General features: G+C 47.7%; 1 protein-coding gene across 2 annotated transcripts; it reads left to right on the plus strand.

Moving 5' to 3' along the window:
• The first annotated feature begins 86689 nt into the window (after positions 1-86689).
• On the plus strand, positions 86690-935765 carry MAP2K7 (mitogen-activated protein kinase kinase 7). 2 transcript variants are annotated; one of them, XM_069603992.1, is made up of 12 exons: positions 86690-86852; positions 189667-189714; positions 263053-263197; positions 364193-364259; positions 468303-468416; positions 513091-513210; positions 576239-576346; positions 625119-625298; positions 725392-725472; positions 776744-776886; positions 897135-897180; positions 930272-935765. In XM_069603992.1, exons 1-12 carry the CDS (start codon positions 86732-86734, stop codon positions 930407-930409), a joined length of 1311 nt encoding a protein of 436 aa, XP_069460093.1. In that variant the 5' UTR covers positions 86690-86731; the 3' UTR covers positions 930410-935765. The 2 variants fall into 2 exon arrangements, with proteins under 2 accessions (XP_069460093.1, XP_069460094.1); XM_069603993.1 differs by lacking the exon at positions 189667-189714.
• The last annotated feature ends 217668 nt before the right edge of the window (positions 935766-1153433 follow it).

Genomic DNA, 1153433 nt, shown 5'->3' on the forward strand with positions numbered 1-1153433 from the left:
GGTGGAACAAGAGGTCAACAAGGGGCATCATAGGAGGGAGGACAAGAGGAAGACACGGGGCATGAGCAGGGGGTTCGAGGGAACGGGAGGAAGACGGCATCAGCGAGGAGTGGGGGGGATGGGAGGAAGACACGGGGCATGAGCAGGGGGTGGTGGGAACAAGAGGTGAACAAGGGGCATCATAGGAGGGGGGACAAGAGGAAGACATGGGGCATGAGCAGTGATGGGGGCAACAGGAGAGAGACACGGGGCATGAGCGGGGGTGGGGGGGTACAGGAGACAGACATGGGGCATGAGCAGGGGGTGGGGGTCAACAGGAGAGAGACACGGGGCATGAGCGGGGGGCAACGGGAGAGAGACACGGGGCATGAGCGGGGGGGTACAGTTGACAGACACGGGCATGGGTGGGGGCAACAGCAGACAGAACGGGGCATGAGCGGGTGGGGGCAACAGGAGAAGAGACATGGGGCATGAGTGGGGGGGCGGGGGCAACAGGAGAGAGACACGGGGCATGAGCAGGGGGTGGGGGGCAACAGGAGAGAGACACGGGGCATGAGCGAGTGGGGGGAACAGGAGAGAGACACAGGGCATGAGTGGGGGGTACAGTTGACAGACACGGGGCATGGGTGGGGGCAACAGCAGACAGACACGGGGCATGAGCGGGGGGGCAACAGGAGAGCGACACGGCATGAGCAGGTGGGGAACAGGAGACAGACACGGGGCATGAGCAGGGGGTGGGGGGCAACAGGAGAGGGACACGGGGCATGAGCGGGTGGGGGGAACAGGAGACAGACACGGGGCATGAGTGGGTGGAGGGAACAGGAGAGAGACCCGGGGCATGAGCGGGTGGGGGGAAACAGGAGACGGACACGGGGCATGAGCCATGAGTGGGGGGTGGGGGGCAACAGGAGAGAGACAAGGGGGGTGGATGGGGAGAACAGGAGATAGACACGGGGCATGAGCGGGGGGTGGGGGGAACAACAGAGACGGGGTATGAGCAGGGGTGGGGGCAACAGGAGAGGGGGTTTGAGCGGGGTGTGGGGGGAACAACAGACACGGGGCATGAGGGGGGGGTGGGGAGAACAGGAGACAGACAAAGGGCATGAGCGGGGGGTGGGGGGGCAACAAGAGAGACACGGGGCATGAGTGGGTGGGGGGAACAGGAGACCGACACGGGGCATGAGTGGGGGGTGGGGGCAACAGGAGACAGACACGGGGCATGAGTCGGGGGTGGGGAGAACGGGAGACAGACACGGGGCATGAGCGGGGGTGGGGGGCAACGGGAGACAGACACGGGGCATGAGCGGGGGGTGGAGGGAAGAGGAGACAGATACGGGGCATGAGCGGGGGGTGGGGGGAACAGGAGACAGACACGGGGCATGAGCGGGGGGTGGGGGGGAACAGGAGACAGACACTGGGCATGAGCGGGGGGTGAGGGGAACAGGAGACAGACACGGGGCATGAGCGGGGGGTGGGGAGAACAGGAGACAGACACGGGGCATGAGCGGGGGTGTGGGGCAACAGGAGAGAGACACGGGGCATGAGCGGGGGGTGGGCGGTACAGGAGACAGACACGGGGCATGGGTGGAGGGCAACAGGAGAGAGACACGGGGCATGAGCGGGGGGTGGGGGGCAACAGGAGAGACACGGAGCATGAGCGGGGGGTGGGGGGCAACAGGAGAGACAGCATGAGCGGGTGTGGGGGGCAATAGGAGAGACACGGGGCATGAGCGTGTGGGGGAACAGGAGAGAGACACGGGGCATGAGCGGGTGGGGCAACAGGAGACAGACACGGGGCATGAGCGGGGGGTGGGGGCAACAGGAGAGAGACGCGGAGGGTGGGGGCAACAGGAGACAGACACAGGGCATGAGCGGGGGAACAGGAGACAGACACGGGGCATGAGCGGGGCGTGGGGGGAACAGACAGACACGGGGCATGAGCGTGGGGGCGGGGGGCAACAAGAGAGAGACACGGGGCATGAGCGGGTAGGGGAACAGGAGACAGACACAGGGCATGAGCGGGTGGGGGGAACAGGAGACAGACACAGGCCATGAGCGGGGGGTGGAGGTGAACAGGGGAGACACGGGCCATGAGCGGGGGGAGAAGGAGGGAGACAGACACGGGCCATGAGCGGGGGGAGAAGGAGGGAGACAGACACTGAGCATGAGCGGGGGTGAACAGGAGAGACATGGGGCATGAGCGGGGGTAGGGCAAGGTGGGGCCCCCACCCCCGCTCATGCCCCTTGTCTGCCCTGTTCCAACAGTGCAGACACAGGGCATGAGCGGGGGGGGTGGAGGGGAGAAGGGAGACAGGGGGCATGAGCGGGGGGTGGGGGGGAGAAGGGAGACACGGGGCATGAGCGGGAGTGGGTGGAACAAGAGGTCAACAAGGGGCATCATAGGAGGGGGGACAAGAGGAAGACACGGGGCATGAGCAGGGGGTTCGAGGGAACGGGAGGAAGACAGGGCATCAGCGAGGAGTGGGGGGGACGGGAGGAAGACACGGGGCATGAGCAGGGGGTGGGGGGAACAAGAGGTGAACAAGGGGCATCATAGGAGGGGGGACAAGAGGAAGACATGGGGCATGAGCAGCGATGGGGGGCAACAGGAGAGAGACACAGGGTATGAGCGGGGGGTGGGGGGTACAGGAGACAGACATGGGGCATGAGCAGGGGGTGGGGGTCAACAGGAGAGAGACACGGGGCATGAGCGGGGGGCAACAGGAGAGAGACACGGGGCATGAGCGGCGGTACAGTTGACAGACACGGGGCATGGGTTGGGGCAACAGCAGACAGACACGGGGCATGAGCGGGTGAGGGCAACAGGAGAAGAGACATGGGGCATGAGTGGGGGGGCGGGGGCAACAGGAGAGAGACACGGGGCATGAGCAGGGGGTGGGGGGCAACAGGAGAGAGACACGGGGCATGAGCGAGTGGGGGGAACATGAGACAGACACGGGGCATGAGTGGGTGGGGGAACAGGAGAGAGACCCGGGGCATGAGCGGGTGGGGGGAACAGGAGACAGACACGGGGCATGAGCCATGAGTGGGGGGTAGGAGGGCAACAGGAGAGAGACAAGGGGGGTGGATGGGGAGAACCGGAGATAGACACGGGGCATGAGCGGGGGGTGGGGGAACAACAGACGGGGTATGAGCAGGGGTGGGGGCAACAGGAGAGGGGGTTTGAGCGGGGTGTGGGGGGAACAACAGACACGGGGCATGAGCGGGGGGTGGGGAGAACAGGAGACAGACAAAGGGCATGAGCGGGGGTTGGGGGGCAACAAGAAAGACACGGGGCATGAGTGGGTGGGGGGAACTGGAGACCGACACGGGGCATGAGTGGGGGGTAGGGGGCAACAGGAGACAGACACGGGGCATGAGTCGGGGGTGGGGAGAACAGGAGACGGACACGGGGCATGAGCGGGGCTGGGGGGCAACGGGAGACAGACACGGGGCATGATCGGGGGTGGGGGGAAGAGGAGACAGATACGGGGCATGAGCGGGGGGTGGGGGGAACAGGAGACAGACACGGGGCATGAGCGGGGGGTGTGGGGCAACAGGAGACAGACACGGGGCATGAGCGGGGGTGGGGAGAGGGAGAGACACACGGGGCATGAGCGGGGGGTGGGGGAGGGGAGAGACACATGGGGCATGAGCAGGGGGTGTGGGGAGGGAGAGAGACACACGGGGCATGAGCGGGGGTGGGGGGGAGAGAGACACACGGGGCATGACCCGGGGGTGGGCGGGAGACCGAGAGACGCGGGGGGTGGGGGGAGAGCCACACGGGGCATGAGCGGGGGTGGGAGGGAGGGACGAGAGACACGCGGGGGTGGGCGGGAGGGGGAGAGACACACGGGGCACGAGCGGGGGTGGGGGGGAGAGAGACACACGGCGTTCGTGTGCAGACGGCAGATCCTGCTCCTCGGCCCTCCGCTGGCCATTGTGTGCCGATGGCGTGAGCGGGGGGGCTGGAGGAACAGGGGAGAAACGGAGCATGAGTGCGGGTGGAGGGGGGACAAGAAGGACACATGGGGCATGAGCTGGGGTGGGAGGTACAGGAGACAGACACGGGCGGGGGCGGACTTACTGTGCAGGCGGCAGATCCCGCTCCTTCTGACAAAGCCTCTCATGCGAGGAACAAAGATGGCGGGCGTCTCTGAAGCCAGACGCACTGAACGCTTTCACTGCATCCAATGAGAGAGCACGTCAGATGTTCGCGGACATCACGCAAGCTGCTTGCCCAATCATTGTCCTGTCCGCGGAGCGAACAGGGAAGTGTGTCCGCGAAGCGAACACAGATATCACTAATTTTCTTCACTTACATTTTTGTCATTTTTTAAAAAACTACTGGACGGAGTTACACCAAATAAAGCAAACCACGCTTTCGGGACCACGCTGCTGCTCCTGCTGCACATTTGGTGTAAATCCGTCCAGCGGTTTGGGCTGTAGGCGTGAGCAAAGTTTTTTCCCATTATGTCTATGGGAAAAAACAAAAGTTTTGGGACCACCCCTATAACTTTCACCCCCTGGACGAATCCTCACCAAACTTTGCAGAAAAATTCAGAGTGGGCCATATACTTTTTTTGCAAAGTTTGGTGAGGATTCGTCAAGGGGGAGCGAAGTTATAAGCCGCGGCCGACATCTAGTGGAAGCTGCGGAGTATTACAGTTTGTTTTTCGAAAATCGAAAATGGGCGTCGACACAGGGCGTGCCAGTAATACTATCCCTAGTGTGACGTCCACTGTACCCATGATCCCTCACGCGTCTAGGATCCCCAGATTGTGTTTTTCCTGACATGAGGTAGCATGAGGAGTAGCGTGAGTACAGATAATCCAAGCAGATAGGTAGAAAGGTAGGACTACAAGCAACCATGCGCCTTCTCTCAGAGGGGAGGAAGGGTGGGTCGCATGTGAATCTAAGCAGATACAAGCATCAGAAATACGATTACGGTGAGTAATGTATCCCTTCTGAGGCTTGTGGAATCTGCTTAGATCACATGCTGTGCATAGATTAGCGAGCAGTACCTGAAGAAGGAGGTGGGGTGTGAGAAGGGTCATGAGCAAATAAATGTCTTAGAACCGCTTGTCCCACTTGTGTATCTGTCTTGGAATGAGTGTCAATGCAGTAGGATAGTATTACTGGCACGCCCTGTGTCGACGCCCATTTTCGATTTTCGAAAAACAAACTGTAATACTCCGCAGCTTCCACTAGATGTCGGCCTATGCACAGCATGTGAATCTAAGCAGATACAAGCATCAGAAATACGATTACGGTGAGTAATGTATCCCATATCTATATATATATATCTCACAACATGCACTTCTATTGGCGGCGCGCTGCCTCTTAGGGGGTGCACCTGGGTGGTTATAGAAGCAAACCACTTATGTAAACGTGTGTGATTACTGAGACTGAAATTGTCAATTCAATACAATGGCATATCAGTATTTCAACAATAAGCAAAAATAACCAGGGCACACGGTGTGCAATGTAAAAAACACTTGTGCCGTTCATTATAACACCAGTGTGTCAATGTCAGAATACAATCCTAGAAAAAGACATGGATTTACTAAGGAAAGTCCTGGAGTATTCACTTCGTGCTCACCACGCATTCCGTCCCCAAAGCGTGCAATCACTTTCATTTGTTCAGGCCAGTGTTTATAAAACGTGGAGGGATTGTCTCGGCCAAACTCCTCTCTGTTGTTACAGAGCGGTCATGTGGCTGTCTGTGTCCAACGCTGTATTAGAGGCTCCAGTTTGGAGCATAGCACTCTTCTAATGAAGCATAGCGTGATTCTTTAGGAATATATTTAGTGTAGCGCTCAATGGCACATTGGCAATGGGAGGTTGTCCAGATTACCCAAGTTAATTCTGGTTGTAATTAAGCCTGAGGTTTTTAAATTAAACGAGACTAAATAATCATCTATGTATGTGCAAGTGCAAATAAGATTAGGGCTGTTAACATCCAGGACTTCAGTGAAGGCAAAATTAACGAACGGTTATGCCGCACCATCATGACATTTACAGAAATGCTAGGACATGTGTGTTAGATAGCAAGGGAGGGAAAAAATATATAAATATTTTGCATAAACAATAGAAAGATAGTTGGTTCACATGGGATAGTCTCTTCATAATATAGGATATATATATATATTTCTTTTCTTTTTTAATGCATTTTACTATTTACATGCTATCGTGCCTAAAGAATACCCGTTTTGAGACCACGTTCAATCCCAAGCATGGCTCAAATACACAACAGACCTAATGGCCGACATGTAAATTCGCCTGCCAGATGAACCGGAGGTACCTTCTGTGATCCCACTCTACTGAGAATGTCATGTAAGCTTGGTACCAGTCTTAACATTCTTCATTAATGCATCGTTCAAGACTAACACAGTACCCTCATGACTTAAAGAAGCCTGGGTTCGTCCACGACTAAAAAGCCTAATCTTGACCCTGAATCTCCCAACAATTACCGACCTATCACCACGGTTCCATTCCTTCTAAAAATGTAGACAAGGTTGCCCACACCCAAATTCAACAATTTCTGGAAGCAAACAACATTTTAGGCAATCAGGCTTCGCCCTGGCCACGGCACTGAATCTGCCCTATTGGATCTCAAGATCCAGCTAAGTCACCTAGTGGACATAGGCCAACTGGCACTTTCCCTCTTACTGAATTTGTTGGCTGCCTTTGATCTCGTAGACCATGACAGCCTGTGCAAACACCTTACGAACGCTGCTCACTTCTCCACCGAAGCATCTGCCTGGATCTTCTCCTTTCTTAAGGGGAGACTCATAAGGGTCTTCTCAGACCAGGCACGCGTAGTTCCCACCACCTTACTTTGTGGTGTCCTGCAAGGTTCATGCACATCCCCCACACTCTACAATAGTTTCACCCTTCCCCTCTTCAAGGACTTGGATGATCGGAGCATAGCCTACACCAATTATGCCAACGACACCAAGTCCTACTCCCGCTCACCGGCTCCTATGTACAAGATGCGGCCTCCCTTAACATTTAGGCTGCCATTCAGACTTGGATGTCAGCAAATGGACTATGTCTAAATGGGGACAAAACCGAGACCCTCCTTGTAGGCTCTAAAGAATTGCTTAACAAACTTGACCCACAATACCAGCCGTTCATCATTGATAACACACCTTTTAAGGTGTCCCGTGCAGTCAAAAACCCTTTGGGTCTTTATTGACTCAACTTTATCCATGACACATCAGATGAGTGCCATTGCCTCATCCTCAGCGTTCACCACTAAAATCATTAATGCAGTAAAACCCTACTTAACCAATGAGCAATAGCTAGAGCCACAGTTAGGGCAAAACTCTACTATTGTAATGCCTTACTCCTGGGCACCTCTACCAAAAATGTTCATAGGCTACAAGTTACCAAGAACAATGCCCTCGGAGCTGCCCTTAGCATCCCCAAAGGGGAACACATCTCGCAAGCTAGGAGGGATGCATACTGGCTACCAGTTAAAGAATGCACCTATTCAAAACTATGGCCATCACGCATAAATGCATCTCCCGCACAGCCCCCTCCTACCTAGCAGAAAAAATCAACCCTCTTGCCTCCTCTAGACTCATCCGTTCACATCACACAAACATGTTTGTCCCCACCTTCAAAAGAACTAAAGCTGGAGGGGCCAGCTTCCAACTCCTTGTGCACAAACACTGGAATGCCCTGCCTACAGCTCCCAGAAACGAAGCATCCTACACCATTTTCCGCAAAGTTCTTAAAACCAAACTGTTTAACTAACCTGCATAAGAGTTTATTAACCTGACCCTTTTCCAATGTAACCAAGGGACATACTTTATACTATATCTGAAACTTACCTATACATTGTATCGTACCTCGTATTCAAATGTCTGCACCACCATCTCTCTGTACTACCCTCGCAACTAAGAAAGATTTCTGAAACTGCACCGTGATGCCTACGGGCTGATGTGCGCTTTACAAATGGAAATAAATAAATTAATTAAATAAATAAATAAGCACCATTCAGATAAAGTCTGACGACCCAGTCTCTTTCTCTTAGGATATCCCTCAGCAAGTGAATCCCCTTCAACTTGAAGTGGCGGTAGCTGATCCGCTCATTCATTTCTCTTAGTTTTATTACCAGCCTGACTTTGTGTTTTCTTTGGACTAAGAATGAATTGCTTACGAAGCTGTCTTGTGTGCTGGCGTGATCACTCCCTTTTTCCAGGGGTCGTATACCTCTTGATCTAGCAGCTGGTTTTCTTCCTCTAATATTACTATCAGAGAATGCCTCCTCTGCTGGACGAGTTCTGCCTAGAATTCCAGCTAATAACCCTGCACTTACTGTAGCATCCAGACATTGCCTAATCAAGCTTGCAGGTTCTCTAAGAATAGCGCTGTCCTACCCCCTATGGAAGCGTAGTCCTGATTTCTCACCGGCTGTAATGGCGGGCTGCCGGTTTGCTGTTCTCCATCTCCTTCCTATGCTGCCTCTGCATCGGGTTGAGAAGAAGTCGTCTGTTTGCATGTAGTCCTAGTATTGAGTTGCCTCTCTTCCTTCTAGGGGTCTTCTGCCATACGGGAAACGACTGGCCACATGACCACCCTACCCTGACCGGTGTCCCCAAATATTCTAATGGGGAAACTCTTCCTAATGGAAGCCTGTGTGTTATCCAGAAAGCCCATGCATTTTCCCAGTTCCTTTGCAAATGCCTCTCTGAAAAGTAGCCCCTTGGCCGATGGTCCTGTTGGATGCCAAGTCACCCAGCTTCTGGTCTATATTTTAGCAGTAGACCATTCCTGCGCTACGTTGAGATATCGCAATTCACATGTCTTAGGAGGAAAACAGTTTTGTGTGCTCAGTTTGCCAGCACTGAAGGGTCTACCATTACGCCTGTGTCTCTGGTCTGCTTTGTCAGGCCCATAACATTTGCCAGAGGCCCTTCTAGGCTCAACAACCTGTGCTCCCAAATGCGCCAGGATCTGTCTAATCCCTTCTTCAGGTGTTTCTGATTCTTTGCCACAAAGATGAGGAGTTTCAGTTCGAGGTTTGAGATCTTTGGAACCTTGCCTGTCACCTGTGTTCTGGGGCAGTCCGCCCGTAGACGCTTCCTCACCTCCTTGTCGAAAGGCTTACGCAGCCTGACGCTAATGGAATCCTCCATCCTGGGCAAGGGAGTCCATCCCGAGGACCTCGGGTGTTAAATGAGATCAGGGTCAAACAGGCCCCCCTCCTCTGCCTCCTTTGATTGGGCTTCTTTTCCTTACCCTTGACTGTCTTTTGCAGCTAGGGGGGCCTTTGCTCGTTTTCTGGTGAGGACAGCTCCCCTTCAGATGTGAAGTCCAGTTCTATGAGGAACACTACAGTTTCAGCCAAAGAATCTGCGGCTACCATATTCTTATTCCACGGGCTGGGAGTCAAGAGGCCGGGCACAGCATACGTTGAAAGAGTAGCATGCCTCTGGTCAATCATGATGTATGCCTTAAGAAGGCGTTCCTTCCTTTGGGATCTGGGGGGTCTGAGAGGCTTGGCTCTCCCAGACTCTCATAATCCCATTTATGCCCTTGCATAGGTAGGAGGGGTCTAGAAATTGAAGGTCTGACCCCCAGTTCTTCCTAGTTACCATCTCTGGGCTTTTTGCCCTTAAATTGCAGCAGGATACACTCTAGCAGATCGAGTATTTCTGGATGGGATTGATGCCTTCCCTCAGTGTTTCTTATAGAGTCTGACTCAAGACTCTCTGGAAGCTGAGGGAGCAGTGATGTTCGGGGTAATATTATTCCCCTCCTTGAAACTCCTCCTCCAGAAGGTGCTTTTTCTGCTCAGGTGATTACATTTTTTTACACCAGGTGTGTGTGTGTTGGGAAAAATCTGAGGGTATTCTCACTTCTAAACTTCTTGGATCCTCCGCGCAGGTGACAGGGAAAGGCCATCGCTATTGGATCCCAACTCTGGGGACGGAGAAGTGAGGGAGGATCACCTGGGTGGAGTCCTTCAGGACTGGGAGTGGGGTGCCCTTGGGCGAGACATGGTATCCCCCTTATTCCCTTTGACAATCAGCCCAACCCTTCCCCAACCTTCATAGACTCTTATAAACCAGTTCCCCTAATTTCTCCACAAGTGACACTTGACACTACTGGAACGAAGATGAGGCAACTAAGAGCAATGAAGACTATACATGCTTACCACTGTGGTACTAGGACGAGGAAGATGCCTGCTAAGAGCTATGAAGGTCAGGCATGTCCCTTTTATTGTGGTCAGGCAGGGCTAATTGAACATTTACACCTTCAGCCTGTCAGGGGGCTGCATATGTATAAAAGAAGTCCAGCCCAGTGGGAAAGAGAGATACAGGAGAAGCAGCAAGGAGGTTGATGCAAGCAGCTGGAGAAGGACACTGAGATGCTGGGGATTAGGGAGAGAGGCGGTCCATAGAAGCGTGGTGTGGAAGCTGGCACACCCTGGAGCTGGCTGAACACGGTGAAGGGAGCCATGTGGGAAGGTGGCCCCTTTCCTTGGTTCTCAAAGTGCTTGTTCCCCTGTGAGAGAGGACCAACACAGGGGTGTCTCAAGGGCAGGAGCTGGACCCCTGACACTAAAAGCAGATCTGCGCTGCAAAAAGAACTGTGAAAGTGACCAGTGAGTTTCTAATGAATGGGAAACCCGGTGCGCGACTGTGTGAACTTTATTATACTCCTTCATTGTCAATTACTGGAGAGCTGGGAATACTTTGTATCGGAATGGTTGCGTGTGTCAAAAAACATGTTTTCGAAGGTCCCTGACAACTGGCCAATTCACTTAATGTGAAACAAACGCTTATTGAACAACAAATAAAGTGCAAATGAGCCATAAGCAAAACTCATAATTATTGAATACCGAACTGAATCAAAACCTTGTTAATCAGAATTAAGACATTTGGGACCCAGAAAGGGAACAGAACCTCAAGTCCAAAGAAACATTGTATATTATAATGCTGAAATTAATACAACTTTAAAGAATAAACAAACCACAGCATGCTTAGTTCTAAATTGAATGTGACTTTATGGAACATGCAAACAAACGTTGCAGAAGCTTGATTTACACTGGAACTTAAAAACATTGACAAGAAGTATTGATGGCCTCTTGTGTGAAAGCTCCAAACTAAAGGAACTAATGTTTGAAAACTTGAACTTTGGAACTTTAAATTTAGAAGACCAGGATACCTTGCTTTTTGAACTGTGTTACTTAAATCTTGGGGAAGGGTTCCCTGATTCTTGACTTGGGGAAGGGAACCCCAGGTCCTGATTCAGATTATTCCATCTTAAATCCAAGGAAGGTAATGTTTAGACTTTTTTTGGAAATGTTTTACACTTGGTGTAGGGAGCTGAAAGGAACCTGCGAGCTGGAAGAAGCTCAGAACTTTGTGTTTAAACACTGTTTGCTTCATGGTTGTTGACATCCCTACACGTTGTACAGATGTAGTTAGCTGGGAGGGCAAGTATAGGTTTTGGACACAGATTCTTAGGTTGAACTCTTTGACTCGAACCTTCCTTAGTTTTCTTTAGGTAGGGAAATCTCACTGTAGCACAGGGCAAGTTAGGCCTTTTTCCATCCTGACATTTAAGTTAATAAAAGTATTTATTTTGAATTTGTTGTCTGTGTCTTGCTTCATGATGCCATCACAGTGTGTATATATATTGTGACGAATCCCCGGTGTCGTCACTTCTCCTTTAGGGGGAGTCGATTCCCATGAGGCCAGGGAGGTGAGGCCACTACCCGATAGTCCCCGTGGGATGGTACTCGGTGGGTCGATCTCATGGGGAGGGAACCCCCCTATGGGATTAGTGACGACCCTGTGTGGAACGCTGTATCCCCATGGTCCACATTAACCCATCTTCTTCACCAACCCCCTACAACACCATCCCTAGTGTTCCTGCCTTAAAACCAGTAAGGTACGAAAATACTGGAATGAGGGAGAGTGTGGGCTTATATCCCTTATGTACTGAGATGAGGGAGGGACCAACTGACTCACTGGGAATCCTCAAGATCAATACTGGGACAAGGAAGAAGTGCAGCAGCGTAGAGAGCACTAATGAAAACCTGAGTGAATGGTCCAGTCTTTTTCAACCTCTGATTGGACAGAGCGCATTCAAAAGAGAGACCGGGACACTTACCAGGAGGTAGAGACGTCACAGAAGGCTCTGCCAAGCATAGAACAACAGAGCCACAGAAGAAGCGGGTGTCCAGCTGAGCAAGAGAGTTGGTACGCGCAGCTCGAGGGACTGTAAGACGGAGCACAAGAAACACTGTGGAGACACTGCAGCAAGGGGATAAGCCATGAGAGAACCGGACGAAAAGAAACGGAAGACTGCAACTGACTGGAAATCACCGGCAAGTCTCTCACAGATATCTGGGCTGCCGGACTGGTTGCTGGTACCCACAAAAAGCCGAGAAGCCACAGTCAGTGGGTCAGAGACTCATACCCAGTAATGAACAGCATCCCCGGGCTTCTTACAGTCACAATACCTGGTGGGTTGCTGGGCCGGGTCTGCCCAAGTACAGAGCAGAGGAAGCACAGGTCTGGGACCTGGTGGAAAGAAACAAACGCCAAGAGGTCTGGGGCTCAAGAGAAAAACCAGTACAAAGGAGTCTGGAACCCGGCAAAGAGAATACAAGGAAGGTTAGTGAACCGGGTATGTGTATTGGTAATCGTGAAGAGCTAAGAAGGGTCGGGGCCCACACCCAATAAACTTCTAAACTTATATTCGTGACATTACCTGGCAGGATAGTGAACAAGGTGAGCTGTGGACACTGTGAACTGTGAGGGGTTAGTAATACGAGCCAAACAACTGTTTGTTGAGTTACCAACATTTGCCATTTTATTAAAGAAATTATGTTAAATGCCTCACTATCCCTACTCTGCTGAGGATTTCCCAGCCAAACCAAAGCTAAGGCAACACACTATAACACAGGATCACTGGCCCTCACACTAAGCAACAAACTCATAAAGAAAATATATGGCAATATAACATCACATGAACAACATTCACACAGTCTCTGAATAACCTTTTAATGCGTTGGGTGATTTCCCTTTCCCAGGATTCAAAATCAGGTCTGTTAGTGATCAACCAAAGAAAAACATGTCTTAAATCAGTTCTTGATAGTTCAAAGTCAATGAAAACATTTGTTAACCAAAGTTCCACTAGCAAATCTCTTCTTCTTGGTGAAATATCAGCTTTCCACATTGTCCAAATAGCATCAATGGTAATCCCAGCCACGATGCTTTGTCACCTTCCTCAAGAAGACTTGCCACAGTTCTAAAGAAATGCAATATCTAAAACCACCAGTGATACACATTTCTTGGTTAACAGTTGGTATTCTCTTGGTTACAGTTTTGGGCTTCACAATGGTATATTTGTCAGGATGACTTCTTTAGTGCCGCTGCTTCAACTATTACAACTTCACTTCTACTTCATTCACTACGAGAACATTCACCTCACAGTACTCATCTTTGTTTGGACTACTACAATATTGCATCTACTGATAACCAGATACACCACCACAGTGTCTGGACTTTTGGACTACTACCACAGTGTCAGCACTTTGGTTACTGCCACAGATTCAGTACTTTTGGACTTTGAAACAGCTTTGACAAGATATACTTCAAAGTGCTTCAACAACTAAGTAGACAAGGCACTCTTCCTCTGAATAACTCTCTTTAAAAGGGGCAGACTTTTTGACTCTCTTGTCTGTCTGCCACGATAATAACATGGGTTTGCCTTTGAGCTTGAGTTCTTTTGGTTTTTCACAGCCTCTGACACGACAGGTTGTATCAACTTCAAAATAGTCTTTACAAACAGCCAGTCTCCATTCCCCAACTTTTGGTTATCTGCAGCTTTCTACCAGCTATTAGCCCAACTACCCAGAAGCCTTGGTGTCACTCTCTTAGCTTCAGGTAATACTTGCACACTTGTATCTTAGCCCAAATAACTGCTATCAACTTCACAGTACAGTAATATTTCTTCTCAACTCTTGGAAAGGTTGGTTTCAGTGAGAAAATGGGGTGACTCTTGGCTTGGACAATGCATGTCTTCTTCAATTGTTCTACTCTTTAACTTCTTTAAATGAAAGGTATGCCATGTTAGAATAAAACGTAGAATTCAGTCTTTCTTTGAAATTCAGAATTAGGCACACGCAACAACTTATTGATACAGTTTTCAGAGTTTAAAGATTGGTATTTAATTGTATTCCCATATGAAAGTAAAGGGTAGAACTCAGGCCTTCTTTGAGAATCACAACAAGGCACACGCAACAATTCTCTGTTGTAGTTTTCACAAGTAAAGATTATAACTCTTGTATTGTCAAAGTTAGGGATTCGATAATAGTTCTCACACTTTCCCTCTCCTTAATTAGGGATACACAGTCACTTCTGCAAGCGATTACGATCTTTGAATAGGGGAACAATGGATTTGAGTAAGGTTGGCTTCTCATGCGAGTAAAAGACTTTTAACGTTGTACGAGAGAGCTGCATTTCCATTGTTCACAGTATTTTAGATACAACTAACAACTTCAACTCATTTAAAAAGTCTTATGCAAGTTAACTGGCAGCTGGATACTGTTGCCTGAAATGCTTGCGCAATGTGTTCCTTGCTTCACTCATTGGCTTATTAGACATTTGCTCTGTGGGACGCACTGCTTTCCTGACTTCTGCCACAACCTCGACTGCTACTGGCTCGCTGGAGACCCACACCCTTCTCCTGAAAAGGTGTTTCTGGTCCGGCAAAGCATTTTGGGAGCTCTTTTCTCTTCCAGAACCCATGGCTTGATAATAATTACTTGCCTCGGTCGGTCTCCTGCACGTCCGCAGCTTGGCAACCACAGTAATCGGGCTCACATGTGAAAAGGCCCCTCTCCTGCATGTCCTCTGCTGTACAGCCTCTGCACTACAGAGTTTGGGGGAACTACCCTCACAGAACAAGCAGGTGAAATCTGCTGTCTCCACATTCTGGGTCCCTCTTATTCTCCCACTTTTGCTTAGTTTGCCAGCTTTGTGCTTTCTTCCTTCTGTTACTACTGCCGCATTATGCGTTCCAGTCACAGTTCCAGCTCCTTCCACTACTTCTAATTGCCTGCACCTGAGGGGGCCTTTTATGCCTCCCAGGTGCCTTCAGGTGTGGGCTGTTAGGCTTGATTGCCTGACTGCTACAGCTGAATGCCTCTTCAGCCCTATTCCTTGTCACAGTTTTTCTAGGATTATGGGACTTGTAGTCCCCTTCAACAAAGTTAGCTTTTTCAACTTCTGCAATTGAGCTAATTTCAAGGGCAGATCTACTTCCCTTCCAATTATTAATAGATGGACTGTCAGGATTAGTTCTTACTCAGAAAGACATTTGGTTTAAAGCATGTTCACTAGATTATTGTATATTATACTTTAGGAAGTAAGGGGGGTATTGATTCTTAAAGCCTCTTTCTGTTGACAAGGCTTGCTCTGATTTAACAGAGTTTGTGACCCGAGTCACAGATCTTATATGTAGACTAGAGATATTATAAAACAATGGCAACCCAGTAAGGCACCTCCTTTCTGGGGACAAATACTGCATCTCATCCCAAGGGATCCCCTCACCACCCTGGGCCCTTTCTCCTCCCAGGTGATCCTCCCACAGTACACCACTCCCAAGGTCAGGATTAGGAAGGGTCTGCCTTTCCTGGGCCACTGGAAGGGGACTTTAGACAGGGTTTTAGTGAGGGATCTGTAGGATTCTTCACAGAACACAGTGAGCATTGTGAGAAAGGCCAGGGGAAGGGAGGCATTCTCCCTGGCGCGGATGGACATTGTGAAAGGAGCCAAGCGAAGGAAGGGAGTCATTCTCTTGGCATTGTGAAGAGCATGAGAAAGGCCAGAGGAAGGGAGGCATTCCCCCTGGTGTGGATGGACATTTTGAAAGAAGCCAAGAGAAGGAAGTCATTCTCTTGGCATTGTGAAGAGCCTGAAAAAGGCCAGAGGAAGGGATGCACTCCCCATGGTGTTGATGAACATTGTGAGAGAATCAAGAGAAGGAAGTTACTCTTTTGGCATTGTGAATTACACTGCCAGGCCAAGGAAGACACTTGTCCTGGCATTGGGAAAACCAATGAGAAAAATGACGAAGTTTTGGGGGAGGGAGTCATCCCCCTAACACTGGGAAGATACACAACTTCCTTTGTATGTGCCTTGCTGGAACCCCAATTCAAGGAACCTTTTGAGACTTTTGATGTGTACCCCTTTGAGAAGAACACTTCATTTGCATCATCCACAAGTGTACTTTGGGCTGTTGTCCAGAGGAAGGGAGTCGTTCTTCTGGACCAAGAAGACTACCCCTTTTTTCCTCCGTTTAGCTTATAGTGTAAGGGTCAGAAATAGGTTTAAACACAGGACAGTGGACTCTTTTGCTTCAGACGGCCATCCTGACAGACCCCCTTAGTATTTAGTTGAGGCAGGAAAATCACTCTTAAAACTAGCGTCAGTTAGCGTTTATTCTTTCATTTGCTCACTAATAAAGTCAAAGGCATGTAACCCGTGTATCAGTCTCCTACTTCTATACATATATATACAATATGTATTTAGTCCATTTGAGCCAAGTCACTGGTTCCTCCATGCCACCCAGTAGCCACCTCCAGTTCTGAGTCATATCGGCAAGGCATTGGCATTGTGGCGATGCAAATTAGCCCAAATGCACATCTTTTTCTCCAGGAAATAGTCTTTGTCTTAGAGGGCAGTGCTACTTTATACTTAGTCAAGACAGACATTTTGCAAGACTGTCAGGACACCTGCATACCTGGTCCACCCTTATTAGGGATGGATCATCAGTGCAGTATAATGCTAAGTCGTCTTCTTCTTGGGATGGCACCTCAAGTGCCGGAGCGGGCAATTTCCATTTGGAGAGTTGACGTTCACCTTCTCTGTCTTCTTCTTGCTGAGAGATTTTATCCATCAGCTGTGATTTTTCGATACCGAGACTTGAACCACATTACTCCCATCTTCTCAGGTTGAGTATGTAGTTGTGGGTTAGGATTCTTCTTGGTCTGTGTGGACTTGTCACATTAGGGCTAGTTTCACAGGTTCTTCACCGTGATGGGCTGCGGGTAGCAGTCGAAAGGGTTTGCAGTGGTGGCAGTGAGTCTTCTGATCAGAGGGTTCTGATCTAGTCCTTGGCAGAAGTTCTTACTCAGCATCGCTAGATGTTAGTCCAACATCTCGATGTCCAGTTCTCTGTGAAGGTCAGCAATCAAAGTGAAGATTGGAGCTCCAGACGATATCCGAAGGGCCTTGTCCTGGACTATCTGAAGTCTTCAGGTTTCGCTTATGGCAGGTCATCCATGCTGGGTAGGCATACCTCAGGGTAGGTCTGATGATCGCCAGTAGATGTTTATCTTTGTCCAGAGGGGCATGGACTTGGCCTTCAGGAGTGGACACAGCACTCTTTTCTGTTGCCTTCTGCTGAGCATTCTTGATATGGCTTCCCCAATTGAGTTTGCTGTCCAGGGTCACACTGAAGTAGCGACTGCTGCTTTCACCATGATGGTCTCACGATGAGGCTGATGTGGGGGGTGCTCCTTGATCTTCTTTCTGGCAAACAGTGTGGCGGTTGTCTTGCTGGTGTTGAGTTCTATCCGCCAATCGCTGTACCACATCCAATGAAGCTTGCAGATTCTTCGCCACTTCCTTTTCGCTGAATGACTGGGAGATGACTACAACAGCGTCTGCATACAGTACCAGGTCGGTCTTGTGGAGATCTGTTCGGATGTCGTTGGTGAAGATGTTGAACATAAAGGGTCCGAGGTTCGATCCATGTGGCACGCCTGCTCAGATGGGATATGATGAGGACATTGCAGACTGCATGGCGACGTGGAAGGTACAGTCTCCCAGGTAGCTTGAAATCGTCTTCACCAGGCAGTTCGGAAATCCCAGGCCGATCATATTGTGCAACAGTCCCTTGTGCCAGACTCGGCGAACATTTTGGCGACATCCAAGAAGATTCCCGTGGACTTGATGTTGAATCCGTGGCTGATGGTGTCCACCACTCTCAGCAGCTGGTGGGTCGTTGCATGCTCTTTGACGTTATCCTTGTGGTTGGAGCATTGGGGGATGTTTTCAAAACATCAAGAAAGGTATGGTGTGTTTAAAAGAAAAAAATATTAATCTTTCACCAGAAATGTGAAAGTAGAAAAGTTCATTTCAGCCAAGTCACACATTCCACTATGCCATCTAGTAGCCATCACTGGAAGTTCACCTCCAGTTCTGAGCCACGTCAGGAATGCATAGTGGGTATGCAAATTTGCCCAAATGCAAATCTTTTTCACCAGGAATTTGTCTTTGTCTTAAAGGGCAGTGCTACTTTATACATAGATTAATCAACCCAAGACAGACATTTTGCAAGGCTGTCAGGACAACTACATACCTGGTTTCACCCTTATTAGGTATTGTCAATGCAGAATAGTCCCAACAGCGCTCCTCAGCAGGATCATAGTCACTTGCTGAAGCAACTATCCTGAGCAATATTGAGTTATTGATATCAAGCTATTATTGACACATTGACACATATTTCAACGGACACTCGACTCGAGGTTTTGGCCGCAATAAAACACCAAACCCTTGAGGTTGCAACAATTTTAAGAAACCTGCGAGCAGGCAGGCTGATTGACAAGGTCATTGCTTTACTAAAGTGCCAATCCTGCATGATGTAATGCGCGCCTTTCGTCTGAGTACATTGGCTTTACGAGGGTCTGCTTCTGCAAAATGTTTGAGTTTTACCCTCCTATGACCTAACATCTGCAGATTACGCAGCACTGAAGTAAACGGTCAGGATGCCTAAAGAAAAAACACAATTTCAGGCACAAAAGGTGGGGCTGGGTTTGAATAATAACGTGATACCTCCGGGTCCTGGGCACGTATAACAAATGAAATAAATAAATAAATGCTCACTTCTGAAAATAAATCGTGCACTGAGGAGCCAGATATACAAGTTGCTTAAATTTACGGTCTTTTAAATGTGTTTGCGTCATCTACATATATTAATTACTAATGTTTCAATTTGTCAAGCGTGTCACTAATAGTGAACAAATGCTCAGCTGAATGCCTATTAAAGGATAACTCAAAAGTACAATGCAGTACGCACTTCAGCTGAGTGATGAAAATTATATGAAGTGCTTGTCTGACAAACTCAATACAAATCTCAGTCAACCAATGAGCTATCACCCCTCTTGGGGCAAATAGACGTATCTACACTATTAAGCAGTATTACTAAATGGTAACCAAGAGTGAACTGTTCTTGTTTCTAATTCTAATGAAACTGTCCTCAATGTGGTAGGTTCACAGAAAGTTTTTATAACCTTTATTTAATTTTTGGTCACATGACAAGACAAGGTAACATAATAAGTGCAACAGTGAATGGTCTAGTGGCACTTTTCTCTGAAGCCAACCCCACAGGCCGACCCACCCTAAGAAAAAACAGCAGATGTACAGAAGGCGATGTAGGGCTTCGGACTCTTGAACTCCAGTCGCCTGCTCCCAACAGGGCAACAGCATGTCTCGTGTCCCATAGCATTTCAGAGATCAAATATGTCTTGTGTTGCACTTTCTGTCCCCATAGTGTTTTGGTGCTTCCCTCCTCCTGACACCCTGCATCCCGACCCCCTCCCATTAGGCGTCCCACCAATCACTGATCACATAAGGTTCAGGTTTTGCATATTGCAGAGTCTGAATAAGTGGGCCTCCCGGTCCTTAACTTGTTCAAGGAATGGGGACCAGGTCTGCATGTATTTGGAAATAGTGTTTGTCACAAGCGCCGTAATCCTCTCCATGGCCAACATCTCCCAAATCTTAGTCCACCAGTAAGCCAGGGGTGGGGACCCTCCCGGGTTTCCCAAAATCAGGCCCCAGTGATCTTCGAGAAGCAATTGAGTTATCAGGAAGGCCTGGGAACCCGTGTACGGGTACGAGCCGCCCTACGAAACATCATCAAGCAGTCCCACCAGGGGGTCATAAGGGAGTTGGGCTCCAGTTATGTCTTTAATTGCGCTGGAACCTCCTTCCAGAATATAGCCATAATGGGGCAGGACCACTACATGTGTAGCATGCTACCCACCTCTCCACACCCATGCCAGCACCGGTCCAGCAGCTCTGGGGGAATGTGATGGAGTTTCGCTGGCGTGAGGTACCACCTATAGCAGAGTTTTAGTGCCCCCTCTTTTGCCTGTGTGCACCTTGAGCTAGCGTGTGTTTTTCCCGCCAGATCTTAGCCCATGGGTTTTCTGGGATTTCTCGCCCCAGTTCTTGTTTCCACTTCGTCATATAAGGGAGTTTACTTCCCCTCCGAGCTCCCTAGAAGCTTATATAGATGGGACACCCTCCCACAGCCCCTCCCCTCTAAGGCAGAGAGGTCAATCCCTTTGGGTTCTCTGGTAGCCATTCTCTTGGTCATCAGGTTAGTGATCCAGTGTCTAAATTGGATATAGCGAAGCCGTTCGGTTTCCAGCAACTTGAATTTGGCCTTGCAATCTGGAAAGGTGAGGGGTTCCCCGTCGTGAAATAGATCCCAAAGTCTTTGCAGGGGGTCTCTTTCCCAGGCTGCAAAGCCCCCCCACCCCCCCCAGCCATACCGGGAGAGAAGTCTGAGTTGCGTGAAACAGGTGTGAGAGGGCTCGACCCTTTAAGTATTCCAGGGAGCTGACGCGCCTTCTCCCAGTGTCCCAGGGAGACCGCAGTGGCTGGCAAGACCTCGCACCCCGCTCCCTAGCCTCCACTGAAAGGAACAGGAACTTGTGTAATGGGGATGATAAGCCTGCATTCTCTATAGCCCTCCAGCGAGATGGCCGCTTCTCTGGTGCCCATTTCAGAGCCAGGGCTATTTGAGCCACCAGAAGATAATTCCCCACGGACAGGACCCCGAGCCCCCCTGCAAATGTGGCTTTTAATAGTATTCTCTCTGGGACCCTCGGGTGTTTGCCCCCCCCCCCAAATAAATTTAGCGATGTCCTTTTGCAGCCATTCCAGTTCTCTCGCCCGCACTTTTCGAGGCAGCCCCTGAAACACGCATAAGAGCTTCGGGAGTAGGGTCATCTTTTCAGCTATGATTTGGCCCACGCATGATATTTCTTGGTAGGCCCAACTGGACAATTGGTCTCAGGCATCTTTTATAAAGAACAGAAGATTGGCACCCACCAGCAAGGCAAAGTCAGCAGTAATTGTGACACCCAAATATGGCAACTCAGTAGGCACCCAACGATAGCCAGAATCCTGTTCGAGCCTATGCAGAATTTCCTGGTTTTTCAAAAAACATTCAGGCCCAGGGATTTATCTCTGTTAATCCGAAAGCCGTATATCTCATCAAATTCGTCAAGGGCTTTTGTTAATTCAGGCAGGGATCACAGGGTATCAGTGAGGGAGGACAGCACATAGTCAGTATAGAGTGCCAGCTTGTGCATGCCTCCCCACAGAGTCACCCCAGGAATCAGCAGGTTGTACCGGATGTGCTGAGCCAATGGCTCCATTGGCAGGGCAAAGATAAGAGGCGAGAGCGGGGAGCCTTGCTTCGTACCTCTTCCTGCTTCAATGTACCAGGAGAGCTGACCATTGACATTAATTCTTGTCCAAGGGGCTTTATAGTTGGCCATTACAAGACAAACAAAGTTTGGGCCAAAGTTGCTGTGTGCCAGGACCCCTTTCATGTATGCCCAATCCATGCTATTTAATTCTTTACAGGCGTCGAGGGAGAGCAGCACAAAGCACTCAGGGATTTCCCTTTTGCCCACTATTACGTCCACCACTCTGTGAATATTGTGTGACCGCGCCCCACAATAAAACTGGTTTGATCCTGCTCTATCAGTTTGGGTGGGGACTTTGGTCAGCCTGCAAGCCAGGACCTTACCGTAAATTTTAGCATCAACATTCATAAGTGCTATTGGCCTGTACGCTGAGTGATCTGACCCATCCTTCATTGGTTTTAATATGAGCGGGGTCATGGATTCTGCCATGGTGCCCAAAACTGCCGATCTCAACCTGGCCAGTTGGGGGACCACCATAGGCACAAAATATTTGTAAAACTGGGACGAGAAGCCCTCTGGTCCTGGGGCCTTTCCCCGTAGGGAGACTATGTTTGACTCCCAGGACCACTTGTTCGGTAATTTCAAGAAACCAGGCTGAAGAATCCTGTATTGTGTGTCGGAGATACCCAGGGCCCTCCTGTGTCAGTAATCGAGGCAGGGAGAAGCAGCAGCCTCCGTGGTACCATCCTTGGCTCCAAAAACAAAGCAATGTCAGTGTAATCAACACAGCCGGTGAGTTGGGAGAGACCAATACAAGACTGGTCTGTGTTGAAGTCAAGGTTGCAAGCAGCAACATTGTATGGTGAGCGCTGGAATAAACATTGTTGGACAAGGCGCTGTCAGGAAAAAGGGCTGGTGCAAGAAAGGAGTGTGTATAGGACCGTAAAAACATGGAATATGAAAATCAACTACAATTCCCAGCAGCACTTGGGAAAGATTGTAGTTGCAAGCCGCGCGCCTGGTTGACCAGCTGTGAAGGATTAACAACAGCTTAAATTGGGTCAACGGTGCATGGCAGGTGTGGCTTATTTTGTGTTCGGGCAGGAACGGGCGATGAAAGACTACGGCGTGAGCGGCTGCCTGTGATTTCTCCAGGAAGGGGCACGAACTATCGGCAGCGGCGAGCGGAAAGTGATTTGCTGTAACTTCTGCGTCTGGGATGGCTCCCGGGCCTCCCGGGCATGAGATAATTATGGGGAAGGGCTGGAAATCATTGGAGCGGCGGAGGGCGGATTTGAGGAGTTGCTGCCAGCTAAGGGCGTGTCACTGCTGCGTCCGGGACGGCTTGTGAGTCTCCAGGACTTATGATAAATGGTGAAAAAGGCTTTAGGGCTGTTTACTAATATTCTCAAAACTAGATTATCATGATTATGATGCAAGTCACTTCACAAGTTCAGCATTCTGTGTGGGTTAAAGGTTATCCACTCTTTCATTCAGGACTGTACTAGAGCTTGGTGAAAACCACGTATGCAAAAGGGATGTGTTGTTTCATTCCATGTTTACAAGACCAGCGTTGCATGTTATGTTGGTGCTCATTGCTTCTAGGTGCCCTTAGGGCCATGTGTTTTGTTGATCATGTCCAACTGTGTAGATGGATGCAGAGTACCATATATGTGAGTCTGAATATTCATGAATCATAAGTACATGTATTAAGGTGTAGATATATCCGGAAAGGATTCTGGGCAGGTGCTGTGTTTTTCAGTACACGTATTAAGGTGTTTCAGGCACAGTAGGCTATGCTAGATAGGTATGCATGTTACAAGTACAGAGTGTTAAGATAGGTAGGGCTTTTTCCCTGTTGCTTCCCCTCGTACTATCCAAATTAGGTGTTCCCTCACCCTCTCTCCGGTGTTCCTAAAATCCCCTACCCTATCCACAACTTCTCCCTAACTCCTCTCCCCCCCATTGGCTGCCATGTGGTGTCCTGTTTTATCCTATCAGGTATTTGTGCCAACCACGGGTGGAGGGTCGACTTCATTCGGCTTCTGTGGTTCGGGAGAGATTGACAAACTCTCTCCCCTTGTATTTTGTATCACCGACAGATGCAAATAAAGTTGAACTGCTGATGACTGTTTGAACTTTGAAAAGCAACATTTGATACCTTTGACAAAGTGGTCCGGCACCACGTGGGTGATCAATCGAAGGCCTCTGTAAGATATTCAGCTGAGAAGTGGTAGAAGTGAAAGTTAAAGAGCTGTATTAAGAAGAGAACAAGAATTGTGAATCAAACTGGTCCTGTGACGTGTCGAGCAAAATCCTGCGCACAGTCGAAAGACTACGATTTTGATACAGTAAAGAAAGAGTGGAAAATTAGATGGATTTAGTCTGAGCCCGGCGGAGGGAGACTGAGTGAAGGTTTTGTGTTAAAGTGGGTCTGAGCCCAGCAGAAGAGGACCCGGGGTGAACAGTGAATCACCAGAGAAGTTGTACGTATGAGAATCCCGAAGGGAAAGGAACTATGAATGTTTGTTTTTTTGCATCAGGCCCTCTGAAATAAGAGACTTTGAATGGCTAAGAGTCTTTGGCACAGAAGGCCCTGATACGGAGATTTTCAACTGCATCTCATTCTAGGAAAGCCAGAGTTTGTGCTAAGCTCGAGTGTGCCGCCTTGTCCCGTGCTGAAATCGTGGGGAAGGGAAGCTAACAGCTCGACTATCCTGACATATTTCTTGAACACTTTTCTTTTGTGTAACATTGTTTCCCACGCCATTTGTATTTAGTAGTAAGGATTGGCAATAGATTTATTAGTATAGGCCATTTTATTTTAACAAGACACCATTAGGCCTGCGTTATTTTTATGTGATGGTCTTAGCTTGCTCCCATCTCTAGATTTAGGATTAGATAGGCGTTTTTCAAACCCAATTGAAGTTCAATAAACCCCCTTGAACTGTGGTCATCTGTGTCTGTCTTACTGTTTGATTCCACGGCTTCCTTACATGTGGTGTCAGGTGTGGTGTGTGACTCAATTGAGACAAATTGGGGGAACCTGAAATTCCAGAAACGTAGTCATAGAGCCTTGGATCCCTCTATCTCCATGAAAGAATCCATAGACTTTGATATCTGTAGTAGCAGAGAAAATACTATCCCTCCAGGGAAAAGAGGGATGATTCCCACGGACTTGGCCCTAATACCACCAGCGGGGTGTTATATAAGATTGGCCCCAAAATCTGTCCTGGCTGGGAAGTTCGGTCTGGATGTCCTAGCTGACGTAATAGATCCTGACTTCCGGCAGACATAAAGGTTCTCCTACAGAAACATGCCAAGCTCAATTTGAAGTACATTGTGGGATCAAAACTGTACAGGGAATTCTTGTAAGGGCTCTATTTTCCTGTTTTGAAGAAAGTGAACCAGAAGAAACAGAGAGAGGTAACTTAGGCTTTGGTGAAGACGATGAACCATCTACCACTGAGGCCAAGAGGGAAGAAGAACCTACCATCCTTCCCAATCACGCCTTCGCCCAGCGAAATTATCCAGCACTCAGAGGCTTTGTTACAGGTGATTCCTGAACGGGAAGGATTGCAGAAGGGAAGCCCTTTTTTCCTCCTAAAACAGGGATTACTGTATAGAAAGTAAACCTCCATAGAAGGCTTAAGTAAAACTCAGTTAGTAATCCCCGAACCCCATTGGAAGATTGTACTAGAGATTGCACATTCCCATTTGACAGGGGGACATTTAGGACAATCTAAGACACAAGCTCACATCAGTGAGAAGTTCTACTGGCCAGGTATCCATGCTGACGTAAAGAACTTCATTCAGACATGGGAAATATGCCAGAAAACCAGTGCACATATTCCCTTACCTTCCCCCTCGGAATCCCTTACCAATAAGAGAAGTCCCTTTCTTCCGATTTGGGATGGATATCATTGGACCGTTGTGAAGAGAGGGTCCCTGCAATGCCCCCCCTTGCACCCATGAACATGACAGTCCAAAGAGTCAGAAATGCACGAAGTCACTCACTATTCAGACAGCCCCCAGGAGCACCAGTGACTGACATGTATGCAGAGAGATATTCTCTCAGACAGCCATTCAAACCTTATACAGTGAAAGTCTTTATGGATACAGGTGCTGCAACAGAGTTCATGGACCCAAATGCCTCGATGGATGACGTTGACTAATGCCGAGAAACCAGTGTGCTGACATCATTAGTGACACCACGTCATAGCCACGTTAGTCATGAGGTACAATTGCAACCATGCACAACTATACGCAAACACACACTCATATACATAAAGACCTGCTTACACAGTTCTGTAGAGGACAGATAGATATACATACTGTCCAAAGATCTTTTTTTTTATTAGCCAAGTGCAGAAACACTGAATGCAAGGCAACAAAGAGATGCAGAGCAAGCTTGCAGATGCTTATTTCAACTAACCCTATGGAACTGCAGGATCATGTAAGGAGCCTGGCAGGGCCAAATACAACTAACCTATAGGAAACATAGTACGATGTAGATGTACAGAATTCATAGTATAAGTATAACAAAAATCACATAAGGCCACAAGCTGCAGTACAAGAGACGAGGGAGAGCAGCACCAAGCTGCACAGAGCAGGAAGGCCAGGGCTCACAGCCAAGGTCAGAAACAAGCAGCACATTACAAACCTAAAATGACAAGGGGCCATCTGCAGAAAAACAGAATAAATCCTCATAATTGCAGACCAGAAGAGCTCGATTTTGTGGTCCTAAACCATGTGAGGCGGCCGAGCTAGACAATGGTCATTCACCCGTGGTGGGAAGACTAACAATTCTCAGCAACAGACATGAAGTGCAAAATGAACAAGTTAACAATGTTGCAACGTGGTGAGCACTCTCACAGGCAAAAGTGGTGTTGCTAACAGATATATTGGGAACACATAGTCATTCACAGCACCTTGAAGAGGTGCACAGAACTCTGAGAACAGAGCTGGGTCCCAGGCCTGGGGAGACCAGTTCCAGCCAATCAGGGGATTGAAATCCAGGTGTGGCTGGCAGGGGACAAGGGCCAATGGTACTCCTGCGACCCTGCACCAATGTAATAGATCTTTTCTTGGGGAAGTGGCAGGCCGGCCACCTAACATGAAAGGGCCAATAGACTAAAATCTACATGGGCAATCCATACTGTAAACCACTCCAAGCACCCAACCAAAAAGTGTGATAGGTTTTTTCGGGGAGGGCCCATGTTGTGATGACATTTTGTATCAAAAAGGGTTGACGCGGGTTTGGGAGCGATGACTCTGGACATTTTTGAATGTCCTGTATGACCCATGTCGGTTTTCTGTAATATACAGTCTAACTTGCCCTTGGCTGAGTCCTCCGTTTGTTCTGGGAAAGGGTTGTTGGGCCCTTGGGAGCTGAATGGGTGAGCTCGTTGTAACCCCGAGACCTCTGGCATACCAGACCCCACCAACAAGTTGATAGCAGAGGGTTAGATTACTATGCCCATTCGGCATAAAGCCGCCTCTTCGGCTGCAGCGTCTGGAGGACGCAGGGCGCCTCTTAGAAAATGAGCCAGACAGGGTGTGCAATCCCATGCAAAGGCCATCAGGAGCCAGCTTTTAAATACCCTACCCGCGGTCCGTGAAGAGTCCAGCAGGCCGGAAGGGTGGCGTGGCCGCTTTGGGGGAGCCGGGAGCTGTAAGCGGCAGTGGATCGCTGAGTGTAAGAATTGACTCAGCCACACAGCAACTAAGTCGAGTGGAAAAGTAATGGTGGGGTGTGAGGGTGGTAATGAGTATGGTTGAGTATCTTTAAAGTATTGTCGAGTATTGTCTAGTAGTGTCGAATATTGTAAAGCAAAGTAGGGAAAGGAGTGGAGGTAGATGTCATTTTTGAGGTTAGGGCATTTTCAGTCTTAAGGGAAAAGGTTCTGGTGAATAACCTAGACTATTGACTTAAGGGCACGGAAGACAGAAGCTATGTGAATATTGGGTTCACTGTGTATTGGGTGTTTTAGCTCGGGTCTTGGATGATGCTCATAACAGGTTTAGCAAAGGGAGCTGGCCTAGATTGCGGAAGGTGTTCGTATGGTTAAGTATCGAGGAGGCTCCCATCTGGGAAGTCCTCATGCCCTGACTGGTTTACGGACGCTTTTTATAAACATTATGCCGATAAGCTTGGCCCATACCTATTAAACATTTATCAACAGAGCCTGAGAGATGAGCAATTATCTGAGTCCTACAGAGAGGCTGTGGTGGTGGTGTTACTCAAACCGCATAAACCACTAAATGACGACAACAAAATATTGGCCTCTCGGATGGCACCCCTAATGCCAATAATGATGAGAGCGGACAAGTCAGGTTTCATACCAGGGCGCTCCACTTCCTATGGGTTAAGGGAATTGTTTGGATTGATCTCAGCGGTGCAACAGGAGGCCCCGAAAGTGGCGGCCCTGTTAGATTTCACCAAGGTGTTTGATTCAGTGGAGTGGCCATTCCTGTTTACCATGCTACCACGGTTGGGACTCTGGGAGCATTTTATAAATATGGTGTCGCTACTATATACACAACCTGTTACTAGGGTGCATGTAAACGGACAGTTCGCATCGACTATATCGCTGGGGAGGAGTGCACAGCAGGGGTGTCCTCTCTCCCCTCTGCTGATTGCTCTAGCAATAGAGCCACTGGCAGAAAATATAAGAGACATCAACCTGCCGAGAGGAGTTCAGCTGTATAACCATAAAGTTGTGATCTCTTTGTACACAGATGTCATGGTGCTGTTTGTCAGCGATCCCAAAAGAAATATTGACCCGATTATGTACGATGTCCAGCGATTCGGGGATCTCTTGGGCTAAGGGTGAACACCTTGAAATTAGTTCTGTTCCCACTAACCAACAGCGTGGAACAATATCTGGACGGGTGGGGTTCCAGTGGCACATGACCCAGAACTGTTCTCTCGAGATCAATATAGCAAGGGATACAACCGTGGTATATGATAGTAACTACCAGAGAGCACTAGCTCAGGCCAAAACAACGATAGATATGTGGGTGAACCTGCCTCTTAATTTATACAGTAGAATCTCCCGGATCAAAATAACACTGCTTCCCAGGTTTCTATATGTTTTTCTCAACACGCCAATAGAGGTGCCCAGGGAATATTTTCGAGAATTAAAATCTGCAGTACTGCAGTTCATATGGGCGTGCAAACAAACTAGGGTCTCCTGGGACAAAATAGTGGTGCCCATAAATGAAGGGGGTTCTCGCACTGCCGGAATTTGAAACATATTACAACGTAGCACAATCAGGATTTCTCCTCTGTTAGTTTGAGGCCCAGGGGGACAGAAGACATGTGGAAGTGGAGATGGCAATCGCGGCGCCATCGCTCCTGTGGTCTGTTCTTCTCACTGTTCCTAGCAGGGCACACCACACACGCAATATAGTAGAAGTTACATGCAGGGTGTGGACTCGCTTAGAGCAAATGTCCAAAAGGGAGGTCCTATACTCCCGCAAATGACTGATAGTATTCACACCGGGGCTACCCATCACCAGAGAGGCAAGTTTTGTAGACCTGACGAAGTGATTGGGAATAACTTGCTACAGGGATCTCTTCGCGAATGGGTAATTTCTAACACTGGAAGAATTGAAAGCTAAATGGGTGTTATCTGCGCTAGATGTATTACAGACTGACAGTGGCCCCATTCTGAAAAAATGTTTTAAGGTGATCACGGTAATAGAGTCACTTGGGTGCTGTATGCCATGAGCCTCGGGGAAGGGAGTAGACTAGAGCCTCTCCGCAGAAGAAGTAGGAGTTGACTTTGGGGCATGAGATCTCTGTGGAAACGTGGAAGTATTGTTGCGAAGGGACAAGGAAAGGGGCTACTAACGCAAGATTTAAACTAATTTAAAATATTTACATCAATTTTACTACACACTTGCCCAATTTAAAGGTTTCTTCCCTGATCCCTCAGGCAGATGCATCAAATGCGAGAATGCCTCAGCTGACTTCGTACACGTGGTGTGGGAAAGCCCTCCCACGCGGATGTTCTGGGCTCAAGTGTTCGAAAAATCAGTAGAATAACGGGGAAGAATATAGAGCCGAGTCCATTGATGGCGCTACTGGGGTACATTAAAACGATTAGCCAAAGCACACAGAAGCTAATAGGACTGATCCTAGCTAAATGGAGGGTGGCAATGGCATGGGGAGGAAGGCAAGCCCCCAAGGTGGCACAATGGAGAGCAGACATCCTATTTTGTAATAATATGGAAATGGGATATAGGTCTCTGAATCAAGCTCAATCTGGCATTGGAAAAAATTGGGGCCCCTACATACAATTTCTGATCAAGCATCCCCAAAAATGCAGATGACAATCTAACATCGTCCCCAAAATGCTGAAAGTGCAGATGAGATCACAATGCCACAGAGCTTCTGTCAGTACTCGGATGGAGCGGACATGAGCCAGGAGTCGCAGGACATGCACACAAGTCTGAATAACACAATGTATGCATAGCAGTTGGGTGTTGATGCCCAATGTAATCGTACAATGAGAAATGTTGTATTGGGGGGGGGGAGTTGGGGGATAAGCTCTCTATTGGCACCACTGTTCTGGTTGTATTGAAAATGCTAATAAAAAGACAATTAAAATAAATTAAACAAAAAGACTTGAGAAGGCGTTTTATCTGCAAGGCAAGCCGTTGCTGTAGATGCAGATTGAAATCGAAAAATATTGGTATCCCCTCTTAGGAGGCAGGAAGACAGCTGTGGGTTCATGTTGGGGTTATGTAAATGTTTGTGTAATGGCACATTAGCAGTGTGAGTGTTGTAAGTGATTTCTAGCACTCCCTTGTGTAGTGAAGTGGTGACGTCACCCATCAGGTCTGTGCATAGTACTCAGAGCACAAGTTGTTCTAGAAGCTGGTGTGCAGAAACTTAAAATTGACAGACAGAGGATGTTGGCCGGTGGAGGTGCGCGGAAGTCGCGTGCGCGAGATTGGTGGGTATGCCTGAGGAGGCAGAGAGTTGTAGAAAGGCGGTGTGTGGAGCACGCCTGACAGGTTGTTTTGGAGCCAGAGAAGCTCGAGAAGAATTGTTAAGAATGGACGAAAAGCACAGAGAGTAAATTGACTAAGCCATGGCCACAATGCAGTGGTTTCTCCATAAATCTGCACCAACCATTACAAACACACATATAGGACACCTATAAGGGGAAGAAGTTGGCCAATCATATGGAGATATCCGAGCTCTGGAGAATGTTCCAGGTGGACGAGGGGGAAGTGGCGAGTGGTCAATGGATGCTAAGCCAGCAAGAGAAACCGGGGCAGTGCCCTCGGCCTCTGCTCCCCCACTTTCTCCTGAGAGCGAGAAAGTAGGAGCAGCAGAAGAAGCGCAGGGATTATACCCTATACGGGAGCTAAAGGCAGCAGAAGGGTATACAAATCCAGTATTTCAACCTCCACCATACACCAAGTAGATGGGGCAGAAGGGGGTTTGACAGAGGCGGGGGAAAGGGAGCATGAAGCTAGGCTCTGAGAGGCACCCAGGAGGGCTAGAAGGCGCAGCATTGAACAAATGGGTAGGAAGGCAGATACTTCTGAAATTGGATGGGAAGGCAACGGGAGAATTAGCAGGAGCGATTAAAGAAATGAGGGTGTCAAGGGGAGCAGCAAGCACAAGACTGGGCGGATATAATGGAAGAAGTAGAAAGAAAGGAAAAGGAAGAAAAGGAGAGGCGAGAGCGTGGAGGGTCAAGCAAAGGGAAGAAAAGAAAGAATGTGAGCTGTGAGAGGAGGAGGAGAAGGCTCGAAATGATAGAGAGGTCATGAGAAGGAAAAGCAGGTTTTAGTGAAGAGGGAACGGAGAAAGAAGGAAATAGAGTGACTCATAAGAGCGCCCAAACGCAAGGAGGAGGAGCGTGCAATAAGAGGCATAAGGACAAAGTGGGAAATGGGCATAGGAGACAACAAAATGGGAGGCGGTAGGCAAACTGAGCCAGACAGCAGTACCACACAGGACAGACATGGGGTTTATTGGGAGAAGAGGTAGCAGGGACCTGATTGACTTTGAAGTGAAGCCCAATGAAGACGCAACCTCTATGAGGCTGAGCTTCACGGATGGATTTGGCAGTGATATGGACACAGACTGAGACAGGGACGCAAAGGGAAGTGGGGACGAGGGAAGAGGGCGACCAAAGCATCTGTCGACAGGAAAAAGTGCACACAGAAGCATGATCCTGGGAAGTAGGAAAAGACACAGGCGGATTTAGGGGTGACAAGGACGATCAATCACAACGGTCCAGAGACGGATCACACAGTATGGATGACCTGATCCCATACATGCAGATGCTTAGAGACCTTCCAGGGCGAAAGAAGGGGAAGCCGGTAAAGGCATGTACCGACATTAAAGACGCCAAGAGGCCTGATAGGCAGATCAGGCTGACATGAAGGGTGAATGGGGAGATCGGGTTCACCCAGTTGCCCTTACTGGAAAAGGGAGGGGGTGACCTCAATACATACATTGGAAGCACATAGACAAGGAAAACTTGAGGTGTAGGCTACCCTTGTTAACTCTGGGTGCGAGGAAATGGAAATATGAAATGGAGAGGGTGACAGCAGGACATGAATTAGCAGTGGGGAACATGCAGGCTCTACTACTGGCAATCTTCTGGGAAGCCGCTGATGACTTATGGAAAAGGGTGGGGTACCCAGGAGTAACCACCCAGGACACATTTGAAAATTGCCGAAGGGCCGTGTGGCAAGCTCTAAGGACACAGTACTCAGACACGTCAGACATCAATGTGATTATGACATGCAAAATGGGGGAAGATGAAGACCCCTTACACTACATTCAGACGATTCAAGAGCTTTGGCACCGTAAAACGCGAGAACCGTGGGACAAAACAGTAGGATTATTCTAACACTTATTATGCCATGGGTTGCAAGAGCAGGTGCAAAGGCAACTCAAGAAATTGGGGGATGGAGGCAAAGTCTTAGTCAGAAATACAGCTTATGATAGTACACTTTGTAGGCTAATCCAAGAGACCACAAGGAAAAAGCACGAGGAAAGAAAGCAAGAGGAAGCAAAGTTAGTACAGAAGAAGCTATCTAAATATGCCATGGAAGGGGCAGTATTAACGAGCACGGGAGGACATGGGGCACCACAGACAGAGTACAAACCACCAGCCGTGGGAGGAGGAGTCATGTGGTGGGGAAATGCACAGTGTGGGTTCCTGAGGAAGCAGGGGGCCACCTAGGAGACGCGGGTATGGGCATCCGATGCAGCAGAACCACAGGGGGATGGCCGGGGGGGGTTCTATGATATGGGCAACAGACGCAGCAGGGCCCAGGGGGATTTTTTGGGGGGTTCCAAGGGCAGGCGAGAGAGCCACCCCAGTGCTGGGTGTGTGGACAGATAGGGCATATCTTGAGAGGGTGCAGAAGCAAGGGAGGGACACAACAGAATGGGGGAATGCAATACTAGCCAGTATATCAAATGGACCAGACACCACAACAAGGACAGACACCAAATGCAAGCACCTATGTAGCTGTATTCGCAGGCACTACAGATGCCACAGATGCAGGGAAATGCACAACATGCATACAGGGCAAATGCAGAATAGCACACAATCAAACAATGGGGCAGTGGCACACACAGACTCGATGACAACGAATCCCATTAGGAAACTGAGGGGAGAGGGGTCACTGTAGTGGGAGGCAACCCATTTCTGGGGAACGGGATGTCCTTAACCCTCAATAGGACGGCCCACCAATGGACTTGGGTGCTGATTCCTGGAATTTGTGCGCCGAAAAACAGGGATTTGTGCGCCGTTCTGCCCACAAATCCCTGTTTAACAAATGGGGATTTGTGAGCAGAATGGCGCAATAAATCCCTGTTTTAGGCGCACAAATTCCATGAATCACCCCCCTGATGTGTTCCATCCTATCGACTACACCCAACCCTGTGGAGGAACCACATATAGGGGTGACGATAGGTGACAAAACATTTTCTTTTCTTGTTCACACCTGGGCGACCAAATCCTGCATCCGGGAAGGGAAATATAGTATGTCAGGCAATGCAATGAATGCTCAAAGATTCTCTGGGGCAATGGAAGTGGTTCCTTTTGCAGACAATATTGCACTTTCTATAGGGGAGCACACTCTATCCTTGCCACTACTTCATTCCCAATGGACACCTGTAAATGTAGTGGGGAGAGACATCATGAGCAGACTTAACATGACCATTTCATTCACTGACAAGGGGATAGTGTGCTCCACACCGGAGATACACCTTCTAAACATGAGGGAACTCATTCAAGCTTATTGTGGACGAAGGGTACAGAGGGGAGTGCCAGTGGACAAGGATCTGTTCCAATATGGGACTGAAATTATAATAGCATGGCTTCCAGGGAGTCAGGGACATATGTGGCACCTTCCAAACGAGTACTTATTCAGGCCAGAGATACCATTAGATGAGAAAGAAGGGACGATAGTGCCACTAGAATTAAAGGTAGTAATTGTGGGAGATGAGTGCATGGGACAGATGACACAGGGTGACTATGGCGAGCAGTGATCGCCATAGCTGAAGGGTACAGGTTGACTACAGTCACAGATGAAGAACTATTCAAAGACAACAGATCAGTTCATGAGATGGTGTTCGAAATGAGCATAGCATATTGGGTGAAAATACATTACAAGGGGTACCACAGAGAATGGCTATGGTGCTGAAACCACCGCCGACCTTTCTCGAGGAGGACTTCGAAAAGGTCCCCAGCATCTTATGGACCACAAGTCCCTATGATGTGGGGCTCCTGAAAGGGATAGAAACAGTAAAGATGAAACTAAAGCCAGGAGCCATTTTGCCACTAGTTAAACAATATCCACTTTCAAGAGAGGCAGATGAAGGTATCTATGAGACCATTTCAGCACTACTCAAGCAGGGCATCCTAGTGCCATCAGAATCGCCATACAACATGGCTGTGTATCCCCCTGTGTCAAAAATGCGACAGGGGGATAATGGCATTTTATACTGGACTTGCGCCCTCTTAATCATATTGTAGAAGCAGAATATCCTTTAGTTCAGAAACCAGTGACAATTTTGTGCAGCACCCCTTCGGAAGTTGCCTACTTCACCGTCATAGATTTGAAGAATGCATTCTCCTCTATACCATTACAGCAAGACTCACAAGATTTAACTTAATTTCCATCTAGAAATAAGAAGTGGAAACATACAAAACCTCCTCAAGGGTACTGTGAATCACCTTCCATATTCAATAGGCAGACCCTCCAGTTTATAGCGATTTAGCGATCCCGCAAAATGCCGCAAAAACGGCTGTGTCGCTTGCATTTTTGTTCCTCAAACAGGATAAAAATGTGTTTTTTGGGTCGCATTTTACAGTGGCGGGCCCCTGAAGGGCCTGTCCCTGTGAAAGGCGCTGGGAGCTTGCAGAACACTGTTGGGAGAGCACTTCTATTCAAGGTACTACCCATTTGTGACCGACAAAAATCGATTGAATGGTACAATTTGACCTATTTCGGCCAGTACCATTTGATCAATTTTTATAAATACTTGTCACCCGCTTACTCAAAATTGGAGGCAGGGGACCAAAAAAAAGAAAATAACTAAAAAGGGACCCTGCGGAGTCGGATCCAACCCACGTTAGAAAGACGGATCTGACACCGCAGGGTTGCAGGGGAAGCGGCATCGACCAAGCAGTTAAGTAAGGGAGGCGGTGCAGTGGTGGTGAAAGGTACATTTTGGGTTGTTTGTCTGAAGTGCAAATCAATTTGTGGCGAAATTGACCGTGGTCAATTCCGCCAAAAATAATTACACTTCGGTCAAACAACCCAGAAGCCCATTCAAGACAGCTGGCCAGTACACAATTTGCACTACAGCTCAAGCCTGTGGAAATGCGCCGGTCACCTTTGAGAATAAGGGGACCTGCTAATTTCCAAAAATGGGTTGTCTAAAAATAGCATAACCTCAGCTTTATTTTTAAATGCCCCATTTGTTGAGGATCTGGGTCAAAATCTACAATTTAAAAAATGAAATTGTCACACTGTGAGAGGGAAAGGATAGAGAGGGAGAGTGATGGGTGAGATGTGAAGTGATAGGCAAGAAAGCAGAGGGAGAGCAGTGGGTCAGAAGAGAAAGTGGTGCACAATAGAGCAGAGGAAGCTGTGATGCGGTGGGCCAGGATTCTGAGAGCGAGCGCAGGTACAGAAAGTAGAGGGAGCGTGTGGTCAGTGAGCAATAAAGCAGAGCGGAAGCGGATGGCCAGAAAGAGGCAGTGAGCTGAGGGAAGAGTGCGATAGAATGGGAGAAAGGATGCAAGATGCAGAAGCAGCACAAAAGAATGAAGGACTGTATATTGCGGGAGGAATTGAGAGTGTAAGGTGTGAGTTGGGAGTATGATTTGGCATGTGGCAGGGGCTGGGGAATGCAAATTGTGACTTGACAGTGTGACATATCACGTGAGTATTTGTATGACAGAGAGGTTCAGGAATGCAAGTTGTAATGGGGGTTGGTGAGATGTGTGTTGGTGAGAAGTGTGTGGGTGTTTGGGGGATTGGAAAACATAGAAAGGGAATATTTTCAGCATTACAACCGATAATGATCAATTTAGTTAATACTATTAAATAGGCATGCACATTAAACCAAAAATGTAGCCAAATCAAACACTGTTCTGCCAAGCCAGAGACATCTGGGACTCTTCCTATTAAATTAATACAAAAGATCCATAATAATTATACCATGGCTCTCTTGTAGCCGTGCACTCTGCCTCTTTCCTGCAATGTGGCAATCTTATACCCTTCAGTTAATATAAAATGTCCAGTAAAAATCCTGCAATAAATAAAGGTTTGTGCCACAATATATGCCATTTTATGCCGCATAATTTGCCATTTCATGCTGCAAAATCCTGGAAGGTCTGAATAGGGTCCACCAAATGGACGTAGGCAATGTACAGATGGAAAGCATGATTTATACAGTACGTACATGACATATTGATGTGTAGCAATACAGAAGAACAGTGTAGAAATGACTCCGTACATATGCTGACAGTACTATCAGAAAAGGGATACAAGATGGACAAGGCCAAACTACAATATTGCCGGACAGAAGTTGTATACATTGAACAGATTATCTCCCAAAATGGCTGACAAGTGACACCCGAGAGGGCAGAGGCAATACGCAGGATAGCAAAACCCATAGCAGTCAGAGAGATGCAGCAGTTCTTGGGGCTATGTAATTACTGCAGGGCATGGGTATTCGATTACATAACTTACACTAGGCATTTATTAAGTGCACTGAAGAAGCACAGAGAGGGGAGAAGGTAATACAATAGACAACAGGAATGACAGAGGCTTTTAACGAGCTGAAGGAAGCCACATGCACAGCTCCAGTGTTAGGGATCCCAGACTATCATAAGGGATTATTTCTGTTCTCACGCTGTGATGACCGCTGTACTGACACAGAAGACCAGTTTTGGGCACAAGCCACCATCATATTACAGCGGAAAACTAGACCCAGTAATGAGAGGACACTTTCCATGCGAATGAGCATTGGCTGCAGCCGCATTTGCAGTGGACAAATCAGCGAGTATTACCATGGGATGCAGCACCACTCTTTAAGTGGAGCATGCTCTCTTGAAATACTAGAAAGACCAAAGAGTACACTGACAACACAGAGAGCCTCAGGGTATGAGGTGTTACTATTTAACCCAGCTCTCAAGATAGTGAGATGCAGACTTGTCAACCCAACAACCTTTCTCGCCGATGCTTTAGAGAAGGGTGACTATGCACACGACTGCACAGCAAACCTAGAAGAATTCAGTGGCACTCACAAAGTACAGAAGAACGCACTTGAGGGAGGAGATGTGCTTTATATTGACAGGTCTTCAACAATTGACCACACGAATGGGGAAAGATGTACTGGGACAGCAGTAGTGAGACTGAGGGAGGATGGGACAAGTGAGGTAGTGATGAGTGCATGCCTGCCATCACATTATTCAGCACAAGCAGCAGAATTAGTGGCCTTAATATTGGCATTATAGCACAGCAGGGGAAAGTAAATGATGATTTATTCAGATTCAACCTACGTGATATCCATCCACAGTGCTTTCTGGACTGTCACATTGGATGAGGAGTGGCGTCAGACGTGCTGTTGGGTCCCTGGTACCGCATGCGCTCATATTGGGTAGATTGGTAGATGTCCTAGATCTCCCAGAGCGAATAGCAATCGTGAAATGACAATGACCCACAAAAGGGGAGGATCCTATCTCCAGTGGTAACGAAGCAGCAGACGCGGAGGCAAAATGCACTGCCTATTTTGGGGACATTTTAGAAATGGAGGCTTCGTCACACGCACAAGTTTATGAAAGAACTATGATACTAGAAGAGGGGTATGGAATGTACTCATGGTGGCAACAGTAAAGACAGACACACGTGATCACAGTTCAAGGGTGTTTATTAAACTATATAATAGGTGAGAAAAACGCCTAATCTAAACCTAAATATAAAATGGTAGCAAACTACGACCATCAAATAATAATAAGGCAGTCCTAGGGCGTCTTTGAAATAAAAAAGGGTGTATAATAAAAAACCTATTGACAATCCTTACAACTAAGTTACAAAATAGTGTGGGATAATGTTCGAGAAAAGAAAGAAGTGTTCACCAAATGAAAGTCAGGATGGTATGGCTGGATCTCCCTTCCCCACGTTTTTAGTACGGGACAAGGCAGCACCTTCGAGCACAGCACACTCCTGGGCCTCACCAGCACAGGGTTACAGTTTCTTTCAACGATGCCAGGAACTTCGGGGGGCCAAGTCTCTTTCCTGCAAAAGTCTCTTGCCTTACAAGGCCGGCTATACCAAAACAATAAACAAAGAAAAGTTTAGTTGGCAATCTTTTCACATTGAGCGACTTCTCTTCGCCTCTTGGATCCCCGTCAGCCGGCCACTGTTCCTTCTTGCAATGTAAGCCTCCCTCAGTCCGATTCACTACGGCCTTTCACTCAGAAATGTATCACTTAACAGTCTCAATGTCCTTTTCACCAACTATCCATTGTGGACATCCATCAGTCACATTTGTCGTCACAATGTTCACTGGTATATCACTATTTACCCTCAATTTGCAGGTATCCCTCTGTTAGGTTCACATTTGCCAGTTTCACAATTCAATCAGTTTTCTCTCATGTGTCAAAGACTTTCGAGTGTACAAGGTATTTTGCTCAGTCCTTGTAGGACCACTTTGACACTTTACACTAGCCTCTCATAAGACCTCTTGGTCTTCGTAGTTTCAACAAAACAACAGAACCCCAAAAAGGCTTCAATCAGAGTCCTTCGAATGAGCACCCACACAACGCCTGATCACTCTGCTTCTGAACCTTTAACTCGGGTTTTGTTAAAGTTCATTTGCAAAAGTTCTTTGTTAAACAAGGTTGCCACTTGCAACCTTGGGCCCAGCACAGTTTGGTTCCACTATCTGTCTTCTCCAACTCACTGCTGTGCTGAACTCTCTCTGGAGTTAAGAACGGCACCACAGTGGCAAGCGCTTCTCCCCGCTTTAACTATCAGTGCTGGAGGTCTCTGTGTGCCTTTAACACCTGTCACACCACACGCCAGCTGGACTTTCCGATCTTATAATTTCCCTTTCGGATGCTTTGTAAAAATGGCAAGGGCAGTGACCTCCTCGTCATCCCTCCAGGTCTCTCTGCCTTTCTCCTCCATTTGAACTGCCAGTCCGGAATAGCTGTTTTCTTGTGCGTTCGGCCTTTCTCGAATTGTGTGCTTTCGTTCTTCCGCCTTTTATCCCTGTGGGGAAGGGAAAGGTCTGTCAGGTGTGCGTAGATATTGTCAATTTTCCTGACTCTGCCTGGCCCTTGTGTTGGTACATGTCAGGCATATGGCTCGGGTGTTAGTCCGTTGTCTGTCACAGTGTAGGAAAGTGTTCGTGTTGGAAATAGGGGGGTAGAACTTCTGAATATGGAGTAGGATGGGGAAAAGGTGTTATAGGGAAGGGGGTATCGCATCTCACCCATTGGTGTCCCACTTCCACTCCCTGAGGACCCCTCATCCAGGTGATCATTCCGCACTGGTCTGTCTTTTCGGTGTTCCACGGTGAAACAATAAGGTTGTAGGTCTAGAAACCATTGCATGACCTGAGGGTTGGAATCTTTGCATTGGCTAATCCAAACTAGTGGTGAGTGGTCTGTAATGAGTGTGAACTTTCTTCATAATAGGTAGTATCTAAGATGAATAATGGCCCACTTGATAGCCAGGGCCATCAACACAGAGTAATTTCTTTCACGTGGGAAAGCTTGCGACTAGCAAATAGGATGGGATGTTCTAATCCTTCAAAAACCTGGGACAGGACTGCTCCTAACCCTGTAAGGGAGGCATCCGTCTATAAAATAAATTCTTTAGAGAAGTCGACTACCTTAAGGATTGGGTTCTGGTACAGTGTCTGTTTTAAGGTGTTCTAACATATTTCATCCTCATCATTCCAATTAAGTTTCTGGGGTTCGGCATTCTTGAGTTTATCGGTCAGCCTAGCTGTTTTGTCAGAAAAGTTGGAGATAAACCTACGGTAATATCGTATTAACCTGAGGGATATCATTTGATCTTGTGTGTTGGTGTATCTAAGATGGCTTTCACTTTCTCATGTTAAGGCTGTACATTCCTATTCCCTACAAAGAAACCAAGGTATTTTACTGCTGACTTGGCCAGTCTGCATTTAGCTGGATTAGCAGTTAGGCCAGCTCAACTGAGGACTGTCATGATGGTGTATGGAAGAGATGGTCCTCCCAAGTCTTACTATCGTCAATAAAAGCTTCACAGAAATTAGAATAGCGTTGGAAGATGGCTGGTGTGCAGTGGAAGCCAAAAGGGAGGACTTTGAATTGATACAGTCCTGGAGATATTGGAAATAGTATTTTCCTTATCTGGCCCATATACAGGAACTTGCCAATACCCGTTGATTAAGTCTAGGGTGGATAAAAAGGTGGCTGCTCCGAGTTTGTCAATTAGGTTATCCATGCGTGGCATGGGATAGGCATCGAAGTCTGGAATGGCATTAACTTGATGTAAATCTATGCAGAACTTCTAGGAATGGTCAGATTTAGTGACCAACATGATAGGAGAGGGCCATAGACTTGAAGAATGCTCCATAATATTGGCTTCCAACGTTGATTCTACTTCCTCAATCACTATCTGTTTACGAGCTTCCGGCAAGTCTATACAGTTCTAAATGAACCACTTTACCCATAGGTGTTCTAATATAGTGGTATGTGCCTTTTACTCCTCCTGGTTTTTCTGAGAATACATTGGGAAATGAGGTGACTACATCTTTTAGATCTTCTTGATGTTGGATAGATAGCTCTGGAGGAGTCAACTTTAAGTTATCTATCTCTTCAGGAAGCAGGCAGGCTAGTACTTTGGCTTGTGTTGCTGATGGGTTCTCTTTCCACACTTTCAAGAGATTTACATGATATAAGTGCACCTTCTGTTTTCTGTCCAGATGGGCTACTTACAGGTTCCCCTTCATTCTAATATCTCATCGGGTCCGTGCCACTTGGAGACAAGCTTGTTTTCTGAGGTGGGTAAGATGACCAGTACTTTCTGTCCTGTGAAGAATGATCTTAAGCTCACCTTCTTGTCATAAGTGGATTTTTGTTGGCTCTGGGCCTTTTCCATATGAGTACAGACAAGATCTCAAACTAATTTCATATGTTCTGCAATTCTGATGGCAGTTTGCGAGATAGGAATGGTAGCCTCATCTCGTTTTTCCTAGGTTTCCTAGAGAATGTGCAGGTCATCTCTAGCTTCTCTACCATAGAGCACTTCAAAAGGAGAAAAACTTGTGGAGGCTGAGGGGTTTTCCTTACTGCAAATAGTGCCTATGGGATTATTCGGTCCCAGTCTTTCCCGTCCTTATCTAGCAGTTTTCGTAGAATTAACTTCAGAGTTTTAATGAACCTTTCTACCAAGCCATTGGTTTGGGGATGGTAGACAGAAGTTTGCAAGGTGGTAATATGGAGTAGTTCTTTGATTATTGCAATTAACTTACTCATAAAATTCGAACCCTGGTCGGTTAGTATTTCCTTGGAAAAGCCAACCCTGGAGAAATACGGTAGGAGGTGCTTAAGGATTTGCTGTGCAGTATTATTTCGCATTAGGAATGCTTCGTGATATCGGGTCGCATAGTCCACAAACACAAGGAAATATTTGTTGCCTATCCTGGATGTTTCTAGAGGTCCAATTATGTCCATCCCGATTCTTGAAAAAGGGACTTATATGATTGTCAACAGGTTAAGAGGGGCAGGTAATGGGATGTTTGTGCTGGTATTTTGACATATTTTGCATGTCTGTATAAAGGTCTTTATATCGGCATGAATACCTGGCCAGTAAAACTTCCCACTAATGAGTGCCTAGGTTTTAGACTGTCCTAAATGCCCCTTGGTGAGATAGGAATGCGCAATTTCCAGCACAAGCTTTCTGTGGCTCTTGGGTATTACAACCGTGTTTTTACTAAACCGTCTGTAAATGTCTCTCTTCTATGAAGTAATCCTTGTTTTAAGAAGAAAAAGGGGCTTCCTTTGTCTAAACCTTCACTTTCCAGAATAGCTTGCACGAAAGCTTCAGCGAGAAGGCTAAGTTGGGATAAATGGTAGGTTCTTCTCCCTTCCTTTCTTCGAGGTTAAAAGGTTTATCAGCTTTGGCCTATACTAAAAACCACATTGCCAATCCTTACAACTAAGTTACAAAATAGTGTGGGATAATGTGCTCAAGAAAAGAAAGAAGTGTTCACCAAATGATAAGTGAGAATGGCATGACTAGGTCTCCCTTTCCTACGTTTTTAGCATGGGACAAGGCAGGACCTTCGCGCACCGCACACTCCTAGCCCTCGTTAGCACAGGGTTACAGTTTCTTTCAATGATGCCAGGACCTTCTGAGGCCAAGTCTCTTTCCTGCAAAACTCTCTTGCCTTAGAGGGTCAGCTGTTCCAAAACAATAAACAAACAAAATTTCCTTTGGCAATCTTTTCACGTTAGGCAACTGCTCTTCACCTCTTGCATCCCCCTCAGCCAGGCTTTGATCCTTCTTGCAACGTTAGCCTCCCTCAATCGGGTTCACTACGGCCTTTCACTCAAAACCGTATCACTTAACAGCCTCAATGTCCTTTCCACCAACTATCCCTTGTGTACATCCCTCCGCTGGGTTAACATTTGTTGTCACAATGTTCGTGGGCATATTACTATTTACCCTCAATTTGCAGGCATCCCTCTGTCGGGTTCACATTTGCCAGTTTCACAGTTCATTCACTTTTCTCCCATGTGTCAAAGACTTTTGAGTGTACAAGGGGTTTTGCTCGACCCTCGTAGGACCACTTTGACACTTTACATTACCCTCTCCTAAGGCCTCTTGGTCTTTGTAGTTTCAACAAAACAACACAAACCCAGAAAGGCTTCAGTCAGAGTCCTTCGAATGAGCGACCACGTGACGCCTCACCACTCTGCTTCTGAACCTTTTACTAGGGTTTCTTTAAAGTTTAGTTACACAAGTTCTTTGTTCAACAAGGTTGCCATCTGCAACCTTGGGCCCAGCACAGTTTGGTTTCACTATCTGTCTTCTCCGATTCACCGGTTGTGCTGAACTGTTGGAGTCTCTTGTCTCGGGAGTCAAGGATGGCACTACAGTGGCAAGCGCTTCTCCCCGCTTTGACTATCAGCGCTGGAGGGCCCTGTGTGCCGTTGACACCAGTCACACCACATGCCAGATGAACTTCCTGGTAGTATGATTTCCCTTTTGGAGGCTTTGCAGGTCTGAGGTTAAAAGGGCAAAGGCAAGTCCCTCCTTGTCCCTCCAAGTCTCTCCGCCTTTCTCCTCCATTTGAACTGCCGGTCTGGAATAGCTGGGTCCTCGTGCGTTCGGCCTTACTCGAAGTGTGCTTTCGTGCTCCACCGTTTTTCCTTGTGGGGAAGGTAAAGGGTCGTCAGGCTAGCGTGTTAGTCCTTTGTCTGTCACATTGTAGGAAAGTGTTTGCGTTGGAAAAGGGGGGGTAGAACTTCTGAATATCTTATGGGGTAGGATGGGGAAAAGGTGTTATATGGAAAAGGGTACTGCATCCCACCTGTCGGTGTCCCACTTCCACTCCCCGAGGACCCTTCATCCAGGTGAGACTCCCACACTGGTCCACCCCCAGGAACTGGATCAAATAGCAATGGTCCACCTGGATGACAGATCCCCGGGGACTAGTGGGTGAGACACCATCAGGTTTCTCACAGGAATAACATTTTACCAGCAACACAATGGAGCTGCACCCAGGGAACAAAAGGAACTGTGGCTAATGAGGGGATGTACAGTATCTCCAACAGACACCCAATGGCGGCAAAACAACACAGGGAAAGTGGTTATGTGACTTGTATTATTGCACAGAGCACTGACACAACAACACTATCCAACCCATACAGGGAAGGAGGTACTTGCCTCCCATATTGGAGAAACATGGTTCTGTCCTAACTTGGCGGAACACATGGACAAATTCATGGTTAATTGTTTGCTGTGTAAACAATATACTGCAGGTCAAACATTAAAGGTAGTGAGAGGAGCCTTACCTTGCCCAGTTGGTCCATTCCAACACCTCCACATTGACTATGTCGACATGATCCACGTCTGCCAAGTGTACTGCTACATGATAGTGGTTGTGTGCCCATTTTCACGTTGGGTGAAGGCTTGTCTTTGTTCTCATCCTCACGCCTTTAGAGCTAAAAAATTCCTGGTACGGGACATATTCTCATGATGAGGCATGTGTGAGCTTCTGCGGTCTGACAGTGGCCCTCTCTTTGCCAATGAGATGTTCCAGCATATTACAACCTTGCTGGGAATCCAATACAAATTCTCCTTTGCCTTTGACCCAGAAGCGAACGGGTTGTGCGAATGCCTCAATGGCTTGGTAAAAGAAGCTATAGCCAAGACCAAAAAGAGTTTAAACAGATTTTGGCTGCATTTCCTCCCCCTTAACCGGTTCACACTGCGCAATAAGCCTGGGTCTGACCACCATTTAAACCCACACGAGGTGGTGACAGGATGGCGCATGCAACGTCATCTGGCTAATCGCACTGGAGCAGTGAAGGAAGCAGAGAATTTGGCAAATGTATTGGGTCAGGAACGTACGATTATATGACTTCCTTGATTGCTAGTGCCTATTTTATTTCTCGCCAGCTACAAAGACAACAGGAGAGGCTTAAAGCCGGATAAAAAACGACAGAATTGAAAACCACAAGAACTTACTTAAGCAGCCACCCATATACCCAGGAGACCAGATTCCCCTAAGGAACCTTTGCAGAAGGTGCATAGGTGGTTCAAATAAACTACTGCCTAAAAGAAAATAACTATAGCTGAAAAACAGTGTGGGAATCCAGATGGAAAGTCAAAAAATGAATTTGAATGCAAAGTGCTGGCAGCTTGTACCACATGTGTAGAAATGGGATTTGCTAACTAAAGAAGAAAAATGCTTGTTTTAGAGTACTATGTTGAAAAGAAACTTCTTCCTGCATAGCAATGTGAAAGGGGATTGTGCTGTGAAGATACAATGTATGAGATGGTTCTATTCAGCAGATTTTCTTCGAATTCAGAACAAAATAAATACAAGTAAATTAAACTTCAGTGGCTGCATGGGGGGAGGAATGGGCCCAAGACAGGTTTCTGCTGAGAGGATGACAGAAACAAAAGGGGCTCTCTCAGTAGATACTAACACCCCAGTCATAATTACTAGGTTGGACAGAATCTGGTCTGGGATGAGCCCTCTACACAGACGTGCGAAGTGGAGAAGGGGCAATAAACCTTCAATCAAGCTGGGAAAACCCCATCCTCCCTCTGGGGGAAGTGACAGTTAATGGTAGCTGAAAAGAAACAAAATGGGCCTGAATAGGACAAAGGATGCCCATTTGTTTCAAAAGACTATTTAATTAAGGAACTTTGAAGACAGTTATCTTTGCAACAGGACTTTGCAAAAATGTAAAAATGTAGTAGTTTAAATGTGATTTATGTGGCTTTCAAATAAGAGGTCTTGGCTGTCAATAGCATGTATGGGACACGAACGCCAGCAGATTATGAATCATGGGGAAAGGACACATGAGGGAATGTTAAAAATTAACAGAAATAGGCCCCACAATAGTATGTACGCACGTCTAAAGTCACAGAAGTTTATGCCAAACATTTCACACTGAAAATGACCAAAGATTATTAAACATACTAAACAATGTCTCACAGATTTTAGAGTTGGACTGCAATGGTCTGCATAAAATATGTAACCTGTTTATGTCATTTGCTAAGAGACTTCAACTGTTTAAATGTACCATTTGTGGCAAATTCGGATTTTAGCTAAAGTAACTGTGGGAGGTTTTTGAACATTGTAAAACTCGCATCATAAATCTGACATCCTGCCCTTGAAATCCAACCAGCTGAGAGCGAGGGGGGGAATAGCACCCCTGACCAATCCAGTGGGTTAGAAGTGTGTTTAGCTAAGCCTGCCCAGCCATATACGTCTATGATGTCACTATGCATTATAAATAAGAGTCCATGACAGGACTCTGGACAGACTCTTCCTGATTTCTTGCTCCTGCGTTCCTGATCTTCTGCATTCATCCTGCCAGATTCCACATGCCACTGCAAGGCTAAAACATTGCTGATCCTATTCCCAGCAAGGCCATTGATCCAGAATCAACCCACTAATCTCCCATTAAAAAGGGGAAAGCTGTGGTACCTTTTGCATCCTGATATCAGACCGGCTTGCTGCGCACTAACTGCTTGCCCACTAACTGCATCCAGCAGTACCTGTGCCATCCAGTGGCCTGAATAGCCCAGCTGTTCGCTACCCGGTCACCAGACCTTGCCCAGCTGATGTTTGCCAGGTGCGCCGCCGTGTGGTGACCAGACCCTGATGACTGTCCAAAAATCCCAAAACTAAAAAGTGTACTGTGAGTATAATCCCCACCCCATAGAGACACATAGCCTATCTTGTCTTGCCTTTGTCCTCTTGTCTTGCCTTTGTCCTTTTCCTACTCTCTAAGTAGTCATATTTACACCCTGGTAAATTGTTGAAACTGTTAGAATTATCCTTGTATCTTGTCCTTAATGTTTAAGAGCTAGCGCCATCACTTTTCCATTTTTTCTGGGGTAAATTATAAGCCATTAGTTATATTTGGAGTAATCAAACAAATTTCCATATATTTTATTGTTGGGGTTGAGCACTGGGTTGACAAGGTTGACCTCGCAAATCAACCTTGGAGCGTACTGTGTTCGTCCTTAACAACATAGCCTAGATAATAGATTGTAAGTAACATTTTCCTTTCTTTCAAAACCGATTTTCTCACTTTTAACTGCTGTATTTTCCTAAAAACGAACCTCACCCTGCCTTCCAAATCTCTCTAAATTCACCAGCTAGAGACCTATTTTCACCTCTATATTGTCCCTGTGATATATATTTATTCCCCAGCCCAAAATCCACACTCCAAATCAGAGTAGTTCACCCGTTTTTATTAAAAACCGTCTGGTAATTTAAAGTGGGAATTGAGAAAATTACAAGTTTTCCAATGTGTCATTTGGCTGCAGCATGCTCTAAACTTTCCACTCATTTTCGAATTGTATGCCTTTTGCGGATCCATTGCCTTGTGATTGGAAGTGATATAACATACCTGCTATTGCGATAAAACATATGTATATTATAATTTAACCACACATTAATTAATTATTTGTAAAATTCGAGTGTTATTTTAGGCCTCCTTTGCTAAGGGTTTAAAGCCTCTTATTCTGTGAGGGAAGGTCGGATTGTGATTCTGTTTTCTCCCTCTTATTTCTGACTACCTGCTGCAGAATTTGATTATTTGTGGGTTGAGGGAACATTGCAGGGGGAAACCTTAACTTGGGTGCTATTTTTCCTAAAATCAAAAAGTGCTCCTATTCAATTGTGCAGTGTATATGTTCTGGGAGAAGGTTAATTAAGTGCATTGCTTACATTTCTTTTGTAATTATCACGCCCATTGGGGGTTGCCGCCCCATATTAAAATTGTCTGATTTCATTTGATTTAAAAATAAATAAATATTGCATTTTCACCCACCGGTCTGATTCATGGTCCATTGTGACCCAGGGTGTTTGAAAAAGGGGGTGTGATACGAGTTGTGTACCATCTCAAATTGAATTTGCATAAAATAAAGAGAAAGGCTGAGACCAAGGTGTGTGTCGCCTGATGTAACGCTCACCTGACTCCCATGGAGACGCTGACCTGGTCTGGGCTGCTGCTGCCTCTTCTATGGTGATGCGCAGGACTCGGAACACCGACTGGGCCGGACCCCCAAACCTCGCCTGTCTGATGCGTAGGAAGATCTTTCTGTAGATGGGGAAAAGGATTTTAATCACCTGTGGAGTGACGAGTCGAACCCCTTCTTTCCCCTTTTACTCTCTCTTCAAACCTTCCCATTAATTCTCACCTTAAGATTTGAAATGATGAGCTCTCCATCCTGCTTCTGGTGCAGGGGTGCGGTAGAATCCAGTTACTTCACTGGTTATTGGAAGGGCATTCAGGTCCAGTTGCTTCACTGGTTTTGTGGATGAATAAGGCACTTTCGTAAGTATATGACTTATTAAGTTCAAGGGTTGTTCTCCCTTCCTATTTGGCCTTTATTTTCAATGGACTGCTTTTAGTCTTTTAGCGCAGGTGCAGAGCGAAGATTCCACGTAGAGAAGACAATTCGATGTGGATAATTCAGGTGATCTTATGTTGAGGTGGTTTTTCTAATGTCTGTATGTTCACCCACTAATGCGCGTGTTCTTTTTTCCCCATAGGGGCCGGGGCCCGGTATTGCCAAAAGACGTGCCGACCCGAGATGAGGAAGGATTCTCCCCCACCAATTGCCAGGTAAGCCTTCTGGCAAATCAGTTTTTTCCCAATGTTTTCTCTGGCTCACCTTTTGTTCTTCTCTTTTCCTTCCTAGGTGCTGGAATGCAGCGGAACGTGCGGATGGTCGTAGGAGTACGGAATTCCTTTTGGACAGGTGAGTTGAGCGCAGCGCTGCAACGAGCAACGCGAGGAATCCAAAAATAATGTCTTTTCCTTTAGGATCGTCGGCGTGTTGGCTCCGGATCCCATGCAATATCAGGTAATGTCCTTTATTCACCTTCTCTTCTTCTCTTCTTCCTTTTAGGTGTTCCAGGACTGAAGCAGGCGTAGCTGGAGTAAGGATGCAGGAGCAGACACGGTGAGTGTCCAGCTGCTAGGAGCAGAGCAACGCGAAGCGTGAGCTGCTGTCTTGTGGCTTAAATAGCCTCCAAAGAAGTCCCAGTATGTATCCTTCCCCAATTAGGTATGTATCCTTCCCTTACCACGCCCGAGTGGCAAAATAGTCCCACAGGTAAAGTAGTTCCTTTCAGGCCTCAAAGACGTCTGGATCTGGCAGAATGGTCTGCATCAGGTAAGTCCACGAAAAGCACTCCCGATATGAGCCTGGCGCCTATGGCGCCAGGACTGATGTCCAAAATGAGCCTGGCGCCAAAGGCGCCAGGACTGTGTCCAAAGGGCCCCTATTTGGGGTTGCTGGACCTTCCCTTTGGTACCTGATGTGTGCTTCCGGGGCTGCCGGTCTTGGACTGGCTCTCCGGGAGTATGCATCATGACACCTGATTGAAATCCTTAACATACATAACTTGGACAGTCTGCTTTTAAGAAGGCTGTTTATTCGTTCTACCACCTCATTTGCTTGTTGGCGGTAAAATGAGCACATGTGATGTTTGAGCCCTAAAGGGGATGTTATTTCTTTGAAGAGCTCATTGAAAAAAATGGGTGACTTTATCCAATCTTAAAATGTCACACACTCCCCAGCAGCGGAAGACCTCTCTGACAAGGAATTTTGCTGCACATTTGGCATCCGGGTGGGCACATGGGCCAGCCTCAACCCATCTTGAGAACGGACACACCAGCACAATAAAATATTGCGTCCCATTGAATCATTCCCCCATGTCTGCATAGTCAATGTGCAGCTGACCGAAAGGGCTGGCAGGGCAGTGTTCCTTTCAACGTTCTGAGTGTCATTCCTGTACTAAACACTTGACAGGTGATACATTGCACGACCATAGTCGAAAGGTTTTCTTGTAAATTGGAGATACACCAATCTTCTTGAATGTCTGCTGCAATGTGTTGCTTAGAGCTATGAGAAGGGTAATGCAATTGCTCAAAAACCTTTTGTAATAATTCCATGGGCATCACTACTTTTCCTGTACTTTGTTGCCTCCATAAGAGATCAGTGGGGGATTGCCTGCAGCCACGTTTGAGTCATATATCCTGTTCTTCTGGGGCGCCCTACGCTGCAGCTCAATCATCTGTGTGATAGGGAGAGCTGTGTATGCGACTGTAACTGGTTTGGCATTTACTGAGGTTACAACATATTCAGCAGATGTGGGCACTGGGAGTTATGCTGCAGCTTTTTCTGCCACATCAGTGGCTGCATTATCTAATGATATTTTGTCAGTGTTGTGTGTATGTGCTGCGCATTTAACGACCGCCACCACAGATGGTTCTGCGAGGGTGGAAATCAGTGTGTTGAGCAGGGTGGCATACTGCACTGGTGAGAGATCTGCTAGCTTGAATCCCCTCCTTCTCCAGTATGACAGAGCTGCATGCACCGTTGTGGTGACATAGGCAGAGTATATTGTTACATAACACCCCTTTGATGCCCGTATGGCTTTAATAAGTGCTACCAGTTTCGATGCTTGGGCTGAATAATGTACGGGCAATCTTTTCATAATGAGCGTCTCATATTCGCCATCTAGGCATACCACTACTGGCCAAAGATGTCTTTCAACTGTCTCTTGGTCAATTGATGCTGACCCGTCAATGAACAGCCCCCTCCGCTATAGGGCTGTCATTAGCTTTGGGGATATCATCATCCTCCCCTTCATAAGATGCACAGTCACGCTGTTGCAAATCTTTGGCGGTACATGGTTGTGTGAGAAATGTAGCTGGGTTAACTGTCTTGCCCCTTACAACGTGAATGAGTGGACTTGATAGTATGATCTCATATGCTGATGCTCTCTGTGTGGTGAGGGTGGACTCTGAGCGATCTAATATTGAAAATAGGAAGTGCTTCACGAACAATGTCACTGAGCACCCCATAATAATTGTGGAGCTTTTTTCAATTGCAAAGGCCGCAGCAGCAAGATATTGTTCACAGGCGAACTATCCCTGCATGCCAGAGTCGGGTGTGCCACTGTAATAGGCTGGTGGTTTATTGCCCATAGTGCTCTTCTAGGTGAATACTGCTGTCATGAGTGTATCATTTGAGTGTAAGAAAATATCAAATTCCTGCTTAAGAAAATATCAAATTCCTGCATGTAATCTGGGGTGGGAAGGACAGGTGCGGTCAAGATCACTTCTTTTAAGTCATTGCAAACTGTTATCATCTTTGGGGACCACGGAATCTTGTTGCTCTCTTTTTGTGCTTGAGGCCCTGTAGGAGGGGCCGTGTGTATGCTGCATTATCTAGAATCCATGCTCTGCAATAATTGCACAATCCTAACATTGTTACCATGGGCCTCATCACGAGTCCGGCGGTAGCCGTGTCGGTAAAACCGGCAGGCTGCCGCCGCACCCGTAGCAAAATTACTGCTGCCTGACTTGCCAGAATAACCGGGGCATTACGGCCCTACAGCCCCAGCGGTCAGGTAAGTCAGGCGGCAGCAATTGTTACTCACCATTCCCATTCGAGTCCGATAGGACTCAATGGGAATGGTGAGGATGGAAGCGCCGGCACTGTTTGCAACGGTGCCAGTGCTTTGGTCAAAGTCTGCTGGCGGGTGCCATTCCGCCCACCAGCGTCAGACCTGGTGGACAAAACGGCACCCTCCAGCAGACTCATAGTTTGCCGGTCTGGAAACAAGGGTGCCGGCAAGCTTACTGGCACTGTAGTGTCCAGACCGGCAAACTTGTAATGAGGCCCCATATCTTTTACTGTGAGTTGCTTTGGAGTAGCGTGCACTGTTGCTGCCCTGTCAGGGATGATTATTTTTCCGTTTCTTGAGATGAACTGCCCCATGTAAAGTACTTCCAGTTGGCAATACTGGAGTTTGCCCTTGTCCTCCGTGTACCCTTTCCTTGCTAGCAACTGCAATAGTTCAGTAGAGTCTCCCCGCCCACTCTGCTCACTGTTACTGCACACTAAACGATCGTCTATGTACTGAATTATTGTGCTGGGAACCTGGATATTACCTAAGTCTTCGTGAAGTATCCTATTAAATATACAGGGTCTCTCGCAGTACCCTTGAGACAAATGAGTGTGCTTGTAGCGCTTTCCTCAAAGAGTTCATAAGCCAATTCTCTTAGGGGCATATTGGGGCATATGCATAACAGAGTGCGCCATTAGCACCCGTGGGGTCGGTACCCAGCACGACAATCCTTTTTGCGGACACTACTAAACCTTCCAGGTCTAATGATGGTAACGTGCCAGCAACCAGCTCGGGGAATACTACAGGTTGGAAAATGAAATCAGTGGGCAATCAGCAGCAGGTTCTTGTGATATGAGGGACGGCTCATGCAAGCACTTTGATGCTGTAAATGAACATGTCGGGGTTGTCAGGGATACCTCGCACTGCCACATCACTTTCCACACCATGTATCATGAGCATTGCTCTTAGTGAGCACATGCCAAGCGTGGCACAGTTGATACCTCTGTCAGCAAATGAGATTGTCATGTTCAAATTGCTAAGCAGATCCCTACCGAGAAAGTTGACAGGAGAACTCTCAGAGTATAGGAGGAGTGCCCTTACGACCTTTCTCTCCCACTTTGACGTCTAGATCTTTTGTGTATGAAACCATTAAAACAGACCCAGAGAATCCCTGTATGTCGAGAGTCTTTCCTGATGCATGACTTCTCCGCTTCTGAGTCCACCATAAAGATTAGTTGTTTGTTCACTAGCTCTGCCCCCACCAACAGTTCCTTTTCTGGATTTGGGGTCATTGACAGGACTGGACACGCAAATGCTCTCTGTGGGCTGTCGTAGTCAGGGTATGTGTCTGTCCCAGGGAACGAGAAAGTGTTTCCCCCCACGACTGTAGCGCCTTGAAATTGTGCCACTGTGATTAGACGCAGTACCAAAAGTGGTTCTATTCTCTCCTGGCTGTGGGTTTGGGCGGGGCTGGTAAGGATGTACTGCTTGTTGCTGTTGTTGTAGGTAATAGGGGCCAGGGATTTGTGGGGGTAGCTGTGTGTAAGCCTGATGAATCTCATACAGTATCGAAGTCATTCTGTGAGGTAGCCCCTGGGGGCTACCTGGATGGGGACAATCATAATTCTGCTGGTTGTAGTTGTAACTCCTCCCTGCCTGCTGCAACATTCTCTCGAATATCGACCCCACCTCCCTAATATCCAGCACTGTCCTGACCCCCCACCTCTTTGTTGCCGACCTCCAAATCCCCTTCCTCTAGGCCCTCAGAACCCACCTCATCCTTGTTGCTGTCCTGCTTGCCGCTGTGGTCCTGAACATTTATGGCTTCCTCCCCACTGCCCTTGTCCTCCTTCAGCCCACACTGCTGCTATTCTTGCCTGTGTCACGTTAGAAGTGCACCCTTCCTCTCCCAACTGCTCTGTCGTCGGCCCTGTCAATACTTCAGCCACTTTCACTAGTTTGTTTTGAACTAGTTTCTGTTCCTCCGCCTGTCGCCTTTGAATAGTTTCTTTTTCTCGCTCTTTAATTCTTCTACAGTGATGGACTACAATACTTTGAATTTTGGGCCACCCTTTAGCTTCCACCCAAGCTATCTTGGCGCTGCCGGTTTCTGCTCTCCACATCTTTTGCACTGTAAGAATGTACAGCGCAGCGTCTTCCTCATCCCCCATTGTGCACTGCATGATTGATTTTAAATCACGGGTGTCTGGGAACGTTCTCTGCAACGCGTCCCACACCAGTGCTCTAATCTTGTTGAATGATGCTCCATCATGGGCATCATTTGTATTTGTATTTATTATTCTTATATAGCGCTTAACTCCAAAGCGCTTTACAGTTAACAACATGAATACATAGAACATGCTAACAGTAGAAGCAATTTACAAAATATGAATCAAACCAGTAAAACCGTATGTAGAACAATTAGCCTATGAGGTAAAAAGGACGGGGAGGGGAAGGAAATGAAGAAGGAGAGAGAAGGGGAATAGAGTGAGGAGGCAAGAGGAGGGGAGGACGTAAGAGAGGAGGGGGCAGGTAAAGGGAAGTAAGAAGGGGTTACTAGATGGAGGAGAGAGAAAGGGGAATAGGGAATAAGAGTGTCAGGGTGGGGAATGGAGAAGGAGTGATTTCAAAGAGGCACGGAAGGAGGAATAGGTGGGGATGGAGTGGACAGAAAGAGGTAGGGAGATCCTGTGTATGAGGGCAAGGAGCTGAAAGGAGCGGAAACGAGATGAGGCACATGGTGGTGGGGGAACAGAAAGTAGGAAGAGATCGGCAGATCGGAGTGAGCGGGAGGTGGTTTAGAATGAAAGAAGAGAGGAGAGGTATTGGGGGGGGGTCATGAAGAGATTTAAAGACAAGACAGAGGAAGTTAAATTTAAGTTGGGAATGTAAGGGAAGCCAGCCAAGGTGAGAGAGTGAGTTGGAGATGGAGTCTTGAGGAGAGAGAGGACAGAGGGTACGGATAGCAGAGTGGTAGAGGGATTTAAGGGGGGCGAGATGGGAGGTAGAGAGTCCGAAGAGGAGAGAAGAACAATAGAAGGGACGAGAGAAGATGAGGGAGGAGATTAAAGGTTTAGTAGCATGGAAGGTGAGAGAAGAGCAGACTTTATGAATATTGAAAAGGTGGTAGTGACATGCGCGGGAGGTGAGAGAAATGTGGTGGGTAAAGAAGAGGGAAGAGTCAAAGTAAATGCCTAGATTACGAGCGTGGGGAGAGATAGGAAGATTAGAAGGGGGAAAATGAATAGAAGGAGTGGGGGAGGTCAGAGGAAGTGTGTTGGAGGGAAAGAATAAGACTTCAGTCTTATCAGTGTTGAGAGCGAGATAGTGGGATGACATCCAGTTTTTAATGGCGGTGAGGCAGGAAGAGAGATTTAGGTGTAAGTCAGGGGTGAAGGAAGAGAAGGAGAGGAAAAGCTGGGTGTCTTCGGCGTAAAAATGGTGAGAAATCCTGTATGGAAGAGATGATAGAGGAGAGGAGGGAGGTGTAAAGAGAGAATAAGAAGGGTCAGAGGACAGAGCCTTGGGGAACACCGTAGGCCAAGGGAAGAGTAGGGGAGGATTGACCGCCCCAAGAGACAGTAAAAGAGCGGTGAAAGAGGTAAGAAGAGATCCAGTGGAGGACAGAGCCCTTGAAACCAACAGAGGAAAGAGTAATGAGAAGTAAGGGGTGATCAACAGTGTTGAAGGCAGCAGCGAGGTCAAGGAGGATGAGGACTGAGGATTGCTTTGAGTAGCGAGCGGTGAGGAGGGAGTTAAGAACGTAAGTGAGAGCGGTCTCAGTGGAGTATTTAGGGCAGAAGCCAGATTGAGAGGGGGGAAAGGAGAGAAAGGTTAGTGACAAAAGCTGAGAGCTGAGAATAGGCTAGGCATTCAAGCATTTTAGAGAGAAAAGGAGGAAGTGAGATTGGACGGAAGTGGGAGGCAAAAAGGGGATTAGCAGAAGGTTTCTTCAGAATGGGGACGATAGTGGCGTGCTTGAAGGCAGAAGGGAAGGTAGCAGAGGAGAGACAGATATTGAAGAAGGAGGTTAGGGGAATGAGAAGAGGGTAAATCTTAGGAATAAGAAGGGTGGGGAGGCGATCAGGAGGGGCAGCAGTAGGATGGGATTTGGTCAGGAGGAGAGAAACATCGGAAGGAGTGATTGGAGAGAATTCAGAAATGCACCCCGAAGGGGAGTGGAAGGAGGGGGGAATAGGAAGGAGAGCTGTTAATGTTTTGGTGAAGAGAGAGAATTTTGGAAGAGAAGATATCAGCGAAATCAGAAGGAGAGAGAGGAGACGTAGTTGAGAGGTCAGGAGTGGGAAGGGAGAGAAGACGAGAATGTTTTTGAAAGATACGTCAAGGATGAGAGGCTTGGGAGTTACTCAACGTTACTCTGGGGACACCCTGCTTTAATCCGCACAGGCTCTGCTTGTTCCCCAACTGCTGCTACCAACAGACTCTTGATGTCCCCTCTTGCTAAGGGTACCCCTGCTGTGTTCTTTTCAAAGGCGTAGATCCATTTCCCAGCCCCCACTGTGAATTGGGGGAGCGTAAGGAGGTTACATTTGTCCATTTGTGCCCAGGGTACATAGTGTGGTGCCCTGCGCCCTTGTGCATCAGTGCCATTTGCATTTTAATTTTTCCATTCCCACCCGTCACGATCCCTAGCAGAATCCACATTGTAGGTAGGGTCTGGACATTGGGGATGGCCGGCTGGCGCAGGCTGCCGTATAATAGTGGGCATGCCACCTCCAAAATGGCTCCCACAGTGGGTTGCCAGGCAAGCACCAAGATGGCTCCTGGCAAACCTTCTCCAGAAGTATCCCTGGCTGTCTAGTGGTGCTGGGTGCCGCCCAGTGCCATATAAGCCCCACCCTGGGCCACACCCAGTGCTTAGCGTACTCTCCGGCCGACAGAGACATGCAGCGTAACGCTTGCTCTGCCCTGCGAATCTCCACATGCTCACGGCTTCCTCTCTGCTCGGCCGACACAGAGCCTGAAGTCACAGCTGCTGCTAAAGGGCGCACAGTGATTCACAACAGGAGGCAAATCTAACAACTACTGAACACAAACAGACAGCGCTGGGCATTGCTATTCTGCGCTGGACAGCATTATGAAGCGCTGCACATGCTATAAAGAGTTGGACATTTCTACAAAGTGCACCAAAAGCAGGAACCTCCATGCTTGTCCAGCACCTTATAGCATATTCAGCGCTATAAGGTGCTGGACATGCTATAAAGCGCTGGACAGCACTACAAAGTGCTGGACGTTGCTATTAAGCGTTGGACATTGCTACAAAGCACACCAAAAGCAGGAACCTCTACTCACCGGCATCGAGTGCGTAGCAGCAGAACTGGGCCACCACTCGCAGTGAAGTAACTGGGAGACAGATGCGAACAGGGTTAAATCCTACGTCTGCTATAGAGCACCAAGATGAGCACCTGCCCATAAAGCCTGCCAGCCAGTACATTTCGGGGATGACTAGGGAGGTGGGGGGAGAGCTTAGACCCAATAGCTTACCTTCTGTTTGTTACTCACCTGTAGATCCATACATCCAGAGGGTCCCACTCCAGAATCACCACACCAAGGACCTCAACATCACTCCCAACCTAACCGTACGCTGGTCAGTTGCCATCAGCAGACCGGTTGGGGAAGGAGTGGGTTGAACCCCCGGCAGCCACGACTCAGGACCACACATCTGGCGGAACTGGACCAGGCACTCCTGCAGGGCACCAGAGGTAAGCGTTACACACCCTTAGTGCACTTCCCTTTTTCTGTGCTAACGCTATCTGCCAAACTCCTCTCTTAATCTTCCATCCCATAGGCTCTCTAGCCTTAGTGTGGCCTGTGGTGCTTATTCGGCCACTCCCTCTCCATCTTCCGTGTCATCAAAATTACTCCCAATAGTCTCATAACCAAGGCTGTCTGTTTCCCCGTCCCGCTCTACGTGGACGGTTCTTATAGGCGTACTGTCTATTCTGAATAGGAAGTCACCTGATTTCCACTCATCCTGGGGTGGCTGCGGGGGCGACCCTCCAGGCAACATTGGTGTCCCTACCACCCTAGTCCCTTCACACACTGCCCATAACCTGGCTAATTCAGTGCGTGTTGATGCCAGTGCTACCTCTAGATCTCTCACGCTCACCCGGGTGTGGGCTGTATCCTCCGGGGGTGAGACATATGGCGGGGTGGGGCCTTGCTTGGTGTGGCCACCATAATGCCCACCAACATATATGGCACGTTGGTATACCCTTCCGCTGGGCGAGTTGCTAGCGGATATATCCCCTTTTTAGTCTTCACATTCTTCTCGCCCTACGCTGAACATGTCTCCTTGTTATTGCCATGCGTTGCCCCTTCTCCCTTTGGTTCCTCTGTTTCTTCAAACATTTTATAAAACCATTATATTAAAAAAAGACAGTCAGAAGGGGGTTCAATACTTCCCTTCTATTTTGTAACGGTATCTCCTTATACTTTGCGGTCAGGAAGATGGACATGTGTTCCAGCGCACATCTGTCAAAAGATCCTTACTCTGGTCAGGAGTGGGGCATTCCCCCCCTGCTAGTCTCGGTCACCCATTGATTGTGATATTTCTGATTTTTTTCACAATACAAGGGCGAGGCCTTACATAGATAGTTGAAGGGTGTGTCTGTCCCCATGGTCGTGTCTGCCTTGTGTCTTGTATTGGGGCTACGCCTGTACTACTGCGCCACAGTCAAAACAGAAATGTGTTTACAGCATTTAGAGCACATACAGTTCAGTCTTGTCTTTAGTATGTGTCAATACTGGCAATGAACTCACAGAAAAATCATCAGTTCACTTTTCAACCACCCACTATTCCCAATAGTGCTTCTTCATACGCTCACTGCACACTCTCCTGATTCACCCACACGCATCACACACGGCCCTCCTGGACCTCCTTCGTACACTTTAAAATACACCAACAAGACAAACTAAAAAAACAAGCTAAAATAACCACTACCTTTCCCAAGGTCTCTAATTATACAGAGCTCCTATATTTATTCCTATATTTCTCCTGCACTGGTCGTTGCATGTGGGGGCACCCTCTCCCCTCACTATGGGAGGCTCCCTTGTTCTGTTTTCCTTATTCCCAATACCCTTTATAAGTTAATAAAAAGGCCAAAATATCAGCACAATCCATGAACCTATCACACTCTCAACTTCATACCCTGCGTGTTCACACTATTCACATTGGTCCATACACCCAACCCTACTTTGTTATCCTTTGTAGGCTATACTCACTTGTTCACTTTTTCCCAAAGACCTCTGGGCATGGGGTTACACAACCGGCCTGCACCTCTGCTTTGGGCTGCACCCGGCTGCAAAGAGCAGGCGGGATTCTGCAAAGACGGCTCCCATAAGGCCACTCAGCATACGCATTTTGGGACTGGTTACTGTAAGTGGGCATACCTCCGCAGGTATAGGGGCGATGGGATAACATCGGCAGTGTCACCAAATGAAGGCAAGTCCCTGTTTATGCACACTCCAGAATGAATACAACCCTCTAGGGAAATAAGCCAGGAGATAGCTTGCAAGGATAACAAGGTTTAATTGTACAGAATACAAAATATCAGCAAAGGACTCTGGTGCTCGAACGTTCTGACTCCAGAGTACATGTCAGTGTCTTATGAGAGGCCACATCGTGATAGATTACATCACATATAGGGTCTAAACTCACACAATTCATTGGGTGGATGGTATACATAGTGCTGCGCCATATGACATGCAAGGCTACAATTGGTTTGATTTTGCGCCATCGGTCAGGCTGTCATGATCTCTGCTTCCAAAAGATCAGGACTTGCCCGACTCCCTTGGAAGCAGACCCATAACCCCGGTTCCGAGTGCCAGCCAGTCCCAATTGGGACCTTTTGGACCCTGTCCTGGCGCAGTGGCACCAGGCTCATAAAGATGCCCAGTCCCAGCGCTGGAAGCGCCGGGCTCATAATGCTTGGGTGGACTTACCTGCAGCAGACCATGCTGCTTACTTACCTGCCAGTTGAACCCCTGATCCTCTTCTGTTTGGGACTACTTTTCCTGTTGGGTGGGGCAGGAGCCACTCCCTAGGTTCAGAACACTGGAACTCTTCTGGAAAGCAGGAACTCTTTTCTTACCTAGGCGTGGCTGTGGAAGGAGACACCTAAGCACTACAGGAGGCTATTTAAACCACACCCGATGGATGAATCTTGCTTTGCGTTATTCTGCATTCTCTGCAGCAGAACGCTCATCGTGTCTTCTGCTTCTGATCCTGGGCCTAAGGGACAAAGGCTTACCATCCTGGAATCCAGTCTTCAGCAGCACCTGTAAAGACAAAGAAAGAACAGGTTAGCACTACGGTCTTCAGTGGCAGCGCATCTCTTACCTGGTCCATCGGCTGTCACCAACGCCTCGCGCTGCATTCCGGCATCTGAAAGACCAAGGCTTACCTACTCTTCGCATGCTCCGGAGGTCTTCGCACTGCATTCCGGCATCTGAAAGACAAAAGCTTACCAGCTCTTCGCACGCTCCGGAGGCCTTCGGTGCTGCATCCCGCATCTGAAAGACAAAAGAAGGTGCGTTTAAAGACATTGGGCAACTTTATTACTCACGTGCCATTACTCCTTCCCACGCCGAATCCAGTGGGTATTCCAGCACCCTTCAGCTTCTCTAAAGCTCCGAACTTGTACCTGCAAGATAAAAGGGACAGTTAGTGCGCATCGTGAAGCAGGCTACAAGCGCTTACTTACGTGCTTCCAGGCGCTTCTATTCCTCACGCGGGTTCGATCCTCAACTCTCATCAGCCCGCCATCTGCCATCGCCGGAACCCTGCAAAACAAGAGATATCATTACAAAAGACTTTTAAGACATTTGAAGTGCCCAGAACTTACCGTTCATGCAGTTAACGACGGACAGCAGTCCTCTGAGGTCAAGAGGCCTGCACCCCTATCCAGTGAAGAAACTGGTTACGGCACCCTGCCCCGAGGCAGATGGAGAGCTCGGCGTTCACTTACCTAAGGTGAGGGCATTAACCTTTGGGGTTCTACAGGAGAAGAGAAAGGGAAGAGGAGAGAGGCACCCAATAACCCCAGTTCATTAATCCCATATTTTCTATCTGCAGACATCTTACTCTTCGAGTCAGACATACAGTGCACAGAGGTCCAGCCCAAAGAGCCAACCGTGTGTTACACATCACCTTTGAAGATACGGCATTCACCCAGTCAAGACCGGCGCCTCTGCGGGAATCAGGTGAGCGTTACAGAACGCAAAGCCTACCGCAAAACTCCCACCCAGGCGCTATGGAAACCTCGGATACCGACCAGCTAGCCCAGTTACTTGGGGAACTAAGAGCAGAAGTGCATGCAGCCCGTCAGGAAACGAATGCTCTAAGAAGGGAACTGATTATTTCCAAGGAGCGAACAGACGATCTCGCTAGACAATTGCTACAGTCACAAGCCGGACAAACTCCGTTACCCGCATCAGGGGCAAATCTTCCTTCAACATCCTCTACGAACCCAGTGCAGATCAACCTACCTGGGAATGTACCTCTGGCTCCGCCCGAACGATTTTCTGGTGACCCAAAGAGGTTTGCAGTATTTATTAATCAGTGCCGGTTGCATTCTTATGCCGGCCAACAGCCTTTCCAACTGATCAAGCTAAGGTAGCTTTCGTGCTTTCGTACCTTAGTGGCAATGCGGCAGACTGGTCGATCCCTCTAGTTAATCAAGATGATCCGGTTCTCCATGATTTTCAAGCTTTTCAGCTCAGTATGGAAAAACTGTTTGCAAGACATTCACAGGGGCAGGCCTTGGACAATGAGCTCCTTTCATTGCGACAGGGTAATCAAGACCTTTGGGCTTATATTGCGTCTTTCAACAGACTGATAGTGGAAACTCGATGGCCTGAGGACAAAAGGATTACGCTGTTTTATAGAGGTGTACGTGGAGAGCTCAAAGATGTGTTAGCCCAAGTAGTGAATCCCCCGCAAGACTGTTCGGACTATATTGTCTTAGTCGTTCAAATTGACCACAGACTGCAGAACAGAAGGCCGATCGTTCCAAGTTTGATGCTCGAGTATTTTCCAAACCACCAACTCCTACCAAAGGAGTAGACTCCGGGGAACCCATGCAAATAGGGGGCCTGAAAGGACCACTAACACAAAAGGAGCGGGAAAGGAGAAAACAGCTGCAATTATGCCTCTATTGCAGAAACTCGGGGCACTTTCTTCGAGACTGTCCGGTGAAACCAGCCAAGAAGGCAGTAGGAGCTGCAGTTACCAGGGTCACAAACTCTGAGCAGGGAAATGACCTCGCCCGACAAGAATAGAGGTCCTCTTGCCGAGCGTTAAAACCAGTTCCGTGACCTCGCATTTCGTGATACCTATGGTCCTCATTAGCCCTGAACATCCGGATCGATTACATGCGATTGAAGCTTACGTCGACAGCGGTGCCATCGGCAATTATGTGGATCATGAAATGGTTTTGAGGATGAATCTGACTCTTTGTCCAAAGGCTATAAAGGACGTCATTACTACGGTGGATGGTACGGAGATAGCCTCCGGACCAGTAACGCATACCACCCAAGAAGTGACGCTAGTAAGTCAAGATGGACACCATGAGAAGATCGTGTTCGATGTGATCAAGGCCCCTCAGTTCGAGATTATTCTAGGAATTCCTTGGTTAGAGAAGCACAATCCTCAGATCGATTGGCGAGCAAGAACGGTTCAGTTTCCAGAATGTGTCTCTACTTGTCACCCTCGACCTGGTGTTGCACTGGCATCAATTTCCTCGGAGGCTCCCCAGTTACCTCCTGAATACCTAGAATTCCAAGATGTTTTCCGGAAGGATCAGGCTAACTCTCTACCTCCTCATAGGTCTTATGACTGCCAGATAGACCTGATACCTGGATCTACTCCTCCTTGTAGTAGAATTTATGCCCTCACCGAGCCTGAGAATCTTCACCTCCGACAATACTTGGATCAATACCTAGCGAATGGGTTTATTCGTCCTTCCAAGTCCCCTGCTTCCTCAGCTTTGTTCTTCGTTCCAAAAAAAGAAGGTCGATGCAATTCTCAAATGGCCATCGCCATCCTCCGTAAAAGGTGTTCAAAGCATGTTAGGCTTCGCTAACTTTTACCACAGGTTTATCCCCGAATTCTCTCAAATAGTCCAGCCCATCACCGCCTTGTTAAAGAAAAACAAACGTTTTGAATGGTCTACCGAGGCGGAACAAGCTTTCCAGAATTTGAAGACTAGATTTATCGCTGCACCGATCTTAAAACATCCTCGCTCAGAACTCCCCTACATCGTTGAAACCGATGCTTCGAGCCTTGCCATGGGGGCAGTTCTATCACAAAAGGACCCAGTAACCAATCAGTTGCATCCCGTGGCATTTTGGTCCCGCAAATTCTCGCCTCCTGAAATCAATTACACTATTACTGATAAGGAACTTCTAGCTATCAAGTCCGCCTTTAAGGCTTGGCGGCATTATCTTCTGGGGGCCCGACACACCATTACTGTGATTACAGATCACCGAAACCTGCAATATTTGAAAACCGCAAAAGCTCAATCCTCTAGGCAACTCCGTTGGGCACTATTCTTTGCCGAGTTTGACTTCATAATTACCTATCGACCTGGTACAAAAAACGGTAAAGCTGATGCCCTTTCTCGGATGGGAGTGGAAGAACATTTGATCAATCCTAAACCTGTACCTATCATTCCCGAACAAAGAATTCTAGGTGTAATCGCCACACAATCCATAGAGGAAGTTAAGGATAAAGCCAGGCTACTGGTAACTCCAGCAGACATACAGAATTGGCATCTGCAGGGAAAGGACTTTACGGTGAAGGACAACCTATTATATTTCCAAGAACGGGTATACCTGCCCAGCACAGATTTACAAAAAAAGGTAATCTCTTGTTATCACGATTCTTTAATGGAAGGACATCCCGGTATGACCAAGACCTCGGAAAAGATCAAGCGCTACTTCTGGTGGCCGTCTTGGAAAAAAGATATCAGAGACTTTATAATGTCCTGTGGAGTATGCGCCCAAAATAAGAGTCAAAAGGAAAAACCAGCCGGCCTCTTACGCCCTATTGACATCCCGCCTCGCCCTTGGCATACGCTTTCTATGGACTTCATCACCGATCTACCTCCATGCTCCGGATACAATACGATCCTAGTAATCGTGGACCTATTCTCCAAGATGGCGCATTTCATTCCACTCAAAGGCTTACCAACAGCAGCAACTCTGGCCCGAGAATTTCTCGAAAACATCGTCCGACTGCACGGTTTTCCTTCAGTTCTAATTTCGGATCGAGGTAGTCAATTTATTTCTCTTTTTTGGCGAAGTTGCTGTCGGTCGGCTCAAATTGATGTGAGACTTTCGACCAGCCACCACCCTCAAACCGACGGACAAACCGAGAGGACCAATCAAACCCTGGAACAGTATTTGCGCTGCATGCTACAACAAACTGAAAAAACTTGGAAAGATATCCTTTGGATAGCCGAATATGCCTACAATAACTCTGTCCACTCGGGAACTGGGAAGACCCCGTTTTTTCTTTTATACGGTAGTCACCCTCGAACCTCGGAGTTGGATCCACTCCAAGATCTTGGAACCCCAGCAGTAGACCACCTGCATTCTACAATCACCCAAGCCTTTAAGGAAGCCTTTTCTCACCTTCAAAGCGCTAAAGAACAATACAGGAAAGGAGCAGACCAACATCGGAAGGAAGCCCCCCAATATCAAGTAGGAGATCAAGTCTAGTTATCCACCAAATATCTACCTCTAAAAGGACCACGCACATTCAACCCAAGATACCTTGATCCCTATTCCATCACTACCATAGTAAATCCAGTAGCGGTCAAGTTGGACTTGCCCCCTCACATGAAGATACATCTGGTCTTCCACGTCTCTCTATTAAAACCTTTGCAACCTCAAACCCGACTAACTACATCTCCAAAACCTATTCTAGTTGATGGAGAACTCGAGTTTGAAGTCAAAAGCATCCTGGATTCCAAGATCTCCAAATCTAAACTATTTTACCTGATTGATTGGAAAGGCTACGGTCCCCAAGAAAGATCCTGGGAACCTGCAGAATATGTCCACACGCCTCGTCTAATCAAAAGATTTCATCGAACATTTCCTAACAAGCCCAAACCCCCGGAGAAGCCCGGTTTGGGAGGGGCCTTGAGGGGGGGTGCTGTCATGATCTCTGCCTCCAAAAGATCAGGACTTGCCCGACTCCCTTGGAAGCAGACCCATAACCCCGGTTCCGAGTGCCAGCCAGTCCCAATTGGGACCTTTTGGACCCTGTCCTGGCGCAGTGGCACCAGGCTCATAAAGATGCCCAGACCCAGCGCTGGAAGCGCCGGGCTCATAATGCTTGGGTGGACTTACCTGCAGCAGACCATGCTGCTTACTTACCTGCCATTTGAACCCCTGATCCTCTTCTGTTTGGGACTACTTTTCCTGTTGGGTGGGGCAGGAGCCACTCCCTAGGTTCAGAACACTGGAACTCTTCTGGAAAGCAGGAACTCTTTTCTTACCTAGGCGTGGCTGTGGAAGGAGACACCTAAGCACTACAGGAGGCTATTTAAACCACACCCGATGGATGAATCTTGCTTTGCGTTATTCTGCATTCTCTGCAGCAGAACGCTCATCGTGTCTTCTGCTTCTGATCCTGGGCCTAAGGGAACAAAGGCTTACCATCCTGGAATCCAGTCTTCAGCAGCACCTGTAAAGACAAAGAAAGAACAGGTTAGCACTACGGTCTTCAGTGGCAGCGCATCTCTTACCTGGTCCATCGGCTGTCACCAACGCCTCGCGCTGCATTCCGGCATCTGAAAGACCAAGGCTTACCTACTCTTCGCATGCTCCGGAGGTCTTCGCACTGCATTCCGGCATCTGAAAGACAAAAGCTTACCAGCTCTTCGCACGCTCCGGAGGCCTTCGGTGCTGCATCCCGCATCTGAAAGACAAAAGAAGGTGCGTTTAAAGACATTGGGCAACTTTATTACTCACGTGCCATTACTCCTTCCCACGCCGAATCCAGTGGGTATTCCAGCACCCTTCAGCTTCTCTAAAGCTCCGAACTTGTACCTGCAAGATAAAAGGGACAGTTAGTGCGCATCGTGAAGCAGGCTACAAGCGCTTACTTACGTGCTTCCAGGCGCTTCTATTCCTCACGCGGGTTCGATCCTCAACTCTCATCAGCCCGCCATCTGCCATCGCCGGAACCCTGCAAAACAAAGGATATCATTACAAAAGACTTTTAAGACATTTGAAGTGCCCAGAACTTACCGTTCATGCAGTTAACGACGGACAGCAGTCCTCTGAGGTCAAGAGGCCTGCACCCCTATCCAGTGAAGAAACTGGTTACGGCACCCTGCCCCGAGGCAGATGGAGAGCTCGGCGTTCACTTACCTAAGGTGAGGGCATTAACCTTTGGGGTTCTACAGGAGAAGAGAAAGGGAAGAGGAGAGAGGCACCCAATAACCCCAGTTCATTAATCCCATATTTTCTATCTGCAGACATCTTACTCTTCGAGTCAGACATACAGTGCACAGAGGTCCAGCCCAAAGAGCCAACCGTGTGTTACACATCACCTTTGAAGATACGGCATTCACCCAGTCAAGACCGGCGCCTCTGCGGAATCAGGTGAGCGTTACACAGGCTCCACGTGGGTCAGCTGGGGTCATCTTGTGTGGTGAAGGTCAGGTCGCTCATGAGATACAGTGTTAAATCTAAGCTAGCATACTAAGCCAACTACTTCATCACTGTGGCATGCACCTGGGCGGCTCGGGGATCAGTGCCAAGGGGAAGGGAAGATGAAATACAGTCATATTGACCCACACATTCTGAGCTTCGTTGATACCACTCCTCTCGCACCCAAGGTCTCTACCCTGGTTTTGATCTATAATTTATCCCTCCCTGTACCTCTTGTTATAAAAGATGTATTTTAAGCTGAGGGGTGAAACAGCTGTGTATGCTTAGATCTTTTACGGTCACTTGATTTGTGCTAGGACAGGGGGGTTGCTCGCTTATCATGGAATGCAGAGAAGCAGGGGTGGGTCAGTGGTGTGGGCTTTGGCTCTGGGCTGGCTGGGTGCGGATTAGAGGCCTGCTGGCAACTTAGTTGTGATGAATGGGCACTGTGCGGAGCCTGCTGTTGTCTCATGCTCTTGCAGGGCGCATATCTCCGAAAGATACTAAGGGCCTCATCAAGAGTTTGTCATTATCTCGGCGCATATACCGCGGAGCGGTATGTGGTGCAAACAATGCCCCATCACAAGTTGGCAGGCACGCGCACACGGTATGCAGTGATAAAATCGCAGCAAAACTATTTCCTGTATAAGAAATTGTGTCAAAAATGCTGTGGTTTGACCCGTTAAAGGTGTACCCCATTACACCATTTAAGGGGAGCGGGGGTTACGGGGGTCTCCTTTGCTTTCCTTAAATGGTATAATGGGTCCTGCGGTTGTAGGGGTGTCCCCTGCATCCTTTTCATGGATTGCAGCGTCAAAACCACAGCATTTTTGCCTCGATATTTTGTGTTCACGGTCATTTTTGCAGCGATTTTAACACATGGAGCCCGCGCACATGGACCGGGCATTAATGCAAATAGCCTTCGGCAGTAATAGTGGCTGATAACCCAAAATCTCAGCGTACATTGCAGTACGGTCAGCCTCTTGCGCTATCACCGCACGCTACTAGCGCGCAATAAAAGCGCTGCTGGAAATACATCACCACCGGAATGGGAAACAAAGCAGTGGCCATTTGGAAATCACAATCCACCCAAAATTGGAGCCCCTGGAAGCCATCCACACCAACAAACCTCCAGAAATGTCTCAGGAGCGTGTGAGGGGCAAGTCTGCCCTAGACAGGATGCGCAAACAGAAGTTTTCGGACTGTAAATACTGGTGGAGGAGGTCATTTCCCACCAGGATGAGATCTATGGCCCCCAACAAAGAATGACGGGCTCACAGCACCGTAACCACATCTGGACAGACATCAGCAAGAAGGTCACTGTGGCGGGCCATGTCCCCAGGGATTGGAGAGGACTGTCGCAAGCGATTTAACGACCTGAGGGTCCATGTCCGGGGCCTCCTGGCACAGCATAGGAGTGAGACCATGGCGACTGGTGGACGGCCACCCCACCGGAGCTGACACCATTGGAGGAGCAGTGCACCACCCTCATTGACATGTCATCCATTGAGGGAGGGGAAGGAGCGGAGGCAGGCACCGGCACCCATGAGGCTGGAGGTGAGTCACTCCCCCTTGCAAATTGCATTGTAAATAGGCCACCATACCATCCCCGGTGTGAATGTCTGACAGCCAGGCACTGTGAGTGAGTGCAGGGCATGTGATGAACCACAGCCACTCACGACTGTACTAGTGCACCTAGGCGACTCCAGGGATCCAGAGTAGTGAGTAGGTCAGCCAATGGACACATGCAAGCACAATGAAACATGCATCCATGGCGTGGGTACAGCAAGATCAGGTGGGCGTGTGTAGTACCAACCCCCCACACTGACTGCGATATGCCAGCAGTGTATTTGCATCATATTCATGAAAATGCTATCCTAACAATTCGGAACTGTGTCTCCCCCCCCACGTAGTATGCCCCATTAATACCAACATCATGAATACTAAACAGGTCAGGCCCAAGCATAATTGAAACTGTCCTGTACAACCCCCTCCCCCATAAGCCTGGAAATGCATGAAAATAATTTGAGGTGCCCTGTCCTCATGCCATACCCTATGTACCCTGCAGGCATGCAGGCATCATCCGAGTGCAACGTGGATGTCGGGGAGGCAGGCCCATCCCGACGTCTGCCCAGATGTGCCTCCACCAGCACCACCACCCCGCAAAAGGCCCGGCAGGATCCGCCAAGGCGGAGGACCCACCCCACCCCACCGCACCAGTGGCTCACCAACCCGGCACCCCCAAGCCACCAGGGGCTCATCATCTCAGCGCACACAAGCCACCAGGTGCACACCACCTCGGCACACACAAGCAACGAGGGCTGCCTTACCAAGCCCATCCCAAGCCACTGGGGGCTCACAGGATGTTGAAGTTGCTACGAGTGCAACCAACCCAAAGGATGGTGCCTCATACTGTGAAGAGCAGCATGCTGTGCGTGTGTTAACACCCTTCCACAGTCCAGTGCAGCAGATGGACAAACCCAAAGGGACCCATGAGCATGTTGAGAGTCCCAGCCACAGTTCACATGTCTGTGCACACTTTAGCGGGGGTGTGGCTGACAGCCATGCAACAAGTCGTCCCTGATAGCTGCTCCCGCCCGATCCGACATAATCTGCAAGAAAATACCGGTTTCCTGAAAGCTTGCAGCCCTAAATCAAAGGGTATCTGAACTGACTGCCTCAGGACTGGGTGGTGACAATAGCAGAGAGTAAGCACCCGCAGATCACCAACGTAACAGCTTTGGAATCGGGAGCTTTGCCAGCGAGTGCATATCCAATGTGGAGGTGCGACGTGTATGAGGAGATAGCTGAGGAATCAGAGCTGTACAACCAGCATACCATAGCTCTCAACTCACCCGCTTTTGGCGGGTGTCACCCGCCTTGCAAAGGGCTGACTCACCCGCCAAGCCTCCTGCACTCCCATTCATTCTAATGGGCCTCTCACTCGCCAAAAATAAAATCGGGGGATTTCACCCGCCTTTGCGAGGCAAATGGTTGAGATCTATGGCATACAGCCCTAGTTGGTGTGCGAAGAGGCAGCAGTCGCTGAGGAGGCAGTCGGCTGAGGAGGCTGCCCCTGGGCCCAGCAGGTGCCCGGTGTTTGAGACAGTGAGTGCGGTAAGCCGTGCTGGCTTAAGCCGGCCGATCGGATGGGGCTGCATGGGGCTCGCTGATACAGGCCTGCATCACCAAGGTATATTGGCACCCCCCCGTGAACACTGCAGACCTTGGCACTCCTTCCAGTTCCACTTGAGAGCCCGGTATCCCCTGGCGAACACTTTGACCTGGAGGGGGAGGGGCTGTCAGCACCTCTCAAGCAGCGGGCAGAGAGAACACAGCCGCCCCACTTGCTTTAACTACGCTATGCGTAGCTGATTCGGTCAGAACAGACATGAGGCCAGCATCATAGGCAGTATCCTAAAAGGGGAGAGTGGGGCATGGTGAGAAGCTGCTGCGCAGTGGAGGAAGACTGTAGCTGCTGGCACATAGCCTTTGAAGGCCACCCCTATGCTTACACAATAGGCTGCTGTATTGTCTACACAGACAAGACATGTACTAGACTCAGGAACAGCCCCCAGACCCCTGGAAGGCTCCTGTGGATAGACCACGGTACTGGTTCTCCTATCTAAATGTCCCCTAAAGCAGCCAAGCTGAGGGCTACCCAAACAACATTAGACAACTACACCAGAAGCCCACTACTATCTCCTGAAGGGGAGATGGCGACAATACGTGCAAAGGAAGGGGACACCAGAGAAATGCATGCAGGTGATGCAGGCCATAGCTGATTTAAAGGCCACGCTAGACAACCAATTGAGGCAGTTAAAGTAGATGTGGGGCTGCTGCGCCAGGATGTTAGGAACCTGGAAAGTCAAAAAACAGAAAATACTAAGGAACTTTGCAAAACATGTGCCAATGTGCATATCCTAAAACAGAAGGTTAGTCTACTAGAGTGGAAGATGTGGAGGGCAGAGCCCGAAGGAACAATGTTGGTATAGTAGGCCTGCCGGAGGGCGAGGAAGGAGGCAACCCTACAATGTATGTGGTTAATATGTCCCCACAACAAATAGGGCCTGGAAATCTGTCCCAAATCCTCACGATAGAAAGGGCGCATAGAGCCCTCATGAGGTGCCTGCCTCCAGGAGCCCCCTGTAGGCCTATAATCATGAAAAAAGTGAATTATAAGGACAGAGAGAAGATCCTTTCTCATTCCAGACAGGGGGTCCCTGTGCAGAGCTTCAACAGGTTTGGCAGTCTACCCAGACTACACCTTTCAGGTGCAGAAGGACAGAGCAAAATTCTCAGCGGTGAAAGCAAGACTGAGGATGGTCGGCCTGAAATATATGCTGATCTACCCAGCGCACCTTAAGGTGCTACACAAAAATCATGCACTGTTCTTTGAACTCCCTGTGGATGCACAGGCCTGGATGGACAGGGAAAGGCTAGGCCCTGGAGAAGCAAGTGAAGATGTCCGACCTAAATGCAAGGGACACACTGAGAGGACAAATAATGAAGGATAAGCAGGATGTTGCAGCCTATTGCGCCTGGCCAGCCTCAACACATTAGGTATCTCTCGATAGGCTGGACAAGCGGGTTGACGCTCTGCTTGTGATGCTGGAAATGCATCGGAGGGACAGGGCCTCCGTATCCTTGTCCTTTACTGCTTTTTATCGTGTGTTCTGTCATGTTTTCCATGCAGGAGTTCATGTGGGACTCCTGGCGGTGCAGCGCTCTCTACTTTTGGTTTGGTGAACGGACCCGTGGGATACCCTTATGGCACCCATGGGTAGGGGTACAACCCTGTGCCCCTAGTGTATGTTTTTGGGCACCTGTGTGTGACCCACAGAGCAGGGTAGGGGCTGGTGGCAGCTCTGTGCCCTGAGCATCCTCCATTTTGGGATGCCCAGGCCCTGTCATTGGAATCAGTAGATTCCTGATGGAGACAAAATGCCCATGGCCTCTTGCCTTCCATCACCTGTTACCCTGATCTTCCCGAAGTGCCGGGAAGCCCTGCCTCTGTCCCTTCCCCCTGACTGGCTGTTTGGTGGAAGTTCTGTATATGGTAGTGTGGGGAAGTGCCTACCAGACTGGCTTGAGCCTTCTCAACGACCGTATGTTGTGGGTACGCCTGTGGGTGGGAACTGGGTGAATGGAGTGTGTGACGAATATACATTCTATGTTGTGACTGTCTAGTATCTGGTGTTTGCCACAATGGCTGAGACAGCCCTGCCCGAAACCGGTATGAATGCAGCTTGGAGTGTTGAATGGCTCGGTACTTGTCCCAATACACATAACCTGTTGTGAGTGTCTGGAGAGAAGTGAATGGCCTGAATACCTCGTGTGCCTGATTGTCTGCCTGCCTGCATGAATGCCCGTAGTCGTGATTGGATTCTTGAGTGCGACCCAGCGGAATGACTGGGAGATCAACAGTATATCTGGGGACCTCTCACTGCTAGGAATCATGTTCAGAAGCTGAAGTCCACTACGACGAGTAACTGGAGTGAAGCTTAACCTTGAGCCCTGCTGGACGAGAAGAATTGCTGTTGCTCTCCTTTGCAATCTGAAAGCTGCTGTGCTTCAAGAACTGACCCAGAGAGGACCTGGTAAGGCGCCCTCTGCCTGAGCCACGAGGGACCATCGTGCACAGCTGATCTTTGCCTAAGCTCCCTGGTAGACAGACCATTGACAGACTGCCGACCCGATACGGGGACTGCTGCGGAACTCCAAGGAGAAGCGCCTGGACTGTTGTCTGCCACTGCCGCCGACCGCCGTCGCCGACCGGAGCCGCCGTGCTCCCGTTGCCTAAGAACTTCATTGATCCATGGACGCTCTTGCCCGCATCGTCGCCACTGAATCCTGCTGGAGAAGGCCTGACCGTTGACGCGCCGAGGAGCATCCACCGGTGGGTTTCCCGCCACCCAAAGACCACAGAGACGCCGACGACCCGATGCTCTTGCTGAGCCACCGTTCTTGAACTCTTTGCGGTCCAGAACTATCGACACCGAGGTGCCCCGCACGCCTCTTCCTGGCAGGACGTTTATGCTTCCCCGTCAACGAGCACCGCTAGGAATGACGCGGCCACTTCACCGTCATAGCTCGACCTGTTCTCCGTCAGACGTTCGACGACCTGTGACTCCTGGCTGAAAGGGAGGACACTCAATAAGGGTTGTCGATTTCCCCGACACAGAACGCTACAACACCAAGGTACTTTGGGGTTGCAGAACTATTGGGAAGTCTAAGGGTGACAAATATATGGACTGGGCTTGTATCTTTCTTCTACAGGTTGCCCAGGTGGGGGGATCTCCCCTCAGAGCTGCGTTTAACGGTAGTTACCAGTACTCTGCCTATTGCTCAACCATCCTGCTTTCCTTCCTCTCTGTGTACTGCTGGTTTCCTCTTTATTTTGATCTGTGTGTCATTCTGACCGTACGCACTTTAATAAGATCTAATAACGTTAGTGGTACCACTTTAGAATTGTACATATTTACCATTGTTGATTTTCGAAGCACAAAGTGAGTTATCGTGATCGTGTATATGACTTTGAATATTAATTATATAAAGACTGTTTTTTAACCGATACAGTGTGTGGACATTCCTTTGTGGGTGCTTGGGGACTACAGCTCGCATCACCTTCCGAGAAGCTAGGCCTTGATTGCTCAACTACATTACCATAATAGAGAATCTTGGCTGGGGTCTCTGTGCCTCCCCTCTACCATATAGAGAGTGGAAGTGCAGACCCCGCCTCCGGTCTTTACACTACTGCACTGTATACTTGAAACTGGTCTTTCTATTCCTTTTTTTCTTTTCTATATTGTGCGGGAAGCCAAGCACCATGGTTTGAATACCCAACCCATGGGTCGGGCACATGCTCATGATGGCTGCTACCAAGGTTTCGTCCTTGAGGGCGCTTGTTTTTATGCCCACCCGCCGCAAGGACACCTCTGGCTTTGACTCTGGAGACGGAAGCGAAAAGCAGGAACGCCCGAGCAGTAGCAATATGCCTGGGCGATTGTTTTTGGTTGGGGTGTTTGGGGAAGTTTCGGGTGGGTATGTTTTGCCTGTATTGGTCACTGACTTGAACTACAAAGATAGCGCACCGCATGGCTGGTGGACTAGGTTGAGAAAGGGGTTTTCAGATCGGAGAGCTATACATACTCTCCTTGCACCCGATAAGCGGTCATGGCTGGCGCAGTAAACATGCTTACTTGGAATTTTGGGGGTTTGAACGATTTTGTGAAAAGGAAGTTTACTCGTATCTGAGATGATGTAAGACAGACAGAGCCTTGTTGTAAGAAACACATTTAACTCCCGAAAAACAGTCACTATTTGCCCGTAAATGGAGTGGTCGGGTGATCAGCTCCCCATTCTCCGCGTACACTCAAGGGGTCCTGGTATGGATAGTGCCCACGGTACTGTTCAACGTCACGCACGTTAAAACTGATGATGAAGGCAGATCGGTGCTAGTACAGGGCCTCCTAGAACATGTGGACATATGTCTGATTAACACTTATGCTCCTAATCATAACACGACTGCCTTTTTCCAATCACTGTACTCAAGACTCAGCCCCTACACGAATGGTAATAGCGCACCGAACCCTCTGGTATTTGGGCCCATTACAACACTGCAAGAAGTACCTAGGCACAGTTAACATATATAGCAGCTAGATTACACAATGTTTCATAAAAAATGTGTGGGAATGGATAGGAATATACAGAATCTGGGTTATAACAACATTACAGATATAAACACTGCGGCAGCTAGATTACAAAATATTAAATAAGAAATACATGGGCCTGGATAGGAATATACAGGAGCTAGGTTATAACAACATTACAGATGTATACAAAATGGCAGATAATGCATTGATTATGCTTCTTGGGCGAAGAGCCAAATTTTAGTATTTTTTCTGAAGCCAAAGTAGGATACTTCAGATCTTAGGTCTACAGGCAGGTTGTTCCAAAGTTTAGCTGTGAGCACGGAGAAGCTACTTCTGCCTGCTTTCTGAAGCTTGTATCTTGGAACTTAGAAGCAATGTGAGTGTATGGTCCTAGTAGGTCGGTCTGATGTGTTTCTGTCGAATTTGCAGGCCAGGTATTTGGGAGCTGCATTGGATAGGCATTTGTGGGTGAGGGGTCAAGTTTTGAACGTGATTGTAGTCCTAACTGAGAGCCATAGGGTGTTGCATCTAGCGTCTGATATGTGCCGAGTTCTGGGAATATTGAGCGCTGATCTTAACGCATTATTTTGCAGTATTTGTAGTTTATTAAGATTGTGCTTACCTGTCCCTAGATATAAGGCATTGCAATAGTCTAATTTGGAAAGAATTAGAGCTCTTGCCAGTGTAATGCAGCTTGCGTCAAGAGAAAATGTCTGCAGGCATTGATTAATTTGCAAGTGTATGCCATGGCTGAGGCTGTGGCATTGATTTGTCTACTCGAGGTTAAGGCTGAGTCGAAATAAAAGCCTCAGGTTTTTACCTCCTTAGATAATTTTATGATGATGCCATCTACGGTGAAGGATTTAAATTGGTTACTGAGTTTATTTAGTCTTACTGTGGAGCCAATGAGAAGTAGCTCTGTTTTTTCGCCGTTGAGACAAAGATCATGATTGGCCATCCACGATTGGTCACCTTTGATGGGAATGAGAATCTGCGTGTAATCCGCATAGTTAGTGTAGGTGACACCCAGATTATCAAGATCATCAAAGTGTGGCTTGGTAAAAATATTGTACATCATTGGAGAAACACACAATCCTTGAGGTACTCCGCAGGTGACTGGTGCATGCTCAGCTGATGCGGCTGGTGCAAAAACCCTCATAGTTCTGATTTCCCAGAAGGATTGTATCCAGGCAGTGGCTTCAGGGGAGAAGTAGGCCGCTGTTATCAGATGATGGCATATTACTTTGTGATTAACTAAATCCAATGCGGCCGAGAGGTCCAGAAGAAGAAGGAGAGCGAGTTTGCCTTTATACTTTGTCATCCATTTGGTTTTTCAAAATCTATTAGAGCTGATTCTGTGCTGTGTTTAGGTCTGAAGCTTGACTGTCGCAGACCAACGAGATTGTTAGATTCGAGGTGAGCCTGAATTTGTAAGTAGGCACCTTGCCGTGCAGTTGCAATTTGTAGTAGACTGGTTGGCGGACAAACCCACACCAAACACACTAATGCTCCAAGCCAGCATACCAGGTGTCTGTGTGAAGGAACTGCTATGGGACTGCAGACCCAGCGACTATCATGGCTCACAGCTGGTGTCACTGGGGCTACAGTTATGGGACAGAGCGCTTGCATTGATTGAACTGAAAGACGTCTTTTCAGTAGAGATCCCCCTGGTCTCGTTAGTATCATATTCTATACAGGCGCGACCGGGGATACGTTCCTACTGTGGACCTATGGGTGTTGCCATGGTGGGAGATCTTCTACAGGACGCCTCCTTCATACCTTTCCAAGAAAGAGTGGAGCATGCAGGCTTGCATAGTGGCCAATATTTGTTATACTGCAAGGTCAAAAGTGAAATCCTATGCAGGTGGCCTACATTTGGTGAGATTATGCAACAGCACGCTATAGTAGACACCATGTACGATATCGCAGGGGGCGGACACACAATATCCAGGATTTATGACCTCCTCCTGACCGGTGGACCTAGTACAGAAATGGCGGTGAGGCGCCAGTGGGAGGAAGATCTTGAGGCCCCTTTTCCAGATACACAATGGAAGGACATACTGGGTTACCACAGGAGGGTGTCTTGGAACGCTAGACTATAACTGATACAACTGTTTATAACATACATGGTATACTTGACCCCTTGGAGAATCTCTAAGTTCCCTGGCGCGACTGAAAAACATTGCCCTAGATGCAAAGCCACGGATGCTGGGATCCTACATATGTTCTGGGCTTGACCCACAGTTAGAATATATTGGGAAGAGGTGGCAGTCAGGATGGCTATGTGTGTCCTGAAATTGGACTCTCACTCTCTAGGTGTGTGCCTATTGGGCCGATTCGCAAGTCCCAAGCATACCAAATGTGTACAAAAGAAGAAATACCTGGTGTATATATTGGCTAAGTGCAGAATCACGATGGCATGGAAATCTGCGTGGAAGAGGACAGCACTCCTAACCGTAGGGGACCTGAGTGACGACATTCAGGGATGGGGCGTCCTCTGGCTACTATGTTCACATCTGCGAGCACTGCGCATGGCCAGGATGACACGCCCTAACGAAAACCAAAACCAACTCATGCTTAATGTGCTATCATGCGGGTATTTAGGCACCAGTACAATAGGCAACAAGGTGGAGGGAAGGGGGTTCGTGGGGTGGGGGGGGACTGTTAGGTGATGGTTAGTGGCTTTGCATTTATATAGCGCTACGAACCCTTGGGTATCTGAGCGCTGCTTATTATTACCCACGGTGTGTGGTGCTCATTTATCAACCTCGAAAGGATGAAAGGCTGAGTTTGGCCGTGCTGGGATTCGAACCTGCGTTAGCAGGCTCTACACGGATGTCAAAGCGAGCGCTCTACTCGCTGTGCCACTTGACCGGCATCAATAGGGTGAAGGTTTGTTAAGGAATCGCTTGCCTTTTGTGATGCTTATGTTGTTATGTTAAGATAAACAATAAAAATATGTTTTACGAAATATGTATGTGCACGCTGCCGGCGTGCACACACACCAGGAGCTGATGAGGACACACCCTCATATGGGTCACCTGCTGGCAGCCCCTCTATCCACGGCAGCCCCACCACACAGGCCAGCACCACAAGCAACAGCATCCCCACTACCCAGCGTAGACCTGCCAGGCACAGCAGCCCCACTACCCCGCGTAGACCTGCCAGGCACAGCAGCCCCACTACCCCGCGTAGACCTGCCAGACATAGCAGCCTCACAGGGGACACAGGAACAAGTCCGGCCAATGTAGTCATGGCAAACCTGGATGTGATGGAGGCACGGCAGATGAGGGTAGAGGGCATGGCCAGCGAATCCAACTGCCACATCAAGGCCATTAGCAATGCAATTTGGGGGTCTCCCCAAACCATGGCGCGTGACATTGCCTGCACAAGTAAAGTTGTAGAGGGATGTACTGCAGCGCTCAAGGGGTTTAGCCAGCGAGTACGTGAACTATGCGAGGTGCACTCTGTGCATGCCAAACAGTTGCGTGAGGCAAACAGTCTCCTCCGCCCATAGCTGCAATTGACTGCATCGTTGTCATCCACCTCAACAACCCTCACAGAGGGCTCCCTACAGGGCTCACCCAGGTCACTGCAGCATTCACAACATTGCTCACCTGAAGGCAGATCACGTGGAAAGCGACATCCTGGTTAGATGGACAATACACCGTTGACCTGAGGGCCGGGCATATGGACACATATGCACTGTGTTGGGGGGGAGGGTGTGCTGGGGAGTTGGTGGGGGAAGGAGGATGTGTGCTGGGGAGTTGGTGGGGGGTCGGGGGATGTGTACTAGGTAGTTGGTGGGGGGGAGGGGGCTTGTTCCACGCTAATTAAAGCCTGTTCAAACATGACAGAAAGCTCGGACATTCATGAATGTGTAAAAGTGTTATTTATTTTACAAGTGCTCTTCGTGAGATGTGCCCATCCATCAAATCAGATTTTTTTTTCAATCAAGGCCTGTCTGGCTACCCTCCACTCCATCCCCCCATCCCTGTGTGCATTAGCCCCACGGCAACGGGCACATGGTCATTGTCACTCCCATCTCCTGGGTGTTGCCCGTCAGCATCAGGGGTAGTGGCACATTCCTATGGCAGCAGATGTTGTGCAGCATGGCACAGGTGAGTACAATCTTGCCAACTTTTTCTGGCGCATACATCTGTGGCCCTCCAGTACGTTCCACGCACCAGAACCATGCCTTCAACAAACCAAATATCCTTTCCACACATATGCGGGAACGACTGTGTGTATTGTTATATGCCAGCTTTGCCAGAGTTTGTGGATTCAGCATGGGGGTCATCAGCAATGGGAGCTGCAAGTATCCTGAATCACCTGCATGGGATGAAATGTGTACATGATGCCTAGATTGCTTCACTGGGTGTGCAAGGAATAAGAAGCAATACACTATGCACTGTTGTCATCTTTGTGTGCTACGGGGACATGCAATGCGATTGGCTGATTGGTATACATCCATCATCTTTTACGACATGCATCATCTGACCCGTACATGCACCCTGTGTGAATGAATGGGCTGTCCTGTGGCAGATTACATTTGCCTGCACTTGGGAGGACTGGACTCGCTGCAGTGGATGATGACCTATGTGTATGGGATAGTGTGGGTCACTCGCCATGTCCCTTATAGCCCACTTTCTACATGCACTGACCCCTGGGTTTGATTTGCACAGTGGTGCATCCATAACGTCAGGATGAGGCTCCCGTCATGATTGCCTGTTCAGGCCCAGTGTTGGTTTGTATTTGGTTGTGGCTGTCTGAGTGGATGGTGGGGCTTCAGCTACATGGCACCAGTTTATTTTTTGTTATATGTATGTAAATGTTAATTCATGGGTCACTCCCTCTTGGATGTTCATGTTCAGGTTTTATCCGGATCATGTATAATGGTTTCGTTGATGGGTATTGCATTCCTCTTAGTTTGCATTCCTGTGGGGTGACCTGGGTATGGTTACTCTTGTGTGTCAGGGTGTAAAGCAGCACAGCAACACAGACAAGGTGCATTGTGGTTGTTGTGTTCCCATGTGTTATGGTGTTTTGAAAAGTGTGTATTTATTTATTTATAACGCGCAATCCATCAGGCCCGGAGGCATCAGGCATCACCTTTCACCATCACTGCCGGATGTTTGCAACAGTGAAGGGACATGGGGGAAGTGAACTTTCCGTGAGAACTGGCGGTGTGGATTCATTCTGCCTTAATACTGTTCGGCCTAGTTAAATCGTTCCATGGAGCTCGGCTGGTGCAGCGGGGTTATGCAAGCCTGTGCTTTTGTCATAACTACAATATGGCGTTTCTTTCTGGGTGTCCCCTAATGCCATGCATCTGCTGTATGCACAATAGTACCTCAGCACCGAGTTTCATAGCGCAATTCTCTCCCCCGTTACACACTACACTATTTCATAGGGCATTTGCCTCACCTGAAAGTGCCTAGGGGGTAGGATATACTCCTTTCCATCCCAACAATATGGAAGATGTAGTATGGAGGATAAAGAACAGCAAGGCTCAGATAAAGAAATGGAGCGATCAGCGGAGAGCAACCCAAAGTCGAGAAGTCAGAGAGGGGGACTGGATCAAAATGTGGTTGCCGCTCGAAGATAAGTGACAGGATCCAGGTTCAGCCGGCCAATCAAGGTAGTACACAGAAGAACCAACTATGTCCGAATCCAAGACAGTTGTACGTGGAACATGGAAAGATGACAATGTTTGATATGATAAAATTGGTTATTTATAACACGCTTATACCTAGAGATTTCTAAGCGCGGATCCGGGGATCAAACCTGTGTTGCTCGGTGTCGTCTTGCTTCCAAGGCGAGCAAGTTGCCACTGAGCTATCCTCCCGAGACAAGAGACGCATCAGCCAACAGAGAAATCATGAGAGGAGATCAGCACTCGAGAACACCACGAGGCAACAGAGTAACCAGAGTTGGAGACACAGAGGGTACCCCACAGAGAAAGTGAAACCAGGACCCAGCTTCTGGAAGAAACCTTTGAAGCAATCCACATGCCGGTTGGTGAGTGCGAGGAGGACTGGCCGAGGAGAGAGCGGAGAAGACAGTTAAGTTTTTTTTTTAAATATAGTTTTTATTAACATTTTTTAAGGTTATTATAACAAACATGTCATGTCAAACCGATGCCATTCTCAGAAAAAGAAAACATTCAAACAATAACCCTCCCCCCCTCCACAACCCTCCCATAGCCAGTGAACAGGTGTCAATGTCAAGCTTATCTTGCAGGAACGCATTATGCATTCTTCGAGTTCAGACTATCGAGTAGATTGGTGCACAAAGTCTAGGGCTCAACCTAGCATCACCCCCCGGGAGGGGAGTGTGCCTTATACAACGGTTACCTAGTAGGTCCTCCATTTCCACTGGACTTCAAACCCAAACAGGCCAGCCGTTGATGGGCTCACCCCTCATATCGATCGCTCATACTTTTCAAAGAAGGGAAGCCAAAGTTCCTCAATATTGGATCTGGATTCATCCAGGACGTGGGTTAAAAATTCTAAGTCATATATCGTCCGCACCTTTGTTACCCATTCCTTCTCGTCAGGCATGTGCGGATTCCTCCATTTCTGGGCCAATCAGCACCTGGCCGCTACGAGCATGACCTGCAACACGTGGCCCTGGGTGTCCTCCTGGTCATCGCCCACCTCAATACCAAACAGCAGCAACCAGGGACAGAGGGGCCTAGAGACACCACCCACCCCCTTAACCCATGATAGGACCTCTTCCCAGTATGACTGCACCCTCGGGCAAGACCACCACATGTGCGTGTAGTCCCCTTTTTTCTTTTTGCATTTCCAGCAGTGTGGGTCATAGCCCGGACTCATCCTGGCTATCAACTGTGGAGGGTAGTGCCATCTGTGTAAAATCTTGAGGGCCTGTTGTCTCTACTGGGGGGATGTTGTAGAGCAGTGGGCCCGGATGCACATTTTGGTCCTCCTTTTGTCATCTATTGCTTGCCCAAATCTTTTTCCCATTGTACTCTTGCTGGCGGTGGATCCCTGGGTATCGAAAGCAGGAGGAGTTTGTACAAACGAGATATGACCCCCCTGGAGCCCTGTGTGGAGATGATCGCTTTCTCGAAGTCTGTGAGTTCCCTCCTGAGCGTGTCCCCCCACGAGGGTTCAGAGAGGACTCCCTTCAGTTGGAGATAGCAAAAAGGTGAAAGCTTGCCCAGCCCCAGGGCCTCCTCCAGGTCCAGGAGGGACATGAAGGAGCCACCTACCCACAGGTGGCATGCCCTAAAAAGGCCCGCCTCATACCACTTCTGATACGCGGCCGGCTCCGCCACCTGAGCTATGAATGGTGGTGCCCAGATGCAACTCAGTGGGGAAGGCCAGGTTGTGAGCCATCTGTAGTAACCCCCCTCCTTCCAGGCAGACCACAGGACACCCAGTACTGGATGATCTAAAACACGCCTGGGGATGTGCGTTCTGGGGACCCACAACCACTCATCGAGCATGACTGGGGCAAGCAACCTATTGTCCAGTGCTACCCACTGCTTTTGTGTTCCAGGGTTGAAGTGGTCAACCAGAATCCTCAGTTGGGAGGCCCTATAGTATGTATTGATGTCCGGGAATCCCACCCCGCCATCTTCCTTGGGTCTCGTTAGGACATCGTAGGAGATCCTGTGTTTTTTCCCTCCCCAGAGGAACCTGAGTAGGGTGCGCTTCATGGACTGTAGGAACATGGCCGGGACCTGGGTGGGGAGCATCTGGAAGAGGAATAGGAATTTAGGAAGTACCACCATCTTGATCAGGTTGAGTCGTGCCATCCACGAGAACCCCGAGACCGCCCACCTCTCTATATCTCTCTTGACCTCCGTCCACAAAGGGGTGAAATTACTCGAGAAGAGGTCCTTCGGGTCCGGTGTTATTTGGATTCCCAAGTGCCGGAATCCCTCTCTCTGCAATTGAAAGGGAAAGCCCTCAACATACTCCCTCTCTGTGTCCGGTAGTCGACCTCCCATAAAAGCCACAGATTTACCCAGGTAGACCCTGTGCCCCGAGAGGCTCCCGTAACGCTCCAGTGCCCGCAACACATGGGGGACTGTCAGTGTCGGTTTGGTAACATAGAGGAGAGCGTCATCGGCGAACAGGCTGATCTTGTGATGGGAGCCGCCCATCTGTACTCCAGTGATAGCCTCGTTGTTACGCACCGAGATCGCCCAGGGTTCCATGACAAGGGCGTATATCAGGGGGGATAGTGGACAGCCCTGTCTCGTGCAACGGTCTAGGGGAAAGGCTTCCGATTCCATCCCATTGACATCCACCCTAGCCGTGGAGGCTGAATATAGTGCAGCCATCCATCCCAACCATCTCTGGCCCATCACTATTGCTGAGAGGACCTCCCCCATGAAGGCCCAACTCACCCGGTCAAAGGCCTTTTCTGCATCTAGGGACAGCAGGAGGAGCCCCTTGTTCCGGGTTTCCCTTGAATGCAACACATGGAGGGTTTTGCGCATATTGTCCGAGGCTTGTCTGTTTAATATAAAGCCCGACTGGTCTGGATGGACCAGGCGGGGCAGGCATCTCTCCAGGCGAGTGGCCAGGATCCTGGCAAATATTTTAGCATCTAGGTTTAAAAGGGAGATGGGGCTATAGGAGCCGCGCTCTGTGGGGTCTTTTCCTGGCTTGGGGATCACCGAGATGAGGGCCTGTAGGAATGTGGGGGGGGGGGTCGTCTCTTTGTTGTGAATAAGGTTGAACAATTTGGCTAGGGGTTCCGTCAGAATGGGTTGGAATTGTTTATAAAAATCAGCCGTGTATCCATCACCTCCGGGGGCCTTCCCTGCTTTAAGTCTCTTATTGGCTGCCTCCACCTCCTCCGCTGTTATGTCCCCCTCCAGGCCCTGCAGCTCGGCCTCCGTTAAGCGGGGTGCCCGGTGTTCTTCCAGATAAGCCCGGAATTTCCTCACGCGATTCCCCTTCCTGTTTTGTGTACAGGTCCCTATAGAAAGTTGTGAAGGAGCCCACTATCTCTGCCTTTCAGTTGAGAGCCCTGCCCTGCCCATCTTTAATAGGTCTGACCCTCCTCTCCAGTATACAACCCCTAGCTCTATGTGCCAATAGGGTCCCCACCCTGTCCCCCTTTTCGTAGTACCGTTGTCGAATGTATCTCAACTTCTTGATCACATCCCCAATGAGGACCGTGAGCAGAGCCTGACGTTTTTTGCGCATTTCCGATAGGAGGGACTCCTTATCAACCCTCTCCTGGGTGAGCCTGCCCCGCACTCTCTTGAGTTCAGCCCGTATCTTGGCCTCAATGAGCCCTCTCTCCCATTTGCGCCTAGAACCCTCGGCTATAAGGAGACCACGGAAGGTGGCCTTCGCCGCCTCCCACACTATGGCCATATCCGTCTCCCCATCGTCATTTGTCTCAAAATATGCCTCCATTTCGCCTCTGAGGAATTCCCTAAAGACCGGGTCCCTTAGGAGCGTGTCATTACACCTCCAGCGGGACGACCTGGGGGACAGGGGAAGCGACCAGTCCGCCACCAGAAGCTCGTGATCAGACCACCTTATTGCCTCGACCCTCGGAGCTGTAGCCACCCCGCTCCCCTCTTTGGAAGTCAAGAGGAAATCGATTCTGGTGTATGTATGGTGTGGGGGGAAAAGAATGTGTATCCCACAGGCTCCGGGTGTGTCGTTCGCCAGACGTCCTCCCAGTAGTGTTGCCTCAGCAGGGTCTGGAGCGTTAGGTTGTCCTTGATGATACCTTTCGGTTCAGTCACCCGTGCCGTCCACCAGCCAGCTTGGGTCCAAAATGAGATTGAAGTCCCCCCCCCAGCACCATGGCCCCTTCAGCCCATTCATCCATTACCCCCAGAATCTGGGTTAGGAAACCTATCTGGCCCGAGTTGGGAGCATAGAGGGTGGCCAGGGTTATGCATTCCCCTTCATATGTACCCTTGATCCCCAGGAACCTCCCCCCAAAGCCTCTCTTGGTCTCTGTGTTGGTGAGATGGAGTGTCTTACTAAGGAGAATCCCCAGACCTTCCTTCTTCGAGCTCCTGTGGGAGGCCCAGAAGTTGGCACCGATGTCCTTCCCCCTGATGGGTGATTCCCTCCCCTGTCTGTAATGGGTTTCTTGGAGGAACAGCACCATCAACTGCTGTTTGATGAACATGTTACTGGTCAGGGACCTCTTGTTTGGTGAATTGAGAACCTTGACATTGAGTGTGCCTATCTTGCCTTCAACCATTATCGTCTAGGTAGTCCGCCTCTAGATTCACCGAAGTGTAATGCTTACGTATGGCACGTTGAAAAATATAGGATTCCTGTTCAAACTGGCTATCCCCCCCGTTGACCCCTCTAAACATTCCCATTTTGACCTTGATGATGGTCGTTCTCCCCCCTCCCCTCCTGCTCCTTTCCCCCTCCTCCCTCCCCCCGTCTTGAGGCGTTCGTCCATGTCACCCAATCTTTTTCGGGGACGGTCAACGAACCACCAAGGACTCTACCCCAGCCCCGGGTAGTGTAAGCATGTAGATAACCCATTCTCTGTTAAACCAGAATGAACGCGTGTGAACCTTCAAACAAAACTTATGAGACGTAACTCTGTTCCCGTGGTCCCCCGTGTCCCCAGGCACCGGCCCGACATAGAGGTCCATCGAACCAATCAACCAACATTGTAAAAAGTTACTTCAGGTGATCCTCAGAGGCCGATGATGGGTGCCTGGTTTTTTGGAACTTGCGTGCCCCCTTAACCTTGGTCTTGCCGCTAGGTTGACCCAGTCTGTCGGGGCCCTGCGGTGGGTTCCTGGCCTCACCCCCCACTCCGCCGGACGGGCCTGCACGATCTCCCACCAAGTCGTCGGTGGCCCGCACAATGTCCTCCTCCATCACCAGGTGGTGTCTTTCCCCCGACCACTCAAATGCTAGGTAGAAGGGGTGCCCCCAGCGGTATCTGACCCCCTTACCCTGCAACCATCTGGTTAGGGCCCCGCATTTCTTTCTCATTGCGAGGATGAGGGCCGAAAGGTCCTGGTAGATTGCCACCTTAGAGTCTCCGTATTGGATATCACTGAAGTTCCTCGCCTTCTCCAGGATCCTGGCTTTGTCTCTGTAGTAGTGTAGTCGAGCCAGCACCTCGGGCCCCTGCCACCGCCGCCGGCTCAATGTACCCTATCGAATTTAATCTCGATGTAGGCCTTCTCCCACATGACGATTCTTAAGATGTCGTGGACCTTGCCCTCCAATGCCTGCGGGCTCTCCCCTTCGGATTCCACAAGGCCAAAAATGTGCAAGCTGTTCCTCCTCTCTCTCTTCTCCATGTTGTCCACCTTGTACCGTAGTTCATCCTCCCTACGGTGTACCTCCTGAAACCTAGACTGGTGAAGTTTAATGACTATATGATGAATAAAACATGTGTTGGGTTATCACTGGGAGGTCTGTAGAACTACTTGAGAGACTTGAAACGAAAAGCGCGGAAGCGGTAGTTGTGTTTAGAAGAGCTCCAGAGTGATGGAGCAGAAGCAGCTGCAGGCGCTATGTTATGTAATGGGGTTGGGCTCAGATCATCCATACACAAACCAATTGTGGAGCCATAAGGTTTTTTCCAGGTCATCTTTATTGTACATATTTACACTTGTACAGGAACCACTTTCTCTTTATATGTACAGCCGTCACAGTAGACATCACAGGATACAGAGACAAGTACGTATGTAGACAGAGAGACCAACTAGCCATCCTTACACATCCAGTTCAGGGCCCCAACTGCATACATGCCAACAAATCAACCCACCTGTGCAGGAGATTACGTCTGAAAAATCGGGAAACAAAGATTTTCCCATAGGAATGTATTGGGCAAACATTTATTTTAGGCGAGAGAACGTGAAAAACAAAATTATTTTTCACTAAAAAATCGGAAGTCTCGGGAGGGTTGGCATTTATGCAACTGACATTCTTGGAACACTCACTCAGAGACCTACTCAACATTCTCCTGAGCTGCTCATCATTCATGCATCAACATTCCAATGGCATGCACTCCTGGCCAGTGACAATACCATACTTGCCAACATTCAGATGCACCTGGGAGGGAGATTTCCACAGGGAAATCGGGAGACGTATATATTTCCCAATAGGAATGCATTGGGTTTACAGTTATTTTAGGCGGGAGACTGTGAAAAATAGCAATATTTTTCACCTCAAAATCGGGAGTCTCCCGCCTAAATCGGGAGGGTTGGCATGTATGCAATACAAGACTACATCATAACACTCCTTCTGCATCAGGAATTGGCTACCTACCCCAGCACTCAGAGACTGCTCAAAAAGCCCCAGAGACTTGTTCATCTAAGACAGTGAAGTAAACTGTCACTTGTAATTTAATGTATATATATATATGTTGCTAAGAGTTTGCATCATTAAAGTCAAGGTTACAACTCAGCACGAGGTTTATCATACAACACTAGCCTGGGTAGTTTTGCTAGATTAGTTAGCCTAGGATATTCTGTAACAGCGCCACAGTGCCACTGAGCGCTTTATAAATTGAAATAAAGAAAAAATAAATAGGTAGTTATGGTCCCGTCAGCTGTACAATCTTTTTGTCAAAGATTTTTTTAATAACGGAAATATTTACACTTCCAAAGCATGGAATGACTAACAAACTATTTAGAGACATGTAAAAACTCTCTATAAAAGTAAATCCGCCTGGTATAAATGTGATCCATGCAATATATTTTGAAAAGTATATATATTTTTTTTGTTTTCAAAAGTTTTATTGTCATTCAAACATGAAATATATTTGTCTTGCCAACTGCAACGGATGGATACTAATTCAAAGTTGACCGCCAGGAGTACATTAAGCAGCGTAGACAGCGCACTTTTACGGGTGACGCCCTGAAATACGTTTGGCCTGACAATGACATGGCTATGCCACGAAACTCACGACGTGAAGACTTGAACGAGGATTGTCAGTCGACAAGTTCCATGGTCACGTGTTACGACAGCAACGTATCAACCATGTCGAAGTCAGGCGAGAAATCACTTATCAACAATGTTTTCAGGAAGTAGGGAGCTTGCGCGGCTAACATTAATTTGACAAGAGCGCATGCGTCCTGCAATGAACTTCATGGTTCACTATTCGTTTTCACAGGCGCGTTGGTCTGAAGCCGGGATGACAGGTGACGCGTGCGCAGTTAGCTTCCATCGACCCGTGCCTCTCGCTTGCGCAGGCGCAAGTCGCTGTTTGTTTATTATTAGTGCGCGGTGGAAGATGGCGGCCTCCTCGTTGGAACAGAAACTCTCTAGACTGGAGGCCAAGCTGAAGCAAGAAAACCGAGAGGCTCGGCGAGGTCGAATAGAGCTGGAGATCAGCCCACAGCGAGCCAGACCCAGTAAGCAGATGGGAAGGGAGGGGCTTAAGGAATGAAAGGGGGCTGTTGGGGGAGGGGCATGAGGGAGGAGTTTGAGGGGAGGCAGGATCATAAGGAAGAACAATTTAGGAGCATGAGGGGGAAGCAGCGACCTGAAGGGGCTGTGAAGATGTAAAAAGTACACTTAGTGTATGACTTTTCGTGTATGGGCTTCAACTTGGGAGTGGGGACGTACAGGGGAAGTACTTGAGGGAGCAGTCGAGGCTGTTGGGATCTGGAAGTGATATTGGCAGTGACAAGAAAGGAGCTAATTAAATAAGATGGTGGTAGCGTGATTTATAAAGTATATGTGTGTTGCCTTTAAAAGACATCTTATCTTAGTGGTGTATTCAGGAACTACAAACCCGGACTTAAATAGGGTATTTAGAGAGGGAACAGATGTTTTTATCGGTTGTTAACTTCATATAATGGTTACTAAATCGGATAGCAACTGTCGGAGAATTTCCCAATGTAGCAGTCTGCACTGGCCCTTGTCACATACTTCATGACAATGAGCAAACCTAAGGAGACATTGTTGTGGCCCGATTTAATGATCACACATATGTAGGAGGTTGCCGTAATGTCTATTTAATCACTCTGCATACACAGCACTGGCTTCTCAACTTCAAGTGCATTCTCGTCATATATTAATTGTATAAAGTCACTGTTGGCTTCAGCTGTAATGCAGGGCACAGGATTAAGTCTATAGCAAGGAGTCTGTAGGAATGGAGCGTTGGGCTCCCTCCTTTCACCTGTTTGCTGGCCTATTAATGTCCTGAAGCGGGAAGCGCTGCTTCCCATCTCACGTTCTACTCTTGCGAGACCTTGCGTGGGACATGCGAGACCTTGCGTGGGACATCTGCTAAATCCTTTACTCTACATACCTCCTTGTGTTTGGCAAATTGCCTTACTCTATCACGTAGTCGTTTTACTTTCCTGGCCTCCTTCTTTCTCTCTGTGGTCGACTACTATGCATTTTCTTCTTTCGGTGTTGCACTTTTTTCACTGGGTCTCTCTTGTCTCACTGCACACCTCTTGGTACTGGCTTCCACTTGGCATGGTGTCCCTTCATCCTGCTCCTCTTCATTTTCAGGTTGTCCTATCTGTTTCTCCTTGACCACGCTCTCCCCTTAATTTCTCTGCTCTTGTGTTGCAGGTCTGGGTGCTTCTCCTGTCCCCCTTTCGTATAGTGTCACCCTCTCCAAGTTCCATTGCTTTCAGTCTTCGGTGCGTACATGGTTTATCCCTCGCTGCACTACCCTTAATGGTCTGCTAAAATTGGACCCAGTCAAGGGGTCTCAATGTAGCATTTCATTTTAATCTTTATCAAATCCCCTTCTTGGCCTGTGCTTTGTTGGGGCTTCCTTCTTTCGTCACTATATCGCTTCTTGTTTTCTTTGCTCTTCTTCACTTGCCACACCAATTCTACCATGTCTACTTTTTCATCCTCTTATATTTGACAACCTGGCTGGATGCTACCTGCGTCATCTGAGAAGATGGAACAGCAGTGTCTTGGTGACCCCATTGGGGGTAAGGCGTTGAGCAGGTACAGCTTCCTTGACTGTGCTGAGTAGAGTGAGACCCGCTGCAGTGGCTAACTGCAAGACTCCCTTTATGAACCTGTTGGTGCGTTCCATCAACCTATTTGCTTGTGAGTGATATAAGGCAACTTTGATTTGCTGGATATTGTTCTCCTTCATAAACGTTTCCATTTCTCTAGATACGAGATGAACTCTGTTGTCGGTGACCGGTTCTCTGGACAACTCTTCTCTTTGGAAAATGTTCTTGAGGAACTGAATCACGGTAGTTGTGGTTATGTTGGATACAAAGTCAACATCTACCTATTTGGACAAATAGTCCACTAACACTATGTTATACTTGTGTTCTTGTTCCATTAGCTCTAGCGGGCCTATGAGGTCCATGCCCACTTTTTGCCACACTCCTCCTGCCACGTCTGTGGAGTGTAGTGGCGCTTGTCCTACTTTATCGCTTGTCTCTATTCACGCATTCATGAAACCTCTCATTGTCCGTATTTCTAAGTTCATTCCTTGCCACCAATATGCTTTCCTCGCTCCTTTTTGTCATGTTCGTTCCACTCTTTCCTGACCCATTCTTTGATTTTTGTTGTTGTGGTGGTGGCATCCTTGGTTGCTTCTTCTCTCCAGTGGCCTTCGGTCATTTCGAGGAATTCCCTACCCCTCAAATCAGAAAGTGATGCAACCACACATTCATCTTGTAGAAACCTGATCTCTGTGCCTTTGCGCAGTGGCGGTCTGGCAGTCCCCTTGGGCATTTTTCCACCCTACAATGTGCTGTATTTCATACGTGTATTCTCGCAGCTTTGCTGCGATGCGAGCAATACTGGGTGTTGATGTCCAGATCGCTCCTGGGCTCAGTAGGTGCACTAGGGGCTTGTGGTTGTTAACCAGCAAAAATGTTGAACCCCAGACGTATGTGCGAAAGTAATGCACATGCCAACATCTCCTTTTCTATGGTGGAGTAATTATTTTCTGCTTGCGAGAGTGCTTTGGACACGAAAGCAGCTATGTGTTCATAGTCTTCGTTTGGGTGAGGGGTGCTCCTGTTCCATACGCACTGGCATCTGTAGTGATCATAGTTTTCCATTGAGGATTGAATGGCTGTTGACAGGGGCGCATGCATGATTCCCTCTTTGACTTCTTCAAGCGACTTTGCTTGCTCTGCCTTCCACTGGTATTCCGCACCTTTTTTGAGCAATTCTGTCATGGGAGCGGTAGTCTCCGAAAAATAGGCCCGAATTTTGCATAATATTCGGATAGTTCCAAGAAGGATCTTAACTCTTCTTTTGCTTTTTTTTGGGGAGGGGCCTTCACAATGGCTTGCAGTAGACCCTTCTTGGGCTTCCTTTGATATGGTGTACCACAGATACTATACTTCGTCTGCCTGCGGTACACACTTATTATAGCGTAGTCGCACTCCTGCTTCTTGTAATTTTGCTAACACTTTGCAGAGATCTGTATCATGTGTCTCCTTGTCCTGCGCGTACATTAATATGTCGTCTTGGAAGTATGAGGTATTTTCAATGTTTTTCAAAAGGGAGTCCCTCATGCGCTGAAACGCAGAGGCCGCTGATAACAACCCAGAAGGCATTTTGGTGAATTGATGGATTCCAAATGGGGTTATAAAAGCAGTGAGTGTTCTGGACTCCCGATGCAAGTTGATCTGATGGTAGGCACCTCTCATATCTAGTTTCAAAAAAACCTTTGCCTCCTTCATCCGTAAATTCAGCTAATTTATGCTTGGTAAGGGGTAACGGTCCGCCACCTCCAGGTTTAGACTGTGTAAGTCAATGCAGATGCGTAAGTCGCCAGTTTCTGTTTCTTTATGAGTACAATAGGGCTGAGCCATTCTGATGACTCTGTCTCTGTTTCCTTCTTCTAGCATATTGTTGAGATTTTCTTGTAGTGCGACTCGCCGTCACTGGTCTCTCCCTGTGCTTGACTGGTACTGCTCCTTATTTTAACTTTATCTTGTGAATGTATTTCTTAATACAGCCAGGCGTGTCTGAAAATAAGTCGGGGGAATTCTACTTTGGTGATCGACGTCCCACTTTTATTTATGGACAGCACCTGTCCCTCCATGCTGGGGTCCAGTCTAATTTGCAGTTTGGCCTGATCATCCCAGCCTAATACTGCTGGTCCTTTTTCGGCAAGGGACACTATAGTTTTGGTGACTCTTCCTTTTGAATTCCACTATCGCCCTGCTGTATCCTAGGAGATTCACACTGGCTCCTCCATAAACCGTGGGAATAATGTGTCTTGTATGCCTTTCTTTTCCCACCATGATTTTTTACACATTTTAATGGTAGTATGGTGAGGTCTGAGCCTGAGTCCGCCATTACTCTTGTTTCATGACCGTATACTTTAATGTTGCAATGGGGATTTTCCCTCCGGGTCCTGAAGCTGCTCACCATGAGAACTGTGGCACATGCTTCTTCATCCGAGTAGGCCTCATCTCTGCCTTCTTCACTCTGGAATGCCGCCACCACGGTCTCCTCCCCTTCCAGGGGCACACTGACGTAAAATGTACATGCCTTCTACATTTAGAACATTATTTATTCCTTGCTGGATGTTCTCTGCTGTTGGCTAGTACTGGTGCATCTGTGGTACTTCAATGGTTCACGTTTCCCTGCTGCGTCATCTCTGGCCTTGCGTTGCCCTCTATCTTTACTGCCTCTGGATTGTACCCACTGTTCTTCTGGTTATTGTGAGGTGAATCCACACTCCTTGCGCCTGCTGGATGACGCTTCCACCGCCCTCACAATTTTAATTGCTCTGTCTAACTAACAATATTTCCTTCTCCAGAATAAACTTTTCCTGTACCTTTCTGTTGTTTGGGTGCACTATGAGATGTCGCAGATTCTCTTTCGGCGTGGCTCCAAAAGCGCATAATTCCACCAACTCTCTTAACTTGAGCAAGGAATGTTCTGCAGGTTCTTGCTTTCTGCCATAGAATCTGATTTTGTGTAGTGTGACATTCTCTTTACATGAGAACCTCCTGGCTATTCTCTGCCTCTTGATCGGGTTTAGGCCGGCAAACGTTCTTTGTCCTTCCACGCCCAGCGCGTTCAGCAACATGGCCTTCTAACATGAATGACGCTGGATAGCCTGTTCTCAAACCCCCTCCCCCTCCTCTGTTGCTTCCAGGTACGTTTGAAACATAGGCTCCTATGGCTTGCAGGAACGGCAGAAGTGTCGTTACCCCTTGCATCGTGGGGTGGTGGTGCCACACTTTTCGCCAATTATGTTGTGGCCCGATTAATGATCACACGCAGGCAGGAGGTTGCAGTAATGCTTATTTAATCACTCTGCATACACAACACTGGCTTCTCGCCTTTAAGTGCACTCTCATCATATAATTATATTACCTATGTAAAAAGTCACTGCTTCAGCTGTAATGCAGAGCACAGGAGTAAGTCTATAGCAAGGAGTCTGCAGGAGGGAGCGTTGGGCTGTCTCCTTTCACTGGCTTGCCGCGTTCATAATATCCTGAATCGGATCTCATGTTCTGCTCTTGTGAGACCTCACGCCGGACTTCCGCTAAGTCCTTTAGTCTACAGACATCTCAATATTATATCTGGTTTGTATTGCCTACATCGACTTAAAGATACTTTTTTTTTTTTTTTAAGTTGGCGCCTGATTATAGGATTTCTCTGCGCAAGCTTCAGAGGGTTTTTACATGATGGATGTGACTATACAGTGCATATGAGATATGTTTAATGGGAGAAACGAAAAAGAGCCATCTGTGTTCCATGTCATCAACATATATCTCCCGACTTCCTTCCTGGGAGTGTTTTTTCTTGATTTGTCTGTGCCCCACAAGTAATTCGGAATGCTTAAATGGTGTCAAGTGAACCACGCTGCATCAAGGCTCCAATATGATCAAATCATTTTAGTGCAAGCTTTATTATTTTGATTTCTTTATTCCAGCTACATTTTGGCAAGATGCCATAAAAGCAAAACATCTTCTGCAAAGTGTAAAACAAAATTCCAATCGATTGCAATAATCCACTAATCTGTCACTCGACAAATAATACAGATATGTATGCCATAAAACATCATACTCCATGTTATAGCACAATTACCGATAGATGACCGTGTGATACAGGCTCACTATAATATACAGATTTTGAATTAATCGATACAATAAAACAAGACTAACTATTTACCATGGTATTTCCACTATGGTTAGTGACTCCCTCTCAATCTGCGAGAACATGCTTTAGCCAAATAAACCTAAACCGCGAGGCTAACATCCTGAGCCTCTGTTGATTTGCACAGACCCCAGGCGATTGAAGCTCGGTCATAGGGTGAATCTCTTGGTGACTTTGTACTGGGGGCCCAAAAGCAAGAATTATTGAAGTGTTTTAACACGACCAGCGCAAGAACGGCTGGTCGTGTTAAAACACTTTTGTAAAGATGACATTGTGAAATGCCCAGCTGTAATTTAGCATATAGTCCGTGCTCTTATGCCAATGGCAAGTTGCCCAGATATTTTCCAACGCCCACTTTTGATTCATGTAGTAAATAAGCCCAGCCCAATTGGCTGAAGCGGCATGAGTATAGTTTTGCGTTGTATGTGCACTGAGTGTGACTCTTTCATATTCTGTTGATTAGGCTTGCTCATTACCTCTTTACTTTACTGTATTTGTAATGCGCTTCCATAAACCCGTAGGCGTGAGGGCGCAGACAGGGCGAACAAAAACAGAGACACGATTAAGTGCAAAACTAAACAGGGCGTCAGTGTAACAGCAGAACGAGAGGGAGGAAGGCCATTTACCGGAACAAGAAGGTCTTGAGCTCTCTATTAAATAGAGGCAAGGATGAATGACCCCTCAATACTGAGGGAAGGGAGTTCCATATACGGGGGCAGTACTATAAAAGGCTATAAAAGGCTCCTAGCTGGACTTTCTTAGTTTTGCATTTCAGTAAAGAGGATATTTTGATTACTAGACCTCAGACTTCTGTGGTTAGGTTTTTCCCTAGTGTGATCTTGAAGGTAAGGTAACATAGTACCCAGTCTGCACTTCAATGTGATGAATAATAGCCTAAAGGTGATACGTGCTTCCACTGGGCGCCAATGTAATTAGCGTCTGGCATCAGTAACGTGGGCACGATAAGCCAGCCCCATAACAACTCTGCGCCATTCTGAGCCACTTGCAGCCTATTAATGTTAGTTTTACTGGCTCTTGCAAGAAGACTACAGCAGAAGTCTATTTTGGCCCCTATTATTGTACGCGCAATAGCTTCATCATTAGCTTGTGAGTTGTACGGTCTGAGGTGGGCTAGGAGTCTTATGTAGTAGATCACAATTGAAACCGTGCTCCTCGCATATGCTTTTGTATTCAGCGCCTGGCCAAGAATGACCCCAAGGATTTTGACCTTGGTTAGGGGAGAGAGACTCCCATCTCCGAGATGGAAAAGCTAATCGGCCGGATCCAGTTTAGCCAGTGTCAATGGAGAGCTTGCGATCATAAGCTCCATTTTTCCTCTATTAAGTGCCAAGTTATTATGCATCATCCAGATTTCAATGGTGGTGAATATTCTATTAAGTTTCATTTCATCTTGTGAGTGATATCCTATGAGCGGGATGACACACTGAGTGTCATCGGCATAGTTGGAAAATAGGACCCATTTCTGTTCAAGGTGTGAAAAGAAGGTAACCATAAAAATATTGTACAGTGTGATGTCAGGCTCCCTGCTGAACTCCATACAACACAGGGCCATAGCTTCATCTACACATACCCTGTTTACTCTGTTACTCTGTTTGAAAGAAATGAAAGCATCCACCGTACTGCAGCTTGTACTGCAGCTGGCGAGAAATTGGCCACTTCCTTCCTTCAGACGATTTGCCAGGATTCTATGGTCGACAAGGTCGAACGCGGCAGATTGATCTAAAGAAATTAGGAGGGACATAAGTCCCTTTAGTAGATTTTAAATTCCAATTTTATAAGCAGGGTGATCCATGACAATTTTAAGTCATTGGGTACCACACCGAATATAAGTGAAAGATTAATACATTTACATATCGCATCTACAAGAGTAGGTGGGCAAGTTTTAATAATAATGGAGGAGCAGGGGTAGCTCTTACATTTTGTGGCCTTGAGTTGTGAAATCACAATAGTGAGTTCCTCCATAGAGATGGGGGTAAAATTAAAAATATGAATAGTTGTGGTTGTTCACATATGTTCAAGCTCTGTATTCCTCCATACGTTTCTTACATGGAGTAGTCCCGGACAGTTCAAACCACCGTGATGTACTAAATCTCCTAAGAGGGAATTCTATACAATTCCAGGTTTGCATAAGACCAATAGCGTATCCAATAAAAACTTTTAGGGCAGCCAAGCGCTCTATATAAAGTATTTATCCATTAAGATTCCACCAATAACGGTGAGTTGACTACTTTTTGGCAAACTGAATATATTATTTCACAAACCGCTTTTTCTTTTTTTTTGTATTTTTTTTTCTTTTCCTCCAACCAAGTTAGAGCATTGACCTAATGATGTCCCAGATATGTGCCCTGTACAATGATATTATCTATTTTATTTGTATTGCGCTCATACACAAGTGTTTCAGAGCGTGACCAGGCAAAAGGGAGGGGAACAGGGGAGAACACAACAGCTATCTTACTAGGCCCAGTGACATTGAGAATGAGCATGTGCATGGGAAAGGGATGGGAACAAAGTGCATGGAAGGGGGAGAGTGGAGAGTGCGGACCAGAGGAGACACAGATAAATAACAATACATAAAAACAAATAGATAATAGAGGCAATAAACCGTGGTAGTGCAGCCAGCAAGTGGCAAGTGCTGCGTTTACGGCAGCAGACTGGGTAAGTCTGATAAGTGCAGAAAAAGAAAATGGGGGGGAGGGGGGACTGTATGGGTATAGATACAGTCCTCCGTGCAAAGGGTGGCCAGGAGGGTGGCAGGGTGAGCAGGTACCTGGGCTCAGGGGACAGAGGGTGGCCAGGTGCACAGTGCCAAGAGAGCAGATCAGCAGGGGAGAGGGGGAACAAAGGCAGAGGAAAAGAGGAAGGTCTTGTGGTGCTTCGGGAACCAGAGATGGTTCTCAAGTTTTAGAGTGGCAGGGAGGCTATTCCAGTGGGAGGCCCAAGCTTGTTTCTTTGAAAAACGACTGCCCATGAGGGAGTTGGAGGTAGAGGAGCGAAGAGCTCGGGAGGGGAGGTATTTGCAGAGGGATAGCTGAAGGTATTTAGGACCCAGGCCCCAGAAAGCCTTGTGGACAATGCAGAGGGTTTTGAATTTAATCCTTGCATCCACTGGGAGCCAATGGAGAGATTTCAGAGCTGGAGAGATACGATCCCAGGGCTTGAGGCCAAGGACAAGTCTTGCAGTCCTGTTCTGGACTAGTTGCAGAGGACGGAGAGTAGAGGCAGGTAGATTTAGAAAGAGGCTGTTAGAATAGTCCAACCTAGAGAGAACCAGGGCTTGGTAGACAGTTCCCTTCTGGGAGAAGGAGAGGAAAGGCAGAGTACCTTTGCGGAGGTGCAGTAGGACGTTTGACTTTTTAGAGACCTCAGAGATGTGGGAGGAGAAGGAAAGTGTGGAGTCAAAGATGACCAGAGGTTCTTAGCCTCGCAGGTGGGGGTAGGAGGAGGGCCAAGGGAGGCTGGCCAGAGAGTGAGGGGAAAGGATGGTCAAGGTTTGCCGATGAGGAGGATCTCTGTCTTGCTGGCGTTCAGACAAAGATCATTGGCGGCACACCAATCTTGAATGGCAGTTAGGCAATCAGAGATGGGAGGGAGAGGAGGTGGCAGAGGGAAGCCTGAAAATGAGTCGAGTGTCGTCAGCGTAGCACTGGAAATTTGAGCAGAAAATGGCAATGCAGTGGGTGAGAGTTGCCAAGTATTGCTTGAAAAGCCAAGGCGAGAGGTTAAACCCCTGGGGAACACCTAAAGTAGAGAGGAAGATAGATGATGGGAAGGACCAAAGTTGGACCTGGGAGGGTCGATCAGAGAGGAAAGTCAAGCCAGAGACTGATCAGCAATCCCCAGGTTGTCTCGGAGACGGTTGAGCAGGATGGTATGATTGACTGTGTCGAAGGCAGAAGAGAGATCAAGTAGGATGTGGACAGAGGGAATGTTGGAGAGCAGGTGTTTGCGCATGTTCAGGAGAGCAGTTTCCGTGCTTCTGGCAGCTCTGAAACCAGACCGATGGTCATGGAGACAGCCAATAGAATCGGAATGAAGGTTAAGCTGAGAGATGGCCAGCTTTTCCAGGAGTTTGCCCAGAAAGGGAGTAATGGAAATTGGGCGATAGTTAGCAGGACAGGAAGGATCAGCTGTGGGTTTCTTGAGAAGAGACAAAAAAAAATCAGCAAGGGCCGGAGTGAGGGTGTCAATGTGGTCCTTGATGGTTTTAGAGGAACAGGGATGAACTGTTTTGATGAGGCTTTCATAGATCGTACTTGTCTAGCGACCTCATCAGGGGAGAAAAGTGGAAAGGACGAGAAGGAGGGTGGGGGGGCAGGAAGCACATACTCAGAGGGAATAGGAGGGGGAGGGGAGGAGAGGGTGGACAGGATGTCCTGGGTTTTTGAGATAAAGTGAGAGGCAAGGGCATTGCACAGAGCCTGGGAGGCAAGAGGAGGAGTGAAGACTGCAGCAGGGTTGGCAAGCTCCTTGCAGATTTTAAAGAGTTCGACCGGGTTGTTAGATGCTGCTGAGACACAGGCTTGAATGTGCACTCTTCTGACGCTTGTTGACCCTGTGCCTCGATTACTGCTACATTTCCCACCCACATGCTAGTAATCCAAGTAGGCACCTTCGACTTTCCTCTACAAACCAAGCTGTAATCGGCTTCTTTGATCTACCTACTCTTTGCTCACAGACAATTATCTTGGTCTTCTAATTTATTTTGAATTCATTTTGTCCTGGACAGTGATTTGAAACGTGTGAATTGTTTTTTAAAGCACTTGGGATTTTTGAGATGACTACATCATCAGCAAAAAGTAAAATACTAATCTTACTGTTGGAACATCAGCCGAAGGGAAAGTAGTCCTTTTATCATGCTATTAATATACAAACAAAGCGGGGATACTGCCAAAATAAATCCCTGCCATTTTCTACATTGAATGGCCCGCTTCTCCCTCCCCATCTCACTGTTGCTGTGCTATCCGAATACAGCTCTATTATGGCCCTAAGTAGAGGGGATGGGATATGCAGATCTTGGAGTGCCTTTCACAATAATCCTTTCACTCACGCTGAAGAGACCTAAATATTCTCTCAGCTATGAGGTGCTTTCATTTTATCTTGCCTCATTCGGGGGGCAGCAGCACAGGGCTCCCTTCCTTAATCCTTTTTTGTGGACTACTAAATCCACCCACCTTCCTTGCAGGGTGTTTTGTTTGGATTGAAGGTCGATCCTGATTTCTTTTGTCATACTAGTGAAGTAGTCCTATGTCGGGGGTCTCTAACCGTGGACTCTCCAGAGATTTTGTACTGGCCCTATCCAGAGTAGTCCATGGTCACGAACCATGGGATTCGTAGTGCAAAACATGTAAGAAGCTGCAGGTTGCATAACATGATACCCAGCTATTCAAGAACAGCAGACTCCCCTGATAGTGTGGAAGTAATGATTTATTATCACAAGTCCTTGGGAAGTATTGATTGGGTTTGAAACATGCGTCTTATTTGTACCATATCAAATTTTACTCTTGCTGATTCAAAGCAGATGTTCAGATTCATAGCAGATGTGCAATCAGTGAGGCGTATTCAAACTCCTTACACTGAACAAAATATTCCCTTCTTTTACCGTTAGTAAGATTTTAGATTTGTGCCTTGGGAGCACTATTAACCTGAAATTAATTTAACACTAGCACTAAGAAGAACAAGGGAATGCAGATAATACCAGTGGTGACTTTTAATCTTGATTTAATCTGCTGTTATGCAGGGTGTTCCGGTGTTGACATGAGTAAATTTGCTTTACCCACTTCATAAATAGCAAGGGTATTTATTTAATAGTTTTTTTATAACGTGCCTAATACCATACCTTAGTTCAGTTTTTAAGCACAGATACGTTATTCTAATTTCTGTTGCTCTGCATGGTCTTGCTCCCAAGACCAGCACGTTGCCCCTGTGCTATCCTCTGTTCACCATGGTACCCGTTTGGGTAACATTGGAAGAGCATATATTGTAGGTATATGCCTGTATGTTGATCTGTCCAGGCATGAGAAGGCTTCTCGAGGAAGATGGGTCTGCCATAGGTAACCAGTGGGACAGAATTATGGGTAGATGTTAGGGTTCCATGTTCTTGCATCCCCAGATACTTTTTTGCAGAGTTTATTGCCGAATATCAATTGTGTTTTTTAGGCTGAAAATGGCATGCAAAAAAACTCGACAAAAACCATGCTGGCATTGTAATAACGATGTACCGTTGTTAGAAGCCAGTGAGTGCGGGTACAGGGTGTCTTTAGAGGGCCAGATATATTGATGGAAGGGCAAGAATTGGATTTTGATTCCCCTGTTCTGCTCTGTAGTGATGTGGGGCAAAAGAGTGAAAATGACATGGGGTGGGAAGGAGCTGGGAAATACTGGTCATATATGTTGGGTGAGGAATAGGACCCATATGGAAGGGATTGAGGCTCTATAGAGGCTGCATAATTAGATGGGTCAGAAGTGGTAGGTTGAAGCAAAAGGTTATGGACTGCCAATGTCTTGAAAAGTGAAGAGCTGGTCAATAGTATCTATAGTCCTTGGTGACGAGCAAGTTGAGGGGAGACTGTATACAAATTTGGAAGAGGAAAGAGTTTAATTGTACAGGGCAGGGGTCTGCAACCACTGGCCCACCCGATGTTTTGGACTACGACCCCCATGATCCTTGGCCATTGACTATGCTGGCGAGATTGGATGAGGCTGGTAGTCCAAAACGTCTGGACAGACGGCGGTTGCACGCATCTGGTACAGGGACGTTCTCAGAAAGGCAGGATGCTGTGTCCTTATTAGATTTTATATGTAGTCCACATGTCACCAGCAAAAATGATGTATGTTGAAGCCTGGATTGCTGATGGTGCCCAAAGGGACTTGGCACCTTACTCTCGGTAGTCATTGTGCAGAGTATGCAACCTATGGCTTTCCAGATGCTTTGGACTATGGCTGCCACAATCCCTCTCCAGTGAAGATGCTTGCTAGGGCTGATAGATATACCCAAAGGCCATCCTAAGGCCTGTTGTGTGCCACACACCCCCCCACTCCTAACATCCATCCTGAGGGGTGAGGGCAGGAGCCCCCCCAGCCCCCCAGCCCAGCAGAGGTTCCCGAGGAGAAAGAGGAAGCGAGCGCGCCGAGGGACAGGGCCTGCCTGACCCCGTCCCAACAAGTGCCTGACTTGCCCATGCCGGGCGCATCGCGGCACGAAAGCGAGGCTAAACCTCGTTTTCACTACAGGAACCGCCGGCAGGCGGATCGCCGGCCAACCCAAAGGCCATCCTAAGGCCTGTTGTGTGCCTGTTTGGAGCCTCAGGAGCCAGGGGCCACAAACTCTGCCCATGCTGCTCCAGGTAAGCCACCTGCTGCATAGAAAGTATAATTTTACAGAGTATTACTTACGCTCTTGTCTAACCTAACTTGTTGCCACCTCACACGTTCGCATATATCTCGGCGGCCCCTGCCTATAAATGTGCCACCTGGCTACACCCTAGAACACTTTACACTGTGCCCAGCAAATTGCGTTGCACTGCTGTTGGTCGCCCATCTGTGCCTCTTCGCATCTAGATGTTTCTGAACTGTACCTACCCTCTTGTTAACTTGATCTAGGTACCCATGATCCTATGCACTTGAGCCCTTTGGTCGCTAACGGATTACTTGAACTGTGTTGTGCCTTATGGTCACTAAGGGACCATCTGAACTCTGAACTGTGTTGTGCCTCATGGTCGCTAACAGACCACTTGAACTGTGTTGTGCCTTATGGTCGCTAAGGGACCACCTGAACTGTGTTGTGCCTTATGGTCGCTAACGGACCACTTGAACTGTGTTGTGCCTTATGGTCGCTAACGGACCACTTGAACTGTGTTGTGCCTTATGGTCGCTAACGGACCACTTGAACTGTGTTGTGCCTTATGGTCGCTAACGGACTACTTGAACTGTGTTGTGCCTTATGGTCGCTAACGGACCACTTGAACTGTGTTGTGCCTGATGGTCGCTAATGGACCACCTGAACTGTGTTGTGCCTTATGGTCGCTAACGGACCACTTGAACTGTGTTGTGCCTTATGGTCGCTAACGGACCACTTGAACTGTGTTGTGCCTTATGGTCGCTAACGGACCACCTGAACTGTGTTGTGCCTATGGTCGCTAACGGACCACCTGAACTGTGTTGTGCCCTATGGTCGCTAACGGACCACTTGAACTGTGTTGTGCCTTATAGTCGCTAACGGACCACCTGAACTGTGTTGTGCCTTATGGTCGCTAACGGACCACTTGAACTGTGTTGTGCCTTATGGTCGCTAACGGACCACTTGAACTGTGCTGTGCCTTATGGTCGCTAGCGGGTCACCTTGTTTGTGCTGTGCCCTATCTTCATCAACAGACTATGCACTCTAGCCCACACGGTGCCTCGTGAACATTACACCCTCTATCACAAAGACGCAGCCCCAGCCTCAACCAGCTACCTGCACTATACTTTTATACCATCCTAGCCAGACACCTCAACCAAACAAGGAAAGCAAAGTGCATCTGCAGACCATTCCAATCCACCATGTGCAGAAACTTGACCTTGACCATCCTAGCTACAATCATGACATTTGCTACCCTCAGCTCTCGCCCCCCTACTGATAGAAACCTAAGACTCAGGGCAAGGCTACCTTGTATCTACGAACCTAAAAGAAACAGTACGGACAATACTGCTCGACTCCCATCTTTACAGACACACATGGATAAGCAAACCCTAGCTACAACACCTCTAATTCCAATCCTAACTCCTACTCACCCCCACCAAAAGACACGTCAGAGTCAAAATAAACACACAAAAAGCTTCGTAAGTCATCCTATACCTAACAACACCTTAACTCTTACTGGATCCCTTATTAATGCCAGATCCATGGTAGCACATGCAATTGAAATTGCTGACATTCTGAACAACAGTAACATTGACTTCCTTGCTGTAACAGAAACATGGCTCCATGAGGCAGCAGGACCCTCACTGATGTTAGCCATACCTGACAACTACCAGATCTACAGAGTAGACAGACCCTATGCCAAAGGTGGTGGCCTAGCAATCATCGCGAAAACCACCTTGCCTATCCGACTCACCACCTCACACCCTTGCGCCTCCTGCGAAATACTATCAGCAAAATTGCAACTCTCCAACAACCGCACGCTAACCATCCACCTGATCTACAGGCCCCCAGGTCCCCTGGGAACCTTTGAAGATGACCTTACTACCCTCATAGCGAACAATACCCAAAAGGCGCATTCGCAAATGTTGCTGATGGGCGACTTCAACATTGGCTTTAACGAACCAGGCAATAAAAATGCCATTTCTATAACAGCTATCCTAAACGACCAAGGCCTTACCCAAAAAATTCTCTCTCCCACACATGCTAAAGGCAGAACCCTTGACTGGGTCTCAGAACTTAACTGCAACATAGTCATCACCTCCATTACCCCTCAACCATGGACTGACCACTCGCTAATAAATTTCACTGCCACACTTGACCTCCCCAGCCCTAAGACTATCAAAATGATACCACCACTCCCCACAAGAAATAAAAAAGATATTACGACAGAAAAACTTATCCCCCTCCTCCTCCCTACTATTAACGATCTGAAGGACAGCACCGACCCAGACACACTAGTAGACACCTTTAACAAAGCTATGTCCCACGCACTAGACACTATTGCACCTGCAAAACTACGTAAAGCGAAGCAAGAAGCCCACCTTAACTCCTGGTTCACCCCCCACCTTAAGGACCTTAGAAAGCAGAAACGAAAACTCCAAACTATCTGGCGCAATTCGCCCACTAACGACAACAAAGCCAAGTTAACCCAAATTACAAAACATTACAAGTCTGAAATCATCAACACCAAAAGAAATGTATTCAATGACAGAATTACCAAAGCCAAATCGAATACTAAAGAACTATTTACCATACTCCGTGAAATGGAATCCCCTATCCAACCTTCTGACACGGCCCCTAAGGACAAGATATGGTGCACGAATATTCAGAATGCCCTAGCTAACAAAATTTCCACCCTCCAACTTAAAATAAAGAACAAAAAAGATGCCCTCTCTCTTACTGACCAACAACTGCCTCCAGTAACCAAACCGACCACTATCCCCCCTTTTAGCTTTAAACCGATCTCCATCATCGACACTGAAAAGGCCATCCTCTCACTGAAGCCCTCTAACTGCAAGGGCGACAGCTGCCCAGCGCAAATAATAAAGGACGCTGCCAGAGACTTAGCCCCTTTCATCTCTAAGCTCATTAACTCATCCTTCAAATCCAACACAGTGCCAGCCAACTTAAAAGAATCCTGGGTCCTCCCCCTTCTCAAAAAACAAACCCTTGATCCCTCTATCCCGACGAACTATAGGCCCATCACCACAGTGCCCTTCCTACTAAAAATAATCGACAGAGTAGCCTATATCCAAATCCAAGAGTACCTAGAAGTCTATCATCTACTAGGCTCACGCCAATCGGGCTTCCGCCCGCTCCATGGTACGGAAACTGCCCTGATAGACCTCAAAACCAAAATTGAGGAACTCAAGGACAATGGGAAAACAGCGCTGCTACTTTTACTGGACTTGTCAGCAGCTTTTGATTTGGTGGACCATGCGGTCCTATGCAACCACCTCAAGCTGGCTGCCAACTTCACAGGAGACGCCATAGCTTGGGTCCAATCCTTTCTAGCCAACCGGACTATGAGAGTGTTCTCCGCCTCTACCTGTGCTGACCCCATCCAAATCACATGCGGAGTCCCACAGGGCTCCTGTGTCTCACCCCCAATGTATAATATCTTCACCAAGCCATTGTTTGACAAGTTGGACAGTCTGGGTGTCACCTACACTAATTACGCAGATGACACCCAGATCCTCATACCCCTTTTGGGTAACTACGAAGTGGACCTGGCTCTGGTGAACAAAATCTACATCCTCATTCAAGCATGGATGGCCACACATGGCCTCTGTCTGAACGACGATAAAACCGAAATCCTGCTCCTCGGTTCAGACCACAAACTATCCAAACTTACCCCGGACTACACCTCATTTAACATTGATAACAATACTATTAAGGCTATGCGTGAGGTCAAAACGCTGGGCTTTTACCTTGACTCAGCTCTCACCCTCAAAAAGCAAGTGAATTCCCTTGCCTCCTCTACTACCTACACATGCAAACTCATCCGTGCCGCCAGACCCTTCCTGTCCAGTGCCAGCGGCCTCACCCTAGCCAATGCCCTTGTCATGTCCAGACTCGACTACTGCAACGCCTTATACTCAGGTGCCAACAAGTCGGTCACCGACAAACTCCAGAGACTGCAAAATAATGCTCTGAGAGCAGCTCTGAACATCCCACGTAGAGAACATATTTCCAAACATCGGATTGAAGCCCATTGGCTAAAGATAAAGGACAGAATCCTTCTTAAAACTATCTCCCTCACGTCCAAATGCCTCAACAATCAAGCACCCCACTACCTAGCGGAAAGAATCAACTGGAGACCTTCCAACCGACTGACGAGATCTGCCAATACTTTCCTTCTGGAAGTCCCCAGATTCAAACTCACCACAGCGGGCGGTGCAAGTTTCCCAGTTAGAGCTGCTCAATCATGGAACACACTCCCACCAGACCTTAGATGCCCTTTACCTTACACGAGCTTCAGATCCTACGCTCGCAAATGGCTGCACAACAACGACATGCAACGTCCTTCACCCTAGTGGTAACAGCACAAACCTGCTATAACTGCTCTCACTGCGCTTAACTGGATATTCTATATGCATTGTATCACCTACTGTAACCAACCACCGTTTTTTTTTTTCTCTGTAATAGCCTATGTCAGGCTGTGTAACTAAGCTTCGAGTCATCTTGTATTGCTGCGCCCAAATGCCCGCGGGCTAGGAGCGCATTACCAAATAAAATAAATAAACAAACAAACAAACAAACAATGTAAAACACACAGAGAGCTGCAGGTTGCACACCCGTTATCTAAACCCTGCCTTTGATTGTGTAAACCGTTCAAAACTGTGGGCTGCACTCCTCTGTTGGGTCTTCTCCTGTATTTATCAAGAAATGCACTGTGACTATTCAGCCAAGATCCTCTATTGACAACCAGCAGATAATGTGCATGTTGTTCCTTCTACCAAAGAGGTTCGATGGTAGTGTCTTTGCATCTCTTCTTTTTAACTTGTATGTTGATTCTCTCCATTTGGACCTAAAATGAATTGGCTGGCAGATGTCTTGCTGGCATTGACGCCATCATATCTATTGGCCGTTGTCGCAGGTTATAAGAACTGTCACTGCTTGAGTCTTTAAATTGAATATGAGTAAATCCCAAACCGTGTGTATGTATAAATCCCCAAGCAGACTACCTCCAGTAATGATGGCGTAGTTGGACTGGGTCAAGCCGTTTTGTTATTAGTCACATTTCCTTACAATCTTAAATGGACACCCCCTGAACCCCCTTATTAATTGGGCAACAAACCTTCCCCAGGCAATTAGTGCTCTATTGAGATTAGGTAGAAAACTGCAATGTTTACCCTTGGACGCCTCACTTTGCATTTACAGCCTTAAATCTGCTGCAATGGCCTTTTATGACGCAGAGTCTGGGGCTATGACCTGATGGAATCCATCCAGATTAAGGAGCATCTGTTTTTGCGTTCCCCCACTGGCATATTTCCAAGGTCTCTCAAATATCTGATGATTTCAGGGATATGCTTGGTTTAATTAACCTGAGTTTGCGGACATATTAGCTTTGCCTTTGGTAAACCAAACACCAGAATGTTCAATGCTATCACCAGAAACGCAATGTCATCAGACATTAACAAGGGTTTATAGTGACTATTTCGAATAAAATAATTTCGAATGTCTCAAAAATGATACCAAAAATAAATAAAAATGTCGAATGTCTTTTTTAAAAAAAAAAAGTGTTTGAAATGGGGGGGTTCCCAAACCCCCTTTTATATATTTTTGGGTTTTTTTTGTAACACTTTTTTTTTTACTCGCGCAACAAACAAAAAAAATGTAAAAACAAAATAAGACATTAGAATTTTTTTTTTTTTTTTGGTATCATTTTTTCGACATTTTTGTCATTCGAAATTATTTTGAAATATTAACAGGATACCATTAACCCATTAACAAGAGTAGTGACTGACTGCGATATGTTTAAAGCAAACTTGCAGCTCTAGGCTATTGATGGGCATTTCAATTTGCATGAGTGTTTTAAGCTTACACACATTTTTGTTTATCGTTTCCTTCAGGCGTCACAATCTGCACTTGCCACTAGCCATTGGCTTGTGATGATTGGTCTTCTCAAATAAGAAAGCCTGTGCTGTGTTGTGTGTATGTGTAGACTAGAGCGGGCAAGTCACTTTTTTTTTTTTTACTGTTTTTATTAAACGTTGGTACATGGAAAATTACAGCATATGAAATAAACACACAGCATATACCGATTGTCCAATTTCAAAAACAGAACTTGGGATGGAATGTATTCCCCCTTTCAAAACCCGCATCAGATCCCCACTGTAGAACGGCGCAGCCCCCCCAGGAGACCCCCAGTCCGCAAATATAGTTTTTGTTAATCTGGGTATAAATGTTAAGGCCGGGAAGTTCTGGTCGTAGTCCAACAAGGGTGCCTAAAGGCTCAAAAACTTGTGGAGTCTGCCTTCCTTAGCAGCTGTGACCTTTTCCGTCACCAACACGTCCCGCACTTTAATCCACCACAAAGGGAGAACTGGGGCCTCCAGAGCTTTCGAGCAGCATGCAATTGTGATGCGTGCTGCTAGCAGTAATTGAGTGTCCCCAAGAGCAATGTTTCAGGAGCATAATACCAGTAATGGCTTAGATGACCGTGACAATGGTATCCCAGAAATGCGTGAATAAGAGGACCGTCCCACTGCATGTGGAAATATGAGCCTTGAGCCCCGCATTGTCGCCAACTGAGGACTGAAAATGATGAAGTTGGACAGGGGAGTAATACCAACGAAATAGCAATTTCATGGCACATTCATTATTGGTCACACATCTGGAAGAAGAGTGATTCCTAGACCAAATGTCCAACCATGCTTGATCCTCCAGTCGGTGGCCCAAGTCTGTCTCCCAACAACTCATATAAGATGGGCGCACAGTGCACTGTCAGCATGTCATCTCTCAAGATGATCTATAAAGTTTTTAGAAACCCCTCCGCCCCCAGGCCCTGGACCTTCCGAGACAGTTGGCTTTATTGGGCTTATGGATCGTGTTGCCTGCCGTCTTGTCTCTGGTTGTGTGATCCAGTGTCGAAGCTGAACATATGAACATCTCTCCGACTCTGAGAGATGGAATAACACTTTGCAGTCCTCAAAGGAATGTGGGGGATCGCCCTTCAAACAGCAGAGCCAAAGATAACAGACCGCCCCAGGACCAATTTCTTTATGCCTCTGGGTGCAAACCTGGGGAGAAGGAGGGGTTATGAATAACCGGAGAGAGTGGACCCAGGCCTCTGGAAATCCTTTTGCGCTTCAGCGCCCCATCCCATACCTTCAGGGTGACCTTCATTGAGAAGAGTAAATCCTGACATTTTCTTAGGCCGTGGGAGACGTAAGGCAGGAAACTGGGGGAAAGCAGAAGTTTAGACTGTTCAATATTGGCCCATTTCGGGAGAGGGAGAGGAGACCCCCGTGTCAGGAGGTGGGAGTGGAAGATTTGATAGGTATATCCCCCATCCTGCCGAGACGGGCCCTCTCGGGGATCCTAGAGCTTATGCCCCGTCAAATTTCTAAATCTTGCGCTGGATACGGTGTATTCGTTTTTTGGGATTTCCACCGATAGAGACGAACACATATAAAGAAAGCGGGGGAGTAAATTCATTTGGACTGCCGTAATACGGCCCATCAAGGGAATCTCCTGATTCCCCCACTTTTTCCAGCGTCTTAGAGTGGGGGGGGGAAATTAGCTGCAAATAACCCCTTGGGTGAAGCCGTGATCGAATCCCCCAACATTCAACGGATGTAGTATCCCATCGGATTGGACAGAGTTTTAGATCTAATGTCTGATTGAGAAAGGCCCACCCCCAAAACGATTTCCCATATTTTATTTCGAAACCCGCTGCTTGGCCAGAAGACCTCAGTTCCTGAAGGGCCGCCCATAGGGAGGGTTGAATGTTAGTTAACGAGAGTAACACATCGTCTGACTAAAGGGACCTTGTGCGAGGTGCCCTGAAACCTGAATCGCTGAGTTACGGCATATACGTTGAGCCAAAGGCTATGTAATTGGAGCAAACGAGCAACCCTGTCGCATTACACACGTATGAGGAATTGGAGACGATTGATCTCGATTTACCCAGTGTAATGTGTTCGAGGAGATTTAGTTGGCCGACACCATTTTGCCAAAATGGAACTCAAAGTGGAACGCTTCAGGGTAAAATGCATAAACGCCCAATCTATCTTATCAAATGCTTTGGTGGCATCTAATGCCTGAAGGGCCAGTTTACTTTGGGCCATGGTGGTGGTCTCAATCAAATTCGGCACTTGCCTAACATTATCCCCCTTTTTCCTCCCCTGAAGGAACCCTGTTTGATCCGAATCGATCAAAGCTGGAAGAAGCGGAGCCAGACGATTGGCCAGAACATTTTAATATATGTTTGCATCAATATTTAGCAATGAAATCGACCTATATGAGGCACAGTCCTTGGGCTCTTTCCCTGGCTTCGAAAGCAAAACAGTGGCCGAGATTTGCATCAAGGGGTTTATAGTGCCTATTTCCCTGAAGGAGTTAAAGAGAGCTGTTCAATGGGGCACCAACTGGGCTCGAAAAAGTTTATCAAATTTAACTGAGAACACATTGGGACCTGGGGCTCTCACCTTCAAGGATTTAATGACTGTTTCCACCTCTTCCAGCTGGATCGGGGCTTCCAAGGCTGTTATGTCTTCTCTGGGAAGGTGCGGCAGAGCGGCTCACTCAATATAACGTTTTTGGGCCTGAGGTGAGCCGGCCCCTGCGGTCATTGTTTCCAATAAGTGCACCCTTGCTAGTTCCAGTTTCGCTTGTTCCCCATATTGTACCACCCCCTGCTGGTCTGTAAGGCCTATGATAGTGTTGTGCCTTTTTAGTTTGGGCTAGTTTCTTCACCAAAAGACGGTTAGCGTTATTATTTTTGGCAAAGTAAGCTGGTTTTGTCATTATCAGGGACTGGGCTGTCTTTTGAGCATACAGCGCCTCCAGCTTATGTCGGGCAGTTCGAAGAGCTAAGTGGAGTTTAGGAGATCAACCCTGCTTATATTTCCCTTCAATTTCGGATTTCTTTTCGTTCTAACTGCATTCTGGTCTGCTGTTTTATGTTTGTGATAAGTCGCTGTGAGTTATTAAGACCCCCCCCCCCCAATTACTGCTTTCATGGCATCCCAGGTTGTCACCTGAGATGTAAGATCTGAAGGGTTTTCCCGTAAGTAGTCCTGTATTGCTTTTGCCACCTCATCCCTTAAGGCCAAATCATTTAAGATCGGATCATATAATCGCCATTGAGATCTTGAGGGGGGGGGCTGGGTGCCAGATCCTAACCTTAAGCAAGACCAGGGCATGATCAGAGAGAATCCAGAGCCATAGAAACTCCATCAATTAATGGCATGAGTTGGGGGGGGGGGGGGGATTTGGTCTATACGGGACGAGGAGCGGTGGACATGGGCAAAAGTCTCACTCTTCGGGATGCATCACTCTCAAGAGTCCACTACACCCAGGGATTTGAAGAAATGTAGGATACTCAAGGCAATTTTAAAATCCTTAGTAGAGGGGTTGTGTGTTTTTATCTTTGGGGTCTGGGACCCCGTTAAAGTCCCCCCCACCCTAAGGATAATCGGTCCCTCCATGAAGGGAAGAAGTGTAGCCTCCAATACTTCGAAGAATCTGGTCTGCCCTTCGTTGGGAGCATAGTTCGAGACTAGGGAGTATAACTGCCCCAACAACAAACCTTTTACTACAATGTATCAGCCTCCCGGGTCTCGTATAATGTCAAGTTCCTCAAAGTGATTGTCTTTCGCCAGCAAGATCGCTGTTCCCTCCACTTCAGTGCCACTAGAGGCCAGAAATTGTCTATGGAAGTCTCTACTCCGCAAACTAATGTAATCCACAGAGAGGAGATGAGTCTCTTGCAAGTAGATTACTGACCCTTCTAGGTCCTTCAGCCTACGCAACACAGATTTACATTTCTCTGGAGAATTCAAACTTTTCACGTTCATTGACACAAAGGCCAAGTTCTGCTGAGGTGAAGAAGAGTTGCTTGTAGTACCTTCACCCAACATGGGAGAGGGGGTGTGGGTTAAATGGCATTCAGTCGGCTTCCTGATTCAGAGCTTGTCTGCCACCATGTTCCAACCAGGGTTTTAACTGAACCATTAAACAAAAATCAAGTCCTAATCGGAAGGCTCAAACAAAGGGCCATTTCGCCCCACCGATCCTCAGGTGACCTATCACTTGAGGTTTGGCAAGAACCGCATGTTGCCCATTGCCAATACAAAATGAAGTGGAGCTTTTGCCATGTTAATGCCAAGACCGCCTCTCGTGCTGGGAAGCCTCCTAGGAGAGAAGGCTTTGTTCAAGTCAGTGGCGGGAGCTTCCCTGTATTGCAACCTTTATGGACCTTCAACCAGGTGGACTGCTGCATTCTTGGCTTGATGCTCTCGCCATTTTCCAAAGTTTAAGGCAAAGAGAAACTTAGGATCCCTTCTGCATTCTCCAAGTGGGAGATGGTACGGAGAGAGACTTTAATCGAAATTGTAACGCTGTAGGAAACAACCAACGGTATGATGTTTTCCAGTCCCGTAAGAATAGGGTTAGTGCCCGTAGCACTCTTCGCCTTGGATTGTAACAGAAGCCAGAGATTGAAAACTCTGTAGAGGGGACCCTTGAAACGTTAGTTCATTCATAATTCCTTCCTTGGTCGTGTAGAAATGGACCCTTGTGATGACTTCAGGGAAGGTCTCAGAAGATGCACCTCTGCGAGGGCGCACTCTGTGGGTTCGATCGAGTAGGAGCATAGATTTGTCGAGATGCGGCAATAGGCCGTGAAAAGTCGCTTACATATTCCCCCAAGGCTTGATCCGAAACTGATGATGGTACTCTACGGATGCACAGGTTGTTCTACGAGCTCGGTTTTTCCATGTTCTCTTGCTTGTGTTCTAACATGTCACTTCTCCTTTCTAAGCTCCAGATCTTTTGCCGTATGCCCGTCAATGTGGTAGAATGCTCCAGAACCTGGTCCTCTGCCTCCCCCACTCTTTGCTCCACTTCCACCACTCTCTGATCGATTTAATATACAGCAAGAAGGCTTGAATGTCTTCTTTGGTGGCCAGCTGGTCAACGGGACACTCGCGGGGCTGAGAAGGAGATTTCTCCAGGTCTGGCTTCTTTCCTTTCTCCGAGGGTGCCACCATTGTGGAGATGTCTGCGTTCTGCTGTGTTTTTGAATGCTTGTACATTGTCGCTTCCACCAGTATTGAGGAGGGTATCCCCCACCCGACCGATACCCGGTGCATAGGAGCGTGTGCCGGCCACATACGACTTCCACCAGACGGGAATCACCCCGGTGAGCTATCTGGTCCCTTGGGCTGCGAGTTCTAGCGCTATTGTGGAAGAGGAGTGAAAATCCCCAGGAAAGAAAACCAAATGTCCATAGCAGGGAGAATTGTGTGGAACTACACCCCCCCCCCGCCTCGCCCAGCCTGAAGGCAGCCAAGTCCACTGTTGGTGGTGGTGGGGGAAGACAGAGAAGTCCTTACTTTAGCTCCCCAGCTGAAGCCACAGGGTGCTTTCGGCTGCTGCATGCCTTGTATTATTTAGGTGTCCCCTTTCCTTGGCCCAAAGAGGTGAAAAAGCCCTAGACAGCCGGGCTGAGGAGGAGCCAGCACTCTGTACCATACGTCTGGCCTCCCAGGCGCAGCACACAGCCCTTAGTGATGTCGCCAGTATGAGGGAGAGCCCCTACGGGGGGAGGAGGGGAAGGAAGCGCAAGGTGAAAGAGGGGGGCGGATTCACAGCTCACCGCATTCTATGCCACCCTGACCAGAGGAGCGGGGCCGCCAATGTTGACTTGCACAGTTACTGGCAGCCATGGTACGCTGCGGTTAGTCGGGATGCTTGGCCGCCATCTTGAAGCTCATTTCACAGCGGCCCGGTTCTCTGCATCGCTCGGAGCTCGCCCTGCTTCTACGGCTGCCGCAGCTTCCTCAGGCTCTCCCCCCCGCATGATTCCCGCCAGAGAGGTGAGATGGATGGGGAGAAGCGCCACTAGATCGCCAATGTTAGAGGCAAGGTGTGGAGGCCCACAGCAGAGCGTCCGCATCGACGGTGCCACTGGCCATGCTCCCGGCGACTAACTTAAAAACTGGCTAGTAGTCTGCTACTTGAATTGTTTACCCCTGAGTTCCTTCAAAGTTTAAGCTTAAGTTTAGAGAAGCTACAGAATTGGGTAAACCGTCAGTACACATCCTAAGTTTTTATTGTGATTTGATATTGGTGTTTATTATTCTTGCAATTCTGTTATCATAAAAACAATAGTTACCTTTTATGAAGATCTTTATTGTTTATTTTTCTTCAGAATAAAGATTCTTCTGATTTTATTTGTTTACTTGTTAGGTGCTTCTACAGGAAATACATTCTGTAGGAAATACTTTCTGTTTCAATCAGTGAGGGAACATGGGCTAGCAGTACAATTAAATAAAAATAAAAAATAGAGTGGTAAGCAACGGCCGAACCTACTATGCCTTGTGAGTATTCAAAATGTGCAAGTGCAGGAAGGAAGAGGGCAGTGAGATAACTGCTGTGGTGGCAGTGCTCGAGCTGAGTTGAGTGGAAAGTGTGAATCTCCAGTGCAAGGGTGTGCTGATGGAAGACCGATGCTGGGGAGATTAGGCGTGAATGGTCAGAGGATGCATAAGGGTCCAAGACCAATCGCAGCAATTGTGGGATTAGCAGAGGAAGGAAGAAGGGAAGGAGGAAAGGAGAAGAGTCTTGAGGTGTTTTTGGAACTTCAGAAGGTCCTGCTCAGGACGCAGCAGGAGGAGGAGGCTGTTCCAGAGGAGGGATCCAGCTGAGGAAAGCGAACGGCCTCCTGCTCTCTGTTTAGCGAACTCTTTACACACAGAGTTAGTGCCAGAGGAGCGAAGAGGTCTAGAAGGAGAGTATTTGTTAAGAGAGAGTTTTAGATAGTGGTCCTCGACCCCAGGCAGCATTGTGCATGATGCAGAGGGATTTGAATTTGATTCGTATAGCAACCGGGAGCCAGTGGAGGCTTTTTAGGGCATGAGAGATGCAGTCTCTCCTAAGGCCAAGGATAAATCTTGCTGCTCTATTCTGGATTAGCTGAAGGGGTCGCAGAGCGGAAGAAGGTAGATTGAGGAGGAAGCTGTTGTAGTTGAGCCTAGAGAGAACCAGGACTCTGGAAACATTGAGCTTCTGGGGGAAAGTGAGAAATGGGAGAAATCCTTTGAGAGGAAGAGTTGCAAGTGGGACTTCTTGGCAATGTCCTGCGTGTGAGGGAGGGAGGGAGGATAAAGAAGATGACTCCAAGGTTGCTGGCTTCAGAAGAAGGATCAGGGGGAGAGCACAAGGTGGGAGGTCAGAGAGAAGGCAAAGAGGAGGGAGCAGGGGTCCCTATTAGAAGAATCTCAGTTTTCCTGGCATTGAGGCAGAGATCATTGCAAGAGCACCAGGCCTAGATGGCAGACAGGCAGTCGGGGATGAAGGAAGGTGCGAGTGAGTCAGCATGAAGTTTGAAAAAGAGTTGTCGTTTGCATAACACTGGAAGTTGGGGGAGAAGGAGGAGATGCGGCTTGGAGGATGTAAAACTAAAACAGAGTATTTGAATCTCAAAGAGGGCAATGTGGGGTAGGAGAAAGAGAGATTTGGTGGGCTAGGGCAGGAGCTGGGTGGGTTGTTAAGACCTAGAAATGTAGAATGTGTTACGAGATTCTGTTCCCTGAGGTTTCGGTGACAGGAGGAGATCATGCCTATGTGCCTGAAAAGGGGAGGTTCAGAGTGTCGCTAGACGTGGCAAATTATCTGGTGGCATGTAAACGAACCATGACCATTCACTAGATGTCACTTCTCCCCGAGTGTAGACCTTTCTCTCATGAGGCCATGGAGGTGAGGCAGCTACCCCATGGGGGTGGTATAGTGCGATGTAATCTCATGGGGAGGGACTCCCCATCTGGGGATAAGGACGGCTGTCTAGGGTAGAGCCTTTGAGAACATCACACCCCCACATACTCTAGCCTCTCGTTTCTCTGCTAACGTCTTTATAGTCAGTTGACCTATCTACTGTTATAAGGCTGGAATACCTCAAGGCTCCTGAGACAAAGGACAACAAAAACCTAAGTAATCAAAGTACTGGAACGAGTTGCCCCACGGTGCAATGAAGATGAAACCTGTGAAAGAGACAAAGGACTTGTACAGTGGGCCCAGACACTTCTGGCAACATTGCATAAAAATCGACAATAAACTAACCACTTGGTCTAAGGCAGCTGCGCAATGGCAGGTGTGATGCGCACCTAAAGCTGGAGATGCAAACCTGCATCACTGATGCGTAGGGAGAGAGCTCCATGGACAACGGCAGTCTGCGGCGTCTGATGATTGGGTGGTCCGCAGAAGCAGGCCTGTGCACAGCAGTGTCGAGAGGAGGAAGCAACGCAGACGGCAGCCGGGAACGCCATCGCACAGCCACAGGGAAAGCAAGACGCCAGAGAAACCGAATGCCCGCCATCCCAGGAAGCCCCCAGCGCTGTGCCGAAAACCTCAACAAGATAAAGGGTGGAGCGGGAGCTCCAGAGGCGACATGGGGCGGCTTACCAATATGGTGCATGCAGTTAGTCCCTAGGCGCCTTTTGAAATCATAATGCTTGGGTGGCACGGCAGGGGCAGACAAACCTCCTCCTCATCTCAGTGGTGAAATTAAGCCCGTTAACCACCATGGAAGGGCCCCATATACCATAAAGGCAACTTGAGGGGAAGAGCCTTTCACAACAGTGGCAGAGATAAGCCCACTGACAGGCAAAGCAGGGTTGGGGACCTAAACAAAATGCGTCATCTTCCTTGTGGCAGTATTTGGCTGGGGAGGGGGCAAGTTAAAAAAAAGATGAAAAAACAGGCTATGGGATGTAAAGCAAGAAAGTGGTACGCTCAAAGTGATACAAGTAATCTTCCTCATGGCAGTACTTGGCAGGGTAGTGAACTATGTGGGCAAGATCAAAGAAGAGAAGCCACTTACAATTTCATGTTGTAGGTGTGAAGCCCAGTGAAAAGACCAGGAGAAGGGAATCATTCTCCTGGTAACCTTGATCGGCAATAAGGTCCAAAAAGGCCTGCGGAAGTGAGTCATTCCCCCGGGCTAAGTGAGAATGGATGTAAGGAGAAGGGAGGCATTCTCCTGGCACACCAATAAATGAGAACGTGTGAGACACAAGACTGTTATAAGATTTGGGAACTGTTTCAACAAACCAGGAACCATAACCCAGAAGAAGGGAGTCATCCCCCTGGGACCAGAACAGTGTCTGCCTTATTCTTTAGTTTCAAGTGTAAGGGACAGAAGTAAGGGTTTCGTGACCAAGGACGGTGGAGGAAGTGACATACATCCTGACAGTCACCTTATCCATTTAGTCGAGTTAAGGAAACCCCTCCTAGGAATAGGGATAGATGGGTTTCTTTTCTTTCATATTCAATAAGTCTTTAGCCCCAACCATGCCACCTTTTGTATCTTCTGCACCATTACACCCTGTACAGATGCCTAAAACCAGCTGGAATAGGTATCCTATGTATAGGAATAGGCAAGCATGATCTAAGACATGGAATAGTGGGGTGTTGGAGAGTTTGCAACATTAAACCAGGGAGAACCTTGTAGCTTGAATGAAAAGGAAGTGGGAGTTTGTGTTGGAAACTGTTTTCTCTACCTCTTTTCCCTTCCCTGTTAATTACCCCACTGCCGCTGTGACCGATGACCTGATCCTCATGAATCTCACAGGATTGCAGGCCCTTCGTTCCAGTAGATACCAGCCACCCCCACACCGCCCTTGTGGGTCCCTGCTGGCGGCTTGCGTCCCACCCTTGAGAGTCTCCTGATCACTTAGCCAGAGGTTCTCCTCCTTGGCTCCCCTTAGCACTTCTCTCCACAAGCAATTGTTCACTCCTGTGCCTCTCCACCCTCCTTGATCTCCTGCACTTGCACGTCCGAATGCCACAAGGCCTAGTAGGACCATGATTGTATTTGACTGTTTTTGCCATTATGTCCCCTGTTCTCTTCGTATTTAGCCTTGTGGTGCTTTGAAACACAATTCTGTTGTGTAGGCGCTTAACAAATACTCAATAAAATTTAAAAATAAATAAAATCTGCAACAAGGAGGATGGAGGGAGTCGTAAGATGTGGAGGCTGTAGGTGATATCTAATGGTTTTAAGTAAAGGGGGATTCGGTATATATCAGTTTTGAAATGTTTGTTTAGAGATACTTGTATGAAGAGGCATTGAGATGAAGATGGGTTATGCAAGGTAATAACAATAATGAGCAAATTTGAAAAGGAACACATTCGAGCAGCTAGAATATTTAGTGTCCTGCTAAAAAACAGGAAAAAGATCACAACAGTTGATAACCTATTGCAATGGGAATCTAAAATGTGTAGGGAATATAGAGCCAGTAAGCTATAAAACGATCTGTTAGGCCTGAAGTTTCCCGAGACGGTCATACAAGTCATGTGGTGTGATTATGGACATGTGTCCTGGAAGTCTCTAAAAATAAGGTTTATTTAAACAATTAGTTGTGAACAAAATTGTGCCAAAATGGTGTTTAGCTCTAACACAAGTGGGAATGTAATTAAGTGTAAGGCATACTATTGGTTATGAGCAGGTCAGGGCCTCACTAAGAGCGAAAGGTGCAACATGAAAAGGCAGTAATATTGGTTAAGCAGGAGCTAAAAGAAGCTCCTGGTTATCCAGCATTAACCAGTGGCCAGAAGCTGCCATTGGGGAATGAGGAGCTGGTACATGGCGTCCCCCCCCTCCCCCCAATATAACTTCACGTGAGGTGCAGACATATAATTTTTTTCCATATGATTTAAATGGTATATAGATGCATCCTAATGTTTGTTTTTATATTGTCCTAAATGCGCACAGTTAAATTCACAAAGGCTTATTTGTTCGACATCTGTGTGCCTGTGGTGCCAAAAGTAGCTCCTGGTAGAATGTTGCTGTCAAACTAATCGGACTCATCTAGGCTAAAAGCGGGAGCTATAAAACTCCCCGCTCCCCTCATCTTATAACCTTGCAGGGCATACCTAAATGAGTGCCAGGAGTACAAATTTCAATTTGCAATCCATTAGCTAGACATACAATGTCACTTGTGCCACATACACACAACAGACAGGACAGTTTAGTAGCAATGTATGGTTAGTTAGTCCTGTTCCACACAAGCACACCACAAAATAATCAATGCATTATGTGCTGAAAAATATATACCCTTTTTATTCATGTATTTTTAAGCAGACCTAGCGGTACGTTTTGTAGGTTAGTTGAAGTGTATTTACAAAAAAGGCAACATGTCTAGAGAAGACCATACTTTAAATTAAAACAATATGGGTACCGGCTATCGCACGATTATCTACTTTGCAAGGCTTTAAGAGCGAGTTGTAATGAATTATACAAACCGGGATATAATCCAGTTATGAAGTCCTATTGCAGCAAACATTCCAGGACCTTAAGAGGAGCAGAGGAACACAGCCCGGTTACAGGTAAGTAAGAGTCAGCTAGGAGGAGAGCTTGGAGGCAGCATGTTTTTCTTGGAAGCAAGACAGCACAGAGCAGCACAGGTTTGAATCCAGGTCCCACACTTAAGAGACTGGCCTCTGGTATTAAGCATGTTATAAAACATGAATTATAGAAGTCCGTGATTGGGCATTTTAGAAGTTCAGAAAGGTTTACCCATAGGAACCGAGGGACAAAGTAAATTTACTTGTAGTAAAATGTTAAGCATGTTTCACTTGCAGGCAGTGGTCGAAGTCTACGAAAAGAAGTAGTGGAACTATGTTCCCTCCTGGCCTGTCCCCAATCCCCCGCAAACCCCATCACCACGCCCACACACAATGCAAACCCCCAAACACTTGCACCTGCTGTTTGAGGGAACATTCAGTGCAGAGCACTGAAAATGCACGTTTCAACTTCTTCCTATTCTTTCATTTTAAAATGGAACCATTCTGGAACTGTTTTGTTTTAAAATGAAAGTATAGGAGCTGTAAAACCTAATTTAAGAAAAGTAGAGGAGCACCGCTCCCGCTCACTTCGACCACTGCTTACAGGTGACATGCATAAGGGGTGGAACTACTTCAGCTGGGGAATCAAGGGGAGCCCATCAGAAGACGGGCAGACCCAGGTTCGACAAACAGAGGTTTGCTACAGTTGAATCACCAGCCCACTGAAGGATTCTGTTATGGTTGGTAGAAGGCAGAGTGGGGGAGCGTTAGAGCTGAAGATGGACTTTACCCACAGCCCAGCGACCTATCAGAGTAGTACCAGTCACAGGATGGGTGTTCAGACGATATGGCAGAGGCTGCCAAGACTGAAGAGTGCTGCGAGTGAGACCCAGAAAGCTTGCTTTCTGAGGTCCCATTTACTTACTTAACATTTCTAAAATGCCTTAGGCCCGAAGGCAAATGGGTACTTCACATAACAATAGACAATCAAACGAAACAAAATAATAGACACATCATTAAAACATAGACGACAAAATACGAAGATAAGATCACAGAATGAAAACGGAGCAGCATAAGCGATTGCAAAGATCAGCAGATGGAAAATTCAAGCTCTCTCCACAGCGTGGCACCATCAAAAAATGAAGGTGACTGGAACTAAGATTCCTCGCATGACGCTTCCTTGATAGCTGCTACCTTAAGAAACTCTGACTTTTTCCATACAAACATTTGTGCATAATAGTGAGGAGCCTAAACTTGATCCACTCTCTCACTGGTGACAATGTAAGGTCTGTCTTGCCTCTTTAATAATAAATGCAGTCTAGAGAGGTTCTTCTGACTTGAACCCCCCATTAAGCTAGCACAGTAATCCAGACGTGCCCCTATAATGGCCCAAGCCAAAGTAGCAGCATTAGTCTCTTGACACGTATGGTAGGTTTTAACCTGAGGTAATTTGCAGGGTTAGAACAAACCGAGCTGACCTAGTCTTTCATGGCCAAAGTAGCATCCATGCAAACCCCTAATTTTCTAACCTTTGACAGCACCTCTGACAGCCAGCTATAGTAAAAATTGCATACCGAGCCACCAATTTACCAAACCTTTGACGCGTACCTACAAATAGTAGTTCAGTTTTTGCTTTATCGAGCACCAATCAATTTTTTGCTTTCCAGTGCTGTATCAAATCAAACGTGGTGTTTCATTGCCGTATTGGCAGTGTAATCATCTGACAATGCTAAGAGTTATTTGTATCATTTGTATAAAAGACCCCAGCACTATACTTCTTTACAAATAAAGGCTTCATGTATATAGAGAGTCTGGCAGAGACTGGACCCAAGTGACACACCATAAACCAACTTCACAGGGTCTGCTGCCTCAACACCATTAAAATTCCTGACGGTTCCATCAGTTAAAAATGATCAAATCCATTCCGCTGCCTGTTTTATAAAAGTGCCTCCGATTGCAAGCTTTCAAACAATTTAAAACCTACCAAGTCTAAAGCTGCTGACAAATCCTATAAAAGCAGCAAAGAAATCTGTCAGATCCATGTTTAGTAAAAGACTGGATTTCATATCTAGGAGTGCGGACTGTGCTATGGTAGGTGCGAAAACCAGATTGCCTAGATACTAAGAGCTAATTTTCTTCAAGATGAACTTGTATTTTGTTGTATCGTGCTCGGTGTGAATGCTGGTGCTTGGGAATGCATGAGAGAATGTTGATGTGCCTGAGAGAATGTTTGGCTGTCAGTGTAGGAATGTCTGTTAATGTTCCAGAGTATGTTAGTTGGAGAGGCCTAGCCTGGGTGATGGGACGCAGTGGTTCATGTTTACCATCATAAAGATACTTTGTGTAATAGGAATACCCAAGATGACGAGGGAGTCTTCATTATTTTTTTTTTAAAATATTTATTTTAAACAGGCAGGATAAAGCATTACAAAATATGATCAATCACGACAAATGGCATAAAGGAGCTACAGAAGGTTGCTCTTCCTTCCCCTCCCCCGGGTCCTAGTGTTCTTCTTCCTGTCCCCGCTGGGAGTTATCATCCCGTAAAGTTCTCCTGGCTAGTTGGGGCTTGTATGTTAGGGCTGGATAATTCTGATCAAAGTCTAGGATTGGGCCCCAAATGTTCTCAAAGCGATGTAGGTGGCCTGCCCCGGCAGCCGTCACCTTCTCTGCGATTAAGATGTCCCAGATTTTTGCCCACCAAAAAGGCATTAGCGGTCCCTCTGCGGTTTTCCAAGTGCGAGCTATTACGTTTCTGCCCGCCAGTAGGCATTGGGATAGTAGTTTGGCCATAGGGCCAGATCTAGGGTAGATCCCGGGGACTGGGGCTCCCAGGAGGATGGGTTCGGGTTCCAGGGGAAGTCGTACCTGAGTGATGTCTGTGATTGTTGCTAGGCGTTGTTTCCAAAAGGTTTGGGCCCCCGGGCAGGTCCACCACATATGAAAGAAAGTCCCTACTTGGCCGCATTGCCTCCAACAGTTCGGGTTGAGTGTGGGGTTCATATGGTGTAGTCTTAGGGGAGAATAATACCATCGAAGGAGGATTTTGTAGGCGCCTTCTCTGTTCGTAATGCAAGATGAAGAAGTGTGAGCCCGCGACCAAATGTCAACCCGTAGCTGGTCTTCGATTGGGCGGCCTAGGTCTGCCTCCCATTGGGCCATGTACCGGGTTTTAGAGATTAAGAAGTCATTTTGGAGGCGTTTGTATTAGGGTGGAGATGCTCCCTCTGGTTGGGAGGTCATTTAGGGTCAGTTCAATGGCCGTGGGGGGGCGGGTGGCGGCTTGGCGGGTCTGTGGATGGGAGCACCAGTGGCGCAGCTGAATGTACGTGAATCTGTCCTGTTCCTGCAGTTGGAAGAGTTCTTTACATCGTCTAAAGGTGCAGGGCTGTCCCCCTTCGAAAAGTTGTCCCAGGGTCTCCAGGCCTCCCGCTATCCAGGATCTGAAGTTCCTAGTGGACCAGCCAGGTGAAAAGGCCGGGTTCAGGAACACCGGTGAGGAGGGGCTGAGTCCCACTGGGGTTTTCTTTTGTTTCAGCGCTTTATCCCAGGTAGCAATAGTATGTTTGGTGGACCTCCCGGAGGTTCTGCCATTGGCGGCGCTCGGAGGGATTGATATGTGGGAGAAAACGTAGCGGGAGCTGCAGTTGTGCCTGTTCGAGGTCCACCCATCTCGGGCGGTTGGTAAGTGTCTGCCATGTTCGGATGCAGGCGAGTTGGGCCGCCATCTGATATTTTTGTAGGTCTGGAACTCCGAGGCCCCCTAGTCTAGCATTGCCCAGCATCGTGGTCTTAGGGATTCTGGGTTTCCTCCCTTTCCAAATAAACCGTGGCATTTTCTTTTGTAGATTTTGAAGAGCCGGTGCCGGGATTGGTACTGGAAGCGAAGAGCAGGCATACAGGAACCTTGGTAGCAAGTTCATTTTACAGGCCTTGATAACGACCCATCAGTGAGATTTCTTGCGCCGCCCACTGTTTTAAGTCCGTCTCGAGGTCCGTGAACAGTGGGAGAAAGTTTGCCTGATAGACTTCTCCCGGGTCAGCTGGGATCTGGACACCCAGATAACTGATGCTCTTAGTTGTCCATTGTATCGGACATAGTGGGGCCAGAGCCTCCCGGACCTCTCGGGGAAGGGCCACCCCCATGGCAGCTGACTTCCGGAAGTTGATGGCAAAGCCGGTGACCTTTCCATAGCTCTCTATCTCAGCTAGGGCCTGAGGGAAGGAGGTGCGAGGTTCTGTGATGGTTAGTAAGACGTTGTCTGCATATAGGGCCAGTTTATGGTGTGTTGTGTTCGATTGGAAGCCCTTGATCTCCGGGTTTCGCCTGATCCGTTGGGCGAATGGTTCCATGACTAATGCAAAGAGCAGTGGCGATGGCGGGCAGCCCTGTCTGGTTCCGCAGGTCAGGTCAATGGGGGGAAGAGAGGATGCCATTGACTCTGAGAAAAGTCTTGGGCGCAGAATAGTTAGCCAAAGTCATGGCGCAGAACTCCGGACCAAAGCCAAAGGCCTCGAGAGTAAGCCTCATGAAGTTCCAGTCCACTTTGTCAAAGGCCTTAATTGCATCCAGGGCCAGAAGCACCAGCTCTCGGGAGTCTCGGGAGGCAAGTTCCACCAGGTTCAAAGCTCTACGAATGTTATCTGCGGTAGAGCGGTGTGTGATGAAGCCACTCTGGTCGGCGTCGATTATCTCTGGCAGGATCCGGGACAGGCGGGTTGCTAGAAGTTTGGAGTATATGTTGGCATCTATATTGAGCAGAGCAATCGGTCTGTAGGACGCCGGATTTTTCGGGTCGCCGCCAGGTTTGGGCAGCAAGACTGTGATTGATTCTTGCATTGACGGGGTTATAGTGCCTGTGGTTCTGAATGAGTTGAAGAGCTGTACCAGGGGTGGGAGGAGTTGGGGTTTGAAGACTTTATAGAACTTTGCCGTGTAGCCATCCGGGCCAGGGGCTCGAGACTTAAGGGATTTTATTGCCTCATCGACTTCTTCGCCGGTGATTGGGTCTTCCAGTGAGTCCCGGGCTGCGTTCTCCAGTCGGGGGAGCGCCGCCCTTTGCAAGTATTCCCTTTGTTCTTTGACGTTCTGAGGCGGGGCGGTCATTACCTGGGTCAGGTGGGTCGATGCGATTTGAAGCTTGTCGTGATCTGAATATTGAGTCTTGCCCTGCTGATCCCGTAGGCCCACGATTGTGTTATTTCTTCTTATCTTGGCAAGTTTAGCCACCAGTAGTTTGTTTGCTTTATTATTTTTGGCATAATAGAACTGTTTGGCTTTCGTCATTTGATGGGCGGTATATTCAGCATAGTGGGCTTCAATTTCCTTTTTTGCTATTCGAAGAGCCCGCTGCGTTTTAGGGGTCCAGCCCTTCTCCTTATGGATCCTTTCTGCCTTCTCCAGTTCTTCTTCGAGGCCCTGACAAATTTGTTGTTTGTGTCTATGATAGGCTGCCCCTTTGGCAATCAGTTCTCCCCGCACCACTGCCTTCATTGCATCCCAGGTGTTGGCTAGGGAGGTATCTCCGCTAGGGTTTTCCTTTAAAAAAGTTGTCGATCGTGGTTGCGATTGCGTCTCTGAGTGGCATCTCGTTAAGGATGGGGTCATATAGGGTCCGTCTGCGCCGCTGGGGATCAGGAGGTCCCCGGACTCGGAATTCCAAGGTTACCGGGGCGTGATCGGATAGGATTCTGGAGCCTATGGTCACCTCCTCAGTGAAGGCGAAGATTTGCGGGGATATTAAAAGAAGATCTATCCTGGAGAATGTCCGGTGAACATAAGAATAGAAGGAGAAGTCTTTTTCAGATGGATGGAGCGCCCTCCATGAGTCCACCACCTCTAGAGTCCTGAATAATCGCAGGAGGGCTAAGGCCGTGGTGTAGTCTCCGGCGGAGGGTGGGTGCGATTTGTCCTTTATGGGGTCCGGGACCCCATTAAAGTCCCCACCGATCACTATCCGGCCCTCCAGAAAGGGAGAAAGAGTAGTGGTTAGTGAATCATAGAAGGGCGCTTGGCACGAGTTCGGCGCGTATACGGAGACCAGGGAGAATAGCTGTCCCGCTAGCAGGCATTTCACTGCAATGTAACGTCCTTCCGGGCAGCTTATGGTGTCCAGAATCTGGGGACTCAGCCCCCTCCGGAACAGGATTTCTGTGCCACCTCGCTTGGAGTTGCCGGATGCGAAGAGTTGCTTTGGAAAGTCGCGAGAGTGTAGGCGGCTGAAGTCTGCCGGTAGGAGGTGAGTTTCCTGTAGCATGGCCACAGCGGCGGTATCATTCTGGAGTTTTTGTAGAATTGATTTGCGTTTAGCCGGTGAGTTCAGTCCCCTGACGTTTAGAGAGACAAACTTCCAGGTTTGCTGTTCCGGAGCGGGACCTGGGGTCGCAGCTGAGGCTTGTGGGAGGGGGGGAGCTACTGAGGAATCAGCCATTATGTCGTGGGAGATGTGACCATCTGTTATCCTGCTTCTGGGGTTTTTGCTCGGACCACCAACGGGAAGTCCAAGATTTAACTGGGGATGGGGGACCCATTAAGGGGTTGGGCCCTCCCCTGGCCAACGGGGCCGTGGAACGGAGAATAGCCAACATGGCTGAAAGTGTGAGTGAGATGCTCCAAGGACTCATAGGTGGAATGTACCTTGAAGCTGGGCATTGGGCCGTGGGGGGGCCCGCTGCATCGGGGATGGAATTTATCCGCGTTTTCAAGAGTGGTGGTTGGCTCCGCTGAGCTGGGTCATAGGGGTCGGGAGAGTCCCTTGTGGGGTCGTTCCAGGTTATCTTCTCTTCCTAAATCTCGGAACCCTCGACCATGCGTTTTGTTTGGACCTAGGGGAGGCTATGAGGTCCGAGTCAGTCGCCGCTTCGGTGGCCAGGAGTTAGCCGGGACCGGGTGCAGTATACTTCCAGCGTCGTCTAGATGATTGATCCTGCGTATGGTACCCTTATAGGAGAATTGCAAGGCTGTAGGAAAAAGCCATTTGTAGCAAATTTTTTGGGCTTGAAGGACGGTGGTTAGTGGGCGAAGGGCTCGCCTTTTCTGGAGGGTCAGCGGAGATAGGTCTTGATAGATCTGAAGAGGAATCCCTTGGAAGGTGATTTCGTTCTCGGAGCGACTTATTGCTGATATGGCTTCCTTCGTTGTAAAGAAATGCACCCTGGTGATCACATCAGGAGGGCCGTCTGACTCCACTCCACGGCGGGGGTTTAGTCTGTGAGTGCGATCCAGTAGCAGTAGTGAGTCCTCCATATCTGGGAGGAGAGATTGAAAGAAGAGGCCCACGTATCCGGCAAGCTCTTGGTCTGGGACTGACATAGGAACCCCCCTGATGCGGAGGTTGTTGCGCCGGGCTCTGTTCTCCAAGTTTTCCTGCTTATACTCCAGGATTTCGCATTTGTCCTGCAAAAGCCCCACGGCGCGCTGGATCTCAGTCAGGGAGGAGGCGTGGTCCTGGGCTCGATCCTCAATCTCTCCCACTCTCTGTTCCATCTCTGAGACCCTTTTATCAGTATTCTCCAACTTGGCGGTAAGCTCAGACATACATGATCGAAATTCGGTTTTAATGTCAGCCATGAACTCACGGATGTCCTCCTTAGTTGCTAACGGTCCCTTGTTGTCCAGGGATTCTCGTGAGGCGGAGGGAAGAGAGTCCAGTTTCTTTGCTTTGTCGGAAGACATTAGCATTGTTGCTATGTCTGAGGATTTGGTGGATTTCGGTTGCCTGGACATAGTGTGGCCCAGCAAGAGTGGGTCAAGGGCCACTGGCGATTCAGGCGCAATAGTGGCGATGACTTGAGAGTGGCCTGAGTCACTCAGGGGGCTGGGATGCGTGTTCCGATGTCTTGGTTGCACGCGGGAGATTTCAGTGCGAAGGGGAGGAGAGTTGCAGTGTTGTCCCGGACTCTCTGGTACCAAGTTGAGTAGAAGGGATGGCGAACGTGGGCCGGGGCGCCCCAGGAAGCAACAGGGGGACGAGCGGGAGCAGTTTAGGTGCCGGAGCACGCCAGTCCAATGTGGGCTCTCGGAGTGGAGGGCACGGATCCAGATCGCCAGGGGTGCCAGCAAGAGTCCCGGTGATAGTGGTGGCAGTAGAGGGGTTTATTTCTCAGTTAAGAGTGCAGCAGAACGTGGCGCCGCTGACCGGGACCATGAGCCAGGAGGTCCGCTTCCGCAGGGGGTGCAGAGACTGGAAGCGATGTAGTGTCGCAGTCGCCCCACAGTTGGAGGGAGAGTTGATCCGTGCTGCCTCCTCGAGGACTCTCCGGTCTCAGCCCCCTCCTCTAGAGTGGAGGCGAGGGGGTGTAGCGGAGGACGAGAACGGGGGGGGGCCGCCGCTGCGTGTTGAGGCGCGCCCCCGGTGCATTTGGGGCGGCTGCAGGGACCTCTCTTCCTGGGTTCGTCCGGGACAGGGGCGAAAGCAGAGAAGGCCCGGGGCCCGAAGCACCTACCTCGCCCTCCGCCGCCCGGAATATCAGCTGGATCGCCGGAGTGCGGTCTGGGTCCCTCCGGTCATGTGGGGCGGGAGGTTTCTGGGTCCAGATCAGCTCAGGAGTTCATAGGAGGAGCTCCGAGTGCCCGGGTCCCGTCCGCCATCTTGGATTACGTGGCAGAGGGGCCGCGAGATAAAGGCGGCCCGATTATCTTCGTGTCGGCAAATCTGGGTCCTAGCAGCTCAGCGGCGGGGCTCCGGACCTTCGCACGTCCCCTCACCGAGTCGGGTCCGAAAACGCTGCCTGGGAGCCTTCGAAGGCTGAGATGCAGCGGGTGTCCCACGGAGGCCATCAAGGAGGCGACTGCATAGTCCGCGCTCCAGGCCACGCCCCGGGAGTCTTCATTATTAAACATTTGAAGATATGCCATCTTGTCCAATATTTTCAAAAGAAAGCAATAGGGGGATAATTTGTCACCATACCTGGATCAAAAGCCTTTTTTTTTTTTTTTAAAGACTTTTTTTTAATTTTCTTTTTTTTAATTTTCTTTTTTAGGTGTAATCCAAGGCTGCTTAATTGCAGATGGAATCGAAGTCGTTTCAAAGAAAACATTAATAAAATGTGCAATTGTTAAAGCCAGGTTAGCCACGCACGCTTTGACAACTTCAGCAGGGCATGGATCCCCCCCTGGATAGCCAGTGGGTTTAAGATTCTGTTAAACCTGAAATATGTAATTTTCGGTAACTTTTCTAAGCTGAAATACCGGCACAACAGTTGATGCCTAAACTTGACATTGCTCCCGAATGACCGGTAACTTCTTTGTGTAATTTTTTGTGCTTCGCTACCTAGTCTCGGTAGGATAGCTCCGGTGCAACGTGCTCTCCTTGGAAGCAAGACAACATGGAGCACCCCAGGTTCGATTTCCCCGGGTCCGCGCTTAGATACCTCTGGGTATTAAGCACGTTATAAATAACTTATATCATACCTTGACTTAAAATGCATGCTGTATGGTGGTACCCCCATGTTTGTCCTTCACAACAAATTCTTCTGGATTCTGTGAAGGCATCTTGGTTTAAGACACAGACAATGAATGAACAATACAAGTTTATTAAACTTAGTCATTTTTCCATCCTGACTTATCTTGTCCTATCCTATGGTGGGATTTCCCTACCAAACGAAAAACTAAGGAAAGGTAAAGTTCAACTTAGGAATCTGTCTGTGTCCAAAACCTATACATGCCCTCACAACTAATTATACAATGTTGTAGGGATGTCGGAAACCAACAAAAAACGTGTTCGACACAAAGTTCGACGCTCTTTCCTGCTCACCGCTTTCTTTCAGCTCCCTTCCCCAATTATAAAGCGGTTCTAATGTCTCAGGATTGCCTTAAGTTCAGATTTAAAGTTAACCAATACTCAGGGTTCCTTTTCCCCAAGTTCCAAATCACAGTTCCAACCACAAAAGCCAATTAAAACCTCGGGGTTCCCTTCCCCAAGATTTGCTTCCAATACATAAAGATATTTTCCAGCTTTCTTAAAGGTCCGCGCCACACTTGCGCCCTCTGGATGTGGTTGGTCTTGGTTTTACAATATCATTTGGCAGAAAGTTGTAGCACAAACATTTATTAGACTTGATCTCCAAAGATCCATTCACTTTGGAGCCCAAATTATTATTGATTCACTTATTTTAAATTCCCTTTTGTTACACTTCTGTTTAAAAGTTCACTTTTAAGTTCAAATCGAAATTGTGCTTGTAAAGTTCACCTGGAAGTTGCATTCACAAAAAGGTATTTGATATGGTTTTTATTTTGTCTTTATTTGATAGGTGTTTTTTGCCTCAGTGTTTTTTCACTGTACAATACTTTGAATTACATGCTCAGCACTCAGATGTTTGTAGCAAAGGTTTCACGGATTTCATCTTGATGTTGTAAGTCTCTGTATGGTGCCTTTTTAATGTGCACAGCACTCCTGACGAACTTCGTTGCAATTAAAGACAGCGTAATACATTTATTATCCTTATTAGAAGATTGTGAAATTTGCCTTTGTAGCGTGCCCAGTACTCTGAGACTTTCGGTAACGTGCCTGCTCATGCGCTCAACATTTCTGATTCAAAGTATACTTATTTGTTAAAAAGGTTAATGAGAATTTAATTTGGAGACTTTCTATAACGTGACTTCACATGCACGCGGCCACTCCGATGCATAGTAATCCACCACAGCACTTTAAATACTCACACACTGGGTTTACTTTTGCAATGAAAAACGCTGGTTGCATCTTTCTGCGTTTCTGCAGAGCTGCCTTCTCTGCCTTTGGTCCTCCGATTCAGGACACTGCCTTCTGCCCCTCGGGCAGTCCTGGGTAGCTGTCGGATTCCAGGAGAACTATCACTTCAAACGGCACAAAAAAAGGGCAGCCTCCAGGCACAGATCTCCTTTTAATGTGCTGCATGCACATAGCTTCCCGCTGCTTTCTCTGGCTCTCTGCTGCTGCTCCTTCAAAGCCACGGCTTCTCCTGGTTCATTCTCTCCTACTCCGCTTCCTCCTCCAACTAGATTGGACCTTTTATACAACTGCAGCCCCCTAACAGGCAGCAGGTTATAAATAACTTATCTTATTTATTTATTTTTGTATTTGTAAAGCACCTAGCAGCCCAGAGGTATTGTGGCGCTGTTTCAAGAAAGTGTCTTAGTTACAACAGGTACATGGAAATGCATGATTTACAAGTATCAGGTGCTCAGCGTGAGATCAAGGGTAAGAGTTATACAACTAGTCTTGTTTTGATTGCTTTTCTGAAGGCAGTATGGGATTCCATATTTCTGATTGTGGGAGGGAGCAAGTTCTAGTTGGTGGCTGCTAACACCGGGAAGCTTGAGCCACCTGCCCGAGCTTGAATGCTTTTGGGAATAGCAAGCCGGTTCGTGTAGCTTGCTCTGGTGAGTCTGAGGGGGGCGCTGAGAATCTCTCACCGAGGTATCGTGGTGCGGTATCATGGAGACATTTGTGAGTGAGTGCTAGAGTTTTAAAGAGGATACGTTCCTTCACGGGAAGCCAGTGGACCGATTTACTCGTGGCCGAGATGTTCTCTTCTGGAGATGCCTGTGGCTGCTCTTAGGGCATTGTTTTGCACTGTTTGGAGTTTCCTGATGTTCTTTGCTGATGTGGCCTAGTAGAAGCGTGTTGCAGTAGTCGAGGCAGGATCCAATGATTGCTCTGCCGATGGTGAGGGAGTTTTGTTGCGTTAGGAAGGGTCTGGCGGCTGTGATAAGTTTTGAATGGTAGGCAGCTGCTGACGATATTGTGTTTTACCTGTCTGGTCATGGTGAGATTAGAATCCAGATCGACCCCAAGTGTTTTGACTGACTGGGATATAGGGATGCGAGTGTTGTCGATGAGAAAGGAGTCCTATTGTGAACCCATCTTTCTGATTCTGTTCGGAGAGCCAATGATTAGGAGTTCGGTCTTTTCGTTGTTCAGACAGAGCCAGTTTTCCGCCATCCAAGACTGAATGGTGTCGTAGATGTTGTTGAAGGTTGTCTGATCCACATCGTAGTCTCCCATGAGAGGAATAAGGACCTGCGTGTCGTTAGCGTAATTGGTGTATGTGATGCCCATGATGTCTAGATAGTTTAATAGTGACCTTGTGAAGAGGTTGTACACGGTGGGTGAAATGCACAATCCTTGTGGAACTCCACATTTGATTAGGTGGGGTTGTGCGCAGGCCTGGTCTGAAAAGACTTTCATGACTCTACCGCTAAGGAAGGAGGATATCCGTGGCGTTGGTTGAGAAGTTGCTGGCAGTTGTGAGATGGCGACAAAGGGTGTCGTGGTCAACCAGGTCGAACGCCGCGGATAGGTCAAGAAGTAGTAAAAGGGCGGGTTTGCCTGTGTCCCTAGGTCATCTATTTGGTTCTTGAGGTCCAAGAGGGCGGTCTCTGTGCCGTGGTTGGGGCGAAAGCCTGACTGTCGGAGACCAAGTAGGTGATGGGTGTCCAGATATTTCTGGACTTGAAAGTATTCTGCTTTATCCAGGATTTTCAGTAGGAAGGGTACCATGGTGATGGGTCTGTAGTTCCCTGGTGTTTTTGTATCCAGTGTGGGTTTCTTCAGCAACGGGCGCACCCAGGCTTCTTTGAGGCAGGAGGGTACTAGGTTGGATTTAAAGGATGCATTGATGAAGGCGGTGAAGAAAGGTGCCAGTGCCAGAGCGCTGTCTTTGATGACCTGAGCAGGGCATGCGTCGCCTTTACATTTAGACGGCTTGATCAAGTTGAGTATAGCTAGGACGTCTTGTTCTTTGATTTCTTGGTATGAGAATGGTGGTATTTCTGCTGGTGCCTTTTATTGTAGGTCTGATAGTTGCTGTTTTAGTGCTTTTTGGTGGCTGATGATTTTCTTCTTGTAGGGTGTTTAGTTTGTTGAGCATGGCATCCTGGATTTTGTTGCGCCAGTCTTCATCTGTGGTGATGGTTTTGGGTGAGGGGGCGGGTGTTTCCAATTCTTTGAAGATGGCGAAGATTTCTCTGGAGGTAGACTTAGCGTTGGATATCCTGGAGTTGAAGGAGTTGTCTTTGCCTGAGATGATGGCGGTTTTGTATTGTTTGGACATATTTGTGAATGCCAGTTTGGTAGTATTGCTTGGGTTGCTTTGCCAGGCTGAGAGGGATGACTTCTTTTTAGTGTGCAGCTGGAGGAGTTCTGGTGTGAACCAAGAGTTGGTTTGTTTTATGGTTTTCGCTTTCCTTAGAGATAGTGGGGCAATGGTGTCTACGGCTTGAGAGATAATGGAGTTGTAGGTAGTGGTGAGGGCGTCTGGGTCGTCGGTGCGAGGATGTATGAGTTCAGGAACCTGGAGGTGCGGTCTTAGTCTTTCCATAGTGAGTTGTTTGGCACTTCTGGTGAGGGTGGGCGGTAGTGTGGTTGGGGTGGTGGTAGAGGTTCTGGCGTAGTTGAGGTTGAAGTGGATGGCAGCGTGGTCTGACCATGGAATAGGGGTGATGGCTGAGATAACGAGATCGCAATTGTGATGGGAGATCCAGTCTAGTGAGCAACCCTTGTTATGGGTGGGTTCTGACACAAATTGTTTAAAGCCCAGTATGGAAAGGGCATTATCGAGGGATGTGACATTTCCGTCTGCAGGGTCATTAAGGCCAAGATTCAGATCATCCAGGAGGATGGACATGGTAGATTTCTTGAGGTTCTCCCCCAGGGTGTGGAGGAGATTTTCTGGGAATTCTGAAACGGGCCCCGGTGGGCGGTAGGTCACGTGGGTAGTAAAGGTGCAATTGGGTGAGGGGTTGATTTTGATGAGCATGTAGTCAGTTGGGGGGTAGAGGGGTGATTCTTTTTGGATTTTTCTGATGTTGATGGCCTGCTTGGCGATCAGGGCAACCCCTCCTCCTTTCTGAGCTTGCCGGTCTTGTCTAAAAATGGTGTAGCCATCTGATAGGGCGAGGGCGAAGGCTGGGCCAGAGGCTTCGTGAAGCCGAGTCTCAATGATGAACAGTAGGTCAAGGTCAGAGTTACAGAGAAGGTCGTGGATCTCAAGGGCATAGGCTTGTAGTGACCGAGCATTAATGATGGCACACTTGAGCGAGGATGTAATGCTAGGGGAGGCAATCCGTGTCATTGGCAGCAGCCACATCAGTAGCATGGGCAATCAGAGTGTCAGTGGTCAATCATAGTACTAGTAGCAATTACAGTATCGGGTGCAATTGTGGATTCAGAGGTAATCACAGTAGGTACAGTGTCAGTGGCAATCATAGTACTAGTAGCAATTACAGTATCGGGTGCAATTGTGGATTCAGAGGTAATCACAGTAGGTACAGTGTCAGTGGCAATCACAGTATCATGGGTTACAGTATGAGGGGAGCAATTAACGGCAGCAGCCATATAGTTAGTGGTGGCAGTGACATTGATCACGGTGGGAGCAGGTGAAATTTGTTTGCTACCCATGGGTGTAGTGGAGAAAGCATGCTGTGCAGCGTATACCTCATTGAGTGTCCACCGGAAAGATTGCTTAGGGTGCTGTGGTAATCGTGGGGGGGGGGGGGAGTCTTGGGTCAGGTGTGGGTGAGGTGCACAGGGGGTTGGAGGGGCTAATGTGCATGTGCACAGCTGGGATAACCTTACAATTAGGTTCCTATGAGTGGATGCAGTAGGGATGGCATCGGCAGGGACGGAGTGACTTACCTTTGTTTACAAAGGGTCTGCGGCATGCGGCAGCTCTGAACAGCGGAGAGCTGCAGAGAGGGGGTTTAGGCCTTTTCTCCTGGCCTCCCTCCTCGGCTTTGCCTCCCGGCATGCCTCACCTCTATTTAAAGTAGGAGGGGAGGGCTGTGGAAGGTGTTGCGGCGAATCCGGGCACCGGGACTGAAAGTTGTTGGTTGTACCTTGACTTAAATTGTATTGTGGTACACCAATGTTTGTCCTTCACAACTAATTATTCTGGATACTCCTGCAACTAGATTGGACCTTTTATACACCTGCCGCCCCCTAACAGGCTGTTGTACAATTAACCCTGCCTGACCATCATTAAGGGGACATACCTGACCTCTACTACTCCGCAGGCCTCTTCCTCATCCCAGTACAAGTGGTAAACCCACTTGCTCCTCATTGCTCCTAGTTGCATCTTTTTCGTCCCAGTACTTGTAAAACTCATACATGAGGAAGTCAGGGGCGTTGAGTCAAAATACCTCAAAGGCGGGGGAAAGGTTTGGTTGATCAGTCACAGGAAAAGGGGATACAATGTCTCTCTGAAAGGCAAACCACTCCCAGTCCTCAGACCCTCCACCCAGGTGATCCTCCCTAGTGTGTCAAGTCCCAGGGCCGGGATCCAAAAGCGATGGCCTTTCATCCAGCCATCTGTGCAGAGGACCCATGCGGAATAGGAGTGAGAATGCCCTCAGGTTTCAGGATTCTCCATTTCTTCCAAGATCTTAACACTTCTTTCATATTGGAATTGGCATTGTATATGCTCATTGAAGGAATTCTTCTTAGCAAGAACAATGGCTCTTTTATACTGTTTTACTACCTGGAGTTTATGACACTTTATTTCTGTTGTCTTTACCCACCATTGCCTATATGCTTTATTTAGCATAGTTATTGGTGCCTGTAGGTCTTGATTATACCACGTTTGAGTAACCAAGCTACCCACGCTACGTTGGCACAGCCTTGAAGGGGGTAAACTATGGAAGGCATTGGATAATGATTGTGTCTAACCAGGAGACCTCTGTGGAGCTCTGGTCATGCAAGGCCTGTGAAGGAATCGAAAAAGGTGCAATGGTACTAGATGTTATCTCAGTTACACTACGTATAGGTACGAAAACCTAAGGATCAGTTTGAGGCACCAAATCGGGGGGTTGGTAAACCAAAGTGGACAGTAAAATGATCAGATCGTGGGCAAGCCCTAATCTTCTGCATATTCACCCTCATGCCCATAGACCAGTGAATCAAGGCAATGTCCAAGTATGTGAGTCGGTTCCTTAATTAACTGTGCAAATCCCAGTCCTGATAACATCTGCTCCAGAGAATAAGCCCCGCCATCCTGACCATCATTATACCACAGATTAAAATCTTCTAAAAGAATGCATTTACAATCTGCTTTTAGGAACGATTGACAGTGCCATCAGCTGTTCTCCGAAAGGTGGCATGGGACGGGGGATTTAGAAAGTACATGCAAATGAATACGTTGAACACCTCACGCGCCCCTGGCCCTGACAGCTTATCGAATCAGCATCTCAAAACAAACCCAGAAGCATGGGCCTGAGTTCTGTCATACCATCTTTAAAGCGACCTGTGTCCTGAAACAAGTACCTGAGACATGGAAAACGCGACCTTAATGCCCATATATAAACAATGGGGCAGATCCGTGCCTTCTAACTACAGGCCTGTAGCATTACTAGATCTGCTGGAGAAACTCTGCAGAAATGCACCTTAAAAATCTAACCAACTGGATGAAAGCCTCCCAACGAGGAGACCCCAGACAAACCGGATTTGTCAAGGGGGTGGGCACAAATTTCAATCTACTAATTCTGAAACTTATGAAGCTTGAGGCAATCAAGACCAAGACTAACTTGCATGTGATCTTTATAGACCTAAAACAGGCCTTTGACTCTGTGTACCGAGATATCTTATGGGACAAATTACACCAATGGGACTGTCCTGCAGATACATTGGCAGCCATCAAAACACTTTACTCCAACACATCAGTTAGAGTGAGCCTTTCAGCGAAAGGGCTAGTAACAAGGAAAATTGAAACGGCGCGAGGCCTGAAACAAGGCTGCCCCCTTGGAGCAACATTTTTCCAACTTTACATATTTGATATTGTAATATCACAAGAAGAGATTCACACCTTTCCGCCCATCCTGAGTGGCACCCCTGTGCCATGGCTGATCTACGTGGATGGTTTGGTCCTTCTTGACAAAGCCCAGATAGGTTTTCAGATGCGATTAGATGGTTTTGCGGCATATGTCGAATCCAATAACCTAACAATCAACATTGATAACTCGCACTTCATGACCTTCTCTACCATTCAAGGATGAAAACAGAAAAAGTTAGCAGTGTACCTAAAATCAACATGACTAACCCAGGTTCAGACATGCAAGTACCTAGGCATTCACCTCAACTCGAGCATTTGTGAAAGTGATTGGGAGAACATCCTCAGAGCTATAACAAGAGTAATTGTGCAAAATATTATCGGCAAATTCTCTATGCAAAAAGTGATTCCCACTCTGTTATGGTGCAGAAACCATCTTGAACCTTTCCTACCATACATGGGATAGCCTGCAAGGCCTATTCCGGATAGAAGTGCTGGTGTTACCAACTTCATTCCCCATCGCCAGAATATGATTTGAAATGGGTCTCCAATCTATACAGTCGCAAGTACTATGGAAATCTCTGGACTTATTTTGAAAAAATAGTGGATGATTATTTCCCTATCCCTGCTATCAAAAGCTTGAAGAAACATCTACCCACCTCCAACACTTTTCTACTGTACAAATGTAAGACAATCTGTATAGGATGGATCCATTTATTTTAATTTTATTAGTACATTTGTATTGTGTGCCTAACCCTCAGGCATCTGGGCGCATACATTACGAGTATGGTTACAGGTTCAGGAAACTTAAGAAGATGGTTACGGGTTGGTCAGGCTTAAATTGGTTACAGGTTGAATAGGCTTAAGCATTTGGTTGCATATTATGTAGCCTTAATTGGATTACAGGTTATGCAGATCACAAAATAGTGCATACTTCCACAATTGGTTACAGGTTATGCAGGCTGTGGCTAATGCAAACTTACGATTTTGGTTTTGGGTTATGCAGGTCACCAATAAAGCATACTTCACTTAGTTGCAGGTCGCAGATAGTGAATACTTAAGAAATTAGTTACACGCTATGCAGTAGGTTAGTTTACTTACCGGTGAGGGAAGGCCACCTTAGTGTCCTGTGTAAAGAGCCATGTCATTTTTTGCAGAATGAAAGGCGGGATCCATCTTTATAGTTAACGGCAGGGCGTTCCAGTAGTTGGATGCCATAACTGGGAAGCTAGAGCCGCCTTTGTCTTTTGCATCTAGGCTTAGTCAGATGCCCAAGATACGCAGAGCGGGTTTGTCTAGCCAACTGGTTTTTAGTTATTAGCCCGGATAGATAGCGAGGGGCCGTGTTAGATAGGCTTGTGTGTGTGAGAACTTTGAATTTAATATGGTCCCTCACTGGTAGCCAGTGCAAGTCTCTTCTGGAGGTGGAGATGTGATCTGATTTAGGTAGATTCAGAGCAGCTTTTATGGCATTGTTCTGCACAATTTGGAGCTTCTTAATGTGTTTGGCTGAAGAGCCTGCAAAGATGGCATTGCAGTAATTGATCCTAGAGAGGATTGGTGCTCTTGCCAGGCTAATACGGTTCTCTCCTGTAAGGTAAGGTCTGCAGTCAGTGATGAGTTTGGCTGTCTAGGCAGATGCCGATGTGATGGCATTGACTTGTCCTGATAGGGTGAGTGAAGAGTCAAGATAGACTCTTAAGTTCTTTACTTCTTTGGATGTTGTGATAGGATTTCCATCTATGTTCAAGGATTGATACAGCAGGGAGAGATTTTTGAGTTTTGCTTGGCTGCCCACGATCAGGATCTCGGTCTTGTCATCATAAAGACATAGGTCGTTCTGAGCCATCCAAGCTTGGATTGTGTGATGGATTGCATTTAGGGCATTCGTGTCCATGTTGGCGTCCCCTGTGATATGAATTAGTATTTGAGTGTCATCAGCATTGTTTGTGTAAGTGACACCCAAGTTATCCAATTTATCAAAGAGAGGTTTAGTGAATGCGTTGTACATGGTAGGGATACACATGATCCCTGGGGCACTCCTCAGGTGACTGGATTAGGGCTAACTGCTGCAGAAGAAGAGAAGACTCTCCTCGTACGGTTTGACAGGAAAGATTTGATCCATACTATGTCATTATTGGAGAAGTGGGCATCACAGGCTAGGTGACGGCATAAGATGTTGTGATTTACAAGATCAAATGCCGCCAAGAATTACAAGAGGAGGAGGATCGTTAGGTTGCCTCTGTCTCTGATCTGGTCCATTTGAGCTTTGAGGTCTACTAAGGCCGTTTCCGTGCCATAGGCAGGGCAGAAGCCTGATTGGCGGAGGCCCAACAGATGGTGTGTTTCTAAGTATTTTTGAATTTGGATATAGGCAACCCCGTCAAGAATTATTAACAGGAATGGTACTGTGGTGATGTGCTGGTATTTAGTTGGTACATTCGTGTCTAGTGTTGGTTTTTCAATAATGGCCGTACCCAGGCTTCCTTGAGATTATCAGGTGCTTTGTTAGTGGCAAATTAGTTGTTTGAGTGAGGCGATGAAGGGTGCAAGGGCAAATGTCTCCGTTAAGGCCTTTTATGATTTTAATAGTCTCCTCTAACGTGATGGTGGAGAACTCAAACGTAAGGAATGGTTTGTGTAGATTAGGTTTGTTGGTATGCAACTCTGATGAATTGAGTTTCATCTTTTTAAATTGATTTTGATCTGGAGTGTCGTAATTTTATCCATAAGGGCTTTTTGAATATTTTCGCACCAGACTTGTTCTTTGATACATAGGTCAGGAGACTGAGAAGAGGCTTCTAATTCTCTTAGGACTCAAGAGCTCTTTTGAGCTAGAATTGGCATTTTCTATACGTAAGGAACTGGCAACCTCATTAGAAACATTAAAACGCAATCCACTAGCATTAAAGAAAAAAAATCCAAAATGATGATTGGATACCGACGCAGAATCTGAAGGCACGCTATCAACTATCTATTAATTGTCTGGTTCAAGCACGAAAGCTGAACCAACTGCTTCAGCTTTTCCCATCTCCAAAACTACATGATCTCTGCCTATGACTGAGGCTCAACCTTCTGCTGGCATGTGAAGTCCTTGGTAAAATAAAACAATTGGGAGGCTCACCTAACACCTGACGTTTTTGCCTTAATAACTCTCAGGTTGAAACACTACACCATGTGGTGATGAAATGTGAGGACTTAACTGAGAAGACACAGATACACGCAGCGTCTATCACGAAACAGCACCGCGCTCAGTCCTGAGGAGCGATGGAACTCTATGCTGTTGGGCAGTGAAAAAACAGTGATCTATGTAGTGCTGCAGTTCTGGATGGACATTTCGAAAACCTGACGGCTATGGATATCAACTGGCGAGACTTTTTTGGGACTTTTTGCTTCTGCCCCTTTTCCTACCTTTTCTTCTATGTAAATGATGACTAAATGAAAAACGTTTGTAATAAACTAAATTCATAATGATAAAAAGTACAAAAAATCTTTAGGTCATAGCGATTGACTGCTAATACTTCTGTCACTTTTGGACCCCAAACCTCAATTTTATGGATCTTCAACCCTTTCCTAAAAAAAATAGCCACTACCCCACTTGCACTGCTGTGTCGATTTTTGTAAATAATCTGATAGCCATTCGGGACAGCCAAGCAAGATGCCTCAGAAAGCCATGTGTCTGTAAGAAAGTAATGTCCAACTCACCATCAATAATACATTCTGCCACTTCAATGGCATGCCTACGTAAGGAGCGGGTATTCAGATAGGCACATCTAAGAGTCTGCGATTATATCGTCAGATTTACACCTGCTGGGACTCCATGTTATGTTCAAATATACTCCGATTATCACTAGGTGTTATCATAGAGGTATCTCATCAGACCTCTCAACTGCCTGATTACATGTCTCAGATTGGCACACTACAATGCCTGCCTCATCACCACATACAGAGGAGGAGAGAGAGCCCACATTGATAACTTGAAAGCACTTGGTTATAATGTTATCTGAAAGGCTAGTAGCGGCAGACAGGCTGTTGAATGTAGAATGGATGCTAGAAAGGTCCTCTGGTACTATACCACCTGGAATGTCCTTCTGCAAAGGTATTGACATATCACGTAGCTGTTCGATTAACTCTGAGTAAGCAAAAACTAGAATTTAATGTACAAAAAAGACGCCTTACCTTGTATGAGACACACCCCAACACAGACCAGCATGCGCCTAAGTGACGCGCTTTTGTCAGCTTGAATACACTGCAGGAATACCACGGTTTCTCGATCATGTAGTTTTCAACATACAAGCACCATACAAATGCCGCCCTACCATGTCCCCTGTACTTGTAATCACGGCAATGAAATGCTATTCTAACAGTTATAAGCATGTAGTACACTCGCCACCACCACACTCATGAATGCAAACAACACAGAAGCACAAACCAGCGTGCGCCTTTAGTGTTTAAATGGGGCTAGATAGTTGACTGTTCTCGATTCTGGTATGCTTTTGAGTACCAGTATGTGCTAGAACAGGAACCAGGGCGAAAGAAGACCTATTCCAGGCAACTCACAATGAGGAGGGAGCATCAACAACTGTGGCGAGAGACATGTGTTGACCCCGTTGGGCAAGCCAAAGATAGTTTAGGTGCAGACAAAGGACTTCTATTTTTTTTAAAACATTTTTTTGTAAATGCCTTAGTTTGATCAAACTTTACATTATGCATATTGTCCAAACAGAACATAAAATGAAGGAGCAAAGAAACAGAAATTAAATCAGTTATTTTATTTCTCTTCTTACGTTGCGTCCTTTCTATTTCCATCATCGTTTAGTACCAACAGTGCTTTCAGGGTTCAATGTCATTTATCAGGTCCTACTTCTTTTTGTTATGCTTTTTATGTCCCACTCTTAGATGGATTTCTCAATATGAATGTTAGCATGTACCGCACTTGGATGCAATTCTCAATCTTAGCTTGCGTCGCATCTAGACAGAATTATGAATTTTAGCATGTACCACACTTGGATGGAATCCGTAAATCTAGATTGCGTTACATCTAGATAGGATTATGAGTGCTAGCATGTACCACACTTAGATGGAACTCTTGACTTTAGCGTGCGTCGCATCTAGATAGAAATGTGAATGTTAGCATGCGCCACACTTAGATGAAACTGTGAATGATGGCAAGTGCAACACCCTAATGGAATCGTGATCACTAGCCTTCCTCACAGAATTTTGAAATTGGCAAGTGCCACATCTCAGATGGAATAGTGAATGATAGCAGGCATCAGACCTAGACATAATTGCAAGGACAGAAAGGCCAACTAACCAATCCACTAACAATTTCATCTCTCTGCATACACCTCTCAAACTCTAACCAAACACAACCACAAGCCTAAAACGCAGCAATCCGCACAAACTTCACTACACTACAACAACAAAACAAAACGCACATAGACTTGCCCAACAGCACACGACGACTGACTGTAAAACATCCCAAGTCCAGCCAACGTACCAACCGTGCTGAGGCTGCCAATAGCAAATCGCTGCTCGCTTGCACTTTTCCAGCTTATTCCCACTAATTCGCCCCCCCCCCCCCTCCTCTTTCAGAGCCGCAAGAGCGCCAGGGGACCACTCTGGTGGGGATAGTGCGCAGTAAAAATATCCTTTAACATTTGTTGGTGTTCATAATTGCGTTCCAAAATTGAATTATTCCATAAGTCAGTACTTTGTCATTTCCTAGTAGAATCGTTCATGGCAATCCATTTGTCTTGTGTGTTGTGGCAACATATTTGTGAATGTTTCTCGTGTCTCCTTCACTCCATGATGAGGTGAAAGAGGGTTTCTTTTTTTTTCTTGTTGCTTGCAGAATCTGCAAAAGGCTTCTTCTAAAGTTATTTGCTTGGTGCTCCTCAGATATTCTTGTGTTGGAAGGACGTTTAATCTCTGTTTTAACAAGGTATATCTAATGTGCCTGTCCGGAAATAGCATTAAGTATTGGGGAAGTTGGGTCAGTGCTCTTATTCCCACCTTAGGATGTATGTCCATTTGATATTGGGATTTCTCCAGAATGGGGTCTGGCATGGATTCACATGCTCATGGATTCACATGCTCATGAATATTCCCCGTCGTCAGGCCGGGAATCCTCGGTAAAGGAAAAAATCAGTATCAGTTTCGTTTCTTATTTGTCTTTCTCAGTAGTAACCAATCACTGGTCTCTGGGTCATACTGCCCCCAGCCAATGACTGCCCTCCCCCTAAGCCCTGCCTCTGGTAGCCATCCTCAGATTTTTACCGCACGCTCAAGTGTTGGGAGTCCTCGTGTTTAGCTCTCAAGCTTTTGCTGCGTTGTCGCGCTTTTTCAAAGAGAATTTCTAATTTTTCGGTCAAATAGAGCCTCAAGCTCCGCCGTCTCTACATCCGATTAACGGGGATCCGTGCCGGATTTTTCTACGCCCCTCAAGGGTGAAGATTTTGTCGAGTTACGCTTCTTGGAGGAGTCCAGAAGTTTCTGCGGCCTACCCGAACATGGCCCAGGAGAAAGGAAGCTCGACGCCCAGAAAGCTGTTCAGGGTTTGCCCTGGATGCCAGCTGCAGAATGTGTTCAAGGAGGACGAGCACTCACAATGTCTCTACTGCCTTCATGAGGACAAAACGCACGTGGAGAAGGACTGTGCGTTTTGCAGGAACATGTCGGAACGGTCCATCAGGGACCGACACCTTCGTCTCTCCAACTGGCTGGAAGGAAAGAGCCCGTCGGGTAAGAAGAAGTCCTAGCGGTCTTCTAAGTCCTGTGAGGGCGCCACAGCGACGGGGGACCCAACAGAAGGCAAAGCACCGTGAGTCCGCGGGCACCGAGAGAGCCGAACGGTCAGGCTCCTCGGCTGCCAGGCAGGGCGCACCCTCTCCAGCGCCATCAACCACGAGCCAACGCTCTGGCTCAGGGAAGAGGAAGGCAGAGAACCCGGCGAAGCTTCTGGAGAAGCCACGGTCGAGCTCGAAAGATCCGGCCGAGGGGGAGCGAGGCAGTGACCCTCCCCCGCCCTCCCCCCAAGGTGGTAAAGGCCTTGATTCACCCGGCCAAGGCATCTATTGAGTAAGTGGCGGCAGCCCTGGCGCTGCCTGTGGAGGCTACACCAGTGGAGGCAACCTCGGGGCCCAGAGTCTCCCTGCATCCGTGGAGGAAAGCCTCTTTCAGACCCATCGAAAAGACCCCAGTGAAGACCCCGGCGGAAAAAGAGGGGGGCGGTGGCCATTGTGGACACAAGACACAGCATCCGAGGAGGAGCTGGTAGAAGTCTTAGAGGGCCTCGACGAGGGCGTTGAAGAGGCCCGTTCCCACGGGAAGGATCCCGACGAAGGTGACGACGAGAGCGACGGCGGCACCGGCGAGGGTCCTTGTCACCCGTCGCTTCCGGAGCCGCAGGATAACTCGGTGGCCATTTTGTTGGCGATACAATCCTTATGTTCGGAGATAAGGACGAGATTGCCCTTACCACCGACGGAGGATCCGGAACCAGGCTTGACGGAGGAGCAGCCAGGCCCGGCGGGAAGCCCCCCGAACAAGAGAAGACTGACCCATCCAGCCCCGCCTTTTCAGCCCTCGCGGCCTACTCAACCTTTGCCCATGTCCCCCCTCCCTGGGGATGACGCAGGAATGGACACGGCCACGATGGGTACCGACGACGGGACGGAGCTCCCATCGCCCCCCAGCCCGGGCCTCCTCGCCCGACGAGATCAGATCTTTCCATGCAATGATCGCCAGGGCATCTTTTTCAGCTCTGCCCCAAAGAGAAGGAAGGTTTCCTTTACCAACGGCGCGAGGCCAAGAGGAAAACAGCCCTCGCCGTGCCGCTGCTGGATGACATCTGTGACGAGGGTCTCACCCTTCTCAAGAAGCCATCTATGACGCCTGCCAAGAGGGATCGGTACGAGAAGAAGTACCGGGTCCCCGGCGCAGCCCCCTTTGTGCCTTAGGGCACAACCGACCCCTGACTCGGTCATCTCAGCGGCGGCCAAGAAGAAAGCGGGGGGGCATCGGCCTCAACGTCACCTTCCCCGCCAGACCGCGAAGGAAAGAAGCTGGAGGCAATGGGACGATGAGTTATCTCGTCGGCGGCAACAACGATTAAGGCGGCCAAAGCCCTCGCGATCGTGGCCTGCTACGACAGGGAGTTATGGTACAAGATCGCCCCCCTGTTGGACTTCCTACCAGACGACAAGAGGGCCGAGGCCCTGGAAATCTTGCAAGAAGGCGAAGTGGCGTCGGACCACGCCATTACGGTGGCAACGGACATTCCCGACACCGGATTCCGCCAGCTAGGCAACATCGTTTGCCTTGGACGACAAGGGTGGCTCAAGTTGATGGATTTCCGCCGGACGTACAAGCCAAGGTTTTGGACATGCCGTTCGACGGGAACAATCTGTTTGAGGAAACAGTGGATGAGTCCCTCCAAGCCATCAAGGCGGACACGGAGACAGCTAAGGCCCTAGACGTTCTCCGGCAACAAAGGCGGTCCTTTCGGAGCACCGGTGGCTCCTCTACGTACCGCCAAGCGGCACGCTCCTCATCGCAGGAAGCCTATAGAGGACGAGGCAAGTCGGGTGGACCCCGCCGTCATCGCCAGGGAGGCCAAGGCGGCAAGGCGTACTCCAAGCTACATTGAACCGACAGCGGTGTCGGGCCCCCACATGAGCACCCTGGTGGGAGGCCGGCTGGCGAAGTTCGTCAGCGTGTGGGAGTCCATCTCCACCGACTGTTGGGTGCTGGACGCCCTGGCCCAGGGGCACGCCCTCGAATTTCCCGTGGCCAGGAAGGAAACTGCTATTGGAGGTAGGGGCGATGCTCAAAAAAGGTGCCATCGAGCTCGTCCCGAAGATGCTCTGGGGCTCCTGAGTATACTCAAGGTACTTCCTCATGGAAAAGAAGACAGGTGGATGGCGCCCCCTCCTGGACCTGCGACGACTGAACAAGTACATCAAGGCACAGAAGTTCCGGATTGGTCACCCTCCAGCATGTGCTGGGACAGCTGGAGGAGGGCGATTTCCTGTCGTCTGATTTGGAGGATGCCTACTTCCACATCCCTATTCTAAAAGGACACAAAGTTCGTCCGGTTCGTGGTCCAAGGACGGCACTACCAGTTCAAGGCCCTCTCGTTCGGATTGAAGTCGGCACCCAGGGTGTTCATCAAGTGCCTCGCACCGGTGGAGGCGCGGCTGCGCCTCAGGAGATCCATGTCTACCCCTACCTGGACGACTGGCTCATCCGAGCAAGGACAAGGGAGCTCGCCATAGATCACACGGCGAAGACTGTCCAGCTACTCACGTACCTGGGATTCTCCATCAACTTTCCCAAATCCCACCTGGTCCCGTCGCAAGTCGCACTGTTTCTGGGAGCCAAGCTCGACACAGTGGCGCGTCTGGCCTCGCCGTCGGAGGAAAGGAAGAAGGCCATCCTGGGCAAGGTGCAGCGTCTGCTCGCCACGGACGTGGCCAGGGTGAGGTCCATCAAGTCCCTCCTCGGGATGATGTCCTCCTGCATATATCTTGTGCGTCTTTGCAGGCTTCGGATGCGCCCTCTGCAAGAGTTCCTCGACGCCCGCTGGATCCGAGCGACGGGCAGCTTCGAGGACAGGATCCCGCTCAACGAGACCTTCCGACGAGCGATCCGGTGGTGGGGCACCCACGCCCATCCGACGGCGGGCACAGACTTTCAGACCCCATCTCACCAGTTAACGGTGATGACCGATGCCTCCCTGGAAAAGTGGGGAGCGCACACCGGAGAACTTCACGCGAGAGGCCTTTGGCTCCCGGAGGAGAAGCCGCTCCACATCAACATCCTGGAGCTCCGTGCATTGTTCTGGGCCCTCGGGTCCTTTCTCCCGTCCCTCAAGGGCAAGGTGGTGAGAATCTTCACCGACAACACCACCATGATGTTCTACATCCGGAAGCAGGGAGGAACCAGATCCCCAGCCCTCTCCAACGAAGCCCAGGATCTGTGGCATTGGGCCATCGCCCAAGGGATGTTTCTGGTGCCCTTTCATCTGGCAGGGATAAAGAACACAATCGCCAACTCACTCAGTAGGGAGCTGCGCTCGTGCCACGAGTGGGAACTACGTCGGGATCGAATGGATCGACTCTTCCGACGATGGGGAAAACCGCAGATCGACCTATTCTTGACGGCGACGAACTCCAGTGCCAGATGTTCGCCAGCAGGTTTCCCCAGCCGAGGAGCATGGGCGATGCTTTCTCGTTCCCCTGGGACGGCCTGTTCCTATATGCGTTCCCTCCGTTACCGTTGCTGCTCCGACTCGTCAACCAGCTCAAGAGGTCCCGGTGCAGGATGATCCTCGTTGCACCGGCGTGGCCGAGGCAGATCTGGTTCCCGGACCTTCTGAACTTGTCAGCGTCCCCACCAGTCAAGCTGCCGACGGACGCGGATCTTCTCTCCAGAGAAGGAAGCGCCATACTTCATCACGACCCAGAGTCGCTGAACTTGGAGGCCTGGCTCCTGCAGCACTAGAGGTTCGAGGGTACGATATCTCGGCTGACTGCAGAGAGGTTCTTGCAAAGGCCAGGGCGTCCTCAACTCTCATGTGCTACGTACATAAGTGGAAGAGGTTCTCTGTCTGGTGCCGTGCACAGAAGATTAACCCTCTATGGATTACGGCCCCTCAAGTGCTGCCGTACCTACTGTCGCTGGCCAAGGCTCGACTGGCTCACGCCTCCATCAAGATACATCTGGCTGCGATCTCCCGATACACCAGAACCACAGGACGGGCGTCCTTGTGGTCCCATCGCCTGGTGAAGGAATTTATGAAGGGGCTGTTCCGATTGTTCCCGCTGGTGAAGGCCCCTGCCCCGGCGTTGGAGATCAACGTGGTGCTGACCAGGCTCATGGGGGCGCCATTCGAGCCACTGCATTCGGCACCGTTGAAGTTCCTGTCATGGAAGACTGCGTTTCTTGTGGCCATCACCTCCGCACGACGAGTGGGAGAGACCCAGGCCCTATCCTGCAAGCCTCCATACTTGACTTTTCACGACACGAGGGTGGTGCTGAGGACGCACCCCTCCTTTATGCCCAAGGTGCCGTCGGACTTCCACCTCAACGAGCCCTTGGTGTTACATGTTTTCTTCCCGTCGCCTTCGTCGCCGGCCGAGAGGAATTTGCACTTGCTGGATGGGGCTAGAGCCTGAAGTTCTACGTGGACCGCACAAAGAGTTTTCGGAAGACATCACAGCTATGTGTGAACTTTGGACCTGTGAATCAAGGGAAGGCTCTCTCGAAGGCTTCCGTTTCCAGATGGCTCTCCGGCTGCATCATGCACTGTCATCGGTTGGCAAACCGGCCGTTACCTGGCCGTCCGAGAGCCCATTCGACCGGAGCTATCGCTGCTACCATGGCGTTCTTGTCTGGTGTGCCCCTGCTGGACATCTGCAGGGCTGCTACGTGGAGGTCGACGCACACCTCCACGAGATTCTACTGCATCGACCGGGATTCCAGGGAGGAGTCCAGGGTCGGCCAAGCGGTGCTGCGCAACCTGTTCGCCTAAGGTGAGCCTGGTGAGAAGGTAAGAATTGCATAATGTTGAGTTGTTGATGTAATGCTTAATGTTGAGCCTTTGCCACCTCCCGTTGGTTGAGCATGTGTGTACTGCTATATATTCTTATATTCATGAGCATGTGAATCCATGCCAGACCCCATGCTGGAGAAGGAACAAGTTACTTACCTGTTACTGTTGTTCTCCAGCATGGGTCTGGCATGGATTCACATGCGAACCCTCCCACCTACCCCTATACGGCTCTTCACTTGGTCATACTGCCACTTTGCGTGCTACCAACTCTGAGGATGGCTGCCAGAGGCGGGGCTTAGGGAGAGGGCGATAAAAGGTCATCACAGGTTTTACTGTAAATTTCCCATATTTCTTATGGATAGTAAGCCTATGTCGGACTAGTGGTAGGGACTTCATATTTAGATGTTCCACCCATCTTGTATCTGTTACAGATTGATTCACCCGTACACCTAGATATGTAATGGTTCCTGCGGGGTCGATTTTGTTTTTTTTGTTCATCTCGCCACAGGCTTCTTCCTTGGATTAGGTTTGTGTGTTAACGCCATCACTTGTGTTTTTTTTTTTATATTGATTCTTAAGTTGTTTTGTTCCGGGTATTGTACAAGGGCTGACAGTCTGTTATGCAGCTCTATTTCAGTCTTATCCAGGACGACAATGTCGTCCGCAAATAACACATGGAATTTTGCTGTTCAGTTTTGGAGGATCTCCAATTGTAGCTACTTCACTCATTATCAAGTCTGATATGTATAGAGTGAATAGCGTGGCTGCCAGAGGACATCCCTGCTTGAGTCCATATGTTGTCGAAATTTCTGTTGACATGGCTCCTTCTTGTGATAAACGCACCTTAATCGATGTCTGAGAATAGAGCGCTCCATAGGTTCTAATATATCTTTGGGGCAGATCCATATTCTCAGTTTTTCCTATAACTTGTTCCGGTTTACAGTGTCAAGCTTGTTGTAAATCCACGTAGATCATATTTGTCAGTATGCTTCATGTTTTAACATATTCAACATTATTAGATTTATGTTTGTACCGACGTTCTTTGTAAGCCAGTTTGTCATTGGTCAGAGGTCATTCTTAAATGCCCATTTAATCAGTTTCTTTAGTACGAATCTCTCAAAAGAAATCTCCTAGTGAGTTGAGCCCCTTGTGTTCCATGAGCAAAGGGATGTCCGGCGACTCGTTACAGTTTGTGATTATTATTGATGGTGTTTTCGTCGTGTGACGTCTAATTTCTTTTTTTTTTCTTCTTCTACTATAGATTCCTGTCTTGATCCTCTTTGTATTTCACTTTTTCTTGTCACTGGTGACTTTAAGGTCATGTGCATGAAGTTTTGTTCCAAATATTCAAGAGTAGATATGTCTTCTGAGATATTTATCGTCATTTGAGATCTCATGGTGGTATTTCCATTTTAGTGTCGTTTGGATGAATGTTTTCTGTTGTTGGAATTGGTGATCATTTGTTAAGTAGCGGAAACCCAGAATTCGAAAGTGATCACGGCAAGTCATCACTTGGTCGTGTGTGCGTTGAGTAGTAAATTGCACCTCCACTATCAGTTTCATCTTAAAACGGAAATTCTATTTATAGAACATCTTGGGATCGGAGGTTCCGTAATTTCAGTGTGGCGTGCATTAGCCATAGAATATTTGTCCTATTTAATATTTGTCATTTTTCCCCCTGAATTGTTCTCACCCTGTAAGACTCCTCTGCCGCGGATCCACAAAAATTGGCATTTCCAAGTCGTTATTATTGGACTGTTGATCAATTGGCTCGTCCAGTTCTTCATGCAGGTGAAAGGGACCTTTAGCTTCAGATTTTGTCATTTGTTCCTGGCGCGTTGAATGCCAAGATGTTTTGTTGTTTTGTGGCCATGTTTTGCCCGATGGATCTCGTATAATTGTTGTTTCTAAATCGGCTTCTGAGATGTCTTCAAAGGTTAACATATCGTTCTTTGTAATTATAGAATCGCCTTGTTCATATGTGTGTCCAACGTACAGTGAATCGTTCTTATCTTCAGATAAGACACCAGCTTTAGAGCCAGGTTCTGTCTTTTCCCCTTTGTCATTATATGTGGAAAAATGTATTAGCAATTTTATTACTTCTTGATCTTTATTGTACAAGAGGGTCGATGTCATACCCTTTGGGCGTTGTGTAGTTGCTGTTACAGGATTTTTTGAATGCATCTGAAGTTTTTCATGGTTTACCATTAATGACTCAATTTCGGTGATGTCTAGTGATAGCCTGTAGTTATCTAGTGCTGTTTCAATGAATGTTGGGTCTTGGGTACATTTCTGGTGCCATAGATGTTTGGCCTCAGCTGGGTTTTCTTGCTGTGTCAGTTGTGGAGTAGTGTTTCCATCCGTTTTAAGTAAGTTCCTATCGGTCCATAGTTGACAGTTAGGCATGCTTATGCAGAGTGATGCAATGATCGTTTAGTGTTTCATTGTGTTCTCTGTTGTGAGGTTGATCGATATCCAACTGCTTCGCTTCTCGCTGTGTCGCTCTTGTATCAGAAAATGATTTTACGTTTTTAATAATTTCTTGATGGAGTTCGGACTGTACAACCTCCTTTTTCTTCTGATTTATCTTTTCGAGGTTGACGGACCGTTCTGTTTTCACATATAAAATTTTGTCAATCTCTACACCATCATCAGTCATTGATCGTTTTGTAAATTGAACGTGTCTGATATAGCAATGTGGATTGTTGTGTCTGTCGAATGAATTGTTCCATTTTGGGAAGCACAGATAACTGAGTTTCCTGCCATAACTTTCTAGAGGTTTCCAACATTGGCGGTTAGTGGACGGATCCGCTCTTGCATCTGACGGTGTTTTGAGGCTTTTATCAAGTTTAATTGCACTTCTTTGCTTGTCATCCTCTTAGTCTGCTGGTTTGCAGTCGAGTTCATTTCTGTTTTCGTTTCAGTGGACAGCGGTTCCAGTTTCTCATGAGGCGACCGGCATAAGGAATGCGGTCAGCGCCTCACGTTAATTCAGCCTTAGCTCTTAGTCTTGTGTGAGGTTCTGTCACGGAGACCATTCTCGCAGGCTGCTCAGGTCTTTCAATGCGAGTTTGTGATGCGTCCTAGCAACTCCCGTGGGTGCATATGTAAATTAATTGGTACTCCAGCTCCTGTTCCGTGTGAAGTTCTTAAACAGATCTATTCGGGTGCACAATTTGTTCTAGGGATCGCACGCAGCGCTATATTCTCCGCTCTACGATCTTCGATCTCTTTACAGTTCTGCGCCACCTCTCAAAAAAAAGGAAATGGTTGTCTGAGCTGATGTTGGCTTATCTTGGTAGACAGTAGACTTCGATTGAGAGGAATCGGGTGGGTTAAAGGCGTCAAGCCCGCAATTTCCACACAATCTGAACCAAAGTATGTGATGATTAGAATATTGCAAGAAGTCCGCTTGCAAGGTGTGATGAATCACAAGTTATTGCGGCAAGCTGTCGTTTGGGGCAGTTTATAGGGCAGATATATTGCGTGTTGGTGTTAGTCTTTTTATGCTTCTTACCTTTCGGACCGGCTGTAGTCCATCTCGCAGGCCCCGCACGGACTGCCACAGACTGCCTCACTCGTTCAGCCTCACTCCGCGGCCGTAGGTGGCTGATGTAGAAAGTTTGTGAAAACAGGCTCCTCCTCAGGACTCTTCTCTGGAAGCAGGACTGTACCACAATGAAAAAGCAGCAGCAGGTAGAAGGGTCAAGATGTCCCATGATGGAGCAAAATATTTTCCAGTGAAACCATAACCACCTAATCCCTGCCAGGTAGCAGGGGCACTCGCCTGAGGCCCAGTAAACAATATGGGGACTAGAGGGCTTCATTAGGACTTCAGAGCCTGCAGGCACGGAACGTCCAGCTAGCAAGGTGAGGAAGAGCTTGGTAAAGCGTGAACATGGGTAGAATGGTCAATTTGGCCAATCCTCATTGGCCACCCATAGAATAACTGCAAAATACAAAACATGTAGCAGCCACCAACTTGCACCCCAACAAATTTTCGGAGGGGTAGGAGGGAAACTCCCACAGGTAGAAAATATAGCGCTCAAGGAGCATCACTGCCTTGGTAGCCTATCTGGCTAGTAAGGGCAGCACTTCAAAGTGTAAATTTAGCTGAGGGAGACTTCACTAGACGTTCCTTTGACAGCAAAAGGAATTTTAACAAATCAGTAGAGCAGCAAAGGTTTAGGGATCACAGGATTGGCAGAAGGAACACCAAAAATGACATTTCGGATCTGTCTGAATAAATAAAAGAAATGTAGGGAACCAAACTGTTCTGTATCACAGCATCTCCTTTACCATTAAGGTGTAAAGACCCTATTCTGACATATTTTCCACCTGCCCCCCAATTTCGCTCTTCCTCACCTGCACTGATTATAGCCTGTCGTCTGTTTTTGTTCCTGCTTTATCCTTCTGTTCACCGATCATTTCTAGGGTCTTGTTTCATTACAAACTTCTTTTGCAAGACACCCACTTGCAGGAATGCCCTAACTTCAGTTTGTATACCTATAAGTACTTATTGAAATGCCATGCATTAACTTAATACACATACATGTTATCAAGTAATCTGGAAATGACCTGCGGGAAGCGCTGCAGGCATGCTATTAATACGAATATGTTCAAGGGCAAATAAACATACCTTGAGTACTAGCCTTTAGTATGGGTCAATTACACGCATTTTGAAGTCGAAATAAAATCTAGATATGGTGGCTGGGGAACAACGTGAGCCTAGAGAATATGTTAGTTAAGAAAAATGATAGAGTAAAGTTCATCCTTGAGCTGAAGCACAGCACAACGTGATGGCCCAGAGAGGGGCCGTAGTGATCTAGAGGCTTACCTGGTGTAATAAAATGCGGGTGAATCGTAGCTGGGGCAGACGTGTGTGGGGCTTTAGTGTTTAAAGGAGTGATGCCTGATTGACATTTGATGTGACGTGGGAGGTCTAACAAAGTCCCCATCTAGGACACTGTCAGTGTAGCGAGAGCCGTATGATAAAGGCATGGATCTAAGTAAAGTGGCATGAACATAGCAAAGTGAAGTAGGATGAAGCCTATAGACGTTAAGTGTGGAGCAAGTCGGTGAAGTAACATGTTTTGTGAAAGGGCTTGGCCTATGCTTGGCTTATGCCATACACCATGATGTGTTAAAAGGACCTCTACAAAATGAGGAGAGTGCAGCGAAAGGGATGGAGCAGTATACGCGAGTGAGATTGGTGAATATGAATATAAGGCCTGCTATCTTGCTGTCGTAAGTAGTGCAGAATGTGGATTTGCAGGTCAGAAATAACATGATATTGTTAGTGTTGTCACTTCTAATTTTTTATGCATGTGCATACGGGGCAAATGACGCAATTTAAGAACCTTTTGAGTTTGAGTGGGTGTCTGTCTGTGTCTGTAGTTTTAGTGGGTTTAAAAATGCTTGAAAAAAATCTTTCAGCTGAAATTTGAAAGTAGAACAGTTCATTTGAGCCAAGTCACACAATGCCACGTAGTTCACCTCCAGTTCCGAGCCATATCAGCAAGGCTTTTTGGGTATGGAAATGTGAGCCTTTTTCTCCAGGAAATTGCCTTTGTCTTAGAGGGCAGTTCTACTTTATACATTGCTTAAGGCTGTAAGGAACAACATACCTGGTTTCACCATTGGGTATCATCGGTGCAGTATAGTTTTGACAGCCTTGTGGTTTGGGCAGGTGGGCAGATTCAAAACACTAACGAAGTGATAGTGGGTTTAAAATTGATTGATATATGTATATACTCTATCTTTCTGTGTATAAAGATAGCTGAGGATTAACATATATTAGCCATTTGCATGGCCGTATGAAGGAAATTGATGATCCAGGGTATTTGGAGCAATAAGTAAAAGTTGTGTGTAGGCAAGTATGACTACCTGGTTGCTACCATTTCAAGATCACTATCCTGGGGGAACCATATTGTAAAGACATTCACCCATATGAATCAACTGAATACTGCCTTTCACTTTGCAAAGATTATTGCTTGCTCCCCTCTAAACCATATGTTACATGGGTAAAAAACAGTTTTAACCGTGGCATTTGGAGTTTGCAGGACTGATGCATTGGAATTGTGTGAAAATTATTTTCTAGGAAAGTACTAGAAGAACCAAGGAGGCCCCAACCATTTCAGTTCACTTATATTTGGGAGCCTGTTCCCAACAGATTATCTGAGACAGAAGCAGTTTTGCTATGCTCTTGTGCAAACGTGACGTGGCACCAAAGAATATTTGGCTAGGTAATGTTCACAAATAATTGACTACCTTGGGCCTGGGAGAATGGTTTGAAAATCCATGAGCGCAATTTTAAGTATATTTAAAAGCACTCACTATGAATTCTGTAATGGACAAAGGGAAGAAAAAGTACAAGTTAAGGCAGTGGTCACATCAGGCTATTTTGAAAAATATGAGGGTCTGCAAACCTTACTTACTCTGAATTACAGTAAGATATGGGCGTTTTCTAATAATGAAATTCAGATAGAATCTGCGCACCTCCTGTAAAGCAAAAAATGTACGTGGAGTAAACAGACCATGGGACATGTGGGTTCAAATGCGAAGCAACGTGGTGGAAGATGTGGCGCTTTTCATGTTATTTTTCCATTTGACAAAGGTTATTCGGGTGAGAACAATCCTTACGGATTTTAAGGGGCATGAAGTTTTAAACATGCCCTTCTCTTCCTAATGTTGTGTAAGGACCCATCTTTACGCAATGCAAACAAATGGTTATCTAATTGATGCTAGAAGAACAGGAGGACATCTTTTTGATTCTCCTGACCTGGGATCTGGGACTTCTCTACTCTGACAATATTACTTGTTATTTCATCTTATTTTTATTAGTAGTGAATATTAACTGCATTTAATTACATTTTATTTTTTACAATATCACTCCACGTTTGCGGTTATTGTCTGACATTTATTAATTTTATTTTTCTTCCAGCATGTATTTAGTTTTAATCTGGATGACTTTGTATGTTTGTATTTATTGATTGTTCTTTTATGGGGTGGTGTCTGAAAAACTGAACAGATTCATATTATGAAACCTCATTTATGGTACCCATGAATGTGAAATGATTATACACTGTGGAAATTACTAACCTTGATATTTACAGGATGAAATATCCCCCACCTTCTTTTATAAGGATATGGCAAGTCACAGAGGACTTCCATAACCAATTCGGAAGAGTTCATTTAGAAGGTAGTGGAACTCTGATATGATTTTCAATATCCTTTTCATGTACAGTAGAATATTCTATCCATAATAAATGGTTGTACACTGTATGCCTTGTTACTACCTAGTGTCTTGATCAATGTATTTTAAGAGATCTTCCGGTTGCTGTTGCTGATTCATATAATTGATGTAGAATCTGTTTAGGGTAAAAACAAATAAGGGCTTGAAATTGCTAGGTGTTATTTAGTTCCTGCTTCTACCTTACGAGAGCCCGGCTGATTAATACTGATGGCTTCCAGGTGCTCATTTCCCTCCCCAGGCCAACTGCTGCTTTGCAAATATTCATAAGTGACATTAACGCTGTATATTTGGGAATTAGTATAAATGAACATTCAGAAAAATTTAGAAGATATTTAAATCATAATGGGGCTATTTGCACAGAGTTGTGGGGGGAAGAGGGGTACTGGGCTGACCCTGTCCGTTTGCTCAGGCCCTTAACTTGGGGCGGGGGAGTGGAGAGGAGGGAGGGTGACAGGCATATCACCATTACCACTGTGTAGATACCTAGCTAATAGTGTGTGTGTTAAATAAATGTACCTTTGCTGCGCTGGCCCGACACGCTGTGGTTCCTAAGTCTGTTTTCAATGTTGATGATGGTGACATCACATTGAAAACGGGCTTCGGGAAAGCACTGCATGGTCCAGCGTACCACAGCAAAGGTACGTTTCTGCTAAGAGGTGAGGGGGGGGAAAGGGGAGCGGGGAAGGGCCTGCTGACTGCTCAGAACACAGGCTTGGACTATACAATACAGCCTGCGTTTGAGCATCCTGATTGGCCAGCGACCCCTTCTAGGGTGCTAATAGGTCATATATGATGGACACAAAGTTAAAGTTTGAATTGCAGATGGGGAGTTACATTTGGATCGTGCTATAGAATAGCTGTTGATTTCCCAGCGATAGCTCATGCTGACTTGGTGATGTCGGATTCCTATGAGTTTCTTTATTTTATTTATTGATAATTTGTAAGGCGCTTTATACAACAGAAATGTGTTAACCGCCACAAGCCTAAATGGCAAGGGAACAGGGGAAATGATAACTGTGCCAAGAAACAAAAGCAACAATAATAGAATATATATATATTTATCTATCTATCTCGTGGTCCTACTAGGCATTGTGGCATTCAGCTGTGAAAGTGCATTGAAGAGAAGAGAAGTGCAGGGGAGGGGGGTGGAAAGAGGGAGCAGGGAAGTGGATAAGTGCTGGAGGAGGTCCCAGCAGGGAAGTGGTAAGGAGAGCCAGGAGGAGCACCTCGGTGCTGGTACAGGCAGTTCACAAGCCTGTTGTGATGAGGTGCTAAGCAGGGGTCCGCAGGGCAGCGCAGTTGGGGAGGGGTGCTGGTAATGACTGGGAGGAAGGGCCTGAGATCCTGTGGGGTTCATGAGGATCATGCCACCGGTCACAGCAGCAGTGGGGTGATTTGCGGGGAAAGAGAAGAACAGAATTTTGAGCAGTTTCCGGAACTTAAGGACATACATTGGCGCATCGCTGCAATCTAATTCACTACGTAACAAGCCTTATGAATACTTCTCCCTACTTCCGTTTCAGCAACTGTACATGTGTAAACTGATTTACATATTCTTCAGCGTTTCTGTAGCATGAGCATCTTCATCTCGAGCCAGAAATGTTGCTCATCTGTACCATCTGTTCTTCAACCCTTTGAGAGTACTGTTGCGTTTCTTCTCTCGTTGAGTTCCTTCTCTCCATCCAGCCTCTAGATACGTCAACTCCTATTTCATATGTCGTCATCGGACTCCTTTCTTTGTTGAAATGCACATTACTTACGGTACCTCAACTAAAGAATACTATGTCTCTGTGCATTTATGTAGGGTTTCCTCAATGTACATCTTGTCTCGTCGGTTCTCTGCGGTATTGGTATACTGACTGCACATGTCGTCATCTCTGCTTCCCAACATATAGGCAACATAGGGGCGGAGCTTGGAGTGAGGATTTCTGACTGTACCTTTTCACACCCCCCTCTGGGCGATTCATCGACCACTTCATTATCAATTTTTACATCAATACATCCTCTTCTGAAAAACTGTTTGTTTGGCACCCAAAACTTCACAACTCCCGCTGATTTCACATGCTCATCAACGCTCAACGCATCAACGCTCCAGGTAAGTGTGCAGTGTCCAGTAGGACTACAGTAGACCCATCTTACCACATACTTCATGGATACAGAGCCTTTGTACCTTCAGGTGCGTGTATGCTGGCTTTCACATAGTCTCTGATTTCTCGATCTGTTAGTTCCTTAGTCTTCCATCCTGATTCAACATCAATCATGATCCCTATTCCTACAGCTTTCTTTGCAGTCTTCTTGCATTGTGAGATAATTATTTTGATCACACAAAATCCAAGCTTGATCAACACCAACAGAGCTCCAAGAAACTTGGACATGTCCGCCATCCATTGTGGAACCCATGAGAAAACTGCTCCAAACCAACTGTCATCAGCAATGTCTTCTACTTCATCAATCATCTGGATGTGCAGGTCTGTCAACATGGATATGGCCTCTGTGATGGTGCCATTCTCATCGTTATGAGAAGGTATAAATGCAACATGATTTTCCAATTTTGGCACAAACTCCTCCATAGCTGTGTTCATGTCTAGAACATATCTGTTCTGAAGAGTCATCAGTCTTATGGCTCTCAGCTCCTCCTCGATTGCATTGAATCCTTTTATGGTAGTGTTAGTTTGCAGAAGCTCCCATCTGGTTATCTGCAACCATTTAGTATTTGCATTGTAAATATTGATGAGGTCTTACTGAACAGTCTGTTCATATAGGATAGAATCAAAAGCTTCTATTGATTTTGCTGAGAAATAGTTCTTCATCTTCAATTGACTCAAAAGTTCTGCAGACCTTTTCTTTCTTGAATGTGCATCTGCTTTCGGGTTTTCACCAATGTTCAGATCACTTTTTGGAATCACCAAAGCTGGAACATGAACATTCACTACAGAACACAGTCCTCCCCAATCCTTGGGCAGCTTCACCTTTGGGCTTCGCGGGCTTTACAAATGTACAAATAAATTATTACTTCTGTCCCAACACTCATTCCTTGTGCATCAATGATTCGACCACAATTCTGATTTTCTCCTATTTTCTTGTCCCATTATTTCTGAATCACAACTTTGCACTTTCCAGGGGCACTATCTGCAAAGGTCCTCCTTTGTCATCGACCCATGTCAGTAGTATAGCAAGTTTTGACCATACTGGTTTGCACAACTTTTCCACATTGTCCATAGTTGGCTTGTAGTTACCCATTATTACTCGAGCTCTGCAAATTACCACGCCTTCTTCCCAACCATCTGGAGAGAGCACTGAACCCCAGATCTGCATTAGGCCTCTTTCCTTCCATCTTCGGATTGCCTCTTTAGTTTTTCCTTGGCTCTCCAGTCTTCTGTTAACTTCCAGCTCCTTTCACACCAGGCTGTTCATACCTGATCACGTAGTTCTTAGTGTGGGTTCTTGTTCTTGTCTTTGTGCCTTGCACATAGTCATCTTCATCTGGATCTGTCAATTCAGTTGCCCATTTTAGGTAAGCTGTTTCACCCAAAAACTGGCCTCTTGTTTGTCAGAATGCTATGTGAGATAGGTAGTGTGCTGGTAGGACATCTATTTTAATAGCTATTAAGACTTTAGATTTTCCCATGCTATAAGGCAGGAGTGCACATATATAGAAGTCCTCTGACGACTCTTGCCCACCTCTTTCATGTGCTGATACCAGACATTTCCTAAGTTTGCTGTGTGTCTAGATAATTATTCAATTTATAATCCTCTTCCGGTGCGTATCTCTTAGGTTTCCTCCTTGCTACATGAGGCTCAATCATTATAACTTTTTCTTACTGGAGGGATAATGGGAACATTTGTCAGTACAATTGGTGTCTTTGTATGTACTGCTGGTGTAGGGGTGGTTACAGAAAACTTCTTCCCTTTTCTCTCTCCCTAAGAATCTGTATTTGGTGCTCCGCAGAAATTTCTACGCTCTTCCTGAATAAGGAGGTCTAGTGACATTTGCCACAGAACAGGTGCTTTCACATAAGCTACTGGAGTAGGAACAATCACATAAGGCCTAGCATCTCTTGCAACTCAGACTTCTCCCTTATCTTCAGGAGTAGGGAGAATAAAAGGAACACTCCCTTTTATTCCCCCTTATCTTCAGGAGTAGGGAGAATAAAAGGAACACTCCCTTTTTTCGGATCAATAACATATGCAGCATGTATTACCAGGATTAAAATGATGACAAAAAACATTAAGCAGGCATAAATCCTGCACTAATAAAAGATGCCCCAACAACGTGAAGATGCTGGTCGTCGTCTCTTTCTGGTATAGCGAAGTGGTTTATACACCACAAGACTTGCCTGTAATTAACTTTAAGGAAAGAAAAATGCTTTATTCAGGCAATCTCATAACACTCTGATAACTGCTGTATCTTTTCCACAAGCAACTGGCTGATTGCTGGACGATCGATAGGGCTCCTACTAAAGGCAAATGTGTCGTCCTTTTGCCAAACGAGGTAGGGATGTGCTTCGAGTAGATAATAGAAAATTATGTGGCAACACCATTTATTAGTTCATGAAGAAACGTTGTACAAACGATTAATCTTCTCCATTATGTCAGGTAGCAATTGATTAGGGCAAGCTGATTCCTTGGATCTCTCAGAAATGTATGACCATCAGTTTGCCTACCAACAAGATGTGGGCGTTCTTCAATTAGGAACTGGAATACCATCCCACATAGGTTGAGCCTCATCCTTGGATAAGAACATCATTTTGTTCTCAAAGATGCACTAGGTGTTGAATGAGCCGGTTTGCAAAGTTTACGTATCGGCCAATTTATTGCAGGCCGATTTCTGGGACCCCTCAGAAAAACACAAGTGCTTGTGCGTCGTCAAACAAAATGAGTATGCTTGCAAATCAAAAGGTAAAGAATCAATCCAATTAGTTTATGAAAATCATTATTGAGCAGAACCATCTGTATGCTCAAAGAAACGTTCAGGCAACAGTCTGATTTGGTCTAAAATTGCTGCCAAAAGTCATCTAATCGCTGGACCATTCTTAGGATCTTGGAGGAAAGTACAAATATCACCACGACGGCCAACAAGAGAAGGGTAAGTTCTGAGTATGAAGATAAAAACAGCAAGGAGTAGTTTGTATACATCCACATCAGTCCAAAAAACAAACGGTTTGAAACAAATACGGGAACTGCTCGCTCTTCAGTCGTCAAATAAGAAATCCAAAGGTCTGGCATTGCTCTGCTCTCTCTTTTGCAGTCCAAATGTCAACACTTCCTCTCTTGCTCAAGAACAATGATTTTGCCACTCTGCTGTAGCAAATGCAAAGAATGCTTTCCAGGAAAGCCACAGTCCAAAGTTCTTTGTCTACCCTTGGATAGTCTCTGTTTCCTTCTGCCCCGTCATCAATCTTGTTTGCACATACTGAACTGCTTCTTCTTGACTTGCTTCCGAATGGGGTGTGGGTGCGGGAGTCTCTCCAGTGTAGATTTTCACGTCACCTTGATGAGTCCATGCTCTTCCTACAACAACCTTTACAGCTGACGGTCTACTGTTTTCCACAATGAAAGGGCTGCCAAATCTGGGCTTGTGCCACTTTCTGGTGAATTTGTGAATCCGTACCTGTTCTCATGGAAAGACCTTTGGTACAAGAAGGTCTTGCACTCGAGTTGCTGAATGGTCTTCATCTGTCTTGAGACTGACACCCGCCCGCTTTACTTGGTCTGAAATGACAGAGATACTTGTTGTCATGCATGTTAAATATTCTTGCAGCTAAATTCCTAATAATTCTGCAGTTGTCTGGCCATCACTCCTAATCCTCAATGGAGGGGTTAGAGGTGTTCTCATTCGCCTCCCAGTGACTAGTTTGTGGGGTGTGAGGTAGAGTTCTGAGCCAGGTGTATTTCGAAGTGCATATAATGCAAGGGGTAGGCAATACAGCCATTCCTTATTCAAGGTCAATTTGATCATGGCTATTCTTTCTTTTAGCAGGCCGTTGAGCCTCACATATCCCATTTCTTTGTGGATGATATGCTGCAGAAAACTTGTGTTTTATGCCATGCAGCAAACTAATTTACTCAAATACTTAGTTAACAAAATGGGGGCCATTATCTGATCTCTGTACCTCACATACTCCCCATCTAGGAAAGACTTCTCGAGATAAAAACCTTGCGGTGCAAGTGGCATCAGGATGTGTGCACGGACCAGCCTCGTTCCACCTCGAGAAAGGGCAAACTACCACTATCCTATACCTAATAACATTACAGACTTGCAGCATATCCACATAATCTACGTGTAGGTGCTGAAAATGACCATTTGGTCGAGGGATGACTCCTCTGACTGTTTGCAGTGTTTGCCCAGCAGTAAATATTTGACATACGATGCAAATTGACTACATGTGGTTCGGCACAAACCAATCCTCCACAATGTTTGCTGCAAGGCTTTCTCTAGTGACATGCACGGGGTAGTGTAGCTGTTCCAACGCCACCCTTAAAAAGGCTACAGGCAATACTGGTTTACCAGTGCTGTCCTGTCATCATCATCCTTTGGTGGGGGATAAAGAACACCCCCCCCTCCGTATCCACAGGTCTTTTTCTTCCTGTGAAACCCCACCCTGTATTTCCATAATCTGTGTTTTTGACAAGTTACTAAAACTTTAATTCACACTTGTCACCACAATCTTCTCTTTCACATCAGACGTATCAAAAGTCATTGTGTCTAATGAAGCTACTTTTTGCCGCTTCGTCTGTGGCTTGGTTTCTGCACGAGATGAAGTCTGTTCTTAGTGTGTGCTGTACACTTAACTATTGCAATGGCTACTGGGAGCTGTAGTGTTTTAATAAGCCTATTCAATAGGGTGGCGTGTTGCACTGGCGTGCCATCCGCTCAGGTAGCCCCTTCTTTTCCAGCGTGCCAATCCTGCATGCATGGTCGATGTAACATAGGTGGAGTCACTGTAAACCATCAATTCCAGGTCTGCGTGTTTCTCGAGGAGGACAAGGGCCACCAATTCTGCAGCCTGTGCTGAGAAATGAGATGGTAGTCTTGCACTCGTCATTACTTCAAACTCCCCATTAGTCTTATGCTTTACTACAGCAGCACCTGTATATCGTCGTCCATCAATTTGATCGATTCTCGAGGAACCGTCAATAAAAACAATTTCTCCTGCAGCAAGAGCATTTTCTTCACACTCTGCATATCATCATAGAACTCTTCCTAATTCAAGCAATCATGTACTTGCTCATTGTCTGCCAATGGTTCGGCGACGAGCATGGCAGGGTTCACTGTTTTGCATCTGACTATTTTGATTATCGGATTTGATATTACCACTTCATAAGCAGAAACTCTTTGAGACGTCAAGGTGCCCTTAGGTTTATCTAAGACGGCAAATAAATCATGCTCAACTAATAACGCCATAGAACACCCCATCACCATGCTAGCAGACTTCTCAATAGCGAAAGCTGCGGCTGCCAATGACTGTTCGCACGCAAAGTGATCCCTCATAACTGGGTCTAGAATCCCACTGTAATACGCCTGGGGCTTGTACCCTAATGTAGTTCTCTGCGTAATCACAGCTGTCATAACTGTTCCATTCGTGTGAGAAAATCATAAATAATTCCTCTGCATAATTGGGAATTCCTGAAACTGTAGCTGTACAAATTGCTTTTTTCAATTCATCAAAGCCTTCTTCCATTTTCTCAGTCCATTCCATCCTTTTAAAACTCTGCTGTGCTTTTTTCAAGGCTTGTAGCAATGGCTTTGTATATGAACTGTAATCAAATACCTATGCTCTTACATAATTACACAGTCCTAAAAACTGCTGTATTTGCTTTATCGTGTTGGTTTTGCTGTTTTCAAAATCGCCTCAGCCCTTTCTGCTGTAACGTTCCTTCCTTAATGCGAGATGAACTGTCCTATATACAACACTTCTTTTGACAATACTGCAATTTCTCTTTGTCCACTTTATATCCTTTCTTTGCAAGAATAATCATTAATTAAATCAAGCCTTGTCTCTACTCTTCCTCAGTTTTGCTGCAAACTAAAATGTCATCCACTTACTGCAAAACAACACTCAGCAAATCTACATTGCTTAAATCCATCTGCAGGACTCTGTTAAAAATTGATGGAGACTCGCAATACCCTTGGGGCAACCTCGTGCTTTTCAGTATAGTCTGATGGAACGTAAAGGATGTAAGATCTTTGAAGTCCTTATGCAACAGGATTGAGAAAAACGCATTTTTCAAGTTGATCACCATGAAATATTGTGCTTCAACCGGGATATTACATGCAATCATTGCCAGATTAGGGACTAGGGGGAACTCTGCCTCTACGGGCGCATATCTTGAATTAAACGCCACGACCCCCACCCCCCACCCCCTTACATTTTTTGATCGGATACACTGCAGTATTGCATTGTGACTCTGACGTCACTAAAATGCCTTGATCCATCATAGCTGATATGGTCTTAAAAAATCCCCTCATCTGCTTCTCTGCACATGGGGTACTGCCTTACACGGGGCAAAATTGCTCCTGGTTGCAGCTTAATCTTAATTTCTCCTACCGCTTTCAATAGTCCTATGAACCTGTTGTCCATAAGAAAACTGGCACTTTGTCCATATCCTCATTAATATATGTGGAACGTTGCAACATGATAGCCAACCGCTGTGGGATCTCTCTCCTTTCTGTTCTAATCCAATATGTAATGCCTATCTCAAACACCACTTCGTCATCGGACGGGTCATCCTTAAACATATCCTCGTCAGTGATGCTAGTAAACCTGAACCCTTCTTAAATAGCAATCACTGTTCTCCATGACCTGCCCTCGTCATCGAATCCTTCAAGCATGGCCAATTCTCCTCGTACTATGGCTGCCTGTAATTCTAAGGGGAATATCTGTCACCCTTCCTCCTTTCATGGGTATCTGTGGCCTGAATAAAAATTCATGAGGTATTCTCATTACTTTGCCCACTAATCCAGGTAGCCATGTTAACAGGATACGCACTCCATAATAAAAAACCTCAGGCTCCAATGGCTTTCCACGCACGGCTATTTGTCCTGTGAATGCCATACTAAACTTGCTTACATTTAAAAATGTATTCCTGGTGTTAAATACACTATACCCTCATCAGTGAAAGAAATTGTCATGTACAGAATTGTCATTAAATCCCGACCCACTATATTAACTGGTGTCTCTTTCGAATATAATAATGGAACAGACCTGCACATTCTCCTATTGAGACTGGCAATTTTTCAGTAAAAGGAACTGTACTTGTAGCTCCTGTGTAACCTTGAGCATTCATGGCATTACCTGATGACAAAAATGTTCTCTCGTATGCATGAGCGTGTTGCTCCAGTATCAAACAAAAAAGAAAAGGATCTGCCTCCTATCATGACGTCAACCCTTGGATCCTCATTAGGATTAGGTGTCACTGATAGTACTGAACACATTAAGACACCCAGTGAGCTGTCCGCTTGTGGGTACATACTTATCCCTCTACCTCTGAAAGGATTCCCACTCTAGACAGTGACACCCCCCTAATCAAGGAGTCAACAATTCTCTTGTGTTTGCGCTCTGTTGTATCTGCATGGGTGCATGCTGCGATTGTCCTTGCGTCGGACTCTATGGTGCTTGTTGTGATTGCAAAGCCTGCTGCTTGCATCTGATATATTGTCTGATCTTGGGCAGACCATCCCTTCTTTACGGGCTATATGTTGGAGGATAAGCTGTTCCCTGCACCCCTCTTGAGTATTGCCAATTCTGTGCATACCCTTGGCTCCCACATGTTCGTGCTATGTGCCCTGTCATCCCGCATGTCCAACGTACAGGAAGGAATCTCCTAATTTGCCCATCCTGCATACCTTGATTACTACTTTAATTATTCCGAAAAATATCCTGGGTTATTTTTTTTATTTCTATTTGTATATAATCTTTATAGATTTTTTAACAAAATATCGAAGTGTTCGTAAAACATATCAAACAGTCCTGCGTGCCTGCGGGACAAAGGAAGGTCTAAAAGAAGAATTGTTTCAAGGATGCTGGTGGGACATTGCATTAGATCTGCGTCGGGAGAAGAACGTTGAGAATGTGTTTCATGATGTTTATTGTAGCTAGCTGCCATGTCTGTTTATCACCGTCTAGCAATTTGTTCCAACACAATTCTTCGTCTTGAAGGGTGAAGTTTGAGAAAATGTCTTTCAGATAAGTGCAGCGAATATCTGTCGTCGCAGGACAGTTCAGAAGTAGGTGTCGTATGGTTTCCTTGGCCGCGGCAGGATTGCAGAAACGGCAGAAACCATATCCTTGGTTATTTTGAAAGCTTCATCTTCCTCTGAAAGCTTCATCTTCCTATCTGCATGAATCCATTTCCTCCTTGGTCTGGCTGCCGTTGGTTATTCACCTCCGGCATACCTGCAGTCTGTTGCAATCCTGTCCCATACCCACTGGATAACATCTCCCCTTCTTTGGCATATTTAGACAAATTTTTTCTGCACTAGTATGGCTTCCTCTACCTTTCTAATATCCTTTCTTGTTTTTCTGTTGCAACGATCGGCAATGATGCGCGATTGTCAGCTGGATTTCTGGGCATGGCTTTGCTTCCATAACCACCAATTTCTTAAGATTTCTCTGTACTTGCTCTGGCAAACCCCAACATAAAATATGATAAAACACCAGTATAGATTTCCCCCATGGCTCTTGCATTTCTAAAGACCACTGCTCTTAAAAAATGTTGAATGTAAGCAAGCAAGCAAGCGGATCTTCCCCTTCCTGCATCTTTCGTGCCATTATACCTCCCATATCTGACGTATCGGGATACTACACTCTAATCGCTTTTCACACCGCTGCTGTACAATTATTAAATGGCACTCCATTGTGTGCCATGTTCTGCGTGGTAACTCCTGCGTATCCTGCTTTAGACCAAATGCCATCAGCTCTTTTCCCCAAGGATGGCTGCAAGGAGACCTTTAATGTCTCCTATAGCTAACATGTTACCTCCTGTCATTTTCTCTAGTTAATAGATCCATTTTCCAGCACCCAACGTTCAACTGGGCCACTTGCATCTTTTTTTTTAAACAACTTTTTATTAAGGTCTCAGCAGTTACAGTGGCACCCAATCAATACATCACATGGTCTTATATACAACAATGTCTTCATCAAAAGTTCAATAATTTACAGTCTACATAGCTGTTTCGTTATGCGAGGGCAGGTCACATAGATACGCCCTGAAGGGGCTCCAGATGTCCTTTGGTCGGCTCATGCTCGGTTGGGTTAGCACATATTGTTCCTTGCATTCATTTGCATAGGTTAATTCACGTAAAAAGGTAGTCATGGTAGGGGAGTTCAGGCTTTTCCATGATTGCAGTATATATTTGTTGGCGTTGGCACATGACACATTAAACGGCCTTCTGATTTTTTTCGGAGCATTGCCCAATATCCCCGAACAAGTATTTTTGGGGGGCCAGCTACGGGGGGGATTTGTGTAAATTCTGTCAGCGTAGCTGCAACCCTCTCCCAGGATCAAACCACAACCGGGCACTCCCAGTACATATGATAGGATCCCGCTTGCGGGGACTTACATTTGGGCCAGTCACCTGTATCACCTGGCGTAAATTTAGCAATTGTGGCCGGGGTATAGTGCAGTCTATTAAGGATTTTAAAGTGTATTTGGCGCAATCCCGCATTGAGGGACACCCTTCTTGTAAGCATACAGTACCTTACCCACTTCTCTTCAGGAATCAGCATTTTCATATCGGCTTCCCATTTCTCTTTCACTTGGTTGGTCGTAGGAGTATGGGTCTGTATCGTTGTATACAACTTGGATCTTCCCAGCCCCCCTTGTGTTGTAACCAGTTGTGTGCACGGGTGGGCGTGGAGTTCATCGGGGAAGGATGGCTAGTGTGCTTGAAATGCAGACCTCATCCGATAGTACTGTAATGTTTGGAGGGATCCTCCTCCCACACCCCTCAAGAATACTGCAAGGGTCACAAACTTCCCGCCTATGTACAAATCTCCCACCTTCATCTCTGTATCGGGGTCCCAGGCTTCCTGGATGCTGATGTCGAATGTGGGGGGAATATTTGGATATTTCCATAACGGGGCCTCAGGGTTACAGGGGATCTCCATGTCCAGTTTCTTGTATATGGCCCGCCCATGCTCTCACTGTGCAGCTAACAGGGTCAAATTCACATGAGTCCTTATACCAAAGATAACTGATCTAACGTCTGTGGGTGTAGTAGTGTACTCCTCTATCCACATGTGGGGTGAATTGTCCGTCTCGTCATACCAATGTTTTGCGAACTGCGCCTGTGCTGCCATGTAATAGAGCTCAAAATCTGGTGCTGCTATTCCCCCTATTTCATATGGTTCTGTCATCTTTCCCACCCAATCCTAGCCACCTTCCCGTTCCAAAGGAATGATACTGCCATGGATCGAAGTTTAGAGAAAAATTCCTTACCCGGCCATATAGGTATGTTTACAAATGGGTATAGCAATTTTGGGAGTACAATCATTTTAAGAATGGCAATTCTACCGTGTAGTGAGATTGGCATGTGTCTCCAGGTCTGTAATTTGGCATGGAGTGTTTGTAGCGTCTGGTCATGGTTGTCAGCATACGGGGTCTGTCTATTACTTGAAACCAGGACTCCCAGGTATCTGATGTGTCGCTCCGACCACTTAAGGCCGCACATCCGAGCCGGGTGGTTTGTGGATGGGGTGAGCGGGAACATTTCTAATTTAGCATTGTCCACCGTGTACCCAGAGTACTCAGCGAATTCGTTGATGTCTGCCATAATAGGAACAATGTTTTTGTCTGGTTCGCGGACGTACAACAAGGTATCGTCATGGGCTCTATTGTCAAAGTAGGGGAGAAGGGGCACCCCTGTCTGGTGCCACGTCCCAGTTCAAACAGCTCGGATATAGTTCTATTCGTGCACACACTTGCACCCGGGGCTGTGTACAGCAGCCTGACGTACTTGATATAGTTGGGGGCCCACCCCAAACACCTCCAGCACCAAAAAGAGGTACTCCCAGGAAACTGAGTCAAATGCCTTCTCGGCGTCAAGGGACACCGCGACTGCTTGCTCGGGTTGATTTGTGACATTATGCCGAATAGCCTACGCAAATTTAGGGCAGTGGACCTATGGGGAATAAACCCACTTTGATCTGCATGAACCAGCGTAGGTGTTATGGGTAACAGGAGATTCGCCAGCACCTTCGCGAACATTTTGGCATCTACGTTTATCAGGGACAGGGGCCTATAGGATGACATGTCTTGTGGTGGGCGTCTGGGTTTGGCCAACACTGTAATGATGGCCTCACGCATTGTCAGGGCAGCATTTGTTTCCCCAGAGCCTCTCCCCACATCTCTAAGAGCACAGGTACCAATTCTTACTGTAATTCCTTATAGAATTTAGCACCGAGCCCATCCGAGCCGTGTGCCTTTCCAGACGTGAGCCCCTTTATCGCCTCAGTAAGCTCCTCTGCAGCGATAGGTTGTTCGAGTGCTAGTTTGCTTTCTTCTGGGATTGTGGGGAGATGTAGCATAGCAAGATCTCTTTTAATCTCATCGGGGGATTTTCCATCTCTATTCTTTTACAAATTTTTGTAAAAGTGGACAAACTCATCATTTATTTCCTGTTCACTTGTTATTTCGTTTTGTGCCGTTTGGATCGCTGTAATCGGGGTCATATGTTGTTCGTGCTTAACCAAGTTGGCCAACATTCTCCCTGCTTTATTTCCTTCTCCGTATCTGTGAGCCCTGGTGGGGGCTGCTGTAGATTGTACTTCCCTTATTGCCAGTCGGTCAAAATCCCTAAGTAACTTAGATATTGCAGCCAGGGTGTCTCCACCATGCGTGCGGCTGTAGATTTCTTCTAGTGCGTTCAACTCTTTCTCCATCCCCTCCAGCTCACGGCGCACTTCCCTCAAAAGACCAGTGGTCTTAGATATTAGGGCACCCCTTGCCCAGACTTTGAAAGCCTCCCATACTGACGATATGTGCTCTACAGAACCAATGTTGTCTGTAAAAAAGTTTCGATGTGTAGGATTTCAACAACATTAGGTTCTTTTAATTTGTCTCTTTGCGTTCTCCACCTCATAGTTGGTCTGGAGGCATCTATCAAAACGATCTCCAACATCACCGGGGATTGGTCCGATAGTGTACGAGGAAGGATTTCGCAATTCTGTAGGGTATGCGCTATGTTTGTGGATATAAACCAGTAATCTATACGTGTCTCATTATCAGGCGACAGAAGAGTAGAACGTGTAACGTCTGCTGGCTGTGTGGAGCACTCTCCAGGCGTCCACTAGAGACAGTTGAGGGATAATTTGCTTCAGAACTAGTGCCGCCTTGGTGGGTGCCCTGGTTACCTTAGTAGATCTATCAAGGGTCTGGTCTAATATCACATTAAAGTCCCCTCCCGATAGTACCGTGGTCGCATCATGTTTGGCAAGGATCTCGAGCATGTGTAGGTAAAAATCAGGATCGTCCAGATTGGGACCATAGGTGTTCAATAAGGTTATTTGTTTCCCTGCTATTTCCCCCCAGACCAGAACATATCTACCCATCGGGTCCGCCAAGTGGCCTTTGGCAACAAAGCTAAGAGAATTATGTATGAGGGTGCAGACCCCTCTGGACTGCGATGAATAGTTTGTGTAGTAGCACAATTTGCCCCATTTTGCCAGTATTTTCTCGTTGACTGGGCCCTGTGCATGCGTTTCCTGTAACATTAAAATGTGAGGCCCGTGTCTAGTGACATAATTGCCAACCTTTCTGACCTTCATTGGATTGTTCAGGCCCCGAACATTCCTTGACATTAATCTTATCTTCAGCCCGTCACCCTTTTTTTGCATTTTTACATTGTACCATACAGTAATGACCATCAATGCTCAAGTGACTAACATTAGAGTAGCACCCGTGCCTGAGAGACCATGTTTTAATTAACCTGCAACTTCCAACAGTGCATGCTCCCTCTCCAGACTCCTCCACATCCCAGGTTCCTAACATGCCCTGGCAGCAATCACATTCTGTAACTTCCTGATTTCCCCAACCCCACCCTCCACCCACATCATCCACCCCAACTTGACGATGTACCCTTAAACCTTTTAGAAACTTTCCTGTGGGTGCCACGTTGTCGCCACGGGGCAACCAGAGCGGGCTCACAACCCGCTTCGAAGATTACTCGGAGCCCCCCCAGCGGGAGCAGAAATCTGTTACACATCATTAAAGCAGCAACAGAGGATATGTGCACAACCAGATTCAGTCGGCAGGGCCCCGGTCTCCACCTCCCGGAGGTGATCTTCCATTCTGGTCCGGCCCACGGCCTCTAGGTGGTAGGGGTATACTTGCTTCCACATACGCAGAGCGGCGGCCGGGGTCTCAAAGTGTGTTCTTCCTCCATACTGGATTCGCATTTTGGCCGGGAATATTAGCACATATGGGACCTGTCGTGCCCTCAGTAGCTGCTTGACCGGCTTGTATGATCGCCTGTAGTCCCGCAGCAAAGTCCGGATAAACATGTATGCGGTTCTCCTCATATTGTAGTGTCCCAAATTTCTCTAGCCTTTCTGAGAATTGTATCTCTGTCTCTGTAATTCAACAGCTTGGCAATGATGGTGCGCGGCAGGGCTCCGGGTTTCGGCACGGGGGCCAGAGTGCGATGTGCTCGCTCAACCAGAAATTGGCTCGAAAAGGATTCTGTCCCAAAAAGAGTCTTAAGAAGGTTTTCCACTTTCTGTTCCATTGCGCCTTTCCCGAACTTTTCAGAAACCCCCACAATCCGAATATTGTTCCTTCGGGATGTGGATTGTAGGTCCTTGCGTTTACTTTGCAACGCGTTCATGCCTGCCTTAAGCTGCGCTATGTCGCGATCGTGTCGCGCAATGGTGTCTTCATTTGTACCAATTCTGTCTTCAGCCTCTGTGATTCTGAGGCTCTCCTTGTCGACTCTGGTTTTCAGTGCCCCTATGGTGTTAACAATGTCATCTAGCTTCACATTTAGGGATAAGAAGCCATTCTGAACTATCGTGGTAAGGCGATCAACCCTGTCGCCGCTGTCCACGCCAGGTTCAGCCGTTGATGTCGACCGGTCTGGTTCATGGCCGACTGCCTGGTTACTGGTGAACGAGTCCATCGGGCCTTTCTTTTTCCCGGTCGTCCCCTCTGCCGCTTTTTCCTGTTTCCTCGTGTTACCCATGTCCGCCACTCCAGCCGGGTCACCAACACGGCCCGACAGGGGCAACAGATCCTGTGGGACTATACCTCGGGGGGAGGCCGCGGAGGAGGATATTTGTCGAGTGGTCTTGTTCAGGCCGGGTAACCACAAAACTAGTGTTTCACGGAGCCACCATTGTCCAGGCACAAGTGGTAACTTGTTAATTCGTCCACTTACAAAGGACTGTATCTTCCCACGAAGAAAGGAGCTGCACCACAGCCGCTGAATGCCGCACAACTCACTGTCTCAGCGGCACCGCCGCCAGCTTGCAGGAAATGTAGTACATGTGGCGCGCCCCGGCTGCAGGCCAGAAAATGGAGTCGCCCCCTCAGCCACGGCCCAGCCCCGGGGGGAAAAGGATATCACGCCGTCAGACGACGGCCCGCTTCCCAGCACCCGCCGCGTGACGGCAGGGAGCACCAGCTCTCACCCAGCAGAATCGCCTCAATAACCGCAAAGGCAGGGCCCACAAGCCAGCAACACTTGCCCGCGCAGCCACGTGTACGGGACCCAGGGGGAGACACCTCAGTCGTTCAGCAGCGCACACGGGCCAGCTCTGCGACCGCGGCACAGCAGCCTCACCTCTCTATGCCACTCTGGCCGGGGTGTCAGCGGCGCGTGGCGCCGACCAGCCGGACGTCCCACGCGGCACACTCCCGGGCAATCTCCCGCTCAACCTGCCAAAGCCGATATCTCCGTGAGTTTTGGTCCGCCACTCTCAGGATTTCAGTCGGGTGTGGACCGGGTCAAGATGTACCCTCTGCTCGACTTCGCGGTCCGCTGGTGGCTCCGAAACAGGATTCAAATATAATTTGGATTTCCGTCATGTCGGAGCTCTCGCTTCCGGCCGTCCGAGGGCCCATTCAACCAGAGCAATCGCTGCTACCACGGCGTGCCGGTCTGGCATGCCCCTGCTGGACATCTGCAGGGCTGCTACGTGGAGGTCCACGCACACCTTCACGAGATTCTACTGCGTCGACAGGGATTCCACGGAGGAGTCCAGAGTCAGCCAGCCAGTGCGCCGCAACCTGTTCGCCTGAAGGTGAGCCTGGTGAGGAGGTAAGAGAGGCTTAATGTTGAGTTGTTGAAATGCTTAATGTTGAGCCTTGCCACTTCCCGTGGTTGTGCATGCGTGTACTGCTATGTATTCTTGTATTCATGAGCATGTGAATCCATGCCACTCCCCATGCTGGAGAAGGAACAAGTTACTTACCTGTAACTGTTGTTCTCCAGCATGGCTCTGGCATGGATTCACATGCGATCCCTCCCGCCTACTCCTCTGCGGCTCTTCTCTTGGTCCTACTGTCACTTTACGTGCTACCAATTCTGAAGTTGGCTGACGGAGGATGGGCTTAGGTAGAGGGCAGTCATTGACAGGGGGTAGTATGACCCAGAGTTCAGTGATTGGTTACTGGTAGAAAGATAGTTCAGAAACTAAACTTATTTTTTTTTTTCTTTTTTTTTCTTTACCGAGGATTCCCAGCCTGAGGACGGGGAATATTCATGAGCATGTGAATCCATGCCAGACCCATGCTGGAGAACAACTGTTACAGGTAAGTAACTTGTTCCTTGCGAGTCTCTCCCGTCCTCACCATGAGGTGAATGTTTCCTGTGACAATGGCAGAAATCTTGAGGCGTCCGTCGCTCCACAAGAAGACCCGCCGCACCTCCATCGACTAATCTGACCTTCCATGTTAAAGGATAAAGCTTCATATCGGCCACCTCGTCCCTACCCAGTCCCAAGGCAGGTTGGCAGAGAGAACACACGTGTTAACTGGGTCTGGAGCGGAGCGTCCTCCCTCTCAGCGAGACTCAATCACCTGGAGTTCCAATTCTCTGTCTACCACCAGGATACCTCTTCTCTTATGGGGGAAAAATCCACGCCCAGCTCAGGTTGCCGACCGTCCCCGGCCGAAGGGCAGACAGCAAGCCTGGTGAGCACAGAGCACAGTCAGTAATTGAAAAACCAGTTTGTCACCCGCTCGCCCGTTGTGTCCAGCACCCCTTATCACTGCACCTGCACAACTTCGACTCCTTTCTTGGCTCGTCCTTGATCGAACAATACACCAGCTATCCTCCACAATGAGTTAATCTACTTCAAAATATACTATCACAGCCATGGCAGAGCTCGTGTCTGCTAACTGAGCTCACAGAAACATAGACTTTCATTGCGGTTTGGAAGTGAATGTCCAAAATGGCCGTACACCGGCGCCATGTTTTTTAGCACATTTTTGCGTACGCATTAGTCACACGTGTCAGTGCTCCCCAAGGAGTCCAGGTGCATCATTTTTGTGTGCGGAGCAGCGTGACTGGAGCATGGAGGTTTTTTGTTTAAGATTGTTTTTGTCCAGATTCTGAATCTAGGGAGATTTGTCACATTTCCATCACTGAGTTTCGTCAGTGACTGGTTTGAAGATATAGGGGGATGCAGTTGGATGTCTGGCACCAGATTAGTGTTTGCTTTTTTTTACATTTCCATCATAGCCGTGCTAAGAAATCTGCAAAGAGTCAAACTATACATTAAAACACAAACACGATAAATGTATGTATGGCTACCAGCATGGGGGTAGCAGGCTGACATACTACGCCAGTTTCTCTGCAGCGTCCTTAAAATTCTGAATCGGAGGGCGCAAGCTAGAAGAGTAAACTTGTTGTAGAACTGTCAAATAATTGGAGCAAGAGGCAGGCTCTCGGTCAGGGGCTTCAGTAATTGACCACAAACCGAACAGTGATGCCAGTGCTGGAGGTCAAATTGGGGCATACATTTTTTTCAGTCCTGTTCCTGGGTTTGAAAAAATTCTAACACTGGAAACCAGTGGTGAATTTGATTTTAATCTATTCTTAGGAGTCCTCCAATACAAGAAACATTTCCTACAACCGGTCATACCTCTGGTCAGCATAGGAAATTCCCTCTTTTCTAGGGATATGAAAGACATACATCACCCATCTGGAAAGCTCATCAAAGGTTTTTGAGGTAAGCCTTCAGGAACAACTATTACCAGTTCCATGCACTAACATTTGGATTGAGAAGGTTCGTTCATGGGGGCTCTTATCCATGCACAAATTATACTTTACCATCTGCATCTAGACAACTGGTTAGTGACCTGAGGAAATTCGGTCGGTTCCTGAGTTTGGAGAAATCCAACCTGGTCCTTGTCCACGATCTGCAATTCCAATTACACAATCTCAAAAATTGGTGTAGTATCTGTGCCTAAGATTGTGTAACTAATCACACTTTACACAGTTTCTCCAGCATGGGGTCTGGCATGGATTCACATGCTCATGAATATTCCCCGTCGTCAGGCTGGGAATCCTCGGTAAAGAAAAAACCAGTATCAGTTTCGTTTCTGATCTGTCTTTCGTAGTAATAACCAATCACTGGTCTCTGCGTCATACTGACCACAGCAAATGACTGCCCTCTACCTAAGCACCGCCTCTGGCAGCCATCTTCAGATTTTTACCGCACGTTCATGTGTTGGGATCCTCGTGCTATTGCTCTCGAGCGTTAGTGCTATTTTTCGCGCTTTTCACAAAAAACTTCGATTCTTTCGGTCAAAAGAGCCTCAAGCTCCACCGATCCTACATCCGATCAACGGGGACCCGTGTTGGATTCATCTGTGCCCCTCAAGGGTGAAGATTTCGTCGAGCTACACTTCGGAGGACTCCAGAAGCTTCTCAGGCCCGGTCTCGGAGATGGCCCAGGAGAAGGGAAGCTCGACGCCCGGAAAGCTGTTCAGGGTCTGCCCTGGATGCCAGCTGCAGAACGTCTTCAAGGAGGACGAACACTCTTTCTGCCTTTACTGCCTTCATGAGGACAAGACGCACGTGGAGAAGGACTGTGCGTTTTGCGGCAACATGTCGGAACGGACCATGAAGGACCGCCATCAACGTCTCGCCAACTGGCTGGAGGGTAAGAGCCCGTCTGGCGAGAAGAAGAAGAAATCCGAGCGGTCTTCTAAGACCTTTGAGGGCGCCCCGGCGACGGGGGCCCAACATAAGGCCAAGCACCGCGAGTCCGCTGGCACCGGGAGCGCCGAACGGTCGGGCTCTACGGGCGCCAGGCAGGGCGCACCCTCCCCGGCACCATCAACCACGAGCCAACGCTCTGGGTTGGGTAAGAGGAAGGCCGAGCACCCGGCGAAGCTCCTGGAGAGGCCCCGGTCGAGCTCTAAGGCAGAGGAGGAGCGTGGCAGTGCCCCCTCCCTCAAGGATAAGGCGGTGAGCGCACCTAAGGTGGTGAAGGCCTTGATCCATCCGACCAAGCCCTCTATCGAAACGGTCGCGGCGGCCCTGGCTCAGCCTGTGGTGGCTGCACCAGTGGTTGCGACCTCAGGGCCCAGAATCTCCCTGCCTCCTCGGAGGGAGTCTTCCTTTGTGCCCATCGATAGGACCCCCGTGAAACCCTCCGTGGGGAAGAAGAAGGGGGGGCAGGGCGTCGTCGTAGATTCGGCCTCAACCTCAGAAGAGGAGCTGATCGAGGTCTTAAGCCACGGCCTAGGCGTGGAAGAAGGCCAGCCCGTCGGAATGGACCCCGACGCAGGTGACGACGACGACATCGTCGAGGATACCGACGGGGCCCCTGCTCGCCCGTCGGATTCCCCTCTGCCAGCGCTGCAAGACAACTCGGCGGCCATTTTGTTGGCCATACAGTCCTTATGCTCCGAGATAAGGACGAGGCTACCGTTACCGACGGAGGAACCTCTCCCGTCGGGGGATCCAGAACCGGGACCTTCTGGTGTTCCCCCTACCAAGAAAAGAAGGATCCATCCACCACCTCCTTTTCAACCGTCGCGCCCCTTCCAGCCCTCCTCCCCGTCCACCCGAGGGGATGATACGGGGACTGACACGGCAGCGACGGGTACGGACGACGAGGCATACGACGAGGATTTTCCGTCGTCGCCTCCCACCAGGGCTTCTCCGCCCGACGAGATCGGATCTTTCCACTCCATGATCTCCAGGGCTTCCGAGCTTTTCCAACTCTGCCCTGAGGAGAAGAAAAAGGAAGGCTTCCTTTATCAGCGGCGCGAGGCCAAGAGGAAGACGGTCCTCGCAGTGCCTCTGTTGGACGACATTTGGGATGAGGGCCTTTCCCTCCTCAAGAACCCTTCCACGACGCCAGCTAGAAGAGACCGGTACGAGAAAAAGTACCGGGTCCCGGACACGGCCCTCCTATGCCTCCGGGCGCAGCCTACCCCGGACTCCGTCGTCTCCGCGGCAGCCAGGAAGAAAGCGGGGGGGGGGGGTGCGGCCTCCACATCGACTTCCCCGCCGGAAGGCGAGGGAAAGAAATTGGATGCTATGGGACGTAGAGTCATCTCGTCGGCAGCGACGACGATTAAAGCGGCCAACGCCTTGGCTATTGTGGCCCGCTACGACAGGGAGCTCTGGTACAAGATAGCTCCCCTGCTGGATTTTCTGCCGGACGACAAGAGGGCGGAGGCCCTTGAGATCCTGCAGGAAGGTGAGGTGGCCTCGGACCACGCCATCACCGTGGCGACGGACATCGCCGACACTGGGTTCCGCCAGCTGGGCAACGGCGTTTGCCTTCGACGTCGTGGATGGCTCAAAGCTACGGACTTCCGGCAGGACGTCCAGACCAGAGTCCTGGACATGCCCTTCGACGGGAACAACCTGTTTGGGAAGACAGTGGACGATTCCCTTCAGGCCATCAAGGCGGATACTGAGACGGCCCGGGCCCTTGGAGTCCTGCAACGACGGACGCCCTTTCGGAGCGGCGGAGGCAACGGCGCCTCCAAAGGTTCCGGCGGCGGTTTCGCTTCCTACCGTCAAGCGGCCCGCTCGTCGTCGCAAGAGGCCTACAGAGGACGAGGCAAGTCTAGCGGACCCCGCCGTCGTCGCCAAGGAGGTCAAGGCGGCAAGGCCGCGTCCAAGCAAGATTGAACCGGCCGTGGGGTCGGGCCCCCACCGAAGCACCCCGGTGGGAGGCCGGCTGGCGGGCTTCGTCAGCGTGTGGGAGTCCATCTCCACCGACCGTTGGGTGCTGGACGCCCTGGCCCGGGGCCACGCGCTCGAGTTTCAAAGAAGGTGCCCGCGCGTCCCCCCCGTGGCCAGGAAAGAACTTCACGTCCCTCAACTTCTCCTGGAGGTAAAGGCGATGCTCAGAAAGGGCGCCATCGAACTCGTCCCAAAGAGGCTTCGGGGCTCCGGAGTCTACTCGAGATACTTCCTCGTGAAGAAGAAGACGGGAGGATGGCGCCCCATCCTAGACCTGCGACGTCTGAACAAGTTCATCAAGGCGCAGAAGTTCCGGATGGTCACCCTCCAGCACGTCCTGGGTCAGCTGGAGGAAGGAGACTTCCTATCGTCGTTGGATTTGGAGGATGCCTACTTCCACATTCCCATTCACCAAGTGCCTCGCACCGGTGGCGGCGCAGCTGCGCCGCGAGGGGATTCACGTCTACCCCCACCTGGACGACTGGCTCATCCGCGCCAAGACGAGGGAGCTCGCCGTGGTCCACACGGCAAGGACCGTCCAACTCCTCACGGACCTGGGATTCTCCGTGAACTACGCCAAATCCCACCTGGTGCCCGCGCAAGTCGCACTGTTTCTGGGAGCGAGGCTCGACACAGTGTCCCTTCTGGCCTCCCCGTCGGAGGAGAGGACCAGGACCATCTTGGGCAAGGTGCAACGGATGTTGGTGGCCGACGCGGCCAAAGTGAGGTCCATCAAGTCCCTCCTCGGGATGATGTCTTCCTGCATCTACCTCATTCCCATGTGCAGGCTCCGGATGCGCCCGTTGCAAGAATTCCTGGATGCGCGCTGGATCCAGACGACGGGCAGCTTCGAGGAAAGGATCAAGCTCGACGAGAGTTTCCGACGAGCGATACGGTGGTGGGGCACCCGCGCGCATCTGACGGCGGGCATGGACTTCCAGACCCCAGCCCACCAGGAGACTGTGACCACGGATGCCTCCCTGGAAGGGTGGGGAGCGCACACCGAAAATCTGCACGCAAGGGGACTCTGGCTCCCGACGGAGAAGTCCCTGCATATCAACGTCCTGGAGCTCCGTGCAGTGTTTTGGGCCCTCAGGTCCTTCCTTCCGTCCCTCAAGAGCAAGGTGGTGAGGATCTTCACCGACAACACCACCACCATGTTTTACATCAGGAAACAGGGCGGAACCAGGTCCCCAGCGCTGTCCAAGGAGGCGCAGGACCTGTGGCATTGGGCCGTCGCCCAAGGGATTTTTCTGGTGCCGTTTCATCTGGCAGGGATAAAAAACACCATCGCCGACTCACTCAGCAGGGAGCTGCGCTCGTGCCACGAGTGGGAACTACGGCAGGAACTGGTGGATCGCCTCTTCCGACGGTGGGGCACACCCCAGATCGACCTGTTCGCGACGGCGACGAACACCAAGTGCCGGAGGTTCGCCAGCAGGTTTCCCCAGACGAGGAGCATGGGCGATGCTTTCTCGTTCCCCTGGGAGGGCCTGTTCCTCTACGCGTTCCCTCCCTTGCCTCTGCTAATCCGGCTCGTCAACCAGCTCAAGAGGTCACGGTGCAGGATGATCCTCGTCGCACCTGCGTGGCCGAGGCAGATATGGTTCCCGGACCTTCTGGACTTGTCAGCGTCCCCGCCGATCAAGCTCCCGGCGGACGCGGATCTACTCTCCAGGGAAGGAGGCGCCATCCTCCACCACGACCCGAAGTCGCTGAACTTGCAGGCCTGGCTCCTGCAGCGCTAGAGTTTGGAGGATACGACATACCGGCCGATTGCAGAGAGGTTCTTGCAAAGGCCAGGGCGTCCTCGACTCTTAAATGCTACGGACACAAATGGAAGAGGTTCTCTGTCTGGTGCCACGCACAGAAGATTAACCCTCTACGGATTACGGCTCCCCAAGTACTGCCGTACCTGCTGACGCTGGCCAAAGCTGGTCTGGCACACGCGTCCATCAAGATTCATCTTGCTGCGATCTCCCGATACACCAGAACCACGGGGCGGACGTCCTTGTGGTCTCATCGTCTGGTGAAAGGGACTGTTCAGATCGTTCCCGCCGGTGAAGGCTCCGGCCCCGGCGTGGGAGCTCAACGTGGTGCTGACCAAGCTCATGGGACCTCCGTTCGAGCCTCTGCACTCGGCCCCGTTGAAGTTTCTATCGTGGAAAACAGCTTTTCTTGTGGCCATCACCTCCGCACGACGAGTGGGAGAGATCCAGGCCCTTTCCTGCAAGGCCCCGTACTTGACTTTCCACGACACGAGGGTAGTGCTCAGGACGCACCCCTCCTTCATGCCCAAGGTACCGTCGGACTTCCATCTCAACGAACCCTTGGTGTTACCTGTGTTCTTCCCGTCGCCTTCATCGCCGGCTGAGAGGACTTTGCACTCGCTGGATGTAGCTAGAGCGCTGAAGTTCTACGTGGACCGCACGAAGGGTTTTCGGAAGATGTCACAACTCTTTGTGAACTTTGGACCTGTCAATCAGGGGAAGGCTCTCTCGAAGGCTTCCATCTCCAGATGGCTCTCCGGCTGTATCATGTGCTGTCACCGGTTGGCAAACCGACCGCTGCCTGGCCGTCCGAGAGCCCATTCCACCAGAGCGATCGCAGCTACCACGGCGTTCCTATCTGGTGTGCCCCTGCTGGACATATGCAGGGCTGCTACGTGGAGGTCGACGCACACCTTCACGAAATTCTACTGCGTCGACCGGGATTCCAGGGAGGAGTCCAGGGTCGGCCAAGCAGTGCTGCGCAACCTGTTCGCCTGAGGTGAGCCTGGTGAGGAGGTAAGATGCTTAATGTTGAGTTGATGTGATGCTTAATGTTGAGCCTTTGCCACCTCCCGTGGTTGTGCATGTGTGTACTGCTATGTATTCTTTATTCATGAGCATGTGAATCCATGCCAGACCCCATGCTGGAGAAGGAACAAGTTACTTACCTGTAACTGTTGTTCTCCAGCATGGGTCTGGCATGGATTCACATGCGAACCCTCCCGCCTACCCCTCTGCGGCTCTTCACTTGGTCATACTGCCACTTCACGTGCTTCCAAATCTGAAGATGGCTGCCAGAGGCGGTGCTTAGGTAGAGGGCAGTCATTGGCTGTGGTCAGTATGACGCAGAGACCAGTGATTGGTTATTACTACGAAAGACAGATCAGAAACGAAACTGATACTGGTTTTTTCTTTACCGAGGATTCCCAGCCTGACGACGGGGAATATTCATGAGCATGTGAATCCATGCCAGACCCATGCTGGAGAACAACAGTTACAGGTAAGTAACTTGTTCCTTATTTGCAAGCCAGAAGTGACCACAAAGTTGGTTACACGCTCAAATGAAGATGGCAACATGTCTATTTGTGGTGCCATGAGCATGACACCATCTACATCCAGTATTAGCACATTCTTCTCCACTGGATACCTGCATTGCTCTCCATAGAGCGAATACAATGAACTCTACAGATCATGGATCAAGAGCTTCCTTCTGTCCCCACCAGCTGCTTAAGATCTGACAACTGATGCCAGCGATCTAGATTGGGATGCTACCCTGTTGTGGTAGGCACAGTGGCTCTGGTATGCTGAGGCAAGGTGACGCTCCTCGAAATTGGGAAGAACTGACTGTAATATTCAGACTTTTTATTTTTTCCTCACAGGATACTGAGCTGTGCGGTCAGTTTAAACTAACAGTTGAGTTACCTTTAGCAGGTGTCAACGAAGGGTGGTGGAAGGGAGAAGTGCGCACACTCTGGTGGAGGCATGGGAAAAACATTTATTGTCCATGTTCGGGTAATGGAGCACAAGGGGTTTTCCCTCATCTCAAAACGTCTTTGTCCTGGATAGCATTTGCTGAAATGTGTTACTTGTTCGGGACACCAGTGGTGAAGCTCTTTGGCACCATGTGAAAAAGCAAAAATGCTGTACTTAGACACCATACCCCAAAGCTTGTAAAGTAGATGACCAAGGGGATGTTATTGGCATTTACTCAGTTGCCACTTATCGGGGAGGTTTTCCTGAACCTTTAGAGGAGGTAACCTTGGTGGATCCATTTTAGGCAATGCTCTGTAAGATGGCTGTGCCCATTCTTCCCCCCTGGGGCCCCAACTTCTCATTTACATGAGTTGAATCCATCTGCACTCAACTGTTGTCAAGTTGAGGGAGGAGCTGTAGAATAGTTTTTTTTTAATTTGTTTATAGGCTTTCTCAATAGAAATCCAGGAGGCCAGACACCCTACAATCCTACTCGAGCCATTCTGGGTTGTGTGGCGGATAAAGCTGCTTCGGCTCAAGTGCGACCCTATGACCATCCTTGCCTTTTTTGCATTAAGATTTTCAGAATGGCCTTACAGTTTACACAAGCCTTATGGACTGCAATATTGGTGTTCCAGGAGCCATGGGGAGACCTGTCTAAAGGCTATGTATCCCGGCTTTTGCACAGAATTCCCCCACGAGGTAGTTAAGATGGTTCTTCCACCATGGTACTTATGTAGTTTTGAAATCCTTGCAATGTCCCCCTTTTAGGTCTTTGCTGGATGTGGGTCTAAAAATCTTAACTTACAAGGTCGCCTTTACGTCCGCCCGTAAATTGGGACGAAATTAGGGCTTTGTGTTCAGAAAAGTATTTTTAAGACAAATTGGTTTTTAAGACCGGACATTACTTTTCACAGAAGTCAATAATAATTATTATTGCATTTATTGAGCGCAGATCTAGCTTAGAGAAGCAACAGAGCGCTTTAGAGGTATACAACATTACAGAAGCATAACCAAGCACTTTTGAGAGTTGACAGAACTGATCGACAGCAGGAGGGTAGGATGCAGAGGGGTACAGCTGTAAAGGTTGGTGGTGAGGAGAGGTGCAGACGGCATGTAGCAAGTCGAGTGGGGGAAAGGGGTGGCCTAGGTGTTGAGGAGGAGAGACTCCTTGAAGAGGTGGGTTTTGAGTTATCTGAATTGTAGGAGCATGGGGGGCGAGTCTGATGCTGATGGGGAGGGGGTTCTATAGTCTTGGGTCGTAGGGAGAGAAGGCTTGTTTTCTGGCACTTTCCCTTTTTCAGAAGCGGATTTCAAGTTTGCCCGTGTCCTGGCTTCTGGTGATGTGTTGTCTGCCGGTGATGCCCAGTTTCTCCGCGACATAGCTGGGTGACTTAACGGGGGCGGAGGAGGGCCTTATAGATGATGCAGCAAAGCTTGGTGATTTGTGCGTGCAGTGGGAGCCAGTGAAGGTCAATAAGCGATGGTGTGATGTGGTCATATCTGCAAAGACCCTTGATGAGGCGTGCAGCTGCATTTGGAACACTTCTCGGGCACACGCGAGTTTGACGGGAGGCGTTCGAGGAGGGCGTTGTCCCCATGCAGGTGGAATAGCACCAGTGCTTGAACAATGGATCTAAAGCTGTGCGGAGGGAGGAAGGGCTTGACTTTTCACAGGAGGGAGAGTGCATACCAAGAGTTTACTCAGCTATGTGCGTCTTGAACAAGAGGTTTGTCGGTCTGGAACCTAAGGAACTTGGCGCAGGAGGTGAGCTCGTGTGTGAAACCCTCCGAGGTCATGGTTGATGGCCAGGTCTCTGTCTGGGTGTTTGATGGTGTTGGTGAGGAGTAGGAATTCGGTCTTGGGGGAGCTGAGCACTGGACCTCCAAGTCAAGAGTTTCATGTCAAACAAGATACAACATTGCTTATTGTCTTTCCAGTTCCGTTATCAATGGATGCGAAATTGCTCAAACTCTTGGACCTCAGTCATGCAGTGCTAATCTATCAGGATAGGGTGTTTTCGTTTTGCCAGTCTTAGTCCATCATTCTGTCATGGGATGAGCTAATTCTTGAATGCAGACTGGCCACTTTGGCTTCACCTCACAGCTGTTTCTCATTGTTTCCTGGTGATCGCAAGTATCAAATTCAAGAACCTTTGCATCATCCACAAGGCTGTCAGGGGCCTGGGGCCTGTTTACATCCAACTTTCCCTTACTAAATACCTACTGGCCAGAGTCCTGTCTTCTGCCTCCAACTCTCTGCAGGTCAAACGTTTCTCCAAGCAGAGAGTGGGAGGTAGATACCTTTCCCCTGCTGGCTACTCCCTCTGGAATGGCCTCCCACCCCCCTCGAACTTGAGCCAGATCTTGTTCACAATTTCCCAAGACCTTCCTTCATCCAGCCCCCCCCCCGAACCCTCTTCCCCCACACCCTCTGTGCAAACTCCATCTGCGACTGGGGCCTGGTCCCTTCAGAGTCATACAGGGACCAGTCCACCTAGCATCCTGTGCCAGCACTAGTCCTCAGGCACACTAGCCCAACTTGGTCGTCCCTGTCCACCGTACTCGTCCTCCCTTCCCCCCTATTTCCCCTCTCACTTGCTGCCCTGGCCCACCCAGCACTTTCCGCCCTGGCCCATGGGGTTACCCAACTCTTGCACTTCTCTCTCTACTCCTTCTCCCTTGCATTTACCACCTTGTCATGCACTTGCACGGTAGAATTGTCACAAGACCAATATTGTCGTTTTTTGTTGTTCTACTTTTGTGATTCCCACGACCTACCATCCACCAATCTACCCCTCCCCTCCGTTGTCTTGTGTCATCTGGAAACACGCGTGTATAGGCGCCATACAAATGTCCAATAAATAAATTGCCAGGCCAGGGTAGCTTGTATTCTGATATGAACTCTTGTATCCGAGGGTTATGTTCAGTATGGTCTGAACTTTGCTTTCAGCCATTGGATATTGTCCGTTTGTATCATTCCACATACAAATGTCTTTTGTGATGTTTGCAGATAATTTGTCTCTTCTGTGTGATATTAGTGTTTAGATTGTGATGAGCTACGCTTTGGTACACCTCCATAAGAAAAAGGCTGAGAAAGAGGGACACGGAGGTAATGCATGTCTTCGTTTAGTGTAGTAATTCCCTTGAAGCATCTCTTCCATGTCAAATTACTTAACCCACCTGTTCTACGCATATGCATTTCATCCACCATGTCTAGACCAGCGGAGGGTGGGGGGGCGGTGGGGCTATGGAGCCTTTATAGGAGGCAGAGGAGGATTTATGGAAGAAGTAAGTCCTCTTTGCAGGATGGGTGTGGTACTTGAGTGGTGAGTGGATGTGAGCACCTTTCATAAGTAATGTGACGAGGAAGACTTGAGTTTCCCGTAAGGAGAATTAGCATACGTAATTAAGAGCCGAGATCTGTTCATAGCATAGACCACACAAATGCGTATAGTGGTATCTTTTCAAACGCTCTGTCTGTGGCAGTGCACGTACTATCTGCCTTTCTCTTAAACGCTGTGATTATGCACCCCAGTCCACCACTCCCAAGGTGCAGTTTCACAGTTTTGTGTAAGCTTCCTTGAAGTTTTTTTTGTTGTTCCTTATTAGTGTGGATGAACCAAATCTTTCATACTTGTGCATAGCCTCCTAGACACTTGGATTCCTAAGCATAACACAAACATACTCCTACGCCCCGTCCCCTTTCCGCCATACTTATGGGACATTCCTCCGTCCTGTGGGACGGGACCGGAGCACTTTGTAAAAGCATCAGAATTTTGCAAAATTTTTACTCTTTCCTCTCTTTTACGCGGGGTACTGCACGCGGCCGTAACCCTGCCCTTCTTAGCTCCGCCCAGCGCATCACCCATGAGTCCTTTTCTCTGCTCGTTTGGGACTGGATGCACTTGCATCTGTGGAAGGTTTTTTCTTCCAATGTCGTTCTCGCTTGCGATCGCGTGATAGTTCATCTATGCCTTTTCAGCTAGACTTCCCGAATTGTTCTTCCTGTCAGCGACGCTTCGCTAGGGCGGATCCCCATCCTCTTTGTTTAGAGTGTTTGGGTCCTGACCACCGGTGGTACTTGTGTTTTTACTGCGATTCTTTTTCGGTCCGGGTGCTTCAATGTCGGTTAGAGCGGTGGGAGGAGGTGTTTCAGCGCGCTCCCCCTTACGCATTTCCAATCATTCGACGAGAACAAGAATCGCCCGGGTAAGTTCCTTACTTTTTAGGGCACCCCGGCCGGGGACTCCTTCCCAGTCTGGGAGGAGCGTCAAGGGCTCTGTCACTGGGGCTTGCCCTGAGGTGCCGTCTGGGCCTAAAAAGTGTACCAGAGTTTTCTCTGAGGGTCTCCGTAAGGGGCCTGTTGACACCGGATTACATTCTGAGGCCCCTCTTGTGGTGGCTGTTTGTAGACCCAGTTCTACTGAGTTGTGGGGTACCGGAGCTCGCTCCAAGGCCTCCTTGATTGGAGCTCCCCTTAAAGGTACTGGGGTGCGCCCCCAGGCCTCGGTTGGGGTTGTTGATACCGAACAGAAGTTCGAGGCCTGACGTGAAGAGGCTTCTACCGGACTCTGGTCTGAGGTCCCTCATTTAGAGGCTAAGGTGACCAACAGTTCTGAGAGGCCTGTTAAGGCCTTGCCGGTGAAAGGTGTTCCTCATCGTTCCCGCTCTTGCGATAACTCCAGAACTGTTGAGGTGGCAAAGATTTAGGCTTCGAACCGTAATTCCTCCTTTACCGGCAGTGCCGAGGTCCTTCCTGTGAAGGCTAGTTTGGCTGTTAGCATGTCACAAAAACTTCCTAGGGCACACAGTACCGGCTCGGCCGAGGTTCCTTATGTTAAGGCTAAAATGAAGACCCCTGACCCACCTGTGGGGACCCCTGCCTCACTTCCACAAGTGTCGCAGTTCTCCTCAGGTGCTGACAAAATGGCGGCTGTTCCCGCCAAGACCATGGTGGCCATTTTGGATACATCCCTTAAACTACGCCATCGGCTTTAGGTGTGTAGGGGTTGGTTCTGTAGGTGAACATCGGTTTCCTTGTGCACATCCAGTCAAACTTGATGAAACGGAACGGCCGGATGCCCCTTTCGCACAATGTCTCGCTGACTGCGGCATCAGCGCCCTTGATTTATGTGGACACCTTTGGGGATGGGCCTTCTTGGCAACCCTCTCCCCTGTGTCCCTGGAATTACTACGCTCATGAGAGGCCTCCTATGGCCGCCCCGAAATCGTCGGCTGAGGACGCCTTTTTCGGCAAGTTTCAAAAAACATATGCGTTCTGACCCCATGAAAGAGTACTTTCGAGGCTTGTTTAGGGAGATATGCCCGCCTGCGCCGTCGGTTCCACCTGCGTCTCCGGTGGTTCCGCCAACGCCGCCTTTGCCTGCGGGGCCTCTCCCTACTCTTCCACCCTTGCCACCGTTGTCCCCAGTGGACAAGGTCGTTGTGGTGCCCGATGTGGTGCAGCCTGATCTGGACCTGTCGGACGACGCTCAGGGCGATCAGGACAGCGAAGACCAGCCCCGCTCCATCAGAGCCTTTCACGACCGTGTGCTGGACATGTCGTTTGGATGTTCCAGTACCCGAGACACCCGCTCCGCGGTACAGTGTGCTTTCGGGGGCGTTCACCTTGTCTCCTTCGGAGCATACCAGCTTGTTCTTGCAGAAGGACGTTTTGGCCGAGGTCTGTAGAGTCTGGGAGAAACCACACCCTGGACTGTTCGTCAACAAGAAAATTGACGCGCGCTACAGGCTTAATTCTTCGGAAGAGGTGGCCTTAGCGTCATGTCTGCCTCCCTCCTCCACGGTAGTGGCTGCAGCCACTTTGCAATCCAGCGTGGCATCCTCTTCTACGACGGCTGCACAGGTCCTGGGCAAAGAGGATAAGCTTCTTCATTCCCTTGGAAAGAAGATTTTTGTTAACTCAGCCCTGCAATTGCATCAAGCCAATGCAGAACTGGTGTTAGCGGGGGCGAATATGAAAATGTGGAAAAGTCTGTCGGAGTTTGAGGAGTTCATCTCTGCTGAAAAGCTTGAGGACTGCCAGGGTCCTGGCTCAGGATCTGCTGTAGGCTGCCTCATGCCCGGGGCCTTATGCTTGGAGTGGATACTTCTCGCCAGGCTTGGCTGCACACCACCAAGTTCACTAAGGAGGTGCAGGACAAGGTTTCGGACCTGCCGTTTGATGGCAAGGAGCTCTTTCATTCCTCAACAGATGTGGAACTGACCAAAACGAAGGATAGCACCCAGACCTCCAAGTCCTTGTCTTTCCTGGTAAAACCACCTTTTAGGACACAGAGACCATTGTCACAGCCCAGGCCCACCTCTGGTTTCAGGGGTTTTCTAGATCCAAAAGATAAAGAGTCGATACCTCTTAGGGAATTTCCCGCCGGAGTCAGCAACAGAGTCAGTGTTTCTCCCGCTCCTCCTCCTCCGATTCAGGTGATGCCGCCACTGAAAAACCAGCTAAATGAGGGTTCTCTGCGCTCGCACGATACCCCGATGGGAGGACGCATTGCGTCTCATTGGGAGGCATGGCAGACTATCACCGAGGACCGGTGGGTCTTGTCAGTCGCTCTGGCGGGCTTCCGCTTATCCCTTCCCCCTACCCCACCCATCAATCCTCCTTTCCAGCAGTCTGAGTCGCCCTCTCTCAGAGCCGAGAATCAGAAGTTACTGAATCTCAGGGCTGTGGAACCCGTTGCCCTAGGGGAACGAGGGGAGGGTTTCTACTCCTGACTGTTTAACGTGCCCAAATCCAACCAGGCTGGCCTGCACACCATTCTAGACCTTTCCCAGTTCAATCTTTTCCTACCCCCAAGAGACATTCAAGATGATACGCCTGGTCAGATAAAGTCCCCTTTACAGAAGGGCGATTGGCTCAGCGTGGTGGACCTTCAGGATGCTTATATGCATATTCCGATCTGGAATCCACACCACAGAGATACCTGCGTTTCTCTGTGGGAGTGGAGCATTTCCAGTTCTGAGTGCTTACTTTTGGCCTTAGCTCGGCACTGCATGTCTTTACGAATATGATGTTGGTGATTGCAGCTTATCTCCGTCTGCAGGGTATCCATTTGTATCCGTATTTGTACGATTGGCTGTTACGCAGCCCTTGCCCGTTGAAAGCCACCTGCAATCTTCAGTCCTCCTCCAGCTCCTGTTCCACCTTGGGCTGTCGGTGAACTAGCGGAAATCTTCCATGACAGTCTCTCAGGACTTGATTTTCCTGGGTTTTCTCTGGAACACGATCGACTGCAGAGCTTACCTGACCGGGGACAGAATGGCGAATCTGTTCGCCACATGTCAGATGGTTGCATAGTCGGAGAGCATATCGGCCTGATGGTTTCTGAGGCTTCTGGGCCTCATGGCCTTGTGTGTATTGGCTCTTCCTCTTGCTCAACTGAAGATGAGGCGGACGCAAATGGCTCTTCGGAGTTCTTGGCGTCAGGCTGTGGATCCGGACTCCAAGATGATATGGATTCCGGCTCCGATGAGAGCAGACCTGGGGTGGTGGTCTTCTCTCAGCAACCTGTCGGTGGGTGCAGGGTTTCAAGACCCCGCTCTGATGGTGACGGTCACGTTGGACTCATACCTTCTGGGGTGGGGTGAGGTGCGACGTTGGAACTTCTTCAGGTCTCGGACCTCTGGACGCCCCAAGACAAGCTACTTCACATAAATCATCTGGAACTTCTGGCGATTTTCCTAGCGCTCAAGGCGTTCAGGCCGGTCATTGCCAACAAAGTGGTCCGTTTCTGCACGGTCAATGTGGTGTTAATGTATTACATCAGCAAGCAGGTGGGCACACAGGCTCCTCCTCTTGTGGATCTGTCCATCCAGATTTGGGAGTGGGCGGTTCGTCATGGTGTCTGGCTGGTAGCAGTACACATCCCAGGCCAGTTGAACATCACGGCAGATGCCCTCAGTCAGCAGATAATGGTCAGCTACGAGTGGGAATTGTAGGCGGCGGTCTTCTCACGGATATTCCTGTGTTGGGGCACTCCGGAAGTGGACCTCTGCGCAACATCGGCAAACAAGAAACTTCCTCTGTATGCCTCCAGAAATGGTCTGGGCGCCTCCTCTCTGGAGGACGCTCTCGAGATTCCTTGGCACAACATGAGGGCCTATGCTTTCCCGCCTCTGCCTCTGGATCATCGGACGATTTGCAAGCTGAGAAACACTGTGAACTGTTCTCTTCTGCTCATAGCCCCATGGTGGCCGGCCAGGTTCTGGTTCTCAGAACTTCAACACCTGTCGGTGTGTGAACCGATCAGGCTACCGGTGATTCCCTGATTCCCGATCTGCTTCACCAGAGTGATCGACAGCTGTGGCACCCCTCCCCACAATCGTTCAGCTTGGCGGCTTGGTGCCTGAGTTCAGGTCTTAAGAGCATCTCAATCTGCTGACAACATGCGCATTATCCAGGCAGGCAGGAAGCCCTCGACAAGGTCCCAGTATAGAAGCAAATGGCTTCGGTTTTGTCATTGGTGCTTAGACAAACAGCTGGACCCCAGGGTGGCTACGATTGACATGGTGCTGTCTCACTTAGCAGAATCGGGCATTCAGGGTCTGTCATGCAGAACTTATCTTTCGGCGGTAGCCGCCTATCTATCCACGGACCAGTGTTCTTATTCACTGTCAAATCCAGTGATTAAGAGACACTTCGCGGCTTTGACGCCTCTTTACCCTCCGGTTCGCAAGCTGCACCCGACGTGGGATCTGAATGTGGTCCTTACGGCGTTGTGCCATAAGCCGTTCGAACCAATGGCCACGGTGGACCTTAAGCACCTTTCGTGGAAGGTGTCTTTTTTTTTTTGGTTGCCGTTACTTCAGCAAGGCGTGTGAGTGAGCTCCAAGCTCTGTCAGTGGAGCATCCCGTCTTGGTTTTCCACAAGGATAAGGTGGTGCTACGGACAAATCCTCCTTTCCTGCCAAAGGTGGCCTCTGATTTCCATCTGAATCAGTCAATATCCCTGCATGTCTTCTTTCCAAACCCAGCTTCAGAAGCGGAAATTGCATTGTTTGGATGTTAGAAGGGCTCTTAAATTCTATCTGGACAGAACATCTGAGTTTAGGAGCTCTTCTCAGCTATTGGTGCCCTTTGGCAATCCACAAGGTAGACAGGCCTCTAAGGCGACTGACTATCTCCAGATGGATCGCTGCCTGTATTATGGAGTCTTACACTGTTCAGGGTCTCCAACCTCCTAAAGGAATTCATGCACACCTGGTGTGGGGCAAGGCAGCTGCAGTTGCCTTTCAGAAAGATGTCCCCTGGGAGACCATCACAAAGGCAGCTACATGGACCTCCCCATTGGCGTTTTGCAAACACTATAGTCTGGACTTAAGCTCCAGATCTGACGCTCAGTTTGGCCAGGCTGTGCTGAAGAAACATTTTCAGTAAGGAGTTTTCCATCCACCCGTTGTTCCTGTGAGGAGTGCTTGGGGGAATCTCCCAGATGTATGGGGGAAAGGGGATGGGACGTAGGAGTATAACCAGGTTACTCACCGTAGTGACCACCTTACTCCTAGTGCCCTTTCCTCCATATGCCCGCCCGCCGTCCGTTCTAATAAGGTTCCTCTATTATTGCTTAAATGTCAGAAAAGGACTGATGGGCGATGCGCTGGGCTGAGCTAAGAAGGGCGGGGTTAGGGCCGCATGCAGTACCCTGCGTAAAAGAGAGGAAAGACTAAAGTTTTAGCAAAATTTTGATGCTTTTACAAAGTGCTCCGGTCCCGTCCCACAGGACGGAGGAATGTCCAATAAGTATGGAGGAAAGGGGGACTATGGACTAGGCACTAGGAGTAAGGTGGTCACTATGGTGAGTAACCTGATTAGACTGCTACAAGAATTTCAATTTTTCTTTGTGTGGCATCTCAGTGACAAGTACAGTTTGAAGTTTCTTCTTCTGCCGTTCAAAGAAAATGGCATTTGACCGATTCAGCCAACTTTGCTACCGACTTAATCTGCCATACTGGCTCACTGCTTGCTGTCTATTCAGCCTCCTAATATGAATAAGATTAAGTGGTGTCGATATATTTTTTGTTTTTTAAACTGCCCACAGTGGCGTGTGCTCATCATTGGCTCTAATGGAGATTTAGGAACCGTACATCAGATAGTGGTCAGAGACAGGGTTGGCCTGCCAGCCCATTACAGTGCATGCTTATTGTATGTATCAGGACCATTGCACCTAGAGTCTTTGCAATAATGGTATTACGAAAATGTGATTTTTATTTTCGTGTCTGTAATAATTTTAAATGTATATAAACCATTATGACGAGAGCGTATGCTTTATGTAAAACATATGTTTGGTTTAATATGTTCAATATGTAGTGTTTTTAATGAGTGATCATCTCCCTTCTCTTGCATCCAGCTTTGTCCAGATGGTTTGGCCACTGTACTATTTCCGTTGCCCTTTTCATTGAGGACACTAGCTGTTGGGCAGATCGTTAGTCTTTCCTTGTGCCAAGCATCTCATTTAGTTGTCTCCGCCTCCTATTGGGTGGGAGTGGGAACACACTCGTGGTGTACTAGTATTGTAGTATTACCCGGTTTTAAAAGGGCAGAGCAGTTGGGGCGGGGGTGCTTCAATATCTTTCAATGGTTCTTGCATTTTCTACCCACAGAACTTGAAGGATTGCTCCCTTTCCACCCCACACCTATAATCCCTCATCCGTAACTCTTAAAAGGTGTGCTAATAGTGCACAGTGCAGTTCACATAAATTGCCATCCTGATTCCCAGTGCTGAAAATGCCTTTCCAGTGTTTGCTCCCACCTTTTTCCCGCTCCATCTTTGCTGGTGGGATCTTTCTCATTGCTTGCAAGCCTCATGTGTCTGCTTAAGAGTTACATTATTTTCCTTTTTGGGTTATTTTTGACAAAGCAGTTTTTTTTTCTGTTGTGATTTATTCTGTTTTTTTGTTTCTGTTCCCCTAATCCAGTTATTGTGGTCACTCTAAGCCCAGCCCCCGCTCCATCCCTGCGAGCAGGTACCAGAACTTTTTATCATTGCTGCTTGGTGTCTCTTGCTTTATCAAAGGCTGCTGCCTCACTACCTCATATGCCATGCCTGTGACATTTATTTTCCCTCTTGTACTCGCTGCCCCCTCCCTCTACTATTTACACTTTCTGTTCCAGTGAAAGTGTAGCAAAGCTGTGGGAAGAGGATATTATGCACCCCTCCGCCCCCCGTTATTGGATTCCTGGAAACTGTATTGTGCCTGCTGTGTTAAATTAGTTGATGGAACAGATTGAATACACCTGATGTTTCCTCTCATAAACATTCCTTACTTTCTCTCAGTATTTTCTGTTCTTTCTGTTTTCCCTGTCTTTGGCCATCTTTCCCCTGAACAGTTTCTACTTAAACCTGGTACTCCTGCCCCCAGTTTTTCATATATTCTGAATTTTCTGTCACTGTGACTCCTTTGTCAGTACTGCTGCTGTCGCTGCCCGCGGCCCTTTCTCCCCCACTTTTCCCCCACTCCGTCGCCCCTTCTCTCTCTCTCTCTCTCGCTCTTCTCCCCCCTATCTCTTTCGCTATTCTCCCCCTCTCTCTCGCTCTTCCCCCTCTATCGCTCTTCTCCCCCTCCCTCCCGCTCTTCTCCCCCTCCCTCCCTTCTCCCCCCTCTCTCGCTCTTCTCCCCCCTCTCTCTCGCTCTTCTCCTCACCCCCTCTCTCTCGATCTTCTCCCCACTTCTCTCTCTCTCTCTCTCTCTCTCTCTCTCTCTCTCTCTCTCTCTCTCTCTCTCTCTCTCTCTCTCTCTCTCTCTCTCTCTCTCTCTCTCTCTCTCTCTCTCTCTCTCTCTCTCTCTCTCAATTTACTTCATGCAGTTATGAAACGAACACAGTTTGGACCTTGAAAACTGCTTTTTGCCAGATGAATTTACTCCGGGCATTTTGCCTATAAGAGAACTTCCTCGGTCCCCCTTCCTAATTGCCACAAAGAGCAGGAATGCTTGCAGTATCTCCAAAATGGGAAATGCGCCACACTTCCTTAGTAGGTCCCCATTGACCCATGGATTAGATTTTCTATTTGAGCATTTTTAGTTACAAGGATTTGTATGGCTAAAGAGTGTGCGGAAGTTCAGGTTCCCTTAGCTATAGCTGTCTAGAACGCGCCCCGAGAAACGTGTGCTCTGCCATCAATTGTTGGTTCTCTTGAGTAACATCGTGATCACTATGGCCCCAAGTTACTCTTATACGTCTCATCCAACTGTACATTGTTTCTCCGTTCCTGTTTCCCACTCCCTGTTTCTCTCAACAACTTCCCTCCCATGTACCCCATCACTTCCTTGTTTTTCTCCCATGTGCTACTCCCCTTCCTCTATTTTCTTATTCTGTAAACATTTCATTCTTCCTTTCTACCGTATCCCTTTCCCAACAACCTCTTAATGCCCTCGCTCTTGTCTGTCTCCTCTCATATTTGCTTCTGCGCTTCTTGCTTGTGCACTTCTAATGTGTGCATTACCTCCTCTCTTGTGGCTTCTCTGACATTCTCTCGCCTTCTCTATGTACTTACTGCTGTGCTTTTAGCTTTGCATAAATGTCTCTGGTGCTGATTGTGTGCACCCCCAGAGTTGGCCCTCAAGCACTCCACTTGCAGCATGTTTGTTTTGGGTGGGAGGTCTTGCTCAGCGATCGGCTAGTAGATGCATGGACATTCGTATAGCCTAGCATGCAGGCTTTGAAATGGATGGCAGGTTGCATGATGTTTATTCCAGGACCCAAGCATCTCTTCAAAACTGGAGCCGACACAGCCACTGAAGGAAGCAAGCAGTCTGTCGAGGAAGAGTCAAAAAACGAATGCTATTCCGTGTGCCTGCTCTGCCACTTCTATCAAGAAGCCCTCCCGCTTGTTGTATTCTGGAGCTGCATTACTGAACTGAACGCAAAACCTACCTCAGTATTTCTAAAGTTGTAGAAAGGTTGAAATGGAAAACCTGAACGTGGCCCGCCAGGCAGTTCAGTCTGGCCATATATGTGGCTACTCTTGATGCCCCACGAAAATAATCCTCCTATTTAACAATGCTTACCTTATCTTTTGTGATGAACGTCTAGTCTTTGTATGTGTGAGTGTTGCTAGTGAAAGACAGTTGTTTAAAAAATAAAATACAGTGGTCCCAAACCTAAGTGCAATTAATAGGTTTATAAACTGAAAAAAACGTTAGTCTAGCCTGTGTTCCTGAATAAGACGATGTAGAATTTTCATGTTCTATTTGGTCCCTAGGGAAGCGTCAGAATATACTGTGCTGGGTTTGTAAGCGCTTTGTTACATCACCATTTCATTCGGAACCGTTTTATTTCAAGTTGAACGCCACGAATGATGGGGTGAAAACAAAACCCTCATTTTAGAACTACATACTTCCATGGGAATCGAGCAAATTTGCTATCCAGTTCTAGTTTAGGTGAATGAGATTTTGTTTGATATGCTGCAAATGATGATGAACAAAAACCAAATCTGACATGGACCGGCTTTCACAGGCTTTCACAGACTGCTCATCTTTCTGCAAACTCTCTCCTTACATGCTTTATGGGCCCTTTTTTGAAAGATATTTTTATAGTTGTTATCCGAAAGACCTGGAATTGAAAAGAGAAAAGGCTGCACAGGTATTTTTGCTAAAATCAAATTATTTCAAATTAGCCGGTCAGATAGCACAGCGAGTAGAGCGCTCGCTTTGACATCAGTGCAGAGCCTGTCGACGCAAGGTCGAATCCCTGCAGAGCCAAACTCAGCCTTTCATCCTTCCGAGGTCGATAAATGAGCACCAAACACCGTGGGTAATAATAAGCAGCGCTCAGATGCCCGAGGGTTTGTAGCGCTATATAACTGCTTAATTATTATTATTATTATATGTAATAAGCAACTCAAAACATGGTGCCCTCACTATTCTGTAGTACAGAATGTGTACTTTAGATATCCCAAAGGAATCGTGGCCTTAATAAACTTGAAAAGCTAAATTTGGTTTAATGGGTTTTGCCATGCACTTAAAAAGGGTTGGGGGGTGGGGTGCAATGCTGCATTTGGATTAGTAACTAGAAATGGACCCATACACGTGTCAAGTGACATCCAGATCCTGCAGTCTTCAGTAAAAGGCTGCATTTGCCGTATTGATTCTTAGTCTGTTTGACTGTAGCACTCTCTTATTCAGTTTGTGCTTCACTTTAACTCCTGTTTTATTCTGTTTATTGGGGTCGACCTCGGCACCTACCTTTTTTAATTTTCCATTCTTGCTGACTGAATAGGGTGTCCCATATCCGTTCTGGCTGTGCCCAGACCAGGAGGCTTATTTATAAGGATATGGAGACTATGCTTAACATTTGAGCCAGTGGCACACTCAGAGTGAATCTTTCTTCACCGTCTGTTGGCAGCATATATATATATATATATATATATATATATATATATATATATATATATATATATATATATATATATATATATATATATATATATATATATATATATATATATATATATGCAGAGGGTGCTGCAAGTGCCATCATGCCCTTTGAAATACATAACCCTGTTGATGCTGTCTGGGATTCGGGGAAAGTCTAACCGGATCACGGAATAATTTAGTCATTGTTTAATGTATCTTATTGAGGACCAGGATTAATTAGCTTGCAACTCTTTGTTCGCAGCTTTATGTTGCTCAGTCTCGAGAGGATAGCTCAGGGGCAACACACTCGCCTTGGAAGCAGGACGACACGGAGCACCACAGGTTCGATCTCCGGGTCCGTGCCTAGAAACCTTTGGGTATTAAGCGCGTTCTAAATAACATATCATATGGTCCTTTGGCATTCATTTCTACTTTTAGGATGATGGCCAAAGTCTGGTAAGGTTCTTGGATGTGCAAATTTGGTGTTCTTGACTGTCATAAGACAACTGAATGAGCATGCAACATTTTAAATTGAACATGGGCAAAACAAAGATGTTGCTAATACTATCTCTTTGTTAGAAAAATCTAAATTGACTCTGACCTATCATTGGTCGCACATGTCATGATGCTGCCAACTTGAGCATTCAGCAAGATTTGGTTACAGTAGCTGTGTTCCTGCCTTGTCTATGAGCATGCACTTCACCTTGTGGTGCCATCCTATTGTATTAAACAACGGAAGGCTATCCACAATTTAGCCCTCTGCATGCTGGCATATAGGTGTAGATTTAGTCGTAGTGAAAGAACATTTACACTAATCAAGATTGTGTAAGCAATACCAGCTTAAAAGAAATACTACTATAATCAGTTGAGATTGCAAGGTCGTTCACATAAAAATACATTTTATAGGTCGATTAAGGTCAAATGAAATGTTGATTTTTGAGAAATCTAATTTCAAAAACAAATTTCAATCCAGTACATTCAATTAAAGAAAAAGTACATCAGTGTAGTAAACAAACCATTAATGTAGACATTGTAAATGTGTCAGTTTGGAGCCATAGCCTGTTGATACCCAAGTTTTTCTTGTCCACCATACATTGATAGTTGTCTCGGGCCTTTTCCCTTCCTCAGGAGTAAGGTGTTGTACTCCCCTTCATTAATTTTACAAGACCTGATGAGGGTTGTGATACAGGCATGGTGTGAAGAGAGACGGACTCGGAAGTAACATTATGAAAACCTTTATTTGTAAACTTTGTTGGGTTGGTGGATTGTCTAACTGGCCCTAACACTAAAGGGGATTACTCTCAACTGATGCTTCCAAGTGCCGTCAATGTAGTAAATCCAAACCCAAGATCTATCTGTGTCTAAACCTATGCTTGCCCTCACTTAGACAAAATGTGTTCGGGATCTTCTTAAAGAAGATAAATGGCGGTTAAAAAGGAAATCTAAACCACAGCTGGTTTCAGGTAGTCTTACCAATAGGTGCAGTTGTGGCAGTTCAAACAGGCCAACTCAAAGGGGTTGCCCTTGGAACCTTCCACGTAGGGCTCTTGCCGTAAGACGGAGTTCCGTCTCTGTCTCTTGGGGTTTCCTTCCCTAAGCTATGATCCTTCCAGTTTCAAACAAAAAAAAGGACACCGTTCCTGTTCAGAGTTCCCTACCCCAAGATTTAGGCCTCTCTTCACAATGCTCAACAATGTCTTTTGTGGGACTCTTAAGGTTGCCGTCACCAATCCTAGGCCTCTCTTCTTAACACAAGTTCACCTTGTCAAGATGTACAATTTTAACGCACAGTAGTTTCCATGAGGTAGTGTTCTTTTTTTGTATTGTGCCTCTTGCACTGTGGGTCTTTCTTACCCCTTATTCGTGCTTTTGGGTTGCCTGCACCCATTTTTTTTTTCTTTTTACTTTCTCTCACCTTGTAATTCACTTTCTCAATCTGTCATGTCGCTTGCACCCTTCTTTTACGTTTCGGGTTGCTTGTGCCCTCGCTTTGCTTTCTTTCACTAGTTTTCAATCTTTCACTTATTTTTAATATGTCGGGTTTCTCGCATCCCCCCCTTTCCTGCTTCAGGTTGCGTGCACCTTACGGTCACTTTACGGTCTTTCGCTTCACACCCCTTGCACACTCTTTTTCCTTGCTTTCTGTTCCTTTCCACTTACTGCTTTTCTGTCTGCTTTCAAGCCGCCACTCCCGCTCCAGCCACATCTCATCCAACTGGGTTCCTCTCATTCACCTAGTGAGACTCACCCAGACGAGCAGCTCCCCGGGGTACAGGGCCTGAGGTCAGGCTCTCACCACCTGCCCCTCAGGCACCGACACATGACCCAGGGCAACGAGCACTGTCCTGGACACGGCCAATAAGCACCACATTGCCTTTCTCCGGCTTCATAGAGACCTGGCTACTTAGCCATGCTGCGACCCCGCTGGTACACTGGGCCAGCGTCTCGGCATCCTGCTCTCCTCTGATCCTCTCACGCTCCTCCTGTTGCTGCTTTCACATTTCAACCAGCAATCCAAGCTCACTCATCACACTTTTTATACCCGAAGTAATTGTGAAGTAGAGTCGGGTGTAAATGGTTTGGGTTGTTTGCCTGGGCATGCTGGACTCCATCAGTGGGACAGTCTACTGGTGTTACATGGTAGGCTTTACTTTCTATCCCCAAGTTGTTTCTAGGGTACTCCTCATTGGTCCTGATCGCCTCTTCTTTGTCCCAGTACTAAGAGAAAGGACAATCCCTTGGCCCTGTTTTTATGACACATGTGATTCCCTTTGTGTCGGATTACCCTCTACCCCAAACACCCTGACATGAGGGTACTGATCTTTATAGTACTTCCTATGATCTGAACTCAGGGAAGACAAAGAAGTGTTGTGATTGGAGTTATGTCTTTCTTCTCTTGTCCTCCCCCTTGCCAGGTTTTGTTCCGGGGTGTCCTGTTTGCCTCTCTCTCGGGTTAGGGACCATGGGACCTGCAAATCCCACTAAGGCTTCTTGGACTTCGTCTCCTTCACCTACCCTCTCGTTGGGATACCGTGTCTCGGCAGGGGTATTCCCCTTAGTGCAACCCCTAATCCCTCGCTTGTCCACCCCCAGGTTTGAGATCCAAAAGCAAAGGCCTGCCCCTGTCCACCTAAATAGAGGATTCTCACAGTCCACCTGGGAGAATACCCCTAGGTTTCTCACAGGATCTACATAGTTTTTTTTGGCTCAACAATTTACAAACACATAATAAGTTTACAATGAATTTCAAGAAAGTAAGCATGCATTTTTTGGATGTCCAAGTGAACATGGTACAGGGACGATCATCACTTTTGCAAAAAGTACTGATAGAAACAGTTTATTACATGCTTCAAGTTTCCCCCTAAAAGAATTCTAGATGATCTTCTATTTGGTCAATTTCTACGTACTATACATCTATTTTATCTGAACCACAATATTTACCTAAACATTATGACATAGTTAAACATTTCTAGGATATCCTTGTGATCAGATATTGAAATCAATAAAAATATTGAAAATCGTACGTCCTACTGAACCTAAATTGATCCTTGTAACTATATTTTCTAGATGGAGTACTAAAATCCAAAATATTCTTAAGCAAAATTAGAAAAACCTACAACTTAACAAGATTACAAAAAACATTTTGCACATGTACCAACATTTGCATATAAGAAGCAGAAATCGTTGCAAAATATTCTGGTAAGAGTAGACCCGAAGATGCCTGTGTTGGAACCAAAACAAAGTACATTTTCATGTTTACAATGTCAACATTGTAACAATGTCCTAAAATGAAATAAGATCAGTCATACCGGTCAGCCGTATACTGGTAAAACTATTTTTGAGAGATAATGCTGAATGTAACTCTAGCAATGTCGTATATTCAATGAGATACCCCTGTGGCTTATACTATATAGGAGTGACCAGAGATAAAAGTAAGATACAGTGGTCCGAACAGAAGTCAAATATACGCACACACAAACTTAAAATCATCCGTTGCTACTCAATATATAGAAAAGGGCCATTCTGTTTCTGTGTGAGGACAACTAAACGAGGTGGTAATCTTACTGATCTGTTGTACCAAAGAGAAATATTCTGGATTCACAAGTTTACTGCATTATTTTCCAGGGCTCTTAAAATGGACTTGGACCTGGATTGCTTTTTGCAAATTTGCTACATCAGTATTTTTGGCAATGATTGCTATGACTTATCTGTACTTATTTAACATCATTGTGCTTATGTGACTTTACTACATTTAATGTTATATGTCCCTGAAGTTGATAACTATAACTAAGCTGCTTACAGGACGAAATCTTACAATTGGAACTGAGAATAATTTTTTTACTCAGTTGTGATTTATGTGGCAGAGATTGACCATTTTGAATCTGCTGTTTTTGTATCGCATTTGTTAAATCAAATATTCAATGCATGTTTTTATTTTCCTTTTGCTACCGTGTAAGAAACCATGGAAAATACTTGCTGGGAATCCTTGTCAATGAGTTTGGATAGACTGAAAAGCTCAGAGGTTTTGGGGTGCAGCATTTGTTTGTGAGTGAATGGAATAGGGAGTGGTAGAGGGAAAGGAAAAATATACGTATTGTCCAGTTTGATAGTCCATCCATCTTGGTGTCCCGTTTGGACTGAGGAGTTTTCAGAGCCATCTTGGAAGGAAGTAAATTCATTTGTGTGTCTTTGTATCATATTAAAGGTTCAGAGTTGAGGACATGCCAGGCTACCATACTTTGCAGAACTGAAGTGTCGGTTAGCTTGTCTGTGTGTGGTCTGGTAGTTCTGTGGTGGGTTCAACTGTGCCCTTCTGTAAGCCTTGGCGTTTGCTTGACCCACTTACTAAGCAGTGACTCCTGTGTGGACTCGGAACTTTAATCTATACAACAAGCATCTGTGTAAGTTCAGCGTTTAATATGATTATTTTGTCAGGGTTTCAGTCTTGAAACTGCACTTTCAACACTTAAGCACGGAACACTAGCAGACCCTCATTTTAGCAGAGGGGCGTTTGTGGCATCCATGCTGCCAGAAGGCCTCTGGTGTTTGAGCAAGGAAAGAGCAGTAGCATAAACCTGTTTAGTCTCCAGTTTTAAATATTTGAACATCAAAAAAATGTTTTAGTAGAGCATAGGTAAAAATGAATGTGCAGCCACTGTATTAAATGCATTGCACATAGTAAGCCAATACAAGCGGTAGGGTAGTGTGGTACCGTCTTCCAGTATTACGTACATGATAAACTGGGTTCTCTGAGTTATCCGTAAAGGTTACCTTATAATATACACGAATCGCCCAAAGGGGGCAATTCGTTTGATTATATATATATATATATGACCTCGATCATAAATAAATAGATGACTAGAAACGCAAGGTTTCTGTTATAGACCTATGACATTTATATTATCTCTCTTAAGAATAATTAGGTTGACTGGGCATCTCCCATGGAAAAGCTTTCAAAGTATATCACATGGCCTCCTCTACTGCTCATCTAAGTTGAGCTTTTAGTGCCAAACCTATTAGTTTTTTTAAATGGCAAACTGTCATCTCCACCAACCGGATTGGCAATTAGAGGAATATTGTTTTCACAGGCAAAGGTAAATACAAAACGTTTGTATTTACCTATCTCTTGTCGACCTTTACCTAACCTACATATTGTTTGTTTGTATGCTGTGAGGGCATGTTATGGATATTTGTTAAAGGTATTTGTACCGCGCACGGTCACCACCAATGCAATTGATCCCCAGGGGCTCGGGTGGATCTGCAAACGAGAAGGTGGGGTGGGTTAGTAAGGTGAAGAGGGAGTAGGATAGTGAGAGAAGTGGTGTCCTGTTGGCAGCTTCAGTTCTGTTTACACTGTGCGCTGAGCTTTGATGCGAGTATCGGATTGATGTCAGTCCTTGTGTGATGCTGGTGCGGCTTATGTGTTAATTGTTCGTTGCGGTGTGGTGAAGTGCATGCTACTTGCTGTGCGAGAGGTGGTTGTGTGAGTTAAGTATGCAGAAATGTTGAGCTTTTTGGGTAGTGGGTTCGAAGTCTCGCAGCTAACTTGGGCAGTATTTTTTTTATTTGTATTTATTTTGCATTTTTAAAGAGCTCACACAGCCAGCGGGCATCGAGGCGCTGTTACAGGAATTGCTTGTTTTTTAGTTGTGTGTTTTTTTTTTTGTTTTTTTTTTGTCTTAGTTGCCTATTACATACCCAGAGGTTTCGAAGCGCGGACCCGGGGATCGAACCAGTGTTGCTTCGTGTCGTCTTGCTTCCAAGGCGAGCGCGTTGCCGCTGAGCTATCCTCCCGGAACAGTATGGCTAAATGCCTAGATTTGGGAATCCTGTATGGTGGGGGAGAGGCCCATGTCTCAATACACTGCGTATCACCATGCAATAGACAAAAATGTAGGCCAGATTTGAGTGTCCTGCAAAGTCATGGAGAGGCCTAGGTTCCATAATACATTACGTTTCACCATATAGTAGACAAAGATGGAGGCTATATCTAGATTTAAGGGTCCTGTATAGTGGGAGAAAGGCCTAGTATCCACAATAAGTGGGTTTCAACATATAATAGATGGAGATGGAGGCTACACCTAGATTTGAGAGTCCTGTACAGTGGGAGAGAGGCCTAGGTTTCATAGTACATTAAGTTTCGACATGCACACCTTCATCTATTTCCCATCCACTCTGAGAAGCTCCACCAAGCGCCATAATCCTAGAAACCCATATTTCCTTGCGCATCACGCAGAATTCAGACGTACTTCATTATTTTCAGCAGCACCTTGTTCCCTCTCCATTACCAAACACGAGGAGGAATAGAGATTAAGATGTCCGCCACCTAATATTCCTGATTTCGGCACTAACCAGGAGCTGCAGTCTGCGTCTTGATTGGTTGCCCCTGTGCATTTTAGCCAATCACGCACTGCCGACAGGCGAGCGCCGGCCCACAACCGGAGGCACATGACCAAAGCCAGGCTCCTGTCCAGAGCTGACGGAGGCCAGGGCCCGGACTTCTGCCCGTTCATTTCGTTCTCTGCTGCATACTTGCACTACTGCCTGGACTCTTACTGCATGGTAAGCCCCCGTGGCTCATTTACGAGACTCTTATCTTTGTTTTGCTTATCCCACTGCCTGTTAGTGTATATAAGCGCTAATTGTGTCCACTACCCAAAGACGATTCCGCCTCTCACAGCACCGCTGTACCTGACGCGGCAACACACTGCCACTCCTCACACACCCTTACTGCCATTGCATTTTGTTTCATTACTTGTTTATCTTTAACATGTTTTACCGCTCCTTCTCACTCAATGTATGGTTACAACATGCTCCTGTACAACTGTATAGAAGCTTTTGCACACCTCTCTATATTTTATCTCAGTGACCCAACATTGACACTACTGCATCGCTGCTTGCTTTTTAGTAACTCACCTTGTCTGATCACCCATTGCTTAGTGTGATGCTTGTATTTGTGTGCCGCATCTCGAAAGCCGGTGCCTTTTGAGTTTTCTCCCCCTGCAACTGCTCCCCCTGTACATACGTGTTACCTTTGCTTGTATTGCATCCATCTATCACGCTGTGCCCATGCTGAGTTTAGCCTACTGTGCCCATGATGAATTTAGCCTACTGTGCCTATGTTGAATTGAGCTCATTGCAGGCCACTGTGCCCATGTTGAATTTAGCCTACTGTGCCTATGTTGAATGTAGCCCATTGCAGACTACTGTGCCTATGTTGAATTTAGCTCTTTGCAGACTGCTGTGCATATGTTGAATTTAGCCCATTGCAAACCACTGTGCCTACGTTGAATTTAGCCCACTGTGCCTATGTTGAACTTAGCCTACTGTGCCAATGCTGAATCTAGCCCACTGTGCATATGTTGAATGTAGACTATCACAGCCTACCACACCTATTCTGAATTTAGTCTGACCTAGCCTATGTCAACTAGGTATTAACTTGAGCTTATCTGATCCAGCCTATTGTAGCTTGTACTAACTGCCCTCAGTGACACTCGGACGCCTTCGTACTCCGAACTATATACCTAGCTTGGTGCATTCATATGCCACTACTTAGAAGGTGCATCCTAATTTATAATAAGCCACCATCCATGCAACATCACATCATGGGCATTATAGCCGGGAGCCTCTTAACCCACTCATGTCTACTGCCCATTATCCTTCAAACATCTCAGAGTAGCCACCTTACAACCAACAAGAGTGCTCTACACAATTTTACCATTTTTCTCTTAGCAACCCCCACCACAATGTATGGCCCCGACCAGCGTCCCTCAAGCTGGCCTCAAAGTAATCCATGTAATCTGCCCTTTAGAAATTCTAGACTCTGAGAGAGACTCACGAGACTCCATGAGCCTCTAACTAGAACCCTATCCCCCAACAAAAGATCCAATAACCAGAAGGGAAATATCACCCACCTTAATATCATGAGACCTCTCCTCCCACTAGAACTTAACCAACCCACTGTACCGGCCTCCCCGCTTAAAGGAGGATTACTACATGCCAGATCCCTTACTGCACACGCCACAGATATCTGCGACCTAATATAGGCCGATAATCTGGACTTTCTTGCTATCGGAGGCTTGGCTGCACGACGCAGCTGGACCCCTACTTTCATTCGCAATCCGGGATGGGTACACCATACTGGGACAGGATAGAACTAATATGCGAGGCGACAGCATTGCCATCATCACTAAGACTAGCCTAGGCATGAGAATTACACCCACCCTAGTGTCTGAGTCATGTGAAGCGCTCACTATCAAACCTCCTCTACTTAACTCCCAGACATTGACTATCCACCTTATCTAAAGACCACCTGGACCCTTAGAAACATTCGAGGAGGATTTACACAGCCTACTCTCCAATAACCTTAAAATATCTTCACAATTACTTGTCCTTGGGGACTTTAATTTGGGATACAATTACCCCTCAGATAAACACGCCACCACCATTGCCAATATTCTTTCTGATCTGGGCATAACTCAAAAAAATCTTCTAACCCGCTCATACCAAAGGTAGAATCCTTGATTGGCTTTCAGATTACAATTGCACGGCCAACATCAAATCCATCTCCCCACAACCTTGGACAGGTGTCCTGTTCTGATTATATGTGCACACTGCGCATCACTCATCCTATCATGAGACCAATGCCGTATAATATAGAACTGCCTTCACTTTTCCATGCATAACCTGCTCTACCTTTGTTTGCAAGCTATGCAACTCTGACCAGGGGTATTATGCTACTTGCCTAGACCTAACCCAACTGCTTGAACATGTCTGACTTGTTAAATTGTAAATTGTTCTATTTGCAGCCTTTGCCTTAGCCTATCGCATCTTACTGGTGCATGTACATGTATGTAAACCTATGTACTACGCTGTGTGCCCTAGTCAGCTGACACCATTGCATTTAGGTGAACTAGGCCGACCATTGCACTTTGCCTACCTGCTCTTGACATGCACTATCTGCTACCAATTTGAACCATGTACTGCCTCGACTTGTTCTATTTGCTGCTAAACTGAACCTAGGTACTGTCGCTGTCCTTGGCCAATTATCACCTACTGCGATATCACTCAATGCTTCCACCCTTAGCATTTAGTCAAATCTGCCCACAGCCAGAACCTAAGCGCTGCCTTCTGCCCTTGCCCAACTAAATGACTAATCCAGCAATGAAAGTTGTGCCCGCCACTGCAGTAGCCTAATGAAATTTAGTGACTACAGCCGTTGACATTGCATCTCATATTAAGCGCACTTGTTTAGTACTACACACTCTGAGTTCTCTATCCTTACACACGGGCATAGTTTACTCCCACTATGTATTGGTGCCTGACCACTCTCATCCACCTATTGCACATTTACACCAAACGTTGGACATGTCTGCCTCACCTACATACTAACCAATACACATATTCCAGCACACTTAAGGTACCTATCTCCTACACCTTTTGGACTAGTACTATGGCCACTGCCAACCCCTACTTAGATGATCCACCACTCTGGATACGCCACTTTGCTACCAGACCAACACCCAATCAACCTTGCGATATCACCAACAGAAACTTCAGACTAAATTCCAGAACCAACCTATTTAAACAGCCCCCATACCTGAAGTTCTATAACAGTTCCCCTCCATCTAACAACTTTGCCTTATCCTTATCATGCTCGCACTACCCTAGCATCTTAACTAGAAACTCTAGATCAGGATCCCGATAGAGCACTAAAAACATTCAACCACAAACTCATAAGAGCAACAAATTTCAGCGCAGAGAAAATAACCCACATAACCTCGCCACTGATTTAGATAGCACGCCAGCCCTTACCACCTTGCACGTCCTACCTTCACCATCACAAAAAACCACTCCTAAAGACGCCTTCATCAAAGCAGCCTTGGTGAATGCTAGGTCCCTCCCCGTCCATGCATTGGACATCGCTGACTTCATAACGCATGAGAAGCTCGATCTCCTTGCAGTTACAGAAACTTGGCTCAATGCAGCCTCTGGCCCATCCTTGGCCCTAGCTATAGCAAACTACTACTCCATCATTAGATGCGATAGAAACACCAACCAGGTGAAGGGAGGCGGATTCGCCCTCATCTTCAGAAACTCGTATGACATTAGTCATTCAGGATGTTCAAATCCTTTCTGCTGAATCCCTGTCCCTCAAACGGCCACTTTCACCTAACCACACAGCAACAGTGCACCTTATTTACCGACCACCAGGACCCATTTCCTCCTTCATAGAGGATATTGTATCCCTTGTATCCACTGATACTAAACCTAACTCACAAACTATCCTACTTGGGGATTTCAATCTCGGTTTTAAGGACCACACTAACAATAATGCCCGTGACCTAGCCAGCGCCCTATCTGACCTGGGTCACACCCACATTATACACGAGCCTACACATCAAAGGCAGAACACTGGACTGGCTTACTAGCCTCAACTGCCCTATCGATCTCCTATCCAATGATACATGTATCTGGTCGGATCATCATAAAATAACCTTTGCTATCAAAGCTAACGCACAACACCCGGCTCCTATCATCGCTCCAGCGACCCGGACTAGAAATAAGAAAGACATTACACCGGATAAACTCTTATCACTACTTCTCCCCCTTCTTAACAACTCTGCCACCTCTGATCCCACTGTCCTAGTGGCCATTTATAACCAGGCAATACTTAAAACCTTGGACACCATCGCCCCCCCTAAAATTACAGAAATCCAAACCACAACGCCACCTGAGTACCTGGTTCACGCTGCATCTTAGAGAATTACGGAAAACTAAGAGAACTGCAGAAGCACATTGGAAAAAGTGCCCCACAGTAAACCATAAAAATGAGCTTACTCTAGCAACCTCTAGCTACAAAGAGGCCATCATACTTGCTAAAAAAGACACGTATAACAAAAGGATTGTTCAAGCGGAATCCAACACAAAAGAATTGTTCAAGATTCTAAAAGAATTAGAATCCCCTACTGCCCCATTGATAAATGCGTCACAGATGTACTATGGTGCAGTAACATTCAGAAAGCAATATTAGATAAAATAGCCCGATTACAAACTAAAATTAATGCAAAAAGAGACCCGTTACTATCTGACCCGGAGTACAAACAATTCCCCCACACATTACCTACCTCTGAGCCAAAGTGCAAACCTTTTAGTTTCTCACCTCTCAATTTGAGAAGTAGAAAACATCATTAGGAAACTCAAACCATCTAAATGCCAAGGTGACGCCTGCCCTGCTCCGATTATCAAAGCAGCAGCACACGACCTGGCACCATTTATCACCAACTTTATCAATGCCTCCTTCAAAACAGAAGTAGTGCCAGATAACTTAAAAGATGCGTGGGTCATCCCACTAATCAAAAAACCTACTCTTGACCCAGCCAACCCTGCCAATTACAGGCCGATAACAACTGTACCCTTCTTATTAAAAATACTAGATAGCGCAGCCTACCTGCAAATACAGGCTTATCTTGAAACAATCTCCTGGGACTAAGGCAATCTGGTTTCCGACCTAGACACGGCACAGAAACCGCCTTAATAGATCTCACTACCCAGATCCAAATCTTAAGACAATGGCAAACTAGCACTCCTCTTACTGCTTGACCTGTCAGCAGCTTTTGATTTGGTCAACCACCAAACACTCTATCATCTGAAATCGGCAGCATACTTCTCCGATGCGCCACTGCCTGGATCAGCTCCTTCTTGGCGAACAGAACTATGAGGGTTTTCTCGCCCACTGACTCGGCCGAACCTTCATCGGTACCCTGTGGGGTCCCGCAAGACTCTTGTGTGTCCCCAACGCTATACAATGTATTCACGAAGCCCCTCTTCGATATCCTTGACTATCTGGGTGTCACATACACCAACTATGCGGATGATACCCAGATACTCATTCCTATCTATGGTGACTACGCAACCGACAGCAAAACCCTTAACAAAATCTATGCAATAATACAAGCGTGGATGGCACACTATGGACTTTGTCTCAATGACGAAAAAACTGAGTTGCTCATCCTTGGTACTCATGCCAAACTAAAAAACTAAACTCTGACTTCAAATCATTCATCATAGATGGTAACCCCATCACGGTGTCAAACAATACTAAAACCCTTGGTATCTACCTGGATGCCACCTTATCCTTTACCAAACAAACGAATGCAGTAGCCTCATCAGCCGCGTACACTTGCAAACTTATCACTGCATGTAGGCCGTTTATCTCCACACCCAACTTCATCACACTCGCCAGAACGTTAGTTTTGTCCAAAGTAGACTACTGCAGCGCCCTCTACTTTGGCACTAGCCACAAAAATATCCACAAGTAATCCAAAACAATGCCGTCGGGGCAGCCCTCAACACCCCCAAGAAATCACATATTTCTGAGACCATACGTAATCTGCACTGGCTCCCTATAGAGCACAGAATATCCCTCAAAAACCTTGCCCTAACGCACAAAGCTAGGGCTAACCTTGCACCTACCTACATCTCTAACCAACTCACCCCACACACATCTTCAAGACCTCATAGAACAGCGCAAGCAAACACTATGTCCATACCAAGATTCAAACTCCAGAACTCGGGAGGGACTAGCTTCCCGGTACAAGCTTCTAAGTTATGGAACACACTCCCTGCTCTCCTCAGGTCAGAACCATCCTTCAACCTATTCAAATGCAATACCAAGCGTTGGCTTCATGACTTGGACACAACGACAGTATAACACCCTAGAGCCCAGACTCACTGCCTACCATTGTACATATTGTAATTAATAGATCAGCATTTTATATAATAAACTACTTGCTTCTTCACTGCCCAATATATGCAAACTATATGTAAAATGCATATATGGATGTATGTACCTGCAGCCCATGTTAACTATCTGTAACAGCAACTATTGTAATGTATGCCGATCATATACAACTGTAACTTGATTACCTGTAACTTGTACTAAAAACTATGCGCCCGTATGCCCCTGGGCCTGGCCGCGCTTCATAAATAAACTAAATACAGACCATTTCCTCTTTTCCTTTGAACTCTCCACCTCCAGACCACTCTCTCCAGCTCCCACCATGGCCCCGCCATGTTCAACAAGGAACAAAAAGTATTACTAAGGATAAAGTGATTCCCGCCATCCTACCCACGCTTAACCAATTAGCAGATCACTTAGACCCGGAAACACTTGTCGACGAGCACAACAAAATATGATATGATATGGCATTTGTAACGCGCCTATACACAAATGTTAACCACACTTGACAACATTGCCCCCCTAAACTAAGACAGAGTAAACCCAAATCCCATCTAAATAAATGGTTCACCCCTGAACTAAAGGATCTAAGACAATTTAAGAGGAGTTGTGAAACCGCATAGAGGCTAATCCCGTCAGAACACCACAAAAATAAAGTAATGGAAATCTCCTCCCACTATAAAAAGGAAATCCACATGGCCAAGCGAAACTCATATAACAAGCGTATATCCAATGCTAATTCAAGTATGAGGGAACTGTTCACCATCCTCAAGGAATTAGTCACCCTTCCCTATCCCAGACACATGCTCCAAAGATAAAAGATGGTGTGCAAATATACAACAAGCGCTATCAAATAAAGTAACTATGCGCCAAAAAAAATAGCTAAAAAAAGCCTCTCTCAACCATCACAGACCAACAACTTGAGTACCGACCCCCCCCCTTCAAAGGAACAGGACTGTGCGATTCATGTTCTCAAAAACCTCTATCCTCGAGGTAGAGAAAGTCATCCTCTCCCTCAAGCATCCAGTTACCAAGGCGACCTCTGCCCTGCCCAGCTTATAAAAGACACTGCCAGAGATCTCTCCCCATTTGTATCAAAACTTATCAACGCTTCATTTGCAACGGGTACCGTGCCGACCAACCTGAAACAATCTTTGGTACTACCGCTGCTCAAAAAGCAATCCCTTTACCCACTTACACCTACAAACTACCATCCCACCACGACAGTCCCATTTCTGCTTAAAATCCTCGACAAGATAGCTTATAACCAAATTCAAAAATTCTTGGAACATAAACTCTTAGGAGCACGTCAGTCAGGTTTCCGTCCCCAACATGGTACTGAGACTGCCCTGATCGATTCGAACTACAAAGGTATACTCCTAAGTTCCGTCCCCTTTCCTCCATACTTATGGGACATCCCTCCGGCCTGTGGGATGGGACCGGAGCGCTTTGTAAAAACATCCAAAAATGTCAAACATTTTTTTAGTCCTTCCTCTGTTTCTATACGAGGTCCGGCACGCGGCTGTAACCCCGTCCATCTTGGCTCCGCCCCACGCATCGCCCATCAGTCCTTTTCTCCGCTTGTTCGGGACGGGACACGCTTGCATCCTCGGATCCCCATCCTCTTTGTCTAGAGTGTTTGGGTCTGGATCACCGTTGGGATTCCTGTTTTTATTGCGACTCCCTTGCCCCGAGGTGCTTTCTGGGCCTAATAAATGTACCAGAGTTTTCTCTGCGGGTCTCCATAAGGGGCCTGTGGATACTGGAGCATGCTCCGAGGCCCCTCCTGTGGGGGCTGCCTGTAGATCCTGTTCTACTGAGTCGTGGGGTACCGAGCTCGCTCTGAGGCCTTGTTATCGGCTTCCATCAAAAGTACCGGGGTGCGCCCGAGGCCTCGGCTGGGCTTGGTGTTTCAGGCCACATTTCAGGCCACATGGTACCGGCTCGGCCGAAGTTCCTTATGTAAAGGCTAAATTTAAGATCCCCGACCCACTGACAGGGACCCCTGCCTCACTTCCACACATGCCACAGTTCCCCTCAGGTGATGGCAAAATGGCAGCCGTTCCTGCACAACCACGGCGGCCTTTTTGGGTGCTCAACCTACAACTATGCCATCGGCCTCAGGTGTAGGAGTTGGTTCCGCGGGTGAACATAAAATCCCTTGTATGCATCCGTTTCGTCCAGTTTACGATTGGAACGTCCGGATGCTCCTTCCGCACAATGTCTCGTTGCCTGTGGGTTCGGCACCTTTGATTTTTGTGGACACTTCGGGGGATGGGCCTTTGTGGCAACCCTCCCCTATGCGTCCCTGGAATTATCCTCCTCATGAGGGGCCTTCTCCGGCAGTTCCGAAACCATCTCCGGAGGATGCCTTTTTTGGCAAATTTCAGACGCTCATGTGTACCGACCCCATGAGAGAGTATTTCAAGGTTCTTTTTAGGGAGATGTACTCCCCTGCGCCTCCAGCTCCACCCTTTCCACCAGTGATTACACCGGTACCGCCCTTGCCTATGGTGCCTCCACCAACCCTTCCGCCCTTGCTCCCATTGTCCCCCATGGACAAGACGGTGCCTGACACGGTTCAGCAGGATCCTGACCTGTCGGATGATGCGCAGGACAGCGAAGACCAGCCAGCTCTATTCAAGCTTTTCACAACCGGGCACTGGACATGTGGCCTGTTGAATGTTCCAGTGCCCGAGGCACCCGCTCCGCAGGAGGGGGTGCTTTCGGGGGCATTTACCTTGTCTCCTCCGATCAGATTACCGGTGACCCCCGATCTTCAGGTCTTTAGAACATCTTGGCCTGTCCGTGGATAACATGCACATTATCCAGTCAGCCAGAAAACCTTCGACTAAGTCCCAGTACAAAAGCAAATGGCTTAGATTCTGTCATTGGTGTTTACACAAGCAGATGGACCCAAGGCAGGCTACGATTGACACGGTACTGTCCTTTGTATCCCATCTAACAGAGTCGGGAGTTCACATTCTGTCCTGTAGAAATCGTCTTTTGGCGGTTTCTGCCTACCTATCTATGGACCAATGTTCTTACTCTGTCTAATCCAATGGTTAAGAGACATTTTGCGGGCTTGACACGCCTTTATCCTCCGATTCGCAGTCCGCACCCGGCGTGGGATCTAAATGTGGTCCTGGTGGCATTGTGCCATAAGGCTTTCGAACCAATGGCCACAGTGGACCTCAAGCACCTCTCATGGAAGGTGTCCTTTTTGGTGGCCAACACTTCGGCAAGGCGCGTGAGTGAACTCCCAAGTTTTGTCAGTGGAACATCCCTTCTTGGCTTTTCACAAGGATAAGGTGGTCCTACGGACAAACCCTGCTTTTTTGCCGAAGGTGGTTTCTGAGTTCCATCTAAACCAGTCTATTTCCTTGTCAGTCTTTTTCCCGAATCCCGCGTCGGAGGCGGAAAGGATTCTACACTTTGTGGATGTTAGAAGGGCTCTTAAGTTCTATCTTGACAGAACTTCCGAACTTAGGAGATCTTCTCAACTGTTCGTCACCTTTGGTAATCCGCAAGGTAAGCAGGCCTACATTAGTCTTACACCGTTCAAGGGCTGAAGCCTCCTAAAGGTATTCATGCACACCTGGTGAGGGGCAAGCCAGCTGCAGTTGCCTTTCAGAAATATGTCCCCTGGGAGACCATCGCAAAGGCAGCTACTTGGGCCTCCCCATCAGCTTTTTGCAAACATTATTGTCTAGACCTAAGTTCATGAGCTTGTTCAGCCCAGTTTGGTCAGGCTGTGCTGAAGAACCTGTTTCAGTAAGTGGGTTTTCCATCCACCCATAGTTCCTGTAAGGGGTGCTTGGGAATCTCCCATAAGTATGGAGGAAAGGGGACGGGACGTAGGTGTATAACCAGGTTACTCACCGTAGTGACCACTTTACTCCTAGTCCATAGTCCCCTTTCCTCCATACGCCCGCCCACCGTCCCCTCTAATAAGGTTCCTCTGTTATTGCTAAAAGGTCTCTGACCTCGCGATAGATAAGGGCTGATGGGCGGGTTACAGCAGCGTGCTGGGCCCCGCGTAGAAAGAGAGGAAGGACGAAAAGATTTTTTTTTTACATTTTTGGATGCTTTTACAAAGCTCTCCGGTCCCGTCCCACAGGACTGAGGGATTTCCCATAAGTATGGAGGAAAGGGGACTATGGACTAGAAGTAAGGTGGTCACTACGGTGAGTTACCTGGTTAAAACAGCCCTTCTCCTGTTGCTGGACCTCTCGGCTGCATTCGATCTTGTCGACCACAAGGTCCTTTGCAGCCACCTAGATTCAGCTGCATATTTTTCCAAGGGGGCTACAACTGTAACGCTTACCTTAACTCTGCGGGGACACACACCAGGAACTACTTCTATGACTCTTCTTAGCTAGCGATGTCTTACACTCTACACTTCTTCTATGACCAGGTTGACCTATTAATACACATAAATTTCCTTAGAGTAGAATGTGAAACCACCTTAAAATAGAGCAACTAGTCTAATTACAATTTATTTGCAAGACTCTCCTTTTACTGATGTCTTACCTAATATTCTTTTTGGGTGAGCTCTCCATCGTGCTTCTGTGCAGGGGCTCCGAGTTCTGAAGAATTTCACTGCTGGTATAGAGAGCAGGGCACTGCACTTGGTTAATTTGATGAATAAGGTTTATTTGTGACAAAATGAATGTGGCACTACGGACAGAATGTGTCTCTGAATCAGGATGAATTCCTGCTATATTATCCCTGACTGATGCGTGAATGTGACTAAAAAGGGGAAAACATTAGACTTCAGTATACACTTCCTATTGTATTTACACTGGTGACAGAATTAACGTGGGTTAAATAGTTAAGCTAAAAAAATAGCTCTACTATACTAACTGCCTAGTTTTCCCAAACTGATCTGCCGTGTGTGTATGTTAATTAGGAAGAGAAAATATGCTGCATGCATTGGAAAAAAAGGGCGCTCCTTCAAACTAGCACCGGTGAATGTAGTGAATGAAAGAAAACATTTTCACTGCATGACAACAGCGTTATGAAACTCTGCATACAAACGCTTGGAAATTCAAATTGTAGATTAACAGCTACAATACATGTAATAGCTAAAGCAATACTTGCTGTGGCGAAGACTTGTGAAGGTTAATGCTTCGAGCGGAGGCGTTTAAGAGCAGACACTTGTGACATACGCCGTCTGACAGGAACGAAGAGCCCTGACGGGAACAACTTGCCGTGAATGACAGAAGATGTATTTACATAGGTTTCTGTCACCCGACTACTAAACCTACTGTGCGCAGGAACTTGCAAAAGGACTGTGGTCTGAAAACTTGAGCTACTGCAATATATATAAATGTACGGGTTTTGACTAAGGATGACTGGGCGTCGGTAAGCGTTTACTGAACTGATGAGACGCAAAGCCCGGAGCACACGCTGGGAGGGGCTTAAATACTCATGGAGTGCTAACAACTAGTCTGCACAGTACAAACTGGAGAACAACTAGGGAAGCCATGTTGTGGAGTCAGGAAGTGGCTATCTATGCCTACCCACTACACTGTGTTGCCGTCCCACTATCCAGTAGTGATAAGCTGATGTCCAGTTCCTTTTTGGGGTTAATCTGGAATTCTTCTCCGTGATCATGACAATAACCTGGATCAAGTCTTTTCTCAGTGACAGGCCTATGAGGGTCTTCTCCCCTTCAGCAGTGGCTGATCCGATCCCCAGTCTATGTGGAGTTCCCCAGGGGTCCTCCGTCTCCCCCACCTTATACAACATATTTACAAAGCCCCTTTTTGATGATCTGGCCCTTCTTGGTATCACGTACACTAATTATGCAGACGATACCCAGATTCTCCTCCCACTTTCCGGGGATTACAACAAGGATTTGGCCTTGGTAAATAGGGTGTATCTCATCCAGGCATGGATGGCAACCCACGCTCCATGTCGAAATGATGATAAAACCGAGCTAATCATCCTGGGTACTCACCCGAATCTTAAACTAGAAAAAGACTACACCTCGTTTGAGATTGATGACAATATCATCAAGGTGACCAAGGAGGTGAAGACACTTGTCTTTTATCTGGATTCCACCCTCTCCTTTTGATAAACCGGTAAAATCCATGGCATCAGCCAGAGCTTACACTTGTAAGCTCATTAGAGCAGGTAAACCCTTTTTTCTCAGATGACAAGTGCATTATTTTAGCTAGAGCCCTGATTTTGTGTAGGCTCGACTATTGCAATGCCCAATAAATCTATCATACACAGAGTTCAAATCTTACAAAACAACGCCTTAAGTGCAGCTCTTGGCGTGTCTAAAAGATTGCATATTTCTAAGATTAGGCGCCAAAACAACTGGCTGTCCACCCAAAACAAAATCTGTTTAAAAGTTGCATCCCTTGTTCACAAAGCTTTGAATAATGCCGCACCTACCTATCTCCTAGACAGATCCCTAAAGAGAAGCTCCACCCGACCCGCAAGAACTACCAATGTCAATAGCCTTATCATACCGTGATTCAGGCTGGCTAATGCTGGGAGAGGTAGCTTCCAGGTCCGAGCGGCCCAGTTATGGAACTCATTGCCACATCCTCTACATGAGGAGCAGCCCTTTCTGAAATTTAAATACAACTATAGCAATCTACTGAAGTCTGCCGACGTTTAGTTGCTCACCAGCTCCTCTAGACCTCTGATACCTCCTAGTGTACATACATATATATTCACCATTTGAATATTGTACTTTTGCCCATTTGTACATCTTCCCTTTAGGCTAGTGACAACCTGTTTGTGCCTCGTGCCTGTGACAACCTGCTCGTGCCTGTATATATTCTATCTTGCTTGTATTCTGTTTCTGATCTTCTACGGACTGTATAGATTTTGTTTTTGCTTGGAACCTGTAACTGACCTTCCATGGCCTATATATGTCTTGTTTTTGCTTGTAATTTGTAACCATGTAACCCTACGCCTCGCAGATTCTGTACTGCTGCGCCCGGTTACCTTCGGGTCTGGTGCACATTATAAGTGAATAAAACGAACCAACAATAGACAAAATGGAGGCTATACCTAGATTTGAGATTACTGTAAAGTGGGAGCGAGGCCTAGGTTTCCTAATACATTATATTTCACCATACAATAGACACGGTGTGGGCTATACATAGATTTTGAGAGTCCTGTAGAGCGGTTGCGACGCACGCTAATGTTCATAAATTCTGAAGAGTGGCACTTGCTAACATTCACAATTCAGTCTGGATGCGACACAGGCTAATGGTTAATGGTATATTAACCATATCTAATGAGGGACGTTATGCCTAAGTTTGAGATTTCTGTATAGTGGGAGAAAGGCCTAGGTTTCATAATGCAGCAGGTTTCAAAATATAATACAATGGGTTTAGTTTTGTTGCAGACACAGATGGTTTGATATACCTATATTTGAGAGTTAATTTAAAATGGGCGATTGCTAGTGATGGGCCTTCCCTAAGGGAGTGATGTAGGTGATGTTCGCCTGGCATGCTATGATCTTAAGTAAGGTACTGTATAGAGGCAGGGCTTTCTGGAGAAGCGGGAGTGCTCTACTCCCCACCCATGCCACACTTACTTTTTTTTAGTTGCTGATGATTGACGGCTGGCCACTGGCTTCCCCTGCTGACACCTGCAGACAGACCTTGAAGCACCCAATGTAGGAGTCGCCCTTTGCCTCGGGGCCCTTAGCTGTAGGGGCTGCAGGGGCAGACTGCTGGCCTGGGAGGAACTATTATATGCAGGAGTTGCTCAGTCAGGGGAGGGGTGGGTCAAGGGCATGGGAGTAGCGAGGGTTAGGCGCTCGGCATGTTGTGTGCATGAAGCACATAGCCTCACGGGTGCTGGGAGGGTTGGGAGGCGGGCAGGAGTTTCAGGAAGTGGGTCGGGACTTTTGTTGGGAAGGTGCAGAGCGCCCCGGGAGGGGGATTTACTTTTTTCTTTGTAAAAGACCAAGCCAAATGGGCGCAAAAAGCAGCACAAGACGCTGCTTTGCAGGATGATCTTACCTCTGTGCTGGTGCTTGGAAAAGGCTTGAGGGAAACAATGCGAGGGCTCATATAGAGCACACCATATTGTTAAACTATATTTTTGTTTATACAGATGTTGGGAACATCCACCCTCTTTTTTGTTCAAGTACCAAGCCAGATGCCAAGATTGAGATCATCTCCCCTGGACCTCAAATCCTGCCTATTATACATAAGAGAATTTTAGATTCTTTATAACTACCAATAAACCCTATTCCTAACTTAGGTGTGCATAGTGTTGTACATTTGCTTCCATTTTCGGTTTCCCCTTCTCGGGGTTGGCATCAACACTTAACACCAGCATACTACACCATCAGAAATGTCATCTTCCAAAATGAATACGCTCACGGATAAATCAGCAACTACATTGGCATTTTCAGAGAAAAAAGCCACGAGAATCTTGGGACTGATCAAAGATACTAGTCGAGAATCCTCCAGCACGGACAATCCACAAAATCTTATCCAGAGACTAGAAAGATTGATACGTAGTGAGATTTCCTAAAAACTACACGCAATGACACTTGCCCAATACTTCCGAGCTAAAAGAATACCTAGAGGATTACGGGTATACTTACGCCCCACATTGTGTAAAGATAACAAGTTTGAAAAACGCTGATAACAGATACTTAATAGCAGTGAAGTCACCAGCCGAGAACTGGAGGAAAGACTATCTACAAGTGCCCTACATACTCCAACTCCAAACTCTACCAATATACCATCATTACCTGCAAGTGCAATAACCATAACAACACCGGAACCTTTTTTAGGAGACTGAAAGCCAGACGAGGCAAATAGAAAACCCAGACAGAAAAACAAGCTTTGAAAGACCCCATTATCATCAACATTTCTTCCAAACAACTTTCACAATCACAGATGGACACCCTAAACCTGGGAATATCGTTTATTCCAACAAACACCAGCTTATTTGAGGAGGACATTTATCTATTCAAACTTGTCCGCAAGATGGAACTTAAGATATTTTTTGACAATTTGACAGAAGGGACACGAGAGAAAGTCTTCACAATTCTTGGAAATCAAAGGTAAAAGAAATTTTCATCCTCAAATCAATCATCCTTTGGTGAATCTATTCAAAACTAAGACAACTAAAGCACTTAGATGCCTGAAATACACAACAACGAATAAATTGAACATCAGGAAACACTAGCTAAATATCCTCAAAGAGTTCGCATCTGACAATAGTTTGGCCATCAAACAAGCTGACAAAGGCGGCGCCTTAATCATGGATACTACTCAATACAATGAAGGATGTCACAAATTACTATCAGATCAAGATACCTATCTGAAATTGGATGGAGACCCAATTCTTTCAATCAAAGAAACTATCAAAGTTATCGACAAAGCAGCTGATCTAGACTGGATCACAGAAAGAACAAGTGATTACCTAATCAATAAACATCCAGTGACTCCGGTCTTCTATGGACTTCCAAAAATACATAAACAAAGAACGGATCCATCCTTACGACCAATAGTAGCAGAGACAGAGAGCGTCTTCCAACCACTTGCAATATACCTGGACACAGCTCTACAACCATTGAAACAAAAGACAAACCTACGACACATTTTTTGCAAATCATCAAACAAATCAAAACAGATCAATCCAATCTTCTACTGTTCACAATGGATGTCAGTAGTTTATACACATCAATTTCACATAATCAAGGCATTGGAGCTCTGCAATGGTTTTTACTCAAGCATGAAGACATTAACATCCAAAAAACCTTTGCCATTGAACTCGTCAATCTGATTTTGTACAATAACTACTTCTGTTTCAACAACCAATACTACCTCCAGAAATCGGGCACATCCATGGGCTCGTCTGTAGCCCCTTCATATGCTAATATTTTTATGTACAATTTTGAACTGACATTTGTTTTGGAAAATCCTGTTTGGAAGGACAAAATTAAAAGCTGGCTACGATGCATCGACTATCTGTTTGGCATTTGGATTGGCACAGAGTATTACTCTTTTGGGAATACCTCAACCAATGTAATAATAGGATAAAATTTACCATGGAAATCGGAAAACCATCTATAAACTTCCTCGACATGACCATTGAAATCACCAACCAAGGATTTACCACAAGGATTTACAGGAAACCTACAGATGTAAACCGTTCTCTGCACTGCTACAGTTTCCACCCTAAACATCTTAAAGACAATCTACCCTATAGTCAACTTCTCAGACTCAAAAGGATTACCTCGGACACTGAAACTGCTGGATGAATATGCAACCTTAAAAAACAGATTTACGGAAAGGGGTTTTCCTGAAGACCTATTGGATAAAGCTATTCGAAGAACAGATGTACAAAGCCGTGAAGACCTCCTGACTCAAAAAACTAAACGGGTCAAAACGTATCTAATACATACTCTGAGATACTCCAGCCAAAGCTTCCAAATTAAGCGGATAATCCATAAAAACTGGGACCTCATCAAAACAGATCCTCAATTGAACTCCCTTTTTCCAGAACCACCTATGCTAGCTTTTAAAAGAGGTAGCAACTTTGGAGACCGGTTAATCAAAGCAGAGCAGCAAATAAAAAAATCCTGCAAATAGTTCTAAGTAAACCCAAACAAGGGACTTTTCCCTGTCTCAACTGCCGGCACTGCTCCAATGTGATCAAGGGTGAGCACATTAGACATGCAAACAAAGGCAAGAAAATTCCACTGAAGCAGTATGCCACATGTGATTCCAAAAATGTCATTTATGCATTACACTGCCCTTGTGGTAAATACTACGAGGGCAAAACAGCAAGAAAAGTCAAAGAAAGATGGACAGAACATAAATCGAACATTAGAACTAAAAACATCAAGTCGCCCATCTATAGACATTTTTGAGACCATAATCACAATGTTGCAATGAGGGTAGTGATATTAGAGGTACTACATCCACTTCCAAGAGGAGGAGATAGCCGACATTTTTTTTTTATCCCAAAGAGAACTATATTGGATCCACTACCTAGACTCATTAAATCTGTTAGGAATTAATGAGAACTACTATTTGGGGCCATTCTTATAAAACACTTTTACAAAAACTTTGCCATTTTCACCATAAGTAGTTGAAAAAACATTTACAAAAACCTATGGTCACAACTAGGTAGAGTATACAGGAAAAGGACATATTGCTCTCACAAAAAACCTCTTATGAGTAATCATTGTCACTATTGAATTTTGAATTCTATTTTGATTGGGACATTACTTTTTGTTTGAAGAGATGTATATACAACTGCAAATAGATTGTGAATGACTTTTAGCGACATTCTTTGTCAGAATATACACACATGAAATAAGATCAGAACATCTCTTTGTGACATTTATACATATATAGATCACTATATTGTTACATCCTATTTGTTTTACAAACAGTTCGGTTTACACCAGCTTGGTTTGTACAACCATGAATCTTATTTTGTTGTCTTGTTAAAACTTGCACGTAATGTGTCTGAACATTTATTTCGACCTCTTGTATGTCTTAATCATTTGTGACATCTTGCCCATCTTTAGAGCCTCTTTTTAGCCTACTGCACATATGGGCCTGCGACAACCTTAAACATGACCTTTTTGATATTTCATTGCACTGCGCATGCGCCACGGTACATCAGAAGCCTCTGACTCACCCACATAATGACATATGCATACGTCATCTTGATTTGAATATACAGACCCCGGACTGTCTCGGATGTCCATTGGGCCTGGATAACTTTTCTCTGTATTCAGATATTTTCATAAACTTTACCACAATATGCAATGTTTTACGGCATTACGCCTGCCATTGGTTTTATCTTTTTCAATTTATCGTGGATGCCACACTACGCGTACGCATTGTGATGTCGGAGCTCTCTGACATTGGCACGTTTCAGCGTGCTTACGTCATTCTTATGACGCTATAAATGGTAAACAAACGTCGGACTTTGTCATGTTCCAGCACGACAGCCATAGCTTCCGCGAGCCTCCGTGCAGCCGACTGAACGTCTTTTTTCAAGTAAGTCCACACGGGTCTTTCCCGTATGTAGCTACACACCTACCTTGTAGGATTTTGTTTCATCGAAACTCTGCTCTGTTTTTTCGTTCCTAGGCGACAGCCCTGGGACAAGATTCAGAATGTTGGTCTTCTCTTATTCATTCTGCTTCTTCCATCTTCGTATGGTTTCTACTATAGATCTCTTGAAGGTTAGCATGTGATATGCATTATACTTACTCTTGCATATAGGATCCTCAGACCTCTTGACATCCCTCTAATTTACTTTTTTAACTATATATATATATATATATATATATATATATATATATATATATTTCTTATCACCATGTCATAGGAAGCCACATTACATCGCTGAAACCAGGTTTCTTCACAAACCCCTTTTAGACGGACTGTGTCTTCGTTGATACTAATATTTCCGGAGGAATTTCATAAAAATCTATACACAAGGTTAGCATGCTTTTCTCATAATTGCGTATTCAACACACAGGAAGATCTTTAGAAATGGTATTTCCAAGTCTGTAAGACACACCCTGAGTGTAAGACCAATTTGCTATGAATATATTTACTATTAGTCTAATGTTGAAGGATCAGATGTTTACACAAAGTAATTACATTTCTCATGTTTGTTATCAAGGTTAACGCACAAGCTCTGCTTTAGTACATGAACAAGTTTTTCATTGATGATTAGAATGTATTTTGACACTCCATTAATATGTTTTGCTAAATAATTTAGTTTTTATAGAAACTATGAACATATTCGATTTTTGCCCCTGATGAAGAGAGAAATCTCGAAACGCGTTGGCCATCACATTATGGATTAAACTCAAGTTGTTGTGTGAAATTTAGTAATTGTCACTCATTTATGTTTCTATGATCAGTTTGATTTGGTCCATTGACCTACATTATATTAAGATGGTACAAATCTATCTAAACAAATGAAATTTGTTTGGTGACTTTATTGGACAATGTTATTTATTACATTGCCCATATAGAGCACACCATATTGTTAAACTATTTTTCTGTTTATACAGATCATAGACAGTGTGCAGGGAACGGGAGTTCCCCATCTTGGGAACATCCACCCTCTTTTTTGCATGAAGCACATACCATCACAGGTGCTGGGAGGGTTGGGAGGTGGCAGGAGTTTCAGGAAGTGGGTCAGGACGTTTTTTGGGAAGGTGCAGAGCGCACAGGGGGGGGATTGAGTTTTTTTATTGGAAAAGACAAAGCCAAATGGGCACAAAAAGTAGCACAAGACGCTGCTTTGCAGGATGATCTTAACTCTGTGCTGGTGCTTGGAAAAGGCTTGAGGGACACTATGCGAGGGCTAGGCTCTCTGAAAGGGTTGGAAGTCGGGCGGGCTTTTCAGGAAATGGGTCTGGGCTTTCACTGGGAAGGTGCTGAATGCAGTTTTTTACCATTGTTGGAAATTTACCAATGGCTAAAGCTACCCAATTGAAATGCACGGAGTGTTGCACTCTGTCTCAGACAACCTGGGCAGTATTCCTACGGGACCCCAATGCTCTCAGAAAAGCTGTTCCTTTCTTAGGAAGTAGGAGGCGGTCTTCCTCTTCATCAACCAATGCTGTAACCACACAGCCTACATCTGCGGGACACAAAACCCACAAGCTACCTTACAATCGATAAGAGGCTGTTGATCCCTATCTTTCTAAAACAGCAACACATCACTCTGCAGGGGGGGAGAAATTTCAAAGTGCTTTTGAAGCTGTAATCACTGCCCTCTACATTTGATTTAACACTTGCAATATCTTCACCTGTCCTCCTGCCCCGCCGTATCTGTGGTTGGTGCCCCTTCCATCATTTCCCTCCCCATCTTACTTCCTGGCCTCTCCTACAAAAAAATAAATTCAAAATAAATAACACACAAAAAAGGTTCCTTTAGGAAAAAAATAAGCTAGTAAGACTCCATCTGCTTCACATTTTTCAGTAAAGTAGTTGGATTCAATAAGATTCTCTAACATTCCCATTAGCATTTTCTATTATGCTGATGGAAACGATGGACGATTGTATACTAGAGAAAAAGAAAAAAATCACAAGCAAATTTCCGTCTGAAATTCTTCCCTCTAGCATACAATAAACCCCATCATCCATTGCCGTTTAGAACTATCCAGAGTCTCTGCATTCCTCTCTGACCCATGCCCTATTAGAAAACCCGGATTGCACATGCACAACAGCTTTTACTCTTTTTACTGTTATGTTTGTAACATTCCCTCATTGCCTGCTTTAAACCATTCACACATGAATCCACCAATCACTTTAAAAAGCTGTACATATAGCCTATCGACATATTAAACTGCCACCTACCATCTTCCACTGTACAATGTTTTGCGTATAGTGCTCCTATAAATGCACATATGCGTTGTGCACTGACAGAAGTGCATAAATAAAGGGGGCAGTACGGATGGACAAGTGCTCATGAGAGTCCAGGAGGGAAGTGGCAAGGGATGCCAATGTCGGAGGCCACTAACTAACTACTGGGGCAGTGGGCTTCCAAGGGCGTGGTACATCTTAACCGTAACGTCCCTTTTAACAATTTTTTTTCTGTCAATTGAATACATTTTCATAAGGGAAAATGTTAAATAATGTTAATACACTGTATATGTTATTAATAATTCCTCTTAACATATATGAAAAAACTATAAACCTCCTTTACCAAACAAATATTTTTTTGCAACGCGTATTTATGTGAGTCGCTATCAGCAATGCATACCCCAGTAGGCAAATTAGAGTAGACATTTGTCCTTGCCAAAGGCCAGGCCCTCTGTCCACGGCAGAAATGTGTATTTTATTTTTTTTTTTTACTTTTTGCAAAAAAAGTAAAACGCAGGACTGATTTCCAAAAGCATCCTTTCAGGTCTTTGCTGATGCTCCTCGCAGAACTTTGGTGCCATGCCGCATTCCCCAATAAATATATCAAAATAGGCTTTCGTCCTTGCCGAGGGCCAGGCACATTGTCCATGCACCAAACTTATATCACTATTTTGTGCTTACATTTGGAAAAATAAAACACAAACCAGATTTGCAAACTATGCTTTCCGGTCCATACTGATGCTCCTTCCGCGTGTTTGTTGTAATTCAGTACAGTACTTCAGGCTGTAGGGGCAACAAGAACATTCCTTCCTATTCAACTTTATGGTTTAGCCATGCTGCATGCCCCAATAATCAAATCAGAGTACACAATTATCAAATATTGCAGGGTTGTAGATCACTTCTCTTCATCTAGTACAGATTACCCTGCTGCTGGTAATGAGGCGCCCTTCCTTCTCCGAGTGTTAGGTTTCCGAATATGAGAGGGAGCCCTGTTCACCTCAGCGCTGGGTTAAGTAATTGTCGTAATGAAGCAGTCTTATTTATATTTATATATATATATTTATTGTTAGAAGTCAGCTGGCACGTGCTTCAAGACTCTAGTGTCTTTCTCAAGGCATGTATATTGTGGGCCAGTCGTTGCTTAGAGGTTGGGGAAATGAGTCCGGCATCCAATTCCAATATCTTGTTGCACTAGGATTGCAAATAAGTGTGGTTAATAATTTCAAGGGGTGGCCTGGAGACCACGTGGGCACCTGGTGCGGCGTGCCTGGTAATTTTCTGCTGATGTCTCGGAGTATATGCAGCGATGGTCACAGCGATCTTTTAATGCAATCCTGTGAAGCACTTTGGGCTGAAGCCAAAGACAGAATTTTGGCCACGGGCAGAATTTTTTTCCCCCCATTCAAACCTATCCCGATTTTGAAAGACATCACCACATAGCCACTCCCTGGTGGCCATGCCCACTTTAACCCCATTGCCAACCCCTTGTGGTCCTGGCCAGTATCCAGATTATCTTTGGCTCAGACAATCTGCCCATGCCCACCGGCTATACCTCAGTCGCCAAAGGTATAGCACTATTTTTTTTTCGTTTCTACATTGATACTTAAAAAAAAAAAACCTCTTCCTGCAAATCCATTCCTATATTATTTTTTGAAAAGTGTCAAAATGTACGTACATAAAATGGTCCTATAACGTGGCTCCCAGTTGACAAAATCCATTCAGACTTTGCAGAAAAATTCAAGGTTGCTTCTGTAATCTTTCTAAAATCTTTTGTGCACATTTGTCAAATGGCAACAAAGTTTTAACCCATTTACAAATGATGAACTCCCTCTAAATTTGCCCCCTCTTCAGAAAATTCCACCATACTTTGCAAAATCATTCCAATCTGTGTCTTAAATCATTTAGCGCATTTTTGTGCAGATTCGTGAACCGGCACCAAATTAATAACCCATTCAACTATTTTGGAACCCACCTCTAATTCTGTTCCCTCTTGGTAAAGCAGAACCAAACTAGGTAGAACCATTCAAGGTCCCGTCTAGAATATCACTAAATTCACTGTCTTCTTGGTCATAATGCCCCATCCAATGACAGTTCTTTCCCTAAGCCCCTCCTCTGGCTGCCATCTTTTGATTTTTAGTGCACTCTTCAGTTTTGGGAGTCCTCGTGTTTGCTCTGTTTTTCCATGTTTTTGACAGAAAAATGTTATATTTTTGTTCCAAAAGAGCCTGTGTGCTCTTTCTCCATCTGCTGACTGTAGGGATCCGTTGTCTGTGAATTTCAGCGCCCCCTTAAGGGCGGCGATCGTCAAGGTTTTCAGTAGTCCATCGGGCCTACTTTGCATCCTCCGACCATGATGGAGAAGGAGGGAAGGTCCCTCTTCAAGCCCTGAACCAAGTGTGGGCTACGGAATGTTTTTGTGGAAGAGCAGCAGCTACTACTGCCTGCATCCGGACCATAGGAGGTGGAATGCGAGATATGCCTTTTTTATTTCTCCAAGAAGACGACGAGGGACAGGCACAGTAGACTGGCAGCGTGGCTTGCCACTAAGGCCTCTGCCTGGTGCCTCGAGCAGGGTCATGCCTCACCCGGTCGGTCCGTGGAGCAGTCTTCGAAATCCTTTGAGGGCGCCTCATCCGTGAGGGCTCAAGATAAAGCCAAGAACCACAAGTCTGAGTCCACTACAAAGCTGTGGAAGCGAGTCCCAAAGTGTATAGGGCGCGATCAACATCACCCTACGCCTCCATTGCCAGCCGGCAAACAATCACCTCCTTGAAAAGGAAATGATCTACCCTGGCGAAACTGCGGGAGAAGTCAGAGAATCCCTGGACTGAGGAGAAGAAGGCCGAACTGCCCAAGCAGGCCCAATCGGCACAGACTTCTTCGGCGATAGAGTTGGTGGCAGCTGCTCTTTCGACGGCTAAGGGAGCTGACTCTGTGAAGGTAGCCCCCCCCAGCACAGTATCCTACCCCCTAGGTGCGATGCTGCTGCAGTGACTTTGGTGAAGTCTGCGGACACGCCAGAAAGGGGGGGGGGGGGGGAACTGGGTCAGACCCCGGTTCCAGCCCTACCAGGGGTGAGGGGGGAAGAGGCAGCAAGTATCGGATGCCGGACTCTGCACCCAAGGGCCGGAGGTCACAACCATCGCTGGATTCAGTGGTGGCGGTGGCCGCGAGGAAGCTGTCGACTTACTCGTCCTCCTCCTTCCCTCCAGACAGAGAGGGGAAGAATTTGGACGCCGTGAGATGGAAGGTGATTTACACTGTAGCGTTCACTATTAAGGCGGCTAACGCACTGGCGATCCTGGCCAGGTACAACAGGGAGCTGTGGTACAGTCCGGGCCCTATTCTGGAGTTCCTCCCAGACAATAAGAAGATGAAGGCACTTGCTCTTGTTTTTCAGGAGGGGGAAGTTGCGTCAGATCAAGCCATTACTATGGTGTTGGATGTCGCTGACACAGGGTTTTGGCAGATGTGGAACGGTGTCTGTCTTTGTTGTGTGAGAAACCAGAGGGTTTTCTCCCCAGTAAAACCTTGGGACTCCCTTATTTAGGTGTCCAGGACACGGCCATTGCTGTTGGATCCAGTTCCTTGGGGGTTGGACCAGTGGGGGAGGATCACCTGGGTAGTGGAGTCCGGGGTTGTACTCTGGGACATACCTCAGCTGAGACGCGGTACTATAATGGAGAAAGGGACGAGGCCCTTTAGGCTTTTATAGGCTGTAGTAAATCTACCTCCCTTCCACACGTTAAACTTCCCTTTCGATAATCTGCCTTCCCCCCACCTCTGCTAAATCTATTACACACACTCTTGTATTCAGAAACAATCTTTCTCAGAATCCTTGCTTTCCTGTTCCCTATCCAAATGCTCCCCATCGTTCTCCTTCACGTCCTTGTTTTCCAAAATGCCAGTCTACTAGGACAGAGTACTACCATTCCACAATCCCATATGGTCTGTTTTACATCCTAGTCATTCTCTTCCATTTTGCAAACTTTCCCCATCATATCCCGTCGGACAATCTGACAATACCCTTTTTCCATCCTACCCCCCGTAGGATATTCAAGAACTCTACCTCCCTCCTTTTCCACCCTGAACACTTCCTCACCATGTGACAGACAACATACTTGTAATAAACCTGTGTACATGACATGTCCCAACTCGAGGGTCAGGCAATTGACTCCAATCACACACACCTGATGGCCCTTCCTTTTCCACACAGGGGTAACGGGTAGAGCAGGAGAGTGCAGTACGAGCAAGGTGAGTTCAGCCGGCAACACAACGAGACAGCTACCATGCAGCAGTTCAAAAGAAGGAGAAAGGCGTCGGGAATCGAGAGGGAGGCGAGGAAAGAATTGACCTGGCCCTTTTAGTCACAGGTCTGTGGAACCTTCATAGGGGAAAGCCTAAAACCGCAAACAATAGCAGAAGTGTCCTGCAGCAGATGTCAACAGTACACAGGGCAAGCTTATGTCGAAAAGCAGAAGCGTGGGAAGCTCCCTCTCTTGTTGCACCGTCCTTGACTCTAGAGAAGCCTAAAAGTCAAGCTGTTCGTCACAGCCGGTGAGTTGAGGGGAGAACCAATAAGAACCGGGCTGTGTTGAGTGGCAAACCTTTGAAACAAAGCAGGTGAACTTTGAATGAACTGTTAAAAGTTTGAAGGGGAGACCATTTGCTGAGATAAAGCGGCACCACATGGATGTTAACTTGAGAGACTCTGGTCGTGCCCCATATGAGAGAAACTTCAAGTACCAGAAGGCCGAAGGCGGGCCAGCAAACTAGGTCAAAGTGGTCAAATGGAAGGTCAAGCAAAATCCCAGTAAAATTGAGACTTTGATCTACAAGCATGGTGAAAGAAAGGGAAGTGAATCCCGAAAACCTTGAACTGCATAAAGAAATTGAACGTTGAAAGTAAGGAGGGGTAAGCCACTATTACCCTGATCGAGAGCCGAAGGAAGCCTGGTGAGGGAGGCTAAGCATCGAGAACGGTCCAAGCCCGGCAGAGTGGGAATCCAAGGGTGAGAAGTTGTTAACCCCCCTCATTAAGAGAAGTAGAAGTTAAAGAAACGGCAAAGAACCCGAAGGAGGGATGCCGGAAAGATGAAGCTAACGCCCAAGTACAAGGCATAATAGAAGCAGTGTTGCATAGCAATTTGCAATGCCTTTCTGTCGGTTTGCTTATCAAATTGACACTTGTGTAGCAAAGATAGCTATTTAAGTTGCCCTCTTCAATGAAAGCACAGCTTGCCCTGCTTTCCTCTCTTGCCCTCTGTGCTCTCTTCCCCACCTCTTTCTCTGTGCACTTTAAGTCCTAATGGAGAGAAAGTGCAGCAGTAATGATCTCCTCCACTCTTAAGTGCCAAAGGAATGTGTGGGAGTGCTAGGAAAGAATTTCTTTTTCAAATAATTGCAAAACCGAAATAATCGGGATGCTACTTTTATTAAGCTTTCTATAGCCTGTCTGGCAAAGACCAGTTTGTGCTAACTTTAAAAAAAATGTAAAAGACAGTCGTGCAATTCCATTCCTAAAATGTAGGTTGTTAAATAATGCATAATTAGAGTATTGATACTGTATAACACTGCATCATCTCCATGCTTTACAGTAAAGTTTAGGTTAGTGTATCTAAATTCCATTGTGTCAAATATATTTCATTTCTTTGGGGAAGAAGCATCATATTGACTGGTGAGCACTTTTGAAAATGTACATGATCACATGCTTTTGATGGCTAGTTATGTAACCTTCGGGTTATGTATCTTGCAACTGGTAATCAACCCATGAGAGAACCCATACTCCTTGACATTATATATTTATCACCCAGTTGACTTATACCAGGTACCCTGAAATTGAGAAGATCACAAACTACAATATTCCATCTAGTTTGCCCAGTTCTCTGTCTACTAGGCAATCCATTCTGCTTAGTTTTGCTTTCCTCTTACATAACGAATACACAAAGCAAATTAGATGCTTATGCAAAGTAGTGATCAATAGTTTCATCCAATCTGTACATCTACAGATCTATTGCAAAAGCTTGCTTTATGATTATAATTGCATTCTATATTACCACCTGTAGGAGACAGCTGGCCAAACTGTTTTCCAAGCCTTTTTATCATATGTATTTATTTGTGTCCAGTCATGCAGCTAACTTTTTTACATTTTACAGACAGTCAGCTGTACCCCGCGAAGTCTTTTTGCACACTCGCACAGTAGAGTACATTTTATGAAGGGCGTGTAGCATTTGCAAGAGATGTTTGAAACTTTCATGTAACATTTACTTGGTTTTCAGTAAATGCTAAACAAAAGTTTCACTGTGCATGGCCAGTCACTGCATGACAGCAGTGTGCCAAACAAAGCATGTTTGTAGTGACATGCACCATTGTACACAAATATCATTTTAAATGTGTTGTCCTCCACTCCTATGGGTCGAGTGCATTTCTCTTGGGTTGAAAATCGAAGAAACTAAGCTGCAGGTCTAGCTGAATTTTAAAGAAATTGCCAGGCCTGACTCCTCTAATCTTTTATTTCAGCGGTACGCAAAACTGCTGTATTGTTGCTCATTTTATGTCTTGATTACAAATACATTCTGGTGACATTAACAATATTAGTACAAAATTGTTAATCAGATGGGTCTGTTTGCTAATCAAAAGAATGTTAATTTGCAAACTCTGCTAATCAATTTTTGAAAACTAATTTATGCCTTGCAAGTACTAGCAGTCAAGAGGGGTCCGAGCCCGGCTGAGGGAGATCCAGGGGTGAGGCTATCATCCAAGCTTCAAGAAGAAAACTGATATATACGTTTCTGAAGCTTGTTAATCTGCTTAGAATCACATGCTGTGCATATGGTCCGACATCCAGTGGTAACCGGAGAGTATTGCATCTTTGTCTTTCGAGGATCAAAAGGGGACATCTGCATAGGCTTGTCTGAAACACTATCTCTAACATGACTTGTAGTGTACCCAAAAGCCCTCACGTGCTGAGGTCCCTCAGATTGTATTTTTTGCCCAGATTACTGGTCGCCCTAATGCGGAGCTCTTGCATAGAGATAGTGTTATTGTCATTATCGACTTTGTCGTTATTCCCGTTAAGTCACTTCGACTGTTGAATCCTGTGAAACAACGCCGAAGACTGCTGCAGACTTTCGACGCCTGTTGATCCTGGCAGCGCTGCCGTCCATATGGCTGGGCCTTCTGGCCGGCCTACACAGTAGGGAGAGTTGGGTACGGGTGGACATATCCTTTACAAGTATGCCTTTCCTCTTTCACCCTCTCTGCTCACTGGCTTTTGTCATCGCTCTAATTGTCTTTCCCTATGGAAAAGACACCATTTTAGATTTTGTCCCTCGTGCAGGGCCAAACAGCCTTGGAAGGACGAGCATGCTCGGTGCAACAATTGTCTGCCCCTCGATCATAACGAAGCGAGTTGCGCGGCCTGGTGACTCCTGCGCCCCTAAAACGCTTAAGGAGCGCCGCTTAAAGTGGTGGGCGGACTACGGCATGTCACAAGCCGAATGTTCTTTCCCTGCTGTTGCAACTGCTGAAAGCGATGGTGGAACTAACGTTGACCAGGCCTCCATGTCAGAAGCCATTGACCTAACAGCGGACTGCTCTCGGTACGCAACGCCCTACCCAACAAGGCCTGATGCGAGTCATGCTATTGGGATAACACCCGGCGACAGGGGCGCACACGATCATAACACCAAACACACAACCCAAGGTTCTGCTTCGGCGGTACTGTCGAAGCGTACCAAAGCACCAATGGAAACCGTTTAAATCTTTGACGGGATCCTCTGATCGGCAGCCTTCCCCACAACCGCAGTCCGGCCTGCGACTGGGCAATTCAAAGTAAAGGGCGCTAACGCTAAAAGAAATGCGGACATAGAGGCGCTCCAGGAGGATGCGTAGACGCTGCTTAAGGCCTGGGTGGCAGCGAAATCCTCCGCTCACCTGTGGTTCACCCTGTGGTTCATCCGGGTGTGGAAATCCACTGCTCAGCCTCCGGTTGTCCCGGTGGTGTCGAAATCCACCGTTCAGCCGGTAGACCGCCCGATTCTCCAACCATTGCCTAAAGCATTGCAAGAATTACTTCGGCAGTTAGACTAAAGGAGCGGTCGAAGAAGGCGGCGAAGCACAAGATATGTGTCGAGGGACACACTACAGCGCACTGAACCCAGCCAGGACTACGTTGAGAGTCCTGTGCCTTTATCAGTTTGAATAGTTTTGGCTTGGTAGGTCCGGTCTGTCAAGGCAACGGGTATAAATTGGAGAAAATATTTTTGTTGAACTTTGACCAGCGTCGCCTCTTACTGAGTTGTGGTTAGAAAATAGCCAATTAAACCACTACCAGTGGTTTAACTGTGCCTTGATCAGGCACATTGGGGGAAAGATCTCGATGTCACATGGAAGAAGATGAAACCTTTCCTCCCTTGTACCCCTCTGGGTCATCCTCGTGGACCAGGGAGAAATTTGAGAGATGTATGGACAGATTAGAAAAATGTCTCTTATTCTGAGGTCCTTGCTCCCAAGAGGCCTCGAAGAGTTTCTTGGAAGATCCACATGAGGAGTATACTTGTGTCCTTACAGATGAGGATGTTATGGACACTTATGATCAGGATGAAGATGGTGCCTTTGTCACGACCACTGTTAGGAGGCATAAGTTGTGCCACAAGCAGGCTCCCACCAGAACCATGAGGGCCTTAAAACCACTGCAAAAGGGCTCCTGGAGCCAGTCATGGCACCTTTGGCACCAGGCTTATATGTAGGAAGGAAGGGCTGTTCGAACTAGGTCCCATTTATGTACATGGGCCTTTAAATCCAACATGGAAGAACCCACACAGTCTAGTTCTAAGAACCAAGCCATGTGGTCTAGTGTTTTGGGTGTGGCAGGTCTGGAACTTCTTTCCCTGGTACTACTTTACCTGGGCTATATAAACCACACCCTGACTGCAGAACATGCTTTGTGTTGTTCTGCAACCAGCAGCGTGACGCTCCCAGTGTACAGCTCTTGGTCTTCAGCATCTTCCTGTAATCCTGCAAGAACAAGATTATTCTGTTTTACCTGAGAAAACACAATCCAGCACTCAGCATCTCAACTGGGCTGCAATCTGTGGAAACTGAGAGAAGAAACATCACTCGCCTGTGGACTTCCGGCGAACCGCTACCACAGCTGCTGTTCGAACATTGCGACCTGCAATAACGAGAAAGGGAAAAACAATGTTAGAACGCGCGCTTCCAAAACGTCGAATTCCATCAGTCTTACCTGAATTCCATCGCGCTATGCCACGCTTCCATCCTGAGCACCACAGCAACATCTGCAAAGGAAAAGAGACATAATCAGGTTCGCTTTCAAAATTAAACAACCACACAGCGCTGTAATACCTTAACGGATTCCGGGGGCCTGTTTTTCATTGTGCTCTCATCCACTCGCAGCACCACAGCGGCCTGTGAGGAGAAGAAGAAAAGACAGGTTAGCTTCAAAAGACAATAAAGGCGCTGCGCTTCGTGCTTTCTCTTACCTAGAAATGTGCCTCTCCATCCGGCACACCAGCATCAAGACCTTCGCACCCGAAAAGGAGATAAAGACATCAACAAATTACCACCATAAACGGAACAAAGACTTACAATTAACAAACCTACCTGCCTACCAGCAGATTCGGGGGTCACAGCAGGCCTGTGCCCAAGGAAGGCGTACTGCACCAGTGAAGCAACTCGGGCAGCTCGCCAACAAACCTCAAGTACCCCTGCACAAGAAACGCAGGATGGATAGCTCACCCTACAAACTAAGGTGAGAAAAGAACTAAAACTGCCTAACTATGAGGCCTATTAGTAGCGAGCCAACTGCAATATGTCGCCAAATGGCTCTCAGATGAAGCGACCCCCTGAATCTATGTTTAGAACAGATAGTGCCCCATTTTATTTAAAAGAAATAATTTGGTTATCTGAGACGGAAATGAAAGTGCGTCCTAAGATGATGATGTTTGGGTGGAGGATCTGGCGCCGTGCATGCCGGATGATGGTGAAACCCAGTCCCATGCTCCCCACAGATAGCATTGGTTGTGTTGGCTAAGGGAGATGAACAGCTACGAAGGACAATTGGGAACCACCGGGAATCGTTGGGATTGGCAACTATGGGTGATGTCTGGCGGGAGGGGACTATTAGAGTTAAGGGAGGAAGTGGGGTTACATGTGGGCCAATATATTGCATATTATAAAATGTTGCAGGAAATTAAAAAAAACCTGGCCAGAAATAATATTGGAAGAAGAGTCTGATGGGACTATAGGCATGATATATGATATAACGGAAGGAGGGCATGAGATTTCTAGATTGTACGAAATGTTGATGTCCAGGGTTGGGAAAGAACTAACGCAACTGAGATCGGACTGGGAGGCAGAGGTGGGAGCCCCGATGGAGGATGGGATGTGGGAACATGCCCTGAGGTACCACAAGAGGGTGTCAAGGAACGCCAGATTAAAACAGATACAACTATATATTACGCACAGGGCATACATAACACCCCTGAGGATATCGAGGTTTCAAAATGCCGGTAGACAGGCATGCCCCAAATGCGACGAGGAACAGGCTGATATGGTACATATGTTCTGGTCCTGCCCAGTGATTGAGCGCTTCTGGAGTGAAGTAGCGGGGGAAACTAGTAGCAAAGGGGGTCACTATTGTCGTAGACTCAGCCTGGGCTTGCTTACTGGGGGGCTAGCCCAGATCGCAAAACGTAAGCATGTCAATAAATTGAAGGATTTAGCATATGTGCTTGCAAAAAGGAATATTGCCATGGGATGGAAGGCTTGTCATAGGCCACGAGTGGAGATGTGGTGGAAAGAGTTGCAGAAGTGGGGAGACGCGGAAACCATGGTATGGCAGGAAGCAAGTAATATAGGGGGAGAAGAAGAGGTGGGAACCCTGACGGCATGGAAATCGCTGGTAGCGGAACTATTTCACCAATTGGAGACAGTTATCACAACTCCTCCCTTCTGTAATTGCAGATTCATTATTCAGCACTGGGAACCTAAGCATCCAGGGTTCCAGATCTCAGAGCCTTTCAGACGCCCCCAGGGATATTAGGTGAGCGTAACAGCCTTCCTGGAAAACTACAATGTGGATGATCAGGCAGATCTTATGGACAATTGGGAGGACAACTGTCGGGTTGATGCTCAACCCTGGACGTCCCCTCCTCCCACCCAGGATCTCGATGTCCTGTGCATAGATTCCCCCCCTCCACTCCGGCTCGGCAAGCCTCCCCAGTGGATAACCAGATGGCATTCAACACCACCTTGAAGAAGGGGGCTGACCGTTTTCAAATCGCCACTCAAGAGGCTTTACCAGATTCTGATTTCGTGGAGGATATACTCAAAGAAAAACCTCCGGCCTGCCAGGCCATCCTTTTGTTGAACTCAATCAAGGGGAGATTGGCACCTTTCTTGTTGACGCCAACCCAGACCAGGGCGGTTACCCCTAGGATGGAGAAGCTGTTTCAGCCTTCTCACACCGACCCTGCCTACATCAAGGGTCATGCCACTTGTTAGGGAGAATTCTCTGTTAAGGCTAATTTCCCAAACCTAGTGAGTCCCCCAGCAGCTTTGCTGGATTTTTGGGGTTTATTCTTTTCTCCTGGTAAGAGTGAAACTCTTGTTTTTTTTCTCACCCTGTTAGACATGATTTGAGATATCCTTTGACTTTGGAATGTGTTTTATGGGCTATGGGGTCTTTTACTCCATAGGGCTTCATGTGTTTTTGGTATGTGTGCTACCCAGCACCCACCGTGCCGTAACACAGGGGTGTCATAGTGACCCCCAAACATAGACTCCGTACCCTGGGACTGACTACTGTCTCCCAGGGCATGTAAAGTCACCATTGGCTTTACTAGTCCTAAATTGTGAACAGAACCAGTACAAACCATCATATTGTGGGCGTACTGGTAGGGGCAATTCGATTGCCCCAGGGTCTGTTGTTCGAGGGGGCACTGATCAGTCACCCCTGAGCGAGTTTTGGCTGGTGGCAGTGGATACTACTTTTTATATTCGACCGCGAATATATTCCTATGGGATTTTCCCATTGTTCGAGGCTAATACATTTTAACATAGCCTCAAGCATACCGCCGGTTTATTTATTTAATATTAATTCACTGGTTGGTATTTTTTGCCAGAACTCAGTTCCAAAATGGCGTTTGTGTTCGCTTCTGTGACTCCAACCCGAAGTTCAGCCCTTTGTTCCACTTTTGGCGGGTTTCTGCACAGAAGCCCTCCAAAGTTGTGCCACTCTGTCTGGGTACCACAGGGGGTATAGGAGGGGGTTTAGGCAGCCTGGACTGAGTTGCCTCGGCAACTCAAGTTGCACACTTGTGTGATTGGCCCAGTGGTGAGCCTCCCGGCTCACCACTTAGCATGTTTGAGTGACAGCTAGGACTGATGAATGGGGGTTTTCTGCATAAAAGCAGGGCTTTGGGGACTGGGACGTCGCCACAGGACCAAAGAATCCGAAGAGGGAGAAGCTGAGCCGACCTGCAACGACGACACCACCGGTGGAGCCCTGCTGAACCGACTCGCCACTTCTTCCAACGACAGAGGAGATCTTCATCCCGAAGTGTGGAGAGTGACTGGTGGGGATAACCAGTTTGCCCGCCTTTTTGCCTTCCCGAATCATCTCGTGGCCGCCTTGCCTGTGCCAAGCACCCGGGCAAACCAGGGATACCACGTTTTACCACTACCGCGAATAAAAGGGTAGTAACTTTTAACCAGAGAACTCTGCGGCTGGTTTCTTCCCTGGCAGTGCAACGACCTTCAGCTTTCCTCCATGTTGAGATCTTCTCTTCCTCTGGACGACGCTGCGACTTGCATCCACTGCTAGGAACAACTGCCCCCACTGGAGGATTCTCACCACTTTCAAGGTACTGTGTCCGCCTGGCCTCCCTCGCAACGGTCTGTGTGGCGTGTCTCGTAAATCCTCATTTTACCACTTGGGTTGGCCCTAGGCTGGCTAACTGAACTTTTCTGAGCTGAACTGATTCCTTTTTAAACTCTCTGCAAGACTTTCCAAGACTTTTAAACTGTGTGATCTTGGGCGCATAGGTGTGCTCTCTCCAAGAGGCAGCCTGGCCTCTGAACTTTTTGCTCACAAGTAGACTTTGACTTTCCTGCCTTGCTGAGTGCTTCTAAAGTATTGTGTTGTGTGCTGTTCCTAATTTCTGTCTTTTCCCTCCCTTTTTCTTAACTTATTGGAGTGCCATCTTTAGTTAAGCGCTCACCTCTGTCTGGAAATAAGTGGTGTTAACTAAGACTTGTCTAATAAGGAAGAGGGGATGTGTATATATATTAATAGTGACTGTGTTTTTTGAGCTTGCTTACAATAATAGTGCTAGAGTGTTTCTAAGTGTGTCTTTTTAATAAATAATTATATACTTGATACCAAAGCTCTGGTCAGTGTATGCTTGTGCTACTGTATTTTGGTACCTATCTTGTATACTCTATATACTGTCTAACTCTTCTTGAGAGGAGTCTGGCTGCTCAGCCACAGCTACCAGGTAAATCTGGGTGGTACAGACTGCTACCAATTGGGTTTACTGCCAACACCTGTAGTCTTACCACTTTTGCAGTGGTCCCTAAGGGAACTGCACAGGTTTCTGCCTAACACCACTCCATATTCTTTAGTGGTTACCACTACTAGAAAACGGGCTGGTGTTCCCCTGTCTACCGGAGAGGCACCAACAGATAAGGCGTCCAAAATACTTTATGCACTGGGAAAAAGGGTAACAACTGCTGCTGAGTTTTCCACCCGTATAGCCAGTAACACCACGCTATTGGCCAGCTATGCAGACGTTCAGTGGAACCTTCTGCAAGAAGGCCTTCAAGAAGTGCCAGAACCTACATGGACCAAAAATTGCTTGCCATCGTTGAAGGCAAGCAGGTAAACCAGAATGTGCTAAAAAACATTGTGGATGCTGCCGAGACAGCGGGGAGAACCCTGGCACATGGTACCTTGCTCAAGAGACATGCATGGCTGAGGAACTCCGGTTTCAAGCCAGAGACCCAAGCAGCACTGATGAACAAACCTGTTGAGGAGACCAACCTGTTTGGCAAGGCAGTGGACGATGCTCTTAAAACAGCCAAGAAAGAACATGAAACACTTAAGTCCCTTCAACAAATTACTCAGAGGAAGTGGCTCCCGCCGTTCTTTTCGTGGGCAATCTTTTCCCCAGAACCAGTATAATGCAGGAAATAACTGGAATTCGGGACAAGGGGCTAATACCTCCACCACATATCCACCCAGAAGACCGCTGCATGGGAAAGGTAGAGGACAAGGTTCCAACCCCAGAGGCGCTACGGCCTCTAGTCAGAAGTGACCTGCGGATCCAGGTCCGGCTCCCATGCCACCACGGTCGCGGGTGTATAACATCTTTCCTTACTGCATGGGAGGAGATAACAGACCAGTGGGTTCTCAAAACGGTCGCCCACGGGTACTGTATAGAATTTGCCCGACCACACCAATTCAGACCGCCACAACCAAGACGTCTGATGTCAGACGACCTGCAAATCCTACTGCAAGAGGCGCAGACCCTTCTAGGAAAGGACTCCATAGAAGTCGTCCCTATTCTACAGGTAAACAAGCGTATTTATTCATTTTACTTCCTTGTACCCAAAAAGGATCTCGCCATACACCCTGTGCTAGACTTTCGCCCAGCGAACAGGTAATGTTTGTCAAACCTCAAAAGTTTTGTATGGACGCCTTACAGGAAGTAATCCCGCTGTTGAAACGGGAGGATTACATGGCAACACTGGACATGAAAGATGCATACTTACATATTTCGATGTTGCCAGCATACAGAAAATACCTAAGGTTCATGGTCGAGAGCAAGCACGATCAGTTCTCGGTACTCCCCTTCAGCATTGCCTCGGCGCTGAGGGTGTTTACAAAGGTACTGACAGTAGCGGCAGCACACCTGCACAGACTATCTGTCCAGGTTTACCCTTACCTCAAAGACTGTCTCATAACAGGGGAGTCCTACGAAACATGCCTATTCAACACTCCAAAGACAATAAACCTCTTATTCAGTCTGGGATTCTCCATAGAGAAGAAATCCAGCCTATACCCCAGTCAAGTCAAACAGTTTCTAGGGGCTCTTATTCAGACAAAAGATGGCCTCATCTTCCCCTCCGAGAGGGTTCAAAACATGCTGTTTCAGATCCCTCAATATGTAGCCAGTCGGGAAGTGACAGTACGCAAGGCCATGCGACTATTAAGGATTATGGCGTCCTGCATTTACTTAGTTCATCACGCGTGCCTGCGCATGCAAGAGTGGCTCAACAGCCAGTGGCGTCAGGCCAGTGGACAATGGGAAGATCTGGTAGTTCTCTCGCCAGCCCTCGTTCTCTCTCTGCAGTGGTGGTCGAGGGAAAACCTCTTGAAGGGGAAAACCTTCACCATCCCCGCAGTAGAAGCCACTCTCCCGACCGACGCATCTCTCACAGGGTGGGGGGGAGGCTCACCTCTTCAGCAGACGGGGCATGGTGTGTGGTCCCCAAAAGTAGCATCCAACCACATAAATCTGTTGAAGCTATTAGCGGCATTCAAAGCACTGAAAGCCTTTCAGACACAGTTGCAAGGGAAGACAGTCCTGATCTTGACAGACGGCACCACAGCCATGTACTACCTGAACAAACAAGGGGACACACTCTCCAGGGCTATCCAAGCTGTCCCAAAACATTTGGATATGGGCTCTCAATCACAGAATGTTCCTGTTGTCTCAACACGTTCTGGCATACGTGCTCAGCAGAGATTTCCCACTGCCCGTAGAGTAGGAACGGCAACTACACGAAGACATAGGCCCTCATTACAACTCGGACGTTAAGGGTTAACGCCATCGTTAACCCTTAACGCCTGATTCTGATTTTAACGCCTGCTTTTAGCAGGCGTTAAAATCCATGGCGCTAACCCGCCATGGTGCTAATTACGGCGCCGTAAATTACGGCGGCGTAATTAGCGCCTTCCCCACTCCCATTATGCCCTAAGGGGCAAAAATGGGAATGGGGAAGGGAAAATGGGAAATGGGTATTTACCGCCCCACTCACCTTGGAATGGGGCGGTAAATCCGCCATCCACCATGGTGTAAACGGAGTTTACACCATGGTGGTAAAGTTGGTGCACTTAGCACCAAGGTTGTAATGACCGCCATAGTCTTCAACGTTTTCGCAGAATGGGGTTTCCAAGAGATAGACTTGTTCGCAACTCTGGAGAATGCTCAATTCCAAGATTACGCCTCCAGGTACCCACAGAACCGCTCCAAGGGGATCGCGCTCAGGATAGCATGGCCAGGGAAATTTGTCTACACCCCCCAGACTCCCTTACTTGACAAGATCGATCATGCACGAGATGCACCAGGAACCAGTCGCCATGATGTGGGCCCACCAACCCTGGTTCTCAGCAAATGGAGATGTCCCTCTCCCCTCCTATTAAACTGCCCTGCCGTACAACATGTTATCTTAGGACAGGGGAGAAGCACTGCACCCATGCCCGCAAACTCTGAATTTAGCAGCCTGGCTCCTGAGGTCCTAGAGTTCGGACACCTTCAACTCCCTCAGAGATGTATGGGCATACTCAGGGAAGCGAGGAAACCCAACACCTGTTATTGCTATTGCAGTAATTGTAAGCACTTTATCTGGTGTAATGCCAAGGGTGTCAATCCCATTGACTGCTCTCCTACTCGCATTGCATTGTACCTGACCCACTTACTGGATTCATACCTGGGTTTTAATTCCCTAAAGATTCACCTAGCTGCTCTCTCAGCCTACACTACGTCACAGCAAAAGGTGTTGTGGTGGAAAATACCAGTTATCAATGCTGTCATGGAAGGGGTTAAAAGGATTTGTCCCTCCATTTCTAACCCAGCTCCCGGATGGGACTTAAATGTGGTTCTGACTAGACTCATGGGGTCCCCCTTTGAGCCTATGCTCAAGGCAAGTATAAAAGACCTTACCTATAAGACCGCCTTCCTAGTGGCTATCACTTCTATTAGAAGGTTTTGTGAACCTACAGGCCCTTTCAGTACTAGACCCTTTCGTTACTGTTCAGAGATAAGGTGGCTCTTCGCACTCAACCTTGATTTGCGCCTACATTTATTTCCAAGTTCCATTTGAACCAGTCAATAGAACTGCCCACTTCCTTCCAGAACCCCACTAACATGGCCGAAAGAAGCCTACACACGTTAGATGTGTGCAGGGCAGTCATTTTTTACCTGGAAAGAACAAAACCACTGAGGAAAACAAAACCAATTTTTCGTTTGTTACAGCTGGCCGAGAAGGTGATCCTGTCTAAGTCAGCTATCTCAAGGTGGATAGTTAAATGCATCACACCTTCTACTCGAGGCACTGTGGAAGTACAATATGCTCTAGGCTTGAAGGGCAGTTCTCTATTAGCAAGAGTGTAACAAAGACATCTTTTCACTACTGTTCCTTCTCACAACCCACCTCCAACTCTGGGTACTGCTCGCTAGTCTATGCACAGCATGTGATTCTAAGCAGATTAACAAGCATCAGAAGACATGCATTACTCACCGTAATAGCATTTGTGATGATTGTATCTGCTTAGATTCACATGTGCCCACCCTTCCTTCCCGCTCGGGTGGAAGGAACATAGACGTCTTACTACTTTCTCTGTGATGTACTCACTCACGTCAGCCTTGGGCTCTCTCATGGCAGAAAAAATACAATCGGAGGGACCTCTGCACGTGAGGGATTTTAAGTACACTACACGTCACGTTGGGGATAGTGTTACAGACACGCCTATGCTGACGTCCCCTTTTGATTTTCGAAAGACAAGATGCAATACTCCGCGGTTACCAATGGATGTCGGACCACATGCACAGCATGTGAATCTAAGGAGATACAATCATCACAAATGCTATTACGGTGAGTAATGCATGTCTTGTTGGAATACATTTGAGAAGGGTCAGCCCCCAGAAGAGGAGGAACCCAGGGGTGAATCGTCACCTAGTGAACATTGGAAAATTACTTTATTTGTTAAAGGAATTTTTGTGTTGTTTGACCACGTTGGGTCCCTGAAGGCAAGAGACTTTCAAGTGAAATGAGACTTGGCAATCAATGGTTCTGATTACTGAAGGTCCGAGAGTGTTTCCTAAGAGTTGCCATTGTAACTGCTGGAGAAGCCCAAAACTGCACTGTGCTCCAAGTGTCCAGAGAGCTGCCGGAAAAGCCAGAGACAGTACGGTGCTCCGAGCTTCCATCTTACCCTGTGTCTAAAATGTGGGGAAGGGAGCCCAAGATATCCCATCCTGCCGTATTATCCCACAGCCCATTTCATATTAGTTGTGATGTTTGGCAGTAGGGTTCTTAGTATAGAACTTTGTTTGACACAACGCTACTAGGACTGCGTTCATTCTCTTTTGGAAGTTGAAGCTTTTTCCCGTATTATATTTAGGTTTAGGTTAGGGGTTTTTCCACCCTGCATACAGTATTCATTGTTCAATAAACACCCTTGAACTGTGATCACTTGTGTCTGTCTTACTTGTCACCATGAGTTCCTCACAGTCGGCAAGGCTGGAGGATGTGCAGACGAAGGTGTTGGACATGCCCTTCGACAGAGAACCTTTTTGGGTTGGTCATTGACGAGTCCCTCCATGCCATCAAGGCGGATACAGAGACCGCCCGTTCCTTGGGCACTCCAACAGCAACGCTCTTCTTTTTGCTCCTCCAGAGGAAAGTCTAGAAGGTCATCCAATGGTTTCTCCTCTTCATACCGCCAACCTTGCCGGCCCGTAAGCCAGGAAGCCTACAGAGGCCGTTCCCAGGCCTGCAGTAGCGGAGGACAGCGTTGCCCGTAGGGCAGGACGTCGGCTCCGAAACAGGCCTGAACTGGCCCAGAACATCGGGCCCCCACATGTGCACCTCGATGGGCAGCCGGCTGGCGAGTTTCGTCAGCGAGTGGAAGGTCACTGACGGATGGGTGCTGGACGCTCTCGCCCAAGGACACACACTGGAGTTTCAACATAGGTGTCCGCGGATCCCACCGGTGTCCTGTCAGGAGCAGCACATTCCTCAGCTCCTGGAAGGGGTGCCGTCTCCTGTAGTACCTCAGGCTCCTGATCAGCCTCTGCCTAAAAAGAAGCATCATCTGACGCCCCAGTATCAACCTCCGCAACTCCCCTGGCAGACCCGGAGACGGGTACTGTGACGGATACGGCCACAAGTAGGGATGAAGACTTCGTCCCAGCAGACAATGAATGGCCACATTTGGATGCTACTCATAGTCTCGCCACTGGATGAGGTGGGATCGTTCCACTCCATGATCGCCAGGGCCTCCGAGCTATTCCAGATGGTACCCGAGGAAACCAAGAAGGGAGGGCTTCTTGTATCGAAGGCAAGAGGCCAAAAGGAAGTCTATCATGGCGGTGCCTTTTCTGAACGATATTTGGGAGGAGGGTGTTGCCTCATGAAGGACCCTTGCAAGCGGGAGGGATAGACTGGAAAAGAAGCATAGGGGTGTGTCACAACTTAGCGGGAGGGATAAACACTCTTGAGGCCGATTGGTTAACAGATTTCTTTTATTCAGTTCAACTCTCAACTGGCACTAAAGAAATATGGGAAAAAGGAAGTCTCTTTAGAATTTCGGGGTCGGTGGCGAGTTTTTCTAGCAAAGGGGTTTTCGCAGCCATATACAGTCTCAGTTCTCAGAGGGGCTCTCTGTTCGTTCCCAGCTTATACGTTGGGTCAGTGGGTTCGTACCCCGTTACCCCAAAATTCCCGATATGGACTCTCCTCCTACGCCGAGCGCCTCACCGTCTTTCTGCTGTATTTTCGTTTGTATCAACTCCTCGGTCACTCGGTTAATTCTCTTCCTGATTTCTATTGTCCCCTCGATCAGCTGTTGCAGCGGCGTGTGCTGCCCCTCCGGCTCCTCGGTCGGGTACTCCCTCGCTCAGCCACGCACCAGCTGTTCGCTTACACGTAGCGTTGCATCTTCTCGGGGATTCCCCGGCCAGCCGCTCGTCATCGGGATTTCTCCCCCAAACGAGGGAGGGCCCCGCGGCGAGGTGCCCTCTCGCCCCCTCTTTTCACAACCAGGTGCGACGCAACTTATGGATTTCGGCAACGTGCCTCCTCCTCCTCAAACTGGGCACAACCGGTGCCGGAACAACTTTTCTCAACAGGATTTTCTTAGGGCTTTCAGTACGCCCATTCATAAGACGGTTCCTCCTCTTCTGGATTCGGTCCCTGTTCAAAAACCAACCACAACAACGCCAGGATTAGAGAAAAGCCCTTTACTTCTTTCCCCTCCACCGATTGGCTCTTAATCACCGTCAATCAATTCACTCCCTCCCTGGTGACATCACCCTATTGTCCTCTGCTTGCTGTGATGCCGGGCCACTCCAGAGTCTACAATGGTCCAATCCTTCACTGCATCACAGGGTGCCAACTCTGCACCCAAGTGCCTGAGGTCGCAACAATCACAGGACTCTGTGGTGTCGGCGGCAGCAGCGAGTAAACTGTTGGCTAACCTGGCCTCATTGTTATCAGTCCGTCCGGACAGCGAGGGGGAAAACGGATGGATGCCATGGGGTAAAAAAGTGATCTACACGGCGGCGTCCACAATGAATGCGGTAAATGCCTTGGCGATCCTAGCTAGGTACGATAGGGAATTGTGGTTCAAGCTAGGACCGATCCTAGAGTTCCTCCCTGATCAGAAGATGGAAGCACTCACCATCTTTCAGGAAGGGTAAGTGGCATTGGACCATGCCATCACGTTGGCAGTGGACTTCGCAGACACAGGTTTTCGGCAAATGGGGAATGGTGCCTGCCTCGTCAGCAGTGATGGATAAGGGCCACTAACTTCAGTCAGGAGGTCCAAGGGAAGGTGCTGGACATGCCCTTTGATGGCAAGAATCTATTTGGGAAGGCGGTCGACGAGTCTGTCTATGCCAACAAAACAGACAGCCCGCTCCCTTGGCACTCTTCAGCAGCACCACTCGTCTTTTTGCTCCTCTATGGGGAAAATCGAGCAGGTCATCAAAGGGTTTCTCCATGTCTTAAAGACAGTCTTCCCGCTCCTCAACGCAAGAAGCCTGCAGGGGCTGTTCCCAGGCGTACGGCAGTGGAGGACAGCATCACCTGCAGGGCAGGACACCGACGCCTAAGCAGGCCTGAACCAGGCAAGACGTCGGGCCACACTCATGCACCCCGGTGGGAGGCTGGCTGACAAGGTTTGTCAGCGATTGGAGGAAGATCCCCAGCGACAGATGGGTGCTGGAAGCTCTTGCCAACGGGCACACCTTGGAGTTCAAACGCAGGTGTCCTCGTATTCCGGCGGTTCCCCGGCAGGAGCAGCACATCCCTCCGCTGCTGCAAGAGGTGCGAGTCATGTTACAAAAAATGGGTGATGGAGCTTGTTCCCAAATGGCTTCGGGGCTCAGGAGTCTATACCAGATGATTTCTGGTCAGAAAGTAGAGTGGGGGCTGGAGACCCATCCTGGACCTATGCCTTCTGAATAAATTCTTAAAATTCCAAAAATTCAGTATGGTAACGTTGCGACACGTGCGCTGTCAACTGGAATGAGGGGATTTCTTGAGGTTGTTGGATCTGGAGGACGCCTATTTTAACATCCCCATTCACAAGTGTGATGGTGCTGGGCCAGCCCTACCATTCGGCTCTACCATTCAGCTTGAAGTCGGCAAGAGTGTTCACAAAATGCATGGCACCATTGGCGGCCCATCTGTTTGCAGGGCATACACGCATATCCATTCCTGGATGATTGGCTGATACGCGCCCGCTGGCAGGAGCTGGCTGCAAACACACAAAGGTGACTGTTCGATTATTGAAGGACCTGGGATTTTCTGTCAATTATCTGAAGTCCTGCTTAACGCCATTGCAGAATGCGCTTTTCCTCAGCGCCAGACTCAACACAGTGGTTAGCATGGCGTCACTCTCGGAGGAGAGGGTAGCAGCCATTCAAGAAAAGGTGCAGCGCCTGTCAGCAAAGAGCGCTACGGTGCGGGCCATCATATCTTTACTGGGCATGTCTCCTGCATATACCTCGTCAGTCTCTGTAGGTTGCATATGTAACCCCTACAGGAATTCTTGAATGCCTGTGGATACAGGTGCCTAGAGATTTCACGGACAAGATCCCTCTCAACAAGTTCCGGCAGGCAATAGAGTGGTGGGGCGGGCCCGCTCCCACATCGCCCAAGGTACGGGATTACAAAAAAACCCATCTCAGGAGACTGTCACCACCTGCGAGGGTTGGGGGGGGTGCACACCAGACGTCTGCACGCCCGAGGCCTGTGTCTGCCAGAGGCGAAGGATCTGCACATCAACATTCTGGAGCTACGGGCAGTGTTCTGGGCCATCAAATCGTTCCTACCATCTCTGAAAGTCAAGGTGGTGAGGATCTTCACGGACAACACCACCATGTTTCACATCAGGAAGCAGGGGGGCACTTGTTCCCTAGCGCTCTCCAAGGAAGCTCAGAACTTGTGGCACTGGGCCGTCGTATAGGGGATGTTCCTCCTCCCTCTCCACCTGGCGAGAGTCAAGAACACCATCACGACTCACTCAGCAGGGAACTGCGCTCCTGCAACGAGTGGGAACTTGGTCAGGATCAGGTGGACAGACCCCAGATCCATCTGTTTGCTATGGTGATGAACTCCAAATAACAGAGATTTGGTAGCAGATACCAGCCGAGGAGCATGGGGGACGTGGTTTCCTTCCTGTGGAAGGGCTGTTTCTGTACGCGTTACCTTTCCCGCTACGTGTCATCAACAGACTCGGACAGTGTTGATGCAAGATGGTACTCATTTCCCCGGTGGGGCCGAGGCAGATTTGGTATCCGGATCTTAGCCTGTCAGTGTTGTCTCTAGTCAAGTTTGTAGTGTTTCTAGATCTGCTCATCAGAGAGGTGGGCGCAATCCTTCATCATGCCCCTGGACCGCTCAACCTGAAGGTTTGGCTCCTGTAGCCTTAATGTTTGGAGGTTGAGTTGCCAGCAGACTGCAGGGAAGTACTCGCCAAGGCCAGGGCATCGTCGACTCTGAAGTGCTACGGCCATAAGTGGAAGCATTTGCCACATCTCTCCAGGACTGAAATCGCTACACTGGCTCCCTGTGGCTGCCAGGATTAAGTTCAAAACCCTCTGCATTGTCCAGAAGGCCTTCTGGGGCCTGGGGCCATATTACCTTCAACTCTCCCTTCCTAAATATCTTCCTTCCCGAGCACTTCGCTCTTCCGCCTCCAACTCCCTCCGGGTCAGCTGCTTCTCCAAGCAACGAGTTGGGGGGAGATCTCTCTCCGCAGCTGGGGCCTCCCTCTGGAACAGCCTTCCTGCCTCCCTGAAACTTGAGCAGAACCATCTCCGGTTCCGGAAGCACCTCAAAACCTTCCTCTTTGCTTCTGCTTTCTCTCTCCCTCTCCCCTGCTAAATCACTGAAACTGTACTGAATCAGCAACTGGGCCACTCGCCAATCTCTGTCCTTGGCCCAGCCACTCTCCCCTGCACTGCCTTCCTGGCAACCCTTGCACTTCCCTACAGTCCCCCTTCCCAGCACTTGACTGCACTTATCTTGCACTTGCCACCAGCTGGCCCTTATTATTTATCTTGTTCATTACTAATCCTGTACTGCACTTTCCCCTCTCCCTTTCCCCCTTGCACTTTTCCCGTCCCCCCTACCCATGCAGTTGCGCGATCTGAGTGACACCTGGCCTAGTAGGATCGTTGTCTGTCTCCCCTTGTTCCCCCCCCTCCCTGCCTCGTCGCGCCTTGAAACACTTGTGTATAGGCGCGTTACAAATGCCATATCATACATCATATCATATCACATGGTGCCGGTCGCAGAATATTACCCCTCTGCGTTTCACGGCTTAACAGGTTCTTCCGTACTTTGTCCTTTGCAAAAGCTGGGCTGGCTCACACATCCATCAAGGTACATCTGTCGGCCATCTCACTCTACACCAGATCTCGAGGGAGACCCTTGAAGGCTTTTGCCCTAGTGTGGGAACTCTGTGGTTCTGACCAGGCTGTTGCTCCAATGGGGTTGTGGCGGCATTGGGCGGCCCCCTCAAGCCTATGCATCAGACCCCACTCAAGTTTATCTAGTGGAAGACAGATTTTCCTGTGGCCATCACCTCTACCAGACGTATGGGTGATATCCAGGCCCTACCCTGCAAGCAACCGTACCTAACTTTCCACGACTCGAGGGTGGTACTGCGGACACACCCCTCTTTCATGTTGAAGGTTCTGTCAGAATTCCACCTCAACAAGCCTTTGGTGTTGCCCGTTTCCTTCCCGAAACCTTAATCGCCGGCGGAGATGGCCTTGCACTCGTTGGACATTGCTCGTGCCTTGAAGTTCTACGTAACACGCATGATTTTTCTGAAGACCTCAATTGTTTGGGAACTTTGGTCCTGTGAACCATGGCTAGGCCTTCTCCATGGCTTCCATTTCTAGGTTGCTCTCCGGCTGCATCATGCGCTGTCATCGGCTGGCGAACCAACCACTGCCAGGCTGTCCGAGAGCCCACTCCACCTGAGCAATCGCTGCAGCGATGGCATTTGTTTCTGATGTGCCCCTGCTGGACATCTGCAGGGCTGCTACGTGGAGGTCCACTCACACCTTTCATTAAGTTCTACTGCCACGACAGGGATTCCAGGGAGGAGTCCAGAGTCGGGCAAGCAGTTCTACGCAACCTGTTCGCATGAGGTGAGTCTGTACCAGAGGTAAGCGTTAATTGCTTCTGTTGAGCATTGCCACCTCCCATGGTTGTTTAATGTTGTACTGCTTTGTATTAGTTATTCGTGAGCATGTGAACCCATGCCGGCGAAGGTTTAAGTTACCTACCTATAACTATTGTTCTCCAGCTTGGACTCATGTGCAAACCCTCCCACGTTACTTGCTTACCAAATCTGAAGATGGCTGTGAGAGGCGGGGCTTAGGGAGAGAATTGTCATTGGATGGGGGCAGTATGACCCAGAGGACAGTGATTGGTTTACATGAGAAATACAGTTTTGAAGGGAAAGTGTTTTCTTTTACTGAGGATTGCCAGCCTGACGGGGAATAGTCATGAGCATGTGAATCCCTGCCAGATCCATGCTGGAGAACAATAGTTAGTAAGTAACTTAAACATTTGCTGCCATCTCACTGTCAGGCTAACTGGTATAAAACTGCTCATGCGTCCAGTAGCACAGATCAATGCAACCAGCAGGTCACAGAACTAAATTTGCCATTAACAGCCGTTGGCCGAGCAATCATTTTCAAAAGTGTTCACTCAACAATGTGCATCTTTCCCCAACAAAAAAGAAATCTAGTTGACAGATTTATATACAGTAACCTAAACTTTACTTTAAACTATGGAGACAATGCAGTGTTTTACAGAAGCAATTCTTAAGCTCTGCATTATGCAACAACTTACATTTCCAGGAAGGGAATTGCTTGGCTTTTTAATAGTTATACATATTGGTCTTTGCCAAAGAAAATATGTCTTTGCCAAACAGAATATAGTTTGCTTAAAAAAAATATCATTCAGATTACTTCTGCTTTTCAATTGTTTGAAAAAGAAACGGCCTCATGCCTAGCACTCCCACACAGGCGTTTGGCACTTGTGAAGGAGATCATTACTATTGCACTCTCTCTCTCCATTAGCCTGCAGGAACTTGCAGTGAACAGAGAAGAGGGTGACGCGAGTCTTGAGAGCCAGAGAGGAATTCGGAGTGAGAGGTGCAGGGCACCATTGAACAGGGTAACTTGAATAGCTAACTTTGCTACACAAGTGCCAATTTAATTAGCAATCCTATGGAATTGCACAGCAAATTGATATGCAACACTGCTTATTTTATGCCTTGATTATACAGTCCCCTCTCCAGATGTCACATAAAATAATTTCGCATTTTATATAGCGCTACGAACCCTCTGGTATCTGAGCGCTGCTTATTATTACACACGGTGTGTGGTGCTCATTTATCGACCTCTGAAGGATGAAAGGCTGAGTTTGGCCCTGCCGGGATTCGAACCTGCATTAGCAAGTTCTGCACAATGTCAAAACGAGCGCTCTACTCGCTGTGCCACTTGACCGCTGTGCCAGCATGACGCTGTTTCAACATCACCTATTGATGACCAGTTAATCTATAATGACCTTCTTAAGAAAGCCGCAGATCTTTTTAAAATCGACACACAGTAGTCAGGGGAAGACACTGACTTTGTTGATGACATCCTCAATGGGGAAAAACCAGGTAAGTACATCCCATTATTGAAATCGGTTCGACATCTCGTACCCTCCCTTTTTATACCTGCTCAGACTAGAGCAGTCAACCCGCACATAGAAAAGCGTTTTAAACCAGTTACAGACTGTTCTTTATTAAAAGGCATTTGAAACCTGATTCTCTAGTGGTAACTACCACCTGCAAAAGAGCTGGCCACCATCAGATAAGGAGAGCAGAAGAAATATGATCTACGGAAGGAGGTCACAATGTCAGCTGTGTTCCAGATGCTTATTGCTAACATACAAACCTGATGGCCAGCTTTAACTGCGCCCAATGGGATCAGGTAGAAGAGCAGGTTAGTGGGGTGCCAAAGCCTATACGCTCAGATTCTTAAGACTAGCTGAGGGTAAGCAGACTGCAAATGCCATTATCATGAACTCAATTGATGCAGCAGATGCGGCAGAAAGAGTGGTAGCAGAGGGAACCCTTATCAAGGGCCACGTGTGGCGCAGGAATTCGGGGTTCAAACCTGAAAAACAAGTCACACTTAACAACATTCTGTTTGGCAAGGCAGTAGACATTGCCCTAGAGACAGCTAAAAAGGACCATGAGACCTTGAAGACTTTGACAAATTGCTACTAAATCCATGCAGCGAGGGTCGTATGACAATCTGCACACTTTTCGTATGCAACGATATGCAAGAACATCAATCAAGTCCAGCTATTCATCAAGGACACGTCCCATTTTATGGTAAGCTAATCGGGACACCTGTCAACCTCTCAGTCCTCCTTCCAGAGACAATTTATGCAAGGGCATAGTAGGGGTAGAGGCCAAACCACCAGAGGGTTAGCTACCCCCAACAAGCAGTGACTTGCTGCACCATGTTCCCTCCCATTTCACCCCTGTATGCGGTCACGTCTCTCAGTTAGCCCACGTATGGGAGGGGGGGATTACTAACAACTGTCAAAGACAGCTATTGCGTGGAGTTAGGGGAAATACCACACGAAACATCCCCCAAGACACAAGAATTTGCATTTAGAACGTCCACAGATCCTCCAAGCAGAGGTAGTAGCTCTTCTGGAAAAGGGGGGGGGGCAGACCTCCTCCCTCAGTCGGAGGTAAGCAAGGGTATTTATTCTGTGTACTTCCTTGTTCTAAAGAAAGACAAGGCCAAATGTCCAGTGTTCGATCTAAGACCTTCAACCACATGTCAAACTTCAAAAGTTCAGAATGACATTGCAGGAAGTCATTCCTTCACTGAAAAGGAGAGATAACGTGACAACACTGGATATAAAAAAGGCACACTTTCATATTTCAATGTTGCCAGCTCACAGAAATTAATATTCAAGGTGGGTTCCACACACTACCAATTCAATGTATTACCCTTCTGGATTGTCTAACTGTAGTAGCAGCACACCTAAGCAGACCATCCCAGTGTACCATTATCTGGATGATGGCTGACAAGAGGCACACCACAGATGTGTCGGCAGCATGCACAAAAAAACAATAAACCTGTATCATCAAGGGTTTTATATCAACAAGTAAAAAATCAAGCCTAGTTTCCAGTCCGGTCAAAGGCTGTGATGGACCGCTTGGCTTTTTGGCTTTTCTTGAGTCAAGGCCATTACCACAGATGCAATAGCTTCCCTCGCTCCTGCTTGTCGGCGTAGGCTTGCTGCGTGTATCGCTGACATTTGCTGCAGGACACTTGTGCTAGTGTTCGCGGTCTTAGGCTCTCTTCCATGAAGGTTCTGCAGGTCTGGGACAAAAGATCAAGGTCACTTCTCTCCTCGCCACCCTGTCGTTTCCTGACGCCTTTCTCTTGAATTGTCGCATGGTAGCCGTCTCGTTGTGCTGTCTGCCGTGCTCGCCTTGCTCGTACTGCACTCTTGCTCCATCTTTTATCCCTGTGGGGAAAAGGAAGGGCCATCAGGTGTGTGTGATTTGAGTCAATTACCTGACTTTGCCTCACCCTCAGGTTGGGACATATCCGGTACACTGGTTTAACATTAGTCTGTTGTATATTGTGTGGTGAGGTGTTTGTGTCAGAAAAGGGGTGGGGGCAGTGTTTTTGAGTCTCCTACGCGAGAGGATGGAGAGTATGGGGGTAGCTTTGTATTCTGTGGTGTTGGCACTTCAGTGGTGTACAAAAGACAACCTGGAGAAGGTAAAACCCATCAACCACATCCTCCGACCAGAAAAATGAACAGCTTGGCACCTGAAGTCCTAGTTCGGCCATCTTAATTTACCTATCTGATGCACATATATTAAAAAAAGCACACAAACTAAACACTAGGCTCTGCTACATTAACCAATGGAATAGATTTGTAGAATGGTGTAGAAGGTCTAATGTAAATCCCATCGACTGTTCCCCCTTCTAGCATAGTGCACTATCTACGTGGTCTAGTGTTCAGTTAATTGCAAGTCCATTTTGCTGCTCTATCTGCATACACAACATCATTAAGCAAGGTTTCATGGTGGAAGATTCCAGTTGTGAAAGCATTCATGGAAGGGGTGGAAAGACTATAACCCCTGATTGCAAATGCAACCCCAGCGTAGGATTTAAACATTGTTTTAAGTAAGGCTATGTGTGTCCCCCCACCCCCCCTTCAAACTCATCCATATGGAAAGTCTGAGATCTCACTCACAAGAATGCTTTTCATACAACCATCACCTTTATAAGAAGCGAAAGTGAATTCCAAGCATCGTCAATTTCAGAGACCTTTGCCACAATACATAAGAACACAGTGGTCCTAAGAACATCCTCCCCCCCCCCCCCCCCCACCCGATTTGCACCCAAGTTTATTTCTAGATTCCATGTCAACCAATCTAAACTGCAAGCGTGTTTTTAAGACCCACCAAACTCTAGATGTTAGTACATGACTGGACAGCTCTCCTATTTCAATAGAAACCAATTGGGAAAATGGACCAGTGCTTTGTTTCCTTAGCTGCAGTGAGAGAAGGGGGACCCTGTCTCCAAAGCATCAATTTCTAAATGGATTGTAAAATGCATATACAATGTTACAGGTCATCTAACCAGGAACTACCTTTTACACCTAAGGCACACTGTATATGTGGTCCTGTTTCCACATTGGCCTTCATGGTAAATTTGCCAATAGAGGCAATCTGTAGAGCAGCAACATGGAACTCAGTTCACAGATTCACCCAACATTACTGTGTGGACACACAAGCTAGGAGCGACTGCCAAGTAGGACAGTCGGTGTTAAAGACACCCTTTTATTTTGCCTCTGACCATTCTAACAAACCAAGTCCTTCCCCTAGTGCTGCTAGCTAGTCTATGCTAAGCATATGCTTCTAAGCAGACCACAAGCCCTATATGACAAACTTAACATACTGTGAAGGCAGCAGGAAGTAGACACCGACAACTGAGGAAACTCTAGGCTACAAACCTTTTATTTAAAATCAGAGGTTGGGATAAGGCCTGTCTTGCCCTGTGCTAAGGTGGGGTTTCCCTATCTAACTAAAAGTAAGGATGGCCAGTATCAGGAAGTCCAAAGTAAATGTCAGTCTGTGTCCAAAACCTATACTTGCCCTCATCTATTTGTTCAGACTGTGTAGGGATGTCAGCATCAAATGAAAGTGTTCAAACAAAGGCTCGCAACAAAGGTTCACCCTTCCGCAGGATTCCAAATAGTTCACGTTTAATCACAAGGAGTTCCCCTTCCCCACGCTGTCAAGTATCTCACCGTTTCCAGAACACTATTCCCCTGCGTACGTCCCCACTTTAAGGCTTTTTGGCTCCTTCATCAATAATCATACATTTCAACTAAGTTCACAATGTACCCGCTTCTCTGGATATTCAACCATCAATGTATAGATGAGTCAAGGGTCTTCTCTTTAATGGGGTGTAGTTGGTCTAGGCGCAGTTGTCAGACCACAGAGTCCACCCATTGCAGGTCATGCAACCTATACATCTGATAAGCTTCTTTTCCACAGTTACACCACCACTGCTTCAGCTCAACCGTGGTATTGCACTTATATGCATGCAGTACTTGTCAACACTTGTTTTGACATCATTCAATTGCTTCTTTATCTGACTTTCTCATTTCAACTTGTACAGTTCTTTTTTTTCCTTATGGCCCTTGCCAATGCTTGCACTTTTTCATCTTGTACAATTCACAGCTCTTTATATTCATTAACAATGCTTGCTTTCTTTAGTTTTCATTATTCACAGTTCCTTTCTTTCTGGGAGCGCATTTCTCTGCTTTCCACTCGTGGCATTAACTCATTATTACTTTCCTTTGGTTCGGTAGTCAATATTGCATATCAAAACAACGTAACTCCCAGTTACACTCTGCTGCTGGGAATTTGCACCTTACATTCAATTTCAGGTTTACTGCTTTTCTGGCCCTTCGGCGGCCTTCCCAATTCAGTACAGTTCGATATTCATAAACCGCTCCTTTAATCAACCTTCACATTTTTGTAGCCATCAAAACATCTGTTTTTTTACAATTTTGGACCGGCAATTCACATTGCCTCTGCTCTCACTCGTGAGCGCCCCGACCTTGCTTCACAAGGCGGCTTGCACCACATCGTCCTGGAGTTATTCAGACGCACTTGACTCACTGTGTACGCTGTCTTCCTGAGCCCTTCTGCGCTTTCACCGGTTCTTCGTGGCTGCTGCTGTTCCTGGCTCATCAAGCCCCTCATCCTGGGTCTCTGACAGCACGGGCTACCGGAGAGGGTTTTCTCTTGACTCCAGGGGGTCGGCAGCCTGACCCTGCCATCAGAGACCTTCCGACAATGCCAGCCACATTCTGCTTCCAATGCAGCAACTCTGCAGCATCTCTGTGCTTGGGAGTAGCATCTCTGTGCTTCGGATACGCATCTCCCCGCCTTCACATCCGGCTTCTCCGTCCGCAAGCACTTAACAGGCGATCTCGATCTCCTTACTTCCTACATTAGACTCACCTGACTGGGCCATTTATACCGCCCCTTTGGCTTCAGGTGCAGGCCATTCACATGGACTTCACAACGGTTTTGGTACTCGGCATCCCTCTTCCTCATCCCAGTACAGAATGGTGTTTATGTCTGAGTTAATAAAGGATGAATGCAAGTTCCTATGTGGTCTCTTCCTTTTCTTAGTACCATAGTGGTATACAGTGCGAGATGGTTTTCTAACACAATAGGTAAGGGATTGGAAATATCCCATAAAAGCCTGGGGGGCAGGGGAACGTTTTATTCTTGATGAAAGGGAAATTGGGGTTGTTGTGTCTTACCCAAAGGTGCTTCATCCCCACTCACCAAGTCTCCTCCTCCCAGGTGATCCTCTCTCGCATATTCACCCCCAGGGTCAGGATCCGAAAGCGACAGCCTTTCATTGGCCATCTAGGGGCAGGATATTTTGGGGAAAAGTGAGGATGCCCTCATATTCCTCACAATACCTGTAATCGTCTTTCTGATGCTTGTATCTGCTTAGATTCACATGTGCCCACCCTTTCTCCCCTCATTGGGAGTAGAAGGTAAGACAACCTACACCTTTACACACTTCATATACCCTCAGGTCAGAAATAAACAATCAGAGTAACTTGACGCGTGAATGACCATGGGTACAGTACACGTCACAGTAGGAGTAGTATTACAAATGCGCCCTGTCGACATCCCTTTTTGATTTCGAAAACGTCATGTATTACTCATCCTCAACCACTAGATGTCGGCCTATGCAAAGCATGTGAATCGAAGCCTACACAAGTTTCTGTAAGATTATTACAGATATGTAATGTTTTTCATACAAAAAACAAGGGGGTTCCTGGGTGTCCCTCTGCCGGACATTAGTTACAAGAGACTTACCCAGAATCTTTAGCTCATGATCTTTCACAGAGGAGAACATATCAGTCTTTGTATTGCCCTAGGGCAGTCCAGCACCAAAATGCTAAGCAGTTCTCCTCTAAACAAGCGTACTAACAGCAACCCCAGACACATGTTTCGGTCTGGTTGGACCTTCTCAGTAGGGTGGTGCTGTGCCTCTCTAAGAATAGTGAGCAAGCAGCCCACGTCTGGATTCCCCAGGTAACTTGGGGGGAGACCCAGACTTAACTAAATATGCAAAAAAGTGGGGTCCTGGGAGTCGCTCTGCCAGACATTGGTCCCGTTACGAGAGAGGCAGGCTGAAAACGATGGTCTGGAGTGTTGCCCTGAGCTGTGTCTGTGGTTATGATTAATTCAGAACCTTTTAGCCATCACCTTTTGTTTTTGCTAAAGTCACCCAGAGTGGGACCGGTTTTCCAGACGTGGGTTCAGAGTCTGCCGGGCCTAGAGACCCAAGCAACTCCTCACCGATGATGCCCAACAAGGTTGAAACCTGTCTGGGGATGCTTGTGGTCTTGTGCAGAAGGGATGTGACCTACCAGGTCGGGCTGGTCTGCCCCTTTTGGGGTAGGACCAAACCTGAATTGCATATGGTTTTTCCCCTTCTGTAATGGCTTGGCAGGCTGAAAAACGATGGTCTGGAGGGTTGCCCTGAGCTCAGCCTGTGGTTATGACTAATTCAAAACCTTCCAGCCATCACCTTTTTGTACAAACACAACCTAAAAAGATTAACATAAACAGCTTCCCAGAAACTCAGAAGTTAGAAAAATATAGGTTTTCGTTAGTCCTGAATTTTAGTGAAGTATCTACAGTGCAAATGGAGATTGGTGAACTATTCCAGAAGATCGGGACAGCAATAGAAAGGACCTGGCTTTGGGTATGTAGATTCATGGATGTACGAGTAATCAACACCCGCTTATCATTTCTCCATAACAAGGTTTATCTGCAACATACTAATTATGATCTAATAACAATGCTTTGACAATCCAGAAACAAAAATTGAAAATAAGTGAATGTAAGGAAAGCGTTTCAGAATGGGTGTAACTAAGTCCAATTTCTTGCTCCTACAATCAGTTTTGATGCCCAATAGAAGGATATTTTCAGGCGTCCGAAAGTTGAATCTAATCAATCACATTGCCTCCACCAAGATGTGATGAAACAAAAAAATTAAGCAATGGAGCAAAATAATTGTGAGGCAAAAACTTCAATTCTATGAAGAATGGACAATCGAAATTATTTATACTTTGTCACCACGTGGGAACTTAGTTCTAGATTATAATCCACAAAAAATTGCTTCAAGTGTTCTATTTCCAGGGATTAGTGACCATATACATCATTGACGAGATTAAGGGTTTATTTCTGAACCCAACCATAGGAATTCTGTTTTGGAATTACTGCATTTTAAGTGAACTGACCCCATCCAGGTTTTAATGTCTGACACACATTGATATAATTCTTTATCATCTGCATCCTGGATGAAGTTGGAACATAAATTCCCACTCATCAATTTTGTATAAAAATTAAAGAGGATAGGTGACAGACTCAATCCTTAATGGACACTGCAAAGCACTGGAGGTGGTGGAAGACTTTTTGGTCCCAATTTTGACAATTTGATTACTGTTGAAAAGAAATGATCGGAAACAATTTAATAGTACCTCCCTTATGCCCATGCTGCATAAAAGCTGTTGAGAAGTACTGAGTGGTCCACAGTATTGAAAGCCGCAGAGGAATCCAGAAGTACCAAAAGACGGGTACTGCCTCCATCAGTGATATGTAAGGAGTTATCCAACACCTGAATAGTCTCAGTACAATGGCTGGCTCTAAAACCTGATTGAAAAGATTGAAGGTTTGCCTGCTGTGGAGGATCAGAAGAATGATGCAGACGCTGCAAAGATATTTTTACCATATAATTATTTAACGTAAAATATGGCTCACCTTTCCGTAGGGCCATGGGGGTGTTCTTACCTGTTTTACTAACTAAGGTGCAAGTCAGTCAGAGTGAATTTTTAAAATGTTTGTCCATTGTCCAAATCTCATATCTGACCCTACCACTGATAGAACTAAGGCCAGGAGAATGAGTTCCTTCTCCTGGGTGCTGTGTTCCTTCAGAGGGCTTTTCTTGATTATATTGTTCTACTCAATAGACCTTATGTAAATAGTCTGTTTATCCTTTGGACTAGGTTTTGCAGTTCTTTTAGGGGTCTGGAGTTTTCTTTTTCTTAGAGAGTATCTGTATTTTGCGCAAGTAACTTTTCCCTCTCTTGTAGGACTCCAGATCCCCATGGCGTATGGTTCTCTTCTCAGGGAATTTTGGTTGCCCAACTTCCAAGTATAGTTCACCTCTTCCTGAGGTGCTCTTTCATGTCAGATATTTATCTTCCTGACTTCGCGAGTCTTGACTCCCCAAATATCTCTTTGGTTTCTGTTCTTTCTTTCGGCATATGGGTTGGTTGTTCCATTTTCACAAGAAAATAAGATTTCAACTTTATTTCTCTCCCACTATCGTTGGTGTGCGACTTTCATTAATTTAGTTCTGATTCATCTGGTTATTTCCAATTCTCTTCTCGTTAGTACTGTGACAAGTTTTGTTTAACGTATACTAAGTCCCTTTTAACTTTCCGGTATTTCCGTTCCCACTATTACTGTCTGTCTTCAGGGGTAACCTGCTGGCACCTGTTTGGTGCTTTGGACTCTATCCCTCGGCTTCTTGATAGCTCAGCTGTTCACTTTCCGCAAAGTCTTTCATTCGCATCCCGCTCTCGCCTAGTAGGTAGAACTGTTGCCGGGACTCGCTTCGGAAGTTGCTTTCTCCCACTGATGGTGTTGTGCAGGTCGGCTACACACCACAATTACTGCATGTTCACACCACCATCAAACTCCCGTATCCAACTTGTTTGGATTTTCTCTGTTCTCACAATCCAGTCTAACAACTTTTCTCGTTCTGCGCTGGTACTGCTCTTGCTGGCTCTGTGATGGATCCGCCTTCTTCTGCTCTTACGTACAGAGGGCTTCCCCAAGTATTCTCAGCTTTCCACTGCTGCTCGCTTATTATTTGGCTTGTTATCCCTTGTCAGCAACTTTTGCACAGTCCATTGGAGACTCTGGGCTGAAGGAATATCCTCAGTTTCTTGGTGTTAATAATATAGGTTCACTTTATTTTCATAAAACTGATAACGTTCTGGTGTGTTAGGTAAGTCCATATAAGCCTTTTTTTCCCCCTAGGTTTTTCCCCAAGAAGGACAAACTGGATACTGTGCGAATTGTTCTTTAAATCATCCAGGTCTGAATTGTTTTTATGTAATAATGGGAAAATGATGCCCGCTTATAACTGATTAAGAAAAGTTCCTTATTTAAATGCAGGTACCATAATGTGAAATGGTGTAATAAATGAATCTGAAGGTAGGAGGGCTCAGTGGCAACGCAGGGGTCTTGGAAGCAAGACCATGCTGAGCAACAGTAGTTTGAATCTCGGATCCGTGCTTAAAATCAACCTGTTATTTGGAGCGTTCTACATACCTGCACTTGCACGAACCGAATGTACACGGCCTAGCTGAATCGTCCCCTTCTCCCCCTTGCCTTGTTGCGCCTTGAGACACACATGTGTATATGAGCATTACAAATGAACAATACAAAAAAAAAGCCCTTTATGATTTTGGCTGTAAATTAGGTCCTTAGAATAATAGGTTTTAAAGAACCAACTTTATTTAAGGAATATTTACATGTGTGAGCCAATCTACTGAGGGCGAACATGGTTCAAATAACCCAAGGGTCTGCAACATTTGGCTCTCCAGAGGTTTTTGACTACAACTGCCATTATCCCAAATACAGCAAAGTCAATCGTGAGGTATCATGGGAGATGTAGTTAAAAAAAAACATTTGGAGAGCCACACGTTGCAGACCTCAGAAATAACCTTTTCTATGGGTTGTACCCCACTACCTCGCCGTTTTAGTTCTCTGCACCCTTCTCAGAGGAGAAATATACATTTTGTGTATCAGTCTGGTAAATCCCACAAGAGCAGGCCAGCACCGAAATGCTAAGTAAATCTTCTCTGGAAAAATAGTACCAACCGTAACCCCAGACACGTGTTTCAGCCTTGTTGGTCCTCAGTGAGGTGAAGTTGAGCTTCTCCAAGTTATGAGCAAAGGGGTCTAAATCAACCTGTGTTAATTTAGGGTCAAATCCCACATTGTACAAAACTTGTGTGGGAACCCCTCTACTTAGGTCAAACATGGTTCAAATAAACTTGTTATATGGAGTATACCCCATTCAGGAGGCACTACAACCACGTTTCAGCTCACTGCACCCTTAACACAGAAATATCCATTTGCATAGCATACCACGCACAAGGGTCAGTGAGTTAAAACATGGTTTTCACAGTTGGAATAGTCATTATTGGAATGGAGTTGAACTGTTTTACAAATGGACAAATCATTCACAATAACATAATTATTGGACTTATCCGAGATCCGAAGAAGCTTCCAAAGTAGCTATTTGGGTTGGGCTGACAAATTTTCAATAGCAGCCAGCAGACATTTAGAATTGGGTCTTCAGTTGAAAACCAGATGGGAATTGCATTTTATTTTTGCATTTTTGAAAGCATTTTCTTCCTACTTAAGCTTGCTCCTTCAGAGTTCCTGACATCAGGCTACTGCTTTTCCAGTTTACAAATGTGTTTGATTTCATTTAAACTCTGCTTGTACCAGGCAATATGTGGTTTCTATTTTATTTTGTGGTATTCAATAGGGGCTACATTATCCAAACCTTTGGTCGGCATGTCCTGATGGCTCTCAAACAGCTCATTTGTGGAAAGAGGGGGATCCAAAAACTACACAAGAGGACATTGACTCCTCGTTTTTAATTGGAGAATAGGAGGAGAAATGCCATGTGCAAATTACTTCCATTTTTGTTGCTCTTGCAATAAAGTAATTGAAAAAGGAAGAGTGGAAGGAATTGAAAAATTATCTGTCAAGTCTATCTGGATCGCAGTAGCATCAAGGGATTGACATTTATGAAAACCAATAAATCACCTCCCAACATGTGTGAAAGAACAGGCTACCTTAACTCCAAATTTACTAATGTTTGCATGAGTGAGCTACATTTGAATAGTGTTGAACCATAAGATTGTTGCTTAAAATCACACTGGAATACATTAAAAGTGTGAATAACCAGTGCAACTATCATTTTACTGATATCTTAATATGAAAAGATTGAAAATAAGTATGGGGGTGATGTATTAAATGTAAAACGTAGGCTCTTTTGATCGTTCGAGCACATGAATTAGAGAGTGATTTAATTAAAGATGGCTTTGCAGTGTAAAGAAATGTACATATACGTATTGTGACAAGCCTGCTTAAAGGCCGTGTCCGGGAGGGAGTCAACATTAAACTGGTGCTACCGCGAGTACAGAACACCGCACCCCACCTTACCTATTATGATGGCGAACACTGACTGGAAAGCCACAGCAGAAGAAAGCCACCACGCAGCAGCGGTTCACACTTTGTCGCAGCGGACAACCAGCAGCCAAACACTGGCCATTCGAGAAAGGGGTACAGCAAAGTATCCAGGGATCTACACGTCATTCAGAAAAGGAGGCCTTATTAATGAGGCTCCCACCAGCTTACCAGGGACATTAAGATTGATGGGGGCCCATCAAAAGGCCTTATAAAACAGGGACTCCGGTTCCTCAGAAGTTTTTCATTTTACTTGCCAGAGATTTTACCAGAAAAGGGGGCAGGGTTTACAAGCACTTTTTTTTTTTTTTTTAAACACTCTTTAGGGTCTCTCCCTGGAGCTAGGTAAGTGATTGGACAGGGTGAGTATCCGATCCTGGGAGGGGTAGAGGGTGGGGTATTTAAAAAGCTGCATGTGACTTGTGTGGTGTGGGTTAGTTGGGTGAGAACAGGCAATGGAGAAGGATGTCCAAAAGATCAGAGGAGGCAAAAGCAGAAAGCAGTGCAGAAACACTTGGTGAGAGATGAGTAAGAGGAGTGGAGCAGAGATAGTGGCGGAGGTGGTAGTAGTTGGGAGTAAAGATGGAAGGTGACGGGAGTAGTTGGGGAAGGACATAATTGGTAGAGTGGTAGTCGGTAGTAGAGACGTGAGCAGGGCACCATATCCTTTGAGGAGGACCGTGATAGAGAGGTGGTGGTAGCGGAGTACGGGGGAGTAGAAGAGGTAGAGTGGAGAGGCACAACAGGAGGCGGCGGAGTAGAGGGAGAGGAGTGTTGGGTAAGATTGTCCTATCACTGATAAATCATCTTGACCTGTATCAACCCCAGAACCTTTTACTTTGAGTAGGGTAACTATTTTACCTTTTCCCTAGGTGAAGGGGATTTTTCCCCCTTCACCTAGTCTTTTACTCTGTTCATGGGTGACCTTTTATGTCTCCATAATGTATACTTGAAGTTATAGTTTCCTACAACTTTTGGGCTAAGGCTGGTTTGCCCCTATGTGCTCCCCTGTTAATTTCTCTTTTATGTACTTGGGTGAACTGTAGTTCCCAAGTAGTAGAGAGATTTTCATGCCACTTTACATTTTATATAGTGAGCCAGATCACCCCACCTTATATGGAGTGTTGGGGGGGGGGGAGGGCGCTAGGGGGGATACAATGTGTCTCCTTTCTTACTTGCCTGGTAACGTTTTGTTACAATTGAGAGTTTTACATGAATGGCTGGTGGCAGTGGTTATACCTTCATGACTTTAGTTTGTATTACTTGCAGGCTGTTAATTCAGCCTCGGAAAAGCACAGAAGGGCTGCCATTTTTCTAAAATGGTGGGCTTTTTCTTTTTTTTTTTGTTGCCATTTTCTGTGTGCTCGCTGTTTCCGAGGTTTTCCCCAGCCATTCTAGGTGGGAACGACCTCAGTGGCTGTTTTATCTTCAGTGGAAATTCTGTGGATTCCCCGCCCAGGCTCCAGAGTGTCTGGAAAGGCAGGAAGCGAGGGAGGAGTCGTGAACTCCACCACCCTTTGTCTTATACCTTGCCTGAAAAGAAAAAACTCCCATTGGGGGTCTGGCTGTGCTGATTGGACAGCCAGACCACTCTTTCTGTACACTGTGGGAAGAGAATGCAGAGGTTGTGCTGTAGTTCCTAATTAAAACTCAGAACCTGGAAGCTGCTGACAAATCGACCACTGGAGCTGAAACCGAAGAGTAAGATGAAGAAACAAAGGCTGTAACGATTTCCAGCGACCAGAGACCCTGCTGTGTAACCAGAGCCTGTTGTAACCCTTCCTTATAATCGACCTGGGGTCCGAAAATGGACGACCCCGACTCAGATCCTGGTGTGATCATTAGATGCAAGAAGACCTGCATTCTGAGCTATCCCACGTCGTGCTGTGGCCTTGCAGGCTGCAATACCCCAATACCCTGGGACTTCGAGCCATTGTGCGTTGCACGGTCTTCCAAATTCCGAATCAAGCTGAAACTTTGGTGGTATCCTGCTGGAACTGCAGAGACACGATTCCGACCTGCGATATTCAGTCTTCTCTCCGAAAAGGGTCCCAAAAGCACAGGGCTGCATCCAGCCATGAAAACACTCTTGCCTGAAGTGTTCTCTGTTGATTCCTGCTGCAAATTCTCTTCCAAAGTCCCGTCTTCCGTCTTCATGACAAAGGAATCCATCAACCTGGTTTTTGGCTGCAGATCCTGAGGTCTTCTTGCTGCAACTATTCTTCTGTGATGAGGTACTGTGTTGGCTGGGTTATTTACTTACCTTAAGCCTGTGTGATTTCTATAAAGCTTTTGGGGTGTTTTCTGTGATTGGGAGTCCTCTCATCCAGTTCACCCAGGCCTACTGCTGGAATCCTCCTAGGTGGTCTTCTCCGACGTCCCCGGGCCCTAACTAACTTTAAAGTGAACTACTTATTTGTTTAAACAGTTTTCCACAGGAACTCTGACTTTTGCCTGCAGCAGACGCTCATCTCACCCTGCCTGCAGCTGGCACCAGGACCACTAGGGTCCCTCTTCTGCCTCTAAGTGAACTCCTGCAATTGAATAGGTAAGGTCTGGATAAGTAAAGGATTGATATGATATGGCATTTATAACGCGCCTATACACTAGTGTTTCGGCCTGGCTGATTCTGTCTTGAAAAGTATAACGAGTGTTGAAAAGTACTTATTTGTGAAAGGGTTAGTTGGTAACTGTAACTCAGAGTGTACAGTAAACAAAACGTCTTACTTACCCTGAATGAGTGTTGCACCATTCTGAAAAGTGTATGTAAAGTTATTTCTACACACCTGGGATTTGTTTATGCCTCTTTCCCAAAAGTAATGCTGTTGGCTTCACTATTTCTTTCAGAGAATAGGTGTAGGATGTTTACCAACTGGGTCGTGCTTCCCCTAACTTGCTGTATAGCCTGTTCAGAATATGTCTGTCTTAGCTTTTACCTACCTAGAATAACATTGAGTCATGCCTAAAGTGTAACATTGGGTTTTGCTTTCCCTGGTATATTTTATAGAGATGCTAACACAGTCTTGGGTCTATACCTTTAAGTTGGTGATAGCTCATTTTAAAAGTATATCGGTTTTACTTAACTTAGTTTAGTTGTGTGCCATCCTAATATAAGTTTAAGAGTTATTGCTTCCCTCAGTCTGTGTTCTACTGATCGGAAAAGCACCTGTAATAGTATATTACAACATTAGGTTTTACCTGCCTAGAATAGTTGTGTGCCATTCTTCAAAAGTGTTCCTTAGGAGTAGCTGACCCTGGTCTGCCTGATGCAATCGTAAATTGGTGTAAAGAGTTCTTGCTTATCTTAGACTGTGTTCCACCGTGCTGAGAAGCAGCTGCAATTGAATATTACACTAAAATATCCTACTCGCCTAGTAGAACTGTGTGTTATCATAACATTAGTTATAGGTTTCTATTGTGCCTTGAATGAGTGTTCCACTGTTCAGAAAAGCATACTTTGCAGTTGGTTTACTAAGTGATTTTCTTGCTGAGCGTCACAATACAACTGCTAGGGTTTATTCCCCATGGATAGGTGTGCCCTATACTAAATGTGTATGATAAGGTCTGACTTACCTAGAAATGCTGTTAGTTTTCTAAATAAGGTTTATGCTTTTGTCTGTGTACTTTAAAGCATAGTGTTGTGTTTTTATAATGTGTTTATATGATCTGTGCTAGTACTTCTTTTTCCCCAAGATTTATCTGGGCCTACGTGTATTTAAATAAACCATTTATTTTAACAATGTATAGTGTTTCTTTGGACCATATGTGTACTAACATTTCTTTGTACTGATTCTACAGCCCTCCCTCCCAAGATAAGCCTGGTTGCTCTGTCTACGCTACCAGAAACTCTGGTGGTACAGCCTTATACTAAGAGTGGAGTCTTGTACTGTCTCAGTTGAATGGTTTAACTAAGCCATTAGTTGGACTTCAGAAAAACTGTCCTAACGAGGCAAACGTAGGGATGGAGGTATAGAACAGTTGTGGATACAAGTGATAATAGGAGTGAGAAAGGAAGTAATGTTGAAGGTTGGAGGTAGAAAGGCAGAGTGAGAGTTTGGAGGGACAGTGACGCGGTGAGAGAAGATCAGCGGCACTAGTATAGCGAAGGGTTGGGAGTAAGAGGTTCTGAAAGAAGTGAGTGATTCTGGGCAAAAGAAAGCACCATTCCCTGTGTCCTGAGACTACTAGGCTGGTATAGGCGAGGGAAAGCTGAATGTTCCTTAGGGAGTCAGGTAGCCAACGTGTTATGGTGAACACTTGATGTGTAGAGAAGTGGAAGACAGATGGGGATTATTGATTGTTGAGCTACTAACACCCCGGTAGGGTTGTCTGGGTTTGGGGTGGGGAGGTGTGGGACAGAGGACCAGGAAAGTCCATTGAACTTGAGATCACAAGCCATTCTGACCATTTGTATTGTAAACACCATCCTTGGACTTTTCATTAAGACTCAGCATGATTCTTTGGGACAGGACCCCCCTGTCATGGTATGTAAAAGGGAATCGTTATTTTGTAAAATCTCATAGAAACTAATGGGTGAAACAACATCAAACCATGCTTCTTAAAAAATAATTCATATTTATGTTGTTGGAATAAAATACTTAATGTTACAAGAGACCTGATTTCCATGTCGATTTACTCAATTGGGTACCATTGACTGGTAGTCATGTGCTCCTTTTCATAAGGTTTTGCTTACTTTGCTGTAGTTTTGTGCATTGAGTAGTTGTCCTTTTAATGATTTGGTTCAGTAACAGTTTAAGATGTTTTAATCCATTACCTAATCATCAAGGTGGATGTCTTTGTGTGTTACCCTTGTGATATACTGCATGTGAAAGCACTGGGATATTGCTGCTTTTTCAGTAATTGTCTTTCTTTATTTTGCTTTGCTGCAGCATTGCAACTTACTCTAGCCAATGATAACAGTAGCCGATCACCGTCTTTGGAAAATTCTCCTCAGCACCATAACCCTCCACCCCGACCGCGGCACATGCTCCCCCTTCCGCAGCACCACCACCCTATGCAAAGGAGCATGGAGAGGTAGGAATATTTATTTAGCTCTTTGCTTTGTAATAGAAAACATGTTTTGGCCTTTGTTAACAACTCTTAAGGTATGTTTTCCCATGCTAAAAAAGGTTCCTCTAATAGTTCTCAAAAATTTATGAGCAGAAGCATTAGGTTTCAAATATTTTATAACATTAAAACATTTGCTCCAAGACTTCACCAAGTTAACTGTTGTCTAAACAGCCTCTGTCCAAACACTGACATTTGGCGTCACTCACATTTATTTAGATCTCATTCAGCACTAGAGCTTTAAACATTACTGTAACACATGTTGACATGTCTTTGCCCCTGCTCCTTTTCTTTGGTACTTGAGTGTGATGTGCAAGCTTTGGAGAACCACTTCCCTGATCATACCAATCATCTCTGGTACAATACATTTGTGATGCATTAATCCAACAAGAACATTTGGAGTTCAGCAATCCCCTTTGGTCTCCTCCCATTTTTAGTCATATTTATTTTCATGCAAAATCTCCCTCAGCACTGTGAGACCCCCAGCACTGGACTTGTGGATTATTTTTTCTATGTTCCTGAGTGAGTGTGAATCTTTTTCCACACCCACCCTTTCTTTTGTGCTTGTTATGACTCTCCATACATTTGTATTATTATATTTTCCTATAACTTGTTGGGCATCAGCATTTTCCTACTACAGATCTTTCTGTGCAGTGGGCTCTCCTTTTATTTTCTCTTGGGTTCCTTGTGTGAGCTACTGTTCCCAAGGGTAGAACGATACTTTTATCCTGTCTACAATCCCCATTGTGAATCATAAAACCCCACTTTATGTGGAGTGCTTAGGAGTTAAATAGTATACCCTTTCTCACTGCTTATGTAATGTTAGTCACAACATTACTACTATGGCTGGTGGCAGTGGACATGTTCTACTGACTTTTGTGTGATTTTTACTTGCAGGCTGTCAAACGATTCGCAGTAATGCACAAAACAGTCACAATTCATCTACATTGGTGGCTTCTTTCCCTGCCATTTTTAGTGTGCTTGTCCTTTTGTGGTCCTTCTGCTGTTCTGGGAGAGGGAGGTCCTGGTTTGATTCTTGTCTATGGTCGGAATCCTTTCTGTAGTCGGAAACTCAAACCTTTGTCTTCTGACATGCCTGCCTGGAACCAGTCCGAACTAGTAAGCTGACTGTCCTGAAAGGACAGCCACCCCCCGAAGTTTTGAGTGCAGCATGTGTACTGATCGGCTGGGTTCCTAAATAAATGGCCTGGATCTAGAAGCAGAAGGTAAGTCGACCGCTGGAGCTGAATCAGATGAGGAAGAAGAAAAGAAAGCTGTAGCTGATTTCAGTGTCTTTCCATTGTCCTTCCTTACTTCACCATGTCCAAGAATTCAGAGACTGGGTCCTGTGCTGCAGCATTGTGACAGCGTCTGTCTGCAAGCTCTTCACTGCCGAGGTACTGTGTGGCTTATGGTAATACTTACTAAAGTCTTGTGTCTCTCTGGTGTGGCTACGGTGGTTATTTCTGTAGTTGGGAGTTCGCCCATTCCATTTGCCCAGGATTAACGCTGGGACACATCTAGGCGGCCTTCTAGGAAATCCCTTAATATTTTCTACTAACTCTACAGTCTGTACTCGTTTGTTTTGTTATTTGCATTGCGCCCCAGACCCGTGGTTATCAGGGCGCATAGCATAAGATAACTTACAGGTTAGTTACACATCAGGGTAATACAATACATATGAATTATACAAAACGGAAACAATGTACAGGCAGAGAGATCAAGTGGAAGCATAAGCATGACATAGTCGTCCCGAGAGGATAGCTCAGCGGCAACGTGTTCGTCTTGGAAGCAAGATGACACGAAACAACACAGGTTCGATCCCCGGGTCCGCGCTTACAAACTTCTGGGTATTTAAGTGCGTTATAAATTAAATACGCAACTAAGAAAAAAAAAAAAAACGCAATTAAAAAAACAAACAATTCCTGTAACAGCGCCTCGATGCCTGCGGGCTGTGTGAGCGCTTTAGAAATTAAAAATAAATAAAATAGTTAGAGATAGGGACATATACAATGGACAGTCTAGAATATAACTAATGAAGTTTGAGATCTAGGCAGGTAGACACTTTAAGTTAATTACATGGAAGCAGATCAGGTCAGATATAGGTGTCCAGGAGCAGGCCTTACTTGTCTGAGTCTTTGAACCATCTTATAAGGTTCTGATGGAAGTTTTGGTAAGTTTCATGATGCCTATCCCCGGGCATCCGGATCAAGTCCATCAGCCCCGGGAGCAGGCATCCAGATACTCATTAAAACCCCAACAGCCCCGGCTGGGGGCTGTTTGGATTCAGTCATATGATTCAGCCATAGGCGCCAGGCTCATAGACTTTACTTACCTTATGCAGACCTTGCTGCAAATGAGTCCAAGCCAATGGATGGGACTATTTTATTACAGGGACTATTTTTTACTCGGGTGGGGTTCTGGGGAACATCTTAACTGGGACTACTTTGCAGGCTATTTAAACCACGCCTGAACAGCAGCCCATGCTCCGCGTTATTCTGCATCCAGCAGTGTAACGCTCACTGTGTCTGCAAGTCAGCATCCAGTCTTCTGCCACGCCCGCCTCGAATCCGGAGCTCCTAGACAAAAGGAGAAGAGGTTAGATCAGGGACATTATTTGATTCCTTACCTGATTCCGGAACCAGCACACCCCCGAGCCTGGAAAGGACATCATTTCAGCACGCGTCGCTTCGCCAGCAGCAGCGCTGCGTTATACTCACCAGTCCACAGCATCTTTCGACTCGGCACTGCCTCCATCATTTTCTTCGTCGAAACCCAGCACCTGGGGGGGAAAACAAAAGGAATAACAAGGTGAGCCGAGAAAACCGACAAAGACAATCTCTTTGCCACCATAGGCTTACCTGCTTTACCACCGGAGGCATTATCCTTTAATTCGCCGCATCTTCCTATGCCGCATCTATAAAGGGAGAGAAAACAGCAAGTTAAACTCATGCAACTTTTACCGGACAGTGCTTGGTAATACAGACTATTACCTGAACGCTATCAGCTGCCTCCAAGCAATATTCTTTTGGACCCAGCTGCAATCTAACGAGGGAATGGAAGAAGAGTGAACATCGGACATATTGAACTCTTAGAACTTTATAGACACTGGAGTCAATATTCCTCCGGAACTCCTCCAGTACCTTCAAACCAGTGAAATAACTGGCATCTACGCGCCCCTGCATGCCATGCAGGATGGAGAGCTCATCATTTAAAAACAAGGTGAGGTTACCAAGAGGGCATATCGGTGGTGATTAGTGGGGAGAATGAGAACAGTTGGGGGACCATCACTAAAGTCCACGGGTGGCTAAATCCCTTTCTCCACTTGCAGGAGAATACTTCTACGAGTCCAGCAGACAAGATTAGGCGGGCCAGTCCAGACTGTCATCTCTGCACTATGCATCACGTTGGTGGAGACCGCAGCTGTCCGGGTCCGATCGACGCCCCTGTGGGAACCAGGTGAGCGTAACAGTAAGATTGATCTGCTCCCAGTGGAGGGGGTAAAGAGTTCCAAAATTGGGCTGCCTTGACCGGGAAGCTACTACCCCAACTCTAGACAGCTTAAATTTTGGGACTAGGAGGCAATTAGTGTAGGATAATCTGGTATTTATTGTAGAAGATTTCCTGGAGAGTCTTTCTGTCAAATAGCAAGGTGCTTCTTTGTTCAGGCATTTATATGTAAGTGATACGACTTTTAGCTTGATTTTGTCAAGTGTTGAGAGCTAATTATTTGATCTTCTAATCTCGGAGATATGTTCTCTCCTAGCAATTCCAAGTGCTGCTCTAAGTGCATTATTCTGGAGGAATTGGATTTTGTTAATGGTTTGTTTATTAGCCCCTATGCACAGCACATTACAATAGTCTAACTTTGACAAAATTAGCGCTCTGGCCAGGGTAATACAACTGTTAGACAAGAATGGGTTTACCTGCTCTAATCAATTTACAGGTGTATGCCGAGGCCATGGAAGTGACCTGCTTGTTGAAAGAGAGGGTAGAGTCCAGGTAGAAACCCAAGATTTTCACCTCCTTAGCTACAGTGATAATGTTGTTGTCTATATTGAAGGCAGAGTAATTGGGGCTCAATTCTTTTAGGGTTGAAGTCGTGTCCAGGATAATGATCTCAGTCTAAACATCATTCAGGCATAGTCCATGGGTGGCCATCCATGCCTGGATGATGAGATATAGCCTATTCACCAAGGCTAAACTTACTTGTTGAACGAGAAATCCTCTGTAGCTCTAACCTTCTTGCATCTGTGCCTTATCCTGACCTGGCTACTGTTGTCCACTGGACCACCAGTGACCCCTTCTGCCTCTGAGATCACTCATGCCTTAGAATAGGGAAGGTCTTTTAAAGAATACGGCCTCTGACTAGAAAATAGAACATGTGTTGCTAAGTACTTACTTGCTAATGTGTTAGCGCTGTAACTGATCATCTCCGAAATAGAATAAATTACAAAGTTCTGTGAAATTGTTTACTGCTATTCTGAAAAGCATACAAAGTTATTTACTTTTGAATTGCATTCCACTATTCTAGAAAATATGGGGGGTAACTATTATTCCAGAATAGAATAAGTTACTTAGTATTTTAAGGTACTTGCTTGTAACAGGGTTGATATGACTAAATTATTCTTGAAACTGAATAAGTAACATAGTTTACTACCAATTGGGTTTGCTACACTAGAATTACACTGTCATTTTAAATGTCTACTAATGTGGTTTTACACCCCTTGAATAGCATACAGCCATTTTAAATGTGTTGTTTTACTCACCTCGTACTACATACTGCTATTCTAAATGAGGTTTATAATTTTATTTACATACAAGTATTGTGTTGGTTTTTATAATTGACTTAAAAGTACCTACCTTTCTAAAGAATTCTCTTTACCTATGTATATATAAAATAAACCATTATTTTTTTACAATGCATCAGTGTTTCTTTGGACCATATGTATGTTGCACGTTCTTTGTACCTATCTACAGCCCTCTCTCCCTCCTAAAATAAGCCTGGCTGCTCTGTCATTGCTACCAAATATCTCAGATGGTACCGCCTTAAAGTGAGAGATGGAGTTTGTGTTGCCCAAGGTATAGTTTTATAAAGTCTCTTTGAAAAACTGTCCTACCGTAGGACATTATTGTTTTGTTAAGCTGGTCACTCGCCAGCTTATTCTCACCCTACCTTACCCTACCTGTACTTTAAGAGGAAAGGCAGGCGCATTTGCATTGTGCTGCTAGAGGTGAATTTCTTGGATGGGCGCAAAATGAACCTAAGCGAAAGCACTTGCCAGGAATGTTTTCATTAATCAAGAATTGAGTTTCGGAGACTATCCGATACCGTCCTAGTTCAGACTAAATGATGCCGACTAGTGATGCAGCGTTATTCCCATAACCTGCCAAGCAGCTTCCTAGAAGCCAAAGTCATTGGGTTCTGGGCGAGTATGGTTGCAAAACTGAAACCTAAAGGAATTGACGAAAGAGCACCACAAGGAGTGGAATCTGCAGCTTAATTTGACTCCACACGGGAAAACTCACCCGGCCTGGACATGGAAAGAATTGAAAGCTTTTTCTCAATTTTGTGGGTGGTGGTGCATGGCATTCTTGGTTGGTGGAGAAATTATTTTGGTTAATTATGCTAATGAACAAGACTCATTTGTGCTAACTAGTTATGCGACACCCAGCAATCGACATGCAACTTTTTAGAGGGATACGTGTCATTTAAACACACGAGATTGAGCAATACCAGATATCTAGGGCTGCATGCGTGCTACTCTGAACAGATCATGTCAGTTACGTCGACAGGTATGATATGATATGGCATTTGTAACGTGCCTAAACACAAGTGTTTCAAGGCGCGACGAGGCATGGAGAGGGGAACAAGGGGAAGACCGACAACGATCCTACTAGGCCAGGTGTCATTTAGATCTCGCAAGTGCAGGAGTAAGGGGAAGGGAAAAAGTGCAAGGGGAAGGGGAGGGGGAAGTGCAGTACAAGGTAAGTAGCATAAAATAAATAAAATAGGGCCAGCTGGTGGCAAGTGCAAGGTAAGTGCAGACAAGTGCTGGGACGGGGGGCTGTAGGGATACAGAGACAGTCCTGCAGTGCAGGGGTTGCCAGGGAGGCAGTGCAAGTGGAGAGTGGCTGGGCCCAGTACCAAGGTCGGTGAGAGTGGCCCAGTTGCAGATTCAGTGCAGTTTAGTGAAGAATTTAGCTGGGGAGAGGGAGAGAGAAAGCAGAAGCAAAGAGGAAGGTTTTGAGGTGCTTCCCGAACCGGAGATGGTTCTCCTCAAGTTTCAGGGAGGCAGGAAGGCTGTTCCAGAGGGAGGCCCCTGCCGCAGAGAGAGAGAGAGATCTACCCCCAGCTCGTTGCTTCAAGAAGCGGCTGGCCCTGAGGGAGTTGGAGACGGATGAGCGAAGGGCTCGGGAAGGAAGATATTTAGGAAGAGAGAGTTGAAGGTATTCAGGCCCCAGGCCCCAGCAGGCCTTGTGGACAATGCAGAGGGTTTTGAACAGGTGCGGGTAACCCGCTGAAGTATGTGGTACATACCTAAAGATGCTTTTGTAATTTAGTTAATAAAACTAGAAGATGGATGTGATCAGGTTTACACATTTTTAATTGGTATTAATTTGGTTTCAAACAAACATTATTTTATTGAACAACAGTGATGACTTGAACCAAGTACATTCCTTGTGTGAACTGATGGAACCAACCAGCTGCTTTGCATCCATCGCGTTTTTTGGTTGGTCCTTGTCCGATCTGCACTTAGTCTATATGCCAACTGAATCTCTACAGGGATCTGTGTGTAATGTGAGGGTTCATTAATGCGAGGCAGACAACTGCTTGTAGTTGGACATTTTCTTGATGACAAAGTTCAAAGAACACCTAACTAAACCGATCTACCAGGGAGTTCCCTACCTAGTCTAGGTTCTAAGGGAAATTCTCCTAGCATACCCAAAACTGTCCCTCAAACTAAACAAAACATTCAAAGTAAATCATAGACAACATAAATAAACACTTACCAAATAACCAATGACTTAGATACCCTTCATCTGTCATGGGTAGATCCCTTTCCGAGGAATGTCCAAAACCACTCTCTCGTTCACAAAGAAAAGTGAAGCCTTGAACCAGTTCTTGAGAGTTCGAAAAGAAGCAAAAGGTCTCCCAAACAAAATCCACTGGTAACAGTTCTTTATCCGTTTCGTTCCCTTTCCAATTCCAGCAAAGAAAACTGCACCAATGGTATCCTGGATGAACGTGATACAGTTCAAAAACAAAAGTACCACTTCTACAAGTGTCAATATGTTTGTAACCTCTGCAGGGTCTTTAATATAACTTGCAGGATGCTTCTTCTTGGGGTGTTGCTTTCCTCTCGACAACCCCCTTCTACTACTTTCACTGTGGAGGCAGTATCTTTTGCTCCACAGTGTGCTACTGCTTCAACCACCTTCAATACAACATTCACTGTTAATTTTATAGACAGCCACAGTTCTGTTAGCTCTGCTTCAACTTTGTACTTTGTTTGTTGGGTAAATTAAAGACCAGACTCTTCGACCTCCACAGGTAGGCAAGCCAATTCTTTGACGATATAAGAAAAGGGCAGCCTCTTTGCCTCTTCTGTCCTACTGCGACCAATTTAATCTGTCTTGGCTTTCAGACTGCTTCTCTATTTCGACTTCATCAATCTCAGCATGACAGCTTGTTGACTTAATCTTCTTACAAGCACCCAGGGCGTGCCAGTAATACTATCCCTAGTGTGACGTCCACTGTACCCATGATCCCTCACGCATGTAGGACCCTCAGATTGTTTTTTTCCGCCATGCTTGTCAGAAGCATTGCACGGAGTTCCCTGCTTTAAGCCATTTTGACAAATCAATATTAATTTCCCTATTCTTTCACTCCCACGTCGAGACATCGAAGATCGACGCCGGTCCGAAGAACAAGCAACCGTCGAGAGCTGCATGATGGACTTTGGGCCTTGGAAGGCCTCTGTCCTCGGCTCGGGCCTTGGAAGGCCTCTGGCCTCGGCCCTGCAAGTAGGGAGAGTGGGGGGTGGAAACATACTCTTTATTTTCCTACACACACTAGCCCGCTGCCATAAGGTGACATATGGAGAGTACTCCATTTAAATTTTGCCCCAAGTGCAACCGCAAGTACCCTTGGGTTGACGAACACGCCACCTGTAATCTCTGCTTGCCGAGGGACCACCCCGAAGCTACCTGCAGAGCGTGTAGGCTTTTTAAAGCTAAAACACTCGAGGACTGCTCCACTAAACGTTGTGCCCACCTCGCCAGGCAACTCGAGGCCATGGAAATAGTGGGCGCCTTCTGTGATGGCAGCGACGACGCCCATTCGAACGGCGAGGGCACAGGGGTGTCTAAAGACACCGAAGCGCTAGTCCCCGACCTCAGAGGATTGTCCGGCATGGCAGTTATGGGGAACACACCCGGCGACACGAGCGCAACCCAATCTTCTACACCTAAAGACATTAAGGCCAACCGAGACTCGACACGCGTGTCGAGTTCACGGAAGAAAGCGGCACAAAGAGAGCGGTCCACCTTATCGGTGAACTCTGGGCGTTCCAGGTCAAGATCAAAACACGGCAACCGTCCACAGTTGCCAAGAGTGCCTCGCTCCTTAAAGTAATGGAGGTACGTTTGCCAGAAGACAAATCCGACCTCCATCCCCAAGCCGCACACCCAAAGTCGGCTCCGGCAGCCCGTTCGGCGTCTGTCTCCGAGTCCCGACGTGCGCACTCAAAAGAGAGGGAGAGAGTACCCCCGAATCTTGACGCCAGGCGTCAAAAGATTCCGATAAGGCCAAACTGTCAGGGAAACACTTCCACTCACAGGAAAGGGGACAAACAGCAGAAAAAGTCTACACATTCAACTTCTGCACCCCAGGTCCACAAGGACAAACACAGGTCGTCAGATAAAAACAGATCTAAGACCCCTGTCCCTGTCACTACACTCAGGGTCACCCCTCTCATTCCTTATGATATGGGAGATGAACCTCAACAGGAGGTAGTCGTCCCCAGTTCCAGAGAATGGAGCACATAGACAGGGTGATGAGGAGAAGGTCTTCCTTAGCTAATTTTTATGAAAAAAATCCACAGCATTTTTTTAGCTATACCCCTGACAATGCTACTTCTTCAGAATCCAAGGACCCCCAGCCTCTTAAGAGATCTCGGTTTGATACTCCATTTTAGGGACTGTCCTCAGACCCTTACCATATTCAGTCTTACCAACAGTATGGGGATGACGCAGACGTATTGGTGCTGGACGACCAAACTGGGGTTGAGTATTATGGAGATGACGAGGGCCAGGATGAGGAGGAGGAACACGAGGCAGAGGTCTATAATGTGGACTCCCCGGTTAACAATGAACCACAGGTTTCTGACTCGTCTATAGATAACCAGCCCCTTCTAAATCGGGTCTTGGCTAAAGCTGCAGAGCACTTCCACATAGATACGCAGGTGGCGCAGGAAGAGAGGGACTTCGCAGAGGAGCTAGTGGGGGACAAAAGATCCATTGCTCAAGCCATTCCTATTCTCAAATGAATCCAACTTAGAATTGATCCTTCCCTTCTGAATCCTAATCTCACTTAGGCTGTGAGCCCCAGAATTGAGAAGATGTTCAGGGCCGCTCAGTCAGAACCTCTTTACATAAGGGGTCAACTCAAGCCTGACTCCTTGGTAATCACTAACACCAGAAACAGAGCGGGGACACCTCTGTCATCATCGGAGGCTCCCCCAGACAAGGAGAGCAAAATAATCTATGGTTTAGGAAGAAAAGTAGCCTCCACTTATGCTTACCAGGCAAGGATCGCCATCACTACCACTCTGCTGACAAGCTACAATTGCCACCAGTGGGAGCAGGTAGCTGCTCTCATTAAGGCCGCACCGGAACCACTAAAGGGTCAGTTGGCCCAGATCGCGTCGGAGGGTAGAGCCTTGTCCAGTTGCAAACTGAAGACAACCTTTGACGCCGTAGATAATGCAGGCCTGCTCACAGCAGAGAGCACTGTCATTAAAAGGCACGCTTGGCTAAGACAGTCGGGGTTTAAACCCGAGACCCAGGCAACCCTTATTGACATGCCAGTGGAACCGAATGTCTTGTTAGTCAAAGCGGTTGAGGACGGACTGAAAACTGCCAAAGACGAGTATGATACTCTAAAGTCCCTAGACAAAGTTACGACAAAGGGACTGTGGTAGAGGCAGCCCCGGCAGAGGCGGCGGCACGCCTCCCGCAAAGCAGTGACTTTCCGCTCAGGGTCCCTTCCCATGCATCTCCAGTAGGGGGGCGCATTTCCAACTTCACCCAGGCATGGGAAGGGATCACATTGGACAGATGGGTGCTGTCCACAGTGTCCGCAGGATACTGCATCGAACTGCTAGAGCACCCCGCAACCACCCTCCACATCAAAAGATACATTCAATGGACCACCTGAAGATCCTCCTCGAGGAAATCATCAATCTTCTCGCAAAGGACGCAATAGAACTTGTCCCGGGCAACCAGGTAAACAAGGGTATCTATTTAACTTACTTCCTTGTGCCAAAAAAAGATTTAACAATGCGCCCAGTATTAGACTTGCGCCCTGCAAACAAGTATGTCAAGCCCCAAAGATTTTGCCTGATTACTCTCCAAGAAGTAATCCCCCTCCTAAAAAGGGGGGAATTGCATGGCAACATTGGATATGAAAGATGCCTATTATCATATCTCCATGTTCCCAGCACACAGAAGATTCTTGCGCTTCAAGGTGGACAGTCAGCACTACCAGTCCAAGGTGCTGCCCTTCGGTATAGCCTCGGCTCCAAGGGTATTCACCAAGGTACTGGCGGCAGCACACCTACGCAGGGGCGCAATCCCGGTGTACCCATACTTGGACGACTGGCTCATCACGGGGGAGAACCCAGTAATTTGCATATCAAACATCCAAAGAACGATCAACCTCCTCTTCGAATTGGGTTTTTCTATCAACGAGAAAAAAAATGGTGCCAAGCACCTCCAAGCAGTTCCTAGGAGCTGTACTAAACACTCGAGGGGTTGGCCTTTCCATCAGAGGAAAGAATTCGGAATCTACTACTGCAAATTCCTCTAGATCAGCCCGGTCGCCAGATAAAGGTGCGCAAAGCGATGCGTTTGCTAGGCATGATGATGTCATGTATTTACCTGGACCACCACGCGCGCCTGCCCATGTAACCCATGCAAGAATGGTTGGCGAAACAGTGGTCTCAGACAAGTGGTCAGTGTGACGATCTAGTGATCGTTTCGCCAACACTTGCACAAAGTCTTCACTGGTGGACAAGAGAGAACCTGTCAAAGGGGAAACCCTTTTACGATCCAGAGGTACAAGCTGTAGTCCCTACAGACGCGCCCCTGTCAGGGAGGGGAGCACACCTCCTCCACCACACAGCTCAGGGTCTCTGGTCTCACACAGTGGCCAAGAATCATATCAATCTGCTAGAACTCCTGGTAGTTTTCAGAGCGCTTCGAGCGTTCAAACCCCACCTGTTGAACCTCTCAGAACAGATCCTAACAGACAGTACAACAGCAATGTTTTACATAAGCAAACAGGGAGGGACTCATTCGCCAAATCTGTCCAGGCTTGCCCAGAAAATTTGGACATGGGCACTCAGACGGAACATTAACCTGTCATTTCAACATGTTCAAGGGGGATCTCAATTCACTAACAGACGCTTTGAGCAGAGATCCCCCTCCCAGAAGAACACGAATGGTGTCTGCACAGAGAAATCGTAGAAGATCTCTTCTCACAGTGGGGTTTTCTCACTATAGACCTATTCGCCACAAGCGAAAACAGACAATGCCCAGTATTCGCATCTAGGTTCCCCAAGCCAGACTCCAAGGGGAACGCCCTGTGGATGAACTGGTCATGGATGTTTGCCTACGCTTTTCCACCAACTCCTCTCATAAGGAAATTGGTCAACAAGATGCACAAGGAATCGATGACGCTCATCCTAGTTGCTCCCATGTGGGCGAGACAACCGTGGTTCCCACACCGGCGCAGACCAGCAGTGTGCAAACCCATCAGACTGCTGTGCTGGCACAACCTACTATCCCAGCACCAAGGTCAAACAGTGCATCCTCAACCCGGCTCTTTCATATCCAATGTTGCCTGAAGTCATAGAGTTTGGACAACTGTCCTTACCAAAGAGGTGCATGGACATCCTAAAGGAATCTAGGAAACCAAACACGAGGCACTGTTATTTTGATAAATGGAAGCGATTGTTATCTGGTGCCAGAATAAGCAAATCAACCCGGTTGATTGCATTCCTTCCAATATTGTCACCTACATGCTCCACCTGCTGGATGCAGCGTTGGTATTTAGTTCACTCAAGGTACACCTGGATGCGCTGTCAGCCTACACCTCCTCCCATAACAAAGTTTCATGGTGGAAAGTACCAGTGGTTAAAGCCTTCATGGAAGGGGTAAAGAGACTCCACCCTCCAATTTCAAACCCAACACCTGAATGGGACCTTAATGTGGTGCTTGCTAAGCTCATGGGTCCACCCTTTGAACCCATGCACAAAGCCAGTCTCACCACCTGACCTATAAAACTGCCTTCATAGTAACCGTTACATCCATGATGATTTCAGTGAAATTCAGGCGCTCTCAGTGCAGGATCCTTTCTTTACTGTTCATGAAGATAAACTGTTTCTACAAACACATCCTAGGTTCTCACCTAAGTTCATTTCTAAATTCCATGTTAACCAGTCCATTGAGCGTCCGGCCTTCTTCCAAGAACCCGAAAGCTCTGCTGAGGTGAAACTACACACTCTAGATGTGCGAAGAGCGGTCCTCTACTATGTAGACAAGACCAGGCCGCTAAGAAAAACAGACCAACTGTTTGTCTCTGTAGCTAAAGGCAGAGAGAGAGATCGCGTCTCTTTTTTTAAACCTTTCTTTATTGGCAAGCAGTAGTGGTTGGCATATCACAAGTTACAGTCAAACCAGGACACACAGTTCACAATTAAATCATGAATGAACATCACAAATCACTTAGAGGGTCCCTTATAGCTTCAAACAGAGGTCGAACATCATGGAGTATTTCTCATGTGGCCCGCAATGCCCCCTGGTCGGGAGAGGGGGGAGATGACAAAAGTTCCAGGTCCACTTTACGGTTCAAATAGCTGCAGAACTCCGACCAAATGTTCTGGGGCCGGGCATTACTGGGCAACATGTTAATATAGTCTTCTTCGCAAGATTGCGTCCAAGTGAGGACCTTCAGCCACATTTCCAGGGAGGGGGGTGGGGGATCTGCGTTTCCAGCATTGCAGAATGCATTTTTTGGCCACAGCCGCCGCCATATTCAAAAATTTAGCCTCCCGTTTCGCCTCAGCGCCCTCCCAGAGCCCAAACAAAAGGGACAGAGGTTCAGGGTCCACACGGAACCCCACTATTTCGGAGAGGTTCTCGAGCACCGCATTCCAAAAAGAGGTAAGTGCCCCACAGGACCAGAACATGTGGGCGTGGTCCGCGTTGCCAGACCTGCATCGTTGACATGGGCGGGATTGATCCCGGGCAAATTTCTCAATAGCATGAGGAGTGTAGTATAGGCGATTGAGTAGCTTGTATTGAACACACCTGACTCTGGAATTAAGGGAAACCTTGCGTGTATGCACACACATTTTGGTCCACATCTCATCAGTGATATCCAATCCCAAATCTTTGCTCCAGGCATCCCTAGCAGCGAAGGGGGGGGTTTGCAGTCTTCGCCATCAACATTTTATAAAGGGAGGATAAAATGCCCCTAGCACCAGCGGAATTGGAAATGTAACGAACCTCAGGGGACTCAGGGGGTTCTTTCGGGTATGAAGGCCACATGTCGCGGACCGCCGCCCTAAACTGAAAATATTGTAGGAACTCAAGAGAGGACTTAGAGTGCCCCGGCCTCCACGTATCTGGGGTGATGAATGTCCCGTCAGGGAACAGGTCAGAGAGTGATTTGTATCCCAAACCCAACCAATGGCGCATGAGGAGCCTGTCTTATGTGGGGGTGAGGCCAGGGAAAGACCAGAGGGGAAGCCATTTGTAATACGGGGAGAGCCAGAGCCGGGGTTCAGAATCTGCCGCCACGCTCTTATGGTGGAGGCCACAGGGTCCGCAGGGGCCTCTGATCGGTACGAGTGAAACAGGATCAGCGACAAGACATCCACCCCCTCAGTTGCCAGGATTTCAAGCTTAACATGCGGGGGGGGTCTTGGTGATGGTACCAGTATGTAGCTTGCTGGGCCTGAGCGGCAGTCCAGTACTGGGCAAGATCAGGTGCGTTAAATCCGCCCCTCTCATACGGGAGGGTCATGTGCTGCCACTTCCTGCGCACAGCACCAGAATGCCATAGAAAACGGGCACATCCCGCATGGAGGTCAGCAAAGTACTGTTTCCCGGGCCATAGTGGGACGTTGCTAAAGATGTAGAGGAGTTTTGGCACAATGATCATTTTTATTAGGGACAGTCTCCCTGATAGTGAGAGGGGGAGGTTACGCCATCTCTCCGCCCTGTCCACGACATATTGTGCGGCAGCCCCATAATTGTCGGCCAATAAGGAGGATTTTGACAGGGATACGTGAACCCCCAGGTATTTGATGCCCCCTGGCGCCCATTTAAGAGGAAATTCACATGTAGGTTGAGGGGTCGCGGGCGTGAGGGGTAAAATCTCTGACTTAGAGTAGTTTATGGTGAAGCCCGAGAATGTGCCAATTTTGATAATTTCACGTATGATCGGGTCGAGGTGGACTGAGGGGTCCCTAATGTATAAAAGTACGTCATCAGCGTACAGAGATATGATTTCGGGGGCATCACGGAGGCGAATCCCTTTGCGCGCATGATTGTTTCGCACACTATCCGCCATGGGCTCGATGGCCATCGCAAACAGCAAGGGAGAGAACGGGCACCCCTGTCTGGTCCCTCGGTGGAGGGGGAAGGGAGCCGACAAGTGAGTGTTAACCAGGACCCTGGCCACAGGGCAAGTGTAAAGAAGTTTGATGCAGGACAACATGTGTGGGCCAACCCCCATCCTCTCAAGCACTGCCCACAGATACTGCCACAAGACCATGTCAAACGCCTTTTGGGCATCCAACGTCACGGCCACCGCGTTGGCTTTGGGGTCTATTCTCGAGATGACATTAAACAGCCGCTGAATGTTTAAGGCGGTGGAGCGGGCCGGGACAAAACCACTTTGATCAGGGTGGATCAGGAATTTCATGATGGGAAGAAACCTATTTGCGATAATTTTGGCAAAGATTTTAGTGTCAGTGTTAATGAGTGACAAAGGTCTATAGGACCCACATTCGTCTAGTGTCTTACCCGGCTTGGGTATCACAGTGATAACAGCCTCGCGTAAGGACCGGGGGAGAGTAGCGAGACGCATCGATTCAGCACAAACCTCATGGAGGCGTGGAGCCAGGAGGGCCACGTGTTCCTGATAAAATTCGGCGGTCAGGCCATCCGGACCGGGAGCCTTGCCTTTAGGCAGAGCCGAAATGGCAGCGGTGATTTCGTCCAGGGTGAAGGGAGCATCTAATTGTTCTCTAGTGGCTGGGGATATGAGGGACATTGGAATGCGATCTAGGAGGTCGTCCAGGTCTTGCGGGCTGTGCTCCGGTTGTTGGGCATAAAGGGTTGCATAGAAGTCTGCGAAGGTCTGGAGAATAGGTCCGTCCGACCAAGAGATCGCATCTCTAAGGGTGATAGTCAATTGTATCCAGCTATGTTACTCCCTTTTTCTCTACAAGAGGCATTGGGGCCACTCTGGCTTTCATTGCAAATGTACCCCTTGACACCATTGCAAAGCAGCTACATGGAGCTCTATTCACACTTTTACTCAGCACTACTGCATTGACACTCATTCCAAGACAGATGCTCAAGTGGGACAAGCGGTTCTAAGACACCTGTTTGCTCATGACCCTTCTCACATCCCACCTCCTTCGTCTAACACTGCTCGCTAATCTATGCACGGCATGTGATGTAAACAGATTCCACAAGCCTCACAAGGGATACATTACTCACCGTAATCGTATTTCTCCAGCATGGGGTCTGGCATGGATTCACATGCTCATGAATATTCCCCGTCATCAGGCTGGGAATCCTCGGTAAAGAAAAAACCAGTATCAGTTTCGTTTCTGATCTGTCTTTCGTAGTAATAACCAATCACTGGTCTCTGCGTCATACTGACCACAGCCAATGACTGCCCTCTACCTAAGCACCGCCTCTGGCAGCCATCTTCAGATTTTTACCGCACGTTCATGTGTTGGGATCCTCGTGCTATTGCTCTCGAGCGTTAGTGCTATTTTTTCGGTCAAAAGAGCCTCAAGCTCCACCGACTCTCCATCCGATCAACGGGGACCCGTGTCGGATTCGTCTGCGCCCCTCAAGGGTGAAGATTTCGTCGAGCTACGCTTTTGGAGGACTCCAGAAGTTTCTCAGGCCCGGTCATGGCCCAGGAGAAGGGAAGCTCGACGCCCGGAAAACTGTTCAGGGTCTGCCCTGGATGCCAGCTGCAGAACGTCTTCAAGGAGGACGAACACTCTTTTTGTCTTTACTGCCTACATGAGGACAAGACGCACGTGGAGAAGGACTGTGCGTTTTGTGGCAACATGTCGGAGCGGACCATGAAGGACCGCCATCAACGTCTCGCCAACTGGCTGGAAGGGAAGAGCCCGTCCGGCGAGAAGAAGAGGAAGAAATCCGAGCGGTCTTCTAAGACCTTTGAGGACGCCCCGGCGACGGGGGTCCAACATAAGGCCAAGCACCGCGAGTCCGCTGGCACCGGGAGCGCCGAACGGTCGGGCTCTACGGGCGCCAGGCTGGGCGCACCCTCCCCGGCACCATCAACCACGAGCCAACGCTCTGGGTCGGGTAAGAGGAAGGCCGAGCACCCGGCGAGGCTCCTGGAGAGGCCCCGGTGGAGCTCGAAGGCGGAGGGGGAGCGAGGCAGTGTCCCCCCCCTCAAGGATAAGGCGGTGAGCGCACCTAAGGTGGTGAAGGCCTTAATCCATCCGGCCAAGCCCTCTATCGAAACTGTCGCGGCGGCCCTGGCTCAGCCTGTGGAGGCTACACCAGTGGTGGCGACCTCGGGGCTCAGAGTCTCCCTGCCACCTCGGAGGGAGTCCTCTTTTGTGCCCATCTATAGGACCCCAGTGAAATCCCCCATGGGGAAGAAAAAGGGGGGGCAGGGCGTCGTCGTAGATTCGGCCTCAACCTCGGAGGAGGAGCTGGTCGAGGTCTTAAGCCACGGCCTCGGCGTGGAAGAAGACCGGCCCGTCGGGATGGAGGGTACCGACGGGGCCCCTGATCGCCTGTCGGATTCCCCTCTGCCAGCGCCGCGAGACAACTCGGCGGCCATTTTGTTGGCTATACAGTCCTTATGCTCAGAGATAAGCACGAGACTACCGTTGCCAACGGAACCTCTCCCATCGGGGGACCCAGAACCGGGACCTTCTGGGGTTCCCCCTACCAAGAAAAGAAGGATCCACCCTCCGCCTCCTTTTCAGCCGTCGCGCCCCTTCCAGCCCTCCTCCCCGTCCACCCGAGGGGATGATACGGGGACTGACACGGCAGCGACGGGTACGGACGACGAGGTATACGACGAGGATGTACCGTCGTCGCCTCCCACCAGGGCTTCTCCGCCCGACGAGATTGGATCGTTCCACTTCATGATCACCAGGGCATCCGAGCTTTTCCAACTCTGCCCTGAGGAGAAGAAGAAGGAAGGTTTCCTTTATCAGCGGCGCGAGGCCAAGAGGAAGACGGTCCTCGCAGTGCCTCTATTGGACGACATTTGGGTTGAGGGCCTCACCCTCCTCAAGAACCCTTCCACGATGCCAGCTAGAAGAGACCGGTACGAGAAAAAGTACCGGGTCCCGGACACGGCCCCCTGTGCCTCCGGGTGCAGCCTACCCCGGACTCCGTCGTCTCCGCGGCGGCCAGGAAAAAAGCGGGGGGGGGGGGGGGTGCGGCCTCCACATCGACTTCCCCACCGGACGGCGAGGGAAAGAAATTGGACGCTATGGGACGCAGAGTCATCTCGTCTGCAGCGACGACGATTAAAGCGGCCAACGCCTTGGCTATCGTGGCCCGCTACCACACGGAGCTCTGGTACAAACTGGCTCCCCTGCTGGACTTCTTCCCGGACGACAAGAGGGCAGAGGCCCTGGCGATCCTGCAGGAAGGTGAGGTGGCTTCGGACCACGCCATTACCGTTGCGACGGACATCGCCGACACTGGGTTCCGCCAGTTGGGCAACGGCGTTTGCCTTAGGCGGCGTGGATGGCTCAAGGCTAGGGACTTCCGTCAAGACGTTCAGACCAGAGTCCTGGACATGCCCTTCGATGGGAACAACCTGTTTGGGAAAACAGTGGACGATTCCCTTCAGGCCATTAAAGCGGACACGGAGACGGCCCGGGCCCTTGGAGTTCTGCAACGACGACGGACGCCCTTTCGGAGCAGCGGAGGCAAGGGCGCCTCCAAAGGTTCCGGCGGCGGTTTCTCCACCTACCGTCAAGCGGCCCGCTCGTCGTCTCAGGAGGCCTACAGAGGACGAGGCAAGTCTGGCGGACCCCGCCGTCGTCGCCAAGGAGGTCAAGGCGGCAAAGCCTCGTCGAAGCAGGACTGAACCGGCCGTGGGGTCGGGCCCCCACCGAAGCACCCCGGTGGGAGGCCGGCTGGCGAGCTTCGTCAGCGTGTGGGAATCCATCTCCACCGACCGTTGGGTGCTGGACGCCTTGGCCCGGGGCCACGCGCTCGAGTTTCAAAGAAGGTGTCCGCGCGTCCCCCCCGTGGCCAGGAAAGAACTTCACGTCCCTCAACTTCTCCTGGAGGTAAAGGCGATGCTCAGGAAGGGCGCCATCGAACTCGTCCCAAAGAGGCTTCGGGGCTCCGGAGTTTACTCGAGATACTTCCTCGTGAAGAAGAAGACGGGGGGGATGGCGCCCCATCCTGGACCTGCGACGTCTGAACAAGTTCATCAAGGCGCAAAAGTTCCGGATGGTCACCCTCCAGCACATCCTGGGTCAGCTGGAGGAAGGAGACTTCCTGTCGTCGTTGGATTTGGAGGATGCCTACTTCCATATTCCCATCCTAAAGGGGCACCGAAAATTCCTCAGGTTTGTGGTCCAAGGGCGTCATTACCAGTTCAAAGCCCTCCCCTTCGGACTACGGTCGGCACCCAGGGTGTTCACCAAGTGCCTCGCACCGGTGGCGGCGCAGCTGCGCCGCAAAGGGATCCACGTCTACCCCTACCTGGACGACTGGCTCATCCGAGCCAAGACGAGGGAGCTCGCTGTGGTTCACACGGCAAGGACCGTCCAACTTCTCACGGACTTGGGATTCTCCGTGAACTACGCCAAATCCCACCTGGTACCCGCGCAAGACGCTCTGTTTCTGGGAGCGAGGCTCAACACAGTGTCCCTTCTGGCCTCCCCGTCGGAGGAGAGGACCAGGACCATCCTGGGCAAGGTGCAGCGGATGTTGGTGGCCGACGCGGCCAAGGTGAGGTCCATCAAGTCCCTCCTCGGAATGATGTCTTCCTGCATCTACCTCATTCCCATGTGCAGGCTCCGGATGCGCCCGTTGCAGGAGTTCCTGGACGCGTGCTGGATCCAAACGACGGGCAGCTTCGAGGAAAGGATCACTCGACGAGAGTTTCCGACGAGCGATCCGGTGGTGGGGCACCCGCGCGCATCTGACGGCGGGCATGGACTTCCAGACCCCAGCCCACCAGGAGACTGTGACCACGGATGCCTCCCTGGAAGGGTGGGGAGCGCACACCGAAAATCTGCACGCAAGAGGCCTTTGGCTCCCGACGGAGAAATCCCTACATATCAACGTCCTGGAGCTCCGTGCAGTGTTTTGGGCCCTCAGGTCCTCCCTTCCGTCCCTCAAGGGCAAGGTGGTGAGGATCTTCACCGACAACACCACCACCATGTTTTACATCAGGAAACAGGGCGGAACCAGGTCCCCAGCACTGTCCAAGGAGGCGCAGGACCTGTGGCATTGGGCTGTCGCCCAAAGGATATTTCTGGTGCCGTTTCATCTGGCAGGGATAAAAAACACCATTGCCGACTCGCTCAGCAGGGAGCTGCGCTCGTGCCACGAGTGGGAGCTACGGCAGGATCTAGTGGATCGCCTCTTCCGACGGTGGGGCACACCCCAGATCGACCTGTTCGCGACGGCGACGAACTCCAAGTGCCTGAGGTTCGCCAGCAGGTTCCCCCAGGCGAGGAGCATGGGCAATGCTTTCTCGTTCCCCTGGGAGGGCCTGTTCCTCTACGCGTTCCCTCCTTTGCCGCTGCTAATCCGGCTCGTCAACCAGCTCAAGAGGTCACGGTGCAGGATGATCCTCGTCGCACCTGCGTGGCCGAGGCAGATATGGTTCCCGGACCTTCTGGACTTGTCAGCGTCCCCGCCAATCAAGCTGCCGGTGGACGCGGATCTACTCTCCAGGGAAGGAGGCGCCATCCTCCACCACGACCCGAAATCGCTGAACTTGCAGGCCTGGCTCCTGCAGCGCTAGAGTTTGGAGGATACGACATACCAGCCGACTGCAGAGAGGTTCTTGCAAAGGCCAGGGCGTCCTCGACTCTTAAATGCTACGGACACAAATGGAAGAGGTTCTCTGTCTGGTGCCACGCACAGAAGATTAACCCTCTACGGATTACGGCTCCCCAAGTACTGCCGTACCTGCTGACGCTGGCCAAAGCTGGACTGGCACACGCGTCCATCAAGATTCATCTTGCTGCGATCTCCCGATACACCAGAACCACGGGGCGGACGTCCTTGTGGTCTCATCGTCTGGTGAAAGAGTTCATGAAGGGACTGTTCAGATCGTTCCCGCCGGTGAAGGCTCCGGCCCCGGCGTGGGAGCTCAACGTGGTGCTGTCCAAGCTCATGGGACCTCCGTTCGAGCCTCTGCACTCGGCTCCGTTGAAATTTCTGTCGTGGAAAACAGCGTTTCTTGTGGCCATCACCTCCGCACGACGAGTGGGGGAGATCCAGGCCCTTTCCTGCAAGGCCCCGTACTTGACTTTTCACAACACAAGGGTAGTGCTCAGGACGCACCCCTCCTTCATGCCCAAGGTACCGTCGGACTTCCATCTCAACGAACCCTTGGTGTTGCCTGTGTTCTTCCCGTCGCCTTCGTTGCCGGCTGAGAGGACTTTGCACTCGCTGGATGTGGCTAGAGCGCTGAAGTTCTACGTAGACCGCACGAAGTGTTTTCGGAAGACGTCACAACTCTTTGTGAACTTTGGACCTGTCAATCAGGGGAAGGCTCTCTCGAAGGCTTCCATTTCCAGATGGCTCTCCGGCTGTATCATGTACTGTCACCGGTTGGCAAACCGACCGCTGCCTGGCCGTCCGAGAGCCCATTCCACCAGAGCGATCGCAGCTACCACGGCGTTCCTATCTGGTGTGCCCCTGCTGGACATATGCAGGGCTGCTACGTGGAGGTCGACGCACACCTTCACGAAATTCTACTGCGTCGACCGGGATTCCAGGGAGGAGTCCAGGGTCGGCCAAGCAGTGCTGCGCAACCTGTTCGCCTGAGGTGAGCCTGGTGAGGAGGTAAGGTGCTTAATGTTGAGTTTGATGTAATGCTTAATGTTGAGCCTTTGCCACCTCCCGTGGTTGTGCATGTGTGTACTGCTATGTATTCTTTATTCATGAGCATGTGAGTCCATGCCAGACCCCATGCTGGAGAAGGAACAAGTTACTTACCTGTAACTGTTGTTCTCCAGCATGGGTCTGGCATGGATTCACATGCGAACCCTCCCGCCTACCCCTCTGCGGCTCTTCACTTGGTCATACTGCCACTTCACCTGCTTCCAAATCTGAAGATGGCTGCCAGAGGCGGTGCTTAGGTAGAGGGCAGTCATTGGCTGTGGTCAGTATGACGCAGAGACCAGTGATTGGTTATTACTACGAAAGACAGATCAGAAACGAAACTGATACTGGTTTTTTCTTTACCGAGGATTCCCAGCCTGACAACGGGGAATATTCATGAGCATGTGAATCCATGCCAGACCCATGCTGGAGAACAACAGTTACAGGTAAGTAACTTGTTCCTTCTGATGCTTGTCTCTGCTTAGATTCACATGCTCCCGCCCTTCCTCCCCTCTGAGAGAAGGCGCATGGATGCTTGTAGTCTTATCTATCTGCTTGGATAACCTGTACTCTGGCTACTCCTCATGCTACCTCATGTCAGAAAAAATACAATCTGAGGTTCCTACACGCGTGAGGGATCATGGGTACAGTGGACGTCACACTAGAGATAGTATTACTGGCACGCCCTGTGTCGACGCCCATTTTCGAGTTTCGAAAAACAAACTTTAAAACTCTGCAGCATCCACTAGATGTCGGCCTGTGCACAGCATGTGCATCTACTCAGATACAAGCATCAGAAATTCGATTGCGGTGAGTAATGTATCCCTTACGGGACCTTTAACGACTTGACTAACTTCAAACTATAGCCGGTTGGATTTTAATAGGGCTGGTTTCACTGTAGAAAGGATTGCCTAATGGCTTTGGTACTACCTGCTCTGCTCTTTACTTCAGCAACGAATTACAGAATACTTGTTCTAGATGTTACATGGTTCAGGTTTCACAAGAGAAGCCTATTTAGGTACATGCGACCACTCTTTGATGTTGGCTTTTAACTTCAAAGAACTGTAAGGACTTGTGTTTCCTTTCATTCAAACGGAGCAATACTTTGACTCTGGTCGGGAACCACAATTATCCATAAGCAACCTTTCTTTAATTTAATAGTTCTTGTGACAATTCTTGAAAGTCAGTTTTAACTTTCCGAGTGATTTAGAGCTGCGTTCTCCCTCTTAATTGGAGGCACGTGACCACTTCGGTCAAGTTGTATAGTTCAACAATGGAAAATGGAAAGCTTTTCGTTTACGCTAGCACTCAGACTTGCATTAAATGTGTGTGTGATACATTTCTTTAACTTTTCACAGCAACGAACTTCTACTCGCGTGATTATTGAGCTAGTTACAGTTACTGACAACGGTTTATCAGTGAATCGGAGTACAGTACTTCACTCACCGGCTCTAGAAACCCTGCAGTTGCTGGCTGTTTCCACTTCCTGACTTTAATTCCTGCCACTATTACTACTACTTCAGGCACTCTTGGGACCCACTGCCCTCTGCAGCACGAGGTTTCTGGTCTGGCCTCGACCACAGGGAGTCTTTCACTCCTTTGTCCCTCGGCTTGCAGCATGATCGCCACTCTGCAGTCGCAGCTCCTAGTCACACCTTGGATGACCTTCAACGTCAGCACGTCTCTCTCACTGCAGCCACTGCAAATCAGGGTTTGTGGGCACCGGACCAACTCAGAACCTGCACGTGAAATCTGCTCCTCTCTTGTCCCATAAGTGATCTCACTTCCTCATGAACTTCTCCTTCTACTACTACTACTACTACTGCCAGCCTTCCAGCTCCTTCCTGCTGCCGCCTTTTATACCTCTAGGTGGGGCAATTTACTTCAGGTGCAGGCCCTTCATATTAATTTCCTGACTATGGCAACGGCTGTTAAGCCTACTTGCCTGTCCTTTATTTCAACATGCCTCCTCAGCCCTTTTCATCATCTCGGTCCATGTGGGATTTTGGGACGTAGTTGATTTTAGGAAATTGGGTGTCTCCAACCCTATTGCACTTTTAAAGTGTGTTTTAATTCCCTTAGTATTTTTAGACAAAGAGTTATGGGGTTTAATCTGATTAGATAGATGTTATAAGGCCACATTTCTGGGACTCCTTTCAGCATACCCTTGGCATTGAGGAAGATGTTTATTTTAACAGATACAAAAGACCTGTTCTTTTTATATGTTGCAGAGTTATAGCTGTTTCGTTTACTCTTTCAGTCTTACTAGGAGGTTGAGATATATTAAAGTCGCAGTAAGTCAGAACCTCCTCTGATATGGTAGTAAGAGTATCCCTCTCAGATAAAGTGTCCCCTCCCACAGAATCGCCTCACTACCCTCGGCTCTGTCTCCACCCAGTTTATCCTCCCGCAGTACATCACCCCCTGGATTGGGATCAGGAAGCATATGCTCTCTCCTGGCAACCTAGGAAGCGACATTAGGTAGGGTTTTAGTGAGGAATCTGCAGGATTCCCCACGGTAGACTATAAGGTCCTGATCTGGGATTCCTACCTAGGGACTCTTAGTGACCAGGAATTTTGAGCTAGGCCGAACGTGTTGTTAAACCTATTTTCCCAACAAGTGTGTTTAATCCTTTCAGTTGTCTACTTATAGAATATGCATAGTAGACAGCAGAAGTTGAGGTACTCTCGGGCGAGCTAGATAATAGACATCGTGCTAGGGCAAAGCAGATGAACTCCAGAGTTTGCATGTCTCTGGCACTAAGAATGAGCTATTCCAAAGAATCCTTGATCATGAAGAATCAGTTGGTGCTTCTCTGTCAGGGACTACAGGGCAGAGATGTGCCCACAAAGCCAAAGGTAGAAAAGTACACAAGACATGAGTGTAGGGAATACTTCAGACAAGAGATGGCAATAACTACAGACGGACAACAAAGGCAATGAACAGAAAGTGTCAGGGAGCACAAGCAAGACAAACATTTCCCAATTGTCTACACAGAATGATCGAAGAGTTTCCCATAGGGTCAGGGGCAACTCTAGCCTTCTGAGCCGGTTGTTACAAGGCCCAACTCTAAATTCTCATGGAAAGGAGCAGCAGGAATGTTTGTGTCTGGACCCCAATGCACGAACAAGGAAACGGTACCCACAAGACTGAACCCTGTACGGGTCCTGCGAGAGCTGTACAGTGACTGCCTCCTGAAACAGGAACCAGCACACTCTTAACAATATGGCACAAGGTACAATACTGAAACTCGAGATTGCCTGCTGGGAAACCGAGCAGCCAAACTCTGAACAAAGGAATTACACAAGCACAATTGAGGACAAGAACAGTAACCATAATATCCAGGGAAAGAAAAAAACGTCAAACTGAGCAAGGTTCAGGACCAGAAACCTGGAAGAAAGCGGAAAAGCAAGAAGACAAGAATCTTAAGTGCCAAGGGTACGGGAGACTGGAACGGCAGACTAGAAAGGCAGACTAGAAACTAAGGACTGGAATCAAGGAACAGCGGACTGAACTATAGACAAGAAAGCTCAGGACTGAAACTCTGGATTAGGAGAACAAGAACTGCCAATTGTTAACCAGGAACTTTAACTATGGACTGGCATAACAAGGGAAGGACTGCAGATTGATAACTCAGTACTGGAATTTAGGAAGCTAAAGTCAGGTAACAGTCTATGGGCATAGAACATGAAACAAGATAATGGATGGTCGAGAGCAAGGGGCTGAAGACTGGGAGGAGAGCAAGCAGGGGAGCAGGGCTGCAGTGCAAGATGCACAGACGTGCAGGACAGAAGACCGGGTAGTGCAGGCAGAGTAGCTGGGTGCAAGGCATGGAAAACGCAGGGCCCTGAAAGAGGAGCAGGAGCAGGTTCTGGAAGCAACAGGACACAGCAAAGATCCAAGGATGAAATCTCTGGGGGAGAACTTCATGTAAGAGCCCTGTGCTCCTGCAGGCAGCTGCTCAAATACTGACCTGCCCTGTGCTGAAGCAGGCTTCTAGTTATGGAAAAGTGAAAGACTGCTGCATAGGAATAGGCAGGGAATGAACTGCCTCTCTGTGCATTATGGGATGTGTAGTTTGAAATTAAATGAGGAAGTACCAAAGCATTTCAAACGGAAAGTGAAGCCAGAATTATGACTAGTGTGACAAATCTGAGGATACCGTCCCTTCTCCCCTAGGGCAAGACCTTTCCCATGGGATCCAGGGCGGTGCGTCCACAGTACAATAGTCTGCCTGGGAGATGATACAATGAGGGAGGATCGCGTGGGGAAGGAATCCCTGCGCCATGGGATTGACGGCGTTCATCACTAGAGAATGTGGTATCCATCCTCTCCATTACCTCCAACCCCTCCTCCAGCTGTAAATCCTCCTTTCCCGATAAGGCTGTTATATTTTGTTGTTCAGTCAGTCCACCTAATCTAGATGACAACACTGAAAACTTGACCAATACAAACTATCCTGATTATAGCTCTGAAACTAACACCATGACACAGAAGATGCCTGCGAGATCCATGATCACTTACAAGAAGCAGAACGAGCAGTCTAGTTTTCAAAGGCCAGTGATTTTCCATAAGCAGTACATCAGACCGACGTGGGAACTGCACAGCAGTTCAAGTCCTATCCGAACAGCAGGATATACGCAAGAAGGAGAGGGCTGTACCACTAAGAGTAATTGCGGGAACCGTAGGACTCTGTGAAGCACAGAGAGTCTGTGCGTACCGTTGGAGTGAAGCTTCAACCTGCAGTGCAGTTGCAGTACCTCCAGGACACCCGATGCCCAAACACTACCGGAGCGTTCAGAAGGGATACAGCAGCGCGGGAAACCAGCGGTACTATAGAGAAGGAAGCAAGCAGGTACGCGGGTGGCCAGGGAGCTAAGAGGTTCGGGAAGTAACTGGGTGAACTCAGAAGAATGATACAGTTGTATACTTGGCAAGAGAGTGAACCAAGTGAGTACAACACAACTGTGCAAGTCTAGGTTCCAAAACAATCTTTAGGGTGCAGGCCCCAAAGTGAACGAGACAGTTGTATACTACAGCTGATTTAACTATGCGGATCCAACGCAATAGTGGGAGTCTGGGACCCGCATGAGAAGTCAGAGTTTAAATTAAAGAGCGTCTGGTACGCTGTAAGAAGAAACGAGGCAACACAAGACAGGATACTTGCTTGGCAGGAGATTGAACCAAGCCACATGAAGTATTGCAAGTCTGGGGACCCACTCCCACATGAGAGACTGAGAATAAAAGGATCAAGAATCCTTTTGGCAATGAAAGAAGTGCTATGCTTGGTAGCCGAGCAATTCAAGCTCCTATGACATAATTGAATTGATATTTTATTTAAATTGCGCTCGTAGATAAGTGTTTCACAGTGAAACAAGGCAAGGGAGGCGAACAGGGGAGAATAAAACCACTATTTTACTAGGCCCAGTGACATTGAGAACGTGCATAGGAAAGGGAAAAGGGGGGAAAATGCATGGAAGGGGGGATGTGGAAAGTGCGGAGCAGAGGAGAAACGGATAAATAATTGTAAATAAAGGCAATGAACCATGGTAGTGCAGCCAGCAAATGGCAAGTGCTGGGTTTAGCAGACAGGGTATGTCTGATAAGTGCAGAAGAAAAGAAAGGGGGTGGAGGACTGTATGGGTACAGATAAAGACCCCAGTGCAAGTGGGTGGCAGGGTGAGCAGGTACCTGGACCCATTGGGCAGAGGGTGGTCACGTGCACAGTTGGCCAGAGAAAACAGAATCAGCAGGGGAAAAGGGGGGCAAAAGAAGAAGCAAAGAGGAAGGTCTTGAGGTTCTTACGGAACCAGAGATGGTTCTCCTCAAGAGTGGCAGGGAGGCTGTTCCAAATGGAGGCCCCAGCCGAATACAGAGATCTACCCCCAGCTCGTTTCTTTGAAAAACGACTGATACTGAGGGAGTTGGAGGTAGAGGAGTGAAGAGCTTGAGAGGGAGGGTATTTACGGAGGGATAGTTGACGGTTTCTTGGACCCAGGCCCCAGAAAGCCTTATGGACCATGCAGAGGGTTTTGAATTTAATCCTTGCATCCACTGGGAGCCAATTAAGGGATTTCAGATACAATCCCAGGGTTTGAGGCTAAGGACCAGTCTCACAGTCCTGTTCTGGATTATTTGTAAAGGGCGGAGGTTAGAGGCAGGTAGATTTAGAAAGAGGCTGTTACAATAGTCCAACCTAGAGAGAACCAAAGCTTGGGTGACAGTGAGCTTCTGGGGGAAGAAAAGGAAGGGCAGAGTAGCTCTGAGGAGGTGCAGTAGAAAGTTGGACTTTTCGAGATGTCAGACATGGGCCGAGAAGGAAAGTGTGGAGTCAAAGATGACCCCAAGGTTCTTAGCCTTGCAGGTGGTGGTAGGAGGAGGGCCAAGGAAGGCTGGCCAGAGTGTATGGGGAAAGGATGGTGATGGTGTACCGATGAGGAGGATCTCGGTCTTGTTGGCATTTAGACAGATTGTTGGCGGCACACCAATCTTGAATGGCAGTTAGGCAATCTGAGATGAAGGAAGGAGAGGAGGTGGCCGAGGGCAGCCTGAAAATTGTCAGCGTAGCACTGAACATTTGAGCAGAAAATGGCAATGCAGTGGGCGAGAGTTGCCAGGTTTTGGTTGAACACTCAGGGTGAGAGGTTAGACCCCTGGGGAACACTGCAGGTAGAGGGGGAGATGGATGATGGGAAGGACCCAAGTTGGACATGGGCGGGTCGATCAGAGAGGAAAGAGGTCAGCCAGGCCAATACCTGATCGGTGATGCTCAGGTTAACAGGGTGATGTCTTCGACACGGTCAGCTAGACGAGAGATCAAGTCGGATGAGTACAGAGGGAATGTTAGAGTCAAGGTTGGAGAGCAGATCTTCACAGATTTTCAGGAGTGAAATTTCCCTGCTTCTGGCAGTTCTGAGGCCAGTCTGGTGGTCATGGAGAGAGCCAACAGAATCAGAATGAAGGTTTAGCTGAGTGATGGCCAGCATTACAAGGAGTTTACCCCAAAAGGGAGTAATGTGCAAACTGTGAAGTTGAGAAACAGTTCCTCGCGAGTTATCCTAGACTTTGGGATAAGGAGAAGTCTAGGGGAAAGGAGCACAACTCTAACTTTGAAACTTTATATTTTACAACACTATTTTTGTATCACTTTAATACCAGTGACAATGGGGACATTTTGATTGATTGAAAACACCAATAACACAGTTTATTTTAAGAAAGGATCATCCTTGCACAGGTATCTCAGATAAATAAGGTTGGGACAGAAGTAGGTTCTAGGCCACAACAGTAACAGCCTTTATCTTAGATTTGGACTACCTAACAATTTCACTAGTTTTCCTTGAGGTAGGGAACCCTTTCTTAGCTTTAGTGATGGAGAGACCTTTTTACAACCTTTTCTGATTTAAGAAGTCTTTGTTCAAAACATGCCATCATTGTGTCCAAGCCTGACTTCTGCACCTTTAAGAAAGGTATTTCCTGGGGAGGAATATGGTGATGATGAGTCCCAAATAGTCAACAATGGGTTCCAATTGGTGCTCTAGTGGCAAAGTAGTAACTTTCTCTCATTAGTGGGGGTGTGATGATACTTGTGCTGGGACGATTGCTGGTGTCCTTACAGGCCTTACTCATGCCTATTCCTTCTCCTACTGTCTCTGTAACTACCTCTGAGGCTATGAACCTTTGGAAGCTTGTTTGGGAGAGACGTAGGATCCAGGAACTTGTGGTTAGACAGAGGTTCACTCAAATGGAAGCTGCAATGTCTGAGATGAATATGAATATGAATAGGGAGAGGGATCAGCTACCACCGCTTAAGGTATACATATTGGGAGGTCAGGATTAAGAAATAGCTTAACCCGTTAACCTGAAGAGATTTCAACACAACTGTGTCTACAAGTTTTAATGGTGGTTCTATTAATGAGACTATTTCCTATTTCCATCCTAAGGTCTCCAAGTATATGTTTGATATGAATGGGCCAGGATCGTTTTGGCTGGTTAATTGATTTTTAATTTGGCAGTGACATTCAGAGTTTGAGTGCTGCAGTTACATTGCATTGCCTATTAGTAGGCTCCTCCAGAGAGGTTGTAGTGCCATGATGGAGTTGAGTACTGCTGATAGACGATACAATGTGAAACTGAAGAAATCGAGAAAGAGGGTAGTAGTAGTGATGCACATCAATCCAGAAGATCCACAAAAACCTCAACCGGAAAAGGCGCAAGGAGACCATGGCAGGGGTGGTTGGGCTCCTGTTGCCACACCACACGGGGTCTGGTCTAATAATAATTCTCAGGCTCTTGTGTGATTTGCGGAGCAGCTCTCTGTGAAAAGGGAACCCAAATGCAAGGGTGAGACCATGGATCTCCACTTTGTGAACTTGCCTTCTCTCAAGATGAGGTAAGCATTATTAAAGGGAAATCCTTTAATTCTGCTTGGGAGCCCAGGGAACACTAGTATAGCTCAAGTTGAAGCTGTACTAGTGTTCCTGGGGTCCTGGCAGCAACCAGTAGCTGATACTGATGCGTATGTCCCTGATAACACCAAGTCCACTTTAAAGACTGTGTCATTCTTGATGGCCAGGAGCCCACTGGCATCGGGAGCACTTATGACAGTGGTAGATTTCATCATTGTCTACATAGTTGCTAGGGGTCCTCTGGGGCCAACAATACTGGCAGCTGGCCCTACTCACTAGTTTCTAGTACTGCCCGTTCTCACTGCCAATAGGATGGCTGAGTTACTTGTGAGCATTGACAAAGATGTTCCAGAGAAGTACATACCTATTCAGGAGCAGCTGCACTTTGAATGATTGTTAAGCTGCACGGAGTACACACGTGCTCAGTCGCACCCAACAGTCTGGATCTGGTTTTGAGTGTTTGTCACTAGACAACATTAGTAGACCCAAATGAAACGGTAACAAATCATTTTTTAATACCAGCGTGCATACATTTTTAAAAATAATGAAAATTAGGCGCACCAGCTAAGGTTCTAGTCTTTGGACCTTAAACTCAAGGGATCCTGAGGGAAAATAGCAATAAGGTCACTTCCAAGTAAGTACTGGTTAGTCACTTACGAAGAGTTTTAAGGTAAGTTTTTAAGTTTTCCTGGAATACCGGACCAAGTCAGTAGGCATCTCTGTATAGTGGTGAAAAGCTGGGTAAGGTCACTTCTCTTCACAGGTAGCAATGAACCACAGGGGACCCCACAGAAGACATGCTTCAAGAGATCCTGGGTCGATGTGATACCCAGTACCCCAATAACACGATTTCCCATCAGAATTTACCTCCAATGCAAGTCTATTTGAAAGCACAGTTTGAGAATACCTGCAGAGATCTTCCATCAATTACAAAGGGCACCCCTGAGGTTTAGTATCGGGAATAACCCACCAACTGTGAAAGCAAAGGAAATTACTCAATTGGTTCGCGAAAAACAGTTCCAGGACCCCACACCTACAAAAAGCGCTGTATTCACTAGGTGGTGTCAGGCTTCCTGAATGTTTTTTTTTCAGGATCAACAAATAAGAGTCCTTGCCTGTGGGCCTTTTTGGTGGTGGGTTATTCATGATACTTGCCATCATTGGTTCCCAGGGACTGAGGTTTAACTTTTTGCAGATCCCCTTTTACTAATCTTTCCTATAAATTTACATTGAGGGGGACATCCTGCTGGTTAAATCTCTTCCTGGGGTTGCTGGGTGTCGAATCTGGCACTGAAGGGCTTTGAGAGTTTCTCCTCTGACACCCCTGGAGCTAGTCGCCTTGCGTGCCCCACCTCTCTGGCAGAACTGGAATTTATTTATCTTTTTTAAAATTATTATTTCTTTTTTTTTTTTTGTTTAATTTTTTTTTGGTGCTTGCTCCACCTATAAGCCAAAACTTTTGCATTGGTGTACAGATGGGGAGAAATGGCTTATGAGGGACACAAAGCTTGTAGGTGTTTATTTTCCCACCCACCGACTGGTCATGGCCATGGTAAACCCTATGGTCATCGCTGCCAAGTTCCTGCTCCTTCCCGCCCAAAACACCTCCTTATGGGAACTCTTTAAGCTCACTTTAATTAAGCCTTACCATCAAACGAGTGTCTTTTAATAGCGGTCTTCTGCAAGTTAATGGCTTAATTGGTGTTGCAAACACACTACTGGTGTGATAAAAATGTCTTAACCAGATCTGGCTTCAGCCGCTCTTTCTAAACACCATGTGTGTCCTTCATGGAAGTCCTGTTAAAAATAAGTATTGGCAAAGTCAATAGTTTTGTCTTGTGTATAGGTATTAGTTATTTGCCAGGTACTGCTGTTTGATGACCATTATGACGAATCAAGGAATGCAGTCACTTGTCTCTGCAGAGGTGTGGGGGGGGGGGGGTAAGCCTTTCTATATGAGGCTACAGAGGTAAGCCCGCTAAGCGATACCCCCTCCCCCTAGTGGTGTCAGTAAGTGGGACCTCACCGGTAGAGACTTCCCCCTTGAGGGCAATGACTCCCATTCGTATGAGGAACTCCCTTTTAACCTCCCCAATGAATCCCTGTAAACATACCATCTGACAGACAACCAAACACCTCTGACATATGCTACTATTATGTTTCTTCTGAGAAAAAAAACTCCATCTGGTACTGACTAGAGGAGGATCCAAATACTGGGAAGAAGAATGATCGATATCCATCGATCATTCTACCATCAAGGACTGTGAAGTAGAGGAACAATTTAGTACTACAGAGTACTCGAGAGAAGGAGAAAATGGATTTCCAAATGATGCTGGAAAAGCCCCAGAGCAGCAGCATAAAATGGGAGGAGACAAAGATGTGACGAAAGTTGAAATCTGGGAGTTTCGTACCAGCTGGAGAGAAGACACTGGTATCGGCAGGTATGGGTTGCTGACAAACCCAGAAAGAAGCAGAGCAAAATCAGTGTCCAAACTCTCCAGCTTGAATAGCAGCGGATTGAGGAGCTGGCCAAAAGAAGGCTGTCTAGAGAGGGTCACACCAGAAGAGAACGATTGCAAGCTGGGAAGAGAGGAGAGGAGCATCCTCTTTACCCACACTGTTAAAGAGGGCATGACGGAGCTGCCAAGAAGTCACCTTACGAGGCTCACAGTAAGGAGGAACGCTGATACTGTTGCACCAGTAATATTACAGAGAGCTGCCGACCACACGAGAGTGCTGAGCCGTCCTGACACACCTCGACGAGAAGGCTGGAATCCTAACCTAGTGACGTTGCCCCATCAAGGAACAGGTGATGTGGTGAGCTGGAGAACCGGGAATAGGAAAGCCCATCAAGATAAGAATCGGGCATATGCCGAGAACAAATGGAACGTTCACTCTGATCTTCATCTCGGTGATTAAAAAAAGTAAATGGAACCATAAAGTTATTGTATGATGTGGGAACGAGAATAGATTTGACTGAACAGTCTACTCGTCACAGTGAGATTGACCTATGGGTTATAGAAATAATACAGGCACTAATCGTACTCATCCAGGTGAATGGCAAAATCCTAAAAACAGTAAGATTCTAACCTGTCTGGTTCAGTAAGAAGACTAATAACGAAAGAGTTATTACCAGAATAAGTGTCTTCATCCCAAAGAAGGGAAAAGGATTGTACATTTAGGAATTGGAGAAAGTCCAGAGAGAAACCAGTAGAATTAAAGGAACCAATATGCAAGGGACTGGAAGAGCCCAGTGTTGAGGAGAATTCTCAGAAATGTGCCAATTCCCTCCACCTTCGAGATCCTCAGCAACTCTGCTGGATTTTGAGGACTTGATTTTTTTAACCTGGAGAGAGAGAGACCCTTTTTCCCACTGCGTCATGTGTTTTAATGTGATTATGTATTCTGTTTCTTGTGGTTGTGGAGTCTGACAAACTCCATAGGCATCATCTTTTACATTGTGTCACAACACCTTCAGTGCAGTAACCCAGGGGAGTCTTTGATTTCCCAAAGGTTTAAATACCTTCTGTGGGATAAACTACTGTTTCCCAGAGCAGTAAAGTGAAAATGACTTGACTTACGTTTGTAACCTTCTATACCCAGCACACACTACCTTACAATAGGGTGCTGGAGGGGTTACTTAGCATCCTCTTTTGTCTAGCTTCTCATGTAACAATATTATGTTACCCTTTCCCCACTGAATGGCTGGTGGCAGTGGTTTACTTTTTACTACCATTATGGGATTTTACTGCGTGCTGCTTTGCAGCCATGGTAAAGCACCCAAAGGTGACATTTTTGTCAAAATGGCTGGTCTCCTTTTTTTTCAACATTTCTTTGTGGACAGGTCCTTCTTGAGATTTACTCTGCGCGCCAAACCCGGTTTGGTCCCTTTGTTCGTTTTGTCTTTGGTGGGTTTCACAAGTGAAACTTGCCTCTGGCTCCAGGGTGTCTGGTGGGGGCAGGAAGTGAGAGAGGTGCCCTGTGTTTAGTCTCTTAGGAGACCCAAATGCACTCTGTGGTGATTGGCCGGCTGACTGTCCGGCAAGGACAGCCACCCTGCTGGGTGACTGACAGCTAGGCTGGAATGAATGGGAGCAAGCTGCATAAAAGGCAAGGCTTCTTGGCTTGAAAGGCAGTTGGAAGAAGGAATCCAAAGAGAACTTGAAGACTCCTGCTGGAACTCCTGGACCGTTGGCTTGCCTGGTGAAGCCCTGCTGCTGTGCTGAAATGCCACTTTCATATCGACAGAGAATCTCCTGCAAGGACGACTTCTCCCTTTCAGTTGGTGGGACTAATCCACTCGAAAGTAAGCCACCTGGACATCCTCTCGGAACTGGTTGAATTTCCAGAGTTGCTGCCTGAAACCAAATAGCCAGGGAGAGGAACACCAGTTTGTGTGTGTTGCTTTTAAGCTGATGAAGAGCTCCAGGAAGATCCACCGGACTACCAGAAAGCAGGACTGCCTGAGCCTGAACCCCCTCAACAGAGTGCCGGACCCCAGAAGCAAGAAAAACCCATCTCGACAGCCAGGAACCACAGTGTTGCTATTTGCTGTAGTGGTGAGGAGCTGAAACACTGAAGTGCCAATTGTTTGAAGTTTTCCGGTTGCAAGCGGTGACGTCCCATGGCAGTGCAGGAGTCCCCAGAAGCCCTCTCTCTTGTCCCCACGACTGAGGCCCAGGAACAGTGAGATCTGCAGAGTTGTACAGGAACAGAAGTCTGCTGCACTTTTTCTTCAATCCAAAGGTACTATAAAGTCTAACAGAACTTACCTCTTACTGTAGAGTTGCTTGCATCTTCTGCTCCTCGCAAGTCTAACAGCTGTGGCCCTCCATTGATTCTTCTTTTTCTTCAGACTTCTAAAAACATTGTGCACAGACTTTTCTTACTTACCTGCAAAGAAGTGCTTCAGCTCATATAGACTTTTGCCCATTGTCTTTGGCTTAGCCTGTTCCACTGAATAACTATTGTTGGGGGTTCAAAAAGTATTTACTTGGTTGAGAATATTTGTGATTTCTTGTATGTTCTAATAACCTTTTCCTTTAACCTATATCTAATATTTCTAAATGCAACAGTGATTCATTAATGTCCCCAGCACCCTAACTATTGAAGTCACCTGAGGGTGTAGGTAGTGTCTGTGGGCCATCTCAAAAGGGTACTTAATGATTTAGAAACGTTTTGAAATATATTTGTGTGGTGTTTTTATTGTCCAACTCTGAAGAAGGCTTACTCTAACTGACTGATAAATTAATAATTGTTTTATCAAGAATCCTTGTGTGTAAGAGTTTATTAGAATACTCTTCACTGTGAATCTCAGTGTAACTCCCCTACAGCTCACCTTGACCCCTCTTGAGATAAACCTGGCTGCTCCAAACGCTACCAACCTGTGTAGTGCAGACTTATACCAAAGGTTGGGTTTCTATTGCCAGCCGGTCAGGGTTGTTGTAGTGCACCTAGTGTAAATCCTGCCTAGCACCCTTGAAAGAACTGGAAGACTTGTTGCAAAATAGGACTAGCTGAAGATCCGTATTGAGTAGAACTGTGCTGAAAAGGGTTTACGTCTGTTTGTTTTAAATAAATTGTCCTTTTCCAATTTGACATTTTTTTTGTTAGTTTTTTGTGGATGAAAATTCGGGGGGAGACCACCATAACCCCAACATAACCTATTTCCCTACCCCACATATATATTTCATTAAAATTGTCTGAAATTCTGAAAGAATTTGAAGAAAACAAATGCTGTCAATTTGGAAAGGGTCAATTAGGCCAGGATGAAGTATGCTAATACCCTCAAAAGCATTCCAGGGAAAGGAAGTCATTCTCCTTGACTTTCAGTTCAGTAGTAGGGTCTAGGTGAGTTTTTTTCGGTGGATGAGACTTTTAATTACAGACTTCACTATTGACGATGAGCACCATAGTTTAATTCTGTTAGGTAGGAAACCCCTTAGGAAAGGGAAAGTTGGGCATTTTCTTTGTTTTCTAATATGTTGAATATGGCACCCATTGGTCTGTCTCCTTCTTCTGACCTACCACATAATGTATTTGCACCATTTTGCACCTGCTACCATGAATGGCCAGTTAATAGCACTACGGTGGTGCCTGGCCAGTGCCATTCCCATGCATAAACGAAATCTCCAACTGCTGGCATTGCCAATGCTTATCTTTAACTGTGGCTGTGACTACTGACTGTCTGTTATTCTTATGGGGGTACTTGTAAAACCGTTCAAGGTACTTAACTGCCTCTGGATATTTCTCATGTGTCGTCCTTCGGTTCAGTAAGTTTTACGCCAAAGACTGGAATTTTAGCATTCATCAGTGATGCTATATGTATCTTGTATGCTCTCCCTGCCTACGAAAATGATGATTACATTGTATCTATTTTTGGATTACTAGATCTTTTTATTTCTCTTAGAATGAATGAACCTAAACATCCTATTTTTCGGGTGGTCATTGGCTGTGTTCTCAGATAATGTCCACTTCTTCCTTCCCCATGGGTACTGCATTTGTATTGATACTACTGTGTCCTAGAGGTTTAGGAATATTGGGACTGTGTTCAGTGTTGGCATCCAGTTAATGTCTGTTACCATTTTCTTGCCACCCATTGTGTCTATTTGTACTATATCTCTCTACATGGAGTTGATTCTCCATCACAGTTACTGATTGTAAAAATAAAGTGTATAAACACAATGTACTATGTCTCAAGGTCTTACTTAACTAATATCAGTGTGCATGCATGGTGTTAGGACTGATTATCTATACTCTGGCCTGGTGGACAGATGTATAGAAGGCCAACCTAATATTGTGATGGGGACAACTCTGCGAGCTGTAGCCAAACCAGTTCAAGATAGCAAGGCAAATGGTCTAGGCAAAGTCTCAAGAGGTTGTGTGCTTGTAAGGGGTCCTCAATGAGCGCACACAGTGAAATAGTCACACACTTGTACAAACAAGTATACATTTACTTATACTTTACTTGTGGCCAAATAACAGTGAAAATGACTATTAACCGGTAATATCATTTGATGCTAAAAATTAGATACGTATATTCAATTACTATTCTCGCACAGCGAGAAGAGCGCTCACTTTGACATCTGTGAAGAGCCTGCTGCCGCAGGTTCGAATCCCGGCAAGGCCAACCTCAGCCTTTCATCCTTCCGTGGTTGAAAAAGGGTAATAACAAGCAGCGCTCAGATGCCTGAGGGTTCGTAGCGCTATATAAATGCTAAATTATTATTATTACTGGAGTAGGGAAAAAACATATCAAACCCCTGAAAAGGAAGGTACAGATTAGCATTAGCACTACTTGTCCACAGAGATTCAACCCTAACTACAGAAGTCCATCCTTAAGATGCATGGGGCCTTGTGCCCAAAAGTTCAGCAAAGTTCCTTACAGTTTTGTGAAGCTGAAAAAATGAAGGTAGGGTCTCTGGGGTCCAGTTAACAGTTCCAAATGTCAGGGGACTAGGTAAACTAACACACGTGTTTCAAACATTCAGAGTGCTTGTGTGAACAAGCAATGGCAAAGCCAAAGTAATATAACAGTTACCAAACGTTTAAAAGAGAGTAAACTGGGATCAGGTAAGTATTGCTACAACTCATCCCCGTACTCCGATTCTTCACAGGATTTGGCAGGTCGATGAGGGTCCAAGGTCGCTTTTCCCACCGTCAGCCGCAGGCCTGGATTCCAAGGGATTGCTGGTCCGAGCAGCTCTCTGGTCTGTGTCTAATGCTGGTGCAAGGTCTTTCCCCTTGATGCTAGGACCATGGACTTTTGCCGATATGAATCTTGTTGCACAACATGAAGGACCATGCCTCAACTCGGAACGGCGACGTCTGCAGCGTGATAGCCCAAAATCAGAGGCGGTCAACCACACGGCGGTCCTGGAGCACTTCCGAGGGCTCTTCCTCGTGGAATTCGGACAGAGGTTGAGAATGGATGTTCCTTCCCCTCCCAGGATTGCAGCTCCGTCGCAGGACTCGTGGAGATCTTCCACAGGAAAGGGCTCTACCAGGACAACAGCAGAATTTGGTTGCCATGCCTTCTTCTGATGGCTCCACGGTCTCCTCGCAAGTCTTGTAGCTGGAAAGAGTCTTGACTCCTTCAGTTTCTTCCAGGATCTCTAAGAGGGGATGCAGGAGACCTCATCTTATCATAAAAGCCAGTAAGAGCAGCAGCTCCCACTAGCCAATGGCAGATCTTCCACACACACCCCTCCCCCCCCCCCACCCAGCCACCCAGCAGTGGTCCAATCAAAACTCATGCATACCACTCATAGACTCTGGCACCGGTTTGTGGCTTGGGACCAGACAGTCCCAGCCCACATCCTGGCAACAAACCCACATTTCCCTTCAGTAGCCCGCTTAAAGCCTCTGCTTTCCCAGGCACCGGAAGTCAGTATAAGGATTTTCCTGGGCTCACAGACCAGGAAGAAGGCTAAAAGACCAGATGGCCAAAGGACAAGCGAAAAACCTTATGGCATTGCCATGTTGACCATTGGCCAGTTTATTTTATTGAGCATTTGTAAGGAGCTTTATACAACAGAAGTTTGGTTTAAAGCGCCACAAGGCTAAATGGGAAGGGAACAGGGGAAATGACCATGGAAAAAACAATAATACACAGTTGTGGTCCTACTAGGTCTTTTAGAATTCATCCGTGCATTGATGCAGGGGATGGGGATAGAAAGAGGAGCAGAAGAGTGGACAAGTGCTGGAGGAGTGCCCAGGAGGGAAGTGCTAAGGGGAGCCAAGGAGGAGACCTCAGGCTAAGTGCTAGTACAGGCAACTCTCTAGTGTGGGATGTGGGGCCACCAAGCAGGGGCTGCAGGGCAGTGCTGTGGAAGGCCCGGGGAGAGGGTTGCTGGTATTGACTGGGAGGGAAGGGCCCTGGATCCTGTGAGATTCATGACGATCAAGCCACCGGTCACAGCGGCAGTGGGTTGATTATCAGGAAAGGGGTAGAGAAGAGCAGAGTTTTGAGCAGTTTCCGGAACTTAAGGGGGTCTGGCTCAAGTCAAAGAGGGGCAGGAAGGCTGTGCCAAAGGGAGGCACCAGCTACGGTTAGTAGCCAAATGCAGTAAAGCTAATTTAAAAATGCAGCAACAAATTGTAAAAAGTCACTGTTGCCACCAGCTTGTCCATTTAGCACACCCAGAGTAACCATAAATCCTCTGTGTTGGTCTAGGGCAAAGCAAAACAGTGTACCCCCTTGTACTGCATTGTAAGATGCATTGTACAACAATAAAAACTACCACAAGTCGTAAAAAGTTACTAAAAGTAGGGAAACAATGTTTCCCAGTATTGGCAGCCTGAAGGAGTGAACTGCACTATAAAAACAGGTCAGATACAAAAATAAAAGCAACAAGTTTGGGGGTCGATAGAAATGGAAGGAAAGGTGCAGTAAAAAGGAATCTTTCCTAACACATGGGTGTGTATTTTACTGTATACCCGTATGATGTAATTTCTTTGGTTGACTCTGTGGACCAACCTTCAGTGTCAGCCTTCTTCCACTCTCTTGCATTAAGCCTGACTGCACTGCCACTGTTAGCGTCTGTAGGGAGGTTTTGTTTACCTTTTTTAAGTTGGGTTTTCTGTCCCACCTTTGGTTAGATAGTTGTAAAGACCTCACCAGAGGGTTGTACAGAAATCTCCCATAAACACCCTGTGGGCGGATTTAAAGAGGCAAACCTAATCGGTTAACACAGTTACTGCCAATTATCCTATGCAAACTCAATCTAGGTAACTTGAGCTGAGTAGTAATGCAGATTTCAGAAGTCATGGGAGTGGTGCAGTAAGGCAGACTTCAGGAGTCATGTCTGTGGTATGGAAGTACAATTGGCTACCCATTTTTCTTTTATTTGATATAGCTGAATTAAAACAACCTTTCAAATATACCATATCAAATTCAAAAATGAGAAAGAAAAAACAAACTAATGAGCAACTGTTTAACATAACACACAGATTCTAAAAACAATTCAATTCTTACAGGTTTATAGCACATGTAATCATGATTTTTTTTAAAATCTCAAAATATAAACCAGAGACATTTTGACCAATAAGGATCTACGATTTCCAATTAGTTAAATGGAAGTCTCATTTTAATTTTCATTCTATATTTGCCTCAGACAGATTTAGAGCTTGCATAAATTTAACCATTGCAATGTTCACCATGAGTTTTTGACAGTCAAACAGAAATCTCCACAGCATATCAGAATTTAGCACTCTATTTTACAGTAATAAATGTTGAAAATATTTGATCTCAGATCGACCAACCGCAGACAATCGTCTTTCAAGTGCTTATAGTTTCCAGCTCAGAGGGATGCTGACAAAATCTGCATCTATTGTTTAGTCATTTTCCTATTATACAATACCTCGTTAGTATAACGGAGATTAATTTTCAGTCTCATATACATGTATCTGAATTGGGAATCTGGAAAGCATGTGAGATAAGCTTCAGTAGTGTGTAACTTTTTCGTGATGAATGTTTGGTTTACAAACTGATGCAATGTTGAACATCTATCAATAGTTATAATCTAGATCACTTGGCCAGAGTTTTTTCTTTACTCTATCTGGATCAGTAATAAGTAACAAGGGTTTAATCTCCTCATTTTCTAAAAATCTGTTGGATTTTGTTTCTCGAAGAGTGCATCTTTTTGTGCTCAGTGCAGTTGCTGTTTGATCATGAGGCAATTCTATCATGGGGCAAGTAGAGATAACTGCTCAGTGCTCTTTCCAATTTACAATAAAGTCACCAACCAAAACGCTATAGTTACACGTATGGCCAGCCACTATAAGGTCAGGTAGGTGTTCGAGGTCTGAGGTGAAAGTTTGCTCGGAGATACTAGCATAGTTCCAGTAGGTGTTAATTAGAGCAGTGGTGTGGGGACCAGCTTTGATTTTAACTAACTGAAGGAAACTGTTGGGGGAAGACCAAGGTTCCAATATCAAGTTTGCAGAAGTCTTCACAGCAACTAATAAGCCCGCCATGAGCCACCTGCCAATGTAGGATGATTGATGGTATCCGTGAAATTGTATGTTGCTCCCAAATAGGAGGGGTAGAGAGCCAAATATCTTGTAATGCCACAATGTCATAATCCTGAAGCAAATTGGATTTAGTAGTAGTTAAATGTTTAAAACCTCTTAAGACAAAAGATACGTGGTTGCATTGGTGAATTGTTAGGGTGAGGTTGCAATAGTTCTTCTAATTGTAGTCAAGTCACGCTTTATTTTGCTCTGAATATCGTGAGCTGCCATAAGATCCTGGCCAAATCATTGCATCTGAAAGGCTACATGTTGTCTGCCAAGATGACTGGTTAATAGGAAGAAAGCCCAACTCGTACAACGCTGTGGGAGCTTGCCACAGCACGTTTCTGGCCACGCCGGACTTCATTTATAGTTTTACTACCGATAGATCATGATCTCTCAAACTCGATCTGGTCAATATCGTTAGAGGCTATTTCCTCCAGAGCAGGGATCTCGCCTAGAATATTCCTAACCGATTGCCTATTGAGGTCATACACCGGAAATGGGTGTGCTCGGCATTGAAGAATATGTTTAAATAAATTGCCCTTTCAAGCACAGGTTCTAAAGTTGTTCTTTGGATACTTATCGGGGACAGCAGGAGGCCTATAAGCCGGCAAGTCTTGCTTGTTTTCATTATGAGCTTTAACTTAATCGTTTATGGCTCTTTTGCAGGTGCAGCCAAAAAGCGGCTCGTATTGATTAGACAGTGAGAAATAGAGGTGTAGAGATTGTGCAATCTGCTAAAAAAAAGCGTCAAAAAAGCTTGATTCTGCCCCTGGACGCTTATTCAGCGCTAACATCTTATCCTTATGGGTTGGTGAGGGAGCCGCTGTCGGCGAACCCCCAGATGAGGTTATGGCAGCCACGATCTTATTTTAAAAAAATGTGTTTTTGATGTGTTAGCCATGAGTGTTCATGTTTGTATCTTGCTCAATTGAATTAATTTGTCTAGGGGCTCATAGGTCCTGTTCGCCATTCAATGTTTGAGATGCAGCTCTTTGTACGGCTGCTTTGCAATATTTTTTGGCGATATTTTTTGGGGCGATAGTTTCACTTGTCACATTTAAAGCTGTTTTAGGTAAGGTCAAGTTTTAAATACATTCATGGGAGCCAGTTGATTTATCCCCGGCTCTTGATTTAATGTTTTGTTTTTCTTTTCTTTATTAACAGCACTTGTTGTAGTTTTATTTCTCCAGCATGGGGTCTGGCATGGATTCACATGCTCATGAATATTCCCCGTCGTCAGGCTGGGAATCCTCGGTAAAGAAAAAATCAGTATCAGTTTTGTTTCTGATTTGTCTTTCTTAGTAGTAACCAATCACTGAACTCTGGGTCATACTGCCCCCAGCCAATGACTGCCCTCTCCCTAAGCCCTGCCTCTGGCAGCCATCCTCAGATTTTTATCGCACACTCAAGTGTTGGGAGTCCTCATGCTTTAGCTCTCGAGTTTTGCTGCGTTTTCGCGCTTTTTCAGGAGATTTTCTCATTTTTTTCGGTTTAATCGAGCCTCAAGCTCCACGGTTTCTATTTCCGATAACGGGCACCCGTTTCGGAATTCTTCTACGCCCTTCAAGGGTGAAGTTTTTGTCGAGTTTACGCTTCTTGGAGGATTCCGGAAGATCTACGGACATGGCCCAGGACAAGGGAAGCTCGACGCCCGGATCCAATCTGTTCAGGTGCTGCCCTGGATGTGGATTACAAAACGTTTTCAAGGAGGACGAGCATTCGCGATGCCTCTACTGCCTTCATGAGGACAAGACACACATGGAGAAGGACTGTGCGTTCTGCAAAAACCTTTTGGAACGGACCAAACAAGATCGTCGTTCCCGCCTCGCCGTCTGGCTGGAGAAGGGCACAGCAGGTGAGAAGGCGAAGAAAGTCTGAGCGGGCTTCTAAGTCCTTTGAGGGTCGCCCCGGCGACGGGGGCCCAACAGAAGGCCAATCATCGCGAGTCCGCGGGCACCGGGAGCGCCAAAAGGTCGGGCTCTTTGGGTGCGAAGCAGGGCGCGACTTCCCCGGCATGTTCCACCACGAGCCAGGGCTCTGATTCGGGGAAGAGGAAGTTGGAGAACCCGGGTAAACTGCTGGAGCGGCCCCGGTCGATCTCAAAAGGGGAGCAAGGCGCTGACCCTCCCCCCAAGGCGAAGGCCCAGGATGCACCTAAGGTGGTGAGGGCCTTGATCCAGCCGGCAAAGGACTCTATCGAAGTGGACGCTGCGACCCTGGCAAAGCCGGCTGAGACTACGCCAGTGGAAACGGCCTCTGGGCCCAGAGTACCACTGCCACCGCGGAGGGAATCCTCTTTGCAGCCCATCGTTAAGACCCCCGTGAAATCCCTGGCGGAAAAAGAGGGGGGGGCGGTGGCCATTACAGACTCGGAATCGGCCTCTGAGGAGGAGCTGGTGGAAACCGAGAAGGGCTTCAACGAGAGGTTCGAGAAGGTTCGATCCCGGGGGGCTGTCCCCGCTGACGTGATCGAAGATCGCAACGATGGCGACGAAGAAGGCCCAGCAGAACGGCCATCCCGTCCGTCCGCAGCCATTACCCGAGGCCCAGGATAGCTCGGCTGCCATTTTGTTGGCGATCCAATCCTTATGTACCGCGATAAGGATGAGATTACCACGGACCCTGACGGAGGATCCAGAACCAGGCCCGTCGGGGAAACCAAACAAGCGGAGGAGAGTCCACCCCTCGTTGCTGTTCGTGCCCGCTTGGCCTGTGGACCCTTCACCCCACTCGTCGGACCCTAGAGAGGATATGGCGACGGGTACAGCGACAGGGACGGACAACAACGGCGGCGATGACGCAGCGGACATCCCGTCATCATTCCCCCCCCCCCCCCCGCGGGTTTCTCCAGCAGACGAAATTGGCTCCTTCCATGTCATGATAACCAGGGCATCCGAGCTCTTCCAGCTCTGCCCGGAAGAACAAAAAAAGGAAGGGTTTCTTTACCAACAACGAGGGGCCAAGAGGAAGACTGTCCTTGCGGTGCCTTTGCTCGACGACATCTGGGACGAGGGGCTTACTGTCCTCAAGAACCCTTCCACGACACCCGCCAAGAGGGACAGGTACGAGAAGAAGTACAGAGTCCCCGATGCCGCCTCCTTGTGCCTCAGGGCCCAGCCCACGCCAGACTCTGTAGTCTGGGCAGCGGCTAAGAAGAAAGCAGCAGGTGCGGCGGCTTCAACTTCCACTTCCCCGCCGGACAGCGAGGGCAAGAAGTTGGACTCCATGGGACGACGAGTCATCTCTTTGGCGGCGACGACGATTAAGGCGGCCAATGCCTTGGCGATCGTGGCCCGCTACGACAGGGAGCTCTGGTTCAAGATGGCTCCCCTGCTAGACTTCTACCTGACGATAAGAGGGCGGAGGCCCTAGAAATTCAGCAGGAAGGCGAGGTGGCGTCGGATCACGCCATAACGGTGGCAACGGACATTGCCGATACCGGATTTCGCCAACTGGGCAACGGAGTTTGCCTCCGATGACGTGGATGGCTCAAGGCAACAGACTTTCGCCAGGACATCCAGACCAGAGTGTTGGACATGCCGTTCGACGGCAACAACCTTTTTGGTAAGGCGGTGGACGAGTCTCTACAGGCCATCAAGACCGACTCGGAGACGGCCCGGGCCCTAGGGGTGCTTCAACAGCGACGGCCCTTTCTGAGCTCCGGAGGCCGACAGGGTGCCTCCAAAGGATCCAGCGGTGGCTCCTCCACTTACTGCCAGGCAGCCCGCTCCTCTTCCCAGGAGGCCTACAGAGGTCACGGCGAGCAAGGGGGATCCCGTCGGCGGCAAGGCCGCCTCCAAGCAAGACTGACCCGGCCGTGTCATCGGGCCCCCCCAATGTACCATCTCCACTGACTCGCTGGAATTCCAAAAGAAGTGCCCTTGCATTCCTCCCGTGGCCAGGAAGGAGAATCACGTCCCTCAACTGCTGTTGGAGGCAAGGGCGATGCTCAAGAAAGGTGCCATAGAGCTCATCGCCAGGAGGCTCCGGAGCTCCGGAGTGTACTCAAGGTACTTCCTCGTCAGAAAGAAGACAGGCGGTTGGCGCCCCATCCTAGACCTGCGTCGGTTAAACAAATACATCAAGGCACAGAAATTCAGGATGGTCACCCTCCAGCACGTGCTGGGACAGCTGGAGGAAGGCGACTTCCTATCGTCGTTGGACCTGAGGATGCTTACTTCCACATCCCCATTCTAAAAGGGCACAGGAAGTTTCTCAGTCCGAAACATCACTCCGACGATCCTGAGAAAAGACATTATTTTTAGAAGCGCATCGCTCGCTGCAGCGCCGCGTTCCACTCACCTTCACGAGGCGCCCTCGCACTCTTCAGCGACCATGGGCACCATCTGTCGCCTTTCAGCGCCTAAGGAGAAAAAGAGACAAAACAAAGGTGAGCGAAGGAACAGATTGAGGAAGGCCTGATTCTTCCACCTTAAGACTTACCTGATTATTGTTGGGACAATCTTTCCTCACCTCGGGTCGGCACCGCTTCTTTGGCACTTCCGTACCCCGGCCACTAAGGGGAAAAAGACACACGCATTAGTGGGTGAAAGCAAGATCACTAAGGGAACCATCCATCAAAAAGACTCACCAGAGTTTACCTTCGGCGAATCCATTCCTCTACGCGGATTCTTCATCCTGCATATGAAATAGAGAAAAGGACAACGGACAATTAAGGCTTGAACTTTTGCAACTGAATACTTACGGCCTCATATCGGAAAAGTCAAGCGGAGTTGAATACTCACCAAACCAGAGATCCAGTGGAGTAACTGGAAATCAACGCGCCCCTGCATCGGAAGCAGGATGGAGAGCTTGTCCTTTCAGACTCTAAGGTGAGACTCTACGGGAAATCGCGGAGGGGGTTCGAGGAGTGTGAGAGGGGGGAAGGGGGAATCCGACACATTATCCAGCAGACAGTTAATCCCCTTTTCCATCTACAGAAGGATTCTTCTACGGGCCAGACAGGCGAGGTTTGGGGGTCCGGTCCGGTCCAGTCCGTCTTCTGAGTCCTGCGCATCACCTTAGAAGAGGTCATAGCAGTCCAGAACAAGTCGGCGCCTCCGTGGGAATCAGGTGAGCGTTACAGAGGCGGTGCTTAGGGAGAGGGCATTCATTGGCTGGGGGCAGTATGACCCAGAGTTCAGTGATTGGTTACTACTAAGAAAGACAAATCAGAAATGAAACTGATACTGATTTTTTCTTTACCGAGGATTCCCAGCCTGACGACGGGGAATATTCATGAGCATGTGAATCCATGCCAGACCCATGCTGGAGAACAAAAGTTACAGGTAAGTAACTTGTTCCTTTTGAAGATGTTATAATTTAATGTTGGGGCTGGATTCTCTCTATATGTGCTCGATCAGGCAATATGTTTGCCTAATAGAGCACATATAGAGATAGCCAAATAATTGAGTCCTAGCTCTGTATGTGCTATCATGGTGCATGTCTGAAAGTTCATGCAGGGTTTTCTTCTTCTTGGTGTCCAGAATGTCCACTCCGCCTCAATGCCATGTGGCGCAAGAAGTCCAGCCCGATCATAATCCTGGGATAGAAACCTATAACTAGCCAGGACCTACTCCCTACACCACAGGACGACCCCCAGACTTAGCATGGCATAAGGACCGTGCAATCACAGACTGGGAGGCCCTGATGGTGATTTTGGAGGGTCCAAAACATAGCATGCAAGGTACAGTTGAATCCATGCCGACAACTGCTGGAAGTAGGTAAGTCCCAGAAGAAGATGTGGACCAATGCTCCAGAAGGAATAAGGAACCAAGAACCTGGGGAAGGCAGGACCAGGAAGGAAGAGTAAATACCAGGCAGTGCAAAGACCAGTAAAGTTGTGGGTAAGGAGGCAAGAGCAAAGATCAAGGCCGACCAGAGCAGCAGAGGAGAAGCTCAGGCACTGAACTACATTAATGCCAAAGTGCCGTGAGCTACTGAGCTCTGTTCCGATGCCGCTGCCACAATGAGACTGATGGCGAACAGCAGTCGTGGCAACTGACTCTTGATTGGATATGTGCCTTTGTGCGGGCCAGTAGGTACGGGTCCTGTGACATCTCAGGAACGAGACGGCATCCATGAACGGGACTTTGCGTTCTGTTACGATGCTGTGGCTCTACACCGCCCATCTGGCCCAGACCCTGTGGCCTCCAGCTCGCAAATATGGCTGGAGGTGCCAGTCCTGCGGATGCCGAGAAGGTATGTTGTGCGAATCGCCAGTAGAGCAATGTTGTCCCAGTGTATGGTGGGGAACTTCCCCCCCTGTCACAGTGCAGAACACTCTGCCCTCTCCTCAATGCCAAACAGCTTGGCTTCCGAGGATAGAGCTGGTAGAACTTGAACTAGAGCATGTGCGAGGCAGGTTCAGAGGATTTGTCACTGGCCGGTATCCTTTCCATTCAACTAGTAAGTATAGTCGAGCACATCGAAAACACAAATCACAAATGGACTGTACTTCGAGTTCTTGCTGCCAAGACACCAGTACAGGAGGAGGGCGGGTGGTGTGCATCCATATTGATCACGGACAGTTCTTTTCAAGAGCGAGACATGGTACACCGAGTGCACATGCCAACCAGACGGTTGTTCCAAATGGTACGCCTCAGGAGAGATGAGTCACGATTCTTGAAGAATAGTCCCACACAGTTTCCAGTGAGATAAAATAACTTTTATTACAGGTCATGAAGTACAGACCCCCAGCTCAACCTTACACCTGGTGAGCTAGTGCAAACAATAATAGAAGCAACATTAATAGAAGTGCCAAGGGTGAGGTATCTCGTCCTTGACAGTGCACACGCCCAGGAGAAGGGAAGCTCGACACCCGGAAAGCTGTTCAGGGTCTGCCCTGCATGCCAGCTTCAGAATGCCAGCTTGCATGCCAGCTTCAAATGTCTTCAAGGAGGACGAACACTCCCTTTGCCTCTACTGCCTGCATGAGGACAAGACGCACGTGGAGAAGGACTGTGCGTTTTGCGGCAACATGTCGGAGCGGACCATGAAGGACCGCCATCTGCGTCTCGCCAACTGGCTGGAATGGAAGAGCCCGTCGGGCGAGAAAAAGAAGTCGTCTGAGCGGTCTTCTAAGACCTTTGAGGGCGCCCCGGTGACGGGGGCCCAACAGAAGGCCAAGCACCGCGGGTCCGCGGGCACCAGGAGTGCCGAACGATCGGGCTCTTCGGTTGCCAGGCAGGGCGCAACCTCCCCGGCGCCATCGACCACTAGCCAATGCTCTGGCTCGGGTAAGAGGAAGTCCGAGGCCCCGGTCGAGCTCGAAGGCTACATCGGAGGGGGAGCGAGGCGGTGACCCCTCCGCCCCCCAAGGAGAAGGCGGTGAGCGCACCTAAGTTGGCAAAAGCCTTGATCCACCCGGCCAAGGCCTCTATCGAGGCAGTTGCGACGGCCCTGGCTCAGCCTGTGGAGGCTACACCAGTGGGGGCCTAGAATCTCCCTGCCACCGCGGAGGGAGTCCTCTTTCAAGCCCATCAACAGGATCCCCGTGAAACCTCCGACGGAGAAGAAAAAGGGGGGGCAGGAGGCCATCGATTATTCGGCCACAACCTCTGAAGAGGAGCTGATCGAAGTCTTAAGCCACGGCATTGGCGTGGAGGAAGACCAGCCCGTCGGGAGGGGCCCCGACGAGGGAGACGACGGGAACGTTGAGGGTACCAACGAGGTTCCTGTCCGCCCGTCGGAACCCCCTCGACGGCCATTTTGTTGGCTATACAGTCCTTATGCTCGGAGATGAGGACGAGATTGCCGTTACCACCAACGGAGGAACCGCTCCCGACTGGGGACCCGGAGCCAGGCCCTTCTGGGAGCCCTCTTCCTAAGAGAAGGATTCATCCTCCACCTAATTTTCAGCCCTCGCGCCCTTCTCAGCCCTCCTCCCCGTCCACGACCCAGGGGGATGACACGGGGACGGACACGGCCGCGACGGGTACAGACGACGAAGTTTACGGCGAGGATCTTCCGTCGTCACCTCCTCCCCGCCCGACGAGATTGGATAGTTTCATGCCATGATCGCCAGGGCATCCGAGCTTTTCCAGCTCTGCCCGGAGGAGAAGAAGGAAGGCTTCCTTTATCAACTGCGCAAGACCAAGAGGAAGACTGTCCTCGCTGTACCCCTACTGGACGATACCTCCTCAAGAACCCATCCACAACGCCTGCGAGAAAGGATCGGTATGAGAAGAAGTACCGGGTCCCGGACGCGGCCCCCTTGTGCCTTCGGGCACAGCCGACCCCGGACTCGGTCGTCTCTGCGGCGGCCAGGAAGAAAGCAGGGGGGGGGGCATCGGCCTCCACGTCAACTCCCCCCCGGACGGCGTGGGAAAGAAATTGGACACGATGGGACGCAGAGTCATTTTATCGCAGCAACGACGATTAAGGCTGCCAATGCCTTGGCTATCGTAGCCCGATACGACAGGGAGTTGTGGTACAAGATCGCCCCCCCTGCTGGACTGCCTACCGGACTACAAGAGGGCGGAGGCCCTAGAGATCTTGCAGGAAGGAGAGGTGGCGTTGGACCACGCCATTACGGTAGCGACGGACATCGCTGACTCCGGTTTTTGCCAGTTGGGCAACGGCGTGTGCCTTAGACGGCGTGGATGGCTCAAGGCAACGGACTTCCGGCAGGACGTGCAGACCAGGGTCTTGGACATGCCGTTCGACGGGAACAACCTGTTTGGGAAAACAGTGGACGATTCCCTGCAAGCCATCAAGGCGGACACGGAGATGGCCCGGGCGCTTGGTGTTCTCCAGCAACGACGGCCGCCCTTTCGGAGCACTGGAGGCAAACAGGGTGCCTCCAAGGGTTCCGGCGGCGGATATTCCACCTACCGTCAAGCGGCCCGTTCGTGGTCACAGGAGTCCTACAGGGGACGAGGCAAGCCGGGCGGGCCCTGCCGTCGTCGCCAGGGAGGACAAGGCGGCAAAGCCTCGTCGAAGCAGGATTGAACCGGACGTGGGGTTGGGCCCCCACCAAAGCACCCCGGTGGGAGGCCAGCTGGCGAACTTCGTCGGCGTGTGGGAGTCCATCTCCACCGACCGTTGGGTGCTGGACGCCCTGGCCGGAGTCACGCGCTCCAGTTTCTAAAGAAGTGTCCGCACGTCCGTTACCCCCCCCCCCCCGTGGCCAGGAAGGAACATCACGTCCCTCAACTTCTCTTGGAGGTAAAGGCGATGCTCAAGAAAGGCGCCATCAAGCTCGTCCCAAAGAGGCTTCGGGGCTCCGGAGTTTATTCGAGATAATTCCTCGTGAAGAAGAAGACAGGAGGATGGCCTACAACGACTGAACAAATTCATCAAGGCACAGAAGTTCCGGATGGTCACCCTCCAACATGGTCCTGGGTCAGCGGGAGGAGGGCGATTTCCTGTCGTCGTTGGATTTGGAGGATGCTTACTTCCATATCCCCATCCTAAAGGGACACCGGAAGTTTCTCAGATTCGTGGTCCAAGGGCGGCATTATCAGTTCAGAGCCCTTCCATTCGGATTGAGGTCGGCACCCAGGGTGTTCACCAAGTGCCTCGCACCGGTTGGGGCGCGGCTGCGCCTGGAGGGGATCCATGTCTACCCCATCCTGGACGACTGGCTCATCCGGGCAATGACAATGACAAGGGAGCTCGCCGTGGAGCACACGGCGAGGACTGTCCAACTTCTCACGGACCTGGGATTCTCCATAAACTACGCCAAGTCCCACCTGGCGCCCGGGCAAGACGCACTGTTTCTGGGAGCAAAACTTGACACAGTGGCGCTTCTGGCCTCGCCGTCAGAGGAAAGGATGAGGGCCATCTTGGGCAAGGTGCAGCGGATGCTGGTGGCGGACGCGGCCAAGGTGAGGTCCATCAAATCCCTCCTCGGAATGATGTCTTCTTGCATCTATCTCATCCGCCTGTGCAGGCTTCGGATGCGCCCGTTGCAGGAGTTCCTGGACGCTCGCTAGGATCCAGACGACGGGCACCTTCGAGGACAGGATCACACTCGACGAGTGTTTCCAACTATCTATTGGGGGTCCTGCCGCACCTTTTGTGGTGGCCCTCCCCGCCCCCACCACCAAATGGCTGGGGGGGGACACCTCATGCTGCCCTCCCTGTTCCTCCTAGGAAGGGCTGCATGATGTGCCCCCCCCCTCCGTTCAGTGTGGGTGGGGAGAGGGCCGCCACAAATGGTGGGACAGGCCCCCTAATAGATGGGGCAGTAGGGTTTGGGCACCCTGGGGGCAGATTGCCACACTAATGTGGCCATCTGCACCATGCGAAGTTCGGTAAACAAAATAATACAAATTCATAGGCTGTTTTTTGGGGGGTGAGGGGCACCCTATATTGGCAGCGAATGATGTACTGCAACGGGGGTGGCCCTCATCCCCCCCCACCCCAAATGGAGGGCCCCACCTCATGCAACCGTCCCTGGGGGCTGATATCTGCTCCTAAGTAGGGGCATCTGACACCAGGGAGGTTTGCATGAGGTGGGGCCCTCCATTTGGGGTGGTGGGGTGAGGGCCACCCCTCGTTGCAGTAGATCATGCCTTGACTTCAATGACCAAGCAGATGCCCATGCTTCCACTATTGCCAATACCCTTCACACCTTGGGACTTACCCAAAAAGTTAGCACCCCCACACATGCAAAGGGTAGAATACTTGACTGGATCGCTGATTCCAACTGCTCAGCCACAGTATCCTCTATTACGCCCCTCTCCTGGACAGACCACTCCTTGGTGTCCTTTAATTTACTAACTACCACACTACCCAGCCCTGTCCCACAGGCAGCTCCACCATGCCCTACAAGAAACAAAAAGAATATTACAGCGGATATTATTATTTCCCTGATCCTTCCTACCTTAAATGCACTTCTGGACAACTTCGACCCTAGTGCATTGGTCAATGAATTCAACAACATCATGCGCACCACTATGGACAAAGTCGCCCCTCTCAAATTGCGAACAAGCAAACCCAAGGCACATTTAAACAAGTGGTTCACGCCAGAACTTAAGGCCTTGCGCCTAAACAAAAGAAAATGCAAATCCAACTGGAAACTATGTCCAACCGAAGAGAATAAAGCTAACTTAACTAATATCTCTCGGCATTATAAAAATTAAATCTGTCTAGCGAAACGCAACTCCTACAATGTTCGCATTGCCAATGCCAACTCAAGTATGAAGGAACTCTTCTCCATCTTGAAAGAACTTGTCCCCCATTGCCACACCTGATACCTGCATCAAAGACCAGACCTGGTGCACAGATATCCAAACAGCCCTAGCAAATAAAATCACCACACTGCAAAACAAAATCCAACTAAAAAAAGATTCCCTAAACCTCACAAACAAGCAGCCACTTAACAACACCATTAATGACCCAACCATCAAATTCTCCTTCACTAAAACTACCGTCTTAGAGGTAGAGAAAATCATCCTCTCCCTCAAACCGTCGAGCTGTAAAGGTGACATCTGCCCAGCACAACTAATAAAGGAGGCTGCCAGAGACCTTTCACCGTTAATTTCAAAATTGATCAACACCTCCTTCGCCACAGGTAATATCCCGGCGAACCTAAAACAATCATGGGTGCTCCCACTCCTCAAGAAGCAGACTCTTGACCCCCTCATTCCCACTAATTATCGACCCATCACTACCGTACCTTTCCTACTGAAGATACTAGACAAGGTTGCCTATACACAAATTCAAAGACACCTTGAACTAAACAATCTTCTGGGAGCAAGACAATCTGGTTTCCGTCCACTCCACGGTACTGAAACTGCACACATTGATCTAAAAACCCAAATAGACGAACTGAGAGATCAAGGTAAAACGGCACTCCTCCTCTTACTTGATCTCTCAGCTGCTTTCGATCTGGTGGATCATAGGGTCCTCTGCAAACACTTGGACACTGCTGCACACTTCTCCATGCATGCCACCAAATGGATTGAATCCTTTCTGAGTGAGAGAACAATGAGAGTCTTCTCCCCCTCGGCAGCAGCCGACCCTCTTCCAATCACGTGCGGTGTCCCTCGAGGCTCCTGTGTTTCACCAACCCTGTACAACATATTCACTAAACCCCTCTTCGATGATCTGGACCTTCTAGGTATCACCTACACTAACTATGCAGATGATACACAGATTCTCCTCCCGCTTTCTGGGGATCACAGCAAGGACAGCGAGTTGGTGAATAGGGTGTACCTCATTATTCAGGCATGGATGGCATCCCATGGCCTCTGCCTGAATGATAAGACTGAGCTGATCATTCTGGGCACGCAGGCTAATATCAACAAACTAGGCAAGGACTACTCCACGTTCAACATAGATGGCAATAGCATCAAGGTTTCGAGTGAAGTAAAAACACTAGGCTTCTATCTCGACTCCATGTCTTTTGCCAAACAGGTTAACTCCTTAGCTTCCACGACAGCTTATACCTGCAAATTAATAAGCGCAGGTAAACCTTTCTTATCTAATAACAGCTGCATGATCCTAGCGAGAGCCTTAATACTATCACAACTCGATTATTGCAATGCCCTTTACAGTGGCGCTAACAAAACTATCACCAAAAGGCTACAAATCCTACAAAACAACACCCTTAGAGCCGCCTTAGGCATAAACAAAAGGGAACATATCTCCTCCACTAGACAACAATACAAATGGCTCTCCACCGACAATAAAATTCACCTAAAAATGCTCTCCTTCATGCACAAAGCCCTCAATAACGCTGCCCCCATTTACCTGATGGACAAAATGAGAAGAAAAATCTCTAGCAGACCTACAAGAACTCCCAATTCCAACTATTTGGAAATTCCAAGATCCAAACTTGCCAAAATTGGCGGCACAAGCTTCCCTGTGCTTGCCGCTAAATGGTGGAATGCCCTGCCACACAACTTTAGATCAGACCAACCTTTCCCTCACTATAGGACGAATCTTATCAAATACATCAATGACAACAACATGTAAGATTTGAAAGACTTAATATGTGTTATGTTACTTATCTGAATGTATATATGTACCATCAAAGATTTATCACTTTTGTAAATTTTAATTATGCAACATTGTAATTTGCTGTAACACTGTAATTTCTATGCAACATTGTAAGCTTTGTATATTCTGTTCACTGCGCCCGGTTACCCTTGGGTCTGGCGCGCAAGACAAACATCACTCGCTGCCAATTTAGGGTCCCCTTCAGCCCCCCCTAAAAAGCAGCCTATGAATTTGTATGATTTTTTTTTTTTTGTTTACCCAACTTCGCTTGGTGCAGATGGCCACATTAGTGTGGCAATCTTCCCCCAGGGTGCCCAAACCCTACTGCCCCATCTATTGGGGGTCCTGCCCCCCCTTTTGTGGTGGCTCTGTGTACCTCACGCAGCCGTTTGTAGGAGGCCCAGGGAGGCCTGCATGAGGTGCCCCTGCCACCCACTTGGGGTGGGGGGGGGGAGGGCCACCACAAAAGGTGGGGCAGGACCCCCAATAGATGGGGCAGTAGGGTTTGGGCACCCTGGGGGCAGATTGCCACACTAATGTGGCCATCTGCACCAAGCAAAGTTGGGTAAACAAAACAAATAATACAAATTCATAGGCTGCTTTTTAGGAGGGGCTGAGGGGCACTCTAAATTGGCAGCGAATGATGTACTGCAACGGGGGGTGGCCCTCACCCCTCCACCCCAAATGGAGGCCCCCACCTCATGCAACCCTCCCTGGGGGCTGATATCTGCTCCTAGGAAGGGGCATCTGACCCCAGGGAGGGATGCATGAGGTGGGGCCCCCCTATCTGCTCCCAGGGAGCGTTTGGGCAGATTTGGGCCTAGGGTGTCAAAGCCAGCAAGGAAAACAGGGAACCCCTTGCATTTCCCGAAAGAGGACACCCGTGGGAATGCGCAGAGTTCTGACTTGCGCAAAGCGGCCCAGAATTTATTACCCAGAACCCCAGACAAAATGAACATTGTGTTTTTTCCCCACCAAATATCACACATTGTCGGGGATGGTGGCTAATAAAAACTGGGGCAATTTGCGCAAGGCAGACCTCTGTGAATTCCCAGAGGTGTCCTCTTTTGGAAAATGCATGGGGTTCCATGTTTTCCACGGTGGCTTCGACACCCTGGCCCACATTTGTAGGTTGCCCACATGAACAAAATGGGCAGTGGCGAAAGGCTTGCGGTTACCAGTGGGTTACCCTTTTCCTTTTGCGCCCCCGGTAGGTGCACCCACACATGTGAGATACCGTTTTCATCGGGACACCTGTGGGAACGCGGGACGGTAGGCCATGTGCTGTTGGGGGTGTGTTTCGATGGGTGAGCCGAGATAAATGTGCGGAAAATGCGTTCATTTTCCCACATTTCGGACTTTGCAGGGGTGTCTGGGTAATAAATCCTGGGGCGATGTGCGCAAATCATACCTCTGTGGATTCCCACGGGTGTCCTCTTTTCGGAAATGCATGGGGTTCCCTGTTTTCCTTGGTAGCTTGGACACCCGAGGCCCATATCTGTATGTTGTGCCGGTCGGCAGAATGTCTGTCATTCCGCTCTGAAAACAGACTTGGGGTTACTTGTGTTTTAGGCTTTCCCCTTCACGGCTAGGTAGGTGCACCCATACATGTGAGGTACCGTTTTCATCGGGACACCTGTGGGAACGAGGACGGTAGGCCATGTGTTGTGTTTGTGTGGTTTTAAAACGTTTTGACCCATTTGCTGGTGCCCTTTGTCTCACAACCCTTTCATTTTCCAACTGTGACCTACATTTAGTCGCTGCTTTAGCCACCATACACTTTTTTGTAACCTGCACAAGTCACCTACCCTTGAAAAGGTCTGCCTGTGCTCTTTCAAAAAAATGTATGCTTGCCGTTCCTCAACACATTGGTTTTCCCGATTTACACATGCTAAGTGCTTCTGGTCAGGCCGTGAGCGTAAAACTCCTGTGTACCATGGCTCAGTATTTGGCTTGTGGTATTGCTTGTTTTGTAAAACACTACAAAATATGTGTGCTCTCCTAACTGCAATAGTAGGGGGGAATGTAGCGGAGCATTGCTTTTCTCAAAATTCATATAAGCCATTGCCGTACCAAGCCAGCCATGTCCAACACATACCTTTTTTTTCGCTTTTCCCCCAATAGACGGCAGTTTCCCCTACCTAGTTGTTGCCTGACCTATGCAAATCAACCCTTCCTAAACTTGGAATTGTCTACTTTTCAGAAATATATGCCTTTCTGTCCTCCAATTCAGCTTTTCTTCCATTCCGTCCATGCATATCCAATTGGCAAAAATGGCCAAAATCGCCTACCTCTCACAAAATGGTTGATAACCACATCAAAATAATTTTTTTCCATTTCCACTCAACCTGTTCTTGAAAGCCAGGAAATTGGGGGAACTCAGCACAGCAAACCATTTCTTCCTAGCTCTTACAAAAAAAACACAGGCTTCTTTGTACATCATTTCATTGGCATTTTTTGAAAAAACCCAAAGTTTTTGCCCTTTTTGCTTATTTTCTCTGACCCTCCTACAGCAACTTGGGATTCCTGGTGGCGTTGCGACCGCCTACATGTGGGAAAAAAAGGAGCCAAATCTGGCCGAGATATCTCATGTAACAAAAAAGTTACAAGCCATTGAATGGCCACATACCGAAATCACCAAAAAATGCCCTGGCACTGGGGAGAAATACCCATGGCACTTAAAGGATTAAGAGTAAACATTCTCTGGCTACAGGCAGGCTATGACACCCTGCTCAGAACTATATTACACTGTGACATTCCACATATAACTATACTACATCATACACAATGAACACCCTGCTCTCTATAAATGGCAAGCATGGCCATAACTATTTACATACAGTGAGACAACTTCATAACAATTCCGAACAGACCGAGGTAATGTGGCGCTAGTTTCGTAGGCAGTTTTCAAGCTGTTCTTGGAAGAAAGCCATACTACTCCCCCCCCCCCCCCCCCTATTCTGTACAGAGGCTCAGGAGAGCATTTTTTTCCAATCTAGTTCTATTACCATTCCTTAGTATCCTGAAGAATTGAGATGACCGATCTATGTATGATATGCAAATCCGATACCAAAGCGTCAACTGATGGTTATGGTACAGTACTGATGGGGATGCAAGTGTACTGGTAACAACTTTGGGTGTTGAACTTGGGTGCACCAGAAGGGATAACACCCAATGGATGCATGTGAACTGCTGTTAGAAGATAATTCTGTATTGGCCAGAAGATCATCCCAGTTGTTTTGCAGGGAATTGGTGTAGCAATGCTAGTATTGCTCCAATGTCTACTTGGTGCATTCTGACTGCTCATTAGTTTGTGCGTGGTATTCAGATCTTAATTCCCGATGAACCTATGTGGGTATACAGTTGGGGCCAGAAACAAGACACCCATTGTGCACCCCTGTCGGAGATTTAACTTTTCCGATAATCCGTTTTGGCGATAGATTTTGTGAAAGAATACTTGGGTCATTTGGGCAGCTGATGACCGCAGATCATGTGAAATGGGCCATCTTGGAAAAGCAATCCATAACCACCATTATGTAGGTCTTTTTGTTGGAACAGTTAAGGTCCACAAGGAAGTCAGTGGAGATTGTGTGCCACAGGAACAGGGGGCATGCTGTAGGATATGGGAGGGCCCACTTATCGTCAGGAAGTCTTACTGTGCACACATACCGGACAGGAGGCCACATATTCCCAGACCAGTTTGGCACTACCGAACACCAAAACTGGCGTGAAATAATCTCTAATGTAGCCCGTCATCCTCTGTTCTACAATTCAGGAGTCCTGGGAGCATTATAGCACAATCTGACGATCGTTCGGTGGCGGTTTATATAACTTGTCAGAATGTAGAACCAAGCCGTCATGTGCTACTATCTTGCAGTGTTTGAGTATCTGAGGGACAGCGGTATCGGCTGCTGTATCTTGACCTATACGTTGCAAGAAAGATTGACCACCACCAAGGAAGTGTTCCTCTGATAAGTGGTGTTTTAGGAGGGAACTCCACAGACCAGGAACGTGATAAGGCATCAGCATGTTGATTTATGGATCCTGGTAAATAGGTTATCTGGAAATCGTATTGTGGAAAGAATGCCCACCGGGCCTGCTGACTGTTTTTTAACTGTAGCGTCTTTATGTACTGTAGATGGCAGTGATCGGTTTGGACTGTAAACGGAAAACGCCCCCCTGGTTGTCAATTTGCACAAATACGCTATAGGGTGTTCCAACATGGTAGCAGGATTGATTTGCAGCAGGACGGCTCCAACAGCAACCTCCAAGGCATCAGTCTCCACAATAAAGTGTCTGGTTTAGTCAGGTTGTTGTAAGATGGGTGCCCTTGTGAAGCTGCTTTCTAGGCCTGAAAAGCTTTTCCAGCCTCATCGTCCTATCTGAGACCAAAGTAGACGTGAGATGTCTTCCGTCAATTGAGAGTAATCTGCAATAAATACACAGTACTAGTTACTGAACCCCAAGAAGTTCTGGGCAGCCTTAGTGTCATGGGTACTTTACCACTGGAAGATGGCCTCCATCTTCTTGGAATCCTTCTTTATTCCTTTGTCGCTGATGATGTAGCTTAAGAACTCCATTCTTGTTTTATGCAAATCTCACTTTTCAGTCTTGGCAAACAGGTGATATGTAGCCAACTGGGTCAGGGCTTTACCCGCATGTTGCTGGTGCTCCCCCATGGTCCAAGAAAACACTAGTATATCATCTAGGTAAATCCAGACTGAAAGGACAATGAGATCTGAGAAAACAAAGTCTATGAATCTCTCGAAGACGGCCGAGGCATTTCCAAAGTCTAAAAGGCATTCTTTGTTTTTGCAGTGCCTCAGAGGTGTTTTAAAGGCCGTCTTCCATTCATTCCCCTGTTTGATGTGAAGTAGATGGTATTTCTTTTCAAGTTCTAACTTCAGCAACACTCTGGACAAATGTAGGTATTCCATTAGATCTCTGATTAATGCTTAAACGTGATTTAATTAATACTTCCATTTTGGGTACAGACAATAACTGGACTCCAGCCGGAGACCTCAAATTGGTGATCTAACCCTTGGCTAGGCTTTACTTCTGTAATTCTGCATATTCTTGTGGTGGTGGTGGTGAATTGACAAGCCCATGAAGAACACACTGATCTGGTAGAAGGGTTATTTTGCAATTGAAAGATGGTAAAGGATGGCTTCAGGCTCTGAGGAGACTTTCCAGAATCCATGGTACACTACAGGTATCTCTTATAAGGAACAAGTAGATGATGGAAAGCATTACCGACTGACACAGCACGGTAGGGGACATGGCCCCCAACTGGGAATTGCAAGACTGCTGTGTGCACAGGTTGGAGACAAATATTACTGTTGGCGCAGTCCGATTAATGGAAGAGATACTTCAGCCATTGAATCCCCAACAGCACAATATAGTGTGACGATTCACGGGATCTCGTCCCTTTTCCCCAGAGAGACTATCTTCCCTGTGAAGCTAGGGAGGTGAGCCAGCTATGTACATTCTCCCTAGGGGTGGCGGCAACGGGTACCTCGCAGCAATAGACTCCCCTCTTTGGAACGAGGACTCCCGTTTCGTCAAGGAACTCCCTAAGCCCCAAAATGAAAAGTCAACAATATCATCAGGACTTCCTGAGAGCCATCCCACCTGGTCATTGTTTGTTATTGCAACGTCACAGAACACAACCAACAGGAAGACAAACATACTAGGAAGTAGAAGAGTCTGCAAGACATGAAGATTACTCAGTGGTTGGAAGCCAACAATACTGGGGCGAATAAGATTGAGCGAGTAATAAAGAATGCTCCAGTAAGAGAGATGAATGACTATACGCTATGGAGGACTTAGCACTTCCCAATAAAAAGGAAAGCAGGGCAAACCTAAGGTGTGGGTGGAGCCTCAGAGTTTCAAAGCTGTCGAGACCAAGAAACAAGGCGAGCGTTTGAGATCCTCAGTCAAGAGTATGCAGGCAGTCGAGAAGGGAAGGAGACACAGAGGGCAGAAACCCAATCCGTCAATACCCAAAAGAAATAGAGGCGGTGGCGTGACCCAGAAGAGGTGGACTATCGGGTCCTCAAACAATGCCGAGACTGTGAGGCCATGCGTCAAAGCTTGAAAAACGAAGGATTGCAAGAAGCGTTTGGGAAACTCTAGGAAGCCTTGACTCCACAGAAAGACGCAGTGACGCTGACCCAGCAGTACAAAGGTAACAGGAGTGACGGGAGACCCGGGATGGGTGCAGGGAAAGAAGACCAAGGGACTCTTCATACTTGTCCCGGTGGTTTTGAATACCTTAAAGAAAGTGGAGCATATAGAAAGACGTGGTGCACTCGTCCCAGTGAGAATGAACAACATAAAGACAATTTTGAAGCTCTAGTCAGTTATCCCAGAAATAAGTTGATAATAGAGCCAAGTGTGAAAACACTGCAGGAGTCCCAAAGGAATAGGGGTTCAAGACCCTATCTTGAGAAGCCTATGAACTGTATCTAAGGAACAAAAGGGTAGACCTTGGAGTTGAAGAGTCCCCTAGAGGAACTGTGTCATGTAATCACAAAGAACTATTTAAAGATATTGAGGCTAGGAAGGCCTGTCCAGGAGAAGGGAGTCTTTCCCCTGGACCTCCTCTTTTGATGTTTTTAATAGTGGTAGGGTCAGCATAGGTTAGTATTTGGATGGAGGATGGACTGTTGATTTGGACTGCACCATTGATGACAAGCACACTAGTTAGTTTTGTTTTAGGTAGGGTAAACCCTTTTGTTAAAAATTAGATTTTCTATATTGTTTTAATAAAAACTTGGTAAGAATGCCAACACTTTGTCTACCTCTTTCTTCTGACCTACACAATAGGTTGGTGTAGGTATCCTGTCCAAGGCTTAAGTGTTCAGTATGTTAATTTATAATGAGCGGAACTGTAATGCATCGATGAACTGGACTCTGGTTTGAGTACATTTTGCTTTCAAAGATATTCCATGATGTTGAGCAAATTGGAAGTCGTTATCTGCTTGAAGCACCAGAGTTCAATAGAGCGATGTACAGGAAGGGCGCTGTGGATGATTTCCATTGCAAATGTATTTCCAGGTGAGCTGAAGGCATGGATATTGTCCCCTTGATATCATACATGGTAGGCTCCTGCGGGCTTGTTTCCTTCCCTCCTGACAAGCCCATCTGTTTCCCACTAGCTTCTGGGGACGTAATAGACATGATCCCAAATGTTGCCCGGTATCACCACACTAGACGGTGTGTTCATCAGAGTTAGGGAGAATTATCATTTTTGTACTCATTTCCTCCTACCTTGTAGACCCCCAGCTCTTTTGCTGGATTTAGGACTTTTTTTAATTTTAACTGAGACCTTTTTCTCTCTCCCTCATGTGTGTTTCCCTGACTAGGATTTTATGTTTTCACTGTTTTTGGAGTCTGACAAACTCCATAGGCATCTGCTTTTTCTATGGTGACCCATAGCACCCTCTGTGCAATGTCACTGAGAGATCCCTTGGATTTCTCTAAAGATTGAAATACCTTTTCTTGGGTGAACTACTGTTCCCAAGAATAGTAAGGTGAAATTGATCTTACTTACCTTTTTTACTTTGTAGGTCCAGCACACACCGACATATGCGGAGTGCTGGGTGGGACAGGCGATACCTAACAGCCCCTTCTCCTACTTTCCCATGTACATTTTTTTTTGTTACCCTTACTACTTTAAATGGCGGGTGGCAGTGGTTTACGTTTTACTACAAATGTGCGCGTTTACCGCAGGATGAACCCCCAGCTGCAGTACAACCCCCACAGGTGTCCATTTTGTCAAAATGGCCGCTGTCTTTATTTTTTCTCAACATTTTCTGTTTGTGAGGTCTTTCTTGGCTCTTGCTCTGAGACAGGTTTGAGCCCTTTGTGTGTTTTGCCTTTGGCAGGCTTCAGCCCTGAAGCCCGCCCCTGGCTCCAGTGTGTCTGGAAGGACAGGAAGTGAGGGATGGACCCGAAACTCCCCTGTCCTTTGTTTCTAGGTGTGCCTGAACAAATACAGTCCTGATTGGCCGGCTGGCTGTCCGGGAAGGACAGCCACCAAGCTTGGTGATTGACAGCCTGGGGCTGTGAATGAATGATAACAAGCTTAAAAGGCAAGGATATGAGATCCAAAATGGCCGCCAAGCAGTGAAGGCACGTTAGTTAGAGTTCTGTGCCCCATTTGAAGCAGAGATGTCAAAATTCGCTATCTAAATACAAAATCACCAGAAACTTGTACCAGAGTTATGTGAAAACATTGAGATTGAGAGGAACCTCCTGAAAACGCTCGCTGGGTTGACCTCGAGGAGGATTGATGCTTGAGAGCCTCCTGTGCTACGCCCGATCCTTCTTTAATCGGCTTGGAAGTCGGTATTCCCTACTTGTAATTTGACTATGAGGGAAGAAGCCCGGGTATCCCCTGGAGCGGGATGATACCTTACTGCGCAGCGGGCGCTTTTATATGAAAAGCAACCCTCAGAGGATTGAAACGGCGTTCTATGGTTCGGTGCGCTCCAGACGAGCCCCATAGATTTCAATGAAAGTGGCTCTGACCAGGCAGAAAAACGCGGACTTCTTCACTCCTGAATTGTTTTATTTATTTCTTCTTTTGGAGTATTGTGTTGCAGACTAGTGGCAAGCTGCAGATAGGAGGGGGAGGAACTCTCGCAAAACATTTGAATACTAATATATTTCCACCCCCCCCATCCTGATCTATCTGTGTGGGGTGTAGGGAACACTGGGTGAGCAGAACTTGGGAAGGCAGCACGCTGAAGTGTCAGGTTTATACTCTTTTTCTCTTTCACGTTGCTGTGCGGGCAAATACAGCTAATGCTGCAAGGACTTCCTGAAGCAATTGATATCCCGCATAGCAGTAGAAAGTGCTTTATATTTAGATGCTCGTCTATTGGATTAAGAGATCTGTAGTTATGTTACCCCCACTTGGGCTGACCTATATTGCTCATGACAGAGTGCTCAATTACTGAGAGATTACTAAGGCAAGAGAAATAACTTAGCAACAGCTTTTTCTAAACGCAAGGGTGGCTTGCTCTACCCACTGAATGCCAATGAGGACAACATTTCACATATAACCCTGGCACAGTCTGCTATGAAAACTAGTCTTTCTCATAGCCATTGCAATGAAATGGTTAGGCGTGTAATTGCATCACATGGTGATACCCTGGAATAATGAAGAGGCAACTGGATCATTTTCCCCTTTATGACTCGTACTGACTGTATGGTAGGATTGAACTCCAACCCCGCACCTGAAAATAAGCTACATAACTGATTATAATCAGCATTCATAATTAGGTGCAGATCTAGCAGTGCATTTGGTCAATGCCAGGTCCCAAAGAGAAGAGGAAAGTGCCTCTCTAAGCTTCCACTTACCCACAAGGAGAATCCTATTAAAACCTGTTGGAGCAGGTCGGGGGGGGGGGCGGAGCACACAAACAATCTGAACAGTCAAGTGCATTGCTGAAGGAACTGAAGGACATCACACAGAGCAGTAAGGCGACCTCGAAAGAGGATTTGCAACAGTGTTCAAGTATTTCAAGATGAATTCTGCTCCTTTCAACTGCAATTTGATAATTTTAAAACAGAATTTAAATCTGCCTTGGTTGACCTATGTAAAGATATTGCATCTCTTGAATAAATAATGGACAGTAGTGAGAAGGCGCTGCAAGACTTGGCTCAGGAGTCTATGCAATCAGAGCTCTGTGAACACTTGACATGAGCAACACATAATCTAGAGCTGCAAAGTGAGGATCAAACAAATTGAGAAGATCTAACATTTGCATATGAAATATTCCAGAGTCAGTGAACGATTCACTCTTAAAAGAGGAAGTTACGGGAGTCTTCAAGGACTTACTGAATGCTGAAGTGGAAGTAATCTAGATTCCACAGGTTTGGACTGAAGTGACACGATCCGGCACCACGACCCAGAGATTCCTTGGTGGCACTGGCCTGTTACCTCCAGAAGGAACAAATCGTACTGGAAGCCATTTGAGTAAGCGACTCTGGGAGTGGACAACTGTACATGGATACTGATCAGAAACCCAAAAGAGGCAGATAACTGCTCAGATGTACACCTCAAGCAAATATCCTTGGCTTAGATAATGGGCCATGGAGACACCAGCAAGGATGGTCTACACCAGGGAAAGGGGAATATTATTTGGGATATGTTGGGGAGGGAGGGAATACGTTTAAAGATGGGGTGGGGGGAAACTCATATTGGGGTTCACGATCGTTATAAGCTGAAGTTAAAACATTTCCCGATACTTAGGCAGGCTAGCGCAAAGAGCAAGTCAGTGGGCGTGTTGATAGCCTTTAGGGTGGATACGCAAGTCTCTATCAAGAAAGTACAATCTGATAAGGAGGGACGGTTCCTCTTCCTTTTGGCACAGATGGGACTACAGACTCTAACTTTGTTTTCCTTATATGCCCCCAGTACCGGGCAGGATGGATTCTTGAAGTCTGTTTTAGCCGTATTAGAACAATTCGCCCAGGGTGAAGTGATTCTGATGGGAGATCTGAACATCGCCTGGGACTATGTTCGAGATAGCTCTATTACCAACACTGCATGCCCGCACCATAATTAGCCTTAAAACAGAAATTTGATCACCTGACGCTTAAAGATATATGGCCTACCTTGAAAGGAGAGGCAAGGGCATACATTTATTATTCTCATGTCCACAAGTGTTTCTCAAGAATAGACTATTTCTGGCTTTCAGTTAGATTGATGGTATAGTGATACAAACGGCTACCCATACAATTTCCATTTCGAATCACACCCCTCTTACGCTGGATCTTATTTTTCCTAAATGTTCCCCCACATTATGGAGCTGAACATTTCCGAAAGGGATACACTCGGACTGAGTCCTGTGCGACGATATTGACGGCAAAATATCCAACTACTTTAGATCTAATCTGGGAGGTGAAACAAGTTGTCACAATGCCTGCTCCCGGGGAGCCGGCTCAGGCCCTGCGTCCCCGAAAGCGGACATCAAGTCCCTGGGGAAGGTCCCAGCAACCCCTTATAGGGGCCCTTTGGACAGCGTCCTGGCGCCAATGGCGCCAGGCTCATAGAAAACGTCAGTCCTGGCGCTATAGGCGCCAGGCTCATTATGAAAGTGTTTGGGTGCTCTTACCTGATGCAGACCATGCTGCAGAACCCCGGCCTCCTTGAGGCCTGAAAGGAACTACTTTACCTGTGGGACTCATTTACCACCCAGGCATTGTTGGGGAAGGATACATACCCGATTAGAGGAAGGACACATTCTAGGAACTTCTTTCTTCCAAGGCTATTTAAACCACACCCGATCAGCCCCACGTGCTTCGCGTTGTTCTGCATCTAGCAGCTGGACGCTCACCGTGTCCGCTCCTGCATCTTGACTTCTGCCACGCCTGCCAGCATCCTGAATCACCTGCAAAGGAAGGGAACAAGAGAACAAGAGAACAGAAGAAGGAAAAGGCCTCACCTTCTTAATCTGCATCCCAGAGACATTTCGCCGACAATCCTGAAAAGGAAGACATTTATTTTTAAAAGCACATTGCATCGATCGCTGCAGCGCCGCATTCTACTCACCTTTACAGGGCGTCTCCATGTTCAGCAGCGACCATCCGGATTCGCAGTCGCGCCCCCCCGCGTCTAGGGAGAAAAAAGACAAGAACAAAGTTGAGAGAAAGAAGGGAAAAAAGGGGAAGCTGAAACTCCATGTCAAGACTTACCTGTTGGGTCATTCCCTTTTCATTTCGGGTCCGCGCCGCATCCAGGCATTTTCGGACCCCGGCCCCTAAGGGGGAAAAAGACAGCGTTAATGAGTGAATGAAAAGACATTACCAAAACACTCATTAAAGACTTACCTGATTTCCACAAGGATTTCACCGCTCACCTCGGGTCGGTGCCTGTTCCCCGGCATTCCGTACCCGGGCCCCTATGGTGAAAAAGACACTAGCATTAGAACATTAATGCATGGACACAAGGGGAACCACTTATAGAAAAACTTACCTGGAAGCCAAGCAAGTTTGGTTCTCACCCATCCGAAAATCCAGTGACGTAACTGGATACCAACGCGCCCCTGCATCAGAAGCAGGATGGAGAGCTCGTCCTTCCAGACCCTAAGGTGAGACGCTACGGGGAAGCACAGAAGGGTTTTGAGGAGGGTGAGAGGGGTAAGTGGGAGGCCGATTGCATTAACCCGCAGACAGTTAACCCCCTATTCTGACCTACAGAAGGATACTTCTGCGAGTCAGACAAGCCAGATCTGGGGCCCGGTCCAGTCCGTCTTCCGAACCCTGCGCATCACCTTAGACAAGGTCACAGCAGCGCGAACCAGGCCAGCGCCCCCGTGGGAGTCAGGTGAGTGTTACACAAGTTTAGATGCGTTCAAGGCAAACCTTAGAGGAGAGATCATGGTAATACAAGTGCACAGGGGGACGCTAAAGCACAAATTAGAAATGGACTTGGAGGGGGAGGTAAGGAATGCTTTAAAACAAATGGAGGTAGATGCATCAATGAAACTCCAAAGACCATACTGGAACGCTAGGGGAAAACTAGATTTAATACGCACCAAACAAGTAGAAAAAAAGCGTATTGTATTTAAAGCAAAAGTTATGCATAAAAGCTAATAAAGCGGATACATTTTTAGCTAGACCACTCAAACAGAAAATAACGGCTCTAATATTTCAAAGATGTATCAGGAAAAACCGTAACCTCGACAGAAGAAACCATGGCTCAATTCCAGGCATTTTGTACGACCTTAAATCGGACACACCAACTCAAGCCCTACAAGAGAAATATTTGTTAGCTACCACTTTGGAAAAAATTCTAGAAGCAGATAAAGTAATTTTAGATAACGATATTACCCGGGAAGAGGTCCGCAAGGTAATAGCTTGCCTTTCTATAAATAAATCGCCAGGCAAGGACGGGTTTGTTGCTTCCTTCTATTAAAAAATGTCAATCAACTCTTGTCCCAATACCAACAGACCTCTATAATTCTTTTGCTAAGACTGGGAAAATAACAAACTACATGGAAGAGGCCAAAATTATTTTAATTCCAAAACCAGGGAAAGGGCCAGTAAAATGTAGGTCGTATCGTCATTAATTGACACAAAAATATACGCACATTTTCTTGCTAAGCGATTAGAAACCATTATGCCCAAACTCGTAAACACAGATCTAACAGGATTTATAAAAGACAAACTCATGATATTTGTTGAATTAGCCGCCTAACTGAAAAAGTGCCCAAAAAGAAGGATAAAGCCATATTGGCTTCATTAGATGCTGAAAAGGCATTCAATCGCGTCGAATGGTCCTTTTTGTTTTAACACTAACTGCCATGGGTTTTGGCCCTAGGTTTTTGGCAATGGTAATAACCAATTATGTAAACCTTTCAGCCATATTGTTGATAAACGGTCAGCTGTCTCTGCAAGTCTTCCTCTGTAGAGTAACAAAACGGGGGTGTTCCCTATCGCCGCCTCTTTGCGCAATACACCTAGAACCCTTAATATTGCAAATTCGCCATTTTGACACTGTATAAGACATATCCTTTGGGGGTGACATGCACAAGCTGATGGCATATGCAACTGATATGTTGCTTGTGCTTTCTAACCCGAAAAACTCTTTACTGGCAGCACTGGTTAAATTAGAACACCTCGACAAAATAGCCGGCCTCAAAATTAATATTACAAAGTCTGTCATTTTAAATGATATGGTATTTAATTTGTATCGCGCTCGTACACGAGTGTTTCAGAGCGCGACAAGGCAAGGGAGGGGAACTGGGGAAAACACAACAATCTTACTAGGCCCAGTGACATTGAGAAAGCGCAAGTGCATGGAAAAGGGGAAAAGTGCATGGAAGGGGAAGAGTGGAAAGTGTGGGGCAGAGGAGAACCGATAAATAATAATAAATAAAAATAGATAATAGAGGCAATAACAGTGGTAGTGCAGCCAGCCAGTGACAAGTGCAGTGTTTACGGCAGCAGACTGGGTAAGTCTGATACGTGCAGAAAACGAAGAAAGTGGGGGGTGGTAGTGCATTGTATGGGTACAGATACAGTCCACAGTGCAAGGGGTGGCCAGGAGGCAGTGCAGGCGGGTGGCATGGTGAACAGGTACCTGGGCCCAGGAGACAAAGGGTGGCCAGGTGCACAGTGCCACAAGAGCAGATCAGCAGGGGAAAGGGCGAGCAAAGGCAGAAGCAAAGAGGAAGGTCTTGAGGTGCTTCAGGAACTGGCGATGGTTCTCCTCCGGTTTTAGAGTGGCAGCAAGGCTGTTCCAGAGGTAGGCACCAGTCGAAGACAGATCTACTCCCAGCTCGTTTCTTTAAAAAAACAACTGACCCAGAGGGATTTAGAGGAGCGAAGAGCTTGAGAGGGGAGGTATTTGCGGAGGGCTAGCTGAAGGTATTTTGGACCCATGCCCCAGAAAGCCTTGTGGACAATGCAGAGGGTTTTGAATTTAATCCTTGCATCCACTTGGAGCCAGTGGAGGGATTTCAGAGTTGGAGATACGATCCCAGGTCTTGAGGTCAAGGACAAGTCTTGCAGTCCTGTTCTGGATTAGTTGCAGAGGGCGGAGAGTAGAGGCAGGTAGATTTAGAAAGAGGCTGTTAGAATAGTTCAACCTAGAGAGAACCAGAGCTTGGGAGACAGTGAGCTTTTGGGGGAAGGAGAGAAAAGGCAGGGTACCTTTTTGAGGAGGTGCAGTAGGAAGTTTTTACTTTTTAGAGACCTCAGATGTGGGCGGAGAAGGAAAGTGTGGAGTCAAAGATGACCCTGAGGTGCTTAGCCTTGCAGGTGGGGGTAGGAGGAGGGCCAAGGGAGGCCGGCCAGAGAGTGAGGGGAAAGGATGGTGAAGGTGTGCCAATGAGGATCCCAGTCTTGCTGGCATTCACACAGATAATTAGCGGCACACCAATCTTGAATGGCACTAAGGAAATCCGAGATGAGAGAAGGAGAGGTGGCCGTGGGCAGCCTGAAAATGAGTTGTGTCGTCAGAGTAGCGCTGAAAATTTGAGCGAGTTGCCATATATTGGCTGACAAGCCAGGGCGAGAGGTTAGACCCCTGGGGGAAACGCCACAGGTGAGGAAGATTGATGATAGGAAGGACCTAAGTTGGACCTGGGAGGGTCGATCAGAGAGGAAAGAGGTCAGCCAGGCCAGAGCCTGATCAGTGATAACCAGGTTATCTGGGAGACGGTTGAGCAGGATGGTATGGTTGACTGTCGAAGGCAGAAGAGAGATGGAGTAGGATGAGGACAGAGGGGATGTTAGAGTCCAGGTTGGAGAGCAGATCTTCACGAATGTTCAGGAGAGTTTCCGTGCTTCTGGCTGCTCTGAAGCCAGACTCGTGGTCATGGAGACAGCCAACAGTATCAGAATGAAGGTTAAGCTGAGATGGCCAGCTTTTCCAGGAGTTTTTGAAAAGATGATGCACAAGAGAGTGCTTCAGAGGGGAGGGTTGGGATCCTGAGGCAAAGGAGTGGTTGTGAAAATCGGCAAGGGTGTCAATGTGGTCCTTGATGGTTTTAGAGGAATAGGGATGAACCTGTGTTGATGAGGCTTTCATATATCTGACTTGTCTAGCGACTTCTTCAGTGGAGGAAAGGAAAGGAAGAGGATGATGGTGGGGGGGCTGTTAAAGGGGGGTGAGCAAGCACCGACTGAGAGGGAATAGGAGGGGGAGGAGAGGAGAGGAGAGGAGAGGAGAGGGTAGACAGGATGTCCTGGGTTTTTGAGATGAAGTGAGAGGCATGGGCATTGCAGAGAGCCTGGGAGGCAAGTTGAGGGGTAGAGAATGCACCAAATCTCTGACTAAAACAAATTGAACAGCCCAAAGCAATGAAAGCGTCACAACTCTGTTGGAATCTGGAAGGCATTTGGGTTTTGGGAGTAAATATCACACACTCAATAGGGGAATTATGCTCTGACAACTTCCATCCGTTATTGGCAGAGATTCAGAAGCTCTTCCAATCTTTGTCGTCTCCTATGATCTCATGTCTAGGTCAGATAAATTCAATCAAAATGGTAATTGTACCCAAAGTATTATTTAAAATCGATTCCTTATCTTCGATATTTCCAATATCCAGCTTTGCTGCTTTGGAAAAATTCTTTCAGCAGGGGGCGCTGCGCGTTGATGCCTGTCGAGTCGATGTCCCTCGGAGGGCGCCGTCTCGACATAAACGTCACCGCAGGTATATGTTGCATCCGCAGCCCCATTTGGCCTCAGTTCCTTTTTTCCTTGCTTACAACTTTGGATGCCTCGTTCCTGACAGGAATATCTTCTAATTGTCTTCGAAATCTCTTTACTATCTCGAGTTCCGACGTGAAATGGCTTGGTCTTCGGCGCCGTCCACTCCCCGATCCCACTTAAAAAAAAATGCTGTCACTGCGGAATTCTCTGATAGAAGACCCTTTGGGATACAGTATGGAACACCATCCGTGCCTGAGGCATTGATATCAGAGGATTCAGACATAAAAAACTTTCAAGAATGCCTTCATGAGGGTATACACGCATTTCGCCGACCTATTTTTGGTTGTGGTACTTTTCATCGCCGACCCTTTCATCGCCAACATTTTTATTTAAACATTTTTTTTTTAGGGGGGTGTTTGTGCGGGTTGGGGTATGATTACTTAAGTAAGGGGGAGGTTTGGGGGGCGCAGCCCCCCCATAAATAAAAATAAAAATGTTGGCGATGAAAGGGTCGGCGATGAAAAGTACCACGACCAAAAATAGGTCAGCGAAATCACGTAGAACCCTTCATGAGGCTAGTGGAATGAGGATTGTGGAACCTTTTCAGAGGTTAAATTTGGAAGAGCAGACCCTGGTGACCACGCTGAGATGCCATACAGGCAGCTAATGTCAAGGGTTATGGAGTACATGGGGGTACTCAAGACCTACACCTGTCTTTGAACAAGATGATCTCACGGATATATTAGACCGATGTCCACAGGAGGACCCAATTGTCCCTTTTCATCAAGCCTAGGAAGGCGTGCGACTACTAATTGGGAGACACCAGAGGTTATTCCAGCTGTGAATAAAAAGCTGACCGCCAAGTACAAAGTTTCTCGCTCTGACCCTTTTTACCTCGCCAATCACCTAACACCAGAAAGCCTGGTAGTTTAGGCAGCCACCTCCCACGAGCAGGTAAAATGCCTATCCTACGATACCTCAGGATAGAGATGACAAATGTTATGACGCCCTTGACCAAAATGTTTTGTTCGGCTGGGAGTATGGTCTTGAAGTCGGCCAATGCTATCTGAATTTTAGCGAGGTTCACACACTCACACCCTTTGGGAGTGCATTTCTATGGCGGCGGACCATTTCCCCAAAGGGGAGGAGCGAGACGGATTCCTTAACATTGTCAAGGATGGGAAAGTCGCAATGTGCGAATCCCTCCAGGCTGATCTCGACTCTGATCGTATCAGCAGAGCTATAACGGCTAGTACAGTGAGGCGCAGGTTTGTGTGGTTGAGAGTCCGGATTTGTCCCTGACGTACAATCTAGGTTTCGCAACATGCCCTTTGACAGCGCTCATTTATTTGGAAACAAAGCTGATGAGAGTTTGGAGAAATTGCAAACTTCCAAGGCAGCAGCCAAATCCGTTGGAGCTGCAATAAGACAAACTCCAAACAGCCCCACGGGTACGCCCTCTAGGGGTAGGTCCTTTCATCACTACTCTGCATTTGGATGGGGCAGAGGACAGTCAGCTCAAGGAGGACAAAGGCAATAAGACCGCAACAGCAGCAGCTGCCTTACCTTCAGCCACTGCGTCAGCCGCTCCAAACCTCTCTGAAGACTTTATACACAAGCAGATCGTCACAGCATCTGACAGAATGGCAGGCTATTACTCCAGATGCTTTGGCATTGGAAACAGTTGCCCAAGGTTACTGCTTCCGTTTTCTGCAAAAACATCAGTCATCCACTGGGGAACAACTCTTTGAAAGTTCCAGATCTGCTGCTTATACAGGAGAAATTAACCTTGCTAGCAAAAGGTGCTATATAACCAGTACCTGTAGTACAGAGGAACAAGGTTTGGTATTACCCTTACTTTCTAATGCCCAAGAAGGACGGAGGGTTAAGACACATCTTGGACTTATGAGACTTCAACAAGTTCCTCAGTAAAGACAAATTGAGGATGGTAGACCTTTCTCAAATCCTTCAGGACCTCCAGCTTCAGGATCGGATGGTATCATTGGACCTCAGGATGCTTCCTTTCATGTGCCAATACATCGCAAGCCCAGAGTACCTGAGGTCTGCCGTTGGCGGTTCTCATTATCAGTTTCGGGTTCTGCCATTTTGGCTGCTCTCCACCCCACAGATTTTTCACCAAGCTGATGGCAGCTGTGGCAGCGAGTCTCAGGAGGGGTGGAGGGGGGGGGGATATTCACGCATACCCCTACCTAGACGATTGGCTGATCAGGGCCAGTTCCCCAGAACAGGCCTGGAACATCTCTGCTCCACCCCTCACTCCCTTCACAGGCTGGACTTCTCCCTCAACTTCAAGAAGTCCCACATGATACCATCACAAAGGCGCCAATTCATCGGAGCAGTCCTGGATGCATCTCTGGGGAAAAACCTTGCCACCAGAGGTGAGGGCTCAAGACATTCTGCAGATGGTGGCCAAATTCCAGAATGCCTAGCATCTACAGGCCTTCAATTTTCTGAGGTTGCTTGGCCTCATGGCATCCTGCATTTTTCTTCTGGTGCCAGAGGCTCGTCTGAGAATGAGATCTCTTGAGTGGGCTCTCAGGACCCAGTGGTCGCAATTCTCAGGAAGGCTGTCCAATCTCCTACAAATCCCAAACGGTCTCACTGGATCTTCAGTGGTGGGCCGGTTGGGAGAACATCTTGAAAGGAGAACTGTTTTTGCAACCATTGGCGGGGATAACAGTAGTGACTGACGCCTCACTCAATGGGTGGGGAGCCCATACCAACGATTTGACCATCAGCGGTTGTTGGTCTCCATCGTAGTCCAAACTGCATGTCAACCTTTTAGAGCTCAGGGCAATCAGACTAGCGCTGAATGCCTTCCTGCCATTTGTACATGGTAAAAATGTCCTGATAATGACGGACAACACAATGGCCATGTACTACTTTAATAAAAGAGGAGGTTTAGGGTCACTACCACTGCGCAGAGCGTCAATGCATCTCTGGTTCTGGGCAATGCAAGAGCGAATCTCTGTCGGCAGCTAGCCGGAGAGAAGAACACAACTGCAGATGCTCTGAACAGGCACAGCACAGTCTCCCACGAGTGGGAACTAGCTCAGGAAGTCCTTCAAGAGATGTTCACCCTTTGGGGAACCCCTCAAGTGGATCCTTTTCGCGACTAGTGCCAACCGGATGTGCGACCAGTGCTGATCAAGGGGAATTTCCCACAAGAGGAGCTCTAGAAGACGTGTTTGTGATGGACTTGGAATTTCCACTCCTATATGAGGTTCCTCCAGTCCCCGTCCTTCCTCATGTAATCAGGAGGTTGAGAAAGTTCAGGGAACCCAGGATCCTAATTGCCCCGGACTGGGCAGGTGGACATGGTACCCAGACCTTCTGGACATGTTGATCTGCCCTCGGATATGTCTTCCACAGAGAGAGGACCATCTCTCGCTAGAGGAGGCTCAGGTTTTCCATCCAGATATTCGGACGCTCGGCCTTCATGCATGGTTTCTGAGAGGCTGAGATACAATGATTGGGACCTCCCGGAGGACGTAATGGAGATTTTGCTTTCGGCCAGGAGGCCAGCAACCAAATCTTCTCCAGCATGGGGTCTGGCATGGATTCACATGCTCATGAATATTCCCCGTCGTCAGGCTGGGAATCCTCGGTAAAGAAAAAACCAGTATCAGTTTCGTTTCTGATCTGTCTTTCGTAGTAATAACCAATCGCTGGTCTCTGCGTCATACTGACCACAGCCAATGACTGCCCTCTACCTAAGCACCGCCTCTGGCAGCCATCTTCAGATTTTTACCGCACGTTCATGTGTTGGGATCCTCGTGCTATTGCTGTCGAGAGTTAGTGCTATTTTTTCACGTTTTTCTCCTAAAAACTTCGTTTTTTCGGTCAAAAGAGCCTCAAGCTCCACCGACTCACCATCCGATCAACGGGGACCCGTTTCGGATTCGTCTACGCCCCTCAAGGGTGAAGATTTCGTCGAGCTACGCTTTTGGAGGACTCCAGAAGTTTCTCAGGCCTGGCCATGGCCCAGGAGAAGGGAAGCTCGACGCCCGGAAAGCTGTTCAGGGTCTGCCCTGGATGCCAGCTTCAGAACGTCTTCAAGGAGGACGAACACTCTTTTTGTCTTTACTGCCTACATGAGGACAAGACGCACGTGGAGAAGGACTGTGCGTTTTGTGGCAACATGTCGGAGCGGACCATGAAGGACCGCCATCAACGTCTCGCCAACTGGCTGGAAGGGAAGAGCCCGTCCGGCGAGAAGAAGAGGAAGAAATCCGAGCGGTCTTCTAAGACCTTTTGAGGACGCCCCGGCGACGGGGGTCCAACATAAGGCCAAGCACCGCGAGTCCGCTGGCACCGGGAGCGCCGAACGGTCGGGCTCTACGGGCGCCAGGCTGGGCGCACCCTCCCCGGCACCATCAACCACGAGCCAACGCTCTGGGTCGGGTAAGAGGAAGGCCGAGCACCCGGCGAGGCTCCTGGAGAGGCCCCGGTGGAGCTCGAAGGCGGAGGGGGAGCGAGGCAGTGTCCCCCCCCCTCAAGGATAAGGCGGTGAGCGCACCTAAGGTGGTGAAGGCCTTAATCCATCCGGCCAAGCCCTCTATCGAAACTGTCGCGGCGGCCCTGGCTCAGCCTGTGGAGGCTACACCAGTGGTGGCGACCTCGGGGCTCAGAGTCTCCCTGCCACCTCGGAGGGAGTCCTCTTTTGTGCCCATCAATAGGACCCCAGTGAAATCCCCCATGGGGAAGAAAAAGGGGGGGGCAGGGCGTCGTCGTAGATTCGGCCTCAACCTCGGAGGAGGAGCTGGTCGAGGTCTTAAGCCACGGCCTCGGCGTGGAAGAAGACCGGCCCGTCGGGATGGAGGGTACCGACGGGGCCCCTGATCGCCTGTCGGATTCCCCTCTGCCAGCACCGCGAGACAACTCGGCGGCCATTTTGTTGGCTATACAGTCCTTATGCTCAGAGATAAGGACGAGACTACCGTTGCCGACGGAACCTCTCCCGTCGGGGGACCCAGAACCGGGACCTTCTGGGGTTCCCCCTACCAAGAAAAGAAGGATCCACCCTCCGCCTCCTTTTCAGCCGTCGCGCCCCTTCCAGCCCTCCTCCCCGTCCACCCGAGGGGATGATACGGGGACTGACACGGCAGCGACGGGTACGGACGACGAGGTATACGACGAGGATGTACCGTCGTCGCCTCCCACCAGGGCTTCTCCGCCCGACGAGATTGGATCGTTCCACTCCATGATCACCAGGGCATCCGAGCTTTTCCAACTCACGATCCTGCAGGAAGGTGAGGTGGCTTCGGACCACGCCATTACCGTTGCGACGGACATCGCCGACACTGGGTTCCGCCAGTTGGGCAACGGCGTTTGCCTTAGGCGGCGTGGATGGCTCAAGGCTACGGGCTTCCGTCAAGACGTTCAGACCAGAGTCCTGGACATGCCCTTCGATGGGAACAACCTGTTTGGGAAAACAGTGGACGATTCCCTTCAGGCCATTAAAGCGGACACGGAGACGGCCCGGGCCCTTGGAGTTCTGCAACGACGACGGACGCCCTTTCGGAGCAGCGCACGCGTCCATCAAGATTCATCTTGCTGCGATCTCCCGATACACCAGAACCACGGGGCAGACGTCGTTGTGGTCTCATCGTCTGGTGAAAGAGTTCATGAAGGGACTGTTCAGATCGTTCCCGCCGGTGAAGGCTCCGGCCCCGGCGTGGGAGCTCAACGTGGTGCTGTCCAAGCTCATGGGACCTCCGTTCGAGCCTCTGCACTCGGCTCCGTTGAAATTTCTGTCGTGGAAAACAGCGTTTCTTGTGGCCATCACCTCCGCACGACGAGTGGGGGAGATCCAGGCCCTTTCCTGCAAGGCCCCGTACTTGACTTTTCACAACACAAGGGTAGTGCTCAGGACGCACCCCTCCTTCATGCCCAAGGTACCGTCGGACTTCCATCTCAACGAACCCTTGGTGTTGCCTGTGTTCTTCCCGTCGCTTTCGTTGCCGGCTGAGAGGACTTTGCACTCGCTGGATGTGGCTAGAGCGCTGAAGTTCTACGTAGACCGCACAAAGTGTTTTCGGAAGACGTCACAACTCTTTGTGAACTTTGGACCTGTCAATCAGGGGAAGGCTCTCTCGAAGGCTTCCATTTCCAGATGGCTCTCCGGCTGTATCATGTACTGTCATCGGTTGGCAAACCGACCGCTGCCCGGCCGTCCGAGAGCCCATTCCACCAGAGCGATCGCAGCTACCACGGCGTTCCTTTCTGGTGTGCCCCTGCTGGACATATGCAGGGCTGCTACGTGGAGGTCGACGCACACCTTCACGAAGTTCTACTGCGTCGATCGGGATTCCAGGGAGGAGTCCAGGGTCGGCCAAGCAGTGCTGCGCAACCTGTTCGCCTGAGGTGAGCCTGGTGAGGAGGTAAGATGCTTAATGTTGAGTTTGATGCAATGCTTAATGTTGAGCCTTTGCCACCTCCCGTGGTTGTGCATGTGTGTACTGCTATGTATTCTTTATTCATGAGCATGTGAATCCATGCCAGACCCCATGCTGGAGAAGGAACAAGTTACTTACCTGTAACTGTTGTTCTCCAGCATGGGTCTGGCATGGATTCACATGCGAACCCTCCCGCCTACCCCTCTGCGGCTCTTCACTTGGTCATACTGCCACTTCACGTGCTTCCAAATCTGAAGATGGCTGCCAGAGGCGGTGCTTAGGTAGAGGGCAGTCATTGGCTGTGGTCAGTATGACGCAGAGACCAGTGATTGGTTATTACTACGAAAGACAGATCAGAAACGAAACTGATACTGGTTTTTTCTTTACCGAGGATTCCCAGCCTGACGACGGGGAATATTCATGAGCATGTGAATCCATGCCAGACCCATGCTGGAGAACAACAGTTACAGGTAAGTAACTTGTTCCTTTCTGCCGCTGGAATAAGTTCTGCAGCTGGTGTAGCGAAGAATGTGGACACTTTCATGTAATACACCAATGGTGTTATCCTTTCTATCACTTCTGGCCAATCTGGGGTTCCAGATTGGTACCATCCAGGGATATCTGGCAGCACTTTCTATTTTTGAGCACACTTCAGAGGAAGTCTTGTACTTTAAGATTCCTCTAATAGTAGAATTCTTACAGGGACCGGCTAATGTTTTCCCTCCAATCCCGTTTCAAGTCCCACTGTGGGATCTCAATTTGGTGTTTAAACCTTTTGATGGGAGTTCCTTTCCAGCCTTTACACTCTTGTCCCTTAAGACTTCGAACTCTAAAAACATCTTTTTAGTAGCAATTACATCAGCCCGAAGGGTGTGCAAGTCTCCTCATACTGTCCTTTTAGAAAGACAGAGTGGTACTAAAAGTGAAGCCTACTTTTCTCCCCAAAATTGTCTGAGTGTCATCTTACTCAGAAGATAGTTACCATCTTTTTATCCTCCTCCACATCCTTGGAAGAAAGAGGAAAGACTTCACCGGCTGAACCCTAGGCTTGCACTGAGCTTTTCCATCTCCAGTTTGGCAAGATTAAGACAGGATGACCAATTATTTGTGTGCTATTCATGTCACAAATTGCCACTGGCCATTACCAAGCAAACTATATCCAGATGGATTATACTAACAATATAGGAATGCTACAAACTGGCACGTAAAGCTCCTCCAGAAAACCTAAGAGTTCATTTGACCAGGGGCATAGACGCTTCCTTGAGCCAAAAATCTGCATTTGGAAAAGCAGTGTTGCATTGGATTCTGTGCATACATAACCATAACATATTCATGTCATACTAAAATCTACTCCCTCCTGTAAATTACATAAACTGCTTTGGGAGTGTATCAAAGATGATGAATACGTGGGAGTACACAATCCATTTGAAGAAAAAGTTACTAACCCCTGTTAACTTTCTTTCGAATGGATGTTCCTCCCAAGTATTTCTTACCGCCTCTCCCAACCTAACCCGCAGTAGAATTTCCCTTGCGGTTGCAGTCTACGCGCTCTCATGGGGATTAACCATCGAACACAAGATAAATGCTCCACTTGGACTGAGGTCAAAGGGCGCTGCGCGTGCTACATATTCCTGCGGTGACGACGTCGAGACAATGGCCTCCGAGGGACATCGACTTGACGGGCATCGACGCAGAGCGCCTGAAATTCTTTTCTCCATAGCAACAAAACTGGATATTGGAAATATCAAAATAAGGAATATGTGGGAGGAACATACAGTTGAAAGAATTTTTCCAGGGGTAAGTAACTTGTTGATCTCTTCCAAGCCCTGAGGTCCGATTTTGTGATGTTTTCGGAAAAAAGCAAAGTTCATATGGAATAACAAGCCGTCTCGGGTCGCAATGAACACCTTAATGCTCCCCCAAACAGGGAAGGAGTAGGACTCCCTAATTGGAGGAAATATTGCGCAGCACAGCTGCGAGTAATAAAGGAATGCTTTGGGCACAACTCCAATAAGAGATGGTACTGTAAGGAGCGAGCTATAGTGGGTTCTAGAATGCGAGAGAAACAGTGACTGCCTAAGATAGACCTCGGAACATACACCAAAGTGATTATTACCAGATTAGTGGAAGAAATGTGGCATCAGACGATTAAGCAACATCACATTTAACTAATTTCCCTCTCCATTTTACTCCCTTATTCGCAAATCCACAATTCACTCCAGGGTTATCAGAAAAAGAGCTTGCTCTTCAGGAAAATCAGCAATATAAATATTTTCAGGTTCACTATTGCCGATGGGTCCAGTAAGTTTAGTTTATTGATAACGCGCGCCTCACCCAGGGGTATCTGGGCGCAGTACAAGATAATGTGGTTTCTTAGTTACGCATAGTAGAAGAAGGTAGGACCAGGGTGTTTAACATATATGGAAACAGGTTATTCACAGTTACAGGAATGCAGAAGTATATAATGTGTTATATTACATATAAACAGTTTCATCTTAGAGTGACTAGGGTCCTGCGATGATTAGAGCGGGTCGTCCTTAGAAAGCAGCCACTTTTTCATTTTATTTCTGAAGCTGTGGAGCGATTGATTCGTCTTGAGATTCGGTGGGAGGGAATTCCACAGTTGGGCAGCTAGGACAGGGATGCTGGTACCGCCTGCTTTTTAAAGTTTATATCTGGGAACTTGTAGGCAGCCGGAGTTGGCCGACCTGGAGACTCTGCTGTATTTTTTTCAGGGTGAATCTATCCACAAGATATGGAGGAGCTGCATTGTTGAGGCACTTGTGGATTAGGGATGCAGTTTTGAGTTGGTTTCTTTCTTTCTTTAATAGAGAGCCAGTTGTGCTCTCTTCTTATGGCTGAGATCTGTTGTCTGCGTGGTATGGTCAGTGCTGATCTGAAAACGTTATTCTGCAGGATCTGCAATTTTTTTGGTAATGTATTTGTTGGCTTCAAGGTAAAGTCCATTGCAATAATCAATTTTTGATAGGACCAGGGCTCTGGCCAAGGTAATGCAGTTTATGGTTGAAAGGAAGGGTTTGCAGGCTCGAATAAGTTTTCAGGTGAATGCACTTGCCGAGGCAGTAGCGCTGACCTGTTTTTTCATGTTTAGGGACGAGTCAAGATAAAAACCCTGTGTTTTTACTTGGCTGGCAGCTTTAATGATGTTGCCATCGATGTTGAATGATTGGTATTGATCGCCTAATTTAGAGATGTTATTGGGAGTGGCTAGCAGGAGTTGTTGGCAGAGACCATGTGTGGCCATCCATGCCTGAATGATGAGGTAGATTTTATTGATCAGGGCTAGCTCTTGGGCATAGTCGCCTGATAAAGGGATTAGGATCTGGGTCTTATCGGCATAGTTAGTGTAGGTGACACCCAAGTGATCCAGGTCATCAGACAGTGGTTTGGTAAATGCATTATACATGGTGGGAGATACACACGAGCCTTGTGGGACTCTGCATGTAATTGGGAACGGGGTTGCAGAGGCCGAGAAAACTTATCGACCTGTTGCTTAGGAATGAGTTAATCCAAGCTGTGGCTTCAGGAGAGAAGTGTCACGTAGTGGAAAGGTGGTTACAAAGGATATTATGGTCAACCAGGTCAAAGGCTGCCGAGAGATCCAGTAGGCGGAGGAGGGCTGAATTTCCTTTGTCTTTGAGGTCGTTAATTTGCATTTTTAAGTCGATCAAGGCTGTTTCAGTACCATGTTATGGTCTGAAGCCTGATTGACGGAGGCCTAATAGTTTGTTGGACTCGAGGAAGTTTTGTATTTGATTATAGGCAGCTTTGTCTATAATCTTCAGCAGGAAAGGGACTGTGGTGATGGGTCTAAAGTTGGGTACATTGGGGACGAGAGACGTTTTTTTAAAAAAAGGGGCATCACCCAGTAGCTCTCAAAGTTGGTAGGTACGGAGCAGGTGTTGAAGGAGGCATTTATGAGAGAAGTTATAAAACGAGCAAGGATGTTTGCTGCGTCCTTGATAACACTGGCAGGGCAGTCCTCTCCTTTACAGTTAGTTTAAGAGAGGTTATAATTTTTACTACCTCGTGGGAAGTTACTGGTGTGAACTTAAATTAATTGTTGCGAGGAAGTCACTATATGGGATTTTTGTTTGAGAATGGTCTTGCGGGGGGGTGAGGGTTGGATTTATTTGTCGGCGATTTTTCATTTGGAGTAAGGTAATTGTGTTGGCGAGTGCATCCTGAATTTTGGTGTCCCAAGTTTGGTCTTTGGTGCAGTGATCTGTGGGAGGTGGGGGGTGATTCGAGTTCTCTGAGGATGGTGAAGAGTTCTCGGGTACTTGAGCTAGCTTTGATTCTTTCATTGTAGGTGTTGCGTTTTGGCTGCGATAAGTTCCTCTCTGTTTGTGGTGATACCTAGGAGGGTTTCTTTGTTTGTGTTGGAGGGTTATTTTTCCAGATGTTTTTGTTTCCTTTTCTCTTTCCTAAGGTTTTTAAGTTTAGGCGAGAACCAGGTGTTTAGGTGAGCAATTGGTTTGCTTTTACACATTTTTAGTGTTGCAATGGAGTCCAGGGCCTTTCTGATAGTTTTGTTGTACTGATTAACAAGATCCTCAGGATTTGAAGAAAGTGATATCGTCTGAAGGGGCTCGAGAAAAGGTCTGAGGTTTTCAGCTGAGATGTTTTTCCTATTCCTGGTTAGAATGGGCGGAGCCAAGACTTGTTGATACTGTGAGTGTGCAGTCCGTGAGGGTAAAGGATGGAAGGCGATGGTCTGTCCACGCTAGTGGTTCAATGGCTGTTACGTTGGTTGGGCAGTTGAGATCTGCTAGCAGGTACAGGGGTCGTCCTTTGTCATGGGTGGGAAGGAGAACTCTCTGGGCGAGGCCTAGTTCCATCAAGGAATTGGCTAGGAGCAGGGTCTAGTGATCGGTCGGATAATTAAATCCTAGGTTGAAGTCCCCTAATATGAGGATTTGGGATGATAGTTTGGTGTTGTTTGAGATAATGATTGATGTCCTCATCAAAGGAGCCTAAAGGATCCTGGGGGGGGGCGCGATAGATAAGGTGCATGGTTAAGGTGCGTGACAAGAGTGGCATTTTTACAGACTGTAGTTCACAGGAAGAAGTAGGGACATGGTGGAAGGCTCCGAGGTTTAGTGAGGATCTATCAATGAATGCAGTTCCTACCCCACTTTTTTAATCTCTGTCAGAGCGGAGAACAGTATAGTTATCCGGTGTGGCATTAAGGAGAGCTGGCCCTGCAGCTGCATGGAGCCATGTTTCCGTAATAGCCAGGAAGGCCAGTTTCTTTTCCAATATCAGATCAGCTATTTCAGCTGAATTAGCAACTAGTGATCTGGGGTTAGTTAATGCTCCGGTGATGGTGGTGTCAGAGTTATTAGAGGAGGTTTTTGGTGGTCTAGGCTTGTGTGCACATTTGGTGGAGGCTTTGCTTTGTTTTGGTGCTGACTTTACTGTGCTTGTCCTATTATTGTTAGTGAGGGGGGCAGTTGTAGGTAGTTTGTAAGATCTGCCTAGTCTGGATCCGAGCCTGGAGTTTCTTGCTTGGGTTGGGCAGGGTGTATTGGTAATCAGTGCTGTACAGTTCGTGACAGTAAGGCTGGTGCTGGAATCTAGGGAGTCTAGAGTTTCCCTATCCTGTGGTGGTTTATAGGGGTGGGCGAAGGAGAGGTCTGGTTCATCAAGTTGGCATGGTGTCTTGGTATTAGAAGGGGTAAAAAGGGCGTTGGTTTAATCTTGGGGTCAATTGAGAGCGATGGGAGAAAAGAGGTAGGTTTGATACCGTTGGGCCATGGAGTAAGGTTCAGGCAAGGTAATTTGCTTGTGTGATATTTGTAGTGGTTGTGTGGGCACAGCAGGGGTAGACCTAGACAGCAGGATAATGGAGACTGAGATGCTAATCACTGAGAACAGTCTCATCCAATGAGAAGTAGAATATCGGACACTAGAGATACGCATTTAACTTGGTATCGGTTAAATAGCTGGTGTATAATAAGTCTATACCCACTTTGGTGCACATTCAGGATGGAACCGCGGCAAGCAGGTAATTGTCACATAACATTGTACTGTCATATAAACGGGTGAGACAGTTATGAAGTCGTCGTTTAGAGTTGGGGAGGAGTCGTGTCTCTAAATGCAGTAGTTCTGCGGTAGTTAGTAGCACTTTTAACAGTGGTTGTTCATGTTTGGGAGCATACATCATGCAACATACATTGGTATATCATAAATCATGCATTGGGAGGAGGCATGCAAGAAATATTCCTTAACGGTCAGTGTAAAATAACATTAAAGCAGTTCAGCTCGCGGGGTACTACGGACCCGGCTTGAAAGGTCTGTGAGCCACCGATTTGATGCGTGGGTTTGGACCAAGAGCGACGGTATATATTAGCTCGGGAGAGAGGTGGGCAGTAATCGGCACTCAAAGCAGGGTGTGAGACAGTGACATTGGTAATGGGTGCTGGACGGGCTAGCGGCTTTAAAGAAATTCATTCCTTTTTGAACAATTTTTGACCTTGTGCACGGGAGATACACATGTCATCTCTAAAATTGATAAGTTATTAATAGACGAAACCACGACAGTTCCACCTACTTACCAACAGGCCTGGGCTAGGACACTGGGTTATACACCAACAAATGACGCATGGACCCAGCTGTGGTTAGAGATCCCAAAAATGACCAGATCTATACAGATTAGGGAATTTTGGTTGAAACTAATGTTCAAATGGCACTTCACCCCTGACCGCTTACACAAGATCGTCCCATCGGTTTCAGCTCTTTGTTGGCGGGGACGTGGGGGGAGAGGGTTTAGGTTACATGTTTGGTGGTCTTATCCTAAGTTGAGTCAATATTGGAGGGAGGTGCAGGGGAATATGAAGGATAGGTTTGCCTTTAAGACATGGAGAAGCCTTGCAGAGACCCTGCTAGGTATGGTACAACCAGATAATGCATAAGAGGAAAGCTTTTTATATTCTTCAGGTAGCAGGCTTCTTGGTTCTGGCTAGGAATTGGAAATCGTTGGACTCACCACACATCAAAGATTGGTATTAAACTTTGGAATTGTGTGTCTTTGGAATCGGTTACTTACTCAATTCAAGGGGAACAGGCTAAATTCTCATCAGACTGGGCAGCGATTCTGAACTTTCTACATTGACTATACGGAACAATACTGCCAGCGGAATCTATGAATTTTGGACATTTTGTGAAAAGTATAAAAACTTGCTCTTCGAAGGGATTGTGTCCTCCGACGTATTCCTTATCTTTGATAATACGTTTCCAGCTTGCTGGCCTCGGAAATTTTTTCTCTGTAGAGGGCGCTGCGCGTCGACATCCGCTGAGTCGATGTCCCTCGACGGCCACCGTATCAGCGCCGACGTCACCATGCCCATAAATAGCCACGCGCGGCGTCCATTGCTCAGTTCCGTTTTTCCGCGCTTCGTGGGGCCTCGGAACATCGTTGCTCAGTTCAGTCAGATAACTAATCTACATCTACTCGAAATATACCAACTCGTTCTCTATGGCATCTTCAACGGAACCGACATCGCCGGGATCCGGCTTCAAAAAATGTTGAGACTGCGGTAAAAAATGTCGATAACAGATCCACACAGGATCTGCTTGTGGTGCTTGGGAGCCGAGCACCATTGTTCGGAGTGTGAGGTCTGCATGTCCATGATGGCGAAAGCCTTGAAGGAGCGCAAGGGGAAGCTCGAGAGAGTTAAGTCAGTCAAAACCTCCTTGAAAGTTTCTTCGGCCGAGTCGAGGCATTCGTCTCCTCGCCGTCGAAAACATTCCCATTCTAGATCTCGAAGTAGCTCCCACCATTCATCGAGATCAAGACACTCAAAGAAGAGACGTCAAAGATCCCCTTCCTCGTCGCCTTCTGTTTCCCCAGAAAGGGTCTCCTGCCCCACAAAACACAGCTCTCAGGCTGAGTTGGAGAAATTCAGGAAGAAAATGTTAAGCGTCTTCGAGAAAGCGGCCTTGTCCCCCTCGAAGACAGCTGAGGGTGATACCCCGGGTGAAAAACCCAAAAAATCAAAACGCTGCGAGTCGCAGCACCCGGCGAAACATTCCACCCGAGAGCGCCACGGGCCATCGGGTAAGAAGGCACCGACTTTGTCGTCGAAGATCCCTTCGACGCATGGATCGGCGCCATCAACGCCGTTGTCGATGGGTTCTTCGACGCATTGGTCGATCGACGCCGACATCGACGAAATGGAAGACCACGGCTACTCCACAGCCAACGGTGATTCCAAGAGCCTCCGGCACGACGATGGGCCCGTCGGCGATGTCCTCGAGTAGGATCCCGATCCTCTCGAGTTCTTCGAAGCCTGTCACATCGGCGTCGACGACATTGACGTTTTCTCGCCCAATAATGACGAATTTGGCTCCTTCTGCCTTAGAAATGGGTTTTATACCATTTCAGAGGTCAGAGTACCCTGGATTATCTTCAATTTATGAAGAAGGCGAAGATTCTGACCAGGAAACCTTAGCGTTGCAGAGGACCACACTACCTGTTTCAGAGGATTTCACCTCTGAGGAAAGAAGGTTGAAAGACCTACAGGAGTCATTACATGAGGCAAGTGGGCTGGACACTTCCCCAGAAGTGGATTTTGTTAAGCCAGACCCAGGGCAACATGCCGAAACACCCTATAGAACCCTGATGGCAAGAATGATTGAATTCATGGGTTGGTCAGCGCCCTCGCCTGTTTTTCAACAGGATGACCTGAAAGACATATTAGACAAAGGTCCACAGGAGGATCCTGTGGTTCCCTTCCATACAGCCTTACAAAGAAAAATTGCATCTAACTGGGAAACTCCTGAAGTTATCCCTGCTGTCAATAAAAGATCATCAGCCAAGTATAGAGTAGCTGCTGCTGACCATGAATACTTATCAAAACACCCGATTCCAGAGAGCCCGGTGGTCCAAGCGGCAACTTCATCAAGCAACAGGACCGCTTACCCTACTGTCCCACAGGATAGAGATGACAAGAGGTACGATTCTATGGCAAAGAAAGTCTTCTCTGCTTGTAGTATGGCGTTGAAGTCCATCAACGCCACCTGTACGCTCGCCAGGTTCAGTCACACACTGTGGGAGTGTGCTTCATCAGCGGCTGACTGCATACCTGAAGGAGAGGAAAAGGAAGCCTTCCTTAACATTATTATAGATGGCAACGATGCCATGTGCGAACTTCAAACTGGCATTGATTCCGCTGACAGTATCAGCAGGGCCATGGCGGCAAGTACAACAATCCGCAGGCATGCGTGGTTGCGAAAGTCTGGCTTTGCTCCAGATTTACAGGCCAGACTTCTGAATATGCCCTTTGACGGCTCTTCATTATTCGGAAAAAAGGCTGATGACCGTCTGGAAAAGCTGCAGACATCTAAAGCAGCAGCAAAATCTTTAGGAGCTGCTATCCGCCAAACTCCTTTTCGCCCCTCAGGAGCCTCTGGGAGAGGAAAGTCCGTTAGCTATTATTCCACAATCAGGAAAGGCAGAGGACACCCGGCTCAAAGAGGCCAAAGGAGATCCACCCGGGGAGACGGGTCAAAGGTATTAAGGCTGCAGCAGCAGCAGGTGCCTCTTTACCCTCGGCATCTGCATCAGCTGCCCCCAAGCCACTCTGAGGTCTTTCCACACAAGACACCTGTAGGGGGCAGGTTAACTCACCATCTGACGGAATGGCAGGCTATAACGTCAGCTGCTTGGGCATTGGAGACCGTTGCCCAGGGTTACTGCCTACCCTTTCTACATATCCCTCAGAGTCATCCACCGGGGAACAGCTCTCTAAAAGTTCCAGATCCGCTCCTCTTGCAGGAAATTATAGACCTGCTAGAGAAAGGTGCCATAGAACCGGTAGATGTAGCGGACAGGAACAAGGGCTGATCCCCCCCCCCCTACTTTCTCATACCAAAGAAGGACGGGGGACTGAGACCCATCCTGGACTCTCTCTCAGATCCTTCAGGCCATCCAGCTCCAGGACTGGCTGGTATCTCTGGACCTTCAGGATGCTTATTTCCATGTGCCAATCCATCCCAAACACAGGAAATACCTGAGGTTCGCAATTGGCGACTCTCATTATCAATTTCGAGTTCTGCCATTTGGGCTGACCTCCGCCCCGAGGTAAGCTAATGTCGGTAGTGGCTGCGAGTTTAAGGAGGGAAGGGATCCACGTCTACCCCTACCTGGACGATTGGCTGATCAGGGCTGTATCTTTGGAACAAGCTCAGATCCAGCTAGATTATGTCTGCAACTTCCTTCACAAACTGGGCTTCTTCCTCAATTTAAAGAAGTCACAGATGATACCATCACAGAGACTCCAATTCATTGGAGCGGTCCTGGACACTTGGAAAAGCCTCGCCACTAGAGGTGAGGGCTCAAGATATTCTGCAGATGGCCAACAAGTTTCAAAATGCCCAACGTCTCCCAGCCTTTGACTTTTTGAGGTTGCTAGGCCTCATGGCATCCTGCATCTTCCTTGTGCCAGAGGCTCGCCTGAGAATGAGCTCTCTTCAGTGGGCACTGAACTCAGTGGTCGCAATCCGGAGGAGATCTGTCATTCTCCCTGAGGATTCCGGACATAGTAGCCCGCGACCTTCAATGGTGCGCCTACCCAGAAAACATCTTGAAAGGAGCCCATGCCAACGACTTAACCATCAGCGGTCGTTGGTCTCCATCAGAGTCCAGACTACACATCAACCTATTGGAGCTGAGTGCGATCAGACTAGCGCTGAAAGCTTTCCTGCCATCAGTACAGGGGAGAAATGTCCTGATAATGACGGACAACACTGTGGCCATGCACTACCTCAACAAAAGAGGCGGCGTAGGGTCACTGCCACTGTGCAGAGAGGCAATGCAGCTCTGGTTTTTAGCAATTCGGGAAGGAAGCTCTCTATCGGCAGTCCACCTAGCCGGACAGAAGAACTTGACAGCGGGTGCTCTGAGCAGGCAGAGCACAGTCTCCCACGAGTGGGAGCTAGCTCAGGAAGTCCTTCAAGAGATCTTCGCCCTTTGGGGAACCCCTCAGGTGGATCTGTTCGCCACAAGCACCAACAGGAAGTGCGATCTGTTCTGTTCAAGGGAATTTCCCCCGAGTTGAGCTCTGGGAGACGCGTTCGTAGTGGACTGGGAGTTTCCACTCCTTTACGCATTTCCACCAGTCCGTTATTCCTCAAATGATCAGGAGGTTGAGAAGATTCCGGAAAACCATGATCTAATTGCCCCGGACTGGGCCAGGAGAATCCGGACCTTCTAGATATGTCCATCTGCCCTCCAATCCGTCTTCCACTCAAAGAGAATCTTCTCTCGCAGAAGGGAGGTCAGGTTCTCCATCCAGACACCAGAACCCTCAACCTTCACGCTTGGCTTCTGAAAGGGTGAGGTACAGGATTGGGATCTCCCTGATGACGTCTTGGAGGTGTTGCTTTCGGCCAGGAGGCCACCAACAAAGTCTTTATACCGTTGCCGTTGGAACAAATTTTGCAGCTGGTGTAGGGAAGAGAATATCAACCCTTTTTCATGTGGTACACCAACGGTGTTATCGTTTCTTCTCTACTTGGCAAACTCAGGCCTTCAAGTTGGCACTGTAAAATCTTCAAGCGCACTGCGGAGGAACCATCGTATTTCAAACTACCTCTAGTGATACAATTTTTCAAAGGATTAACTAATGTTTATCCTCCAAAACCATTCCAGGTTCCCTTCTTAAACTTCCTAATGGGCACTCCATTCGAACCACTTCACTCTTGTTCGCTGAGATTTCTCACGCTTAAAACTGTCCTATTGGTAGCACTAACATCTGCTAGGAGGGTGAGCGAGCTACAAGCTCTCTCCTGTAAAACCCCACATACAATTTTCCACAAGGACAAAGTTGTCCTACAGGTGAAGCCTAATTTCCTCCCGAAAGTGGTTTCTGAATTCCATATTACTCAGAAAATGACCATACCTTCGTTCTACCCTCCTCCCCATCCAGGGAAAGAGGAAGAAAGGCTACATAGACTGGACCCAAGACGAGCTCTAAGCTTTTACATCAGCAGAATGGCTAGGATCAGGCAAGCAGACCAACTGTTTGTAGGATACTCGGGTCACAAGTTGGGACTACCCATAACAAAACAAACCATTTCCAGGTGGATTATTTTGGCCATTTTGGAATGTTACAAACTGGCAGGGAAAGAGCCACCCCAAAATCTTAGGACTCATTCAACCAGGGGTGTATCGCAGCCTCTTCGGCTCTCCAAAGAGGGGTACCGGTCAGAGACATATGTGCGGCTGCCACATGGTCGTCCGCACATACATTCACAAAATTTTACAACCTGGATTTCTCCACTAGTCAAGAGACCAGATTTGGCAAGGCCGTATTACATTTGGTCCATCCCTAAAGGGATGCAGAACATTCTTACTCCCACCTCCAATTACATGCCATAGCAGTCTATCAAAGATAAGGAATACGTCGGAGGACACAATCCCTTCGAAGAACAAGTTACTTCTTACCTTGTAACGTTCTTTCGACGGGATGTTCCTCCGACGTATTCCTCATCGCCCCTCCCATCCATCCCCGCAGTAATACTTCTCTTGTGGTTGCAGTTTACGCTCCTTCAAGGTCAATAACCAATTCAGGCATGACACTTCTTATGCTACAAAACGGAACTGAGCAATGGACGCCGCGCCTGTTTATGGGCATGGTGACATCGGCGCCGATACGCTGGCCCTCGAGGGACATCGACTCGGCGGGCGTCGACGCGCAGCGCCTTCTACAGAAAAAATGTTCCGAGGCCGGCAAGTTGGAAACGTATTATCAAAGATAAGGAATACGTCGGAGGAACATCCCATCAAAAGAACATTACAAGGTAAGAAGTAACTTGTTCATCCAGTGTACTATGGCAGAGGGGTTAAGAGACATGTGTTGGAAGGGAATGGGGGTGGGGAAAGTTTTTAATTTGGTTGTATGTTTGAAAATCCAATAAACAAATAAAATCATTTTAAAAAGCGAGGTTCTTGGGACTACAGTCAGTCGACCACTGGAAGAAACATCCGAAGAAGAAATCGTGAACAGAAGCCAGCTGCAAACTCCTTGACCTCGAAGTGCCCAATGAGGCCCTGCTGCTGTGCTGACCTCCTTTTTTCGCATCTACAGAGAAGCTCCAGATGGAACGTACTGTATAAAGCGAGCCAATCCAAATTCCGACTTTGATTTAATCCACATGTTTTTTCCATCATGGTTCCTGGTTGAAGGACGCATATGCGTGAAAAAATAAACGAAGACAAGAGTTCCTGTACTCTGTGTAATGTTTCAAATTTTGGCTTTCACACAAACTTATGTGCCACTCAGTATACAAGAATACTCAATACAAATTGTTCTAGATTATGTGTTTTTTATTTTATATCCCATGTGGGTATAGCCCTTTCTAAGACGACACATATTTTTCGGCATCTCTAGTGCCTTTTTCAAATCAAGGCTCATCTATTTCATTTGAACAATAATCCATTGGAAATCATATTCCCCAGAAATAAATGCCATCAATATTATGTGTATGCCAAATAAAATTGAAAAGGGTATGAAATGCATTGGTCATTGACAAGTAAGGTTTACAAAGTAAAAGTGATGTACAATAACATTTATAGAACCACAGAGATGAGGGAGTGGGTGCCAGGGAGGATGAATTGGGCTAAAAAAATAAATCAATGATATTATAAATATACATGTAAGACCAAACCATATTCTCTTATTCAGTAGTTTTTAGTGTCTACATTTATCAGCATTACCATGGATATCTTTTAGTCCCTCTTCTGTCTTAGCTGCTCGATTAGACGCCCGCCATATTTTGGGATCACCCACTGTGTAAGTCATGTTACGCTGTGTATTTTATCCCAGGATTATGGTATTCCATGAAAAAGGGGTTTGTTGGACCATGTCCAATATTGCATCTATCCGACTTCTACTATATTGAAAATTAAATATTTGTGTCTATGTTGTAAAAAAGACATCTTAGTGATTATTTTGGTACCGTTCGGTAATTTTCCTTTTTCTTACCATTTCGTTTGCATGTTATAACTGCTTTCACAAATTGATTTCACGTATGAATCCATTTGGTATTTTTGTGTTAAGGAAAATATCCTCATAGTTTACGTAGAATCCTGTTGGAAAGTGAAAATAATACTAATATGTTTGTAAGAATGCCTTCACAAGCAATATGGGCTTTGAGTATAAAACCCTGTGTGGTAAAATACTGGTTGTATTTGGTCCAAGACCCCCCTTTCTTCCTGAAAATTAAAACACATATATTGTGTGTAATTCACAGAGGTACAAAATCAAGTTACATCCTGCATTGCATACCCCCAATCTTGTCTGATGCGTATATATCATACATGTTCTCAAATACAACAGATAGTTTGTATGTCACAGAAGATAGATTTTTTTTTCAACTGGAAAAATCCTGTTGCCAGACTGTGGGTGGTTTAATTTTGGATCGATTCACAGATGTACAAAATCAAGTTATATCATACGTTACATTCTCTTGGTCTTGTCTAATGCAAACAGATCATACATGTTCTCCAATATAACAGAAATGTCACAGGAAAAACTGATTTTCTACAAGAAAGAAGTGAGTTCATTGTCGGGACCTCGTTCAGCCGATCTGAACCTACAGATCAGTCTTGCTTCCTCTTGCTTTTGGCTTCTCTGGGATCAAGGCCAGTGTCACGGGCGTGGGAGTTTCCCTTGCTCCTGCTTATCGGCATAAGCTTGCCATGTGTATCGTTGACATCTGCTGCAGGACACTTGTGCTATTGTTCGCGGTCTTGAGCTCTGGTCCATGAAGGTTCTGCGGGTCTGGGGCGAAAAGGGCAAGGTTACTTCTCTCCTCCCTCGTGATTCCTGACTCTAATCTCCTTTTGAACTGCTCCTGGTAGCCGTCGTATCGTGCTGTCTGCTGTATGCGCCTTGTTCGTACTGCACTTTCTTGCCCCACCTTTTATCGATGTGGAGAAAAGGAAGGGCAGTCGGGTGTGTGGTATCCAGTTGATTGCCTGACTTTTGCGTGTCGGGACATGTCAAGTAACAGTTTTATTACAAGTTTGTGAAACAGTGTTTGTCAGGAAAGGGAGGATGTTGGAGTGTCAGATTGCACTACGGGATATGATGGGGAAGTGATGTGATTATCAGACGGGAGTCGGTTGACGAGAATGACCGGGATGAAGAACAGAACATAGGGGATAGTGGGAACAGTAGTGTTTTGTCATAGTAGGTTGGGATCTTGGACAATAACAATCGGAGGGACGTAATTGGTAGGGTTTGCGGGGTAAGCTGGGGTTGTGACATGAACAAAGGGGTTTGTGGGATTCGTAGGGTTTTATCTGATCAGGTTCGAAATGCGGAAAATGATAAGAGGAGCGGAAAGGAGGACGATAGGGAGTATTCGAATGGAGACCGGTGAAACAAGGATTCTGGAAGTTATGCTTTTTTTGTGTAACCGCGTTTTGGGCCTGCGAGGATTGATTACGTACGGAGGGGTTGTTGATTTGGTCTGGAGAGGTCTAACAGGAGCCCATGAAAGCCTCAGATATTTCGTCCTTCTCTCCTTCTCTGGCACATTACCGTGTCTCACCTGGGGTATACCCCCGGACTTCCCTAACCAGGTGATCCTCCCCCACTGGTCCACCACCAGGAACTGGATTCAACAGCGATGGCTGTGTCCAGGCCACCTGAATAAGGGATTCTTGAGGCTTTACTGGGAGTATACCCACAGTTTTCTCACTGCAATCAGAAAGCCTTAAGTAAGCCTGGCTGGTGTATGATCATGCATGTTACTTGGCTAAACAGGAAATTGTATAATGTATAAATTCACCTTTTGGGGTGGACAGGCCGAAACTGTACCCTACAAATGAAGTACAAAAACTTGACATACTCCAAAAATAGAGAGTTTACTCTTGGGAAATGGTGTGCTCCCCAATCTGGGGATTAGCCGCTTTTTTGGTAGCTGGCGTCAGACAAAAACGTTCTGTATTAGTGAGGAAGACTGGTAGTTGCACTTCTCTGGGTGATATCAGGAACCTGCACCCCACCCCTTGGTCTGTGTTTCTGCTCCCTGTTCTGCTTATGGTACTCTGTCAGTGATGGTGGAAGAGGTGGTTGTTTCTCTGAAGAATGGTAAACCGGCAGGTCCTGACCTTACCCCGTAGACCTGTTAAAAGACTAAGTGGACATTTGGGCCCCTACTCTTTGTAAGGTCTTTAATGCTATTTTATGTAAAGGGGAAATGCCAACTTCCTGGCACTTGGCCGTGATTCTATCAATGTATAAAAAAGAGGAAGAGATTCCACCTGATTTCCCTCCTGGACACAACTCGAAAGTTATTTGGCAAAGTTATTCTAAAACACTTCAAGGAATGGGTGGGTGGGGGAATGTTTAGTGATCTACAAGCTGGCTTTAGGGAAAATAGTGGTAAGATCGACCAGTGTTTTGTGTGTTTTTTTTGTTAATTCAAAAATGTAGTCCTAAAAAAATTCACTTATGTGGTATTTTGGGACTTAAGGACTGCGTTCGACTCTGTTTCTAGGGAGACTGTAAGATACCTCTAACGCATAAGGCCTCAATCAATCTGATCACCATACATAATACGTCAGTTATACTCTGCAAACAAAGCCAGTGTATCCTGTGGGCTGGGAGGAGAGTTAACGTGATCCTTTGATGTCAACTTCAGTGTTAGACAGGGTTGTGCCTTGGCCCCTTTCCTTTTTAATATTTATGTCCAAGAGATTATAGAAGTCTTAACGAGAGAGTGTCAAGACTGCCTTAAAATGGCTTTTGAGAAATACCCAGCATTATTTTCCACGGACGACGCAGTTTTGATATCTACAACCCTGCAAGGTCTGAGAAAGTCCTTCTCTACTTTTTGAATAAATGTAGTGGCCTGCAACTTAACCTGAACATCAATAAGTATATGCTAATGGTACTTAAACCACAATTTTCCAAACGCAAGCTTATGAGGTTAGAAGTGAAGGGATTGTTGATTGAGCAAGTTGACATTTTTCACTAATTGGGGTAGAGATTTCAGGAGTCCGGCAGCTGAGTAGCGCAGATAAATAAATCTGCCATTACCGTGGAGAAAATAACTAGAGCAATAACATGCTACTGGTGCTGTCTCACCAGCCTTGGACTTAAATTATAAGCGAGCCCTGCCTGCTGCATCGTATGGCTCAGAACTGTGGGGCTATGGTGCTACTAAATTGAGCACCTATGAACATTTTTGAAAGAAATAGTTGTTGCTCCCTCCCTGTGCTCCTTCGGCTCTTCTTGAGCTTGATAGTATTCCAGTTGCTTCTCATATTTCTGCCAAACCGTCTCCTTTCGGGTCGGATTGTGGAAACACAGCCTTGAAAGGTACAGTGATGCACTGATCCATGTTATGGCTTTGGAGGGTGGCAAGAGCTTAAAATGGTTATCCCTCATTAAGACTAACCTTCAAAACCTGGATGCAATTGAGGTTTGGGAAAACTTCTGCGTTTTGATTCCACCTATGATTAAGTATCTGAAAAACATTGTAAAGTTGAGAGCTAGTGAATCACTCCTAGTTGATTCTGCCAATCCGAGGTTGAGGCCACGAATATCTTGAGTTTAGGATGTAACCAGGATTCAAAACCTATTTGGACATAATTTCTCAGACCCATTCTGAGAGACACAGAGATGCGTCATGGCTGTGAGATGTTTGAGCCAGTGCTCAAATCTCCATTTAGTTTTCGCAACTGCTCACTACATCTGCAGGACCCGGTTGCTAAGAGTTAAGACTGAGACATATAATTATCAATCCTGAAGATTGTGGATTAGTGTAGGCTACGAGATTTTCTCTCCTTTCCTTCCATTTTCGACTTAGCCGGTCCGATATGGGTTTTGGTATAGACATTTTCTATAAAGGGGCTGGAAAACCGCCTTTGTATTCCAGCGCTATGGAGCACTTGCCCTTTGGAAGGATGAATTATTTTTCTTATTCTCCAGCATTGGATCTTTCATGGATTCACATGCTTTGAATATTCCCCGTCGTCAGGCTGGGAATCCCCGGTACATTATATAGACCCTTTCCCGTAGGAAAACTTTTTCGACGCTTATGCGTCCTATCCACCTCGTTTTGTATCATGCGTGCCCGTACCGTCGGGACGTCATGATATAAATACAGGCCCCGCCCCCGCGCTCCCTCAGATTTCAACCGTCTTTCAAAGTAGTGGGATCCTCGTGTTTACTACTAGTGAAAACTAGGTTGTTTTGTCTGTTTCGCTTCGGCGAAGTTCAAATTCTGGAGAATTATGTCTGGAAAGGCGTTATTTCGCCCGTGTGCAACCTGTGGCCTCAAAAAGGTTTATGAAGGAGACGGCCACATGGACTGTATCTACTGTCTCCACCCGCACCACACGGCGTATACATGTGAGATATGTAAGGGTTTCTCCCAAAAAACCCTTAAGGACCGTAAAAGAAGGCTGGTCGACTGGCTTAATGACGGAGTGGGTGCCTACCCGGCTTCGGAAGTTGGCTCCACGGCCTCCAGGAGCAAGTCGGAGCCTCCATCGAAGAAGGTACGGCCAGCAGAAATTCGAGCTGAGGACAAGCATAAGGGGAAACATGCTGGATTCTCCTCATCACATAAAAAGCCCTCCTCCTCCTCCTCATCATCTAAGACGGAGAGGCTAGCGCTGTCAAAATCCTCCTCAGGGGACCGTCCCAGGTCTTCCATGAGTCGAGAAGCTTCAGCCGGGAAGTCGGCATCGAAATCGACAACGAAGTTTAAGGGCTCGACGACGACGACTGGCTCATCGACCTTGGTGTCATTGACGATGCCTATTACCGTTCAAGCAGCAGCGGTTGGGATTCCTTCGTCGACGGAGACTCAATCTATGGCTTGGCTTCCTGAGGTCTATGACCCGATCCCCCCTGAGGTCTTACTGCAGCCAGACACGGCCTGCTCGGCGGAAGGGGAAGGTGACATGGTTCTGCAGCCATCGGATTTAGGCTTACGGCCTTCCACGTTGACGGCGACGAGTGCGAGCGGGGGTATGATACCTATATCATCCACGTTACTGACCCCCCAGACGGTTTTGTCTCTGGATGTGCTTAATACTCTTCAGAAGCTCCTACAACGGCTGGATACGCAGTTCCCTCAACCTGGGACGTCATCGTCACTTTTGTCTGTACCTTCCGTCGACGAGCAAACGTGTACGGCTCGCTCAACGACGAAACACCCATCGGCTCCCCAGGCGGTGAAAGATCGTCCTCGAGCTCAGGAGGAGGGTGAGTTGTCGGAGTCCGACTCTATACTGGATGACTCGGGGTCAGACATCTCCGTCACCGTCGAGGGACCCAACATGGAATTCGGATGTAGAGTTGGAGTCTACGAGGAGCCAGACACAGCCATCTCCCCCTGATGATGTGGGAGCCTTCCATGCAATGATGGGGAAAGCTTGTTCCGAATTCGTCTTGATTCCTGAGGAGCAGAAGAAAGACTGTTTCCTTTTTGACCATATGGGTCAAAGGAGAAAATCGGTATTTGCCATCCCAATCCTTGACCACGTGTGGCAAGAAGGTCTCAAGACGATGCGCCATCCGTTCTCGGAGCCAGCCATAAAGGGACGGATCGAGAAAAAGTTTAAAGCTCCGGAGTCCACTCCAAAATGTCTAACATCACAGCCTCTGTCTGACTCGGTGGTGTCGGCGGCAGCGGCTAGGAAGGCCAGGGTCCAGCAAAAATGTTCAACGCCGCCGGAAAGCGAGGCTAGGAGGCAGGACGCCATTGGAAAGAAGGTGCTCTCGGTCGGAGCGACGACAGTAAGAGCAGCCAATTCCTTAGCGATCGTGTCATGATATGATAGGGAAATGTGGCACAAACTAGCCCCTATCTTAGAACACCTGCCAGACGAACACCGAAAAGCAGCTATGTTACTGGTGCGGGATGGCGAAGAGGCCTCGAACCACGCTATTAATATCGCAGTTGACCTAGCAGAGTCTGGTTTCAAACAAATCAACCATGGAGTAGTGCTTCGTCGACAAGCGTGGCTCAAATGTACTACTTTCCATCCTGAAGTACAGTACAAAGTCCTGGACATGCCATGCGAAGGGGAACACCTGTTTGGCGAAAAAGGTTGATGAAGCGCTGAAAGGGATGAAAGAAGACACGGATACTGCTAGGTCCCTCGGCGCCCTTCAAACGGGTAAAAATTTTCGCTCTTTTCGCCCCTTCAGGGGTGCTTCTGGAAACTCCCGCTTTGGAGCCTCGAGGGACCGTGGATTTAACAGGCCCTTGTACTCTTCACAAGGGTTTAGACGAGCGTCCCAGTCGGCACGTAGAAGCAGGGACTATCAAGCCTCCAGGCGGCGAGGCTCAGGTCCGTCGTCAACCAAGAACAAGCAAACCAGCAACCAATGACGGCCTTCGGAACGTCCTGGGGGGTCGAGTCTCTCATCACTTCGACCGATGGAAATGCATCACCACAGATCGATGGGTCCTAGACACGATTCGCATGGGTCATGCGCTGCAATTCAAAGACAAGCCTCCGCGTCTTCCTCCTTTATTCTCGACACAGCCCCACCTCCGAATCCTACGACAAGAGGCGGCGCTTATGTTGCGAAAAGGGGCGGTAGAGAGAGTTCCTGTGGCACAGGAAGGACAAGGAGTTTATTCCAGGTTCTTTGTTGTCAAAAAGCCAAACGGCAAATGGAGGCCCATTCTCGACCTGAGGGTACTCAACAAGTGGCTAAAGAGCCAAAAATTCAAAATGCTAAAGCTCCAAGAGGTTATCAGGTCGGTGCAACCCATGGATTATCTATCATCACTAGACCTTCAAGATGCTTATTTTCACATCCCAATACGCCCACGACACAGGAGATATTTAAGATTCGTCGTCGGGAGAAAGCATTTTCAGTTCAAGGTCCTCCCGTTCGGGCTCAAGTCCTCTCCCAGGACGTTCACCAAGTGCTTGGCCCCTATAGCGGCCCATTTAAGGAAGGATGGTCATCATGTCTATCCATATCTAGACGACTGGCTGGTCAGAGGTTCCTCCAAGGAACAAACACGAGACAGTCTACGAGCCACAATGTCCATCTTACAGGAACTGGGCTTCGCAATAAACTTCAACAAGTCCTCCGTAGAGCCTTCGAGGACCTTGGTCTTTCTAGGAGCGGAGTTTCATACACACACAAGCCTGGTGAAACCATCCAGCGAAAGAATTCAGAAACTGCAAAACAAGGCGTCGGAATGGAGAGGCGGTACCAAGGTCTCCGTGCGCAAGTACATGTCCCTGCTAGGGACCATGTCGTCCTGCATTCCGTTGATAAACAACTGCCGTCTGTTTATGAGGCCTTGCCAGGAATTTCTAGCGGACCGTTGGTCGCAGAGCAGAGGTCGCTGGTCCGACAGACTGGTCGTCGACGAACAACTAGTTGAAGCACTCGGCTGGTGGAGAGTGTCTACTCATCTAACAAAAGGGATGCCTCTACTGGAACCAGAGTTCCAAAAGACGGTGGTGACGGATGCATCGCTGAGCGGATGGGGAGCTCATCTGGATACGTTACAGGTACAAGGACAGTGGTCTTTGCAGGAGTCCTCCCTGCATATCAACCTGCTAGAACTGAGAGCAGTGCGATGGCCTCTGAAGTCTTTTCTTCCTCAACTGAGGGACTCGGTGGTGCGTGTCATGACGGACAACACCACTACGATGTTCTACTTGAGGAAACAAGGAGGGACACGTTCCAGGTCCCTATCGACGGAGGCACAGAAAATCTGGCATTGGGCCCTGCAACACAACATGCAAATCTTAGCGTTCCACCTACCAGGAGTGAGAAACGTGGAAGCCGATGCCCTCAGCAGAGAAATGAACGAAGTTCACGAATGGGTGCTGAACGACCAACAACTTCAACAAGTATTCAAGGAATGGGGACACCCTTCCATAGACCTGTTTGCAACGAAGAACAACAAAAAATGCCATCAGTACGCAAGCAGATGGCCTCAGCAGGGCTCACTGGGGGATGCGTTCTCATTCCCATGGACGAACAAATTCCTGTACGCATTCCCTCCATTTCCCCTTGTCCGGAGGACGTTGCAATGGATCCTCAGGTACCCATGTCGGGTAATTCTGGTGGCCCCATACTGGGCCAGACAGGTGTGGTTTTCAGACCTACTACACTTAGCGGCGGCGGAACCGATGAGATTCCAGAAGACCCCCGACCTTCTGTCTCGACAGGAGGGTGTCGTTTGGCATCACGACCCGGACAGCCTCAAGTTGACGGCCTGGCTCCTGACTTCGCCGAATTTGGTCGGCTAACGATTCCGGAGGACTGTCGGCGTATCCTGCAAGCGGCAAGAGCACCTTCCACAAACGCCTCATACGCGTACAAATGGAAAAGTTTCTGTCAATGGTGTGAGGATCAACCAGGTTTGGCCCCGCAATCGATTAAGCCGGAACAGCTCCTTCCATACTTGCTGTTCTTAGCTCAAAAGGGCCTGTCGGTGTCGTCAATAAAAGTACACCTAGCAGCCATTTCCAGGTTTACTCGTCGACGGCACTCGGCACCATTGTTCAGCGACCGCCTGATTAAGCACTTCCTTAAAGGCCTCTTTCGGAGTTTCCCTCCAGAGAAGAAATTTCCGCCGGAGTGGAGCCTCAATCTGGTCTTAACGTCTCTTATGAAGCCTCCTTTAGAGCCAATGTCATAATCGTCTCTAAAGTTTCTGTCGTGGAAAGTGGCCTTCCTGGTGGCCATCACTTCAGCCCGACATATTTCAGAAGTTCAGGCTCTAATGGTAGACCCACCATACTTACGATTTTTCAAGACCAAAGTAGTCCTAGCCACTAACCCACAGTTCATACCAAAAGCTCCTTCGGTGTTCCATAAACACTCCTCTATTGTGTTGCCTACGTTTTTTCCGGTGCCATGCTCGGGAGCGGAGCGCATGCTACACACATTGGATGTAAAAAGGGCTCTCGTTTTATCTTCATCGTACGCAACCGTTCAGAGAAACGAGACAGCTGTTCGTGGCCTATGGTTTGGGGGCTAGAGGAAATGCCATTTCAAAGCAAGGACTATCAAGATGGGTGTCATCTACCATTTCGTACTGCCATTCCAGGGCAGGGAAGCCTCTTCTACGACGGCCAAGAGCTCATTCAACTAGAGCAGCGGCATCGTCGACGGCACTGTGGGCCGGAGTCCCTCTAGGGGACATCTGCTTGGCGGCTACCTGGGCGACTACACACACCTTTACCCGCCATTACTGCCTGTCGCAGCAACATGCCGAAGACACCCGGATGGGACTGGCGGTACTTCGACACCTATTCCAATAAGGTAAGCCCCGGCTACGGGGTTGCATCCTGTGGAATTTGACTGTATGTGGTTCGTTTTTTCCTATGTTAACTATTACTGATGTATACATGATCATAGGGAACGGCCTTTGCGAAGAAAGTATATGGGTTTGCATGCACGCCTCCTCTTGGGGGTGGTACTGCTATGTAATCTATTCAAAGCATGTGAATCCATGAAAGATCCAATGCTGGAGAAGGGAATAGTTTCTTACCTGTAACTCCATTTCTCCAGCATTGGTATCTTTCATGGATTCACATGCGCCCACCTTCCTCCCCTGAACATGCAAACCGGTTCCCCCAAAATCTGAGGGAGCGCGGGGGCAGGGCCTGTATTTATATCATGACGTCCCGACGGTACGGGCACGCATGATACAAAACGAGGAGGATAGGACGCATAAGCGTCGAAAAAGTTTTCCTACGGGAAAGGGTCTATATAATGTACCGGGGATTCCCAGCCTGACGACGGGGAATATTCAAAGCATGTGAATCCATGAAAGATACCAATGCTGGAGAAATGGAGTTACAGGTAAGAAACTATTCCCTTATTTCTCCCTCATGATGTTCTTTTCGGTTATATCTTTATACATTTTTGACTTGTTAACTAGAGGTATGGGCAAATCAGTTTTTATTCTAGAGTATCTTTAGTACATTTATATTTTTATCATGTATGAATGTTTGTATTTTATGTATGGACTATCCTATCCCCTCCTATCGAATTTGCCCCTGCTATTACGCTTTAATATGGATATGTTTGTTTTTACTAACAGGATGTCTTTTTAATAGAATCTAATTGGAGAATTTTTATTATGTTACTATTATGAATTTGTGGTTTTATTTTATATGCGTTTTTATGGCAGATTAGCCGAACTAAAGCTTAAATGAATGAAGTAACTTGTACTTTTTTACACCTTAGTTTCCTGATTAAAATGAACCCATATCTTTTACTGGGAGTTTCAATGACTACTTAGAGACGTTTCCTGAAGAAATGCTTAAATTGTGATTTATATTAAATATGGACCTATTGTACAGAAAAACAAGGTGTTGATATTCCTTCTCCTTTGCAGTATGGAAATTGACCAGAAACTTGCTGAAATCATGAAGCAGACTGGCTACTTGACCATAGATGGACAGGTAAGTCAACAGCCCAATTTCATTTAGCCTGGTGAAGGATTTATAAATTACATTCTTTCCGTTTGCCATAGCCTCTGTGTGGATGGAACGGGTGCCATCCTCCACAGACTTTTTTTTTTTATTATTTTTTTAATGTTTTTTTAGATCCTGTGTAAAATCTGTTTTCTGAGATAGTAGTGCTTTTGAAGTCCCTCTATAGCTGCGACTCCTTTATGTGGTGCAGCCGTATTGGCTCCTAGAGCAGTCAGTTTTTCCTTGGGTTCGTTTTATCAATCGGAGTGTGTTGGGGAGTAGGTTTGTGGCAGTTGCTGGTTTTAATTTTTGCTACACCACTCTGGAGACGATTTATCTTATTGATAGCTAAAAGCCCCTAAATGGTAACCTCTGGACTACCAATTAATCTTAAAAATCCTAAACTCCAAATGTTTTGTATTGTTTCCCTTCAGTCTTGTGTGTGAGACAAGATGATGGCCTCCCAGACATCCCAATCTACCTCCATTAGGAAATGCGCACAGAAGTAAAGTTTGGATGGCTTGTCCTGATTGCATAGCCACCAAAACTCTGAATGTTGCATGGATGCCAAGTGCAGACAGAGCTGAGGTAGTTCCTTTGCATATTTATATGGTATCTCCAGAAATGATCGCAATAAAAATAACGAGTGGAGAAATTACTGAATTTGTTTACCTATTTAATTCAAAATCTGGGGACCTTTTATTAAAATATAGGTATGAGGTGGGGTAAGGGTAATAGTTAGGGTGGGGGTCTCCCTCCTCTGCCCCACCGCTATAAAAAAAAGATAATGTCTCCATTTGTTTATTTCATGGTAATCCTATTTATATGTGCTTAGAGTGGGGATGTTGTCTTGGAAATCCTTTCTGTGAGTCTGCACTGCTTCTTCCAAGTCAAGTCTGCTCGATTGATTTTGAGGAATTTGTAACGCGCTCGAAACAGACCAAACCGTATAATGGCGCTGATGACTTTTGCTGTAAGCTGATATCGAGAATTGTAATAATACCAACATTCCATCCAAGAGGACAAACGGTTGCAACAGGCTCAGAATAGCTAAACTTTATTTAAACAAACGTTTTCAGGGCTTTACGAAACTTACCTAGGGAATATAGAGTCCTAATTTCCCTCGGTAAACTGTTCCAGAGTCTAGGTCCAAACACCGAGAATCTTCTATTCCCTTTTTGACACAAATGTAGATAAAGGGATAACTAACAGAGCCTGGTCTCTTGAACGTAGACATCTGGACGGTTGATACTGCTTAAGTTTATCCTTCAGGTAATCCAGTGACAGATGTTCAGACACTTAAATACCAGGTACGCTACCGTGAATTTAATACAGACCTCAACCCATAACCAATGAAGTAAACGGCGTGAGGGTGAAACATGAGAAGTTTTGTTTAATCCACAAACCAGCCTAACCGCTGCATTCTGCGCCCATTGCAGTCTACTAAATTGTTTGTTTTGGAATGTCCACCAATTGACTATTAGAATAGTCTAGGTGGGCATTTGTGAGGGCTCCCACCACCAGAGCATGATCCACTTCCGGGATATATGGGAGGGTTTGCTGGAGAAGTCTAGGGGAATAAAAGATAGCTTTTCACCTTGGCTCCAACCTGGCTTTCACTTCCAAGGTTGTTCTGCCAGATCCAGCCAAGGTTTTCAACTTTAGTAGAAAATTTAGGTTTGACTCCCAATAGTGGCCGAAAGGTGCTCAGGGCCAAACAGAATAAATTGTCTTGGCTGCATTCAGTTGCAGTCGGTTAGAGGCCACCCATTCACTAATCTCCTGAAGGTAATCCTTAATCTTGAGAAAGGTTTCCTCGACCGTGTCATTTGTGATTAATATCTGAGTAACGTCAGCATAGGATTGGAAACTTATTCCATGGCGTCTCAGAATTTCCATGACCAGCTGGAGATGTAAATTAAAAAGGAGTGGCGACGATGACCCCCGTGGAACCCTACCTTCCACAGCACTGGGGTCTGACGTGAAAGCTCCCAGTCTGAAACATTGTTGACGCATCTCCAAAAAATATCTGAATCATCGAGTGGCGTGCTCAGAAACCTTCCCCACCATCCTCAATCTCTCTTAAAGGATAGTGTGGTTGACAGTATCAAAGGCGGCTGATAGGTCAAGTATCACCAAAAGTAAAAGCTTGCCATGATCAGCCACCTTCAGAAGTTCATCATAGACTGCTAGCAGAGCCCTCTCCGGACCGAATTTCGGACGGAACCGGACTGTAAGGAATCCAAGGAAAATTCCTCTTAAAAAAAATGCTTGCAATTTTTGAGTCGACACTTACTCCAGTATCTTCACTGACCAGGGAATGCCGGCAATAGGTCGATAATTCTGGAGAACCAGTGGATCCAAATTGAGAGACATTTATGAGAGTGGGTAAAAGGCGCATGTGCCCGAGAAGCCAGATTCACGGGCCTCCTTGCATGTCTGTCTTTTTCAAGGAAGTAAAAAACCCATTTTTTACAAATTCTAAAATGACACTAGTCATGATATTGTTTAACACACACCTAATGCTCTTTGCTCTAAACCTCCTGCCTGGCTGTTGACAAGTGCATTTATAGTTCAATCCATTCATCCTGTAATGTGTTCTATGTTCACTGTAGACCTACAATTCATGCACCATTTTTATTTTTCTGTGGGGAACATACTGATCATGTGCAATAACCAAAGTTGAAATGCATATTAATAAATTTCGAATGCTGCTATGTGTTTATATGCCGATCACAGTAGCAATTCTGGCTAACCCGACTCAGCCTTTCTGAAGTTGAAAAACGTAAGTGTATGTACTTTTGCTATAGGAACACCTTATGTGCTGAAAGAAATAGGCTGGCATCTGATTAGACAGATTTCTTGAATCTACCTGGTGTATAGATAATAGGAGGCCTCTCTAGTTAAAATGAACAGGGGAACTCTGAGAGGTAAGCCAAAACCCAATCAAGGTAGCAATAGAGAGCAGTTAAGGCTATTCTCACGAGTGTGAGTTTGGCGTACAGCGTGTTGCCTCAGAACTCACCAATGCAAATTACAAAAGTAATCCAAAAAGGAGTGTACACCAAGCAAGAAGTAACACAATTTATTCTGGGCCCAGGAGCAGCTGGGAAAGCAAAATACACACAGCATGCAGAACAGAACTGCATGAACAGTGCTGTCCATGATACGCCCCTAAAACAAGAGCTTTTAGAATCCTACAAACCTATTAGCATCAAACCACATTGCAACATTAGGTTCATCCTCCATGTGAGACTAATTGGTAGAGCTACATCATTCCCCTATAGTGTGACATAGATTATCTTGAAATTATTGGGTCCTGCAAACCTCTCCACACTACCCACGACCACCTCTGACATCACAGTCCAATCCCCACATCATAGAGCCAAAACATTGATACATTTGAGATGACTAGCAGATCTTTATTCATCTCCCGCCTGTCATCTCCATCAGTTTATCATGGGAATACAACAGATCATGACACTACAGGAGCCTTGAACCACTGACAAGATACCGTTTAATGTTGCATCTTAGGAACTTCACACCTCTTCCCAGGCTCACATGTGCAAAGGGGCAATTTGAAACTGCTGTGGGACATTTTGAAACCCTTAGTAGACCAGTTTCATAAAATAATATGCCGAATTATGAAATGATTGTGCATTCACTGCCTTTCTCCAGCACCCATGAGCTTTGCTTCCTGACCTCGAAAGTATCAAAGACTGTTCAGTTCTTACTGTATGATCCTGGAAATGTTATTTGCAATGTGCTGCCAGCCTCTGGCTACTAAGCAAGTTAATAAAATGTGAATTTGTTTCTGGTGAAAAGCATGCTCTGAGGCCTGTTTTTCGTGCTTCAGTCTACTTTTCCAGCATGGGGTCTGGCATGGATTCACATGCTCATGTATATTTCCCGTCAGGCCCAGAATCCTCTGTAAAAGAAAAAACCGTTTCACTTTAGCTTACAAACTGTCTTTCTCCCATAAACCAATCGCTGAGCTCTGGGTCATATTGCTCTCATCCAATGACTGCCCTCGCCCTTAGCCCCTCCTCTGGCAGCCATCTTCATATTTTTACCACACGTTCAAGTGTTTGGAGTCCTTATAGTTTGCTACGAGAGCTTTTCAACCTTTTCGGGATTTTTTTTCATTAAAAGAAATCCTATGTTTGCCAACTAGAGCCTGTGTGCTCTTTCGCTCCTTTGACCGGCAAGCAGGGATCTGTTTGTAGGCGTCTTTCAAGGCCCTTCAAGGGCAAGAATCGCAGAGGGTTTCATTGAAGATTCCAGAAGGCCATTGGGCCTACCCCGCATGCCGGACCATGTAGGAGGAGAAAGATGGAGGGTCCCTCTTCAAGCTCTGCTGCAGCTGCGGATTGAGGAATGTGTGTAGGAAGGGCAAACGCTGCCAGTGCCTCTACTGTCTCCATCTAGATCACAAGGAAGCGGATTGTGAAATTTGCCGTGGCATGGCTCAACACCAGCCTCTACCCTGTGTGGCTAGCGGGAGCATGCCACACCCAGGACGGGCCGGTCCGAGGAGCGGGCTGTTAAGGAGAATTCTCATAAATGTGCTAATTCCCTTCACCTTGGAGGCCCACAGCAACTTTGCTAGATTTTGAGTACTTGATTTTTTTCCCATGGCGAGAATGTGAACCGTTTTTTTCCCACTCATGTATTTTGAAAGTGTTTTACTCTTGTGTTCTTTGATTATGGAGTTTTAGACCACTCCATAGGCCTCATCTTTTCATGCGTGTCACACAGCACCCTCAGTGCAGTGACAAAGGGAAGCCTTTTAGGCAGTCCCAAGGTTTAAATACCTTCTCTGGGATAAACTGTTTCCAAGAGAAAGTAAAGTGAAATTGACTTTACTAGTCTTTCCAAATTCCTAAACACAGCACACACTATCTTACAATAGAGTGCTGGAGGGGTTACCTAGTATCCCCTATGTCTAAAATCTCATGTAGCAGTCAAATGCTACCCTTTCCTCTCGAAATGGCTGGTGGCAGTGGTTTTACAACAAACTACCATGATATTTCCCGACCGCGAACACCGGTAGCGCGGGAGACATGTTTTTCAAGATGGCGTCTGACCCTCCTTTGTTTAAACGGGTCCCGTTCTTCTTTTTTCACCATTTCTTTTTGGAAAGGTCCTTCTATAGTTTGTCTCCCTGCGCCAAACCAGGTTTGGTACCTTTGTTTCTACGCCTTTGGCCGGCTTCAGGACTGAAGACCGCCTCTAGCGCCTGAGTGCCTGGGGTGGGCAAGAAGTGAGGGAGGTGCCCGAAACTCCCTGTGCTTAGTCTCCTAGAGACTCAAATGCACTCTGGCATGATTGGCTGGCTGACTGTCCGGAAAGGACAGCCACCCTGATGGGTGAGTTGCAGCTAGGCTGGAATGAATGGGAGAAAACTGTGTTTAAAAGGCAAGTCTCTTGGCTTGGAAGGCAGATTCAACCACTGGAACGAAAGAACTGCTGCAACTCCTGGATCGTTGGTTTGCTCGGTGAAGCCCTGCTGCAGGTCCGAATCGCCAGGTTCATCTTGACAGAGAAGCCCTTACAGGATGACTTCTCCCTTTAAGTTGGTGGGTCCAATCAACTTGTAAGCCACATGGATACCATTCTCGGAGCTGGTTTGATTTTCCTCCGAGTGCTGCAGGAAACCGAATAGCCAGGGAGAAGGACACCAGTTTGTGTGCTTGACTACAGCTACCAGAATCGAAGATTTGCCTTTGCCAGCTTTTTGACCAGTCCCAGTGTAGTGCAGGAGTCCCCCGACGTCCTCCCTCTTGTCCACACGACTGAGGCTCAGGAACAGCGAGATCTGCAGGAACTGCCGTCTTCAGCTGCATCTTTTTCTTCATTGTAAGGTACTGTGAAAACCTCTCAATGCGAAAGTGCATGAAACTTTGGCAACTTGCAGGCCTAGTCAGCTTGTGATCAGACATATGAATCTTTCTTTTACAAACTACTTCTAAGAACCTTGGCAAAGACTTTTCCGTTTAACTTCCAGAACTGCTTTATCCTATACAAGACTATAGCCCATTGACTTTGGCCTAACCTATTGCATTGAATCAACTCCTCTGGTGAACTCAAACTATTTGCACTGTTGTAGAGTAACTGTAATATTTGTTTTATTAACTTATGCCTTTTTGCTCCTACTTCAAATGCTCTGAATGTCATTTTGCTCCTCTTTCAAAGTAGTTTAAATTCCTCAGAACCTGATATTGTGAAGTACCGAAGCATGTTTACTTCCACATCCCCATTCACGAGAAGCATCGGAAGTTCCTGTGCTTTGTCGTACAGGGAAAGCGCTTCCAATTCAAGCCCCTTTTCTTCGGACTGAAGTCGGCTCCCAGGGTGTTTACGATGGGTCTGGCACCAGTGGTGGCCCATCGTCTACAAGGGATACATGTGTACCCGTACCTCGATGACTGGCTCATCCATGCCAAGTTAAGGGAAATCACTGATGAACACATGGAAACAACCGTCTGGCTGCTGACGGATATGGGGTTCTCTGTGAACTATCTCAAGTCCTGCTTCTTTCCAGCGCAGAACACGCTTTTCCTGGGGTCCAGACTAAACTCTGTCTCCTGCCTCCTCAGAAGAGAGAATAGCAGCCATACTGGGCAAGGTGCAACGGCTGTTGCCACTGAAGACCGCCAGGGTGCAGACCATCAAGTCGCTGCGCGGCATGATGTTGTGTATTTACCTGAGCAGGCTCTGCAGGTTGTGGATGCGACCCCTTTGGGAATTCCTGGACGCTTGGTGGATCCAGGTGTCGGGAAGCTTCGCAAACACAGTTCATCTGGCGGCTATCTCCCTCTACACCAGGTCTCCGGGTGGTCTTCTTTGGTCACAGCGTCTAGTCAAGTAGTTCCTCAACGGACTGTTTCGCTCCTGCCAGTGAAGGCACCTGCCCAGGCGTGGGAACTCGACGTGGTGCTGACACGGCTCATGGGTGCCCCCTTCCAGCCTATGCATCAAGTTCCTTTCATGAAAAACGACTTTTCTCGTGGCCATCACCTCTGCCAGTAGGATAGGTGAGATCCAGTCCCTGTCCTGAAAGCGCCCTTATCTGACTTTCCACGATACAAGGGAGGTGCTGCGGACTCTCTCCTCCTTCATGCCAAAGGTCCCGTCGGTATTCCACCTCAACAAACCTTTTGTGTTGCCTGTGTTTGTTCGGACGCTGGCTGAAAAGACTTTGCAATTGCTAGGTGTGGCGCAGGCTCTAAAGTCCTATGTGGCATTCACAAAGAGTTTCCAGAAGATGTCTCAACTATTTGTCAACTTTGGTTCTGTGAAACATGTGAAAGCATTGTCCAAGGCTTCTGTTTCTAGGTGGCCCTCTGGCTGTATCGCGTACTGTCACCGGTTGGCAAACCGACCACTGCCCGGCTGTCCGCGAGCCCATTCCACCAGAGCTATCGCTGCAACGACAGCGTTCCGGTCTGGTGCCCCTGCTGGACATCTGCACAACTGCTACGTGGAGGGGTATGCACACCTTCATAAGATTCTACTGCGTCAACAGGGATTCCAAAGAGGAGTCCAGGGTTGGCCAAGCAGTGCTACGCAACCTGTTCGCTTGAAGGTGAGCCAGTTCCGGAGGTAAGAGTGATTGTTTCTGTTGAGCCTTGCCACCTCCCGTGGTGGTATAATGATGCACTGCTATGTATTCTTCATTCATGGGCATGTGAATCCATGCCAGACCCCATGCTGGAGAAAGAGCAAGTTTCTTAACTGCAATTATTGTTCTCCAGCATGGGTCTGGCATGGATTCACATGTAAACCCTCCCCTCTACCCCTCGACGGCTCTTCTTGGTCATACTGCCAATGTACGTGCTACCATATCTGAAGATGGCTGCCAGAGGAGGTGCTTAAGGAAAGGGCAGTCATTGGCTGAGGGGAGTATGACCCAGAGCTCAGTTTTTGGTGTATGCGAGGACAGTTTGTAAGTGAAAGTGAAACTTGTTTTTCTTTTACCGAGGATTCCCGGCCTGACTACAGGGCATATTCATGAGCATGTGAATCCATGACAGACCCATGCTGGAGAACAATAGTTACAGGTAAGTAACCTGTTCCTTTTAAGCCCTGTATGTACTTGCAACCCAACTTTATCGGTTATAATGTTATTTACTCAACACACAATTATTAGGGCATTCTCCAGCCTATTGTGTAGAACTGTTGTGGACATAAAAAAGCCTCCTCCCCTCCAAGTGGGCTGATACCACAGCTGGTATGTTTGCGCCTTTTTACCGCACTGGATTTGCATTTTTGCCACATTATTTCCCCCGTTTATTGATTTATTGATCCATCAATAACAAACTCCTTTCCTTCTCTCAGTCGCCACTCTGCTGCTTTTTTTTTTGTCTGCTCTTGTCACATCCATCTTCTTCCCTGTCTTCCAGTGATTCCTCTATCAGCACACACCCCTGCCCATCCTTATTGCATGAAATCCAATAGGCACCATAGTTCTCTATATCTCCGGGTGGTATTGTAACCCAGTCAACTTCATCATCAACTTTTTCACCCTACTTTAGCTCAGTGGCAACACGTTTTTCTTGGTTCGCATCCCGATCCTGTGCTTAGAAACCACTCCCTGGTATTAAGCGTGTTACAAATGAACAATAAGTGGAGGAGGTGATGAGCATGAGCATGAGGACCAGCCCGGGGACAGTCAATACAAAGGCTCCTGAGTGCCAAGCGGGCACCAAGGCGAAAAGGGAGGCCAAGCAATTTGATTGCACTCCATTAGCTTTGTCATCTTCTCATGGAGTGTCTATTTATTTGATAGCCACTCTCAATGTTCCATTCAATGCTTCTCCATCGGGCACTACAGTACAACAGCTGCTCCCTACCTTGGCACAAACTTGTCCCTCTATGGTAGTGAGAAGGTCCAACACGCACCTGTTCTAGACTGCCAACAAACGTAGGCTCCTCAGCACTTCCTTTACCGTGTTTATGCCCTTTGCTGTTGAATTGGCCAGTCGCAGTAACTCGTACCTGGTGAGTTGCAGCCACTTGGCATTAGCTGCAGTTTGCACACCTGGAAGCAGTGAAGACATAAAAGTGGTTGCCTTTGGAAAACGGTCAAAACTCAGCAGGAATTGCTGCCAGATTTTCTGCTTTCTTTTTGCACCAATAGTTATTTGCTCTTTTTTTCTGTTTAGCACTCCTCACGTTGTTTGCTCCTTGTCTTGCTGCACCATGTTTTCCTTCAGCACGATTGACTGCTCCTTTAACGAAAGCCCCATGTTGTTGCTTCGGGGCACCACCAGGGCAGGGCTGTGTGGTAAAATAATCGCACAAACCCCACTCCAATCAGGAGGAAGCTGGGCCTAGGCCTTTGATCCACATTCCCACCACAGGTCCATTATGTCAGCTGTCCCCTCCGTCGGCGCCGTATTCCTAATCACCTTAGAACCATCGGTGTTAGTTCCCACATGAATGAGCCCACTGGACCTGAAACACAGAGGAGATATTTTAAAGCTCTTTATGTGAACTGGTCGATGAGCTTCAACTATCCAAGTCAATGAATGTACATACTTCGCCCAAACTGCCTTACTGCTAATGTTTACTGTGGACACCACATTTTGTTCAAATCCCACCAAACCTTCAGCACCGATTTGCATTATTCCCCCTCCCATTTGCCATCGTACAACACTGCCCCTTTTGTTCTCATTAATGGTCTCGTGTGAGACGATGCAATGCTACGTCCCTCTTTATTTACACACTGCAGTGGTTTGTACTCACTAATCATTTGCTCCCCTCTTTTAGAGGCATCTTGTATATATTATACTATCATCTTTTGGTTTCTCTTTTTTCGGCCATCCTGTCAAGAGCACGTAATTATCTGTGTAAACCTCTTCTTCGTTCACACACTGGACAAACACTTGTTCCTTGATATATACGCCTAATTTTGCAGAGCGATAAAAGCATTAGGCATCCTGCTTCCTCATATGATGCAGCCTGAGGCAGGAAAACTTGGAGTGCCTCTATTACGTGTGGGATGAGTGAGCATACATAACATGTGCTGTTAGCCCTTTCCCGTCCCACATGTAACATTTCATTGTACCAGACGTTTCTGGATGCCATCTCCCGCCCCCTTTCAGTGCTACGATGGAACTCCTCTTCTGGTTATTCTCACCAGCTCAGTCGCTTCCACCCACAGCCACGAAGACTGTTACGACAAAAATATTTTATAAATGGTCAGTAATAAAACACTTTGTGGCGACTCAAGGTGTTAAGAACATTGAAGGGTTATTAGCTATATATAACACCACCATTGTTCCAGGCCTCATATATGGTCTTGAACTACTCACGAATCCCATGTGAATTGTCTAGGAAAATTGGAGGAGAAAATACTTGGAACAATCCTGGGAGTGCTGAGCACAGTAGAGGCTCTGCGATGCGTATTGGGCCTGCAGTCCTTATGGGCTAGTTGGTGTATAAGGCACTGTAAATTATACCTTTACCTCATTCCTACTTCGACCAATACAGAGGCTCTTGTCTGACATTTCTCGAATAGATATCGAGCACCCTGACGTAACCCTTTTTTGGCCGCATTGAAAAAAAACTGCATGCACTCATTTTTGTAATATTGACTTGGCAGTAGAAACAAACTCGATTTATGACTTAAACATGATTCCCCCCGATGTGATATATAAATTGAAACAAAAAACCTCAACCAGGGATAGAGCAAATAACAATGCTCACCCAAGTGAGAAAGAGATATGTAGACTATACCAGACAAGCCTTTGCCCCTAGCCAACCTTGCACCTACTTAATCAAAATCTTTACTAAAGATTTGAGAATTTGTATTAGCTATATGCGATTTAACATCTTGCCTACCTATGAATATGTTGGTGCCTGGTTAAAAATACCCTCCTTGCCCCGAGGATAGAATCTGCAGACTATGCAACTTGCGAGTGAGACATCTCTGTACGTGCTAACACAATGCCCTAATCTTAGTTTGCATTACCAAAAGGGATATCGTACATATATATTGTAAGCACAGAATGCTACATTTTGGAGTACATTGATTGGGGCATCTTCCATAGTGATCACCTGTGCAGCCTTTAACATCTGTCTATAGACATAAAAAATCATGGCAGTCTGATCATAAATAGCAAATATTGGTCTTCCTTATTGTGTATAGATACTTGACCGAAACCCTAATTGTGGGTGAGGCTGGAGCAGACCAAAGTGTAACCAAGGCAGCTATCACTTTTTCTACTCCTCCCATTATAGATTATGAATTGAAGTCTGAGCTACTAATTGATTATTTTATGAGGATAAATTGAATTCATGTCATAACTGTAATACACGCAGGCTAATCAGTATGTAAATTATCAATGTAAATGGATTTTACTAGGAATATGTGAATGGATATTAATATTTTTCTTAGTCTTTTTTTTGTGAACTGTGTTTAAGGTTACAATGTTAACCAATTGCACAATACAAAATGGGAAAAAAGATCACCTTCATTTAACACAATTCATTTTGCTCTATTCACACTAACGATTGCGCCGATACCACGTATAGGAAAAGAGATAATCTTCTACTAATGCATGTTAAAATGATTACACTCCATAGGAAATACATGTTTTGCTGTCTGTTTATAGTAATATTGTCCTGCAAAATACCTTCTGCTTCCCTTATTGGTATTCTATACAACCTATTGCTGAGAAAAAAGTTAATGAAAGCTGATGTATACTCCCCATCACGTTGAGCTCTGCCCCTCTTGTCTGGGGGAGCTGGTGCTTTCATGACCTGATGCTCTGAGTTGTCAACGTTGATTTGGACCATTCTAGTACTGCAAACAATGCATGTTCCTCTTACAAAATTACTGGGCTTTCCATTATTATTGTTGATGCCTTCTCAATTGTGAATGCAGTGGCAGCAAGTGCCTGCTCACAAGGAACGTGTCCCTGCATCACTGGGTCTAGTGACCTGCTGTAAAGTGCCATTGGCTTATTTCCCTGTCCCTTCTTTCATGTCAGTACGCTGTCATTACTTCACCATCTCAGTGAGAAAACAAATGAAACTTCTCTTAGTAATTGGGTGTGGCCAATACTGGTGCATGTGCCAGCTCATTTTTGAGCTCGTCAACATTTTCATTCTACTCCTACGTCCCGTCCCCTTTGCTCCATACTTGTGGGACATTCCCTCTTTCGGGACAGGACTGGAGCACTTTTTTTCCAAAAAGCATCAAAAATCGATACTCCTACGTCCCGGCCCCTTTCCTCCATACTTGTGGGACATCTCTCCGTCCTGTGGGACGGGACCGGAGCACTTTGTGAAAAGCATCCACAAATTTCCAAAAATGTGTCCTTCCTCTCTTTCCTGTGCGGGCCTGGCACGCTGCCGTAACCCCACCCACCTTGGCTCCGCTCCGTGCATCGCCCCTCAGTCCTTTTCTCCGCTCGATCGGGGCCGGACGCACTTGCATCCTCGGAAGACTTTCTTCCCTGTTTTCCTCTCTGGCTCTCGCTAGCGTTCGTCTTCTAGTCTGTCTATGTCTTTTAAATTAGACTTTCCAGACTGTTCTTCGTGTCATCGTCGCTTCGCGAGGGCGGATCCCCATCCTCTTTGTTTAGAGTGTTTGGGTCCGGAACACCGTTGGGTCTCCTGTTTTTACTGTGACTCCTTTTCGGTCCGGGCTCTTCAACTTCAGTTGGAACGGTGGGAGGAGGTGTTCCGACGCACTCCCCCATCTAATTTTCAGGCTTTCATCGACGAGAAGAAGAAACGCCCGGTAAGTTCTTTACTTTTCAGAGCACCCCGGCTGTGGGATACCCGGAAAGGTAGGGGCGTTGATCGCTCTGTCACCGGGGTTCGCCCTGAGGTGCCTGTAGGGCCTAATAATTCTACCGGAGTTTTCTCTGAGGGTCTCCGTAAGGGGCCTGTGTACACCGGAGTAACTTCCGAGGCCCCTCCTGTAGGGGCTGTGTGTAGACCCAGTTCTGCTGAGTGTCAGGGTACCGGAGCTTGCTCTGAGGCCTCTTTCGGCTTCCCTCAAAAACAAGACCGGGGTGCGCCCCGAGGCCTTGGCTGGGCTTGTGTTTACCGAACGGATGTTCGAGGCCCGTGCCGATAAGGCTATAACCGGGTCTAGGCCCAAGGTCTCTCGTACAGAGACTAAGGCTACCAACAGTTCTGAGGGGCCGGGCAGGGCCCTGTCGGTGAAAGCGGTTTCTCACCGTTCCCGCTCTTGGGGTGATACCAGATCTGTTGAGGGGGCAAAGAAGCAAGGTTCTTCTTTTACCGGCAGTGCCGAGGTCCTTCCTTCGAAGGCTCAGTTGGCGGTTGGTATGTCGCAGAAAGATTCCAGGCCTCACAGTACCGGCTTTGCCGAGGTTCCTTATGTTAAGGCTAAAGTTAAGACCCCTGATCCATCGACGGGGACCCCTGCCTCACCTCCTCACGTGCTGCAGTTCCCCACAGATGAAGACAAAATGACGGCCGTTCCCGCCATGACCACGGTGGCCATTTTAGGTATTACCCCTACAACTACGCCATCGCCCCCTGGTGTAGGGTTCGTTCCTTCTGGTGAACCTAAGGTCACTTGTGCGTATCCTTACCGGCCCGTTTATGATTGGAATGCCCGGGTGCCTCTTCCGCACAATGTTTCGTTGCCTGCAGGGGCGGCCCCTTTGATTTATGTGGATACGTCGGCGGAGGGCCCGGCGTGGCCTCCCTTCTCCGTTACGTCCCTGGGTTTGTCCACCTCATGAGAGGCCTCCTCAGGTTCCGAAGCAATCTCCTGAGGACGCTTTTTTTGGTAAATTTTTTTTTTTTTTTGATAACACATTTTATTACATTTTGTGCAATTATACAACAATTTACTAACTACAACCGTAAAGGTTTGCATGCAGGTGAAAGAGCGGTGTGGAAGGACATAATTGAGCAAGTTGAAATGTGAGCAATCAGAGGGACACACACACTATAAGGTATATTGGCAGTGATAACGGCAAGCATTTCAAGTCCTGATACTATTCCGGATGTCCCAAGGGTTGGCATTGGCACATACAGTTAGACAGGGTTGCATGATGATATACAATGATCATAGTATGACAGTGTTATAATGTCTGTTCCCATTTTCCCCAGATCTTATCTGCTTTGCCTGGGCAGCCTCTAGCATGATAGACTCGGCGTTCCATTAGGATGACAGTATCTACATCAGTTACCCAGTGATCATATTTCGGGGTGATTTCAGAGCCCCACAACTGCGCAATATTCCTTTTGGCAATACCCGTGACGGTCGAAACCAGGAGTTTTTCAAAGCGTGACAGTTCCACTATATTGTCTATGCCCAAGAGAAAGAGTTTAGGGTCTGTCGGGAATGAGCGACATAAGACTTTGAACAGCCTCGCGCTGCATTTGTGCCAGAAGCGTTGAATACGTGGGCATTGCCAGAGAATGTGATAGAAGGTTCGTTCCTCCTGTTTGCAGCGTAGGCATCTGGGGTCAGTCATGCTGTTCCAATTATACAGGGCTATTCGGGGGTAGTAGATCCTATGAAGTATCTTGAGTTGGACCAGTCTGATCCGAGCAGAGATTGCACATTCTCTAGGAAACATTAGAGTCCTGATCCAGTCTTCGGGTTCTATAGGGCCAATATCACTTTCCCATTTTGTCTTCAAAGACAGGAGTTCCTCCGTGGCAAAGGAGGAAATAGCATTGTGCATGTGATTTTTTTAGGTACACTGTCAATGACTATGTTCCTCTCCATGGGCGTGCATTCCGGCATAACTGCCATCTGGGCTCGGTGCATATTGAGTGCGTGCTGTAACTGTCCATAGTGATAGTGCTCAGACTCAGGGAGGTTGTGTGCAGCAACAAGCTCGGGAAATTGAATCAGTCGGTCATTCACGGTTATCTGCCGAATTAGGTGTATCCCAGCTGTAGCCCAGTTTGGCCACTTCGGAAGATTGTATATGTTTGGGAGGTGAGCATTGTTCCAGATGGGCTGGACTGGGGTAATTTTATTGTCCCAGCCTAGGTGTTTGTGTACCTCTCTCCATATCCGGGTTATGTGTGATGCTATCGTGCATTCTGTTGAGCGGGGTTGCTTACAGTAAAGACTTTCGATCGGGGACATCCCATGCCTCGCGGCTAGTTCAGCTCTTATATGAGGGGTTAGCGGGTCCCCGTGCAATATGTCGTTGACTGTTATCATCTGTGACGCCCAATAGTAGATCTGTATGTTTGGGAGTCCTATACCTCCCTCCCAAACCGAGCGTTGTAGGGTTTTGAGGGCAGTTCTCGGGCGTTTCCCACCCCATAGGAGTGTGCGTGTTGTGCCATCTATTCTGTGAAACTCTGCGGAGGGGATGTGAAGAGGGGCATTTTGGAGGACATATAGAAATCGGGGTAGGGCTAACATCTTGAAGAGTGCCGCCTTGCCTAACAGTGTCATTGGTAGTGTATGCCAGTGGGCTGCGTCCTGCTCATATCTTAACTAGTGTGTGGAGGTTTTGTTTTTCGTAGTTATCTAGTCTATTGGTGATTAGGATGCCCAAGTACCGAAACTGTGTGTTTTCAACCGTGTATGGGGATCCTGTCACCGGTATGCAGTCTACGCCTTTTACCGGGAAAAGCACAGATTTGGACCAGTTTACTTTTAGTCCGCTAAAGATTCCGTATTCTATTAGAATTTGTGTGACCACAGAGCAGGATGTTACTGGGTCGCCCAGATATATCAGGAGGTCATCTGCATATAGGGATACCCTGTCTTCCCAGTTAGGTCCCCACCTGAAGCCAGACCATGTGGTAGAGTTCCTCAAGAGGACTGCTAGTGGTTCTATAATGAGCGCAAACACCATTGCTGACAACGGACAGCCCTGTCTGGTTCCCTTCCCTAAATTGAAAGTGCGCGATGGCCACCCATGTACTTTAACCTCTGCAACTGGATTATTATATAAGAGTTGTACCCATTTTATGAATGGTTCCCCGAAGTGCATCTTGCGCATTATGGCCCATAGTGCCTCCCAGTGGACTGAATCGAAAGCTTTTTGAAAGTCTACAGACAGTAGAGCAAGTGATTGCTGCAGGATTGGTGCTCTCTCCAGCGCCAGATGCAGTCTACGAATATTCATTCTGGTCGACCTCTGGGGCATGAAGCCGCATTGGTCCGGGTGGATTAATGACGTGATGACTTCTTGTAATCTATTGGCTAGTACTTTGGCTAGTACTTTGGCTTCACTATTGATGAGGGATATTGGACGATAGGAGGTACATTCCTCTGGGGGTTTATCTTTTTTGGGAATCACTATAATAGTGGCTTTACGGAGGTCTGGTGGAAGCACGCCTTGATTTAGGGAGTGCTCAAACACGCCAAGTAAGTGAGCCGGGATATCTAGATGATTTAACTTTTTCCAGATATCAAGAGGGAAGCCATTCGGGCCTGGAGTTTTGCCTGTTTGAAGTTGCGCAATGGCGGCCGATATTTCGTCAGTTGTTATTTTGCAGTCTAGGGTACTGGCTTGTTCTGTGGTGAGAGTTGGGAGGGCAATATCAGCCAGTAAAGCGCTATTTATGGCGTCGGCGGGGGGTTTATATAGATCCTCATAGAATTCAGCAAAGCGGTCTGCAATCTCGGCATCGGTATGGACGAGGTTGGTGGTCAGAGTTCTAATGCACTTCACCTTCTGTTGTCCTTCATCACGCTTTTCTAGCCACGCAAGCATTCTGAACGCTTTGTCTCCTGTTTCGTAAACACGCGCCCTCATGGCAGCATGCGCTTTCCGGGCGCAGTCTAGGCTAAGATTGTGCAATTTCTTTTGTGCCAATACCAAGTCTCTATTCGTCTCCGGAGTGTCCTTAGTGATGTGCGCCATTTCCTTGGACATGACTTCACTCTCGATTTCGTTCATTTTCTCTCGATGCTCCTTCTTCTTGTGGGATGTCCACGATATGATTGCTCCACGTAGGACCGGCTTGTACGCCTCCCATAATGTGCCTGGATTATCAACTGAAGTTGCATTAAGTTCAAAGTAGTTGGTAGTGGTTGTCTCTAGCAGTTCTTGGAATTCTGGGAAGCCCAGGTAATAGGAGTTCAGCCTCCACGAGGGGGGCGGTCGCGGTCTCTCCGTTTCCAGTTCTAGCATCAATGGGGAGTGGTCGGAAATTCCCCGTGGGAGGAAGGAAACATTGCTTATTTTATGACTGATTTGGTTTGGCAGGAAGAAGTAGTCTATTCGTGACATCGAAGCGTGGGCTCCTGAGTGGAAAGAGTATTGTCGGGACTCAGCATGTAGGGCTCTCCATGCGTCGCATAGGCCTAGTGCTGACGCAAAGGAGGCTAGTTTGGTTGTGATGAGGGGATTCCTGGCTCTCAGGCGTGTGTGGTCCAGGGTATTATCCATGACCTCATTAAAGTCTCCCCCCAACACCCAGGTGTCTGCTGGTCTAGCTGCCATGATGGGGGAAATTACATCTAGCAGGTCATTGAGGAGAGTTGGTGGGGAGTATACTGCCATTAGTGCTAGCGTTTGGTTCAAGAGAATTCCTTGAATGAATACAAATCGGCCTCCTCGGTCTTGTATGATATGGGTGATCGCTAGCGGAAGTCTTTTGTGGATTAGGATGAGGACTCCCCTCGCTCCCATGGAGAAACCAGCATGTACCGCAGTGCGGTAGTTTGATCTTTGAAAGAATTTGCATTCATTTCCTGCTAAGTGCGTTTCAGTCAGAAGGGCTATGTCCGGGGAGTGTCTATTTAAATGCTGGAGAACCAGTCGTCTCTTGATGCTGGCACCCAGCCCGTTCACATTCCAAGCCAAGAGTTTGAGTTTTCTTTGGGACGGGGTGGTTTCAACTGGCATTGACGTTTTGGGACTTGTTTTCGCAGGTGTGTGCCCTCTGTTGCACACGCGGAGGTCCTATCGCGTTTGCTCCATTCTGCACGCTCAGCAGGTTCCTGCATGCTAAACATTGAATAAAACCATAAAGTCCAACTCCCCCCTCCCCATACTCCATCCCCAACTGAAGCATCTGTCGTCCCAGTGTTAACTTCATAGCAATTTAACTGAATTCTATGTCTATTTGCCCTGAGTCCATTCGATGCTAGACTGCCAGTTTGCCAGGTGGTGTGGCACAGGAAGAAACTCAGGGCAGGGAGGCGGCGCACCGCTTTGCGTAGTTTCGGGTGCTCTTTTCCGTTCAAGGGGGGGAGGGAGCCACCCGCGGCCGCCAGCCAATTTGTTTTGCTTCTTCGTTCGATACATGCATCATAGCGCATGTGCAGCACCTTGGCAGTGGTCTAGATGACTGGAGTAGTATCGTTAGTTTTAGGCTTCTGCATTTTGTGGGTTCACAATCTGTTGTTGCGGTTGTGGATCCATCTCAGGTGGTCTCTCTGGATGTGGTCTGATCCTTTCTCGTCTCCCTCTTCCCGCGGTGCTCCAGTCACCGTCTATGTGTCTTTCAGCCCAATTCCACGCCTCTTTAGGATCTGTGAAATGCACGGTTGTATTTTTATGGAATATTTTAAGTTGAGCAGGAAAGATTAGTCCATATTTCACACCCATTGATTGCAGTCGTTTCTTAAGGGGATCAAAAGATTGGCGTGCTTTCTGCACTTCTCTGATAAAGTCCGGGAAGAAAGTAATTCTAGATCCATTGTACGTAACTGTTCCTTTAGATCTCGCTAGTTGCATTAGTGTATCTCGATCTCTGTAGTTAAGGAACCTTGCGATGACTGTACGCGGCGGTGCTCCTGGTACGATCCTGCCTGTGGGGGTGCGATGGGCTCGCTCAATGGAAAAGAATTTAGAGAAGGACTGTGGATCGTATATGTCCGCGAGCCAACTCTTGAGGAATAACTCCATACAATCTCCCTCTGCTTTTTCCGGAAGGCCTAGTATGCGGACGTTATTGCGTCTCGATCTACCCTCACTGTCATCTGCTCTTGATTCCAGGAGCTTTATGCGTGCCAGCATGCCTGACATCTGACGGTTCATTCCGCGAAGATTATCTTCTGTTTCGGAGATCCGCATCTCCGCTTCTCCTGTACGGGAGGTCAGCTTCTGCAGGTCATGTCTTAGCAAGGATACATCTGCACCTATACTGTCCATCTTTTTCTCCATGGAGGTTCTGGAGCTGGTAATGGCACTCATGATGTCTTTGAGGGAGATGTTCTCCTCCATGCGGTCAGTGTCTTGTTGCATCGGTCTCTCCGGGGAGCGAGACATTGGTGTGGACGCGTACTGTTCGATCCTGCTTTGCGTAGAGGTCTTCCTGGGTTTCTCTTTTCCCATATCTGGATTCCTGGTAGGGTGACTACGAAGATTCAGGATGCTCCCGGAGGGCTATGCCAGGCAGAGGGCAGAGGGGCAAGAGTTTTTGGAGGGGAGGGAAAATTCTCGGTATGATCACCTCGTAACTTCATGGCCGTGAGCCGCTGTGGTTGACGCTTTAATGTAGCAGTGCGTCACAAGGAGAGGAAAACTTCCAGGCTGTTGGCCCGCGTGAGGTGGTGCATCCAGCGCTGCCAGTTTTGTTGCGTAGTTGCTCTTAGAGCACACACTAGGAGGAGGGTAGCAGTAGTGCGCGCTGGTCTGGGGCTAGCGGGCTGTCGGCAACATTTCGCCACAGGTGGTGGGGGGACCCAGGTAGCGTCCGTGCAGTTGTGGCGGTTTCACTACTCCATAAGGCGGCTAGATTGGCTTAGTGTTGTTCGTTGTGGTTAACAATTACGCCCGTGCTGGGGGTCGGAAGCTCGGGCGTAGTACAGCTCAGGGTGCAGTGAATATTTGCATGGAGCCTGGGGACGATGCCCAAGGGAGCCGATTACAGCCACATGTCCCCCCTGCTCCTTACCGCCAGCTGGGTCCACCAGGAAAGTGGATGGAGTCCGCACACAGGGAATATCAGGCGCGGTGTCGAGTTCGTTGGGGTTGCTCCCCTCCGCCAGCCACAGCTCCCCGCGAGCCCCGGGCCCGGCCGCGGTGGGAGGCAGCCGCTCCGTGCGGTCGCCGACGTGGATGAATGACGGAGAGCCCTCGCACCCCGCGCGGGTGCACCGTCGGATAGGGAGGTCCTTCAGCCCCGGGGGAAGCGGCGGGCGGGAGCCGGGGAGTCCCCAGTCAGGGTCCGCTCGGCTTCAGAGATGTTACCGGTTTCAGCACCCTCGTCGCCGCCACAGGTGCTCCCTCTTCACCGGGTCGTCGTTGATCCACAGGGCGGGCACGTTAGTGGAGCGCGGTACCCATCACGGGTCCGCGTTGGCCGGCGGCCATTTTATTGGTCATGCGGCGTCCGGAGCCGCCGTCTGCAAAACCCTCAAGTGCGTTTCTGCGCACCGATTTTATCCGGGAATCGACGTGAAGATGCCTTATCGGTTCCCACAGCCGGGAGGGAGTTGTGATGGACTCTTGCGAACGAAGGAAAGCAGGATTCTTTCAGGATTTAGCTGGCGGCACGGGAGCAGTGCAAGCTCACGTCTGCATCAGCCGCCTGCTGGCCACGCCCCTCTTTTTCGGTAAATTTCAAGCGCTTAAGCGCACCGACTCCATGAGGGAGTATTTCAAAGGGCTTTTTAAGAAAATGTGTCCACCAGAGCCCCCGGCTCCGCCCGTTCCTCTGGTGGTTCCGCCGGCGCCTCCTTTGCCCGTGGGGCCTGCCCCTGCTCTTCCGCCTTTGCCACTGTTGTCCCCAGTGGACAAGGCAGTGCCTGACACGGTTCAGCAGGATCTTGACCTGTCAGATGACCCTCAAGGCGAGCAGGACAACGAGGACCTTCCCCGCTCTTAGAGCTTTTCATGACCGAGTACTGGACATGATGAATTTCTTAGATGTTCGAGTTCCCGAGGCACCTGCTCCACAGGAGGGCGTGCTTTCTGGGGCGTTCACCATGTCTCCTTTGGAGCATACCGGCCTTTTCCTGCAGAAGGATGTTTTGGCCGAGGTCCGAAGAATCTGGGAGAAGCCATACTCAGGACTTTTTGTCAATAAAAAGATTGACGCGAGGTACAGGCTACACTCTTCGGAGGAAGTGGCCTTGTCGTCTTGTCCACCTCCCTCCTCCACAGTGGTGGCTGCGGCCACGTTGCAGTCCAGACCTGCAGCATCCTCTTCCGCGACGGCTACTCAGTGTTGGGCAGAAACCTGTGCAGTTCCCTTAGGGAACACTGCAAAAGATTTAAGACTACAGGTGTTGGCAGTAAACCCACTTGGTAGCAGTCTGTACCACCCAGATTTACCTGGTAGCTGTGGCTGAGCAGTCAGACTTCCCTCAAGAAGAGTTAGACAGTATGCAAAGTATACACAATAGGCACTCAGATACAATAATACAAGCAAACACTGACCAGAGCTTTGGTATCAAAGTATATAATTATTTATTTAAAAACACACTGTTTGAAACACTCCAGCACTCTTGTTGTAAAATATTCTAAACAAAGTTACTATTGTAATATGTATACCCCTTTTTCCTTATCAGATAAGTCACAGTAAAACACCACTTATTTTCATACAGAGGTGAGCGCTTAACTAGATGGCACTCCAATAAGTTTGTGAGAAAGGGAGGGAAAAAGACAGAATATGGAAAGGTACACCACTCTAAGGTTCAGGAACACTGTTAGCAAGGCAGAAGAGCAGAAGTCACTGGTGAGCCAAAGTCCAAAGGCTGGGCCCACTCTTAGAGAGAGCAGAGCACAAATGTGCCCAAGATCACACAGTTCCTCTAGGCTTAAAGTCTTGCAGAGAGTTCAAAAAGAGTTTAGAGAGGCTTAGGAAAGTTTAGCCAGGGTGTCCCAGGCTAACCCAGGTTCGAAAGCCGGGGACTAAATCTACCCCGTACAGTTGGTAGCAAGGGAAGCCAGGCGGGACACGGTACCTTAAGTGGGAAGGATCCTCAGCGGTGGCAGTTGTTCCGGGTAGTGGGTGCAAGTTGCGTCGTCATCCAGGGGAAGAGAAGATCTCGACTTGGAGGAAAGATGAAGGTCGTTGCACTACCAGGGAAGAAACCAGCCGCAGAGTTTTCCGGTTAAAGGTGGTACCTTTGTTTTGCGGTCGCGGTAAAACGTGGTATCCCGGTTGCCGGGGTTCTTGGCACAGGCAAGGCGGCCATGAGGTACGTCGGGAAGGCGAAAAGACGGTGAAACTGGTTATCCCCACCAGTCAAAGGAAGAAGACTCTCCGGCGGGAGATCTCCTCTGTCGTTGGGAAAAGTGGTGAGGCGGTCAAGCAGGGCTCCACCGGTGGTGGTGTCGTGGCAGGTCGGCTCAGCTTCTCCCTCGTCGGATTCTTAGATCCTGTGGCGACTTCTGAAGTTCCAGTCCCCAAAGCCCTGCTTTCATGCAGAAAACCCCCATTCACTCAGCCTAGCTGTCGCTCAAACATGCTAAGTGCCGGCTCACCACTTGTGCCAATCAGGACGGAGTGCGACTTGAGTTGCCTAGGCAACTCAGTCCAGGGTGCCTAAATCCCCCTCCACCCCTCTTAAGTACCCCAGACAAAGTGGCACCACTTTGGAGGGCTTCTGTGGAGAAGCCCGCCAAAAAGTGGAACAAAGGGCTCGACTTGGGTTGGAGTTACAGAAGAGAACACAAACGCCATTTTAGAATCAAGTTTTGGCAAAAAATACCAACCGGAGAATTAATATTAATTAGATAAACCGGTGGTATATTCGAGGCTACCGTAAATAATTAAATAAAGATAGTAGCCTAAAACAATGGGAAATCCCATAGGAAAATATTCGCGGTTGAATATAAAAAGTAGTATCCACTGCAACAAGCCAAAACTCGATCAGGGGGGACGGAGACATGCCCCCTCGACTAATAGACCCCGGGGCAATTGAATTGCCCCAGTCAGTACGTCCACAATATGATGCTTTGTACTGGTTCTGTTCAGAATTTAAGACTAGTAAAGTCAATGGTGACCTTACATGCCCTGGGAGACAGTAGTCCGTCCCAGGGCATGGAGTCTATACTGGGGGGTCACTATGACACCCCTGTGCTACTGCACTGAGGGTGCGGTCTAACACACATCACAAAAACACATGAAGCTCTATGGGGTAAAATACCCCGTAGCCCATTAAACACATCTAGATTCAAAGAAACACGCTCAACTCATGCCTAAGAGTGAGGGTTAAAGAGTCTCACTCTTGGCAGGAGAAAAAAAATAAATCCCAAAAATCCAGCAAAGCTGCTGGGGGACTCACTAGGTTAGGAAATTCAGCCTAAACAGAGAATTCTCCCTAACACTCAGGTCTTGGGAAGGGAGGACAAGCTCCTGGACTCCCCAGGGAGGAAGATCTTTGCCAATTCGGCCTTGCAGCTCAGTCAGGCCAATGCCGAATTGATTTTGGCGGGAGCTAACATGCGGATGTGGAAAGGTCTGTCGGAGTTTGAGGAGCACATTCCGGTCGAGAAGTTGGAAGACTTCAGAGGTGGCCTTTCCGATGCCAGGGTCTTGTCCCAGGATCTTCTGGAGACTGCGGCTCATCACTTAGACACCTCGGCTCGGGGCATGATTCTCGGGGTTGATACCTCGAGGCAAGCGTGGTTGCATGCCACTAAGTTTTCGAAGGAAATGCAAGACAAAGTATTGGACCTTCCATTTGATGGTAAGGAGCTTTTTCATTCGTCTACTGATGTAGAGCTCACCAAAACCAAGGATAGCACTCAGACGGCTAAATCATTGTCTGTTCTAGTTAAACCTCCCTTCAAGGCTCAAAGGCCGTTGTCGCAAGGGCGACCTTCCTCTGGTTTTAGGGGATTCCTTGACCGTAAGAATCGCAGAGTGGGTACTCCTGTGGGGAATAACCGCCGTAGACAACAGCGTACGCGGTATTTCTCCCGCTCCTCAGCCTCCTCATCAGGTTCAGGTGGCACCACCACCGATAAATCTGCCAAATGAGGGTTTTCCGTGCTCGCACGAGACCCCGGTGGGAGGGCGCATTGCATCTCATTGGGAGGCGTGGCAAACCATCACAGAAGACAGATGGGTCTCGTCAATTGCTCGGGCGGGCTTCCGCTTACCTTTACCCCCTACCCCACTCCTCAACCCTCTTTTTCAGCTGTTGGGCTCGCCCTCCCTCAACGACGAGGTTCAGAAACTCCTGGACCTCAGGGCTGTGGAACCCGTTCCCTTTGGGGAACGAGGGGAGGGCTTCTACTCCCGGCTGTTTACGGTGCCCAAACCCAACCAGGCTGGCCTGCACCATCCTAGACCTTTCCCAGTTCAACCTCTTTCTACCCCAAGAGAAATTCAAGATGATCACGCCCAGCCAGATACGCTCCTCTTTGCAGATGGGCGACTAGCTCAGCGTAGTGGATCTTCAGGACGCGTACATGCATATCCTGATTTGGGCTCCACACAGGAGGTACCTCTTTTTTTCTCTTTGGGAGAGGAGCACTTCCAGTTTCGAGTGCTTCCTTTTGGCCTCAGCTCGGCACCGCGTGTTTTCACGAAGATGTCGGTGATTGCGGCCTATCTTCGTCTTCAGGGTATCCATGGGTATCCTTATTTGGGCGATTGGCTCTTACGCAGCCCTTGTCCGCTGGCGGCAGCGGGCAACCTCCAGTCTCTCCTTCAGCTCCTGTTCCATCTTGGGCTGTCAGTGAACTGGCGGAAATCCTCCATGTCGGTCTCTAAGGACCTGATTTTTCTGGTTTTTCGTTGGAACACGATCGACTGCAGAGTATACCTGACCGGTGACAGAATGGCAGATCTGTTGGCCACGTGTCAGATGTTTGCGCAGTCGGAGAGTATGTGGGCCTGGTGGTTCCAGAGGCTTCTGGGCCTCATGGCCTTGTGTGTGCTGGCTCTTCCTCTTGCTCGTCTCAAAATGAGATGGACTCAGATGGCCCTTCAGAATTCATGGCGTCAGGCAGTGGACTCAGACTCCATGCGGATAATGATTCGGGATTCCATGAGTGGACCTGGACTGGTGGTCATCTCTCAGCAATCTGTCTGGGGGCGTGGGGTTTCAGGACCCGGTCCCTATGGTGACGATCACGACGGACTCCTCCCTCCTCGGGTGGGGTGCAACGTTAGATCTCTTTCAGGTCTCAGACATCTGGTCGCCTCAGGACCAGCTCCTGCACATAAATCATTTGGAGCTTCTGGCGATTTTTCTGGCGCTCAAGGCGTTCAGACCTCTCATTGTCAACAAGGTGGTCCGCATAAGAACGGACAATGTGGTGTCAATGTACTACAAGCAGGGGGGAAAGAAGTCTCCCCCTCTCGTGGATCTGGCCATTCAGATTTGGGAATGGGCCGTGCTTCATGGGGTCTGGCTGCTTGCAGTGCACATCCCAGGCCGGCTGAATGTCACTGCGGATGCCCTCAGCCGGCGGACAGTGGTCAGCTACGAGTGGGAGTTGGAGGAGATCCTAACATGGGTTTTCTCGCGTTGGGGCGCACCGGAGGTGGACCTCTTCTCCACAGCGATGAACAAGAAGCTTCCTCAGTACGCCTCCAGAGGGGGGCTGGGAGCCTCCTCTCTGGGGGACGTACTCGAGATCCCAACATTAAAGTTTACGCCTTCCCGCCTCCTCCTCTGGTTCATCGAGCAATTTGGAAGTTGAAGAGTTCTGTCAACTGTTCTCTTCTACTGATAGCTCCATGGTGGCCGGCCAGGTTTTGGTTCTCAGAACTTCAAAACCTGTCGGTGTGTCCGCCGATCAGGTTACAAGTAACTCCCGATCTTCTTCACCAAAGGGAACAGCAGATGTGGCAACCCTCCTCACAATCACTCAGCTTGGCGGCATGGTGCCTGAGTTCAGGTCTTTAGAGCATCTGAATTTGTCTGCGGATAACATGCGTATTATCCAGGCAGCCAGAAAACCCTCGACCAGATCTCAGTACAAGAGTAAATGGCTCAGGTTCTGTCATTGGTGTCTAGAGAAGAAATTGGATCCAAGGGGGGGGCCACGATTGACACGGTGTTGTCCTTCGTGTCCTCCCTAGCAGAGTCAGGGGTTCATGTTCTGTCATACAGGACTTAACTTTCATCGGTTTCCGCTTATCTTTCTAGGGATCAGTGTTCGTTTTCTCTGACTAACCCAGTGGTAAAGAGGTATTTTGCTGGTTTAACACGCCTTTACCCCCCCAGTTCGTAATCCGCACCCGCCATGGGACCTGAATGTTGTCCTGATGGAGCTGTGCCATAAACCCTTTGAGCCAATTTCTACTGTGGACCTCAAGTACTTGTATTGGAAAGTGTCCTTTTTGGTCGCCGTCACATCGGCAAGGAGAGTGAGTGAGCTCCAGGCATTGTCGGTGGAGCATCCTTTCTTGGTCTTTCACAAGGGCAAGGTAGTCCTTCGAACTAATCTGGCTTTTTTGCCGAAGGTAGTGACTGAATTCCATTTGAATCAATCGATCTCCCTACCGGTCTTTTTTCCGAACCCCGCCTCTGAGGCGGAGAGGGTTCTACACTGTCTTGATGTCCGAAGAGCTCTTAAGTTCTACCTGGATAGGACTTCCGAGCTTAGAAGTTCTTCTCAACCTTTTGTGTCTTTCGGCAACCCTCAAGGCAAGCAGGCGTCTAAGGCAACTATTTCTAGGTGGATTGCTGCCTGCATCACGGAGTCTTTCACTATCCAAAAGCTGAAACCTCTTAAAGGTATTCATGCGCACCTGGTGCGGGGCAAGGCAGCTGCGGTTGCTTTTCAGAAGTATGTTCCCTGGGAGTCCATCGCTAGGGCAGCTACTTGGGCCTCTCCATCTGCTTTCTGTAAGCATAACTGCCTCGATATGAGTTCTAGAGCTGATGCTCAGTTTGGTCAGGCTGTGCTGAAGAAACTTTTTCAGTAAGGGGTATTTCCATCCACCCGTAGTTCCTGTAAGGAGTGCTTGGGAGTCTCCTACAAGTATGGAGGAAAGGGGACGGGACATAGGAGTATTACCAGGTTACTCACCGTAGTGACCACCTTACTCCTAGTCCATAGTCCGCTTTCCTCCATACGCTCGCCCGCCGTCCCCTCTAATAAGGTTCCTCTGTTATTGGTAAAGGATCTCTGACCTGGCAAAGAAAAGGACTGAGGGGCGATGCGCGAGGCGGAGCAAAGGTGGGCGGGGTTACGGCCGCGTGCCGGGTCCCGCGCAGGAAAGAGAGGAAGGACACATTTTTGGAAAAATTTGGATTCTTTTTACAAAGTGCTCCGGTCCCGTCCCACAGGACGGAGAGATGTTCCACAAGTATGGAGGAAAGGGGACTCTGGACTAGGAGTAAGGTGGTCACTACGGTGAGTAACCTGGTAAATGTTGTCCTTCTCTTTTTAGGCAGGGTACCGCACATGACCGCAACCCTGCCCTCCTGAACTCCGCCCCACGCATCACCCTTCAGTCCTTTTCTCTGCGCGGTCAGGACTGGACGCACTTGCATCTTCAGGAGTTTTTTGTTCCCGTTGTCCTTGTCTCCTGCTCCGGTTCTGCGGTTGCGTAGTCCTCCGTCTATGCCAGAGCGTCTGGGATTTGTGTCCTTTTCTTCTGCTAGGGCGGATCTCCATTCGCTCTGCTGGGAGTGTCTTGGGCTGGACCATCGATGGGATTTGTGCATCTACTGCGATCCCCTCTCCGTCTGGGCACTCCTCTGCCTCATCTTCTGCTTTTCATCGACGAAACGAAGAGACGCCCGCTAAGTTCCTTACTTTTTAGTGCACCCCGGCCGGGGGACTCCTTTCCGGGGTCGTCTCGATCCGGGGGTGGGGGTGGATCCAGTACCTCTACCACCAGGATTTCTCCTGAGGTGCCTCACAGGGCTAATAGGCATACCGGATAGTTCTCCGAGGGTTCCCACAATGGACCTGCCAAGACCGGAACACGTTTTGAGGTTCACCTGCCGGGTGCTAAACACTGGCCCAGTTCGTCTGAGGCTTTGGACACCAGGGTTTGCTCCGAGGTCTCAGTTTCTGGAGCTTTCCACATAGACACCAAGGTAAGCCCTGGCCCTGAGGCCTCCTTTTCTAGAGCTTTCTGTACCAAGCCACGGCTTGAGGCCCCTCACGAGGGAGCTATACATACTGGGATGAAACCCGAGGTTAGTCTTTGTGAGTCTGTATCGACAAAACCAAGAGACCTGCTCCTAAGGTCTTGACTGTAAGGGTCCTTCCTCAGTTTTCCCACTCATCGCAGTGATACCAGTTCTGTTGAGGAGGCAAAGAGGGTGGTCATACACTGTAACTCCTCTGTTACTGGCTCTGCCGACGTTCCTCCCTTAGAGGCTAATGTTGGGGCCACCTCTCGGATGTCAAGCAAACATCCGAGACCACCCAGTACCGGCTCGGCCAAGGATACTTGTGTCAAGGCTAAAATGTTACTTAAGTCCCCTGACCAGCCTGAGGAGACAATTGCCTCAGCTGTACATGTGACGCAGTTCTCTTCAGGCATTGACAAAATGGCGGCCCGCCCCTCATGGTCCACGACGGCCATTTTGGATTTGTCCCTTATACCTACGCTCTCGACTGGAAGGGTGCTGGGAATCTTACTTTTGGGGCTAAGCAGCCTTTTTCAGCACAGGTGGCATGTAAAAATCTGTTCCGGACTTCTTATGACTGGCATACTCGGATGCCGCTGCCACATACCGTCTCGCTTCCTCCTACTTCTACTCCGTTGGTCTGTGCAGAGCCGATTAGTGGAGGGCCTTCCTGGCAACCATCCTCATTGCATTCGTGGGGTTATGCTGCTTATGGGAGACCCCTGCCTACCCCAGTGCCTAAACCTTCATCAGTGGATGTTTTTTGGGAAATTTCAGTGGCTCATGCATTCTGACCCTATGAAAGAGTACTTTAAGGGTCTTTTCAAGGAAATGAACCCTGACCCTCCGGCTCTACCTGTCACCCCGGCGGCTCCAGCGGTGCCCATGGTGGTACCACCTCTTCCTACCGGTCCGCCTCCAGTGCTTCCTCCTCTACTCCCGTTGTCTTCTGTAGAGAAGACACTGGTAGAACGGGATAGCAGTTTGAAACCTGTGGTGGCGCTTCTGCCTGTTCTCGACTTGCTTGATGACCCTCAAGCAGATCAGGAAAGAGATGAGCAGCCCCGCTCTGTCAGAGCGTTCCATGACCGGGTTCTGGGTATGATGGCCCTCCTTGACATTCCAGTGCCTGAGGCCCCTACCGCAGGAAGGGGTGCTTTCGGGAGAGTTCACCTTGTCACCACAAGAGCGTACCGGCCTGTTCCTCCAGAAGGAAGTTTTGGCTGAGGATTGTAAAGTCTGGGATAAGCCCCACACTGGGCTACATATCCATAAAAGCATCAACACCCGATGCAGGCGTCGCACCACCGAGGAGATAGCCTTGGCATCTTGTCTGCTCCCTTCCTCGACGGTGGTAGCTGCAGCCACGCTTCAATCCAATCCAGCCTCTGCAACCTCTACTGCTGCGGTTCTGATTCTCGCCATAGAGGACAAAACTCTGGACTCCTTGGGCAAAAAAGTATTTGCCAATTTAGCACAGCAACTTCGACAAGCAAATACCGAGCTGATCCTGGCGGCAGCTAATATGAAGCTGTGGAAGGAGTTGGCTGATTTCCAGGAGTGCATTCCTACTGATAGGCTAGATGAATTCAAGGCTGGTTTGTCGGACGCTAGTGTGTTGGCACAGGATATCCTGTAGGCTGCGGCACACCATGTGGATACTTCTGCTCGAGGCCTGATGGTGGGAATTGACACCGCCCGCCAGGCATGGCTTGTTTTCGAAGGAGGTACAAGATCAAGTTCTGGACCTTGCCTTTGTTGGAAAGGAGTTGCTTCATTTTTCTACAGATGATAAACTCGCAAAGAACAAGGCGAGTACCCAAACTGCCAAATCTCAGTCCCAGCTAAGGCCCCTTATACACAAAGGCCAGGGTCTCAGTTTCGATCCTTCACTCGCTTCAAAGGGGTTCGGGACCGCCAGGCACGCAGAACTGACCCTCCGGTTGGTGGCGCCCGTCAAACAACGTGGTTGGTTTTTCTCTCGGCCTTCAGCCTCCTCTTCACGAGCAGGTAGCCTCCCTGCCGACAAATCTGCGGAATGATATTTTTTGTCGGTCGCATGAGCCACCGGTGGGAGGACGAATCTCGTCTCATCTGGAGTCGTAGCAGACCATCACCGACGATCGGTGGGTTTTGTCCATCGCTCGGGTAGGTTTTCGCTTGCCCCTCTCCTGTACCCCATCCTTCAATCCTCCCTTCCAACAGATCGGGAAACCCTCCCTCAGAGCCGAGGTTCAGAAGCCTCTAGACCTCAGGGCAGTGGAACCTGTTCCACTCAGGGAGCAAGGGGAGGGCTTCTACTCTCGGATGTTCACAGTGCCCAAACCCAACCAGGCTGGCCTGCGCACCATCCTCGACCTTTCCAGTTCAATCTTTCTCTTCCCCAAGAGAAATTCAAGATGATCACACCCTGCCAAATAAAGTCCACTCTTCGGAAGGGCGACTGACTCAGTGTTGTGGACCTTCAGGACATGTATATGCACATCCAGGTATGTAGGCTGCATCGAAAATATCTGCGGTTCTCCCTGGGAGGAGAGCATTTCCAGTTCCAGGTGCTCCCTTTTGGTCTCAGCTTGGCGCTGCGCTTCTTTACGAAGATGTCAGTCATCGCAGCTGATCTTCCGCTTCAGGGCTTTCATGTATATCCGTATTTGGACGATTGTCTCCTACGCAGCCCTTCTCCACAGACGGCATTGAGCAATCTCCAGTCGACTCTCAGCTCCTGTTCCACGTCAGGCTTTCAGTGACTGGTGGAAATCTTCCATGACTGACAGATCTTCCTGGGTTTTCGTTGAACACGATCGACTCCGGGGTCTATTTGACGGCGGACAGAATTGCGGATCTGTTCACCACGTGTCCTCTATTCATGCAGTCAGAGCACATTGCAGCCTGGTGGTACCAGAGGCTTCTCGGCCTCATGGCCTCATGTGTACTTGCTCTTCCTCTTGCACGTCTCAAAATGAGGCATAATCAGCTGGTTCTTTGGAGTTCCTGGTGTCCGGCTTCAGAATCTGATTCCAAGATACCAGTTCCTTCCTGCATGATGGCGGACTTTCTCTAGTGGTCCTCGACCAGCAATCTTGCAGTGGGGGGCCTCCTTTCATGAGCCTTGCCCACAAGTGACGATTACCACAGATTCCTCCCTCTTAGGGTGGGAGCAACTCTGGATCACCTCCAGGTTTTCGATCTATGGACACCGCAGGACAGGCAGTTTCATATAAATTATTTGGAACTCCTAGCTGTTTTTCTGGCGCTGTAAGCGGTCGAACCATCCATCACGAACCGGGTGGTCCGCGTCCGCAAGGACAACTCGGTATCCATGTTTTACATCAACTAGCAGGGTAGTACCAAGTCACCACCTCTTGTGGACCTTGCCGTTCAGATGTGGGAATGGGCCATCCAGCACAGCATTTGGCTGCTGGCGGTACACATTCCGGGGCAACTCAACGTGACTGCAGACTCAGCCGGCAGACAGCGGCCAGCTGCGAGTGGGAACTGAATATGGAAGTCCTCCAACATCTTTCACCAATGGGGCACTCCAGAAGTGGATGGCCACAGACGGGAAACTTCCTCTTACTCCTACGTCCCGTCCCCTTTCCTCCATACTTATGGGACATCTCTCTGTCCTGTGGGACGGGACCAGAGCACTTTGTAAAAAGCATCCAAAAAAATGTTTTCAAAAATGTGTCCTTCCTCTCTTTCTGCGTGGGGCCCGGCACACGGCCGTAACCCCTCCCACCTTGGCTCCGCCCCGCACATCACCCATCGGTCCCTTTCTCTGCTCGTTCGGGTCTGGACGCACTTGCATTCTCAAAAGATTTTCTTCCCTTTTTCCTCTTTCGCTCTCGCTAGCGATCGTGTACTAGTCTGTCTGTCGTTCAAACTAGACTTTCTAGATTGTTCATCATGCCACCGTCGTTTCATGAGGGCGGATCCCCATCCTGTTTGTTTAGAGTGCTTGGGTCCGGATCACCGTTGGGACTCCTGTTTTTACTGCGACTCCCTTTCGGTCTGGGCACTTCGGTTGGAGCGGTAGGAGGAGGTGTTCTGACGAACTCCTCCTTCACATTTTCAGGCGTTCATCGACGAGAAGAAAAAACGCCCGGTAAGTTCTTTACTTTTCAGAGCACCCCGGCCGGGGGATACCTTTCCGGGTTCCCCTCAGGCCGGGAGGAGCGTTGATCGCTCGGTGTCACCGGGGTTCGCCCTGAGGTGCCCGTTGGGCCTAATAGTTGTACCAGAGTTTTCTACAAGGGTCTCTGTAAGGGGCCTGTGGATACCGGAGCACCCCCAAGGCCCCTCCTGTGGGGGCTATTCGGGTTCTGGGAAAGGACAAGCTCCTTGACTCCCTTGGGAGGAAAATCTTTGCCAACTCGGCCTTGCAGCTCAGGCAGGCCAACGCTGAACTGGTGTTAGCGGGAGCTAATATGTGGATGTGGAAAGGTCTGTCGGAGTTTAGTTTATCCCGGTCGAGAAGCTGGAAGACTTTAAAGGGGGTTTATCCGATGCCAGGGTCTTGGCCCAGGATCTCCTGGAGGCTGTGACTCATCACATAGACACCTCGGCTCGGGGCCTTATGCTGGGGGTTGATGCCTCACGGCAGGCGTGGTTGCATGCAACTAAATTCTCAAAAGAAGTGCAGGAGAAGGTGTTGGACCTTCCGTTCGATGGGGAGGAGCTCTTTCATTCTACAACAGATGTAGAGCTCACCAAGACGAAGGATAGCACTCAGACAGCTAAGACCTTGTCGGTCTTTGTTAAGACTCCTTTCAAAACCCAGAGACCGTTGTCGCAAAGTCGACCTTCCTCTGGCTTTAGGGGCTTCCTCGACCGAAAATATCAGTGGATACCCCTGCGGGGAACAACCGCTGTAGGCAACAACGGACACGTTTTTTCTCCTGCTTCTCAGCCACCTCCTCACGTTCAGGTGGCAACACCACCGAAAAACCTACTAAATGAGGGTTCTCCGCGCTCGCACGAGACCCCGGTGGGAGGACGCATTGCGTCTCATTGGGAGGTGTAGCAGACCATCACAGAAGACAGGTGGGTCTTGTCAGTCGCTCGGGCGGGCTTCCGCTTACCACTACCCCACCCGTCAACCCTCCTTTTCAGCTATCGGGCTCGCCCTCCCTCAAAGCCGAGGTTCCGAAACCTCTGGATCTCAGAGCTGTGGAACCCGTTCCTCTCCCAAACCCAACAAGGCTGGCCTGCGCACCACCCTAGACTTTTCCCAGTTCAATCTTTTCCTACCCCAAGAGAAATTCAAGATGATCACACCCAGCCAGATTTGGTCCTCCTTGCAGATGGGCGATTGGCTCCGTGTGGTGGATCTTTAGGATGCGTACATGCATATTCTGATTTGGAACCCACACAGGAGATATCTCAGTTTCTCTCTGGGAGAGGAACACTTCCAGTTTCGTGTACTTCCTTTTGGCCTCAGCTCGGCGCCGCGTGTCTTCACGAAGATGATGTCGGTGATTGCGGCCTATCTTCGTCTCCATGGTATCCATGTGCATCCATATTTGGATGACTGGCTCTTACGCAGCCCTTGTCCGCTAGAAGCAGCGGGCAATCTCCAGTCTCTCCTTCAGCTCCTGTTCCATCTTGGGCTGTCAATGAACTAGCGGAAATCTTGCATGACAGTCTCGCAGGACCTGATTTTCCTGGGTTTTCGCTGCAACACGAACGACTGCAGAGTGGAGGATCTGTTAGCCACGTGTCAGATGTTTGCGCAGTCGGAGAGCATGTCGGCCTGGTGGTTCCAGAGGCTTCTGGGCCTCATGGCCTTGTGTGTACTGGCTCTTCCTCTTGCTTGTCTCAAGATGAGACAGACCCAGATGGCTCTTCGGAGTTCTTGGCGTCAGGCTGTGGACCCGGATTCCAAGCTGATAATGATTCCAGCTTCCATGAGAGTGGACCTGGAATGGTGGTCATCTCTCAGCAACCTGTCATTGGGTGCAGGGTTTCAGGACCCAGCGCCTATGGTGACGATCACGACGGACTCCTCCCTCCTGGGGTGCGGTGCAACGTTAGATCTTCTCGAGGTCTCCGACCTCTTGTCACCTCAGGACAAGCTCCTTCACATAAATAATCTGGAGCTTCTGGCAATCTTCCTAGCGCTCAGGGCATTCAGACCGATCATTGTCAACAAGGTGGTCCGCATACGCACGGACAATGTGGTGTCGATGTATTACTTCAACAAGCAAGGGGGAACTAAGGCGACTATTTCTCGGTGGATCGCCGCCTGCATTACGTAGTATTTCACCATCCAAGGGCTGAAACCTCCTAAGGGTATTCATGCTCACCTGGTGCGGGGCAAGGCAGCCGCGGTTGCTTTTCAGAAATATGTCCCCTGGGAGTCTATCGCTAGGGCAGCTACCTGGGCCTCCCCATCTGCTTTTTGTAAGCATTATTGTCTTGACATGAGTTCGAGAGCTGATGCTCAGTTTGGTCAGGCTGTGCTGAAGAACCTTTTTCAATAAGGGGTATTTCCATCCACTCGTAGTTCCTGTTAGGAGTGCTTGGGAATCTCACATAAGTATGGAGGAAAGGGGACGGGACGTAGGAGTATAGCCAGGTTACTCACTGTAGTGACCACCTTACTCCTAGTGCATAGTCCACTTTCCTCCATACACCCGCCCGCCGTCCCCTGTAATAAGGTTCCTCTGTTATTGCTAATAGGTCTCTGACCTGGCGATAGAAAAGGACTGATGGGCAATGCGCGGGGTGGAGCCAAGGTGGGCGGGTTATGGCCGAGTGCCGGGCCCCACACAGAAAGAGAGGAAGGACACATTTTAAAAAATATATATATATATTTGGATGCTTTTTACAAAGTGTTCCGGTCCCGTTCCACAGGACGTAGAGATGTCCCATAAGTATGGAGGAAAGGGGACTATGGACTTGGGAGTAAGGTGGTCACTACGGTGAGTAACCTGGTTATTATGCATCTAGGAAGGTTCTCGGGGCCTCTTCTCTAGGGATGCTCTCAAGATCCCGTGGCAGAACATGAGGGCATATGCTTTACCGTCTCTTCCTCGGATTCATCGGGCACTTTGCAAGCTCAGGAATGCATCAAATTGCACTCTCCTGTTCATAGCTTCTTGGTGGCCAGCCAGATTTTGGTTTACGGAACTTCAGCATCTGTCGATTCGTCCTCAGTCTGCCATTGATTCCCAACCTGCTTCACCAGTGCGATCAGCAGATGGTGCATCCCTCCCCACAATCATTCAGCTTGGCGGCCTGGTGTCTGAGTTCAAATCCCTAGCGCGGTTTAACTTGTCTGAAGACACAATGCGCATTATCCAAGTGGCCAGGAAGCCTTCCACGAGGTCTCAGTATAGGAGCAAGTGGCTCCGGTTTTGTCATTGGTATTTTGTATTTGTATTTTATTTATTTATGAAGCGCAGCCAGGACCGCAGGGAACCGGGTGCATAGTCTTGCATACATAGTTACAGTACATTACAGCAAAAGTCAGTGACAGGAAAATTCTGACTCAAACTCCCTCAGTATAGAAAAAGAAGCGAGGGAGTAGAGTTCACGTGTCGGGCTCATTAATACAGTAGTGTACAGACAAGATGAAAAGATAAGCATGAAAGTATACACAATATATAGACATAATCCGAGGGTGGGCAGGAACATAGATGGAACATACAAGAATGCAAGGCGACCCTAGGTTGGGTAGGCTTTGTATGAAGTGCTTCATGAATTCTGAGTGTGGAGCCAATATCTGGATTTATTCTTGAAGGTTTGAAAAGAAGGTTCCGTTATGATGGGAACAGGAAGGGGGTTCCAGAGCTTCGAGGCTAGGACGGGTAAGCTTACTCCACCGGCTTTTTGGAGTTTGAATCTGGACAAAATGAGGCTGTGAATTTGTGGCGTTCTCGTAAGTCGTGTGGAGGTACGGAGAGTGAGATGAGTGGAGTGCTAGGGTAGGGCCTTATTGTCCAAGCATTTTGAGAGTCAAAGCTAGTGTTTTTAAGGCGATTCTTAGTTTTACAGGGAGCCAGCGTAGGTCAGATCTGACATTGGAGATGTGGGAGTGCCTAGGGATATTGAGAGCCGCCCTCATGGTGTTATTCTGGGTTGTTTGCAGCTTGTTGAGGTTGGACTGGCTAGTCCCCAGCTAGAGCACTGCAGTAGTCGATCTTGGACATAATGAGAGTTCTTGCCAAGGTGATGCAGTTTTGGGTATTCAGAAAAGGTCTGCAGGCGGTGATAAGTTTACAGGTATAGGCAGATGCCGACCTTACTGCATTTGTTTGTCTGTTCAGTGAGAGAGCAGAGTCCAAATAGACGCCAAGAGTTTTAGTGTCCTTGGAGACCTTAATGTCATTGCCATAGATGATGAAAGACTTGAAGGCTTGGTCAAGTTTAAGGCGTTGGGTAGAACCTAGTAATAAGAGCTCCGTTTTATCGTCATTGAGGCAGAGTTCATGTTGTGCCATCCAGGCCTGAATGACCAAGTAGACATCATTCAAGGATTTGGAATCGACTGTGTGATCACCAGTGATGGGGATGAATATCTGGGTGTCATCCGCATAGTTGGTGTAGGAGACACCCAGATAATCAAGCACATCGAAGAGGGGTTTGGTGAACACGTTCTAGAGAGTAGGCGATGCACACGAACCTTGAGTTACACCGCAGTGTTTCGGAGAGGGGTCTGCGGAGGCTGTGGGAGAGAAAACCTGCATGGATCTGTTACTTGGGGAAAAAGTGGATCCACGCATTGGCGGAGTCCGAGAAGTGAGCCGCGGATTTAAGATGATGACAAAGTATTTGGTGGTTGACCAAATCAAATGCTGCAGAGAGGTCGAGAAGTAAAAGTAGCGCTAATTTCCCGTTATATTTTAGGATCTCCATTTGCGTTTTCAAATCGATCAAGGCTGTTTAAGTTCCGTGTTTAGGGCGAAAGCCGGATTGTCTGAGCCCAAGGAGGTTGTTAGATTCAAGATATTCTTGAATCTGCAGGTAAGCTGCGTGATCTAGGATCTTGAGCAGGAAAGGGACTGTGGTGATGGGTCTGAAATTGGTGGGTATGTTAGGGTCAAGGGATGTTTTTTTGAGTAGTGGGATCACCCAGGTGTCCTTAAGGTTGTCAGCGACTATGCCTGTTTTGAAAGAGGCTTTTATGAAGGCTGTGACGAAGGGGGCTAGATTGTGAGAGGCTTCCTTGATGATAGAAGCCGGCTCACCTTGACAATTGGAAGGCTTAAGGTTGTTTATAATCACTTCTTCTTCAGGTATAGTAAGGGGGGAGAAGGTGAACGGTTTGCAGTTCAAGTTGGCCTGACCAGTGTCGGATGAGGGAATGGTCAGCGGATTGTCAGACTGTAGAGAGTTTGTTTACTTCTAATTTTGATTTGAAGGGATGCAATTTTGTCCTGAAGTGCTGTCTGAATATTGGTACAGCAGTTGCTGTCTTTGGTGCAGGAGTCAGGAGGTACTGCAGAAGTCTCAAGTTCCTTAAGAATTTTGAATAATTCCTTAGTATAAGATTGTGCAGACAAGATGCGATTGTTCAATGACTCTTTTTTGGCCTAGAATATGGCTTCTTTGTAGTTAGGAAGAGACCGTCCTTATGTGCGTCAGATGGGTGACTTTTCCAACGTGTTTCTGCGCTGCGTTTCTCTTTGTGGAGCACTCTAAGCTGTTGTGTGAACCAAGAATTAAGGTGCACAATCTGTTTGGGTTTCCTAAGTTTAAGCAGGGCGATGGAGTTTATAGGTGAGAGTACAACCTGTTTGTATGTGTCAGCTATGGTGGTGGGGTCCGAGCAAGAGTCTATGACGTTGTTGAGGTTGGGAAGGATGAGGGGGAGTAACTTTTCATGGGTTCGTCCTTTTTGTTTCTGGTAGGGATGGCAGGTGCGACGGGTGGCGTGGGTGGGTGAGCTGCTTCGATGTTGAAGGTGATGATCCGACCAGGCTCATGATGAGTTTGAGAGAAGACTGATGTTGCAGTTGGTGTCACTTAGCCAGTCTAAGGACCTCCCTTTGATGTGGGTAGGTTCTTGGATATGATGGGAGAATCCTAGATCAGTTAGGGTAGTCAGTTAGCGAAGTCAGTGGCTGTGGGGGTCATTAGGGTCTTGGTGACCTAGATTGCGGTCTCCAAGGATGATAATTTGGGAGTTAGTTTTAGCTTTGTCAAGTACTACGGAGGTAATGTCATCCACGAACGTTGTGGGGGGACCAGGTGGTCTGTAAATTAAATGTACAGTAGCCGTTTGATTGGCAGTTAGTGGAAGTTTGACAGAGTAGCTCGTCCGATTGCAAATTAGTGCTAGGTAGTGTTCTAAGTCCTAGGTGTTTTTATGGATGAAGGCGACTCGGCCACTTCTGGAAGTGCGGTCTCATCTAATGATGGAGTACTCCGGGGGAAATGCCAGCGAAAGTGCCGGGCCAGAGGCAGGATGCAGCAAGGTCTCTGAGATGGCAATGAAGTCAAGCTCCTGAGTCTTGATATGATCAGCAATGTCAAGCGCATGAGCTGCGAAGGACCTTGCATTGACCAGAGCGGCCTTGATCTGAGTGGCTTTGCTAGGCGAGGCAGAGGTCAAGTGAGGGAGCTTAGGTGTAGGAGAGGTGCAAGTCTGGGGGGGGTGGGGGATAGACGTTGTGTGTTTCAGCCAAGCGCTAGGATGCCCCGTCCTGCCCAGAAATCTAGATCCTAATCTGATGTTTCTTAGGAGGGTAGGTTGGATGTAGGTTTTTTGGTGAAGTGGTCCAGCCATTGGGCAGGGGCATTGAGGTAGATGTTGGTAGGCTCGACGCTCAAGTGAGGCAGGTTATTTGGCAGAGCCGATGCCGTATTGAGTTTCAGGTTGTTACGCAAAGCTGCGATTCCACTGGGTTGGGAAATGGCTGATGGCCTTCAAGCGGGAGCTTGGTATTTAGCTAAGCAATTAGACCCCAGATATGCTATGATTGACACTGTCCTTTCGTTCTTTTCTCATCTGGCTCCTCCGGGCATCCATGTCCTATCCTGTAGGACTTAATTGTCGGCTATTGCCGCCTACTTATCCACTGATGCCTGTTCCTTTTCTCTGACGAACCCAGTCATTAAAAGGCATTTTGCAGGTTTAGTACATCTTTTTCCACCTTTACGCAATCCTCACCCAAAGTGGGATTTGAATGTGGTTTTGACCCGCCTTTGACCCACCTTATGCCATAAGTCATTTGACCCTATGGCTACGATAGATCTGAAGATGGATCTGAAGTTCCTTTCTTGGAAAGTTGCCTTTTTGATTGCAGTGACTTCGGCAAGGCGTGTAAGCGACCGTTCATAAGAATAAGGTTGTGCTCCACACTCATCCTTCTTTCCTTCCTAAGGTAGTGACAGATTTTCATTTAAATCAATCTATATCATTACCTGTCTCTTTCCCGAACCCAGCCTCAGATGCCGAGAGAGCATTACACAATCTTGATGTCAAACGAGTTCTGAAGTTCCATCTGGACAGAACTGAACTCGGGGGCTCCTCCCAACTCTTTGTTACGTTCGGAGACCTGAAAGGGAAACCAGCTTCAAAAGCTACTATCTCCTGATGGATTGTCTCCTGTATCTCAGAAGCTTAGCGTTCAGTGCCTTCAACCGCCGAAGGGCATTCATGCCCATCTTGTACCGGGCAAATCGGCTGCTGTTGCCTTCCAAAAGTAAGTTTGCTGGGAGACCATTGCCAAGGCGGCTACGTGGGCCTCCCCATCAGCTTTTTGTAAGCATTACTGCTTGGACCTGAGCTCCAGGGCCGATGCTCAATTCCGTCAGGCTGTTCTTAAAAACCCTCTTTCAGTAATGATTTCCATCGACCCGTATTACCTTTGAGGAGTGCTTTGGAATCTCCCACAAGTATGTAGGAAAGGGGACAGGACGTAGGAGTGTAACAAAGTTACTCACCGTAGTGACTATCTTACTCCTAGTCCATAGTCCGCTTTCCTCCATACGCCCGCCAGCCTTCTCCTCTAATAAGTATCCTCTATTATTGCTTATATGGTCACTGACCTGGTGATATAAAAGGACTAAAGTGCGATGCGCGGGGCGGAGCTCGGGAGGGTTGGGTTAGGCCGTATGCGGTACCCCGCGTAAAAAGAGATGGACAAACATTTTTCAATTATTGAGGCTTTTTGGAAAATAGTGCTCCGGTCTCGTCCCGAATGATGGAATGTCCCACCAGTATGGAGGAAAGGGGACCTTGGACTTGGAGTAAGATGGTCACTACGGTGAATACATTTAATCTCAGCTGTCCATTTTATGTTGCTTTTGTTTTTCTGAGCTGTTTTAAATGCCCAGAGTAGTGGTCTGGTGTATGTGGAGTAATCCCAGACCCATGCTCTGCAATAATTGTATAGACCCAGGAACTGTTGTATTTCTTTCACCTTCTGGTTATTTTACGTATTACTCCAACCCTTTTTGGTGTCATTTTTCTCCCATCTGCTGATACAATCTACCCCAAGTAAACCATTTCTGGTGGACAACACTGCAATTTTTCCTTGTCCGCTTTGTACCCCTTGTCAGCCAGCAACATTAGTAGTGTCTCTAAGATCTCCCTGTACTTCTCTTCTATTGTGCTAAATGCTAAAAGGTCATCAACATATTCTATTGCTGTACTTGCAAATTGCTCAAATCTGTTTGTATTACTCGGTTAAATATGCTGGGTTCATCACAGTACCTCGAGGCATCCTTGTGAGTTCAAATTTGGTCCCACGATACGTAAATGCAATGAGATACCTGGAGTCTATATGCAGGGCAATGGCGAAGAAAGCATTCTTCAAATCCACTACTGTGAAGTAGCGTGCTTCTGCTGGGATGCTGCCACACAATTTGGAAATAGCAGAAATTCAACTTTGATGATGATAAGAGGGCAGAGATCCTGTATGAATCGACTTGCCCCACCTTTTTATTTATTAATCGGATAGATTGCTGTATTGCATGGCGATGTGCATTCCTGTAATATACCTTGCTGACATAAGGCATACCGTGTCTCCTATATAGCCTAAACGTCTTCTCGTGAAAGGGGGGGGGTATTGCTTCACTCACTGCAGCAGTGCTCCTTCCTTTATCTTAATGTGCACTATGATGCCCCCTTCAATGGAGTCCTTTGGTCCATATATTCTTTGGAACTTTTTTCCAAATCCTCCTGCATGTTTTTGTCTCTTTTCATGGGATCCATCCTAGCAGTACTTGCACTCCATACAAGAATATTTGTGTGTGGGTATCCCTCTCATAGTATCTTGTATCAACACTGCCACCCTGGCTGGGTACATCCCAGATGTGATGCACACCATCCCTTTCTCTGAAAACGGAATTGTGGCACTCAAATTGCTTAACAAATCTCTTCCTAATATGTTAATGGTGTGTCTTTTGAATACAATAATTGCGTTACACTATTTTGCGTCCCTGTTGTCAGTGGTAAACCGTTTAAGAGGAACCATGTGGATGGTCCCCGAAAAGCCTTGCATGTCCAAGTTCTTTTTGGATAATGGAAACCCCCATGTCTTTTATACAGAATGTAGTTGCTCCAGTATCTATTAGAAAGGAAAAGTCCCTTTGTTCTATTTGAACATCTACATTTGGCTCCTCTTTGGGGTCTTTATTTACTGCTAGGACACTCGTACTTCCCATGGGCACCGCTGTTTGGAAAACATATTGATCGAATATATGAATAGATTTCCACCCGCCACTGTGTTCATAGTGTAATGGGGCACCTCATTTTGTCCCAATATCGTCACCTTCTCTTATGCGTGCCTGCGCTGGTGCCTGCAGTACGCTCATGGTACCCTGCAATCCAACTATCATTCCTTGTTTGGATGATTCTTGTCCCTGCGGTGATACAACCTGTGTCTGTATAGGTTGCCTTTACACCTCTTGCCGCAGTATTATTTGCATCTTTTGAGGCTCTGTGGATGTGTTCATATATTGCTGTTGTGGCTGCACACCTCCTTGCTGTCCTATTTGTAGAATGGGTAGACATGTTCTGGCATAGTGACTAGAATTTCCACAAAGGAAAGACTGTCATTCAAACCAGGAGCCCATAACCCTATATCCAAATCCCCTTCCCCTTCCTGTCTGATATTGTTCAATGTACAGGTTTACTCCCCCTGCATGTGCATATCCAGGCTGCTGTGCATTTCTAAATCCGGGCCGCTGTTGCATCTGTTGTACTCACCATTGTGGGTTACATGGTGCTTGTGTATATCTCACTTGCTGCACTACCATTGTTACTGGAATCCCCCCGGCCCCCCAGCCCACCCCTGTTGGGCGGTTGGAACGCTAACTGGTCCTGTGAACACTGCCCATTCCATGCTCATTTTGGCCAGTTTTTTTTTGCAATACTTTATTTTCCGCTTTTATCGCATTGTCTAATGTTTTCTCGTCTTTTCCCCTGTTTTCTTTTACGATAATGTACCATAGTCGCTTGCATCTCGGACCAGCTTTTTGCTTCTATCCATAATTCCATAATATTTTTTTATTTTGTTTTAGGCAAGCCTGCACATCTGTGGGGAGCCCCCTCACTAGAATAACGATTGTTTCTTCTCTTGCATCCACATTTCTTCTTGTATTGATCGTATGTATTCTGCAGGGTCCTCATCTGGCTTCATTCTATGTGCTAATATTGATCCCATATCTGACGTATCTGATCTAGCTCTCTGGGCTTTACAAACGTGTGCTCGATAATTGTTAAAAGGTGCTCTGTCATGTATTGTTAGTGCTTAATTTTACCCCTGCGCACCCTGCTTGCTGCCAAATCTTGTCTCTGTTTGCCTACCAGAACTGCCAGTAAACTCTTGATGTCCTCTATGGCCAGAGGGATCCCTGCCTCCTTCTCGAGATATATATATATATATATCCCGGCTACTAGTGAGGGTAAACTGTAGACCAAATGATCCCTATCCATTGTCGGCCAGGATACGTAGTGTACTTCCCCTTTTGCCTTCTGCAGAAGGGGCAACTGAGTTTGTGCTCTGGGCTTAGTCCCTTGTTGCAGTCTTTTTGCTCTCCTCGTCCCCTTCTTTTCTCCTTCCTCGCCCCATACTCGTTAAATCACAAGGGTCAAAATCGTCATTCACCTGTCTGGAGATGCCCGCCTAGGATTTGTATATCCTGTAGCCGGCTTTAGTAATGAAAACGATCCATAATATGTGGGCCGTGCACTAGCTTTCTCTGCTGCCTCTTCTTTTTCTCTATTTCAGTTTCTTAGTAAAGTTTCCAGAGACCTGAAAGGTCCTGTCTATTATGTTTTGCACCTTTTATATGTTGCTAACGGATGTGAATACCTACTGTCAATTATATCCCTTCGATATGTTTCCTCTCTGGGCCATTCCGGGTGACCCTTCCCCACTGTCATTCATCCACTGGAAGTGATATTTTAATATTTTATCACGATATTGGGTCAATTTCTTACACATAAGATCAAGGGGTGAGTCCATATTATAGGATGACATTATTGCGCACTTTTGCCCCTGTGCCCTTTTGCCCCTTTAATCTTTCTCCCCATTCTATTCTTGGCCCCTCTTACTTATATCTTAATAAACATTTCTTTTACCCCCTTATTCAGTGTTAGGACTGATTTTCTATACTCTGGCCTGGCGGACAGATGTATAGAAGGCCAACCTATATTGTGACAGACAACTCTGGGGAGCTGTAGCCAAACCAGTCCAAGGTAGCTAGGCGAGTGGTCTCAGCTAAGTCTCAGGAGGTAGTGAGCTTGTAAGTGATCCATAATGAGCACGCACAGCAAAGCAGTCAAGGAACACACTTGAACAGGTATGAAATACTTCTTTATTTATAACCAAAACACACAGTGAACAATGACTACTAACAGTAATATTACAACATACTAACAATTGGATACATATATACAATTACTGCTGTAGGGCAAAATACATCTCGAGCTGCTGAAAAGAAAGGTGCAGGTTAGTATTAGCACTACAAGTCCCCAGAGAATCACCCCTAACTTCAGAAGTCTGACCCTAAGTAGTCTGGGGCCTTTTGCCCAATAGTTAAGCAAAGTTCCCATATCCACATAGTTGGTGAAGCTAGAAAAAATGAAGGTAGGGTCTTTGGGGTCCAGTGAACAGTTTCAAGTGTCGGGGGACGAGTTAAACTAGCTAACAAATGTTTTCCCAACTTTCGAGGTGCTTGAGTGAACAGGCAGTGGCAAAGCCAAAGAGTTAGAAAAGTTTTATAAAAGTTGGCAAACATTTAAAGGGAGTTTAGGGGGCAGGTAACTATCTCTATAACTCACCCCCTGTATTCCGATTCTTCATGAGACTTGGAAGGTCGGTTGAAGAAGGTCCAAGGTCACTTTTCTGCCATCAGTCACAGCCTTTGATCGCCAGGGGTTGCAGGTCAGTGTCTGATGCTGGTGCAAGGACTCTTGTGGAAGAATGCAGCAAAACTCAATGCAGGGCCTGTGAGAAACGTGAAGGTGCCTCACCCACTAGTCCCCGGAGATCTGTCTTCCAGATGGCCAGGATACGGCCATCGCTTTTGGATCTAGTTCCTGGGGGTGGCCCAGTGGGGGAGGATCACCTGGGTGAGGGGTCTTCGGGGAGTGGGACACTGGATGACAAGACTTGGTATCCCCTTCCCTGTAATACCTTTAGCCCATCCTAGCAGGTATGATACTTAGGAACTGAACACTCCCGCTTTCCCAACACAAACACTTTCTCACAGACGGCTCACTATGAGAGAAAACGGACTGACACCCTGAGCCGTATACCTGACATTTCCCAATACAATGGGTCGGCAGGGTCAGGCAATTACTGACCATTACACACACCTGACTTCCATCACAATTACCCACACGGATAAAAGGCGGTACACGAGGGCAGATTCTGAGCAAAGCACACGAGGAAGCAGCAGTTCCAAGATGGTATTTTAATACAAGGCGCAAGATGGCAAAACAGAAGGGGAATTGCAAAGAGAGAAGTGCCCTTGACCTGTTTGACGATTAACCCTTAATTTCATGTACCTTTGAGAATAGAAAACATAAGGCTAGGAAACGAGGCTGAAGAATCCTGCATTGTGTGTCAGAGGTACCCGCGGCGCTCCCGCGTCGATAGTTAAGGCGGGGTGAATTTCTTACTGCCATGGTTACTGTCCTTGGCTCCTACAACAATGCAGCGCCAGTGAAGTCAGCACAGCCGGTGAGTTGGAGACTGGAACCAGACCACTCTGTGTTGAAGTCAAGGTTGCAAGCAGCAAAATTGTATAGTGAATGCTGAAGCAAACAGTGTATGAAGCATATGTGATAATCAAAGTGAGCAAAATTGAATAACAAATGAGTGATTGAACTTTACACCGAAGATACTATGCCTTAGAGTGGTCCAGCTCCGCATGCATGTTCATTCGAAAGGCTCTGTACGGTGGCAAACTGAAAGGATGCAAAAGCGAAAGTGAGAAAGAATTGTAAAAGCGACGTGGACCTGCAACGATTGAGCAAAATCCTGTGCACAATCATAAGTCTTCGATGTTAATAGCATAAGGAAAGATGATGACAAAGTAGCTGAAGTTGGTCTGAGCCCGACAGAGGGAGACCAATTGAACATTGTGTTAAAGAGGATCTGAGCCTGGTTTCGGGGGATCCAAGGTGAATAGTGTATCGCCTGAGAAATTGAGTACTGTGAAATCTTAAGAGGAAAATAACTAAACTTATTGTTTGTCGCATCAGGCCCTCAGAAAGAAGAGACTTTGAAAGGCAGAGACTTTGGACCGGAAGGCACTGATGCTAATGATTGAACTGTATTCTCGTGCTAGAGAAGCCAGAGATTGTGCTAAGCTCAAGTGTACCGCCTTGTCCCGTGCTGAAAATGTGGAGAAGGGAGGCCAAAGGCCTGAACATCTTGACATATCATCTTGTGAACACTTCTTTCTTTTTCGTAACACTGTTTCCCACACTATTTGTATTTAGAGTTAACATTGGCAATAGGTTTATTAGTATACAACCTTTTATTTTCAGAAGACACCACTAGGATTGCATTATTATTTTTTGATGGTCGTAGCTTGCTCCCATCGGTAGATTTCGGAATAGATGGGTGTGTTTCAAACCCCTTTTTGAAGTTCAATAAACACCTTTGAACTGTGGTCACTTGTGCCTTCCTTACAGGCCCCTCTCAGGACAGGAATGGACGCGCTGAAGTAATTTTGGACGACGGCCACCAATGCACAATGACTTAAAGGGACTCCCATTTCGCAGTAAGGCTTTCCCTCGTATCTCGGGTCGCCTTGCAACTAGGACCACAAAATCTCGGAGGTAAGTCTTGTAGCACAAGCTGGGTAAGCGCACAAGTTCCAGGCCTCAATGCAGAACAGGCAGCAAGGGAGCCCAAACTCAGAGCTGGTCAGCCACAGGGAGGTGCTCCTGGGGCACTTCAGAAGGCTCTTCTTTGCAGGACTCAGAGCTGACCACGAGAATAGAAGTCCCTCCACTCCAAGGGTCACAGCTCCTTTGCAGGACTGCTGGAGATCTTACACAGGACAGGGCTCTACCAGGGCAGAAGCAAAAGTTTGTTGCCAAATCTTCCCCCGGTGGGTCCAGTCTCCTTGCAAGTCTTGCTAGCCAGTGACAGATCTGACAGACACACGCTCCCTGTCTCCCAGCAGTGGTCCAATCAGGACCACTGGCAGAAACACTCATTCATTCCACCCAGGCACACTGGCACCAGTATGTGAATCGGGACCAGACAGTTCCAGCCCACTTTCTGGCAGCACCCACACATAGCCCTCCAGTAACACGCCAAAAGCCTCTGCTTTCCTGGGCACTGGACGTCTATATAAGGATTTTCCTGGCCTCACAAGCCAGGAAGAAAGCGAACAGCCACGAAGGCCAAAGGACAAGCGAAAACTCTAGTTGCATGTCCATGTTTCACCACTAGCCACTGTCAGTAGCCATACCCAGTAAATGCGGTAAGGCTTATACTAAATGCACCAACAAATGGTGATAAGTCACTGCTGCAACTAGCTTGTCCATTTAGCACACCTAGTAACCAAACATCCACTGAGTATTAGTATAGGGCAAAACAACAAGTGTACCCCGTTGTACTGCATTGTACAATGATCAGGTTACCACAAGTGACAAGTTACTAAAAGTAGTAACAATGTAACCATGTTTCCCAGTACTGACAGCCAGACGAACATGTCAGTTTTCCCGTAACAGATGAGCAAAAAGCCAGTGTAGTGAATCTTAAGGCTTCGTTCCACTGTAAAAAGAACAGGTAAGCTTCAAATATAAAAGCAAAATGTTTGGGGGTCCATAGAAATGAAGGAAAGGTGCAGTAAGACTCACCCACAACCAATCTTATACTTACCATTTAACTCGTTCATTCTTTTTCGTTCACACTGGCCTTGTCTTCAGGCCCCACCCTTTCACATCACTCACACACCATGGCCTCTTGCACAGGCCCACCACCTTAACAATAATGCCCTATGTTAGTGTGCCAAGGGTTCGGTTGCTGCTTCCTCCGTTCCACCATGCTCCCTGCACGTGCTACACAGCTCCTCCAATATTTACATATTATTATGACTGTCCCTTCTGCGATTTCCACAGCCACAATAAACACAAATCACAACCTTTTTATCACAACAAACTACTACTGTTTCAATGAAACAGCAATACAAATGCCCTTTCTCTTTCTATTCCCAACTTCAATACTTGACGCAGCTATACCAATTACCTGCACTACGCTCAACTCTCGTCTAACAAGGCCCGCCACTTACTACGCAACCCTCTGCTCTAACGCGGATGTGCCACCGCCCACTCACCCCTTATGTAGTAAGTTGATCTAACATATACGACTACTACGGCCAAACGCCCTCCACCTCTTCAGGGTGCGGGTGCGTCCTATACATGATAGAAAAAATTCAACCAACCCCCACCCCCTGCCCTGTTGATGCATGGGTACACTTGCGTAACCTTCTTCTGAGATTCTCGAATCTCATCAACCTTGGAATCTGCATAGCCTCCTCTGTGTTGAGCTTTTAATACTGGTCTGCAAAAGCTGTCCTGCACTTCTCCCGTAGCACGGCTGGAATTTCCACGTCTGGTTGGGAAATCTGACTTCCCCGTATGGGCCACCAAAATGGACAGCAGGTTGCCTCAGAACTCACCAACGCAAATTACAAAAGTCATCCAAATAGGTGTGTACACCAAGCAAGAATAACACAATTTATTCTGGGCCCAGGCACAGCTGGGAAAGCAAAATTCACACAAAATTAGGAACAGAAATGCATGAAAGGCGCTGTGCTAGATATGCCCCTAAAGCAAGAGCTTTTATGATCAAACAAACTAATTGGAATCAAACCACATTGCAACATTTGGTTAGTCCTCCATGTGAGGCTAATTTGTAAAGCTAAATCATTCCTCTATAGTGAGACATACATTATCCTGAAATGATTGGGTCCTGCAAACCTTGCCACACGACCTCCGACCTCCTCTGTGACGTCAGTCCAACCCCAATTACCACATTATAGTGCCAAAATATTGAGACATTAGATATGACCAGCAGATCTTTATTCATCTGCCGCTGGTCATCTCCATCTGCTTCTCATGGGAATACAACTGATCAGGACGCTGCAGGAGCCTTGAACCCCTGACAAGTTACTGTTTTAGTATTGCATTTTAGGAACTCTTCAAACCTCTTCCCAGGCTCGCATGTGCAAAGGGGCAATTTAAAACCGCTGTGCGACATTTTGAAACTGTCAGTAGACCAGTTTCATAAAGTAATATGCCAAATTATAGAATGATTGTGCATTCCTTGCCTTTCTCCAGCACCCATGAACTTTGCTTCCTGACCTCGAAGGTATAAAAAAGGCTATTCTTTTTTTATCATATGATCCTGGGAACGTGTAATTTGCAATGTGCTACCAGCCTCTGAAGCTGCTAAGCAAGTTAATAAAATCCTGCAGTGATAAGTTTGCACCTATTTTTTTTTATTATCTTTGTTTAATGTTTTCAAAACAAATGTATGGAAGAATACAACAATGTACTCTTTGAACAGTACAATTGAGATATTATACATCCTAACATTGTCAAGTACTAACACCACATTTGCCCAGCTAAATTAGCTATGAATTAAATATTTTCCAATTAGGGCAACAATCCTCCTTCCTAATTAATGTCAATACAATCGTAAGACCTATTTATAGATTTGGACAAGAACACAAAACAAACATTTACACAAACAAAGAGCTCTCCATTTCCAGACTGCTTAAACATCTGTATTACTCATTCTTGCGCTCAGCTACCATACAAATCATTAAAGGGTGCCCAAAGATCCAGATATTTCCCCTCCCTACCCTGCCTCTGAAACATAACTCACTCGAAATCAGATAATATCAATGTATCATTAATCCAACTTTCAACTTGCTGCTTTTTCCTCGTTTCCCACACTTTCAAGATCTGCTTTGCCGCTATCACAAGTACTTTTTCAGCCCAATTCCCATACAACCGAGCAGTTTTACATCCCCCACTATTCGCTAACCATAGCACCTGTAATGGCATTCTTGGAAAACCTAATTGATAAGATCATATCCAACTTATCTAGCACCTAACACCAGAAGTTCCGCGTTCGGGAGAAATACCATAACATATGAACTAGTGTCCCTTTCTCTTTCCAACATCTTCAACATATAATACTATCCAACAATCCCAATTTGTACATACGTTCTGGTGTCCAATACAGCCGCCCTAAAATATTTTGATGTATAAGCCTTAACTTGAGGTATAACTTACTTTTATAATCCCACCTGCCACATAATATTAATGATAATAATAATAATTTAGCATTTATATACCGCTACGAACCCTCAGGCATCTGAGCGCTGCTTATTACCCACGGTGTGTGGTGCTCATTTATCGACTTCGGAAGAATGAAAGGCTGAGTTTGGCCCTGCCGGGATTCAAACCTGCGTCAGCAGGCTCTGCACGGATGTCAAAGCAAGCACTCCTACTCGCTGTGCTATCAGACAGGCTTGTCTCCATTCCCCTTCAGTAATAGTACACCCCAATTCTTCCAATTGTCCACCAATTTCTTCCATGAATCAAGCTATTCATTGGCATGAGGTTCAGTTATGTGGAAACCGTGCATGGCCACATACAAAAGATAACCCAAACCTGCCAGCTCCTTCTCAATTGGCACAGATAACCTACTTAATGTCTCAGTCAAAAGAGACTCCAATTCCCTAAACCTATTGTCCAAGTGAAAAACCCATTGAAGTTCCTCAAATGATAAAATATGCCCATCACGCATTAAATCCCCTATCTTTAAAATCACTTTTGAAATCCAACTTCACCAATTTAGAGTCTTATTCACAATCCGCAGTCCAGGATTGTGCCAAATATACGCCCTATAATTTTGAAATAAATTCCCTTTGAAATTAACCACCATTCCATCATATCTTAAGTCACTTTAAAGGATGGCAATTTAACAGCCCACTTTGGTAATTTTTCCATTGAAAAAATATGACTCTACTGTCAACCAAGCTGGTTCACATTCTGAATCTGGTGTCACATAAAGGGCTGCCTTCTTTAGTGTAAACCCCCTGTAATAGTTTGCCATATCCAAAACCAACCTCCTTAGTACCATGTAACAAGATAAATCTCACTCTTTGGAGCTTTCTTTTTACCCCAGAGGAAGTTTTGAAAAACTCAGTCTATTCCCTTGATCATTATAATTGCATTGATCTTTGCCCATATTCCTAGTTCCAGCCATTCCCACGTTATAATATCTTTCTTAAGACTTTCCACCAATTTTGCCACATTAAATTCTACCATCTTCCTTATATCCTTGGTGAGAAAGATTCCTAAATATTTTACATGTGCTTCAGACCATTTACAGTCCCAACCAGAAAAATCCCCTCTCCTTCAAGCAGTCCTCCAGATAAGGTGCATATTAGGCCTTTTTACACATGAAAATACGACAGCTTTATTATTTTCCTTTGTACATTTACACACAGGTTTAGAGCAGAGAGAAGTGCAAATGTCAGGTTACTTGACAGAAACCAGAAGGCTTCTTTTGATTTTTATCTAGATGGATGTAATGGCAAGTCACCTCTGAAACAGAATGTATTTCTCTGAAGCCTTTCAAAAAAAGAAACTGCACATTGTGATAAAAGGAATGCTTTCTTTCCTTTCAGATTCTGAAGCACTGCATATTTTCCCAGAATTTTAGGATTGTATAATTAATAAGATGAAAAACTAAGTTTCTATTGAGAATTTATATTTTGTAACAAGTTATGCTTTCGTTTCAAGTGAAAGCAAACCATTATTGCACAATTGTATTTTTGTTGCTGTGCTGTGTGCATAATCATGCGGAGGCACATCATTTTTACACTTCTAATTTAATGTACACTCTAATTATAAAAACTGTGTGTAAAATGATGACTATGCACAATCTAGTTTACATCCATTCAACCATGCAGTCAGTGGCAGCAGAGTCTTTGCTCAAGGGTAAGTCATTACACCAATCACAAGTGTTCTAGCTTCTCAAATCTTCAAGACTACAATTAAAACATCCAAAACCTGACTGTCACGGAAATGCAAGCACTGTTAAAAACCAAACAAATGAAAGTTACATTGGTAATTGAAATAGAAACTGAAGTGGAGACTGAGGTAGCCCACTGGAGAGCTGGGCAGTCCAACAGGTGGTCCTGGGATACTTCTAAAGGCTCCGGGTGGCTGGATCATCGTGAATCTGTTGAGGCTAGTCGGCCCCACCAGTCCATAGGTTGAAGTGGTCCCATCAGTCCAGAGGTTGAAACACTACACAGGAACTTCACAGATCAGGTAATCTAGTTGTGCTTCACCTGGTGAGACGCCGGAAGAGAGTTTTTGGGCCTCTTCAGGAGTCGTGTTCAGTTGGCTGTTCTTCTACAAGGGATTCTTGGCTCCAATGTTGATCTGAGGAAATGGCTGCAGAAGTTCTCTTCTTGTTCAAAATGCAGCCTGGACGCAAGTCGAGACCAACAATGGCAAGGATCTGCACCATTGAAACAGCCAGTAGTGTCCAATCAGGGACAACTATTGGTTTTTACTCATGCCCCATACCCCCTGGCACCTCAGATGTGGAGTGGGATCAGACAGTTACACCCCCTTCCTAGGACAGACACAACCCCCACCCCCACCCCCCCTTGGATCCCTCCTCCCAAATCCCCTGGGCGAATGCATGACATTTATATGGAATTTCCTGACGTGGTGAAAATATTTTGGCATTGGCCATTTTAGGGCACAAGCCAAGTTTAGTAGCCATATGCGATAAATGCGATTGTTCACACTAGAAATAACATCAAAATGGTACACATATAATTGCTGCCCCCAGCTTGTGTTTAGGCACATAGAAAAGTAACCAAAAATCAAGTGTAAAAGTCGAGGATGATGCAAACGTATCCCCATTGCACTGCATGTAAGATGCTGGGTGAAATGTTAAAAAACTACAAAAAGTCAGACAAAAAGGGAGACCTAGTTTCCCAGTACTGCTAGTCTGAAGGACTGATCAGTTTCCCATAACAAAGGGCAGAGGAAGTGAAACTTAAGGGTTTATGCCACCTTAAAGTTGGAACCGGTTAAAAAACAAAGCAAAAATATTGGGGGCCCATAGAAACTATGGATAGAAAGTTGCCAAAAGAGAAATATCTCCTAACAGCAGGTATCGACCGCTTGTTTAAAAAAAAAAAAAAAAAATCTAACTTTGCTATGGGGCACATCTAGACCTCTGCTCCTAACAAATTAGGTTTGTAATAAAAAAAATAAAACCATGTCAGTGGAAGGATTTGTTGCCAGAAAGGAGATGACCGAATGTCCCAAACCTCTGGCTGGCTTATTTGCAGGTCTGCTTATATCACACAGAAAACTTGATGTAATTTCGAATGTTGTGCACGTCGTAGGTAACAGTCGTAAAGTTGGTGGTGGTGTGTGTGTTTAAAGCTTTAAAATGCAGTCCTTATCCAAAATCCTTGCCATGGACCGCGCTAAGTACCTGGAGATGGTGGTCCCTATGCTGGTCTGGAAAAACCAGGCAGAGGATGTCTGAGGGAGGTAAGTTGTGGACAACATGAGGAAGCTGCTGCTGACACTGGAGAGTGTACAGCGTGCCAATAATTCTGTGTCCGCTGTGTTATCTGGTGCAGAGAAGGAGTTTGATTTACGTTCAACAATCTGTTTGGAACATTTAAGGAGAGTAGGAGTTGAACCAGTGCTGCTCTACTGGATTAGCCTTCTCTACTCTGATCCACCAGCCAGTGCCCTCACCAATGGTTTCCTCTCAGAACAGTTCAGACACAAGAGAGGCACCAGATTGGGGTGTCCCCTTGTAAGGATGGCATTGTATTAACCGTAAGACGGACGGACACAAGTGACCACAGTTCAAGAGTTTTTATTGAACCTGAAAAAAGATTTGAAAAAAACGCCTATCTAATCCAAAATCTACATATGGGAGCAAGCTACGACCATCAAATAATAATGCAGGCCTAGTGGTGCCTGGCCTAAATAAAAGGACTATACTAATAAACCTATTGCCGATCCTTCCCTCAAAATACAAATAGTGTTAAGAAAATGAGTCGTTTTCACAAAATGTCAAGAGTTCAGGGCATTTGCCTCCCTTCCCCATGTTTTCAGCATGGGACAATGCGGTACTCTCTCTCTAACATGAGGATACAGTTCAATCATTAGCATGGTTCTGTGTCAATTAATCGCCAGTAATGCTTCTGAAAAAAGTCATTGAAATGTTTATTTTTGGGAGGAGGTTTCCCCCTCCCCATATGTTATTCACTAATTCCCAACACCCCAAACCCTTACCTGCCCCCCTGCCCCTCAAAATGTCAAAATATATAGGCAAAGTGTACTCTTAAAAAAGAAAAAAAAAAGTAGTAAAACGATTGTCGATGAAATGGCGGTATACCATTTGGATCAGGGCCTTCCGTGCCCAAGTCTCTTTGCCTTTCAAAGTCTCTTTCAGAGGGCCTGCTGCGACAAACAAGAAGTTCTTTTCCTTTTGAGATTTCACAAGTACTCCATTTTTTCAGGCGATTCACTATTCACCTCGGATCCCCCTCAGCCGGGCTCGGATTCTCTTAACACAATGCTTGTAGGATATTCATGCATCTAATTTCTCGGGTGATTCAAAGTTCACCCTGGATCTCCTCAGCCGTGCTCAGATCCTCTTTAACACAATATTCAATGAGTCCCCTACCTCCGGACTCGGACCACTCTCAATTTCACAATTTTCTGTCACTTTAGCTTTTGCCACCTCTCTGTTGGATACATTAGAGACATTTGAATGAGGACGCATGCTGTGCCGGACCACTGTCTAAATTATCGTATCTTGGCTTTAAAGTTCAATCAATCTGTTCAATTTTGCTGCATCGAATATTACACACCCTTAATACAATGTTCGCTTCAGCGTTCACTATACATTGTTGCCACTTGCAACCTTGGCTTCAACACAGAGCGGTCTGGTATCTGCCTCCCCAACTCACCGGCTGTACTGAATTCATTGGTGCTTCTTTGTTGTTGGAGCCAAGGACAGTACCACAGCGGTAAGCAATTCTCTCTGCCTTGCCTATCAGCGCAGGAGAGCCCTGGGTACCTCCGACACACAATGCAGGATTCTTCAGCCTTTTTTCCTTGTCTTCTATTATTGAAGGTTCACAAAAGTAACGGTCTCGTTGAAAAGGTCAAAGGTTCTTCCCTCCTAGCGATCCCCTTCCGTTTTGCCATCTTTCACCTTGTATTAAACTGCCATCTTGGAACGGCTCCTTCCTCGTTGTTAGGCAAGAATTGATGTAGTAACACTGTGTGAAACTACACAACAGAATCCGCATAGGTTTAGTGGATACACTTTTGAGATGCTTTTTACACACTTCCTACACCCAGAGGTGACTTCATTCACAAGAACAGTAATGGCATTTATATATCACTAGTACACTTTGCAGATTCGGAGGTTGCAGAAAGGGAAGGTTAAAGGAAGGAAAAAGGTTAAACCGGTTCTCAGGGCATGTGAGAGTATACTTAAATCTTCCAATTAAGTCTAGACAAAACCTTTCCCAGCAATAAGTCTAAACCCAAGTTATCACCTCTGAAGGCAGAATATATGAGTCAATGGACTAGAAGAGTCTGCAGGGAGTCAGGACAGCCAGTCAATTGGAGCACATTCTATGGAGCTGAGACACTTTGTAGTTAATAAAAGGCTTGCACAAAGTTAGAGAGTTTTTGTAGAAAATCACTGTAGGGTCAAAAGCTGTTACTTGTTGAGAGCAGAGCTGAAATCCACTCTAACAAAAGTAGCCACTGCAAGTCTCCACTGAGAAGAACAAAGCTACAGATGCTGAGGTATGTACCCCAAGTCTGAACAGTACCTTCTGCTTTGAAGAAGAGTGGTCCAGCTGGCTCCTCTCCTGTTGCCGCAATGCAGATCCTTTGTTCCTGAGCCTCAGTCGTGTGGACAAGAGGGAGGATGTCTGTGGACACCTGCAGCAGCAATTTGAAGGTCGGTGGCAGGTACAGGCTCTTTTCGGATCAGCAGCACTTTGCGTGGTAAACAGCACTGCTGCGGATCTTGGATACCGGTTGGGGTTCCTTCACTCCTGGAGTCCGGCACTGTGGTGAGGGAACTCGAGCTCAGATCGTCCTGCTTTTGGAGGGTCCTTAGACTCCTGGAGCTTCTGGTCGGATTGCAGACGTTGCACTCCACTACAGACTTCTCTACCCCTGGCACCCGGTTCCTGCAGCAACAAAGCAGTACAGCCATTCAGGGTCGATGGTCCAGTGGAGTTTGTCTCGGCGTTAGTTGGTCCCACTAACCCAAGGGTGGAAGTCGTCCCTTACGGAGCTTCTCTTGTCGATCAGAAAAAAGGGTATTGGCACAGCAGCTGGGCTTCGCCGGGCCATTCAAAGGTCCAGGAGGATGCAGCAAGCTTTGTTCATGTTTTCTTCATTGGGTGTTCTTCCCAGTGGTTGACTCACTACTCCCAAAACCCTCGCCTTTTAAGCAGGTTTCTCCCATTCATGCACAGCCTAGGCTGTCACTCAAACAGCAGAGTGGCTGTCCTAAAAGGACTACACATTTTTGATCTGAATTGCATTAAGAACAAATGATTCATGTGTTGGAAATAAGTTGCTGTAATTAGGAAGTATGTCATATTTTATGTGTTAATTTCTTTTTAATGTTTTATGTAAATTAAAAATCAAATCTGTGTACACTTTTCGTTTGTTAAAAAAGTTGTAATCAACTAAAACAACAATAAAAAAAAATTAAACATTAAAAAAGAAGCTCCATCAACGTTTAATCTTAGGTTTCTAGGGAAACTAAATCTACTTCAGAGCCTTCGTCATTGGTCCAGGTATCTAAAGATAAGGATACCACTGTTATTATCTCTTCCTCTTCATGAGACAATGTCAAATTCATTGGGAGCCAGAGGAACTTTTTTTTTTCATCAAGGTGATCATGCCTGCAAAAGTGGTTACTTTATGGCCATCTGCCCAGCCATTCAAATACCTCAAAAATATCATCTATCTTCTTGTATTCTCTGAACCTCTTTCAGTATTCGGTAGCAGTTTTCTCAAACTTTAAGAGGAGAGCCTGCTTCAGTTTGTCACATTTTTTCAGTCAGCCTTCCAACATATCCATAATGGCGGTGCAGCCAGAATAGGGTAGTCTGCTGAGCAACAAGGAAATCTAATCCGGCTCACCTATTTCTTGCACTTGAAAAGCAAACTCAAAGGTTGTAAGGCAATTAATTATATCATTCTTTTCATCATACATACTGACCAGATCCTTTGAAAATCTTGGAAGAGAAGAGTATCAAGAACCAGTCCAGAACCTCTGGAGGAGCCCTGATACCCTTGTAGCCTGGCCCACTCCAACGGGTGATCCCTGTATATCTGTTTCTCACTCATGTCAATCTCCAGCATAGACATGTTAAAGTCCAACTCCTTCTCCCCCCTGAGCCTATGATTTTCTCTGTTAAGCTCCCACCTGCCCCAGCATCTATTGCATCACTATGTGGAGGCAAAGGAACAATCCTAGACTTTTCCTATTTTAGCAATTTCTGTATCAAACAGCCTTGATACCAAAGGATGGCAATACTCTGCCAACACCCACCACTTTAACAACAGCAATAGTAGACTAGTGAATATTTCCATATTTAAAAAGATTAGGCAACTATTATACCAACTTCAAGATACTCTGTGCCAATTTCTTTGCCTCGGGTGGGGCACCAAATGTCTTGTGTATCTGGCCTCAACATTCCTCAAGATGCCTGTGCTTTGCTCCACCTTGTCCAAGGGAATCCTGTCTTGGGCCTTTCCTACCTCTTATATATGTATATATTTTTTATTTAAAATGTATGTGTATTTTAGTTAAAAAAATATTTACACATATTGGTAAAAAAAGAAAGGAAACATAATAGTTATTAAAACAATCAAAAACTTATACAACAAATATTAATGATTCTTATAAAACCTACAGAACTAAGAGATAAAACATACATACTACAATTACAATCAAAGCATAAGATACTAAGTGACACTCCCATAGCAAATAAAATACTGAGTACCAACATTAAAACAATATCAAATCACAGATTGAAAATCCATTTCAGAATGACAAATTTGTATACAAATAAATCCTACAACACCCCAAATAAACTCGCTAAAAGTAAAAAAATCCTACACCTAGTATATAAAATGCTTCATGTAAACGCACAATATGTACACAATAGATCCAGACAAGTATAATTTAACTGTACAAGAAACACTTAATCAGAACAACAAACATATGAAAAACACACAATATGATTACAATTCATGTATATCATGTATTGGCATCAATGCCTGTAAATCGCTGTAAAGACTGGAGGGGGGTGGTCTGTACTTCTGCCCTCTATATGGTAGAGGAGAGGCAGAGGACCCCAGCCAAGATTCTCTATAAGGTAGCAATGGACGAGCAATCGAGGCCTAGCTTCTCAGGAGGTGATGCAGGCTGGTTCTTAAGTACAGTGTAGTCCCCAAGCCCCCACAAAGGAATGTCCACACACTGTAGTACTGAAAACAGTCTTTATATAATTAATATTCAAAGGTATGTACACTATTACAATAACACACTTTGTACTCAGAAATCAACAATGGTAAATATATACAATTCTATAGTGGTACTACCAATATTATCAGATCTCATTAAAGTGCATCAACTACACTGTTAGAATTTCACACAGATCAATAACAAGGAAACCAGCAATAGAGAGAGGAGGGAAAGCAAGATGGTTGAAACAATAGGCAGAATACTGAGTCAGTTACCTAAACACAGTTCTGTTTGGAGATCCCCCCCCCAACCTGGGCAACCTGTAAAATAAAGATATAGCACAAGCCCAGTCCATGTATTCCTCAATAGTCTTATTTCCTCTTATGTTTTAACCCCCCCGCCCCCGATGTACCTGGTGGAGCAGAGTTCTTCGAAGAAGCGTCGATGGATCCTTCTTGAGTGACCGCCTTTCAAGCAGGAGTCACGGATCGTCGAGAGGCGTAGAAGAAAGTGAACTTGGCGTCGACGGTGTGGATGAGAAGTTCGAGGGTTCCCACACCACTGCGTCGATCAAGGCGGTGCTCGTCGGCGACGTCCTGCGAGGATGAGGTGTGCGGGCACCTCAGCGTTTGATAGTTCTGGACCGCAAAGAGTTTCAGAAGAACTGTGGTCCAGCAAGGACGTCGAGTCGTCGAAGTCTTTGTGGCCTTCAGGTGGCGGGAAACCCACCGGCAGATTCTCCTCGGTGCGGCGGCGGCCTTGACTCTCTCGGCAGGATAAAGCGGTCGTCGGTGCGGACAAGGGAGTCCTTCGATTCAAATGTTCTTAGGCAAAGGAGCGGGCGGCTCCTGTCGTCGGCGGCACGGCGTCAAGCTGTCCCCTCGTCCGGGCAACAACTTCGACTGGCCTCCAGCAGTCACACAAACCTGCCAATCCTGGTCGACGGCAATGGACTTCGACAGCAGCGAAGTCCTGGTGCTTCACTTCGTTCTCCTCAGCGGTCACCGTCTCCGGTCGGCAGCCTTTCGAGGGTCTGACTTCCAGGGAGCTTCGGCGAGGGTTAGCGGTGCTCGATGGTACCTCGGAGCACGGGGAGAGGGCGCCTTACCAGGTCCTCTCTCGGATCAGTCTTCGACGAATTCGGCAGCTTTCAGATCAGGTCGAACCAAATGCAACAGCAATGCTTCTTCTTCCAGCTGGGTGTCGAGGATCAGCAGTTCCAGTTGCTCTTAAAGTGTAGACACAGCTTCTGAACAATTCCCAGTGGTGAGAGGTCCCCAGATATACTATCCTGTCTCTCACCCACACTGCGGGGGTCACACTCAGCAGCCAATCATACAGAAGGGCATTCATGCAGTCAGTCAGCCAATCAGGCACACAGTGCATTCAGGCCATCCTCTTCCCTCTCGAACACTCGCAACAAGGAATGTGGATTGGGACAAGTACCCAGTCATTCAACACTACACACTGCATTCAGGCCAGTTTCTGGCAGGGCTATCTCAGTCTTTGTCTCTCATACCAGAAACCAGACAGCCACAACAAGAAGTGCATATTGGTCACACACTCCATTCACCCAGGCCCCACCCACAGGGTATACCCACAACATACAGTCACTGGGAAGGCTCCAGCCAGTCTGGACTGAACTTCACAACAACACCATATATGGAACTTCCACCCAACAGTCAGTCAGGGGGAAGGGACAGAGTCAGGGCTTCCCGGGACTTTGGGAAAACAAGGTAACAGGCAATAGAAAGCAAGAGGCCACAGGGGCCATCTTGTTTCCTATCAGGATTCAACTGATTCCAATGGCAGGGCCTGGAGGATACTCGGAGCACCTGCCAAATTCAGCATGGAGCTGCCACCAGCCCATACCCTGCTCTGTGGTTCACCCATAGGTGTCCAAAAACATACACTAGGGTCACAGGGTTGTGCCCCCACCCATGGGTCTGTACACCAAACCAAAAACAGGACGAGCTGCACTGCCAGGAGTCCCACATGGACTCCTGGGCAGAAAATAATACAGAACACAATGAAAAAGGACTACAGGACAAGGACAGGGAGGCCCTGTCCCTCCAATGCATTTCCAGCATCACAATTGCATTCAATTTTGCTAAGTAAACAACACAGCCTAAACATAGAATTGTAAGGATTGACCATACACTTTGACCAAAGAAATTCTCTACCTAAAACTGTGAACCCTACATTATGTGCACCCAAGTAAAACAATCTCAATACATCATAGTGGTGGCAATATGTTACAAGATGTTTGATCGCTTCTAACTTTTCTAGATTCCCACACAATCTACAGGTATCCCCTATGATTTGAGACCAATGATTAGTGCGTTCCAAAGTATGAAGTTGATTGAGTCTAAATTTCATATAGAGAGCACGAAACGTATTGCATTGAAAACAAACAATAGAACGCAATCGAGGAAATCTTTGATAAAAATTTTGCAAATTCACGATACAATTGGTAAGTCCTTCATTCATCATTCACATTCACGCAGTCCCAATTACATACTTTTTTTTTTTAACAAAGGATGGACAAAGCCATAAGTCTTCTTTAGATATGTTAATTTTCAACATCAATGCTTCCATGTTTTTTTGGAAGACCACTAAAGACTGTACTTTAGATTCAGACAACATAAATGAAAATTCCTGGTACAAGGAATTTCTAGGAGGAAATATAACATCTTAGAATAAGTACTCAACTGTCTCCATTGGAAACGATCAGCTAAACTAGAAAGGCCCAATTCGATACGAATGCAAGGGCGTGGCACGGTTTTGGCCATGTCAAGAACCTGTTTCCATATGTGCAGTTGCAACCTATTTAATAAGGGGCCAATGTTGTGGATTCACAAATCCAGACCATAGAGTAAAACTGCTTCCATCTTGAGCAAGTAATACTGGAAAGCAGGATTAAGAGAATTTGCATAATTTATTATGATTATTTTCAATTCCGAATTTAACGGTCTCCGCTTCAAACCTAATGAGTGATTCCAATTCACAAGCAACAAAATATCAGACAGCTCATATCCCAAATATCTGACAGCCGTCAATCTTTCAATAGATACCGAATCAAATGTCCAATTGTAAGGGACAATTTTCTTACTTCTAGAAAATACTAGAATTTTTGACTTCGCAACATTGGCACTTAAATTGTGTGCTTGCGCATATTGAGAACATGCTTGTAGTTTGTTTTGGCGGCCGAACAGGGTTTTATCAAATAACAAAATGTCGTCTGCAAACGCCAACCAGTTAAGTCTCAAATGACCTAATTTAATTGGGGAAAAATGTAATTTGGTGCCATATCTGATTAATGTCCACTAAGTACAGATTGAATAATGTGGAGGCAAGACTGCACCCCTGCTTAGCACCAATAAATGTCTTAATTTCTTGTGTTAAGTCTCCTCGCTCGGTAATGCATACCTTTATAAAAGGTGTCATGATGTAACATGGCTATTAAGTGAACTAAGAGGGGTGCAAATCCCATTGCAAGCATTTTGGCCCACAGCAGATTCCGAAGTACACAATCGAAGGCAGAGCTAAGATCGAGCGCAGCCATATACACTGCCCCCGAAGAAGCATTTTTATCTTTAGCCAGGACATGGGCCAACACTGTAGAATTTAGTGCTGTGCCCATGTACTTCTTGAAGCCAGTCTGATAAATGATAGTGATAGAATATCATTATTACGTATGTGCAACTGCAATTCGGTTAATCAAAATGGGAAACACCTTATAACAAGCGTCCATCAGCACTACAGGGTGATAATTAGAAGGATCAGACGTAAACCCTTTTTGAAAATCTGAGTAATCAGTGAGATTCTCCAAGAGCATGGAACCACCAGTGTTGAAAATATTCTGGCATTTCAGTTTCAGAATACCTGCCCAGAAAAGTGTCGGTTTTAAGCGCGCAGGCTGGTATGCCATCTGGTCCGGCCACGTTAGAATAATTCAGTTTTTGTATAGCACCACCTACGTGCTCTATTGACCAGTTGGTGTGCGGAAAGAGATTAAGCCTTTTTATTAAAAAAACATCACGTTCAAATTTGTCCAGCATCTTAAAGGCTTCCGATATATACTGAACCCATGATTCTGCTGAAATAGCACAACCCAAAGCCTCCATATTGCAGCAAGGTTTGTCTTTCAGCATACTCCATATTCTTTTAGTGTTATGATTCCAAATATGTTTCATCATGGCCTGATTAGAGGCTTAATGCACCTTGTATTTATATAACTTACAAGCATTTCTATACTTCAGTGAAATAAGTTTTTTTTAACCGCTCATCTTTGCTAAAGCAAAGATGTAAGCCTTTCAGGGCCCTAAAATCTTTATTTTTTTGCCGCTTAAGCACAGCTATTCGCTCTGCATATACATGGGAGTGACAAACCGAATCAGACGACTTAATACAAAAGTCTTACAAGTTCCTCACAAATGATATTATTATTGAATGTTTCAATCCAAGCTATTTCCTGCACAGAATGACTATTCATTTCAAATCTTATACTGCGCCCTAAATCCCCCACCAACTGTCTACATAAAGTTTTGTTCCAATGTACTGAATGTAGCAGCTTCTTTACTTCAAGCAGACAGTTTAGGCAACCTGTCCCACAACTTAACAGGATACTTCAATATAATTGAGGTTGATATGATACAATGGTTGCCAAACCCAACATCATTAATATCACCTATGGCCTCTTTCGAAATCAAATTAGAAGACATAAAAAAAGTCAATACATGATCGAGCAACTCCTCTATGCCATGTATATGTCAACCCATCCGGACAAAATTTGTTAAATTCCATCAATCACCATATTGAATCCTGTTATAAATTGACTTCCAGGCTTCTTGGGATTATGTATATTTTTATTACAAGTACTTAAGTCACAGTTACATGAAGTTATATACATAAGTGGACAGGACATAACACTGACTCCCATCACCCAGGCTGGGGAGCTCTAACTGGCTGGGTGTAGAATCCTTTGGTAAACATTCCGACATTCACAAGGCAACACCCCACATTACTAGCTTTCAAATGCAGAGACAAGCACATCACAACGCATCCATTGATGGCCCAATTGTAAAGCTTCACAGTTTTCGTTACCAGGATTAAATCTATAAGTGGTGTTAATGAACTGAATACAATTCAAGTTCATATCACCTCCCACAATAATTAGTGAGTTGGGATTGCGCATATATGTAGATTCCAATATGCCGTCCAATACATCTAACAATTCATTCATCGTCAACCAGGAAAGATTGAAATAAACACATATGATCAGAAGTACTTCTATTGAATCATTAGAAAAGGTAGTCCGATCGCTAAAACTGCCTCTGACCTATGTACCACAACAGCCTTAGAGTTAAGCTTAATACTAATTAGAATAGCCAGACCTCCCCTCGGTCGTCCAGGGCCTGCTTTAATAGCCTTGGAAGAGAACGAGGTATAGCCATCCAAAAACAGTCTGAGCATGGTCTCCTGGAGTAGAATATTGGGATGGATTGTCAAAAATGGGATGTGACTTCATACCTTAAAGAAATTGTTAAAACCACACACATTCCAGCTATGAATCCTAACATATGAGCTAAGAGTCTGGTTGTTTGGGCACCACCTCTAAAATATTTTTCAAAAGATTGCCTACCCAAGACCAGTCCTTCACATTCACAGCAATAGCCGACATCTGAGATAGAATGTCAGGTTGCAACAAGGAGGAACATTGATTAGAGGAAGAATTAGCTAAAGGCCCAGACTTCTGCGCTGTTTGATATTCCAGAAACGAAAATGCAAGTTCATCATTATCAAAGATGATCATCTTAATACCCAATGCTTCGAGATCTTTACAATATTCCCAAATCTGCTTGAGAATGATTATAGAATTCACCTGACGGATCATTCTAAAATTATTCTCATTAAACTATTTTACCCACTCAACATCATTGGAATTCAGTAATCTCATCATTGTTATGCAATTAAAAGCTTTGAATATGAAAGCACGATTCAGGCACGTCTCACCATCATGAAGGGATGGGTCACTGATCCAGCCCATTATAGTGGAGACACTATCAAAAGAAATGTACTCTTCATTCAATACTTTACCATACTGTTGAATGTTATGGCGGCTTCCAAGGGACCCTGCGGTAGAGCCAAATTGCTCTCTGCCATGTGCAAAACCTCCCCCTGAGGTACGTCTAGAGTATTGCCACCTTCTATGCCCCCCCTGCCTGGACAGTGCTGGCATCCCATGGGATTCATGCATTAGCTCAGGCAGCGCGCTACACACACTACCCGTAGCTACAGCTGAGATGGTGCCGGTCTTGCCCGCTTTTGTGGAAGTGAGAGTAACTGGATAAAACGCAGACAGTTGCGATTGTTTAACCTCTTTATGACAATTACCATTTATCGGTAAATGAATATTGGCATGCAATCCAGGAGGTGAGAAACTGGATTAATTTCCTGTCTGTAGGCCGCCTACCACATCACCTCCCGATTAAACAGCCGTATTTTTCTTTTTCTTTTTCGCTGTCTGTTTGGTGACCTCTCTTATCAGCCCCCCAACTGCGGGCGGACACAGATAACTGCAGTTCTTGTTTACTTTCAAGATTTAGTTGATCTAAATCCAACACTTGCTCGCCAGGTGTGTCACTTTTTGCAATGTTCGAAGCAGTCCCCACCTTCAAAGTGTTATCTGTAGATCGAACAGTTTGGTTTTTTCCCCGCATGTCTAGGTGCGGATTTGCACAACACTTTTCTTTTCATAGCACGAATATGCAGACACCTTTGTTTGCGAGATAAAAAAAACACCAGGACGCTCATCTGCAACATCAGACTCTTCTCCAACGATATTACTTGCACTGGTATTGCCACCCTCTAACTTACGGTCCGCTTCTTGTTGATCCATAAAATCTGTCAAGACGGTAGGACTGTCGGGTGTATCGTGACTAATAGAACACGCTTGAGCATTCAGTTGTAAACCAATGTGTGCAGCTAAGCGAGATGCATTCTCCGAAAGATGTTTAATCATTTTTTCAAGAATAGAGGCGTGCATGCAATTTAAGCTAATGGGTGCAGTCAAAAGAGAGCCATCAACCAATGGTTTTACTACTTCATTGGGAACCAATGTAGAAAGAGATTGAGCATAGGAGCAACTCATAATTTCCTTTGTTTCACCAGACACAGCGTTTGTGCCTGTTTGTTAAAAACATCCGACTCAGTAGTTTGAGAGGACACATTCTGCACAAGAGGCACGGCAACAGCTTCATTTGTAGCTTTCAATTCCGCGACCTCACCCTTTGAGCTACCATACATATAGCCTACTAACTTGCTGATTTTTGATAGTCTCACTAACAGTTGGATGCAAGGCCCTAATATCAATATGGGTCAACTCGTGACCTTTGTCAAGGAATTTTAGTTTCTCCAGCATGGGGTCTGGCATGGATTCACATGCTCATGAATATTCCCCGTCGTCAGGCTGGGAATCCTCGGTAAAGAAAAAATCAGTATCAGTTTCGTTTCTGATCTGTCTTTCGTAGTAGTAACCAATCACTGATCTCTGCGTCATACTTATCACAGCCAATGACAGCCCTCTACCTAAGCCCCGCTTCTGGCAGCCATCTTCAGATTTTTACCGCACGTTCAAGTGTTGGGATCCTCGTGCTATTGCTCCCGAGCGTTAGTGCTATTTTTTCATGTTTTTTCTCAAAAAACTTCTATTTTTCGGTCAAAAGAGCCTCAAGCTCCACCGTTTCTTCATCCGATCAACGGGGACCCGTGTCGGATTCATCTACGCCCCTCAAGGGTAAAGATTTCGTCGAGCCACACTTTTGGAGGACTCCAGAAGTTTCTCAGGCCCATCTCGGACATGGCCCAAGAGAAGGGAAGCTCGATGCCCGGAAAGCTGTTCAGGGTCTGCCCTGGATGCCAGCTTCAGAATGTCTTTAAGGAGGACGAACACTCACTTTGTCTTTACTGCCTACATGAGGACAAGACGCACGTGGAGAAGGACTGTGCGTTTATGCGGCAATATGTCGGAGCGGACCATGAAGGACCGCCATCAACGTCTCGCCAACTGGCTGGAAGGGAAGAGCCCGTCAGGCGAGAAGAAGAAGAAGAAGTCAGAGCGGTCTTCTAAGACCTTTGAGGACGCCCCGGCGACGGGGGTCCAACACAAGGCCAAGCACCGCGAGTCCGCTGGCACCGGGAGCGCCGAACGGTCGGGCTCTTCGGGCGCCAGGCAGGGCGCATCCTCCCCGGCGCCATCAACCACGGCGCCATCAACCACGAGCCAACGCTCTGGTTCGGGTAAGAGGAAGGCCGAGCACCCGGCGAAGCTCCTGGAGAGACCCCGGTCGAGCTCGAAGGCCCCATCGGAGGGGGAGCGAGGCAGTGACCCTCCCCCCAAGGAGAAGGCGGTGAGCGCACCTAAGGTGGTGAAAGCCTTAATCCATCGGGCCAAGGCCTCTATCGAGACAGTCGCGGCGGCCCTGGCTCAGCCTGTGGAGGCTACACCAGTGGTGGCGACCTCGGGGCTCAGAGTCTCCCTGCCACCGCGGAGGGAGTCCTCTTTTATGCTCATCGACAGGACCCCCGTGAAACCTCCAGAGAAGAAAAAGGGGGGGCAGGAGGTCGTCGTGGATTTGGCCTCAACCTCTGAGGAAGAGCTGATCGAAGTCTTAAGCCACCGCGTTGGCGTGGAAGAAGACCAGCCCGTCGGGAGGGACCCCGACGTAGGAGACGACGATAACGTCGAGGGTGCCAACGGGGCCCCTGACCGCCCTCGGACTCCCCTCACCAGGGCCGCAAGACAACTCGGCGGCCATTTTGTTGGCTATACAGTCCTTATGCTCGGAGATAAGGACGAGATTGCCGTTACCACCAGCGGAGGAACCGCTCCCGACGGGGGACCCGGAGCCAGGCCTATCTGGGAGCCCTCGTCCTAAGAGAAGAAGGATTCATCCTCCACCTCCTTTTCAGCCATCGCGCCCTGTTCAGCCCTCCTCCCCGTCCACGACTCGTGGGGATGATACGGGGACTGACACGGCCGCAACGGCTACGGACGACAAGGTTTACGACGAGGATCTGCCGTCGTCCCCTCCCCCCGGGCTTCCCCGCCCGACGAGATTGGATCGTTTCACTCCATGATCGCCAGGGCATCCGAGCTTTTCCAGCTCTGCCCTGAAGAGAAGAAGGAAGGTTTCCTTTATCAACGGCCCGAGGCCAAGAGGAAGACGGTCCTCTCTGTACCTCTACTGGACGATATTTGGGATGAGGGCCTCACCCTCCTCAAGAACCCATCCACGACGCCGGCTAGAAGGGATCAGTACAAGAAGAAGTACCTGGTCCCGGACGCGGCCCCCTTGTGCCTTCGGGCACAGCCGACCCAGGGCTCGGTCGTCTCCGCGGCAGCCAGGAAGAAAGCAGGGGGGGCGCGTCCTCTACGTCGACCTCCCCGCCGGACGGCGAGGGAAAGAAATTAGATACGATGGGACGCAGAGTCATCTCGTCTGCAGCGACGACGATTAAGGCGGCCAACGCCTTGGCTATCGTAGCCCGCTACGACAGGGAGTTGTGGTACAAACTTGCCCCCCTGCTGGACTTCCTACCGGACAAGAGGGCGGAAGCCCTAGAGATCTTGCAGGAAGGAGAGGTGGCGTCGGACCACGCCATTACGATTGCGACGGATATCGCTGACACTGGATTTCGCCAGTTGGGCAATGGCGTATGCCTTAGGCGGCGTGGATGGCTCAAGGCTACTGACTTCCATCAGGACGTGCAGACCAGAGTCTTGGACATGCCGTTCGACGGAAACAACCTGTTTGGGAAAACCGTGGACGATTTCCTTCAAGCCATCAAGGCAGACACGGAGACGGCCCGGGCTCTTGGGGTTCTCCAGCAACGCGGCCACCCTTTCGGAGCGGCAGAGGCAAACGAGGTGCCTCCAAAGGTTCCGGCGGCGGATTTTCCACCTACTGTCAAGCGGCCCGTTCGTCGTCGCAGGAAGCTTACAGGGGACGAGGCAAGTCAGGCGGACCCCGCCGTCGTCGCCAAGGAGGACAAGGCGGCAAAGCCTCGTCGAAGCAGGACTGAACCGGCCGTGGGATCGCGCCCCCACCGAAGCACCCTGGTTGGAGGCCGGCTGGCGAGCTTCGTCAGCGTGTGGGAGTCCATCTCCACCGACCGTTGGGTGCTGGACGCCCTAGCTCAGGGTCACGCTCTCGAATTTCTAAAGAGGTCCCCGCGCGTCCCCCCTGTGGCCAGGAAAGAACATCACGTCCCTCAACTTCTCTTGGAGGTAAAGGCGATGCTCAAGAAGGGCGCCATCAAGCTCGTCCCAAAGAGGCTTCGGGGCTCCGGAGTTTACTCAAGATACTTCCTCGTGAAGAAGAAGACTGGAGGATGGCGTCCCATCCTGGACCTACGACGACTGAACAAATTCATCAAGGCACAGAAGTTCCGGATGGTCACCCTCCAACACGTTCTGGGTCAGCTGGAGGAGGGCGATTTCCTGTCGTCGTTGGATTTGGAGGATGCCGACTTCCATATTCCCATCCTAAAGGGACACCGAAAGTTTCTCAGGTTCGTGGTCCAAGGGCGTCACTACCAGTTCAGAGCCCCTCCCTTCGGACTGAGGTCGGCACCCAGGGTGTTCACCAAGTGCCTCGCACCGGTGGCGGCGCAGCTGCACCGAGAGGGGATCCACGTCTACCCCTACCTGGACGACTGGCTCATCTGAGCGAAGACGAAGGAGCTCGCCATGGAGCACACGGCGAGGACCGTCCAACTTCTCACGGACCTGGGATTCTCCATAAACTATGCCAAGTCCCACCTGGTGCCCGCGCAAGACGCACTGTTTCTGGGAGCGAAGCTCGACACAGTGTCGCTTCTGGCCTCTCCGTCGGAGGAAAGGACGAGGGCCATCTTGGGCAAGGTGCAGCGGATGCTGGTTGCGGACGCAGCCAGAGTGAGGTCCATCAAGTCCCTCCTCGGAATGATGTCTTCTTGCATTTACCTCATCCGCCTGTGCAGGCTCCGGATGCGCCCGTTGCAGGAGTTCCTGGACGCGTGCTGGATCCAGACGACGGGCAGCTTCGAGGAGACGATCACACTCGACGAGAGTTTCCGACGAGCGATCCGGTGGTGGGGCACCCGCGCGCATCTGACGGCGGGCATGGACTTCCAGACCCCCGGCCACCAGGAGACAGTGACCATGGATGCCTCCCTGGAAGGGTGGGGAGCGCACACCGAAAATCTGCATGCGAGAGGCCTTTGGCTCCCGACGGAGAAGTCCCTCCATATCAACGTCCTGGAGCTCCGTGCAGTATTTTGGGCCCTCACGTCCTTTCTTCCGTCCCTCAAGGGCAAGGTGGTGAGGATCTTCACCGACAACACCACCACCATGTTCTACATCAGGAAACAGGGCGGAACCAGGTCCCCAGCCCTGTCCATGGAGGGATGTTTCTGGTGCCGTTTCATCTGGCAGGGATAAAAAACACCATCGCCGACTCACTCAGCAGGGAGCTGCGCTCGTGCCACGAGTGGGAACTACGACAGGATCTAGTGGACCACCTCTTCCGATGGTGGGGCACACCCCAGATCGATCTGTTCGCGACGTCGACGAACTCCAAGTGCCGGAGGTTCGCCAGCAGGTTTCCCCAGCCGAGGAGCATGGGCGATGCTTTCTCGTTCCCCTGGGAGGGCCTGTTTCTATATGCGTTCCCTCCATTGCCATTGCCGATCCGGCTCATCAACCAGCTCAACCAGCTCAAGAGGTCACGGTGCAGGATGATCCTCGTCGCACCTGCGTGGCCGAGGCAGATTTGGTTCCCGGACCATCTGGACTTGTCAGCGTCCCCGTCAATCAAGCTGCCAGTGGACGCGGATCTTCTCTCCAGGGAAGGAGGCGCCATCCTCCATGACGACCCGAAGTCGCTGAACTTGCAGGCCTGGCTCCTGCAGCGTTAGTTTGGAGGATACGACATACCGGCCGACTGCAGAGAGGTTCTTGCAAAGGCCAGGGCGTCCTCAACTCTTAAATGCTACGGACACAAATGGAAGAGGTTCTCTGTCTGGTGCCACGCACAGAAGATTAACCCTCTACGGATTACGGCTCCCCAAGTACTGCGTACCTACTGACGCTGGCCAAAGCTGGACTGGCGCACGCGTCCATCAAGATTCATCTTGCTGCGATCTCCCGATACACCAGAACCAAGGGGCGGACGTCTTTGTGGTCTCATCGTCTGGTGAAAGAGTTCATGAAGGGACTGTTCAGATCGTTCCTGCCGGTGAAAGCTCTGGCCCCGGCGTGGGAGTTCAACGTGGTGCTGACCAAGCTCGTGAGGCCTCCGTTCGAGCCTCTGCACTCGGCTCTGTTGAAGTTCTTGTCATGGAAAACAGCGTTTCTTGTGGCCATCACCTACGCACGACGGGTGGGAGAGATCCAGGCCCTTTCCTGCAAGACTCGGTACTTGCCTTTTCACGACACGAGGGTAGTGCTCAGGACGCACCCCTCCTTCATGCCCAAGGTGCCGTCGGACTTCCACCTGAAACGAAACCTTGGTGTTGCCTGTTTTCTTCCCGTCGCCTTCGTCGCCGGCTGAAAGGACTTTGCACTCGCTGGATTTGGCTAGAGCGCTGCAGTTCTACATGGACCGCACAAAGTGTTTTCGGAAGACGTCACAACTCTTTGTGAACTTTGGACCTGTCAATCAGGGGAAGGCTCTCTCGAAGGCTTCCATTTCCAGATGGCTCTCCGGCTGTATCATGTACTGTCATCGGTTGGCAAACCGACCGCTGCCTGGCCGTCCGAGAGCCCATTCCACCAGAGCGATCGCAGCTACCACGGTGTTCCTATCTGGTGTGCCCTTGCTGGACATCTGCAGGGCTGCTACGTGGAGGTCGACGCACACCTTCACGAAATTCTACTGCGTCGATCGGGATTCCAGGGAGGAGTCCAGGGTCGGCCAAGCAGTGCTGCGCAACCAGTTCGCCTAAAGTGAGCCTGGTGAGGAGGTAAGAATTGCTTAATGTTGAGTTTGATGTAATGCTTAATGTTGAGCCTTTGCGACCTCCCGTGGTTGTGCATGTGTGTACTGCTATGTATTCTTTATTCATGAGCATGTGAATCCATGCCAGACCCCATGCTGGAGAAGGAACAAGTTACTTACCTGTAACTGTTGTTCTCCAGCATGGGTCTGGCATGGAGTCACATGCGAACCCTTCCGCCTACCCCTCTGCGGCTCTTCACTTGGTCATACTGCCACTTCACGTGCTACCAAATCTGAAGATGGCTGCCAGAGGCGGGGCTTAGGTAGAAGGCAGTCATTGGCTGTGGTCCGTATGACGCAGAGATCAGTGATTGGTTACTACTACGAAAGACAGATCAGAAACGAAACTGATACTGATTTTTTCTTTACTGAGGATTCCCAGCCTGACAACGGGGAATATTCATGAGCATGTGAATCCATGCCAGACCCATGCTGGAGAACAACAGTTACAGGTAAGTAACTTGTTCCATACGCGTGATCACTGGAAAGCCTCCGCATTATTATCAAGACAATAAGCTGTGGCACCCAATGGACCCATCTGCAAAACTTCATTAACACTAGTAAGAATGGGTATCTGGTCGACAGGACTCTAGCAATTATTCGGGACATGATGAGGTTCATCAAGTATATTTTTATCCCAAGGGTCCAGCGAATGAGAATTGGACACGCTCCCGGCACCTTTTATTAACCCGTCTGAGCGAGTTGGATCAGAAATTGGATTTTTAGGAGTGAGCAAGTGAACATTATCGACACCGCCCATTCTACCGGACCCTGGAGTAGAAGGTCTGAGAGCAAGGCGGATAGGTTTGGTTAGGTGGGGATAGTACCTCTGGCCCCATTAAAGAAAAATCCATCGGTTCGACAGAATCCGCTGCCGGTAACGGCAGCACAGGACAATTAGAAGTAGAGGCATCATGAATGCTCAAACTGCGTTTAATGGAGCGTTCACCATCAAACGATTGTTTGGAGACAACAGACTGATCATGTATATATGCTGAAGGCACAGCCTGAGAATGAATGAATGAGTGGCCAAGCCCTCATTTATGTGCACAATGCCCTCATATTCAATAGAAGATAAGTTGGACAAAGCAATCTCATTCACAGGAAACCTTACCACTTCCTTAGCAGTGGATTGTGAGTGAACATTCATTGCAGACAGATCTAAGTCTCCGTGCAGTGGCCTGGCTTTACTCCTGGAACAGGGCTTACAGTATTTTCCACTACGAAGGCTAGACACCATAGTGGGAAGTAGTGTTAAATATAAATGCGAGCTAATTACACACTTAATAACCAAGTCAATACTAGGCACCCTATGTGCATCTGACCACTCGACTTCTTACCACAGGAGAAAACCACTTAAATCAAAAAGCACCTGAAACAAAGAATATCTAAGTCTCCTGCGCCCCACCTCCCACCCGAACAGCCAAACAGCAGTTGCAGGCACTTCCGGTGTGCGCGCACTGAGGCGCGTATGCGTCCCGATATAAATGCTGTCGGGGAAGGGGAGAGGTGGGTGGAGCGCCACGTCACAAATGTGCTAGAAAAAAAAAGAAAAGATAAATCTAGCAAGGTCGGCTGCTTTACCTAAGTGCCTCAGCACAAGTCCACAAGAGTCCTAATACGAGTCCACAAAAGACCCAGTGTATATGTAGAATACAAATTCTTGGAGAATAATTACTTTAAAAGTGATGAATGAAGCTCCTCCAAGTTATGGTGCGGGAAGGAAATCACTTCTTCTTGACGACGGCGTGCTCGGTACGAAGTCCCAAATGAGTAACAAAGTGGCAAGCAGCAGAGGCTCTGTGATGCCCCCAGCCAAACAGCACTTGCTGGCTCTTCCGGGGTTTCCTACCTCTTATTCATTGGGAAAAGCAAAACCTTCTTTCACTACAGCCCTTGATGTCTTTTAAAGCTACTGCCTCCTTAGTCTGTGGCTAGGAGAGTAAAGTGGGCTGTCCTGCTACCCTACAAATCTTCCTGCCTTGTCTTTGGATGTGTGGCCTCTTATGACGATTCATGGGATCTCGTCACTTTGTCCTAGAGGGGAGCCCTTCCCTATGAGACTAGGTAGGTGTGGCTGCAACCCAATAGTACCCCTATGGATGGTAAAAAGCATGAGGACTTCATGGGGAGAGACTCCGCTCAAAGGGATAAGGATTCCAGTCAAGAGAAAGACCTCCCCAAACCCTTTTGCCCAGAAGCCTTGTCCCTCCCAACCTGAAACTACTACTACTGTTATTATGAAGTCTCTAATATTTCTTCCTGTGAAACCAGATAGGACTGAGATGACGGAGAACCACCAAAGAAATATACAGAACAGTAGAAGGGATTGCCAAAGTACGGTGACAAGGTGGCCACCCAGAGGCATGAAGACGTCTTGAGAGGCATTGACTACAAACATTGACGTTGGGCTGGGGCACTCGCAACAATATTAAGTGAAGACCGAAGCAGCCTAAATGTGTTTGGCTTCAGGAAGAGCAGCGAGGGAAGCTGGTGTTTGTCCTGCAGCACCCAAGAAATTCAAACCTGTGTTGCCCAAAGCATTGAGAGGCAGTCTGTCTCGGAGGAAGAAGCAGAAAGAAACCACGCGAGCCTGAGCAAACCTGACTCGCTGCAGTAAGAATACAAGAGTGGCGTGGCCTTTCCGATGGGGACTGCGTGGTCCATAAAATCCGCTCAGACCGGTGCAGCACCAGCTCTGTTGAGCCGTACAGATCGAAGAGGAGGAAAGCAGAAATACACACTGAGCGTGTGCAGAACCAATGGCAACCTGAGACCCCGGCAAGAACCGGTAGCGCTCCCCAGTAAAGATACAGGTAACAGGAGTTAAAGGAATCCCAGAGGGGTCCAGGGTCCCCAGAGAGTCAAGTATTCCTCTGGGGTTAACTCCCTTCTCACAGTATGGAAACCCAACTCTTGTGAAATATACCAAATGGACCAAGAACAGTCAGGGAGTAATCTCCCCAATAGTCAAAATAAAGTGCAATCAACAATAAGAAGAGTTGATGAAGCCTTCCCCAGACTTTAAAAAACATCCATAAAAAGCTGGTTGAAGCTGATGGGCGCAATTGGGACACAATGATCCTTTGTGCTCTGTTCACCATCCAGAATTCTCCCCAGACTGACTTAAGTTTCTCTCCTTTTGAGCTTCTGTATGGCTGTGATCTGAACGACGTCTTAGACATGCTCTGGGAAACCTGGGAAGAGGCCGCAATCCCCATGGCACAAACCGCACAAACCTCAAAGGATACATGGCTGTTGTAAGAAAGCTAGTAAATAAGCATCTGGGACGAGCCCAGGAAAGCCAGAAGGCTCAGTAGAATCAGAGGACTGTCCATCACTCCTTTTTGTGTAGGCCAAAAGGTACTTGTTCTTCTCCAGCATTGGATCTTTTTTTAATTTTTTAAATTAAATATTTAAACAAACAATACAAACCAAACTTGCAGTGCATACAGTAACATATCCATTATACATTGTGCAGTTGTGCTCACTGCTCCCCTTTTCCCTCCCCCATTACGAGCCAACTTTTATTAATGTCATATTCTGCATCTTGTGATGGGGGGTTTCTGTCCGTGAGGTCCATTGAGTCCGACACAGACCCAAATAGTTCTGCTATCGGCAGTTTCCAGGCCATGAGAGTCTGTTTCTTCCCCCACCACCCCAGCATTGCTGGCTTATTGCCATACCATAGTTTCCGCCTCCGCCCATTTCTGCAAATCCTTCCACCATATCTCTGATCGAGGTTTGTGGCATGTCTTCCACCCCATAGCAATTCTTCTCTTCGCAAGCGCATATGCCAGATCCTTCAGTTTGCTCACGTGCTTGAATTTTCCTCGGCTTAGGGAACCCCGCCCCCCAGCAGACAGGCCCACACATTATCCACCACAATCTGAATGTTATGTTATTTTGCACTTATATAGCACCTTATATACCATTGGTATGGTCTGAAGGCGCTGGTAGGTTGAACGCCCTTGGGAACCGAAGTTCAGATCAGTAGAGAGAGTCAAAAAGGTCCACTGAGCAGCTTGTGCTGTATTCGTGTAACAGCTGCTTCTTAGCGGTAGTTGTGGTGGTTGAGAGATCAGGAGTTTGTGTTCGTTCTGGCAGGATTTATCCAGACGGGATGCGGCTGCGTTAGGCCTGAGCAGAACGCCTGGCTGGGGAGTGTGTAGCCAGCAGTGTTTACTTAGAATAGAGTGGAGTGAGCGGCGGATGTTGGTATGAGAGCAGTTATACCGTTCTAGTTATACCGTTCTAGTTGAGTGGTGATGTAAAGGAGAGAGTAAGCGTGGTGGTGTGATATGATGGGTTATATGCTCTTTCAAACGATCTGTTTTCCAAACCATACTATATACGTAATGCAAATTTTATACGCTCCAGTCTGCTCCATACACTCCTGACCGCTCCACGCACTCATGCATTCAAGCCCGCCCCGCGCACACCAGTCCGCCCCGTGCGCTCCAGTCCACTCCAGGCATGCTCTCTTGTCTGCCCTACGCATGCATTCCTGCCCATGCTCTATGCATTCTGCAGCTCGACGTACTCCTCCATTCTACGCACTCATCCGTACTACCCAACACGTCCGTTCACTCGCTTCAGTCACTCGTTCACTCCAGGCACTCATCTGCTTTATCCGCTCACACGTACAATGCGTTAACCTGTTTTACGCACCCGTCCCCTCTACGCACCCGTCCCCTCTACGAATTTCTACAGCGATATCAAGTTTTATATATTCAACTCTGCACTCATCTGTTCTATACCTTCGTCTGCTCTGTGCTCTCGTCTGCTCTGTGCACTCGTCTGCTCTGTGCACTCGTCTGCTCTGTGCACTCGTCTGCTCTGTGCACTCGTCTGCTCCACATACTTGTATGTTTTACGTACTCCTGCGTTCTACTCGTTTCTCAGTATTTACGCTCCCATCCGAACTACACACTCATCTGGTCAACATGTTCATCCATTCTATACATTCATCCGATCTACATATTTCGATTTTCACACTCATTTGAACTATATGGTTCTGTTTTTTCACTCATGCATTCTTCTACTTCGCGCATTCATCTGTTCCACCTGCTTCATCCATTCTAACTATTTCGTGCACGCTGTTCACTTCGTTCATTCCTCTTGCCTTCTGTTCAGTTTAAATCTCTTTACTGTTTCCGTACGATTTACTCTTATTAACCACTGCTTTGATCTATTTTATTTGTTTAATTCTGTATATCCTTCTATTTTATATTAGAGGTTTTTAGCTGTCGATTTCTCGCATCAGGTAGTTTGTTGGATTGGTGTCTTTGAGTTGCTGTTAGTCTGTTTCGGTTAGTTTGGTACGGGGTTGGTTTTAGGGGAAGAGCCAGGTTTTCAGCAGTCTGCGGAAAGATGTTCAATCCTCAGTTAGGCGGATGTGGGGTGGGAGTGAGTTCCATAGCGTGGGGCGCAAGGCTGAGAATGATCATCTGCCTAACTTGACTGAGTTTGTCTTCGGTATGACTAGGAGGCCGGCTGAGCTTGATCTTAGGGTGCGTGGGGGGGGTGATAGGGTTTTAGCTTGTCTTGAAGATATTGAGGTCCGGTTTTATGCAGTGCTCGATGGGAGATGCATAAGGTTTTGAAAGTCACCCTTCGGGCTACTGGAAGCCAGTGCAGCATCTTAAGGGCTGGGGAGATGTGGTCTCTTGGTCCAAGCGCAAGTAGCATTTTGGCTGCCACGTTTTGTGCCCTTTGGAGTTTGTTCAGTTGGTACGCATGGACTCCGAGGTATAGGGGGTTTGCTTAGTCCAGTCTTGATATAACGATTGATTGAACAGCGGAGAGTCTTTTGGGAAAGGAGAGATATGGAAAGATGCGCCAAAGGGTTTTAAGGTGGTACTGGCAGGACCTTTAGACGTTGTTGACTTGGCGCGAGAGTGTTAGGTCAGAGTCAAGGGTGCATCCAAGATTTTTCACTGAGTTGGAGGGGGTCGGTGAGTTGCCCATGGCGGATGGCAAGGGTAGTGGGTGCGGAAGAAGTTTGGATTTGCCACATACCATGATTTCGTTTTGGAGGGGTTTAACAAGAAATGGCTTTGGGTCAACAGAGTTCTATGTCACGGAGGCAGGAGGCCAGGTCAGGTCAGGAGTTGGGTTTTGAGTTCAGGAGTTTTAGAATTAGTTGAGTGTCGTCGGCGTAGTTGTAGCACAGTATGTTGTTTGAACAAATTATTGGTGGAAGGGTGATCAAGTAGAGATTGAACACCTTTTCCTGCTAATTTATGTGCGATCTCACCCCAGAAGCGCCCAATGACCGGGCAGGACCAAAACATATGCACCATGCCTGCATTCTCCTCATCACATCTAGTTGTGCATTTTTAAACTTGGCTATCCTCTGGGGTGTCAGGTACGCCCTATGCGTAATATACAACTGCATCTGCTGAAGTCTTGCGTTCCTTGACACCTTTTTATGATACCCTTGGACTCGTTCCCACATCCCATCATCCATCGGGGCACCCACTTCCTCCTCCCAGTCTAGTCTCAGTTGTACTACCTCCTTTCCTACTTTGGACATCAACATCTCGTATATCCTAGCTATCTCGTGCCCCCCCCCCCCCCTGCTGTGTCATATATTATGTCTACACTAGCGTCTGGTTCTTCCTCAAGCACCAATTCTGACCACGTTCTCTTGATCCTTCGCACCAATCTATGGTACGTGATATACTGGCCAGTGTGTAGCCACGTTCCCGCCCCTAACTCGCCAAAACAGCATTGTATCTTTCATAGATTCAGATGCTTGAATATTCCCCGTCAGACTGGGAATCCTCAGTGATAAAAATAATTAACATTTTTTTTTAAATATACACACATTGCTACATCGAAATGCATGTATATAGTCCATTATGGCCTATGAGCCATTCTATTGTGTAGTCCCTCCACCTCACTTTGGTCCTTTATGACCCCAACCAATGAGGTGGCAGTGCTTAAGCTCTACCCATGCAGCGATCTTCAGATTTTTCACCGCAGTCGAATTGACACAGGGAATCCTCAAGCTCTCTGAGCTTTTTCGAATTTTCTTCATCTTTCACAGTAGTTTATATTTTAATATACTGTACCACATTCACTTGTGTAGGAGGTATCTCCACTGGTTTTTGAGGTTTCAAAAACCTTGTTTTGACCCAGTTTTTGTCGAGTGAACTTTCTATTCAGATGGCTGAACTTCAGACTACCAAAAAGCATTCCCTATTCAGGGATTGCACGAGGTGCAGGTGAAAGGTGGCTTATATGAAAGATCTGCCATGATCACTGTATTTACTGTCTTTATCCTCATGACATCCAGAAATCTCACATTTGCAGGTCTTTTTCAACGAAGACCCTACAAGACAGACATGGAAGACTTCTCCTGCATTTGGAAGCCAAGGGGCTTTCTTCTGATGAGAAATCTGCGAAGACCGACCCTGTTCACTCCAGCAAATCATATGCGAAGCCAACTTCTAAAAGAAGGGCTTCTTCAGTGGAAGGGAACTCCTCTACCACTCCAAGAGGAAGCTGGAAATTATACCTTTCCTTCCTCCCCTAGATTCTACAAGCCATAAGATGAAGTATTCTACGGCAAAAACTACCACTCGTCGACGGATAAGTTACCGTCCACAAAATCTTCCTGGACACACTTATTGACGGATAAAGGCAAGCCACCGTCCACAAAATCTTCGTCCACGGCTCCGTCAATGGCACCGCAAGCTTCTTTGCCGACGGAAGAATTAGAGCCCAAAATGCCCCTCGCTGACGCCACTGTTACACCATCCAATGTCTTCCTGAGTCTATAGAAGCGCCGCCTCAGTTTGTGGATGCTCTTGATCCACAGGAAACACAATTATTAGAAATGGCAGAGCAACCTGACGTCGTCCTGCAGGAGGAGTTTTCAGAAACTGAGTTTGTTGAAGAAAAGCATTGTCTTACACCTAAGGAACACAGCCCTCCTTGGCAACCTACTATAGAAGTGCCTGCTGATCCTTATGATCCTGTGCTCATGTTATCCATGCAAAGGATCATTGAGGAGTTCAACAGACGTCAAAATGAAAAAAACAAGTCAGCTGTACCGAGGGAGCCTAACCTCCCGCAGAGGGATTTTTCACCTCGACAAAGCACGCCAAGACATTCGCCTTCCAGGAGTAGGCCACAGAAAAGGGTACGTTCACCTGAGCCACCGCACAGGTTTAGGAGCAGGACACTCAGTGCTTCACCGACAATGGTCCCTTCTCCAGCATTGTCACACAGTACAAGGTCTCCAACTAGAGATCCAACGATTGTACCATCCTCTGTTTCGGTCTCAGACTGCAAAAAGATCCTTTCAGAGAATTTTCTGAACCAAAAGAGGGCGAGATCATTCAAGAGCCGGATACTAGCGAATGGGACGATTACATTGTGGAAAAGCCCAGAAAGAAAGATTCTCCGGGTGGCTCTTCACCGCCAGATGATCTAAGCTCCTTTCATACTATCATCGGCAAAGCTGCAGAATTGTTTGTTACAGGTCACATCGGAGGAGAAGAAGTCTGTGCTTTATGAACACAAGGACAAACGTAGGAGAACTGTTACTACCATTCCTCTCCTCGACACTATTTGGGAGTCCGGTACCATGATAATGGCCACACCCTTATCCACTCCGGCTCTAGTTTCCAGGCTCGAAAAAAAACAAGGCTCTGGAGTTTGCACCTCTTTGTCTATGAGGTCATACAAAACCGGACTCGGTCATCACAGTAGCAGCTAGGAAAAAGTTGACCAATCCTCCATCAGCCCCACCAGACAAGGACATTCGCAAACTAGAGGCTACGGGCAGGAAAGTGTCCGCATCAGCATGCTTACCTTTAGAGTGGGTAACGCGCTGGCCTTGACGGCGAGGTTCGACCGCAAACTTTGGCTCTGCATGTCCAAGCTGGCCAAACGGCTGTCTGTAGAACTCCAGGAGGAAGCCAGGTTGATTATCGCCGATGGGAAAGCAGCTTCGGATCACATGATTGAAACTGCAGTCTTTGTGGCGGAGTCAGGTTTCCGGCATATGGCCCATGGCACGCTGCTGAGAAGACAGGCCTGGATGAAGGCTACCAATTTCATGCCTGAGGTCCAAGCGCAGATATTGGACATGCCCTTCGATGGTCAAGAACTCTTCGGGAAAAAGATTGATGACCACCTCAAAGGAATCAAAACAGACACGGACATGGCACGTGCTATCAGCTCCCTGAAAGACCATGACCAGGATTGCCGGTCGTTTTGTCCTTTTCGAGGTTCATCCTCGAAGTACTGTGTTTTTAACTGCCCTTCCTAAGTCGCAAGGTAGTTCATACCAGGACATCCAAGTACCAATCTTCCAACAAATACGCTCAGAGAGGGAGGCGGGGCTCCGCTCAAGGGAGGTCGCAGAGCAAACAAAACGGACAGTCCAGCGCCTCCCCCCGCAACATCACACCCCGGTGGGGGTAAGGGTGAGCCACTTCTTTCAACGCTGGCAGTCAATAACATCAGTCAAATGGGTGTTACAGGTGGTCCGCGAGGGACACACATTAGAATTTCTAAATCAACCACCTTCCTTCCCCCCCGACTCCGCGCAAGGTGCATATGTTATAGCAAGTCATGTCTGATATCCAGAAACTGCTACACAAAGCCGTAATAGAGCCAGTACCTTACTCTCTAAGGGGGAAGGGTTTTTACTCCCGTTTCTCCCTCATCAAAAAGAAGAATGGTCAATGGCGACCCATCTTGGACCTGACCGCGCTAAACAAATCTATCAAGCGCACCAAATTCAAGATAACTTTTCAAGGAGTTCTCCCTTTGCTAAACATGAACAATTTCTTGGCCATACTTCCACGTACCACTCCACCCAGCACACAGAAAATTCCTCAGGTTCACTGTGGGCGATCTTCATTTTCAATCTTGAGTGCTCCCTTTAGGTCTGAGATCAGCACCAAGAGTGTTTGCAACATGCCTAGCACCAGTGGCTGAAACACAGTGGCTGCAACACTCAGGGGGACAGGAACAGAAGTCTTTCCATATCTGGACGACTGGTTGATAAGAGCAAGTTCCGCCTCAAGCACAAGCTTGGCAGTTTCAAAGACAACAAATCTCCTAAGAGGGTTAGGTTTCGCCATAAACAACGCAAAGTCCTACCCAGTACCCAGCAAGACAAGTTTCTTTCCTGGGAGCTGTGCTCGACACCAACATTCCCAGAGTGAGACCGTTGGCAGAAAGAGCAACATCAATTCTCTGCTTGATCTCGTGGTTCTTGGGGCTGGGGAAAGGAGGGAACGACATCGGTGCGCTCTTACAAATCCCTCCTGGGCATGATGTCTTCATGTATATTCCTCATACCAAAGTGCAGGCTTTGCATGAGGCCTGTTCAGGAGGCACTGGACTACCAATGGAAACAAGCTCTTGGCTCGTGGGAGGACATCGTCCAGATTCCAATGACGCTGTACAAGGCTCTTCGATGGTGGAACACTCCGCAGAACCTCTTAAAAGGAATGCTGTTAGAGGCAGCAACGTCGACCCTTCTCTTGAGGACGGACGTGTCTCTTTCGGGCTGAGGCGCTCATCTTGCGGACCTACAATCCAAGGGCACCTATTCAATCCAGGAGTCCCAACTCCACATCAACGTGTTGGAACTCAGGGCCATACGGTGGGCACCGAAAGCTTTCCTTCCGGTAGTAGCAGGGCAGGTACTCGCTGTACAGACAGATAACACAACCTCCATGCACACAAACAAGTAAGGTGGCACGAGGTCGGAGATCTTATCTCAAGAAGCTCAACTCCTATGGGCATGGGCCTTGCATCACAGAGTCCAAATCAAGGCGGAACACCTTCCTGGAGTGGCCAATGTCCTGGTGGACAAACTAAGCACGGACTACGCATCTTCTCACTAGTGGGAGCTGGACGAGAAGGAAGCCCAACGGATCTTCGCCGTATGGGGCCATCCACATCTCAATCTTTTTGCCAACAGGGCCAACAAGAAATGCAGAATGTTCGCCTCCAGGTACCCAGAGAGTCAGTCAGTAGGAGACGCTTTATCTGTGGATTGTACGAGGAAATTCCTATACACCTTTCCCCCCCTTTCCCCTCATTTCCAGGATACTGCACAGACTGAAAGAGCAGACTTGTTCTTTGATCCTAATTGCACAGGACTGGGCATGGCAGGTCTAGTACTCAACCCTAGAGCACCTGTCCCGATGGCCCCCGATTCGCCTCAAAGCGCATCAGTATCTAATGCGCCACAGAACCGCAAGGTCCTCCATCACGATCCAGCAAGCCTGTCTCTCAAGGCCTGGTTCCTGAGCAGCGTAAGCTGATGAATCTCATTCTGCCTACGGAATGCTGGGATATAATCAGGGCCTCAAGGGCTCCTTCTTCACGCATCACCTACACTAGGAAATGGACTTGTTTTTTCCAAGTTGTGTGAGACGTATGCTATTGATCCCCTCACAGCTTCGGTTGAGCAAGTACTTCCTTACTTATTACACCTAGCCAAAGCAGGACTTTGACTGTCGTCAATCAAGGTCCACCTATCAGCCATTACTGCATACACAACGGCCCCGCAAACGCAGTCTTTACTCTCCCTCCCGGCTGTCAAGGTCTTCCTTAAAGAGCTTTTGCGTACATACCCTCCAACGCCCACGCCGGGTCCAGCCTGGAGCTTAAACACTGTGCTAACAGCCCTCATGGAACCCCCTTACGAGCCCATCCACAGGTGCGACATAAAATTCTTGTCATGGATAACGGCTTTCTTAATAGCCATCACTTCTGCCAGGAGGATCAGTGAGTTACAAGCCTGGTCTTCTGAACCTCCGTTCACCGTGTTCCATAAGGACCGTGGCATTTTAAGACCTCATCCTAAGTTCCTTCCGAAGGTATTATCGGAAATGACACTCACAGAACGCATTGTCCTGCCTGAATCATTCTTCGGAAGCAGAAAGAACACTGCATTCGCTGGACATAGCAAGAATGTTAGTTTTATTTGCAAAGGACTAAGAAGTTCCGTTCTTCAAATAGACTGTTCATCGCTTTCTCTGGCCACACAAGGGGCCAGCATATTTACAAACAAGGTCTGGCACGCTGGGTCTCTTGTATCCACTGCCATCAAGCGAAAGGCAGAGCAAGTACTTCCTTATTTATTACACTTAGCCAAAGCAGGTCTTTCACGGTCTTCGATCAAGGTCCACCTATCAGCCATTACGGATTATACGACGGCCCGAGAGACGCAGTCCTTGCACTCCCTTCTGGCCATCAAGGTCTTCCTTAAAGGACTTTAGCGTACATACCTGGAACTTGAACACTGTGCTAACAGCCCTCATGGAGCCTCCTTACAAGCCCATCCACAGGTGCGACATAAAATTCTTGTCATGGAAAATGGCTTTCTTGATAGCCATTACTTCGGCCCGCAGGATCAGTGAGTTACAAGCCTCATCTTCTGAACCCCCTTTCACGTTGTTCCATAAGGACTGTGTCATTTAAAGACCACACCCTAAGTTCCTTCCAAAGGTAGTATCGGAAATGACGCTCACAGAACGCATTGTCCTCCCAACTTACTTCCAGAATCACTCTTCGGAAGCAGAACGAACATGGCATTCTCTGGACATAGCAAGAGTATTAAAGTTTTATTTGCAAAGAACTAGGAATTCCGTTCTTCGTATACTGTTCATTGCCTTCTCTGGCCTCACAAAGGGCCAGCATATTTCCAAACAAGGTCTGGCGCGCTGGGTTTCTTATTGCATCACCCACAGCCATCAAGCGAAAGGTGACCCCGCCCCCCTCCCCAAACCACCCTCAGCGCACTCCACCAGAGGGAGAGCAGTGCCAACAGCCTTCCACACAGGGGTGGCCTTGAAGGACATATGCAGAGCCGCCACGTGTAGCACTCTGCACACGTTCGCTATCCACTAATGCTTGGCTGAAGATGCCAACAAAGAAACTGCAGTTGGACAGGCAGTGCTCCGCCACCTCTTTAAATAAGGTAGGACCAGCCTCCTTTTCCCACCTTTCCCGGAGTATGTAACCGTTGTGTTGCTGCATGGTAAAAGTTTAATCACAGATGTTTTCTGTATTATGCATATATGTATATGGTGGTGGCATGGTTTTAACTGCTTGGTATTCTATTCAAGCATCTGAATATATGAAAGATCCAATGCTGGAGAAGTCTTAGTTACTTACCTGTAACTGTATTTCTCCAGCATTGGTATCTTTCATAGATTCACATGCTCCCACCCGCCTCCCCTGAGGAGGCTGCTCCTATGCTCAGCACCCATCATACTGTAATTACTACGGTTCAAAATCTGAAGATGGCTGCCTGGGGCGGAGCTTAAGCCCTGCCACCTCATTGGTTGGGGTCATAAAGGACGAAGTTAGGTGGAGGGACTACACAATAGAATGGCGCATAAGCCATAATGCTCTATGTACATGCATTTCTAAGTAGCAATGTTTGTATAAAAAAAAAAACGTTAATAATTATTTCATCACTGAGGATTCCCAGTCTGACGACGGGGAATATTCAAGCATGTGAATCTATGAAAGATACCAATGCTGGAGAAATACAGTTACAGGTAAGAAACTAAGACTTTTGCCCACATTGCAACAGAAAATGCTGTCGAATTGGGACGCTGTACACTCCACGTCGTTCAGCAGTTCTTGAGCCAGGTTTGGTGCAGAAGTGCTGTAAGGAAGGGCTCAGACCCCCACATTTGACACTGCAGCTGCAGGAATGTGAACAGAACAACCAGGCAAAGGCTGCAGTAATTTATGTGCTGGGAAGCTGGGGTGGCAAGGCCTGTTGCAGGAAAGGCGTGGGGCAACGGAGGAACCGGAGATGGCACATGCCATAGAAGTGCAGAGCAGTAACAGCTTAACCTGCACCAGCTCTGTGGGAAGGCCGGTGGTGAAGGGAAAAGGAGAGTGCAGCAGGGATCTCCGTCACTCCGTCTGGTGGTGCCGGCTCCCGGGTGGGGGACCAGGGGGGGAGAGTGCGCACACACAGAGGTGACGGAGTACCGAAGCTCAGACCAGTGGAGGTGGGCTTTGCAGTGACTCGCTGTCGGCAGGAGCGGACTGGGGTGTGCGGCTCCTGGTGCACAGACAGGTACGCCCGCACTCCCTCACATACTTAAGCTGCAAGAAGGTAGCAATAGACCCATTCAGCAAAATGAACTGCATTAATGTGAGGAGGCCCAAACCCCCCCCCCCCCTCCCTCCCTCCACTAATTGGCAACTGGCTGGATGTGAAGGAGTGACAGATCACTTAAAACATAGCATATCTAGGGACCAGAGGTGCCCCCCTTCGACACCATAAGCAGGAGAGTTGACCCCCTGCCCGCTAACTAGATGCCCCTACCTTTTCATCAGTAGCTACGAAACTAGCATCCACAACAGCCACATTGATCCGGCGTGGGGGGCGTCAGGACCCAGGGAACGCCATGAGCTAGCCCACGACCAATGGGGTACAGCATTGAAACCGCAGTTGACAGACAGGAAGATTACCACAGCAATGACCAAAGATAAAGCTAGAGAAAAGAGGCCGGGCAACCAAACGATAATGCACGCATACACAAAGGGGGTGCAGAGGGGGGTGACCTGCACCAGAGGCCCTGGATGTAGAGACGGGAACACTATTCAAGATATGAGAGCACAACTGGAGCACAGGATAGATACAGTGGGCATAGATGTTGGGCTCCTGCTTCAGAACCTATAGAACATGACCACAAGTTCAGTGAGCAGATGACCGTATTTTTGCTGTCGGACGCAGTCATGCCATTGCAGAGGGACACTCGAGACCTGCTGAAGAGAACGGCGCTCCTGTAAAGTAGGATGCAAGATGCAGAGGGGTAATCCCGCTGGAACAATTTATACCCAAGGGTACCTCCATGGAGCTGTTCCTGGAGAAATTGATTCAAGTGTGGATGGGGGCCTCAGGGACTGTCTTGGGTGTCCAGCATGGGGTCTGGCATGGATTCACATGCTCATGAATATTCTGCGTCCAGTAAAAGAAAAAATAGTTTCACTTTGAAACTGTATGTCTCCTCTAAACTAATCACTGTTCTCTGGGTCATACTGCCCCCTTCCAGTGACAGTCCTCTCCCTAAGCTCCACCCCTCGTGGCCATCGTCAGACTTTTACTGCACGCTAAAGTTTTGGTTGTCCTTAAGTTGTTCTCCGAGCTAATTTTGTGGTTTTATTGTAAATATTTTGCAAAATAGTTAGAATTTGACTGATTTTTGATTTGGTCTTCGAAGGATAGATTTCTTCATCCACCATCGTGTTGACGAGGAGAGGTAATTACTGACTGGCCAATTGGTCAGCACTCACCCTCGAAAACTTGTAATACAAGATAGCTGCACCGTGTGAGGACAGGGTGCAGGACTTGCATACTCCAGCACAAATCAATACTAGGGACTCAGTAAATTGGCAAAGGGAAGTCTGTTTAATGATACATACATCAGCTAGTGGAAATCAGCAGCATCACAAACACCTGTCTCGCCCCGACTTCCATGAACTTCAGTACAACTGCCTCTTTTATGGGCAAACTTCGTCATCATCGACGTGCACTTCTATAAAAAATCATCATGCAATATAATTGGTTGGGAAAGGTAACTTAAGTATAGGTGTTATATCTGTATATGAAAATAAGGCATACGGATTGGATAACTCTTATCGGGTGGGTGTCTACGCTTATCCGTCTACAACACACGTTATTGCCGTCACTAAAAGTACGACGTCCTATTGGTTACAGTCTCTATAGGACCCTAGATTACATGGTCCATTGTGATTGGGCAAGTTACACCCTTAAAGATAAATCTCCACTTTAATTAGCAGCATGCAGCATAGACACCCTGGTGCCTAGTGTCCCAAGATTCACCCTGCCTCCCTTCCATAAATCGATGGTTTAGGGCTATGTGTCAATTAGTTGGCTGGGTATGGCCTCGGATCTGCAGTCTCTTATCAGGAAATGTTATGGCACCCTCTGGTTCTGGATGACATCAGGCTGTGGGACATCTTCGCGCCTGCCTGGTCACGTGTTGGTCCACCGTGAATCTGCTTCAGTTCTCAGTCTTTTCGCGAATTTGATTCTGTGTTCGCTTGGCCACCTGCATGGGCCTCTCTTATCTTGACCTTCTCGGGCGGGCTGGCTTGCTCTGAAGTTGGAGCCTCGTGAGCTAATGCTCACCTCCCCTTCTCTGGTTGACCTCGATTTCCCCGGCATGAGCCATCCTTCAAGTTTCGATCCCGCTCTTTTCCTCAGCTTGGACCTAGATGTGAAACTCGGCCAGTTGGGCCTGGGCCGCCTGGGCACCCTTCTGCTCAAACAAAATGGAGTCGCACGTGTACATTGTGCTGTATTGAGGTAGACATATAGTTGGCGCATGCCGCTCTATTCTTCTACTTAAGCGTTGCAGGCGGTATCGATTACTTAGCATCTTGCGTTTCAAACTTATTTACACACGTTCAATAAGGCGGATGCTTCCATCTTGTCTCATGGCACCATTTCTCATACGTTTTCAGTGTCCCTCCCCTTCGTCCATTACAATTCTCCTCACAGTTATTTGTACTGGTATGCATGGCTTTCAGTAGCCACTTCTGGTTGTTCTCGGTGCTGCCTAGGCCCTTAATCTATATTTCCATTGGCCTTCCATTAAGGCCTTCGAGGTCTCCTCGTGGACAGTCTGTAAATACTTGTCGTTTCATACCAGTGGCAGGTACGGTTGTCTGATTGAGTACCGTGCTGCTCAGGGTTGCCTGGTTATGGGCATGGGCAGAGGCCCATTGCAGCCCATTGTTGGTTCAGCTGCTCCTCGTACGTCACTATACTTGGCGAGTACCTTACTGGCAACTCGCAATGGGGGGCAGGGGTGCAAGTCTTATCTGGGACCTCCTCTACACTCCCCCACCCACCCCCCCCACCTCTGGTCGGTTCATCGACCACTCCTACTTCCTCCTTTATATTCAGTTTCTTTGATTCCTCAGCTTCTTGCTCATCGTTTTCTGGATTTACTCAAGATGGCGTGAATGTATGCAATTTGGGTGTCCATATCTTTATCACTCCATTCAAACTTCCTGCTGTTTTCACATGCTCATCCTTGTTCCAGGTCATCAATTGGCATTGTCAATTTGGACTGCAGTAAATCCATTTGCCTTTATACCTTCTTTGTTTCTTGGGAAAAGTGAATTTTGTTCCTTCTGGTGCAAATTCACTGGCCTTCAGGAAGTCCTTTATCTCCTCATCTGTCAGGTCTCTGGGCTTCCAGCCTGGTTCGACATTGACCATAATTTTCATCCCAATGGCCTTCTTTGCAGTTTTCTGGCACTGTGTGATGTTTATCTTGATAACACAGAATCCTAGCAGCACCATTGCTAGCAAGGCTCCCAGAAACCTGAATATATCGGCCATCCATTGCGGGACCCATGAGAATAGGTTCCCAAACCAAGTGTCATCATCCACTTCGTCCGTTTCTTCAGTCATCTGGTTTTTTAAAGTTGTCAACATGCTTATGACCTCTGTGAGGGTTCCATTTTCCTCATCATGCGATGGTATAAATGTGCAACATGATTCTCCGATTTTTGCACAAACACCGCTATCCATTGCTGTGATCATGTCAAGCACATATCTGTTCTGGAGGGTTATCAGTCTAACCGCTCTCAGCTCTTCTTTGATCGCATTGAATCCTTTTATTGTGGTGTTGATGGTCTGCAGTAACTCCCATCTGGTTGCATTCACTCCAATTTGGATGTGTGGCAGGAGCATTGTGGTGAATACTGTTGAAGTGAGGTTGAACAGCCTTTGTTCGTATGGAATCGCATGAAATGCCTCTTCCGATTTGGCAGAAAAGTAGTTTTCTCTCTTCATTCTTGATGTCAGCTCTACAGACCTCCTTTTCCTCAGGTGAGCATCTGCTTTCGGAAAGCTGTCCAAATTCAGTTCTTTTTGGGATTACTAGTGCAGGAACGTGGACGTTCACCAGTGTGTATATGCCTCCCCGGTTCCTAGGTAGTCTTATTTATGCCCTGGACCCACATTCCCAATAGTGATCCATCAGGACGGCGGTTCCTTGTGTCATTCCTGGGGCTTCATATATTCGTCCGCAATTTTGATTCTCCCCCATTTTCCTCGTGCCATTACTCTAAAGCACAGTTTTCTGGTTTTCCAGCGGTACTATCTGCAAGGGTCCTCCTCTGTCTTCGACCCATGTCAACAGCTTTACCAATTCTGGCCACAATGGTCTGCATAGTCTCTGAGAGTTCTCTATTGCTTCTTTACAGGCTCCAAGGACCATCCAAGCTCGGCAGATTATTACTCCTTCTTGAGTTTATTTCCCACCTTATTCCTGACCCTTTGACGTCAGGATTTTCATATCTAATCACATGATTCTTGGTGTTTCTTGTTTTGATGTCCTGGACAAACCCGTCTTCATCAGGGTAGTCCTTTTCGTTGGCCCATATCAATGAGGCCTCTCTTCCCATGAATTGTCCTCTGATCTTGCACATAGCTACGTGTAACATACAGTGTGCTGTGGGGACATCTACTTCTACAGCCACGAAGATCTTGGACTTTCCCATGCTGTATGGCAGGAGTGCACAGACGAAACATTCTCCTTCTGATTGCCTTTGTCCAACTTCCTTCTTGTGCTGGTACCAGATATTGTTTCCAAGATGGGTTGTGCTGTCCAAATAGTCATTAAGCTCATTGTCGGCTTCATATAGGCTTCTCTGGGTTCTCAATGTTTTCCTGTAATTAGCATCACTATGTCTCTGAATGCGTCTGTGCTGCTCTTTCGTTCAGGTAGCTTCTCGGGTATTGTCCTCAGTGAGACAGGTTCCATTTCCTGCCCTGCAGTAATAGGGGGAGGTCTTGCGTTTCCTTTCCTTCCCTCATGCATTCTCTTGTAGACCTCCTCCCACCACCATTGCCTCATCCTTCCAACACGTGGCGGTGTCTAAGCTTGGTCGTTATTTCTGGCGTTGGAGCTGGCGTAATTGTTATCACAGTTGTGGTGGTTGTCTTGATCAGCTCTTCGTGTAGCTTCTTTGATCCAAGTATGAGTGGAAACACATACTTGACTACCGCGTGTGTTTTTCTCAGTAAGTTCTTTAGCAGCTTCCTCTGTTCTCTTGAGGGATTTTGTCATGCCATCTGTCTTGTTGCTTGCTTGGTTCTCTGTTCTCTGGAGCTGTTTGTTTCACAGGTGTCTTTTCTTTTTCAGTTGTTCCGGCCTGTGATTGCGTAGCCATTGACACTTGCCCTTGCTTGTGTGCATTCAGTGTATGGGTGCGTGCCGTGGACAGTGCTATGTTATCATTCATTCTGTGCTGACGCTGTCTCCAGATTTTCTCACCATTCATTACTTCAAGTATGTACGTATTACTGCTAATTACATTGAACTGTAAATCGTTTGCTTTATCATCAGGTTTTCTTGGAACAGGTATCACTATATAGGGTCTGGGCGCTTTTGTGGGGCCCAGACGCTCATTACCTGGTGGATGCAAAGACGTTGGGATGCTTCGTGCACCAATAAAAAATGCAGTTCTGATCGTTAACGACAAAAATACTACAATAATCACTATACATATACATATGATTGCCTTGAAGGAAGTTTGCAGCACCTCCTTCCAGGAAAGCGTGGGGCGCCCATCCACTGGTGGTACAACTAAATTACTGTTTTGGGCCCCCATCTCGAATATGTCCATAGTCAATAGTTTATTTCTTTTCTTATCTTGATTTCGTTACTTAAAAAGTTCAGCAAACGCTAAAGTGGCGGGTGCAGTTTAATGTCTCGCGAGTGATGACGGAAGTCTCTAGTTATGGAGTACAGATCCTTTGCTAGACTATGGAAAAAAGGTTAGACTATCGCTTCCAGCATATCACATTTGTTTTGTATTTCTATGATAAACGTTGTCCCAGGGCATTCTTCAAAGTCTTTTAGGCCCTGAGGACATACGGGGATCTGTTCACTGTGGCACCATAAAAGGGTGGCTTTGCTGCACATCACGCATAGATAAACCATTGAAGAAAATAAGAACAAAAATGAAAATAAAAGTGAACATATGAGAAGGTAGGAAAAAATAAGAAAAAGGTTGAAAAAAGTAAACACGGCAGTGAAGTTCGTTGCTCTGCTCATTTTGCTTGGTTCTTTGAGGTCGAGTTGCTGCAAAGTCTCTCTCCCCCCGCATTTACTCCACTGCGGGAGGATGATGAAAAATAGAAAAGCCAGAAAAATAAAATCACGATATTGGTATCCTTGTTTCTGCATTCCTCGATCTGTCCTCCGTTAAAAGCATGGAGAACTGTCTTTATTTCTGTTCTCTGCCCCTGGTGGTGATGATGAAAACAGTTTTTGCTTGGACTTCTTCCTTCTAAAACCCTTCTCAGCAGCGGTTGTCCATGGTTGCTTCTCAGCTGTGATGCAATAGCTCTCAGGAGTCTGAGTTGGGCATTCTTTGCTGGATCATTAAGAAAAGTGGGCACATCGACAGTGATGGGTCTACCCACTAGTTCTGGAAAGTTATGGATGAGGTGAAAGAAGACTGTGAAGGCAATTCTGCTGTCTTCAGGTGACAATGACATTTGCTCGGATTCTGTTTTAGGTCACCGGTCTTTTTGCAGTGTGATCAGTCCTTGTCTTCTCGATCTGTCGCTGACTAATTTCCCTCTAATGCTCTCAGAAACTCCTACTGAAAGCTGGACAGTTCAATTTGTAGCTGTATGCTATAGAAGAGTGTTCCTATCTTTCTCGCGTTGACAGGGTCTCCGAGGTAGGTGAAGGCGTTAACCCTCTGGGGACAGGGACATTTATTCGTTTTGCAGAGTCTCAATCACAAGGTTTTTTTGCTGTCGTGAACAGGTTCTTTGCTTATCTCCCCGATCTGTCCCTCAGCGGAAAGGTTCACTGGAACCTCCTGAGGTATTCTTGTTGGAAGTTAGATAGTTCCACCTGGAGCATTTTGCGTGGAGTAGAGTCGGTGTCCGGACATTTCGTCGACGGAATTTGGTCAAAAACCAAATGGTAGAATTTTATTTATATATATATATATATATATATATATATATATATATATATATATATATATATATATATATATATATATATATATATATATATATATATATATATATATATATATATATATATATTTTAGGTTTTAGTTTAGGAAAAAAAGGGTTTTTTAGAAAAAAAAGGGGGTTGAGGGCGGGACCCCCCCAAAAAAAGTGAAAATAAAAAAACAAAAAAAATTTGACCATTTGTCTTACGACCAAATGTCCTGTCGACCATTTTTTTTCGACCAAATGTCTGGGAACCAGTAGAGTCTTCATGTGTAAGAAATTGGCTGGATTTTTGAGGAAGGTTGCAATGTCGACATCGGCCGGTCTTCCCACCATTTCTGGATAGTCTGCAACAAGTCTAATTAGGACGTTGTGGGCGAGCTGCGTGTCTGCAGGGGATAGAGACATTTGTCCTGTTTGGCAGGGTCCTTGTCATGAGCTTTTCTTTTGATTCGCACAATCTCTGCACCTTCCTGTTGCGTGGACTACCACTAGGTCATTTAGCTCAGTCCACAGTTGGCCCAATTGAGCTAGGTTTCTTGGGTCTCTGATGAAAGTACGTGTGTCAGTTGTTCTCCCGATGAGTCCTGGGCATTTCTCGTTTATTTGAAAGAACAACGTGTAGATCACTTTGTCAATGACTGCTTGAGGCGGGAGCATTTGGTCTTTGAGTCACTGTGCTCGGGCAACTCGGCGAAGACCTCTGCGATGACGGTCAATAGTTGCCCGATTACCTTCTTATTTTCTGGATCTTGGATGAATTCCTTGACACTTGTTTCTCTCCCTATGAGTGATGGATAAGTCAATGTCACTAATTGGAAATAGGTGAGTACATCCCACTTAAGGCTCCTGCTGGGGTGTGCCATAAGTTTGTGAACAAAGTCTTTATGCTGAGGTCCTTCAGGATAACAGTTTCAGCTTATAAGAGTGTCCTTCCTTTACTGCTTATCAGGGTCTTAGAGTTCTTTCTTCAGTACTCTGTGGCTCTACATGTTTTCGTTACCAGTGTCACTGCAGGTTCAAAGTATGCAATCTTTTCCTTTGCTCTGCGAGTTCAGCTGCACATTGCGTTTGTTTGAAAAATATTGCATCTCGTTCAATGCTTAGAGAGAAAGTTCAATGTATAGCCACAATTTTCACAGCACGTTCTTCAGTTTGTCTTTTCTGCTTGTGCGTCCTTCTTCCTCACCATAGAACTTGTTTGCACGTGCTGTGGTCCTTCCCCGTTGTCTGTAGATTCCACAGTGGATGCAGCAGGAGCACCTTCTTCTATAAAGGGCTTGACGTCATTTAGGAAAATCCAGGCTCTTCTTCCTTGGAGCTTGACAGCGGATGAGGTGCAGTCCTCCACGATGAAAAGGCCATTAAATCGTGTTTTGTCCCATTTCTTCCTCGTAAAGTTCCTCACCAAAACGCTGTCACCAGGGAAAATGAGTGGCGCACAAAGACTGTGTGCTGCGCCTATCTCAGCACTGTCTGTTGTGGTTTGTGATGTGCTGTTCCCTTTACACCGTCGCTGCAGCTGGCCTGAAATGACAGACGTACTAGAGGTAAGGCAGTCAACGTAATTCTTGATTTCTCCCAGAACCTCTCTAGCAGTCTGGGCATCACATCTAGCCCCATCTCGAGGGAGGGGGGGTGGTGTAAGAGGGTTTCTCATTCTTCTACCAGTGATAATTTCGTGCGGCGTGAGGTGATGGTCGGAGCCTGGCTGTTTCCAGAGCGCATATAATGCCAATGGCAGGCAGTGTAGCCATCCCTTCTTTAATGTGAACTTCAACTTAGCTATCCTTTCTTTCAACAGGCCATTGAGCCGTTCACATATGCCATTTCATTCTTGGTGATACGCCGACTAGAACCAAGCAACAAGCTAATCTGCTCAAATACTGATTTTACAAAATGGGGCCCATTGTCTGACCTCATAACCTCACACACCCCCCACCTGGGGAAAACCTCCCTCACCAGGACTTTTGCAGCACAGGCAGCGTCAGGGTGTGTACAGGGCCCTGCTTCTATCCATCTAGTGAATGGACACACCAAGACAATTAAATACCTGTACTCATTACAAACATGAATTATGCAGGTGCTGGAAAGGCCCTTCAGCTCTGGGAATGATTCCTCTCATCACTTTCAATGTGTGCCCAGAGGTGAATTGTTGGCAAATCATGCAATTGACCATAAAGAATGCAACATGCTCCGCTAGATTTGGCGTGAACCAGTCTTCTGAGAGCGTTGCTGCAAGATTTTCTTTTGACATATGGAAAGGGTAGTGGAGCTGTTCTAATGCTACTGTTAGAAGGGTGACAGGCATTACTGGTTTACCAGTGCTGTCCTGCCTCCATAACCCATCAGAGGGGTTTAAAGAACACCCTTGTCGCTTTCATAAATTCTTCTCATACTGAGGTGCCTCCCCCTGGAGTTCCATTAACTGTGTCTGCCCCATATTGCTATAGGCTTCTGGAGTGGCTCGGGCTATCATCATTCGTTCATGGGTACGTGCCACCTCCACGTCCATGATTGTCTCACCCTTGGATGCCATGCGCTTGGCTTCCGTGTCCGCTTCATGGTTTCCACGTCTATCTAGGGAACGTCCCCTACTCCCACTACTTTGGGTGACATCCTCAGTGTCATATAACTGAGTGCTCTCTAAGCGCTCATATTCCCCTCCCTCTTGGGAGATTCATTCCAGTCCCATTTCATCATATATTTTATCAATCGCTTCCCCGATGCTTCTGGTGTCGAAGTCATCATCAATAATTGACCCGCTTGTACCTGGTACTGCATCACTTGCTGGAAAGAACTCTTCTATGTCTTCCCAGTCTACAACAGGATTGGGTTTCTTCACTTCCCGCTGCAAATATTCTAAATCTCGCGCCCTTTGTCTATGCTTATGTTCTATTTCCTCATCTGCTTCATTCCGTTTCCTTGTCTCCTCTCTAATCTTATCTACTTCCTGCATCCTTTCGTCCCTATGTTCTTTTGCCTTTCTAATCTCTTCCTTCCTTTCATTCACCCTACGTTCTTCCTCTAACTTCAACATATTCAGTCTATTTTTCGTAGGCTGCATACTGGGTGCGACTGAGCGGTATTCCTTGCTCTTCGCGATAAAGATGTTCTCGCCTCAGCCTGTCCTTTCTATTTCTTTCATCCCTTGTCTCCCTATCCTTCTCCCTTCTCTGCTTTTCTTCAGGCCTTCCTCGTGGCCTTGCATCATCACGCCCCTTTCCATCTAACTTTAACAATATCTGTCCTCCCATCCATTCGTCCTTTGCGAATGTCATCTCATCACTTTCTTTCTGCTTCTTTCCCTCTCTCTCCTTATCGAGAGGTGCACTACTTTGTGCCTGATCCTTTCGTCCATCTCCGTGCCTCTCCTTGTCCCTCGGGACGGCAGAGGCTGGAACGATTTCCCGCTCCTCCTCTTTAGTTTCGTCATTACTGCATGCAGGTGACTGATACGCGGGGTTGCTATACCACGTGGCTGCTTTGAGCTCTCATAATGGGTAAAGACCCTCTGACTTGCTTCCCTCAATGACTGGTTCTGGCGCGGCTGGTGGTGCAGTAGGCGTCTCGCACCCCTCTGTACATAAGTTTAATATCCAGTCTGCAGGTGGGTCTTCTTCTTTTGTTTGTTCAAACATCTTCCATAACTCGAGAACGGCAAGGCGTTTCTCAAGCTTCTTGCCCGTATATCTGGCATGTAGGAAGGTTGTCATGTGCTGCAAAACAGCCTTGGATAACGACACGTTCTGGGGCCAAGGAATACACATTTTATTGGCAGTACCCTTAACCCATTCTTCGCTATATTTCTTCAACTTCACTGCTTGCTTAGGCAATTGCTTACATAGATGCATAAGCGGGGTGACCTCCATCTTCTCACTTCAATACCCACAATGTTTATATAATAACTTAAATCTCTCCACCAATATGAGCGAGCACCACAACCGCAAGCTCCAATCCACTTTTTCCCGCCAAAATGTATACCATCAATTTACTCAACAGAAACCATCAATTCACTGGCGATTCCCTCAGTTACAGAATCGCAAAAACCAAAATGCATTTCACTCAAGCATCAACACATTTTTCGCATCAATACATTTATTGCGCATTCACATATAGCAAGACACTTATGACAGACGCTTGACAGACTAGACAGACACCAGCTGGGCAACGTATTACTGCCTTCTAATTATTACCCCGTCATGGGATTTGAACTACCCCTTTATGACGTCTTTAAACGTCATCGTAGCCTAGCGTCCCCCTCTCTGTGGGCTCTGGGTTCCAGTTCCTTCTGACCACTCTTTAAAGCGCAGGAACAAGGCGAATTTTACAGTTTTTCTCTCGGGTGCGCTCCTGGAATTCCTTTTACGTTTTTACCTTTCCCAGGTGCCCCCCTGGAATTCTATTATATATGTCTTCCTTTTCTACTAGAGTCATTAATCCACTGTATATATATATATACCGTCTTCTCTACCTCTAACTAATTTATCTTTCCCCACCACCCTCCGTTACCTTCTTCCACTTGCTCGAATGCCTATAAGTCATTTACCAAGGTAACGAGTTTCGTTGTTTCACTCACCGATACTCTTTTCCTCTCTGGATCTCCGGGATCACCGCCCCTTCCTCTTCCCGCTTTATGGTTTTCGTCCGATCCGCTTCCCGTGGGAATGAAAAGGGTTATGCTTGGAAAAGCGGGTTCCTTCAGACCAACTGCAGATTTTTTGGGAGTAAATATACTATCACTGTCCACGGGAAGCTTCTCGGCCTACTCAGCCGGAATAGCGAAAGGACTTGCGATGTAACCGGAGGCCCAGAGTTACTTCGCGCCGTCGGTCTAAGGGTGTCTTTTAACTATATTACTCGATTATCAATAATTGATGGCCGAAACCATCCTCACGCTACCAAGTGTTGACGAGGAGAGGCAATTACTGACGGGCCCATTGGTCAGCACTCACCCTCGAAAACTTGTAATACAAGATAGCTGAACCGTGTGAGGACAGGGTGCAGGACTTACATATTCCAGCACAAATCAATACTAGGGACTCAGTAAGTTGGCCAAGGGAAGTCCGTTTAATGATACATACATCAGCTAGTGGAAATCGGCAGCATCACGAACACCTGTCTCGCCCCGACTTCCCTGAACTTCAGTACAACAGCCTCTTTTATGGGCAAACTTCGTCATCATCAACGTGCACTTCTATAAAAAATCATCATGCAATATAATTGGTTGGGAAAGGTAACTTAAGTATAGGTGTTATATCTGTATATGAAAATAAGGCATACGGATTGGATAACTCTTATCGGGTGGGCGTCTACGCTTATCCCTCTACAACACACGTTATTGACGTCGCTAAAAGTACAACATCCTATTGGTTACAGTCTCTATAGGACCCTAGATTACATGGTCCATTGTGATTGGGCAATCACAATGGACCATGTGCCTGGTGTCCTAAGATTCACCCTGCCTCCCTTCCATCAATCAGTGGTTTAGGGCTATGTGTCAATTAGTTGCCTAGGTATGGCCTCGGATCTGCAGTCTCTTATCAGGAAAAGTTATGGCACCCTCTGGTTCTGGATGACATCAGGCAGTGGTACGTCTTCGCGCCTGTCTAGTCACGTGTTGGTCGACAGTGAATCTGCTTCAGTTCAGTCTTTTTGTGCATTTAATTCTGTGTTCGCTTGGCCACCTGCATGGGCCTCTCTTATCTTCACGGGTGGGCTGGCATGCTCTGAAGGTGGAGCCTCATGAGCTCATGCTCGCCTCCCCTTCTCTGGTTGACCTCGATTTCCCCGGCATGAGCCATCCTTCAAGTTTCGATCCCGCTCTTTTCCTCAGCTTGGACCTAGATGTGAAACTCCGCCAGTTGGGCCTGGGCCGCCTGGGCATCCTTCTGCTCAAACAAAATGGAGTTGCACGTGTACATTGTGCTATATTGAGGTAGACATATATAGTTGGCGCATGTCGCTCTATTCTTCTACTTAAGCTTTGCAGGTGGTATCGATTACTTAGCATCTTGCGTTTCAAACTTATTTACACACGTTCAATAAGGCGGTTGCTTCCATCTTGTCTCATGGCACCATTCTCATACGTTTTCAGTGTCTCTCCCCTTCGTCCATTACAATTCTCCTTGCAGTTGTTGGTACTGGTATGCATGGCTTTCAGTAGCCACTTCTGGTTGTTCTCTGGGCTGCCTAGGCCCTTAGTCTATTTCCATTGCCCTTCCATTAAGGCCTTCGAGGTCTCCTCGTGGACAGTCAATAAATACTCGTTGTTTCGTACCAATGGCAGGTACGGTTGTCTGATTGGGTACCGTGCTGCCCAGGGTTGCCTGGTTATGGTCATTTCAACAGGTATTGATTTTCTACTGTACACAGGGCAGAGGCCCATTGCAGCCCTTTGTTGGTTCAGCTGCTCCTCGTACGTCTCATTCCTTGGCGAGTACCTTACTGGCAACTCGCAATGGGGGGCAGGGGTGCAGGTCTTATCTGGGACCTCCTCTACAATCGGATGATGCAAGTTTCCAGAAGGCCCCACCTTGGGGCCTACTTCGTGCCCTTTCACCATGGCTGAGCAGAAGGAGGAAGGCTGCAGCCTCTTCAAACTTTGCGCAAAGCGTGGTTTAAGAAACGTCTGTGTGGAAGATTAACCCCATAAATGCTTGTACTGCCTGCACCTGTAGAAGATAACCAAAAAAGGCTGATACAGACTGTCGGTGTGGCTCAAGTCGAGGAACGTTCCCCCTCTGGGAGGAGGTTGCAATCCTTTGTGGACGTCCCACGTGCAGGGATCCAAGAGAAGGACAGGCTCTGCTCCATTAGCTCTGATTGGTTTGCCGCTGGTGCTAGTCCCGATTCGGACAAAAGGCGTTCACCACCATCATTCTCGATGGTGAGCCTGCCAATGAAAGGAGCATCTTCAGAGGTAAAGTTGCTAACCCTGTCAAAACTTTGTCTGTGAATAGTGCGGGGATGTCTCGTCAAAGCAAGCTGAGGCTTCAACCAATGCCAAGTCAATGGAGCCGACGATGCGAGCCCCAAGCACTTCGTCTAAGTAAATGACGTCCACCGCAGCTCTGAACGAGAGCTGGTCCAGGAAAGAAGTGGAGGCCACCCCGCAGGGGTGTCCATTTCCCCCAAGGCGAGCTCCAGCTGCAGAAGTTGTGGCAACGGGTCCAGGGAAAGACCAGGCATCCTCTGTGACCCAACAGCCTCCTGAGAATGAGATTGAAATGGTCCCACCTGTGGAGACCCCGGGTATTGCGACCGGCAGGCTTCTGAGGGTAGACCGGAGTAGATCGACTTGCGTACTGATGAAAACAATGATGCGCACGATGGGTGCTGCTCAGAACAAGGAGTGGGAGGCCCTGATAGAGGACCTCAGTCCCCTGTGCGGAAGAGTAGACGCATTAGCTTGGTTCCTACTCCGCTGGCTCCATCTACCCCTAGACCTAGGGTTGTCTCTCGACATTCTATCCACCCTGCACACACTGGTCTGCGAAATCCAGCAAAGGATACCTCCATCGGGACTGGCACCCCCAGAACCTCAGAGGGGAAAATCCTCCCCCTGCGGAAGAGTAAGTCCAACAGGGGTGTGGGTGCTCGACATCAGACCCTGCCGGCACCTCATCACAACAAGACTCCTACCGGCGCTCCGGATCCATACACGGCCTGGACTTGACAAAGCTACCATGGCTACTGGTACCGACAAGGACGAATCATCTCGAGGGCCTTGGTGGAACTGTTTGTTCTCAAGGAGACGAAGAAGGAAGGTTTACTGTACCAACGACGCAAGTCGAGGAGGAAGACCACGTCCATTCCCTTCCTCGATGGTATCTTGGAGGAGGGCCTAGCCCTAATGAAGAAGCCAAGTACAGCTCGACCAAATGGGGCAGATTAGGAAAGTACAAGGTGCCTGACTGAACTCCCAGGTGCCTAAGATCTCATGGCCAGCGCGTTGCCTGCTCCGATGGTAAGCAATGCTGATCCGGACACTTTCCTGCCCATAGCCTTTAGCTTGCGACCGTCCTTGTCCGGTGGGGCTGATAGAGGTGATGCTGGATTGGTCAACTTTTTCATAGCTGCTACTGTGATGACCGAGTCCGGTTTTGTATGACCGAGTAGACAAAGGGGTGCAGACTCTGGAGCCTTGTATTTTTTCTCTGGCCTGGAAACTAGAGCTGGAGTGGATAAAGGTGTGGCCAATATCTTGGAACCGGCCTCCCAAATGATATTGAGGAGAGAAATGGTAGTAACAGTTCTCCTACGTTTGTCCCTGTGCTCATAGAGCACCGACTTCTTCTCCTCTGACGTGACCTGTAACTGAAACAATTTTGCAGCTTTGCCAATGATGGTATGAAAGGAGACTATATCATTCAGTGGTGAAGAGCCACCCGGCGAATCTTTCTTTCTGGGCATTTCGACAATGTAATCGTCCCATTCACTAGTATCTGGCTCTTGCGTGATCTCGCCGCCTTCTTGTTCAGGAAATTCTCTGAAAGAATCTTCTTGCCAGTCTGAGACCGAAACAGAGGATGGTACAATCGTTGGATCTCTAGTTGGAGACCTTGTCCTGAGTGACGATGCTGGCGATGGAACCCTTGTCGGTGAAGAACTGAGTGTCTTACTTCTAGATCTGCGCGGTGGTTCAGGTGAACGTACCCTTTTCTGTGGCCTACTCCTGGAAGTCGAATGTCTTGGCGTGCTTTGTCGAGGTGAAAAATCTCTCTGCGAGAGGTTGGGTTCCCCCAGCACAGCTATGACGGCCATATATACATACTTTCCTGTATAGGGGAAACTTTGGCGAGTCATTCACCGCATTTCAATAACTTTGGAGCATGAGATGGGAACCACGTCTGCCCTAAACAAGGAATTCAGAACTCGGATCCACCATTTTTCTATTTTGCCAGAAAGTAGGCCTTATAGTTTAGACATTAAAACATGTGCATTTGATGTAAATACCCTTGAATATTGTGTGATGGTCCATTAGGGCAATACCCCAGCCAAAATATTTTGTATTTTTTCACTAGGTCATTGCACAACAATTCTGCGGTCCATGAATTCCGGCTGAACCACATTAAGGCGTAGGGAATTGATGCACTTTGATTAAATGAGGGCATCTTAAATTCCCAAACCAAGCAGGTATGACCAAACAACATAGAACGAATATATGTATACCCAATATATTCAATTAAATATATTACAAAGGTCTTGGCCCTAAAAAGCTAAAAAGCAGCCAATAAGCGGTCTTTATTATAACCTAATGGTAAAAACAATCCATTTTCCATCATTGGGCTGCCCACAGAGTAAAATGAAACTACTTGAAAAAGCAGTGCTGCATTGCAAAGGAAACACAGAACTGCTTTAAAAATCTGTTTTTTCCATAGCTGTTAAAAGTGCAAAATAATGATCCTCAAACAGCGGAAAATATCCAACATCCTTGTTGGGTGTTAAACATCACTTTATTTAAAGAATCTACCTAAGCTCAATGTCAGCAGAAGCACATTTCATCAGAAGAAAATCCACATTCAAAGGTGCTTGCATGGGAAAAATGTCAGAAATGGGTGCAGTACCACAGCTCTCCTGTGTCAGAAGCTGGCATTTACCTACACTGTCATTTAAAACGTGTACATTAAAATCAAAGTGTGGAAAATAAAAAAAGCAATATAGGTGGATACAATTCAATCTCTATATTTTAAAAAGGCTGGAATTAAGAGATTTGTGGCTATATTTGTTAAAAATGTAAATTGTATTTTTAGAAAGACTATTTTAAACAGTGTTTTAAAAGTGAGCTAAAGCCAGCCACACTTTATGCTTTATATGAAAAATATATTTTCTGTGTAGAAACAAAGGGTAGGTTTTTACCTGGACCATAAACACAGCATCATCATGACACATCATGACACTCAGGTTTCCTTCTCAAATTGGGAGAGAGGGAATACTTTGACCAATCAGTTTCCTAGAGGGTGGGCTTAGTATAATCAGCATATCCACCCCTTTGGGAAGTCCATAAACAGGGACTGTTGAGGACCTAGAGAAAGGCACACACATTCACCCATCAACTGATTTGCTGGTGAAGCGCTCTGCAGGAGAACCCAGATCCAGACTCCAGAACTCTGAAAGCAGAAGGCCCAATCCAAGCTGAACCCTTCTCAGCTGGCCTTTAAAATCTTGCAACCTGATTTTAACCCCAAACTTCCATGGGGCACAACAAATTCAACAGCCGGGCTGTGCTGTTTTTCTGCTTCTAGCCAAGAACCCTTGCTAGAACCCAGAGATCCAAACCAGTAGAGCAGAGCTTTAACCCAGAACCAACCCGTCGGATCCAGTCCAAGAAGCCGTGCAGAGACCAGAGTGCCTTGCTGAGTGCAGAACCAAGCGCCTGAATCCTGTCTGGTGGCTAGCAGATTCCAGTCCAAAAATTTTTGACCAGATCCTGAAGGGCCTATTCCAAAACCATAATTTTGAGTATTTAGCATAGAACTGTCCATAGCCAATCTCTTATCCTTAAGTAATCCTATCCAACCCATCTCCACTTATCCAGAACTGCATTGTAGAATCTCTTTTGTCTGTCTTGAATCCTTCTCTCATACTTATAGTCCTGTGATAATTGTAGGGATAATCATCTTTGCGCTCATATATATTTGCTGAAGAAAGGCAAGTGTCGCAGCGGGCAAAGATCAGGCAGAGGCCCCTCTGGACTGGGGGCTGTACCGTGGCTGTACCATTGGTATCTCGCATCTTCATAGCACCTTAGTGTAAAGCCAATCCTTGTTTGTAATCTTCAAAAGCGCATCTTTCATTTGAAATCTTGACTCTTTTTGAGAAAAATTGATCTTTACTAAACTCCTTATAGTTTTGCCGCAATCGCGCTTAAAGCGCGCGGAAAAGTTTGCCGCGATTCTGCATTTGGCTCAATTTCATCCCATATAAAACAGCTATTTCCTGCACTCGACCTCTGAATTCAGTTTCCTATCTGCCAGTCCTTCAACCATCATTGCTAGTGTTTACCTAAAGCTATCCAAAGCAGCTCCCACTCGTTCTGAATCTAATTTAGAGAATTGAAGTCATTTTTCAGTATTTTTCACATTCATTCATAGCCACATTCAAAAGCAATTGACCTGTTTTAAAATCATTCCTGTTTTTCTCTAAGCTTGCTGTGGGGAATTGGGATTGAAACTGCATTTATTGTATATTCCTGAAACCTGTTTTCTCTCCTTCATCTATATATTGCATTTTAGGGGAGATTGAGTAGTATCAGGGGGAAAGAGTGATTACATTGCATTTGATTGAATTCATATCCAGTTTTATTTCTGTGCTGCATTCTTTCCTATCATTGCATTTCATTGAACCCACACAAAGTTTTATTCTATGCTACATTATTCTTCTCACCCATACTCCTATTGATTAAAGAGATTGATTATTGTAATATCACCCATTGCTGACCATTGTATGTATGATATATATATATTGTTCAGTTCATCAAAAAAATCTTTTAACTTTGCAAAACAACTAACTTCTTGGTTCAGTGAGACCGGGGGGATTCGAAGAGAGGGGCGTGATATAAGGGTACATCATTCAGAAATTAAAGAACTTTAGACATAAAAATATATAATTAAGGGTTCAAACTGGGCATCTCACGCCAGTCATTGACATTGGTGTAGTGCTGGGTTGAAACCACTTACAAGGCGACAAAGTAGCATCTTGTGGAGGGGCCTCCAAGTAGGTTTGCCTTTTCTGCATGGAATGTTGTAGTCTTGTCCCTGCTGGGGAAAGATTCCACAAGTATGGCGGAAAGGAGATCATGGCCTTGTAGTGCAGCACTATCCCTATTTTTTTTTTTATGAAATCCTTCATTCAGGACTCATGCTTTTAAGCATATAATAGCTGTTATTTTGACGCATTTTATTAACCTTGGCAGAGTGAAGGGCTGAGTTGGTGCTGCTAGTATTGGAACTTGTGATACACGTATATTTGATTCTTGTGCAATCGACCCGGACAATAACTAAACGTGTGTTTTCTCTGCAGCGATACCAGGCTGAGATCAATGACCTGGAAAACCTTGGAGAGATTGGCAGTGGAACTTGTGGACAGGTCTGGAATATGCGCTTTAAGAAAACTGGTCACATCATAGCTGTAAAGGTGAGTGGCTGTAGTCTGCTGAGCACCGGCTGGAGAGACAAACTATATTAGGACAGGAAACCAGGATCGTTTAAAGTCTTGAGTGGTCAGTCAATGCATATTGTGGCAGAGCTACTAGTAAAAGGGGAGGGGGGAAAATTACTAAGGGCAAATGTGCAATAACTATTGCCGATGCATGCCATAGATGGCGCATACTCCTTCATCCTGCTCCTTTTGCTTCAGGCTTATGGGGATATCTGTAGACTGACTAGACCGGGACATTATGAAGCTATATTATAATTTAAAAAAGCAATGCCAGGATAGCTGTACCTGCGTTATAAGGCCAGCGCTGGGCTGTCCTACTCGGACACCTGTTGCCTTTGCATGTAGGTCGTTTTTGCAAATGTTTCCCTTCGCTACGTGGTTTTTTCATCTTTGCCATTGGAATACTCAGTGTGGGACGCAAAGAAGACCTTTGTTGTTCTGACGTATCTTTTTGCCCATATTTAATGTTTGGTACATGCTGTTTCATTGGAAGCACTTGTAAGTGACAGTTGGGTAGAAAGCGCTTTTAGAAATCTGAGTCCGTAGCCCCCTGTACTTGCCGACCCTTCCTGCCTGGCTAACTATCGCCCAATCTCATCACTCCTTTCCTGGGCAAACTCCTAGAAAATCTGGCCATCTCCCAGCTCCATCTTCACACTGAATTTGTTGGTTGTCTCTACGACCATCAGTCTGGCTTCAGAGCCGCCAGAAGCACGGAAACTGCTCTGCTGAACATCTGTGAAGACCTGCTCTCCAACCTTGACTCCAACACCCCCCTGCGTCCTCATTTTACTCGATCTCTTGTCTGCCTTTGACACGGTCAACCATGCCATCCTGCTCAACAGTCTCTGTGATAACCTGGGTATCGCTGATCAGGCCCTGGCTTGGCTGGCTTCTTTCCTCTCCGATCGACCCTCCCTGGTCCAACTTTGGTCCTACCTCTCCTCTCTCTTTCTCGACCCGTGTTTTTCCCCAGAGGTCTAATCTCTCACCCTGGTTGTTCAACCAATACCTGGTACTTCTTGACCACTGCACTGCCGCTCTCTGCCCCAATTCTCAGTGCTATGCGGATGACCCTCAACTAATTTTCAGGATCCCTTCTGCCACCTCTTCTTCTCTCCTCTCTGACTGTCTTTCTGCTATCCAGGAGTAGTGTGCCTCCAATGATCTCTGCCTTAATGTTGGTAAGACTGAGATTCTCCTCATCGGCACACCTGCTCCCTCCTTTCCTGTCGATCTCTCACTGGCCTCTCTTGGGCCACTTCCTGCTCCCACCTGTGAGGCTAAAAAACCTTGGGGTCATCTTCGACTCCCCACTCTCTTCTGACAATTCTAAGAGGTCACAGCTGGTAAGCTGCACCTCCTCAGAAGTATTCTTACTTTTCTCTCCTTTCCCCAGGAGCTCACTGTCTCCAGAGCTCTGGATCTCTCTAGGCTGGACTACTGCAACAGCCTCTTTCTAAATCTACCTAAATCTCTCTGCCCTCTGCAACTCATCTAAAACAGGACTGCAAGACTTGTCCTTGGCCTGAAGCCCAGGGATTATATCTCTCCAGGACGGACATCTCTGCACTGGCTCCTAGTGGCAGCGAGGATTAAATTCAAAACCCTCTGTATTGTCCACAAGCCTTTTGGGTCCTGGACCCTCAATACCTTCGACTCTCTCTTCCTAAATATCATCCTTCTCGAGCTCTTAGCTCATCAGCCTCCAACTCCCTCAGGATCAGCTGCTTCTCCAAGCAACGGGTTGGTGATAGATTCCTTTATTCTGCTGGGGCCTCTCTCTGGAACAGCCTCCCCTGCCTCTCTGAAACTTGAGGAGAACCATCTATGGTTCCGGATACACCTCAAGACCTTCCTCTTTGCTTCTGCTTTCTCTCATCTCCCCTGCTGATCCCCTGGCTGAAACTGCACTGGTTTACCTGGCTATCCTATGATCTCGAGCTCAGACCCCTCCCCGCCCGTTGCACACTTGCACTGCTCCATTGGCAACCCTTGCATTTGGGGACTGTTTCTGTATCCATACAGCGCCTACCAGCACTTGGCACCTTGATGTTTACCCTTACCCTTGCACTTGCCACCAGCTGGCTGCACTCTTTATTTATGGTCTTATTTATTTTACTGTTATCCTATGTACTGCACTGCCCCCTCCCCCTCTTACCCCTGCACTTTTCCCCTTCCCGTGCACTTGCGCAATCTCAATGTCACCTGGCCTAGTAAGATCGTCGTCTGTCCTCCCTCTGTTCCACATCCCTTGCCTCGTCGCTCCTTGAAACACTTGTGTATAGGCGCCTTATTAATGCCATGTCATATAAACTTTTTGCCCCCTTTCCTCAGATTTGGACTTGTTCTCACAGACAGCCTTAATCTAAAGCCTGACTGGGTGTGGTGTTCTGTTGTGCACTAGGACCCCAACCAGCCCATAAAGCTGGGGGTTTCCCAATAGCACTTAAAGATGAGTAGCAGCACCCGTGAGATGGATGGGGATGCAGATTAATACTCGATCAATAATGACAACTCAATGGTTTGGCAAAGGGAGTCCGTTTAATGACCAGTACAAAAAACGGCGAGTTCATGAACATCAGCTATTGCTTGATCTTCCTTCTCGCTTGAACAACTCCAACAAACTTCATAAAAAACACATCATTTATACTAAAACATCATCATCACTGACGGGTGACGCTTAAAAAGTTGCATACAATTCTATTTATTGATTGTTTATTTATATAGCGCCTATACACAATGTGTATCAAAGCGCTTCATGGAGTGGGGAACATAGGAAAATACATTCAATTAAAGTCCTTGAAACAATACAGAATGTGAAAAATAACGATCGTACTAGGCCTAGCGACATTTCAGATAGTGCAAGTGCATGGAACAGATAAGGCAAAGAGGGAAGGGAAAAGGAGAACAAAACAAGCAGTAACATTACTATGCCTGACGACAATTGATGTGGTAAACAGGAGGCGGGGTGGGAGGGGAGGTACGAGGGGGATAAGAGGGGGCACAAGGCGATGAACAAGACACGCTACAGTGCAAATTTGTTGGCGCCAAATTAATAGATCATGGGTGGGGGGAGGAAGGAGAAGACGAGGAGGAGAGACAGACAAGCTGCTATCAGTTACAGGAACAAATGATAAGAGTAACTGCTAAGTTGGGGGAAGAAGGAGAGGAGGGAGAAAGATAATGGGGTGAGGAGTAGGAAGGTGGCAAAAGAGGGGTGAGTGGAGGGGCGAGGGGGCAGAAAGCAGATAAAGGGGGCAAGGGATTGCACAGACTTAACGGGGGGCAAGGCGGCAGGGGGGGCACAACAGACACTCACAAGGGGAAGGGGCAAACGCACAAGGGGAAGGGACAGACACTCACGGGGGCATGAGGCAAACAGACACAAGGCAAAGGGACAAACAGACACTAACAGGGGGGAGCACAGACATTCACAGGTTGGTTATAGGAAGGTAACTTTAATATAGGTGCTATATCTGTATATGGTAACGGAGTAAGGGGATTGAATAAACAGTGTCGGGTGGCGCATCTAAGACCTTCCTTCAAAATGGCTACTGTGGATGTCACTAAAAGTACTACGTCTCATTGGTTCTACGATCTATAGTACCCTAGATTACTTGGGCCACTAGGATTGGGTTGGCAACAACCCCACTCATACTTTTCCACTAGCTTAGCAGTGTACAGAATAGTCGGCTAGGTGCAGGGTGCTCCTCTGCTCCCCCAGCCTTCCTCCAATTATTGCTACAATTAATCACCTCAGTGGTCATGTGTCAATTATTCCTTTGTGGTTGGCCTCGAGACTGCATCTCTGTCTGGAAAAGTTCAGATATCTGTGCATGGCACAAGGCCACGCATAGGTGTGAAAGTTTCAGCTCTTTCGCTTAGCTGGTCATGTGATTGAGACACCGTGAAATGTTCTTTCTCCATGCAATTTGTGTATTTGATTTAATTTTGCCCACCACCTGCCTTCTGCGGCTTATCTCAACCTCTCTGAACAGAATACTCTGTTCTTTGCTTCCTTAATTATATCCGTCAGTCTATTTCAGCTGATACGACCTTGGCTTCTTGGCACGATTTGCATGCGTCTTTAGTTTTCGATTTACGTGCTGAGGGGCTCCTCTCCTTAGACCTTTAGTAACCTTTGGTTGATTTTGCTCTTGTGCATAGTGGAAGTATACGGATATAAAATGCTTGCCGCCATCTATTTTACGACTAAGCATAGCAAGCCGCACAATTTTCTTAGCTTTCTTGCGGGTACAAGCATATGTACACTTGTAAACTGGCTGCATGTCTTCATCACGCTTATGGCATACGCTTCTTAAGTTTGACATCACTCATTTCACTTGAAACTTAGGATGTCACTTATCCATGGTGTTTTGTCTCTTCATCATTCGCAGGTCTTCATATCTTCTATATGTGAGTCAGTTCAGGTTCTTGTGACGTCACCATTCATCATCCTTCAGTATCTTTTCAGCTTCTTCAGTGTCTATGCTCTGACATTCTTCATTTTGTTTTATTTGTAGATATGGCTTTCTCAATGGATACCTTACTGTCCAGGTTTTCTTAGGTGTCGGTACTTCAACAGGTGCTGTTCTTGTGATAGGTACTGGACAGAGCTCCACTGCAGCTCTCTGCTGGTTTATTTACTCATACGTCACATATTTCGGCGTGAAGTTCCTGTTACTTCAAAATGAACGATTTGAGTGCGGGTCGTGCTTGGGACCTCTTCTACACTGTTTTTATGTGCTCTGCTTTATTAATAGTCCTTGTAGCTCCTAAGGCTCAGGTACCCTAAAGATGTCCCATAGTGTCCCAAAACAGTACCTCTTCTCTGTTAGTCTTGTGGTTAGACTGGTGCTGGCTAATACGGTTCCACTAGATGGCATTTATTTTATTTGTTTGGGTCTCTATTGACCATCTACTCCATTTCACCAAAAGGGAGGTTGTTGCCTCGAGAGGTCACCCTTGTCTATATGACTGTGAGGAAGTGGCTCTTAGGCCACTGGCAGCCTGAATCTCAGGACTTGGAGCTGTAGTCTGCCTGAAACCAGTTCTAACTAGAAACCAGATCCCAAGCCCTATCCAAGGAGGCCCAGGATCTGTGGCACTGGGCCGTCGCCCAGGGGATGTTTCTGGTTCCCTTCCACTTGCCAGGAATAAAAAAACACCATCGCCGACTCACTCAGCAGGGAACTGCGCTCGTGCCACGAGTGGGAACTATGTTAAGACCAGGTGGATCGGCTCTTTCGACGATGGGGCAAAGCCTGGATCGACCTTTTCGTGGCGGCGACTATCTCCAAGTGCCAGAGGTTCGCCAGCATGTTCCCGCAGCCGAGTATCATGGGCAGTGCTTTCTTGTTCCATTGGGACGGCCTGTTTCTATACGCGTTCCCTCCGTTGCCATTGCTGCTCTGTCTCATCAACCAGCTCAAGAAGTCTAGGTGCAGAATGATGCTCGTCGCACCGGCGTGGCCGAGGCAGATCTGGTTCCCGGACCTTCTGGACTTGTCAACGCCCCCACCAGTCAAGCTGCCGGCCGACGCAGGTCTTCTCTCCAGAGAAGGAGGCGCCATTCTTCATCATGACCCGGAGTCGCTGAACTTGCAGGCCTGGCTCCTGCAGCACTAGAGTTTGGAGGGTACGATATCCCGGCTGACTGCAGAGAGGTTTTTGCAAAAGCCAGAGCGTCCTCAACTCTCAAGTGTTACGGTCATAAGTGGAAGAGGTTCTCTGTCTGGTGCCGTGCACAGAAGATTAACCCTCTGCGGATTACGGCCCCTCAAGTACTGCCGTACCTACTGTCTCTGGCCAAAGCTGGACTCGCTCACGCCTCCATCAAAATACATCTGGCTGCCATCTCCCGATATACCAGGACTACGGTACGGGCGTCCTTGTGGTCTCATCGCCTGGTGAAGGAATTTATGAAGGGACTATTCCGATTGTTCCCGCCGGTGAAGGCTCCTGCCCCGGCGTGGGAGCTTAATGTGGTGCTGACTAGGCTCATGGGGGGCCCCATTCGAGCCTATGCATTCAGCGCCTTTGAAGTTCCTGTCATGCAAGACAGCGTTCCTTGTGGTCACCACCTCCGCACGACCAGTGGGAGAGAACCAGGCCCTATCTTGCAAGCCTCCATACTTGACTTTTCATGACACAAGGGTGGTGCTGAGGACGTTCCCCTCCTTCATGCCCAAGGTGCCATCGGACTTCCACCTCAATGAGCCCTTGGTGTTACCAGTTTTCTTCCCGTCGCCTTTGACGCCGGCCGAGAGGACTTTGCACTTGCTGGATGTAGCTAGAGCGCTGATTTTCTACGTGGACCGCACAAAGAGTTTTCGGAAGATGTCACAACTGTTTATGAACTTTGGGTCTGTGAATCAAGGGAAGGCTCTCTCGAAGACTTCCATTTCCAGATAGCTCTCCGGCTGCATCATGCACTGTCACCGGTTGGCAAACCGACCGCTGCCCAGCCGTCCGAGAGCCCATTCCACCAGAGCGATCTCTGCTACCACGGTGTTCCTGTCTGGTGTGCCCCTGCTGGAAATCTGCAGGGCTGCTACGTGGAGGTCGACTCACACCTTCACAAGATTCTACTGCGTCGATCGGGACTCCAGGGAGGAGTCCAGGGTCGGCCAAGCAGTGCTGCGCAACCTGTTCGCCTAAGGTGAGCCTGGTGAGGAGGTAAGAATTGCTTAATGTTGAGTTTTGGATGTAATGTTTAATGTTGTGCCTTTGCCACCTCCTGTGGTTGTGCATGTGTGTACTGCTATGTATTATTTTATTCATGAGCATGTGAATCCATGCCAGACCCCATGCTGGAGAAGGAACAAGTTACTTACCTGTAACTGTTGTTCTCCAGCATGGGTCTGGCATGGATTCACATACGAACCCTCCCGCCTACCTCTCTGCGGCTCTTCTCTTGGTCATACTGCCACTTTGTGTGCTACCAAATCTGAGGATGGCTGCCAGAGGCGGGGCTTAGGGAGAGGGCAGTCATTGGCTAGGGGCAGTATGACCCAGAGATCAGTGATTGGTTACTACTAAGAAAGACAGATCAGAAACGAAACTGATACTGATTTTTTCTTTACCGAGGATTCCCAGCCTAACGGGGAATATTCATGAGCATGTGAAACAATGCCAGACCCCATGCTGGAGAACAGTTACAGGTAAGTAACTTGTTCCTTATTGGGCATTTATATTGCGCCTATACACAGTGTTTGCATACTTTCATATTTCAATGTTGCCATTGCACAGGAAATACCCAAGGTTCAAAATAGGGACAACGCACTACCAGCTCAGGGTGCTACTATTTGGGATAGGCTCAGCGTCAAGGTTATTCCCCAAAGTGCTGGCAGTAGTAGCAGCACACCTGCGCAGACAATCCCATTGTACCCTTATCTCGAAGGCTGTCAACAGGAGATACGCCACAAGTTTGTCTATAAAACACCCAACAAGCTATCCCTCTGCTTGACAAACTAGGCTTCTCAATCAACAAGAAAATATCAAGTCTCGTCCCAAGCCAGGTGAAACCATTTCTCAGGGCATTCATTTGAACAGAAGACTCTTTAGTCTTCCCCTACGACGAGAGGGTTCAAAGCATGCTTTTCCGAATCCCACAATATGTAGCCAGTCATCAGGTACCATATGAAAGGCAATGCGCCTTCTCTGGGATGATGGCCTTGTGCATTTTCCAGGTGCCACACGCATGGTTGCACCTTCGTCCTGTGCAAGAGTGGCTGGCGAAACTTTGGTTGCAAGCAAGCGGTCAATGGGACGATCTAGCGGTCGTTTCACAGTCCCTTGTGCATTCTATGCAGTGGTGGACAAGAGAACCTTCACAAGAGGAAATTGTTCAACACTTCGAGGTACAAGCCCACTCTATCCACAGACTCATCTCACAGGGTGGGGTGGGCACTATCTCCAGCACACCGCGGACTGGGTGTGGACACTGGCAAAGACAAAGAAGCACATCAATTTTAAACTACTGGCAGTGATGAAGGCCTTCAACCACTCTTGGCTTAAAAACATCCATTCTTCAGCACTCCGACCAAGGCAAATTCTCCTTTCTGATCCTGTTGGATCTGACTGCATCTTTCATCAGCCTTTGACCTTGCGGAGCGTACCATTTTGGTCACAAATAGAACTGCAAGAGTCTTTCTCCAGCATGGGGTCTGGCATGGATTCATATGCTTGTGAATATTCCCAGTTGTCAGACTGGGAATCCTCGGTAAAAGAAAAAACTATTTCAGTTTCACTTTAAAAATGTAATTCTCTTCTAAACCAATCACTGTGCTCTGGTGCATACTGCCCCCATCCAATGGCAGTCCTCTCCTTAAGCTCTGCCTCTGGCAGCCATCTTCAGATTTTTACTCCAAGCTTCAGTGTTGGGAGTACTCAAGTTGCTCTCTGAGCTATTTTGTACTTTTTCCCAAGTTTTTCGCAGAAAAGTTCTATTTTTGTTTTATCTGAGCCCTTGTGCTCCTATCTACATCGGTCGGCAATGGGGGTGGTGGGGGGCATTGTCTATTAAGTTGCGTGCCCCTCAAGTGTGTTTGTCTGTGGAAGGCCGTCTTGGCCCAAAATCGCACCCTCTGACCATGACAGAGGAGAAAAAGGAGTGAAGGAGTTTTCAGGCCCTGCACCCAATGCTGGCTAAGGAATGTCTTCGTGGAGGACAAACCTCAAAAGTGTCTGTACTGCCTGCACCCAGACCACAACGAGGATGGGTACGTGATATGCCTGGGCTACTCTAAGAAAACGAAGAAAGACATGCATAGCAGGCTGGTGGCATGACACATCGTCCGTGCAGGGTCATGCCTCACCCAGGACTGGTCGGTCCGAGGTGAGGACAACCTATCCATGGGGGGTCCAAGATGAGGCCAAGAACTGGAAGGCCGATTCCACCGGGTTTGCCGTTGATGCGGGTTCCATGCAGATAGATCGCCATCAGCCTCCTCAGCCAGCCTGCCATCGGGTTCCTCCTCAATGAGGAAGTCCTCCACTTTGGCCAATTTATGAGACAAATCAGAGAAACAAAGGCCAGAGGAAGAGAAGAAGGCCTCACAGCAGGCTCACCAGGTGCAACCAAAGTTGCTGTTGACCGCTTCGTAGACCTCCTCTGGGGTGACGGCTACAGCGTGTGATACCGACCTGACGAGAGAACCCCTGCCTCCCAGGCGCGACGGGCATTAGCAAAGGCTGCGGTCAGCCACAGGGGGGGGTGCCCCTGGGGGCGAAAGGCACTGGTTCACATCCCGGTACATGGCCCTCAGGAGGGAAAAGGGGGTGACGAGGAGGCTCCAAAGAAGCTCTCCAAAGTTTAAAATCATCCAATGGACATCTTTTCCACGGATGTCGTCGACCAAGCGTCCGTCCATACAGTCCACGAGGAGGACGATGGCGCAGGCCCTAGCATTCCATCATTCCCACCACAGCAGAGGGACATATCCATGGACATCTTGTCAACTCGCTACACCCTGGTGACGGAGCTCCAGCAGAGGTTTCTGCCACCCGGGCACCTGTTGTACCGCAGGCTCCTGTCCAGCCTCCCAAGTGAAGAGGAAGCGCCATCAGACACCGCTGCACCATCCTCCACCACGTCAGGAGCCAACTCCACCAGCGGACCCGGATACACAAACAGACACTGATACGGACACGACCACGGGAACCGACAAAGATGAGCACTTCGTCCCGGCAGACAACAAATCACTGCATCTGGACTCCCCTCATAGAGGCTTTCACCAGATGAGGTGGGATCATTCCACTCGATCTCCAGGGCCTCCGCTATTCCAGCTGGTACCTTAAGAAACCAAAAAGGAGGGTTTCATATATCAACAACGGGAGTCCACGAGGAAGACTCATGTTGGTACCCTTTTTGGACAACATTAAGGAGGAAGGCATGGCTCTCATGCAAAAACCCAAACGAGGCAGGTTGTTGAAGTGCAGGGTGCCAGCCTCCTGACCCAAGTGCTTGAGGTCACAACCGTTGCCGGACTCGGTAGTATCGCCCGCTGCAAGAAAACATTCAGCGAACCGGGCCTCTGCATCATCAGTCCTCCTGGACAACGAGGGGGAAAAAGATGGAATCCATGGGGAAGAGTCATCTACACAGCGGCATCCACGATCAAAGTAGCTAATGCTCTGGCTACCTTGTCCCGATATGACCGAGAGCTTTGGTACAAGGTGGGCCCTATCCTGGAATTCCCTCCCGACAACAAGAAAACCAAGGCCATCGCCCTCTTCCAGGAAGGTGAGGTGGCGTCCGACCATGTCATTACGGTGGCAGTGGACATCGCCAACATGGTTTTCCGACAGATGGGGAACGGTGTATGCCTTAGTCGGTGGGATGGTTGAAGGTCACCAACTTTCTCCAGGACGTCCATGCAAAGGTGCTTGACATGCATTTCGGCTGTGAGAATCTGTTCGGGAAGGCGGTCGAAGAATTCCTTCAAGCCATAAATACGGGACACAGGCGGCACGTTCCCTTAGAACACTGCAGCTGCATGGCTCTTTTCGCGCATCAAGCAGATCTAAGGGATATTCCACATCATACAGGCAGCCTCCCCAATTCTCCATGCGGGAAGCCTACAAGAGTCGTTCCCAGGCCTATGGTAGCGGAGGACAGCGTCGCCGTCGGCCAGTTGGCTGGGCACTGGTGCCCAAACAAGCCTGAACTCGCCAAGACGTCGGGCCCTCACTCGTGCACCCTGGTGGCACAAGATCATCACCAACAGATGGGTGCTTGACACTCTATCGCCGAGGGACACACCTTGAAGTTCCTACGCAGGTGTCCTCGTATTCTGCCTGTTCGCAGTCAGGTGCAGCACATCCCTCATCTCCTAGAAGAAGTGCATGTTCACAAAATGCTGGGACCTGATGCGACCCACCTGCGTCTGCAGGGCATACACGTACCTGGACAATTGGTTGATAACGCGCCCGATCCTGGGACCGCTCCGACGAGCACACGAAGGAGACAGTTTGCCTACTGACAGAGCAGGGCTTCCCCGTAAACCATCCAAAGTCCTAATTAATGCCATTGCAGTACGCTCTGTTCCTCAGCGCCAGATTACCCAGTGTCTTGCCTGGCATCCCCTTCGGAGGAGAGACTATCGGCCATTAAAAGCAAGGTGCAGCAACTGTCGTTGGCAAAGACTGCCACGGTTCGGTCTATAAAGTCATTGCTGGGCATGTCGTCCTGCATCTACCTTGTCCGTCTCTGCGGGTTGCAAATGCAATCCTTATGGGAATTGTTGGATGCACATTGGATACAAGTGTCTGCGAGTTTTGAGGACAAGACCCCCCACAACGAGGAATTCTGGCGGGCGGTAGAGTGGTGGGGGGGAAGGGGTACGCTCCCACGTCGCCCAGGGAACAAGATTTCAAACCCTGCCGTACTAGGAGACGGTCATTACGGATGCGTCTTTGGCAGGTTGGGGGAGCTCACACTGAATGTCTATACGCCTGAGGCTTCCATAGGAGAAGGATCTGCGTATCAACATCATGGACCTACGGGCGGTGTTCTGGGCACTCAAGTCTTTCCTACCATCTCCGAGAGGCAAGGTGGCGAGGGTCTTCATGGACAACACCACCATGTTCTACATCAGGAAGCAAGGGGGGCAGTGTATCCTCAGTGCTCTCCAAGGAGCTCAGGGCTTGTGGCATTGGGCCATCAGACAGGGGATGTTCCTCATCCCGTTCCACCTTGCAGATGTCAAGAACACCATTGCCGACTCCTTCAGCAGGAAACTGCGCTCCTGACACATGTGGGAACTTCGACAGTATCAGGTGGCCCATCTGTGAAATGGGGCAGACCCCTGATCGATCAGTTTGCCATGAAAGTGGCAGAAGTTTGCCAGCAGATTCCACCATCTGGGCAGCATGGGGGACGTGCTCTCCTTCCTGTGGGAATGTCGGTTTCTGTACGCTTTTCCTTAGTTTCCTCTCCTGCTATGTGTGATGAACACACTCGGACAGTGTCGGTGCAAGATGATACTCATCGCCCCTGTGTGGCCGAGGCAGATTTGGTATCCAGACGTACTTAGCCTGTCAGTGTCACTTTCAGTTGCTCGTACTTCCGGATCTGCTCACAAGAGAGAGAGGCGCAATCCTACATCACAACCCAGGATCTCTGAACCTGAAGGCATGGCTCTTGCCGCCTTAGAGTTTGGAGGTTATGAACAGCCAGCAGCCATAAGTTGAAGCGTTTCTCCACGTGGTGCCGATCACAGAAGATTACCCCTCTGAGGGTTACTAGCCCCACAGATTCTTCAATATTTGCTTTCCTTGGCAAAAGCTGGTCGGGCTCACGCATCCATTAAGGTACACATGGTGGCCATCTTGCGCTACACCAGTTCCCCGGGAAGATCCTCATTGTGGTCCTACAGACTCGTCAAGGAGTTTCTCAAGGTATTTTTTTGATCTTTCCTGCTGGTGAATTCAACATAGTCCTGACCAGACTCATGAGGGCACCCTTCGAACCTATGTATCGGGCCCAACTCAAGTTTCGCTTGTGGAAGACTGCGTTCCTTGTGGTCATCACCTCAGCCAGTCGAGTGGGTGAGATCGAGGCCCTATCCTGCAAGCAGCCATATCTGACGTTAAACGAATCGAGGGTGGTGTTGCTTATGCACCCCACTTTCATGCCGAAAATCCCATCGGAATTCCACCTCAACAAGCCTTTGGTGTTGCCTGTTTTCTTCCAAACCTGTCGTCGCCAGCAGAGACGACCCTGCATTCGCTGGATGTTGCTCGTGCCTTGAAGTTCTACGTGGCACGCACTATGAGTTTTCTGAAGACTTCTTAAATGTTTGTGGTTGGACCTGCGAATCATGGGAAGGCCTTGTCCAAGGCTACCATCTCAAAATGGATGTCCAGCTGCATCATGCACTGTCATCGGCTGGCTAACTGCCCTCTGTCGGGCCATCCGAGAGCCCACTCCACCAGAGTGATCGCTGCATCGGCGTTCCTTTCGGGTGTGCCTATGCTCGACATCTGCAGGACTGCAACGCGGAGGTACACGCTTACCTTCACGAAGTTCTTACTGCATCGACAGGGTTTTCCAGGGAGGAGTCAATATTTGGCCCGGCAGCGCTACGCAACCTGTTTGCTTGAGGAGAGTCTGTTCTAGGGGTAAGTGTTAATTGCTTCTGTTGAGCCTTGCCTCCTCCCGTGGTTGTGTAATGTGTACTAATGTACATTCGTTATTCATAAGCATGTGATTCCATGCAAGACCGCATGCTGCTTAAGGTTTGTTACTTAAGTTACTTAACTGTAACTATTAACAATTTTCACCAGGCTGAGCGGGTGAGTGTAGCGAGACCAATTTACTTCTGCTGCCCTCCTGGGCGTTTGAAAATTGTTGCTACGTTGCTAAATTGTGTTGACAAACTGTATATTTGCCTGACAGTGTCCTCGGTCTCCCTGTTTCCCTTCCGCTTTGTATTTGTATTTTGTTTATTTGTATTGTGCACCCTGCCCAGAGGCATCAGGGCGCATGTTTGGATAGGTAGTTACAGAAAGTGTTACATCGATAGATACAGATTATCAAGAATAAGAACATGAATCAGAAATATTACAAGGAATGGCAAAATGGTCAAATATACAGTATATACAGTGAGTAGCCTGTTTGCGGGTGACCGCTGCATAAATTACACAGTGGAGGCCTGTGCATCCTGTTCATGAAGCCACTGTTTAGTTCTGTTTTTGAAGGATTGGATGGCTGGAGCATTCCTCAGATCTTTGGTTAGGTAATTCCACAGTTTAGCAGCCAGGACTGGGAAACTCGAGCCCCTAGCTGTCTGAAGCTTGAAACTGGGCATGGATAATGTGTGCGCCTGTGCAGATCTCAGTGGCCTGGATGTTGTATGTTGTGTGAAGCGCGTGGACAGGTAAGCAGGTGCAGCATTATTTTGTGCCTTGTGTGTTAGAACAAGAGTTTTGAGTGAGATGCGAAGTGTAATGGGGAGCCAGCGTAGGTTGCGCCTGGTAGAGGACATGTGTGAGCTCCTGGGGATGTTTCTTTGTTCTCCTCCTTCTCGCCCGCCTCTCAACCCGCCACCCCCCCCTGATTGGCCTATCCTCCCTTATCACTGACCTTCCCTGGGCAGCCCCCTAGGGCTAATGGCCCCTAGGCAAAGGGCAGCTCCCATTTGGGCGGCTCTGGGTTGTGTCTGCAGGAGTCCGCAGGGGACGCCAGTCGCCATCCAGGTTAGTCCAACAGGCTTCCTTGCTTACCCCTTCTCCACACTGCCAATCCTCAAACTCTGGTATGTTTTACCCCCTGTTTTAATAATTTGCACTGTATCATATTTATAATTGCATTGAAACCCTGGCGTTCTCCCTCTATTCAGGATTCTCAAACGTAGGTTTGTTTTCTACTCCTGTCCTAATACGTGCATTTAGATGGTGCTTTATTCCTGTGTAGTTGCCCTGTCCTTTTGCTCAACCTTCTTGCCTCTCACTGTCTAGTCTGCCTGCACCCTGCCCTGTGTTCTTCCCTAGTGTTCCCCCACTCATACTCTGGTGCTCTCTGTCTCTCCTATCTTTTCATACTGCTTCTCTATTGACTATCCTGCTCTCCTCACTAAATCTGGTAGGAAGAAGTTTAAAAAGGACATCCTGGCCTTCAACCCAGGCCTCCCTATCGCTGATACCTATACCAGTGCCTCCTCCAAGGAAACTCTCACAGATAACCTATTTGTCGTTCCCTCGTCAGATCTATTGACCCTACATATGGTCTCTGTGCTCTCTCCTTGCTCTTCCTCTCCCATTAATGATGGCACCCGGTGGGATGCCCTCCTGACCTCCTTCCTTCCTCTAAGGTCATCATTAATGTTTATTCGAATGAGACTGCTCTGGTCCAAGGCCCTCAAGCCAACCTTCACCTCTTTGATAGACGTTTCCCGCGCCTCATCAATTTACTTTCTTCTCCTGCTGTCCCCGCACCCCCCCCTCCACAGCTTCCTCGCCTCCCCCTGCCACATCCTATTCGGCTACCTTGCCCTCCTTCCCTCTTCCCCCCCTGCCCCCTCTCGGGCTCCTTCACCTCCGCAATGCGTACCTCTGATCTGTACCCCTCCCCGGAAGTCCTTCAAAGAGGTCAACCTTCTCCACATTGCCACTCTTGACTCTTGCTCAGATGCCAAACACTCCTCCCGACATCTGCTGCCTTTTGGAAGAACTTGCCCTTGATGTCCTTGGTCTCACCGAGACATGGTTCACGGCCAGCTCTGTTACAAGCTTTGACACACTCCTCCCTAATGGCTACAAGATCCGCTCCGTGCCCTGGTCCACACGCTTCGGAGGGGGGTGTGGCCCTGATCTTCCCCAAGTGGATTCCTGCCTCTGTCATTCCTATGCAGGCCTACTCCTCTGTTGGATGCCTCGTCTGCAGGCTCTCTCTCCCCTAGCCATTCCCTTACTGTGGCTACTATCTCTTGACCACCTGGTCAGATTTCCTCCTTCCTCTCTGAGTGGGCTGACCTCTCCACTTGACTCCTGGCCTCGACCACTCAACTCCTCCTTCTTGGAGACTTCAACATCCACCTGGATGCCCTCTGGACTCTTTCACAACCTCTGCAACTCTCTTCCACTCACTATTCTCCCATCTGGCCTGACTCACTCAGACATTCCGCTTTCTATCCCTCTCACCACTCCTCTCTCCTGGAGTGATCCCTTTCTCCTTTCCTCCCATCTCACCCTCTCCACCTCCCAGGCCAAGCCACTTCCATCACAGCCACCCACCTTCTCGGTCATCCGAGCCATGAAGCGCGTATCAGTTGAGGCTTTCGCTGCCACTTTCTCACCCCCCCCCACCCCCTCTTTGGCTGACTCTCACCCTGACACAGCCCTTGCACGCCTCACTCTGCTATATCTGATACTCTTGATATTCTTGCCCCTGTCATGAGAATCTGCCTGAAGTCCAAAGCCAGGTGCAACTCCTGGTACGACTCAGACCTCGTCACCCTTAAACGCAAGTGCAGGGTGGCCGAGAGAATATGCAGTGCTTCATATCCATCCTCCGACTGACTGGCCTGCCACCTGCTCCAAAGGCAATACCGCCCTGTCCTCACCAAGAAGGGAGCCCACAATCAAGCCTGTGTCTCTGCGGCATCTAACAACTCGGCTGAACTTTTTAAAATCTACAAGGAACTGGCCAATCCTGCCACAGCCTCTACCTCTCCTGTCCCTTCCCAGGCCCTCTGTATGGCACTGGCTTCTCACTTCATCTCAAACTCAGGACATCCTGTCCTCACTCTCCTGCTCTTCCTCTGGCCCTTCTGCAGCCTCCTCTCATCCTTCCTTCTCTGCCTTCCTCCTCTTCTCCTCAGACAAGGTTTCTAGACAAGTCTGATCTATGAAAGTCTTGTCAAAACAGGTTGATCCCTGTTCCTCCAAAACCATTAAGGACCACATCGACTCCCTGGCTCCTGCCCTGGCTGTCTTCTGCAACCACACATTCGCCACTGGATTCTTCCCATCCCACATGAAGCACACCCTTGTGCACCCTCTTCTTAAAAAACCCTCTGCTGACCCCTCCTGCCTGGCTAACTATCACCTAATCTCCATCACTCCCTTCCTGGGCAAGCTCCTGGAGAAACTGGCCATCTCCCAGCTTAATCTCCACACTGAATCTGTTGGTTGTCTTCATGACCATCATTCTGACTTCAGAGCTTCCAGAAGCACGGAAACTGCTCTCCTGAACATCCGTGAATACCTGCTCTCCAACCTTGACTCTAACACCCCCCTGTGTCCTCATCTTGCTTGATCTCTCTTCTGCCTTTGACTCGGTCAAGCATGCCATCCTGCTCAGTTGTCTGTGATAACCTGGGTATCACCGGTCAGGCCCTGGCATGGCTGACTTCTTTCCTCTCTGACCGATCCTCCCAGGTCGAACTTGGGTCCTTCCTCTTTATCTTTTTCTCTACCTGTGGTGTCCCCCAGGGGTCTAACCTCTCTCCCCAGCTGTTCAACCAATACCTGGCACTCCTTGCCCCTGCATTGCCGCTCTCTGCCACAACTTTCAGTGACACGCAGCTCATTTTCAGGCTAACTTCAGCCACCTCTTCTCTGTCCCTCGTCTCCGACTGTCTGCTATTCAGGAGTGGTGTGCCGCCAATGACCTCTGCCTTAATGCGAGTAAGACTGTGATTCTCCTCATCGGCACACCTGCTACCTCCTTTCTTGTTGCTCTCCTGCCGGCTTCTCTTGGTCCTCTTCCTGCTCCCACCTGCATTGCTATAAACCTCGGGGTCATACTCTCCTTCTCCTCACATATGACGTCTCTAAGAAGTCACACTACCAGCTGCACCTCCTCAGAGGTATTCTTCCTTTCCTCTCCTTCCACCCGAAGCTCACTGTCTCCAGAGCTCTGTTTCTCTACATGCTCTACAGGCAGCAGCCTCTTTCTTAATCTGCCTTCCTCTACTCTCCGCCCTCTGCAACTCATCCAGAACAGAACTGCAAGACTTGTCCTTGTCCTTGGCCTCAAGCCCTGGGATCGTATTTCCCCAGGACTGAAATATATGCACTTGCTCCCAGTGGCTGCAAGGATTATGTTAAAAACCCTATGCATTGTCCACAAGGACACTGGGGCACGTGGCCTCAATACATTCAACACTCTCTTCCTAAATATCTTCCTTCTCGAGCTCTTCGCTCATCCGCCTCCAACTCCCTCATGGTCCTTCGCTTCTGAGGAGAACCATCTCCGGCACCTCAAAACCTTTCTCTTTGCTTCTGCTTTCGCTCCTCCTCTCCCCTGCTGACCTCCTGGCTGTAAGCAGAACTGCATTGGTTACCTGGACACCCGCTGAGCGCCAACCCTGGACTCTTCCTCCACAAATCGGACATGCCTGCACTGCCCGCCTGGCATCCCCCGCACTTGGGGATTGTTTCTGTATCCCTAAAGTCCCCCTACCAGCACTTGACACCTGATGTCTGCACCTACCCTTGAACTTGCCACTTGCGGGATGTTACCTTTACTTGTTGTTATCTACTCCCATGTACTGCACTGTCCCTTCCCCCTTCCCATGCACTTGCGCGATCTGAATGACACCTGGCCTAGTAGGATCGTTGTCTGTCCTCCCTCTGTTCCCCCCTCCCTTGCCTTGTCGCGCCTTGAAACACTTGTGTATAGGCGCGTTATAAATGCCATATCATATATCATTTCATATATTGTTCTCCAGCATGGGTCTGGCATGGATTCACATATGAATATTCCCCCGGTCCCCTCTGCGGCTCTTCTTGGTCATACTGCCACTTTATGTGCTTACCAAATCTGAAGATGTCTGCCAGAGGCAGGGCTTGGGGAGAGGACTGGCATTGGATGTGGGTAGTATGACCCAGAGGACAGTGAATGGTTTAGAGGAGAAATAGTTTTTAAAGTGAAAGTGAAGCTGTTTTTTCTTTTACAGAGGATTCCCAGCCGATGGGGAATATTCATGAGCATGTGAATCCATGCCAGACCCATGCTGGAGAAAAATAGTTACAGGTAAGTAACTTAAAATTTCATGAAGATTTGGCACAAGGCTATGAATTGGTTTGTGGAGTACATCAGAGTTCTTCTGTGTCCTCAACACAATGTGTTCGCTATTTCACCCTTCAACCGTCTAGATGCAGAAGGCTTTGGGTACGCAAACTATGAAGTGATGACCAGTAAAATTATGAGCTAGACTCACAGACTATCAATGACACTTATAATCTATCAGTGGATGACTCTGAATGGACTGGTACTTAACAATGGAAAAACGGTAATCATGTTGGTGGGTACCGCCTCCAAGCTGTGCAAAATGGATCCTGCCCATGCACCTTTGAAATTAATGATTGTCAACTTATGAAAGTTAAAAAGTTGGGAATGGTGTTGGATTCAGAACTCACAATGAAAGTACATGTCGGCAGACTTGTGTCCCGCACTTCCTACTCTATGAAATTACTGGTGCAGGTCAGCCCATTCCTTGGTACTGCAGATAGTGTCACATTAGCTTGTGCAATTAGCGGGTCACGTCTGGACTATTGTGCCAGCCTTCTTCAGGGCATTGGCAAGATGGAGATTAATCCACTGCAAGTAGTTCAAAATAATTTAGTCAGGGCAGTCACAGGCCTTTGTACAACAGAGCATGGTCTGCAGTAAAAAGGTCACTTCATTAGTTGCCTGTGCAAATAATTATCCTTTTTAGGACGCCGTGCATCACTCATAAATGTATCTACGGGAAAAGCCCTGATTAATTGACTAAACGGCTAATCTCGCTGCCAGCTAGGCATACTCAATGAACTAACACAGGACTTCTAGAAGTACCTGCAGCCAAGCTATCCAATGTACAAGATGATTGCTTCTCTGTAGCAGCCCCTCGTTTGTGGAATGCCCTACACCAAGATCTGAGACTATGCAGGGCAATAACGCTGTTCAAGCGTAGGCTCAAGACCCTTCTTTTTTTAATACATTCAGTAAGGAATTTCCTTGATCTGGGCTGTCTAATCCCTATTTTTGTTTCGTGGTTTTTCTGGTCTTCGCACTTCTATGACCACGGGTGATGTTCCAGCGCACTACAAATCAACTAAATAAAAACCCTTCCAACACCTCCTTCAGAACAAGACCGTTCTAGTCCAGACAAACAGCACCACAATGATGTACTACATCAACAAACTGGGGAAACGCACTCAGCAGGTCTGTCCAAAATAGCCCAGACAGAACATATGGCTTTGGGCACTTCGTCAACACCTATACCTACTGTCGTAACATGTCCCGGGGGAGACATCTGCCTAGCTGACATGCTAAGTAGGAACTTAAATAACATAAAAATACGTTGCTGCACATAAGGATATACTCTTCACCTTATATAGTTAGTGGAGTACCTTTCGACTGGGGTTTTCCTGTATCAAATTCAACCCCTCGTCCTGGCCTTATTATGGCCTGGTTCATTTAAAGAAATGCCACATACACCTCAACATTTTCAATATATAATTTCTAATATTTTTGCATTCAGGATAGCATCAAAGGAAATGTAGACAATAGTTGCAATATGTTCAATGTCAACCTTGAACTAAAAAATCTTCTTGATCACAAAACATATATAAAAAAAGCAAAGAAAACATTTCATCATTTTTTAATCATATTGTTCCAAATGCTGAAGTAAAGGAACAGGAATGGAGAAAGGTAAAAAATGTAGGTGTATAGAGACCCAGTGCTGAAGAAAGGAAAAAGAAAAAGGAAAAAAAAAAAAAAAAAATATATATATATATATATATATATATATATATATATATATATATATATTAAAGCAAAAGGTGAATGAAAACTAAACAATTTTGGTAAAAATTATTCTATATTTGTAGAAAAATGTGATTATTTTAAACGGGTAATCGAACCCATCAGGTCTTATGTACCCATTACTGTGTATTCAGGTACGTCTTTGTTTGAGAGAGTCCTAAAGTTTTTTATTTTTTTGAAAATTCTTTTTTTATTCTGTGGGGAAAACCCGAGCTGGGTTGGCCAACGCGTATAGGGGGAAAAAACAAGGGATGGCATGACTAGTTATAAAAAGAAATAACCAAATAGTGGTATGTTTCCAGATTGCCAAAATACTCCCAGGAGTGGGAACAGTTGTCCAAGTGTCCAAAGTAGTAAGGTCTGGAAGCCAAGTCCCCCTTATCTTTTCTCGTGTTTCGGTGGTTATGTTGCCACCTTCATCAGGGCAAATTCATGATACCCTATTGGAGACAAAGTAAAACAAAAGAAAAAAAGGCTAAATTGTAATTAAGAATGTTGGGCTGAACTGGCAATAGTGCAGGCTTGAAAATGCATTTTTTCTAAAAAAAAAACAAGCTTGCTGAAAACTTCAACTTCTTTCAGAGCATGAATGGCATTTGCACAAAGACATCCTTCACAATGTTTTTGCAAACTGAGGTCAACCAAACGTAGATCTCTTTGCAACACAAGAGAACGCACAGTGCCTACACTTTGCATCCAGTAATCCCCAGACCGAATCCAAGGGCAATGCTTTGTGGATGAACTGGTTGGGGAGATTTGCGTGCACTTTTCCCCCAACACTTCTGAACAAAATAGTCCACAAGATGCACCAAGAACAAGTAAAGGGTATTCTGGTAGCGCCAATGTGGGCACATCATGCGTGGTTTTCACACCTGCTCAAGATGTGTCTCTGCATTCCAGTCCAACTTCCATCCCATAACAACATACTATCTCTTCACTGGGGAACAACACTTCATTCATGTCCTCAAACACTGAACTTGGCAGCTTGGCTCCTTGATGTCAGAGTTTGGACATTAAAACCTACCCCAGTGATACATGGACATCCTCAAAGAAGCACGCAAACACAAGCTTTAACAATTGGCAACTCTTTGTCATTTGGTGCAAGACATGCTATCAATCCTATGACTGCTCACCATCCTACATAGTGCTTTACCTACTTTACTTTGACTAACCCAGAGTCTAATATGTTAAGAGCTTTGGTGGAAATTTCCAGTAATTAAAGCCTTTATGGAAGGGATTAAAAGATGACACTCACCCCCCCCCCCCCTTAGCAAATCCAACTCCCGGCTGGGCATTGAATATTATACTGCACAAACTCATGGGTCACCCTTTTGAGCCAATGCATAAAACCAGCCTTAAGCATCTCGCTTACAAGACTGTAAGCAGTTACTTCTATAAGAATAATTGGTGAACTGCAAGCCCTCTCAGTTCAAGATCCATTTGTATTTACAAAGACAAAGTGGTTCTGTGAACACAGCCACGATTCTCACCTAAATGTATTACAAAGTTCCATGTTAACCAATTCATAGTATAGCCAACTTTCTTTAAAAATCCTACCAATTCAGCTGAACAAAGCTTTTATACACTAGATGTCAGAAATGCTGTCGTAGATTATCTAAACAAGACAAAACGAATAGGAACAGACCAGCTCTGTGTCTATGGCTACTGTAATAGAAGGTAACCCAGTCTCTAAACCAGCTATTTCAAAGTGGATTCTAAGATGCGTTCAATTATGTTGTTCTTTATGCAAGAAAACTTTACCATTCAAGCCCAGGGCACATTCAACCCGAGGCACATGGGCTACTCTAGCATTTCTTGCAAATGTACCTTTTTAGAGGCCATTTGCAAGGCAGGTACTTGGATCTCTGTTCACTCCTTAAATACACATTCAAAGCAAGATTCACAGGTGGGACAAACTGTGTTGATAAATCTTTTTGCCACTGTACCTTCAAATAACCCACCACCTTTTCCAGGTACTGCTCGCTAGTCTATGCAAAGCATGTGAATCTAAGCAGACCCACAAGTCTTTGAAGGCATACATTATTTACTGTAATCATGAGATTACAGCATTTCTGATGCGTGTATCTCCGTAGATTCACATGCACCCTCTCTTCCATCCCTCTTGGTGTTGAAGGTACGTAGACTTTGAATGGATTGTGTCCTCCCACGTATTCCTCATCTTTGACACTTGTCCAGTTCACCTGCTTCAGAATTTTTTTTGGCAGAGGGCGCTGTGCGTCGATGGCATGGAGTCGATGCACCTCGAAGGCCTCCATCGAGGATGGGATGATGTCATTGAAGGCATATATATAGTACGCGCAGCGCTCGCTTGCCCCAGTTCCATTTTTTTCTGCGACAGCGATAACTTTGGCTAAATTCAGCCTGCCTCACATCTTGTGACGTCTTTGTTAAAAATCTTAGAAAAACATCTCTTCGACACTGACCACTCCGAAGTCCCGTTTTGAAAAGTGTCGGGTTTGCGGATCGAAAATGTCCCTGACTGATTCGCACTGTATCTGCTTGTGGTGCCTCGGAGCAGACCATGTCACCTCCGACTGCTCACTGTGCCAGTCCATGACTGGAAAAGCCTTGAGGGAATGGAAGGGGAAGCTGAAAGTAGGCAAATTCCCTCAAATTCCCTACCTGATCTGTGAAACCTTCGACTGACAAGTCGAGAGGCGACTCTCCTTGGAGGAAGAAGGCCAAACGGTCCAGAGCAAGAGTGGCTCACACTACTCTTCTTCGTCCGCAAAGAAGTCGAAGAGAAGGCATTGTAGGTCGCCTTCGTCGACTTAGTCAGTGGACGCTTCCCCCGAAAGAGTTGCTTGCCCAACCAAGAAATCCACTCCAGCCGAGTGGGAAGCCTTCAGAGCTGAAATGCTTAAGATTTTTGAAAAACAAAAGCCAAGCAATGTTCCTACCGAGCTTTCGAAAGAAGCCAGAAAGGAAAGGTCTAGTCCTAAGTCTTGCACGCCCTCTAGCATGCGAAAATGGCCTGATACACATTGTGAGCCTTCTAGGCCTTGATCAGATGTTTCATTGAAGGATCACACGAGACATATGCACAAGTCGAGGTCGTCAATGCCAGCAGTGCCTTCGACACATGCCAAACCCTTGACGTCGAAGTCAACGCTGAAGACTTGGACACCAGCTGCGCCATCTTTACTGGCTGTGTTGTCGACACAGAGCCCCCCCCTCCCTTAAACCAATGGCGCTGATGAAGAAAACCTAGACTACCACTACGAAGTCGAAGCCAATTATGCCAAAATCCCCAATCCCAGACAAAACATATTTTCCTCTGCCTAAGAAAGATTTTAAGTCTCTTTCTTCAATTTTTGAAGAGGAGGAGCGGTCTGATGAAGAGACCCCATTTGGCTTGCAATATGGCACGCCCAATGTACCAGACAGTTTCATTTCAGAAGAGTCCAGGATGCAGGACCTTTATGAAAATGTACAAACTGCAAGTGGGGTTGATACCTCACCTGAAATTGAGTTTGGAAAAACCAGAGGCTGTGGAGCATGCAGATGCATCCTACAGGCAGCTCATGTCAAAGGTGGTGTATTACATGGGTTGGAGTAGGCCTCCATTACCATTTGAAACGGACGACCTTACTGACTTTCTTGACAAAGGTCCACAATCAGATCCCATCTTCCCTTCCATATAGCCTTGCAGAAACGGGTGGTCAGAAACTGGAAGACTTCAGAGACTAATCCGGCAGTTGATAAAAACATAACTAAGAAGTACCGCCCTTTTAGTAGTGACCCACGACTACTTGTCAAAACACCCCACTCCGGAGAGCCTTGTGGCGCAGATAGCTACTGCAAAATCAAAACAAGCTGTGTACCCTGCCATTCCTCCTGATGGGGACGACAAACACGTAGATGGATGGGCAAGGAAGGTATTTTCTGCAGTGAGCATGGCACTAAAATCTGCCAACTCCACATGTGCCGTCACAAGTTTACGTTCACTCTATGGGACTGCATTTCCATGGCAGCAGAGCCATTTTCGAAGGGGATGAAAGACGGTTTTTTGTGGAGATTGCAAAGAGGCCATGTGTGAGGCTCTTCAATCAAGTTTGGTTTCTGCAGCTAGCATCAATAGAGCCATGGCTACCAGCACCGTTATACGCAGATTTGCGTGGTTGAGAATGTCGGGTGTTGCACCTGATGTGCAATCTAGACTTCTTAACATGCCTTTTGACGGGTCTCATCTTTTTATCAACCAGTCTGACGAGAGCCTGGAGAAGTTGCAGACCTCCAAGGCGGCTGCCAAATCTGTAGGTAACGCTATTAGGCAACCCCAGCCTTTTCATCCTAGTGTGCAACCTTTGAGGTGTAGACCTTTTCGCTACTACTCCTCAGTTGGATTGGCGAGAGGAATGGCCAGTTAAGGGGGTGAGAGAAAATGTCCTCATGGTGGATGAGGTAGAGGTGCAAAGCCAGCTCAAGCAGAAGCCTCCTTATCGGCCACTGCATCAGTCGCCTCAAAACCACTGAGGTCTTGAGTCACAGTTCACCAGTGATGGGCAGACTGTCTCGCCATCTAGAAGGATGGCGAGACATTACAGCTTGGGCTCTAGAAACCATACCCCACGTTTACTGCCTTCCTTTTATAAGGAGACCTCAGAACAATCCACCGGGGAACCACATTTAAGTATTCCAGATATGCTCCTTGTGCAGAAATGTTAACCCTGTTAGAAAAAAGGCACTATAAAACCAGTGCCTGTAGTGGACATGAACAAGGGATGGTACTCCACTTATTTTTTTAATACCCGAGAAGGACGGAAGACTGAGACCCATCTTGGAATTAAGATGCTCAAACTAGTTCCTCAGGAAGGACAAGTACAAGATGCTCACACTGATGCTTCAGGCCCTCCAACCCCAGGATTGGTTGGTGTCATTCACTGTCAGGATGCTTATTTCGAGGGGATTGGGTCCTCCGACGTATTCCATATCTATGACAGTAATCACCAAAGCTGTGCTGCTTCAGAAAATCTTTCTGCGTCGATACGCTGTCCTCGAGGGCCTCCGTCGAGCCGACGTCACCGGATGTTAGAAGTAGGACGCACGACGCCCGTAGCCTCAGTTCTTTTTTTTTCCACGATTGTGTTCGCTTTCGGAGATCTCGACACGCCTCAATTCTACTGAATCCTGTTCTTTCGGTTCTTCGAACCGGTTTCTTCATTGCTATCGTATGTTGTCTTCGGCTTCTTCCACCCCGCGGCCCGGGTTTAAGAAGTGTCGGGTGTGTGGGTCCAAGATGTCGCTGACGGATACGCACAACGCTTGCCTCTGGTGCCTCGCGGAGGACCATGATACGGACGACTGTGTAGACTGCCAATCACTCACATCGAAGGCCTTGCAGGAGCGTAAGAAGAAGCTGGCGGTCGGTAAGGTGGCCAAGCCCCGGAAGTTGCGTTTCACTGGGCTTTCGACGGACGATTCGAGGGGCGACTCTCCGCATCGTCGTCGTGAGTCCGGGGGTTCTCGGTCTGGGAGTCGGTCCTGCCATTCCGCTCCCTCTTCGAAGGCACTCCAGGAAGCGCTGTCAGAGGTCGCCTTCCCCGTCTTCTTCCGAGGACTCCGCCCGTCAGCGGGTTGCTTGTCCCAACAAGCATTCCACTCCTGAGGAATGGGATTTCTTCCAAAAGGAGATGTTGGTGATTTTTCAATCGCAGGGCTCCCATACGTCCGCGCCGTCTGAGGACGCCGATCGTGGCTGTGCTAGAGACACTGCTTGTACGCCTTCGGGCTTGAGCAGTCATCGCGACCACCGGGCGCCTTCGAGGTCCCGGTGGGACAAGGATGGTCTTTCTAGGCATGCCCGTTCCAGGTCCCGGTCCTCGACGCCCTTGAGACCGCGAGAACCTGTGAAGTCTTCGAGGAAGACATCGACGCCGAGGTCGTCGACGGACTCTCTCGAGGCCCCGCCTCCGTGGAAGTAGTCAACGCCATCGCTGTTGAGACATGCTCGGGGCTCCGCCCTCAAGGCCTGTGTCGATGCTGTCGGCGCCACGCTCGACGTCTACGCCGATTCCGTCCACGCCTTTCAAAGGCGGCCTTGTCGGAGGTACCCCGTGGCACCCCCCAGAAAGGCTCTGGCCAAGGCTAAACATGTCTTTGTGCCTTTTTCTATACCCTCCTTCCAGCCTATGGATTTTATTTCTGAGGTGGATGAGGGGTCTGAGGAAGGTGAGGTTCCTGATGACATTGTTTCTGGTCATCGTCAACTTGAGGACCTGTGTCAGTCGCTGCATGACGCCAGTGGTCTAGACACCTCTCTGGAGGTGGAGTTTGGTTGGCCGGAGCCTCATGTCGAAGGTCAAGGATTACCTGGGGTCGTCTGCCCCCCCCTGGGGATTTTCAGCAGGTTGACCTGATTGATATCCTGGACCCAGCTCCTCCGACTGACCCGGTACTGCCATTCCATATGGCCTTGCAGAGAAGGGTGGCTGCGGCTTGGACTGCTCTGGAGGGTGTCCCGGCAGTGAGCAAGTCCCTGTTGAGGAAATATCGCCCAGCCAGTGGCGAACCCCTGCTACTTGACCACGCACCCTACTCTGGAGAGTTTGGTGGTGCAGGCGGCTACGGCCCTGGCAAAGCAGGCGTCGTACCCTACCATCCCTCCTGATAGGGACGACCAACGTTTTGACGGCTGGGCGAAGAACGTATTTTCTTCTGGGGGTATGGCGCTTCAGGCTGCCAACTCCGTTTGTGCCTTGTCTCGTTTCACGCACACTCTGTGGAACTGTATTTCCCTAGCGGCTGATCATATTCCCGAAGGGGAGGAACGGGATGGGTTCCTTGCCTTCGTGCAGGATGGCAAGGATGCAATGTGTGAATCCGTTCAGTCGGGTCTGGACATGGTCGATTGCGTCAGCCGGTCCATGGCCGCGAGCACTGTAATACGCAGGTTTGCGTGGTTGCGGAAGTCGGGTTTTGCTCCTCAACATGCCCTTTGATGGTGACCATCTTTTTGGCAGCAAGGCTCACAAGAGTCTGGAGAGGTTGCAGACCTCCAAAGCTGCAGCGAGGTCGTTGGGCGCTGCAGTTCGCCAAACACCGCCTTTTCGTCCTAGGGGACAGCAATGGAGGGGAGGTTCCTTTCGATATTGCTTGTCCTTTAGTAAATCGTGAGGAGCTACAAGCCAAAGTGGCAACCGTTGGAGTGCCAGAGGTGGAAAACAAGGTACTCGAGGTGCCAAGACCGCGCAAGCAGTTGCCTCTTTGCCCTTAGGCACTGTCGCAGCCGCTTCAGCTCAGTCATGAGGCCCATGCTTTTCCGGTTGGGGGAAGGCAGGCGCAGCATCTTGTAGACTGCCGTGCCATTACTTCAGATGTGTGGGTTCAGGAGATCCTAGCCCATGGCTACTGTCTTCCTTTCCAGCAGAGGCCTCAAGACAATCCATCAGGGAATCTCTCTTTGAAGAGTCTGGATTCGCTTCTTGCGCAGGAAATTCAATCCCTGCTGGAGAAAGGCGCCATAGAACTGGTGCCTGTAGCGGAGGGGAACAAGGGATGGTATTCCCTTTATTTTTTGATTTCGAAGAAAGACAGAGGATTGAGACCCATCATGGACTTGCGCGGTTTGAACACGCGCCTCAGGAAGGACAAGTTCAAGACGGTTACTCTTTCTCAAGTCCTTCAGGACTGGTTGGTGTCTCTCGACCTCAAGGGCGCTTATATTCATGTGCCGATCCATCCAAAGCACAAGTAGTACCTGAGATTCGCGGTTGGTGACTCGCACTTTCAGTTTCGGGTCCTGCCGTTAGGATTGACCTCCGCCCTGAGGGTCTTCACCAAGCTCATGGTGTTTGTGGCAGCTCATCTCAGGAAAGGGGGATTCACGTCTACCCCTACCTGGACGATTGGTTGATCAGGGAACGCTCTCCTGAGCAAGTCCTGGATCATCTGTCCGTCACCTGCCAATCCCTTCACAAGCTGGGCTTCTCCCTCAACTTAAAGAAGCCCCACTTGACGCAAACTCAGCTGCTCCAGTACATCGGAGCAGTGCTCGACACGTCCCTGGGGCAGTGTTTTCCTCCCCAGGTGAGGGCTCACCACATTCAGCAGATGGTGCACAAGTTTCAACATTCCCAGAGTCTCCCAGCGTTCAAGTTCTTGAGGTTGCTCGGCCTCATGGCATCCTGCATTCTTCTTGTGCGTGAGGCCAGGTTGCGGATGGGATCTTTGCAATGGGCTCTCAAGCTCCAGTGGTCACAGTCCTCCGGCAGGATGTCGGACCCCGTTCAGGTGCCGCCCTCGGTCGCCCAGGACCTTCTGTGGTGGGCCGTCAAAGGCAATCTGACGAGGGGGGGCTCCATTTTGGCTGCCCTGGTCGGAGGTGACGATAGTGACGGACGCGTCCCTCACGGGATGGGGAGCTCATGCCAACGAGCTGACAGTCAGCGGTTGTTGGTCTCTGTCGGAGTCCAGACTTCCCTATCAATCTGTTGGAGCTGAGGGCCATCAGGCTTGCCCTGAAGGCTTTTCTGCCGACTGCGAGGGAATAATGTCCTGATTCTGACGGACAACACAGTGGCCATGCCCTACCTCAACAAAGGGGGGGGGGGCAGGGTCACTTCCTCTGTGCAGGGAGGCGATGCAGCTCTGGTTCTGGGCCATCCAGCAGGAAATTTCGATCTCTGCAGTTCATCTGGCCGGAGACGAAAACGAGACGGCGGATGCTCTGAGCAGGCAGAGCGCGGTCTCTCACGAGTGGGAGTTGGCTCAGGAGATTCGATCTTTGCCCTTTGGGGGACCCCTCAAGTGGATCTCTTCGCCTCCAGTGTCAACCGGAAGTGCGAAAAGTTCTGCTTGCAGGAATGTCCTCCAAAAGGAGCCTTGGGAGACGCGTTTGTGGTGGAGTGGTCCTTCCCACTGCTGAACGCGTTTCCTCCAGTCCCCGTCATCCCGGATGTGCTGCAGAGGTTACAGAGGTTCGATTCCCGGACGATCCTCATTGCTCCGGCATGGGCCTGGAGGGCGTGGTACCCGGACCCTCTTGACTTGTCCATCTGCCCTCCAAGTCGTCCTGCCTACCGAGACGATCTGCTCTCACGGGAGGGGGTTCAGGTTCTCCATCCAGAGGTCTGATCCCTCAACCTTCACGCTTGGCTTCTGAAAGGTTGAGGTATAAGGATTGGGACCTCCCTGAGGACGTGATGGAGGTGTTGCTTTCGGCCAGACGGCCGGCAACAAAGTCCCTGTACCGTTGGAGAAAGTTATGCGACTGGTGCAGGGTTGAGAATGTGGATCCTTTTTCATGTGACATTCCTGTGGTTCTGTCTTTTTTGCTTTCTTTAGCCCACAGGGGCTTGCAAGTGGGTACCATTAAACGTTAACTGGTGGCGCTGTCCATATTTCAGCGCTTGTCTGAGGAGTATTCTTATTTTAAGATTCCTTTAATTTCTCAGTTTCTGAAAGGGCTCACTAATGTGTTCCCTCCGTCACCTTTCCAGGTGCCCGGGTGGGATTTGAACCTTGTTCTCAAGTTTCTAATGGGTGCTCCATTTGAGCCTTTACATTCTTGTCCTTTGAGACTGTTAACCCTGAAAACTGTGTTTTGTAGTTGCGGTCACTTCCGCTCGCAGAGTGAGTTAGTTACAGGCACTGTCTGTTAAGCCACCCTTCACTGTGTTTCTTAAGGACAGGATTGTCCTTAGAGTTTTTTCTTTTCTTCCGAAGGTTGTGTCGATTTTCATCTGAGCCAGAAGGTCATTCTTCCAGCATTTTATCCTCCTGTGCATCCTGGTAAGGACGAGGAGAGGCTCCATAGGTTAGATCCTAGGAGAGCTTTAAGTTTCTATATTTCACGCATGTCCCGGGTCAGAGTGGACGATCAGCTCTTTATTGGTTACGTTGGAAGTCGTTTGGGACAAGCAGTGACTAAGCAGACTTTGTCTAGATGGATTATCTTGGCAATTTCTGAATGTTGCCACCTGGCGGGTAAGGACCCTCCAGGAGGCTTACAGGCCCATTCGACTAGGGGTATGGCTGCCTCTACTGCCCTGCAGAGGGGTGTTCCTATTCGTAACATCTGTGAAGCAGCCACTTGGGCTTCGGTCCATACTTTTGTATTTCACTACTCCCTAGATTCTATCCATGGGCAGGATCTGGCCTTTGGCAAGGCGGTCCTTTACTCTGCAATTTAATTGGGCGTTCTAAATTTGTATATTCTAAATTCTTTTCCCACCTCCTTACGTTGGTACTGCTTTGGGAGTCTGTCATAGATATGGAATACGTCGGAGGACCCAACCCCCTAGAAGAACAAGTTACTCTCTTACCTGCTAACGTTCTTTCAATGGGATGGTCCGACAACGTATTCCATATCGCTTCCTCCCTGCCTTCCCTGCCACAGAATTTCTTATGCGATTGCAACTTACGTTTCCTCAAGGCTTTCTGTGGTCATACTGGCAGAAGATTGATGCCACACGTTCTGGGAATAAACTACAACTGAGGCTACGGGCGTCGTGCGTCCTACTTATAATATCCAGTGACGTTGGCTCGACGGAGGCCCTCGTGGACAGCGTATCAATATCATTGACGCAGGACAGATGTCGAAAGATTTTCCGAAGCAGCACAGCTGTGTTGATTACTGTCATAGATATGGAATTTGTCGTCGGACCATCCCATCGCATGAACGTTACCAGGTAAGAGAGTAGCTTGTTCTTTCATGTGCCAATCCATCTCAAGCATAGAAAATACCTGAGGTTCGCAGTTGGCAGTACTCATAAATTTCGGGTTCTGCCATTCGGGCTAACCTACGCCTGAGGGTTTTTATCAAACTGATGGCGGTGGTGGCAGCGAGTCTCAGGAGAGGGGGGGATACCGTGATCAGCCAATCATACCTGGATGATTGACTGATCACGGTACGTTCTCCCGTATAAGCCCAGGGTCATCACCACATCACCTGCCACTCTTCAGACTGGGCTTCTCCCTCAGTTATAAGAAGTCCCATATGGCACCTTCTCAAAAGCTTCAGTACATCAATGCTGTACTAGATACATCCTTGAGGAAGAGCTTGCCATCCGAGGTGAGGGCTCAAGACATTCTTCAGGTGGTTACCAACTTTTCAGAATGCCAGCAGTCTACCGACTTTCGGTTTTCTGAGGTTGCTCAGCCTCATGGCATCCTGCATTTTTCTGGCACTAGAGATGCCTGAGAATGAGATCCCTTCAATATGCTCTAAGAACTCAATGGTTCCAGTTCTCAGGAAAGATGTCGGACCTACTTCAGATTCCAACTAAGGTCTCACAGGATCTTCTGTGGTGGGCCTGTGAGAACAATATTCTGAAGGGAGAACCTTTTTGGCAACCATGGTTGGAGATAACCGTATTGACAAACACCTCACTCACTGGGTGGGGAGCCCATGCCAACGATCTGACAATCGGCGGTCGTTGGTCTCCATTGGAGTCCAAACTACATATCAATCTTTTGGAGCTGACGGCAATCAGACTAGCGCTGAAGGCTCTCTGTACGCAGGAAGAATGTCCCGATAATAACGGACAACACAGTGGTCATGTACTACTTCAACAAGAGAGGTGGTGTAGGGTCACTACCATTGTGCAGAGAGGCAAAGCAGCTCTGGTATTGGACAATTCAAGAAGCAATCTCCCTATCAGCAGTTCACCTAGCCGGAGAGGAGAACACAGCAGTGGATGCTCTGAGCAGCCAGAGCACAATCTACCACGAGCGATAAATATCTCAGGAAGTCCTACAAGAGATCTTCACCCTTTGAAGAAGCCCTCAAGTAGACCCGTTTGCAACCAAAGCCACCCAGAAGTGTGAACGGTATTGCTCCAGGGAATTTCCCCCAAGAGGATCTCTAGGAGATGTGTTCGTAGTGGACTGGGAGTTACAACTCCTGTACGCGTTTCCTCCAGTCCCCGCCATTCCTCATGTGATCAGGAGGTGGAGGAGGTTCAGGAAACACATTATCCTAATTGCCCCGGATTGGGCCAGGAGGACGAGGTACCCAGAACTTCTGGACATGTCCATCTGTTCTGACGCGCCTTCCACAAAGAGAGGACCTTCTCTCGCGAGAGGAGAGTTGGGTTCTCCATCCAGAGGTCAAGACACTCGACCTTCTTGCTTGCTTTCTGAAAGGCTGAGATAAAAGGATTGGGACCTACCGGATGACGTTATGGAGGTTTTGATTTCGGCCAGAAGGCCAGCAACAAAGTCTTCGTAAATGTTGCCGCTGGAATAAATTATGCAACTAGTGCAGGGAAAAGAATATAGATCCTTTTCCATGTAAAACACCAGAGGTTTTATCCTTTCTTCTATCTTTAGCTAATCTGATGCTCCAGATTGGTACTATTAAAGGCTTCTTGGTGGTAATGGCCATCTTAAAGCGCTCGTCAGAGGAATGTTCCTATTTCAAAATTCCAATGGTGACACAATTTCTAAAGGGGCTCACGTGTACCGCCCCTGCCGCCCCATCTCCTTTCCAGGTTGGAACTTTAATCTGGTTCTAAAATTTCTAATATGTGCACCTTTTGAACCTTTACACTCATGTCCTTTTAATGTTAACTTCTAAAACCATTCTATTGGTAGCTCAAACTTCAGCCCGTAGAGTGAGTGAGTGAGTTGCAGGCACTTTCGTCCAAGCCACCCTTTACTTTCTTTCCCAAAGATAGGTTTGTTTTGAGGGTCAAATCTTCTTTTTTGCCCAAAATAATTTCTGTTTTTAATATAGGTTAGAAAATTGTTATACCTTCTTTCTATCCCCCCACCGTAGAAAGAGTACATAGGTGAGACCCTCGCATAGTACTCATTTTTTATATATCAAGAATGTCTAAACTCGGTATTGATGACCAACTTTTCATTGGATATACAGGACAAAAGCTGGGTCAGGCTGTTACTAAACAGCCCTTATCCAGATGGATAATCTCAGAATGTTACAGGCTGTCGGGGAAAGAACCTCCTTAAGGTTTAAGGACCCATTCCACCAGGGGAATGGCTAACTACATCCCTGCAAAGTGGTGTACCAATTAAAAACATTTGTATTTGTATTTCTTTATTTGTATAGTGCTCCAGACCCAAAGCACCCGGGCGCATATCTCAGAACAGGTACATATATGGCAATGGTTAGTTACAATCGTACAGAAGGACAAGTTAAGTGAAGTACATAGTAGTGCAAAAAAGGCAAAGAGGTTGTGGTCAGGTAGTACAGCGAAAAGTCAGGTGGCATGTGAAGGCATTTAGTCAAGCGTGGCGGATAGCCAGAGTTTAGCTTTTTCTTTGAACAGAGTTGGAGAAGGTAAGGATCTGATGGTGAGTGGCAGTTAGTTCCAGAGTTTAGCGGCTAGAACTGGGAAGCTTACACCTCTGGCTTTCTGAAGTTTGTATCTGGGGATGGTCCGGCAGTGTGCTTAGGTGGCATTTGTGAAGCGGCAACGTTGTCTTCCATCCACACATTCACTAAGCATTATTGCCTGTAATCTTCCCCTGGGCATGGTAGGTTTTCTGGCAAGACAGTCCTGCACTCCTATGCGAATGTATGAATTCAAATTGTACTCCCTCCTCCAAACCAAATACTGCTGTCGGAGTCTGTCAAAGATGAGGAATATGTGGACACAATCTATTCGAAGAACAAGTTACTTACCACTAGTAACTTTCTTTCAACTCGATGTTCCTGCCACGTATTCCTCATCGCTTTCCCGTCCTACCCTGCAGTAGAATTTCACGTGCTATTACAGCTTCCGTTCCATCAAGGCGGAGTACGGTCACTCCTGTGTTTTGCAGGTATATCTGCTGTTAAAGGCAGGAAAAACAGAACTGAGGCCAAAAGGCACTGCACATGCTATATATGCCTTCAATGGCATCATCCTTTTCGGAGGTCTACGAAGGACATCAACTCTATGCCATTGACGCAGAGCGCCCTCTGCCGAAATGTTTTTTTGAAGCGGCTGAAGCTGGACAACAAATGTAATACGTGGAACACGTGGGAGGAACATCTAGTCGAAAGAACGTTACCAGGGGACAACTTTCTTCTCTGTACTCTTCTCACACTTTATGCTCCCTCATGTCAGAAATAAAACCATCTGAGGGGCATTGATGCGTGAAAGACCATGGTACAGTGCATGTCGCACTAGGAATAGTATTACAAATGCGCACTGTCGACATCCTTTTTCGAACTTTGAAAGCATTTCGTGCAATACTCTGCACCTAGCACTAGATGTCCTATGCAAAGCATGTGAATGTAAGCCGATGCAAGCATCGGATAATTGCAGTAAGTAATGTATGCTGTATAATAGTAGTGAATGTTTTATTCAAATACTTACCCGTGGTTTTTAATTGCTAAGAGTTTGTCCAAGGTCTAAATAAATAACTGTATTTGCGCATCACAACTGTGGATCTCTTCATAGCTCGGCTTGGACTTCGCTTACTTGCTAAAGAGAACCTCCTACGCCCCCCCCACCTCCTTCCGCACTCTCCTCCGTAGCTGACCCACCATCACTTCCCTCCAAATTCTTATTAATGTCATTTACTATCTTTATATGTTTCCACCACCGCTGGGTTAATAACTTTTTTAAGTCGGCTGTTTTCTTATCTATGTTTTAGTCTGTTTGTTATATCCCTGGTGTATGTCCCACTTGTTTACACCCTCATAAACTGGCTCAGCACTTGTTCTCATCTTTGTGCTATTGTTCAGGCACCGTTCATTGGAATGCCTGCATCTTCTGTAATTTATTGGAAGTTATTTCTGATCGAAATTGACACCCCGGTTCTTCAAATAAGTACACATTTATCTTTCCACAGTTTCTACCAGATTGCCAGAAATGCTGAATAATTTATGAATATATGTTCTATGTAAAGTGCTTGGGATAAAAAAGCACTGTATAAATACGTTATTAGTTATTATGTGAAGGTACAGTAACAATTGTATTGAATTAGGATCTGTTGAAATTCTGTCTACTCCATCCCCTCAGATTCCTTCCTTGCTTTTTCTGTAACCCATCTGTCTGCCTGGCACCAACCTATCGTAGCAGAAGAACAAATTGCACCTCATCCACATGTTCTAGCCAACTTGCTTAATGCATTGCTAAAACCAGATGGTTATATTACAGGTGATAAAAAATATTCACTTAGGTTATCAGAGATCTTGCGTTCTCCCATGACCTGTGTTGGTGTTGAAGAGTCCTAGTCCTGGCTTTTAAGCTTGCATCACTTTGCATTCTGGTACTTGTAAACCAGCATTTATAAAGCTAAAACGACACCAGAAGTTCCTTAAAGGAATCAATGTTAAGTGACAACGCCGGGCTGCAGTTTGTCCAATATTTATTAGAATGCTGCATGTCCTTGGATGGTAATTTCCATGTAGATTACTATTGCATAGGGTGGCGACTTGACCACATTTACTTTGTGACATGACCTGTGTACTTTATCCTCAGGTTCACAACAGCATGTGTGTGCAGTGAAAGCAATGCCCAGGCATAGACAAACCCCTTTTGAAGAAAAACTAGAGAATACTACAATTTTCTTGTGCAGACCTAGCTCGAGGGCATTGGAGCGCTATATATGGTGTGGCTAGCCAGCATGTGGGCTGATGTCTTAATAGTAGTACAGCACAGCGAATTGCGGTGCGAGTCTGTCTCCATCAAGATTAGTCCTTGGGAAAATGGTAGAGTAAAAAGCATGTTTTGGGAGCTTTGTAGAATTGTGGGGGCATTTCAATCTGGTACTGGGATCGATTCACAGAGGGTTGTTGCATGATGAGAGGAGGATTTCTTGTGAGTCCTCTTTGCAGGTGAATTTGATTCAGCAGTTGGTCGATATGCTGCGCAAGGAGCATATGCTACCACATATGAGGTGCTTACCCTCCAGTGGCGCTGATGGGTGAATCGTGACGACTTGATTTGTGCCGTCTTGAACAGTATCTTGGCCTGTAAGCCAGTGTAATTTGCGTAGGACAGGGGTGAGTCAATAAAATTTTCATACACACGTAATACGGCTTTGGACTGTGGCCCAGTGGTTTTTCCCCTTTTGGAATGGGATTGGGTCTGAAGAATCCGCCTGGCAGATGTTTTTTTTCTTCTTTTTAAAACATTTTTTTTTCATGCCTTGCGCAAGGGGCCAGTGTAAATAAGGGTTTACTTCTATTCTGTCTATTTTACATTGCCATATTTCTGGCTCAATAGTCGCCTGGAATAATACCACCGCATTAGATCCTCCATTCAAATGATCTGTGTGAGAGTGAGCCACACTCATTGCAAAGGGGCCACATGTTTGAGGCCCCAAGATAAACTAAACACGGGTTGTGTGGTTTGGCGAAGGAAAAACTCTGTTTAAAGCTATAAAGACGTAGGCACAGAAGTTCTCTAGATGAAATGTAGGGGTCAAGTCGCATGGCTGTTCAGCACAGGTCCAGTGCCAGCCAAAGAGAAAGGCTATTATTTGTGTGCAGGTCATGCACGTGAAGGCGTTCCTGGGTTGGCGATTACCATGCGTGAGTCTACGCAAGAGACAATATATCAAATAAAAATCACTGTTGCTTGGCAACAGGCTCCTGCCCCGTTCCTTGGGACATCCTTTAAGTATGAAGGAAAGCGGGCGGGACACCAGAGTAGTAATGGTGTTGAATTGATATGATTGCTTTGTCTGTACTGCATTAATTGTGATTTTAATCTGTAGCATTTTTAAGAGTTTTGTACTTGTTGTTTTGTTATTGCAAATGTTTTGTGAAACCATAAGCAATTAAATAATGGTGTTACTGTAACCACTAGTGGTTAAACAGTTTTAAAGGTGAATCAGGACCCATTCCGGGCCAGTACTGTAATTCCAGCTTTTCTGCCTATGATGCTGCTTTCAGCCTGTTTCCTAAAATGTTCTAACACGTTTCTTCCATCCTTTTTAGCACTTACATAGCCCTAGTACTAATTTGTTACATTCCTGGGAGTATAGTTTTCAGATAAACTAGTGCTCTTGGTTTATGCTTGCTAGTACTGAGTTGTAACTCTTATGCAGTACTAAATAATGATGTGTATACTTTTACATTATTTTACATGTGGTATATTATATTGTGCATGTGACTGGGATTCATTGTACTTTGGTACCGACTCATTCTCTCCTTAATTGAAGACTTACTGTTCTGTTATGTAATCTGTTCCAAGCATTTTATCCTAACTTGATGGACATCCAATTTCTCTGCTCTGATGAATCCAATGGATTCATCATGGATTCCCCAAGCAGTGACCTGTAATGTGGCAGCGGACAGTGCCTATATGAGGGAGGATCAAATGGGATCAGAAAACTACAAGGGAGATGTCATGGCTTCATTAGGTGAGGTGCTGTATTCATTTTAATTTTTATAAGGCGTTGCATGCCCATGGGCCTTATGGTGCGTACCAAACACAAAAGAACGTAGGGCCGGGAAGGAGGTCAAGGGAAGCTATTAGTCTGCTGTATCCCTCATTTACCCATGAGCAACACCACCTGCCCCTGATGCCAAATTCCCTAATGACCTGTTACATTGTCTGACCCCCCCCCCTTTCTTGGGGAAATTAAAGAAACCGTTTCCCCAACAACTTTTAGGCCAAACTCCCATCTATGATCTTGAAGACTAAAAGCTCCAAGAAAATCTTTTTTAGTTCCATTTCCCCTTCATATAGAGCTAAACTTTCATATAAAATCATTGAGTGAGATTGTTTAAATACTATATCAATGGACTCCACCACAACCAACAGTCATTGATTGACATCTATGGACGCCAATTCCTACAACCCCCAACTACTGAGACGAGTAGGATGAAGGAATTAATGCAGAGCAACAGGAGCCTCACGCTCAATGAACGTAGTAGTTTGGTGAAAGCTTCTCCTGCATGCAGGACATTTAAAAATGGAGCCCAAACTGTGAGGGGCGGTTCTTGAGGCTGCTGGGTCTTCCGCAGTGGCCTGTGGACGCCGGAGACACGAGCCAGTGTGGCAGAGCAAGGAAGCTCACCATCAGAGAAGGAGAACAGCGCTGCAGGAAGTGCCGTGGAGACGTGAAAGTATTACCAGCAGCTCGAAAAGCAGCAGCATCCTTACCAGGACCTGAAGGAAATCTGGATTTCTGGAGCAGAGGCGCTCGAGAAGCTGGAGAGACATTAGAGCAGCCCAGATTGGGAAACAAGCGGCAGAGATACGCTGTGGAAGGATGAACGGGACTGAAGGCACTACACAGAGCTGGTGAATTCAGCCTAAGCGAAGTGGGGACCTCGGAGCGTTTCGGCAACCGCAGCAACGACAAGTTGAACGTTTTAAAGTTGAAGAGACAGAAACCATAAGATTGTTTTGCGAGTCAGAAAGTCAGAGTGAAAACCCAAACCGCAATAACGGGTGCATCGAATGCAGATGTGTGGAAAGCTTAAATGAACTTTCAAACAGATAGAATTAGCGAACCAAGTAATGTATATGTGGTTTTGGATGTAAAGAGGAACTGTAATAAGTATACCAGCTATCTGAAAGTAGACGAGAATTCCTGGCAAGAGAAGTATACCAGGCATTTGAAAGTACAATAAGTCCCGTCAGGGGAGTATACCAGGCAAATTGCAAACCTACATGAAGTGTCAAGAAAATACATTGTTGAACAAGGGAACTTGTGTTAAAGGAACTTGTGATGTGATTGGATTGAATGCAGGGTGATGCTCTGAGAATGTTATGCTGAGGTAGAATGCTGTGTGAAGGTTCTATGAAGGAGCATTTGGGGGAAGTTAGCCTGGGTGATGGGGCCCAGTGGTTCACTTATGTAACTACAATAAAGCTTACCTGAAGAACCTTACTGGTGTGTCCAGGAAACGGCTATTATACACTGCTGACTAAGATAGTCTTCTAATCAGAGAAAAGGAACCTACGTGCAAAGAGAGAGAACAGATTACCATTATGCTGAGGGAGGAGCAGAAGAGAAGGAGAGAAACCAACCACTGTCCCTCTGCCCCCATGAGAAGTAAGTCCCATCAACCAGGGCAATGGAATGGAAGTTAAACCCCAGCACAGAGGAAGTAGAGTGGGGGACAGGCTGCAGAGAAGGGGAGATGAAGAAGTGAGACCTTTGGCCCAGTCACAGTCCATGAAATGGAAGAGAAGTCCCAAATTGAAAAGTCCAGGGCAGGGAGAGATCAATGAAATCCCCAAAGTAAAGAAGCACTGCTTCCACATAAAGGGAGCAGAGAGGGCAAGACTGCAAAGGCCATGTAAGAGCAAAAAGCAGGACAGAACCACCATTGCAGACCACAGGGTGGAGAAAACCTGTAGTAAAGAGAATGGAAAAGAGTGCTGTCCCAGCCCCATAAAAGGAAGTGTTGGGGGGATTTGCTCTGTATTGTGACATTCAGTAGTGCTGTTGAGGACTGCATAGAAGTGGCCTTACTCGAACAAGAGAAAATGGCTCTCGGACAAAGTGAGGATGTGCAGCAGAAGCCCGTCAAGATAGAGACTGTGATCGCTAGAGGCAACAGCATTGATGGGAGCGTGAAATGAACTGGGATGCTGTCTTTAGGTATGAACAGTTCGCATGAAGATAAACTCGGGCTGGTTTCATAAGGAGTGGCCAACCCTAGCTTATAGTTTGATTCCCAAGCGTTGCTGTCATGCCGTAGTGAAAGAAGAGCACAGTTCAGCTGTGGATGAGTAATGCAGCAACTTACCTGCGATCTAAGAGTTGGCATAATGGGCCAAACCGCTGGTGGCAGAGCTGAGGGCAGCGACTCTTCTCCGCTGTGCTTGCGGCCCGTTGCAGAGGAGAGGGGTCGGAGCTGATATCCCATGACTGCTGAGGGAGCAAATGATGACATCACGTTGTTGGTATAGAGTATTGCTGAGCTGGAACGCTTCCGTGTGTGAGTTCCAAGGGGAGCTGTTGTGTTGCAAGCCCAAGTATGGAGGTCTATAAACGTGGTTGGCTCTAGAATTGAAAATGACCTTGCTGAGCTCTGTTGTTCATGCTACTTTTGGGATGGGGTTAATAAGTCGCAAGATCACAGGTAATTGTTTGAGGTTTAGCCAAACACCTCATTTGTTAAGTAGACAAAGGGGGGGGGGATTGTTCCTGGCTATCTTGCTTTTGTGCTTCAAAGAAATAATTGTTCCACGCAGTTTTCTGCGATATTATGTTGCTTTTATTTGTGAGAATGGCTCGTTCTTCTTGAATTTATGGTACACATTACAGTACATCTGGGGCTCTTGGATCCCCATGTTGTCAGCCGACACGTGTTTTGACCCTAAGGTCTTTATCAAGGCTGATTCGTATTCAAAACCATGTGAGGTGATAAGTTGGGACATTATTGTGACATGAAGTATATGCATTGGTGTAGAGTGAGTGGTGTTGGGTGATGGTGGCATGTTTGAAGAAGATCGTACATTTAATACGTAGCACAATATATTGAATACATTACGAGCCAATGGTAAGGCAAAGGGAGAGAGAAGGAGGGAAACAAAAAGTTTAGCAAGAGGTTTGGTAGGTTCCAATTTAGTCATGTTTGAAGTATTAGGCCTCTTACCTATTTGTTCAGATGTGGTGCCCCGGTAGAAGGGTGTGGGTCGCTTGTCCTGTAAATACAGTGGCTCTTGTTGGGCCCTGTAAAAGAGGGGGGTTCGGGGGGGGGGGAGAAAGTTTGTCATGGTTAGTTGGTACTGTTTGGTACATGTGTGGGGGGGGTATGTGGGCCCGGTGTGGCTGCATGTTAAGCGGTCTGTCCCTGGGATTCTCAGGTTCATGTGTCTGAATTTGTGTTTAGCCGGTGTACAAGGCTCTGCCTGTTGGGTGGGGCGGTGTTGTGCCTACCTCCTGGTTACCTAGAGGGGCTGGTGCCTGATAGCTGTGTGCTAAGGTGCTGCATTTTGTACACGCCGGGTGGGCAATTTCATATGCTGGAGGTGCCCAGTGGGGAATGGAGGAAATGTGCCATCGTGGGGATGATCTGCCTGTCTGCCTCAGAATAACCATTGCAGACCCGCCCGGGGGCTCTGATAAATCCGAGTCAATGTGTGGTGCAACAGTGCGCAAGTTAGGGGGTGGCTGTCTGCTGTGTACGTGTGGCGGCCTGTGATTGGTTGAGCTAGGCTCTATGGGCTGGATTATGTGGGCTGGGATGCTCGCTCTTACGTCTCGTTCCGTGGCGTGCATCCTGTCCTGTCGTGCTGAGTGCCTGCGCCCGTGAACTGAATTATATTAGGCACGCATGTGCAAGGTCGAGTCACGATGGTAGCCGTGGGCATGTGTGAGGGGAGTACTATGTGGCGTCTATTGTGACGCATGTGCGGTGGGCTAGTGTTTCCCTTGTCCGCTCTGCGTAGGGAGTAGTGGATGTGATGGCCGCTCACACATATTCCGAGGTGAATCAATGATGGGGGCTATTGTACAGCTGTTAATCCGTTTCCTATTGGCTATGTATGAGGGGATGCCACGTAGTGCCACATCTACTGACACGTGTTAGGTGATGAGTATCACTGTGACAAGATAAGTCTTGATGGCCTGGTACGGGAATGTAAGTCTTGATCTCTAGACGTGTGTCCATATGCAAAGCGTGGTTTGTAGGAAGGGGTGTGTTGTCGTTGGACTGGCAGAGGATTAAGTTGCCAGATGGACAGAGTGTTAGATATGGGGTGACCTAATTTTCTGCGCATGCAGTTGGCCTGCTGTGCGGTCCTGGTGTAGGATTGGTGGGTTTGCCATGGGGTCATCCCTGGAGGTCCAGGTTGGGTTAGGGATTTGGGGGAGGGCGTTTGTTGTTAGTCGGTCTGATGATTGTCTGGTCGGGTCTCCCTGAGAGCAGAGTTAAGGGCATGTAGTACAGAGTATTGTTTACAAGAACACATTGAAATCGTGATCACTGTTCAGGCCATTCTTGACAAATCTGTAGCGGCAGATGAGCCTTGCTTCTTCCTGTCGCAGCCTTCGTACTGTCGCCTCCCCTTGCTCCCATCTTTACTGTTTTTTAGTCCAATGAATCTTGGCTGGCTTTTGTCTTCCATCTGGTGGTTTTTCTGTCAGTGGTTGGCTAAAGGCAGCTTCGGTCCTGTGAGCAGATGCTGTTTATATGTTCTCTTATCCTAGTTCGTACTTCTCGGATGGTACTCCCTATGTAAATTTGGACACACACAAATAAGTGCATAAATTACATATTTTGTCTTTCAGTTTAGGTGTTCCATGATTTTGAATGGTGGGCAGCCTTTGAATTTTGCACATTTGGTTTGCATAGCATATTTACACATTGCACAGGTTCCACATTTTGTGAAGCCAATCTTTTGCCGAGATGTTTTTCTTGGATAGGAACGATAGACTGAGTATACTCCTGAGTGTGGGAGCTCTACTGTATGATAGGCTTGGGTACACTTTGACTGGGTCTAATGTGTTCATCCATTAGTAGCAGGTCCCAGTGGTTGGCTAATATTTTGTGTATTTCATAACTGTCCATGTTATTTCTGGTTACGAATCGGATTGATTCTGTGGCCGTCTTCTTTGGTTTGGGAGTAAGTAATGTCTCACGCTTAATGGTAGTAGCTAGCTTCCTTGTCTCAATAATGTCACAATTTATCACCTAAAATGGTTTTGAATACAGGTATGGAGGTCTGCCTCAACTGAAAAGAGGCTTGAAACTCCTAAGCAAGTCCAGAAGGGGACATTATCTAGCTGCTTTCCAGGTACCGGAGGGATCTGTCCAGGTTTTGTTACGGATATGTGTGAGGCGCGGTCCGTGCCAATGTAAGGTGATGACTGGAAGCTGCAGTCCAAGTAGGTTATGATCAGTTGTTTCTTGATTTATTACGTCTTGTGAAGAGTCTTGCCGTAGTGGACTCAACTGTCGGGTCAGACTAAATGAAGAAATGGGCATGAAGGAGAGCCCCGCATACCAGTATTGTTGTCTTGTTCCATACAGTGACTGGTAAAAAATATTTATCGTAACTTGTGAAGCTAAATGTACGCTTTAATAATATAACATGAGAAAATGTTTGAAGAGTTGATTGCGCGAGTTTTGAAGTGGACGATGCAATGTGAGTGAATTGTAAATGGTAACACTGTTTAGGTGCACTAGTGTCTGCCATTTTTCTAGGGTTTTCAGATTAGTGGTGAAAATCACCTATCGACTTTTAGGAAATAAGGTCATTGCTTTAAAAGGGACAAGGAATGTGCCTAAGTGTTGAGAAGCTGAGATGTGGGTTAGTTAACCTTTTGAGGAGTTTCAGGGCTAGAGCTGATACTCAGCATGGACACCTAGCAATTCAGTTTTAGAGTTTTAGAAGAGCAATGTTAATTGTTATGTGGGGGCATGTTGAAGTTTGTGCATTGATAATGCCCAGTGCGAAGTTGGATGAATAAGTGAATGTGAATATGGTGTCCCACAGGGTTGGCGGGTAGCTCCTTCTGAGAGTGTGGGTGTGGTGTTCCACTAGTTTGGTGGGTCTTCTGAATATGCGTTTGAGTATGGTCTCACACAAGGATTGGATGGTCGCACCTTCAGCACGAGTGTGTGGGTGGGACAGCTGTCCCACTAGGTCAGAGGGTTGCGTCTTCCGTGATAGAAATGCGTTTGAGTACAGTGGATCCGTATTAAATTGGGGATGTGTCCTAAATGTTTTAGAATGCTGTAGAAGCAAGCAAGTGTAGGAAGGGGAGGGGACGCTCTCCATGTATAGGGAAAATGTATGTAGGGGGACTCTGCCCGCTCTTTTGGAGTTGCATCTCTCTCTCCTTCTAAAATATGCCGTGTTTGTGTATCTCCTGTGTTTCCTCTTGTGGTCTTGCGATGTGCTTGGACTGAATGCAGGGTGTATGATGATGCTGTGAGAATGTTGAAGTGCTGTGATAGAATGTAATCTTGGAGAACATTTATGTTGGAGCTATTCTATTTGTTTTTTAACACTTTTTTGCAATACCAGGTTAAAGACATTTCCCTTCTCACTTTATTTTGTTTGTAGTGCGAGTCAGGATAGAATGGTTGGACCGAAGGACGGCTTTTGATTTCTGACATCGTGACCCAGAGTTCCTTAGTTTTGATTTTAGGTAGGGAAGCTCCTCTTAGTAGCCCGGTCAGAGAGGCATTTTCCAACCCATTTAAGTTAATAAGCCTTTTTAACTAAAAACATGAACACTTTGTGTTGGGCTTTCATTACTGACCCCTCACAATGCTTTGGATTGGTCTTTTCACAGCCTTCGCCAAAGGTCTGTGGAATAATCTTCCATACAGTAGTGATGATCTTTTGCCTTTGGGAAAGGTTGAACTATGGAACCCAACTGTAATCAATGTGAACACCTGTTTGTGAGGTTCGGTATCTTAATCTGTTTAGTAATCAATGCAATATATATTTTGTTAATGCTGCTTCGTTATTTAGTGTATTTGTGTGCTCTACTCTTGTCTCTTTGCCTTTTTCATAACCTTGATTTCTGCTTTCTTTGACTATGCAGCAAATGCGTCGCTCAGGAAACAAGGAGGAGAACAAACGGATCCTGATGGATTTGGATGTGGTCCTGAAAAGCCATGACTGTCCTTACATTGTACAGTGTTATGGGACCTTCATCACCAATGTAAGAACATATTTTTTCGGGCATGCAACAGCGAGTGAAGGAGTTTAGCACTACAGATGGTGAAGCAAATGTTTGTTTTTTGGATGAAGGAGATTTCTGCTTCTTTTAACGTATTGTATTGTATTTGGTTATTTACATAGCGCTCTTTCTCCACTTGTGTGGCATCAACATGCTTTCTTTCTCGGTTGGAACGCCCTTGGTGAACGTAGTCGATGTGGTCGGACATTCTAGGACGTTCAGCTTAAGAGATGCATGTGTTAGGCAAAGTTTGTATGCAGTACCCTCTGGGAACACTACAAACAACTCTGACTACAGGTATAGGAAACCCAACCTTTGGTATAAGCTTATACTACACAGTTTAGGTAGCATGTTGAGCAGCCAGGCTTATCGCAAGACTGGTCAATGTGAGCTGTAGGGGAGTTACACAGAGAATCACAGTGATAAGTATTCAAATAAACTCTTACGCTCAAGGTTCCTTGAATAAACAATTATTAATTTATCAGTCGGTTAGAATAAGCCTTCTTCAGAAGGGAGCAATATAATAGTAACACACAAATACACTTCAATACTGTACACTCTGTTTCTAAATCAGTAAAGAACCATTTGGGATGGCCCACTGTTAAGCTTTGCATCACGTGATCGTGTTGTACCTGGGTTTCTGGAAGACGTCCGTGCTGGAGAGGCCAGCCTGGTAGGTCAGGAGCCGTTGATGAAAAATGTGACGCAAGGAAGCAGCCCCAGCCCAGCCCTGATAGACAGGGGTGGAGGGGAACCACCTCCTGACGCCACGAAAACTCTTGCCTGCGGATTTATCTGACGCCAAGACAGTGCAGGCACTGTTTGGAAGGTGTGCTCTTCAAGGTACGTCCAAGGACCTCAGTATTCATAGGCACACAGTTCAATATTGAGCCAAGTGCAAGGTCGAAAACTGAAATCCATAGGAGCTGATGATCACTGATGAAAAGATGTCCAGGCGTAGGAATCCGGGAAGAGCAGGAGAGGAGAATCAGATGGTGAGGCCAAGGGTGGAGTCCAGTGAAGCAAGGCAAAAGGTAAGGCAACAGGCAAGGCAGGTACCCAGTTCTAGCTAATAGCAAGGGAACCCCAGGGGGGGGGGGGAGGGGGGAGGGGGAGGGGGGGGAGGGAGGGAGGGGGGAGGGGGGGAGAGAGAGAAAGAACCGGGCTGGCCCACGCATGCGCCGCAGCCCTACCGGGTGCAAAACAAGGCTTGACACTCAAGCCATTGGTCTCCGTGTACCGCATGCGTGCGCCTGGAACAAAACAGGGAAGCAAGTTCGGACGTCGGGAGATTCCTACCAGGGTTGGCAGCGTCCCGCCGCCCTCCAGGTGCGTGCCCTAACACCCACAGACACAACCTACACCCTCAGGTGACTTCAATAGCTAGGGTGCTGGGGACATTAATATCTTACTGTTTGCATTCAGAATGCTGTTTGGAGTTGGTAAAATGAAAGGTTATTAGAACAAGAGACCACAAATATTCTTAAGCAGGCAAATACTTTTGGATCCCCACAGCAGAGTAATTCATTATAACAAGCAGGGCCAAAGTCAATGGGCAAAAGTCTTCTATAGGATGAAACACTTCTGGTAGGTAAGTAGAAAAGTCTTTGCACAATGTTTTAGAAGTCTTTGAAGAAAAGAACAATCAAATGTATGGCCACAAGCCATTAAACTTGTGAGTGGTAGAAGATGCAAGCAACTCTACAGCAAGAGGTAAGTTCTCTCAGACTTTCTACAGTAACTTTGAATTGAAGAAAAGTGCAGCAGATGACGTCTGCGTAGCTGCACAGGAAGAGATCTCACTGTTCCTGGCCCTCAGTCGTGGGGTCAAGAGGGAGGACTTCTGGGGACTCCTGCAATGGGATGGTCACAGCTTGCAACGGGCAATCTTCAAATCAGTGGCTGTTCAGTGTTTCAGCTCCTCGCATCTACGGCAAATGGAAACACCGCGGTTCCTGGCTGTCGAGATGGACTTTACTTGCTTTTAGGGTCCCACACTCTGTTGAGGGCGCTCAGGCTTGGTCAGTTCTTCTTCCTGGGAGTCGGAGGATCTTCCTGGAGCTCTACGCCAGCTGAAAAGCAACACGCAAAATCTGGTGTTTCTCTCCCTGGCTATTCAGTTTCCAGCAGCAACTCTGTGGCAGTTCAACCAGCTCAGAGAAGGATGTCCAGGTGTCTTACTTTGGAGTTGATTGGTCCTACCGACTCAAGGGGAGAAGTCGTCCTTGCAGTGGCTTCTCTGTCAGAGTTTCAGCCCAGCAGCAGGGCTTCACGGGGCAAACCAATGGTCCAGGAGTTGCAGCAGGTGTCCTCTTCAAGTTCTTCAGTTCCTTCGTCCAGTGGTCGACTGTCTTCCCAGCCAAAAGCCTTGTCTTTTATTAATTTCTATCCCATTCATTCCAGCCTATCTGTCAATCACCCAGCAGGGTGGCTGTCCTTGCCAGACAGCTGGCTAATCACTACAGAGTGCATTTGGGTCTCCTAGGAGACTAAGCACAGGGAATTTCGGGCACCTCCCTCTCTTCCTGCCTACCCCAGACACCTTGTAGCCAGAAGCGAGCTTCACTCGTGAATCCCGCCAAAGGCAAAGTGAACAATGGGACCAAATCTGGTTTGGCACGCAGAGTAAATCTCAAGAAGAACCTTTCCACAAAGAAACAGCGAAAAAAGAAGACCGGGCCATTTTTACGAAAGCAGCCAACTGTAAATGCACACCATGGCAGTTGAAACAAAACCACTGCCACCAGCCATTCGGTGAGGAAAGGGGAACATAAAAAATGTTAAACGAGAAGCTAGACAAAGGGGATACTAGGTAACCCCTCCAAAACCCTATTGTAAAGTCGTGTGTGCCAGGTCTAGAAAGTTACAAATGTAAGTAAAGTCAATTTCCCTTTACTGCTCTGGGAAACAGTAGTTTATCCCAGAGAAGGTATTTAAACATTGGGTAAATCTGAAAGACTTCCCTGTGCCACTGCACTGAAGGTGCTGTGTGACCGCATGTAAAAGATGATGCCTATGGAGTTAGTCAGGCTCCATAACCAAAAGAAACACAAAGCTCCGAAATCACACTAAAATCCATGAGAGAGTGGGAAAAAGGGCCTCACTCTCTCCAGGTTAAACAAAATCAAGTCTGGAAAATCTAGCAAAGTTGCTGGGGGTCTCTAAGGTGGAAGGAATTACCTCACTTCTGAGAATTCTTCCCAACAGCATGTTGCCATTCTAAGACTTGAGTGGCTGGCAAGACTAGCCTAAGTAGCCCCAAGAGACATCAGACAGGTGAGTGGGTGCTGTTGGGGGTTTGAGATAGATTGCTATTGTTGAGAGAGTCTGTGAGGCCTGCAATACTGGGTTCCTTTCTAGTGGTAATCGCTGTATGCTAGTGGCAGTAGTGTTGAGGTACGTTGGGTGTTTTCCTGGGCGGCTATGTGTAATGCTAGACCGGATGTGCATAGCTATATTCAATCGTGCATGGATGCTTGGGCGTGCTTGCGGCTTGTGTACACACTAATGGTGTGAGATATACATACCGTAAACTGCAGAAATGTTCGATTGGGGCGATTTGTCCAGGTCTACAATTGATGGTCCTATACCAATGGGCCTAGGTTTCACAATGTAGCAGGTTTCAGCATATATTAAAGAAAGATGGAGGCTACATCTGGATTTGAGAATCCTGCACAGTGGGAGAGAGATGCCTAGGTATCACAATGCAGTGGGTTACATCATGTAGTAAACAAAGATGGAGGATACACCCATGTTTGAGATTCCTGTATGGTGTGAGAGAGGCCTAAGCTTCACAAGGCTGTAGGTTCAGCATATAGTATAGTAGGGTTCCGTAATATAACAGTCATCAATGGTTTCTTATACCTAGATTTGGGAGTGCCTTTCTACTGGGAGATTGCTATTATTGATAATTCCCTGAGTGAGCGATGCAGGTTAGCAATAGCAATGATTCCTTAGTGATGGACGTGTGAAACCCTGGGCTATTTATCTCATTGTTTGTGTTCTCTCATGTGGACCGGCAGGTGGTTGTTGGTGGTCGTGTGGGGGCCTTGGCCGCTGACCACTGTTAGGCAGAATTATATTTAGTACCCTTTGGGAACACCACACACAATTAATACTACAAGTGACAGTACAAATTCACCTTTAGTACAAGCCTGTTCTACACAGTAAAAGTGGTAGTGATGGCTGAGCAGCCAGACTTATCTCAAGAGCAAGTGAGCAGTATCAATAGTTACACAAAGGACAGAAACAGTGACTCAAGGTTTCTGAGTAAAAGAATATACATTTATTTACACATCAGTTGTATAACATTTCACTAAAGTAAAGCAGTTCAAAAATCACACTCCTAATACACCACACCACTCCCAATAATTTCCAGGCAAGTTAAGCTCACAAAATGAAGTGGGAGCGAAATGGCACTCTAGTAATTAAAAAGGGAGGGAAAGACAAAGTTGGGCAGATATTGAGCAGTACCAACAGGTAAGTAAGCAGGGAAATCTAGAAAGAGGAACTACAGTGATGGAATCAAATCAAACGGCCAAAGTCAATAGGACCAAAGTCTTTTGCTCAAGATCACACAGTTCAGGGTAGTTTGCGGTTAAGTCTTTGCCAAGAGTTCTGGACGAAGTTGGTCGGCCGAAAAGTTAGTTCAAAGAGTAGAGAAGGACAAGCCCTCGGATTGGAGAAAGATTTCACTTTCTCTCTCCGTGGCTGAACGAAACGAATAACCGGATTTGCACAGTACCTTTAAATGGAGAAGAAACTGTAGCTGAGGCAGACGCGTTCCTGGCAGTTCCTGCAGGCTCACAGTTCCTGAAGCGACAGTCGGACTGACATGAAGTAGGAAGACTGGAGGGTCCTGCACTGCCCAGGAAAGAAACCAGCAGCAGAGCAAAGCAACGAATAAAAGGTGCTCTCCTTAAAACCCAAACAGGGTCTGACCTTTCTGGCTATCCGGCCCACTGTAGTTCTGTACAGTGAATTCGACCAGAGGTGGGAGTTCTGGCTTGTAGTTTGGGCGAACTGGTTTGTCCCACCAGCTCAGGGGAAGAGATTCCTGGAGGATCTTCTCTGTCATTGGAGTTCGAAGATTCAGACCTGCAGCAGGACTTCACTCGGTGGTTCAGTCATGGTAGGGGTCCTCTTCCGTCAGCTCCTCATCGGTTCTTACGTTCCAGTGGCGACTCTCCTTTTCGAGACCCCGAGACCTGCTTTTTATGCAGTTTTCCCCCATACACACAGCCTGGCTGTCAATCACACAGCAGGGTGGCTGTCCTGGCCAGACAGTCACCTAGCCAATCAAACAGGAGTGCGACTTGAGTTACCCGGGGAACCCATGGCAGGGGTCCTAAAACCCCTCCCTCACATCCTGCCTACCCAGATTTTGAGGTGCCTAAGGAGGGCTTCTGTGTAGAAGCCCGCAAAGAGACGGTGAACAAAGGAACCAAACCTGGTTTGGCGCACAGATAAAAACATGAGAAAGACATTTTCAAAAAGAAATGGCGAATAAACCCAGCCGGAACCGTATAAAAAACGTATATGGTCTAGCGGGTTTAAGTTCGAGGCTGCCAAGATAGCCTAAAACAATACCAAGGTTATTTAAGATAACCGCGGTAGGAAAAATAGGTTAGTTACCACTGCCACCAGCCAAGTCTTGATGAAAAGGGAGCAAAACAATACTCCAAGAGAAACGGACACAAAGGGATACATTTTAACCCTTTCCAGTACTCCATGTAAGATGGCTTGTACTGGGTCTGTGGATTTTAAAAGACAGTCAATGGCAACACACACAGCAAAACACATGCAAGAGTGGGTAAAATAGGCTCACACTCTTACCAGGTGAAAAAAGAAATCCTAGAAATCCTGCAAAGCTGCTGAGGGACAAAGTAGGTAAAGGAAATTAGCCATTCTGAAGAATTCTCCCTAACAACCACATTGTTCAGTGTTATGGTGAAACAAAGTGGCGAGTTTCGGTCCATGATGGTGGGCGCAGGGGCTTGGTAGATATGTTTGTGGTGCTGAATATTGCATTGAGGATGTGGAGTCGAACCATATGTTGGTCTCCTAGGATGGTGAGGGTTGGGTGTAGGATGGGGTTGGTGGCCAGTGCTTCTCCAAATGTGTCTGCAAAGTTTTTGTTATAGCCGGGGGAGGGGGGGATCTGTAGAGGAGTAGGAAGCTGTGTGAGGTGGAGGGTGCGAGTTGGAGTTTTACCAGGATGGATTCGTAAGTCTGTGGTGCTGGTGAAGGTGTCCTTGGATATTAGCTTGAATTGGTCTTTGTGTAGTATTGCAAGCCCCCACCCCCTTCGTGATCCTTTTCCCAGACTGTGAGAATGTAACCAGGTGGGAAGGTCTTGTGCGCAAGGTGTTCATACTCATAGAACCAAGTCTCAGTAATGAATAGGATGTCTTGGTTTTCTTCTGTGATGTTGTCATAGATGTGGAGTTTATTTTTGGAAACCGATCTGGCGTTGATGAGGGTGCAAGATATTTGGTGGGTACCTTTGTGGGTAGAGGGTGGGTAAGGTTACGGGGGATAGTGTGATCTGATGTGGGGACTGGCGGTGGGGTTGTGGTAACAAGGTGGGAGGTGGCGTGTGGGGATGAGGGATCAATTGGAGAGGGGGTGGAGGGGAAGAGAGCTAGGACTGGGTTGGGTGAGGACAGTGAGGTTTTGCTCCTCTACTGCGGTGGCAATGGTTGCAAACTGTGTTGGAGGATGGGTGATGCTAGGGAATCATTAGGTGCTTATGGTCTCACCCTTTCCTTGCATTATGTGCAGTCATGGGTGTGTGGGAGAGGGGGTGTGGTTCTCTGGTGGTAGGGGTATTGACTAGAGCTTCTCTTGCTGCTTGAAGGCTGGGGAAGTGTTAGTTGGGGGCGATGTGTGGTTGATTGGCGAAAGTGTAATCGGAAGGTGTCAGGGTTGGATGCTGGCGCGGTTGGAGTGTGAAGGGCATAGTGGGTGTCTTGCTGCATTCTCTGGGGGTTTCCGTGGGACGATGTTCTCTAATCCGTCTCCATCTTGCCGCTCTTAGTTGCGCAGAGCAGGATCTACGTGTGGAGGAGAGTGTGACTGTTTGAGCGGGGTAGGTGTTTTGAGGGCGGGGGAAAGGCGGGTGGGGATGGATGCACATAGGAGCGATGTGGGGGCGGTGGGCTTAGTGATGGCACGGGTAGGGAATTATTGCAGTGGGTCTCATTGGGTCTAGTGGTGCTACAGCGGGCTGCTCTGTAGTGGCCTGTGAGTGACATGGCACCTAGTTGACTGTGTTGCACGGTTGAGGCCCAAGTTTCACAATGCAGTTTGAATACAAGATAGAAGACCACTAGCTTTGAGTATAAGATAGAATGTTCTAGATTTGAGAATCCTGTATAGTGGGAAAGAGGGAGGCAGAGGATAGTGATCACAATATTGTCCCGGTGTGGGTGCATTTTGCTATGTGGCCGGGCTTCTGTGGTAGAGTAATTGCTCTACTCCCCACCCGTGCCACTCCTATCTTACTAGTAGCTGCTGGTTAACGGCTGGCCACTGGCTTCCCCTGCTGACACCTGCAGACACAACCTGGAGCTGCTTCAGTTGGAGCTGCCCTGGGGAGGCTGGTAAAAGGACCTGTGCGATCAATCTGGAGTCTGAGGCGGGCTGGGAGGCGCGAGGAGCAGAGGGGAAGGGAACAGCATTGCTGGGCCCAAGCGCAGTGTACGGGCCGGGCAGGCCGTAGCGCAGGGTACGGGCCGGGCAGGGGTTTCAAAAATACACAAAAGGGATAAACCGAGGCCCAGGAGGGTCTTTTTTAAATATAGATCACCTGCAGCTCTGGTGTAAATGAAAATGAACGGTTGAAAAGTAATGGTTGAAAATGAATGAAAGTAAATGGTTAGTGAACACATGGGAGTGGATGGTGGTTCCTCAAGATCTAGGAAAAAGGCACAATGTTGAGGTGAAGAGGGTCATGTTTTAGGAGTGAAGTAAAGTAAGTACCTTTCAGGACACTATTGTATGTCTAACACTTAGTAATTTTTCGAATGTAAATATCCTACTTCCAAGGAATTGGGTAGATACTTTCTTGGATCGTGTTGTTCTTTTAAGTTCATATAGGGTCTGTGTGAGATGCAGTCATTTTTAGTCGAGAGGCACATTCTGACCAACTAGGGACAGATGAAGCCACCTGGTATGTGCTGTGTGACCCTTGGAGACCATAAACAAAATCTCCCAGAGTCCACATATTCCCCCCCCCCCCCCGCACCCCTCTGCCATCCAACAAGAGTCAACAGCCATTTATCCATGTATGCTCTCCCACTATACCCACAATGGGTGGTATTACAGAGACTGCAGGGAAATGTCCCCCATAATGGTGTCGGGGAAACAACACATGGCACATCATCAGTTCAAAGGTTTGAGTGAGAGCAATGTATCAATGGTGTTTACTTTGCTCTGACAGGGTGTAATCCATGCATCTGTTCTCCGGAAAGCCTTGTGCCGTGCACACCAGTTGCCAGCGGGTCTAGGGGTGCGATTAAAAACGAGCGCGCAGAAAGCACTTGTAAGCACAGAGTGCGACTGACACAATGCGCTAGACGGTGTAGCAGGAGAAGTCCATTACTGGTACTACAGAGAAGCGTGAGACCACTTGGCTGCCATGTTGGATTGGCACGTTTTTTCAATCTGCTCACAGAAACACCATCAATCATACCCTCAGAAAGAGCTACTAGGAATGCTCATCCGATGAATCGGATGAGACAGAGGTAATCACAGGGGATGAGTTGACACCACCAAGCTCAAACCAATTCAATAACTCATGCTCATAAGTGTTTGGAGGACTTTCCTGAGGCACTATTTCAAGAGCCCAAGTACATCTACCTCACTTGGGTAACAGGTTTTGTCAATACATTATATTGTTGAAATAATATAATCTTTCATTAGATCAGGCAACAGGGGCGGGGGGGACGTTAATACAGTTTCAAGTGAGTAAAACATTAACTGTATTGGTTAGTAAGATGTAAATTCAGGGTCAATGGATTAGTCTCTAAAGGTTCTTGACAGTTCGGGTAAATTCTTTTTCATAACCTGGATAGATCATGTAGGGCCGACCTCCAGAAAACCAGACGAGAAAAAATGCAACCCTCTAGGGAAAAAAAGCTTGCTAAACCTTTTAGAAGGATAGCGTTATAATTCTCACAGCTGAAAATACATGCCAGCAGGGGCATTTACATCCTACTGCCACAGAGCGCACTGGTTAGTTCAAAGCAAACAAGACATTTTAAAGGGCAGCAGCATCACTCGTTGTGCAAACAATATACAGTTATCTAATCTCTTATTGGTGGTTCCATATATACATATAGTCTGCTTCCTAGCGGGCACAAAGTGCTTGATTAAAGTTCTGTGTCGATCTTCTGCCACATGGTCCTCTGCCTTGCTGTCTTTGGGCCCTCACAACAGAATTTGTTCATGAGTTGAAAAGGCTCCTCTCCCCACATATCAACCACGTGATGTGCAAATGGTAATTAGACATGAGCTCAGTGGATGAGGGATTTATGTGTTCTGATACTGGTAGTTCAAATGGAATGACTATGGGTTTGTGGGCACAGGTGCTCTAATTCTGGGGTGAGTCTATTGGCAGTTCCAGTCCTCTTCCCTGCCTCCCAAGAGATATCCATCATGGACAGGGACAGCCCTACCTTTGCTTCTCTGTGCACATTGCTTTCGAATTGCATGGGCCTACAGTGTGAAACAATGAAGGGCTGTGTCTTAATTGTTAGAATGATCTTCTCGCCTACTGCCTGAGATGAGAACGGGAATGACCTCTATGTGTTATACTCCTATGCCCAGTCCCCTTTACCCCTTTCCTCCAAACACTTGTGTACAAGCCAGTGGTGGCTGCTATCATAGGGGGGCCGGGCGCCGCCCCCCCAGAAAATGAGAAAAGAAAGGAAGCTAAAAGAGATTCAATCTGAGAATTTCTCTGATTGAATCTCTTTTAGCTTGCATTTCCTTTGCCAACAGCGCGGGGGCGCTGTAGCAAGGCAACAATAACAAAGGGCCGGCCCGGCTGCTATCATAGCGCGGCGCGTCCCATTTTACGTCTTCCTCTTTCAATAGAGTGCGTGGAGCTCATAGCTCCACGCCCTCTACGTAAGCCCCTTTAATTTGAAGGCTGGCGGGGCGCTTCAGGGGTGGCCCCGCCAGTCTAAAATGTGCATAAACAGCACACTAGGATCCCAGTCATCAATGAAATTCCCTCCCCTCCCCTGCATGGACACAGTAATGTCATTGGCTGTTTTCCAGCCAATGACAAACCTTGCATTGGCTGGCAAACAGCCAATGACATACTGTATCTATGCATTGGTACGACGGCAGGAGTCACGAGTCGACGTGAGCTCAGCTTCCTGGCCCTGAAGACCACCACCAGCCCAGCAGAGACGGCCTGGACCCTGCTCCACGACACAAGTTGCCGGCGGGTAAGTAGTAGGTCCCAGCATGTTGTTTGCGTTTCCCAGGGCCCGGGGACATGGTCCACAGCCGGACCAGTCAGCAACGCTGAAAGACATGTAGGCCAGGGCCTACGTCTTTCAGTGTTGCTGACTGCCATCAACTCATTGGGACATGGGGCCTTGTGTCTCACTCGAGTGAGTCTCCCGCGGGCCTTGGTGGTAGCGGGCCCGGGGCCACCTGGCCTGGACCTTTACCTCCGGTCCACCCACGCAGACAGCAAGGCCCAGGCAGGCGTGCTGCTACCCAGTGCGGACCGCTGCCGCATAGTATCTCGACTCCATCCAAAATGTTCCGTTTTATATTTTCTGCATTTTTCGATAAAAAATGCTGAAAATATAAAACGGCCAAGTAAGTCACCAGCAAGCAAGGCAACAATAACAAAGGGCCGGCCCGGCTGCTATCATAGCACTGCATGATGCGGGACTCGGAGGGGTCGCAGGCCGCGGCTGGGACAAGGCCACCTTACTTTGCCCCCACAGTTTACCATTTACATGAAAATGAATTATTCCCATTGTTAAATCCGTGGTCGAGAGACTTCTCAAAGGAACAGGAGGGAAACGCTGCCCTCTTTGTACACTTTACTGTACCTTATTTCGCAGCCGTGTGCCAGTGTTTGACATTGTATTTATTTATTTGTAATGCGCATAGACCGGGCAGAACAAACTGCATCTGGACGCAGGTTTTACGTGGATTGCATTAAAGCTTTATTAAAATATGCATGGTGGTATTAAGAAAATGTATCAAGGCAACGCAGACTGATGGGGCCCAGGGGCCAAGACTGAAAGATTCCTGTCTCCTCGGCGCACAAAAACGTGATGTTGGCCCAGCCAATATATATTAGTGAGCAGAATGGAGGTCCCGCTCCTACAAAGAGCCATTAGCCATACATTTGATTCTTTGCCTGACGGGCAGGCAGTGCAATGATTTCCACAGCAGGGAGATCAAGGCTGATTTGAGAAGATGAAAAATAAGTAACTGCAGCATTTTGTGCTGCCTGGAAATGCGTGAGTGGTCGCCGGGGTATTATTAAGGGTTCATTTTGTTTGCCAACCAACTATCGCCATTTTAATCATTCCTACGGATATCTGTGTAATAATTGATTGCATAACACTGATTCGGCCCCTTGTGCCCCAGGCTTTTTCATCAGCTTGCCAACCAGCAGCAGGGGCAGTGTTTGCATTATTTTCCTTGGACTAGACCTTGGCTGAGGGCAGCTGCTGCAAATTATATGATATGGCATTTGTAACGCGCCTATACACAAGTGCATAGAAGCCTGAGGATGCTCTTCAGCCTAGAGGATCAAGCCAAAAACAGCTTAACACTTGAAAGATTGGACAAATTGCTTTCCAATGCTCCGAGCCTCAGAAACCCATGACTCGCGCGAGTCGCACCCGAAACAGCAGGGGCAACCAGTAACGGCTGCATGACAAACATACGTTTCCATCATTAATGACTATATAATGAATTTCTTTATGCATACACCATAGTACCAGCTATTCTCAATACAAGCTGCTGTAAAATACACCATCACACTTGCACACGTAAGAATAGTGTACCACCATTAATGTGTAAAACCGAATGCTTTTTTCATATTTCGGTGGGTTTTTTGGACAGTAAATTGCACATTTTGTAGGCCATTTTTCCCAAAATTTTGCGGGGGGGATAACCCCCACCCCACCCCCTTGGGGGGTGGGCTCGCGCGCTGCACGCGCTAGCTACTAAATTCACCCTGGGAAATTTACGCCCCACCAGCTTTCAAACGCACCAGCCGCCACTGGTACGAGCGCGATAAAAATAAAATATCATTTCATATCCTGTATGGTTGTCCCTCGCGAGGGATGGGAACAAAACCTTTTTCACCAGAAAAAACACGTTACCTTTAAATTTGAAGGCGCGCAGCGGTGGGGCCCGCGTCGACGGGAGTGGGCTGATTTCACTAGCGCTCCTGGGTGAGCTCCTTGCCTCGTAATTCCACACACTGTTTCCCTAATCATTTGTTTTTTTATATTTTCAGAAAGTGCCCTAACCTGTTCCAGGCACATGTCGCCGCTACCGGCTTCAGCAGGTGCCCTAGTTGCGACAGTTACTTTCCCACGTCATATCCGCACACGCTCTGCCTCCAGTGTCTTGGTGAAGACCACGGATAGGAAGGCTGCTCCATGTGCGATGCCCTCACGTCCCTGTCCCTCGCACCATCTTGCACAGTGGAGGGAGTTGTTCTCCAGGACACCACCGGAAAGTATCAAAGAACATGCAAGGAGAAAAACCAAGAAGGTAAGCATTCTTTTCTCTAAAGTATATAGCAGAGGTCACTCCTTCCAAGGGAAGTCTTCCAGTGGGAGGGGTCAGTCGGACCCTTGCACTGGCGCAAAGGACATTGAGGCTCTCGCAGCTACTGGCCTAATGGCTGAGGGGTCTACGGGCCCTACCAGTTCTACCGCCGAGGAGCTATTAGGCTCTGGTACCGGGTCTCAGCCTGAGGGGCTTAGCTCTACTATTGGACACTTGTCCAGGGGGGAGCCTAGACGCAGCGCCATATCATTACCGGCCCTATGGCCCAGGGCCAACTGCCTACCAGGCCCATGATTCAGAGGCAAGGTGTGGGGCACATCCGATGCGACCATGCATGCAGGCCGAGCCCACGCCTTCGTCGAACACGGGTCCACATGCGAAAGGCACAGACAAGATGGCATCGTGCACAGACAAAATGGCGCCCATGCCAGACTCCCAAAGGTGGGAAAGCACCGCCAATCTGGGGAAACCACAGAGGCGCGAACATTCCACCAGAGCAGACTGGTTTCCAATGACTCTGATAACCTGGACCACGTCATACCCGACATTTACTGGAGCAAGGTACACTGAGGGCATATACTCTCAGGTTGGGCAGACACCAGGCGTACTCTCCTCCAGCGGCTGTCCACGAGCGATCTCAGCCTGCCAGTGAAGACTGCTTCTTCGACAGAGTCCTGTTCCTCTTGAGGTCCACGCAGATGGGAAACATCCTGAGGGGTATAATACACAACATGCTGCCTCCCACACTGCCACTTCTGCCTGTGCCTGCGCAGCCTACACCACCGCCACCTGCTCCTGTTATAACACCAGCGCCAATTAGCTCAGCACCAACAGACTCTAGATGCAGATCAAGGGGTTCCAGCTACTGCAGGACGATCAGCAGGACACGGACGAGGAGGAGCAGGATACACCTTCCTCGGCCAAGGCTTTGCATGACAGGATAGCGGGACTGTTAGAATTTCTAGGCATTCCTCAACCCCAAAAGGAGCAGCCGTATTCAGGGGTATTGGCAGAGGGGCTCCATATCGGTGCAGAGGCCAGGTCTGACATCCCTCTACAGAAAGATGTTGAACCACTGGCGAAAAAAGTTTTCCTCAAACCACACTCCACGCAGCCAGTCATCAAAAGGCTGGATGCAAAGTTCAGGCAGGTGGCGGGCGACATACTCTTGTCGGTACACCTGCAGCTGCTATCCTCAGTTATTGCAGCAGCATCTATGAATGCCAAGCCTCTGCCTTCCTCCTCGAGCACTTAATCATCAGCACTACTCGGCAAAGAGAAGACCTTACAGGCCTACGGAAAGGAGGTCTATTCTAATGCAGGCCTGCACCACAGACAGGCCAACGCTGATGCCATCCTGGCGGCAGCCAATCAAAGGCAATGCAGAGAGATCTCAGACTTTATCCCAGACATTCCAGAAGACAAGTCTCCTTCAAGGCAGGGCTTGCTGAGGCTAAAATAGTGGCACAAGAGATCATGGAAGCCACCGTGGCCCACATAGATACCACGAGTAGAGCTGTGTGGCTACGGAAATGAGAACGGCCTGGCTGAAAGCTACCAGGTTCAACCTGATGTACAGGAGAGAATCCTAGACTTGCCCTTCGAGGGTGGCGACCTTTTCCACTCTACTACAGACAAAGAGCTGGACAAAAAGAAGAGCAGCTCGCAGACGGCTAAATCACTGGCCATCCTGAACAAGCCGGTAGCAAAGTCGTCCCTCAGAGCCAATCGCGCTTGGACAAGGGTCGATCCTGCAGAGGTTTCTGGGGATTTCAGGATCATAGAGCCAGGCTACCGGACAGGTCCTCAAGCCAGCATGGGTGAAAACACAAGTCGACTCACAAGTGGTTCTTCCAGTTCCCCTCCCAGTCGTCGGCCTCTGACCCATAGAAACAATGACATCTGTTTTCAGGTCCACAGCACCCCATTCGGGGTCAGACTGGCCCTACACAGTCAGGCTTGGCGCATACACTTTTTGGACTTAAGGGTGATCTCGGTAGTCTCCACGGGCTCCCAGCTTCCCCTACCTTTCCCACCTGCTAAACCCCCCTCCCACAGATCGGAACAGCATCGCTCCTGGCGGAGATCATTCCCTCGTGGAGAGCGAGGCAGTGGAGGAGAGGTCCCTCCCATTAAACTGGGACAGGGTTTTTACTCCTGCATCTTCGCCATTCAAAAAAACAACCAGTTGTCCTTGTGAGTGGTGCTAGATCTTTTCTACTTTTGCAGAAATGGTAACGCCAGCTATCATAGCCGAGACGCTGTGTGGTGGGGACTGGATGTGTTCTCTGGACCTGAAAGATATATATCTTCATGTCCCCATAGTGCAACCACACCGATCCTTCCTCAGGTTCCAGATCATGGGCTTGCATTTTAGGTACAAGAAGGTGCTACCCTTTGGTGTAAATTCAGCTCTGAGGGTCTTCATAAGACTCATGAATGCAGTGGCAGCCTTGACCCTTGCTTGAGACCCTATTGGGCCTCCATTCTGCCATTTTGGGTTGTGTCTGAGCCCCCAGGACCTCTGTGCACTGCGTTCCCTCCCGGCACCCATTTCCTCCTCCACGCTTCCCAGCCCACCCACCATCCGTGATTGGCCATTCCCTTGGCGTGCGCTCGGACTAGCCACCCGCTCTACACCGTGCTGGTTTGTTTTGCAGCAGACTCCGGTGAGCCTTGACCCTTGCTGAGACCCTCCTGGGCCTCCATTTTGCAATCTTGGGTTGTGCCTGAGCCCCCAGGCCCTCTGTGCACCACGTTCCACAGTTGCCTCCCAGCTCGCCCACAATCCCTGATTGGTCATTCTCTTGCTCTTTGCTAAATCCATCTAATCCTTGATTGGAGTGCTAGACAGTCATAAGTGACCCTCCCACGGCAGCCCTCTGTCCGGCAGCCCCTGTGGCTAAGGGCTCCAAGGCAAAGGACGGCTCCACATTGTGTCTGCAGGTGTCAGCAGGGGAAGCCAATGGCCAGCCCTCAATCAGCAGCTACAATCAAGGTAGAAGTGGTCATGGTGAATGATGGAGCAATCACTCTACCCTGCAACTCATACCACTTAGCAAACCAACCTACAATGTAATAACACTGTGAATATTAGCCTGCATCTCACAATAGGGAGTTGTTCATACTGATCTGATTTATACCTATAAAGTGCCATATTTTACTAATACTGTGATTATTAGCCTGCGTCACAGCCCAGAGAGTTGCACATGTTGAGTTGATTCATATCTAGAAAGTGCCATACTGTAATAGTATTTTGAATTTTAGCCCGCACCACACCTTAATAGTACTGTGAAAACTAGCATGTGTCTCCCTATAGGGAGTTGTTCATACTGAGTTGATTTATACCTAGAAAGTGCCATATTTTAGTAGTACTGTGAATATTAGCCTGCGTCACACCCCAGGGAATTGTTCAAGTTAAATTGTCTCACATCTAGAAAGTGCTATACTGTGATAGTGTTTTGAATGTTAGCCCGCAGCCTACCTTAATAATACTGTGAATGCTACCCTGCGTCGCACTATAGGGAGTAGTCTGTGCTGAGTTGATTTATACCTAGAAAGTGCCATAGTCTAGTGGTACTGTGAATAGTGGCCTGTGTCACACATCGGGGAATTGCTCATACTGGCTTTATTTTACATCGAGAAAGTGCCATACTATGAAAGTACTGTTAGCCTGCGCCACTCTATAGTGGTGCTGTGAGATTTGGCCTGCGTCACACCCCAAGGAACTGTTCATATTGGTTTGATTCACACCCAGATAGCACCACACTGTGATAGTATTGTGAATGTGAGCCTGGGCCACACTGTTGTGGTGCTGTGAATGTTGACCTGAGTCGTACTATAGAGAGTTGTTTATACTGAGCTGATTCATATCTAGAAAGGGCCACACTAGTGGAACATAGGCTCCATTTCTCGTCGCCCCAACCTCTTGGCACTCCACTTATTATACCTACCTTAATTTGAGTTCCAGACCAACCTAGAACCAAGAACTAACAGCAGCCTCCATAACTATGTATCCCCAACCGACTCCATCCACCCTCCCATAGCCTAATAGCCGAACCATCCTGATCCTACCACCCCCACTCACCTGGATAGTAACCCCATAAGTATACACCTAGCCACCCTACGGAAAGGACATACAGCTCCAGACAGGACTGAGGCATAGCAACACAAGAGGTGATGCCAATACTGCACAAGACCCGACAGACGACCCCTGCCTTCTAAACTCTGCACTGAAACCAGCCCTCGCCACTGAGGACCGGAAATGCACCGACACAGAAATGGACACAGAGAGAGAGAGCAGGAACATGGAACAACTAATAAGGATGCACAATTTCAACTGCCCCCAGTAGAAGTGGCCTCGAGTGCAGAGAACACTCTGCCAAATACCAATCTCAACAGTACAAACATCTTAAGAGAAAAATCCTTATCTTACACCATACCACGCGACAATCGCAGAACCTCAACACCTCAACGACACTGACATCTCGAGAAAATAATCCCCTAAACAGCTGGAAAGTAGACAGCGAATACCCATGAAGAGACTGGAAAGACTTCAACCCCCTCACTCCACACATCACAAGAACAGAAGGGCACTATCCCCACAAAATACCATACTGTACGACGAAGCCATGATAGTAGTAAATAACCCAACCACTAACCTAATACAGATTCAATGAAGAAGCAACCTTTGCTGATCTTCATCCAATCAACGACAACACATAACCTCCCAGATTCAACATCCACAAACCAAAACAAGAAACAGCAAATAAAACCAGACCATAAAAATCTACTGCAATCTAATCAACGGCAAGTCAATGTCAAAACATGCTACCGAAATATATGACCCTTGTTGTTCAACATAATACAGCCGATGCGTCAAATGGAACTGAGGTGTGGCACTGGTGGGCGTGGTTAAGGGAGCCTGGGATCCTGGAGCCCCGCCCCGCGTGCCTACAAATTCAAAAGGCAATTGTTTTTTCTCTCGTGAAAAAGAGGTTCTGTTCCCATCCCTCGCAAGGGACACACACAGGTTGGAGGAAAGGGGACTATGGACTAGGAGTACATTAGTCACTCCGGTGAGTAACTCTAATTTCCCTGATATGGGGTCCTAGCCATTGTGGCCTAGCTTCTACTTTTTGTCATTATTTACAAACACGCCTAGCGTATTGTTCCAAATATTAACCGTTTGGTGGGACAGGGGAGCTAGGCATGCATCCCAACAATCATTTAAAAGGTAAGTAAAGGTTTTCATATATTTTAAAAAAGGGAAGAAAAAGATAGTGAAGATGGGGTTTAAGGACTTGACCCTGCCAAGTGGGGATCTGGACCCCTCTGAACCTGGGGCAGACGGCCTAGCAGGATGTTAACCAGAGCCAGATCTGCCCCAGAGGTGGGGTGTGGGAGTTGGGAGGGCTTCCATTTCTGGCCCTTCTACCTGTGCCTGGCTGAGTAAACTGAGTACCACCATTTCTAGCCCCATACGTTTTTTGCACAATGCTGGTCATTTTCTCCAGCATGGGGTCTGGCATGGATTCACATGCTCATGAATATTTTACGTCGTCAGGCCGGGAATCCTCAGTAAAAGAAAAAACACTTTAACTTTCATTGACAAACTGTATTTCTGCCCTAAACCAATCACGGAGCTCTGGGTCATACTGCCCCCAGCCAAGGACTGCCCTCTCCCTAAGCCCCTCCTCTGGTAGCAATCTTCAGATTTTTACTGCACGTTCAAGTGTAGGGAGTCTTTGTGTTTTGATCTGTGAGCTGATCTACGTTTTTGGAACCTTTTTGGTAGAAAGTGTGCTCTTTCTCTACATCGGCTGACAGCGGGGACACGTTTGTCTGTGAATTTCAGTGTCCCTCAAGAGCAAGAAAGCCATCTGGCCTACTCCGCACTCCGAACCATGTTGATGGAGGAAGGGGGAATCTCCCTTTTCAAGCTCTGCTCCACTGGCGGACTGCGGAATGTGGAGGACAACCACCTCCAGTTTCTCTAGTGGTTCAATCCGGCTCACAGGGAAGCGGATTGTGAAATCTGCATCTGGTTCTCCACCTGAACCGCGAAGGATCGTCCTAGTAGGCTGGTGGCATGGCTTGGCGCCAAGGCCTCTGACCCGTGCGGCAAGCAGGGGCATGTCTTACCCAGGACCGGCCAGTCCAAAGAGCAGGCTTCTAAATCCTTAGAGGGCGCTCCATCCGTGGGAGTCCAAGACAAGGCCAAACACTGCAAGTCCGTTTCCGTCTGGGAAGCCGCGCAAGCAGGTCCCGCGATGGGTAGGGTGCGTTAATTTTCACCATCTGCCTCCATCTCCTGCTGACCCTCGAAGAGGAAATCGGCTAACCCGGCGAAGCTGCAGGAAAAGCCAAAAAAGATGGCGCAGGAAAAGATGACCAACCTGCCCCAGAAGGCCAGGGCAGCCAAGGTGAAGTCCTCAAGGTTCAAGTTGGTGGCAGCCGCCCTCTAGAAGGCAAAGGGGGCTGACCAGTAGAGGTAGCCCCGGCAGTGCCCAGAGTATCCTTGTACCCGAGCCCAGAGGCATTGACTAAGTCAGTGTGGAGGACACTGGAGAAGAGAATGCCATCCCAAGTGATACTCCCCGGGATGCAAAAAAGGGGGGGGTGGAGAAGAGTCCTCAACCGTACTCCAGGGCAAGGTTATTTCTTCCTCGGACGATCCAGGAGGACGTTGTGGACGGTGGCGAAAACCCTGTTTGGCCGATGGAGGCAACGCCGGCGTACCTGCCGACGACGGCGCGGGGCCCAGTCATTCTACCGCATGACCCTCCAAGGGATGTATCGCTGGACATCCTTTCAACCTTGCACACCTTGGTGTCGGAGATTCAGAAACGGATGCCGATGACCCCTCCGGCTACGGCCCTGGTGGACCCAGACCAACCTACGGTGAAAGAGGAAGCGGTACCCTCCGCCGCTGCATCAACCTCCACACGTAACCTCCACCCACCCCCAGATACACTGGGATGGACACAACACCACGGACAACGACATGGTCACAGCAGGCGGTTTGCCGCAGCCAAGGGCTTCTCCCCCAGAGCAGGTGGCGTTGTTTCATGGTCGCCAGAGCATCAGAACTTTTCCAATTGATACCAGAGGAGACAAGGAAGGAAGGTTTCCTATATCAACGACGTGAGGTCAAGAAAAAGACCTTCTTGGTGGCGCCTCTCCTGGCCGACGTTTGGGAGAAAGGCTTGGCCTTAATAAGAAACCCGGCCCCGGCCAAGAGATACTGGGTGCCTGAGTCTGCACCCAAGTGCCTACGTGCACAGCCTTCCCCGGACTCGGTGGTCTTGGCAGCAGCAAGGAAGAAGTTGTCTAACCCATTGACTTCGTCCTCCGAGCGAGGGGAAGAAGTTAGATGCCATGGGGAGAAAAGTAATCTTCTCGGCTGCGTCCGGCGTCAACAGTCAAGTCAACCAACTCCCTTGCAATCCTGGCCAGATATAACAGGGAGCTGTGATATAAGATGGCCCCACTGCTGGAGTTCCTACCTGATGCCAAGCGGGTTGAGGCACTTTCCATCCTCCGGGTGGGGGAGGTGGAATCGGACCATGCCATTACGGTGGACTGGACGTCGCAGACACAGGGTTCAGACAGATGGGGAGCAGCGTCTGCCTCTGTCGTCATGGCTGGCTGAAAGCCACCAAGTTTCATCAGGAAGTCCATACAAGGGTTCTGGACATGCCCTTCGACGGGGACAACCTCTTTGGGAAGCCCGTTGACTAGTCGTTGCAGACCATTGAGACTGACACTTCAACTCCGTTCCTCCTTTCGTGCAAGCTGCGGGAAGTCTGGCAGATAGTCGGAGGGGCCTCTTCATACCGTCAACCTTCTCGGGCCAGGAGGCCTACAGAGGCTGTTCCAAGGCTTTCGGTGGAGGTGGCCGATGAAGTCGTTGCTCCCAAAGGCCCCGAAACAAGATTGAATTGGCCAGGATGTCAGGCCCCCACCCATGCACCCCGGTGGGAGGCTGGCGGACTTCATCAGCGAGTGTGCTGGACGCTCACTCACGGACACACTCTAGAGTTCCAGCAGAAGTGTCCACGGATATCTCCAGTGGCCCGGCAGGAGCAGCACATCCCTCCGCTCCTGCAGGAAGTACAGGCCATGCTAGGGAAAGGGGTGATAGAGCTGGTTCCAAAGCGACTCCGGGGCTCTGGAGTATACTCCAGATACTTCTTGATAAGAATAAAACTGGGGGGGCTGGAGGCCCATTCTAGACCTGCAGCATCTCGGCAAATAACTCTAGTACCAAAAATTTAGGATGGTCACGTTTCAGCACATGCTCGGCCAACTGGAGGAAGGAGACTTCTTGATGTGGCTGGATCTGGAGGACGCATACTTCCACGTCCCCATTCTCAAGAAGCATCAGAAGTTCCTGCGCTTCGTAGTACAGGGAAGGCACTACTAATTCAAGGCCCTCCGCTTCGGACGGAAGTCTGCTCCCAAGGCGTTTACGAAGTGCCTGGCACCAGTGGAGCCCATCTGTGTCTACAGAGGATACACGTGTATCCGTACCTGGACTGGCTCATCCTGGCCAAGTCAAGGGAAGTGGCCTTTGAACACATGGAGAGGACCGTCCGGCTACTGACTGATCTGGGGGTTCTCCATCAACTATCCAAAGTCCTGCTTGATGCCATTGCAGAAGAACGCGCTGTTCCTGGGGGCCAGGCTCAACACAGTCTCCTGCCTGGCGGCTCCCTTGGAAGAGAGGATAGTGGACCCTGCTGGGCAAGGTGCAACGGCTATTGGCACTGAAGACCGCCATGGTGCGGACCATCAAGTTGCTGATCAGCATATCGTTGTTGTGCATCTACTCTACAGGTTGCAGATGCGACCCCTTCAGGAATTCCTGGATGCACGGTAGATCCAGGTGCCTTCCAGCTTTGCAGACCAGATTGCACTTGACGGAGTTCCGTCGAGCGGTAAGAAGATAAGGTGGTGGGGCGTGCGCTTCAACATTGCCAGGGCACAGGGTTCCAGAGCTCCCCCCATACCAGGAGATGGTCACCCTGGAGGTCTGGGGCACCCACACCGGACGTCTCGACGCCAGAGGCCTGTGGCTGCAAGAGGAGAGGCATCTTCACATCAATGTCCTGGAGCTATGGGCATGTGCTGGGCCCTCAAGTCATTCATTCCTTCCCTCAAAGGCACCACAATGTTCTACATCAGGCAGCTGGGGGCGGTTCCCCAGTGCTCTCCAGAGAGGCGCAGGATTTGCGGCACTGGGCCATCGCCCAAGAGATGTTCCTCAACCCTTTTCACCGCGCGGGAGTCAAGAGCACAATTTCCGACTCCCTCAGCTGGGAGCTGCGCTTCTGTCGGATTTCCACCTCAACTGCATTTGGTGTTACTTGTTTTCTTACCGAAACCTTTGTCACCGGCTGAAAGGGCTTTGCACTCGCTGGATGTTGTTAGGCAGAAACCTGTGCAGTTCCCTTAGGGACCACTGCAAAATGTTTAAGACCACAGGAGTAAGCAGTAAACCCAATTGGTAGCAGTCTGCACCACCCAGATTTATCTGGTAGCTGTGGCTGAGCAGTCAGACTTCTCTCAAGAAGAGTTAGGCAGTATATAGAGTATACACAATAGGGCCAAAGACACAGTAGAACAAGCAAACACTGACCAGAGCTTTGGTATAAAAGTATATAATTATTTATTTAAAAACACACTTATGATAATACACTGGCACTAAATATCAGGCAAGTTCAAACGCAGTCATTATAAGTATATACACCTCCCTAGTTAATTATTCGACAAGTCTAGGTTAAGACACCACTTATTTAGCAAAACAGAGGTGAGCGCGTAACCGTAGATGGCACTCCAATAATTTGTGTAAAAAGGAAGAGAAAAGGCAGAGTAGGAAAATAACACAGTACCAACACTTTCAAGAAACCACAGCAAGTCAAGAAAGGCAGGGTCTACTGTAGAGCAAAAAGTTAATAGGCCAGGCCCACTCTTGGAGAGAACAAGGCGGAATGTGCCCAAGATCACACACTGGAAATGCACTCAAAGTCTCTGCAGAAAAGTCAGAAGAGGTTGGATCAGTTCAGAAAGATACAGTTAGCAGGTCTGAGGTCAACCCTGGTTAGAAAGTCAAGGATTTACGGGACACCTTGGACCATCTGTTGCAAGGGAGACCAGGCGGGACACAGTACCTGAAATGGTGAGAAAGCTCCAGCGGTGGCAGTTGTTTCTGGCAGCGGGTGCAAGTCGTGGCTTCAACCAGAGGAAGAGAGGATCTCGACGAGGAAGAAAGCTGGGGGTCGTTGCACTACCAGGGAAGAAACCAGCCGCGGATTTCCCCGGTTAAAAGGTACGACCCTTTTATTTGCGGTAGTGGTGAAGCGTGGCTATCAGGCCACCTGGGAGCTTGGCACGGGCGATTCGACCACGAGACGATCCAGGAAGGCGAAAAAGGCGAACTGGTTGGTCCCACCAGCTCAAAGGGAAGAAGACTCTCCTGGAAGAAGATCTCCTCTGTCGTCGGGGAAGTGGTGAGTTCGTACAGCAGGGCTCCACCGGTGGTGTCGTTGATGGCTCAGCTTCTCCCCTCTTCGGATTCTTTAGGTCCTGTGGCGACTTCTGAAGTTCCAGTCCCCAAAGCCATGTTTTTATGCAGAAAAACCCCCATTCAACAGCCTAGCTGTCACTCAAACATGCTAAGTGGTGAGCCGGGCGGCTCACCACTGGGCCAATCACACAAGAGTGCGACTTGAGTTGCCAAGGCAACTCAGTCCAGGGTGCCTAATCCCCCTCTCACACATCCTGTAGACCCCAGACAGAGTGGCACCATTTGGAGGGCTTCTGTGGAGAAGCCCGCCAAAAAGTGGAACAAAGGGCTCGACTTGGGTTAGAGTTTCAGAGGCGAACACAAACGCCATTTTAAAACAGATTCCTGGCAAAAAGACCCAACCGGGGAATAAATATTAAATAAATAACCTGGCGGGATCTTTAACATTGCACCAAAAAGTGGTGCGTTTAAAATGAATGGGAAAATCCCATAGGAAATATTCTGGTGGAATATTTTGCGTGGTATCCACTGCCACCAGCCAGAAACTCGACGGGGGGGGGGGGCTGGACAGTGCCCCCTTGGAAAACAGACCCAGGGGTAATCGAATTACCCCTACCAGTACTTCCACAATATAATGGTTTGTACTGGTTCTGTTCACAATTTGAGACTAATAAACCCAATGGTGACTTTACATGCCCTGGGAGATGGTAGTCAGTCCCAGGGTATGGAGTCTGTTTGGGGGTCACTATGACACCCCTGTGTTACTGCACTGAGGGTGCTATGTAACACACATACCAAAAACACATGAAGCCCTATGGAGTGAAAGACCCATAGCCCATAAAACACATTTACAGTCAAAGGACATTCTCGAATCATGCCTAAGAGTGGGAGAAAGAGTCTCACTCTTAGCAGGAGAAAAAAATAAACCCCAAAAATCCAGCAAAGCTGCTGGGGGACTCACCAGGCTTGGGAAATTAGCCTTAATAGAGAATTCTCCCTAACAGATGTGTCTCGTGCCCTGTGATTCTATGTGGCACGCACAAAGAGTATCCGGAAGACGTCTCAACTATTCGTGAACTTTGGTCCTGTGAACCATGGGAAGGCCTTGCCCAAGGCTTCCATCTCCAGGTGACTCTCCGGCTGTATCACACTGTCACTGGTTGGCAAACCGACCGCTGCTTGGCCGTCCGAGAGCCCATTCCACCAGAGCGATCACTGCAACAACGTCGTTACTGTCTGTTATGCCCCTGCTGGACATCTGCAGGGCTGCTACGTGGAGTTCCAGGGACACCTTCAGGAAGTTCTACTGCATCGACAGAGATTCCAGGGAGGAGTTTAGAGTTGGCCAAGCAGTGCTACGCAGACTGTTCGCTTGAGGGGTGCCTGTTCCAGAGGTAAGAGTGAATTGCCTCTGTGGACCCTAGCCACCTCCCGTGGTTGTGTAATGTTGTACTGCTATGTATACGTTATTCATGAGCATAACGATCCATGCCAGACCCCATGCTGGAAAAGGTTTGTTACTTACCTGTAACTATTGTTCTGATGCTTGTGAATCTGCTTAGTCATATGCTGTGCATATAGTCCGACATCTAGTGGTAATCGTGGAGTATTGAATCTTGTCTTTCGAGGATAGAAAAAGGACATCGACATGGGCGTGCTTGTAACACTATCCCTGATGTGTAGCGTACCCAAGATCCTTCACACGTCGAGGTCCCTCAGATTGTTTTTTTCCGTCCAGCTAGCTGGTCGCCTTATGCGGAGGTTGAAAAATTGCTAATACATAACTTTGTCCACGACCCCTGGTCGTTTAATATTTGTCCCCTTCCACCGACGACTAACCAATGCCAAAGACCACGGACTACAACTCCAGACTTTGACAGCTGGAGCTCTGGTCGGCAAGTATCCCTGGAAAGACACACACCACGGTTGTAATAAGTGTTTACCTCAATCACTACGAGGAGTCCTGTTGGTCTTGCAAGCTTTAACGTCTTAAGATGATAAAAGAACTTCTAGTGAAACGGTGGGCGGCCTATGCCATGCAACAGGCCGAGAGTAGCTCCTCCTCCACCGCCACAGATAGCTCGAGGAACGGGGGAGTGAGCGACAGCCGTGGCTCCGACACAGAGGCCATTGACCTATCTTCGGAGCAGCCACGTTCAGAGACGTCCATCCCCGACAGGCAGGCAAGCGGTTCTGCTATGGGGAGTGTACACTCCGGCGATAGGGATGAACACGCTACACACAAAGGAAAGCACACAACCCCCCAGGGCCTCCTTGACAGACTAGCCGGGATGGGCATAGACTCCAACGGGTACGTTGATATCTTAGATGGAACCCTCCAATCCATAGGGTCAGCACCCTCCCCGCAATTGTCTAGGCGGCATGCGTCCGGGCACTCAAGTGACAAGGACATCAGCACCAAAGTTCATAAGATCACAGAGATTCCTTATAAGAGCGTGTCGACGCATAAGGTTTAAGCAATGTCAAAAACCGCAACAAAGCTGCTAGGGCCGTTGAAATCACTTCCAGACACGCCGGAGATCCGCGAGAGTCTCGCAAACCTCATCTCGGCAGCAAATGGGCCTAAAGACACGTCGAGGGACACGTCAAGATGTCGTGAAGGTCTGGAAGAATATTCTGAATTCCCAGCCCCTGTCTAAGACTCTGACTTGACGGCCTAAGAACACCGGTCCCCAGGAAGAGCCCCCCTCCCCTCAGAGCCCTCTGGGTCATCCTTATGGGACAGGGTTCGAGGGGTACATGAATAAACTTTCTAAATTTGTGGACTTTTCAGAAACGTTGATCCCCACAACAATGCCTAGAGAGGAAGACCTCTCTCCTGCTGTGTCTAAATTTCAAAGGACCTCCAGCCACACTCCTCATGAAGTGGTGTTAGGTCTGACGGAACCAGAGTAGAGATTCCTCAGGACCTTTATTCACAGGTAGATGATCCTTTTGAGGAGCCCATAGACCAATCCCCAGATTGGGGTGACGAGCAGCCAGTGGGCGAAGCACCATGGCCGTCATCGGCCACTACCCCGGATCCAGACACATTGTGCATAGTTCCTCCCACTTACCCCCCTATAAAACAGGCATCTCCCATCGATGACCAGATGGCATTCAATGCTATCCTGAAAAAAGCGGCAGAACACTTTGATTGCCATGCAAGAGGCGGTGCAAGACAGACTTTGTGGAGGGTATTTTGAAAGAGAAACCACATTCAAGCCAGGCAATACCCACAGGTCGAAGCTTTTTCGCACCTCGTCTACAGACCCACTCTACATCCGGGGACATGCCACTTCAGATTCTCTAGTGGTAATGACTAGGCACCACGGACAAGGACTGCAAGAAGTTGTATGCTCTGGGGAAGCGCATTACAACAGCAGCAGCCAATTCCACCAGGATATCCAACAATACCACATTGTTGGTTAGTTACAGCGACACTAAATGGAATCTACCCTAGGAAGGCCTGCAGGAAATCCCAGAGTCAACATGGTCACGCCTGCTGGCGGTTGTGCCGGCGGGGGGAGGCAGGTGAATCAAAACATTCTTAAAAACACCCTGGATGCTGCAGAGACAGCAGGAAAAATGCTGGGCCAAGATACCTTATTGAAAAGTCACACATGGTTGAAGAATTCGGGATTCAAACAGGAAACGCAGACGTCCCTCATTAACAAGCTGGTAGAAGAATCTAACCTGTTTGGAAAGGTGGTGGATGAGGTTTTAGAGACTGCAAAAAAGGAACAGGAGACCTTGAAGTCACTAAACCAGATAACTGTGAGACCCTATAAGCAGCGAGCGGGTTGCTCTCGCTGCTCCTTTCGCGGACAATCTTTCCCACATCCCACCCCATAATCAGTACAGAATGGGAAATACATGGTCCTCAGGACAGGGGGCAGCTGCCTCAAATCAATATCGTCCAAGAGGACAGCGCTGTGGCAAAGGACTGGGTAGAAGCACCACCCCTAGAGGCTCTGCGGTCTCAAATCAAAAATGACTTGCCGATCAGGGAACCCTCCCATGCCTCCCCTGTCGGAGGCATGCTCCATCCTTGCCCCCAAACTCTCAACTTAGCAGGCTGGCTCCTGAAGTCATAGAGTTTGGGCACCTCCAACTTCATCAGAGAAGTATGGATATTCTTAAAGAGGCAAGAAAACCTAGCACCAGACATTGCTACTCCAATAAGTGGAAACGCTTTGTCATCTGGTGCCATTCTAAGAGCATCAATCCCATCGACTGCTCTCCTATTCACATTGTGTTATACCTGACTCATCTACTGGACTCAGTCTGGTTTTTAATTCACTGAATGTCCACCTGGCTGCACTTTCAGCATACACTACATCCCAAAAGGAGTCGTGGTGGAAGATCCCAGTGATCAAAGCATTTATGGAAGGGGTTAAAAGACTTCATCCCCCGGTTTCAAACCCACTTGAACCCACTTGGTTCCACTTGAACCAATCAATAGAACAGCCCACCTTCTTCCAGAACCCCACTAACATGGCAGAAAAGAGCCTACACACACTTGATATGCATAGAGCGGTCGTATATTATCTGGAAAAGAGACCACTAAGAAAGACAAATCGGTTTTTCGTTTCAGTGGCAGCTGATAGAGAAGGAGATTGTGTCTCTAAGTGGATTGTAAACTGCATCACACTCTGCTAGTCTCTTGCCAAGAGAGATCTGTCCTTCAAGCCTAGAGCACACTTCTCGGGGCACTGGGGTTTCCATAGCATTAATTGCAAATGTTCCTCTCAAATCCATTTGAAAAGCAGCGACCTGGAGTTCTGTACACACCTTTACAAAACACTACTGCCTAGATACTCACTCTAGGGCTGATTCTCAGGTGGGACAAGCAGTACTACGACAAAACTGTTCCTTCTCACACCCCACCTCCAACGATGGGTACTGCTCGCTTGTCTATGCACAGCATGTGACTCTAAGCAGATTCACAAGCATCAGAAGACCTGCATTACTTACCGTAATAGCATTTCTGATGATTGGCCATACCACAACGTTTTTCACTTGTCCTTTGGCCATCTTGTGTTTTACCCTTCTTCCTGGCCTACGAGGCCAGGAAAATCCTTATATGGACTTGCAGTGCCTGGACAACAGAGGCTTTTGGTGGGCTACTGGAAGGCTATGTGGGGTTGCTGCCAGGAAGTGGTCTGCGACTGTCTGGTCCCAATCCACAAACTGATGCCAGTATGTCTAAGTGGGTATGCATGAGTTTTGCTGCCAGTGGTCCTGATTGGACTGCTGCTGGGGTGTGTGGGCCAGATCTGTCATTGGCTAGTGGGAATTTCAGCTCTTGCGTGCCTTTTAGGATAAGAAGACCCCTGCACCCACTCTAAAGACATCCTGGAAGAAACCGAAGGAGCCAAGACTCAGCTGCAAGACCCGCAAGGAGACCAGCGACCCGTTGGAAGGGAGGCCTGCCGACTAACTTATCCTGCCATCCTAGGTGATCTTCAGCAGTCCTGTGAAGGAGCTGCTAACCTTGGAATGGAGTGAACATCCATTCTAAACGTCCGCTCAGATCCCTCTGATGAAGAGCTTTCAGAAGTGCCCCTGGACCGCCCAGTGACTGCCCAGCCCTAAGTTTGGGCTATCGTGCTGCAGACGTCGCTGTTCCGAGTTGAGGCCTGGAACATGGGTGATCTTCAGCATGTGCAACAAGACTCTGCAAGATTTCATGGGCCTACACTCTAGGGGACCGGAGCTAGGAGGCGAAGTCTGACTGCGGCAAGTGAAACCCTTTGCGTCGCTGTGCACCGCTGGCTGCCGTACAAAACTGCTTACCTGTGTCCAGTCCTATCATGAGAGAGGCCCTGCATCGAGTTCTTTTGCATTTCTCAATTGAAAGACCTTGCATCAGCATAAGTCGACGACCGGTGCTTGAACCTGCAACCCCTGGGGATCAAGGGCTGAGACTGACGGCGGGAAAAGCGATCTGTGACCTTCAACAGACCTTCCAAGTCCCATGAAGAATCGGAGTTTGTAGCGATCCTTACCTAAACCCCTATCTCCCTCTAAAACCTTTTGATCACTTGTCTAAACATTTGTGTTACTTTGGCTTTGCTATTGCTTATTCACACAAGCACTCCAAAGGTTGAGGATACATTCATTAGGTAGATTAACTTGTCCCCTAATACTTGGAACTGGACCCCAGAGACCATACCTACATTTTTTCAGCTTCACAACACTGTATGGAACTTTGCTGAACTTTTGGGCACAAGGCCCCATATATTTTAGGGATGGACTTCTGAAGTTAGGATTTAATCTCTGTGGACCAGTAGTGCTAATACTAATCTGTACATTCCTTTTCAGTGGTTTGCTCTGTATTTTGCCCTACTCTAGTGATTGTGTGTATGTATCTATTATTAGTGGTGTGTGATAGTATTACCTGTTGGTAGCCATTTTTCACAGTGTTATTTGGCCATAAGTAAAGAAGTATTTGTATACCCATTTGTCCAAGTGTGTTCCTTTACTGTTTCACTGTGTGCTCTCATTGTGGACCCCTTACAAACTCACCTCTTGAAACTTAGCCTAGACCACTTTCTTTGCTATCTTGAACTGGTTTGGCTTCCGCTCCCAGGGTTGTCCCTGTCACAATACTAGGTTAGCCTTCTGTACATCTGGCCACCAAGCGAGAGTATACAAAATCAGTCCTAACAGCCACAAGTAGACTTCTCCCTGAATGTCAGCTTTCCACCTTTACGGGAACCTGTCCAGGAGCAGCTCCTTTGACTGCGGCTGGAAGGACGCGTGTCGCCCATGTGCAGAGACACTCGCTGGAACTCGCCTTTCTCCAACCTGTGAAGTGTCCTGAAGAGGTCTGCATCAGTGGATTCTGCATTTCTTCTCTGAAAAGGGTTGAATCTTTAATTTCCATTAAACCGGAAGAATGGTTAAACCTCTTAACTCCTGGGCACCTCTCACTGGAATAAACTACATAAGATTGACCCCCAGAATCAGTCGGAGTGTGGAAGTAAGCATCAGTGTGCCTGTGCCCATGACCCCTTTATCTTCTTATTCCATTCACCTTTGGTCATCGATCACAGGTCTAGTATGGTGCCCCTTGGTTAGTTTTGGGTCTGGTAGAAAGGAAAACTCTTACTTGCCTCTGGGAACATTTTTGTGAACTCTAAAACACTATCACCAGCACAACCCTATTGAAACCTTCCTACAGAGACAACATACTTGTGAGGAACGTTGAGTGGCTCCTTTTTTTTTTTTTTTTTTTTTTTTTGGTTACAAGGCTACATTCATCTTAGGGTTTTAACGTCTTAAATTAGGATATTGTGTGTTGCATCATTTACAGTATCTAAAATACTTGCCTGCTGAAGTTATCTGGTGTATGTTAGTACATATAGTGAATTGAATATTTGAACTGTGGTGATTGTATATTTTTGTATCAGAGTGTTGTTCGATAATACTACCCGTGTAGTTCATTTTCCAGTGTGTTCTCAAAGACCATAATAAATAACTGTATTATTATACTTGACTGTCTAAATTGAATTATTGTGTGCCATATGGTGTGGACTGATTAAGGGCCCTTGACCCCACTTGCACTGTACTGAGAATAAGCCTTGATTGGTCTCCATTGCTACCTTGATTTGGTTTTTGCTAACCTCAGAGTCCCATGTTCACTATAACTAGGGTGGCCTCCTAAAGTCTTTCCAACAGGCAAGATTCTAGAAATCCATCTTAAGGAAAAAGAGAAAGGAAGCCTAGAACAGGATGAGGAGGACAAGAGTGTGCAAGTAAAGTAAAGGGGCAAGCGAGACCTAGGTGAGTGAAAGACACTTTTCTTGCGAATAGTGCTGAACCTTGCAGTCCAAATGTTGCAGTTAGATCTGAAGGATGTCATAAATCCAAAAATTGGCCCTCAGTTAAGGATCTAGAAGTAGAATAAACCATCCAGTAGCTCAAAGGGGCAAAAGAAGAATCTGAGTTTTGGAGCCAGTCTGAGTGCCTCCGCAGTCCAGCGGTAGGAGTTCTTCAGCCATTTAACCAAAGACTTCACAATTGTGCAGAGGGACTAAGCAGATCCCTAGGAGGACTGATTATTCCAAATGATCTGCCAACTCGGCCATAACTCTGAGCCAGCAGAGCAGGAAATAGGTGTTGGGTTTCTGTCTGCGGGCACAGGAGAAGTATTTAAATGAGACCAGAGGGAAGGAGGATTATTGAGGGTGTGTCCTCGTGACCACATCTCCAGAGTTTAGATTACAAGTTCTGGGAATCTGTAAGGAAACGGATTCCCAGACAGGGGACGTGGAAACGGTGCTTGCCAGTTGTCCTCGCATGTGGCAAATTCAGTCCAGCATTCAGTGCTGGGTCATTTGAAGCAAAGAGCTCCTACTTCTAGTACAGCCAATGAAGGCATCGCCTGGAGCTTCAGGGACACTGTTCCTTTGGGCCGTTTAGGTGAACTAGCCGTCTCCGCTAGGCTAGAGGAGGAGTGTGAAGGGGAGAGGGAGGGGGCAGTCTGATTTAATTATTTTTTCTTTTTTTTTTTTTTGCATGATTGAGATTCTTTTGCTGAGCAGCTGACCCCTTTCTTGAGCAGAAGGCCTACCAGGTAAGCAAGTTTGTATTCCAGTAGTAAAACCAGTTGAGTGGGTTAGGTTTTCTTCTTTTATCACTGTATGGTAGGCAGGGGGAGACACAAGCTACATTCAAACATGTGGCAGCCAGACAATGGCTGAATACCAACTCTGGCTTCCCCAAGCTCTGTGATTGGATTCGCACAAAGGATCCAAATGGACATTCTCCACAGATAGGAATCTGCTTATGCCATTCAGAGCTTGTTCTGGCTGCAACAATCCCCAGCACTGCAGGAAAATTGGCATCCTGTAACGATTTTTCTGAGGCTTGTGGATCTGCTTAGAATCACATGCCTTGCATAGGCCAACATCTAGTGGAAGGTTTGGAGTATTGCACATGTTTCAAAGTGTGAAAAGGGATGCGGACTGGGCGTGTTTATAACCCTGTCCCTAGTGTAACGTCTACTGCAAGGATAATAAAGCGCCCCACCATGTCACTAATTTGCTCATGCAGACTGAAGTCTAAAGACCTATGAATATATGTGGCTACCTCCCTGGAATGGGATGAGAAGGAGGAGCCATACCTGTGCACTCCACACCCATGGGCCACAGAGAGGTTGCTAACCTTCCCCAAATGGGTCTCCTGAAGAAACAAAATATTCACCTACTTTGACACTTGTAAAGCGCACCTAACCCGGAGGAAACTGGGCACTGGGTTACATAGGAATACTGGTTACGGTAGTTACATATTACAGTTCATTACGAGCTGTGCAGTTGTTGCTCCAGTTAACCAGTAGAAGACATTGCATATGTGGCTTAATATATACAGTTGGTAACATGAATCAGTACAGGTAGATTTGCTGGTACATAGTTAAGACAAGAATTATGTAGTTGTCATTCATCTAGGTAACTTGTGAAAAGAGCCAGGTCTTAAGGCCTTTGCAGAAGAACCAAAGGGAGGGATCATCTGTAGAAGCAAAGAATTTCATTGTTTGGCCGCAATCACAGGGAAGCTGCAGCCTCTGGCTTTTTGGCGCCTGTATCTAGGGATGGCCAGGAGGCATGTGTAGGCTGAGCGGGTGGGTCTATTGGTTTGGGCCTTGGAGATTTGTCTAGCTAGCTAGATCGGGGCACTGTTTGATAGGCATTTGTGGGTCAGAGATAAGGTTTTGAATGTAATGCGATCCAGGACCGGAAGCCAGTGGATATTGCGTCTAGCTGATATGTGAACTTTTTAGGGGATATTGAGAGCTGCTCTTATTTGTTGATTTTGCATGAGGGAGTTGCAGTAGTCAATCCTCAACAGTATAAGGGCTCTGGCGAGGGTGATACATTTGTCAGAGGTCAGGATTGGTCTGCTAACTTTGATCAGTTTGGCGGTGTACACTGCGGCCGAGGCGATAGCATTTACCTGCCTTGTTAGGGATAGCAATGAGTCTAAATATACTCGTACGGTTTTCATCTCTTCGGATACCTTGATAGTGTTTCCGCCATAGGTAAAGGATTTGTAAGAGTTAGGGAGGTTATTTTGCCAAGTTTGAGTGCCAATGACGAGTAGTTCCGTTTTCTCATCATTTAGGCAGAGCGCATGTTGCACCATCCAGGCTTGAATGGTTAAGTACATTTTGTGCAGTGCTTTGGTATCTGTGCCATACTTGCCGGTGATGGGTAGGAGTATTTGGGTGTCATCTGCGTAGTTGGTGTATGTGACGCCCAATTTTTCTAGGAAGTTGAAGAGTGGTTTGGCGAATGTTCTAAAGTGTTGGCGAAAAACGGAAGCCTTGAGGCTCTCCGCAGGTGACCGCGGCTGGGGAGGCTGCCGCAGTGGTTGAGAACACTCTCACTGAGCGGTTGGATAGGAAGGATTCTATCCATTTCATGGCTTTGGTTGAAAAGTGGGCAGCAAGAGTGAGGTGTTGGCAGAGTATATTGTGATTTACCAAGTCAAGGGCTGCTGAGAGGTAGTGTAGGAGGGGGATGGCTAGATTACCCTTGTCTTTGATCTCATCAATTTGGATTTTGTGGTCTAACATGGCGGTTTCCATTCAGTGACCAAGGCGGAAGCTAGACTGGCGGAGGCAAAGGAGGTTGTGCGTTTCCAAGTATCTTTGAATTTACAGGCCACCCTATCAAGTATTCTCAGGATGAATGGTACTGTTGTGAATGGGTGCTAATTAGTGGGAACATTAGGGTCCAGTGTTGGTTTTTTTAAGAAGTGGGAGTACCCAGGCTTCTTTGAGATTTTCTGGTACGTTGCTAGAGGGAAAGGAGTTGGTAATCAAAGTCGTAATGAAGGGGGCAAGCTCTTCGGCACAGTTGTTTGAGAAAGGTTGGGCAAATGGCTCCTCGACATCTGCAGTGTTTCGGGCCTTTGATTATTTGGTGGTTTCAGTGGTTGGTACAGGTGAATTCAAATCTGGGAATGGGGCTAGAGGGTATGGGTCTCCGGTCAGGGATTTGCTCGGCTGGGTGTATTGCTCGCCAGGAGTGCACGGACAATTATGTATCACCAGCACATTTGGAGAGCAAAGAAAATATTTTGAACGCAGGTAGACGGAGCAATAACTCACAACCAGATACGTAGTTAGAAAAATAATGAGCACTTATACGGCTATTTTTTCATAGCTAAGAAGTGATAAAACGGAAGATGGAAAATTCAAAAGAAGATACATCACCGTGGGGGTACCCCTGAATCCCTCATCTCGCCAGAAGCGGCTGGAAGACCCCGGTAACAGCCAGGCAGAGAGCACAACAGCTCACAGGAAGGTCGGAACAAGGCATCCCCCCTCTGACTTGTGTTTTTTCCAACTGACCTTTCCAGAGCCTCCCATTTATACATGCCCTTCTAAAAAAAAATGGGTGGCAATTTCTCGAACCTTCTGGCATTAGCACTTGCGCTTTGCTGAGTGACCGTTGGTTGCCGGCCAGATCAACCGACAGTAACCCCCAAGGAGCAAAGCTTCCCTCTTCTAAAACACCACGGAAAACAATTCCATAACTCATAGCAAGACATAACAAAACCAGCTTTCCCAGCACAATGTCCTTGACTAAGGTCTGCATACCAGGCTCAGCAACTGATAACATTGAAAGCATGTCTTTTAGCAAAGCAAGTGCAGTTTTCACTGAGGCATGGAATAAATATCCAATATAGCTCTGAGTGCACCCAGAATGCACTGCGCATCAGCGCCATGTTTTAGCTCGAGCATAATAGCTGGGGCAAGTTACGTTTTCTTTGCTCTGATTTTGTTTTGGAGTAGGGTGATTTTGCTTCGCAGGGTGGTTTGGATGATTTCGCACCGGGTCGATCTTTAATACAATGGTTGGGTGGGGGAGGATTGGTGTCTTGAGTTCATGTAGAATGGTGAATAGTTCTCTCGTGTTGGTTTGCTTTTGCGATTCTCGCATTGCATGAGTTTCTTTTGGGTCGGAGAGTGGCTAGTTTACACACTTTGGCCAGGGCATTGAAGTGTTGTTTGTTTGCAGTAAAGGTTTAAGGTGTTTTTTTTTTTTTTTTTTTAATTTCATGTGCTGTCGGTGTTTCTTTTTGAAGCGCGTAACGCTTTGCGACTTGGGGTGAACCAGGAGTTTGGGTGGGCTATTGGTTTGGGTTTTCGGTTGCCCAAGGCTGCTACTTTGTTGACAGCGTCTTGGAGAGTTTGGTTGTAAAGCGAAACCATCACCGTGGGCTCAGGGTTTGTCTGTATGAAAGTGGTTAGGGGTCTAAGAAACAGGAGTATGTTGTCTGGAATGATGTTTCACAAATTTCTGCTGAGGCCGATTGAGGCAGGATATTTAGTTGAGCTAGATCGTTCATAGAGAATATGATGACTTTGTGGTCTGACCAAGGGCACGGATTGTTAGCTAGTATATTGGTTGGTGGGAGGTATTGCAAGTTGGGCAGCACAGGTGCTATTTTCAAGGAGAGTAGCTGTTTGTATTTGGTGATGGTGAGTGGCAAGTTGTTGCTCAGGTGGTTTGTTTGCTGAAGGGCAGCAGTAGCTTGATGTGTCAGGTCGGGAATGGGGCTAGCCTTTATGCGTAGTTCTTTGGACTGTGTTACCGTTCTGTACAGGTTGGGTGTAGGCTAGGGAGGCTTGATAGATGTGTTAAGGCCAAAATGGCCTGCAAACATTTAAGAACACATTTATGTTGGTAAGGGCCTGCAAACATTGAAAAAACGCATCTAGATTTGATTGGGGACTGGGGCCTGCAAACATTGGAAAGAATGAAACGGACGTCATGCGGAAGAGCGCTCTGAGGGTCAAAAGTGTAGGACATTAAGGGCGTAAGTGATGGTGCTTGTTTAGGTTTGAAGCCTCAGAGGGTGGCGCGGTCAAGTGTTTTTCTGAGCCGGTTGGGTGCATTCCGAGGGGATTGGACAAAGTACAGACTTTGTCGGCGTTTTGCACAGTAAGACATATGTGAGGGGTTGGATAGATACTGCAGGGAGAATGAGTGCAGGCTCGGTAAGTTTGCGTGGAGATGAGCCGTTACCTGGGTCCAGCTAACAGTTGAGGGAAATTGGTTCCTGATGATGTTTATAGGAATAAGTGCGGGGGCAAAGTGTGTGTAGAGTTTCCTGTAGCTTCTCTGTGCTCAGACAGGCCCTTAGTTGTGGGCCTTTGGAGGGAGCAGGCTTCCTCGCCAACCGGCTTCAGAGATTGGGCCTTTTCAGTGTAGCGCTGACCAATCACATCGCCGGCTGGTTGTGGAAAGGCATGCACACTCTGTTCAAACTATGTGGCTGCCATGCTGGAAGGCCTCCGGGCTTACAGGGCCAATGTGCTGCCTGGTGGCAGAATTCAAATAGAAGCTTCAGGGACAGCTTTAGTAGCGCTGCCGGAGCGTGATTCAAGAATTGAGGGATGGTGCTGCCAGTGATTCAGCATTGGCAAGTACAGGGCACTGAGCTTGCAGATTCACCTTTTTTTTTAGCCCAAATGGGCTTGATGCTCTGATGGTTTGAGCGCTGCTCCTGCAGCCTGGAGGGGGGAGGTCGAGTGGTCGTTGATGCGAAGCGGGAAGGATCCGAAGCAGGAGGAGGCTGCTCAGCTGGTCATCGGGCCTAGTTGTGGGCCTTTGGAGGGGCCGACTTCCTCGCCAGCCGCCTTCAGTTATTGGCCTTCAGTGTATCGCTGGCCAATTAAGTTGTTTGCTGGTGGGGAAAGGCAGGCACATACTGTTCACACTGCGGTCGCATTGCTTGAGGGCCTCAGGGCTTACAGGGCCAATGTGCTGTTTGGCGGCAGAATTCTAATATAAGCTCCAGGGGACCACTTTAGTAGCACTGCTGGAGCGTGATTCAAGAAGGGAGGGATGGTGCTGCCAGTGATGCAGCGATGCAGCAGTGGCAAGTACAGGGTGGGGAGCGTACAGATAAACCTTTTTTAATCCAAAATGGGCCTGATGCTCCGTGACGGTGTGAGCACTGCTTCTGCATCCTCGTGGGAGGAGGTCGTTGGTCGCTGATGAAGAGCGGGTCATCAAGACGCTGCAAGAAAAGTGGCTTGTCCTACGAAGTCCTCAACTCTGCAGGAATGGGCAGCCTTCAGAGAACAGATGCTGGCGATTTTTCAATCCCAGGGCACAGTTCCGTCTGCGCCTTCGGAAGAAGCTGGCAGGGAACAGTCTCGATCCGTGGCTCGTGCGCCTTAGGGCTCAGGTTCTCGGCACAATACTCACCGGGAACCTTCAAGGTCCCGTTTGGACAAAGTTCAGGTTGATCTCCAGAGATGGAATTTGACCCTGTTGAGCCTGATGGGGTGCCTGTCTTTTCCGGGGACAGTCAGTTGGGAGAGTTACGTCAATCTCTTAATGATGCCAGTGGCTTGGACACTTCTCCGGAGGTGAAGTTTGGCAGACCTGAGCCTGGGGCTCATGCTGAGTCTTCCTATAGGATACTTATGGCTAGGGTCACTGAGTATCTTGGTTGGTCTAGTCATCCGGAAGCTTTCGTTCATGATGACCTAACTGATATTTTGGATCACAGTCCGTCCTCTGACCCGATGTTACCTTTTCATTTGACGTTGCAGAAAAGGGTGGCGGCTGCTTGGCAGTCACTGGAATCTGTTCCAGTGGTTAACAATTCGTTAACTAAACAATACTGCCCTTCCAGTAGCAATCCCAGCTGCCTTTCCTCTCACCCCACTCCCGAGAATTTGGTGGTTTAGGCGGCTATGGCCACCTTAAGGCAGGCGAGGTAGCCTACCATCCCTCATTCGATGGTTGGGCACGCAATGTGTTTTCTGTGGGGAGTATGGTGCTGAAGTCGGCCAACTCCACTTTTCACACTCTGTGGAATTGTTTCTCTAGCGGCTGAGCATATTCCCGAATAGGAAGAAAGGGAGGGGTTTCTTGCTCTCGTACAGGATGCCAAGGATGCCATGTGTGAATCCCTTCAGTCGGGATTGGACACAGAAAACAGTGTTAGCCGGTCCATGGCTACAAGCACTGTTATACGCAGATTTGCGTGGTTGTGGAAGTCTGGTTTTGCTCCGGATGTGCAAGCCTGTCTTTTGAACATGCCCTTTGATGGCGCTCATTTATTTGGCAGCAAGGCTGACGAGAACCTTGAGAGGTTGCAGACCTCAAAAGCTGCGGCTAAGTCTTTGCATCAACCTCTGCCGTTTCGTCCTAAGGGACAGCAGTGGTGGGGAGGTTCTTTTCGTTACTACTCCTCTTTTGGAAGGACGGGAGAACCCGCCAGTCAAAGTGGTCATCGAAGAAGTGGTGGTCGGGGAAATAAGGGTACCAGAACCGCTCAGGCAGCTGCCTCTTTGCCTTCAGGCGCTGCCGCAGCTGCTCCTAAACAACCATGAGGCCAGGTTCCATTGTTCGCCGGTTTGGGGCAGACTGTCTCAGGAAATCTCGAAAAATGGCGAGCTATTACTTTGGATGCGTGGGTTCTGGATACAATAGCCCACGGCTACTGCCTTACCTTCAAGTGGCCTCACAATAATCCACTGGGGAATGTCTCTTTGAAGAATCCGGATCTGCTCCTTGTGCAGGAAATCTTGACCCTGATGGAGAAAGGCGCTATAGAACTGGTGCCTGTGGCGGAGAGGAACCCATATTTTTTGATTTCAAAGAAAGACAGGCGATTGAGACCCATCTTGGACTTGCGTTGGTTGAACAAACTTCTCAGGAAGGACAAGTTCAAGATGGTCACTCTTTCTCGGGTCCTACAGGCACTTTGACTTCAGTATTGGTTGGTGTCTCTGGACCTTCAGTATGCTTGCTTTCTTGTGCCAATTCATCCAAAGCACAGAGTACCTGAGGTTTGCGGCTGGCAGCTCACACTTTCATTCGGTTTGACCTCCTCCCCGAGAGTCTTCACCAAGCTAATGGTGGTGGTGGCTGCATATCTCGGGGGAGGGGTGGGTTCACATCTACCCCTACCTGGACGATTGGCTGATCCATGTGCGTTCTCCCGAGCAAGAGATGGATCAGCTCCGTCTCCCCTGCCACTTCCTCCACAAGCTGGGCTTCTCCCTAAATTTCAAGAAGTCGCATCTGACAACTCAACAGCTCCAGTACATCAGAGCTGTGTTGGACACGTCCTTGGGGAAACGCTCGCCTTCCAAGGTGAGGGCTCATCACATTGTGCAGATGTTGGACAAATTTCAACATGCCCAGAGTCTCCTGGCTTTCAAATTCTTAAGGTTGCTCGGCCTCATGGCATCCTGCATTTTTCTTGTCCCAGAGGCCAGGCTGAGGATGAGATCCCTGCAATGGGTTCTCAAGATCAGCTCTTTGCTGCTAGTCGCTACTCGATGGTGCTGGGTACATGCCAAGAGGTAAGGCTCTACTACCCTATCCCCATACACACTCTTATCCTTGCTCAAATCGCTGCCCGACTCGCAGAGAAGCTCCCATCCATGCCCGCCCGCCCGGCTGCTCTGCCTGCTAGAAACCTCTGCCTTCGTACACGCATCTTGCCCTTCCCAATGCGCAGCTACGAACCATTTATCAGCGTGCGCAACCTTAGAGTTGGCAGCAGAGGTCCTTTTCAGGTTCTCCACTGCTGTAAATCACTACCCGGTACTCCGGATAACACTAGAGCCGCGCCAATTGAACACACTGCCTGCTGCAATAGCATTGGAACGCTGACCAAAGGAACATTGCATGCCACACAGAGCCCAAACGCACATGATAAATGTCTAGCCAGATATTCTGCCTGCAACCATTTTGCTGCACTGCCTGTGCCTGTTGATTCATGTTTGCCCAATCGTGCTGCTGTACTGCCTGTGCCTGTTGATTCATGTTTGCCCAATCATGCTGCTGCACTGCCTGTGCCTGTTGATTCATGTTTGCCCAATTGTGCTGCTGTACTGCCTGTGCCTGTTGATTCATGTTTACCCAATCAAGTTGCTGCACTGCCCACGCCCATTGACCCATGTTTGCCCACTCAGGTTGCTGCACTGCCTGTGCCCATTGGCCCATGTTTGCCCAATCGTGCTGCTGCACTGCCTGTGCCTGTTGATTCATGTTTGCCCAACCACTCTGATTGCACTAATCCTGCCCTCACTGAAACCACTACTGAGCCACATTATATTTCTGTGCCATCCCATGTCACTCCACAACCTTCTCCACACACCACTCTGACCTTACTCTAAGGTGTGCACTGGTTAATGCTCGTTCCATTCCTGCGCATCCCCTCGACATTCACAACCTTATCATCAAAGACAACCTCGACATACTTGTAGTTACCGAAACCTGGCTAAATGATAGCTCCGGGCCTGCACTCTCATTAGCCATCCCTGCAGACTACGCTATCTTCAGGAAAGACCGTACCAATCAGAGAGGTGGAGGTGTCGCCCTCCTAGCCAGGGAATCCCTCAGCATCAGGGAATCACCGGGACAGCTTGGACTCAACTGTGACTACCTCCCACTCAAAATCAACCTATCCCACAACTGCACCATCAGCATGCACATTGTATATCGACCTCCCGGCCCTTGCACCGATTTCCAAGATTCTCTCATCCACGCCCTGTCGGATAATATTAAAAAGACCTCCCAAATCATTCTCCTGGGCGATCTTAACCTGGCCTCCAATGACCTCAAGGATCACCATGCTAAAGCCCTCAACAAAGCCCTCACCACCCTAGGCTTTGCACCAACCATCTCTGAACCCACTCACATCAAAGGACGCACTCTGGATTGGATCAACCAGCACAATTGCTTTATTCTAGTCACCGCCAATACCCCTATTCCTTGGTTCGACCACCACTATATCCAGTTAAATCTCACCGCTAAGAAAAAGCACTCCATCCCCATCACCCCATGTCCAGCAGCACACGCAAACTTACAGTGGAAAATATGGCGCCATTTCTAATGGTGCCCGCGCTTCAAGCGCCCTCCTCCAATAACCCAGATACTCTGGCCAGCACCTTCAAACGCATCATCGCTAAAGCAATAGATGCCATCGCCCCCTTGGCCCCCATAAAAGCCAAGAAAATTGAACATTCCAATACCTGGTTCTCCAATGATCTGCTTAAACAACGCTCAGAAGAACGATCCGCACTCTCTACTTGGAAAGCCAACCCTTCAGAATCAAACAGGGAGGCTTTCAAGGCCATCTCCAAGTCATACAAAAATAATGTCATTAAAGCTAAAGCCCTTTCATTTAATTCAAGGATTAATGATGCCAAATCAAACTCCAAAGAAATATTTTTATCTTTAGATAATTGGAAAAACTCTCCACCCCTCCATCCACGCTCTCTCCCCCCCCCCCCCCCCCCTTCGACTTCAAAGATATTAGGCGATCAGAGGTCATTACCCTGCTCAAATCAATTAAACCCTCCAATTGCAAAGGTGATGCCTGCCTAGCCCAACTCGTCAAAGACTCTGCTCCTACCCTTGCACCCTTCCTCACTGCCTTCATTAATTCTTCCTTCAGGTCAGGTCAGGTCTTGTTCCCAAAGATCTCAAAGAAGCCTGGGTACACCCATTACTAAAAAAAGCCATCACTCGACCCTACCAACCACGGTCCCATTCCTGCTAAAAATTCTCGACAAAGCTGCATATCTGCAAGTACGAAATTACCTGGAGGTGAACCATCTCCTAGGCCTGCGGCAATCAGGTTTCCGCCCACGACATTGCACCGAATCAGCCCTCCTTTACCTAAAGAACCAGATGGACGACCTGAGAGAAATAGGCAACCCGGCACTCCTCCTGCTCCTTGATTTATCAGCCGCTTTTGACCTGGTCGATCACAACACTCTCTGCTGTCATCTCGCCTCTGCGGCTAACTTCTCCCCCAAAGCCTGTGACTGAATTACCTCCTTTCTCCAAGACAGGGCTATGAAAGTTTTCTCAGACTCAGCCTCCGCCACCCCCCGCCTCCTCAAATGTGGAGTCCCACAAGGGTCCTGCATAGCGCCAACATTATATAACCTCTTCAATAGGCCTCTGTTTAGCATCCTGGACTCCCTGGGCATCTCATACATCAATTATGCGGATGACACACAGGTGCTAATCCCACTCACAGGTGACTACAAAACTGACATGTCCAATCTAACGGCTATCTACTCAACCATCCAATTCTGGATGGCGGACAACTCACTCTTCCGTAATAGCAAAAAAATGGAACTCCTACTTATCGCCTCACCCTCTACCCTGGGTAACCTTAGTCGGGAATACTCCTTTCACTATTGACAACACACCCATCAAGGTTTCTGACAATGTCAAAACACTTGGCGTCTACCTAGACTCAAACCTCACCATGGACAGACAAGTGAAATCCATTGCCACCTCTTCAGCCTACTACATGAAAATCAACGCAGCCACATCATTCCTATCACGACAGAACTGTCTCACCATTACCAGAGCCATTATTGGCTCCAGACTTCGATTATTGCAATTCCCTACTATCTGGGACTTCCTGCAAAAACCTTGCTAAACTACAACTGGCTCAAAACAATGCCCTCAGGGCAGCCACTGGGACCTCAAGGAAAGAACACATTTCTGAAATCAGGAGACTGGTCCACTGGCTCCCTGTCAAACAGAGCATTATTTTCAAAACACTCTCCCTGGCACACACATGCCTCCATGATGCTGCCCCCCCATACCTCGTCCAGAGAATTGTTAAACACACCCCCACAAGACCTCTCAGAGAGGGGTACTGTAACCTTATCCTTGTTCCTAAAACCAAAAAAGGCCTGTGCAGGCGGATCCAGCTTTCCCACGATAGCCGCCACACAATGTAATGCTCTTCCGCCCAACCTAAGAATGATTGAATCTCACCAAGCCTTCCGCAAAGCAATCAAAACACAACTCTTCATCTAATACCACTCAATTGCTTTCTTAGGTCTTACAGAACTTTATGTATGTATTACTGCTGAATTATGTACCTGTAACTAAGAGACCTCATGGTCACGCGTAACCTTACCAACTCAAAATGTTTATACACTTCATGTAACAAGCGCCACAATGCCTCTGGGATTCAGGTGCGTTATACAAATGCAAATAAATAAATAAGATGAAGTGGTTACAATTCTCAGGCAAGATGTCGGATCCTGTTCAGATTCCACTCTCAGGATCCTCTGTGGTGGGCCAACGAGGGGAACCTGATGAACGGGAGCAGTTTTGGCAACCATGGCCGGAAGTGACAGTAGTGACGGACGCTTCCCTCACAGGATGGGGGGAGCTCATGCCGACGATTTGACTGCCAGCGCTCGTTGGTCTCCATCGGAGTCCAAACTCCACATCGACCTGTTAGAGCTGAGGGCCCTCAGGCTGGCCCTGAAGGCTTTTCTGCCATCTGTGCGGGGGAAGACTGTCCTGATCATGACGGACAACAGTGGCATGCATTACCTACAGAAAAGGCAGGTTAGGGCCACTCCTGTTGTGCAGAGAGGCGATGCAGCGCTGGTTCTGGGCTATCCAGCAGGGAATCTCACTCTTGTCAGCTCATCTGGCTGGAGAAGAGAATGCAGTGGCAGACGCTCTGAGCAGGCAGAGCACGGTCCCTCACGAGTGGGAGTTTGGTCAGGAAGTCCTTCTAGATATCTTCGCCCTTTGGGGAACCCCACAAGTGGTTCTCTTTGCGATCAGTGGCAACCGGAAGTGTGAGAGATTCTGCTCAAGGGAATTTCCTCTGAGAGGAGCCTTAGGGGACGCATTCGTCGTGGATTGGTCATTCCCACTTCTATAACCGTTTCCTCTGGTCCACGTCATTCCTCAAGTGTTAAGGAGGTTCGGAATCCTCATTGCTCCGGATTGGGCCAGGAGAGCGTGGTATCTGGACCTTCTAGAAATGTCCTTCTGCCCTCCACGCTGTGTTCCATAGTGAGAGAATCTTCTCTCGCACGAGCAGGGTCGGGTTTTCCATCCAGAGGTCAAGACTCTCAACCTTCACGCTTGTTATCTGAAAGGTTGAGATACAAGGATTGGGACCTCCCATATGACGTGATGGAGGTGTTGGTTTCAGCCAGGTGGCCAGTCCCCAAATCTCTGTGCCGTTGGCGTAAGTTTTGCGACTGGTGCAGAGAACACAGTGTCAATCTTTTTCATTTTTCCATCCCCAGGATTCTGTCTTTCTTGCTTTCTTTGACCCACAGGGGTGTTCAAGTAGGTACCATTAAAGGTTGCCTGGTGGCGCTGTCCATCTTAAAGCGCTCGTCTGAAGAATGTTCTTATTTTACGATTTCTTTGATTTCCCCATTTCTAAAAGGGCTCATTAATGTGTTCCCGCCGTCCCCGTTTCAGGTGCCGGTTTGGGATCTGAATTTGATCTTGAAATTTCTGATAAGTGCTCCGTTTTAACCTTTGCACTCTTTCCTTTGAGACTGTTGGCTTTCAAGACGGTGTTCTTGGTTGTGGTTACATACGCTCGCACAGTGAGTGAATTGTAGGCACTTTCATCTAAGCCGCCCTTCACTGTGTTCCACAAGGATAGGGTTGTATTGAGGGTACGTCCTTCCTTTCTACATAAGGTAGTGTCTGAGTTTCATTTAAGCCAGAAAGTGGTACTTCCTGCTTTCTATCATCCTCCTCATCCTGATAAGGAAGAGGAGCGACTCCATAGGTTGGACCCTAGGAGAGCTCTGAGCTTTTATATTTCTAGGATGTCCAGGGTCAGAGTGGACGATAATTTCTTTGTGGGGTATGCTGGACACTGATTGGGCCAGGCTGTTACCAAACAGACCTTGTCCAGGTGGATTATCCGCACCATTACTGAATGTTAGATTGGTAGGCAAGGACCCTCCTGAAGGGTTGCGGGCACATTCCACTAGGGGCGTGGCTACTTCCACAGCCCTGCAGCGGGGAGTTCCTATTAGGACTATTTGTGATGCAACAACATGGGCTTCTATCCACACCTTTGTCAAACATTACTCCCTGCATACGCTCCATGGTCAAGATATGGCCTTTGGTAAGGCGGTTCTTTATTCTGCCATCTAATTGGGTATTCTACATTCTTTTCCCACCTCCATTTTCTGGTACTACTTTGGGAGTCTGTCAAAGATGTGGAATACGTTGGAGGACACAATCCATTCGAAGAACAAATTACTTACCAATTGGTAACGTTCTTTCGACTGGATGTTTGTTCCAACATATTCCCCATCGCCCTCCCAGCCTGCTCCTCTGGAGAATTTCCTATGCTATTGCAGCGTACGTTCCCTCAGGGCTATGTGCAGTCAAGCTGGCATTGTGTATGAGCATGTCATACGTTATGGAGGAAAAAACATAAACTGAGGCCTTCGAGGGACATCGACCCGACGCCATTGACGTAGGACGCCCTCTGCTGAAAAATTTCCGAAGTTCACAGCTGTGGACATTACATGTCAAAGATGTGTAATACGTTGGAGGAACATCCAGTCGAAAGAAAGTTACCAGTTGGTAAGTAACTTGTTCTTCTTTGTCTGGGTCATTCAGTGTCGGCACAGCACTGGATGATAGCTCTGCTCCTGGCCTTCATTCCGAAGAGCAAGAGAGAACACATTAATCCAAGGGTAAGGCTCACTCCTTTCTATAGAAATTCGACAGGTGTTTGGTCTTCTCTTACCTGTAGTCTGTCTTGCCTTATAGCAATATTCTGAGAACACACTGCGAGTGACCTCCACGCCGGACGCCTGATCCACTCCGGACGCCCGGAACCCTTGCTCTCCAGCAGCGCAGCACTTGGTTTTCTCCCCCACAAGGGTTTCCCTGGAAACCTCTCTGTTCCTGCGATTCGGTAGTAGCGCATAGAGGTGACTAGAAGGAGTCTCTCGCATCTAGCAGCACTGCCTGGACCTAGTAGATGCCAATATCCTGTTTGCTGTTCTAGTTGAAGTATTGGGCAAATATAATCGAGGCATAATAGTAAGACGGGAGCGCGGAGCACATTGGTCTCGGGCTTCTCCAGCACGAGACGATAGTTCCAATGGCAGTTCTCAGGATTGTCGATGCCTAAGTCTCATTTCCTTAAAAAGTCTCCTGCCTTCGGATCTGATGTGTTCAAGTAACAAAAACAAAAGTTCCTTTAACCAAATGAAAATGAGTTCCCAATGTTCACTGGGTGATGGGTTCACCCATTGATCCCCCTCATCTGGATGCTGACTCTTAATTGTTTATCTCACTTCATCTAGGGTGATGCTCTCACCCCTGGGTCTTCCTCTTCCGGGCGCTGACCCCTCTTGACTTTATATTCTTGGGTGTGGCTTCTCCCTTCGGTCTCCCTCGGTTGGGCTCCAGTCCCTCTTGACTTTAGCGGGATTCAATTCCCTTGGTTTCTCAATGTTTACTCACTGCTTGTAGATAAGTCTTTCGATTGTACAGGGATTTTGCTTAACCCTCTGTATGACCACCTTGACCTATTTCGCCAGCCCTCCTGTGGAATCTGTAGTTTCTCATATGGGGCTCGATCAGAGTCTCTTGAGTTAGCACCCACGTGATGCTGGTTTCCCTCTGCCGCTGGTCCCCCCTTCACACTTTTTACAGTTCTTTAAAAGTTCATCAGCTTTATTTCAAAACTTGCCACTTTGCAATTCCTATTAAAGACACGCCGGTTCTTATCGATTCTCCCCACTCGATTCACCGACTGTGATGAACTGCTTGGCTGTTGCCTCTCGAGTCAAGGCTTGTATCACGGGCACGGGAGCTTCCCTCGCTCCTGCTTATCAGCATTGGCTTTCCCCGAGTACCGTTGATATCTGCTGCAGAACACTTGTGCTTTTGTTTGCAGTTTTAGGCTCTCTTCCACGAAGGCTCTGCGGGTCTGGGATGAAAAGGGCAAAACCACTTCTCTCCTCTCCACCCTTTTGATTTCTGCCACCCTTCTCCTATTGAACTGCTGCGTGGTAGATGTCTCGTTGTGCTGTCTGCTGTGCTCGCCTTGTTCGTACTGTGCTCTCTGGCTCCACCTTTTATCCCTGTGGGGAAGAGAAAGGGCTGTCGGGGGGGTGGGGTGGGGTGGGGTGTGTGTGTGTGTGTGTGTGTGTGTGTGTGTGTGTGTGTGTGTGTGTGTGTCTGATTGACCCATGTATTGGGATATGTTAGGTAAGCACTCTGGTGTTAGTCTGTTGTCCTTTGTGTTGTGCGAAAGTGATAGAAAGGGGGCGGGAGGCAGTGGTTTGGATGTCCTCCGTGAGAGGATGGGGGAAAGTGTAAAACAAAGAGGGGTACCACGTCTCACCGGTCGGTGTCTCACTGCCTGAGGACACCTCCCACCCCCCCATCCAGGTGATCCTCCCTCACTGGTCTACCCCCAGGAACTGGATCCAATAGCGATGGCCATGACCTGACCACCTGGGTGACAGATCCCTGGGCACTAGCTGGGGAGACACCTTCGGGTTTCTCACAGGACCCGACCTCCGGATTGCTTGGTCTGGTGTTTGAAGGCATGACAATGGACGGAATCACTCTGCAGCAGTCTGTAGGGAGGATCTGTGGCACGACTTTCAGAAACATTTTGGTTCACTGCAGTTTTGGTGCATTTTCTGCAGCACCAACAAAGGACACGGATCCCCTGGTCAATCTTCTTCGCTTCCTGCAGGCCCACACTCTGGTGAGGGGGTCTGGGCGAGTTGGATAGGATCCCTGCAGTTTCCTTACGGATTCAGCAAAGATTTGGACGGATTTGGCCTTTGCACGACGATGCACTTGAAATGGGCAACAGGTCTCCTGGTATTGGGGTTCCGCAGCTCCTAGGATCTCGGGAGATGGCTCGTTTCAAAGTTTGTTTTAGCACTGGTTGTTCCCACCAGCCAAAAGGAACGAGTCATCCTCTTCAGAGCTCCTCTGTCGGGGTCAGGACAGCAGTCATTGCTTCAGTGTTGCAAAGGGTCTGCAGGCGTCTCTGGTAGTCTTTTTCTTCGGTTATTTCTGTTTCCAGTGGTCGACTTAGTTTTCACTCCAGAAGCGGCGGAATCTGCTCACCTGAAAGGGTGTGAGGGCTGGAGCCCTCCCCTGTCCCCTCGAGCATACCGAAGCCTCGGACTACACTCGGGCTGCCTGACCCCCTGATGCAGCAACCACGGAATCCACATCACTGGTGAGCTGCCTGCCTGCATAAACAGCCCACTCTTACCACCACTTGGGACACCATCCGAGCCTTGCTGGCCACCAGAGCCCCACCGGGGCACCTGCGTTCATCCATGGTGGAGATCCACCATCTTGTCCTAAGCAAGCGGCCTGACCCTAAAATGGCGGGCGCAGCGCGGCCCGAAAACGAGGCTGCATACTGCTGCTAGGCAACCTGGTCTTTCTTTGCCCAATCCCCGGCACCGATAGGCGGGAGCCGACACCTCGGGAGAAGGCCCGAGGGAAAAGGCCCTGTTCCTCCCCTGTTCGCCCCGGGTCGCAGCGGTCAGGCGTCGCCATCATACTCGACTCCTGCGCCCTCACGCACCAACACGGACACAACTGGCCCTGCCTTGCCCTATCCAGCCTGCACGTCCCTGCGGCACACCTCAGGTACTATCCTTCGGTTTACACGCCATCCTGACTACCGTCACTCTGTGGACATGAACAGCATTACTGATCTCGGAGCCAGGAGACTTGCCTGGTCAATTCACCCGTAATTTCTGTCACTCACACTTGTCCATACTGATGCTGAGCCTTATGGTCGCTTTCAGACCACATCTGAATTTGTGTCGCGCCAAATAGCTACTCACCGGTGATCAGGCCGGTGCCTCTCGCCGCGCCTAGCCACTTATATGCTAGTTCATATAGTTCATTTGTTGTTTGCACTACCTCTGCACGCTGTGAAATTTGACTCTACCACGATATGTTATGATCTTTTCAGCATCAAAGTAAATACGGTAACCTGTCCCATCAATATATCCGGCTCAGGCCAACGTCACGGCATTGTCAGACCCTCTTCTTAGAGCAGGAGCTTTGGCTGCTCCCTCTCCCCTTTTGCACCCTAGCTACAACCTCGCATTTAGCCTTTGCCTACTGTGTTTGCCTCATTTGAACTGCCCTTTTGCACCTAGCAATAATTTCGATTTTAGCCTGTGCCTACCTGTGTTTGCTTCATTTGAACTGCCCTTTTGCACCTAGCAATAATTTCGATTTTAGCCTGTGCCTACCTGTGTTTGCTTCATTTGAACTGCCCTAACTACAACTTCGCATTTAGCCTGTGCCTACCTGTGTTTGCTTCATTTGAACTGCCCTTTTGCACCTAGCAACAATTTCGATTTTAGCTTGTGCCTACCTGTGTTTGCTTCATTTGAACTGCCCTTTTGCACCTAGCAACAATTTCGATTTTAGCCTGTGCCTACCTGTGTTTGCTTCATTTGAACTGCCCTAGCTACAACTTCGCATTTAGCCTGTGCCTACCTATGTTGGCTTTATTTGAACTGCCCTTTTGCACCCTAGCTACAATTTCGATTTTAGCCTGTGCCATCTGTAGCGGTATTACTGAAACTGCCCTTTCTGCACTATAACAGCAACTTCAATCTATAACCTCGGCTGTGCTTTAATTAAAATTGCCCGTCTCCGCACCACACCAGCTAGTTCAAATCTTGCCCCTGCCTATCCTACTGCGCCAACAACCAAACTACCCACGCTCTCCTCAATTCCAATTATGATCCATTGGCTCATACTCACCATGTTCCCTTTCTGTATCTTAAACAATAACACTCCATGTAGCAATAACAGCTACATTCCATACAACAATGGACTAGCCAAACTAGGCTGCCCTAGGCACCACCCCATCCCCTGCCCCACACCCTTCCTCCCCTCCCTTCCACCTTTCTCACACACCCCCTGTTAGGGAGAATTCTCTGTTTAGGCTGAATTTCCCTACCTAGTGAGTCCCCCAGCAGCTTTGCTGGATTTCTGGGGTTTAATTTTTTCTCCTGCCAAGAGTGAGACTCTTTTACCCTCACTCTTGGACATGTTGAAGTGTGTTTTCTTGGACAAACCTTGTGTTGAATGGGCTATGGGGTCTTTTACTCCATAGGGCCTCATGTATTTTTGTGATGTGGGTCACACAGCACCCTCTGTGCCGTGACCCTGGGGTGTCCTAGGGACTCCCCAACATAGACTCCATACCCTGGGACTGACTACTGTCTCCCAGGGCATGTAAAGTCACCAAAGACTTTGCTAGTCTTGAATCCTGAACAGAACCAGTACAAACCATCATATTGTGGACGTACTGGCTGGGGCAATTCGATTGCCCCAGGGTCTGTTAGTCGAGGGGGCACGTCTCCGTCCCCCCTGATCGAGTTTTGGCTGGTGGCAGTGGAAACTACTTTTTATATTCGACCGCGAATATTTTCCTATGGGATTTCCCATTGTTTTAGGCTAACACATTTAATTATTTATTTACGGTAGCCTTAAACATACCGCCGGTTTATATATTTATTTTTTTAACTCCGGTTGGGACTTTTTGCCAAAACTTGATTCTAAAATGGCGTTGGTGTTCGCCTCTGTAACTCTGACCCAAAGTGGAGCCCTTTGTTCCACTTTTGGCGGGCTTCTCCACAGAAGCCCTCCAAAGTGGTGCCACTCTGTCTGGGGTACTTAGGAGGGGTGGAGGGGGATTTAGGCACCCTGGACTGAGTTACCTTGGTAACTCAAGTCGCACTCCGTCCTGATTGGCCCAAGTGGTGAGCCGCCCGGCTCACCACTTAGCATGTTTGAGTGACAGCTAGGCTGGGTGAATGGGGGCTTGCTGCATAAAAGCAGGGCTTTGGGGACTGGGACTTCAGAAGTCGCCACAGGACCAAGAATCCGACGAGGGAAGAGCTGAGCCGACCTGCTTCGACGACACCACCCGGTGGAGCCCTGCTGAACCGTCTCACCACTTTTTCCCGACGACCGAGGAGAACTCTTAACGGAGTGGCTCCTTCCCTTGACTGGTGGGGACAACCAGTTTTCGCCTTCTTTCCGTTCTTTTGAGGTATCTCGTGGCCGCCTTGCCTGTGCCAAGCACCCCGGCATCCGGAATACCACACTTTACCCCCATACCGCGAAAGTCGGTACCAACCCTTTAACCGGAGGACTCCGCGGCTGGTTTCTTCCCGGGCAGTGCTACGACCTTTCTCTTCTGCTCTTCAGCGAGATATTCTTCTCCCCTGACCGACGTCGAGCCTTGCTGTCACTGCCTGGAACAACTGCCCCCGCTGGAGGATCCTTTCCGCTTAAGGTACTGTGTTCCGCCTGGCTTCCCTTGCTACCGACTGTACGGGGTAGATTTAGTCCCCGGCTTTCGAACCTGGGAGTGCCTGGGACACTTTGGCTAAACTTTCTGAGCCACTCTAAACTCTTTTTGACTCTTTGCAAGACTTTGAATCTCTAACTAACAGTGTGATCTTGGGCACATTTTCGCTCCGGCTACTCTAAGAGTGGGCCCTGCCTAGTGACTTTTGCTCACCTGTGACTTTATTCTTCTTTAAGCCTATTGCAAGTGTTCTGGACCTTAGAGTGGTGTGTCTAACCTATTTCTGCTTTTTCTCTCCCTTTCTTGGAAACTACTAGAGTGTCATCTAACGTTAAGCACTCACCTCTGTTTTAATTAAGTGGTGTTAACCTAGAGTTGTCTAGATAGGAGAAAGGATTGAATTTACTTTCAGTATAACTGTGTTGAAGAGTTTTTACCATATTCGTTGCTAGAGTGTTTTTTACTTATGTGTGTTTTTAAATAAATAACTATATTCTTTTGAAACCAAGCTCTGGTCAGTGTTTGCTTGTGCTATTGTGTTTTGGTACATATTGTGTATACTTTGCATACTGCCTAACTCTTCTTGAGAGAAGTCTGACTGCTCAGCCACAGCTACCAGGTAAATCTGGGTGGTACAGACTGCTACCAAAGGGGTTTACTGCTCTACCTGTAGTCTTAAATCTTTTGCAGTGTTCCCCAAGGGAACTGCACAGGTTTCTGCCTAACACTGGTGTACAGCGGTGGGATTTGTATTGAGTATACATTTTATTGTGCTTTAGATACCTTAGTGCAACTAACCACAAAGCTTAGCACTGAAAAAGTAAAACCTCTAACATGTCAGTTATAGAAAGCTATAGTCAAGAGTCCCTTGCAGCCAAAACTGCTGATTGTTTAAGAGTGCTCTGTAAACATAAGGATCTCCTGACTAAGGGCAAGAAAATGGAGCTGATTGAAAGATTGTTAGCTAACCAAAGTCTGGGTGATGGTTCAGAGGAACCTACCACTCCAGCAACTGTAGATGACAGTATTGAAGTTAACATGGAGCAAAATGTTGATGTTTCTGAGGAAGAGTCAGAAGAGGAGGGTGAGGATGTTGTAACTGTCCCCCCTAGGCCTCTGCCTGCTCTACCTGCTGTACCTACTGGACCTTTACCAGGTCCCACATTTAGTCCTCAGTACTTTGAACTGGAGAAAATGAAGCTAGAATTGGAGTATAAGAAACTTAATGCTCAAACTGACAAAGAACTCAGGCTAAGGGAAATGGAGCTCAAGTATGACTTAGAAATGAAGAAATTATCTGTTGAGAATGTTTCTCTCTCTGGCTCCTCTAGAAGTTCCAGTCCTAAAAGACCCCGGATGCCTAAAGAATTGGTTGGTATGTATGAGCCTAAGTTGGATGTGTTGGATTGGTTGTCTCTGTTTGAATATAATCATGGGCTCCAGAACATCACAGGAAATGACTTACTCACCTGGTTGTTCTCTAGGCTTCCCCCTGTTGCAACTGATGTAGTAATGGAGATGGGGGAGGAGGATAGGAAGGACTATGAATGTGTGAAACTAGCTTTGATAGCTAGGTTTGGGAAGACCCCTTCCCAGTATCTTAAGAGGTTTAGGAGCCTCAAAAAGCATGATGGTACCCCTTGGGCTACCTGGGTGAATGAATGTTTGAAAAACTTAGAGGGATGGATTAAGGGTTACAAGGTGAACACTTATGAAGGTATGAAGAATTTGTTTATGTTGGAGACTATTTATGATGCCTGCTCTCCTGAGCTCAGGCAACACTTGGCTGATTCCAAGGAATTGGATTCCCGGAAACTAGCTAAGGCTGCTGACTTGTGGGTTGCCAACAGGGCCACTCACAAGGATTCTGGGGTAACTCAGAAGAAGGATGGGGAAAAACAGTCTAAGAAGGACTCCAAAGAGAATTCTAATAATTCCTATCCCAAAGAGGGCCCCAAACCACAAAATAACCAGGGTAAGCCACATGGGAAACCTAGTCAGGCTACTGTACCTTCTGGCCACAAGCCAGAAGGAGGTCAGAACAAGCCACCCTTCCAGAGAGCATTTGGACAATGCTATGTCTGTCAGGGTACTGACCATATCAAAGGAGATCCCAAGTGCAAGGGTAAACCTGCAGGGATCAGCACAGTCTCCTTAGCCTTCACTCCTGAGGATGAAGTACAGATGGCTAGTGCCCACTTTGAACTCTTTGCTGAAGAACCCTTGGGTCTTCAAGCCACTGTAAACTTAGAGCCTATGGGTCTGGTTAGTCCCCAGAATAGGGTTGTGTATAACTCCCTACCTGTTAACTCTAAGGTGTATTATGTGGACAGTGTTCTTGTCAATGGCCAGGATACTCCTGCCAGGAGAGACACTGGGGCCAGCAGAACAGTAGTGGATGAAAGCTTCTTTCAACCTGAGGATGTGGCCAAAGCACCCAAAGGTCCCACTAAGATGTCTGGAGGCCCTGTCCAAATGGTTCCTATTCTACCAGCCCTCATTCAGTGTAACAACATGACAGTGAGGATCCCTGTCAGTGTTCAGACTGAGGTACCTGGGAAGGTCCTGTTAGGGAATGACCTAAGAACTCTAGGAGTAGTGTCACATACCCCCAGGCCTCCCAGTATGGAGAAGCAGAACTTAACCAAATTGGCTAGAAAGGCTACCTTGAAGGACCCTTCTAAGCCTGTGGGACCCTCTACTGAGAACCCCACTACAAGCCCTGGTGTTAGTAAGTTGACCTCTAAACCAGGCACATTTCAGGATAGTATGCTAGGAACATGGGCGCCCCAACCAAGCTCCATCATTGTTCCCCTAGTCTCAGAGTCTCTGACTCCCCCTGCTTCTGAGGAAGAGGTGGATAGACCAACTAGGCCCCTATCTGAACCTGAGAGAACTGGTAATTCTCAGTGCTGGTGGAAAACCAGAAAAGAAAAGTCTAAGGCCAAAAACCTTCAGACTGTTGGACCTTCTACTGAAGACCCCAACTCAAATCCTAATATTAGGGGGGAAACTCCTAAAATAGGTAAGGGTAGATCTAAGAGGAAAGGGAAGCAGGTACATTGCCTAACCCCAACCCCTCCAACCAAGAGGCCTAAGACCCAACCTGCTCCCACAAGAGAGGTGGTGAGGAACCTTGGAGGCCCCTCTAGATCTAAGGGAATCCTTTATAAGGACCCCTTGAAAAAGCCTAACATAGGTTCAGAAGTTGTACCAACTTCTGAGGGACTGGTCAACCAGATCCCCTATAACAAAAAGACTGATGTTCCTCAAAGGGTCTGTAGGTCCGTTAGCTTGCAAAAGAAAACCTTTGAGTTCTCCATTGAACATAGGTCAAGGTGTCACCATCAAAATGCTGATGGACTCTCTAGGATGTATATCATCGACTAGAGGTATGAGGTTCATCCAGGAGTGGATTAAATCCTCCTGTCCCTTAGTCTGGGGGGGGCGAGTGTTAGGGAGAATTCTCTGTTTAGGCTGAATTTCCCTACCTAGTGAGTCCCCCAGCAGCTTTGCTGGATTTCTGGGGTTTAATTTTTTCTCCTGCCAAGAGTGAGACTCTTTTACCCTCACTCTTGGACATGTTGAAGTGTGTTTTCTTGGACAAACCTTGTGTTGAATGGGCTATGGGGTCTTTTACTCCATAGGGCCTCATGTATTTTTGTGATGTGGGTCACACAGCACCCTCTGTGCCGTGACCCTGGGGTGTCCTAGGGACTCCCCAACATAGACTCCATACCCTGGGACTGACTACTGTCTCCCAGGGCATGTAAAGTCACCAAAGACTTTGCTAGTCTTGAATCCTGAACAGAACCAGTACAAACCATCATATTGTGGACGTACTGGCTGGGGCAATTCGATTGCCCCAGGGTCTGTTAGTCGAGGGGGCACGTCTCCGTCCCCCCTGATCGAGTTTTGGCTGGTGGCAGTGGAAACTACTTTTTATATTCGACCGCGAATATTTTCCTATGGGATTTCCCATTGTTTTAGGCTAACACATTTAATTATTTATTTACGGTAGCCTTAAACATACCGCCGGTTTATATATTTATTTTTTTAACTCCGGTTGGGACTTTTTGCCAAAACTTGATTCTAAAATGGCGTTGGTGTTCGCCTCTGTAACTCTGACCCAAAGTGGAGCCCTTTGTTCCACTTTTGGCGGGCTTCTCCACAGAAGCCCTCCAAAGTGGTGCCACTCTGTCTGGGGTACTTAGGAGGGGTGGAGGGGGATTTAGGCACCCTGGACTGAGTTACCTTGGTAACTCAAGTCGCACTCCGTCCTGATTGGCCCAAGTGGTGAGCCGCCCGGCTCACCACTTAGCATGTTTGAGTGACAGCTAGGCTGGGTGAATGGGGGCTTGCTGCATAAAAGCAGGGCTTTGGGGACTGGGACTTCAGAAGTCGCCACAGGACCAAGAATCCGACGAGGGAAGAGCTGAGCCGACCTGCTTCGACGACACCACCCGGTGGAGCCCTGCTGAACCGTCTCACCACTTTTTCCCGACGACCGAGGAGAACTCTTAACGGAGTGGCTCCTTCCCTTGACTGGTGGGGACAACCAGTTTTCGCCTTCTTTCCGTTCTTTTGAGGTATCTCGTGGCCGCCTTGCCTGTGCCAAGCACCCCGGCATCCGGAATACCACACTTTACCCCCATACCGCGAAAGTCGGTACCAACCCTTTAACCGGAGGACTCCGCGGCTGGTTTCTTCCCGGGCAGTGCTACGACCTTTCTCTTCTGCTCTTCAGCGAGATATTCTTCTCCCCTGACCGACGTCGAGCCTTGCTGTCACTGCCTGGAACAACTGCCCCCGCTGGAGGATCCTTTCCGCTTAAGGTACTGTGTTCCGCCTGGCTTCCCTTGCTACCGACTGTACGGGGTAGATTTAGTCCCCGGCTTTCGAACCTGGGAGTGCCTGGGACACTTTGGCTAAACTTTCTGAGCCACTCTAAACTCTTTTTGACTCTTTGCAAGACTTTGAATCTCTAACTAACAGTGTGATCTTGGGCACATTTTCGCTCCGGCTACTCTAAGAGTGGGCCCTGCCTAGTGACTTTTGCTCACCTGTGACTTTATTCTTCTTTAAGCCTATTGCAAGTGTTCTGGACCTTAGAGTGGTGTGTCTAACCTATTTCTGCTTTTTCTCTCCCTTTCTTGGAAACTACTAGAGTGTCATCTAACGTTAAGCACTCACCTCTGTTTTAATTAAGTGGTGTTAACCTAGAGTTGTCTAGATAGGAGAAAGGATTGAATTTACTTTCAGTATAACTGTGTTGAAGAGTTTTTACCATATTCGTTGCTAGAGTGTTTTTTACTTATGTGTGTTTTTAAATAAATAACTATATTCTTTTGAAACCAAGCTCTGGTCAGTGTTTGCTTGTGCTATTGTGTTTTGGTACATATTGTGTATACTTTGCATACTGCCTAACTCTTCTTGAGAGAAGTCTGACTGCTCAGCCACAGCTACCAGGTAAATCTGGGTGGTACAGACTGCTACCAAAGGGGTTTACTGCTCTACCTGTAGTCTTAAATCTTTTGCAGTGTTCCCCAAGGGAACTGCACAGGTTTCTGCCTAACACCCCCCACCAACAACTCTTCGCTAAAAGTAAGGCCACACCAGCCAACATCCTACCTAACAGTACCAACTCAACAAATGCCAACCATACTGCCTCCAACCTTCTCCTTCCCAACCTATTAGATCACTGTCCCACAACTTACCCCACCTTCCAAGACCGCAATAATAGACTTGGCGTTAGACTCCCCACCACTTCTAGCAAACTGCCTACCAAACCTATGACTAAAACTTCAACCACTAAGGATAGTGCCATGACCACTAACGCAACTGCTCTAAAAGGTGCACTACTCAATGTTAGATCTCTAGTAGCCCACCCCACCGAAATTGCTGACATTATCCTCTCAGGAGACCTCGACTTCCTTGCCACTACAGAAACTTGGTTACATGAAGCAGCAGGACCCTACCTCACTCTGGCCCTCCCCGACAACTACTCCATCCTCAGAGCAGACAGACCTAATGCTCGCGGAGGAGGTGTAGCTATCATTTTCAAATCCTCACTCGACTTCAGACACATCACCTCCCCCCCGCTAAAGTCCTGCAAGCACCTCACCTACAAAGTACAAACTACCCCCAAGAGCACCATTACTGTGCAACTAATATATAGACCCCCAGGCCCCACAGGATCCTTTGAGGAAGACATTACCACTCTCATAGCAGAGAACACCAAACCCCACTCCCAAAATATCATTTTAGGAGACTTCAACTTAGGATTTAATGACCCTAACGACTCTCCAGCTGCCTCCCTGGCCAACGCCTTATCCGAGCACGACTTCACTCAAGTCGTTACACTACCCACCCACCAGAAAGGTAGAACCATAGATTGGATTGCAGCCCACAACTGTAATATCACCTGCAAAGCCCCACAACCACTCGCATGGACTGACCACTCCCTCATATCATTTGAAATCAACCTAAATAATCCCAACCCCAAACAGAGCCCCTGTGCACCAGCCTGCCTGTCTAGAAACAAGCGCAATATCTCAGCAGAGACCCTCACACCTCTGATCCTCCCTTCGCTAAACACACTGCCTGCCACTGCCGACCTGAACCTTCTAGTCAACACCTACAATGATGCCCTCACCAGCGCCATTGATACTGTCGCTCCCCTAAAGGAACGCAAAGGTAAACCCATAGCCCACTTGAACCCTTGGTTCACACCAGAACTCAAATCCATAAGAAAAAAGAAAGCCAAGATGGAAGCCTTATGGAAATCCAACCCCACTGCAGAAAACAAATCTAATCTTAAAACCATCTCTTCCTTCTATAAGAAAGAGATAATCCGCACTAAAAAGGAAACCTACAATACTAGAATAAATAATGCCCAATCGTCGGTTAAAGAACTCTTCACCATCCTGAAGGAACTAGAAAACCCTAACCCTCCTACCGATACCTGCGTGAAGGACAAGCCTTGGTGCACCAGTATCCAAAATGCCCTCGCCAATAAAATTACTGGTCTCCAAAACAAAATTGAAACCAAAAGACAACAACTCGCCAACAGCAATGCCCTCATTCCTAGCGCACCCACCCCGACCCATAACACCTCTGGCTTCACTTTCAAACCGGTTACTATTCCTGAAATCCAAAAATCATAGCATCCCTCAAACCTTCTAATTGTAAAGGGGACAGCTGCCCCGCCCAGATCATCAAAGATGCTGCACGAGACCTAGCCCCCTTCATCTCCAAACTAATAAACCTTTCATTCTCAACCAATTCTGTACCTAACAACCTGAAACAGTCCTGGGTTCTGCCCCTCTTAAAAAAACAATCTCTCGACCCGGCCATACCCACCAATTACAGACCCATCACTACGGTCCCTTTCCTGCTAAAAATCCTCGACCGAGTCGCCTACCTGCAAATCCAAGATTACCTGGAGACCAATCAACTGTTAGGCCTGCGTCAATCTGGCTTTCGTCCTCAACACGGAACAGAAACAGCCCTCGTTGACCTCAAAAGCCAGATTGATGGCATCAAGGACAACAACAAAGCAGCCATCCTACTCCTCCTAGACCTCTCAGCAGCCTTTGACCTGGTTGACCACAAAATACTCTGTAACCACCTTTCATCTGCTGCCCACTTCTCACACTCTGCTGTCACTTGGATACAATCTTTCCTAGCCAACAGAACCATGAGGGTTTTTTCATCTTTGGCTGCAGCAGACCCCATCCCCATCACATGCGGTGTCCCACAAGGGTCCTGCGTCTCCCCTACCCTCTACAATATCTTTACCAAACCCCTCTTTGACAAATTGGACCATCTGGGTGTCACCTACACTAACTACGCGGATGACACCCAGATACTCCTCACCATCACTGGCAACTACAACACTGACGCCACCAGGATCAACGAAATCTTCGCCATCATTCAGGCATGGATGGCCATACACGGCCTCTGCCTGAATGATGAGAAGACCGAGCTCCTCTTGGTCGGCTCCCCCAATAACCTACAGAAACTCAGCCCTGACTACTCCAAATTCATCATAGATGGCAACATCATTCCAGTTGTAAACCATGTGAAAACCCTAGGCTTCTACCTAGACGCCAATACCAACCTCTCCAAACAAGTTAATATGACCGCCTCAGCTACCGCCTACACGGGGAAATTAATTAGGGCTTGTAAACCCTTTCTATCTACAAACAGCTGCCTCATTCTGGCGAGGGCCCTCATACAATCTAAGCTCGATTATTGCAACAACCTCTACCTTGGTGCCAACCAAGCTATAATCAAGAAACTTCAGATCCTCCAGAATAATGCGCTGAGAGCAGCTCTAAACATTCCCAGGAGAGAGCACATCTCACACATAAGACTAGCTTGTAAATGGTTATCTATCCAACAAAAAATCGACTTGAAAACCCTCTGCCTCACCTATAAAGCCCTAAATCACCTTGCCCCCCAGTACCTCACCAACAAATTCTCCCTCAAGCCTAACACAAGACTCACCAGATCATCCAATACTCTCTGCCTCACCGTGCCCAGATTCTCCGCCAAAAGAGCGGGGGGCTCAAGCTTTAGTGTCCTTGCCCCTCAACTCTGGAACTCCTTGCCACTGAGTATTAAATTGACCAAATCCTTCCAACTGTTCAGAAGATCAGTCATTAGCTGGCTTCTAGAGAAGGAAATCCCCAGATAAATTAAGCTCAGTCCCACTTGCGTTTACTGTACATACCTTGAATAGATGATTGTCTTAGACCTGCACCAACTGTATATATTGTACATACCTTGAAATGCTCCTACTGCCTGCCTGTATACTCTATATTTGGCATCTTAACGCCACAATTGTATAACTGATTATTTACTGTAATTATGTAACCTATCCTTAAGCGCCCATTTACCCCTGGGTCTGGAGCGCTATACTAAATAAAACAAACAAACAAACAAACAAGAAGCCTCACTTTTTTATACAGTTCCAGCACACACTCCTCTGCAATCTCTTCCAGCATTTTACAGAACAGCCAGACTCCCTGAGGGAGCTGGACTTATTCAGGAACCCTGGCAGACAAAGGATAGGGGGGGAGGAAAACTCCTCCCCTTCTTCCTGCCTGCCCAGACACTCTGGAGCCTAGGCGGAGATACTTACTGGTTCCCACCAAAGGCAAAACGCATACATAGACCTCCACTTCACAGAATGGTAGAAGAAGGGTTAACATAGACCTCCATCTCCCAGAATAGTAGAAGTAGGGTTAACAAAGAACAACCACGCTAGTAATGGTAAAAAAAAGAAGGGAGGCCCCAAATTGGTACTTGGGTGCCCCTATTGTGCTCTACCGAGGCTATGGACATAATCTGCGGTATAGAAAATACACAATAGTTGGTAGAACGCCTTCACTGCCACCAGCCATAACTATGTGATTGTCTATGGAACTAAAAAGTCACAGGAGCAGAGAGAAGGGTTTATACTAGGTATCCCATTGGCACTCCACTGAAGGTGGTGTGTGCCAATCTCTCAGCCTATAGAGTTTTGGGAGAGATACTATGTAAGAACTGTAGTTACAGAGCATATAGGAGAAGAATCATAAAGGAGCACCCTAAGGGTCCACAGCAACACTGCCCATAATGTGCTTTAGTAGTAAAACACAGATGCCTTTAGAAGCGATGGAGCAGACAGACTCCATAGTACAGGTAGAATACAAATAATAGAGTTTCACAAGAAGGAGCCCCCAAGAATGAATGAGAGGAAAAAGGCTCCACTCATTCAGGATGGAATGAAAAAGGTCCAGGAGTCCTGCAAAATGTGCTGGGGGTCTCACTACGAGAGGGGATGAAGCATACAAATGATAAATCTCCCAAACACTGCACACAGCCACAGGGAGAGTGAGCAGGTTACCATGGCGTTTCTTGTCAAATGCTGTGCTCCGCGTACTACAGGAGAAAGCCTGTGCAATTATTACTGATATGAACATTGTTGAGGAAATTAGCCTAACTGAAGACCCTGGAACTACTGCAAGTATGAAAGTGGTTGGGAGAAACAGCCTAAGCAAAGGCAGTAGAACTATTACAGACATGAACATTGAGAGCAAGATCCTAAATAAAGGCAGTGAACTTGATAAAAAAAGGGTCAGGGACCCAATATCGGCAAAGGGTTGTTAGCTGGATAAAAGAGAAACTGAACTGAACTGAACAGGACAGAGAAGCCCTGGCAGGTTAGTCAACCATGCAAACGGTGAGTCTGGAACCTGCACCCAAACAAGAAAGTGACGCTACCCTGGCCGACGTGAAGGTACATGCCCCTTTTTCAGGAACAATACCCTGGCAGGAGAGTATACCAGGGAAAGGAATTAGGCTAGAGAAAACATGGGTATCAAAACCCCTATATATGAAAGTGTGCAACAGAAAGAGATTGCTATAAGTCCATCGCTCAGAGAAATCCCAATTTTTCCCTCGTATTTAGAGTGTAAGGGTCAGTTTAGGATTTTGGACACAGGACTGAAGACGCTTTGTTTAACATCCTGACACAGACGTTCCTTAATTTGGATAAGGCAGGGAAAGCCCTCGTAAAGTTAGGATGGATGGAATTTCCCCAACACCTTTTATTATTTTGAAAATAAAATGTTATAACCAAAACAGAACATGCCACTGTGTCTGAGTCTTACTCTTGACCCCTTACAGTAAAAACATACAGTTTAGAAGGCAAATCCACAGCACTAATAATCCACAAGTAAAGTAACATTAAAGCCCCTGTCAGTGATTATCAGTTTGTTTTGGTGAACCACTAGTTTTTGTAGTATGCATAGCATGAGACTTGTATGTTACTGGTAGAGAATGTTTTTCTAATTATACGTAGTTCCCGTAAGGATTCCTCCAACCCTCTCTGCAAGGAATAATAAAGGCATTGCGTTGTTTTCCTGGTCTCAAGTTGGCAATTTTCTCCACACTGACAGCTGTCAAATGAAAATAGCATCTGTTAATATTTGATAAACCCCATGACATCCTTATAACATTTAAGAATTGGTGTTCAATATTCAGAGCCACTCAAGTGGCACAGCGAGTAGAGCGCTCGCTTTGACATCGGTGCAGAGCCTGCTGATGCAGGTGCGAATCCCGGCAGGGCCAAACTCAGCCTTTCATGCTTCCGAGGTCGATAAATAAGCACCACGCACCGTGGGTAATAATAAGCAGCGCTCCGATACCTGAGGGTTCGTAGCGCTATATAAATGCCAAATTATTATTATTATTAGAGAATAACCATTGTGTCCCATTGTTCCTAGTTTTTCTTACTTCTATTGAAACAATTACAGTTCTTCTTGTCTCAGAATTTAAAATATAATTGTTTCATGATAACAATGCTTGTTGCCTTGAACTGCAGGTTTCCCTCTGCACTAAGCTTCTACTTGCAATTCGGCATGTGGGTTTAACCAAAACACATTCTTTAGTGTGAATATCGGCTCCCAGTAATAGGGAGACCTCATACCCAGTCTTATGACCATTCACATACCATTGCCACGACGAAGAGTAATCACCATGGTTTTTCTTTTCTGCCTCTAGACAGATGTTTTCATTGCCATGGAACTAATGGGTACTTGTGCAGAGAAGCTAAAGAAGCGTATCCAAGGACCTATTCCAGAGAGGATTCTGGGAAAGATGACTGTTGCGGTAGGTTTTAAGAACAGAAGCTGACCATTGACAAGGCTTGTGTTACTATGTCACTGATGTCTGTTCTAATGTTTAATTTATGTAGAAGCTTATTTAAAGGAACATTCTTTTCCATTGTATCTCCCATTTAAGTCATGTTCATTTTATCTACTTAAAACAAATAAAATGATGGGTATCAGACAGTCTGCTTTGGTTTTCTTCTCTGGAGGGCTTATTGACCTGTGGCAATTTGTATCTGTATAGAGCTAGTTGGCTGCGTTTTTTGTTCTGCAGGGGGTGGAGCAAAGATTATGTACTCTTGAGTGCCCAGATTATTTTGGTCACGGTTATCGAGGTGAAAACCTTTGGTGAGGGGTTGAGAATACAAAACATGCTTGATCAAAATTCACACTGGTAGCATAGTAGAGCAGTCTGGCTACACTCTTAGGAAGGGCCAGAGTCACGGAATGATTTGACCCATGCGCGCACAAAATGCACTACACATAATATACTGAAAATGTATCCATCACTTATAATAAGTACTGCATAAGATAGACACAGGTTTGTTGGTTCGGTAGGGAAAGTTCACACACAATACAATATGGACCAGCAAAACAGTAGCTGGTTTACTGTTCACTCCTAAACCATGTGGAAGGATAGTTATCCAGCAGTAAAATAGTATTCACTTTGCAGGTTATTTCAGGAGGGAGTAAAATGGTTAAAACAGACCCAGCTATATATAGTCATGTTCCGAAATACAGGTCTTGGTCTAAAGTAAATACAGGACTTATAAAGGACCAGTTCGCCCGTAGCCTCAGTTCTATTTTTTCCGTGAACGTGTTCACTTCGAAATCTCGCTGCACCTGGGTTCTCTTGTTGAATCGATTCTTCGATTGTTGTTGGAGTAAGATGTCATCGTCTTCTGCTACCCCGAAGTCGGGCCTCAAGAAGTGTCGGGACTGCGGTTCCAAGATGTCTCTTAAGGACCCGCACAACGTCTGCCTCTGATGCCTCGGCAAGAGCCACGCCACCGATGACTGTGACGAATGCCAGTCTTTGACATCGAAGGCCTTGCAGGAGCGGAAGAAGCTGTCGGTAGGTAGGGTTTCCAAACCCCATAAGTCAAAATCCGCTGGGCTTTGACCGACGATTTGAGGGGCGACTCTCTGCATCGGCGTAAGTCCAGGGGTCTCGTTCTAGGAGTGCGTCCCGCCATTCCTCACGGAAACGCTGTCACCGGTCGCCTTCCCCGTCCTCGTCAGATGACTCCGCCAGATGGCAGTTGGCTTGTCCCACGAAACACTTGTCGCCGGATGAATGGGATGAATTCTGCTGGCAGATGATGGCGATTTTTGAATCGCAGGGCACCGTTCTGTCCGTGCCTTCGAGAGAAGCCGACAAGGAATGCTCTAGAGCCACCGCTCGCATGCCTTCGGGCGCAAGCGGTCGGCGCGATCATAGGGGACAAGGATGATCGCCACCGTGCCCGCTCCAGGTCCTGGTCCTCGACGCCGTCGAGACCAGTGGAGACTGTGAGGCCTTCGAAGAAGGCATCAGCGCCATGTCCGTCGTGGGACGTCCTCGATGCTCCGGCTCTGAGACTCCGGCTCTGAGACCGGCGAAGGACACACTCAGTGTTCTGGCCTCGAAGCCGCTGTCGAAGTCGTCGGCATCTCGGTCGACGTCGACGCCTTTTGAGGAAAATTTGCCGGAGGTGCCCGGGAGAGCTGTGGAAGCTCCAAGAAAGGCGCTCAGCAAGTCTGTGCGGCCTATGTTTGACCCATACTCTGTTCTTCCTCCCAGGGTGGACTTGTTCCAACCATTGGATTACATTTCAGAGGTGGAGGAAGGGTCTGATGAGGAGGGGGTTGTGCCTCCTGAGGTGCCTGATGACCGGTTGTCGGGTCATAGCCAATTGGAAGACCTGCGTCAATATTTACATGACGCAAGTGGTCTTGATACCTCCTCAGAGGTTGAGTTTGGCAGGCCTGAGCCTGGTACACATGCTGACTCCTCGTACAGGCGCCTCATGTCGAGGGTGACGGAGTATCTGGTGTGGTCTGCTCCACCTGTGGATTTTCTGCAGGATGACCTGACATATCTTGGACCAAGGTCCACCAACTAACCCGGTGTTGACATTTCACATGGCCTTACAGAGAAAGGTAGCGGCAGCTTGGACTGCTCCGGAGAGTCTCCCGACAGTGAATAAGTCGTTGCCGAAAAAATAGCGCCCAGCCAGTGGTGACCCCTGCTACTTGTCTATGCACCCCACTCAGGAGAGTTTGGTGCAGGCGGCTACGGCCCCAGCAAAGCAGGCTGCGTACCCTACAATCCCTCCTGATAGGGACGACAAACGCTTTGATGGTTGGTCGAAGAAGGTATTTTCTTCTGTGGGTTTGGCTTTAAAGGCAGCCAACTCCGTTTGTGCCCTTGCAAGATTCACGCACACTCTGTGGAATTGTGTCGTTGGCGGCTGAACATATTCCCGAAGGGGAGGAACGGGATGGTTTTCTTGCCCTCATTCAGGATGGCAAGGATGCCATGTGTGAGTCCGTTCAGTCGGGTCTGGACGTGGCAGACTGTGTCAGCCGGTCCATGGCGGCAAGAACCGTGATGCGCAGGTTTGCGTGCTTGCAGAAGTTGGGGTTTGTTCCTAATGTACAGTCCCGGCTTCTCAACATCCCCTTTAATGGTGTCCATCTTTTTGGCAGCAAGGCTGACGAGAGCCTTGAGAGGTTGCAGAACTCCAAAGCTGCAGCAAAGTCCTTGAGCGCTGCAGTGTGTCAGCCTCCACCTTTTCGGCCTAGGGGACAGCAATGGAGGGGAAGTTACTTTCGATACTACTCTTCCTTTGGTAGATCGAGGGGAGCTGCCAGTCAAAGGGGCCACAGTAGGAGTACCAGAGGTGGAAAGCAAGGTACTTGAGATGCCAAAGCCGCTCGGGGACTTGCCTCTTTGCCCTCAGGCACGGCCGCAGCCTCTTCCGCCCAGTCATGAGGCCATGTCCCATGGTTTGCCGGTTGGGAGAAGGCTGGCGCAGCATCTTGTAGAATGGTGTGCCACTACTTCAGATGTGTGGGTTCTGGAGATCATAGCCCATGGCTACTGTCTTCCTTTCCGGCAGAGGCCTCACGACAACCCACTGGGGAAGCTCTCTTTGAAGAGTCCGGATTCGCTCCTTGTGCAGGAAATCCTATCCCTGCTAGAGAAAGGTGCCATAGAACTGGTACCTGTAGCAGAGAGGAACAAGGGATGGTATTCCCCATATTTTTTGATCCCAAAGAAAGGCGGAGGATTGAGACCCATCATGGACTTGCGTGGTTTGAACAAGCTCCTCAGGAATGACAAGTTCAAGATGGTGACTCTTTCTCAAGTCCTCCAGGCCCTTCAACTTCAGGATTGGTTGGTGTCTCTCGACCTCAAGTATGCTTACTTTCATGTGCCGATTCATCCCAAGCACAGGAAGTACCTGAGGTTCGCGGCTGGCTTTTTCAGTTTCAGGTCCTGCCATTTGGATTGATCTCCGCCCGAGGTTCTTCACCAAGCTAATGGTGGTGGCGGCAGTGCATCTCACGAAAGGGGGAATCACGTCTACCCGTACCTGGACGATTGGTTGACCGGGGCGCACTCTCCCGAGTAAGTCCTGGATCATCTGTACGTCACCTGCCACTCCCTTCACAAGCTGGGATTCTCCCTCAACTTGAAGTCTCATGTGGCACCTACCCAGCGGCTCCAGTATATGGGGCAGTGTTTTCCTCCCCACGTGAGGGCTCATCACATTCTGCAGATGCTGGACAAATTTCAACGTGCCCAGAATCTGTTCAAAGGGGCTCTGTTTTGGTAGCCGTGGCCGGAGGTGACGATCGTGACGGACGCATCCCTCAAGGTTTGGGGAGCTCATGCCAACGAGCTGACAGTCGCAGTGAAGATCATGACACGGAAGCCTGCACGAAGTGTCGGGCGACGACTGGTAAGGCCTTGCGAGAGAGGAAGGGTTGACAGACAAAATCCGACCGAAAGTCCTCGAACGTTGAGTCAAGAACTCATAAAGAATCTTCTCGACGTGATAGGACACACAGGTGGATATCCCGAAGTGGCTCCCACCACTCCCAGTCTTGGACGAAAAGGTTGAAGAAGAGGCGCCACGGTCCCCATACACTTCGTCGTCAGACAACTCTGACCAAAAGAATTAAATGCCCCACAAAACACTTCTTCCGAAGAGTGGGAAGCTTTCAGAGTGAAAATTATGGAAGTATTTGAGAGGGCTAAACCTCAGACGGCGCCTTCCTCAGAAGTCGGCCGGGAGCGTTCCCGTAACAACTCTTGCGCATCCTCGAGCTCGGGTGATCGAAGAAGAGCTGTGGTCATCGACGCCATCCAAGGTCCTGCATAGCTCGAAGTGCAAAGCCTCGAAGAGCACCTTGACTCTTTAAAGACCGGTTGCTTCAACGGCTCCTATTCCATCTACGCCATTGACACCTTTGTCGACTCAGAAGCCGTCTGTGCCGCAAATTCCTAAGGCTCCAGTTCAGTTATCTGAACAGGTTGCAGCAAAAGAGAAAGCTGCAAAGCCTACACCCTTTTCAGAAACAGTTCCTACAGAGAAGACTTTTACTCCTCTGCCCAGGAAAGAATTATTTAAATCCCTATCCTCCCTTTTTGAAGAGTAGGAAAGGTCAGAGGACGAGGAGGTCCCAATTGGCTTGGAATATGGCACGCCAAATGTCCCAGAATGTTTAATCTCTGAAGAGAGTAGAATGAGGGATCTCATAGAGACATTACACAATGCTAGTGGTGTGGATACATCACCTGAGACAGAATTTGGAAAGCCAGAACCAGGAGACCATGCCAATTCCTCATTCCATCAACTAATGACAAAGGTGATTGATTATTTAAGTTGGACTAGACCACAGACCCAATTTGTCCAGGATGATCTGACGGACATTCTAGATGAAGGCCCACCCACTGATCCAGTTTTACCTTTCCACGTGGCCTTGCAAAATAGGGTGGCCAAGAATTGGGAAAACCCAGACTCTATTCCTGCTGTGAAGAAGTCCCTTACATCAAAATACTGCCCTTCCAGTAGCGACCCTGGCTATCTGTCCAAACACCCCACTCCCGAGATTCTAGTGGTCCAGCAGCCACTGCTACATCCAATAAAGCAGCATACCCTTCTATCCCTCCAGATGGGGATGACAAGCGTGTGGATGGATGGGCACACAAGTTATTTTCAGCAGGGAGTATGCGCATCTCCATGCGGTGGAGCATATACCAGAAAGGGAGGAAAGGGAAGGATTCCTGGCTATCGTTAGAGATGGAAAGGAAGACCTGCAGGAATCCCTTCAAACTGGTTTGGACACTGCAGACAGCGTCAGCAGGTCCATGACTACTAGCGCTTCATGACTACTAGCGCAGTTATGCGCAGATTTGCATGGTTGCGGAAGTGCAGTCCCGTCTCCTGAACATGCCTTTTGACGGGTCTCACCTTTTTGGCAGCAAGGCTGACGAGAGCCTTGAGAGGTTGCAGTCCTCGAAAGCGGCTGATAAGTCTTTGGGAGCCACTATCTGGAAACCTCAGCCTTTTCGTTAATCAGGAAATTCTTGGAGGGGACAATACTATCGTTAGTACTCCTCATATGGAAAGGCGAGAGGAATGGCCAGTGAAAAAGGCCAAAGAAAAATCCCTCGTGGTGGACGAGGTAAAAGTGCTATGCCAGCTCCAGCTGCAGCTTCCTTGCCATCAGCAGCCGCAGCATCCGGCCCAGAACCACTTTGAGTGCTTGAATCATGTAACACGGGTGGGGGGCAGACTCTCTCAGCATCTGCAAAAATGGCGAGACGTTACTTCAGATGCTAGTGCTCTGGAAACAATAGCCCAAGGTTACTGCCTTCCATTCTTAACGCAGCCTCAAAACAATTTACCAGGGAGACACTCTTTGAAGTTTCCAGATCCGCTCCTACAACAGGAGATTTTAACCCTGCTAGAGAAAGACGCTATAGAACCAGTGCCTGTAGCGGAGACAAACGAGGGTTGCTATTCCCCATATTTTTTGATTCCCAAAATGGACAGAGGACTGAGGCCCATCTTGCACTTGAGATAGTTGAACAAGTTCCTCAGGAAGGACAAGTTGAAGAGGGTCAGTCTTTCTTTCTCAGATCCTACAGGCCCTTCAATTTCAGGATTGGTTGGTGTCATTGGACCTTCAGGACGCTTATTTTCATGTGTCAATACATCCCAATTATTGGAAATACCTGAGGTTTGCCGTTGGTGGCTGGCACTATCAGTTTCGAGTCCTGCCGTTCGGGTTGACCTCGGCCCCAAGGGTTTTCACCAAACTGATGGTGGTAGTGGCAGTGTATCTCAGGAGAGGAGGGATCCATGTCTACCCCTACCTGGACGATTGGTTGATCAGGGCAAGTTCTCAAGAACAAGCCCTGCATCATCTGGAAGTTACCTGACCCTCTCTTCACAGACTGGGCTTCTCCCTCAATTTAAAGAAGTCACAGATGACACCTTCTTAACAGCTCCAGTACATCAGAGCCGTATTGGATACATCCTTGGGAAAGAGCTCGCCTCCGAAGACGAGGGCTCAAGACTTTCTTCAGATGGTCTCCAAATTTCAGAGTGCCCAAAATCCTCCGGCCTACTACTTCTTGAGGTTCCTTGGCCTCATGGCATTCTGCATCTTCCTAGTGCCAGAGGCTCCATCGGAGTCCAAACTACACATCAACCTTTCAGAGCTGAGGGCAATCAGACTAGCGCTGAAGGCTTTTCTGCCCTCTGTCAGAGGAAAGAATGTCCTGATAATGACGGACAACACTGTGGCCATGCATTACCTCAACAAAAGAGTGGGTGTAGGGTCACTACCTCTGTGCAGAGAGGCAGTTCGGCTCTGGTACTGGGCAATTCAAGAAGGAATCTCCTTATCAGCAGTTCACATAGCCTGAGAGAAGAACACGACGGCGGACGCTCTGAGCAGGCAGAGTACAGTCTCCCACGAGTGGGAGCTAGCTCAGGAAGTCCTTCAAGAGATCTTCGCCCTTTGGGGAACCCCTCAAGTAGACCTGTTTGTGACCGGAGTCAACCGGAAGTGCGAAAGGTATTGCTCAAGGGAAATTCCTCTGAGAAGCGCGCTAGGCGACACATTCGTGGGGAACTGGGAATTCCCACTTCTTAACACGTTTCCACCGATCCCTGTCATTTCTCAAGTAATCAGGAGGAATAGACGGTTCGGAAGCCGCATGATCCTAATTGCCCTGGATTGGGCCATGAGAACGTGGTACCCGGACCTTCTAGATATGTCCATCTGTCCTCCAATTCGTCTTCATCCAGAGGTCAACAGTCTCAACCTTCATTCTTGGTATCTGAAAGGCTGAGATACAAGGATTGGGACCTCCCGGATAAAGTCGGCAACAATGTCTCTGTACCGTTGCCATTGGAAGAAGTTTTGCAGTCCCAGAGGTGTTCTCTTCCTCTTATCACTGGCACATAAAGATCACCATGTTGGGACCGTTAAAGGTTATTTGGCAGCACTTTCTATTTTTAAGCACTCTTCGGAAGAGTGTTCCTATTTTAAAATTCCTTTTGATAATCCAATTCCTGAAAGGGCTCACAAATGTGTTCCCACCTTATTTCCAAGTTCCAGTTTGGGACCTTAATCTGCTTCTAAAGTTTTTAATGTGTGACCCGTTTGAACCCTTGCACACATGCCCTTTGAAGGTTAACCTTCAAGACCATTTTATTGGTCGCATTAACATCTGCACGAAGAGTGAGCGAGTTGCAGGCACTATCTTCCAGGCCACCCTATACTATGTTCCACAAAGGCTGGGTTGTTTTGAGGGTTAGACCCACTTTTTTTTTGCTTGAAGTTGTTTCGGATTTTCATCTGAATCAGAAGATCATTTTACCAGCTTTCTATCCTCCCTTGCATCCCGGTAACGAGGAAGAAAGACTCCACAAGTTGAACCCTAGAAGGGCATTAAGTTTTTATATTTCTAAGCTCTCCAAGCTTAGAGTTGATTATCAACTTTTTATTGGCTAAAGAGGAAGGAAATTGCATCAAGCGGTGTCTAAACAGACCTTGTCAAGATGGATTGTACTTTGCATTACTGAATGCTACAGATTGGCTTGGGAAAGACCCGCCGGAAAGCATGAGGGCCCACTCAACCAGAGGTATAGCTTCTTCGACAGCCCTTCAAAGGGGTGTCCCTGTTAAGTCGATTTGTGATGCAGCGACTTGGTCCTCAATACATACTTTCACTAAGTTTTACAGTTTAGACGTTTCCCACTCTAAGGAACTTGCCTTTTGTAAGGTAGTGCTATATTCAGCACTGTAAAAAAAACCTACCCCTCTGTAGAATTTCCAAGGTTATCCCTACTTCCACGGTGGCCATTTTGAATACCTCCCTTACACCAACGTTCACGTCATCTGGTGCTCGGAACATTCCTTTTGGGACTGAGCAGCCTTTTCCACGCTATGTGGACAACAAAAATCTGTTCCACCCTTCATTCGACTGGCGTGCTCGGAGACCGCTTCCTCATACAGTCTCGCTCCCTCCTGCTTCTGCTCCACTGACCAATGTGGATCCGGCCGACAGTGGGCCCTCCTGGCAACCATCCTCCTGGCGTTCATGTGGGTATGCCCCTCACAAGCGGCCTCTGCCTGTACCAGCGCCAAAACCTGCGGCTCAGGTTGAGTTCTTTGGAAAGTTTCAGATGCTTGTGCAATCTGACCCTATGAAGGCGTATTTCAAACTTCTTTTCATGGAAATGTACCCTGAACCTCCTGGCCCACCACGTGCCTCGGCGGTTCCATTCCCGGTTCCGGTGGCGCCACTTCCTCCACCGCTTCCTCCTGGACCTTCTCCATCTCGCCCTCCTCTGCCCCCGTATAGAGAAAACCTGAGGCGGTATGCATGTTAGGGCCAGTCTTCTGGTTCTGCCTCGTTGGTTGAGCCTCAAGCGGATCAGGATAGTGATGAGCAGCCCCGCTCGGTGAGGGCATTCCATGACCGGGTCCTGGATATGATGGCCGTCCTTGATATCCCAGTACCTGAGGCTGCCACTCCTCAGGAGGGGGTGCTTTCTGGAGCCTTTAACCTGTCTCCTCAGGTGCGCACCAGCCTGGTCCACCAGAAGGACATGTTGGCTGAGGCCTGTAAACTCTGGGATAAACTCCACACCGCGCTACACCTCAACAAGCGAATTGACGCTCAGTACAGGCTTCATGCCTCTGAGGAGATAGCCCCATCGGTTTGTCCGCTCCCTTCATCAACAGTGGTGGCAACGGCCACTCTCCAGTCCAAGCCTGCCACTCTACAGCTTCAACTGCAGCGGCCCAGATCCTATCCAAAGCGGATAAGCTTCTGGACGCCTTGTGCAAGAAAGTCGGCGCTCCAACTCCGTCAAGCAAACACAGAGCTCATCCTGGTGGCAGCCAATCTGAGGCTGTGGAAAGAGTTAGCCGACTTCCAGAAGTGTATTCTTGCGGATAGGCTAGATGACTTTAAAGCCGGTCTGTTGGACGCCAGAGTTGTGGCACAGGATCTACTGGAATCTGCGGCACACAATGTAGATACCTCTGCTTGAGACCTTTTGGTCGGGGTTGACGCCTACCGCCAGGCTTGGCTCCACGCGCAACAAAGTTTTCAAAAGAAGTGCAAGACAAAGTACTAGACCTTACTTTTGACGGCAAAGAATAGTTTCATTCTTCTACTGACGAGGAACTAGCAAAGACGAAAGCGAGTACCCAAACAGCCAAAACTTTCAGTCCTGGAAAAAGCCTAAGGCCCCTTATACACTGAGGTCAGGGTCCCAGACTCGATCCTTCGCTGGGTTTAGGGGGGTGTCAGGATCGGCTTGCGTGAGGAACTGAAGCTCTGGTTGGCGTGACCCGTGGAAAGCAACCGTGTCAAGGTGGTCGGTTTTTCTCTCGCCCATCAGCCTCTTCTCCAGAGACAGGTAATCTCCCTGCCGACAAACCCACAAAATATTTTTTGTCGGTTGCACGAGACTCCGGTGGGAGGATGAATCTAGTCTTATCTGGAGGCGTGGCAAACCAACACCAAAGACAGGTGTGTATTGTCCATCGCCCGGGCGGGCTTTCGCTTGCCCCTCCTCATACCCTTCCCATCAACCCTCCCTTCCAACAGATCGGGTCCCCCTCCCTCAGAGCCGAGGTACAGAAACTTTGAGACCTCCGAGCGGTGGAGCCTGTTCAAATTGGGGAGCCAAGTGGAGGGCTTCTACTCACGTCTGTTCAGTGCCCAAACCCAAACAGGCTGGCCTGCGCACTATCCTCGATCTTTCCCAGTTCAATCTTTCTCTTCCCCAAGAGAAATTCAAGATAATCACGCCTTGCCAAATAACGCCCTCTCTTCGAAAGGGCGACTGGCTCAGTGTTGTGGACCTTCAGGACTCTTACAAGCACATCCTGAAATGTAGGCCGCATCGGAAATATATATGATATATGATCTGATATGATAAGTTATTTATAAAACGCTTAATACCCAGGGGTTTCTAAACGCGGACCCGGGCATCGAACCTGTGTTGCTCCTTGTCTTGCTTCCAAGGTAAGCACATTGCCCCCGAGCTATCCTCCCGAGACAAATCTCACTTCCAGTTCTGTTTGCTCCCTTTTGGTCTCAGCTCAGCGCCACGTGTCTTCATGAAGATGTCGGTCATCGCAGTTTTCCTCAACCTACACGTCGTTCATTTATATCCATATTTGGACGACTGGCTTCTGAGCAGTCCTTGCCCACAGACAGCATTGAGCAATCGCCAGTCTCTCCTCCATCTCCTGTTCCACCTTGGGCTGTCAATGAACTGGTGGAAAAATTCCATGACGGTCTCTCAAGACCTGATTTTCCTGGTTTGCTGTTGGAATACGGTCAGTACCAAGGGGTTCCTTACGACAGACATGATCGCGTACCTATAGGCCACGTATGAGCTCTTCCTCCAGTCTTCACACATGACAGCTTGGTGGTTCCAGTGACATCTGGGCCTCATGGCTTCTTGCATGCTAGCTCTTCTTGCACGTCTAAGGATGAGGCGTACCCAGATGGCTCTTCGGAGCTCTTGGTTTCAGCCTTCGGACCTGGATTCCAAGAGGATCCCAGTCCCGTCCTCTATGATGGCAGATCCACAATGGTGGTCTCCAACCGGGTCCCTCCTTTCAGGAGCCATGCCCACAAGTGACGGTAACCACAGACTCCTCCCTTCAGGGCTGTGACGAGACGCTGTGTCAACTCTAAGTCTTCGACCTGTGGACACCTCAGGACAGGCAGTTTCGTATCAATGATCTGGAACTCCTGGCTCTCGGCTTTTCAACTGCCCATCTTGAACAAGGTGCTCCGTATTCGTACAGATAATTCTGTGGCAATGTTTTACATGAACAAGCAGTGTGGCACCACGTCACCCCTTCTTGAGGACCTAGCAGTACAGATATGGGAATGGGCCATCCAGCACAACTTTTGGCTCCTGGCTATAGACATTCCAGGTCACTTAAATGTAACTGCAGACTCACTCAGCCGCATCGGCAGCCAGCTATGAGTGGGAATTGAACAGAGATTTTCTCTCCATCATTTTTGGCCAATAGGGCATTACAAGAGTGGACCTCTTTGCGACCTTTACAAACTGGAAACATCCTCTGTATGCATCTAGAGACGTTCTCAGGGCGTCCTCCCTGGGAGTCTCTCGAGATTCCATGGAACACTATGAAGTCTTATGCTTTTCCTCCACTGCATCTGATTCATCGGTCACTGTGCATGCTCAGGAATGCATCGAATTGCACTCTGCTCCTCATAGCTCATTGGTGGCCAGTCAGATTCTGGTTTTCGGAGCTTCAGCATCTATCGATTCTTCCTCCGATCAGATTGCCGTTGATCCCCAACCTGCTTCACCAGTGCGATCACCAGATGTGGCACCCCTCTCCACAATCGTTCAGCTTGGCGGCCTGGTGCCTTAGTTCAGATCTTTAGCGCTGTTTAATCTATCCGAGAACAATACACGCATTATCCAAGCAGCCGGGAAACCTTCTACGAGGGCTCAATATCGGAGCAAATGGCTCCGTTTTTGCCACTGGTGCTTAGCTAAGCAGCTTCACCCCAAGCATGCTACGGTGGACACCGTCCTTTCTTTTGTGTCTCACCTCAGCTTTGGGCGTTTATGTCTTGTCTTGCAGGACCTATTTATCTGCCATTGCGGCCTACCTTTCTACTGACAGCTGGTGTCAGGACTTGAGGGTGGAAACTATGGAACTACTGGAGGCATTGACTTGCTCATGTTAACGCTCTAGTCCTCAACAAACATTGCGTCCTGCCCTAGATATTCCGACTCCTCCCCCCCAGCCGGTGCGTTGTATCTGTTTTCTTCCTGTTACTATGCTCTGTTACTCTCTGGTACTCTTGTTGTTGAAACTCTTGTTACATGCACTCTTCCTTCCCTGGAATTTCATCCCTCCTTAGCTGTTCGTTACTTCCTGTCTTCTGTATACTAACGTTTCTTCTTCGTGATCTTTCTATCACGGCGTTCGGTCTGTGTGTACTCTGCTGCCTGCGCCCGCAGTGGACGTGGCAGCATTTGCCTTTCCTTTCTTTATTTACTATACTTTTACGGCACCTAGCCGTTCGACTCTGCTGCCTTTGCCTGTCTTGCATGTAAGCAGCGTTTGCTTTTCTTTTCTTACTTTACTGTACACAGCGCCTGTCCGTTCTTGCTCGGCTGCACCTGCAACCTTGGACGTGAACGGCAATTTCGTTCCATCTGCTTACTCTGGCTTACCTTTTGCGTAGAGCCGCACGCGTCTGGAGTACACCTGCTTTCTTTTCTATTTTCTGTCTACTAGACTGTGCCTGTGTATTTTTTTTTTTTTTTTACAACTGTCTGTTCTTTTAAGTTTTTTCTTAACTGTTCTAGATTCCTTCCTCCTGATATTTTCCTTCTTTCTTTCCTCTGCGTTTCTTCCTTTCCAGGGTTCCTCATTTCTTGATTTGTAGTTTTGTTATTCAGTCACAGTATTTCGTGCGGACTTTGGTCTTTGGATATTTGCACCATCTCTGAGAACCAGCATCATCTCCAGGGTTTTTTCTGCCTTCTGGCTTTTTCCCTGGGAGCGAGGCTGGCCCCTCATGGTTCCCCGATGGCAGATTCTCATTTCTGTCAAGGTGGCCTCCGGAGGGGCCAGACCTTATTTACAGGAGCGAAAGGGACAGAAACTCGAGGATCAAAAACCCTAGAAGAAGGAGGATCGGGAAAAGACTGAAGCGGTTCTTAAGGATCACACTTCCGAGGATTCAGGTGAGGAGAAGGGGGAGTTAGACCCTGAGCCTGACAGCTGGTCCTTTTCTTTGACTAATCCAGTCATTAAAAGGCATTTTGTGGGTGCTTACTCCTCACCCCTAGTCAGATTTGAATGTGGAACTCACTGCGTTGTGCCATAAACCATTCGAACCTATCGCCACTACCGATCTCAAATACCTTTTCGTGGAAAGTCGCCTTTCTGATCGCAGTGACATCGGCAAGTCGAGTAAGTGAGCTCCAGGCTCTTTTAGTGGCACAACTGTGCCTCACCTTCCATAAGGATAAGGATAAGGTTGTGTTTAGTACTCATCCTTCCTGCCTAAGGTTTTTACCGATTTTCATTTAAACCCATCAATCTCCTTACCTGTCTTTTTTCCCAACCCGGCATCGGCTGCCGAGTGGGTCTTTCACAACCTGGACGTCTGGCGAGCCTTAAAGTTTTATCTTGACAGAACGAGTGAACTCGGGGCCTCCTCACAACTGTTACATTTGGGAACCCGAAAGGGAAACTGGCATCCAAGGCAACTATTTCTCGATGTATTGTCTTTTGCATTTCTGAAGCCTATACCGTTCAGGGCCTTCAACCTTCAAAAGGCATCCATGCCCATCTTGTACGTAGCTGCTGTTGCCTTTCAGAAGTATGTTCCTTGGGAAGTAATCACCAAGGTGGCTACGTGGGCTTGCCCATTAACTTTTTGTAAGCATTACTGCTTTGACCTGAGCTCCAGGGCTAATGCCTAGTTTGGCCAGGCTGTCCTTAATTTATTTCAGTAAGGTTTTTTTTCCATCCTCCCGAACCTGCTGTGGTTCGTGCTTGGGAATCTCCCACAAGTATCAATGAAAGGGGACAGGATGTAGGAGTATAATAAAGTTCTCCAGCATTGGATCTTTCATAGGTTGAGATGCTTAAATATTCCCCGTCGTCAGACTGGGAATCCTCGGTGATAAAAATAATTGACTTTTTTTTTTAATATACATACTTGGCTACATAGAAATGCATGTACATAGTCAATTATGGCCTATGATCCATTCCATTGTGTAGTCCCTCGACCTCACTTTGGGCCTTTGACTCCAACCAATGAGGTGGCAGGCCTTAAGCTCCGCCCTAGTCAGCCATCTTCAGGTTTTTCACTCAAGTCTAACAGACACAGGGAACCCTCAAGCTCTCTGAGCTTTTTCGATTTTTCTCCTATTCTACAGTAGTTTATATTTTTAAATGTACTCTAGGGGCTGTCTCCACAGTTTTTTGGGCTTCAAAAAACTTTAATTTGACCCAGAATTTGTAGAGTGAATCTTCTCCTCAGATTGCTGAATTTAGCTACCAAGAAGCCTTCCCTGTTCAGGGATTGCACGAGGTGCAGGAGAAAGGTGGTTTACATGAAGGACCCCCATGAGCACTGCATATAGTGCCTATATCCTCATGACATCCATAAATGTCACATTTGCAGGTCATTTTCGACTAAGACCCTACAAGACAGACATAGAAGACTTCTTCTGCATTTGGAAGCCAGGGGACTTTCTTCTGACAATGAATCTGCTAAGACAGCCCCTGTTCACTCCAGCAAATCATCTGGCAAACTTCTAAAAGAAGAGCCTCTTCAGTGGTAAGGAAATTATACCTTTCTTACCTTCCCTGGACTCTACAAGCCATAAAATGAAGCATTCTGCGGCAAAAACGACCTTCAAAGGTAATGAGAAGTTTGCAAAAAAATCAGGAGTGCTGGAAGAGGGGGTGGGGGTCGCAGTCCACGGAGAAGCAGTCTGCCAGCGCCAGTAAAGATAGAGGCCCGCCGTCCACCAAGCCGTCGACGAAACCCTCAACCACCACCACGCGACAATCCACATCGTCCACGAAGCATTCGTCGACAGATGAGGGCAAGCTATCGTCTACGAAATCTTCGTCCACGGAACCGCCGTCAACAAAGGAATCTTCGACCATGGCTCTGTCAGTGGCACCGCAAGCTTCTTTACCGACAGAAGAAAGAGGGCCCAAAAAGCCCCTCGCTGACGCCACTGTTACGCCATCCAATGAAGACAGTCTTCCTGAGTCTGTGGAAGCACCGCCTCATTTTGTAGAAGCTCTTGAACCAATGGGAGCACAATTGTCTCTCTTGGGAGAAGTTTTAGTTACTTACCTGTAACTGTATTTCTCCAACATTGGTATCTTTCATAGATTTACATGCTTGAATATTCCCCGTCGTCAGACTGGGAATCCTGGTGATAAAAATAATTAGAAAACATGTTAACATGCACACATTGTTATCTAGAATGCATGTACATGGTCCATTATGGCCTATGAGCCACTCTATTGTGTAGTCCCTCTAACCGTAGGAATTACAGTAAGATGGAAGCTGAGCTTAGGAGCAGCCTCTCAGGGTAGGCGGGTGAGTGCATGTGAATCTATGAAAGATACTTACAGGTAAGTAACTAAAACTTCTCCTGCATTGGATCTTTCATAGATTCAGATGCTTGAATAGAATACCAAGCAGTTAAAAACATGCCACCATCATATACATGCAAGCATAAATACAGAAAAAACATATTTCTGATCAAACCTTTACCATGCAGCAACCAGCAGTTACATACTCTGTGGGGCTGGGGGGTCTGTGGGAAAAGAAGCTGGTCCTACCTTATGCGAAAAGGTGGCGGAGCACTGCCTGTCCAACTGCAGCCTCCTTGTTGGTATCTTCAGCCAGGCAGTAGTGTTTAGCGAATGTGTGCAGAGTGCTCCACGTGGCGGCTCTGCATGTCCTTTAAGGCTACCCCTGCGTGGAACGCTGTTGACGCTGCTCTTCCTCGGGTAGAGTGTGCTGAGGGTGGTTTGGAAAGGGGGTTGCCTTTCGCTTGATGGCAGTGGGTGATACAGCAGACCCAGCGTGCCAGACCTTGTTTGTAAATATGCAGGCCCCTTGTGTGGCCAGAGAAAGCGATGAACAGTCTATTTGAAGAACGGAACTTCTTAGTCCTTTGCAAATAAAACTTTAACATTCTTGCTATGTCCAGCGAATGCAGTGTTCTTTCTGCTTCCGAAGAATGATTCTGGCAGGACAATGTGTTCTGTGAGTGTCATTTCCGATAATACCTTCGGAAGGAACTTGGGATGAGGTCTTAAAATGACACTGTCCTTATGGAACACAGTGAACGGAGGTTCAGAAGACAAGGCTCGTAACTCACTGATCCGCCTGGCAGAAGTGATGGCTATTAAGAAAGCCGTTATCCATGACAAGATGTTTATGTCGCACTTGTGGATGGGCTCGTAAGGAGGCTCCATGAGGGCTGTTAGCACAGTGTTTAAACTCTAGGCTGGAACCGGCGTGGGCGTAGGAGGGTATGTACGCAAAAGCCCTTTAAGGAAGACCTTGATAGCCGGGAGGGAGAGTAAGGACTGCGTTTGCGGGGCCGTCGTGTATGCAGTAATGGCTGATAGGTGGACCTTGATTGACGACAGTCAAAGTCCTGCTTTGGCTAGGTGTAATAAGTAAGGAAGTACTTGCTCAACCGAAGCTGTGAGAGGATCAATAGCATACGTCTCACACCACTTGGAAAAAACGAGTCCATTTCCTAGTGTAGGTGATGCGTGTAGAAGGAGCCCTTGAGGCCCTGATTATATCCCAGCATTCCGCAGGCAGATTGAGATTTATCAGCTTACGCTGCTCAGGAACCAGGTCTTGAGAGACGGGCTTGCTGGGTCGTGGTGGAGTACCTTGTGGTTCTGTTGCGTCATTAGATGCTTTGAGGCGAATCGGGGGCCATTGGGATAGGTGCTGTAGGGTCGGGTACCAGACTTGCCATGCCCAGTCTGTTGCAATTAGGCTCATTGAACACTTCTTCTCTTTCAGTTTGCGTAGTGTTCTGGAAATAAGGGGAAAGGAGGGGAAGGCATATAGGAATTTCCCCGTCCAATCCACTGAGAACACATCCCCTACTGACTGACTCTCTGGGTACTTGGAGGCGAACATACTGCATTTCCTGTTGGCCCTGTTGGCAAAAGATTGTGATGCGGATGGCCCCATAAAGAGAAGATCCTTTGGACTTCCTCTTCGTCCAGCTCCCACTCGTGGGACGACGTATAGTCCCTGCTCAGTTTTTCCGCTAGGACATTGTCCACTCCCGGAAGGTGTTCCCCCTTGATTTGTACTCATTGGTGCAGGGCCCATGCCCATAGTAGTTGAGCTTCTTGAGATAAGATCTCTAACCTCGTGCCTCCTTGCTTGTTGGTGTAGTGCATGGAGGTCCTGTTGTCTGTCTAGACAGTGATCACTTGCCCCGCTACTACAGGAAGGAAAGCTTTCATTGCCCACCGTATGGCACTGTGTTCCAACACATTGATGTGGAGTTGGGACTCCTGGGCTGACCAAGAGCCCTTGGTTTGCAAGTCTGCCAGATGAGCACCCCAGCCCGAAAGAGATGCGTCCGTCCTCAAGAGAAGGGTCGACGTTGGTGCTTCGATAAGATCATCGACGAAGCACTCGACGACCACCATGCTACGAACTACAGCGTCAACGACTAAGTCCTCGTCGGCGAGTTTATCATCCACGAAGCAATCGTCGTCGACGACGGAAGCGCATCATTCGTCGACGAAGCACTCGTACACAAGATATTTGTCCACGATGCACTCGTCGACAGATAAGTGCGAGCTGCCGACTACAAGATCCTTGGACATGGAACCGCCGTCGATGAGGCCGTCGTCGACGAAATCTTCGACCACGGCTCCGTTGTCGGCACCACAAGCTTCTGTATCAGCAGAGGAAATGGGGCCTAAAACGCCCGTCACGGACGCCACTGTTACGCCATCCAATGAAGACAGTCTTCCTGAGGTTAGGGTAACGCCGCCTCAGTTTGTCGAAGCTTTCGAACCACAGAGATCCCAGTTTTCTACTTTAGGAGAAATGCCAGAGCTCCCGGACGTCATCCTGCAGGAGGATTTCTCAGACGATTGTTTGTTGAACAGCATTGTCTTACACCTAAGGAACACAGTCCTCCTTTGCAACCTACAGCAGAGGTGCCTGCCATTCCTTATGACCCAGCACTCATGTTATCAGTGAAAAGGATCCTGGAGGAGTTCAACAGGCGTCAAAATGAAAAGAACAAGTCTGCTGTACCGAGGAAACCAAACTCCCTGCAGAGGAACCTTGCACCTCGACAAAGCATGCCAAGACATTCGCCTCATAGGAGTAGGCCACAGAAGAGTGTGTTCACTGGAGCCACCACGCAGGTCTAGAACAGGACACTCAGTGCTTCACCGACAATGGTCCCTTCTCCTAATTCCTCACATAGGACAAGATCCCCAGCTAGGGATCCAATGATTGTACCGTCCTCGGTTTCAGTGTCAGACTGGCAGGAAGATCCCTTCAGAGATTTTTCCAAACCGGAAGAAGGCGAGATCACGCAAGAACCTTATACTAGCGCATGGGACGAGGACATTGTCGAGAAGCAAGGAAGAAAGATTCTCCTGGTGGCTCTTCACCGCCGGATGATCTAGTGTCTATTCATACTATCATCGGCAAAGCTGCAGACCTATTTCAGCTAAAAGTGTCTTCGGAGGAAAAGAAGTCTGTGCTTTATGAGCACAGAGACAAACGTACGAGGACTGCGACTACCATTCCTTTCCTTGACACCATTTGGGAGTCTGGATCCAAAATATTGGCCTCACCCTTATCCACACCAGCTCTAGTTTCCGGACCTGAGAAAAAGTACAAGGCTCCTGAGTCTGCACCTCTTTGCCTTCAGGGTCATACTAAGCACTCGGTCATCACAGTAGCAGTGAGGAAAAAGCTGGCCAATCCAGCATCACCTTGATCTACCCCACTGGACAAGGATGTTCGGAAGCTAGAGGCTATGGGCAGCAAAGTGTCCGCATCAGCATCGCTGACCATTAGAGTGGGCAATGCGTTGGCCATGATGGCGAGGTTTGACCGCAAGCTTTGGCTCCGCATGTCCAAGCTAGTCAAACTGCTCCCTGTAGAGCTCCAGGAAGAAGCCAGGTTGATCATCGCCGATGGGGAAGCTACTTTCTGATCGCATGATTGATTGCAGAGGTTGATGTGGCAGTGTCGGGCTTCAGGCAGATGGCCCACGGCACAGTGCTGAGAAGTCAGGCATGTATGAAGGCTACCAATTTCAGGCCTGAGTTCCAAGCTCAGATATTGGACATGCCATTCGATGGTCAGGAACTCTTCGGGAAAAAGATCGATGACTACCTCAAAGGAATCAAGGTGGACACAGACACTGCACGTGCCATCCGTTCTTTAAAAGATGAAGACAAGGATGCCAGCCCTTTTGCCTTTTCGAGGCTCCTCCTCGAGGTACAGAGGTTTTAACCGTCCCTCCTATGGTCAGAAATCACAAGGTAATTTCCACCAGGACACCAGGTACCAGTCTGCCAACAGGTACGCTCAGTGAGGAAGGCGGGGCTATGCTCAAGGGAAGTCGTAGAACAAACAAAACTGACAGTCCAGCCCCTCAACATCACACCCCGGTGGCTGGAAGGGTGAGCCAGTTCTTTCAACGCTGGCAGTCAGTAACATCGGACAAATGGGTGTTACAGGGGGTCTGTGAGGGATACACCTTAGAATTTCTAGACCAGCCCTTTTCCCTGCCCCCAACTCCACGCACGGTGCACATGTTAAAACAAGTCATGTCCGAAATCCAAAAACTGCTACACAAAGCAGCAATAGAGCCAGTACCTTACTCTCTAAGGGGAAAGGGTTTCTACTCCTGTTTCTTCCTCAGCAAAAAGAAGAATGGCCAATGGAGTCCCATCTTGGACCTGAGAGCGCTGAACAGATATATCAAACGCATCAAATTCAAGATAACCTTGCAAGAAGTGCTCCCTTGGCTACACATGAATGTTTTTTTAGCCACTCTAGACTTGGAGGACGCATACTTCCATGTTCCAATCCACCCAGCACAAAGACAGTTCCTCAGTTTCACTGTAGGCGATCTTCATTTTCAATTTCGAGTGCTCCCGTTCGGTCTGAAATCCTTACCAAGAGTGTTTACAAAATGCCTGGCACCATTAGCTGCAAAGCTCAGGAGGACAGGAACAGAAGTCTTTCCATATTTGGACGACTGGTTGATAAGAGCAAGTTCCGCCGCAAGCTCACGCTTGGCAGTTACAAAGACAACAAATCTTCTAAAAGAGTTGGGTTTCTCCATAAACAACGCGAAGTACTGCCCATTTCCCAGCAAGATAGTTTCTTTTCTGGGAGCCAAACTCGATACCAACATTCCCAGAGTGAGACCGTTGGCGCATGAGCATGATGTCCTCATGTATATTCCTCATACCATATTGCAGGCTTCGCATGAGGCCTGTCCAGGAGGCACTGGACCAGCAATGGAAACAAGTTCTCGGCTCTTGGGAGGAGCCAATAAAATGTACGTCATCATACAAAACTGGATGGCATTAAACAGCCTATGTCTTAACGATGAGAAGACAGAAGCCCTCATCGTAGGATCTCCAGCCAAAATAGCAACCTTTCAGCCAGAATATTCAACCATCAATATCGACGGTACCAATATTCCAGTGTCGAAGCAAGTAAAAACACTGGGCGTGTACATCGATGCCAGCCTGGCCTCCAAATTAATTGCTCTCAGCCGACAATTTCTGACCCCAGCAAATTGCCTCACCCTAGCCAGAGCACTGGTCCTATAGAAATTGGACTACTGTAATGTATTACTACTGGGCACCTCCAACACCAGCCTAGCCAAAATGCAACTTTTGCAAAATAAAGTCCTGAGGGCAGCTCTAGGCATAAAAAAATCAGACCATATATCCAAGACTAGAAAAGATGCCCACTGGCTCCCCATCAAAACACGAATTATCTTCAAAACATTATGCATCACCCACAAATGCCTTAACAAAAAAGGACCCATCTACCTAAATAACACTCTGCATATCAAATCTGACATGAGATTACTTAGATCCAATGACAAATTCCTCCTGGACTATCCCACCCCCCCCCCCCCGATTCAAAACCACAAGAGCAGGGGGCAACAGCTTCACCACTTTAGCCCCCAAACACTGGAACACCCTACCCACCAACATCAAAGAAGCATCCTCCTTCACGGTCTTCAAGAAAGACCGTGAAGGAGGATGCTGTGTAACCCACATCAAAAAAACACATGAGACCCTATGGAGTAAAAGACCCCGTAGCCCATAAAACAAATGGAAAGTTAAAGGTACACCTCAAATCATGTCTGAGAGTGGGAGCAAAAGAATCCCACTCTTAGCAGGAGAGAAAAAAATAAACCCCATAAATCTGAGGGACTGAGGGACTCGTTAGGTTTTGGAAATTAGCCTTACAGCGAATTCTCCCTAACAGAACTCAGGGCCATACAGTGGGCGCTGAAAGCTTTCCTTCCTGTAGTAGCGGGGCAAGTGATCGATGTCCAGACAGACAACACGACCTCCATGCACTACACAAACAAGCAAGGAGGCACAAGGTCAGATCTTATCTCAAGAAGCTCAACTACTATGGGCATGTGCCACAGCCATCAAACGAAAGGCGACCCCCTTTCCAAACCACCCTTGGCGCACTCCACCGGAGGGAGAGCTGCGTCAACAACGTTCCACGCAGGGGTGGCTTTGAAAGACATATGCAAAGCTGCCACATGGAGCACTCTCTACATGTTCTCTAAACACTACTGCCTGGCTGAAGAGACCAACAAAGAAACTGCAGTTAGACAGGCAGTGCTCCGCCACCTCTTTGCATAAGGTAGGACCAGCCTCCCGTTCCCACCTTTCCCTGAGTATGTAACCATTGTGTTGCTGCATGGTAAAGGTTTGATCAGAAATATGATTTCTGAATTTATGCATGTATCTATATGATGGTGGCATGTTTTTAACTGCTTTGTATTCTATTCAAGCTTCTGAATTTATGAAAGATCCAATGCTGGAGAAGTCTTAGTTACTTACCTGTAACTGTATTTCTCCGCATTGATATATTTAATAGATTCACATGCGCCCACCGCCTCCCCTGAGAGGCTGCTCCTACGCTCAGCTTCCATCATACTTTAATTCCTACGGTTCAAAATCTGAAGATGGCTGGGACGGAGCTTAAGCCCTGCCACCTCATTGGTGGGGTCATAAAGGACCAAAGTGAGGTGGAGGGACTACACAATGGAATGGCTCATAAGCCATAATGGACTTTGTACATGCATTTCTATGTAGCAATGTATTTATATTAAAAAAAATATATTTCTGATGTTTGTTAATCTGCTTAGAATCACATGCTGTGCATAGGTCCGACATCCAGTGGTCACTGCGGAGTATTGCATTTTGTTTTTCGTAGTCGAAAAGGGGACGTCGACAAGGCGTGTCTGTAACACTATCCCTATAGTGACGTGCGTTGTACCCACAATCCCTCACGCGTCGCGGTCCCTCAGATTGTTTTTTTCCGCCCAGATACTGGTCGCCTTTACGCGGAGCTCCTCGAGAGACATTGCAGATTTCATCTCCTCGACCTTTGGTCGTTTTTCCTATATAATATAAAACATATCGAACCTCCCCTCGACGCTGTTAGAAGCTTCTCCGCCGAGCAAGATCTTCGACGGAGGGGACGAGCGGAGGAGATCCTTCGGCGTTGCCGAACACGTGGCCTGGCCTCGCAGGCCAAATACAGTAGGGAGAGTGGGGGTCGTGGGTATGCCTTTCCTTTTCCCCTTCCTTTCCCTTGGGGTGTTTATCATGTTTTATTGCCTCAGCTATGGAGAGGACACCCTTTAGGTTTTGCCCGCTTTGCAAGGGCAAGTTTACTTGGAAGGACAAGCATTCACGGTGTAACCGCTGCTTGCCCCTCGATCACAAGGAGGAGGGTTGCACGGCTTGTCGGCTTCTTAAGCCGAAGACTCTAAAAGACCGTAGGGTCAAAAGGTGGGCGGCCTACGCTATGTCGAAGGCCGACGCCCCACCCACCGTCGCGACCTCCGACAGTGACGAGGAACGTGATACTACGACCTCCGCTACGGAAGTCGAAAACCCCCCCTAGAGAGCGCACACGCGCTTCGTCGTCTGTCCCCGGCCCCGACGGGCTCGGCTCACGCCCTGCTTATGGGGATGAACACCCCGGCGACACTGACGCACACAAGACCACACATAAGCACACAACCCATGGCTCTTCTTTGCCAAAGGCAAAGAGAGCATCAGCGCCCAAGGAGACGCAGGTTTCACCGGCGGCCTCCTCGGACCGTTCGGGTTCGAAGCCCCTCTCGCAACCGCAGCCGCGACCAGCGACTAGGCTTTCGGCAAAGAAGGGCGCCGCCCCCAAATCATCGGCCGGAGCGCATCAGCAGAAAGCGCATGCCGCCGTAGAGCGTTCGACACCCATAACGTCGAAACCACAGCTCCCCGCGGACAAACGAGTCGCTGAGAGCTTGGCGAGGATCGTGGTAGCCGACGCCCAAAAGCGTACGCCGAAAGACACGTCGAGCGCTACGCAAAGGTCGAAAGACACATCGGAAGGCTTTTCGGAAGACGACGGGACACTTTCCTCGACTCTATGGGAGAGGTCGAGGCGTGTTCAGCTACAAGACACCAATTTTCCCCCGCTAGACCGCTCAGGGGTACCCCATGAAACCATGGAAAGGCTCCGTCTCTGCATGGAAAGGATGGAGAGGTTTATGGATGCCCAAAACCCTCCCACTCCAAAAAGAATAAGAGAAGGGCCTCAGGAGGACCCCAGGGCCAAAATTCCAAGATTAGTCAATCCCCACCAGGACACAGCCTCAGACTTCCACAGTGTGTATGACCTCACTGGGGAAGAACATTATTTTGAGGAAGAGGATGGTTTTATGGACGAGGAAGACGGTCGGAACCAGGAGGAAGGTCTGGACGACAGCCCAGACTCGGTAGGAGAAGGCTTCGGAGAAAATCCAGAAGAAGGACCTTCTCACCCCTGGCAATCACCATCAATATATTCCGACACTGATGTCCTGAATCTAAATCCTCCTGACATTTCACCGGTTAGAAACACGTCTCCCATCGACGATCAACCCACATTTAATGCCCTGTTGCGCAGAGCAGCAGCACACTTCGAACTAGACACTGGGGAGCTCTCTCCTGAATTAGACTTTGTAGAAAGGGTAATTAAGGAGAAACCCCCGGTCAGTCAGAATATTCCCCTCCTCGCTTCGGTGAGGAGAAGAATCATCCCTTCGCTGTCCACACCCGCACTAATCAGAGGGGTCAATCCTAGAATTGAAAAACTTTTCACTCCTTCACCCTCAGACCCGCTGTACATCAGGGGACATTCCATTCCGGATTCCCTGGTAGTAACCAACACAAGAAAGAGGGCAGGGGTACCACTCTCCACCAGTGAGGCACCACCTGACAAGGAGGGCAAGCGGTTATATGCCCTTGCTAAAAGAATTACATCCTCGGCCGCCTTTTCGGCAAGAATTGCCAACAACAATTCTTTGCTCGCGAGCTATGCAGACGCGCAGTGGGCTAAACTGCGCAAAGACGCCGAAGAAGCGCCGGAACCATTACGTACACGCCTGCTTTCAACTATTGGCGAAGGAACCCAGGTCAGCCAGAGTATTGTGAAGAGCTCTCTGGATGCGGCAGAAACTGCGGGACGTTCCCTAGTTCAGGGAATAGTCCTTAAACGACACGTATGGCTGCGCAACTCAGGGTTCAAACCGGAGACACAGGCGTCTTTAATAAATAAACCTGTTGAAGACTCCAACCTCTTCGGGAAGGCGGTGGATGAGGCTCTGGAGATGGCTAAAAAAGAGTTCGATACAATCAAAACTCTTGACCAAATCTCTAAGCCTGCTACCAGGCGCGGATATGGCAATAAACGCTTTTTTCGTGGCCAACGCCAACAACAAAACCAGCAGCAACAGTACCCTGCCACCAATTCCAGACCAGTAGTGGCCAGTACAGTCAAAGAGGACAGCGTCGGGGCAAAGGAAGAGGGCGAGGGTCCACCCCCAGAGGTTCCCAAGCCCCTAACAACACCAAGTGACGCGAAGATTCGCGTCCCCTCCCATGCAACGCCGGTCGGGGGCCGGATAACTTCCTTTCTTCCAGCATGGGAGGGTATAACGTCAGACCGCTGGGTACTTTCCACCATAGCCCACGGATACTGCATCGAATTCAACAGTTCCCCAACATACAGACCCCCGAGGGGACGACGCATGTCACCGGAACATCTTCCCATCCTTTTACAAGAAGTACAGCAACTGCTGGAGAAGGGAGCCATAGAGGTCGTGCCTCTATCTCAGGTAACGGAAGGTATTTATTCAGTGTACTTCCTTGTACCCAAAAAGGATCTAACCATGCGCCCTGTATTAGATCTGCGCCCAGCGAACAAGTTTATCAAACCCCAAAAGTTTCGTATGGTGACCCTACAGGAAGTGATCCCACTGCTATCTCAGGGAGATTACATGACAACATTGGACATGAAAGATGCATACTTTCATATTTTAATGTTGCCAGCGCACAGAAAGTACCTCCGGTTCATGATAGAGGGCAAACACTACCAGTTCAGAGTGCTACCCTTCGGCATAGCATCAGCACCGAGGGTATTCACGAAGGTAGTGGCAGCGGCCCACCTGCGCAGGTTGTCCATCCCAGTTTACCCTTACCTCGACGACTGGCTCATAACAGGGGATTCTTACGAAACATGCTTCTCCAATACCCAGAAGACGGTAGACCTTTTGTTCCAGTTGGGCTTCTCCATCAACGAAAAGAAGTCCAGCCTAGACCCCAGCCAAATCAACCAATTCCTAGGGGCTCTAATTCAAACAAAGGACGGCCTCGTCTTCCCCTCCAAAGAGAGGGTCCAAAACATGTTGTTTCAGATCCCTCAATATGTGTCCGGTCGAGAGGTGACGGTACGCAAAGCAATGCGCTTGCTAGGCATGATGGCGTCGTGTATTTATTTGGTACCTCACGCGCGCCTGCGCATGCGCCCAATGCAGGAGTGGCTCAACAGCCAGTGGTGTCAGGCCAGCGGACTATGGGGCGATCTATTAGTGGTCTCGCAGGCCTTAGTTCTCTCGCTACGGTGGTGGACAAAAGAAAACCTAGAAAAAGGGAAACCCTTTGCCACACCCGCGGCGGAAGACACTCTAACCACAGACGCATCCCTCACAGGATGGGGGGCTCACCTATCCCATCAGACTGCTCACGGAGAGTGGACTCAGAGCGTAGCATCCAAACACATCAATCTTCTGGAGCTACTAGCGGTGTTCAAGGCGCTAAAAGCCTTCCAGGAACACCTACAAGGCAAGACAGTGATGGTCCTTACAGACAGCACCACAGCCATGTATTACATCAACAAGCAGGGGGGAACCCACTCTCCAGGCCTGTCCAAACTGGCCCAGAACATATGGAAGTGGGCTCTCAAACAGAATATGTTCCTCCTTTCACAACATGTACCAGGGGAACTCAATCTGCTGGCAGACAAACTCAGCAGAGATTTCCCCCTGCCCGAAGAGTACGAATGGCGACTGCACGAAGACATCGTCTTTGACGTCTTCACGCAATGGGGATTCCCAGAAATAGACCTGTTCGCAACCCTGGAGAACTCACAATGCCAAAGCTACGCCTCCAGGTACCCCCAAAACCAATCCAAGGGGAACGGTCTGTCGATTCGATGGTCAGGGAAATTTGTTTACGCTTTTCCCCCCGACTCCCCTTCTCAACAAGGTGGTGCACAAGATGCACCAGGAACAAGTAACCATGATACTGGTGGCCCCAATGTGGGCCCGACAGCCATGGTTCGCTCACTTGATGGAGATGTCTCTATCTCCCCCAGTGAAACTCCCCTGCCCGTGCAACATGCTGTCACAAGACAGGGGCAGGACGCTGCATCCATGCCCCCAGAACATGAACTTAGCATCCTGGCTCCTGAGGTCGTAGAATTTGGACACCTACAGCTCCCGCAGGGATGCATGGACATCCTCAGGGAAGCCAGAAAACCTAACACTCGCCACTGCTATTCTAGCAAATGGAAGAGATTTGTCATCTGGTGCAGAGGAAAGAGCATCAACCCAATTGACTGCTCTCCCACACATATTGTTCTATACCTGACCCATTTATTAGATTCAGGTCTAGTGTTCAATTCCATTAAAGTCCACCTAGCGGCACTTTCTGCATACACCACTTCCCAACTCAAAGTGTCGTGGTGGAAGATCCCTGTTATAAAGGCCTTCATGGAGGGAGTAAAAAGAATACACCCCCCGATAGCTGACCCAGCTCCCGGATGGGACCTTAACGTGGTACTTACAAAACTCATGGGATCACCCTTTGAACCCATGCACAAAGCAACTCTTAAAAACCTCACTCTCAAGACTGCTTTCCTAATAGCTATCACCTCCATCAGGAGAGTAAGTGAACTACAGGCTCTTTCTATTCTAGACCCCTTTGTTACAGTTCACAAAGATAAAGTGGTTCTACGCACTCACCCAAGGTTTGCTCCAAAATTCATCTCAAAATTCCATGTAAACCAGTCTATAGAACTACCAGCGTTCTTTCAAAATCCTTCCAACTTGGGAGAAAGGACTCTGCACACACTAGATGTGCGCAGAGCGGTCATGTTCTACATGGAAAGAACCAGATCACTGAGGAAGACTAATCAGTTCTTCGTCTCGGTGGCAGCAGGAAGAGAAGGGGATGCAGTTTCAAAGTCCACTATTTCTAGATGGATTGTCCAATGCATCACTCTCTGCTATACTCTTGCTAAGAGAGAACTGCCCTTTAGGCCAAGAGCACATTCTACTCGAGGCACGGGGGCGTCCATAGCATTCATTGCAAATGTTCCCCTTGAGTCCATCTGCAAAGCGGCTACCTGGAGTTCTGTGCACACCTTTACAAAACACTACTGTCTAGATGCACACTCTAGATCTGACTCCCAGGTGGGACAGGCAGTATTAAGACATCTTTTCTCTACTGTTCCTTCTCATAACCCACCGCCAACTCCGGGTACTGCTCGCTAGTCTATGCACAGCATGTGATTCTAAGCAGATTAACAAACATCAGAAGACAATGCATTACTTACCGTAAAAGCATTTCTGATGGTTGTATCTGCTTAGATTCACATGCGCCCACCCTTCCTCCCCGCTCGGATGGAAGGAACATAGACATCTTCTATATTTCTCTCTTTTCTGTACTCACTCACGTCTAGAAGGCTCCCTCAGGGCAGAAAAATACAAACAGAGGGACCTCGACGCGTGAGGGATTGTGGGTACAAAGCACGTCACTATAGGGATAGTGTTACAGACACGCCTTGTCGACGTCCCCTTTTCGACTACGAAAAACAAAATGCAATACTCCGCAGTGACCACTGGATGTCGGACCTATGCACAGCATGTGAATCTAAGCAGATACAACCATCAGAAATGCTTTTACGGTAAGTAATGCATTGTCATTTTTATCACCGAGGATACAGTCTGACAATGGAGAATATTCAAACATGTGAATCTATGAAAGATACCAATGCTGGAGAAATACAGTTACTGGTAAGTAACTAAGACTTCTCCAGCATTGGATCTTTCATGGATTCACATGCTTAGAATATTCCCCGTCGTCAGGCTGGGAATCCCCGGTACATTATATAGACCCTTTCCCGTAGGAAAACTTTTTCGACGCTTATGCGTCCCATCCACCTCGTTTTGTATCATGCGTGCCCGCGCCGTCAGGACGCCTTGATATAAATACAGGACCCGCCCCCGCGCTCCCTCAGATTTCAACCGTCTTTCAAAGTAGTGGGATCCTCGTGGTTACTGCTAATCGAAATTAGGTTGTATTTTCGCTTCGGCGACGTTACATTCTGGAATAAATATGTCCGGAAAAGCTTTATTTCGTCCTTGTGCGACATGTGGACTCAAAAATGTCTATGAAGGTGATGCCCACATGGATTGTATCTACTGTCTCCACCCGCACCACACGGCGGATACATGCGAGATATGCCAGGGTTTCTCCCAAAAAACCCTTAAAGACCGGAAAAGAAGGATGGTCGACTGGCTTAACGATAGAGCGGGTGCCTATCCGGCATCAGAAGTTGGCTCCACGGCCTCCAGGAGCAAGTCGGAACCTCCCTCGAAGAAGGTGCGGCCTGTCGAAAAATGCCCTGCGGACAAGAGACGGTTTTGTCTCTGGATGTGCTTAATACACTTCAGAAGCTCTTGCAGCGTCTGGATACGCAGATCCCTCAGCCTGGCACTTCATCGTCGATATTTTCTGCACCTTCCGTCGACGAACAAGCTCAAGCAGCTCGCTCGACGACCAAAAGCCCGTCGGCCTCCCAGGTGGTGAAGGATCGTCCTCGAGCGCAGGAGGAGGGTGAGCTATCGGAGTCCGATTCTATACGAGGTGACTCAGGGTCGGACATCTCCCTGTCACCGTCGAGAGACCCAACATGGAATTCGGATGTAGAGGTAGAGTCTACGAGGAGCCAGGCACAACCATCTCCTCCGGATGATGTGGGAGCCTTCCATGCAAGGATGGGAAAAGCGTGTTCCGAGTTCGGCTTAATTCCTGAGGAGCAAAAGAAAGATTGCTTTCTTTTTGATCACATGGGTCAAAGGAGGAAAGCGGTATTTGCCATCCCAATCCTGGACCACGTATGGCAAGAAGGCCTCAAGACGATGCGTCATTCGTTCTTGGAACCGGCTATTAAGGGGCGTATTGAGAAGAAGTTTAAAGCTCCGGAGTCCACTCCAAAATGTCTAACATCACAGCCACTGTCAGACTCTGTGGTATCGGCAGCAGCGGCTAGGAAGGCCAGAGTACAGCAAAAATGTTCAACCCCACCAGAAAGCGAGGCAAGGAGGCAGGACGCCTTTGGGAAAAAGGTGCTCTCAGTCGGCTCCACGACGGTAAGAGCAGCCAACTCCTTGGCGATTGTATCACGTTACGATAGGGAGATGTGGCATAAAATAGCCCCTATCCTAGAACATCTGCCGGAAGAACACCGAAAAGCAGCCATGTTGCTAGTACGGGATGGCGAGGAGGCGTCGAACCATGCAATTAATATTGCGGTGGACCTAGCAGAGTCTGGGTTCAAACAAATCAATCATGGCGTAGTACTTCGTCGACAAGCGTGGCTCAAATGTACTACTTTTAGACCTGAAGTCCAGTACAAAGTCCTAGACATGCCATGTGAAGGAGAACATCTGTTTGGAGACAAGGTAGATGAAGCCTTGAAGGGGATGAAAGAAGACACGGATACAGCTAGGTCTCTTGGCGCCCTCCAGACAGGTAGAAGTTTTCGCTCTTTTCACCCCTTCATGGGTGCTTCCGGAAACTCCCGCTTTGGAGCCTCTAGGGACCGTGGATTTAACAGGCCCTCATACGCCTCACAAGGTTACAGACGGGCATCCCAGTCGGCACGTAGAGGCAGAGATTATCAAGCCTCCAGACGACGCGGCTCGGGTCCCTCGTCGACGAAGGACAAGCAAACCAGCAACCAATGACGGCCTTCGGAACGTCCTGGGGGGTCGAGTCTCTCATCATATCGACCAATGGAAATGCATCACCACAGATCGATGGGTTCTGGACACGATTCGCATGGGTCATGCGCTGCAATTCAAAAACAAGCCTCCAATTCTTCCGCCAGTGTTTTCGGCCCAGCCCCACCTTCGAGTTCTAAGACAAGAGGTGGCGCTTATGCTACAAAAAGGGGCGGTAGAACGGGTTCCTGTGGCACAGGAAGGACAAGGGGTTTATTCCCGGTTCTTCGTCGTCAAGAAGCCAAATGGAAAATGGAGGCCCGTTCTCGACCTGAGGGTACTCAACAAATGGCTAAAGAGCTCAAAATTCAAAATGCTAAAGCTCCAGGAGGTTATCAGGTCAGTGCAACCCATGGATTATCTGTCGTCGCTAGACCTTCAGGACGCATATTTTCATATCCCAATACGTCCACGACACAGGAGATATTTAAGGTTCGTCGTCTGGCGAAAGCATTTTCAGTTCAAGGTCCTCCCGTTCGGTCTCAAGTCCTCCCCCAGGACGTTCACCAAGTGCTTGGCCCCCATAGCGGCCCATTTAAGGAAGGACGGTCACCATGTCTATCCCTATCTAGACGACTGGCTGGTCAGAGGCTCGTCCATGGAACAAACACGAAACAGTCTGGGGGCCACGATGTCCCTCTTACAGGAACTGGGCTTCGCGATAAACTTCAGCAAGTCCTCCGTAGAGCCTTCGAGGACCTTGGTCTTTCTAGGAGCGGAGTTTCATACGCACACAAGCCTTGTAAGACCATCCAGCGAAAGTATACAGAAGCTACAAAGCAAGGCGTCGGAATGGAGATGCGGTACCAGGGTGTCGGTGCGCAAATACATGTCCCTGCTAGGGACCATGTCATCCTGCATTCCGTTGATAAACAACTGCCGTCTGTTTATGAGGCCTTGCCAGGAATTCCTAGCGGACCGTTGGGCGCAGAGCCAAGGTCGCTGGTCCGACAGACTGGTCATCGACGAACAACTGGTACAAGCCCTCTGTTGGTGGAGAGTTTCCACTCATCTAACGAAAGGAATGCCTCTGGTGGAACCGGAGTTCCAGAAGACGGTGGTGACGGATGCATCGCTGAGCGGATGGTGAGCTCATCTGGATACGTTACAGGTACAAGGCCGGTGGTCGTTACAAGAGTCCTCCCTGCATATCAACCTGCTAGAACTGAGAGCAGTGCGGTGGGCTCTAAAATCTTTTCTTCCTCAACTGAGAGACTCTGTGGTGCGTGTCATGACGGACAACACGACTACAATGTTTTACTTAAGGAAACAAGGAGGAACACGTTCCAGGTCCCTGTCGACGGAGGCACAGAAAATCTGGCATTGGGCCCTGCAACACAACATGCTAATCTTGGCGTTCCACCTGCCTGGTGTGAGAAATGTGGAGGCAGATGCCCTCAGCAGGGAAATGAACGAAGTTCACGAATGGGTGCTGAACGACCAGCAACTACAACAAGTATTCAAGAAGTGGGGACATCCTTCCATCGATCTGTTCGCGACGAAGGACAACAGGAAATGCCCGCAGTATGCAAGCAGGTGGCCTCAGCAGGGCTCACTGGGGGATGCGTTCTCCTTCCCATGGACGAACAAATTCCTGTACGCATTCCCTCCATTTCCTCTTATCCGGAGGACGTTGCAATGGATCCTCAAGTACCCATGTCGGGTGATCCTGGTGGCCCCGTATTGGGCCAGACAGGTGTGGTTTTCAGACCTGCTGCACTTGGCGGCGGCGGAGCCAATGAGGTTCAGGAAGATCCCCAACCTTCTGTCTCGACAGGAGGGTATCGTTTGGCATCACGACCCGGACAGCCTCAAGTTGACGGCCTGGCTCCTGACTTCGCCGAATTTGGCCAGCTAACGATTCCGGAGGAATGTCGTATTCTGCAAGCGGCAAGAGCACCTTCCACAAACACTTCATACTTGTACAAATGGAGGAGTTTCTGTCAGTGGTGTGGGGATCAACCAGGTCTGGTTCCGCAGCTCCTTCCATACTTGCTGTTCTTAGCTCAAAAGGGCTTATCGGTGTCGTCGATAAAAGTACACCTGGCCGCCATCTCCAGGTTTACACGTCAACGACATTCCGCACTATTATTCAGCGACCGCCTGATTAAGCACTTCCTTAAAGGGTTGTTCAGGAGTTTCCCTCCCGAGGAGAGATTTCCTCCGGTGTGGAGCCTCAATCTGGTGTTAGCGTCTCTTATGAAACCTCCTTTTGAACCAATGTCATCGTCGTCTCTAAAGTTTTTGTCGTGGAAATTGGCCTTTCTGGTGACCATCACTTCAGCCCGACGTATTTCGGAAATCCAAGCTCTAATGGTAGACCCACCATACTTAAGATTTTTTTAAGAACAAGGTGGTCCTTGCCACTAACCCACAGTTCATACCGAAAGCTCCTTCAGTGTTCCATAAACATTCCTCTATCGTCTTACCTACGTTTTTTCCAGAGCCATGCTCGGGAGCGGAGCGCACGTTACACACATTAGACGTGAAGAGGGCTCTCAAGTTTTATCTTCATCGCACGCAACCTTTCTGGAAAACGAGGCAATTGTTCGTGGCCTATGGTCTGGGTGCTAAAGGCAAAGCCATTTCAAAGCAAGGACTGTCAAGATGGGTATCGTCTACCATTTCGTACTGCCATTCCAAGGCTGGGAAGCCTCTTCTGCGACGCCCAAGAGCTCATTCAACTAGAGCGGCGGCATCGTCGACGGCGCTGTGGTCTGGAGTCCCTCTGGGGGACATCTGCATGGCGGCTACCTGGGCGGCTACACACACTTTTACCCGCCATTACTGCCTGTCACAACAACATGCCGAAGATACTCGGATGGGACAGGCGGTGCTTCGACACCTATTGCAATAAGGTAGATCTTGTTGCAATGATGATTGAATATTGTTTGTTTTCTATGTTAGCAATTGCTGATGGGTACACGACCATAGGGAACGGGCATTGTGAGGAAAGTATGTGAGTTTGCATGCACGCCTCCTCTTTTCGGGATGGTACTGCTATGTAATCTATTCTAAGCATGTGAATCCATGAAAGATCCAATGCTGGAGAAGGGAATAGTTTCTTACCTGTAACTCCATTTCTCCAGCATTGGTATCTTTCATGGATTCACATGCGCCCGCCTGCCTCCCCTGGGCATGCAAACTAGTTCCCCCTCTACTTTGGGGGCCGAAATCTGAGGGAGCGCGGGGGCGGGTCCTGTATTTATATCAAGGCGTCCTGACGGCGCGGGCACGCATGATACAAAACGAGGTGGATGGGACGCATAAGCGTCGAAAAAGTTTTCCTACGGGAAAGGGTCTATATAATGTACCGGGGATTCCCAGCCTGACGACGGGGAATATTCTAAGCATGTGAATCCATGAAAGATACCAATGCTGGAGAAATGGAGTTACAGGTAAGAAACTATTCCCTTACTCACCGTAGTGACTACCTTACTCCTTGTCCGTAGTCCCCTTACCTCCATAGGCCCGCCCGCCATCCCCTCTAAAATGTATCCTCTATTATTGCTTAAATAGTCTCAGACCTGGAGATAGAGAAGGGCTGAAGGGCGATGCGTGTGCGGAGCTCAGGAGGGCCAGGTTACGGCCACGTGCGGTACCCCACGTAAAAATAAAATGACAAATATTCAAAGTTCTTGATGCTTTTTACAAAAGCGGTCCGGTCCGGTCCCCAAGGACGGAATGTCCCATATCTATGAAGGAAAGGGGACTGTGGACTAGGAGTAAGGTAGTCACTACGGTGAGTAACTTTATTATTATTTGTAATCACAAATATCAAAACACAACACTATGCTTAAAGGTTCACAGACCAAAGCATAAACCTTATTTAGAACACCTAACAGTAGTTCTAGGGAAGTGAAACCTTTTCATACACATTCAGTATAGGTAACCCATATTTTTGGGGAGTAAAAACCAATGGTTACTTTCACAATTACATTCAGTAATGCCAGGGCAGTAGACCCTACCAGTTGTACAATGACTCAGTAACAAATCACATAATAGGTCAACTGGACAGTACACGTTTTGTGAATAGTGGAACATTTATTCCAGGTACAGTAAATACCTAGAACTATTTTTGAGATAAAACACAGTTCTTCTAGGTGAGTGAAGCCTAAGGATGTAATATTCAATTAGGGGTGTTTTTGAGATCAGTGAAACACAGATTGAGCTATGCAGTAACTCTTGTAACTTATTTTTGGATGGCACACAGCTAACTCAAGTTAAGTAAAACCCATATACTTTTTTATCCTCACAATGAAGTCCAGGTTAAATCTTTCCCAGCTATACAACTAACTTATGTACGACTTCTGAGGGACAGTTAGAACCCAGGACTCTGTCTGCCTACAACAGTACAGGGAAAGCAAAACCCAATGTTATACTTTACTGAATGATTCAGTTATTCTAGGTAGGCAACAACCTAATACAGACTTATTCTGGACAGGCTAGCAGCAAGTCGGGTGAAGCAGGACCCAGTTGGGGGACACTCGTACAATTATCCTAACAGGCATAATCTGGTGAAACCAGTGTATTACTTTTGGTAAGAGGCACAACCTAATCATAGGGGAGTAATACACCTTCACATCTACTTTCTATTAGAATGGCAAAATGGGTTCTAAGGAAAGAAAGATGTGGACCATAATTTTAATAGTGCATCACACATCCAAGGTAAGAGCTTTTTTTAATGGTTCACTCCTAGAGTTACAATTAACCAACTCTTTTAGAAATAAGTAACTTATTAACTCTTATTTTCTTTTCTAGGCAAAACGCCCAATCTCTTAAATGTGTTTCCCTTATTCTTGGAGCATGAGTGTTCTCACTAGCAGAAGGGAGGTCAGGAGGTCACTAGGATCTAGTGACCAACAGGTAGTGTTAGGATAGGTTCTTAAGTAGCAAATGTTAGAGTTCCTTAGGAAGACTGTGCAAACAGGTGAGTACTTCTAGAGTTAGAATAGGGTCCAGGGGCTTCTCAGAAGACACCCTAGCAGGATTCTAGCAGTGGGACTGGGTGCACTGAACTAGAGGCCTCCCCATCACAGAAAACACCCCACAGCTACGCAGAAATCCTAAGAGACTTAAGGTAAGTACATATCCAAGGCAACACAGTACGTCAGTGTTAGGCAGAAACCTGTGCAGTTCCCTTGGGGAACACTGCAAAAGATTTAAGACTACAGGTATAGCAGTAAACCCACTTGGTAGCAGTCTGCACCACCCAGATTTACCTGGTAGCTGTGGCTGAGCAGTCAGACTTCCCTCAAGAAGAGTTAGGCAGTATGCAAAGTATACACAATATGTACTCAGACACAATAGCACAAGCAAACACTGACCAGAGCTTGGTTTCAAAAGTATATAGTTATTTATTTTCAAGAACACATAAGTTGAAAACACTCTAGCAAAATATAGTAAAACACTCCAAACACAGTTATATGGAAAGCAGTCCCAATCCTTATTCCTATCTAGACAACTCTAGGTTAACACCACATAATTCAAACAGAGGTGAGCGCTTAACGTTAGATGACACTCTAGTAGGTAAAAAGAAGGGAGGGAGAAGGAGCAGAATTAGGATAAACACACCACTCTAAGGTTAAGAACACTTTTTGTAAGCTCAAAGAAGCACAAAGTCACAGGTGAGCAAAAGTCACTAAGCAGGGACCACTCTTAGAGCAGACAGAGCGAAAACGTGCCCAAGATCACACAGTTGGTAGGGATTCAGAGTCTTGCAAAAGAGTTCGGAAAAGAGTTAGAGAGGCTTAGAAAGTTTAGCCAAAGTGTCCCAGGCAATCCCAGGATCGAAAGCCGGGGGCTAAAACTACCCCGTACAGTCGGTGGCAAGGGAAGCCAGGCGGAACACGGTACCTTAACGGAAAGGATCCTCCAGCGGGGGCAGTTGTTCCAGGCAGTGGCAGCAAGGCTCGACGTCGGTCAGGGGAGAAGAAGTTCTCGCTGAAGAGCAGAAGAAGAAGGTCGTTGCACTGCCCGGGAATAAACCAGCCGCGGAGTCCTCCGGTTAAAGGGTTGTACCGACTTTCGCGGTTGGGGTAAAAGTGGTGGGTATTCCGGTTGCCGGGGTGCTTGGCACTGGCAAGGCGGCCACGAGATACCTCGAAGAGCGGAAAGAAGGTGAAAACTGGTTGTCCCCACCAGTCAAGGGAAGGAGCCACTCCGTTAAGAGTTCTCCTCGGTCGTCGGGAAAAGTGGTGAGATGGTTCAGCAGGGCTCCACCGGCGGTGTCGTCGTAGCAGATCAGCTCAGCTCGTCCCTCGTTGGATTCTTAGGTCCTGTGGCGGCTTCTGCAGTTCCAGTCCCCAAAGCCCTGCTTTTATGCAGCAAACCCCCATTCACCCAGCCTAGCTGTCACTCAAACATGCTAAGTGGTGAGCCGGCCGGCTCACCACTTGGGCCAATCAGGACGGAGTGCGACTTGAGTTACCTAGGTAACTCAGTCCAGGGTGTCTAAATCCCCCTCCACCCCTCCTAAGTACCCCAGACAGAGTGGCACCACTTTGGAGGGCTTCTGTGGAGAAGCCCGCCAAAAGTGGGACAAAGGGCTCCACTTTGGGTCAGAGTTACAGAGGCGAATGCCAACGCCATTTTAGCATCAAGTTTTGGCAAAAAATCCCAACCGGAGTTATAATAATAAATATATAAACCGGCGGTATGTTTAAGGCTACCGTAAATAAATAATTAAATGTGTTAGCCTAAAACAATGGGAAATCCCATAGGAAAATATTCGCGGTCGAATATAAAATGTAGTTTCCACTGCCACCAGCCAAAACTCGATCAGGGGGGACGGAGACGTGCCCCCTCGACTAACAGACCCTGGGGCAATCGAATTGCCCCAGCCAGTACGTCCACAATATGATGGTTTGTACTGGTTCTGTTCAGGATTTAAGACTAGTAAAATCTTTGGTGACTTTACATGCCCTGGGAGACAGTAGTCAGTCCCAGGGTATGGAGTCTATGTTGGGGAGTCCCTAGGACACCCCTGGGTTACGGCACCGAGGGTGCTGTGTAACCCACATCACAAAAATATATGAGGCCCTGTGGAGTAAAAGACCCCATAGCCCATTCAACACAAGGTTTAACCAAGAAAACACACTTCAGCATGCCCAAGAGTGAGGGTAAAAGAGTCTCACTCTTGGCAGGAGAAAAAAATAAACCCCAGCAATCCAGCAAAGCTGCTGGGGGACTCACTAGGTAGGGAAATTCAGCCTAAACAGAGAATGCTCCCTAACACTCGCCCCCCCCAGACTAAGGGACAGGAGGATTTAATCCACTCCTGGATGAACCTCATACCTCTAGTCGATGATATACATCCTACATCAGCATTTTGATGGTGACACCCTGACCTGTGCTCAATGGTGAAATCAAACCCTTGCAGGCAGATTGACCATCTCAATAGTTTTGGATTTTCCCCTTTCATTTGCATTAACCATCTCAAGGGTTGGTGGTCAGTCTGAATAACAAAAGTAGAACCATACAAGTATGGCCTAAACTTCTTCAGTGCCCACACAATAGCAAAGCATTCTCTTTCGATAGTTGGCCACCTTGTCTCAGGATCCTTCAGTTTCCTACTGATGAAGCAAATGGGGTGCTCCCTACCCTTCTCATCCAGTTGGCTTAGAACTGCACCTATAGCTACATTGGAAGCATCAGTTTGTACAATGAAAGTTTGGTGGTAGTCAGGAGCTCTTAACACTGGAGCTTGGCAAAGAGCTCTCTTCAGTTTTTCAAAGGCCTGATTGCACTCCTCATTCCATTTTACCTTTTTAGTGAATTTGGGAGAGGAGATTACATTCAGTGGAGAAGCTATGGTCCCATAGTTCTCAATGAAATTCCTGTAATACCCAGTGAGGCCTAGGAAAGCTCTCACTTGGGTTTGAGTAGTTGGTGTTGTCCAATTTTGCACAGCTTCAATCTTGCTGAGCAAAGGCCTTATTTCTCCACCTCCTACCTCATGTCCAAGGTAGACCACCTTACTTTGACCAATCTGGCACTTACTGGCTTTGATTGTCAAATGGGCCTGTTCAATGGCCTGCAACACATGTCCTAGGTGGTTCACATGCTCCTCCCAGGAGTGGCTGAAGACTGCAATGTCATCCAAGTATGCCATGCAGAAGTCTTCCATCCCAGTTAGAACTTGGTTCACCATCCTTTGGAATGTGGCAGGTGCATTTTTTAGTCCAAAAGGCATGACCTTAAACTGGTACAAGCCAACTGGGGTTGAAAATGCAGTTTTCTCCTTGGCATGGTCTGTCAGGGCTATTTGCCAATAGCCTGACGTCAGGTCAAATGTGCTGAGGTACTTGGCTGCACCAAGTTTATCCACCAACTCATCTGTCCTGGGCAAAGGGTGGGCATCAGTCTTGGTGACTGCATTTAGAGCTCTATAGTCCACACAGAATCTCAAGTCTTTGGATCCTGCCTTTGGTACTAACACAACTGGGCTAGACCATGGACTAGTAGAGGGCTCTATTACCCCGAGATCAAGCATCTTCTTGACCTCTCCTTTGATGTGGGTTCTGATATGTTCTGACATTCTGTATCCTCTGCTTTTGACTGGCAGACAGTCACCAGTGAGTATCTCATGCTGGCCCCAAGGGGTCAAGCCTGGTGACAGTGAGAACAGGGAGGCAAACTGATTTAACATAGATTTGCACTCCTCTTGTTGCTCAGGTGTCAGGTCTGAAGAGAGATTGACTCCTTCAACTTTTTCATCTAAAGGCACACCTCTGAGGAGATCAGGGAGAGATTCACTCTCTTCTTCCTCTGCAGCTGAAGCTAGAAGCAAGGCTCCTACATCAGGTCTGGAGATGTATGCTTTTAGTCGGTTGGTGTGGAAGACTCTAGGAGCTTCCCTGGGTCTGCCCAGATCCACCAGATAGTTGACCTCTCCAAGTTTTCCCACAATCTTGAAGGGTCCCATCCATTTGTCTTGCAAGGCCCTCTGCCTTGTTGGGAGCATAACTAGAACTAGCTGGTCTTGAGTAAACTCAACCATGTTAGCCTTCTGGTCGTGCCAATGTTTGACCAGAGCTTGACCAGCTTTCAAGTTGTCACTTGCTTCTGCCATCATGTGTGACATTCTCCTCCGGAGACCTATCACATAGTCAGTCACTCTGACTGGCTTGAGGGGAGGAGCACCTTCCAATCCCTCCTTAATCAGGGCCAATGGACCTCTGACTGGATGGCCATAGAGAAGCTCAAAGGGAGAATAACCTACTCCCTCCTGAGGGACTTCTCTATAAGCAAAGAGAAGGCATGGCAGTAGAAGGTCCCACTTTTTCTTAAGGGGTTCTTCTAAAGCACCTATCATGCTCTTCATGGTTCTGTTAAACCTTTCAACCAACCCGTTTGTCTGAGGGTGGTATGCGGTTGAGAACTTGTAGGTAACTCCACAGGTTTTCCACATGGCTTTCATGTAGTGGGACATAAAGTTTGACCCCCTGTCAGAGATTACCTCCTTAGGAAACCCAACCCTGGTAAAAATACCAAGGAGGGCCTTAGCCACAGCCGGAGCTGTAACAGTCCTCATAGGAATTGCCTCAGGGTACCTAGTAGCATGGTCTACTACAACAAGGATAAACCTGTTGCCTGAGGAGGTTGGGGGATCAAGGGGACCAACAATGTCAATCCCTACCCTCTCAAATGGGACTCCCACAACTGGGAGAGGCACTAAAGGTGCCACATTCTTGGAACCAACCTTACCAGATGTCTGGCAGGTGTGGCAGCTCTTACAATATCTATCTACTTCAGCCCCCATCTTTGGCCAATAAAAGTAGAGAGAGAGCCTTTCCTTGGTCTTCTTGAAACTCAAGTGACCAGCCAAAGGTATCTCATGGGCTAGTTGTAAGAACTGTTGTCTGTTCTCTTGTGGGACTACAAGGCGTTTGTAGTCTCCAGGTTCAGACACAGTCGGTTCACTGTAGAAGAGGCCATCTTCCCAGTGTAACCTATACTTCCCAGGCTCTTGCCCATCAGCCTGAGAAGCTGCCTGGTGGCGGAGACCTTCCAGAGTTGGACATTCTCTTTGCCCCTTACGAAAAGCTGCCCTGCTAGGCCCACCTTCTGCCAGTAAAGACTGCAGCTCAGGATGGTCCTCAGGGTCCAAATCTCCAATAAGGTTGGGGCCTCCTCCTAGCTCTTCCTCAGTCTAGCTCAACCACACAGGGTTGTACCTCCCTCTCAGCCTCAGCTGGAGGTGGAGTTACAGGTGTAACTTTGGACAACCTAGGGGAAGTCCTTGTTGGAAGCACTGGAGTGCTTGCTGCTGGCTTTTTCCTAGGAGTCTTGCGTTGCCCCTTTGGTCCTGATCTGGTAGTTACTGCAGTAAGTTGCTCCAGTGGGAGAGGAGTGATTTCTGTCATCATCTCCTGAGATAACCCTCGCAGGGTTTTCTCTCTTGCAGGTTTTGTGAGCTCCTGTAACCTTTTGCTAGGTGGTCTGGGGGTATGTGACACAACTCCAAGAGCTTTGAGGTCATTACCCAACAGAACCCTACCTGGCACTTCACATTGTACACTGACAGGTATTTTTACAGCCATATCATTACATTGGATGAGAACTGGTAACTGGGGACACATCTGCACAGGCCCACCAGCTAACTTGGTGAGGCATTTGGGTGCCTTAGCAACATCCTCTGCCTTGAAAAATGATTCATCCACCACAGTTATGCTGGCTCCAGTGTCCCTAATGGCAGGAGTCTCCTGACCATTCACCTGGACACTGTCCTTATAATACTCTTTAGTATTATCTGGGATAGAGTTATAGACATCTAAATTCTGTTGTTCCCACAACCCCAGAGAGACTAAAGAAACACTAGCTGAGACTCCAGTGGGTTCATCAGCTAGTAATAGAAAGTTTCCACTTGCCATATGTACTTCCTCTTCTGGAGCGAAGGCTAAGGAGGCAAGCTGGACCCCTGAAGGTTTACCCTTACATCTGGGATCTCCTTTCACATGGTCAGTAGCCTTACAAACAAAGCATGAGCCAAAGGCTCGCTGGAATGGAGGCTTGTTCTGACCTCCTTCTGGTCTGTGACCAGAAGGTACACTAGCCTGATTTGGTTTCCCTTGTGGCTTACCCTTATAGTTTTGTTTGGGGCCCTCTTTGGAATTTGTAGTATTAGAATTCTCTTTGGAGTCCTTTTTAGGCTGTTTCTCCCCATCCTTCTTCTGAGTTACCCCAGAATCCTTGTGAGTGGCCCAGTTGGCAACCCACAAGTCAGCAGCCTTAGCTAGTTTCCGGGAATCTAATTCCCTGGAATCAGCCAAGTGTTGTCTGAGCTCAGGAGAGCAGGCATCATAAATAGTCTCCAACATAAACAAATTCTTCATACCTTCATAAGTGTTCACCTTGTAACCCTTAATCCATCCCTCTAAGTTTTTCAACCCTTCACTCACCCAGGTAGCCCAAGGGGTACCATCATGCTTTTTGAGGCTCCTAAACCTCTTAAGATACTGGGAAGGGGTCTTCCCAAACCTAGCTATTAAAGCTAGCTTCACACATTCATAGTCCTTCTTATCCTCCTCCCCCATCTCCATTACCACATCAGTTGCAGCAGGGGGAAGCCTAGAGAACAACCAGGTGAGTAAGTCATTTCCTGTGATGTTCTGGAGCCCATGATTATATTCAAACAGAGACAACCAATCCAACACATCCAACTTAGGCTCATACATACCAACCAATTCTTTAGGCATCCGGGGTCTTTTAGGACTGGAACTTCTAGAGGAGCCAGAGAGAGAAGCATTCTCAACAGATAATTTCTTCATTTCTAAGTCATACTTGAGCTCCATTTCCCTTAGCCTTAGTTCTTTGTCAGTTTGAGCATTAAGTTTCTTATACTCCAATTCTAGTTTCATTTTCTCCAGTTCAAAGTACTGAGGACTAAATGTGGGACCTGGTAAAGGTCCAGTAGGTACAGCAGGTAGAGCAGGCAGAGGCCTAGGGGGGACAGTCACAACAGCCTCACCCTCCTCTTCTGACTCTTCCTCAGAATCATCAACATTTTGCTCCATGTTAACTTCAATACTGTCATCTACAGTTGCTGGAGTGGTAGGTTCCTCTGAACCATCACCCAGACTTTGGTTAGCTAACAATCTTTCAATCAGCTCCATTTTCTTGCCCTTAGTCAGGAGATCCTTATGTTTACAGAGCACTCTTAAACAATCAGCAGTTTTGGCTGCAAGGGACTCTTGACTATAGCTTTCTATAACTGACATGTTAGAGGATTACTTTTACAGTGCTAAGCTTTGTGGTTAGTTGCACTAAGGTATCTAAAGCACAATAAAATGTATACTCAATACAAATCCCACCGCTGTACACCAGTGTTAGGCAGAAACCTGTGCAGTTCCCTTGGGGAACACTGCAAAAGATTTAAGACTACAGGTATAGCAGTAAACCCACTTGGTAGCAGTCTGCACCACCCAGATTTACCTGGTAGCTGTGGCTGAGCAGTCAGACTTCCCTCAAGAAGAGTTAGGCAGTATGCAAAGTATACACAATATGTACTCAGACACAATAGCACAAGCAAACACTGACCAGAGCTTGGTTTCAAAAGTATATAGTTATTTATTTTCAAGAACACATAAGTTGAAAACACTCTAGCAAAATATAGTAAAACACTCCAAACACAGTTATATGGAAAGCAGTCCCAATCCTTATTCCTATCTAGACAACTCTAGGTTAACACCACATAATTCAAACAGAGGTGAGCGCTTAACGTTAGATGACACTCTAGTAGGTAAAAAGAAGGGAGGGAGAAGGAGCAGAATTAGGATAAACACACCACTCTAAGGTTAAGAACACTTTTTGTAAGCTCAAAGAAGCACAAAGTCACAGGTGAGCAAAAGTCACTAAGCAGGGACCACTCTTAGAGCAGACAGAGCGAAAACGTGCCCAAGATCACACAGTTGGTAGGGATTCAGAGTCTTGCAAAAGAGTTCGGAAAAGAGTTAGAGAGGCTTAGAAAGTTTAGCCAAAGTGTCCCAGGCAATCCCAGGATCGAAAGCCGGGGGCTAAAACTACCCCGTACAGTCGGTGGCAAGGGAAGCCAGGCGGAACACGGTACCTTAACGGAAAGGATCCTCCAGCGGGGGCAGTTGTTCCAGGCAGTGGCAGCAAGGCTCGACGTCGGTCAGGGGAGAAGAAGTTCTCGCTGAAGAGCAGAAGAAGAAGGTCGTTGCACTGCCCGGAAAGAAACCAGCCGCGGAGTCCTCCGGTTAAAGGGTTGTACCGACTTTCGCGGTTGGGGTAAAAGTGGTGGGTATTCCGGTTGCCGGGGTGCTTGGCACTGGCAAGGCGGCCACGAGATACCTCGAAGAGCGGAAAGAAGGTGAAAACTGGTTGTCCCCACCAGTCAAGGGAAGGAACCACTCCGTTAAGAGTTCTCCTCGGTCGTCGGGAAAAGTGGTGAGATGGTTCAGCAGGGCTCCACCGGCGGTGTCGTCGTAGCAGATCAGCTCAGCTCGTCCCTCGTTGGATTCTTAGGTCCTGTGGCGACTTCTGAAGTTCCAGTCCCCAAAGCCCTGCTTTTATGCAGCAAACCCCCATTCACCCAGCCTAGCTGTCACTCAAACATGCTAAGTGGTGAGCTGGCCGGCTCACCACTTGGGCCAATCAGGACGGAGTGCGACTTGAGTTACCTAGGTAACTCAGTCCAGGGTGCCTAAATCCCCCTCCACCCCTCCTAAGTACCCCAGACAGAGTGGCACCACTTTGGAGGGCTTCTGTGGAGAAGCCCGCCAAAAGTGGGACAAAGGGCTCCACTTTGGGTCAGAGTTACAGAGGCGAATGCCAACGCCATTTTAGCATCAAGTTTTGGCAAAAAATCCCAACCGGAGTTATAATAATAAATATATAAACCGGCGGTATGTTTAAGGCTACCGTAAATAAATAATTAAATGTGTTAGCCTAAAACAATGGGAAATCCCATAGGAAAATATTCGCGGTCGAATATAAAACGTAATTTACACTGCCACCAGCCAAAACTCGATCAGGGGGGACGGAGACGTGCCCCCTCGACTAACAGACACTGGGGCAATCGAATTGCCCCAGCCAGTACGTCCACAATATGATGGTTTGTACTGGTTCTGTTCAGGATTTAAGACTAGTAAAGTCTTTGGTGACTTTACATGCCCTGGGAGACAGTAGTCAGTCCCAGGGTATGGAGTCTATGTTGGGGAGTCCCTAGGACACCCCTGGGTTACGGCACCGAGGGTGCTGTGTAACCCACATCACAAAAATATGAGGCCCTATGGAGTAAAAGACCCCATAGCCCATTCAACACAAGGTTTAACCAAGAAAACACACTTCAACATGCCCAAGAGTGAGGGTAAAAGAGTCTCACTCTTGGCAGGAGAAAAAAATAAACCCCAGCAATCCAGCAAAGCTGCTGGGGGACTCACTAGGTAGGGAAATTCAGCCTAAACAGAGAATTCTCCCTAACACTCAGCATTGAAGATTTTGCGGCAGGAGGACTTCAGGATCTGCAGACAAAAACCTGGTCAGTGGATTCCTTGTTTTGGTGACTGAAAACAAGACCGCAGAAGGAACTTTGCAGCAGGGCTCAATGGAGAAGACTGTGGGCAAGATTTTCCTCACGGCTGAATGCAGTTCTGCCAATTTGGCGCCTTTGCAAGGAGCACAGAAGAAGACCGAGAATCATGGTTGAATTCTCATCGTTACAAAGGTCCAGCACTCTGAGGGGACTTTTCTGACTAGATTTGTATCTCTGGAGATACACCAGAAAGCCCACGAAGTGTCAGCGAAATTCAGAAGATGGGTCGAGGTCCCAGGGTATTGGGGTATTGCAGCCTGCAAGGTTGCAGCAACGCGGGGATGGCTCAAAATACAGGTCGTCTTGAGTCTAGTGGGTCTCACCAGGCTCTGGGTCGTCTTTTTCTGAGTCCCCAGGTCGATTGGAAGGAAGGCTCTGGTTACACAGCAGGCTCTTCGGTCGCTGGAAATTGTTTCAGCCGCTTTTCCTTCATCATCCTCTTCGGTTTCATTTCCATTGGTCGACTTGTTTTCAGCTTTCAGGTTCGCAGCATTCAACTTCTGCATTCTTTCCCTGCATTTTACAACAAGGGGCAGTTTGGTTGTCCAATCAGGACAGCCACCGACCCCATCCTCCCCCGCACCGCTGGGATTTGTCCCCATTCAGGCAAGGAGGAAGACAAAGGCCTGCAGAGTTTTGGACTCCTCCCGCGCTTCATGCCTCCACAGATAGACTGGAGCCTGGGTGGGGAGTCCTGCCAAAGATAAAAATCCCACAGAGGAATTTCCCGCCCTGGATGTCAGGGGAAGGTACAAGAAAGGACAAGAAACACTAAAATGGCGAAAAAAGAAGATTGGGGCGATTTTGGTAAAATGAGCACCCTTGGGTGCCATTACTGCAGCTTTGCACACATCCTGTGGTAAAGGTGCACCAAATTAATACAAGGTATCACTTCCACCAGCCATTGAAGGTAAGCTTGTCCCTGTAACAGAATTGTTACAGTTTTAGTGTGAAAGGAGATACATTGTATCTCCCCAGCACCAAACATAAGGTGGGGTGTGCTGGTTTTACAAAATAAAATGTAAAAGGGATCCACAGATCTTTTCTACCCCTGGGAACTGTAGTTCTCTCAAGGTTAGCCAGAGAAAGTTAAAAGGGGAGCCCCTGGGGCAACCCAGCAACAACAGGCACTTATTGCCAAAAAGTTGTTACAGAGGATAACTTTAAAAAGACATTATGCAGAGTAAAAGATTGTTGAGTGTGGAAAAAGTTTCCCACTCAGAGGTATGAAAGGAAAAGGTTCTGGGGTTGACCCAGGTCAGGAAGATTAACGATTTCTATGTAAATCTTACCTAACAAGTACCAAATATGTGAGATGATTGTTGAGAGTGCGTTCAGCCTGAACAGCTGTTGCGAGCTACCTTGATGCTGTTTTGTGAGAGGTCACTGCACTGATATTGTGCTATTTGTTTGCTGCATGTGGAGCTTGGGACATTGCGGCTGCCCAATGTCATGAATGAATTCCTTGGAAAAATACCAGACTTACACTTTTGCTCTCCAAATATAAATTTTATTTGATTGATTACACAGTCGATTCAATACATTGTTTCTCAGTTGTGAGGGTTGTAAGGTTCACCCTCAGTTGATTCAATACATTGTTTGTCAGTTGTGAGGGTTATAAGGTTCACCCTCTACACATGTTTCACCTTGCTTGTGTTGGCAAGGATCTTCAGGAGGGATTTTTAACGTATAGTTATGCTGGTTGGAGCTAAAGAGAAAAAAGGAACAGAAAGAAAAAAGCAGCAAATCAATGCTTTATAGAGCAGATCATCATCAGGTTCGCCCTATTCAAGTTTATTTATATACGGTACCTACTTACATATATTGGGATTTCCTTGTTAGTGCTAGCTTCTGATATTACATCAATTTCCTTCATCGTCTCATTTTTTAACACAAATTCGTTGTCTATATCCAAAGTTTTCTGAACAATCTACAAAAAAATATAATTTTTAAAAGTGTGGTTGATGTTAGCGTGGCTGTTTGCCTATTACAGTTGAAAAGTAACATCTTCTTTAACAAAAATAAGTTCTGCCATTTAGAATATGCTAGGTTGCTGTTGTTGGCACATATTGCTTATGTGAAGATGATGACTTACAGGACCTGTGGTCAACTAATCTGAGCTGGGTGCATCTGAAATATCAGAGCGCAGGTGTCTAGGGACTTGGCATTGGCAGAGGCTAGTTTATTGTTCCACTCTCCAGTGAGTACAACATCCAAGGTGCAGGAGGAGCACAGATGATGGGATACTAATTAAGATTTACTCGGGTCAGGATGTTCCCTGAAGCATAGGACACGGCAGCAAAACTGCAGTTAAAGTGGACCCAGCACTCTAGTCACAGGCGGCGCAGGGGGGTACCAGGCATCAGGAAACAGTCCCTCAATGAGAAACTGTGTCTGAAGGCGATCCAATCTTTTTTAGAAAGAGCAGATCGTAGGGGAGTAACAGCAAGTCACTCAACATTTCAGCAAGTTAGCAGGGGCACCCAACTGTGTTCCAACAATGACAGGAAGACTTCAAGGAGAGCATAAGAATTGCAGGCTTGGTGATTTCAGCACGGTAGGCCAAAGGTTTCTGCTATGAAGGCTGGGAGGAAGTAGAAGATTTTGGCAGAGATGCTTCAAGCAGGTAGAGACAGTGGAGCATACCTAAAAGGACAGCGTCAAGCCAATTCAGTATGACCTAGCATCATCAGGAGTCATCGATTTTACCGGCAGAGCCTCCAGTTATGTTTCAAAAATGCATCTGAAATTGGCACCTTGTTTTCTCATCAGATATACACATCCACATATATGCTGGGCAACCATGTCCTCCAATCTGCAAGCATGTAATTTCAAGTTTGGGCAGCCAGCCAATCAGGGCTAGACAGTCCCACTTCTAATCACCCAAGCAGATGTGGGTTGGGAAGACTGGAAGACCCCAACCCAGACTAAAATGGAAAAGGCATTCACCACGAGGCCTTTAGACAGACAAGCCTGGTTGACCACAAAACAAAATGATGGGGTTATGGAACTTTTAAAAAGCCTTAGTACCCAAATGGACACCATGTATGAGTATTTGGTTACTAATATGGTATAAAGTCCATAAAACAAATTCATAGCTGTCACTAGCCTACTCGCCAACACTTTGAGTTCTACAAATCTCCCATGGACAGAAAGGGATGCTTAAAAAGTACTCCACCCCTCATCGCCATATAGGATCCCAGCACATCTGTAATAAGTAGCAGTGGCAAAGGTACTAAAGTACGTAAAGTCTTTTTGACCTCCAAAAGAAAGTAAAACATTCAGGACAAATTGCAAATGGTTGAACACACACAGTTAGAAAAGGGATTCAGAAATTGAATTTTGCCATAACATTCTCATTTCGAAGTAGATCGGTGTGGGCCTTTGCTTCTTAGACTGAGGAGATGTTACGCTGAGGTGAATGTTTGTAAGTTTTGGTATGAAGGATGTTTTCTGATACGTTTTCTTTTCTCTAGATTGTGAAAGCACTATTTTACCTTAAAGAAAAGCATGGTGTCATTCATAGAGATGTCAAACCTTCCAACATTCTGCTGGATGAAAGGGGACAGATCAAGCTATGTGACTTTGGAATTAGCGGAAGGCTGGTGGACTCCAAGGCCAAGACCCGAAGTGCAGGCTGTGCTGCCTACATGGCGGTAAGCATTGGAAAATGAGCCAAGTCAAGCTTGGAAAGCACATTGCATGCAGTGATTTACCAAGATTTGTACAATTCAGTGGGTTGGTAGGGTAGAAATGAAATGCAAAGATGATGGTTGTGCCTTGATGCCAGCTTTTGAGCATTTTTTATACAACGTAACGTATGTAAAAGTGATCTGATGCTGGGCTCACAGTTCACTCTAGACAACAATATCTGATTCAAGGGTTTTATTTAATCAAAATAACATTGAGAAGGCCCTTGGGCAAAGGGACAACTTAAAACTTATTTTAAGAACTATGGCTATATGAACTGAAATCCTGAAAGAGTCCACACAGGGCCCACTGACAACTTCCGCCCCTATTAAGTACAAGTATCCAAGGGGTGAGTCTGAATCCTCTTCTCTTCCCTAATAGTGTTAACCTTGGTAAGACTGTTGTACAGGCAAGAGTACAATCCCTCTTAGTTCAAATGGCAGCAAAACAACTCATCCGCCTAGGGCTCTGCAACCTTTGGCTCTCCAGATATTCTGGACTACAGCTCTCATTATCCCACACCTCTGACAATGCATGATAGGGCTAATGGTAGTTGTAGTTCAAAATAGCTTGCAGAGCAGAGGGTTGCAGATACCCGTTTGATTAGTCTGTGGTCAGAGGGATGGGAGGGGGGCCGCCCTATGGATTCTTCAGGTGTGGAGGTTGAGTTTGGAGTTTCCAGACCTGTTGAGTTCTCCACCTCTCCAGTCCCCTGTACTCCATACTGTGTGGGCGCCCCCCCCTTTAAGAGATGAGACCAAAATCATTTGTACAGCAAGAGTGCATTCCCTTTTAAATCTGAAGGCATGTGAGGGTGCAGCTACAATAGTCCTATGGCCCGCAAGCCCCCACCCTCTTGTGCCACCCACCAGTTCCTTTTCATCCATTGATAGGACAGTTAACCTTTCCCTCGATGCTTCTTTTTGGCGAGCTCTTCCTGAAGTGTTTTTTTTTCTTTTTCAATTCCTTATACCCGTCCTTGAAGGTACTTCCAGTTGTCTGCTGAGTTCAGCAGATGAGTATTCTGGTGGAGTACTTTTCCCACATCAGACCCGCATATACTCTGCCTCGAGGCTGGTCATCAGTGGGACGCATGTCGCTTGTGACATACTTAACACCACAGTGTTAAACATTTGTATCACTCGATGGAGATTTCCTTCTAGTTCCTCTGCATGCCATCTAGTCGATTCTGCTGGTGGGAAGACCCGAGTGGACAAGGTTAAGTACACCTTTCTTTTATAGGACCGCTCTGCGGGAGATTACTTTCCAGGGAGTTCCTCAACCATGACAGGTTGGTGATATGACCATTCGACAAGTCTACTTGCCTAAACGGGAATCCCCAGAAATCTGCAGAGCTCTTCAGCTGGGCACAGGCCCAAGGCCCATAGGGCTACTGATCCCTGCCCCTTGGCCAAGGGGCTCATTAGCTCTGCTACTAGGTCAAGATGCGAGGGGACGTTCTACATGGGAGGCCTACTGCTGGCACTTTCTCTGAGGTCCCAAACCTACCAACTACCATGCTGCACCACATACTGTATTTCTCCTGAGGATTCAGAGGAAACTTTCTACTATGCCTCTGCTCTGGACTCTAGTCTCTCAGGCATCCCTGAGGTATGATATCTCAGTGCCATTAACAAAATGGCCACCAGATGTGACGCTGAGGCAGTCGACCGTATCCCTGTGCAATTCATCACCATTGGAGATAGCAGCAGGACCTAAGGATCTTCAGGAATCTTGTCCTCCTCCTGGGCTGCCTCTTATTGTATCCAAGTATGATTGTGCCCCTTGTTTTTACTGGTAATCAGTTCAAAAATCCTTGTGCCCTGTGTACCGGACATATTCCTTGGTGCCAAGCATGTCAACTCTTCAAACCAAAAACTTAGTACACTTTCCGATGGGAAATTCTTGGTTTCCCAGTTCAGGAAGACAACAATCAAGCTAATTATGAGTGCGGTGGACACACAAACATTGGAGAGGCTGTGATATATGGCAAACCCCTGGAGGGGCAGGTGCACTGCAAAACAATAACTCCAGAGTAGTGGTCCCTGTTAAGAAATGTTTTCTTTTTACAACTTTACCCCCATAGTTTCCTATGGATCCCCATTCCTGCTCTGTTTTTGATCCTGTCCTGACTTTTTGAAGGGAAGTAAAGCCTTCAGCTTCACTTCTCTTGTATTTTGTTCACATTTTATGGGGAAACTGATCAGTCTTTCAGACTGTCAGCACTGGGAAACGTATTCCCTTTTTGAATTCTCGTATTTTTAACATTGCACACTGCATCCTACAATGCAGTGCAAGGGGGATACTTTTGTATCACCCTAGCATTTTGCAGTTTTTTTGCTTACTTTTATATCAGCCTAAAGACAAGCTGATGGAAGCAGTTACATTTTTACCATTTTTGCATTATTTGTGGTGTGCACATTTGTGCTTTCTGAATACAGCTACTAAACGTGGCTAGTACCATAAAATGGCTGTGCCATGAGATTCGTGCTTGTTCTTTGGCCATATTTTAGTTTGGCCTTCCTTTTGCCTCCTCGTGTTATGAAAGTTCTTATATGGTCAGGCAGGTGAGTGATGCCCAGGAGTTGCGAGTACGAGGATTCTCTGGTCGGGTGCAGCTGCAAGTTGCAACCTCTGACGATGAAGAAATGCAAGAAACACCAATGTAAACCTCCTCTGGATACCTCGGGTTGAAGAAAGGGAAGGTCCAATGATTGTCTCCGCACATAGGCAACGACGGGAGTCCATCTAGTCACGGTCACAGAAGCTTCTCCAGGAGAGGATCCCTTGATGCGGTTACGCTGAACTTCAGGGATAAGGATACTTGTGGCATAATTTGGCGACCACCGAAGGTCTGGGCTTGAACGCTTAACGGACACGCTTCTAGTGAGGTAGCTGTGATGAATCTAGTGAGATCATCACGGGGTCCCCGGTATGGGCCTCCTCCTATGTGATCAGGGGAATGCAGCCGCTACCCGATTCTGACACTGGTGGTGGTATCATGTGCGAGGAGACTCGTGGGAGGAAACTCGTGATGAGGCAATTGGTGTACTGATCTCATGATTCCCCTATACTTCCTAAAATATTGATGGTTTATTGTAAAATAGAACAAACTAATGCAACACAATCCTGTATGGACTACAGTACCCGTTATGGTACTTGGACGAGGAAGAAGGGCTCAGAGGCAGTGAGGACTCAGGTTTACCAAAAGGTGCAGTCTAGTTGTTACAGGTGAAAGCACCTGAGCGGGACATTTAAATCCCAAAATGAGGCACAGGGAACTGCTCCAGAAATAATCACACCAGCTGATGCCGTTGCGCAGAGTGTAGGCTAGCAGCATTGCAGAGGAGAGCCCAGCTGATGAGGCAATGTACTCCCAACTCAGCACACAGCGTGTCTGAGAGAGCAGCTGCGGAGGATCAACAAAGCTGTCAGAGCTCCAAGAGACAGACACGCAGCTCACCGAAGGTACGCGGAACAGACCGGATGCCAGAGGTCTACTGCAACAGTTGACCGTGAGAAGGAACTGCCGAAGAATGCCGGTGAGTTGGCCAGATGCAAACGCTGACCGTGGGTGCTCTGCATGAGAAACTTGTTACAGCCCCATCATTTAGAATATCAAACCATTAATGAAACAAAGCAGAAGTGGCATTATTTTGAATACTAAACCATTAAAGAAATGAAGCAGAGTGGCAAGAACGTAAGTTCCCTTAAATGGGACTACAATTGCGAAAGGTTTACAACCAGCATTGCCAACAGCCAAGAGGCTGTGAGAATCCCACAAAAAAAAAACAACAAAGGCATCCCCCTTTAGGAGATGTACATTGGGGAAAGCATGTATGCCGCATTGCCAACAGCCAACAGCCTGAAACCATTCAGAGGCGACAAGGGTGCAACCATCTCTTTTTGGGGTATCAGCTGGGGGAAACTAATAACCCAGACTGCCAACATTCGAGCGACTGCCAAGAAACAGTTGAGAGACATTTCGAGAATAATTATTCAAATGGATTGTGTCCTTCCATGTATTCCTTATTTTAGATATATCCTTACCTCCAGCTTTGCTGCTTCGGAAAAACATTTTTCTCTTTCTCTCCACCAGAGGGCGCTCCTCTCGAGGCCGCAGCGTATATGTCCCTCAGCGGCATCCGTCGAGCACCAACGTCATCCGCTGTATAAATGCATCGAATGTGCCCATTGGCCTCAGTTCCATTTTTCCGTTCGCTTCGGATCGTTACAAATGGCGATTCAGTTTTCCATGAGAAAAATATCTTCATCGAACCCTTCCACACCGAAGACGGGATTCAAGAAATGCCAGAAATGTGGAAAGAAAATATCTTTGACTGATCCACACAAAAATTGCCTCTTGTGCCTCGGTTCTGACCACCGTATTGATGACTGCGGTTCTTGCCAGTGGATGACCCATAAGGCCTTAAAAGAATGTAGAGGTAAACTGGCGATGGGGGAGGGTTCATCGAAGTCTTCTTCAAATGGCAGGAAAGACTCTGCGAGTCTTCGGTGAAACACCATAAAAAATACAGGTCGAGGAGCAGATCTGGGAAGTTGTTTTCTTTGTCCTCCAAAAAGACGAAGAAAAGACGGCACCAATCGCCCTCTTCCTCTTCTTCCTCGACGTCATCTGAGGAAGTGATATCATGCCCTTCGAAACATGACTCCCCGAGGAAATGGGAAGCATTTAGAGTTTCTATGTTAACATTTTTTGAGAAAACGGCCCAGACCCCCTCATCAAAGTCGAAGACATTGCCCCTGCTCACGAGAAACGTGACAGGGGAAGATCTAAAACAAGAAAGTCTGGCAAAAAGTTGTCGAGTGTCACCCAGGGACTCTTCCCGGTCACCTCATGAAAAAAACCTACCGGTGCATAAACCAGAGGTAGAAGGAAACATGGTGGCGTCAGGCTCTCATTCCTCATCGAGGTCGACATTGAAAACGCCCTCGAAGTCATCGAAGGTAATCGAGTACAAGACGTCGACAACTCATCCTAAAAAGGTCACGTCGAGTATACAATTGACATCTTCGAAGGCTCCTTCAACAGTGTCGATGGTTTCCACAATTCCCTTGACGATTCCTTTGAGGATATCGAAAGCTACCTCAACAATATCAAAGGTTGTTGCGACAGCATCGACGCCATCAAAGTTTTTGTCGACGCCCACGCCCTATACCAATGGAAAAACCTGCATTGCCTGAAAAGGTTTTTCATCCTGAAAGTAGACATGATTTTATTTTAGGACCATGTCATCAATATATGAGGGAGAGTAATCCGCAGATCAAGAAGTTACTTCTACTGGTGTTAAATTCAGCACAAGACCTGTCCCTGAGGAGTTAGTTGACCCTCAATCTAAGATACAAGATATACATGAATGCTTGCAATCAGCAAGTGGTCTGGATACCACTCCAGAATACGAATTTAATAAACTAGACCCTGCAGAACATGCTGATGTGAGCTGCAGAAAATTGAGTCACTGAATTTATGGGATGTGGTAGAAATTCACTGGTCTATCAAGATGATGATATGACTGATATCCCTTCAGGAGGACCTCAGCAAGACCCCATATTTCCCTTTCATATTGCCTTACAAAGGAGAGTTGATTCTGCATGGGAACATCCTGAAGCCATTCCAGCAGTTAATAAAAGTTTGTGTCGAAATATAGACGCTGTAATTCTGACCCAAAGTACTTAAGCAAACACCCATCTCCAGAAAGTTTTGTAGTTCAAGCAGCTACCTCTACTAGAAATGCTGCATTCCCCACAATCTCCCCAGATAGGGATGATAAAAAGGTTGATGCATGGTCCAGGAAGATATTTACGTCAGGGAGCATGGCTTTAAAATCCACTAATGTAACGTGCACACTGGCAAGGTTTACACATCCCAGAAGGTGAGGAACGTGATGGGTTTCTAGCCATAATAAGGGATGGAAAGGAGGCTTCAGGAGAATGCCTCAATCAGGTTTGGACACAGCTGACAGTATCAGTAGGTTCATGACGTCTAGCACGGTGCTACGTAGATTTGCGTGGCTAGGAAAGTCGGGTTTTGCACCAGATGTGCAATCCAGGCTTCTTTATATGCAATTTGACGGCTCGAGGTTCTTTGGCAGCAAGGCATCCCAAAGAAAGACGGAGGACTGAGACCCATCTTAGACTTGACAAACTTGAACAAGTTCCTAAGGAAGGACAAGTTCAAGATGGTCACACTTTCTCAGATCCTTCAGGCTTTCCAACTTAAAAATTGGTTGGTATCATTGGACCTTCAGGATGCTTACTTTCATATGCCAATCCATCTTGAGCACAGAAAGTACCTGAGGTTTACGATTGAGTTCTGCCATTCGAGTTAACCTCCGCCCCAAGAGTTTTCATCAAGTTGATGGCATTAGTGGCAGCGAGTCTCAGGAGAGGGGGGATTCATGTCGACCCCTATCTGGACGCTTGGATGATCAGGGCACATTCTCCAGAACAAGCCCAGGATCATCTGTCCAAGACTTTTAAATTCAGAGAAAACCCTAGTTTGTGAAGGAATTGACAAAGTCAAACATGATACCATCACAGAAACTCCAGTTTATTGGAGCAGTCCTGGATACTTTCTCGGGCAAAGCCTCGCCTCCCGAATAGAGAGCTCACCACATTCTGCAGATGGTAACAAAATTCCAGAATGCCCAGTATCTTCCGGCCTTTGATTTTCTCAGGTTGCTCGGCCTGATGTCATCCTGCATTTTTCTGATGCCAGAAGCCAGATTGAGAATGAGATCCCTTCAATGGGCTCTCAGGACTCAATGGTCCCAATTCTCAGGGGAAATGTCAGATCTGTTGCAGGTTCCAGCCAATGTAGCACAGGATCTACAATGGTGGGCTTGCAGACATCATATCCTGAGAGGAGAATCTTTTTGGCAACCATGGCCGGAGATAACGGTAGTAACTTATGTCTCACTCACGGGGTGGGGAGCTCACACCAGCGGGTTGACAATCAGCAGTCGCTGGTCTCCATCGGAGTCCAAACTACACATCAACCTTTTGGAGCTAAGAGCGATCAGACTAGTGCTGAAGGCCTTCCTGCCCACTCTACGGGGAAAGAATGTCCTGATAATGACAGACAACATGGTGGCCATGTACTACCTCAACGAGAGAGGAGGAGTGTGGTCACTGCCACTGTGCAGAGAGGCGATGCAGCTCTGGTTCTGGGCAATACAAGAAGGGATCTCTCACTCGGCAGTTCATCTAGCCGGAGAACAAAACACTGCGGCGGACGCTCTGAGCAGGCAGAGCAGTCTCCCATGAGTGGGCGCTAGCTCAGGAAGTCATTCAAGAGATATTCAGACTTTGGGGAACCCTCCCACCCCCCAAGTGGATCTGTTCGCGACCGGTTTCAACCGGAAGTGCGAACTGTACTGCTCAAGAGAATTTCCCCCGAGAGGAGCTCTAGGGGACGTGTTCGTGGTGGATTGGGAGTTTCCACTTCTGTACGCGTTCCCTCCAGTCCCTGTGATCCCTCAAGTAATAAGGAGGTTGAGAAAGTTCAGGAAAACCATGATCCTAATTGCCCCGGATTGGGCCAGGAGAACGTGGTACCCGGACCTTCTGGACATGTCCATCTGCCCTCCAATACTTCTTCCAAAAAGAGAGGATCTTCTCTTGCGAGCGGAAGGTCATGTTCTCCATCCGAAGGTCAACACACTCAACATTCACGCATGGCTTCTGAGAGGTTGAGATATAAGGATTGGGACCATCCGGATGACGTGATGGAGATTTTGCTTTCGGCCAGAAGGCCAGCAACCAAACCTCTATCGGTGTTGTTGGGACAAGTTCAGTAACTGGTGCAGGGAAAAGAATGTGGACTCGTTTCAATATAATATTCCCACAATTCTATCTCATCTATTACACTTAGCTAATCTGAGGCTTCAGGTTGGCACGATAAAGGGATACTTAGCAGCGCTGTCCATTTTCAAGTGCTCCTCAGAGGAAGAATCTTATTTTTCGATACCTTTTTAATAATTCAATTCTTAAAAGGTCTAAATGTGTTTCCACCAATACCTTTTAAAGTTCCTGTGTGGGATTTAAACTTAGTTCTGAAATTACTCACATGCATTCCATTTGAGCCTTTACACTCTTGTCCACTAAGGCTCCTTACTTTGAAAACAATACTTCTTGTAGCATTGACATCAGCCCGCAGGGTGAGTTACATGCGCTTTCTAGCGGCCCTCCTCACACCATCTTTTATAAAGACAAAGTAGTGCTTAGAGTTAAACCATCATTTTTGCCAATTTCTTTTTCAGATTTTCACCTGTCACAAAAAACAACATTGCCTACTTTTTACCCTCCTCCTCAAGCAAGTAAGGAAGAGGAACGGCTACATAGACTAGACCCCAGAAGAGCTCTTAGCTTCTATATTTCAAGATTGGCAAAAATGTCAGTATGATCAACTTTTTTGTGGGGTACACTGGCCGCACATTAGGACTTGCTGTAACTAAACAAACATTATGTAGATGGATAATTTTGGCTATAACAGAATGTTATAGAATGGCTGGGAAAGAACCACCAGATGGGCTGAGGGCTCATTCGACCAGGAGCATGGCAACTTCGACAGCACTAAAAAAGTGTGTCCCTGTACAGGATATTTGTACAGCAGCCACATGGTCATCCGTGCATACATTCATAAAACATTATGCTCTAGACTCAACTTCTTATCAAAGAGGTTTGTTTGCTAAATCTGTACTCCAGTCTGTACATGAATAGAACATTTCTGTACTCCCACCTCCAATACAAACCACTTTGGGAATCTATCTAAGATGAGGAATACGTGGGAGGACACAATCCATTTGAAGAACAAGTACTCGCCAACTGTAACTTTCTTTCGATTGGATGTTCCTCCCACGTATTCCTCATTGTACCTCCCAGCCAACCCCACAGTACAGTTTACGTGATTTACACTCTAAATTCTTTTAAGGCTTGAGTCAAAAGAGGCATGCCTTTAACTACAATACATTGGTTACAATATACGAAAAACAGAACTGAGGCCAACGGGCACGCTCGAGGCATTTATACACCAGATGACGTCGGTGCTCGACGGATGCCGCCGAGGGACATTGATGCCACAGCCTCGAGAGGAGCACCCTCTGGTGGAGAGAGAAAGAGACCTTTTTTTTTTTCTTCAAAGCAGCAAAGCTGAAGGTAAGGATATATCTAAGATGAGGAATATGTGGTAGGAACATCCAATCGAAAGAACGTTACAGTTGGTAAGTAACTTTTTCTTCTATATCAAGTTCTCAGTTTGGGGAATACTGGAACACATATTACCAAGAGTCAAGAGAGTTTAAGAAAAGGCAGTTATTGTTCATCTCTCCTTCCAAGAGATGTTGGTGTGGAGAATCTTGTAATCAATAGTGCCAACAAGTTAGTTTTGATTTCTTCCTGGCTCGCGAGGGATCATAGTAGTTAGTCCTGGTAGGCGAATGGGAAAGAAGATGGTTCGAAGAAGTAGGTTTGTGGCAAAAAGGTGTTGGGGAAAGACCTTTGTTGTATCAAAGAACTTAACATTTTCATGTGTGACAAGCTGTGGCATCAACAAGAGTTGTTGCTCTGCTATCCTGACAAAAGTAGTTAATTTGAAGAATGTGTGAATTTCCTGATAATGGTTGGACATTTTGAAAATAACAATTTCTTTGGTTTTTAACTTGTGTTTGCGAAAGAAAGACATCTACCTTTCCAAGAAGGATACTGTGGAAAACACCAATTGTTATGAATTGTGAACAAACACTGGTGGAAAAGCTATTTGCTGTGTCAAGGGGCAAGACACATTAGATGGAAGAGACTTTTTGTGTTACCTTGAGCAAAACTTTGTTGAATCAGAACTGTGCTCAAGTATTCCTTGATTGATTCAGGGGAAGGGAGCCCAACCCTGGGCACAAGGGGTTCTTTCAAAAGCCTTCACATTTTGTTTAGTTGTACTAAAGATTTCCATACATTCCCTATTTCTCCAGCATGGGGTCTGGCATGGATTCACATGCTCATGAAAATTCCCTGTCGTCAGGCTGGGAATCCTCGGTAAAGAAAAAATCTGTTTGTTTCATTTCTAAACTGTCTTTCTCCTAATAACCAATCTCTGGTCTCTGGGCCATACTGCCCCCAGCCAATGACAGCCCTCTACCTAAACCCCTCCTCTGGCAACCATCTTCAGATTTTTACCTCAAGTTCAAGTGTTGGGAGTCCTTGTGCTGTAGCTCTCGAGCTTTTACTGTGTTTTGCGAATTTTCAAAGAGATTTCATCTCATTTTTCGGTCAATCGAGCCTCAAGCTCCACCGTTTCTACTTCCGATCAACGGGGACCCATTTCGGATTCTTCAACGCCCCTCAAGGGAGGAATTTTCGTCGGGTTTCACTTCTCAGAGGCTTCCGGAAGATCTTTGATGCCTACCCCGCATGGACATGGCCCAGGGAAAAGGAAACGCGCCGCCCGGACGCAGGCTCTTCAGGGGCTGCCCTGGAAGTGGACTGCAGAATGTCTTCAAGGAAGATGAACATTCTCGATGTCTCTACTGCCTTCATGGAGACAAAACGTACGTGGAGGAGGACTGTGCTTTTTGCAAGAACATGTCTGAGTGGACGATGAGGGATCGTCGTGCCCGCCTCACCAACTGGCTGGAGGGGAAGAGCCCAGCAGCGGGTGAGAAAAAGAAGTCTTGAGTGGTCTTTTAAGTCCTTTGAGGGTGCCCCGGCGACGGGGGCCCAACAAAAGGCTAAGCACCGCGGGCACCTGGAGCGCCTAACGTTCGGGCTCCTCGGCTGCCAGGCAGGGCGCAATTTCACAGACGCCACCGCTCTGGCTCGGGGAAGAGGAAAGCGGAAAACCCAGGTAAGCTTCGGGAGAAGTCCCGGTCGATCCCGACGACAGTCGAGGGGGAGCGAGGCAGTGACCCTCCCCTCAAGGTGAAGGCCTCAAGTGCCTCCAAGATCGTGAAGGCCTTGATTCACCCGGCTAAGGCCTCTTTCGAGGGAGTCGTGGCGGCCCTGGCGAAGCCTGTGGAGGCTACCCCAGTAGAGGCGACCTTGGGCCCTAGAGTTTCCCTGCCACCGCAGAGGGAATCTTCTTTCCAGCCCATTGAAACCCTGGTGGGAAAAGAGGGGGTGGGCTCGGTGGCCATCACGGACACGGATACAGCCTCTGAAGAAGAACTGGCTGGAGTTGTAAAGGTCCTGAGCAGGAAGTTCGAGGAGGTCCGGTCCCATGGGAGGGATCCCGAAGAGGCGGACCAGGAAAGCAACGGCAGTGGCGACGAGGAACACGTGGAGTCGGAATATTCCACTCCCCAACCGTCGTGCCTGTCGCAGCCGGTCCCTGGCCACAAGATAACTCGGGGCGATCTTGATGCCGATCTAGGCCTTGTGTACGGAGATAAGGACAAGGTTGCCCTTACCACCAACGGATGACCCAGCGGAGCCTGGACCGTCGGAAAGCCCTCTAAGCAAGCGGAGGAGAATTCATCCAACCCTCCTTTCCAGCCTTCTCGGCTCGCACAGCCTTCTTCCCCGTCTCCTGAGCCAAGGGATGATACAGGAACAGAGACAGCCACGACGGGGACGGATGACGACGGTGGTGACAATGGGATGGACCTTCCATCACCACCTGCTCGGGCCTCTCCACCCGATGAAATTGGCTCCTTCCACGCCATGATTTCCAGGGCTTCCGAGCTCTTCCAGCTCTGCCCCGTGGAAGAGAAGGACGGTTTCCTCTATCAACGACCAGAGGCCAAAAGGAAGACGGTCCTCTCGGTCCCGTTACTCGACGACATCTGGGACAAGGGGCTGTTGCTCCTGAAGAACGCATCCACGGCCCCTGCCAAGAGAGACCGGTATGAGAAGTAGTACTGGTTCCGGACCTACCCCGGATTCGGTTGTCCCCGCGGCAGCGGGGGCGACAGCATCAACTTCGACATCTCCGCTGGATGGCGAAGGGAAGAAATTGGATGCCATGGGACGATGGGTCATCTCGTCGGCAGCGACTACCATCAAAGCGGCCAATTCCCTCGCGATCGTGGCCCGCTACGACAGGGAGCTATGGTTTAAGATCGCTCCTCTACTGGATTTCCTCCCTGACGACAAGGGGCAGAGGCCCTAGAGATACTACAGGAGGGAGAGGTGGCGTCGGACCACGCCATAACGGTGGCCACGGACATTGCAGACACCGGCTTCCGCCAGATGGGCGACGGCAGTTGGCTCAAGGCAACCGATTTCTGTCGAGACGTGCAGACCATGGTCCTGGACATGCCCTTCGGCAGGAACAACCTGTTTGGCAAGGCAGTGGATGAGTCGCTGCAAGCAATCAAGGCGTTCTTCAGCAACGATGGCCGCCCTTTCGGGGCTCCTTGACATACCGCCAGGCGGCTCGCTCCTCGTTGCAGGATGCCTACAGGGGACGCGGCAAGCAAGGAGGATCTCATTGTCGTCGCCAACAAGGCCAGGGCGGCAAGGCCGCCGCCAAGCAGGATTGAACCGGCTGTAGTGTCGGGCCCCCACCTGAGCACCCCGGTGGGAGGCCGGTTGGCGAACTTTATCAGGGTGTGGGAGTCCAGCTCCACCGACCGTTGGGTGCTGGATGCTCTGGCCCGCAGACACACACTGGAATTTCTAAGAAAGTGTCCCCATATTCCACCGGTGGCCAGAAAGGAAAACCACGTCCCACAACTAATACTGGAGGTACGAGCGATGTTAAAGAACTCGTCCCAAAGAATCTCCGGAGTATACTCGCGGTACTTCGCGGAAAAAGACTGGTGGTTGGACCCATCCTGGACCTTCGTCGTCTAAACAAGTACCTCAGGTCCCAGAAGTTCCGGATGTTTATTTTTTTTTTGGGGTTCTCCCACCTCCTCTTCTCAGTCTTGTCCCAGTTGAGGCAGCTCCTTCCCCACCCTAGTCCCCAATAGCTCATATAGGCGAGATATCTCATATCCGCCCTCCGAGATGTCATACATCATCTCGATGGTTGCATCGAGTTGTTCCGCAAGCACTGCCTCCGGCCACCTTTCTCGTACCCGTTTGATAATTCTAGAATAAGTGATGTGTTGGCCTACATGCACCCCAGTGTCCTCCATTAGCCTCTGAACGTCTAATGCTGCCCCCTCCTGCCATATATCCCCAAGGGTGGCAGGCCCATTGGTTCCCAGTATCTACAGATCCCTGTTGTCATTTGGGAGTCCTCCCTGCATAGCACCACTAACGGCACCTGCAGGGAGAATGGGGCCGGGGTCCCCACAATTTGCCATGCCCTACACCATACTTCCCAGCCAAGCACCAACAGTCTCGCCATTCCTAGTACCCTTGGTTTAGGAAACCTCTCAGGAAGACAGGAGCGGGGTCTTTACCCAACAGCCTGGTTTCAGCCGTTTCTTCATCAGACAACCACCTGACCACATATTGCAGCTGTCCCGCCAAGTAGTATAACTCAAAATTCGGCAGGTTCATGCCCCCTGTCGCACATGTTTTGAAGTTTCCAGAGGGCCACCCTGTTCCTGGAGTTGTGCCATATTTAAGTGACTTCAATCCAGCAATCCAACTAAGTCAATGCCTAGTCTGGGATGCCCAATGGAAGCCCTTATTAATATATTTTTATGTCAAATTTTTTGAATCTGGATGATAAACCCTTATATAACGCCCCTCTCTTTGAATCCCCCTGACATCACTGAGCCAAGAAGTAAGTTTGTTTGGCATTTTATGAATAAATTAATATTTGATAGCACACTTATGAATATAATAGTGATCAACAATGGGTAATATTACACTAGCACACACTCTTTAGTCAATGAGGAGTTGGCATAGAAAGGATAATGTGGCAGAGAATACTTTGTATGGTTTCAAGGAAATGCAAGATGGGAAAAAATGCAACACAGAAATAAACTTGATATGATTTCAACAAGAGATAATATGATCACTTTTTCTCCTGTGACTACTCACTCCCCCCTCTTATGCAATATGAAGAGATGGAAAGGAGAGCACACATGTTTCCAGAATAAAATCAAATGCAGTTCAGTTCAGTTCCATTTCCCCCCAGCAAGTTTAGAGAAACAGGGATGATTTTAAAACACAGGCCAAATGCTTTGAAATGTGGTTGCAATGGATGAGAAAATATGCTAAATGCTTTTTAATTCACTAAAGGAGATTCAGGGTAGGTGATAGTTACTTTAGATTGGGTTAGGTCAATACTAGCAATGATTCATGAATGATTATCAGATTGAAAACAAAATTCAGCAGTTGCAAGCAAAAGACAGCAATTTTGACAGGTGGTGAAATGGAGCACATATTTCAATTCACTGCACTTTTTCCGAGTGCGTAAATCACGATAACGGAAGAACTATAAGGAGTTGGAATGTTTTCGGTTTGTTGAAATGCTTAGGTTCTTAGCTTTAAAATGACAGTTAAATTTCGCTTCTAGGATGTGCGGTTCAAAAGAGAGGGACGTTTTTGTGGAGGTAGATTTTCAGAAATAAAGTCAAGATTTCAGAATGACAGATGTGCGTTTTACAGATTTGAAATCAACAAAATGGATACACGATTCTATTAATGCAGTTCTGGACAGGTTGAAATGGGTGGGATAAGATTACTTTAGATTAAGAGATTGGTTCTGTACAGTTCTAGGCTGGATACTCACTCCTAGTTTTGGACTGGAAGGGAAATGGACTGCACTCTCGCCACCGGATGGTCCAAGGCCCTCTAGGTTCTGCTCACAGCACGCTCTGGTCTGCTATCGCCACTGCACAGCGGTCTGGTCTGGGTCTGACGGGTTCTGGATACAGCTCTGCTTTTTGGGTCTGGAACTGGTTCTAGCACAGGGTTCAAGCCAGAAGCAAAACAGCTTGACCGGCTGTTGAATAGTTTAGTTAGGTTGCTGGATTCTGAGGCCTCTGAAAAGGGTTAAGCTTGTGTATAAGGCCTCTGCTTCAGGTTCTAGAGCTTGGTTCTAGAGTCTGGTCTCTGGATCGATCTGGAGTCTCTGTCTTAAATACTATCTGGATCTGGAGTCTCCCGGCAAAGTGCTTCGCAAAAAATCAGTTGAAGTGGAAAGTGAGTGTCTCTAGCTGGGTCTCAGTGGACCTTTTTATGTGTTTCCAAAGGGGGTGTGGAGGCTGACTTTCTATGCCCAACCCTCTGAGGATCCTGATAGGTTAAAGGATTAACTGTCCTCTGACTGGAGAAAGGAGTAGTGAGTCAGAATGAGTCAGAGTGATGCTATGTTTATGGCTTGGCTGAAGTACCTCCCCTTTGCTTTTACTTTGAAAAACAATTTTTCATAATCAAACATGTTTCCAAGGTACTCAAGTTGTTGAGAATACATGTACACATCCCAGATTAATTAAGACATGTCTCTGTTCAACCCTGATCTTTCTAAGAGCTTGGGTTCAGAAATGACAACTTATTCGCGATTTTAGTGGGTTTCGCAATATTGGTTTTGCACCAAATCTTACACGGAGGTACACCCCCTCTCTGGGCATATTACAGTAAGTTTTCATTTTTCTAGTATAAATAGTGTCTACAATATTAATAATTACGGGGCTTGGCCTCAGAACATCCCACGGCATCCAACTTAGTCTTGAACTGTGAGTGAAGGTGTCATTTTAAGAATCTCAAAATTGTACATTTCTTTCAGCTGGTTACAATTAGTTATCAGTATTCTTATAAAACATATATTTGCCTTCACTTAAGTACACTCATTGGTTTGTCCCCACCCCTAGAAGCTTGGCTTGACTCAGAGGTCACATGTCTTGTTTTTCCTAGAGCAGTGTTGACAGTTACACCCAAAATCAGCATATTCTATTAATTTGAAAAATTCTAGTGTCTTGTTTTTCCTGCCAGCAGAGCATCAGTCCAGGGTGCCACTCTCCATCTGATTAACGTGAAAATGCGATTTCCTGCCTTCTGGTGTAGAGGCCTGAGAAGAGTAGGTGTGAAGAGTTCTCATAGAAAAGCAAGCATTTTGAAGTCTTAGCTAAATCAGATTGCCTTCTAGTCAATTTCAATAGTTCCTTGTGAAAAAATATATAACATTATAAACTGAAAATAAGCAACATATCTTTAAACAAGTCTTTTTCCACATTAAATCAATGTGTGGCACTCTATATGGCATTTTGATAGACTTCTCTGCTTTGGCTTATTTAGCTTCTGCAAGACAGCTCTCCTGTCAGGATTAGGAATCGCCAGCACCTGTCAGTGGCGAGCACCGGTATTGCACCCATTTTTGACAGCTGTCTTTAAATCAAATGTCTTTAACATGGGATTTTGTCCTAATAACATATGAATCTTGCTGACATAGTACTGATGTGGATTCTTGCAGTAGAGTAATGTAGAACACCCAACAAGAAGTTGTATCCTTTTGGTGGTTTTGTGAGCCAGTGATCTCCTGTGCTCACTGACATGGCAAAAGTGGGTGGCAGCCTATTTTTCAGATTTTTACTGCGCATTTTTGGATGATCTCTGGCGAGCAGCATGCTTTCCGGCGGCCATTATGTTTCCGCTGCCAGTAATGCACAGTTCTGTTGTAGGGCTTGGATGAGTGGGTTAAAACCTCCCACACATATGAATCCCCTACACAAGCTATGGAGTTTGGCAAAGAAGCGCCTGAGGATCACTTACGGGATAGTTACAAAGAAGTGTAGCAGTCTGGGCAGGATTACCATCTTAATCAGAGCCGCTCTACCCATCATGGCCAGGGGTAGTCTGGTCCAGAATCCCATGCTATTTTTGATTCCTTCAACAGCCTTTTCCGTATTGTTTGTGTTCCTCTTTTGTCGTGTGGTAAATATCAATACCTAAGTACCGAAACGTCTCGGTTCACCAGGGTATTGGCAAAACCGGTAGGCTCCTCGGCAAGGCACATCTGTACCTCCCCAGGGGGAACATGCTAGATTTCTTGTGGTTTACTGCTATGCCAGCGAGGGTAGCATAACGTTCCATCACCTCCAGGACATATTGTAGGTTTTCCTCTGGGAAGCGCAGGTATAAAAGCATGTCATCGGCATACAGCGATATGACATGCGAGCCTCCCGCAGTCTGGATCCCTATCTCCCTGTATTGTTGCCTGAGGCAGACTGCCAATGGCTCCAATGCAAGGATATACAGCATGGGCGACCAGGGGCAACCCTGTCTAGAGCCCCTGCTGAGTTGCCATTTATCTGAGATTGCAACACCCGTTTTGACTCTTGCGATTGGGGAACTGTATAGCATTTTGACCCACCTCAGATTACCCCAGCCCCATCCCGTATTCTCTCAGGGCCGCTAGCAACCAAGGCCATCTCACTGAGTCAAAGGCCTTAATTGCATCCAGCTAGACAATTGCCAGTTCGCTAGGATCGTTCTCTATATGGTCGATAATGTGGTGGAGTCTCCTATGATTATCGGTTATGTTCCTGCCAGGAACATAGCCTGTTTGGTCGGGGTGTATCAGTTTACCGCTGACTCACTTAAGCCTGTTTGCCAGCATGCTTTGAGGATTTTGCTGTCCTGCTTAAGCCTCGACAGGGGTCTGTATGACCTGCAGTCTGTGCTTGGCTTACCTGGTTTTAAGAACAAGATGATCACCGCCTCCCGTAGGGACCCCGGCAACCTACTGTGCTCAAACGCCTCTTTAAGCATGGCCAGCATCGGGGGGAGCAACTCCTGTTTGTATGTTTTATAGAGTTCGCTGGGAAGCCCGTCCGCCCCCCGGGGCTTTGCATGTGGGCAGATGCTGAATCACTGTCTCTAATTCTTCCGAGGTGATTGGGGCGTCCAGGTCGGCTCGCTCCTGATCATCTAATTTGGGCAAGCCTATGTCTTCTAATGTTTCCTGAATTTCTTGATCCATTTCTTCTCCTGCGTCCCCATAAAGATGTTTATAGTATCTAAGAAACTCTTTGTTTACTCCCTACTCGGTATCCCAGGTCTGGCCATAGTCTCCTTTTGATTTCCCTGATCACTGGTTGTGATGTTTCTGCCCGGCTTGTCGCCTCCCGCGTGCTGCGTTTCGACATATTTCTTATAGCTCAACTTCCATGATCTATACCAGTGCTCTCTACTGGCCTGTTGTAGCACCTCCATCCTTCTCATCCTGCTGTGAGGTGCTCCCCTTACGCATTATGTCTTCCAACTCCCTCTCCGTTTCTTGCAACTCTCGTTCTATGCCCCCTTGGAGCCCTCTGGATTTCGATATGGCTATGCCCTGCACTACTACTTTGAATGCCTCCCATAAGGTTCCCACCAATTGAACGCTTCTGGTGTTAGTATCAAAATACTCGGTGATCGCCTCCCTCAGGTCCTCCCGGAATCCCGTGAACTCTAAGCTTCCACGTCGGGATTTGCGCTCTGGTGGCCTGTTGTTGCCACTCCAGGACCAAGGGGGAGTGGTCCGAGAGCACTCTGGCCTTATACTCGGTGCTCGTCACTTCTCCTACCAGCTCAGCAGCCACGAACATATAATCCAGCCTCGTATGCAGGTTATGTGGGGCTGCGTAGTGTGAGTACTGCCTATCTGCTGGGTGTAACTGCCTCCAGGCATCTTTTAGTCCTAAGTCTCGTAGCAGGGCCTGTAAAGCCTTTGCGGCCGGAGTGGGCTTGTCTGATTTACTGTCTGATCTATTTTAGGATTTAGTGAACAATTAAAGTCCCCTCCCCACAGGATCGCGCCGTCCAATAGGGGGCTTAGTTTGCCATATAGGGTCCTAAAGTAAGCCGCTGTATCTTGGTTAGGGGCGTATGTTTACAATGCTCACTTCCCTGTTTTCATACATCCCCCGCACTACCATTCTGCCTTCTGTAGACGGCAGCAGCTGAAATGGTACATGCGGTGCCACCCATGTGATAACTCCCCTCCCGTAAGCGGAGTATGTGGCTCCCGTGGTACTCCATCTCCACTTTATTTTGACCACCTCCATTTTCTCCCTAGTAAGGTGGGTTTCCTGCAATAATGCAATGTCAATCCTCATCCTTCTGAGGTACATCATTACCTTATTACACTTCAAATAGCTGTTGAGGCCCCTCACGTTCCCGGTCACTACTTTAAGGCTAGCCGTTGCCATCTATGAGGTATCCCGCCTCCTCTCCCCGTTTCCTCTCCCGCCTGATTTGACACAATAGTTGGCTCGTTTCCCTCCCACTACCAACAAACTCCCCCTTCCCCTCCTTCCCAACCCTAAACCACTGCACACCCCCCTTCCTTCCCTCCCTCCACCCTGCCCAACCCCAACAAGTGCCCAGCTCCATCCCTGGATCTCAGGCCCCCCCGCCCGTTTGGTCCTACCTCGGGCTGCCGAGGTCAGTAACCCAGAGGGTGTCACCGGACTACCACTGACCTAACTAAACTACACATTGTGCGGATATGAGGGCTGGCTCTGTAAGGCTCCCGCGCAATATCAAAGTTTCTAGTGCTACCGTATCATGCATACTTGTATAGCCCTAGTTGCATCCTCTAACAGGCTATGTCCTGTACTATATTCAAGTCCCATTGTCTTAGGTTGTGACACCCTGGGTGCCACAGTCCCATGTTACTTAGCTTTGCCTTCTGACTGGATACATGATTCTTGGGAGCAGCTCTGCGCGTCCAACCATCCCATGGCATCTTCCGGGGTCTCAAAGAACAAGGTTCTACTTTTGTGGAACACCTTCAGTTTCGCCGGGTAGAGCAGCATATACTTGTGGCCTGTTTCGCGCAATCTTCACAGCCCCAAAGTTCATGCGTCAGCGCTGCACCTGCAAGGTGTAATCCGGGGATGCAGTTATGTTTGCCGACCCCCTTTGTATTGTTCAGCCCTTCTGAAATTGTTCAAGAATTTTTTCCGGTTGTTCAGGACCTTGGCTATCACCGGCCTGGGGGGGGCGGGGTTCCTGGTGGCGGCTCACTCATCAGGGCTCTGTGCGCTCTTTCCACAGCAAACCCCCGAGTCAACACTCCCCCGGTTATCTCCTGCAGTAGCATTGATTCAATGAACTCTGTGGGGTTGGATCCCTCAGCTCCTTCCAGCAATCCAACAATACGTATGTTGTTTCTTCGGGCGCGTCCTTCCGCCTGCTCCGCCCTGCTTTCCAGGTTGCCCACGCATTGTTCTAGGGCATGAAGTTCAGATTTATGGGCTGCGCAGTCCGCTGTGTTTGGAGCAACCTCTTTTTTTTTTTCTAGGTCACTCGTGCGTTCTGCCAATGACCCGACATCTTGCCGGAGAAGATTCACCTCCTCTTGTACTGCCCCAACTTTGAGCTCTAGTGCCGCTTTCAACTCGTCCATGGCCAGTCCCAGTTTATTTTCCTAAGCCACTTTCAGGTCAGGAATTGCAGCAAGGATCTCCTGGTCTTTGCCCATAGTGTCCGTGCTCCCCGCGGGGGGGGTTGCTCTTTGCTCCTAGCCCCTTCTGCATGTTCTGGCGTATTCATCAAGCGTGGGTTGCTTGCCCTTTGTTCTGAGGAGTTTGCTAGTCATCATGGTGTGTCCGGGCTGTGTGGGCTAGCCCTACAACTTGTGGTCCCCGGCCCTAGCAAGGTTAGGCTGCCATTGGTGTCAAGGCCCGGCCGTGTCAGGGGTGTCTCCAAGCTGCCGATTGTGTTCGTGGAATGGGCTGTGTCCTCCCACGTAGCTATGCAGGTTTATTCAATCTGCCCTAGCTCGGAGCCTCAGACCTGTTGGTCTGGGTCCTCGGGCGCACCCCCCAGTGCTTATGGAGCCCTCTGGGCATATTTGCTGGCCCATCGTGCGTCCCCCGGTTGTGATCTGGTTCCTCGGGCGCACCCCCCAGTGCTTATGGAGCCCTCTGGGCATATTTGCTGGCCCATCGTGAGCCCCAACGAATCACTGACGCTTCCCACCCGCAGGGGGTGTTTGTGGCACACCAGGCACGCTTCACTGTGCCCCTATGTTCGTCTCTGGCCCAGGCTGGGGGGTGTCTCCCACCCTTTTCCTTTGTTACTGCTGTTCCTAGTCCAAAAGCAAGTGGGGCGCCATGCCAGTTCCTTGATGTCTCAGGCGCCTTACTTATGTTCGTGTATACTTGCACAGCCCAGGGCTCGACTGCAGGGCTAGTCTCAGTGAAGTTGTGTGTTTCACCTGAATGGGGCCTGGGCCCGTCTGGGCTGTGTAGGTCCTGCGCACTGCTTAGCACTCTTGCTCCCCTGCTGAGTTACTTTGCCACGGGCATGCCTGTCCGCCATGCCCGTAGCGGCTCCCGCCCATAGAGGGGTGTTTCGCTCATGCCAGTTACCTCTCTTCTCGAGACGATTCAGAGTTCAGGCACACGGGGCTCCCAGGTGACACATGCACTTCCGCGTCCCCCTCGGGCTGTTTCGCTACTTCTAGATCGCCAACGCGAGTCAGGGCCGCCGTCGGATCCCCTCCGCTTGGCGCTTCTAGTCCCTCACCCACCTCGGCGTCAGGGGCAGCCGCACTTCGCTGCATCCGGCCTCGGCGACATCATGGAGCGAGGATCCAAGTGCTTACTTCCAACTACTGGTCTTCGTGCACCGCACACAAGCGCTCCAGTGGGTGTTCTTCAGCATGGGGTCTGGCATGGATTCACATGCTCATGAATATTCCCCGTCATCAGGCCGGGAATCCTCGGTAAAGAAAAAATCGGTATCAGTTTTGTTTCTGATCTGTCTTTCTTAGTAGTAACCAATCACTGATCTCTGGGTCTTACTGCCCCCAGCCAATGACTGCCCTCTCCCTAAGCCCTGCCTCTGGCAGCCATCATCCGATTTTTACTGCATGCTCAATGGTTTCAGGAGAATTTCTAATTTTTTCGGTTTAATCAAGCCTCAAGCTCCGTTTCTACTTCCGATAAGGGGGACCCGTTTCGGAATTCTTCTACGCCCCTCAAGGGTGAAGTTTTCGTCGAGTTTACACTTCTTGGAGGATTCCGGAAGATCTGCGGCCTTCCTCAACGGACATGGCCCAGGACAAAGGGAGCTCGACGCCCGGATCCAAGCTGTTCAGGAACTGCCCTGGATGCGGAGTATATAACGTTTTCAAGGAGGATGAGCATTCGCGATGTCTCTACTGCCTCCATGGGGACTGGAGAAGGACTGTGCACGTGGAGAATGTGCGTTCTGAAAGAACCTTTCGGAACAGACCAAAGAAGATCATGGTTCCCGCCTCGCCACCTGACTGGAGAAGGGCACAGCAAGTGAGAAGGCGAAGAAGTAGTCTGAGCGGGCTTCTAAGTCCTTTGAGGGTGCCCCGGCAACGGGTCCGCGGGCTCCAGGAGCGCCGAAAGGTCGGGCTCTTCGGTTGCCAAGCAGGGCGCTACTTCCCCGGCACGCTCGACCACGAGCCGGCGTTCTGGTTCGGGGAAGAGGAAGTCCGAGAACCCGGGTAGGCCGCTGGAGCAGACCCGGTCGATCTCGAAGGGGGAGCGAGGCATTGACCCTCCCCCCCCCCCAAGGCGAAGGCCCAGGACGCACCTAAGGTGATGATGGCCTTTATCCACCCGGCTAAGGCCTCTACCCAAGTGGTCGCTGCGACCCTGGCGGAGCCGGCTGAGACTACGCCAATGGAAACGGCCTCTGGGCCCAGAGTATCCCTGCCGCCCCGGAGGGAATCCTCTTTCCAGCCCATCGCTAAGACCTCTGTGAAGCCCCCGGCTGAAAAAGAGGGGGCGGGCGCGGTGGCCGTTACAGACTCGGAATCAGCCTATGAGGAGGAACTGGTGGAGACCGAGAAGGGCCTCAACGAGAGGTTCATAAACCTCAACGAGAGGTTTGAGAAGGTTCGATCCCAGGGGACGGTCCCTGCTGACGTGATCGACGATAGCGATGACGACGAACAGGGCCCAGTGGAGCGGCCATCCCGTCCATCGCAGCCATTGCCCGAGCCCCAGGATAGCTTGGCGGCCATTTTGTTGGCAATCCAATCCTTATGTACCGAGATGAGGACGAGATTACCACGCACCCCGACGGAGGAGCCAGAACCAGGACCGTCGGGAAGCCCTCCGAACAAGCAGAGGAGAGTCCACCCCGCTCCGTCCTTCGTGCCTGCGAGACCGGTGGACCCCTCATCCCCCTCGCCGGGAGAAGATACGGCGACGGGGACGGACGATGACGGCAGCGATGACACAGCATACATCCCGTCGTCACCCCCCCTCCTCATGGGTGTCCCCAGCCGACGAGGTTGGCTCTTTCCACGCCATGATAACCAGGGCATCCAAGCTCTTCCAGCTCTGCCCTGAAGAACAGAAAAAGGAGAGGTTTCTGTACCAACGACGAGAGGCTAAGAGGAAGAGGGTCCTCGTGGTGCCTTTACTCGACGACATCTGGGACGAGGGGCTTGCTGTCCTCAAGAACCCTGCCACGACACCCGCCAAGAGGGTCAGGTACGAGAAGAAGTACAGAGTCCCCGATGCCGCCCCCTTGTGCCTCAGGGCCCAGCCCACGCCGGACTCGGTCGTCTCAGCAGCGGCTAAGAAGACAGTGGGCGCGGCAGCTCCAACTTCCACTTCCCCGCCGGACAGCGAGGGTAAGAAGTTGGAATCTATGGGACGACGAGTCATCTCGTCGGCGACGACGACGATTAAGGCGGCCAATGCCTTAGCGATCGTGGCCCGCTACGACAGGGAGCTCCGGTTCAAGATGGCTCCCCTGCTAGATTTCCTGCCTGATGACTAAAGGGTGGAGGCCCTAGAAATTCTGCAGGAGGGTGAGGTGGTGTCGGATCATGCCATTACAGTGGCAACGGACATTGCCGATACCAGATTTCGCCAACTGGGCAACAGTTTGCCTCCGACGACGAGGATGGCTCAAGGCGACAGACTTTCACTAGGACGTCCAGACCAAAGTGTTGGACATGCCGTTAGACGGCAACAACCCCTTTGGTAAGGCGGTGGATGAGTCTCTACAGGCCATAGACCGACTCTGAGACGGCACAGGCCCTTGGGGTGCTTCAGCAGCGACGGCCCTTTCGGAGCCCTGGAGGCAGACAGGGTGCCTCCAAAGGATCCAGCAGTGGCTCCTCCACCTACTGCCAGGCAGCCCGCTCCTCTTCCCAGGAGGCCTACAGAGGTCGCTGCAAGCAAGGGGGTTCCCGCTGTCGTCGCCAAGGAGGGCAAGGCTGCTTCCAAGCAAGACTGACCCGGCCGGGTTGTCGGGCCCCCACCGAAGCACCCCAGTGGGAGGACGGCTGACTAAGTTCGTCAGGGTGTGGGAGTCCATCTCCACCGATCGTTGGGTGTTGGACACCCTGGCCAACGGCACTCGCTGGAATTCCTAAAGAAGTGCCCTCGCATTCCTCCCGTGGCCAGGAAGGAGAATCACGTCCCTCAACTGCTGTTGGAAGTAAAGGCGATGCTCAAGTAAGGTGCCATCGAGCTCGTCCCCAGGAGGCTCCGGGGCTCCCGAGCATACTCGAGGTACTTCCTCGTCAGAAAGAAGACAGGCGGTTGGCACCCCATCCTAGACCTGCGTCGGTTAAACAAATACATGAAGGCGCAGAACATCAGGATGGTCCCCCTCCAGCACGCGCTGGGACAGCTGGAGGAAGGCGACTTCCTATCGTCGTTGGACCTGGAGGATGCTTACTTCCACATCCCCATTCTAAAAAGGCACAGGAAGTTCCTCAGGTTCGTGGTTCAAGGACGCCACTACCAATTCAGAGCCCTACCGTTCGGATTAAAGTCGGCACCCAGGGTTTTCACCAAGTGCCTGGCACCAGTGGCGGCTGCGCCTGCAGGGGATCCACGTCTATCCCTACCTGGACGACTGGCTAATCCGGGCAAGGTCAAGGGAACTCGCCGTCGATCATATGGCGAGGACCATCCGGTTGCTCACAGAGCTGGGGTTCTCCATCAACTACCCCAAATCCCACCTGGTTCCATCGCATGTAGCACTGTTTTTGGGGGCAAAGCTCGATACAGTGGAGCAATTGGCCTCCTCTTCAGAGGAGAGGACCAAGACCATCCTGGGCAAGGTACGGCGCCTGTTAGCCACAGACATGGCCAGGGTGAGGTCCATCAAGTCCCTTCTCGGGATGATGTCCGTGTGCATCTACCTTGTACCCCTTTGCAGACTTCGGATGCGTCCGCTACAGGAGTTCCTTGACGCCCACTGGTTTCGAGGACAGGATTTCCGTCGGGCGATCCTATGGTGGGGCACCCGGGCTCACCTCACGACGGGCACGGACTTTCAAACCCCGGCGTTTCAGGAGACGGTGACTACGGACGCCTCGCTGGAGGGTTGTGGGGCCCACACCGGAGATCTCCACGCAAGCGGCCTTTGGCTCCCGGAGGAGAGGTCTCTTCACATCACCATCTTGGAGCTCCCTGCAGTGTTCTGGGCGCTCAAGTCGTTCCTCCCGTCCCTCAAGGACAAAGTGGTGAGGGTCTTCACCGACAACACCACCACGATGTTCTACATACGGAAGCAGGAGGGCACCCAGGATCTGTGGCTCTGGGCCGTCGCCCAGGGGATGTTTCTGGTTCCCTTCCACCTGGCAGGAATAAAAAACACCATCGCCGACTCAATCAGCAGGGAGCTGCGCTCGTGCCACAAGTGGGAACTGCGCCAGGATCAAGTGGATCGACTCTTCCAACGATGGGGCAAACCCCAGATTGACCTGTTTGCGACGGCGACAAACTCCAAGTGCCAGTGGTTCGCCAGCAGGTTCCCACAGCCGAGGAGCATGGGCGATGCTTTCTCGTTCCCTCGGCCTGTTTCTATACGTGTTCCCTCCATTGCCGTTGCTGCTCCGCCTCATCAGCCAGCTCAAGAAGTCCAGGTGCAGGATGATCCTCGTCGCACCGGCGTGGCCGAGGCAGGTCTGGTTCCCGGACCTTCTGGACTTGTCAACGTCCCCGCCAGTCAGGCTGCCGGCGGACGCGGATCTTCTCTCCAGAGGAGGAGGGGCCATTCTACACCACGACCCACAGGCCTGGCTCCTGCAGCACTAGAGTTTGGAGGGTACGATATCCCGGCTGATTACAGAGAGGTTCTTGCAAAGGCCAGGGCGTCCTCAATTCTCAAGTGTTAGTCATAAATGGAAGAGGTTCTGTCTGGTGCCGTGCACAGAAGATTAACCCTCTGCGGATTACGGCCCCTCAAGTGCTGTCATACCTACTGTCGCTGGCCAAAGCTGGACTGGCTCACGCCTCCATAAAAATGCATCTGGCTGCCATCTCCCGATATACCAGGACTACGGGATGGGCGTCCTTGTGGTCTCATCGCCTGGTAAAGGAATTTATGAAGGGACTATTCCGATCATTCCCGCCGGTGAAGGCCCCTGCCCCGGCGGGGGAGCTTAATGTGGTGCTGACCAGACTCATGGGAGCCCCATTCGAGCCTATGCATTCAGCGCCTTTGAAGTTCATGTCATGGAAGACAGCGTTCCTCGTGGCCATCACCTCTGCACGACGAGTCGGAGAGATTCAGGCCCTATCTTGCAAGCCTCCATACTTGACTTTTCATGACACGAGGTGGTGCTGAGCACCCCTCCTTCATGCGCAAGGTGCCGTCGGACTTCCACCTCAACGAGCCCTTGGTGTTACCAGTTTTCTTCCCGTCGCCTTCGACGCCGGCCGAGAGGACTTTGCACTCGTTGGATGTAGCTAGAGCGCTGAAGTTCTACGTGGACCGCACAAAGAGTTTTCGGAAAACGTCCCAACTATTTGTGAACTTTGTGTCTGTGAATCAAGGGAAGGCTCTCTCGAAGACTTCCATTTCCAGATGGCTCTCCGGCTGCATCATGCATTGTCACCAGTTGGCAAACCGACCGCTGCCTGGCCGCCCGAGAGCCCATTCGACCAGAGCGATCGCTGCTACCACGGCGTTCCTGTCTGGTGTGCCCCTGCTGGACATATACAGGGCTGCTATGTGGAGGTCGACGCACACCTTCACAAGATTCTACTGTGTCGATCGGGACCCCAGGGAGGAGTCAGCCTGGTGAGGAGATTAGAGATGCTTAATTTTAAGTTGTTGTATTGCTTAATGTTGAGCCTGTTGCCACCTCTCGTGGTTGTGCATGTGTATACTGCTATGTATTCTTTTATTCATGAGCATGTGAATCCATGCCAGACCCCATGCTGGAGAAGGAAGAAGTTACTTACCTGTAACTGTTGTTCTCCAGCATGGGTCTGGCCTGGATTCACATGCGAACCCTCCCACCTACCCCTCTGCGGCTCTTCACTTGGTCATACTGCCACTTGGCGTGCTACCAAATCTGAGAATGGCTGCCAGAGGCGGGGCTTAGGGAGAGGGCAGTCATTGGCTGGGGGCAGTATGACCCAGAGATCAGTGATTGGTTACTACTAAGAAAGACAGATCAGAAGCGAAACTGATACTGATTTTTTCTTTACGGAGGATTCCCGGCCTCACGACGGGGAATATTCATGAGCATGTGAATCCATGCCAGACCCATGCTGGAGAACAACAGTTACAGGTAAGTAACTAGTTCCTTAAAGGGGCCCCACTGTGCCGATGTCCGCATCCAACTCCCTCCCCCACAGTGCCACCACCGGCTTCACTTCAGTGGCCAGCGCCTTTGTTGGCTTCACGCAGCCGCCATTTTGGGGGGGTTCTCCGACCCGCTGTACTTGGACTCGACAATACCCGCAGTCCCGTCCTTTTCCCTGGCGCAGGCTCCAGACTTCAGGGTACTAGGCTCCCGCTCCCAAGGGAGTGTGCGGACCGACCTAATTTCCGCACTCTTCAGGGCGCTCCAAAATTCCAGCGTGCAGGGCTTCTAGGTGTCCCAGGCCTGTCTTTGTCCACCGCGGGCTGCTTTTACTGCCTCCTAGGAACACCAGTGTGAGCCGGGTCCGCTGTTGGGTCCTCCCCGCCAGGCGCGGCCAATCCCACACCCGCCACAGCTTCAGGGGCGGCTGTCTCTCGCTGGACCAGCCTCGGGAGCATTACAACTTGGGGTCCGTGCGGCGGCCCCTGCCCTCCGGACTCCAGCGAGTGTCGCAGGAGCCGCAGTGCGCCGTTGCCAGCGTCCGACCCTCTCGCAAGCAGCTACCACTGTGTCCACCCCGCTGGCTGGCTCCCCTGTTAGCTTCAGCAGCTGCCATTTTAGGGTCCCAGACCCTGGATACGTGGGCGCAGAAATGCTCGCAGGGCCGTCTGCTTCCTCAGCCCAGGCTCCAAATTTGCAGGGTACCCGTGCGCCACCTTCATGGACTGGCACACAGATTTTCAGGACATCAAAGTGTGAATTTGTGCACTTCTGATCAGGATTGAAGGCCGGATCGCGGGAGCTCTCCCAGAGCTCGACTACTCACATGGCTCTTGTAGCCACGCCCCCGAGTTCCGGGTGGTTACCCTCCAACACTTGCTGGGACAACTGGAGGAAGGCGACTTCCTATCGTCGCTTGACTTAGAGGACGCCTACTTTCACATCCCCATCTTGAAAAAACATTGAAAGTTTCTGCGATTCGTAGTCAAAGGACGGCACTACCAGTTCAAGGCCCTTCCCTTCGGACTGAAGTCGGCACCCAGGGTGTTCACCATGTGCCTGGCACCAGTGGCGGCGCGGCTGCACCTATAGGGGATCAAGGACTACCCTTATCTGGAAGACTGGTTCATCCGGGCGGACACAAGGGAACTCGCCGTCGAACACGCACGGAAGACCGTCCAACTGCTCACAGATCTAGGATTTTCGATCAACTTCACAAAATCCCACCTGGTACCGTCGCAAGTCGCCCTGTTCCTGGGAGCCAAGCTTGACACAGTGGCACGACTAGCATCTCCGTCGGAGGAGAGGACGAAGGCCATCCTAGGCAAAGTGCAACAGCTGTTGACCATGGACGTGGCCAAGGTGAGGTCCGTCAAGTCCCTGCTCGGCATGATGTCCTCCTGCATTTACTTTGTGCGCCTTTGCAGACTACGGATGCAACCACTGCAGGAGTTCCTCGACGATTGCTGGATTGAAGCGACGGGCAACTTCGAAGACAACATCTCACTCAACGAGACCTTATGCCGAGCGATCCGGTGGTGGGGCGCCCACGTGCATATGACGGCGGGTATGGATTTCCAGACCCCGGGCCATCAGGAGACGGTGACGACGGACGCCTCCCTAGAAGGATGGGGGGGGGCTCACTCCGGAGATCTCCACGCAAGAGACCTTTGGCTATCGGAGGAGAGGTCACTTCACTTCAACGTCCTGGAGCTCCGAGCCGTGTTCTGGGCCCTCAGGTTGTTTCTTCTGTCCCTCAAGGGCAAGGTGGTGAGTATCTTCACCGACAAAACCACTCCGATGTTTTACATCCAGAGGCAGGTAGGCACCAGATCCCCAGCCCTATCCAAGGAGGTCCAGGATCTGTGGCATTGGGCCATAGCCCAAGGGATGTTTCTGGTACCCTTTCACCTGGCAGGAATAAAAAACACCATCGCCGACGCACTCAGCAGGGAGTTGCGCTCGTGCCACGAGTGGGAACTGCGGCAGGATCAAGTGGACATCCTCTTCCGACGATGGGGCAATCCCCAGATCGACCTGTTCGCGACGGCGACGAACACCAAGTGCCAGAGGTTCGCCAGCAGGTTTCCCCAGCCGAAGAGCATGGGCGATGCCTTCTCGTTCCCCTGGGACAGCCTGTTCCTGTATGCGTTCCCTCCGTTGCTGCTGCGACTCATCAACCAACTCAAACGGTCCCGGTGCAGGATGATCCTCGTCGCACCAGTGTGGCCGAGGCAGATCTGGTTCCCGGACCTTCTGGACATGTCAGTGTCTTCCCCCCCAGTCAAACTGCCGACCGACGCGGATCTCCTCGTCAGAGAAGGAGGCGCCATCCTCCACCACGCGTTGCTGAACTTGCAGGCCTGGCCTGGCTCCTGCAGCGCTAGAGTTTGGAGGGTACGATATCCCAGCGGACTGCAAGGAGGTGCTTTTAAAGGCCAGGGCGCCCTCGATTCTCAAGTGTTATGGACACAAATGGAGAAGGCTCTCTGTCTGATGCCGTGCACAGATTAACCCTCTGTGGATTACGGCCCCCCAGGTGCTCAGGTGCTGCCGTTTTCTTCTGTCGCTGGCCAAGGCAGGGCTGGCCCACGCCTCCAAGATCCATCTAGCAGTGATTTCCCGCTACTCCAGGACCCCAAGGTGATCATATCTCTGGTCCCATCGCCTGGTGAAGGGGTTTATGAAGGGACTGCTCCAGTCATTCCCGTTGGTGAACCTCCGGCCCCGACGTGGGAGCTCAACGTGGTACTGTCCAGGCTCATGGGGCCGCCATTCGAGCTGCTGCATTTGGCACCGTTGAAGTTCCTGTCGTGGAAGACGGCGTTTCTTATGGCCATCACCTCCACACGACGAGTGGGAGAGATCCAGGCCCTCTCCTGTAAACCATCACACTTGACTTTTCACAATACGAGGGTGCTGCTGAGGACGCACCCCTCCTTCATGGCCAAGGTGCCGTCGGACTTCCATCTCAACGAGCCCTTGGTGTTACTTCTTTTCTTCCCGTCACCTTAGTCGCTGGCTGAGAGGACTTTGCGCTCTCTGGATGTAGCTAGAGCGCTGAAGTTCTACGTGGACCGCACAAAGAGTTTTCGGATGACATCACAGCCGTTTGTGAACTTTGGAACTGTGAACCAAGGGAAGGCCCTCTCGATGGCTTCCATTTCCAGATGGCTCTCCGGCTGCATCATGCACTGTCACCGGTTGGCAAACCGACCCTTGCCCGGCCATCCGAGAGCCCATTCAACCAGAGCGATCGCTGCTACCACGGCGTTTCTATCTGGTGTGCCCCTGCTGGACATCTGTAGGGCTGCTACGTGGCGGTCGACGCACACCTTCACGAGATTCTACTGCATCGACTGGGATTCCAGGGAGGAGTCCAAAGTCGGCCAGGCAGTGCTGCGCAACCTGTTCGCCTGAAGGTGGGCCTGGTGATGAGGTAAGAGATGCTTAATGTTGAGCCTTGTCACCTCCCGTGGTTGTGCATGTGTGTACTGCTATGTATTCTGGTGTCTGGTCAAAGGATGAAAAAAAAGGGTCGAATGGTCAAAGGATCGACTCCAAAGGTTTTCGTATAGGTAAAAAAAATGGTTTTTAGCAAAAAAAGGAGGGTTGGGAGGGGGGATCCCCTCCCCCCCCAAAACAAAAAAAAAATGTAAAAAAATATTATTCGATCCTTTGGTTTTCGGTCCTTTGGTGTCGACCCTTTGACCATTCGATCCTTTGACCCATAACCATGTATTCTTGTATTCATGAGAATGTGAATCCATGCCAGACCCCATGCTGGAGAAGGAACACGTTACTTACCTGTAACTGTTGTTCTCCAGCATGGGTCTGGCATGGATTCACATGTGAACCCTCCCTCCTACCCCTCTGCGACTCTTCACTTGGTCATACTGCCACTTTACGTGCTACCAAATCTGACGATGGCTGCCAGAGGAGGGGCTTAGGTAGAGGGCAGTAATTGGCTGGTGGCAGTATGACCCAGAGACCAGTGATTGGTTATTAGGAGAAAGACAGTTCAGAAACGAAACTGAAACTGATATTTTTCTTTACTGAGGATTCCCAGCCTGACGACAGGGAATATTCATGAGCATGTGAATCCATGCCAGACCCATGCTGGAGAACAACTGTTACAGGTAAGTAACTTGTTCCATAATGTTGTTGTGTTTTAGTGTGAGGGTCCGAGGCATTTTGTACACTAGGTCACTTTCCTTTAGTTTGCAGACGGGGACCTCCTTGCTAGGATAGGGAAAGATAGGTTTTTATCCCACCCTTTTTCATTGAATAATTGCCAAACCTTGAGAACACTTTACCTTTATGTCCATCTCACATTTCTGACCCCTCACATAGCCCATGAGTGCGATGCTCAGTCCACCGGGCCGCCCAGGGACATTTCAGAAGGCTGAGAAGGGCAGGATCCTCGAAGGCATTGAGACGTGTTGCTCCAACTAAACCAAGGGCTGAAGCATATCTCTGGGTCTTTGGAAATCAGGTAACGCGTCAGCCTTAGGAAGGGATGCTAAGCCACTACCGGAGTAGTCCTCGGATCTTCAGCCGGCTTTGTTTTCTCAAGGCATTCTTGCCTTCGACAATGATTTCCAGAAATGGCTGCAGAGGTCCTCTTATCTAAAATCAGAGTTGGAAGCAAGTCCATGCTAATCAATGTAATGATCTGCAGCATTTAAACAGCCAGTAGTGTCCAGTAAAAAACCTCTCTCACGCGCACTCTTGCTTGCTCGCTCTTTTATTTTTATATATATATATATATATATAAAGTGACTACCCGCTTCAGGTGCCCTCCATGCCTCTCCAGTAGGAGGGCGTATTTCAAACTTCACCCAATCATGGGAGGGAAACACCTCAGACAAATGGGTGCTATCCGTGGCAGCCAGTTATTGTGTCGAACTAATCCAGTGACCGCAGAACCATCCCCTCCTTTAAAAGACTGACTCGAAGGAAGAAGAACGCATCCTTCTCGAGGAAATCTCAACGCTGCTCCAAAAGGACACCATGGAAGTCGTCCCGGCAAACCAGGTAAACAAGGGTATTTATTCATTGTACTTCCTTGTTCCAAAAAAAGGTCTAACAATGCGCCCAGTATTAGACCCGCATCCTGCAAGCACCTGTGTCAAGCCAAAAAAGTTCTGCATGACTATGTTACAAGAAGTAATGGCCCTGCTAAAGCGGGGAGACTACATGGCAACATTGGATATGAACGATGCCTATTTTCATATTTCAATGTTCCCAGCACACAGAAGTTCTTGCGGTTCAAGATGGCATACCAGCACTACCAATTCAAAGTGCTACCCTTCGGAATAGCAAACGCACCAAGGGTATTCACGAAGGTACTGGCGGTGGTGGCAGCGCCACCTGCGCAGGGAAGCAATCTCAGTGTACCCTTACCTGGACGACTGGCTGATTACAGGGGAGACTCCGCAAATTTGCAGGCAAAACATTCAAAGAAATATCAATGTTCTCATTCAATTGGGCTTCTGAATAAACAAGAAAAAATTCAGCCTAGTGCCAAGTACAACCAAACAGTTCCTAGGACCTGTAATAGACTCAAAAGAGGGGTTAGTCTTCCTGTCAAAGGAAATGGTCCAAAATAAGTTACTGCAAATACCTCATTATCAGGCTGGCCGCCCGATAAGCCTACACAAAGCTATGCGTTTGCTAGGCATGATGGCATCTTGCATTTACGTGGTACTGCATGCACGCATGCGCATGTGTCCCATGTAGGAATGGTTGGCGAAAAAGTTGTCTCAGGCAAGCGGTCAGTGGGAAGATCTATTGGTCGTTTCGCCAACACTGGTACAAAACCTTCGCTGGTGGACAAGGGAAAATCTGTTGAAGGGGGAAACCCTTACACGATCCAGAAGTGCAGGCGATAGTTACGACAGACGCGTCTCTCGCCGGGTGGGAGGCTCATCACCTTCATCACACAGCACAAGGTCTATGGACCCGTGTCACAGCGCAGAACCAAATCAATCTGCTGGAACTACTGGCAGTGTTCAAGGCCCTTCAGGCATTCGAGATGCACCTAGCAAATCAGTCAGTTCATGTCCTCACCGACAGCACTACGGCAATGTTTTACATCAACAAACAGGGGGGCACATGTTCTCCAAATCTGTCCAAACGAGCCCACCAAATTTGGAAATTGGCACTCAAACGGAAAATATTCCTATCCTCAACACGTTCCAGGGGAACTGTTCTCTCTAGCTGACTCACTCAGCAGCAATCCTCTACCAGAGGAACACAAATGGCAACTAGACACAAAAGTTGTAGAACACCTCTTCTCTCAGTGGGGTTTCCCACGCTAGAATTGTTTGCTACAAGCGAAAACAAACAATGCCCAGACTTTGCATCCAGGTTCCTCCAACTAGGCACCAAGAGGAACACCCTATAGATGAACTGGTCCTGGTCAGGGAGATTTGCTTACGCACCCCCCTCCCCCCAGACCCCCTGACTCCGCTCATGAACACAATGGTGAACAAGATCCACAAGGAACAAGTGACGCTCATCCTAGTTGCTCCTATGTGGGCAAGACACCTTTGGTATCCACATGCGCAGACTGGCGATGTGATCCCATCAAACTCCCGTGCCAAATCAACTTACTGGATCAACACGGGGTATTAACAGTGCACCCACAACCTCACTCGAACTTGGCAGCGTGACTCCTGAAGTCATAGAGTTTGGATATCTTAACCTACCACAGAGGTATATGGATATCCTCACAGAGGCTCGAAAGCCAAACACTAGACACTGTTATTTCGACAAGTGAAGGAGATTTGTAATTTGGTGCCAGTCTAAACAAATAAACCCCATAGAATGTACCCCATCCCACATTCTAAACTATATGCTCCACTTGCTTGACTTTGGGTTAGTATTCAACTCTATAAAGGTCCACCTGGCGGCCTTGTCGGCTTACACCACCTCCCACAATAAAGGTGCCGGTCATCAAAGCATTCATGGAGGGAGTAAAGAGACTTCACCCTCCGATTTCAAACCCACCGCCAGGATGGGATCTCAATGTAGTACTTGGAAAGCTCATGGGGCCCTCTTTTGAGCCGATGCGTAAGTCTTTAACACCTGACTTACAAGACTGTCTTCTTAGTGGCTATTACTTCCATAAGAAGAGTTGGTGAATTGCAAGCATTGTCAGTGCAGGATCCTTTCTTTGTCATGCACAAAGACAAACTGGTTTTACATCACAACCTAGGTTCTCTCCGAAGGGCATCTCTAAATTTCATGTAAACCCGTCCATTGAGCTTCGGCTTTCTTCCCGAACCCGAAAAGCTCAGCTGAGGTAAAACTCCACACACTAGATGTAAGGAGGGCAGTCCTTTATTATGTAAACAAGAGCAGTCCGCTAAAAAAACAGACCAACTGTTTGTCTCTGTAGCACCAGGCAGAGAAGGAGACAGCATTTCCAAAAATACCATCGCCAGATGGATAGTCAGATGCATACAACTGTGCTATTCTCGGTCAGACAAGACACTGCCTTTCACGCCAAGAACTCACTCCACAAGGAGCACAGGAGCTACTCTGGCGTTTATTGCAAATGTCACCTTAGACAGCATTTGCAAAGCAGCCACATGGAGCTCAGTACACACTTTCACTCAGCACTACTGCATTGGCGCCTATTCCAAGACAGATACACAGGTGGGACAAGTGGTTCTAAAACATCTGTTTGCCAATGAACCTTCTCACAACCCACCACCTTCTCCTAACAATGCTTGCTAATCTATGCACAGCATGTGATCTAAGCAGATTCCACAACCCTGAGAAGGGATACATTACTCAACGTAATCGTATTTCTGATGCTTGTTTCTGCTTAGATTCACATGCGCCCACCCTTCCTCCCCTTGGAGAAGAAGGTGAAGGGATGTCAGAAACAAAACAATCTGAGGGTCCTACACACGTGACGGATCATGGGTACAGTGGACGTCACACATGGGATACTATTACTGGCACACCCTGTCAACATCCCTTTTCGAATTTCAAAAACAACTTTAATACTCCGCTGCTTCCACTAGATGTCGGCCTATGCACATCATGTGAATCTAAGCAGATACAAGCATCAGAAATAAGATTACGGTGAGTAATGTATGATAGAATATATATATTTCTGAAGCTTGTGGAATCTGCTTAGATCACATGCTGTGCATAGGCCGACATCTAGTGGAAGCTGCGGAGTATTAGTTTGTTTTTCGAAACTCAAATGGGCGTCGACACAGGGCGTGCCAGTAATACTATCCCTAGTGTGACGTCCACTGTGTACCCATGATCCCTCATGCGTGTAGGACCCTCAGATTGTTTTTTTCCGCCATACTTGTCGGAAGCATTGCGCAGAGTTACCTGGCTTTAAGCCATTTTGACAAAAAGTAGATATTAATTTCTCTGTTCTTTCACTCCCACGTCAAGACATCGAAGATCAACGCCGGTCCGAAGAACCAAACAACCGCCAAGAGCTGCACGACAGACTTTGGGCCTTGGAAGGTCTCTGGCATTGGCCCTGCAAGTAGGGAGAGTGGGGGGTGTAAACCTACTCTACACTCTTTATTTTCCTAGACACGCTAGCCCGCTGCCATAAGGTGACATATGGAGAGTACTCCATTTCAATTTTGTCCCAAGTGTAACCGCAAGTATCCTTGGGTTAACAAACACGCCACCTGTAATCTCTGCTTGCCGAGGGTCCACCCCGAAGCTAACTGTAGAGCGTGTAGGCTTTTAAAGCTAAAACACTCAAGGACCGCTCCACTAAACGTTGGTCCCACCACGCCAGGCAGCTCGAGGCCATGGAAGCGGTGGGTGCCTTCAGTGATGGCAGCGACGCCACCCATTCAGACGGCGAGGGCACAGGGGTGTCTAAAGACACTCAAGTTCTAGTCCCGACCTCGGAGGATTGTCCGGCAGGGCAGTTATGGGGAACACACCCGGCAACACGAGCACACCCCAATCTTCTTCAACACCTAAGAACATTAAGGCCAACCGAGACTCGACACGCGTGTTGAGTTCACGGAAATAAGAGTCACAAAGAAAGTGGTCCACCGAATCGGTGTCCTCTCTGCGTTCCAGGTCAAGATCGCCGCACGACACACAGCAACCGTCCACAGTTGCCAAGAGTGCCTCGCTCCCTAAAGTAACAGAGGTACTTTCGTCGGAAGACAAATCCGACCTCCATCCCCAAGCCGCACACCCAAAGTCTGCTCTGGCAGCCCGTTTGGCATCTGCCTCCGAGTCCCGACGTGCGCTCTCAAAAGAGAGAGAGTACCCCCAAATCTCGACGGAAGACGTCCAAAGATTCCTATAAGGCCAAACCGTCAGGCAAACGCTCTTCCACTCACGGGAAAGGGGACGAACAGCAAAAAAAGTCTACACATTCAACTTCTGCACCCCAGGTCCACAAGGTCAAACACAGGTCATCAGATAAAGACATATCTAAGACCCCTGTCACTAAACCCAGGGTCACCCCTCCCGCTCCTTATGATATGGGATTAGAAGATTAACCTCAACAGGAGGTGGTCGTCCCCAGTTCCAGAGAGTGGAGCACTGAGTACATAGACAGGGTGATGAGGAGAATGTCTTCCTTAGCTAATTTTTATGAAAAAAATCCACAGCATTTTCTTAGTTATACCCCTGACAATGCTACTCCTTCAGGAACCAAGGACCCCCAGCCTCCTAATAAGAGATCTCGGCTTAATACTCCGGCTCAGGGACTGTCCTCAGACCCTTACCATATTCAGCCTTACCAACAGTATGGGGATGACCCAGACGTTTTGGTGCTGGACAACCAAACTGGGGTCAAGTATTATGGAGATGACGAAGGCCAGGATGAGGAAGAGAAAGACGAGGCGGAGGTCTATAATATGGACTCCCGGGCTAACAAGGAACCACAGGTTTCTGACTCACCTATAGATAACCAGCCCCTTTTAAATCAGGTCTTGGTTAAAACTGCAGAGCACTTCCACATAGATGCGCAGGAAGAGAGGGACTTTGCAGAGGAGCTAGTGGGGGACAAAAGACCCCTTGCTCAAGCCCTTCCTATTCTCAAATCAATCCAACGTAGAATTGATCCTTCCCTTCTGAATCCTAATCTCACTAAGGCTGTGAACCCCAGAATTGAGAAGATGTTCAGGACCGCCCAGTCAGAACCTCTTTACATAAGGGGTCAACTCAAGCCCGACTCCTTGGTAATCACTAACACCAGAAAGAGAGCGGGACACCTCTGTCATCATCTGAGGCTCCCCCAGACAAGGAGAGCAAAAGAATCTACGGTTTAGGAAGAAAAGTAGCCTCCATTTCCGCTTACCAGGCAAGGATCGCCAACACCACCACTCTGCTGGCAAGCTATAATTGCCACCAGTGGGAGCAGGTAGCTGCTCTCATTGACTCCGCACCGGAACCACTAAAGGGTCAGTTGGCCCAGATCGCGTCGGGAGGTAGAGCCGTGTCCGGTTGCATTCTGAAGACGACCTTTGACGCAGTATATAATGCAGGCCGGCTCTTAGCAGATAGCACTGTCATTAAAAGGCACGCTTGGCTAAGACACTCAGGGTTTAAACCCGAGACCCAGGCAACCCTTATTGACATGCCGGTGGAACCAAATGTCTTGTTTGACAAAGCGGTAGAGGACGCACTGAAAACTGCCAAAGACGAGCAATGCGGTGACGTTCGCTCGGGGTCCCTTCTTATGCATCCCCACTAGGGGGGGGCGCATTTCCAACTTCACCCAAGCATGGGAAGGGATCACATGGGACAGATGGGTACTGTCCACAGTGTCCGCAGGATACTGCATCGAACTGCTAGAGCGCCACCGCAACCACCCTCTGTCAAAAGATATATTCACTAGACCACCAGAAGATCCTCCTCGAGGAAATCGTCAATCTTCTCTCAAAGGACGCGATAGAACTCGTCCTGGGCAACCAGGGTAAACAAGGGTATCTATTCAACATACTTCCTTGTGCCAAAAAAAGATTTAACGATGTGCCCAGTATTAGACTTACGCCCTGCAAACAAGTATGTCGAACCCCAAAAATTTCGCATGGCTACTCTCCAAGAAGTAATCCCCCTCCTAGAAAGGGGGGGATTGCATGGCAACATTGGACATGAGATGCCTATTTTCATGTTCCCAGCGCACAGAAGATTCCTGCGCTTCAAGGTGGACAGTCAGCACTACCAGTTCAAGGTGCTGCCCTTCGGTATAGCCTCGGCTCCAAGGGTATAAACCAAGGTACTGGCGGTGGCGGCAGCACACCTACGCAGGGAGTCAATCCCGGTGTACCTTTACCTGGACGACTGGCTCATCACGGGGGAGACCCCAGTAATTTGCAGATCAAACATTCAAAGAACTATCGACAACCTCTTAGAATTGGGTTTCTCTATCAACGAGAAAAAATCAAGCCTGGTGCCAAAGCACCTTCAAGCAGTTCCTAGGGGCTGTACTAAACACTCAAGAGGCGTTGGCCTTTTCATCAGAGAGAATTCGGAATCTACTACTGCAAATTCCTCTGTATCAGCCCGGTCGTCAGATAAGGGTGTGCAAAGCGATGTGTTTGCTAGGCATGATGCGTCATGTATTTACCTGGTCCCCCACGCGCACCTGCGCATGCGACCCATGCAAGAATGGTTGGCGAAACAGTAGTCTCAGGCAAGTGGTCAGTGGGACGATCTAGTGGTCGTTTCGCCAACACTTGTACAAAGTCTTCACTGGTGGTCAAGAGGGAACCTGTCAAAGGGGAAACCCTTTTACGATCCGGAGGTACAAGCTGTAGTCACTACAGACGCGTCCCTGTCAGGGTGGGGAGCACACCTCCTCCACCACACATCTCAGGGTCTCTTGTCTCACACAGTGGCTAAGAATCATATCAGTCTGCTAGATTGACTGTAGTCCTGGCAGTCTTCAGAGCGCTTCGAGCGTTCGAACCCCACCTATTGAGCCTGTCAGTACAGATCCTAACACAGCACGACAGCGATGTTTTACATAAACAAACAGGGAGGGACTCGTTCGCCAAATCTGTCCAGGCTTGCCCAGAAAATTTGGACATGGGCACTCAGATGGAACATTTACCTGTCATCTCAACATGTTCCAGGAGATCTCAATTCACTTGCAGACGCTTTGAGCAGAGATCCCCTTCCCAGACGAACACAAATGGTGTCTGCACAGAGAAATCATAGAAGATCTCTTCTCACAGTGGGGTTTCCCCACTATAGACCTATTTGCCACAAGCGAAAACAGACAATGCCCAGGATTCGCATCCAGGTTCCCCCAGCCAGACTCCAAGGGGAACGCCCTGTGGATGAACTGGTCAGGGATGTTTGCTTATGCTTTTCCACCAACTCCTCTCATGAGGAAAGTGGTTAACAAGATGCACAGGGAATCGATGACGCTCATCCTAGTTTCTCCCATGTGGGCGAGACAACCGTGGTTCCCACAACTGCGCAGACTAGCAGCATGCAAACCCATCAGACTCCCGTACTGGCACAAACTCCTATCCCAGCACCAAGGTCAAACAGTGCATCCTCAACCCGGCTCAATGAACTTGACAGCATGGCTCCTGAAGTCAGAGTTTGGACATCTCAACTTACCACAGAGGTGCATGGACATCCTAAAGGAATCCAAACACGAGGCACTGTTATTTTGATAAATGGAAGAGATTCGTTATCTGGTGCCAGAATAAGCAAATCAACCCGGTTGATTGCACTCCTTCCAATATTGTCACCTACATGCTCCACCTGCTGGATGCAGGGTTGGTATTTAATTCACTCAAGGGACACCTAGCGGCGCTGTCAGCCTACACCACCTCCCATAACAAAGTTTTGTGGTGGAAAGTCCCAGTGGTTAAAGCTTTCATTGAAGGGGTAAAGAGACTCCACCCTCCAATTTCAAACCCACCACCTGGATGGGACCTTAATGTGGTGCTTGCTAAGCTCATGGGTCCACCCTTTGAACCCATGCATTAACCCAGTCTCAAACACCTGACCTATAAAACTGCCTTCTTAATAGCCATTACATCCATAAGAAGGGTCAGTGAATTTCAGGCTTTCAGTGCAGGATCCTTTCTTTACTGTTCATAAGGATAAACTGGTTCTACGAACACACCCTAGGTTCTCACCTAAGTTCATTTCTAAATTCCACGTTAACCAGTCCATTGAGCTTCCGGCCTTCTTCCAAGAACCCAAGAGCTCTGCTGAGGTGAAACTACACACTCTAGATGTGCGAAGAGCGGTCCTCTACTATGTAGACAAGACCAGGCCACTAAGAAAAACAGACCAACTGTTTGTCTCCGTAGCTACAGGCAGAGAGGGAGATCGCGTCTCTAAGGGTGCCATCTCCAAGTGGATAGTCAATTGTATCCAGCTATGTTACTCCCTTTCTGAAAAGACTCTGCCTTTTACGCCAAGAGCCCACTCTACAAGAGGCATTGGGGCCACTCTGGCTTTCATTGCTAATGTACCCCTTGACACCATTTGCAAAGCAGCTACATGGAGCTCTATTCACACTTTTACTCCGCACTACTACATTGACACTCATTCCAAGACAGATACTCAAGTGGGACAAGCGGTTCTAAGACACCTGTTTGCTCATGACCCTTCTCACATCCCACATCCTTCTAACACTGCTCGCTAATCTATGCACAGCATGTGATCTAAGCAGATTCCACAAGCCTCAGAAGGGATACATTACTCACCGTAATCGAATTTCTGATGCGTGTATCTGCTTAGATTCACATGCACCCGCCCTTCCTCCCCTCTGAGAGAAGGCGCATGGATGCTTGTAGGCTTATCTATCTATCTGCTTGGATAACCTGTACTCGCGCTATTCCTCATGCTAGCTCATGTCAGAAAAACAACACGGGTGAGTGATCATGGGTACAGTGGACGTCACACTAAGGATAGTATTACTGGCACGCCCTGTGTCGACGCCCATTTTCGAGTTTCGAAAAACAAACTGTAGTACTCCGCAGCTTCCACTAGATGTCGGCCTATGCACAGCATGTGAATCTACGCAGATACAAGCATCAGAAATAAGATTACGGTGAGTAATGTATCCCATATCTCAAGTGTAAAAAGCTAGGGTGATTCAAAAAAACCTCAACCACCATATGCAAATGGTGGTACTACAGCTGGATAAAGCCACAACTATAGAAGCAACATGGTTTATTATTGTAAACCTCTACTGGAAAGATAAATGTTTTATTGCAGATATAACTTAACTAATCGATGACTGCAGTATTACGAGCCGATGTTGGCAATGGGACAAAAAAAAAAAAAACGACCAAAACATTTATATGATCAGTACAATTTTTGGAAAAAACGAAAACTGAGTCAAAAGTTAAGAAAATTGCATGCGACTGAAGATCGCAATAAAGCTAATTTTATTATGAAGTGCAACAATACAATAATTGGATCAGAAGCTACAAAGCGCTTATTGTGTAAAGAGATGCAGAACATATGTTAAAGATTGTCATCGAATGACTCGATCGTTGTGGCTTGCGCTAAACGAGATGGGCAATCAAAACTGGTCTCAAACAGTTTCTGAAAGCGCATGGGGAGCTTTTTGGATCACTTTTCAAAAAAGTGCTCTGATAAGCCCTCTAATAGGCAATCTGACTCAATGGAGGGGATACTTTCATTTGACAAAGAAAAAATCATAGCAGGGATCAAAGGCCTCAGCAAGGCTCGAGGCCGAGAGGGTGTTTCAAACCAAATGCTCAAAGAACTAAACCAGAGTTCATGTGACAAACCTTGTCTAGCTGAATGGAGTACAAAATCCAAACATCTTGCTACTCAAAGGACTATAATATACAAAAGGTATGGACATTTTTAATTGATTCCTGTTGTGAAACTTTATAAACCGAAAGGTGTGCCAATTCAAACCTACAGAGCCTAGACTTGCCTCTGCTTCTGTAAAGAGTGGCCGCTACTCGAAGGTATGTTCTGGAGGAAAATCCTAAGAGTACCCAACTGCGTGCCAGTTACCGTTATACGACACAAACTGGGGCTAGTTTCAATTTACACCACAGTGGTATGGAAAACATTGTCATTATATCGCAAGCTAATCATGCCTAATCTCCCTATCCGATACCAAATCTTGGCACCTTATGAGCAAGGGAAATTGGGATGGGTTTGGTATTCACAATAGCAAGCGATTTTAGACGAAGTAAACATAACAGCGATGCTTGTACAGAATTCCAACGCTGCAAAAAAGAAACTTTAGCTCTGGGACTGGTCACAAACGCAAGAAAACAAATTGTGGTTCAAGCTATAGGAAAATGCCGTCCAAGAGTCTAGAGCTGTGAATACAATTTCGAAGTACCTATCGAAATTCACCAGTGCCTGGCATTGTAACATAGTAGTGTGAATTTGTTTAAACTGGTTTCCTACCAAACAAATTCTCAGTGCAAGAAACCTAAGTACTGTTGGATCTGACAATTGTAGGTGGAGCAAAATATCAGCAGAAACCTTAAAACATCCTGCACTGAACTGCCCACACTGACATCTGTAAGAACGAAATTCCTTAGCTCTATAAGCGAAAAACCATCCTGGAGTGTATCACAGCGGTGGTCCTTCATGTAATGAGGAGATAACCGCAGAATGTCATTCACTGTTTGTTGTTTAATTATTTTCCAAAAGTGTCTAATCAATTGTTGATTTCTTATTTCATACTAACTGATAAACTGTTTTCTTTCATTTTATTTTTATTTTTTACTCTTTTTGATTTTATGATTTTGATTTTATATATGATACATTTTATATTAGTACATTAACTAGAGAAGGTTTGTAACAAGCCACATGCCAATAACAAAAAATAAATATCTCCTTGTACTGCATTGTAAGATGCTGTGTTCCATGTTAAAAAGTTAAATAAGGTAAAGGGTAAAACATAGTTTCCCACTGCTGACATCTAAAGGACTGATCAGTTTCCTCATAACATGCGAGCAAACAGCAAGGGAAGTAAAGTTGGAGGCTTAACTTCCCTTCAAAACTTCATATCATGTTCAAAAACTGAGCAAAAAGAAAGGGGAGACATAAAAACTACGCAGGGAAAGTTGCAAAAAAGTGCAATCTTTCAACAATAATCCAATCTCATTGCGGAACAGTCTACACTTCTCAGAACTGAGGCGAGTCCATGGTTCTGTTGGGATCTCAGTCTTTTGTGTGTGACCTTTCTGGAGACAGTCTGCATACGAAGAGGTCACGAGGAAAGTACAGTACATTCGGTAGTCTTTTATAAGTTTCCCCCATTCCAGCCTCTGAAAAGACAGTGGCTAAACAAGAGCATGAAAGTGAATCTGTAAAGTCTTTGATGAAGGCCATGAGATATTTATAACTTTGTAATTCCAGCTGATGGTAGGCCCTTACCAGATTTAAGGTGGGGAACACTTTGGCGTTTCCATACCTATGCAGTATTTCATTTATTAGTTTTAAGCTATTTGGTGGCTCTGAAAACGCTCCCTATAAGTCAAAAGTATTGTTATGGGAATTAAGGTAGGAGAGAAATGGCATGTGAGGGAGACACAGCCTGTAGGTGTTTGGTTATAGGCCCTCCCAGTGAATGGTCATAGCCAAGCTTAAGCCTGTGAATTCCTTCTCCCTTCCTGGCCCTCCCCACCCAAATGTACACCCACAGGGATCCCTGTGAAAAGCATTCTTGGTGGTTTTACACTTTTCACTATCTGTATTTGCTCCCTTTCTTAGCGTTGCTTCTACTAGGTTTACTTTCATTATGCTGACCGCTAACTTGGCTGCTCCTCACATACAGTTGGCCTCACAATCACTTAAAAGTACTTCTTCCCTTCTCTGTAATGGGCTTTCCTGACATATCAAATGGCTGAGCAATGTTTGTGCATGGTCTCCTAGAAACCACAGACCCAACACCCTTAACAGGCGCCATTAACTGCTAATCCGCGAATACAGCAGTCTTTGGAAGTAACTAACAAACCGAAAGCAATAGGCTTCAGTAAATGCAAATGCTTTGAAATGAAATGATAGGTTATTTATAACGCGCTTAATACCCAGAGGTTTCTAAGCGCTGACCTGGGGATTGAACCTGTAGTGCTCCGTGACGTCTTGCTTCCTAGGCGAGCCCGTTGCCCCCGATCTATCCTCCCGAACTTTACTTTTAAAGCTGTTTTTCACTTGTTTTATTGTGAAGAAAAGGGCAGTCTTCTCGTTTTATGTGCATCTTCACGACCAAGGTTTGCTGATGGTGATAATGCTCTTGGATCACTTGCCCGGAATTTGAGGGTGAGATTGCAATGGATTGGGGATATGGAGATATCCTGTTCAATGATATCTACATGCATAGGATCCTTTGCCAACTTCCCCCTTCCCCCTCGTTCTTTAAGGATAGAAAAGCTGATGTTAAATTAAGCTTTTACTGTATTTTCTGGTATGTCGGTCTTGCATTTTTAGTCCTTTAAACACTCTGCTTAAATGTGAAGAGGCTGGAAGGCTTGGTGCTTGTGGTAGACACTTAATTTCTTTTTAAAACAAAGTTAATTATGTTCTAGATGCACACACTCCATTTGAAAAGTATGGGTATTATTGTAGTTAATCTTTGAGGAGCAGCAATGGCGAAAATACTCTTTGGAGGAACCACAAGAACACCACGTTAACATCTTTGGGGATGACCCCGAGGACCCGGGTCAGGATGTTTCTTATAGAGGGTTTTACCTTTATGACCAAGACCCCGTCTAGCAAGGCCCAGACTGGGATCAAGCGAAGGACCAAGGCTCGTGGCACACACTGCTACTTAACACTGACGCAGACGTCATCTGTCTGGATCACCCACTTCTCATCTGCAAAGAGATTTGTCGCCAGTTGACGACCAGAGGCTATTTAACTCCCTCTTAAAAAGGGCAGCTGACCGTTTTAAAATTGCTACGCACGAAGCCGCCCCTGTTTCGGACTTTGTGGAAGACCTTCTCAAGGAGAAAACTCTGGTTAGACAAGCCATTTCCTTATTAACTTCCATTCAGACACTTGGCTCCTTGCTTACGCTCCCCTTCTGTTATATGGACAGTTAATCCCCGTGTAGAAAAATCGTTTTGCCCAGCCCTCTTTCATCCCCTCTACATTGGAGTGCACGCCACACCAGACTAGTTGGTTGTAACCACCACTCTCAAGCGGGCAGGGGGGACCACTGTCATCGGCAGAATCCCCTCGAGACAAGTTTACGGCCTTGGTAAACGTATCGCCGCCTCTGCAGCTTACCCCACAAGGATTGCTAACACCACGCTCCTTGCGAGCTATAGTTATGTTCAGTGGGGCCTAGTACGGGATAACCTTCAGGAAGTTCCAGAGCCTTCCCGATCACGCCTGCTGGCGGTCGTGGCAGAAGGCAGACACGCTACCCAGAATATCCTGAAGAACACTCTGGACTTGGCCGAAACCACAGGGCACGCCCACACCTAGGGTACCCTGCTCAAGCGGCATGCCTGGCTGAAGAACTCTGGATTCTGACCTGAAACACAATCCTCCTTAATTAATAAGCCTGTGGAGGAATCTAGCCTTTTCGGGAAGGCGGTCAACGACACCCGGGAAACGGCAAAAAAAGGATCATGAGACATTAAAATCACTCAGCCAGATCTCGGATACACCCTTTCACCAGCATGGCGGCACCAACGTCTGCCGGTCCTTTTGTGCCCAATCCTTCTCCCGCTTGCCCCAGGGTCTGTATGGCTCAAGGGGGGTGCTTCTTGGTCCTCCGGACAGGGCTCCTCTGGCAATTTCCAATATCGGCAAATATGCTCTCATCTGGGTAAGGGCAAAGGTAGATACTCAGCTTCCAGAGGCTCTCCGGCATACTCCTCTAAGTGACTCGCCGGTACGGGTCCCCACCTGTGCTTCTCCGGTTGGGGTAGTCTGTCACCATTTATCCACGCTTGCAAGGTGAGCACTTCAGATCAGTGGATACTAAAGACCTTTGACCACGGGTAGTGCATCTAGTTTCTCAGACCACCTCGCTACCACCCACCAAGAAGCATGCTGGAGAATCATGCTGGAAGTTCAGGTCCTGCTGGAAAAGGGCGTCATCGAAGTCGTCCACCTACTCAAGGTAAACAAGGGTGTTTATTCAGTGTACTTCCTTGTACCCAAAAAGGATCTCACCATGTGCCCTGTTTTAGACCTGCGCCCTGCAAACAAGTATGTAAAACATCAAAAGTTCAGGATGACAAATCTTCAGGAATTCGACTGCTGCAGCAGGGGGATTACATAGCCACATTGGACATGAAAGATGCATACTTTCATATTTCAATGTCAGTAAACTCGGGTTCATGATAGAGGACACCCACTATCAGTTCAAGGTTTTCCCCTTTGGCATCGCCTCAGCCCCAAGGGTGTTCACAAAGGTACTGGCGGTAGTGGTGGCTCACCTGCGCAGGCAGTCCATCCCAGTCTATCCCTACCTCGACGACTGGCTCAAAGAACATACGGAACACAAGAGAACACCTACAATTCAGGAAACTCCTCAAATCCTGGCACTTCACCCCATTAATAGGAAGAATGTCCATAAGGGCATACACAGCGGTATCCACTTTACAATCGAAAGATAAACCACATCAAATCATACCAAACAACATCCACAGCTCAATTGGGAAGGTATGACCTAGCAATAACACCTGGCCCAGAGTCCGCAATGGACCAGCGACAGTAAATAGATGGAAAGGAACAGAGAATGATAATATAACACCACTACCTAAGTAGGGATAATGCTCGCCCACCCGGGCGTACTAAAGTCAATAACTTAGCTGGGGACCAACCTCACCGCTGCCCTAGAAACTAGACTGTTGGGAAAGGGAAGTGAAAGAATATACCTACCCAATGGCCTATCAACAGTAAATAAGGTAGGAAGAAGGAAGGGGAATGATCATATAACACCACTATCGAACTAAGGGATAATGCTTGCCCAGCCGTTTGTACCAGGCTCAAATAACTTACCTAGGAACCAGCCAAGCCATCGCCCTAGAAACTAGGCAGTCAGGAAAGAAAGAGAAAGAATATACTTACCCGGCATGACAACCGGATACATAAAACAAACTATAAGGATTAAGAGACATATAACCCACTAAACAAAACCTCAATTTCTGCACACTGCACACAAAAACCCACACAACCACTTCCCTCACAGCAAACCGCACGCACTTCACCAAACCGCTATAACAATCAACACCTAGATCGCAACAACAGCACACGAGGACTCGCTTCGATCCTATATTCACACCCAAGCTCTGCGGACAGTGAAAAACGAACTGAAGCTGCCAACAGGACACCATCTTCTCACTTTCCTACTATCTCTTCAACCACTAACCCAACCCCCACCTCTTTGTTTACAGATCCACCTGAAGACCAACTCAGTTGGTGACAGTCCGCTATATAAATACCGTTAACATTAACTGAACAGGGAATTTGTACGGAACATGCCAAACAAATACCCAGAGAACGGTAGAACTTCTCTTCAACCTAGGATTCTCTATCAATGAAAATAAATCCAGCTTGGCCCACAGACAAGTCAAACAGTTTTTGAGGGTTCTAATTCGAACAGAAGACAGGCTCGCCTTCACCTCCAATGAGAGGGTCCAAAACCTGCTGTTCCAGATCCCTCACTAGGTAGCAAGTCTCCAGGTAACTGATCGCAAAGCGATGCAGCTGCTCGGGAGGATGGCTTCCTGCTTCTTTCTAGTCCCTCATGCTAGTTTGCTCATGCACCCCATGCAAGAGCGGCTCTCGAGCCAATGGTGTCTGGCCAGTGGGATGATCTAGTGGTTGTCTCGACAGCCCTCTGTCTCTGCAGTGGTGATCAAGGGAGAACCTCCTAAGGGGAAAAATCTTCACCACCCCCGCAGTAGAAGACTCTCACCACAGATGCATCATAAGCCAACCAGTTAGTGATACCCTCATTTAAACTAAGTACGGCCGGAGGAAATAGCTTCCTAGTCAAAGCTGCCCAGCTTTGGAACTCCCTCCCACCAGGCCTAAGATCCTCCCAATCCTACTCTGACTTCAGATCTAACTGCATCAAATGGATCAAAGAAAATTACCTATAAACCATCCCTATGCCTACATAACCACTGACCAACAAGACGAACTCTGCATACATCTGGATACAACTGTATATACTCTCCACTTTCCAACTGTACATATCGTGTACAATGTATATTTTCCTCACTGTCCTGTATTATGTAACTATTATATGCAAGTAATTGCTATCTGTAAACATGTGTAACCTGTAAAGCTTAAAGTATTCTTGAACAACGCGGTTACCCTCGGGTCTGGCGCGCACTACAAATAACAAACAAACAAACCTCTCTGGCGAGGTGAGATGCTCACCTCCTCCAACAGAACGCGAACAGAGTGGTCTCCAGTAGTAGCGTCCAATCACATCAACCTGTTGGAACTGCTAGCAGTGTTCAAAGCTCTGAAGGCTTTCCAAACACACCTCCAGGGGAAGACAGTTCTAGTCCTCACGGGCAGTACCACTGCCATGTACTATCTGAAAAACAAGGGTGCACTCACTCTCTAGGGCTATCCACACTGTCTCCGAACATCTGGAAGTGGGCACTCAGACACAATATGTTCCTCCTCTTACAACATGTTCCAGGGGAACTCGATCTTCTGGCAGATGTACTCAGCAGAGATTTCCCCCTACCCGTAGAGCACGAGTGGCAGCTATAAGAGGATATTTTACTCAATGTCTTTGCATAATGGTTCTTCCCAGAGATCGACTTGTACGCCACTCTGGAAAATGCCCAAGCTATGCTTCAAAATACCCACAGAATCACTGCTAGGTGAACAGTCTCTAGATAACATGGTCTAGGAGATTTGCCTACGCTTTTCCCCGCCGATTCCCTTCCTGAACGGACTAGTGCATAAAATGCACCAGGAACCAGTTACGATGATCCTGGTGGCCCCTATGTAGTCCGGCCAGCTTTTATTCTCCCATCCCATCTCATGTCAATGTCAGTCTCACCCCCCAGGAAACTGTCATGCCCTTACAACATGCTGTCCCAGGTTCGGGGAGTGACACTACATCCATGCCCCCAAACACTCCACTTACCAGCCTGGCTCCTGAAGATCCATGGATATACTCAAGTCATCGAAACCTACCACCAGACATTGCTACTCCAGTAAATGGAAGCGTTTTTTTACCTGGTGTAATACCAAAGGAATCAATTCTATTGAATTCTCCGCTAAAGACATTGTCCTCTACCGAACTCACCTGTTAGATTCAGGACTGGTTTTCAATTCTCTGAAGGTTCACTTAGCCGCTCTCTCGTCTTACACCACGTCCCAGACCAAGATTTTATGGTGGAAAATTCCTTTGATGAAGGCCTTTATGGAGGGGGTAAAGAGACTTAATTCCCCCCCCCGCCCCTTCTCCAATCCAGCTCCCGGATAGGACTTGAATGTTGTCTTTACCAGACTAATGGGTACTCTATTTGGGGAACTCTATTTGAACCTTTACACAAGGCTAGCCTTAAGGCACTCACCTACAAGACTACATTCCTAGTGGCCATCACCTCTCTCAGAAGAGTTAGTGAACTACAGGCACTTTCTGTTCAGAACCATTTTGTTACGATTCACAAGGACAAGGTGGTTTTTCCGCACACACCCAAGCTTTACACCCAAATCCAATCCATCGAACTGCCCACCTTTTTCCAAAACCCCACTAATGTGGCAGAAAGTGACCTCCACACACTGCATGTGAGGTGAGCAGTGATTTACTATCCGGGAAAGACAAAGCCACTAAGGAAAGCAAACCAGTTTTATATTTCTGTGGTAGCTGGTAGAGTAGGGGACCCTGTCTCTAAATCAGCTATTTCAAGGTGGATTGTAAACCATCACACTGTGCTACAATCTTAACAAGAGAGATATTCCCTTCACGGCTGGAGCACACTCGACTCTGTGTATAGGGGCAACCATAGCATTAATTGCAAATGTTCCTCTAGATTCCATTTGCAAAGCAGCAACCTGGAGTTCTGCTCACACCTTTACACAACACTACTGCGTAGATACTGTCTGATTCTCAGGTGGGACAAGCGGTACTGAGCCATCTCTTGGCTACTGTTCCTTCACTTATCGCACGTCCATCTCTGGGTACTGCTCGCTAGTCTATGCACAGCATGCGACTTTAAGCAGATCCACAAGCATCAGAAGACCTACATTACTTACCGTAATTGTATTTCTGATCATTGTTGCTGCTTGGATTCACATTATTATTTATTTATTTGGATTTGTAGAGCGCACGTCAGCCCGGGGGCATCGTGGCGCTTGTTACAGACATATCTTAGTTGCATATACACAGGTAATACATCATTTACAGGAGCAGGTATGACATTTGTACACATTTACAGTGCATTATATTTACATAGGTTAGCGAGTGTCACATATTATTGTGCAAAGAAGGAGGTCTTAAGTTTCCCACGAAAAATCTGGAGTTAGTTCTCTGCTCTTATGTCGGCAGGTAGAGCTTTCCAGAACTTGGCAGCAAGGTAGGGGAAGCTTAAGCCACCGGCTTTGGCTTTTTTGATGCGTGGGATATGGAGTAAGTTGGTGTATTGTGTCCTGGTTGGACGTGAGGATGAGGGTTTGGAGATGGTCTCTGATAGGTAGGACGGGGTGGAAAGAGAGAGGTATTTGCGTGTGACGGTGAGGATTTTGAGTGTGATCAGCTCTTTGACCGGGAGCCATTGGGCTGAGTGTCTGGCCTGGGAGAGATGCTCTCTTCTTGGGATGCTAAAAGCGGCCCAGAGAGCATTGTGCTGTCTGACTTGTAGTCTGTTAAGGTTTTTTGCCGATGTGCCTGCTAGGAGGGCATTGCAATAGTCAAGTTTGGCTCCCATGGTTGCTCTGGTTATTGAAAGGCAGTTAGGTTTTGAGAGGTATGGCTTGATGGCGTTTACAAGTTTGGTGGTATGCGCAGATGAGGAAGTGATTGCGCTGACTTGTCTGGTCATTGATAGTGAGGAGTCTAGATATACTTCTAGTGTCTTGACAGCTGTGGATACAGGGATGATGTAGTTGTCGATGGACAAACTGTACGCCAACTTATCCAGTTTGTCTATGATGCTCTGTTGACCTAGTATCATATTCTCAGTCTTTTCTCCATTAAGGCAGAGGCTATTAACTGCCATCCAAGCCTGGATGATGGAGTAGATCATGTGGAGTGCCTTGGCGTCTTCATGGTATGATCCTGAGAGAAGTAGAAGTACTTGTATGTCGTTCGCTTAGTTCGTGTACGTGATACCATGTGAGTCGAGTTTGTCAAAGAGAGGCTTAGTGAACAAGGTGCAGTGCAGGATCCTTGAGGGACCCTGCAATGGATTGTAGTGGGTGTGGCGTTAGCAGTGTCCGAGAAGATTTTCATGGCTCTTCCCTCAAGGAAGGAGATGATCCAGAGAGCTGATTCTTTAGAGAAATTGGCTGAGTGTGTGAGGTGAGGGTCTTGTAATCAACCAGATCGAATGCGGCTGAGAGATCTAGGAGGAGCAATAGGGCTGGCTTGCCCTTATCCATGATTTGGGTGATCTGACTCTTTAGCTCCACCAGGGCTGTTTTGGTGCCGTGTCCTTTCCGGAAGCCTGATTGCCTGGTCCCTAGGATGGAGTGGGTTTCCAGAAAGAAAAAAAAAACCCACATGCAATCATCAGAAATACGATTAGGATGAGTAATGTATGTCATGTTAACTTGTCTAATTGAAGTGCTTCTTTAGCTCATATATATTCCATAACCTTCAAAGAAGTCTCAGACTGATCTCCTGGTTCCTCTACGCTTTGTCGCAACTCTTTTATTGCTATGCCAATATATTTGCATGTTTGAGGCATGCTTGAGGTTAGAACATTTCTGGGCCACTTGTAGGCATTTTTCCCTGCTTGTTTACATGCAAATGTCACCTAGTAGTGGGTATTTGTACTATATCTTCCGTAATTTTTTCCTGCTTTCTCCTGAATAAAACACCACCTAGTAATAGATATTGGTGCTGCACTTCCTTGATTCAAACCACTAACATTAAGTGAGAAAGGAAAACAAGTGGCTGATGGGCAAATAATGCGTGATTGTACAGGTGTCCATTCACACCTTGCTTGCACAGCTACCCAGGGGAGCTGCTCACTCCCGTATCCTTACTACCTAAGCACAGTGAGTCTCAGTTATGCTTTATTTCATAAAACACTGAAGAGAAAATTAACTTTTCAATTTGTATTGGAATGGAGGCAAGCACACCTAAAGGGGATCTATACTTGGAGGATGCATGTCCCACAGATCAGATCTGTATATGTTGAACTCCCATCTCAGATTCTGCTGGTACATTAGGAATTCTACTGCCTCCCTATTATATACCTCCTGATCTTTTACTGTAAATCCAACATAGGGACCCATTTCTCAGCCCCAGTGGACCTTTCTAACTCAAATTCTGATGCTTGTTAATCTGCTTAGAATCACATGCTGTGCATATGGTCCGACATCCAGTGGTAACCGCGGAGTATTGCATCTTGTCTTTCAGGGACTGAAAGGGGACGTCGGCATAGGCGTGTCTGAAACACTATCCCTATCGTGACGTGTGTAGTACCCAAAATCCCTCACGCGCCGAGGTCCCTCAGATTGTTTTTTCCCGCCCAGATCACTGGTCGCCCTATAGCGGAGCCCTTCATGAGACATTGTTTATCTTACCGAATTGTTGGTTTTTCCCCGTTAAGTCACTTCGCCCATCAAGAACATCATCGACGAAGACTACGGGGGAATCGTCTACAGCTGTGGGTTCCGACGCCTAAGATTCGGCGTTCGGACTTCCACGTGATCGGGCCTTCCGGCCGACCTACACAGTAGGGAGAGTGGGCTCGGGGTTTGCCATACTGTTATTATGTCTTTCCTCTTTTCCACTGCTTTCCCTTTTGGTCTGGTCACCCTTCCCTTCTGCTATGGAAAGGACTCCATTTAGATTCTGCCCTGTGTGCAGGGTTAGATATCCGTGGAAAGACGAGCACACCTCGTGTAACGCTTGTCTCCCCCTAGAGCACGACGAAAGGCGGTGTTCGGCGTGTAAACTCCTTAAACCTAAGACCCTTAGGGAGCGTTGGTTAAAGCGGTGGGCTGCGTACGGCATGTCACGCGTGGAGCCTCCGTCTCCTGCCGCGACACCAGCCGAAACTGATGGGGCATGTCGGATGACCAAACGCCGAATGCGGACGTTATAGACCTTAGGCGGACACTTCTATGGCCGTCACGCCCGTCCCCGACCCTTCCAGGCTCGACTCCGGTCTTGCTACAGGGAACGCACCCGGCGACAGGGGCGTACAATCGCACCGCACCAAGCACACAACCCAAAAGCCATCCTCGATGACCTCGTCGAAGAAGGCGAAAGCGCCATTGGGCCCGCTGGAAATTCCGGCAGTGCCCACGGATCGGTCGGGTCCGAAGCCTTCCCCGCATCCGCAGCAGCGCATGAAGACTGGGCATAACGAACATAACAAGGGCGCTACTCCCCAAACTACACGCACCACAGTTTCAGAACAAGAAACTTCGATGGGTTCTAAGGGTTCCAAGGCCGGTACAGGCCCGAAAACTATGAGTAGGCCTCTATCCGAGAAGCCATCCGCTGGCCCTTCTGGAGCCACGGAAGACCTTTCCACTGCTGACAAATCATCGGAGGCGTTGTCTCCCGAAGATTCGGTGACTATCCGTAAGAGCATCAATAGGATTGCTGCGCCGGTGGGCCTAGTACCGGTTCCGCCCACAGTTATGGGCCAATCCGCCGAAAAGTTTTCCACGGATTTGGAAAGCGATCCCGAAGACTCTTACGAAGAAAGCCAGGTACCCCTCTCAAGCACCCTGAGGAGATCCTCTCTACGCCTTATGGCGGATAACACAGATCCTACTCAGCTAGGTCCATTTGGGTCATCCAAGTGGACCACAGAGCAATTCGAGGGGTGCATGGATCGGCTGGAGCAGTTTTTCAGGGCTTCTGATCAGCCTCCGCCGAAAAAAGCTTGGGTAGACCCTAACCCTCAAACAGAAGATGTCCAACACCTAGATGTCCAACACCAAGTTGACTATCAAGAAGATGTCCAGATGGACACATATAGAGACATCTATGCAGAAGAAGAGGAGTCCTCTTTTCTGGACAACTATGGGGAAGATCAAGGAGCAACGGACAACTGGGAGGACACTCAGCAGGACAATCGCAACTCTTATATCGTTTGCCTCGACTCTCCCCCATCCACCCCGATTCGACAAGCTTCCTCAGTGGATGATCAAATGGCTTTCAACAACATGTTGAAAAAAGCAGCAGAATTCTTTAAAATTGCCACGCTTGAAGTCTTGCCCGAACAACATTTTGCGGAGGACATTATTAATGAAAAGCCAATGGCAAACCAGTCTATCCCTCTCTTGAGCTCTGTAAAGAGACGGCTGGCCCCTTCCTTACTCACACCCGCTCAGACTAGGGCTGTGAACCCAAGGGTCGAAAAACTTCTCCGACCCTCCCCCACTGACCCCCTTTATATCAAAGGACACGCAATCCCAGACTCGCTGGTGGTGACCAATATTCGCAAGAGATCAGGGGTTCCCCTTGCCACGGGAGAGTCACGACCGGACAAGGAGTCCAAAAGGTTGTATGCCTTAGGGAAATGGGTTACGTCGGTGGCGGCCTATACCGTCCGGATTGCCAATAACACAACGTTACTAGCAAGCTACGTCGTCGCCCAATGGAACCTACTCCAGGAAGGCCTTCAAGAGGTTCTGGAACCAACCAGAGCCAAGCTTCTCGCCATTGTCTCGGAGGGCAAACTTGCCAATCAGAATGTGGTAAAGAATACCCTGGACACTGCAGAGACAGCAGGCAGGTCTCTTGCACAGGGTACTCTCCTAAGAGGCATGCGCACGTCAGGCTTCAGGCCTGAGCCCCAGGCATCAATTATTAACAAACCCATCAAAGAGGCCAACCTCTTCGGGAAGGCGGTGGACGATGCGTTGGAGACAGCCAAGAAGGAGCATGAGACTATTAAGTCGCTGCACCAAATTTTCCAGAAACCCTCTTCACAGAGGGGCAGTAATTCTCGGCGGTCCTCTCGAGGACAAGCCCGCGCTGCTCAAAACAATTTCCGCACAAAAACAATTTCGGCATAGGCAACTTCAACTCAAGTCAACCTGCTGCAAGCCCCACTTACTACCCCCAGAGCGGTCAGAAGCGTGGAAAGAATAGAGGCAGAGGCTTCAATTCCAGAGGAGCGTCAACTTCGGGTCAGAAATGACCACCAAGTCCAGGTCCCCTCCCATGTCTCCCCGGTCGGGGGGGCGATTAACATCTTTCCTCAAGGCATGGGAGGGATAACTTCAGACCAGTGGGTCTTAAAGACGGTCACCCACGGTTACTGCGTGGAATTCGCCCGACCTCCACAGTTCAGACCGCCGAAAAATCAACGCCTTTCACCGGAACATCTGCAGATCCTGATCCAAGAGGTGGAAGCGCTGCTGGGAAAGGACGCCATAGAAGCCGCCCCGATTCTTCAGGTAAACAAGGATATCTATTCAGTGTACTTCCTTGTACCCAAAAAGGATCTCGCCATGCGTCCTGTTCTAGACCTGCGCCCAGCGAACAAGTTCATAAAGCCCCAGAAGTTTTGCATGGTAACACTGCAAGAGGTTATCCCATTGCTAAAACAGGGGGGACTTCATGAAAACATTGGATATGAAAGATGCATACTTTCATATTTCAATGCTGCCAGCGCACAGAAAATTCCTAAGGTTCGTGATTCAGGACAAACTCTACCAGTTCAAGGTATTCCCCTTCGGCATAGCCTCAGCGCCAAGGGTGTTTACCAAGGTCCTGGCAGTGGCACACCTGCGCAGACTTTCAGTTCCAGTTTACCCTTACCTCGACGATTGGCTCATCACGGGGGAATCGTTCGACGTTTGTTTTTAGAACACCCAAAAAATAGTAGACCTACTGTTCAGCCTGGGATTTTCAATTAACGAAAAAAAATCCAGCTTAGTCCCCAGCCAAGTAAAACAGTTCCTGGGGGCTCTAATTTGTACGGAAGACTGTCTAGTCTTCCCTTCCAGCGAGAGGGTTCAGAACATGCTCTCTCAGGTTCCTCAGTATGTAGCCAGTTGAGAGGTGACGGTACGAAAAGCTATGCGTTTGCTTTGGATGATGGCGTCCTGCATATACTTGGTTCCCCGCGCGCGGATGCGCATGCGTCCCATGCAAGAGTGGCGCAACAGCCAGTGGTGTCATGCCAACGGACAATACGAAGATCGGTTAGTTGTCTCGCCAGCCCTCGGTCTCTCTGTAGTGGTGGTCGAGGGAGAACCTCTTGAAGGGGAAAACCTTCACCACCCCTGCAGTGGAAGCGACTCACGACAGACGCATCTCTCACGGGGTGGGGGGCTCACCTGCTTCAACAGATTGCACACGGAGTGTGGTCCCCTCAGGTAGCACCCAACCATATAAACCTACTGGAGCTACTAGCAGTGTTCAAAGCATTGAAAGCCTTTCAGGAGCAACTGCAAGGGAAGACAGTGCTGGTCCTAACCGACAGCACAACAGCAATGTATTACCTGAACAAACAGGGGGGCACTCGCTCTCCAGGGCTATCCAAGCTGTCCCAAAACATCTGGATATGGGCTCTCAAACACAAGATGTTCCTGATATCCCAACATGTTCCTGGGGAACTCAATCTTCTGGCAGACGTACTCGGCAGAGATTTTCCTCTGCCAGAAGAGTATGAATGGCGACTGCACGAATACATTGTATCCAACGTCTTCGCAGAATGGGGGTTTCCAGAGATCGACCTGTTCGCTACTCAGGAGAACACCCAATGCAAAGATTACGCCTCCAGGTACCCCCAGAACCGATCCAAGGGGAACGGTCTCTGGATAACTTGGTCGGGGAAATTTGTCTACCCCCCCCCCCCCCCGACTCCCCTCCTGAACAAGATAGTACACAAAATGTACCAGGAACCAGTCACCATGATTCTGGTGGCTCCCATGTGGGCCCGCCAACCTTGGTTCGCGAACCTGATGGAAATGTCCCTCTCCCCACCAGTCAAGCTGCCCTGCCCGTACAACATGTCTCAGGACAGGGGTGGAGACTCTGCACCCATGCCCACAAACTCTGAACTTAGCAGCCTGGCTCCTGAGGTCATAGAGTTTGGACATCTGCAACTCCCTCAAAGATGCATGGACATACTGAGGGAGGCAAGAAAGTCTAACACACGTTATTGCTATGCCAGCAAATGGAAATGTTTTGTCATCTGGTGCAGTTCCAAAGGCGTCAATCCCACCGATTGCTTGCCTTCACACATTGTGTTATATCTAACCCATCTGTTGGACTCTGGGTTAGTCTTCAATTCCTTAAAGGTTCACCTAGTGGCGTTGTCAGCCTATACCACGTCACAGCAGAAGGTGTCGTGGTGGAAAATACCTGTGATTAAAGCCTTTATGGAAGGGGTTAAAAGAATTTATCCCCCCATCACTCACCTGGGTGCGATCTAAATGTGGTTTTAACTAGGCTCATGGGACCCCCTTTTGAGCCTATTGCATAAAACTAGTCTGAAAGACCTGACTTACAAGACAGCCTTTCTAGTAGCTATCACTTCTATCAGAAGAGTCCAGAGACCTACTAACATGGCCGAAAGAAGCCTTCACACACTAGATGTGCGCAGGGCAGTCATGTTCCACATGGATAGAACTAACCCACTGAGGAAAACTAAACAATTCTTTGTTTCAGTGGCAGCTGGTAGCTGGTAGAGAAGGGGACCCTGTCTCTAAATAAGCAATATCAACGTTTAGTTTAGTTTATTCATTTGTATTGCGCACCAGACCCGAGGGAATGAGGGCGCATGAGCAGCAAGGTTATTCAAATCTTGGTTACGGGTTGCTTATACTTTACATTACATAATTACGGTGTGACAATGAAGGAACATGTGTACAGTTTGGCAGGAGATAATGCAGTAAACATATTTAAAGAATTACAAATATTTACAAATATTTACAAATTTAATATTACAAATTTACAGATTTACTTAAAGCATGCAATGCGGAGAGCAGCCGTGTGGTGTTAGAGGTGTTAATGGTTCGTGTTCTTAAACCAATGGATGTAGTTGTGTCTAAAAAGTGAGTAAGATTGGGGAGTTCTGAGCGATGGTGGTAAGGAGTTCCAGTGTTGAGGTGCTTTCACCTGGAAGCTGTTGCCACCCATTTTGGTGCGTTTAAACCTGGGGACAGTGAGCAGATTCGCATTGGAGGTTCTGGTGGGTCTGATGGGGGTGTGTTTGCATATTCTGTCTGCCAGATAGCGTGGGGCAGCGTTATTCAGGCATTTGTGGGTGAGCAATGCTACTTTAAGCAGGATTATGTCTGTTGTGCTGAGCCAGTTATGGGATTTCCTGATATTGGAAATGTGTTCCCTCCTGGGAATGTTGAGCGCTGCCCTAAGAGCATTGTTTTGTAACGTCTGAATTTTGTTGATTTGCTTGGTGGCTCCTATGTAGAGGGCGTTACAATAGTCCAGTTTGGATAATACCAATGCTCTGGCTAGTGTAGTGCAACTCTGGGTGGAGAGGAAGGGTTTGGCTGCTCTTATAAGCTTACATGTGTAGGCCCTGGAGGATGCCATCGAGCTCACCTGTTTGTGGAAGGTTAGGGAGGAGTCGAGGTATATTCCTAGAGTTTTTACTTCTTTGGAAACCTTGATTAGGTTCCCGTCTATGATGAAGTTGGCGTAGTTGTGGTCGAGTTTGGTTAGGTTGAAAGTGGAACCAAGGATGATGAGTTCAGTTTTGTCATCATTCAGGCATAGACTGTGCGAAGCCATCCATGCCTGGATGATGAGATGCACCTTGTTCACCAAGGCCAAATCCTGGTTGTAATCTCCCGTCAATGGGATGAGGATCTCTGTATCATCGGCGTAGTTAGTGTAGGTGATACCCAGGCCATCTAGATCATCAAACAGGGGCTTCGTGAACACGTTGTACAGAGTGGGGGAGACGCACAAGCCCTGTGGGACTCCACACGTGATGGACTCGGCGGCGGCAGAGGAGGAGAAGACTCGCATGGATCTGTTGTTGAGGAATGACTCAATCCAACTGATGGCTTCTTGTGAAAAGTGGGCAGCTGAGTCTAAATGATTACATAGGATTTTATGGTCAACTAGGTCAAACGCTGCGGAGAGGTCTAACAAGAGTAGTAATGCAGTTTTCCCGTTATCTCTAAGGAAGTCTATTTGGGCTTTCAGATCTATCAGGGCGGTTTCAGTTCCATGTTGGGGTCTGAAGCCGGATTGTCTTATTCCTAGAAGGTGGTTTGTTTCAAGATATTTTTGGATTTGTTGCTATGCTGTCTTGTCTAGTATCTTGAGCAGGAATGGGACGGTGGTAATCGGTCTGTAGATGGTCGGGATGGACGGGTCAAGGGAGGGTTTTTTGAGGAGAGGGAGGACCCAAGACACTCTGAGGTTACTGGGGACTGTTCCTGAGGAAAAAGAGGCATTGATGAGTCTGGTGATGAATGGCGAGAGGTCTCTTGCCACGTCTTTAATGATTTGTGGGGGGCAGAGGTCGCCTTTGCAATTGGAGGGTTTAAGGCCAAGAATGATTTTTTCTACTTCGAGAGTAGAGACTTTGGAAAAGCTGAAGCGAGCAGTGTTGGGTGTGTGGTGTGAGGGTGGAGGGCTTGAGTGGGCGTTGATGGTGTTGGTGAGTTTGGTGAGGGAGTCTTTCTTGTTTTTAATTTTTGTTTGAAGGCCAGTGACTTTTTTATTTAGTGCATTTTGGACACTGGTGCACCATTGTTTGTTTTTAACGCAGGTATCTGGGATTGTTACCGGGGTTTCCAATTCTTTCAGGATAGTAAATAATTCTCTGGTGCTGGAATTGGATTGTGAGATTCTCTGGTTATAGGATTCTTGTTTGGCCGCTATGATTTCTTTTTTATAGTTGGCCGTTATTTTGTTAAGCAGTAGTTTGTTATGGTCTGTCGGAGACTGTCTTTAGACTTGTTCCAGTTTACGCATTTTCAATCTAAGGGTTTTAAGATGGCTGGAGAACCATTGGTTGAGGTGCTTTTTTGGTTTGGATTTTCTAAGTTTCAATGGTGCAATGGCGTCTAAGGCTATGCGCATGGTGGTGTGGTAGCCTTCTACGAGGTCATAGGGATTAGAGTCTTGGAGTTGGCTAAGCGTAGAGGGAATGAGCGGGATCAATTTTTCCATTGTAATATTTTTTTTGCTTCTCGTGGGGATGGCTGCGGCTAGTGCCATGTTGGTTGTAGGGCTTGAGGCCTCAAGTGAGAAGGAGAGGAGATGGTGGTCAGTCCAGGATTGGGGAGTGTTATTAGTGATCGATACGGCACAGTTGTAGTCTGCTATCCAGTCAAGGGTTCTCCCTTTGTTGTGGGTGGGGCTGGTTACTTTTTGTGTGAAGCCTAGTTCAGACAAGGTGTTACTGATGAGAGTGGCTTGATTGTCTTTGGGGTCTTTGTAGCCTAAATTGAAGTCTCCTAAGAGGAGGCATTGTGAGGAGTTTTTTAGGTTGTCGGTAAGGATGGCATTGAGGTCTTCTTCGAAAGATCCCAGGGGTCCAGGCGTTCTGTATAGTAAGTGAATGGATATAGTTTGGGAGTTGGCAGTGGGTAGCTTGGCTGTAAGTGATTCGCATGATGGGAGGTGTGTAGCGGAGTTAAGTCTGATGTTAAGGTGGGTCTTGGCAATGATGGCCAAACCTCCACCTTTAGTTCTGTCCGCTCGGATGATGGTGTAATCAGTGGGGATGGCTAGCGAAAGGGCTGGGCCTGCGGCTGCATGAAGCCAGGACTCTGTTATGGCTAAGAAGTCTAGATCTTCAGCTAAGATGAGATCAGCGATGTCCGTGGCATGGGCAATCATGGAGCGTGCGTTGATGAGGGCACCTTTTATAGGTAGGGTATTGGTTTTGGCAGGGGTGGGGATGGTTGCTGTGATGAGCGCTCTGTTGTTAGTTGTAGTGGAGTTGACAGGTTTAAGTTCGGGGTTTTTTAGCGTAAGATTAGCGCAGGTGCTAATGGATGTTCGGTTTGTGAGTTTGGATTGTGTGGAGTCCCTGGCTCTAGGCTCATGTATTTTGAGAAGTCTGGATCGTAATCTGGTCAGCCTGTCCGAAAGGCATGGGGGAGAGAGTAGGGTAAGTATGATTGTGGTGCTAGGCTCTGTGAGGGTGGGTGATGTGGTGCCTAGGCTGGTCAAGTTAAGGGGTGAGCTGGGCAGGCATGCGGAATTGATGATGTGGAGAATGATTCTCAGTAGTATAGAGTAAAGGCCCGGGAGGAACATTGTGTGAGGTGGGTAAGATGCAATGTGTGTCCTGTCTAGGTGGATTGTCAAATACATCACACTATGTTACACTCTTGCAAAGAGAGAACTGCCCTTCAAGCCTAGAGCACATTCTACTCGAGGCACTGGGGCATCCATAGCATTCAATGCAAATGTTCCCCTAGAGTCCATTTGCAAAGCGGCAACCTGAAGTTCTGTACACACCTTTTACAAAACACTAGACACTCATTCTAGGTCTGATTCTCAGGTGGGACAAGCAGTACTGAGACATCTTTTTTCTACTGTTCCTTCTCACAACTCACCTCCAATTCTGGGTACTGCTCGCTAGTCTATGCACAGCATGTGATTCTAAGCAGATTAAAAAGCATCAGAAGACATGCATTACTTACCATAAAAGCATTTCTGATGATTGTATCTGCTTAGATTCACATGCGCCCTCCCTGCCTCCCCGCTCAGGGTGGAAGGAACATAGACTTCTTACTACTTTCTCTCTTCATGTACTCACTCACTATAGCCTTGGGCTCCCTCATAGCAGAAAAAATACAATCGGAGGGTCCTTGGCTCGTGAGGGATTTTGGGTACTACACACGTCACGATAGGGATAGTGTTTCAGATACGCCTCTGCCAACGTCCCCTTTCGGTCCCCGAAAGACAAGATGCAATACTCCGCGGTTACCACTGGATGTCGGACCATATGCACAGCATGTGAATCTAAGCAGATACAATCATCAGAAATGCTTTTACGGTAAGTAATGCATGTCATATGTTGCTTGTCCAATGTCAGTGTCCTATAGTAAGAAGGGTGCTGCATTCTCTTAATCTTATGTCCCAGCCCCTATGGTTGTCCCTCGCAAATGAGTGGAACGGAACCTCTTTTTCACCTTTACATCTGTAGGGACGTGGAGGCATGGCCCGGGTGCGCAGGTTCCCTTAACCCCAACGACTGGCGCCACACCACTGTCCTCTTTTCCACGTCGACTGGAGCATACCTATTTCACCAGAGCTCCTGGGTGAGACCGTTGCCTCTTAATTCCATGCTCTTTCCCTAATCATTAGTTTTTTCTTATTTTCAGAAATTGGGAGTATCGTCCACCGGTGTGCTAGCCAATCCCCGGCGCATGTTGGCCGTGACCGGCTGCAGCAGGTGCCCGTCTTGCGACAGTTCCTTTCCTACATCAGATTCACACACGCTCTGCCTCTGATGCCTTGGTGAAGACACAGATGGGTATGCAGCCTCGTGTGCAACGCCCACCCTCTCTGGTCCCTCAAAAACAGTCTCGCGCTGTGGAGGGAGTTGTTCTCCAGGACACCACTGGAGGGTTCAGTCGGATCCTTGCACCGGTGCAAACAACACCAAGGCTCTTGTAGCTACCGGCCTAACTGCTGAAGGGTCTACGGGCGCTACCGGTTCCACCACCGGGGAGCTATCCGGCTCTGGTACAGGGTCTCTGTCCAAAGGGCTTGGCTCTACTACGGACACTCGTCTGAGGGGGCATCTGCATGCAACACGCAGCACACATAGTACTACCAGCTCCATGGCTGGGGGCAAACTGCCTACCAGGGACACGCCTGAGGTGCAAGGCATGCAGGACGAGGACAGGCCTGGGGCAAACACAGGTCCACATGCGGAAGGCACGGGCAAGATTTTTTTTTTAATTTATTGGTCACTTGTTAGACGCTTCTACAGTTAGCAAAACTGTTTAAAAGCATTCGTGCGTGCAGAGAAAATAGCGCCTAAGCCAGACCCCCTAAGCTGGGAAAGCACTCCTGCCAATCTGGGGAACCATAGAGGCGCAAAGGACCACATACTTGACCTTCACTGGAGCTCGCTACTAGAGGGCATGTGCTTGCGCGTGGGCAGACAACCATTGTACTCTCTTCCGGTGGCTGTCCACGAGCGATCTCAGCCTGCCTCTTGAGGTCCTCTCAGATGGGAAAGATCCTGAGGGACATAATACAAGACATGCTCTTCACCTCATGTGTCGACAAAATGACGGCCCAAACTGCATGGACCACGGCGGCCATTTCAACTACCTCTCTTACGCCAACGTTCACTACGGCTGGTGCTGGGGGGGACTTCTTTTGGGGCAGCGCAGCCTTTTTCAGGCCATGTAGATAACAAGAACCCGATCCGCCCTTCCATCAATTGGCATGCTCTGGCACCGCTGCCTCATAGTCTTGCTCCCTCCTGGTTCCGCACCCCTGACCTATGTGGACTCAATCAGTGGATGTACTTCCTGGCAATCATCCTCATTGTATTTATGGGGTTATGCTCCTTCCGAGCTCCCTCTGCCCACTCCAGCGCCTAAACCTTCGTCCGAGGATGCTCTTTTTGGAAAATTTCACACGCTCATGCATTCTGATCCCATGAAGGCATACTTTAAGGATCTTTTAAGGGCAATCTATCCTAGACCTCCTGTACTGCATCCTGCTTTGGCAGATCCTACGCAGACCCCGGTGGTGCCACCTCCTCCACCACTTCCTCCTCTGCCTCCGCTTTCCCCGGTAGAGAAGACGTTGGGTGTTCTGCCAAACACTTTAGGTCCTGAGACGCACGTGCAGCGAATCAGTCTTCTTTTCCCGCTTCACTGGATGAGGATCAGGTGGACCAGGACAGCGATAAGCCGCCCCTCTCTATTAGAGCATTTCATGACCGGGTGCTGGACATGATGGCCATGATTGACATTCATGTACCCGAGGCCCTCGTTCCGCAGGAGGGTGTGTTTCCGGGGCCTTTACTCTATTGCCTAAGGAGGGCACCGGCCTGTTATTCCAGAAGATTGTCGTGGCTGAGGCCCGCAATGTCTGGATAAAACTTAAATCCTGGCAGCATCTCAACAATAGGATTGACGCTCGATACAAGCTTCATACCTCGGAAGACATATCTTTTTGGCTTGTCCGCTACCGTCGTCGACTGTAGTGGCAGCAGCCACCCTCCAGTCCAATCCGGCCTCTACATCCTCCTTCAGTGGCCCAAATTCTCTCCAAGGCGGACAAACTTCTTGACGCCATTGGCAAGAAAGTATTTTCCAATTCGGCGCTCCAACTTTGTCAGGCTAACACTGAGCTTATCCTGGCTGGGGGTCAATGTCAAGCTGTGGAAAGAGCTAGCCGATTTCCAGGAATGTATTCCTGCGGATAGGTTTGAGGACTTCAAAGCTGGTTTGTCGGATGCCAGAGTGTTGGCACAGGATCTACTGGAGGCTGCTGCACACCACGTAGATACCTCTGCTCGATGCCTTATGGTTGGGGTATCTCCTGCAAAGCGTGGCTCCATGCTACGAAGTTCTCAAAGGAAGTGCAGGACAAGGTGCTGTATCTTCCTTTTGATGGTAAGGAATTGTTAATACCTCCACAGATGAGGACTTGCAAAGACTTAAGGCGAGTACTCAAACAGCCACGTCTTTATCGGTCCTGGGGAAAACTCTAGTTAAGGCTCCTTATACACAGAGGTCAGGGTCCCAAACTCGGTCCTTCTCTGGATTCAGGGGTTTTCAGGATCTCTGTGCGTGCCGATCCGAGGCACTGGCTGGCAGGCCCTGACGTAAGCAGCAGCGGCACAGTGGCCGGTTTCTCTCGCCCATCAGCCTCCTCTCCAGGGACAGGTAGTCTCCCTGCCGACAAATCTTCCAAATTATATTTTTTGGCGGTCTCGTGAGATTCTGGTGGGAGGACGAATTTCATCTGAACCGGAGGCCTGGCAGTCCATCACCGAAGACCGATGGGTTTTGTCAATGGCTTAGGTGGGCTTCCGCTTGCCCCTCCCCATTACTCCCCCCTTCAACCCTCCCTTACAGCAGACTGTTGGGGATAATTCTCATAAATGTGCCACTTCCCTTCACCTTAGAGACCACCAGCAACTTTGCTGGATTTTTGAGGACTTGATTTGTTACCTGGAAAGATTGTGAGCCTTTTTTCCCACTTTTTCATGAATTTTGATGTGCGTTTTACTTTTGTGTTCTTTGATTATGGAGTTTTAGATAACTCCATAGGCATCTTTTCATGGGTGTCACACAGCACCCTCAGTGCAGTGACACAGGGATGTCTTTTAAACTTCGCACAGGTTTAAATACCTTCTCTGGGAAAAACTACTGTTTCCCAGAGAATGTAAAGTGAAATTGACTTTACTAGTCTTTCCAAATTCCTAGACCCAGCACACACCATCTTACAATGGAGTGCTGGAGGGGTTACTAGTATCCCCTGTGTCTAAATACTCACATAGCAGTCAAATGCTACCCTTTCCTATTTCCTATTTTACAACGAACTACCATGATTTTTCCCGACCGCGAACACCGGTAGCAAAAAATCACAGGAGCCATGTTTTTTAAGATGGCGCCTTAAGCTCCTTTTTTAAACGGGTTCTGGTCGTATTCTTTTCACCGATTTTTTGGAAAGGTCCTTCTAGTGTTTCTCTGTGCGCCAAACAAGGTTTTATCCCTTTGTTAGTGTCATTTTGGCGGCTTCAGGACTAAAGAACGCCTTGTTAGGCAGAATCCTGTGCAGTTCCCTTAGGGACCACTACCCACAATTAAGACCACAGGTGGCAATACAAGTTTTACCTTTGGTACAAGCCTGTACTACTAAGTTATAGTGGTAGCAGTAGCAGAGCAGCCAGGCTTATCTCAAGAATATATGAGCAGTAGCAGAGATTACACAAAGGGACCACAATTACTGTGGCTCAAGCAAATACTGACTCAAGGTTTCAGGTAAAAATATAAGTACATTTATTTTTAAACCATCATTTATAAACAACACTTCTATTAAACTTTAAACAAAACCACACGTTAAATATACTACAACTAACCAATTCACTTTGTACAGTATGTCTCAAGGTAAGTACCCTGCGTTTGAATGAACCGGTGTTATGAACAAAACATGATACCGCGGATACGGTTCGATCACTTTTTGACAGTTCTGTCTACTCAATAAACACGTATCCGTGACATGAAATGCTACCGGGGCAAAAACACCCTTAGCACCTGAGATACCCAGAGGGAGTTGGAGGCAAAAATCACAGGCAATATTTAGGTTAGGCAGACAGCATCGAGAAACACTCAGAAACAGGAGTTCAAAAGTCAAAGGGTCGGAGCCAGGGTTAAGTGACACCGGAGACCTGTTGCCGAAGATCACACTGTTAGACAGTTCACGGTTCAGCGTAGCCCAGAAGTACTTTGATATTGTCCATGTTCGCAAGCAAAAGTTAGAAGGAGGGAAGACAAGGGCGAGCCTTGAGGATGAAGAAAAAGGATTCACCCAGTTTCCTCGCGTAGAGCACAGTACCTTATTCCAAGAATGCAGCTGGTGCCCTGGCAGTTGTTCCTGTTGGTTTCCCGCAGACCCAAGTTTCCTGGAGCTTCGTTGTGAAGGAGGACGTCTGAAGGGGGTCTGCACCACACCAGGATGAAGCAGGCAGCAGCGACAACGAATAAAAGGTGCGCTCCTTAAACAAAAACAGGAGAGGCTCGGCAGATGGCTATCCGGACCACTACAGCAGTGTGCAGTGATTTCGACCATGGCGGAGATCTCTCGCTGAAGATGAGCTGGATATCCCCTCCAGGCTCAAGGGAAGAAGACTCCGGACTGGATCTCCTCTTAGTCATTGAAGTGTAGATAGCTCAGGACTCCAGCAGAGCTTCACCGGGACAGGGGAGTTGCAGCAGCCGTCATTCTCTCTGCTTCTCTTCGGTTCCTTGTAGTTCCAGAGGCGACTCTGACTTCTAGCCCAAGATACCTGCCTTTTATGCGCAAAACCCCCATTCACAGAGCCTGGCTGTCAATCACGCAGCAGGGGGGGGTTGTCCAGCCGGGACAACCACCTCAGCCAATCATGGCAAAGTGCGACTTGGGTTTCCTAGGAAACCCTGTGCAGGGGGTGACTACACCCCTTCCCCACATTCAGTCTACCTAGACATCCAGGCGCCAAGAGGAGGGCTTCTCTGCAGAAGCCCGCCAAAAGACAGTGAACAAAGAAGGCAAACCTAGTTTGCTGTGCAAAGTAAAACGCAAGAAGGACTTTAACAAAAAGAAATGGCGAATAAACCCAACCGGAGCCAAAAGAAAGACGATTTGGTCAAGGGGGTTTATGCTTAAGGCTACAAAAATAGCCAAAAATATTACCACGTTTGTCTAGTATAATTGCGGTAGAAAAGTTAGGGTAGATATCACTGCCACCAGCCAAGTCTAAATGTTAAGAGCGAAAAAATGCTCGGGGAGGTACAGACAGAAAAGGGGTACAGATTAGCCCTTTCCAGTACTCCATGTAAGATGGGGTGTACTGGGTGTGTGGTAAAAATGACTATGTAAAGTAAATGGCAACTTTACCTTTCTCTGGGGGACAGTAGTCAGCCCCAGCGAAATGGAGTCGGAGGGAAGTCTTAAAGACAACCCTGGTTTACTGCACTAAAGGTGCTGTGTAACCCATACAAGAACAGGGGCACCTGGAGTGGTGTGCTGCAGTGCCCAAGATCACACAATGAGTAAAAACACATAGGCCAAAACACATGTAAGAGTGGAAAAAGGATGTATACTCTTACCAGGTGGAAAAAATAAACTCCAGAAATCCAGAAAAGCTGCTGGGGGACCCACTAGGTGAGGGAAATTATCCCTAGACGGAGAATTCTCCCTAACACGCCTCTGGCGTCTGAGTGTCTGGGGTGGGCAGGAAGTGAGGGAGGTGCCATAAATTCCCTGTGCTTAGTCTCCTAGGAGACCCAAATGCACTCTGGCGTGATTGGCTGGCTGACTATCCGGCAAGGACAGCCACCCTGCTGGGTGAGTGACAGCTAGCCTGGAATGAAAGCGAGAAAACTGTTTAAAAGGCGAGTCTCTAGGACTGGAAAGCGGAGTTGACCACTAGAACTGAAGACGAGCTGGAAGAGGATGAATGCTGCAATTCCTGGACTGTTGGTTTGCCTGGTGAAGCCCTGTTGCAGATCTGAATTGCCAAACTCCATTCGACAGAGAAGCTCCTTCTAGGACGGCTTCGTCCTTTGAGTTGATGGGACCAATCAACTCATAAGACACCTGGATACCATTTTCAGGGCTGGTTAGGATTAACCAGGGAAAGGGACACCAGTTTGTGTTCTTGAATCTAGAGCTATTGGAACTGAAGTGACTCCATTTTGTTTGCTTTCTTCAACGATCCCGTGCAATGCAGGAGTCCCCCCGACATCCTCCCTCTTGTCCCCACAACTGAGGCTTAGGATCAGCGAGGTTTGCAGGACCTACCAGGAACCACGACTTCAGCAGCATTTGTTTTTCTTCATACTGTACTGTGCCAAACCGATTGAGAGAACGCCCCTCTCGCAGTGAAAGTTCGTGAAACCTTCCCAACTCGCAGGGCTATCAGTTTATGACCCAACATATGATTGATTTTCGCCTAAACTACTTCTAAGAACTTTCGCAAAGACTTTACTGTTTGATACCAGAACTGCTCTTTCCTATCCAGAACACTAGCCCATTGACTTTGGCCTGGCCTATTGACTTGAATTGAACTCTTCTGGTGAACTGAAACTATTTGCACTGCCTAGAAAGTATATGTGATCTATTCTACTTACTTTTGTCCTTTTTGCTCACTTCTAAGAAACTGAACTGCCATTTTGCTCCCATTTCAGGGGATCTCAAACTGTCTCAAAAGCTTGCAGTTTCGTATTGAAGTGTATTGGTTTATATTAAGTTGCCTTCTTCTAGTGAAATGTTTTCTAAATGATTGTGTAATAAATTACTAAATGTTTTTACCAAGAAACCTTGAGTAGAAGTGTCTACTTGAACCACTGTGATTGAAAGTCCTCTGTGTTACTACTTGTACCGCTCACATTCACTCTTGAGATAAGCCTGGCTGCTCAGCTCGCTACCAAATACTGTGTGGTATAGGCTTATAGCAAAGGTTGGTTTGGCTAACAACTGTAGTCCTAATTGTGTGTAATGGTCCCAGAGGGTACTGCCTGCAATTCTGCCTAACAGTCGCCCTCCCTCAGAGACGAGGTACAGAAACTTCTAGACCTCAGAGCGGTGGAGCCTGTCCCCCTCAGGGAGCAAGGGGAGGTATACTACTCCTGTCTGTTCAGTGCCCAAACCCAACAGGCTGGCCTGCGCACTATCCTCTATCTTTCCCAGTTCAATCTTTCTCTTCACCAAGAAAAATTCAAGATCATGCTTTGCCAGATAAAGTCCTCTCTCCAGAAGGGCGATTGCCTCAGCGTGGTAGACTTCCAGTATGCATACATGCACATTCTGATTTAGAGCCTGTATCGAAAATATCTGCGGTTCTCCGTGGAGCGGAACACTTCCAGTTTTCCGTACTCCCTTTTGGTCTCAGCTTGGCGCTGCGTGTCTTTACGGAGATGTCTGTCATTGCATCTTTTGCTCAGACTACAGGGGGTTCATGTTTATCCATACTTGGACGATTGGTTCCTGCCCATTCCTTGCCCCCAGACAGCCTTGACCAATCTTCAGTCCCTCCTTCAGCTCCTGTTCTATCTTGGGCTGTCACTGAATTTGCGGAAATTTCAAGACCTTCTCTTCCTGGGTTTCCTTTGGAATACAGTCAGTACCAAGGTGTTCTTAATGGCGGACAGGATTGCAGACCTATCGACCACGTGTCGGCTCTGCCTCCAGTCCTCGCTCATGACGGCCTTGTGGTTCCAAAGACTTCTGGGCCTCATGGCCTCTTGCGTGTTAGCTCTGCCTCTTGCACGTCTGAAGATGAGGCACACTCTGCTAGCTCCCCGGAACTGCTGGTCTCAGGCATCGGATCAGGATTCCAAGATTGCAGTTCCATCCTGCATGACAGCGGATCTACAATGGTGGCCCTCGACCAACAACCTTTCAGTGGGAGCCTCCTTCCAGGAGCTCTGCCCACAAGGGACGGTTACTACAGACAACTTCCTTCAACCGTCTATCGCCAACAGGGTAGTCCGTATTCGCACGGACAATTCTGTGGCAATGTTTTACATCAACAAGCAGGGAGGCACCAAGTCAGCTCTCCTTGTGGATCTTTCCATACAAATTTGGGACTGGGCCATTTCGGCACAAGGCCTGGCTCCAAGCTGTACACATCCCGGGTCACATCAATATAACTGCAGATTCACTCAGTCGTCCATCGGCTACCAGTTATAAGTGGGAAATGAACAGCAATGTCCTCTCCAACATTTTCCATCAATGGGGCACTCCAGAGGTGGACCTCTTTGCAATTTCTACTAAAAGGAAGCATCCTCTTTATGCATCCAGGCACAGGCTTGGAGCGTCCTCCCTGGGAGACGCCCTCGAGATTCTGTGGGACATGAAGGCTTTTGCCTTCCCTCCATTGCCACTGATTCTTCGTTCACTCTGGAAGCTCAGGACTACATCGAACTGCTCTCTCCTGTTCATAGCTGCTTGGTGGCCAGCCAGATTCTGGTTTTCGGTATTACAGCATCCGACCTTCTTCACCAGAGCGATCGCCAGCTGTAGCACCTTTCCCCTCAATTGTTCAGCTTGGCGGCCTGGTGCCCGAGTTCAGATCTTTAGCGCAGTTCAATCTGTCTGCAGACCATATGCTCATTATCCAAGCGGCCAAAGAGCCTTCTACGAGGGCCCAATATAGGAGCAAATGTCTCTGTTTTTGTCAATTGTGCTTATTTTTATTTATTTATTTTAATATTTATATTGCGCCGGTAACTCGCGAGCCTCGGGGCGCAGAAACAAGGACACGAAAACAGACACACGGTGATTAGACAGAGCGGACGGGACAATAACATAGATTTAAACTGACTGAGGTTTGGGTAGTGAGGCAGTTTATTTGAAGATGTGGATTTTTACCCGTTTGCGAAAGCGCGAATAGTTGGTTTCCAGTCTAAGGTGGTCTGGTGGGTTGTTCCAAAGGTTGGCTGCAAGGGTCGGAAAGGCTCTGCCTGAGCCACTTTTGAGTTTGTGTGGTGCCGTTGCGATTTTAACAAGTTGGGATGATCTCAGTGTTCTATTAGGAACGTATGGTTTGATCCTTGTTTTTAAGTAGGTTGGTGCCTTTTCATAGATACATCTGTGAACGATGGTTAAGGTCTTGAAATGCACCCTGTCTTCGATTTTCAGCCAATGAAGCTCCCTTCTGGAGTTGCTGATATGCTCTGTTCTAGTTTTGAGCTTGACCATTCTTACCGCGTTGTTCTGTACAATTTGGTAGCTTTGTAGGCATTGCTTGGAGGCACCCAGGACTAAGGCGTTGCCATAGTCGAGGCACTTAGCGAAACAGCTCGACCCCAGGCACGCCACGGTTGACACTGTTCTATCGTTTGTCTCAACGGGCAGCTTTTGGCATTCATGTTCTATCTTGCATGACTTATTTATCCATCATTGCGGCCTACCTGTCCACGGACAGCTGTTCCCTTTAATTGACTAATCCAGTCATCAAAAGGCATTTTGCTGGACTCCATCTCTTCCTGCTGGTACGCACTCTTCATCCCAAGTGGGATTTAAATGTGGTCCTCACCGCTTTATGCCATAAGCCGTTTGAACCCGTGGCCACTACTGATTTTATGTACCTTTCTTGGAAGGTTGCTTTTCTGATTGCTTACTCGCTTTGCGGATGTTATTGCAAACTCCAAGCGCTTTCTGTGGAACATCCGTTCCTCATTTTCCACAAGGATAGAGTTGTACTTTGCACTCACCCTTCCTTCCTAAGGTGGTTACTAACTTTCATTTGAACCAGTCTATCTCCTTACCAGTCTTCTTCCTGATCTGATGCCGAGAAAGTTCTACACAATTTGGACGTCGGACGAGCCCTGAAGTTTTAACTCGATGGAACGAGTGAACGCAGATGCCCCTCACAACTCTGTTACGTTCGGTGACCCTAAAGAGAAACCAGCTTCCAAAGCTTCAATTTCCAGCTGGATTGCCTCGTGCATTTCAGAGGCCTATAATATCCAAGGCCTTCAACCACCAAAGGGCATCCTTGCACATATAGTCCGTGGCAAAGCGGCTGCTGTTGCCTTCCAAAGGTATGTTCCTTGGGAGTCCATCACCAAGGCAGGTACGTGGGCCTCCTCATCGGCTTTCTGCAAGCATTATTGCTTAGACCTGAGCCCCAGGGCTGATGCCCAATTTGGCCAGGCTGTCCTCAAAAACTTGTTTCAGTGAAGGGATTTTCCATCCACCCTTGCGACCTCTGGTTGTGTTTGGGAATCTCCCACAATTATGGCGGAAAGGGGACAGGATGTAGGAGTATATCACATCTACTCACCGTAGTGACCATCTTACTCCTAGTCCATAGTCTCCTTTCCTCCATACGCCCGCCCACCATCCATCTAAAAAGTATCCTCTAATTGCTTAAATGGTCCTGGCAATAGAAAAGGACTGAAGGGCAATGCGCAGGTGGTCGGGGTTACGGCCACGTGCCGTGGCCCTGCGTAAAAATAAAAGGACAAAAATGTAATTTTTGATACTTTTAGACAAGTGCTCCAGACACTATGGACTAGGAGTTAGAACAGACTACCATCCTCACCCCCCTACAGATACAGGGGTTCCAGCTACTGCAGAGGATCAGCAGGATACGGACGAGGAGGAGCAGGATACACCTTTCTCTGCCAAAGCTTTCCATGTCCGGATAGCGGCCTGTTAGAATACCTAGGCATTCTACAGCCCCAAAAGGAGCATCTGGTGTCGGGGTGGAGGGGGAGGGAGGGTAGTCTGTTCTAACTCCTAGTCCATAGTGTCTGGAGGTGCTCAACATCAGAGCAGAGACCAGGTACCAGGTGTGGCATCCCTCTACAGAAAGATTTCGCTGGCTGATGGTTTCACCCCTGGGTCCCCCTCTCCTGGGTCCTGACCCTTCTCAATTGTTTTACCAGTTTCACGTAGGGTGATGCATTCACCCCTGGGTCCCCCTCTTCTAGGCGCTAACCCTCCTCTCCTTTCTTTAGCGGGGTTTAGTTCCCTTGTTTTCCCAATTAATTTTTTAAAAAAAACTTTTATTTATTGGCAGAAGGTTAGAACAGGTACAGTACATATTACGCAGAGAGAGACAGTAATCACTATTGGCATTCAGGCATTACAACGCAAACAATTACAAGTAGCACAGAATGGGGGGGGGGTGGAGGACCATGGCATGGGGAGATCATGAAGTGTTCAGTTCCTGGGGAGAGTCGGGCAGCTCCGGCAGGGGGGTGGAGCGCTAGTCCACCTCGTCTCTGCTGTTCAAGTAGCTACAGAATTCAGGCAACACATTCTTGGGGCGGGATGGAGTGGGTAATGAGCCAATATACTCTTCTTCACATGTTTGTAACCAAGTAAGAACCTTCAACCACATCTTTAGAGTCGGGGGGAGATCGGCGCTTCCAGCATTGTAATATACATCTTTTGGCAACGATAGTGCTCACATTTAAGAATTTTGACACTTTGTTTTCACCTTCCACAGCCCAGACCCCAAACAACAAGGCCAATGGGTCAGGGTCCACCGGGGATCCAACTATCTCTGAGAGCGCCTTCGTCACATCTGGCCAAAACGTGCCTAGCGCGGTGCAGGACCAAAATATATGTATATGGTCCGCTTCTTCAAACGTACTTATTGGGCATGTGTGGATCAGGGTGCGCAATTTTGAGCGGTGTGTAATAGTCTATTGAGGAGTTGGTATTGTATGCAGCGAAATCTAGCACTTAGAGAGACCTTGCGCGTATGTGCGCACATTTTGTTCCACATTACATCAGTAATTTCCCTCCCTACCACCCCGGCCCAGGCTTCCCGTGGCTTGGGGGATACGTCCTCTAGTTTCTCCAGCTGCATTTTGTACAGGGAGGATATAATTCCCCTACTTCCTGCGGAGTTAGGGATGTACTGGAGCTCGGGGGAGTCCGGGGGATCATTTGGGTAGGAGGGCCACATTTTACGGACTGCCGCCCTTAGCCTAAAGTATTGTAGTAGCTCCAGCGGTGAGTTCGCCACGTTAGGGGAGTAATAAATTTACCGTCCAGATATAGGTCGGTGAGTGCACGTTAGCCCAGGTTTCCCCAATGACGGATGAACTGCTGATCGTGTGTGAGAGAGAGCCCAGGAACTTGACATATGGGAAGCCATTTGTAGTACGGGCGATGGTCCTGTTTTGAGTCGAGGATGATAGTCCACGCTCTAATAGTGCTGGCGACAGGATCCGCCTGGGCATTCGTCTGGTATGTACGGTGTAACACTAGGGTAATGATACTTTCTGATGTTTGTTAATCTGCTTAGAATCACATGCTGTGCATAGGTCCGACATCCAGTGGTCACTGCGGAGTATTGCATTTTGTTTTTCGTAGTCGAAAAGGGGACGTCGACAAGGCGTGTCTGAAACACTATCCCTATAGTGACGTGCGTTGTACCCACAATCCCTCACGCGTCGAGGTCCCTCGGATTGTTTTTTTCCGCCCAGCTTCTGGTCGCCTTCACGCGGAGCTCCTCGAGAGACATTGCAACTCCTCGACCTTTGGTCGTTTTTTCTCTAATATTAATAATCCCTCCCTCGACGCAGTTGTAAGCTGTTCTCCGCCGAAAAGAATCTTCGACGGAGGGTCGAGCGGAAGAAATCCTTCGGCGCTGCCGAACACGTGGCCTGGCCTCGCAGGCCATATACAGTAGGGAGAGTGGGGTCGTGGGACATCTCTGGGTCTTTTCTGAGAATGCCTTTCCCTTTCCCCTTCCTTTCCCTTGGGGTGTTTATCGCGATTTATTGCCTCGGCTATGGAGAGGACACTGTTTAGGTTTTGCCCACTTTGTAAAGGCAAATTCACTTGGAAGGACAAGCACTCACGGTGTAACCGCTGCTTGCCCCTCGATCACAGGGAGGAAGGGTGCGCGGCTTGTCGGCTTCTTAAGCCTAAAACTCTAAAAGACCGAAGGGTTAAAAGGTGGGCGGCCTACGCGATGTCGAAGGCCGAAGGTTCACCCGCCGCTGCTACCACCGACAGTGACGAGGAACGCGATAACACGACCTCCGCTACGGAAGTCGAAACCCCCTCTAAGGAGCGCTTACGCGCTTCGTCGTCTGTCCCCGGCCCCGACGGGCTCGGCTCACGCCCTGCTTATGGGGATGAACACCCCGGCGACACAGACGCACACAAAGATCAACATAAACACACAACCCACGGCTCTTCTTCGACGAAGTCGAAAAGACCTTCGGCGCCCAAGGAGACGCAGGTTCCACCGGCGGCCTCCTCGGACCGTTCGGGTTCGAAGCCCCTCTCGCAACCGCAGCCGCGACCTGCGACTGGGCTTTCGGCAAACAAGGGCGCTGCCACCAAACCATCGGCCGGTGCGCATCAACAGAAAGCGCAGACCGCCGTAGAGCGTTCGATACCCATAGCGTCGAAAACTCAAGCTTCCGCCGACAAATGAGTCGCCGACAAGCGAGTCGCCGATAGCTTAGCAAGGATCGCTGTAGCCGACGCCCAAAAGCGTACGCCGAAGATTACGTCGAGCGTTACGCATAAGTTAAAGGATACGCCGAAAAAGCCCGAAGGGAAGCAGGGACTACCCCCTTCAGTCAGGGAGTCTCCCGACACACCTGAAGGTTTTTCGGAGTGCGACGGGACACTTTCCTCGACGGTTTGGGAGAGGTCGAGCCATTTCGAGTTAGATAACCCTATGTTTCCCCCGCCAGACCGCTCTGGGGTACCCCATGAAACAATGGAAAGACTCCACCTCTGTATGGAGAGGATGGAAAGGTTCATGAGCACCCAGGCCTCTCAAACTCACAAGAGGACCAGAGAAGGGCCTCAGGAGGACCCCAGGGCCAAAAATCCGAGGCTAGTCGATCCCCAGCAGGACACAGCCTCAGACTTCCAAGATGTATATGACATCACTGGGGAGGAACAATACTTCGAGGAAGAAGATGGTTTCATGGACAATAAAGAACAGAACCAGGAGGAATGTCTGGAAGACAGAACAGACATTATAGAAGAAGAAGAAGGCTTCGGGGTTAACCCAGAAGAGGGACCTTCACACCCCTGGCAATCACCATCAGTGTATTCCGACACTGATGTCCTAAACCTAACTCCTCCGGACAATTCTCCAGTTAGGAACACGTCTCCAATTGACGATCAGCCCACGTTCAATGCACTGTTGCGCAAAGCAGCAGCGCATTTCGAACTCGACACCGGGGAACTCTCTCCAGAATTGGACTTTGTAGAAGGAGTGATTAAAGAAAAACCCCCGGTCAGCCAGACCATTCCACTCCTCGCTTCAGTGAAGAGAAGGATCATACCTTCGCTGTCCACTCCCGCAATGATCAGAGGGGTCAATCCACGGATTGAAAAACTTTTCACTCCTTCACCCTCAGACCCCCTCTACATTAGGGGACATTCCATTCCGGATTCCCTAGTGGTATCTAATACTAGAAAGAGGGCAGGGGTACCACTTTCCACCAGTGAGGCACCCCCTGACAAGGAGGGCAAGAGGCTATATGCCCTTGCAAAAAGAGTTACTTCCTCGGCTGCCTTCTCAGCAAGAATTGCCAACAACAATTCCTTGCTTGCAAGCTACGCAGACGCACAGTGGGCCAAACTGCGAAAAGACGCAGAGGAAGCACCGGAGCCTTTACGTACGCGCCTACTGTCAACTATTGGCGAAGGAACCCAAGTGAACCAGAGCATTGTTAAAAACTCTCTGGACGCGGCAGAAACAGCAGGACGTTCCTTGGTACAAGGAATACTCCTAAAGCGCCATGTATGGCTGCGCAACTCAGGCTTTAAACCAGAGACACAGGCGTCTTTGATAAATAAACCTGTCGAGGACGCTAACCTCTTCGGAAAAGCGGTAGATGAAGCCCTAGAGATGGCTAAAAAAGAGTTCGACACTATCAAGACTCTTGACCAAATCTCTAAGCCCACTACCAGGCGCGGCTATGGCAACAAACGCTTTTTTCGTGGCCAACGCCAACACCAACAACAAAATCAACATCAGCAATACCCTGCCACCAATTACCAAACCAATAGTGGGCAGTACAGCCAAAGAGGCCAACGCCGGGGCAAAGGGAGGGGTCGGGGATCCACCCCCAGAGGCTCCCAAGCCCCCAACAACTCCAAGTGACGCGAAGATTCGCGTCCCCTCCCATGCAACACCGGTCGGGGGCCGGATAACATCCTTTCTTCCTGCATGGGAGGAGATAACTTCAGACCGTTGGGTACTTTCCACCGTAGCCCACGGATACTGTATCGAATTCAACAGTTCCCCATCCTACAAACCCCCGAGGGGACGTCGCATGACACCGGAACATCTTGCCATCCTTCTCCAAGAAGTACTACAACTGCTGGAAAAAGGAGCCATAGAGGTCGTGCCTCTATCTCAGGTAACAGAAGGTATTTATTCAGTGTACTTCCTTGTACCCAAAAAGGATCTAACCATGCGCCCTGTATTAGATCTGCGCCCAGCGAACAAGTTTATCAAACCCCAAAAGTTTCGTATGGTAACCTTACAGGAAGTAATCCCACTGCTTTCTCAGGGAGATTACATGACAACATTGGACATGAAAGATGCATACTTTCATATTTCAATGTTGCCAGCGCACAGAAAATACCTCAGGTTCATGATAGAGGGCAAACACTACCAGTTCAAAGTGCTACCCTTCGGCATAGCATCAGCACCAAGGGTATTCACGAAGGTGCTGGCAGTGGCAGCGGCCCACCTGCGCAGGTTGTCCATCCCAGTTTACCCTTACCTCGACGACTGGCTCATAACAGGGGATTCTTACGAAACATGCTTCTCCAATACCCAAAAGACAGTAGACCTTTTGTTTCAGTTGGGCTTCTCCATCAACGAAAAGAAGTCCAGTTTAGACCCCAGTCAAATCAAGCAATTCCTAGGGGCTCTAATTCAAACAAAGGACGGCCTCGTCTTCCCCTCCAGAGAGAGGGTCCAAAACATGCTGTTTCAGATCCCTCAATATGTAACCGGTCGAGAGGTGACGGTACGCAAAGCAATGCGCTTGCTAGGAATGATGGCGTCGTGTATTTATTTGGTACCTCACGCGCGCCTGCGCATGCGCCCAATGCAAGAGTGGCTCAACAGCCAGTGGTGTCAGGCCAGCGGACTATGGGAGGATCTAGTTGTGGTCTCGCAGGCCTTAGTTCTCTCGCTACGGTGGTGGACAAAGGAAAACATGGAAAAAGGGAAACCCTTTGCCACACCCGCGGCGGAAGCCACTCTAACCACAGACGCATCCCTCACAGGATGGGGGGCGCACCTATCCCATCAGACTGCTCACGGAGTGTGGACTCCGAACGTAGCATCCAAACACATAAATCTACTGGAGCTACTAGCTGTGTTCAAGGCGCTAAGAGCCTTCCAGGAACACCTACAAGGCAAAACAGTAATGGTCCTTACAGACAGCACCACAGCCATGTACTACATCAACAAGCAAGGGGGCACCCACTCTCCAGGCCTGTCCAAGCTGGCCCAGAATATATGGAAGTGGGCTCTCAAACAGGACATGTTCCTACTATCACTACATGTACCCGGGGAACTCAATCTGCTAGCAGACAGTCTCAGCAGAGATTTCCCCCTGCCCAAAGAGTACGAATGGCGCCTGCACGAAGACATCGTCTTCGACGTCTTCACACAATGGGGATTCCCAGAAATAGACCTGTTCGCAACCCTGGAAAACTCACAATGCCTAAGTTACGCCTCCAAGTACCCCCAGAACCAATCCAAGGGGAACGGTCTGTCGATGCAATGGTCAGGGAAATTTGTTTACGCTTTTCCCCCGACTCCCCTTCTCAACAAAGTGGTGCACAAGATGCACCAGGAACAAGTGACCATGATACTAGTGGCCCCAATGTGGGCACGACAACCATGGTTCGCTCACTTGATGGAGATGTCTCTATCCCCCCCAGTAAAACTCCCCTGCCCGTACAACATGCTGTCTCAGGACAAAGGCAGGACTCTGCATCCATGCCCCCAGAACATGAACTTAGCAGCTTGGCTCCTGAGATCATAGAGTTCGGACATCTACAACTCCCGCAAAGATGCATGGACATCCTCAGGGAAGCCCGGAAACCGAACACTCGCCACTGCTATTCTAGCAAGTGGAAAAGATTTGTCATCTGGTGCAGGAGTAAAAGCATCAACCCTATTGACTGCTCTCCCACACATCCTATACCTGACCCACCTATTGGATTCAGGTCTAGTGTTTAACTCCATTAAAGTCCACCTAGCTGCACTTTCTGCATACACCACTTCCCAACTCAAAGTGTCGTGGTGCAGGATCCCTGTTATAAAGGCCTTCATGGAGGGAGTAAAGAGAATACACCCCCCGATAGCTGACCCAGCTCCCGGATGGGACCTTAATGTGGTACTTACCAGACTCATGGGCTCTCCATTCGAACCCATGCACAAAGCATCTCTTAAACACCTCACGCTTAAGACTGCTTTTTTAATAGCTATCACCTCCATCAGGAGAGTAAGTGAACTTCAGGCTCTTTCTATTCTAGACCCCTTCGTTACAGTTCACAAAGATAAAGTGGTTCTACGCACTCACCCTAGGTTTGCTCCGAAATTTATTTCTAAATTCCACGTAAACCAATCTATAGAACTACCAACGTTCTTTCAAAATCCTTCCAATTTGGGAGAAAGGACTCTGCACACACTAGATGTACGCAGAGCGGTCATGTTCTACATGGAAAGAACCAGACCACTGAGGAAGACTAATCAGTTCTTCGTCTCGGTGGCAGCAAGAAGAGAAGGAGATGCAGTTTCAAAATCCACTATTTCTAGATGGATTGTTCAATGCATCACTCTCTGCTATACTCTTGCTAAGAGAGAACTGCCCTTTAGGCCAAGAGCACACTCTACTCGAGGCACGGGGGCATCCATAGCATTCATTGCAAATGTTCCCCTTGAGTCCATCTGCAAAGCAGCTACCTGGAGTTCTGTGCACACCTTTACAAAACACTACTGTCTAGATAGACACTCTAGATCTGACTCCCAGGTGGGACAGGCAGTATTACGACACCTTTTCTCTACTGTTCCTTCTCATAACCCACCGCCACCTCCGGGTACTGCTCGCTAGTCTATGCACAGCATGTGATTCTAAGCAGATTAACAAACATCAGAAGAGAATGCATTACTTACCGTAAAAGCATTTCTGATGATTGTATCTGCTTAGATTCACATGCGCCCGCCCTTCCTCCCCGCTCGGATGAAAGGAACATAGACTTCCTTTATATATCTCTCTCTTTTCTGTACTCACTCACGTCTAGAAGGCTCCCTCAGGGCAGAAAAATGCAAACAGAGGGACCTCGACGCGTGAGGGATTGTGGGTACAACGCACGTCACTATAGGGATAGTGTTTCAGACACGCCTTGTCGACGTCCCCTTTTCGACTACGAAAAACAAAATGCAATACTCCGCAGTGACCACTGGATGTCGGACCTATGCACAGCATGTGAATCTAAGCAGATACAATCATCAGAAATGCTTTTACGGTAAGTAATGCATTCTCATTCCCTTCGCCAGCCAGTTTCTCTAATTTGACATGTGGGGGCGGGTCGATGTGTTCGTACCAGTGTGTGGCATGCCGGGCCTGAGCCGCAATACAGTACAGTGTAAGGACAGGGGCTGCAAAACCACCTTTTTCGTAGGGTAAGGTCATATGTTGCCATTTTTTGTGTACAGCCCCAGAGTGCCATAGAAATTGGGCACACGCCGGGTCTCTGTGCATATGCAGTAATCCTTTGGCACTTCGTGAAGTTAGTTAAACCCCGTGCATTCCACGTTAACATTTTAATATCCATTGTGACACTTTATGGAACATCCCAGACAAAGGGACCATCTCTGACTGCAGTCAAGTATCTGTTTCTGATTACCATTATATGTGCTGTGGCCCGCCATGGAAGCAGACCAGTCCTCTCCCTCCTGCCAGTTTTAATGTAACGCCCCCCGCTGTAAACTAGCAGTGTGATAATACCCACCCCTAGAGCACCCATCTGTGTGCCGTCCCCAGCTTGGCAACGCGCGGTGTGCACGACCCTTAGCATGACTGCCAGGGCGCCACGACCAGACCAGCTGCTTCAGTCAATTTGCCCAACTGGGGCTGAACCAAGAACAAAACCACAACATTGAAGTTGCAATTGCAGTGGGGGCCGCCACTGCCGTGTACCCAATCAAGCAAGTAGTATGGCGCATAGGCGCCTAATAGGCAGCGACAATATTTCAAAGTATTGTGTTACAGTGAAAAATGATTGTAGGATAGTGTCTTCAAAAGAGAGGTGCAGTCATCGCCAGTGCGTTGGGAGTCTAGGGACCTCAGTCATTGTTCATCTCGTCATCAGGAGGCGCCTCCCATGGGATTTGTGCTTCAATGAATTTGACTGCTTCGTCAGGGACTGTGAAGAAGTACAGTTTATTACGGAAGGAGAATTTCAGGCGTGCCAGGAATATCATTGCATACTCGATGTTTCTGTCGCAGAGCATTTTCTTCACCCCATTAAACTGTCTGCACTCTGCCTGAACCCCCACGGAAAAGTCTGGGAAGATTCTGATGACTTGCGAGTCCATTCTGAGTTCGCCTCTCTCCCGTTCCAGTCTCAATATGTGGTCTCTATCCCGACAGCTGAGGATTTTCGCTATTATCGGCCTTGGGAAATCACCCGGCTTCGGGCAGGGAGCGAGAGAGCGGTGCGCTCGTTCGATGGTGAAGAAAGGTGAGAGTGGAGGGTCACCCAGTAGATCCTTGAGGAGGGATTCAACTGCCAGTTCCATACGGCCCTTCAGTGCGGACTCCGGAACCCCCACAATGCGAATATTATTCCTTCGGGACCTCGATTCAAGATCGTTGCACTTGGCCTTGACACTCTTCATGTCGCGGACCAACCCAGACACTGTGTCTTGGAGTGTAAGTACGCTGTCTTCGGTTGCCCCAATTCTGGTTTCGGTCTCGGTGATCCTGGTGCCATGTTGGTCTAGTTTCGACCTGAGCGTGGCCACATTAGCATTTATATCGTCCAACTTCTCATGGAAGGAGGCTAAGTTTTTGCCCATCGACTCCATCATTGTGGTCTGGTTCGGTTGATGGGGTTCTAGTGGGGTCTCATTGTCGGCGGCATTAGAGGAGGCGGCACTCTGTTCCGTCCTGGGTGTTGGTTTGGCGAATTTGTCCATAATCCCAGCCTTGGGTGTCCCACGGGTTTTGCTGGGCATCCCAAAGTAGGTGATATTGAGTACAAGTGTAATGGGTTGCCTCTTGCGCGGTTACAGGGAGAGTCAGATGGCGTGGGTGGAGGCCGCCGTCTGGACGGCCCCGCACAGCAGCACATCTCTAGCTATGTCCTCCTGTTCGTGGCTAAGCGAGGAGTCCAGACGGGCGCCTCAGAGTTAGGAGCAGGGAGCTGTATCAGCTATCCGGGGAGTAGCAGGCGTGTACACAGAACAAGGAAGGCCGAACAGACCAACAGAAGGAGCACAGGAGGGACGCAGATTGGGCCCGTGAGGCAAAGTAGGTAGGTATTTTGATTCCCTATGGTTAGGGCGAGGTCCCGCAGGTGAGACTGATCCTGTATCAAAGGAGGCCACTGTGTAGGCGCTAAGCGGGCCTGCGCTGGAGAGGGAACGAAGTTCTCCTCCGGCCGCGTTGTTGTTGGTCGTCTTCTGCCGTGCCACCCCCAGTGCACGGTGAGGCAGGGCCCAATGCTGCTTAAGGCTGGCTAGTGTGGGAGCCGAGGGCCGTGGATCCTAGCAATGCAGCATTCGCGGGTGTACTTGGGCAGTCCCCCAGCTCTTTACCTCACGTTCCAGTGATCGGCTAGAGTGAAGGGAAGGCACTGCAGCGGTCGATGGGCTTCCGAGCGCTACCGGCCAGTCGCCCGCAGCGCCGGGCGCGATCTGAAGCGCCGCCTGGGAGGAGGCCGCGGGCCGTGCCGACAAAGGTCTTCCCGCCGCGCCTCCAGGTAGATCGTGCCGGCAGTCCTCCGTCACACAAGAGGACGCGGCATGGCAGTCAACAGCTGTCCGGGGAGCTGGAGAAGAGGGGGCGGGTACACCGCCGGGAGCGCTGCAGGCAAGGCAAAGTAGCAGGGCCCGGGATCCCAGGCACAGCGTCACACGAGGAAGGCCCGGCACAACCTCCCCGGCCCGAGGAAGGGCCGTAAACAGGGTCCCCGGTGTCTAATTCCTTCGGGATTAGACGTGGGTGTAGCTCAGGAGCAGCGCTACACACCGCTGTAACTTCCAGCACAGGATGGAAAACGCCGCCGATGGTATCAGATGGGATGCTGTTGGGCACAGAGCTCCTCGGCTAGGCAGCCATTTTCTAGGCTGCTCAACAGCGCCCTCCTTTTTCCCATTGATTTTTCAAACAGTTTATAGTCCCTATAGTCACAACACTCTTGTTTCTTGGGACTTTAGACTTTGCCTATCTTGGGATTCACTTCCCTGGTTTCCTCTCACTGTTGGATCCACTTCCCTTTCTTTCACTTAGTTTGCAGATCAAGTCCTTCGATTGTGCAGGCATTTTGCTTGACCCCCAGTATGACCACTTTAATCTATTCTGCTGGCTCTCCTATGGCCTGCTGGTATCTGTAGTTTCTCTCAGATGGGGATTGACCAGAGTCCCTCGAGTTAGCACCCATGTGGGGCCGGTTCTTATCGGCTCTTCCCTCGACTCACCGGCTGTGATGAACTGCTTGGCTATCCTCTTCATTGGAGTCAGGGCAGGTACCACAGCCGCAGCAACTTCCCTTGCTCCTGCTTATCGGCGTAGGCTTGCCCCGTGTACCAATCACATCTGATGCAAGACACTTGTGCTATTGTACGCAGTCTTAAGCTTTCTTCCTCTAAGGTTCTGCGGGTCTAGGACGAGAAGGGCAAGGTCACTGCTCTCCTTGCAACCCTTTCGATTCCTTCCGTCTTTCTCCGTTGTTTGAATTGCTGCGCCTGATTAGCCATCTCGTTTTGCTGTCTGCCGTACTCGTACTGTGCTCTCTGGCTACACCTTTTATCTCTGGTGAAGGGAAAGAGCCGTCGGGTTTGTGATTCTGACCAATTGCCTGACTGCCTCACCCTTGTATTGGGACATGTCCGTTGTCCTTTGTGTTGTGCAAAAGTGTTAGTGCCGGAGAAAGGGGGGCAGAGGTGTGGAATGTCCAATGTGAGAGGATGGGGAAAAGGTGTCAAAGGAAGGGGGATACCGCGTCTCACCCGTCTGTGCCCCACTCCCTGAGGACCCCCCCATCCAGGTGATTCTCCCCCACTCGTCCACCCTCAGGAACTGGTTCAAATAGTGATGACCATGTCCTGGCCACCTGGATGACAGATCCCTGCGGACTAGCTAGGGAGACCCCTTCAGGTGTCTCACACACCTAATCACTCCACATACGATGGTGTGTGCTGGACCTACAAAGAGAAAAAGTAAGTAAAGTCAATTTCACTTTACTATTCTTGAGAACGGTAATTAACACAAGGAAAGTTATTTCAATGATACAGCACTGAAGGTGCTGTGTGTCACCATACAAAAAGTAGATACCTATGGAGTTTGTCAGACTCCACAAAAAAAAGTTTTAAAAAGCTATCCACATCAGGTAAAAAGACGTTGGGGACTGAGGAAAAGGCCCCACTCACTCAGGAGTTAAAATTAAAAAGTCCTAAGTCCAGCAAAGGAGCTGGGGAGTCTCTAAGGTGGGAGGAATTTAGCACTAAAATGAAAAGTCTACCTAACACTTGTCCCCCCAGACTAAGGGACAAGATGATCTAATCTTCACCAGGGTGGATCTCCTGTTGCAAGTCGGTTAAACTGTTTGCTGAGTACACCAGCAATCTTTTGTAACCCTTGCTATGGCACTTTTTAACATTAGTTAGTGTTGATCCCTGAAGGTTTACTCGTACACCTGGGATCCCCTTTCACGTGGTCTACAGACCCACATACAAAACATTTACCAAATGCTCTGAAGAATGGGGATTCCATTAAACACCAGAGGGTTCACTAGACATACCAGGTTTCCCATGGAATCTACCTTTGTGTTTGGGGCCCGCTTCTAGGAGGCTGGAATTAGAAATGTCTTTAGTTTCTTCCTTGTGCGTTCTTCCCTCCTTTTTGGGAGAAGCCCCAGAATCCCTATGATTGGCCCTGTTGGCTACCCATGAGTCAGCAGCTTGTGCTAGTTTCTTAGGGTCAGTTTCCTTATTCAGCCAAGAGCTGTCTCGGCTCATGAGAGCAGGCATCAAAAATACATTCAAGCAAAAAAAAGATGTCTCATTCCTTCAAAGGAGTTTACTCTATAACCCTTAACCCAACCATCTACACACACACATATTCATACAGCAATCTCTCTATCATTCACACAAGCATTTATCACCATACACTCACAACACAAGCATACACACATCCATGCACATTTTTAAATTTTAAAAAATGAACTTAAACGTACCTTCTGCATTGGCCTGCGTGTGGGTGCTGAAATGCCCTGCTCCAGGCTGCTCTGTCCATATGTACGCGACATACAGTGCCCCAGCCAGCATTTCCAATGATTTATGCAATGCTGACGAAGCAAAACGCCCAGCCTTGCATGGCTCAGTGAGCATGTCTGGCTGGGGAACTGAACTGTCAAAGGGAAATTGTGTTTCCCTTTGACAGTTCAGCCAGCCCAGAAGCACTCCCTCAGCTGGAAAAAGCAACTGAGGGAGTGCTCATTGTTTCACTGGGCTGGCTCCTTAGCTCCTCCATAATGGGTGAGGGGGCCACTGGGTGGGCGCCCCCTCGCCATTATGGATGAGTCGTCATGCTCGGACTGACCTATAGGGCAATGCCTGTACCAAAAAATACTAGAGTGGGCCAGTCAAAATGGGCCACCTTTTTAGCCATTATGGGCCAGTTTGATGAGTTACTTCACTATGCAGTTAGTAATTTTGCCCATTGTTGCTGAATAAATAGTCTTTCAATATCAAAATTTACTTACATTTTAACACAAAGCACCCCTTTGGGTACTATTCAAACAGTCTGTAACTAAAGGAATGCATATCCATTTTCAACTGTGGGCCACTTTTTCATTGGTGCCTGAGACAGATTTATGCTTCAGCCCAACCATGTGAGCTGCCCCTGGCCATTTCTTCCCATAAAAAAATATATATATTGTGTGCGGAAGCATTTGTTAGTTCATGGCTTGGGAATGGGGGGTGGTAACGGGCAGGTTGGGGTGGCTGGTTGTGGGATGGAGCAGGGTTGTTGAGGAAACTGGCGAGTTGGGGATGTTGGTGGGGGAGGAGGAAATCGGGAAGGGTTGGAAGGGGGTCAGGGGAGGATAGTGGTTCTTGGGTTCACTCTCGCTCGGTCCTGGAAGTCGTTTTACCACTGCGCTGGACGATACGGAAATAATAGACCTAAGAGACATCCGGCTATTTTTGTGAGGAAGGTGCCGAAGTATGGCTGCAGCACTTCAGTGCATGACACGGAATATTAGGGGTTTAAATTGCCCGTCTAAGTCCTGTAAGGTATTGTTTTATATTCAACGCCATCGGGTCAATATAGCGTTCCTTCAGGAAACGCATCTGACATTGTCAGGGGAGACATGATTTGGGCAGAGGTGGGGTTGTCATCGCTACTTTTCCTTGGACTCCTATTCGACGGGGGTTTGCATACTGGTGCAAAGCTGTCAGATTTTGCCTCACTGATGTTATTAAAGACGAGGAGGGATGGGCAGTGATGGTCCTGGGATCTGTACATGGCCTTTCAGTGACACTAATCAATTAATATGGCCCTAATCATGACAGGGGACTTTAATGTGGTGTTGGAGCCAGACCTCGACAGGACTGGGGTGCGTTCTTAGGCTGCTGCTGAGATCAACCTGTAAACTACGAGACCTGGGAGTTAAATATTTGGCAAACTAGACATGAGGGTTTGTTTGTTTCTTTCTTTATATTGCGTGCAAGACCTGAAGGTATCGGGGCGCAGTGGTTACAGGCAAGCTCTCTGCTTAGGTTACACATAGTATATATACAAGCCAAGAAAGCATCACGTAAAGAGAATACAAAAAAAAGATACAGGCTATATGATGACATAAAAACACTGGGTAAGGGTGGCTACACGTTTCACTCCACGGTACACAAATTAGCATCACAATTAGACTATTTTTTTGATTTCAGTCACAATTGCAGGCTGGGTTACTGAGTTCACAATACTGGTGCATACACGATCAGATCACGCGCCAGTGGTGTTATCTTTGGAGGTGCCGGAGTGGTTGGGTGGGAGACCGACCTGGGTGTTTAAAAGTGAAGGATTATTTGATGAGGTGTTCAAAACTGGGATTGCACACGTTTTTTATTTAATTCTTTTGAGGAGAAAGTGGGGTTGGTTGATTCATATGCAGTGATATGGGAAAGTTACAAGTGTGTAATTCGAGGGTAGTGCATCTCGAAAGAGTCTGGAATACTAAGACGAATCCAAAGGGAATTAGCAGACAGGGAGGTACTGCTGCGGCAGTTGCAGGTGGATACAAGGACTATGAATCTGCCAGCTAGTCAGGAGATCGGGGAGGAACTGGATAAATGCAGAGAATTGGCGCAAAGAGAGGCAACGTTTCTGTTGGGAAAGGCAGGTGTCAGACAATATCGGGCGGGACAACGTCCTGGTAGATTACTCGCTAAGGACTGGAATGCTGAAGACGCACATCTTTTCTGTTAACACTGAGCAGGGTGAGTTGAGGCATGCGGATAGAGATATATTGTTCAGGAGTTCTGTGCACTCACCTATACCCCTCGCAAACTTGGGTTTCGCAGCCTGAGATAGTCATTTAGATCAGGTGGCGCTTTACTGGTGTATAGATGAGAGAGAGAGAAAGAGATAGAGAGAGAGAGCGGTTGAATCGTCCCATAATGGTGCAGGAAATCCAACCGGCGATTAAGGCACTGTCATATGGAGGCCCCAGGACCTGATGACTTTACTGCAGAGTTTTATAAACATTTTGCATTGAAGCTAGCCCTGCTCCTTTTGGAGGTAAATCAACATGCTCTGAGACATGGTCGATTGCCAGAGTGTGAGGGAGTCAGTGGTCACCGTGTTGAAACCGGGGAAAGCAACGGATGAATGCTCGTCCTACCGCTCTATTTCGCTCTATTTCGCTCATCAGTCTAGATAATATCCTAGCTAAAGTATTGGCGACTAGACTGGAGGGGATTAGCATTACCTAACAGACTTACTATAATGCGGCCCAAGCAAGATTTTCAGCTTATTGGTTTGGGTACAGCATAGAAAGGAGACATGGAGAGTATGTAGAGAGGGCCCTCACAGCATCAAACATATTGCGCAAGGTTGTATTAATGGCTCCTGGTAGGTCACCCAAAGCAGGGAACATGGTGGAGATGACTTGTAGGTCATGTGTTCGAATTGAGGGCAAAGGGAAGGGAGAAGTTGTTTATTCTCCCAAACGTCTAATCATACACATCCTGGTCCTACCCCTGACCAGTGAATCGGGATTCATAAGCTTTATGAAGCGCCTTCGGGATCTCTTCCCGGAGGGACAGTTTATAACTGTGAAGGGGATGCGTAGCAAGGGGACATTCAGGTCATTCGATCTGTTGCTGTATTTTAGGCTACCCTAAAGAGACTTTTTCTCAATCTTTCCTAAAGAAACAGGAGTGGCACCTATACTGGACGGGATGTTGGAACGGGTAGATACAAGTAGAATTATGTCCACTTTATACAGGACATAATTATGCATTTAATTTATGCATATAATTTATGCAGGACGTCAGGGTGGGTTGGGCGGAGTACTGCCATAGGAAGTCGAAGATTTCTTTGGGGGACACAGTTCGGGGTGGGGGTGTGGAGATATTGCTGTGCACAGACGAGGAGAATAGCTCTCAAAAGTCGATATAAGCTGATTTGCCTTAAGTACCTACACCAATTCTATTATACGCCTGTGATGTTGCATAGATTCTTCCCAGACACCTCAGAGAAATGCACTTGGTGTACCAGCAGTTCTCCAGCATGGGGTCTGGCATGGATTCACATGCTCATGAATATTCCCCGTCGTCAGGCTGGGAATCCTCTGTAAAGAAAAAATCAGTTTCGTTTCTAAACTGTCTTTCTACTATTAACCAATCACTGGTCTCTGGGTCATACTGCCCTCTACCTAAGCCCCTCCTCTGGCAGCCATCTTCAGATTTTTACAAGCACGTTCAAGTGTTGGAAGTCCTTGTGCTGTAGCACTCGAGCTTTTACTGCGTATTGCGTTTTTTTGAAGAGATTACTCTTATTTTTTCGGTCAATTGGAGCCTCAAGCTCCACCGATTCTTCTTCCGATCAATGGGGACCCGTTTTGGAAATTTCAACGCCCCTCAAGGGCGAATTATCGCCGAATTACACTTGGAGGATTCCGGAAGACCTTTGAGGCCTACCCCGATTCTGACATGGCCCAGGACAAAGGAGATTTGACGCCTTCTGGATCCAAACTGTTTAGGAACTGCCCAAGATGTGTACTGCAGAACGTCTTGAAGGGCTGCCTACACGCAGACAAGTCGCACGTGGAGGAGGACTGTGCGTTCTGCAAGATCATGTCCGTCCGGACCATGAAGGACCGTCGTAAATGACTCACTGACTGGTTGGAGGCGAAGAGCCCAGCAGTAGGTGAGAAGAAGTCAGAACGGCCTTCTAAGACCTTTGAGGGCACTCCGGCGATGGAGGCCCAACAAAAGGCAAAGCACAGCAAGTCCGTGGGCACTGGGAGTGCCGTTGGTTCGGGCTCCTCGGCTGCCAGGCAGGGCGCAATATCACCAACGCCATCATCCACGAGCCAATGCTCTGGCTCGGTGAAAAGGAAGTCGGAGAACCCGGCTAAGCTTCAGGAGAAGCCCCGGTCGATCCCGATGGAGAAAGCTAAGGGGGGGGGTGCGAGGCGGTGACCCTCCCCCTAAGTAGAAGGCCTCAGGCACGCCGAAGGTCGTGAGAGCCCTGATTCTCCCGGCAAAGGCCTTGATTGAAGGAGTTGTGGCGGCCCTGTCGAAACCTGCAGATGCTACCCTAGTGGAGATGACTTCCAGGCCCAGACCCGGAGGGAAACATCTTTCCAGCCTATCGAGAAGACCCCCGTGAAGCCCCAGGCCGAGAAGGAGGGGGGGGCGCAGTAGACTTAACAGACACAGATACCACCTCCGAGGATGAGCTAGCTGGCGTCAAAGCTATCCTGGACAAGAAGTTAGAGGAGGTCAGGACCTACGGGAAGGATCACAACGAGGTGGATGTAGAGAGCAATGGTGAAGCCAACGAGGAGCCGCAGGTAGTGGAGGAAACGGAGGACCCCACTCCTCAGCCATCGCAACCGATGCCTACGCCACAGGACAATTCAGGAGCAATCTTGATGGCTTTGCAGACCCTGTGTACGGAGATAAGGACAAGGTTGCCTTTACCCCAAGCGGACGACCCAGCGGCGCCTGGACCGTCGGGGAGCTCGCCGAGCAAGCATAGGCGAGTCCATCCTCCCCCCTCCCTTCCAGCCTTCACCCCCATCCTCTCCTCTGAGGGACGAGACAGAGATGGGGACAGAGACGGTGACGATGGGGACTGACGACGGTGGCAACAACGGAATGGATCTCCCGTTGACTCCTGCCTGGGCTCCCTCCTCATCCCCCGACGAAATTGGCTCCTTTCACGCCATGATCTCCAGGGCCTCGGAGCTTTTCCAACTGTTCCCCGAGGGACAAAAGAAAGAGGGATTTGTTTACCAACAACGGGAAGCCTTGAGGAAAACCGTACTCTCAGCCCCGTTGCTGGACGACATATGGGACAAAGGACTGTCCCTTTTGAAGAACCCTTCCACGGCCCCTGCGAAGAGAGACCGGTACGAGAAGAAGTAGTACTGGGTCCTGGATTCTGCTCCTATGTGCCTCAGGGCGCAACCGACTCCGGATTCCGTAGTCTCCTCGGCAGCTAAGAATAAAGCGGCAGAGGCGACGGCGTCATCCTCCACTTCCCCGCCGGACAGCGAGGGAAAGAAGCTAGACGCCATGGGATGTCGAGTCATATCGGCCGGACAACGTCCTCACAATCGTGAGCCGCTGTGATAGGGAGCTGTGGTTCAAGATTGCCCCTATCCTGGACTTCCTCCCGGACAACAAGAGGGGGGAGGTCCTGGAAATCCTGCAAGAAGTCGAGGTGGCGTCGGCTCACGCCATAACTGTAGCTACGGACATCGCTGATACCGGTTTTCGTCAGATAGGCAACAGCGCTTGCCTGCGCGGTTGGCTCAGGGCCACCGACTTCCATTAGGACGTGCAGACCAGGTTACTGGACATGCCCATCGACGGAAACAACCTGTTCGGGAAAGCGATGGATGAGTCGCTGCAGGCCATCAAAGCGGACCTCCGGAGGCAAATCTCAAGGTGCCTCCAAAGGATTCGGCAGCAGTTCATTGTCGTACTACCAAGCTGCCCGTTCCTCGTTGCAGGAAGCTTACAGAGGCCGCAGCGCCAGTGGATACCGTTGTCGTCCCCAAGGAGCCCAGGGTGGCAAGGTCTCGGCGAAACAGGACTGAACTGGCTGTGAAGTCGGGCCCCCACCTAAGCATCCCGGTGGGAGGACAGCTGACAAACTTAGTCGGCGTGTGGGAGTCCATCTCCACAGACCGTTTGGTGCTGGATGCCATAGCCCACGGACACACTCTGAAGTTCCAAAGGAAGTGCTCCATTTCCCACCTGTGGCCAGGAAAGAAAACCACGTTCCACAGCTGCTTCTGGAGGTACGAGCCATGCTGAGAAAGGCCGCGATAGAACTCGTCCCAAAGAGGCTCCGGAGTATACGCGCGGTACTTCCTTGTCCGAAAGAAGACTGGCCGCTGGCGGCCCATCCTGGACATTCGGCGCCACAACAATTAAATCAAAGCCAAAACGTTCACGATGGTTACCCTTCAGCACGTGCTGGGACAGATGGAGGAAAGCGACTTCCTATCGTGGCTGGACTTGGAGGATGCTTACTTTCACATCCCCATGCACAAAGGACATTGAAAGTTCCTACGTTTCATGGTCCAGGGGCGGCACTACCAGTTCAAGGCCCTGCCTTTTGGGTTGAAGTCGGCTCCAAGGGTCTTTACCTAGTGCCTGGCACTGGTGGCTGCGCCTACAGGGGATCCCCGTATACCCCTACCTGGACGATTGGCTCATCCGAGCAAAGTCAAGAGAACTCGCCGTCGACCACACAGCAAAGACCATCCGCCTGCTCACGGAACTGGGATTCTTGATCAACTTTGTGAAATCCCACTTGGTACCGTCACAGGACGCCCTGTTCCTGGGAGCCAGACTCGACACAGTGGCACAGTTGGCCTATCGTCTGAGAAAAAGACGAGGGCTATCCTGGGCAAGGTACAACGGCTGTTGACCATGGAAGTGACCAGGTTGAGTGCCATCATGTCCCTGCTCAGTATGATGTCATCGTGCATCTACCTCGTGCGTCTGTGCAGGTTGCACAGGAGTTTCTCGACACCCGTTGGATGCAAGTGGCGGGAAGCTTCGAAGACCAGATCCCACGCAACAAGACTTTCCGTCAAGCGATCGGGTGGTGGGGATCTCACGGTGGGCATGGACTTCCAGACCCCAGCGCACCAGGTCACCGTGACGACGGACGCCTCCCTGGAAGGATGGGGAGCGCACACCAGAGAACTCCACGGAAGGGGCCTTTGGCTCCCGGAGGAGAGGTCCCTGCGCATCAACGTCCTGGAACTCCCGGCTGTGTTCTGGGCCCTCGGGTCTTTCCTTTCGTCCCTCAAGGGCAAAGTGGTACGAGTCGTCACTGACAACACCACCACAGTGTTCTACGTCCGGAAGCATGAGGGTCCAAGGCGGGTGCCAGATCCCCAGCCCTATCGAGGGAAGCGCAGGATCTGTGGCATTGGGCTGTCACCCATGGGATATTCCTGGTACCTTTTCATCTGGCAGGAGTGAAAAACACTGTCGCCGACTCACTCAGCTGCACTCCTGCCACAAGTGGGAACTTCAGCAGGATCAAGTGGATCTCCTATTCCAACGGTGGGGCAGCCCCCAGATTGATCTGCTAGCGACGAACACCAAGTGCCGGAGTTCGCAAGCAAGTTTCCCCTACCGGGGAGCATGGGCGATGCATTCTCCTTTTCTTGGGACGGCCTGTTCCTGTATGCGTTCCCACCGTTGCTGTTGCTTCTGCGACTCATCCGGACCTCCTGGACATGTCGGCGTCCCCCCCAGTCAAACAGCTGATGGACGCGGATCATTTCACCAGGGAAGGAGGTGCCGTCCTACATCACGACCGGGGGTTGCTGAACCTGCAAGCCTGGCTCCTGCAGCGCTGATGTTTGGAGGCTACGACATCCCGGCGGACTGCAAGGAAGTCCTTGCAAAGGCCAGGGCATCCTTGACTCTTAAGTGTTATGGACATAAGTGGAAGAGGTTCTCTGTCTGGCGCCGTGCACAGAAGATCAACCCCCTCCGGATCACGGCCCTCAAGTGCTGCTGTACTTGCTGCCTCTGGCCAAAGCAGGGCTGGCACATGCCTCCATCAAAATCCATTTGGCGGCTATCTCCTGCTACACCAGAACTATGGGGCGGTCGTCGCTGTGGTCACAGTGCCTGGTGAAGGAGTTAATGAAAGGACTGCTCTGCTCGTTCCCGCCGGCGAAGGCTGCAGCTCCGGCCCCGGCGTGGGAGCTCAATGTGGTGCTGACTAGGCTCATGGGTTCGCCATACGAGCCCCTGCACTCGGCACTGCTGAAGTTTCTATCGTGGAAGACAGGTTTTCTTGAGGTCATCACCTCCGCACGACGAGTGGGAGAGATCCAGGCCCTCTCCTGTAAGCCTCCATATCTGACATTCCACGAGACGAGGATAGTGCTGAGGAGGCACCCCTCTTTCATGCCCAAGGTGCCGTTGGACTTCCATCTTAACAAGCCCTTGGTGTTACCTGTTTTCTTTCCCGTCGCTGGCTGAGAGGACTTTGCACTCGCTGGATGTGGCTAGAGCGCTGAAGTTCTTGCACAAAGAGTTTTCGGAGGACATCACAGCTGTTTGTGAAATTTGGACCTGTGAACCAAGGGAAGGCCCTCTCGAAGGCTTCTATTTCCAGATGGCTCTCCGGCTGCATCATGCACTGTCAATGGTTGGCAAACCGACCGTTGCCCGGCTGTCCGAGAGCCCATTCAACCAAAGCGATCTCTGCTACTACGGCGTTCCTGTATGGTGTGCACCTGCTGGACATCTGCAGGGCTGCTACGTGGAGGTTGACGCACACCTTCACAGGATTCTACTACGTCAACCGTGATTCTAGGGAGGAGTCTCGAGATTCGGCCAGGTAGTGCTGCACAACCTGTTCGCTTGAAGGTGAGCCTGGTGAGGAGGTAAGAGATGCTCAATGTTGAGTTGTTGAAATGCTTAATGTTGAGCCTTGCCATCTCCCGTGGTTGTGCATGTGTGTACTGCTATGTATTCTTGTATTCATGAGCATGTGAATCCATGCCAGACCCCATGCTGGAGAAGGAAGAAGTTACTTACCTGTAACTGTTGTTCTCCAGCATGGGTCTGGCATGGATTCACATGCGAACCCTCCTGCTTACCCCTCTGCTGCTCTTCTCTTGGTCCTGCTGCCACTTTACGTGTTACCAAATCTGAAGATGGCTGCCAGAGGAGGGGCTTAGGTAGAGGGCAGTCATTGGCTGGGGGCAGTATGACCCAGAGACCACTGATTGGTTAATAGTAGAAAGACAGTTCAGAAACGAAACTGAAACCTGTTTTTTTTTTTCTTTACCGAGGATTTCCAGCCTGACGATGGGGAATATTCATGAGCATGTGACTCCATGCCAGACCCAGGCTGGAGATCAACAGTTACAGGTAAGTAACATGTTCCATTTCATACATGTGCCATGGGGTTGTCCCCCGGTACGGCGGTTTTGGGAACAAGTCTTCAGATACTGAGCGATATCATAGGGGAACCACTACCGGGGACCACGCTATTGGGTAACACCAGAGAGATCTCACACCAAGTAAGAAGGCCTACTACTGTTGTTGGCTAAGACGAGCGCGTCAATGGTGTGGGATGGACCCTGAGGTTCTGTGGTTGAATGATGGAACGAGGACATGCTCAATTGCAATGAGAGGGTAATGGAATTTGTAAAAATAGTGCACCCATGTGCCGAAATCAGTCATATGGGATCCTTATAAACATTATATGATTGCACAAGCCCACAAAACTGTGTTGGGCTCTGAAGGGGAGTCATCCTGAATGTACCTGAATGTTCGTTGAGGTGGTGGTTCTATACCTCATGTGAACACGTGTTTGGAGTGGACATTTATTGATGATAAGGAACTTAGTCAGGATACAGTGAGGAGGGTACACGTTTACAACTATGGTGGGAAGGAAATGTTTTTTTAATGGAGCCATATGGGAAAATGGGTAGAATTGCTGAATCCCTACTCTTCCTGCACCTTGAAGTATTTCTGTCTAGGATATGGAGATAATAAAGATGGGGCTTGTAACAGGCACAATGGGATCAAGGCCGCGATCCGCTGAACTACTGTAATGTTTTTTGTTGGTGTTGAAAATAATAAACAGAGTTTAAAAAAAAAAGAACATGAGCCCCAATTATGAAAGCCATGTGGCCTTGGTGACTGTAACCAATTCAGGCATAAATGATGGGCATAACATTGTTCTTTATGTTGATGCTTTCCTGTACGACATCCTAGGTAACTCCTTGATCCATTTGCTAATGTCTTTGTCAAATTTAGGTAAGTGCCAGTGTTGCTGCAGGATAGCGACTTTGTGTTGTGTCTAGTAACAAATCTTAGGTCATCTTGTGAGGTTTCTCTGTTTTTGGGAAGTAAGAAAGTAATAAATCACTTCTCTGTAATCGGGTAACCTCTCTTTCAGTGGTGTCGATCAGATTCTTGGAGTACACTATTACTACTGTCTGATATTTTTGCGTTCCTCTTGATGCATAATATTTTCAGTGCAATTCCTCCGGACCCTTATGAATGCCCACTCTGTTATATTTTTAATAACAGATTGCTTGCGGCTGTTGGTGGCATGTAAAATGGAATTAACTGCTGTTAGTTTTCTGTATGTTTAGAGAACTTCGAAATTGACACTGACCCCAATATCAAGGTACATCTACCTTAAAGTCTGGATTAACAAGTGCATATGTTTGCTCTGATTTGTTAATTAACAAGTTTGCCAAATCTAGTGCATAGTTGGCACCCTTGCAATTCCAATATTCTGTCTAAAATATTCACCTTTAAACAAGAAGACCTAGTTAATAATCATCTGTATGTGTATGTAAAATGATGCTGATTCATTGTGGTAGGAAAAGTCTATACTTTGTAAGGCCACAGGATGTTGGTTGGGTGTATGTAAGGCTTTTACATCTAGGGTGGCCATTGTATATTTAGATTGTCATTGCAATGGTTCTTAGGATCGCAAAAATATGTGGGTATTTTAATGACCTCCTATTGGATGACACTTTTGATATAAGAATTGGTCTTCCTTCAGGGGTTTGATCAAAGGGTTTGTATACTTTCGGTAGGAAGTAGATTGTTGGCGTGGTCGGATGTTCAAACATTAGGAAAGCCAGCTCTTTGTTTGTTAAAATGCCTCTCCTAAACCATGGATGAATAAGTGAATATGCTTCAATTGTAATGGATTTGGACGAGTTAGATATTAATTTAACATAGCACCCAGGTATTTCTAGATGGAGTGCCATTTGAATATAGCAGTTTTATCAAGTAGCACGATATTTCCACCTTTACCCGCTTCTTTTATTGCAATCTAGGGTGCTTGTATTTGGCATTGGTTGAGAATCTGTCTGAAATTCCACTTAACAGTTCTTGCTTGATCCTCTAGTCTATAGATGTCATTAATGACTACCTTCTCAAAATATCTGTAAGTGTCCCCTTGGAAATTAGGGGTGAATTTAGAGTTTCTTAGTCAATTCTGGTATATTAATATGTTTTGTTCCTCCATGTTTAGGTATTGTATCACCTCCTGTGTCATGTTGTCTTGCGCACTCTCATCTAGTGAGGAGTCATTTGGTGAGTGCTAGGTTTTCAATAGGCACATCAGAAAGGGGACCTTTACTCATGGCTCTCTGTCTGACTCATTTTGGTTCCAAATATTTGTTTTAAATTTCAAGTTTCCTAAGAAACTTGAACAAGTCCATCTATAAGCCTGTATATCCATTACCAAAAGATATTTATTGAACTGTTAGAATATTTGTAGACCGTTCATAACCAGATAATTTACCTGCCAAGTCTCTTCTGATGCCATGATGTGGTCATCCGCCATTTCTTCATGTCTGTTTTCAGTATTTGTTGCCCTCCTCTCTTCCATCCGATCTTCCTGCCATAGTTGACAGATGTGACTCTAAAAGCAATTGGAATTGAGTGTGCTTGGTATATGTTTCACTGCCACCATCCTATCCTCAGCACAACTAAAAGGAAAGTAAAGATGCTACAGAAAACTAAGGAAAAGAGATACAAATTACCTCTGCAGAATAGCAGTGCTACTTTAAAAACAAAACAGGGATCACGAAAGGAGTTGGCCCACCTGTATTGGTTACCTTAAAGTCAGTCCATTGCCCCCAAATGTTTTGAACAGGACATGTGAAGCAAAAAGGGATTATTTACCAACAAGGTTAATGTTCAAGACATCGCAAAATTGCTAGGGGTTTCGTTGATGTTAACAGAAGGAAAGTTGTAAAAACATAAATCTTTCTGCTGCTCACCTTCGGGTGAAAAAAGAAAATGTTAAGTTTTCTTCTGCCTCAAGATGGTGATCTAATTAGTGCCACTGCAGAGGTTGTGCTAGTTGCCTGTTACCAAGCAATGTTGGTACAAAGATCCAGGCACATTTAGTTCCTTTCCCTCTTGAATAGGCACAGATTGACCCACCCTTTGACCCACCTCTTCGTTCAGGAAACGGTTTCACATTGGTGGTAGTGGCCCTCATCACCAAGTACTCGGAAGCAATTCCACTGATGACTGTATCTTGTAAGGGAGTAGCCTGGATAGCCTTTGGAATCTTTACCCTGGTTGGCTTTCCTGACTATGTTTAACTGATTGTAGGCTATCTGGAATGAATACTGGAGTTCCCTTTACAATGTCTCGACCACTTACCATCTCCAAATAGTGGATTAGTTGAAAAATGTAACTGAACCATGAAAAGACATGATGGTTGCTTTGGAGAAACCTTTAAGTAGGAAGTGGGATAATCTCCCAGGAAGCCTATTGTGTACCTACAGGTATATTCCTCAAGAGGATATTGGTTTTGGCCCGTTTGAATTACTTTTTGGCCAGAAGGTCAGGGAAGATTGGGAGTGCTCTCATACTACCCCTTAATTGAATGTGGTTGAATATATGCTAGGCCTCAGGTGGAGGGGGAAGACACACTTGGCAGAGGCAAACAGATCTACACAGGCTCACCACGCTTTTGCAATCCCTGGTACGGCCATAATGCTTCACAGGTTGAGTTAACCTCTGGTCAAGAAGTTCTGCTCATGGTGCCTTTAAACACTAGAGCTTTGCAGGACAAATGGACTTGACCCTACAAGATTGTGTCTAAGCTTATAAGAGACTAGGAGAGGGCAGAGTGTGTGTGTGGGGTATGTGTTTGTGACACATCTGTACTTTTTACACGCTCCTTTCTCTGTCTCAAAGCGAAGGCAGGTGCTTACCAGCATGAGTTAGGACTATTTTGACAGGAACCCCTATTCCCACACTACAGGTTAGTCTTTCTGAATTCCCCTTACCAGAAATATTCATGCAGACCCAACAGATGCCAACATAGATTCATGCCTACATATGTGAAGTGCAACAACCAACTGCAATAGTCACAACTGTTGCCTCTGACAATGCTTGTTAATTAAATAGTGTGGCTCTTCCTTATTGTGTGTTGCAATGCACCTATTTGCCACCCTCGTGAGAGTTAATCAGTGACTGTTTGTCCACATTTAACATTAGGAGCCTTTAGCAACGTAAGAGGAATCCCTGTAACCTGTTCTGTCTTTCTATCCTGTACACTTAGTGTGGGGTAAAGATATAGTCAGTTGTCAGTTTAGCTCTAAGAATTAGTCTTTTTGCAAACATTTTAACTTATGCTGATGGAGCAGTGGTTATGAAGGCGTTAGTATGATCTCAGACTATTTGAAAGATTGTCAAAGTTCAGTGTATGCCACAGAGGAATTAAATGTTAGGGGTGGAGTTCTGAAGCGGTTTGCTGGAAGTATGCAATTGTCGAATGTGGACTTTTTGCATATGTGGCATTCTTGGTTGTGTGAGAAGGCAGTAGGCACATTGCAGAACAGCCTTTTCCAGAATTGTCCCTGTCCATAGACAGGCTATCCTCATTCATTTATCAACATTAGTGCCTGTTTACAATGCTTGATTGAACAGACCATGTATATGACCATATGACATGTTCTTCCTTTTCAGCCAGAGAGGATAGACCCGCCTGACCCCACAAAGCCGGACTACGATATTAGAGCTGATGTGTGGAGCTTGGGCATTTCCCTGGTAAGAACAATTTCTACTTGCCTGGCAATATTGTTCTAGTTTTTTTTTTCTTCCATGCTGTTGTTTAGCATTTGTTTTTTTACCTAGATTGGCCGATTCCCTACCACCCCAACCCGCTCCTCCCCCCCCCCCCCCCAAAGCAATACAAATGTCCTGTTTTTTCTGATTTTCATTCCATCACTCACACTTTACCATTCCTCTATTACCAATGTTCCACTTACGTTACCCTGGCTTGGCTGGCTCTCCCTGTGCTTTCTGACGCTTGGCTGGCTCTCCCTGTGCTTTCTGACGCTTGGCTGGCTCTCCCTGTGCTTTCTGACGCTTGGCTGGCTCTCCCTGTGCTTTCTGACGCTTGGCTGGCTCTCCCTGTGCTTTCTGACGCTTGGCTGGCTCTCCCTGTGCTTTCTGACGCTTGGCTGGCTCTCCCTGTGCTTTCTGACGCTTGGCTGGCTCTCCCTGTGCTTTCTGACGCTTGGCTGGCTCTCCCTGTGCTTTCTGACGCTTGGCTGGCTCTCCCTGTGCTTTCTGACGCTTGGCTGGCTCTCCCTGTGCTTTCTGACGCTTGGCTGGCTCTCCCTGTGCTTTCTGACGCTTGGCTGGCTCTCCCTGTGCTTTCTGACGCTTGGCTGGCTCTCCCTGTGCTTTCTGACGCTTGGCTGGCTCTCCCTGTGCTTTCTGACGCTTGGCTGGCTCTCCCTGTGCTTTCTGACGCTTGGCTGGCTCTCCCTGTGCTTTCTGACGCTTGGCTGGCTCTCCCTGTGCTTTCTGACGCTTGGCTGGCTCTCCCTGTGCTTTCTGACGCTTGGCTGGCTCTCCCTGTGCTTTCTGACGCTTGGCTGGCTCTCCCTGTGCTTTCTGACGCTTGGCTGGCTCTCCCTGTGCTTTCTGACGCCTGGCTGGCTCTGGCTCTCCCTGTGCTTTCTGACGCCTGGCTGGCTCTGGCTCTCCCTGTGCTTTCTGACGCCTGGCTGGCTCTGGCTCTCCCTGTGCTTTCTGACGCCTGGCTGGCTCTGGCTCTGGCTCTCCCTGTGCTTTCTGACGCCTGGCTGGCTCTGGCTCTCCCTGTGCTTTCTGACGCCTGGCTGGCTCTGGCTCTGGCTCTCCCTGTGCTTTCTGACGCCTGGCTGGCTCTGGCTCTGGCTCTCCCTGTGCTTTCTGACGCCTGGCTGGCTCTGGCTCTGGCTCTCCCTGTGCTTTCTGACGCCTGGCTGGCTCTGGCTCTGGCTCTCCCTGTGCTTTCTGACGCCTGGCTGGCTCTGGCTCTGGCTCTCCCTGTGCTTTCTGACGCCTGGCTGGCTCTGGCTCTGGCTCTCCCTGTGCTTTCTGACGCCTGGCTGGCTCTGGCTCTCCCTGTGCTTTCTGACGCCTGGCTGGCTCTGGCTCTCCCTGTGCTTTCTGACGCCTGGCTGGCTCTGGCTCTCCCTGTGCTTTCTGACGCCTGGCTGGCTCTGGCTCTCCCTGTGCTTTCTGACGCCTGGCTGGCTCTGGCTCTCCCTGTGCTTTCTGACGCCTGGCTGGCTCTGGCTCTCCCTGTGCTTTCTGACGCCTGGCTGGCTCTGGCTCTCCCTGTGCTTTCTGACGCCTGGCTGGCTCTGGCTCTCCCTGTGCTTTCTGACGCCTGGCTGGCTCTGGCTCTCCCCGTGCTTTCTGACGCTTTGCTGGCTCCTCAGTTTTGTATGCCGTTTTTGGTACTGGTCTCACCATTTCCTGACCTTTTCCAAATTTCCAAGTACTTTCTCAGCCCTGATCAGTTTTCCTCCCTTTCTTGAACACCTCAGACTTATCCTAGTTTTACATATTTTTTTTTTGTTTTTGTACTGGTCTTGCATTCTTCTCTGTAATTTTTGTTATTTCCTTTCCTTTTTCTGCTTTTGCCTGCTGGCCTCTATCAGCCAGAGTCACATACCACTCCTTCCTGGCTATGGCCTGCCCATCTTCCCCTTCTTTCTTTTACAGGACACACTTTGCCTTCCCTCCTCGGCCTTGGGAAATCTTGGGCTAGCTCTCTTTTCCATCATGTGACCTGCTTGTCACACATTTTTCTTGTCGAATTGCCTTCTTCACTTTATTGAACTTGCTTGCTCATGTCCTGCTTGCATTTCCTTTATTGGTTAGTGGTCCTCTTTCTCAGCTGCAGTCACTTCTCCAGCATGGGGTCTGGCATGGGTTCACATGCTTATGTATATTCCCCGTCGAGAAAAAAAATCAGTATCAGTTTTGTTTCTGATCCGTCTTTCTTAGTAGTAACCAATCACTGGTCTCTTGGTCATACTGCCCCCAGCCAATGACTGCCCTCTCCCTAAGCCCTGCCCCTGGCAGCCATTCTCAGATTTTTTCCACACGTTCATGTGTTGGGAGTCCTCGTACTATAGCTCTCGAGCTTTTACTGCGTTTTACGTTTTTTCAAGCAGTTTAATCTCTTTTTTTCGGTCAATCGAGCTCAACCGTTTCTACTTCCGATCAACGGGGACCCGTTCCGGAATTTTCTATGCCCCTCAAGGGTGAAGTTTTCATTAAGTTACGCTTCTTGGAGGATTCCAGAAGTTCTGAGGCCTACCTCGTGGACATGGCCCAGTACAAGGGAAGCTCGACACCCGGATCCAAGCTGTTCAGGAACTGCCCTGGATGCGGATTACAGAATGTTTTCAAGGAGGATGAGCATTCGAGATGTCTCTACTGCCTTCACGAAGACAAGACGCACGTGGACAAGGACTGTGCGTTTTGCAAGAACCTGTCGGAACGGACTATGAGGGATCGTCGGACCCGCCTCGCCAGCTGGCTGGAGAAGGGCCCAGCAGGTGAGAAGAAGTCCGAGCGGTCTTCTAAGTCCTGTGAGGGCACCCCGTCGACGGGGGCCCAACAGAAGGCAAAGCACTGTGAGTCCGCAGGCACCGGGAGCGCCGAAGGGTCGGGCACCTCAGCTGCCAGGCAGGGTGCACGTTCACTGACTCCATCAAACTCGAGTCAACGCTCTGGCTCGGGGAAGAGAAAATCCGAGAACCCGGCTAAGCTTCTGGAGAGGCCCGGGTCGATCTCGAAGGGATCAGCCGAGGGGGAGCGAGGCGGTGACCCCTCCCCCAAGGTGAAGGCCTTGATTCACCGGGTGAAGGCCTCTATTGAGGGAGTCGCGGCTGCCCTGGTGAAGCCTGTGGAGGCTAACCCAGTGGAGGCGACCTCGGGGCCCAGAGTTTCCCTGCCGCCACGGAGGGAATCCTCTTTTCAGCCCATTGATAAGACCCCTGTGAATACCCCGGTGGAAAAAGAGGGGGGGGGGGCGGTGGCCATCACGGACACGGATACAGTCTCTGAGGAGGAGCTGGTTGAAGTCGTGAAGGGACTCAACAAGAGAAGAGGTTCGAGGAGGTCCGGTCCCACGGGCGGAACCCCGAGGAGGCGGACGAAGAGAGCGAGGGTGGAGCCGACAAGACTCCCGTGGAGGAGGAGCAACCATCGCGCCCGTCGCAGCCATTGCCCGAGCCTCAGGACAACTCGGTGGCCATTTTGATGGCAATCCAAACCTTATGCGCAGAGATAAGGACGAGATTGCCCCTCGCCCCAACGGATGACCCAGCGCCCTCCAAACAAGCAGAGGAGAGTTCATCCCTCCTGCCTTTCCAGCCCTCGCGGCCCGCTCATCCTTCATCTCCCTCCCCTGATCCTAGGGATGACGCGGGAAGGGATATGGCCACGACGGGGACGGATGACGACAGTGGTGACGACGGGATGGGCCTTCCATCACCACTCCCTCGGGCCTCCCCGCCCGACGAAATTGGCTCCTTCCACGCCATGATCGCCGGGGCATCCAAGCTTTTTCAGCTCTGCCCTGAGGAACAGAAGAAGGAAGGATTCCTCTGTCAGCATCGCAAGGCCAAGAGGAAGACGGTCCTCGCGGTACCATTGATTGACGATATCTGGGAGGAGGGACTTGCTCTCCTGAAGAACCCGTCCACGATGCCTGCTAAGAGGGATCGGTACGAGAAGTAGTACCGGGTCCCTGATTCTGCCCCTTTGTGCCTTGGGGCACAGCCGACCGCGGATTCGGTCGTATCAGCGGCAGCCAAGAAGAAGAAGGCGGGGGAGTCATCCTCAACTTCGACCTCCCTACTTGATGGCGAGGGAAAGAAGCTGGACACCATGGGATGACGAGTCATCTCGTTTGCGGCGGCGACAATTCAGGCGTCCAACACCCTAGCGATTGTGGCCCGCTGCGACAGGGAGCTGTGGTACAAGATCGCTCCCCTGCTGGACTTCCTATCGGACAACAAGAGGTCAGAGGCCCTTGAGATCTTACAGGAAGGTGAGGTGGCGTCGGACCACGCCATAACGGTGGCCACGGATATCGCTGACACCGGATTCCGCCAGTTGGGCAACAGTGTTTGCCTTCGACGGCGGGGATGGCTCAAGGCAACTGATTTCCACCAGGACGTGCAAACCAGACTTTTGGACATGCCCTTTGACAGGAACAACCTGTTTGGAAAAACAGTGGATGAGTCACTTCAGGCCATCAAGACTGACACGGAGACGGCTCGGGCCTTGGGAGTGTTTGCAGCAGCGACGGCTGCCCTTTCGGAACGCCGGAGGCAGACAGGGTGCCTCCAAGGGATCCGGCGGCGGCTCCTTGACGTACCGTCAGGCGGCCCGCTCCTCGTTGCAGGAGGCCTACAGAGGACGCAGCAAGTCAGGAGCATCTCGTCAGCCGCAAGGCCGCCTCCAAGCAGGACTGAACCGGCCGTAGCGTCGGGCCCCCACCGGAGCACCCCGGTGGGAGGCCGGCTGGCAAAGTTCGTCAGCGTGTGGGAGTCCATCTCCACCGACCATTGGGTGCTGGATGCCCTGGCCCACGGGCACACTCTCAAATTTCAAAGGAAGTGCCCCCGCATTCCTCCCGTGGCCAGGAAGGAAAATCACATCCCTCAACTACTGTTAGAAGTAAGGGCGATGCTCAAGAAGGGTGTCATCAAGCTCTTCCCTAAGAGGCTGCGGGGCTCCGGAGTATGCTCAAGTTACTTCCTCGTCAGAAAGAAGACAGGCGGTTGGCGCCCCATCCTGGACCTGCGGCGGCTAAACAAATACATCAAGGCACAAAAGTTCAGGATGGTCACCCTCCAGCACGTACTGGGACAGCTGGGGGAGGGTGACTTCCTATCGTCGCTGGACTTGGAGGATGCTTACTTCCACATCCCCATTCTAAAAGGACACGGAAAGTTTCTCAGATTCGTAGTCCAAGGGCGGCACTACCAATTCAAGGTCCTGCCATTCGGGCTGAAGTCGGCACCCAGGGTGTTTACCAAGTGCCTCGCACCAGTGGCGGCGCGGCTGCGCCTGCGGGGGATCCACGTCTACCCCTACCTGGACGATTGCCGCATCCGTGCAAGGACAAGAGAACTCGCCATCGAACACACAGCGGAGACCATCCAACTTCTCACGGATCTGGGCTTCTCCATCAACTACTCGAAATCCCACCTGGTGCCGTCACAGGTTGCACTGTTTCTGGGAGCCAAGCTCGATACAGTGGCGCGATTGGCCTTGCCGTCAGAGGAACGGACGAAGGCCATCTTGGGCAAGGTGCAGTGCCTGCTGGCCACGGGCGTGGCCCGGGTGGGATCCATCAAGTCCCTGCTCGGAATGATAGTCCTCATGCATCTCCCTGGTGCGCCTTTGCAGGCTACGGATGCGTCCTCTACAAGAGTTCCTCGACACCCGTTGGATACAAGCGACGGGCAGCTTCGAAGACAGGATCCCGCTCAACAAGGTTTTCCGCCAAGCGATTCGATGGTGGGGCACCCACGCACATCTCGCGGTGGGCAAGGACTTTCAGACCCCGGTACATCAGGAGACGGTGACGGACGCCGCCCTGGAGGGATGGGGAGCGCACACCGGAGATCTGCACGCGAGAGGCCTTTGGCTCCGAGAGGAGAGGTCACTCCACATCAACATCCTGGAACTCCGAGCAGTGTTCTAGGCTCTCGGGTCGTTTCTCACGTCCCTCAAGGGCAAGGTGGTGAGGATCTTCACCGACAACACCACCACGATGTTCTACATCCGGAAGCAGGGAGGCGCCAGATCCCCAGCCCTGTCCATGGAGGCCCAGGATCTGTGGCACTGGGCCGCCACCCAGGGGATGTTTCTGGTGCCCTTCCATCTAGCAGGAACAAAGAACGTCATCGCCGACTCACTCAGCAGCGATCTGCGCTCGTGCCACGAGTGGGAGCTGCGTCAGGATCAAGTGGATCGACTTTCCAACGATGGGGCAAACCCCAGATCGACCTGTTTGCAATGGCGACGTACTCAAAGTGCCAGAGGTTCGCTAGCAGGTTTCCCTAGCCGAGGAGCAAGGGCGATGCTTTCTCGTTCCCCTGGGATGGCCTGTTCCTGTATGCGTTCCCTCCGTTGCCGTTGCTGCTCCGACTCATCAACCAACTCAAGAGGTCCCGGTGCAGGATGATCCTCGTTGCACCGACATGGCCGAGACAGATCTGGTTCCCGGAACTTCTGGACTTGTCAGCGTCCCCCCTAGTCAGATTGTCGACGGATGCAGATCTTCTCTCCAGAGGAGGAGGAGGAGCCATCCTCCATCACGACCCAGAGTTGCTGTACTTGCAGGCCTGGCTCCTGCAGAACTAGAGTTTGGAGGGAACGATATCCCGGCGGACTGCAAGGAGGTGCTCGCAAAGGCCAGGGCGTCCTCAACTCTAAAGTGCTAAGGACACAAGTGGAAGAGGTTCTCTGTCTGGTGCCGTGCACAGAAGATGAACTCTCTGCGAATTACGGCCCCTCAAGTGCTGCCGTACCTGCTATCGCTGGCCAAGGCGGGACTAGCTCACGCTTCCATCAAGATCCATCTTTCAGCGATTTCCTATTACATCAGAACTACGGGACGGTCATCCCTGTGGCCTCATCGCCTGGTGAAGGAATTTATGAAGGGACTGTTCCGATCGTTCCCGCCGGTGAAGGCTTCGGCCCCGGCGTGGGAGCTCAACGTGGTGCTGACCAGGCTCATGGGGCCATCATTCGAACTTCTTCATTCGGCACCGTTGACATTTCTGTCGTGGATAACAGCGTTCCTTGTGGCCATCACCTCTGCACGATGAGTGCGAGAGATCCAGGCCCTATCCTGCGAGCCTCCATACTTGACTTTCCACGTGACGAGGGTGGTGCTGAGGACGCACCCCTCCTTCATGCCCGAGGTGCCGTCGGACTTCTACCTCGACGAGCCCTTGGTGTTGCCAGTTTTCTTCCCGTCTCCTTCGTCTCCGGCCAAGAGGACTTTGCACTCGCTAGATGCAGCTAAGGCGCTGAAGTTCTACGTGGACCGCACAAAGTTTTCGGGAAGACATCAGAGCTTTTTGTGAACTTTGGACATGTGAATCAAGGGAAGGCCTTCTCGAAGGCTTCCATTTCCAGATGGCTCTCCCGCTGCATCATGCACCGTCACCGGTTGGCAAACCGACCGTTTCTGGGCCGTCAGATCCCATTCGACCAGAGTGATCACTGCTACTACAGCGTTCTTGTCTGCTGGATATCTGCAGGGCTGCTACGTGGAGGTCGACGCACACCTTCACGAAATTCTGCTGCGTCGACCGGGATTCCAGGGAGGAGTCCAGAGTCGGCCAAGCAGTGCTGCGCAACCTGTTCGCCTGAAGGTGGGCCTGGTGAGGAGGTAAGAGTTGCTTAATGTTGAGTTTATGTAATGCTTAATGTTGAGCCTTGCCACCTCCCGTGGTTGTGCATGTGTGTACTGCTATGTATTCTTATATTCATAAGCATGTGAATCCATGCCAGACCCAATGCTGGAGAAGGAACAATTTACTTACCTGTAACTGTTGTTCTCCAGCATGGGTCTGGCATGGATTCACATGCGAACCCTCCCTTCTTCCCCTCTGCGGCTCTTCACTTGGTCATACTGCCACTTTACTTTCTACCAAATCTAAGGATGGCTGCCAGGGGCGGGGCTTAGGGAAAGGGCAGTTATTGGCTGGGGCAGTATGACCCAGAGACCAGTGATTCGTTACTACTAAGAAAGACCGATCAGAAACAAAGCTGATACTGATTTTTTTTCTTTGCCGAGGATTCCCAGCCTGACGGGGAATATTCATGAGCATGTGAATCCATGCTAGACCCATGCTGGAGAACAACAGTTACAGGTACGTAACTTGTTCCTTACCCTCTTTTACTCATTCATCCTGCTCTGCTTTCTTCCAAACTAGTTGAATACCTACACCACAGGCAAGACCAAAATACACTTCTCCACAAGATGCTATTTGTATAATACTGCCCAGACTCGTACCTTTTACTTACGCATTGTCCTGCCTGAAACTCAAGTCATGACAGCAGTAATTACGGCCTTGTGCAACGCCCTCGTCTTGCCCCACTATGAACCTCATCTTCACATGTTTTGAAAAACTGTGGCTTTGAAGAACCTTGCTCCACAAGGGCGACTCCTTACAATCCCAATGGTTATACGTACAAAGTTTCAAAATCCGGTCAATGTGCATAATAGCATGAAAGAGATTAGACAGAAAAACAAGGATGGGCAAAAGGGAAGGATTCATGGGTGTAGAAAATAGGCAAACATATCATGATACATTATTATGTTTAGATATACAGAAAAAGAACACAAAAAACAAAAAGAAAGAAAGAAGAACCCATTAGTAATCATTGATCTTCAATTCATTGAATAATATAACCAAATTCTTCAGTGGTCCCTTGAGACAAACTGACAACTTAGTGCATGTCCTTACCCGAAATTTGATGTAACCAGTTCTTATGACTTTTGTCCATGTAGTAGTAACGGGGTAAAATCCCCAATAACAATCTAAACAAAGAATGTAGGTAGGACAGGTAAATTAAAATAATTGTCCAATTTGGAATATACATAAATTGTGTATGTCAAGGTTGCCGATGGCAACTACGCATTTTCGCTCGTACAAATAAATCCCGCCCTTCACCAAACGGGCAAAACAACTCTGCTTAAAGGTCACAAGCTTGGTCACAAGGTCAGAGTTGTTTTGCCCGTTTGGTGAAGGGCGGGATTTATTTGTACGAGCGAAAATGCTCATGCTAATGGGACAGGAGCTTTGCATGGAAGCTGTGCCTCCATGTGCCTAAATTTTGTTTAATTTTCGCTTTCTTGCTTTAATTCCTCTTTGCCCTCTGGGGTTATGTGTTTCTTGTTTTAACGCCAGTGACCCTCATTCCTTGTGTCTCAGGGGATCTTGACTGAATGCTTAGTTTTATTTGAGACATGTTCTCTTCATAGGCCTGTTCTCTTCATAGGCCCTCTGGGCTAGACTTCATCAATGTTGGGACATTTTCGTGCAAGTTTCTCCAGCTTCATTGACCGTTTCACGTTGAGGAAGGCAAGTTAGTTTCCTTTCTTCCAAGCACCCCTACCTGGTGAATCGTTCCCTGCAAATCATTCTGCCAGCAGAGGTTTTTTTGGGTGCTACCTTAGGTTCTAAGGTGCTCCCCAAGCTCAAATGGAAGCGCCCTCCGGACTTTCCATGAGTGCTCACCCACAGTCAGGGGTTTCACTCATTCCTAGATCACCTGCAGGAGCTGGCGAACGCCTTTTGTAGAACTTCCGCTGCACTCTTTACACCTGCCTTCAGAGTCGATTCTACTCTTTCTCCTTCTTAAAATGTTTATTTACTTCCCTAGCTTTGATGGTGCTCCTTAATAATTTTTCTTTGAGATTGTAAAGGATGTCTTTCCCTCTTTCATCGTGCCCATCAGTCTCTGCCCCGACTGAGCCCCTAGTGTTTCCAGTTTCCATTATGCCGGTGACTCGTTGAGATTCCGCCCTACATGGGCATCTCTGTTGACCAACATTACAACCCCAGTGTCTCCCTCGACCATGGCCAACCGGCTGCACATTCTCCGCCCCCTGTAACCCAGGTCAACCCAGTAGTCTGAGCTATTGGGTTAAGCGATCGACATGAAAAAATGGAGGTGGAAAAAGACGCTGCAGGAAAGTACGAAATCGATAAGTTTGAATTGCCGAAAATATCGACTTGTGTTTTCTTCTTGCTGAAGTGGTTGCAGTAATAGGTAACTTTGATTAAATTAATACGATATTTGAAAAGTATGTATAAAAAAAAATACATGCAAACAGGCATACTTACATTCGATGCAGCATTGACTTGGTTACTTTCGTTTTATGAAATCTCTGCAAAGATTGCGCGAGAGTACGAAATGCAGTCCGAATCCATGAGTATCTGTTAATGTCCACCTCCTTCCTTAGGCTGGTTAAACCCTCTTTGTACAGATTAAAAGGCAGAGAAATGAGGGGAAAAAAGCGTGCTTACAGGAACTAAACAGTAGCTGGATAATAAAACATTATGAAAAAGTACATTTTGTAATGTAAAATGTAATTGAAAATGCTTCTTATTTTGCCACAATGAGCGAGTGGAAGCAATTGGGTTAGCGCGCCAAGACAGTGTATTTCAATGAATGAAAAGCATTTTATTGAATGTGCGAACGTTGGGGGTTAAGTATTTCATTAAATGCGCTAAGGTTGTGTGAAGAGTATTTTTGGGAAAAGCACTAAGGTTGAACGTACAGTAAAAAGAGCGCAAACGTTGACAAATGTATAATATTTCAATAAATACACAAACGTTGTGAGAAGGTTGATAAAAATGTATTTTAGTAAATGCAAAACGTATATACAGCATTCATTTTCGTATGGGTGTAATTCGACAAAATAGTCTATTCGTTTGAGTTTTTTTGTAATTCAGTATTTTTGGACATTACCGGGTTAAGCTGATGCCTGTCACATCCTCAAAGTGTTTTCGATCAGTAGTTTTTGGAATGTATTGCATCCTCTTATTTCCCTGGACATCTGCTCTTTAAGAAATATTTCTGCCAAAAAAGTTGTTCTGCACCGCTCCACCCAACATTTCTTCACACCCTGCATCGGACATTCGGTCAGGGACAGTATATATAGTATAGAGCTGTGACCTCTGTTCCTTTTTTCCATGCACTCTGCACGCTTTAGGAACTCTGCTTCGTTGGAAGTTATTGTCTTTATCGTTGGGCGATATGGGGAATCCAAGGAAGTCCTCAGGATTTACACCCTGTGTAGACTGTGGGTGTCAAATGTCCAACGTCCATCTCTGACTTTCACATGATCTGTCTTTCCTATCTCAAGAGTAGAACATGAGACACAGGTCAACGGGTTGTCAGTTGGTGCATCCCCAGAGAGCCGTCTGCAAAACACTAACATCGAATGGATTGTGTCCACACATGTATTCCTCATTTTATGATAAAAATCTTTCCAGCTTCTTTGGAATTATTTTTTGAAAGGGGGCGCTGTGTACCGTCTCATCGAGTTGATGTCCCTCGAGGGCCTCTGTTCAACTGTCTGTCATCATTATAAATAGCGCACACAGTGCATGTTGGCTTCAGTTCCATCTTTGTAAGCGTTTGCTTTGAAGAATTACAGCACACATCGCTTCTTTACTGAATTTGTCAGTAATTTTCTGTTCTAAAATGTCTACACCATCGGCTCCATCCGTGCCTAATACGGAGGACAAGACTGCGGTTCGAAGATGTCGATCACCGACCCACACTGCAAATGCCTGTAGTTTCTTGGAACCTGGAACCGATCCCTGTATCTCCAAGTGTAACTCCTGTCAGGCGATGACCGTAAAGGCTCTGAGGGAGTGTAAAGGTAAATTGGTGGTGGGTAAGTTACCTTCAAAGTCAAAAAAAAGAAAATCCGATGGAAAAGGTCTTAATAGATGTCGATCGAGAAGTCGATCGTGTCATTCTTATAAGAAGGCCAAGAAACGGCGTCAGTCGTATTCGACCGCCAGTGAGTCCTCAGCTGAGGTAATCAAGTGTCCAAGTCGGACTCCCCAGCAAAATGGGATGCATTTTGAAAAGACATGTTTAAAATCTTTGAAAATATGGCCTGACCTCCTCGAAGGAGAAGCAGAAAGTCCATGCCCCTGCCGATCTGCATCAACACTGCAAAGGGAAGTCAAAGACTAAACCTTATATATCTTCGAGTCCGAGGCATAAGCCGGAACTACATCGAGAGAAATCTTGATCTGACGAGAAATCTTCAAGGGCTCCGACAAGCCAGGAATCCAGTCGTACGAAGAAACATAGAAAGTCAGCAACTCCGGCCTTGCTAACGCCATCAGCGTCGACACCGACAAAATTGACACCAATTTCTCCAAAGTTGTCGAAGCCCATTGTTACGCATCAAAAGGTTTTCAAACCCTTACCAAAAAAAGATCTTTTAAAAAAAACTTTAATTTATGAAGACAATTAACCCTCGGATGACAATACACCACCCTATTTCTTACAATTTGGTCTGCCAGTGGTATAAGCTACCTCTCCAGTAATGGAATTTGGGAAACCAGGTCCTTCTGACCATGCTGACCACAAATGAACAACGTGGTTGAATTCTTGGGCTTGAGCAGGCCTGCACTTTCTTTAGAGCAGGATGACCTATCAGTATACTGGATTAGGGTCCACAGAGAAATCGAATGCTGCCCTTTCATATTGCTGTACAAAAAAGGGTCTCATCTAATTGGGAAACACCAGAATCGGCAGCTACAGTAAATAAGAACTTTGCAAAAAAATATAGGCCATCCAGCATTGACCGAGAATATTTAGCAAATCTCCCAACATCAGAGTTTGGTGGTTGAGGCTGCTACATCTACTAAACAATTAGCATATCCTTCTGTCCCTCCCGATAGGATGCCTATCGAGTGGATGCCTGGGCTAGAAAAATATTTACTGCTGGAAGTATTGCTTTAAAATCGGAAAACGCAATGTTTGCTTTGTGAAAATTCACGTTTACCCTGTGGGACTACGTAGCTATGTCGTCTGAGCACATCCCAGAAGGTGGAGAAAGACGTCTTCCTGGCTATCATCAAGGATGGTAAGGAGCCATTGGCCCTCATTCAGAGTAGGGTGGTAAGGGGTACCTTTGCGGGTCCCTTCCTTAACGCCTGGTCTGACCAGTTGTTAAGGACTGGCCCGTTAAGGGACGTGGGCCCAAATAACGGGCTTGGCATACGCCGGCCCGTTATTTGCGCCCTCCCCATTCCCATTGAGCCCTATCGGGGCTCGAATGGGGAATGGTTTGGTAAATGGGGACTTACCGGTCCCTCCAAGGTCAGAATGGACCGGTAAGTCCTCATTGCACCAAACCGGAGTCTGTACCGGTATGGGAGGCAGTCATGGCGCAAATAGCGCCATGACTACCACCATACTCGGAATGAGAGCCAATGTGTGAATGCCTTCAGTCCGGTCTGGATACTGATGGTGAGGTCAATGGCAACTAGCACCGTGCTGAACGGATTTGCGTGGTTGAGGATGTCCGGATTTGCACCGGGTGTGCGGTCTAGGCTCCTCAATATGCCCTTTGACAGCTCAATGCTGTTTGGCAGCACGGCTGATGAAAGTTTAGAAAAGCTGCAGACATCGAAAGCGGTGGCTAAATCTTAGTGACTCTATTAGACAGCCTCTACACTGCTACCCCGGATCATTGTCTTGGAGGAGGTCATTCCGCTCAATTGTACTCCTCAGTTGGAAGAGGACAGGCCAGTCATAGATGTCAGAGAAGATTCCCTTGTGTTGGACGAGGGAGAGGTGCAAAGTCAACCCAAGCAGTGGCAGTTTTACCCTCAGCCGCTGCTTCAGCCGCCTCAAAATCACTTGGAGGCCTTACCCCACAATACCCCTGTGGGAGGCAGACTTTCTGCGCATCTGAAAGAATGGCGGGGCATCAGATGCTTGGGCACTTGGAAACAGTAGCCCAGGGTTACTGCCTTCCCTTTCTAAAAAGGCCACAGGATCATCCACCGGGGAACAGTTCTTTCAAATTTCCAGATCCACTCCTTGTGCAGGAAATTTAGACCCTGCTAGAGAACTGGTACCTGTGGCGGAGAAGAACAACAGTTAGTACTCCCTGTACTTTCTAATTCCCAAAAGGCTTGGAGGATCGAGACCCGTCTTGGATTTAAGAAACTTTAACAAGTTCCTCAGGAAGGGCAAATTCAAGTTGGTTCCCATTTCTCAGATTCTTCTGGCCCTCCAACTCAAGGATTGGATGATATCATTGGACATTCAGGATGCTTACTTTCATGTGCCGAGTCATCACAGGCACGGAAGGTACCTGATTTTTGCGGTTGGCAGCTCTCATTATCAATTCTGTGTTCTGCCATTGGGGCTGACCTCTGTCCCCATTGTTTTCACCCAAGTTGATGGCGGTGGTGGCAGGAAATCTCAGGAGAGGGGGATTAATGTCTCCCCCCTTCCTGGACGATTGGCTGATCGGGGCACGTTCACCCAAGCAAGCCCAGGAACATCTCCCACATGATACCATCTCAAATACTCCAGTTCATTGGAGCAGTCCTGGATGCTTCCTCAAGGAAAGCCTCGCCACCTGAGGTGAGGGCTCAACAGATTCTGCAGATGGTCACAAAATTCCAGAGTGTCCAGCGTCTTCCGGCCTTCGACTTTTTGAGGTTACTCAGCCTCAAGGTATTCTGCTTTTTCCTGGTGCCAGAGGCTCGCCTGAGGTGGAGATCCCTCCAATGGGCTCTCGGTACTCAGTGGTCCCAATTCTCGGGCAGGATGTCAGACCCTCGTTCGGTTCCAAGCAGAGTTGCACAGGATCTTCTGTGGCAGGCTTGCAAGGACAGTATTCTGCAGGGAGAATCCTTTTGGCAGCCATGGCCGGTGATGGCAGTAGTGATGGACTCCTCACTCACGGGGTAGGGAGCCCACGCCAACGACCTGACAATCGGCAGTCATTGATCTCCATCTGAGTCCAAACTACACAACCTTTTTGAAGCTGAGATCAATCAGACTAGCGCTGAAGGCCTGTCTGCCCTCTGTACGGGGAAATAATGTCCTGTTAATAACTGACAACACAGTGGCCATGTACTACCTCAACAAGAGAGGTGGTGTAGGGTCACTACCACTGTGCAGAGAGGAAATGTAGCTCTGTTGGTTCTGGGCAACGCAAGAAGGAATCTCCCTAGCAGCAGTTCACCTAGCCAGAGAGGAGAACACCGAGGCGGACGCTCTGAGCAGCAGAGCAGTCTCCCACTCGTGGGAACTAGCTCAGGAAGTCCTTCAAGAGATCTTCGCCTTTGGGGAACGCCTCAAGTGGATCTGTTTGCCAACAGGAAGTGCGAACTGTACTGCTCCAGGGAATTTCCCCCATGAAGAGCTCTAGGGGACGCGTTTGTAGTGGGCTGGAGTTTTCACTCCTGTACGCGTTTCCTCCAGTCCCAGTCATTCCTCATGTGATCAGGGTGTTGGCAAAGTTTGGGAACTCCATGATACTAATTGATCCGAATTGGGCCCGGACGGCATGGTACCCGGACCTTCTGTATATGTCCATCTGCCCTCCAATGCGTCTTCCACAAAGAGAGGACCTTCACACGAGAGGAGGGTCTGGTTCTCCAACCAGGGGTCAAGACTCAACTTTCATGCATGGTTTCTGAGAGGATGAGATATGAGGATTGGGACCTCCCGGATGACGTCATGGAGATCTTGCTTTCGGCCAGAAGGCCAGCAACAAAATATTTGTACCGCTGCCATTGGAACAAGTTTAGCAGTTAGTGTAGGGATAAGAATGTGGATCCTTTTCTTTGTGCTTCACCTATGGTGCTTTCTTTGTTACATTTGGCGAATCTGGGGCTCCAGATTGGAACAATTAAAGGTTACCTGGCAGCGCTGTCTATTTTCAAGCACTCTTCAGAAGAGTATTCATATTTTAAAATCACTTTGATTGTTGAATTCCTAAAGGGTCTTAATTTATTTCCACCAATTCCATTCCAAATCTCTATATGGGATCTTAACCTGGTTTCTAACATGTATTCCTTTTTCGCCAATACATTAATACCCATTAAGACTTGTCTTTGAAAACTGTTTTGCTTATAGCAATAACGTCAGGTTGTAGGGTAAGCGAGTTGAGCAGGCACTTTCCTGTAAACCCCCCAACCCCCTTCCACACAGTTTTCTAAAGACAGTGTTGTTCTCAGGGTGCACATTCTTTTCTGCTTAAGGTAGTCTCCGACTTCCACTTGTCGCAAAACATCATTTTGCCAACTTTCTACCCACCTCCTCTTGCTGGATGGAGGAGGAAAGATTACATAGGCTGGAACCAAAAAAGGCTCTCAGCTTTTATGTATCAAGTATTTCATTTCGCTATACAGGTCCTAAAATGGGTTTAGCTGTGACAAAACAGACCCTATCCAGATGATTCTTCCTGTCTTTTGGCGAATGTTACAGTTAGCAGGCAAAGACCTGCTGGAAGGCTTGAGAGCACTTTCAATAAGGGGCATGGCAATCTCTGCTGCTCTTCATAGAGGTGTTCTGGTAAAAGACATATGGGCAGCGGCCACTTGGTTTTCTGTTCACACATTTTAAAACCATTACTGCTTGGTTTCATCTTCTAATAGAGGACAATTTGGGAAAACATGATCACAGTTAAGGACTGAATAGAATTCATATCCCACCTCCAAATTATTACTGCTTTGAGAGTCTATCATAAAATGAGGAATACGTTGGCGCACACAATCCATTCGAAGAACAAGTTACTTACCTGTGGTGGCGTTCTTTCGATTGGATGTTCCTCCCACGTATTCTTCATCGCCCCTTCCGGCCTACCCACAGAGAGTTGGTGCTAGAGGACCGTAGAGGTCTAGAGGGAGAGTATGTAGTAAGTAACAGATATGCGAGATCCCAGGTGCCAGACAGCTTTGTGGATGATGCAGAGGGATCTGTGCCGCAACCGGGAGCCAGTGAGAGTTTTTAGGGTAAGAGATGCAGTGGGCTTAAGGCCAAGGATAAGTCTTGCTGCCCTATTCTGGATTAGCTGCAGGGGTTGTAAAGTGGAAGAAGGTAGATTCAGGAGAAGGCTGTTGCAGTAGTCCATCCTAGAGAGAACCAGGGCTTGGATAACATTGAGCTTCTTGGGGGTGGGGGGGGGGGGGGGGAGTGTGAAAAGGGAGAATTCCTTTGAGAAGGAAGAGATGAAAGTGGAGCTTCTTGGCAATGTTCTGAGTGTGAGGAGGGTGGGAGAGAGAGGAGTCGAAGATGACTCCAAGGCTGCAGGCTTCAGATGAAGGAGCAGAGTGAGAGCTCATAGAGGATGGCCACAGTGAGGGCGGGGGGGAGGGAGCAGGGGTCCCCATGGGATTAATCTGTCTTGCCGGCATTGAGGCAGAGATTGTTGAAAGTACACCAGGACTGGATGGCAGATGGGCAGTCAGGGATGATGGAAGATGCAAGAGGGTTTACCTACTTCTGGTACTAAATTGAGTTGGTCTAGAGGATCATGGAGCACCAGTCATCTAGAAAAATTAGACCAATGCTGGTGCAGGCCGTAGCGCAGTGGTATACGTACCTTTCTGTGCTGGCACCCCCGCCCCCATTGAGTTACAATATTGTTGCATGACTCCCCCCAAAATGTCATAATTGCATATATTTTTCATTGAAAGCAATTGATGTACGCACTTTTTGAAGGGCATCCACCCCCGGACATCCTTCAGGGGGTCGAGGGGGGAGTCCAACAGTTTTGTGGCCACTGCTTAGTAATTGTGGGCTGTCAAATGTTGCTCCTACTCATCGTATATATAATTCTGATAATTCTTCTCATGTTACCGGTATGACTGTTAACACTGCTGGTGCGGAAGTCATATTTGATCTTGAGAAAGAAATGTTAGGGTACAAGCAAAGCATCAGAGTTACAAGTTGGCTGAAATGGAGTTCGCTCAGGTAGCAAAAGTGATGCATGTGGTGTTTCAGCCACACTGTAAAACTGACAGTATTACCCAAATTGGTAATTTCTAATTAAGCAATAGGACCCGAGCGTCAGGGGCATTACCGAAGGTAATACCAGAGTCGGTAATGCCCCCGACGCAAGGGTTCTATTGCTATTAGGACCCCGGCCCGCAAAAATTGCGTGACCGGGGCACTAAAAGCTTTTTTTGTCCTGAAACGCTGCAGCGTTTCGGGCACTGCAGCGTTTCGGGAGGAAAAAAAAGAAAATGCCTGCTGCCATGGAAAGGGAAAACGGAGTGTTCCCAGCGCGTCCGCTCCCAAAAAAGGATCAAAAAGAAGGTAAGTGGGGTTGGGAGGGCGGGAGTGGGACAGGGGCAGTTTTGGCCGCAGCAAAATTGGCTTTGCTGCCAAATTTACCACGCTCAATTTGGCTGCGCACATTTGTTCCATGGCCAAAACGTATACATCCAAACTGACTGGAGTCCAAACTCCTCCAGAGGATCTATGAATGGTTCTGGGTCATCCTCATTGTAGGTTTCCTAAGGATCTGATTGTGTATGCTGAAAAGAATATCCTAGAATGGTTAAATACATTTTAATTTGCTTGTGAAGTGCAATAATTTGTTGAGGCTGATGAGATGACTTGACTTCTCAGCAGGCTTCCTCTGAGTGGGTTGAGCGCCTCTGAGTGGGTTGAGTGCCATTATGAAGTTATGGTTACCCCCCTTATAGAAAAGTGATTTAAACCTGCAATGGTAGACCCTCGCTACAGTCACCTTAAGCAAGACACGCTAGTACTGTCGACCCCTCTTAGGAGGGCTTGGAATCCCTTGGCATCCACACCCGATAAGGAAAGCAAGAAGATAAATGCTCTGGGGAAACGGGTGGGAACCTCTGCAGCACCCAAGACTCGTATTGCTAACGCCACAGCCCTGATGGCCAATTATTTTTATATTATTTTTTTATTGTATTATAGTTGTTACAAACTTTTCACAAAGACACAAGGAAAAATAGCAATAACATCGAAAATAAAGGAAAAAGGAAATACAAAATACATACATTAATAAATTATATATCCATATACACAATAGATTGAAATATTCAATTGATATACATCTAACCACATAAAAGTTATATCACATAAAATGTAACATTTCCTACTTATAAGTAATAATAATTTATCAATATTTACTCACAATCTTGATATATAATAAATAATCATAACAAAAATCATGTAACCTCATATTGCTTAGACTACTGTGGATTGGTAAGGATCGCATCCCATACATCTTATTTCTGAAACGGGTGCGTCCCTCAAAATTTAATATTCGAAAGCCTGGTATACTCTACCTAAGGCTAAGTACCTGCACCCACTATGGTCTGAAAGGCAGTTTATCCAAAAATGTCCACCCTGTATTTATTTTATTATCTGTACACTAGCCAATATAAAGTTGTTATTTTATACAGCATAAACAAGAAATGATACATGACAAGATTAAAATTTGAACAATCAATGCAGGATCACAGATGAACAATCAGAGTTGATAATAGAGTTGATAAAAAAAATAAGAACTCACTAGAGATAGCATAGGTGCAATCACTGAAGTCAAACGAGCAAAGGGGACACAACTTCCATCCACAATCCAATACTTTGTATATTTAACTCCTGGCAGGAACCATTAAGCTAGATTGATGCGTCCAGAAACAGATATGGGTCACTTCCAACCCAGTGTGATATGTGGCACCAGCTCTCACGCACTGAGGGTTATCAAGTTGAAGGTCTAGTTACTGTTGTCAGCAAGGTTTTAGTTGCCAAGTGCGAGACTCTACTGCACTCAGCAACAATTTCATCCGGTACATTTGGTTCAGAACCTGCAGTCCAACATGGATGTCTGACGGAGAATGCAAGATGGTAATTGAAGAAGTTTGGCATATTCATACCACCTTGTCCCATCGGCAGCTACATTTTCCATAAGGCCATCCTCGGCGGGTTGCCATCTCATACAAATTTTTGTATAGTACTGTCCACTTTCTTGAAAATGCGTGTGGGCGCCTTAATAGGGAGCATTGAGAGAATATAATGTATTCTTGATGCTATGTTCATTTTAATGCAGTTAATCTTGCCCAACAGCGACAGCTTCAGGAGTGCCCATCTGTCCATATCAGAGTTAAGTTTGGGCATTCTAGAATCAAAATTCAATTTTGGTAATCCTGCAATCTTGGAGCCGATCCAGATTCCTAAATATTTCATTTTCTGAAGGTAGCATGTAAAGTCAAATTGGCTGCAGGTGTGTCCCAAACATTGTTTTCTGATGGGCAAAATCTCAGACTTGGTCCAGTTCACCCTGTAACCAGACACTAGTGTCCACCCTGTAATTTCTGAAAGCTATCGGCAAGGTGCCTATCATTTTGCACACAAAAAACATCATGCTATCACGTGAAGCAAGTACATGTTGAAGGGATTCAATCATGCCCTCTCTTTTACATAGGCGCAGTAACGCTCTCCGATGGCGAGACTCTACCCCCCTTTAACCTCATTGTCTGTATTTTAATTAAGCGCATTAGCATAAATAGTAATCTGGCAATACGGCTAGTAAATTATTTCTGATGCTTGTTAAACTGCTTATAATCACATGCTGTGCATATGGTCCGACATCCAGTGGTAACCGCAGAGTATTGAATCTTGTCTTTTGAGGATCGAAAAGGGACGTCGGCATAGGCGTGTCTGTAACACTATCCCTACCGTGACGTGTAGTGTAACCAAAATCCCTCACGCGCCGAGGTCCATCAGATAGTGTTTTCCGCCCAATTTACTGGTCGCCCTAATGCGGAGCTCTTACATAGAGATAGCATTATTGTCATTATTATCGACTTTGTCGTTATTCCCGTTAAGTCACTTCGACAGTTCAATCCTGTGAAACAATGCCGAAGACTGCTGCAGACTTTCGACGCCTGTTGATCCTGGTGGCGCTGCCGTCCATGTGGCCAGGCCTTCTGGCCGACCTACACAGTAGGGAGAGTGGGGTCAGGGTGGGCATATTCTTTTCAAGTATGACTTTCCTCTTTCACCCTCTCTGCTACCTGGGTTCTCTCGTCGCTTTAACTGTTTTTCGCAATGAAAAAGACGCCATTTAGATTTTGTCCCTCGTGCAGGGCCAAATATCCTTGGAAAGACTAGCACGCTTGGTGCAACAACTGTCTTTCCCCTCGACCACAACAAAGCGAGTTGCGTGGCGTGTGGACTCCTGTGCCCTAAGACGCTTGTGTGCTGCTTGAAGCGGTGGGCGGCCTATGGCATCTAACAGGTCGAATGTTCTTCCCCCGCTATTGCAACCGCCAAAAGTGATGGGGGAACTAGCGCGACCCAACGGCGGACTACCGTCGGTCCGCGACACCCTTCCGCGATCCCACCAGGAGTGACGCAAGTCACGCTATGGGGGAGAACACCCAGCGACAGGGGCGCACAAGATCATAATACCAGGCACACAACCCAATGTTCTGCTTCGGCGGCACTGTCGAAGCGTACCAAAGCTCCAATGAAACCGTCTAAATCTTCTACAGGATCCTCTGATCGGCAGCCTTCCCCTGCAACTGCAGTCACAACCGGCGACTGGGCAATCCAAAGTAAAGGGCGCTAACACTAAAAGACATGCGGACGTCAAAGTGCTTCAGGAGGAGGCACAGACGCCGCTTAAGGCCCGGGTGGCAGCGAAATCCACCGCTGAGCCCCCAGTTCACCCGGTGGCATTGAAATCCACTGTTCAGCTGCGGTAGACCAACCAGATTCTCCGACCATTGCCAATAGCATTGCAAGAATTACTTTGGCAGTTAGACTGAAGGAGAGGTTGAAAGAGGCGGCGAAGCACAAAGAATGGCATAGAGATGTGACGAAAGACACGCCACAACGCCCTGAACCATGGCAGAACTATACTGGGAGTCCTATGCCTTTATCAGGCACACTAGAGGACAAATCTCAACGTCACAGGAAAGAAAATTAACGCTTTCCTCCCCTGGGCCCCTCTGGTTCATCCTCATGGACCAGGGAGAAATTTGAGGAATGTATGGACAGATTTAAAAAAATGTCTTATTCTGAGACCCTTGCTCCCAAGAGGCCTCTCCTTCTACGCCTGTATCCAAATTTCAAAGGATTTTGGAAGATAAGATCCACATGAGGAGTATACCTGTGACCTCACAGATGATGATGATGATTATGTTATGGACACTTATGATCAGGATGAAGATGCCATCTTTCTGGAAAACTACAATGTGGATGATCAGACAGGTCTTATGGACATTTGGGAAGACAGCCATCAAGTGGATGCTCAACCCTGGACGTCCCCCACTCCCACCCAGGACCCTGATGTCCTGTGCATAGATTCCCCCCCCCTCCACTCCGGCTTGCCAAGCCTCTCCAATGGATGATCAGATGGCGTTCAACGCCATCTTGAAGAAAGCGGCTGACCATTTTCAGATCACCACTCAAGAGGCTTTCCCAGATTCTGATTTTGTGGCAGATATACTCAAAATAAAAACCTTTGTTGAACTCGATCAAAAGGAGAATGGCACCTTCCTTGTGGACGCCAGTCCAGGCCAGGGCGCTGTACTCTTGGGTGGAGAAGCTGTTTCGGCCTTCTCCGACTGACCCTGCCCACATCAAGGGTCATGCCACTCCAGATTCTCTAGTGGTTACCACTACTAGAAAATGGGCTGGTGTTCCCCTGTCTACAGGAGAAACCCTCACCCGATAAGGAGTCAAAAATACTTCATGCACTGGGAAAAAGTTAACAACTGCTGGTGCGTTTCCCACCTCGCATAGCCAATAACACCACGCTATTGGCCAGCAATGCACACGGCCAGTGGAACTTTCTGCAAGAAGGCCTTCAAGAAGTGCCAGAACCTACACGGACCAAGTTGCCCGCCATCAATTCCGAAGGCAAGCAGGTGAACCAGAATGTGCTCAAAAACACTCTGGACACTGCCGAGACAGCGGGAAGGACCTGGCAAAAGGTACCTTGCTCAAGAGACATGCATGGCTGAGGAACTCCGGTTTCAAGCCAGAGACCCAAGCAGCACTGATTAACAAACCTGTTTGGCAAGGCAGTGGACGATTCTCTTGAAACAGCCGAGAAAGAACATGAAGCACTCAAGTCCCTTCAACAAATTATCCAGAAGCCCTCTCCCCAGAGAGGAAGCAGCTCCCGCCGGTCCTTTTCGGGGACAATCTAGTTTTTCCCAGAACCACTATAATGCAGGAAACAAATGGAAATCGGGACAAGGGTCTAATACGGCCACTACTTACCCACCCACAGGACAGCGGTGTAGGAAAGGTAGAGGACGAGGTTCCAACCCCAGAGGCGCTCTGGCCAGAAATGACCTGTGGATCCAAGTCCCCTCCCATGCCACCCCAGTTGGGGGGACGTTTAACATCTTTCCTTACTGCATGGGAGGGAATAATAGACCAGTGGGTACTCAAGACGGTCGCCCACAAATACTGTATAGAATTTGCCCGACCACCCCAATTCAGACCGCCAAGATCAAGATGCCGGACCACCTGCAAATCCTACTGCAAGAGGTGCAGACCCTTCTAGAAAAGGACGCCATAGAAGTCGACCCTATTCTATAGGTAAACAAGGGTATTTATTCAGTGAAGTTACTCGTACCCCAAAAGGATCTTGTCATGCACCCTGTGCTAGACTTGCGCCCAGCAAACAAGTTTGTCAAACCTCAAAAGTTTTGTATGGTCACTTTACAGGAAGTAATCCTGCTGTTGAAACATGGGGATTACATGGCAACACTGGATATGAAAGATGCATACTTTCATATTTCGATGTTGCCAGCACACAAAAAATACCTAAGGTTCATGATAGAGGACAAGCACTATCAGTTCAAGGTACTCCCCTTTGGCATTGCCTTGGCACCCATGGTGTTTACAAAGGTGCTGACAGTAGCGGCAGCACACCTGCGCAGACTATCCGTCCTGGTTTTCCCTTGCCTCGACGACTGGCTCATAACAGGGGGGGCTACGAGACAGGCCTATTGAACACTTGGAAGAGAATAGATCTCTTCAGTCTGGGAGTCTTCATCAACAAGAAGAAATCCAGCCTAGACCCCAGTAAAGTCCAACAGTTTCTAGGGGCTCTAATTCGAACAAAAGACGGCCTTGTCTTCCCCTCCAATGAGAGTGTTCAAAACCTGCTGTTTCAGATTCCTCAGTATGTAGCCAGTCGGGAAGTGACGGTACGCAAGGCCATGCGTCTTTTATAATGATGGCATCCTGCATTTATTTAGTTCCTCACGTGCATCTGCGCATGCAGCCCATGCAAGAGTTGCTCAACAGCCAGTGGTGTCAGGCCAACGGACGATGGGAAGATCTGGTAGCTTTCTCGCCAACCCTCGTTTTCTCTCTGCAGTGGTGGTCGAGGGAAAACCTCTTGAAGGGGAAAACCTTCACCACCCCTGCAGTATTAGCCACTCATGACCAACGCATCTCTCATGCGGTGGGGAGCTCACCTGCATCAGCAGACTGCGCACGGCGTGTGGTCCCCACAAGTAGCGTCCTAACACATAAATCTGTTGAACTATTAGCGGTATTCAAAGCACTGAAAGCTTTTCAAACACAGTTACAGGGGGAAAAAGTCCTGATTTTGACAGACAACACCACAGCCATGTACTACCTGAACAAACAAAGGGGAACACACTCTCCAGGGCTATCCAAGCTTTCCCAAAATATTTTGGGAAATGGGCTCTCAAACACAGGATTTTCCTGTTGTCTCGACACGTTCCAGGGGAACCCAATCTTCTGGCAGACGTGCTTAGAGACTTCCCACTGCCCGTAGAGTACAAATGGCAACTACACGAAGACATAGTCTCCAACGTTTTCGCAGAATGGGGCTTCCCAGAGAACCACTCCAAGGGGAATGGGCTCTGAATAGATATGGTCAGGGAAATTTGTTTACGCTCCCCCCCCCCCCTCCCAAACATCCCCCTCTCCCACCGACTCCCTTACTCAACAAGATTGTGCACAAGAATCACCAGGAACCAGTCACCATGATATTGGTGGCCCCCATGTGGGCCCTGCCAACCCTGGTTCTCATCTAATTGAGAAGTCCTGCTCCCCTCGTATGAAACTGCCCTGACCGTACAACATGTTATCTCAGGAAAGGGGACAAACACTACACCCATGCCCGCCGACTCTGAATTTAGCAAACTGGCTCCTGAGGCCATGGAGTTCAGACACCTTCAATTCCTTCAGAGATGTATGGACATACTCGGAGGGAAGCGAGAAAACCAAACACCCGATACTGCTTTTCCAGTAAATGGAAACGCTTTATCTGGTGTAATGCCAAGGGCATCAATACCATTGACTGCTCTCCTATTCACATTATATTGTACCTGACCCACTTACTGGATTCAGGCCTGTTTTTCTTTTTTTTTTTCCAACACTTTATTAGTTTTTTAATAAACAACAATAGTAAGAGAAACAATGTTTCACAGACAGTATAAGCATGAAATATACAAACTGACAAAAGTATCTTAAACAGTTCATTTCAAGCTGAAAACCAACCATAGTGAAACAACCATCAAAAAGAGCCACAACCACACCACACAAGACAAGACAGAAAAAAGAAAAAAAAAAAGAAAAAAGAGGAACCCCCCTCTCTACACCTCAAATACCATTACCGCCAAACAATGCCATCTCCCCATTAGCCATACAAGGCCATAAAAGGACCCCACAATCTCAAATAATCTTCATCCTTATCTTTATTATGGAATGAAACCTTGTCATACTGCGCCAACACATGTAATTCTGTCAGCCACTCATCAACATTAGGTTTCTTCCTTGATTTCCAAACCCTGAGAATCAACTTAATAGCCACCATAATGGCCCTATCAATCCAGCAAGAATGTCTCGCAATTCGACCACTCCTATCTTTACGGGAAAGTAAGATGACATTCACAGCCGACCTCCGCAAAATCACATCAAAAATCAAATCAATTCTATCAATCACTGCCGTCCAAAAGTCCAGCACTCTCGGGCAGTCCCACAGTAAATGCACTAAAGTACCTCTATCCCTGTTACAACTCCAACACAAATCATCCGGTCGGAGCCCCAATCTAAACATCCTAACAGGTGTCCAATACACCTTCCCAATAATTTTTTGTCGAATTAACCGTAAGCCCATATCAGGACCCAAATGCAAATTAACCTTTAGAATGTATTTCCAATCCAACTCAGAAATCTCATCCAGAACATCATCAGACCAAGTATTTCTCAATCTAGACCATGCTTCCCGAAGTTTCTCATGAATAGGCATAAATTGCATATAAGTACGCACTCCATATTCCGGACCTTCCAATAAGGTAGCAATCTCCGGTTTATTTCCAATAGACCCATCAGCCAAAACCAATCTGCAAGTTATCAAATTTTCAAAAGCCAAGTATCTATTCAATTCACTTCGCCTCAAACCATACCTGTTCACTAACGCCTCAAAACTCAATAACCTATCCCCATCCAATACATCTGCCAATTTCAGGATACCCTTATTAATCCAACTAGGCCAACTCAAACATTTATTAACAATCTGCAAAGCAGCATTGTACCATATAGAAGCATCTCTACTGAATCCATAACTCATATCATTATCCCAAAACCACTCCCCAATTACTTGTCTAGTAGCCACAACCGGGCGCAACTTCAATCTCTTAATCGGCAATTTATCCATAATATATATGGATCTCAAGTCAAAGGGAGCACAAACACCCCTTTCCATACGCAACCAAATTGGTTCATTCACCGCTCTATCCCTAAAGTAATATGAGCTTTTTTTAAGAACAAACGCTTTATAGTATTTCATCAAGTCAGGGAATCCAAAACCTCCATCTTCAACTTTTTGCACTAGCATGTATTTCGGAATCCGAGGCCTCTTACCAGAACCCCACAAGAAAGAAGAAAATAGTTTCTCAATCTTAAGTAACTGCTTCTTATACAACAACAACGGGATGGATTGAATAACATACAAGATTTTTGGCAAAAGAACCATCTTAATTGCATTGATCTTTGCCCACAGGTTCAGAGTCAATTTCTCCCATATCCTAATTAACAATGACATTTGCGCATGCACCAAATTCAGATTATATTGCTGTAATTTCTTCAAGTCCCCAATAATATGAATTCCTAGATATTTAACCCCCTCTGAAGACCATTTACAATTCCATGTGTTCAAAACCGTATTCACACGCCGACCAGACAAAGGAAAAACCTCAGTCTTGTCCCAATTCACCTTGTGTCCTGACAATTCACCCACTTCTTGAAACATTGATTTTATTACATCTCCACACACTTCCGGATTCGATAACATAAGGAGCATATCATCAGCATACGATAGAACTTTCACTTCAACCTTCCCAACATTAATACCCTTAATAATCTCACATTGTCTGAGATAGGTAACAAGAGGTTCCAACGCCAAATCAAACAAAAAAGGTGACAACGGACAGCCTTGCCTCGTGCCCCTTAACAACTGAAATGGATCTGAAACCACCCCATTAACCAACACCCGGGCCTTAACATCATTATGAATACAATCTACCATCCTCATAAAAATCGGGCCAAAACCCATTTTCAGTAAAGTGAATTTTAGAAATTTCCAGTTTACCCTATCAAAGGCTTTTTCAGCGTCAAAAAAACCTATGACTTCATTTGTGTCCTCCCCAAATCGGTCATCAACCACATTTAACACGGTTCGAATATTGTCATAACCATATCTCCCTGGAATAAAACCCACCTGTGATCCATCAACCAGATCTCTCATACAAAAACCCAATCTGTTAGCCCAAATTTTTGTGAAAATTTTAAGGTCCACATTTAGCATTGAGATAGGCCTATAATTCCCACATCTAGTGTGGTCTTTATTAGGTTTTGGGATCACCACAATCATTGCCTCTTTCATGGAATCACACATCATACCCGATACTACAAAATCATTATAAAGGTCACATAACACAGGTGCCAACTGAACATCAAATTTTTTATAAAATTCTGAGACAATACCATCTGGACCCGGCGATTTTCCATCATTCATTTTCGATATAGCCAAACTAACCTCAGCAACCTCGATTGCAGCATCAAGAGAGGTACGTTGTTCCTGAGTCAGGCTTGAGAGTAAAATTTTCTCAAAAAATGTGTCCAGTCTATCAGAAGTCGGGTCACAATCTTCTCCATACAATGCCTCATAATAACCCTTGAAGTAACTACATATATCTCCATTTCTATTTAAAGTAACCCCCCCATCAGTTTGGATAGAAGAGATACATGAATCAGACACCATCTCCCTAAGCTTATACGCCAATAGTTTGCCATTACGATCACCCGATTCCCAGGACTTCTGTTTCGAATAAAACAAACTCTTACTTGCCAAGTTTTGAATGTGGGTCTCCAGTTCCGCCTCCAACTTACGCAATTTCAGTTTGGATTGTCCTGAACCGTTAGTAGCACAGACTCTCTGCAAATTATTAATCTCTTCCTCCAAATCACCAATCAAATGTTGTTTTTTTTTCTTCACATGGGCAGCTCTACTAATCAATTCACCCCTCAAAACCGCCTTAAAACAGTCCCAAACAGACTTAATACTGGCCGAGTCTAAATTTTCATTAAAGTAATGACCAATGAAAGCCTCCAAGCCCTCTACAACCAAATTATCTTTCAGCATTTCAGCTTGCATCTTCCACCTCCTTGTCTTAGTACTTTTACTATCCAAAATCAACTGGAGGTCCAACAGAGCATGATCTGAGATACCTCTCTCCAGTATGTTTGTTGAGATTGATCACTCAAAGCCATACTAATAAAGAAGTAATCAATTCTGGAGAAAGAATCATGAACAGGCGAATGAAAGGAAAACTCTTCTTCACCACGATGAAGTTCCCTCCATATATCAATAAGATTGTATCTGAACACAAATGTCCTGAGTTCCTCACTAATCCTCTCATTATAATACCTACATTCTGATCTACGATCTATTTTACTATCCATCACTAGATTAAAGTCACCACCCAACACTAATGAATCACCCTCCATACCATCCAACAAAAGGCTCAATTGATCAAGAAAAGATACAGCTGGCGAGCATGGCGCATACACAGATCCAAATGTCATTTTTTTCCCATCAAGGAGCACATCAAGTAACAGGATTTTACCTTCCCCATCAATAACTGTCTTTTCAATCTTAAACAACAAGCCTTTCCTAAACAAAATACTTACCCCTCTAGATTTAGAATCATAACAATTCGAGACCGCTCTAGAATATTTCGAGTTGGCCAAGTATTTTTCAGTTTGTTCGTCCAGATGAGTCTCTTGAAGAAAGACTACATCAGCACCACTCCTCCACAATCTTGCTAGAACCTTGCGTCTTTTCACAACATTCCCAATCCCCTTAACATTCCAAGAATCAAATGTTAACGCAACCATAACTCCCAAATTAGAACAGTATCATAGGGGCAGTAACCATCAAGATCAGAGGCAGAGTTCCAAAAAATAAAAACAAAGTGCATAGACACAACAACAACAAAACATTTAAACGAACAAACAGATAGAAAGTGCAAGCTTTGCACAAAAAAACCAGTCCGATAAGCAGCGGACCTAACGCATGTCATATTATATACATCGAGTAAACCATTCTGAACCATACCCACCAGAGACGAATCTCCAAGCCTGGTTTTTAATTCCCTAAAGGTTCACTTAGCTGCTCTTTCAGCCTACACTACGTCACAGCAAAAGGCGTTGTGGTGGAAAATATCAGTTATCAAGGCTTTCATGGAAGGGGTTAAAAGGATTTACCCCCCCCCCCCATTTGTAACCCAGCTCCCGGATGGTACTCAAATGTGGTTCTGACTAGTCTCATGGGGTCCCCCTTTGAGCGTATGCACAAGGACAGCCATTCTTGTGGCTATGACTTCTATTAGAAGGGTTGGTGAACTACAGGCCCTTTCAGTACTAGACCCTTCCGTTACTGTTCAGAGATAAGGTGGTTCTGCACACTCACCCTCGATTTGCGCCTAAATTTAAGTTCCACGTGTACATATCAATAGAACTGCCCACTTTTTCCCAGAACCTCACTAACCTGGCCGAAAGGAGCCTACACACGTAGGATGTGAGCAGGGCTGCCATGTTTTACCTGGAAACAACAAAACCACTTTGGAAGACCAACCAGTTTTTCGTTTTAGTGGCAGTTGGCAGAGAAGGGGATCCTGTCTCTAAGTCACCTATCTCAAGGTAGATAGCCATGCATCACACTTTGTTTCTCTCTTGCTAAGAGAGAACTGCCCTTCAAGCCTAGAGCACATTCTACTCAAGGTATTGGGGCTTCCATAGCATTCATTGCAAATGTTCCCCTAGAGTCCATTTGCAAAGCGGCAACCTGGAGTTCTGTACACACTTTTACAAAACACAATTGCCTAGACACTCATTGTAGGTCTGATTCTCAGGTGGGACAAGCAGTACTAAGACATCTTTTCACTACTGTTCCTTCTCACAACCCACCTCCAACTCCAGGTACTGCTCGCTAGTCTATGCACAGAATGTGATTCTAAGTACATTAACAAGCATCAGAAGACCTGCATTGCTCACTGTTATAGCATTCCTGATGATTGTACCTGCTTAAATTCACATGCGCCCACCCTTCCTCCCCGCTCGGCTGGAAGGAACATAGACGTCTTACTACTTTCTCTCTTATGTACTCTCACGTTGGCCTTGGGCTCCCTCATGGCAGATAAAATACATTCGGAGGGACCTCGGCGCGTGAGGGATTTTGGGTACACTACACGTCACAGCAGGGATAGTGTTGCAGACACACCTATGCCGAGGTCCCCTTTCGATCCTCGAAAGACGAGATGCAATACTCTGCGGTTACCACTGGATGTCGGAACATATGCACAGCATGTGAATCTAAGCAGATACAATCATCAGGAATGCTATTACAGTGAGTAATGCATGTAATATATAGTTTTGGGCCTTACAATATGGAAAATATAACTTTATAAGTACTTAATGAGGTTATTTTACCGGTCATGGCAACAGGCCCAATCCCATTTTAGAGCTTTGTTTTTAAATCAATAGGAGCCCAAGCCCTCAGACCGTTCTGGGCACCATGCCAATCTAGAAAAAAAGACCTTGTTCTTCACTCTATATTCAGGTAGAGGTTTAACCCTTTAAGTGCCATGGGATGGGTTACCCGCATCCCACCTAACCCCCCCCTCCCAAAGTGCCAAGGCCTTTTTTGGTGATTTCGGTATGTCGCCATTCAATGCCTTGTAACCTTTTTGTTACATGAGAGATATCTGCAAAATTTTGCCCCTTTTTCCCACATGTAATCTTAGGTTGCTGTAGGGGGGGTGAGAGAAAATAACCAAAAAGGGCGAAAGTTTTGGGTTTTTTCGAAAAATGCTAATAAAATGATGTACAAAGAAGCCTGTGGTTTTTTCCTTGTAAGAGCTAGGAACAAATGGTTTGCCATGCTGAATTCCCCGATTTCCTGGCTTTCAGGAACAGGTTGAGTGGAAACATTGTTTTTTTATTTTGTTGTGGTTATCAACCGTTTTGTGAGAGGTAGGCGATTTTGGCAATTTTTACCAATTGTACATGTGTGGACGGAATGGATGAAAAGGGTAGGAAAGACGAATTGGAAGACATAAAGGCATACATTTCTGAAAAGTAGACAAAATTCTAAGTTTAGGAAGTGATGATTTGCGCAGGTCAGGCAACAACTAGGTAGAGTAAAATTCCATAGTTTGGGGAAAAAGCAGGAAAATGACTGAAAAAAAGGTATGTGGTGGACATGGTTGGCTTGGTACGGCAATGGCTTCTATGAATTTTGAGCAAAACAATGCTCCACACATTCCCACGACTTTTGCGGTTAGGAAATCACATCTTTTGTAGTTTCACAAAACGAGCAATACCACAAGCCAAACACTGAGCCCATGGTACACAGGAGTTTTTTGCTTGCAGCCTGAACAGACGTTCTTAGCATGTGTAAATCTGGAAAAGTAATGTGGTGAGGAACGGCAAGCATACATTTTTTGAAAGAGCACACGCAGACCTTTTCAAGGGTAGGTGACTTGTGCAGGTTACAAAAGTGTATGGTGCCTAAAGCAACGACTAAATGTAGGACACATTTGGGAAATGAAAATGTTGTGTGACAAAGGGCACCAGCAAATGGGTCGAAACGTTATGAAAACCATGCAAACACAACAAATGTCATACCTTCCCACGATCCCACCGGTGACCCGATGAAAACGATACCTCACATTTGTAGGTGAAGCTACCTGGGCGCCAAAGGGAAAGCCGAAAATGCGGCTAACCCCAAGTCTTTTCGGACAGCAGAATTTATGGAATTCTGCTGAAGCGCACACCATACAGATATGGGACTAGGGTGTCCAAACCACCATGGAAAACTGGGAACCCCGTGCATTTCTGAAAAGAGGACACCGGTGGGAATCCACAGAGGTCTGACTTGCGCATATCACCCCAGAATTTAATACCCACAACCCCTGGCAAAGTCCAAATTTGGGGGGAAAAAAATTCAATTTCTGCACATTTTACTCTGGTCACCCACCGAAACACGCCGCCAACAACACATGGCCTACCGTCCTGATGAAAATGGTACCTCACATGTGTGGGTGCACCTACCGGGGCGCAAAGAGCGAAGCCGAAAACACAAGTAATCCCAGCTCTTTTCGCACAGCAGGATGGCAGTATTTTGTCTCGTGTGCACACCATACAGATTTGGGCCTAGGGTGTCCAAGCCACCAAGGAAAACTGGGAACCCTGTGCATTTCTGAAAAGAGGACACCTGTGGGAATGCACAGAGGTCTGACTTGCACTAAGCAGCCCAGAATGTATTACCCAGAACCCCCGACAAAGTGAACATTGTGTTTTTTCCGCACCAAATATCACACTTTGTCGCGCAAGTCAGAGCTCTGTGCATTCCCATGGGTGTCCTCTTTTCAGAACTGCATGGGGTTCCCAGTTTTCCTTGGTGGCTTGGACACCATAGGCCCAAATCTGTGGGGTGTGCGCATGTGCAGAATTCCTGAAATTATTTCTGAAAGAATTCCCCGAAGTCAGGCTTCAAAAAGTGTCGGAACTGTGGTTCCAAAATGTCCATTACGGATCCGCACGATGTTTGTCTGTGGTGCCTCGGTGAAAGCCAAGCCACCGACGATTGCGATGAATGCCAGTCCCTAACTTTGAAGGCCTTGTGGGAGTGGAAGAAGTTGTTGTTGGTAGGTAGGGTTGCTAAACCCCGTAAGTCGAAATCTACTGGCCTTTCGACCAACGATTCGAGGGGCGACTCTATGCGTCGGCATAAGTCCAGGGGGGTCTCATTCTAGGAGTGGGTCCCGCCATTCCTCTGCCTCTTCGAGGCATTCACGGAAGTGCCGTCACCAGTCGTCTTCCTCATCAGAGACTCCGCCAGACGGCATGTGGCTTGTCCCAGAAAACACTTGTGGCCGGCCGAATGGGATGAATTCTGCTGGCAGATGACGATTTGCGAATCGCAGGGCACCGTTCCATCCGCGCCTTCGAGGGAAACCGGCAAGGAACTCGCTAGAGCCACCACTCGCACGCCTTTGGGCTCGGGCGGTCGGCGTGATCGGGAACCATCACGGTCCCGATCGGACAAGGATGATCGCCACCGTGCCTGGTCCAGGTCCCGGTCCACGATGCCGTTGAGACCCTTGGTGTTTGTGAGGCCTTCTAAGAAGGCATCAACGCCATCGGCGCCATGTCCGTCGAGGGACTCTCTCGAGGCTCGGGCTCCGAGGAAGTAGTCGACGCCATCGGCGCCTAGGCTGTCTAAGGACAAGCTCATGGCTCCAGCCTCGAAGCCGTTGTCGAAGTCGTCGGCGCCTCGGTCGACATTGACGCCACTTCCTTGGACGCCTTTTGAGTTGAATTTACCAGAGGTGCCCAGAGAGCTGGAGAAGCTCCGAGAAAGGCTCTCGGCAAGTCTGTGCAGCCTATGTTTGACCCATACTCTGTTCCTCCTCCTAGGGTGGAATTGTTCCAACCCTTAGAGTACATTTCAGAGGTGGAGGAAGGGTCTGATGAGGAGGGGGGGTTATGCCTCCTGAGGTTCCTGATGACCTGTTGTCTTGTCATGTCCAACTGGAAGACCTTCGTCAATCTTTACATGACGCCAGTGGTCTCGATACCTCTCCGGAGGTTGAGTTTGGCAGGCCTGAGCCTGGTACACATGCTGACTCCTCGTACAGGCACCTAATGTCGAGAGTGACTGAGTATTTGGGGTGGTCGGCTCCATCTGCTAAATTTCTACAGGATGATTTTACAGACATCCTGGATCAAGGTCCACTCACTGACCCGGTGTTGCTATTTCATATGGCGTTGCAAAGAAGGGTGGTGGCGGCTTGGACTGCTCCAGAGAGTCTCCCGGCAGTGAATAAGTCGTTGCCAAAAAAATACCGCCCAGCCAGTGGTGACCGCTGCTACTGGTCTACGCACCCTACTCCGGAGAGTTTGGTGGTGCAGGCAGCTATGGCCCCAGCAAAGCAGGCTGCGTACCCTACTATCCCGCCGGATAGGGACGACAAGCGCTTTGATGGTTGGGCAAAGGTGTTTTCTTCTGGGGGCTATGACTTTAAAGGCAGCCAACTCCGTTTGTGCCCTGGCAAGATTCACTCACACTCTGTGGAATTGTGTGCCTTTGGTGGCTGAGCATATTCCCAAAGGGGAGGAACAGGATGGTTTTCTAGCCCTCGTGCAAGATGGCAAGGATGCCATGTGTGAATCTGTTCAGTCGGGTCTGGACTTGGCAGACTGGGTCAGCCGGTCCATGGCTGCGAGCACCGTGATACGTAGGTTTGCGTGGTTTCGGAAGTCGGGGGTTTGCTCTGGATGTGCAATCCCGGCTCCTCAACATGCCCTTTGATGGTGTCCATCTTTTTGGCAGCAAGGCTGACGGGCCTTGAGAGGTTGAAGACCTACAAAGCTGCGGCAAAGTCTTTGAGCACAGCAGTACGTCAACCTCCGCCTTTTCGTACTAGGGGACAGCAATTGAGGGGAGGTTCCTTTCGATGATACTCTTCCTTTGGTAGATTGAGAGGAGCTGCCAGTCAAAAGGGCCAACGTAGAAGTACCAGAGGTGGACATCAAGGTACTCGGTGCCAAAGCCGCTCTGGCAGTTGCCTCCTTGCCCTGAGGCACTGCCGCAGCTGCTTCCGCTCTGTCATGAGGCTGTGTCCCATGGTTCACTGGTTGGGGGAAGGCTGGCGCAGCATCTTGTAGAATGGCGTGCCATTACTTCAGATGTGTGGGTTCTGGAGATCATAGCCCATGGCTACTGTCTTCCTTTCTGACAGAGGCCACACGACAATCCACCGGGGAAGCTCTTGTGAAGCGTCCGGATCTGCTCCTTGCGCAGGAAATCCTATCCCTGCTGGAGAAAAGCACCATAGAACTGGTGCCTGTAGCGGAGAGGAACAAGGGATGGTATTTGTTTATCCCGAAAAAAGACCGAGGATTGAGAACCATCATGGACTTGCTTAGTTTGAACAAGCTCCTCAGGAAGGACAAGTTGAAGATGGTTACTCTTTCTCATGTCCTCCAGGCCCTTCATCTTCTGGATTGGTTGGTGTCTCTGGACCTCAAGGATGTTTACTTTCATGTGACAATTCATCCCAAGCACAGGAAGTACCTTTTTTCAGTTTCGGGTCCTGCCGTTTGGATTGACCTCCGCCCGAGGGTCTTCACCAAAGGTGGCAGCATATCTCAGGAAAGTGGGGATTCACGTCTACCCCTACCTGGACGATTGGCTGATCGGGGCCTGTTTTCCCAAGCAAGCCCTGGATCATCTGTCCGTCACCTGCCACTCCCTTCACAAGCTGGGCTTCTCCCTCAATTTAAGGAAGTCCCATGTGACACCTACACAGCGGCTCCAGTACATCGGAACAGTGCTCGACACATCCCTGGGGTTGTGTTCGCCTCCCCAGGTGAGGGCTCATCGCATTCTGCAGACGGTGGACAAATTTCAACGTGTCCAGAGTCTCCCGGCGTTCGAATTCTTGAGGTTGCTCGGCCTCATGGCATCCTGCATTCTCCTGGTGCCAGAGGCCAGGCTGCGGATGAGATCTCTGCAGTGGGCTCTCAAGATGCAGTGGTCGCAGTTCTCCGGCAGGATGTCTGATCCTGTTCAGATTCCGCCCTCGGTCGCACAGGATCTTCTGTGGTGGGCCGTCAAAGGCAATTTGATGGAGGGTGCTCCATTTTGGCAACCGTGGCCAGAGATAAAGAGCGTGACGGACACATCCCTCACGGGTTGGGGGGCTCCTGCCAACTAGTTGACGGCCAACAGCCATTGGCCTCTGTCAGAGTCCAGACTCCACATCAATCTGTTAGAGCTGCGGGCTGTCAGGCTAGCCCTGAAAGCTTTTCTGCCGTCTGTGCGGGGGAAGAATGTCCTGATTATGATGGACAATACAGTGGCCATGCACTACCTCAACATAAAGTGGGGGTGGGGCAGAGGCAGGGTCACTCCAGTTGTGTAGGGAGGCGATGCAGCTCTGGTTCTGGGCCATTCAGCAGGAAATTTCGATCTCAGCAGTTCATCTGGCCGGAGACGAAAACGCTGTGGTGGGCGCTCTTGAGCAGGCAGAGCACGGTCTCTCATGAGTGGGAGCTGCCTCTGGACGTTCTGTTGGAGATCTTTGCCCTTTGGGGAACCCCGGAAGTGGATCTCTTCGCCACCAGTGTCAACCGGAAGTGCGAAAGATTCTGCTTGCGGGAATTTCCTCCAAGAGGAGCCTTAGGGGACGAGTTCGTAGTGGAGTGGTCCTTCCCATTGCTGTACGAGTTTCCTCCAGTACCTTTCATTCCGCTGGAGTTGCGGAGGTTACGGAGGTTTGGTTCCCGGATGATCCTCATTGCTCCGGCATGGGCCAGGAGAGCGTGGTACCCGGACCTTCCCGACATGTCCATCTGCCCCTTCACGCTTGGTATCTGAAAGGTTGAGGTATAAGGATTGGGACCTCCCCGAAGACGTGATGGAGGTGTTGCTTTCGGTCACACATGTGAGGTACCTTTTTCATCGGGACACCAGTGGGAACGCGGGAAGGTATGACATCTGTTGCCAACGTGTTTCGGTGAGTGGACAGAGGGAAATTGGCTGGAAATAAATACAATTCTCAGAAATTTTGCTCTGGCCACCCATCGAAACACTCCGCCAACAACACATGGCCTACCTTCCCACATCCCCACACGTGTCCCGATGAAAAAGGTACCTTGCTTGTGGGTGCACCTACCTGGATGCAAAAGGAAAAAGGCTACACCACTTGTAACCCCCAAAGGGTTTGGGGAGACAATCTGCAGATTTGGGCCTAGGTTGTTCAAGCCACCAAGGAAAATGGGTACCCCATGCATTTCTGAAACGAAGACACCCATGGGAATCCAAAGATGTTTGACTTCCGCAAATCTACCCAGATTTATACCCACAAGCCCCGCCAAAGGCCCACATGGGAGAAGGGTGCCCAAGGCCAGGGACAATACCGCCGACTTTGCTTGAGCTCTGGCAGACCTGCGTTACAGCTTCTCCCCACCAGGGAGTCCGGGCAGTGTGCCAATACCTCCCCGAAGGTAAAAGCTGTAATGCAGCCCTGTCACAACTCGAGGACGGTTGGAGGTGATGTCCCCTGCCTTGGACATCCATGTACCATGTGGGTGTAACGTCCCCTAAGCACAGCGGCAGCTCCAGGGAGCCCGGGCAGGATGCCTATTCCTCCCCGGAGGTGACATCTGTAACGTAGCACAGCCAGAGGTGCAGCCTGGGTTTACAGACGTACAACCTACATGAAAGACATCCGCTCCCAGGGAAACACCAATGTTCTGCTTGCATGGGGGCAATTTGTGGCCTGCCCCTGCAATTGTGTCCCAGCCCACCAAAATATCTGCCCAGACAGCCCATTCCCACCCACACCACCAACAATCCAGCCCCAGTCTCACCCACCCCACTGACAGTGGGCCCAAACCATAGAATAATGAAAAACAGTACTCCCATAACGTTGCAGCTGCTCGCGTATAAAAAGCTGTAAACTAAACAAAAAACGTCACCTACGGTTACCCCAGCAAAACAAAATCTACACTCGTACTTTCCAATCATGCCCCCCCCCCCTGCAAGCCATCCCTGGTGGTCTACTGAACCTCATTCCCCCCAGTGAAAACACATTTGCCTCTTCCTACAGGCAGAAATATGCCCCCAGGGAGGGTTGCATGAGGTGCCCCCCCACACTCCATTTGGGTGGGGGGAGAAGCCCACCTCAAAACGTCAGACAGGCCCCCCAATGGATGGGGCAGTAAGGTTTGGGCACCCTGGAGCAGATTGGCACACCAATGTGCCCATCTGCACCAAGGGTCGTTTGGTAAACAAAGAGAACAAATGTGAAAATGGTAGACTGCAGAGGGGGGGCTGAGGGACACCCTAAACCGCTGGGGAACTTTGAAATGTAAAGGGGAGTGCACCTCTTCATCCCCACCCCAAATGGGGGCAGGCCATCTCATGTAGCGATCCCGAGGGGCAGGGGGGGCATAAAGAAGGGAGCCTGTCATGCACTCCTCCCAGGGGTCAGGTGTCCATTACTAGGAGCAGATATCTGCCCCCAGGGAGGGCTGCACGACTTAGACCCCACTCCATTTTGGGAAGGGGGGGGTGTAGAGGGCCACCACCCCTTCCCATTACAAAATTCCCTGGTGCTTTGGGGTGCCCCACAGCCCTCCCTAAAATGCTGTCTGCCATTTTCACTTTTTTGCTTTGATACCCAACTCCCCTTGGCGCAGATGGCCATAATTCTGCCCCCAGGGGCCCTAAACCTACTATCCCACCCATTGGGGGACCCAGTTCGATATTTTGCGGTGGCCCTCTTCCCCCCCCGCACCCTAAATGGGTGGAGGGGCACCTCATGCAGGCCTCCTTGGGCCTCCTACGAACGGCTGCGTGAGGTACACCCCCCCCCCCTCCATTTGGGGTGGAAGGCGGAGAGGGCTACCAAAAAAATGGGGGACAGGCCCCACAGTGGGTGGGGCAGTAGTAAGGTTTGGGCACCCTGAGGGAGATTGGCACACCAATGTGTCCATCTGTGCCTAGGGAAGTTTGGTAAACAAAGAATAAAACTACACTTTAGGAGGGGCTGAGGGACACCCTAAACCTCTGGGGAATTTTCTAATGTAAAGGGGGGTCGCCCTCTCACCCACCACACCAAATGTAAGGGGGGCATCTCAATCAACCCTCCCTGCGGCCGGTTAAGAGGGGGGCATCTCATGCAGCCCTATCTTGCGTCTAATGCCTCTTCCTAGGAGCGGATAACTGACCCCCAGGGAGGGCTGCATAACATTACCCTCAGTCCATTTTGGGTGGGGGGGGAGAAGGGACACCACCTTTCCATAAGAACAAGTCCTGGTGGTCTGGTGGGGCCATTCCTCCCTTTTCCACTTGGGGTGGGAGGGAGAGGGCCACCACCCTTTCATATAACAAAAGACCTGGTGGCTAGTGGGCCCCCACCCCCATCCCTGTTTGGTTCGCTTTTTATTATTCTTTTGTTTTTTATTTGTCCCCTTCCCTGGGGGCATATGATCACCCATCTGCCCCCAGGGGTCTTCATACCTGTGGCCCCATGCATTGGGGCCTCTGGGGGGGGGGGCTGCTTACCTAGTAAGCCGCCCTCCCTCCCCCCACTTCTAAAAGGGATCCCTGGTGGTCTAGAGGGCAGTGCTGGCCACGGATTGAGCGCTCTGCGCCTGTTCCGTGACCAGCAATGCTTTCACACAAGGTGTCGTTGGAAATGGGAGAATCTCCCCTTTCCAATGACACCTGCCTTGATCTCCGGCTTGAAATACCGCCAGAGATCAAAGCAGAGCAAGGTGGACCCTCATCTTTTGTGTTCACCGCGACAGCCAAAAATGCTTTCACTTTAATGTCGGCGTGCATTACGCATGCCGAAGTGAATCTGAAGGTAATCCAGCCCCTGGGCAGTTAGGAGGGCCCATAGGTCATGATTCACATATGAACATTCAAGTGCATATCATATACTTGTCATCAACTTTTGGCGATAAAGTGATAAAATCTCAATAAAATCTCAATCAGACTATAACCTGCACTGTAGATAACAAATGTCTATCGCAAGCATTGTTGACCCCTTAAGTGCCAAGGGCAAGCTATCTCGTCCTTGACATTACCTCTGTGTTGCCAAGATAGCTTGTTCTTTTTGGCACGTCATTTTGTCCAATCCCTGCTAAGCAGGGATCGCACAAAACTGAAATCCAGAAGGTACGTTTCCTTCTTTTTCTCCCTCGATCTGCAGCCCTATTGAGCCGTTCAGATCGAGGGAGGTGTTGTTGGATAGGGGAGACTCTCCCCTTTCCAGCAACACCTTTTTGAAGCATTGCTGGTTGTGGATCGGGCACAGAGCACTCGATCCGCGCCCAGCAATGCCACTAGACAACCAGGGATTGGATTCCCCCTGGCCCCCATAGCACTGGGCCACATGTATTGGCCCCCCCTGGGGGCATATGGGTGGCCATCTGCCCATAGGGAAGGGGCCAGAAAGAGAAAAAAGTAATACAAATTTGATTTGGGTGAGGTGGGGTGGGGCTGGAGAGGCCACTAAACCACCATGGATGTTTTTTAGTGGAAAAGGAGATGGCCCAGATGGCAGACAGCCACCCAAGGCCTGGAACATCACCCCTGACAAATCCTGAAGCGCTGGCTCTACTGTTATAGAATTTTCCTCTGGGAAGCGATGGGGACACTGCCGGGGCTCCCTGAGACAGCCACTGCTCTTGGGGATGGTCGCCCACTATGGAGACAGCAATCCAAGGCTAGGGACATTACCCCAGTCTATCCTGGAGCTCTGGCTGGCCTGCGTTACAGCTTCTCCCTGCGGGAAAATTCAGGGTCCCTCCCGGGGCTCCCTGGGACTGCCTTTGGACTTGTGGATGGTCTACACTTTTTCTTTTCCACCCCGGTTGGTGCACCCACACATGTGAGGTACCGTTTTTGTTGGGATACCTGTGAGACATCTGTGGATTCCCACGGGTGTCTTCTTTTCGGAAATGCATGGGGTTCCCTGTTTTCCTTGGTGGATTGGACACCATAGGCCCAAATCTGTCGATTGTCTCCACAAATCCTTTGGGGGTTACCAGTGGGTTAACCTTTTTCCTTTGCGCCCAGGTAGGTTCACCCACACATGTGAGGTACCGTTTTCTTCTGGACACCTTTGGGAACGGGGGACGGTAGGACATGTGTTGTTGGTATTGCGTTTCAGTGGGTGGGCAGATGGAAATGTCTTAAAATTGTGCTTCTGTTCAGCACATTTTTTGACTTTGTCGGAATTAATTCTGGGGCGATTCACGCAAGTCAGACCTCCGTGGATTCCCACGGTGTCTTTCTTTTCAGAAATGCAACGGGTTGCGCGTTTTCCTTGGTGGCTTCGACATCCTAGGCCCAAATCTGTAGGTTGTCCACAAGAGCAAAATCTTCTCTCCCGAAAGACTTTGGGTTACCACTGGTTTAGCCTTTTCCTTTTTGTGCCCAGGTAGGGGCACCCACACATGTGAGGTACCCTTTTCATCGGGACACCTGTGGCAACGCTGGAAGGTAGGACAATTGTTGTGTTTGCGTGGATTTCATACCATTTTCGAACATTTGCTTCTGCACTTTGGCACACAACCCTTTAGTTTCCCAAATGTGACTTATATTTAGCTGGTGCTTTAGGCACTATAAACTTTTGTTACCTGCACAAGTCACCTACCCTTCAAAAGGTCTGCCTGTGCTCTTTCAAAAAATGTATGCGTGCCATTCCTCACCACATCTTTTTCCTTACTTACACATGCTAAGTACGTCTGTTCATGCCGTGAGCATAACAAGCCTGTGCAAAATGGCTCCGTTTTTGGCTTGTGTTTTTTAATGTTGTTTAGGAGAATTCTCGTGAATGTGCTAATTCCCTTCACCCTAGAGACCCCCAGCAACTTTGCTGGATTTTGAGGACTTGATTTTTTTACCTGGCAAGAGTTTGCGCCTTTTTCCCCACCCATGTATTTTGGCATGTTTTATACTGGTGGTGTTTGATTATGATAACTCCATAGGCATCTTTTCATGTGTGTTACACGGCAGTCTAAGTGCAGTGACATAGGGATGTCTTTTCTTGACTTCCCAAAGATTTAAATACCTTCTCTGCGATAAGCTACTGTTTCCCAGAGAATGTAAGGTTAAGTTGACTTTACTAGTCTTTTTAAATTCCCAGACCCAGCACACACAATCTTCCTATAGAGTGCTGGAGGGGTTACCTAGTATCCCCTATGTCTAGAAACTCATGTAGCAGTCAAATGCTAGCCCTTTCTACCGGAATGACTGGTGGCAGTGGTTTTAGAACAAACTACCATGATTTTTCCCGCAATAGCTAAAAATCACGGGAGCCATGGTTTTGAAGATGACGCCTTAAGCCCCTTTGTTTAAACGGGTCCCGGTCTTATTTTTTTCCCCATTTTCTTTTTGGAAAGGTCCTTCTAGTGTTTGTCCAAACCTGGTTTGGTCCCTTTGTTTCATCGCCTTTGGAGTTCTTCAGGACTGAAGACCGCCTCTGGCGTCTGAGTGTTTGGGGTAGGCAGGAAGTGAGGGAGGTGCTTAGTCTCCTAGTAGACCCAAATGCACTCTGGCATGATTGGCTGGCTGACTGTCCAGCAAGGACAGCCACCCTGCTGGGTGAGTGGCAGCTAGGCTGGAATGAATGGGAGAAAACTGTTTAAAAGGCAAGTCTCTTGGACTGGAAGCAGAGTCGACCACTGGCACGAAAGTACCGAAAACGAGCTGGAAGAGGACGGCTGTTGCAATTCCTGGACCATTGGTTTGCTTGGTGAAGCCCTGCTGCAGGTCCAAATCCCAAAGCTCCTTTCGACAGAGAAGCCCCTTCAAGCACGACTTCTTCCTTTCAGTTGGTGGGACCAATCAACTCGTAAGCCACCTGGATACCATTCTCAAAGCTGGTTAGAATTAACCAGGGGGAAGGACACCAGCTTGTGTGCTTCAAGAACAGCTACTCGAACTGAAGTGACTCCATTTTGTCAGTGTTTTTTCGACAATCCCGTGCAGTGCACGAGTCCCCCAACGTCCTCCCTCTTGTCCCCACGACTGAGGCTCAGGAACAGTGAGATCTGCAGGAACTGCAAGGAACCAACGTCTTCAGCTGCATCTTTTGCTTCATACTAAGGTACTGTGCCAACCCGATTGAGAGAACGCTTCTCTCGCTGTGAAAGTTCATGGAACTATCCCAACTTACAGGCGTAATCAGCTTGTGACCCAACATATGATTCTTTTTCGTACAAACTACCTTTGAGAACTTTTGCAAAGACTTTACTGTTTATTTCAAGAACTGCTCTTTCATATCCAAGACACTAGTCCGTTGACTTTGGGCTAGGCCTAGGCCTATTTAACTGAATCGAGACCTCTAGTGAACTATAACTATTTGCACTGCCTAAGAAAGTATTTGCGATCTATTCTGCTAACTTGTGCCTTTTTGCTCCCATTGTAAGTAACTGAAAGGCCATTTTGCTCCTATTTCAGGGGAGCCTAATTTGTTCAGAAACTTGTTGGGTTTGCTATTGAAGTGTCTTTGTGTATAATATTAAGTTGCCTCCTTCTAGTGAATGTTTTCTAAATGATTGTGTAATAAATTAATAAGTGTTTTACCAAGGAACTTTGATTATAAGTGTCTACTTAAAAAGTATTGTGCAATGTTTTAAAAGTCTTTGTACAAAATGAAATGACTGTAGGGCCACAAGCTGGAAGGTTTGTAAGGGGCAAAGCTGCAAAGAACTCTGCAAAAGCAACCAACTGAGAGCTAGCAAGGCTATACAACAAGAGGTAAGTCCCCTTAGTTTTACAGTGCTTTTGGCATGAAGAAAGTGGTTCCAGCTGGCTTCTGTTCCTGTGTAAGTCTGCATATCCTGTTGTTCGTTGGCCTCCGTCGTGGGGACAAGAGGCAGGACGTCTGGGGTCTCTTGCACTACGAATTGAAGGTCGGCGGCAGCAATGGGCAGACTTCAGTTCAGCGGCCCTTCGCGGTTTCAGCTTCTCATGGCTCTCGCAAATAGCACCAATGCAGTTCTCGGATACCTTTATGGACTTTCCTTGCATCTGGGATCCAGCATTCTGTTGAGGTGGCTCAGCTTTGGTCAGTCCTGCTTCATGGGAGTCCGGAGGATCTTCCTGTAGATCGGGACTGATTTATAAACGAGACACTTGATTCTGGTGTCCCTCTCCATGGCAATAGGTTCCTGCAGCAGCAATGGAAGAACAGCTAGCTCCAAGAGGATGTCCAGACAAGTTCGCTTTGGGGTTGAGTGGTCCCACCAACCCACGGGGAGAAGTTGTCTTTTGCAGGGCTTCTGTTCTTCAAAACACAGGTACTCTTAGATACCCTCCCATTCTCTCATAATGTACAATAGTAGATTCGAATAATACTGAAACTTCGACCAGCCTTTACCTTTATTAGGCCTAGTGCACTAAATGCCCCTGCTGCTGAGCATTTCTTTTTTTTTTTTTTCGGTACCCTACTACTATCCGTTTCGAGACCATAAGGGTTAGAGACCAGACCAACCAAGGATAATCATTCCCTTTCTACAGAGTCAGACTCAGAAGAATGACGACTTTGAAACCCTTATCCGAAGGAGTCAAGACCTGTTTTTTTTCCAATCCAGTAAAAAAACACTGTAGGAACCCTTTCACCCCGCCCCCGGAAGAAATTGCAGACCCAAGAGCGATTATAGCCCAGTTGGCGACCGATCAGATGCAGGCCAAAGCTGGAATCCAAGAAAACCTAATGAAATTGGTTGAGTTACAAGCTAGACCCGAGGGGATATTGCAACCGTACCTAGAAGGCAAAGATTGGGGGGGGGACTTATTTTTTAATTTCGAAAGATTAGCTGATCAACTAGGATGGGAAGAAAACCTAAAAAGATGCTATTTGGGTCCTGTGTTCAAAGGTGTACTACAGACTACCTACCAACTACTCAATCTTGCCCAGAGAGTCACCATAGTATCCATCAAAGAAAGGCTCTTAAAAAGAGTGGGGAAAACTTGTAATTTCGATCGGTATAAATTGAGGACCTTTAGATTCAATCCAGGAGAAACCCCCCTGAAAATAGGCGAACGTATCAAAAACACCATAGCCCTTTGGATCAATAACACATCCTTAGAAGAGTTAATGGAAATGATTACACTAGAACAGTTCACCAATTCCCTGCCCCTTTTTTGGAAAAGGCTTTCTTACAGTCAAGTCGTCCTACCCCCATTGAAATAGCCCAAAATCGCTCGGATGCAGCCAAACACTTCCACTCGGTAAATCAAGGTGAGGAACAAAAAGATTACAAACATGCCCACTGACCCCAACCTCAAGGGGTAGACAAAGGAGGGTCATATAAAATCAAAGAATGGATACCAAAAGAGAGACTAGAAGCCACGAGATCTGACCTTTAAAACCAAAGACGAAAGTAAGAGGGAGGAACCTAAAGGAAGCGGACCACCCCCTCTTATCTGCTTTTCATGACTTGGTCACAACAACAGACCTCCAGAACACTACCCTGGTTAGTTAAATGTGTACACAGGGACAATTAAGTGTACCCTAAAATACATGTGCACATTAACATCAAGGACAAATCCTGTAATATCGTCAGCCATCATTCCTGGACTCCTCGAAGATGTTCTTCTGGGTCGAGATTACACTACCTTTTCCACTCTTGCAGGAAACTCCACCTCCCTCTAGAGAGATTTCACACCAGGACTGCTGGCACTGAAATTACTACTCCTAAAACTCTCCAATATTGGACTGGGAAAAACCAGAACCTATAAAATCGGAGGTAATTGTCATGATGCCTACCCCCGGGGACCCAGACCAAGTTCAGCAACCCCGGTAGGCATCAAGTTATTCCAAGCAAGCCCAACAACCCATGCTAGGGGCTATTTGGGTGCGGTCCTGGCGTCTATGGCGCAAGGCTCATATGGAGAGCCATAGGCGCCAGGATCATAGATTAAAACTTACCTGATGCAGACCATGCTGCAAACTAACCTGATGCAGAGCATGCTGCAAGAGCTCCAAGCCAAAAGAGGCTTGGAAGGAACTACTTTACCTAGGGACTATTTTTTTTTTTACTCAGGTGGGGCTGGGTAGGAATACTTACCTGGGACTACTTTGGAGGCTATTTAAACCACGGCCGAAGAGCAGCACACGCTTTGCGTTATTCTGCATCCAGCAGCGTAACGCTCACTGTGCCTGTTAGTCTGCATCCAGTCTTCTGCCACGCCCGCCTCGAGTCTGGAGCTCTTAGAAAAAGTGAGAAAGAAGGAGAAAAGGTTAGAACAAGAGCAATACCTTTGATCCTTATCTGAATTCCTGACCCATCGCGCCTTCGAGCTGGAAGAAAGAAGTTATTTTATGCGCGTCGCCTGCTGCAGCGCCGTGCTGAACTCACCGGCTTTCGCAGCATCTTCACATTCCACCGCATCCTTCTGCATGTTCCCGCCGCACTTCGGCACCTAGGGGGAAGACAAGAACAGCAAGGGGACCCAAGGGAATACACAGAGGCAATATTAGTTACCCCCCATAGACTTACCTGATGTTACCACCGGGGGTACTATTCCTCTTCACGGGTCGGTGCAGCTTCCACTGCATCCTTGCTGAACCCCGGCCTCTAAGGGGAAACAAAAGGACAGCAAGGTGAAACAAAGGGACAAACAAGGGGAAACCTCCTCACCACAATAGACTTGCCTGATTTTACCGCTGGAGGCATTATTCCCCGAGACTTCATACTTTCTCTCAGCGCCTGAACAAAGGAGAAAGCAACAGGTTACATATTGACATTATTTTATCGAACTGTGTTGGATAATACAAATCCTTACCTAAATATTACCGGTTGCCTCGAGGAACTCTTCGCTAGGGTCAAGCTGCAACCTGCAAGGAATCGGACAGAGTGAAAGTCAGACAGTTGAACTCTTACGAACTACATACTTACGGCGTCTTGCCGGGAATCTGAGTCAATATTGTTCTGGAACTCACCAATTCCTTCGAGCCAGTGAAGCAACTGGTTATCTACGTGCCCCTGTGCGCAATGCAGGATGGAGCGCTCATCCATCCAAACCATCAGGTGAGACTATAAGAGGGGACATACAAGGTGATCAGTGGGAGTGGGGGGGGGTTAACGCTCAACTCCACGGGTGGTTAATTCCCTTTCTCCATTTGCAGAAGAATATTCCTATGGGCCAAGCAAACGAAGGTAGGTGGGCCAGTCCAGTCCGTCATCTCGGCACTACGTGTCACATTGGCGGAGACCGCAGCTGTCCAGTTCAGATCGCCCCTGTGGGACCAGGTGAGCGTAACAGTAATCCCTAGGCAGGAGTTAATGGCATATTTTCGAGAGACTGACAATACAACCACACCTCTACCGTCAAAAAGAGATCGGAGGATTATGCGAGAGTCTCTCGCTATATCTCGTCACTGTTCATTCCCAGGCCTTAAAAATTAAGTACCTGGACAAAGTCCACCTCGCATAGGGGAAGGATATGTGAGAAACCTGAAGGTGTCTCACTTAGGTAAGAATTAGTGCAGTCCAACTGGTGTGGGACTACAGAACACTTACATCTTGGTATTAGGTAACCCACCTTTCAATATAGATCTGTACTACACAAGTTGGTAGTGTGACTGAGCAGCTAGGCTCATATTAAGAGGGGTAATTAAATCTGTGCAATTAAACCAGTAAATAGAAGTATCCAAATAAACACTTGCACACTTAAAGTTATATAACAAATATATGTCTTTATAAACAAAGATATTTAAAGCATTCGTTAAAAAGCAGTAATTAGCTGTAACATTAATTCCAAGTTAGGGTTCAATTAGAAAAGTGAGAAATAAAGCAGGTGAGTAATTCGTTCATATGCTACACATGTTCCAGCACCCGGAGGTGACGTCATTTGGTGTCAGTTTAGCATTTATATGGTATCACTTTTGTGATATTGAGTTTTCAAGTAAGGAAAGGCTAGGGTTAGATCAGAACAGACTGATAGGTTATAAGAAGAATTAGATTCTCCCAGAGGTATGCAGGCAGTCTATTATCCCAGCATTAAAGTGTTCAACATTTAAGACCTGTGAGGGAACAAGCACTGCCAAAGCCAATAGGTTTAGTGGGAGGCTTTTAGGGAGCCAGGACAGCCAAAGTCAATGGACAAATTCAAAGTTCTGATGTTCTTCTTAGGAAAATGTTCTTAAATAGTCAGTGTTCAAAAGAGAAATCACAGCAACTCAAGAGGAGTCCCATTTCGAAAGCACATGCATTAAGGCCAATGCAGGTAAGTTGAGGTGAACTTAGTGTAAGGTTAAATTGCAAACCCAAAGATCAGAAGCACCCAAAATGGCAACAGGATAAAATACCCCAAGCCCCACAGTACCTTGAAAATGAAGAGTGTTCCCGCTGGTTGCCTTCACAATGCAATAGACCCTTGTTACTGGTCCTTGGTCGTGGTGACGAAAGGGAGGACCACTGGTGGGCTCCTGCGGCAGCTCGAGAGAGCGTCTCAGCAGCAATGGATTTCCATCGATTCAGGGTCTGTGGATTTGGGGCCTTTTTCTCAGCGCCAACGAAGAACGAAAAGCTCTGGTTAGGATTTCCTTGAATCCCTCGGTCCTGGACTCTGGACGCAGTTTTCTTGCTTCTATAGGGTCCTCTGGATGCCCACGAAGATCTGGTCGGATTCAGGCTTCAGAAGACAATAAGCTCACCAGTGGTCGAGGTACCCTGGGTATTGGGCTTCTGCAGCCTTGGAAAGTTGCAGCAAGTCCGAGGTTTCACCGAAAAAGTTTGTTTCGAGGCTAGTTGGTCCCACCAGACTAAGGGAGAAAGTCGTCCTTTTAAGTGTTTTCCCTGTCGATTCGATAACAGGGTCAGCACAGCTACAGGGCTTCTCCGGGCACTACGCAGTCCAGGGTGGTGCTGCTGGTGTCTTCTCTTCTGCTTCGGATGTTGTCCTCCAGTGGTCGACTCTGCTTCTAGTTCCACAAACCACATTTTTTAATGCAAGTTCCCATTCATTCACAGCCCTAGACTGTCAATCACACAGTAGGGTGTCTGTCCTCCAGGCCATTTGGAACTTGTTTCACTCGGGCATACCTAGAGACAAGCGACAGGGAAGTCCTGTGGGCCCTCCCTCACTTCCTGCCTTTCCAGACACCCTGTATCCTGCACTGGCTTCAGGGCGGAAGCCTGCCAAAAGCAATATTGATTGATATTTTATTTCTATCGCAATATAAACACAGGGTACTCAAACCAGATGCAAACAGAGTAAAAGCCTACAAGAAACTAACAAGAAATGGGGGGAAAAAACAAGACTGGGGAGGGGGTCGGGGAAGGGGGCCAATTTGAGAAAATGGTCACCCTTGGGCCAGGCACTGTAGCTGATGTATCAGCCTGTAGATACATGTCACTAGGTAGAAAAAAAGAAACCACTGGCTCCAGTTACTAAGTAACCCCCCAGCGCTCCACATAGGGTGGTGTGTGCTGGACCCATAAAGTAAAGGTACGTAAACATTGCTACTAGATCTTAAGACACAAATCGAAGAACTAAGGGACAATGGAAAAATGGCTTTGCTACTCCTACTAGACTTGTCGGCGGCGTTTGACTTGGTGGATCATGCAGTGTTATGCAATCACCTCGAATCTGCCACCAACTTCTTTAAAGATGCTATAGCCTGGATCCAATCCTTCTTATCTAACCGAACCATGAGTCTTCTCCACCTCAGCCTCGGCCAACCCCATCAAAATAACATGCAGGGTCCCACAAGGATCATGCGTCTCCCCCACTATGTATAATATCTTCACCAAGCCTTTATTTGACAAGTTGGATAGACTGGGCGTCACCTACACTAACTATGCAGACACCCAGATCCGAATACCCCTTTCGGGCAACTTTGAGGCAGACTCAGCCTTGGTGAACAAGATATACACCCTCATTCAGGCATGGATGGCATCCCATGGCCTCTGTCTGAATGATGAAAAAACAGAGTTACTAATCTTAGGGTCTGAAGCTAATATCCAGAAACTTAGCTCAAACTACAAAACCTTTAATATTGATAACAACCCTATCAAGGTGATGTCAGTTGTCATAAACCTAGTATTCTACCTGGACTCCTCACTCTCAAAAACCAAATCCACTCCCTTGCCTCTACCTGAAAATATATTAAAGACAAAATTCAAAGACTGCAGAACAACACCCTGAGAGCAGCCTTGAACATCCCTCACAGAGCGCACATCACCCAGTTCAGGAAAGAGGTGAACTGGCTTAAATATATCGGATAGAATCATTCTTAAAACAGCATCCCTCACTTCCAAATGCCTGAATAATCTAGCACCCCCGTACCTAATGGATAAAATTACCAGAAGAACAACTACCCGCCCCATGAGATCTGCCAACTCTTCTATGTTAGAGGTTCCTAGATTCAAACGATCAACAGCGGGAGGAGCAAGCTTCCCAGTTAAAGCTGCTCAATGCTGGAACAATTTACCATTTGACCCGAGACTAGCACAACCCTACCCCACATTTAGACATAAGATACTCAAGTGGCTTCACACCAATGACTCCTAACTGACGACTTATTCCCCTACCTTTGCGAGCTACAACTTGACCCCTTGTTTGGCCTAATCGCACAGTAATCTGGTCATCCGGGCACACATGGTTGTCTGCTCGGTCTCACTGTATTAACCCTGAGCACATGATGACATAGATATGTAAGTGGCATTTATATATGTATATATATATGTACGTACGCACTTACTGTTACCCATGCTTACGCCCCCTCGTTTCACCAAGACCATTGCTATGCATGTGATGTACCTATTATGTTGTATTTTCCCTCTTGCGCAATTACCTGCTCTATGGATTGCTGCCTTCTACTGTAACTAAGTTTTATGATTTCTTGTTTCTGTTGCGCCCGTGCACCTGAGGGATTGGTGCGCATTACCAAATAAATAAACAAATAAACGTAAGACAGTGGTCATATTACTATTCTTGGGAGGGCAGAGCATGGAGGAGCATGGGGTTTGCACGGTAACTTTGTATCTATATTGTTGGTATTGCTGTTCCAGTCCCTTCCCTAAGGGCTAGATATTACACTATCATGGTGAAAATGGGACTATGCAAAGTTGTCACCCTGGTAAGTAACTTTAAAATATTTATTTTAACAGTCATGGTTTGTTTCTCACCTCTCCTTCTCCCCCCCCCCGACCCTCTTCCTAGCGGTCTCTCTTTTGACTCCTTTTCTCCCAAGTGTTGACTAGTTTTAAAAACATGTACTTTTTGAACTCTCTTTTTACATATAGAGCTGTTTAGCTGTAAAAAAGGAGCACTTTGTCATTTTTTTTAGCAGGGGGTATGTTTTGGGGCCACTCTCTTAAAAGGCTATTTTCGTTCTCTTTCCAGGTGGAGTTAGCAACGGGTCAGTTTCCATACATAAATTGTAAGACTGACTTTGAGGTTCTTACCAAAGTCCTTCAGGAGGAACCTCCTCTGCTCCCCTGTAACATGGGCTTCTCCATGCACTTTCAGTCCTTTGTGAAAGACTGGTGAGTAGATCAAAATCTGCACCATGCAGAAATCCTAGTTCATGGCTAATGTTGCATAGGTAGATGCTGTTCTTTGTTGCTCCTTGGGATAACTTCCGCTTTGAACCCATTCAACAATTCGATGGAATTTAGAATCCAATTGTCCGCACATTTGATTATCGAAGCTACAGTCATCTGTTATTATGATATTTATTGAGCGTGGACCTAGCTTCGAGAAGCAAATAAATGCTTTACAAACGTATACAACAATACAGATGCATAACAGAGCGCTTTGCAGAGGTGGACAACAGTACAGACTCATAACAGAGTGCTTTTCAGAGGTAATATACATCAGGGGTATGATACCGAGGGGCATAGAGAGGGGTACAGCTGTTCCAGGTGGCAGAGAGGGCCGGGTGCCGATATGATGGCCTAGGTGGTGAGGAAGAGAGATTCCTTGAAGAGGAAGAGATGAGTCTGGAGTTCTTTTCTGAATTGTAGGAGTGTGGGGAGGGAGGAGGTTCCACAGTCTACGGGTGTAGGCAGAGAAGGCTTCATAGCAGACAACATGCAAAAAGGGCATTTTCAGTGTTCTTTGACTTGTATAATGACGACTCAAACACCCAGGCATATGGGTCTAAGTTTCAAGCAGGAGAAAAGTTGTGCTCATTGTTAGGAAAGATTTCTATTTTTCAAACTTTCCCTCCATAGTTTATATGGTCCCCCCCACCCTTTTTCATTTTGCTTCCAGCTTCACTTTTTTGTTCATTGTTATGGGGAAACTGATCAGTCCTCCAGACTATCAGTACTGTGAAACTGTTTCCCTTTTGAATTCTTGTACTTTTTAACCTTACAGTGTATTTCAATGGGGATACTGTAATAACGAGACCTCCACAGGTAAGTTATTAAGTATTTATTTATCTATCAAACCCGAACCCGTACATCATCTGTTCACCGCTCCTTCCTCTCACCCAACTGCCACCCCCCGAACCTCCACACCCCAACATTCTCTTTTAGAACCTAAGACAGCTGCTCGCGAAAGCACGAGCAACTACTACAGATACCTTTGTATCACCCTAGTGTTTTACACCTGGGATTTTTGCAGGCCTTGTAATTCGAGTATTTTGCAAATGGTACTCGCCTATGGTAGTGGGCTAGTAGATTTGCATGCCCTGATTTTTGGCTACTTTTATGTGCCTAAAGACAAGCTGGTGGCAGCAGATGCATATGTACAATGTTTGCATTATTTTTAGTGTGCACATTTGCGTTTACAGTGAATGGCTACGAAACGTGGCTAGTGCCCTAAAATGGCTGCACCACAAGATTTTAGCTTATTTGGCCATATTGTTCGGCCTTCTTCCTGCTTTGCCAGGTCAAGAAATCCCTTAGAAGGTCATGCACTTGCCCGGACAAATTATGTCTTTGTGCGTGTTTGTGGCCCAGGAAGGAGATGGGACTGTCTAGTGCCACTCCACATCTGTGCTAACAGAAAGTCTCTGCATTGGGCAAATGTGAAACCTGGATCTGTCCCTGATTGAACAACTAATTGCTGGTTGAATGGTGCAGATCCTTTCCATTGTGGGCTTAGACTTCTACAAGCATTTCTTGCGATCTTCGTTGGAGCGAAGAAATACAGCCTGCTGAAGATCATAAAGACAACTCCTGAAGTGGCACGGCATCCCTTTCTGCGTCGGGTCCAGTGCAGCCTTGTGTGACTACCTGATCTGATGAACCTTAACGGTGCTTCAGCCCTTGAACTAGGACAACCAGTCTCAATGCTTTCCCGAAGATCACACCCTTCTGACCCTTTTGGAAGTGTCTTTGGCCTTGCCCAGTGGACTGACCAGCTATCTTGTGGGCTACCTCATCAGAATCATCGCTGTTCAAGCCCGGAACTTCAGCGATCGCCAGTTCGTTCCAGAGGTCTCCTTCTCCCCTGGAGCATTTTCCCCCGTGTGTGGAGACCATTGCTGGACTGTTCTTCTCCAACCTGTGGTGTGTCCTGAGGAGGTCTGTATCAGTGTTTCTTGCATTTATTCACCGCCAGAAGTAGCATTTTGCAGTTACACCCGACCGAAAGAATCGTTGAACCCGCACCTCGGTGGCATCACTAATCAGAACCAATGGCCAAAGATTGAGCCCCTTGGTCACAGTGCATTTACTTGCAGATACGCAACATTTAATGCATTTATGAACCTATAGTGAATGTTTTTATATTTGTATCATGGAGACTTGTGAGATAATACTACCGGTTATATTCATTTTTTGGTGCGTTCACAAGGCCCATAAGAAAAATCTTTTATTCTAACTGTCGAAATTGAACTATTGTGTGCCATACTTTGTGGACTCATTGAGGATCCCTGACCTCACTCATCTCCTGAGAATATTCCTAGACTGCTCTCCATTTCTACCTTGATTGTGTTTAAGGTAACCCCTTAGAGTGGCCTGTTCAGTATAACTAGGGAGGCCTCCTAAAATCCACCAGGCCAGATTCTATAAATCCATCTTAACAATTTGGTGCTCAACTGTGAGGCTACGGTCTTGGGCACCCACTGTTGTTCACTGGTGTACTACTATTACTCTGTTCAAACATGACACCATAAACTATAGCTAATTGGCTGTATAACAGTTGCCTACTCTTTATAGAATGCTGATCTCAAAGTAGATCATTTGAAAACTTATTGTACTCCTACTTCCCGTCCCCTTTCCTCCATACTTGTGGGCATATCCCCCAACATGGGGGCGGACCCGAACCTTTGGCAGTGAAAAATTGAACTTCCCCTTTAAATTTAGTACGGTACGCAGGGGCGCAGCCTCAGGTGTGGGAACATCCTACAGAAGCCCTGCGCCTCACTTGAGTCCCTTTTTCTGCACAAACGGTATCGGACCTGGCAGCCAGTGCAGAGTTTTTTTTAACTTTCTGCTTGCTCCCCTTTGTTTTTCAATCTTATTTAACCTGCCTTCTGTGCCTCACATCCCCTGGAGCATGTCGACTGCAGGAGGATTCATGAGATGTGCTTTGTGCCACTCATTCCTGGCCTTGAACCCTCATGCACTCTGTCTCAAGTGCCTTGGGCCCGACCACAGCTGGGACGCGTGCACGGTCTGCAGCGCTCTCGGTCACAAGGCATTGAATAATCGGTTCTCGCATTGGAGGGAGATATTCCACACTTCTCCTCGGGCGCACCTTAAGGACTTTGTATCCAGGACATCTCGTCCAGACAAGGTAGACCCTCTGTTCAGCACGGCACCTCATCGCGGCGACCCCGTCCCGGGGGTTCCCACAGGCAAGGAATCCTCGGATTCAGGTTCTGGCAGACCTGAGGCCATCAAGGCTACCGGCTCCCAAGACGAGGGGCTCAGGTACCCTACCCAGCTGTTCTTGGAATGGGGATCAAGTTCGTCCTCTTCTTCGCCCCAAAGGGGTAAAGCATTCTTGGGTGCCACCTCCAAGAGTCAGTCCCCGGCACAATCCAGCACAACTACCAGCACAGGTGTAGAGGGCGTGCATCCTATCGGAGAGCTCGCTCTGTGGTCATGAGTTAGGGCGTTATGACTTCCGTCCATCCAGTCGAGGGCTCAGTGCCTACCAGGATGATCTGAGATCCACGCTTCTGCTTCGGGTCCAAGACCCAAGCTGTATCCTCCCATGTCTGAGCCCTCTCGTAGGCCGGGACCTTCGCGCTATCTCGCCCAGGGCGTGGCACAAAGTCCCAAATTGGCTGATAGGTGCGTGGCAGAGCCTGCTAGGCCGGCTGCCATTTTGGATTCGACTCATGGCCTACCTGTGCTCTTGCCCATTGATTGGGCCTTGCAAGAAGGTTCCAGTCCACTTCTGTCTGGAAGCGGAAGCAAACTGTATGGTACAGGCATCTGTTCTCCTCCAGGATACATCTACCCATTGCAGCTTTATGGCTACTCCGCTCGGGGTGCCTCAGCGCTTTGACCAGGAGCAGAGACCCAGTGCCTAGGTATCCAGAGACTAGCAAGGACTGCTGCTTCAAGCGCTTCCTCCTCCTCATGTGTTCCCCTCAAATTACTGGGCTCCTAAAAGATAAAGTAATGGAGGTGAGCCCGCAGATGGTACCTCGTCTGTGTCCTCTGCCTGTTCCTCCAGCGCTGCCTGCGCCGGTCTCTTCCCTGGTCCAGGACCTACTGGTTGCTCAGTCCCCACCACCTTCTCCTATACCAGCAATGCCTTTCCCTCAACAGCCGTTGGATCCGTCTTCGGCTCCGGGCCTATGGTGGGGGGGGCCCTGCCGCCACCTGTGGCCCAGGGCCCACACTCCCCTCAGTCTGTAAATGACACCCAGGTCTATGAACCCTCTGCATCCGTTAAGGTCTTTCATGACTGCCTTCAGAGCCTGGCAGAGTTCTTGGGGGGGGGGGGGGGCAGGGAAGAGTCCCTCTGCCTGAGGAAGCCCCCCAAGGAGGCGGGAGTGCAAGCAGAGGTTTTGGGCAAGCGCACCATGATCCAGTCTGGCATCCCTCTAAAGAAGGATGTCCTGCACGTGGCAAGAAAGGTCTGGGAGAAGCCCAGGGCCAACACCCAGATGAACAAGAAGTTGGACAGAAGGTTCACGGTGACGGACAGGGCGCCAATCCGTGTGGCCTCCCACCCACAGCCACATTCTTCAGTGGTGGCTGCAGCCTCACTATGTTCTAAACAGTCTCCGTCTTCCTCCATGGGAAGCCACCTTCAGTTCTCTTTCCAAGGAGGACAGTCTTTTGGCAAACGCTGTTATGCCATTTCAGGACTGCATTTGCGGCAAGCCGACATGGATGCCCTTTTAGCCGTGGCTGACCAGAAGCTGTGGTGGGAGCTCAGAAGTTTCTGCCTAACCTTACTTTGGAGAGGCAAGGCCTCCTTCAAGGCTGGTCTGGCTGATGCCCGGGCTGTTGCGCAAGACCTCATGGAGTCTTCAGTCTCCCACATAAACACAGACCGCAGAGAGCTGTGTCCGGGTGTCGAGATGAAGGACTGCATGAATGTGTTAGGGAGAATTCTCAGTCTATGGCTATTTCCCCTCACCTAGTGAGTCCCCCAGCAGCTTTGCTGGATTTCTGGAGTTTATTTTTTCCACTTGGCAAAAGTGTGCCTCTTTTCCCCACTCTTACCTGTGTTTTGTCATGTGCATTTCTACTCGTTGTGTGATCTTGGAATCTGGAGCACACCACTCCAGGAGCCCAACTTGTTATGTGTTACACAGCACCTTTGGTGCAGTAACACTGGGTTGTCTCTAAGACTTCCCAATGACTCCTTTTTCTGCGGCCGACTACTGTCCCCATTACCAGGTAAAGTTGCCATTAACTTTACATAGTAATTTTTTTTACTACAGACCCAGTACAACCCATCTTACATGGAGTACTGAAAAGGGTTAAATCCTACCCCTTGTCTGTGCCTCTCTGATCTTTGTTTGACTCCTTTAACATTTAGACTTTGTTTTAGGTTATTATATTAGCCTTGAACATAAACCCGCTTGACCAAATATCTTTCTTTTGGCTTCGGTCAGGTTTATTCGCCATTTCTTTTTGTTAAAGTCCTTCTTGTGTTTTACATTGCGCGACAAACCCAGTTTGCCTTCTTTCTTCATCTTTTGGTGGGCTTCTGCCAAGAACCCCTCCTCTGGGCGCCTGGGTGTCTAGATGGGCTGAATGTGAGGGAGGGGTGTAGTCACCCCCTGCACAGGGTATCCTAGGAAACACAGCCACACTTTGCCATGATTGGCTGAGGTGGTTGTAAGGGCTGGACAAACCCCCCTGCTGCGTGATTGACAGCCAGGCTGTGTGAATGTGGGATTTTCGCATAAAAGGCAGGACTCTTGGGCTGGAAGTCAGTCGCTACTGGAACTACAAGGAACCGAAGAGAAGCGGAGAAGAAGACGGCTGCTGCAACTACCCTATCCCAGTAAAGCCCTACTGCAGTCCTGAGCTATCTACCCTTCGACAACCAGAGAAGATCCAGTCCGGAGTCGTCTTCCCTTGAGCCTGGTGGGGTCAACCAGCTCATCTTCCACAGTCAGATGATCCTCCTCTTGGTCGAAATTGCTGCACCCTGCTGTAGTGGTCCGGATAGCCATCTGAAGACCCACTACTATTTTTAAGGAGTGCACCTTTTATTCACCGTCGCTGCTGCTGGCTTCATCCCTGGGTGGTGCAGACCTCTCCAGACATCCTTCTTGCCGAAGCTCCAGGAACCATGGGTCTGCAGGAAACTAACAGGAACAACTGCTGTGGCAACAGCTTCTTCCTTGAATAAGGTACTGTGTTCTGTTTTGAGGAACTAGGGTGAATCCCTTTTCTCCTTCTCCAAGGCTTGCCCTTGTCTTCCCTCCTCCTTATATCTTTTGCCTCCTCTGTTGACAATATCCAAGTACTCCTGGCAACGTTGAATCTTGAACTGTGTGATCCTCGACAACAGGAACCCGGTTCCACTTGACACTGGCTCCGGCCTATTGACATTTGTATTTCTGTCAACAAGTGTTCTCTGATTCTGTTTTCCTTGACAAAAGTATTGCCTGTGATTTTTGCCCCCAACTCTCTCTGGTTAACCCAGGTGCTAAGTGTGTTTTGCCCCAGTAACATTTCTTGCCGCGGATACGAGTTTCTTTAATATGACCGAACTGTCAAAAAGTGATCGCATATGTGTTCTCTGTAATGTCTTTTGTTTTACAACACCAGTCCACCAAAACATAAGGTACTTGCCTTGAGTTATTCTGTGCCAAGGGAATTGGTTGCTTGTAATGTATTTTACATGTGGTTTTGAATTAATAGAAGTGTTGTGTTTTACAGATGGTTTAAAAATAAATGTACTTATATTTTTTACCTGAAACCTTGAGTCAGTGTTTGCTTGAGTCACAGTAATTGTGGTCCCTTTGTGTAATCTCTGCTACTGCTCATATACTCTTGAGATAAGCCTGGCTGCTCCGCTACTGCTACGACTTTAACATAGTAGTACAGGCTTGTACCAAAGGTGAACTTGTATTACCACTTGTGGTCTTAATTGTGTGTAGTGGTCCCTAAGGGCACTGCACAGGATTCTTCCTAACAGGATGCATGCCACTGTTCATCTGACGTGCTAAAAGCAAATCCAAGATCTTCCCTTCGAGGGTGTGGACTTCTTTCTTTCGGCAACCGATGACGAGTTAACGAAGAAAACCTCCACTGAAACCGCCAAATCCTTGGCCATCACGTCAAAGCCAGGGCTGAAGTCCTTCCCTCAGTCTCAGGGCAGAACCGAATTCAAACCCATCGCTATCACCGGCTTCAAGCAGTTCCGGGACCGCGGTACGCGGAGCCCTGATAGTTCGCCCAATGACAACAGGAGGAAGCAACAGAGGTCTTCACTCTGATTGTTCCGCTCCCTCTCTTGTGCCTCCGATGCCAAGAAACAGTGACGTCCAGTTGGGGGCCGACTGGCTCTTTTCCAATACAGCTGGAAGCGTCTTTTCAAGAACCCTTACATCCTATTCAGTATTTCTCTTCCATGCTCTCCTCCTCTTCCTCAGATCGGATCCCTGGCTCTATTTACAGGAGATCCTTTCGCTCTTGGAGATGCAGGCGGTAGAACCGGTTCCTCAATCAGGCAGGGGCTTTGGTTTCTACTCCAGGATTTTTTGCACATCCACGCTGGCCTGAGGGATGTCCTGGACCTGTCGTTTCTCAATCTGTCTTTAACGCTAGAATGCTTAAAGATGATTACTCCCGCGCACATATGAGAGCCTGTGTGCGGGGAACTAGACGTGTTCCCTAAACCTCAACGATGCGTACATGTTTGTACCCATCTACCAGCTGCATCACAATGTTCACGATTGTCATGCCACTTCCAGTACATGGTGCTGCCTGTTGGTCTGACCTCAGCCCCTCGTGTCTTCACGAAGTTGAAGAACGCATTGGCTGGTCTCCTCTGCTTGGAGGGCCATCACCTATACCCCTATTTGGTCGATTGGCTTGTGAGGTCGGGGTCTCGTGAGGGGGTGATACACTCCTACCATAGAATGTCAGATATTCTTCATTAGCTGGGGTACTCGATCAACCAGAGAAGGCGGCAAAGCCAGCCCTTTCGTTGAAGTTGCTAGAGACTACTGGCCCCAATATGCGAAAAGCCGACAGGCTGGTGTCTGTAAAAACCACTGACGCGCGCCCGAGGACCTGGACAGTAGGTCGAATGATTCAAAGACCTTGAAGGCATCTTGTGCGCCTCTCATGGCCTCAATGGGATCCCATTCTTTGATGTTGAAGGCGTCAGACTGTAGTGTAGCAACGCCGAAACGGTCAGGGTCAAAGGTTTTTAAACCTCTTGGGAAAAGAGACTTGTTAAAGTCCATGGCCTCTATTAATGAGGAAGAGATGGAGGAAGAAAGCCCTATTTATAGTTTTGGTAGGGAATACGACCCTCCTGGTGTTCCAGAAGACCTGATGGCCCAGGAATCCAAAATGATAGACCTTGTGGACACCCTGCAGGATGTCCAATGATCTAGATACGTCTGCAGAGGTTGATTTTGGCACTCCTTAAGGTTCAGGTCATGCTGATGCATCTTATAGATCAGTAATGGCAAAGGTTATTGAATGCCTTGGATATGATAGAGCCGTTGAATATGAACAAGATGACCTTACAGATATTTTGGACAGGGGACCACCTAAGGAACCAGTCCTCCCCTCCCCTCCCCTCCCTTACAGCATTGAAGAATTTAGTTCTAGAGAACTGGAAAAATCCTGATACAATACCTGCAGTTCAGAAAGGAATTCACACAAAAAATACAGACCCTCATCAGTAGATCAGAGTTTATTTTGAAACATCCGATTCCACAAAGCATTGTTGTGCAAGCAGCTACTGCTGCATCTAAGGGAGCAGCCTATCCCACAGTCCCTCCGGACAGGGAGGATAAAGGGCTCGATGTCATGGGAAACAGTTTTCTCTGCAGGGAGTATGGCACTGAAAGCAACTTGTGCTATAGCGAAGTTCACCTATACTTTGTGGGAGGTGATGGCCATGGAATCTTAACACATCCCAGAGGGTGGAGAAAAGCGAGGCTTTATGAATATTATTCAGGATGGTAAAGATGCTATGTGCCAATCTTTGCAGTCGGGGCTAGACACTGCAGATTGTATTAGCCGTTCTATGGCTGCCAGTACAGTGCTTAGACGATTTGCCTAGCTTCTGACGTGCAATCCAGAAATCTGAGTCGGGCCATTAGACAGCCACAACAAGGTCGAACAGCTCCATCTTCTGCTCAGAGATGGAGAAATTGTTCATTTCGTTACTATTCCTCAGTTAGCAGAGAAAGATGTCCATTTAACCAGATGGGACAGAGAAGGCAACCTTGAGGCGGTGAAGGACGTACAGGCAGAGGAGCTGCAGCAGTATCCGCTGCCTTGCCTTCTGCACCAACCGGTGCCACAAAACCACTTTCAGAAAATTATTACAACAGATCATTGGCCACCACAAACAGTCGCCCATGGTTACTTCCTCCCTTTTCTAAAGAGACCACCGTACTGTACCAGACCCACTCCTCCTACAGGAAGTTTCAGACACTCTTGGTCGAAGGGTGCAATCGAACAGATACTTATAGCGGCAAAAAAACAAGGCTGGCACTCTCCTTATTGTCTGATGCCTCAAAAACAGAGGAGTTGTGGAGCCACTGCCCCTGTGCAGAGAGGCAATGCAGCTCTGGTTTTGGGCACTGCAAGAAGGAATCTGTCGGCAGCTCATCTGGCCGGAGAAGAAAACATGGCAGGAGACCCTGTTGAGCAGGCAGAGCACAGTATCCCACGAGTGGGAGTTGGCTCAGGAAGTCCTTCAAGAGATCTTCACCCTTGGGGAACCCCACAGCCTTGGGGAACCCCACAAGTGGATCGGTTTGTGACCAGTGTCAACCGGATGTGCGAACAGTTCTGCTCATGTACGCGTTTCTGCCAATCTCCGTCATTCCTCATTTTCTGAGGAGGCTAAGAACGTTTTGAAAATCCATGATCCCGATTGCTCCGGAGTAGGCCAGGAACTTCTGGAAATGTCCATCTGCTTTCAAATTCATCTTCCACAAAGAGAGGACCTTCTCTCGCAAGAGGGGGTTGCATTCTTCATACAGAGATCAGGACCCTCAACCCCATGCATGGTTTCTGAGAGGTTGAGGTACAAAGATTGGGACCTTCTGGAAAATGTCTTGGAGGTGTTGCTTTCATCCAGAAGGCAGCAAAAAAATCTTTATACCGTTATACCGCAGCCATTGGAACACATTTTACATCTGGTGTAGAGATAAAGGAATTGATCAGTTTACTTGTGACACACCAACAGTTTTGTCTTTTCTACTACATTTAACCCATCAAGGGCTACAGGTTGCTACTGCCAAGGGCTATCTGGCTGCGCTGTCCATTTTCAAGTGTGCTCTCCGGAACAAGGTTCCAACTTCATGGTTCCCATAGTCATCCAATTTCTGAAAGGGTTGACCAACGGTTTACAGTGATAATTTCGACAACAAAAATGTCGAAAGTCAAACTATCGAAAAAAAAATGTCGAAAAAAAAGTCAACTTTTTTTTTCAATGCATTTTTTTTTTTAAATGGGGGGGTTCACCCCCAACCCCCCTTTTTTAATATTTTTTTTAATTTTTCCCTTTTTTTTAACTCCCGAACCCCTAAAATAAATATATAATTAAAAAAAACAAAAGTCGACTTTTTTTTTCGACATTTTTTTGTCGACATTTTTGTCAGTCGACATTTTTTTTTCGAAATTATGACCACCCACCTTGACCAACATCTTCACACCGGTTCCATTTATTGTTCCGGTCTGGGATCTTAACCTAGTTTTAAGCTTCCTAATGCGTTCTCCATTTGAACCATTACATTCTTGTCCACTTAGGATGTTGTCTTTAAAAACGGTAGCTATTACTTCTGCTCGCAGAGTGAGCGAGCTTCAGCCCTTGTGTTCAAAACCACCATTCACTGTCTTTCAGGGTAGTTTTGAGGGTTCATCCCTCTTTTCTGGCAAAAATAGTGTTGTAAATTCATCTGACAAAAAATATACTTGCTGGCCATCGCTCCTCCTCATCTATCTAAACAGGAGGCGATATTACACATACTGGACCATAGAAGAGCCTTGAGCTTTTACATCAATAGTGTTTCTAAAATAAGAGTAGACGACCAACTATTTGGCTGTGCGGGCCACAGAATGGGACAAGCGTTCACCAAACAAATGTTGTCTCAGTGGATCATACTTTGCATATCCGAATGTTACAACCTGGCTGGGAATGAGGTTCCCGAAGGTCTAAGGGCCCACTCGACTAGAGGTGTAGCCCTCCAGAGAGGGGTTGCGCTACAAGACATCTGCAGTGCTGCCACCTGGTCTTCTGATATGATATGGCATTTATAACGCTCCGATACACAAGTGTTTCAAGGCGCGACAAGGCAAGGGAGGGTGAACAGAGGGAAGACAAAGACGGCTTTCTTACTAGGCCAGGTGACCTTGAGATCACGCAAGTGCAGGGGACAGGGGAAAGTGTCAGTGAGGGGGGTATGGGGGAGGGGGCAGTGCAAAACATAGGCTCAACAGTGGGATAAATAAAATAAATAACAATCGGTAAGTGTGGCCAGCTAGTGGCAAGTGCAGGAGTGGGTGCAGTCAAGAGCTAGGGGTTCTGTAGGGATACAGAAACAGCCCCCAGGTGCAGGGGTTGCCCAGGAGGCAGTGCATGTGTGCAGCTGGTGGGAGAGCGGACCTGGCCCCAAGATCAGAGGGTAGCCAGGTGACCAATGAAGTTTCAGTCAGGGGTTCAGTAGGGTAGGGTAGAGGAGGAGAGATGGCAGAAGCAAAGAGGAAGGTCTTGAGGTGCTTCCGGAATCGGAGAGGGTTCTCCTCAAGTTTCAGAGGAAGGCCCCAGCCAAAGAAAGAGATCTACCACCAACTCGCTGCTTGGAGAAGCGACTAACCCCGAGGGAGTTGGAGGCAGATGAGCGAAGAGCTTGAGAAGGGAGATATTTAGGAAGAGAGAGTTGGAGATATTGAGGCCCCAGCCCCCAGAAGGCCTTGTAGACAATGTAGAGGGTTTTGAACTTAATCCTTGCAACCACTGGGAACAAGTGTAGAGATGTCAGTCCTGGAGAGATACGATCCCTGGGCTTGAGGCCAAGGACAAGTCTTGCAGTCCTGTTCTGGACGACTTTCAGAGAGTGGAGAGTAGAAGCAGGCAGATTTTTTTTTCTTTTTATTGTCTTAGCTGAAATACATCAACTTTACAATAAAAGTAAGACTCATAAGACGGAAAGTAATAGGCATATCATTCAATCAGTTTATTTACCCATCATTCAACTTCAAGTCTTTTAAAAATCTAATTGCTCCAATTCTCAGTGGGGTGGACATCCACACAAAATCATCTGCCACAGTCTAAGAGGCGTTATCTCTATGAATTCTCTTACAGATGGGTTCAAGTGTTGAAAACGTTTTTCATTCAAAGCTCTACATTCCACCAATAAATGTCGAAGAGTCTCCGGGTGAGTTTTAACTTTACAACAACGACATTGCAGGGAAATTATATTGTGTTTGGCTAACACCTCTTTGGTGGGTCATAAGTTAAATCTGGGTCATAAGAAGTCAGATCTAACTGGGTGACAGAGATGTAATCAAATACCGCTCAGCTATACTATATTTCTTGTGAAGAAAAAAGTTACCAGTCTTAACACAACATTTTTTCCCTAGTTCTGATCCAATCCCATTGGAACAGTGGTTTGTACTCAAAGGGTTCTGCATGAGGTCTCTAACGGAAGCATCTGCATGAGCTAATGCATTAATCGCTTCTCGGTACCATTTGCAAGTAAATTTATCCTTAGATGACAGAATATGTTTGGAAAGAGAGCCTATTAACCCATTCGATCCACTTACCAATAGGCACTTCCTAAATATAGCTGTCACTTGCCACAAATATTGTGCATACATGGATGTCAATCCTAATTCGTTCCTAATCTAAGCAATTGGAATGCATTTTGGAAGATCTAAAATACGTCTCCAGTATCTAGCCTCAAATCTACACCATAGGGTTTCTGATAAGATGTCCAACGTTTCAGAACCATATAACATGATGGGTGTAACTTTTTGGCTAAAATATGTCAAGGCTGGTGTTGCGAATTTGCCATCTTTGGCCTGCATAATTACTGTTTGAGAGATAGTCAAATCTATTTTAGTACTCCAATTTGTCATCTGCGCTTCATTCTTAACATCCGATATCATCACACCCAAACAGGTATATTGATGCACACGATCCAAGAGCTTCTCTTGTACAGCCCATTTTAAGTTTTTATTAGTGCTTCTCTTGTTAGAATTATATATCATAATTTTGTTTTTTTCCAAATTAATAGTCAATAGATTCTCTTTGACTTAAACTGAGAGAGCATCTAGTAGGTTTTGTAGACCTTGAGGAGTCTTGCACATGAGCACCAAGTCATCAGCATAGAGCAGAGCTGGAATGGTCTTAGAAGCTAGCTTTGGGCCATCCGTTATTATTCTATTAAAAGCCTTGCTGATGTCCGATTATAAGAAAAGTTAAAGCTGAAGCAAGAACACATCCCTGCCTCAGTCCCCTGTAGGTCTTAATAGATGTTGATAGGATGCCTTCAAGGGTTAATCTGACTTGTATGCTGGTGTTGGTATGTAAAGCGCTAATAAGTGCAATAATATATGAAGGACAACTGTCACTAATCAGTTTTTCTAAAAGGAGTTCTCGAGACACGGAGTCGAATGCGGCACGTAAATCCACAAATACAAAGTACAATAGTTGCTTAATTGATTGATGGTATTTAATAATGGACGTGATTGTTAATAGGTTGACTGAAGTACCAAGACCTGCAATGAACCTAGTCTAGCATGGATCACGTTTAGAGTAGGTCGACACCCAATTGTTAAAGTCTCTAAGAAGAAAACGCGAAAAGATCTTTCCAGGGGCGTCTAAGAGGGCGATCGGCCTGTAGTTGGAGGGACAGGACCGATCACCTCTCTTAAAAATGGGCACTATGACATCTACGCCAAGAATCTGGAATAGCATTGGTCGAAATGACCTGAACAAAAATGTTATAAAGAATACAGGCCCATAACTGCGGATGCTACTTGAACATCTGATTAAGGCCATCTGGACCCGGTGCCCTCGAACTGCAAGATTTTAATATTTAATGTAGGACGTCTTTCTCTTGTATATGTATTTGCTCAGCGCATGATGGGATATAAGATGTTTTAGTTTCCGCTGACTCAGGTTTAGCATACAAGGCAGTTTAATATGAGACCCACCGGGTTTCTAGAACCCCAGTAATCTGAACTGGTAACTTTTTGGAGTGATTAGCAGGGACCAGATCTGATATATTTTTGGAACCCATAGCCGTCAACATGGCTTCTCCATCATGTTGATATAAACAGGCTCTGTGGGTCCTGATCCAATTTCTAAAATTACTTTTCAAAGTTTTAATAATTTTTGATCTCATCTGCACCAGCAATAATAAAGCAAATACTCCTACGTCCCGTCCCCTTTCCTCCATACTTATGAGACATTCCTCCGTCCTGTAGAACGGGACCGGAGCACTTTGTAAAAGCATCACATTTTTCAAAAATGTGTCCTTCCTCTCTTTTTACGCGGGTACCGCACGTGGCCGTAACCCCGCCCTCCTTAGCTCCGCCCAGCGCATTGCCCATCAGTCCTTTTCTCTGTTCGTTCGGGGCTGGACGCACTTGCATATTCAGAAGATTTTTTTCCTTCCAGTTTCCTCCTCTCTTGCTCTGGCTTAGCAGTTGCATGGTAGTCAGTCTATGCCGTTTCAGCTAGACTTTACAAATTGTTCTTCTTGTGAGCGACGCTTCACTAGGGCAGATCCGCATTCTCTTTGTTTAGAGTGTTTGGGTCCGGACCACCGGTGGGACTCGTGTTTTAACTGCGACTCCCTTTTGGTCCGGGCGCTTAAACGTCGTTTAGTGCTCCCCCAGCACACTTTCAAACTTTCATCGACGAGGAGAAGAAACGCCTGGTGTGTTCTTTACTTCTTAGAGCACCCCGGCCGGGGGACTCCTTCCTGGGGTCTTCCCGTCCGGGAGGAGCGTCAAAAGCTCTGTTACCGGAGCTTGCCCGGAGGTGCCTTCTAGGCGTAAAAGGTGTGCCAGAGTTTTCTCTGAGGGCCTCCGTAAGGGGCCTATTGACACCGGATTACAATCAGAGGCCCCTCCTGTGGCGGCTATTTGTGGGCCCAGTTCTACTGAGGCATCTGGTACCAGAGCTTGCTTTGAGGTCTCCTTGACTCGAGCTTCCTGTAAAAACAACGGGGTGCGCCCTGAGGTCTCAGTTGAGACTGTTGATACCGAACAGAAGTTCGAGGCCCGTCGTGAAGAGGCTTTTACCGGACTCGGGTCCGAGGTCCCTCGTTTAGAGGCTATGGTGACCAACAGTTCTGAGAGGCCTGTTAAGGTCTTGTCGGTGAGGTGTGTTCCTCATCGTTCCCGCGCTAGCGGTGACTCCAGATCTGTTTAGGGGGCACGGAGTGAGGTCTTGGACCGTAATCCCTCCATTACCGGCAGTGCTGAGGTCCTTTCTTCGAAGACTGGTTTGGCTGATAGCATGCCACAGATATATCCTAGGCCACACAGTACCGGCTCGGCCGAGGTTCCTTGTGTTAAGGCTAAAATGAAGACCCCTGACCCACCTGTGGGGACCCCTGCCTCACTTCCACACATGTCGCAGTTCTCCTCGGGTGCTGACAAAATGGCGGCCTTTCCCTTCAAGACCACGGCGGCCATTTTGGATACCTCCCTTACAACTACGCCATCGGCCCTAGGTGTGGCGAGTGGTTTTTTAGGTGAACATCGGTTTCCTTGTGCACATCCGTTTCGTCCAGTTTATGACTGGAATGCTTGGATGCCCCTACCGCACAATGTCTCGCTCCCTGCGGCATTAGCGCATTGATTTATGTGGACACTAGTGCGGAAGGGCCCTATTGGCAACCCTCTCCCTTGCGTCCCTGGAATTACTCCACTCATGAGAGGCCTCCTCCAGTCGCGCCTAAATCGTCGGCAGAGGACATCTTTTTCAGCAAGTTTGAAAGACTTATGCTTTCCGACCACATGAAGGGGTACTTTTGAGGCTTATTTAGGGAGATATGCCCACCTGCCCCGACGGTCCCAGCAGCGGTTCCTGTGGTTCCGCCAGCGCTGCCTTTACCGGCTGGGCCTCCCCCGACTCTTCCAACCCTGCCTCCGTTGTACCCAGTGGACAAATCTATTGTGGTGCCTGATGCACTCAGCCTGATCCGGACCTGTCGGACGACGCACAGGGTGATCAGGACAGCGAAGACCAGCCACGCTCTGTCAGAGCCTTTCACGACCGGATGCTGGACATGTGTCTGTTGGATGTTCCAGTACCCGAGGCATCCCGCTCTGCTGGAGGGTGTGCTTTCGGGGGCGTTCACCTTGTCTCCTTCAGAGCGTACCGGCATGTTCTTGCAGAAGGACGTTTTGGCCGAGGTCCATAAAATCTGAGAGAAAGCACACTCTGGATTGTTTGTCAACAAGAAAATTGACGCGCGCTACAGGATCCATTCTTCGGAAGAGGTGGCTTTAGCATTGTGTCCGTCCCCCTCCTCCACGGTAGTGGCTGCGGCCACTTTACAGTCCAGACCTGCTGCATCCTCATCTACGACGACTTCACAGGTTCTGGCCAAAGCGGACATGCTTCTTGACTTCCTAGGGAGGTAGTTCCCTAGTTCCCTTCGCTAATTCAGCCCTGCAGCTACGTCAAGCCAATGCATAACTGGTGTTAGCGGGGGCGAAAATGAAAATGTGGAAAGGTCTGTCAAAATTTGAGGAGCTTATTCCTGCTGAAAAGCTAGACGATTTCAAAGCAGGATTGTCAGATGCTAGAGTCCTGGCGCAGGATTTGCTGGATGCAGCAACGCATGCCTCCAGCAAATCCTGCAAATCATAAGGCGCCCGGGGTCTTACGATTGGCGTGGATGCCTCTTGTCAGACTTGGCTGCACGCCACCAAGTTCTCTAAGGAGGTGCAGGATAAGGTTTTGGGCCTGCCCTTTGATGGCAAGGAGCTCTTTCATTCCACAACAGACTTGGAGCTGACCAAAACTAAGGTCAACACTCAGACCGCCAAGTCCTTGTCTGTCCTGGTAAAACCACCTTACAGGACACAGATCGTCGTCGCAGCCTCGGCCTTCCTCTGGTTTTGGGGGTTTTCTAGTTCGAGAATCCCGCAGGGTTGACACCCCTTTGGGAAATTCCTGCCGAAGGCAGCAACGGAGTCGGTTTTTCTCCCACTCCTTGGCCTCCTCCTCAGGTTCAGGTGGTGCCGCTACTGAGAAACCAGCTAAATGAGTGTTTTCTGTGCTCGCATGAGACCCCCAGTGTAAGGCCGCATTGAGTCTCATTGGGAGGCGTAGCAGATAATCACTAAGGACCGGTGGGTCTTGTCAGTTGCTCGGGCGGGCTTCCGCTTACCCCTTCCTCCTACCCCCACCCATCAATCCTCCATTTCCAGCAGTCAGGGTCGCCCTCCCTCAAAGCCGAAATTTAGAAATGATCTCAGAGCGGTGGAACTTTTTCCCCTAGGGGAGGGCTTCTACTCCCGCCTGTTTACGGTGCCCAAACCCAACCAGACTGGCCTGCGCACCATCCTAGACCTTTCCCAGTTCAATCTCTCTCTACCCCAAGAAAAATTCAAGATCACGCCTTGTCAAATAAAGTCCTCTTTGCAGAAGGGCGATTGGCTCAGCGTGGTGGACCTTCAGGGATGCGTTTATGCATATTCTGATCTGGAATCCACACCGGACATACCTACGGTTTTCCGTAGGGGAGGAGCACTTCCAGTTCCGAGTGCTCCCCTTTGGCCTCAGCTCGGTACTGCGTGTCTTTACGAAGATGTCGGTTATCGCTGCTCTTCTTCGGCTTCAGGGTATCCATGTGTGTCTGTATTTGGATGATTGGCTGTTGCGCAGTCCTTGCCCGCTGAAAGCCTCGAGCAATCTTCAGTCTCTCCTCCAGCTCTTGTTCCACCTTGGGCTGTTGGCGAACTTGCGGAAATCTTCTGTGATAGTCTCTCAGGACCTGACTTTCCTGGGTTTTCCTTGGAACACGATCGACTGCGGAGTATACCTGACGGGAACAGAATGGCGAATCTGTTGGCCACGTGTCAGATGTTTGCGCAGTCGGAGAGCATGTCGGCCTGGTGCTTCCAGTGGCTTCTGGGCCTCATGGCCTCGTGCGTATTGGCTCTTGAGCCCGCGCAAGTTAAGAGCGCCGGTTTTGCTGCTGTTTGGCTGCATATTGAGCATATTTGCAATTCCTACGAGCTTATCGGGAAGAAACTCGCCATAGGATTTGCTTACTCCCCGTTGGATTCCAGCCCGTGGTGTTTGGCTCTGCTGATCCCGCCCACCAGGAAGTGAAATTTTAAAAGTGCGCCCCAGCCGCCCTTGCGGCGTTGAGCCCGCGCAAGTAGAGGGCGCCGGGTTTCCTGCTGTTTGCTGCTGTTTGCTGCTGTTTGCTGCTGTTTGCTGCTGTTTGCTGCTGTTTGCTGCTGTTTGCTGCTGTTTGCTGCTGTTTGCTGCTGTTTGCTGCTGTTTGCTGCTGTTTGCTGCTGTTTGCTGGGGGCTGGGCTTTACGCGGAGAAGTGGATGAAAAGTGGTTTGTCGAGTGAAGAAAGGTAAGATTCCAGATCATGGATACTCGCTCCTTAACTCGCCTCAAGGGGAAACCAAAATTGTGTGGTGGTGGGAGCGACCTGCTTTTGAACTCGACATCTGATGAAATTGACAATGTCCCTCTGGCAGCTGATCTAGAGGCTAACTATAAGATCTGTGACTTGGGAGGGGGGCTTGCGGGGAATGAGCATGGCTCGCCGACCACCAATTTGGAAGTTCTAGTGGCCCCAGTTCCATCGACGCCTGCCTCTCTCAAGCTCCCTCCCATACACCCCCTGCCAGCAACAGCGCCTCCTGTTCCAGCACCAACTATTGATGCTGATGCAAATGGAAGGCGCCTTGCGGAGGCTTGTATTTTGCCAGCGGTGCTTATCGGCGAAGCCACCCCAGCTTCAGACACTCCTGCTATGGCGGGGAAAGCCGAGGAAAAGCTTCCCGTCAATGAGGAAATCGGGCGAGAGCGTAGCGCACCTTTAGACGTTCCACGAGAGCCGCGAACAGCTGGAAATTTTAAAAACACTTTGAACGACTGCGATTCTACTCAACAAAATACACAACATGCGGAAAATTCAAAGGTCGATTTTAGTTCAACCTACATGTAAAACGAATTCTGATGTTTCATGCAAGACATTACAACTATGCTGCCCATTAGACGGGATTAACGAGGAAGGAGAAGATTCATTCTATTCCCCATTCGAGGTGACGGACGCCGAGCTTTTGAACTCTGACTCCGTGCGCACTCAAAAAAACTTCAAAACGTTAAGATTCCATTTTCAGAAACAGGATGTAGACAAAACGGCTGCTCACAAAGATCCATGTGCAATGACTCAGATGAGTCATCCCCTTATACACCAACTAGTGAGCGACATAACGTCAAATCTGAACACAACAAACATTGACAATTTAGTGTCCAACAATAAAGAGAACATGGGAGAAGGCACTGTACAATCCATCTCATCAATGAGATCGAAAAACAATGAAATTGACTTACCCGGACGGGAGGCCAGACTGACACAGAGGCTGCAAGCCGATTTTGACTTCATGAAAGCCAAATTAGTAGAAAGCCATCCCAAAGAAAAACATGGAAATGGGTACAGCAACAGAATAACGTCTACCTCAGAGCAATTCTGCAATTTGGAAACAGGAACCACGAACTTCCAACAAAAAACACTCCTTCAGGAAAAGGACGAGATCGAAGCTGTCAATTCGCCAAGATGGGAGAGGGGTGTCCTTGGCTCTCATCGATCCCATGAGTTTGGAGATGGACGAGCTGGAAAATCGAGTGGGGACGTACCCCGAGGAAAGTCCTTAACAAAAAAAGGTGGAGACATTGCCCCAAACTGCTCTACCCCCCTAAATGTACATACAGTTGAACCTGTAGAGACAGGCCGTGGGAAGCAATGCCTACCCCGTCAAGCTGATCTCTGTGACCGCATCTGTCATTGCAAGGTTAAGGTGGCCAGCCCAATGGACTCAATTTCTGAAGCTAAATCTAACCTATCTGTTGCTGCAGCAATACAGATACATAACAGTGTCCCAGCGGCGACATCACAGGCCTTAATACCTTTCATAAAATTATACGAAAGTGTGAATGAAACGTTACAAAATAATGGTGCGATAGTTGGACATCTAGCCGAAAAAGTATCCTTGATGGATTTCAATCTCAAATCTCAGCAACAACAAAGAACAAAAGAACATATCGAGATGGAAGATGGTTTAAAAAAAATATTTTGGCTCATTGAAAAAAACTCAAATGAAGCAAGAATTCAAATGGATGAGCTGTCATCCTTTATGCAAAAGTCCTTTTTGAATTTAAGCTCAGCATCTCCAAACCTGTCTAACCCAGGAAGTGGAAGTCGCCATGAACCAAATTCTGACGAGCCAGCTATATCGCTAACATTACCACCTGAGAACAATGTTCAAGTCAAAGCACAAGACAACATTCCTCCCCAAGCACATTCTGACGTAAGTGCAATAAAGGCTACGACAAAAATGAAAGAAATTGAACTTAGAATTGGCAATCATGCGAAATTTCAATCGCACAAAACTGATGACCTCAAACCGACTGACCGGAGGCAAGTGCGTGACAGCCTAAAAGGAAAAGTCCCCCCCAGTATCTGGGAGTTACCATCAGCGGCACCAAGCTGCTCAAATTCAAAGGCCTCTTTTGGAATCTTTCACGGAGGAGCAAAAAACCTCCAACCCAGGAAGATTTCAGGCACCATCCAAGAGGAAAGGCCAGGAGGGGCTCCAAGTAGTGTTCAACAAAAGAAAAAGAAAGAAAAGACAAAAAACACAGTAGCTATGAAGCAAACTTCAAACTCGAAGAAATTTATAAGAAACCTAACAACGCCTCCCAAATCAAAGGTATTTGCCCGAGAAAAACCGTCGGGGAAATTGACAAATAAACAATTGCAACTTCATGATTTGGAGCCTACCAACGAAAACGACACCAGAAAAGAAGTGCCAAAAATATTTAATGGATCGACTCTGATTGACAATGAAGCAAACCACGCGTGCAAGTCAACAAACTCAAATCCAAACAAGCGAAGGAGAGTTGCCTCTGACTCTAGTAGCAACTCGACTATTGATTGGCTCGAAGAACTCTGCAACTTGTCTACTTACTCACATGAAGTGAGCGACGAATGCAGTAGTGCTCCAGTCCTTGCGAAGCCCGTCAACAAAATGGATGGCGGAAAAATGGTCAACCCCCGCACTAGCAAGGAAAAGCTAGTCACCGCACTAAATCCTAAGCGCACTGCTGCCCAAAACCAAAAATTTGGAGACTCAACTCCGAAGTCTTCCACTTCTGGGCAATCTCGCTTAACATCATCAAAAAAAATTAAATTGACAAATGTGTTGGCAGATGACATCGATGTCAATCTGAATCGTAGCAAAGTAATGCGCCTCCTGCACTCAGTGCCTTTATTAAGAACAATCTCCTCTGACGACATTGAAATTGTCGAATACTTCTCTGAAGAACGGGTTGACTGCGTATTATTACATGTCAGCTCCCAAGCAGTCAGGAGGTCACTGATGCGCGCAAAGGATGACATTTTATGCCTCGGTTTCGAGAATTTTGAATATCTCGAACCGACAGTACAGAATGGAGACAAACTAACAGACAAGTGCGAACAAAAGAGCTCACTGAGTCACCGGCGTGATCAGATTTGCATGCATTTGAATTCTTATTCGACTTCTGTCAGGAACAAAAGGACCCCATAATATTCTGGAAAAAAAAATTAACTAGACAACCATGGATCGGACACTTAACACCCTGATTTCATGGAACACCAGAGGTTTTAGCCACCTATACAATAACTTCCCAATGGACCTATCAGATAATTTCATAATATGCCTGCAGGAAACTTGGTTGCGTGAACCACCAGTAGAAGATGGTTACCAAATACTGATAAATCCTGCAAGCAAGAACATAAGAGGTTGCCCATTTTCAGGGCTATTGACGCTGATAAACATAGGCACAAGTTGGGAAGTGGTGGACTCATTAAACCCAAATGGACATGTTCAGTCAACGTTACTTGAAAGAAAAAATCGTGGAGCCGGAAAAGAGCATTACCAATCTCAACATCTTTTATTATTCAATGTATACTGGAACCCTGCAAAGATCTCGGTATGGACATTCATTCAATCTATAACAACAATAATTGACAAAAATCAGAGGAGTCTTCAAAACCTCTGGATAATTGTGTGTGGCGACCTAAATACATCCTGGTTTAATGGAAACCAACAGTATAATAATCCTCACTACCACAAAGACCTCAGGGATTCCTCTAGAAGAGCAAGATTGACTGAGGCAATGGAAGCCAGAGATTGTACCATGGTCAACGGCAACGTGCCTGGCTATTCTCCACCACAAACCACGTGGCTGAATATGGGATCAAGGAAAACATTAGATTACATTTGGGTCTAGAACAACGTGATGCATATAATTACCAACCTGCAGATAACACCGATGAAGAACAGCGATCATTACCCTCTGAAAATGTCCTGGCATCCTCGGTGCAGGCATTTGAGTGGCACGGCTTGCACTCAGCTAGAAGTGAATTCCGGCCGCAATAGACTTAGGCTGAATACAAAACAGATCCAGCATCTTACTTCTGTTTTTCATTCAAGAAATAAAGAAACTTCAGACTTTATCAACTATCCAGCCATTCTCCTACACTTGAGTACACTCTCCTCAAGAAACCTTTCTCCAGTTCTTAATCACAAACATACATGGAGCATATCCCTGAATAGTGAAAAGAAGAAATTGAGGAAAGACTTAAAAGCCCTGCGAGCTAGACCTGGCACTAACAGTGCAGCTCAAATCAAACAACGTAAACAAAGGTACAGAAACTGGGTAATAGCATTCACGCACCAACGTGACCAAGAACGCGGTGAGGAGATGCTTTCCTTGACAAGAACCCATAATACCAGAGACATTTAGAAAATCTTAAACAAAGAGCATCCAAATCAAGCTGCAATAATGGCAAATGGAGTACCCGAGGCGGCTTGGGTGGGCCACTTTCAGAATGTTTTCTCAGCCGATGGTGGTTCGACGGAGGAAGGAAACAACCGTGCAGACTCGTGTTGGGATACAATGGAGACGGTGGACGAAATAACCTGCGCCATAACAAAGCTAAAAAATTCTCGAGCAGCAGGCCCAGACGGCATCACGAACATAATGCTGAAACAACCTCCTAATGAATGGGCCAAGTTCATAGCCGAATTGTTTGCGATGATAACCAAATCTAGGAAAATCCCATCATCCTGGCGGGAGGCAATAATTGTCCCAATCTACAAGAAGGGCAACGGGGCCGTCCCTGCCAACTATCGTCCAATCGCTCTATTGGATACCATTGGAAAAGTATTTGCCTCCTTTTTACAGAAAAAAATGTCAGCTTGGGCCCATCGATTTGGGTTAAACGATGCAAGACAAACAGGCTTCACTAAGGGAGTTGGAGCTGAAAATAATCTGCCCATACTTAACCTCTTAAAGTTAGAATCTCTGCGGAGAAATGAAAAATTATTTCTTGCATTCATAGATATGCAACAAGCCTTTGATGGAATAAACCGAGAAAAACTTTGGGGAAAGCTGAAAAATTGGAACTGCCCAGATAACTTACTAAATCCCATAAAAGCTCTGCACGATTCAACCTCTATAAGAATAAGGCTAAACGAGAATGGTGACATCTTTGAACCTATTACAACAAATAAGGGAGTGAAGCAAGGCTGCCCATTGGCAGCGGTCCTCTTCAAATTATTCATCCCAGATGTGTCAGGAAGTTAACAAAAACCCATTGCTTCCCACCCAAAGTCAACAGCAATCTCGTAAGTTGTTTGATCTACGCTGACGATCTTGTGTTGATCGACAAAACGCAAATAGGCTTACAGAGGTTACTAAATATGCTGAACACATACATGATGGAAAATGATCTGAAGATAAATGTGGAAAAAACAAAGATACTGAAGTTCGGCTCCAGCGAGGGTCATAGAAACAAATGCTTCAAGTGGACAATTAACGACGTCCCGATCGAGACAGTGAACACGATCCGCTATTTGGGCATACCCTTTAGCACGTCGATAAGAGAATGGAGTTTGGTGTCTGAACTTGAAAAAAGAATTAAAACACTAGCTCTACAAGGAGCCAGAATCCATTCACAATACGGAAAATTTTCCTTGATTCCAGTACGAACTTTTTACCTACAAAAGGTGATTCCAGCCATAACGTTTGGAGCAGAATCAGGCTGGAACATAGACCATAAGATCTGGTCAAAATTTGAAGGTCTGTTTTGGCGACGCGCGCTAAGACTGCCTAAATATCTATCAGTGATAGTAATTCGGCATGAATTAGGGCTGGAGCCTATGTATGGAGCAGTTAACTGGAAATCGATGGCACTGCTACGAAAGATGTCGCTGGAGAAGCCCGAACCGGCTTTCAAACTGTTTAGCTTGCAAAATTCAAACATGAATACCCTACAAGAAGTGTGGTCTGAAAAAGTAAAAGCAAACATGCAAGCTGCAAATGTCACCATGGAGATGCTACTAGAACGCCCTCAAAACGCAAAGATAAAATTGAGACAACATCTTTGGATTGAAAATTTGGAAAAAATATAATGAATTAAAGACCGCCCTGGATCTGAGTTTTACTTTAAATAAACTGGATCAATTGCCGAAATATTTGAGCAAATTTCCGTCTCGATATCATAGAGATGGTTTTCTGCGTTAAAGAACAAACATCTATAAGACAAAGCAATTGTGTTTTGTCCGGCACATCGACAACGTAAAAGACCCTCTATGTAGGTTCTGTGCGACTCATTTGGAATCGTTAAAACATTTATTGACTGAATGTCATTTGCTCAAAGACCTAAGGACTCTTCACTTAAGTTCGCTCCACTTACTGACAGTATGCATGAATTGTGGGTGCGAATCCTAAGTGGGAATTCAATTCACCTGACTTGTGCAGTCATAAACTTTCTGGAGAAAACGGTGAACCAAACGGCCACCTGAACCTTGAATTCGACAAATCCACCTTGCAAATGAAGTGATTGACAAAGAAAGCTGTGAACAAAAATTGTAATAAGTTTGTAAGAAACTAGATATTGCAAATAATTTTTTTTTTTTTTAAAAGTTTTGGCTCTTCCTCGGCTCAAGATGAGGCGGACTCAGAGTTCTTGGCGTCAGGCTGTGGATCTGGACTCCAAGATAATATCGATTCCGGCTTTCATGAGAGTGGACCTTGTGTGGTGGTCGTCTCTCAGCAACATGTCGGTGGGCGTGAGTTTTCTGGACCCCGATCCGATGGTGACAATCACAACGGACTCTTCCTTTCCGGGGTGGGGTTCGGCGTTGGATCTTCTTCAGGTCTCCGACCCCTGGTCGCCCCAAGACAAGCTCCTTCATATAAATCATCTGGAGCTTCTGGTGATCTTCCTGGCGCTCAAGGCGTTCAGGCCGGTCATTGTCAACAAAGTGGTTTGTGTCCACACGGACAATGTGATGTCCATGATTTACATCAAAAAGCAGGGGGGCACCAAGTCCCCTTGTGGATCGTGCCATTCAGATTTGGAAATGGGCGGTTCAGCATGGCGTGTGGCATTACACATCCCGGGCCAGCTGAATGTTACGGCAGATGCCCTCAGCTGACAAACAATGGTCCGCTACGAATGGGAATTGAGAGTGGCGGTCCGCTTACAGATATTCCTGTGTTGGGGCACTCCGGAAGTGGACCTCTTTGCAACATCGGCAAACAAGAAACTTCCTCTGTATGCATCCAGAAATGGGCTGGGAGCCTCCTCTCTGGTAGATGCTCTCGAGATTCCCTGGCACAACATGAGGGCCTATGCTTTTCCGCCTCTGCCTCTGATTCATCGGACGATTTGCAAGCTGAGAAACACGAGGAACTGTTCTATTTTGCTCATAGCTCATTGGTGGCCGGCCAGGTTCTGGTTTTCAGAGCTTCAACATCTGTCGGTGTGTACACCGATCAGGCTTCCGTTGGTTCCCGATTTGCTTCACCAAGGAGATTGGCAGCAGTGGCACCCCTCCCTACAATCGTTCAGCTTGACGGCATGGTGCCCGATTTCAGATCTCTAGAACATCTCAACCTGTCTGCTGACAACATGCGCATTATTCAGGCAGCCTGGAAGCCCTTCACGAGGTCTCAGTACAGAAGCAAATGGCTTTGGTTCTGTCACTGGTGCTTAGCCAAAAAGCTGGACCCCAGGGTGGCATTTGTCTCATCTAGCAGAGTGGGGTATTCATGTCCTGTCATGCAGGACTTCTCTTTCAGCTGCGGCCGCCTACCTATCCACAGACCAGTGCTCTTTTTCACTGTCAAATCCAGTGGTTGAAAGGCACTTTCTGGGTCTAATGCTTCTTTACCCTGCTGTCCTCAAACTGCATCCGACTTGGGATTTGAATGTGGTCCTTAGGCCTTGTGCCATAAGCCTTTTCGAACCAATGGCTATGATGGATCTTAAGCACCTTTCGTGGAAGGTATCTTTCTTGGTCGCCGTTACTTCGGCAAGGCGTGTGAGTGAGCTCCAGGCTTTCCACAAGGATAGGGTTGTCCTGAGGACAAATCCTTCTTTCCTACCAAAGGTGGTTTCTGGTTTCCATCTAAATCAGTCAATCTCCCTGCCTGTCTTCTTTCCAAACCCTGCTTTGGAACCTGAGAGTGTTTTGCATTGCCTGGATGTTAGAAGAGCTCTTAAGTTCTATCTGGACAGAAGATCTGAATTTAGGAGTTCTTCCCAGCTATTGGTGACCTTTTGGTAATCCGCAGGGTAAGCAGGCAGGCCTCCAAAGCGACTATCTACAGATGGATTGTTGCCTGTATTACGGAGTCTTACACTGTTCAGGGTCTCCAGCCTCCTAAAGGGATTCATGCACATCTGGTACCGGGCAAGGCAGCTACTGTTGCCTTTCAAAAGTACGTACCCTGGGAGACCGTTGCGAAGGCGACTACTTGGGCCTCCCCATCTGCTTTTTTCTAAACATTACTGTTTGGACCGGAGCTCCATATCTGATGCTCAGTTTGGCCAGACTGTGCCGAAAACCCTTTTTCTGTAGGGGGTTTCCATCCACCCGTAGTTCCTGTGAAGAGTGCTTGGGAATCTCCCATAAGTATGGAGGAAAGGGGACGGGACATACGAGTATAATAAGGTTACTCACCGTAGTGACCAACTTACTCCTAGTCCCCTTTCCTCCATACGCCTGCCCGCCGTCCCCTCTAAAAAGTTTCCTCTGTTATTGCTTAAAGGTCTCTGACCTGGCAATAGAAAAGGACTGATGGGCGATGCACTGGGCGGAGCTAAGGAGTGCAAGGTTAAGGCCGCGTGCGGTACCCCGCGTAAAAAGAGAGGAAGGACAAATTGTTTTAAAATGTGATGCTTTTTACAAAGTGCTCCGGTCCCGTCCCACAGGATGGAGGAATGTCCCATAAGTATGGAGGAAAGGTGACTATGGATTAGGAGAAGGTGTTCACTATGGTGAGTAATCTTATTATTTTTATGTTTACACAATATGGCTTTAAGTTGTTGGACTTCCCTGTTGAACTCATGTTTAGGTGGAAAATAGTTAGGCGTTTTTGTACAAGAATGAAGATTGTACAAATGCAGAGTGGAGGTGTATGATTCCCCTGACCAGCCGGGGCCCACTCCGATCTTCAAGATGTCCTCATGAAGATGTTTTAGAGCCTGTTGGTTCCATCGAAATCTGGTCCTTCAGTTAACCGTCAAAGAGGGCATGAAGCACTGACCCAAAGAATTGAGCTACTGCATCACCATACCATTTAGCAATTAGCAAATCATGATCACTATGACGCTGTTTTAAAAATTCAATCTTAATAACTACATTTAAGGTATTTGTATCTACATAAATGTAGCCAATTATAGATTTGCTGGAGCCTCTTTGCCAGGTGTTTTGAGCAGGAATGTCACCCATAATTGCGCCATAAACATAAACAAATTACGGTTTTCCATAAGTTTTATCCACCTAGGACACGCTGGATTTTCTTTGACAGGCCCACTGTTCAGACAGTGTAAATTTAGGTCAACGGCCACAAAGGTGTTTCACTTCCCTGCTTTTGAAACCATATTTAACAATATCTCCAATTCCCGGAAAAATGTGACATCGGCTAACGCCACAGGATTGCGGTAAGCGTTAATACTCCTACGTCCCGTCCCCTTTCCTCCATACTTATGGGACATCCCTCTGTCCTGTGGGACGGGACCGGAGCGCTTTGTAAAAGCATCCCAACATTTTTTTTTTAAACATTTTTTTGTCCTTCGTCTCTTTCTCCGCGTGGCCCGGCACGCGGCCATAACCCCGCCCATCTCGGCTCCGCATCGCCCAGCAGTCCTTTTCTACGCTTGTTCAGGACTGGACATGCTTGAATCCTCGGAAGATCTTCTTCCCTTTTTTTCCCTCTTCTCAGGCTCTCGCTAGCGTTCGTGTACTTGTCTGTCTGTCGTTCAAACTAGACTTTCCAGATTGTTCGTGTCACCGACGCTTCGTGAGGGCGGATCACTATCCTCTTTGTCTAGAGTGTTTGTGTCCGGATCACTGTTGGGACTCCTGTTTTTATTGCGACTCCCTTTCGGTCCGGGCACTTCAACGTCAGTTGGAGCGGTGGGAGGAGGGTTTCGACGTACTCCTCCTTCGCATTAACAGACATTTATCGACGAAAAGAAGAAACGCCCGGTAAGTTGTTTACTTTTCAGAGCACCCCGGCCGGGGGATACCTTTCCGGGCTCTTCCCGAGCTGGGAGGCGCGTTGATCGCTCTGTCACCGGGGATTGCCCCGAGGTGCCTTCTGGGCATAATAATTGTACCAGAGTTTTCTCCAAGGGTCTTAAGGGGCCTGTGGATACCGGAGCACGCTCCGAGGCCCCTCCTGTGGGGGCTGCCTGTAGACCCTATTTTACTGAGTCGTGTGGTACCGGAGCTCACTCTGATGCCTTATCGGTTTCCCCCAAAAGTACTGGGGTGCGCCCCGAGGCCTCGGCTCGGCTTGGTGTTACCGAACGGATGTTCGAGGCCGCGCTAGTGCGGCTGTTACCGGACCTGGGTCCGAGGTCCCTCGTGCAGATGCTAAAGCGGCCAACATTTCTGAGAGGCATGCCAAGGCCTTATCAGTGAAAGTTGTTGCTCACCATTCCCGCTCTTGTGGTGACGCCAGAACTGTTGAGGGGGCAAGGAGTGAATGTTCCTCCTTTACCGGCAGTGCCGAGGTCCTTCCTGTGTAGGGTTAGTTTGGCCACTGGTATGTCGCAGAAACATTCCAGGCCACATAGTACCGGCTCTGCCGAGGTTCCTTATGTAAAGGCTAAAATTAAGATCCCTGACCCCCTGACGGGGACCCCTGCCTCACTTCCACACGTGCCGCAGTTCCCCTCAGGTGATGGCAGAATGGCAGCCAATCCTGCCACGACCACTGCGGCCATTTTGGGTACTCACCCTACACCTACGCCATCGGCCTCAGGTGTAGGAGTTGGTTCTGCAGGTGAACATAAAATTTCTTGTAAGCATCCATTTCGTCCAGTTTACGATTGGAACGCCCGGATGCCCCTTCCACACAATGTCTTGTTGCCTGTGGGTTCGGCACCTTTGATTTTTGTGGACACTTTGGGGGATGGGTCTGTGTGGCAACCATCCCCTATGCGTCCCTGGAATTATCCTCCTCATGAGAGGCCTTGTCCGGCAGTTCAGAAACCGTCTCTGGAGAACGCCTTTTTCGGCAAATTTCAGACGCGCATGCATACCGACCCCCTAAGAGTATTTCAAGGGTCTTTTTAGGGAGTTATGCCCGCCTGCGCCTCCAGCTCCATCCGTTCCACCAGTGGTTCAGCCGGCCCGCCCTTGCCTACGGTGCCTCCACCAACCCTTCCGCCCTTGCCCCTATTGTCCCCCGTGGACAAGACGATGCCTGACACGGTTCAGCAGGATCCTGACCTGTCGGATGATGCGCAGGGCGAGCAGGACATGTGCCTGTTGGATGTTCCAGTGCCCGAGGCACCTGCTCCGCAGGAGGAGGTGCTTTCGGGGGCGTTCACCTTGTCTCCTTCGGAGAGTACCGGCCTGTTCTTGCAGAAGGACGTTTTGGCCGAGGTCCGCAGGGTCTGGGAAAAACCACACTCTGGACTTTTCGTCAATAAGAAAATTGACATGCGTTACAGGCCGCATTCTTTGGAAAAGATGGCCCTGTCATCTTGTCTGCCCCCCCCTCCTCCACAGGTGGTGGCCGCGGCCACTTTGCAGTCCAGGCCTGCAGCGTGTCCTTCTACTACGGCGACTCAGGTTCTGGGGAAAGAGGACAAACTCCTGGACTCCTTTGGGAGGAAGATTTTAGCTAACTCGGCCTTGCAGCTCCGGCAGGCCAACGCGGAACTAGTGTTAGCGGGGGCGAACATGAAGATGTGGAAAGGTCTTTCAGATTTTGAGTAGTTCAGAAACTGGAAGACTTTAAGGCGGGTTTATCTGACGCCAGAGTCTTGGCCCAGGATCTGCTGGAGGCCGTGGCTCATCACGTCGACACGTTTGGCTCGGGGCCTTCTGCTGGGTGTTGACACCTCTCGACAGGCGTGGTTGCATGCCACCAAGTTCTCGAAGGAGGTACAGGACAAGGTGTTGGACCTGCCGTTTGACGGTAAGGAGCTTTTTCATTCCACAATGGATGTAGAGCTCACCAAAACGAAGGACAGCACCCAGACAGCTAAGTCCTTGTCAGTCCTGGTTAAAACCCCTTTCAGGACCCAGACTGCTGTCGCAGAGCCAGCCCTCCTCTGGTTTCAGGGGCTCCCTAGACCGGAAATCCGCAGAGTGGATACTCCGGGCAATAACCTCTAGAGGCAGCAACAGACTGTTTTTCTTCCGCTCCTCAGCCTCCTCCTCAGGTTCAGGTGGCAACAAAACTGAAAGCCTGCCAAATGAGGGTTTTCCTCGCTCGCACGGGACCCTGGCGGGAGGACGCATTGCGTCTCATTGGTAGGCGTGGCAGACCATCACCAAGGACAGGTGGGTCTTGTCAGTCGCTCGGGCGGGCTTCTGCTTACCCCCTACCCCACCCTTCAACCCTCCTTTCCAGCAGTCTGGATCGCCCTACCTAAAAGCTGAGGTGCAGAAACTGCAGGACCTCAGAGCTGTGGAACCCGTTCCTCTTGGAGAGCGAGGGGAGGGCTTCTACTCCCAGCTGTTTACGGTGCCCAAAACCAACCAGGCTGTCCTGCGCACCATCCTAGACCTTTCCCAGTTCCATTTTTTCCTACCCCAAGAGAAATTCAAGATGATCACGCCCGGCTAGATACAGTCGGCCCTGCAGATGGGCGATTGGCTCAGAGAGGTGGATCTTCAGGATGCCTACATGCATATCCTGATCTGGGGTCCACACAGGCGATATCTCCGTTTCTCTGTGGGAGAGGAGCATTTCCAGTTTTCAGTGCTTACTTTTGGCCTAAGTTTGGCACTGCATGTCTTTACGAAGATGTCGGTGATCGCGGCCTATGCTCTTCTGCAGGGTATCCATGTATATCCGTATTTGGACGACAGGCTCTTGCGCAGCCCTGGTCTGCTGAAAGCTGCCTGCAATCTTTAGTCTCTCCTCCAGCTCCTGTTCCACCTCGGGCTGTCGGTGAACTGGCAGAAATCTTCCATGACGGTCTCTCAGGACTTGATCTTCCTGGGTTTTCGCTGGAACACGATCGACTGCAGAGTGTACCTGACTGGGGACAGAATGGTGGATCTGTTGGCCACGTGTCAGATGTTTGCGCAGTCTGAGAGCATGTCAGCCTGGCGGTTCCAGAGGCTTCTGGGCCTCATGGCCTTGTGTGTTTTGGCTCTTCCTCTTGCTCAACTGAAGATGAGGCGGACTCATATGGCTCTTCGGAGTTCTTGGCTCAGGGCTGTGGATCTGGACTCCAAGTTGATGATTCCGGATTCCATGAGAGCGGACCTTGACTGGTGGTCGTCTCTCAGCAACCTGGGGTGGGGTGCGACATTGGATCTTCTTCAGGTCTCGTATCTTTGGTCGCCTCAGGACAAGCTCCTCCACATAAATCATCTGGTGCTCCTGGTGATCTTCCTAGCGCTCAAGGCGTTCAGACCGATCATAGCCAACAAGGTGGTCCGGATTTGCACAGACAATGCGGTGTCGATGTTCTACATCAACAAGCAAGTGGCACCAAGTCTCCCCCCGCTCGTGGAACTGTCGATCCAGATTTGGGAGTGGGTGGTTAAGCATGGTGTTTGGCTACTTGCAGTACAAATTCTGGGCCAGCTGAATGTCACGGCAGATGCCCTCAGTCGGTGGACGATAGTCCACTACGAGTGGGAACTGAAGGCGGAGGTCCTCTCATGGAGTGTCCTGCTCTGGGATACTCTGGAAGTGGACCTTTTCGTTACGGCGGCAAACGAGAAGCTTACTCTATATGCCTCCAGAAATGGTCTGGGAGCCTCCTCTCTAAGGGATGCTCTCAAAATTCCATGGAACAACATGAGGGCTTATGCTTTCCCGCCTCTAGTTCATCGGACGATTTGCAAATTGAAGAACTCGAACTGTTCGCTTCTGCTCATTGCCCCGTGGTGGCCGGCCAAGTTTTGGTTCTCAGAACTTCAACACCTGTGAGTTTATCCCCCGATCTTCTTCACCAGGTGGAACAACAACTGTGGCACCCCTCCCCACAATCACTCAGCTTGGCGGCGTGGTGCCTGAGTTCAGGTCTTTAGGACATCTTGGCCTGTCCGCAGATAACATGCGCATTTTCCAGGCAACCAGAAAACCTTCGACTAGGTCCCAGTACAAAAGCAAATGGCTTAGATTCTGTCATTGGTGTTTAGACAAGCAGATGGACCCAAGGCGGGCTACGATTGACACGGTACTGTCCTTTGTATCCCATCTAGCAAAGTCAGGAGTTCACGTTCTGTCATGTAGAACTTATCTTTCGGCGGTTACCGCCTACCTATCTAGGGACCAATGTTCTTACTCTCTGTCTAATCCAGTGGTTAAGAGACATTTTGCGGGCTTGTCGCGCCTTTATCCTCCGATTCGCAGTCCGCACCCGGCATGGGATCTAAATGTGGTCATGACGTCGTTGTGCCATAAGCCTTTCGAACCAATGGCCACGGTGGACTTCAAGCACCTCTCATGGAAGGTGTCCTTTTTGGTGGCCATCACTTCGGCAAGGCGCGTGAGTGAACTCCAAGCTTTGTCGGTGGAACATCCCATCTTGGCTTTTCACAAGGATAAGGTGGTCCTACGGACAAACCCTGCTTTATTGGCGAAGGTGGTTTCTGAGTTCCATCTAAACCAATCTATTTCTTTGCCAGTCTTTTTCCCCGAATCCCGCGTCTGGATTTTAGAAGGGCTCTTAAGTTCTATCTTGACAGAACTTCAGAATTTAGGAGCTCTTCTCAACTGTTCGTCACCTTTGGTAATCAGCAAGGTAAGCAGGCCTCTAAGGCGACCATCTCCCGATGGATTGCAGCCTGCATTACGGAGTTTTACACTGTTCAAGGGCTGAAGCTTCCTAAAGGTATTCATGCACACCTGGTGCGGGACAAGGCAGCTGCAGTTGCCTTTCAGAAATATGTCCCCTCGGAGACCATCGCAAAGGCAGCTACTTGGGCCTCCCCCATCAGCTTTTTGTAAACATTAGTGTCTAGACCTGAGTTCAAGAGCTGATGCCCAGTTTGGTCAGGCTGTGCTGAAGAACCTGTTTCAGTAAGGGGGTTTTCCATACACCCATAGTTCCTGTAAGGAGTTCTTGGGAATCTCCCATAAGTATGGAGGAAAGGGGACGGGACGTAGGAGTATAACGAGGTTACTCACCGTAGTTTCCACCTTACTCCTAGTCCATAGTCCCCTTTCCTCCATACGCCCACCCACCGTCCCCTCTAATAAGGTTCCTCTGTTATTGCTAAAAGGTCTCTGAACTGGCGATAGAAAAGGACTGATGGGGGATGGTCGGGGGCAGAGCCGAGATGGGCGGGTTAAGGCAGCATGCTGGGCCCCGCGTAGAAAGAGAGGAAGGACACAAAAACAAAATTGGAAGTTTTTGGATGCTTTTACAAAGCGCTCCGGTCCCGTCCTACAGGACTGAGGGATGTGCCATAAGTATGGAGGAAAGGGCACTATGGACTAGGAGTAAGGTGGTCACTACGGTGAGTAACCTGGTTATTAGGGCAATTCAGACCATCTGTAAGTGCAAATTTGGCTCAGCCCAAGATTGAAGTAGTAAGCCCTGACCACACAACAGCTACCAATCATCCTGCAGAAGGGCAGCCTTTTATTACAGTTTTCGCCAGAAGTAGAATGTCCTATCAATTCCAAACTGGAGTTACTGTAAGCAAAGTTTCTTGCAGGGTTATTATACCCTTACGTGCCAAGGACGAGTATGCTCTTCCTTTTTGACCAGACTTATGTAATAGCCTGGCACTTAAGAGGTAAGTGATCAGGTAGTATCTCCCAACAAGTGAGAAAAGCCGCAAGTGTTCCAAATTGCAAGGGAAAAAATTAAAGGCTGAGGCTCCAAGGATAGTTATGTAAATATACGTTCACTTTGCAATGCGTTGGAACCCCTTGGCTTTTCATTGTAAAATGGATTACAGGAGTGAAGTTTACTGTTGGGATTGTATAATCTCCTCTTTCGGACAGGAGACATTAATGTGAGTTCAGAGGTGGGGTTTAAAGTATTGTGATTAGGACAGTGCGTGGGATCTAAAGCCAGGATGAAGCCTGATGCAAAGAGATCCATTCGAGCTTGTCACTTAACATTACGTACCAGGTTTGAGGAAATCCACAATCTCACCACTGACAGTTCGTCGTCATTCAAAAATTCAACCCGAATGATGTCACTAGAAGTAATATCTCCGAGACTAGTTATTTCGTCACATATGGCTAACACACTTGTTCTGTTCAAATCATATGAAGGAAACGGCGCAGAGCGACATTTCAATATAAACCGATGATAGTTGTTTAAAACTAGACCATGTTTTGAATTTTTTTCAACTGGTCGGAAAAGTCTCATGTTGAAGTGTTCTCTTTAAATGAGCAGTGTTTTGACATGAGACACGGGTATTGGGTATATCAGACTGTATGTCGAACCTCCGGCCTGAAGGAGCAATCGATTGGGCGGGTGCAGGGAGCAATTGTGTGCAAGTCAAATATTCTTCTATAGATCTCTGAATTTCAGCTCTAACGTCAATAAGAGCATTATTATTAAGAGGCAAAATATAAGTGTCTGCAGTTAGAATTGTCGGTGTTATCGCTGATAAGGTAGGTTTGTAGACTGGGAAGCAGGAATCGGTGATATGTCTTTATCACATCTTTGAGGAAAATCGTGTGGCCCAGAGCCAACCATATTTACAGTGCAGGATTCACTGACAGAAGGCTTTGTTATTTTGGGAAGCTTCAATCACCAATATAAGATCATCTAAAGGGGCTTAATCTTTTTGTGAGGTCAATTTATCACTGTAGCCTTCTCATCTCTGTTTTGCTATATTTTTGTATTTATTCAAGACTGCATTGCTACATTCGGAGCTAGAGGTTTTTAAAGGTTGCAGACGCCTGACAAACTGTTTAGCATTAGATCTCGAGCTATTAGCAAGACACTTTTGATTTTTAGTTTTTTTTAATCTGACAGGCGTCTTTCGTAGTTTTGTTTGTCTTAGGTGGAGGAGCAAACAAATTGTAGACTGGACGCTTTAGCACGAGAAATCTCAATTTCATTTGGTATCTTATTGCAATGTTGAAACACATCAGCATTACTTTGTTCTCTTGGACATATGATGGTAGCAAACAAGGGAAGAGCACAAGCATCTGACAGATGTTGGAGCTGTGAAGAGGGTTTTGGAATATGGGGTTTCAATTGGGGTTGAACAATGGAATCGCCATGAGTAACCACAGCAGCAGGCAGATTTAGAAAGAGGCTGTTGCAGTAGTCCAGCCTGGAGAGAACCAGAGCTTTGGAGACAGTGAGCTTCTGGGGGAAGGAGAGGAAGGGAAGAATACGTCTAAGGAGGTGCAGCTGGTAGTGTGACTTTTTAGAGATGTCAGAGATGTGAGGAGAGAGTGGAGTCGAAAATTAGACCAAGGTTTTTAGCCTCACAGGGGGCGAGTAGGAAGAGGGCCAAGAGAGGCCGGCCAGAGAGCGACAGGAAAGGAGGGAGCAGGTGTGCCGATGAAGACAATCTCAGTCTTACTGGCATTAAGGCAGAGATCGTTGGCGGCACTCCACTCCTGGATAGCGGACAGTCGGAGTTGAGAGAAGAAGAGGTGGCAGAAGGGAGCCTGAAAATGAGCGGAGTGTCATCCGAATAGCACTCAAAGTTGAGGCAGAGAGCGGCAATGCGGTCGGCAAGAAGTGCTAGGTATCGGTTGAACAGCCAGGGAGAGAGGTTCGACTCCTGGGGAACACCACAGGTAGAGATAGAGGAGAGTAAGGACCCAAGTTGGACCTGGGAGGGTCGATCAGAGAGGAAAGAGGTCAGCCAAGCCAGGGCCTGATCGGTGATACCCAGGTTATCGCGGAGACGGTTAAGCAGGATGGCATGGTTGACCATATCAATGGCAGAAGAGAGATCAAGTAAGATGGGGGCACAGGGCATTGGAGTCAAGGTTGGAGAGCAGGTCTTCACAGATGTTCAAGAGAGCAGTTTCCGTGCTTCTGGCAGCTCTGAAGCCAGACTAATGATCATGGAGACAACCAACAGCGAGGGTTAAGCTGGGATGGCCAGCTTTTCCAGGAGTCTTCCCAGGAAGGGAGTGATGGAGATTATGTGGTAGTTAGCAGGACAGGAGCGGTCAGCAGAGGGTTTTTTAAGAAGAGGGTCTCAAGGGAGTGCTTCAGGGGGGAAGGGAAGACTCCAGTGGCGAACGAGAAGTCAGCCAAAGCAAGAGCCAGGGTGTCAATGTGGTCCTTGATGGTTTTAGAGGAACAGGGAAGAACCGGTTTTGACAAGCCTTTTATAGATCGAACTTGTCTAGAAACTTTGTCTGGTGAGAACAGGGGAAAGGCAGAAGAGTGGGGAGGAGAGGTGGCCACAGAAGGGCCAGAGGAAGAGAGGGGAGGAGAGGGAGGAGGAGAGGAAGAGAGAGGACAGGCTGTCCTGAGTTTTAGAGATGAAATGAGAAGACCGGGCCTGGGAGGGGACAGGAGAGGTAGAGACTGCAGCAGGATTTGCCAGCTCCTTGCAGATTTTAAAGAGTTCAGCCGAGTTGTTGGAGACGCAGGCTTGGATGAGGGCTCCCTTCTTGGTGCGGACAGAGAGCCTGGTGCAGACAGAGAGCTGGTATTGCCTTTGGAGCAGGTGGCATATCAGTTTGACAGAGGATTTACAGGAAGTACCCCATTTCCTCTCGGCCACCCTGCACTTGCGTTGAAGGGTGACAAGGTCTGAGTCTTACCAGGAGTTGAATTTAGCTTTGGGCGTCAAGCAGATCCTCATGACTGGGGCAAGAACATCAAGAGTATCAGATTTAGCAAAGTGGTGCACAGAAAGGGCTGTGTCAGGGTGTGAGTCAGCCGAAGGAGGTCTGAGGAGGGGGGGTGAGAAAGTGGCGGTGAAAGCCTCACCTGACACACACTTCATGGGTCGGATAACCGTGAAGTTAGGTGGCAGTACTGGAATTGGCTTGGCCTGAGGGGTGGAGAGAGTGAGCTGGGACGAAAGGAGAAAGTGATCACTCCAGGAAAGAGGTGTGGCGAGAGGGATAGAAAGGGCAAGGTAGGTAGAGATCAGAACATCCAGAGTGTGCCCTGCCGAGATGAGTCGCCCAGAGGGGAGGATGGGGAGTGAGAGTTTCGCAGAGGTCGCGGAAGAGTCCAGAGGAAGGACGGGAAGCATCCAGGTGGATGTTAAAGTCTCCAAGAAGGAGGAGTTGAGTGGTCGAGACCAGGACGGAAGAGGAGAGGCCCGCCCACTCGCAGAGGAAGGAGGAGATCTGACCGAGGTATGGTAGCCACAGTAAGGGAATGTGCATACATTTGCGATTATTACTGTTTAGATTCCCTTTCGGACTAGTCAGATTTGGAAAAGCTGTTACACAGCATAAACCAAACTTAAATAAAAATACAAACTCTTCTTTCCCACCTCTTGCAACACACTGCTATGGATGAAAATAAAAAAATGAGGAATTTGTTTAAGGATACATTCCATTCGAAGAACACATTACTTACCCCTGGCAATGTTCTTTCGACTGGATGTTCCTGCCACATATTCCTCATCCTCCCCCTCTGTCCAGGAGTTTCTGTGGTTTACGCCTTCCTCTCCGTTAACGGTCAAGTGTTCTCATCTTCGAGACTGCAGTGCTGGTGAGAGGAAAAACCTGAACTGAGGCTACGGGCGCGACTCGTGCCATATATACCAGCGTTCACGTCATACTCTAGGCGGACGGAGGCTCTCAATGGACACTAGGTTGACGATGCACAGCGCGCTCTGCTGAAAAAATGTTTCTGGGCTGCAAGCAGGATATCGGAGTATATCAAAGATGAGAAATACGGGGGAAGAACATCCTATCAAAAGAACTTTACCAGGGGTAAGTAATTTGTTCTTTGCTAATATTCTTCCAAGTATGCGCTGTGGGATAGATTGTTAATGGATAATGAGTAAGAACAGGTGTGGAGCTGTACAAGGGTGAATTTTGTGCTTCAAAGTTCCCAGATCGGCTGAAAATGCAGTTCTGAACTGTTCGCGAAGCACGGACCGGGTCGCTAACGTGCGTGAGGTCATGTGACCTTGTCTGGAGAGTCTGCAATGACATCAGAGGTTCGCAAACATCGACGAACAAAACAGTGGAAAAAGTGTATAGAAGATTAAAAAATTATGTTAGAAGGTAGCGAATAGCAGAGATTTAAGGTGAAACTTTGTAAACGGGACACAAATGTTGCTATATTGGGTTAAGTATGATATTAGTAAGTTGTAGGAAATTAGGGTGCACTGGTAAAAACCCATGAAAATTCACTGAAAAAACTTTGTTAAAGGGACGTTACCGTTACAAGTAAAACCGAAAACCCCCAGAAATGTGCCAGTTATGTTAAGTTAATCAACCATAACTCATGCCACCACCGTGCACTGCTAAAACGAATGCCCAGGACATGACTTATGACATCACAAATGGCATTGATATCACTGATGACATCACATATTAAATTCATTTTAATGAACAGTCGCTACAAGGGGTTGAGTTAATAATGTTGGTAGCAAGATGTTAGGGGTGATTGGGAGAACTATCGTGAACTACTTAATGTATTAAAGAATGTAGTTATGTAAACCACATATTCTAGTGTTACTAGAGGAACTTACTCATATTTATAGGCAATGGTTGCAGTATGCACTATAGAACTAAAATATTTTTAATCTTGTAATTTCTGATTGTAAAATAATAAATGCTACTTTATGAGAGTTTTGAGTAATGTTAAACATGGAATATATGGGTAACAATTGAAAAATGTCCACACACTTATGTTAGTAGAGACACGCTTATGTTAGTAGAGAATATACATATAAACACACAACACACAAAATGCATATAAATTAGAGGTACGTAAAAGGAAACTAAAGTAAGGAAGAAAAAAAGGGACCAAAAAATGACATTAATCATCATGTACACAAATGAATTGTGTTTGAGGCGTGCTTATTTTCCCATGTATGAGCTCAGATTAAACTCTAAGTAGAGTACTTCAAGAACATATAAAAAGATTAATGTGTAGGTATATAGCACCTTTTGAATTTGATAAATTCTCATTGTCAGGCAGTTGCAAGTGTGCTCAGATAAGAAAGCCATGCCAGGGGAGTATACCAGGCAGATGCAAAGTTGTAAGTGTATAGATGTGAGAAAGCCCTGGCAGGAAAGCATACCAGGCATGATCAAGTTAAACAGTGTGTAATATGCATTACCTAAGGAAGTCCTGAGAAGGATACATCAGAACTAGCAAAAGACGGTGGAATCCTATTAAAGAGGTGTGAAAACCTGGCAGGAGAGTAGTACACCAGGTATCCTACGAAGATGGACTATCCAACAAGTTGTTTTGTATGCCAGTTTTGTTGTTGACCAAGAGAAACTTAAGGAACTGATATTCTTTGAATGTATAAAACAGTGTGACAGGAAATCCAGGGGAAGGGACCCACCCTCTGGAATAAGGAACTCTATCCTTTTGAAACTTTGTGATGGTGTTACACATTCCCTTGCTGAGCATTTGTACACTGCTAAAGGCCAAAAACATTTTCCCTTTTCACCTTAGAGTTGATTTTTCGAATGTGAGGGCCCGAAAAGTACTTTGGGTGCAGGACGTTTTGCTTTGGACATTCTGACACTGTACAGGCCCTTAGTTTTGGTTTTAGGTATTGTAACACCTAGGCATAGAGGCATTTCCCAACCCCCTTTTATATTAATAAGCCTTTGACCAAAAGCATGAATCCTCTGTGGCTGTCTCTTACAAAGGTCCAGTGGATCTTGCCTAGCCTCTGGAGCAAGTGACCACGTGAAGGGATAAGACCTTGGGCGTCCACTCTGTAAATCTAGCCTTTTCTCGTGAAGATGAGATTATCACAGGGTCCTTCTCTTTGGATACTCTGCTCAATGGTGAAGGATCTAAAGTTGAGTTTGTTTCCTTGGAACCTTACAATGCTCGAGCTTCTGCTCCCATAACTTTTAATTCCAAACATTATTTTCCTTAGGATATTTTTCTGGTACAAGGGGATATATTTTATTTGTATCGCGCTCATACACAGGTGTTTCAGAGCGCGACAAGGCAAGGGAGGACACAACGATCTTACTGGGCCCAGGGACATTGAGAACGTGCAAGTGCAGGGGAGATGGAAGGGGGAAAGTGTGAGGTGCAGGGGGTGAGTGGAAAGTACTAAACCTGTGATAGAACGATAACAGGTAGCGCGGCCAGCAGGTGGTAAGAACAGGTGTCTGAGAGGTGCTGGAAAGGAACTGTAGGGTTGCGCATACAGACCCAAATGCAGGGATGCCAGGGTGCAGTGGGGATGTGTAGCTGGAAGGTCAGGGATATGGGCCTGAAATCAGAGAGTAACCAGGTGCCCGGTGCCAAAGCAGAGAGATTAGCTGAGGAGAGGAAGGGCGAAGGCGGAGGCAAAAAGGAAGGTCTTGAGGTGCTTCCGGAACCGAAGATGGCTCTCCAAGTTTCAGAGAGGCAGGGAGGCTGTTCCAGAGGGAGGCCCCAGCCGAGGAAAGACATCTACCCCCAACTCGTTGCTTGGAGAAGCGACTGACCCTGGGGGAGTTGGAGGTGAAGGAGCGAAGCGAAGAGCTCGAGTGGGAATGTATTTACAGAGGGAGAGTTGAAGGTATTGTTGACCCAGGAACCAGAAAGCCTTGTGGACAATGCAAAAGGTCTTGAATTTAATCCTTGCAGCCACTGGGAGCCAATGAAGAGATTTCAGGGCTGGAGAGATACGATCCCAGGGCTTGACGCCAAGTGCAAGTCTCACAGTCCTGTTCTGGATGAGCTGCAGAGGACGCAGTGTGGTTGCAGGCAGATTTAGAAAGGGGCTGTTGCAATAATCCAGTCTGGAGAGAAGCAGAGCTCTGCAGACAGTGAGCTTCTGGGGGAAGGAGAGGAAAGGAAGAATACCTCTGAGAAGGTGCAGTTGGTAGTTAGATTTTTTTTTGAGATGTGAGGAGAAGGCACAGATTCAAAGATGGCCCTGAGGTTCTTAGCCTTGCAAGTTGGAGCAGCGAGAGAGCCAAGGGAGACTGGCCAGAGAGTGACAGGAAAGGATGGTGCAGGTGTGCCGATGAGGAGGATCTCTGACTTACTGGCATTAAGGCAGAGGTAATTGGTGGCGTGTAAATGTCTCTACTATTGGGAACAGTGAGCCCAGACCAACTGTGTAGATTCCACTGGTAAACCCAGAGGCTCTTGCCAGACGTCCTTTGGGGACTACCCAGTTGACTGAGGCCCTCAATCAACTTCCTAGTAATGCCTGCCATTAAATCTGTGAATAGTGAATTGGATAGGGCATCTTCTGTCAGTGTGAGAAGGATTCCTAGAAGAGTTATGTCAGGGATTAGACTCCAAGATTTAGGTACTGAGAGACACCCTGCAGACGGTCTTGGTATCATACTCACTTAGCCAAGTCTAACGGAAAGCCAAAGGGAAAACCTAAGGCTAGAGGAGAAAGAAAACAGAGGGGTAGCGGGAAAGAAAAATCTCCCCCCTGCCCTACCTACAACTCGGGTTGAGGTAGTTGGCCAGGTACATGAACCTCAAGAAGAGGGACTGCCTGAAATGTTTTATTCCTATCGGACTCCTGAACTGCCATGCTTGCTTCCAAAGAAGAGGTCCGTAAGGTAGAGGGCCAGCAGAAAAATCCATCACTAAAAAGCCTATGGAGAAAGGCCTGCTTCCAATCGGAGGATGAGCCTCCTGTAAAGCAAAGAAGCCACCAGGAAGGAAGAGCCCTTAAGAGGTTGGTGGTTCCTCAGGATGTGTCCCTTCCTCCTGCAGGTGGAGTATGAAGTTCCCCTTGCAGTTTATTCTGGCATTGGGGTAAAAGTATGGTCACTCATGCGATCCTGCTGGCCCATGATGTGGGTCCATTCAATGCCTAACTTTGTTAGACCTTAAACTCTTTGTACATCCTCTGGCAACAGGAGTAACTTAGTGGGTGCCAATCACACCACGAAGTTTCCTGATGCCAATCCACAGCAGATAATGACTGCCAGGTCAGTCATTAAAGCTTTACTGGACATTTTGTTCGAGGGGTAGCTCTTCTGAAATAGTTGTGCCCGACTCAGGCAGCATCTTCAAGTTCACTTATAGCCAGGCTCTCTAGAAGGAAGCATTTCCAAAGAAGGCTACGCCAGGAAGAAGCCTCTCTGTAGTGAGAGGAGCACTAGGCAGGAGCCAGTGCACCCGCGATGCCAATCCCTCGAAGGTAAGCCCACAAGGGCACCCGAGCCATAATGGAATGCCTGTACACTCATGCACGCGGGGCACATCCTTGTATCCTCTTTGTGCACCACATCAACTGTGCGGATCAGTATTAAGCACGCAACGCTGACAAATGCTCTGTGTGCGAGTTAGTCTTTACCCACGGGCCTTGTGATTGCCCAAATATATTATCTCCTTGTTGGTTGCCACTCAAAAATGGCCGTCATGCGAGCACCGGAGTGCCAACTAGCCCACTAACTTAGCTGCTCTGGCTGCCGCGACCCCATTGGCCAACAGCTACCCTTAGCCAGCCAATCCATGAGGCGACAGGCGAAGCCAGCCCTACCCCCATAGGCCTGCACCTAAGGCCCTATTGTCACCCCTGTTGGCGCACCGGAACACGAAGACCAGTACCCCGACACCAGAGTACTCCCTGGTAAGCATCACCCAACATACGGACAGTATTGACATTGGTCTCATGCCACCAGACACTGAACGCATAGTTTACTTTCATTGCCTTTGAATTCATAACCTAGCCTAGTGTGAAAGCCCTCTACCCTCCTGTGTCTATTCGACAGGCATCGCTCGCAAAGGTATTCAGTGGCCACCGACACACCGGCAGGCTCTAAGGTTATCAACAGCCCTAACCTCAGCCTAGCAAACCCCCACTATACAACCTGTACACAGCCCACATTTAACGCATTGTCGTACCTATTGTCTATGAAGCCTAAATACCCTTCTGCCTGACCTATGTATAAGGCCAGTTCGAATGCCCATTAGTACACTTGTCGCCTTAGGCCTGTTTACTACACCATGCTATGCCTAGCCGCCCATTGCCTAAACTGCCTCCTGCACCTAGGCCTGCATACTTCGCTCTTGCCTATTGCAACTAGCCTATTTTGACATAATACCTGCCTATTGCATGTAGCCTATTTTGCATCACCATTCGCCTATTGCATTTAGCCTATCGTGCCTCACCTTTTGCCTATTGCATTTAGCCTATTGTGCCTCACCATTTGCCTATTGCATTTAGCCTATTGTGCCTCACCATTTGCCTATTGCATTTAGCCTATTGTGCCTCACCATTTGCCTATTGCATTTAGCCTATTTTGCCTCACCATTTGCCTATTGCATTTAGCCTATTTTGCATTTAGCCTATTTTGCATCACCATTTGCCTATTGCATTTAGCCTATTTTGCCTAACCATTTGCCTATTGTTACTAGCCCAACCAGCCACCAGCTATGGTCACCCTAAGAAGAGTGACCCTCACCATGGCCACTATTCTCCCACTATTCCAGAATATAACACCTTCAAACTTCCCATCGGCCATAATGCACCAAACTCTGGCTCTGTTGACCACAGCCTCCCCACTTACAGAACCACCCCTTTCACCTGCAGAATGGATCACTAGATTTGCCTCTACCCACCCCCTCCCCTACCCTCCCCCCCCACCCCCACAGAACGCTTATCCCTTGGCCAACACATCTGAGAAATGCAAGACTGGGTTCTCGCTTTAGCCTCAAATCTAAAACCATCAGGACTCCTGCCTGGCCCACTAGGGACAACAATTTGTGGCCATCCTACACCTCAATGGCACATACTGTCACTCTCGCCAGGCCAGATCCTCCCCTAGTAGACTTAGTTACCACTGGCAACACCATAATCAAAGGCGCTCTGATCAACGCTCGCACCTTAGTGCCACATGCACCTGACATTGCTGACTTAATCTCCGCTAACCACCTGGACTTCCTCGCAATCACTGAAACGTGGCTGCACCTCACAGCTGGCCCCGCACTCTCGATTGCTATCCCAGAAAACAATACCATTATCAGAGCGGACAGAAACACCGGGTCTGGAGGTGGTGTAGCCATCATTGCTAAATCCAACCTGAATATTGGAGAAGTACCCAATCCAGGAATCACATCAGCCAAAATTCTCTCTCTCAAACTGCCACTGTCTACACCCCGGACTATATTACTGCACCTTATCTACAGACCCCCAGGGGCTATCACTTCATTTGATGATGACATTTCCCAGCTATTGACATTAAACACCAAACCAGGCTCACAAATTATCTTAATGGGTATTATCTTAATGGGTGACTTCAACTTGGGGCTACATGATACTAATGACGCTAACGCCTCCTCACTCAATGACACTGTCACACAACTAGGATTTACACAACACATCAACAAGCCCACACACAACAAAGGCAGAACCTTAGACTGGCTGGCTGATACCAACTGTGACATCTGTCTACTTAATATCACACCATGTGCAGATCCCCCTATCTGCACCGATTAAACATCCCCCCACCTTAAACTAGAAAACAGCTGGTGGGGCCAGCTTCCTCGTGCTAGCAGCAAAATGTTGGAACTCGCTCCCCATGGACCTTAGAGCTAACTCCTCGTTCTGGTCATTCAGAGCCAAGGTGAAAACCCTGCCTGCTAGTCAGTAATACCACTTTCGTGCTAAGGAACTTTGGCAGTTGGAGATAGGATTACCCTACCCCAACACCCTCCTCTTGTATCACCTGTGCTTTCTCAGACCTGGACTACAATGTAACCTTTTTCTCCTGTGCTAATAACTGCTATCCACTGACTCGGACCATTCTGTAACCTGGCCCACACGTTATTTATTGTATTTATCATTGTCCTATGTCTTTCTCTGCTATGTAACCTATGTAATTTGCTGCTCAATATGTTCAATGCGCCCAGTTACCCCAAGGTTTGATTGCGCTATATAAATAAATACACTAAACTAAGGAAGATATCCCCCACAATCAGTTGGTATGAGAGCGAGATTCTTTGGAACTCTCCAAAATTGTATTGGATACCTTAGGGAGCCCCAAAGAAAGCAGTGGGGCCTTCTTTTATCATACTTGTTTGACAATCTAATCATGAGTTCATGGTCTAACTTACCAAGTTGAAGGACCTAGTAGGGTAACCTATTCAGTCGGCCTTGAAAGACCTGGAAAGGCTTCCAAAGAGTTTCCCATGGATAGTGTGCAGGAATTAGTCTTTAGGGATGAAACTGGAGGCCTGTTTCTGGTTTCAGAAAGAGAGACCGAGAAATCTAAATCCCTCCTTAACCTGTTTTATGGCAGCTTTTCTTATAGCTTCATTGACTGTGACCTAGTGTCCCCTCAACTGACTCTACAACAGCAAGGTGAGGTGAACATCTTGCTGAGGAAATGTTCCCCCTTGTTCTCCCTAATTCTGGGCTTTTATACTTTGGTGTGAGCAGGTCTTTGTCACTGGAGTTGGTGGGCCTACCAAGTCTAGGAGTTGTAGTGATTCAGCCCAAGTAAGATCTAGCATATTGATTGAGGTCAACAAAATGATTGATCTATTGGTGATTGAGCCCTCTAGCAGTCCTTGGTCTAGTCCTGTGGTTCTGATACCAAAAGCAGGTACGTCTGATTTGAGATTCTGCATGGACTCTAGAACTCTGAATTCTGTCACCAAAACAGAGGCTCACCCTCTTTCAAGAACAGATGAGTTGGTGGGCAAGCTAGGTGCGGCCAAGTACTTGAACACTTTTGATCTCACTGCAAGGTATTGGAAAATATCCCTGACAGAAAATGCCAAGGAGAAGACTGCATTTTCAACACCTTGAAGGGCTTTACCAGTTATGGGTAATGCAGTTTTTTTGATCGAAGAATTCCACCACCCCATTTCAAAGGTTGATCAATCATGTTCTGAATAGGTCAGATGAATTTGCAATTGCATATCTGGGATATATATATATATATATATATATATCAGTCTTCAGCCCCACTTGGGTGCAACATGGAGACCTGGATGTTGTTACAGGTGCTTCAGAAGACTCATATGACCATAAAGGGTACCAAGTGCCAGATTGGTCAGGGTTACATGGTCTACCATGGGGCATGAGGTTGGTGGGGGCAAGATTCAGCCTCTTCCAAGCAAAGGACTGGACGAACCCATACTACCCAAAACCAGGTGATGGCTTTTCTTGGCCTCAGTGGGTATTACAGGAACATTGTGGCAGACAGTGGCACCATAGCTGCCCCTCCGACTGCCCTCACTACTCCAAAGAAACCTAAGAAATATTCTTGGTCTGTGGAGTGTGAGCAGGCCTTCCAAGGCCTGAGAAGATTCCCTTTGTCAGGCCCCTCTTCTCAGGGCCCCTGATTATCAGAGACCTTTCATAGTGCAGACCGATGCCTCGGACACTGGGATGGGTGCAGTCCTATCACAGCTCGATGACAAATCGCTGAACATCCTTTGTGTTATCAGTCGCCAGCTTAAGGACCCAGAGATCTGGTGATCTACTGTGGAAAGTGTTTTTTATTGTGTGGGGCCTGAAGCAGCTGAGACCATACCTTTGGGACTCGCTTCACTGTGCAGAGTGACCATACATAGCCCCTTAAAGTGGTTGATCAACATAAAGGGAGAGAATCTTGGACTGGAACTGGAAACCCATCCAGGGGTGGATTAGGCCCCTAGTCTGGGGGGCAAGTGTTAGAAAAGATTTCTATTTTAGGCAAATTTCCCTTCATATTCTATGGGTTTCCTAACATTTTCTTATGTTTTTGACGCTGTCCTGACCTTTTACAAAGAGGTGAAGCCTTCAGATTCACTTCCCTGCACTTTTTGCTCATTTGTTATGCAGAAGCGGACAAGTCCATCAGACTTGGTACTGGGAAACTGCTTCACTTTGGTCTTTCATTTATTACCTGTTTGGGTACATTGTTCATATTGCAAACAGCGTGTTTCAATGCAGTGGAATAGGGATACTTTTTGTATCACCTTATATTTTTAACAAAGGGATTTTTGGTTACCTTTTAATATGCCAAAAGACCCGCTGGTAGCAGCAGATCCATTTTTAGCATTCTTGCTCGATTCTTTTTTTCCAATTTTTAAAAGAAAATTTTTTAGTATGCATATTTGTGTTTGGCTACTACAAGTGGATAGTCTCCTAAGAAGGCTGCACCACAATTAGACTTTTGGCTTGTTCTTTAGCTATTTTGTTCTTTGGCCTTCTTCCTGCCTTCTCAGGCTAGGAAATCCCTAATATGGTTATTCATTTGCCTGTGAAAGCTGCTGTTTCTGCATGCTAGTATAAGCCATCTGTGTGTGAACCTAGGAAGTGGGTTGGGACTGTCTGGTGCCAGTCCGCAACCTGGTGCCAGTCCGCAACCTGGTGCCAGTGAATCTGGTGTGCATGGTTACATTGGACCACTGCTGGTTGAATGAGTGGTGCAGATCCTTTCTATTGGAGGGCTGAGTTGATCACTCATCTTAATTTAGGATAAGAAGAGTCCTGCAGCCATTCCACAGGATCAGAAATGGAGCCAAGTATCCTGTGTAGTTGTGAAGCTGACTGAAGACCCGAGCACGACTTCTGAAGAGGCCTGGCAACCTTTCATGCAACTGTCCCAGTGAAGCCTTGCTGAACTACCTGATCTCAAATGGCCCTCATCGGCGTTTTGTCCCTTGGACTGGTGGGACCAACCAGTCTTGACATCTTCTCATGTTCCTGCAGCCTGGAGCCTTTGGAGGTTTCCCTGGACCACCCTGTGGACAGACTAGATCGGAATTCGGCTACCATGCCAGAAACGTCGCTGATCTGCATTTTTGTCTTAAACTTCGGTGGTCGCCAGCTAGTCCTACAAGTTACCTTCCTAACAGGTTTCAGCTTTGCAGCTTTAAGGGATCCTGTCCTGGAAGTCTGTCTGTGTTCCTGACTTGAGAGATGCCTGCTGTCGCCCATGTGCAGTGACTGTCGCTAGAACTGGTCCACCCCCGTCTGGTAGCGTGTCCTGAAGAGAGTAGAGAGTAGTCCGTGCCACCATCTCCTCCAGTTTAGAATTTTGTGAACTATGATTTTTTCCATTCTTTCGTTAATTAAACGTTTACCTGAAAAACTGTTCTAGAAGATAAAGTACTTAAGTGTAAACAACTTATGAGGTCTCATCACAAGAGCCTTACCTGCCTTTGTCCTCTCTCCTAAAGGAACATATGAAGTTTCTGGTCACAAGGCCCCATTCAACTTGGGGATTAGACTCATAAAGTTAGGACTTCTGTTCTTGTGGGCTGGTTTTCTCATTGCATAACTACTTTTCTTCCTTTCAGGTGTTCAGGTGAATTATATTTATTTCTAACCAAAGGGGAATGGGGTTATTGTGTGTGTATTTCTGAGGCTTGTGGAATCTGCTTAGATCACATGCTATGCATAGGCCAACATCTAGTGGAAGCTGCAGAGTATTAGTTGTTTTCGAAACTCGAAAAGGGACGTTGACAGGGCATGACACTAATACTATCCCTAGTTTGATGTCCACTGTACCCATGATCCCTCACGCGTTGAGGTCCCTCAGATTGTTTTTTCCGCCATTCTAGACGGACGCGTGTAGCGGAGTTCCTCTTTAGGCGTAAAGCCATGGACTTATTTCAATTACTGATAGTTCATTCTTTCTATCCTTTATTTCACTGACCATCGAAATATCGCACTGGTGAAGACAAAGAGACTGCCCATTGAAAGACTTCTGCAACGGACCATTTGGATTTGGAAGACCACCCCGGGCCTTGGCCCATACTGTAGTGAGAGAGGGGGGAGATCATTCAGGGATGTATATGCCCCTTTTCTTACACTACATTTGCCAAGCTGCCATATTCTGTAGTTCTGGACACGATCCCCTTTAAATTCTGCCCCAAGTGCAATAGAACATTTCCGTGGGTCGATAAGCATTTAGTCTGTAACGTGTCTCCCAAGAGACCACGTTGAGGCATCTTGTTGAGAATGTAGGCTCTTCAAGCTCAAGACTTTAAAGGACCGATCGACAAAACGCTGGGCACACTACGCCAGGCAACTCGGGACCATGGAGGTAGAAGATGCTTTCAGTGATGGCAGCAACGCCATCGATTCAGACGGCGAGGGTGACTGGGTAGCTACGCCTACCCAAGCACAGGCCCCTGACCGCGGAGGACAGGCCAGCGGCCCTGTTGTGGTGACAACACCCGGCGGCGGAAGCGTTACAATTCCATCCACCACTAAAGACACAACCCCAGGTCGAGACTCGACACATGGGTCGAGTGGTCGACAATGTGCGACATCCAGGGAAAGGTCCGTTGAGTCCCTGTCCTCTGGGCACTCGAGATCGCCACACAACAGGACTGGTGTTGCGCGTAAAACTCCCACCAAGGGCCGATCGTCCGCAGACGAGGCCTCGGCCCTATCCACACCTGAAAATCGCCACTCTGTGTAAGGTCAGGTATCAGGCCCCAAACAGTCAGATAAACACGGCTCGGGTGCCGGGGAGGGGGGTTAAAGAGCACAAAAAGGTCCTCAAAGACACTCCATAGGGATAAGAGCCCTCATAGGGATAAAACCCCTCATAAAGAGAAAGCTCAAGAATCTAAACCTCTAGAGGCTCGGCCTAAACAGTGTGGGGTATCTTAACTCCCCTACAAGCCACCCGGCCAGAGGGGTAATGGCAATTTTCACCGTTTTCGCGGCCAAAGTTCACAACGGGGGTCCAATTACAATCAAAGACAAGGGGCGCCCTGAGGAAATAATCAAGGTCAGTCCTCCCAAAACTATCCTAGAAGACCGCGTAGCTCCCAGGCTCGTGGCAGGGGCAACTCCTCTCAATGGGGGTACCCCTCCACAAATGCAGCGACTATCCATTTCAGGTGCCCTCCCATGCCACTCCAGTAGGAGGGCGCATTTCCAGCTTTACCCACGCATGGGAGGTAATCACTTCAGACAGATGGGTGCTGTCCACAGTAGCAGGCGGATAGAACTTCTCCAACTACTCCAGAACCACCCCCCACGGCAGAAGATCCATTCAAAGGAACACCAGTTTATCCTCCGCGAGGAAGTCGCCACACTTCTACTAAAGGACGCTATCGAAACAGTCCCGGACAACCAGGTAAACAAGGGTATTCAACCTACTTGTGCCAAAGAAAGATCTGACCATGCGCCCAGTATTAGATTTGCACCCTGCAAACAAATATGTAAAGCCACAAAAGTTCTGCATGACTAAGCTACAAGATGTAATCCCTCTACTAAAAAAGGGATTACATGGCCACACTGGATATGAAAGATGCCTATTTTCATATTTCAATGTTCCCAGCGTACAGAAGATTCTTGCGTTTCAAGATAGCGAACCAGCACTATCAACTCAAAGTGCTACGCTTTGGGATAGCATCTGCTCGAAGGGTATTTACAAAGGTTCTGGCGGTGGTGGCAGCATACCTGCGCAGGAAGGCAGTGTACCCTTACCTGGACGACTAGCTCATTACAAGGGAGTTCCCCCTAATTTGCACGCAAAACATTCAAAAGACTATCAACCTTCTCTTTCAATCGGGCTTCTCAATCAATGAGAAAAAGTCAAGCCTAGTGCCAAGCACAACCAAACAGTTCCTAGGTGCTGTCTAAGCACACAAGAGGGGGTGGTCTTTCCGTCAGAGGAAAGAGTCCAAAATATGATGTTGCAAATACCTCATTATCAAGCCGCCCGTCAGATAAGGGTGTGCAAAGCGATGCGTTTGCTAGGCATGATAGCATCTTGCATTTACCTGGTTCCACACGCACGCGCCTGCTCATCCGACCCATGACGGAATGGTTGGCGAAACAATGGTCTCGGGCAAGCGGTCAATGGGACGATCTAGTGGTCGTTTCGCCAACGCTAGTACAAAATCTATGCTGGTGGATGAGAGAAAATCTACTGAAGGGGAAACCCTTGTACAATCCAGAGATACAGTCAATTATCACGACGGGCGCCTCTGTTGCTGGGTAGGGAGCACACTACCTTCACCACACAGCTCAGGGTCTGAGGTCTCGCGCAGCAGCTCAAAACCACATCATTCTGCTGGAACCTCTGGCAGTATTGAAGGCCCTTCAGGAACCACTCAAACGGAAGATATTCCTATCATCACAGCACGTTCCAGGGGAACTCCATTCTCTCGCAGACTCATTAAGCAGAGATCCCCTACCATAAACACACGAGTGGCAACTTCACACAGAGGTTGTAGAACACTTCTTCTCTCTATGGGGTTTCCCCACAATAGACTTGTTTGCTACAAGCGAAAACAAGAAATGCCCAGACTTCGCGTCCAGATTCCCCCAGCGAGGCTCCAAGGGGGGAACGCCCTATGGATGAACTGGTCAGGGAAATTTGCTTACGCTTTTGCCCCCCAACACCTCTCATAAGGAAAGTGGTGAACAAGATCCACAAGGAACAGATGACGCTCATCCTAGTTGTTTCTATGTGGGCAAGACAACCCTGGTATCCACATCTGCGCAAACTGGCGATGTGCGATCCCATGAAACTCCCGTGTCCATACAATCTGCTCACCCATCACGGGGGACTAACAGTGCACCCTCTACCTCACACTATGAACTTGGCAGCATGGCTCCTGAAGTCAGAGTTTGGACATCATAATTTATCTCAAAGATGTATGGATATCTTGAAGGAATTAAGAAAGCCTAACACTAGGCACTGTTATTTTGACAAGTGGAGGAGATTTGTAGTTTGGTGTCAGACAAAACAGATTAACCACATAGTGAGAACTCCTTCTCACATTATTATATGCTCCACTTGTTGGGTTAGTATTCAACTCCTTGTGGCTTTGTCAGCATATACCACTTCCCACAATAAAGTCTCATGGAGGAAGGTACCTGTCATCAAAGCATTCATGGAGGGAGTAAAGAGACTCCACCCTCCAAGTTCGAACCTGCCGCCGGAATGGGATCTCCATGCTGTACTCGCCAAGCTCATGGGACCCCCTTTTGAGCCTATGCATGAGTCTAGTCTCAAACACCTGAATTACAAGAATGCCTTCTTAGTGGCTATCACTTCCGTAAGAAGTTATTGAAATACAAGCACTGTCAGTGCAGGACCCGGACAAGTTAATACCCAAATTTCATGTAAACCAGTCTATTGAGCTACCGGCTTTCTTCTAGGAGCCCACCAGCTCAGCTGAGGTAAAACTCGACACACTAGATGTGAGAAGAGCGGCCCTCGACTAAGTAGACAAGACCAGACCGCTTAGAAAGACAGATCAACTGTTTGTCTCTGTAGCACCAGGCAGAGAAGGTGATTGCATTTCAAAGAATGACATCTCTAGGTGGATAGTCAGATGTATACAACTGTGCTATTCCCTATTAAATGAGACACTGCCTTTTACGCCCAGGGCTAACTCCACAAGAGATACAGGAACCACCCTAGCTTTCATCGCAAGTGTCCCTCTAGACAGCATTTAGTGCGGAATGTGGCACGGAGCCTGTAATATTGGAGAGTCTCTAGGGTGGAATCTGGTGTGCCCCTGTTTCCAAGTTTGGGGATCTATGAAACTGTCTTCGGGACAGAAGTCAGATAGCGCCTGGTATCCTAATGCTCCCCAGTGTCGGGCCAAAGCAGAATCCTGCGTGGGCTCCAGGCCAGGGAAGGCCCACAAAAGAAGCCTTTTGTAGTACGGGAGGGCCCACCTGTCGGACCTAGCAAGCGTGTCCAGGCATACAGGGTCACGTTGATTGGATCAATAGGAGAGTCTGGTGTATAGTGTCGATACAGTATAAGGGACATTATGTTGGTGCCAGCAGCCGCCAGTCGCTCCAGTTTGATGTGTGGACGCGCTGGGGAGCCAGGGTACCAGTGAGTGGCATGTTGGGCCTGGGCCGCAGTCCAATACAGTGTCAGATCAGGAGCTGTGCTTCCTGCCTGTTTGTATGGAAGCATCATGTCAGTCCACTTCTTGCGTACCGCACCAGAGTGCCATAGGAACTGTGCGCATAGTGTATGTAGTTTGGTAAAGTATGCCCTTCCAGGCCATATGGGTATGTTGCTGAAAGTGTATAGGAACTTGGGGAGCACAATCATTTTAATGAGCGAGAGAGACGGCCCGCCATGGATAATGGAAGAGTGTGTCATCGTGAGATCTTAGTCTCGACTGTTTGTGCTACCGCCGAGTAGTTATCACAAGCAGGGTGGATTTGGCTAGGGATATCTGTATGCCCAGATATCTGATACCATCCGGGGACCAGCGTAGGGGGTATTCGGTGGTGGGCTGTTGGGTAGATTTAGTGAGCGGGAAGATCTCTGAGTGGGTGCCGATGCAAGTGATATCTCTCAGTATGGGGTCGAGGTGGGTTGTGGGATCTGACGTATAGTAGGACATCGTCTGCGTATAGGGATATAATTTCGGGGTCACCTATCGATCTTCGTCCCCTGCGAGCGTGTCGTGCACGGACAAAGTCAGCCATTGGCTCTATTGCTAATGCAAAGTGGATCGGGCAACCCTGTCTGGTGCCCCTGGAGAGTGTGAAAAGGTCAGATGTCAGTGAATTAGCTCTTACTCGCGCAACAGGAGAGGATTATTATAGTAGTTTGATGAACCCAATAATGTTTGGGCCGACGCCCATTATTTCAAGCACCAGCCACATATAGCTCCAAGAGACCATGTCAAAGGCCTTCTGAGCGTCCAACGTGACTGCTATAGCCAGGACGTCTTGATCAATACGGGACATGACATTGAATAATTTCCTGATGTTATGGGAGGTGGACCTGCCAGGGACAAAGCCTACTTGCTCTTCATGTACCAAGTAAGTCATAATGTACCAAGTAAGTCATAATGGGCAGAAAGCGATTCGCAATGATCTTAGAAAAGATCTTTGTGTCGAGGTTCATGAGGGAGAGAGGTCTAGCCGGTTTGAGCAGCACCGTGATGACCGCCTTGTGCATGGAAGGGGGAAGGATAGAGACACAAAGTGCTTCGTTCCAGACCTCAAACAGCTGGGGGGCCAGAATGGCTATGTGCTCTTGATAAAATGCAGTGGTGAGCCGATCAGGGCCCGGCTCCTTGCCTTTGGGCAAGTCTGAGATGGCTGTCACTATCTCGTCCAGTGTGATTGGGGAGTCCAGCTGGGCCCGAGTATGCGGGGAGGTTTCTGTAGTGGGGATCTGATCAAGGAACTCACGCATGTGGTGTTCGGTATGCTCGGTGGTCTGAGAGTAGAGGGACCTGTAGAACTTGGTAAATATATCTAATATTTGTTGGTCTGCCCACTGTGTGTTGCTGTGTTGATCTTTGATGGAGGTAATCTGCGTTCGGCCAGATTCCCCTCTCACAAGTGTCGCTAGCATTTTCCCCAGTCTGTCCCCCTCCCCATATTTCCTGGCGGCCTGTGGACGGCTGAAGTATTGAACTTCGCTGGCAGCAAGTGTGTTATATATTTGAAGTTCATCAGTGATTTGGGCGAGTGTGGCGGGGGCGCCGTCCGTGGTTCATTGCAGTTCCAGTTGTTTCAGTTTGGTTTAAGAGCATCCAAGGGCAGCTCTAATAGTTTTCAACACCCCAGCCTCCCGAGAGATAGACATCCCCCTAATATACACTTTAAAGGCATCCCACCTAACCGCGGCTGTGTCCTGAAGCAAGTTGAGCTCAAAGAATGACGCGATGTCAGCTAGTATTTCCGCCCTAAACACAATATCTTTGAGGGCTTCGGGTTTAAAGCACCAGGTGCTGAGTGCCGGGATGGGAATTGCCAGTCCCACAGATAGTGTAATTGGGGCGTGGTCTGAAAGTGTGCGGGGCAAGATCCAGGATCCCTCCACCCTACCCATGATTTCCCTCGACACCAAGAACAGATCTATCCTGGACGAACTATCGTGCACAGAGGAATAATGGGTGTAATCCCGCCGCTGGGGATGGAGTGTTCTCCAGACATCGCAGATGTTGAGCGACTGTATGTGGCCATGTAACCTGCGCGCAGCACTGGACAGGGCTCTGGCAGCAGTGCCAGTTCTGTCCAGGACGGTGTCCAGAATGAGGTTTAGATTACCTTCCCCACCGCCCCCCAATATAACCTGTACTCCCACGAAGCCCAGCAGTATGGTGGTAACCGCGTCGAAAAATTCAGGAGAATCTACGTTGGGGCAGCAAATATTCTTTATTAACCAGTGTGCAGTGCAGTATAACATAGCGGCCTTCAGGGTCAATGTAGCTTTCTGTGCAGTATAAATTTAATTGATTTGTGGATCATCGTGAGGACGCCCCTAGATCGGGTGGAATAGGAGGTAAAGAATCTGGCAGGGCCCCATGACAGGGCTAGAACCTTTGTCATGTGTCCATTGGGCGAAGAAAGTGTTTTCTTCAGGGGGTATGGCACTTCAGGTGGCCAACTCTGTATGTGCCTTGTCCTGTTTCACGCACACTATGTGGAACTGTTTTTCCTTAGCGGCTGAACATATTCCCGGAGGGGAGGAAGGGGATGGCTTTCTTGCTCTTGTTCAGGATGGCAAGGATGCCATGTGTGAGGCCGTTCAGTCGGGTTTGGACATGGCAGATTGCGTCAGCCGGTCCATGGGGGCGAGCACCGTAATACGCAGATTTGTGTGGTTGCGGAAGTCAGGGTTTGCTCCTGATGTGCAGGCCCGGCTCCTCAACATGTTCTTTGATGCGGAACATCTTTTTGGCAGCAAGGTTGACGAGAGCCTTGAGAGGTTGCAGACCTCCAAAGCTGCAGCAAAGTCGTTGGGCGCTGCAGTTCGCCAACCTCCGCCTTTTTTCATCCTAAGGGACAGCAATGGAAGGGAGGTTCCTTTTCGTTGTTACTCATCCTTTGGTAAAGCGAGAGGAGCTGCCAGTCAAAGGGCCACCGTAGGAGTGCCACAGGTGGAAAACAAGGTAGTCGAGGTGCCAAGACCACTCGGGCTGTTGCCTCTTTGCCCTCAGGCAACGCTGCAGCCGCTTCAGCTCAGTCATGAGGCCATATCCCATGGTTCGCCGGTTGGGGGAAGGCTGGCGCAGCATCTTGTAGAGTGGCGCGCCATTACTTCAGATGTGTGGGTTCTGGAATCATAACCCACGGCTGCTGTCTTCCTTTCCGGCAGAGGCCTCAAGACAATCCACCGGGGAATCTCTCTTTGAAGAGTCCGGATCCGCTCCTTGCACAGAAATCCCTGCTGGAGAAAGGCGCCATATAACTGGTGCCTGTAGCGGAGAGGAACAAGGGATGGTATTCCCCTTATTTGTTGATGTCCAAGAAAGACGGGGGGTTGAGACCCATCATGGACTTGCGCGGTTTGAACAAACTCCTCGGGAAGGACAAGTTCAAGATGGTTACTCTCTCTCTCTCAAGTCCTCCAGACCCTTCAACTTCAGGACTGGTTGGTGTCTCTCGACCTCAAGGACGCTTATTTTCATGTGCCGATACATCCAAAACACAAGAAGTACCTGAGGTTCGCGGTTGGCGACTCGCTCTTTCAGTTTCGGGTCCTGCCGTTCGGATTGACCTCCGCCCGAGGGTCTTCACCAAGCTCATTGTAGTGGTGGCAGCGCACCTCAGGAAAGGGGGGGTATTCACGTCTACCCCTACCTGGACGATTGGTTGATCAGGGCACGCTCTCCCGAGCAAGTCCTGGATCATCTGTCGGTCACCTGCCACTCCCTCCACAAGCTGGGCTTCTCCCTCAACTTAAAGAAGTCCCATTTGACACCAACTCAGAGGCTCCAATACATCGGAGCTGTGCTCGACACGTCCCTGGGGCAGTGTTTTCCTCCCCAGGTGAGGGCTCGTCACATTCAGCAGATGGTGCACAAGTTTCAGCTTGCCCAGAGTCTCCCAGCGTTCGAGTTCTTGAGATTGCTCGGCCTCATGGCATCCTGCATTCTTCTGGTGCCAGAGGCCAGGTTGCGGATGAGAGCTCCAGTGGTCACAGTCCTCTGGCAGGTTGTCGGACCCTGTTCAGGTGCCGTCCTCGGTCGCCCAGGATCTTCTGTGGTGGGCTGTCGAAGACAATCTGATGAAGGGGGCTCAATTTTGGCTACCCTGGCCGGAGGTGACGATCGTGACAGATGCATCCCTCACGGGATGGGGAGCTCATGCCAACGAGTTGACAGTCGGCGGTCGTTGGTCTCTGTCGGAGTCCAGACTCCATATCAATCTGTTGGAGCTGAGGGCCATCAGGCTAGCCCTGAAGGCTTTTCTGCCGACCGTGCGAGGGAAGAATGTCCTGATCCTGACGGACAACACGGTGGCCATGCACTACCTGCCATAACATATCATATATCATACCTTAACAAAAGGGGGGGGGCAGGGTCACTTCCTCTGTGCAGGGAGGCAATGCAGCTCTGGTTCTGGGTAATACAGCAGGAAGTTTCGATCTCAGCAGTTCATCTGGCCGGAGACGAAATCGAGACGGCGGACGCTCTGAGCAGGCAGAGCGCGATCTCTCACGAGTGGGAGTTGGCTCAGGTGATTCTCCTGGAGATATTCGCCCTTTGGGGGACCCCTCAAGTGCATCTCTTTGCCTCCAGTGTAAACCGGAAGTGCGAGAGGTTCTGCTCGCGGGAATTTCCTCCAAAAGGAGGCTTAGGAGACGTGTTCGTGGTGGAGTGGTCCTTCCCACTGCTGTACGCGTTTCCTCCAGTCTCCGTCATCTCGCAAGTACTGCGGAGGTTCGGTTCCCGGATGATCCTCATTGCTCCGGCGTGGGCCCGGAGGACGTAGTACCCGGACCTTCTCAACTTGTCCATCTGCCCTCCACATCGTCTTCCCTACCGAGACGATCTACTCTCACGGGAGGGGGGTCAGGTTCTCCATCCAGAGGTCAGATCCCTCAACCTTCACGCCTGGCTTCTGAAAGGTTGAGGGAGTTATTAGGATTGGGGCTTCCCTGAAGACGTGATGGAGGTATTGCTCTCGGCCAGACGGCCCGCAACAAAGTCCCTGTACCGTTGTCGTTGGCTTAAATTCTGCGACTGGTGCAGGGTTAAAAATGTGGATCCTTTTGCATGTGACATTCCCATGGTTCTGTCTTTTTTGCTTTCTTTGGCCCACAGTGCCTTGCAAGTGGGTACCGTTAAAGGTTACCTGGCGGCGATGTCCATATTTAAGCGCTCGTCTGAAGAGTGTTCCTATTTCAAAATTCCTTTAATTTCACAGTTTCTGAAAGGGCTCACTAATGTGTTCCCTCCGTCACCTTTCCAGGTGCTCGGTTGGGATTTGAACCTTGTTCTCAAGTTTCTGATGGGTGCTCCGTTTGAGCCTTTGCATTCATGCTCTTTGAGACTGTTAACTCTTAAAACTGTATTTTTGGTTGCGGTCACTTCCGCTCGCAGAGTGAGTGAGTTACAGGCACTTTCAGTTAAGCCACCCTTCACTGTGTTTCATAAGGACAGGGTTGTCCTTAGAGTTCGTCCTTCCTTTCTTCCGAAGGTGGTGTCGGAATTTCATTTAGGCCAGAAGGTTGTTCTTCCAGCATTTTATCCTCCTCCGCATCCTGGTAAGGAAGAGGAGAGGCTACATAGGCTTGATCCTAGGAGAGCGTTAAGCTTTTATATTTCACGCATGTCCCGGGTCAGAGTGGACGATCAACTCTTCATTGGTTACGCTGGAAAGCGTTTGGGACAAGCTGTGACGAAACAGACTTTGTCTCGCTGGATTATTTTGGCCATCTCTGAGTGTTACTGCTTGGCGGTAAGGACCCACCGGTCGGCTTGCGGGCCCATTCTACCAGGGGTATGGATGCCTCTACTGCCCTACAGAGGGGTGTTCATATTGGTAACATCTGTGATGCAGCCACCTGGGCTTTGGTACATACTTTTGTACGTCACTACTCCCTTGATTCCATCCGTGGGCAGGATCTGGCCTTTGGCAAGGCGGTCCTTTACTCTGCAATTTGATTGGGCATTCTAAATTTTTGTTTTCTAAATTCTTTTCCCACCTCCTTGCATTGGTACTGCTTTGGGAGTCTGTCATAGATATGGAATACGTCGGAGGACCCAATCCCCTCAAAGAACAAGTTACACTCTTACCTGGTAACGTTCTTTCGATGGGATGGTCCGACGACGTATTCCATATTGCTCCCGCCCTGCCTTCCCCGCTACAGAATTTCTTTTGCGATTGCAGCTTACGTTTCTGCAAGGCTTTGTGTGTCAGACTGGCAGAAGACTAGTGCCACACGTTCTGGGGAAAAAACTACAACTGTGTCATGATGCCTACCGCTAAGGAGCCAGGCCGGGCCCAGCAACCCCAGAGGCAGACATCATTTTCCCCAGGGAAGTCTCAGCGGGCCCAAGTCGGGGCCCTTTGGACTCAGTCCTGGCGCCTTAGGTGCCAGGCTCATAGCGGACCCCAGTCCTGGCGCCTTAGGCGCCAGGCTCATAGAAGAGGATATGTGTTTAAGTGCTTGGGTGCACACTTACCTGATGCAGACCTTGCTGCTTCATCCAGGCCCTCTTGAGGCCTGAATGGGACTACTTAACCTGTAGGACTACTTCACCACCCGGGTGTGGTCGGGGAAGGATACATACCTGATTGGTGGAAGGTTACATACCAGGAACTTCTTCCAAGGCTATTTAAACCCCACCCGAACAGCCACACATGCTTCGCGTTGTTCTGCACCTAGCAGCTGGACGCTCACCGTGTCAGCTCCTGCATCCTGACTTCAGCCACGCCTGCCAGCACCCTGGAACACCTGCAAGGGGAGAAAGGAAGAGAATAGGAGAAGAAAAGCCCTTACCTGCTAAATCTGCATCCCGGAGTCATTTCTCCAACGGCCCTGAAAAGGAAGACATCATTTTAAAGGCATTTCGTTTCGATTGCTGCAGTGCTGCATTTTACTCACCTTTGCAAAGCGCTTCCATCTTCAGCAGCGATCTTCCGGATTCAGCTACGCCCCGGCGCCTAGAGGAAAAAAGACAAGAACAAAGGTGAGAGGGAGAAAAGGAATAAGGAAAGCTCAGTTTCCTTTTAAGTCTTACCTGTTGGATTATTCCCACTGCATTTCGGGTCCTGCCGCTTCCTGGCATCTCCGGACCCCGACCCCTAGGGGGATAAAGGCAAAGACATTGAATGAGCAAATGCAAAGACATTACCTGAGTGCTCATCCAGAACTGTTTCACTTCGGGTCGGCGCCATATCTCCGGCACTCCGAACCCCGGCCCCTAAGGGGAAAAAGACATAAGCATTAGCGCTTGCTGCAATTAGACAACGAACATTATTATTAAGCTTGAACTTTTAAACAGAACTTTTACAGCGCCTTACCTGAACAGTCAAGCTTACCTGAACTCCCATCAATCCTCAATCCAGTGAAGTAACTGGGTTTCAACGCGCCCCTGCATCAGACGCAGGATGGAGAGCGCATCCTTCCAAACCCTAAGGTGAGGCTTCACGGGGAATCATGGAGGAGGTATCGTGGAGGGTTGGAAGGGAGTGGGAGGCTTGAGCATTGTTCCACAGTTGGTAATACTCCCTTTTCACGCACAGGAGGGTATCCAACGAGCCAGGGAAGCCAGAATAGAGGGGCCCTTCCTGTCCATCTTCAGAGGTCTGCGCCTTCGATGCCGCGCCTCCGTGGGAACCAGGTGAGCGTTACAGAACGCGAAGCCTTACCACAATTTCCCACCTGGGCGCTATGGAGACTTCCGAGACAGATCAGCTGGCCCATCTTTTAGGGGAATTACGGGCAGAAGTGCACTCAGCCCGCCAGGAGACTAATGCTCTCAGAAGGAAACTAATCCTATCCAAGGAAAGAACTGATGATCTGGCCAAAAGGTTATTGCAGGGCCAGGCAGAGCACACTCCTTTACCTGTTTCCGGAGATATTTCTACAACAATGGGTTCGAATAACCCGGTACAAATCAATCTACCTGGACACATGCCTTTGGCCCCGCCGGAACGTTTTGCGGGGATCCCAAGAAATATGCGGTTTTTATGAACCAATGCCGTTTACACTTTTTATGCAGGCCCGGGGCCTTCCCCAACAACCAGACCAAAGTAGCCTTTGTACTATCTTATCTCAGTGGCTGTGCTGCCGATTGGTCTATTCCATTGGTAAATCAGGATGATCCCATTCTCCGGGATTTCCAGGGCTTCCAGGCCAGCATGGAAAGATTGTTCGCTCGACACTCGCAGGGACAGGCCCTTGACAACGAACTGCTATCCTTACGACAAGGTAATCAGGATCTTTTGTCCTATATCGCCACCTTTAATAGACTAGTTGTGGAAACCGGATGGCCTGAAAATAAAAGGATCACATTGTTTCATCGAGGCCTGCGCGGAGAGCTTAAAGATGTTATAGCTCAGATATTAGATCCACCCCAGGCCTGCGCAGACTACATAGACTTAGTGGTTCAACTTGATCACAGACTTCAAAATAGAAAAGCAGATCGGCTCAAGTATGAAACCAGAGTACCTATCAAGACCCACGTTAACTCCAAGAGTACTGACGTTTCCGAACCTATGCAAATTGGCAGTGTTAAAGGACCATTAACGCAGAAGGAACGAGAGAGAAGGCGACTAATGCAACTTTGTCTGTATTGCGGAACTTCCGGTCACTTTCTTCAAAGTTGTCCAGTTAAACCACCCAAGAAGGTGGTTGGAGCCACTGATAACGAGCTATTGACACCTGGTTCGGGAAACGACCTAGCCCGACAAGCGTAGGGGTCCGCTTGCCGAGCTTGAAAACAAACTCTTTGACCTCGCATTTTGTCATGCCAATGGTGCTTGTGAACCCAAAACAGCCTCAGCAGTTGCATGCTATAAAAGCATACATAGACAGTGGAGCTATTGGAAAATACATAGACCGTGAATTGGCTTCCAGGATTAAGCTTCCTCTCCGCCCGAAAGTAACCCAAGATGTAATTACTACAGTTGATGGAACCGAAATAGCTTCAGGGCCTGTAACGCATTCCACAGTTGAAATCACTCTGGTGGGTCAGGACGGACATCGGGAAGCAATCGTGTTTGATGTGATCAAGGCCCCACAATTTCAAGTACTTCTTGGAATCCCTTGGTTAGAAACACATAATCCGAGAATAGACTGGCGAGCAAAGAAGATAACTTTTCCTGATTGTGAACCAACCTGTTACCCAAGGAATCCAGCTATGGGTCTAGCCTCTGTAACTTCCACCCCTGTACAGCTACCATCTGAATACCAAGAATTCCAAGACGTTTTTCAGAAAGAGCAGGCTAACACCTTACCTCTCCATCGATCTTACGATTGCCAAATCGACTTGGTACCCAATGCACAACTACCCTTGTAGTAGGATTTATGCTCTTACTGAACCTGAGAACCTGCATTTGCGCCAGTATTTGGATCAATACCTGGCCAATGGTTTCATTCGCCCATCAAAGTCACCAGTCTCTTCCGCTTTGTTCTTCGTACCTAAAAAGGAAGGAGACCTTAGGGCCTGTATTGACTACCGCGCCCTAAATCAGATAACGATTAAGAATCGTTACCCTTTGCCCCTGATACCTGAGCTTATCGACCAAGTAAAAGATGCTCGTGTGTACACCAAGCTAGATCTCCGAGGAGCTTACCACCTGGTACGTATAAAAGAAGGCGACGAGTGGAAGACTGCATTCTGCACCAAATTTGGGCTCTTCGAATATCAAGTAATGCCCTTCGGTTTGTGCAACGCACCTGCCGCCTTTCAGTACTTTATGAATGATGTTCTTCGGGAACTTATCGATGTTTGTGTCATCGTTTATATTGACGACATCCTGGTGTATTCCTCCTCAGAATCTGATCACAGAAACCATGTTAGGGCAGTTCTTGAGAAATTGCGCCAGCACAAATTATTTGCCAAGCTCGAAAAATGGGTTTTTCATACCACAGAAGTGGAGTTTCTCGGATTCATCCTGACACCTCAAGGAATCCGAATGGACTCGCGGAAAGTGGACGCCATTCTCAAATGGCCATCTCCTAGCTCTGTGAAGGGAGTGCAAAGCATGCTTGGCTTTGCCAATTTCTATCGAAGGTTCATCCCGGAATTTTCTCTAACTGTTCAACCCATCACAGCTCTCCTAAAGAAAAATAAACGCTTTGAATGGACTCTTGAGGCTGAACAAGCCTTTCAGGACCTGAAAACCAAATTCACCTCTGCACCTGTATTGAAGCACCCGCGCCCAGATCTCCCTTACATCGTGGAAACCGATGCATCTAGTTCGGCCATGGGAGCTGTCCTGTCGCAAAGAGACCCAGAAACTAACCAACTACACCCTGTAGCCTTTTGGTCCAGAAAATTCTCTCCACCTGAACTCAACTACGCAATTACCGACAAAGAACTACTGGCTATTAAATCAGCTTTCAAGGCTTGGCGTCACTATCTTCTCGGTGCAAGACACACCATCACCGTAATTACGGACCACAGAAATTTGCAGTATTTAAAGACGGCCAAAGCTCAATCTTCGCGACAACTCCGATGGGCTTTATTCTTTGCGGAATTTGATTTTGTAATTACCTATCGCCCTGGCTGCAAGAATGGTAAGGCAGATGCCTTATCCCGGATAGGCATGGAAGAACCCAATTCGAGTTTAGAACCTGTGCCAATCATACCGGAACAAAGAATTCTGGGCTTGACTTCATTGCAAACCATTGAGGACATCCAAGCTCAAGTAAAACAGCTTTTTGACTCTTCTGCCTTACTGGAATGGAGTCAAAAGGGTCCTCACTACACCGTTAAGGATGATTTACCCTACTTCCAAGAGCGGTTATTTCTGCCAAATAAAGAATTGCAGGAACTTGTCATTACCCGTCATCATGAATCATTAATGGAAGGACACTCCGGTATCGCGAAAACAGAAGAAAAGATCAAACGCCACTTCTGGTGGCCTTCTTGGAGAAAAGACATAAAGTCATTTGTGTTGTCTTGCGGAATCTGTGCCCAAAATAAGAGTCAAAAGAAAAGGCCAGCCGGCCTACTTCAACCTTTGGACATTCCACCAGCACCTTGGCACACCTTGTCAATGGACTTTATAACTGACCTGCCTCCTTGTGGTGGTTACAACACGATTCTCGTAATAGTGGATCTATTCTCCAAAATGGCCCATTTTATCCCTTTAAAAGGATTGCCATAAGCTTCCACCTTGGCCAAAGAATTTATGGAAAATATAGTGCGGTTACATGGTTTCCCTTCCATATTAGTCTCAGACCGTGGAAGTCAATTTATCTCCCACTTTTGGAAGAAATGTTGCCAACTAGCACAAATAGACGTGCGGTTATCCACCAGCCACCACCCCCAGACCGACGGACAAACCGAGAGAACCAATCAGACTCTCGAGCAATATCTGCGGTGCATGTTACACCAATCCGAGTTGAATTGGAAGGACATCCTTTGGATTGCAGAATATGCATACAACAATTCAGTGCATTCTGGAACCGGACAGACTCCTTTTTATACCCTGTATGGTCACCATCCTCGGACCTCTGACCTAGATCCACCTCTGACCCTGGAGATGCCTGCAGTAAATCACCTACATTCCACAATAACCCAAGCCTTCAAAGAAGCTACAACCCACTTACAGCAAGCCAAGAAAAAGTATAAAGAAAACGCTGATTTGCACCGAAGTAAAACTCCTCCTTACCAAGTAGGAGATCAGGTATGGCTAGCAACTAAACATCTACCCCTCAAGGGTCAGCGAACTTTTAATCCCAGATTCATTGGGCCTTACCCCATCAAAGCTATTATCAACCCAGTGGCCTTTAAACTCGATTTACCATCCAACATGCGGATTCATCCCGTTTTTCACGCATCTCTTCTAAAACCAGTACAACCTGGAACCAGACTGTCTGAGCCCCCAGGCCCTGTCCAAATTGATGGAGAATTAGAATTCGAAGTGAAAGACATTTTAGATTCCAAGATAGTTAAGTCGAAACTCTTCTATCTTGTTGATTGGAAAGGATATGGACCTCAGGAAAGATCTTGGGAACCCAGTAACTATGTTCACGCACCACGATTAATTCAAAGATTCCATCGAAGATTCCCGCACAAACCAAAACCCCAGGAGGAAAAGACCTTGGGAGGGGCCTTGAGGGGGGGTACTGTCATGATGCCTACCGCTAAGGAGCCAGGCCAGGCCCAGCAACCCCAGAGGCAGACATCATTTTCCCCAGGGAAGTCTCAGCGGGCCCAAGTCGGGGCCCTTTGGACTCAGTCCTGGCGCCTTAGGCGCCAGGCTCATAGAAGAGGATATGTGTTTAAGTGCTTGGGTGCACACTTACCTGATGCAGACCTTGCTGCTTCATCCAGGCCCTCTTGAGGCCTGAATGGGACTACTTAACCTGTAGGACTACTTCCCCACCCGGGTATGGTCGGGGAAGGATACATACCTGATTGGTGGAAGGTTACATACCAGGAACTTCTTCCAAGGCTATTTAAACCCCACCCGAACAGCCACACATGCTTCGCGTTGTTCTGCACCTAGCAGCTGGACGCTCACCGTGTCAGCTCCTGCATCCTGACTTCAGCCACGCCTGCCAGCACCCTGGAACACCTGCAAGGGGAGAAAGGAAGAGAATAGGAGAAGAAAAGCCCTTACCTGCTAAATCTGCATCCCGGAGTCATTTCTCCAACGGCCCTGAAAAGGAAGACATCATTTTAAAGGCATTTCGTTTCGATTGCTGCAGTGCTGCATTTTACTCACCTTTGCAAAGCGCTTCCATCTTCAGCAGCGATCTTCCGGATTCAGCTACGCCCCGGCGCCTAGAGGAAAAAAGACAAGAACAAAGGTGAGAGGGAGAAAAGGAATAAGGAAAGCTCAGTTTCCTTTTAAGTCTTACCTGTTGGATTATTCCCACTGCATTTCGGGTCCTGCCGCTTCCTGGCATCTCCGGACCCCGACCCCTAGGGGGATAAAGGCAAAGACATTGAATGAGCAAATGCAAAGACATTACCTGAGTGCTCATCCAGAACTGTTTCACTTCGGGTCGGCGCCATATCTCCGGCACTCCGAACCCCGGCCCCTAAGGGGAAAAAGACATAAGCATTAGCGCTTGCTGCAATTAGACAACGAACATTATTATTAAGCTTGAACTTTTGAACAGAACTTTTACAGCGCCTTACCTGAACAGTCAAGCTTACCTGAACTCCCATCAATCCTCAATCCAGTGAAGTAACTGGGTTTCAACGCGCCCCTGCATCAGAAGCAGGATGGAGAGCTCATCCTTCCAAACCCTAAGGTGAGGCTTCACGGGGAATCGTGGAGGAGGTATCGTGGAGGGTTGGTAGGGAGTGGGAGGCTTGAGCATTGTTCCACAGTTGGTAATACTCCCTTTTCACGCACAGGAGGGTATCCAACGAGCCAGGGAAGCCAGAATAGAGGGGCCCTTCCTGTCCATCTTCAGAGGTCTGCGCCTTCGACGCCGCGCCTCCGTGGGAACCAGGTGAGCGTTACAAACTGAGACTACGGGCGTCGTGGGTCCTACTTATAATATCCAGTGCCGTCGGAGGAGGTCCTCGAGGGCGGCTTATCAACGTCATCGATGCAGGACGCAGACGCCTAAGATTTTCCAAAGCAGCACAGCTGTGGTGATTACATGTCATAGATATGGAATACGTCGTCAGACCATCCCATCGAAAGAATGTTACCAGGTAAGAGAGTAACTTGTTCTTTGCTGCCGTACCTTCTCACAACCCACCACCTTATGCAGACACTGCTTGCTAATCTATGCATAGCACGTGATCTAAGCAGATCCACAAGCCTCAGAAGAGCTACATTACTCACTGTAATCGTATTTCTGATGCTTGTATCTGCTTAGATTCACATGCGCTCACCCTTCCTCCCCTGTGAACTAGAAGGTGTATAGATGTTTTCTGGCTTTATCTACTCTTGTCTGCTTTATTACATTTGTACTCACGCTACACTTCATGCTACCTCATGTCAGAAACAAAACAATCTGAGGGACCTTGTTGCGTGAAGGACCATGGGTACTGTGGACGTCGCACTAGGTATAGTATTACTGGCACGCCCTGTTGACGTCCCTTTTTCAGTTTAAAAACAAAAAATTGGATAATCCGCGGCTCCCACTACATGTTGGCCTATGCATGCCATGTGAATCTAAGCAGATACAAGCATCAGAAATAAGATTACGGTAAGTAATTCATCCCATATCCTTCCCTTGCGTATTTCCTGTTGAGCCGACAGTTTACGCTGATAACGGACCATGCCCTGTTGGTGTGGTGGTCCCGCCACAAGGACATGAATCCACAGATCATACGATGGTTTTTTGCTTTATAACTTTTCTCCTTCGCAGGCACACATGCACCTGGGCATCTGTTGGTTCAGACAAACTTTATATACAGCTCTTCTTCCCTATCCGAACGTCCGGGCTCAAGGTGGGGATATGTGAGGCTGAGGTGTTCCGCTGTACCCTAGCAGGGAGTGGAGTCAGCTGACCCTGTCTGGGAGAAAAGAATGGATGTGTGGTGCTGCACCCACAGCACAACCAACCAGGAAAACTGAGGACTGGCGAAGTCCTCCAAACATCAGGGACGCCTCCTGGGATCCGATGGCTGGGAGCAAGGGTCGGGGGAAGCAGAGGATTGTGGAAACACCTGCCGAGAAAGCGAGATCTTGCTGTGGCAGGCCCTATGGCAGTCTGTGCCCGAATATGTCACAAGATGTGACAGTACCACCTGCTGCAGGGACCTGCCACCAGTCTCCTGCTGATATCGGGCAGCAGAAAGAACTCCAGAAAGGTGTCATCCCCCACCCCGGCAAACTCTGGTCCGGGGAAGCCAAGGATGCTTACTGGAATACCGGGTAGGAAAGGAGACCCGAGATGAGGACCTTAAATGGGGGCTAGGGGGCTTTGTCCCTTGGTCCTCCAAAACCTTCAAAGTAGGAAAGGGTCGGAAACCAATAAGGAGGGGCAAGTAGATAATGGGGCTCAAACATGGAGCTGCATCATTCTGCTTCTTGCAGGAACTAGAGACTGAAGCAGAGGCAGCAGGATATATTTTGGCATATTGAAGAAACGGCAGTTCTCAGTCATGGCCGGTGACAGATTACGGAAAGGGAACCGGCGTGACCTATCAAAGCTGCAGAGTGAGACCTGAGCTGCGAGAGACGCATCAGTGGTTGGAGCAAAGCCACCAAGAGCTGATGTGATGGCGGAGCGAGGGCCCGCACGGGAGAGGGAGTTTGTGGTGGCCGGAAGCCTCACTGCAATGCGGTAAGCACTGACCGGTGAGGGACGGCAGGCGAGCTTGTCAGACCTGTGGGAACTTTAATGAATACCGATCTAAAGCAAACACTTTTTGAAAACCAATCTTAATGCAAGCAATTATTGTGAATATTGATCTGAATGAAAGCAGTTTTGCAGAATCTCACGATCTAAACGAACTGTAAATGAGACTACAAGCATTGGCAAGAGCCATAAGAGTATGTGAAAGTGAAACGAGGGACTAGTGGCAAAACAAGCAATGGTAAAGCATCATGAGGATGTGAAATAAGAAAAAAAAACAGCACAACTGTAGAGCTGAAATGGTGGCAACATGCATATGAAAATGAAGCAAGCAAGGTGTTGGTTGCGTGACCTCTAATGGGTGGCCCGTGTGGTCCGACAACTGCACCTAGACCGAATACACCCACCTATGGAAAAATCCTCTTAAAATACCTGCAGAGAAGCTTGCAATTGAATCTAAATGAAATATTGTGTGAACTGAAATTAAGGAACTGAAGTTTGTGAAATTGGTGAAAGGTAACCAAACCAGAAGAGCTGGGAAGTATATCAAAGAATTGTTATTGGAACAGTAGAGTCTTGAAAGCTTGGGGAAGGGAACCCCTTTGCATTGTGACTTATTTTGAACCTTGGATGAAGGGAAACCCTTTACAAACCCAGAGCTGGACGAAGCTCTGAACTGTTATTTGAACACCTATTATTTTGATACTGACATCCCTACACAATGAATACAAATAGATGTGAGGGAAGGTATAGGTTTTGGACACAGACAAACATTTACTTCGGACTTCCTGACAGACTGTCCTTCCTTTCATTTAGGTAGGAAAATCCCACCTTAGCATAGGACAATAAATGTTTATAGCCCAAACTTCAACTCCGTTGCCTGTGTCTACTTCATGATGCCGTCACATCCTATACATTGAATATCACTCCTTCAAATAGTTCATCAAACACTTGTTGTGAGGGAAATGAACCTCTCCCACCCCCTAGGCGGTGAATCCCATTACTACACTTGCTATGTACCAAAGGGGAGAGGTCAGTGCTAATAAAGCCTTCCGGAACACGATATTACATGAAATACAAATGCTTAGACTTGGTGTGCGCATATAAGTAAGCACCATTTTTGTAGTTAAGGTAGAAACATTTGGCCCTGCATGGCTGCGCGGTAAACACAGACACAACAAAGAAATCTGAACAGGCCCAAGCGCTGATGATGAGACCCACGCTGCTGACTCTCATAGAAACGGTCCTTTGTTTCATAACTGTTGCTAATACGTGTTATCCCAAGAAGGAATGCGCCCTGCAAGTCTGCGAGACAGTACCAGGCGCCTCGCAATGCACATCTATCTCAGCCAGGCCAAAGCAGACCTCCAACCCCCACCCAGCTGACCAGAAGTTATTACACCGACAACTGACCCAGTCCAAATCCCCGATAGGTGACCTCAGACCACCAACCATAAACCCAGTGGTCATGAAAGAGCTAAAAGAACACAACCAGTCCACCTTATTTCATAATGACAAACTTTGTAATACGAGGTACACAGTCGAATATATTATAGTCCAAAGCGAGGGTGTAAGCCTTGGGTGCAGAGTGTGGGATATGGTCTGAGTGAAGAATGTGTGGATGTGTGGGTCAGCATGATCTTAAGCCTCCCGCTGTGCCATTCCCTGAGTTTCCCAGGTGCACGCCATAATGATAGAGTAGCATTGTCTTACATAGTACCTAATTGCAAACTCGATCTTGGTTCCCTGGATATGTGCCCAACTGATCCCACGTGATGGAAGAACAATAGCAGGCCGCCCATGTTATAGGGTCTCACCAACCAGCCACGCAGGTTTTTACTGTATGTGACTTCACTAGTGACGATGTGTTTCCTTATGACATTCTGCTTGTACTATTTTTCGGCAGAACGTTCTTGAGCAGCAGAGTTCTTTGCTGGCCTACCTATTATTTGTGTAATTAAAACCTATCCTTGCAAGAATCTCTTGGTCTTTCTTTACTAGCGGGTTGTTTTTTCTCTGGCGTGACCGTTTGTGGGTGTGCCTTCATTCTTGCCATCACTTATAAACTCTTGCCATTCTGTTAATTCAGGCATTCATAGGTTGGGTCTTGATCTCTTTTTTCGGCTTTCCGTGTCAAAGATTCTCTTAGGTTGTCTCCTCTTTTATCTTGTTTAATTGCCAGTTTTATTTCCTCTCTCCCGTTACGGGTTTCTAAGTTGGACTTTCTCCACTCCTCAACTCTGAAGATATAAGGTGCTTTCCTTTTCTCACTAGGTTTTTTGTTTCCAGTCTCTATTGGCTCCCCACCTGGCTTTGTTAAATCTCTTCTGTATCTTTTTCACATTTTTTGTTAACCATTTTTTTCAATTATATGTCGACCTCTGGACTGGGATGAGTTTCTCTCTTCATATGATACCCTTCTTCCCTGACCGGATTGTTTATTTGCTTTCTCTGATTATTACAGTTCCAATTAGTCTTATATTTACTCTCTCTTAGGACTGGGATGAGTTTCTTCACAGATAGATTGGTTCGCCGGCAGCCTCCTGCTTTTCCCTGTTCACCCACTGCCTCCTGCTTTTCCTGGTTCACCCTGTTATTGCCCATTATGTCGGGGAAGGTTGCAGGACTCTGCTCTCACTTCGGTAAGCCTTCTCTCTCTTCTTGCTCGTCGGTTTCCCGTTCCCGGTTCCTCGTTGAGTTTGTGCTGTACACGGACACTGTCGATCACAACGCTTTCATTGTGGCTGTGCACACCAGACCTCCAGCATCTCGCACTGGCCTTGCGTGTCCTACCAATGCTCCATCTCCAAATGGCGTGATTATGTCAGGGGGATTCTCCTGCGCATAGCGCACACTTCCTCTTCCTTTTGCTATTACTCGTCCTAGTTAAATATATCTCTCACTAGAGACATCTTCCTTTCTTTTCCTATAAAGTGGTTTAGGGAGTACCTCACGGGAACAGGGACCCTTGTCCCCAACGGGCAGTCTCTCCCGGTGAGGTACCATTTGCCTTGACCCTAGGGAGGGTCTTGTGAACCAGGCTCGCCTGCGACAGGGAGGTTGCCCTTTGAGGAGTAGGGACAAATACCTTTGATTTGTCACAAAGTCCATACCCAAGAGCTCTCGAGGGGTGGTTGGGCTGAGCAGGAATGCCTGTGTGATGGTGAGGGGCCACAGAGTAAATGTCATTGGGGTGGTTGAATGTAGGTGTTTAGTGACACCCTCCACCCCCATTGTGACTACAGCTTTTGCTGAACTTGGTAGGGGAAACTCTTGCACTTTAAGGGTACTTTTAGAAGCTTCAAGACTGAGATCATTCCCATTGGGACCCCTGCTCCCTCTTTTGTTCCCCTCAATCTGGCCATCCTCTGTAGGCTCTCCCCATGCTCCTTCTCAAGGCAGAAAGCTTGGAGTCATCTTACTCTCCTTCCTTCCTCACACTCACGATATTGCCAAAAAGTCCCACTTTCAACTCTTCCTTCTTAATGGAATTCTCCCTTTTCTCAATTTCCACCAGAAGCTGAATGTTACCCGAGCCCTGGTTCTCTCTAGACTTGACTACTGCAATAGCCTTCTCCTGAATTTACCTTCTTCCGCTTTACGACCCCTCCAGCTAATCCAGAATAGAGCAGCAAGACTTATCCTTTGCCTTAAGCCCAGGGACTGCATCTCTCCTGCCCTAAAAAATCTTCACTGGCTCCCGGTTGCGGCATAGATTACATTCAAATCCCCCTGCATCATCCACATGGCTGTCTGGGGCCTGAGACCACACAATGTGCAACTTTCTCTTACTAAACGCTCTCCCTCTAGACCTCTGCGGTCCTCTGGCACTAACTCTGTGTGTAAAGCGTTTAGCTAAACAGAGGGCCGCAGGACAATCACTTTCTTCAGCTCGCTCCCTCTAATGGAACAGCCTCCCCCTTCCTCTTCTTGAACAAGACTTCCTCAATTTCTGGAAGCTCCTCAAGACTTTCCTCTTCACCTCCTTTCCTTTGTCCTTCCTCTGCTAATTTCAGTCGTTGTCATTGGTGGCTAGGGCCATTATGTATCCCTGGTGGACCTGGCCTCTCATACCCAATCGCCCCAGCCTCTGCCTGCCTTGGCACTCCCCGACCTCAGTCCTGTAGGCTTGCACTTTCTACCCAAGGCCTCATAGCACTTACCTTCCCCAGCATGGGGTCTGGCATGGATTCACATGCTCACGAATATTCCCTGTTGTCAGGCCGGTAATCCTTGGTAAAAGGAAAAACAGTTTCACTTTCACTTACAAACCTCTAAACCAATCACTGCACTCTGGGTCATACTGCCCCCAGCCAATGACTGCCCTCTTCCTAACACCCTTCTCTGGCATCCATCGTCAGATTTTTACTACACTGTTAGACAGAAACCTGGGCAGTTCCCTTAGGGCCCACTGCAAAAGACTACAGGTGTTTGGCAGTAAACCCACTTGGTAGCAGTCTATACCACACAGATTCACTTGGTAGCTGTGGCTGAGCAGTCAGACTTCCCTCAAGAAGAGTTAGGCAGTATATAGAGTATACACAATAGGTACATGGATACAGTAGCACATGCAAACACTGACCAGAGCTTTGGTGTAAAAGTATATAGTTATTTATTTAAAGACACATTTGTAAATTACACTAGCACAAAGATGAAAGTAAATTCAACACACAGTCACTATTATATATATAACCCTAATTACTTATTAGACAAGTCTTAATGAGAAACACCACTTATTTTCAGACAGAGGTGAGCGCTTAACATAAGATGGCGCTCTAATAAGTTATTAAAAAGGGAGGGAAAAAGGCAGAGTTATGGAGGCACAAAGATTTCAATACTTTTTAAAGAACCACAGTAAGGCAGGATAGGCAGAGTTCTACTGGAGAGCAATGAAGTCAATTGCAAGGCCCGCTCTTGGAGAGAGCAAGCAGAAGGGGTCCAGGTTCACACAGTGGGGTTATGCCCAAAGAGTCTTGTAGATAGTTTGCACACAAAGAATGAAATTAAAGTCAGGAAAAGTTAGCGAGGTTGTCCCAGGCCAGCCCAGGTTAGAAAGTCGAGGCTTTACTGTCACCCCGAACGATCTGTTGCAAGGGAAGCCAGGCGGGACACAGTACCTTAAGTTTGAAGGAAGCTCCAGCGGGGGCAGTTGTTCCTGGCAGCGGGTGCAAGTCGGTGTTTCGTCCAGAGGAAGAGGAGGTCTCGCCGTGGAGGGAAGATGAAGGTCGTTGCACTGCCAGGGAAGAAACCAGCCGCGGAGTTGTTCGGTTAAAAGGTACTACCATTCTCTTCGCGGTAGTGGCAAGCTGTGGTATTCCAGTTGCCGGGGTGCTTGGCATGGGCAAGGCGGTCACGAGATGCTCCAGGAAGGTGAAAAGCAGGCAAAACTGGTTATCCCCAACAGTCAAAGGAAAAAGACTCTCCGGACTGGAGATCTCCTCTGTCGTCGGGAAAAGTGGTGAGACGGTTCAGCAGGGCTCCACTGGTGGTGTCGTCGATGCAGGTCAGCTCAGATTCTCCCTCCTCGGATTCTTAGGTCCTGTGGCGACTTCTGAAGTTCCAGTCCCCAAAGCCCTGCTTTTATGCAGCAAACCCCATTCATTCAGCCTAGCTGTCAATCAAACATGCTAAGTGGTGAGCCGGCCGGCTCACCACTTGGGCCAATCACACAAGAGTGCGACTTGAGTTGTCAAGGCAACTCAGTCCAGGGTGCTTAAACCCACTCCCATACCCCCTGTGGTACCCAGACAGAGTGGCACCACTTTTGGAGGCTTCTGTGGAGAAGCCCGACAAAAAGTGGAAAAAAGGGCTCGACTTGGGTTGGAGTCACAGAAGAGAACACAAACGCCATTGTAGAATCGAGTTCTGGCAAAAAATAGCAACCGGTGAATTAATATTAAATTAAAAAAACTGGCGGTATGTTCGAGGCTATAGGAATTAAATAATTAAAGTTTGGTAGCCTCGAACAATGGGAAAATCCCATAGAGATATATTCGTGGTCGAATATAAAAAGTAGTATCCACTGCCACCAGCCAAAACTCGATCAGGGGGGACGGAGACGTGCCCCCTCGAACAACAGACCCCGGGGCAATCGAATTGCCCCGACCAGTATGTCCACAATATGATGGTTTGTACTAGTTTCTGTTCATAATTTGGGACTAGTAAAGCCAATGGTGACTTTACATGCACTGGGAGACAGTAGTCAGTCCCAGGGTATGGAGTCTATGTTGGGAGGTCGCTACGACACCCCTGGGTTACGGCACGGAGGGTGCTGTGTAACCCACATCAAAAACACGAGACCCTATGGAGTAAAAGACCCCATAGCCCATAAAACACATGGAAAGACAAAGGAACACCTCAAATCATGTCTAATAGTGGGAGTAAAAGAGTCTCACTCTTAGAAGGAGAAAAAAAATAAACCCAAAAAATCCAGCAAAGCTGCTGGGGGACTCACTAGGTTTAGGAAATTTGCCTTTACATAGAATTCTCCCTAACATGAGCGTTCAAGTATTGAGTCCTCGAATTTTGCTCAGTGAGCTATTCTATGTTTTTTCATACTTTTTCGAGGACAAAGTCCTATTTTAGTCAAACGGAGCCCTCTACATTGGCCAACAAGCCGGGGATCCAGTCAGTGAATTTCGGTAACCCTCAAGGGCAAGGATCGTAGAGTGTTCGTCGAAACTTCAAGAAGGCCATTGGGCCAACTCAGCACTCCGGACAATGTCGGAAGAGAGGAAAGAGAGAAGCTCCCTTTTCAAGCTCTGTTCCAGCTGCGGACTGCAGAAGGTGTTTGTAAAGAACAAACACCTTCAGTGCCTCTACTGTCTCCACCACCCGGACTGCTAAGAAGGAAATTGCAATATCTGCCTCGGGTTCATCAAGAGAACCATGAAAGGTCGTCACAGTAGACTGGCAGTGTGGTTCAGTGCCAAGGCCTCTACCCCATGCCCCAAGCAGGGGCATGCCTCACCCAGAACGGGCCAGTCCGAGGAGCGGGCTACTAAGTCCTTTTGAGGGCGCCCCATCTGTGGGGGCCAAGACAAGGCCAAGACAAACCCAAGCACCGCAAGTCCGTTTCGGTTGGGGTTGCTGCGCAAGCTGGTCCTGCAATGGGCAGGGCACGTTCAACCGCACCATCTGCCTCCATCTCCAGCCATTGATCCAGCTCATCCTTCAAAAGGAAGTCGGACTACCCGGCTAAGCTGCAGAAGCCCGCAATGCCCAAGGCACAAGAAAAGGAAATTGACCTGCCTAAAAAGGCCCAGGCGGCGCAGGAAAAATCATCATCCTCATTGTCGATCAAGTTGGTAGCAGCTGCTCTCTCCAAGGCCAAAGAGGCTGACCCGGTCAAGGTAGCCCTGGCTGTGCCCAGAGTGCCCCTGCCCTGAGGCGGCAGGCCTCTACTAGGGCAGTGGAGAGTACACAGGAAAAGAGGATGCCGAGCTAAGCCTGAATCTGACCCCTCAGGATGCAAAAAAGGGGAAGGCGGGAGTGAGCAGTCCTCAGGACGAGTCGTACTCCAAGGAACTGATGTTTCGTCCTTGGACGACGACGACCAGGCGTCCATATAAATGATCCATGAGGATGTGGGGGACTACAGAAATGCCAATGGAGACGACGGCGGAAACAGACGACGGAAATGCTGTGGTGTGGGGCTTCGAATGCCGGGCCAAACCAGCTCCGAGAGATATATCGCTGGTCTTACTCTTGATTGTGCACATGTTGGTATTGGAAATTCAGAAGAGGATGCCCACGACCTCGGTGGCCTCGAGTCATACTCTGGCAAATAAGAGGAAGCACCACCCAGCACTGCCTCATCAACCTTTGCACCCCGCTCCTTTTCCCCCCCCCTGAGGGACCAGGAGCAGGAACTGACACGACGATGATATCGTCGCAGCAGGCAGTTCATTGCAGCCGAGGGTGTCCCCTCCGGATGAGTTGGGGTTGTTTGATGCCATGGTCGCCAGAGTGTCCAAGCTCTTCCAGCTGATGCCCGAAGAGACCAAAAAGGAAGGTTTCCACAATGAAAGGCGCAAGGCAAAGATGAAGACCATCCTGGCGGTACCCCTCTTGGACGACATTTGGGAGGGGGGCCTGGCCTTGATGAAGAACCCAGCCACAGCCCCTGCCAAGCGGGATAGACTAGAGAAAAAATGTCCGCAAGTGCCTGCGGTCGCAACAGTCGCTGGACTCAGTGGTATTGGCGGCTGCGAGGAAGAGATCATCTAACCCCATTGTCTTTGTCCTCCGTCCCTCCGGATAGAGAGGGAAAGAAGGTGGACGCCATGGGGAGAAGGATCATCTACTCTGCGGCGTCAACAGTCAAGGCGGCTAACGCACTGGCAATTCTGGCCAGGTGCATCAGAGAACTCTGGTACAAACCGATTCCGATTCTGGGCTTCCTGCCCGACGAGAAATGGGTAGAGGTGATCTCCCTCTGGAGGTGGCGTTGGACCATGCCATTACGGTGGCCCTTGACATCGCCGACACAGGTTTCCAACAAATGGGGGACGGTGTCTGTCACTGTGTCCAGGCTGGCTGAAGTCCACCAACTTCTGCCAGGAGGTCCAGACGAGAGTACTAGACATGCCTTTCGGGGACAACATCTTCAGGAGAACTGTTGATGAGTCTTTGCAGGCCATCAAGATTGACACGTAGATGGCTCGTGCCCTTGGCACTGTTCAGCGCCACCATCCCTGCTCTGGCAGAAAATCCAGCAAATCGACAAAGGATTTCGGTGGAGGTTCCTCATCGTATCAACCCTCCCTGTACAAAACCCAGGAGGCCTACAAAGGCCGTTCCAAACTTTCGGTGGAGGTGGCCTGTAAGGTCAGATCAAGGGAAGTCACAAGCAGACACACAGAGAGGACAGTGCATATGCTGACAGATCTGTGATTCTCTGTGAATTATCCAAAGTCCTGCTTGATTCCATCGCAGAATGCACTGTTCCTGGGAGCCAGGCCCAACAGTCTTCTGCCTGGCATCGCCCTCGGGGGAGAGGGTAGCGGCCGTTCTGGGTAAGGTACACCGGCTGTTGTCACTGAAGACTGCCACGGTGCAGACCATAAAGTCGCTGCTTGGCATGTTGTCTTTGTGCATCCACCTTATCCAGCTCTGTAGGCTACAGATGCAACACCTCTTCAGGAGTTCCTGGATGCTCCCTTGATACAAGTGTCTGGAAGCTTTGCAGACCTGATCCCTCTCGACGAGGAGTTCCGTCGAGCGATAAGGTGGTGTGGTGTCCACTCCGTCGCCCGTGGCTCTGCGTTTCAGAACCTGCCATACCAGGAGACGGTCACCACAGACACTTCCCTGGAGGGCTGGAGAGCCCACACCGGACGTATGCATGCCAGAGGCCTACGGCTGCCAGAAAAGAAGGATCTCCATATCATTATCCCAGAGCTGCGGGCAGTGTTCTGGGCCCTCAAATCACTCCTTCCGTCCCTGAAGGGCAAAGTGGTGAGGATCTTCACGGACAACACCACCACGATGTTCTACTCCATAGAGGCGCAGGACTTGTGGCACTGTGCCATCGACCAAGAGGTGTTCCACATCCCCTTTCACCTGGCGGGAGTCAAGAACACCATCGCCGACTCCCTCAGCAGGGAGTTGCGCTCCTGCCACAAGTGGGAACTCCGGCAGGATCAAGTGGGCTGCATCTTACTCAAGTGGGGCACACCCCAAATCAAATTGTTTGCGAGGGCGGCGAACTCCAAATGCCAGAAATTCGCCAGCAGGTTCCACCAGCCGAGGGGCATGGGTGCGCGTTCCTATACGCGTTCCCTCTGCTGCCGCTCCTGCAGCGAGTTATCAATCAACTCAAACAGTGCAGATGCAGGATGATAATCGTGGCCGAGACAGATTTGGTACCCGGACCTACTCAGCCTATCAGAGTGTCGCCTCTGGTAAAGCAGCCAGTGGTCGTGGATCTGCTCACCAAAGAAGGAGGCGTAATCCTGCATCACGACCCAAGATCGCTGAACCGCAGGGCTTGGCAACCCTAGAGTTCGGAGGATACGAGTTGCCAGCGAACTGCAGGGAGATCCTTGCCAAGGCCAGACCGTCATCGACTTTTAGTGCTATGGCACAAGTGGAAGCGTTTGGCTACATGGTGCTGGTTGCAGAAGATCAACCCTCTGAGGATCAAGGCCTGCAGGTTCTTCCATACTTGTACTTTGCCAAGGCAAGGTTGGCGCACACCTCTATCAAGATGCATCTGGAGGCTATCTCTCGCTGCACCAGGTCTCCAGGACGATCTTCTCTTTGGTCTAATCATCTCGTCAAAGAGTTCCTCGATGGGCTGTTTCGATCTTTAGGAGAACAAAAGGTATCCCAGTTTCTCTGCACCAAGAAATTCTATAAATTGATGAGTGATTTCAGTGGAACTTATTAGAAGCAAGAAAGAATGCCTGACACGATGGAATCCTAAGCTGACACAAACTTACGGCTGCCGCGCCTTCCGCAATTGCAAGGCAATTTGAGAATTTATCCTCGCAGTGTCCTACATTTAATCTGTGAAGTCTATTAGCTGGAATCCAAGCCTCTGAAGAAGAGCTGTTCGCAGCTTGAAACACGTGTCAGGCGTTCTTTCGTGCTTCTAATAAATTCCACTGAAATCACTCATCAATTTATACAATTTCTTGGCGCAGAGAAACTGGGATACCTTTTGTTCTCTTGAATTCTCCTAGTGGATCTATACTGGCAGTATACCCACACCTCCCAGATACCTGCAGCCTTGTTGTATTTTCTTATTTGACATACAAGCGCTGTGGATAAGTGACTTTTTCTGCCAAAACTTACTTCTGTTTCGATCTTTACCACCATTGAAGGTTCCTGCCCTGGTGCGCTAACTCAACATGGTGCTGACAAGGCTTATGGGGGGGTGGGGATGTAGGCGCCCAAGCCTATGCATCAGGTCTCTCTCAAATTCCTCTCATCGAAGACGGCTTTCCTTGTGGCCATCACCTCTGCCAGAATGGTGGGTGAGATCCAGGCCCTATCTGCAAACAGCCAAATCTGACTTTTCTCAAATCGAGGGTGGTGCTGCGGACGCACCGCTCCTTCATGCCAAAGGTTTTATCGGAATTCCACCTCAACGAGCCTTGGGTGTTGTGGCCTGTGTTCTTTCCGAAACCTTCGTCACTGGTTGAGAGGACTTTCCATTCTCTGGACTTTGCTCGTGCTCTGAAGTTCTATGTGGCACGCCCAAAGAGTTTTCTGAAGATGTCTCAACTGTTCATTTTGTTCCTGTGAACCATGGAAGGCCTTGTCCAAGACTTCCATCTCCAGGTGGCTCTCCGGCTGCATCACACACTGCCATCAGTTGGCGAACCGACTGCTGTCCAGCCATCCGAGAGCCAGTTGCACTAGAGCAATCGCTGCAATGACAGTGTTCCTGTCTGGTGTGACCCTGCTGGACATCTGTAGGGCTGCTACGTGGAGGTCTAAGCACACCTTCACAAGATTCTACTGCGTCGACAGGGATTCCAGAGAGGAGTCCAGGGTCAGCCAAGCAGTGCTTCACGACCTGTTCGCTTGAAGGTGAGCCTATTCCGGAAGTAAGAGTATTTGCTTCTGTTGAGCCTTGTCCCCTTGGGTGGTTGTGTAATGTTGTACTGCTATGCATTATTTATTCATGAGCATGTGTATCCATGCCATATCTCATGTTGGAGAAGGAACCAGTTATTTACCTGTAACTATTGTTCTCCAGCATGGGTCTGGCATGGATTCACATGCAAACCCTCCCTCCTGCCCCTCTGCATCTCTTCTTGGTCATACTGCCACTTTACGTGCTACCAAATCGGAAGATGGCTGCCAGAGGAGGGGCTTAGGTGGAGGGTAGTCATTGGGGGAGGCAATATGACCGAGAGTACAATGACTGCTTTAGAGGAGAAAGACAGTTTGTAAGTGAAAGTGAAACCGTGTTTTCTTTTACCGAGGATTCCCAGCCTAACTGGGATTATTCATGAGCATGTGAATCCCTGCCAGACCCATGCTGGAGAACAATAGTAACTGGTAAGTAACTTGTTCCATACTATGCACTTCATCAGCTGGTCACCTAAGAGCACAGACATTCCAGCACTTGCCCCCTGCCCCACTTCCCCTATTCTCCCTGCACTTGCACATTCTGAATATTCTCAAGGCATAATAGGTTTGTCTTTATCTTCCACTGTATTAATTGTTTTTCAATCCCATGTTCCCTCCCTGTTGCTGTGTGGGCGCTTTGGAACAAAATGTACTTACTGTATAAGGGCCTAAGAAATGCACAATAAAAAAATAAAATGCTAGGGATGTGACGCCCCTGTATTTTGGCTGGCAGCAATGGGTTGTATGTATCTGATTTAGATATAGACGCATTAATGCGTGGTCCTATGGCTCCCTGATGTCGGTAGAGAAATCTGAATGTCCGAAAGGGTGGGATGTGCTTGTGGATTCAATTGTCTCATCTGGTGTTTGGGATGCCTTTGCATGTTATTATTGTTCGAGGGTCCTTGTTGTTACTACTAGTGGCCTAGGGTACCAGGCTTTCTGTTGGGTCTGGCTCGTCCATCTGTATGCATTGGGAGGGGCCTATTGCATGTATGGTGTAAACATTCTGCTTTCCATGGAATTGGGATCCCTGTGGTGACTGTTATGGGCTTCAGAATGGGGCAACATTTCTCTTGGATCTGCTTGGCTCCCTTCTCCTTGCCCCTTGTGTGCTGGGTACCCCTGCAGAGGTCTGTCTCTGCGGTCGATCAAATTGAGCCATCTATAGGCTAAGATGTTTTTTGTTTTCTGATCTTTCTTTTCAAAATGCAAACTGTTACAAATGCACAACCATTGGCATTATTTCTTGCATCTCCTTGCATTTCCAATCAATAACTGCCTTTTCAACATCACTTTTAATTGCACTAAGAAGGGAGCCGACCAACTATTGTGTACAAGCTTAGGGGCCTCATCTATATTAGAATGATCTTCTAATTTGGCAATAACTCTTGATAAGAAATCCTCAGGGTGCTCTACTTTATCCTGCCTTAAAGATGCCTCTTTTGACCAATCCATCTTGGTGTTTGCTAGTTGGTAAGGATTTGTTTAATCTTGATAAATCTGCGGTAGTAGGTTTAATGGTGCAGAGATAGGACTTGGACACAGTGGTGGTTGATTGATTGCTATAATCATTTGACTTTTTTTTTAGAAGCAATGGTTATCCGTCTAGAGCCTTGCTGAGATTGCATTAAAAATCTAAATGAGCGAACCATCCTTGGTCATTATAGGCCACTGACACATTGCAGGGTTATCTAGTGCTAAACAACGTATTAATTTGTTTTTAGGAAAAGAGTCGGCTTGAGTTGATTAATAGATGTATGAATTTGGTTGTATTTTGGTTGTATTTCATTTCATAACCATGCTGCTTCTTTTTTTTAAAGGTTTGTAACAAACCAAATTTAAAGAAAAAGATAAAAATCTTTTATTAGACAATAGAAACGAGGGTTGAGATATATACCCTAACTTTCCCTACCTCCAAGAGGAGTTTCCATGCTTTAACAAAACTAATTACAGAATGTCCAAAAATAAAGTTCTCCGTCCTGTGTCCCAAAAACCTAATCTGACCCTTGCACTCTAAACTCAATTAAAGGTGAAAAGTGAATTTTCTCTCGGTCACTCGCAGCCTTCTCAAAAGTTCCAATGTAAAGGAAATCCCAACGGTGTCAAACCAAAAAGTCAAAATTCCATCTCAAAATGCTATTCCCACGAGAATGACTTGTATCCCTTGGTTTCAGTTGGACGTTTAGTTTTCAGTCCCATTTTTTTCTTGTATTCGCTTCCCTTGCCCTTGCCTTTACTATCCATGAAAGTCTCAATTCAGGAATGGTGTGCCTCCAAAATGCCTAAATGCCAATAAGACTGAGATCCTCCTCAATGTGACACCTGCTCCTGCCTTCCATCTCTCACTCTGGCCGCACACCCGGGCCCTCTACCTGCTCCTTCCGGTGAGGCTAATAACCTTGGTATCATCTTTGACTCCACCCTCTCCTTCTCTAGTCACATCTGTGACATCTCTATGAAGTCACACTATCAGCTGCACCTCCTCAGAGGTATTCTTCCTTTTCTCACTTTCCCCCAGACAGAAGCTTACTGTCTCCAGAGTCCTGGTCCTCTCTATGCTGAACTACTGCAACAGCCTCTTTCAAAACCTGCCTGCCTCTACTCTTGGCCAGTTACAACTAATTCAGAACATGATCGCAAGACTTGTCCTTGGCCTCAAACCCAGGGATCGGATCTCTCCAGCCCTGTAATCTCTCCATTGGCTGCGAGGATCAAGTTCAAGACCCTCTGCAAAGTCCACAAGGCGTTCTGGGGCTGGGGACCAGACTACATCCAACTTTCTCTCCCTAAGCATCATCCTTCTCGAGCCCTTCACTCATCCACCTCTAACTCTCTGGGGTTTAGACGCTTCTCCAGGCAGAGAGTGGAGGGTAGATCTCTGTACTCGGCTGGGGTCTCCCTCTGGAACAGCCTCCCTGCCTCTCACGAACTTGAGCAGGACCACATAAGATTCTGGAAGCAACTGAAGATCTTCCTTTTTTTCGCTTCTGCTTTCTCTCTCCCTTTCTGATGTCCCTGTCGGATGGGCATTCTGGTTATGTGGCCATCCACTGAACCTATGGGACCAGGCTCCCCTCAGTCTCTTCACCTTCTCTCGTACCGGTCCGTCCACAATTCAGGAATTGTGTGCCTCCAACATCTCTGCCTTAATACCAGTAAGACTGAGATCCTCCTCATTGGGACACCTGCTCCCGCCTTCCCTCTCACTCTGGCTGCCCACCCTGGGCCCTCTACCTGCACCTTCCTGTGAGGCTAAGAACATTGGCGTCGTCCTCGATTTCACCCTCTCCTCACATCTCTGACGTCTCTATGAAGTCGCACGATCAGCTGCACCTCCCCAGATGTATTCTTCATTTTCTCACTTTGGCCCAGAAGCTCACTTTCTCCAGAGCCCTGATCCTCTCTAGGCTGTACTACTGCAACGGCCTCTCCTTAAATCTGCCTACCTCTACTCTTCGCCCTTTGCAACTAATCCAGAACAGGACTGCAAGACTTGTCCTTAGTCTCAAGCCCAGGGATTGTGTCTCTCTAACCCTGAAATCTCTCCAATGACTCCTTGTGGCTGTGAGCATCAAGTTCAAGACCCTCTGCATCGTCCACTAGGTTTTCGGGGGCTGGGAATCAGACTACATCCAACATTCTCTTCCTAAGCATCTTCCTTCTCGAGCCCTCTGCTCATCCACCTCTAACTCTCTGACGGTCAGGCGCTTCTCCACACAGAGAGTGGGGGGTAGATCCGTCCTCCGCTGGGGCCTCCCTCTGGAACAGCCTCCCTGCCTCTCTCAAACTTGAGCAGGACAACCTAAGGTTCCGGAAGCACCTAGAGATCTTCCTTTTCGATTCCGCTTTCTCTCTCCCTCTCCCTTGCTGATGTCCTGTCGGCTGCGCATTCTGGTTACCTGGTCACCCACTGAACCTATGGGATCAGGCTTCTGCACAACCAGTTCCCCTTGCACTGCCTCCGGAACACCCAACCCTTTAAGGAACACTATCTGCAACCCTACAGTCCTCTGACTCTCTGCACCTATGAGCCACCGCCCGGCAGCACTTAAGAGTCACTTTGCACTCTCCCCTCCCCCTGGCACTTCCCCTCCTCACTCCTTCCACACTGGCAAGATCTGAATAACACAAGGCCTAGTAAAATAATTATTTTGTCGTCCTGTTCTCCCGTCCTTGTTGTGCCTAGGAAACATTTGTGTAGAGGCGTGTTATAAATGACTTGTCACATCAAGTACTGCAATGAGGACTTGCGATTATGTCCATTTCTTTGTTTTAAGGGTTTAGGGTGCTTTTTCAGGTTCCCTCAGTTGTTTCCAGCTTTTTGGTAGACTTGGTTTACTCGCCTGCCAAGTATTACATATTTTCTTCCCAAACGGCGGTGACAAGGAAGAGCAGTGCTGTTGATCCTCATAGGAGTCCCAAACTCACTTTGGCTCTGGACTTTGTTTTGCCCCATCTGTTCTTTAGGACTCTCTCTGAACTGGGAAATCCTTTCCTGTTGAGGAGTATATTTTCTCTGCTCGTACCGTGGTTCCTGTTTTGTTATTACAAGGTTTTAGTGTTGAGGGTCTCGTGAAAGTTGGATTCAAATGCATTGTGCCATCCGACGTATTCCTCATCTCATGATAAATATATCTCCAGCTTTTGAAAAATTTCGACGGAGGGTCGTCGTCGAGTCAATGTCTCTCGACGGCCACCGTCGACAGTCAACGTCATCAGCAGTAATTGTGAATGCAGCGCCCGTTGGCTTCAGTTCTGTTTATCCAAGCTAACGCTTTGATTTGAATTACGGCACGCTTCAGTCAGATTTTCGTGAGAACATGTCTTCTTATTCTACTACATCGACGCCCAAGTCCGGTTTTATAAAAATGCCAGGACTGTAGGTCAAAAATGTTGATTACTGATCCTCACTGCATCTGCCTGTGGTGTCTGGGCTCTGGGCACTGTACCGCCGACTGTGGGTCCTGTCGGGCCATGACTGAGAAGGCTCTCAGGGAGCGTAGAGGTAAGCTGGCGGTGGGGAGGTTAGTATCCAAGTCACTTCGAAGGGGAGAAAAACACCAGTGAATGGAGAAACTCTTCCCAGCACAAAAAGTCAAAAAGGTCCCGATCGAGGAGTCGATCACGGCATTCTTCGTCGTCTTCCTCTAAGAAGGCAAAGAAGAGACGCCCTAGGTCTCCTTCAACTTCGAGTGATTCCTCCACGCAGGTAATCAGATGTCCAAGAAAGTTTGATTCCCCTGCAAAGTAGGACGCATTTCGTAGTGAGAGGTTGCGTATTTTCCAAAATGCAGCCTCAAACCCCTTGAAAAGAAAAGCAAAAGAGCCATGCCCCAGTTACTCCTATTAAGGACGACAAAGTGGAAGGCTAAAACTTCGAAGCCGAGCTCAAAACCAGCATCACATCAAGAAAGTTCTTGATCCAATGAGAAGTCATCGAGAGTGTTGAGTCGAGAACAGAGTCCAGCTATGGTTCCGACGAAAAAGCACAAAGCGGCGAAGGTTTCGCCGTCTTTGCCGACTCTGTCAGAGTCGGAGCTGTCGAAATCAAAGTAGACGCTGCTTAAACGGCACAATTTTCGAAGTCGTCTTCGACAACTTCGACATTGTCAAAGCCAGTGACAGTTCAGGACAATGTTTATAAGCCCTTCCCTAGCACTATTTTAAGTATATGTCTGCAATATATGACGAAGACCAACCCTCTTATGAAGGTTCCCCACCTTTTTGGTCTGCATTTTGGCACCCCCAATATGCCAGAAGAGCTTATTTCTGACGAATCCAGACTGAGAGATTTGTATGATGATCTCCAGTCATCCAGTGGCTTGGATACTTCCCCAGAATTACTTTGGCAGGCCTGACCACTCGGAGCATGCCGACTCATCCTACAGAAAACAAATGGGAAAGGTCATTTAGTGTATGGGATAGAGTAGGTCTACTCCATCATTCGTACATGGTATGACATGACTGACGTCTTGGACCAGGGCCCTTGGAAAGATACGATTTTACCATTCCACATTGCTCTACAGAAAAACGTGGGTTTTGGGTGCAGTTGCAGTTAATAAAAACTTTGCAAGGAAGTACAGACCTACCAGCAGTGACCCTCAATATCTCACCAAGCCTCCCACTCCTTCAAAGCTTGGTAGTTAAGGCGGCTACGTCACCCAGACAATCGGCTTATCGTTCCATCCCACCTGATGGGTATGACAAGAGGGTAGATGCCTGGGCATGTAAAGTTTTCACAATTAGAGCACGGGCAATTCTCAGTCGCACTGCGCCCAAGAGTGCAATATAGGCATGTATTGCAAGTAATTGAAGAGAGATGTGGTTATAAGTCCGATGGATTTATTTGCAAAGTAGCCTGACACGTGTTTCGAGTCTAAACCGACTCTTCATCCGAGGCTGTAAATGGGAGATATGACCCAAGATTAATTGAATGAAGGACAGTGCCAGAAAACTCTCTCACGGCTTCGCAATGGCAAAGCCATTCCTGCTGTGCTGAAATGGTAATTTCAGCACAGCAGGAAAAGCCAAAATGATGTGAAAGGAAGCAGCCACATCGCTCTTCAATTACTTGCAACACATGCCTATATTGCACTCTTGGGCGCAGTGCGACTGAGAATTGCCCGTGCTCTAATTGTTTCCACAACAGTGGGTTGTACTTGGCAGTGCTCCCACACCTCTCAGGCACCTGCAGCCTATGTGCACTCTTAATATTTATTCATACAAGCGCTGTGGTTTTGTGACTTTTTCTGCCAAACCTGTGTCTTTCATGTAAAGTTTTGACTACAGATAGTGTGGCTCTGAAATCCACTAATGTGACTTGGACATTAACTAGATTTACGCTTACCCTGTGGGACTGTGTTGCTATGGCGGCTAAACACATCCTGGAAGGCGAAGAAAGAGACTGATTCCTGGCGATCATTAAGGATGGTAAGGAGGCAATGAGTGAATGTCTCCAATCAGGGTTGGATACTGCAGACAACATCAGCAGATCCATGGCTGCTAGCATGGTATTACGCAGATTTGCGTAGTTGAGGAAGTAGGGGTTTGCACCAGACGTGCAAGCAAGACTACTTAACATGCCCTTTGACGTCTCAAGGTTGTTTGGCAGCAAGGCGGATGAGTGTTTGGAGAAGCTGCAGATCTCTATGATGCCTAAATCCCTTAGCACCACCATTAGACATCCTCAACAACCCTTTTCAGGGTTGATTCCTTTTGTTTCTACTCCTCAATTAGACGAGGACAAGCCAGACATAGGGTCCAGAGAAGATTCCCTTGTGGTGAATGAGAAAGAGGTGCTAAATCAGTCCAAGCAGCAGCAATCTTCCCCTCTGCCGCTGCTGCAGCCACCTCTAAGCCACTCTGAGGCCTTGACCCACAAGGTGGTAGGCAGAAATTCTCAGTATCTGAAAGAATGGCGGGCCATTACTTCAGATGAGTGGGCACTGGAAACAGTGGCCAAAGGTTACTGCCTTCCTTTAAAAAATAAAAGGGCCTCAGGATCATCCACCGGGATACAACTGTCAAAATTGCAGATCTGTTCCTTGTGCAGAAAATGTGAACCCTGCTAGAAAAAAAGGGGCGAGGAACATGTACCTGTAGCGGAAAGGAACAAGGATTGGTATTCCCCTTATTTTCTTATTCGCAAAAAGGACAGAGGATTGAGACCCATCTTGGACTTTAGAAACTTGAACAAGTTCCTCAGGAAGGACAAGTTCAAGATGGTTACCCTTTGTCAGATCCTTCAGGCTCTCCAAACTCCAAGATTGGTTGGTATCTTTGGACCTTCAGGATGCTTATTTTCATGTACCAATCCATCAAACACAGAAAGTACTTGAGGTTGGCAGTTGATGGTTCTCACTATTCGACTATCCGTTTCGGGCTCTGCCTTTTGGGCTGACCTCCGCCACAAGGGTTTTCACTAAGTTTATTGCGGTGGTGGCTTTGAGTCTCAGGAGAGGGGGGGGGGGGGATTCAAGTCTACCCCTACCTGGACAATTGTCCGATCAGGGCTCATTCACCCGAGCAAGCCAGAGAACATCAGTATCACCTGCCACTCACTCCACAGACTGGGCCTCTCCCTCAATTACAAGATGTCTCACATGATACCATCCCAAAGACTCTAATTTGTTGCAGCAGTCCTGGATACTTCCTTGCGGAAAGCCTCGCCACCAGAGGTGGGAGCTCAACACATTCTGCAAATGGTTACCAAATTCCAGATTTTTTGAGGTTGCTCACTCTCATGGCATCCTGCATTTTCATGGTGCCAGAGGCCGTTTGAGAATGAGATCCCTTCAATGGGCTCTCAGGACTCGGTAGTCCCAGTTCTCAGGCAAGATGTCAGACCACCTGCAAGTTCCGAGCAGAGTGGCTCAGGACCTTCTGTGCTGGGTTTGCAAAGACAACATTCTCAACGGAGAATCGTTTTGGCAACCAAGCCAGAGAGAACAGTAGTGACGGACACCTCGCTCACGGGGTGGGGAGCCAACACCAACAGTCTGACAATCAGCGGTCGTTGTCTCCATCAGAGTCCAAACTCCATATCAACGTTTTGGAGCTGAGGGCGATCAGACTAGCGATGAAGGCCTTCCTGCCCGCTGTACGGGGAAAGAATGTCCTGATAATGACAGACAACATGGTGGCCATGTACTACCTCAACAAGAGAGGAGGTGGTGTAGGGTCACCACCACTGTGCAGAGAGGCAATGCTGCTCTGGTTCTGGGTAATTCAAGAAGTAAGCTCTCTCTATGGGCAGTTCAACTAGCCCGAGAGCGGAATACGTGGCATATGCTCTGAGCAGGCAGGGGTGGGAACTAGTGCCAGAAAGTCCTTCAAGAGATCTTCACCCTTTGGGGAACCCCTTGGGTAGATCAGTTTGTGAACAGTGCTGCTCCAGTGAATTTCCCCCAAGAGGAGCTAGTGAATTTTGGGGGAAATTCCCTGGAGATGCGTTCCTTGTGGACTGGGAATTTCCACTCCTGTAGGAGTTTCCTCCAGTCCTCGTCATTCCTCATGTGATCAGGGGGTTAGGAAAGTTTGGGAAATCCATGATCCTAATTGCCCTGGATTGGGCAAGGACGGTGTGGTACTCGGACCTTCTGGAAGTGTCCATCTGCCCTCCAATATGTCTTCCACAAAGAGAGGATCTTCTCTCGCAAGAGGAAGGTCGGGTTCTCCATCCAGAGTTAAAGACACTCAGCGTTCACGCATTGGTTTCTGAAAGGCTGAGATACAAGGATTGCAAGCTCCCGGATGACATAATGCAGATTTTGCTTTCGACCAGAAGGCCAGCAACTAAATCTTTGTGCCGTTGGAACAAGTTCACCAACTTGTGCAAGGATAAGAATGTGGATCCATTTCTATCTGACACACCTATGGTCCTCTTTTCTGCTACATTTAGCCAATCTAGGGCTCCAGCTTGGAACTATTAAGGGCTACCTAGCAGCCCTTTCCATTTTCAAGCGCTCCTCAAAGGAGAATTCATATTTTAAGATCCCTTTGGTTGTCCAATTTTGAAGGGCCTTACTAATGCAAACCCTCCAGTTCCATTCAATGTACCCGTTTGGGACCTCTATTTGGTGTTAACGTTTTTAACATGTATTCCCTTTGAGCCCCTAAACTCATGTCCTTTAAGACTGCTGACATTAAAGACAGTTTTGCTTATTGCAATAACATCAGCCCGCAGGGTAAGTGAGTTGCAGGCTCGTCTTGCAAGCCTTTGCATACCATATTCTATAAAGGCAAAGTCACTCTCAGGGTAAAACCTTCTTTTTTACCGAAGGTAGTATGACTTCCACTTGTCACAAAAAACGTCCTTACCAATATTCTACCCACCTCCTCAGTCATGAAAGGAGGAGGAGGAGATGTGACATAGACTGGACACAAAAAGGATTTCAGTTTTTATGTATCATGGATGGCTAAATTTCGCCAGGTTGATCAACCTTTTATTGGATATACTGGTCCCAAATTGGGCCTTGTAGTCACCAAACAGAGAATATCCAGATGGATTATCCTGGCATTGGCGGATGCTACAGACTAGCGGGAAAGGACCTCCTGAAAGGCCTAAGGGCTCATTCTACAAGGGGCATGGCAACCTCTGCGGTTCTTAAAGGGGTATCCCAATAAATTATATTTGTTCAGCAGCCACTTGGTCGTCTATCCATACTTATGTAAAACACTGCTACCTGGATTTTTCCTCCAGTCAGGGAGGACATTTTGCGAAAGCAGTCCACCATTCGGTCCATGATTAGGTCTAATTTAATTGGTACTCCCACCTCCAAATTATTACTGCTTTGGGAGTCCATCATAAGATCACGAATACGTGAGAGGACACAATCCATTCGAAGAGCAAGTTACTTACCCCTGGTAATGTTCTTTCGATTGGATGTTCCTCCCACGTATTCCTCATTGCCACTCCCAGCCTTCTGCGCCGTACATTTTATGTGTTATTGCACTCTGCGCTTTCTTTGAGCCTATGGTCTTGGATACGCCTGATAATACCTCTTCAAAGGGGGAAAAGAAAAACAGAACTGAAGCCAACGGGCGCTGCATGCGCTATTTATGCTGATGACGTCGACGGACGTCTGAGGCCCTTGAGGAACATTGACTCAGCGATACCGCATACATCGCCCTCTGTCGAGGAAAAAAATAATCCAAAGCAGCAAAGCTGGAGAGAGATATCATCGTAAGATGAGGAATAGGTGGGAGGGACTTCCAATCGAAAGAACGTTACCAGGGGTAAGTAACTTGTTCTTCTGTCGCTTACACCAGACTGAGTTCTGTTGAACAGTTTCAGCGGGTTTCCACCTACAGTCTTTCGCCCCTCCCACTCGGGAAGTTCACCCGGTGAAATAAGATTCCCGTTCTTCCTCCGGTCTTCCGCTTTGGTTGTGAACCACGGCTTCTCCAGGTGCCATGTTAGTCTTCACTTTTTATTCCCAGCTTAATTTCAGTGAATGGACACATTTAGAGTGTTGATGGTGGTTGTTGGGGATAATTCTAATTTGTGCTAATTCCCTTCAACCTACCCCGCAGGTAGGATTTTTTAATTTTAACCCTGGAGTGAGTGAGACCTTTTTCTCACCCTTATGTGTTTTGACCTGATTTGGATTTTGTGTTTTGACTGTTTTTGCAGTCTGACAAACTCCAGTCATCTACTTCTTGTATGGTGACGCACGCACCTTCAGTGCAGCGTCCCAACGAAATCTTTTAGATTTCTCAAAAGGTTTAAATACCTTTTCCTGGGTGAATTACCATTCCCATGAATAGTAAAGTATTTACTGGACAAAGCCGCTCATAGCCAAATCCAACATTTCCTGGAAACCCACTCCATTTTAGGGACTAGGCAATCTAGCTTCCGGAAAGTACACGGCACTGAAACGGCTCTGGTGGATCTAAAGAACCAGATTACCCAAATCATGGACAAATGCAAGCCAGCCTTACTGCTTCTCCTAGATCTCTCAGCCACTTTCGATCTGGGTGACCATAAGACTCTCACATCACACCTTACACTTTCAACTAACTTTTCCAAAGAAGCAGCGCGCTGGGTCACTTCCTTCCTTGAAGGAAGAGCCATGAAAGTCTTCTTGGATATAGCAAACGCTACACCCACAACAATCCACTGCAGAGTCCCTCAGGGATCTTGCACAGCTCCCACACTATACAACTTGTTCTCAAAGCCTCTCTTCGACAAGCTTGACTCAACCATACCTATCCAAACCCAGCTGCCTATCAATAGCTAAAGCAACCATTGGAGCCAAACTAGACTATTGCAATGCCCTCCTGGCAGGCACATCGGCAAAAACCTAAACAGGCTACAAGTCACTCAGAACAATGCTCTCTGTGCCGCCCTAAGAATCCCTAGAAGAGAGCATATCTCCCAGGCAAGACAAATCAGCTCATTGGCTCCCGGTCCAGGAGCCAATCACCCTCAAAATCCTTACCCTCAGACAAATGCCTCACTCTCTCTGCACCCTCATACCTATCTGAAACTATCTCCAAATCCTCCTCTACACGTCCCACCAGGACACAATGCACTAACCAACGCCACGTCCCACGGATCAATAGAGCTAAAGCTAGTGGCCTAGGCTTTCCATATATTGCTGCCAAATCGTGGAATGCACTACCCACAGACATCAGAGCTGAAATCTCGCTCCCTACATTCCGTAGGAAACTAAACATCTCACTCCTTGCACAGTAAAATATAACTATATTCGAAACCGTCATGTAAATATGTACATTATCGCTTTGCCTATAACCTTTATGTATGACCATGTATATGTAACTAAGCTATGTATGTAACAAGCGATGCCCTTGGACTGCTGCGTGCTTTACAAATCCGAATAAATAATAATAATAATAATAATTTACTTACCTTTTCTCTTTGGGTAAGGTCCAAAACACACCATCTTTGGTGGAGTGCTGGGGGTTACCTATTAGCCTCTTATTCTACATTCTCATGTAACATTTTTATCTTACCCTCGCTACTTTAAATGGCTGGTGGCAGTGGTTTAATTTTTCCTACCATTGTGCTTTTCTACTGCAGGTTTAACCCTCAGCTGCAGTACAGCACCCATTTTCTGTTTGTGAGGTCTTGAGTTTTACTCTGTGCCTTGAGACATATTTGAGTCCTTTGTTTGTCTTACCTTTGGCGGGCTTCTGTCCTGAAGCCTGCCTCTGGCTCCAGTGTGTCTGGAAGGGCAGGATGAGAAGGAGGTTCCCGAAACTCCCCTGTCCTTTATCTCTAGGAATGCCTGAATGAAACCAGTCCTGATTGGCTGGCTGGCTGTCCTTTTAGGACAGCCACCCTGCTGTGTGACTGAGCCTAGGCTGTGCATGAATGGGAGAAACGTTTTTTTGGACTAGAGGCAGAGTCGACCACTGGGAGAAACGCCCAACGAAGAAACCGTGAACGAAGCTTGCTGCATACTCCTGGACCTTGTATTGTCCGGTGAAGCCTTGATGCTGTGCAGAAACTCCATTTTCATTGCGACAGAATCTCTGTAAGGGGCGACTTTTCCCCTTGGGTTAGTGGGACCAACTAACCCTGAGAAGAACTCCACTGGACCATCTTACCCGACTGGCTGTACTTCTGCATTGCTTTATGAACCGAATGCCAGGAGTAATCTGTAGTCTAGTGAAACGTCTCAGGCTACTCCATTATTGGGCAAGACCGCCTCACCTCAGTAGGAGGTGGTGTAGCACTCATCAAGGATCACCTAGAGGCCAGACAAATCACATCGAACCTTGGTGATAACACGGACTCCCTTTCAATAAAAATCGCCCTCCCAATTCCACCATCTCCATCAACCTCGTCTACCGCCCACATGGCCTACTATTGGAGTTCCAGGAGAACCTCTCACACCTTCTAGCAGACAACCTTAAAATCACCTCTAAATGCATCCTTTTAGGTGATCGCAACCTTGGTTTCAACAATAAAAAGGACAAACCAGCTAAACCTCTTACACTGGCCCTAAGGGAATTAGGAATTGACCAAAAAATAATCTCACCCACGCACAACAAAGGCTGCATCCTTGACTGAATAGCCGACCACAACTGTGAGGTCGACATCAGCTCAATCACCCCTACTCCCTGGTCAGACCATCACCTCATTAATTTCCTCATCCCCACCGCCACCTCCAAAGCCAAAAAGCTTAACCCTATTCCCTCAGCCTTGGCAAGATGTGCTAAAAACCTTACCAAAGATAAGATCATAACACACCTCAGCACCCTCACGACCGATCTCAAGTCCTCAAACCCATCAGTGCAAGCAGACATTTACAAACGCACCATAAGCTCCGCAATAGATATTATTGCCCCTCTACAGAACAAAAAAGCTAAAACAGTGAAACACTCAAACACTTGGTTCTCCACTGAACTAAAAGAGCTCCGCTCCCAGAAACGAAAAGCGCTGAACATCTGGCAAAAGCTACCCTCCCCAGCCACGTTATCCTCCTCCAAAAAAATCACCTCACAATACAAAAAAACTATAGTTGCAGCCAAGTCAGCGTCCTATAATGAAAGAATCACTAGTGCTAGCTCCGAATCCAAAGAACTCTTCGCCATTTTCAAAGAACTCACCACACCAGCTGCCAAATCCCAAGATATTGTTATGATGATTGTTATGATTGGTTATTTATAACGCGCTTAATACCCAGAGGTTTCTAAGCGGGGACCTGACGATTGAACCTGTGGTGCTCTGTGTCGTCTTGCTACCAAGGCGAGCATGTTGCCTGTGAGCTATCCTCCCGAGACAAGGTGCATGCATATTGTTAAAGACCAAACCTGGTGTAACACTATACAATCTGCCCTATTGAATAAAATCGAACTCCTACAAGAAAAGATCAAGGAGCATCACAAGAACCTGTCACAACACATTAAATCAACCACTAGCACAAACCACATGCCCACCGCCAGCACTATGCCCCCATCTGCCAAAGCCCTCATAACTCCATTCAAATTCAGGGAAGTAACTGAACGTGAAGTCATTGAGATAATGAACAGGATTAAACCATCCAACTGCAAAGGTGACCCCAGTCTAATTAAAGACTACACTGAAGCACTCGCCCCATTTCTCAAGACCATCATTAATGCCTCCTTCAACTGCAACACAGTTCCAGACAGCCTAAAAGAAGCCTGGGTACGCCCCCTTCTAAGAAAAAACTACTCTTGACCCAGAAATTGCTAATAACCATAGGCCCATCCCCACCGTGCCATTTTTGCTCAAGATCCTGGACAAAGTTGCCTACACGCAAATTCAGGAATATCTAGAAGCCAACCACATCCTAGGGAAAAGACAGTCAGGTTTCCGACCTGGACACGGGACTGAGTCAGCCCTACTCAACCTAAAAATACAACTTGGGGACATCACGGACAAAGGCAAACAGGCACTTCTCATCCTACTGGATTTGTCCGCCGCCTTTCACCTTGTCAACCATGATATCTTAGGCATGCACCTAAAAAATGAAGCTCACTTCTCCCCAGAAGCTATCGCCTGGGTCGCCTCCTTTCTAAACGGAGGACCCATGAGTCTTCTTAGATACAGCATCTGCATCCACTGCGGTGTCCTTCGGGGCTCTTGCACTGCCCCCACACTCTACAATATATTCACTCTCCCGCTCTTCAATGATTTCGACTTTCACTTCATAGCGTACACCAATTACGCTGATGACACACAGGTACTACTCCCACTAACTGGGACCTATGAAGAAGATGCCACCGCCCTAACCAAAATCTACACAGCTATCCAAGCATGGATGGCTGCCAATGGCCTCTGCCTAAACAGGGACAAAACAGAGATCCTCCTAGTAGGTACTAGCGAAACTCTCAATAAACTCCCCCCGCAATATAAAACCTTCAAAATCAACAACTCCACCATCAGTTTCCAAGACTGTCAAAACCTTAGGTGTTTACCTAGACGCCTCACTATCTATGTCCCGCCAGGCCAATGCCTCCTCTGCAACACTCGCCACCAAGGTGATCAACGCTGTCAAGCCCTTTCTCTCCACCAAAAACTGCCTATCCATCGCCAGAGCTACAGTAGGCACCAAATTGGACTACTGCAATGCCCTCTTCCTAGGCACATCTGCCAAAAATCTAAAAAAAACTCCAAGTCACGCAAAATAACGCACTCTGGGCAGCACTGACCATCCCCAAAAGGGAACATATCTCTCTAGCTAATAAAGAAGCCCATTGGCTACCGGTAAAGGAACGTATACTCTTTAAAGCCATGACCATCACACACAGATGTCTCATCAGATGCTCCACCCTACCTTTCTGAAAGAATCACCCTTAATTCCTCTAACAGACCCATCAGATCCCACCTCGCCAATCTGATCTATGTACCTACATTCAAAAGAACCAAAGCGGGAGGATCTAGCTTCCAACACCTTGCACCCAAAAATTGGAATGCCTTGCCAACTACACTAAGGAATGAGAAATAGTGCACCACCTTCCGCAAAACCCTAAAAACCTTACTGTTCTGCTAATGTACAAAACTATCCTGCATAGTCATGCTCTTGCACTGTAACCATAGCAAAAGCGTAATACTCTCACCTTTCTGTGACATTTTAATTCCTGTGTCTACTACTGTATTCAAAGTATGTAACACTGTATATATTTTACTCTATCTGATTCTTTATCCTATACCTATGTAAGTTCAAGCTCGCTGTAACAGCGCCACGATGCCCCAGAGCCGCTTGTGCGCTTTATAAATGCAAATAAATAAAAATAAATGCGGTAATAAATACAGCTTTAAGCTCCAGGACCCCTATGGATCCTCCAGAAGCAGGACAACCAGGCCCTGAGTACCCTCACCAGAATGCAGGACCCAAGGAGTGAAGGAAGCCCAGCTGGTATCCGAGATCCACGACGGTGCTGTTTACTAAGCGATGAAACCGCAAAGTGCTGCTGAACCGAAAAGAAGCCCTAGCTGCCGACGGCCTCCCAGGTATCGGCCAGGATCCCTCCAGACATCCCCACTCTTTTCCCCATGACTGAGGCTCAGGAACACTGGGTCTGCACCACTGTAGTAAGGCAGAATCCAGCTGGACCACTCTTCTTCAAACCAGAGGTACTGTTTAGGCTTGGGGTACTTACTTCCTTGTCTTTTAGCTGTGTTTTGCTTTTCCCATTTGGGAATTGCAGTGGCTTACCTTTCAGAGTTGATTCCAACTCTTTTCACAGGCTTAACAGCTTGTGACCCTACAAGTGATTTTTCAACAACCTCTCTAACTTTGCGCAAGACTTTGATTTAAGTAGTGTCACAGATCCATAGACTGTGCTACAATTGACATTGGCTGTCCTGGCTCCCTGAAGACTCTTCTAGTCCATTGACTTTGATGTTGTTCGTCCATCATAGTTGGTAGCTTGTTGTAAACTGTTACTGCTGGGAAAGGCTTGTGTAGATTTCATTGGAAGATTTAGTTGTCCTCACATTTACTGAGAACCTGTTTAACCTTTTCCTTACTTAAACCTTTCCTTTCTGTAACCTCAGAATCTACAATGTATGCCATTACTGTCCTTGTGATTGTAGTCACCTCAGGATGTAGGAATTGTGTAATAAGCATATCCAAAGATTATCCACCAACTTTTTTTTATTCTGAATAGTATTTTTAAAGTACATCTACCTTGTTACATGAATTGCCTTTTTAAATAACTCTTATTTAAAAATTGATATTAAAGGGATAGTCCAGTAAAACATTTTATTTTAAACATAGATGGGCAACATTAAAAAATTACTAGCACTTTTTTTTTTTTAAAACTTCTTATGTAAAATGTTGAGCTATTCAAGCTCAAAATTCACAAAAGCAAGCACATGGGTGCATCCATTTTGTGAAATGGATGCCCGTCTGTGCTGGCTTTTGCGGCACTAATGAAGGAAAGGCCAGCCAGCTGTAGTAAACAAAAGCTACAGCTGGGTGGCTTTTCCTTCATTGGTGCTGTACGCGGAGGACGGGGACTGGAGACCAGAGCAGGAAAGCTGCAGCTGAATCTCGGTAAGTGCTATTTATTTTTTTAAAAAAATAAGCACTACCTTCAGTTTTTTTTCTAAGTTTTCCGGGCTGGAAAACTTAGAAATAAGACTGCAGCTTTAAAAACGTTTTTATGTTTGCGGTGTAATTGTTCTAGAATTTCTGCAGCTTTTGACACTGAATCATCCCTCCTTCAAACTCTTCCCACCTTAGCTTCAAAGGTACTGTGCACAGCTGTTTATCGTCTTGCCTCTCTCCTAGCCCCTTCTCCGTTGCATGGGACTCCACCTCCTCCCTGAACCGCTTCCAGTGGGGACGGGAGTCCTTAAGGATCAGTCCTACGCTTCATCCTAGCCTTTACACCTTCTCACTCTACAAACTCAATTTCTCCCTTTGCTTTAACTGTTATATCTTTGTTGATACTCTGAATATCTTCACTTCCACCGCCCTTTCACCACTGTAGTCTCAGCGCATAACCAACTACCTAACCACCATCCATCACTAAATGGTGAAGCCCAGCGCGGAGTTAAGTGCTGTGCTTTGTGTTACTACGCTGTTGAGCCGCTGTTTGGCTCTGGTTGGCTCAAAGGCTACTTGATTTTCATCCTCCGTTCATAGCCTGCATCAGTCGCATTGTGCTTCACTTTGAGGAGCTGCAGCTACTGCTACGCTCACGGACTGCTCCAACCCTCTTTTTCCCTTTTGCGAGTTTGTGTTTAAAAAGACATTTCCCGCGCGGAGTCCGGCGACCGAGTCCAGTTTGCCCAGTTCGCCTAAGTGAGCCGGGTGAACTTGGCAGACCGGCCAGTATGGGGGTGACCCCAAAAGTCCCTTCTGCTTCAGCGGCGGCGGGCCCACAGACTCGCCACAAGACACTGCAACAACGGAGAATGCTAAATCCTTGGACAGTCGCGGGGCAAAAGAGCATGGCGTGCTCCACCGCTACCACTAAGGTAAGCAAAGAGGCGTGTATGGGACCTCAATCCACACTGCCTACGCCATCCCCTCCCCAGACTACAGCCCAAGTACATCAAGAGGCCCCCGCTTGCTCCTCCCTCCAAAAAGGAAGGGCGACCAATAAAGGGAGGCACCTGAATCTAACAGCCCGCACAACATCAAAAAGCTTTATGAGAAATTTCACAACCCCGCCTCGCGTGGCTTTGTTTAAACGAAACTTGGGGCCTGACAAATGTTCGTCGAAAGCTGCAAACCACAACAAAGAGCAAGTTGTGAAAACAGGTACCAAACGACGTCAAATAATTTCTGATGATGATACATCAAACTCTTCGGCGATTCCTTCCTCACATGACTTATGCAACCTTTCGACTTATTCCATATCTGAAGACGACCTTCATCAGTCCCCAAGTGAAGTGTCTAGTCCCCCTCCACGTCCTCCCTCATGTGGCTTTCAAGCAAGGAAAGGCCCTCTGCTGCTAAACGACAAAGTAATCCAGGCTTCTGCTCCAGTGAGTATTGAAGCGGCTTCATCTAAATTGAAGTTGGTGAGCACTCTTCTGAACCCTAAACTGACTCAAAACCAACAAAAACAGCAGATCCGCCTTAAATCAAGAGTTCATGAAACCAACTCTCGCCGTGCTGCAAATTACAGCTGCAAACTAAGATTGCAAAATATTCTCAATGATGACACCGACCTGAATCTCAATCATGCAAATGTTCTAAGGCTGTTTACACACATTCCACCTTTGCGCCTAATCAGATCTGACGACATTAAAATTGTTGAATATGTATCAGAACAGCTCTCTGATGCCGTCCTGCTGCACATTGAGCCAGCTGGTGTTCGTAACACCTTACTCAAAGCAACGGAAGACCTACTGCTGTTTGGCTTCAACATCTCCATTGAACCAGAAATCTCATCAGGGAAGCAACTTGAAATGCTGTTCTAACAATTCTGCTGCGAAAAGGGCTAAAGAGGTATCCCAAGTACGCAATCTTTTGAGCTCAGTCACCCCGCAGGGCCCAACAAGGCCGTCTAAAGACAAACAAGCTCATAACTCGAACACCCTTACTCAAAAATAGCCATGACCGAGCACCCTGGATGCCTCATGCTCAGTTATATCCTGGAACACCCGTGGATTTCATCACTTGTTTAGTGGGTTTGAAGTGTCCCTCGACAACTTATTTGCAGTCTGTCTGCAAGAAACATGGCTTCTTGAAGCACCGATGAGAGATGGCTTTGCAATAACAGTCAACCCAGCCATCAGAAATCAACAAGGACGCCCAAGTGCGGGCCTGTTAAGTATGGTCCGGTTGTCTCAAAACTGGACTACCCCGATATGCACTAATCCAAATCCTTGCGTGCAAGGCACAATAATGCATTCACTGAGTGAACACCGCGCAGCCAACATCGACACTTCTTATTATAAACTGTTACTGGAACTCTGTAAAAATAAGCGATAAAGTGTTTGTCGATGCTGTCTGTCTCTTGATGGACGATGCGTCCTTGAAATTTAATCATTTGACAACCATCTGCTGTGGCGACCTCAACTGCTCATGGTTCGACTATGACCAGAAAAATCAAAGCTATAAACGTATCGCCGAAGGAAATCTTGTCGCAAAGGAACAAAGATGGTCAATCGCAATGAAAACGCGAGATTGTGTATTGTTGAATGGCGCAGTTAGAGGTGATATCCCTGCTCAAGCAACTTGGCACCGCGAGACCAGCCACATCATCATCGATTATTTTTGGGTCTCTAGCCACTTTGAGACTAAGGATACCACCTTACATGTTTGAAAAACGCTTGAAAGTGACCACATGCTCTTAACGCTCGGCTGCTCCTTGGCCCTTTCGCATCCAACCTCAAGATACACTCTTCCAGTTGAGACAAATTCTAGTGGAAATCGACTCCGGATTAGCGTCAACCAGATTGGATCCTTAACTGAAAGACTGTTATCCTCCCCGCATGGTGTTGACTACTTTCCCTTATTATCATTACATGTCATCGACTCCAATGATCAAGGGCAACAGCATAAATGCCATAAACATCTATTTAGCAAGGTAATGGAAGACCAGAAGAAAGAGCTACGCAGAGACCTGGGAAAACTAAAGAGAAAATCCACCTCAACCCAGGCCATAGCAGACGAAGTAAAGGCAAGAAGAGCTACTTACCGAAACTGGGCAAGATCACACACAGCCATCATTGAACAAGATCGAGCCGAATTAATGATGAAGTTATTAATAACTAAGAATACACACGATATTTGGCACATCCTGAACATGGGTTACGTAAATAACCTAAACTGAACTCAAAATACCATCTGTGGAGCTACTTTGCATAAGCATTTTTACAGGTTTTTAATGGACCTGGGAATGAGACTGCCGTAGTCTATGATCGAAAGAATAACGTACCATGGGACATAGAAATGTCACAGATCGGAATCACTCGAGCAATCTCGCAACTAAAAAATTCCCGAGCAGCTGGCCCAGATCTCATCAGCAACATGATGCTTAAGAAAAATGCACCGATGTGGGCCCTCTTTATTGACCATCTCTTCAAGAGAATTGCCAACTTACCACCCTTCCTGAGTCTTGGCTATCTGCAATCGTAGTCCCAATTCACAAGAAAGGCTGCTGGGACAATCCAAATAACTATCGCCCTATTGCCCTTTTAGACTAGATTGGGAAAATATTCGGCGCAAATTTAAGATCGAAACTTGTGACCTGGGCTAATCAAGCAGGAATTCAGGATGAACGGCAAACCGGTTTTTCCAAAGGCGTAGGCGTGGATGTCAATCTTGCCTTGCTTACGTTGTTGAAGTTGCAAACTCTAAAATCCAACTCGAAACTTCACTAGCTTTCATTGACATGAAACAGGCGTTCGACGGAATAAATCGCGACCGCCTCTGGTCGAAATTATCTAAGTGGAATTGTCCAGCTGCTATTCTTAATCCCATAATAGCTCTCTAATACGTCCATCCGAAAACGCCTTAACAAACATGGTGACTTATCAACACGCATTCCAACAACTCGTGATGTCAAACAAGGGTGCCCCCTGGCCGCTGATCTCTTCAAATTATTTCTGGCAGACCTACTGCTCTCTCTTGCCCAGGTTCATTGTTTTCCACCTAAAATAAATCAAGTGCATGCAAGTTACATTGCCTATTCTGACGATCTTGTCCTGATTGATAAAACACAGATTGGTCTCCAACGTTTACTTTTCTGCTTAATGACTATCTTTTAACTAACAACCTATCTATCAATACAGAAAAAACGAAAATTGTTTCAATTGGGTCAGTCAAAAGCAAAAAAGATAGAGCATTTACTTGGACAGTTGGTGGCTATCCTCTTTCTTCTGTCAATTCCATTCGATACTTAGGAGTGTTATTCAACAACTCCATATGCAAATCTCAGTGGATTCAAGATATAAAACTGAAAACTTCAAGACTTGCCCTTCAAGCGGCAAAACTGAATAAAAATTTCGGGAAATTTTCACTTAAACCGATGCTAAAATTTTACTTGCAAAAGGTAGTGCCCATTCTAAAGTTTGGCGCCGAAGCAAGTTGGAATATAAAGGAGTCAACATGGGACCAACTTGAAGGCCGCTTTTGGAAACGGGCCTTTAACCTCCCACGTTGTCTCTCAATGACTTTAATTCGCCACGAACTATCACTGAACTCCCTTTTCAGCCATGTCATCTGGAAGTCTATTTCTCTTATGCGCAAGATGTCCTGCTCGCGCAAAGCATCACCATATTACATATTTAACCACATGCAAGTCGCATCTATCCTCAGCCTATTGGCCCAATGGCAGACAAAAGTACAAGCCTGGGTCGAAGCTGCAGATATATGTAATTTCGACTTAATTTCTCGGCACCAACATGCAAAAAGGAAATTTGAAGCTTGGGCTTGGATAGTCAATATAGAAAAGCGAAATCAAATGGATTCAACAAGCTCGCTGGGCTATATGCAAAAAAAAATAAATGACCAGGCCTCTTATCTGACCCAATGCTACACTAGCCATTATCGCGAGCAATTTCTGAGATTTCGCCTTAATATTTTAAAATCTAAGGAAATCTTATGGCGTTGTAAAGATCCATCTACAGCTGACAATTACTGCCGATTCTGCTTTGTCTGTGTAGAATCCTTGAAACATCTAATTTTGGATTGTCAAGCAACTAACGACTTGCGTTCCTTATATCTTGGACAGTTTGCGCCTCTAGATGATGATATGGAGGCGTGGTGGCGCCTGGTCTCCTCTGGCAATAACGTCAAACACGTCTGTGGAATTGTGAACTATTTGAATGCGTTATCGAAATTTCCTTTTTAAAAGCTGTCGCCAACCCTATTTTTTGAAGGATTAATGACCCTGAATAGTGTGTCCCTAACTACTTAATGCATGGATGTCTAGGGCATATGAGCCTAAGGCTGCATCATTCACAATGGTGGATGGTTGCGTGGAATGAAATACCTTGACTTTATGGAGCGGATTGAAGCTCAGAGATACGGAGTTATGGAGTCATGGAGTTTTTCCTTTTATCTCTTGAAACAAACGTTTTTTTCTGTTTTGTACAAAAGAAACTGTAGTTTTTTCAATAAAAAAAGTTATTTTCTACCTCATGTTCCACTCCTCAAAGATGGAAGTAATCTTGTCTTAACACTAACCCCCACTCTTCCCTCTCTCTTCCCCCTGAGCCCCCTGACCCATGGCTTTAAACCTTTGGGTTTCTCTTTGGCTGTGACCTGAAACTCTTCCAGTTCTTCACTCCAGAAATATATGCCTGCACCTCACACACTACTGAGCCATCCCTACTCTTGTGCTCAGCAAAGTGGACTACTTTGCTACCTTACGTATTGGTCTACACCCGTACTCTTTTACTCCTCACAATGAAGTCCTCAACTTTGCGACTTGCACCCTTTTCACCCTGCACATATCCTCCTCATCTACCTGCTGTCACAATGCAGGATGGCTCTCCATACAGAATTGCTTTATTTAAATTCCTGCAACTCTTCTACAAATAAATCCAGTCTCTTCTACCCCCATCCCTCCCGCTTTAGCCCTTGAACTGCATCTCACAGTACTCCCCATCTCTCCTCTGGTAGTCATTTTACAACCTATCGAACCCTGTCTCTCTTGTGCCACCTCCTGCTTTCACTCCCTTTCCTTTATTTCCCACTCCACTGCTTCCTAAATACCCCCACTGTCTTCACCTTGGCCATCAATGCCATCTCTTCATTAGAACTCTTCAAAATGTAGCTCGATCTCTACCGGTTAGCGATGGGAGCCCTCCCAAATGCTTCCACCCTCCTAGTTAATATATCCACCTGTTAAGGCAGTTTCTGTACCATGCTCTGACAATGCCACAACCTCTAACCATAGGGGAATGGCTAACACCTCACTAGAAATGGAAGCCTAACCTTTCTCCGTGTAGGTAACATGGTCATAGTGACCAGGCTTAACTCGTAGGGGTAGTAGGTCGATACAAAGGTACAATTAGCCCACACGCAACTCCAGAAAATACACTACTTTGATATGCAGAAAAATATATCTTTTAATAGTAACACATATAAAACTGTCAAATAAGTACTTTGGAGGTTAATACACAGCATTAAAAATAGTACCATATTATAAAAACAGTAAAGTCTATACAAGGACTCTCCTAACCCCAATGTCTATATGTGGGTCCTTTACCAATGGTAAGCAGCCAAGATAAAACATGAGGTGGGGAAAACCAGGAAAACCATCAAAGTTAGCGAGCAAATAATTCCCATATGAGACTGCACCTTCAAGTACAGTGTCCTATAGACTCGACCCATCCCAAGCCAGTTTAATGTGTAAGGTCCTAGACCTAGCGTTCAACACCTAACACATATATGTAGGCTATGGAACAGAAGCAAAAAACTATTTTAGCCACAAGATAAAGTTTATAAATCTCTAAGGCCTAAACCACTCCATATTCATTTGAAGTACTGAGGGCATTATACAAGTATGAATATATAGGCACTTATAATAATGTATTGTAGGCAGAGCGAGCGAGAGAGAGAATGAAATCGAAAACCCTAGCCAAAGACTCCCAAGATCTAGCAAAACATTTTAGCAACAGTTACCATATTCAGACATTACAAGGGAATACAATGGTACACTTTAGTAACAGGGAAGAAATGCACATGTAAAATTAAAAAATCAAGATGGGTAACTCAAACCAGCGTTGCTCTTAACTTATGACTGCATCTACGGTGCCATTGTCTACTTTGCAAGCCATTTCTGCTCTAAGTGGCACTCTGTTCTTAAATTGATACTATAAATAATAATAAAAATACAATAGACATGAGCAAACTAGGCTATTGCAACTCCCTAAAAGTGGGTCTGCCCAGATACCTTCTGAAACATATTTGACGAGTGCAAAATAGGGCAGCTAGGATAAATTATGCCATTCAGAAGTATGACTACATTTGAAAAGCCCTGAATGCTCTTAAGTGGCTATTATTGTAAAATAGAATCACACTAAAACAATGCAATACATGTAAAAGTGTGAGCTGACCACCTAACTAAACAATTCTTACACTACCAACCAGCAGAACACAACCTACTCTGAGAAATATAATTCACCAATATTCTGAACAAAACAGCCTACACAAAAGATTCCCAATCTCACAAGGGTCAGCACTTTGGAACAGAATCACACCAGCACTTAAACTAGAACATAGTTCATTATTATCAATATAGCTTTTGAAACACATTGCATTACAAGCACCCAGCAAGGTTCCTAGTAATTTATGAAATGTCATGTTTGTTCTTGTATTTGTTTTATTCTACCCCAGAGTACCCCTGTTACCTTTTGAATTGTTTAACTACTGATCTGTGAGATATTGACCAATCTGTAATTTGATTATATTTGTATTGTGTACTTGTCCCACCCCTATGAGTACTTGATTGCGAGCACCATAATGCAAATCTCCTTTATGTGTGGCACTTTAATCATTTAAGTCACAATATATAAATAAATAGTTGTGGGATTTTGTCTCGGCTTGTGTGTGACCAAAGCCTTCTGCGTGGCAGGTTTTGGGGAAGAAAGCACAGGCCATAGGCTGACCCGTGCAATGGCACTTCCTCTCTCGCTCTTTGACTCCAAACGGCAGTCCTCCTTCGCATGGTCGGTGAACAGCACTAGCCAGCTTGGCAGGTGCTTTTATTTTTCTCTGTTGCTTTGGACATTTTTTCCCCCTCCCAGTTTCGTTACGGGGAGTGAATTTACCTTATTATAAGATCAAGTATTGATTCAGCACTTTATGCCAGGTTCTTCACTCTCTTGCTTCGAAGCACCCAATTTTATGGTACTATTTTCTAAAGTTTAAAGGAAGACAAGCTTAGCCTGGCCTAGTGGTATTTGAACTTAGAATGTTTAGGCTTGCCCTTTGTCATAGGCTTAACCTGTGAAGTGACCACCCAGTAAATGCAGCCCTCTAATCATTCATTCCATACTCAATATGCTTGTGCTAGAGGCCCTGGCTGCTTTTACACGTTTTTAAGGCAGTCTTTTATTTTTGGGAATTTTGTTGGTTCTTTGTAATGTCCCTTTAACTTTTTCCCTTCTCTTTTGTGGATCACTGACCTATTTTTGGTGACCGAAGGGACTGCAGAAGAAATCCCTGTCACTGCGACCCCTTCTGACTCCTTAAGACTATATTGTCCCTGGTTGCCCATAAGGCTTTTAGGCACAGGGTTAATACCTAATCACCCCATTTATATCCTATAGTGATTATATCACCCTACATTGGTTTTAGGTTGTAGGCTGGTCACAGCTGTTACTCTTGCGTCCAGTCCTCTTTCCGCCGTACTGCATGAGCGTCCTTTCCGAGGGACGGGAGACAGAACCTTTTTCACCAGAAATAAACCTTCATCCCCTTTAAATTTTGAGGCATGTGAGGGTGCTTCCCTGGGAGCATGCAGTACCCTGCCTCCGCCTACCGGCACCACACATCAGTCACTTTTTCTGCGTCGATGGGAACGGGCCGATTTCACCAGCGCTCCTGGCTTTGGCTTCGGCTATGTAATACCATGCGCTCTTCCCCGGATTTTTCTTCTATTTTCTTTGTCTTTTTTTTGTCATTCAGGTACTTGGTCCTCCGGCATCACTATCCTCACCGGCGCATGTCGATTTTAGCAGTCTTCAGCAGGTGTCCAGCCCCCCCCCCCCCCCACACTCTTTGCCTCTGCTGCCTTGGCCCTGACTATAGCTGGGAAGGTTGTACCGTGTGCGACTCATTGACTCCACGAGCACTGAAGAAAAGGCTAGCTAGGTGAAGGGAGCTCCTCGAAAGGTTGCCTCCAGAGGACTTGAAGGATTTTGTCAAGGTAGGGTCGCTATTTTCCATCGCACCCTGTAAGGGCAACTCCTTCCTGAGAAAATACCCGAGCGGGAGGAACCTCTCAGGTTTTCTCACCGGCACGTGTACCGAGGCTAGCCCAACTACCGGCCTCACGGCCAAGGGGGTCATCCGAGCCTTCCGGAAGCAATGCTGAGGGACCGCAAGGTTCTTTTACCAGGTGTTCCCCCCCAAGGGGCAACGCCCTTATACCGGCCTTATGTCAGAGGGGGCGCCTGCACGCAGCACTAGCGGCAACTGCCGAAGGCAATACGCCTCATGCTCCATCATGAAGAGTCTTGGAGGAGGCCGGACCCAGGGAGCCAAACGCCCCAACTTTGGCACGTGGCACACAGCTCGACAAGATGGCCGCTATGCCAGACAACATGGCTGCTCATCAGATGCCACTCCTGGGAACTGAGCAGGCGGGAAAACGAGTTTCAACCAGGTACATGGCCTGTACTTTATCCATCAGCAGTGCAGTGCAGGTTGCCCCTGCAAACTAGATAGAGGGCGCTCTGGCCCCAGCAACCCCCACCCACTACGTCAATATCTCCTGCAGCCTCTGAAGACAGGTTCTTCGAAAGGTTCCTGGCGCTGATGCAAACCCTACATATGGGGGCCATCCTGCAGGATGCAGTCAGGGACCTGTTCCCTCCGCTCGCGCCTATAGTCATTCCTCCCATGGCTCCGGCACCACAGGCCCCAGCACAGCCTCTGCTGCCCTTGCTGGCTCCTTCAATTCTGGCTCCCCTGCCTCTCACAGTTCAGGCGGCTCCACAACAGCCTCCGCAGCAGCTTCCGGCTCGGGTCCCCACACTGCAGCCCACGGCTCCCAGCACTCCTCCATCTGCTCCAGACCAGCTGGACATTCTGGTGGGAACAGACGAGGAGGAGGACCCTGACACGCCGTCGTCAGTGAAGGCCTTCCACGACAGGCTTGCAAATTTGGCAGAATATTCGAGCCTTCCTGAACCAGAGGTCGAGCAGCACGAGGAGAGGGTCTTGGCAGAAGTCAAAGCATGTCTAGGAGAAGTAAAGCTGGTAGCGTAGGACATCATGGAGTCCACTGTGGCCTACATTGATGCCTCTGGCCGGGCCATCTACATTGCCACAGACATTAGGACGGCCTGGCTTCAGGCTGCTAAATTTAATTCCAACGTTCAGGAACGCATATTGGACCTTCCGTTCGAGGGTAGTGACTTCTTTAACTCTACCACCGATGAGTAATTTGATAAAGAACAGCTTGCAAACTGCGAAGTCTTTATTCTAACGAAGGCCACGCCCCAGGTATACACCCAGTCGCATCAACACTCCGACAGGGCGGCGGTCGTTCAGCGTGTACCAGAGTTTCCAGGAACGGAGGTCAAGGCAGCCTGACTGCTCGCTAAGTCAGCACCAGCGCAAACAACAAACGGGGGGATGGGAGGGGCTAGGGCTTCTTCCAGTCCCCCTCCTCAGCAGCAGCCTCAGAAGGAAAAAAAGCATGACTCATCCCTTCGGATCCGCGTGTCTCCGATGGGGGACAGGCTTGCCTCTCACACACATTTTTGATGCCAGAACTTTGCGGACCCCTGGATCCTCTCTATAGTATCCTCGGGGTACCACCTACCGTTGTCTCCCTCTCCTCCTTCCTCCACTCCACTCCCACAGATTAGGACGGCAACTCTGTTGGCAGAGATCCGGTCGCTCGTCGAGAGCCAGGCAGTGGAAGAAGTCCCAGCCTCCCAGAGGATTGGGCTTCTATTCCAGGATTTTCGCCATACAAAAGAACTAGGAGGCTGGCCTTAGAGTTGTGTGGGACCTAGCCACCCTCAACATCTCCCTCTCTCTTCAGAAATTCAAGATGGTTACGCCAGCATGCATTGCAGAGACACTAGACCAGGGAGACTGGATGTGCTCCCTGGATCTGAAGGTCACCTATCTGCACGTCCCTATTTGGCAGCCACATCGCTCCTTCTTTGCCTTCAGGATCAGGGGCTGCAATTTCAAGTACAAGGTGATACTCTTTGGCCTCAACTCAGCCCCAGGGTATTTACCAGACTCATGAATGCAGTGGCAGGGCCCATGGCCACCATGTCTACCCGTACCTGGACGACTGGTTTGTCTGGGCAAGTTACCCACACTTCCTCCGCACTTATGAGCACACTCCACGACCTGGGGTTTACCATCAACCTCAAGAAGTTTCTTCTGCAGCCCACGCAGAGCCTCACCTTCCTGGGCCTCATCTGTGATACGAGCTCCGAGAAGGTCTTTCCCTCGGAGGACAAGATTACGGCCATCAAGAGGGCCACTACGCACTTCCTTACCAGAATAGTGACCTTGGCCTGGTGGTACCAACACTTACTGGGTATCATGGCAGCAGTCCTCCTGGCTGTGCCACGCACGAGATTCGGGATGAGGAGATTACAGCTGCACTTGGCAGCCTCATGGAATCGGGAGAAGGGCTCCCAAGCGGAGCTGGTCAGCATGCCACCTTCTCTCCACTTGGACCTCACATGGTGGTCCAGGGACTGCAATCTGCGGACGGGCAAGCCCTTCCGGCAGCCGCCCCCGCCAGTCACCATCACTACGGCCTCCTCCCTAAAAGGTGGGGAGCCTCTCCGGACAGCCACAACGTCCATGGAGTCTGGACCCGGCAGGAGTCACACAACTGGCTGGAACTTGGGGCCATCTGGCTAACTCGGAGCTTTCCTTCTGCTCATTGGGGGCAAGACCGTCCTTATCCAGACCGACAACTCCACCAGCATGTACTATGTCAACAAACGGGGGCGGGTGGAGACCAGGTCCCCACGGCTGTGGAGCCTAGCGGTCAGCATGTGGGAATGGGCCCTGGAGAACATCTACCTCACGTCCATCCACCTCCCGGGGGAGGCAAACTTGGAAGCAGACAGGCTCAGCAGACTGGGATTGGACAATTAGGAATGGCAATTGAACAACCAGGTGCTGCTGGAGATCTTCAGCAGATGGGGGCACCCTCAGGTGGATCTGTTTGCCTTCTGGACAGGGGCAGGGCCCCCTGGGCGACGCAATACAGATAGGGTGGGACGGCATGACAGCCTATGCCTTTCCTCCCACACCCCTGGTCCACAGGGTAATCCGCAAGATAAAAGAAGCTTGTTACGTCAGCATCATTCTGATAGCTCCATGGTGGCCGGCAAGACTGTGGTTCTCCGAACTGCTCAGCCTCACGGACAGACCACCCATTCACCTTCTGCTGGGTTTAGCCCATCTCGTGTCCCAGCAGGGACGCGGGATCATACACCCCACCCCACAGATGTTAGCCCTCGCAGTGTGGTTCCTGAGCAGAGCACCCTCAGGCACCTGAGCCTATCGCAAGCTAACTTGGAGGTCATTCAGGGCACCTGGAGCAAGGCTACCAGGAGCAAATACCGGAGTAAATGGACCAGTTTCTGTCATTGGGCGGACTCTAAGAAGATCGATTTCCCCCCCCCCCCCCCTTAGGTGCACGCTGGATGATGTACTCTCCTTTTCGGCACACCTCGCACACTCAGGCGTGCAGGTGGACACATGTTGCTCCTTTTTGGCAGCCATAGGGGGCTTACAGAAATTCAGAGGAGGAGGTCTTCTCTTCAAACACGATAGTTGAGAAACATCTGGCGGGCTTGTCCAGGCTCTACCTGTCCATCACGAAGCCACACCCCGTGTGGGTCCTCAATGTGGTGTTGGGCACCTTGGCGCACAAACCCTTCGAGCCAATGGTGTCCCCCTGACCTCAGGCTGGTCACCTTTAAGACAGCTTTGTTAGTGGGACTCACGTCTGCTCGCAGAGTCCACGAGAGCCAGGCTCTCGTGGCCTCAGAACCCTATACCACCTTCCACAGGGATAAGGTGGTCCTGCGGACTCACCCGGCGTTCCTACCAAAGGTACACTCCGCTTTGCAGCTAAATGAGGAAATAGTCTTACCTATGGTTTTCGCTGACACCAAGGACGAGGCTAAGAAAGTCTTGCACTGTCTGGATGACAGGCGTGCTCTGAAACACTATCTGGACAGGACCAAGGGGCTGAGGTGTGGCGCCAGTGGGCAGAGTCGGGGTAACGCATGCTCCCAGGGCCGCACCCCTGCGCGCCTTTAAATTTAAAGGAGATTGTTTTTTTCTGGTGAAAAAGGTTCCCTCTCCTCTCCCTAGGATGGGAAGCCCATGCAGTCTGGAGGAAAGGGAATGTCACTGCAGTGAGTAATGTATAATTACTTGGTTTATGCGTCACCAGGAGAAAAGCCCATTTACCCCATTGTTGGCTCACTGTAGCTCTTTGGTAGCCATTGAGGTATCAATGTGTTTGTGTAACATTACACTCAGTCATTTTGTTTACGGGCTTACTTTGTTCTGGCGAATGACACAGAACCTAAAAATGGTGTTGTGCAGATGCGGGCTCTTTGTGAGCCCACCCATGCACCCGCTACAGTGGTTTGAACTGCTGTATTCCAATTCCTGGTCCAGGACAAGCTCTATCACATCCTGTAGTCTGGGTTAGTGGCATATTTAGTGACCAATCTGATTGGCTGGCTACCTAAATTTTTGATTGGTTAGCTGGCTTAATCCAGCCCCTGTATGTGTGACCGTTTTCCTGACATTGCTGCATTTTTAGGACCAGATCTGGCTATACCGGATGGAGTCTGGGTCTTGCAGTGATCTCCGGTTGGGATTTTCGGCTGCTGGTTGCCCTCCTTGGGCCTTCTATTATCCTACTGTCTCTCCTCATGTGCACCATCTTCCTACTTTACTGTGGTAGTCATCTTGTTGTAGTATGGTTCGACGTCATCTCCAGGAACTGTGTTGTGACCCCAACACTCCTACCTCATTTGTCATCCATAGTCAACCCCACAGTAATCATCGTTGGCCGTTTCTGTCAGTGTGTGCCCTTCTTTATTGTTGAGTTAGCCTGCACTTCCATGGTCTCCTGGCTTTTCAGAGTCGTCTTCAATGCTTCTTTTGCTTTTGGCTTGAGTGTCCCACTCCTAGGAAGGGCACTAGCTCTTCTTCTCTGCCTTCTGGGTGGTCGTTTGTGCAGGATCAAGTCTCTGGCAGTTCATATCCTGTTCCCTGCACTTGAAAAATAAGTTTTGATCTTACCTGATTTTCACCTTCCTGGCACTGGCTCTTCCGGGACCAACACAGGTAAATACCTATGGGCCCTAGGGTGGCAGGGTATTCACAATACTCTCATGCAAATGTCGATGCCTGATTTCAATGTAACTTTTACAAGTCACACTGTATCTATTGTTTCTTGAACTGTGATGACTTGGTGCTCTCAGACTACATGTATCTTTTTGGTTACCTCTGGCTGTATTTTAGAAATGTTTCCCCTGGAGGGATTTCATGGACTGTGAGGGGCACATTTGTATTTTCCAAATATTATATCCAAGTGGTCTAGAAATGCTATGGCTTTGTTGGTGTCGGCCTTAGGATCCTGTATAGATGATTTTAACAGTGTTTAATGTCTGATTGCCTTCTCTTCCCACCCCTTGTCTCTACATGTCATGTACATAGACCTACAATATTGTATAGGAGAGTGTCTTTTTATTACATTACTGTTATTCATATTATTTTTCTCCTATGCGTTGTCTACTCAAGTACTTATTTTCATTGTGGTGTATTTTCTATGGGAAGTGTGGTGCAGACCAATTGTCCCTTTTGTGTCGGTCCCCCTTGCTTTCCCTTGAGTTAAGCCTCACTTCTGTCGCGTTAACTACCTTAAAAAAAAGGTAACCTTCCCTTTCCTGAATAGCTGGAAGGATTTGGTCGATTTAATGTTCAAGGGCAGGGTATTCCAAAGTTGAGAGGCGAGGACCTTGAAAGTAGAACCGTTAGCTCTTTTAGAAGTAAATCTGGGCACAGTGAGGCAAAGAATGTTGGAGGATCTAGTGGTTCTGATTGCCTCTTTCATGGTGAATTTGGTAGTGAGGTAGGGGGGGCTAGGTGGTTGAGGGCTTTGTAGGCGAGGCAGAGAGTTTTTAAGTCAATTTTTTGTTTAAAGGAGAGCCATTTGCAAGATATTCTAGTGGCAGATATGTGTTCCCGTCTAGGAATGTTTGGTGCTGCTCGTAGCGCATTGTTTTTGAGAGCCTGAAGCTTATTGATTATAGATTGATTGGCACCTAGGTAGAGGCTATTGCAATAGTCTAGTTTAGATTGTATAAGAGCCCTAGCCAACGTGAGGCAGCTATTGGTGGATAGAAACGGTCTGCAAACTCTAATTAGTTTCCCTGTGTAGGCAGTCGCTGAGGCAGTCGAGTTAACTTGTTTGGAGAGGTTAGTGTTGGCATTGAGATAGAAGCCGAGGGTTTTCACATTTTTGGCGACGGGGATAGTGTTGCCGTCGATGATGATGATGTTAACCTAGGTGTCTCAGAATCAGATCATGCCGTACCTAAAGCTAGGGAGACATCTTACCTTCTTGCTGTATTTAATAGCAGACAGATCTGAAGGATGGTGTGTGCAGTTGAATAGAAAACATTCCCATGAGGATAGTCAGTGTCTAGGCAGAAATATGGGGAGTGACCCACACCCACTCTGGCACTGTTTAATGTTAACTGAAAATGCACAGATCTCCTGGTATGGTGTGACCCTGGGTGGGACCTTCATTTTAATGTATTTCTGATGTGCATGCTCCATTGGTTCATTGAGACCATACAACAGTTTGTGGCATTGTGCTTTGCTGTGCTTTTTCTATGGATTTGGCCCCTCTCACTGATGTATTTTGCACAAAGAAACTTTCAACAATTGTCTGGGTTTTGATGAACTGTTCCTTTGTCTAATGTATCACAACTATGTAGCATTCAAGGTTAAAATGTACTCCCCTCAGAATTACAATTAGCCTGCACCCTGTCACGCCTTTTTGAGCCTGACTCTCCTATTGCTTTCTCTGAGACCCCTCCCATGGCACCACAACAGCAGCTGCCACCTGCACACAGTGCAGATTCGGGTGCACAATAGCTGCTTGTTCTAAAATGTATGGCCGCCCGACTCATTACTGTAGAGATGACTTCTTATGTTCACACAGGCGAAACACCCAGTGTCCACTGCTACTTTGGTAACTAGTGATTACTACCATTTTTCTATGCTAATAATATGCTAAAACATGGTAGTAACGACTGTTAGGCCACGACATATGTAATACAATGCACTGTATTACCAGTGTATACGTCTGTGATCGGTTACCATGGCAACCTATAACAAATGCATTTTAATTCCACTACAATTCGTGTGGCACCTGGGTGATGCCTTATAATTCTTTCATTTAGGCCCAGGACCATAGATAGACCTCTTGTCATGGTCTCTTCGGAGCCTGCCACATTGGCAGTTCCAAAATGGCCGCCGCTATAAAGATGGGAAAATCTGAATGTCCCTTCCCGCCTGATGGGTTCCCCAACCGGAAGCAACCCTCCCGACAGAATTACTATTGACTAGCCGAGATTGCACCCGGTCCCACCGCTCCCAGCGGAAGCTCACATCACAAAAGACATCCAGCCATCCACCCATACAATCCCGCAATGGCACAAGCCCTAGCCAACACAAGCAACGACAACCAAGACCGAGCTTGAGACAACTATATGGACCAAATCGGTTGACGTCCCTGCAAGCCATGGTGCAGGTCGTTGGAGACTTCATGTTGACATAGCTGCGTTATATATCAATCCGCACGTGTCATGATGCCCGCTCCCGGGGAGCCGGTTCAAGCCCTGCGCCCCCGAAAGCGGACATCCAGTCCCCAAGGAAGGACCCAGCAACCCCATATAGGGGCCCTTTGGACAGTGTCCTGGCGCCTAGGGCGCCAGGCTCATAAAAGACATCAGTCCTGGCGCCGTAGGCGCCAGGCTCATTATGGATGTGCTTGGGTGTACTTACCTGATGCAGACCATGCTGCAGGATCCCGGCCTCCTTGAGGCCTGAAAGGAACTACTTTATCTGTGGGACTAATTTACCATCCGGGCGTGGTCGGGGAAGGATACATACCTGATTGGAGGAAGGATACATACCTGGAACTTCTTCCAAGGCTATTTAAACCCCACCCGAACAGCCACACGTGTTTCGCGTTGTTCTGCATCTAGCAGCTGGACGCTCACCGTGTCTGCTCCTGCATCCTGACTTCTGCCACGCCTGCCAGCATCCTGGATCACCTACAAAGGAAGAGAAGAAGAGAACAGAAGAAGGAAAAGTCCTTACCTGCTAAATCTGCATCCCGGAGACATCTCGGCGACAATCCTGAAAAGGAAGACTTTTATTTAAAAGCTCATCGCGTCCATCGCTGCAGCGCCGCATTCCACTCACCTTTACAGGGCGCCTCCATGTTCAGCAGCGATCATCCGGATTCGCAGTCACGCCCCAGCGCCTAGGGAGAAAAAGACCAGAACAAAAGGTGAGAGAGAGAAGGGAATAAGGAAAGCTAAATCTCCATGTTAAGACTTACCTGTTGATTCATTCCCTCTTCATTTCGGGTCCGCGCCACATCCTGGCATTTCCGGACCCCGGCCCCTAAAGGGAAAAAGAGACATCAGCGTTAATGAGCGAATGAAAAGACATTACCAAAAAACGCTCATTAAAGACTTACCTGATTTCTACAAGGATTTCACCTCTCATCTCGGGTCGGTGCCTGTTCCCCGGCATTCCGTACCCCGGCCCCTATGAGGAAAAATACAATAGCATTAGTACATTAATGCATGGACACAAGGGGAACCGCTTATCAAAAAACTTACCTGGAAGCCAAGCAAGTTTGGTTCTCACCAATCTGAAAATCCAGTGAAGTAACTGGATACCAACACGCCCCGGCATCAGAAGCAGGATGGAGAGCTCGTCCTTCCAGACCCTAAGAAGGATACTTCTGCGAGCCAGACAAGCCAGATTTGGGGGCCCTGGTCCAGTCCATCTTCCGAACCCTGCGCATCACCTTAGAAGAGGTCACAGCAGCGCGAACCAGGCCAGCGCCTCCGTGGGAGTCAGGTGAGCGTTACAGCACGAAGAACATACGCGTACAGTTCTATGAGCTAGATGACAGCGACACACACAATGACTGCATGTTTGTTATTTTCCATATAGGCTCGCTACCACACCGCAGGAACGCAAGAAGAGCTTGTGTATATGCTTGCAGATGCTACCCGCTATTAACTCTATGGATGGACAGGAGCACTCAAGGGACCTGACCACCCACAACATGCTTTTAACCTATGAACAACTATATTGAAAGTTTAACCAGAGTTGAAGTAGGCCTCAGACAAATCCTGCACACTCGAATCGTCTCACAGAGATCCTGAAGCAGAATAGCCCTGGCAGGGACTGCCAACGTTAAGGCCACGATGTTGCAAGCGACATTCCTCATTCATTGTTCCACGATGAGCCCAGCTACAGAAGAGAATTTGTAGCTGGGTGTTGGTTGTCGTTACTTGTGTTGGCTAGGGCTCGTGCCATCGCGGGATTGTATGGGTGGACGCTTGATGTCTTTTGTGATGTGAGCTTCCGCTGGGAGTGGTGGGACCGGGTGCAATCTCGGATAGTCAATAGTTATTCTGTCGGGAGTGCTTCTTTCGGTTGGGGGCCCCGTCGGAGGGAAGGGACATTCAGATTTTCCCTCTTCATAGCGGTGGCCATTTTGGAACTGCCAAAGTGGCAGGCTCCGAAGCGACTATGACAAGGGGTCTACCCTTGGTGTCTGGTGGTCCTGGGCATAAATGAAAGAATTATAAGGCATAACCCAGGTGCCACACGAATTGTAGGGGAATTCAAATGTCTTCGTTATTGGTTACCATGGTAGCCAACCACAGACGTATACACTGGTATTACAGTGCATTGTATTACATATGTCGGGGTCTAACAGTCATAACTCACTTTGTACTCTGAAAAATCAACCATGGTAAATATATACAGTTCTAAACTGGTACCACTAATGTTATCAGATCTCATTAAAGTGCATACGATCAGAATGACACACAGATCAAAATAAAGAGGAAACCAGCAGTAGAGAGAGGAAGTAAAGCAAGATGGTTGAACAATTGGCAGAGTGCTGGCCCCGTACCACTAGACACAGTTCTGTGTGGAGATCCCCCACCTGGGCAACCTGTAAAGCTAAGATGTATCACAAGCCCAGTCCATATATTGTTCCCACTAGACTTTCCAATAGTTCTGCAACCCCAAAGTACCTTGGCGGCGTTGCGTTCCTCGTCAGGGAATCGACGGCCCTTCTGGAGTGTTCTCCCTTTCAGGCAGGAGTCACGGGTCGTCGAACGTCTGACGGAGAACAGGTTGAGCTACGACGTTGAAGTGGCCGCGTCGTTCCTAGCGGTGCTCGTTGACGGGGAAGCATAAACGTCCTGCAAGGAAGAGGCGTGCAGGGCACCTCGGTGTCGATAGTTCTGGACCGCAAAGAGTTTGAAGAACTGTGGCCCAGCAAGGGTGTTGAGTCGTCAGCGTCTTGTGGTCCTTGGGTGGTGGGAAACCCACCAGCGGATGCTCCTCGGCGTGTCGCCGGTCAGGCCTTCTCCAGCAGGATACAGCGGCGACAATGTGGATGAGAGAATCCTTGGATCAATTAAGTTCTTAGGCAAAACCGGAGCACGGCGGCTCCAGTCAGCGACGGCGGTCGTCGACAGTGGCGGACAACAGTCCAGGCGCTTCTCCTGGGAGTTCCGCAGCAGTCCCCGTATCGGGTCGGCAGCCTGTTGAAGGTCTGTCTACCAGGGAGCTTTGGCAAAGGTCTGTTGGTGCATGATGGTCCCTCGTAGCTTGGGAAGAGGGCGCCTTACCAGGTCCTCTCTGGATCAGTCCTTGTAGACACAGCAGCTTTCAGATTGTGAAGGAGAGCAACAGCAATTCTTCTCGTCCAGCAGGGCTTCAAGGTCAAGCTTCAGTTACTCCAGTTACTCGTCGTAGTGGACTTCAGCTTCTGAACACTATTCCTAGCAGTGAGAGGTCCCCAGATATACTCTTGATCTCCCATTCATTCCGCTGGGTCATACTCAAGCATCCAATCACAACTAAGGGCATTCATGCAGGTAGGCAGCCAATCAGGCACACAGTGCATTTAGGCTATTCACTTCTCTCCAGTCACTCACAGCAAGTTATGTAGATTAGGACAAGTACCAAGCCATTAAACACTCCACACTGCATTCATACCGGTTTCAGGCAGTGTTGTCTCAGTCATTGTGTCAACCACTAGATACTAGACACCCACAACACAGAATGTGTATTTGTCACATACTACATTCACCCACAGGCGTACCCACAACAAACTGTCGTTGAGAAGGCTCCAGCCAGTCTGGTCAGCACACTACCATATATGGAACTTCCACCCACCCAACAGCCAGTCAGGGGGAAGGGACAGAGTCCGGGCTTCCCCGGACTTCGTGAAGATCAAGGTAACAGGCGATGGAAGGAAAGACGCCATGGGGGCCATTTTGTCTCCATCAGGAATCTACCGATTCCAATGACAGGGCCTGGGCATCCCAACATGGAGGATGCTCAGGGCACCAGTCAATTCAGCACGGAGCTGCCATCAGCCCGTACCCTGCTCTGTGGGTCACACATAGGTGCCCAAAAACATACACTATGGGGCACAGGGATGCACCCCTACCCATGGGTGCCATAAGGGTATCCCATGGGTCTGTTCACCAAACCAAAAAAGAGCTGCACCGCCAGGAGTCCCACATGAACTCCTGCGTGGAAAACACGACAGAACACACAATAAAAAGCAGTAAAGGACAAGGATATGGAGGCCCTGTCCCTCCGATGTATTTCCAGCATCACAACGGCACAATCCGATTCTGGGACACCTGGGTTATACATATTTCTCAGAGCCCATTAATTAATTCTCATGGTCCTCCCTCTCAGATTGAACCCACACATTTGGACTTTTGATGTCCCACATGGACCCCCGACTTGTTCTGGACGTCCCGTGTTTTTCCTCCGTGGCCTCAATAATTCTGACACGGTAAGACTTGTCTCCTTTCAGAGACAGGTTCTATCTATTTACACATTCATTGTGAAATGATTCAATAGTAACTGTCTCACCATGGAACCATATTCTCCTTCCTGAAATGTACCCCTGCCTTATTTTTCTGACAGAGCACTCAGGATACTCTGACTCTACAGTTCTCCCATCCTGATGAAGGCCCTTACAAGAAAGGCTCATAATCTAGCCCCCTAAGTCCGAGACACGTTTGTGTTTACTACATGACTTCAAGTATGTGTCTAAATACATATTATTGTGCAGTGCAGCACTATGTATTGTTTTGTGTGTGTGTGTATATATATATATATCATCTGACCCCTGTCCGTTCTGTTCTGACAGTAGGATATGTATGTTTTTCCTGTTAAATCACAATCCAAGGAGGTCACCTTGGGGTTAAACCACTTGTATCATTTTTATTCTATGCTTGTTGTTATCGAGTGTCCTGTGTTTTGTCTCCTGTAGATGCATGTCACTTTGTGACTTATATTAACATCATTGACTGAGTTGAGAATTTTGTACCAATGTGATAATTAACCACAGGGAGTGGATGGTTTGGTTCCTATGACCCTGTTCATGTGTGTTTGATTCATTATTAACCCTGCTGAGTAGAATGGGGTCGTAACCAGGGTTCCTTCTATTTCCCCCTCATATCTACTTATGCATTTTCCTGGTTTGTGGATAATGTTGCTTTTGTTTGTGTCATTATTATTATAATTACTAAGACTGTAACTCTAGTGGCAGTTATTGATCATATGTATGGGTAAGAGGGCCCCATAAATTGATTTAATCAAGCTCACCCTCCTGTGCCAACCCTGTAAATATTGTATTGACAGTGTTCGTCCTATTCAGCCACAATATGCAAAATGTGATTAATCCCAAGAGAACTATTTTTTTGTTTCTTTTTGCTTTCAGCCTTACTAAAGATCACAGGAAGAGACCAAAGTACAACAAACTACTTGTAAGTATGCACAACCTCTAAAAAGGCACTGAAGAAAATAGATTTCTGATGTTTGTTAATCTGCTTAGAATCGCATGCTGTGCATAGTCCGACATCCGTGCTCACTGCGGAGTATTGCATTTTGTTTTTCGTAGTCGAAAAGGGGACGTCGACAAGGCGTGTCTGTAACACTATCCCAATAGTGGCATGCGTTGTACCCACAATCGTTCACGCGTCGAGGTCCCTCAGATTGTTTTTTTCCACCCAGTTATTGGTTGCCTCTATGCAGAGCTCCTCGAGAGACATTGCGAAATCATTTCTTCGACCCTTGGTCATTTATTATTAATATCTAACATATAGATCCCTCCCTCGACGAAGCTGCAGGCTGTTTCTCCGCTGAGCAAGATCTTCGACGGAAAACGAGCGGAGGAGATCCTTCGGCATCGCCGAACACGTGGCCTGGCCTCGCCGGCCTTACACAGTAATGAGTGTGGGGTTGTGTGGTCTTTGCTTTTCTCTCCGAGAATGCCTTTCTCTTTCTCCTCCCTCTCTTTCGAGGTCGTAATCACACTTCTTGCCCTCAGCTATGGAGAGGACACCCTTTATGATTTGCCCACTTTGCAAAGGCAAATATACCTGGAAGGACAAGCACAAACGGTGCAACAAGGAGGACGGCTGTGCGGCCTGTAAGTTACTTAAGCCCAAAACGATAGAGGACCATAGGGTTAAAAGGTGGGCGGCCTACGCCATGTCTAGGTCAGATTCCTTGCCCGCTGCCGCCGCCGCCGAATGTGACGAGGACAGTGATTACACGGCCTCCGTAACAGAGGTTGTAGACCTCTCGAGGGAGCGTTTGCGCTCCTCTTCGTCCGTCCCCGGCCCCGACAAGCCCGGCTCACGCCCAGCTTATGGGGATGAACACCCCGGCGACAAGTACGCACACAAGAAATCTCAAAAACACATACCCCACGGCACGCATTCGTCGAAGACGAAGGCAGCCAGAGCTCCAACGGAGGCGCCGGGCCCACCGGCGTCTTCCGCCGACCGCCAGGGTCGACAGCCCTCCCCGCCACCGCTCCCGCGACAGGCGACCGGGCACTCTGGAAATAAGGGCGCTAACCCCAAACCCTCAGGCGGCGACGCGCCTCGTAAGGGTGCGCACGTTGCCAGTAAAGACTCGACGGTACCTAGCGCGCACGTTGCCAGTAAAGACTCGACGGTACCTAGCGCGACGGCGAGCGATCCCTCGGCAGACAGAATGATCGCCGAAAGCCCTGTGCGTATATCTTATAAGGACGGCCAGAGACGGACGTCAAGTGACACGCCGAAAACCACGCACAAGGCCAAAGAAACGCCGAAGGCGCCGGAAAGTAGGCTGGGACAGCTCCCGCCGTCGACGGAAAGCCCTAGCCTGCCAGAACACTTCTCAGAAGGCGAAGGCACCTTATCTTCGACGCTATGGGACAGATCTAGACGAATACAAGGAAAAGAGACTCCTTTTTCACTCCCAGACCGCTCTGGCCTACCTCAGTGGACCTTAGAGAAGTTCCAGTCCCGTATGGACAAGTTAGACAGATTCATGGCCATTCCAGAAAATAGGACACCTAAAAGGCCTAGGGAGGTAATCCTAGAAAGTCCAAGGGCTAAATACCTGAAGTTGTTCTATAACCCCTTTCAGGAGGATATGAACTCTTACGACCTCACCGAAGAGGACATTCACTTCCAGGAGGAGTTCATTAATGATGAAAACCAACAAGAGGGAGAAGGCTTCCAGGAGGACTCTAACATAAGTGGGGAAGGGTACGAAGAAGACCCGGGTGAGGGTGACCCCAATCTCTGGCAGTCACCATCAGGGTCTACAGAGCCAGACATTATAGACATCAGGTCTCCTCAAATCACACCAGTCAGGAACCCTTGGCCTGTTGACGACCAGCCCACCTTTAATGCGCTGCTGAGGAAAGCAGCAGCACATTTTGAGGTTGAAACTGGGGAGGTCACCCCAGACACTGACTTCGTGGAGAGGATTATCAAAGAAAAACCCCCCACCAGCCAAACAATTCCAATACTCGCCTCTGTTAAGAGACGAATCAACCCTTCACTGGCCACCCCTGCACTAGTAAGAGGGGTTAATCCAAGAATCGAAAAATTGTTCTCACCCTCTCAATCAGACCCACTATATATTAAGGGTCACTCAATCCCGGACTCCTTAGTGGTGCCTAACACTAGGAAAAGGGCTGGGGTTCCACTGTCTACCAGCGAGGCACCCCCGGATAAAGATGGGGAAAAAGCTTTATGCCCTAGCCAAAAGAATTACCACCTCGGCAGCGTTCTCAACTAGAATTGCCAATAATAACACATTGCTGGCAAGCTATGCTGATGCGCAATGGGGAAAGCTTAAGCAAGACATCGAGGAAGTTCCTGAACCCCTAAAAACTAGATTGCTGGCTACAGTTAATGAAGGGTCTCTGGTCAACCAATGCATCGTTAAGAATACCCTCTATGCAGCGGAAACAGCTGGCCGCTCTTTGGTACAGGGAATTCTGCTAAAGCGCAACGTCTGGCTTCGCAATTCCGGGTTTAAGGCGGAAACGCAAGCAGCGCTCATTGACAAGCCTATTGAAGAGTCTAACCTCTTTGGAAAGGCAGTGGACGACGCACTGGAAAATGCGAAAAAAGAATTTGATACCATAAAGACCTTGGACAAAATCTCAAAGCCCCCTAACAGGCGGGTATTTGGCAACAAGCGTTCTTTTTGTGGCCAACGCCAGCAACAGAATCAACAACTTCAATATTCTGCCAACAACTACCAAAGTAATAGTGGCCAGTACAATCAGAGAGGTCAACGCCGTGGCAAGGGGAGAGGCCGGGGTTCCACCCCTAGAGGCTCCCAAGCCACCAACAACACCAAGTGACGCCAAGATTCGGGTACCCTCCCATGCATCGCCGGTCAGGGGCCGGTTAACATCCTTTCTTCCAGCATGGGAGGGAATAACATCAGACCGCTGGGTACTATCCACCGTAGCCCGCGGCTACTGTATAGAGTTCAACAGTTCCCCAACATACAGACCCCCGAGGGGACGACGCATGACACAAGAACACCTCGCCATCCTTCTCCAAGAAGTGGACCAGCTATTGGAAAAAGGAGCTATAGAGGTTGTGCCTCTATCTCAGGTAACGGAAGGTATTTATTCAGTGTACTTTCTTGTACCCAAAAAGGATCTAACCATGCACCCTGTATTAGATCTGCGCTCTGCGAACAAGTTTGTCAAACCCCAAAAGTTGCGTATGGTGACCTTACAGGAAATAATCCCACTGCTATCACAGAGAGATTACATGACAACACTGCACATGAAAGATGCATACTTTCATATTTTAATGTTGCAGGCGCACAGAAAATACCTCAGGTTCATGATAGAGGGCAAATACTACCAGTTCAGAGTGCTACCCTTCGGCATAGCATCTGCACCAAGGGTATTCACGAAAGTACTGGCAGTGGCAGCAGCCCACCTGCGCAGGTTATCCATCCTAGTATACCCTTACCTCGACGACTGGCTCATAACAGGGGATTCTTACGAGACATGCTTCTCAAACAGCCAAAAGACTGTAGACCTTTTGTTCCAACTGGGCTTCTCCATCAACGAGAAGAAGTCCAGCTTAGACCCCAGCCAAGTCAAACAATTCCTAGGGGCTCTAATTCGAACAAAGGACAGCCTCGTCTTCCCCTCCAACGAGAGGGTCCAAAACATGCTGTTTCAGATCCCCCGATATGTGGCAGGTCGGGAGGTGACGGTGCGCAAAGCGATGCGCTTGCTAGGAATGATGGCGTCATGTATTTATTTGGTGCCTCACGCGTGCCTGCGCATGTGCCCAATGCAAAAGTGGCTCAACAGCCAGTGGTGTCAGGCCAGCGGACAATGGGACGATCTAGTGGTGGTCTCGCAGGCCTTGGTTCTCTCGCTACGGTGGTGGACAAAGGAAAACCTGGTAAGAGGGAAACCCTTTGCCACACCCGCAGTGGAAGCCACTCTAACCACAGACACATCCCTCACAGGATGGGGGGGGGTTCACCTATCCTATCAGACTGCTCACGGAGTGTGGACTCCGAGCGTAGCATCCAAGCACATAAACCTACTGAAGCTACTGGCCGCGTTCAAGGCACTAAAAGCATTCCAGGAACACCTACAAGGGAAGACAGTGATGGTCCTTATGGACAGCACCACAGCCATGTACTACCTCAACAAGCAAGGGGGCACCCACTCTCCAGGACTGTCCAAGCTGGCCCAGAATATCTGGAAGTGGGCTCTCAAACACATGTTCCTACTGTCGCAACATGTACCAGGGGAACTCAATCTGCTAGTAGACTAACTCAGCAGAGACTTCCCTCTGCCCTCAGAGTACGAATGGCAGTTGCACGAAGACATCGTCTTCGACGTCTTCACACAATGGGGATTCCCAGAAATAGACCTGTTCGCAACTCTGGAGAACTCACAATACCAAGATTACGCCTCCAGGTACCCCCAGAACCAATCCAGGGCGAACGGTCTATCGATTCCATGATCAGGGAAATTTGCTTACGCCTTTCCCCCGACTCCCTTTCTCAACAAGATTGTGCACAAGATACACCAGGAACAAGTTACCACGATACTAGTGGCCCCTATGTGGGCCCGGCAGTCATGGTTCACTCACCTGATGGAGATGTCCCTATCTCCCCCAGTGAAACTTCCTTGCCCACACAACATGCTGTCACAGGACAAGGGCAGGATAGTGCATCCATGCCCTCAGACCATGAACTTAGCAGCCTGGCTCCTGAGATCATAGGATTTGGACACTTACAACTCCCGCAAAGATACATGGACATCCTCAGGGAGGCTAGAAAGCCTAACACTTGTCACTGTTATTCTAGCAAATGGAAGAGATTTGTCATCTGGTGTAGAGGAAGAAGCATCGACCCAGTTGACTGCTCCCCCACGCACATTGTCCTGTACCTGACCCATTTACTGGACTCAGGTCTAGTGTTCAATTCCATTAAAGTCCAACTAGCGGCACTTTCTGCATACACCACTTCCCAGCTTAAAGTGTCGTGGTGGAAAGTCCCAGTTATCAAAGCCTTCATGGAGGGAGTAAAGAGAATACACCCTCCGATAGCAAACCCAGCTCCCGGCTGGGACCTGAATGTGGTACTTACCAGACTCATGGGCTCACCCTTTGAACCCATGCACAAAGCAACTCTTAAAGACCTCACTCTTAGGACCGCTTTCCTAATAGCTATCACCTCCATTAGGAGAATAAGTGAACTACAGGCTCTTTCTGTTTTAGACCCCTTTGTAGCAGTTCACAAAGATAAAGTGGTTCTACGCACGCACCCAAGGTTTGCACCGAAATTCAGCTCAAAATTCCATGTAAACCAGTCAATAGAACTACCAACATTCTTTCAAAACCCTTCCAATTCGCGCGAAAAAAGTCTGCATACACTTGATGTGCGCAGAGCTGTCATGTTCTACATGGAAAGAACCAGACCACTGAGAAAGACTAATCAGTTCTTTGTCTCGGTGGCAGCAGGAAGAGAATGATATGCAGTATCAAAGTCCACTATATCTAGATGGATTGTTCAATGCATCACTCTCTGTTACACTCTTGCTAAGAGAGAACTACTCTTCAAGCCAAGAGCACATTCTACTCGAGGCACTGGGGCATCCATAGCATTCATTGCAAATGTTCCCCTTGAGTCCATCTGCAAAGCGGCAACCTGGAGTTCTGTGCACACCTTTACAAAACACTACTGTCTAGATGCACACTCTAGATCTGACTCCCAGGTGGGACAGGCAGTATTAAGACATCTTTTCTCTACTGTTCCTTCTCATAACCCACCGCCAACTCCGGGTACTGCTTGCTAGTCTATGCACAGCATGTGATTCTAAGCAGATTAACAAACATCAGAAGACAATGCATTACTTACCGTAAAAGCATTTCTGATGGTTGTATCTGCTTAGATTCACATGCGCCCATCCATCCTCCCCGCTCGGATGGAAGGAACATAGACACCTTTCTACATCTCTCTCTCTTTTCTGTACTCACTCACGTATAGAAGGCTCCCCCAGGGCAGAAAAAATACAAACAGAGGGACCTCGACGCGTGAGGGATTGTGGGTACAACGCACGTCACTATAGGGATAGTGTTACAGACACGCCTTGTCGACGTCCTCTTTTCAACTACAAAAAACAAAATGCAATACTCCGCAGTGACCACTGGATCTCGCACTATGCACCGCATGTGAATCTAAGCAGATACAACCATCAGAAATGCTTTTACGGTAAGTAATGCATTGTCATGTTGGCTACTACTATGACTGTTGCTTTTATAACAGTTTGTTATGTGGCTTCTTCTGATGCTGTACATTGGGTCTTTCATACTTCTGGATATTGAGGTTGTGATAGTATGCTTGCAAAGGATACACCATTTTTATATGGGAGAGAAATTGTACTAAGAAAGATTCTCTGTTAGCCATCTTTGAAATTTTGCATATGGTGCATAGTCATATAGTCAGTTGTTATTGGGCAAAAATACTCCATTAACACAATACATGGATGCCCAATTAAACATCATTCCCTTCCTGGAAAGCAGTTGTTGGACCCTTTTTTTGCAAAGAGTGGGTCTTGACCTTTTAGCCTTTTTTAAAACCTGGTAATGACTGGCGATCGCCAATTCACAACCGCATTGTTTTGCCTCTTGAATATCCATTCAGCATCGTATTGCACCAGGCTTCAAAACCTTTTTCAGGCTTCTAATAAGTACACCTCTAACATCACTGCGCTTACACTCCATTGAGCCTTTGTGGATTTCTCGACTAGCAACTATTAAGAGTTTTTTTTATACTGCGCTGGTCATAGTAGTGTAATGTCATATTGTGCCACAACAGGTAACACGGAATGAGGGGTAAGAGTGGAGTTTCTGATAGTTTACATGTCTGTAGAGTCACTGCAGAATGATGAAAATGCAGCACTGGTCAGAAAATGGCAGTTGCTTAATGTTCCTACAAAGAAGTGTGAACTGGCAGCCAGCTGACTGCCAGGAGTAACCATTCCCAGAGTGGACTCTGGGCGAGGCGAATGAGGTGCGGACACAAGGGAGGAGAAGTCAAGTGTGTGAATGTCCCTCAGTTTGCCATGCTTTAAAGGCCACCTTCTGAGGCACAGGTTCAGTGGGAGGGAGTAGTGCAATATTCTGGTTTTGTTTCTGGTATTCTATTTATAGTAATACATTGCCCAAGTGTAATCGCTGTGCAGGTGAGGGTTCCTTTGCAGGGAGCTGTGTTTGTTATATGGCTGTCACTACATAATGGAAAGACACACTTGTTGCTTGTATATGCTTTATGCCACAGTACAACGACCTTGCAGCACTGAGGGTGAGTAGAAGGATAGAAGTGTTTGAGGCTGCAGGCCAATAATGGTGTGACCTACCAAAGGTCCTCACTGGAAGGTCTCTCGGCCACAAACAGCCAATACTGATATAGGATTAAGTGGGTGACCCTGAAAAAAACGTGCTTGGTAGTGTGGCCTTCAGTATATTGGTTACCTGCTAAGACTAAAGCTATGATGGTCCTACTTGCTCACCTTTGTTGATTACTGGGATTGAGACTGGGCCCCTCTTTAGCAGTTGCTGGGCTCCCGTGGGAATAATCTACATACATATTACCCATGTCCTGATATTGACGGACAACACAGTGGCCATGTACTACCTCAAGAGAAGAGGAGGTGTAGGATCACTACCACTGTGCAGAGAGGCAATGCAGCTCTTGGCAATTGAAGAAGGGATCTCCCTATCATTGGTTTACCGAGCCGCAGAGGAGAACACGTCAGCAGATGCTCTGAGCAGGCAGAGCCGAGTCTCCCACGAGTAGGAACTAGCCCAGGAAGTCCTTCACCCTTTGGGAGAGCCCTGAATTAGACCTGTTTGCGACCAGTGTCATCCTAAAGTGTGAACTATTCTGCTCCAGGGAATTTCCCCCAAGAGGAGCTCTAGTGGACACGTTTGTAGTGGACTGGTAATTCCCACTCCTGTTCGAGGTTCATCAAGTCACCGTCATTCCTCACGTGATCATTTGCTTGAGAAAGTTCTGGAAATTGCTCCACATTGGGCCAGGAGGACATGGTTACCCGGACCTTCTGTACATGTACATCTGCCCCCCAATGCGTCTTTCACAGAGGGGGGTGGGGTTCTCCATCCAGAGGTCAAAGACACACAACCTTCACGCATTGTTTCTGAGAGGTTGAGACCTCCTGGACGATGTAATGGAGATTTTGCTTCCGACCAGAAGGCCAGCAACCAAAGTTTTTGTAATGGTGCCATTAGAACAGGTTCTGCAGTTGGTGAAGAGATAAGAATGTGGATCCATTTAAATTAAATACACCTATGCTGTTGTCTTTTTTTCTTCATTTGGCAAATCTGGGGCTCCAGATTGGAACAATTAAAGGTTATTTGGCAGCGCTTTCAATATTTAAGCTCTCTTCTGAGAAAGTATCATACTTTAAAATTCCTTTTAGTCATTCAATTTCTGAAGGAGCTCACCAATGTGTTTCCCCCAACTCCTTTTCAAGTTTAGGATTTGAATCTTGTTCTAAAATGTCTCATGCATACTCCTTTTGAGCCTCTTCATTCATGCTCATCAAAACTTCTGACATTCAAGACCATTTTACTGGTAGCTCTTACATCGGCCCGCAGAGTGAACGAGTTGGAGGCGTTATCTTGTAAACCCCCATTTAATACTTTTTCTAGAGACAAGGTACGGTAAAACTTTCCTTTCTACCTAAAATAGTCTCTGAATTCCATGTAACTCAAACGATTGTTCTGTCAACGTTTTACCCGCCCCCTCATCCTGGAAAGATAGAGGAGCGGCTACACAGACTTGACCCAAGAAGAGCTCTTATTTTCTGTATTTCGCGAATGGCGAAGATTCACCAAGATGATCAGCTCTTCATTGGATGCACAGGTCATAAATTAGGACTAGCAGTAACGAAACAAACCCTGTCAAGGTGTAGTATTCTGAGCATTGGGGAATGCTATAGATTATCTGGTAAAGACCCTCCAGAAGGCCCGAGGACCCTTTCAGCAAAGGGCATGGCAACATCTACCCTAAACAGAGGTGTGCCAATAAGGGACATTTGTTCGGCAGCCACTTGGTCTACCATCCATACCTTTGCAAAACATTACTGTCTAGACTCCTCTTTACCTCAGGAAGGAGGATTTGCACATTCAGACTTGCACGCGGTGGGAGGCAGACCTAATTACAAGTTCGCTGGATTAACCATTAGTCCATTTCCAAAGTGACTACTTTTCGGCTAGCAGGCTGAGGTAGACTCTGGGCTGCAGACCAGGATGCAGACCCTGTCCCCTGCTCAGCGACCTGCATTTTGGTGCACAGATTTGCACCAAAGGTCTTGAAGAAAGTGGTTGTTCTTCCATATACCACTGAAACCGGTTGGCCGCTATTTGGTCATGGGGGTGGGGGGTTCTCCCAAATTGAGAGATTGTCTTCCCTCCAACCCCCCCCCCCCCTCCCTTTTCCTTACATGAACACTGAAGACAGCTGTTCGTTTTTGAGCTTTGCTTTTTTACATTCAATTTTTATTGCACTTGAGGTCAGGAAACAGGGAAATTAAAGTAACAGTGATTTTTGTTTGACCTCTATCACGGTGGAACACAGCACAATGTGTCCCAAAAGTGTTTTTACCATTGTTTGTTGCCTTGTGTGAAGCTAGGGCAACCCTCTATCTGTTCCCTTCCACCCTAAATAAGCGGCACAAGGCCACCTCTTAGGGACTAGACATCATAGGAAGGACAGTTAATTTGGTTGTGGCAGACAAGCACCTGCAATGCCTCTACTGCCTGCATGTGGACCACCAGGAAGTAGAGAGCGAGATATGCCTTGGTTTTTCCAAGAAAATGACGGAGGACAGGCGTAGTAGGCTGGCGGCATGGCTTAACGCCAAGGCTTCTGACCTGTGCTCCGAGCAGGGACATGCCTCACCTAGGACGGGTCGGTCCGAGGAGCGGTTTTCTAAGTCCTTTGAGGGTGCCTCACCAGTGGGTCCCAGGATAAGGCCAAGAGCCGCAAGTCTGAGCCCACTGGGTCCCAATCTGGATAGGGCGCGATCAGCATCACCTTTCGCCTCCATTACCAGCCTACTATCAAGCTCCTTTTCAAAGAGTAAGACCTCTATCCCGGCTAAACTAGATCAGAAATTTGAGAAGCTGCAGATAGAGGAGAAGAAAGCCGAGCTGCCCAAGCAGGCTACTAGCACGACCACTACTGGCGTTGTTCCTATTAGGGTAGAAAGTATCCCTACCCCCAAGGCGGACACCGCCACAGTGACTTTGGCAAAGTTTGCAGGCAAACCAGAAGGAGTGAAACCGGCCCAGGCCACGGCTCAAGAGTCGGGAGAGTGGGGTTGAGGGTGCGAGGAGGCCCCGAAGTTTCTACGTTTCATTGTGCAGGGACAGCACTAACAGTTCAAGGCCCTAGTTTTCGACTTGAAGTCGGCCCCCAGAGTGTTCATGCAATGCCTGGCACCAGTGGCAGCCCATCTCCAGGGCATACACGTATACCTGTACTTGGATGACCGGCTGAAAGGCTAGCGGAAGCTGGCAGACTGGCACACGAGAGACGACCGTCCGGCTACTGACGGATCTGGGATTCTCCAACTATCTGAAGTCAGCGGCCTGTGACTGCCAGAGGAGAAGGATCTTCATATCAACATCCTGGATTTACTGGCAGTGTTCTAGGCCCTCAAGTCATTCCTACCGTCTCTAAAAGGCAAGTTGGTGAGGATCTTCATGGACCACACCCCTACCATATTTTACATCAGGAAGCAGGGGGACATTCGATCCTCTGCAGTCTCCAAAAAGCGCAGGACTTGTGGCGCTGGGCCGTCGGACAGGGGATTTTCCTCGTCCCTCTCCACCTGGCAGGACTCACTCAGCAGGGAACTGCACTCCTGCCACGAGTGGGAGCTTCGGTAGGATCAGGTGGACCGTCTATTCGTCAAATGGGGCAGACCCCAGATCAATCTTTTTGCGACGGCAGCAAACTCCAAATGCCAGAAGTTTGCCAACAGATTCTGAGATTCTGCCAGCTCAGGAGCCTGGTGGATGCGTTCTCTTTCCTGTGGGAAGGAATGTTTCTGTACGCGTTTCCTCTGTTGAGGATTGCTGAATCTGAGGGCTTGGCTCCTGCAACCCTAGAGTTTGAAGGGTATGAGTTGCCAGCAGACTGCAGGAAGTCCTCGTCAAGGTCAGTGCATCGTCGACCTTGAAGTCCTAGGGTCACAAGTGGAAGCATTTCGCTACGTGGTGCCGGTTACAGAAGATTACCCCTCTGAGTGTCACAGCCCCACAGATCCTTCCGTACTTACTATCCTTGGCCAAGGCCGGACTGGCGCACGCTTCCATCAAGGTATATTGGCGGCTATCACACACTACACCAGGTCCCCAGGAAGATCTTCACTTTGGTCCCACCGACTCGTCAAGGAGTTTCTCAACTAACTTTTCCGATCTTTCCGGCTGCTGAAGGATCCTGCTCGGGCATTGGAAATCAATGTGCTTACAACGAGGCTCAGGGGGGCCCCCCCTTGAGCCTATGCATCAGGCCCCACTCAAGTTTGTCTCATATAAAACAGCTTTCCTTGTGGCCATCACATCTGCGAGAAGGGTAGGTGAGGTCCAGGCCCTATCCTGCAAGCAATCGTACCAGACTCAACAAATTGAGGGTGGTTCTGCGTACGCACCCCTCTTTCAAGCTGAAGGTTAGTCGGAATTCCACCTCAGCAAGCCTTTGGTGTTACCTGTTTTTTTTTCTGAACCCTTTGTCGCTGACGAAAGTGCCCTGCACTTGCTGGACTTTGCTTGTGCCCTCAAGTTCTATGTGACACGCACAAAGAGTTTTCAGAAGTCTTGGCATATGTTTGAACTTTGGTCCTGTGAACCATGGGAAGGCCTTGTCCAAGGCTTCCATTTCAAGGTGGCTCTCTGGCTGCATCACGCACTGTCATCGGTTGGCGAACTGACCGCTGCCCGGACGTCCGTGAGCCCACTCCACCAAAGCGATCGCTGCGATCACAGCGTTTGTCTAGTGTCTCCCTGCTGGACATCTGCAGGGCTGCTACGTGGAGGTCCACACACCTTCACTAAGTTATTCTGCGTCGACAGGGATTCCAGGGCGGAGTCTAAAGTCGGCCAAACAGTGCTACGCAAACTGTACGCTTGAGGTGAACCTGCTGTTCCAGACGCAAGAGTTAATTGTTTCTGTTGAGCCTTGCCTTTTCCTGTCGTTGTGTAATATTGTATTGCTATGTATTCGTTATTCATGAGCATGTGAATCCATGCTGGACCCCATGCTGGAGAAGGTTTGAGTTACTTACCTATAACTATCGTTCTACAGCATGGCTCTGGAATGGATTCACATGCGAACCCTCTATCCGAGCAATGATCCAGAGGACAGTAATTCGTTTAGAGGAGAAATAGTTTTTAAATGAAGCTTTTTTTTTTTTTTTTTAACTGGGGATTCCCAGCCTGACGACTGGGAATATTCATGAGCATGTGAATCCAAGCGAGACCCATGCTTGAGAGCGATAATTATAGGTAAGCAACTTAAACCTTCAGGATCAATATCTGCAACTTTTGGAGAGGGGTTGTTTCAACCCTACTCTTTTGAGGCCTAAAAGGAGAGGCACTTCACAACTCCTGTCATGATGCCTGCTCCCGAGGAGCCAGGTCAGGCCCAGCGTCCCCGGAAGCAGACTTCATACTCACCAAGCAGGACCCAGCAAACCCCTATAAGGGGCTCTTTGGACCTTGCCCTGGCGCCTTTGGCTCCAGGCTCATAAAAGGCATCTGTCCTGGCGCCATAGGCGCCAGGCTCATCATGGCAGAACATATGGTAATGCTTGGGTGAACTCACCTGAGGCAGACCATGCTGCATACTCACCCGAGGCAGACCATGCTGTCTGAAGCTCCAAGCCAACTAAGGCTCGGAAGGAACTATTTTCTTTCAGGAACTCTTTTCTTACTCGGGTGGGGCCAGTGGAAGAACACTCACCTGAAGCTCTTCCAAGGCTATTTAAATCACGTCCGGATGGGCACACGTGCTTCGCGTTATTCTGCAGCTGCAGCAGGACGCTCACCGAGTTGGCTCCTGCATCCTGGCTCCTGCCACGCCCGCCAGCACCTGGAACATTTGCAAGGAGAGAAAGGCAAGCATTAGGACATTACCTACCTTCATCCAGCATCCGGATTCTTCACTCCGTCGATCCTGCAAAAGAAAGTTAAGGGTTAGAAACGCATCTCATCGCTCGCTGCAGCGCCGCTTCCACTTACCTTCACATGGCGCTGTCTAGCTCTTCAGCGGTCATAGGCGACATCAGCCGCATCCCAGCACCTACGGAAAAGAAAGACAATAGTTAGAAGCGCTCCGCTGTTCACGCTGCCGCGCCGCTTCCACTTACCTTCAAGTGGCGCCGGCAATCTTTTCAGCGCCCATAGGCGACATCGGTCGCATTCAAGACCTACGGAGAAAAAGGACAAAACCAGGTGAGCAACGAACTAATTGCAAAAGGACAGATTACTCACCTTAAGTCTTACCTGAAATTTGTTGGGACCTCAGTTCCCTTTTTGGGTCGGAGCAGCTTTTCTGGCTTTTCCGTACCCCGGCCCCTATGTGGAAATAAGACACACTCATTAAGGTGTCGGAGCAAACCACTACGGCATACCTTCATTAAAAGTACTCACCTGAGCTTACCTCGGCGAATCCATTCCTCCACACGGATTCCTCACCTAGTCCCTGAAAATTAAACAAAGGCCAAGGGACAAATGAGACTTGATCTTTTGAACTATATACTTACGGCAGCATTTTGGTAAAGGCAAGCAGACATCGAACCCTCGCCAAATCCGAGATCCAGTGAAGTAACTGGAAATCTACGCGCCCCTGCGTCAGAAGCAGGATGGAGAGCTCGTCCATACAGAAATTAAGGTGAGAGTCTGCGGAAGGCACAGGTAGGGTTCGAGGAGGGTGAGAAGGGGAAAAAGGGGGGAATCTCACACACAATCTAGCAGACAGTTAACTCCCTTTTCCCATCTACAGAAGGATTATTCTACGAGCCAGACAGACAAGGTTTGGGGGTCCTGTCCAGTCCATCTTCCAAGCACTACGCTTTACCGTGGAAGAAGTTGTCGCAGTCCAGAACGGGTCGGCGCCTCCGTGGGAATCAGGTGAGCGTTACATTCCAACAATCACAGCTATGGGGAATTACTTAAGAATTCTCCATAGGCAGAGGTTTAATTAAGCAAAACACATCTGCTTCTGTTCCATCGGGACTTCAAGTGGCGAAACCACTTTAATTATTGGACTTATTAACTCATTAGTCTCCTGTTGAGGTCAGTATTTGACTCTTCAGGGAATAATTGTTACGCTCAACTGATATCCACAGGGACACCACCCAGCTGGGGTACTCGCTGGTATGCTTCTCAGCTTTGCCATGATATGGTCTGCGGGGAAGGTTCTGCCTTGTGGTAGAATAAGGCGTGCTCTCTGTCCTGCCTTCTTTGTAGGGGCGCGTTGTCTTTCATGGGCGAGTGCGGTCCAGTTACTTCACTGACGCCGGCCCGTTTGATATTGTTCAGGTAGGTCTTATTGCTGTTCTTTAGTTTTGTTGCTATCCTGCATGCCTTTCTTTGTTTAAAATGTCTCTTTTTTTTCTCCCTTAGGTATGCAGAGCTTCAGCGCGGCAAACTGGCATGGTTGATCCCCGCTGGTAAAAGATGGCGCATTAAGAGCGCTATGATGCGGTAAGTAAGCAATATGCGCAGCACTGCGAAGTCTTGCCTTTGCTAAACTGTGTTTTCCTTCCTTGTAGGTCGCGGTATTCTTCAGCGCGAGTGGAATGTCCGGAGTGGTGCCAGCCGAGAGGCGACCAGCCAGGTAAGCCTTTTGAGCAGTTCGTAATTTGTAAATGTCTCTACAGCTTTCTTTAATGTTCCCTCTTTCGAAGGGATTGTGTCCTCCGACGTATTCCTCATCTTAGATATATCCTTCCAGCTCTGCTGGCCTCGGAAAATGTTTTCTCTAGAGGGCGCTGCGCGTCGACGTCCCTCGAGTCGATGTCCCTCGACAGCCGCCGTATCGACACTCGACGTCATCCTGCCTATAAAGGCTGCGCGCAGCGTCCGTTGCTCAGTTCCGTTTTTCCGCGCTTACTCGGTGCCTTGGAATACCGTTGCTCAGTTCTTAGTCAGATTAATCCTATTTACCTCGAGTTATTCGATCCGTACTCGATGGCTTCCTCGTCGGAACCGACAACTCCTCGATCCGGCTTCAAAAAATGTAGAGATTGTGGGAAAAAGATGTCGTTGACCGATCCTCACAGAAATTGTCTGGTGCTTGGGAGCTGAACACCATTGTTCGGAATGCGAGGACTGTATGTCCATGACAGCTAAGGCCCTGAAGGAGCGTAGGGGGAAGCTGGAGAAAGGTAAGACTTTTAAAGCTGCTTCTTCGTCGACGAAGTCGAGACATTCGTCTCCTCGTCACCATTCGCGCTCCAGGTCTCGGAGTGGGTCTCATCACTCCTTGAGATCGAAGCACTCGAAGAGGAGACGTCGAAGATCGCCTTCTCCGTCTTCCTCTTCCTCTGTTTCGCCAAAAAGAATCCCTTGCCCCACGAAACATAGTTCCCGGGCTGAATGGGAGGAATTCCGAAAAAATATGATGAGCGTCTTCGAGAAAGCGGCCTCGACCCCCTCGAAAACTGCCGAGAGCGATGCTCTGGTCGAAAGACCCGAAGGTCAAAAACGCCACGAGTCGCAGTACCCGGCGAAAGAAACCTCTCGAGCGCGTATCGAACCCTCGAGCAGGACTATGACCTCCAAACCTTCCTCGAAGGTTCCGTCGATGCCGTCGACGAAGGTTCCGTCGAGGTCGATGTCTTCGACGCCGTTGTCGAAGGGACCTTCGACACACGGGTCTGTCGACTCGACGCCGGCCTCGACACCGGCGTCGACGCCAAGAAAAGTCACGGTGACCACACATCCAGTGACTATCCCCAGGCCCTCGACGTCGATGGCGTCGATATTGTCGAGTAGAATTCCAATTCTGTCGTGGTCCTCGAGGCCTCCACCTCTGTTTTCGACGCCACGCTCGAAGCCTTCGGCGTCGACGACATCGACGTTTTCGAGGCCAATAATGACAAGTTCGGCACCCTCTGCCTTGGAAATGGGATTTACTCCCTTTATGAGTTCAGAACAATTGAGAACTATATCCTCAATTTTAGAAGAGGGTGATTTGTCTGAACAAGACACATTTGAGTTACAGGGACCTGTAACCCCAGTTAGAGAGGAATTTTCCTCTGAAGAGCGCAGATTAAAGGATCTTCATGATTCTTTACATGAGGCAAGTGGGTTAGACACTTCCCCTGAGGTGGATTTTGCTAAGCCAGAACCGGGGGAGCATGCTGAAACCCCCTACAGAGCCTTAATGGCCAGGATTACAGAGTTCAACGGGTGGTCTGCACCTTCACAATCTTTCCAGCAAGATGACCTCACGGATATTCTTGACAAAGGCCCACAAGAGGATCCAGTGGTTCCCTTTCATAAAGCTCTTCAGAGAAAGATCATGACAAACTGGGAAACCCCAGATGTAATACCAGCAGTAAATAAAAAACTGTCTGCAAAGTACAGGGTATCTTCCACAGACCCAGAGTTTTTGTCTAAACATCCATCCCCAGAAAGTCTGGTGGTACAAGCAGCATCCTCTACCGATGTCAAGACGGCTTATCCTACAGTCCCACAGGACAGGGACGATAAAAAATATGATTCTATGGCAAAGAAAGTCTTTTCAGCATGTAGCATGGCGTTAAAGTCTGTTAATGCTACTTGCACCCTTGCTAGGTTCAGCCATACACTTTGGGAGTGAGAAGAAAGGGATGCGTTCCTGAATATTATACAGGACGGTAAAGACGCTATGTGCGAATCCCTCCAGACGGGCATTGATTCGGCTGACAGTATCAGCAGAGCAATGGCGGCAAGTACATCAACCAGGAGATTCGCTTGGTTGACAGTCGAGTTTTGCCCCAGATGAGCAAGCCAGGCTCTTGAACATGCCATTCGATGGCTCTACTTTGTTCGGGAAAAAGGCGGATGACAGTTTAGAGAAACTGCAAACTTCAAAAGCTGCAGCAAAATCCCTAGGACCTGCAATCCGTCAGACTCCTTTTCGTTCCACAGGAACCTCTGCGAGGGGCAAGTCCTTTCGCTTCTACTCCGCATTCGGAAGAGGTAGAGGACGACTGGCTCAAAGGGGTCAAAGAAGAACTACCCGAGGTGGACGGGGTAGATATTCTAAAGCCGCAGCAACAGCAGGTGCCTCTTTACCATCGGCATCTACATCAGCCGCCCCAAAACCACTCTGAGGACTCCCCTCACAGGATGCCTGTAGGAGGCAGGTTGACTCAACATCTGACGGTATGGCAGGCTATCACGTCAGATGCTTGGGCATTGGAAACAGTCGCCCAAGGTTACTGCCTGCCTTTCCTACGTATACCTCAGAGTCATCCACCGGGGATCAGCTCTCAGAAAGCTCCAGAGCCGCTCCTCTTGCAGGAAATTGTGGACCTGCTAGAGAAAGGTGCCATAGAACCGGTACCTGTAGCGGAGAGGGACAAGGGTTGGTACTCCCCTTACTTTCTCATTCCGAAGAAAGACGGTGGACTGAGACCCATCTTGGACTTGCGAGAATTGAACAAATTCCTCAGAAAAGACAAATTCAAGATGGTCACTCTTTCTCAGATCCTCCAGGCCCTTCAGTTTCAGGACTGGTTGGTATCCCTGGACCTTCAGGACGCTTATTTCCATGTGCCTATCCATCTCAAACACAGGAAATACCTGAGGTTCGCAATTGGCAACTCTCACTATCAATTTCGAATACTGCCATTTGGGCTGACCTCCGCCCCGAGGGTCTTCACCAAGTTAATGTCGGTAGTGGCTGCAAGTCTAAGGAGGGAAGGGATTCACGTCTACCCCTACCTGGACGATTGGCTGATCAGGGCTGTTTCTCCGGAGCAAGCTCAGATCCAGCTAAATCCCGTGTGCTACTCCCTTCACAAACTGGGCTTCTCCCTCAATTTAAAGAAGTCTCAAATGATACCATCGCAGAGACTCCAGTTCATAGGAGCGATCCTGGATACTTCCCTGGGAAAAGCCTCGCCACCAGAGGTGAGGGCTCAAGATATTCTACAGATGGTTACCAAGTTCCAGCATGCCCAACGTCTCCCAGCCTTCGACTTTTTGAGGTTGCTAGGCCTCATGGCATCCTGCATTTTCCTTGTGCCAGAGGCTCGCCTGAGAATGAGATCCCTCCAGTGGGCACTGAGGGCTCAGTGGTCACAATTCTCAGGGAGAATGACGGATCTTCTTCAGGTTCCCGGCAGGGTGGCGCGAGACCTTCAGTGGTGGGCCTGTCAGGAGAACATTCTGAAAGGAGAACAGTTTTGGCAACCCTGGCCGGAGATAACAGTAGTCACGGATGCCTCACTCACGGGGTGGGGAGCCCACGCCAACGACTTGACCATCAGCGGTCGTTGGTCTCCATCGGAGTCCAGACTACACATCAACCTGTTAGAGCTGAGAGCCATCAGACTTGCGTTGAAGGCTTTCCTGCCAGCTGTACAAGGGAAGAACGTCCTGATAATGACGGACAACACGGTGGCCATGCATTACCTCAACAAAAGAGGAGGCGTAGGATCACTACCCCTGTGCAGAGAGGCGATGCAGCTCTGGTTTTGGGCAATCCAAGAAGGAATCTCTCTATCGGCAGCTCACCTAGCCGGAGAGAAGAACTTGACAGCGGACGCTCTGAGCAGGCAGAACACAGTCTCCCACGAGTGGGAGCTAGCTCAGGAAGTCCTTCAAGAGATCTTCGCCCTTTGGGGAACCCCTCAGGTAGATCCGTTCGCCACCAGCCTAAACAGGAAATGCGACCTGTTCTGCTCAAGGGAATTTCCTCCGAGAGGAGCTCTGGGAGACGCGTTCATAGTGGACTGGGAGTTTCCGCTTCTGTACGCGTTCCCACCGGTCCCTGTCATTCCTCAAATGATCAGGAGGTTGAGAAGATTCCGGCGAACCATGATCCTAATTGCCCCGGATTGGGCCAGGAGAACGTGGTACCCGGACCTTCTAGACTTGTCCATCTGCCCTCCAATTCGACTTCCTCTCAGAGAGAACCTACTCTCTCAGAAGGGAGGTCAGGTTCTCCATCCAGACATCAAAACCCTCAACCTTCACTCTTGGCTTCTGAACGGCTGAGGTACAAGGATTGGGATCTCCCTGATGATGGTTATGGAGGTGTTGCTTTCGGCAAGGAGGCCAGCAACAAAGTCTTTATACCGCTGCCGTTGGAACAGATTTTGCAGCTGGTGTAGAGAACAGAATATCGACCCATTTTCATGTGGTACACCAATGGTTTTGTCCTTCCTACTATATTTGGCAAATTCAGGCCTTCAAGTTGGCACCATTAAGGGCTATCTCGCAGCGCTATCTATCTTTAAGCGTACTGCGGAAGAACCATCCTATTTCAAATTACCCTTGGTAATACAGTTTCTAAAGGGGTTAACCAATGTTTATCCCCCAAGACCATTCCAAGTTCCCCTATGGGATTTAAACTTAGTACTAACTTTCCTGATGGGTACACCTTTCGAACCTCTCCATTCTTGTTCGTTAAGATTCCTTACCCTTAAAACTGTTTTATTAATAGCACTTACATCTGCTAGAAGGGTGAGCGAATTACAAGCTCTTTCTTGTAAACCCCCTCATACAATCTTTCACAAAGACAAAGTTGTCCTGCAAGTGAAGCCTAATTTCCTCCCAAAGGTGGTTTCTGAATTCCATATCTCTCAGAAGATTACCCTACCATCTTTCTATCCTCCTCCTCACCCGGGGAAAGAGGAAGACAGGTTACACAGACTAGACCCTAGGAGGGTTTTAAGTTTTTACATTAGTAGACTAGCCAGGATAAGACAGGCAGACCAGCTGTTTGTAGGTTACGCAGGTCACAAGCTGGGGTTACCAATAACTAAGCAGACCATTTCCAGATGGATCATTCTAGCCATTCTGGAATGTTATAAACTGGCAGGGAAAGAGCCCCCTCAAAACCTTAGGGCTCATTCGACGAGAGGTATTGCAGCTTCATCGGCCCTCAAAAGAGGCGTGCCGGTTAAAGACATATGTGCGGCCGCTACATGGTCGTCTGTCCATACCTTTACACGTTTTTACAATCTGGATTCCTCCTCTAGTCAAGAGACTAGGTTTGGAAGGGCTGTACTGCATTCTATTCATCAATAGAAGACAGCGTGAAGTCAGTACTCCATCCTCCGAATATAAAATACTGCTATGGGAGCCTATCTAAGATGAGGAATACGTCGGAGGACACAATCCCTTTGAAGAACAAGTTACTTCTTACCTTGTAACGTTCTTTCGACGGGATGTTCCTCCGATGTATTCCTCATCGACCCTCCCATCCATCCCCGCAGTTCTACTTCCCTTGTTGTTACAGCTTACGCTCCTTCAGGGTGATTAGTCTAGTCCAGACAGTAATACTGTGGGCTACAAAACGGAACTGAGCAACGGACGCTGCGCGCGGCCTTTATAGGCAGGATGACGTCGAGCGTCGATACGGCGGCTGTCGAGGGACATCGACTCGAGGGACGTCGACGCGCAGCGCCCTCTAGAGAAAAAATTTTCCGAGGCCAGCAGAGCTGGAAGGATATATCTAAGATGAGGAATACGTCGGAGGAACATCCCGTCGAAAGAACGTTACAAGGTAAGAAGTAACTTGTTCATCTTCCTCTTTCAGGTCGTTCTGTCTGGGAGACGTGCAGATTCGAGGAAACTGTTCTCAGTAGCTGCGAGTGTTCAAAGATGAAGACTGCAGGTAAGATGCTGCTGCTAATGATGTTCCTTTTGTCTCCTTGCAGGTTCTGCTTCTCCGAGGTTCGAGGGAATAGCTGGACACAGTGAGCGTCGCGTTGCAAGCTGCAAAGTAACACAAAGCATGTTCTGCAGTCAGGGTTTGGTTTATATAGCCCAGTTAAAGTAGTACCAGGGAAAGTAGTTCCAGGCCTGCCACACCCAAAAAAACTAGACCGCTTAGCTTGGTTCTTAGGAACTAATCTATGTGGATACCTCCATGTTGGCTGACAATACACTAAAGTCGTTCCCAAGCACATTGTTTTTCATGGTGTATGAGCCTGGTGCCAAGACTGGCCCCATGAGGCCTTTTGAAGAGGATGCCAGGCTCTAGAGGCCCGAGTCCTGACTCCACCTGGCCAATGGGTTTGCCAGAGGGGGTTTTGGGCGAGGGTCGTGACAGCACTCCCCCCTAAACCCCTCCCACGGTGTTCCTTCTGTCTGGCCCAGGTTTGGTTGGGAAGTTCCGATGGAATTTCCTGATTAGATGTGGTGCGTGGATATTCTCACTGGGCTCCCAGGATCTATTTTGTGGCCCAAATCCTTTCCAATCGACGAGATAATATAGCTTGGTCCTAGAGTATTTAGAGTCCAAGATATCTTTGACTTCGAATTCTGGTTCTCCGCCAACAAGTATGGGCTTAGGTGGTGTCCCAATCCGTGTGCCGGGTTGCATTGGTTTCAGGAAGGACACATGGAATACCGGGTGGATGTGTAGATTAGGTGGTAAATCCAGTTTCACGGCTGCTGGGTTGATAATTGCCTTAATGGTATAGGGTCCTAAGAATCTGGGATGAAAGGTCTGGGTTCCCTTGATGGGTACGAATTTAGCGGCTAACCAAACTTTGTCTCCTACTTGATAATCGGGCCTTTTTCCGGTGTTGGTCGGCGAATCTCTTTTGTTTTTCTTTGGCATGAATAAGGTGTTCCTTTGCCCTTTTGAAAGCCTGAGTAGTGGTTGTGTGTAGCGTCTTTACCGCTGACATTTCCAAGCTGGCTGGAAGGTCTAGTTCAGAGGTACGTGGATGTCTACCATGAAGGGTATAGATAGGAGTTTGTCCCGTGCTTGAAGGCAAAGAATTGTTATATGCATATTCGGCTATCCATAGTAGGTCTTTCCAATTCCTTTGTTCGTGGTGCAGCATGCACCGTAAATATTGCTCGAGTGTCTGATTGGTTCTCTCGGTTTGCCCGTCCGTTTGGGGATGGTGACTGGTAGATAGTCGAACGTCGATCTGCGCCTTTGCACAGCATTTTTTCCAGAAGTTTGAAACAAACTGGCTGCCTCGATCAGAGACCAGAACCGAAGGGAAGCCATGTAGCTTAACCACGCCCTCCCGGAACACTTTTGCTAAAGTGGCTGCGTCTGGGAGGCCTTTGAGAGGAATAAAATGGGCCATCTTCGAGAATAAGTCCACAACTACAAGGATGGTGTGGAACCCTTGGCTTTGAGGTAAATCAGTGATGAAGTCAAGGGAAAGAGTGTGCCATGGAACTGGAGGAATGTCCAATTGTTGTAGGAGACCAGATGGTTTTTGTTTCTGTGATTTATTTTGTGCGCAGACACCGCAGGACTGAATATACTGGATGATGTCCTTACGCCAGTTAGGCCACCAAAAGTTCTCTTTCACCTTAGCTAGGGTTTTGGCGATCCAAGGATGCCCTTCGATCAGTGAATCGTGATAGTTTGAAATAATATGCTGTTGTAATTCCTTCTTGGTACATATAGACGATCCCTAAAAAAAAAAAAAAAGGGTAGGTGGTCCTTGATGGTATATTCTACTTGAGTTTGCATGCGAGGTAGGCATCAGGATTCATTGTCCGTTGGATTTCTTTTCGTAGTTCTGCTTGTGTTAAGGCTGTCGTGATACCCAAGAGTTTGTTTTCAGGTATAATAGGTACTGGATCTGGAGTTGTATATTAAATCTATGCCCATGCGGGACAAGGCATCCGGCTTTCCGTTTCTGACTCGTGATTACATAATCATATTCGGCGAAGAAAAAGGCCCACCGTAATTGGCGGGAGCACTGGGCCTTGGCTGTTTTGAGATATTGCAGGTTTCGGTGGTCTGTGATGACTGTAATGGTGTGTCTGGCCCCCAGAAGGTAGTGCCTCCAGGCTTAAAAGGCGGATTTGATAGCTAAGAGTTCCTTGTCCGTGATGGCATAATTAATCTCTGGAGGTGAGAACTTTTTCGACCAGAAGGCCACAGGCTGTAGCTGGCTGGTTTCCAGGTCTCTCTGTGAAAGGACAGCCCCCATTGCGAGACTGGACGCATCAGTTTCAACGACATATGGGAGGTCTGGACGAGGATGTCGCAAGATTGGAGCGGAGGTAAACCTTTGTTTAAGTTCCTGCGTCGATGATGTCGATGCGCCGTCCCCGAGGACCTCCTCCGACGGCTGACGTCACCCGATGTGATAAGTAGGACGCACGATGCCCATAGCCTCAGTTCTGTTTTTTCCGCAAACATGTTCGCTTCATGAATCTCGGTACGCCTCGACTCGTTGGAGTTTGCTGTTTTCAATTCTCGGTTCGTTGAACCTGTTCGGTTTGTTGTGAAGACCTGTTTGTGGCGATGTCTTCTTAGTCTTCAACCCTGCGTCCGGGCTTCAAGAAATGCGGGGACTTTGGGTCCAAGATGTCGGTCACAGACTTGCACGACGCCTGCCTCTGGTGCCTCGGGGAGGCCCACGATACGGACGACTGTCAACTGCCAGTCGCTCACGGCAAAGGCCTTGCGGAAACGCAAGAAGAAGCTGTTGGTAGGCCGGATGTCTAAGACCCGGAAGTCGAGGTCTGCGGGGCTTTCGACGGATGTCTCGAGGGGCACTCTCTGCGTCATCGTCGGAAGTCCAGTGGGTCTCCTTCCAGGAGTCGGTCTCGCCACTCCTCCGCCTCTTCGAGGCATTCCCGGAAGCGCCGGCATAGTTCGCCTTCTCTGTCCTCTTCTGGGGACTCCGCCCATCGGTGTACAAGCGACACCGGAGGAATGGGCTTCCTTCGGGAAGCAGATGCTAGCGATTTCACGCCTCTGAGTGGGGTCGGTCGGCACCGGTCGAGAGACACCGCTCGTACGCCTTCGGGCTCGGGTGGTCGGCACGGCTCGCGGGAGAGGTCACGCTTGGACAAGGGTAGCCGTTCTCGCCATGCCCGTTCCAGGTGCCGGTCCTCGACGAGCTCGAGACCGCCTGATCCTGTGATGTCTTCGAAGAAGACGTCGACGCCTCTGGCGCCGAGGTCGTCGACGAATTTCTCTCGAGGCTCCGCCTCCGAGGGGGTCGTCGGCGCCTAGGTCGTCGAGAGACACGCTCGGAGCTCCGGCTTCGAGGCCTGTGTCGACGCCACCAATGCTGGCAACGCTGCAGCTGACTTCGACGCCGATTCGCTCGATTCGTCGGAGCTCGATTCGTCGGAGCCTGGCACTCATGCCGATTCTTCATATCGCCACCTTATGTCTCGGGTTACCGAGTACTTGGGTTGGTCAGCTCCCCCAGGGGAGTTCGTTCAGGATGATCTCACGGACATCCTTGATCTCGGTCCACCCACTGACCCGTTTTTGCCTTTTCATATGGCTCTACAGAGAAGGGTGGCGCCGGCTTGGACTGCTCCGGAGAGTCTCCCGGCAGTGGGCAAGTCTTTGTCGCGAAAATACCGTCCAGCCAGTAGCGACCCCTGCTACTTGTCTAGGCACCCCACTCCGGAGAGTTTGGTGGTGCAGGCGGCTACGGCCCCGGCAAAGCAGGCGTTGTACCCTACCATCCCTCCGGATAGGGACGACAAATGGTTTGACGGCTGGGCGAAGAAAGTTTTTTCTTCGGGGGGGTATGGCGTTTCAGGTGGCCAACTCCATATGTGCCTTGTCTCGTTTCACACACACTCTGTGGAACTGTGTTGCATTAGCGGCTGAACATATTCCCGAAGGCGACGAACAGGATGGTTTCCTTGCGATGGTTCAGGATGGCAAGGATGCCATGTATGAAGCCGTTCAGTCGGGTCTGGACTTGGCAGATTGTCAGCCGGTCCATGGCGGCGAGCACCGTAATGCGCAGGTTTGCGTGGTTGCGGAAGTCTGGGTTCGCTCCTGATGTGCAGTCCCGGCTCCTCAACATGCCCTTTGACGGTGAACACCTTTTCGGCAGCAAGGCTGACGAGAGCCTTGAGAGGTTGCAGATCTCCAAAGCTGCAGCAAAGTCGTTGGGTGCTGCAGTTCGCCAACCTCCGCCTTTTCGTCCTAGGGGACAGCAATGGTGGGGAGGTTCCTTTCGCTATTACTCATCCTTCATAGGCAAGGCTAACAGTTTTGCCTTGTGTATAAATATTAAGCATTTGCCAGGCACTGCTATTAGATGTCCCAGTACTCGCACCATTTTGCACATGCTGCCAGTTAATACCACTACAGCAAGGCCCAAACTGTGTGCATTGCCAATGCTTATTTTGCTTAAGTTTGTTACTGAATTCCTCTCATTACAAAAAGTTGATTTGCGTACATTTTTCTTTCACCGCATACATCGAAAACCTAGGAGCGGGTGCATAGCCTGGACCCAAGGTGAGCTCGGAAATGTTATCTCTACAGGACAAAAGAATTCAGAAAGGATGACCAACTGCTAGGTTTTTCCAGTCCCACCAATGGGGAAGGCAGTTTTAAAAAGAAAACATTCTTTGAAACGGATTGTTCTTTAATTGACCGCAACGCTGATCGCATGAATGCAGAGTCCTGAGTTCTGTGACGTTAAGTGTAATTGGAAACTCCCGAAAAGAACCTAAAGCCATGCCTCCAGGATGTGCGCTAGGAAGTCTGTTGTTCATCTAACAGACTAAATATGCTGACTTTTCTGTCTGATCATTGCATAAAAATGTATAATAATCCTCTGGTTTCCGAGTTCAGAGCCAACATTTTTGGGATACTATATTGGTTACCTGAACCATTTTTGTACAGCTGTATAGAAATTAACATTGTCTCTACCTTTGCTGCATGTCCTTCCCTATTGGATAATATTGGCATGTGCTGCATGTTTATGCACTAGAGAGGTAGTTAGGAGATTTTAACTTTCAGCGACTCACTTGAAAATGTGATATGATGATGTGTCCTTGGGTATAAATATTGCGCATGCATGTCATCCTGCAAGAAACTGCAGTTCGAGGGGATTGGGTCCTCCGACGTATTCCATATCTATGACATGTAATCACCACAGCTGTGCTGCTTCGGAAACTTTTTTCAGCGTCCTGCGTCGATGACGTCGATGACGTCGATGCGCCGTCGCCGAGGACCTCCTCCGACGTCATCCGATGTGATAAGTAGGACGCACGACGCCCGTAGCCTCAGTTCCGTTTTTTCCGCAAACGTGTTGCTTCGTGAATCTCGGTTAACGCCTCGACTCTTTGGAGTTCTGTTCTTCTCGGTTCTTCGAACCTGTTCGTTTTTGTGAAAATCCTTTGTGTGAAGATGTCTTCTACTTCGTCTTCGACCCCGCGTCTGGGCTTCAAGAAGTGCGGGGAGTGTGGGTCCAAGATGTTGGTGACGGACTCGCACGACGCCTGCCTCTGGTGCCTCGGGGAGGCCCACGACACGGATGACTGTATCGACTGCCAGTCGCTCATGTCCAAAGCCTTACGTGAACGTAAGAAGTTGTTGTCGGTAGGTCGGGTGTCCAAGCCCCGGAAGTCGAAGTCTGCGGGGCTTTCGACGGATGATTCGAGAGGAGACTCTCCACGTCATAGTCGGAAGTCTCGTGGGTCTCCTTCTAGGAGTCGGTCTCGCCACTCCTCAGCCTCTTCGAGGCATTCTCGGAAGCGTCGACACAGGTCGTCTTTCAGGTCCTCTTCGGAGGACTTTGCCCGGCATGTCGCTTACCCCACCAGCCGTGCGACGCCGGAGGAATGGGCTTCCTTCGGGAAGAAAATGCTGGCAATTCTCGAGTCGCAGGGTACTAAGCCGTCCGTGCCCCCGAGTGGGGTCGGTCGTGAGAGGTCGAGAGACACCGCTCGCAAGAGTGGTCGGCACGAGTCACGGGAGAGGTCCCGTTCGGACAAGGGGACTCGTTCTCGACGTACCCGTTCCAGGTCCCAGTCCTCGACTCGTTTGAGACCGTGTGCACCTGTGATGTCTTCGAGGAAGACATCGACGTCTGAGGCGTCGAGGGCGTCGACAGGCTTTCTCGAGGCTCTGACTCCGAGGAAGTCGTCGAAGCCATCGACGCTCAGGTCGTCGAAGGACACGCTCGGAGCTCCGGCTTCGAGGACTGTGTCGACGCTGGCGCCGCTGCATCTGACGTCGACGCCGATTTCGTCGACGCTGATCCTCTCGGCGCCGATGCCTGTTCTCTCGACGCCGGCGCTGATTCGCTCGACGCCTTTCATGTCGAAGGTACCCCGTGGCGCGGGGGAACCCCCTAGAAAGGCTCTGGTTAAGAGCAAGCACTCTCGGGTGCCTTCTTTTCACCACCTGGAATATATGTCAGAGGCGGATGAGGATTCTGATGGCCTGGTTCCTAGTCAGGTTCCAGATGAAATTCTCGTGCCATAGTCAGTTTGACGATTTGAGGCAGTCACTGCATGCTGACAGTGGACTGGACACCTCTCCGGAGGTGGAGTTTTGTAGGCCTGAGCCTGGCTCTCATGCCGATTCCTCGTACCAATGCCTTATGGCTAGGGTTTCTGAGTACTTGGGATGGTCTGCTCCCCCAGGGGAGTTTGTGCAGGATCATCTCACGGACATCCTTGATGTTGGTCCCCCAACTGACCCGGTACTGCTGTTCCTTATGCCTTTACAGAGAAGGGTGGCAGCGGCGGCTTCGACTGCTCCGGAGAGTCTCCCAGCGGTGGGCAGGTCCTTGTCGCGAAAATACCATCAAGCCAGTAGCGACCCCTGCTACTTGACCAGGCATCCCACTCCGGAGAGTGTGGTGGTGCAGGCGGCCACAGCCCCGGCAAAGCAGGCGTCGTACCCTAGCATCCCTCCTGATAGGGACGACAAACGTTTTGATGGCTGGGCGAAGAAAGTGTTTTCTTCTGGTGGTATGGAACTTCAGGCGGCCAACTCCATTTGTGCCTTGTCTCGTTTCACACACACTCTGTGGAACTGTGTTGCGTTAGCGGCTGAACATATTCCCGAAGGGGGCGAGGGGGATGGTTTCCTTGCTATGGTCCAGGATGGTAAGGATGCCATGTGTGAGTCCGTTCAGTCGGGTTTGGACTTGGCTGAATGCGTCAGCAGGTCCATGGCGGCGAGCACTGTGATACGCAGGTTTGCGTGGTTGCGGAATTCGGGGTTTGCTCCTGATGTGCAGTCCCGGCTCCTCAACATGCCCTTTGACGGTGAACACCTTTTTGGCAGCAAGGCTGACGAGAGCCTTGAGAGGTTGCAGACCTCAAAAGCTGCAGCGAAGTCGTTGGGCGCTGCAGTTCGCCAACCTCCGCCTTTTCGTCCTAGGGGACAGCAATGGAGGGGTGGTTCCTTTCGCTATTACTCGTCCTTCAGTAAAGCGAGAGGAGCTGGCAGTCAAAGAGGCCAACGCAGGGGTACCAGAGGTGGACGACCGGGTACCCGTGGTGCCAAGGCCGCTCGGGCAGTTGCCTCTTTGCCCTCAGGTAACGCCGCAGCCGCTACCATTCAGTCATGAGGCCATGCCCCATGGTTCGCCGGTTGGGGGAAGGCTGGCGCTGCATCTTGTAGAGTGGCGTGCCATTACTTCAGATGTGTGGGTTCTGGAGATCATAACCCACGGCTACTGTCTTCCCTTTCGGCACAGGCCTCGCGACAATCCACCGGGGAACCTCTCTTTGCAGAGTCCGGATCCGCTCCTTGCGCAGGAAATTCAAGCCCTGCTGGAGAAAAGCGCCATAGAACTGGTGCCTGTAGCGGAGAGGAACAAGGGATGGTATTCCCCTTATTTTTTGATTTCGAAGAAAGATGGGGGATTGAGACCTATCATGGACTTGCGCGGTTTGTACTCTCTCTCTCAAGTCCCCCAGGCCCTTCAGTTTCAGGACTGGTTGGTGTCTCTCGACCTCAAGGATGCTTACTTCCATGTGCCGATCCATCCCAAGCACAAGAAGTACCTGAGGTTCGCGGTTGGCGACTCGCACTTTGAGTTTCGGGTCCTGCCGTTCAGATTGACCTCCGCCCGAGGGTTTTCACCAAGCTCATGGTGGTGGTGGCAGCGCTTCTCAGGCAAGGGGGGATTCACGTCTACCCCTACCTGGACGATTGGTTGATCAGGGGGAGCTCTCCCGAGCAGGTCCTGGATCATCTGTCCGTCACCTGCCACTCCCTTCACAGGCTGGGCTTCTCCCTCAATTTAAAGAAGTCCCATTTGACGCCAATGCAGCGGCTCCAGTACATCGGAGCAGTGCTCGACACTTCCCTGGGGCAGTGTTTTCCTCCCCAGGTGAGGGCTCTTCACATTCAGCAGATGGTGCACAAGTTTCAGCATGCCCAGACGCTCCCAGCGTTCGAGTTCTTGAGGGTGCTCGGCCTCATGGCATCCTGCATTCTTATGGTGCCAGAGGCTCGCCTGCGGATGAGATCTTTACAGTGGGCACTCAAGATGCAATGGTCGCAGTCCTCCGGCAGGATGTCGGACCCGGTTCAGGTGCCGCCCTCGGTCGCCCGGGACCTTCTGTGGTGGGCCGTCGAAGGCAACTTGAATAAGGGGGCTCCGTTTTGGCTTCCCTGGCCGGAGGTGACGATCGTGACGGATTCATCCCTCACGGGATGGGGAGCTCATGCCAACGGGCTGACAGCGGTCGTTGGTCTCCGTCGGAGTCCAGATTCCATATCAATCTGTTGGAGCTGAGGGCCGTCAGTCTAGCCCTGAAGGCTTTTCTGCCGACTGTGCGAGGAAAGAGTGTCCTGATCCTGACGGACAACACAGTGGCCATGCACTACCTCAACAAAAAGGGGGGGGCAGGGTCACTTCCTCTGTGCAGGGAGGCGATGCAGCTCGAGTTCTGGGCCATCCAGCAGGAAATTTCGATCTCGGCAGTTCATCTGGCCGGACGCTCTGAGCAGGCAGAGCACGATCTCTCACGAGTGGGAGTTGGCTCAGGAGATTCTCCTGGAGATCTTCCCCCTTTGGGGGACCCCTCAAGTGGATCTCTTCGCCTCCAGTGTCAACCGGAAGTGCGAAAGATTTTGCTTGCGGGAATTTCCTCCAAAAGACGCGTTTGTGGTGGAGTGGTCATTCCTGCTGCTGTACGCGTTTCCTCCAGTCCACGTCATCCCGCAAGTGCTGCGGTTACGGAAGTTCGGTTCCCGGATGATCCTCATTGCTCCGGCGTGGGCTCGGAGGACGTGGTACCCGGACCTTCTCGACTTGTCCATCTGCCCTCCACGTCGTCTTCCCTACCGAGACGATCTGCTCTCACGGGAGGGGGGTCAGGTTCTCCATCCAGAGGTCAGATCCCTCAACCTTCACGCTTGGCTTCTGAAAGGTTGAGGTATAAGGATTGGGACCTCCCTGAAGACGTGATGGAGGTGTTGCTTTCGGCCCGAAGGCCAGCAACAAAGTCTCTGTACCGTTGGAGTAAGTTCTGCGACTGGTGCAGAGTTCAGAATGTGGATCCTTTTGCATGTGACATCCCCATGGTTCTGCCCTTTTTGCTTTCTTTGGCCCACAGGGGCTTGCAAGTGGGTACCATTAAAGGTTACCAGGCGGCGCTGTCCATCTTTAAGCGCTCGTCTGAAAAGTGTTCTTACTTTAAAATCCCTTTAATTTCACAGTTTCTGAAAGGGCTCACTAATGTGTTCCCTCCGTCACCTTTCCTGGTGCCCGGTTGGGATTTAAACCTTGTTCTTAAGTTTCTTATGGGTGCTCCGTTTGAGCCTTTACATTCTTGCCCTTTGAGGCTCTTAACTCTGAAAACTGTTTTTAGTTGCGGTTACTTCCGCTCGCAGAGTGAGTGAGTTACAGGCACTTTCAGTTAAGCCACCCTTCACTGTATTTCACAAGGACAGGGTTGTCCTTAGAGTTCGTCCTTCTTTTCTCCCGAAGGTAGTGACGGAATTTCATTTGGCCCAGAAGGTTGTTCTTCCGGCATTCTAACCTCCTCCGCATCCTGGTAAGGAAGAGGAGAGGCTCCATAGGCTTGATCCTAGGAGAGCTTTAAGCTTTTATGTTTCAAGCATGTCCCGGGTCAGAATGGACGATCAACTCTTTATTGGTTACGCTGGAAAGCGTTTGGGGCAAGCTGTGACGAAACAGACTTTGTCTCGCTGGATTATTTTGGCCATCTCGGAGTGTTACCGCTTGGCGGGTAAGGACCCACCGGCTGGCTTGCGGGCCCATTCTACCAGGGGTATGGCTGCATCTACTGCCCTGCAGAGGGGTGTTCCTATTCGCAACATCTGTGATGCAGCCACCTGGGCTTCAGTACATACATTTGTACGTCACTATTCCCTCGATTCCATCTGAGGACAGGATCTGGCCTTTGGCAAGGCGGTCCTTTGCTCTATTTGATTGGCAATTCTAAATTTTGATTCTAAATTCTTTCCCTCCTCCTTGCTCTGGTACTGCTTTGGTAGTCTGTCATAGATATGTAATATGTCGGAGGACCCAATCCCCTCGAAGAACAAGTTACTTTCTTACCTGGTAACGTTCTTTCGATGGGATGGTCCGACGACGTATTCCATATCGCTCCCTCCCTGCCTTCCCCGCTGCAGAATTTCTTTTGCGATTGCAGCTTACGTTCCGCAAGGCTTTGTGTCTGACTGCCAGTTGACTAATGTCACACGTTCTGGGGGAAAAAAACTACAACTGAGGCTACGGGCGTCGTGCGTCTTACTTATCACATCGGATGACGTCAGAGGAGGTCCTCGACGACGGCGCATCGACGCAGGACGCAGACGCCGAAAAAAGTTTCCGAAGCAGCACAGCTGTGGTGATTACATGTCATAGATATGGAATATGTCGTCGGACCATCCCATCGAAAGAACGTTACCAGGTAAGAAAGTAACTTGTTCTTTTCTTTAACATTTTGCTCTGATCGACTTTGCAACTTTCCAGCCACGACAAGCTAAGTTGCTGTTTGCCACTAGTCAGTAACTTATTTACCAATAATGTTTTGTTATTTATATAGCGCTTTTGCTAAAGAGCTGTACATAGAAGATATTTAGATACAATTTTCACCCATCCGAAGTTGGTACTCTTTGATTGACCTCGGAAGGATAACAGGCCTTGAAGATCGCAGCACGGAGCGCTCAACCCGCTGAGCTATCTTAACAGCTAATTTATTGTCTTTAAATCATCATTCCTCTTGCAACTTTTCATTAGACTTGACGAGAGAAACTTGTTTTGGTGACCTGCTTTATAGTTTTCTGAGGGAGGTTGATTTGGTGACATGATCTTGGCTCAGGTTTGCATTGAACCTCTTTGCGCAGGGCAGCAAAAGTTTGGCATGGAACACACTGATACTGGGCTTGCTACAGGAGAAGGTATGATGATGGTGCTTCCTGATACTGATCTTGGGCCAAGTATTTTGCAGGTGTGTGTACATGCTGGACATGGGGTGCACATTTTACAGGGATTGGCATAGGGCCTTTCATGTTTCTGGACCTGCAGCCACTAGGCTTCGAATGGTTACATGTGATTTATTTTTAAATTTTCAGTAAAGTAATGCTGCCCATGTATGACAGAATTGTTCTGTTTTTGGGAAGTCCCCCAAGATACCGTTCTATCTCCCCACTGACTATCCTCCTCTAATGTGTTTCTAATTCTATATCCTTTTTCCACCGGCTAAAGATATTTTTGGGTCATTCTGACAATGGCATTTTTCAGGTGCTACTTTCACATTTTAGTGCTGGATTATAGAGTATTCTAACTATTGGTGGGCATAGGAGAGTAAGAGTTTGACCCCATTTCTTGATTCCTTCTAATACTTTGGACATTTTTGAAAAACTAGGAAAGTAAAAATCAACTAAGCCCTTGTTTGAGATTATGAATGGAATCCCTAATTATTTTGGTTACTTCATGGCATCACCCAGACAGTACTTCATAAGATGAAATTCAATCTTCTGTGGCTATCCTTCAGTGAGTCTTTGGTGGTTTAGTGATGTTGCTGCTCCACCCTTCCATTCAAGCACATATCTAACTCTGTTATTTTTATGCAGGAACACACTTTCATCAAGCATTACGAGACACTGGAAGTGGATGTCGCCTCCTGGTTTAAGGATGTTATGGCAAAGACTGAATCTCCACGCACCAGCAGCATCCTCAGCCAGCAGCATCTGCCATTCTTCACTAGGTAGCCAGCCGGGACCAGCGATTCGGAGCCTCTCAGGGGAGGTTGGGACTGGTATTGAAAGAAGCATCGGGAAGAACCATCTGTCCCAACCCATCCTTCCCTCTCCAGGACTGCGATGCCTGGAAAACCATTTGATGGAGGGCAAGGAGCGTTTCACTTTACGTGTCGTGCACTCTGCCCTCCTCCAGTATTTTCTAAGTTTGCTGAGCTCTGGCGTGTGAGTTTTACCTTCCGTTAAGGCCAAGCTAGAGTGCCTCAGACATCGGCAAGTTGAGGTGAAGCTGCAGAGAAAGAAAACACAATTTTCATTTTTCAGGCAAACTGTGCTCCCTCGCAACACTGGTGTGACAGAAGGAGGCGTCATTCTCTCTGAATTTAGTTTTCTTCTGATCACGGTTTCATTTTGATCATGTTGTAGGGGGGATTGCAGGAGAACTGCTTTCTCACCAATGAACAGAGACATCTGGATTGAAAGAGAGATGGAAAGAGACAAGATAACAAGTGCAAAGAATGTTTCTTATTTATTTATTTTGTTTTGAACTTCTAGGTGACTTTGGTTCACCTTCATACCAGCATTTCGATACCTTTGTTTTTAAGTATCTTGGCATCTCCATGCATTGTGCAGTGACACATGGTATTGATTTTTTCCATGAGTGAGAGGAGTACACCTGCAAAGCAACATGTGGATACACATTGGTCTATCTCTCGTCATGGGTACATTACGTTTGCATAAAGATTGGGCTATTCACGTTCTGGTTGGGAAAGTCGTAGGAGGGGCATTCTTTTGAGTTGTGTGATGTAACCTGTCCATGTGCACCGAAGAGTGGGAAAGACAATTGCGTGGCGTCACAACAGGAACATGATTTCCATGCTAATGGCAGTTCTCCATTTAACTATTGACCATGGTGTTAAATTCAGCATGTAGTAATAGCCTGCTGTACCTCAGAGAAGGTGTGTAGTTCAGGTCTTTGAAGGGGGAAGACATGCACAATGTGTTTCACTGATCCAGTAAGTGACTGCTTGTTTGACCTCAAGTATCCTTACCTGCTTGTCCTTATTTTGCATATGATGGTTATGGAAGAGCGTTAATAGTTCACTGCACATCTTTTTTTTTTTTTAATTTTTATTATTATTACCAAAGTGGACCCACGGCTATTAACTCCAGTGAAGCAATTGTCTTTGGTCCTCATGAGCTGGCTTGAGTGCAATCTTTCCATATACAATGTCTGCAAGTGTGACAATGCAAGCAATCTGAGCAGCACCTAGTTTAACCTTTAGCGTGCTCACTCCCTGGTTGCCCAGAGACAAAAAGCAAAGCGTGAGAGTCTTCGAAACTAGAAAGGGGTCTGCTAATCCCCACCTCTTACAAATACAGATACAAATGCACGCTTTCTAGCAAGATGTATTTATACATACATCCATACACATATATGTAAGGCATCCTTCCTCGCTCTGCTCCCTGTTTTGTTTCGTGTTCTCATTTTGATGGGAAATGAATTCTTAGAATTCATATGCATGCCACCCAACAGTCATCATGCCCAAACCCATGCCATTGTTCTTGGCTTTAATTTATCTTTCAGGCAAGATGTGTACACTTCTTGTACACTAGTTGAGAATTGTGTATGCTAGAAACTATGGTGTCCATTTTAGTGATCTTTGGTTCTTAAGCTAGCAAGGACGTATTCTGTTCCATGTTTACTGCATAACATCACAGTGGTGTTAGTGGAACTTCACTTTTGAGTGTCAGCATGCTCCACCTTGAGCTGCAACAGGTGGGGGGATTTAGCTGGTTTTTGTGACTATCAATTTTGTGAGAAAGGTAGGTTGCCGGTTTATAAGCTTATATTACGTGAAGACCTTGTGAGTCCTTAAGTTTTTGTTTGATGGAGATCATGATAGAAATTCAACCCTTTCCAGCAGAAATGTCAAGCCTCTCCGTACCATATACAGAAGTCAAACTCTGGATTGACCTATTTACCAAGCTAATTCATTCCAATGGGAAGCCTGTAAATTGACACTTTGAGCAGTTATTGTTTCTAACTGCAAGATTGGAGGAAATGAAATAGGGCAAGCCTACAGTGTGCACTGCATTTTAAGTTGTGGTTCTGTAACCTTGTGAAAGCCTGGTGCAGGTGTAAAACTGGTAGTATGTGGAGGATGTCATCCTGTTAATAGAAATGAGGTTGGCTTTCCAGAAGTCTGAAATCCACATTAGCAAAGCATGCTGTTTAGTTCATACAACAGCAGTACTACAATCAAGTAATGAGTTTTAGAATTAGTGGAGCCAGACTTGAAAGAATGCATTGTGTGAAGGCAACCTGAGATCTCTTTATAAGGACCAAGTTCCAGGAACGATGAGCATGATCATATAGGTTGTAGTATACAGCAGCCTAGGTACATCAAAGATTCAGATAGAAGTGGGAAGCCTGTTCTGAATCAAATTGTGGAGTGTGAGAATTGGGAACCTCTGTGGAGTTTAAAGAAAGTGTGTCTGTCTGTCTGTCTGTCTGTCTGTCTGTCTGTGTGTCTGTGTGTCTCTCTCTCGAGGGGACAGTAGGGAAAGGATTCCAGAGAGCATGACCTGAAAAGCCATCATGGTTAGTTCACAAATCTCAAAAGGTGATTCAAGAGGAATAGTGGGGGCTATGTGTCTTAAATGAAATTCTGTTTTAGCTATAACAATTAACATAAGGTGTTGGTAAGATTAGCGGCTGAGCCTGGTAAGTAGGTAGAAAGGCCTTTAGTATTGTGTACAGAAAGAAGTACCTGAGTGTAGCTACAGTATATGTTAATACATTTCAGATCTTGGGCTTGGAAATAAGGAGCAATTTGCAGAGGATGGACTAAATTAGAGTTAGTGCTATTTGGAGAGGGTGATGATGCAAGATACTGGTTTGATGAAAAGACTGGCCAAGTTGGTAGAGACATCTACAGGGCAAGAGCCATGTATTATAATGTGTTGTAGGCAGGCAGTGAATCATAAGTGGATGGGGAATATGAAGCTAGTTCAGAAGCGGCTGACAAAAACTGGGAAAGAAATTGGATAACTTAGTGAGATATGACTAAAAAGTGAGGACAACAGCATGAGCCTGTCAAAAGGCGAGAAGCCACTGATCAATCCCAGCTATAAAGTAAAACAGTGGCTGGAAAGTAGGGAGTGAATCCTTGGGACAGGTGCCGGATTTGCCTCATAATCCGGGTAAGAAGCAGTGTACTTAAATATGTAGATAATTTTATACTGTGCCCAATGTACCACCTTTCAGCATATTGAATGTGCTCTGTTATGCTACTCGTAAACCTAAAACCAAACATTGGTTTGGTGCTATATGAGTAGGGTAGGAGATGTGCCAAGTCAGGATTGTGTTTTACCTCATTAGTTGTTGTTTAGCTTGGGACGTGAGCATTATGGACTGTATGAGCAGATCTCCTCCACAAAGCCATAATTTTCTTTTATTAATTTGAATTATTTATTTATACTTTCACAAGATGTTCTACTGCTTTGGTAAATGGTACTTTCCGCATTATTTGCAGCAGTAATGTTATGTTTTCAATGTATTTTTTTTTTATGGTCCGATTCTATTTTTTTCATTCTTCTGTATTTGCTTTTCTTAAATCTCAGCTTGCTTTGATCAAACTACATTCCATGTAAAAGGACAGGTGTGGTGGGAGTCCCTTCATCTACATTCTCTTACTCAGTTCTGTTGTTGGTACTTTCATCAGAGCTTTTGTCTTCAGTTTTCAAAACATCTGATTAAGACACCCTGCACACTTGCATTCCCTCTGACTATTTTTGTAATCCAAAGTCTGAATGCTTCCAAACGGGATGCTTTCAATTGAGATCTTACTGGTTCTCCAGCCAAGAATCTTTCTCTGTTTCATTATCTTAGAATGTTTTCTGAGAGCTGTCTGACATCCAAGCTTCAAGCAACATCCGCAGCATACTTCACTGAACCATTACCCTCAAATTGTCCTTTAGTTAATCATCGCAAAGTATGCAACCAGTGGTTGAAAAGAAACTTTGATTTGGGTGGAGAGATCCCAAGCACAGCAGTTACATCAAATGGATTTAGTGACAAATTGGTACAATGGCAAGGTCTGTGAGAACATCATAATATCCACAAATGTTAACTAGACTTTAAAAATGTTGAATGGGGTTTTAAAGATAACCTCTTGTGTTAGTCTGTTTTATGAAGCGTTATTTTCATGACTGATCTTCTTGCCATCCTGAATTCAAAGGTGGCATTTGTTCTCTGAATTATTCAATGTCATGTGAACATGACTTTGATAGATGGATGTAATTGTGCTGGACGTGTATTAGTAAAGTTGGATATCGTAAAGAGCCTGTGGTTAAGATTAGGCAGGGTAACTGGCCAACTTGATGAACCTTGATGCTGTGGATCTGCTGTTAAGTTATGTCCGTCATAGCAGGATTTGTTGGTTAACCTGTCCAATATTTAGAAGCAAAGACATGATTGGGAAATCAAGTCCTCTAATCCCTCTTATTGTGCGCTTTCACCACTTTTTTTTTTTTAGCGTGCATTTCCTAGACTAAAATTATTTTCAATTGATTGATAGCCTTGCTCGTATTTTTCTTAATATTGGATGCCATATTCTCAATGTGGTCTGGCCAAACATTTGGTAAGTAGAAGGGATCATCTTCTTGGTATTGAATTGAAGTGGTTTAAGTTTCTAATGTGCTTACTCAAGTAAAGTTACAATGTGTCTTTATACCCAATTTAATGGTTCTCAATGTTCGACCTTGGTAGATGAACACCTGACTCGACAATGCTACGATTTAAATGTATGAACTGTCCTGCAAACTGAACACAAATGTCTGGGATAACTTGATTACATTTCTCAGATGAATCTATGCCGGCACCCGTTTTTGGTCCATTCTTCTAGGCCAACTCTCCCTTTATAATATTATTGCTCTACCATCAGTGGCCTATATTCTTCTTCAGCAGTAACATTGTTTTTTGTATTTATTAAAAGGGAATGGAAGCTCAATACTGAATCCTGTGGGATTTTACTTCAAGACCCACTGTGTTCAGTAGCTAGCCCACTACCTCCCCATAATTCCCGATAGTGAGCTGTTTTGTTTGTATACCATATTTTGTATTGCCTTCTTAATAATGAAAAAAAATGTTTTATGTTGTAGAACAGCTCCTGTAATCTTGCATGGTTTACATAGCTTCTAATGTACAAGTGTTACTACTCCGTTTACCATGCAAGGGTCACACCCAGCTACGAAATGTGACATTTTGACTTGTGTGCTGTACAGTAGACTGGAAATCTTTCTGATATCGATTCTTCATATGCAGTAGGAAACGGTAGAATGATAGAAATTACGTACAACTGTATTGCATCATTCTCGGTTGACTTTTTTGAAAGATTATAAAGGGCTTTAAATTAAATTTGGATAAGCAGGAGCTAAAAGCATCTTCTGGGTATCCTGCATTAACCATGGACCAGGAGCTACCACTTCCACATAAGATGGAAACATAATTTTGTCCATGGTTCATGACCCCTTATGCTTTAAATGTTTGTATACATGTGCCCTAATGTTTATTTATAGATTGCCCTGAATGCTCACAGTTAAATTCATATAGGTTTGGTGTCATTTGGACTGGGGAATCAAAGGTAACTCCTGGTAGCTCTTGGTCAAGCTGTACCAGGTGCTACTTGGCTACAAGCAGGAGCTAAATAGCTCCTAGCGCCCTTCAATTTCAAACCCTGTCTATGGTTGTCATCCGAACTGTAGGTGTAGACAGTTTCTAAACCACCCTCCTCCATGCTACGTTCTGCTGTCACGTTATGTAAGGTTGAAGTACACAGGTTTTATTTCTATTGGTGGGAATGAAGGTTTTTTCCAGGATTTGTGCACTAATATGAATTATCAGATAAATCGTCAGTGGTCCCTCTGTATTGAAATCAAATTCTCTACATATGGTCTGTGACACTAGCTGATATTTCTAGATTTCATTTGGATTTAAAGCTTGGTCTTATTTACTCTACATGGTCCCTCCTTGTAGGATTTCTGGGACGGCAGCATTTCCACATTTGATACATTTATATGGTTTCTCCTCTGTGCAAACATTGATATTCCTAAAGCTTTTTTGTGAAAGTCATGTTGCATTCCTTATAATGCAGATTCCAACGCTGTGATTTCTCCTGTGTACAGATTCCTCAGTTCTCTCTTTGTAATGAAAGCATTCACACTCTGAATTCTTTTTCCATCTGATGTGGGTTCTATTAAGGATGTTTAGTGGTCTCTTTCTTACTCTTTTCACATTCAATACAGTTTCTCAGTTATATGCTCTCTCCTTGTGTGGTCCTTCCGATATTTTCTTGGACTGTTTATATGCAGAGTTGTCAAGTTCTGAACTCTTCTATGGTTTCTCGCTGGTATCATCTTTCAGATAAAGAATTGCCTTTCCTTTTCGAAATGAAGGCATTTTCACATTCAGTATTCATATGGACGGACCTTTTAAGGTGATTGAAAGCTAGTTTGATTAAAGTGATCAAATTCGGTATGTTTTAAAAAATAATTTTTGATTATCTAGTTCAACATTTTCCTATGAATGCTTAGTGGTGTAATAACTAATAACTATGTTCTTATTACCCACTTTAATGGTACCTAATTTATCTTTGGGGGGATGGGGTTTATTGTGGTTTGGTTTGTGACAAACCTTCGCAAATTCCCAGCACAATTATTCAGATGTAGAATCATCATGTGAGACACTAATTACAATTCATTATATCTAAAACTTTCAAATAGTATCAAACCTAATTACAATTATTTTATATGTAAAGCATTTAGAGTAATATTTAATTATCATTTAATTAGACCTACACATTTGGAACAATTAAGTATGGCTATTATAAGAGAAATGTGCTGGTCAGGGACCAATTGGAACCAAGATTCATAACTATTGATATTGCTGGTGTGTCTAACAACCCCCCCAAAGCACCTAATTGTACAAGCTTCTGTGACTACATTCAGCATAAATATGTTTCATTGATTCAAGTTGGTCTCTTAAGTCACTACCTATAATATCTGGTTATGATTAATGCCCAGACTAGCACCCATAATTTCAAAACAACGCAGTTAATTTAAACGAAACCAAAAGAAGTGGTGTCTTCTCTACTTGGGAATGCGATCACATACTGTTGCATTTTATTATACAATGGGAAATTGTTAATGTATTCTGTCATTGCCTTCAAGGTGCAAAGATTACTATAGTTTTGTTGCATTCCGAATTTCTGGTTTTCTATTTCAACTAAAGCAGATATAGGCTTTTCCATAGCTCAAGTAGCATTGATGTCCTCTATGAACCTGAGACATTTCTTTTCAAACTTGATCAAAATGGGGAAACCTGGCACTAAGTGGTCAGCCCAGATGAAAAGGGCAAAGACTAATGACGGTTGCTTGTTATATTAATCAAACTCGAAAGGATGAAGGTTGCTTTTGGCCCTGCTGGGTTATTAACCTGTGAAATACAAGGTGACACTATGTCCGAAGCAAGAGCTTTAACTTGTGAGGTATTTTCAAATGCATTTGGACGATTTAGATTGATTTCTTTCAAGCATGGATTCCATGGGTGTAACATGATCCCCGCCCTCTCCCCACCATCTCAGAGTAAATCTCTGTGCATTTCCATGGTCATAGTGCTGTGTGCCTGCCCAAAATCTTGCGAATCGATTTGTTACAAAGGCTTCTCTTCTTCAAATTATTAGTTTCTAGATGCAAAGTTCTAATTTTGATTCTTCTTATATATTGTCACCACAAATGATGTATACCAAGCATCAGGTGATAACTGTCTCAAAATAATGAATTATTAGCGTACTGTACTTTGCAACTTAAAAAAAAAATGAAGGTGGAGTGCATCTTGCTCTTTATCCTTATCCCTTTGAATGTGTATTCCTTAGTTCTGTTCTAAGCATGATGCATATTTACAGAAAGTATATACAAAAGAAAAAAGATAGTTCATTGTAACAATAGGTTTATAGTCTGGATTGTCTGCAGATTTATTTACTATAACCAGCCCTACCTCTGAGTAAGTTGTCCTTTCGACCTGCCAAGGCTTAAAAAAAACAAACTGTGGTGTCCTAAAATGGGAGAACTGTTTGGACACATTAATTTTGATAAAGGCCTTATAAACCTATTGTAATGGGTAAAATAATTTTGTTCGACAGTCTCCGTTTCAATGGGTAATATTATAAGACCAGTCTATAAAGGATAGACCTGCTTAAAACAAATGCGAAAAGGTATTGGCGAACACTGAAAAATTGTGGTTGGGATGTGAGAGAAGTAGGCTTTAAATAAGTGTGCCTGTATTAAGAAGATGCAGGAGGTTGATCACATTGGGAGATGTCTTAGTTAGTTGAGGAAAGACTGTGAATAAACTGCCAACCAATTATTGGAGAGTAGATATTAAAGGAGAAGCTTTGTTGGCTCAGAAGGGAGTCTTTCCAGGGATGAAAACAAGGAGAGACTAGAAATTGTGGAGTTAGATCACAAGGGCAGCAGCATGTAGGAAGAAGTGATACCAGTGACTGGGAAGTGTAGAGATTGTTCTGGGTTAACGGCATGAAGTGTAGTTATGCTTGGTTGCAGAGAGATTCAGCCATTTTGAAGCATTTTGGTAAGGATCACAATTAGAGGATGTAGCAGGTATCGTAAAGTGATAGTTGATCCCATTACAGGGACAAATGTGAAGGGCATTTGAGAGAGTAAAGGTTCGACCAGGGATAGAACATAGGTCCAGATAAGTATCAGAAACACACTCTGAGTAAGTATAAACTGTGGTTTAACCTGGCGGTTGTAGCTATGGTAAGTGAGATGGTGTGATGCATTTAACACTCCGAAATATGTGTGAATTTATGTGTTACAATAGTTGAACATGGGGTTTTGTTGACTAAAATGGAACAAGTTAGGGCAGCTAGGTAAGTAATTCATTTGTAGGTTACATGAAAGATGTTGAAAGTCAAGCAGGATAAGAAGTTGGAAGTTAGAGTAACCCTGAAAGACTAAAAGGAATGCTGGGTGATGAGCATTGAGAGGGGAGAGGGAAATAAGAGTATGAAAGAGCATACCAAGACAATAGGGTTTTGATAGACTGAAGCATTTCAGATCAGGAGTTTGTGGGTGTGTTATGATGAATGAACGCGAGGGGATTGAGAAGAAAAGCAAGAACAAGTATATTCAAAGTCACTGAATGGGGAAAAAGCAGAAAGGCTAGTGCGGAATTGAGGATACCTAACATGACTTTATAGTCTCTTACTGAGATCATTGGTAGTATGTTGATCAGTCTGCAGGTAAGATTCCATGTAGGAGAGTTAGGCACTCCGTTGGCCCTTAGAGCTTTTCTGAAATAACCTTTGTGGTAGAAACTCTGTGGGTGAGCTAAGTGATAAACATAGCTTAAGTAGGTGGAGTTACAACTGGTTTTCGGACCTCGTTTGCAAATCGATTTGCATTGTTGACTTAATGAGTTGTCACATAGGGCAAGAGTGTGCTGTGCTAGAAGAGAAAGAAGAGCATGTGATGATGGTGAGAGAAAGTCAATTGGTGGAGTTGTGGAGCTTAGCTGGTGTCCAGGCACGTTGCTGTTAAATATAGCTCTTAATGTACATTTGGTCTTACTCTTTGGAAGAAGCGATTTCCTTCACTTGCCGTTCCCTAAGCCTGTCTGTCAGTAGGGTTGTGTTTGAAATAATTAATCGCACTGGACATTGACGGGCTATCTATGCTCTGTACTGTTTGAGATCGGGGACATTTTAAACACACTATTTAGCTGTGTTCCAAAATTGCATAACTTTGACCAGTAAGATCCTTCCCTTTTTGCATATGTTAGTGGCGTCACTTTCAAATTGTGGATTCCTGGGCAATTTTTCGCCAGTTTTATTTTTTTCCTCAATTACTTTTCTTGTTTTCGACAGTCTGACTTGGAGCTGTTCAGCCTTTCATGTAAATGATTTGCTTTCAACTTGTATTGGATATTCTTTCGTCGTCTTCCTTAAAAACATTTGCCATAGTGATTGGCTTTTAACTTCAAATAATTACTCATTGGCTAGTTCATTGGTTAAGGAATAGACCACAATCACCAATTAAGTCAGGCTCATCACACCGAATATGGAAAATGCATATGCTCCTCAAATTGGTTGTTTTGGGAAGTAATTACACATTTTCTTTACTCCCATAAAGGTATTAAATATGTATCCTTTTTTAGAGTTCTGGTAAAGCAGCCCCACTGTAGGACTAGAACTCGTCATGCTAATGGCATGGGTGGTTTTCCTTCAACAGCCACTGTGTATCTGAAAACAAACGGTATCCGACTGTTTAATTCTAGACAGTTGCTGATGCAGATTGTGCATAGTTTTAATTTTAAAAACCATTCCACAAATGTGTGCCCAGAAAGTAGTTGAGTTGTTGTTTATTGATGTTCACACAAAATGTGATGGAGTTACTTAGCTGGCTTAATGCAACACTATGTACAGTGCTATAGGGCTGTGCTGAACAGAAATGGCATCCATTCCTGTGAGGAATTGGTGGAAATGCACAATAGTCCCTGAAGGGTGTCTAGACGTTTTAGAGTAACACATAATTGGTATGTTTCGCAATAGGGTTTAACATTATGCATGTTTGGAATTGAACCTGGCCGTGGAGCAAACTTAAAGTACTTATGATGTAGCTGGTGCCTGCTTTGTTGAATTACTTTGTACATCACTGCCAATTATGTATTTTTGTTTCCTATATCCATCCCTCCACATTCCCATAATCCCCCTGAAATCCTCTTTCTGTTGCCTATGCCACTGTCTGAATGCTCAACTTTCTCTCAAGAGCTGTAATTTTTCAACAACTTAAAAAACCTTTGGCGTGCAACATAATCAAGACACTTAATGATGCTACTCCCTATTTGTATCCATATGATGACTGGAGGTGGAGGGGCTACCCATTTGCATCCGTTTAATGATTGGACTGAACCTTGTACTGGGGCAATCGCCAGGTATGAAACGGACCAACACCACAGGAAGGATTTTCGTGACCTGTGATAGATTGGCATTGTTTCAACTGTTTAGGTTTACGTTTGCACTTTTATACCCCTATATCGGGCGTCTTCAACCTTTGGCGCTCAAGGTGATTTGGGTTACATCAGCCTTAGCAAGTATAGTTGGTGGAGAGGGTCGTAGTCCAAAGTATCTTGAGGGATGGAGTTTGTTGACACCCCCTCCTCCTGCTCCATGTGGTTACTTCTTGCGAGGGTGTCTTGGCTTTAAGGCAATGCTCTCTAAACTAGATTGACCTTGATTTGAAAATTGCTGTCCAATACCACAGGAAGGATTTTCGTGACTTGTGATAGATTGGCATTGTTTCAACTATTGTGTAGGTTTATGTTTGCACTTTTATACCCCTATATCATCAGTCAGGTACCTCTTCCCAGTGCATGGTTGGTTATCACTGCATTCACTTATGGGCAGAAATACTTGTCACTGCTGCACTCTGCTTTAGTTTTGATTTCCAGAGGAGGGCCATACAGCAAATGCCATGTTGCCCGAACCAACTCGCTGCTATTATTCATTAGAGAGATGTATCCCTTTGTCATGTATGGGCATCTTTCCATTGATATGTTCAGAGGAGGGGGGGGGTCACCCACTCCTTGTGTACAAGTGATTTGTATGGTGTTTTTTACTCTTTTCTTATGAAATATTGCATAAAGAAGTATTTTGCGAAATTGCATGACAACCTTCGGAATAATTAGTATTTGTGTTTCCTACTCTCATTCCTGGGCAAAATTTCTGTCGACTAAATATTTGGCTTCCTAGCCTCTGGATCGAATACAACAACCATCCCACTTGTAATTGTGGTATAATTCACTGTAATGAGTAGCAAAGCATGTCTACTGTTTCACACTCACAGTGACTTCCTCCATTTAATGCATGTGCAAGCTTGAATTCCTCAGGTTGTTTTCTTTTCTCTATTGTTTCTCCAAACTGAGTGACTGACTTTACAAGACCATGTCGGCAAGAGATCACAAAGCTGAATGAGGTGGGGGGCTAAGTTAATATGCATATTGGTATAGATATAACCTATTTCTACCCCTCATGAAACTGTCCTGAGGAACTGCAGGGGAGTTTCTATAGGTCAGATGCTAGGTGTCCAAGCAGGCATTGGAAAAACCCAGAGCATGCAGGCAGGCAAGTCAACCCACTTGATGTCTAAACTTTTAAAGTATATTGCAGAGGCCATGTGTAGTCCACTGCAAGTATAGAAAATGATCACTGTCTTCCTGCACATTATTCTAGACTGGCTAAATATCCTTTTGTTGCCCAATCTCTAAATGTTATTTGTTACTACTTCAAAGAATGAAAGTCTGAGTCATCACTCTCAACATTCAAGCATGTATCATTACCCCCATCGTGTCACTGTTGGATTTTGGTAGGCTTTAGAACCCTCTAAGTCAGCACAGAAGTGGCATCCTAATTTAATCTGGCGTGTGAAATAGGATAATCTACATCCAAGCTATGCTACTATGATTTATTAGAAATTGTCTGTATTATGGAGGTCATCGGATGTATGCACTTAGCTTTAATTTTTAAATCTGTTAGTTTACCCAGTTAGTGGCCTCCTACCAATGTTAAACTTGGAGACGGGTGATTAAACACCTAGCCCACTTAGTTGACATATTCTGTATTTATGGCTGGAAAATGCAACCTTCTTATGAAAACAGAAGTAAATATGCTCCGAAGGAGATTGGCTCCTTAGGTAAGTGAAGGATGAGCTGTATACATCACAAGGATAGCGATTCAACTGCTTTTGGAATTTCTCCTCGGGCCTTACAGAACAAGTGACCACTTCGCTGAGAGCTGCCCTCAGTCCAGCATTCAGATTCTTATATCCTGTTTCTAGTCCAAACAACTGAACTGTTTGGCGTAAATATCTTTGATGTCCTGTCAGGATGGTGGTCAAGCAAAAGCACAAGCCGCTACCCAGTATACATTTGTATCGGAATACCAGTGGTCTGGCCATTAGCATTCAAGTCTTTGAAGTCAAACAAATGGCTTTCAACCTTGGCACTCAAGGTTTCTATCATCTCATTTAGAAAACATTTCCAAAACTGAACCATCCAGAAAAATACATGAAGTGCCTCCTAAGTGTATATGACAACTGCAGTTGAGATAGTGTATGGTCAGTTATATGTCAGGTTTTTGTTTTAAATAATAGTAAGAAATGGATAAACTTCAACACTTTTTTCTGTGGTCAGGGGTTGTGTTGTGTGTGTGTGTGTGTGTGTGTGTGTGTGTGTGTGTGTGTGTGTGTGTGTATATGTATATAGATTGGTTTACGGCACTTGTGTTACTAAACAGACGAGCAATACGTAGCTCTATTGTAAAGAGATCTGTCCTCAATTATTGACTCTTTGAGAAGGAAACTGGATCAGATGTGAAGTGGGAGATATAATAGCCATACATGTAGAGCTGCCTTATCCCTATGTGTAGGATGGTTTATGTAGGGAACGCTCCTTTTGGATTATTTTATTGGGTCATCAACAATGGTTACATGGTAGGAACTGGCAGTGATTCCATGTAGTTTCAGGGAATGAAGAGCGCTGCATTGACCAAGACTTTTTTAAATGCTGGGTGAAGGGGTAATTCTGAACTGTACCCATGTGCTTAATGCAGGGATCTGCAACCTTTGACTCTCCAGCCAGCATAGTCTGTTGTGAGCGGTCATGGGGTTGGGAGGACGGGCGTAGTCCAAGTTGCAGACTGCTTGCTTAGTGCTTCAGCTCCCTGGGTAAAATGAGGTCGATGCATGGTCTGCCCAGTACCTGTGCTTATGTGATCATTCTGTATCCAGGCTTTTTGAGCACTTACACATACTTGCACCTGAAATTAATAAAATGTGGCTGGTTATCCACAAAGCCCAGCTATCCCTCAACTTTTCTATACAAATTCTGCTTTATGATTCATGCCCCATTGATTTGTATTTCTTTTTATTTGAATGGCTGGTGAATGGCCCACGTTGCACCTCTGGACACACTCAGGTCTGTTTATTGCTGTCCACTGGAGCCTTTTCCAATCATTGTCTCCTGAGAAGACGCTGAGTTCCACAGACCCTTCGTGGAAGTAGAACCTGTTTTTCCATCCATTGAAAATAAACACCTTCTGCTGTGAGAATGGTTCCTTCAAGTGGAAAATCTTCAATTTCCATAATGAAACACCCATAATCTGAATCAGTCATGGCAAGTTTTCCTATTTGTGGGAGCTTTTGCTGGAGACCAAGTGAGCTGTGGTACTTCGCGAACCTATAGGAAGGAAGTGAGCATACACATGTATTAAACCAAACCTGGTTCTTCTGAATGATCGAAGCGTGTCCTTTCAGACACAGCATTGGGCAACGACCGGTTGATTTCCGATGTCATTGAGCCGTTTGTGGTAGTGCTGTTTAAATGCAATTTATTGAGTGGAAAATATTAAAAGTAGTCTTGAAATAGGGCCACTTTTTACTATCCTAGAATTGTGTGTATTTGGCAATGGGATTAAGGTTGAACATCGTTTTGCTGCTTCTTTATTTCAATTATTGTGCTTGTAAATGTTATTTTTGCTGCTGGGATCGCTATGGCGAGGTCAAGCATAGATGCCTCCATCAGGTGGTCCTGTTGCTCTCCGCGGGCGTATGAGCAGACGAGAACAAACAGGGAGGCTTTTTTTTATTTTTATTAATGAGAGCCAACGTGAGGTTCGTATTTATGGGAATGTCCTATCAAAAATTAGGCTAGAGATTTTGTAAATCTCGGCCGAGAGAGTTTGTGGCTGTAATTCCACAAAAATCATGCAGGGAAAAGAGAAAATGTTTTATTTATTGATTGGAGAAAGCCAGCCTCCACCTCAACAGCACTGGATGAACAAATCCAGCTGGAACGTTCCGGCAGGTTTTCCTTTTAACTTATTTACATGTTTTCATCGTAGCGGGTGTATGGGGAGGGAGAGTGAGAAATAAATGCAGTTTTATTGCATTTCTTTTTAAAAAGAAGAAAATTATGTTTTAATGCAGAACAGAACATTTTGTTAATATTATTTGTAACTTCTGCGGTTAAATGTTTTAATCGCAAAATTTTACGCTGGGTCTTGTGATGCATGCTTTGAACTTGGGCGGGGGAGAAAGGTATAACGTCTGAAAAGCCAAAGGTGAATAAAATTGATCAAGGGGTAGATTGCTATATAAATGGGTTAGAATTTCACTGTATGCTTTATATATATTATATAATCTTATTGTTCCATCGTTCGGCATGTTAAGTGACAGAAGCAGTTTGACTCCTAAGAGCAGCAGTTCGGATTGCTTCTTGGTTCCAGATAAAAGTCATATCATACACACTTAAAGTTTCTTGTCTTATTTGGTATGTTGATGTTTCATTTATTTGAGGACGTAGGTGCACTGAACTACCACTTTATTAGTGTGCTTCACACAGGTAATAATAGTTTGTCTCTCTGTGTCACACTTAGTGCATGGCACACATTCCAAAATGTAAAGTGGGTGCGTGTGACAAGGCTTTCAAAAGGTATGACATACCTGTTCTGTTCTGTTTGACATAAACATTTAGGGCATCATTAAAACAATGGTAAACTGTAAAAAGCATTATTTTAAAAATCATTCTCAATTTTAAAATACCATTTAATTATGAGCTGGCTTTAGATGAAAGACTGTACGTACCTCGAAATTACTGCTACGGTAAATAATCCATATTTAACCCATGCAGTACTTTAAATGTACTCCATGCCGTAACTATCCCATGTGATCACAAATCATAATTGGGTGCTATTTTAACAAATAGGAGGCATTTCAAATAGCATGTTGTTACCATTAACCAGAATACTCAGAATGGCAATATAGTGCTAGTATTTTCTCTTAAGAAATGGAGACGGCGTGCTTTGCCACCTGCTAGTATTGCATCCAACACCACACCTTTTAATAGAAAATTGTCATTCCACTGTTATTATTGTCATATTCATGTGTACTGTTTGTATGCAATAACAGTTACAATGGCTTGTTTTATAATATAAATTCTGTAGAATTAAATTATATTAACCTTTTGAGTTTCGTAAGGCATATATAAACATATCCCAAATTACATACAAAATCATTGAAGTCTTGCCACTCAAAAGGTTACATTGAAAATGTGCTGCACACTTGAATTTACATTCCACTTTTGGATAAATGCTTTGCAAATCCTAAACATACCTACATTTAACCTTCACTTCCGTGTCTTCACCCATCCCACTCCTTTGGGGGAATCCCCTGAACCTCACTTACTGCCTCTTCCATCCCCTCCAACCCCAGCCTACACGTTCATACATCCCGAACCGCCCATCGCGAAACGGTTTTTCAAAACTACAATATGACTGGATACTAAATTTAAAAAAATCTTTTTCTTCACATGCGAGACATGACCCACTCAAAGTACTTTTTGCTTGAAATGGTCAGATGTTTTTGATTAGGAGTAGAAATTAAAACACTATTGAAACGTCATAAAATTCCTAAAACATATTTACAATAAACAAAAGTTTAAAATATTGATATTTTGTTTTCAGAAAAATTAAAAACTGGTACTGGCAGTGCATGGGATTTGCAAAAGAAAATGGTGATGGCTGCAATGTTTTGAAAGAATCCAAACCGCTGACATAGTTCTTGGAATCCCTCCTGACTATTATTTTTTCAGCCTGCCATGCATTGCAGATCAGTCTTGTGCCTGCCCAAAAAGGGACTGACTACTCCCAACTGATAGGTCACATTCCTTCTGCACAAGACCACAAACAACCCCAGAAAGGTTTTTGCCTCATTGGGCAACATCAGTGAGTTGTAAATTGTGCCCCCCCCCATACTGCATGTTCGCTACATGATCTTTTTGTGACTGAGAAGTTCTTGCACTTGTGACGCCAACATGTTGGTCTGTAAACCTTTGGGGTTTTAACACGGCAAGGATTGCAGCTCGATGTCCATCAAGGACGCACACAACATTTGTGTGTGGAGTCTCGGGGTCAAAAAAACATCATCGAGCAGTGTGGTTCTTTTCAGCAAATGAACCTCAAGGCCCTCAGTGTACGATTGGCAAAGTTTGCATTCTGGTGCCCCCATTCGAAGTTACTGGCTCAAATGATCACCAAGTCCTCGGCCCGAGACCGAAGGCCCTATGACCGCAAGAAGGCGAAGAAGAGTTCTTATTCACAGAGAGTCCCACCATTCATCTTCCCCCCCACAAGACAAAGAAAAGTTGGCAGCGCAGGCGTGACTCCTATTCCTCAGAGAGGGGTAAGTCAAACTCGAGTAAGGGTGCCCTGAGAGAAGTGGGAGACAATTTCGGTCATCAACGTAGGCCTGATCTATCTCACGAGGGTCTTCAACAAACTGACTGCTATGTTTGCACGTTTCAGGAAGGGGAGTTCCATTCTGCCGCTAGCTAGATGATTGGCTCATCAGACACCCTACTAAGTAACGGATGTCCAGTCCATTGGGGTGATTCTGGAGTTCATTTGGGGAAGGCATTTCCACCTATGGAAAGGGTGAGACGCACCTTCCGAATGGTCAACATGTTCCAGAACTCTTCCTCTCTCAGACCTGGCCCGCCATGGCTTTTGTCATCATACACTTCATTCGCAATCGATGCCAGAGACCTATTGTGAATGAAGTCACAACAGTGGCTATTTTGCTCCCAATGGTCTGTTTTTGGGTGTCTTGATGGACCTCATTCAGTTCTCAAAACTAGTTTTGCATGACCTCCTGCAGTGGCCCTGATGACACCCCTCCTTGAGGGGAGAACGTTTCTCGCAAACATGGCCTCAGAGGAGTGGTCATGGACGCCTCTGAAGAGCTAGCACAATCTGCGTAATCAGTGAGCAGACTTTGATATTTAACCTGTGCTCATCTGGGCACCAAACTGTTGCAGGGAATCAGATTATCACTGATAGCCTTCCTTTTGTTGATTCGGGGAAAGTTTGTTGATGGACAGCATGGTGGCCATGCATTGCCTCAACAAAAGAGATGGAGTACAGTCACTACCCCCTCATCAGGGAGGGGGGGTGGGGCAGTTCAATGGAGCAGAACAGTTACCACTTCCAGTTGACACTGGAGATTAAAGATCCACTTGGGATGGACCCCACATTTTGAATATCTGTTGAAGGACTCCTGGTACAGATCTCAATAGTGGAAGGCCGAGTGTTACCGCTCAAAACATCTACTACTATGTACTCTTTTCTGGCAATATGAGCTACCAACAGAGGGCTTTTCTCCAAAGTCCAGCACCACAGCTGCATCTGCTCCCAAGGTTCGGAACTACAATATTTCTCATTTATCCATATAGCGCCCAGAGTACTTGGTACCTGGACATTCTCTAGATGGCCATATGTCCTCTGCAACATTAAACAAGGGTGAATGTATTCTACCATTCAGAGGGATGGAACTGTCGCTCTCACACACTCAGCACCCTAAACATTCTGTTTGGCTTCTGAGAGGCTGAGGTATAAGTAATGGGATGTATTGCACAACATTCTAGAAGACATTTTGCAGCTTAGTTTAGAAAGAAAGGTCTGTAGAGTGATATCTGGCCCCTGTTTCTGAAAAAAAACTCCGAATGACATTTCTTACTTTACTATACCTATGGTAATGCAGTTTCTCAAAGGTATTGTGAATGTTTTCCAGCCTCCGATCATTGACTTGGCACGGCACGTATATCTAGATCTTACAATTCTCATAGCAGCTCTCTTTGAGCTTTTGCACGCTTGTTCTTAAAGATTTTTTTCTCTAAAGGTGATTTCTAATGTATGGCATCCTCCCACGGATTCCTTATTGGTTCGTATTTATCGATGGTGCTGTTTGCATTGGAAAACGGTTTAACACAGCAAGCAAAGTCATGTCCTTCTTGTTCGCAAGTCCATTACTGGACTCCGAAAGTGAAAAAAACTTCAGTATTAAACAGAAGGGACAGAAACCTTTTGTGTGCTCAGCATGCTTCTTCAGGATATTTTCCAACTGTAACATCATATTGACTTAAAATAGTTCAGGTTTAAAATTCTACATTGACTACAGTTTGATGATGTCCATCATTGATTTCCCCCATATGGTCTCCGTAAGATGTTCTCTTCACGGCAGCTTCTGTCAGTCAATGAAACTAAAGGTGCTCTTGGAATGAGAGTTCAAACTTGTGCTAGGCTACACGCCGAAATAATACCCTCCAGGAGCCAATTTTTGGATGAGTGTAGGGAGTTGAAGCTTCCGACACCCGGAAACGAACCCTCCACAGAAGGTACTGTAGGAATTCCTGGCATCAAAGGGAATGGATTTTCTACCATTACCGTCTGACTCCAGTCAGTACGCACCGGTGTCAAGGCATAGGTACTTTCAAACAGTGCAAGCAGTGCGTGATGAGGAAGGCAACCTGATACCCTTCGGCTGATGGAGCTGTGAAAGGATTGATCAGGTGACTCTCCGCGATTCGAACAACCCCATTCTTGGAGTACCGGACCTGATAGACCTGACCTTGGCTCTTATGAATTTCAGAGGCCTTACAAGCACCAGAATGCAGATTTCAGAGTAACGATACAGAAATTAGTTGATTGCTTGGGGGTTGTAGCCCTATCCAGACAAATACAGTATTACAGCTTAATCGACTTCTCCAGCATGGGGTCTGGCATGGATTCAGATGCTCATGAATATTCCTGTTGTCAGGCTGGGAATCCTCAGTAAAAGAAAAAAATCAGTTTCATTTCTGCACTGTCTTTCTCCTAACAACCAATCACTGAGCTCTGGGTCATACTGCCCACAGCCAATGACTGCCCTCTACCTAAGCCCCTCCTCAGGCAGCCCTCTTCAGATTTTTACTGCAAGTTCAAGTGTTGGAAGTCCTCGTGCTTAGCTCTCGAGCTGTTACTGCATATTTCACTTTTTTGGGTGAGTTTACTCTATTTTCCGGTCAATGGAGCCTGTGTGCTCCTTCGATCTTCCTTTCCGATTAATGGGGACCTATTTTTCGGATTCTTCAGCCCCCATCAAGGGTGGATTTTGTCAAATTTCTATGTGGACGCTTCCAGAAATATCTTCAGGCCTTCACCGTGTGGATCATGTCGGACGAGAAGAAGGATTCCCCTTCCCTTTTCAAGCTTTGCTCCGACTGCGGTTTGCAAAAGGTTTATATGGACGATGAGCATTCCCGTTGCCTGTACCCAACGCAAAAGGAGGATTGTGCATTTTGCCGTGAACTCTGGAAACACACGTTGAAGGATCGGTGTAAAAAGCTGAAGGAGTGGCGGCAGGCCAAGACCTCTGCACCGGGTGGTTCCCAGGAGCATACCTCTCCCAGATCCGGGAAAGCTGAGCGGCCTTATAAGTCCTTTGAGGGTACCTCTCCCACAGGGGTTGAAGTCTCTTACCGTCGGGAGCGCCGCTGCGGCAGGCTCCTTGACGGCCATGGCGTGTTCGACATCTCCGGATACATCGGTCTCCAGTCAATGCTCTGGATCTTCATCAAAGTGTAAGTCGGATCACTCGGGCAAGCTGAAGGTGGTGCCGGAGACGGCCAAGGAGAAGACCAAACCGGGTACGGCGTCCAGCCTACCGGTGACTGATAAGGACAAAGGGGAGCGAGGGCCTGGCCCATAACGAGAAGGCCAAGCGGGAAAAGATGTCCGGGGTAACCATGAAGGCCAAGCAGGACAAAGGGCCCGGCCTGAATATGAAGGCCTAGGTGCACCAGACAAAGGCAGTGCATTTCACTGAGGTCGTGGTAGCGTCCCTTTTGAAAGTCAGAGGGGTGGACCCACAGAGCACCCCTCTGACAGCAAGGGTGTCCCTTCCTCCCAGGAGGGAGACCTCATTTAAGCCCATTGAGAAGACCCCAGAGAAGAGGACGCTGATCATCTCCCCAAGACTGTCCCCTCTGGGTGCGAAGAGGGCGGGGGGACATTGAGGTCCTTCAGGGCACAGACCTCTCCTCTGCCGATGAGGTTGAACCTGTTTACGTCCACACCATCCAGGAGGGCGATGAGGGAGACGTTGGAGTCGCTCCCTATGATGAGGGCGACAACAATAATACGGTCGAGGAGCCTCAGTACGACGAGGGCATAGCCCTGCTCCTACGCCCCAGCTGCCTATCCCTGCTCCTCAGCTGCCACCTAGAGACATTTAAATGGACATTCTTGCTACCCTTCATACGTTGGTGCCGGCCGCCCCATTGACGATGGGGGAACCGCCAGCAAACAGGAGGAAGAGGCACTCGCTGCCTCCTTGCCACCCTTTCGCCTCCTCCGCCACTCAGCACAGGTGAGACTGGGTCGGACACTGCGACGACGACTGGCACGGATGACATCGGCGGGATGGGGGCCTCATGTTGCCACCCCCAGATCCTCTCGGCCGGACCGGATAGGATCATTCCATGCAATAATCTCCAGAACATCGGAACTTTTCCAGCTCACGCCGGAGAAGGAGTGTTTCTTATACCAGTGACGCGAGGCGTAGAGGATGACCATCTTTTCAGTCCCGCTCCTGGATAACATTTGGGATGAAGGGCTGACACTTATAAAGAACCCTTCTAACAGCCCCATTGAAGAGGGACCACCTAGAGAAGAAGTACTGGGTGCCGGATTCTGCGCCTAAGTGCTTGCGGGCCCAACCGTCACCTGACTCAGTGGTTTCTACAGCGTCCAAGAAGTAGTCGTCCGGCTCAATGTCTTCTGCAGCGTCCACTCCTCCTGTCAACGAGGGGAAGAAGTTGGATGCGATGGGTATGAGTGTTATCTACTCTGCAGCAACGGTCATCAAGGCTGCCAATGCCCTCGCTATCGTAGGCACGCTGCAACCAGGAGGTGTGGTTAAAGATTGCACTTCTACTGGACTTCCTTCCCAACGATAAGAGGTCAGAGGCTTTAGAGATTCTTCAAGGGGGCAGGGTGGCGTCGGACCACGCCATCACAGTGGCCACGGACATCGCAGACGCAGGGTTCCACCAGAGGGGCAATGGCGTGCGCCTTCGCCGTCGTGGCTGGCTCAAGGCCAGAAACTTCCGACAGGAGGTCCAGACCAGGGTGTTGGACATGCTCTTCGACGGTGACAATCTTTTTGGGAAAGTGGTGGTTGGGTCCCTACAGGCCATCAAGGCGGACACAGAGACGACACATGCTCTGGGCACGCTACAGCAGCGATGGCCGTCCTTTCGGTCCTCAGGAGGCAAGTCTGCCTAATCTTCGAGGAGTTTTGGCAGGGGCTCCTTACCACCAACCCTCCTGTTCCTTGGGGCCAGGAAACCAACAGGGGCCGCTCCAAGCCCTTCGTCGGAGGACTCTGTTGTCGGGGACCGCAAGGCAGCCCGTCTACCTCCAAGCAGGAATGAACCAGCCAGGACGTCTGGCCACCACCCGTGCACCCCGGTGTGAGGCCAGTGGAAGACCATCTCCACCGACCGTTGGGTGCTGGACGCTCTTGCCCACTGACACTCTAGAGTTCCAACGAAAGCATCCCCAAATACCACCGGTGGCCCGGCAGGAAAACCACATCCCTCAGCTGCTGCTGGAAGTTCAGACCATGTTGCGGAAAGCGGCGATAGAGCTGGTCCCAAAGTGGCCCCGGGGCTTCGGAGTGTACTCTAGGTACTGCTTCGTACGAAAGAAGACTGGCGGTTGGAGGCCTATCCTCGACCTGCAACGACTCAACAAGTACATAAAGTCCCAAAAGTTCGGAATGGACACTCTTCAACACGTGCTCGGGCAGCTGGAAGAGGGAGACTTTCTGTCCTCATTGGACCTGGCGGATGCGTACTTACACATCCCTATTCGTAAAGGACACTGCAAGTGTCTGTGCTTCGTCGTTCAAGGGAAGCATTACCAATTCAAAACCCTTCCCTTAGGACTGAAGTCGGCACCCAGAGTCTACTCCAAGTGCCTGGCGCCGGTGGCGGCCCATCAATGACTGCAAGGCATCCACATCTACCCTTACTTGGACTGGTGCAGCCGGGCCAGATCGAGAGAACTTGCCGTCCACCACACGGCGAGGACCTTCTGACGGATCTGTGGTTCTCAGAGAACTAAGCAAATTCCTGCTTGATTTCATCGCAGGACGCACTGTTCCTGGGATCCCGACTGAACACAGTGTCATGCCTGGCGTCACCGTTGGAAGAGAGGATAGTAGCCATCCTGGGCAAGGTGCAGTGGCTGCTAGCACTGAAGATCGCCACGGTGAGGGCATCAAGTCTCTGCTTGGCATGTCATCGTGCATTTGCCTCATCGGACTCTGCAGGTTACAGATGCGCCCGCTGCAGGAGTTCCTCGACGGCCATTGGGTCCAGGTGTCCGGAGGTTTCAGGTGACAGGATCACGCTCGATGAGGATTTCCAGGCCACACTGCACCAGGAGACAGTCACGACGGACGCTTCCGTGGAAGGATGGGGAGCCCACACCGGAGGTCTTCACACCAGAAGCCTGTGGCTGCCGGAGGAGAAGATGTGGCACATCAACGTTCTGGAGTTGCAGGCAGTGTTTTAGGCCCTCAAGTCGTTCCTGTCGTCCATCAAGGGCAAGGTGGTGCGGGTCCTCACAGACAATACCACCACAATGTTTTACATCAGGAGATAGGGGAACACCAGATCCCCAGCGGTCTCCAGAGGCACAGGACTTGTGACACTGGGCCGTCGCCCAGGGGATGTTCCTCATTCAGTTTCATCTGGCAGGAGTAAATAACATGGTCGTCGACTCTCTTCGGCAGGACCTAGTGGAGAACCTTTTCTTCAAAGGGGGCAATCCGCAAATCGACTTGTTTGCGACGGTGACGACCACAAAGTGCTGGGGGTTTGCGGGCAGGTTCCCCCACGACGGGAGCATGGGGGACGCATTCTCATTCCCTTGGGAAGGCCTCTTTCTGTATGCATTCCCTCCGTTACTGTTGTTACTTCGAGTCATCCGTCAACTCGGACGGTGCCGGATGATGCTTGTCGCACTGGCGTGGCCAAGGCAGATCCGATACCTGGACCTTCTCAGCATGTCAGTGTCCCCACCAGTCAAACTGCCAGTGGTCGCAGATCTTCTTCACTACGATCCAGGGTCTCTGAACCTGAAGGCCTGGCTCCTTCAGGGCTAGAATTCGTTGGCTACGATCTCCTGGCGGACTGCAAGGAAGTTCTCGTCAGGGCTAGAGCATCGTCTACTTTGAAATGCTACAGACTCAAGTGGACGAGATTCGCTATTTGGTGCTGTTCCCATAATATCGACCCTCTGAGGGTCTCGGCCCCTTAGGTACTTCCATTTTTGCTGTCGTTGGCCAAATCGGGGCTGGATCGAGGTCCATGTGGCGTGATCTCCCACTACACCAGATCCCCAGGACGACCCTCCTTGTGGTCGCACTGGTTGGACAAGGAATTTGTCAAGGGACTATTCCCCTCGTTCCCGCCGGTGAAGGCTCTGGCACCGGTGTAGGAGCTCAATGTGGTACTAACCAGGCTCATTGGAGCCCTGTTCGAGCCTATGCATTCTGTTCCACTCAAGTTTCTGTCGTGGAAAACAGCTTTTCCTGTGGCCATCACCTCTGCATGACGAGTGGGTGAGATCCAGGCCCTCTCCTGTAAACCTCCTTACTTGACTTTCCACGAGACGAGGGTGGTGCTGTGGACGCACCCCTCCTTCATGCCCAAGGTGCCATCGGACTTTCATCTAAACGAGCCCTTGGTGTTACCTGTGTTTTTTCCGACGCTAGCTGAAAGGACTTTGCAGTCGCTGGATGTGGCTAGAGCGCTGATGTTTTATGTGGCCTGCACAAAGAGTTTTCCGGAAAACTTCTCAGCTCTTTGTGAACTTTGGTCCTGTGAACCATGGGAAGGCCCTGTCCAAAGCTTCCATTTACAAGTAGCTCTCTGGCTGTATCACCTACTGTCACTGGTTGGCAATCCGAGCAATGCCTGGCCGTCCGAGAGCCCATCCCACCAGGGCGATCGCTGCTACAGCGGCATTCCTGTCTGGTGTGCCCCTGCTGGACATCTGCAGGGCTGCTTCGTGAAGGTCGACCAACACCTTCACAAAATACTACTGCGTCGACAGGGATTCCAGGGAGGAGTCCATAGTTTGCCAAGAAGTACTTCGCAATCTGTTCGCTTGAAGGTGAGCCTGGTGAGGAGGTAAGAGCCTTGCCACCTCCCGTGGTTGTGCATGTGTGTACTGCTATATATCCTTTATGCTCCTACGTCCCATCCCCTTTCATCCATACTTGTGGGACATTCTGTCCTTCGGGACGGGACCAGAGCACTTTTTTCCAAAAAGCATCAAAAATGGGACTGGATGCACTTTCATCTTCTGAAGTTTTTTGTTCCCGTTGTCCTCTCCTGCTCTGGTTCTGCGGTCGCGTAGTCCTCCGTCCATGCCGGAGCGTCAGGGATTTGTGTCCAGTTCTTCATGCGAACGTCGCTTCACCAGGGCAGATCCCCATTCTCTCTGCTTGGAGTGTCTCGGGCCGGAGCATCGCTGGGATTCGTGCTTCTACTGCGATTCCCTCTCCATCCGGGCACTCCTGCGCCGACTTCTTAGGTGGGAGGACGTTTATCAGCGCATTATTCTGCCTTATTTTGAGCTTTTCATTGACGAAAAGAAGAGACACCAGGTAAGTTACTTACTTTTTAGGGGGACTCCTTTCCGGGGTCTTCTCGGTCCGGGAGGGGCTCCAGTAGCTCTACCACCAGGATTTCTCCTGAGGTGCCTCACAGGTTTAATAGGGGTACCAGAGTTTTCCCCAAGGGTTCCCACGACAGACCTACCAAGACCGAAACCCGTTCTGAGGTTAACCTGTCAGGTGCTAAATGCTGGCCCAGTTCGTCTGAGGCTTTGGACACAGGGATTGCTCTGAGGTCTCAGTTTCTGGAGCTTTCCACACAGACACCGGGTTATGCCGTGAGGCCTCCTTTGCTGGAGATTTCTGTACCCAGCCACAGCTTGAGGCACCTCACGAGGGAGCTATACATACTGGGATGAAACCCGAGGTTCCTCTTAATGAGGCTAAGGTCTGTAGCCGAGGTTCAGTTTTGCACGCTCATCGCAGTGATACTAGTTCTGTGGAGGGGGCAAAGAGGGCGGTCAGGCACCCTAACTCCTCTATTACCAGCTCTGCTGAGGTTCCTCCCTTGGAGGCTAATGTTGGGGCCACCTCTAAGATGACAAGAAAATATCCGAGACCCCCCAGTACTGGCTCGGCTGAGTATCCTTGTGTGAAGGCTAAAATGTTACTTAAGTCCCCTGACCAGCCTGAGGAGACGATTGCCTCAGCTGTACATGTGACAGTTCTCTTCAGGCATTGACAAAATGGTGGCCCACCCTCATGGTCCACAGCGGCCATTTTGGATTCTTCCCTTACACCTACGTTCTCTACGGTGTGTGCTAGGAATCTTAGTTTTGGTGCTGAGCAGCCTTTTTCACCTCCGGTGGAATGTAAAAATACGTTCCGACCTTCTTATGACTGGCGATCTCAGATGCCGCTGCCACATATCTTCTTGCTTCCTCCTAATTCTGCTTGGTCGGGCTATGCGGATCTGATCGGTGGAGGGCCTTCCTGGCAACCATCCTTATTGCGTTCGTGGGGGTATGCCCCATATGAGATGCCCTGCCTACTCCAGCGCCTAAACCTTCATCAGAGGATGTATTTTTCAGGAGATTTCAGAGGTTGATGTATTCTGAACCTATGAAAGAGTACTATAAGGGTCTTTTCAAAGAAATTTACCCTGAACCTCCGGCTTCACCTGTCAACCCCGGCAGCTCCAGCGGTGCCCGTGTTGGTACCACTTCTTCCTATTGGTCCGCCTCCAGCGCTTCTTCCTCTACCCCCGTTGTTTCCCGTAGAGAAGACACCAGTAGAACGGGGTGGCACTTTGAAACCTGTCACGGCACTGCTGCCTGTTCCTGACTCTCTGGATAACCCCTCAAGCAGATCAGGATAGCGATGAGCAGCCCTGCTCTGTGAGAGCATTCCATGACTGGGTTCTGGGTATGATGGCCGTGCTTGACATTCCAGTGCCGGAGGCCCCCGTTACGCAGAAAGGGTTGCTTTCAGGAGCGTTCACTTTGTCACAAGAGCGTACCGGCCGGTTCCTCCAGAAGGATGTTTTGGCTGAGCTCCGTAAAGTCTGGGATAAGCCCCACACTGGGCTACATAATAATAAAAGAATCAACGTCTGATGCAGGCTTCACACCTCGGAGGAGATGGCCTTGGCGTCTTGTCTGCTGCCTTCCTTGACGGTTGTAGCTGCGGCCACGCTTCAATTCAAGCCGGCCCTGCGACCTCTACTGCTGTGACTTAGATTGTCTCCAAAGAGGACACAATTCTGGACACCTAGACTAGACTTTCCAAATTGTTGTTCTTGTCAGCGATGCTTCGCTAGGGCGGATCCCCATCCTCTTTGTTTGGAGTGTTTGGGTCCGGACCACCGGTGGGACTCGTGCTTTTATTGCGACTCCCTTTCGGTCCGGATGCTTCAACGTTGTTTAGAGTGGTGGGAGGAGGTGTTTCACTGTACTCCCCTGGTGTGTTTTCAGACTTTCATCGACGAGAAGAAGAAATGCCCGGTGAGTTCTTTAGTTTTTAGAGCACCCTGGCTGGGGGACTCCTTCCCGGGGTCTTCCCGGTCTGGGAGGAGCGTCAAAAGCTCTATTACCGGGGCTTGCCCTGAAGTGCCTTCTAGGCCTAAAAAATTTACCACAGTTTTCTCCGAGGGCCTCCGTAAGGGGCCTATTGACACCGGATTACATTCCAAGGCCCCTTCTGTGGGGGCTATTTTGGGCCCAGTTCTACTGAGGCGTCTGGTACCGGAGCTTGCTTCGAGCTCTCCTTGACTGGAGCTTCCTGTAAAAACACTGTGGTATGCCCTGAGGCCTCTGAGGTTTTTGATACCGAACGGAATTTCGTGGCCCGTCGTAAAGAGGCTTTTACTGGACTCTGGTCCGAGGTCCGTCATTTAGAGGCTAAGGTGACCAACAGTTCTGAGAAGCCTGTTAAGGTCTTGTCGGTGAGGTGTGTTCCTCATCGTTGCTGCTCTTGCAGTGACTCCAGATCTGTTGAGGGGGCATGGAGTGAGGTTTTGAACCGTAATCCCTCCATTACCGGCAGTGCCGAGGTCCTTCTTTTGAAGGCTTGTTTGGCTGTTAGCATGTCATAGAAACATCCTAGGCCACACAGTACCGGCTCGGCTGAGGTTCCTTGTGTTAAGGCTAAAATGAAGACCCCTGGCCCCCCCTGTGGGGACCCCTGCCTCACTTTCACACGTGTCACAGTTCTCAGGTGCCGACAAAATGGTGGCCATTCCCGCCAAGACCACACCGGCCATTTTGGATACATCCTTTAGAACTACGCCATCGGCCCTAGGTGTAGGGGGTGGTTTTTTGGGTGAACATCGGTTTCCTTGTGCACATCCGTTTCGTCCAGTTTATGACTGGAACGCTCTGATGCCCCTACCGCACAATGTCTCGCTTCCTGCGGCATCGGCTCCCTTGATTTATGTGGACACCAGTGGGGAGGGGCACTCTTGGCAACCCTCTCCCTTGCATCCTTGTAATTACTCTGCTCATGAGAGGCCTCCTCTGGTCGCGCCTAAATTATTAACGTCTTTTTCGTCAAGTTTCAAAGACTTATGCATTCTGACCCCATGAAGGAGTACTTTTGAGGCTTGTTTAGGGAGATATGCCCGCCTGCGCCGATGATCCCAGCTGCCGTTCCGCCGCTGCACCACCTTTACCCACTGGGCCTCCCCCAACTCTTCCACCCCTCTGTTGTCCGCAGTGGACAAGGCTATTGTGGTGCCTGATGCGACTCAGCCTTATCCGGACCTGTCGGGCAACGTGTAGGGCGTTCAGGACAGCGAAGCCCAGCCCCGCTCTGTCAGAGCCTTTCACAACCGGGCACTGGACATGTCTGTTGGATGTTCCAGTACACGAGGCAGCCGCTCCGCAGCAGGGCGTGCTTTCGGGGGGGTTCACCTTGTCTCCTTTGGAGCGTACTGGCTTGTTCTTGCAGAAGGACGTTTTGGCCGAGGTCCGTAAAGTCTGGGAGAAACCACACTCTCGATTGTTTGTCAGCAAGAAAATTGACGCGCGCTACAGGCTCCAATCTTTGGAAGAGGTGGCCTTAACGTCATGTCCGCCCTCCTCCTCCAGGGTAGTGGCTGCGGCCACTTTGCAATCCAGACCTACGGCATCCTCTTCTATGATGGCTACACAGGTTCTGACCAAAGAGGACAAGCTTCTTGACTCCCTTGGGGGGGGGGGGGGGGTAGGGATTTTCACTAATTCAGACATGCAGCTACGTCAAGCCAATGCAGAACTGGTGTTAACGAGGGCGAATATGAAAATGTGGAAAGGTCTGTCGGGGTTTGAGGAGTTTATTCCTGCTGAAAAGCAGCCGTGTCTTTATGAAGATGATGTTGGTTATCGCAGCTGATCTTTGGCTTCAGGGTATCCGTATTTGGACGATTGGCTGTTGCGCAGTCCTTGCCTGCTGAAAGCCTCCAGCAATCTTCAGTCTCTCCTCCAGCTCCTGTTCCACCTTGGGCTGTTGGTGAACTGGTGGAAATCCTCCCTGACAGTCTCTCAGGACTTGACCTGGGTTTTTCGTTGGAACGCGATCGACTGCAGTGTTTACCTGACCGGGGACAGAATGGCAGATCTGTTGGCCACGTGTCAGATGTTTGTGCAGTCGGAGAGCATGTCGGCCTGGTGGTTCCAGGGGCTTCTGGGCCTCATGGCCTTGTGCGTATTGGCTCTTGCTCGGCTCAAGATGAGGCAGACGCAGATGGCTCTTGGGAGTTCTTTGTGTCAGGCTGTGGATCCGGACTCCAAGATAATATCGATTCCGGCTTTCATGAGAATGGACCTTGTGTGGTGGTCGTCTCTCAGCAACATGTTGGTGGGCGTGGGTTTTCAAGACCCTGCTCCGATGGTGACAATCACGACGGACTCCTCCCTTCTGGGGTGGGGTGTGGTGCAACGTTGGATCTTCTTCAGGTCTCCGACCTCTGGTCATCCCAAATCAAGTTCCTTCATATAAATCATCTGGAGCGTCTGGTGATCTTCCTGGCGCTGAAGGTGTTCAGGCCGGTCATTGCCAACAAAGTGGTTCGTGTCAGCACGGACAATGTGGTGTCCATGATTTACATCAACAAGCAGGGGGGCACATAGTCCCCTCCTCTTGTGGATCTTGCCATTCAGATTTGGGAATGGGTGGTTCAGCATGGCATCTGGCTGGTGGCAGTACACATCCCGGGACAGCTGAACGTTACGGCAGATGCCCTCAGCCGATGAACAATGGTCAGCTACGAGTGGAAATTGAAAGCGTGGTCCTCTTACAGATATTCTTGTGTTGGGGCACTCCGGAAGTGGACCTCTTCGCAACATCGGCAAACAAGAAACTTCCTCTGTATGCCTCCAAAAATGGGCTGGGAGCCTCCTCTCTTGGATATGCTCTCGAGATTCCCTGGCACAACATGAGGGCCTATGCTTTTCCGCCTCTGCCTCTGATTCATCGGACTATTTGCAAGCTGAGGAACACAGTGAACTGTTCTCTTCTGCTCATAGCTCTGTGGTGGCCGGCCAGGTTCTGGTTTTCAGACCTTCAACATCTGTCGGCGTATGCACCGATCAGGCTTCTGTTGGTTCCAGATCTGCTTCACCAGAGAGATCGGCATCAGTGGCACCCCTCCCCACAATTGTTCAGCTTGGCGGCATGGTGTCAGAGTTCAGATCTTTAGAACATCTCAATTTGTCTGCTGACAACATGTGCATTATTCAGCCAGGCAGGAAGCCCTCGATGAGGTCGCAGTATAGAAGCAAATGGCTTCTGTTCTGTCACTGGTGTTTAGCCAAACAGCTGCACCCCAGGGTGGCTACGATTGACACAGTGCTGTCCTTCGTCTCTCACCTAGCAGAGTCGGACATTCATGTCCTGTCATGCAGGACTTATCTTCCTACCTATCCACGGACCAGTGCTTTTTTTCACTGTCAAATCCAGTGGTTAAAAGGCTCTTTGCGGCTCTAATGCGTCTTTACCGTCCTGTTCGCAAACCGCACCCGACGTGGGATCTGAATGTGGTTCTTACGGCCTTGTGCCATAAGCCTTTCGACCAATGGCTATGGTAGATCTTAAGCACCTTTCGTGGAAGGTGTCTTTCTTGGTCGCCGTTACTTCGGCAAGGTGTGTGAGTGAGCTCCAAGCTTTGTCGGTGGAGCATCCCTTCTTGGTTTTTCGCAAGGATAAGGTTGTCCTAAGGACAAATCCTTCTTTCCTACCTAAGGTTGTTTTTGATATCCATCTAAATCAGTCAATCTCCCTGCCCGTTTTCTTTCCAAATCCGGCTTTGGAAGCTGAGAGGGTTTTGCGTTGCCTGGATGTTAGTTTAGAAAAGCTCTTAAGTTCTACCTGGACAGAACATCTGAATTTAGACGGTCTTCTCATCTATTGGTGACCTTTGGTAATCCGCAAGGTAAGCAGGCCTCCAAAGCGATTATCTCCGGATGGATTGCTGCCTGTATTACAGAGTCTTACACTGTTCAGGGTCTCCAGCCTCCTAAAGGGATTCATGCACATCTGCTACGCGGCAACGCAGCTGCTGTTGCCTTTCAAAAGTATGTCCCCTAGGAGATGGTCGCGATAGCGGCTACTTGGGCCTCCCCATCGGCTTTTTGTAAACATTACTGTTTGGACCTGAGCTCCAGATCTGATGCTCAGTTTGGCTAAGCTGTGCTGAAAAACCTTTTTCAGTAGGGGGTTTCCAGGCACCTGTAGTTCCTGTCAGGAGTGCTTAGGAATCTCCCATAAGTATGGAGGAAAGGGGACAGATGTAAGAGTATAATAAGTTTACTCACCGTAGTAACCACCTTACTCCTAGTCCATAGTCCCCTTTCCTCCATACGCCCGCCCCGCCCTCACCTCTAATAAGGTTCCTCTATTATTGCTTAAAGGTCTCTGACCTGGTGAGAGAAAAGGACTGATGGGCGATGCTCTGGGCTGAGCTAAGGAGGGCGGGGTTATGTCCACGTGCAGTACCCCGTGTAAAAAGAGGGGCAGGACAATTTCTTTTTATTTTTTTATTTTATACTTTTTACAAAGTGCTCCGGTCCCATCCCACAGGACAGAGAAATGTCCCAGAAGTATGGAGGAAAGGGGACTATAGACTAGGAGTAAGGTTTTCACTACGGTGAGTAACCTTATTCTCTTCCCCAAGTGAAAATTAAGATGATCTCACCCGGCCAAATAAAGTCCTCTCTTCGGAATGGAGACTGGCTCAGTGTTGTGGACCTTCAGGACACCTATATCCACATCCTGATATGGAGGCCACATCGAAGAATATGTGGAAATGCTCCACTCCCATGGAGAACACAATCTCTTTACGAATCTGTCGGTCATCCCAGCTTACCTTTTTGCTTCAGGGCGTTCATGTATATCCGTATTCGGACAATTGGCTCCTACGCAGCCCTTGTCCACAGACAGCATTGAGTAATGTCTAGTGTCTCCTTCAGCTCCTGTTCCACATCAGGCTTTCGGTGAACTGGTGGAAATCTTCCATGATTGTCTCCCAAGACCAGATCTTCCTGAGTTTTTGTTGGAAAGCGATGCAAGGGTGTATTTGACGGTGGACAGGATTGCGGATCTGTTCGCCACGTGTCATCTATTAATGTAGTCAGAGCACATGACGGCCTGGTGGTTCCAGAGGCTTCTTGGCCCCATGGCCTTTGTGTGTACTTGCTCTTCCTCTTGCGTGTCTCAAAATGAGGCATACACAGCTGGTTCTTCGGAGTGCTTGGTGTCAGGGTTCGGAATCGGATTCCAAGATAATACCAGTTCCTTCCTGCATTCTGGTGGTCCTCGACCTGCAATCTTATGGTGGGACCGCCTTTCAGGAGCCTTGCCCACAAGTAACGGTTACCAAGGACTCCTCCCTCTTAGGGTGGGGAGCAACTCTGGATCATCTCCAGGTTTTCGATCTATGGACACCGCAGGACAGGCAGTTTCATATAAATTATTTGGAACTCCTGGCTGTTTTTCTGGAGCTGAAAGCAGTCCAACCATCCATCACGATCCGGGTGGTACGCGTCCGCACTGACAACTCGGTATCCATGTTTTACTTCAACAAGCAGGGTGGTAACAAGTCACCACCTCTTGTCGACCTTGCTGTTCAGATGTGGAAATGGGCCATCCACCACAGCGTTTGGCTGCTGGCGGTACACATTCCAGGGCAACTCAATGTGACTGCAGACTCACTCAGCTGGCAGACAGTGGCCAGCTACGAGTGGGAACTGAATATGGAAGTCCTCTCCAACATCTTTCACCAATGGGGCACTCCAGAAGTGGGCCTTTTTGCGACGGCCACAACAGGCAACTTCCTCATTATGCATCCAGGAAGGGTCTCGGGCCTCTTCTTTAGGGGATGCTCTCGAGATCCCGTGGCACAACATGAGGGTATATGCTTTCCCGCCTCTTCGTCTGATTCATCGGGCACTCTGCAAGCTCAGGAATGCATCGAATTGCACTCTCCTGTTCATAACTCCTTGGTAACCAGCCAGATTCTGGTTTTCGGAACTTCAGCATTTGTCGATTTGTCCTCCGATCAGTCTGTCGTTGATTCCCAACCTGCTTCACCAGTGCGATCAGCTTATGTGGCACCCCTCCCTGCAATCATTCAGCTTGGCAGCCTGGTGCCTGAGTTCAAATCCCTAGCGCAGTTTAACCTGTCTGAAGTCAATATGCTCATTATCCAAACGGCCAGGAAGACTTCATCGAGGGTTTTAGTATAGGAGCAAGTGGCTCCGGTTTTGTCACTGGTGTTTAGCGAAGCAATTAGACCCCAGACATGCTACGATTTACACTGTCCTTTCGTTCATTTCTCATCTGACTGCTTCGGGCATCCATGTCCTATCCTGTAGGACTATTGCTGCCTACTTATCCACTGATGCCTGTTCCTTTTCCCTGGCGAACCCAGTTATTAAAAAACATTTTGCAGGTTTATTGCATCTTTTTCCACCTATACGTGATCCTCACCCAAAGTGGGATTTAAATGTGGTTTTGACCGCCTCATGCCATAAGCCAATTGAGCCTATGGCTACGACAGATCTGAAGTACCTTTCTTGGAAGGGTGCCTTTTTGATTGCAGTGACTTTGGAAAGGTGTGTAAGCGAGCTTCAATCCTTGTCCGTGGAACACCCATTCCTTACCTTCAAAAGGATAAGGTTTTGCTCCGCACTCATCCTTCTTTCCTTCCTTAGGTAGTGACAGATTTTCATTTGAATCAATCTACATCATTACCTGTTTTTTTTCCCCGAACCCAGCCTCAAATGCCGAGAGAGTATTACAGAATCTTGGTGTCAGATTAGCTCTGAAGTTCTTTCGGGACAGAACAACTGAACTCAGGGGCTCCTCCCAATTCTGTTACATTCAGAGACCCGAAAGGGAAACCCGCTTGAAAAGCTATCATCTCCCGATGGATTGCCTCCTGTATCTCAGAGGCCTATACCATTCAGGGCCTTCAGCCTCCAAAGAGCATTCATGCCCATCTTATACGGGGCAAAGCGGTTGCTGTTGCCGTCCAAAAGTATTTTTGTTGGGAGTCCATTGTTAAGGTGGCTATGTGGGCCTCCCCTCAGCTTTCTGTAAGCTTTATTGCTTGGACCTGAGCTCCAGGGCCGATGCTCAATTCTGTCAGGCTGTTCTTAAAAACCTCTTTCAGTAATGATTTTCCATCAACCCGTATTACCTGTAAGGAGTGCTTTGCAATCTCCCACAAGTATGGAGGAAAGGGGACAGAGACGTAGGAGTATAACAAAGTTACTCACCATAGTGACTATCTTACTCCTAGTCCATAGGCCTCTTTCCTCCATACGCCCGCCCGCCCGCGGTCCCTTTTAATAAGTATTCTCTATTATTGCTTTAATGGTCACAGACCTGGCGATGGAAAAGGACTGAAGAGCGATGCGTGGGGCGGAGCTCAGGAGGGCTGTGTTATGGCCACGCGTGGTACCCCGTGTAAAAAGAGGCCAAAAAGGTTTCAATTTTTGATGCTTTTTGAAAAAAAAGTGCTCCGGTCCCGTCCCGCAGGATGGAATGTCCCACAAGTATGGCGGAAACGGGACTATGGACTAGGAGTCACTACGATGCGTAACTTTGTTATTCTTGAGCATGTGAATCCATCCTCAACCCCATGCTGGAGAAGAAACACATTACTTACTTGTAACTGTTGTTCTCCAGCATGGGTCTGGCATGGATTCACATGCGAATCCTCCCACCTACCGCTCTGCGGATCTTCTCTTGGTCCTACTGCCACTTTACGGGCTACCAAATCTGAAGATGGCTGCCTGAGGAGGGGCTTAGCTGGAGGGCAATCATTGGCTTGGGGTAGTATGACGCAGAGCTCAGTGATTGGTTGTTAGGAGGTGAAAGTGCAGAAATGAAACTAATCATGAGCATGTGAATCCATGCCAGACCCATGCTAGAGAACAACAGTTACAGGCAAGTAACTTGTTCCTTCCTAGACTAGGGACCCCACAGGAGAGTCATTCTCTCCTTTAATGCAGCCTTCACAGACTTCATCATTACCCTATCATGCGTGGTGCCGATGGCAAACAAAAGAAATGATGTAAAAATACCAGCTGGCATCGAGAGGCCCAACTTACTTGTCTGCATTCCCACTCCAGAAAGCCTGGGTGTGCAAACAGCCACTGTGGGCTCCAAAGGTACAGTTCTTCCTTGCCCCCCCCCCCAGATAGGGAGAGTTAAATGTTGGATGCCCTGGGTAAGATGATTTTTCGTGGCTGACAGTGCATCTCTGAAGGCAATTATCACCTTGTGAGCATGAGCAAAGTATATTCATTGACTCTTGGAGTTAATATCAGTGCCTGATTAAAACATTGATGATGGATCGGTTTAGAGAACTTGTAGTGTAGAAGATGAAAAAAGCGCTCTATCAAGCCCTGCAGATTGGGTTAGACACTGCTATGTGGCTAGAGCTACAGGGACCAGCACATTTGTCACACGTTGATGAGAACGTTAGGCTTTGCAACAGATGAACAAATAAAATAACTAGGCATGTCTTTTGAAGGAATGCATTTGTGAGCTACAGGGTCCAGCACATCAGTAACACGTTGATGAGAACGTTAGGCTTTGCAACAGATGAACAAATAAAATAACTAGGCATGTCTTTTGAAGGAATGCATTTGTTTGGCTCAAAAGCAGATGTGTCTCAAGAAAAATTGAAAGTATCGAAGGCTACTGCAAAGTCTCGGGGCTTGGCATTGAAACAGCAGATAACCCACCCGTTCACATTGACCACACCAAATTTCTCCAGGGTCAGGGCGTTTAGACCTTTCGAAAGATTTTCTAAGAGAGCCATGGCTTGCCTCTCGGCGGCAAGAGGAGTACTGAGATGAATTTAGCAGGCTGGGTAGAGGGTGAAATGTGCAGAAGATTCAGCCCCAGAGTGCTTCAGCAGAAGCCGCTTTAACTTAACACCTTAACATACTCAAACAGTGTGGGAGGGGATTGAGTTGGAAAGGATCAGTGTACTTGGATACCTGATGAGACCTTACCTCTGCAGAGCACTTGTCCTCTCTTGTAAAGCTTGAGCTTCTTCAATTTCAAAAAAAGTCTCCAGTGACGCCGGCCCACATGCTTCTGTTGATCGAAGTCTGGTTGGTTTCTTGCTTGGGAAAGGCTGTTCAGCCTCCCCACCTTCCTCTTCGAGGACAGGATTCATAATTTTCTTCGGATGGTAGAACTCTGTCAACCTGAGCCTTCCTATGCCTTAAGGGACTAATGGCATGTTGAAAAAAGGATGGAACCGAGATCGAGGGTGTTGTCTCTCCTTTTTGCACCAGTGGTTTTTTTCACTTCCGGAGTCTAGTAATGGTTCTCTGGACTAGGTTGACACTGACTGGTACTAACCCCCCCCCCCTCCACTCCCCTCCCCCCCTCCTTACTGGGTTGCAAAGGTTTACCGATGCCCACTTCGCTGGCAAGATATATCAGAAGATGAGTGATCTGTGGGACTAGCCATACAGCAGAAAGAAAATGATCTAGAAAGCAACTTATTTTCTGGTTGTTGTACCTTCTTCCAAGAGGGTGAGCTAAGTGCAGGCCTGGGTACCGCTTCCTTTTGAGGAAAGAAGTTACAGATTTGGGTTAAACCCACCTTACTGCATAAAGTAGTGTCAGAATTCCACATATCACAGAATATCCATTTACTGGTGTTTTAACCAGTTCCTTCTCTGCAGAAATCTGGATTTTAGGAGGGCACTTAGCTTGCGTGTCTTGTACACAAGAGATTTCAAGAAGAACAATTGGCTGTCTGTTTCTTTCCCTGGTGCCTGGATAGGCACAGCAGTTAATATGCAAAGGTGGATCATTTTGTAGTGCAACACTTGGTGGGTAGGGATGCGTCTAAGGGACTCAGAGCTCAGTGCAGGAGGTTCCTGGTTGCCACTTCTGTTCTGCATGGTGGTACTGCACTTGACATCTGGAAGACAGCTACTTGGACCATATCACATACTGCAACAGGGAATTATTGTTTAGGTTCACTATCTGGTAAAGATGCTGGCTTGGGCAGGTTGGTCTTGCAGAACGTCATACTTTAGGTGATGGTCATTGTTTCCTGATCGGTACTGCTTTGGGAGTCCATTTTAGATGAGGAACCTTTGGGAGGATGCAGTCTGTTAGAAGAACAAATTAATTCACTTTGGGTTCTTTATGATGGAAGCTTCTCCCACAGATTCCTTATCGCCTTCCCATCATGCCCCTCATGTAGTATGCTAATCCGTTCTCAGTCCTGTTACCCTCTGCTGCTGGCTGAGGGGGTGCTGGGGTTGTTGGAGGTGGTTAGATGGGACTGAGTTCACAGGGCAAAGTACTTTGTACATGTTCATGACTGCTGGTATCACTGTGAATGGCTCCAGGGCAAACCAGCACTCTGCTGGATAAAGCGGTTTAATGGCAGTTCACACAGAGGAACAAATATCTAAGATGAGATCTCTGTGGGAGGAGAATCCACTGAACCAACATTACTGAAGGTAAGTTCTACTAAAACACTGGGCTTCAGAATCAGAATGTTTATAAATGGAGGCCCACAGATATAAGCATTCATCTCTGAACCAGCTTCAGGCACTCGGGACTCCACTGCCTGGATATTGTCTTTGCATAGTTTGAGGGAAGGCTAGTCTGCAAAAGAAAACCTATTATGAGCTGGAGTTTGGTTCTATCCATTTTCAGGGTGGCATGTAGACCAGTTCCAGAAGTATTGTATTTATTTTATTTACGTATATTTGCAGTAAACCACCACAGTGAACGAATATAATAGGCTAAAGCCAGACCTATGGAATGCCCACAAGTATATATTTTCGTTAATTTCAAAGAGAATGGTTAGATCTAATGTGCCATAAGGCTTAGACTATTTTTAATGCTGCTTGCACTTTGGCCTACGATAACCTGATTTTGTCCGCTATGCTGCCTAGTACATAGTTACTACTGTTATTAGTCAAATGAGATTTGTTCACTATGTCAATTATCAGTTCTGGATGCATGTGTGGCTGTTTAGTACCGAGACCCCACGGGAGTCAGTTGCACTGCTGCTGAAGCGAATACTTGATTTTTGGATGCTAATGAGGTAAAATTCCAGTTTGAATGCATTGCATTCCATGTGCTAGTAATTCCAAAGTGTTTACTGTATATTGCTTTGCAAACTGTTAAGAATTTCAGTGTGAAGGTATGGGAGAGTGAGTGGAACCATTTGTATAGCGCACGTCATCTCCTGTTAACACTGTTCATCACTGCTGAGTCATGTGAGGAAGAAGCATATTGTAAAGCTGTGGGAACTTAATTAGTGAAAAGAAGAAATGCAAGAATATTTTAAAAAGGTCGATTGTAAGACTCCTGCTTCATGTTTTCAGGCACAGTAGTCCAGACAGAAAAACAGTGATTGCTGTGGGTGGGTGACGCGTGTTATGTATAGAGAGCACATTTGGATTTAGGGAAGATATTTCCTTCGTTTGGGTATGTGGTCTTAGGAAATACATCTATGTACTTACTTTGGCATTTGCAGTTTATTAATGGAGGTTGCCAGTAAACTAGTGAGCAGGGCATTGCCATAATCAAGGCAGCAATTGATAATGGCTCCTGCCACTACAGCTCCATTGTTCTTCAGAATTTTCAGAACCAGCCCTGGTGGGGGGTGGAGGGGTTCTGTGAGGCTACCCTATTTACTGAACAGAGAGTAGCAGAGCTGCAAGGCTTTGACTTCAGGAGATATGGTGGTTGTGGTGTACTGACAGCAGGAGACCCCTCCTGCCCCCCACCCGCAGAACTTCTGTTGGGGGAGTGGGAGGTGGCAGTTGAAGCTTGTGAGGAAAACAAAGACTCTGCTCCAGCAAGGCCCCTCTTCAAGATGGTGAGCTGCAGCATAAGGACAACGTTTTTGTGCCACAAGTTGGCTGCTTGTGAAGTTCCAAAAGTTGAAGCCTGGACCATTGTGCCAGACATGCTTTGGAAGAAGCTGGTCAGCCCACACAATGCTTTAGAGGACTGAATCATGGGGCAGTGGACTAGCCTGATTGGCAACGGCTGTCCAATCATGCCCCATAGCTGCCCAGCAACAGACATATCCCTGACTGGACTGTTGATTGGGACTTGTTGTCCCAGCATAAACATCTGCACTGATGCACAAACCAACTCTTTTCCCAGAGGGCTCAAGGTTTTACCCATGAAAGGGCGTACATTGTGTGACATTGCCTGTGCTGAGGGGGCCAGGTAAAAGGCTACAGGACAAAACACCCAAAGTACAGGGACAGAAACGTGTGATATATGGTATTTGAGATGGCATTATCCAGTAAAATGCCCTTCAGCACTTCCTTATACGGTGATGTGTACTTCATAAAAACAAAGGACTCTTTGGGACTGACCAGCGCTCCTAAAAGAGATGAGTTGTGCAAAGAAAGGAAGGCAAAAAGGCTTTTCTTCCTTCCAAAAGTGGGGATGGGGGGTGGGGTTTAATTGATGTCAATGGAGGAGAAAGGTGCCAAAAGATTGTATTTGAATGGCGGAATCGTTCAACGATCTCTCATATGGAAAGCAAATTCTCCCATGAGAGCACCAAGATTTCTGCTCTGGTTAACTGTGGTCGCACTTCTGTCAAGATGCTTAGCAGCCGGTTTTCTAACATCTGTTTTGCAATAACCAGGGTGCCCAAAATGAGAATCGCAGGCTTTGATGCATTCAGCTCTAGCCAATTGTTACGTGTTCTATCGTTGGATGGCAGTAAGAAAATGTTTAGCTACTTCATCTGAGTTGCGAGACTGTGCATGCGCGAGGCGCTCATGAGGACGTGAGCAACCTCGCTCTCAGCAGCCTCCAATATCCTTCTTAAATATCCTAATCCCCGGGAGATACTAGTGTGAAAACCTCAACATATGGGCGGCAGAACTGCACAGCAGTAACCAGCTACACTCCCGATGTAAATCGGGGCTGAGAACCTGCTTAACAGAGTAATGGCCCAACTGAGGGGCAGACAACGCCATTTTGGCCTGGTGATGTGAGCCGCGGACACCCTGACTGCCCACCTTGGGACCGGGCTATGCTGGGGGGTGGAAGAAATAGTGCTGCCCCGGCGATGCCAGAGACATGCTCGTGGGGATCGGAGGCGACTGTCCCATGCTTATACGGCATCCTGAAGAGGTTTGGGCCAATATTCTGTGCCCTCTTCCCCTTGCCCAAGAGGGCGATGTGAAGCAGCGGATCCCTCCGGTCCACATGAAAACAGGAGACCACTTGAGACGCTCCGTGAATGTCTGGGGAAGAGCCCAGCTTGCAAGGGGCACTGCGGAACCCTCCTCAGCAGCACTGGTCGGAAGAGCAGACGAAGGCGTGGCACCCTGCAGAGGAGAGGCCCGGCTCGCGCACACGACCCAGCATGGCCCACCACACTGGGGACTACGAGTTCAAGCAATAAAGAACTTTGCCAAAATAGCATACAACCAGCTAATACCCAGCAATCTGAAGCTGCTTGAGGTCCGGGTAAGCTCATAGGTGCACGACTTCTAACCACGGACCCACAAGCAACTGGGTTGGCAACAGAAGGGGTGCAGCTAGACAGGGGTCTTGGGGCCAGCATCATTGCACAAAAGCAGAAACGAAAAGAAGGCCCACAGACAACTGAGGACCGCAGGACTGAGGGGGCAGGGGTGAAAAGGGCACGCACCCCGATCCAACACAGTGGAACCCGGGGGGGGGGTGAGACGCTGATGGGCAGACAAGGGCAATTGGGCCCCACCTGATACACAGAAGATTAACTGGGCACAGGTCGAGACCTGAGCAACGCCACCTGCACAAGTGGGCAATGTGAGATGGTGCTCGCAGCACAAAGGGAAAGGCATTAAGACTCTGGCAACACCTAGTAGTACAGCGGGGTGAGGAACCAGACCCGGAAAAACAAGAGAAACCGAGAAGGGGATACAACCCGGGCAACACCGGTCTCATGTTGGGCCTGGAGACCAATGACTGGCATGAATCACGGTGAACACTAGGCCGGCAGAGAAGGCATGCATCCGCAGAGGGGAAGCGGCCTTGACCGAAGGGAAAAGACCCATTCTTGATACCGGTACAGCTGGGCCGCCAAATCCAAGATCACGACCCCACTTCACTGTGGAAGTGGGGGCCAAAGGTGCCCGGACCCGGTGTGCGGTAGCTCCCTGACCACCCACATTCATTCATTATCAGGCAACATGGACAGCCCCATCGGTAGAACCAGAAAAGACTGCGTCCCATATAGTGCTGCATCTGACACAGGGAGGCCCATCCTGTAACGGAATCGCGGACCAGAGCCGACAGTATATTGGTCAAGGACAAAGCCAAAAGGCAGGCCCTCCAAAGCAAGATGGACCTCTACACGGTTGGGCCCCACCAAGGGGGCATGGCAAAAACTCCAGAAAAGGGGGAAACAGCAGAGGAACACCAAGACCCTCATATATCTCTTGCTGACGTCATGAAGGCCATAAGGGAATCGAGGTTGTCCTTGGAAGGGAAAATAGGAGGCCTATCTACAGAGGTATCATTCCTCCGGCAAAATCTCCGCAACTTGACCTCAAGGGTAGGGGAGACAGAGCAAAGGATCTTGAACTTGGAGGACACAGTGAGGCAAACGGAAAAACAACTGGCCACGATCACTGTTAGGCAGAATCCTGTGTAGTGCCCTTAGGGAACACTACACACAATTAAGACTGCAAGTGGTAATACAAGTTCACCTTTGGTACAAGCCTGTACTACTATGTTAAAGTGGTAGCAGGAGCGGAGCAGCCAGACTTATCTCAAGAGCAAATGAGCAGTAGTAGAGATTACACAAAGGACCACAATTGCTGTGACTCAAGCAAACACTGACTCAACGTTTTTGGTTGAAAAGTAAAAATACATTTATTTCTAAACCATCTGTTGGTAAAACACTTCACTTCTATTAAATTAAAATCACACGAAAATACACTACACACAACCAATTCTGAACAACTCAAGGTAAGTACCCTATGTTTTAACGGACCAGTGTTGTGAAACAAAAGACGTTACCTGGGAATACATATGCAATCACTTTTTGACAGTGATGACAGTTCGAATTTACGAAAGATACGCGTATCCGCGGAAAGAAATGTTACCGGGGCAAAAACACACTTAGCACCTGAGTTAGCCAAAGAGAGTTGGGGGCAAAAATCATAGTCAATACTTTTGTCAAGGCAGACAGAATCGGAGAACACTTGCTGACAGGAAAACAAAAGTCAATAGGCCGGAGCCGGCGAAGGGTTCAGTCTGCCCCAGAACTCTGTTCAGTGCACGTTGTTCGTGAGGAGCTGCAGCAAACTGTTTGTGGAGAAATTGAACCCTGCCCCTTTAACAGAGTACGAGCGTGGAGCCCGGCACAGAGTTCGGCGAAGAGTTCAGTCTGCCCCAGTCAGCCCCAGGACGCCAAACAGCTGACACATGTCGCGTGCATGTTGTTCAACATGGGCGGCTGGGGCCGGGCTGGCAAGCTCACATCTGCAAAGCCCGCAGACTCGCCACAAATTCTTGTTACACTGACAAAAGCCAGTAAATGGCGCCTCTTTAGAGGTAAGTCTATTGACTCCAAGTAACAAACCATGTGATAACGTTGTGCCTAGTCCCTCTGGGTGCCCTGGCGGTCCCTCGCTGGCTGATCTAACTTCATGTGCACTTGGGTCTGCAAAGTCAACACAAAATAAAAATGAAAAGCTCCGACAGGCTCTTTGTCCCAAAAATGCCTTGTTTGCCTCTACCATTTCAAACCCACCCGACATCAGCGTACCGAACGCCCCCTTGTCGTGCCGCTTCCTTCCCCGTCTGTCTACATCAACGCCAGCGACTTTGTATCAGTCTCCCCTTTCGAAATCACAGACTGACTTATTGGCGTTGAATCTGCCCCCTGAGACAGACACCCCAAATGAGCTGCTATGCCTGGACACAGACACTAGCAACCACTCAGGTGACTCCAGTGGTCAAAGTGATGGCTGGAAAAAGGAGACAAATGCAGCTACTCATGACATAACGCCACATGAATGGATGCGGTCAGACTGCGACATCACACAAGCTCCACAGCCTCTAGTATTGGCGGAAAAAAGGGCATCTGGAGAGCTCCAAAATCTGGCTGCATCCAAAAGTGCCACGCTCATCTGAGCTGCGGATTGTGTTGAAATAGAAGCTGACATCACCACCCAAGGACATTCCAACAATCTATTAATAAGTCAGCTATCTGAAACCCTGCAATCTAGCCATATTTTAGCAGCAGATATCTTCGGACGGGAGGCTCGCCTAACAGACTAAAAAAGACTTCCTGTTAATGAAAGATCGTCAAAATGACAGCTACATCAAGAAATATGCCAAAAATCAAGACTCTTATAGTCCTAGAGCAAGGACCTTGGATGTCAACAAGCACTCATATTCAAGCACTCCGTTGAGAAAGGACTTTCTTTCTGTACAAACGGAAGAAGGAGGAGACAAACAAACCAAAATTTCAGGGTGAGAGGTCACACCATTCCAACATTTTAACAAACATAACAGTCACTAGCAATGCATTTTTAACTGAATGTATTTTAATGACATCTGGATAAAATAGGTGGGGATAGAGTACTCAGGCATATTTGAAACAGCAATACAAATAGGTATGATCCAGTGGAAAAAACTGGATCTCAATGGAAATAACAACAAAAAGCTGCTACTATTGGTCAATTATTTCAATTTTGCAGTTACAAAATGAACATGAACCCAATTTCATGGACATATAAACAAAAAACACAACCACAATGCTTAAACTGTGCACTGTTCAGATGGTATTATCGTCAACACAACAGTGTTTCGGCCTAGAAGAGCTGTAAGGTGCAGCTTTGTGGGCAGGCCTTCATCAGGACGTGTGATGGAATGAATGGTAGTCTCGGGATCTCTATCGAGGACTTATCTCATGCAAGGATAAGCGAGAGTATCCATCATGGGTATAGATATCTGGACGGCATTGAATGCGGCGTGGCGTCTCTGGACGCAAAAAAGCTGCAGAGAAAGTTAGTGCTTTTCGCGTCCAGAGACGCCACGCCGCACAGCCCAGACCAAATCACGGAAGTATTGTCACTTTTGGACAATCTGGGTCAGCAGCTACCATCCACAGTGGGTGTCTCCACCATCACCAGCATAGATGACACCTCTTACTGCCTGAGGTACACACTTGTTTCCTCAACGACATATTCAGTGCCGTCCAGATATTTTTTCAAATACCCCTGGGTGCTCTATCCCCACCTATTTTATCGAGATGTTATTAAAATACATTCAGTTAAAAAAAATGCATTGCTAGTGACTGTTATATTTGTTAAAATGTTGGAATGGTGTGACCTCTTCCCCTAGCCCAAGAGGGCGATACCCACCTGGGTTTTTCAGGGCTTTGCCAGGTGCCCTAATATTTAATCCAGAAGGAGGAGACAGCCATGGCTTAAAGTGGTCGGAAAAAAGGCATGTTACAGCAAACTCAAGCATTTCTGCAACTTTAATTGAATCTCGCCTTTGGGTGCCTCGCCAAGACCAACGAGTTCAGCCTCAGCTCAAGCCTCTGGTGAGCATGGCATCAAGGGCGCTCTATCAACAGTCGCTGGCATCCAAATTAATAACAACGTTCTTGCCGCAACTTTGATCGTCCTACTTCCCTTCATAAGACTGTATGAATCGTTAAACGATGCAATACGTGACCAAATGTCCATACTTATATCAATGAATACCAAGTCTCAGCTCTGGATGCTTTTTCCCAAAACCTAGCTCCAAGACATGACCAGGAAGCAGAATCTTAGTGAAAATGGCAATCGCGATTAAGTGAAGTAGCTCATCAAGAAAACGGAGACAAATCTGACTTCATTGAAGCAGTCACTGAATGCACAAATGGATGAGACGCAATGAAAAGACATTGCAGAGGCAAACTTCAGAGTATTTTTGCACGCACACAAAGGTTGGGGATGAAACACAACTAAACCCATCAGCTGATCTGCCTGAGCCTATTACCCATCCTGCGCCAGGTACAACAAAGAGATCTGATACTGGTTTAGCTGCTGTGGTAGAACCAAGAAATGTACCGACCACCGCAGTGCCAGTACGAAAAAAAAACATGACGTCAACAAACAAGACAGCCGAAAGTGCAGAAGCGCCATCAAGGGCAACATTGAACGCAGCCGACGGCAGCATCCCGATACCTGTTGCTCTGCAGTCTGCCAATGGCCAACTCGCAGTAAATATACAGGCCCAGGGTTTACGCGTTCGTGAACCCCACGACTTGACAAAGAAATTGTCTTTTGGAATCTTTAAACCTGTATCAGACCCCCCAACCACCAACGGAAAATTCGACCCTACCTAAACCTGGCATAAAAAAGGCACAAACTAAATCTGCAATTCAAAAACCAGCAGCCAAAAGAGCACACACAAAAGTAGCAAAAAAGTTCATTAGGAACCTTGCCGCGACTTCTTGCCCGGACATATTTGCGCGTGTTGGGAAAGAAAAATCGCAAAGTCAAATAACATCAAAAGACCCTAAACAAAACATTGATCTGTCAAAATGTTCTAAAAGGGTGAGAGAACACGCAGAATAAGTGCATGAAATATCTTCTGATGTCTCAATCGACATATGTGAATTCTCGAGCTATTCACTTGACAATGAAGATGAAGTCTCTAATAAGAGCACTGACAGAAAAGAACCCTCACTGGCTACTCAAGGTAATGCTCGTTCACTCTTTCGGAAAATTGTCTAAAAGGGAAATACAAAAAGGCGCAACTGCAAACAAGCTAGTTACAGGAAACATTGCTGAGCCTCGAGTGGACAAATTGCATAACAATACCCCTCAAAAAAAGGCAACACTGCATGCACCTAGAAATAGCGCCTTGGAGAAACGAAATCCAAAACAAACTATAACGCAGCTCTTGAAGCAAGAGAGACACTCAGCGACCAGTGAGCAGAAATCAAACAATAAGTCTGGCAGTGGCTTCTGGAGTGTGCAAATTGAAAATATTCTGAATGAGCAAAGTGACGTCAATCTAAATAGATGAAACTTACTAAAGCTACTGCATATTATTCCATCGCTCTGTTCCATAAGGTCAGATGACGTGGCTTTTTTGGAATATATGTCCGAAGATCGGTCTGATTGGGTAACCTTGCATCTTAAATCTCAATCAGTGGTGGAAAATGTATTGAATGCAGAAGATGATCTGATGTAGATTGGCCTTGACATTCTAGTTGCAGAGGTCGAAACCACCGAGAAAGAAAAATCCTCAAAATGTCCATTTGCCAAAACATCAAACGAACAAAGAGAGGATTTATGGAAATACCTCACATCAAAGTGTCCCTCATTTGCAAACGACCATCAAAAGTCCACACGTCATCAGCGCGAGGACGCACACAAGCAGTAGCACAATGTGGATGGAAATGATTTCCTCTACATGTTGACGTCTTGGAACACACGAGGCTTTGTATATCTGCTTCATGATCAATGAGAACTATCAAACCAAAATGCTATAATTTGCCTCCGAGAAACGTGGCTCCGAGACACCCCTGTCTGTGACGGTCATACAGTTCTGCTAAATCCGGCAGGGGGAAAACTTGTTTGGACGTCACTTCTCTGGGCTGATCACGCTGATTAAGAATACCTGTAACTGGAAGGTGGTTTCCACAAAAAACCCAAATATGTTTGTGCAACGGACCACCTTACTACCGAGTACTCTAGGCTGCTCCAAACAACTACCGCTCCTTATAATCAACGTATATTGGAATCCAGCCATGATCCCCCAAGCCAAATTCATTTCAGCGGTAACTGCCCTGATCGACGATTGTTTGCTCTCCTCAGATGACCCTGAAATAATATGTGTTGATTTGAATTACTCCTGGTTCACTAGCTCAAATGAGAAGAAAAACATCAAGGGCACAAATGGCATCGAACAGACAATGGCTAGAGGTGAACGCTGGTCAAATAAACTTGCATTAAGAACATGCTCAATGTTGAACAGTTGTACTAGAACAGACACTCCAGCCGCGCCGACATGGCACCGAGGCGATGGCTCTAAAACCCTCGACTATGTTTGGGCATCTAGAAACTTACTGGCTAAAATCTCACATTTATCTGTATTATGAACCAGCAAAAGCGACCATGATGCACTGTCCCTCTCATGGTTGAGACCTCTTAATTCGTCCTGTGAAAGATAGTCTGAAAAGCTCACAATACACCACAGTGAGAGCAGAGCTCGTATCAATGCTACCCAGCTAAGTAAACTAACATCTGCCTTTGACCATGCTAATGAAGAACCCTCAAATGTCAACTATATGCCACTGTTGTACCAATTTGTAGTGGGATCTAAGACCTACAATGGAGATGACATAAAACAAACACATCCCTTCAGTCTCGCAGTCAGTGAGGCAAAAAAAGCACTGCGAACAGACCTAAAGGTTTCTGAAAAGATCTCAAATAAAAAATGCAAGTGCCCTGATGAAAAATCGTCGGCTTCACTACTGCAATTGGTTAAAATCTTGTAACATTATGCATGACCAAGAACAAGAGGAAATAATGTTCCAACTAATCACTCAAAAAGACAGCAGACATATTTGGGAAATTATAAATACTGTTCCCCAAAACATGACTATTCTATGTCAAACAGAGTGAATGGTGTAAAGTGGGTCGAGCACTTTACCTTGGTATTTGATGATCGCAGCTGTTCTTCAGCCAATTTGCTGCCCGTCGTTGCAGCAAGCTGGAATGTTGTCGAAACACAAGAGGACATGGAATGGGCGATCCACAATTTAAAGAGCTCGAGGGCGGCTGGCCCAGATGGGATCTCGAACGTGATGCTAAAAACACTTAGCACGCAATGGGCTAGGTTCATCAAGGCTCTCTTGCAAAGAATTGCGACCATGAAGTCTGTGCCTAAGTCCTGGACCAGTGCGGTTGTAGTTCCAATATTCAAGAAGGGTGATCGGGACGATCCATCCAACTACCGCCCGATCGCCCTTTTCAATACAATAGGAAAGGTGTTTGTGTCGTTTCTTCAAAAACGCCTTACACGTTGGGCTGAAGGCGCTGGAATTGTGGAGGAACGGCAAACTGGTTTCAAAAAGGGTGTTGGCGTGGCGCTAAATCTGCTCCTCTTGAACATCATCAAATTGAACGCACTGAAGCAGCAAAAAAGGCTCTTCGTCGCTTTTATAGATCTGCAACAGGCCTTTGACTGTATAAATCTTAAACTATTATGGTCAAAACTGCAAGACTGGTGCTGTCCAAGTGACTTGCTGCAACCACTAATAGCCCTATACACAAACACGACAAAAAGAGGGGTCAGCAAGACTGCCCATTAGCAGCTCTCTTGTTCAAATTGTTCATCTCCGACCTGCTGCTTGCCCTGAAGGAGCCAAGGTCTTTTCCCCCAACAATAAACGGCCAGGTATTAAGTTGGATGATTTACGCTGACGAAATTGTGCTTCTCGACACAACCCAAATTGGCCTTCAAAGATTGCTAAGGGCTTTTCAAAGATACTGTTAGATAAACGATCTACTAATTAACATCACAAAATCAAAGACAATGACATTTGGCACCAATAACAACATGCGCAAACACACATTTGTCTGGCGATTATATAATGATCTTTTGGAGTCAACCAACAGAATCCGATACCTAAGAATACTATTGAATACCTCAGTCCGAGAGTGGGAGTGGACTCGAGACCTATTTGCTTGCATGACGGTGTTTGCTTTACAGCGGGAAAAATTGCATGCCTCCTACGGGAAGTTTACCTTGAAACCAGTCTTGACTTTTTATCTTCAAAAGGTGGCTCCAGCAATCACATTCGGTAGCTAAGCAGGCTGGAACATCTCCCACGATATTTGGTCAAAATTGGAAGGGAAATTCTGGCGAAAGGTGCTGAAATTACCCCTAAACACCCCAATATCAGCCATTCGCTACGAATTGGGCATAGAGTCGCTATATAGCACTGTTTTGTGGAAAGCTATAGCTGCACTCCGCAAAATTCAGCTGACAGCCGGCGCAAGATCCTACGAAATACTGAATAAATCAAACCATGCAACAGCCGAATTGTGGAATTCTTGGGAACAAAAATTGCTGTTCATAATGAAAGAGGCTGGAGTTTTGTTGGATGTGGTACTGCAAACACCACAGATTGCACAAAAAAAAATGCGCCAGTACAATTGGATCCTAAACGACGAAGCTCGGAAAAAACTAGCCACGACCCATGATGTAGGACATGTAATGAATAAGCTTGATGACATTGTGACATGTGACATGTGTCTGAGGCTACGCCTCGATCTTTATAAGACAAAAAGCGGGATCCGCTTTCCCTAGACAACCAATGTCGCTTTTGCATGAACTCAATCGAATCAAACAAACATTTAGTGACTGAATGTACTGTGATTTGCACCCAGCTCTTGCTACACTTGCTGCACCTTGCCCTCCAAACTGCCAATATGGAGGAGTGGTGGAGCTACCTGATGGCAGGCACAAACACTTGTTTGACTTGTGCGGTAATTGACTTCTTGGACGCTCTCCTGCCATCTGTCTAAGCAAGGGGGCTTACACAATATTACATAATATTATATGAGGGCACAGGATGTTTTCTTTTGTCTTTTTCTTTACGGATAGTAATGTAAAGTTTGTCTTTTTTTTGTACTAAACTAATGTTACTTAATTAAAGAAAAATAGGCCGGAGCCAGTGTCAAATGGAACCGGGTTCCTGTTGTCGAGGATCACACAGTCAGACAGTTCAAGATTCAACGTTGCCAGGAGTACTTGGATATTGTCAACGGAGGAAGCAAAAGTTATAAGAAGGAGGAAAGACCAGGGCAAGCCTTGGGTGAGGAGAAAAGGGATTCACCCTAGTTCCTCGAAGCTGGACACAGTACCTTATTCAATGGAGAAGCTGATGCCACAGCAGTTGTTCCTGGTATTTTCCTGCAGACCCACGGTTCCTGGAGCTTCGGTCGAGGAGACAAGAAGGAGGACATCGGGAGGGGCCTGCACTACTCAGGGATGAAGCCAGCAGCCGCGACAGTGAATAAAAGGTGCGCTCCTTTAAAACAGGAGAGGCTCTTCAGATGGCTATCCGGACCACTACAGCAGGGTGCAGCAGTTTCCACCACGAAGGGGATCCTCTGGCTGTGGAAGATGAGCTGGCTGACCCCACCAAGCTCAAGGGAAGAAGACTCCGGACTGGATCTTCTCTGGTTGTTGAAGGGTAGATAGCTCAGTACTGCAGCAGGGCTTCACTGGGACGGGATAGTTGCAGCAGCCGTCTTCTCCTCCGCTTCTCTTCGATTCCTTGTAGTTCCAGTGGCAACTCTGACTTCCAGCCCAAGAGTCCTGCCTTTTATGCGAAAATCCCCCATTCACACAGCCTGGCTGTCAATTACGCAGCAGGGGGGTTGTCGGGCTGGAAAACCACCTCAGCCAATCTTGGCAAAGTGCGACTTGGGTTTCCTAGGATACCCTGTGCAGGGGGTAACTACACCACTCCCTTACATTCAGCCCACCTAGATACCCAGGTGCCCAGAGGAGGGCTTCTTGGCAGAAGCCCGCCAAAAGACGGTGAACAAAGAAGGCAAACCTGATTTGCCACACAAAATAAAACACAAGAAGGACTTTAACAAAACGAAATGGTGAATAAACCCGACCAGAGCCAAAAGAAAGAGCATTTGGTCAAGCAGGTTTATGTTTGAGGCTACTATAATAGCCTAAAACAATACCACATTTATGTAATATCGTGGTAGAAAGTTAGGGTAGAATGTTAAGAGCAAAACAATGCTCCAGGAGGTACAGGAAAAAAAGGGCTAAGGATTAACCCTTTCCAATACTCCATGTAAGATGGGGTGTACTGGATCTGTGGTTAAATGACTATGTAAAGGTGATGGCAACTTTACCCTTTTCTGGGGGACAGTAGTCAGCCCCAGAAATGGAGTCGGTGGGAAGTCTAAAAGACAACCCTGTGTTATTGCACTGAAGGTGCTGTGTAACAAACAAAAGAGTAGGGCTACTGAAGTGGTGTGCTCCAGAGTCCACAATCACAAAAACAGATGAAATACACATGGCAAAACAACTGGTAAGAGTAGGGGAAAAGCTCACACTCTTACCAAGTGGAAAAAATAAACTCCAGAAATCAAGCAGAGCTGCTGAGGGACTCACTAGGTTAGGGAAATTAGCCGTTGAATGAGAATTCTCCCTAACAATCACCAAAAAGGTGTCCCAACTCGAGAACAGAGCAGAGGATAACGAGGAGTGGGCAAGACGAAATAACATCCGGATCCTCAGGATCCATGAGATGGAGGAGTGACCCAGCGTCAAGCTTTTTCTTGAGGGCTATCTTGCTGAGGTATTTGCCCCTAAGAAACTCCAAGTTCTTTTCCATTAAGCGCGCCCAGGGGATCTCAACAGGACACCAATTCCACGGCGCACTGCAACGACTGATTATTGCGAAACTCATGAACTTCCAGGACAGCAATGCCATTCTCCAGATGGCCCCAGCCACTGGCCCCCTCATCACCTATAATGGCTACCACTTTGGCTTCTACCCAGACAACACTAGGGAGGTGCAGAAGGCCCGACAAGCTTTCGATTTGGGTAAAAAGAAGCTTCATCCCTGTCAAAATATGCAGTGTTCTTTCCGACGCTCCAGAAAGTGGAGGCCAGCTGGGAATGGCTGAAGACCCAGATCGTGAATGGAGCTTAACTGCAACGATCCCCAAGAGGACCACCGGGACGGAAGTCAAGGACGGATTGTTACCCGCCGCAATTGAATCCTCAGGGTCCTGAACTGTCAGTACCTCCACACAAAATGTGGAGAGTAGAGAGGAGAATGGTTGAACACGGGCACCATGAACCAGGACACTGCAAGTGAAATGACCGAACAAGGGGACACCGCAGTGGCAGCCACTGTGGGACGCGGTGGAACTCATAATTGCAGTTGCGTTAAGCACCCCATAACACCCATCAATGTTCAGAGTTGAAGTTCTGTGCACAGTTAGGGCTACAGGTGCTTCTGGTTAGGGGGAAGTACACAATGGGACGGGGGGGACTGTTGGCTATGTAAAAAGCCACAACATGAGACGGTCTATGTTAGGCTGATTCTCAACGAAGGAGACCCGGAAGCTGTAATGGATCTGTATGCAATGCTAACAGAAAAGGTGTTAGATATTCCAAAAACTGGGGTGGTGGTTGTTCCTTTTTTTTTTCTCTCACCGTTATGCTTTAAAGGTAACAATGTCACGGTCTATGCTGAAAGGTCAGACAGCTGTAACAGTAGAGGGGCTGGGAGCAGGGTACGAGCAGAAAGATACACCCGTACGTGCAGTGCAAACATTCCCCAGGACAACAATGGCAGATGAGGGTCAATTAACCCTGCTCACGTGGAATGTTAATGGGTTGGGCTCCAGTATCAAATGCAGGCTGGTGCTTCAATTCCTGAATAGGCACTTGCATGACATTGTACTGCTCACTGAGAAACATCTTATGGGCACCTAATGCAAATTTGTTCAGAGATCCAATTATTCGACTGCCTTCCACGCTGGATTCTCTAGTGGGTCACGAGGAACAATGCTCCTCTTAAATAAAAGGGTCCCATTCCAGTTGGGACTGGGGACATAAGGGGCAACACCTAGACAAAAAAGCAGACTATTGGGTGCCAGGAGGGAACTTTAATGAGGTGATGGACGTGGTCCGAGATAGAAGGCACTTGGGGACCAGGAACCCTGACCACCCGCCCAAACTGCACTCCTTTGCTAGGGCACTTGGGTGGGAAGATGTGTGGTGAATTCTATACCCTAGACCCCGGGTTCCCGTTCTCAGGTGCACACAAGTCCCTATCGCGCACAGGTTACTTTTTCGTACGGCTCAACATGGCGCACAGACTGCCGGCGGCCACGTACCTGGCCAGGGGCATCTCAGAGCCCTCTCCTCTGATCATGACAATAAAACATGGCCCGAAAACATCCAACCCCACTTGGCGGCTTGTTAGGGAGAATTCTCATTCCATGTCTAATTTCCCTTACCTATAGAGTCCCCCAGTAGCTTTGCTGGATTTGAAGGATTTGTTTTTTTCTCCTGCTAAGAGTGAGACTCTCTTTCCCACTCTTAGGCATTTGCTATGTGTGTTCTAAGCTATTTTTTTGTGTTTAATGTCTATGGGGTTTTATCTCACCCCCATAGGAACCATCTTTATCCACATGTGTTACACAGCACCCTCTGTGCAGTGACACAGGGGTGTCGTAGTGACCCTCAAACATAGACTCCATATCCTGGGACTGACTACTGTCTCCCAGGGCATGTAAAATCCCCATTGACTTTACTAGTCACTCTTTATGAACAAAACCAGTACAACCCATCTTACTATGGAGGTACTGGAAAGGTTTAATAGTTTTTCCCTTGTGTTCATTTTCGAGAGGGTGCCGTACAGTCCCTCTCTCCAAAGTTTCTGGCTGGTGGCAGTGGTTACTACCAAAAGTATTCGGCCGCAAATATTTCTCTATGGGATTTTCTCATTGTTCGAGGTTACCACGTTTACTGACAGCCTCTAACATACCTCTGGTTTATTTTTATATGAACTTTACTCCAGTAGGTTTAATATGCCAGGACTTTTATATAAATTCTTTCTTGTGTCTTTCTCTAAGATCCTAACCCAGGTCGGGGATCCTTTGTTCGTCCTTTTGGCGGGCTTCTGCCAAGAAGCCCTCCTTTCGGCCCCACTGATTCTGGGGTGGACCCATTGTGTGGGAAGGGGAGTAGGAGTAGGATCCCTGGACAGGGTTGCCTCAGCAACCCATGTCGCACTCTGCCCTGATAGGCTGGAGGGTCTCCCTCCAGGATGACCACTCCACTGTGTGAGTGACAGCTAGGCTGTATGAATGGGGATCTTTTTGCATAAAAACAGGGTCCTGAGGACTGGAAGAGCAAGACGTCGCCACTGGAATTAAGAAGCTGAAGAGGAGGGAAGCCAAAGACCTCTGCATCCAACTGAACCACCAGTGAAGCCCTGCTGCAGTGTCTCACCACTTTTCTCCACACAACGAGAGAAGATCTTCATCTGCAAGTGATTTCTTCCCTTGAGCTGGTGGGGCCAACCAGTTTGCCAATCACCTTCCAGGACCTGCCTTGGTCGAATCGCCAGTGCCCTGCACTCGGAGACCGGCTAGCCAGGCGCACTTCCACCCGGCCACGGTTTAAAGGGGCATACCTTTTATTTCGTTTGGCAGCACCGCGGCTGATTTCATCCCTGGGCAGTGCAGTAACTCGAACCTTCCTCCACAACGAGAGTCTCTCTTGCTCTTCTAGATCTTCGAACTGCAGGAACTGCCAGGAACAACCGCCACCGCAGGAGCTTCTTCTACATTTTAAGGTACTTTGTTCCGCCAGGCCTCCCTTTTCATTTGGTAGCGCTAAAGGTGTTTTAAATCCTTTACCTACCTGTTGGGTTGGCAGCCCCTATCCTCTACCATTGATTTTCACCTTCTGCAACCGGCCTTTCGAATCGGTTAACAAAGAATTGACTGCAGCTGCAAGAACATTTTTCTCCTGGGCTCTTTGCCCTGTACCACTGACTCTGCCACAGGCCTATTGACTCTGGCAGAATCTGTTATACCTGTCCTCTCTAGATTGCTTCTCAACTAGAAATGTGTTGGTGCACCTAACTCTTATAATCACCTTTTCCTTCCCACTTTTAAAACTTGTGAAGTGCCATTTTGCTCGGTTTTCACCTAAGTATTATACATGCTAAAGTACAGCCTTGTCTAAACTTGTTCACAAACTTATTGGGAAGTGTTGCTAGGGTGCCTAAGAGTATATCCCGGTATAACTTGTTCTTTCCCTCCCTTGTGAGGAATTGCTAGAGTGCCATTTGTGTTTGGTTTTCACTGTGCCATTTTGCTCAGTTTTCACTCTTGCTCAAAATTGTCTACAATTTAACCAGGGAGTTGTGTATACTTTTCTTGACTGATTTTAACTTGCTTTAATAACTGTGATTAATATGTTGAACTAGAAGTGTGTAAAATAAAGATATTTCGAAGGGATTGTGTCCTCCGACGTATTCCTTATCTTTGATAGATCATCTCCCAGCTTGCTGGCCTCAGAATGTTTTTTTCAGTAGAGGGTTCTGTGTGTCGATGTCCCTCAAGCCGATGTCCCTCGACGGCCTCCGCATCGGCGCCAACGTCATCACGCGTATAAATAGACTTGCGCAGCGTCCGTTTGCTCAGTTCCGTTTTTCTGCGCTTCGTGGGGCCTCGGAATATCGTTGCTCAGTTCTTCAGTCAAATATATCAATTATTCCTCGTGAATACCGACTCGTACTCGATGGCTTCCTCATCCGAACCGACGACTCCACGGTCCGGCTTCAAAAAATGCAGAGACTGTGGAAAGAATATGTTGTTGATGGATCCTCACAGGATCTGTTTGTGGTGTCTGGGAATCGAGCACCATTGGAGGAGTGTGAGGACTGCATGTCCATGACGGCGAAAGCCTTGAAGGAGCGTAAGGGGAAGCTCGAGAAAGGTAAGGCAGTTAAAACTTCTTCGAAAGTTTCCTTGGCGGAGTCGAGACATTCGTCTCCTCTCCATCACAAAAGACATTCTCGTTCTAGGTCTCAAAGCAGTTCCCATCACTCTTCGAGATCTAAGCATTCAAAAAAGAGACGTCGAAGATCACCTTCCTCGTCTTCGTCTTCCATTTCCCCAAAAAGGGTCTCCTGCCCCACAAAACATAGCTCTCAGGCTGAGTGGGAGGAATTCAGGAAAAAGATGCTAAGCATCTTCGAGAAAGCGGCCTTGACCCCCTCGAAGATGGCTGAGGGTGATAGCCTGGGTGAAAGAACCGAAAAATCAAAATGCTGCGAGTCGCAGTACCCGGCGAAAGAAGCCACTCGAGAGCGTCACAAACCCTCGAGTAAAGGCAAAGTTGCATCTTCGACGCCGTCATCAAAGATCCCTTCGACACATAGATCGGTGTCGTTGACGCCTTTATCGAAGGGTTCAGGTTCAGGTCAGTCGGTCAGTTCAGGTTCAGGTCGGTCGAGTCGACGCCGTCTTTAACGACGACGCCGAGAAAGGATAAACCCACAGCCAACTCACAGCCAGTGGCCATACCCAGAGCCTTGAGCACGAGAATGTCGTCGACAACCTCGAGTAGAATCCCGATACTCTCGAGTTCATCGAGGCCTCTACCACCTTTCTCAACGCCTTTTTCGACGGCTTCGATGGCTTCGAAGCCTTTAACGACTGCGTCGACGTTTTCTCAGCAATCATGACGAATTTGGCTCCTCCTACTCTGGAAATGGGATTTATACCATTTTCAAGACCTGATCACTCCAGAGTCTTATCTTCTATTTATGAAGAAGGGGAAGATTCGGATCAGGAAAGACCTTTTGAGTTGCAGGGATCTGCAACTCCTGCACCAGAGGAATTTACCTCTGAGGAAGGTAGGTTGAAAGACCTCCATGAATCCCTACAGGAAGCAAGTGGGTTGGGCACTTCCCCAGAAGTGGAATATGCCACACCAGACCCAGGGGAACATGCTGAAACTCCTTATAGAACCTTGATGGCAAGGATAATAGAGTTTATGGGATGGTCCACACCCTCGCCTGCTTTTCAGCAGGACGACCTCACAGACATCTTGGTCAAAGGTCCACAGGAGGATCCTGTGGTGTGATTTCATGCAGAATTACAAAGGAGAATATTGGCAAACTGGGAAACACCTGAGGTAATCCCGGCGGTTAACAAATAATTATCAGCTAAATATCGAGTGTCTTCTGCCGACCCTGTATATTTATCCAAACACCCAAATCCGGAGAGTCTGGTTGTTCAGGCAGCTACTTCAGCAGGTAGTAAATCGGCTTGCCCTACTGTTCCACAGGCGAGGGATGATAAGAGATATGACTCTATGGCCAAAAAAGTATTTTCAGCATGTAGCATGGCGTTGAAATCCATCAATGCTACTTGTACGCTCGCAAGGTTCAGCCACACACTTTGGGAGTGCGCTTTATCAGCGGCTGACTGCCTCCCGGAGGGAGAAGAAAGGGAAGCATTTCTCAACATCATTAAGGATGGTAAGGACACAATGTGTGAATCCCTTCAGACTGGCATCGATTCTGCTGACAGCATCAACAGGGCCATGGCGGCAAGTACAACAACCAGGAGATTTGCTTGGTTGCGAAAGTCTGGTTTTGCTCCAGATGTGCAAAGCAGACTCTTGAATATGCCCTTTGACGGCTCTTCTTTGTTTGGTAAGAAGGCAGATGACAGTTTAGAAACACTACAAACATCAAAGGCAGCAGCAAAATCCCTAGGATCTGCAATCCGTCAGACACCATATCGCCCCTCAGGAACCTCTTGGAGAGGTAAGTCCTTTCGGGTTTTATTCTGCATTCGGAAAAGGCAGAGGACAGCCGGTTCAAAGGGGTCAGAAAAAATTCACCCGAGGTGGACGGGGTAAAAATACAAAAGCTGCAGCAGCAGCAGGTGCCTCCAAACCGCTCTGAGGACTCTCCTCACAAGACACCAGTAGGGGGCAGGTTAACTCAACATCTGACGGAATGGCAGGCTATTACGTCAGATGCTTGGGCATTGGAGGCAGTTGCCCAAGGTTACTGCCTGCCCTTTCTACGCATCCCTCAGAGTCATCCACCGGGGAACAGCGCTCTGAAAGTTCCAGATCTGCTCCTCTTGCAGGAAATTGTAGACCTGCTAGAGAAAGGTGCCATAGAACCGGTACCTGTAGCGGAGAGGAACAAGGGCTGGTACTCCCCCCGTACTTTCTCATACCGAAGAAAGACGGAGGACTGAGACCTATCTTGGACTTACGAGAATTGAACAAGTTCCTCAGGAAGGACAAGTTCAAGATGGTAACTCTCTCTCAGATCCTTCAGGCCCTCCAGCTCCAGGACTGGCTGGTATCTCTGGACCTCCAGGATGCTTATTTCCATGTGCCAATCCATCTCAAACACAGGAAATACCTGAGGTTCGCAATTGGCGGCTCTCATTATCAATTTTGAGTTCTACCATTTGGGCTGACCTCCGCCCCGAGGGTCTTCACCAAGCTAATGTCGGTAGTGGCTGCAAGTCTAAGGAGGGAAGGGATCCACGTCTACCCCTACCTGGACGATTGGATGATCAGAGCTGTATCTTCGGAACAGGCTCAGATCCAGCTAGATTATGTCTGCCACTTCCTTCACAAACTGGGCTTCTCCCTCAATTTAAAGAATTCATAGATGATACCATCACGGAGACTCCAGTTCATAGGAGCGGTCCTGGACACTTCCCTGGGAAAGGCCTTGCCACCAGAGGTGAGGGCTCAAGATATTCTGCAGATGGTCATCAAGTTTCAAAATGCCCAACGTCTCCCAGCCTTCGACCTTTTGAGGTTGCTAGGCCTCATGGCATCCTGCATCTTCCTTGTGCCAGAGGCTCGCCTGAGAATGAGATCTCTTCAGTGGGCACTGAGAACTCAGTGGTCGCAATTCTCAGGGAGAATGACAGACCTCCTTCAGGTTCCGGACAAGGTGGCTCGAGACCTTCAGTGGTGGGCCTGCCAGGAAAACATCTTGAAAGGGGAACTGTTTTGGCAACCATGGCCGGAGATACTAGTAGTCACAGATGCCTCACTCACGGGGTGGGGAGCCCATACTAACGACTTGACCATCAGCGGTCGTTGGTCTCCATCGGAGTCCAGACTACATATCAACCTGTTAGAGCTGAGAGCAATCAGACTAGCGCTGAAAGCTTTTCTGCCATCTGTACAGGGGAAAAATGTCCTGATAATGACGGACAACACAGTGGCCATGCACTACCTCAACAAAAGAGGAGGAGTAGGATCACTGCCACTGTGCAGAGAGGCAATGCAGCTCTGGTTTTGGGCAATTCAAGAAGGAATCTCTCTATCAGCAGTTCACCTAGCCGGAGAGAAGAACTTGACGCGGACGCTCTGAACAGGCCGGGCACAGTCTCCCACGAGTCGGAACCAGCTCAGGAAGTCCTTCAGCAGATCTTCTCCCTTTGGGGAACCCCTCAAGTGGATCTGTTTGCCACCAGTACCAACAGGAAGTGCAATCTGTTTTGTTCAAGGGAATTTCCCCCGAGAGGAGCTCTAGGGGACGCGTTTGTAGTGGACTGGGAGTTTCCACTCCTGTACGCGTTTCCGGAGGACCATGATCCTAATTGCCCCAGACTGGGCCAGGAGAACGTGGTACCCGGGCCTTCCGGACATGTCCATCTGCCCTCCAATTTGTCTTCCACTCAAGGAGAATCTTCTCTCACAGAAGGGAGGTCAGGGAGGTCAGGTTCTCCATCCAGACATCAGAACCCTCAACCTTCACGCCTGGCTTCTGAAAGGTTGAGATACAAGGATTGGGACCTCCCTGACGACGTCATGGAAGTGTTGCTTTCGGCCAGAAGGCCAGCAACAAAGTCTTTATACCGCTGCCATTGGAACAAATTTTGCAGCTGGTGTAGAGAAGAGAATATCGACCCCTTTTCATGTGGTACACCAACGGTGTTATCATTTCTACTCTACTTGGCAAATTCAGGCCTTCAAGTTGGCACTATCAAGGGCTATCTTGCAGCGCTATCAAACTTGAAGCGCACCGCGGAGGAGCCTTCGTATTTCAAATTACCCTTAGTAATACAATTTCTCAAGGGATTAACTAATGTCTACCCTCCAAGACCATTCCAGGTTCCTTCACGGGACTTATATTTAGTCTTAAATTTCCTGATGGGTACTCCTTTCGAACCACTCCACTCTTGTTCGCTAAGATTTCTCACCCTTAAAACTGTCTTATTAGTGGCTTTACCATCTGCTTGAAGGGTGAGCGAATTACAAGCTCTCTCTTGTAAACCCCCTCATACAATTTTTCATAAAGACAAGGTTGCCCTAAGGTGAAGCCTAATTTCCTCCCAAAGGTGGTTTCTGAATTCCACATCACTCAGAAAATTACTTTACCTTCATTCTATCCGCCTCCCCATCCGGGGAAAGAGGAAGAAAGGCTACATAGGCTGGACCCAAGGCGGCTTTAAGCTTTTACATCAGCAGACTTGCTAGGATTAGGCAAGCAGACCAACTGTTCGTGGGTTACTTGGGGCACAAGTTGGGACTACCGATAACGAAACAAACCATTTCCAGATGGATTATTTTGGCCATCCTGGAATGTTACAAACTGGCAGGGAAAGAGCCTCCTCAAAATCTTAGGGCTCATTCAACCAGGGGTATCGCAGCCTCCTCGGCCCTCCAAAGAGGGGTTCCGGTTCGAGACATATGTGCGGCTGCCATATGGTCGTCCGCACATACCTTCACAAGATTTTACAACCTGAATTCCTCCTCTAGTCAAGAGACTAGGTTTGGCAAAGCCGTATTACATTCGGTTCATTCCAAGAAGGAAACATGGCATTTTACTCCCACCTCCAATTACACACCACTGCTATGGTAGTCTATCAAAGATGAGGAATACGTCGGAGGACACAATCCCTTCGAAGAACAAGTTACTTCTTACCTTGTAACGTTCTTTCTATGGGATGTTCCACCGACGTATTCCTTATCGCCCCTCCCATCCATCCATGCAGTAAAACTTCCCTTGTGGTTGCAGTTTACGCTCCTTCAAGGTCAATAACCAATTCATGTAAGACAACTGTTAACGTCAAAACGGAACTGAGCAACGGACGCTGCTCGAGTCTATTTATACGCGTGGTGACGTCGGCGCCAATACGGAGGCCGTCGAGGGACATCGGCTCGAGAGACGTCGACGCGCAGCACCCTCTACTGAAAAAAAATGTCCGAGGCCAGTAAGCTGGGAGATGATCAATCAAAGATAAGGAATACGTCGGAGGAACATCCCATCGAAAGAACGTTACAAGGTAAGAAGTAACTTGTTCATTCTTTTTAATACAAAACTTTGGTCAGTGTTTCCTTGTGCCATAGTATTGTAGTCTTATTGTGTAAACCCTGAATACTGCTCATCTCCCTCTTCAGATAAGTCTGACTGCTTAGCCACAGCTACCAACTAAATCTTTGTGGTACAGACTGATACCAAAAGGGATTTATTGCTCATACCTGTAGTCTTAATCTTCTGTAGTGCTCCCTAAGGGAACTGCACAGGATTCTGTCTAACACGGCTCAATGCATGTTATCTTGGGATATCGGGAGTAGTGGAGGGATTCGCCCAAAAAACAGAAGACTACTACTCCCTAAATGAATGCTCAGTCGATAACCCAATCACACTATGGGAGGGTTACAAGGCAGTGCTCTGGGGGGAGGGGCACTTTCCCTTGTGTTGACCCATTGCAAGCTCGGGAGATATCGGAGGCGGAAGAGAGCCAGCTCGGGTGGAAGAAGAGTTCCTCGCAGCTGGGACCGGTGCTTAGAAGGACACGCTGGTCACGGCCTAAGAGGTTCTGAGGAACTTGGCTCTAGACAATGGCAAGACCGCGCATTGGGCCACGCGTAGTCAGATATATGAGACCGGGTCAAGCCTGGAACGACACTAGCGTGGTTGGAAAGACGAGACAGGAACAAGGGATGTGTGCGCCATATGGGGATCCGATGGGGAACTACTCCGAAGATGACGAGATTGTAGAGGCATTTGCCACCTTCTATGAGCATCTTGACTACCCTTCCCCCCAGCCCCTCCCCACCCGGCACTGCAGGGAAATGAGGGCTCATGCTTTCTCGACTCTGTCACAATCCCCAGAATATTAGAGCACCAGAAAGGCAAATTAGAGGCTGAAATCACAGAGGAGGTAGCAGCGGCCCTATCCCAACTTCAATCTGGGAAATCCCCGGGCCTAAATGGTTTTCCGGTTCAAATTTGGAAGAGAATTTGGGAAACAGTTACAGGCCACATGCATTGCATGCTGGTGCGCAACCGGGAAGATGGGCGGCTCCTTCAAGATCTTGGGCAGGCTGCTATTGTAGTGATCCCCAAGCCTGGTCAAACCCCTGAGCTCTGCACCTCCAACAGGCCAATCTCGCTAATCAATGGGTAAGCTAAAGTTCTCGCCTGAGTTCTAGCCAATAGATTGCTGGGGGACATACACTCCCTCGTTCACCCAGACCAATGTGGTTTTATGCCATCTAGATGCCACCCAGATGAACCTACGAAGGGTGCAGTTTGCCATCGACCGGGCTGCCCTGATAAATTATCTACTCGCGCTACTGACGGTGGATTTTGAAAAAGCTTTTGACTCAGTCGGTTGGGCAGCCCTCTGAGACATCACTGACTGCATGGCATTAGGGCCAACTACATGTCGTGGGTTAAGATATGTACGACTTCCCTGTAGCAGTGGTGAGAGTAAGCGGGAACTCCTCTAGGGCTTTCAAGCTGGGATGGGGCACCGTGCAGGGCTGTCCCTTCCCCCCCTACTGTTCACACTGGCCATAGAACCGCTCGCAAGTAAGCTCAGGTCCGCAGTGGAGTTGTCTGGTTTGGGGTGGCTGTGGGGAGGGGTCGATCGGGTTTCACTCAATGCAGACCGCCTGCTCATACATGAGCAACCCTAGGACCTCATGCCCGACAGTAACGAATATCTTTGCCAAATATCAGTAATTCTGCAGCCTAAAAGTGAGCAAACAGAAAAAGGTGCTCTTCCCGCTCCAGGGGGGGGGGAGCGAGGCGATCCCGAAGCACTGCCTCTACTCGGTCTCTATACAGAGCTTCGTGTACCTAGGCATCACAATGAGCCCTAACACCGAGGACTTTGTTCATCGTAATTTGCAACCGGTGGTAGATAGATTTGAAGTAGACGTTACACACTGTCAATCCCTCCCACTAACGCTAATGGGCAGAGCAGCCCTCTTTAAAATGTTCTCTCTTCCCAGATTCTAGTATGTCCTCCAGAACAACCCCCTCCACATTACTCAAACGACCTTTGCATTCATGGAGGCTACCCTTAGGAGACTACTCTGGGGCTGGGGACAACCCAGGATAGCAATAAAAACTCTACAGAGCTCCGTCTGGGAGGGGGGGATAGGTCTAACATGCCTTTGATCTTACTACTGGGCGGCACAGTTGGGAGTAGTTAATGGCTGTCTGCACAGAGATCCAGGGCTCCCACACATAGAAAGAGAGATTAGAAGTATGGGGGCAATCACACCACTCTGAGTGTTGTATGGGACGGAAGGAGATATGAGTGACGGGTCTGAAATGACACGACGGACTCGTAAAGTCTGGGCAGAGGCTATCCATCACATAGGCATGGGTGGGAGACCGACACTGGACCAACCCCTATGGAATAACATGCACATCCCAACGGAGGTCCTGAAAAGGGGGCACTTCATCAAGTGGGAGGAACTGGGGATACGGACCCTTGTGGATGTTGTGAGTGATAGGCACCTAGCAACATTCCCAGACATACAGGATAGATTTGCACTACCCAGCGGTGAGCAAGACAGGCACATGCAACTTACACGTGCCATTCAGCCCAATATTCAGCCTTGGCAGATATCCAAAAGTGCTCTCCCCTAGAAGCAAACATGCTCCAGGCTGGGATCCTGGCAAAGGTTACGACAACACTTTACCAGATAACTGCTTTCGGGGCCCAGGAACTCTCCCGCTCTGGGAGAAATGAGAGAGGGCGGTGTGCCCGCTAGAACCCGAGGAATGTCTTGAGCCGTTAATGTTCCCGCAGGAGAGCGGCATAGACACCAAACTCTGCCTAATACAGTATGAAATATTGCACCAGGCCTACCACTCCAGGGCCTCAATGATGAAATGGGGGGTTAGTAGAAGATGGAAACTGTTTACGCTGCTGAAGGGCCACATGATCTGGGACTGCAACATTATTCAAGGCTTCTGGAGCCAATGCATCTGCAAGATCACCGGGGTTCTGGGGTCCCCAGTCCCACGGGACCCAACACTGGTGATACTCGGGATCTGGGGAGAAGTGGAATATACTAAGCATAGACTTCACGTGGGGATCCTCAGAAGAGTTGTGTCTTAACCGATGGGTAAATGAAATGGACCGCTGTGTGTCCCTGGAGAATCGCATATACAATGCCTGGGGCTGCCCTGGGAAGCACCTTAAGGTCTGGGAGAGGTGAACCGACAATGCATAGCTATCCAACATGGGAAAGGTTGCAGGAGATGGGGTGCATAGTGCCCAGGTGCATAAAACCAGAGGCTTAGCACCTCCCCCGCCTACCGTAGGCACCCGACGGGCTCCACACACCCCTTTACAAACTGAACAATGCAATGTATTGTATCTATGCACTGTGATCTTGCTCTGTTAATGATAGATGCTTGACATGTTGACCGTGGCTGGTTTTCGGAAATTTTGGTAAATGGATCTACCATCTCAATACGGTTAAAAACAGACCCAATGTTTCCATAGAGTGGAACCTTTTTTTCTAGAACAGAGCCCCCACACACACTCAACATCAAGCTGTTAGAATGTCACACATAATCTTAGAGGCATGTAGTATGTCTGCCTCCACTCCTAGTCTTTCAGTGGATTATATAAAAAGCCAATTGTGACACCCACAGTGTTTTTCTGTCACTTATTTCCAATTCTTACTCAAATAAACACGATGCATAATGGTCGTCCAAATACGGACTCAAATGTACTTGTGCACTGTAATCTTGATCTGTATGGTATGGCTTTTTTTTGCAATGTAAAAATTATTGCGTTCCAATTTGAAAACGAGTATGAGATACAAATCATGCAATTTGAAAACCTTTATGAGATACAAATCATGTAATTATGCCTTCCAGAGACAAGTTAGAGATTCTGCTGGTTAAAAGTATCACGATGCACACATTTCAACCAAGCAGACGCCATTTTTCCAAAACCACATTAATATGCAGAAAGATATCGCATACATCGGCCCTAAACTACTCCTGCACTACATCTCAATGCAGGCGCACATTGGCTTTGCCCTGTTGCCTAGCGACCGGCGTCCATGTGAGCCACACACACGAGTCAGGCCGAACAAGAGATAAGTAAGAAACTCTGCTGGCTACATACAGCATTATGTAAGTGTACTGAATGCACCCTGGACACGCCGCGACCCACACAACAACATTACCATTTTAATATACATCACTATAGTAACCTCCAGGCACTACCGCACTACTTCACAATGCAGGCGCTTATCATTAGCGCCCGGTTGCCTAGTGGCCGCCAATACCGGAGCTAGACATATGAGCCAGGCCAGAGCACTAACACGCATGCGCATGGTCTGGAGCACTACAGCTGTGTCCGAACAGCACAGCAAGGACAATCACAGGTAAGCGAGCGGACCGCATGATTCCCCAACCCGCTACTGTCCTTGCTTGTTCCCAAGCAGGGATGAGGGACTCATTATAGGAGTGCCCGAAAATAATCACTTAGAAAACAGATATCACGGATCTCCGTATCGGTAGCTGAATTCGAGCATGGGCTAACTCGGGGGAAAGCTGGCAAAATTGCTGCCTGCCCCAGACAAGATACTATCTCATATTATCAGCCGGATTAGTGTAATCATAATGCCAGAGAGTATTACAAGATATTCTTTTTCAGCTTTGCAAGCTAGATATCTAAGAAGTCAACAGCCTACACATAGAGGTTCCATTAACCCACGGTGCACAGAAGGCACCGCTAGAGAATAATACAGCTTTTCTTCTCTTAACCTGAGGCAGTAAAGTACTCGGCTCAGATAGGATGTTTCTCACACACCCTAGGCAGTCGTAAGCCTACAGAAAAACACCCATGTTCTAATTTTAACTTTCCCATTTCTTAGATTCACTACCTACGAGGCGAGGCAAGGCAAGAGAGATACCACAGCCCCTCCCAAGAGTCCTGAAGACCGCATTAGAACGTGTATACAAGCAGTTCTTGCTAGAAACACCAATAGTGTCGACTAGATTATGGGATCTAGATTATTTGGTTATGGGAACCATACTCTAAGTCACCACCAGTACTAACTTTTCACTGTGCAAAAAACTCAACTGCATGTGATATGAACGTTTAATATGATAAAATGTGCAAAGATACCAAAATATATTTGGTTTAACATGTTAACACATGTATAACAGCCTAAGTAGGTTTTTATGAAATACTTGAAAATAAAGATGTTAAGTGTATAAATGCCACATTGGTGATCTTTAACTTGTGTACAGACAAAATTATATTATCTGTTACCTAGTGTTGTGAAATACTACCAGCAAGTGCCAAAAAGGTGGGATAGTCCTTTGCCATATCACCAGGTTTACCTGACCTCCATAGGAAATTATACCATTAACTCCCTCACCCGGGCGCAGTATCAAATATGCTTGGTTGGTCCTGCTCTTTGTGTCTTGAGGATATGCACTACGCCCTCCAATCAAATGAGCTCTCGGAACTCTACACTCCTTAACTATGTCAGGAATACCCATCCACCCGCCATAAACAATTACCAGTGACCCAGAAAGTGGGCCCACTTGAACTTATAATTGAGTTTCAGAAACTGACTTACTCTGTTCCACCTCTAGAGAATACGCTCTTAAGCAGGCGAGGAATCTGGCAAAGGCAAGGCAAGCTGATGCAAGTGACATTGAAGTGCGACCGCCTGTCATCAACACACTTAACCGGACACCGGTTCAGGAACACTCTAATCACAACGCATAACCTGAAAGACACCCTCCAATCTGGTAATTGGAACAAACTCTGCAATAGACAGGGAATTTCTCTTGGGGAAACAATACTCAGAACCTTTATCATACATACGATCAGTTCAGCGGGCTCTGGAAGGTAATCGGGAATAGGGGTCTCTCACCAATCCCCACAGACAATCACACATACCGATATGCTCACTGCCTTCTCTACAACAATGAACACTAGAACGCACTGAACAGAAGGTCCCAACACCTTCTCTGGGGCTCGGCACCCTGGGATCAGGAAAAGGTGACTGAAGCACATCAGGACACTGAGGCTGGATTTCAAAAGACATCAGCTTATTCTTTTCAGCAGACCAGCACACAGCACCAAAGAAAATTCTGCAACTCCCAAATCCCCTCAGTTTTCAGTTCCTTATATACTCTTATAAAAAGTGAGGTAATGCAATGATCAATATAAAACATCCTGATTGGCCTTAGTACTTGAAGACAACCCCCTTTGCAATCCCTGGTTGGTTGACTTAGTTGCCAATCAGAACTAATCTAAATACGTTTTACTTAGCTCATTCTACACCAGTGGACTCTCCATGAACTTCTATGAAAAAAATCATCCACTGACATCATCATGATTTAGCAAATATCGAGCATTGTGTATGCCCAAGCATCCATTTTAGAGTTGCCTGACTTCTCTTATCAAAAATGGCCGACCAAATTAAGAAATGCCTGACCAACCTATTTTTTACTCAAAACTTGGTCCCTGCTCAATTTTGAATCTGGATTGTTTGATAATTCATGATAAGCAGGTACTACTTAACATACTTTCTATCTGACAAGACATTATGGGTAACCCTTAAATCCAACGGTAGCGCTATTACCGCCGGATTTAAGGGTCCGCCAAATCAGGACTAAGGCAGATTTCGCCCCAGCTGTGAGCTGGAGGGAAATCCGCAGAAAATTTGTGCTATTACCGCCGGCGGGAAATCCGCCGGCGGTATGAGCGCGAACATTCCCCATTGAGCCCAATGGGGAATGGGGCATTCCCGAATGGGCTCAATGGGGAATGGGGATTAACATTACCGCCGAACTTGTGATCTGGCGCTATTAGCGCCGGCGAGTTCGGTGGTAGGGCTAATACCGCCGGCGTTACCGCCAAAGTCGTGATCAGGCGGTGTGACCCCAAACAATATATAACACCCTGAAAATGTGTTTTCTTGCCCCTTTAAGCCCTACACATCTGATTTTTGCACACACTGGACTCTTGATCGTCCTAATAAGCTATCTATATCCGGTTTGAAGGGGACGGGGGGTCTATCTCCTATATATTCAATTTGAAGGGGAGGCTATGTCCTGTACACTCCGCCTTCTGGATTGTATTTAGTCATCTACTCAATACATACCACTACACCCATGTCAACCCTCCTGAATTTTCAGTGTATCTACACATCTCTGTCCTACTCACCCTTTTCTATAAAATTATTTAATTAAGTCTGAGAGGTATCCTAAAACATTTCTACGTCAGTACTAGCACATTATACTCTCCTAGTCTAAACATGTATATGTCCCTGAAGAATACCTTTATTTACTTTTATCTGAGTCCCACCTCCCTTACCCAGTTTATATTTATACTAATTATACATTAGATCATTCACGGCCACTATGAGAATCAAAGGTTGCTATCTAATTTGAGGAAACCCACCAGCCCATTTCAAGTATGATCATGTGTGATTTTTACTGCAAACTTCTGTATTACTCCCACCCCATAACGACATTCGGTGCCTTGTGTCTTCATTGTCCACCCCATGCACATTCATAATGTTCCTTCTTCTTTCATTAGTTCATCTTCCACTCGGTTCATCTTGGTTTGTCATCCAGGGACTGTCTTTGTCCAGTTGAATTTGTCCATTCTTGGGCCACATTGCAGCAAGTCTTCCAAGTTTTTTTGATGCTTTAGGCTAAGAGACCATTGTCTCTTTTGTCAATGAAGGTTTTAAGCTTATCACGAAGAACGATTACACAGGGGGACACTCTGATTTGAACCTGGATACAAGGATGGGGGAGTTTTGCGAATAGTGTCTGTGATTGGGCGTTTTGGCTGGGTCCCTTGACCAGACTTTTTGCTCATAGGTTCGTGTGCTGTCTATCTCTTAATGTATACGCCTCCTCTCCTGACCACCTGTAATAGAAAGCTGAATGAGTTTCCTTTGAAAAATTTCTATGTCCATCATCAACCTTTTTCCTTTCAACCCAACCCTTTAAAACCCATTTATGTGTTACCATTAAACATTCCTTCCTGCTAGACAACCTCCATTACTTTCAAACATCCCTGCCTTCTAAACAAACTCCATTATCTCACTTTTTGAACATCCCTGCCTCTTAGAAAAAACGTCAACATTTATTTTGGTTCTTTATATACCAACGCTACTAATCCTCTCCCTTTTTCGTACACATTTACTTTCTTTTTTTTTTCTTTCTTACTGTATGCTGTCTGATTGCTGGGACCTAGTGTGTTTTCAATAAACACAGTCACCTGCGTCTAACTTTTAGGCAATAAATACATTCGCCTATCTCATCTTTGCCCTTACTTTCTGTGGGGTTGTTCTTCCATTACAGAATTGTATGTCCTTTCAGGGGACATTTTCATTTTCCCTTTACATCCACATTCTCAGATGTAGAGGTGCTAAAATGATAAATGACAAACAAAAACATTTTTAAAACAACATTTAAAAAGACATGCCGTCTTCTCCATCTCCTAGGCACATCCGTAGCAGAAGAGGAAATCGCTGGCAGGTATCCCTGTTCTCTGTAGAAAACCAAATTGGAGACAAAAGTCATTCGAGAACTGGCAAGTGGGTCAAGTTTATTCCTAACCCAACCCCTTTCTCCTTGCTGCTAACAAAAAATGTTTATGTATGATAATTGCTTTTACTTTCAGCCCATTTAAGTCATAGGCTTTCTCTGACTTGTTGGTGCACATAATAATCCAATTTCTCATTGGCTCTATACAGTGCTAAAGCCGGTACTTAATCTTTCTCTCTGCTTTGTTAAACGGTCTTCGTCTGCTTTGCTGCATGTGCTTCCTGCTTTGCTGCAAGTGCTTCCTGCTTTTCCTTCGCCATATTCCTTCCAATCCTGTTGAACCGTGGTAATTTCCCTTCTGTACTGTATTTTCATCCTGTTTGAGACACAATAAACATCTTGCTACGCATTATCTCCTCCTTACCCACACTAATCTAGCCTACCTCTGTTTTTCTAGAATCTGAAACCAATTCTTACTATGTGCCTTCCCATTGTATTATGAAACTACATTGTATGCCTATTGTAAACATTTCCTACACATTTGCCAAATCTACCCTTGTTGGCAACCTGCCAGCTATCAAAAATCAAAAAAAGGTTACCCACCTTTTATTTGACGTCTTCTATGTCCTACGTTGTCTGAGGTGGCCATGCTTTCATCTATATGCTACTCTAGTTACACCTCTCTTGGGAAAACATGGCTACATAATTGAAACACTGTGTTTCTATCTGCCTCTTTTTCTGTTACTCACCTGGGTTCTCTTACTCCTAATGATGATCAACAGTGTGTCCACAACCCGCAATGTGGATTCTGGGGGGAGACTTCAATGACGTCATGTGTAATAACATAGATCGCACCCACCTTAGACAACGCAACCCAGATACCCCCATGAAAATGGCCAATTTCGTATCCGCCCTGGCCTCTGGGACGTGTGGCAGGAACTACATCCGGGAACTAAGGGTTATTCGTTCCACTCAGGAGCCCACGGCTCCCTGTCCAGGCTGGACTAGCTTTTTCTCCCAAACTCAGACCTGAATAGGGTAATGTCTGTAGAGCTGCTTCCCCGTGGCATCTCGGACCATTCACCATTGACGGTGGAATTGAGGGTACACGGCATAACCCCCCCGCTTAGAACGTGGAGATTGAACAATCATTATCTTGGGTTCCCTGAATTGATTGATCGCCTTACCAAAGTATCCAATGAATACTTTGAGATCAATGAAGCTGCAGTAGCCACCCCAGTGATAATATGGAAAGCCTATAAAATGGTGCTGAGGGGAGAGATAATCTCTTGGACATCGAACAAAAGGAAAGAAAGACTCCAAAAGATAATTGAAGCGGAAGGGGAGATGATTCAGTGGGAAAATAAACACATTCTCGACCCAACCCCTGAGACTCACGGGTCCCTTAAGCGAGCCACTGAGCGCCTCCGTAATATGGTGCTGGACAATGCCAAACAAGCCCATTGGGACTCCAGAGTGAGGATATACGAATTTAGGGACAAAGCGGGCAAAATGTTAGCCTGGCTGGAAAAAAGAGATGAGGGACAACGCCATGTCCGGGAGATTGTCACTTCACACAAGGAGAGGTGCCAGTCAGATGCCGAGATAGTGGAAGCCTTTGTTCAATTGTACGCTGACTTATATTGGGCTCCAGCTTCCTCACTGGACCCAACCCTATTAGACAATATTACACTCCCATCTCTGTCAACACAACAGAGAGAGCAATTAGACTGTGATCTCTCTAAAACAGAAATTGTAATGCTCACCTGATTCCCGCAGAGGCGCCCGTCTTGACTGGGTGAATGCCGTATCTTCAAAGGTGATGTGTAACACACGGTTGGCTCTTTGGGCTGGACCTCTGTGCACTGTATGTCTGACTCGAAGAGTAAGATGTCTGCAGATAGAAAATCTGGGATTAATGAACTGGGGTTATTGGGTGCCTCTCTCCTCTTCCCTTTCTCTTCTCCTGTAGAACCCAAAAGGTTAAAGCCCTCACCTTAAGTAAGTGAACGCTGAGCTCTCCATCTGCCTCGGGGCAGGGTGCCGTAACCAGTTTCTTCACTGGATAAGGGTGCAGGCCTCTTGACCTCAGAGGACTGCTGCCCGTCGTTAACTGCACGAACGGTAAGTTCTGGGCACTTCAAATGTCTTAAAAGTCTTTTGTAATGATATCTCTTGTTTTGCAAGGTTCCGGCGATGGCGGATGGCGGGCTGATGAGAGTTGAGGATCGAACCCGCGTGAGGAATAGAAGCGCCTGGAAGCACGTAAGTAAGCGCTTGTAGCCTGCTTCACGATGCGCACTAACTGTCCCTTTTATCTTGCAGGTACAAGTTCGGAGCCTTAGAGAAGCTGAAGGGTGCTGGAATACCCACTGGATTCGGCGTGGGAAGGAGTAATGGCACGTGAGTAAATAAGTTGCCCAATGTCTTTAAACGCACCTTCTTTTGTCTTTCAGATGCGGGATGCAGCGCCGAAGGCCTCCGGAGCGTGTGAAGAGCTGGTAAGCTTTTGTCTTTCAGATGCCGGAATGCAGTGCGAAGACCTCCGGAGCATGCGAAGAGTAGGTAAGCCTTTGTCTTTCAGATGCCGGAATGCAGCGCGAGGCGTTGGTAACAGCCGATGGACCAGGTAAGAGATGCGCTGCCACTGAAGACCGTAGTGCTAACCTTTTCTTTCTTTGTCTTTACAGGTGCTGCTGAAGACTGGATTCCAGGATGGTAAGCCTTTGTTCCCTTAGGCCCAGGATCAGAAACAGAAGACACGGTGAGCGTTCTGCTGCAGAGAATGCAGAATAACGCAAAGCAAGATTCATCCATCGGGTGTGGTTTAAATAGCCTCCTGTAGTGCTTAGGTGTCTCCTTCCACAGCCTCGCCTAGGTAAGAAAAGAGTTCCTGCTTTCCAGAAGAGTTCCAGTGTTCTGAACCTAGGGAGTGGCTCCTGCCCCACCCAACAGGAAAAGTAGTCCCAAACAGAAGAGGATCAGGGGCTCAACTGGCAGGTAAGTAAGCAGCATGGTCTGCTGCAGGTAAGTCCACCCAAGCATTATGAGCCCGGTTCTTCCAGCGCTGGGACTGGGCATCTTTATGAGCCTGGTGCCACTGGCGCCAGGACAGGGTCCAAAAGGTCCCAATTGGGACTGGCTGGCACTCGGAACCGGGGTTATGGGTCTGCTTCCATGGGAGTCGGGCAAGTCCTGATCTTTTGGAAGCAGAGATCATGACAGCAACCCCCCTCGAGGCCCCTCCCAAACCGGGCTTCTCCGGGGGTTTGGGCTTGTTAGGAAATGTTCGATGAAATCTTTTGATTAGACGAGGCGCGTGGACATCTTCTGCAGGTTCCCAGGATCTTTCTTGGGGACCGTAGCCTTTCCAGTCAATCAGGTAAAATAGTTTAGATTTGGAGATCTTGGAATCCAGGATGCTTTTGACTTCAAACTCGAGTTCTCCATCAACTAGAATAGGTTTTGGAGATTTAGTTAGTCGGGTTTGAGGTTGCACGGGTTTTAATAGAGAGACGTGGAAGACCGGATGTATCTTCATGTGAGGGGGCAAGTCCAACTTGACCGCTACTGGATTTACTATGGTAGTGATGGAATAGGGACCAAGGTATCTTGGGTTGAATGTGCGTGGTCCTTTTAGAGGTAGATATTTGGTGGATAACCAGACTTGATCTCCTACTTGATATTGGGGGGCTTCCTTCCGATGTTGGTCTGCTCCTTTCTTGTATTGTTCTTTAGCCCTTTGATGGTGAGAAACGGCTTCCTTAAAGGCTTGGGTGATTGTAGAATGCAGGTGGTCTACTGCTGGTGTTCCAAGATCTTGGAGTGGATCCAACTCCGAGGTTCGAGGGTGACTACCGTATAAAAGAAAAAACGGGGTCTTCCCAGTTCCCGAGTGGACAGAGTTATTGTAGGCATATTCGGCTATCCAAAGGATATCTTTCCAAGTTTTTTCAGTTTGTTGTAGCATGCAGCGCAAATACTGTTCCAGAGTTTGATTGGTCCTCTCGGTTTGTCCGTCGGTTTGAGGGTGGTGGCTGGTCGAAGTCTCACATCAATTTGAGCCGACCGACAGCAACTTCGCCAAAAATGAGAAATAAATTGACTACCTCGATCCGAAATTAGAACTGAAGGAAAACCGTGCAGTCGGACGATGTTTTCGAGAAATTCTCGGGCCAGAGTTGCTGCTGTTGGTAAGCCTTTGAGTGGAATGAAATGCGCCATCTTGGAGAATAGGTCCACGATTACTAGAATCGTATTGTATCCGGAGCATGGAGGTAGATCGGTGATGAAGTCCATAGAAAGCGTATGCCAAGGGCGAGGTGGGATGTCAATAGGGCGTAAGAGGCCGGCTGGTTTTTCCTTTTGACTCTTGTTTTGGGCGCATACTCCACAGGACATTATAAAGTCTCTGATATCTTTTTTCCAAGACGGCCACCAGAAGTAGCGCTTGATCTTTTCCGAGGTCTTGGTCATACTGGGATGTCCTTCCATTAAAGAATCGTGATAACAAGAGATTACCTTTTTCTGTAAATCTGTGCTGGGCAGGTATAACCGTTCTTGGAAATATAATAGGTTGTCCTTCACCGTAAAGTCCTTTCCCTGCAGATGCCAATTCTGTATGTCTGCTGGAGTTACCAGTAGCCTGGCTTTATCCTTAACTTCCTCTATGGATTGTGTGGCGATTACACCTAGAATTCTTTGTTCGGGAATGATAGGTACAGGTTTAGGATTGATCAAATGTTCTTCCACTCCCATCCGAGAAAGGGCATCAGCTTTACCGTTTTTTGTACCAGGTCGATAGGTAATTATGAAGTCAAACTCGGCAAAGAATAGTGCCCAACGGAGTTGCCTAGAGGATTGAGCTTTTGCGGTTTTCAAATATTGCAGGTTTCGGTGATCTGTAATCACAGTAACGGTGTGTCGGGCCCACAGAAGATAATGCCGCCAAGCCTTAAAGGCGGACTTGATAGCTAGAAGTTCCTTATCAGTAATAGTGTAATTGATTTCAGGAGGCGAGTATTTGCGGTACCAAAATGCCACGGGATGCAACTGATTGGTTACTGGGTCCTTTTGTGATAGAACTGACCCCATGGCAAGGCTCGAAGCATCAGTTTCAACGATGTAGAGGAGTTCTGGGCGAGGATGTTTTAAGATTGGTGCAGAGATAAATCTAGTCTTCAAATTCTGGAAAGCTTGTTCCGCCTTGGTAGACCATTCAAAACGTTTGTTTTTCTTTAACAAGGCGGTGATGGGCTGGACTATTCGAGAGAATTCGGGGATAAACCTGCTGTAAAAGTTAGCGAAGCCTAACATGCTTTGAACACCCTTTACGGAGGATGGCGATGGCCATTTGAGAATTGCATCGACCTTCTTTGAATCCATACGCACTCCACTAGGTGATAATATGAATCCCACGAATTCAACTTCAGTCACGTTGAAAACACATTTTTCCAATTTAGCGAAAAGTTTGTGTTGACGCAATCTCTCGAGGACCATTTTCACGTGTTTCCGATGTTCAGTTTCCGATGAAGAATAAACGAGGATGTCGTCAATGTAAACAACAACACACACATCTATGAGCTCTCTGAGGACATCGTTCATAAAATATTGAAAGGCGGCCGGGGCATTGCAAAGTCCGAAGGGCATGACCTGATATTCAAATAGCCCATACTTGGTGCGGAAGGCCGTCTTCCATTCATCGCCCTCTTTTACTCGTACCAAGTAGTAGGCTCCTCTAAGATCCAGCTTTGTATATATGCATGCTTTTCTGACTTGGTCCAGGAGTTCAGGGATCAAAGGTAACGGATATCTATTTTTAACGGTGATCTGGTTCAGGGCGCGATAATCTATACAAGTTCTAAGGTCCCCTTCTTTTTTTGGAACGAAGAACAAAGCTGAGGAAGCAGGGGACTTGGAAGGACGAATAAACCCATTCGCTAGGTATTGATCCAGGTATTGTCAGAGGTGAAGATTCTCAGGCTCGGTGAGGGCATAAATTCTACTACAAGGAGGAGTAGATCCAGGTATCAGGTCTATCTGGCAGCCATAAGACCTATGAGGAGGTAGAGAGTTAGCCTGATCCTTCCGGAAAACATCTTGGAATTCTAGGTATTCAGGAGGTAACTGGGGAGCCTCCGAGGAAATTTCTGCCAGTGCAACACTAGGTCGAGGGTGACAAGTAGAGACACATTCTGGAAACTGAACCGTTCTTGCTCGCCAATCGATCAGAGGATTGTGCTTCTCTAACCAAGGAATTCCTAGAATAATCTGGAACTGAGGGGCCTTGATCACATCGAACACGATCCTCTCATGGTGTCCATCTTGACTTACTAGCGTCACTTCTTGGGTGGTATGCGTTACTGGTCCGGAGGCTATCTCCGTACCATCCACCGTAGTAATGACGTCCTTTACAGCCTTTGGACAAAGAGTCAGATTCATCCTCAAAACCATTTCATGATCCACATAATTGCCGATGGCACCGCTGTCGACGTAAGCTTCAATCGCATGTAATCGATCAGGATGTTCAGGGCTAATGAGGACCATAGGTATCACGAAATGCGAGGTCACGGAACTGGTTTTAACGCTCGGCAAGAGGACCTCTATTCTTGTCGGGCGAGGTCGTTTCCCTGCTCAGAGTTTGTGACCCTGGTAACTGCAGCTCCAACTGCCTTCTTGGCTGGTTTCACCGGACAGTCTCGAAGAAAGTGCCCCGAGTTTCCGCAATAGAGGCATAATTGCAGCTGTTTTCTCCTTTCCCGCTCCTTTTGTGTTAGTGGTCCTTTCAGGCCCCCTATTTGCATCTGTTCCCCGGAGTCTACTCCTTTGGTAGGAGTTGGTGGTTTGGAAAATACTCGAGCATCAAACTTGGAACGATCGGCCTTCCTGTTCTGCAGTCTGTGGTCAATTTGAACGACTAAGTCAATATAGTCCGAACAGTCTTGCGGGCGATTCTCTACTTGGGCTAACACATCTTTGAGCTCTCCACGTAGACCTCTATAAAACAGCGTAATCCTTTTGTCCTCAGGCCATTGAGTTTCCACTATCAGTCTGTTGAAAGACGCAATATAAGCCAAAAGGTCTTGATTACCCTGTCGCAATGAAAGGAGCTCATTGTCCAAGGCCTGCCCCTGTGAATGTCTTGCAAACAGTTTTTCCATACTGAGCTGAAAAGCTTGAAAATCATGGAGAACCGGATCATCTTGATTAACTAGAGGGATCGACCAGTCTGCCGCATTGCCACTAAGGTAAGAAAGCACGAAAGCTACCTTAGCTTGATCAGTTGGAAAGGCTGCTGGCCGGCATAAGAAGTGCAACCGGCACTGATTAATAAATACTGCAAACCTCTTTGGGTCACCAGAAAATCGTTCGGGCGGAGCCAGAGGTACATTCCCAGGTAGGTTGATCTGCACTGGGTTCGTAGAGGATGTTGAAGGAAGATTTGCCCCTGATGTGGGTAACGGAGTTTGTCCGGCTTGTGACTGTAGCAATTGTCTAGCGAGATCGTCTGTTCGCTCCTTGGAAATAATCAGTTCCCTTCTTAGAGCATTCGTTTCCTGTCGGGCTGCATGCACTTCTGCTCTTAGTTCCCCAAGTAACTGGGCTAGCTGGTCGGTATCCGAGGTTTCCATAGCGCCTGGGTGGGAGTTTTGCGGTGGGCTTTGCGTTCTGTAACGCTCACCTGATTCCCGCAGAGGCGCCGGTCTTGACTGGGTGAATGCCGTATCTTCAAAGGTGATGTGTAACACACGGTTGGCTCTTTGGGCTGGACCTCTGTGCACTGTATATCTGACTCGAAGAGTAAGATGTCTGCAGGTAGAAAATATGGGATTAATGAACTGGGGTTATTGGGTGCCTCTCTCCTCTTCCCTTTCTCTTCTCCTGTAGAACCCCAAAGGTTAACGCCCTCACCTTAGGTAAGTGAACGCCGAGCTCTCCATCTGCCTCGGGGCAGGGTGCCGTAACCAGTTTCTTCACTGGATAAGGGTGCAGGCCTCTTGACCTCAGAGGACTGCTGTCCGTCGTTAACTGCATGAACGGTAAGTTCTGGGCACTTCAAATGTCTTAAAAGTCTTTTGTAATGATATCTCTTGTTTTGCAAGGTTCCGGCGATGGCGGATGGCGGGCTGATGAGAGTTGAGGATCGAACCCGCGTGAGGAATAGAAGCGCCTGGAAGCACGTAAGTAAGCGCTTGTAGCCTGCTTCACGATGCGCACTAACTGTCCCTTTTATCTTGCAGGTACAAGTTCGGAGCCTTAGAGAAGCTGAAGGGTGCTGGAATACCCACTGGATTCGGCGTGGGAAGGAGTAATGGCACGTGAGTAAATAAGTTGCCCAATGTCTTTAAACGCACCTTCTTTTGTCTTTCAGATGCAGGATGCAGCGCCGAAGGCCTCCGGAGCATGCAAAGAGTAGGTAAGCCTTTGTCTTTCAGATGCCGGAATGCAGCGCGAGGCGTTGGTAACAGCCGATGGACCAGGTAAGAGATGCGCTGCCACTGAAGACCGTAGTGCTAACCTGTTCTTTCTTTGTCTTTACAGGTGCTGCTGAAGACTGGATTCCAGGATGGTAAGCCTTTGTTCCCTTAGGCCCAGGATCAGAAGCAGAAGACACGATGAGCGTTCTGCTGCAGAGAATGCAGAATAACGCAAAGCAAGATTCATCCATCGGGTGTGGTTTAAATAGCCTCCTGTAGTGCTTAGGTGTCTCCTTCCACAGCCTCGCCTAGGTAAGAAAAGAGTTCCTGCTTTCCAGAAGAGTTCCAGTGTTCTGAACCTAGGGAGTGGCTCCTGCCCCACCCAACAGGAAAAGTAGTCCCAAACAGAAGAGGATGAGGGGCTGAACTGGCAGGTAAGTAAGCAGCATGGTCTGCTACAGGTAAGTCCACCCAAGCATTATGAGCCCGGCGCTTCAAGCGCTGGGACTGGGCATCTTTATGAGCCTGGTGCCACTGGCGCCAGGACAGGGTCCAAAAGGTCCTAATTGGGACTGGCTGGCACTCGGAACCGGGGTTATGGGTCTGCTTCCAAGGGAGTCGGGCAAGTCCTGATCTTTTGGAAGCAGAGATCATGACAGAAATAGCTGAAGCTGTGACACTATTGCAGGCAGGTAAAACACCGGGTCCTAACGGATTCCTGGTTGAAACCTGGAAAATCTTTGGTGGGAACAAAATAACGCCCCCCACCCCCTCAATAAAATGCTGCTTTGCGTCCGTGAACAGGGCACCCTTCCACCAGACCTGTGTAAGGCCACCATCGTAGTTATTCCCAAAACGGATATACCCCCGGAAAGAAGCGCCTCTTTTAGGCCCATCTCGCTAATTAATGGTGAAGGCAAGGTCCTTGCCAAACCCCTGGCTAACCGACTATAGTCAGTCGCTCCCACCCTGATCCACCCGGACCAATGTGGCTTTATGCCACATAAGTCAACCCTAATGAACCTGCGACGGCTCCACCTGGTACTAGAACGCGCTCCCATTATAGATACACCACTCGTCCTATCGGCAATTGATTTTGAAAAGGCCTTCGATTCGATCCGGTGGGACAGCCTCTGGGAAATTATCCGACGCATGGGCTTTGGTGACACCTTTCTGGGATGGGTACAACTACTCTACAGAAAGACCCAGGCAGAGGTCATGGTGAATGGATAGCCCTCTCGGCCCTTTCCTCTCGGCAGAGGCACGCGGCAGGGATGCCCCCTCTCTCTCCTCCTCTACGTCCTCGCGATTGAGCCACTCGCCTTGTGGCTCCGCCAGAGTGCAGCTTGGACGGGATTTAGATGGCCGGAGGGGCACGAGGACCGGACTGCTCTATATGCAGATGATCTCCTGATATATCTGGGGGATCCAGCCCGGACATGCCCCATAGTGACGCAGATGCTCACCCGCTTTGGTGAGTTTAGCGGGCTGAGAATTAACTGGAGGAAATCCGTCCTCTTTCCGGTAAAGGGTGGAGTGTTGGCTACCCCCAGGACTGCCCGTACCGAGTGGAGTGGCTTGGCTTTCGATACCTGGGAATTTGGATATCTGGGGACCTGACTAACTATGTAATACACAACTTCCAGCCGATCGTTGATCGTTTTGTCAGCGATGTTCACCACTGGAAACGCCTCCCCCTCACACTCATGGGTAGAGGCACACTCTTTAAGATGATGACCCTCCCAAGATTCCTATATGTCTTGCAGAATGCTCCACTCAAGATCCCAGACTCCGAATTTGATCGGGTAGAGACCCTCTTCAGGGAACTCATATGGGGTGGAGGCCAACCACGTATAGCACTGACCACGCTCCAAAGATTGATCTGGAAAGGTGGGATAGGGGTGTCCTGACTCCAAACCTATTATTGGGCCTCACAACTTGCAGTGGTCAACAACCTGCTCCATTGGGACTGGGACTACCCCACATAAGAGCTGAAATTGCTGCTATTCACGACACAGACCCACTTTATACCAAGCTCCTCCGAGGCCTCCTCCGCCTACAACCGCGGCGCACATTATTAACGTTTGGAAACAAGTGCATGTGTTTGTAGGGTGGAAAAATAAAATAACGGCTGCACAACCCCTGTGGCAAAACAGCAATTTGGCTGAGATCGGGAAACTCAAGCCATTGCCTGGATTCTGAAAGTTGGGGGCATCCTTGTGGATGGGAAATTAACCTTGTTTGAGACTATGCAACTTAAGATTCCAATTCCCAGACACCAAGCGGACCACTACATACAACTGGGCTATGCCCTCAAAACTCACATACCTGCGGATTCCACCGTCCCAGACTACACACCGATAGAACGCAACATGCTGCCAGCACACATCCCCACCAGATGCACTTCCATTCTATACAATGCTATGTCATCCTTTGCCACTCCTGAACTGAAAAGCCTGGAAGCTAAATAGGAAGTAGATGTAGGAGGGATAGACCCAGATAATTCAACGCCGACGCCGAGAAAGGATAAACCCACCGCCAACTCACAGCCAGTGGCCATACCCAGAGCCTTGAGCACGAGAATGTCGTCGACAACCTCGAGTAGAATCCCGATACTCTTGAGTTCATCGAGGCCTCTACCACCTTTCTCGACGCCTTTTTCGACGGCTTTGATGGCTTCGAAGCCTTTAACGACTGCGTCGACGTTTTCTCAGCAATCATGACGAATTTTCAAGACCTGATCACTCCAGAGTCGTATCTTCTATTTACGAAGAAGGGGAAGATTCGGATCAGGAAAGACCTTTTGAGTTGCAGGGATCTGCAACTCCTGCACCAGAGGAATTTACCTCTGAGGAAGGTAGGTTGAAAGACCTCCATGAATCCCTACAGGAAGCAAGTGGGTTGGGCACTTCCCCAGAAGTGGAATTTGCCACACCAGACCCAGGGGAACATGCTGAAACTCCTTATAGAACATTGATGGCAAGGATAATAGAGTTTATGGGATGGTCCACACCCTTGCCTGCTTTTCAGCAGGACGACCTCACAGACATCTTGGTCAAAGGTCCACAGGAGGATCCTGTGGTGTGATTTCATGCAGCATTACAAAGGAGAATATTGGCAAACTGGAAAACACCTGAGGTAATCCCGGCGGTTAACAAATAATTATCAGCTAAATATCAGGTGTCTTCTGCCGACCCTGAATATTTACCCAAACACCCAAATCCGGAGAGTCTGGTTGTTCAGGCAGCTACTTCAGCAGGTAGTAAATCGGCTTACCCTACTGTTCCACAGGACAGGGATGATAAGAGATATGACTCTATGGCCAAAAAAGTATTTTCCGCATGTAGCATGGCGTTGAAATCCATCAATGCTACTTGTACGCTCGCAAGGTTCAGCCACACACTTTGGGAGTGTGCTTCATCAGCGGCTGACTGCCTACCAGAGGGAGAAGAAAGGGAAGCATTTCTCAACATCATTAAGGATGGTAAGGACGCAATGTGTGAATCCCTTCAGACTGGCATCGATTCTGCTGACAGCATCAGCAGGGCCATGGCGGCAAGTACAACAACCAGGAGATTTGCTTGGTTGCGAAAGTCTGGTTTTGCTCCAGATGTGCAAAGCAGACTCTTGAATATGCCCTTTGACGGCTCTTCTTTGTTTGGTAAGAAGGCGGATGACCGTTTAGAAACACTACAAACATCAAAGGCAGCAGCAAAATTCCTAGGATCTCCAATCCGTCAGACACCATATCGCCCCTCAGGAACCTCTTGGAGAGGTAAGTCCTTTCGCTTTTATTCCGCATTCGGAAAAGGCAGAGGACAGCCGGTTCAAAGGGGTCAGAAAAAATTCACCCGAGGTGGACGGGGTAAAAATACAAAAGCCGCAGCAGCAGCAGGTGCCTCTTTACCTTCGGCATCTGCATCATCCGCCTCCAAACCGCTCTGAGGACTTTCCTCACAAGACACCAGTAGGGGGCAGGTTAACTCAACATCTGACGGAATGGCAGGCTATTACGTCAGATGCTTGGGCATTGGAGGTTGTTGCCCAAGGTTACTGCCTGCCCTTTCTACGCATCCCTCAGAGTCATCCACCGGGGAACAGCTCTCTGAAAGTTCCAGATCCGCTCCTCTTGCAGGAAATTGTAGACCTGCTAGAGAAAGGTGCCATAGAACCGGTACCTGTAGCGGAGAGGAACAAGGGCTGGTGGTACTCCTACTTTCTCATACCGAAGAAAGACGGAGGACTGAGACCTATCTTGGACTTACGAGAATTGAACAAGTTCCTCAGGAAGGACAAGTTCAAGATGGTAACTCTCTCTCAGATCCTTCAGGCCCTCCAGCTCCAGGACTGGCCAGTATCTCTGGACCTCCAGGATGCTTATTTCCATGTGCCAATCCATCTCAAACACAGGAAATACCTGAGGTTCGCAATTGGCGGCTCTCATTATCAATTTCGAGTTCTACCATTTGGGCTGACCTCCGCCCTGAGGGTCTTCACCAAGCTAATGTCGGTAGTGGCTGCAAGTCTAAGGAGGGAAGGGATCCACGTCTACCCCTACCTGGACGATTGGATGATCAGAGCTGTATCTTCGGAACAGGCTCAGCTCCAGCTAGATTATGTCTGCCACTTCCGTCACAAACTGGGCTTCTCCCTCAATTTAAAGAAGTCATAGATGATACCATCACAGAGACTCCAGTTCATTGGAGCGGTCCTGGACACTTCCCTGGGAAAAGCCTCGCCACCGGAGGTGAGGGCTCAAGATATTCTGCAGATGGTCATCAAGTTTCAAAATGCCCAACGTCTCCCAGCCTTCGACTTTTTGAGGTTGCTAGGCCTCATGGCATCCTGCATCTTCCTTGTGCCAGAGGCTCGCATGAGAATGAGATCTCTTCAGTGGGCACTGAGAACTCAGTGGTCGCAATTCTCAGGGAGAATGACAGACCTCCTTCAGATTCCGGACAAGGTGGCTCGAGACCTTCAGTGTTGGGCCTGCCAGGAAAACATCTTGAAAGGGGAACTGTTTTGGCAACCATGGCCGGAGATACTAGTAGTCACAGATGCCTCACTCACGGGGTGGGGAGCCCATACCAACGACTTGACCATCAGCGGTCGTTGGTCTCCATCGGAGTCCAGACTACATATCAACCTGTTAGAGCTGAGAGCAATCAGACTAGCGCCAAAAGCTTTTCTTCCATCTGTACAGGGGAAAAATGTCCTGATAATGACGGACAACACAGTGGCCATGCACTACCTCAACAAAAGAGGAGGAGTAGGATCACTGCCACTGTGCAGAGAGCCAATGCAGCTCTGGTTTTGGACAATTCAAGAAGGAATCTCTCTATCGGCAGTTCACCTAGCCGGAGAGAAGAACTTGACACGGACGCTCTGAGCAGGCAGGGCACAGTCTCCCACGAGTCGGAACCAGCTCAGGAAGTCCTTCAGCAGATCTTCTCCCTTTGGGGAACCCCTCAAGTGGATCTGTTTGCCACCAGTACCAACAGGAAGTGCAATCTGTTTTGTTCAAGGGAATTTCCCCCGAGAGGACCTCTAGGGGACGCGTTCGTAGTGGACTGGGAGTTTCCACTCCTGTACGCGTTTCCGGAGGACCATGATCCTAATTGCCCCAGACTGGGCCAGGAGAACGTGGTACCCGGGCCTTCCGGACATGTCCATCTGCCCTCCAATTCGTCTTCCACTCAAGGAGAATCTTCTCTCACAGAAGGGAGGTCAGGGAGATCAGGTTCTCAATCCAGGCATCAGAACCCTCAACCTTCACGCCTGGCTTCTGAAAGGTTGAGATACAAGGATTGGGACCTCCCTGATGATGTCATGGAAGTGTTGCTTTCGGCCAGAAGGCCAGCAACAAAGTCTTTATACCGCTGCCGTTGGAACAAATTTTGCAGCTGGTGTAGAGAAGAGAATATCGACCCCTTTTCATGTGGTACACCAACGGTGTTATCATTTCTACTCTACTTGGCAAATTCAGGCCTTCAAGTTGGCACTATCAAGGGCTATCTTGCAGCGCTATCAATCTTGAAGCGCACCGCGGAGGAGCCTTCGTATTTCAAATTATCCTTAGTAATACAATTTCTCAAGGGATTAACTAATGTCTACCCTCCAAGACCATTCCAGGTTCCTTCACGGGACTTAAATTTAGTCTTAAATTTCCTGATGGGTACTCCTTTCGAACCACTCCACTCTTGTTCACTAAGATTTCTCACCCTTAAAACTGTCTTATTAGTGGCTTGAACATCTGCTTGAAGGGTGAGCGAATTACAAGCTCTCTCTTGTAAACCCCCTCATACAATTTTTCATAAAGACAAGGTTGCCCTACAGGTGAAGCCTAATTTCCTCCCAAAGGTGGTTTCTGAATTCCACATCACTCAGAAAATTACTTTACCTTCATTCTATCCGCCTCCTCATCCGGGGAAAGAGGAAGAAAGGCTACATAGGCTGGACCCAAGGCGGCTTTAAGCTTTTACATCAGCAGACTTGCTAAGATTAGGCAAGCAGACCAACTGTTCGTGGGTTACTCGGGGCACAAGTTGGGACTACCGATAACAAAACAAACCATTTCCAGATGGATTATTTTGGCCATCCTGGAATGTTACAAACTGGCAGGGAAAGAGCCTCCTCAAAATCTTAGGGCTCATTCAACCAGGGGTATCGCAGCCTCCTCGGCCCTCCAAAGAGGGGTTCCGGTTCGAGACATATGTGCGGCTGCCATATGGTCGTCCGCACATACCTTCACAAGATTTTACAACCTGAATTCCTCCTCTAGTCAAGAGACTAGGTTTGGCAAAGCCGTATTACATTCGGTTCATTCCTAGAAGGAAACATGGCATTTTATTCCCACCTCCAATTGCACACCACTGCTATGGTAGTCTATCAAAGATGAGGAATACGTCGGAGGACACAATCCCTTCGAAGAACAAGTTACTTCTTACCTTGTAACGTTCTTTCGATGGGATGTTCCTCCGACGTATTCCTTATCGCCCCTCCCATCCATCCACGCAGTAAAACCTCCCTTGTGGTTGCAGCTTACGCTCCTTCAAGGTCAATAACCAATTCATGTAAAACAACTGTTAACGTCAAAACGGAACTGAGCAACGGACGCTGCGCGAGTCTATTTATACGCGTGGTGACGTCGGCGCCAATACGGAGGCCGTCGAGGGACATCGGCTCGAGGGACGTCGACGCGCAGCACCCTCTACTGAAAAAAAATGTCCGAGGCCAGTAAGCTGGGAGATGATCAATCAAAGATAAGGAATACGTCGGAGAAACAGCCCATCGAAAGAACGTTACAAGGTAAGAAGTAACTTGTTCATTCTTTTTAATACAAAACTTTGGTCAGTGTTTCCTTGTGCCATAGTATTGTAGTCCTATTGTGTAAACCCTGAATACTGCTCATCTCCCTCTTCAGATAAGTCTGACTGCTTAGCCACAGCTACCAACTAAATCTTTGTGGTACAGACTGATACCAAAGGGGATTTATTGCTCATACCTGTAGTCTTAATCTTCTGTAGTGCTCCCTAAGGGAACTGCACAGGATTCTGTCTAACACGGCTCAATGCATGTTATCTTGGGATATCGGGAGTAGTGGAGGGACTCACCCAAAAAACAGAAGACTACTTCTCCCTAAATGAATGCTCAGTCGATAGCCCAATCACACTATGGGAGGGTTACAATGCAGTGCTCTGGAGGGAAGGGGGCACTTTCCCTGGTGTTGGCCCATTGCAAGCTCGGGAGATATCGGAGGCGGAAGAGAGCCAGCTCGGGTGGAAGAAGAGTTCCTCGCAGCTGGGACCGGTGCTTAGAAGGACGCGCTGGTCACGGCCCAAGAGGTTCTGGGGAACTTGGCTCTAGACAATGCCAAGACCGTGCATTGGGCCACGCGTAGTCAGATATATGAGACCGGGGACAAGCCTGGAACGACACTAGCGTGGTTGGAAAGACGAGACAGGAACAAGGGATATGTGTGCGCCATGTGGGGACCCGATGGGGAACTACTCTCCGAAGATGACGAGATTGCAGAGGCATTTGCCACCTTCTATGAGCATCTTGACTACCCTCCCCCCCCCAGCCCCTCCCCACCCTGCACTGCAGGGAAACGAGGGCTCATGCTTTCTCGACTCTGTCACAATCCCCAGACTATCAGAGCACCAGAAAGGCAAATTAGAGGCTGAAATCATAGAGGAGGTAGCAGCGGCCCTATCCCAACTTCAATCTGGGAAATCCCCGGGCCTAAATGGTTTTCCGGTTCAAATTTGGAAGAGAATTTGGGAAACAGTTACAGGCCACATGCATTGCATGCTGGTGCGCAACCGGGAAGATGGACGGCTCCTTCAAGATCTTGGGCAGGCTGCTATTGTAGTGATCCCCAAGCCTGGTCAACCCCCTGAGCTCTGCACCTCCAACAGGCCAATCTCGCTCATCAATGGGTAAGCTAAAGTTCTCGCCTGAGTTCTAGCAAATAGATTGCTGGGGGACATACACTCCCTCGTTCACCCAGACCAATCTGGTTTTATGCCATCTAGATCCACCCGGATGAACCTACGAAGGGTGCAGTTTGCCATCGACTGGGCTGCCCTGATAAATTATCTACTTGCGCTACCGACGGTGGATTTTGAAAAAGCTTTTGACTCAGTCGGTTGGGCAGCCCTCTGAGACATCACTGACTGCATGGCATTAGGGCCAACTACATGTCGTGGGTTAAGATATGTACGACTTCCCTGTAGCAGTGGTGAGAGTAAACGGGAACTCCTCTACGGCTTTCAAGCTGGGATGGGGCACCATGCAGGGCTGTCCCTTCCCCCCTACTGTTCACACTGGCCACAGAACCGCTCGCAAGTAGTCTCAGGTCCGCAGTGGAGTTGTCTGGTTTGGGGTGGCTGTGGGGAGGGGTTGATCGGGTTTCACTCAATGCAGACCGCCTGCTCATACATGAGCAACCCTAGGACCTCATGCCCGACAGTAACGAATATCTTTGCCAAATATCAATAATTATGCAGCCTAAAAGTGAGCAAACAGAAAAAGGTGCTCTTCCCGCTCCAGGGGGGGAACGAGGCGATCCCGAGGCACTGCCTCTACTCGGTCTCTATACAGAACTTTGTGTACCTAGGCATCACAATGAGCCCTAACACCGAGGACTTTGTTCATCGTAACTTGCAACCGGTGGTAGATAAATTTGAAGTAGACGTTACACACTGTCAATCCCTCCAACTAACGCTAATGGGCAGAGCAGCCCTCTTTAAAATGTTCTCTCTTCCCAGATTCTAGTATGTCCTCCAGAACACCCCCCCTCCACATTACTCAAACGACCTTTGCATTCATGGAGGCTACCCTTAGGAGACTACTCTGGGCCTGGGGACAACCCAGCATAGCATTAAAAACTCTACAGAACTCCGTCTGGGAGGGGTGGATAGGTCTACCATGCCTTTGATCTCACTACTGGGCGGCACAGTTGGGAGTAGTTAATGGCTGTCTGCACAGAGATCCAGGGCTCCCACACATAGAAAGAGAGATTAGAAGTATGGGGGCAATCACACCCCTCTGAGTGTTGTACGGGACGGAAGGAGATATCTGAAATGACACGACAGACTCGTAAAGTCTGGGCAGAGGCTATCCATCACATAGGCACGGGTGGGAGACCGACACTGGACCAACCCCTATGGAATAACTTGCACATCCCAGAGGAGGTCCTGAAAAGGGGGCACTTCATCAAGTGGGAGGAACTGGGGATACGGACCCTTGTGGATGTTGTGAGTGATAGGCACCTAGCAACATTCCCAGACATACAGGATAGATTTGCACTACCCAGCGGTGAGCAAGACAGGCACATGCAACTTACACGTGCCATTCAGCCCAATATCCAGCCTTGGCAGATATCCAAAAGTGCTCTCCCCTAGAAGCAAACATGCTCCAGGCTGGGATCCTGGCAAAGGTCACGACAACACTTTACCAGATGATAACTGCTTTTGGGGCCCAGGAACTCTCCCGGCTCTGAGAGAAATGAGAGAGGGCGGTGTGCCCGCTAGAACCCGAGGAATGTCTTGAGCCGTTAATGTTCACGCAGGAGAGCGACATAGACACCAAACTCCGCCTAATACAGTATGAAATATTGCACCAGGCCCACTCCAGGGCCTCAATAATGAAATGGGGGGTTAGTAGAAGATGGAAACTGTTTACACTGCAGAAGGGCCACATGATCTGGGACTGCAACATTATTCAAGGCTTCTGGAGCCAATGCATCTGCAAGATCACCGGGGTTCTGGGGTCCCCAGTCCCATGATACTCGGGATCTGGGGAGAAGTGGAATATACTAAGCATAGACTTCACGTGGGGATCCTCAGAAGAGTTGTGTTTTAACCGATGGGTAAATGAAATGGACCGCTGTGTCTCCCTGGAGAATCGCATATACAATGCCTGGGGCTGCCCTGGGAAGCACCTTAAGGTCTGGGAGAGGTGAACCGACAATGCATAGCTATCCAACATGGGAAAGGTTTCAGGAGATGGGGTGCATAGTGCCCAGGTGCATAAAACCAGAGGCTTGGCACCTCCCCCGCCTACCGTAGGCACCCGACAGGCTGCACACACCCCTTTACAAACTGGACAATGCAATGTATTGTATCTATGCACTGTGATCTTGCTCTGTTAATGATAGATGCTTGACATGTTGACCGTGGCTGGTTTTTGGAAACTTTGGTAAATGGATCTACCATCTCAATACGGTTAAAAACTGACCCAATGTTTCCATAGAATGGAACCTTTTTTTCTAGAACAGAGCCCTCACACACACTCAACATCAAGCTGTGAGAATGTCACACATAATCTTAGAGGCATGTAGTATGTCTGCCTCCACTCCTAGTCTTTCAGGGGATTATATAAAAAGCCAATTGTGACACCCACAGTTTTTTTCTGTCACTTATTTCCAATTTTTACTCAAATAAACACAATGCATAATGGTCGTCCAAATACGGACTCAAATGTACTTGTGCACTGTAATCTTGATCAGTATGGTATGGCTTTTTTTTGCAATGTAAAAATTATTGCGTTCCAATTTGAAAACGAGTATGAGATACCAATCATGCAATTTGAAAACCTGTATGAGATACAAATCATGTAATTATGCCTTCCAGAGACAAGTTAGAGATTCTGCTGGTTAACAGTATCACGATGCACACATTTCAACCAAGCAGATGCCGTTTTAATATGCAGAAAGATATCGCATACATCGGCCCTAAACCACTCCTGCACTACATCTCAATGCAGGCGCACATTGGCTTTGCCCTGTTGCCTAGCGATCGGCGTCCATGTGAGCCACACACACGAGTCAGGCCGAGCAAGAGATAAGTAAGAAACTCTGCTGGCTACATACAGCATTATGTAAGTGTACTGAAGCACCCTGGACACGCCGCGACCCACACAACAACATTACCATTTTGATATACATCACTATAGTAACCTCCAGGCACTACCGCACTACTTCACAATGCAGGCGCTTATCATTAGCGCCCGGTTGCCTAGCGGCCGGCGATACCGGAGCTAGACATATGAGCCAGGCCAGAGCACTAACACGCATGCGCATGGTCTGGAGCACTACAGCTGTGTCCGAACAGCACAGCAAGGACACAATCACAGGTAAGCGAGCGGACTGCATGATTCCCCAACCCGCTACTGTCCTTGCTTGTTCCCAAGCAGGGACGAGGGACTCATTATAGGAGTGCCCGAAAATAATCACTTAGAAAACAGATATCACAGATCTCCATATCGGTAGCTGAATTCGAGCATGGGCTAACTCGGGGGAAAGCTGGCAAAATTGCTGCCTGCCCCAGACAAGATACTATCTCATATTATCAGCCAGATTAGTGTAATCATAATGCCAGAGAGCATTACAAGGATTGCTAAATCCCTGTTATTCTTTTTCAGCTTTGCAAGCTAGATATCTAAGAAGTCAACAGCCTACACATAGAGGTTCCATTAACCCACGGTGCACAGAAGGCACCGCTAGAGAATAATACAGCTTTTCTTCTCTTAACCTGAGGCAGTAAAGTACTCGGCTCAGATAGGATGTTTCTCACACACCCTAGGCAGTCGTACGCCTACAGAAAACCACCCATGTTCTAATTTTAACTTTCCCATTTCTTAGATTCACTACCTACGAGGCGAGGCAAGGCAAGAGAGATACCACAGCCCCTCCCAAGAGTCCTGAAGACCGCATTAGAACGTGTATACCAGCAGTTCTTGCTAGAAACACCAATAGTGTCGACTAGATTATGGGATCTAGATTATTTGGTTATGGGAACCATACTCTAAGTCACCACCAGTACTAACTTTTCACTGTGCAAAAAACTCAACTGCATGTGATATGAACGTTTAATATGATAAAATGTGCAAAGATACCAAAATATATTTGGTTTAACATGTTAACACTTGTATAACAGCCTAAGTAGGTTTTTATGAAATACTTGAAAATAAAGATGTTAAGTGTATAAATGCCACATTGGTGATCTTTAACTTGTGTACAGACAAAATTATATTATCTGTTACCTAGTGTTGTGAAATACTACCAGCAAGTGCCAAAAAGGTGGGATAGCCTGAGTCCTTTGCCATATCACCAGGTTTACCTGACCTCCATAGGAAATTATACCATTAACTCCCTCACCCGGGCGCAGTATCAAATATGCTTGGTTGGTCCTGCTCTTTGTCTCTTGAGGATATGCACTACGCCCTCCAATCAAATGAGCTCTCGGAACTCTACACTCCTTAACTATGTCAGGAATACCCATCCACCCGCCATAAACAATTACCAGTGACCCAGAAAGTGGGCCCACTTGAACTTATAATTGAGTTTCAGAAACTGACTTACTCTGTTCCACCTTTAGAGAATACGCTCTTAAGCAGGCGAGGAATCTGGCAAAGGCAAGGCAAGCTGATGCAAGTGACATTGAAGTGCGACCGCCTGTCATCAACACACTTAACCGGACACCGGTTCAGGAACACTCTAATCACGACGCATAACCTGAAAGACACCCTCCAATCTGGTAATTGGAACAAACTCTGCAAGAGACAGGGAATTTCTCTTGGGGAAACAATACTCAGAACCTTTATCATACATACGATCAGTTCAGCGGGCTCTGGAAGGTAATCGGGAATAGGGGTCTCTCACCAATCCCCACAGACAATCACACATACCGATATGCTCACTGCCTTCTCTACAACAATGAACACTAGAACGCACTGAACAGAAGATCCCAACACCTTCTCTGGGGCTCGGCACCCTGGGATCAGGAAAAGGTGACTGAAGCACATCAGGACACTGAGGCTGGATTTCAAAAGACATCAGCTTATTCTTTTCAGCAGACCAGCACACAGCACCAAAGAAAATTCTGCAACTCCCAAATCCCCTCAGTTTTCAGTTCCTTATATACTCTTTTAAAAAGTGAGGTAATGCAATGATCAATATAAAACATCCTGATTGGCCTTAGTACTTGAAGACAACCTCCTTTGCAATCCCTGGTTGGTTGACTTAGTTGCCAATCAGAACTAATCTAAACACGTTTTACTTAGCTCATTCTACACCAGTGGACTCTCCATGAACTTCTATGAAAAAAATCATCCACTGACATCATCATGATTTAGCAAATATCGAGCATTGTGTATGCCCAAGCATCCATTTTAGAGTTGCCTGACTTCTCTTATCAAAAATGGCCGACCAAATTAAGAAATGCCTGACCAACCTATTTTTTACTCAAAACTTGGTCCCTGCTCAATTTTGAATCTGGATTGTTTGATAATTCATGATAAGCATGTACTACTTAACATACTTTCTATCTCACAAGACATTATGGGTAACCCATTAACGCCGGATTTAAGGGTCCGCCAAATCAGGACTAAGGCAGATTTCACCCCAGCTGTGAGCTGGAGGGAAATCCGCGGAAAATTTGTGCTATTACCGCCGGCGGGAAATCCGCCGGCGGTAAGAGCGCAAACATTCCCCATTGAGCCCAATGGGGAATGGGGCAATCCCGAATGGGCTCAATGGGGAATGGGGATTAACATTACCGCTGAACTTGTGATCTGGCGCTATTAGCGCCGGCGAGCTCGGTGGTAGGGCTAATATCGCCGGCGTTACCGCCAAAGTCGTGATCAGGCGGTGTGACCCCAAACAATATACAACACCCTGAAAATGTGTTTTCTTGCCCCTTTAAGCCCTACACATCTGATTTTTGCACACACTGGACTCTTGATCGTCCTAATAAGCTATCTATATCCGGTTTGAAGGGGACGGGGGGTCTATCTCCTATATATTCAATTTGAAGGGGAGGCTTTGTTCTGCACACTCCACTTTCTGGATTGTATTTAGTCATCTACTCAATACATACCACTACACCCATGTCAACCCTCCTGAATTTTCAGTGTACCTACACATCTCTGTCCTACTCACCCTTTTCTATAAAATGATTTATTTAAGTCTGAGAGGTATCCTAAAACATTACACATACACTCCCTCGTTCACCCAGACCAATCTGGTTTTATGCCATCTAGATCCACCCGGATGAACCTACGAAGGGTGCAGTTTGCCATCGACTGGGCTGCCCTGATAAATTATCTACTTGCGCTACCGACGGTGGATTTTGAAAAAGCTTTTGACTCAGTCGGTTGGGCAGCCCTCTGAGACATCACTGACTGCATGGCATTAGGGCCAACTACATGTCGTGGGTTAAGATATGTACGACTTCCCTGTAGCAGTGGTGAGAGTAAACGGGAACTCCTCTACGGCTTTCAAGCTGGGATGGGGCACCATGCAGGGCTGTCCCTTCCCCCCTACTGTTCACACTGGCCACAGAACCGCTCGCAAGTAGTCTCAGGTCCGCAGTGGAGTTGTCTGGTTTGGGGTGGCTGTGGGGAGGGGTTGATCGGGTTTCACTCAATGCAGACCGCCTGCTCATACATGAGCAACCCTAGGACCTCATGCCCGACAGTAACGAATATCTTTGCCAAATATCAATAATTATGCAGCCTAAAAGTGAGCAAACAGAAAAAGGTGCTCTTCCCGCTCCAGGGGGGGAACGAGGCGATCCCGAGGCACTGCCTCTACTCGGTCTCTATACAGAACTTTGTGTACCTAGGCATCACAATGAGCCCTAACACCGAGGACTTTGTTCATCGTAACTTGCAACCGGTGGTAGATAAATTTGAAGTAGACGTTACACACTGTCAATCCCTCCAACTAACGCTAATGGGCAGAGCAGCCCTCTTTAAAATGTTCTCTCTTCCCAGATTCTAGTATGTCCTCCAGAACACCCCCCCTCCACATTACTCAAACGACCTTTGCATTCATGGAGGCTACCCTTAGGAGACTACTCTGGGGCTGGGGACAACCCAGCATAGCATTAAAAACTCTACAGAACTCCGTCTGGGAGGGGTGGATAGGTCTACCATGCCTTTGATCTCACTACTGGGCGGCACAGTTGGGAGTAGTTAATGGCTGTCTGCACAGAGATCCAGGGCTCCCACACATAGAAAGAGAGATTAGAAGTATGGGGGCAATCACACCCCTCTGAGTGTTGTACGGGACGGAAGGAGATATGACTGACGGGTCTGAAATGACACGACAGACTCGTAAAGTCTGGGCAGAGGCTATCCATCACATAGGCACGGGTGGGAGACCGACACTGGACCAACCCCTATGGAATAACTTGCACATCCCAGAGGAGGTCCTGAAAAGGGGGCACTTCATCAAGTGGGAGGAACTGGGGATACGGACCCTTGTGGATGTTGTGAGTGATAGGCACCTAGCAACATTCCCAGACATACAGGATAGATTTGCACTACCCAGCGGTGAGCAAGACAGGCACATGCAACTTACACGTGCCATTCTGCCCAATATCCAGCCTTGGCAGATATCCAAAAGTGCTCTCCCCTAGAAGCAAACATGCTCCAGGCTGGGATCCTGGCAAAGGTCACGACAACACTTTACCAGATGATAACTGCTTTTGGGGCCCAGGAACTCTCCCGGCTCTGAGAGAAATGAGAGAGGGCGGTGTGCCCGCTAGAACCCGAGGAATGTCTTGAGCCGTTAATGTTCACGCAGGAGAGCGACATAGACACCAAACTCCGCCTAATACAGTATGAAATATTGCACCAGGCCTACCACTCCAGGGCCTCAATAATGAAATGGGGGGTTAGTAGAAGATGGAAACTGTTTACACTGCAGAAGGGCCACATGATCTGGGACTGCAACATTATTCAAGGCTTCTGGAGCCAATGCATCTGCAAGATCACCGGGGTTCTGGGGTCCCCAGTCCCATGATACTCGGGATCTGGGGAGAAGTGGAATATACTAAGCATAGACTTCACGTGGGGATCCTCAGAAGAGTTGTGTTTTAACCGATGGGTAAATGAAATGGACCGCTGTGTCTCCCTGGAGAATCGCATATACAATGCCTGGGGCTGCCCTGGGAAGCACCTTAAGGTCTGGGAGAGGTGAACCGACAATGCATAGCTATCCAACATGGGAAAGGTTTCAGGAGATGGGGTGCATAGTGCCCAGGTGCATAAAACCAGAGGCTTGGCACCTCCCCCGCCTACCGTAGGCACCCGACAGGCTCCACACACCCCTTTACAAACTGGACAATGCAATGTATTGTATCTATGCACTGTGATCTTGCTCTGTTAATGATAGATGCTTGACATGTTGACCGTGGCTGGTTTTTGGAAACTTTGGTAAATGGATCTACCATCTCAATACGGTTAAAAACTGACCCAATGTTTCCATAAAGTGGAACCTTTTTTTCTAGAACAGAGCCCCCACACACACTCAACATCAAGCTGTGAGAATGTCACACATAATCTTAGAGGCATGTAGTATGTCTGCCTCCACTCCTAGTCTTTCAGGGGATTATATAAAAAGCCAATTGTGACACCCACAGTTTTTTTCTGTCACTTATTTCCAATTTTTACTCAAATAAACACAATGCATAATGGTCGTCCAAATACGGACTCAAATGTACTTGTGCACTGTAATCTTGATCAGTATGGTATGGCTTTTTTTTGCAATGTAAAAATTATTGCGTTCCAATTTGAAAACGAGTATGAGATACAAATCATGCAATTTGAAAACCTGTATGAGATACAAATCATGTAATTATGCCTTCCAGAGACAAGTTAGAGATTCTGCTGGTTAACAGTATCACGATGCACACATTTCAACCAAGCAGATGCCGTTTTAATATGCAGAAAGATATCGCATACATCGGCCCTAAACCACTCCTGCACTACATCTCAATGCAGGCGCACATTGGCTTTGCCCTGTTGCCTAGCGACCGGCGTCCATGTGAGCCACACACACACGAGTCAGGCCGAGCAAGAGATAAGTAAGAAACTCTGCTGGCTACATACAGCATTATGTAAGTGTACTGAAGCACCCTGGACACGCCGCGACCCACACAACAACATTACCATTTTGATATACATCACTATAGTAACCTCCAGGCACTACCGCACTACTTCACAATGCAGGCGCTTATCATTAGCGCCCGGTTGCCTAGCGGCCGGCGATACCGGAGCTAGACATATGAGCCAGGCCAGAGCACTAACACGCATGCGCATGGTCTGGAGCACTACAGCTGTGTCCGAACAGCACAGCAAGGACACAATCACAGGTAAGCGAGCGGACTGCATGATTCCCCAACCCGCTACTGTCCTTGCTTGTTCCCAAGCAGGGACGAGGGACTCATTATAGGAGTGCCCGAAAATAATCACTTAGAAAACAGATATCACAGATCTCCATATCGGTAGCTGAATTCGAGCATGGGCTAACTCGGGGGAAAGCTGGCAAAATTGCTGCCTGCCCCAGACAAGATACTATCTCATATTATCAGCCAGATTAGTGTAATCATAATGCCAGAGAGCATTACAAGGATTGCTAAATCCCTGTTATTCTTTTTCAGCTTTGCAAGCTAGATATCTAAGAAGTCAACAGCCTACACATAGAGGTTCCATTAACCCACGGTGCACAGAAGGCACCGCTAGAGAATAATACAGCTTTTCTTCTCTTAACCTGAGGCAGTAAAGTACTCGGCTCAGATAGGATGTTTCTCACACACCCTAGGCAGTCGTACGCCTACAGAAAACCACCCATGTTCTAATTTTAACTTTCCCATTTCTTAGATTCACTACCTACGAGGCGAGGCAAGGCAAGAGAGATACCACAGCCCCTCCCAAGAGTCCTGAAGACCGCATTAGAACGTGTATACCAGCAGTTCTTGCTAGAAACACCAATAGTGTCGACTAGATTATGGGATCTAGATTATTTGGTTATGGGAACCATACTCTAAGTCACCACCAGTACTAACTTTTCACTGTGCAAAAAACTCAACTGCATGTGATATGAACGTTTAATATGATAAAATGTGCAAAGATACCAAAATATATTTGGTTTAACATGTTAACACTTGTATAACAGCCTAAGTAGGTTTTTATGAAATACTTGAAAATAAAGATGTTAAGTGTATAAATGCCACATTGGTGATCTTTAACTTGTGTACAGACAAAATTATATTATCTGTTACCTAGTGTTGTGAAATACTACCAGCAAGTGCCAAAAAGGTGGGATAGCCTGAGTCCTTTGCCATATCACCAGGTTTACCTGACCTCCATAGGAAATTATACCATTAACTCCCTCACCCGGGCGCAGTATCAAATATGCTTGGTTGGTCCTGCTCTTTGTCTCTTGAGGATATGCACTACGCCCTCCAATCAAATGAGCTCTCGGAACTCTACACTCCTTAACTATGTCAGGAATACCCATCCACCCGCCATAAACAATTACCAGTGACCCAGAAAGTGGGCCCACTTGAACTTATAATTGAGTTTCAGAAACTGACTTACTCTGTTCCACCTTTAGAGAATACGCTCTTAAGCAGGCGAGGAATCTGGCAAAGGCAAGGCAAGCTGATGCAAGTGACATTGAAGTGCGACCGCCTGTCATCAACACACTTAACCGGACACCGGTTCAGGAACACTCTAATCACGACGCATAACCTGAAAGACACCCTCCAATCTGGTAATTGGAACAAACTCTGCAAGAGACAGGGAATTTCTCTTGGGGAAACAATACTCGGAACCTTTATCATACATACGATCAGTTCAGCGGGCTCTGGAAGGTAATCGGGAATAGGGGTCTCTCACCAATCCCCACAGACAATCACACATACCGATATGCTCACTGCCTTCTCTACAACAATGAACACTAGAACGCACTGAACAGAAGATCCCAACACCTTCTCTGGGGCTCGGCACCCTGGGATCAGGAAAAGGTGACTGAAGCACATCAGGACACTGAGGCTGGATTTCAAAAGACATCAGCTTATTCTTTTCAGCAGACCAGCACACAGCACCAAAGAAAATTCTGCAACTCCCAAATCCCCTCAGTTTTCAGTTCCTTATATACTCTTTTAAAAAGTGAGGTAATGCAATGATCAATATAAAACATCCTGATTGGCCTTAGTACTTGAAGACAACCTCCTTTGCAATCCCTGGTTGGTTGACTTAGTTGCCAATCAGAACTAATCTAAACACGTTTTACTTAGCTCATTCTACACCAGTGGACTCTCCATGAACTTCTATGAAAAAAATCATCCACTGACATCATCATGATTTAGCAAATATCGAGCATTGTGTATGCCCAAGCATCCATTTTAGAGTTGCCTGACTTCTCTTATCAAAAATGGCCGACCAAATTAAGAAATGCCTGACCAACCTATTTTTTACTCAAAACTTGGTCCCTGCTCAATTTTGAATCTGGATTGTTTGATAATTCATGATAAGCATGTACTACTTAACATACTTTCTATCTCACAAGACATTATGGGTAACCCATTAACGCCGGATTTAAGGGTCCGCCAAATCAGGACTAAGGCAGATTTCACCCCAGCTGTGAGCTGGAGGGAAATCCGCGGAAAATTTGTGCTATTACCGCCGGCGGGAAATCCGCCGGCGGTAAGAGCGCAAACATTCCCCATTGAGCCCAATGGGGAATGGGGCAATCCCGAATGGGCTCAATGGGGAATGGGGATTAACATTACCGCTGAACTTGTGATCTGGCGCTATTAGCGCCGGCGAGCTCGGTGGTAGGGCTAATATCGCCGGCGTTACCGCCAAAGTCGTGATCAGGCGGTGTGACCCCAAACAATATACAACACCCTGAAAATGTGTTTTCTTGCCCCTTTAAGCCCTACACATCTGATTTTTGCACACACTGGACTCTTGATCGTCCTAATAAGCTATCTATATCCGGTTTGAAGGGGACGGGGGGTCTATCTCCTATATATTCAATTTGAAGGGGAGGCTTTGTTCTGCACACTCCACTTTCTGGATTGTATTTAGTCATCTACTCAATACATACCACTACACCCATGTCAACCCTCCTGAATTTTCAGTGTACCTACACATCTCTGTCCTACTCACCCTTTTCTATAAAATGATTTATTTAAGTCTGAGAGGTATCCTAAAACATTTCTACGTCAGTACTAGCACATTATACTCTCCTAGTCTAAACATGTATATGTCCCTGAAGAATACCTTTATTTACTTTTATCTGAGTCCCACCTCCCTTACCCAGTTTATATTTATACTAATTATACATTAGATCATTCACGGCCACTATGAGAATCAAAGGTTGCTATCTAATTTGAGGAAACCCACCAGCCCATTTCAAGTATGATCATGTGTGATTTTTACTGCAAACATCTGTATTACTCCCACCCCATAACGACATTCGGTGCCTTGTGTCTTCATTGTCCACCCCATGCACATTCATAATGTTCCTTCTTCTTTCATTAGTTCATCTTCCACTCAGTTCATGTTGGTTTGTCATCCAGGGACTGTCTTTGTCCAGTTGAATTTGTCCATTCTTGGGCCACATTGCAGCAAGTCTCCCAAGTTTTTGTTGATGCTTTAGGCTAAGAGACCATTGTCTCTTTTGTCAATGAAGGTTTTAAGCTTATCACGAAGAGCGATTACACAGGGGGACACTCTGATTTGAACCTGGATACAAGGATGGGGGAGTTTTGCGAATAGTGTCTGTGATTGGCCCATTGGCCCTATACAGTGCTAAAGCCGGTACTTAATCTTTCTCTGTGCTTTGTTAAACGGTCTTCATCTGCTTTGCTGCATGTGCTTCCTGCTTTGCTGCAAGTGCTTCCTGCTTTTCCTTCGCCATATTCCTTCCAATCCTGTTGAACCGTGGTAATTTCCCTTCTGTACTGTATTTTCATCCTGTTTGAGACACAATAAACATCTTGTTACGCATTATCTCCTCCTTACCCACACTAATCTAGCCTACCTCTGTTTTTCTAGAATCTGACACCAATTCTTACTATGTGCCTTCCCATTTTATTATGAAACTACATTGTATGCCTATCGTAAACATTTCCTACACATTTGCCAAATCTACCCTTGTTGGCAACCTGCCAGCTATCAAAAATCAAAAAAAGTTACCCACCTTTTATTTGACGTCTTCTATGTCCTACGTTGTCTGAGGTGGCCATGCTTTCATCTATATGCTACTCTAGTTACACCTATCTTGGGAAAACATGGCTACATAATTGAAACACTGTGTTTCTATCTGCCTCTTTTTCTGTTACTCACCTGGGTTCTCTTACTGCTAATGATGATCAACAGTGTGTCCACAACCCGCACTGTGGATTCTGGGGGGAGACTTCAATGACGTCATGTGTAATAACATAGATCGCACCCACCTTAGACAACGCAACCCAGATACCCCCATGAAAATGACCAATTTCGTATCCGCCCTGGCCTCTGGGACGTGTGGCAGGAACTACATCCGGGAACTAAGTGTTATTCGTTCCACTCAGGAGCCCACAGCTCCCTGTCCAGGCTGGACTAGCATTTTCTCCCAAACTCAGACCTGAATAGGGTAATGTCTGTAGAGCTGCTTCCCCGTGGCATCTCGGACCATTCACCATTGACGGTGGAATTGAGGATACACGGCATAACCCCCCCGCTTAGAACGTGGAGATTGAACAATCATTTTCTTGTGTTCCCTGAATTGATTGATCGCCTTAACAAAGTATCCAATGAATACTTTGAGATCAATGAAGCTGCAGTAGCCAACCCAGTGATAATATGGAAAATCTATAAAATGGTGCTGAGTGGAGAGATAATCTCTTGGACATCGAACAAAAGGAAAGAAAGACTCCAAAAGATAATTGAAGCGGAAGGGGAGATGATTCAGTGAGAAAATAAACACATTCTCGACCCAACCCCTGAGACTCACGGGTCCCTTAAGCGAGCCACTGAGCGCCTCCGTAATATGGTGCTGGACAATGCCAAACAAGCCCATTGGGACTCCAGAGTGAGGATATACGAATTTGGGGACAAAGCGGGCAAAATGTTAGCCTGGCTGGAAAAAAGAGATGAGGGACAACGCCATGTCCGGGAGATTGTCACTTCACACAACGAGAGGTGCCAGTCAGATGCCGAGATAGCGGAAGCCTTTGCTCAATTGTACGCTGACTTATATTGGGCTCCAGCTTCCTCACTGGACCCAACCCTATTAGACAATATTACACTCCCATCTCTGTCAACACAACAGAGAGAGCAATTAGACTGTGATCTCTCTAAAACAGAAATAGCTGAAGCTGTGACACTATTGCAGGCAGGTAAAACACCGGGTCCTAACGGATTCCTGGTTGAAACCTGGAAAAAGTTTGGTGGGAACAAAATAACGCCCCCCGCCCCCTCAATAAAATGCTGCTTTGCGTCCGTGAACAGGGCACCCTTCCACCAGACCTGTGTAAGGCCACCATCGTAGTTCTTCCCAAAACGGATATACCCCCGGAAAGAAGCGCCTCTTTTAGGCCCATCTCGCTAATTAATGGTGAAGGCAAGGTCCTTGCCAAACTCCTGGCTAACCGACTATAGTCAGTCGCTCCCACCCTGATCCACCCGGACCAATGTGGCTTTATGCCACATAAGTCAACCCTAATGAACCTGCGACGGCTCCACCTGGTACTAGAACGCGCTCCCATTATAGATACACCACTCGCCCTATTGGCAATTGATTTTGAAAAGGCCTTCGATTCGATCTGGTGGGACAGCCTCTTGGAAATTATCCGACGCATGGGCTTTGGTGACACCTTTCTGGATGGGTACAACTACTCTACAGAAAGACCCAGGCAGAGGTCATGGTGAATGGATAGCCCTCTCGGCCCTTTCCTCTCGGCAGAGGCACGCGGCAGGGATGCCCCCTCTCTCCCCTCCTCTACGTCCTCACGATTGAGCCACTCGCCTTGTGGCTCCGCCAGAGTGCAGCTTGGACGGGATTTAGATGGCCGGAGGGGCACGAGGACCTGACTGCTCTATATGCAGATGATCTCCTGATATATCTGGGGGATCCAGCCCGGACATGCCCCATAGTGACGCAGATGCTCACCCGCTTTGGTGAGTTTAGCGGGCTGAGAATTAACTGGAGGAAATCCGTCCTCTTTCCGGTAAAGGGTGGAGTGTTGGCTACCCCCAGGACTGCCCGTACCGAGTGGAGTGGCTTGGCTTTCGATACCTGGGAATTTGGATATCTGGGGACCTGACTAACTATGTAATACACAACTTCCAGCCGATCGTTGATCGTTTTGTCAGCGATGTTCACCACTGGAAACTCCTCCCCCTCACACTCATGGGTAGAGGCACACTCTTTAAGATGATGACCCTCCCAAGATTCCTATATGTCTTGCAGAATGCTCCACCCAAGATCCCAGACTCCGAATTTGATCGGGTAGAGACCCTCCTCAGGGAACTCATATGGGGTGGAGGCCAACCACGTATAGCACTGACCACGCTCCAAAGATTGATCTGGAAAGGTGGGATAGGGGTGTCCTGACTCCAAACCTATTATTGGGCCTCACAACTTGCAGTGATCAACAACCTGCTCCATTGGGACTGGGACTACCCCACATAAGAGCTGAAATTGCTGCTATTCACGACACAGACCCACTTTATACCAAGCTCCTCCGAGGCCTCCTCCGCCTACAACCGCGGCGCACATTATTAACGTTTGGAAACAAGTGCATGTGTTTGTAGGGTTGAAAAATAAAATAACCGCTGCACAACCCCTGTGGCAAAACAGCAATTTGGCTGAGATCGGGAAACTCAAGCCATTGCCTGGATTCTGAAAGTTGGGGGCATCCTTGTGGATGGGAAATTAACCTTGTTTGAGACTATGCAACTTAAGATTCCAATTCCCAGACACCGAGCGGACCACTACATACAACTGGGCCATGCCCTCAAAACTCACATATCTGCGGATTCCACCGTCCCAGACTACACACCGATAGAACGCAACATGCTGCCAGCACACATCCCCACCAGATGCACTTCCTTTCTATACAATGCTATGTCATCCTTTGCCACTCCTGAACTGAAAAGCCTGGAAGCTAAATAGGAAGTAGATGTAGGAGGGATAGACCCAGATAATTCAACGCTGACGCCGAGAAAGGATAAACCCACTGCCAACTCACAGCCAGTGGCCATACCCAGAGCCTTGAGCACGAGAATGTCGTCGACAACCTCGAGTAGAATCCCGATACTCTTGAGTTCATCGAGGCCTCTACCGCCTTTCTCGACGCCTTTTTCGACGGCTTTGATGGCTTCGAAGCCTTTAACGACTGCGTCGACGTTTTCTCAGCAATCATGACGAATTTGGCTCCTTCTACTCTGGAAATGGGATTTATACCATTTTCAAGACCTGATCACTCCAGAGTCTTATCTTCTATTTATGAAGAAGGGTAAGATTTGGATCAGGAAAGACCTTTTGAGTTGCAGGGATCTGCAACTCCTGCACCAGAGGAATTTACCTCTGAGGAAGGTAGGTTGAAAGACCTCCATGAATCCCTACAGGAAGCAAGTGGGTTGGGCACTTCCCCAGAAGTGGAATTTGCCACACCAGACCCAGGGGAACATGCTGAAACTCCTTATAGAACCTTGATGGCAAGGATAATAGAGTTTATGTGATGGTCCACACCCTCGCCTGCTTTTCAGCAGGACGACCTCACAGACATCTTGGTCAAAGTTCCACAGGAGGATCCTGTGGTGCGATTTCATGCAGCATTACAAAGGAGAATATTGGCAAACTGGGAAACACCTGAGGTAATCCCGGCGGTTAACAAATAATTATCAGCTAAATATCAGGTGTCTTCTGCCGACCCTGAATATTTATCCAAACACCCAAATCCGGAGAGTCTGGTTGTTCAGGCAGCTACTTCAGCAGGTAGTAAATCGGCTTACCCTACTGTTCCACAGGACAGGGATGATAAGAGATATGACTCTATGGCCAAAAAAGTATTTTCCGCATGTAGCATGGCGTTGAAATCCATCAATGCTACTTGTACGCTCGCAAGGTTCAGCCACACACTTTGGGAGTGTGCTTCATCAGCGGCTGACTGCCTCCCAGAGGGAGAAGAAAGGGAAGCATTTTTCAACATCATTAAGGATGGTAAGGACGCAATGTGTGAATCCCTTCAGACTGGCATCGATTCTGCTGACAGCATCAGCAGGGCCATGGCGGCAAGTACAACAACCAGGAGATTTGCTTGGTTGCGAAAGTCTGGTTTTGCTCCAGATGTGCAAAGCAGACTCTTGAATATGCCCTTTGACGGCTCTTCTTTGTTTGGTAAGAAGGCGGATGACAGTTTAGAAACACTACAAACATCAAAGGCAGCAGCAAAATCCCTAGGATCTGCAATCCGTCAGACACCATATCGCCCCTCAGGAACCTCTTGGAGAGGTAAGTCCTTTCACTTTTATTCCGCATTCGGAAAAGGCAGAGGACAGCCGGTTCAAAGGGGTCAGAAAAAATTCACCCGAGGTGGACGGGGTAAAAATACAAAAACCGCAGCAGCAGCAGGTGCCTCTTTACCTTCGGCATCTGCATCAGCCGCCTCCAAACCGCTCTGAGGACTCTCCTCACAAGACACCAGTAGGGGGCAGGTTAACTCAACATCTGACGGAATGGCAGGCTATTACGTCAGATGCTTGGGCATTGGAGGTTGTTGCCCAAGGTTACTGCCTGCCCTTTCTACGCATCCCTCAGAGTCATCCACCGGGGAACAGCTCTCTGAAAGTTCCAGATCCGCTCCTCTTGCAGGAAATTGTAGACCTGCTAGAGAAAGGTGCCATAGAACCGGTACCTGTAGCGGAGAGGAACAAGGGCTGGTACTCCTCCTACTTTCTCATACCGAAGAAAGACGGAGGACTGAGACCTATCTTGGACTTACGAGAATTGAACAAGTTCCTCAGGAAGGACAAGTTCAAGATGGTAACTCTCTCTCAGATCCTTCAGGCCCTCCAGCTCCAGGACTGGCCAGTATCTCTGGACCTCCAGGATGCTTATTTCCATGTGACAATCCATCTCAAACACAGGAAATACCTGAGGTTCGCAATTGGCGGCTCTCTTTATCAATTTCGAGTTCTACCATTTGGGCTGACCTCCGCCCTGAGGGTCTTCACCAAGCTAATGTCGGTAGTGGCTGCAAGTCTAAGGAGGGAAGGGATCCACGTCTACCCCTACCTGGACGATTGGATGATCAGAGCTGTATCTTCGGACCAGGCTCAGATCCAGCTAGATTATGTCTGCCACTTCCTTCACAAACTGGGCTTCTCCCTCAATTTAAAGAAGTCATAGATGATACCATCACGGAGACTCCAGTTCATTGGAGCGGTCCTGGACACTTCCCTGGGAAAAGCCTCGCCACCAGAGGTGAGGGCTCAAGATATTCTGCAGATGGTCATCAAGTTTCAAAATGCCCAACGTCTCCCAGCCTTCGACTTTTTGAGGTTGCTAGGCCTCATGGCATCCTGCATCTTCCTTGTGCCAGAGGCTCGCCTGAGAATGAGATCTCTTCAGTGGGCACTGAGAACTCAGTGGTCGCAATTCTCAGGGAGAATGACAGACCTCCTTCAGGTTCCGGACAAGGTGGCTCGAGACCTTCAGTGGTGGGCCTGCCAGGAAAACATCTTGAAAGGGGAACTGTTTTGGCAACCATGGCCGGAGATACTAGTAGTCACAGATGCCTCACTCACGGGGTGGGGAGCCCATACCAACGACTTGACCATCAGCGGTCGTTGGTCTCCATCGGAGTCCAGACTACATATCAACCTGTTAGAGCTGAGAGCAATCAGACTAGCGCCGAAAGCTTTCTTCCATCTGTACAGGGGAAAAATGTCCTGATAATGACGGACAACACAGTGGCCATGCACTACCTCAACAAAAGAGGAGGAGTAGGATCACTGCCACTGTGCAGAGAGGCAATGCAGCTCTGGTTTTGGGCAATTCAAGAAGGAATCTCTCTATCGGCAGTTCACCTAGCCGGAGAGAAGAACTTGACGCTGACGCTCTGAGCAGGCAGGGCACAGTCTCCCACGAGTCTGAACCAGCTCAGGAAGTCCTTCAGCAGATCTTCTCCCTTTGGGGAACCCCTCAAGTGGATCTGTTGCCACCAGTACCAACAGGAAGTGCAATCTGTTTTGTTCAAGGGAATTTCCCCCGAGAGGAGCTCTAGGGGACGCGTTCGTAGTGGACTGGGAGTTTCCACTCCTGTACGCGTTTCCGGAGGACCATGATCCTAATTGCCCCAGACTGGGCCAGGAGAACATGGTACCCGGGCCTTCCAGACATGTCCATCTGCCCTCCAATTCGTCTTCCACTCAAGGAGAATCTTCTCTCACAGAAGGGAGGTCAGGGAGGTCAGGTTCTCCATCCAGACATCAGAACCCTCAACCTTCACGCCTGGCTTCTGAAAGGTTGAGATACAAGGATTGGGACCTCCCTGACGACGTCATGGAAGTGTTGCTTTCGGCCAGAAGGCCAGAAACAAAGTCTTTATACCGCTGCCGTTGGAACAAATTTTGCAGCTGGTGTAGAGAAGAGAATATCGACCCCTTTTCATGTGGTACACCAACGGTGTTATCATTCCTACTCTACTTGGCAAATTCAGGCCTTCAAGTTGGCACTATCAAGGGCTATCTTGCAGCGCTATCAATCTTGAAGCGCACCGCGGAGGACCCTTCGTATTTCAAATTACCCTTAGTAATACAATTTCTCAAGGGATTAACTAATGTCTACCCTCCAAGACCATTCCAGGTTCCTTCACATGACTTAAATTTAGTCTTAAATTTCCTGATGGGTACTCCTTTCGAACCACTCCACTCTTGTTCACTAAGATTTCTCACCCTTAAAACTGTCTTATTAGTGGCTTGAACATCTGCTTGAAGGGTGAGCGAATTACAAGCTCTCTTGTAAACCCCCTCATACAATTTTTCATAAAGACAAGGTTGCCCTACAGGTGAAGCCTAATTTCCTCCCAAAGGTGCTTTCTGAATTCCACATCACTCAGAAAATTACTTTACCTTCATTTTATCCGCCTCCCCATCCGGGGAAAGAGGAAGAAAGGCTACATAGGCTGGACCCAAGGCGGCTTTAAGCTTTTACATCAGCAGACTTGCTAAGATTAGGCAAGCAGACCAACTGTTCGTGGGTTACTCGGGGCACAAGTTGGGACTACCGATAACAAAACAAACCATTTCCAGATGGATTATTTTGGCCATCCTGGAATGTTACAAACTGGCAGGGAAAGAGCCTCCTCAAAATCTTAGGGCTCATTCAACCAGGGGTATCGCAGCCTCCTCGGCCCTCCAAAGAGGGGTTCCGGTTCGAGACATATGTGCGGCTGCCATATGGTCGTCCGCACATACCTTCACAAGATTTTACAACCTGAATTCCTCCTCTAGTCAAGAGACTAGGTTTGGCAAAGCCGTATTACATTTGGTTCATTCCTAGAAGGAAACATGGCATTTTATTCCCACCTCCAATTGCACACCACTGCTATGGTAGTCTATCAAAGATGAGGAATACGTCGGAGGACACAATCCCTTCGAAGAACAAGTTACTTCTTACCTTGTAACGTTCTTTCGATGGGATGTTCCTCCGACGTACTCCTTATCGCCCCTCCCATCCATCCACGCAGTAAAACCTCCCTTGTGGTTGCAGCTTACGCTCTTTCAAGGTCAATAACCAATTCATGTAAAACAACTGTTAACGTCAAAACGGAACTGAGCAACGGACGCTGCGCGAGTCTATTTATACGCGTGGTGACGTCGGCGCCAATACGGAGGCCGTCGAGGGACATCGGCTCGAGGGACGTCGACGCGCAGCACCCTCTACTGAAAAAAAATGTCCGAGGCCAGTAAGCTGGGAGATGATCAATCAAAGATAAGGAATACGTCGGAGGAACATCCCATCGAAAGAATGTTACAAGGTAAGAAGTAACTTGTTCATTCTTTTTAATACAAAACTTTGGTCAGTGTTTCCTTGTGCCATAGTATTGTAGTCCTATTGTGTAAACCCTGAATACTGCTCATCTCCCTCTTCAGATAAGTCTGACTGCTTAGCCACAGCTACCAACTAAATCTTTGTGGTACAGACTGATACCAAAGGGGATTTATTGCTCATACCTGTAGTCTTAATCTTCTGTAGTGCTCCCTAAGGGAACTGCACAGGATTCTGTCTAACACGGCTCAATGCATGTTATCTTGGGATATCGGGAGTAGTGGAGGGACTCACCCAAAAAACAGAAGACTACTTCTCCCTAAATGAATGCTCAGTCGATAGCCCAATCACACTATGGGAGGGTTACAAGGCAGTGCTCTGGGGGAAGGGGGCACTTTCCCTGGTGTTGGCCCATTGCAAGCTCGGGAGATATCGGAGGTGGAAGAGAGCCAGCTCGGGTGGAAGAAGAGTTCCTCGCAGCTGGGACCGGTGCTTAGAAGGACGTGCTGGTCACGGCCCAAGAGGTTCTGAGGAACTTGGCTCTAGACAATGCCAAGACCGTGCATTGGGCCACGCGTAGTCAGATATATGAGACCGGGGACAAGCCTGGAACGACACTAGCGTGGTTGGAAAGATGAGACAGGAACAAGGGATATGTGTGCGCCATGTGGGGACCCAATGGGGAACTACTCTCCGAAGATGACGAGATTGCAGAGGCATTTGCCACCTTCTATGAGCATCTTGACTACCCTCCCCCCAGCCCCTCCCCACCCGGCACTGCAGGGAAACGAGGGCTCATGCTTTCTCGACTCTGTCACAATCCCCAGACTATCAGAGCACCAGAAAGGCAAATTAGAGGCTGAAATCATAGAGGAGGTAGCAGCGGCCCTATCCCAACTTCAATCTGGGAAATCCCAGGGCCTAAATGGTTTTCCGGTTCAAATTTGGAAGAGAATTTGGGAAATAGTTACAGTCCACATGCATTGCATGCTGGTGCGCAACCGGGAAGATGGGCGGCTCCTTCAAGATCTTGGGCAGGCTGCTATTGTAGTGATCCCCAAGCCTGGTCAACCCCCTGAGCTCTGCACCTCCAACAGGCCAATCTTGCTCATCAATGGGTAAGCTAAAGTTCTCGCCTGAGTTCTAGCCAATAGATTGCTGGGGGACATACACTCCCTCGTTCACCCAGACCAATGTGGTTTTATGCCATCTAGATCCACCCGGATGAACCTACGAAGGGTGCAGTTTGCCATCGACCGGGCTGCCCTGATAAATTATCTTCTCGCGCTACCGACGGTGGATTTTGAAAAAGCTTTTGACTCAGTCGGTTGGGCAGCCCTCTGAGACATCACTGACTGCATGGCATTAGGGCCAACTACATGTCGTGGGTTAAGATATGTACGACTTCCCTGTAGCAGTGGTGAGAGTAAACGGGAACTCCTCTAGGGCTTTCAAGCTGGGATGGGGCAACATGCAGGGCTGTCCCTTCCCCCCTACTGTTCACACTGGCCATAGAACCGCTCGCAAGTAGGCTCAGGTCCGCAGTGGAGTTGTCTGGTTTGGGGTGGCTGTGAGGAGGGGTCGATTGGGTTTCACTCAATGCAGACCGCCTGCTCATACATGAGCAACCCTAGGATCTCATGCCCGACAGTAACGAATATCTTTGCCAAATATCAATAATTCTGCAGCCTAAAAGTGAGCAAACAGAAAAAGGTGCCCTTCCCGCTCCAGGAGGGGGGGGGGAGCGAGGCGATCCCGAGGCACTGCCTCTACTCGGTCTCTATACAGAACTTCGTGTACCTAGGCATCACAATGAGCCCTAACACCGAGGACTTTGTTCATCGTAATTTGCAACCGGTGGTAGATAGATTTGAAGTAGACGTTACACACTGTCAATCCCTCCCACTAACGCTAATGGGCAGAGCAGCCCTCTTTAAAATGTTCTCTCTTCCCAGATTCTAGTATGTCCTCCAGAACACCCCCCCTCCACATTACTCAAACGACCTTTGCATTCATGGAGGCTACCCTTAGGAGACTACTCTGGGGCTGGGGACAACCCAGCATAGCATTAAAAACTCTACAGAACTCCGTCTGGGAGGGGTGGATAGGTCTACCATGCCTTTGATCTCACTACTGGGCGGCACAGTTGGGAGTAGTTAATGGCTGTCTGCACAGAGATCCAGGGCTCCCACACATAGAAAGAGAGATTAGAAGTATGGGGGCAATCACACCCCTCTGAGTGTTGTACGGGACGGAAGGAGATATGACTGACGGGTCTGAAATGACACGACAGACTCGTAAAGTCTGGGCAGAGGCTATCCATCACATAGGCACGGGTGGGAGACCGACACCGGACCAACCCCTATGGAATAACATGCACATCCCAGAGGAGGTCCTGAAAAGGGGGCACTTCATCAAGTGGGAGGAACTGGGGATACGGACCCTTGTGGATGTTGTGAGTGATAGGCACCTAGCAACATTCCCAGACATACAGGATAGATTTGCACTACCCAGCGGTGAGCAAGACAGGCACATGCAACTTACACGTGCCATTCAGCCCAATATCCAGCCTTGGCAGATATCCAAAAGTGCTCTCCCCTAGAAGCAAACATGCTCCAGGCTGGGATCCTGGCAAAGGTCACGACAACACTTTACCAGATGATAACTGCTTTTGGGGCCCAGGAACTCTCCCGGCTCTGAGAGAAATGAGAGAGGGCGGTGTGCCCGCTAGAACCCGAGGAATGTCTTGAGCCGTTAATGTTCACGCAGGAGAGCGGCATAGACACCAAACTCCGCCTAATACAGTATGAAATATTGCACCAGGCCTACCACTCCAGGGCCTCAATAATGAAATGGGGGGTTAGTAGAAGATGGAAACTGTTTACGCTGCAGAAGGGCCACATGATCTGGGACTGCAACATTATTCAAGGCTTCTGGAGCCAATGCATCTGCAAGATCACCGGGGTTCTGGGGTCCCCAGTCCCACGGGACCCAACACTGGTGATACTCGGGATCTGGGGAGAAGTGGAATATACTAAGCATACACTTCACGTGGGGATCCTCAGAAGAGTTGTGTCTTAACCGATGGGTAAATGAAATGGGCCGCTGTGTGTCCCTGGAGAATCGCATATACAATGCCTGGGGCTGCCCTGGGAAGCACCTTAAGGTCTGGGAGAGGTGAACCGACAATGCATAGCTATCCAACATGGGAAAGGTTGCAGGAGATGGGGTGCATAGTGCCCAGGTGCATAAAACCAGAGGCTTGGCACCTCCCCCGCCTACCGTAGGCACCCGACAGGCTCCACACACCCCTTTACAAACTGGACAATGCAATGTATTGTATCTATGCACTGTGATCTTGCTCTGTTAATGATAGATGCTTGACATGTTGACCGTGGCTGGTTTTTGGAAACTTTGGTAAATGGATCTACCATCTCAATACGGTTAAAAACTGACCCAATGTTTCCATAGAGTGGAACCTTTTTTTCTAGAACAGAGCCCCCACACACACTCAACATCAAGCTGTGAGAATGTCACACATAATCTTAGAGGCATGTAGTATGTCTGCCTCCACTCCTAGTCTTTCAGGGGATTATATAAAAAGCCAATTGTGACACCCACAGTGTTTTTCTGTCACTTATTTCCAATTCTTACTCAAATAAACACGATGCATAATGGTCGTCCAAATACGGACTCAAATGTACTTGTGCACTGTAATCTTGATCAGTATGGTATGGCTTTTTTTTGCAATGTAAAAATTATTGCGTTCCAATTTGAAAACCTGTATGAGATACAAATCATGTAATTATGCCTTCCACAGACAAGTTACAGATTCTGCCGGTTAACAATATCTCGATGCACACATTTCAACCAAGCAGACGCTGTTTTAATATGCAGAAAGATATCGCATACATCGGCCCTAAACCACTCCTGCACTACATCTCAATGCAGGCGCACATTGGCTTTGCCCTGTTGCCTAGCGACCGGTGTCCATGTGAGCCACACACACGAGTCAGGCCGAGCAAGAGATAAGTAAGAAACTCTGCTGGCTACATACAGCATTATGTAAGTGTACTGAATGCACCCTGGACACGACGCGACCCACACAACAACATTACCATTTTGATATACATCACTATAGTAACCTCCAGGCACTACCGCACTACTTCACAATGCAGGCGCTTATCATTAGCGCCCGGTTGCCTAGCGGCCGGCGATACCGGAGCTAGACATATGAGCCAGGCCAGAGCACTAACACTCATGCGCATGGAATGGAGCAATACAGCTGTGTCCGAACAGCACAGAAAGGACACAATCACAGGTAAGCGAGCGGACTGCATGATTCCCCAACCCGCTACTTTCCTTGCTTGTTCCCAAGCAGGGACGAGGGACTCATTATAGGAGTGCCCGAAAATAATCACTTAGAAAACAGATATCACAGATCTCCGTATCGGTAGCTGAATTCGAGCATGGGCTAACTCGGGGGGAAAGCTGGCAAAATTGCTGCCTGCCACAGACAAGATACTATCTCATATTATCAGCCGGATTAGTGTAATCATAATGCCAGAGAGCATTACAAGGATTGCTAAATCCCTGTTATTCTTTTTCAGCTTTGCAAGCTAGATATCTAAGAAGTCAACAGCCTACACATAGAGGTTCCATTAACCCACGGTGCACAGAAGGCACCGCTAGAGAATAATACAGCTTTTCTTCTCTTAACCTGAGGCAGTAAAGTACTCGGCTCAGATAGGATGTTTCTCACACACCCTAGGCAGTCGTAAGCCTACAGAAAACCACCCATGTTCTAATTTTAACTTTCCCATTTCTTAGATTCACTACCTACGAGGCAAGGCAAGAGAGATACCACAGCCCCTCCCAAGAGTCCTGAAGACCGCATTAGAACGTGTATACCAGCAGTTCTTGCTAGAAACACCAATAGTGTCGACTAGATTATGGGATCTAGATTATTTGGTTATGGGAACCATACTCTAAGTCACCACCAGTACTAACTTTTCACTGTGCAAAAAACTCAACTGCATGTGATATGAACGTTTAATATGATAAAATGTGCAAAGATACCAAAATATATTTGGTTTAACATGTTAACACATGTATAACAGCCTAAGTAGGTTTTTATGAAATACTTGAAAATAAAGATGTTAAGTGTATAAATGCCACATTGGTGATCTTTAACTTGTGTACAGACAAAATTATATTATCTGTTACCTAGTGTTGTGAAATACTACCAGCAAGTGCCAAAAAGGTGGGATAGCCTGAGTCCTTTGCCTTATCACCAGGTTTACCTGACCTCCATAGGAAATTATACCATTAACTCCCTCACCCGGGGCGCAGTATCAAATATGCTTGGTTGGTCCTGCTCTTTGTCTCTTGAGGATATACACTACGCCCTCCAATCAAATGAGCTCTCGGAACTCTACACTCCTTAACTATGTCAGGAATACCCATCCACCCGCCATAAACAATTACCAGTGACCCAGAAAGTGGGCCCACTTGAACTTATAATTGAGTTTCAGAAACTGACTTACTCTGTTCCACCTCTAGAGAATACGCTCTTAAGCAGGCGAGGAATCTGGCAAAGGCAAGGCAAGCTCATGCAAGTGACATTGAAGTGCGACCGCCTGTCATCAACACACTTAACCGGACACTGGTTCAGGAACACTCTAATCGCAACGCATAACCTGAAAGACACCCTCCAATCTGGTAATTGGAACAAACTCTGCAATAGACAGGGAATTTCTCTTGGGGCAACAATACTCAGAACCTTTATCATACATACAATCAGTTCAGCGGGCTCTGGAAGGTAATCGGGAATAGGGGTCTCTCACCAATCCCCACAGACAATCACACATACCGATACACTCACTGCCTTCTCTACAACAATGAACACTAGAACGCACACAGCACCAAAGAACATTCTGCAACTCCCAAATCCCCTCAGTTTTCAGTTCCTTATATACTCTTTTAAAAAGTGAGGTAATGCAATGATCAACATAAAACATCCTGATTGGCCTTAGTACTTGAAGACAACCCCCTTTGCAATCCCTGGTTGGTTGACTTAATTGCCAATCAGAACTAATCTAAACACGTTTTACTTAGCTCATTCTACACCAGTGGACTCTCCATGAACTTCTATGAAAAAAATCATCCACTGACATCATCATGATTTAGCAAATATCGAGCATTGTGTATGCCCAAGCATTCATTTTAGAGTTGCCTGACTTCTCTTATCAAAAATGGCCGACCAAATTAAGAAATGCCTGACCAACCTATTTTTTACTCAAAACTTGGTCCCTGCTCAATTTTGAATCTGGATTGTTTGATAATTCATGATAAGCATGTACTACTTAACATACTTTCTATCTCACAAGACATTATGGGTAACCCTTAAATCCGACGGTAGCGCTATTAACGCCGGATTTAAGGGTCCGCCAAATCAGGAGTAAGGCAGATTTCACCCCAGCTGTGAGCTGGAGGGAAATCCGTGGAAAATTTGTGCTATTACCGCCGGCGGGAAATCCGCCGGCGGTAAGAGAGCAAACATTCCCCATTGAGCCCAATGGGGAATGGGGCATTCCCGAATGGGCTCAATGGGGAATGGGGATTAAAATTACCGCTGAACTTGTGATCTGGCGCTATTAGCGCCGGCGAGTTCGGTGGTAGGGCTAATACCGCCGGCGTTACCGCCAAAGTCGTGATCAGGCGGTGTGACCCCAAACAATATACAACACCCTGAAAATGTGTTTTCTTGCCCCTTTAAGCCCTACACATCTGATTTTTGCACACACTGGACTCTTGATCGTCCTAATAAGCTATCTATATCCGGTTTGAAGGGGACGGGGGGTCTATCTCCTATATATTCAATTTGAAGGGGAGGCTATGTCCTGCACACTCCACCTTCTGGATTGTATTTAGTCATCTACTCAATACATACCACTACACCCATGTCAACCCTCCTGAATTTTCAGTGTACCTACACATCTCTGTCCTACTCACCCTTTTCTATAAAATGATATATTTAAGTCTGAGAGGTATCCTAAAACATTTCTACGTCAGTACTAGCACATTATACTCTCCTAGTCTAAACATGTATATGTCCCTGAAGAATACCTTTATTTACTTTTATCTGAGTCCCACCTCCCTTACCCAGTTTATATTTATACTAATTATACATTAGATCATTCACGGCCACTATGAGAATCAAAGGTTGCTATCTAATTTGAGGAAACCCACCAGCCCATTTCAAGTATGATCATGTGTGATTTTTACTGCAAACATCTGTATTACTCCCACCCCATAACGACATTCGGTGCCTTGTGTCTTCATTGTCCACCCCATGCACATTCATAATGTTCCTTCTTCTTTCATTAGTTCATATTCCACTCGGTTCATGTTGGTTTGTCATCCAGGGACTGTCTTTGTCCAGTTGAATTTGTCCATTCTTGGGCCACATTGCAGCAAGTCTCCCAAGTTTTTTTGATGCTTTAGGCTAAGAGACCATTGTCTCTTTTGTCAATGAAGGTTTTAAGCTTATCACGAAGAACGATTACACAGGGGGACACTCTGATTTGAACCTGGATACAAGGATGGGGGAGTTTTGCGAATAGTGTCTGTGATTGGGCGTTTTGGCTGGGTCCCTTGACCAGACTTTTTGCTCATAGGTTCGTGTGCCGTCTATCTCTTAATGTATACGCCGCCTCTCCTGACCACCTGTAATAGAAAGTTGAATGAGTTTCCTTTGAAAAATTTGTATGTCCATCATCAACCTTTTTCCTTTCAACCCAACCCTTTAAAACCCATTTATGTGTTACCATTAAACATGCCTTCCTGCTAGACAACCTCCATTACTTTCAAACATCCCTGCCTTCTAAACAAACTCCATTGTCTCACTTTTTGAACATCCCTTCCTCTTAGAAAAAACGTCAACATTTATTTTGGTTCTTTATATACCAAAGCTACTAATCCTCTCCCTTTTTCGTACACATTTACTTTCTTTTTTTTTCTTTCTTACTGTATGCTGTCTGATTGCTGGGACCTAGTGTGTTTTCAATAAACAGTCACCTGCGTCTAATTTTTAGGCAATAAATACATTCGCCTATCTCATCTTTGCCCTTACTTTCTGTGGGGTTGTTCTTCCACTACAGAATTGTATGTCCTTTCAGGGGACATTTTCATTTTCCCTTTACATCGACATTCTCAGATGCAGAGGTGCTAAAAATGATAAATGACAAACAAAAACATTTTTAAAACAACATTTAAAAAGACATGCCGTCTTTTCCATCTCCTAGGCACATCCGTAGCAGAAGAGGAAATCGCTGGCAGGTATCCCTGTTCTCTGTAGAAAACCAAATTGGAGACAAAAGTCATTCGAGAACTGGCAAGTGGGTCAAGTTTATTCCTAACCCAACCCCTTTCTCCTTGCTGCTAACAAAAAATGTTTATGTATGATAATTGCTTTTACTTTCAGCCCATTTAAGTCATAGGCTTTCTCTGACTTGTTGGTGCACATAATAATCCAATTTCTCATTGGCCCTATACAGTGCTAAAGCCGGTACTTAATCTTTCTCTGTGCTTTGTTAAACGGTCTTCGTCTGCTTTGCTGCATGTGCTTCCTGCTTTGCTGCAAGTGCTTCCTGCTTTTCCTTCGCCATATTCCTTCCAATCCTGTTGAACCGTGGTAATTTCCCTTCTGTACTGTATTTTCATCCTGTTTGAGACACAATAAACATCTTGTTACGCATTATCTCCTCCTTACCCACACTAATCTAGCCTACCTCTGTTTTTCTAGAATCTGACACCAATTCTTACTATGTGCCTTCCCATTTTATTATGAAACTACATTGTATGCCTATTGTAAACATTTCCTACACATTTGCCAAATCTACCCTTGTTGGCAACCTGCCAGCTATCAAAAATCAAAAAAAGTTACCCACCTTTTATTTGACGTCTTCTATGTCCTACGTTGTCTGAGGTGGCCATGCTTTCATCTATATGCTACTCTAGTTACACCTCTCTTGGGAAAACATGGCTACATAATTGAAACACTGTGTTTCTATCTGCCTCTTTTTCTGTTACTCACCTGGGTTCTCTTACTCCTAATGATGATCATCAGTGTGTCCACAACCCGCAATGTGGATTCTGGGGGGAGACTTCAATGACGTCATGTGTAATAACATAGATCGCACCCACCTTAGACAACGCAACCCAGATACCCCCATGAAAATGGCCAATTTCGTATCCGCCCTGGCCTCTGGGACGTGTGGCAGGAACTACATCCGGGAACTAAGTGTTATTCGTTCCACTCAGGAGCCCACAGCTCCCTGTTCAGGCTGGACTAGCTTTTTCTCCCAAACTCAGACCTGAATAGGGTAATGTCTGTAGAGCTGCTTCCCCGTGGCATCTCGGACCATTCACCATTGACGGTGGAATTGAGGATACACGGCATAACCCCCCCGCCTAGAACGTGGAGATTGAACAATCATTTTCTTGGGTTCCCTGAATTGATTGATCGCCTTACGAAAGTATCCAATGAATACTTTGAGATCAATGAAGCTGCAGTAGCCAACCCAGTGATAATATGGAAGGCCTATAAAATGGTGCTGAGGGGAGAGATCTCTTGGACATCGAACAAAAGGAAAGAAAAACTCCAAAAGATAATTGAAGCGGAAGGGGAGATGATTCAGTGGGAACATAAACACATTCTCGACCCAACCCCTGAGACTCACGGGTCCCTTAAGCGAGCCACTGAGCGCCTCCGTAATATGGTGCTGGACAATGCCAAACAAGCCGATTGGGACTCCAGAGTGAGGATATACGAATTTGGGGACAAAGCGGGCAAAATGTTAGCCTGGCTGGAAAAAAGAGATGAGGGACAACGCCATGTCCGGGAGATTGTCACTTCACACAACGAGAGGTGCCAGTCAGATGCCGAGATAGCGGAAGCCTTTGCTCAATTGTACGCTGACTTATATTGGGTTCCAGCTTCCTCACTGGACCCAACCCTATTAGACAATATTACACTCCCATCTCTGTCAACACAACAGAGAGAGCAATTAGACTGTGATCTCTCTAAAACAGAAATAGCTGAAGCTGTGACACTATTGCAGGCAGGTAAAACACCGGGTCCTAACGGATTCCTGGTTGAAACCTGGAAAAAGTTTGGTGGGAACAAAATAACGCCCCCCGCCCCCTCAATAAAATGCTTATTTGCATCCGTGAACAGGGCACCCTTCCACCAGACCTGTGTAAGGCCACCATCGTAGTTATTCCCAAAACGGATATACCCCCGGAAAGAAGCGCCTCTTTTAGGCCCATCTCGCTAATTAATGGTGAAGGCAAGGTCCTTGCCAAACTCCTGGCTAACCGACTATAGTCAGTCGCTCCCACCCTGATCCACCCGGACCAATGTGGCTTTATGCCACATAAGTCAACTCTAATGAACCTGCGACGGCTCCACCTGGTACTAGAACGCGCTCCCATTATAGATACACCACTCGCCCTATTGGCAATTGATTTTGAAAAGGCCTTCGATTCGATCTGGTGGGACAGCCTCTTGGAAATTATCCGACGCATGGGCTTTGGTGACACCTTTCTGGATGGGTACAACTACTCTACAGAGAGACCCAGGCAGAGGTCATGGTGAATGGATAGCCCTCTCGGCCCTTTCCTCTCGGCAGAGGCACGCGGCAGGGATGCCCCCTCTCTCCCCTCCTCTACGTCCTCGCGATTGAGCCACTCGCCTTGTGGCTCCGCCAGAGTGCAGCTTGGACGGGATTTAGATGGCCGGAGGGGCACGAGGACCTGACTGCTCTATATGCAGATGATCTCCTGATATATCTGGGGGATCCAGCCCGGACATGCCCCATAGTGACGCAGATGCTCACCCGCTTTGGTGAATTTAGCGGGCTGAGAATTAACTTTAGGAAATCCGTCCTCTTTCCGGTAAAGGGTGGAGTGTTGGCTACCCCCAGGACTGCCCGTACCGACTGGAGTGGAGTGGCTTGGCTTTCGATACCTGGGAATTTGGATATCTGGGGACCTGACTAACTATGTAATATACAACTTCCAGCCGATCGTTCATCGTTTTGTCAGCGATGTTCACCACTGGAAACTCCTCCCCCTCACACTCATGGGTAGAGGCACACTCTTTAAGATGATGACCCTCCCAAGATTCCTATATGTCTTGCAGAATGCTCCACTCAAGATCCCAGACTCCGAATTTGATCGGGTAGAGACCCTCCTCAGGGAACTCATATGGGGTGGAGGCCAACCACGTATAGCACTGACCACGCTTCAAAGATTGATCTGGAAAGGTGGGATAGGGGTGTCCTGACTCCAAACCTATTATTGGGCCTCACAACTTGCAGTGGTCAACATCCTGCTCCATTGGGACTGGGACTACCCCACATAAGAGCTGAAATTGCTGCTATTCACGACACAGACCCACTTTATACCAAGCTCCTCCGAGGCCTCCTCCGCCTACAACCGCGGCGCACATTATTAACGTTTGGAAACAAGTGCATGTGTTTGTAGGGTTGAAAAATAAAATAACCGCTGCACAACCCCTGTGGCAAAACAGCAATTTGGCTGAGATCGGGAAACTCAAGCCATTGCCTAGATTCTGAAAGTAGGGGGCATCCTTGTGGATGGGAAATTAACCTTGTTTGAGACTATGCAACTTAAGATTCCAATTCCCAGACACCGAGCGGACCACTACATACAACTGGGCCATGCCCTCAAAACTCACATACCTGCGGATTCCACCGTCCCAGACTACACACCGATAGAACGCAACATGCTGCCAGCACACATCCCCACCAGATGCACTTCCATTCTATACAATGCTATGTCATCCTTTGCCACTCCTGAACTGAAAAGCCTGGAAGCTAAATAGGAAGTAGATGTAGGAGAGATAGACCCAGATAATTCAACGCCGACGCCGAGAAAGGATAAACCCACCGTCAACTCACAGCCAGTGGCCATACCCAGAGCCTTGAGCACGAGAATGTCGTCGACAACCTCGAGTAGAATCCCGATACTCTTGAGTTCATCGAGGCCTCTACCACCTTTCTCGACGCCTTTTTCGACGGCTTTGATGGCTTCGAAGCCTTTAACGACTGCGTCGACGTTTTCTCAGCAATCATGACGAATTTGGCTCCTTCTACTCTGGAAATGGGATTTATACCATTTTCAAGACCTGATCACTCCAGAGTCTTATCTTCTATTTATGAAGAAGGGTAAGATTCGGATCAGGAAAGACCTTTTGAGTTGCAGGGATCTGCAACTCCTGCACCAGAGGAATTTACCTCTGAGGAAGGTAGGTTGAAAGACCTCCATGAATCCCTACAGGAAGCAAGTGGGTTGGGCACTTCCCCAGAAGTAGAATTTGCCACACCAGACCCAGGGGAACATGCTGAAACTCCTTATAGAACCTTGATGGCAAGGATAATAGAGTTTATGGGAAGGTCCACACCCTCGTCTGCTTTTCAGCAGGACGACCTCACAGACATCTTGGTCAAAGGTCCACAGGAGGATCCTGTGGTGCGATTTCATGCAGCATTACAAAGGAGAATATTGGCAAACTGGGAAACACCTGAGGTAATCCCGGCGGTTAACAAATAATTATCAGCTAAATATCAGGTGTCTTCTGCCGACCCTGAATATTTATCCAAACACCCAAATCCGGAGAGTCTGGTTGTTCAGGCAGCTACTTCAGTAGGTAGTAAATCGGCTTACCCTACTGTTCCACAGGACAGGGATGATAAGAGATATGACTCTATGGCCAAAAAAGTATTTTCCGCATGTAGCATGGCGTTGAAATCCATCAATGCTACTTGTACGCTTGCAAGGTTCAGCCACACACTTTGGGAGTGTGCTTCATCAGCGGCTGACTGCCTCCTAGAGGGAGAAGAAAGGGAAGCATTTTTCAACATCATTAAGGATGGTAAGGACGCAATGTGTGAATCCCTTCAGAATGGCATCGATTCTGCTGACAGCATCAGCAGGGCCATGGCGGCAAGTACAACAACCAGGAGATTTGCTTGGTTGTGAAAGTCTGGTTTTGCTCCAGATGTGCAAAGCAGACTCTTGAATATGCCCTTTGACGGCTCTTCTTTGTTTGGTAAGAAGGCGGATGACAGTTTAGAAACACTACAAACATCAAAGGCAGCAGCAAAATCCCTAGGATCTGCAATCCGTCAGACACCATATCGCCCCTCAGGAACCTCTTGGAGAGGTAAGTCCTTTCACTTTTATTCCGCATTCGGAAAAGGCAGAGGACAGCCGGTTCAAAGGGGTCAGAAAAAATTCACCCGAGGTGGACGGGGTAAAAATACAAAAGCCGCAGCAGCAGCAGGTGCCTCTTTACCTTCGGCATCTGCATCAGCCGCCTCCAAACCGCTCTGAGGACTCTCCTCACAAGACACCAGTAGGGGGTAGGTTAACTCAACATCTGACGGAATGGCAGGCTATTACGTCAGATGCTTGGGCATTGGAGGTTGTTGCCCAAGGTTACTGCCCGCCCTTTCTACGCATCCCTCAGAGTCATCCACCGGGGAACAGCTCTCTGAAAGTTCCAGATCCGCTCCTCTTGCAGGAAATTGTAGACCTGCTAGAGAAAGGTGCCATAGAACCGGTACCTGTAGCGGAGAGGAACAAGGCTGGTACTCCTCCTACTTTCTCATACCGAAGAAAGACGGAGGACTGAGACCTATCTTGGACTTACGAGAATTGAACAAGTTCCTCAGGAAGGACAAGTTCAAGATGGTAACTCTCTCTCAGATCCTTCAGGCCCTCCAGCTCCAGGACTGGCCAGTATCTCTGGACCTCCAGGATGCTTATTTCCATGTGCCAATCCATCTCAAACACAGGAAATACCTGAGGTTCGCAATTGGCGGCTCTCATTATCAATTTCGAGTTCTACCATTTGGGCTGACCTCCGCCCTGAGGGTCTTCACCAAGCTAATGTCGGTAGTGGCTGCAAGTCTAAGGAGGGAAGGGATCCACGTCTACCCCTACCTGGACGATTGGATGATCAGAGCTGTATCTTCGGAACAGGCTCAGATCCAGCTAGATTATGTCTGCCACTTCCTTCACAAACTGGGCTTCTCCCTCAATTAAAAGAAGTCATAGATGATACCATCACAGAGACTCCAGTTCATTGGAGCGGTCCTGGACACTTCCCTGGGAAAAGCCTCGCCACCAGAGGTGAGGGCTCAAGATATTCTGCAGATGGTCATCAAGTTTCAAAATGCCCAACGTCTCCCAGCCTTTGACTTTTTGAGGTTGCTAGGCCTCATGGCATGCTGCATCTTCCTTGTGCCAGAGGCTCGCCTGAGAATGAGATCTCTTCAGTGGGCACTGAGAACTCAGTGGTCGCAATTCTCAGGGAGAATGACAGACCTCCTTCAGGTTCCGGACAAGGTGGCTCGAGACCTTCAGTGGTGGGCCTGCCAGGAAAACATCTTGAAAGGGGAACTGTTTTGGCAACCATGGCCGGAGATACTAGTAGTCACAGATGCCTCACTCACGGGGTGGGGAGCCCATACCAACGACTTGACCATCAGCGGTCGTTGGTCTCCATCGGAGTCCAGACTACATATCAACCTGTTGAGAGCAATCAGACTAGCGCCAAAAGCTTTTCTTCCATCTGTACAGGGGAAAAATGTCCTGATAATGACGGACAACACAGTGGCCATGCACTACCTCAACAAAAGAGGAGGAGTAGGATCACTGCAACTGTGCAGAGAGGCAATGCAGCTCTGGTTTTGGGCAATTCAAGAAGGAATCTCTCTATCGGCAGTTCACCTAGCCGGAGAGAAGAACTTGACACGGACGCTCTGAGCAGGCAGGGCACAGTCTCCCACCAGTCGGAACCAGCTCAGGAAGTCCTTCAGCAGATCTTCTCCCTTTGGGGAACCCCTCAAGTGGATCTGTTGCCACCAGTACCAACAGGAAGTACAATCTGTTTTGTTCAAGGGAATTTCCCCCGAGAGGAGCTCTAGGGGACGCGTTCATAGTGGACTGGGAGTTTCCACTCCTGTACGCGTTTCCGTAGGACCATGATCCTAATTGCCCCAGACTGGGCCAGGAGAACGTGGTACCCGGGCCTTCCGGACATGTCCATCTGCCCTCCAATTCGTCTTCCACTCAAGGAGAATCTTCTCTCACAGAAGGGAGGTCAGGGAGGTCAGGTTCTCCATCCAGACATCAGAACCCTCAACCTTCATGCCTGGCTTCTGAAAGGTTGAGATACAAGGATTGGGACCTCCCTGACGACGTCATGGAAGTGTTGCTTTCGGCCAGAAGGCCAGCAACAAAGTCTTTATACCGCTGCCGTTGGAACAAATTTTGCAGCTGGTGTAGAGAAGAGAATATCAACCCCTTTTCATGTGGTACACCAACGGTGTTATCATTCCTACTCTACTTGGCAAATTCAGGCCTTCAAGTTGGCACTATCAAGGGCTATCTTGCAGCGCTATCAATCTTGAAGCGCACCGCGGAGGAGCCTTCGTATTTCGAATTACCCTTAGTAATACAATTTCTCAAGGGATTAACTAATGTCTACCCTCCAAGACCATTCCAGGTTCCTTCACGGGACTTAAATTTAGTCTTAAATTTCCTGATGGGTACTCCTTTCGAACCACTCCACTCTTGTTCGCTAAGATTTCTCACCCTTAAAACTGTCTTATTAGTGGCTTGAACATCTGCTTGAAGGGTGAGCGAATTACAAGCTCTCTCTTGTAAACCCCCTCATACAATTTTTCATAAAGACAAGGTTGCCTTACAGGTGAAGCCTAATTTCCTCCCAAAGGTGGTTTCTGAATTCCACATCACTCAGAAAATGACTTTACCTTCATTCTATCCGCCTCCCCATCCGGGGAAAGAGGAAGAAAGGCTACATAGGATGGACCCAAGGCGGCTTTAAGCTTTTTACATCAGCAGACTTGCTAAGATTAGGCAAGCAGACCAACTGTTCGTGGGTTACTCGGGGCACAAGTTGGGACTACCGATAACAAAACAAACCATTTCCAGATGGATTATTTTGGCCATCCTGGAATGTTACAAACTGGCAGGGAAAGAGCCTCCTCAAAATGTTAGGGCTCATTCAACCAGGGGTATCGCAGCCTCCTCAGCCCTCCAAAGAGGGGTTCCGGTTCGAGACATATGTGCGGCTGCCATATGGTCGTCCGCACATACCTTCACAAGATTTTACAACCTGAATTCCTCCTCTAGTCAAGAGACTAGGTTTGGCAAAGCCGTATTACATTTGGTTCATTCCTAGAAGGAAACATGGCATTTTATTCCCACCTCCAATTGCACACCACTGCTATGGTAGTCTATCAAAGATGAGGAATACGTCGGAGGACACAATCCCTTCAAAGAACAAGTTACTTCTTACCTTGTAACGTTCTTTCGATGGGATGTTCCTCCGACGTACTCCTTATCGCCCCTCCCATCCATCCACGCAGTAAAACTTCCCTTGTGGTTGCAGCTTACGCTCCTTCAAGGTCAATAACCAATTCATGTAAAACAACTGTTAACGTCAAAACGGAACTGAGCAACGGACGCTGCGCGAGTATATTTATACGCGTGGTGACGTCGGCGCCAATACGGAGGCCGTCGAGGGACATCGGCTCGAGGGACGTCGACGCGCAGCACCCTCTACTGAAAAAAAATGTCCGAGGCCAGTAAGCTGGGAGATGATCAAGCAAAGATAAGGAATACGTCGGAGGAACATCCCATCGAAAGAACGTTACAAGGTAAGAAATAACTTGTTCATTCTTTTTAATACAAAACTTTGGTCAGTGTTTCCTTGTGCCATAGTATTGTAGTCCTATTGTGTAAACCCTGAATACAGCTCATCTCCCTGTTCAGATAAGACTGACTGCTTAGCCACAGCTACCAACTAAATCTTTGTGGTACAGACTGATACCAAAGGGGATTTATTGCTCATACCTGTAGTCTTAATCTTCTGTAGTGCTCCCTAAGGGAACTGCACAGGATTCTGTCTAACACGGCTCAATGCATGTTATCTTGGGATATCGGGAGTAGTGGAGGGATTCGCCCAAAAAACAGAAGACTACTTCTCCCTAAATGAATGCTCAGTCGATAGCCCAATCACACTATGGGAGGGTTACAAGGCAGTGCTCTGGGGGGAAGGGGGCACTTTCCCTGGTGTTGGCCCATTGCAAGCTCGGGAGATATCGGAGGCGGAAGAGAGCCAGCTCGGGTGGAAGAAGAGTTCCTCGCAGCTTGGACCGGTGCTTAGAAGGACGCGCTGGTCACGGCCCAAGAGGTTCTGAGGAACTTGGCTCTAGACAATGCCAAGACCGTGCATTGGGCCACGCATAGTCAGATATATGAGACCGGGGACAAGCCTGGAACGACACTAGCGTGGTTGGAAAGACGAGACAGGAACAAGGGATATGGGTGCGCCATGTGGGGACCCGATGGGGAACTACTCTCCGAAGATGACGAGATTGCAGAGGAATTTGCCACCTTCTATGAGCATCTTGACTACCTTCCCCCCAGCCCCTCCCCACCCGGCACTGCAGGGAAACGAGGGCTCATGCTTTCTCGACTCTGTCACAATCCCCAGACTATCAGAGCACCAGAAAGGCAAATTAGAGGCTGAAATCATAGAGGAGGTAGCAGCGGCCCTATCCCAACTTCAATCTGGGAAATCCCCGGGCCTAAATGCTTTTCCGGTTCAAATTTGGAAGAGAATTTGGGAAACAGTTACAGGCCACATGCATTGCATGCTGGTGCGCAACCGGGAAGATGGGCGGCTCCTTCAAGATCTTGGGCAGGCTGCTATTGTAGTGATCCCCAAGCCTGGTCAACCCCCTGAGCTCTGCACCTCCAACAGGCCAATCTCGCTCAACAATAGATAAGCTAAAGTTCTCGCCTGAGTTCTAGCCAATAGATTGCTGGGGGACATACACTCCCTCGTTCACCCAGACCAATGTGGTTTTATGCCATCTAGATCCACCCGGATGAACCTACGAAGGGTGCAGTTTGCCATCGACCGGGCTGCCCTGATAAATTATCTACTCGCGCTACCGACGGTGGATTTTGAAAAACTCAGTCGGTTGGGCAGCCCTCTGAGACATCACTGACTGCATGGCATTAGGGCCAACTACATGTCGTGGGTTAAGATATGTACGACTCCCTGTAGCAGTGGTGAGAGTAAACGGGAACTCCTCTAGGGCTTTCAAGCTGGGATGGGGCAACATGCAGGGCTGTCCTTCCCCCGTACTGTTCACACTGGCCATAGAACCGCTCGCAAGTAGGCTCAGGTCCGCAGTGGAGTTGTCTGGTTTGGGGTGGCTGTGGGGAGGGGTCGATCGGGTTTCACTCAATGCAGACCGCCTGCTCATACATGAGCAACCCTAGGAACTCATGCCCGACAGTAACGAATATCTTTGCCAAATATCAATAATTCTGCAGCCTAAAAGTGAGCAAACAGAAAAAGGTGCTCTTCCCGCTCCAGGGGGGGAGCGAGGCGATCCCGAGGCACTGCCTCTACTCGGTCTCTATACAGAACTTCGTGTACCTAGGCATCACAATGAGCCCTAACACCGAGGACTTTGTTCATCGTAATTTGCAACCGGTGGTAGATAGATTTGAAGTAGACGTTACACACTGTCAATCCCTCCCACTAACGCTAATGGGCAGAGCAGCCCTCTTTAAAATGTTCTCTCTTCCCAGATTCTAGTATGTCCTCCAGAACACCCCCCCTCCACATTACTCAAACGACCTTTGCATTCATGGAGGCTACCCTTAGGAGACTACTCTGGGGCTGGGGACAACCCAGCATAGCATTAAAAACTCTACAGAACTCCGTCTGGGAGGGGTGGATAGGTCTACCATGCCTTTGATCTCACTACTGGGCGGCACAGTTGGGAGTAGTTAATGGCTGTCTGCACAGAGATCCAGGGCTCCCACACATAGAAAGAGAGATTAGAAGTATGGGGGCAATCACACCCCTCTGAGTGTTGTACGGGACGGAAGGAGATATGACTGACGGGTCTGAAATGACACGACAGACTCGTAAAGTCTGGGCAGAGGCTATCCATCACATAGGCACGGGTGGGAGACCGACACCGGACCAACCCCTATGGAATAACATGCACATCCCAGAGGAGGTCCTGAAAAGGGGGCACTTCATCAAGTGGGAGGAACTGGGGATACGGACCCTTGTGGATGTTGTGAGTGATAGGCACCTAGCAACATTCCCAGACATACAGGATAGATTTGCACTACCCAGCGGTGAGCAAGACAGGCACATGCAACTTACACGTGCCATTCAGCCCAATATCCAGCCTTGGCAGATATCCAAAAGTGCTCTCCCCTAGAAGCAAACATGCTCCAGGCTGGGATCCTGGCAAAGGTCACGACAACACTTTACCAGATGATAACTGCTTTTGGGGCCCAGGAACTCTCTCGGCTCTGAGAGAAATGAGAGAGGGCGGTGTGCCCGCTAGAACCCGAGGAATGTCTTGAGCCGTTAATGTTCACGCAGGAGAGCGGCATAGACACCAAACTCCGCCTAATACAGTATGAAATATTGCACCAGGCCTACCACTCCAGGGCCTCAATAATGAAATGGGGGGTTAGTAGAAGATGGAAACTGTTTACGCTGCAGAAGGGCCACATGATCTGGGACTGCAACATTATTCAAGGCTTCTGGAGCCAATGCATCTGCAAGATCACCGGTGTTCTGGGGTCCCCAGTCCCACGGGACCCAACACTGGTGATACTCGGGATCTGGGGAGAAGTGGAATATACTAAGCATACACTTCACGTGGGGATCCTCAGAAGAGTTGTGTCTTAACCGATGGGTAAATTAAATGGACCGCTGTGTGTCCCTGGAGAATCGCATATACAATGCCTGGGGCTGCCCTGGGAAGCACCTTAAGGTCTCGGAGAGGTGAACCGACAATGCATAGCTATCCAACATGGGAAAGGTTGCAGGAGATGGGGTGCATAGTGCCCAGGTGCATAAAACCAGAGGCTTGGCACCTCCCCCGCCTACCGTAGGCACCCGACAGGCTCCACACACCCCTTAACTGGACAATGCAATGTATTGTATCTATGCACTGTGATCTTGCTCTGTTAATGATAGATGCTTGACATGTTGACCGTGGCTGGTTTTTGGAAACTTTGGTAAATGGATCTACCATCTCAATACGGTTAAAAACTGACCCAATGTTTCCATAGAGTGGAACCTTTTTTTCTAGAACAGAGCCCCCACACACACTCAACATCAAGCTGTGAGAATGTCACACATAATCTTAGAGGCATGTAGTATGTCTGCCTCCACTCCTAGTCTTTCAGGGGATTATATAAAAAGCCAATTGTGACACACACAGTGTTTTTCTGTCACTTATTTCCAATTCTTACTCAAATAAACACGATGCATAATGGTCGTCCAAATACGGACTCAAATGTACTTGTGCACTGTAATCTTGATCAGTATGGTATGGCTTTTTTTTGCAATGTAAAAATTATTGCGTTCCAATTTGAAAACGAGTATGAGATACAAATCATGCAATTTGAAAACCTGTATGAGATACAAATCATGTAATTATGCCTTCCAGAGACAAGTTAGAGATCCTGCTGGTTAACAGTATCACGATGCACACATTTCAACCAAGCAGACGCCGTTTTAATATGCAGAAAGATATCGCATACATCGGCCATAAACCACTCCTGCACTACATCTCAATGCAGGCGCACATTGGCTTTGCCCTGTTGCCTAGCGACCGGCGTCCATGTGAGCCACACACACACGAGTCAGGCCGAGCAAGAGATAAGTAAGAAACTCTGCTGGCTACATACAGCATTATGTAAGTGTACTGAATGCACCCTGGACACGCCGCGACCCACACAACAACATTACCATTTTGATATACATCACTATAGTAACCTCCAGGCACTACCGCACTACTTCACAATGCAGGCGCTTATCATTAGCGCCCGGTTGCCTAGCGGCCGGCGATACCGGAGCTAGACATATGAGCCAGGCCAGAGCACTAACACGCATGCGCATGGAATGGAGCAATACAGCTGTGTCCGAACAGCACAGCAAGGACACAATCACAGGTAAGCGAGCGGACTGCATGATTCCCCAACCCGCTACTGTCCTTGCTTGTTCCCAAGCAGGGACGAGGGACTCATTATAGGAGTGCACGAAAATAATCACTTAGAAAACAGATATCACAGATCTCTGTATCGGTAGCTGAATTCGAGCATGGGATAACTCGGGGGAAAGCTGGCAAAATTGCTGCCTGCCTCAGACAAGATACTATCTCATATTATCAGCCGGATTAGTGTAATCATAATGCCAGAGAGCATTACAAGGATTGCTAAATCCCTGTTATTCTTTTTCAGCTTTGCAAGCTAGATATCTAAGAAGTCAACAGCCTACACATCGAGGTTCCATTAACCCACGGTGCACAGAAGGCACCGCTAGAGAATAATACAGCTTTTCTTCTCTTAACCTGAGGCAGTAAAGTACTCGGCTCAGATAGGATGTTTCTCACACACCTTAGGCAGTCGTAAGCCTACAGAAAAACACCCATGTTCTAATTTTAACTTTCCCATTTCTTAGATTCACTACCTACGAGGCAAGGCAAGAGAGATACCACAGCCCCTCCCAAGAGTCCTGAAGACCGCATTAGAACGTGTATACCAGCAGTTCTTGCTAGAAACACCAATAGTGTCGACTAGATTATGGGATCTAGATTATTTGGTTATGGGAACCATACTCTAAGTCACCACCAGTACTAACTTTTCACTGTGCAAAAAACTCAACTGCATGTGATATGAACGTTTAATATGATAAAATGTGCAAAGATACCAAAATATATTTGGTTTAACATGTTAACACATGTATAACAGCCTAAGTAGGTTTTTATGAAATACTTGAAAATAAAGATGTTAAGTGTATAAATGCCACATTGGTGATCTTTAACTTGTGTACAGACAAAATTATATTATCTGTTACCTAGTGTTGTGAAATACTACCAGCAAGTGCCAAAAAGGTGGGATAGCCTGAGTCCTTTGCCATATCACCAGGTTTACCTGACCTCCATAGGAAATTATACCATTAACTCCCTCACCCGGGCGCAGTATCAAATATGCTTGGTTGGTCCTGCTCTTTGTGTCTTGAGGATATGCACTACGCCCTCCAATCAAATGAGCTCTCGGAACTCTACACTCCTTAACTATGTCAGGAATACCCATCCACCCGCCATAAACAATTACCAGTGACCCAGAAAGTGGGCCCACTTGAACTTATAATTGAGTTTCAGAAACTGACTTACTCTGTTCCACCTCTAGAGAATACGCTCTTAAGCAGGCGAGGAATCTGGCAAAGGCAAGGCAAGCTGATGCAAGTGACATTGAAGTGCGACCGCCTGTCATCAACACACTTAACCGGACACCGGTTCAGGAACACTCTAATCACAATGCATAACCTGAAAGACACCCTCCAATCTGGTAATTGGAACAAACTCTGCAATAGACAGGGAATTTCTCTTGGGGAAACAATACTCAGAACCTTTATCATACATACGATCAGTTCAGCGGGCTCTGGAAGGTAATCGGGAATAGGGGTCTCTCACCAATCCCCACAGACAATCACACATACCGATACGCTCACTGCCTTCTCTACAACAATGAACACTAGAACGCAGTGAACAGAAGGTCCCAACACCTTCTCTGGGGCTCGGCACACTGGGATCAGGAAAAGGTGACTGAAGCACATCAGGACACTGAGGCTGGATTTCAAAAGACATCAGCTTATTCTTTTCAGCAGACCAGCACACAGCACCAAAGAAAATTCTGCAACTCCCAAATCCCCTCAGTTTTCAGTTCCTTATATACTCTTTTAAAAAGTGAGGTAATGCAATGATCAATATAAAACATCCTGATTGGCCTTAGTACTTGAAGACAACCCCCTTTGCAATCCCTGGTTGGTTGACTTAGTTGCCAATCAGAACTAATCTAAACACGTTTTACTTAGCTCATTCTACACCAGTGGACTCTCCATGAACTTCTATGAAAAAAATCATCCACTGACATCATCATGATTTAGCAAATATCGAGCATTGTGTATGCCCAAGCATCCATTTTAGAGTTGCCTGACTTCTCTAATCAAAAATGGCCGACCAAATTAAGAAATGCCTGACCAACCTATTTTTTACTCAAAACTTGGTCCCTGCTCAATTTTGAATCTGGATTGTTTGATAATTCATGATAAGCATGTACTACTTAACATACTTTCTATCTCACAAGACATTATGGGTAACCCTTAAATCCGACGGTAGCGCTATTAACGCCGGATTTAAGGGTCCGCCAAATCAGGACTAAGGCAGATTTCACCCCAGCTGTGAGCTGGAGGGAAATCAGCGGAAAATTTGTGCTATTACCGCCGGCGGGAAATCCGCCGGCGGTAAGAGGGCAAACATTCCCCATTGAGCCCAATGGGGAATGGGGCATTCCCGAATGGGCTCAATGGGGAATGGGGATTAACATTACCGCTGAACTTGTGATCTGGCGCTATTAGCGCCGGCGAGTTCGGTGGTAGGGCTAATACCGCCGGCCTTACCGCCAAAGTTGTGATCAGGCGGTGTGACCCCAAACAATATACAACACCCTGAAAATGTGTTTTCTTGCCCCTTTAAGCCCTACACATCTGATTTTTGCACACACTGGACTCTTGATCGTCCTAATAAGCTATCTATATCCGGTTTGAAGGGGAAGGGGAGGCTATGTCCTGCACACTCCACCTTCTGGATTGTATTTAGTCATCTACTCAATACATACCACTACACCCATGTCAACCCTCCTGAATTTTCAGTGTACCTACACATCTCTGTCCTACTCACCCTTTTCTATAAAATGATTTATTTAAGTCTGAGAGGTATCCTAAAACATTTCTACGTCAGTACTAGCACATTATACTCTCCTAGTCTAAACATGTATATGTCCCTGAAGAATACCTTTATTTACTTTTATCTGAGTCCCACCTCCCTTACCCAGTTTATATTTATACTAATTATACATTAGATCATTCACGGCCACTATGAGAATCAAAGGTTGCTATCTAATTTGAGGAAACCCACCAGCCCATTTCAAGTATGATCATGTGTGATTTTTACTGCAAACTTCTGTATTACTCCCACCCCATAACGACATTCGGTGCCTTGTGTCTTCATTGTCCACCCCATGCACATTCATAATGTTCCTTCTTCTTTCATCAGTTCATCTTCCACTCGGTTCATCTTGGTTTGTCATCCAGGGACTGTCTTTGTCCAGTTGAATTTGTCCATTCTTGGGCCACATTGCAGCAAGTCTCCCAAGTTTTTTTGATGCTTTAGGCTAAGAGACCATTGTCTCTTTTGTCAATGAAGGTTTTAAGCTTATCACGAAGAACGATTACACAGGGGGACACTCTGATTTGAACCTGGATACAAGGATGGGGGAGTTTTGCGAATAGTGTCTGTGATTGGGCGTTTTGGCTGGGTCCCTTGACCAGACTTTTTGTTCATAGGTTTGTGTGCCGTCTATCTCTTAATGTATACGCCTCCTCTCCTGACCACCTGTAATAGAAAGCTGAATGAGTTTCCTTTGAAAAATTTGTATGTCCATCATCAACCTTTTTCCTTTCAACCCAACCCTTTAAAACCCATTTATGTGTTACCATTAAACATGCCTTCCTGCTAGACAACCTCCATTACTTTCAAACATCCCTGCCTTCTAACCAAACTCCATTATCTCACTTTTTGAACATCCCTGCCTCTTAGAAAAAACGTCAACATTTATTTTGGTTCTTTATATACCAACGCTACTAATCCTCTCCCTTTTTCGTACACATTTACTTTCTTTTTTTTTCTTTCTTACTGTATGCTGTCTGATTGCTGGGACCTAGTGTGTTTTCAATAAACAGTCACCTGCTTCTAATTTTTAGGCAATAAATACATTCGCCTATCTCATCTTTGCCCTTACTTTCTGTGGGGTTGTTCTTCCATTACAGAATTGTATGTCCTTTCAGGGGACATTTTCATTTTCCCTTTACATCGACATTCTCAGATGTAGAGGTGCTAAAAATGATAAATGACAAACAAAAACATTTTTAAAACAACATTTAAAAAGACATGCCGTCTTCTCCATCTCCTAGGCACATCCGTAGCAGAAGAGGAAATCGCTGGCAGGTATCCCTGTTCTCTGTAGAAAACCAAAATGGAGACAAAAGTCATTCGAGAACTGGCAAGTGGGTCAAGTTTATTCCTAACCCAACCCCTTTCTCCTTGCTGCTAACAAAAAATGTTTATGTATGATAATTGCTTTTACTTTCAGCCCATTTAAGTCATAGGCTTTCTCTGACTTGTTGGTGCACATAATAATCCAATTTCTCATTGGCCCTATACAGTGCTAAAGCCGGTACTTAATCTTTCTCTGTGCTTTGTTAAACGGTCTTCGTCTGGTTTGCTGCATGTGCTTCCTGCTTTGCTGCAAGTGCTTCCTGCTTTTCCTTCGCCATATTCCTTCCAATCCTGTTGAACCATGGTAATTTCCCTTCTGTACTGTATTTTCATCCTGTTTGAGACACAATAAACATCTTGTTACGCATTATCTCCTCCTTACCCACACTAATCTAGCCTACCTCTGTTTTTCTAGAATCTGACACCAATTCTTACTATGTGCCTTCCCATTTTATTATGAAACTACATTGTATGCCTATTGTAAACATTTCCTACACATTTGCCAAATCTACCCTTGTTGGCAACCTGCCAGCTATCAAAAATCAAAAAAAGGTTACCCACCTTTTATTTGACGTCTTCTATGTCCTACGTTGTCTGAGGTGGCGATGCTTTCATCTATATGCTACTCTAGTTACACCTATCTTGGGAAAACATGGCTACATAATTGAAACACTGTGTTTCTATCTGCCTCTTTTTCTGTTACTCACCTGGGTTCTCTTACTCCTAATGATGATCAACAGTGTGTCCACAACCCGCAATGTGGATTCTGGGGGGAGACTTCAATGACGTCATGTGTAATAACATAGATCGCACCCACCTTAGACAGCGCAACCCAGATACCCCCATGAAAATGGCCAATTTCGTATCCGCCCTGGCCTCTGGGACGTGTGGCAGGAACTACATTCGGGAACTAAGGGTTATTCGTTCCACTCAGGAGCCCACGGCTCCCTGTCCAGGCTGGACTAGCTTTTTCTCCCAAACTCAGACCTGAATAGGGTAATGTCTGTAGAGCAGCTTCCCCGTGGTATCTCGGACCATTCACCATTGACGGTGGAATTGAGGATACATGGCATAACCCCCCCGCTTAGAACGTGGAGATTGAACAATCATTATCTTGGGTTCCCTGAATTGATTGATCGCCTTACCAAAGTATCCAATGAATACTTTGAGATCAATGAAGCTGCAATAGCCAACCCGGTGATAATATGGAAGGCGAGAGATAATCTCTTGGACATCGAACAAAAGGAAAGAAAGACTCCAAAAGATAATAGAAGCGGAAGGGGAGATGATTCAGTGGGAAAATAAACACATTCTCGACCCAACCCCTGAGACTCACAGGTCCCTTAAGCGAGCCACTGAGCGCCTCCGTAATATGGTGCTGGACAATGCCAAACAAGCCCAGAGCGAGGATATACGAATTTGGGGACAAAGCGGGCAAAATGTTAGCCTGGCTGGAAAAAAGAGATGAGGGACAGCGCCATGTCCTGGAGATTGTCACTTCACACAACGAGAGGTGCCAGTCAGATGCCGAGATAGCTGAAGCCTTTGCTCAATTGTACACTGACTTATATTGGGCTCCAGCTTCCTCACTGAACCCAACCCTATTAGACCATATTACACTCCCATCTCTGTCAACACAACAGAGAGAGCAATTAGACTGTGATCTCTCTAAAACAGAAATAGCTGAAGCTGTGACACTATTGCAGGCAGGTAAAACACCGGGTCCTAACGGATTCCTGGTTGAAACCTGGAAAAAGTTTGGTGGGAACAAAATAATGCCCCCCGCCCCCTCAATAAAATGCTGCTTTGCGTCCGTGAACAGGGCCCCCTTCCACCAGACCTGTGTAAGGCCACCATCGTAGTTATTCCCAAAACGGATATACCCCCCGGAAAGAAGCGTCTCTTTTAGGCCCATCTCGCTAATTAATGATGAAGGCAAGGTCCTTGCAAACTCCTGGCTAACCAACTACAGTCAGTCGCTCCCACCCTGATCCACCCGGACCAATGTGGCTTTATGCCACATAAGTCAACCCTAATGAACCTGCGACGGCTCCACCTGGTACTAGAACGCGCTCCCATTATAGATACACCACTCGCCCTATTGGCAATTGATTTTGAAAAGGCCTTCGATTCGATCTGATGGGACAGCCTCTGGGAAATTATCCGACGCATGGGCTTTGGTGACACCTTTCTGGGATGGGTACAACTACTCTACAGAAAGACCCAGGCAGAGGTCATGGTGAATGGATAGCCCTCTCGGCCCTTTCCTCTCGGCAGAGGCACGCGGCAGGGATGCCCCCTCTCTCCCCTCCTCTACGTCCTCGCGATTCAGCCACTCGCCTTGTGGCTCCGCCAGAGTGCAGCTTCGATGGGATTTAGATGGCCGGAGGGGCACGAGGAACGGACTGCTCTATATGCAGATGATCTCCTGATATATCTGGGGGATCCAGCCCGGACATGCCCCATAGTGACGCAGATGCTCACCCACTTTGGTGAGTTTAGCGGGCTGAGAATTAACTGGAGGAAATCCGTCCTCTTTCCGATAACGGGTGGAGTGTTGGCTACCCCCAGGACTGCCCGTACCGAGTGGAGTGGCTCGGCTTTCGATACATGGGAATTTGGATATCTGGGGACCTGACTAACTATGTAATACACAACTTCCAGCCGATCGTTGATCGTTTTGTCAGCGATGTTCACCACTGGAAACTCCTCACACTCATGGTTAGAGGCACACTCTTTAAGATGATGACCCTCCCAAGATTCCTATATGTCTTCCAGAATGCTCCACTCAAGATCCCAGACTCCGAATTTGATCGGGTAGAGACCCTCCTCAGGGAACTCATATGGGGTGGAGGCCAACCAAGTATAGCACTGACCACGCTCCAAAGATTGATCTGGAAAGGTGGGATAGGGGTGTCCTGACTCCAAACCTATTATTGGGCCTCACAACTTGCAGTGGTCAACAACCTGCTCCATTGGGACTGGGAACTTCCCCTCATAAGAGCTGAAATTGCTGCTATTCACGACAAAGACCCACTTTATACCAAGCTCCTCCGAGGCCTCCTCCGCCTACAACCGCGGCGCACATTATTAACGTTTGGAAACAAGTGCATGTGTTTGTAGGGTGGAAAAATAAAATAACCGCTGCACAACCCCTGTGGCAAAACAGCAATTTGGCTGAGATCGGGAAACTCGAGCCATTGCCTAGATTGTGAAAGTTGGGGGCATCCTTGTGGATGGGAAATTAACCTTGTTTGAGACTATGCAACTAAGATTCCAATTCCCAGACACCGAGCGGACCACTACATACAACTGAGCCATGCCCTCAAAACTCACATACCTGCGGATGCCACCATCCCAGACTACACACCGGTAGAACGCAATATGCTGCCAGCACACATCCCCACCAGATGCACTTCCATTCTATACAATGCTATGTCATCCTTTGCCACTCCTGAACTGAAAAGCCTGGAAGCTAAATAGGAAGTAGATGTAGGAGGGATAGACCCAGATAATTGGATTCAGGTGCTAATGCACCCGCGCAAAGTTGCTATCTCCTCCAGGCTCCGTCTGGTCCAATTAAAAATCTTGCATATAGTGTATTACCCTAGAACGATCATTTTACAAGGTTGGAAACGGGCCTCGAACCCGAACTGGTTCTCCGGTGCGGAGAGGAAGAGGGAACTTTCATACACATCCTATGGGCATGCCCCCGGATCCAAATCTTTTGGAAGGCATGCTGCAATGAACTTGCTAGGGTCCTACTCGTGGGCATACCCGATGAGAGTGATGTTAATAAATGGGAAAGGCTGTCTGACCACGGAAGCAGGGCTGATGAAACGCAATATTGCACAGAAATGGGGAGCCCCAGAGTCCCTGACGCTGGAACAATGGGTTAATACATATGGACACATGCACTAAGATGGAACATAGGGTTTACAATGCGAGAGGCTGCCAAAGCCTCCAAAATATGGGGGAGGTGAGAAGAGGGGGGGGACCTAGAACACCATGGCACAGGTGGTGAGACTCTGAACAACATACGCATACACATACGTGAAATGCTTCTTGTGATTGGTGCTACATGTATTACTATTAGTCTATGAATGGGCATGTTAGTCCTCAGTTTGTTTTTGTTGTTGTTATTGTTGCTTAAAACAATAAAAATGTCTCATCAAAAAAATAAGTGTGAACCAGTACTTACCTCTTTTTTCTTTTCTCCCTACTCACTAGCACTTACCTGTGTCACAATATACTATCTCTTCCCCTATTAAGGCCATGCAGACATTCCTCCTATGTACGCGAAAGGTCCATAATCTTCATCTATAAAAAAACCCAACATCATTACATACACTTAAATAATGGTATTTTACTTGCCCTTGTATGCTCTCTTGAATTGTCTCTGTACACAATTTTCCTTGTACGGTTAACTCAATTGTGGTCAACCATACCCTTTTGGTCCATTATTAATCCCATCATTCTATCATTCTTTTTTTTTGTAATGCACAACTTTATTTTTCAATGTTTGGCCATCAACCTTCATTGGTGCTGTTTATTTTCCAAATTTGGATTTCTTGCTTATTTTATGCTCTATGTTACTCTATCTATCCATCCATTAATTCATCCATCCATCCATTTCTTCATTCATTTTTCTGTTCATTTATTTATTTCATCCGAATGACGTCAATATTTTAAACTGAGTTTTTCATTCCTATACTGTTTAAAGTAAATTATTTCTCCAGCATGGGGTCTGGCATGGATTCACATGCTCATGAATATTCCCCGTCGTCAGGCCGGGAATCCTCGGTATAGAAAAAAATCAGTATCAGTTTCGTTTCTGATCTGTCTTTCTTAGTATTAACCAATCACTGGTCTCTGGGTCATACTGCCCCCAGCCAATGACTGCCCTCTCCCTAAACCCCGCCTCCGGCAGCCATCCTCAGATTTGGTAGCACGTAAAGTGGCAGTATGACCAAGTGAAGAGCCGCAGAGGGGTAGGCGGGAGGGTTCGCATGTGTTACATGTTCCTTCTCCAGCATGGGGTCTGGCATGGATTCACATGCTCATGAATAAGAGAATACATAGCAGTACACACATGCACAACCACGGGAGGTGGCAACAGGCTCAACAAAACGCAGAGGTAATGTTGTCCAAATTAACATGCAATACAAAACAATGTGGTCGCTGAAAGCAAATGGATTTCACACTACAGTCAGTTATATAGTAAAAAGGGGAAAAGTAAAGAGCCGGATCTTCCTAAATTAGATTGATGGGACCTTAAATTTGATAAGGCTGACATCTTACAACCCATCAAAAAAAATTAGTTTATCGCAGGCACCCGCCCTAGATGGCCTAACCAATTACATCTTGAAGAAAAATCCGGAAAAATGGGCTGAGTTTTGCGATCTGTTCTTTTTGAAAATTACAACCGAATCTGCAACCCCTAAATCTTGGAAAAGCACGATCATCGTGCCACTGTTCAAAAAAGGCAATAGGGCAAACTCCAAAGATTATCGCCCAATTGCCCTGTTGGACGTGCTGGGAAAGATCTACGCAACTCATCTTCAACTCCAGCTCCTTGAGTGGATCAACCTTAGTCATCATTTTGATCCTAGACAATCAGGATTCGTCAAGGGTTTGGGATGCGGATTGAACTTACTCTAATGAAGATGGAGGACATAAGAGCAGGGAGTAAGGTCTTTCTTGCCTTCAAAGATCTCTCCCACGCTTTTGACAGTATAGATCGTGAAATCCTTTCAACCAAAATGAAAAAGTGGAACTGTCCATTTAGTTTGTTTCTAGCTATCAAAGAATTGCATACAAACACTGAAGTCCGGATAAGGCTAGACCGAGCAGGAACTCTTTCAACTGCGATAAGGACGTTTTGTGGTGTAAAGCAGGGGTGCCCACTGGTGTCAATCATCTTTAATCTATTCTTGTCTGATATTGGCGATACCATCCAAAGTATTTCAACATTCCTGCCAAAAATTCATGGATCACATGTAAGCTGGTTCCTCTATGCGGATGATTTAGTTCTGCTTGATGTGACGCCAATAGGACTTCAATGAAAATTACACGTCCGTGAAGAATATGTTAACATCAACGGATTGTGTATTAACATCAATAAATCATAAATGTTGACGTTGCAAGATCAAAGGAAGAAAGGAACACAGCACAACTCAGAATTCCAATTTTACTTAGGAAATGAGACTCTGAAGAGCGTACTTCACACTAAATACCTGGGCATGACAATTAGCTTAAGCCTTAATGATGCACCATGGATTGAAAACGTCAGCATTAAGTGTCATCAATTAGCAATTCAAGCAACCGTGTTAAACAAGAAATATGGCAAGTACTCTTTAAAACCAATGATCGACTTTTTAAAGTAAAAAACAGTTCCTGCACTAATCTATATAGCAGAGTGTGCTCTAGGTTGCTCATTCACATTGTGGTCCACATTAGAAAACATTTTCTGGTCAAAGGTTTTATGCCTACCAAAGGGAACACCTAAGGCATGTATTCCTTATGAATTAAGTCTCCTCTCAATAAATGCGAGAATCTGTTGGAACATCCTTACAGTTTATCGTAAGATATCCATGGTGAAGGTGTTACAACAATTCAAAGTTCTACAACATCCAAATAGTGGCGCTAAACAAAGATTGCTGGCGATGTGGGCGGATCGCTGCAATGAAATACTGGAAAATGTCGACATTGACATAAAAGTTCTACAGACTAATCCGAATCAAGCCAAAAAAATATTATGGCTGCAAGATTGGTTTTCAACAAGTGAACAGAGATTGAAACATAAGATCATGCAGCATGCGCCATTGAATCGAAAGCACTTTACAGATCGCAAAAATACTTGAAGTTCCCAGATCAGTATCGCAGATCATTGTATATGAAATTCCGTCTTAACTTGTTCAAGACTAAGGAGACACTAAGTCTATGGACAAATTATGCCAACATAAAAAGAACCTGCAGGCTCTGCGATCAACAAGATGCAACTTTGAAGCATCTCACACTATTCTGCATGGCACTTCGACCAGAAAGAACCAAGCATATGGGGCTCTTATTTGTGGCGAGGCTGTTGCCAAGTGCCGAGGAGTGGTGGCAAGTGTTGTTTGACGATCCGACAGAAAATTAACAATTGCATTAACCTTTTTTCTGGAGGACATGGTAAAACGACTAGCTGAAGAAAATATCAGCAATCAAATCAACCAGTGATGTGCTAAAAGTTGCCTTGTGTAATCCTTAGTCTTCTGCTTGAGTTTTCTATTCTCCATGTTTCCATTCCTTCTTTCTATGCTGCATATCCTCTTTGGTTTTTTTCTCCGTTTTTGTTTTTTTTTTCCTCTGTGATTTTAGTTTCTTTATAAAATCAAGTTTTACACAATATTGTTTTAAGACTGGAGATATAACTGATATTTTTAAGGTTTGGAACAAACCATAAAAAATACAAATAAAAAAATGAAAGGAATGTACTGGCACATTTTCAGCTTTTGAGCTTCACAGCCAGCTGAAGACAACTCAAAAGCCACCATTTTTCATATCCTGTCAAGTCTTATCTGGTTTTCGTTTCCAGCAAAACTACTGCGGTTTTATGTCGTGTGAAGTTAATTAAGTAGCATAACCTGTCTAGTGTTGGCAAATACAATAATTAACCCTGTCTTTACTGTAGTCTGGTTTTTACAAGGGTACAAAGATGACTCGTCCTTCAAACTTGTTTCTACATTTTCACGCTTAATATTGCATTTACCATAATTTAAACAATGCACACGTTTATTTTCATCCATAGCTCTTATTTACATCTTATATTTTACCATAATTGATCACTTTAATTCCTGGCTTGGTGCTAATTTTCCCTCAACTAAATAAACATATCTTCTTAATTCCACACCATAAACAAATGTACAGTACATAACATAATTTGAGAAACATGACAGACTGGCCGGCCACAAATATTTCAGTCTTCTCCCCAACACCGTCCTTTTCCTACCCCTAATTATTATCCTGATTGGGATGTGAACCGTCCTCCTTAAACTTGTCTTTAACCAAGTTCAATGCTTACATCACCCGTAACTAGGGCTCTAGGTACGGTTGCTTCTGTTACATTCTTTAAAACACAGGAAACTGGGTGTACTCTTTACCATGGCAACTCAATTACTTGGCCTCTCCGCAAGTCAATTACATAATCACTCAACGTCTTGAGTTAATTACCCCACCTTCCCATTACTTCTTCTAAAGTTCTATAGTCACACTCTAAAAAGTGTGACTATAACCCAAAATACAAACATTTCTCTAACGACCCACGAAAAATAACCCTTCAAAAAATATATAAATAACTTTTTCTAAGAGGGGTCCCCCAAAGTAATGAAATAATTTTCCGGAAGACTTCCGAAAAACAACTTAAAATTATTTTTCTAGAAGATTTCCAAAAAAGAAATAGCCCCCCAATACCTAGGTGCCAAGGTGCCCTCACATGCTATCATGTCTGGGAGTCCTCTCTCTTTAGTTATGTGTGGGCATCTGCAGTGTGCACCCCCAATCTCTCTCTCCCCCCCCCTCCATTCCTTCCCTCCTTCCCTCCTTACCTCCCTCCCTCTCTCTCTCTGTCTCTCACTCCTTCCCTCTCTCAGTCCTGATAGCATGTACCTGTTTTTCAAGATTTGTAGTCCTGAAGAAAAATCATCTTAGGACTCCTGGCTCTGGCTCGCCAAATGAACAGAAGGTCCCAACACGTTCTCTGGGTCTCGGCACCCCGGGATCAGGAAAAGGAGACTGAAGCACATCAGGACACTGAGGCTGGATTTCAAAAGACATCAGTTTATTCTTTTCAGCAGAACAGGACACAGCATACGGCACACCAAAGAAAACTCTGCAACACCCAAATCCCCTCAGTTTTCAGTTCCTTATATACTTTTTTTTAAAGTAAGGTAATACAATGATCGATATAAAACATCCTGATCGGCTTGAAGACAACCCCTTTTCCAATCCCTGGTTGGTTGCCTTAGCTGCCACTCAGAACTAGTCTAAATAGGTTTTACTCTAGACCAGTGGACTCTCCATATCCACTGGCATCATCATGATTTAGCAAACATTGACCATTTTCTATGGCCAAGCATCAATTTTAGAGTTGCCTGACTTGTCTTATCAAAAATGGCTGACCAAATTATGAAATGCCTGACCAACCTATTTTTACTCTAAACGTTGTCCCTGCTCAATTTCGAATCTGGATTGTTTGATAATTTATGATAAGCATGTACTACTTAACATACTTTCTGTCGCACAAGATATTATGAACCCAAACAATATACGTCACCCTAAAAATGTGTTTTCTTTCCCTTTTGAGCCCTATGGATCTGATTTTTCCACACTCTGGACTGTTGATAATCCTGATAAGCTATCTATATCCAGTTTGAGGGGGGTGGGGTCTATCTCCTATATATTCAGTTTGAGAAGGAGTGGGGGGGCTACTTCCTGTCCAACAGCTATAGAACACAGGCCACACCTCCATGCCTCAACAGTCTTAAGACCATAGCTATAACCCACTAAATAAATTGGCCTAGCTGCACACATCTCATACACAAGCGCCACCGCCGCCAGAATGCAGACTCGGAGGTCAACTATCTTGCTGCACACATTCTACTGATCTCACACAACCACTGCGTCTAGCATTAGAATGCAGCTACTCACTGCGCAAACCGCACTAGCTGCACAAATACGGAGTGCATCCAAGCACTATATACTACCCTACTCTCTCCACTGACCTGTACTACAGTCCTGAGAGCGTCCAACCCACAGCGCTTTGAGATCATACCAATGGTATATAAGGAGCCATACAAATGTACAATAACATACGATGTACTGTTGAATCTCAAATTTAGGTATCTCTGCATGCACTGTTGAATCTCAAATGTAGGTGTTTCTCCCACTGCTTAGGTGTCCCAAATTTAGGTGCTAATGCATATACTGTTGATACTCAAATTAGGTGTTCCACCATGTACTATTGAGTCTCATATTTAAGCATTTTCTCCCACTCTCAGGTATACCAAAGTTGAGCATTTATGCATGTGCTGTTGATTCACAACTAAGGTGATCCACCATGTACTGTTGATTGTCAAATGTAGGCTTTTCTCCCACTGCTCAAGGGTCTCCGATCTAGGTGGTTCTCCATTCACTGCTATACCTGATGTTTAGGCTTCTTTCCATCCATGCTGTGTCTCAAACGTAGACATTTCTCCCACTGCTCAATTATCTAAAATCTGGGCTGTTTGCCATTTACTGCTGTGACTCATATTTAGGCTTGCTTCCTATTACTGCTTTTTCTCAGACTTGGGTGTTTCTCCCACTAATATAGTGTCTTGGGTCTGGTGGGTTCTCCATTTGCTGCTGTCCGTCATACTTGGGCGTCTCTCCCACTGCTCAAGGTCTCAAATCTATGGAGTTCTCAGTTTGTAAGACCAGCCAATCGCTTTATACCTAAGAAAGCAACATCAAAGATGAATTCCATCCGGGTTTAAGGTATGTATAAATTGCACTGCGTATGTGGATACATACCACAGGCACATCTCCCATCCATGCACTCTAGAATGCAGCTATGGGTACGACGAATCTGGTCTATTTGCATGCCAAGCCGTCCGCACTGAAACCCCAAACGTGCCTCAACACCTCTGTCATTGGTATGCAGCAACAACCTATGAAAAATGTTGGTCTAGCTGGGCACACATTGAGTCTACTGCACTAGCACTCTACCTCAACCACCGACAGCATCTTCCCATGTGCCTGACCTCTGGGTTGCTTACTGGAGCCAGGTCAGTCCACCTAAATCCTAATCCTGGCCCAAGGCACACAACCATCTTAAACTAAACTCTTAGAACTTCCCATACCTGGACTTCGGTCCCCGAGGGTGCATTGAGGACATAAAAATGGGGAAATGGTGCTATATAAATGACGACTACACTACACATATTTGTTGTGTTTTGGTGCCAACTATTCTGTCTTGGAATCCCGCTAATGCCAGTACATGTTCCCGAAAGAACTTATGGTCATCTAAATTAACACTGAATTACTTAGCTTCTAAATCCCAAAGTAACATCCGTCTCCAAATGCAAGTCTTCGGAGGCTAAGAGCTCAGAGACCAATGTGAAAGAAAAATCTCCTGGAAGACCAAATTAGAGGATCAGAAAAATACTGTTAAAGCTCCCACTGAAGAAGCGAGTTACTGCATTTCTACTCCAAATAAAGCAAACAACATCGTGCTGACACCTCCTCCGATTCCTCACCAGACCAAGAAAGACAGGTCTGATTGTCCTCAAACTGCTTCATCGGAACAATGGGCACAGTTCAGCCTCCAGATGATGGCAAACGCATTTTCAATATCAACACTGACACCGAAAACGGATACTGGTCCCACCATGCTTGTAAAGGTAAGGGGGAGCCTTTGAAACTTACTCCTGAATGCCAAAGAGGTCAGATACAGTCCCCAGTGTTACAATTGCTTGGGTTGATGATGTGCCGCTTATCACACTTGGTCCCCATTGGTGCTGTTGTTGCCTCCTCTTCAGTAGAGTCTTTGATGTTTGAAGATAGCATCGGAACTGATGTCTAAATATGTTCCGGAATTGATCACTAAAACAACATATTTCCATTTGTGTTCGAACCCTTATACAGCATACATTCAGACTTCCATGAGGTAGCTAGCATCTCTGACATGACCAATGACCTCAAGAAGACAAGCGCTCTGAAAACCTTTCCCAAGGTTGATCTGATGTAGGCAAGCATTATGCCTATAGGTGTTTGTTTACTTATTTGGTAATGCGCATCAAACCCTTAGGTAGCTGGGAGCAGCAGTTACAAGGATACTTGAAGCTTAGTTGCAGAATACAGATAGGTACATACATCATTGAAACACATTACATATTTACAATTTGGTTGGGTATGTGCAATACATAGTTGATACATTAATGGGGCAAATGGAAACAAATATACATATCTATCTATATGTATATATATAAATCCATATACATATATACATATATATAAATATATATATATATATATATACACACACACACGCGCACACACACACACACACAACGCAGGTTTATACAAAGGTCAGGGGTCCAGCTGGTGTTAGTTGTCATTGGTTCGCAGCCTGGTCGGCATATTTCGCTTGAAGCTAGAGTATGGTTGTTCCATTCTGATGTGAGTGGGCAAAGCATTCCAGGAAAGAGCAGCTTTGACCCGGGAAGCTAGTTCCACCTGTTTTGGATAGTCTGACTCTAGGAATTTCTAGGCAGAGGTGGTTGGAGGCTCTGGTGTGGTATGTTGGGATTTTTATAGTCAGTCTGGAAGAGAGATAAGGGGGAGCGGTGTTATTGAGACATTTGAAGGAGAGGGATGCCATTTTGATAAGCATCCTGTTGCAAGTTTTTAACCAATGCTGGTCTCTTCTATGGTTGGGGATATGTTCTCATCGTGGTATATCCATGGCTGCTCTCAAGGCATTATTTTGTAGTGTTTGAATTTTATTAATTATACTTTTGTTAGCACCGGCATATAAAGCATTACATAGTCTAGTTTAGACATTATTAATGCATTGGCAAGTGTAATGCAGCTGGGTTTGGATAGACAGGGTCTAAAGACCCTAATTAATTTACAAGTGTAGGCTGTAGATGAGGCCATGGAGCTAACTTGTTTTTTTAGTGATAGTGTGGAATCTAAGAAAAAACCTAGTGTTTTTACTTGAGTGACTACTTTAATTACGTTGCCATTGATGGTAAAAACAGCATAGTTGGGGCTTAGTTTTTTTAGGTTGGAGTCAGAACCCAGGATCAGGATCTCAGTTTTGTCGTCATTCAGGAAGAGTCCATGTGAGGCTATCCATGCCTGAATGATGAGGTATATCTTATTTACCAGAGCTGTATCTTCGACAAAGTTGCCCGAGAGGGGAATGAGGATCTGAGTGTCGTCAGCATAGTTAGTATATGTGACGCCTGGGGGCATGGCTTGGGAAGCCATGGAGTAGGATGTGCTTCCTGAGCAGCTCCGGAGGATCCGACAGATGATCCGTGAACACTACCTTAAAAAACGTGCCACTGGTTCCAGAATTGACCACATATGCATGGGAATGTGTGTTCTGCTCACTGTATAAAGACCGAGAGAATCGTAAGTGGGATTCTGGAGAAATTGCTCAGCGAACAACGGCGGCTGTTCGGTCCATTGTCACACAAGATGGCCGACAACAAAGGAAATGAAACTAGAGCACCCTATGAGGACGAATAGAGGCGGCGGAGGGGAAAGAATGATGATGGCGAAGTGGAGATGGAGCGAAACCCCTGTGGCGGTGAACCTTGGGTCGCGAAGGCTTGGGTGCTGACCCGGAAGGCAGGAGCCCCAGGGCAGCAGAGGTGCGAAAAGATAGGCCGCACCACGACAGGCACGAGGAGCGCTCGCTCAGCATTGATGAGCTGCGGTGAGAGGTGGCAGATGGTGCGACTGCTTGAAGATCACTACAACAGCCGATAAGGGTGGAAAAGACGGTCGGGGAGACACGCGGACGCTGAATCGCGATAGAGAGGCCCAACGAAGGCCGGAAAATGTCAGCGCGAGGGGCCGTGGGCAAGAATAAGAATAAACAACCCACAATGGATATTTTTGTCAAAACACAACATTCTCCTGTGGCCATCGCACCCAAAGGCCCGATGGCACCAGCTGAGGGCACCACAGTGGCTGACAATCATCAGATTTTAGAGGCCATTACGGAGCTGAAAGACTCTTGGGGGGTTGTGATGCTGGACCCGCGCACTTCCCTGGAGGCTAAAATTAAAGCAGTAGGCATTGAAGTCTCCCTGCTGAGACAAGATGTCAGGGGGCTGGCGGAACGTACAAGTAGCCTGGAAGGTGCGGTGAAAACTAACACGGACACCAGCACTAACAATGCAAAGGAGATCCATGTTCTTAAACAACAGGTGGCTAACTTGGAGTCTCGAGCAGAAGAAGCAGAACAGAGAGCGAGGAGAAACAATATCCGCGTGGTGGGTTTTCCGGAGGATGTAGAGGGCCAGGAACTGACTGACTACATCGAGAACTTACTCCTACAAGAAATTGGGACTGGCACACTTGCAGGGATTTGCAGTGGAGCGCGCACACAGAGCCCTTATGAGGAAGCCGAGAGCAGAGGCCCCTCCACGGCGATAATCGCCAAAATATTGAACTACAAAGTCCGCGAGAAAATACTGGAATACTTCCGAAAAGGTGGAACAATCGAGAGGGCCTCGACCATCACGGCGTACCCAGATTATACTATGTTGGTTCAGAGGCAACGGTACAGCTATGTGACCATCAAAAGGAGGCTGGGGACGGCTGTGATAAAATATATGCTCCTGTACCCTGCGAAATTGAAGGTGGCGCACAAGAGCAAAATGTATTTTTCTGACACTCCAGAAGAAGCAAAGACATGGCTGGATCTGCAGGGCTGCCCAAAACAAGACACGGAAGAGACCCAAGATGGACGCGATAAGTGACTGGGATACGGTATGCATACTGTCAATGCGGCGTGTGAACATCCCAGGGGCGCCTAGGCGAAGGCTAAGAACAATGGTTGCGGCTGTAGGAGGCTGATATTTTGATAAAATGCTGCTGATTGTAATGGACTTGATGGACTGGAATATAGTGGCGGGTACATATATTTAAATTGTACAGCAATGTGTAGTTATCCGATGTGCTATAGGAGCTGCAGGATGAAAGCACCCTACCCCCCGAATTATAGTTGTAGTAGGTTGGCCACTAGGGCGGCCTCACCCTGCGGAGCTTCGAGTACAGGCGAGAGCCAGAAAGAGCTTGATGCGGGGGAGCCTGAGATCCAGGGATGGAGCTGGGCAACAGTTGGGCGGTGTGATGTTGGGGAAGGGACGGGAGGTGGGAGGGAGGGGGAGCGGGAGGTTTGGTGTGTTTTTGGTTAAAGGGAATTTAGAGTGGGATGCGAGCCTATACAGATTTGATTGGACTTCAAAGTCAAACTGCACCTGGGGGGGAGGGAATGGGACTGTAACAGGCCATGGGAGACCTTAAAATATTCACATGCAATGTGCAGGGGATTAATAGCTATTTAAAAAGGAACAAGGTTATGTTGTACTTGCGTAGGCAGAAAATAGATATTGCATTGCTGCAGGAAACCCACCTTACACGAGAGAGGTTGGACATGATCGCAGGAAAGTGGAAAGGGGTGTTGGTTGGCTCATCGTACTCTGCCTGTGCAAGAGGAGTGCTTATATGGGTGGTGCCACATGTCCCGTTTGTAAGTGACTCCAATCAAGCAATCCCACTAAGTCAGTGCCTTGTCTGGGATGCCCAAGGGGAAAGCCCTTATTTATATATTTTTATGGCAAGTTATAATCTGGATGATGAACCCTTGTATAACAACCCTCTCTCAGAATCCCCCGACCCTGCTGAGCCAAGAAGTAGGTTTGTTTTGCAAATTTTAAAGGTTTATTTGAAAAATTAAACAATATATATATCACACTTTTATAATAAATTAATGATTGATATCACACTTATGAATATAATGTTGATCAACAATGGGTAATCTGACACTAGCACACCTCTTTACAATCAATGAGGAGTTGGTATAGGATGGATAAGGCAGCGAAAATACTTTTATGGTTTCAAGGGAAAAGTAATGAGGAATGAAATGCAGTACAGAAATAACGTGATATGATTTTAGCAAAAGATAAAATAATCACTTTTTCTCTGGCAATTCACCCCTCCCCTATGCAATGTAAGAAATGGAAGGAGGAGCACACAGTTCTCAGGAATGCAATCAAATACAATACGAAATTCAATTTCCCCCCCAGCAAGCTTAGAGGAAAACAGGTAGAAGTTTGAAACACAGGCCCCAAAATGCTTTGAATGTGATGACAATGAAGTGAGAAATGTGCTAAAAATGCTTTTAATTCCCTCTAGAGGTTCAGGGTGGGTGATATCTAGTTTATATTAGTTCAGGCTCACTTTAGCAATGCTCTATGAGTGACTAGCAGGTTAAAACAAATTTTAGCAAAGGAAAGCAAGGAGCAGCTGTTACATGTGGCTGAAATTGTGCAAAATTTCAAATCGCGGCAAATTTAATCGCTTGCGTTGAGTGTGATTGCAGAGGCACTATACGGGTTCGAGGCTCGTTGGAAAACCTAGAATCTTAGCTTTAAGATGACAGTTAAAACTCGCTCCTAGCACAAACGGTTCCGGAGATACGGCCGATTTCGTGAATGTAGTTTTTCGGATTTGAAATTTAAAAGTTCAAAATGACAGGTCTAACTAGGTTAAAATAGTTTTAATTCGATTATTTTAAACTGAGAGATTAGTCTGGCACAGTCCTAGAGTACTCACACTATCTTTTGGACAGGAATGACTTCGTCACCGATCTTGTCAACAGCTTGAACGGGACTTCTGGCGGTTCTGCTCACAGCGGTCTGGTCTCTGGTTCTGCTCTCAGCACTGCACAGTTCTGGTCTCTCTGGATCTCTAGTCTCTCTGGATCTTTGGTCTCTCTGGATCTCTGGTCTCTGGAGGTTGATGCATTTGAAGTCTGGAGTCTCCTGGCAAAGCGTTCCGCAAGAAAGTGGAAAGTGAATGTCCTACCTGTCCTGCACTGTCTGCTTTTATGTGTTTAGAAAGTGGGTGTGTGCGTGGCATAACTGAGCATGCCCCTCTCTACTTGTCATTGGCCCAATTCTCCCCTCTCCCATGATTGGGGGAAGGAAATGGATTGTCATCATGATGAGGTCTGTTTATCCTCCCCTGGTCAATTTGGCCACAAATCTATATTTGATTCAAATACATATTTCCCAGATACACAAGTGGTTGACATTACATGTACATATTACAGATGAATTAAGACAGGTCTCTGTTCAAGCCCCATGTTCCTGCAAGCTGAGAATCAGAAATGACAACATTTTGCGCTTTTTGGTCGGTTTCCCAATATCGGACATTTACCAAAAATTACACAAAGGTGCGCAAGGAGTATGGACATTAATTGATGAAGTGTCAGATTTTTAACATGAAGACATTTGGAGTAAGACCCTATTTTCCGCTAGCAACCCCCCAGAATACACCACAGGGTCCTAACACCTCTTAAAATGTGCACGAAAAATCCCAAGAATAATGATATTATTTATATAATTTTGACCAGTCCGCACTATGAGTTATCTATCTTTTTAAAATTATGCCCTGGTCAAAAAGGGGTGTGGCTTCCCACATCACATGGTGGAATAACTGGTTTATCCACTTCCCACAAGCTCAGCTTGCTAGCAGAGGCACTGCCCCTCGCAGTTTCTCCCCAGAGGAAGCCATTTTACGGCCCCCCAATATAACATTTGCCTGAGCCCAGGACAGGGCTTTGTTCAACCTCCTGCAGTCTGCAGGTACCCCTCCCTTAATTCAATTAGAGAGGTGTGATCTCCTTTTGGTGGGGCAGCAGGATGCAGCCAGGCCTGGGAAGAGTTGTTCAGCCAGTTCAACTCCTGTCGGGGGTAGTTGTCAGGCAGAATTCAATTTCTTTAAGTCAAGCTTCAGCTAAATGTCCTGTTTGTTCCCAGTTTAAATCAAACTTACAATTTTTACACATGCAGCTAGAATGCTGATTCTAAGTTCAAAACCATGACATTTAACAGTTGCAACTATGTGACACTCAAAAGTAGGTCACTCATTTAATTTAAACATTTCGATTTTAGTGGTTTTAAATCCAATTTCAATTAAGCTGCTGACATCCACAGCTCAGCCAGTTTTGTTATAAACATATAAACATATTGTTATAAACATTGTTTTGGGCTCTTCATCTTCCCAGATTTTGTATGCACACAAGAATACATTCTGCCAAATGTCTGCTGGTGTTCATTGAGATTTTTGAATATCCTGCAATGTTCGAAATAGGCACTTTGAGCTTGCATTCAGGAAAACAAAGGTGATTTTTAAAGTGCTTTTTAGCTAACAGGCACTGCTGTTTTTCTCTTTGCACCACCTGTCGCACCATTTCACTCATGGCACTCCTGGCCCATCACGCTCGCACTGATCGATGGCAGGTCAGGCGACCATTCAGGTGTGCGCACAAACTGCACGGTTTTCCTGGACTCTGGGATGGAATGATGGGCGGCGACAGCTCATCCCCACATCTACCCAGTCTATTGGTTCAACATGGGTCAAAACCCTTGACACGTTTCAGCGATTGCAAGTGGTGGCTGAGACAGACGGGAGGATGGTTATGCTGAGGGGACTGGTGGAGAACAGGGAGATAAGTATTGTTAATACGTATGCCCCGAACCAGAACACAGCGGCGTACATTAGGACATTGAGTGCGAACTTCAGCGCATGTGTAGGAAGCGCGGTGGTCTGGGGAGGGGACTTGAACTGCGTATTGAATCCGAGGGTGGACAGATCGGATGGGAAATTGGATAGACCGGCCCCTGCAGCCAGGGCGCTACAGACATTGCTGGATGACGTTAGGTTGGAAGATGCATGGAGGGTGTGGCATCCCCAAGAAAGACAATATTGACATTATTCTGCCCCACAGCAGTTCTCAACGAGGCTGGATTATGTCTTCGCATCACCTGAAACGATAGCGGAGATTGTACACATAGAGTATAGGGCCAGGGTCCTCTCGGACCACTCTCCCCTGATTCTTGCATGGCAATACTGCCCCCCGAGAGCGAGGATCCCGACATGGCGCCTACGAGCGGAGGCGTTGCAGGACCCCTTCTTTAGAGAGGATTTGATGGAGGAGATCGTAAATTATTTTGAAACAAATACTGGGAGCGTGGACTCTGCGGGAACTCTATGGGAGGCCTTCAAAGTAGTCATGAGGGGTGCGGCCATAGCGAAATCCAAGACCCTACAAGGTGGGGTTTTGGCTGAACTGCGGAAGATGGAAGAAAAATTAGAATAGGCCTTAAAGGCCGGAAACGATACAGCGGAGATGCTAGAATTGATACTTAGGCTACAGCAAAAATGTGCAGAATATTGGGAGAGATTGTGTAACCTTAATTATAAAAAATACCTAGAGAGAAAGCATGCGGGAGGTGATAAACCGGGGAGACTTTTGGCGTGGTTATATAAGAGTGAGACCCCCAGGGCCACAATCAGAACTATAGAGCGAGAAGATGGTAGCGTAGAGGACACCCAGGAGGGAGATAATCAAGCGTTTGTGGATTATTATAAAGTATTATACGGAGAAGATGAGGAAAGTAGCAGCAATATGATGGAAGAAATGATGGAGGATATGGGGTTGCCCAAGATAAGCGAGGAGGAGAGAGAGGAATTAGACACCCCGATCACCCTGGAAGAATTGGGGGAGGTGGTGAGGCAGCTGCCTACTAGTAAAACCCCAGGGACAGATGGGCTCCCAAGTGAATTTTACAAAGTATACATAGAAGAGGTCCTCCCCCTGATGCTAGAGATGATAAACAAAGCGTTTGAGATGGGACGCTTACCGGAGTCACTGAGAGAGGCTGTCATAATACCCCTCCCTAAACCTAATAAACCTGGGCGCAGCTCTGATTCCTTTAGACCCTTGTCAATGCTGAATCAAGATGGCAAGATACTAACTGCTGTCCTAGCGAATAGACTGAAGAGGGTCATTAGCAAATTAATACATCCAGATCAAACGGGCTATGTCCCCCATAGAAATATTACCAATAATCATAGGCGACTCCAGAGAATCATTGAGTTTGGCAGAGAAAGTGATGAGGAAATGGCAATCGTTTCCTTGGATGCGACCAAGGCCTTCGACTCCATCAAGTAGCCATGGCTGCTGGCGGCCCTGAAGCACTACGGGTTAGGGCCTGGATATGTAAGGTGGGTGAAAATTTTAAATAGCGAACCGCTGGCTAGAGTTAAGACAGGATCTGTGATATCAGAGAGGTGGCAGCTAAGCAGGGGTACTACAGAGGGATGCCCGTGGTCTTCTATGCTCTACATACTGGCCCTGGAACCTCTGGCAATATATCTGAGGCAGCAATATGACACCATAGGCATCGAGGTGAAAGGGGAGCGGCATTTGATTTCCCTATATGCAGATGACATGCTGATGTACGTGCGATTCCCAGAGGAAAACCTCCAGTACATTCTGGAAGTGCTCGGGAGATATGCTGTGCTGTCGGGCATATCTGTGAACCCCCAGAAGTCTAGCTTGTTCCCATTAGGGGGTACATGGGGGTTTCAGCAGAGCGGTTACCTGTATTGCAGGTACTGTGGGTGGTTAGCACATTTCGGTACCTGGGGATAGACATATATCACACCGTGGAGGAAGAGCATAGGTGTAATACAGAAGTAGCCATCAAGAAAATTGAGAAGTGCATGCAGTTTTGGGCAAAGCTGCCTTTGACGATGATGGGGCGGGGAGCAATGCTAAAGATGGTGGTCCTGACAAGGCTCTTACACTACTTCGGGAACATACCGTACCTGATTCCTAAGAGGTTCTTCACCAAACTGAATAGCATGTGTAGGGACCTTTTGTGGCATGGCACGCGAAACAGAGTGGCGTTATGGAAGCTTCAGAACTTCCACGACAAAGGAGGAATAAAGCTGCCCAACTACGAGGCATACTATGTGGCAAGCCAGTTGCAGTATGTTGCCAAATGGCTCTCTGATGAAGAGTCCTCTGAACTTAGGCTGTTTGGGCGTGATTGTGCACCTTTTTATTTGAAAGAGATGATGTGAGTACCCAGGGCGGAAATGGTGGGGCGCCCTAAAATGATGCTATTGAGGTGGAAGGTGTGGAGCAGGGCATGCCAAATGATGGAGGACCCGTCCCCATGCTCACCGCAGATACCATTGGTTGTATTGACGGGGGCAGACGCTCAGCTACGAATGATACTCCGGACACTCTGGGAACCAGCTGGGGTGGCAACAATGGGTGATATTTGGCAGGAGGGCTCAAGTATTACTTTTGAGGGGCTGCAGGAAGAAACTGGGTTGCACGAAGGCCAGTACATCACGTATAGAGTGGTACAGAGGATTAAGAGAACATGGCCTGAAACTGTGCTGGAGGAATAATTAGACGCCACCATAGATGTGATATATGACATAGCTGAGGGGGGCACGAGAATTACAGACTGTATGAAATGTTAATGTCTAAAGTGGGAAAGGAGGTCACGCAGTTGAGACTCGACTGGAAAATGGAGGTCGGGGCCCCAATGGGAGACGGGATGTGGGAACGGGCGCAAGGGTATCATAAGAAGGTGCCTAGAAACGCGAGGCTGAAACAGATTCAGCTGTACATAACACACAGGGCTTATATGACGCCTTGGAGGATATCAAGGTTTGAAAATGCAGGGCGGCAAGCATGCCCCAAGTGTGATGAGCAAAATGCGGGCATGGTGCACATGTTTTGGTCATGCCCGATCATAGAGCGATTCTGGAGGGGGGAGTGAAAGAGAAACTGGAAGAAAAAGGGGTCAAGATAGTAGTGGATACAGTGTGGGCCTGTCTGCTGGGGGCAGGGGGGGTTCCCCAGACCACAGAAGCTCAGGCATGTAAGTAAGCTGAGGGATCTGGCTTATGTGCTCGCAAAAAGAAGGATTGCCATGGGATGGAAATCATGCCGTGTGCCGAAGATAGAGGTTTGGTGGAAAGTCTTGCAAAAATGGGCAGAAGCCGAAACCATGGCATAGCAAGAAGCGAGTAGCACGGGGGGGAGGAGGAGAATTAGTCCCCGATGGCCTGGAAATCACTGATAGCCGAATTGTTTGGGTCATTAGCTGACCCGGCTGAGCCTTTAGAGGAGGGGACCGAACCACAGGATGCGGAAACTGAAGGTTTAATTCAATAGACTCGCAAAGGGGGGTGGGTTAGAGGGAGTAGTGTTTAGAAGTTGAGAAAAGTGTAATGACACTGCTTAATATGTATTGTTTGTTTGGTTTATATTGTTTGATTGTTTGTAAAATTCAATAAAATCTTTTTTTTAAAAAAAAATATGTGACGCCCAATCGGTCAATTTTGTCAAAGAGAGGCTTGGTAAAGATGTTATACATTGTCGGTGAGACGCATGAACCTTGTGGAACACCACAGGTAATATGGATTAGGTATGCTGAGGCTGATGGGGAGAACACTCTCATCGTACGGTTAGCTAGGAAGGATTGTACCCAAGCTTTAGCATCACTCGAGAAGTGTGCAGCTGATGCTGGGTGTTCGCATAACACTGCGTGATCCACCAGATCAAAGGCTGCCGAGAGGTCGAGGAGGAGTAGCATAACTGTTTTCCCTTTATCCTTCAACTCGTCGATTTATGTTTCTAAGTCAATTAACGCTGTTTCAGTCCCATGTTGTGGTCTGAATCCAGATTGGCGTGATCCAAGTAGGTGGTTTGCCTCCAAGTAGGTTTGAATTTGGAGGTAGGCTACTCTGTCAATAATTTTGAGGAGGAAGGGAACCGTTGTTATAGGTCTATAGTTGGTGGCGATGGACGGGTCTAGTGTCTGTTTTTTAAGGAGTGGTAGTACCCAAGATTCTTTGAGGTTTATTGGGACAGTACTTGAGTTAAAAGTGGCGTTAATTAGCTTAGAGATAAAAGGTGCTAGCTCTCTGGCTGCATTCTTAATTATTTGAGCTGGGCAGCTGTCACCCTGGCAATTTGAGGGTTTCAGGGAAAGTATGACCTTTTCAGTGTCCAATATGAAGATATTATTAAATCTGAAAGGTGAGTTCATAATTGAGGTGGTGATGGGAGGGATGGGGTGCGTCTCAGTGGAGCGCAAGGAGGCGTTTTTGACAGATATTTTAGCCTGCAATGTGGCTATTTTGTTAGATACGGTGTTTTGGATGCTGGTACACCATTGTTTATCTTTCGGGCTGTTATCTATGGGTGGATTAGGGTTTTCCATTTCACGAAGGATAGTGAAAAGCTCCTTAGAGTTGGAGTTAGCTTTGGAGATTCTTTCATTGAATGTATTTCTTTCGGTCAGGATGATTTCTTTTTTGTACTAGCAAAGTTGGTTAGTGTAGATTTGTTTTCGACTGTAGGGGAGTGTCGCCAGATGGCTTGAAGTTTCCCTTTTTGGTGTCTTAATTATTTAAGTTGGGGAGTAAACCAAGTGTTGAGATGAGACTTTTGTTTACTTTTGTGGAGTTTGGTAGGCGCAATGATGTCAACGGCTTTTGTCATGGTATCATTGAAGGTGGCTATTATAGTATTAGGGTCAGTTTTATTGGTGAAAGAGGAGGGTGGAGGGTAGGAGGAGTGGAAGTAGTTTTTCTACAGTGATGTCTTTTTTGCTTCTATTAGGGAGCGGTGGTGCCATTTCAATGTTTTTCTGTTTTAGTGACTCTATGGTAGTCGAGATTTATAAGGGTGAAAGTCGCCAAAGCCCTTTGCTGGAGCCCACCTACAAGACCTGTTAATTAATATAATCTAACAGACATACTTGACGAAGGACCCTTGAAAGAGCCTGTTTTTAAATTTCATGCAGCTTTGAGGGACCCTATTCTGTTTGTTGTCCAGCCAGCCACAGCTAGTTCGAAGCCAGCAGTCTTCCTCCAGGCACAGAGGAGATGAAAACTGGCGCTTATCTAAAAATGTTTTCCCCTCGGAGCGTGGCTCTCAAGGCCATTAATGCTGACTGCGCCATAGAAAATGTTTTGTGTGTCTAATGGGTAGTAGTATCTCAGGTGGCATCTCGTTTACAGGAAGGCGAGATGAGGGATGGATTTGATGATGTGGTCATGAATGAAAAAGGGACAGCATTCTAGACCTTCCAGGCAGGCCTGAATGCTGTAGATTGTCTAGTCCGATCAATGGGCATCAGATCCGTGTCCAGAAGGTTTTCCTAGTTTAGGACATACATGATTGCCCCACATGTCGAAGCAAAATTGCTTGATATGCTGTTTGATGGAGACCTTTTATTGATGTCTAAAACCAATGACACCTTAAGGAAATTTCAGCCGTTTAAAAGAGGCTGCTAAGTCTCTGGGAGTGGTGATAGAACAGCCCTACACGCAAACTACAGCACCATCTTGCAGAGGTCTGCCTTTTCACTATTTTAGTTCATTCAACGAAAGAGGAAGTGTTCAGACTTGCCCATGTCTAAAACCAATGACACCTTAAAGAAATTTCAGCCATTTAAAAGAGGCTGCTAAGTCTCTGGGAGTGGTGATAGAACAGCCGTACACGCAAACTACAGCACCATCTTGCAGAGGTCTGCCTTTTCACTATTTTAGTTCATTCAACGAAAGAGGAAGTGTTCAGACTTGCCCTAGGCAAGTGCAGAGCACTTAGAGAAAGCGAAAGACAGTTGGGATGCACAAGCAGCTAAGGTTACTGTCCCTGCTAGAGCGCCATCCACATCAAAATCAATTTGAAGAATTCAAATACGCCTCAGGAGTGGGCATGGGAAGGCTGACCCAGTACTTCAAGGAATGGTTTTCCGTTACTTTGGATGCGTGGGTACTGCAAATGACCCTGGACTGGTGCGTTCCCTTCTTAAGGTGCACACTTGATTGCCCGCCTCCCCAACCATATATGTTGCTCCTGAGATGTGTTCCCATGTGCAGAAGGCTGCCATAGAACCTATTACAGAGATGGGTCACGAATGATAGTCCCACTAATTCTTGGTGCCGAGCAAAGTCTGAGGACTGTATTCCATCTTGGACTTGAAACCTGGGAGGCCTGATTGGAACTGTGAGTCCTCAGTTGAGTTGTAAAGTAAGAAATTGTGAATCTTTTGACCCAGAGCGTCCTAGGCTTGGGGAAGGGAACCCTGAGAGACCTAACAGGAGCCGTCTTTTTTGTTTGGAACTGGAAGGATTGAAGCTTGGGGAAGGGAACCCTAAGAGACCCAGAGACATTGTGAACTCCAGTGACTTGCTTAAGAGCCCTACCTGGAAGGTTCCAAGGACAACCCTTTTGAGTTGAACTATTTTGAACCGGCAGGACGACAGAAAAAGAAGGTGTCCAGGAAGCACAGTAAAGTGGAAAAGGACAGAGTGAAAGAAGCACCAAAGTGGAAAAGGTGCAAGAGAATAAGGAGAGGGGCTGGAGGTCAGAGTGGTCACACCTGGGAGGAGCAAACAACCTGGCGTTCTCGAAAGTCTCTGATACTACCCCCATGAAAGAACTATATAGTGAAAAAGTACATCCTGGCAAGGAGAACTTCGTTTTAAGACAAAAGGGCCTACGCTTGGGGAAGGGAGCCCTGGAAGGCGTGAATGGAACTCTGAATCCTCTGTTCAGTTGTAAAGTAGGAAACTGTATATGTTGACCCAGAGTGGCCTATGCGTAGGGAAGGGAACCCTAAGAGGCCCACTAAAGACATTGCTGAACTTCAGGAAGAGAGGCCTAGACTTGGGGAAGGGAATTCTTTGATGTCTAACAGGAGCTGTGTCTTTTTCTGTTTGGAACTAAAAGGTCCGGAGCTGGGGGAAGGAAACCACAAGAGACCAGAGACAATGTGAAATCTATTGACTTGCTGCAAGAGCCCTATGTGGAAGGCTCCAAGGGCAACCCTTTTGAGTTGAACTGGCAGAACTACAGACTACCTAAAAGCAGCTGTGGTTTACATTTCGAATCACCATGTTTCCTTTAAGAAGACCGCCTATCACATTTGGTTTAGGAGTTAGGGCAAGCATAGGTTTGGACACAGATGAACTTTGGTTTTGGATTTACGGACATTGACCGCCCTTAGAAGCATCAGTTGAGGGAACAATCCCCTTAGAGTTAGGGCCAGATAGGCATTACACCAACCACACAAAGTTTGATAATAAAGCTTTTCAAACGGTTACTTTTGAGTCTGTGTCTCTCTTGTTAATTTACCTGTCTCACAGGTGCCATTGAGTCTCAGGAAAGGAGAAATTCACGTTACCTGGACAATTGGCTCATAAGGCCTCTCTCTATGGAGCAAGGTCAGGATCATCTGTGCTAGACCTGTCTCTTACATAAACTGGACGTAAGCTGCGCCCTATCCACTAACTCCCCACCCTCTAGTACAGGGCTGTAATTATCAATCAGATGGTCAGAAAGTTTCATAACTCCCACACTCAGTCAGTCTAACTTTCTTTGGTTCTATGTGTTGTGGAAAAACAACCACCGACTTATCCAGTGGATTGGTGAATGTCTTTTAGTAGCAGTCAGCAAAGCCAGCATACATATGTCAACAGCAACTCAGACTCAGCACAGCAATCCCCCCGCCCCTTCCTCCCTCCCGGTTCAGAGCTTTTATACAGGAAAACACACATACATTTCAATGGAAAGGGTGGCTCAGAAATTACCTGATATGTTTGATAAACAATGTTTCAGGTGAAAGAACAGTGTCTCAGGGTACAAGTCATAGGCAGAGGCTGTGTTCTCGCGCTCAGGACGGCATCATCTAGATGCGAGACATTTAGTGATACAGTTCTGTTCTTGCTTTGCAAGCTACTGCTACATTTCCCACAGGGTTCAGGACATACCTATTATATGACATCTTCTGTCTGTTAAAGGTGCTTTTCCTATTAAAGCGGCACTCTAAAACATGCTTTTATATGTCATAAGGGAAACCCGTCGGAAGTGTGGAAGCGAGCACTGATAGGCACTAGGCAGTGAGGTCTTTGAGGTTAAGGCAGTGAGGTCTTTGAGGTTAGGAAATGCACATTAAAACATAGAGCTCACACAGCAGGGGCAATAATGCACTGTTAAACATGGCGGTTTGCATTAACTGATCATCATTATAAGGCAGCAAGTGTTTAAGGAGTTAGTAAAAATTCAAAACCCAGAATTATAGGTAGGATCTGTCGGATGGATGCACCCAGGGGTCTCAGAATACTCACTACCCAGGATCAGTGACAAGCTGCAGTACTACAGATGTGGGTGCCATCTGGGAGTGCAAATTGCTACAAGGTCTGGGTCCTCCGGTATCCAGTTTGGGATCCAGACAGACATCCCATCAGTAGAAGGGAATAGGGGCTATGGGGTATTTGGAGGACAAATCATGAGGTAGGTGTGCCCATTCCCAACAATCTGACATTCTGACATTCAAGATTCAGGCATGCAGCCAGGTGAGGGTAAGGCATGTGTTCTCACTGTGAACCCAATGGAGATCAGAAGGACCATCATGTTTGTAACATGTCATTTTAAAAGCAGCAATCATAGTGAGTGAAATCAACAATACAACAATAACAATGGTAGTCGGATAACCAGACATGGTGTGTACTAGGGGCCTGAGCCCAGACATCGGTTTCTTGAGGTCCTGTTGGTGCGCATTGTCGAAGTTTGTGGAAGGGGATTGAGTTCCAGTTCATGTATGGAGAACTATATGCACAGTGTGCTCCACCAAGTCCCTTCTGTTCAGGCACAGCAGTCTGTAGTTCTGTGACAGGACAAATGTAGATTTTCTGTCTGGACTAGGTACTGGGCAATTGTTCAAACAGTTCAAAGTGTCTGTGTCTGAGAATCCAATGCAAAAAGTTCAAACTATAAATATCCATACTACAAGAGCCACATACTCACAGTGATCATTAGGACAAAGAGAATGACCAAGAGCTGTTAACAACAGGGAACAAATATGGCTGGCATTGGCATATCGGTGGTAGCAGCTTCCAATCAGTGCCAGTGCACTACCACATTGGGAGGATTCATTGTCTAGTGGTCAAATCCAGTGGTGTGTGAGTATGCTAACTGGCACTTCACCCTTGATTACTGAACCTGTGGTGTCCCTATGTAGAGGTGGTCCCAAGTGCAGGTCGCACTCCAACCGTCCATTTTGAAGTACCAGGAACGTTCACACCGAAATATGTGACGTATGATGAGCAAATAAATCAGCAGAGAGCTGCAGTGGGGCTCTGTCCAGTACCCATCAGAAGAACAACAACTATTGAAGTACTGATACCATGTAAAACATGGACAGTAAGGTACCCATTGAGAAAACCATATCAACAAATGAAACAAAATGAATATCGTCTAAGTACAGTCCCTGAAGAAGCCAAAAAGGTCTTAATGGAAGATGAATAGTGACGACACAAGAACCCGGACTGACACACATAAAGAAGAAATGACGACCAGAGAATGACATAAAGAGACGAAACGCCATGGGCATGGAACATTGTGAACCTAAGATGAAAGGACGATGCCAAATGTAAGAAACTCATACCATGAGCATGATGAAGATATTCGACCAGTTTACGCATGTAAATAGGCTTGGAACCACAAGAAAGCTAAGAACATCGTGCGGCTTGCTGTGCTAAGTAGAAGACAGATTGCGGGAAGCGCCAACTATACATATCTACCTCAAAAGAAGCACATTATATAAGTATACTTCCACTATGCACAAGAAGCAGAATCAACCAAGGTTACTAAAGGCCACACGAGGAGAGCTTCATATTTAGCAAATCAAGAATAAGCGGCAGAAACGAAACTCAGCAGAGGCAAATTGTGCCAGAAAAGCCAAGGTTGTATCAGTTAAAATAGACAAAAAGTAGCTACAATTTATTAAAGCAAAGAACAAAATATCCTGCTCAGAAAGGTCAAGATAAGAAACTGAAGGCAGGTGATGGATGAAACGAAAATCAAATACACGAATTACATGAAAAAGAGGCAAATTCACGGTGTCTGAATCACGTGACCTGCCAAGCCAGACGAAGTGAGACTTTCCCACCTGCGCATGGCAGTGGGCCAGGCGAAGATATCAGAACTTTTCCAGACAGGAGATGCAGTTTTGAGGCCAACCACAGTGAACTAATTGACACATGGCCACTAAAGTGATGATTGATTGTAACAATAATCGGAGGAGAGCTGGGGGCACCCTGCACCTGGCCGACCATTCTGCGTGCTGCTAAGCAAAGTGGAAAAGTATGAATGGGGTTGGTGCCAACCCCATCATAGTGAACCAAGTAATATAGGGTCCTATAGTTAGTAGAACCAATGGGATGTCATATTTTTAGTGACGTCTACAGTAGCCATTTTGAAGGTAGGGCTTAGATGTCCAACCTGACAGTATTTACCCAATCCCCTTACTCCGTTACCATATACAGATATAGCACCTTTCTAGAACCAATAGAATGGCATGCCAACTTTTAAGCGTTAAACGTCAGTGATGACGAGTTTTTAGTATAAATGATGTGTTTTTTATGAAGTTCTTTGGAGTTCTGAAGAGAGAGAGAAGATCACACATCCGCTGATTTCCATGAGACTCCCTGTTTTTTGTAATTGTCACTAAACAGACTCCCTTTGCCAGACCGTTGAGTTGTCATTGTTGATTTGGTGTTGGAGTATTAATCTGCACCCCATCCATCTCACAGGTGATGCTATCTTATCTTTAAATGCTATTGGGTAAAGCCCAGCTCTATGGGCCAGTTGGGGGTCCCAGTGTACACCTATTTTGGGCCACACGCTGTACCTTCTCGGACCCGTGTGGTGAAGTCCAGCAGGGTCAGACACTGGAGGTGGTATGTAAAGCATGGGACCTATATAAGGGTCATTCCCTTCCGGTGCTTCGGTTACCTGATGAAGGAGCCTGAACAGTAGCTCATGCAGCGACCCTACCAGTGTGAACAAATTGAGGAGCTGAGGGTCTTGGTTTAACACCTGAGTGTACAGGTACACCAGCAGTAGCGATCTCCACTTCCAGTGTTGCTCATGAAAAGCCTGCAGTATCAGGTTGGGATGGCACTGGCCGTTCGGAGTCTGGGCCACAAGCAGAGGTGTCATTGGTTGTGGCTGGGCTGGTTCTCAGTAAGTGAAGATATGATGAAGTGGAGGCAATGTTGTCAGCAGGCTCTGGGACCTTGTGGCACTGATCAACATGTATCAAGGAATTCAGACCGGAGCACTTCACCACCTAGGCTGGAGAGCAGACTTGCACTTGTGGATTTTCGCAAGGACCCATCCTCTTGACTGTAAGGGATGGCAGGGATTCATTGCCTGTGTCGGTAGGGCAGCTGGGACCTGGGCATGAAGAGAATTAACAGTCTTGACCAACATGTGACAATAATTAAGAGCAGTTTCATCTTCTAGATGTATATTCACTAGTCAGGGAGCTGCCAGGTGAGCAGTTCTTACTCACATGGAGAGTCCCTTAAGGACCTCGTTTGCGAACGACACTAGAGGCAATTCCTCGGGCTGTTTCAGAATGGTTTCCTGACACACTTTGGACAACCTTAAGGTCACCATTACTCCCTTTTACTAAACTGCTCAACTGAAGGTGGTAAGTACAATGAAACAGCTGAGAAATTTCTAGTGCCTCGTACACTGTTCTAACAGTTTGACCAGTAAAGTTGGTACCCCGGTCACTGTGTATAAAAAGGGGAAGCCCAAATTGAGGTATACATTCTTTAAGCAATTCCTTTGTGACTGTTACAGCATTTGCCCTCTTACAGTTGTAGGCTTCAATCCACCCAGAGAACACATCCACCACCACTATACAGAACATTTCAGAAACGTGGGGAGCTGTATGAAATTTGTCTGCATGTTTAAGAAGTGACCCTGTGGTATTGGATATGCAGATAGCTTAGTTTTCCCCACTCTCTTATGGGGCAGGCAAGTGGCCCACCTTTCACATACCACACATAGGCACAACAACACATGAGAACTACTGACTGAAAAATCACACCAGCTCTCTTGTCATTTTCCCCACTCAGTCCTACTACCTTCCCCCACCCTCTTGTTTTTTAGATCCGCCAGAGCACCAGGGGATCACTTGGGGGGTTATAGTGCGCAGTATAAATATCCTTTAACATACATAAATCTGCACCACTGACGCAAAGCAAGGGGCAACCCATCCCTGGTTCACTGTTCATGGCATCTTTACCTGAATGGGCAATGCTTTGGGCCTCTCAGGTGACGTATAGAAGGAGAACCTTCAATGCCACCAGGCATGCATCTGGGGAATGCCAATGGGAAACCTTGCCTGACTGATGAGTCCAGTTCACCTTTTCCTCTTTGGGAGCTGAAAAGGGAGGCAGACAGTGACTACTAGCCGTTTAAGGCTGTCAAACAACATGCATTGTCTGCTAGGGTATTTCCTTGGTCAAAGAAGGACTGAGAAGGGTTATGTCCCTTGCACTTAATTATTGCTAGATCAGGTGGGAGCAGTAGAGCATGCAATAGGGATGACACATTTTTTTCCATTCAATATAGGAGCACCAGCGGATATCAAATAGCCTTGCTGCTTCCACAGGACACCAAAGACGTGCATGACACCACGTATCAGGAGTCGGTGTAAATCGTTGCTGACTAGCCTTTTGCCAGGCTACATGCTCGCGGGAGGGCTACGAGTTCAGTGACCTTGGCTGACTTAGCATTAGGGAATTGAACAGCTTTGAGGACGGCGTGGTGGGGTACCTAAGGAGTAACCAGAGACGAGTTCTCCTGTCCGAGGGTTGCTCAGACATGAGACGTCCTGGAAGAGTATAAGGTCAGAGTTCTAGTAAATGAGCACAGGTGCCATCAGCGTTTCCACAACCCACAAGGCAGTCGTGCGGCTCCTCGTCCTACGGGGTTGGAAACAATGAGGCAGGGTTCAAAATAGGACATCGGCTCAGTTATATTAACAGCAGAGATGAGCACCTTTTCATACTTTGTGAGACTGGAATTAGGCACGGAATATGCCTGCCCTTTAAGCAGAAGGGCCATCACTGAGTGGGTTCCTTAGATTGACACGGAGTGACCTTGTACCAATAAATCTTTTTTTCTACTAACTGGCTGCAGCAGCAACAGCTCACAGACATGCTGGGAGCCCTGCCGCTATCGAGTCTAGTGCTACACTGTGCTCTCTCTCTCTCTCTCTCACTGGCCACCCCCTCCGGGCCCTCTTCCTGCTCCTCCCCGTGAGGCTAAATACCTTGGTGTCATCTTCGACTCCACCCTCTCCTTCTCTCCTCACATCTCTAATTTCTCTAAGAAGTCAGACTATCAGCTGCACCTCCTCAGAAGTATTCTTCCTTTACTCACTTTCCCCCCAGAAGCTCACTGTCTCCAGAGCTCTGGTCTTCTCTAGGTTGGACTACTGCAACAGCCTCTTTCTAAATCTGCCCGCCTCTACTCTCCGACCTCTACAACTTATCCAGAACACGACTGTGAGACTTGTCCTAGGCCTGAAGCCCAGAGATCGTATCTCTCCAGCTCTAAAATCTCTTCACTGGCTCCCTGTGGTGACAAGGATCAAGTTCAATACCCGTTGCATCATCCACAAGGCTTTCTGGGGCTGGGACCACACTACCTCCAACTCTCACTTCCTAAACATCTCCCTTCTCAAGCTCTCCGCTCATCCGATTCCATCTCTCGCAGGGTCAGATGCTTTTCCAAACAGAGAGTTGCGGGCAGATCTCTCTCTTTGGCTGGGGCCTCCCTCTGGGACATCCTCCCTGCCTCTCACAAACTTGAGCAGAACCACCTCCAGGTCCGGAATCAACTCACAACCTTCCTTTTCACTTCCGCTTTCTCTCTTCCTCTCCCCTGCTGATGTCCCGACTGCTACATGCCATGGTCACCTGGCTAGCCTCTGAGCTTTGGTCCAGCCTCCTGCATGTCCAGTAGCCCTCGAACTGCCTCCAGGCTCCCTCAGCACTTAAGGTATATATCTGCAACCCTACAGTCCCTTCTCTCTGCACTTATGATCGTTGGCTGCACTTATTGAGTTACCTGCAGTTCTCCCCTCCACCCCCACTCCCTCAGCACTTCTCCCCTTCCACTTCCCTGAACTTGCGCGATCTGAATGACACAAGGCCTAGTAAGATATTTGTTTTGTCCTCACTCTGTTTCCCCCCTCCGTGAATTGTTGCGCTGTCATGGCCACTGCGCTGGAACCCAGTGCTTCACTTCATGCAGGGTCCCAGTGGACCCAGTCTTGGCGCCTATGGAACCAAGCTCATTTCAAAGTGTGCATGGCACACAGAACACCGAAGGCACGTGCAGAAGACCGAAGGGGGAGCAAGGTGGGGCCACAGGGCTGGGCCTTAGGGGAGTGGCTGGGGCCAGGCTATATAAAATGGCCCACCCGCATAGTGGCGCTTTGCGTTAGTTTGCTGAGTGCAGCGTAACGCTTACCGCCGTTCAGCACGTGCGCCTTCAGTTTCCGGAACCCACCAGCACATACCTGGCTCAACACGTGCATCTCCAGTCTCCGGATAAATTGACCATCATACCAGGAATTAGCCACATCATTGTAGGAAACACCGCTATCTGCTCCACACTCTGCAGTCACTGCGCATGCCTCACCTGAAGCCACACCATCGCCGGGAGCACCGCCATCATCTTCCACTCTGCATTCACTGCGCACGCCTTACCTGAGGCCACATTATCGCTGGAAGCTCTGTCATCTGCTTCCAACTTTGCCGCAGCTGCCTTCATCTTCCGGAATCCTCTGCAGGTACAGCCCAGCATCCTTACCTGTTCCGAATTCCACTAACATGGCGCCTTCATTGGATGCAGCTTCCACGCGGATCTTCATCACCGGCAGCCAGTAGGAGTCGGACACTGCTCTCCGGCCATCGCCGTCCTGCTGCGCCTGCAAGAGAATAAGAGACACAAGGTGAGCGGTCACATAGACTTTTACTCACTAAAGCGGCACTACTTACGAACTTGGTGCAGCTTCTGCAACTGCCTACTTACCAGTGGTGGGGGCATCCGGAGCAGACTATTTTCTCCATCACGCGCTCCTGGGTCTTCTTCATCACTACAGGGGAGAGACAACAATATACTGTTATGAACAATGTTCCTTGGGACAGTATTGTTACAAGAATACGAACAACACTCATAATCATAAAAGACTTACCGTCAAGACGGAATGGTCGCAGCCGGCCTGGACTTCCACTATTTGAACCAGTGACGCAACTAGGTCCATCGGTAGCGCCCCAGCTGAAGAAAAGCAGGACGGAGAGCTCATCCTTACATACAAACAGGTGGGCTTGCATGGGTAAACTTATACACACTACATTTTGGCACGAAATAGCAGAGGGCAACTACGATTCCACCACGCTTTCCTCACTGCCTCTCATCTTATCACAGGAACAGGTCCAGCCTTCCGAACCCACGGAAAGACCGCAGTTGGGGGAGAGAAGCGACCTGAGGGAGCCAACTCGGGGGAGGGCTCCAACCGTGCCCCAACGCCCCCGCAGAGACCAGGTGAGCGTAACAAGCACCGGGTAACACTTGTGTACAGGCTCATTACAAATGCCATGTATCATATCATATATGACACGGGCCAGTGCTTGTCACCATGTAACTGTTCACACTACTTGGGCAAACCCAACACACTCAGCGCAAAATAATACAAATGGCTTGTCATGATCGTGAAGACCTAGAGTTTGGCCCATTGCAAGTGTTTTGTTTATGTTGATAAAGGCATCATCCGCAGGAGTTCCGAGGTGCAATCATATGTGGGAGTCTGAAGGGGGTTAACTAGTGGCATATCCTGGGACCCACTGTCTGCAGTGACATTTGCTTTCGGTTCTGGGGTTTGGGGACTTTTGGATTGCCATTATACAATCTTGGGATAGGTGTCTTTCCCCAGCTGAAATCTCATGGCCCAAATCTCACACTTGGGATGAGCACAACTGTTGCTTGTCCCTAGATGCCTTGGGACTGTTTTCAGCAAGTGCTATCAACAAAGCTAGGGAGTCCTGCTCGACGGCTTCCAAGGAGGGGAAGGACAGTAGTATATAGTCCACATATTTTACCAGCATGGACCCTCTGGGGAATACGAGCGAGTGAAGATCCTCCTTCAGGATTTGGGAAAACAAGATTGAGCTATTTAAATACCCCATAGGAAGACGTGTGAACTTGTGCTGAGCGGGTTAAGCGGTAAAGGCAAACAAGTTCTGGCTGTCGGTGTGAATCGGAATGGATAAAAAAGCGGTGCACAAATCTACAACAGTGAAATAGGTAGCTGGTGCTGGGATACAAGACAGGATTTTGGCCAGGTTTGGGGGCCACTGGAAAAGCTGGCAGTGTGGCACAATTATCTGTTCACAGATCTTGGATAAAATGATAGACCTCTTTACCTGGCTTCTTGGTGGGGAGGATCTGGGTAATGCAGGGGCTAAGTGTGGGCACAATTATACCTACTTCAAGCAGGGATTCTATAACAGAGCGGATACTTTGGTGAGCCAGACGGAGAACACAGACTCTTGGAGGACATGGTGTCTGATATATTATTAAAGTAAAATTATAAAGCCTAACTTGTCCCATCACTATGGGTGATCCCTACTTGTGTTACTAAATAGTCAGTCGTGAACTTCCAAAGTAATACGTCTGCTGTCCAAAACTTCCCTTACTGACCCTACCAATATAATAACTAACTTGGGTCAGGAGAATAACATCCTTCTCCTGAGGATACTCCTGGTACCAATCTGTTGGCTTTTCTATAATACACAATCTGTAAATAGCCTCTCGTGAATTCTTGGATCAGTCTCTTTAGTTCTTCAAATGGGCTATTGCGTTTGCTTTCCACTTTGGGGATGTCTTATTACATCTATATCCTTGACTGTTGATCTCAGTGTATCCTTGGAAATAATATTCCTCTGGTAGGCTGTCCCTCCTGGGTAATAATAATTCAACTTGTTTTGGTCTACTTGACTTTGTATATGGCTCACTGGCTTAGTTCCTCTAAAGTCGGGCTCATGACTTGCTTTCTATTTATTGTTATTTTCTTCTTATTCAGAATATTGTGTTACTTTCCCCTTCTCCCAAGGTATTATTATCCATTGTTGTTCTCTCTCATTAGTCAGCTTTTCAATAATTCTTTCTCTTCTTTCACAATATGAAGAGTTAATTTGTTTTCTGGTTGCCTGTGTTTCATAGCTTCAAATGAGACGAGTTGATTGTGTAGTATATTGATTCACTTGTGGGCTCCCGTACTCCCAGTTCCCTTTGTTCTTGAAGGAGAATGTCTTTGTGAGCTTGTGTCCTTCTCTCTGCTTATGAACCGCCACGCCTTCTCTTCCTTAGGGTTTCTCTCCTTGCGCTCTCCTGTTTCCTCATGGTGTTCCGCTGCGGGACCAGACACCTTGTGACTCTTGATTGTTGATGGTTTGTAGACCAGCTGTCTACCACGGATTGTCCTTTGTGGTCTTGCCACCACCTTCTCCTGGGCAGCTCCTGCGCTATCGGTTTCTTGTTGTTCGGGTCTGCCATTGCTCTGGCATCCCACTCTGCGATATCGAGTTTGAAACTTGTTGGCTTCCTGGTTTCCGTCTTCTCCAGGTGTTAAGCAGCTTAGAGCCTTCCCCGACTTGCGTATGTGATCCTCTACCTCTTCCCTCTTTCTAAGTGTTCGCTCATCAACATACTCATCCCAGTGAATTGGGTGTTGTGAGAAACCTGAGGGCGTTCTCACAAGTAGTCCCCAGGGTCCATTTTTCAAATTGCCAGGGTACGGCCATTGCTCTTGGATCCCAACCCTGGGTGGCGGAACATCGAGGGATAATCACCTGGGCAGGGGGTCCTTGGGAACTGCTGGGAGAGTGTCCGAAGGTGAGACATCATATTCCCCTGTTCCTTGCCCCAATCCTACCCACCCTCTTTGTTCATGGGATATTGTCACACACGTCCCATCCTGCCCATTAACCTCTCCTCACCAAAATGGAAGATGAAATCTCAGGAACATCTAGAGAGAGCAAGCCCTTTTTTAACTTTAACACTAACCTTGTATCCCCTTCCTCAAAACCCAGAATATATACGGGGGAACCCACCTTTTTCCTCCCAGATATCCCCCTCCAGTAAACAAGGAGATTTAGCATCAATCCCTCACCTTCATGGGCTCCACACTTAGTACTGAAAAGAGGAGGAGACAAGTTCAGGCTCCCTCAGTCTGTCCGGGGTATTTCCACTCTCACTCCATCTCCCCCTCCCCATTTCAAATCAGTAGTAGGAAGAAGAAGAGGTCATTGGGAACAATAAGGATTACCCATAGAAACAACTTAGGGATGCAAAGTGAGACCTACCATCTTACACCTTTGAATTGTCCCGCTAATAGAGTCAGGCAAGGTCAGGCATGTTTCCCCATCTGTGTACACCTGACTTCAATTGACTCTCACCTGCAGTATAAAAAGGGTGGTTCTGCCAGAATCATAGAGCAAGCTGGGAATGCTGACTGGACCAGAGGAGCCAAGCAGCAGGGAGCTGCAGGAAGAGAAATCTGGAGGATCCAGAGGAGAACGGTGTGCAGAGGTGCTGGCCCAGTATTCCTGAAGGGCTGCAGCGTGGCTAGGGAGCCGTAGCTAGGCAACCCGTATGCTGCCAACAGTTTTCAGAGAAATGCTCGTTCCCAAGAGTGTCTGAGGGCCAGGTGGTGAGACCCTGACCGCGACCCAAACCCATTTGACCTGCTTGCCAGCATAGCGCTACTCTTGGTGAGTTTCAGGAGACAGAGAGGAGCTCAGTAGAGTGCGGGTGGCTGTAGCGGGAGCAGGAGCGTTGTTGAAAGAGGAGCCTGGTGAGCGAAAGTGGGACTAAAGGAAGCGAAAGCTGGAAAAGGGCAAAGGACAACAAAGCAAGAAAAAGGTAAAAGCAAAGCCAGCAAAATCTGGAAAGTGGTGAAAGAAAGCAAAGTGGAATGACAGAAAAGGTGTGCTAGAGACGCAGAAGTAATGAAAGACCGCAAAGAGAGAGACATCAATTAGACAGTGAGAAGGAAAATAGACAGTCAAGAGAGGGTGCAAACCACCCCGAAAGAAATACATACAGTGCAAGAGGCATGTTAAAGGGCAAATGAAGGTGCAAGACAGCACAGTGAGAAACTCAAGGTGCAAGAGAGCAGAGTGAAAAGTAAGGAGAAGTGTGCAAGAGGCACAGAAAGGTGGGAGAAGGTGCAAGTGTTCATGACAGAAAAAGGTGTGCAGGAAGCACAGTAAAGTGGTAAAGGGCAGAATGCAAGAGGCGCAGAAGAGAAAAAGGTGCCAGAGAATAATGAGAGGGGTTAGAGGTCAGAGTAGTCGAACCAGGGAGGAGCAAGAACTGGGCGTTCTCGAAAGTCTCTGATACTACCCCCATGAAAGAACTGTACAGTGAAAAGGTACTTCCTGACAAGAGGAATGTAGAGGAGCAGGTAGATGCCTCTTTTCCAGTCCCTGGCCCCCTCACCACCATCTTATTGGAGTAACAGATGAAGAGCTGCAATTGGGAACCCATGCACAAGTTTTTGCAACATGCCCATACCTTGTCAATTATATGAAAGATGATATGCACTCAGACAGCCATTCAAAAGATACCCATGTTGAGACAGTGGAAGGATGTCTCGAAGAAGGATGCCCACTGCAAAAGTAAAAGTGGGATGACAACAGAATGATGTCATGAAGAAGATATATAAATTTATGTTGAAATGATATGAAAATACTTAAGACTGACGATGCACAAAGAGAAACATGTATCTAAAAATGAAGTAATCTTGAAAATAAGACAAAATAACTTGCTGACCACTTACTGTAAATACGCTGTAATGCAAGGTAGAAAAAACATCTAGAAGCTTGCTAAAAAGAGGTACATACACAAAGTGTAGGACAACCATTGTAAGAAAATGGAAGACGGCCCATGTTAAAGAATCAACTCAGCTACCTCAAAATACAGAGCCTAGGATTGTAAATTGAAGAATTAATGAAGAAGCTGTTTTTGTGGGCAGAATAAGGGAGTACCTTGGCATGGTATCAGGAAGGCTGTTTCGAGACATGGGTGCAAGGCACAAAGGGAGCCGAATGAACAGACCAGGTGCTTGAGACATATTTCTGCTAAGATTAGGAGAGACAAGGACATTTGCAGATGGCAAGTGTTGAAAAACCACAAAGGTAGAAGCCTTTGTGAGGTCGTGTGAGGAAGTCTCTAAAGGCCAGAAGGGGTAATGACTGCCCGTTTAATAAAATCAAATAGCAGTAATTGAGAGGCTGAAGTGGACAAAATCATGGTCTCCTAACATGTGATGAAGCACTCAAAACAAAGGCTATTCATTAGAGCTTTGAGTTAAGATAGTGTTTTGCTCGCAGTCCCTCGAATGTCCCAGAACAGTGAGCAGACTACAAGGTCAACTACAAACGATAGACTTTGGTTTAGAATTGAGTCAATGGCATATGATGGAGTAATTGAGAAGAGAAAGAACAAGTTGACACAGCTCGAACACCTAGGTTTCGTTTTCACTCACGTGCTGCTAGACAATCCGAAAGTCCAAGGTTGATAGGGTTGCCAACCAATTAAAAAGGCCTGCCATCCAATTTCATATATAATGTTGCAGTTATTAGTCTGTTGCCATATTCTCTGCTATAATCAGTATGTGACATACGTAGAAGTAGCTCAGTGCGTGTCCTACAGACAAGGGTCAGCCAATGAGATATTAACCTTTATACAATTCTATAAGTAGATATGGAGCGGCCAAGTGGTGCGCAAGTGGTCTCACAGTGAAAGTCTCTCTTCTGTGTTTATCCTGCTTGAAGTGTGGCTGACTGCCAGAGCTCAGCTGTTTGTCTGCAAGGAGTCATTTTCCCTGCAGAACACTGAGCGGACTAGTGGTGCACAAGTGAGCTCACAGCGTTCTGACGAGGGGCTGCGAGGGGCTGCAGATTAGTTACATCTAAATCAGGACTTTCAGACTCTGTATTACCCTGCTCACCTATTCACCTTGCTCTGAACGTTTTGACCCTACTCCTTGCACTTGGAGCACTTTTTACTAATTGTTCTAATCATTCCGAAGCGCAGCGCATTAACTGCCATCAAGACATGCTTTGCTAAACGTAAGGCTCGGGTACCAGTGGCCCTCATCCAAAATAACTCTCTTCTGGCTCTGGGGGCCCAACAAGCTCCACCGCTGCACCACAGCAACCTAAACCGTTGATGCAGAGGGGTGAGACAATTGAGGGAGAGGGAGAGGTGTCCGAGGACTCCCATGGAACTGAAGAAGTTGACGAAACAGCCATTGCATTTGTACCAGATGTCTTCTGTTCGTGATAGATGGTCTTTACGCCACCTGCTCTTTGAAAGGATGTCCACAGCGCATTGTGGCTCTGACCACACCAGCAAATACTAATCCCAATGCTAATGCTAAAGCCAAGCCTAAGTCTAAAGGTATTGCTAAAATGACTGATTATTTCCCAACAACTGAAAGTGGACAACGGGGTAAAGCCACACCCCTGAATTGGGGCCAAACTACGATTGGCCATATGAGAGGGAAATTCGGAAATGAACTACTAAATGAGATGCTGGTAGCTTTGCCGTGCCTGGGCACTAAAACCATTGAGCTCGACCGGGAACAAAATGCGGCAGTAGGTATCAGTGCTTCATCTCTGATTTTGGCCAGTTCACCTGTTCATGGATCCTTTCACACTAGTGGTCTGCCCATAAGCCCAGTTATGGGCACGAGGATGGTACGAGGGATATGGCACCGCTGGGGCTGATCGAGATGGAATTCGACAAATGCTTAGAAGTTCAGCCTCCCCTAAAGAAGTGCAAACTCGTGATGGCTGTGGGAGCGCTGGTGGTGTTATTATTCACTCCATCCAGGACTCTTTTCTCACTTCCATCCCCCTCTCAGCTGCAGAGGACTTACCTACGGTTCAGCTTGACCAGGTGGTAGGGACAGAACAAACTGCTTCAGCATCCATACACGCACACCGGGGAATCGAATGCCACATGGAAAGTTACACAGAGGAGTTGAACCAGTACGCCGCAAGCACTATAAGCTAGTCCCCGCTTGTCATGTTCAATATTTTGGAAACCATACTGAACGGCCTTAACTATGGCGGTCACTCTGGCAAAGATCCCTCTGGCGAAGATTCAGGTCTCCTTATCGCATTCAGTGGTTTGAAGTGAAAACGTATCCAAGGCTGTTTGTGTGCTGGCCACAGCTCAAGGCACCTTTTCTGCCCTGTTAATGGAGGGAGCGGCTCTGATAGTCTGCTTAAATAGACGCCTTAGATGAGAAGGAGCTACCCGGGTGGCCAGTGAGTAAAGATGACAATTTGGAGCACTCGCTGGATATGAATCAGGTAACTCCCCTTCCTCAGGATGACCCCATGGACGATCCAACCCCATCGGCAATGGCAATGGCAACCGCACTGTAGCTGTAACGCTCACCTGATTCCCGTAGAGGCGCCGGTCTTGACTGGGCGTATACCGTATCTTCACAGGTGATGTGTAACACACGGCTGGCTCTTTGGGCTGGACCTCTGTGCACGGTATATCGGACACGAAGGGTAAGATGTCTGCAGATAGAAAATATGGGATTAAGCAACTGGGCTATTGAATGTCTCTCTCTTCTTCCCTTTCTCTTCTCCTGTAGAACCCCAAAGGTTAACGCTCTCACCTTAGGTAAGTGAACGCCGTGCTCTCCATCTGCCTCGGGGCAGGGTGCTGTAACCAGTTTCTTCACTGGATAAGGGGAGCAGGCCTCTTGACTTCAGAGGACTGCTGTCCGTTGTTTACTGCACGAACGGTAAGTTTCAAGTAATTCTAATGTCTTTAAAGTCTTTAGTAATGATGTTTCTTGTTTTGCAGGGTTCCGGCGATGGCGGATGACGGGCTGAAGTGAGTTGAAGATGGAGCCCGTGTGATGAATAGAAGCGCCTGGAAGCACGTAAATAAGCGCTTGTTGCCTGCTTCACGATGCGCTCTAACTGTCTTTTTATTTTGCAGGTATACGTCAGAGCGGCTGCAGGGTGCCGGAATACCCACTGGGTTAGATGTGGAAAGGAGTAATGGCACGTGAGTATTAAAGTTCCCCAATGTCTTTAAACGCACCTTGTTTTGTCTTTCAGATGCGGGATGCAGCGCCGAAGGCCTCCGGAGCGTGCGAAGAGTTGGTAAGCTTTTGTCTTTCAGATGCCGGAATGCAGTGTGAAGACCTCCGGAGCGCACGAAGAGTAGGTAAGCCTTTGTCTTTCAGATGCCGGAATGCAGCGCGAGGCGTTGGCGACAGCCGATGGACCAGGTAAGTGAAGAGCTGTCACTGAAGACCGTAATGCTAACCTGTTCTTTCTTGTCTTTATAGGTGTTGCTGAAGACTGGATTCAGGATGGTAAGCCTTTTTCCTTAGGCCCAGGATCAGATGCAGAAGACACGATGAGCGTTCTGCTGCAGAGGATGCAGAATAACGCAAAGCAAGATTCATCCATCGGGTGTGGTTTAAATAGCCTCCTGTAGTGCTTAGGTGTCTCCTTCCACAGCCACGCCTAGGTAAGAAAAGAGTTCCTGCTTTCCAGAAGAGTTCCAGTGTTCTGAATCTAGGGAGTGGCTCCTGCCCCACCCAACAGGAAAAGTAGTTCCAAACAGAAGAGGATCAGAGGCTCAACTGGCAGGCAAGTAAGCAGCATGGTCTGCTGCAGGTAAGTCCACCCAAGCATTATGAGCCCGGCGCTTCCAGCGCTGGGACTGGGCATATTTATGAGCCTGGTGCCACTGGCGCCAGGACTGGGTCCAAAAGGTCCCAATTGGGACTGGTTGGCACTCGGAACCTGGGTTATGGATCTGCTTCCAAGGGAGTTGGGAAAACCCTGACCTTTTGGAAGCAGAGATCATGACAGTAGCCGACTTCCTAGGGGCCACACCAGGTAAACCTCCGACCACCGGTACTACCGGACTCTGAGGCAGTGGCAGTCTCATGTCCAGTTGCCCCAACAAAGACTGGAGTGTATTCAATACTTGTAAAGACAGCAGAGATTGCTGATTAGCCAACAGGTAAAAGGGTGGCCCAACCCCCATCCCACTCAATGTCGATGGCCTCGCACTCTGCAGACCCAGAGCCGACCGATCAAAAAGCGGCTCCTGTTCCTCCTCCATCCCCAAAGAAACTGAATATGCAGCTGGATTTTGCTGCAAAATGTCCACAGGAAGCATGGTCCCAATGCCAGCGGACTGCCACAGCCCACCCATTGACAACAAGCCTTCCGACTTCATCTGCATCAAGGACAACAGCAGTGGCCCACTGTCTGTGGACGGCGCTGATGACACCACCATCGAGGACAGAACCACAGACTGAACCACCACCGTCGATGAGGGAATATCGGTCGATGATCTCTTCGTCGGAGCTGCGGCTTCCACGGGCTTAGCCTTCACCCGAGACCTGTCGTTCTTAGAGGACGAACAGGAATGGTGCTTTGAAGATTCTCGGCTGGATGAAGACTTATGATGATCTCTGGACGACAAGTGTTTCGAGGAAGACTCCTTCGGCTTTGCCTGTCCTTTGTCTGACACCTTTGACTTCTCAAGCCTACCACCAGACCCCTTGGACTTGTCAGGCCGATCCGACTTGGAAAGCGGAGTGTTTGGCCGAGTGGGGCCACTACGTTTTTTTTTCTTGGATCCTGCAGTCTGTTGGCTCTGTCCATACCGAGCCTGAGGAGGAGGAGCCTGCAGTACAAAACACTTGCCACAAGCGGAGCGTGGCAGAGTGTCTGGCGGAGTGTTCGGCTCGAGGTGCTCGTGGAAGAGTGGATCGCTTGCAACATCACTGTGTCAGCTCAGCCTAGGAGGCGCTCGTTTGAAGACCATAGCAGCCCCATGGAAGAGGCAGTCGAATTGAGTAAGAAAAACAAATCTCCTCCTTGCCCTATAAACAGTGTAAAAGTGGTAGTCGTAGCAAGTACGGCTAGCCACATGGCAAAATGTGTGACTTTCAACCCGGCTGTGGAGCTACTCCCAGCTGCTGTGGAGCTGCACCCAGATGAAACTGGGATAGTCGAATCACCCAAATTTAAAACTACGACTCAAGAGTCTCTAACCAATGAGAGCACTGAAGACAGGGGGGTGTCAATGGAGATGGCCCATCCGGTCCTGATTGTACCAATAACACCTAACCGATCTGTAGCCCCAGTGGCTGAAGCGGACAATCTAACCATACCATTGGTTAGTAAGGGGGTGGAAGCTACAGAAGCGGCAATCCCTCAAAAGGTCATATCAAGCTCCATTGACTTACACCCTAGAGGGGAAGACCAGACGACAGAAGTGGATGAGAATGCATAGCTGGCAAGTAAGATGGGGGTCCAGGTGACTGACTCGTGCTGTTGGTGTGAATCCAAAGGGGGGGGGAATGCAACCCCTGCAACCCATACATTGGTCTATGACAGTCGGAAAAACAAAAATCAGACCAACATCCACTAGGAGCCATGCAGCCCCGCCCTATTATTATCCAGAAAGCAATATATGGAAGCCAAGAGGCTTGTCTAAATTTGACCTTACCGTTAGGAAAGACTTTTTCCATCTGGAGCTGATGTCTTCTAGACATGGGATAGTACAATTCAGAGGGAATCTGGGATCAGAGATCCCTGATCAACTTTTGTTGGAATCTGTTTCTACAGTGGAGAGCGACACATCATGCACCTCCAACTCAAAATATGTTGAGACTGGCCGAAGGCGAGGAGGTGAATGTGAACATGACCAATCCTGATATCCAAAAAACGACTAAGTCTACACCTGTGAACAAGGGAAGCTCTAAGGATAACTGCCTAGGGGGTAAATCGGCAGTTGTAAAACCGAATAAATCAGTTGAATGCCAAACAATTAAAGATATGACGGAAGTGAACGAGAACAGAGAGAATCCGTAAAAAACAGGAAAAGACACTGAGGCATCAACCATAAGGACACTAACAGCTATTATGGCACCCTTTATCAAGCTGTATGAGCAGGTAAGGGATCAATTGAAGGACCAAACAACAATGTTGGCCATGCTGACATCAAAAATGATTTTTGTGGTGGCCTTCATAACCGCAATACAAAAAGACATAGGGCCTCATTACACGGTAGGCGGTGAGCCATGGCGCTATTAGCGCCATGGCTCATGCCGGTAAAATACCGGCACCGCCTTGGCGGAAAGGGGATTTACCGCCCCATTCCAAGGTTGGAGGGGCGGTAAATCCCCTTTCCGCCATTGCCCTTCCCCATTCCCATTTCTGCCCCATAGGGCTCTATGGGACTGGGGAAGGCGCTAATTACGGCACCGCAATTTTGCGGTGCCGTAATTAGCTCCGAGGTCCCTTAGCGGGTTGGATTTTAACGCCTGCAAGAAGCAGGCGTTAAATCCTCCAAACCGCAAAGGGACCTCGTAGTACGGCGGTAAGGGTTAACGGTCACCGTTGCCATTAACGGTGACCGTTAACCCTTACCGCCGTCCGTGTAATGAGGCCCCTAGACTCAGTATGGCAAATGTTACTGGTCTACTCCATACAATCTTGGACCCATTAATTAAGAAGAAAGAAATGCGTCGGATGTCTAGAATGTTTGACCCCTCGGAAATAAACATCCGTAAAGAAAAAATAATTGGGGGCCCTAATGACCATGCTGAGGAAACAGAAACTAGCGCCCCAAAGACCGTGGGATCTGGTGGAACAGAAACCTCTTGCTCTAACCAACTAACTGGGACATTATTGAGAGAGGAGATTAGATCAGAAATCGTAGATCTGATCCAAGAGCATACAGTACATACGACTGTGGAAAAAGGAAATAATGGACAAAATATACCTGATGCTATTATAACATTTGAGAAGCAGACTGACAAAGAGAATCCGGCCCCCACAGATTCCTTGTCGAAACAAATGTGCCGTATTTTCAAGAACAATCAGGGGAAAGGAAACAGACAATTGAAACCGGCTGTATGTAAGAAGGGGCCTTTGCCTCAAAGTGAAAACAAGAATCCTAAACAAGTCCCTAAATCAAATAATCAGCATATCCCGGATAAATCCAGAGGGATGGTGGTCAAAAAATGTATTAATAACATAAAAGTGCCAACCACCAAAACTACATTTTTTCTGGATAAAATTATTAAACTCCCGCTTGGAAATCCAAGTCCCAACACGACTGTTTGGCAGAAACCTGTGCAGTTCCCTCTGGGACCACTGCCAAAGATTTAAGACTACAGGTGTTTGGCAGTCCACCCACTAGGTAGCAGTCTGTACCACACAGATTCACTTGGTAGCTGTGGCTGAGCAGTCAGACCTCCCTCAAGAAGAGTTAGGCAGCATACAGAGTATTCACAATAGGTCAAAAGAACACAGTAGAACAAGTAAACACTGACCAGGGCTTGGTGTAAAAGAGATATAATTATTTATTTAAAACCACATCTAGAAAAACACACAGGCACTAATAGTAAGCAATTCAAAAACACAGTCACTAAAAGAAATACACTCCCTTAGAAGAATTTTAGACAAGTCTTAAGTAAAGCCCCACTTATTTTCAGACAGTGGTGAGCGCTTAACGCAGATGGCACTCTAATAATTTGTTTTAAAATGGAGAGAAACGCAGAGAATAAATTGAAACAGGTCCCAACACTTTTAAAGAACACTACAAGGGAGGAAGGCAAAGTAAAACCGTGAAGTTAGAGTTCAGTAGGCTGGATCCACTTTAAGAGGATCAAACGAAATGTGTCCAAGGTCACACGGTTGCAGTGCACAAAAAGTCTTGAAAAGGTTCAAAAAGAGTTGGACCAAAGAAAGGGACCAGTTAGAAGGTCAAGACGGCCAGCCCAGTCCAGAAGGTTAAGGGGTTATTATTACCTTGTAGCAATCTTTAGAAAGGGAGGCCTGGCGGACATGGTACCTTAAAGTGGTGAGAATCCTCCAGCGGGGGCAGTTGTTCCTGGCAGCGGATGTAAGTCGGTGCTTCGTCCGGGGGAAGAGAGGATCTCGTCGGGGAGGAAGACAGGAGTCCGTCGCACTGCCAGGGAAGAAACCAGCCGCAGAGTTTCTCAGGTAAAACGAGCAGTCCTTTGATTCGCGGTCCAGTCCCAAGTGGCTATCCTGTTGCCGGGGTGCTTGGCACGGGCAATTCGAACACAAGCCGGTCTGGGGTGCGAAGAGAAGAAGGTAAACTGGTTGTGCCCGCCAGTCAGGGGAAGTCTCCAGCCGGGAGATCTTCTCTGTCGTCGAGAAGTGGTGAGTCGGTTCCGCAGGGCTCCACCGGTGGTGTCGTCGTGGTAGGTCGGCTCAGCTTCTCCCTCAGGTCCTGTGGCGACTTCTGAAGTTCCAGTCCCCAAAGCCCTGCTTTTATGCAGCACACCCCCATTCACTCAGCCTAGCTGTCAATCAAACATGCTAAGTGGTGAGCCGGCCGGCTCACCACTTGGGCCAATCACTCAAGAGTGCGACTTGAGTTACCAAGGTAACTCAGTCCAGGGTGCCTAAACCCCCTCCCAAACCCCCTGTGGTACCCAGACAGAGTGGCACCACTTTTGGTGGCTTCTGTGGAGAAGCCCGCCAAAAAGTGGAACAAAGGGCTCGACTTGGGTTGGAGTCACAGAAGAGAACACAAATGCCATTTTAGAATCAAGTCCTGGAAAAAAATACCAACCGGCGAATTAATATAAAATAAATAAACCAGCGGTATGTTCGAGGCTATGAGAATTAAATAATTAAAGTTGGTAGCCTCGAACAATGGGAAAATCCCATAGGGATATATTCGCGGTCGAATATAAAAAGTAGTATCCACTGCCACCAGCCAAAACTCGATCAGGGGGGACGGAGACATGCCCCCTCGACTAACAGACCCCGGGGCAATCGAATTGCCCCGACCAGTACGTCCACAATATGATGGTTTGTACTGGTTTCTGTTAATAATTTGGGACTAGTAAAGCCAATGGTGACTTTACATGCCCGGGGAGACAGTAGTCAGTCCCAGGGAATGGAGTCTATGGTGGGGTGTCACTATGACACCCCTGTGTCACTGCACGGAGGGTGCTGTGTAACACACATAGTAAAAACACATGAGACCCTATGGAGTAAAGGACCCCATAGCCCATAAAACACATTAACAGTCAAAGGAACACCATGAATCATGTCCAAGAGTGGGAGAAAAAAAAGAGTCTCACACTTGGCAGGAGAAAAAAACAAACTCCAGAAATCCAGCAAAGCTGCTGGGGGACTCACTAGGTTAGGAAATTCAGCCTAAAGAGAGAATTCTCCCTAACAACGACATCATGACGAAGTACAAACCAGTAAAGAAAATGGGAGTGAAATCATAGAGGAAGCAAGATCTTCGAATATTGACCTGATGAATATGACAACCCATTCGATTTCAGATTATGTCACGGATGCTGAGTCAGTTAGAGAAGAAGAAACCATTGTGGACGAAACATTAGAAAAAATCAATGAGGATGATTTATTGGGGGAGTCTGAGGTCCACAAAGATGTGACGGGATTGCAGATAGAGAAACCGAAAGGCCAACGGCTAATGGGGAGCTCTCAACAAGACATAATACCTAAAAAGGGAAGTTCAAAGAATTCAGCTGAATTAATAAAAGACAAGGACCCAATCGACCGTCAGCAAATTCGAATGAATGTCCAGTAGCACAAGATCATCTGAATAAAGATGATAGACCCTATAAAATATCACCACTAAAACTTCCACATTCTTTTACTGGAAGAGAGGGAAGATCAAATTCCCTGGACAGGGGAACAATTGAGGAGGTATAGAGGCTAATAGAACATGGAGTTATCAAGATGGATTGCTTTTGGAAAGAATGACCAGGGAATCAGACGGATTAATTCTTAATAGAGCGAACATATAAAGATTATTGCATCATGTTCCAGTTTTAAGATCACTTACATCTGATGATCTGGCAATAGTAGAATTCTTGGATGATGATCGGACTGATAGGGTGATTATATATCCTACTACACCACTTATAATGCAGATACTGAAGCAAGAAGCACCCTCATTAAAACCGAACAAAAAATTATACTTAAACCAGCGAAAGCGTTGCAGTTAAGACAAAAGGATGATTGGAGATCAGAGAGATCAAGAAGAGGTGGTGAAACCCGAGGGAGGACCGGAGACAGGAATCGACAAGGAAGATCGTTGAGTAGACAACGAGAACAAAAACAACGCACCCCACGGAGAGAGGATAATTGGCACCGTAGGAACAGCAAAAGACGGTCCCCTTACAACAGGAGAAACGATCGAGAAAGGACGGCCTCCAGAAAAGAAGAAGAGAAAGGAAGAGCACAAGGATCTGAAGAAAATTGGATATGGCTGATGAACATGGTTGCAGACAAGATAAAAAAGCCATAGACTGAACAGAGCATTGATTTGCAACCCCTTACTGTGGCAAGCTAGAACACCAGGGGGTTTAAGCATCTGTTGAACCCTTGCGGTGACAAGATTGAAGAACATGATATATTCTGTTTGCAGGAGACATGGTTAAGATCCTTACCATTGATAGAAGGCTACTCATCACATCTTAACCCAACGATCAAAGGAGAAAAAGGCATGCCTATGTCAGGTCAGCTTATTTTGATTAAAAACAAACTCAAATTTACGGTACTTGACGAATTATCACCGACACCGCTAATACAAATAGTGGTAGGGAAAGTAATCTGGAAAACTCACAAAGAAGGAAACATTCTAATCTTGCTTAACTTGTATTGGAACCCAGCAAGTGTAGCAAGTATGAACTTCCCAACCCAAGTGGCAAACTGGATAGTAAAATGCAGTCTAAAATGGAAAGATCCCTGGTATGTGATATGTGGGGACTTGAATGCAGTCTGTGTGGACAATCTCGGATCCTCTATCTTACATCATCCGATAAAAATTACAGCAGTGGAAAAAAGAGGGATCTTGTGGAGAGAAACTATTGAATGCTTAGATATCGTAGTGCTGAACGGAAACACTATGGAGATGTCCCGGCTAAGATCACAAGAAACGGAAGAAGTGGGGGCCAGGTGCTTGACTACATATGTATCTCTGTTGAGATGGTGGATCCCGCAAACAGGTTGAGGGTGGTGCACATGGAAGAAAGTGACCACAACCTATTGTCTGCAAAGTTGATTATTGTCCACTACAGCCAGGGGACCCTATGCTCCCCAGACGTGGAAGTAACCAGCGGAAGAAACAGAGTTAAAATTGCACCGGAAAAAATCCCAGTGTTAACCAATCAATTAAGAACTGTGATTAATTGTGCAGAATCGAGAGACGAACAAAGACCCATAAACTATCTGGGACTATTTAACCTGTTTGAAGTTAAATTAAGGAGCTCTGAAAAAGAAGGAACTACACATCGACATGCTTACGATATAACAGTGGCTAAAGAGAAAAAAAACATGAAGAAAAAGATCAACTCCCTAAAAAAAGTTAGTCCGCTAATAGAAGATATTCAGCGGAAAAAGATAAGGCAACATTATCACAACTGGCTGAAACGTTACAAAAAAATCATCATGAGGAACGACGCAGAAAAAATGCTTACCCTGCTCAGTACTAAGACTACATCTGAAATGTGGAGAGTGATAAACCAACAGGACTCACCACAGGAAGCAGCAATCTTAAATCCAATCTCAGCAGCATCCTGGGAGAATCACTTTGGATCATTCCTTGAGACAAATCTGAACAGAACGGACTGGAGTTTACCAACAAATGAGCAATGGGAAATGATTGAATCTGATCCAGATTCAATTGCGCAAATCATTTCTAAATCGTCAAATTCAAGAGCGTCTGGACCTGATGGTTTGAGCAATAGTATTCTGAAACAAGACATATCCCAATGGGCGATCTTTCTGTCAATACTGTTCAAATATATAATTAAGTCTAGGAAGATCCCAACCTCTTGGAAGGAATCTATCATCATTCCAATCCACAAGAAGGGAGCCAGAGCAGAACCCATTAACTATCGCCCTATTGCCTTGATAGATGTCCCTAGAAAAATCTTTGCCTCTTTAATATTGAAACCTTTGAGAAGATGGGCAATTACCTCAGGACATATTGACATTTGGCAGTCTGGCTTTGAAAAGGGTATGCGCACAAGCATCAACATTTTTCTAATAAATCTTCTAAAAGCACGTATTGAAAAAAACAGTGCCAAGAAACTATACATCGTATTTATAGACCTAACGCAGGCATTTGATTTAGTAAGTCGTCCACTACTCTGGTCCAAACTATATCAATGGACCTGTCCATACTCGCTGTTGGCCCCAATTAAAGAATTGCACAGCAAGACGTTCCAAGCATATTTTGTTTTTCCTTGCCGACATTCTAATGGGAGAACGAATGATTTTTTTCAGGTTGATGACTAACCCGTTTTTCACATTATATGTTTGTAGAGCAACCAATTGTCTTTGTAGCCCAATCGGGGTTTGGTCAATGAGCACCAAATCATCAGCGTACAACAATCTCCCTATTTCCAAATGGCCATGCACCCAACACTCGATGCCCTGGCCACAACCACCGCAGCATATCACACCCATAGAGTAAAACATTTCAACTATGGCTTATGGAAACTTTTAATGTCCGCGGACATTATGAGTGTTCTTAGAACACTTTCAACTTGACAACGAACAATACGGACAGTGTCCTCAGAACACCCCCATATTGTTTATTTACGAACATTTTAGACACTGTGAGAGTTCTTAGAACATTTTCAACTTGACTACGAACAATACGGACAGCGTCCTCAGAACACCCCCATTTTGTTTATTTACGACCATTTCAGGACACCGCGAGAGTTATTAGAACATTTTCAACTTGACAATGAACAATACGGACAGCGTCTTCAGGACACCCCCTACGAACATTTCAGGACACGACGTGTGTTTTCAGAACACATTCAATTTACCATTGAACAATACGGACAGAGTCCTAAGAACACCCCCATTTTGTTTATTTACGAACATTTCAGGACACCGCGAGAGTTCTTAGAACATTTTCAACTTGACAACAAACAACACGGACAGCGTCTTCAGGACACCCCCTACGAACATTTCAGGACAACGCGAGAGTTCTTAGAACACTTCCAACTTGACAACGAACAATACGGACAGCGTCCTCAGAACACCCCCATTTTGTTTATTTACGAACATTTCAGGACACCGCGAGAGTTCTTAGAACATTTTCAACTTGACAACGAACAATACGGACAGCGTCCTCAGGACACCCCCTACGAACATTTCAGGACACCACGAGTGTTCTCAGAACACATTCAACTTACCATCGAACAATACGGACAGAGTCCTCATAAAACCCCCATTTTGTTTATTTGCGAACATTTCAGGACACCACGAGTGTTCTTAGAACAGAATCAACTTGACAAAGAACACTACGGACATCGTCCTCAGAACACCCCCATTTTGTTTATTTGCGAACATTTCAGGACACCGCGAGTGTTCTTAGAACACATTCAACTTGCCACAGAACAATATAGACAGCGTCCTCAGGACACCCCCTACGAACATTTCAGGACAACGCGAGAGTTCTTAGAACATTTTCAACTTGACAACTAACAATACGGACAGCGTCCCTAGGACACCCCCATTTTGTTTATTTACAAACATTTCCGGACACCGCGAGCGTTCTTAGAACAGTTTCAGCTTGCTTCCGAACAAAATGGACACATATTGAGTACTCAGAACACCCCCCATTCAATTTATTTAGAACATTTCAGAACACCTGTGATGCCCACAGACAAATCTCAACAAGAACGTCTACCACATGAAAAAACACAACTTTCAACCTGTTTCATACTCTCCCACCCTCCCCAAACACTCGTACACACCAACACACTCTACTAAATACAAATTTTGAACCAAGTTTCACTGCGCTGTCCGCGGACGTCCGCCAATCCAAGTTGGCGGGCGCCACCGAAAATCTGACATGCTTCACGTTCCACACCGTCCAATCAGCGAACACGTCGCATGTCCGCGGATATGACGTAAGCCGATCAGCCAATCAGGACACTGTCCGCGGAGCAAACAGGGAAGTGTGTCCGTGGACCGAACACAGATATCACTAATTTTTTATGACCCACTTTTTGGTCATTTTAAAAAAAAACTACTGGACGGATTTTCACGCTTTCGGGACCAAGCCGCTGCTCCTGGTCCAAATTTGGTGAAAATCCGTCCAGCGGTTTGGGTTGTAGGCGCGAGCAAAGTTTCTTTCCCATTCAGTTTATGGGATAAAAAGAAATTTTGGGACCCCCCATAACTTTTTCCCCCCTGGACGAATTCTCACCAACCTTTGCAAAAAATTTCAGAGTGAGCCATATACTTTTTTTCCAAAGTTTGGTGATGGTTCGTCCAGGGGGAGCGAAGTTATAAGCCACCCAAAAAGTGCTCTTCCTATGGAACCATAACTACATGGCCACCACTGTGGCCGTGTAATATATATATATATATATATATATATATATATATATATATATATATATATATATATATATATATATATATATATATATATAATTATATATTTATTCAACACACCACAATACAATCACTTCCCCCTTTAGCTTTATACCCTATTCGATGGTCTACTCACATCCGCTATTCAGCTCGAGTCCCTCGGCATTGACTCTCTCACAATTTACCAGTTCGCCTTCAGTCCACGGGGGGGCCTGCGGGGACAGAACAGGAATTTCATCAAATGGGGAACCTGCCAAACCGGATCTTGAACACATGCTCTTTTACGCTCATCTCTCCGCAAGAAACTCTACTATCGTCTGGAGAATGCTAGGAGCTGGCGATTGTCCGGGATCTGGATCTGGGCCTAGATCTAGGTTGTTAGACCAGAACCATGATCTGCTACGAGATGTGCTCTAACTCCTTGAAGCATCTTCTATATGCTAGATGGAATTGCCAATAATTATCTCAGAACAAATAACCGGACAGACCAAAGGAAGGTGGTGAACTATTGCTTTAATCCCATTGAAAGAAAGCAGGGAAATTTGACAGCTATCAAAGTAGATACTCAATATTCTCACATCATTTTGTTTTTACAAAGTTCATGTACTTTCACATACGTCATTTATGACATCATCCTACATGGCATTTCATAAAACCTATGGCCGGCAGGGATTGACGGGATTGAATATGGGGAACATACCTTTTTTATTTTATACAGTAATCCAACTCCACATCAAAAAACATATTCACTTATTAAAACAGCGCATTAAAAATTGAAGCAATTTTCTTCCAAAGCATGGAAAAGTGACAAATACAGCCTTCCGAGTTCCCAGCCATGCATAGCTGTCATACTTCATCAGATAAGAGCGAAGTTTGTATATTCGCCCTTCTGAGTGCAATTAGTAGTAAGGAGTAGAGTACTTCATAGCCCATCAACAGATGTTTTGCGGATACATCAAAGCCTTCACCACATAGTCGGCATAACCGTTTATTCTGGGAAATGTTTTGCCAGGCCCCAGTTGTCTCAATAGGACTTTACACTTTTAAACTTAATTTTAATGTAGACCCAGATAGCATAGTTTCTAGCGAAGTACTCAATATATCCCGGGACGCCAGTTTGTGCATTTTAATATTCAAGGAAGCCCAGTGCCTGAGTTGACTTTATGTAGTTCTTAATTTTACCAAAGGGCCAGTTCAAAAGTTGGTTGGGTGTCCTCTCCAGCCAGTTGTTCCCAGCACCCTCAATTTTCAGTAAGTTAGTAGTTGGCATAAGCCTAGCTCTGGATTGAGCCGACTTATGCAGGAAATCCAGCAGGGAATTGCTTGGTACATTGTGAATTTACCATACGAGAGACATACAGCACATTTTCAGTTTTACATTTATAGATGTTAAATTAAATTCCAGATGTGGAATTTCAATGGCTACACGTGGGGGAAGTCGAAGTACTCTTGTAAGGCACTTTCCTTCTAACCTTATGATGACCGCCACGTGGGACAGTCCCCAGATCTCGGCCCCATAAAGAATGGTTGACACAATCTTCGCCTGATACAATTGCAAGATGATCTTTAGAGACTATCTACCTCCCTTGCCAGCGATAGGCCCTTTGAGGCCAGTTGCAAAGGAGGTTTGCATACTAACATGTTCCAGGTGGCAAAATCCCTCCAGCTCAGCATCTAAGTATATCTCATGATATTTAAATTTGAAAACCTTTCCACCTTAGCGTCCCCAGGCAACCAGGACACCCCTTTTATTCTACTACCCCTTTTTGCAAAAATCATAATAGTTTTTTCCATATTAATTGTGAGATGATTATATTCTGAATAGGATAGCGACCTGTTCAAGGTCGCCTGTAGGCCCCAGGGCGTGGAGTCTATGATGACAAGCTTGTCAGCGTAACCCAACCACTGATTTGAGGCATTCCCCAATTCCAGTGGGTTCGCTGAATAATTAGCAATCTCCCCCCATCCCCTCAAGGTCGGCCAGGTAGAGATTAAAAAGCATGGGTGCCAACATACATCCCTGTTTTGAGTCCCTTATTTGTGTTATCCCAGCCTGAGGTCGTCCCCGCCTGGTCGACACATACTTTTACACGCGTACTATCGTGTAGTTGAATAATAATTTTAAGGAGTGCCGGGGGAATTTTCCAATCATTCAGTTTGTTCCATAATTTATGTCTGTCTACCGTATGAAACGCTGCACTGAAATCAATAAATGCAGCATATACTGCTGTTTTGTGGATAGACCAGGCCTGCTGAATGATTAAAACAAGGGCCAAGCTGTTAATTGTGGTGTCACATCCCTTCCGGGACCCTTCCCAATTTATTGGAATTATGTTATTTGCTGCCACCCAATCTTCCAATCCTGCCAAGATTACTCGGGCAAAATTCATTGCTGGAATGCCTAACATCGCCAGTAGCAATAATTCTTTGGTTCCTTGGGCCTTCAAGTCTTCAAAATAGGGACAATGATACTCTCTCTCCATGAGAATAGCCACCCCGATCCAGCTAAACAGACAATTTAGGGCTTCTGGCCACACCACTGTGTCCAATGTGAGCTATGTGCTGAACATCCCGTATGGGCTCGGCGATCTCGAGGATTTACATGACCTAATTATGTTTTCTACATCACTGCTGTTTTTCGTACCCAGCCATACTGCGTCAGAAACATGGTCAGGAATCTTATAGGATGTTTCTGCTGTAAAATATTGTGCCACAAACATTTATCAACCTTCGCTAGAAACCCCTTTTAGATCTCTGTGGTAAGTGGGTTTCTCATTCATTGTTTTCCACAACAACACAGGGTCGTTAGACTGGCATGACCAAACCAGAAGGCGCCATTTTGCACATTCCTTTTCTAGTTTGTGTTTCTTTAACCAAGCCGCTTATCCTTTTTTTGCTGCTCTCGCAGCCCCAGTATGTGCAGCAGCATCTTGCTCCCTATGGGCAATTGCACATAAGTCCTGCGCAAGATTCTTTTCTTAGCCTGGATTTCTTTGTCATGGGTATGTTGGTGACACTTATGGTTAAACCATGGCGGTTCTCTTTAACGATTTTTGTGGGCCTACCGAACTGGACTTAATACACTCCATGCCGGCTTCAAAATGATTTATTGCGCTGATGACGGGAGGACTATTTTTCTTACTACAATTATTTCCCCAAACATGACAGAAGGCACCAAGGATGGCCAGTGCCTTAATTGAAGCCTTTCTAAGGTTACCGCTGTGCCAGGACATCCGGCCTAGGGCACTGCTCACCAACAGCTGGCCGAAGTCTACAAGAGTCAATTTAGCCGGGGTACACGCCAGCTTCAGAAACAGCAGATAAGGGAGTACTTTCTTACCTGTAACTCCATTTCTCCAGCGTTGGTATCTTTCATGGATTCACATGCTGTGAATATTTCCCGTCGTCAGGCTGGGAAACCTTGGGAACTTTAACTTAGCGTTTTCCTATGGAAAACTAAGAAACTTTAGTGTCCTATCACTGTTCTTTTTGGGTGCTTTAGGCTACGCCAATAGGACGTCTGCTATAAATAGCCCCGCCCCAGCATTGGATCTTTCATGGATTCACATTCTGTGAATATTTCCCCTTGTCAGGCTGGGAAATCTTTCGTAACTTTAACTTAGCGTTTTCCTATGGAAAACTACGACACTTTAGTGTCCTATCAATGTTCTTTTTGGGTGCTTTAGGCCACGCCAATAGGACGTCTGCTATAAATAGCCCTGCCCCTGTGGCTTCCCTTCAGATTTCAACCGTCTCCAAACTGTTGAGATCACCTTGTGTTGTTCGTGTTTGCACTGCTGTTTTGTATTAGCCACTATGTCATCTGTGGCCCAGAAAAAGTCTCTCTTTCGGCCTTGTGCTACCTGCGGCCTTAAGAGGTTATTCGAAGGCGATGGCCATGCGGACTGCCTCTACTGTCTCTACCCCCATCACTCGGCGAATGCCTGTGAGATATGCCTGGGGTTTTCGCAGAAGACTTTGAAAGACTGTAACCATCGGCTCATATGTTGGCTAAATGAGGGTACTTACCCGGCTTCAGAGGTGGGTTCTGCCTGGGGGAGCCAGTCTTCAGGGAGAGCGGAAAAGGCCCCTGAGCACCGCCGAGAGGTGTCGATGGAGCCCCCTGCTAAAAAGCAACGGAAGGAGTTCCCTACGTCAGAGGTGGGGAGACGTAGCAAGTCATCTACGTCCAGGTCACATCATTCGAAGGGGGTGTGTGGTTCCTCGCTTTTTTAAAATTTGTTTTTATTTATTTAAGGTGAATTATATTGGTTATACATTTTTTTTACAACCTTTGATCACCATAATCTCCATATTTACAAACAAATAAAAACATGTATGAAATATCCGAATGAAGCAGAGAGAAGAAAAGAGTAAAATTAGAAGAGGAGAAAAAACACAGTGAATAAATGATGTAAAAAGAAAAAAACAGGCAAATCATTGTATTTCGTGTGCCATATGTGCACTGAACCTGTGTAAGTACATCACTATTTTAGTTCTTCTTTCACTCTTCAAGTTGTTTTTTCATAACTATTAAAAGTTTAACCAAGGCCAAGGTTATAGTTGTCTTCTCTCCCACTAACAGAATTTTCCACCAGGCTTCTCTGGTTCTATGACTGTACTTGGTGCATTCATTTTCTTCTTTGTTGGTCCAAGGTCTTACAGTCCATTACTAAATGTTCAGTTGTTTCCTGTGAGTCTTCAGCCTTGCACAATCGACAAATTAATGAGTTACCATCTAATTTGCCTCAGTTTTTTGTCGTCTTATTCCCAAACAGGTTCAAACGAAAGCGAAAAAACTGATCTCTAAAGAAGAAATGTGGGAAGATCAGCAGATATTTTGGTAGAGTGTTCAGTTTCCTGCACTCATCTATTGGTCTTACGTAGGTTTTATATTTCTGTCTTTCGGCCTGTGTCTGGATCCAGTCCTGGATAAACAGCTTCTTCTTGGTTTTGTCTGGATTATCGACCAGGGATTGCGGCGATTCTTCAATGTTAGCCAGGAGGCATTTCGTCTCCATTTTAGCAAGACAGGCTCGTTTTGTTCCTCTAAGGCTTTTTTTAGGCATATAAAGCCCCCTTTTACGTCCTCCTGGATGCATTTCCTAAAGAAGCACAGTGTGTTCCATTCTGCTATTGCCTTTAATGAGGTAAGGCCGAGTTCCAACCTTACTGCCTGGATTGGGGTACTTGCGGGTATGTTCAATGTTCGTTTCCAGAAGACACCTTCTATTTTTGTCCAATTTCCTGGGTCAAAATTAAGATATCCTTCCGCTCCGTAGGTTAGAATAGCCGAAACTTTGGCACGGAAAAATCTAATCAATGGGAGCATCGAAAAACCACCATATTTCTTAAGTAGAATCTTTGCTTGGCCTGCCAGGGTCCGTGCTTTCCTTACCCGACTCTCCTGTCTTGGTGTTTCTACAATACTTGTATTAAGACAGACTTCCAAGTAAGTTATAGCTGCCACCACTGGGATCTTTGTACCATTCAGGTTCCAAGCATATTTTGTTTTTCCTTGCCGACATTCTAATGGGAGAACGAATGATTTTTTCAGGTTGATGACTAACCCGTTTTTCACATTATATGTTTGTAGAGCAACCAATTGTCTTTGTAGCCCAATCAGGGTTTGGTCAATGAGCACCAAATCATCAGCGTACAACAATCTCCCTATTTCCATATTGGCTATTTTCGGAGGAAAACAGATGGTCTCATTAAATGCTGAATCGATGTCCGAGATAAAGAGTTTGAATAGATCTGGGGCCAGAGTACAACCCTGCTTCAGACCCTTATTTGTTTCAATTGCTTTAGTTAATAGCCCCGCTGCATTTAGTCTAACTTTAATCAACGTCTTGCTGTGCAATTTGGCCATGCACCCAACACTCGATGCCCTGGCCACAACCACCGCAGCATATCACACTTATAGTTGCTTATAACTTTGGGTCAAAAACAAATTTATAAGGAACAAAGTTATAAGATACTATGGGTGTGATATGCTGCGATGGTTGTGGCCAGGGCATAGAGTGTATAATATACTTACTGTTTGGTTTAGTAACTGGAGTACATGTATTTATTTTTAATTTCTGTGATAAAAGAAAATGGCATGTTAGTATTAGTATTTTGTAATGACTTTTTACATTGTATAATAAACATTTTTTTTTTGGTCCCTCATATTTAGTAGATTAGAAACCAGAGTACTGTGCAATTTGCTCAGTTTCTGTGTTCATTGCTAAAATCATTGGGTCTTTTGGAGAAACAAAAATCCATGTTGGATAAAAAAAAACAACCCTTTTTCTGTTATGCTACAGTTTATTTCTTTGTTTGTTTTCAGTTTTCACTTGTTGTTTCTGGGTAATGCTTTATACATTGGCTTGTTGCATTTTTTTGGAGCAGTAACATATTATTTATTTGTTTGGATATTATAAAATTTTGGAGCAGTTAGATACCAGTCGGCGTATTCTAACTGTCTATTTTTTGCTCTAATTTGCTGGTATTCATTTATCTGATTAGTTGTTGTAGAATCTTTGGGCAGTTAGATAGCTTTTGGAATATTCTAACAGTTTACATTTTTTTACTACACGTTTACTTAGGGTTTAAGTAAGGTTTTGTTATCAAATTTTGGTTTTAAGAACATTAAATAAGCATTTGTAAGATTTGCTGGTAATCTCTGCTTTAGAGTAATGGTACTATCATTACATTGAAACCACCCACATTTCTTTTTTATATATGCAGTGCAGTGCCCTGAATTGGTTGTGGCTCCTGCGTGGTAGATTATACCTATTGTTGTGAAGGTTTTCTTACCAAGTGATATTTGACCATGTGTGAATCCAGTCAGCTTGCAGTTGTTTTTGGTACCAGCTGCATTGTAACGTAGAAGCATTAGTATTACGTATTTACTATGTGTTTGTATTGGTAACGTGGAGCGATTATCTGAATTGCAGGTAGAACATAATCTACTATGGTTTGCATTTTGTACAAGTTGCTGAAATGGAATGGATTCACAATGAGGTATTGATATATATACAAAGCATTCATTGGGTATTTGTTCTTCTGTCACATTGTTGCAGAGAGTGCATGTATGTTTCCACATGTATGGAATCTGGAAGATTTCATTTATAGGTATGTTTTTGTTTTTTAGTGCTTGTAGCAAATACATTATAAATTCTTGTGGATCTTCCTGTGAGTTTATAGTGAATTTCACCATTCCAGCACAGTAGTCCAATTGTCTTATTCCATAAACACTATATGCGTTATCAGGATTGTTTGCTGCATTTCTGTGAAGTACTAACATTTCCAAACTCAATGGGTCTGTACTGTGTAAGTAAATGTTGTCAACAATTGGTGATAATCGAAATAGAATATTCATTGCTATATTTGCGCAGCAACTTACACCAACTATATTTGAGAGTTTAAATGGACCAGGTAGTTCTGTATCTGACTGCTTTTTTTGGAGTTTGTCTTCCTTCTTTGAAGAAGTACCTGGTTTACTTTCCCTAATTGATTCTTTTTTGCTTGTGGTACTTGATGAAGTATTAGTTTCTTTTACTCTCTTTGTAGGATTTGCAGTGACATCCTGTTGCATTTCTGTTTGATTTATTTTTCTTTTTGTGGAACAGAATATGTGTTTAGATGGGGGGTGTATAGTGAGCGAAGTCTATTGTATTCTAAAATGCAAGGAATATCAGCGTTTACTTTACTTGCATCAAAGTTGATCAGAAATAGACTGTCAAGTGTACCTAAGCGTGATAGTGCTACGTAGCTCATGCCTTCTTTAAAGACTGTGTTACCAATATCTATCACTGCTTTGTCTAGGGTAAGACCTTGTGATTTATGAATTGTGATTGCGTATGCGTGAGTTAGAGAAACTTGTCTCTGCGTACATACATGTCTTTGAAGAGAAGGAATCGAGCTGTTGAGCGCCCTATCCTTTTTACTTCTGAAAGTTTGTCAAAGAGAATATTGACAAACTGAATTTTGTTGTCACGTGGGTATGTTTGAAAGCCAACAACTGTACCCAGTGCTCCATTAACTAGTCCTTGGTCCACGTCAAGGTTACGTTTAAGCATGACTCTGCAATTTACGGATAATTTTTATATCTTTTCTAAGCCTGTTGTGTTTGAGATTGATTTTTCTAAACTATTTAGTCTTGTTATGACTTGGTCACACATAGGTAGTGTCATACCATGTACATCTAGTTTGTTTGTGGCGCTAATTTCCTTTATTGGTTGCATTTCTTTACTTAACATTATTTCATTGAATTTGAAACAGCTTGCAAGAGTTGGCATTAAGGCCATACAATTGACATTTTTGTGGGCTAATTGTTGCATAACATCTGTAGCACATGCATTATCGCCATGAAATGCATTAATGGGCCGGGTTTTCAATATTGTTTTTACTTCTTTAGAAAGTATACCAACTCTGATACTTTTTAAGATGTTGGCATAAGTGAGATCTGCAGATTGCCGTATGTTTTCTGTTAATTCTCTGTATTGGAAATGTTGCCAAACGTTGACATTTCCAATGCTGCCAACAGTTTTACGGCAGAGATTGTGTCATAATGTTTTAAAAATAGGCTCACCTTTTACTGGTGTCAATTGAAGAAGATCTCCGAAAACAATAATGTGTTTTCCTGCAAAGAGCTCTTCATAGTTTGTTTTGAGTACTTCTTGTAATCTGAGGTGAATCAAAGCCAACATTAGGTTGGAGACCATGCTCACTTCATCTATTAGTAGCATTTTCATTTGTTTCAATAGTCTGCGTAGTTCCATTGCAGCTTCTGCAGAAAGTTTGTAATAGTCTAATTTGTTCTGGTGTTCTACTGCCAATAGTAGTAATCGGTGTAACGTGACACCACCTATGTTGTAGGCAGCTAAACCTGTGGGGGCAGTGACAACAGCTGACAGTTTGTTATTTGTCAATTGTTGAAGGAACTTACTGATGATTTTGATTAGGAATGTTTTGCCAGAACCAGCTTCACCACTGACGTACAGTAGTATAGGTTTATAATTATGGCAGGAACATTCTTCATTTTCATGTTGTACATCATGTGCAATTTGTTTTGTTACTTCTTGAAAAATGCTACCTTGCTCATTGTTTAGTTTTGATTGTAGTATAGTTAAGTCTTCTTTATCTTCATACTGACACATGGTGTTTTCTACTTCTATCATAGCTAATTCTGCCTCATTTATTATTAGTGGTTCTCCCAGTGGTTCTTGGCTTCCTGTTGGAAGGTTGACTACTGTCAGGAGTTTCTTTATCTAGTTGAGCCTGGAGTTCTTCTTCGTGTTGCTGTTCATTGTGCAACATTGTTTTGTACTGTGTAAAGTTTACATCAGTTATAGTGCTTTCATTTGCTTTGAAAGCATCTTCATATGAGTCATAGTTATCTAGTATTTCTTCTTCTTTTCCCCATGGTTTAAAGAGTTGTAGCAGGGACATGTAATATACTTCTTTATGTTGAGGAGTCTTTAATGACAATTTGATATGATTCATTATATTTGGTTTAGTGAGTTTAACTATGCTGCCTTCAGTTTGTCACTCTGTATTTACCTTTTTTTCATCAGGTTTTAAATTGTTTTTGTATATGTAGTTTTGGGCTATGTGGTATAGACACATGGTTTCCAAAGTATTGCTTCTGTTTGGGTAGTATGTGTCCAATAAATTGTTTTTTAAAATGTCTTGGCTGTTGGGATCACGTTTGGCTATTCTTTCTATATCTTCGTAGGATTTTAGAACTCTTTTTCTAGATTTAGCTGGACCAAGACTTAGTGATACTATATTTTCATATATTTTCATATTTACCATACAATGCAGTACCAGTTAAACTATCAGCTGCTTCATATGATCCACATTCTCTATGGGAGAGCATTTTTTTGCCCAAGCTGTATAATTTCTGAGACACTGTTTTATCTGGTGACAGGTCATTCCAGAGGTCTTGGAGCTCTGTCTTTTCTGCTTTGGCTAAGTATGCTGTGACATATCGTGCAACTGCAGTAGAATTGTCTGCAATGTACTGCACATCTAGGTTTGCATTCCATAAGTGGGCAATGATTGCATTGTAATCAGTGATATATGTTTCTTCTTCTTTTCTTTTTATGTAATATGTATTTTTAGGTGACTTACCTTTAACACTATGGGCCTCATTACACAGTAGGCGGTAAGGGTTTACCGGTACCGGTATTTTACCGGTACCGGTAAATCCTTACCGCCTTACTACGAGATCCCTTTGCGGGTTGGGGATTTTAACGCCTGCTTTTTGCAGGCGTTAAAAACCAACCCGCAAAGGGACTCAGGGAGCTAATTACGGTACCGCAATTTGCGGTGCCGTAATTAGCGCCTTCACCATTCCCATTATGCCCTATGGGACAAAAATGGGAATGAGGAAGGGCAATGCTGGAAGGGGGAATTACCGTCCCTCCAACCTTGGAATGGGGCGGTAAATTCCCCTTTCCACCAAGGCGGTGCCGGTATTTTACCAGCATGAACCATGGCGCTAATTGCGCCATGGTTCACCGCCTACCGTGTAATGAGGCCCTATGTCTAACTGAAGATATGAGGTTATTCACTTGACCTGTTTCTGTAACTGGTCTAGGGAAACCAAATCGGCATTTGGTGTAGTATTTCCCTTTGTTTTTGTATATTTGCGACGACAATATTTTCCACATTTGTGTCTTTGAAATTGTAAAATTTGTGCATAAAGATCACTATTTGTTGCTTGCAATGGAATTTCACAAGTGACATATTTTTCAATAAACTGTAAAACAGTGGCATCACTGTCTTGACCAAATTTAGGAGCATCTTTAATCAATAAAAGCATGCGGATATGTGGTTCTCCTCTGGCTTGGTATTCTTTTCTCCAAAAGAAGTGTTGCACTTCTCCAAGGGAAGGAACAGTTTTATTACAAATAAAATGTAGCATAGCAATGAAGCGATGGTGAAAATATCTTGAAACATTAACAGGATCCAAAGAACAAAGTTCTCCAGGTGTTAGTATATCTATGTTTGTTTTGTTTTTGTTTGATATGCGTAGGAAATCATGTAAATCTTCCCATGCATATTCTGCACAACTTAATGTAACAAACCAAGTCGGTGGCCCAAGGTTTCTGATCATACAACGTACATCTCCATGACGTTGAATCCAGTACTCTTTAGTACCACGCATATTTGCTAATAGATTTGTAATATTTGATTGTAAAACCTCATCCTTTTGTTGCACTTTTTGTAATAATTGTGTAGCTGTCATATTTTGAAAGTGTGATCCTGATTTTAATATGTGTGCAACTCCGTAACATAAAGTTGCTAGTTCACTTTCAAAGAGTAGGTGGAATATGTATTCCACATTTTGTCTAAATCTGGGATCTTCAGAATACATCCGTAATGAGCGGTATTCTGAAGCTGATATTTGAATAGGTCTATCATCGTACCTTCCTCCTTTGCCAGTAGGAAAGAGTAGAGGAAAAGCACGTGCTTCTATACTTTTTTCCCATATGCTGATTGGTGATCCTTTTGTTTGACGCATTTGGTACGTTTCCAGTGCATCTTCTATGGTGTCATTAGAGTGCAAAGGGTGAATTGTATATTGGTCTAAAGTATTTGATATTGTAGCAGGATCTAGGAGCTCAAATTGACAAGCTTCTTGTGTTTCTTGAATTATTTCAGTTGTATCCTTAAGGTTTTCTTCAATATTAATTTCTTTGTAATATTCATTATTCTTTTTAAAATATTGCAAGGCATGTCTAACTTTATGTAAATCTACCAGCTGTTGCCATATTTTTTGTCTTTTGTAGGTACTCCATTTACTAAGATAATTAAAGATTGCTGCATTGGACGTTGCACTCCTAGAGTATGCACATTTTCTTTTAAATCTAATGGTAAATAAACTACTTTTTCATGAATACCTTTTACCAATTCAGAGGGAGGTAATTTTGCTGTTTTTGGTTGAAGACGTATTATTGCTTGAAATGGGTGCACTGTTTGAATTATGATGCTCTCATATAAATTAAGTTGTTGTAGGGGTTTCGGTAGTGGGTATAATTCCAAATTATTTGTGATAGCACGTGAAGGAGTTTGGTTGTTGTCAAGTTTTGTAGTGCATTAACTGCAAAGTAGTAAGGGGTCAGTTATTTCGTATTTGTTTTCTGCTGTAAGGTAGAGAGCTAATTCAAACCATTTAGAATCTTCATTGTCTTCTATTTTGTATGATAGGTCTACAGTTTTTGTGTTACTTTTATAAAAAGTTCTGCGGCAACATACACACACATGGTTTGGTACTTCAGCTGATGTACTTTTAAATTTTAGTATTTCTTTTTTGTTTGTGTGTAGTAAAAGTTTGCCATGTGTAGAATTGTTGCTAATTTGGTTTAAAGCTATTTCATTCTGTAAGTGGCTTTCACTTCCAAAATATTTTTTCGGGATATAGTCAATTTCTTCAAGTAGGTCTTTTGCTGTACCATGTAGAAGAATGTTATTTAAATTTGCTAGTGCTAAAGCAGGACTTTTAGCATAGTACAGTTTATAAACTAGATTTCTTATAGTTGAATGATGTGTTGATATCCTTTTGATATCATGGAAGGTGGTTTTACAAGTAGGTCCTGTAATGCAGGCTAATGAATGTCCTTGTAGTCCTGTGTACTTGCGCACTGGACAGGTATCAATATTTTGCAGTAGTTCAATTTTGATTTTGTCTTTGCTTTTTACATATTGATTGAGGAATTGGCGTAAAGACTTGAAAAATTGTTTAGGTATGTTACGCATTGACGTGCATGGCCATTTGTACACTAGATGTTCTGATTCAGTTGAATGGAGGGGTCATTCTAAGTTTTCAGGGCATATTTTTGTAAGGAGTACTTCTTGTTCCATTATGGTATTATTCACTTTTTCATAACCTCAACCACTGCTATGTATGGCAATTGTATTTGTTTGCTTTTGTTTGTACGCTTATTCATTAAAATATGTTTCTGTGCTCGTAGTGTGATTCCATTTACCTCCGCAGATACTTAAGAAGTTCTTTCTGTTGACATTTCGTTTATTGAGAAGTCTTTTTTGTAATTTAGTTATTAGTTTTGTTAGTGGTTTCATTTTGTTTAACACTAAAATAAATAACTTTCTTTTGAGAAGAATTGCACTATCTATCAATGCTTCTAAGATGAATTTCTACGATAGGTTTTAAGGGTTGAACCTGGTTTCTCTCCTGTTTTTATAAGATTTTGAAGGACTCTGTGACGGAACATTTTGGCTAAAATACTTTTCTTGGTATGCTTACTTTGAACTTTATCAAGATTTGTAGAAGCAGTTTTATCTGTAGTGATAGCTGATTTTTTGTTAATTGTTTTCTGGTTTGTTTTACATTTTGATAGAGGAGGCAACGTTTTTCCACTTGAAACTTCTTTTGTTTCACTAAATGACTGTATTAGCTGTTTTGTTTCAACTTCTTTTACAAATTCCGCTAGATATGGATGCTTATGTTGGACACTTTTATTTTCATTTGCTCTACTTCTGCATTGCTTTCTACAGACTTGACTTTTGGTAGGCATTCTTTAGGGTCTGTTGAAAAAAATAAAGAAGGTATGGTTTGGGGTGTTCTGCAATGTATGTGTGCTGTGTGCATGAGTGTTTTAGTAAGATGATAAAGATGTATGTAATAGTGTGTGATTGTGCATTGGTAACTACAACTAGTAGGGATGGGTATTCTTGAATTTATATGTTACTGAACTGGGGTTCAGATGACAGAAAAAAGTAAGCTAGTGGTGTGGAGAAGTACAAATAGTAAATCTAATGTATACAAGTAAAACAGTTGTTTGTTCTATAATATCCAAATTGTAGCGGTTGAGTTGGGTAATTTGTGTGTCCAAAAATAGGAATTTGTGGGCCATTCTGTCTGTAAATCACTTTTTAAGACATGGGAATTTTTGGACAGATTGGTGCACAATCTCTATTTTTAGGCACAGAAATAGCATGAATTAACTTTACAGTGTGTTTCAGTAATAATACAAATATTATTGTGATATTCTATTTACTTTTTTTTTAAAATGAACAGGTTAGTTCTTCTTTGTTCTTCAAATTCGGTTGCTTCTTTTCAGGAGAATGGTCTTCACTCACTGCAATTGTAAAAGAAACAAATTAGTAATTTTGTTTGTATATAGCACTGTTTTTAATTTAGACATTGATTTTTTTAATTGAAATCCTCAGCGTCTTCCTCAAAACCATTAAAACTATCTTATTTACATAAGATACATCCCACAAGTTCAACACATATGATATGTTCTTAATGAACAAATTGTATTGTAATGACTAACTTTAGCAAACAACATATCTTTACTATGTTTGTGAAATTCAAAATGTACCACTGAATACCACTATTTCTGTAACTAAGCTCTTCCAGGTAATAGTGTCTCAATGTCATGCTTAAATTAAAGTAATTGAATAAATAAAGAAATAAAACAAAAATATTAAGTCAGTTTGAAAATGTGTTTATGTATTGTACAGAAAATATGCATACCTGCAGTTTGTGTTCATGCATTTGGATGTGCATGGAGCTGCAAGTAGAAATCTTGGAGACTTGTACAGTATTTCTTGTAGATGGTGCTTGCCAATGATATGACACTTGTACTCAGAGAGATCCACAGTACATTTGCAGTGCTGATCTATGATGATGCAGTTAGATGTAGAGGTCTTGAATGTGATTGGTGGATGGTCATGTGACTTCTTAGCTACATCCAATGAGGGAATGGCACAGAAAGTGAAGTGGAAATGGTAGAAGGGCTGTTCATGTTACGATATGTCCGCGGACATGGCGGTAGTTCGCGGACATCGGGTGTTACATCCGGGGTTTTTTGGGTTCAGAAGTCATGCACATGAGAATGAGCACTGAAAGGGATTGGTCAGGAAAGTTTAGTGGGTATTTTGTGCCAGGAGAGAGTTTCTCAGATACTCTTTTTGCTGAGAGAACAACAGATAGCTATGTCTGTGTGTTTCAGAAAACAGATTGTTTGGATTTTGGGAGATTCATGGATACATTGGTTGAAGGTGCATGCAGAAAGCTGTGGAGTAGCTGTAGATCTTGGATTTCCACATGTGGAAGTACACTGGCATGGAGTACGTGGAATGAAGTGGTTGGACTTGCTACCTCTTTGTGCTAGTTTGGAGACAGAGCAACATCCAGACATAATTGTAATTCATTGTGGAGGGAACAGTTTAGGACATGTGTCTGGAATTTCTTTGCAATTTTCTATGAAAGAAGGACTTGGGAAGGTCATGGACATGTTCCCTAATCCTCAAGTAATATTTTTATGGATTGCACAGAGACAAATGTGGCTTCGTTCTTCTTCATTTGGTCCACAAATGGAAAAAGCAAGGCGCAATGTTAATAAGGCTGTTTGTGCCTTTCTAAGAGATTTTGGCATGTCATCTTTTCACAATGAAAATATTATGTTTCATAGTACATACATTTTTTGCAGAGATGGTGTCCATCTTACTTATGCTGGCAATCAGATTTTTTTGAGAAATATACAAAATGCATTACAACCTTTTTTTAGAATTACAGCATCCATTTTGAAGTAGGTGTTAAGTATTTATAATTTTTGACATACAAACACATCCCAAAGGCTCTTTTCAGAGCCACCACTTCCTACCAGAGAAAATTGCAATGGTTATGATAGGGTAGCAACCCAATTTTTTAGATGTCCGTGGACTGTCCGCGGACTTCTAAAAAATACAAAGGGCCCTGCTTCATTTATTTTCACTTCTATTTTTTAACTGTGAAAGGTGGCTCTCAAAAGAGCCTTATTATTTTTGATTTTTGTAATTTTGTATTTTTTTTGTTTTTTTATACATGACACACTAGGAGAGGAGGGGAAAGGAGGGGAAAGGGGGGACACCAACCACAGGGATAAGAAAGGGCGAGCTGAGAAAGAAAGATGTAGAGTGGGTTTTATTTGGGTAGTGAGCAGGTCTTCTCATGCTCTGAGACAATAGTCTCAAAATCACTGCAAAGTTGCTCCCCCCTGCAGAGTACTGTGTCACAGTACATACATACAACTGTGACCCTCGAAAGGTAAGGGTCATCAGAATTCTGTATGGCCTGTGAGGCAGCTTGAGGAAGACGCTGTCCCACAGAGGTGGTCCTTGTGGTGACAGGATCAGAAACAGAGGATGAAGTAGAGGAAATCAACCTACTACGTTCTTCACAAGGTACAAACTTGAGAATAGCCCCAGAGTGAAATTACGTCAGGTGTCGCTTCATGGTAGTGGTCCCAAAGCTGTACGAACCGTGCCTCCCGTGACTGAGTATCATTTTGCACTCATTGCAGGTGACACGGTTCGCACGAGCCTTAGGACCATTCCCATGAATGGTAAATAACCGCCACACCCAAGACTCACGTCTAGTGCGGGTAGTAGGGATTTCCTCTACCTCATTCTCCTCATCCTCTTCTTCCTCCTCTGCATCCTCACTCCTGTTCCCTTCTTCAGGCCCTTGGGAAGGTGGTGGTGGTGGAGGGGGTGGAGGTAGTGCTGAGGCAGACACAGCACCAGGTGGCAGCAGTGGAGCCACAGAAGCCATCAGGTTGAAGATGGAAACCTGCAGGTTGCAGCAAAAATCTCTGTTCTCTGTAGAATAGCCAGAAACACAATGAGAATAAGCTCTAGGGGGTGGTCTTTTATAGGGGTGCTTGTGCGCGGTCCGCAGACATGCGCGCTGTCCGCGGACAGATCAAACACAACAAAAGGTTCAAAACGTTTCGAAAAGTATGTATAAACTTATAATTAGTATGTGGGACTTGTGCTATGGTGAGTTTTTATTGGAAAATATTGTGGATTACTTGAAAATGTACTTTTAAATTGTTTGGGGACACGAACAGTGTCTGCATTCAGAACACGCGATCAGCGTGGGCGCGGTCACATGGTCGCTTTGCGAACATGTTCGCGAATGAAGCGGCTGTCCGCAGGACACCAAATTCACGGGCATTGGTTTGCACATGCGCGTTGATGTTCTACGGACACTGTTCGGGTCCTGAAGTAATTAAAGGTGCGTCAGATGTCAAACGAACAGGACAGGCGTTTGTTCTTAGAACAGTGTCAACTTGCTAGCGAACAATACGGACAGAAATAGCGTCCTCAGAACACCTCCATTTTCGTTTATTTACGAACATTTCAGGACACCGCGTGTGTTCTTAGAACAGTTTCAACTTGCTAGCGAATAGTACGGACAGGTATAGTGTTCTTCAGGACAGCTCCATTTTCGTTTATTACGAACGTTTCAGAAAACCCGCGCTGTCCGCGGACACCTACATTGTTTTATTTTTTTTAAACGGAAACTAATTACAACTCAATATAAAAATGTACCTTTATTTAACATATATTAATAATTTATGACAGAGAAGGTGAGGCAGAAACGGAAACAAAAACAGGAGAAGTAGGGGTTTCAAAATGATTGGTATCAGGTGGAGATGGGATGGAAGTCTCATCAAAACGTTTTGAGTTATGGAGAGGGTTTGGGGATAATTGACTGGGACATGGTGAGGGGGACAAGTACATGTGGGGCAATGGTATGACGTTTTTGTTATTAAATAATCTTCAACAAAAGTTTTCAAATTATTAAAATTGGTCAACTATAAATCAATTTTTTCTTTTATGCTGTCAAGCATGTTTTCCATAACAGCTTCTTCAGATGTATTTTCTATTTTGGTATGCTCTGTACAAAATATATATATATATGTTAAATGTATATAAAATAATAATAATTAAATGGTTTATATTGTAAAGTGTTTACCATTAGTTTCATTATCTTGTGGCATTTCCTCATGTGGGAAATGCTCCTCTAGCCATTCCAGAGTACTAGACATTTCTGTGAGAAAAAAAAGATCTATTTTTTTTTATCTAATACAGAAAGTTTATAAATATATGAGTAAAACGAAGTACACTTACTATTTCAGGTAAAATATGTTCTGAGTACTGTGTAGGTCTGGTGTTGTTCTTAGTTCTATAGTGTCTGTGAGGTAATTATGTTGGAAGCCAATTTATCTTCTTCTGGTATATTCCATTTTAGAACATATTGTATTTAAATGAATGGTTAGTGTGTTACATACCCCCCCAGAGTTTTTAGGTAGTGGTACTGTTCCCTGAATATGTCCGCGGACATTAAAAGAGTTCGCGGATATCAAGTTCAGAAGAAGAGGTTCAGTATGTTCCATATTACATGTACATAAAGTCAAAGTTATTATTGTTAAGTGCGCTACTAAAAACCTATGAAATTCAGTGAAAAAACATTGTTAAAGGGACGTTATGGTTAAGTTGTGCTCCTAAAAACCTATGAAATTCAGTGAAAAAACTTTGTTAAAGGGACGTTATGGTTAAATTGCGCTACTAAAAACCTATGAAATTCAGTGACAAAACTTTGTTAAAGGGACGTTATGGTTAAATTGCGCTACTAAAAACCTATGAAATTCAGTGAAAAAAACTTTGTTAAAGGGACATTAGGGTTCCAAGTAAAACCGAAAAACCCTTGAAATTCACCAGTTATGGTAAGCTAAGCAACCATAACTCACGCCCACCACCGTGCACTGCTAAGACTAACACCCAGGACATCAAAGATGACATCACAAATGTCATTGATGACATCACTGATGACATCACATGTGCATTTACCTTTCATGAAAAGTCTGTACATGGGTTTCTTATTATAATGTTAATTAAAAAAAAGTGTCAATGATCATTGGAATAAATATCAAGGGCTAATTAGTCCAACCAGTATACTAAGGTGCTTATGTAGAAACATAGGCATTGGTTGCAGCATACATGATGGAGGTGCAATATTCATAAGCTTGCCATGTTGAATAGAGAAATGATAACTGTTTTCTTATTAGACTTTTGCATACTGTGAAACATGTGATAAGTAGATAATAAAATCCACTTACTACATAATTGCATTATTATAGACAAAACACAAAGAGACAACACCACATACAAATATGAGTATATACACGGAAATTGAAGTAAGAAAAAAACAGCAGTAGTAGCAAAAAGTGTTCATAACCTAACTGATTACCTTTATGCAGAAAAATGATTGCTCTGTTTCAAAGCTGATAATTACCCTATATATATATATATCACAGGATGTGCCTGGACTCTAAGGAAAGTAGTGTGAATACAAGATATAAAAATAGGAGCATATACAGGGAAAGTACAGTAATAAAAAACAACAGAACTATCAGAAAGTGCTGACAACTCTCCTGATTATTTTAATGCACAGAAAGGATTGCTGACTTTCAAGCTTGTGTCTTCCCCTATGTATATGTTTCATATGATATGACTGGATCCTGAGGGAATTATTGTAAGAACATACTTGAAGGATAAGTCTACAAATATACTACCTTTCCACTTTTAATTCCTGACTGTTACTGAAGAAAACCATGTGGCCTAGATATGTCGGTAAAGGAAAAAAGCAGGAGCTAGACATGGGATGTCATCAGTGATGTCCTGGGTGTTAGTCTTAGCAGTGCACAGTGGTGGCGCGAGTTATGGTTGCTTAGCTTACCATAACTGGCGAATTTCAAGGGTTTTTCGGTTTTACTTGGAACCATAATGTCCTTTTAACAAAGTTTTTTTCACTGAATTTCATAGGTTTTTAGTAGCGCAACTTAATCATAACGTCCCTTTTACAAAGTTTTTTCACTAAATTTCATAGGTTTTTAGTAGCGCAACTTAACCATAACGTCCCTTTAACAAAGTTTTTTCACTGAATATATTTAGCACCTTATTGCTTTTAAGAACATGCTGCTAATGCACTAAGCACTTTACTCTTACTTTTAAAGTTGATTGCTTGATAACAGGGCATTGTTTATCTAGAGTGTCCATGTGTAACACCCCTAAAATCAGTGAAATATTAGAAGTGTTTGATGGGCACTTGCCCTTAATTCCTCCTCCAGCTTAAAAATTAGGATATGCCATATAACCAGCAGTCACAGAAGGATAATGTTAAACCATAAATGCACCTGAATGCACTATGGATCGTGGAACTATGCAATTGTTGAAAAATTACATGCATACAATAGAATGTAACTCGCAATCAGTTTACTGTTACTCACTTGACATACTAGGCTAAGATGGCCGAAATGGAACTATGGGTTTGCAGCTCCTGAGGAGAAATAGTCCTTTTATTATGTTTACACCTAAATCTCTTTTGCTGCCTCACTTCCATGTCTTTTAAATGTTTGTTTGACAATGAGACAAACCGTTGTGAACAAGCGGCTAGTTGGCCGCGGAACGCGTGAACGTCTCAGCAAACTGATTGCTGCTCTTGGGAGGACCCGTGTATTTTGGTCGCTTTTCAAATTTTAAATGGATTTCCATGTTTTTGTATTTTTACAATTTTCCCTGCAAAATAAATGAAGGAAGGAAACTTGTGGCAAACAAGGTGTGGACCCGGCAGTATTTGTCCTAATTGGGATTAATTTTGCCTTTTAACCGTTGTGGAGAGTGCAGCTCAAATCTTTTGCATGAAATGGCAGCATTTTGAACATTGTTACTCGCCGGAACGTGTCGGCATGGAGCTAAGCACCAGTGTCAACATTGGAGGAGGAGCACGCGGTAAACACGGATAACGTTGACTTTGTGTCCTGCGGTTGCACGGGTTGCAGTAAAAGAACACGACGACAAACGTGATGACAGGGCAGCAACCAGAAACTCCTTTGCATAACGAACCCACACGTTGAAGAACGGGTGGTAAAGTGGAGCGGGAGAAGTACGGAGGCTGCGCTGGGAAGCGGGATAGTGTACAAATAGTGAAATTCTTTGCACCCCTTATTCCTCGTAACAGCACACGACTCAGAAAGACTACACAGACTTTTAAATGGAGTTCCACAGTTAGGCATTTGATGTCTGTTGTCACATACACGCAGTGCGATATTACAGGCATAACTAATTAACATTGACCCGGTATCCCCACACCTTGGCTACCTCCGTTCCAGGGAAACAATTAACATGGCTAACTCCCAAGTGCATAAAGAAGCAACACGACGGGCACAAGCCCTCACACTATTTAATGAAACATTGAAACCAACTAAAAAAGACATATCTTCTGTAGCAACGCCGAAGAATGACAGCGAGATCGGCCTCCTTAAAGAATTAGAAAAACTGCAACGGAAGGAAGTGAGCAAGTGGTGGGAAGAACATTCACTGAAAAATTATATAGAAGTGGGCAGAATACCCCGCGGACTGAGAATCCTCACTATTCCATCATTTGAAGAACAGGACCCACTCATGTTACAAGAATGGAGTGACGCCACAAACGGATGCTCAAAGACTTTCCTATTGTTGCTAATTAAATATGCAGGAAGTGACCGCATTGCACTGTTAGAAAAGATAACTGAAGTGGAAGAAAAACTGAAACTACTAACAGAAACAGAAGAAGGGAGAAAGCTAAAGAGTACTATGGAGAAGAACCTCACAGAATACGAGGAAGAAATTAAACAAAGAAAACAAAGAAAGTTTTTATGGGACAAGGAGGATTATGAAACAGGGAGAGTATATACCTTTGCCAAAAGGTTTGACCAACTAAGACAAGCATCCCTGAAAAAACCACCACCAGCCACCAAAGAAAGCACAGCAAGCACTAGTGAAGCTTCAGTATCATCAGAATCAGACCTGACAGGGAGTGATTTGGAGGAGCCACAGATACGTCTAAATTTTTTAGACGAAATGCGCTTGCTGCGCCAAGTTGGAAAAAAGAACAAGCAACAAAGAGGTGGAAGTACAAATCGGGGCAGGAGAAGAGGCGGCCGAAACAACCGAGGAGGGGGCAAAGGAACCGAAGGGTCCCCGAACAATATCGTGGCCAGATCTCTACGCTCTGGAAAATGAGTGGTGATGCTGAACCAAATGAGGGTATGTTTAAAATAATAAACTTGTCGAATCACACTCTCACCGATACCCAACAAAAAGTACTTAGTTTGGGTCTTAATTTCTGTCCAAAAGCTAAAAATGATGATTACGTAGAGACCCAAATTGACCTGGACCATTTCATTCGCAAAGTGCGTCTCAAGAAATTCTTTGCAACTAACAGCTGGCACCAACGCAAAAAGGAGGCACAAACAGGAAGAACAGAAATAGAAATTAGAGAATTGGACATTTTGTCAGACCTCATGGAATTGGAAAGTGGCACAGATATGGGAGGAACAACAGGGCCCATAGATCTTACAGAAGTAGGAATTAATACAGATTGGAGGGCCAAAAGCAGTTTGAAATCAAAATCAAGATTCAACCCGACCACTAATGCCAGCAGCAACATCGAGGTGTTTCACAGCCTAGTTATTGAGAACTTAAAAAGCTTACGCAGAAGAACCAAAAATTCCATCTTTAAAGACAACCTAACAGTGAATGAGAGACGAGCCCTGCAAGAACTTCAGGAGCTAAAGAACTGTATAATCAAACCCTCTGATAAGGGGCGCAACATAGTCCTACTCAACAGAGATGAATATTTTAAAGAGGCGTATAAACAACTTAACAACACAAGCTGCTACATAAAATTGAAGTCCGATCCCATGCTAGAACTGGAACAGACGGTGAAAACATTCCTTGACAGATGGGAACAAAGAGGCATCATATCTGAAGAAACTTCGAAATTTCTATGGATTAGTCATGCCATAACACCGACTATATATTTTCTACCGAAAGTTCACAAAAACATTTAAAAAAAACACCTGGGAGACCCATAGTCTGTCTCATAGGGTCGGCTTTGGAAAATGTGTCCAAATATACAGATGAAGTACTGTTTCGGTTCGTTTCTGCTCTTCCGTTTTACATAAAAGACACTACAGATTTTTTGTGCAAAATTGAAGACATCCCTTGGGAAGCGGAATATCTCATGGTAACAATGGATGTTGTTTCTATATACACATCCATCGGCCATGAGGATGGAAAAAGAGCGTGCCTCCATTATTTGAATACAAAATCATTGAATTACTTGGAACATACTCAAATTGTGAGGGAAATTATCGATCTTTGTTTAACTAACAATGTCTTCATCCTCAACGATGAATTTTTTAAACAGGTTCAAGGAACCGCAATGGGTACAACATTTGCGCCATTGTACGCCAACTTAATGATGGGAGCATGGGAGGAATTAGAGGTCTGGACAGAGAAAAACTACAAATTCACACAAAATGTAGTCCTATGGCTCAGATACATCAATGATTTGTTCATTATCTGGAAGGGTACTGCAAAGGGTTGGCTGGACTATGTAGAAAAATTTAATCAAAATTCCAAAAACCTAAGATTCACTGAAACTCACAGCAGGACTTTTATTACCTTCTTTGATGTAAATGTAAGAATAGTGAACAATAAAATCACGTGCAAACTACACAGGAAAAAGGTGGTTTCAAATACACTACTGCACGCACACAGTGGAAACCCGAAGAGTTATATTTGGAGTGTCCCCTATGGGGAATTTGTAAGACTTAGAAGGAATAACACCACCTTAGAAGTATATGATAAAGAAAGCAAGATCACGGCCGCTGGCTTTCAACGACAGATGTATCCCAAACGAGTCATTGAAAGGGCTTCTCTGAAAGCTAGACAGCTAGAAAGACAGACTCTTTTGACAAGCTGTCACAAGAAAAAAGAGGAACCAGAGGAAGAAAAAAACAACACTAGGGTTATCCTCACTTTTGACAGAGAAGCCAAAACAATTTGACACATTTTATAAAAACATTGGAACATTCTCTTAGCAGATCCAGACCTCGCCAAAAGCCTAAAAAATCACCCACAGATAAGCTTTAGAAGAAATAGATCTTTCAAAGACATCCTGGTCCAGAGTTTCATGTCCAAAGAAGAATCTAAGACACAAAAAAATTGGCTAACTATGAAAAAGAAAGGGTTCCACAAATGCACAAGGTGCAATATTTGCAAATACGCAAAAGATTGCAATGCATTTACACATCCGGTCACAGGCCAAAATGTTTGGATCCCACAATGGATCACATGCGAAACTGATCATATGGTATATGCCCTTACCTGTCCCTGTGAAAAATGGTACATTGGTAGCACGAGGTGCAAATTGAAAATTCGTATCCAACAACACGTGCGTGCAATTCTTCACAATGATGTAAATTACCCAATGGCCAAACACTTCTCTGATTGTCATCAAAGGACATCGACAATTTTAGTTTCTTCGGACTACACAAAATAGAGATGGACCCGAGGGGAGGAAACAAGGAGAAAATGTTAAAACAGAAAGAAACTCGCTGTATCTTAGACTTTGAAAGTAAACAACCTAATGGACATAATATCGACTAAGAGTTGTATACTTTTCTGGGGTGCTAACAAACTCCCTTGCTTTCAGTCATATATACAGATATATACAAATAATCTAGAGGACAGATAGGCGTACAGTTGCAAGAGTGCCCATTTTTGAATTTATAAGTGAAGTCTCTCTTTGGCATCCTTGAAGCTTTGTAGTACCCTGAACCAATAGTTGCATAGAGAAGATGTGATTCTAATAGTACAAATACCACCATTGTTTTAATTTAGGTTTTAAAAAATGTTTTAATGTGTTTTTTAGGTGATTGTTTTTCTTTGCACTTATGTCTATGATTAGTATTGAATGAATTGATGATGGAAGAAGAGGTGAAGTATGTGTTACAAAAGGCAGCTTCAACTCCCATGCAAAATCACTTGGTGACTATATTGAGCAGCACCAAGTGAATGCGAGCATTAATCTGATTTTTTGGTGCACTCTCAAGATAGGTGCAGCATAACTAACAACCATGACTAGCACTATGCACTTTACTGGTATTTAAAAAACTCATGAACTGGCATATAAATTGGTTTTGCAGAATTATGGCAATACGATGTTGCAGTACGGAGCATTGTAAAAATGGGAATTTACGCTATTATCGGTGATGTTTAAAGGTGACATAGATAATTATGCTGTTTTGCACTATGCACTTTATGCTCTATGAGAGATGTTGGGTATGCATTAAGCACCCGCAATGCATTTGGGTGTGCGATTCAATTATAGGATTGCAAAAAAACTGGAATGACGTAATGTTAAATGTTTTGTGGCACTTTGCACCTTATTTCTTTTAAGAACATGCTGCTAATGCACTAAGCACTTTACTCTTACTTTTAAAGTCGATTGCTTGATAAAATGGCATTGTTTATCTAAAGTGTCCATGTGTAACACCCCTAAAATCAGTGAAATATTAGAAGTGTTTGATGGGCACTTTCCCTTAATTCCTCCTCCAGCTTAAAAGTTAGGAGATGCCATATAACCAGCAGTCACAGAAGGATAATGTTAAACCATAAATGCACCTGAATGCACTATGGATCGTGGAACTATGCAATTGTTGAAAAATTACACGCATACAATAGAATGTAACTCGCAATCAGTTTACTGTTACTCACTTGACATACTAGGCTAAAATGGCCGAAATGGAACTATGGGTTTGCAGCTCCCGAGGAGAAATAGTCCTTTTATTATGTTTACACCTAAATCTCTTTTGCTGCCTCACTTCCATGTCTTTTAAATGTTTGTTTGACAATGAGACAAACCGTTGTGAACAAGTCGCTTTTCAAATTTTAAATGGATATCCATGTTTTTGTATTTTTACAATTTTCCCTGCAAAATAAATAAAGGAAGGAAACTTGTGACAAACAAGGTGTGGACCCGGCAGTATTTGTCCTAATTGGGATTGATTTTGCCTTTTTTTTAAAAATTTGGTTTTATTGATTTTGAAACAAAAAGAAAAAGAAAAACAAAGTGAACAAGAGATTTAAGCTTTTCAATTGTTACAGCTCTGTTAGCATATGGTTACATCAACAGAACAAAACTAAAGTCTCATTATACACTTGATCGTTCTTGTGTTCGTTTCTGATCTCTAGTAGTAACAATCAGTATAACATCTTCCGTACCCACCCCCCTTACCCCCTATGGTTGGGCAGACATCATTCCGGCATCATTTCTCTGTTGACATGTTCATAGCGAGTAATGTTCGGTTCACTATTGTGAGGTTTCCTTGATTTGTGGGTCATAACTGTCCTGTATTGAGAGTTTTTGGGATTCTTGGTTCAATTAAGATCCTGTAGCGTCTTCGGCTGGAGAGTCCGTCGTGTCGGAGAGGTGTTTGCCTCGAAAGTCGGCCCATAAGGTCTCACATTGCGATGCTTTGTTATGCAGGGATGCCGTGATCAATTCCATTGTGTAAATATTGGTTGACAAATTGATCCATTCCTTCTTACTTGGAACCTTTTTGGATTTCCATTTTGTTACTAGGAGTGCACGGGCTGCTAGTAGTAGGTGTGGGGCAAGATCCCTGATTTTGCCTTTTAACCGCTGTGGAGAGTGCAGCTCAAATCTTCTGCATGAAATGGCAGCATTTTGAACATATATATATATATATATATATATATATATATATATATATATATATATATATATATATATATATATTCAGTGAAAAAACTTTGTCAAAGGGACGTTATGGTTCCAAGTAAAACCGAAAACCCTTGAAATTCGCCAGTTATGGTAAGCTAAGCAACCATAACTCATGCCACCACCGTGCACTGCTACGACTAACACCCAGGACATCAAAGATGACATCACAAATGTCATTGATGACATCACTGATGACATCACATGTGTATGTACTTTTCATGAAATATGTGTACAAGGGATTCTTATTATAATGTTGCGAAACAAGTGTCAAGGATCATTGCAATAAATATCATACCCTAATTAGTGCATTGAACGATGCATTGACATAAATAGCATTCTATTATGGGGTTCTATCTAGTATACTAAGCTACTCATACAGAAACATAACATTGTGTGCAGTGTACAAGATGAAGGTATAATATTCGTAATGTTAATATGTTGAATAATGAAATGACAATTGGTTTCTTAATAGATTTTTGTGTACTGTGAAATATGTAATAAGTAGCTAATAAAACACATGTATTACATTATTGCCTTACTATAGACAAAACACAAAGACACAAGAACACATACCAATATGGGTATATACATCGAAAGTGAAGTTAGCAAAAAAGCACAAGTAGTAGCAGAAACAATTCATAATTTAACTGATTATTTTCATGCAAATAAATGATTGCTCTGTTTCAAAGCTGCTATTTACCCTAGGTATATGTATCACTTAATGTGATTGGACCCTAAGGAAAGTAGTGCGAGTACAATGTATACAAATATGACCATATATAGGGAAAGTACAGCCATAAAAAAAAAACAGAACTAGCAGAAAGTGCTCATAAGTCTATTGATTATCTTTATGCACAAAAAGGATTGCTGTCTTTCAAGCTTGTGTCTTCCCGTATGTATATGTTTCATATGATGTGACTGGACTCTAAGGGAATTACTGTAAGAACCTACTTGAAGGATACGTCTACAAATAAAATAAAATTTTTCGTTTCTGACTGTTACTGAAGAAAACCATGTGGCCTAGATATGTCAGCAAAAGAAAAAAGAGTGAGCCAGACATGTGATGTCATCAGTGATGTCATCAATGACATTTGTGATGTCATCTTTGATGTCCTGGGTGTTTGTCTTAGCAGTGCACGGTGGTGGCGCGAGTTATGGTTGCTTAGCTTACCATAACTGGAGATTTTCAAGGGTTTTTCGGTTTTACTTGGAACCATAACGTCCCTTTGACAAAGTTTTTTCACTGAATTTCATAGGTTTTTAGTAGCGCAACTTAACCATAACGTCCCTGTAACATTTTTTTTAACTAAATTTTAAAGGTTTTTATTAGTGCAACGTCACCATAACATCCTTTTCAATAGATGAAGACCACTAACATCTTACGTCCTCAAAGTGGGAACGCCGGGTGGTAAAAAAAACAAAAAGATTTTCCTTCCTACACCGTGTAGGAAGGAAAATCTTTTACCAAGTTGGCCACCATGGAAAGGGAAGGCGGGGTGTATAAAGAACACAACAGGGCAAGAGCGGGGGGTGGGGGGGAACAGGGGAGACACATGGGCATGAGCGGGGGGTGAGAGGAACAGGGTACAAACGGGGCATGAGCAGGGGTGGGGGGGGAAAAGGAAGGAAACACGGGGCATGAGCGGTGGTGAGGGGAACACGAGAGAGACACGGGGCATGGGCAGCGGGTGGGAAGGAACATGAAGGAGACACGGGGTATGAGCGGGGGGTGCGGAGGAACACGAGGGAGACACGGGGCATGAGCTGGGGGGGTTCGGGGCACAATGGGACATGAGCAGGGGTGGGGGGAAAGGAGAGAGACAAGGGGCATGAGCGGGGGGTGGGGGAACACGAGGGAGACACGGGGCATGAGCAGGGGGGTGGGGGGTAACACGAGGGAAACACGGGGCATGAGCGGGGGGTGGGGGGAACACGAGGGAGACACGGGGCATGAGCGGGGGGTGGGGGCAACAGGAGACAGACACGGGGCATGAGCGGGGAGTGGGGCCAACAGGAAAGAGACACGGAGCATGAGCGGGGGGTGGGGAGAACAGGAGACAGACACGGGGCATGAGCGGGGGGGTGGGGAGAACAGGAGACAGACAGGGGGCATGAGCGGGGGATGGGGGAACAGGAGACAGATACGGGGCATGAGCGGGGGTGGGTAGAACAGGAGACAGATGCGGGGCATGAGCGCGGGAGTGGGGGGCAACAGGAGACAGACACGGGGCATGAGCGGGGCGGTGGGGGGCAACAGGAGAGAGACACGGGGCATGAGCGCGGAGTGTGGGGGTACAGGATACAGACACGGGGCATGGGTGGGGGCAACAGGAGACAGACACGGGGCATGAGCGGGGGGTGGGGGGAACAGGAGACAGGCACGGGCATGGGCGGGGGGTGGGGGGAACAGAAGACAGACACGGGGCATGAGCGGGGGGGTGGGGGGGCAACAGGAGAGAGACACGGGGCATGAGCGGGGGGTGGGGGGGTACAGGAGACAGCCACAGGGCATGAGCAGGGGTGGGGGGCAACAGGAGACAGACACAGGGCATGAGCAGGGGGTGGAGGGGGTACAGGAGACAGACACGGGGCATGAGCGGGGGGTGGGGGGCAACAGGAGAGAGACATGGGGCATGAGCGGGTGGGGAAACAGGAGACAGACATGGGGCATGAGCAGGGGTGGGGGGAACAACAGAGACAGACACGGGCATGAGCGGGGGGTGGGGGGCAACAGGAGACAGACACGGGGCATGAGCGGGGGGTGGGGGGGCAACAGGAGACAGAAACGGGGCATGAGCGGGGGTGGGTGGGCACCAGGAGACAGACACGGGGCATGAGCGGGGGGTGGGGGGCAACAGGAGACAGACACAGGGCACAAGCGGGGGGTGGGGGAACAGGAGACAGACACAGAGCATGAGCGGGGGGGTGGGGAGAACAGGAGACAGACACAGGGCATGAGCGGGGGGTCCGGGGCAACAGGAGACAGACACGGGGCATGAGCGGGGGGTGGGGGGCAACAGGAGAGACACGGGGTTTGAGCGGGGGGTGGGGGGAACAGGAGACAGACACAGGGCATGAGCGAGGGGTGGGGGAACAGGAGACAGACACGGGGCATGAGCGGGGGGTGGGGGAACAACAGACACAGGGCATGAGTGGGGGGTGGAGAGGACAGACACGGGGCATGAGCGGGGGTGTGGGGGGGCAACAGGAGACAGTCACGGGGTATGAGCGGGGGGTGGGAGGAACAGGAGACAGACACGGGGCATGAGCGGGGGGTGGGTGGCAACAAGAGAGAGACACGGGGCATGAGTGGGTAGGGGGAACAGGAGACAGACACGGAGCATGAGCAGGTGGAGGGAACAGCAGAGACAGACACGGGGCATGAGCAGGGGGTGGGGAAACAGTAGACAGACACGGGGCATGAGCGAGGGGTGGGGGAACAGGAGACAGACACGGGGCATGAGCGGGGGGTGGGGAAACAGGAGACAGACACGGGGCATGAGCGGGTGGGGGGAACAGGAGACAGACACGGGGCATGAGCGAGGGGTGGGGGAACAGGAGACAGACACAGGGCATGAGCGGGGGGTGGGGGGAACAACAGACACGGGGCATGAGCGGGGGGTGGGGAGAACAGACACGGGGCATGAGCGGGGGGGTGGGGGGCAACAGGAGACAGACACGGGCATGAGCGGGGGGTGGGAGGAACAGTAGACAGACACGGGGCATGAGCGGGGGGTGGGGGGCAACAAGAGAGAGACATGGGGCATGAGCGGATGGGGGGAACAGGAGACAGACACGGGGCATGAGCGGGGGGTGGGGGGAACAGGAGACAGACACGGGGCATGAGCGGGGGGTGGGGGGAACAGAAGACAGACACGGGGCATGAGCGGGGGGGTGGGGGGCAACAGGAGAGAGACACGGGGCATGAGCGGGGGCTGGGGGGTACAGGAGACAGACACGGGGCATGAGCAGGGGTGGGGGGCAACAGGAGAGAGACACGGGGCATGAGCAGGAGGGTGGAGGGGGTACAGGAGACAGACACGGGGCATGAGCGGGGGAGTGGGGGGCAACAGGAGACAGACACGGGGCATGAGCGGGGGGTGGGGGGTACAGGAGACAGCCACAGGGCATGAGCAGGGGTGGGGGGCAACAGGAGACAGACACAGGGCATGAGCAGTGGGGTGGAGGGGGTACAGGAGACAGACACCGGGCATGAGCGGGGGGTGGGGGGCAACAGGAGAGAGACACGGGGCATGAGCGGGTGGGGGAACAGGAGACAGACACGGGACATGAGCGGGGGGCAACAGGAGAGAGACACGGGGCATGAGCGGGGGCTGGGGGGTACAGGAGACAGACACGGGGCATGAGCGGGGTGTGGGGGGGTACAGGAGACAGACACGGGGCATGAGCGGGGGGTGGGGGGCAACAGGAGAGAGACACGGGGCATGAGCAGGGGGTGGGGGGAACAGGAGACAGACACGGGGCATGAGCGGGGTGGGGGGAACAACAGAGACAGACACTGGGCATGAGCGGGGGGTGGGGGGCAACAGGAGAAAGACACGGGGCATGAGCGGGGGGTGGGGGGGCAACAGGAGACAGACACGGGGCATGAGCGGGGGTGGGGGACAACAGGAGACAGACACGGGGCATGAGTGGGGGGTGGGGGCAACAGGAGACAGACACGGGGCATGAGCGGGGGGTGGGGGGCAACAGGAGACAGACACAGGGCACAAGCGGGGGGTGGGGGAACAGGAGACAGACACAGAGCATGAGCGGGGGGTGGGGAGAACAGGAGACAGACACAGGGCATGAGCGGGGGGTCGGGGGCAACAGGAGACAGACACGGGGCATGAGCGGGGGGTGGGGGGCAACAGGAGAGACACAGGGCTTGAGCAAGGGGTGGGGGGAACAGGAGACAGACACAGGGCATGAGCGAGGGGTGGGGGAACAGGAGACAGACACGGGGCATGAGCGGGGGGTGGGGGAACAACAGACACGGGGCATGAGTGGGGGGTGGAGAGAACAGACACGGGGCATGAGCGGGGGTGTGGGGGGGCAACAGGAGACAGTCACGGGGTATGAGCGGGGGGTGGGAGGAACAGGAGACAGACACGGGGCATGAGCGGGGGGTGGGGGGCAACAAGAGAGAGACACGGGGCATGAGTGGGTAGGGGGAACAGGAGACAGACACGGAGCATGAGCAGGTGGAGGGAACAGCAGAGACAGACACGGGGCATGAGCGGGGGTGGGGAAACAGGAGACAGACACGGGGCATGAGCGGGTGGGGGGAACAGGAGACAGACACGGGGCATGAGCGAGGGGTGGGGGAACAGGAGACAGACACAGGGCATGAGCGGGGGGTGGGGAAACAGGAGACAGACACGGGGCATGAGCGGGTGGGGGGAACAGGAGACAGACACGGGGCATGAGCGAGGGGTGGGGGAACAGGAGACAGACACAGGGCATGAGCGGGGGGTGAGGGAACAACAGACACGGGGCATGAGCGGGGGGTGGGGAGAACAGACACGGGGCATGAGCGGGGGGGTGGGGGGCAACAGGAGACAGACACGGGCATGAGCGGGGGGTGGGAGGAACAGTAGACAGACACGGGGCATGAGCGGGGGGTGGGGGGCGACAAGAGAGAGACATGGGACATGAGCGGATGGGGGAACAGGAGACAGACACGGGGCATGAGCGGGGGGTGGGGGGAACAGGAGACAGACACGGGGCATGAGCGGGGAGTGGGGGAACAGAAGACAGACACGGGGCATGAGCGGGGGGGTGGGGGGCAACATGAGAGAGACACGGGGCATGAGCGGGGGCTGGGGGGTACAGGAGACAGACACGGGGCATGAGCAGGGGTGGGGGGCAACAGGAGAGAGACACGGGGCATGAGCAGGAGGGTGGAGGGGGTACAGGAGACAGACACGGGGCATGAGCGGGGGGTGGGGGGCAACAGGAGAGAGACATGGGGCATGAGCGGGTGGGGGAACAGGAGACAGACACGGGGCATGAGCGGGGGGGCAACAGGAGAGAGACACGGGGCATGAGCGGGTGGGGGGAACAGGAGACAGACACGGGGCATGATCGGGGGTGGGGGGCAACAGGAGAGAGACACGGGGCATGAGCCGGGGGTGGGGGGAACAGGAGACAGACACAGGGCATGAGCGGGGGTGGGGGGAACAACAGAGACAGACACGGGCATGAGCGGGGGGTGGGGGGCAACAGGAGACAGACACGGGGCATGAGCGGGGGGTGGGGGGCAACAGGAGACAGACACGGGGCATGAGCGGGGTGTGGGGGGCAACAGGAGACAGACAAGGGGCATGAGCGGGGGTGGGTGGGCAACAGGAGACAGACACGGGCATGAGCGGGGGGTGGGGGGTACAGGAGACAGACACGGGGCATGAGCAGGGGTGGGGGGCAACAGGAGAGAGACACGGGGCATGAGCAGGAGGGTGGAGGGGGTACAGGAAACAGACACGGGGCATGAGCGGGTGGGGGGAACAGGAGACAGACACGGGGAATGAGCGGGGGGTGGGGGGGTACAGGAGACAGACACGGGGCATGATCGGGGTTGGGGGGCAACAGGAGAGAGACACGGGGCATGAGCGGGGGGTGGGGGGAACAGGAGACAGACACGGGGCATGAGCAGGGGTGGGGGGCAACAGGAGAGAGACACGGGGCATGAGCAGGAGGGTGGAGGGGGTACAGGAAACAGACACGGGGCATGAGCGGGTGGGGGGAACAGGAGACAGACACGGGGCATGAGCGGGGGGTGGGGGGGTACAGGAGACAGACACGGGGCATGATCGGGGGTGGGGGGCAACAGGAGAGAGACACGGGGCATGAGCGGGGGGTGGGGGGAACAGGAGACAGACACAGGGCATGAGCGGGGGTGGGGGGAACAACAGAGACAGACACGGGCATGAGCGGGGGGTGGGGGGCAACAGGAGACAGACACGGGGCATGAGCGGGGGGTGGGGGGCAACAGGAGACAGACACGGGGCATGAGCGGGGTGTGGGGGGCAACAGGAGACAGACACGGGGCATGAGCGGGGGTGGGTGGGCAACAGGAGACAGACACGGGGCATGAGCGGGGGGTGGGGGTACAGGAGACAGACACGGGGCATGAGCAGGGGTGGGGGGCAACAGGAGAGAGACACGGGGCATGAGCAGGAGGGTGGAGGGGGTACAGGAAACAGACACGGGGCATGAGCGGGCGTGGGGGGCAACAGGAGAGAGACACGGGGCATGAGCGGGGGTGGGGGGCAACAGGAGAGAGATACGGGGCATGAGCGGGGGTGGGGGGCAACAGGAGAGAGACACGGGGCATGAGCAGGGGGTGGGGGGAACAGGAGACAGACACTGGGCATGAGCGGGGGTGGGGGGAACAACAGAGACAGACACAGGCATGAGCGGGGGGTGGGGGCAACAAGAGAGAGACATGGGGCATGAGCGGATGGGGGGAACAGGAGACAGACACGGGGCATGAGCGGGGGGTGGGGGGAACAGGAGACAGACACGGGGCATGAGCGGGGGGTGGGGGGAACAGAAGACAGACACGGGGCATGAGCGGGGGGGTGGGGGGCAACGGGAGAGAGACACGGGGCATGAGCGGGGGCTGGGGGGTACAGGAGACAGACACGGGGCATGAGCAGGGGTGGGGGGCAACAGGAGAGAGACACGGGGCATGAGCAGGGGGGTGGAGGGGGTACAGGAGACAGACACGGGGCATGAGCGGGGGGTGGGGGGCAACAGGAGAGAGACATGGGGCATGAGCGGGTGGGGGAACAGGAGACAGACACGGGGCATGAGCGGGGGTGGGGGGAACAACAGAGACAGACACGGGCATGAGCGGGGGGTGGGGGGCAACAGGAGACAGACACAGGGCATGAGCGGGGGGTCGGGGGCAACAGGAGAGACACGGGGCATGAGCGGGGGGTGGGGGGAACAGGAGACAGACACGGGGCATGAGCGAGGGGTGGGGGAACAGGAGACAGACACGGGGCATGAGCGGGGGGTGGGGGGAACAACAGACACGGGGCATGAGTGGGGGGTGGAGAGAACAGACACGGGGCATGAGCGGGGGGGTGGGGGGGCAACAGGAGACAGTCACGGGGTATGAGCGGGGGGTGGGGGCAACAAGAGAGAGACACGGGGCATGAGTGGGTAGGGGGAACAGGAGACAGACACGGGGCATGAGCGGGGGGTGGGGGGCAACAGGAGACAGACACGGGGCATGAGCGGGGGTGGGGGGCAACAGGAGACAGACACGGGGCATGAGCAGGGGTGGGGGGCAACAGAAGACAGACACGGGGCATGAGCGGAGGGTGGGGGGCAACAGGAGACAGACACGGGGCATGAGCGGGGGGTGGGGAAACAGGAGACAGACACGGGGCATGAGCGGGTGGGGGGAACAGGAGACAGACACGGGGCATGAGCGAGGGGTGGGGGAACAGGAGACAGACACAGGGCATGAGCGGGGGGTGGGGAGAACAACAGACACGGGGCATGAGCGGGGGGTGGGGAGAACAGACACGGGGCATGAGCGGGGGGTGGGGAGAACAGACACGGGGCATGAGCAGGGGTGTGGGGGGCAACAGGAGACAGACACGGGGCATGAGCGGGGGTTGGAGGGCAACAAGAGAGAGACATGGGGCATGAGCGGATGGGGGGAACAGGAGACAGACACGGGGCATGAGCTGGGGGTGGGGGGAACAGGAGACAGACACGGGGCATGAGCGGGGGGTGGGGGGAACAGAAGACAGACACGGGGCATGAGCGGGGGGGTGGGGGGCAACAGGAGAGAGACACGGGGCATGAGCGGGGGCTGGGGGGTACAGGAGACAGACACGGGGCATGAGCAGGGGTGGGGGGCAACAGGAGAGAGACACGGGGCATGAGCAGGAGGGTGGAGGGGGTACAGGAGACAGACACGGGGCATGAGCGGGGGGTGGGGGGCAACAGGAGAGAGACATGGGGCATGAGCGGGTAGGGGAACAGGAGACAGACACGGGGCATGGGCGGGGGGCAACAGGAGAGAGACACGGGGCATGAGCGGGTGGGGGGAACAGGAGACAGACACGGGGCATGAGTGGGGGGTGGGGGGGTACAGGAGACAGACACAGGGCATGAGCGGGGGTGAGGGGCAACAGGAGAGAGACACGGGGCATGAGCGGGGGGTGGGGGAACAGGAGAAAGACACGGGGCATGAGCGGGGGTGGGGGGAACAACAGAGACAGACACGGGCATGAGCGGGGGGTGGGGGGCAACAGGGGACAGACACAGGGCACAAGCGGGGGGTGGGGGAACAGGAGACAGACACAGAGCATGAGCGGGGGGTGGGGAGAACAGGAGACAGACACAGGGCATGAGCGGGGGGTCGGGGGCAACAGGAGACAGACACGGGGCATGAGCGGGGGGTGGGGGGCAACAGGAGAGACACGGGGCATGAGCAGGGGGTGGGGGGAACAGGAGACAGACACGGGGCATGAGCGAGGGGTGGGGGAACAGGAGACAGACACGGGGCATGAGCGGGGGGTGGGGGGAACAACAGACACGGGGCATGAGTGGGGGGTGGAGAGAACAGACACGGGGCATGAGCGGGGGTGTGGGGGGGCAACAGGAGACAGTCACGGGGTATGAGCGGTGGGTGGGAGGAACAGGAGACAGACACGGGGCATGAGCGGGGGGTGGGGGGCAACAAGAGAGAGACACGGCGCATGAGTGGGTAGGGGGAACAGGAGACAGACACGGAGCATGAGCAGGTGGAGGGAACAGGAGACAGACACAGGGCATGAGCAGGGGGGTGGGGGGCAACAGGAGATAGACACGGGGCATGAGCGGGGGGTGGGGGGAACAGGACACAGACACGGCACATGAGCAGGGGTGGGGGGAGGGAAAGAGACACACGGGGCATGAGCGGGGTGGGGGGAGGGAGAGAGACACACGGCACATGAGCGGGGGTTGGGGGAGGGAAAGAGAGACACACGGGGCATGAGCGGGGCATGGGGCGAGGGAGAGAGACACACGGGGCATGAGCGGGGGGTGGGCAGGAGGGGGAGAGACACACGGGGCATGAGCGGGGGGTGGGCGGGAGGGGGAGATACACACGGGGCATGAGCGGGGGTTGGGCGGGAGGGGGACAGACACACAGGGCATGAGCGGGGGTGGGCAGGAGGGGAAGAGACATACGGGGCATGAGCGGGGGGTGGGCGGGAGGGGGAGAGATACACGTGGCATGAGTGAGGGGTGGGGGGAGGGAGAGAGACACAGGGGGCATGAGCGGGGATGGGGGAGGGAGAGAGACACACGAGGCATGAGCGGGGGGTGAGGGGAAGGGGAGAGACACGGGGCATGAGCGGGGGTGGGGGGAAGGGGAGAGACACACAGGGCATGAGTGGGGGGTGGGCGAGAGGGGGAGAGACACACGGGGCATGAGCGGCGGGTGGGCGGTAGGGGGAGAGACACACAGGCATTAGCGGGGGTGGGAGGGGGAAAGACACACGGTGCAAGAGCGGGGGTGGGCGGGAGGGGGAGAGACACAGAGGGCATGAGCGGGGGTGGGAGGAGGGAGAGAGACATACCAGG

This window comes from Ambystoma mexicanum, chromosome 3q (genome assembly GCF_040938575.1).
Source record: "Ambystoma mexicanum isolate Mex_15411 chromosome 3q, UKY_AmexF1_1, whole genome shotgun sequence".
NCBI classification, from domain to species: Eukaryota; Metazoa; Chordata; class Amphibia; order Caudata; family Ambystomatidae; genus Ambystoma; species Ambystoma mexicanum.

Excerpts from the sequence above, each read along its gene's own strand:
- MAP2K7 (XM_069603992.1), top strand. The coding sequence starts at position 86,732 with ATGGCGGCCTCCTCGTTGGAACAGAAACTCTCTAGACTGGAGGCCAAG. Across the intron at positions 86,853-189,666 it reads CCCACAGCGAGCCAGACCCA|TTATTGTGGTCACTCTAAGC; the intron begins GTAAGCAGATGG and ends CCCCTAATCCAG. Across the intron at positions 897,181-930,271 it reads CAAAGTACAACAAACTACTT|GAACACACTTTCATCAAGCA; the intron begins GTAAGTATGCAC and ends ATTTTTATGCAG.